The sequence below is a fragment of the Penicillium cataractarum genome, assembly GCF_028827025.1.
Source record: "Penicillium cataractarum strain IBT 29864 chromosome Unknown utg000009l, whole genome shotgun sequence".
Lineage (NCBI taxonomy): Eukaryota > Fungi > Ascomycota > Eurotiomycetes > Eurotiales > Aspergillaceae > Penicillium > Penicillium cataractarum.
The window spans coordinates 902,831-1,878,005 of NW_026622745.1; the positions used below are offsets into that span (position 1 = coordinate 902,831).

General features: G+C 48.5%; 301 protein-coding genes across 301 annotated transcripts; 150 read left to right on the forward strand and 151 right to left on the reverse strand.

The window, feature by feature from the left end:
* Positions 1-87,267: 87,267 nt before the first annotated feature.
* On the forward strand, positions 87,268-87,840 carry N7496_010977 (uncharacterized protein; the record flags this gene model as incomplete). The annotated part of the gene is made up of 1 exon (XM_056703890.1): positions 87,268-87,840. One exon carries the CDS (start codon positions 87,268-87,270, stop codon positions 87,838-87,840), a length of 573 nt encoding a protein of 190 aa, XP_056549850.1.
* An 870-nt stretch (positions 87,841-88,710) lies between these two features.
* Positions 88,711-90,545, forward strand: N7496_010978 (uncharacterized protein; the record flags this gene model as incomplete). Its single annotated transcript, XM_056703891.1, has 5 exons — positions 88,711-88,889; positions 88,950-89,378; positions 89,427-89,662; positions 89,737-90,171; positions 90,226-90,545. 5 exons carry the CDS (start codon positions 88,711-88,713, stop codon positions 90,543-90,545), a joined length of 1,599 nt encoding a protein of 532 aa, XP_056549851.1.
* Positions 90,546-91,570: 1,025 nt separating this feature from the next.
* On the forward strand, positions 91,571-93,040 carry N7496_010979 (Zn(II)2Cys6 transcription factor domain-containing protein; the record flags this gene model as incomplete). The annotated part of the gene is made up of 3 exons (XM_056703892.1): positions 91,571-92,292; positions 92,518-92,673; positions 92,737-93,040. 3 exons carry the CDS (start codon positions 91,571-91,573, stop codon positions 93,038-93,040), a joined length of 1,182 nt encoding a protein of 393 aa, XP_056549852.1.
* Positions 93,041-93,931: 891 nt separating this feature from the next.
* N7496_010980 (uncharacterized protein) lies at positions 93,932-94,701 on the reverse strand (the record flags this gene model as incomplete). The annotated part of the gene is made up of 2 exons (XM_056703893.1): positions 93,932-94,359; positions 94,446-94,701. 2 exons carry the CDS (start codon positions 94,699-94,701, stop codon positions 93,932-93,934), a joined length of 684 nt encoding a protein of 227 aa, XP_056549853.1.
* A 1,205-nt stretch (positions 94,702-95,906) lies between these two features.
* On the forward strand, positions 95,907-98,563 carry N7496_010981 (beta-glucosidase; the record flags this gene model as incomplete). Its single annotated transcript, XM_056703894.1, has 6 exons — positions 95,907-96,048; positions 96,108-96,310; positions 96,384-96,436; positions 96,499-96,721; positions 96,797-97,209; positions 97,267-98,563. The coding sequence occupies 6 exons, from the start codon at positions 95,907-95,909 to the stop codon at positions 98,561-98,563; spliced, it is 2,331 nt and encodes a 776-aa protein (XP_056549854.1).
* Positions 98,564-129,265: 30,702 nt separating this feature from the next.
* Positions 129,266-131,175, reverse strand: N7496_010982 (FAD-dependent oxidoreductase; the record flags this gene model as incomplete). Its single annotated transcript, XM_056703895.1, has 4 exons — positions 129,266-129,454; positions 129,522-130,590; positions 130,648-130,848; positions 130,913-131,175. The coding sequence occupies 4 exons, from the start codon at positions 131,173-131,175 to the stop codon at positions 129,266-129,268; spliced, it is 1,722 nt and encodes a 573-aa protein (XP_056549855.1).
* Positions 131,176-133,079: 1,904 nt separating this feature from the next.
* Positions 133,080-134,317, forward strand: N7496_010983 (uncharacterized protein; the record flags this gene model as incomplete). The annotated part of the gene is made up of 5 exons (XM_056703896.1): positions 133,080-133,224; positions 133,278-133,351; positions 133,411-133,790; positions 133,851-133,946; positions 134,008-134,317. The coding sequence occupies 5 exons, from the start codon at positions 133,080-133,082 to the stop codon at positions 134,315-134,317; spliced, it is 1,005 nt and encodes a 334-aa protein (XP_056549856.1).
* Positions 134,318-138,287: 3,970 nt separating this feature from the next.
* On the forward strand, positions 138,288-140,280 carry N7496_010984 (uncharacterized protein; the record flags this gene model as incomplete). The annotated part of the gene is made up of 6 exons (XM_056703897.1): positions 138,288-138,824; positions 139,027-139,430; positions 139,505-139,775; positions 139,849-139,952; positions 140,010-140,163; positions 140,221-140,280. The coding sequence occupies 6 exons, from the start codon at positions 138,288-138,290 to the stop codon at positions 140,278-140,280; spliced, it is 1,530 nt and encodes a 509-aa protein (XP_056549857.1).
* A 1,466-nt stretch (positions 140,281-141,746) lies between these two features.
* On the reverse strand, positions 141,747-142,157 carry N7496_010985 (uncharacterized protein; the record flags this gene model as incomplete). Its single annotated transcript, XM_056703898.1, has 1 exon — positions 141,747-142,157. The coding sequence occupies one exon, from the start codon at positions 142,155-142,157 to the stop codon at positions 141,747-141,749; it is 411 nt and encodes a 136-aa protein (XP_056549858.1).
* Positions 142,158-142,725: 568 nt separating this feature from the next.
* N7496_010986 (alanine--tRNA ligase) lies at positions 142,726-146,157 on the forward strand (the record flags this gene model as incomplete). The annotated part of the gene is made up of 6 exons (XM_056703899.1): positions 142,726-142,963; positions 143,093-143,238; positions 143,309-143,335; positions 143,396-143,431; positions 143,514-145,922; positions 145,984-146,157. The coding sequence occupies 6 exons, from the start codon at positions 142,726-142,728 to the stop codon at positions 146,155-146,157; spliced, it is 3,030 nt and encodes a 1,009-aa protein (XP_056549859.1).
* Positions 146,158-146,621: 464 nt separating this feature from the next.
* cyp3 (putative peptidyl-prolyl cis-trans isomerase) lies at positions 146,622-147,384 on the reverse strand (the record flags this gene model as incomplete). The annotated part of the gene is made up of 4 exons (XM_056703900.1): positions 146,622-146,813; positions 146,893-147,030; positions 147,093-147,238; positions 147,315-147,384. The coding sequence occupies 4 exons, from the start codon at positions 147,382-147,384 to the stop codon at positions 146,622-146,624; spliced, it is 546 nt and encodes a 181-aa protein (XP_056549860.1).
* Positions 147,385-148,271: 887 nt separating this feature from the next.
* Positions 148,272-149,664, forward strand: N7496_010988 (E3 ubiquitin-protein ligase RNF103; the record flags this gene model as incomplete). The annotated part of the gene is made up of 2 exons (XM_056703901.1): positions 148,272-148,417; positions 148,494-149,664. The coding sequence occupies 2 exons, from the start codon at positions 148,272-148,274 to the stop codon at positions 149,662-149,664; spliced, it is 1,317 nt and encodes a 438-aa protein (XP_056549861.1).
* A 640-nt stretch (positions 149,665-150,304) lies between these two features.
* On the reverse strand, positions 150,305-151,715 carry N7496_010989 (DUF3844 domain-containing protein; the record flags this gene model as incomplete). The annotated part of the gene is made up of 4 exons (XM_056703902.1): positions 150,305-150,892; positions 150,953-151,096; positions 151,164-151,309; positions 151,382-151,715. 4 exons carry the CDS (start codon positions 151,713-151,715, stop codon positions 150,305-150,307), a joined length of 1,212 nt encoding a protein of 403 aa, XP_056549862.1.
* Positions 151,716-152,282: 567 nt separating this feature from the next.
* Positions 152,283-153,691, reverse strand: N7496_010990 (uncharacterized protein; the record flags this gene model as incomplete). Its single annotated transcript, XM_056703903.1, has 4 exons — positions 152,283-152,913; positions 152,974-153,109; positions 153,164-153,477; positions 153,570-153,691. The coding sequence occupies 4 exons, from the start codon at positions 153,689-153,691 to the stop codon at positions 152,283-152,285; spliced, it is 1,203 nt and encodes a 400-aa protein (XP_056549863.1).
* Positions 153,692-154,559: 868 nt separating this feature from the next.
* On the forward strand, positions 154,560-155,414 carry N7496_010991 (DsbA family protein; the record flags this gene model as incomplete). Its single annotated transcript, XM_056703904.1, has 5 exons — positions 154,560-154,638; positions 154,696-154,715; positions 154,780-155,178; positions 155,236-155,283; positions 155,337-155,414. 5 exons carry the CDS (start codon positions 154,560-154,562, stop codon positions 155,412-155,414), a joined length of 624 nt encoding a protein of 207 aa, XP_056549864.1.
* A 362-nt stretch (positions 155,415-155,776) lies between these two features.
* On the reverse strand, positions 155,777-156,282 carry N7496_010992 (cyclin-dependent protein kinase regulatory subunit CKS1; the record flags this gene model as incomplete). Its single annotated transcript, XM_056703905.1, has 4 exons — positions 155,777-155,789; positions 155,867-155,925; positions 155,976-156,120; positions 156,179-156,282. 4 exons carry the CDS (start codon positions 156,280-156,282, stop codon positions 155,777-155,779), a joined length of 321 nt encoding a protein of 106 aa, XP_056549865.1.
* A 953-nt stretch (positions 156,283-157,235) lies between these two features.
* Positions 157,236-159,310, forward strand: N7496_010993 (bromodomain-containing protein; the record flags this gene model as incomplete). Its single annotated transcript, XM_056703906.1, has 5 exons — positions 157,236-157,502; positions 157,551-157,750; positions 157,826-158,087; positions 158,159-158,798; positions 158,907-159,310. 5 exons carry the CDS (start codon positions 157,236-157,238, stop codon positions 159,308-159,310), a joined length of 1,773 nt encoding a protein of 590 aa, XP_056549866.1.
* A 595-nt stretch (positions 159,311-159,905) lies between these two features.
* hscA (putative Hsp70 chaperone (HscA)) lies at positions 159,906-162,161 on the forward strand (the record flags this gene model as incomplete). Its single annotated transcript, XM_056703907.1, has 6 exons — positions 159,906-159,981; positions 160,047-160,097; positions 160,153-160,279; positions 160,391-160,556; positions 160,639-161,346; positions 161,412-162,161. Exons 1-6 carry the CDS (start codon positions 159,936-159,938, stop codon positions 162,159-162,161), a joined length of 1,848 nt encoding a protein of 615 aa, XP_056549867.1. The 5' UTR covers positions 159,906-159,935.
* Positions 162,162-162,624: 463 nt separating this feature from the next.
* On the forward strand, positions 162,625-163,489 carry N7496_010995 (ribosome-recycling factor; the record flags this gene model as incomplete). The annotated part of the gene is made up of 2 exons (XM_056703908.1): positions 162,625-163,068; positions 163,142-163,489. The coding sequence occupies 2 exons, from the start codon at positions 162,625-162,627 to the stop codon at positions 163,487-163,489; spliced, it is 792 nt and encodes a 263-aa protein (XP_056549868.1).
* A 208-nt stretch (positions 163,490-163,697) lies between these two features.
* Positions 163,698-164,843, reverse strand: N7496_010996 (uncharacterized protein; the record flags this gene model as incomplete). Its single annotated transcript, XM_056703909.1, has 2 exons — positions 163,698-164,599; positions 164,717-164,843. 2 exons carry the CDS (start codon positions 164,841-164,843, stop codon positions 163,698-163,700), a joined length of 1,029 nt encoding a protein of 342 aa, XP_056549869.1.
* Positions 164,844-165,271: 428 nt separating this feature from the next.
* Positions 165,272-165,496, forward strand: N7496_010997 (CDC26 family anaphase-promoting complex subunit; the record flags this gene model as incomplete). Its single annotated transcript, XM_056703910.1, has 1 exon — positions 165,272-165,496. One exon carries the CDS (start codon positions 165,272-165,274, stop codon positions 165,494-165,496), a length of 225 nt encoding a protein of 74 aa, XP_056549870.1.
* Positions 165,497-166,428: 932 nt separating this feature from the next.
* Positions 166,429-169,488, reverse strand: N7496_010998 (Zn(II)2Cys6 transcription factor; the record flags this gene model as incomplete). Its single annotated transcript, XM_056703911.1, has 8 exons — positions 166,429-166,747; positions 166,821-167,287; positions 167,351-167,904; positions 167,978-168,259; positions 168,321-168,662; positions 168,723-169,244; positions 169,303-169,347; positions 169,434-169,488. 8 exons carry the CDS (start codon positions 169,486-169,488, stop codon positions 166,429-166,431), a joined length of 2,586 nt encoding a protein of 861 aa, XP_056549871.1.
* A 3,477-nt stretch (positions 169,489-172,965) lies between these two features.
* N7496_010999 (iron-sulfur cluster assembly protein CIA2) lies at positions 172,966-173,609 on the forward strand (the record flags this gene model as incomplete). Its single annotated transcript, XM_056703912.1, has 2 exons — positions 172,966-173,167; positions 173,236-173,609. 2 exons carry the CDS (start codon positions 172,966-172,968, stop codon positions 173,607-173,609), a joined length of 576 nt encoding a protein of 191 aa, XP_056549872.1.
* Positions 173,610-173,926: 317 nt separating this feature from the next.
* Positions 173,927-177,071, reverse strand: N7496_011000 (U5 snRNP component Snu114, putative; the record flags this gene model as incomplete). The annotated part of the gene is made up of 3 exons (XM_056703913.1): positions 173,927-174,489; positions 174,547-176,987; positions 177,052-177,071. The coding sequence occupies 3 exons, from the start codon at positions 177,069-177,071 to the stop codon at positions 173,927-173,929; spliced, it is 3,024 nt and encodes a 1,007-aa protein (XP_056549873.1).
* A 317-nt stretch (positions 177,072-177,388) lies between these two features.
* erg10B (acetyl-CoA C-acetyltransferase) lies at positions 177,389-178,847 on the forward strand (the record flags this gene model as incomplete). The annotated part of the gene is made up of 5 exons (XM_056703914.1): positions 177,389-177,453; positions 177,511-177,560; positions 177,631-177,706; positions 177,764-178,256; positions 178,329-178,847. The coding sequence occupies 5 exons, from the start codon at positions 177,389-177,391 to the stop codon at positions 178,845-178,847; spliced, it is 1,203 nt and encodes a 400-aa protein (XP_056549874.1).
* A 431-nt stretch (positions 178,848-179,278) lies between these two features.
* N7496_011002 (putative ZIP family zinc transporter) lies at positions 179,279-180,247 on the reverse strand (the record flags this gene model as incomplete). Its single annotated transcript, XM_056703915.1, has 1 exon — positions 179,279-180,247. The coding sequence occupies one exon, from the start codon at positions 180,245-180,247 to the stop codon at positions 179,279-179,281; it is 969 nt and encodes a 322-aa protein (XP_056549875.1).
* Positions 180,248-181,231: 984 nt separating this feature from the next.
* Positions 181,232-182,836, reverse strand: N7496_011003 (Atg14 domain-containing protein; the record flags this gene model as incomplete). The annotated part of the gene is made up of 1 exon (XM_056703916.1): positions 181,232-182,836. The coding sequence occupies one exon, from the start codon at positions 182,834-182,836 to the stop codon at positions 181,232-181,234; it is 1,605 nt and encodes a 534-aa protein (XP_056549876.1).
* A 313-nt stretch (positions 182,837-183,149) lies between these two features.
* Positions 183,150-183,778, forward strand: N7496_011004 (uncharacterized protein; the record flags this gene model as incomplete). Its single annotated transcript, XM_056703917.1, has 4 exons — positions 183,150-183,395; positions 183,449-183,507; positions 183,578-183,642; positions 183,714-183,778. The coding sequence occupies 4 exons, from the start codon at positions 183,150-183,152 to the stop codon at positions 183,776-183,778; spliced, it is 435 nt and encodes a 144-aa protein (XP_056549877.1).
* Positions 183,779-184,069: 291 nt separating this feature from the next.
* On the reverse strand, positions 184,070-185,941 carry N7496_011005 (uncharacterized protein; the record flags this gene model as incomplete). Its single annotated transcript, XM_056703918.1, has 3 exons — positions 184,070-184,254; positions 184,325-185,332; positions 185,392-185,941. 3 exons carry the CDS (start codon positions 185,939-185,941, stop codon positions 184,070-184,072), a joined length of 1,743 nt encoding a protein of 580 aa, XP_056549878.1.
* A 391-nt stretch (positions 185,942-186,332) lies between these two features.
* N7496_011006 (cleavage/polyadenylation factor CFT1) lies at positions 186,333-190,821 on the forward strand (the record flags this gene model as incomplete). The annotated part of the gene is made up of 7 exons (XM_056703919.1): positions 186,333-188,307; positions 188,371-188,675; positions 188,735-188,902; positions 188,956-189,172; positions 189,220-190,040; positions 190,098-190,245; positions 190,340-190,821. 7 exons carry the CDS (start codon positions 186,333-186,335, stop codon positions 190,819-190,821), a joined length of 4,116 nt encoding a protein of 1,371 aa, XP_056549879.1.
* A 1,039-nt stretch (positions 190,822-191,860) lies between these two features.
* On the reverse strand, positions 191,861-193,777 carry N7496_011007 (NDT80/PhoG-like DNA-binding family protein; the record flags this gene model as incomplete). Its single annotated transcript, XM_056703920.1, has 2 exons — positions 191,861-193,508; positions 193,629-193,777. The coding sequence occupies 2 exons, from the start codon at positions 193,775-193,777 to the stop codon at positions 191,861-191,863; spliced, it is 1,797 nt and encodes a 598-aa protein (XP_056549880.1).
* A 5,609-nt stretch (positions 193,778-199,386) lies between these two features.
* Positions 199,387-202,594, reverse strand: N7496_011008 (putative beta-N-acetylglucosaminidase; the record flags this gene model as incomplete). Its single annotated transcript, XM_056703921.1, has 4 exons — positions 199,387-199,500; positions 199,561-202,076; positions 202,223-202,341; positions 202,545-202,594. 4 exons carry the CDS (start codon positions 202,592-202,594, stop codon positions 199,387-199,389), a joined length of 2,799 nt encoding a protein of 932 aa, XP_056549881.1.
* Positions 202,595-203,882: 1,288 nt separating this feature from the next.
* N7496_011009 (uncharacterized protein) lies at positions 203,883-205,601 on the forward strand (the record flags this gene model as incomplete). The annotated part of the gene is made up of 4 exons (XM_056703922.1): positions 203,883-203,965; positions 204,374-204,435; positions 204,524-204,672; positions 204,735-205,601. 4 exons carry the CDS (start codon positions 203,883-203,885, stop codon positions 205,599-205,601), a joined length of 1,161 nt encoding a protein of 386 aa, XP_056549882.1.
* A 536-nt stretch (positions 205,602-206,137) lies between these two features.
* Positions 206,138-207,712, reverse strand: N7496_011010 (NAD/NADP-dependent betaine aldehyde dehydrogenase; the record flags this gene model as incomplete). Its single annotated transcript, XM_056703923.1, has 2 exons — positions 206,138-207,152; positions 207,231-207,712. 2 exons carry the CDS (start codon positions 207,710-207,712, stop codon positions 206,138-206,140), a joined length of 1,497 nt encoding a protein of 498 aa, XP_056549883.1.
* Positions 207,713-208,891: 1,179 nt separating this feature from the next.
* Positions 208,892-210,585, forward strand: N7496_011011 (GMC family oxidoreductase; the record flags this gene model as incomplete). The annotated part of the gene is made up of 2 exons (XM_056703924.1): positions 208,892-209,138; positions 209,204-210,585. 2 exons carry the CDS (start codon positions 208,892-208,894, stop codon positions 210,583-210,585), a joined length of 1,629 nt encoding a protein of 542 aa, XP_056549884.1.
* A 717-nt stretch (positions 210,586-211,302) lies between these two features.
* On the reverse strand, positions 211,303-212,701 carry N7496_011012 (N-acetylglucosamine-6-phosphate deacetylase; the record flags this gene model as incomplete). The annotated part of the gene is made up of 2 exons (XM_056703925.1): positions 211,303-212,229; positions 212,324-212,701. 2 exons carry the CDS (start codon positions 212,699-212,701, stop codon positions 211,303-211,305), a joined length of 1,305 nt encoding a protein of 434 aa, XP_056549885.1.
* A 41-nt stretch (positions 212,702-212,742) lies between these two features.
* N7496_011013 (uncharacterized protein) lies at positions 212,743-213,604 on the reverse strand (the record flags this gene model as incomplete). The annotated part of the gene is made up of 2 exons (XM_056703926.1): positions 212,743-213,068; positions 213,163-213,604. The coding sequence occupies 2 exons, from the start codon at positions 213,602-213,604 to the stop codon at positions 212,743-212,745; spliced, it is 768 nt and encodes a 255-aa protein (XP_056549886.1).
* A 417-nt stretch (positions 213,605-214,021) lies between these two features.
* Positions 214,022-215,777, forward strand: N7496_011014 (unc-93 family MFS transporter; the record flags this gene model as incomplete). The annotated part of the gene is made up of 4 exons (XM_056703927.1): positions 214,022-214,651; positions 214,721-215,328; positions 215,401-215,496; positions 215,552-215,777. 4 exons carry the CDS (start codon positions 214,022-214,024, stop codon positions 215,775-215,777), a joined length of 1,560 nt encoding a protein of 519 aa, XP_056549887.1.
* Positions 215,778-216,364: 587 nt separating this feature from the next.
* N7496_011015 (glycoside hydrolase family 13 protein) lies at positions 216,365-218,107 on the reverse strand (the record flags this gene model as incomplete). The annotated part of the gene is made up of 1 exon (XM_056703928.1): positions 216,365-218,107. The coding sequence occupies one exon, from the start codon at positions 218,105-218,107 to the stop codon at positions 216,365-216,367; it is 1,743 nt and encodes a 580-aa protein (XP_056549888.1).
* An 872-nt stretch (positions 218,108-218,979) lies between these two features.
* On the reverse strand, positions 218,980-220,662 carry N7496_011016 (uncharacterized protein; the record flags this gene model as incomplete). Its single annotated transcript, XM_056703929.1, has 1 exon — positions 218,980-220,662. One exon carries the CDS (start codon positions 220,660-220,662, stop codon positions 218,980-218,982), a length of 1,683 nt encoding a protein of 560 aa, XP_056549889.1.
* A 465-nt stretch (positions 220,663-221,127) lies between these two features.
* Positions 221,128-223,065, forward strand: N7496_011017 (glycoside hydrolase family 32 protein; the record flags this gene model as incomplete). Its single annotated transcript, XM_056703930.1, has 2 exons — positions 221,128-222,622; positions 222,677-223,065. The coding sequence occupies 2 exons, from the start codon at positions 221,128-221,130 to the stop codon at positions 223,063-223,065; spliced, it is 1,884 nt and encodes a 627-aa protein (XP_056549890.1).
* Positions 223,066-226,342: 3,277 nt separating this feature from the next.
* Positions 226,343-227,549, reverse strand: N7496_011018 (uncharacterized protein; the record flags this gene model as incomplete). The annotated part of the gene is made up of 2 exons (XM_056703931.1): positions 226,343-226,350; positions 227,354-227,549. 2 exons carry the CDS (start codon positions 227,547-227,549, stop codon positions 226,343-226,345), a joined length of 204 nt encoding a protein of 67 aa, XP_056549891.1.
* A 5,529-nt stretch (positions 227,550-233,078) lies between these two features.
* Positions 233,079-235,876, forward strand: N7496_011019 (OPT family oligopeptide transporter; the record flags this gene model as incomplete). The annotated part of the gene is made up of 8 exons (XM_056703932.1): positions 233,079-233,372; positions 233,463-234,023; positions 234,086-234,202; positions 234,246-234,554; positions 234,613-234,876; positions 234,938-235,115; positions 235,183-235,472; positions 235,538-235,876. The coding sequence occupies 8 exons, from the start codon at positions 233,079-233,081 to the stop codon at positions 235,874-235,876; spliced, it is 2,352 nt and encodes a 783-aa protein (XP_056549892.1).
* A 567-nt stretch (positions 235,877-236,443) lies between these two features.
* N7496_011020 (S10 family peptidase) lies at positions 236,444-238,497 on the reverse strand (the record flags this gene model as incomplete). Its single annotated transcript, XM_056703933.1, has 8 exons — positions 236,444-237,090; positions 237,151-237,304; positions 237,356-237,523; positions 237,577-237,592; positions 237,651-237,774; positions 237,829-237,945; positions 237,995-238,099; positions 238,155-238,497. 8 exons carry the CDS (start codon positions 238,495-238,497, stop codon positions 236,444-236,446), a joined length of 1,674 nt encoding a protein of 557 aa, XP_056549893.1.
* A 3,332-nt stretch (positions 238,498-241,829) lies between these two features.
* On the forward strand, positions 241,830-243,152 carry N7496_011021 (GIY-YIG nuclease family protein; the record flags this gene model as incomplete). Its single annotated transcript, XM_056703934.1, has 1 exon — positions 241,830-243,152. One exon carries the CDS (start codon positions 241,830-241,832, stop codon positions 243,150-243,152), a length of 1,323 nt encoding a protein of 440 aa, XP_056549894.1.
* A 2,338-nt stretch (positions 243,153-245,490) lies between these two features.
* Positions 245,491-248,329, reverse strand: farB1 (putative C6 transcription factor (Ctf1B); the record flags this gene model as incomplete). The annotated part of the gene is made up of 3 exons (XM_056703935.1): positions 245,491-247,754; positions 247,826-248,001; positions 248,103-248,329. The coding sequence occupies 3 exons, from the start codon at positions 248,327-248,329 to the stop codon at positions 245,491-245,493; spliced, it is 2,667 nt and encodes an 888-aa protein (XP_056549895.1).
* A 4,356-nt stretch (positions 248,330-252,685) lies between these two features.
* N7496_011023 (uncharacterized protein) lies at positions 252,686-253,801 on the forward strand (the record flags this gene model as incomplete). Its single annotated transcript, XM_056703936.1, has 1 exon — positions 252,686-253,801. One exon carries the CDS (start codon positions 252,686-252,688, stop codon positions 253,799-253,801), a length of 1,116 nt encoding a protein of 371 aa, XP_056549896.1.
* A 3,258-nt stretch (positions 253,802-257,059) lies between these two features.
* On the reverse strand, positions 257,060-260,299 carry N7496_011024 (uncharacterized protein; the record flags this gene model as incomplete). Its single annotated transcript, XM_056703937.1, has 1 exon — positions 257,060-260,299. The coding sequence occupies one exon, from the start codon at positions 260,297-260,299 to the stop codon at positions 257,060-257,062; it is 3,240 nt and encodes a 1,079-aa protein (XP_056549897.1).
* A 492-nt stretch (positions 260,300-260,791) lies between these two features.
* Positions 260,792-262,701, reverse strand: N7496_011025 (MFS transporter; the record flags this gene model as incomplete). Its single annotated transcript, XM_056703938.1, has 4 exons — positions 260,792-261,963; positions 262,036-262,092; positions 262,150-262,515; positions 262,626-262,701. The coding sequence occupies 4 exons, from the start codon at positions 262,699-262,701 to the stop codon at positions 260,792-260,794; spliced, it is 1,671 nt and encodes a 556-aa protein (XP_056549898.1).
* Positions 262,702-264,026: 1,325 nt separating this feature from the next.
* sip5 (Sip5p) lies at positions 264,027-266,542 on the reverse strand (the record flags this gene model as incomplete). Its single annotated transcript, XM_056703939.1, has 2 exons — positions 264,027-266,090; positions 266,165-266,542. 2 exons carry the CDS (start codon positions 266,540-266,542, stop codon positions 264,027-264,029), a joined length of 2,442 nt encoding a protein of 813 aa, XP_056549899.1.
* A 1,333-nt stretch (positions 266,543-267,875) lies between these two features.
* On the forward strand, positions 267,876-270,744 carry N7496_011027 (uncharacterized protein; the record flags this gene model as incomplete). Its single annotated transcript, XM_056703940.1, has 4 exons — positions 267,876-269,469; positions 269,942-270,292; positions 270,451-270,557; positions 270,694-270,744. 4 exons carry the CDS (start codon positions 267,876-267,878, stop codon positions 270,742-270,744), a joined length of 2,103 nt encoding a protein of 700 aa, XP_056549900.1.
* Positions 270,745-272,744: 2,000 nt separating this feature from the next.
* N7496_011028 (uncharacterized protein) lies at positions 272,745-273,890 on the forward strand (the record flags this gene model as incomplete). The annotated part of the gene is made up of 1 exon (XM_056703941.1): positions 272,745-273,890. One exon carries the CDS (start codon positions 272,745-272,747, stop codon positions 273,888-273,890), a length of 1,146 nt encoding a protein of 381 aa, XP_056549901.1.
* Positions 273,891-274,386: 496 nt separating this feature from the next.
* On the reverse strand, positions 274,387-275,679 carry N7496_011029 (putative G-patch domain protein; the record flags this gene model as incomplete). Its single annotated transcript, XM_056703942.1, has 2 exons — positions 274,387-275,445; positions 275,584-275,679. The coding sequence occupies 2 exons, from the start codon at positions 275,677-275,679 to the stop codon at positions 274,387-274,389; spliced, it is 1,155 nt and encodes a 384-aa protein (XP_056549902.1).
* A 539-nt stretch (positions 275,680-276,218) lies between these two features.
* N7496_011030 (uncharacterized protein) lies at positions 276,219-277,963 on the forward strand (the record flags this gene model as incomplete). The annotated part of the gene is made up of 3 exons (XM_056703943.1): positions 276,219-276,431; positions 276,502-276,861; positions 276,923-277,963. 3 exons carry the CDS (start codon positions 276,219-276,221, stop codon positions 277,961-277,963), a joined length of 1,614 nt encoding a protein of 537 aa, XP_056549903.1.
* Positions 277,964-278,130: 167 nt separating this feature from the next.
* N7496_011031 (uncharacterized protein) lies at positions 278,131-279,141 on the reverse strand (the record flags this gene model as incomplete). Its single annotated transcript, XM_056703944.1, has 1 exon — positions 278,131-279,141. One exon carries the CDS (start codon positions 279,139-279,141, stop codon positions 278,131-278,133), a length of 1,011 nt encoding a protein of 336 aa, XP_056549904.1.
* Positions 279,142-280,088: 947 nt separating this feature from the next.
* Positions 280,089-281,474, forward strand: N7496_011032 (M24 family metallopeptidase; the record flags this gene model as incomplete). Its single annotated transcript, XM_056703945.1, has 1 exon — positions 280,089-281,474. The coding sequence occupies one exon, from the start codon at positions 280,089-280,091 to the stop codon at positions 281,472-281,474; it is 1,386 nt and encodes a 461-aa protein (XP_056549905.1).
* A 290-nt stretch (positions 281,475-281,764) lies between these two features.
* Positions 281,765-282,883, reverse strand: N7496_011033 (threonine aldolase family protein; the record flags this gene model as incomplete). The annotated part of the gene is made up of 1 exon (XM_056703946.1): positions 281,765-282,883. The coding sequence occupies one exon, from the start codon at positions 282,881-282,883 to the stop codon at positions 281,765-281,767; it is 1,119 nt and encodes a 372-aa protein (XP_056549906.1).
* Positions 282,884-283,568: 685 nt separating this feature from the next.
* N7496_011034 (M20 family metallopeptidase) lies at positions 283,569-285,281 on the forward strand (the record flags this gene model as incomplete). Its single annotated transcript, XM_056703947.1, has 1 exon — positions 283,569-285,281. One exon carries the CDS (start codon positions 283,569-283,571, stop codon positions 285,279-285,281), a length of 1,713 nt encoding a protein of 570 aa, XP_056549907.1.
* Positions 285,282-285,595: 314 nt separating this feature from the next.
* N7496_011035 (uncharacterized protein) lies at positions 285,596-287,680 on the reverse strand (the record flags this gene model as incomplete). Its single annotated transcript, XM_056703948.1, has 8 exons — positions 285,596-286,304; positions 286,358-286,561; positions 286,619-286,701; positions 286,754-286,916; positions 286,975-287,080; positions 287,134-287,244; positions 287,307-287,414; positions 287,473-287,680. 8 exons carry the CDS (start codon positions 287,678-287,680, stop codon positions 285,596-285,598), a joined length of 1,692 nt encoding a protein of 563 aa, XP_056549908.1.
* An 834-nt stretch (positions 287,681-288,514) lies between these two features.
* N7496_011036 (uncharacterized protein) lies at positions 288,515-289,012 on the forward strand (the record flags this gene model as incomplete). The annotated part of the gene is made up of 2 exons (XM_056703949.1): positions 288,515-288,574; positions 288,635-289,012. 2 exons carry the CDS (start codon positions 288,515-288,517, stop codon positions 289,010-289,012), a joined length of 438 nt encoding a protein of 145 aa, XP_056549909.1.
* Positions 289,013-289,683: 671 nt separating this feature from the next.
* N7496_011037 (Zn(II)2Cys6 transcription factor domain-containing protein) lies at positions 289,684-291,486 on the forward strand (the record flags this gene model as incomplete). Its single annotated transcript, XM_056703950.1, has 6 exons — positions 289,684-289,915; positions 289,972-290,219; positions 290,263-290,962; positions 291,018-291,127; positions 291,179-291,278; positions 291,332-291,486. 6 exons carry the CDS (start codon positions 289,684-289,686, stop codon positions 291,484-291,486), a joined length of 1,545 nt encoding a protein of 514 aa, XP_056549910.1.
* A 798-nt stretch (positions 291,487-292,284) lies between these two features.
* On the forward strand, positions 292,285-292,887 carry N7496_011038 (GNAT family N-acetyltransferase; the record flags this gene model as incomplete). The annotated part of the gene is made up of 1 exon (XM_056703951.1): positions 292,285-292,887. One exon carries the CDS (start codon positions 292,285-292,287, stop codon positions 292,885-292,887), a length of 603 nt encoding a protein of 200 aa, XP_056549911.1.
* Positions 292,888-293,077: 190 nt separating this feature from the next.
* Positions 293,078-295,880, reverse strand: N7496_011039 (snoRNA-binding rRNA-processing protein NOP14; the record flags this gene model as incomplete). Its single annotated transcript, XM_056703952.1, has 2 exons — positions 293,078-295,531; positions 295,593-295,880. The coding sequence occupies 2 exons, from the start codon at positions 295,878-295,880 to the stop codon at positions 293,078-293,080; spliced, it is 2,742 nt and encodes a 913-aa protein (XP_056549912.1).
* Positions 295,881-296,034: 154 nt separating this feature from the next.
* Positions 296,035-297,306, forward strand: N7496_011040 (uncharacterized protein; the record flags this gene model as incomplete). Its single annotated transcript, XM_056703953.1, has 4 exons — positions 296,035-296,077; positions 296,127-296,246; positions 296,298-296,552; positions 296,609-297,306. The coding sequence occupies 4 exons, from the start codon at positions 296,035-296,037 to the stop codon at positions 297,304-297,306; spliced, it is 1,116 nt and encodes a 371-aa protein (XP_056549913.1).
* A 278-nt stretch (positions 297,307-297,584) lies between these two features.
* Positions 297,585-300,058, reverse strand: N7496_011041 (uncharacterized protein; the record flags this gene model as incomplete). The annotated part of the gene is made up of 8 exons (XM_056703954.1): positions 297,585-298,563; positions 298,615-298,736; positions 298,785-299,058; positions 299,114-299,253; positions 299,306-299,540; positions 299,596-299,669; positions 299,722-299,934; positions 299,999-300,058. The coding sequence occupies 8 exons, from the start codon at positions 300,056-300,058 to the stop codon at positions 297,585-297,587; spliced, it is 2,097 nt and encodes a 698-aa protein (XP_056549914.1).
* A 159-nt stretch (positions 300,059-300,217) lies between these two features.
* Positions 300,218-302,791, forward strand: N7496_011042 (pentatricopeptide repeat protein; the record flags this gene model as incomplete). The annotated part of the gene is made up of 1 exon (XM_056703955.1): positions 300,218-302,791. One exon carries the CDS (start codon positions 300,218-300,220, stop codon positions 302,789-302,791), a length of 2,574 nt encoding a protein of 857 aa, XP_056549915.1.
* A 304-nt stretch (positions 302,792-303,095) lies between these two features.
* On the reverse strand, positions 303,096-303,999 carry N7496_011043 (Sec63 complex subunit SEC66; the record flags this gene model as incomplete). Its single annotated transcript, XM_056703956.1, has 2 exons — positions 303,096-303,784; positions 303,900-303,999. The coding sequence occupies 2 exons, from the start codon at positions 303,997-303,999 to the stop codon at positions 303,096-303,098; spliced, it is 789 nt and encodes a 262-aa protein (XP_056549916.1).
* Positions 304,000-304,594: 595 nt separating this feature from the next.
* N7496_011044 (chromatin segregase YTA7) lies at positions 304,595-309,457 on the reverse strand (the record flags this gene model as incomplete). Its single annotated transcript, XM_056703957.1, has 2 exons — positions 304,595-307,404; positions 307,462-309,457. 2 exons carry the CDS (start codon positions 309,455-309,457, stop codon positions 304,595-304,597), a joined length of 4,806 nt encoding a protein of 1,601 aa, XP_056549917.1.
* Positions 309,458-309,769: 312 nt separating this feature from the next.
* N7496_011045 (uncharacterized protein) lies at positions 309,770-310,114 on the reverse strand (the record flags this gene model as incomplete). The annotated part of the gene is made up of 1 exon (XM_056703958.1): positions 309,770-310,114. The coding sequence occupies one exon, from the start codon at positions 310,112-310,114 to the stop codon at positions 309,770-309,772; it is 345 nt and encodes a 114-aa protein (XP_056549918.1).
* Positions 310,115-311,150: 1,036 nt separating this feature from the next.
* Positions 311,151-311,620, forward strand: N7496_011046 (uncharacterized protein; the record flags this gene model as incomplete). The annotated part of the gene is made up of 3 exons (XM_056703959.1): positions 311,151-311,291; positions 311,382-311,508; positions 311,565-311,620. 3 exons carry the CDS (start codon positions 311,151-311,153, stop codon positions 311,618-311,620), a joined length of 324 nt encoding a protein of 107 aa, XP_056549919.1.
* Positions 311,621-312,193: 573 nt separating this feature from the next.
* Positions 312,194-314,431, reverse strand: N7496_011047 (putative C2H2 finger domain protein; the record flags this gene model as incomplete). Its single annotated transcript, XM_056703960.1, has 5 exons — positions 312,194-312,629; positions 312,699-313,292; positions 313,351-313,614; positions 313,676-314,361; positions 314,426-314,431. The coding sequence occupies 5 exons, from the start codon at positions 314,429-314,431 to the stop codon at positions 312,194-312,196; spliced, it is 1,986 nt and encodes a 661-aa protein (XP_056549920.1).
* A 2,564-nt stretch (positions 314,432-316,995) lies between these two features.
* Positions 316,996-320,856, reverse strand: N7496_011048 (putative C2H2 finger domain protein; the record flags this gene model as incomplete). Its single annotated transcript, XM_056703961.1, has 1 exon — positions 316,996-320,856. The coding sequence occupies one exon, from the start codon at positions 320,854-320,856 to the stop codon at positions 316,996-316,998; it is 3,861 nt and encodes a 1,286-aa protein (XP_056549921.1).
* A 1,782-nt stretch (positions 320,857-322,638) lies between these two features.
* N7496_011049 (uncharacterized protein) lies at positions 322,639-326,650 on the reverse strand (the record flags this gene model as incomplete). Its single annotated transcript, XM_056703962.1, has 2 exons — positions 322,639-323,776; positions 324,090-326,650. The coding sequence occupies 2 exons, from the start codon at positions 326,648-326,650 to the stop codon at positions 322,639-322,641; spliced, it is 3,699 nt and encodes a 1,232-aa protein (XP_056549922.1).
* A 2,464-nt stretch (positions 326,651-329,114) lies between these two features.
* On the forward strand, positions 329,115-329,798 carry N7496_011050 (putative NADH-ubiquinone oxidoreductase 178 kDa subunit; the record flags this gene model as incomplete). The annotated part of the gene is made up of 3 exons (XM_056703963.1): positions 329,115-329,225; positions 329,345-329,589; positions 329,645-329,798. 3 exons carry the CDS (start codon positions 329,115-329,117, stop codon positions 329,796-329,798), a joined length of 510 nt encoding a protein of 169 aa, XP_056549923.1.
* Positions 329,799-329,972: 174 nt separating this feature from the next.
* Positions 329,973-331,337, reverse strand: N7496_011051 (protein-histidine N-methyltransferase; the record flags this gene model as incomplete). The annotated part of the gene is made up of 3 exons (XM_056703964.1): positions 329,973-330,641; positions 330,700-330,996; positions 331,188-331,337. The coding sequence occupies 3 exons, from the start codon at positions 331,335-331,337 to the stop codon at positions 329,973-329,975; spliced, it is 1,116 nt and encodes a 371-aa protein (XP_056549924.1).
* Positions 331,338-331,996: 659 nt separating this feature from the next.
* Positions 331,997-332,179, reverse strand: N7496_011052 (uncharacterized protein; the record flags this gene model as incomplete). The annotated part of the gene is made up of 1 exon (XM_056703965.1): positions 331,997-332,179. The coding sequence occupies one exon, from the start codon at positions 332,177-332,179 to the stop codon at positions 331,997-331,999; it is 183 nt and encodes a 60-aa protein (XP_056549925.1).
* A 4-nt stretch (positions 332,180-332,183) lies between these two features.
* Positions 332,184-333,079, reverse strand: N7496_011053 (Phospholipase/carboxylesterase/thioesterase; the record flags this gene model as incomplete). Its single annotated transcript, XM_056703966.1, has 2 exons — positions 332,184-332,682; positions 332,709-333,079. 2 exons carry the CDS (start codon positions 333,077-333,079, stop codon positions 332,184-332,186), a joined length of 870 nt encoding a protein of 289 aa, XP_056549926.1.
* Positions 333,080-333,802: 723 nt separating this feature from the next.
* N7496_011054 (uncharacterized protein) lies at positions 333,803-335,230 on the reverse strand (the record flags this gene model as incomplete). The annotated part of the gene is made up of 2 exons (XM_056703967.1): positions 333,803-334,348; positions 334,412-335,230. 2 exons carry the CDS (start codon positions 335,228-335,230, stop codon positions 333,803-333,805), a joined length of 1,365 nt encoding a protein of 454 aa, XP_056549927.1.
* A 1,302-nt stretch (positions 335,231-336,532) lies between these two features.
* Positions 336,533-336,944, reverse strand: N7496_011055 (uncharacterized protein; the record flags this gene model as incomplete). Its single annotated transcript, XM_056703968.1, has 2 exons — positions 336,533-336,643; positions 336,693-336,944. The coding sequence occupies 2 exons, from the start codon at positions 336,942-336,944 to the stop codon at positions 336,533-336,535; spliced, it is 363 nt and encodes a 120-aa protein (XP_056549928.1).
* Positions 336,945-338,236: 1,292 nt separating this feature from the next.
* N7496_011056 (uncharacterized protein) lies at positions 338,237-338,639 on the reverse strand (the record flags this gene model as incomplete). Its single annotated transcript, XM_056703969.1, has 2 exons — positions 338,237-338,519; positions 338,593-338,639. 2 exons carry the CDS (start codon positions 338,637-338,639, stop codon positions 338,237-338,239), a joined length of 330 nt encoding a protein of 109 aa, XP_056549929.1.
* Positions 338,640-341,471: 2,832 nt separating this feature from the next.
* On the reverse strand, positions 341,472-343,825 carry N7496_011057 (aromatic amino acid ammonia-lyase; the record flags this gene model as incomplete). The annotated part of the gene is made up of 3 exons (XM_056703970.1): positions 341,472-343,405; positions 343,476-343,582; positions 343,656-343,825. 3 exons carry the CDS (start codon positions 343,823-343,825, stop codon positions 341,472-341,474), a joined length of 2,211 nt encoding a protein of 736 aa, XP_056549930.1.
* Positions 343,826-345,295: 1,470 nt separating this feature from the next.
* On the reverse strand, positions 345,296-346,432 carry N7496_011058 (isopenicillin N synthase family dioxygenase; the record flags this gene model as incomplete). The annotated part of the gene is made up of 3 exons (XM_056703971.1): positions 345,296-345,958; positions 346,028-346,198; positions 346,262-346,432. The coding sequence occupies 3 exons, from the start codon at positions 346,430-346,432 to the stop codon at positions 345,296-345,298; spliced, it is 1,005 nt and encodes a 334-aa protein (XP_056549931.1).
* A 1,719-nt stretch (positions 346,433-348,151) lies between these two features.
* N7496_011059 (MFS transporter) lies at positions 348,152-349,910 on the forward strand (the record flags this gene model as incomplete). Its single annotated transcript, XM_056703972.1, has 5 exons — positions 348,152-348,354; positions 348,432-348,810; positions 348,876-348,953; positions 349,026-349,377; positions 349,429-349,910. The coding sequence occupies 5 exons, from the start codon at positions 348,152-348,154 to the stop codon at positions 349,908-349,910; spliced, it is 1,494 nt and encodes a 497-aa protein (XP_056549932.1).
* A 365-nt stretch (positions 349,911-350,275) lies between these two features.
* On the reverse strand, positions 350,276-351,853 carry N7496_011060 (MFS transporter; the record flags this gene model as incomplete). Its single annotated transcript, XM_056703973.1, has 2 exons — positions 350,276-351,224; positions 351,297-351,853. The coding sequence occupies 2 exons, from the start codon at positions 351,851-351,853 to the stop codon at positions 350,276-350,278; spliced, it is 1,506 nt and encodes a 501-aa protein (XP_056549933.1).
* Positions 351,854-352,347: 494 nt separating this feature from the next.
* N7496_011061 (uncharacterized protein) lies at positions 352,348-352,860 on the forward strand (the record flags this gene model as incomplete). Its single annotated transcript, XM_056703974.1, has 1 exon — positions 352,348-352,860. The coding sequence occupies one exon, from the start codon at positions 352,348-352,350 to the stop codon at positions 352,858-352,860; it is 513 nt and encodes a 170-aa protein (XP_056549934.1).
* A 36-nt stretch (positions 352,861-352,896) lies between these two features.
* Positions 352,897-358,296, forward strand: N7496_011062 (acetyl-CoA synthetase-like protein; the record flags this gene model as incomplete). Its single annotated transcript, XM_056703975.1, has 1 exon — positions 352,897-358,296. One exon carries the CDS (start codon positions 352,897-352,899, stop codon positions 358,294-358,296), a length of 5,400 nt encoding a protein of 1,799 aa, XP_056549935.1.
* Positions 358,297-358,460: 164 nt separating this feature from the next.
* N7496_011063 (non-ribosomal peptide synthetase) lies at positions 358,461-361,781 on the forward strand (the record flags this gene model as incomplete). Its single annotated transcript, XM_056703976.1, has 1 exon — positions 358,461-361,781. One exon carries the CDS (start codon positions 358,461-358,463, stop codon positions 361,779-361,781), a length of 3,321 nt encoding a protein of 1,106 aa, XP_056549936.1.
* A 1,763-nt stretch (positions 361,782-363,544) lies between these two features.
* N7496_011064 (uncharacterized protein) lies at positions 363,545-363,946 on the forward strand (the record flags this gene model as incomplete). The annotated part of the gene is made up of 1 exon (XM_056703977.1): positions 363,545-363,946. The coding sequence occupies one exon, from the start codon at positions 363,545-363,547 to the stop codon at positions 363,944-363,946; it is 402 nt and encodes a 133-aa protein (XP_056549937.1).
* Positions 363,947-364,687: 741 nt separating this feature from the next.
* N7496_011065 (cystathionine gamma-lyase CYS3) lies at positions 364,688-366,034 on the reverse strand (the record flags this gene model as incomplete). The annotated part of the gene is made up of 3 exons (XM_056703978.1): positions 364,688-365,702; positions 365,774-365,859; positions 365,933-366,034. 3 exons carry the CDS (start codon positions 366,032-366,034, stop codon positions 364,688-364,690), a joined length of 1,203 nt encoding a protein of 400 aa, XP_056549938.1.
* A 1,035-nt stretch (positions 366,035-367,069) lies between these two features.
* Positions 367,070-368,015, reverse strand: N7496_011066 (DNA-directed RNA polymerase III subunit RPC25; the record flags this gene model as incomplete). Its single annotated transcript, XM_056703979.1, has 7 exons — positions 367,070-367,114; positions 367,184-367,358; positions 367,418-367,481; positions 367,537-367,623; positions 367,677-367,773; positions 367,841-367,939; positions 368,004-368,015. The coding sequence occupies 7 exons, from the start codon at positions 368,013-368,015 to the stop codon at positions 367,070-367,072; spliced, it is 579 nt and encodes a 192-aa protein (XP_056549939.1).
* A 553-nt stretch (positions 368,016-368,568) lies between these two features.
* Positions 368,569-370,550, forward strand: N7496_011067 (CCCH zinc finger protein; the record flags this gene model as incomplete). Its single annotated transcript, XM_056703980.1, has 2 exons — positions 368,569-370,170; positions 370,311-370,550. 2 exons carry the CDS (start codon positions 368,569-368,571, stop codon positions 370,548-370,550), a joined length of 1,842 nt encoding a protein of 613 aa, XP_056549940.1.
* Positions 370,551-372,485: 1,935 nt separating this feature from the next.
* N7496_011068 (GPI anchored serine-threonine rich family protein) lies at positions 372,486-373,392 on the forward strand (the record flags this gene model as incomplete). The annotated part of the gene is made up of 2 exons (XM_056703981.1): positions 372,486-372,702; positions 372,935-373,392. 2 exons carry the CDS (start codon positions 372,486-372,488, stop codon positions 373,390-373,392), a joined length of 675 nt encoding a protein of 224 aa, XP_056549941.1.
* Positions 373,393-375,197: 1,805 nt separating this feature from the next.
* Positions 375,198-376,017, reverse strand: N7496_011069 (glycosyltransferase family 32 protein; the record flags this gene model as incomplete). Its single annotated transcript, XM_056703982.1, has 2 exons — positions 375,198-375,890; positions 375,943-376,017. 2 exons carry the CDS (start codon positions 376,015-376,017, stop codon positions 375,198-375,200), a joined length of 768 nt encoding a protein of 255 aa, XP_056549942.1.
* Positions 376,018-376,886: 869 nt separating this feature from the next.
* N7496_011070 (RTA1 domain-containing protein) lies at positions 376,887-377,867 on the forward strand (the record flags this gene model as incomplete). Its single annotated transcript, XM_056703983.1, is given in 3 exon segments — positions 376,887-377,179; positions 377,250-377,516; positions 377,534-377,867. The coding sequence occupies 3 exon segments, from the start codon at positions 376,887-376,889 to the stop codon at positions 377,865-377,867; spliced, it is 894 nt and encodes a 297-aa protein (XP_056549943.1).
* A 6,852-nt stretch (positions 377,868-384,719) lies between these two features.
* Positions 384,720-386,255, forward strand: N7496_011071 (uncharacterized protein; the record flags this gene model as incomplete). The annotated part of the gene is made up of 13 exons (XM_056703984.1): positions 384,720-384,768; positions 384,813-384,841; positions 385,050-385,052; positions 385,123-385,125; positions 385,196-385,198; positions 385,267-385,269; positions 385,314-385,342; positions 385,679-385,707; positions 385,752-385,780; positions 385,844-385,846; positions 385,957-385,985; positions 386,123-386,171; positions 386,238-386,255. 13 exons carry the CDS (start codon positions 384,720-384,722, stop codon positions 386,253-386,255), a joined length of 276 nt encoding a protein of 91 aa, XP_056549944.1.
* A 1,786-nt stretch (positions 386,256-388,041) lies between these two features.
* On the forward strand, positions 388,042-388,947 carry N7496_011072 (uncharacterized protein; the record flags this gene model as incomplete). Its single annotated transcript, XM_056703985.1, has 1 exon — positions 388,042-388,947. One exon carries the CDS (start codon positions 388,042-388,044, stop codon positions 388,945-388,947), a length of 906 nt encoding a protein of 301 aa, XP_056549945.1.
* Positions 388,948-389,887: 940 nt separating this feature from the next.
* N7496_011073 (uncharacterized protein) lies at positions 389,888-390,187 on the reverse strand (the record flags this gene model as incomplete). The annotated part of the gene is made up of 1 exon (XM_056703986.1): positions 389,888-390,187. The coding sequence occupies one exon, from the start codon at positions 390,185-390,187 to the stop codon at positions 389,888-389,890; it is 300 nt and encodes a 99-aa protein (XP_056549946.1).
* Positions 390,188-392,878: 2,691 nt separating this feature from the next.
* On the forward strand, positions 392,879-394,155 carry N7496_011074 (uncharacterized protein; the record flags this gene model as incomplete). The annotated part of the gene is made up of 3 exons (XM_056703987.1): positions 392,879-393,133; positions 393,254-393,552; positions 393,642-394,155. 3 exons carry the CDS (start codon positions 392,879-392,881, stop codon positions 394,153-394,155), a joined length of 1,068 nt encoding a protein of 355 aa, XP_056549947.1.
* Positions 394,156-394,663: 508 nt separating this feature from the next.
* N7496_011075 (class I SAM-dependent methyltransferase) lies at positions 394,664-395,599 on the forward strand (the record flags this gene model as incomplete). Its single annotated transcript, XM_056703988.1, has 3 exons — positions 394,664-394,904; positions 394,960-395,183; positions 395,267-395,599. The coding sequence occupies 3 exons, from the start codon at positions 394,664-394,666 to the stop codon at positions 395,597-395,599; spliced, it is 798 nt and encodes a 265-aa protein (XP_056549948.1).
* Positions 395,600-400,859: 5,260 nt separating this feature from the next.
* N7496_011076 (uncharacterized protein) lies at positions 400,860-401,522 on the forward strand (the record flags this gene model as incomplete). The annotated part of the gene is made up of 1 exon (XM_056703989.1): positions 400,860-401,522. The coding sequence occupies one exon, from the start codon at positions 400,860-400,862 to the stop codon at positions 401,520-401,522; it is 663 nt and encodes a 220-aa protein (XP_056549949.1).
* Positions 401,523-403,563: 2,041 nt separating this feature from the next.
* N7496_011077 (uncharacterized protein) lies at positions 403,564-404,924 on the reverse strand (the record flags this gene model as incomplete). Its single annotated transcript, XM_056703990.1, has 3 exons — positions 403,564-404,352; positions 404,463-404,700; positions 404,767-404,924. The coding sequence occupies 3 exons, from the start codon at positions 404,922-404,924 to the stop codon at positions 403,564-403,566; spliced, it is 1,185 nt and encodes a 394-aa protein (XP_056549950.1).
* Positions 404,925-406,172: 1,248 nt separating this feature from the next.
* Positions 406,173-407,220, reverse strand: N7496_011078 (uncharacterized protein; the record flags this gene model as incomplete). The annotated part of the gene is made up of 3 exons (XM_056703991.1): positions 406,173-406,721; positions 406,794-407,021; positions 407,095-407,220. 3 exons carry the CDS (start codon positions 407,218-407,220, stop codon positions 406,173-406,175), a joined length of 903 nt encoding a protein of 300 aa, XP_056549951.1.
* Positions 407,221-407,856: 636 nt separating this feature from the next.
* On the reverse strand, positions 407,857-409,508 carry nop12 (rRNA-processing protein NOP12; the record flags this gene model as incomplete). The annotated part of the gene is made up of 2 exons (XM_056703992.1): positions 407,857-409,332; positions 409,389-409,508. The coding sequence occupies 2 exons, from the start codon at positions 409,506-409,508 to the stop codon at positions 407,857-407,859; spliced, it is 1,596 nt and encodes a 531-aa protein (XP_056549952.1).
* Positions 409,509-410,950: 1,442 nt separating this feature from the next.
* N7496_011080 (uncharacterized protein) lies at positions 410,951-413,236 on the forward strand (the record flags this gene model as incomplete). Its single annotated transcript, XM_056703993.1, has 5 exons — positions 410,951-411,671; positions 411,772-411,837; positions 411,893-411,962; positions 412,016-412,502; positions 412,556-413,236. 5 exons carry the CDS (start codon positions 410,951-410,953, stop codon positions 413,234-413,236), a joined length of 2,025 nt encoding a protein of 674 aa, XP_056549953.1.
* Positions 413,237-414,417: 1,181 nt separating this feature from the next.
* Positions 414,418-416,093, reverse strand: N7496_011081 (uncharacterized protein; the record flags this gene model as incomplete). Its single annotated transcript, XM_056703994.1, has 4 exons — positions 414,418-414,891; positions 415,129-415,432; positions 415,505-415,618; positions 415,687-416,093. 4 exons carry the CDS (start codon positions 416,091-416,093, stop codon positions 414,418-414,420), a joined length of 1,299 nt encoding a protein of 432 aa, XP_056549954.1.
* A 2,962-nt stretch (positions 416,094-419,055) lies between these two features.
* On the reverse strand, positions 419,056-421,729 carry N7496_011082 (RNA-processing protein PTA1; the record flags this gene model as incomplete). Its single annotated transcript, XM_056703995.1, has 6 exons — positions 419,056-419,326; positions 419,389-420,239; positions 420,293-420,641; positions 420,702-420,905; positions 420,964-421,320; positions 421,392-421,729. Coding segments are annotated over 6 exons (2,370 nt in total), but the record flags the coding sequence as incomplete, so codon positions are not given.
* Positions 421,730-422,534: 805 nt separating this feature from the next.
* N7496_011083 (uncharacterized protein) lies at positions 422,535-423,023 on the forward strand (the record flags this gene model as incomplete). Its single annotated transcript, XM_056703996.1, has 3 exons — positions 422,535-422,548; positions 422,621-422,745; positions 422,932-423,023. The coding sequence occupies 3 exons, from the start codon at positions 422,535-422,537 to the stop codon at positions 423,021-423,023; spliced, it is 231 nt and encodes a 76-aa protein (XP_056549956.1).
* Positions 423,024-423,811: 788 nt separating this feature from the next.
* N7496_011084 (dolichyl-diphosphooligosaccharide--protein glycosyltransferase subunit STT3) lies at positions 423,812-426,321 on the reverse strand (the record flags this gene model as incomplete). Its single annotated transcript, XM_056703997.1, has 5 exons — positions 423,812-424,082; positions 424,140-425,862; positions 425,930-426,049; positions 426,105-426,128; positions 426,186-426,321. 5 exons carry the CDS (start codon positions 426,319-426,321, stop codon positions 423,812-423,814), a joined length of 2,274 nt encoding a protein of 757 aa, XP_056549957.1.
* Positions 426,322-427,156: 835 nt separating this feature from the next.
* N7496_011085 (CSN8/PSMD8/EIF3K family protein) lies at positions 427,157-427,942 on the forward strand (the record flags this gene model as incomplete). The annotated part of the gene is made up of 3 exons (XM_056703998.1): positions 427,157-427,371; positions 427,431-427,612; positions 427,674-427,942. The coding sequence occupies 3 exons, from the start codon at positions 427,157-427,159 to the stop codon at positions 427,940-427,942; spliced, it is 666 nt and encodes a 221-aa protein (XP_056549958.1).
* A 466-nt stretch (positions 427,943-428,408) lies between these two features.
* On the reverse strand, positions 428,409-428,899 carry N7496_011086 (ATP synthase subunit e; the record flags this gene model as incomplete). The annotated part of the gene is made up of 3 exons (XM_056703999.1): positions 428,409-428,482; positions 428,597-428,789; positions 428,876-428,899. The coding sequence occupies 3 exons, from the start codon at positions 428,897-428,899 to the stop codon at positions 428,409-428,411; spliced, it is 291 nt and encodes a 96-aa protein (XP_056549959.1).
* A 263-nt stretch (positions 428,900-429,162) lies between these two features.
* On the forward strand, positions 429,163-431,370 carry N7496_011087 (uncharacterized protein; the record flags this gene model as incomplete). Its single annotated transcript, XM_056704000.1, has 3 exons — positions 429,163-429,294; positions 429,357-430,184; positions 430,246-431,370. 3 exons carry the CDS (start codon positions 429,163-429,165, stop codon positions 431,368-431,370), a joined length of 2,085 nt encoding a protein of 694 aa, XP_056549960.1.
* A 689-nt stretch (positions 431,371-432,059) lies between these two features.
* Positions 432,060-433,960, forward strand: N7496_011088 (Zn(II)2Cys6 transcription factor domain-containing protein; the record flags this gene model as incomplete). Its single annotated transcript, XM_056704001.1, has 3 exons — positions 432,060-432,142; positions 432,212-432,256; positions 432,310-433,960. The coding sequence occupies 3 exons, from the start codon at positions 432,060-432,062 to the stop codon at positions 433,958-433,960; spliced, it is 1,779 nt and encodes a 592-aa protein (XP_056549961.1).
* Positions 433,961-436,226: 2,266 nt separating this feature from the next.
* Positions 436,227-437,664, forward strand: N7496_011089 (uncharacterized protein; the record flags this gene model as incomplete). Its single annotated transcript, XM_056704002.1, has 6 exons — positions 436,227-436,403; positions 436,458-436,494; positions 436,553-436,629; positions 436,709-437,088; positions 437,146-437,219; positions 437,279-437,664. 6 exons carry the CDS (start codon positions 436,227-436,229, stop codon positions 437,662-437,664), a joined length of 1,131 nt encoding a protein of 376 aa, XP_056549962.1.
* A 194-nt stretch (positions 437,665-437,858) lies between these two features.
* On the reverse strand, positions 437,859-439,585 carry N7496_011090 (putative MFS transporter; the record flags this gene model as incomplete). The annotated part of the gene is made up of 4 exons (XM_056704003.1): positions 437,859-437,882; positions 437,957-438,056; positions 438,127-438,491; positions 438,623-439,585. The coding sequence occupies 4 exons, from the start codon at positions 439,583-439,585 to the stop codon at positions 437,859-437,861; spliced, it is 1,452 nt and encodes a 483-aa protein (XP_056549963.1).
* Positions 439,586-440,654: 1,069 nt separating this feature from the next.
* N7496_011091 (uncharacterized protein) lies at positions 440,655-441,785 on the forward strand (the record flags this gene model as incomplete). The annotated part of the gene is made up of 1 exon (XM_056704004.1): positions 440,655-441,785. One exon carries the CDS (start codon positions 440,655-440,657, stop codon positions 441,783-441,785), a length of 1,131 nt encoding a protein of 376 aa, XP_056549964.1.
* A 627-nt stretch (positions 441,786-442,412) lies between these two features.
* N7496_011092 (uncharacterized protein) lies at positions 442,413-443,254 on the forward strand (the record flags this gene model as incomplete). The annotated part of the gene is made up of 2 exons (XM_056704005.1): positions 442,413-443,036; positions 443,102-443,254. The coding sequence occupies 2 exons, from the start codon at positions 442,413-442,415 to the stop codon at positions 443,252-443,254; spliced, it is 777 nt and encodes a 258-aa protein (XP_056549965.1).
* A 744-nt stretch (positions 443,255-443,998) lies between these two features.
* On the reverse strand, positions 443,999-445,912 carry N7496_011093 (WD40 repeat domain-containing protein; the record flags this gene model as incomplete). The annotated part of the gene is made up of 2 exons (XM_056704006.1): positions 443,999-445,376; positions 445,608-445,912. The coding sequence occupies 2 exons, from the start codon at positions 445,910-445,912 to the stop codon at positions 443,999-444,001; spliced, it is 1,683 nt and encodes a 560-aa protein (XP_056549966.1).
* Positions 445,913-446,715: 803 nt separating this feature from the next.
* On the reverse strand, positions 446,716-447,909 carry N7496_011094 (uncharacterized protein; the record flags this gene model as incomplete). The annotated part of the gene is made up of 1 exon (XM_056704007.1): positions 446,716-447,909. One exon carries the CDS (start codon positions 447,907-447,909, stop codon positions 446,716-446,718), a length of 1,194 nt encoding a protein of 397 aa, XP_056549967.1.
* Positions 447,910-450,563: 2,654 nt separating this feature from the next.
* On the forward strand, positions 450,564-452,380 carry N7496_011095 (uncharacterized protein; the record flags this gene model as incomplete). Its single annotated transcript, XM_056704008.1, has 2 exons — positions 450,564-450,970; positions 451,081-452,380. The coding sequence occupies 2 exons, from the start codon at positions 450,564-450,566 to the stop codon at positions 452,378-452,380; spliced, it is 1,707 nt and encodes a 568-aa protein (XP_056549968.1).
* A 1,844-nt stretch (positions 452,381-454,224) lies between these two features.
* Positions 454,225-455,225, reverse strand: N7496_011096 (uncharacterized protein; the record flags this gene model as incomplete). Its single annotated transcript, XM_056704009.1, has 4 exons — positions 454,225-454,403; positions 454,455-454,797; positions 454,860-454,964; positions 455,022-455,225. The coding sequence occupies 4 exons, from the start codon at positions 455,223-455,225 to the stop codon at positions 454,225-454,227; spliced, it is 831 nt and encodes a 276-aa protein (XP_056549969.1).
* Positions 455,226-455,799: 574 nt separating this feature from the next.
* Positions 455,800-457,159, reverse strand: N7496_011097 (arsenic resistance protein; the record flags this gene model as incomplete). Its single annotated transcript, XM_056704010.1, has 4 exons — positions 455,800-456,456; positions 456,515-456,601; positions 456,658-456,800; positions 456,853-457,159. The coding sequence occupies 4 exons, from the start codon at positions 457,157-457,159 to the stop codon at positions 455,800-455,802; spliced, it is 1,194 nt and encodes a 397-aa protein (XP_056549970.1).
* An 832-nt stretch (positions 457,160-457,991) lies between these two features.
* On the forward strand, positions 457,992-458,408 carry N7496_011098 (arsenate reductase ArsC; the record flags this gene model as incomplete). Its single annotated transcript, XM_056704011.1, has 1 exon — positions 457,992-458,408. The coding sequence occupies one exon, from the start codon at positions 457,992-457,994 to the stop codon at positions 458,406-458,408; it is 417 nt and encodes a 138-aa protein (XP_056549971.1).
* A 1,431-nt stretch (positions 458,409-459,839) lies between these two features.
* Positions 459,840-462,324, forward strand: pmt4 (dolichyl-phosphate-mannose-protein mannosyltransferase; the record flags this gene model as incomplete). The annotated part of the gene is made up of 3 exons (XM_056704012.1): positions 459,840-460,070; positions 460,167-461,802; positions 461,870-462,324. 3 exons carry the CDS (start codon positions 459,840-459,842, stop codon positions 462,322-462,324), a joined length of 2,322 nt encoding a protein of 773 aa, XP_056549972.1.
* Positions 462,325-465,136: 2,812 nt separating this feature from the next.
* Positions 465,137-468,168, forward strand: N7496_011100 (uncharacterized protein; the record flags this gene model as incomplete). Its single annotated transcript, XM_056704013.1, has 2 exons — positions 465,137-465,850; positions 465,925-468,168. 2 exons carry the CDS (start codon positions 465,137-465,139, stop codon positions 468,166-468,168), a joined length of 2,958 nt encoding a protein of 985 aa, XP_056549973.1.
* Positions 468,169-471,341: 3,173 nt separating this feature from the next.
* Positions 471,342-472,100, forward strand: N7496_011101 (DNA-directed RNA polymerase II core subunit RPB11; the record flags this gene model as incomplete). Its single annotated transcript, XM_056704014.1, has 4 exons — positions 471,342-471,478; positions 471,616-471,674; positions 471,737-471,846; positions 471,906-472,100. 4 exons carry the CDS (start codon positions 471,342-471,344, stop codon positions 472,098-472,100), a joined length of 501 nt encoding a protein of 166 aa, XP_056549974.1.
* An 827-nt stretch (positions 472,101-472,927) lies between these two features.
* On the forward strand, positions 472,928-477,465 carry pan1 (actin cytoskeleton-regulatory complex protein PAN1; the record flags this gene model as incomplete). Its single annotated transcript, XM_056704015.1, has 4 exons — positions 472,928-473,534; positions 473,604-474,883; positions 474,958-476,222; positions 476,277-477,465. The coding sequence occupies 4 exons, from the start codon at positions 472,928-472,930 to the stop codon at positions 477,463-477,465; spliced, it is 4,341 nt and encodes a 1,446-aa protein (XP_056549975.1).
* A 664-nt stretch (positions 477,466-478,129) lies between these two features.
* Positions 478,130-479,849, reverse strand: N7496_011103 (sugar porter family MFS transporter; the record flags this gene model as incomplete). The annotated part of the gene is made up of 3 exons (XM_056704016.1): positions 478,130-478,795; positions 478,872-479,575; positions 479,639-479,849. The coding sequence occupies 3 exons, from the start codon at positions 479,847-479,849 to the stop codon at positions 478,130-478,132; spliced, it is 1,581 nt and encodes a 526-aa protein (XP_056549976.1).
* Positions 479,850-482,383: 2,534 nt separating this feature from the next.
* N7496_011104 (uncharacterized protein) lies at positions 482,384-484,017 on the forward strand (the record flags this gene model as incomplete). The annotated part of the gene is made up of 2 exons (XM_056704017.1): positions 482,384-482,711; positions 482,765-484,017. 2 exons carry the CDS (start codon positions 482,384-482,386, stop codon positions 484,015-484,017), a joined length of 1,581 nt encoding a protein of 526 aa, XP_056549977.1.
* A 628-nt stretch (positions 484,018-484,645) lies between these two features.
* Positions 484,646-487,398, reverse strand: N7496_011105 (uncharacterized protein; the record flags this gene model as incomplete). Its single annotated transcript, XM_056704018.1, has 3 exons — positions 484,646-486,669; positions 486,725-487,226; positions 487,282-487,398. 3 exons carry the CDS (start codon positions 487,396-487,398, stop codon positions 484,646-484,648), a joined length of 2,643 nt encoding a protein of 880 aa, XP_056549978.1.
* Positions 487,399-489,399: 2,001 nt separating this feature from the next.
* N7496_011106 (sodium/calcium exchanger protein) lies at positions 489,400-492,595 on the reverse strand (the record flags this gene model as incomplete). The annotated part of the gene is made up of 2 exons (XM_056704019.1): positions 489,400-492,318; positions 492,389-492,595. Coding segments are annotated over 2 exons (3,126 nt in total), but the record flags the coding sequence as incomplete, so codon positions are not given.
* A 581-nt stretch (positions 492,596-493,176) lies between these two features.
* Positions 493,177-495,902, forward strand: N7496_011107 (condensin subunit BRN1; the record flags this gene model as incomplete). Its single annotated transcript, XM_056704020.1, has 3 exons — positions 493,177-493,253; positions 493,314-493,878; positions 493,938-495,902. The coding sequence occupies 3 exons, from the start codon at positions 493,177-493,179 to the stop codon at positions 495,900-495,902; spliced, it is 2,607 nt and encodes an 868-aa protein (XP_056549980.1).
* A 1,438-nt stretch (positions 495,903-497,340) lies between these two features.
* N7496_011108 (nuclear transport factor 2 family protein) lies at positions 497,341-497,960 on the forward strand (the record flags this gene model as incomplete). The annotated part of the gene is made up of 2 exons (XM_056704021.1): positions 497,341-497,862; positions 497,922-497,960. The coding sequence occupies 2 exons, from the start codon at positions 497,341-497,343 to the stop codon at positions 497,958-497,960; spliced, it is 561 nt and encodes a 186-aa protein (XP_056549981.1).
* An 824-nt stretch (positions 497,961-498,784) lies between these two features.
* N7496_011109 (uncharacterized protein) lies at positions 498,785-500,420 on the reverse strand (the record flags this gene model as incomplete). The annotated part of the gene is made up of 3 exons (XM_056704022.1): positions 498,785-499,339; positions 499,397-499,864; positions 499,932-500,420. 3 exons carry the CDS (start codon positions 500,418-500,420, stop codon positions 498,785-498,787), a joined length of 1,512 nt encoding a protein of 503 aa, XP_056549982.1.
* Positions 500,421-505,945: 5,525 nt separating this feature from the next.
* Positions 505,946-507,040, forward strand: N7496_011110 (ankyrin repeat domain-containing protein; the record flags this gene model as incomplete). Its single annotated transcript, XM_056704023.1, has 1 exon — positions 505,946-507,040. The coding sequence occupies one exon, from the start codon at positions 505,946-505,948 to the stop codon at positions 507,038-507,040; it is 1,095 nt and encodes a 364-aa protein (XP_056549983.1).
* Positions 507,041-507,936: 896 nt separating this feature from the next.
* Positions 507,937-509,262, forward strand: N7496_011111 (aspartate aminotransferase family protein; the record flags this gene model as incomplete). The annotated part of the gene is made up of 1 exon (XM_056704024.1): positions 507,937-509,262. The coding sequence occupies one exon, from the start codon at positions 507,937-507,939 to the stop codon at positions 509,260-509,262; it is 1,326 nt and encodes a 441-aa protein (XP_056549984.1).
* Positions 509,263-509,477: 215 nt separating this feature from the next.
* Positions 509,478-510,524, forward strand: N7496_011112 (biotin carboxyl carrier protein; the record flags this gene model as incomplete). The annotated part of the gene is made up of 1 exon (XM_056704025.1): positions 509,478-510,524. The coding sequence occupies one exon, from the start codon at positions 509,478-509,480 to the stop codon at positions 510,522-510,524; it is 1,047 nt and encodes a 348-aa protein (XP_056549985.1).
* A 5,760-nt stretch (positions 510,525-516,284) lies between these two features.
* N7496_011113 (C2H2 zinc finger protein) lies at positions 516,285-518,114 on the forward strand (the record flags this gene model as incomplete). Its single annotated transcript, XM_056704026.1, has 1 exon — positions 516,285-518,114. One exon carries the CDS (start codon positions 516,285-516,287, stop codon positions 518,112-518,114), a length of 1,830 nt encoding a protein of 609 aa, XP_056549986.1.
* A 1,318-nt stretch (positions 518,115-519,432) lies between these two features.
* On the forward strand, positions 519,433-520,164 carry N7496_011114 (uncharacterized protein; the record flags this gene model as incomplete). Its single annotated transcript, XM_056704027.1, has 4 exons — positions 519,433-519,507; positions 519,675-519,764; positions 519,873-519,897; positions 519,974-520,164. The coding sequence occupies 4 exons, from the start codon at positions 519,433-519,435 to the stop codon at positions 520,162-520,164; spliced, it is 381 nt and encodes a 126-aa protein (XP_056549987.1).
* A 223-nt stretch (positions 520,165-520,387) lies between these two features.
* N7496_011115 (SRPBCC family protein) lies at positions 520,388-521,431 on the reverse strand (the record flags this gene model as incomplete). Its single annotated transcript, XM_056704028.1, has 2 exons — positions 520,388-520,869; positions 520,939-521,431. 2 exons carry the CDS (start codon positions 521,429-521,431, stop codon positions 520,388-520,390), a joined length of 975 nt encoding a protein of 324 aa, XP_056549988.1.
* Positions 521,432-521,693: 262 nt separating this feature from the next.
* On the reverse strand, positions 521,694-522,888 carry N7496_011116 (Stk19 family serine/threonine-protein kinase; the record flags this gene model as incomplete). The annotated part of the gene is made up of 2 exons (XM_056704029.1): positions 521,694-522,286; positions 522,342-522,888. 2 exons carry the CDS (start codon positions 522,886-522,888, stop codon positions 521,694-521,696), a joined length of 1,140 nt encoding a protein of 379 aa, XP_056549989.1.
* Positions 522,889-523,538: 650 nt separating this feature from the next.
* On the forward strand, positions 523,539-526,437 carry N7496_011117 (putative alpha,alpha-trehalose phosphate synthase subunit TPS3; the record flags this gene model as incomplete). Its single annotated transcript, XM_056704030.1, has 3 exons — positions 523,539-523,561; positions 523,625-526,317; positions 526,373-526,437. The coding sequence occupies 3 exons, from the start codon at positions 523,539-523,541 to the stop codon at positions 526,435-526,437; spliced, it is 2,781 nt and encodes a 926-aa protein (XP_056549990.1).
* A 374-nt stretch (positions 526,438-526,811) lies between these two features.
* On the reverse strand, positions 526,812-528,104 carry N7496_011118 (uncharacterized protein; the record flags this gene model as incomplete). Its single annotated transcript, XM_056704031.1, has 1 exon — positions 526,812-528,104. One exon carries the CDS (start codon positions 528,102-528,104, stop codon positions 526,812-526,814), a length of 1,293 nt encoding a protein of 430 aa, XP_056549991.1.
* A 627-nt stretch (positions 528,105-528,731) lies between these two features.
* On the forward strand, positions 528,732-529,831 carry N7496_011119 (thioesterase family protein; the record flags this gene model as incomplete). The annotated part of the gene is made up of 2 exons (XM_056704032.1): positions 528,732-528,834; positions 528,915-529,831. The coding sequence occupies 2 exons, from the start codon at positions 528,732-528,734 to the stop codon at positions 529,829-529,831; spliced, it is 1,020 nt and encodes a 339-aa protein (XP_056549992.1).
* Positions 529,832-530,140: 309 nt separating this feature from the next.
* Positions 530,141-531,096, reverse strand: N7496_011120 (PaaI family thioesterase; the record flags this gene model as incomplete). The annotated part of the gene is made up of 2 exons (XM_056704033.1): positions 530,141-530,996; positions 531,089-531,096. 2 exons carry the CDS (start codon positions 531,094-531,096, stop codon positions 530,141-530,143), a joined length of 864 nt encoding a protein of 287 aa, XP_056549993.1.
* A 923-nt stretch (positions 531,097-532,019) lies between these two features.
* Positions 532,020-532,743, forward strand: N7496_011121 (uncharacterized protein; the record flags this gene model as incomplete). Its single annotated transcript, XM_056704034.1, has 3 exons — positions 532,020-532,140; positions 532,200-532,276; positions 532,354-532,743. The coding sequence occupies 3 exons, from the start codon at positions 532,020-532,022 to the stop codon at positions 532,741-532,743; spliced, it is 588 nt and encodes a 195-aa protein (XP_056549994.1).
* Positions 532,744-533,320: 577 nt separating this feature from the next.
* On the forward strand, positions 533,321-534,855 carry N7496_011122 (PCI domain protein; the record flags this gene model as incomplete). Its single annotated transcript, XM_056704035.1, has 2 exons — positions 533,321-533,561; positions 533,723-534,855. 2 exons carry the CDS (start codon positions 533,321-533,323, stop codon positions 534,853-534,855), a joined length of 1,374 nt encoding a protein of 457 aa, XP_056549995.1.
* A 1,711-nt stretch (positions 534,856-536,566) lies between these two features.
* On the reverse strand, positions 536,567-537,201 carry ura6 (uridylate kinase ura6; the record flags this gene model as incomplete). Its single annotated transcript, XM_056704036.1, has 2 exons — positions 536,567-536,869; positions 536,911-537,201. 2 exons carry the CDS (start codon positions 537,199-537,201, stop codon positions 536,567-536,569), a joined length of 594 nt encoding a protein of 197 aa, XP_056549996.1.
* Positions 537,202-537,441: 240 nt separating this feature from the next.
* N7496_011124 (uncharacterized protein) lies at positions 537,442-537,711 on the reverse strand (the record flags this gene model as incomplete). The annotated part of the gene is made up of 1 exon (XM_056704037.1): positions 537,442-537,711. The coding sequence occupies one exon, from the start codon at positions 537,709-537,711 to the stop codon at positions 537,442-537,444; it is 270 nt and encodes an 89-aa protein (XP_056549997.1).
* A 913-nt stretch (positions 537,712-538,624) lies between these two features.
* Positions 538,625-539,236, reverse strand: N7496_011125 (uncharacterized protein; the record flags this gene model as incomplete). The annotated part of the gene is made up of 1 exon (XM_056704038.1): positions 538,625-539,236. The coding sequence occupies one exon, from the start codon at positions 539,234-539,236 to the stop codon at positions 538,625-538,627; it is 612 nt and encodes a 203-aa protein (XP_056549998.1).
* Positions 539,237-542,267: 3,031 nt separating this feature from the next.
* Positions 542,268-543,409, reverse strand: N7496_011126 (uncharacterized protein; the record flags this gene model as incomplete). The annotated part of the gene is made up of 4 exons (XM_056704039.1): positions 542,268-542,468; positions 542,602-542,684; positions 542,742-542,832; positions 543,065-543,409. 4 exons carry the CDS (start codon positions 543,407-543,409, stop codon positions 542,268-542,270), a joined length of 720 nt encoding a protein of 239 aa, XP_056549999.1.
* A 1,097-nt stretch (positions 543,410-544,506) lies between these two features.
* Positions 544,507-545,564, reverse strand: N7496_011127 (uncharacterized protein; the record flags this gene model as incomplete). Its single annotated transcript, XM_056704040.1, has 5 exons — positions 544,507-544,673; positions 544,771-545,245; positions 545,301-545,362; positions 545,436-545,454; positions 545,523-545,564. 5 exons carry the CDS (start codon positions 545,562-545,564, stop codon positions 544,507-544,509), a joined length of 765 nt encoding a protein of 254 aa, XP_056550000.1.
* An 839-nt stretch (positions 545,565-546,403) lies between these two features.
* On the forward strand, positions 546,404-553,326 carry N7496_011128 (type I polyketide synthase; the record flags this gene model as incomplete). The annotated part of the gene is made up of 5 exons (XM_056704041.1): positions 546,404-547,104; positions 547,157-549,380; positions 549,439-552,066; positions 552,130-552,450; positions 552,511-553,326. The coding sequence occupies 5 exons, from the start codon at positions 546,404-546,406 to the stop codon at positions 553,324-553,326; spliced, it is 6,690 nt and encodes a 2,229-aa protein (XP_056550001.1).
* Positions 553,327-556,904: 3,578 nt separating this feature from the next.
* On the forward strand, positions 556,905-558,530 carry mfsA (glucose-inactivated glycerol proton symporter STL1; the record flags this gene model as incomplete). Its single annotated transcript, XM_056704042.1, has 1 exon — positions 556,905-558,530. The coding sequence occupies one exon, from the start codon at positions 556,905-556,907 to the stop codon at positions 558,528-558,530; it is 1,626 nt and encodes a 541-aa protein (XP_056550002.1).
* A 4,192-nt stretch (positions 558,531-562,722) lies between these two features.
* On the reverse strand, positions 562,723-564,844 carry N7496_011130 (uncharacterized protein; the record flags this gene model as incomplete). Its single annotated transcript, XM_056704043.1, has 3 exons — positions 562,723-564,405; positions 564,497-564,661; positions 564,758-564,844. 3 exons carry the CDS (start codon positions 564,842-564,844, stop codon positions 562,723-562,725), a joined length of 1,935 nt encoding a protein of 644 aa, XP_056550003.1.
* Positions 564,845-570,764: 5,920 nt separating this feature from the next.
* N7496_011131 (putative hexokinase) lies at positions 570,765-572,402 on the forward strand (the record flags this gene model as incomplete). The annotated part of the gene is made up of 1 exon (XM_056704044.1): positions 570,765-572,402. One exon carries the CDS (start codon positions 570,765-570,767, stop codon positions 572,400-572,402), a length of 1,638 nt encoding a protein of 545 aa, XP_056550004.1.
* Positions 572,403-573,638: 1,236 nt separating this feature from the next.
* On the forward strand, positions 573,639-574,310 carry N7496_011132 (phosphotransferase enzyme family protein; the record flags this gene model as incomplete). The annotated part of the gene is made up of 1 exon (XM_056704045.1): positions 573,639-574,310. One exon carries the CDS (start codon positions 573,639-573,641, stop codon positions 574,308-574,310), a length of 672 nt encoding a protein of 223 aa, XP_056550005.1.
* Positions 574,311-574,793: 483 nt separating this feature from the next.
* On the reverse strand, positions 574,794-576,927 carry N7496_011133 (uncharacterized protein; the record flags this gene model as incomplete). The annotated part of the gene is made up of 12 exons (XM_056704046.1): positions 574,794-575,053; positions 575,113-575,181; positions 575,232-575,326; positions 575,383-575,500; positions 575,557-575,723; positions 575,787-575,813; positions 575,869-576,103; positions 576,188-576,290; positions 576,352-576,480; positions 576,533-576,637; positions 576,692-576,767; positions 576,863-576,927. 12 exons carry the CDS (start codon positions 576,925-576,927, stop codon positions 574,794-574,796), a joined length of 1,449 nt encoding a protein of 482 aa, XP_056550006.1.
* Positions 576,928-578,708: 1,781 nt separating this feature from the next.
* N7496_011134 (2,4'-dihydroxyacetophenone dioxygenase family protein) lies at positions 578,709-579,338 on the forward strand (the record flags this gene model as incomplete). The annotated part of the gene is made up of 2 exons (XM_056704047.1): positions 578,709-579,043; positions 579,107-579,338. 2 exons carry the CDS (start codon positions 578,709-578,711, stop codon positions 579,336-579,338), a joined length of 567 nt encoding a protein of 188 aa, XP_056550007.1.
* A 748-nt stretch (positions 579,339-580,086) lies between these two features.
* On the forward strand, positions 580,087-582,145 carry N7496_011135 (Zn(II)2Cys6 transcription factor domain-containing protein; the record flags this gene model as incomplete). Its single annotated transcript, XM_056704048.1, has 6 exons — positions 580,087-580,102; positions 580,153-580,156; positions 580,214-580,416; positions 580,481-581,693; positions 581,747-581,958; positions 582,012-582,145. The coding sequence occupies 6 exons, from the start codon at positions 580,087-580,089 to the stop codon at positions 582,143-582,145; spliced, it is 1,782 nt and encodes a 593-aa protein (XP_056550008.1).
* Positions 582,146-582,683: 538 nt separating this feature from the next.
* N7496_011136 (dehydrogenase with different specificitie) lies at positions 582,684-584,019 on the reverse strand (the record flags this gene model as incomplete). Its single annotated transcript, XM_056704049.1, has 4 exons — positions 582,684-582,864; positions 582,947-583,372; positions 583,438-583,507; positions 583,569-584,019. 4 exons carry the CDS (start codon positions 584,017-584,019, stop codon positions 582,684-582,686), a joined length of 1,128 nt encoding a protein of 375 aa, XP_056550009.1.
* A 1,036-nt stretch (positions 584,020-585,055) lies between these two features.
* N7496_011137 (histidinol dehydrogenase family protein) lies at positions 585,056-586,532 on the reverse strand (the record flags this gene model as incomplete). Its single annotated transcript, XM_056704050.1, has 3 exons — positions 585,056-585,325; positions 585,384-586,089; positions 586,168-586,532. The coding sequence occupies 3 exons, from the start codon at positions 586,530-586,532 to the stop codon at positions 585,056-585,058; spliced, it is 1,341 nt and encodes a 446-aa protein (XP_056550010.1).
* A 937-nt stretch (positions 586,533-587,469) lies between these two features.
* N7496_011138 (sugar porter family MFS transporter) lies at positions 587,470-589,500 on the reverse strand (the record flags this gene model as incomplete). Its single annotated transcript, XM_056704051.1, has 8 exons — positions 587,470-587,684; positions 587,738-587,868; positions 587,927-588,279; positions 588,370-588,652; positions 588,702-588,950; positions 589,014-589,269; positions 589,325-589,376; positions 589,429-589,500. 8 exons carry the CDS (start codon positions 589,498-589,500, stop codon positions 587,470-587,472), a joined length of 1,611 nt encoding a protein of 536 aa, XP_056550011.1.
* Positions 589,501-594,436: 4,936 nt separating this feature from the next.
* On the forward strand, positions 594,437-595,426 carry N7496_011139 (flavin-containing monooxygenase; the record flags this gene model as incomplete). Its single annotated transcript, XM_056704052.1, has 1 exon — positions 594,437-595,426. The coding sequence occupies one exon, from the start codon at positions 594,437-594,439 to the stop codon at positions 595,424-595,426; it is 990 nt and encodes a 329-aa protein (XP_056550012.1).
* A 293-nt stretch (positions 595,427-595,719) lies between these two features.
* N7496_011140 (uncharacterized protein) lies at positions 595,720-604,265 on the reverse strand (the record flags this gene model as incomplete). Its single annotated transcript, XM_056704053.1, has 3 exons — positions 595,720-599,590; positions 599,896-603,771; positions 603,826-604,265. 3 exons carry the CDS (start codon positions 604,263-604,265, stop codon positions 595,720-595,722), a joined length of 8,187 nt encoding a protein of 2,728 aa, XP_056550013.1.
* A 226-nt stretch (positions 604,266-604,491) lies between these two features.
* Positions 604,492-605,040, reverse strand: N7496_011141 (DUF4219 domain-containing protein; the record flags this gene model as incomplete). Its single annotated transcript, XM_056704054.1, has 1 exon — positions 604,492-605,040. The coding sequence occupies one exon, from the start codon at positions 605,038-605,040 to the stop codon at positions 604,492-604,494; it is 549 nt and encodes a 182-aa protein (XP_056550014.1).
* Positions 605,041-605,437: 397 nt separating this feature from the next.
* Positions 605,438-605,959, forward strand: N7496_011142 (uncharacterized protein; the record flags this gene model as incomplete). Its single annotated transcript, XM_056704055.1, has 1 exon — positions 605,438-605,959. The coding sequence occupies one exon, from the start codon at positions 605,438-605,440 to the stop codon at positions 605,957-605,959; it is 522 nt and encodes a 173-aa protein (XP_056550015.1).
* A 1,206-nt stretch (positions 605,960-607,165) lies between these two features.
* Positions 607,166-608,305, forward strand: N7496_011143 (SDR family NAD(P)-dependent oxidoreductase; the record flags this gene model as incomplete). The annotated part of the gene is made up of 5 exons (XM_056704056.1): positions 607,166-607,217; positions 607,301-607,702; positions 607,782-607,859; positions 607,939-607,996; positions 608,125-608,305. The coding sequence occupies 5 exons, from the start codon at positions 607,166-607,168 to the stop codon at positions 608,303-608,305; spliced, it is 771 nt and encodes a 256-aa protein (XP_056550016.1).
* A 1,942-nt stretch (positions 608,306-610,247) lies between these two features.
* N7496_011144 (uncharacterized protein) lies at positions 610,248-611,902 on the reverse strand (the record flags this gene model as incomplete). The annotated part of the gene is made up of 2 exons (XM_056704057.1): positions 610,248-611,521; positions 611,584-611,902. The coding sequence occupies 2 exons, from the start codon at positions 611,900-611,902 to the stop codon at positions 610,248-610,250; spliced, it is 1,593 nt and encodes a 530-aa protein (XP_056550017.1).
* Positions 611,903-615,949: 4,047 nt separating this feature from the next.
* On the forward strand, positions 615,950-616,726 carry N7496_011145 (C40 family peptidase; the record flags this gene model as incomplete). Its single annotated transcript, XM_056704058.1, has 2 exons — positions 615,950-616,659; positions 616,717-616,726. The coding sequence occupies 2 exons, from the start codon at positions 615,950-615,952 to the stop codon at positions 616,724-616,726; spliced, it is 720 nt and encodes a 239-aa protein (XP_056550018.1).
* A 228-nt stretch (positions 616,727-616,954) lies between these two features.
* On the reverse strand, positions 616,955-617,871 carry N7496_011146 (DUF2458 domain-containing protein; the record flags this gene model as incomplete). Its single annotated transcript, XM_056704059.1, has 3 exons — positions 616,955-617,239; positions 617,290-617,329; positions 617,441-617,871. The coding sequence occupies 3 exons, from the start codon at positions 617,869-617,871 to the stop codon at positions 616,955-616,957; spliced, it is 756 nt and encodes a 251-aa protein (XP_056550019.1).
* A 336-nt stretch (positions 617,872-618,207) lies between these two features.
* N7496_011147 (cytochrome c oxidase assembly protein COX14) lies at positions 618,208-619,178 on the forward strand (the record flags this gene model as incomplete). The annotated part of the gene is made up of 2 exons (XM_056704060.1): positions 618,208-618,529; positions 618,691-619,178. The coding sequence occupies 2 exons, from the start codon at positions 618,208-618,210 to the stop codon at positions 619,176-619,178; spliced, it is 810 nt and encodes a 269-aa protein (XP_056550020.1).
* A 1,610-nt stretch (positions 619,179-620,788) lies between these two features.
* Positions 620,789-622,117, reverse strand: N7496_011148 (3-deoxy-7-phosphoheptulonate synthase; the record flags this gene model as incomplete). The annotated part of the gene is made up of 3 exons (XM_056704061.1): positions 620,789-621,796; positions 621,931-621,986; positions 622,075-622,117. The coding sequence occupies 3 exons, from the start codon at positions 622,115-622,117 to the stop codon at positions 620,789-620,791; spliced, it is 1,107 nt and encodes a 368-aa protein (XP_056550021.1).
* Positions 622,118-623,649: 1,532 nt separating this feature from the next.
* On the forward strand, positions 623,650-624,637 carry N7496_011149 (uncharacterized protein; the record flags this gene model as incomplete). The annotated part of the gene is made up of 2 exons (XM_056704062.1): positions 623,650-623,718; positions 623,855-624,637. 2 exons carry the CDS (start codon positions 623,650-623,652, stop codon positions 624,635-624,637), a joined length of 852 nt encoding a protein of 283 aa, XP_056550022.1.
* A 1,153-nt stretch (positions 624,638-625,790) lies between these two features.
* Positions 625,791-627,503, forward strand: N7496_011150 (ankyrin repeat domain-containing protein; the record flags this gene model as incomplete). The annotated part of the gene is made up of 1 exon (XM_056704063.1): positions 625,791-627,503. One exon carries the CDS (start codon positions 625,791-625,793, stop codon positions 627,501-627,503), a length of 1,713 nt encoding a protein of 570 aa, XP_056550023.1.
* Positions 627,504-628,374: 871 nt separating this feature from the next.
* On the forward strand, positions 628,375-629,355 carry N7496_011151 (uncharacterized protein; the record flags this gene model as incomplete). Its single annotated transcript, XM_056704064.1, has 2 exons — positions 628,375-628,446; positions 628,627-629,355. 2 exons carry the CDS (start codon positions 628,375-628,377, stop codon positions 629,353-629,355), a joined length of 801 nt encoding a protein of 266 aa, XP_056550024.1.
* A 1,189-nt stretch (positions 629,356-630,544) lies between these two features.
* Positions 630,545-631,812, reverse strand: N7496_011152 (putative sulfite oxidase; the record flags this gene model as incomplete). The annotated part of the gene is made up of 3 exons (XM_056704065.1): positions 630,545-631,141; positions 631,209-631,662; positions 631,751-631,812. 3 exons carry the CDS (start codon positions 631,810-631,812, stop codon positions 630,545-630,547), a joined length of 1,113 nt encoding a protein of 370 aa, XP_056550025.1.
* A 1,248-nt stretch (positions 631,813-633,060) lies between these two features.
* Positions 633,061-634,302, forward strand: N7496_011153 (thiolase family protein; the record flags this gene model as incomplete). Its single annotated transcript, XM_056704066.1, has 1 exon — positions 633,061-634,302. The coding sequence occupies one exon, from the start codon at positions 633,061-633,063 to the stop codon at positions 634,300-634,302; it is 1,242 nt and encodes a 413-aa protein (XP_056550026.1).
* A 381-nt stretch (positions 634,303-634,683) lies between these two features.
* N7496_011154 (uncharacterized protein) lies at positions 634,684-635,734 on the forward strand (the record flags this gene model as incomplete). The annotated part of the gene is made up of 3 exons (XM_056704067.1): positions 634,684-634,695; positions 635,106-635,410; positions 635,470-635,734. 3 exons carry the CDS (start codon positions 634,684-634,686, stop codon positions 635,732-635,734), a joined length of 582 nt encoding a protein of 193 aa, XP_056550027.1.
* A 70-nt stretch (positions 635,735-635,804) lies between these two features.
* On the reverse strand, positions 635,805-636,957 carry N7496_011155 (uncharacterized protein; the record flags this gene model as incomplete). The annotated part of the gene is made up of 4 exons (XM_056704068.1): positions 635,805-635,947; positions 636,003-636,122; positions 636,173-636,359; positions 636,424-636,957. 4 exons carry the CDS (start codon positions 636,955-636,957, stop codon positions 635,805-635,807), a joined length of 984 nt encoding a protein of 327 aa, XP_056550028.1.
* Positions 636,958-637,790: 833 nt separating this feature from the next.
* Positions 637,791-639,033, forward strand: N7496_011156 (mitochondrial 54S ribosomal mL50 protein; the record flags this gene model as incomplete). Its single annotated transcript, XM_056704069.1, has 4 exons — positions 637,791-637,828; positions 637,858-638,184; positions 638,296-638,659; positions 638,719-639,033. The coding sequence occupies 4 exons, from the start codon at positions 637,791-637,793 to the stop codon at positions 639,031-639,033; spliced, it is 1,044 nt and encodes a 347-aa protein (XP_056550029.1).
* Positions 639,034-639,492: 459 nt separating this feature from the next.
* Positions 639,493-640,566, reverse strand: N7496_011157 (replication termination factor 2; the record flags this gene model as incomplete). Its single annotated transcript, XM_056704070.1, has 3 exons — positions 639,493-639,924; positions 639,986-640,475; positions 640,547-640,566. 3 exons carry the CDS (start codon positions 640,564-640,566, stop codon positions 639,493-639,495), a joined length of 942 nt encoding a protein of 313 aa, XP_056550030.1.
* Positions 640,567-640,735: 169 nt separating this feature from the next.
* On the forward strand, positions 640,736-642,634 carry N7496_011158 (uncharacterized protein; the record flags this gene model as incomplete). The annotated part of the gene is made up of 3 exons (XM_056704071.1): positions 640,736-640,835; positions 640,980-641,930; positions 641,985-642,634. The coding sequence occupies 3 exons, from the start codon at positions 640,736-640,738 to the stop codon at positions 642,632-642,634; spliced, it is 1,701 nt and encodes a 566-aa protein (XP_056550031.1).
* Positions 642,635-647,281: 4,647 nt separating this feature from the next.
* Positions 647,282-648,361, forward strand: N7496_011159 (GFA family protein; the record flags this gene model as incomplete). Its single annotated transcript, XM_056704072.1, has 1 exon — positions 647,282-648,361. One exon carries the CDS (start codon positions 647,282-647,284, stop codon positions 648,359-648,361), a length of 1,080 nt encoding a protein of 359 aa, XP_056550032.1.
* Positions 648,362-648,666: 305 nt separating this feature from the next.
* Positions 648,667-650,637, forward strand: N7496_011160 (putative topoisomerase family protein TRF4; the record flags this gene model as incomplete). Its single annotated transcript, XM_056704073.1, has 3 exons — positions 648,667-649,457; positions 649,512-650,199; positions 650,260-650,637. 3 exons carry the CDS (start codon positions 648,667-648,669, stop codon positions 650,635-650,637), a joined length of 1,857 nt encoding a protein of 618 aa, XP_056550033.1.
* Positions 650,638-651,522: 885 nt separating this feature from the next.
* Positions 651,523-652,965, reverse strand: N7496_011161 (D-arabinose 1-dehydrogenase (NAD(P)(+)) ARA2; the record flags this gene model as incomplete). The annotated part of the gene is made up of 1 exon (XM_056704074.1): positions 651,523-652,965. The coding sequence occupies one exon, from the start codon at positions 652,963-652,965 to the stop codon at positions 651,523-651,525; it is 1,443 nt and encodes a 480-aa protein (XP_056550034.1).
* A 927-nt stretch (positions 652,966-653,892) lies between these two features.
* Positions 653,893-654,392, reverse strand: N7496_011162 (import motor complex subunit PAM16; the record flags this gene model as incomplete). The annotated part of the gene is made up of 2 exons (XM_056704075.1): positions 653,893-654,297; positions 654,390-654,392. 2 exons carry the CDS (start codon positions 654,390-654,392, stop codon positions 653,893-653,895), a joined length of 408 nt encoding a protein of 135 aa, XP_056550035.1.
* Positions 654,393-655,025: 633 nt separating this feature from the next.
* Positions 655,026-656,973, forward strand: N7496_011163 (PEX28-32 family peroxisomal membrane protein; the record flags this gene model as incomplete). Its single annotated transcript, XM_056704076.1, has 3 exons — positions 655,026-655,038; positions 655,090-656,282; positions 656,335-656,973. 3 exons carry the CDS (start codon positions 655,026-655,028, stop codon positions 656,971-656,973), a joined length of 1,845 nt encoding a protein of 614 aa, XP_056550036.1.
* Positions 656,974-657,248: 275 nt separating this feature from the next.
* N7496_011164 (Zn(II)2Cys6 transcription factor) lies at positions 657,249-659,087 on the reverse strand (the record flags this gene model as incomplete). Its single annotated transcript, XM_056704077.1, has 4 exons — positions 657,249-657,795; positions 657,853-658,059; positions 658,111-658,902; positions 658,960-659,087. 4 exons carry the CDS (start codon positions 659,085-659,087, stop codon positions 657,249-657,251), a joined length of 1,674 nt encoding a protein of 557 aa, XP_056550037.1.
* A 1,140-nt stretch (positions 659,088-660,227) lies between these two features.
* On the forward strand, positions 660,228-662,793 carry N7496_011165 (fungal specific transcription factor domain-containing protein; the record flags this gene model as incomplete). Its single annotated transcript, XM_056704078.1, has 4 exons — positions 660,228-660,593; positions 660,651-661,163; positions 661,226-662,668; positions 662,719-662,793. Coding segments are annotated over 4 exons (2,397 nt in total), but the record flags the coding sequence as incomplete, so codon positions are not given.
* Positions 662,794-662,903: 110 nt separating this feature from the next.
* N7496_011166 (putative integral membrane protein) lies at positions 662,904-664,258 on the reverse strand (the record flags this gene model as incomplete). The annotated part of the gene is made up of 5 exons (XM_056704079.1): positions 662,904-663,255; positions 663,332-663,804; positions 663,855-663,922; positions 663,975-664,031; positions 664,084-664,258. 5 exons carry the CDS (start codon positions 664,256-664,258, stop codon positions 662,904-662,906), a joined length of 1,125 nt encoding a protein of 374 aa, XP_056550039.1.
* A 1,432-nt stretch (positions 664,259-665,690) lies between these two features.
* Positions 665,691-666,934, reverse strand: N7496_011167 (uncharacterized protein; the record flags this gene model as incomplete). The annotated part of the gene is made up of 5 exons (XM_056704080.1): positions 665,691-665,824; positions 665,890-665,959; positions 666,020-666,342; positions 666,411-666,566; positions 666,646-666,934. The coding sequence occupies 5 exons, from the start codon at positions 666,932-666,934 to the stop codon at positions 665,691-665,693; spliced, it is 972 nt and encodes a 323-aa protein (XP_056550040.1).
* Positions 666,935-667,704: 770 nt separating this feature from the next.
* On the forward strand, positions 667,705-669,691 carry N7496_011168 (putative MFS sugar transporter; the record flags this gene model as incomplete). Its single annotated transcript, XM_056704081.1, has 9 exons — positions 667,705-667,776; positions 667,841-667,868; positions 667,920-668,115; positions 668,174-668,717; positions 668,768-668,855; positions 668,911-669,109; positions 669,160-669,260; positions 669,313-669,411; positions 669,465-669,691. 9 exons carry the CDS (start codon positions 667,705-667,707, stop codon positions 669,689-669,691), a joined length of 1,554 nt encoding a protein of 517 aa, XP_056550041.1.
* Positions 669,692-670,319: 628 nt separating this feature from the next.
* N7496_011169 (uncharacterized protein) lies at positions 670,320-671,204 on the reverse strand (the record flags this gene model as incomplete). Its single annotated transcript, XM_056704082.1, has 2 exons — positions 670,320-671,017; positions 671,069-671,204. The coding sequence occupies 2 exons, from the start codon at positions 671,202-671,204 to the stop codon at positions 670,320-670,322; spliced, it is 834 nt and encodes a 277-aa protein (XP_056550042.1).
* Positions 671,205-672,135: 931 nt separating this feature from the next.
* On the reverse strand, positions 672,136-672,692 carry N7496_011170 (uncharacterized protein; the record flags this gene model as incomplete). The annotated part of the gene is made up of 3 exons (XM_056704083.1): positions 672,136-672,327; positions 672,391-672,525; positions 672,585-672,692. 3 exons carry the CDS (start codon positions 672,690-672,692, stop codon positions 672,136-672,138), a joined length of 435 nt encoding a protein of 144 aa, XP_056550043.1.
* A 724-nt stretch (positions 672,693-673,416) lies between these two features.
* On the forward strand, positions 673,417-674,523 carry N7496_011171 (RTA1 domain-containing protein; the record flags this gene model as incomplete). The annotated part of the gene is made up of 4 exons (XM_056704084.1): positions 673,417-673,615; positions 673,685-674,174; positions 674,233-674,307; positions 674,370-674,523. The coding sequence occupies 4 exons, from the start codon at positions 673,417-673,419 to the stop codon at positions 674,521-674,523; spliced, it is 918 nt and encodes a 305-aa protein (XP_056550044.1).
* Positions 674,524-675,319: 796 nt separating this feature from the next.
* Positions 675,320-677,101, reverse strand: N7496_011172 (putative cyclopropane-fatty-acyl-phospholipid synthase; the record flags this gene model as incomplete). The annotated part of the gene is made up of 4 exons (XM_056704085.1): positions 675,320-675,529; positions 675,591-676,342; positions 676,408-676,894; positions 676,994-677,101. 4 exons carry the CDS (start codon positions 677,099-677,101, stop codon positions 675,320-675,322), a joined length of 1,557 nt encoding a protein of 518 aa, XP_056550045.1.
* A 616-nt stretch (positions 677,102-677,717) lies between these two features.
* Positions 677,718-679,092, reverse strand: N7496_011173 (uncharacterized protein; the record flags this gene model as incomplete). The annotated part of the gene is made up of 3 exons (XM_056704086.1): positions 677,718-678,499; positions 678,557-678,796; positions 678,864-679,092. 3 exons carry the CDS (start codon positions 679,090-679,092, stop codon positions 677,718-677,720), a joined length of 1,251 nt encoding a protein of 416 aa, XP_056550046.1.
* Positions 679,093-679,602: 510 nt separating this feature from the next.
* N7496_011174 (tropomyosin) lies at positions 679,603-680,335 on the forward strand (the record flags this gene model as incomplete). The annotated part of the gene is made up of 3 exons (XM_056704087.1): positions 679,603-679,620; positions 679,791-680,095; positions 680,173-680,335. 3 exons carry the CDS (start codon positions 679,603-679,605, stop codon positions 680,333-680,335), a joined length of 486 nt encoding a protein of 161 aa, XP_056550047.1.
* A 367-nt stretch (positions 680,336-680,702) lies between these two features.
* On the reverse strand, positions 680,703-681,438 carry N7496_011175 (rRNA-processing protein RRP17; the record flags this gene model as incomplete). Its single annotated transcript, XM_056704088.1, has 2 exons — positions 680,703-681,185; positions 681,253-681,438. 2 exons carry the CDS (start codon positions 681,436-681,438, stop codon positions 680,703-680,705), a joined length of 669 nt encoding a protein of 222 aa, XP_056550048.1.
* A 225-nt stretch (positions 681,439-681,663) lies between these two features.
* On the forward strand, positions 681,664-682,773 carry N7496_011176 (Ac45/VOA1 transmembrane domain-containing protein; the record flags this gene model as incomplete). The annotated part of the gene is made up of 5 exons (XM_056704089.1): positions 681,664-681,758; positions 681,819-682,117; positions 682,181-682,285; positions 682,333-682,575; positions 682,634-682,773. The coding sequence occupies 5 exons, from the start codon at positions 681,664-681,666 to the stop codon at positions 682,771-682,773; spliced, it is 882 nt and encodes a 293-aa protein (XP_056550049.1).
* Positions 682,774-683,420: 647 nt separating this feature from the next.
* N7496_011177 (uncharacterized protein) lies at positions 683,421-684,581 on the forward strand (the record flags this gene model as incomplete). Its single annotated transcript, XM_056704090.1, has 1 exon — positions 683,421-684,581. The coding sequence occupies one exon, from the start codon at positions 683,421-683,423 to the stop codon at positions 684,579-684,581; it is 1,161 nt and encodes a 386-aa protein (XP_056550050.1).
* A 788-nt stretch (positions 684,582-685,369) lies between these two features.
* N7496_011178 (CMGC/SRPK protein kinase variant 2) lies at positions 685,370-686,785 on the reverse strand (the record flags this gene model as incomplete). The annotated part of the gene is given in 4 exon segments (XM_056704091.1): positions 685,370-685,429; positions 685,485-685,786; positions 685,804-686,146; positions 686,231-686,785. The coding sequence occupies 4 exon segments, from the start codon at positions 686,783-686,785 to the stop codon at positions 685,370-685,372; spliced, it is 1,260 nt and encodes a 419-aa protein (XP_056550051.1).
* A 1,313-nt stretch (positions 686,786-688,098) lies between these two features.
* On the reverse strand, positions 688,099-689,637 carry N7496_011179 (EXS domain-containing protein; the record flags this gene model as incomplete). Its single annotated transcript, XM_056704092.1, has 4 exons — positions 688,099-688,609; positions 688,673-689,349; positions 689,430-689,479; positions 689,553-689,637. The coding sequence occupies 4 exons, from the start codon at positions 689,635-689,637 to the stop codon at positions 688,099-688,101; spliced, it is 1,323 nt and encodes a 440-aa protein (XP_056550052.1).
* Positions 689,638-690,731: 1,094 nt separating this feature from the next.
* On the forward strand, positions 690,732-691,871 carry pex10 (ubiquitin-protein ligase peroxin 10; the record flags this gene model as incomplete). Its single annotated transcript, XM_056704093.1, has 1 exon — positions 690,732-691,871. The coding sequence occupies one exon, from the start codon at positions 690,732-690,734 to the stop codon at positions 691,869-691,871; it is 1,140 nt and encodes a 379-aa protein (XP_056550053.1).
* A 772-nt stretch (positions 691,872-692,643) lies between these two features.
* On the reverse strand, positions 692,644-696,276 carry N7496_011181 (3'-5' exonuclease; the record flags this gene model as incomplete). Its single annotated transcript, XM_056704094.1, has 3 exons — positions 692,644-692,846; positions 692,909-696,096; positions 696,155-696,276. The coding sequence occupies 3 exons, from the start codon at positions 696,274-696,276 to the stop codon at positions 692,644-692,646; spliced, it is 3,513 nt and encodes a 1,170-aa protein (XP_056550054.1).
* Positions 696,277-696,642: 366 nt separating this feature from the next.
* On the forward strand, positions 696,643-697,258 carry N7496_011182 (RNA-binding protein LSM5; the record flags this gene model as incomplete). The annotated part of the gene is made up of 6 exons (XM_056704095.1): positions 696,643-696,667; positions 696,720-696,776; positions 696,833-696,871; positions 696,932-696,959; positions 697,107-697,170; positions 697,223-697,258. 6 exons carry the CDS (start codon positions 696,643-696,645, stop codon positions 697,256-697,258), a joined length of 249 nt encoding a protein of 82 aa, XP_056550055.1.
* Positions 697,259-701,660: 4,402 nt separating this feature from the next.
* N7496_011183 (uncharacterized protein) lies at positions 701,661-701,851 on the forward strand (the record flags this gene model as incomplete). Its single annotated transcript, XM_056704096.1, is given in 2 exon segments — positions 701,661-701,725; positions 701,737-701,851. 2 exon segments carry the CDS (start codon positions 701,661-701,663, stop codon positions 701,849-701,851), a joined length of 180 nt encoding a protein of 59 aa, XP_056550056.1.
* Positions 701,852-703,023: 1,172 nt separating this feature from the next.
* N7496_011184 (amino acid permease GAP1) lies at positions 703,024-704,950 on the forward strand (the record flags this gene model as incomplete). The annotated part of the gene is made up of 3 exons (XM_056704097.1): positions 703,024-703,306; positions 703,383-703,800; positions 703,888-704,950. The coding sequence occupies 3 exons, from the start codon at positions 703,024-703,026 to the stop codon at positions 704,948-704,950; spliced, it is 1,764 nt and encodes a 587-aa protein (XP_056550057.1).
* Positions 704,951-706,410: 1,460 nt separating this feature from the next.
* On the forward strand, positions 706,411-709,197 carry N7496_011185 (GTPase-activating protein RGD2; the record flags this gene model as incomplete). The annotated part of the gene is made up of 3 exons (XM_056704098.1): positions 706,411-706,641; positions 706,713-708,150; positions 708,206-709,197. 3 exons carry the CDS (start codon positions 706,411-706,413, stop codon positions 709,195-709,197), a joined length of 2,661 nt encoding a protein of 886 aa, XP_056550058.1.
* A 910-nt stretch (positions 709,198-710,107) lies between these two features.
* N7496_011186 (protein kinase-like domain-containingprotein) lies at positions 710,108-711,608 on the forward strand (the record flags this gene model as incomplete). The annotated part of the gene is made up of 3 exons (XM_056704099.1): positions 710,108-710,630; positions 710,703-710,931; positions 710,999-711,608. The coding sequence occupies 3 exons, from the start codon at positions 710,108-710,110 to the stop codon at positions 711,606-711,608; spliced, it is 1,362 nt and encodes a 453-aa protein (XP_056550059.1).
* A 442-nt stretch (positions 711,609-712,050) lies between these two features.
* N7496_011187 (CRAL-TRIO domain-containing protein) lies at positions 712,051-713,799 on the reverse strand (the record flags this gene model as incomplete). Its single annotated transcript, XM_056704100.1, has 4 exons — positions 712,051-712,532; positions 712,606-712,705; positions 712,772-712,813; positions 712,867-713,799. The coding sequence occupies 4 exons, from the start codon at positions 713,797-713,799 to the stop codon at positions 712,051-712,053; spliced, it is 1,557 nt and encodes a 518-aa protein (XP_056550060.1).
* Positions 713,800-714,343: 544 nt separating this feature from the next.
* N7496_011188 (cytochrome P450) lies at positions 714,344-716,201 on the reverse strand (the record flags this gene model as incomplete). The annotated part of the gene is made up of 4 exons (XM_056704101.1): positions 714,344-714,967; positions 715,043-715,427; positions 715,486-715,931; positions 715,995-716,201. 4 exons carry the CDS (start codon positions 716,199-716,201, stop codon positions 714,344-714,346), a joined length of 1,662 nt encoding a protein of 553 aa, XP_056550061.1.
* A 996-nt stretch (positions 716,202-717,197) lies between these two features.
* On the reverse strand, positions 717,198-719,418 carry N7496_011189 (putative Ste20-like serine/threonine protein kinase; the record flags this gene model as incomplete). Its single annotated transcript, XM_056704102.1, has 3 exons — positions 717,198-718,825; positions 718,882-719,198; positions 719,264-719,418. 3 exons carry the CDS (start codon positions 719,416-719,418, stop codon positions 717,198-717,200), a joined length of 2,100 nt encoding a protein of 699 aa, XP_056550062.1.
* A 1,040-nt stretch (positions 719,419-720,458) lies between these two features.
* N7496_011190 (DNA-protein crosslink repair co-factor UBX5) lies at positions 720,459-722,115 on the reverse strand (the record flags this gene model as incomplete). Its single annotated transcript, XM_056704103.1, has 2 exons — positions 720,459-721,549; positions 721,617-722,115. The coding sequence occupies 2 exons, from the start codon at positions 722,113-722,115 to the stop codon at positions 720,459-720,461; spliced, it is 1,590 nt and encodes a 529-aa protein (XP_056550063.1).
* Positions 722,116-722,662: 547 nt separating this feature from the next.
* On the forward strand, positions 722,663-724,714 carry N7496_011191 (AAA family ATPase CDC6; the record flags this gene model as incomplete). The annotated part of the gene is made up of 3 exons (XM_056704104.1): positions 722,663-722,714; positions 722,777-723,028; positions 723,096-724,714. The coding sequence occupies 3 exons, from the start codon at positions 722,663-722,665 to the stop codon at positions 724,712-724,714; spliced, it is 1,923 nt and encodes a 640-aa protein (XP_056550064.1).
* Positions 724,715-725,145: 431 nt separating this feature from the next.
* N7496_011192 (aldo/keto reductase) lies at positions 725,146-726,566 on the reverse strand (the record flags this gene model as incomplete). The annotated part of the gene is made up of 5 exons (XM_056704105.1): positions 725,146-725,723; positions 725,787-725,925; positions 725,990-726,212; positions 726,265-726,351; positions 726,442-726,566. 5 exons carry the CDS (start codon positions 726,564-726,566, stop codon positions 725,146-725,148), a joined length of 1,152 nt encoding a protein of 383 aa, XP_056550065.1.
* Positions 726,567-727,184: 618 nt separating this feature from the next.
* N7496_011193 (uncharacterized protein) lies at positions 727,185-730,208 on the reverse strand (the record flags this gene model as incomplete). The annotated part of the gene is made up of 1 exon (XM_056704106.1): positions 727,185-730,208. One exon carries the CDS (start codon positions 730,206-730,208, stop codon positions 727,185-727,187), a length of 3,024 nt encoding a protein of 1,007 aa, XP_056550066.1.
* A 1,160-nt stretch (positions 730,209-731,368) lies between these two features.
* Positions 731,369-735,021, forward strand: N7496_011194 (uncharacterized protein; the record flags this gene model as incomplete). The annotated part of the gene is made up of 2 exons (XM_056704107.1): positions 731,369-731,644; positions 731,710-735,021. 2 exons carry the CDS (start codon positions 731,369-731,371, stop codon positions 735,019-735,021), a joined length of 3,588 nt encoding a protein of 1,195 aa, XP_056550067.1.
* Positions 735,022-738,023: 3,002 nt separating this feature from the next.
* Positions 738,024-739,630, forward strand: N7496_011195 (uncharacterized protein; the record flags this gene model as incomplete). Its single annotated transcript, XM_056704108.1, has 2 exons — positions 738,024-738,509; positions 738,590-739,630. The coding sequence occupies 2 exons, from the start codon at positions 738,024-738,026 to the stop codon at positions 739,628-739,630; spliced, it is 1,527 nt and encodes a 508-aa protein (XP_056550068.1).
* Positions 739,631-741,361: 1,731 nt separating this feature from the next.
* On the reverse strand, positions 741,362-741,925 carry N7496_011196 (uncharacterized protein; the record flags this gene model as incomplete). Its single annotated transcript, XM_056704109.1, has 1 exon — positions 741,362-741,925. The coding sequence occupies one exon, from the start codon at positions 741,923-741,925 to the stop codon at positions 741,362-741,364; it is 564 nt and encodes a 187-aa protein (XP_056550069.1).
* A 1,202-nt stretch (positions 741,926-743,127) lies between these two features.
* N7496_011197 (uncharacterized protein) lies at positions 743,128-743,952 on the forward strand (the record flags this gene model as incomplete). Its single annotated transcript, XM_056704110.1, has 1 exon — positions 743,128-743,952. One exon carries the CDS (start codon positions 743,128-743,130, stop codon positions 743,950-743,952), a length of 825 nt encoding a protein of 274 aa, XP_056550070.1.
* A 307-nt stretch (positions 743,953-744,259) lies between these two features.
* On the reverse strand, positions 744,260-745,116 carry N7496_011198 (uncharacterized protein; the record flags this gene model as incomplete). Its single annotated transcript, XM_056704111.1, has 2 exons — positions 744,260-744,802; positions 744,841-745,116. 2 exons carry the CDS (start codon positions 745,114-745,116, stop codon positions 744,260-744,262), a joined length of 819 nt encoding a protein of 272 aa, XP_056550071.1.
* Positions 745,117-745,815: 699 nt separating this feature from the next.
* On the reverse strand, positions 745,816-747,359 carry N7496_011199 (UNC93-like protein; the record flags this gene model as incomplete). Its single annotated transcript, XM_056704112.1, has 4 exons — positions 745,816-746,429; positions 746,485-746,831; positions 746,889-747,169; positions 747,228-747,359. The coding sequence occupies 4 exons, from the start codon at positions 747,357-747,359 to the stop codon at positions 745,816-745,818; spliced, it is 1,374 nt and encodes a 457-aa protein (XP_056550072.1).
* A 1,644-nt stretch (positions 747,360-749,003) lies between these two features.
* Positions 749,004-750,286, reverse strand: N7496_011200 (zinc-dependent alcohol dehydrogenase; the record flags this gene model as incomplete). The annotated part of the gene is made up of 4 exons (XM_056704113.1): positions 749,004-749,776; positions 749,835-749,991; positions 750,047-750,095; positions 750,162-750,286. The coding sequence occupies 4 exons, from the start codon at positions 750,284-750,286 to the stop codon at positions 749,004-749,006; spliced, it is 1,104 nt and encodes a 367-aa protein (XP_056550073.1).
* A 719-nt stretch (positions 750,287-751,005) lies between these two features.
* N7496_011201 (putative glyoxalase family protein) lies at positions 751,006-751,567 on the reverse strand (the record flags this gene model as incomplete). Its single annotated transcript, XM_056704114.1, has 3 exons — positions 751,006-751,082; positions 751,164-751,360; positions 751,434-751,567. The coding sequence occupies 3 exons, from the start codon at positions 751,565-751,567 to the stop codon at positions 751,006-751,008; spliced, it is 408 nt and encodes a 135-aa protein (XP_056550074.1).
* Positions 751,568-752,026: 459 nt separating this feature from the next.
* N7496_011202 (amino-acid permease) lies at positions 752,027-753,928 on the reverse strand (the record flags this gene model as incomplete). The annotated part of the gene is made up of 5 exons (XM_056704115.1): positions 752,027-753,150; positions 753,211-753,392; positions 753,458-753,585; positions 753,636-753,706; positions 753,766-753,928. The coding sequence occupies 5 exons, from the start codon at positions 753,926-753,928 to the stop codon at positions 752,027-752,029; spliced, it is 1,668 nt and encodes a 555-aa protein (XP_056550075.1).
* Positions 753,929-755,391: 1,463 nt separating this feature from the next.
* On the reverse strand, positions 755,392-756,246 carry N7496_011203 (uncharacterized protein; the record flags this gene model as incomplete). The annotated part of the gene is made up of 1 exon (XM_056704116.1): positions 755,392-756,246. The coding sequence occupies one exon, from the start codon at positions 756,244-756,246 to the stop codon at positions 755,392-755,394; it is 855 nt and encodes a 284-aa protein (XP_056550076.1).
* A 1,440-nt stretch (positions 756,247-757,686) lies between these two features.
* N7496_011204 (uncharacterized protein) lies at positions 757,687-758,596 on the forward strand (the record flags this gene model as incomplete). The annotated part of the gene is made up of 2 exons (XM_056704117.1): positions 757,687-758,112; positions 758,207-758,596. The coding sequence occupies 2 exons, from the start codon at positions 757,687-757,689 to the stop codon at positions 758,594-758,596; spliced, it is 816 nt and encodes a 271-aa protein (XP_056550077.1).
* Positions 758,597-759,795: 1,199 nt separating this feature from the next.
* On the forward strand, positions 759,796-761,562 carry N7496_011205 (uncharacterized protein; the record flags this gene model as incomplete). The annotated part of the gene is made up of 1 exon (XM_056704118.1): positions 759,796-761,562. One exon carries the CDS (start codon positions 759,796-759,798, stop codon positions 761,560-761,562), a length of 1,767 nt encoding a protein of 588 aa, XP_056550078.1.
* Positions 761,563-762,333: 771 nt separating this feature from the next.
* Positions 762,334-764,203, forward strand: N7496_011206 (T6SS phospholipase effector Tle1-like catalytic domain-containing protein; the record flags this gene model as incomplete). Its single annotated transcript, XM_056704119.1, has 2 exons — positions 762,334-762,465; positions 762,530-764,203. 2 exons carry the CDS (start codon positions 762,334-762,336, stop codon positions 764,201-764,203), a joined length of 1,806 nt encoding a protein of 601 aa, XP_056550079.1.
* A 901-nt stretch (positions 764,204-765,104) lies between these two features.
* Positions 765,105-766,540, forward strand: N7496_011207 (Plant methyltransferase dimerization; the record flags this gene model as incomplete). Its single annotated transcript, XM_056704120.1, has 5 exons — positions 765,105-765,272; positions 765,332-765,458; positions 765,516-765,639; positions 765,694-766,160; positions 766,218-766,540. 5 exons carry the CDS (start codon positions 765,105-765,107, stop codon positions 766,538-766,540), a joined length of 1,209 nt encoding a protein of 402 aa, XP_056550080.1.
* Positions 766,541-766,597: 57 nt separating this feature from the next.
* N7496_011208 (Zn(II)2Cys6 transcription factor) lies at positions 766,598-768,390 on the reverse strand (the record flags this gene model as incomplete). Its single annotated transcript, XM_056704121.1, has 6 exons — positions 766,598-766,645; positions 766,697-767,333; positions 767,391-767,524; positions 767,586-767,890; positions 767,950-768,318; positions 768,378-768,390. The coding sequence occupies 6 exons, from the start codon at positions 768,388-768,390 to the stop codon at positions 766,598-766,600; spliced, it is 1,506 nt and encodes a 501-aa protein (XP_056550081.1).
* Positions 768,391-768,650: 260 nt separating this feature from the next.
* N7496_011209 (uncharacterized protein) lies at positions 768,651-769,976 on the reverse strand (the record flags this gene model as incomplete). The annotated part of the gene is made up of 3 exons (XM_056704122.1): positions 768,651-768,725; positions 769,052-769,562; positions 769,618-769,976. 3 exons carry the CDS (start codon positions 769,974-769,976, stop codon positions 768,651-768,653), a joined length of 945 nt encoding a protein of 314 aa, XP_056550082.1.
* A 1,139-nt stretch (positions 769,977-771,115) lies between these two features.
* N7496_011210 (uncharacterized protein) lies at positions 771,116-772,246 on the forward strand (the record flags this gene model as incomplete). Its single annotated transcript, XM_056704123.1, has 1 exon — positions 771,116-772,246. One exon carries the CDS (start codon positions 771,116-771,118, stop codon positions 772,244-772,246), a length of 1,131 nt encoding a protein of 376 aa, XP_056550083.1.
* Positions 772,247-772,766: 520 nt separating this feature from the next.
* On the forward strand, positions 772,767-775,550 carry N7496_011211 (putative C6 transcription factor; the record flags this gene model as incomplete). Its single annotated transcript, XM_056704124.1, has 6 exons — positions 772,767-772,942; positions 773,031-773,065; positions 773,127-773,243; positions 773,299-774,679; positions 774,739-774,854; positions 774,898-775,550. 6 exons carry the CDS (start codon positions 772,767-772,769, stop codon positions 775,548-775,550), a joined length of 2,478 nt encoding a protein of 825 aa, XP_056550084.1.
* Positions 775,551-776,294: 744 nt separating this feature from the next.
* On the reverse strand, positions 776,295-777,887 carry N7496_011212 (mitochondrial 37S ribosomal protein mS29; the record flags this gene model as incomplete). Its single annotated transcript, XM_056704125.1, has 2 exons — positions 776,295-777,169; positions 777,239-777,887. The coding sequence occupies 2 exons, from the start codon at positions 777,885-777,887 to the stop codon at positions 776,295-776,297; spliced, it is 1,524 nt and encodes a 507-aa protein (XP_056550085.1).
* Positions 777,888-778,204: 317 nt separating this feature from the next.
* On the forward strand, positions 778,205-778,957 carry N7496_011213 (ribosome biogenesis protein RRS1; the record flags this gene model as incomplete). Its single annotated transcript, XM_056704126.1, has 2 exons — positions 778,205-778,266; positions 778,351-778,957. The coding sequence occupies 2 exons, from the start codon at positions 778,205-778,207 to the stop codon at positions 778,955-778,957; spliced, it is 669 nt and encodes a 222-aa protein (XP_056550086.1).
* A 1,039-nt stretch (positions 778,958-779,996) lies between these two features.
* N7496_011214 (uncharacterized protein) lies at positions 779,997-782,018 on the reverse strand (the record flags this gene model as incomplete). Its single annotated transcript, XM_056704127.1, has 2 exons — positions 779,997-781,393; positions 781,466-782,018. 2 exons carry the CDS (start codon positions 782,016-782,018, stop codon positions 779,997-779,999), a joined length of 1,950 nt encoding a protein of 649 aa, XP_056550087.1.
* Positions 782,019-786,351: 4,333 nt separating this feature from the next.
* N7496_011215 (Rab geranylgeranyltransferase subunit beta BET2) lies at positions 786,352-787,645 on the forward strand (the record flags this gene model as incomplete). Its single annotated transcript, XM_056704128.1, has 5 exons — positions 786,352-786,450; positions 786,527-786,812; positions 786,880-787,331; positions 787,424-787,548; positions 787,603-787,645. 5 exons carry the CDS (start codon positions 786,352-786,354, stop codon positions 787,643-787,645), a joined length of 1,005 nt encoding a protein of 334 aa, XP_056550088.1.
* A 625-nt stretch (positions 787,646-788,270) lies between these two features.
* N7496_011216 (uncharacterized protein) lies at positions 788,271-790,193 on the forward strand (the record flags this gene model as incomplete). The annotated part of the gene is made up of 1 exon (XM_056704129.1): positions 788,271-790,193. One exon carries the CDS (start codon positions 788,271-788,273, stop codon positions 790,191-790,193), a length of 1,923 nt encoding a protein of 640 aa, XP_056550089.1.
* Positions 790,194-790,829: 636 nt separating this feature from the next.
* Positions 790,830-794,335, forward strand: msh3 (mismatch repair protein MSH3; the record flags this gene model as incomplete). Its single annotated transcript, XM_056704130.1, has 3 exons — positions 790,830-791,637; positions 791,692-792,785; positions 792,836-794,335. 3 exons carry the CDS (start codon positions 790,830-790,832, stop codon positions 794,333-794,335), a joined length of 3,402 nt encoding a protein of 1,133 aa, XP_056550090.1.
* A 406-nt stretch (positions 794,336-794,741) lies between these two features.
* On the reverse strand, positions 794,742-795,574 carry N7496_011218 (uncharacterized protein; the record flags this gene model as incomplete). The annotated part of the gene is made up of 2 exons (XM_056704131.1): positions 794,742-794,870; positions 794,939-795,574. 2 exons carry the CDS (start codon positions 795,572-795,574, stop codon positions 794,742-794,744), a joined length of 765 nt encoding a protein of 254 aa, XP_056550091.1.
* Positions 795,575-797,997: 2,423 nt separating this feature from the next.
* Positions 797,998-798,809, reverse strand: N7496_011219 (40S ribosomal eS28 domain-containing protein; the record flags this gene model as incomplete). Its single annotated transcript, XM_056704132.1, has 3 exons — positions 797,998-798,065; positions 798,288-798,371; positions 798,551-798,809. Coding segments are annotated over 3 exons (405 nt in total), but the record flags the coding sequence as incomplete, so codon positions are not given.
* Positions 798,810-799,292: 483 nt separating this feature from the next.
* N7496_011220 (ATP phosphoribosyltransferase) lies at positions 799,293-800,501 on the forward strand (the record flags this gene model as incomplete). Its single annotated transcript, XM_056704133.1, has 4 exons — positions 799,293-799,309; positions 799,372-799,406; positions 799,566-800,057; positions 800,128-800,501. 4 exons carry the CDS (start codon positions 799,293-799,295, stop codon positions 800,499-800,501), a joined length of 918 nt encoding a protein of 305 aa, XP_056550093.1.
* Positions 800,502-801,039: 538 nt separating this feature from the next.
* N7496_011221 (uncharacterized protein) lies at positions 801,040-803,865 on the reverse strand (the record flags this gene model as incomplete). The annotated part of the gene is made up of 1 exon (XM_056704134.1): positions 801,040-803,865. The coding sequence occupies one exon, from the start codon at positions 803,863-803,865 to the stop codon at positions 801,040-801,042; it is 2,826 nt and encodes a 941-aa protein (XP_056550094.1).
* Positions 803,866-804,871: 1,006 nt separating this feature from the next.
* On the reverse strand, positions 804,872-805,665 carry dprC (the record flags this gene model as incomplete). The annotated part of the gene is made up of 3 exons (XM_056704135.1): positions 804,872-805,027; positions 805,111-805,562; positions 805,662-805,665. The coding sequence occupies 3 exons, from the start codon at positions 805,663-805,665 to the stop codon at positions 804,872-804,874; spliced, it is 612 nt and encodes a 203-aa protein (XP_056550095.1).
* A 284-nt stretch (positions 805,666-805,949) lies between these two features.
* On the forward strand, positions 805,950-807,081 carry N7496_011223 (NADP-dependent oxidoreductase; the record flags this gene model as incomplete). The annotated part of the gene is made up of 2 exons (XM_056704136.1): positions 805,950-806,768; positions 806,842-807,081. The coding sequence occupies 2 exons, from the start codon at positions 805,950-805,952 to the stop codon at positions 807,079-807,081; spliced, it is 1,059 nt and encodes a 352-aa protein (XP_056550096.1).
* Positions 807,082-808,206: 1,125 nt separating this feature from the next.
* Positions 808,207-809,771, reverse strand: N7496_011224 (uncharacterized protein; the record flags this gene model as incomplete). Its single annotated transcript, XM_056704137.1, has 2 exons — positions 808,207-808,335; positions 808,485-809,771. 2 exons carry the CDS (start codon positions 809,769-809,771, stop codon positions 808,207-808,209), a joined length of 1,416 nt encoding a protein of 471 aa, XP_056550097.1.
* Positions 809,772-811,794: 2,023 nt separating this feature from the next.
* N7496_011225 (cation-translocating P-type ATPase) lies at positions 811,795-815,115 on the forward strand (the record flags this gene model as incomplete). The annotated part of the gene is made up of 1 exon (XM_056704138.1): positions 811,795-815,115. One exon carries the CDS (start codon positions 811,795-811,797, stop codon positions 815,113-815,115), a length of 3,321 nt encoding a protein of 1,106 aa, XP_056550098.1.
* Positions 815,116-816,130: 1,015 nt separating this feature from the next.
* N7496_011226 (uncharacterized protein) lies at positions 816,131-817,291 on the forward strand (the record flags this gene model as incomplete). The annotated part of the gene is made up of 1 exon (XM_056704139.1): positions 816,131-817,291. One exon carries the CDS (start codon positions 816,131-816,133, stop codon positions 817,289-817,291), a length of 1,161 nt encoding a protein of 386 aa, XP_056550099.1.
* Positions 817,292-818,179: 888 nt separating this feature from the next.
* On the forward strand, positions 818,180-820,264 carry N7496_011227 (major facilitator superfamily domain-containing protein; the record flags this gene model as incomplete). The annotated part of the gene is made up of 11 exons (XM_056704140.1): positions 818,180-818,395; positions 818,445-818,536; positions 818,592-818,719; positions 818,782-818,936; positions 818,995-819,040; positions 819,093-819,348; positions 819,408-819,441; positions 819,497-819,747; positions 819,797-819,921; positions 819,976-820,029; positions 820,086-820,264. 11 exons carry the CDS (start codon positions 818,180-818,182, stop codon positions 820,262-820,264), a joined length of 1,536 nt encoding a protein of 511 aa, XP_056550100.1.
* Positions 820,265-820,938: 674 nt separating this feature from the next.
* On the reverse strand, positions 820,939-822,418 carry N7496_011228 (uncharacterized protein; the record flags this gene model as incomplete). The annotated part of the gene is made up of 4 exons (XM_056704141.1): positions 820,939-821,108; positions 821,166-821,722; positions 821,782-822,034; positions 822,109-822,418. 4 exons carry the CDS (start codon positions 822,416-822,418, stop codon positions 820,939-820,941), a joined length of 1,290 nt encoding a protein of 429 aa, XP_056550101.1.
* Positions 822,419-824,263: 1,845 nt separating this feature from the next.
* Positions 824,264-826,625, reverse strand: N7496_011229 (putative TBC domain protein; the record flags this gene model as incomplete). Its single annotated transcript, XM_056704142.1, has 2 exons — positions 824,264-825,345; positions 825,404-826,625. 2 exons carry the CDS (start codon positions 826,623-826,625, stop codon positions 824,264-824,266), a joined length of 2,304 nt encoding a protein of 767 aa, XP_056550102.1.
* A 1,173-nt stretch (positions 826,626-827,798) lies between these two features.
* N7496_011230 (telomerase reverse transcriptase) lies at positions 827,799-831,725 on the reverse strand (the record flags this gene model as incomplete). Its single annotated transcript, XM_056704143.1, has 6 exons — positions 827,799-829,688; positions 829,740-830,153; positions 830,201-830,556; positions 830,614-830,832; positions 830,886-831,189; positions 831,273-831,725. 6 exons carry the CDS (start codon positions 831,723-831,725, stop codon positions 827,799-827,801), a joined length of 3,636 nt encoding a protein of 1,211 aa, XP_056550103.1.
* Positions 831,726-834,020: 2,295 nt separating this feature from the next.
* N7496_011231 (putative Rho guanyl nucleotide exchange factor) lies at positions 834,021-839,884 on the forward strand (the record flags this gene model as incomplete). Its single annotated transcript, XM_056704144.1, has 2 exons — positions 834,021-838,568; positions 838,631-839,884. The coding sequence occupies 2 exons, from the start codon at positions 834,021-834,023 to the stop codon at positions 839,882-839,884; spliced, it is 5,802 nt and encodes a 1,933-aa protein (XP_056550104.1).
* Positions 839,885-841,211: 1,327 nt separating this feature from the next.
* Positions 841,212-842,340, forward strand: N7496_011232 (Ulp1 protease family protein; the record flags this gene model as incomplete). The annotated part of the gene is made up of 6 exons (XM_056704145.1): positions 841,212-841,235; positions 841,289-841,316; positions 841,431-841,504; positions 841,561-841,580; positions 841,651-842,202; positions 842,286-842,340. 6 exons carry the CDS (start codon positions 841,212-841,214, stop codon positions 842,338-842,340), a joined length of 753 nt encoding a protein of 250 aa, XP_056550105.1.
* An 834-nt stretch (positions 842,341-843,174) lies between these two features.
* Positions 843,175-843,837, forward strand: N7496_011233 (uncharacterized protein; the record flags this gene model as incomplete). Its single annotated transcript, XM_056704146.1, has 1 exon — positions 843,175-843,837. One exon carries the CDS (start codon positions 843,175-843,177, stop codon positions 843,835-843,837), a length of 663 nt encoding a protein of 220 aa, XP_056550106.1.
* Positions 843,838-844,903: 1,066 nt separating this feature from the next.
* On the reverse strand, positions 844,904-846,433 carry N7496_011234 (uncharacterized protein; the record flags this gene model as incomplete). The annotated part of the gene is made up of 6 exons (XM_056704147.1): positions 844,904-845,051; positions 845,120-845,454; positions 845,516-845,607; positions 845,692-845,902; positions 845,959-846,038; positions 846,088-846,433. 6 exons carry the CDS (start codon positions 846,431-846,433, stop codon positions 844,904-844,906), a joined length of 1,212 nt encoding a protein of 403 aa, XP_056550107.1.
* Positions 846,434-848,257: 1,824 nt separating this feature from the next.
* On the reverse strand, positions 848,258-849,405 carry N7496_011235 (uncharacterized protein; the record flags this gene model as incomplete). Its single annotated transcript, XM_056704148.1, has 2 exons — positions 848,258-849,235; positions 849,274-849,405. The coding sequence occupies 2 exons, from the start codon at positions 849,403-849,405 to the stop codon at positions 848,258-848,260; spliced, it is 1,110 nt and encodes a 369-aa protein (XP_056550108.1).
* Positions 849,406-851,631: 2,226 nt separating this feature from the next.
* N7496_011236 (uncharacterized protein) lies at positions 851,632-852,723 on the reverse strand (the record flags this gene model as incomplete). Its single annotated transcript, XM_056704149.1, has 1 exon — positions 851,632-852,723. One exon carries the CDS (start codon positions 852,721-852,723, stop codon positions 851,632-851,634), a length of 1,092 nt encoding a protein of 363 aa, XP_056550109.1.
* A 4,219-nt stretch (positions 852,724-856,942) lies between these two features.
* Positions 856,943-858,103, reverse strand: N7496_011237 (uncharacterized protein; the record flags this gene model as incomplete). The annotated part of the gene is made up of 2 exons (XM_056704150.1): positions 856,943-857,726; positions 857,790-858,103. The coding sequence occupies 2 exons, from the start codon at positions 858,101-858,103 to the stop codon at positions 856,943-856,945; spliced, it is 1,098 nt and encodes a 365-aa protein (XP_056550110.1).
* A 1,162-nt stretch (positions 858,104-859,265) lies between these two features.
* On the forward strand, positions 859,266-859,924 carry N7496_011238 (uncharacterized protein; the record flags this gene model as incomplete). The annotated part of the gene is made up of 5 exons (XM_056704151.1): positions 859,266-859,286; positions 859,343-859,411; positions 859,474-859,539; positions 859,602-859,725; positions 859,794-859,924. 5 exons carry the CDS (start codon positions 859,266-859,268, stop codon positions 859,922-859,924), a joined length of 411 nt encoding a protein of 136 aa, XP_056550111.1.
* A 1,421-nt stretch (positions 859,925-861,345) lies between these two features.
* On the reverse strand, positions 861,346-862,999 carry N7496_011239 (putative cyclin-dependent protein kinase complex component; the record flags this gene model as incomplete). Its single annotated transcript, XM_056704152.1, has 2 exons — positions 861,346-861,627; positions 861,704-862,999. The coding sequence occupies 2 exons, from the start codon at positions 862,997-862,999 to the stop codon at positions 861,346-861,348; spliced, it is 1,578 nt and encodes a 525-aa protein (XP_056550112.1).
* Positions 863,000-864,988: 1,989 nt separating this feature from the next.
* Positions 864,989-865,659, reverse strand: pre3 (proteasome core particle subunit beta 1; the record flags this gene model as incomplete). The annotated part of the gene is made up of 2 exons (XM_056704153.1): positions 864,989-865,313; positions 865,385-865,659. 2 exons carry the CDS (start codon positions 865,657-865,659, stop codon positions 864,989-864,991), a joined length of 600 nt encoding a protein of 199 aa, XP_056550113.1.
* Positions 865,660-866,340: 681 nt separating this feature from the next.
* On the forward strand, positions 866,341-867,448 carry N7496_011241 (alpha/beta hydrolase; the record flags this gene model as incomplete). The annotated part of the gene is made up of 4 exons (XM_056704154.1): positions 866,341-866,480; positions 866,550-867,062; positions 867,118-867,243; positions 867,295-867,448. 4 exons carry the CDS (start codon positions 866,341-866,343, stop codon positions 867,446-867,448), a joined length of 933 nt encoding a protein of 310 aa, XP_056550114.1.
* Positions 867,449-868,794: 1,346 nt separating this feature from the next.
* Positions 868,795-872,253, reverse strand: N7496_011242 (putative NF-X1 finger transcription factor; the record flags this gene model as incomplete). The annotated part of the gene is made up of 1 exon (XM_056704155.1): positions 868,795-872,253. The coding sequence occupies one exon, from the start codon at positions 872,251-872,253 to the stop codon at positions 868,795-868,797; it is 3,459 nt and encodes a 1,152-aa protein (XP_056550115.1).
* A 1,005-nt stretch (positions 872,254-873,258) lies between these two features.
* On the reverse strand, positions 873,259-875,198 carry N7496_011243 (LYAR-type C2HC zinc finger protein; the record flags this gene model as incomplete). The annotated part of the gene is made up of 3 exons (XM_056704156.1): positions 873,259-874,758; positions 874,954-875,076; positions 875,178-875,198. 3 exons carry the CDS (start codon positions 875,196-875,198, stop codon positions 873,259-873,261), a joined length of 1,644 nt encoding a protein of 547 aa, XP_056550116.1.
* Positions 875,199-877,118: 1,920 nt separating this feature from the next.
* On the reverse strand, positions 877,119-877,988 carry N7496_011244 (flavin-linked sulfhydryl oxidase ERV2; the record flags this gene model as incomplete). Its single annotated transcript, XM_056704157.1, has 3 exons — positions 877,119-877,431; positions 877,535-877,663; positions 877,768-877,988. The coding sequence occupies 3 exons, from the start codon at positions 877,986-877,988 to the stop codon at positions 877,119-877,121; spliced, it is 663 nt and encodes a 220-aa protein (XP_056550117.1).
* A 628-nt stretch (positions 877,989-878,616) lies between these two features.
* N7496_011245 (GH92 family glycosyl hydrolase) lies at positions 878,617-881,038 on the reverse strand (the record flags this gene model as incomplete). Its single annotated transcript, XM_056704158.1, has 2 exons — positions 878,617-879,217; positions 879,270-881,038. The coding sequence occupies 2 exons, from the start codon at positions 881,036-881,038 to the stop codon at positions 878,617-878,619; spliced, it is 2,370 nt and encodes a 789-aa protein (XP_056550118.1).
* Positions 881,039-881,603: 565 nt separating this feature from the next.
* sit2 (putative siderochrome-iron transporter) lies at positions 881,604-883,641 on the reverse strand (the record flags this gene model as incomplete). Its single annotated transcript, XM_056704159.1, has 3 exons — positions 881,604-882,544; positions 882,605-883,218; positions 883,319-883,641. 3 exons carry the CDS (start codon positions 883,639-883,641, stop codon positions 881,604-881,606), a joined length of 1,878 nt encoding a protein of 625 aa, XP_056550119.1.
* A 2,185-nt stretch (positions 883,642-885,826) lies between these two features.
* N7496_011247 (uncharacterized protein) lies at positions 885,827-886,714 on the reverse strand (the record flags this gene model as incomplete). Its single annotated transcript, XM_056704160.1, has 1 exon — positions 885,827-886,714. One exon carries the CDS (start codon positions 886,712-886,714, stop codon positions 885,827-885,829), a length of 888 nt encoding a protein of 295 aa, XP_056550120.1.
* Positions 886,715-888,277: 1,563 nt separating this feature from the next.
* N7496_011248 (uncharacterized protein) lies at positions 888,278-888,573 on the forward strand (the record flags this gene model as incomplete). Its single annotated transcript, XM_056704161.1, has 2 exons — positions 888,278-888,293; positions 888,368-888,573. 2 exons carry the CDS (start codon positions 888,278-888,280, stop codon positions 888,571-888,573), a joined length of 222 nt encoding a protein of 73 aa, XP_056550121.1.
* A 1,754-nt stretch (positions 888,574-890,327) lies between these two features.
* On the forward strand, positions 890,328-892,164 carry N7496_011249 (MFS transporter; the record flags this gene model as incomplete). Its single annotated transcript, XM_056704162.1, has 4 exons — positions 890,328-890,343; positions 890,480-890,756; positions 890,814-891,843; positions 891,910-892,164. The coding sequence occupies 4 exons, from the start codon at positions 890,328-890,330 to the stop codon at positions 892,162-892,164; spliced, it is 1,578 nt and encodes a 525-aa protein (XP_056550122.1).
* Positions 892,165-893,300: 1,136 nt separating this feature from the next.
* N7496_011250 (uncharacterized protein) lies at positions 893,301-896,178 on the reverse strand (the record flags this gene model as incomplete). The annotated part of the gene is made up of 3 exons (XM_056704163.1): positions 893,301-894,114; positions 894,176-895,929; positions 896,017-896,178. 3 exons carry the CDS (start codon positions 896,176-896,178, stop codon positions 893,301-893,303), a joined length of 2,730 nt encoding a protein of 909 aa, XP_056550123.1.
* A 1,310-nt stretch (positions 896,179-897,488) lies between these two features.
* Positions 897,489-898,898, forward strand: N7496_011251 (major facilitator superfamily domain-containing protein; the record flags this gene model as incomplete). Its single annotated transcript, XM_056704164.1, has 1 exon — positions 897,489-898,898. The coding sequence occupies one exon, from the start codon at positions 897,489-897,491 to the stop codon at positions 898,896-898,898; it is 1,410 nt and encodes a 469-aa protein (XP_056550124.1).
* Positions 898,899-899,195: 297 nt separating this feature from the next.
* Positions 899,196-900,667, reverse strand: N7496_011252 (fungal specific transcription factor domain-containing protein; the record flags this gene model as incomplete). Its single annotated transcript, XM_056704165.1, has 3 exons — positions 899,196-899,332; positions 899,397-899,821; positions 899,880-900,667. 3 exons carry the CDS (start codon positions 900,665-900,667, stop codon positions 899,196-899,198), a joined length of 1,350 nt encoding a protein of 449 aa, XP_056550125.1.
* A 1,511-nt stretch (positions 900,668-902,178) lies between these two features.
* N7496_011253 (cytochrome P450) lies at positions 902,179-903,516 on the reverse strand (the record flags this gene model as incomplete). The annotated part of the gene is made up of 1 exon (XM_056704166.1): positions 902,179-903,516. One exon carries the CDS (start codon positions 903,514-903,516, stop codon positions 902,179-902,181), a length of 1,338 nt encoding a protein of 445 aa, XP_056550126.1.
* A 1,914-nt stretch (positions 903,517-905,430) lies between these two features.
* N7496_011254 (ankyrin repeat-containing protein) lies at positions 905,431-909,015 on the reverse strand (the record flags this gene model as incomplete). Its single annotated transcript, XM_056704167.1, has 2 exons — positions 905,431-908,560; positions 908,627-909,015. The coding sequence occupies 2 exons, from the start codon at positions 909,013-909,015 to the stop codon at positions 905,431-905,433; spliced, it is 3,519 nt and encodes a 1,172-aa protein (XP_056550127.1).
* A 611-nt stretch (positions 909,016-909,626) lies between these two features.
* N7496_011255 (Zn(II)2Cys6 transcription factor domain-containing protein) lies at positions 909,627-910,036 on the forward strand (the record flags this gene model as incomplete). Its single annotated transcript, XM_056704168.1, has 2 exons — positions 909,627-909,695; positions 909,863-910,036. 2 exons carry the CDS (start codon positions 909,627-909,629, stop codon positions 910,034-910,036), a joined length of 243 nt encoding a protein of 80 aa, XP_056550128.1.
* Positions 910,037-910,038: 2 nt separating this feature from the next.
* N7496_011256 (uncharacterized protein) lies at positions 910,039-911,085 on the forward strand (the record flags this gene model as incomplete). Its single annotated transcript, XM_056704169.1, has 2 exons — positions 910,039-910,541; positions 910,644-911,085. The coding sequence occupies 2 exons, from the start codon at positions 910,039-910,041 to the stop codon at positions 911,083-911,085; spliced, it is 945 nt and encodes a 314-aa protein (XP_056550129.1).
* Positions 911,086-913,362: 2,277 nt separating this feature from the next.
* Positions 913,363-914,523, reverse strand: N7496_011257 (uncharacterized protein; the record flags this gene model as incomplete). Its single annotated transcript, XM_056704170.1, has 1 exon — positions 913,363-914,523. The coding sequence occupies one exon, from the start codon at positions 914,521-914,523 to the stop codon at positions 913,363-913,365; it is 1,161 nt and encodes a 386-aa protein (XP_056550130.1).
* Positions 914,524-920,652: 6,129 nt separating this feature from the next.
* Positions 920,653-922,981, forward strand: N7496_011258 (gamma-glutamyltransferase; the record flags this gene model as incomplete). The annotated part of the gene is made up of 8 exons (XM_056704171.1): positions 920,653-920,682; positions 920,772-921,098; positions 921,181-921,214; positions 921,274-921,433; positions 921,491-922,073; positions 922,127-922,287; positions 922,340-922,473; positions 922,533-922,981. 8 exons carry the CDS (start codon positions 920,653-920,655, stop codon positions 922,979-922,981), a joined length of 1,878 nt encoding a protein of 625 aa, XP_056550131.1.
* Positions 922,982-923,715: 734 nt separating this feature from the next.
* N7496_011259 (putative pre-mRNA splicing factor) lies at positions 923,716-927,806 on the forward strand (the record flags this gene model as incomplete). Its single annotated transcript, XM_056704172.1, has 2 exons — positions 923,716-926,579; positions 926,630-927,806. 2 exons carry the CDS (start codon positions 923,716-923,718, stop codon positions 927,804-927,806), a joined length of 4,041 nt encoding a protein of 1,346 aa, XP_056550132.1.
* Positions 927,807-928,137: 331 nt separating this feature from the next.
* On the reverse strand, positions 928,138-929,791 carry N7496_011260 (uncharacterized protein; the record flags this gene model as incomplete). The annotated part of the gene is made up of 3 exons (XM_056704173.1): positions 928,138-928,677; positions 928,754-929,482; positions 929,570-929,791. The coding sequence occupies 3 exons, from the start codon at positions 929,789-929,791 to the stop codon at positions 928,138-928,140; spliced, it is 1,491 nt and encodes a 496-aa protein (XP_056550133.1).
* An 851-nt stretch (positions 929,792-930,642) lies between these two features.
* On the forward strand, positions 930,643-932,009 carry N7496_011261 (uncharacterized protein; the record flags this gene model as incomplete). Its single annotated transcript, XM_056704174.1, has 5 exons — positions 930,643-930,832; positions 930,901-930,957; positions 931,023-931,090; positions 931,157-931,509; positions 931,592-932,009. 5 exons carry the CDS (start codon positions 930,643-930,645, stop codon positions 932,007-932,009), a joined length of 1,086 nt encoding a protein of 361 aa, XP_056550134.1.
* A 781-nt stretch (positions 932,010-932,790) lies between these two features.
* Positions 932,791-935,334, forward strand: N7496_011262 (uncharacterized protein; the record flags this gene model as incomplete). The annotated part of the gene is made up of 1 exon (XM_056704175.1): positions 932,791-935,334. The coding sequence occupies one exon, from the start codon at positions 932,791-932,793 to the stop codon at positions 935,332-935,334; it is 2,544 nt and encodes an 847-aa protein (XP_056550135.1).
* Positions 935,335-936,238: 904 nt separating this feature from the next.
* On the forward strand, positions 936,239-937,960 carry N7496_011263 (uncharacterized protein; the record flags this gene model as incomplete). Its single annotated transcript, XM_056704176.1, has 1 exon — positions 936,239-937,960. The coding sequence occupies one exon, from the start codon at positions 936,239-936,241 to the stop codon at positions 937,958-937,960; it is 1,722 nt and encodes a 573-aa protein (XP_056550136.1).
* A 3,890-nt stretch (positions 937,961-941,850) lies between these two features.
* gprC lies at positions 941,851-943,198 on the forward strand (the record flags this gene model as incomplete). Its single annotated transcript, XM_056704177.1, has 2 exons — positions 941,851-942,733; positions 942,804-943,198. The coding sequence occupies 2 exons, from the start codon at positions 941,851-941,853 to the stop codon at positions 943,196-943,198; spliced, it is 1,278 nt and encodes a 425-aa protein (XP_056550137.1).
* A 433-nt stretch (positions 943,199-943,631) lies between these two features.
* N7496_011265 (GNAT family N-acetyltransferase) lies at positions 943,632-944,120 on the reverse strand (the record flags this gene model as incomplete). The annotated part of the gene is made up of 1 exon (XM_056704178.1): positions 943,632-944,120. The coding sequence occupies one exon, from the start codon at positions 944,118-944,120 to the stop codon at positions 943,632-943,634; it is 489 nt and encodes a 162-aa protein (XP_056550138.1).
* A 1,394-nt stretch (positions 944,121-945,514) lies between these two features.
* On the forward strand, positions 945,515-946,788 carry N7496_011266 (putative glycosyl hydrolase; the record flags this gene model as incomplete). Its single annotated transcript, XM_056704179.1, has 3 exons — positions 945,515-945,973; positions 946,038-946,300; positions 946,389-946,788. The coding sequence occupies 3 exons, from the start codon at positions 945,515-945,517 to the stop codon at positions 946,786-946,788; spliced, it is 1,122 nt and encodes a 373-aa protein (XP_056550139.1).
* Positions 946,789-946,899: 111 nt separating this feature from the next.
* On the reverse strand, positions 946,900-950,231 carry N7496_011267 (glycoside hydrolase family 35 protein; the record flags this gene model as incomplete). The annotated part of the gene is made up of 6 exons (XM_056704180.1): positions 946,900-947,117; positions 947,180-948,980; positions 949,040-949,148; positions 949,199-949,322; positions 949,383-950,052; positions 950,109-950,231. 6 exons carry the CDS (start codon positions 950,229-950,231, stop codon positions 946,900-946,902), a joined length of 3,045 nt encoding a protein of 1,014 aa, XP_056550140.1.
* Positions 950,232-950,703: 472 nt separating this feature from the next.
* N7496_011268 (glutathione S-transferase family protein) lies at positions 950,704-951,424 on the forward strand (the record flags this gene model as incomplete). Its single annotated transcript, XM_056704181.1, has 2 exons — positions 950,704-951,089; positions 951,136-951,424. The coding sequence occupies 2 exons, from the start codon at positions 950,704-950,706 to the stop codon at positions 951,422-951,424; spliced, it is 675 nt and encodes a 224-aa protein (XP_056550141.1).
* A 954-nt stretch (positions 951,425-952,378) lies between these two features.
* Positions 952,379-954,131, reverse strand: N7496_011269 (Zinc finger CCCH-type; the record flags this gene model as incomplete). The annotated part of the gene is made up of 5 exons (XM_056704182.1): positions 952,379-953,008; positions 953,068-953,366; positions 953,448-953,748; positions 953,820-953,867; positions 953,934-954,131. 5 exons carry the CDS (start codon positions 954,129-954,131, stop codon positions 952,379-952,381), a joined length of 1,476 nt encoding a protein of 491 aa, XP_056550142.1.
* A 2,029-nt stretch (positions 954,132-956,160) lies between these two features.
* On the forward strand, positions 956,161-957,358 carry N7496_011270 (uncharacterized protein; the record flags this gene model as incomplete). The annotated part of the gene is made up of 2 exons (XM_056704183.1): positions 956,161-956,492; positions 956,557-957,358. The coding sequence occupies 2 exons, from the start codon at positions 956,161-956,163 to the stop codon at positions 957,356-957,358; spliced, it is 1,134 nt and encodes a 377-aa protein (XP_056550143.1).
* Positions 957,359-957,527: 169 nt separating this feature from the next.
* N7496_011271 (serine hydrolase domain-containing protein) lies at positions 957,528-958,676 on the reverse strand (the record flags this gene model as incomplete). The annotated part of the gene is made up of 1 exon (XM_056704184.1): positions 957,528-958,676. One exon carries the CDS (start codon positions 958,674-958,676, stop codon positions 957,528-957,530), a length of 1,149 nt encoding a protein of 382 aa, XP_056550144.1.
* Positions 958,677-959,755: 1,079 nt separating this feature from the next.
* On the forward strand, positions 959,756-961,607 carry N7496_011272 (MFS transporter; the record flags this gene model as incomplete). Its single annotated transcript, XM_056704185.1, has 3 exons — positions 959,756-960,829; positions 960,886-961,292; positions 961,346-961,607. 3 exons carry the CDS (start codon positions 959,756-959,758, stop codon positions 961,605-961,607), a joined length of 1,743 nt encoding a protein of 580 aa, XP_056550145.1.
* An 882-nt stretch (positions 961,608-962,489) lies between these two features.
* N7496_011273 (NCS2 family permease) lies at positions 962,490-964,429 on the forward strand (the record flags this gene model as incomplete). Its single annotated transcript, XM_056704186.1, has 4 exons — positions 962,490-962,579; positions 962,654-963,574; positions 963,645-963,749; positions 963,803-964,429. 4 exons carry the CDS (start codon positions 962,490-962,492, stop codon positions 964,427-964,429), a joined length of 1,743 nt encoding a protein of 580 aa, XP_056550146.1.
* A 1,711-nt stretch (positions 964,430-966,140) lies between these two features.
* N7496_011274 (uncharacterized protein) lies at positions 966,141-968,670 on the forward strand (the record flags this gene model as incomplete). Its single annotated transcript, XM_056704187.1, has 7 exons — positions 966,141-966,184; positions 966,353-966,504; positions 966,615-967,159; positions 967,224-967,375; positions 967,434-967,607; positions 967,669-967,905; positions 967,977-968,670. The coding sequence occupies 7 exons, from the start codon at positions 966,141-966,143 to the stop codon at positions 968,668-968,670; spliced, it is 1,998 nt and encodes a 665-aa protein (XP_056550147.1).
* Positions 968,671-969,447: 777 nt separating this feature from the next.
* N7496_011275 (uncharacterized protein) lies at positions 969,448-969,654 on the reverse strand (the record flags this gene model as incomplete). Its single annotated transcript, XM_056704188.1, has 1 exon — positions 969,448-969,654. One exon carries the CDS (start codon positions 969,652-969,654, stop codon positions 969,448-969,450), a length of 207 nt encoding a protein of 68 aa, XP_056550148.1.
* A 2,420-nt stretch (positions 969,655-972,074) lies between these two features.
* On the forward strand, positions 972,075-972,938 carry N7496_011276 (uncharacterized protein; the record flags this gene model as incomplete). Its single annotated transcript, XM_056704189.1, has 1 exon — positions 972,075-972,938. The coding sequence occupies one exon, from the start codon at positions 972,075-972,077 to the stop codon at positions 972,936-972,938; it is 864 nt and encodes a 287-aa protein (XP_056550149.1).
* Positions 972,939-973,043: 105 nt separating this feature from the next.
* On the reverse strand, positions 973,044-974,954 carry N7496_011277 (GMC family oxidoreductase; the record flags this gene model as incomplete). The annotated part of the gene is made up of 2 exons (XM_056704190.1): positions 973,044-974,636; positions 974,709-974,954. The coding sequence occupies 2 exons, from the start codon at positions 974,952-974,954 to the stop codon at positions 973,044-973,046; spliced, it is 1,839 nt and encodes a 612-aa protein (XP_056550150.1).
* Between the last annotated feature and the right edge of the window lie 221 nt (positions 974,955-975,175).

Consider the following 975,175-nt stretch of genomic DNA (forward strand, 5'->3'; position numbering starts at 1 on the left):
AACCGGTTCGAAGAGGATAGGATTAGTAGTATTAGAGTTTACTACTCTAGTTACTACGAATCGTGCTAGTAGGGTTAGTATCCTCTAGGCGTACTAGTCTCTCGAAGCAGTACGATTTTATAGAGAAGGACGGTCGAAATTCTGTCGTAAGTATTAGAAACTAGGACACGTCTATTCCTACTATCTCGAGTAATAACATTTATATAGTTTCTACGACGGTAAATACCCGATCTAGGAGTGTCCTGTTAGCGGCGATCGTTAATAAGCTAAGTACGCTAACTACGGTAGTAGCTATCGCGTATTAACGTAATTACCGCCCGTTCCGAACATCCTCTCCATTAAAAAAAATTCAAGATCGCCTATCTTAACTAGCACCTATTAATTAAACTAGATATAGCGATTTTTATATACATTAATCCTATGACCAATCTCCCTATATCCACTACACCTAGGCGGAGCCCTAGCTGTAGGCCTAATTAGCTGACTAGGTAATTCAACCTCTGTATACGAATCTACCCTATCATCTTCCTCTAGCTAGTTTAGCTACGTAGCTAGCTATATAGCCTCTTTAATAGTTAAACCCTCTTCGTAGGGTATCTTCTTAGTTGACCGATTACGCTTTTTGACTATCTTCTTATTCGCTATACGTAAATTCGCGTTATCCTCTACTAGTAGTGCACTACTATAAAGCGCTAGGTAGGTACCCTTAATAAGCTAGTCTAGGATAGGTTTTGTCGGACTTTAGGCGGTGACCATAAAGTCGTGGATCTTGACAGTACGTACTAGCGAAAGTACCACGGTCGCGTAGGGTTGATCGTGCGTACTAACTTAGCACTACGATCGCGTAGGATGATCGTGCGTACTAGTTAAAGCACTATAATCGTGTAGGTAAAGATTGACCGACTAAGATAGGGCGTAGTGGCAGAAGAAGTGCCGAGGATTTCTGTCCTTAATTAATAACGATGTTAAACTTGATTTAATTTAGCTAGGAAATATAGCAGTATTTATATCTTAGAAATATAGTAAAAGATCACATAAGAAAGGATAGAGTATTAGAGTGTTAGATAGTCTCCTGCCTAGATAAATAATTTAATATGTATATAATTTAATATAAGATTATAAAGGATTAATCTAATAGATCTTATAGATATAGAAGCGATAAGGGATAGTAGGTCTTCGTTATATAACCCTATAGTATATATATACTAATATACCCCCTTAGCTCTTAATATAAGACGAAAGTAAGAGTAGAGTGAGAGCTAGATATTAAGTAAGACTACTAGAACTATTAACGGATTCGTATCTAACTTAGTTAGTCTAATTCGTCTTAGTCTTAGTCTAATTTGTCTAGTATTTAATATTTCTTAATAGCTTTATTATAAGCGAATTTAAATATAGGCGAGGATTTAGTTACTCTATTAAATCGACCCTATATATTAGGGTCTAGTTCCTAATCTTCTTGTCTAGTTACTAGGTTAATATATCTATACTAGCTAAAATCGTGATTATTATCGTTTAGTTAGTCTTAATAAGGGTAGTTTCTCTATTAATATTAGTTTAACTAGTTATTCTACTTATTAGTTAGTTCGTCGGTTTCTTTATCCGATTTACTTAGTTAATTAGCTTAAAATATAAGTTATCGTTTTTTATTACTATTAGTTAGTATAGTAGATAGTTAGTACTAGTTAATGAATTAATTAACTAGTTTAGTTAGGGTAGATCTCTTTAGATCTTATAGGATTATATTTTACTAGAAGATATAGAAACCTTAGTCGATAGGCTAAATTATCTCTAGGAAATTGTATACTAAAGATAGAGAATCTTAGAAGTAGATAATTTATACTTTCTTACCTTCTAATTAGTTAATTATCTACTTCTATCCCTATATAGATAGTTATCGGACTTTAGGCGGTGGCCATAAAGTCGTGGTAGTAAATACTTAATATAGTGTCTAAATACACGGTTATGAGTCTATCGGTCGTGCGCACTTCTTATGTAGAAGAAGAAGTACCACGATTGTGGAAGAGTACCACCGATCTAGAAGAGAGATCATAAAGGATGATAAACTTGATTCAATTTAGTTAGGAAACATAGCAGTATTTATAGGATGAGGGTTATGGCACGCGGATTTAGTGCACCACACACGGTCTTGCATAACACTAGTCCTAATTAGGAATCCTTTCCGCATCGCTCAAAATGATATATTCGATATCTATATAACCCTTGCCAAGCCCTTATGTATACATTTCCCTATATATAAGCGCTTCTCGCGAATACTCGAATGTTGTTAGCGACCATAGACGCCGATATTAAATCATCACGTGACACTATAAGGTTATTATTGTTGATATTTACCCTTATATTCTAAGTACCTATAGTAACCTATACCCTTTCCTACCCCTTCACCCTTTCCTACCCCTTCACCCTTTCCTACCCCTTCACCCTTTCCTACCCCTTCACCCTTTCCTATATATAAGTCCTACTAATCTACCTTTCTCCTACTAATCTCTCTCTACTATAGGCCCTTTAAGCTTTATAAATCGCTTAAATCTATTAAATCTACTAAGATTCTAACCTCTCTTTAAGATAACCCCTCCCTAGCGCGTCCTCCTTGTTACGGAACTCTCACGCAATAACGCTAATGCGGGGGGAAGGAACACTGATACCCAATCAACTTGGATCAGTCAGTAAGGAATCGGATTGGATAACGTTACAAAGGAACAATTGTTGCGTTATGAAGACCAAAGTAATCACGTGACCAACATCCTAGTCAAAGGATGATCAACAGGTAACGCTATTATTACGATACTAGGAACACTTAGAAACACGTGATAAGGACTCATCGGCGATGAGCCCAGACTTATCGGTGATAAGTGCGGAACGCATCAGCGATGAGTCCCGGACTCACCGCTGATAGGAAGGACTGGATATATAAGGACATTCATTCAGCATCATGTATTTAGTTCTTCGCGATCAATCATATATTGTTACTTGGTTACTACCTTTAGTACTTACACTTCATAGTTTACCTTTAAGATAACCTAACCTATAAGTAGGGGATTCACTTAGTGGTAACACTTAGTGATTGACTTACTTAGCGCGCACTTCTGGTACGTTCTGCAAGATACTTAATAGGACCCGAACCCGACGTAAGGCTTTATATAGTAACGGTACGGTCGCGAGATACTCTTAGAATCCGTAGTTAGAATTAGGTAAGTATAACCCGTGGACACTCTAACTCATAGTGACCGGTCGGCTACGCGTAATATATTAATCGCCCTATCTTTGAACCGTGAAGCAAAGTTATTATGGTAGGTAACGACAGTATCCCACGAGGAAAGACCCCTCGCCCTCTAGTAGCACGAGAGGACGACTAAGAGGACGAGTAGGAAAGAAAGATCTAGGTACTTTAGGAAACTATTAAAAGACTTAAAAGCAACCTAAACACCCTAGGAGGTAACTATAACGAATATATAGTAAGCGTAAAGGACTACATAGAGTAACTCCATACCTAGGTCGTCGCTTCTACACTAGCGACTGCTATTAGGGCACCGAAGCTTCTAAAGGCTAAGACCTTTAACGGTACCCGAAGTAAGCTACGAGGGTTCCTTACTCAGATAGATATCTATATTAACGTTAATAAGGGACGCCTTATTACCGAAGGAAGTAAAGTTATCTTCGTGTTAGTCTACCTCAGAGGGTAGGTATAGGACTAGCTTAAACCCTATATTAGGGAATACTACGAAAAGGTTAACACCGAATAGTCTACCACTACCTAAGCTATCTTCACTAGCTATACCACGTTTAGATAATACCTAGAACGGACTTTCGGTGATATCGATGCAAAGAAAATAGCTAAACGAAAGCTAAAGCGTATTCGATAAACCGGTTTAGTATTAACCTACACGGCCGAATTTATGTAACTTACAGCGATACTATAATAGGAAGACTACGCTTTAATTCCGTACTACGACCACGGACTCAAGCCGTATATTAAAGATAAACTTACACGAATCGACCGACCTAACACTATAGAAAAGCTTATCGATATAGCGGTACGGATCGATAACCGTCTGTACGACCGATAAATAGAAAAAAGAGAAATCGAAGGATGGCGCCGAGGCACTAGCCGGCTATCGCACTATCGTTACGATAAACGACTAAATAGACCTAGTAGGGACAGCGATCCCTATAGACCACGACTAATGGAGCTCGACGTAGCGAGACTCCTAGCTAAAGAAGAAAAACGACGAAAAGATAATAACTTATGCTTTAAATATAGAAAAGTAGGATATCGGGCGCGTGAGTACTATAATTGGCGTAATAACGCGAAGCTATAGGCGCGTGAGTGTAGCGGACGTAATAACGCGAAGCTATAATAGCTACGGGTAACCCGAGACGAGGTACGACCCTAATAACTTAGGGCTACTCACGACGGAGCGGAGCGCCTAAAGGAAGCTATTACCAAGGCTACTCTAGATAAGTATAAGTACCTAAAGGACTAGGTCACTAAGTAGGCTACTAAGGAGCCACTAGTTAGGAAAGAACCTAAGGTCAAATAACCAATCTAAGACGAAGTCGACGAACTATTGGCTAAATAGACAACTTTAAGTCTAGAGTAAATCGATGAGCTACGATAACGATCGAAAGGAAAAACCACGGACACCTTCGAAAGTAACAACGAATACCGCGGCCTAAATAGCGCAGAGCACGCGACGGAATTTCCCGAGATTAATTAGGAAAATATTAAGAGTTAAGGGTAGACCCAGTACGGTCCCTAGAACACCACCGACTCCCAGGAACTATCCGACGACTCCTAGGAGTAAGGCGTAGGGATCCTAAAGACGCTAATCGAGACGCTAGGAACCCCAGAGGTCCTAGAGACTCCACCTACGCTCCTAGGAACGGATACTACTAAACAGCCTCAAGAAGAACCCTATGAAAACAGATAACAAGAAGTGGAGCGATAGATCTAAGAGATCGTTACGGATAGTAACCTACCGGTTAAATCGCTAGCCACACTTATTAAGGTACTCGATAAGGTCCGGGACGTCGTTAACAAGCGACTAACTATAGGATAATGCCTATACGACGAACAGCGTTATGTATATAAAGGATACGTACGATACCTAGAGTATAGTCTAAGAACCGTCTCGGCGTGCTACGACGATAGATATATAATATACGTAGCGGGAAAGGCTAAAAGGAGCCTAGAACTAAAACCGCTACGATAGGAAAAGAAACCTAATTAGAAACCAGAATACGCGGGACTTTAGTACGGGAACCGGAGGATAAACAACGAATAACACCTTATAGCCACGGCGTGGGGCTTATATTTAAAAATCACTGCTAACATCGCGTTTCGACTAACTAGAGTGATGATCGACTCGGGAGCGGTAGGAAACTTCATAAGCACACGATATAAGCGATAATATAAGATCTAAGGCGTGGAAAAATCGCGACCTACACCTATTATTAGACTTAACGGGGAGAGTCTAGGACTAGGGATCACGCACGAAAGTAGTACACTACTAGTGGTCATCGGTAACTATTTTGAAGTTATTAACTTCGACATAATACTACTCAGAGAATATAACGTGGTACTCGGGGTGCTATAGTTAAGGAAACATAATCTAACTATTAATTAGCGAACAGAAAGTATCGTCTTCGATAGCTACTCGTGTCGATAGACTAGCGAGGTATAGACCGGAAGAACTAAGCGAGTAACGCTAAAGAGACCTAGCTCGGGGGAAGTAGATACTTATAAGGACCCCCACGAAGGAAAACTTAAGGGGAGTCTTCGGCTAGGAGGTAGGCCTAATAAACGGACGAGCGATATTAGAGATATCGCTACCACGGAATAACGACTAGATATAATAGACGAGGAACTAAGCGAATATATTCTAGTCTAGGACGACGTAATAACCCTCTATATAACGGGATTACTAGAGGAAGAACACAAGATTCCTAAGGAATACGTAGAATTCTAGGATATATTTACGCTACCACTAGACGGTAAACTACTAGAGTATAGTCCGTTCGACTATAAAATTAAGATTAAGGATAACTAGGAACTAAAGTTTATACTAATTTATCTACTATCGTAGAAAGAGTTAGCGATACTAAAGGAATATATCGAGGACAATCTTAAAAAGGGAAATATTTAACACTCGAAATCGTTAGTAGGATACCTAATCCTATTTATACCTAAGAAGGGAGGAGAACTTAGGATATACGTTAACTACCGATAACTTAACGATATCACTATTAAGGACCGATATCTATTGCCGTTAATTAACGAAATCTAAGATATTATTTAGGGAGCGAAATACTTTAGTAAATATAATATTATTAACGCCTATAACCGACTTAGGATTAAGGAGGGGGACGAATAGAAAACGGTATTTAGGACTAAATTCGGATACTTCGAATATAAGGTTATACTATTCGGACTTACTAACGTATCGGTATCGTTTTAACGATTTATTTTTCACGTTTTAAACGGATACCTTAATAAGTTCGTTATCGCGTACCTCGATAATATCCTCGTGTTCTTAAAAACCGAAGAAGAGTATATTTAATATAATAAGTTAGTGCTATAGCGGTTAAGGGAAGTAAAGGTTACACTTAAGCTTAAGAAATATGAATTTCACGTCTAGAACACTAGTTTTCTCGGATACACCATCAGTCCCGATAGACTCGGAATAGAAGGAGATAAGGTTAGAAGTATCCTTAAATAGCTAACACTAATATACGTTAAGGACGTATAAAGCTTTCTTAGACTCGCTAACTACTATCGAAAACTAATACCGCAATACTCGAAATACGTAGCCGGACTTTACCGATTCACTAAGAAAGGAATACCGTTTAAATAGGACGACGAAGCGGAAAAATCGTTCACCGTACTTAAAGGAATATATAATAAACTAGCCGGATAGGTAATCGTTATAACGTTTAACTACGACTCACCGATTATTATCGAAACCGACGTATTAGACTTCGCGCTCGGAGTATAGCTTATATAACTAGGAAAGGACGGTAAGCTTAGACCTATCGCTTTCTAGTCTCGTAAAATAATCCTAGCAGAGCTTAACTACGATATCCACGATAAGGAATTACTGGCTATAGTATCGGTATTCTAAATATAGAGGGCATACTTAGAAGGAGCAAAGTATACTGTGACGGTTAGGACGGATTACCATAACCTAATATACTTCACCACGATAAAGAAACTCACACGACGATAAGCTAGATACGCAGAAACACTAGCCGAATACGACTTTAAGATCGTACACTATAAAGGAACTAAGAACGTAGTAGCGGACGCGCTAAGTCGACGACCGGACTACGAACTTAGAACGAGGGAGGTAGTACCCGCGATTCTAACCACGGATTAGGAAGGAAATATTATCTATAACTACTAGACACTTACGGTAACTAGTGAATTATAAGATAACGACTAGATTAAGAGGATCCGGGAAGTAACTACAATAGACGAATTAATCTAGAAGATTCTAGGTAATAGCACCGTACTTATTAAGGACGGTTTAGTCTATATCTATAGCCTAGTGTATGTTCCTAGGAGCCTTTAAGGAGGAATTATCAAGGTACACCACGACGAACCAACGCAAGGACATCTTGGAACGGAGAAAACCATCGAGAAAATCACACGAAATTACTACATCCTAGCGATCTACAGAAAAGTCAAAAAATATATCCAGTAATATGATTCGTGCTAACGAAATAAATCATCACGACACGCACTATACGGAGAATTAGAGTTAGCGGAAGTGCCAAAGCGACTATAGGAATAGGTTACTATAGACTTCATCACGAAACTACCCATTTCGGAGGGTAATGATATAATCATAGTAGTCGTCGACCAACTAACTAAATATATATACATGATACTAACAACGGAAACTATCGACGCGTAACGTATAGCGTAACTACTACTTAGATAAGTATTCGTTCACCACGAAACACCGAGTAAGATTACCTCGGATAGAGATAAGCTATTCATATCTAATATATAGTAGTCACTAGCGGACTAGCTCGGTATTAAGCATAGACTCTCTACCGCGTACCACCCGCAAACCAACGGACAGACCGAACGAGTTAACTAGACTTTGGAATAATACCTACGACACTACGTGAATTACTAGCAGGACGATTAGACAGGATTGCTACTAATAGCATAGTTCGTATATAACAATACGATACACGCGACCACTAAGGAAACACTATTCTTCGTAAATTATAGGTTTAATCCCACTATCATCGGGGAACTAATCGGCAAGCAACCACTCGCAGAATCATCACGACTACTAGCGACTAGGTTAAAGCAACTTCACCTATAACTCTCACGAGACATCGAGTTTCTTAACTTACGCATAAAATTCTACTACGACTAATCGCGCTAGGAGGCACCGGACTTTTAAAGGGGGGAGAAAGTTTATCTTTTACGACACAACATTCGCACTAGGCGACTAAGCGCGAAACTCGACCACCTCAAATTAGGACCATTCGAAATTGCAGAAAAAATAGGACCACTTAATTATCGTCTAAAGCTACCTAATAGTATACGACGCATCTATGTAACCTTTTATGTCTTATTACTAGAAAAAGCACTAAAAAACGCCGAGATCGCTACTAATGTGGAGATCGAAGAAGAAACAGAAAATAAATATAAAGTCGAGGAAATCCTAGCAACGAGTAAGGTTAGCGGGAAACCTCACTACCTAGTGAAATGGAAAGGATACGATACCTCGGAAAACATATAGGAACCTATCGGGAACCTAATAGGTTACCACTAGCTAGTTCGACGGTTTCACTAGTAAGATAAGGGGAGCTAGGAGCCTCGCCTAGTAAGGCAGCGTCTAGGTCGGCCCAGGAAAACGACGGATCGTTCAATAACTAAGTCAGAGTAGGACCCTCTAACGTCGCCGTAAGAATTTGACTATTAGTTAAGGAAGCAGATTGAGGAACACCGGTCGCGGCACGGGCGCTCTCTGTACCACGTTTATCCTGCTTAAATATAACACGCTCTTTTTTAAGACGCTCACGCTCTTTAGCCTCGCGACGTTCGAGCTCTTTAAGCTTAGTAACCTCCTTATAGTCCCGAGCGATAAAATCACTAGCACGCTTTTGTAATAACCGCTTTTGCTTTCGAAGGCGAAGGAGTTTGGCAAGAATGGCCTCTTCTTCCTCTTTAATCTGATTTTGGGACCTAACCAATCGACGCCATTCGGCATCGGTGAAGGAAGGATTCGATATAGTGTACTTGATACTACCACCTCCGCGAACACAATCACTATAACGGTCGGAATAGTCGGCACGGATACACACTCGTTTAAGACGAATATAACGATCGTAAGGAACCACGGATTTGAAACCCTCGTCTTCGATACGGCGAGTTAAAGCGTTCTTACGAACGGAAGCCTTAGAAGATATAGTCAACACAACGGGAAAGTATCACAGGGGAAGAAGACTCACTAAGGAAAGGGCCGAGAGGGAATACGCTATTTAAAGGATCTTTGAGGATAAAGACCTACGGAAGGAGGGGATGATGTTACGGAACTCTCACGCAACAACGCTAATGCGGGGGGAAGGAACACTGATACCCAATCAACTTAGATCAGTCAGCAAGGAATCGGATTGGATAACGTTACAAAGGAATAATTGTTGCGTTATAAAGACTAAAGCAATCACGTGACCAACATCCTAGTCAAAGGATGATTAATAGGTAACGCTATTATTGCGATACCAGGAACACTCAGAAACACGTGATAAGGACTCATCGGTGATGAGTGCGGAACGCATTAGCGATAAGTCCCGGACTCACCGCTGATAGGAAGGACTGGATATATAAGGACATTCATTCAGCATCATATATTTAGTTCTTCGCGATCAATCATATATTGTTACTTGGTTACTACCTTTAGTACTTACACTTCACAGTTCACCTTTAAGACAACCCAACCTACAAGTAGGGGATTCACTCAGTGGTAACACTTAGTGATTAACTTACCTGGCGCGCACTTCTGGCACGTTCTGCAAGATACTCAACAGGACCCGAACCCGACGTAAGGCTTTGCATAGCAACGGTACGGTCGCGAGATACTCTTAGAATCCGCAGTTAGAATTAGGTAAGTATAACCCGTGGACACTCTAACTCACAGTGACCGGTCGGCTACGCGTAACACTCCTATCTCCCCGTGATAACTAGTTAATCTAGGTCGAAACTAGCGAGGAAGCCCGAGAGATCCTTAACGAATTCGCTGCCTAGTAAGGGTACGCCCTTACTACTACTAATTCGAATACCTAGTCGGTTAACCTATACTATAATCGTGATAGTTAGCCTATACCTACTAATCACGAGGGTATACGCTAGTCGGTATCTCGCCGCTATAGCTACTACTTTATTACTAAACTAGCTAAGACTTCCGAGGGCTAGCTTTTTACTATATAGGAGGGCTCTTATAGGGGCTATATAGCCTCGGAGCTATCTATATATCTTATATACCGCCGTCGGTAGCTAAAAGACCTTAAGGAGAGGGTAGAGAAGCTATTTATACTAAGGTATTTAAACTAGGAGGTTATTAATATTCTTCGCTAAGAAGGAGCCTTTACTAAAGGTCTAGTTAATACCGAGGATCCTTACGACGCCCTAATTCGCCTTAATAGAGGAGACTTAAAGAATCTCCGGTGCCGCGTAAGGGCCTAGTTACTTAAGGGCTACTTACCTACCGTAGCCCTTCTCGTAGGGCTACTTACCTACCGTAGCCCTTCTCGTAGGGCTAGAGGGTTAAGATATCTTCTATAAGGAGGTAGATAGGGATACTTATCGGGCCTAGTATATCTTCTACGTCTCTTACTCTAGCCTTAACCTTCTTACCCGATTTCCCTCTATCCTCTAGATTAATACTATATATAAAACTAATTATTATAAGATACCTATAGTTAATATTATAGGAAGGTTAGTAACTAGTAGAACCTTCTATATAGTATACGCTTTTATCTCTAATAAGAAAGAGTACTTATACTAATAGGTACTAGAGACTCTTCGAGATCTCCTATACTCTTATTTAATCCCTCTTCCTATTACTATATTTTCGGACGATATAGAGAGTCTCTTAGCTACCTTAGTAATAGTATTTCCTACTATAATTACCCTTCTCTATATATAGTATATTTAGAAGAATATTAAGAAGAGATTAAGGCTAAAGATCGCCTAGTATATCTTAGTCTATCTTAAGAGGGAAGAGGATATATGAGATAAAATTAAGGGACGTTAGTAGAGCGTAAAGGAGCTTTTTAACCGAGTTATCTTCGTACCTATAATAGCTAAGATAGAGACTACTTAGGATAGCTTCTAGAAGTAATTTAAATATAAGGTTTTTACTAAAGCTATATACTATATCTCTAACTAATAGATAAAGGATAGTATAAAGTAACGCTTTCTTTAGTATTATATTAATAATACCCTTTACTTCGGAGAGATCTCTTCCTCGCGAGTAGAAGGGGCCTATACCTATCTTAAGACTTATATTAAATACTCGATTAGAGATCTTCTAATAGTGATAACCTAGGTTTAAACCGCGGTTAGTACTCGCTATATTACTATTAATTAGGTAATTAGGGAGGACCGCTAGAAACTACTAGATAATCTCCTAATACTATTATTTTAGTCGGTTCTTAGCTAGGTTACTATATCTACCCTTTAATAGGTTACCTAGTAGTTAACTACCTACTAGAAGAAAGAGTTATAGCTAGGGGGCTATACTTACTATTATTAGTAGGTACTAGGATTACCTTATATCCACGAGATTATAGCTACGGTTAAAGGTAACTAGGCTCTAAGAAGGGATTAATTCTACCGATAGTAGTAGCTTCTAACGTCGATTTAAGATAACTACTAGCTACTTAATATAGAGAGTGTACTTCGAATCGAAGATCTAGCTACTACGAAGGTAGCTAGGCGCCCCCGTAGACGAGCTAATTACGCTTAAAAGGATCCTCGGGTAGAGGCTACGAAGAGCGCCGCGTAGGCTAATTAATTAACTACTAATTAATTAACTACTAAGAAATTAATTACTAAGAAATTAACTATTAAGAAATTAACCACTAAGAAATTAACCACTAAGAAATTAACCACTAAGAAATTAACTATTAAGAAATTAACCATTAAGAAACCCCGCCGGTCCGCTTGATTAGCCGGTTCTACTAAGAGAAATCCCTCTAGATTTGAGATTGTGAGGAAGTAGACTACCTATATAGGGCGGTAAGGGCGATAAGAAGGGCGTTTAGTAGGTAGAGGGTAATCTAGATAAATAGTATGTTAGCTTCTTATTTAGGTAAATAAATCTTCTTTAGAATCTCTTTAAATCTAGGCGATTTAGATAGCTATAATAGTCCTTAGAAGATAGGTAGTAGTGGTAGAAGGGTAGGAAAGGGTATAGGTTACTATAGGTACTTAGAATATAAGGGTAAATATTAACAATAATAACCTTATAGTATCACGTGATGATTTAATATCGGCGTCTATAGTCGCTAATAATATTCGAGTATTCGCGAGAAGCGCTTATGTATAGGGAAATGTATATATAAGGGCTTAGTAAGGGTTATATAGATATCGAATGTATCATTTTGAGCGATGCGGAAAGGATTCCTAATTAGGACTAGTGTTATATAAGACCGCGTGTGGTATACTAAATCCGCGTGCCATAACCCTTATCCTATTTATATCTTGGAAACATGGTAAAAGATCATATGAGAAAGCAAGGAGTATTGGAGTGTTAGATAGTCTCCTGCCTAGATAGGCAATTTAATGCGAGTATATAATTTAATGTAAGATCGTTGAGGATTAATTCGATAGATCTTATAGAGAAGAAGATCTAGATATAGAGAGGGGTTATATAAGTGGGTCCTTCGTTATGTGACCCTATAATATCTATATATTAATATACCCCCTTAGTTCTCGATGTGAGAGCGGAATAAGAGCAAAGTAAGGACTAAATAAGAGAAAAGAGAAATAGAATAACTAGATAGGAGGTAGTATCTCTATGCCTAGTTATCTAATAAAATCGTTATACTTCTGCCTATATAGGCGCTTGGTAAGACCGTCTGTAGGTATATCCGTGGTCTTTACCTATTAGATAGATAGGCGCTTTACCTACACTTCTTGACGAATCTATAGGCGGTTGATATCTACGTGACGAAGTTTAGTCTGAAAGACTGATTTCTCGCGATTTAATAGGTCGATAGTCTGTTTATTATCGTAATTTAATACTTCTGGTTAGTTAGTATCGAATTCGATGAATGAGAAGAGACGTTTAACCTAGTATAGCTATTTAGCTATATATAATATAGCTAGTAATTTAGCTTCTATGGTTGATATAGTAATCGTCTTCTGCTTACGAGATTTCTACTCGATTAGACCACCGAATAAAGAGAAGATAAAACCTTCTGATGACTTCCTATTAAGATGATCGGCAAAGCTTATATCGGACGAAGTAGTAAAGATCTAGTAATCTGATTAGCTACCACTAAAGTAGATAGCTAGATCTTTCGTCCTATATAGGTAGGAAATCAGATAGTCGATAGTAGCTAGATACTTCTTATTATAGCGTGTAAGAGATTTAGCTAGTAGCTAATTAGTAAAAGCGGTGTCTAGTCTAGTCTATATAGTAGGGAAAAGGGTCGAACCACACTTCTGCTAGTATAGTTTAACGGTTGATTAGTTGATTTGACTAGTGATCGGATTAATACGTTAATTACTAACTAGTGGTATATTAGGCGGTTTCCTGCCTAGGAGGTTGAATTTAGTAGCAATCTTTTTAATATAGGCTAATTGGTTTAGCTAGGTCTTTCGCTACTATCGGTTTCTGATGATTCGAATACCGATGAATTATGTAAGTTCGCTATAGTCCTTTATCTCAAAGCGTTATAAGAGAAGTTATAAGAGATCTAGCTTTACTTATAGCTAATATAGTACGTTTTTACTAAGATAGATAGTAAGTACTTTATATAGGGATTACTAATTTAGGGTATAGTAAGGTAGGTAGTTTCAAATATAGATAGTAGTTCTGGCTACTTTATACTAGAGATAGCTTAGTAAGTTTAAATTAATAATTATCTATCTAGCTATCTTTAAAATTAATATACTATATTACTTAGTATAGCTATTTTAGTTAGGTTAGTAGGATAGTATAGTTTCTAGGTAGATACTACGTAATTATACTTAGTTAAAGAATTTAGATAGAGACTTCTATTAATATATAGATATTATAGGGTCATATGACGAAGGACCCACTTATATAACCCCTCTCTATATCTAGATCTCTTGATAAGATCTATCAGATTAATCCTTAACGATCTTATATTGAATTATATACTCGTATTAAATTACCTACCTAGGTAGGAGACTATCTAATACTCTAATACTCTTTACTTTCTTATATAATCTTTTACTATGTTTCTAAGATATAAATACTACTATGTCTCCTAACTAAATTAAATTAAGTTTATCATTCCTTTTGATCTCTCTTCTAGATCGGTAGTACTCTTCTATAATCGTGGTATTTCTTCTTTATAGAAGTACGCACGACCGATAGACTTATAGCCGTGTATTTAGATACTACGTTAAGTATTTACCCTTATATACACTATCGTCTTATATATATAGGGTTTAGCTTATAGCACGACGAGATTGTTCCCGGCACGATATGACTAATAGAAAAATATTATACTAGTCCTAATTAGGAACGGCCTCTCCTTAGCACTAAATAGTATATCGGATATCTATATAATAGTTACTAAGCCCTTATATATATAGGACAATGTTATTGACACGACAAAAAAATTCACGGCACGACAGAGCTAGTCCTAATTAGGAACGTACCCCCCAGATACAAAATGCTACCTTCGACATCCACATAATAATTGCCAAGCCCTTATGTATGCATATTCCCATACATAAGCGCTTCCCGCGGATGCTCTAGTGTCGTCAGCGGTCATACCCGCCTCTATCACATGACCTCTATTTGTTTATCTCCATGACATACCAAGTCGGCTTCCTAACCCACTTCCTACCATCACCCTTTTCCAAGGCTATTTTACAACCACCTAATTCATCTAAACATGCAGGGATTTGAAGCAGAAGCAATTTCAAATTTCAGAGGCTAATTAATATATTATCTAGATCGATTTCACCCTCATACACGCCCTTCCCGCCCAATCCGCGCAGTACGCTTCCTAACAACCTCGAAACCAGAAGGATCTCGCTTAGTAGATCGGTCTAATCGATTTGACCGGCGGGTGGCTTTCTTGGTGGTCTTCAAGTTGCTAGCTTTGGTGGTTTTCAAGTTGTTAGCTTTGGTGGTTTTCAAGTTATTAGCTTTAGTGGTTTTCAAGTTGTTGGCTTTGGTGGTTTTCAAGTTGTTGGCTTTAGTGGTCTTTGGCTGTTTCTTTGCTGCCGTGGCATCAGCAGTCTCCTTCGCTGCCAATACAATGGGGTCTTTTCGAGCATGGTTAGCTCGCCCGGGGGGCGCCCTGCAGCTTTCGCGATTGCTGGCTCCTTAACTTAAAGCACACTTTGTATGTAAAGTGGCTGGTAATCGTCTTTAATTAAAGTAAGGAGCCACCACTAGCGATGGAACTGATCCCTTTCGAGAGGCAGATTGCCTTCAATAGCCACCAAAATCTCATGGATGCATGGTAAACCAAGTGCCTGCCGATAGTAATTAGTGCAATCGACCATCTCCAATTCCTTCTTCCTATATGCATCTAGTTGCCTAGCAACCGATTAAAGGGCTTTCCGGTGCACCCAACCAAGAACCTTACGAAACAGGGGCGTAAGGAGGTTCCCTAGCAGCTTCTCACGCTCCTCCGCAATCGATTGGTTGATGGTAATATGGCGAGCACTGACCGCAGTTCGAATCCCACACATAACAGTGTGGAGGTCGCCAACCGAATACTTAATGAATCTCTTCAAATAGGCATAGGCCCCTTCCACTCGCGAGGATGAAGTTTCGCCGAAATAGAAGGTATTATTAGTATAACAGCGGAGAAAGCGTTACTGCATACCATCCTTCATCCATTGATTCGAGATATAGTCAATTGCCTCTGTGAAAACCTGGTGCTTATAGTGCTTCTTAAAGCTCGTCCAAGCAGTCTCCATCTCTGCTATTATAGGTACAAAGATAACTTTATTGAAGAGGTCCTTTGCAGAATTCCATCGCCCGTTGATATCGTCTCGAATGTCCCCTTCCTTCTCAAGATAGACAAGAAGATACTAGGCAATCTTCGGCCGCAGTCTCTTCTCAATATTCTTCTGGATATGCCATATACAAAGCAGGGAGGTTGTATTTGGAAAGGCCGTTACTATAGCAGCCAGGAGACTCTCTGCATCGTCAGAGAATATAGTTATTGGAAAGGGGATTTGGTGCTTAATAAGTTGATCCCGAAGGATCTCCAGAACCCACCGATATACACCCTCTTACTCATCCGATATAAAAGCGCAGGCAATATAGAAGGTTTTCCCATTAGCTGACCTTCCAACAATATTAACCATAGGCATATTGAACCGATTGGTCTTGTATATGGCATCAATCCAAAGGAGAGAGGAAAATCGAGCGAGAAGGTCGAGGCCCGAATGAGATGCGCAGAGTATGTGTTGGACCCGGCTTTCTCCCCCTCGGTCTCCTTATAAAAGACGTCCCAGCCCGGCAGCCCCATCAGGAGGGCCGAAGTAGGCGTACGTCCCCTAAGAAACCGCTTCCGTGCACGATAGCGAAGGTTCGCCAAGTCTCTTAGGTTAAGGCGAATGCGGGATTGGTATGGGTCTTCTGCATCAACTTCGGCCTTGCTATAAGCTCCCTCTTGCCGTAGGATACTGATAACTTCGAGGTTCGAATGCCTTAGCATGAATAGTTGAATTACCCGCTCCTGGGTCTCCTTCATCTGCTAGCGCCGGTGAATTGGGTGTATTGCAGGTGCAGAAGCCGTGTGGCCAGTATGAGAGCCCTTCTTAACGGTGAAGAGCCAGCCGTTGGTTTCCTTCTTAAGGTAGGCAGAGAAGTGGCAACCGCAGCGGCGAGAGGTAGTCTGGCGGGTGGTTTTAGAAGGGTGCTTCCTAGGCTGGCCACCCCGATCGCACTGGAGGGTAACCGACCGATCGTTCGAATTCGCAGTGGTAATGGCGTATCCTTGGTGAGAGGCAAATTGGTTAAGGATAGCCCGGGCTTCCTGGCTAGTTTCGACCTCGATTAGCCAGTTGTTCGGCGGTGGTTGAAGAGCCATGTTGAATTGGTAGGAGTTGAATTGGTAGGAGTTGAATTGGTAGGAAGCGAATTAGAAAGAGATATCGGCCCTAAGGAGAGAATCAATTAGCCATTGAATATAAAACTTGGTGGTAGGAAGGGGGTTAGTATGTAGGAATGAGTTTGGAATGCCGACCTGGTATGTCATGGAGATAAACAAATAGAGGTCATGTGATAGAGGCGGGTATGACCGCTGACGACACTAGAGCATCCGCGGGAAGCGCTTATGTATGGGAATATGCATACATAAGGGCTTGGCAATTATTATGTGGATGTCGAAGGTAGCATTTTGTATCTGGGGGGGTACGTTCCTAATTAGGACTAGCTCTGTCGTGCCGTGAATTTTTTTGTCGTGTCAATAACATTGTCCTATATATATAGGGTTCAGCTCATGGTACTACAAAATCGCTCGTGACACTACATGATAAATCCACACTAGTCCTAATTAGGAATTAGATCTTCCCATCACCAAATAGTACATCCGACATCTACATAATATATACCAAGCTCTTATGTATGTATATTTCTATACATGAGCGCTTCTCGCGTATACCCTCGCTGTCGCCGCCTATATATGATGAAATCACGTGACCGCTTTTGTTTACCTCTATACCCCTACATACCAACCACCATAACTATCTACCTACTACCCCCCTCCCTGATACCCTCTCCTAACGGCCCTTTTAACTACCTAAATCGCTCAAATCCGCAGAGATTTCGAAGAAGATATAATTTCCTAATTTAGAAGCTAACACACTATTAATCTAGATCGATTTCACCTATCTTATCGCCTATTCGATCGACCTACACGCCCTTTCCTTCCTGCCTACGCCGTACGCTTCCTCACAATCTCAAATCTAGAAGGATCTCGCTTAGTCGATCGAGCTAATCGGGCCGATTAGCGGGTTGATTTCTTGATGGTTGATTTCTTAATGGTTAATTTCTTGGTGGAGGAGATATCGCTAACCTCCTTAATAGCCACTACCCGAGGGTCCTTTCGAGTATGATTTACTCGCCTACGGGGGCGGCCTACCGCTTTCGTAATCACTAGATCCTCGATTTAAAGCACATTCTCTATATTAAGTAGCTAGTAGTTGTCTTCGATTAAAGTTAGGAGCCACTATTACCGGTAGAATTAATCCCTCGTGAGAGCTTTCTTACCTTTAATTACCGTTATAATCTCGTGGAGATATAGTATTCTAAGCGCCTACCGATAGTAGTGGGTATAATTAGCTAACTTAATCTCTTTCTTCTTATATATAACTAGTTACCTAGTAACTAGTTATAGGCCTAAGATAGCTACCTAATTAAGGACTCCGCGGAATAAGGATTTAAGAAGATTATCTAGTAGTTTCTAGCGTTCTTCCTTAATCGCTTAATTAACGGTAATATAGCGTATACTAACCGCGGTTTGAACTCGGTATATAACGGTTAAAAGGTCTCTAATCGACGAACGGATAAATCGGTTTAGGTAAGTATAAGCACTCTCTACCCGCGAGGATAAGGTCTCTCTAAAGTGAAGGTATTAATTAGTATAGTAGCGAAGGAAGCGTTACTTAATACTATCTTTTATCTATTAGTCCGAGATATATTATACTGCCTCTATAAAAACCTCGTGTTTAAATTCCTCTTTAAAGCTTTCCTAAGTAGTCTCTATCTTAGCTAGTATAGGTACGAAGATAACTTGATTAAAGAGACCCTTAGCGCTATTCTAACGCTCGTTAATTTCCTCTCGGATATCCCCCTTCCTCTTATAGTAGACTACAAGATGCTAAGTAATTATCGGTCTTAACCTCTTCTTAATATTCTTCTGGATATACTATATATAGAGTAAAGAGATAGTAGTAGGAAATACCGTTACTATAGTAGCTAGGAGACTCTCTATATTATCCGAAAATATAGTAATAGGAGGAGGGATTAAACAGGAGTATAGGAGATCCCGAAGCGTCTCTAATACCTACTAATAGGACTCCTCCTTCTTATTAGAGATAAAGGCGTATACCACGAAGAAGGTCTATCCGGTAGCTACTTTACCTACTATATTAACTATTAGTATCTTAAAGAGATTAGTTTTATATATAGTATTAATCTAGAGTAAAGAGGGAAATCGGGTAAGGATTTTAAGGCCTAAATAAGATATATAGAAGATATATAGGACCTAGTTCGAATCTATACTTACCTTCTTCCACGAGATATCCTAACCTAGTAGGCCTATAAGTAGTGCCGTAGTAGGTGAGCGGCCCTTTAGTAATCGTAACCGCGCGCGATAACGAAGGTTCTTGATATCTCTTCTATTTAGTCGTATTAGGGCCTTATAGGGGTCCTCTAGGTCAGCCGGTTACGCACCGAAGGCTCCTTCTTAGCGTAGAATATTAATAATCTCCGTATTTGTATATATTAGCATAAATATGCTAATTATCCTCTCTTCGAGATCCTTTAGCTACTAGCGGCGGTGGATAGGATATATAGCTAGTTTAGAGGCAACGTGCCCACTATAAGATCCCTCGTTAACGGTAAGAAGCTAGCCCTCTAGGTGCCTAGCTAGGTAAGTAGAGAAGTGGTAACTATAACGCCGAGAGACCGGAGACCGGCGGGTAGTCTTCCGATTTATATACTTTCTAGGCTACCCGCTATAGTTATAGTGTAGGCGAACTAACTAATCGTTCGAATAGGCGGTAGTGATGGCGTACCCTTACTTAGCGGTAAATTCGTTAAGGATCTTGCGGGCTTCCTTACTAGATTCGACCTTAATTAGCTAGTTATTAGGTAGTGGTAGGAGGGCTATCGTGAATAGAAGAAAGGGTAGTAGGAGAAGGGTAGATTAGTGGACTTACTAGTAGAAAAGGGTGATAGGTAGTAGGTAGGTAGGTAGATAGTTATGGTGGTTGGTATATAGGGGTATAGAGGTAAACAAAAGCGGTCACGTGATTTCATCATATATAGGCGGCGATAGCGAGGGTATACGCGAGAAGCGCTCATGTATAGAAATATACATACATAAGAGCTTGGTATATATTATGTAGATGTCGGATGTACTATTTGGTGATGGGAAGATCTAATTCCTAATTAGGACTAGTGTGGATTTATCATGTAGTGTCACGAGCGATTTTGTAGTGCCATGAGCTAAACCCTATATATATTCCTATATATAAGCGCTTCTCGCGGATACCCTTACTGTTAATATATGGATGTTATAGGGTCACATGACGAAGGACCCACTTATATAACCCCTCTCTATATCTAGATCTTCTTTATAAGATCTATCAGATTGATCCTTAACGATCTCGCATTGAATTGCCTACCTAGGTAGGAGACTATATAACACTCTAATCTCTTGATCTTTCATGTGATCGTTTACTATGTTTCTTATGATATAAATACTACCCTATTTCCTAGCTATATTAAATCAAGTTTATTATTCTTTATGATCTCTCTTCTAGATTAGTGGTACTCTTCTATAATCGTGGTATTTCTCCTTCATAGAAGTACGCACGACTGATAGACTTATAACCGTGTATTCAGACACTATATTAAGTATTTACTAATCCTTATATACACTATCGTCTTATATATATAACCACGACTTTATAGTCACCGCCTAGAGTCCGATAGTTATGAGCCCGACGCCTCTACTCTAACCACTTAACTAATTTAATTTAATCTTCTCTTACTCTACTCTTACCCTCGCTTCACTTCCTATACAGAAGTAATAGATTTAACTACTCTATAAGCTACCTAGCTTAACTACCTATTAAAATCTCACGTATACTAGGTTCCCTAGATTACTACGGTTAAAGACTATATAATCGTACACGATCTATAGAAATACGCTAATCCGGACTAAGCTACTCCGTCTACCCCGCCTTAGGAACTAATTAAACTATAGATATCTAATATAATCAAAAACCCTACTAATATATATATATCTAATCTTCCTAAATAGCTACTTAGGCTTATCGACCTTATATCTAACTAATTAGCTATCTATAAGATACTACTAAGTGAATACGAATCGTTAAGATTAGACTACCTTTAATATCTTCGATCTATCGAATCTCTTAAGTAAGGTATCTAATCCTTACTTACACTAGAAGGACGTTAAATCGTTAATAGCCTATTAGTATACGAAGCTATAGTAAAACTACGTACTATCTTCGCCCTATCCGACTAATTAAAGAATTATTAAATTCTACGTAATTAGGATAAGCTAAAGTAATAAGCTCTACTAACTAAGTTATCTTAACTATCTATATAGGGTTAGAAGTAGCTAATTAGCTAATCGGAAGGCGAGAAAGTAGTAATTACCTACTTCTAAGACTATCTATCTCTAGTATACGATTTCCTAGAGATAATTTAACCTAGCGACTAAGGATTCTATACCTTCTAGTATAATACGATCCTATAGGGTCTAAAGAAACCTACTATAACCGAACTAGTTAATTAATTCGTTAACTAGTACTAACTACCTACCACGCTAATTAGTAGTAGTAGAAGACGATCTATTACCTATATAACTTACTAAGGACGTTAACCTAACGAATTAGACAAAGAAGGACCTATATAATTAACTAGAAGAAGAAAGTATCCTTATAGGGGTATACCTAACTCTAGTAACCACGATTTTAAGATATATCGTTATATAAATCCTAAGGTAAGACCTAGAGGATAGTAACCTAACCTAGAGGTCTAAGAGCGATTTAAAAAGTGATATAATAAATCTAGAGGATTTAAGATAGCCTATTAACGTATAATTCGACGTTACTAACTAGCTAATTTAACTAATTCGACTAATTTAACTAATTCGACTAATTCGACTAATTCGACTAATTTAACTAATTCGACTAATTTAACTACTAGAGACGCTTTCTCTATCTATATACTAAAATAATAGATCGAGACTCTATTTCGAGAGGAAGATAGTGTTACGATAAGTATAATTAGGATTCCTACTAAGAAGAATAATACCTAGTACTATAATACCGAAGTATTAATCTATATCACGAATAATAGGGACTTATTATTAAACTATAGGCCCGTTATATCCTTTATTATAGTTAGAAATACCGAAACTACTATCCTTAGTTATAGCGAACTATCTATTAAACTATTAGAATCTCTTAATAGAACCACTTTCCCTTTAAAATAAGTTACCTATTATCCTAGATTCTATATTAACCTAATCTCTATAGAAAGAGCTACTAGCGTAGGCCTCTATCTAAATAATAAGGATTACCTACTAGAAGAGAAGGACGGAATACCTATCTATAAGCTTAACGCGAAATTAGGTATCTACCTAATTCGATAGGACGATTTAACTACTAACCGATCTACTACTAACTATACTTATATTTTATCTAGCTCTTACTTATCTCTTACTTCTATCTTATACGATTAAGTTATACCTATTACTAAGTAATTTAGTAAGGTTACCCTATCTTCTTTATATACTAAGAAGTAGTTAGATAGGATAATCGACCTATAGTATAGACGACTAGGATACGTTAGTAAGGACGTCTTATCGTATCTACTAGAGTACTTATTAGGTATTACTATTAAAGATATATCTTTGCCTATTAATCACTACGAAATATATAAACTAGCGAATTTATATCGTTAAATCTCTCGACTACCTATATAGTATAATCGCCCTTTCGAATCTCTATATTAGGATCTTATATACTTTAAACTATTACTTAGAAAAACGACCTATCTATCTTACTCTGTTAACCCCGTTACTAAATACTAACTAGCGGAAGATCTATCTACTAAGGTAGATTTAATATAATCTCTCTACGACTAGATCGATTTCGTATAATACTAATTTAACCTACGCGTCCTTACTATCTATTTAGATAACGAGAGATCTCTATCTAAATTCTTCGACTAAGAATTATAATCACGTGGTATTAACCTAGAAACTATACCGCCTTACTAACCTAACTAAAACGGCTATACTAAGCGTTATAGCGTATTAATTTTAAAGATAGCTAGGTAGATAATTATCGATTTAAACCTACTAAGCTATCTCTAGCACGAAGCTACTAGAACTACCGTCTATATATAAAACTACCTACCTTACCGTACCCTAAATTAGTAATCTCTATACGAAGCCCTATCGACCTATCTTAGTAATAAAGTACTATATTAGCTATAGACGAAGCTAGACCTCTCGAATCTTTGAATCTTCGGATATAAAGCTTATATACGTATTACTAAGCTACCTAGACTAGCTAAGCTAGTACCACGTGCTACTATTAGCTATCTAGTAGGTTATAAAACCTATAATATCTAGCGTATCTAGATACCTACTAAACGACGTGTAATTCGCGTACGAGATATCTAATTTAACGAGGAAGAATCCTATAATCCTTCGCTACCTAATTAACGTATCTAAATCTATAAGGAAACTAATCTATCTTAATAGATTAATACTCTTAACGACGAAGAGATTAATTAAATCCTTAAGGATATAGATATCCTATTTAACTAACCGGTATAGTAAGATCTCGGGAGTAATAGTAGTACTACTTTCGATTATACTATACCTATACTAATAGACGAAATCCTCGGAGATTAACTAATTATACCGCTAATTAAACCGAAATCGGACGAATCGATAAGATCTAGCGAATTAGAACTAGAGGATATAGTCCCTTTCGTCTTAATTAATAATATAAACTTCGACCCTTCTAGATATAAACCTCTTAATATACTAACTAAATACCCACGATTAGATTCTGACTTAACTAACGACGAAAGTAAGAGAAAACGCCCTTACTTATCTCTTATAACCTATTTCTAAGCTTTCTTATCTAATTAACACTAATAACTAAAGATTACGATCTTATTAATTCCTCCGCTACTACCTAGCTACTACTAATAAGATAGGTCTTTACCTATAAATCTAACGAATTAGGATACCTTATACGCTTTAAAGCGTATCTATACGTACGCGGAGATATATAGATACCTAACGACTAGGACCTATGTACTAGTACGCTTACTACTAGGACCTTTCGTACGCTTATAGTAATTATTACGTATTTTAACCTAGAGATCTTTTAGATAGATACTATTAACGCTTTCCTAAATAGTGATCTTAAAGAGGAAGTATACTACCGATACCTACTAGGACTAGGACGAAAGTTAATAGTCCTACGCCTATATAAGGTAGTATATAGTCTTCGAATTACTAGTAAGAGATAGGAAGATAACGTAAAAGAGATACTTCTCTTACTAGGCTTTAAAAGCTATCCTAAAGACCCTACGCTTTATACTAATAATTATATAGTTATTATAGTATTTATTAATAATTTCCTAGCTGCCTACTATCGAAGTAAGAGATTATACGCTTACTAGATAAAGTAACTTCTCTTATAACGCTTTAAGATAAAGGACTATAGTAAACTTACCTAATTTATCGGTATTTGAATTATACGTGATCGATAGCGACGAAAGACCTAGCTAAACTAATTAGCCTATATTAAAAAGATCGCTACTAAATTTAATCTCCTAGGCAGAAAACCGCTTAATATACTACTAGTTAGTAATTAACGTCTTAATCCGATCACTAGTTAAATTAACTAATTAACCGTTAAACTATACTAATAGAAGTATAGTTTAACCCTTTTCCCTACCGTATAGACTAGACTAGATACCGCTTTTGCTAATTAGCTACTAGCTAAATCTCTTATACGCTACGATAAGAAGTACTTAGCTACTATTAACTACCTAATTTCCTACCTATACGGGATAAAAGACCTAGCTATCTATTTTAGTAGTAGCTAATTAGATTACTAGATCTTTACTACTTCGTCCGATATAAGCTTTACCGATTATCTTAATAGGAAGTTATTAGAAGGTTTTATCTTCTTATTATTTAGTAGTCTAATCGAGTAGAAATCTCGTAGGCAGAAGACGATAACTATATCTACTATAGAAGCTAAATTACTAGCTATCTTATACGTAGCTAAGTAGCTATACTAGGTTAAACGCCTATTTAAATTTATCGAATTTAACACTAAATAGTAAGAAGTGTTAAATTACGATAATAAGTAAACTATTAACCTATTAAATCGTGAGAAATTAGTCTTTTAGACTAAACTTCGTTACGTAGATATTAACCGCCTATAGATTCGTTAAGAGGTATAGGTAAAGCGCCTATCTATCTAATAGGTTAAAACCACCGATATACCCGTAGATAGTCTTACTAAATGCCTACCTAGGCAGAAGTATAACGATTTTATTAGATAACTAGGTATAGAGATACTACCTCCTATCTAGTCCTTATCTTTCTCTTTTCTCTTATTCAGTTCTCACTTTACTCTTATTCCGCTCTTATATCGAGAACTAAGGGGGTATATTAATATATAGATATTATGGGGTTATATAACGAAGGACCTACTTATATAACCCCTCTCTATATCTAGATCTTCTTTATAAGATCTATTAGATTAATCCTTAACGATCTTGCATTAAATTACCTACCTAGGTAGGAGACTATATAACACTCTAATCTCTTGATCTTTCATGTGATCGTTTACTATGTTTCTTATGATATAAATACTGCCCTATTTCCTAGCTATATTAAATTAAGTTTATCATTCTTTATGATCTCTCTTCTAGATCAGTGGTACTCTTCCATAATCGTGGTATTTCTCCTTTATAGAAGTACGCACGACTAATAGACTTATAACCGTGTATTCAGACACTATATTAAGTATTTACTAATCCTTATGCATATTATCGTCTTGTGTGTATAACCACGACTTTATAGTCACCGCCTAGAGTCCGACACTTACTGTCGTCGCTGACTATATACGCTTAAATCACATAACCATATATAACCTCTTCTGTTTACTTCGACTATCTAGTATACTATCTACTATTCTATATACCCCTTACCTATCGTCCTTCTCTACTAGTAAGCCTACGAATCTACCCTTTTCCCTACTTATCTCTCTCCTTTAGGCTCTAAAACCTTTCTAAATTACCTAAATCCACTAAATCTACTAAGATTTTAACTATTTTCTTCTATTCGATATAGCTCTCCTACCCTCTTAAGATAACTAGCTAATTAAGGTCGAAACTAGTAAGGAAGCCCGTAAGATCCTTAACGAATTCGTTACCTAGTAGGGTTATACTATTACTACCGCCTATTCGAATAATTAGTTAGTTAACCTATAGTATAATTATAGTAGGTAACTAAAGCCTACTAATCCTTAAAGTACTTACCGGTCCCCTACCTCTCGCCGATATAGATACTACTTCTCTACTTATCTCGTTAGGGTACTAGACGGCTAGCTTTTTACTATAAAGAAGGGATCTTATAGTAGGTATATAGCTTCTAAGCCCGCTACCTATCTAATATACCGTCGTCGCTAATTAGAGGATCTCGAGGAGAGGATAGTTAGTATATTTATACTAAGCTATATAAACGTAGAGATTATTAATATTCTACGCTAGGAAGGGGCCTTCGGTAAAGCTCCGTCTAATATAGAGGATCCTTATAAAGCCCCTATTTAACTAAATAGGAGAGATATTAAGAACCTTTATTACCGCGAGTATAAGTAATTACTTAAGGGCTACTTACCTACTACGGCTCTTTTGCTTAGTTTCCTAGGATAGGAGATCTTATAGAAGAAGGCGTATAGGGATTCGAATCGGCCTCGTTATATCTTTTACGCCTCTTACTTAGGCCTCGAGATCCTTACTAGATTTCTCTCTTTACTCTAGATTAATACTATATATAAATCTAATTACTTTAAGATATCTATAGTTAATATTATAGATAAATTAGCTACTAGAAAGACCTTCTATATTATATACTGTTGGACTCTAGGCGGTGACCATAAAGTCGTGGTAGTAAATACTCAACGTAGTGTCTGAATACACGGTTATGAGTCTATCGGTCGTGCGTACTTCTGAGGAGAAGTACCACGATTGTGGAAGAGTACCACCGATCTAGAAGAGAGATCACAAAGAATGATAAACTTGATTCAATTTAGCTAGGAAACAGGGCGGTATTTATGTCATAAGAAACATGGTAAACGATCACATGAAAGATCAAGAGATTAGAGTGTTATATAGTCTCCTGCCTAGGTAGGCAATTCAATGCGAGAGCGTTGAGGATCAACCTGATAGATCTTATAGAGAAGATCTAGATGTAGAGAGGGGTTATATGAGTGGGTCCTTCGTCATATGACCCCATAACATCCATATGTTGACATATACGTATTTATCTCTAATAAGAAGGAGGATATATATAAATAGGTCCTTTAAATCCTACGAGATCTTCTAGATAAGTACTAAATTATATATCCTACTACTATCTTTAGCGACGATAAAGAGTCTTCTAGCTACCCTAGTAACGGTATTTCTATACGTAGTATCTCTTCTTTATATATAGTATATCTAGAAAAATATAAAAAAGAGATTAAGACCGATAATTATCTAGTATCTCCTAATCTATCTTAGGAGGGAGGGGGATATCCGAGAAGAAGTTAATATACTTTAGAAATCTATATAGGAACTTTTTAACTAAGTCGTCTTTATATCTATAATAGCTTAGATATAGACTACTTAGGAGAGCTTTAAAGAGAAATATAAGTACCCGGTTTTTACTAAGGTAGTCTAATATATCTTAAACTAGTAGATAAAGGATAGTATAAAGTAACGCTTTCTCCGCTACTATACTAATTAATACCTTTACTTTAGAGAGATCTCCTTATCGCGGGTAGAGAGTACCTATTCCTACCTAAAGCGATTTATTAGATTTTTAATCGGAGACCTTCTAACCGTTATATTCCACGTTTAAACCGCTATAAGTACTCGCTATATTTCTATAGAGTAATTAATTATAGAGGACCGTTAGAAGCTACTAGATAACCTTCTTACGCCCTTATTTTACGGAGTCCTTAGTTAGGTAGCTACTAAAGGGCTATAGCTAGTTACTAGGTAACTAGCTATATATAAGAAGAAAGAGATAAAACTAGCTAATTATATCTACTACTATCGGTAAGTACTTAGATTACTATATATCTATAAGATTATAGCGGCGATTAAAGGTAAATAGGCTTTTACGAGAGGCTAGTTCTACTAGTAGTAGTAGTTACTAGCTTTAATTAAAGATAACTACTAGCTACTTAATATAGAGAATATACTTCGGGTTAAGGAACTAGCTATTACGAAAGTAGCTAGATATCCTCGTGGGCAAGCTAATTACGCTCGAAAGGACCTTAAGATAGTGACTACGAAGAGAACTACCGATAACTCTTTAACTAAAACCTCTTTAACTAAGAAACTACCCCGCTAATTAGCCCGATTAGATCGATCTATAAAGCGAGACCCCTCCGGATTTAAGATTATAAGGAAGCGGATATTAGAATTAGTTAAGAAAGTATATATAGGAAGGAAAGGGCGTATAGGACGATAAGATAGGTAAAATCGACCTAGATTACTTATTTATTAGCTTCCGAATAAGGAAATAGTATCTTCTTTAAATCTCTACGGATTCGAGCGATTTAGGTAGGTATAGGAGGGAAAGGAGATAGCGGTGGAGAAGGGCGATAGGTAAGGGGTATATAGAATAGTAGATAGTATACTAGATAGTTAAAGTAAATAGAAGAGGTTACGTATAGTTATGAGCCCGACGCCTCTACTCTAACTATTTAACTAATTTAATTTAATCTTCTCTTACTTTACTCTTACTTTCGCTTTACTTCTTATATAGAAGTAATAGATTTAACTACTTAATAAGCTACCTAGCTTTACTACCTATTAAAATCTCACGTATACTAGGTTCCTTAGATTACTACGGTTAAAGACTACGTATTAGCCTATAATATATAGAAATACGCCGATCCGGACTAAGCTACTCCGTCTACCCCGCCCTAGGAACTAATTAAACTATAGATATCTAACGTTATCTAACATCCTACTAATATATTTTCGCCTAATCCTCTATAATAACTAACTAGGCTTATCGATCTTACGTCTAACTAATTAGCTATCTATAAGATACTACTAAGTAAATATAAGTCGTTAAGATTAGATTACCTTCGATATCTTCGATCTATCGAATCTCTTAAGTAAGGTATCTAATCCTTACTTATACTAGAAGGACGTTAAATCGTTAATAGCCTATTAGTATACGAAGCTATAGTAAAACTACGTGCTACCTTTACCCTATCTAACTGTCGGACTCTAGGCGGTGACCATAAAGTCGTGATTATACACATAAGACGATAGTGTGCATAAGGATTGGTAAATACTCAATGTGGTATCTGAATACACGGTTATGAGTCTATCGGTCGTGCGTACTAGCAGAAGTACCACGATTGTGGAAGAGTAGCACCGATCTAGAAGAGAGATCAAAAGGGATGATAAACTTGATTCAATTTAACTAGGTAACATAGCAGTATTTATATCATAAGAAACATAGCAAAAGATCACATGATAAATTAACAGAATCAGAGTGTTAAGAGTCTCTTGCTTAGGTAGGTAATCATATGCGAGATCGTTGAGGATCAATCTGTTAGATCTTTATAGAAGAAGATCTATATGTAGAGAGGGGTTATATAAGTGGGTCCTTCGTCATGTGACCCTATAACATCTATATATTGACATACCCCCTTAGTTCTCGATGTGTGATAAGAATGAGAGTAAAGTAAGAACTGAATGAGAGAAAAGAGAAAGAAAAGGACTAGATAGGAGGTGGTATCTCTATCCCTAGTTGTTTGATGAATTCGATATGCTTCTGCCTAGGTAGGCACTTGGTAAGACCATCTGCGGGCATGTCGGTAGTCTTTACCTATTAGATAGATAGGCGCTTTGCCTGCACCTCTTAACGAATCTATAGGCGGTTGATATCCACGTGACGAAGTTTGGTTTGAAATACTGACTTCTCACGGTTTAATAGGTCGACAGTTTGCTTGTTATCGTAATTCAACACTTCTTGCTGTTTAGTGTTGAATTCGATGAATTCGAATAGGCGTTTAACCCAGTATAGCTGCTTAGCTGCGTGTGAGATAGCTAGCAATTTAGCTTCTGTGGTAGATATGGTGATCGTCTTCTGCCTACGAGATTTCTACTCGATTAGACCACCGAATAGGGAGAAGATAAAACCTTCTGATGACTTCCTATTAAGATTATCGGCAAAGCTTACATCGGACGAAGCAGTAAAGATCTGGTTATCTGATTGGCTACCACTAAAGCAGATAGCTAGATCTTTCGTTCCGTATAGGTAGGAAATTAGATGGTCCACTGTAGCTAGGTACTTCTTATTATAGCGTATAAGAGATTTAGCTAGTAGCTGATTGGCAAAAGCGGTGTCTGGTCTAGTCTATATAGTAGGGAAAAGGGTCGAACCACACTTCTGCTGGTATAGTTTGACGGTTAATTAGTTGATTTAACTAGTGATCGGATTAAGACGTTGATTGCTAACTAGTGGTGTATTAGGCGGTTTTCTGCCTAGGAGGTTGAATCTAGTAGCGATCTTTTCAATGTAGGCTGATTGGTTTAGCTAGGTCTTTCGCTGTTGTCGGTTTCTGATGATTCGAATACCGATGAATTGTGTGAGTTCGCCACAGTCCTTCATCTCAAAGCGTTATGAGAGAAGTTACTTTATCTGGTGAGCGTGTAAGCTCTCACTTCGGTGGTAGGCGGCTAGGAAGTCGTTAACAAACACTATAATAACTATACGATTATCGGTATAAAGCGTAGGATCTTTAGGACAAGATTTAAAGCCTAGTGAGAGAAGCATCTCTTTCACGTCGTCTTCCTATCGTTTACTAGCGATTCGAAGACTATATACTGCCTTATGTAGGCGAAGGATCTTGGTCTTTCGTCCTAAACCTGGTGGGTACTAGTAGTACACTTCTTCTTTAAGATCGCTATTTAGGAAAGCGTTAATAGTATCTATCTGAAAGGTTTTAAGGTCAAAGTGCGTGATAATAGCTATAAGCGTGCGAAAGGTCCTAGTAGCAAGCGTACTAGTGCGTGGGTCCTAGTCGTTAGGTATCTGCGTGTCTCCGCGTACGTATAGACGCGCTTTGAAGCGTGTGAGGTATCCTGATTCGTCAGATTTATAGGTAAAGACCTATCTTATTGGTATAAGCTAGTAGCGTGGGCAATCTGATTGGTTGAGATCTTTGTAATTTGAGTGGTGTATATATCTAATAAGATCTTTGTTGATAGGTTCGAATGCGTGTATATCTAGAAGCTTATTGAATTCGATTCGTATAGCTTGTCGGAATTAGCTTTCGAAAGGGTGACTAGCTAATTGGTGGTAGCTAGGTAGTGGTGGTGGAATTAATGAGATCGTAATCTTTAGTTATTAGTGTTAATTAGATAAGAAAGCTTAGAGATAGGTTGTGAGGGATAAGTAAGGGCGTTTTCTCTCACTTTCGTCGTCGGTTAAATCGGAATCTAATCGTGGGCGTTTAGTTAGTATATTGAGAGGTTTATATCTAGAAGGGTCGAAGTTTATATTATTAATTAAGACGAAAGGGACTATATCCTCTAGTTCCGATTCGCTAGATTTCATCGATTCGTCTGATTTCGGTTTAAGCGGTGGTGTGATTAGTTGATCTCTGAGGATTTCGTCTGGTGGTGTAGTATGATCGAAATTGATAGTAGGACTTCTACTACTTCTATCCCCGAGATCTTGCTGTACCGGTTGGTTAAGGTTGAATGGGATATCTATATCCTTAAGGATTTGATTGATCTCTTCGTCGTTAAGAGTATCAATCTGTTGAGATAGATTGGTTTCCTCATAGATTTAGATACGTTAATTAGGTAGCGAAGGATTATAGGACTCTTCCTCGTTGAATTGGACGTCTCGTGCACGAATTACACGTCGTTTGGTAGGTATCTAGATGCGCCAGATGTTATAGGCTTCATAACCTACTAGATAGCTAATAGCAGTACGTGGTGCTAGCTTAGCTAGTCTAGGTAGCTTAGTAATGCGTATATAAGCTTTGCATCCGAAGATTCGAAGATTCGAGAGGTCTGGCTTCGTCTGTAGCTAATGTGGTGCTTTGTCACTAAGATAGGTCGATAGGGCTTCGTGTGGAGATTGCTAATTTAGGGTACGGTGAGGTAGGCGGTTTTGTATATAGACGGTAGTTCTAGCAGCTTCGTGCCAGAGATAGCTTGGTAGGTTTGAATCGATAATCATCTGCCTAGCTATCTTTGAAATCAATGCGCTATAACGCTTAGCATAGCCGTTTTGGTCAGGTTGGTAGGGCGGTGTGGTTTCTAGGTTGATACCACGTGATTGTGCTTCTTGGTCGAAGAATTCAGATAGAGATCTCTCGTTATCTGAATGGATGGTAAGGACGCGTAGGTTGAATTGGTGTTGTACGAAATCGATCTGGTCGCAGAGAGATTGTGTTGAATCTGCCTTAGTAGATAGATCTTCCGCTAGTTGGTATTTAGTGACGGGGTTAACAGAGTGAGATAGGTAGGTCGTTCTGCCTAAGGATGGTTCGAAGTGTATAAGATCCTAATGTAGAGATTCGAAAGGGCGATTGTACTGCATAGGTCGTCGAGAGATTTGACGATGCGAATTAGCCAGTTTGCATATCTCGTAGTGGTTGATAGGCGAAGATATATCTTTGATGGTGATGCCTGATGAGTGCTCTGGTAGATGAAATAGGACGTCCTTGCTAACGTGTCCTAGTCGTCTATGCCATAGGTCGATTGTCCTATCTAGGTGCTTATTGGTGTGTGAAGATAGGGCAACCTTGCTGAATTGCTCAGTGATAGGTGTAACTTGATCGTGTGAGACAGAAGTAAGAGATAAGTGAGAGGTAGATGAAACATGAGCGTGGTTGGTAGTAGGTCGGTTAGTGGTTGAATTGTCCCATCGAATTAGGTAGATACCTAATTTCGCGTTAAGCTTGTAGATAGGTCTTCCGTCCTTCTCTTCTAGTAGGCAATCCTTGCTATTTAGATAGATGCCTACGCTAGCAGCTCTCTCTGCAGAGATTAGGTTGATGTGGAATCCAGGATAATAGGCAACTTATTTCAAAGGGAAAGTGGTTCCATCAAGAGATTCTGATGGTTTAACGGATAGTTCACTATAACTAAGGATAGTGGTTTCGGTGTTTCCAATCATGATAGAGGACATAACGGGCCTATAGTTTGACAGTAGGTCCCTATTATTCGTGATATAAATTGATGCTCCGGTATCATAGCACTAGGTGTCGTTCTTCTTGGTAGGAATTCTGATTGTGCTTATCGTAACACTATCTTCCTCTCGGAAGAGAGTCTCGACCTATTATTTTGGTATATAGGTAGAGAAAGCGTCTCTAGCGGTTAAATTAGCTGAATTAGTTGGATTGGCTGAATTGGTCGAATTAGGCGAACTAGTTGAATTAGCCGGTTGGTAACGTCGAATTGCACGTTGATAGGCTATCTTGAATCCTCTAGATTCATCGCATCGCTTTTTAAATCGCTCTTGGACCTCCGGGTCAGGTTACCACCCCCTAGGTCTTGCCTTAGGATTCACATAGCGACACGTCTCAAAATCGTGGTTGCTAGAGTTAGGTATACCCCTACAAGGGCACTTTCTTCTTCTAGTTGATTGTGTAGGTCCTTCTTCGTCTGATTCGTTAGGTTGACGTCCTTGGTAGGTCGTGTGGGCGATAGGTCGTCTTCTACTACTGCTAGTAGTAGTAGGCGGTCGGTATTAATCAACGAATTGATTAACTAGTTCGGTTAGGGTAGGTCTCTTTAGACCCTGTAGGATCGTATTATACTAGAAGGTATAGAAACCTTGGTCACTAGGTTGGACGGTCTCTAGGAAGTCGTATACTGGCGAGAGAGGGTCTTAGAAGTAGGTAATTCGTGCTTTCTCGCCTTCTAATTGGTTGATTATCCACTTCTGACCCCATATAGGTAGTTGAGATAGTTTGGTTGGTGGAGCTTATCGTTTTAGCTTATCCTAATTGCGTAGGATTTAACGATTCTTCGATTGGTCGGATAGGGTAAAGGTAGCACGTAGTTTCACTATAGCTTCGTGTGCTAATAGGCTATTAACGATTTAACGTCCTTCTGGTGTAAGCGAGGATCGGATGCCTTGCTTAAGAGATTCGATAGATCGAAGATATCGAAGGTAGTCTAATCTTAACGATTCGTATTCACTTAGTAGTATCTTGTAGATAGCTAATTAGTTAGACGTAAGGTCGATGAGCCTGAGTGGCTGTTTAGGAAGATTAGATGTGTATATGTTAGTAGGGTTTCTGATCACATCAGATATCTGTGGTTTAACTGGTTCCTGAGGCGGGGTAATCGGTACGGATTGGTCCGGATCGGCATATTTCTACATATTATTAGCTAGTGCGTGGTCTTTGACCGTAGTGATCCATAGAACCCAGTGTGCGTGAGATTTTAGTGGGTAGTGAAGCTAGGTGGCTTATTGCGTGGTTAAATCCATCGCTTCTGTGTGGGAAGTGAAGCGATAGTGAGAGTAAAGTAAGAGAAGATTGAATTAAATTGGTTAAATGGTTAGAGCAGAGGCGTCGGGCTTATAACTGTCGGACTCTAGGCGGTAACCATAAAGTCGTGATTATACACATAAGACGATAGTGTGCATAAGGATTGGTAAATACTTAATGTGGTATCTGAATACACGGTTATGAGTCTATCGGTCGTGCGTACTAGCAGAAGTACCACGATTATAGAAGAGTAGTACCGATCTAGAAGAGAGATCAAAAGGGATGATAAACTTGATTTAATTTAACTAGGTAATATAGCAGTATTTATATCATAAGAAATATAGCAAAAGATCACATGATAAATTAACAGAATCAGAGTGTTGAGAGTCTCTTGCTTAGGTAGGTAATCATATACGAGATCGTTGAGGATCAATCTGTTAGATCTTTATAGAAGAAGATCTATATGTAGAGAGGGGTTATATGAGTGGGTCCTTCGTTATGTGACCCCACAATATCCATATGTTGACACTAACTAATTAAAGAATCGTTAAATCCTACGCGATTAGGATAAGCTAAAGCGATAAGCTCTACTAACTAAATTATCTTAACTACCTATATAGGGTTAGAAGTGGCTAATTAGCTAATTAGAAGGCGAGAAAGTAGTAATTACCTACTTCTAAGACTATCTATCTCTAGTATACGATTTCCTAGAGATAATTTAACCTAGCGACTAAGGATTCTATACCTTCTAGTATAATATAATCCTATAAGGTCTAAAGAGACCTACCCTAACCGAACTAGTTAATTAATTCGTCGATTAATATAGACTACCTACTACTAATAGTAATTGTCACGGGCCAGTGCCCGATATAGGTCACGTGTATCACGAGACCTTGGCATGTTGACGTGGGGAACGCACGGGATAAACTTCTTCTCCTTAAGCTTTTTGTAAACAGCATGTTGGCCTAGTCAGATTGAATCAAGTCTTACTTCAGCCCCTTCACATACAAAAAGCTTCTTTCTACACCTAGAAGTATCATTGGTCATTGGAAAGTCCTAGGAAAACGACCTAGGCACTCATTGGAAATACCCCTGAATCCCCAGCGATTCAGCGACGAACACCTATTAGAACGGAATCCTCGCGCATAAACTCTTAGCGCTCGAGACGTATTGGAAAGTCCTAGAAGACCTCAATTCCTAGGCATATTAGATCATTGGCACATTGGAAGCGGAAGGTAGACGAAAAGCGACCGAAGCATTACCGGCACGCTACACAACCCCTGGCAGCTATGCAGCACCAGGAATCGACGAGCCCTCCTGGGTGGGCGCAAACGCTACTGCAACAGATAGCACAGACCCAGGCTATGCAGAACGAAGAACGGGAGCGGCACTACCAACAGGAAGCTGCTCAAGAAGAACGGATGCGTCGCCTGGAAGCAATGCTAGAGCGCCAAGTCTCACTGGCCACAACGACAACCGCGACGAACGAAGGACAGGCGACACCAGCGCGATCGGCTACCGAATCGGTGCCGATCTCCCCACGAACAGAGATCATTCACCGACCGAAGCCCCGTCTCCCAGACCCAAAGTTATTCGGGGGAAGCACGAGCGATTGGCCAACCTGGCGAATTTCGATTGAGAACAAGCTTAGCGTAGACGGCGAAGCTATTGGTTCTCCCCAGGACCAATTCATATATGTCTTCTCTAGACTAGAGAAGCTTGCATGGAAGAACACCGGAACCTTTGTGAAACTCCGCCGATACACTGGCGAACCACAGGCCTTGCTCGACTACCTCGAGAATATCTACGGAGACCCGAATGTCAAAGCACGCGCAGCCAGGCGACTCCACCAGATTCGGCAACCGGAAGACATGAGCTTTTCTAGGTTCCTGCCACGGCTAGAAAAGGAATTCGCTGATGCAGACGCTCTTGATTGGCCTAATGAGGCTAAGCGACAGATTCTTCTTAGCGCACTCAATAAGACAATGACGAATTCGTTAATGAATCGGGGTATCCCCGCTACCTTTTCGGACCTGATTTCTCGGCTTCACGAGATTAGCTCCGATATGGATGCCCTTGACATCACAAGAACGGAACGAGCACGCAAGTCGCATACGCCTGGACAGAATGACGACGAAATGGATTGGACGCCTACTGTGTCGGTAAACCGAACCGAAACCTACACGAAACACCACCGATCCAGGACTGGAGTGCCGAAGCAGGCTCAATGGGTTAGCCAGGACGTACTAGAGCAGCGGCGGGCCGATAGGAAGTGCCTACGATGTGGAAAGGTCGGCCACTTTATCGGGACGTGCACACTACTACCAGCACAACGGCCTAGTAGTGCACGGATTGCGTCCGCTTCGAGCAAGAAGGGAAAGGAGCGTACGGTCAAAGTGAAGAAATCGAAGCCTGTGAGCGACCAAGATTCAGTCACAACAGCCTCTGACGACGAAGATGTGACTACTGAGGATGGATCGGGAAAAGAATAGCTCCTGTTCTGAGCCGCGAGCAGGAGCAAAAGGGGGTCGAAAAGCTACTGGAACGTGAGACATTACCGTTCATAGTCGATGCTAGAGTGAATGGAATCCAATTTACACAAGCTCTCGTCGATAGCGGTTGCCGCTGTTATGCAACAGTAAATGAGTCCTTAGTCCAGTTATTCGACCTCCCGCGCATCAAGATACAGCCACGAATCCTCGACGGAGTTATACCGAATCAGTACCGAATCACCCACGCCACCCACTTCGACCTTGATATCCACGGCCATCAACAAGGCCGTGTGTTCGCCTATATTATCGGACCACAAAGTGATAGTATGATACTAGGAGACCCATGGTTACACGACGTGAACGGGCGATATTCAGCAAGAAGAGGATACCTAGATATTTTCACAAGGTCTGGGGAGCGGACGAGGTGCTGGAATCGCACAGATCGCACTATTGGGCCTATTGGGGTGAGGGCACTACGTGTTGCCCAAGCCGAGGCACTATCTATCCGGCAACTCATACAGAGCGTATCGGATATGAATCGCCTGCGAATCGGTAGGGTTTCGCTAGACGACATCGAGAGAGCACTTCGTCCTAAGAAGCATATCGACCCAAAGGACAAGCTACCAAAACACTACTGGCGGTGGATAGCGGTTTTTAGCCAACAACTTGCTGATCAGCTACCACCACACCGGCCTGGGGTCGATCACAAGATCCCTTTGAAACGCGACCGAAACGGCGTCGAAGAGCCACCACCTTATGGTCCTCTTTATGGCATGAACAAGGAAGAACTCCTTTACCTACGGAAAACGTTAACAGACCTACTCGGGAAGAACTTTATACGTGTGAGCCAATCGCCCGCGGCGGCACCGATCTTGCTAGTCAGAAAGCCAGGTGGAGGCGTACGCTTCTGTGTTGATTACCGAGGGTTGAATGAGCGAACAGTGAAAGATCGCTACCCTCTACCACTAATTCGAGAGACATTGCGGAATATAGGCCAAGCCCGCTGGTTCACGAAGCTTGACATTATCGCGGCCTTCCATAAGATTCGTATTCACCCTGGAGAAGAATGGAAGACGGCATTTCGGACGCGATACGGGCTCTACGAGTGGAACGTGACGCCCTTTGGGTTAACCGGCGCACCAGCAACGTTCCAGAGGTATATCAATCAGACGCTACGAGAGTACCTTGACGACTTTGTGTCAGCATACGTCGACGACATAATAATTTACACCAACGGAACGCTAGCGGATCACCGCCGAAAAGTCGGCGATGTGCTACAGAAGCTAATGGATGCTGGGCTACAATGTGACATTGCGAAGTCGGAGTTCGAACAGGACTCAGTGAAATACCTTGGCTTCGTCGTCGAAGCTGGAAAGGGGATTCACGTTGACCCAAAGAAGGTGGAAGCTATCAGAGCATGGGAGAGACCGAAGTCTATACGGGATGTGCGAAGCTTTATTGGGTTTGCGAACTTCTACCGGCCATTTATACCAGGATTCGCCGACCTTTCGGCACCGTTAACACGGCTAATGAAGAAAGACGCTATATTCAAATGGAACGACGATTGCCAACAGGCCTTCGCGGAACTAAAAGAGCTATTCATAAACGCACCAATCTTGGCACATTTCGAAGAGGATCGCCAAACAGTCGTGGAAACTGATGCCTCCGGCTGGGCAACTGGCGCGGTTCTATCGCAATATGGACCGGACGGGCAGCTATGGCCATGCGCCTATCTATCTCAGAAGCTATCTCCAGCAGAATCAAACTACGAGATCCACGATAAGGAGCTTTTAGCGATTATACGTGCTCTACGCGAATGGAGACCCGAGCTGAAAATGGTGCCTCGATTCACTATCGTGACGGACCATAAGAACCTTCGATACTTCGGAAAAGCACAACATCTTAACGAACGGCAGATGCGATGGGCAGATCTCTTAACAGAGTTTAACTTTGACCTCCGTTATCGCCCTGGCAAGCTTGCGGTGAGGCCGGATGCACTATCACGACGGAGTCAAGATATGCCTAAGAGTATCACTGACGAAAGGCTATCGAACCGCTTCCGAGTCCTACTCAAAAGGGTCAAGATCAAAACGGGACGACTAGACCCTCAACCAGCCGAAGATCGACCTAGCGAGGAGGTCGATTTCGAGAAGGATATACCCCTCTTCGAAGAAGAAGAGCTTCAGGCAGAATGGAAAAGGGCGAGGGCGTCCGACTCGATCTACCAACGAATCTCCCACGCTTTGCTAACAGGGGAGCGCCGAATCGCTACCGAGACAAACATCAAGACAAGCCTATCGGAGTGCCATTTAGACGATCGGGGGGTGCTCCATTTTAGACAACGGATCTGGATTCCCGATAATGAGGTCTTACGCACGGGGATTATACAGAAGGTCCACGATTCACACGTCACGGCGCATCCTGGGCGAGACGCTACCTATTCGATACTGTCTCGACGGTTCTTCTGGCCAGGAGCAGCAAAGGATGTACGACGCTTTCTGCGTAATTGCACAATCTGCGGACGGAGCTCAGTATGGCGAGACACGAAGCATGGACTATTAAAGCCACTACCGATTCCACAGCGAATCTGGGCCGAGATATCAGTGGACTTTATCACCGGGCTGCCACCCTCCGGCCCTACAGGAGCGACGAATTGTATGGTTATAACTGACCGGTTGACGAAGAGCGTGGTTCTGATCGGAATGAAGAATACGACGGCAGAAGATGTAGCGGAGGTGTTCCTCACACACTTCTATATGCATCATGGGGTGCCACTAACGATTGTGAGCGACCGTGGCCCCCAATTTGTGAGTTCTTTCTGGGAAAGGGTATGCGAAAGGCTATCGATTCAACGCCGATTATCCACCGCTTTTCACCCCCAGACCGACGGCGCAACAGAGCGTGCTAATCAGGAGATCGAACGAATTCTACGTGTGTTCACGACGTACGCACAGGATAACTGGAAGGATCTACTGCCAATAGTTGCTGTGGCAATTAATAATCGTGACGCTGCTTCAACCGGAATCTCGCCATTCTTCTTCACCCACGGCTATCACGTCGACCCGATTGGTATCGATGAAGCAGGGCAACTAGAAGACGCCCTAACACCACCACGAAAGGCAGGCGAAACGTTCGTGAATCGCCTTCGGGAAGCCACCGATTGGGCCCAGGCCGCCATGGCTTCTGCACAGGCCCTTCAAGAAGAACAAGCGAACCGGCGCCGACAGGCCGCGCCTGTCTATAAGAAGGATGACTGGGTCTGGTTAAACCTTCGGAATGTACGCACTCAACGACCGTCAAAGAAGTTAGATTGGCTGCACGCTCGATACCGAGTAGTAGACGTTCCGTCACCGTTCACAGTCCGACTAGATGTGCCCACTGGTATACACCCAGTGTTCCATATTGAGTTAGTTCGTCCGGCAGCGACGGATCCATTCCCATCTCAGCTAGTGGACGATCTACAGCCACCGCCATTACTGGTTGCTGGAGAGGAGGAATACGAGGTTGAGCAGATCTTAGCTGTCCGACGGAGGAAGATTAGGCGAGGATATCGTGACGAAGTACTAGTGAAGTGGAGAGGATGGGCAGAGCAGACGTGGGAAACACTAGATTCAGTGCGGGATTGCAGCGCCCTAGATACCTTTGAGGAGCAGCACGGCACTGTTTCGGACGTGATTCGTCAGCAAATCGGCACCGAAGCCCATATCGTCGTGCCCCTAACGAGACTAAGACTAGGAGGGGGTATTGTCACGGGCCAGTGCCCGATATAGGTCACGTGTATCACGAGACCTTGGCATGTTGACGTGGGGAACGCACGGGATAAACTTCTTCTCCTTAAGCTTTTTGTAAACAGCATGTTGGCCTAGTCAGATTGAATCAAGTCTTACTTCAGCCCCTTCACAGTAATAGAAGACGACTTATCGCCTATATAACCTACTAAGGATATTAACCTAATAAATTAGACAAAGAAGGACCTATATAATTAACTAGAAGGAGAAAGTGCCCTTATAGGGATATACCTAACTCTAGTAACTATAATTTCGAGATATATCGCTATATAAATCCTAAGATAAAACCTAGGGAATAATAATCTAATCTAGAGATCTAAGAACGATTTAAAAAGTAATATAATAAATCTAGAGGATTTAAGATAGCCTATTAGTATATAATCTAACGATACTAACTAACTAATTTACTTAATTCGACTAATTTAGCTAATTTACCTACTAGAGACGCTTTCTCTACTTATATACTAAAATAATAGATTACGACTCTCTTTTAAGAGAGAGATAGTATTATAATAAGTATAATTAGGATTCCTACTAAGAAGAACGATACCTAGTACTATAATACTAGAGTATTAATTTATATCACGAATAATAAGGACTTACTATTAAACTATAGGCCTATTATATCCTCTATTATAGTTAGAAATACCGAAACTACTATCCTTAGTTATAGTACACTATCTATTAAACTATTAGAATCTCTTAATAGAACTACTTTCCCTTTAAAATAAGTTACTTATTATCCTAGATTCTATATTAATTTAATCTCTATAGAAAGAGCTACTAATGTAGATATCTATCTAAATAATAAGGATTATCTACTAAAAGAGAAGAACGGAATATTTATCTATAAGCTTAACACGAAATTAGGTATCTATCTAATTTAATAGGATAATTTAACTACTAACTAACTTATTACTAACTACGCTTATATTTTATCTATCTCTTACTTATCTCTTACTTCTATTTTATATAATTAAGTTATACCTCTTACTAAATAATTTAGTAAGATTATCCTATCTTCTTTATATACTAAGAAGTACCTAGATAGGATAGTTAATCTATAGTATAGACGACTAGGATATATTAGTAAGGATATCTTATTAACGTAATTCCCGGCTACCCTGGCCACCCGCTTACCCTGGCTACCTCCCCCTATTCAAAATTTTCAAAATCGATTATCTTAACCAACGCCAATAAATTTACCTAAATATAGCGATTTTTATATATATTAATCCTATAACCAATCTCCCTATACCCACTACACCTAGGCGGGGCCCTAGTATGTGGGGGATCTGCCTAAATAGGCAATTCGCCCTGAGTATACGATACTACCTTATTAGATTCTTCCTCCTGATTTAGCTGCTTAGCTAGCTATATAGCCTCTTCAATGGTTAAGCCCTTTGCGTAGGGTATCCTTTTAGTTAACCGATTACGCTTTTTGATTATCTTCTTATTTACAATACGTAAATTCGTATTATCCTCTACGAGTAAAGCACCGCTATGTAGCGCTAGCTAGAATCCCTTAATTATCTAGTCTAAGATCTCTTTTAATAGGCTCGGAGGGCTATTTGACCACCGTTTTAGTAGATCTTTTAATATAGAAGCTTACTTGAATAGCTAAGCGGCGGTTTTAGGCGTTTATAGTATAAATTCGCTAGATCTGCTAATTAGCTAGCTGCTTAGTGGCGACGGAGTGCGTAGAGAGATATTAAGCTTATTAAGCACTCTCTCGGGGTCTAATAGTACTAGACCACTAGCTACGAAGCTATTTTTGATAGTGGGATTGGTTAATTAGAAGGCTTCTAGCCGCGCGTACTAGTAATCCACTAAGAAATCGTGCTTATCGATATGGTTATATCCTCTGCGCGCAAGATCGCTAACGAACCGACCGTACGCGCGCTTAACTACTATAAAACACCTAATATCTAGTAGCTATAGTAGATGTGATGAATGCGCAGGCATATAAAGTGGTATAATATCGTTTTCTGCGCAGATTCGGTCGAATTGGGGTGTAAGATGGCTACTATAGCTATTAAGAATCAATAGTCGAAATCGCCCACGTATACGCGAATTCGTATATAGGATAAAGTGCTTTTATAACTAGCGTAGACTAATCTTATCGGTAGTCTAGCTATTCTTTAAGACCTCGATTCGCCAGTCTTTCGGTAGGTTTTCGTTAAACTATCCTTTAATAGCTACTTTGCCTTTGAAGATAATATATAGCGGTAGTGAATAGCTATCTACGCAGATTGCCTTGATCGTAGTAACCCATTCGCGATTTCCTGGTTGTAGAAGAGATCTCCGACCGTAGTATTTAGCGCGGGTAACTACCTTCTGCGAAGATGTAAGACCCATTACGAAGCCTATCTTATCAAAGTTGTAGATATCCTCTAGTTGTATACCATTCTCGTTAATCACACTTTATACGGTCGCGAATTACTACCGAATCGATTTCGGATCTTCGTTTAGGGCTCTTTAGTAATCGTATCTTCGCGAGAAGCGTGTACGAAGCTTAGGACGGCGGTTGATGAAGGTTGATAACTAATTCTTTCTAACGGTAGACGGAGGGTAGCTACCGCGCGCGGCGAGTAGGATATTAGCCATTTCGGCTACAGTAGCCGGCCTAGGGGCTACTCTACGCGTATCTATAGAGAGTATCTATTCAGTAAGCGAATCTTCTTCTAATTATATAAGTTTATGGCGTGGGTGGCGTCTCTCTGTCATAGAAATAACACCATAAGCGCGTGTTTGTAGTGTAGCGCGTGGTATAGCGTATAGCCTTGCTGCTTCGCGTATGGATTTCACACGACTATCTTTAATATCAGAAAGGGCTAATGAGATCTTGCCCTCTTGATTGGCCGATTTCTGCCGAGATTCAGAGCGAATTGGTGGTATGGTAGGTGGTTGAATTAAGTAGGTTAGTAGGAAGACGCGATTTTAGATGGGGTGGCCAGGGTAAGCGGGTAGCTAGGGTAGCCGGGAATTACGTTATATCTACTAGAGTATTTATCTAGTATTACTATTAAAGATATATCTTTACTTATTAACTACTATAAGATATATAAACTAGCTAATTCGTATCGTTAAATCTCTTAACTACTTATATAGTATAATCGCCCTTTCGAATCTTTATATTAGGATCTTATATACTTCGAACTATCCTTAGGTAAAACGATCTACCTATCTTACTCTATTAATCCTATTACTAAATACTAACTAGCGAAGGATCTATCTACTAAGACTAATTCGACTTAATCTCTCTATAATTAGATCGATTTCGTATAATACTAATTTAATCTACGCGTCCTTACTATCTATTTAGATAATAAGAGATCTCTATCTAAATTCTTTAATTAAGAAGTATAATTATATAATATCTATCTAGAAACTATACTATCCTACTAATCTAACTAAAATAGTTATACTAAGTAATATAGTATATTAATTTTAAAGATAGCTAGATAGATAATTATTAATTTAAACCTACTAAGCTATCTCTAGTATAAAGTAGCTAGAACTACTATCTATATTTAAAACTATCTACCTTACTATACCCTAAGTTAGTAATCCCTATATAAAGCGCTTACTATCTACCTTAGTAAAAATATACTATATTAGCTATAGATAAAGCTAGATCTCTTATATATTTAAATCTTTAGATATAAAGCTTATATATATATTACTATTAGCTATCTAGTAGGTTATAAAGCCTATAATATCTAGCGTATCTAGATATCTACTAAACGACGTATAATTTATACACGAGACGTCTAATTTAACGAGAAAGAATCCTATAATCCGTTACTACCTAATTAATATATCTAAATCTATAAGGAAACTAATCTATCTTAATAGATTAATACTCTTAATAACGAAGAGATTAATTAAATCCTTAAGGATATAGATATCCTATCTAACCTTAACTAATCGGTGTAGTAAGATCTCGGGGATAGAAGTAGTAGTAGTATTACTACTATTAATATTAATTATACTATACCTATACTAATAGACGAAATCCTAATAGACGAAATCCTCGGAGATTAACTACTTATACTACCGCTTAAACCGAAATTAGATAAATCGATAAGTTCTAGCTAATTAGAACTAGAGGATATAGTCCCTTTTATCTTGATTAATAATATAAACTTCGACCCTTCTAGATATAAACCTCTTTATATACTAACTAAACGCCTACATTCTAACTCTAATACCGATAATAAAAGTAAGAGAAAACGCCCTTACTTATCCCTTATAACCTATCTCTAAGCTTTCTTATCTAATTAATACTAATAACTAAAGATTACGATCTTATTAATTCCTCTACTACTACTATTAATATATAGATATTATAACGTAATTCCCACATGACCGGGTCACCTAGTTAACCGGGTCACCCCATCAAAAATCGCGTCTTCCCACCTACACACCAACTTTAACTACCTACCATGCCACCAATTCGCACTGAATCTAGCTATAAATTAGCTAACCAAGAGGGCAAGATCCTATTAGCTATTTCCGATCTAAAAGATGGTCGTATCGAATCTATCCGCGCGGCAGCGAAGCTATACGAAATACCCTTCTCTACACTTTAAGCACGCGCTAGCGGTCGAATTGCACGCGTTGAACAGCGCCTAAATCGATTCAAATTGACCGAATTAGAAGAGGATTCGCTTGTTGATTGGATACTCTCTATGGATTCGCGTGGTATATCCCCTAGACCGGCTACTGTGGGAGAAATGGCTAATATCCTACTGGCTACGCGTGGTAACCAGCCACTAGTAACCGTTGGGAAGAATTGGCCATCAACCTTCATTAACCGCCGCCCTAAGCTTCGTACACGCTTCTCGCGAAGATACGATTACCAAAGAGCCCTAAACGAAGATCCGAAATCGATTCGGTAGTGGTTCGCGACCGTACAAAGTACAATTGACGAGAACGGTATATAACCGGAGGATATCTATAACTTTGATGAGACAGGCTTTATAATGGGCCTTATATCTTCGCAGAAAGTAGTTATAAGGGCTAAATACTACGGTCGGAGATCTCTTCTATAACCAGGAAATCGTGAATAGGTTACTGCGATCGAAGCAATCTGCGCAGATAGCTATTCACTACCGCTATATATAGTCTTCAAAGCTAAAGTTACAATTGCTAGTTGGTTCGATAATCTACCACGAGATTAGCGATTTAAGGTCTCGAATAACGGTTGGACTACTAATGAGATTAGTCTACGCTAGCTAGAAAAGCACTTTATCCCACACACGAATTCGCGCGTACGAGGTCGGTTTCGGCTATTAATTCTTGACGGTCATGATAGCCACCTTACACCCCAATTCGACCGAATCTGTGCAGAAAACGATATTATACCTCTTTGTATGCCTTCGCATTCATCACATCTACTACAGCTACTAGATGTTGGCTGTTTTACAGTGGTTAAGCGCGCGTACGGTCGCTTCGTTAGCGATCTTACGCGTAGAGGATATAACTATATTAATAAATTCGATTTCTTGGAAGACTACTAACGCGCGCGGCTAGAAGCCTTTTAATTAACTAATCCGACTATCCAGAATAGCTTCGTAGCTAGTAGTTTAGTACTATTAGATACCGAGAGAGTGCTTAATAAGCTTAATATCTCTCTACGAACTTCTACACCACCAAGCAGCCGGCTAAGTAGTAGATCTAGCCAATTCACACCAAAGACGCCTAAGACAGTCGCTTAATTACATAAGTAAGCATCCTCGCTTAGGAAATTACTAAAGTAACGGTTAAATAGCCCTCCTACACCGTCGAAGACCGTACTAGCGTAACTTGTTAAAGGGTGCGAGATAGTTATGCATAGCGCAGCCCTTCTTAGTTAGGAGAACGCTAATCTACGCGCAGCAAATGAGAAGATCGTTAAGAAGCGTAATCGGTCGTATAGGTTTATACCTTGCGAAGAAGGTTTAACCGTCGAAGAGGGTCTATAACTAGTTAAACAGCTAGACCAGCCAGAGGAAGATGATAGGGTAGATTCGCATGCAGAGGTCGAATTACCTAGTTAGCCAACTAGGCTAGTAGCTAGGGCTCCGCCTAGGTGTAGTGGGTGTAGGGAGATTAGTCATAGGATTAATATATGTAAAAATCGCTATATCTAGTTAAATTAATAGGTATTAGGTGAGATAACTAATCTTGAAATTTTTTAGACGGCGTAGGTGACCCGGTTAACTGGGTGACCCGGTCATGTGGGAATTACGTTATAGTTATATAACTACTTACTAAGCCCTTTTCCTTCTAATAAACTATAACGTAATTCCCGGCTACCCTGGCCACCCGCTTACCCTGGCCACCCTATCCAAAATCGCGTCTTCCTACCAACCTACTTAATTTAACTACCTACCATACCACCAATTCGCTCTGAATCTCGGCAGAAATCGGCTAATCAAGAGGGCAAGATCTTATTAGCCCTTTCTAATATTAAAGATGGTCGTGTGAAATCCATACGCGAAGCAGCAAGGCTATACGCTATACCACGCGCTACACTACAAACACGCGCTTATGGTGTTATTTCTATGACAGAGAGACGCCACCCACGCCATAAACTTATATAATTAGAAGAAGATTCGCTTACTGAATAGATACTCTCTATAGATACGCGTAGAGTAGCCCCTAGGCCGGCTACTGTAGCCGAAATGGCTAATATCCTACTCGCCGCGCGCGGTAGCTACCCTCCGTCTACCGTTAGAAAGAATTGGTTATCAACCTTCATCAACCGCCGTCCTAAGCTTCGTACACGCTTCTCGCGAAGATACGATTACTAAAGAGCCCTAAACGAAGATCCGAAATCGATTCGGTAGTGGTTCGCGACCGTATAAAGTGTGATTAACGAGAACGGTATATAACTAGAGGATATCTACAACTTTAATAAGATAGGCTTCGCAATAGGTCTTATATCTTCGCAGAAGGTAGTTACCCGCGCTAAATACTACGGTCGGAGATCTCTTCTATAACTAGGAAATCGCGAATAGGTTACTACGATCGAGGCAATCTGCGCAGATAGCTATTCACTACCGCTATGTATTATCTTCAAAGGCAAAGTAGCTATTGAAGGATGGTTTAACGAAAACCTACCGAAAGACTAGCGAATCGAGGTCTTAAAGAATAGCTAGACTACCGATGAGATTAGTCTACGCTAGTTACAAAAGCACTTTATCCTATATACGAATTCGCGTATACGTAGGCGATTTCGACTATTGATTCTTAATGGCTATAGTAGCCATCTTATACCCTAATTCGACCGAATCTACGCAGAAAACGATATTATACCACTTTATATGCCTACGCATTTATCATATCTACTACAGCCACTAGATATTAGGTGTTTTGTAGTAGTTAAGCGCGCGTACGGTCGGTTCGTTAGCGATCTTGCGCGCAGAGGATATAACCATATCGATAAGCACGATTTCTTAGTGGATTACTAGTACGCGCGGCTAGAAGCCTTCTAATTAACCAATCCCACTATCAAAAATAGCTTCGTAGCTAGTGGTCTAGTACTATTAGACCCCGAGAGAGTGCTTAATAAGCTTAATATCTCTCTACGCACTCCGTCGCCACTAAGCAGCCGGCTAATTAGCAGATCTAGCGAATTCACACTATAAACGCCTAAAACCGCCGCTTAGCTATTCAAGCAAGCTTCTATGTTAAAAGATCTACTAAAACGGCGGTTAAATAGCCCTCCGAGCCCATCAAAAGAGATCTTAGACTAGATAATTAAGGGATTCCAGCTAGCGCTACATAGCGGTACTTTACTCGCAGAGGATAATACGAATTTACGTATTATAAATAAGAAGATGATCAAAAAGCGTAATCGGTTAACTAGAAGGATACCCTACGCAGAGGGCTTAACCATTAAAGAGGCTATACAGCTAGCTAAGTAGCTAAATTAGGAGGAAGAATCTGATGAGGTAGTATCGCATACTTAGGGCGAATTACCTATTTAGGCAGATCCCCCACGTACTAGGGCCCTGCCTAGGTATAGTGGGTGTAGGGAGATTGGTCACAGGATTAATGTATGTAAAAATCGCTATATTTAGGTAAATTTATTGGCGTTGGTTGAGATAATCGATTTTGAAAATTTTGAATAGGGGGAGGTGGCTAGGGTAAGCGGGTAGCTAGGGTAGCCGGGAATTACGTTATCATTATTTTCCTACGTGAAACCTATTAGATTAATCTTTAACGATCTTATATTAAATTATATACTCGTATTAAATTACTATTAAATTACCTACCTAGGTAGGAGATTATCTAATACTCTAATACTCTTTACTCTCTTATATAATTTTTACTATATTTCTAAGATATAAATATTACTATATTTCCTAACTAAATTAAATTAAGTTTATTATCCCTTATAATCTCTCTTCTAGATTAGTAGTACTCTTCTATAATCATAGTACTTCTCCTTCTCTATAAGAAGTACGTACGACTAATAGACTTATAACTATATATATAGATACTACGTTAAGTATTTACTAATCCTTATATATACTATCGTCTTATATATAGGATAAGGATTATAGCACGAAGATATCGGGCTATAGCACGAAACCTAGTATACTACTAGTCCTAACTAGGTATCCTTCCTATATCGCCTAAAATGATATATTCGATAGCTATATAATACTTACTAAGCCCTTATATATATAACGTAATTCACAAGCGAGCCGTACACCCAAGCGAGCCGTACACCCTAAACACCATAGTAAATACGATTTTTCAGGCCCTTGGATATCAACAACAAGAAGTTGTTTTTACTTTATTCTTGATATGATAGATTCTTTTAGCGTAAAAAATAGAATGGCTTAACTGAGATGTATAATAAATGATTATTTACATGCATTACCAAAAATACGCTGGCAGCGACCGACGTATATATATATACCAACATTGGGTTGCCTCTAAAAACTTCTGCGCATGATAATGATATATGGATTGACATATTAAGTGCTAGGATATCCGAAGATTCAATTCTAAGTCTTGAGCGTTGAAATATCAAGTTATGAAATATCGCATTTACTATGGTGTTTGGGGTGTACGGCTCGCTTGGGTGTACGGCTGGCTTGTGAATTACGTTATTTCCCTATATATAAGCACTTCTCGTAAATAATCGAATATCGTCGGCGACTATAGACGCCGAGATTATATAATTAGAAAAAAAATAACTATCTCTTAGCGAAATCGATTTCTTAGTCTGTCTCGAGATCTAGGGCTTATATAGCCTTACGGATACGTTTAAATTATATCTAACCCTACGCGCTATCGATTAATACCGGTTTTAACTAGCTACGATCGTAATAGTAGTAGTAATTGTCAGCATGTATGGGTGGTACCCCACTATCTTTACCCCTCATTCTAGATCTATCAGATTGATCTTCAACGATCTTGCATTGAATTACATACTCGCATTGAATTGCCTACCTAGGCAGGAGACTATCTAACACTCTAATACTCTATCCTTTCTTATATGATCTTTTATCATATTCCTAAGATATAAATAGTGCTATGTTTCCTAGCTAGATTAAATCAAGTTTAACATTATTATTGATCAAGGACAGAAATCCTTAGCACTTCTGCCACTACGCCCTGTCTTAGTCGGTCAATCTTTACCTACGCGACCGTGGTGCTTTCGCTAGTACGCACGATTAACCCTACGTGACCGTGGTGCTTTTACTAGTACGCACTATTAACCACGACTTTATAGCCACCGCCTAAAGTCCGATAGTTATGAGCCCGACGCCTCTGCTCTAACTATTTAACTAATTTAATCTTCTCTTACTCTACTCTCACTCTCGCTTTACTTCTTATATAGAAGTGATAGATTTAACTACTCTATAAGCTACCTAGCTTAACTACCCACTAAAATCTCACGTATACTAGGTTCCCTAGATTACTACGGTTAAAGACTATATAATCGTACACGACCTATAGAAATACGCCGATCCGGACTAAGCTACTCCGTCTACCCCGCCCTAAGAACTAATTAAACTATAGATATCTAATATAATCAGAAACCCTACTAATATATATATATCTAATCCTCCTAAACCACTAATCAGACTTATCGATCTCACGTCTAACTAATTAGCTATCTATAAGATACTACTAAGTGAATACGAATCGTTAAGATTAGACTACTTTCGCTACCTACGATCTATCGAATCTCTTAAGTAAGGTATCCGATCCTCGCTTATACTAGAAGGAAGGTAGATTATTAACGGCCTATTAGCACACGAAGCTATAGTAAAACTACGTGCTACCTTTACCCTATCCGACTAATTAAAGAATCGTTAAATCCTACGTAACTAGGACGAATTAAAACGTTAATCACTAACTGAATTAACAGAACTACCTATATAGGGTTAGAAATAGATAATTAACTAATCGGAAGGCGAGAAAGCACGAATTACCTACTTCTAAGATCCTCTCTTGCTAGTATACGACTTCCTAGAGACCGTCTAATCTAGTGACTAAGGATTCTATACCTTCTAGTATAATATAATCCTATAAGGTCTAAAGAGATCTACCCTAACCGAACTAGTTAATTAATTCGTCGACTAGTACCGACTAACTTACTTATTAACTACTACTAGAAGACGATAGATTAGCTTCTTAACCACTAGCAAAATAGATAAAGAAACCGACGAACTAACTAGTAAGCAGAATAACTAGTTAAACTAACGTTAATAGAGAAACTACCCTTATTAAGAATAACTAAACGATAGTAACCACGATTTTAACTAATATAGATATATTAACCCATTAACTAGACTAGAAGATTAGGAACTAGACCCTAACGTATAACGTCGATTTAATAGAGTAACCGAATCCTCGCCTATATTTAAATTCGCTTATAATAAAGCTATTAAGAAATATTAAACACCAGACGAATTAGACTAAGAATCTAACTAAGAACTAGACTAAGTGCACCGAAAGGACCGTTAGTAGTTTTAAATACCTTTCTCTTATTTAGCTCTCACTTTAACTTTATATTAAGAGCTAAGGGGGTGTATCAGTATATATAGGTAGTACCCTACTATCTTTACCCCTTATTCTAGATCTATTAGATTAATCTTTAACGATCTTATATTAAATTATATACTTATATTAAATTACCTACCTAGGTAGGAGACTATCTAACACTCTAATACTCTATCCTTTCTTATGTGATCTTTTACTATATTCCTAAGATATAAATACTACTATGTTTCCTAGCTAAATTAAATCAAGTTTGACACCGTTATTGATCAAGGACAGAAATCCTCGGCACTTCTTCTGCCACTACGCCCTATCTTGGTCGGTCAATCTTCACCTACGCGACCGTGGTGCTTTCGCTAGTACGCACGATCAACCCTACGCGACTGTGGTGCTAAGTTAATACGCACGATCAACCCTACGCGACCGTGGTACTTTCGCTAGTACGCACTATCAAGAACCACGACTTTATAGCCACCGCCTAGAGTCCGACATAAAGCTACCGATAAAGTAGCTAAAAGGGCTACCCTATAAAAAGGACTACTAGGAATTAATAATCGATATATTATCCTAGTAGCTATAGTAAGGAGAAGAGTATATTAGAAAGTAAAGTAGTAGTAGGAGTAATCCTAGTAAAAATAGACTACTAGTCCTTATACGATTACTAGACTAACTAAATATCTTATTAAATAACTAACTAAGAAGGTCCTAGAGTACTAGGAGGGTCTTTAAAAGATAACCTTATTAGTCCTTATCTAATTACGTACTAGCTAGATAGCCCTTAGGGATTACCTAGCTAAAATTAATCGTATAGAGATAGACTAATATATATATAACTAAGATAGATAAACCGTCTCGTATATCCTTCTAGCCTACCTATAGATAGTTAATCTACGCGATCGTATACGCTAATAAGTAGCTAACGTAGATATTTCTATAGTAGTTAGAACTAACGAATTACTTAATAGGGAGGAAGCTAGACTAATTATCGCTAAATTTATATTAGATATAGATCTTCTTAGCTAGTTCCTCGATATTAACTCCCTAGTAACTAGTATCGAGTAGGAACTAGAACTAGGAGACGCTTAGGAATCTCTTAGTTTCGCCTTAGATAGTAGCGAATTATCCCTTACCTAGAGATAGTAGGAGTAAGATCCCGATAACTCTTATAACTAGAGGGCTAGTACTAGATCTACTAATCCTCCTTAGCTTCTATCGCGCGTATAATAGCGGCTATAGCCGATATAGTGGTTTTATATAGTATTAGATACCTCTAGGTACTCCGTTAATACGAGATTAGACCGACCGGGGACGTCGCGAGGGGGATATAGCGCTACGCGATAGAGAGATACCCTAGTAATTCGGGATCTTAGTAAATTAAGGATACCGACCGTAGGAGGTAGAGAGAAGGGCGTTCGGAGGTAGGAAGGATAGGGATTCGATAGAAATCGATAGATTTAGAAGATCCGACGGTAGGGATTAACCGTCCTAAGGGCTTTATAGCGACTACTAGGGATTAGCGGCGTTAAGAGGTTAAAGATTATATAAGCTCACGATCGGGGGACTTAGAGACTACGGGGATTATAGCGATTCTCCTTCCTTCGTTTAGCCTATTTCCTTTATTTATTTAGTTTAGTCTAATTAGTTTACCGTGTTTATACTACTTCCCTTCTTATACGCGTAGGCGGTAGATTAGGCGGTCTAATTCTATAGCCCGCGCTATAGCTATAGCTTCGGTTATAGCTCGCGCTATAGCTAGGCTAACTAGCTAGTTATATAGCCTAATAACTTAGGACCTAACGCGGATTCTACTACCTAGGATCTACTACCTCTCGCCGACGGTTTAGTTAGCTAGTTTCTACTACCGTCTTTCTGCTATATTATTACGAACCTCAAGAGGCGCGGGGGCCGCAGTTATTCGAGGACACCGGAGAACCAATCATCCTACGGACGCTAGGGATCAGCGTTATCACGTGCGTTTCGGTATACTTAGGCGAGCCCCGATAGGGCCCTAAGGTAGATACTCTAGGCGGGAGCCAGAAACGGCCTACGACTAACCGTCATAATTAATACCTACTTGATGGTGTCATCGACACCAGCGCAAGGAAGCAGAAAAGGAGGGGAATCTGAATCAATGTCTCTATCTAGACTATGATGAAGATGGATCTAGAGAAGAAGAAGGAAAGGGAAAAGAGAAAGACCTAAATAGGTCTACAAGACAAAGAAGCGCTGGTCCTGGAAAGAACCATCAAACCTGCAGAGCAATTCATGTAGGTGTAAACGGGAGGACGCATGACCAAACGACCGAGTAGTCGAGGTCAATAGGGTCGAGTCATCACTACTTTTAAGTACTTTACACTTCATAGTTCACCTTTAAGACAACCTAACCTATAAGTAGGGGATTCACTCGGTGGTAACACTTAGTAATTAACTTACTTAGCGCGCACTTCTAGCACGTTCTGTAAGATACTTAATAGGACCCGAATCCGACGTAAGGCTTTACATAGTAACGGTACGGTTGCGAGGTACTCTTAGAATCCGTAGTTAGAACTAGGTAAGTATAACCCGTAGAGATTCTAACTCATAGTGACTAGTCGGCTACGCGTAACATATATCTACTACTAGAAAATTAAGGTATAAATCCCCGTATAATACCTATATATAAAGGAAGTTAGATCAGGTCTATAAATATTGATTAATTAATTAATTAATTATATAATTATATAACCTAACTAGGTAGTTATTTATATTAACCCTATATATTCTAATTAGCTATAGTAATATATACCCCTTCCTACCTTTCTACTACTACTATCTATTTTCTAAGAGTCTATATAGCTATCTAAATCGCCTAAATTTATAGAGATTTTAAAGATAATTTAATTTCCTAATTAAGAAGCTAATATACTATTAATCTAGATTACCCTTCTATCTACCTATCGCCCTTCTTAGCGTCCTTCTTATTACCTTTTCCGCCCTATATAGGTAGTCTCCTTCCTTATAATCTCGAATCTAGAGGGATCTTACTTAGTAGATCTAGCTAATTAAGTAGATCGGTAAATTAGTTATTTAGTAGTTAGTTATTTAGTAGTTAGTTATTTAGTAGTTAGTTATTTAGTAGTTAGTTATTTAGTAGTTAGTTATTTAGTAGTTAGTTATTTAGTAGTTAGTTATTTAGCCTTAATAGTCCTCTTCGTAGCCTCTATCCTAGGGTCCTTTTAAGTATAGTTTACCTATCTACGGGGACGCCTAGCGGTCTTCGCGATAGCTAGATCCTCGATTCGAAGAATAGTTTCTATATTAAGTAGCTAATAATCGTCTTTAATTAAAGCTAGAAGCTACTACTACTAATAGAATTAGTTCCTTCTAAGGGCCTACTTATCTTCGATTATTACTATAATCTTATAAATATAAGATAGCCCTAGTAATTACCGATAGTAGTAAGTATAGTCTACTAACTATAACTCTTTCTTCTAGTAAATAATTAACTACTAGATAACTTATTAAAGGATATATATAGTAACCTAGCTAAGAACTAACCGAAATAACGATATAAGGAGATTATCTAGTAGTTTCTAGTAGTCCTTCCTAATTACCTAGTTAATAGTAATATAATAAGTACTAACCGCGGTTTAAACCTAGATTATTACTATTAGGAGATCTCTAATTAAGTATTTAATATAGATCTTAAGATAAGTATAAGCCTCTTCTACTTATAAGGAGGAGATCTCTCTAAAGTAAAGGGTTTAGTTAGTATAATAGCGAAGAAAGCGTTACTTTATATTATTTGATGGTGTCATTGACACTAGCGTAAGGAAGCAGGAAAAGGAGATCTAAATCGATTATCTCTATCTAGACATAATAATGAAGATGGATCTAGAGAAGAAGAAGGAAAGGGAAAAGAGAAAGACCTAAATAGGTCTACAAGATAAAGAAGCGCTAGTCCTAGAAAGAACTATTAAACCTATAGAGTAATCTATGTAGGTATAAACGGGAGGACGCATAACTAAACGACCGAGTAGTCGAGGTTAATAGGGTCGAGTTATTACATCCCCCGTAGGACTAAGCTAATGAAAAATGTCAAAATCAATCTCGTATAAGCTAATTGTAAATACAATCATAGTAATAATAATATAAAGTAAAATAGGGTAAGAAACTATATCGTTTAATATATAATAATAGTAGGAAATAAGATAGGAAGGTTATCAAAAACATTAATTTAGTTAGATATATTAACTTTAAAATCGTAATTTAGCGAGATTATAAAATCTATAAATATACTTATAAAAAATTAGTCTTTAGTAATAATTAAATAATAATAATATAAGTATAAAGAGCGTAGAAAAATATATCTTTCTATATATATTAATAGTAGAACGTATTTAAATAAGGTTATAAAAATTATTAATCTCGTTAGAAGGAAATATACTATATTCTTAATTTAATATAAAATACACTTTTAGTAGAAATTAACTCGGAGGTCTTCTTATTATTAATAATCTCTCTCGGTCGGCTTAGAAAACCTCTCGTGGCTTAGATTTCGTTAAAATATCTATAGGATTATCTTTACTAGTAATATTAATTAATATAATTTAGTTTCGTTTAACTAGATCGCGTACTAAATAGTATCTTATACTAATCTATAACACTTTATTACTTAGTTTACTATTAGTAATAGTTTTGATAGCGTTATCCGAATCGTAATATAATAGTAAAGGGGTATTCGAATCGTCGTCGGTTAATAGGGGTATTAGGGTTAATTTACTCGCTAACTTTACTAGTAGAAGACTATCCTTAATAGTAGTACTTAATATATAGTATTCCGCTATAGTTAAAGAAGTAGTGATAATATCTTATCTTCGAGATAACTATATAATTAGTACGCCCGTAAAGAACTAAATATATCCTTCGGTGGATTTTCTATATTCGGTATTAGCGTATAAGGAATTAATAAAATCTTCGAGACCTTTAGTAGGATCTCTTCTAAATGGGATACTAAGGTTAATTATTATAGAGAGATAGCGGAGAAGATCTTTATATATATAGATATCTTCCTTTCGTAAGGAACCGGTTTATCGTTATAATTTAGAGATAGTTATAGCGATATTAGGTTATATTTTAATAGATAGCTAACTAACTTTACTTATCTTTCTTACGTAGTCTAGCTTATTAGTACTAACGTAATTCCCACATGACCGGGTCACCCAGTTGACCGGGTCACCCCATCAAAAATCGCGTCTTCCCACCTACACACCAACTTCAACCACCTACCATGCCACCAATTCGCACTGAATCTAGCTATAAATTAGCTAACCAAGAGGGCAAGATCCTATTAGCTATTTCCGACCTAAAAGATGGTCGTATCGAATCTATCCGCGCGGCAGCGAAGCTATACGAAATACCCTTCTCTACACTTCAAGCACGCGCTGGCGGTCGAATTGCACGCGTTGAACAGCGCCCAAATCGATTCAAATTAACCGAATTAGAAGAGGATTCGCTTGTTGATTGGATACTCTCTATGGATTCGCGTGGTGCATCCCCTAGACCGGCTACTGTGGGAGAAATGGCTAATATCCTACTGGCTGCGCGTGGTAACCAGCCACTAGCAACCGTTGGGAAGAATTGGCCATCAACCTTCATTAACCGCCGCCCTGAGCTTCGTACACGCTTCTCGCGAAGATACGATTACCAAAGAGCCCTAAACGAAGATCCGAAATCGATTCGGCAGTGGTTCGCGACCGTACAAAGTACAATTGACGAGAACGGTATACAACCGGAGGATATCTACAACTTTGATGAGACAGGCTTTGCAATGGGCCTTATATCTTCGCAGAAAGTAGTCACAAGGGCTGAATACTACGGTCGGAGATCTCTTCTACAACCAGGAAATCGTGAATGGGTTACTGCGATCGAAGCAATCTGCGCAGATGGCTATTCACTACCGCCATGTATAGTCTTCAAAGCTAAAGTTGCAATTGCTGGTTGGTTCGATAATCTACCACGAGATTGGCGATTTGAGGTCTCGAATAACGGTTGGACTACCAATGAGATTGGTCTACGCTGGCTAGAAAAGCACTTTATCCCACACACGAATTCGCGCGTACGAGGTCGGTTTCGGCTGTTAATTCTTGACGGTCATGGTAGCCACCTTACACCCCAATTCGACCGAATCTGTGCAGAAAACGATATTATACCTCTTTGTATGCCTTCGCATTCATCACATCTACTACAGCCACTAGATGTTGGCTGTTTTGCAGTGGTCAAGCGCGCGTACGGTCGCTTCGTTAGCGATCTTACGCGCAGAGGATATAACCATATTGATAAATTCGATTTCTTGGAAGACTACCAACGCGCGCGGCTAGAAGCCTTTCAATCAACCAATCCGACTATCCAGAACAGCTTCACAGCTAGTGGTTTAGTACCATTAGATACCGAGAGAGTGCTTAACAAGCTTAATATCTCTCTACGAACTCCTACACCACCAAGCAGCCGGCCAAGCAGCAGATCTAGCCAATTCACACCAAAGACGCCTAAGACAGTCGCTCAATTGCATAAGCAAGCATCCTCGCTTAGGCAATTACTAAAGCAACGGTCAAATAGCCCTCCTACACCGTCGAAGACCGTACTAGCGCAACTTGTTAAAGGGTGCGAGATAGTTATGCATAGCGCAGCCCTTCTCAGTCAGGAGAACGCCAATCTACGCGCAGCAAATGAGAAGATCGTCAAGAAGCGCAATCGGTCGCATAGGTTTATACCTTGCGAAGAAGGTTTAACCGTCGAAGAGGGTCTACAACTAGTTGAACAGCTAGACCAGCTGGTAGAAGATGACGTGGTAGATTCGCATGTAGAGGTTGAATTATCTAGTCAGCTAATTAGGCCGGTAGCTAGGGCTCCGCCTAGGTGTAGTGGGTGTAGGGAGATTGGTCACAGGATTAATGTATGTAAAAATCGCTATATCTAGTTAAATTAATAGGTGTTGGGTGAGATAACTAATCTTGAAATTTTTTAGACGGCGTGGGTGACCCGGTCATGTGGGAATTACGTTAATTATAATTAGGTCTATCGAAGATTCTTCTCGAATAAAAGGGCGATAAATTAGTATAGAAGAACTTCTTAGAAAAGTACCTAGTATATATAGTGTTCGAATTAGTGTTTCGGGTAGTCTATACGGTATAACTAACGATAGTCGGGAAAAATCCTTAATACTAGGAATTAGTATATCCGGGTCTAGTAAACCTACTATACTTCTAAATAATCTTTTCGCTAGCGTATTTAGTAATAATCCTCGAAGCGTATATAGTTAAATTAGTACTAATTAAGGTCGCGGAACTAGTAGAATCCTTTATAAAGGTAGATATTCGGGTATAAAAGAGATATCTAATATATTTTGATTTTTAGAGAAAGAAGATTAAGAAGATTATAAATCTTAAAATAAAGAATTAGGTTATAACCTTACCCTTAGTAATATAATTAAATATATAGTCTTCTAAAGTAGTAAAGCTTTTGATTTCGCTTATTTTAGTGCTATTAGTTATAGTAATTTAGCTAGGTTTAGTGTTACCGTCGACTGATTTTATTAAATTAAATTAGTGATAATTAGTATATTTAGTAAAACTTCCTTATATACTATAACCTCTAGTACTATTACTTCTGGAATAACTTTATTAGGTATATTTAAATATAATTAGTCTTCCTTAGTTCTCTAAATTATTAATTAATAACGTTCGCGCGGTTTATAGATCTCTTCTAGAATTAGTGGTTTAATAAGTTTTGGTAAATAGCGTATTAGTAACGGTTCCTCCTAGAATATAACGTCACGGCGGAGGACAACCTATTTCTTCGAGGGATTATAGATTCTATAGATATAGCTATTATTACCCTTATATCCTACGAGATAACTAATCTATACGCGAGGTACTATCTTTTTATCTTATACCCTTTATTCTTTAGGTATATATATATAGGCTTTAGAGTACTATACTTATAGGAAACCTAGGTTAATTAGACTAGTCTTACGAAGATCTAGTATATTATTCTACTTTTCTATTAGAGATTTAGTTTATCTAGGTCGTCGAATTCGATTTAAAACGTAAACTATTACTATTATAGTTTCTAGCTAGAGAAAGGCGGGCGCTTCGGGTACTAAAATTATTAAAGTCCTCGTACCCTAAATTATAATATAACCTAAGGATTCGGCTATACCGTTTTATTTATACGTCGTAGGTAGTAAAATTATAACGAGGGTACCCTTTACCTTAATCTACTTAATAAAGCGTAGAAAATCTCGGTCGCTATCTGTACTAATTTTAATTAGCTAGTAATAGGTAATATTATAGATCTAAGTTACCTAATTAGTTAAAACGTCGGAAGTATCGCTCTTTACCCTAATAGGAATTAACTAACGTCTACGAGTTATATCGTTATATATTACTACTATATAGTCGGTACCGTTAATTCCTATTAGTTTATATAGTTAAATATTAATATAAATAAATTTAAATAGTTTAGTCGTACGCTTCTAAGGGATATATAAGATAATCTTCTTTAACTTAGTAAGTCGGTAGGCTTTATAATTAAATTAGTAATCGCCTTCTACTTCCTTACTAATTCGATAATAGTTAATCTTTATAGTAGGTTAGCTAATATAACCTAATCTAAAATAGGTAAGCTTAGGTATAATTATTATAAGAGAGAAAGTCTTAGAAATATATTTTAGTGTAATTAATTTAGTAGATAAGGACGGTTAAATAATAATTATATATAAGAATAGTATACCTCGCTATCTAAATATATATACCTTAATAGTAGATTCGTTCTATAGGTTAACTATTAAATTTAACTAATCCTTCTAGCCTATTATATTATCGTAGTAGGTTCTTATAGTTAATAATAAATTAAAAGGGCCTTCTAGAACGTATTCGTATCGAACGTCTATTTCTTCTATATAGTTAGGAAAAACTAAAGTAATCCTTATAATTACTCTACCTTTAGTAGTTAAAGTTCTTCCCTTAGAGGTTTAATATTTATAATCTTTATTAGATTTATAAGGTTCGAAGTATATAATTATATCGCCGTTAATATAAATAGAACGAGAAGTACTAGAATTAACTATCTATTTACTAGTGGATCTCGTAACGGTAGAAAGAGAAGTAGGAATAGATAATCTTTAGTTAATACTATAGATATATAGGACAGAAGGTTCTACTCTATCACTATTAAAATCGTGGTTATCCCCCGTAGGGGGTAGATTAGTAAACTACTCGTGAGTTTTAACTATTACGGTTATAAAGTAATCTTTTACTAAATTAAAATCAGAATTAAGAGGTTCGATTAATAAAGTTATATAACTAGTAAGGTAGTAATTAGCGACTTCTTAAATAGTAGTAGAAGATAAATCCTATTAAATTAGTACTCGGCTAATCACCGGTTAAGATCCTCGACCTATAATAGTTATATAGGACTTAATTATAGTTAAAGAACTAATAGGAACCTAATTTAAAGATAAAGAAGGAGTAGAAGGGGGAGTACTTCGTAAGTTATAATTTAGAATAGGTAGTACTTCCTATGGTTATACAGAACCATCTTTACGAATACGATTATCAAAGTTCTAATTCGCTAGTTTCGGTCCTTTTAGGTTATCCCTATTTCTCTATAGGAAAGTACACTAAAGACCCCTAATAGGTCTCTAAGTAGGAGGACGTTTCTCGTAATATAAGTAGTAATAATCTTTTACACTATAACTAGGTTTACTATAAAATATATAATAGCCCTAGGGGGTAATTTAGTTTAGACCTTCTCGCTAATCTATTACCTACTTAGTAGCTATACTAGGAGGACCCTTTAGTGATCTATTATTTAAGGGCTAGAAATCCGAGTTATTATTATTACTACTAGTGTTATTCCCTTTATAGTTGTTTAAGATTATTATAGTAGTATAAAGTATTTAGACCGTCTCTAATTCGGTAGTAAGATTATTATAAAGCTTATAGAACTTACTAATATCGAAGTCTTTATTAGTAGCGTACTTCTTATCGAATAAAGAGTATCTAGAAGTAACTATTATAGGATTATCCTCTCGAATATTATATAAGAGGACCTAGCGAAGGAGAAGGGGATTAATTTCGACCCTTTTAGATACTTTAGTAATTATATCCCTAAACGTATTAACGAATTCTATACCCGAAGTATATTACGAACGACGAAGGGTCTACTAAATAATATAATCTTTATTTATTATATTATAACTAGTAACGTTAAGGACGTACTTAAGATTTTTAATATACTTATTAGTAAATTTAACCTAGTAGTTACGAGAGTTTATTATACGGTTAACGTCTTTAGAAACTAATTAGTATAACTAAATTTAAATATCACGAGAGGTCTTTACCTATTAGTCTGCCTCTATTAAATCGATTAGAGGGCGAGGGATATTTTAGTTAATAAACCGCTATAAACCCTTCTAGCGAAGAACCCGGTATATATTATCTAACCAAGAATCGAAATCGGTAGTATCCTTAAGGGGATTAAGTGGATTGAGTTAGTTAGTACTCTTTAGGTATATCGGTCGTTTAGTAGATTACACCCTAAGTAGAAGAAGTAGAAATATAGTTACTGTAATTAACCTATGTAGTAATAGATTTAGCAAAAATAGGATCTTAGCGTTTCGCTATCTTCCCGATTAAATTAGTAAAAAACCGAAGGTAGGCCTAGAAGGGTAATACTACTAAAGTACTAAGGGTAGGCTAGTAATTAGCTACTCCCCTAATGAAAAACTATTAAGGGTAAACTACCCTAAAAAGCGAACGGGCTTAATAACCTAATAGTATTATCGACACTAGCGTAAGGAAGTAGGAAAAGGAGATCTGAATCGATTATCTCTATCTAGATATAATAATAAAGATGGATCTAGAGAAGAAGAAGGAAAGGGAAAAGAGAAAGACCTATATAGGTCTATAAGACAAAGAAGCGCTAGTCCTGGAAAGAACCATCAAACCTACAGAGTAATCTATGTAGGTGTAAACGGGAGGACGCATGACTAAACGACCGAGTAGTCGAGGTTAATAGGGTCGAGTCATCATTATTCTTTATCTATTAATTAGAGATATATTATATAGCTTCGGTAAAAACCTTATATTTAAATTTATCTTAGAAGCTCTCCTAAGTAGTCTTTATCTTAGCTATTATAGGTATAAAGATAACTTAGTTAAATAGCTACTTTACGATTTACTAATACTCTATAATTTTATCTTATATATCTCCTTCGCTCTTAAGATAGACTAAGATATACTAAGCGATCTTTAGTCTTAATCTCTTCTTAATATTCTTCTAGATATATTATATATAAAGAAGAGCGATTATAGTAGGAAATACTATTACTAAGATAGCTAAAAGACTCTCCATATTATCCGAAAATATAGTAATAGGAGATAAGATTAAATAGGAGTATAAAAGATCTTAAAGGATTTCTAAAACTTATTAATATAAATCCTCTCTCTTATTAGAGATAAAAGTATATACTATATAGAAGATCCTACTAGTTACCGATCTTCTTATAACATTAACTATAGATATCTTATAATAATTAGTTTTATATATAGTATTAATCTAGAGTATAGAGAGAAATCTAGTAAGAAGCTTAAGCCTAGATGAAGAGATATAGAAGATATACTAAGCGTGGTTTATATCCCTATCTATCTCCTTATAGAAGACCTCTTAACCTTCTAAACCTATAAGAAGGGCTACTATAGATAAGTAGCTCTTAAGTAACTAGCCCCTTATATAATAGCGAAGATTCTTTAGGTCTCTTATATTAAGGTAAATATAGGCTTCATAAGGATCCTTAATATTAACTAGGCCCTTAGTAAAGGCTTCCTCTTAGCGTAGGATATTAATAATCTCCTAGTTCGAATATCTTAGTAGAAATAGCTTCTCTATCCTCTCCTTAAGCTCCTTTAGCTAGTAATAACAGTATATAGGATATATAGATAGCTCTAAGGCTATATAGCTACTATAAGAGCCCTCCTATACTATAAGAAGCTAGCCTCCTAGGACCCTACTTAATTTAGTAGTAAAGTAGTAGCTATAGTAGCGAGAGACCGAGATCTAGCTAGTATCCTTAAGATTAGTAAGTATAGGCTAGCTACTATAACGTAATTCCCGCCCGTCCCGAACACCCGCCCGTTCCGAACACCTTACCCCATTACACTACTTCAAAATCGATTATCTCAACCAACTCCTATTGATTTAACTAGATATAGCGATTTTTACATACATTAATCCTGTGACCAATCTCCCTGCACCCACTACACCTAGGCGGAGCCCTAGCTGCTGGCCTAGTTGGCTGACTAGGCAATTCGACCTCTGCATGCGAATCTACCCCGTCATCTTCCTCTGGCTGGTTTAGCTGCTCAGCTAGCTGTATAGCCTCTTCAATAGTTAAACCCTCTGCGCAGAGTATCCTCCTAGTTGACCGATTGCGCTTTTTGACCATCTTCTCACTCGCTATACGCAGATTCGTATTATCCTCTGCTAGTAAAGCACCGCTATGTAGCGCTAGCTGGAACCCCTTAATCATCTAGTCTAAGATCACTTTCGATGGGCTCGGAGGGCTATTTGACCGCCGCTTTAGTAGATCTTTTAACATAGAAGCTTGCTTGAATAGCTGAGCGGCGGTTCTAGGCGTTTGTGGTGTGAATTCGCTAGATCTGCTGCTTGGACGGCTGCTTGGTGGTGTCGGTGTTCGTAGAGAGATATTAAGCTTGTTAAGCACTCTCTCGGTATCTAATGGTACTAGACCACTAGCTGCGAAGCTATTCTTGATAGTGGGATTGGCTGATTGGAAGGCTTCTAGCCGTGCGTGTTGGTAATCCACTAAGAAATCGTGCTTGTCGATATGGTTATATCCTCTGCGCGCAAGATCGCTAACGAAGCGACCGTACGCGCGCTTAACCACTGCAAAACACCCAACATCTAGTGGTTGTAGTAGATGCGATGAATGCGCAGGCATACAAAGAGGTATAATGTCGTTTTCTGTGCAGATTTGGTCGAATTGGGGTGTGAGATGGCTACCATGGCCATCAAGAATCAATAGTCGAAATCGCCCACGTACACGCGAATTTGTATGTGGGATAAAGTGCTTTTGTAACCAGCGTAAACCAATCTCATCGGTAGTCCAGCCATTCTTTGAGACCTCGATTCGCCAGTCTTTCGGTAGGTTTTCGTTAAACCATCCTTCAATAGCTACTTTGCCTTTGAAGATAATACATGGCGGTAGCGAATAGCCATCTGAGCAGATTGCTTCGATCGCAGTAACCCATTCGCGATTTCCTGGTTGTAGAAGAGATCTCCGACCGTAGTATTCAGCCCTTGTGACTACTTTCTGCGACGATATAAGGCCCATTGCAAAGCCTGTCTCATCAAAGTTGTAGATATCCTCTGGTTGTATACCGTTCTCGTTAATCACGCTTTGTACGGTCGCGAACCACTGCCGAATTGATTTCGGGTCTTCGTTTAGGGCTCTTTGGTAATCGTATCTTCGCGAGAAGCGTGTGCGAAGCTCAGGGCGGCGGTTAATGAAGGTAGATGGCCAATTCTTACCAACGGTAGTTGGTAGCTGGTTACCACGCGCAGCCAGTAGGATATTAGCCATTTCTCCCACAGTTGCTGGTCTAGGCGCTGCTCCACGTGAATCCATAGAGATTATCCATTCAACAAGCGAATCCTCTTCCAATTGGGTCAGTTTATGGCCTGATGGACGAGAATCAACGCGAGATAATTGGCCGTGTACGCGGTCGTGTAGGGTAGTAAGCGGAATTTCGTATAGCTTCGCTGCTGCGCGTAGAGATTTGATTCGGCCATTTTGAAGATCACTAAGGGCTAATAAGATCTTGCCCTCTTGATTGGCTAATTTCTGCCTAGATTCAGGGCGTATTGGTGTCATGGTAGGTGGTTGAATTAGGTAGATGGGTAGGGGGACGCGATTTTGAAAAGGGTGTTCGGAACGGGCGGGTGTTCGGAACGGGCGGGTGTTCGGGACGGGCGGGAATTACGTTAATTATAGTAAAGATTAACTTACTAGTTATTTAAATAGGTAGTAGTAATAGTATATCCCTAGTAGATAGTAAATTCGTTAAGGATATCTCGGGCTTCTTAGCTAGTTTCGACCTCGATTCACTAGTTATTATAGGAGGATAAGAGGGCTATCTTAGATAGGAGGATTAAAATCCTAGTAGATATAGTAGATTTATACGATTTAGATACCGTTAACGCTTTCCTAAATAGCGATCTTAAAGAAGTATATTACTAATACTTACTAGGTTTAGGACGAAAGACTAAGATCCTTTATCTATATAAGATAGTATATAGTCTTCGAATCGCTAATAAACGATAAGAAGATAATATAAAAGAGATACTTCTCTTACTAGGCTTTAAATCCTATCCTAAAGACCCTACCCTTTATACTAATAATTATATAGTTATTATAGTATTTATTAACGATTTCCTAGCAATCTACTACTAAAGTAAGAGATTATATACTTACTAGATAAAGTAACTTCTCTTATAGCGCTTTAAGATAAAGGACTATAATAAACTTATCTAATTTATTAGTATTCGGATTATGTATAACTAATAGCGATAAAAGACCTAACTAAACTAATTAGCCTATATTAAAAAGATTATTACTAAATTTAATCTCCTAGGTAGAAAACCGCCTAATATACTACTAGTTAGTAATTAATATCTTAATCTAATTACTAGTTAAATTAACTAATTAACTATTAAACTATACTAATAGAAGTATAGTTTAATCCTTTTCCCTACTATATAGACTAGACTAGATACCGCTTTCACTAATTAGCTACTAGCTAAATCTCTTATACGCTATAATAAGAAGTATCTAGTTACTATTAACTATATAATTTCCTATCTATATAGGACAGAAGACCTAGCTATCTATTTTAGTAATAGCTAATTAGATTACTAGATCTTTACTACTTCGTTTAATATAAGCTTTACTAATAATCTTAATAGGAAGTTATTAGAAGGTTTTATCTTCTTATTATTTAGTAATCTAGTCGAGTAGAAATCTCGTAAGTAGAAGATAATTACTATATTAACTACCGAAGCTAAATTACTAGCTATCTTATATGATGACTCGACCCTATTGACCTCGACTACTCGGTCGTTTGGTTATGCGTCCTCCCGTTTACACCTGCATAGATTGCTCTGCAGGTTTGATGGTTCTTTCCAGGACCGGCGCTGTTCTTTGTCTTGCAGACCTATTTAGGTCTTTCTCTTCTTCCTTTCCTTCTTCTTCTCTAGATCCATCTTGATCATCATGTCTAGATAGAGACAATCGATTCAGATCTCCCTTTCCTGCTTCCTTGCGCTGGTGTCGATGACACCATCATTATATATAGCTAAGTAACTATACTAGGTTAAATACCTATTCGAATTTATCGAATTTAATACTAAATAATAAGAAGTATTAAATTATAATAATAAGTAAACCGTTAATCTATTAAATCGCGAGAAATTAGTCTTTTAGACTAAGCTTCGTTACGTAGATATTAACTACCTATAGATTCGTTAAGAGATATAGGTAAAGCGCCTATCTATCTAATAGGTTAAAACTATTAATATACCTATAACGTAATTCCCGGTCGACCCGCGCACCCCACCAGAAATCGCGTCCTCCTACTAACCCTCCTAATTTAACCACCTACCATGCCACCAATTCGTAGTGAATCTAGCCAAAAATTGGCAAAACAAGAGGGTAAGATCCTATTAGCCCTATCCGATTTGAAAGAAGGCCGAATTCAATCTCTTCGCGTAGCGGCTAGGCTATATGAGATACCAGAGACAACACTGCGTACCCGCGCGCATGGTTTACAATCTCGCGTTGACTAGCGCCTATCTGGCCATAAACTTACCTAATTAGAAGAGGATGCGCTTACTGAATGGATAATCTCTATGGATACGCGTGGTGTAGCCCCTAGGCCCTCTACAGTGCGAGATATGGCTAATATCCTACTGGCTGCGCGTGGTACCTAACTACTAACTACCGTTGGTAAGAATTGGCTATCAACCTTCATCAACCGCCGTCCTGAGCTATGTACACGATTCTCGCGAAGATACGATTACTAAAGAGCCCTAAACGAAGATCCGAAATCGCTTCGGCAGTGGTTTGCGACCGTATAACGCACAATCGATGAGAAGGGTATATAACCAGAGGATATCTATAATTTCGATGAGACTGGCTTTGTAATGGGCCTAATCTCTGCGTAGAAGGTGGTTACTAGGGCAGAATACTATGGGCGGAGGACTATCCTATAACCTGGTAATCGCGAATGGGTTACTGCAATCGAATCTATCTGCGTAGATGGCTATTCGCTTCCGCTATGTATAGTCTTTTAGGGTAAGGTTTATATAGCTAGTTGGTTTGATAACCTACTAAAGGACTGGTGATTTGAAGTCTCTGCTAACGGTTGGACTACCGATGAGATAGGCCTACGGTGGTTATAGAAGGTCTTTATCCTATACACGAATTCGCGCGTGCGTGGTAGATATCGCTTATTGATTCTTGATGGCTATGGTAGCCACCTTACGCCCTAATTCGATAGGATTTGCGCAGAAAACGACATTATACCTCTTTGTATGCCTGCGTACTTATCGTATATCCTATAACCTTATGATGTTGGGTGCTTTGCGGTGTTAAAGCGCGCGTACAGTCGCTTCGTAAGCGATCTTGCCCGCGTGGGATATAACTATATCGATAAGCTTGATTTCCTAGAGGACTACTAACGCGCGCGATTAGAAGCCTTTATACCGAGTACTATTTAAAATAGCTTCGTCGCTACCGGTCTAAATCTAATTGACCTAGAGAGGGTCCTTTCAAAGCTGAATATCTCTCTACGAATACCTACACCACTAAGTAGCAGACTAAGTAGCAGATCTAGCTAATTCACACCAAAAACGCCGAAGATAGTGGTCTAATTGTATAAGTAAGCATCCTCGCTTAGGCAATTACTAGGGCAAAGATTAATTAGCCTACCTACCCCCTCTAAGGTTATTATAAACCATATTGTCAAAGGGGTGTGAGACGCTTATGCATAACGTGGTCCTTCTTGGTCAGGAGAACGCTAATCTACGCGTAGCGAATGAGAAGAAGCGCCAGAAACGCAACCGGTCGCATAGACTGATACCCTATAAGGGTGGTCTATCGGTTGAAGAAGGTCTACAACTAGTTGAATAGCTAAATCAGGAGGAAGAAGCTAATAGGGTAGTATCATATGTATAGGGCGAATTACCTATTTAGGCAGATCCCCCACGTACTAGGGCACCTCCTAGGTGTAGTGGGTGTAGGGAAATTGGTTATAGGATTAATGTATGTAAAAATCGCTTTATCTAGTTAAATTAATGTATGTTGGTTAAGATAATCGATTTTGAAATTCTATCTTCTGGTTGGGTGCGCGGGTCGACCGGGAATTACGTTAGATAGTCTTACTAAGCGTCTACCTAGATAGAAGTATAACGATTTTATTAGATAACTAGGTATAAAGATACTATCTCCTATCTAGTTATTCTATTTCTCTTTTCTCTTATTTAGTCCTTACTTTACTCTTATTCCGCTCTTATATCGAGAACTAAGGAGGTATATTAATATATAGATATTATATAGTTATATAACTACTTACTAAGCCCTTTTCCTTCCGATAGTTAACTAAACTATATTATTATTTTTCTACGTGAAACCTATTAGATTAATCTTTAACGATCTTATATTAAATTATATACTCGTACTAAATTATCTACCTAGGTAGGAGACTATCTAATACTCTAATACTCTTTACTTTCTTATATAATCTTTTACTATATTTCTAAGATATAAATACTACTATATTTCCTAACTAAATTAAATCGAGTTTATTATCCTTTATGATCTCTCTTCTAGATTAGTAGTACTCTTCTATAATCATGGTACTTCTCCTTCTTTATAAGAAGTATCCACGACCGATAGACTTATAACCGTATTTTAGATACTATATTAAGTATTTACTAATCCTTATACACACTATAGTCCTATATATATAACCACGACTTTATAGTCACTACCTAAAGTCCGATAGTAGCTAATTAGCTAATCGGAGGATAAGAAAGTAGTAATTACCTACTTCTAAGACTATCTATCTCTAGTATATAATTTCCTAGAGATAATTTAACCTAGTAACTAAGGCTTCTATACCTTCTAGTATAATATAATCCTATAGGGTCTAAAGAGACCTACCCTAACCGAACTAATTAATTAATTCGTCGATTAATATAGACTATCTACTACTAGTAGTAGTAGAAGACGACCTATTACCTATACGACCTACTAAGGACGTTAACCTAATAAATCGGACGAAGAAGGACTTATATAATTAACTAGAAGAAGAAAGTATCCTTATAGGGATATACCTAACTCTAGTAACTATAATTTCGAGATATATCGCTATATAAATCCTAAGGTAAGACCTAGGGGATAGTAATCTAACCTAGAAGTCTAAGAGCGATTTAAAAAGCGATACGATAAATCTAGAGGATTTAAGATAGCCTATTAACGTATAATTCGACGATACTAATTTAACTAATTTAACTAATTTAACTAATTTAACTAATTTAACTAATTTAACTAATTTAACTAATTTAACTAATTTAACTAATTTAACTAATTTAACTAATTTAACTAATTTAACTAATTTAACTACTAAAGATACTTTCTCTACCTATATACTAAAATAATAGGTTAAGACTCTCTTTTAAGAGGAAGATAGTATTATAATAAGTATAATTAGGATTCCTACTAAGAAGAATAGGGCCTAGTACTATAATACCGGAGTATTAATTTATATCACGAATAATAGGGATCTACTATTAAATTATAGGCCTATTATATCCTCTATTATAGTAGGAAATACCGAGACTACTATCCTTAGTTATAGCGAACTATCTATTAAACTATTAGAATCTCTTAATAGAACTACTTTCCCTTTAAAATAAGTTCTTTATTATCCTAGATTCTATATTAACCTAATCTCTATAGAAAAAGCTATTAGTATAAGTATCTATCTAAATAGTAGGGATTACTTACTAGAAGAGAAGGATAGGATACCTATCTATAAAATTAATACGAAATTAGGTCTCTATCTAATTTAATAGTATAATTTAGTTACTAATTAACTAACTACCGCTAACTATACTTATATTTTACCTATCTCTTACTTATCTCTTACTTCTATCTTATATAGTTAATTATATTATCCCTCTTACTAAGTAATTTAGTAAGATTATTCTATCTTCTTTATATACTAAGAGGTAACTAGATAGAATAATTAACCTATAGTATAGACGACTAAGATATATTAGAAAGGACGTCCTATTATATCTACTAGAGTACTTATTAAGTATTACTATTAAAGATATATAAATTCGCTAATTTATATCGTTAAATCTCTTAACTACCTATATAGTATAATTACCCTTTCGAATCTCTATATTAGGATCTTATATACTTCGAACTATCCTTAGGCAAAACGATCTACCTATCTTACTCTATTAATCCTATTACTAAATACTAATTAGTAGTGGATCTATTTACTAAGACCGATTCAACCTAATCTCTCTACAATTAGATTAATTTCGTATAATATTAATATAACCTACGCGTTCTTACTATCTATTTAGATAACGAGAGATCTCTATCTAAATTCTTTAATTAAGAAGTATAATTACGTAGTATCTACCTAGAAACTATACTATCTTACTAATCTAACTAAAAAGGCTACGCTAAGCGATATAGTATATTAATATTAAAGATAGCTAGATAGATAACTATCGATTTAGGTCTACTAAGCTATCTTTAGTATAAAGTAGCTAGAACTATTATCTATATTTAAAACTATCTACCTTATTATACCCTAAATTAGTAATCCCTATATAAAGCGCTTATTATCTATCTTAATAAAAATATACTATATTAGCTATAAGTAAAACTAGACCTCTTATATATTTAAATCTTTAGATATAAAGCTTATATACGTATTACTAAGCTACCTAGATTAGCTAAGCTAGTACTACGTACTACTATTAGCTATCTAGTAGGTTATAAAGCCTATAATATCTAGCGTATCTAGATACCTACTAAACGACGTATAATTCGTATATAAGATATCTAATTTAATAAGGAAGAATCCTATAATCCTTTACTACCTAATTAACGTATCTAAATCTATAAGAAAACTAATCTATCTTAATAGATTAATACTCTTAATAACGAAGAGATTAATTAAATCCTTAAGGATATAGATATCCTATTTAACCTTAACTCACTAGTATAGTAAGATCTCGGGGATAATAGTAGTACTACTTTCGATTATATTATTACTTATACTAATAGATAAAATCCTCGGAGATTAACTAATTATACTATCGCTCGACCTAAAATTAGACGAATTAATAAGATCTAGCGAATTAGAACTAGAGAATATAGTCCCTTTCGTCTTAATTAATAATATAAACTTCGATCCTTCTAGATATAAACCTCTTAATATACTAACTAAACGCCTACGATTAGATTCCGATTTAACCGACGACGGAAGTAAGAGAAAATACCCTTACTTATCTCTTACTACCTACCTCTAAGCTTTCTTATCTAATTAATACTAATAACTAAAGATTACGATCTTATTAATTCCTCTATTACTACCTAGCTATTACTAATTAGCTAGTTATCCTTTTAAAAGCTAATTCCGATAAGCTATACGAATCGAATTTAATAAGCTTCTAGATATATATATATTCGAACCTATTAATAAGGAGCTTATTAGCTATATATACTAATCGAACTATAAAGATCTAAACTAATTAAATTACCTACGCTACTAGCTTATACTAATAAGATAGGTCTTTACCTATAAATCTAACGAATTAGGATATCTTATACGCTTTAAAGCGTATTTATATATATATAGAGATATATAGATACTAGACGAATTAGAAGATCTATATACTAGTATACTAGCTACTAGGACCTTTCGTACGCTAATAGCGATAATTACTAGATTCGACCTAGAGACCTTTTAGATAGATACTATTAACGCTTTCCTAAATAGTAATCTTAAAGAGGAAGTATACTACCGATACTTACTAGGGCTAGTACGAAAGTTAATAGTCCTATACCTATATAAGGTAGTATATAGTCTTAGAATCGCTAGTAAAAGATAGGAAGACGACGTAAAAGAAATACTTCTCTTACTAGGTTTTAAAAGCTATCCTAAAGACCCTACGCTTTACACTAATAATCGTATAGTTATTATAATATTTATTAACGATTTTCTAGCTATCTACTACTAAAGTAAGAGATTATACGCTTACTAGATAAAGTAACTTCTCTTATAGCGCTTTAAGATAAGGAACTATAGTAAACTTATCTAATTTATTAGTATTTAAATTATATATGACTAATAGCGACGAAAGACCTAGCTAAACTAATTAGTCTATATTAAAAAGATCGCTACTAAATTTAACCTCCTAGATAGGAAACCGTCTAATATACTACTAGTTAGTAATTAACGTCTTAATCCTATTACTAGTTAAATTAACTAATTAACCGTTAAACTATACTAGTAGAAGTATAGTTCGACCCTTTTCCTTACTATATAGACTAGACTAGATACTACTTTTGCTAATTAGTTACTAGCTAAATCTCTTATACACTATAATAAGAAGTACCTCGCTACTATCGACTACCTAATTTCCTACCTATATAGTACGAAAGACCTAGCTATCTACTTTAGTAGTAGCTAATTAGATTACTAGATCTTTACTACTTCGTCTAATATCAGTTTCGCTAATAATCTTAATAGGAAGTTATTAGAAGGTTTTATCTTCTCCCTATTTAGTAGTCTAATTAAGTAGAAATCTTATAAGTAAAAGACGATTACTAGATTAACTATAGAAGCTAAATTACTAGCTATATTATATATAGCTAAATAGCTATACTAGATCAAAAGTCTCTTCTTATTTATTAAATTCGATACTAACTAACTAGAAGTATTAAATTATAATAATAAATAGACCGTCGTGTTACGCGTAGCCGACTAGTCACTGTGAGTTAGGAGGCCCACGGGTTATACGTGCCTAGTTCTAACTACAGACTCTAAGAGTATCTCGTAACCGTACCGTTGCTATGCAAAGCCTTACGTCGGGTTCGGGTCCTATTAAGTATCTTATAGAGCGTGCTAGAAGTGCGCGCTAAGTAAGTTAATCACTAAGTGTTACCACTAGGTGAATCCCCTACTTATAGGTTAGGTTATCTTAAAGGTGAACTGTGAAGTACAAAGTACTAAAGGTAGTAACTAAGTAATAATATATAATTAATCGCGAAGAACTAAATATATGATGTAAGAATGAGTGTCCTTATATATCCAGTCCTTCATGTCGTGGTCTATAGTTAGGAATGATTGATGGTATACCGGACTGGTTATTCCTATAGTCCGAGTGGTATACCTAACTGTATACCTTAGGTCACGTGCGTGGGTGGCTATTTCCTACGTCGCGCTAACCGTCTCATCGTATAATAGGGTATTGGTTATGACGGTTAGACGTAGGCTGCTTCCGGCTCCCTACTAGGGAGGCTCTTAGGGCTTCTCCGGGGCGGGCCTAAGTATACCGAAACGTACGTGATGACGCTAGGCACTAGCGTCCGTAGAGTGATTAGTTCACGGTTACCCCTTAAATAGCTACGGCCCCCGCGCCTCTTTAAGGTCCGTAACATCATCCCCTCCTTCCTTGTCCTTTGTCCCTAAAGGATTTAAGCGTTATCCTTCCCTTAGGTATATACGCTATTTTTCTATTTTCTATAATTTTTCTACTTCCTTCTTTCCCTATAGCCTAGTATACCTCGTAGTGCTATAGTTAAGCCTAAACGCGATAAGTACACTAACAATAATCGTTTAGCTAATAGAATCGAACAGTCTAGTTCTCCAACCTCGTCTCCTTATGATTATTACTTCTTACAAGGTAAGTCCTATATCATAAGCTCGTACGCTAATAGCAGGAAGTGCTTAACTTATATCCGCCGTGGCTAGGTTTACGAGCGTAGTTTCTATTCCGATAAGGAGTGGGAGGATCTTTAGCGTGAGGAATAGAAGTTGGTTTAGGAACTCGAGGAAGCTCAAAAACAATTTCTTCAATATTCTTAAAAAATAAACGAAGCGATAGCGAAGGTGCTTCGTTTACAGAAACATCAAAAATTCTTAAAGGATCGTGGTGGTCGGATGTTAGATCACGACTAGGCGGTTACCGACCGTCTTAACGAGGATAACCCTCCGACCGCGGCGGAGTTCGTTAAATTCGACCGTCTCGCTACTTAGTAAGAGGTTCGATAGTTAGCTGCTACGTCCGATAACGCTAGCTTAAATCGATTTATGACGTCTCTGGATTAATTCTCCTTATCCTTCTAGGACGTCTAGGGCGACGCTTTGTTAGGGAATTCCCTACTTACTAGTGGTACTATTAAACTAGCCGGTAGTAGCCTATTAGGTTCTCGATAGGTTCCTACGTATTTTCCGAGGTATCGTATCCTCTCTATTTCACTAGGTAGTGAGGTTTTCCGCTAATTTTGTTAGTGTCTAGGATTCGTTTAATCTCGTACTCGTTTTCCGTCTTCTCTTCTATTTCTATATTAGTAGCGACTTCGGCGTTCTTAGGTGCTTTTTCTAATAATAAGACATAAAACGTTATATAAATACGTCGTATACTATCTAGTAGCCTTAGACGATAATTAAGTGGTCCTATTTTTTCTATAATTTTAAATAGTCCTAATTTAAGGTGGTCGAGTTTCGCGCTAGGTCGTCTAGTACGAATATTACGTTATAAAAGGTAAACTTTCTCCCCCTTTTAAAAGTCCGGCGCCTCCTAGCGCGATTAGTCGTAGTAGAATTTTATACGTATATTTAGAAACTCGATATCTCGTGAAAGTTAGAGGTAAAGTTACTTTAACCTATTCGCTAGTAGTCTTAATAACTCTACGAGCGGTTATTTCCTAGTTAGTTCTCCGATAATAGTAGGATTAAACCTATAATTTACGAAGAATAGTATTTCTTTTATTACCGAATATATTATATTATTATATATAAATTATACTATTAGTAGTAATCCTATCTAATTATTTTATTAGAAGTTTACGTAGTATTAGAGGTATTATTCTAAGGTCTAATTAACCCTTTCTATTTATCCGTTAGTTTACGGGTAATACGCGGTAGAGAGTCTATACTTAATACTAAGTTAATCCGCTAATAATTACTATATATTAGATATAAATAACTTATCCCTATCCGAGGTGATTTTACTCGGTATCCTATAATAAATAAATACTTATCGAAGTAGTATTTACGCTATTTATTACGCGTCGATATTTTCCGTTATCGGGATTATATATACGTATTTAGTTAGTTAGTCGACGACTATTATAATTATATCGTTTCCTTCCGAGATAGGTAATTTCGTGATAAAGTCTATTATAATCTATTCCTATAGTCGCTTTAGTACTTCTACTAGTTCTATTTCCCCGTATAGTATATATCGTGATACCTTATTTCGTTAATATAAATCGTATTATTAAATATATTTTTTAACTTTTCTATATAATACTAGGATATAGTAATTCCGTATAATTTTCTCGATAGTTTTTTTAATTCCGTAGTATCCTTATATTATTTCGTCGTGATATAATTTAATAATTTCGTTTTAAAGGTTCCTAGGAACGTACACTAGACTATAGATATAGACTAAGCCGTCCCTAGTTAGTATAGTACTATTACCTAGGATCTTCTATATAGATTCGTTATTAGTAGTTACTTCTCGAATCCTTCCGATCTATTCGTCGTTTTATAATTCGCTAGTTACTACGAGTATTTAATAGTTATAAACGATATTTCCTTCCTAATCCGTGATTAGGATCGTAGGTACTACCTCCTTAGTTCTAAGTTCGTAGTCCGGTCGTCGACTTAGCGCGTCCGCTACTACGTTCTTAGTTCCCTTATAGTATTCGATTTTGAAATCGTATTTAGCTAGTATTTCTATATATCTAGCTTATCGTCGAGTAAGTTTCTTTATTATAGTAAAGTATATTAAGTTATAGTAGTCCGTCCTAACCGTTATAGTATACTTTACTCCTTCTAAGTATACCCTCTATATTTAGAATACCGACACTATAGCTAGTAGTTCCTTATCGTGGATATCGTAATTAAGCTCTACTAGGATTATCTTACGAGACTAGAAAGCGATAGATCTAAGCTTATTATCCCTCCCGGGTTATATAAGTTATACTCCGAGCGCGAAGTCTAATACGTTAGTTTCGATAATAATTAGTGAGTCGTAGTTAAATATCGTAATAATTACTTACCTAGCTAGTTTATTATATATTTCTTTAAGTACGATAAACGATTTTTCTGCTTCGTCGTCCTATTCGAACGGTATTCCTTTTTTAGTAAATCGGTAAAGTCCGGCTATATACTTTAAGTACTACGGTATTAGTTTTCGGTAGTAATTAGCGAGTCTAAGAAAGCTTTATACGTCCTTAACGTATATTAGTATTAGCTACTCGAGGATACTTCTGATCTTATCTTCTTCTATTCCTAGCCTATCGGGACTAATAGTGTATCCGAGAAAGCTAGTATTCTAGACGTAGAATTTATATTTCTTAAGCTTTAGTATAACCTTTATCTCCCTTAACCGCTATAGTACCTTTCTATTATATTAGATATACTCTTCCTCGGTTTTCGAGAATACGAGGATATTATCGAGGTATATAATAACAAACTTATCGAGGTATCCGTTTAAGACGTAAAAGATAAATCGTTAAAACGATACCGGTACGTTAGTAAGTCCGAATAGTATAACCTTATATTTAAAGTATCCGAATTTAGTCCTAAATACCGTTTTCTATTCGTCCCCTTCCTTAATCCTAAGTCGGTTATAGGCGTTAGTAATATCGTATTTACTAAAGTATTTCGCTCCTTAAATAATATCTTAGATTTCGTTAATTAATAGTAATAGGTACCGGTCTTTAATAGTAATATCGTTAAGTTATTAGTAGTTAACGTATATTCTAAGTTCTCCTCCTTTCTTTAGTATAAATAGGATTAGGTATCCTACTAATAATTTCGAGTATTAGATATTTCCTTTCTTAAGGTTATCCTTAATATATTCTTTTAGTATCGCCGATTCTTTCTACGATAGTAGGTAAATCGGTATAAACTTTAGTTCTTAGCCGTCCTTAATCTTAATTTCGTGGTTAAACTAACTATACTCTAGTAGTTTACCGTCCGGTAGTAGCGTAAATATATCCTAGAATTCTACGTATTCCTTAGGGATCCTATATTCTTCCTCTAGCGCTCCTATAGCGTAAAGTATCGTTATATTATTATAAACGAGGACGTATTCCTTAAGTTCTTTATCCGTTATATCTAGTCGTTATTCCGTAGTAGCGATATCTCTACTATCGCTCGTTCGTTTATTAGGCCTACCTCCTAGCCGAAAACTCCCCTTAAGTTTTCCTTCGTAGGGGTTCTTATAAGTACCTACTTCCCCGGAGCTAGATCTCTTTAGCGTTACTCGCTTAATCCTTCCGGTCTATACCTCGCTAGTCTATTAACACGAGTAGCTATCGAAGATAATACTTTCTATCCGCTAATTAATAGTTAGATTATATTTCCTTAACTATAGTACCCTAAGTACTACGTTATATTCTCTAAGTAGTGTTATATCGAAGTTAATAACTTTAAAATAGTTACCGATAACCACTAGTAGTATACTACTTTTATACGTAATCCCTAGTCCTAGGCTTTCTCCGTTAAGCCTAATAATAGGTATAGGTTACGGCTTCTCTACGCCTTAGATCTTATATTATCGCTTATATCGTATACTTATAAAGTTTCCTACTACCCCCGAGTTAATCATCACTCTAGTTAGTCGAAACGCGATATTAGTAGTGATTTTTAGATATAAGCCCTACGCTATAGCCGTAAGATATTATTCGTTATTTATCCTCCGGTTCCTATACTAGAGTCCCGCGTATTCTAGTTTCTAATTAGGTTTCTTTTCCTATCGTAACGGTTTTAGTTCTAGGCTCCTTTCGACTTTTCCTACTACGTATATTATATATTGTCGGACTCTAGGCGGTGACCATAAAGTCGTGATTTATACACACAAGACGATAGGGTGCATAAGGATTGGTAAATACTCAATATAGTGTCTGAATACACGGTTATGAGTCTATCGGTCGTGCGTACTTCTATGAAGGAGAAGTACCACGATTATGGAAGAGTACCACTGATCTAGAAGAGAGATCATAAAGGATGATAAACTTGATTCAATTTAGCTAGGAAACATAGCAGTATTTATATCTTAGTAACATGGTAAAAGATCACATAAGAAAGGATAGAGTATTGGAGTGTTAGATAGTCTCCTGCCTAGATAGGCAATTCAATGCGAGTATGCAATTCAATGCAAGATCGTTGAGGATCAATTCGATAGATCTTATAGAGAAGATCTAGATGAGAGAGGGGTTATATGAGTGGGTCCTTCGTCATGTGACCCCACAACATCCACATGTTGACATATATCTATTATCGTAGCACGCCGAGATAGTTCTTAGACTATACTCTAGGTACTATACGTACCCCTTATATATATATCGCGGTTTATCGTATAGATATTATTCTATAGTTAGTCGTCCGTTAACGACGTCCCGGACCTTATCGAGTATCTTAATAAGTATAGCTAGCGATTTAACCGGTAGGTTACTATCCGTAATAATTTCTCGGATCTATTACTCTACTTCTTATTATCTATTTTTATAGGGTTCTTCTTAAGGCTATTTATTAGTATCCGTCCCTAGGAGCGTAGGCGGAGTCTCTAGGATCTCTAGGGTTCCTAGCGTCTCGATTAGTGTCTTTAGGATCCCTACGCCCTACTCCTAGGAGTCGTCGGATAGTTCCTAGGAGTCGGTAGTGTTCTAGGGACCGTACTAGGTCTACCCTTAACTCTTAATATTTTCCTAGTCGATTTCTAGAAATTCCGTCGCGTACTCCGCGCTATCTAGGCCGCGGTATTCGTTATCGTTTCCGAAGGTATCCGTGGTTTTTCCCTTCGATCGTCGCCGTAGTTCCTCGATTTATTCTAGATTCAGAGTTATCTATTTAGCTAATAGTTCATTAACGGCGTTAAGGGGCTCCTCCTTTTCCTTAGTGGCCCTTAGTTACTAGGATCGGACCTCGCTATCCCGAGTCGCCCGTAGCTATTATAGCTTTACGTTATTACGTCCGTTACGCTTACGCGCCTATAGCTTTACGTTATTACGCCGATTATAGCACTTACGCGCCCGATATCCTGCTTTTCTATATTTAAAGTATAAGTTATTATCTTTTCGTCGTTTTTCTTCTTCGGCTAGGAGCCTCGCTACGTCGAGCTCTATTAGTCGTGGTCTATAGGGATCGCTATCCCTACTAGGTCTATTTAGTCGTTTATCGTAACGATAGTATAATAGCCGGCTAGTGCCTCGGCGCTATCCTTCGATTTCTCTTCTTTCTATTTATCGGTCGTATAGACGGTTATCGATCCGTACCGCTATATCGATAAGTTTTTCTATAGTGTCTAGTCAGTCGATTCGCGTAAGTTTATCCTTAATATATAGCTTAAGTCCGTGGTCGTAGTACGGGATTAAGATATAGTCTTCCCACTATAGTATCGCTATAAGTTATATAAATTCGGCCGTGTAAGTTAATACCGAACCGGTTTATCGATTACGCTTTAGCTTTCGCTTAGCCGTCTTTTTAGCGTCGATATTACTAAAAGTCCGTTCTAGGTATTATCTAAACGTAGTGTAGCTACCGAAAATAGCTTAAGTAGTAGTAGACTATTCGGTGTTAACCTTTTTGTAGTATTCCCGGATATAGGGTTTAAGCTAATCCTATACCTACCCTCTAAGGTAGGCTAACACGAAGATAACTTTACTTCCTTCGGTGATAAGGCGTCCCTTATTAACGTCGATATAGATATCTATCTAAGTAAGGAATCCCTATAATTTACTTCGGGTACCGTTAAAGGTCTTAGCCTTTAGAAGTTTTAGTGCCCTAATAGCGGTCGCTAGTAAAGAAGCGACGACCTAGGTATAAAGTTACTCTATATAGTCCTTTATACTTACTATATATTCGTTATAGTTACCTCCTAGGGTATTTAGGTTACTTTTAAGTCTCTTAATAGTTTCCTAAAGTGCCTAGATCTTTCTCTCCTACTCGTCCTCCTAATCGTCCTCTCGTATCGCTAGAGGGCGAGGAGTCTTTCCTCGTAGAATACTATCGTTATCTACTATAATAACTTTACTTTACGGTTTAAAGATAGGGCGATTAATATATTACGCGTAGCTAACTAGTCACTATAAGTTAGGAGGCCTACGGGTTATACGTGCCTAGTTCTAACTATAGACTCTAAGAGTATCTCGTAACCGTACCGTTACTATATAAAGCCTTACGTCGGGTTCGGGTCCTATTAAGTATCTTATAGAGCGTGCCAGAAGTACGCGCTAAGTAAGTTAATTACTAAGTGTTACTACTAGGTGAATCCCCTACTTATAGGTTAGGTTATCTTAAAGGTAAACTATGAAGTGTAAAGTACTAAAGGTAGTAACTAAGTAATAATATATAATTAATCGCGAAGAACTAAATATATAATATAAGAATAAGTGTCCTTATATATCTAGTCCTTCGTGTCGTGGTCTACAGTTAGGAATGATTAATAGTATACCGGACTGGTTATTCCTATAGTCCGAGTGGTATACCTAACTATATACCTTAGGTCACGTGCGTAGGTGGCTATTTCCTGCGTCGCGCTAACCGTCTCATCGTATAATAGGGTATTAGTTATGACGGTTAGACGTAGGCCGCTTCCGGCTCCCTGCTAGGGAGGCTCTTAGGGCTTCTCCGGGGCGGGCCTAAGTATACCGAAACGCACGTGATGACGCTAGTGCCTAGCGTCCGTAGAGTGATTAGTTCACGGTTGCCCCTTAAATAGCTGCGGCCCCCGCGCCTCTTTGAGGTCCGTAACACGTCGATCTATTAAATCGCGAGAAATTAGTCTTTTAGACTAAACTTCGTCACGTAGATATTAACTACCTATAGATTCGTTAAGAGGTATAGGTAAAGCGCCTATCTATCTAATAGATAAAGACTACCGATATACCCGTAGATAGTCTCACTAAGTACTTACCTAGATAGAAGTATACTAAAATTATTAGATAACTAGGGATAGAGATACTATCTCCTATCTAGTCCTTATTTTATTTCTCTTTTCTCTTATTTAGTTCTTACTTTACTCTTATTCTTATTATATATCGAGAACTAAGGGGGTATATTAATATATAGATATTATAGGGTTATATAACGAAGGACCTACTTATATAACCCCTCTCTTATCTAGATCTTCTCTAAAAAGATCTATTAGATTAGTCCTTAACGATATTATATTAAATTATATACTCGTATTAAATTACCTACCTAGGTAGGAGACTATCTAACACTCTAATACTCTTTACTTTCTTATATAATCTTTTACTATATTTCTAAGATATAAATACTATTATATTTCCTAACTAAATTAAATCAAGTTTATCATTCTTTATTATCTCTCTTCTAGATCGGTAGTACTCTTCTATAATCATGGTATTTCTCCTTCATAGAAGTACGCACGACCGATAGACTTATAACCGTGTATTCAGACACTACGTTAAGTATTTACCCTTATACACACTATCGTCTTATGTGTATAACCACGACTTTATGGTTACCGCCTAGAGTCCGATATAATATATAATCTTTAAATTATTAGTAAAAGATAGGAATATAACGTAAAAGAGATACTTCTCTTACTAGGCTTTAAATCCTATCCTAAAGATCTTATACTTTATACTAATAATCGTATAGTTATTATAGTTTTTATTAACGATTTCCTAGCTATCTATTACTAAGTAAGAGATTAAATACTTACTAGATAAAGTAACTTCTCTTATAATACTTTAAAATAAAGGACTATAGGGAACTTATATAATTTATTAGTATTTAAATTATTAGAAACTAGTAATAGCGAAAGACCTAGCTAAACTAATTAGTCTATATTAAAAAGATTACTATTAAATTTAATCTTTTAGGTAGAAAGCTACCTAAAATACTACTTATTAGTAATTATAACCTTAGTCCTACTAATCTATCTAATCTATATACTATTAAGCTATATTAGTAGAAGTATAGATTAATCCTTTTTACTATAGTTTAGATAAGACTAGATACTACTTTTACTAACTACTAGTATAATCTCTTATATACTATAATAAGAGATACTTAGCTAGTACTAACTACCTAATATCCTATTTATATAGGATAAAGGATCTATCTATCTATTTTAATAGCTAAGTAAGACTAGAAGTCCCTACTTCTGCCTTAGATATAAGCTTTATAGATAATCCTAATAGGAAATTATCTAAAGGATTTATCTTTTTATTATTTAGTAGTCTAATCGAGTAGAAATCTCGTAAGTAGAAGATAATCACTATATCTACTATAGAGGCTAAATTACTAGCTATCTTATATAGAGCTAAGTAGCTATACTAGATAAAATAACTCTTCTTATTTATCGAATTTAATACTAAATAGTAAAAAGTATTAAATTACGATAATAAGTAAACCGTTAACCTATTAAATCGTGAGAAATTAGTATTTTAGACTAAATTTCGCTATATAGATATTAATTAGCTTTAGATTTAGGAAGAGATTTAGGCTAAGCGCTTAACTATCTAATAGGTTAAGACTACCGATATACCTACTAATAGTCTTACTAAGTACCTACCTAGGTAGAAATATACCGATTTCGTTAGATAGCTAGGTATAGAGATACCACCTATCTAGTCTTCCTATTTCTCTTATTTAGCTCTCAATTTACTCTCACTCTACTCTTACATCGAGAACTAAGGGGGTATATTAATATATAGATATTATAGGGTTATATAACGAAAGGCCTACTATCCCTTATTACTTCTAGATCTTCTCTGTAAGATCTATTAAATTAATCCTTAACGATCTCGTATTGAATTACCTACCTAGGTAGGAGACTATATAACACTCTATGGTTACTTCTGATATTCCTAATCTCTTATATAATCTTTTACTATATTTCTAAGATATAAATACTACTATATTTTCTAGTTATATTAAATCAAGTTTATCATCCCTTTTGATCTCTCTTCTAGATCGGTAGTACTCTTCCACAATCGTGGTACTTCTTCTTCTTTCTAAAGGTACGCACGACCGATAGACTTATAACTGTGTATTCAGACACTACATTAAGTATTTACTAACCACGACTTTATGGTCACCGCCTAAAGTCTGATACCTATTAAACTACTAGAGGAACTAGATATCTAATTAAGAAAGAACCCTAATCTATCTAATAAAGAGATAGTAACTAAATACTAATAAGAAATAGATTCTTTACCTATTCGCTAGTCTAAAGACTAGGATAGATATCGCGTTCCCTATTAACTATTATATACGTTATATAGCTAATCCTAGCTAAGACTATATAAATATCCTACTAAAGATTTAGCGATATCTACTATATAGACCTAATATAGATCTACTATATAACTATTAGGGAGATAACCTATCTATAAAAAAATACTCTAACGCTAATTAGGTAGATAATCTAGATAGTAGAAAATCTACTACTAGATACCTATTTAGCCTATCTAGTAATATAGGCCTAAATAACCCTATCTTATAGAATTTAATACTTTAAAAGTTAGTAGTACTAAGTAGCTATAAAGCTAAATATATAGCTATAAAAGAAGCCATTAAAGAAGCTATCTATCTATCTAATATATTAAACTATCTAAATAAGGACCTAGACCTAGATTATCTACCTAATATACCTACTATATTAGTAGATAATAAATTAGCTATTAAACTAGGTCAAAACCCTAAATTCTATAAGAGATCTAAATATATTAATATCTAATATCACTATATACGAGAAGCTATTTAAGAAGCTAAGGTTAAATTAATCTATATAAATATATATTAACTAGTAGATCTATTAATAAAGAATATTAACAAAGTCCTATTTAAAGAATTTATTAAACTAGCTAATTTAGTAGAGATTAATAATCTTACTAAGAAAGGCTAATCTATCTATCTACTACCTACTAATCTATATATCTAACTATATATAGATTACGGGGGAGTATTAATATAGATAGAGATTACCCTATAAGGACCGGTCTAAACAGAACTTCTAGTATACTTCTAGAATATATATAGGATCTTCTAGGATCTTATAGTATCTACTAGATACCTATAATATCAAGACTAGGTATTATTTAATCAAATTAGGTTATATAGAATCTAGTAGAACTAGATAAATCTGCTAGACTATCCCGCTTTTTGAATTATAAAAAGGACCATAAATCCCTGTCAAATAGTTTTGAATTCTAAGTCTTAATTTATTCTTTCAATCTGCCTACCACTTCACTTACCTATTTAGGCAACTATCTATTTCACCTACCTACCCTACCTATCCTACCTACCTATCCTATCCTATATAGCTATATCATATAGCTATACACGAAGGTTAAGTATACCCACAAGCTTCCTATACGCTAATCATATCCTGGCTTGCTTATATTATCTAATAAATAGATAGTGACTAAATATTAATAAGAAATAGGTTCTTTACTATTCGCTAGTCTAAATACTAGGATAGATATCGCGTTCTATATTAACTATTACATACGCTATATAGCTAATCCTAGCTAAGATTATAGTTTTGTTGAAATAAAGTCCCCAAGAACAAGAGGAGTATTTACAGAGGTTCCTGACAGGACAAACTTCAAGGACTGGCTCCCGCCCGGGTTGAAGGATTTTTGACCCACAGAGGAATGTAAAGTCGGTGCGTTCAAGGTGAACGATCGGATTGAATGAAAAGTGGCTGCTTGATCATGAGATTCGGAGCGCACTGGAAAGTATCAGAAACCACTTCTTCGTCTGGCCCAACATGCACCCGAGACTATCTTAGTTTCCCTCGAGGCAAACCCAGCTTACTGGCGCCAATACCTGGACTTTTGACTTATATTTCATGGCGGCTAGATGTTGGCGCTATGTGGCTAAGGGGGCCGGCACCTGTCACACACTTACCTCTCCTTTAGCTCATTGCCGTAGTTTTTGGGTTACGTAGTTGCGTAGGACGATCCAGAGAGACATGTGATTATTAATCATGGTGCGTAATCTCGCGAGACTCTATAAATAGATTTCTATAAAACCTAACGGGTTTTAAGCTATAAGCGCTCGTATTAACTTTATGAGATCATGGGCTACGAAGCGTATATAAAAAGGATGAGGATCATGGCACGAAGATATCGGGCCATGATCCTCGTCCTATAAAAAAATAATTAATATACGAGGTGCAAAGACTTTAATATCTACTAAGTCTCTTCATATTTTATCTTCATAATTCTTGCTTTGCACTTGTCTACTATAACTAGACTATTACTATATACCTAGCTTGCTAAGCAATCCTCTTAATATTATAGAATGTCCGCACCGAAACCGCTAGGGAGCCAGCGGCCTTGATTAAGAAACAGCAGGAAGATTCTTTAGCTACACTTCCTCTTGATGCTCTGTTCATTATTCTCTGGATTCGATCTGACCCACCCCGTCTAAATGACTTTCACTGGGGCTACTACTGGTCGATTTGGTCGCAGACCAGTTAAACAGAATAGAGAAAGGTAATGTTCAGATGAACCCCCCATGTCCATCGGAGTTCAGTCAAGTCATTTAAGTAGGGCTATTGACCTATTGCATTCTGCTTCGTATCATTGGTTCCTTTACAACCAAGCAGAAGTCATACCGGGACCGCTCAGGTAAACGTTGATCTGCATGGCCTGGAGCTTGCCGTTGTAGTACTGCAGAACCTCAAGCGTATCGCCGGTAGCGTTCATTGGAGAGAGAACAGGCAGCGTTGCCTTAGCCTTCATCTCGGCAAACCATACATCCTGAGCGGCCTGAGCAGTGGTCATTCTGTTGGGGATGAAGGCAGAAACGTTGCCGTTGTAGGGGTAGACCTTTCCATGAATGATGCCGCTGGTGATGATGAAGCCAAGTTCCTCATCAATAACCAGATTCACACGAGCGTTGTCGTCGGTAGGGTGGTTGTCAGGCCAGCTGCAGCCGAGAGGATCGGTGCTGCCGTTTCCATACACTCCAGTGTCAACAACCCTCCAGCCCAGCTCAGTAAACTGGCAATTGTCATCGACAGTAACCACAGTCTCGCTGGAAGTAGCGAACAGAGCCTCGCTCACAGCCTCGAGGGTCTTACGGCTATTCTTGGTACGATTAGCCGGGGGCATCATCAGAGTCCGGTAGTTGGGCACAAGCTGAGTAGCGTTGAAGGAGAAGCCGTGATCGCCACGGTTACGGTTGATGAACAACTCGAGCTCGGTGATCTCCTGGTCGACAACCGCAATACGACCACGAAGGATGGTTTGAACATCATCGTTGCCCTCATTGACATCAAGGGCGAAGTAGCCAGTACCCTGAGCAGAATCGATAGCCAGCAGGCTAGGGGGGCAACGTTGACGATTGTGCGCCACGAGGTCATCATGCTCAGCGCAGCTGGGTGCGAGTTTTCGGTGGCCTTGTAGACGGTGGCCAATGGCAGAGTCGATGGGTCATGGGCCACCATGGAGTCCAGGACGTCGGTGATGATAGCGGTCATGCATGCTCGGGAGCAGGAGCTTGTGGTAGCCCGAGTGACCTGCGGCAAAGCTGCCCCGCCCACGGCGAACATTGCCATTGCAAGGCCCACCGGGAAGTTGAGGAGATCGGAAGGGAGTGAAATGCGCATTTTGAGTTGCTCACTAACTCAACCGAGTCCAGAGACCTTAGGATGTGTGCTGGAAAGGACTGGGGGATGACACATTTGCTTGTGAGGGAAAGAAACCTAGGCAAGTCCGCGCCTTTCTACTCTTTTATAGATGTTAGATGCGTGAAACTCGAATTGCGGGGAACCATTTTCATTGCCAAGCTTGATGCCAACTATGTAGATCATGGGGCGCTAACTGAAATTCGCCTGCCATGTTCGGCCCCACTGCAGTTCTCTGGGGTCGTCGCTCGGCTCCACCCACGTTGATACAACGAATTGATTTCACGGGGTGTCTAGTACAGAAATACAGTGGCCGTTCATTAGTATTTGGAACACGGTACTTCCGCCCACGGGTAAAAAGCTAAGTGGCGCAGGTACCATGTTCCAAATACTTGTGAACACTGATTGTAGGTTCTCAGTCTGGCGTCCTCACAAGATTGACGGTGCTATAGTATAATATTTAATAGAACACCTTGACGGTAATGAGATGCATTGGGAATGACCGGGATGTGGACCCCCGATGCTCTCCAGGAGTGTGCTGACCAGCTCCTTAGTCCATGACCCGCACTTGTGACTTTATAGCAAGCCAATGATCCCTGCTGCCAAATACCCCTCTAAGCTTCCATTGCCTTCAAGTCAACCCGCTAGTATGGATATTACTCACACCCGCGAAGATCATCCTGATGGCCTCGCGGGGCTGGAGGAGAAGAAGACCAGCAGCAGCAGCGATGCGAAGACGCTGGGCCATCTGCGCCTGCGACACGCTGAGACCAACGAGATTATTCTAGTCCCGACGCCGTCTTCTGACCCCAGGGACCCTCTCAATTGGTAAATTCGCATAGGTCGGCGCTATCCCGCTTTAATCGTTTCCTTCTGACTTATTCCTAGGCCGAGATGGTTCAAGCTGTACACAGCGGTCGCTGTTTGCTTTGCTATGATTCTGTGCAATTTCCTCGCGGCTGGTCCAACACTGGCTATTCTCCAGACCGCACAGGACTTCTTCCCCGACTGGACGGAGACTGGCATGGCTGGCCCTATCGCAAAGACTGCTTATTTTTTCAACACTACCGCGCTGTTCCAGGGGTTAGGTAATCTGCTTTGGATGCCACTGGTTAACAAATATGGTCGTCGCCCTATTTATGTGGTTGCTTTTACCTTATATGCTATCACTGCTATCTGGTGTGCTGTTGGTAAAGGCTACGCAAACTTCCTAGTAGCAAGAATTGTCATGGGATTTGCCGCTGGAGCAGGAGAGTGTCTTGCCCCTGTTACCATTGCAGATCTCTACTTCCTCCATGAGCGTGGAGCTATTACCGCGTAAGTCTTCTCTTCGCTAATATAGGATCATCACTAATTAGATTCTAGGTTGTATAACGCCTCTCTGAATCTTGGTGTTGCTACCGGAGCTATTATCGACGGCTTTATCGTGAAGTACCGCCCATGGCGCTATATCTACTACGTCGCTATTGCTCTTATTGGTGGTGTTACCCTTATTGTATACTTGACCTTCCCGGAAACAGCATTTATCAGAATAACCACATCCAGAAGTAATATTACTACATTGACTGCGTCTGGCGAACGTGTCCGTCGCGGTACCGAAGGTGAAGAGGCTGGCGATTCTGAAATCCATGAAGTTATACCCGGGTCTGGTCAAAACCGTGGATGGTTAAGCAAGGTCTCAAGTTATACCATGGTACCTACACCGATGAGTCGATCTGGCAAATGGCGATCCGTCCTATTGGACTCCTGATCCTTCCCCCGGTTCTTTGGGCAACACTGGTTATGTCGGTGACTATTGGTTTCATCGTGGCCGTCACATCTAATGTTTCGCCGGCATTTTCCACGGCTTATGGCTTTGAGGCCTGGCAATCTGGACTGTGCTTCTTCTCAGCTATTATCGGAGCTCTGGTCGGGATTTTCCTTGGGGGCCACTTCTCTGACTGGGTCGCTGACTACTTCACTCGCCGTAATGGTGGTATTCGAGAGCCGGAGATGCGGCTTCCTGCTATCATGATTGGGGCTATTACCGGCCCCCTTGCCCTAGCTCTATACGGCTGTGGTGTCCACTGGAAGCTACACTGGATTGTTCCTACTATCGGTATTGGCTTAGGTAAGTTCTTCACCCTCTGGTATTCGATATCAGACCCTTTCTAATTCGGGATAGTCAACTTCACCATCACCCAGGCCACAAACGTCTCCCTTGTGTATACCATCGATAGCTACCGTCCTGTCGCCGGTGAAGTTGTTGTCACTCAGCTTGCTTTCAAATCTGCATTCGGCTTTTTGCTGGGATTCTACACGAACCCATGGGTTGACGAGGATGGCTACAATGTAGCATACGGCGAAATGGCTGCCATTTGCGGCGCTATCCTCATGTTATGGGTCCCACTGTTCATTTGGGGCAAGAAGATTCGCGAGAAGACTATCAGCTGGAGGGTCGTGCGGTGGGTGCAGTGGGGTGCAGACCGAGAGGTTGGCGAGTAAGCAGTTTTATGCCCATTCGATTACGAGTTTAGCTCTACCGACACTATCCGACGGATTGATGCCCGGCGCAGATTCAAGTGCTTTATTTCCTAGATATATTTGGGACCTGTATGGGGAGGGTTACTCGTGGAAATCTTCAACAGTGTCGGAGGAAAGAGAAGATCTTTGTCACGGCCTCAACTTGGGTCAGCAAATCGTAGTTATTCAGCCGGACGGTGGAGTCTTCTGCCTTGTAGGGCCAAAGGAAGGATAGCATTAAAAGTTCGGAAAGCGCATGTTTGTAACAATATTTATAGGACTAAACATATATAGAATGGCTAATTTATCTAATGACAGTGACGGTGATAGTGGCCAGGATGACGAATATATATCTGGGCCACCAGTGGATGTGCCATCCAGTACTGAGGCGATTAATTGCATTCAGAATGCTATATTATGGGCTCAGCATCAAGAAGGCACTACTGAGCAAGATATCCGTAAATAGGAAATCGTGCATGTCGATCATTCTAGACATATTAGTCATCCTATCACCTTGGGCACATTTCGCATTAGGCACGTAAATTCTGTTGCACCGCGGGGTGTGCTGAGAGCGGGAGTTGACTGTACTTTGCCGGGACATGGCGAGGACCAATATATATACGGAATAGTGTCGCACTGTATTGTTGTTATATCATAACACATATACCGTGGATATATACGAATACCGCGCCATAAAAGTTCAATTGCATTTTTTTTGTATATATGATATTAATACCTAAGAAAAATTCCTATTATTTATTAATTAATCCAGCCATGGTGGTGGCAATTTATGGAATTAAGAAGTTAATGGACTCGGCAGATTTTGTTTGACGTTAAAAGTTTCTTGTCGGAAGTTGGACCACCCTCACCCGCCAGAGGGTCAAAGCCACGGATAGTAATCCAATCCGATCCGATCCTAAACGAGGCCGTGTTTGGGTGGTCAATACCATGGGTATCCAGAAAAGAAACGTGACCATTTCTTTACACAGCTGGATATTGAATATGCGATGAGCACACCTCGGGACAAGGTACATGCTGTTACCACGGCCTCCGCCGCCCCCCGTCGCCGCCATGCCTTCATGGCCTGCGATGCCTGCCGCAACCAGAAACTGCGCTGCGAAGGCGGCTCACCCTGCAACCGCTGCGCACGACTCCAGCGACCGTGTGTCTATCGTACCAGCGCGAGGCGCCGGCTCCCCAGACCTGAATCATGGTCTGCTCCAGCAGGTCGGCCTGCAAACACAGGAACTTGTCTGCAGATTGGCTTCACGTACCTCACTACCCCAGTTGATCCTTCCGATAAGTTAATACGATGCATCCTGCGGCGCGTGCAGGTCTCGCAGAGAAATAGTGGTCTTCACCACGTGGTGTTTGGCCCGACATCCAATGTATCGTTTCTGCGATATCTGCTGATGGTGATGCTGTGGGGCGATGTGATGGTGGAGGAGGAGGACGAGGTTCTGAATCCCCCGCGAGACCATGCGCTAGTCGTGGACGGAGACGATAGCGTCGATTTCTTTCATTACCGGCCGTTGCTGGAATCGCTGTGGTCGTCGGATATATGGTCGGAATTGGCGGTATCGCCGCCCACCGCGCTGGGGAGTATTCAGTTAGACATCCTGGACAGTTTCCTCGTGGTGTACACGGCTACGGCGTATACACAGCTGCCCGTGCAGCCGACGGCTTCATTCTACACCTGGCTGCGGGACGCCAGCCAGGTACCGATGGGGTACGCAGCCACCGAAACTGATCTGGTGGCGTTGTTGTTTGCATTGGGGATCGGGTCCACCATGACGTGCTATCACTACTTGGGGACGATGTTGGCTAAGGAGGCTTCGCTATTGCTGAATACCAAGGCAGCAACTTCAGTGTCACGCAATCTATACCACAATTTACTCATGATAGGTGTTCCTTGTCCCGAAGACCATTGTCACGTCTAACTGACGGTTCCCAGGAATTACGTCCAGTACTATTTACACCGGGAATATACGGAAGACGCATATGCTCTGCTCGGAACCATGGCCTCCCAGATTCACACTGCTGGCCTGCTATTGAACTGCGCAGATGACGTTGAGCAAAAGCTGTTACTAGGGTTCTATTCCATCCAGAGGTAAGACAATGACGATTGGGGCCGAGTGAATGTAGCGTGAATGTAGCTGACAGAGTGAATCAGCTATACCTGCATGGTCCTGGGACGACCGGCTATTCTTCTGCTCGATGCGGTTCAAGTCCCGGAGTTCCAGAGTCTATCCGCGCTGGATACGATGCGCACTGTCAGTCTCATTTTCACGCAAATCCAACACCTGCACAGTATGCGAGATCTCACGGTAGACACATTCTGGGCCGGAGCGGCGGGGGTTCGCCAACTCCTTGAAGAGTTTCGGAACGGAATTCTGCCTGAACCACCCAAGCCAATTGTCGATGATGACAAGGAAGATAATGGCAGGATTGGACATCCACTCGAAGTCTGTCAGTGATTTCCATCTCCGCTCTGATCTGTCCGGGCTACTAACTGAACACAAAAAGTATATTATTACTCACTCATCATTCTTTACCGTCCGCTACAGATCCTGCAAGCGTCTGCCAATGTCGACGATACTCGCATTCCGGAGTATGTGGAAATCATCGTGGGCTCTGCGAAAAAAATCATTTCGTTCTTTCGCAAGCACTTGGAGGTGGATTCGCATGTGCGGGTAAGTTGATCCGGATCTGGCCTATCGCTGGCAACAGGGGCTAATCGACCGCATCGGCCAGTACCTCCCTTCCAATGCATATTTTCTGGAGACTGCCTGCCTCTCCCTGATCCTTGACTCTCTGAACCCCCCCAGATCTGCAAGACACGTGACATACATCCAAATGACAATTGACTCGCTCGCAGAGTTGCAGTTTCAACCGGCAGCCGCCGCCCGTCTGACATCCCTGCGGGAGATTCTGCGCTCTGCCAGTCTACAGCTTGAGCTTGACTCGAGCCCCTTAACTGATGTAACGCCGGGAGCACCGCAAGAGATCCTACCCCCATCGATGGAATGGGCCACTACACTGCCCTGGAGTTACGAACTGGGACTGCCGGAAGGCAATGCGAGCGACTGGATGTGGCAACCGGTCACATAACTAGGAAATACTAAGTGAATGACAGCCTACATCAAACAAGAATGGTTGATTTATGTAACGTAACGCTCGGGTACGAAGACAAGTTGACAGCACGCTGGTAGTATTAGGGTCAGCAATACTATTGCTCAGCAGGGAGAAATCGGAATCAACCTAATGGCATTTTACGAAACAACTAAGCATGGAGAAGGAAGCAAAGAGAGAGAGACAGGAAGATGATCTATACACACTAAGACAGTGCGGAGATATAGATAGATGCCTTAGGAACCAGGTAGTTCCTCTTTCACAATCCTATTCAGGATCTTGCTGTTCTCACAGGTATAGGTGTTATTGACGCAGTTGAGGCTGCTCATGATGGACGGCAGGTTTCCCTTGATGGCACCTGCAAACGACCAGAGGTACAGCTCATGTAGTGTGCAATCATCGATATTAAAGGAGGCGGAATAGATAGTTTCCCCGGGTTTTGACTGCGAGTGTTCACTCCCGATGAAATGTTTCACACATGCTGGCTCAGGTAAAAATTTTCCTTTCCCTCCACACATGGGCGAAGAACTCATCACACGTTGTAACCCCGATGACTGCATGCCCACAACCGTAAGGCTGAGGGCAATGCTGGAGAGATACGCATCCAGTGAGAATGCCTCCCAGTTCTGCCCTCCGTACGGCGACCGTCCCAACGCACCAGCAGCTGGTCGAAAGAATAAAGAAATTGAGCATCAGCTTGGAGAATTGGAAGAGGTAGAGAGCCACCGTCAAAGCCTCGCAAGCCCTCACTTAACTCAGAGCAAAATTGGCACCTTTTGTCCTTGAACTCTTGCTCGAGGTCCAACCCTCTCTGGTAGATGAGATCTTTATTCCAGATCGCGCCGCACGACGGTCCCGCGGGAAGGACACTGGCATACGTTGCCTGGCGGATGACCAAGGGCCAATTGTGCAGACACAGGCCCTTAAATCCCAGTCGATCTATGCGCGGAATATTTCCGACGCAAGGTCCTTTCGAACCCATCCAGATCTTGTCGTCCAGCATCATTGGGCCCCTGAACGCTTTTGCTCGCTGCAGACCAGCCTCCTATCTTCCCTTTCCCGTCATATTGGCGGCGGGCATGTGAGCTCCACTCTTTCTGAAGTCTGGAATTTAACACCAGAGTCGGAACTTACGCGATGGGTAGACATTCGAAGAGGTAAATGACGCCCCACAGGTGCGCGTGAAAAAAACCAGGATTGACGAATGCATACTGGTCGAATAGCCGATGACAAGAACAATGAGTACAGGAAATCTTGTGCTCACATGTAGGAGCTTCGAGGGCTATTGATACCGTCCCTCATCCAGAGGATGCAAATGCAATATCCCATAGCCGTAGATGACAGAGGCAGGAAAGCCATGGACAAGGGCACGGTCCCCTCTAATGCAGGGTAAAGGAGAGGACTTTGCTATTCCACAGGCGAATGAGTGTGAGGCGCCATTATGGTTGTTGTTCCTCCCGCGACTACGGAATGTTGCCAAGGTCTCTCTCCCCAAGCCGAACGGCAAAAAGTCGGAAATACTGCTCAGCGGAGCATTAGGTACACCAATAGGATATCAACAAGTCTGAATTGCTATTGCACCCAGCTGGTAATTTATGCGGAGATACGGAGTACTCATGACTAATCTTGGCAGATCTACCTATAACTAGTAACTCCTTTCTCCGGTATCCATCGTGTTTCTGCCGCAAAACCCTTCCCCCGCATACTTCGGGATTAAATGGAGCTACCAGTCGGCATTGTGTGGGTCTCATCTAAATAACCTTCGGCCTGAACCAAATGCCTGCCATGATATAGAGGCAAACTGCGGGTTTCCTGCTTTTTACTTTTCAACTGCGCGCAGGGCCTACTAACCATGAACATTCTGCCTTCCAAAATTCGAGTTCATTTGGGTTACGCAGTGCCCCGGGCCCCACCAAATTCCGATATGAGTCAAGCCACTGGGTGTTGAATGAATGAATCCCTAAACTGACCGTAGTACCTATGGATCCACGCGGCAGTCTTCAGTCATTTGCGGGAATGTATTGATTTCTTCCAACTGTTAGTTCTGACTCCTTGACTAGTGGGGTTGGAAAGCTACCCAGCTGGCTTTGTGAACCGAAAGGAAGGCCGGAAAGACAGAATGGAGCGCAATATATAAGAGGCCCGCGAGGCCTCTGGCCAATTTGTGTTTGCAACCCACCGCACCAGACGTCTCTCTTTGGAATCGCAGACATGTGGGATAAGTCTCCCGCCTTCGCGCTGCTCCAGCTCGCTGGAGTGGCCTTAAGTGCGCCATCCGGTGGCGCGAACTCAACTAGCTACATCACCAGCGACACCGTATTCTATGGACTGTCCCCGCCGGTTTATCCATCCCGTAACTTACTCCTCTTCGTGGTTTGATCTTAGCGGGATGCGATGCTGATGTGCAGGCAGCGGACGCAAATGGCACGGGAGACTGGGCTGCCTCCTACGCGAAGGCACGGGCGTTTGGGGCCCAGCTCTCGCTAGAGGAAAAGGTCAACATGACCTCCGGGGCCAGCTCCACGCTCGTGAATAATGGGTGCTCCGGAAACATTCAGCCCATAGAGCGTCTTGGCTTTCCGGGCATGTGCGTGACTGATGCGGGTCAGGGAGTGGTAAGTTGATATAATGACCGTCTGAAGTCAATCACACAGCAAACATAACTAAGGATATTTATCCTGCCATCAGAGAAATGCCGATTTTGTGAATGGATGGTCCACGGGTCTGCATGCTGGAGCTAGGTAAGCTGCCGCTGCCGGACGCACGAATATGGAGCTGGCACTGATGCGTTTTTGGACTCTAGCTGGAATAAAGAGCTGGTCCGCGAGAGAGCGATACACCTTGGAACGGAATTCCGCGTGAAGGGTGCCAACATGATGCTAGGCCCTGTCGTAGGTCCTATGGGCCGGATTGCTACCGGTGGCAGAGTGTGGGAGACCTTTTCGGTGGATCCATATCTGGCTGGGAAGTTGGTCTACAGCACCGTTGTGGGCGTGCAGTCTGTTGGTGTGGCCACTTCGACGAAGGTACGGTAGTCGTTGCCATCGCCTTCTATCCGGTCCTTGGAGATCAGCGACACTAACCATGAATCCCTCGTGCAGCATTTCATCGGAAATGAGCAAGAGACCAACCGCATGCCATCAACCGATGACAATGGCCTGTACGTTCAGGCTGTTTCGTCCAACATTGACGACAAGACCCTTCACGATTATTACCTTTGGCCGTTTATGGATGCTCTGGTAGCCGGAACTGCAAGCGTCATGTGTAGCTATCAGCGCCTGAACAACTCATACTCCTGCCAGAACAGCAAGCTCATCAACGGAATCTTGAAAACAGAGCTTGGGTTCCAAGGCTATGTGATCTCGGATTGGACGGCTCAGCACGCCGGAGTCGCTTCGGCCAATGCTGGTCTCGATCTCGCGATGCCGGACGAAGGCTTTTGGATGGCTAATCTGACACAGGCCGTCAACAATGGATCCGTCGCTGTCTCGCGGTTGGATGATATGGTCACCAGGTAGGCGATTCTGTCTCCCAAATGTCGTTTATAATTTCGTATTAACCTAACCCACAGATTGATGGCTACATGGTACTATCTTGACCAGAACTCCACCGTCCCCAGCCCGGGAATTGGAATCCCCACCAATCTGCAAAGTGAGCATGCCGTTGTCAATGCCCTAACGCTCAAGTCGAAGGACACCCTTCTCAAAAGTGCCATTGAGGGCCACGTTCTCGTCAAGAACGAGAACAATGCTCTTCCCTTGAAAAAGCCCCAGATGATCTCGGTCTTCGGTTACGATGCCGTGGCGCCCACGAGTTTGGACTTCTCTTCCACCATCTACACCACCACCCCCTCCTATGTCAACTACACGCTGTGGTGTGCTGGCGGCTCCGGTGCCAGCAACCCTCCTTATATCGATGCTCCGATCGACGCCCTCAAGCGCCAGGCACGCGAAGACAGTACCCAGGTGGCTTGGGACTTTGAGTCGCAAGATCCGACCGTTGACACCTCCAGCGAAGCCTGCCTGGTGTTCCTCAACGCCTATGCGATCGAGGGTGCGGATCGCGTCAACCTGCGGGATAGTTACAGCGACACCCTCGTGACCAACGTCGCTTCCAAGTGCAACAACACAATTGTCGTGATCCACAACTCCGGCATCCGCCTGGTGGACACTTTCATCGAACACCCCAACGTCACAGCCGTGATCTTTGCCCATATGCCCGGCCAGGACACCGGTGGCGCGCTCGCTGACCTGCTCTATGGGCGCTCCAACGCGTTCGGCCGCCTGCCGTATACGGTTGCGAAGGACGAGAGTGACTACGGGGCCCTGCTGTTCCCCGCTGAGCCGGCCGGCATCTATAAGATGTTCCCGCAGAGCAATTACAAGGAGGGATCGTACCTCGACTATCGCGCCTTTGACCAGAAGAACATCACCCCACGCTACGAGTTCGGTTTTGGTTTGACGTACACGACCTTTGAGTACTCGGGCCTGAAGATTGAGCTGAAGAAGAAGGCGTCGTTCGCGGCCTACCCACCGACCAAGGTGATCCGGCAGGGCGGCAACGTAAACCTGTGGACGGAGTTGGTTACTATTTCGGTGACCTTGGAAAACACGGGACCTGTCGCTGGTGATGAGGTGCCGCAGTTGTACCTCGGCATCCCGAATGCGCCCGCGCGCCAGCTGCGCGGCTTTGAGAAGGTCACCATCGAGGCGGGCAAGAAGACCCGCGTGGAGTTCTCCGTTACCCGTCGGGATATGAGTGTGTGGGATGTTGTGCATCAGGAGTGGCATCTACAGAGCGGGGAGTACCGGGTTTATGTTGGTCGATCGAGTCGGGATCTTCCTCTGACTGGATCTTTCTCGGTGTGAGCGGAGCTGCAACTTAACTCTCGCAACGACGGTAGTGGGCTATGATTTAGGCTCCCTGGTTATACGCTGTTCTTCGACAAGTTTCCATACAGCCTCCTCGTGTTACTAGCTGATAGTGTGCTATCGACCTTTTGTAGGGGGCCACCGTGGTGGACGATTTCCATTCTTGCTTTCATTGAGCGTAGATGTTCCGACTAATGAGAGCTCTCCCTCTCTCATGAGAAGCGGGCAGAAAGGGTGGAATTTACCCGCGCTGGCAACGTCCTTTGCTAATCGATCTGCGGCGTCATTTCCCGGGTTATCATAATGTCCTGGTACCCATCGAAAGCGGAGAGCGATTCTCACCGCTAGAATCTCGGTTGGATCCTGGAAGATACGTTTGAGAACAATGCTGCACAATAAGAGTGCCTTCCCTCTACTCATTCATGATATTACCGCTTAAAGGGAGTGGGTTTATTAGAGTTATCTCACAATACCTGTATCCTCTCTATGTCAGCCTCACGTGATATCTATATTAACTACTACTTTACTTACCTATTTACGTAACTGCCTATTTTACCTATCTACCTATACTATCTACTACTTACCTACCCTACCTATCCTACCTACCTATCTTATCCTATATAGCTATATTATATAGCTATACACGAAGGTTAAGTATACCTATAAGCTTCCTATACCTAATCATACCCTAGCTTACTTATGAATAGATTAGGTAATCTTTAGATAACGTAATTCCCGCCGGTTCCGAACACCCTCTCCAAAATCGCGTCCCCCTACCTATCTAGCTAATTCAACTACCTACCATGACACCAATTCGCCCTGAATCTCGGCAGAAACTAGCCAATCAAGAGGGTAAGATCCTATTAGCTCTTAGTGATCTTCAAAATAGCCGAATCAAATCTCTACGCGCAGTAGCGAAGCTATACGAAATACCGCTTACTACACTACACGACCGCGTACACGGCTAATCATCTCGCGTTGATTCTCGCCTATCGGGCTATAAACTAACCTAATTTAAAGAGGATTCGCTTACTAAATAGATAATCTCTATAGATTCACGTAGAGTAGCGCCTAGGCCCTCTATAGTACGAGAAATAGCTAATATCCTACTAGCTACGCGTAGAAACTAACTACTAACTACCGTTAGTAAGAATTAGCTATTAACCTTCGTTAACCGTCGCCCCGAGCTTCGTATACGCTTCTCGCGAAGATACGATTACTAAAGAGCCCTAAACGAAGACCCGAAACCGATTCGGTAGTAGTTCGTGACTATATAAAGTATAATTAACGAGAACGGTATATAACTAGAGGATATCTATAACTTTAATAAGATAGGCTTTATAATAGGCCTTATATCTTCGTAGAAAGTAGTTATAAGAGCTAAATACTACGGTTAGAGATCTCTTCTATAACTAGGAAATCGTGAATAGGTTACTACGATCGAAGTAATCTACGTAGATAGCTATTTACTACTGCTATATATAGTCTTTAAAGGTAAAGTAGCTATTATAGGATAGTTTAACGAAAATCTACCAAAAGACTAGCGAATTAAGGTCTTTACTAATAGTTAGACTACCTATAAGATTAGTCTACGCTAGTTATAAAAGATCTTTATACGATATACGAATTCGCGCGTACGAGGTTAGTTTTAGCTATTAATTCTTAATAGTTATAGTAGCTACCTTATACCCTAATTTAACTAAATCTATATAGAAAACGATATTATACCTCTTTATATACCTAGATATTTATCGTATCTACTATAACTACTAGATATTAGGTATTTTATAGTAATTAAGCGCGTATATATTCAGTTCGTTAGCGATCTTACGCGTAGAGGATATAACTATATCGATAAGCACGATTTCTTAGTAGATTACTAATACGCGCGGCTAGAAGCGTTCTAATTAACTAATCCTACTATTAAAAATAACTTCGTAGCTAGCGGTCTAGTACTATTAGATACTAAGAGAGTACTTAATAAGCTTAATATCTCTCTACGAACTCTAACACTACTAAATAGCTAGCTAAGTAGTAGATCTAGCTAATTTATACTTTAAATACCTAGAACTGCTACTTAGCTATTTAAGTAAGCTTCTATATTAAAAGATCTACTAAAGTAATAGTTAAATAGCCTACTAAGTCTATTAAAACCTATTAGTATATGTTAATATATGGATGTTGTGGGGTCACATGACGAAGGACCCACTTATATAACGTCCCTCTATATCTAGATCTTCTTTTTAAGATCTATTAGATTGATCCTTAACGATCTTGTATTGAATTATATACTCGCATTAAATTGCCTACTTAGGCAGGAGACTATTTAACACTCTAATACTCTTTGCTTTCTTATGTGATCTTTTACTATGTTTCCAAGATATAAATACTACTATGTTTCCTAACTAAATTAAATTAAGTTTATCATCCTTTTTGATCTTCTCTTCTGATCGGTGTCTCTCTTCCGCAATCGTGGTTCTTCTGCTAGAGCGCACGACCTTTAGACTCATAATCTCTTGAGTAACGCGACCGTGGTGCTTTCGCTAGTACGCACGATTAACCCTACGCGACCGTGGTACTTTTACTAGTACGCACTGTTAACCACGACTTTATGGCTACCGCCTAAAGTCCGATAGTTATAAGCCCGACGCCTCTGCTCTAACCACTTCACTAATTCAATTTAATCTTCTCTTACTTTACTCTCACTTTCGCTTTACTTCTTATATAGAAGTAATAGATTTAACTACTCTATAAGCTACCTAGCTTAACTACCTATTAAAATCTCACGTATATCCCTAGATTACTACGGTTAAAGACTATATAATCGTATATGACCTATAGAAATACGCCGATCCGGACTAAGCTACTCCGTCTATCCTACCTTAGGAACTAATTAAACTATAGATATCTAATATAATTAGAAACCCTACTAATATATATATATCTAATCTTCCTAAATAGCTACTTAGGCTTATCGATCTTACGTCTAACTAATTAGCTATCTATAAGATACTACTAAGTAAATATAAATCGTTAAGATTAGACTACCTTCGATATCTTCGATCTATCGAATCTCTTAAATAAGGTATTCGATCCTCTCTTATACTAGAGGGTAGGTAGATTATTAACGGTCTATTAGTACACGAAGCTATAGTAAAACTACGTGCTACTTTACTGTCGGACTCTAGGCGGTGACCATAAAGTCGTGGTTATACACACAAGACGATAGTGTGCATAAGGATTGGTAAATACTCAATATAGTGTCTGAATACACGGTTATGAGTCTATCGGTCGTGCGCACTTCTATGAAGGAGAAGTACCACGATTATGGAAGAGTACCACTGATCTAGAAGAGAGATCACAAAGGATGATAAACTTGATTCAATTTAACTAGGTAACATAGCAGTATTTATATCACAAGAAACATAGCAAAAGATCACATGATAAATCAACAGAATCAGAGTGTTGAGAGTCTCTTGCTTAGGTAGGCAATCATATGCGAGATCGTTGAGGATCAATCTGTTAGATCTTTATAGAAGAAGATCTATATGTAGAGAGGGGTTATATGAGTGGGTCCTTCGTCATGTGACCCCATAACATCCACATGTTGACACACCCCCTCAGTTCTCGATGTGAGAGCGGAATGAGAGCAAAGTGAGAACTGAATAAGAGGAAAGAGAAAGATATGGACTAGATAGGAGGTGGTATCTCCATGCCTAGTTGTCTGATGAAATCGTCATGCTTCTGCCTAGGTAGGCGTTTGGTAAGACCGTCTGCGGGCATGTCGGTGGTTTTGACCCATTGGACAGATAGGCGTTTTGCCTGCACCTCTTGACGAATCCATAGGCGGTTGATATCCACGTGACGAAGTTTAGTCTGAAAGACTGATTTTTCGCGATTCAATAGGTCAACGGTTTGCTTGTTATCGCAATTCAACACTTCTGGTTGGTCGGTATTGAATTCGATGAATGAGAAGAGACGTTTAACCCAGTATAGCTGCTTAGCTGCGTGTGAGACAGCTAGCAATTCAGCCTCTGTGGTAGATGTGGTGATCGTCTTCTGCCTGCGAGATTTCCACTCGATTGGACCACCAAACAATGAGAAGATGAAACCTTCTGATGACTTCCTATCAAGATGATCGGCAAAGCTTGCATCGGACGAAGCAGTGAAGATCTGGCAATCTGATTGGCTGCCACCAAAGCAGATAGCTAGGTCTTTCGTCCCGTATAGGTAGGAAATCAGGTGGTCAACAGCAGCTAGGTGCTTCTCATCGCAGCGTGTGAGAGATTTAGCTAGTAGCTGATTGGCGAAAGCGGTGTCTGGTCTAGTCCACACAGCAGGGAAAAGGGTCGAACCACACTTCTGCTGGTATAGTTTAACGGTTGATTGGTTGATTTGACCAGTGATCGGATCAAGACGTTGATTGCTGACTAGTGGTGTATTAGGCGGTTTCCTGCCTAGGAGGTTAAATTTAGCAGCGATCTTCTCAATGTAGGCTGATTGGTTTAGCCAGGTCTTTCGTCGCTGTCGGTCGCGTATAATTCGAATACCGATGAATTGGGTAAGTTCACCACAGTCCTTCATCTCAAAGCGCTGTGAGAGAAGTTGCTTTATCTGGTGAGCGTGTAATCTCTCACTTCGATGGTAGGCGGCCAGGAAATCGTCAACAAACACCATAATAACCATGCGATTATCAGTGTAAAGCGCAGGGTCTTCAGGACAGCTTTTGAAGCCTAGTGAGAGAAGCATCTCTTTCACGTCGTCTTCCCATCTCTTACCAGCGATTCGAAGACCATATACTGCCTTATGTAGGCGTAGGACCATTGACTTTCGTCCTAGTCCTGGTGGGTATCGGCAGTACACTTCCTCTTTGAGATCACTGTTTAGGAAAGCGTTGACGGCATCCATCTGAAAGGTCTCTAGGTCAAAATGCGTGATGATTGCTATAAGCGTGCGAAAGGTCCTAGCAGCAAGCGTACTAGTACGTGGGTCTTCTAGTTCGTCTGGTGTCTGTGTATCTCCGCGTACGCATAGACGCGCTTTGAAGCGTGTGAGGTATCCTGATTCGTCAGATTTATAGGCAAAGACCCATCTCATTGGTATGAGCTGGTGGCGTGGGCAATCCGATTGGTTTAGACCTTTGCAATTCGATTGGTGTGTAAAGCTGATGAGGTCTTTGTTGATAGGTTCGAATGCATGCATGTCCAGAAGCTTATTGAATTCGATTCGCATAGCTTGTCGGAATTGGCTTTCGAAAGGATGACTAGCTAATTGGTGGTAGCTAGGTGGTGGCGGAGGAATTGATGAGATCGCAATCTTTGGTTGTTGATGTTGATTGGATGAGAAAGCTTGGATATAGGTTGTGAGGGATACGTGAGGGCGTTTTCTCTCACTTTCGTTATCGGTGTCAGAGTCAGAACGTGGGCGTTTAGTTGGTATATGAAGAGGTTCATATCCAGAAGGGTCGAAGTTTGTGTTGTCAATTAAGACGAAAGGGACTATATCCTCTGGTTCTGATTGGCTAGAACTCATCGATTCGTCTGATTTCGGTTCAAGCGGCGGTGTGATTGGTTGATCTCCGAGGATTTCGTCTGTTGGTATGGGTGTGGCATGATCGATATTGATAGTAGGACTACTACTACTTCCACCCCCGAGATCTTGCTGCACCGGTTGGTTGAGGTTGAATGGGATATCTATATTTTCGAGGATTTGATTGATCTCCTCCTCGTCAAGGGTATCAATCTGTTGAGATAGATTGGTTTCCTCATAGATTTGAATGCGTTGGTTGGGTAGCGAAGGATTGTAGGATTCTTCCTCGTTGAATTGGACGTCTCGTGCACGAATTACACGTCGTTTGGTAGGTATCCAGATGCGCCAGATGTTATAGGCTTCATAACCTACTAGATAGCCGATAGCAGCACGTGGTGCTAGCTTAGCTAGTCTAGGTAGCTTAGTAATGCGTACATAAGCTTTACATCCAAAGATTCGAATGTGTGAGAGATCTGGCTTTGCCTGTAGCCAATGTGGTGCGTTTTCACCGAGGTAGGTAGCAAGCGCTTCGTGTGGAGATTGCCAGTTTAGTGTGCGGTGAGGTAGGCGGTTTTGAATATAGACGGCAGTTCTAGCTGCTTCATGCCAGAGATAGCTTGGTAGGTTTGAATCGATAATCATCTGCCTAGCCATCTTTGAAATCAATGCGCCATAACGCTCAGCGTAGCCGTTTTGGTCAGGTTGGTAGGGCGGTGTGGTTTCTAGATAGATACCACGTGATTGTGCTTCTTGATCGAAGAATTCAGATAGAGATCTCTCGTCATCTGAATGGATAGTGAGGACGCGTAGGTTGAATTGGTGTTGTACGAAATCGATCTGGTCGCAGAGAGATTGGGTCGAATCGGTCTTGGTAGATAGATCTTCTGCCAGTTGGTATTTAGTGATAGGGTCCACAGAGTGAGATAGGTAGGTCGTTCTGCCTAAGGATGGTTCGAAGTGTATAAGATCCCAATGCAGAGATTCGAAAGGGCGATTGTACTGCATAGGTCGTCGAGAGATTTGACGATGCGAATTAGCTAGTTTGCATGTCTCGCAGTGGTTGATAGGCGAAGATATATCTTTGATGGTGATGCCTGATGAGTGCTCTGGTAGATGAGATAGGACGTCCTTGCTAACGTGTCCTAGTCGTCTATGCCATAGGTCGACTGTCCCATCTAGCTGCTTCTTGGTGTGTGAAGAAGATAGGGCAACCTTGCTGAATTGCTCAGTGATAGGTGTAACTTGATCGTGTGAGACAGAAGTAAGAGATAAGTGAGAGGTCGGTGAAACATGAGCGTGGTTGGCAGTAGGTCGGTCAGTGGTTGAATTGTCCCATCGAATTAGGTAGATGCCTGATTTCGCGTTAAGCTTGCAGATAGGTCTTCCGTCCTTCTCTTCTAGTAGGCAATCCTTGCCATTCAGATAGATGCCTGCGCTAGCAGCTCTCTCTGCAGAGATTAGGTTGATGTGGAATCCAGGACAATAGGCAACTTGTTTCAAAGGGAAAGTGGTTCCATCTAGAGATTCTGATGGTTTGACGGACAGTTCACCATAACCAAGGATAGTGGTTTCGGTGTTTCCAACCATGACAGAGGACACAACGGGCCTATAGTTTGACAGTAGGTCCCTATTATTCGTGACATGAATTGATGCTCCGGTATCATAGCACCAGGTGTCGTTCTTCTTGGTAGGAATCCTGATTGTGCTCATCGCAACACCATCTTCCTCTCGAAAGAGAGTCTTAACCTGTTGTTTTGGTATATAGGTAGAGAAAGCGTCTCTAGTAGTCGAATTAGTCGAATTAGTCGAATTGGTCGAATTGGTCGAATTGGTCGAATTGGTCGAATTGGTCGAATTGGTCGAATTAGTCGAATTGGTTGAATTAGCCGGTTGGTAACGTCGAATTGCACGTTGATAGGCTATCTTGAATCCTCTAGATTCATCGCATCGCTTTTCAAATCGCTCTTGGACCTCTGGGTCAGGTTGCCACCCCCTAGGTCTTGCCTTAGGATTCACATAGCGACACGTCTCAAAATCGTGGTTACCAGAGTTAGGTATACCCCCACAGGGGCACTTCCTTCTTCTGGTTGATTGTGTAGGTCCTTCTTCGTCTGATTCGTCAGGTTGACGTCCTTGGTAGGTCGTATGTGCGATAGGTCGTCTTCTACCACTGCTGATTGGTGTGGTAGGTGGTCGGTATTGATCGACGAATTGATTAACCAGTTCGGTCAGGGTAGGTCTCTTTAGACCCTGTAGGATTGTATTGTACCAGAAGGTGTAGAAGCCCTGGTCACTAGGTTGGATAGTCTCTAGGAAATCGTATACTGGCGAGAGAGGTTCTTGGAAGTAGGCAATTCGTGCTTTCTCGCCTTCTGATTGGTTGATTATCCACTTCTGACCCCATGTAGGTAGTTGAGACAGTTTGGTTGGTGGAGCTTGTCGTTTTAGCTCATCCCAATCGCGTAGGATTTGACGATTCTTCGATTGGTCGGATAGGGCAAAGGTAGCACGTAGTTTCACTATAGCTTCGTGTGCTGATAGGCCATTGACGATTTGACGTCCTTCTGGTGTGAGAGAGGATCGAATACCTTGCTTGAGAGATTCAATGGATCGTAGGTAGCGAAAGTAGTCTGATCTTGACGATTCGTATTCACTTAGTAGTATCTTATAGATAGCTAATTGGTCAGACGTAAGGTCGATGAGCCTGAGTGGCTGTTCAGGAAGATTAGATGTGTATGTGTTGGTAGGGTTTCTGATCACATCAGATATCTGTGGTTTAACTGGTTCCTGAGGCGGGGTAATCGGTGCGGATTGGTCCGGATCGGCATATTTCCACACATTATTAGCTAGTGCGTGGTCTTTGACCGCAGTGATCCATGGAACCCAGTGTGCGTGAGATTTTAGTGGGTAGTGAAGCCAGGTGGCTTGTTGCGTGGTTGAATCCATCGCTTCTGTGTGGGAAGTGAAGCGATGTGAGAGTAAAGTAAAAGAAGATTGAATTGAATTGGTTAAATGTTTAGAGCAGAGGCGTCGGGCTCATAACTGTCGGACTCTAGGCGGTGACCATAAAGTCGTGGTTATACACACAAGACGATAGTGTGCATAAGGATTGGTAAATACTCAATATAGTGTCTGAATACACGGTTATGAGTCTATCGGTCGTGCGCACTTCTATGAAGGAGAAGTACCACGATTATGGAAGAGTACCACTGATCTAGAAGAGAGATCACAAAGGATGATAAACTTGATTCAATTTAACTAGGTAACATAGCAGTATTTATATCACAAGAAACATAGCAAAAGATCACATGATAAATCAACAGAATCAGAGTGTTGAGAGTCTCTTGCTTAGGTAGGCAATCATATGCGAGATCGTTGAGGATCAATCTGTTAGATCTTTATAGAAGAAGATCTATATGTAGAGAGGGGTTATATGAGTGGGTCCTTCGTCATGTGACCCCATAACATCCACATGTTGACATTTACCCTATCCGACTAATTAAAGAATCGTTAAATCCTACGCGATTAGGATAAGCTAAAACGATAAGCTCTACTAACTAAATTATCTTAACTATATATATAGGGTTAAAAGTAGCTAATTAGCTAATCGGAAGGTAAAAAAGTAGTAATTACCTACTTCTAAGACTATCTATCTCTAGTATACGACTTCCTAGAGATAATTTAACCTAGTAACTAAGGATTCTACACTTTCTGGTATAATACGATCCTATAGGGTCTAAAGAAACCTACCCTAACCGAACTAGTTAATTAATTCGTCGATTAATACCGACTGCCTACTATTACTAGTAGTAGTAGAAGACGACTTATCGCCTACACGACCTACTAAGGACGTTAACCTGATAAATAAGACGAAGAAGGACCTATATAATTAACTACTAGAAGAAGAAAGTGCCCTTATAGGGGTATACCTAACTCTAGTAACCTCGATTTTGAGACGTATCGCTATATAAATCCTAAGGTAAGACCTAGGGGGTAGTAACCTAACCTAGAGGTCTAAGAGCGATTTAAAAAGCGATACGATAAATCTAGAGGATTTAAGATAGCCTATTAACGTATAATTCGACGTTACTAACCGGCTAATTTAACTAATTCGACTAATTCGACTGCTAGAGACGCTTTCTCTACCTATATACTAAAATAATAGGTCGAGACTCTCTTTCGAGAGGAAGATAGTATTACGATAAGTATAATCAGGATTCCTACTAAGAAGAACGATACCTAGTGCTATAATACCGGAGTATCAATTTATATCACGAATAATAGGGACCTACTATTAAACTATAGGCCCGTTATAGTTAGAAATATCGAAACCACTATCCTTAGTTATAGCGAACTGTCTATTAAACTATTAGAATCTCTTAATAGAACTACTTTCCCTTTAAAATAAGTTACCTATTATCCTAGATTCTATATTAACCTAATCTCTATAGAAAGAGCTACTAGCGTAGGTATCTATCTAAATAGTAAGGATTACCTACTAGAAGAGAAGAACGGAACGCCTATCTATAAGCTTAACGCGAAATTAGGTATCTACCTAATTTAATAGGACGATTTAACCACTAACCGACCTACTACTAACTATGCTTATATTTTATCTACCTCTTACTTATCTCTTACTTCTATCTTATACGATTAAGTTATACCTATCACTAAGTAATTTAGTAAGGTTACCCTATCTTTATATACTAAGAAGTAGCTAGATAGGATAATCGACCTATAGTATAGACGACTAGGACACGTTAGTAAGGACGTCCTATCTTATCTACTAAAGCACTTATTAGGTATTACTATTAAAGATATATCTTCGCCTATTAACCACTACGAGATATATAAACTAGCTAATTCGTATCGTTAAATCTCTCGATAGCCTATATAGTATAATCGTCCTTTTAAATCTCTGTATTAGGATCTTATATACTTTAAACTATTACTTAGTAAAACGATCTACCTATCTTACTCTATAGACCCTATTACTAAATACTAACTAGCGAAAGACCTATCTACTAAGATAGATTTAATATAATCTCTCTATGATTAGATCGATTTTATTAATAACTAATTTAACCTACGCGTGCTTACTATCTATTTAGATAACGAAAGATCTCTATCTAAATTCTTTAATTAAGAATTATAATCACGTGGTATCTACCTAGAAACTATACCGCCCTACTAACCTAACTAAAACGGCTACGCTAAGCGTTATAGCGTATTAATTTTAAAGATAGCTAAGTAGATAACTATTGATTTAGGCCTACTAAGCTATCTTTAGTATAAAGTAGCTAGAACTACCGTCTATATTTAAAACTATCTACCTTACTATATACTAAACTAGTAATCTCCACACGAAGCGCTTACTACCTACCTCGGTAAAAACGTACTATATTAGCTATAGGTAAAGCTAGATCTCTTATATATTCGAATCTTTAGATATAAAGCTTATATATATATTACTAAGCTACCTAGATTAGCTAAGCTAGCACTACGTACTATTATTAGCTATCTAGTAGGTTATAAAGCCTATAATATCTAGCGTATCTAGATACCTACTAAACGACGTATAATTCGTGTATAAGACGTCTAATTTAACGAGGAAGAATCCTATAATCCTTCGCTACCTAATTAATATATCTAAATCTATAAGGAAACTAATCTATCTTAATAGATTAATACTCTTAACGACGAAGAGATTAATTAAATCCTTAAGGATATAGATATCCTATTTAACCTTAACTAACCGGTATAGTAAGATCTTAGGGATAGAAGTAGTAGTAGTCCTACTATTAATATCGATTATACTATACCTATACTAATAGACGAAATCCTCGGAGACTAACTAATTACACTACTACTTAAACCGAAATTAGACGAATCGATAAAATCTAGTAAATTAGAACTAGAGGATATAGTCCCTTTCGTCTTAATTAATAATATACACTTCGATCCTCCTAGATATAAACCTCTTAATATACTAACTAAGCGCCTATAGTTAGATTCCGACTCTAGTAATAATAAAAGTAAGAGAAAACGCCCTTACTTATCCCTTATAACCTATCTCTAAGCTTTCTTATCTAATTAACACTAATAACTAAAGATTACGATCTTATTAATTCCTCCGCTACTACCTAGCTATCACTAATTAGTTAGTTATCCTTTCGAAAGCTAATTCTAATAAGCTATATAAATCGAATTTAATAAGCTTCTAGATATATATATATTCGAACCTATTAATAAAGATCTTATTAGATATATATACTAATTAAGTTATAAAGATCTTGTCGGACTCTAGGCGGTGACCATAAAGTCGTGATTATACACATAAGACGATAGTATATATAAGGATTGGTAAATACTCAATATAGTATCTAAATACACGGTTATAAGTCTATCGGTCGTGCGTACTAGCAGAAGTACCACGATTATAGAAGAGTACCACCGATCTAGAAGAGAGATCAAAAGGGATAATAAACTTGATTCAATTTAACTAGGTAATATAGCAGTATTTATATCACAAGAAACATAGCAAAAGATTATATGATAAATTGATAGAATCAGAGTGTTAAGAGTCTCTTACTTAGGTAGGTAATTATATACGAGATCGTTAAGGATCAATCTATTAGATCTTTATAGAAGAAGATCTATATATAGAGAGGGATTATATAAGTAGGTCCTTCGTTATATAACCCTATAATATCCACATATTAACACACCCCCTCAGTTCTCGATATATAATAAGAATAAGAGCAAAGTAAGAACTGAATAAGAGAAAAGAGAATGACTAGCTAGGAGGTAGTATCTCTATACCTAGTTATTTAATGAATTCGACATACTTCTGCCTAGGTAGGTACTTAGTAAGACCGTCTACGGGTATATCGGTGGTTTTAACCTATTAGATAGATAGGCGCTTTGCCTACACCTCTTAATAAATCTATAGGCGGTTAATATCTACGTGACGAAGTTTAGTCTAAAAGACTGATTTCTCGCGATTTAATAGGTTAACGGTTTGCTTATTATCGTAATTTAACACTTCTTACTATTTAGTGTTGAATTCGATGAATTCGAATAGGCGTTTAACCTAGTATAGCTACTTAGCTACGTGTGAGATAGCTAGTAATTTAGCTTCTGTGGTGGATATAGTGATCGTCTTCTGCCTACGAGATTTCCACTCGATTAGACTACCGAATAAAGAGAAGATGAAACCTTCTGATGACTTTTTATTAGGATTATCGGCGAAACTCGTATCGGACGAAGTAGTGAAGATCTAGTAATCTAATTAGCTACTACTAAAATAGATAGCTAGGTCTTTCGTCCCGTATAGGTAGGAAATTAGGTAGTTAATAGTAGCTAGGTACTTCTTATCGTAGCGTGTAAGAGATTTAGCTAGTAGCTAATTAGTAAAAGTAGTGTCTAGTCTAGTCTATATAGTAGGGAAAAGGGTCGAACTATACTTCTGCTAGTATAGTTTAACGGTTAATTAGTTAATTTAACTAGTGATCGGATTAAGACGTTAATTGCTAACTAGTGGTGTATTAGGCGGTTTCCTGCCTAGGAGGTTAAATTTAGTAGCGATCTTTTTAATATAAGCTAATTAGTTTAGCTAGGTCTTTCGCTATTATCGGTTTCTAATAATTCGAATACCGATAAATTATATAAGTTCGCTATAGTCCTTTATCTTAAAGCGTTATAAGAGAAGTTACTTTATCTAGTAAGCGTATAAGCTCTTACTTCGGTAGTAGGTAGCTAGGAAGTCGTTAATAAACACTATAATAACTATACGATTATCGGTGTAAAGTGTAGGATCTTTAGGATAAGATTTAAAGCCTAGTAAGAGAAGTATCTCTTTTACGTCGTCTTCCTATCGTTTACTAGCGATTCGAAGACTATATACTACCTTATATAGGCGAAGGACCTTAGTTTTTCGTCCTAAACCTAGTAGGTACTAGTAGTATACTTCTTCTTTAAGATCGCTATTTAGGAAAGCGTTAATAGTATCTATCTAAAAGGTCTTAAGGTTAAAATACATGATAATTACTATAAGCGTACGAAAGGTCCTAGTAGTAAGCGTGCTAGTACGTGGATCCTAGTCGTTAGGTTTCTATGTGTCTCCGCGTACGTATAGACGCGCTTTAAAGCGTATAAGGTATCCTAATTCGTTAGATTTATAGATAAAGACCTATCTTATTAGTATAAGCTAGTAGCGTAGGCAATCTGATTAGTTAAGATCTTTATAATTTAATTAGTGTATATATTTAACGAGATCTTTATTGATAGGTTCGAATACGTATATATCTAGAAGCTTATTAAATTCGATTCGTATAGCTTATCGGAATTAGCTTTTAAAAGGATAGCTAGTTAACTAGTAGTAACTAGATAGTAGTAGTAGAATCGTTAATATTAAGACCTTTAATTAATAAGATTAGTCTGTTAAGAAAGCTTAGAAATAGATTATAAGGGATAAGTAAGGGCGTTTTCTCTTACTTTCGTCGTCGGTTAAATCGGAATCTGATCGTGGGTGTTTAGTTAGTATATTAAGAGGTTTATAACTAGAAGGGTCGAAGTTTGTGTTATTAATTAAGACGAAAGGGACTATATCCTCTAGTTCTGATTAGCTAGAACTTATCGATTCGTCTAATTTCGGTTTAAGCGGCGGTATAATTAGTTAATCTCTAAGGATTTCGTCTGTTAGTATAGGTGTGGAATAATCGATATTGATAGTAGGACTACTACTACTTCTACCCCCGAGATCTTGCTATACCGGTTAGTTAAGGTTAAATAGGATATCTATATTTTCGAGGATTTAATTAATCTCCTCCTCGTTAAGGGTATTAATCTATTAAGATAGATTAGTTTCCTTATAGATTTAGATACGTTAGTTAGGTAGCGAAGGATTATAGGATTCTTCCTCGTTAAATTAGACGTCTCGTGCACGAATTATACGTCGTTTAGTAGGTATCTAGATACGCTAGATATTATAGGTTTTATATCTCACTAGATAGCTAATAGTAGCACGTGGTGCTAGCTTAGCTAGTCTAGGTAGCTTAGTAATACGTATATAAGCTTTATATCTAAAGATTCGAATATATAAGAGATCTAGCTTTACCTATAGCTAATATAGTACGTTTTCACCGAGGTAGGTAGTAAGCGCTTTATATAGGGATTACTAATCTAGTGTACGGTGAGGTAGGCGGTTTTGAATATAGACGGTAGTTCTAGCTACTTTATGCTAGAGATAGCTTAGTAGGTTTAAATCGATAATTATCTACCTAGCTATCTTTAAAATTAATACGCTATAACGCTTAGCGTAGCCGTTTTAGTTAGGTTAGTAGGGCGGTGTGGTTTCTAGATAGATACTACGTAATTATACTTCTTGATTAAAGAATTTAGATAGAGATCTTTCGTTATCTGAATAGATAGTAAGGACGCGTAGGTTGAATTGGTGTTGTACGAAATCGATCTGGTCGTAGAGAGATTAGGTTAAATCGGTCTTAGTAGATAGATCTTCTGCTAGTTAGTATTTAGTAATAGGGTCTATAGAGTAAGATAGGTAGATCGTTCTGCCTAAGGATAGTTCGAAGTGTATAAGATCCTAATATAGAGATTCGAAAGGGCGATTATACTATATAGGTCGTCGAGAGATTTAACGATACGAATTAGCTAGTTTATATATCTTATAGTGGTTAATAGGCGAAGATATATCTTTGATAGTGATGCTTAATAAGTACTCTAGTAGATAAGATAGGACGTCCTTACTAATATGTCCTAGTCGTCTATACTATAGATTGATTATCCTATCTAGGTACTTCTTAGTGTGTAAAGATAGGGTAACCTTACTAAATTACTTAGTGATAGGTATAACTTAATCGTGTGAGACAGAAGTAAGAGATAAGTAAGAGGTAGATAAAATATAAGCGTGGTTAGTAGTAGGTCGGTTAGTGGTTAATTTATCCTATCGAATTAGGTAGATACCTAATTTTGCGTTAAGCTTATAGACAGGTCTTCCGTCCTTCTCTTCTAGTAGGTAATCCTTACTATTTAGATAGATACCTACGCTAGTAGCTCTCTCTATAGAGATTAGGTTAATATAGAATCTAGGATAATAGGTAACTTATTTTAAAGGGAAAGTAGTTCTATTAAGAGATTCTGATAGTTTAACGGATAGTTTATTATAACTAAGGATAGTAGTTTCGGTGTTTCTAACTATAATAGAGGATATAACGGGCCTATAGTTTGATAGTAGATCCCTATTATTCGTGATATAAATTAATACTCTAGTATTATAGCACTAGGTATCGTTCTTCTTAGTCGGAATCCTGATTATGCTTATCGTAACACTATCTTCTTCTCGAAAGAGAGTTTTAACCTATTATTTTAGTATATAGGTAGAGAAAGCGTCTCTAGTAGTTAAATTATCTGAATTAGTCGAATTAGTCGAATTAGTTAAATTAGCCGGTTAGTAACGTCGAATTATATACTAATAGGCTATCTTGAATCCTCTAGATTTATCGTATCGCTTTTTAAATCGCTCTTAGACCTCTAGGTTAGGTTACTATCCCCTAGGTCTTACCTTAGGATTTATATAGCGATACGTCTCAAAATCGTGGTTACTAGCGTTAGGTATACCCCTATAAGGGCACTTCCTTCTTCTAGTTAATTATATAGGCCCTTCTTCGTCTGATTCGTTAGGTTAACGTCCTTAGTAGGTTATATAGGCGATAGGTCGTCTTCTACCACTGCTAATTAGTGTAATAGGTAGTCGGTACTAGTCGACGAATTAATTAACTAGTTCGGTTAGGGTAGGTTTCTTTAGACCCTATAGGATCGTATTATACTAGAAGGTATAGAAGCCCTAGTCACTAGGTTAGATAGTCTCTAGGAAATCGTATACTAGAGATAGAGGATCTTAGAAGTAGGTAATTACTACTTTCTCGCCTTCCGATTAGCTAATTAGTCACTTTTGACCCTATATAGGTAGTTAAGATAATTTAGTTAGTGGAGCTTATCGTTTTAGCTTATCCTAATCGCGTAGGATTTGACGATTCTTCGATTAGTCGGATAGGGCAAAGGTAGCACGTAGTTTAACTATAGCTTTGTGTGCTAATAGGCTATTAACGATTTAACGTCCTTCTGGTGTAAGAGAGGATCGAATACCTTACTTAAGAGATTTAATAGATCGTAGGTAGCGAAAGTAGTCTGATCTTAACGATTCGTATTTACTTAGTAGTATCTTATAGATAGCTAATTAGTTAGACGTAAGGTCGATAAGCCTAAGTGGCTGTTTAGGAAGATTAGATATATATATATTAGTAGGGTTTCTGATTATATTAGATATCTATAGTTTAACTAGTTCCTAAGGCGGGGTAATCGGTGCGGATTGGTCCGGATCGGTATATTTCCACACATTATTAGCTAGTGCGTGGTCTTTAACCGCAGTGATCCATAGAACCTAGTGTGCGTGAGATTTTAGTAGGTAGTGAAGCTAGGTGGCTTATTACGTGGTTAAATCCATCGCTTCTATATAGGAAGTAAAGCAATAGTGAGAGTAAAGTAAAGGAAGATTGAATTAAATTAGTTAAGTGGTTAGAGTAGAGGCGTCGGGCTCATAACTATCGGACTCTAGGCGGTGACCATAAAGTCGTGATTATATATATAAGACGATAGTGTGTATAAGGATTAGTAAATACTTAATGTGGTATCTAAATACACGGTTATAAGTCTATCGGTCGTGCGTACTAGCAGAAGTACCACGATTGTGGAAGAGTACCACCGATCTAGAAGAGAGATCAAAAGGGATAATAAACTTGATTCAATTTAACTAGGTAATATAGCAGTATTTATATCATAAGAAACATAGTAAAAGGTCACATAGTAAATCAACAGAATCAGAGTGTTGAGAGTCTCTTGCTTAGGTAGGTAATTATATACGAGATTGTTGAGGATTAATCTGTTAGATCTTTATAGAAGAAGATCTATATGTAGAGAGGGGTTATATGAGTGGGTCCTTCGTCATATGACCCTATAACATCCATATGTTGATAGATCTTAACTAATTAGATTACTTACGCTACTAGCTTATACTAATAAGATAGGTCTTTACCTATAAATCTAATAAATTAGGGTACCTTACACGTTTTAAAGCACGCCTATATATACGCGGAGATATATAGATACCTAACGACTAGGACCTATATACTAGTACGCTTACTACTAGGACCTTTCGCACGCTTATTATAATTATCACGTATTTTAACCTCGAAACCTTTTAGATAGATACTATTAACGCTTTCCTAAATAGTAATCTTAAAGAGGAAGTATACTACCGATATCTACTAGGACTAGGACGAAAGTTAATAGTCCTACGCCTATATAAGGTAGTATACAGTCTTCGAATCGCTAGTAAGAGATAGGAAGATAACGTAAAAGAGATACTTCTCTTACTAGGCTTTAAAAGCTATCCTAAAGACCCTACGCTTTACACTAATAATCGTATAGTTATTATAGTATTTATTAACGACTTTCTAGCTATTTACTACCGGAGTAAGAGCTTATACGCTTACTAGATAAAGTAACTTCTCTTATAACACTTTAAGATAAAGGACTATAGCGAACTTATATAATTTATTAGTATTCGAATTATACACGACCGATAGCGACGAAAGACCTAGCTAAACTAATTAGCCTATATTAAAAAGATTGTTACTAAATTTAACCTCCTAGGTAGGAAACTACCTAATACACTACTAGTTAGTAATTAACGTCTTAACCCTATCGTTTCTAGTTAAATCGACTAATTAACTATTAAACTATACTTAACCCTTTTCCCTACCGTATAGACTAGACTAGATACCGCTTTCGCTAATTAGCTACTAGCTAAATCTCTTATACGCTACGATAAGAAGTATCTAGCTACTATTAACTACCTAATTTCCTACCTATACAGGACGAAAGACCTAGCTATCTATTTTAGTAGTAGCTAATTAGATTACTAGATCTTCACTACTTCGTTAGATACGAGTTTCGCCGATAATCCTAATAGAAAGTCATTAGAAGGTGTCAATATATAGATATTATGGGGTCACATGACGAAGGACCCACTTATATAACCCCTCTCTATATCTAGATCTTCTTCTCTATAAGATCTATCGAATTGATCCTCAACGATCTTGTATTGAATTGCATACTCGCATTAAATTACCTATCTAGGCAGGAGACTATCTAACACTCTAATACTTTATCCTTTCTCATATGATCTTCTACCATATTTCCAAGATATAAATACTGCTATGTTTCCTAACTAAATTGAATCAAGTTTATCATCCTTTATGATCTCTCTTCTAGATCGGTAGTACTCTTCCACAATCGTGGTACTTCTTCTTCTACATAAGAAGTGCGCACGACCGATAGACTCATAACCGTGTATTCAGACACTATATTAAGTATTTACCAATCCTTATGCACACTATCGCCTTATATATATAACCACGACTTTATGGTCACCACCTAAAGTCCGATAGTTATGAGCCCGACGCCTCTTCTCTTATTTAGTTCTTACTTTACTCTTATTCCGCTCTTATATCGAGAACTAAGGGGGTATATTAATATATAGATATTATAGGGTCATATAACGAAGGACCTACTTATATAACCCCTCTCTATATCTTCTCTATAAGATCTATTAGATTAATCCTTAACGATCTTGCATTAAATTATATACTCGTATTAAATTACCTACTTAGGTAGGAGACTATCTAATACTCTAATACTATTTACTTTCTTATATAATCTTTTACTATATTTCTATGATATAAATACCGCCCTATTTCCTAGCTAAATTAAATCAAGTTTATTATCCCTTTTAATCTCTCTTCTAGATCGGTAGTACTCTTCCATAATCGTAGTACTTCTCCTTCTTCATAAGAAGTATACACGACTAATAGACTTATAACCGTGTATTTAGATACTACGTTAAGTATTAATCCTTATACACACTATCGTCTTATGTATATAACCATGACTTTATGGTCACTGCCTAAAGTCCGATAATTATTAATCTATTAAATCGCGAGAAATTAGTCTTTTAGACTAAACTTTATTACGTAAATATTAATCGCCTATAGATTTATTAAGAGGTATAAATAAAGCGTCTATCTATCTAATAGATTAAAACTACTAATATATCTATAGATAGTCTTACTAAACGCCTACCTAGGTAGAAGTATAATAATTTTAGTAGATAACTAGGTATAGAGATACTATCTCCTATCTAGTTATTCTATTTCTCTTTTCTCTTATTTAGTTCTTACTTTACTCTTATTCTACTCTTATATCGAGAACTAAGGAGGTATATTAATATATAGATATTATAGGGTTATATAACGAAGGACCTACTTATATAATCCCTCTCTATATCTAGATCTTCTCTATAAGATCTATTAGATTAATCTTTAACGATCTTATATTAAATTATATACTCGTATTAAATTACTTACCTAGGTAGGAGACTATCTAACACTCTAATACTCTTTACTTTCTTATATAACCTTTTACTATATTTCTAAGATATAAATACTACTATATTTCCTAACTAAATTAAATCAAGTTTATTATCCCTTTTGATCTCTCTTATAGATTAGTGTTACTCTTCCATAATCGTGGTACTTCTCCTTTATAGAAGTACGCACGACCGATAGACTTATAACCGTGTATTTAGATACTATATTAAGTATTTACCCACCTTTATACATACTATCTAAAAACAATAACTTTAGCGCCGAATTGAATTTTTGAAATATCTTAGGAACCACGCTAGTTGGCAAGTTCTCGTAAACGGCAGTTTTAATTTAACTCCCTACGCTATTATTTAATATCGGTCTCGAGCTTCCTCGACTAGTATTACGATGTTACGCGCGTTAAAGGTCGTTAGGCCGTTCCCGTTAGGGGCTTCCGGAGGCCTATTAAAAAATTCGCCATCGAATAGAGAGCGCGTACTAAACGTTAACCATACTACACACGATCTTCTTAAGGAATTAGGAAGGGGTTAGAATGCTAGACTAACCCCTAAGGTCGTTAACTTCCTCCGGTAGGTAGAAGACCTAACGAAGGACCTCCTATCGACGCCCCTAACCGACTAGCAGGATGAACTCGGCGCCCTTCGTAAAGATATATAGGCCCTTAAAGCTACTATCGAACTGCCTATAAGGCAGACGGTCCGGTTATTCGCTAATATAGTCCGTATAATACCTACGCCGGCGTACTATCTCTCTTCGAGTAGCTCCTCGAGCTCGCTAACGCGCCCGTCGGAGGTAGTATATAACCGCGAGGTCGTGGTCTATCTAGGCGACCGCTCGTAGATTAGCGTATTTCGCTACTTAATAAGCGTAGGGCTTATAAAGCGTACGAACTAGGCCCGGGCGAAGGTAGCTAGAAAAATAGGCACGCTAGCCCTCGTATCGGTTAAAATTATCGTATCGCGCTAGCTAAAATTAGGTGATCTCCGATTCACCGTATACGATACTAAGGAAGCCGAAATTATACGAATCTACCGCGATAAGTAGCCGAAAGGGCTCTATAAGACGGTATACGTATATATACTAACCTAGGGGGTTATCGTCCACGATATTAACGTACGCTCGCTCAGTATTAATAAGGCGTTAGAGGAGCTACCGTAGGTAAGAGTGATTAAGGACCTATTAGCGAGTAATATATAAAACTAGGGCGAGGGGGTAGAGATTACTAAGATTAGCTAGCTTCGTATCCCGTCCGGGAAGAGCGGCTCTCTTATAGTCGAATTTACCTCCTTAGTACTAGCTAATATAGTAATCGATAAGGGGATCCTCTAGGATTACGATAGTCTAACGGCCGTTCTATACGATAAGGTAGCTCGTATATAGTAGTACTTTAACTATTAATAATATAGTTATATAGGAACCACCTATACTAACGCTGTTAAATACGTATATTATATAGAGGGCTATTAGTCTTAGGATTACCCTAGTAAGGATACGTTAGGAAATAAGTACGCTAACTACGAGGGCGTATATAATATATAGAGCACGGAGTACGAAGCTCGTTAGCGAGAGGTAAAGAAGGTAGCGGAACTATTAAGACACCGAGGGATTTACCGAGCGAAGAGCTTACTAGCGGCGTCGAGAGTAGCGGTCTCGCGCTAGCCGTACGCCCTAGTAACGAGAGTAAGGGTACCGGCCCTATAATAGTAAGCCGAATAGGAACCGGCCTATAAGCTAGTTAGTATATAACTAATATAATAGATAAATTAGTAATAATAGCGTTATTATATAGGAAGAGGGGGAGACTACGCAGAACGTAGAGGGAGAAGGCTATATCCTAAGAAGACGTCGCTACGCTAACGAGCGGTTAAACCTAAGAATAGCCGATTACTATTAACTAACCGATAACCGAGGAGTAACCGACGTTCTAATTCTCGGCGGCACTAAGTACCTTTTAGTTCTCCGCCGGGAGTAGCTTCGCCCTACGGTAACTCGATAATATCGATTTCTAACTAGAAGGACTGAGCTCGTAGGCTACTACCGGTAGTAGCGCGTAATCTAAAGCTAATAAAGTAAGGGTAAGAATAGCGAAAGCGAGGGAGACGAGAGTAAGAAAGATCGCTAAAAGAAAGAGTAGTAGTAATAATACTAGTAATAAGTCACTATACTTTATAAGCCTAGCTAAGACCGCTAGCTAGGAACGAATTAAGTCGGAGCTTAGCTAAGAGCTTAATAAGGTTAATATAAGAGATCTAGAACGTTAACTTAAAGCTTATAGGAGCGATTAGGACTATTAACTATCGTTACCACTAGCGCCGGAATAGACTAGTAATAGGAAGCGAAAGCAGCCTTATAGCGAGGATCTATCTCTTAATATTCGCTAAGCTAAGAGACGTAGGATATATAGTAGGAAATCTTCCTGATCGAACCGCTAATAAATTATTATAACCACTAGTAATATACACTAAGGGAACTTAAGATATACTAATATAACGTATATAGATCGAAGGACGTGGTTATAGCGTAATTCCTACGTAAAGAGAATATTATTAGCGCCGATATTATCGCTATATAGGAGCTATAGGAGAATCCCTTCTAGGATAATACCTACTACCCGTAAAAGTAGACGTATAAGCTATTATACCTAGCGGCGAGCGAAATAGGCGGTAGGGCGAGGGTATATATATTTATGTCGAAGCGGATAGAGCATACTTACCTAGTATACTCTCGCGACTACTAGGAGGTTCACGTTAAAACCGAATTAGGGGAGCTTCGAATTATTAACGTATATAATAATTAGTAACGAGGCGTAGCTCTCTACCTACTATAGGATAAGCTATTACCTATCCGCGAGTAAAAGGGCTTCTCCTACCTTATACTAGGAGATTTTAACCTATATCACCTAGCCTAGGGCGGTAACGATACTTCACGTAACGCGGGCGCTAAGGATCTCCTAGATCTAATAGAATTAGTAGGCCTAGATAACTAGTTAGCACCGGGCACTATTATACGCGATTAAGTAGGCTTTCAGTCGATAATAGACCTCGTTCTTATATTATACTCCCTACGTGAGTAGATAATAATATACGAGATTAACTATAGTATATATACCGATTCTAACTACCTACTAATACTTACCTTACTCGAAATCGACGTGCCGGAGGCCGTAGATCCTATTAAGCGGCGAAACTAGAAAGCGATAGACGTAGAGAAGTTCCTAACCTTCGTGTTAGCGAACCTATATATAATTTAACTACTAAAAGTACTAGAGGAGATTAACTACGCTTAACTACTAGAAGTACTAGACGATAACGACCGCGCTATTAACTACCTACTTAATACCGTCTAATAAGTAGCCTAATAGTTAACCCCCTAGGCCCGCCCGTTGACGTAGGCCCGCTAGGGCTAGACTCCCGAATACACGGAAGCGATAAAGGCGTCTCGTAGGTAATACCGATAGTATATACGTACGCACGACGATAAAGACTAGAAGGAATATATATTAGCGAGGAACGCGAAAGGGAAGACTATTAAGAAGGTAATAAAATAGGGCTTCCGTTAGTAGGTACGTAACACGATCGATAAATATCCCCGCGGTCTATAGAAAGTATCGAAATAGGCTAGATCTCGCGATTAGGCGTTAGGAAGTAGTAATATCCCTTCTCTTAAAGGGGGCGATAGTGGTCTAGTAGAGACTAATTAATAGAAGGTCGATTTACTCCGCTAAGTGTTCTTCCTATAACCCCTATAGGCTAATCTCTTGGATATCGAGGGCTCTTTAGATATAACGAACTAGATTATATTTCTACCGATTAGCTAGTAAGAAGTACGCGATATAATTAAGCGTACGCTGCCTAATAAAGCGCCTAGAGAGGATAGTATCCCTAACCGCGTATAGAAGATCCTAGTAGATAATAGCCACTTCGTGGCTATTCTAATAGTAATCTTCGATACGTATATACGAACGGGCTATAATCCTCGCTATTTCTAAGCCTCTATCACGGTCACACTACGTAAAGGAGGCCTATATAACTTCTGGTAGCTAAAATCATACCGACCTATCGCCCTACTAAATATCCTCGGTAAAATCCTTAAATCTATCGTTACTGTATATATCGTATAGGCGGTTAAAGAGTATAGGCTCTTACCGAAGACCTACCTTAGTAGTAGGAAGGAGATCTTAGTAGATTATACGATCTAGCTAATTCTTAACCGTATATACTGTGCGTAGGATACCGGTAGGAAGGTTAGTATACTTCTACTCGACGTGGCTAACGTATATAATAACGTTTGACACTAACGACTTTTATATAATATTAAATAGCTCTAGCTAGGCCGATTTATACTATAGATCGTATCGTTTCTACGCGGAAGAAGTACCTGTATTAAATTACTAGGATACCTATTAGATAGCTTCCCTACGCCTACCCGTATCCTATAAGGCTCGCCGATCTCGCTAATCCTATTCCTACTATTTAACGCTCCGCTAATCTCCGTATACGGCACTGATAGAAGGATAGTAAGTACTAGTTCCTACGGTTTTAGATAGGTTAACGACGTAGCGATCCTAGTAGAATTAGAATTATACTACTCGAACGTCCGGGCGATTAAGAGAGTACTCGAGAAAGTAGATCTATAGGCTAAAGGATATACGGCTAGATTTATACCGGATAAGTTCGAACTAATCTATTTCACTAACCCTCGATTAAATAATAACGACTAAACCGATAGAAGCGGTAATAACTAAGATAACGCCTAGGACGACGAGGATATCGACGTATATAACTTTAATAGAGTATATCTATAAGAAGACGACTAGATACCCGTTAGAATCGATAATCTACTAATATAACTAACGTAGTCCGCTAAATACCTAGATATCTAGCTTAATAGGTACCTCGAATTTAATATATACCGGTAAAAGCTACTCGCTAAGGCTAATAGTAGCCTCGAAGCCCTCCGAGCGATAATAGGATTGGTATAGGATACCTCGCTAATAGCGATATGGAAGGTTTATTAGGTAGTAGTAATACTATAGATACTCTATAGGGTATCTACGTAGTATTACCCTATAGCGCGGGCTATACCGGCCGGCAAACTACGACGTACTATTAACGAATTTACTAAGATCTAGTAGCGCGCGGTAACCCTTATTAGCGGCGTATTTAAATCGACTAGCGTAGTAGCTCTTAATATCGAGCTATTTCTAATGCTAATATACCTTCTTATAGAATAGCTTATCTAGGAATCGGTAATACGAATCTAAATAGGCGAGGTATAAGTATAACTAGACTACCTCCGCTACTAACGATCACTATAAGAAACGAGAAAAGGTAGATAGAGCCCTCTCGAGGCCCTTAGATAGAGGAAGGATAGTATCCTTAAGTAATAGGGAATATAGGAGTCCCGAAAAGCGTTCGTTCTTACGCTATAGGAGGTACGGATCCTATACGTTATCGAAGATATAGAGGCTACGCGAGCTACGTATAATAAGATTAAGACGGAGTCTCTATTCTAATAGGCCCTCTTAGACTATATCCCGATAGTCGTATAAGATTACCCCCGAATGATCCTATTCTTTATAGATAGTAGTAGGTATAAGGATATAGTAAGCGCCTCGGCCGTTACCCCGCGTAAGGGTATTTTCGACCGACGGTACCTTAGAATAACCGACGAATCTATAATATACGTTACTGAGCTTAACGGTATTAAAATAGCGGTTACTAACTTCGTTAACTAATATTAAGATAATATTAGGCCTATAGGGTCTATTAGGCCCGTAAGACTTATTATTTTCTCCGACTACTAGGCCGCTATCTAGGCGGTATAAAACCTAAAGCGATCGTCGGGCTAGCACGTACTCCTTACGATATACGATTACGTACGAGCCCTTCGATCGTAAACGCCTACGTTCGATTAGATTCCTATTAAGATCCGTTAGATCCCTGTATATATAGGCGTTCCTAGTAATAAGACCGCTAACGTTAAAGCAAAGTTAGCGGTAACGGGAGGTATAGGGAGCGGAGCGGAATAATCCTACCCCGAGGGGCCCGCTAGTCGTATCCTTCTAGTAGCGATCATAAAGCGTCGAGTACGGCGGCGTATTAAAGAGAGATAGGTATAAGAGTAGGTAAAGGAGCGAACTAGTAAGCTAAACCGGCGATTAGTAAAAGCGCTAGATAAGAAAGTACTTCGGTTATTCGACTTACTATCAAAACTATATACTTCTATTTTAATTTAGATATACTCTATACGGATCGCACTAAACCACTTCTTATTTAAAATTAAGGCGGTCGAATTAGACTAGTATTACTATAGAGAAGGGTCTTAGGCACCGAGATATATTTTAATATAGTACCCGTTATACGCTAATCCAAGGAAGACCTTCCTTAATAAGATCCGGATAACCGATCTTAGGGATTCGACGGACTACGATATAATTATATCGCACTCGTAGGCTACCCGCTACGTGGCCGAATTTATAATCTAAATAGGCCTTCTGGGATAGTTCCGGCACGTCGAGATTAAACTAGAACTAATAGGCGACGAAATAACGAGCTAGGATAGACTAGTAGGTATAGGTAGTAAAGACGCTAGGTAGGAGGAACGCTAAACCTAGGGCCGACCGAGAGGTCTTAGAAAACTATATCTAACATTAACGAACGCCACTAATCGAGAACGAAGTAGGAGGATGTGAATGCTAGAGAAAGCAGAGATAGAGATACGGAGGAAGCGGCAGGCCAATGTGAGGGCGGGATGAGAGATATATTGCGGGACTAAGCACACCGCGGGCGTTTTAGTACTATTTTGGTACTGTTTTGGGCTGATTTTAGGCTGATTTTCTATGGCAATACGCCGTTTTCCTATGTATTTACTGTTTCATGCGCGTGGGCTAGCGTTCGGATCACTCTTGCTTCCGCTGGAGGAAGCGCCTACATAGCCATTACGCCACTAGTTAGGCTGTAACAGGTTAATAGAGTGTTGGTTGGTTGGTTGGTTGTTATATATACTATCTTCTTATGTGTATAACCACGACTTTATGGTTACCGCCTTAAGTCCGATACTAGTTATATAGGGTTTTACTAGGTTCTTATATTTAGGGTATAGTCTTAGTACTAATAAAAGGATAGTTATTTCCTACGCTAAATATCCTATAGTATAAGTAAGTATTATTTATAATAGTTAGCCGTAGGCTAATTTTAGCTCTTACCCTAAGTATCTACCTTAGGGCCTTTCTAGGGCTTACCTAACTATACTAAAATATATATAATAACGCTGATCCTTAGCGTCCGTAGAATAATTAGTTTATAGTTACTCCTTACATAACTACGGCCCCTACGCCTCTTGAGGTCCGTAACACTAAGGTAGTATATATAAAGTCCCTTTATATATAAGAAATATATATATATAGAAAGATAAGAAGATTTAATATTATATATATAGATATAGTTATAAATATAGAGGTTATACGTACTTCTAGATATAGGAGTATCACGATTATAGAAGCGAAATAGTAATTAAAAGAGAAGATAAAAAGATATATTAAACCTAATTTAATTTAACTAGGAAATATAATAAAAGATTATATAAAATATCAAGAATATTAGAAGTAACCATAGAGTGTTATATAGTCTCCTGCCTAGGTAGGTAATTTAATACGAGATCGTTAAAGATCAATCTAATAGATCTTATAGAGAAGATCTAGAAGTAGTGAGGGGTCAGTGGGTCTTTCGTTATATAACCCCATAATATCCATACGTTGATAGCTAACTAGCTAGCTATATAGCCTAATTCCTTAGGCCCTAGCGCGGATCTTACTACCTAGCTACTACCTCTCGCCGATAGTTTAGTTAGCTAGTTCTACTACTATCTTTCTCCTATATCTACCGCTAGAGAGATAAGATTACAAATCCCTGTATAATACCTATAAGTAAAGGAAGTTAGATCGGGTCTATAAATATTAATTGATTAATTGATTAATCCTAGCGTTTAGCTATCTTTTTACTTTAGTAAAAACCGAAGGTAGGCCTAGAAGGATAATACTACTAAAGTACTAAGGATAGGCTAGAAAATAGTAATACTTTCCTAGTAAAAAAAGTACTAAGGATAAAATATCTTAGCAAAAAAGAAAGTAAATAAGCTTAATAACCTAATAATATTATTAATATCTATATAAGGAAGTAAGGAAGGGAAATCTAAGTTAGTTATCTATCTAGAGATATAGAGATAAAGATAAACTAGAAAGAAAGGAAAAGAATAAGGGAAAGACCTAAATAGGTCTACATAATAAAGAATAATAGACTAGTCCTAGAAATAACTATTTAACCTATAGAGTAATCTATATAGGTATAAATAGGAGGACGTAATACTAAACGACTAAGTAGTTGAGGTTAATAGGGTCGAGTTATTATTACTTTATAAGTAATCTTATCTATATAGGATATAACTATATTAATAAGCTTAATTTTCTAAAGGACTACTAATATACGCGATTAGAAGCCTTTATACTAACTACCATTTAAAATAGCTTTATAGCTACTAGTCTAAATCTAATTAATATAACGAGGGTCCTTTTGAGGCTAAACATCTCTACGAATATCTATACTACTAAATAGTAGATTAAGTAGTAGAATAGTAGTCTAATTATATAAGTAAGTGTCCTTACTTAGGTAACTAAGATAAAGGCTAATTAACCTACTTACTCTCTCTAAGTTCCTATATAAGATAGTTATATATGATATAGTCCTTCTTAGCTAGAAGAATACTAATCTACGTGTAGCTAATAAGAAGAAGTGTAGGAAGGTTAATTAGCCTAATAGGTATATACCCTATAAGGATAGTCTATTAGTTAAAGAAGATCTATTACTAGTTAAATAGCTAAACTAGCTGGTAGAAGGTAATAGGGTAACTATATACGTAAGGTGATTTACCTAATTAGTTGATCCACTATATACTAGGGTACCGTCTAGGCATAGTAGGTATTGGGGGATTAGCTATAAGATTAATTATTATAAGAATCGTTAGTAATATAAAATTATCATAGGTATTAATAGAGATCATTGATTTTGAAATTCTACACTATAGTAGGGTATATAGGCCGACTAGGTACGTAGGTTAGGCAGGAATTACGTTATAGATTTAATAAGGGTTTGCCTAACGGCTTAGGTACCTTGCTAAATGGCTTAGTTATTACCTACCTTCTATATTCTTATATCTTATAGGGCTAAGTTAGTATCCTCTTAGAAAATAGGCTATAAGGAAAGATCAATAAAAATCTTAGATGAAAAGGTTATATAAGCAAGGGTAAGCGTATAGGAAGCTTAGTGGTATACTTAGCCTATAGATATAGCTATATAGGATAATAGAGGTTGGGAGATAGGGTAGGTAGATACTGATAATAGAAGGGTGCCTAGATAGGCAAGATAAGTAGTAGGTAGTCTGAAAGAATAAATTAATACTTAGAATTAAAAACTATCTAGAAGAGATCCTTAGTACTGCTTATAATTAAAAGACGGAAGAATTTAGCAGATTTATCTAGTTCTACTAGATTCTATATGACCTAGTTATAGCATCATATTAATCATATGATATCCAGTAGATTCTCATAGTATCTGAAGATCCTATAGGTTTCTAGAAGGTTCATTATATAGACTAGTCCTTATTGAGCTATTTCTATCTATATACGATAGGTTAGTTGATTAAAGAACGATCGAATCATCTGGCAGGCTGAATTACCCTATAGATGGCTGAGATACACAGAGGCCACGACAACAATAAAACTCGGACTGTCTTCCTTGGCAATCCACAACTATCCTAACCTGGAGATTTGGCCCCGCACCCAATGATGAGCATCCAGCACATCGTGCCTCAAGCCCGTCTCTTCAGCGATCTCCACCCCCTCTGGTTTAGATAGACATCCCAATGGACTTTCCAACTTGGGCTCTTAACCTTTCCCATCGAGTATTATGTGATCTTGAAATTCACTCTTCTTACTCGGTGGCGAATGACTTTACTCATCTCTTATCTGGATTGTAATAGACCATGCAATTTTAACCACGGGGGCACAATGTAGAAAGCGCTTGGCATTTGATAACCAAACGAGGTATTTCTTTGTGAGCTCAGAAACAACAGTGATTCTGTTAGGCTGGGGATGGATTGGATTGGTTAGAGGAGATATTGTAGAGCAGTGGATGCTCTGACCACACGAGAGAAGATCCATGGTGTGGAAACAATCGCTGGGTTCATAGAATCCCAGTCTGGTTGGCTGTGAAGCCAACATCCGCCCCACTAAGTAGGGACTACAGAATCTTGCGAAGCCACGGCTGACGCCGCATGGAATTAGGGGTATTGGACCCTGCCTTGGAAATACACACAACTAACAATGAATCAATTGACTTTTACTTTATAAACATAACCACTGTCAACTTGATTGTGTACACGGTACCTAGATGGTGATACCAACAATATGAATTACAATAATCTCCTCCCAAGCCGTTAATGGATTCGACTACTTCTCCTCACCCTGTAAGCCCGCAAGTGTGCATGTGGGGAAAATATGAAGAAAACATGAAGTATGAAAAGTCGTCTCCTCTACCTATGAAAAGACACAAACGCAGCTATTACTGTAGGCTTGTAGCTTGGCCTACATTTAGTTTTCACCAGAAGCAGTAGCCACACGACACATACGACCACTGTTAGAGACAGTCCACTCATCGGATCCAACAGCAGTCAACCCGTAGAAAAGAGAGTGGGGATCGTACTTGCTCTTAATGGCAAGTAGATCGTTATAGTTCTTGCCGTAGAAGGCCTTCTTCCAGTTAGGCTGGTCAAAATCGCACTAGAGATATTGGTTAGTGTGGCTCGAAATAAATTGATGTAGATCGAACGGGTCCAAAGTGACACACCTCATTGAGATACGCGCCGGATTCAGGAGCCAGCTTGCTAATGCTAGGAACCAGCAGATCGGTCATCAATTTTCTATTTTCAGCCATCTGCTCTGGCTCGTTGAACTCCCAAGGGGTGGACATCAGTACGTGGGCGATCGCAGTGCGCCATGCCGGGTTCACAGCGTTGTAAACGTCGCCAGTGACATTCTTTGCCACATTGATAGCAACAGTGGTGAATGTAGCATGCTGGCCAAGCACGGTACGGATCGACTGGGTGAGTTCGCGGTTTGTGCTGAGATTGGTCACGATCGACCGGGGAAGGAGCCAGCTTCCATACTGAGCAACTCCGACTTCAACTAGCGGGACCTGGGCATTGAACTGCTCAAGATAAGACCCAAACTCCTCAGCTTGGTAGGTATAGGTAATACCAAGGCGCTTGAGCTCATTCAGGACTGGCTCTATCAAGCTCTTCAGTTTCTTCAGTGGAACATCGGGTCCGGTCATAGGAGAAATGGAGAAAGAGGTGTTAGTGAGGAAGTTGAGACTCATCACACCCTCATCCACGATAGATGGCAGACGAGTGTTATAGAACTCCACCGCCTCGAAGAAAGTATCGTCGGAAATACCAGAGGTTGTAAAGGTAAGGTTCAAGCCGGAGACTTGACCATCTGCGTGAGCTTTAGAGGTCATAGACCAGACGACACCGTAGGTACCACCGCCACCTCCGCACAGCGCCCAGAAGAGGTCAGTGTTCTGCTGGCGGTTTGCAACAAGAAATCTACCGTTACCATCGATGACTTCCCACTCGAGGACTTGGTCTGCACCAAGCCCGTACCTAGACGAAAGGGCCGAGTGACCCCCGCCCTGACTATACCCGCCAGCAATACCAACAGTCGGGCACTCACCACTCACAATCCGCAGACCCTGTGCTTGTGCAGCCTCATATGCCTCGATACCCTGAATACCAGCGCCCATTTTGAGAGCCTTTCCAGTATAGTACTTGTCTTTCCAGTCTTTGAATTCGAGGCCTTTCAAGTGGTGGGTCCAAACTGAAAGCGCACCAGCACCGGTGGACTTGCCATTATAGCTATCACAAATTAGTCCAAAATTCGTCTCATTGATTTCAGGGCAATTTTAATCATACTCATGACCAGTATTGCGGATGATAAACCGGATATTGTGCTCAGTTGCAAACTGGAGGGTCTTGGCCACATGAGAGGACTCCGATACGTTGACTGCATATCGAACAAAATTGCCAAGCGTGCAGGGCTTTGACACGGGATGATAGGGGTCACATGTTCCGTTGGTGAAGAATGGAGCCATGAATGATGAGGACGATTTATAGCTAGTAGATGTATGTCATATTAGCAAATGCTCTGTCACATCATAACTGCAATCCCGCCACTCACTGCTCCTCGGGCAGCAACCAGCCATCTTTTAGCACCTCGCATTTCTCTGAATTATAGTTGGGAGTATGGCAGGGAGTAGCCAGAGGCACTGTGGCGACCAGACGTCCGTTGACCGATTGGTTAAACGCATCCCAGGTCGACAACGAGGGCCAGCACTGGTCACCCGGGAAGCATCGACAATCGCTCCCTGATGCGTCAACTGCAGGCGCAAATGCAGCCAGGCCGAGGAAAGCCCCCAGCTTGAGCGAGTTGATAGGCAGCATTAGGAATTGTAAGTTCGCCTCGATTAGGTTCTGACACGGAGTCGGGGAGCTATGGGGATTTTCTCTGCTGGCTTAGTTTTGCGCTGGTACTTATGGCCTGGCCCTTCTTCATGCAGCCCCCTGGTTTACAATTGTTTCTGGTATTCGGAATAAACACTAATCTAACTAATATACTTAACTAATACACTCGGGTTTTAGTAGTGCCCTAACTTTGTTTAGCGCCGTGACGGGTCTGGAGGTAGTGGGTATTGGGTAATCCTGCGGCTCCATGGAGTGGGGGCACCGGCGCATTGTTCGCGGACGGACTTCGCGGGGGGTACCAGAAGAGAGGCAGGACAGCGGGTAATCTGAGATCACAAAAATTAGCGTATCTCAAAGAAGTATTCACTAGCAGGGATGAAATGTAGATCGTATACGCTTACTGGCTAGTTTTGAGCAGGCTACGGAAGAAGTCCATAAACAATCCATTCCTTCCCCCCTTTTCTTACGTGGCCATCTCTAAGGCGCGGGAGGGCGCCTGCGCCCATACCGTAATTTCCGGCCGATCAAGCCACCCGGTCCATGGCGACTTTAAAATCGGAAAATGGTCTACTTCAGTAATCAACAATATTCTAGCAGTCTGCACGGAGACAAAAAATCGACTACCGAAAACTTCGTATTATGATAGCGAAATTTAATAGGTTATTAGAATCCCCGTACGTGCTACTGCTAGGGAACCGCTTGAACGAGTTGATTGAGGAAATCATAGAGAGCGTCTCATGCCTTACAGGCTAGTATTAGCGTGTTATTTACAACGTGGATATCCGATGGATATCCGAGTTAACTTACTATACAAGAACATATGGTGCAATACCGGTAGAGCCTGAATCAAGTTATTTAGTGGATCAGTGGTAAGATGCCACTTCTCCGCTCGACAACATCGTTTGAAAACACACGGTTCTGATCATCACGTTCTTAACAAGCTTGCGTATATATGTCTATATGCCACATATTTTACCGAGACCTAGGACGGCGAGGCTTCGGTTGGATTCGCTATGCCCGAAGTTTTTCCTGAGTGAAATGGAGAGCGAGTTGGGGGCTGAAAGGATATTTTGTGGGGATTTCATCCAGAGTCCCGTAGATCCTTCCCGACGATTTAGAACTATTCCTTGTTAAGATGCAAAGTGACATGATGTCTTTTTAAAATATTAAAGGACCCGTACCTGATCTGACTGGATAAGAAAAGGTCAATACTATGTCTGAGCGGCGCGAGCTATGGGCAATCAAGCGTAGTAATCAATAATTGTTCAAGATATGAGCCCGATATGAGTCTGTACAGAGGACTGGGGCAGAAGACGGTCTGTAAACTCGGGATTGTTATGCGAACCGCTACAAAATACGTCGTAGCGTAACCGATGCCAATTATTCCTCCTTTCGGTACTTTGATAAAGTTAGTTCCATCACAATCCCTGCCCTACACCCCCACCTAGTACGATGTACTAGAGACAGGGATGAGCAAGAGACACCACTAGTACTGTGGCGAACAAATAATTACTTTGTCGCGGTTCGCCCCGTGAACTCCGTAGCGTCAAATCCGATTATCTTAAAATGGCAGCGCCATAGCGGCGAGGGCTCGCGTGCCGTATATCAACTACTTTCCCTTACCTTGATCTTTCTCTAGGCAAAAGTGCAAGCTGCCAGTATGGGGGAAAATGTGGGTGTAGTTGCGCCACCCGCCGGAGTCACGGCCAATTTTGACTATTCGCACCCCTGGAAATTCAAAACCGATATCGTTATTGTTGCGGTTGGCCTATCTTTCAGTACACTCTTTTTGGCTATGCGAATTTGGACCCGAGCATGCATACTGTCCAAGTTTGGATGGGATGATGGTAAGTAAATATCGGAGAAAAGACCAAATAAGCCCAATGACTGACCGTGGAACCTTCTTTTTGTTCAGTGTCAATGATTACAGCCTGGGTAAGAGAGATCAAGGAAACGCGACTAATCTATATATTGACCAGCATATTTCACAAAAGGTGTTTTCTGTTGCTACACAGGTCGTGTGCATTTGTATGTGACTACTGACCACTTATGCTCGACGAGACCGCTAACAGTAGGACTAGGTAGCTATGTCTATGGCGGAACGGGAATTCATCTGTGGAACGTGACGTCTGATATGTTCGAGTATTTCCAAAAGGTACGTGTAATTTGACCACTCGTAATTCACGGGATCTCTTCTAATTCACCTCTTCAAAGATCGTTCTCGTCGCAGCGGTCATTTACGTGCCTTGTCTCGCCTTCGCTAAAGTCGCCCTGATTATTCTCTATCACCGGATTATAAACCGACAACCATTTTACGAGTGGACGCTTCACATAATTTCCGCCATAGTTTGCGGATATAGCATAGCTATCATCTTTGCCCTGATATTCGCATGCAACCCGATTCAGAAAGGATGGGATGCCTCGATCACAACGGGCTCTTGCATCAATCGTAGTGGGTTGTACATCGCGACAGCCGTGACGAACATCATGACGGACTTGGCTCTTATCATTGTGCCAATACCTCTCGTCCGAGGCCTACAAATGCCACAAATTCAAAAGCTAGGGCTACTCGGCATGTTCATCGTTGGTTGCGCGTCAGTATTCTTTTGACCATATCGGATCGGCTCCAAGAAAAACTAACACCTCGCTTGCAGCACTATTATCACAAGTATTCTTCGACTTACAACCTTGATTCCATACCTCCACGCCACTGATGTCACCTACGAACTTGCTCCACCACAGCTTTGGATGTAAGATTTTTATCTCTACCCTCTGAGGAATTCTGATCTCACCAAACCCAATCTGTCACAGTTATATCGAAGCAAATTTGATTATTATTTGCCCTTGCCTGCCGTTCCTCCGTCAATTCTTACGACATTACTTACCTGCTTGGATTGGTGAAATCACAGGCTCCAGTCAACGATACTATGCAGAATATGGCTCATGGAGCGCTTCACGTGCTCGCCGCAAGCCGGGCCTTACTCGCCTCCAAGATGATATTGCTCTCGCAGAGAATATAGAAAGCACGCACAGCGAGTCTCGTATAGTTAAGGAGGTCCAGTGGCACGTGACAGAGGAGCGGCTGGATACACGGGTGGAATCCGGTGTAGAGCGATGTTAAATGCATGGAATTTAAGTTAGGTCGGTATTCATCAGTGTATATATACATCATAAAACGCCACAGGGTGATAGAGACAATAATATGATAATAGTATTTAATAGGCGGACTACCGAATCAGACTAACAAATAATAGTCTCATGTTAGGCAGGCTCACAGAAGCTTGACCTTGACCTAAGCTTGAAACCTAATTGCAATATGTATTGTTGCATCTTAAGATGAGCTCTAGTCTAATACCAAAAAAACTGGGAGAGGTAATTAACGGAAAGTGGGATGATGAGAATAATAATAACACCGACTATTCTCTGAAACTCCTGTAGGAGCTACTATTACCCTAACTCATCACTGTCTTGATCATCGAGAAGTTGCATAAGAATTAGTAAGTACGTCTTGTCCATCTTTGTTTTATATCGACCTTGGTGTATAAGTTGTGTCGTGGGTTCCCATCTAGGATTTTCAATCTATCCGTGGACAGTTGCGGCTGAAATAAATAATAGGACTAAGATAGCAACCAAATCCTAGACAACATAATCGCTAGGCCATCTCTCTCAAGTCGGATCTTCTTAAATCAGATTTTTAGAAATAAAGCTATATCATTTCTCGTTACTTCATCGGAGATCTCATGGGGAGCTAGGTTCTGATAATCATGATTCGCCATATTCTGGAATCCGAGGCAAACTAACAGCTCAGGCCTACTTATCAAGCACAATAACATACTAGACGTAAAGATGAATTACGAACGGCAGACTATACAAAATAAAAAATAAACGCATTGAAGACTAGTAGTGGCTATTTAATAACATTTTAGAGTCTCAGATCTCAGATCACGAATTACACGACCCACGGCTCCCCATACGTCACCAATCGAAGGCTTGAAGCTCCGCATTATCATCACATATCACCTACTAGGCAATTCTACAACACCTTTGCTCAACCCAATATTTCATCGGCAGAGGAACCTTACATCTATTATGCTCGAACGACCGCGGTGTTGATATGCATGCGTCCAATAAAATGAAAAGGCAGGAAATAAACATATGCCTCAACCCCACTCGCAGGGGTAACCCTTAAGGTGGGTCTAGCTCACTGTGGAGGTATCCGGGAAGTACTGATGATCCTTGACGATACGAAACCATGTGCGTAGCTGATAGTCTGGACATATATTGCGTGAGATTCGACTATCAGCGCGCACTTATAGTGTAGAACGAGGTATTACGTATAGGGCGGCTACGGCGCGTATAGTTCTAATACGGCCCTCTTTTAGATCGGAAAGGGCTAATAGGATATTGCCCTCCTAATTAGCTAATTTATGGCTAGATTCACTGCGAATTAGTGGCATAGTAGTTAGTTAAATTAACTAGGTTAGTAGGAATACGCGATTTTGGACAGGGTGGCCAGATCGGCCGGGAATTACGTTACTAGATCCCTAGGAGTCTCTAGAATTTTGGTTCCAGCGGCTAGAGTAGCACCAGCCTTCCAGGGTGGGTTAAGAAGGGCTGCCTCGAGTGCCTCTTCCTCCGATCACAATCGGAGAGGGGCTTTTATGTTTTATCATCCTGTGAACAGTCCGACGGGTTGATCAGGGGTCAGTGGTATAGGGAGCTTCGTGGAAATCTGGCCGCGTGCCTCTGGAAATGGTAGACGGGGTGGAAGACTTTTGGACCCTTGTCGGACGGGAGAACTCGTGGTATTACACGTACAATTTCAGCATCAGTTCCGATGGCCACTGGATCTTCTTCACGGATTCCGCCTCAGATACTCAGATGGGACAAATATACAGTTCCCACATCGCGGTCTTCAAGCTTACCAACGGACACACGTTACGGATTATTCCCCTTGGGGCAGGGCCGGTTACAGATCTTGAGCTATTGGACCAAGTCATATTTCATCCGGTTCACCCGTTTGTTCTCTTGGCATATAACAATGGTGTGAAAATATGGGAGTATAATTGCGGTGGTACGTATGTTTCAAGAACAAGGACGAGTCACGCTGACCCAAAACAGAACCCAGTACAATGAGGTATATATGGAACAGACCGGCAGGTGTATGGTGGAATGGCAAGGTGAAGCTCTCTCGCTGCGGTAGATACGTGTTCATTGTGGGACAGCCAAATCCGATGGAGCTGCCTGAAAAGTACTTTCTGGGATTACGGGACGAAAGCGACGCTTCGTCCGCTTCGAGGCGTCCGAAGAACGATCTCGTGACATTGTTAGCCTTGGGAACTCGGATACATTTTCCATCAAGTTCGAGAAGGGGCAATTTCTTACCTCTAATGAGTTGGCATTAGTATCGAGCACTGATGGGCCGAGAACATTAAGCACATCACTAGTGGATGATCGCTGCGATATCGCCTTGATGCCGTTGGGCAGAGACTTGGGTGAAACACATCGTCTACATCTTGTGTCGATCCCCCGATGGAACGAGCGCGAAGGTACTGTGCAAACCATTTTTGTGCCTGAAAAAGACAGTTCCAAAATGACTATCATCATGGATAAAAGTTAGGAAAAGACCTACCGGTTAGACGAAAAAGAGCAGAACTTCCCGCTTGCAATCGAACGCAGCACTTCCGCTACACGGCTCGAAAAAAAGGAAGGCAGACAGGCCTAGAGACATCACAGGGAGCGGGAGATCTTGAGCAAGGGACAGGGCCGATAAAGCGAAGAAGAGTCAACTGAACAACAAAAGATCAAAAAAGTCCTCGAGCTCACAGTGCCGCTTTACGCCTTCGTCCTAAGAGGGCGGGACGGTCCAGGTAGCGCCAGCTATCCGGAACGAAACCTTATCCAGCACGAAGGACAGAAAAGATCACATATACTATTTACCGAGCATCCAATCCATCCTTGATTATGAGATCCCGAGACCCAACATGCCTTGCTCAATACTAGTTTATCCTGCGGGAGTCCCTAGTCCTACAGGAGCTCTTAGCCCTTAGTACTAATAGTAATAGTAGAATTCATAGACTGTCCCAGCCGCCTAAGGCAGTTATGTATAGCTAGGATAGTGGCAATGGTGTTATTCAGAGAGTAGCATAGGTAAAGGCATCTATATAGCCTTCCTAGTATATACGTCACCTACACGTTAAAATGTGTATCGACATACTGATCTAAGGAATAAGCTAACTGATCATTTCCAAAGTTCATGGACGGAGTCACGATATTGGCTAAGATGACAGAAATGCATGAAAGCCCCTACTAAAAAGCCAAGTCGGACCTCCACTTTCGCGGTTGGAAACACCCACTCATCACACCTAGTCACCTCCAATGCCATCCTCTCCGGATTCCCTGTTGTGAGATGTAGGTTTTCCAATACCCGCAGCGCTCTCTTAGATTCAGAAACCATAGAGGTAAGGTTAGATGTAGTTAAGGAGCAGAAGAGCCTACAGCCTGACAAGCCCACTCAAATAACATAGGAATTTCATACTGAACATCCCAAAAGTAAGAGTTTCCACCGGATAGAGTCTTTATGTGGGGTGGAGTGGCGGTCGAATGTCCGTTGGATAAAGAATGCCAGTCGATAGCCTTAGCGATTGAAAGGGTGGTGTACGAAAGTCGGAATCCAAGTTTATAAAGGTATAGCCTTATTGTAACAGTGACTATGCCCTGTCAATAGTCAGTGTAGTGGTTATGAATTTTTCCTCATAAAAGAGGGGCTACTATAGGTAAGTATTCATAGCGCCTGCTGGGGCTTAGCGACGTTGAGAGGATAAAGATTATATACGTATTTTAAGACACTTAGTTATAGAGGTAAGCTACCCTTGGTAAGCAAAGATTTCATTTTTGTTTCCATGGCTTCTGCTATTTATCTTCTCCTAACAATTCTTTCTCTCTTTCGAAGCACGCTTTTCTATTCTCACTCACGTGATATAAGGCCCCCTCCGCCCCCTGGCTGTAAGCTTAAAAAGACAAGTTAGAATCAGCGAGATTTCTACTTTTTTCGCTTTCTCAACTCTCGCATCAATATACCCGTTAAATTCATGGCCATGCCGCAGAAATCACGATGGAGTGTTTCTGTTCCGGAGGTGGACATCCCCACCTATCTCTTCGGCTCCCCTACAGCTCCACTAGGCGACGCTCTCGCCTTTGCTGATGCCGAAGACCCAGAGGCGCTGCGCATGACCTGGACTGAGCTACGTCTCTGGTCCCAGCGTTTAGCTGCAGGATTACAAGCCGCAGGATTAAGAGAAGGTGATCGAGTCGTCATCCTCAGTGGCAACGATGTTTTATTCCCTGTCATCAGCATTGGCGTTATCATGGCTAGCGGCATATACCAGTCCGCGAATCCGCACTGCAATGCCCGCGAGTTGGCATACCAGCTAAGCCTCACCACGCCTCGGTTCATGCTGGTCAGCGAAGTAACTCTAGCCTGCGCTCTGGATGCCGCCACAATGGTAGGCATGGGGTGGGAACGTGTTTTCGTGTTTAACGACGCTCCACTTATCAAGGATGGCGGTGGTGATGATAATTCTAAAACTGGAGTGAAGCACTGGAAGCATTTACTAGCGCCGAAAGAGGTAGGCAGGCGCTTCGTTTGGAAGCAGCTAACCCCGGAAGAATCGAAGTCGACAACCGTCTATACGATAATGACCTCGGGGTTCGTCACTATGGGATTTTTTGTCTCCAACGATGCTAATATTATAATTGACAGAACCACTGGCCTTCCTTCCCAAAGCAGCGGAAGTATCACATTATGGCATTCTCGCAAACTGCGTTCAGACAGATTTCGTGATGAGCCTCGATCCTAACCTCCGCACGAAAGAGCTGGCGGCCAATAATTCCAGGTGGCTATGCACCATTCCACTCTACCACGGCCTAGCCCTATGCTATTTCTGCACCATTTCCATCGCGAGACGGGTCCCGTCGTACATTATGCGGCATTACGAGATCGACCGTATGCTAGAAAATATCCAGAAGTTTCGTATCACGGAGCTGCACCTTGTGCCGCCCATCATCGTGGCCATGACCAAACATTCTGTGTTGAAGAGTGGCAAGTATGACATTAGCAGCGTCACTAAGACTTTCTCGTGCGCAGCACCGTTAGGTCCAGAACCGACTTTTCAGTACGAATCGCTTTGGCCCAAGGGACACATGAATGTTAAGCAGGGCCTTGCGTCCACTGAGTTCGTCTCCTATCTTTCGCTGAATACCACTTAGAATGGCTTGAAGTGAAGGCCTATACTGACTCTACCCACAGATCCTGCTGCAATACTATCGGTTGGGATCCTACACTAACGGCAGTAGCCGGCTCCGTTGGTGAGCCTATGCCGAACTGTGAGATTAAGCTGATGGATGATGAAGAGAATGAGGTTGCACCGGGCCAAAGCGGGGAAATATGGTTCCGTGGTCCGAATATTATGAAGGGTTACTGGCAAAACAACAAGGCAACCGGTGAGGCTATTACCCCAGACGGATGGCTGAGGACAGGAGATGTGGCGCGCCAAGATGAGAATGGGTGGTATTATGTCGTGGACCGGAAGAAGGCAAGTCAGAATTGGTATATGAGTTGAAGCCGGGGACAACGGCTGACATTGGTGGCAGGAAATGATCAAGGTGAAAGGCGTCCAGGTCTGGCCTGCTGAGCTGGAAGCACTCCTTCTCGATCACCCTGCTGTCAATGATGCTGCCGTTTTAGGCGTGAGAAAGTGCGGCTCAACAAGATTTTCTTAGATGGGCCTTGTTCCATGGACTAACGGAGATAGGGATGACGATGAGTACCCTCGTGCCTACGTTGTAGTAGCGCCGGGGGCTTCCGTCTCTGTGGATGACATCGCGCAATTCGTCCACAACAAGGTATCAACGATCAAGAGACTCACAGGTGGCGTTGTCTTCACCGACAACATACCCAAAGCTCCGGTACGTGCTGCTGAAACGCTAGCAATGGCATACGATAACACCTAATGGACTGTCTAGTCTGGGAAGATTTTGCGACGAGTTATCAGAGATGCTATCGCGAAGAATTCGAAATTGTAAAGTACTGTAGTCACGATGAGGATGTGTTGGGCTTAGGGACGATAGGAGAAGCTAGACTGACCACCTTCGTCTGCTCTTGCCCGAAGGGCAGATATTAATACGATATTCGACTTATAGCCTCTATGGCCCGCCGCCACACCTTCTTTTCTCGTCAAGTCATTTTGAATGAAAGTAGCCAGTTTTCTTTGTAATGATGAATAGGAGTACTTAGATTCTGCTCGTATCAACACACCACCTCAAGAATACCGTTCGAATTCCTGTATAGAACCGGGGAGCTAGTAGGCCATCGATCTCGGGATATACTAAGTGTATTTATCATATTGAATCAAATGGAATTTTGAGGGAAGGAGACAAGCTATGTAGACTAATATTAGGCATTGTAACCCTAGAAGATAGAGTAATGGGCGAGGGAGCCTGGTTGCTGCCGGCCATGAATGGAAAAAGAGAAGCACGGGGGTATCGTATGTATAGCAGTTTCGTGTAAAATGCATTCATTCGAGGTCTCACAGTGTATCATTATATACATTCCTTATTATAGCAAGCGGTCTGGAAAGCAGGGTATCGCCCATCTATCCTCTCAGGGGTTGCGCACTTCTTTCTATTATTTAGTTTATCCAGCTTTATGTCACCCTCACGGCAAAACCAGAAGTAATCAAGTTCAATGCCGCAATACCCTGGGAACCAATAACGATACTCGCGGACTATTTGGGGAAATTTGAAAGGATCGACTATTTGGATATCGTTGGTAGAAGCAATCAAGACTTTAATAGAGTTCAGTGTCTCAAGGAGCCTTATTACTGTTCTAGGCGAGTCCTCGATATGATGAACGTGCGATGTTTACTTCGCTAATATACTCTAAATCTAGCGCTCCCTCTTTCACTCCCCCTGACTGACGGCCCTAGTCGTATACTTCCCTATCATTTACTATTTACTAGAGTGGCTGCTGGAATGAGTTAAGCCAGGTTGACCACCGTGCTAGAAACAGCATATACGTGTTTCTTATAGGAACTATCCCAAGGGTAGTGCAGACCGCCGATATCCAGCCAAGTGGGCGCCACAATGGCGCCGGGGTGGCATTTTGAAAATAACCTCGTAGGTAGTCGCAACCCCGAAGCATAAAAGATGTTGATCTTCTCATATATCTCCAAGACATGAGTACCTACGAGTAGAAGTTATTTGTGACCGTGGCCCTAATCCGGATAAAAAACCATGCATTCAATACGCTAGCTTCGCTGAAGCGTGACCACTATGTATAAAAGTACACATCATACAGTTCGTGATCAGTAACACGTGTCCTACATCATCCACTCCTCGATTATGTCAATGATCAGATATATTCCAGCTTGTGGCGTCAATGTTGTCAGAATCAAGGCCAAAAGTTTGGCAATGCACCGTCATAGTTCCGGAGACCAGTAACGATTCAAACTTGGCGTATTTCCAGACCTGGCAACTCCCTTCAAAAGTACCTAAGGATTGCAGTCAATGTCCATCGGGTCGTCATCAGTACTATACGTTAAAGAGGCATCGGTATCCGCAAAGCCCTTGGTCGAAGACGATGCATGATCGAAACGAGGTAAAGATTGGTGACTACTCGATGCTTGCGCCCTTGCCCTCGTCCTTGCCCTGGCTCTAGCCCTGGATTCAATGATTGCTTTCCTCACGCTATCTTGCTCCTCGGGCAGGGTCAGCGAAGACGGGTCGGTGTACAGAACTAGTTCCTTGCCCTGCGAAGGGGTCGACAAGACTGATTCCGGCACGGAGATCAATTTGGCCGCAAGGGGTAGAAGAATTAGACCTCCATCGGGAGTATCTATATCCGCCAATTCCCGATCCAAGTCATGAATATAGGTGGTGTGTTTGGTGTCGTCCAGCATCATCGCGTCGGATTGGGCCACGCATGGCGGGCTAGAATTGGAAATGGGTACTTGACTGGGAGTGGATGTGGACCAAACTGGAAGCGTGGAGGAAGTGGAAGTGGAGGCAGAGGTGGACGTGGTGGAAGGGTTGAGGTTAAATCCATCGTGATGATGATGATGATGATGATGATCACGGGGCCGAGCTCCGAGATTGTTCCCTGCCCAGAAATGTGTCAACCTCTTTTGATTTTCCTTTTCTCTCCTCCCAAGTTCAATCGGGGGTGTCCCATAACCATCTTGGTCTCAGAACCCTTACCTATTTGGAGGTATCCAAACCTCTTCGTTAGAGGTTGAGCGCCATCCGGGTCAGCATCTGCGGGACGCTTTCTGCCGAGTTGGGGGATCTCATCACTCCGCGCCATCCACGACACCCAAAGCTCCCTTTAACCCCCGTGGTTTCCTAGATCGAGCCACGAGGGAAAGGGGAGGGAACCAGAGAGAAACCAAGAGACGAAAAAAGAAAAGTTTCAAATCGAACTCGAGATCGGACCAAGGTCACCGAAGTACATATTCGTGCTGACTTGGGGGAATGCGGGTGTTTGGAGGATTTGGAGTGTTAAAGGGAGGAGGAGGACCGCGGGTCGGGACTTTGACTCATCCTCCGCGCTTTAGAACTTTTGATTCTCCCCGCCACTTTCCCCTCCTTCTCCCCCCACCAACCTCTTTTTTCTCCAGGATGGCTTCCGATACTAGTCGTCCCGAGTGGACTGCTCCTCGGGTCAGAGAGACTTTTCTTGACTATTTCAAGCAAAATGGCCATACTTTTGGTGAGTCCCAATTCCAACCACCCCCGCCACCCCTCGTTCAATCGAGCCTCCAAAAAAAATATCACCCCCCAAAGTTCAACGCCATGGGTCCTCTTCACAATCACTAACAGCGCGATTCCTCCATTCTAGTCCCGTCGTCGCCCGTCGCTCCCTTGTCGGACCCTACCCTGCTTTTCACCAATGCTGGAATGAATCAGTACAAGTCCATTTTCCTCGGTACCGTGGACCCGTCGTCAGACTTTGCCAAGTTGCGACGCGCAGTGAATTCTCAGAAGGTACGATTGCCCTGCTCTTGGTGATCTATGCGATTTAAGAGTGCTTAAGCTGATGACTGCAATTCGATAGTGTATTCGTGCCGGTGGTAAACACAATGTGAGTGGGGTTGAGAGCGTTCATGGTATGCCTTTCTAGGTATTGACTGGTTTCCCTCAGGATCTCGACGATGTCGGCAAGGACAGCTATCACCACGTAAGTCTCCTTTGAATCCTTGCGATCATGCACACTCCCGTGGCTCTATGACCCGTGTTTCTAATCTTTTACGCTATACTAGACTTTCTTCGAAATGCTCGGAAACTGGAGTTTCGGCGACTACTTCAAGAAGGAGGCAATTACTTATTCGTGGTCTCTTCTCACCGAAGTTTACGGGCTGAACCCCGATCGTCTCTACGTGACCTATTTCGAGGGTGACGAGGCTGGTGGTCTCGAGCCCGATCTCGAGGCCAGGGATCTGTGGAAGTCCGTGGGTGTCCCGGAATCCCACATTCTCCCGGGCAACATGAAGGACAATTTCTGGGAGATGGGTGACCAAGGCCCGTGTGGACCCTGCAGTGAGGTGCATTATGATCGCATCGGTGGCCGCAACGCTGCGTCCCTGGTGAACCAGGATGACCCGAACGTGCTGGAGATCTGGAACAACGTGTTCATCCAGTACAACCGCGAGGCAGACCGCTCCTTGAGGTCCCTCCCTAACAAGCACGTCGATACCGGCATGGGCTTTGAACGACTGGTGTCCATTCTCCAAGACAAGTCCTCCAACTACGACACGGACGTTTTCACCCCCATCTTCCAGGCTATTCAGAACGCGACCGGCGCCCGCGAATACCGCGGTCGTTTTGGCGCCGACGACCCCGACGGAATCGACACTGCGTACCGTGTGGTGGCTGACCACGTGCGCACCTTGATGTTTGCCATCTCCGACGGAGTAGTTCCTAACAACGAAGGCCGTGGCTACGTGATCCGTCGGGTGCTGCGTCGTGGAGCCCGATTTGCGCGCAAATACTTCCAGGTCGACATCGGCAACTTCTTCTCGAAGCTTGTCCCCACAGTCGTGGGTCAGCTCGGTGACATGTTCCCGGAGCTGATTAAGAAACAGCACGATGTGATGGAGATTCTGGACGAAGAGGAACTGTCCTTTGCCAAGACTCTGGATCGTGGCGAGCGTCAGTTCGAGCAGTACGCTCAGCATGCTAAGCTGAAGGGTTCTGACAAGCTTCACGGTGCGGATGTGTGGAGACTGTACGATACGTTCGGTTTCCCGGTCGACCTGACCCAGATTATGGCGGAAGAACGCGGTCTTCGTATCGACGACGTTGAGTTTGAAGAAGCACGATTGAAGGCGAAGGAAGCCAGTAAAGGCCAGAAGAAGGCCGCCGCAAATGTGGTGAAGCTTGATGTCCATGATCTCGGAAAGCTGGAGAAGATGAGCGACGTGCACAAGACGGACGACTCTGCCAAGTTTGGAAGGGGTAACATCACGGCTCATATCAAGGCCATCTACCATGGCAAGTCCTTCTACGAGAGCACCGACAAGGCACCCAGTGGCGAACAACTTGGTGTCATTCTCGACTGCACCAACTTTTACGCCGAGCAGGGTGGTCAAGAGGCCGACACTGGTCGCATTGTCATTGATGGCCAGGCTGAGTTGGAGGTCGGTGACGTCCAAGTCTACGCTGGTTACGTCCTGCACACTGGCTTCATGAAGTATGGATCGCTCTCCGTGGGTGATGCCGTCATCTGTGAATATGATGAACTTCGTCGATGGCCTATTCGGAACAACCACACTGGTACCCACATTCTGAACTTTGCCCTCCGCGAGGTCCTCGGAGATGGCGTTGAGCAAAAGGGTTCCCTTGTTTCGGCCGAAAAGCTTCGCTTTGACTTTTCTCACAAGGCTGCGGTGTCCGATGCTGACCTGGAGACCATCGAGACCAAGGCCACCGAATACATCCGACAGAACTGTGCTGTCTACTCCAAGGAGCTCCCTCTTGCCACCGCCCAGCAGATCTCCGGTGTCCGCGCAGTCTTTGGTGAGACGTACCCGGATCCTGTTCGGGTCGTGTCCGTTGGTGTTGACTTGGAAGACATCCTGCGGAACGTCAAGGACCCCCGGTGGGAAAAAGTCAGCATTGAGTTCTGTGGTGGAACCCACGTCCAGAAGACCGGTGATATTAAGGACATGATCATCCTGGAAGAGAGTGGTATCGCTAAGGGTATTCGTCGTATCATCGCTGTCACTGGCGAAGAAGCCCATGAGGTGCAGCGAATTGCTCAAGAGTTCGAGGCACGCCTTGACAAGCTTGATGCCATGCCCCTCGGTCCTGAAAAGGAGCGAGAGTCCAAGCAGGTGCAGGTTGATCTCAACCAGCTCGTCATCTCTGCGGTCCGCAAGGCCCAATTCCGCACCCGCTATACCGCGATCAACAAGCAGGTCCTGGATGGCCAGAAAGCCCAGCAGAAGTTGGAATCTAAGATGGCCCTGGAAGCCATCACGTCCTACTTCGAGGCCCCGGAGAACCAGAACTCCTCCTCTCTGGTTGTGAAGCTTCCGATGCCCGCAAGTGCCAAGGCCGTTAGCGAATCTATCAACCATGTCAAATCGAAAATGCAAAACAAGAATGTCTACGTGATGGCAGTTGACCCCGAGAATACCCGGGTTTCTCATGGTTGCTATGTCTCCAAGGTAAGTTATCAAAGGAGGATGTCTTGAGTTTGTGAGACTTGTATCTAACACACTGCTATAGGAGCTTGGAGAGCTAGGCGGATCTGCAAGCGATTGGGCCGCCGTTGTTTCCAGCAGCATTGGTGGAAAGGCTGGCGGCAAGGGCGCGACTTCGATCGGTAACGGCACGAACCCGGATAAGGTTGATGAAGCTGTTTCGCTCGCAACTGAGTACTTGAGCAAATTCAAGCTATAGGAGAGGCCAGTCACAATGAACCAAATCAAGATCTTGATTCAATCCCCATCGCAGAAGAACTCAAAAAAACACTCGGCATTGACCTGGTTTGCTCCTCGGTCCTTCAGCGGCTACAGTTTACCGTGACATTACTCAATACACATACCGAGAGAGAATGGAAGTAGGAGGACCCGGATGTGAAGAAAGAATAAATGGGAAATTGATGGACGACTTTCATCTACCTGGTGAAATTAACGTGTTCTTATTCTTCGAGCTAAAGTCGGTGGTAGAGAAGAGTGTGGGATTATGCCCGCTACTCTCCCATTCTCCACGATCAGCCCTATACATATATCGTCTATAATGAGTTCGGCCTATCCTTGTATCGCAAATAATATCAAGTCAAATTGTCTTGCCTTTTCCCGTAAAGGATAACCCATAGATGGTGGGCATCTTCTCATTATCTTCTCTTCATTATCGTATTCTCGTTACATCTCCCCACACTGCACAATAGTTACATCCTGGTTCGGCTTATCTCTGGTGGTCCGAGTTTGCTCAACCATACGAACCACGTCCATACCATCAATGACTTGGCCAAAGACGACGTGCTTGTTGTTCAAGAAGGGTGTCGCGGTGGTTGTGATGAAGAATTGACAACCATTCGTGTTTGGGCCCGAGTTCTAGTTCGAAATCAGCGGGATATTCGAGCCAAGATAAGAACACGCAATTGGACAGAATAATAGGAGAAACGAGACCTACCGCCATACTCAGAAGCCCGGGACGGTCATGGGGCAGCGCAAAATTCTCATCAGCAAACTTAGGTGTGCCGTAGATGGTGCAGCTGCCAGTACCGTCGCCATGAATGAAATCGCCACCTTGGATCATGAAATCCTTGATCTAAAACAAAGTAAGCTGAAAGTCCCAATCCTTTCCCATTAACATGAGGGGTTCATCCATACCACACGGTGGAACTTGCTACCTTTGTAGCCTTGGGGTTGCCCTTTGGGGTTCTTGCTCTCGCCCGTGCAGAATTGCCGGAAGTTCTCGGCCGTCTTGGGGGTTGTATTGGCAAAGAGCTCCATTTTGATCCGCCCAAGAGCCACGCCTGGTACATATTGATCAGTACATACGATCTTAGCCTCGGGAACAGGGTGGGGGGAGGAGTTCGATGCTGAGCTCACCGGCGAGTGCAAGGTCAAAGAAGACTACCGGGTTGGTAGGCTCACTCGGCCGAGGGACATGTTCAGCCATAGTTGATCTTGGATTGGGGAGACTGTTGATGGTCAAGAGAAGCGATAGGTGGTGGCGATTGAATCAAGCTGGCGGGAGAGCGGGATGATGAAGGATATTCTTTTCGAAGGACTTCTTTCGGTCTGTGCACGAGGTCCTGAAATATTGATAGACTTGAGCTTTCCGAGAAAAAAAAATAAAGTCCTTTCCCGTGTATCGAATTGAATAAAGAGTTGAAAGTAAAAAGGCAAAAAAGCAATAATCAATAACTTTGTTTAACAAGCACAGTCCATACTGTCAAGGATCAATGAGTGGCTGCCGCTCCCGTGACTTCCCAGCCTCAGGCATATATGATAATTCCTAAGGTGTCAAGGTGTCTTCAGGTGTCCTTTCCCCATTTTCTCTGGACCCCCTCAGAAAGCCAAAACTCAAAAACTGCATGCATCCCTCTCGACTCCCCTTTCACAACTTCCTCCCCTCTGGCCCGGCTACTCACCATCCTGGGATTCCCATCCCCCAGAATAGACGGTATGACTTGGTGCTAAGAGCTGGACTCGTTCTGTCCCTCGTGAAGAATCCCGAGACTCGACAACAATCGCCGACCTAAGGCCGGTGGGTCTCCCTGCGACGGTGTCGATCCATGACCGGCCAGCCCTCTTTTGGACTGAATCGAAGTGGTTTTACCCCCCAACTGAATGCATTTTATTGCATTGTGAAACCCAGGCGATCACTTTTCATAATCGAGAGCCTTGCGCGACAAAGCCAACCCCAACTGGGCCTATTTCCCTTTGAGGGAAGGACTGGCGGCTGGGTGGACTCGAACAAACCCGAATATTGATCTCAAAGGGACGAGCTATCTTGTACCCTTGAGATTCTCTTAAAAGAGAACACTCCTATTCTTTTTCAAGATGTCTCCCTCTACAACCACGGCGGCCAGCAGTGCCGCAACCACAACTGGTAGCGGTGATAGTTCCAGCTCTAGTTCAAATGCGACCAGTTCACCTCTTCTATTCTTTGTCGCATTAGGATTCGGTGTTGTCTTCACCAATCTTTGGTATGTCCACTCCTCACTCAACCCACCACCACCTCACTGGTCATCTTGTAGACTTCTGTCTAATCCAGCGACACAGGATCATCGTCGGAGTAAAATACTGCTTCCGGTACAATCAACGAAATCGCCAATTACGCAATGAGGAGACTGGTGAGCCCATAGATTTGATCGCCATGCCTCGCGCCCATCGGAGACGACGAGAAAAGAAGTTGATGACCATGGACGAAGTCAACGAGCGATTCCCCTTGGTGAAATACAAAGTGTGGAGGTCGTCTCGCGCCAACCAAGGTCTTCCCACGGAAGGGGGTATTACGGCTCCCAATACTAGACCACAAAGCCTCAAGGATGAGGCTGGTGTTACTGTCTCTGTACCAGTTGGTCTCGCTACACTCGCGACCACGCCTGTAGTGGAGGATGAACGGGCGGCATCAAGTACTCTGCCTCGGCCATCCCATGAGGCGCAAGTAGATTCGGCTGTGCAGGCGACGGGAGTCAACTCTTCCACGGGCACCGCTGCCCCCTCTACTCAGCAAGAAACCGGTGTGAATACGACGGAAGAGAAATGGCAACATTCCCTGATCAACGAACACGCTGATCTGGAAGAGGACGAAGAGGACGGGGATCAGATTCGAAAGGCCGTCCCTGCCGAATTACTTCCCAACCCGGGAGATTCGTGTGCAATCTGCTTGGACATCATTGAAGACGATGATGACATACGAGGACTTGCCTGTGGCCACGCTTTCCATGCCTCCTGTGTCGACCCTTGGTTGACAAGTCGACGAGCCTGCTGCCCGCTATGTAAAGCCGACTACTACGTTCCCAAGCCCCGCCCTCAACCAGCCGAGGGAGCAACTTCCTCGGATCGCCAAGGACGCCGTACTGTGACGAGTCGGCTCGAGGGTCTAGCTAGACCTCCACGTGCTGCACAGCCTAGGAGTCAAGCAAATCCTTTCCGGGTGCAAATGGCATTCTCCGGTCGCTTATTCCAACCAACATCTCTGGATCCACGCGCCCGCCCTCCTCGGGAGACAGGGCGCTCAGAAGAGCCTGTCGGCGAAACACAAGATCTAGATCGGCCTTCACCTCGAGGAAACTGGTCCCGGTTCTTGCCAACGCGTCTGAGGGGGCGTGCGTCACAGAACCCTACTACAAGTGAGACTCATGAGCCATCTGCCCAAGCCGACACTTCATCAAACAATCCGCCGGCCGGGCAACAGCGTACGCCTGGCCAACTGGAAGCGGGAATTTAATCACTCTACACACACACATTATTCACCTTTTTATGATCCTTGATATCCCTTGACTCTTTTTTTTTATGCTGGATTCACATCTGGAATGTCCGTTCAGCGCAGCCTTTGCTTTGTTAATGACCTTATTCTGTGTAATTTATTGCTTTCTTGGCTCGGAACTGGCGCACGAGAGGGTGGTGATTTTGCTGATGACAATTCGCAATTTACCATTTCTTCATTGGGGTTTATTGGAGGACGAGCGTGGACTGGCGGCTACGATCTCTCACCCCCTCTTCTCGAGGTGTTGGTGTTCTACGGGAAGGTTAAGCATGATCTTTAGTTGAACAGATCTACGAGGCCGTCGGAGGGACGAGGATGATTTCGGATATCTGTATCTTGTTTGACCATTTAAAGCTAAACGAATATGAACTGCAATCCACTCCCAACTCCTCAACTATCTATAACACTAGAGATACACGGAATGATCGGAGGGCTCGGGTTAAGAGAGCCCGGTTGGCAGTCCACAATGCCGCCAGTAGGGCAGGGATGAAGCGGATAACAACCGAAATATTTCCTTGTAGAAGAACAGATAAATGTGCAGAATGTAAAGCAAGTATGCCCCAAAATTCAACGAAACATGAAAAATCCCCCAAGGTCTCACTTAAGCCGGTGCTTTCGAGCCCCCAACCCCAGCGCCGATCACACTCGGGAGTTCTTCTTGGCCCATGCTGAAAAGCATACCAACAGCGCTGCTCGCAAGGATGATAGCCAAGACGGTCACACCCGCAATCAGGAAGAACGGCGAGCTGATATCTTCCTTTTGGCAAGCTACACCGCCCCAATAGATCTTCTGCTTCGTGCCGTCACTTTTCGTACGCACGGTTGCTTGGCAACGGCAAGCGAAGCATTGCGAGTCACCAGATGAAGATTTAAGATAGCATTGACCATGCCCGGAGCAGTTGTTGGTTGCGTCTGAGCAGGATGAGTTAGAAGCGTGGCAGACCGGTGCAAGCAGCGAAGAAGACGAAGCCAGGTCATCTGCCGACGTTTGCAGAGTGCTCTGTGCATCAGATGCAGACCGAGGCAGGGATCCGGTGTCTCGTCGGTAGATCCGTGCAAAGTCTCGGGAGGCATCGGCAGCGGGGACCATCATGGCAGTGATTTCACGGCTCTCTGACGAAGTCAAGTCATTCAAGTTGTGGAAGAAGGACTCGAGATACTTGGTCACGAGGCCGTTGTCGGATTTCACCTGAAAAAAAAGATGAGCTGAGGGCTATCTTCGTGGGAAGCGTCAGAGATATGAATTTACCTTGAGTGATAGCCTCGAGGCAGTTGTGGTGTGGTCCTTGCTCGACCAGATTTCCACCGAGTCGAGCAGGTCGAGGAACTCGTCGCTGTATAGGTTCTCTCCTTGGGAGAGCACCGGATCTTGCGAGATACAATCCTTCGCAGACTATTCGACCATCCAACGGGTTAGCGCAAAGTTCCACTAGATACTATCAAGTGCGGAATCCCAGTACCTGAACGGCCCCATCGCCTTGGCGATACGTGCAGCGTTTCTTCATGTCTCCATTGCCCAGCTGAGACCCCAAGGAATCATCCACCAACTTCGGAGACGCATGAGGAACGACAATAGATTGCGACTGTGCTTTTCGAATGTTCGAGCCTGTGGGGGGTAGGGAAAAGGAGCTAATTAGCTGACGGTTCATTATTGAGCGGGTCCTTGCCACAAACATACCAACAGCTTCATTGACTCCTTCGATGAGAATCATGCTCTTGCTTGGCGTTCCATGGCTATCATGCCCACCAAACAGGGAGGATTGAGCGCCAGAAAACTCGTTGATACGATCCACGATGTCTGTTTCGACCTTGCCCAAGATGGACTGCAGAGACGATTGGGTACGAAGCTCCAGGATCAGTTGAGCGACATCTTCCGATACTGTTTGGTGCTTCAGGCTATTCTCTCCTTGTTTCTGTCCGTTCGAGGGAAATGTGAATATCGATGTCTCCAGGGCATGTGTCCCCAACGCACCCGCCGCCGCCAGGGCTAGGAGCTTGGAGACCAGATGCATTGTGTTGGGTGAGGTCGGGGGGAGTCTCGAACTTGAGGCGATCGCAGTTGTTTCAGCTCCAACCAGTGGTGAGCTTTCCCTTTAAGAAGCTCCCGGGGATCACCGTCGTCTTGGAGATGTGGTGTTGGAAGGTCAGGAAAGCTAGAGGTGGAGGTCTCCATGGACGAGTTGTCGGGACACCTCTCGACCTCCCGCGTCCTCGGCAGGATTAGCTAAGCATCAAGCGCCCCGCCTGTCCATTCAACGATCTATAAAACTACGAGGACGAGGTGTAATTACTACAGAAAACTTATTCTATTGCATCCTTCCTATAGTTTGGGTCTGTAGTTTTTACTTGTAAATAAAGCTGAGCGGGAATAATTTGTAATCAATTGGATCTTGTGTTTTCCAGTCCATTATTGTTGAATCGAACCTTTCTAGGTAGCCCATCGATATGAGGGGAGAGAGCAACATGTAAGCTTGTAGAACTGATGTTCAAGAAGGGTGTCAAATATCTACAGGAAAAAATTATGTTGACAGCAAATGACTTTGTCCGCGGCCTTCTAGCATGTCCGTCAGACCCCAATTTTATTGGCCTCCCAGCGGCTTCTGCTTTCTGGGGTTGATATCCTTCAACTGCATCTCCACCGTCCGCCACGCAGACTTTGCTGGATCATACTCACCCCGCACTTCAAATCGGCAGAACCCATTTGGCCCTTTCAGTCCGACGGGACCCGAGATGAAGAATGTACCGCGCTGAGGTGTTCGTGGGTTCTGTGCCCGATACTCGTTCAAGCGTAACCTGAATGCCAGCGATGCCAGGTGTAGATCTGACCCGGGGCCGAGATCAGGTAAGGGAAGGCGTTGTAGTGATGAAATTATTGAAGATGGATGGAGTTCTGGCTCCTCAGTGGGCAGGATATTCTCCGGGGGCTCGTCGGATAGTGGAGATTGCACCCTTGGCTGTTCGTGGGGGCTGATGGGGTTAAGCTTCTCGTGTCCTGAGAGAATGTATCTGCCGCTCAGTAATTCTAGCGCATCGAGAGGCTGGGAATCGGGGTCCCGAAGTCGGGCTAGTTGCCGTCTGATCAGAAGCGTATACGCATCTTTGATCGCAAGGGCTACGTGTACAGGCTTCATAACTGTCTGTAACCGATCGCCGACGTCAGGATCCAGGGTTTTGGTTACCCAAGATACACCGTTGTCTGCGATTTCAAGACTTGATAGCAGTCATGTTAGTCAGATGGGTACGGTGGCACGGGGCTGAGGAGACACATACCCAGAACGCAGATACTCCGGAGGCGCACGAGATGGGAATTGATGGACCAGCCAGAATCCAGTCAGAGAAAGGGGGCTTCCCAATATTTGTGACATGCTCTCCGAGGCACTCTTGAGAACAATAGCAGCGAGTTCATCTGGGCGTTCATCAATAAAAGCCCGGACAACCGAATATTGCCGTTTCAACATACCTCTTAACTTCTGCAATTTTTTCCGATCTTTCGAGATAGTGACAAACTCTTGCCATTCGGGATCTGATGCAGTATACAACTCTCCCTCTTCAAGCCAAGACCACGTGAGAGGAATGAACACGCGGTCTTCCTCTGCCAACTCTTCCGTCAACTCATCGGATCCTCCAGCGGCACGGTGTACACTGGTATTCTCGAGAGCTGCCTCGGGGGCTGTTTGGTCGTCCTGTGTGTCGTCGTCGTCGAATCGAACCAGCACGAAGGAACTCCATAGGTGGAATGCGGTACCATATAAGATAAACTTGCCCAGGAAGGATCTAGAAGAGGCCATAAATAGAGGCAAACGGTCAGCTTTGCCACTAATACCCTTGATCTCAGAGAATACAGAAAGGGGGAGCGCTATACTCACCTGAACCAGGGCCGCCTGAACCTCACATGCCGGATCGCCGCAGGTTGAGAGTGTTGACGAGGGCCAATATGGAAGAGCGCAAACCGTGGTTGAGTTCGAAAGAGCTGTCGGAGCCGGAGCATTGAGAAGACCCCCTGAGGAATGTAACTGGTCTAAATGCACTCGTAAAGATGAAGATGCGAAAGGACGTCGCCGAGAGTAATTTGGTCTGCCGGGCCTCAATGAACGCCGGTCGTGATCATGTGATGTCTTATCGTGATGGTTACGTAATCGCTTATCATGGGGCAGTACACTGCCCAGGATGTATATGAAATCACGGACAACAACTCTTCTTTCACAGGCTTTTTCCAGGTATAGATCTTAATAAGTCAATAAGCTATATACTTCACAATGTGCCTTTCAAACTTGTCTTTTCTAAGTATACTTGATGGCACACGAGAGAATTGAAAGTTTGTCGCTGCTACAGTTGCAACTATGTACTTACTGCCTACATGTCAAATTAGGAATCCGATCACAGCGGATGAAATCTTAAGAGCTCCCAGTTTGAAAAGAAGCAAATGAGAAGGGTATATTAAAGAGTGTAGTCTTGATCTATATACAACACCGTTCAGTCGAGGCTAACAAGGATTGAAGCGTAAACAATGCTAATCAGGCATTCTTCCAGGAAATATGTTTGTCGAGGTATATGGTCAAGATTGCCTTGATAGATAGATGTGTTTTTCAGGTAACGACCCACGAGAATGGCATACCCGGCGTTATTTTCAAGAGTAGCTAGTCATATTTGTATACCACTAGAGTAGAGCGAGTGATAAGCGCTAATCACGACTCGATGGTGGGGTAGATCCAGTGACGCAACCCTTCCGTCTTCCCCTTTGCAGGATGATTCTCCTCCTTATATCGTCCGACATTACCTTGAGAACAGAAACTCTTTCTTCCAATTTCGAAGCTCCCTTGTCCTTCGGTATCCCTTCAATCTAACGTTTAGACGTCATGTCGGTCCCTCCTAAATACGCAGGCCTTAAGCTCCTCCGGGGAACCCCGCAGGAGACACAGCATACACTTGAAATATGTGCGCTTACATCTTCTATCACGTTGTAATTGGAACTACAAAGCTAACAAGGACCAGTCTTGGATTATGTGTGCCCGGTGGGTAGAGTCTTTGGTCCCTCTTCCGCTATTCTGCGGCTAATAATGTATTTTTTCTTTCCAGTTCTCTGCTAAGATGTTCAATACATTCTATGCCGGGGGTCCTTCGGTTGCCCAGCAGTATGGCTCTCGGCTTCAAGTAATCTTCCGGCAGCAAATCCAGCCCTGGCACCCATCGTCCACCCTCACCCACGAAGCAGGCGCAGCTGTCCTTCAATTGGCCCCCGAGAAATTCTGGGAATTCAGTGCGGCCCTGTTCAAGCACCAGAAGGAGTTCTTCGACGTGAACGTGGTGAATGAAACACGTAACAAAACCTATGAGCGCCTGGCCAAGATTGCAGGATCGGTCGGAGTGGACGAGCAAAAGATCCTTGCCCTGCTGGTGATCCCCGAAACTCCTGCTAGCCCGGATGCATTGAATGTGGGAAACCAAGTGACCAACGACATCAAATGGATGACCAAGGTGAGAGAAGCTTCTTCTTACTCCCCCTCGACCAAGAGATTCTCTAATGCTGGATAGGCAAACCGAGTGATTGGAGTCCATGTCACGCCGACCGTCTTTTTCAACGTAAGATAGCCGATCCGCAGGAAGAATTGCCCAGGCACTGACTATTATCCCAGGGGGTGGAAGAGCGTGGAATCAGCAGTAGCTTCACAGAGGCTCAATGGGGAGAATGGCTGGCAAAGAATGTGGTTTGATGATAATGGGCATCGATAAGGGCGCATAGATGATACGCTAGGGTTCATTTGTGGCGCGTACTTGGGGGAGGTTAGACCGAGCTGGTCCCGAGGCAGCCGAAGAGAGTGGGAAAAACGAATTCATATCTCATTCCAGAACTTCCATTACGAAGCTGCTGTGGACCCTAGTGAACACACTGGGAAAATGTGCTCTTGTGATAGAGGAAAAGAAAGGAGAGGAAATGAAAAGGAAAAAAAAAAAAATAAACCGACCACGGTTATGTCTCGCTGAGGAACGGGGAAAGAACGGAAAAAGCCCAAATGTAGCACCACCACTTCTTCACGAGTGTCGCCAGTATGTTACGCCGATGGAGCTGGAGAGTTCACAGAGGCCGTCTGGATCATGGTTAGTCAAATGGGAATGGGCAAAACCCCCTCAAGACGAAGGGCAAAGTAGGACAGTGGATACTGACTTGAACAGTAGAATATGAGGCTCTGGCTCGTGTACCTCGTAGTGCTCCCATCCCAAACTCTGTTGCTTGCATTAGTTGGTGCTCAAGTGGAGGCGAAAGACAGCCGTACCTGTGTGATACCGAGTGCTCGCCATTCCTCCTCCCACAGCAACTTCAAAGTTCCCTTGGAGCTGTCAAAGTAGTCTGTGGGGATTTTCTTGAGCATGTTTTTGGGCAGCTGCACATGGCGGTATTCAAACTTGTCATCCGAGTATCTGAATTCCCATTAGTGGACATGAGCGGCCAGCAGCGGGGTACCAGTTCGCTCCATACCGTGCGGAGTAGTGGATAGAGTCGATGAATTCATCCAAACGCTCACGCTCCGACTCCAAAAGGAGACGGGGCTTCTTATTCCTTCTGCTGGGATCGATATCCATTGTGGGAGGAGGGAGTAAGGAGGTTGCGAAAGAGAGGTGGAATTTGAGAATCTGTGTCTGGCACGTGGCTGGTCAGTTTCGAGGTTTGGGAAGCAGAATTTGGGGATGCGGTTGCAACTGACAGGAGTTCTGGATAGCAGTAACGAGTGAGGGCGGTGGAGGTTGATTAAGACCTCGAGAACGTTTGGAGGAGGGTTGGAGGAGGGGAAGAGAAACAGTCGACCGCGGCGATGTTTGGTTCAGGGCCGTGTTTTGCCAGAAAGATCGGGTTGTTTTGCGGGACCGGAAAATGGAGGGGAAGTGGAGTGCCTGAGGAAATAGGTGTCGACTAAACGGTGGATACAGTACGGAGTACTGTAGAGTGCACACGCCTTGAAGCTACCTTATAAATGGAGAGGGGTGTATATGTACCGCTACTACACAGGTCCTTTGTGGGAGCTCGAGTACTGTAGCTTGGCTATGTAACAGGGGATCTTTGTATCCATTCGAAGCCGTCTTTTACTTTGGCATTTGTTTTGTAAACATAGAGTACTATGCTTTAGCACATAGAACACATTTACGACTAAAGTAGAAGCAAGTTAGTACCTATTCTGCCTTTTGTTTTGTGTTATAATATGTGGCTATATAGCTCACCAGGGCTATAAGTCTCATTCATCTTCGTTATGACCCTTGTTCCACATGGCCAATCAAACGGAGCATGTGGTAAAATACGGTAATACACTATCTCGTTGCCTCCCATTCCCCACCATTCCAGTCCCGTATGTATTGTATCAAATTCCCCCGTCATTACCACTTACCTAAGGCGGCGGGTCTCCACTCGGATGATCGCAGCGCGCGTCTGCACACGTCGAGGTATGAACTCTCGTAGTTCCCTGTTCGCATTTTAAGCGCTTGAACTGTCTCTACCGGACCATTTTGTCTTTGACTTGGAATTACTCTCTAAAACCTCGAAAATGAGCACCAAGAGACGTGGGGCGGCTGCTGCAACGCCAGAAGTGAGGCTCCGCGGCCAGAAGCGCCGGAAGGTGTCTGTAAGTCGCCGCACTCTTGCCCTGTACCTTTCCCGAGCTTCACGAGGGACCAACCTCGGCCGAGACGGTCTTTCTGGAATCGACTCGACTGAAAGCTGTTGCGGTTGTGTCGCGCTACTCCCCAAGTCCCTTTCCCGCGGCCAATGGAGCTTTGCGACAAGCTCATATGGCGACGCGCAAATGACCGTCGTGGGTGGGTTTGAATCGCGACGCTAACAAACTTGCGCATCTAAATAGGAAGAGAGCCCCGTGGACCCCGAGGAATCCGACCAAATACCGTCTCCAGAGGACTCCGAACCCGCAGACGAGGCCGAAGCAGAGGAGGACTCTGAAGCTGAGGATGACGAGAAGGAGACCGAGGCAGACTTTGAGGGCGATAGCCTTCAAACTGCGCAAGACAAGATTATGACCGAACTGACTCGGTTGAAGGATGACGAGTGAGTTTTCGGCGAGCCCCCCCCCCCCCCCCCCCCCCAAGTGCGCCAAGCTGTCAAGGCTGACGGTGTGTCCAGTGGCGAAGATGTAGCATATCCATTCATTGGGAAGCCCGACCGCAACCTTTATCGCGACTATTATGAGATCATTCAACACCCTGTTTCGCTACGAACAATTCAAAAGCAGGTCCGTGGTACCGATAGTCGCAAAAACCCGTCCAAAACGACCGCATTCCCCACGTGGAAATCCTTTGAAGAAGAGGTCGCCTATATTTGGCGCAATGCGAGGGAGTACAACGAGGACGGTAGCGACATCTCGATGCTCGCAGGAATCCTAGAGGCATGTCTTCCCTTTCTCGCTCATTGAGTTTAACCGTCCCCAAAATGACGGAGAACTAACGTTGAAAACAGGAGTATTTTAAGCGGCGGGTAGCAGAAGCAAAGAAGCATGTTCCGGATCCCACTCAGGTAGATGGTCACCCCGAAATGCCTCGCATCAAGTTGAAAATGGGCGCGAAGGATGTGGAACCTAGGTCGCAAAGGTTAACGCTGAAGATGGCTGGGCAGACCTCCGAGACACCTTCCAAGGATGAAGGAGTACCATCCGGCGTCACTGTCGATAAAGAATCCCTGAAACGACAGCAAGAGCTCGTCAGAACCGGATCAGCGAGCCAGGAGGCTGACACACATCGCATGTCTCCACGAAACAGATCTCTGCGAAGACATCTCGCCAGCCCCAGCAGGTCAAGTGTTGCTACTACCCCATCCATATCGGAGCAGCCACAAAATGGGCCAGCGGTGGCCAAAGACGTAGCTGGTGTTATCAAGAGCGAAAGTTCGGGGCTGACATCCCACCATCCCGAGACAACGAGACCTTTGAACGGTCTGCACGGTGTTCCCTCGGAGCCCCATGATAGTAAGGCGTCCTCCAAGACGGGCAATAGCCCTCATCCCATGCTTTTGACTGACTCTTTGCTGCACCACACAGCTCCTGTTCCACAACCAGTCGCCACATCCCCGTTAGATTCACTTTTGAGACGGCCAGGTCAGGGTAAGAGAATCTTTCCTCAATATCCTCTCTCTCCGATTGGCAACACCCGAGACGATACGAGAGAACAAGAAAAATGAGAGAAATGGTTTCACGCTAACAGTACCATAGATGCCAACTCGGCGCTGATCCGAAACGTGCAGATCGCCACTCATCCTTCCCTCTCTTTAAAACATGGGTTGAGCTTGGACATTCCACCATCAGCAACGCTTTCTCAACAGTCAATCACAATCAACCTGCCTGCGTCGCACAGGCTACTGACAATCAGGCCGACAGTAGTCTCCGGGACAGCTCAGAGGCATGTCAAGATGGTTGCTCTCGTAGGCATGCAACGGCTGCACCCATCAGCAGCCGATGCGTCTGGGCTGGCGTATGACATTCCCCTTCACCCCGGAACTACCAAGGTTGACCTGGAAGCCATTGCGGGCCCAGCAAGGGGAGTTCCGAAGACTGGACCACCCGGTTCGGAGATTGATTATGAGCGGGTCACTATTTTCTTGAATTTGTTGCGGTAACTAGGTTAATGGGGATAATAGGAAGCCATCCAAGGCTTGGAAGGATGAGGGTTTGATTGTACTATCACGGCTGTGGAAGACAAACCCCGAGACTACTAGGAAGATCACGTTTATCTTTTTTTTTGGTCTTCTTTTATTTTCCCTACTTTATATATTCCCTCCTTTTTAATTCCCCTGTTCTGTTCTGGTCCTTCGTTGCTTCGAGGAATTTGGCTGAGAATCTTCACCGTAAAAATTAAGCGAGAAGATGATTGTTTATTTCTTGTCAAATGAACCTCGAAAGGAATCGAGTCTGATAAAAATTGCCACTTGGTTTTTTTTGTTTTTTTTTGAAAAAATCTACCTCAGTACGGAGTAAATCGTAAGACCAACGAGTAAAAGTTAGAACAAGGCAATCAGAGGGCTCAAAGTGAAAAAGCTTGATCATCGTGGCGATCAAAAAAACAGAAAAAAAACGGAAAATTCGTAAAACCCCGGAACCCCCAACGGCACGTGACACACCGCTCCCGCAAAATTTTCTGCCCAGCCCAGTGTGGCATTGCGTTTATAAAAAAAATTCAGTCCCGGCCACCAACCCCTCCTTTCAACCCTTTCCCACTCTCCAATTTCACCACCACACTTCACAATGGCGGACCTTCCGGTTTACGACGGAGCGATCGGTATCGATCTTGGTATGTTTATCGTCAATGGGTGCTCAATCTTCGATTTACTGACTTTTTCTCTTTTTTCTTCATAGGCACCACCTACTCTTGCGTTGCCAACTATGAGGGCACTAACGTCGAGATCAGTGCGTTTCCCTCGCCAACCCGATATCTGCCCTGCAATGCTAACCTGACAATCAGTTGCCAACGATCAGGGTAGCTACACTACCCCCTCCTTCGTCTCTTTCACCGACAAGGAGCGTCTGATCGGTGAGGCCGCCAAGAACCAGGCTGCTATGAACCCTAAGAACACCATCTTCGACATCAAGTGAGTTTCGTCCCGTGATCGCCCAATTCGGCCATTTTCCATCTGTCCCTTGGACTGTGCATCTGGATACAACATCTCTTGAACCTCGTTTCTAACTTGTACTCCAAATAGGCGTCTGATCGGTCGTCCCTTCGATGACCCCATCGTCAAGAAGGATGTTGAGTCCTGGCCCTTCAAGGTCGTTGCTCAGGGTACTGCCCCCGCCGTCGAGGTCGAGTACCTCGGTGAGAACAAGACCTTCACTCCCCAGGAGATCTCCTCCATGGTCCTCATGAAGGTGAGTCGAAATACTACACCAAATTTGCTCTTGATTTGAAAAAAAAAAAGACTTGTCTTACTAATACACCGAAAAAAAACAGATGAAGGAGGTTGCTGAGACCAAGCTCGGCAAGAAGGTTGAGAAGGCCGTCATCACTGTGCCCGCCTACTTCAACGACAACCAGCGTCAGGCTACCAAGGATGCCGGTGCCATCGCTGGCCTCAACGTTCTCCGTATCATCAACGAGCCCACTGCCGCTGCTATCGCTTACGGTCTCGGCTCTGGCAAGTCTGACAAGGAGCGCAACGTTCTCATCTACGATCTCGGTGGTGGTACTTTCGATGTCTCCCTGCTGAACATCCAGGGTGGTGTCTTCACCGTCAAGGCTACCGCTGGTGACACTCACCTTGGTGGTCAGGACTTCGACACCAACCTGTTGGACCACTTCAAGAAGGAGTTCCAGCGCAAGACTGGCAAGGACCTGTCTGGCGATGCCCGTGCCCTCCGTCGCCTCCGCACTGCTTGCGAGCGTGCTAAGCGTACTCTGTCCAACGCCACCCAGACCACCGTCGAGATTGACTCTCTCTTCGACGGTGAGGACTTCAACTCCTCCATCACCCGTGCCCGTTTCGAGGACCTGAACGCCAAGGCCTTCTCCGGCACCCTGGAGCCCGTCCAGCAGGTCCTCAAGGACGCTGCCATGGAGAAGTCCAAGGTTGACGAGATCGTCCTTGTTGGTGGTTCCACCCGTATTCCCCGCATCCAGAAGCTCCTGTCCGACTTCTTCGATGGCAAGAAGCTCGAGAAGGTAAGATTGATCCCTCATGATGGGCCCTGATACAAGTAATAAGCATACTAACTCCTTTGATGTAGAGCATCAACCCCGATGAGGCCGTTGCCTACGGTGCTGCCGTCCAGGCCGGTATCCTCTCCGGCAAGGCCACCTCCGCCGAGACCCAGGACCTCCTCCTGCTCGACGTCGTTCCCCTCTCCCTTGGTGTCGCCATGGAGGGTAACATCTTCGCCCCCGTTGTTCCCCGTGGCCAGACCGTCCCCACCATCAAGAAGCGCACTTTCACCACCGTTGTTGACAACCAGAGCACCGTCCAGTTCCCCGTCTACCAGGGTGAGCGTACCAACTGTGCTGACAACACCTCCCTCGGCGAGTTCACTCTTGCTCCCCTTCCCCCCATGCGCGCCGGTGAGGCCGCTCTCGAGTGTGTCTTCGAGGTCGATGTCAACGGTATCCTGAAGGTTACCGCCACTGAGAAGACCTCCGGCCGCTCTGCCAACATCACCATCTCCAACGCTGTCGGCAAGCTGTCCAGCACTGAGATCGAGCAGATGGTTGAGGACGCTGCCAAGTTCAAGTCCAGCGACGAGGAGTTCACCAAGAAGTTCGAGTCTCGCCAGCAGCTCGAGTCCTACATCTCCCGTGTTGAGGAGATCGTCTCCGACCCCTCCATGTCCCTGAAGCTCAAGCGCGGCAACAAGGAGAAGATCGAGTCTGCCCTCAGCGACGCTATGGCCCAGCTCGAGATTGAGGACTCCACCCCCGAGGACCTCAAGAAGAAGGAGCTTGCTCTCAAGCGCCTGATCACCAAGGCCATGGCTACCCGCTAAAGGGTGAGATGAAAATAGGATGACCAATGCTTGCTCTATTCCCCGGACGGTATCCGGCGAATGTCTGCGCCATATAGATCTTGGGGCAGCGTTCGGTCTATTGTTTTTTTTGTTGTGATTCAAACCGGACAAACTTGGGCGCAGTTTCTTTTTCCTTTTTAAGATGTTAAAAAGTACGCCTTTTATGTAGACGAGGATCGACGTTGCAAATTTAATGTGTAACGACCTTTTTTCTCCTAATCGTTTTTCCCTGTGATCGTGTAGAGAAGACGTTTTTTTACATTGTCTAGATCTATCTGTAGAACTCGTGTGCACCACCGCACTGTTAGTGGTGGACTCCGGACCGCTTTCTGGCAATTTTTATCTTATCTCGATAGCTTCCCCATCTTTGTTCGCTTCTTCAACCTCTGAACTTACCTCGCCCTTTACTCCAAAATCCCCCTAACTCACATCGCTATACATCATGAACCGTCTCGCGACTCGATTGCCATTGCGCGTCATCCCCCAATGCCGCCCGACGACTCAATTCCTGCGGTTCTCGGTAGCTCCCAGTCCCAGCTTGGCTGTCCGACAGACCCGCAACTTCACCAACTCCCCAGCGCTATACAAGAAGAAAGAAAAGGCGGGCAAGAAGGGCTCAAACTCAGACGTGGAATCTAGTCCTGCTGCGGCCACTGAGGATCCGTTCGACCTTTCCACCCTCAATTCGGGTATATCGACTGCCATCTCCAGACTGAAAGATGATCTGTCCAAGCTTCGCGCAGGCGGACGTTTCAACACTGCGACCCTCGAGGTGCTGAAGGTCCAGTTGAGCAAGGATAGCCAGGACTCTGTCAAGTTGGGTGATTTAGCTCAAGTTGTACCTAAGGGAGGTAGGATGGTGACCATCCTAGTGGCGGAGGAAGAGGTAAGTGAAGCGCGAGACCTTGCGCGAATTGCTTTCCATTGCGAGTTACTAACAAGAAGTTCCAAATCCACAGCACATCAAGCCCGTTACTTCGGCGATTGTATCCTCGAATCTGTCCCTGACTCCCCAGCCTGATCCGCATAACGCCCTTCAACTGAATATCCCCATCCCTCCCCCGACCAAGGAATCCCGAGACAAGAATGTCCAGGCGGCGAAGCAGGCCTTTGAAAAAGCTGCTAGCGCCGTTCGCGATTCCAGAGGCGCCATGCACAAGCGTCTACAAGACATGCAGAAAAAGAAGCTTGCCCGACCTGACGATGTGCGCAAGGCTCATGATCATATGGAGAAAGCTACGGAGAAGGGCCAAAAGGACGTCAAGGAACTATTTGATGCGGCCAAGAAGTCCTTGGAACAGGCATGAAACCGCCCCGGAGCAGCAGCGCGAGGGCCACATTTTTGTAATATAGTCACATTGTAAATCTAGATACCGAGGGAACAAAGGTGGTGGGTGAATACCACCACCTGAAAACACATAGCGCCTAGTTGGAGACAAAAAAAAGGAATTCGAATCACAGAATCAATATAATACACAACAGCATATCCCCATACAAGATGCTACCTGAGTAACACTAGGAGCGCTTGACGCGACTCGAGGCCAACAGAGACTCGACCTTGGCGAGGAACTGGGGCCGCTTGCCAGCTGTTTGATAGGTTGCGTTATTGCGGATATTCCTCAGCACATCGCCCATGATAGCCGGCTGGTCCTTGCCAACTTCCAGGGCGGGATATTTTCCTTGCACAAAGGTCTCCATCAGTTTTTGTGTGTGTTCCGCGCTGATGGCGTTGAATTTGATATCACGGGGCTCGACAATCTCGCCCTTCTTCTGGGAGATCTTGTCTGCTCGTTCTTGGGACAAGCGCTTGAGTTCCTCAAGAGCCTGGGCCTTCTCAGCCTCGCTCTCGAACAGAACGCTCTGGCCCTTCCAGAGACGTCTACCCAGCTCATGGGGAGGGACGTAGCCACTGGGGAAGCGGCCGCTCAGGGTAGAAAGCTTCTCGATGACGGCAGCAGACCGAGCATTCGAGTCCGTCGGCAAGGAGGGCCAAGTATCCTTCAGTGTAGAGAAATCGATCGCCTGGGGTTCGTAGCGAATAGGCACCGGACGGCCCTTGGACTCTTGGTCCAGCTCGAGTTGCTTGATAGCAGCAGCGGTGGTCTCGTCGTCATCAATGACCTGATCTGAACGGCGCATTTTGTTTTGCCGCTTGGGTTTCTGGCCAGCCTTCGTGGCGAGCTTGCCCTTACGACCCGGTACCTGCTTGCCGGGTGGCATCGTACGCAGCCTGGGCTTGCGGATGATCTTGGGGGGTTCACCACCAGCACGAGGGGCTGCAAATGACCGGGCATCAATTGCCCGAGCTGGACGGGGCTTGGTCTGGGCTCCGGGTCCGGCTCCGGGGGGTCTGTTGGAAGGTCGAGGCTTGCGAGGGGGGCCTGTGGTTGCCGGTCTCTGTTTGGGTTGGCCTTGCGCTGTCCAGTGACAACAATTAGCAATCTCTTAGGTACAAAACATGATCTTAATCATGCCATTGAGTCACTAGGACAATCGTGGTGCCGGGATGAGTGGTAATAGCGTGTATCGCATACCTGATGGCGGGTTTTGACCCTCCGCAGCAGCCACAGAAGAGGCAGAGAAGTGACGGATAGGCATACTGATGCCTGCCCAGGCACGGTCTCCCTGCCGGGCAAACTGCCTTAGCTGTGACCGAATCATTGTATGGTGACGGAGTTGTGGACGTGAGACACTGTCCGATCCCAGCGGGAACACAACTTTTGCAGGGCCGGAAGATACTCACGTGACTTGTCTGTGAACTCCGATGATGTTTCTTTAGTATTGTCTACCAACTACTCAAACCCAAATTTTGTGTGATATTTTGACCATCATAAGACATATCTCAAGTCAGTCTATTTCTATGCTATGAGCAATCACGATACAACCCTAACTGCCTTAATTCTACATGATATAATCTTCGGTTCATGCTCTACTCTAAGCACTACCCTTATAGAAGGCGGTCAAGGCGGTCGAGATAATTAAAACGGCAAATCTATATGGGGAAACAAATAATATTCATCGAAACTCTCCTGTTTACACTCCACACCACTCATCCGAAAACCATCCCCATCCTTCAGACAACCCTCAAAATGCTCCGCCGAAAGCCAACCGCCATTGCAATCACCATGGAAGACATCGCTGTCTTTGAGGAGGAACTCCTCCGCAAACAGAACGAGAACCGTGAGCCCGAACAGGCACAGGGCAGCAGCGCCAAGACCAAGGTCAACCCGAGCGATGAGCTGAAGCCCCTCCCTGGTGACAAGGCTAGAATCCTTCGTCGGGAAGAGAGAATTGGGCTCGGCCATCGGGGTTGACCTGGGCATGTCGACTATATCCTCCGCTGCATGCCTGGCCTGGAAACGTCACCCAAAGCTCACGACTATCATGAATCACGATACGACACATGACACACTCATACCCTCGCCGAAACTCAGTTCTCGTGCATTCAGTTCGCTGTCTGTTTGGATCCATCAACTCTCTCACATTTGACGGGAATTTTCTCTACAAAATGCCTACGGGAACACATCAATCCTCCGACAAAATCACCCTCGAAGGACTTGACCCGGACCCGTATTTCCCCTTGATGAACAATGCCACAAAAGTCGCATTTGATGGCAGTTACCTCCATTACCATTTGTCCATGGATCTCCACACATATCACGGCAATATCCCCGACACATACCATGGGAATCCCGATTGTCATCCTTCTATCTACCCTTACGAGACATACTCCCTTTCCTGTTCCATACTTTACTTCACCTCGACATAATCCAAGTATGTTGGTGGGAACACCGAGGAAGAGCCTACAAAAGCTCCTTCCATTATTTTTACTTCATAAAAAGACTCAACGACCCTCCGTAATCCGCTGTTCTCTTCGACAGATGCTTCTAGATCTTTTTATCGTGATATACAGTAGGACTCAAAAATCCAATCGCCATTCAAATCAATCAGTGCGTCTCCCCAACAGCGAAAAAAAAAACTCGCTGGGGATCTCTCCCAACCCAGTCGTAGTCCATGGCATGACCCATTGCAGGACATCCTGTGGTGACAAAGCCAAAAGATAAACCGAACAAAACAAGAAAATAAGTATCACAGGAGGTAGGGGAATCAGAATAAATACGAGAACAAAGGGTTGGAGACAAGGTTGGCTCTGGTCCAGGGGGTAGTACATAGATACACAAGGTCACAAAAGAGTTGAGAGAATGCTCAAGAGATACCGAACGTGGTGGGATTTCGGATCCGTTTATCACCCCCGTTGCCGCTTGATCATATTGTCCCCGAGGTCAGTGGAGTAATTCCACCGACGCTTCAAGCCCTGCGGGTCATACACGCTGGCCACACTTTGTTGCCAATCCCGTGCACTGAATACGACCGGGTGTGCCTGGAATTGTGGTGGCGACACTGATTGGGTCTGCGGGACTGTCACCTTGGACGGCGAGTCATACTGCATCGGATACTGTTGGTTGACCATATTCGACATGGGTTGGGGGGTGTTGTTCATGGGCATGGGAGGAGAGTTGGCGCTGACGGTTGATGGGTTGACGGAGAAAGCCATATCCCATTGGCTAGAGTTCAGGTTAGCAAAGCATGATCAAAAGAAGGCATCAGTGACAGGTACAACAGTATTGCATCACATACTTGATAATACGCGTAGGGTCCCAGCTGTTTTCATCAACTAAAGGAGCTTCGAGAGGATGGGTTGTAGGCGGTTGATGGGGGACCATTCCAAGGGATTGTAACTGGGAGGACGTGTCCGACTTTGCGTCTGATTCAGCACCGGCAGATATCGGAGGAGTGATTGGATGTGTGTTGAAACCCACTCTGGATTGGACATTGCTTGACATTTGGCTTAGGTGTGGATGATAATGCGCGTCCATGGGGGGACTAGGCTGATATGGTTCCGAGGGACTTCCGTAGGGAAAGCTCGGTTTCAGCTCGAAGGGGCGATGAGTGTCTGCGGAGAAGGCCAGCCTGAGAGAGTCGATTTGAGCCTGAATCTCTGGCATGGGCCAGGCATCGGAGCATTTTTCCAAGATGCGCATGTGGCGTGTAAAGTATTCCCGGGCGTCTGAATTGAATTCGGGGTCCGGGGAAGTAATTGCGATCTGTAGCGGTCAGAGAATTCTTTTCTACTCACACGAATTCTTATTTGAGAGTGGTCTGCTTACCAGGTGGAGCATGGTGCAAGTGAGAATGCAATAGATCGCAAAATTGATACCTCGCTGCATGTACAGCAAGCCGGAAAGTCCGAATCGCTCCAGGATAGCTTCCTGCAAACGACAGATACTCTTCGCCGAGGTGTAACACAGAGAGAAATGGATTCTCCAGTCGCCACCAGCTGTAAAGGATTGAGACGCCACAAGCTGCGGACGATGCAGCAGGATGATCGCCAGGTGACAGTGGGAGTGCATATTTCCCACAAAATGAGAGGGAATCCATGGAGGGCTTCCATCGGCCGGGTAATTCACCTGCAAATCTGTGGGTAGATTACGAAGCCAGTCAGAAAAGAGCGGGTTCTTCTGTACAAAACGAGGATCTGCTCCCCAGTCTTTCTGCTTCTTGATCTTGTGATAAAGGTCGGTAATGATGCGAATGTGGTGGGCATTGCGGACAAAGTAAGCATATTGTCTGGATCGATCCGTTTCATAGTGATCTAGACCTCTGATATCCAAGGTTGGGCGCATATCCACGGTGTCCGGGTCAACGCCGTAATCGGAGCGGCCTAATAAGAAAAGCATTGTTAGAAAAGTCTGACCAACCCGGTAGTCGGGAGGTATGAAAGAAAGGACACTCACCTTGGGGTGCTCCTATCATCACCTCAACCACTAAAAGTGCCTGCCAAACCCGAGTGCTCACTAAACACTCGATTGGGCTCAGATCACAGGATCGTCCTTCGGCGTGTCCACTATAATGTTCGTGGATATCTAGATCCTTGGCCATCGATACGATGGTTTTGACGGTCTGCCATGACCGATAATAGTAGCCCTTTTTGGGCAATGACTCTCTTGCCTTGAGCAAGAGAAGCAGAGCTTGAATGGTGCTTAACCGCGGAACATCCATGAAACTAGATTCGTGTCCTGATAGAGTAGCGTCAGCGTTTGAATTCTACATCTAGGTTGACCCATTTCCCAAACTTACTGTTTGCCATAGCAAGCCATTGAGCACCTTCCGAGGGCTCGTCAGATAGTCGCCCCGCGCACGCAAACAAGGCTTCAAGGAGGAGTGGAGATATAGAACGGCGGTCGTTTTGCCATTGGTAGTATAGATGGGCCCGGGGGATCACGGGGACGTAGGGGTGGATTTCGTCGAAGTAGATTTTGAAGTAGTTCATCACGTCTTCATCATCGGGCATCAACTCTGGAGGAATTCGAATCGTAGCGCCCGCTCCCGTACTGAGAGGGGGCAGTCTTTCTTCCACATCATCTTGCACAGGCGCATCCGGTTCGATGCGATCTTTCCTTTGCCTCCGAATATATGGTGCTGAAGTGAAGGATTAGTACTGGTAATACGTCACTAGGAAATATAGAGAAAAAATCTTACCGATGCCCGTCTCGTCAATTTTTAGCTCTCCCAGGACATCGCTGAGATTGTCCGCCGTCGTTTGCTCATTCTCTGCAAACACCGCCCGATCTGGGGTTGCCAAGTGTGGCGGTTGAGCCCCGGGGAATACTTGGGGTTGTTGTGGATATGACTGGTGTGGCATGACTATAGGGGATGATCGCATGTCGTTATACATTCCGTGTTGGGTCGGAGGGGCGTGAACGAATTGGGAATACATGCCCATTCCGTCGTAAGATTGCATATTCCCCATTGGAGCTTGATTGGGGTCTCTGTAGGCCGGGGGCACCGGGAAGGCATGATGCGAAGGTTCGGACGTTGTTGCTGGGCCGCCAAGCTCCTGAGCGGATTCCATTCCCTCGTTGACGAATTCCCCGTCTTGACCGATGGTAGGAGGGACGCAGACCAACTTCAAGCGAGTGCATGCCGAGCATGGCCACGTATTCGTCGTGGCTGCATCGCACTTGATCTTTCTCTTCCGGCAGCCATTACACGCCCGCATCACTGGATTCGTTAGTCAGGCCGTCTCATATTTATTCTGTATCCAGTAGAACCCGCTTACCTTTCAGCCGCTTGTGTCGATTATGTTCATCGACGAATACATAATCTAAACCAGCCAGAGGTTAGCACCCAATTTCATCTTGAATCTTCGGATATGCCCTTGGAAATGCCTCCAGCAGGAGAGAGATTTACTTTTCTGGCCATCTCGGGGAGGGCCCGAGGGAGGCGCAAACGAGTAGCCTTGCATATTCCGTTATCCCACAACGGACGAGACCCAGGCCAATAATACAGAGAACCACGTTGTCGCGTGCTCTCAATGCAAACAATCTATACACAAGGACCTGCCTTGAAATAGAAACAATGAATATTCGAAATGAGAACCCGCAATTTGATGTAATATATGAGCGTGCCGTCACGAATCCGAGTGTAGAGTGGCGCCGAGTGGTAATTAAGACCGCGGTATCGGGCGACAGCGTCGGTCGCAGTGACGACTTGTATAGAATGGGGTGAACCACTTGGTCCAGTTTGACCGCAATTAGATCGGATCGAAAACGGCCGGCGCGATGGGCCGGCGCACGTCGAATTGTATTCCTAGCTTCGGTCGCGTTGCGGTCGGTCGGATTAGACAGGGCGATGAGATGAGAGATTAATGGTTAATGCGCTCTTCGGAGCAACCGGGAGATAGTCAAGTCAAGGATGATCGCGCGCAAGAGTGCACAGTAATGGAAACAGGGGTATGAATGCTATTAGCCAAGGGAGGAGAGTTAGCTGTCCAGTCATGCGATCGGCGCGTGGGGGAAGGGAAGTCGACGTACAAAGGAATTAAGAAGTTGAGCAAGTGCCGAGTCACAACGGGCATCGTGAAGTTGCGCTTCAGGATCTGGGTGGAGACATTTCGGAATGGAAGGAGGGGCGATGAGATGTAGAAGTACGGAGTAGAAGGAGGAAGGTTTGGGTTTGGGGGTTTGGGAATGAGGGAAATAAGATTCGGGGGCGGGTTTGAGACGATGATGGCGGTGGTGGAGGCAGTCGGCACTACTTTTTGGCCCTCTTTAGGTCTTGGGAGGAGGGGAGGGGGCAACTTTAGGACCAAGGAAAAAGGGCGGAGGAGCCTGGGCAAAGGGAAGAAGAATAATAATAATATGGATAGTGGGCAAAGAACAAGCACAGAGGGAGAGGAGCTGAGAGGGGCTGCCAAGAGAGAGAAGGACGAGAGAAAGAGGGTTAAGGGTGATCCATCCAGCCCCAAGCAGGACTCCCGGTCCAGTAGGAGTCCAGTTAGGAGTCGAGTAGTCCAAATAGTCCAATCGTAGTGGGTTTGGAGGGGCGATCCAGATTGCCTCCTGAAGGGTTACGACGTAATATACTCCCTCTCTCTCAGCCTAAAAGGAAAACTCCCTGATGGGTTAGGAAGTGCATTGATCATCTGTACCAGAGACTAGAGTAGTATGTTTAACATAAACTACATTTCCATTTCTATCATGATCCTACCCTAGGTATACTCCGTATACATACCCTTGGTAAGTAGTAGTAGTTTCTTATTATATCTCTCGAATGATCGCTCTCGCACATGCTAATAATCACTAGTCTCGACACTGATTCAAACTAAAAAACTAAAAAAACGCCTCCCACGGAGAATCTACGTATAGAAGACCCCTGGTGGCCCTCCACACGTACGTAGACGCTTGCACAAGGAGTACATCACTCTCGTATAAAACTCCCTATAACGTCAAGTAGTGCATCCGTACTCTCCGTACTAATCCGGAAACTTCTAGAGTGTATCTTCTGCTTCCTAACTAAGCAGGATAACGTCCTCCACTTTCTTGACTGGAGACACTATTATCTGACTAACCCTTGGCCTTTTTAATCTATCCTACCCAAAGGACTCTAGGTCTGACAGAAGTGGCTCTGACAATAGCCTGCCTGGGATTTCTGACAGGGACTGGGATGGTCTCCATTATTCCAAGAGTCAGGTCGAGGCCTCCAGCACGAGTCAAACGTGTAAACCAGTCAACTAAGCAACTAGTCAGCTAGTTCTGACCATCAGGCTAGCTAGCCTGATTCTCGTGCTACTGCCAAGTTCTAATTCCTTCCCCTAACAAAGTGGAGGACGTTTCAACAGACTTGAGGAAGTCTGGAAGTCCAGTAGAAGAACAGGGCTAGAGTAGACACTCTTAATTATTGACCATATCTACTACTAAACCCACTAAAAATAATATGGAGCCGAGGAAGAGATGAAAAAAAAAATCACCATGTATGAATACGGTATACGGTAAGAGAATAGAATCTCTTACCACATGGCAGATAATCTATCATGATCCACTTTCTCCCTCTCTATTCGGAAGCCTAACTTCCTTTTCGTCCGGCTCCCAGGGTAAGATAGAGCCACTAGTAGTTTAGTTGGATGGATTGCGCAAACCAGGTGTCTCCACCCATCAGCATAATAATTAATTCTCGTTAATACACAAAAACCACACCCGGGATCCGGATCTCTTCGATGTCTCGCGGGCTAACGGGTTGGAAGAAGAATGAACCACCTTTGTTTCCCAAGGGGTTTTTTTTCTCTGTCTTTAGTCAAGAATGATTGATTATTTCTATAGACTATGGACCAGTACCTATGTACTTCTACAGTCTTACCGGAAGAATACCTGCAGGACCGGAAAAATATGGCGAAACCTTCCTTAACCCCTCATGCATTCTGCAATAGGCCCATCTCATTTTCCCCATTACCAGCGGTGAGGTCCAAAAGGCCGAGGTCAAAAAGAAGTGATCGGGTCCTCCGGGGTTCATTCGGACGAAACACGAAACTCTTTCCCACCACCCCCCCCCGTCCTTGTCGGCGCCAAAATCCCATCTACCTGGAATTCCTAGGATGCACGTCCAGTTCCATCTTTCCCCCCTCTCTCTTTATCCAGAAAGCGCATAAAAGTGCGAGACCAGATTGGTGCCCTGGGTTTCACAGTGCTTGAAAGGGGGTGGAGGATTACCAGTCCTGGATAAGCTAAGGAAGTGGGACCGGTAGATTCTGGAAGACCAGACGAACTGGAACCGCCATGGTTACAAGCTGGGATCCCTCGGTGGATCCCCCCCCCCAAATGCATGGCGCCTCTCCCATCTCTCTGCATGGCTGGGCCATGCAGGCCTTTTCCTCTTCTTACCTGATCGACTCGGACTCGGCAAGTTGTCAGGGGCAAAATACCCGGGCCCTTGCCAAGTTTCCAACCCACGCTCGTCGATCCCTATTGCCCAAGCTTCTGGGATGGTGGGGGAAGAAACGACGGATTTTCCAAGATCGACGTTCTCGGGTCCTCATTTTGTGTCGCGGGGGTTCCCATCATTGGTTTATTGGGATATAACCATAAATCTGTTAGACCGTAGGGTGTTTTCTCCGATCATGGTGGACTGGACTGGAATCGTCAGAGAAGTCTCTGGTTTTATCTCCGTAGCTCCGAAGAGGGGCGTCCGTTGGTAATCACATCAGTATGGGGTCCTGGACGCAAGGAAAAGCCAGTTAAAGAAGACGATTCGAAGAAAAGAGCCGAGGATCCTCCGAGACAATGATCACCAGAGGAGGGAGAACACGTGAACTGCGATAAGCATACTCATCTTATCTCTTATCATCACGTTTTTTGCCCCTCCGAACCCTCTCCGATATCACTAACGTCCATCACCGACATCACCATCTCTCGACCTCACTCACCATCTGATATCGCCACTGCCCACCATGGCGGAAATGCAAAACTCCAACCCAACGATTCTCAACGCCGCAGACCTCCCCACAAGATCACGGTCCACAGAGAAGAAACCAGGAGACTATGGCCTGGGCATCTTCGCTGCAGTTCCAAAGCCAACAGACTTCCTCTCCTCCGATTCAGAGGGAGACGAAGATCTGCTGGAAGAGCCAATCGACGAACAAGAAATCTACGGTAAGCAGTCATCCCATTCTCTGCATCATACATATCCCATCTAGATCCGCACAACTAACACTACACAGACCTTATCAAATCCATCTCAGACCCCGAACACCCGCTCTCCCTCGGAGAGTTAGCAGTCGTTTCACTCCCAGATATCTTCATCAAACCCACCCTCCCCAACGTCCCCGACTCGCCACTTCAAACAGTCACCGTCCTGATCACCCCTACCATCACCCACTGCAGTCTAGCCACCGTTATCGGTCTCGGTGTACGAGTGCGACTAGAGCAATCCCTCCCGCCACGCTTCCGGGTAGACGTGCGGATCAAAGAGGGAACCCATAGTACCGGCGACGAGGTCAACAAGCAACTCGGAGATAAGGAGCGAGTCGCGGCCGCTCTGGAGAATGGAGCGTTAATGCAGGTTATTGCCAAGATGATGGAGACGTGCCAGTAGACGAACCCGACTGCGTGATTTCTTTTTCGTTTCATGTACCACAACATGATTTACGGCGCGCATTTTACTGGAACTGTTTCATTTCACAGACTGCATCGGAGTGGTTTGAGCTATTCATGACCACCTCCTCTCCAAAACCCCCTTTACGATTTATGTAGTAAATATGACATGAGATATATTTGGACGTTTTGCATTAGAATTACATGCAGCTCAAGTCAAATGCAAATAATCAAAGACTCCGGTAGCCCAAACCCCCTCCCAAAAAAAGAGTATCTTTTTAATTCTCTTCGCCTTGAACCCTTCGACAGCAAAACCGATTATGAATCCAAAACGCCGCTCTCCTGCAGACCCTTCCACAATTCCGGTTCTAGGAACTTGCTGACGGTGACATCCTCCGCCAGACCCTTACGCCGGCGGGTCTTCAGCACGAAATCCCGTGCAGTGGACATGGCATTAGCCACTTCCAACGGCTTCAGCTTCACATCCCGGTCCAGTGGGTCACCGGGCACGACACTCCACTTATCAAAGACCAGACTGACCGTGGCCTGACCTTGGGTGTGAATGCGCAAATCGGTCTCGAAACCGAATGAATCGATCACGGGGATCAAACCCCGAACGGAGTAGAGAGGGGTACCGGCGATAGGCCCGTCGGATAGGACGTGGCCTCGTCGGCGGGAGAGCACGGTGTATACCGATGCGACGGCATCTGCGGGGCCCGTCATTGTGCAAGAGTAGATGGGTTCCATGAGTCGAGGGGAAGCCATCAAGAATGATGAATAAACGGCACGGCGAGCTGTAGGAATGATCTGACCACCTCCGCGATAGATGGCTTGATCAGCAAGAGACACGTCGGTGAGCCTGAACTTGGTGTTGCGAATTGCTAAAAGATAGAGTCAGTAAGAGATGAGATAAAGGCTAGCTGGTGGGATTAACTCACGTTCTTCACACAAAGGCCCCTCTCTCGTGCCCCAGCTAAAGCCCTGGGTGATCGAGTCTCGCACGGTTCCAAGCAGCTTCTTGTCCACCTGCGAGGGCAATGTGTCATCCTGGAGAATGTTGGGTCCCATCTCCTCGGGACCAAACGCCCAGATGCTGCGTGCCGCAAGCTTGTCCCAGTCATAGTTGTCCTCGAAGTAGCGGGCGACCTTTCGAATAGGGTCCTTGATGTTGACTTTGCCACTTTCAATGTCCTCGGCAATACCCTCATCCAAGGGCTCTGCAATCATAGTGATCTTGTTCTTCTTGTTTGGCGTGATAGAGTAACACATGATGGCCGAGGTTTCAACAACAGTTTCGCAGAACCGTGTGACTGGATCAGAGACCTTAATCTCCATCTCGGAGTACAGTCGTCGAAGATCGTGAAGCACGCAATCCATATAGAGCTCGCCAGTTCCCAGCACAATGTGCTCACCAGACTCCTCAACCTTGGTGGAGATCAGAGGATAGCTCTTGTTGACCTTGCGCAGACCATCCAGCATCTTGGGCAATTCGGAGGGGTTCACGGGCTCCACTGCGACCTTGAACACAGACTCGGTCATGTGCCGGATGGGACGGAAAATGTATGGCTCCTCATCATCCTCCAGCTTGAGAGGAACGAGTGTTGCCGTTTTGACGATTGAGTTGTCTACGCCACCGAGCAGAACCCAGTTACCCGCGGGGACGCCATCGGTGGAGATGTTGTAGCAGGTCTCTGCAATCCATGTGTCTGAGATGGTTGCAATGACCATATCTTCCTCATCCTCCGGAGTGTATCCCTCTCCCAGAACCCGGACTTGCTGACCAGGGCGAGCGGTACCACTCAGGATTCGTCCGAAGGAATGGAATCCCCTAGCATCGACGGTGCTGAAGAGCTTCGTGACATGCACAACCAAGGGTCCGTCCTGGTCACAAGTAGACATTGAAGTCGCGATCTTGGTATCCAGGGGGCCAGTATAGTATCGTTCCAACATTCTCTGGGCACCGCCAACGGGAGAAGGAACGTGCTGCACGACCATATCCACAAAGCCAGTGGGGGGGCCGAAGAATTGCTCACACACGAGGTTAAGGAGCTCGGCTGCATCAGTCTTCAACTGAGACGGCTTCAAAGTGACACCCACGCTCGCCAGCGTTTGCTTGAGGTCCTCGGGGCTCTCGCTAAGCGTGTGAGAGTAGAGTTTGTAAATAGGCTCCAGGATGAACTTCACAAATGCGCGCTTCGAGTTCTCCTCCACGCCCTTTCGAGTGAACTTTCGGCTCTTGGGGTTGTAGAAAATGTCGCCCCAGAGGCGCGCTGCGAACTCCGAGGAATCAAGTTTCGGGTAGGTGTCGGCGTACATACGGGCGAATGACTCCAAGGTAAAGCACCAATTCATCGAGCTAGAGGCAAACGCGACATTGCCCTTTTCGGGACTCAATCGTCGTCGCTCACCCTGACCCGGCACAATATTCTCGATGAGGGTATTCACTTCTTCAATCACATGCTTCAGCTTGAAGTAAGCGTCGTTGGGCGGCAGCTTAAGCTCCAAAATAAGTCTGTCCATCTTGTTCACAACCAGGGTCAATGGAATATCCTCCAAGACCGCATGCTTGATAATCTGCTCTGTGTTCGCCTGCACACCCTCGACGACATCCACAACGAGAACGACACCATCCGCCAAGCGGACCGATGCGGCGACCTCGTCCACAAAGTTCACATGACCGGGGGTATCGATAATGTTGACAAGGTGAGACTTGCCCTTGGTGCCTTGAAGAACCAAGCTCATAGGTGCCGATTTGATGGAGACACCGCGCTGACGCTCCAGGAAATGAACGTCGGTATATCGAAGCTGTTCCTCCTTGCGCTTGCCCTGACGCTTCTCTAGCCGTGCCGAAAGATCGTGTGTCTGTCGCACCAGCATATCCATAAATGCAGTCTTTCCATGGTGCAAATGGCCCACCACAGCAACGTTTCGTATTTGGTCGGGGAAATTGAGCAAATCTGACATGAATTCGCGGGAGAAATAGACGGGGGGAAGCTCGGTTTCAGCGATCGCAAATTTCTTCTGCTGGACGGGCGCGATGATGGGCTCGGACAGCGGCTGCGCGTCTTCCTCCTGGACCATAGTTTCGACATCCTCGCCGTATACTTGTTGTGCGCTGGGGTAATATTGCTTGTCTTCGTGTAGAATGACCGCGTTTGAAGGTCCCTCTGAACGCGAGGCGCGAATGAGCATGCGGTCCTTCCTAATCTGTGTATTCTGGGGAGCGCAAAACGTACCGTCGACCTCCATCAACTGCTGGTCATTGACAATCTCCTCCTCTTCCTCCTCGTCTTCAAAGGCCTCGTCGAACTTGAAGGCCTGGGGGACCTGCTCCTGTTGCTCTTCATCGGACTCGGCTTCGCCGATGTAGTTACCGAACCTAGAGGTGTAATAGTTAGCGAGGTACAAAAAGACGCGAGAACATTTCAATAATAAAAACATACTCATCGTAGAGGTCATCCATGATGGGCCAGTTATGTGCGATTTGTTGGAGTTGGGGGAGAATGACAATCGCGGAACCCCAAGATGCTGGCGTGACGCCGGAGTGGAAGGCTTGCAACTTTCAGTTGGTCCGAGCGTCTAGCGGGCAGCGGACAAATGGGAAGTTCTCAGAGAAGTATGGGACATACTCGCGCCTACACCGTACAGCTCCTCACTCCCCACTATTATTTATATATCTTGTACTGCCCCTCCCCTTTCCTTTCCTCCATTATACCCCCTGGTTGCTATCTAACGCCTGCTCTTTTTTGCTCCCTCAGTTTAACCCTTTTGCTCTTCATCATGTCTTCTCTTCCTCCCGTCTACATTGTCTCTACGGCCCGTACCCCCGTGGGTTCGTTCCTTGGGTATGCTGCCCCTCCTCGGGATTTTTTTTTTGTTACTAGACTAACACATTGGTACAGCTCCCTCTCTAGCCTGACTGCTCCTCAGCTTGGTGCTCATGCTATCAAAGGTATGACCAATTCTATTCTTCAAAAAGAAGGCCTTTCCTGGTTGCAATTGAAACTAACGGCGGTTGATAGCGGCTGTTGAGCGGGCCGAGGGTATCAATGCTTCCGATGTCGAGGAGGTCTTCTTCGGCAACGTCCTGTCTGCTGGGTAAGCTTGGATTGAATACTCTGTCTATCTAGGCAAAAGCTAACATGCTGTGATCAGTGTCGGTCAGAACCCTGCCCGCCAATGCGCCATCAATGCCGGTCTCTCGGACGCCACCGTCTGCACCACCGTTAACAAGGTCTGCGCCTCCGGCCTGAAGGCCATCATCCTCGGTGCCCAGACCATCATGACCGGCAACGCCGATATCGTCGTCGCTGGTGGTGCCGAATCCATGTCCAACACTCCCCACTACCTGCCCAGCCTCCGTACCGGTGCCAAGTACGGCAACCAGAACATGGTCGACGGAATCATGAAGGACGGTCTTCAGGATGCCTACGGCAAGCAGGAGCTCATGGGCTTTGCTGCCGAGGAGTGTGCCCAGGACCACGGTTTCAACCGTGAGCAGCAGGATGAGTACGCCATCCGTACCTACCAGAAGGCCCAGGCCGCCCAGAAGGCCGGTGTTTTCGACTTTGAGATTGCCCCCATTGAGATCCCCGGCTTCCGTGGCAAGCCCGGTGTCACCGTCTCTCAGGATGACGAGCCCAAGAACGTAAGTTGCATCTATCCTTTGTCCCAATACGCTAAATTTGGGAAATGATCGCTAACCGATTCTTCTCTTTAGCTTAACCCCGATAAGCTGCGCGCCATGAAGCCCGCCTTCATCCCCGGCACCGGCACCGTCACTGCCCCCAACTCTTCTCCCCTTAACGACGGTGCCTCCGCCGTTGTCCTGGTCTCAGAGGCCAAGGTCAAGGAGCTCGGCCTCAAGCCCATTGCCAAGATCCTCGGCTGGGGTGATGCCGCTCACCAGCCCAGCAAGTTCACCACTGCCCCCGCTCTGGCTATCCCCAAGGCCCTGAAGCACGCTGGCGTGACTCAGGACGCTATCGACGCCTTCGAGATCAACGAGGCCTTCAGCGTTGTTGCCCTTGCCAACATGAAGCTGCTCGGTCTCTCTGAGGAGAAGGTCAACATCCACGGTGGTGCTGTCGCCATCGGCCACCCTCTCGGTGCCAGCGGTGCCCGCATCGTCTCCACTCTGCTTGGTGTCTTGAAGGCTAAGCAGGGCAAGCTTGGCTGCGTCGGCATCTGCAACGGTGGTGGCGGTGCCAGCGCCCTGGTCCTCGAGGCTCTCTTCTAAAGCGACTTTTTAACGATGTACGGATATGACATGACTATCGCACACTTTGTGAATTACCAATAAAAAGCATTGTTGGCAATATATATATAACCCCCGATACTCGAGGCACATGGAAAGAAATGCAACTCGTCGGGATTAATGTGAATTTATTGAAATATGGCTTGCAAGTAGACAGTACTAGTAAAGGTTTCGTAAATTTTCACGCTGGAAGCTTGATATCATTGACTAGTAAGAAGTCAAATAGATCAATAAATCGACCTCGTCTTAAATCTAAAATGACAGTCTTACCACCGAGAATACGAATATACTTATAGATAAGACCTGAACGTAACTAGCATAGCAAGCAATAATTTTGAATTCATTAGTCTAAGCGAACACGATACATTAGAGACCGAAGAGACGGAAAAAACCATCCCATGCAGCCATTTTAACTAGGCAAAAGCCCCAACGAAAGCCATCAGGAGAGCTCCGCAGGCAACTGATATACAAGCTTCAACACGCCGTCTACCCTTGAGAGTTTCATAACTCGACTCACTCAAGAAGTCCTCGGCAAGTAACTCCACCAGACCCGCAAAGAGCAGCAAACCACTACTGATCGCATTGGTGATACCCACCATGAGCAGACCCGTTGTACTAGCGGGGTCGTACAGATTGTGTAAAACAAGGCCAATGGCTTGGCCGATAGGAGTAGTCGTTCCGTATGCTAGGCACATGAGCCACGGCTTTGCGGAAGACGGCGAGAAGAGATCGGGGATGAGAGAGGCAATGCGAGAGCCCAGGGCAAACCCTTCGAAGGTTTGATGGAAACTGATGGCAATAAGGAGAACGACAAATGACGTGCCCGTTGCGACGCTGAGAGCCATACCGATGAAGATACTGTGGAATAGAATACCGGCTTCCAAGAGAAGACACTGGAGAAGCTGCCGTTGCGGGTTCTGCATCGGCGAGGCCATCTCATCTTGGGCCCTATAGTTAGGATTCGTCCGTGCCCGGTGACGGTGATGAGGACCTGACTGTTGCGCCTGTCCATTGATGGGAACATCATCCGCATACGGGTCGAGTCCCTCAATATCACCGTCGTCATCCTCATCCTCCTTATCCGGATGAGAACCACCAAGAGGTGACCGGTTAAACTCGCGTGAAGAGCCGGAAGCCCTTTCAGCATCCCCGTGGTCCTCATGTCGTAATCCCTCCATGAGAATATTGCCAGACGGTGTCCGGGCCCCCAAATGCGCATAGCTCGAGTCCTGGTGCTGGAAGTCATCCATAGAATCACGGCCCATATCTCCCATGAGGGTATCATAATCATTGGCGTGCACGTGGCCGGCACCCTTCATCGCAAAGAACATTTCAACCAGAACCACAGCGAAGACTGCGATCATAGCCACGAAGCCTGCCATGGCGCGATATGTCCGGCTCCAGAACCGCGGGAGACATGGATCGGTCAACGATACGAACGCTGTTGGTAGGAGATGGACAAAGGCCGTCGCAATCAACACGCCCGTTCCGAAATGTCTTGATATGAAGAGGAAGCGGCGGGGGATCGGAAGACGAGGGAATCGGCGCGCAAGGACAGGGAATGAGCAGGCTGTCGTGGAATTGATGGTTAGCTTTACTGCTATCACTTTTAGGGGGAAATAGGAACGAGAAAAGCGTGCATACCGAATGTGCTCAGTCCTAGAATTAAGAAAAGAGCCATAACATGGAGTGATGTATTATAATCGCCTCGCTGGCCAGAACCGCATGATGGGGCATCACCGGCCGGGTCTGAGGCTCGAGCTACATTTCGTCGTTGGAGTTCGGCTCTCAGGAGAGATTCAGGGATATCTGAGATGGCGGAGATGGCGCGCTTGAGGTCTGAGAAGGTAATTAGGCCAGATCTTCAAATGGCGCATTACTAGGGGGAGAGTACTCACCTAAAGACCCCACGCCTGCATCCTGCCACACCTGGGCATTCTGCATCTTCAAATCGGGAGAGTTGGAGTACCGCTGGGGCCTGGCCGCATCCCCAGCTCGAAGATTGACTGGGATGGGAAAGGGAAGGAAAGGCTCGCAGAATGAAACTAGACGAATTGAGCTCGGCTAACAAGGACAATGTGTTAGCTCCGTCCAGGAGTTGCCGATCTCCGGTGCATCGTTGAGAAACGGAGGGACTCGGGCCACGAGTTACACTTTAATTCGAACTGCCACATCTTATCTCGGCTTAGTAACGGCGGGTCCACCGCAACCTTAGCTTACCTTAACCGTCCTTGAGATAAGTAGGGAATGCGTTTTTCACTATAGTAATTTACACTCTAAATAGCGGCATGAGAAGGAAGGTATTGGGTTGTTCTAGGTTTTAATTAGCACTATGAAAAAGAAATGCTGTAATCTCAGCATGATCTCTATCTACTATTCAGTTTCGTCCATCCACTTGTGCCTTTAGGCCGACGACTATCATTCGTCGTCTGCACAGAGGCTTGCTGGCCTTCTGCACCCTGCTCGGCCGATTCGGCATGGGGATTGGGTGACGAACCCGGTGGATTCTTGGAGCCCAGTGGCTGATCCGTTTCCACATTCCCGTCAAACCATTCCTTCTCTTCCAGAACCTCCCATTCGGCACTTGCCATTTCCCCAAGAAGATTGGCCTTGAGCTTATCCACAATCTTCGTGGGCATTGGCAGCTTCCAAGTACGCGTGAAATCAACACCTTCGGAGGCCGCGAGGAATGAGTGAACCGTGCTGTGGGAATAATGACCAAGCATTGGGAATGATTTGGTCCGTTGGATCGTCGTTTGAGGGGAGTCTTTTGTGGTTTTCATCTTCGCCTGGATGTCCCGACCAGCGAATGCTCGCATCAAGGTTGATGTTTGAGCAGGCGGGGCAACTAGCAGCTGCCACATGCCCTTGCCAATGTTGCAGACTTCCTCCCACGAGTCTGATGCCAAGTTGATCCCCTGGGTTCTGCACAGCCAGGCCACATCCCAGGCAAGGAGTGAAGCACCCTCCAAGAAGAGTGCATAAGTCCCGGGATCTTCTTTGGCTAGGCGGGGTAGAGGCTTGTCAATGAAAAGCGGTCTGGGCCGTGGCTGGGTGCGTGCCTCCGTTCTGGACGCCGTTGGACTAGGTGTCGAAGGATGGGTGGTGTCGGGCCCACCAGAGGAATCTCGTGAATTATATGATGCGGCGAAGGAATATATGGTGGCAGTAGGGTGGTTTCGGTGCGGTAGGGTGATTTCCGCAGGGAGTCTAAGGGAGAGATAGTGCGAGACAAGGACTAGGAGGTGGGCAATGTTGGAGAGCGAGGTAGATATTTGAGCCGGCGTAGCACCTGTAGATATGTTAGTATAACCCAGGCCGTGGGCATAGGCCGCGACAGGCTTACTATTCATGTCCTTCAAGTCGACGATCGCTATGCCACCAAGCACATAGCTCTGCCGACCATCACCCTTCCTTGAGGTTTTCTGTCGTAGGCCATATAAATGGGCCGCCTCCCGACAGAGGAAAATACGGGCTTCTGCAGTCTTGCTATGAAGGTTGTGCCACAGATGCTCCGTCCTTTTGGTTGTGTTCTGAACACCCGTCAAGATGGTAGCCTCCCGCTCCCCGAGCTGGTACAGCGCGGATTCAGCATCGGAACGCCGACGGGACAAGCTCGTCTCGCGCTCGGAGAGGTCTGCCCTTTTGGCCTTGATATCCTCTTTCAGCTTCTCAATCTGCCGGCTGAGATTCTCTCTCCTGGAGGAGGAGGCAGCTTGGCGACTGGAAATCGTCTGGAGGGCCCAGCATGGGTAGCCTTTATCGTTTGTAGAATGCCCCTCACTAGGTCTCTTCCCAGAGCTCTGAGAAGCCTCATGGGAGACAGAGAGCTCTATTTGACGCCCTAGACTCTCTTTCTCCAAAAGAACCTGGGTATTCCCGAGACGTAGCTGATAGAGGTGATTGCGGGCGCATGTCGGGCAGAGGAACGGCTGGCGGGAGTGAGCAGAGTTGCATATGAGACAGCTCATCGCAGACGGTTGTGGGTGTTTGAAACTGTCGTCAGAGGTCGCATTTCCATGGTGTGTCGTGGAAGCTGCCAGAGCTGCAGCCGATAACCATGGAGCGGAGATGTTCAAACCCAAAGCCTGTGGGCTATCGGGAGTTTCACGTTGTGATGTCGTCACCTGACGCGGCTCCCGCTTTGGGGCGAACCAGATGATCCGGTTATCAACACACGTGAGGATGATCTTATCTCAAGCCCATTAGCCAATCTTGACTGAGTCTTGTGGTGCTTCAGATCCAATCCACATCAGTACTAGTTCTCGAATACACTCTTCGAAAATGTCGCGGCAAGTGAGCCCAGAAAAGACGACACCGCCGTTTTCTACTGGCGGAACACCCCAACCTCGAAACCTTGAGCCAATGCAGTCTTCGTCTAGCGATGCCGAATTCACTATTGTCAATCGGCTGACACGAGGACTAGAGGACTGTGACTGGGATCAGCTACAGGAGAAGTACACGGATGCCATGGATGAACACAGCCGGGTGGAAGATGATTTGCGTGCTGAGACTGCAAAGCTGCTCGAGGTATGACCCTATATAGTTCTCGATATACCGATTCTATTCTCACATCGAGACAGGTTTTCACTGCTTGGTCTCAGACGACCGTTTTGCAAGATGAAAAGCGGGCCTTGAAACGGTATGAGAGAGACCCCATCCACCCTCAACCCGGGGATTCACACGAAGCGCTTGAAATTGACATCTCACAGATTCAAGACGCAAATGCAGCATGTGCAAAACTCCGAAGTGAGCTTGGAGAGTAAGAAAAAACACTGTATGTCCCCAAAACTGATCGCAACTTAAATCAATTGACAGGAGGAGGCTAACAACTTTCATCTGAATTAGATATGGACGTTGTCAAGGCATTCCAGAGTGCCCTGGCCTTGCTCAACGACCAGATGAAGGTTTAATGCTATTACGAGATCATGTCCAGGATGGCTTCAGCCGTCCAAATCCAAGCAAGCGCATGCTGGTCCATGCAAGACTGCTCATAATTACGATTCCACACTCAAGTCGCAAGTTATCATGTATTTCTTTTTTAATTTGTTTGCTGAGGTACGGTTAAAACGTATATGTGTCCTCACCAATTAACGAGATCATCGCCAAAGAGACATCGTTTACGAAGTCATCAAAAATTCAAAAATTTCAAGGCAATCCGCCGAGCTGCTTTGCTTCATTCAGTCCAGTATGCTCTGCTCTTCTCAATCATTAGGATGTCCGCTATGACCAGCCCTACCAGTGATGTCTTGCCAAGTAGCACCGAATCGCCTACCAGTACTTGCCAGTAGGCCTTCTTCTTCCGCTTCCTCGGCATCCTCGTCGATTTGTCGTTCATCCAGCTTCGGTGCTCGGAATAGAGTGGTCACAAACACGATCAGATAGATGGCTAACAATAGTAAAATGTCAGTTTCAATCGTGTGGTAAGACAAGGCAAATTTGGGAACTGGATTTCTTACCGAGGAAGACAAACTGTGCCCAGAAGAAGACAACGCCGAAGAAGGGGAAGTTGAGAGTGACGCGGTTCAAGAAAGTGCTGACAACACTGGGGGTGCACACTTGGCGAGCTGCTGGATTCTCTGCTAACTCGGAGCATGGTTTGATGAGGTCTTCGCTGTTAGTACAATCAGGCTGTTCTCCAGGCGAGCTCGGAGTGCGGTCGCAGAATGTCTGTGGTCCAAACGTAGCGTATTGTGGAGCGACTACCATGGATACGGAATAGTTCAATGCCAGTATAATAAGCATCAACATGGCCGTTGCCAGGAGGAGTGCCTGGGGTGAAGTGTGACCCTTGCGGATCTGGAAAATCCTGATCCAGAGGAAGCGAATTCCAACCACTGCAATACCAACCACGGAGCTGCAGAACAGTAGGAGGACGAGAGCTGTGAAAATAGCATAGTCGACCGGGAACACCTTGGCAGATTGAACCAGGACCCAGTTCACCGGATTGAAGACATTGATGTGGCCGAGGATGTATCCACAGCGGTGCTTGCAAATCGAGTTTTTCGCTTTGTCGATAGATGTCAAAAGCATCGACACCCATGTTACAAAGGCAATCAACAGCAGTAGAATACCACCAAGTAGCTTGAACGGGCGGAAAATGGCTCCAATCTTGTACCATGCTCGCATCAACCAGCCTCGGCCTTCACCTTGTGCTTCCTCGACAAGACGTTGCCGCCGGATCAAAGTCCTCTCCTCTCGGCTGAGAGTATCCAACTCCCTGCGATCCTTGGATGGCAGGAGTTCGGGATTACCGCCACAGCGACCCTCAAGTTGTCGCTGCCGCTCTCGGTTTGCTTCCAGCTGTTGCGCAGTAGTTGCGCGCAAGGTAGGGCTAGAGATTGACGGTGCGGTCTTGATCAGGCTGATTGGGAACAAAGCAAGACCTGCCGATGTGTACAAGACATAGATACAGATACCAAGGGTAATGAGTAGCCCAAGGGCGAACGTCAACGCGCGTTCTCCATCTGCGAGCAAGTCAGTTTCGAATACAGAAGGCTCGATGCAAGGGATAATAAAAACTTACGGTTCTCGGTCAGCAACCGCTTGAAATAGTCCAGATCCAGGTTGCCCTTATCTTTGGATACGGGAGCAAAGAAACCAACAAGGAACAGAATCACTACAATAGCGACGAACGAAAGGGTGTACTTGAGAGCGCCCCAGAACCGTTGTCCCAGCGTTTGCTCTCCTGCCTCAGCGGCAACTTCATCATATTCCTCATACCAAAAGTAAGTGAAAGGAAGGACCAAAAGACAAAGTAACGCGTCCAGTGAATACAGAGTATAGTAAACAATGGTCAAGGAATAAGTGATTCGGTCCACGACATCTTGGGTGGCCCAGTCTTTGCGGCGACCAAGCTTAGATGAGGCAGTCGACGATACCAAGGCAACATCCACAGGCAGCAGAAGAACTGTCGCCAGCAGACTAGTGATCGCGATGATACACGTCAGAGTTACCGAGGGAGAGCGATCCCGTGGAGTTTGGTAAATGTAGATGAAGACCGAGGCTACCGCGAGGAGGACGGCTATGACGACGGCATACACGATCCAGATCAGCGAGGTCTGAAGAAGCGCCATCTTGAACGCAGAACAGTCCACATGGATCAGCAAACAGTTCCAAGTGAGATTTTCGAATCCTCCAAAGATAGAGGGCTGGCGGCGCAAAGTCAGAAAGCCGGGAAAGCTGGCAAGGAGTATGAAGTAAATCGCCTGACGCGCCTGTCGTCATGCACTAACCTGATTTGGTAATCACCACGTGACTGGGTGCGTGGATTCGAGGCCGCCCTGCGATGCGTTTTGAATGGGCTGTGTATTTATTTGCTTTCCATCCAGATTCTTTGAGGCGTTGCGTTTGAAGCAAATTTGGGGAGTTGGAAACTACAATGCTCACTTCTTGACCCGATTCAATCCCCGAAAACCAGAGGTCATTGGGCCATTTTCACCCTCCCTGAGGCAGGGGCTTTAAACGATGCAGTGCTATACCGAGCTGCTACCACCATCTGGGGTCACTCATGCATTGGCAGTCCCATTTCTGTCTGCCACAGCCAACAATTTGATCGTGGTGCGATCTTCCCTCTTACAGGTGTTTTCTCTCTCAGCTCCTGCTCAACGGCTGGCAGAGAATGCCGAGACCCACCCAACAACATCACCTCACCCATCAGGGACGAAGCTCATTCTGGAAAAAGAATATTCATTGCCAGGAACAGTGACAGACCTCAGCAGAGTGAAAATCCTGAACCCCAAGAGCGGAGGCGAAGCTATTCTCATTGCCGTCCGCAACGCCAAGCTGAGCTTGATTGAGTGGGATCCCGAGCGCCATGGCATTTCCACCATCTCTATTCATTATTACGAGCGGGATGAGTTAACCCGGAGCCCCTGGGTTCCAGACCTGAGCAGTTGTGGCAGCATCCTCAGCGTGGATCCCAGCAGTCGGTGCGCAGTGTTCAACTTTGGAGTCCGTAACCTCGCTATCTTGCCCTTTCACCAAGCAGGAGACGATCTGGTTATGGATGACTATGACTCGGAGCTTGACGGTGAACGGCCGGACCAGGTCTCTGGAGCTGGAGCAGACGTCGAAAAAGCCAAGGATGGCGCAGCATACGGAACACCCTATGCTTCCTCCTTTGTGCTGCCATTGACAACCTTGGACCCTTCATTACTGCACCCTGTTAGTCTTGCTTTCCTTTACGAGTATAGGGAGCCAACATTCGGTATCTTGTACTCCCAAGTGGCAACTTCCACTGCTTTGGTTCATGAGCGAAAGGACGTCATGTTCTACACGGTGTTCACATTAGATCTCGAGCAAAAAGCGTCAACGACCCTTCTGTCAGTCTCACGGCTACCAAGTGACTTATTCAAGGTGGTCGCCCTCCCACCTCCCGTGGGAGGAGCCCTGCTTATCGGTGCCAACGAGATAGTGCATGTTGAACAGGCTGGCAAGACTAACGCGGTGGGAGTGAATGAGTTCTCCCGGCAGATGTCCTCGTTCTCAATGAGCGACCAATCCGACCTGGCCTTCCGCTTGGAGGGCTGTGTTGTGGAGCGACTCGGCGGCGATAGTGGCGATCTTCTTCTCGCTCTTGCGTCGGGAGATATGGCGTTGATCAGATTCAAGCTGGATGGACGATCCGTGTCAGGAATGACGATCCATTCCCTGCCAGCACAGGCAGGCGGAAATCTCTTGAAGTCGGCTGCTTCCTGCTCGACATGCTTTGGCGACGGCAACGTCTTTATCGGCAGTGAGGAAGCAGACTCTATTCTTCTAGGATGGTCCCATTCGTCCGCCTCTTCCAAGAAAAAGCACCTTGTCAATGGGCCAGACGGCATTTTCGACGATGACCCAATGGATGATGATGATGATGTATATGAAGATGATCTCTATTCGACGGCGCCAGACCCACGCACATCTTCTGGAAATTCAACTGCCGAGCTCTACAACTTCCGGTTGAACGACCAACTATCTTCCATTGGACCCTTGCGAGATATCACTCTGGGTAAACCCTTCCAAACACCCAAGGGCGATGACCAGTCAGACAACGAGGGCGTCTCTGCGGATTTAGAACTGGTTGCATCACAAGGATCAGGCAGAGCTGGTGGCCTGGTCGTCATCAAGCGAGAGATCGACCCTCAGATCGCTTTGACCGTCAAGGTGGACGATGCTGATGGAGTGTGGTCGGCTACCATAAACCAGGGGGAAAAGGGCGGCCAGCCAAATGCAGCTGAATCGTCGGAGAACCCCTCTCGCCAATATGTGATTGTCTCGCGGCCATCAGAAGCGGACAGAGAAGTCTCTGAAGTCCTGGCAGTCGAGGGACAAGAATTGAAGCCGTTTAAAGCCTCAGAATTTAATCCCAACGAAGACCGCACAATTGATATCGGTCCGCTTGCAGGCAGCACGCGCCTTGTGCAAGTTCTTCGAAATGAAGTTCGGAGTTACGATATTGGTAAGTTCTTTTGGTTTGAAGTATGGCTACAGCGAGTATGAGACTGACTATAGCCTTATATAGACTTGGGACTGGCCCAGATCTATCCCGTATGGGACGAGGACACCGATGAAGAGCGACTGGCAATCAGCGCGAGCTTTGCGGATCCTTATCTCGCGATTCTTCGGGATGATTCTTCTCTTTTGCTTCTGCAAGCAGATGACAGTGGAGATCTTGACGAAGTTCCTCTCCCCGAGAATCTTTCTAGTCTCAAGTGGCGCTCCGCCTGTCTTTACCAAGATAATGATCAAGTGTTTAGCTCGAAATCGGCCGACACCGCCGATAGCAACATCATTCTATTTCTATTGAGCATCGACTACAAACTTTCGGTAAGTTCCCGTGTGCCAATATAACTCCAGAAACACTTCTCCTGACTGCAAATTTCAAGATCGTCAACCTCACAGACATGACACTGCTATCAATCATCGATGGCGTCGACTGCTTGCAAGCCGTATTATCGACCGATCCTCCTCGGCGATCCAACACCCGAGAACCCCTCAAAGAAGCCCTCGTTGCCGACCTTGGCGATCGCTGGACTACATCGCCATACCTGATCGTATGTCCCCTGGACATCCCGTGATTTGAGTACGAGAGACTAACTTGAAATAGGTCCGGACGGAAAATGACGAGCTCATTATTTACAAGCCAGTTTCGAAGGGGGCTGAAGGCGAATCTCCGAACGTCCTACAATTCTACAGAGAGTCCAATTATAGCCTGTCCAATGCGGCTTCAGGTGCCACCTCGGAGCTAGATATGCAGCAACGATCACAGCCGCTGCGAGTCTTGCCAGATGTCTCGGGATTCAGCACTGTCTTCATGCCCGGAAGTTCTGCAGGATTTATTCTGCGAACTGCAGCAAGCTCCCCCATCTAGTTCGCCTTCGCGGCGAATTCACCCAATGGCTAAGTGGATTTGACTTGGCTGCCGCTGGCTGCGAAAATGGATTCATTTACGTCGATTCCGAAAGTAACATCCGAGCCTGTCAATTCCCTCCAAACACTCAATTCGATCACCCGTGGACTCTGCGCAAGATCCCATTGGACGAGCAAGTCGACTACCTGACATATTCAACCTCATCTGAGACATACGTTGTTGGTACCAGTCACAATGTGGAGTTTAAATTACCGGACAATGACGAGTTGCACCCGGAATGGCGCAACGAGGCGATCACCTTCTGCCCAGAAGTTCCGCAGAGCTCGATCAAGGTGATCAGCCCAAAGACCTGGACCGTGATCGACGAGTATGAGTTGGAAATCGCGGAGCATGTGATGGCCGTGCAGAATGTGAACATGGAAGTTTCGGAGAATACACACGAACGGAAGGATCTGATAGTTGTCGGCACTGCGATTACCAAGGGCGAAGATGTTCCCTCGCGCGGGTGTGTCTACGTCTTTGACGTGATCGACGTGGTCCCAGACCCAGAGAAGCCCGAGACAGGACGCAAGCTCAAGCTCATCGGCAAGGAGACGGTAAAGGGGGCAGTGACAGCCTTATCCGGGATCGGTGGACAGGGATTTGTGATTGTTGCACAGGGCCAGAAATGCATGGTACGCGGTCTGAAGGAAGACGGCAGTCTTCTTCCCGTGGCATTCATGGACATGTCATGCTACGTGTCCGTGGCGAAGGAGCTCAAGGGCACTGGCATGTGTCTACTGGGAGATGCGGTGAAGGGGATTTGGTTTGCAGGTTACTCGGTAAGGAAGCAATGAATCGCAACAATTTCTGCGAAAGACCTCTAACTTCTTCTCCAGGAGGAACCCTACAAGATGACACTCTTCGGCAAAGACCCGGAGTACTTGGAGGTCGTCACGGCCGAATTCCTCCCCGACGGAAGCAAGTTGTACATTCTCGTCGCCGACAGTGATTGCAACCTACATGTGCTGCAGTACGACCCAGAAGGTACGTACTATCCCAACACCCATTCCTCATCCCCTACTCGTTGCCAATCAACCAAAGAAAAACTCAACCCCAAACTAACCCTCCACACCACCAGACCCCAAATCCTCCAACGGCGATCGCCTGTTACACCGCAGCAAATTCTACACGGGCAACTTCGCCTCAACAATGACCCTCCTCCCGCGCACAGCCGTGCCCACCGAACAAATCTCCGCCTCAGACGACGACATGGACATCGACAACATCCTAGCAACGCAACAAGTCCTCATCGCCTCGCAAAACGGATCCCTCGCACTAGTAACCAGCATATCAGAAGAGGCATACCGACGTCTCTCAGCGCTTCAGTCCCAACTAACAAATACAATCGAACACCCCGGCGGTCTTAACCCGCGCGCTTTCCGGGCCGTGGAGAGCGATGGAACTGGTGGGCGGGGTATGGTGGATGGGAATCTGTTGAGACAGTGGCTGAATCTGGGGAAGCAGCGGCAGGCGGAGATTGCGGGGCGGGTTGGTGCTTCGGAGTGGGAGATTAGGGCTGATTTGGAGAGTGTTGGTGGTGATGGATTGGGGTATTTGTGATAAAGAAGGTTTTAAGTTGGGCTGGATTTATTAGTCCGAATGGGAAAGATTGGAATGATCCAAGATCAAGCGTGTTCTTGTTCTAGAGAAGCTGTCGTATACACCTATCTCCTATGAGATGAACATGCCCGAATCAACACTGCAGCACTCTCTGGGAATCTACAAAGGACGAAAATCACTTAGAACATTTCATCACAGATGATATTTGTCAAGTATAGTTGTAAAAAAAACCCCCCGGTATGCCAGAATAGGAGTGGCAGATATTGGCTCCAAGCCAAAAACCAGGAAGGGATCTCGCGCAGTCAATCGCAGCGTAAAATCATAACACGATGGGATATAACCAGAACCAGGACCGGGACCAAGCACGTCAAAAAAGGAAACACGAAACCAACAAGATGAAGAGGGAGAAACCAGGTGAGTCTAGGTCCATCCAATAGACCTATCGACTCGACTTGACGCAGACCCCCTGGGTAGATTCCCCTCGAGGATCAAAGAGCAACACAGTAACAGACATAGCAATGCAAAGCAATGCCATGCCAGTTATGATCGCTCAACCTCACATCAAGCCTGAACATTCAAGAAAAAAAAACAAGACAAAAAGAACTCCACCGCACGCCACAACCCGCCATTTTGCACCCCATGACCTCGCAATAATCCATTAAGACCAGAATCAAAAGAGTAGACGAAAAACAAAATTCCAATCCACCAAGTTTCCCAAACCCCAGAAGCCCATACGTAAACGCATAGCGTTACGATCCCAAACAATCAAACAAGACAAAATCCCCCAGGCACAAGGGGGAAGAAACAGAACAGGCTTTCCCTCTCATCCAAAATGACGGGTAAAAAGCTTTCTAATTGGGAACTTGATATAGGAGTGAAAGACCTCAAAACTCCCATCCCATCCCAAATGTGCAATGCAGATGCGAAAACCAGATGATAGGATGAAAACCATAGCCCAAAATCAAGGAAACCCCTCAAATTTTCAAATAAAAAGAGACAAAAACGCCTACCGCCATTCCAATAAAAGGGGAGATTCGTTTCAGAAGACGTCCTCGGCGGCAAAATAGCGTTTGCTGCGGCCCCTAGAGCCGGCAACGAACTTCATCTCGGGCATATTCGTATGATGAACAACGTGAGGTCGATAGACAGCGTCGACAGGGGCTTGCCAATCATCCAGACCGAGAGGGAAGTATTCGTAAAGGAAATCGGTGCCTTCATTGGGGAAGGGCAAGGACGAGACGAACTGCTGAGGAAGATTGGCGGTCTCCAAGAGTGGCAGACCTGAGGTGGCACTTCGAGAGGAGGTCTGTGTAATACTATGGGACATCTTGCGCATCTTGGCTGGGGGCTGGGCGGAATGATCCAGGCTTATAGACCGTTGTTGGGGGATCTCGTTGGTATAGGGTTGCATGATCTTCTGATCGAGGTGAAGACCCGTGTCATGGCTGCCATCGTCTTCATCCAGTAGAGACAGATTAATCGGCGCCGCTGCTGCAGCCGTCGTACTACTAACGCGGCGCTGCAGATCGGCAGCCTGGGAAAGTTGCTCTGGGCTGGAGTGAGGGAAGAGAGGCTGGTGGTGGCCGTGGGACATGACGGCATTAGAGCTAGATTGGGGGATAGGTGTCCAATCGGCCGTGGCTTGTGATTGTTGCATCATGGATGGAGGCGGGACGGAGGTCGTTTCGGGGGAGCTACTCTGGACCGTGCCAGAGGGGGCCTTGTTCTTTGCCGGGGTCACGCTGGCACGACGGGGCACAGACTCGTTAGTCGGGGTGCGGTTGAGCGCAGCCGCCGAGTTGGCCTGGTTCTTGCGAGATGCGGCGGCACTGCCGCTCAGGGGGAGATCCTTGCGAGACTGGAAGTTGCGTGGACTGCGGCCACGAACGATGACGGGTCCTGATTGCACCTCGGAGATGGCGATCTTGGCTCCCGTGGATAACGTCGCAACCACCTTGAGCCGTACGACGAAATGTTGCTGCAGTTCCTTGCGGCGTCCGTTATTAGCAGTCGCAACGCGGAACTGCAAACGCTTCCATGCGATCGGGAAAGTGGCATAGTCGGTGTCCAAGTCCTGACCGGCCATGATATCAAGTGGGATTGGCGGGGGTTCCTTCTCCACCTTGGCTGCACCACTTGGATTGCTATCCTCAAGAGCGGTGCCTGAGTTGGCAGCGGCAGCGGAGGGGGTCTTCCAGGGCACGGAGATGATCTTGACGGGGTTTCCTTCCACGGACTCCGTCGCAGAGACGGTCAGTTCCTGAGCCAGAATGGGGATACGATCGCCCTGATCGGTCATGATATAGCGCATGCCTCGGGGCAAGGTGACCGAGCCTGTAATTTGGAAGAGGTTGCGCCGATAACACGTCAATTCAGCACCTTGTTGGGGCGGGGCATTCTCGGACGGAGAGGTGGTGTAAGGGGACTCGGCCAAGAAGAACATGCCATGGAGTTGGGCGGAGACCGAGAGGGAGGTCCGGCGCATGGAGTAGTCGAGCAAGGTGAAGGGGTAGACCGGGATGGAGAAGCTCAATAGCTTGTTGTTGTGATCGATTGACGAGTCCTGCTGTTGCTCTGGAGGTACTGGGTCGAAAGGAGCGACCATATCTGTGAATGGGTCGTCATAGCCCGAGGGGAAGCGCTTTAATGAGTGTGATAGGCTATTTTGAGTGAAGGCCAGGTCGTCGCTATATTGCGGGATTTAGGATTAGTTTCTCGAGGGACACAACTCTTAAATGAGGCTATAGTAGGAAACAAGTCCAGGGATTGCCAAAAAAGCAGATCCGGACAAATGATCAGGGACCTACCTGACAAAGGTCTCGGAATCAAAGTTAGAGCGGTGATCAGGGAGATCCAAGCCCGGCATAGCATTGAGATAGTCGGTGCCCTGAAGATTGCCGAGAGAAAGTGGGCTGGCCAGATATGGTGGCATGGCCATGGTGTCGAAGCCCTCCATGGCGAGGGATTAAAGGTAAGACACGGCGCGCGATATAGGGAGGGGGATATTGCGGAGTAGAGGGGAAGTAATGGTGGAAGAAGAGAGAGGAAGAAGAGGAGGAGAGAAAGAGAGGAGGAAGAGGTAGAGGGGAGGTAAGAGATCACAAGGTGAATTAGAACGAGAGGCGGGGGGAGTATAGTGGAAAGGTGAGGAGAGAGGAAGAGAGAGTTATTGGAGAGTCGTGGAAAGTAGACCAGTGAGAGAGGAGGAGAGGAGAGGGAGTTTGAGAGCAGAGGGCCGAGAGAGCAGGAAGCGTGATGGAATGCGGTGCGGATGCGCCGACGGATTCGGGGAAAAGTGGAGCCGTTTTTTTGCGGAGGGACAATCGTTTGTATTTTAGAGTTTACAGTCGAGTTACGTAGTTTACCGTAATTTATGGGAATTATATATAGAAACCACCACACCAGAACAGTCTCGGGATTACCACCCATATTAGACCAAACTGTGGGAGGAAGTGGGTAACCAGACGAAGACGGTCCACTCGATTCTGATTCCTATCAATGGCTTATGCTAATGCAGGATCATAAGATATATGATGATAACAATTTAAATGAATTTAAATGATATTATTTTTCTGACTTGGTCACTTCCCCCCTCCTTCCAACTACAGTATGTACTATAGTCAAACAGGCCACCCTCTTATTCTTCTTACCCCCCACCCTATCTCCCTACTCCTCTCCCCTCTTCCATGAAGGTCAGACAAAGGGCGATCGCCGGCTCTCGGCAACGCGGTTTTCGCTCTGTCCGACTACTTGGGGCCCTGAAGATCATGCAGTTGAAGAACACATACCAAATGAACCCACCTGCCTATTGAGGCCCGGCTGCTTCGGGGCTAAAACAAGCCCTCTCCCCTGAAAGCGCCACGGTCGGAAGATGGAAAATAGAATTACAGTGGGGGGAAAGAGATAGAAAGGTAAAAGGTAGAAATCTAAAAAAAAAAAACCAGGAAAAGACGGTTCTCCGAGAGTCCCGAGGAGAGTAAAAGAGAGAGAAAAAAAGTACGAGATTTGAATGATTAGAGGAGGCAAATTAGAGTCCTTTCACGCGTTGTACCCATGATTCCGCAGGGAAGGAGCTGTAGAGTAACTAACTATAATTTAACTAGTACGGAGAGTCATAACTACGGAAGGGAAAAATCATATACAAAGGTACTGAAGAGTATTACGGAGACTCCGTAGTCCCGTCCCCAAGACAGGATGTACCCGAGGGACAACGGCGAATGATCGTTCGATGCGGATGATCGCTGTGCACCGGATGGAGAAAGACGAGGGGGAAGGGACAACTAGACTTCATCAGCATAGACTATAAACAGTCCAGACACAATACAATCAACCAGTCAGAAGACAAAAAAAGACCGCAGCCAGCAAGCCAACCCACCGAAACAGGACATAGGCGACGGGCCAACGCGCCCCATCCTAGAAGGGAATCGATGATCAACATGGACCCGTCTGACATGCAGCGCCATCGTGCCGGGAAAAGAAATTCAAAGAATTAAAAAGGAAAAAAAAAAGAGGAAGAGGGGGGCAAAGAGGGAAACGGGGAGTGGATCCTAGTAAATCCACATCCAATCAATGATAAGGGGATTAGCACCGGGAGCAGGGCAAGGGTAGTTCAAAGCAGGACACGAGAGCGAAGCAGAAAAAGAGGGGGACCGTGAGCGTTTGTGAACTTGTGCGCTGAGTCGTTGACTTCCGATCGAAAAGAGCTCCTCGATTTGTAGATGATCAGACTTCGACCAACGAGGGGGGTTCTCGGCCCACTGCGAACGGGCATATCCACTCTCCATCCGCGGAGTCAGGAACCGAGCGCTGTTCTTAGCGAGCACCTTAAACCTTTTCGAGGGTTAGTGCCGGACTTGGAAGACTGGAAGAGACTAAATCGAGGGGAAATTGTGGGAAGTGGGAATCATGAGAGAGCTGCATTTGTGCAAGGGCTCTGGAGAGTACTAGAGTGGACTCTGTACTAGTCTCCAGCATTTCCAGAGGGACGCCTTAACATCCCAGAAACTCTGTTCCTTTTGAACTGCAAGTTGCCTCGTGAATACACAGAGAGGACGCCTTGGTGGAACAATGACCGAAAAGGCACTTCTCGTCCTGATCTTCTGCAGGTTCGCCGTGGGCGGGTGATGCATTCAGGTCATTCCGGTCATCCAAGAGGCAAAAAGAGAGCAAAAGGGCCGTTGGCCACTCTTATTCGCGGCATCACGAGCGCCCGTGGAACCTGCCTTGCCCGAGTCGGCCAGACCGATGGTGGCCTATTATTGCTTGGTTCTTCATGTAAAAGGGAAAAAAAATGGATGACGGGTGTGGCGGAGAAGCCAGAGAAGCTTCCATATGTGAGCCCATCCCAAGCCAGTCAGAAAAGCCTGGCCCTTCTAGAAAAGCAGAAGCATCCTGCAAGTTTACTTTTCGTATAGATAGAACCTGTATATACTCGGTCGATCACAAGATAATCCACAAAAGTCTATCCTCCTTATTATGCATAGTTTCCCTGTATATACTTCGTATATCCTGTCTCGCTGCATCTAAAGGATCTGCTGGCTTGCCTCCCTCCAATCTCCCGTGCATTTACCCGATTCGACTTTCCTCCGCTGAATCCAAACCTTGTCTTCTTCTTTCTGCACGGCCCCGAGTCCCCGAGCGAAACCCCCGTATTATTGGCAGATCCCTGATTCTTCCAAGGTTCTCCCAAGGTTCCAGGGTGCTAAGTGTGTTCTGCTCCCGTCACTAGACTTGCTAGGTGCTCGTTGTCCAGCTTCCCTCTTAGCTGGCCAGTTGGCCAGTGCATCGACCAACGAATCATGAATCCCATGAGCACCTTCTTCTTTGATAGTTCCCCCCCCCTTCCCACTAGTCAGTGGCCATTTCTGATCTTCGCTATCCTGAACGGTCATCCCCATACTAGACCTTAGTCTGAGCTCACATTATATGTTTTGTTTCAACAAGCGGTCTCAGCTAAACCTTGATTTTCCATGCAAGACTATTACTACACCCATTACGGCCCTGACACCCGTACGATTTACATACTTCCCGAGTCCTAACCCTCCGCATGAGGCTGTCACCAGAGCCGATGATCGCCGAAGGAAATGAGATCCGATCGATCTAGACGCCTTTTGGGAGAAAAAACAGGGGGTTAAAGCCGTGCGCGACTAGAGAAGAAACGACTAAACCCAACATCATCCAACCAGGGCCTATGGAATCTGACCTCCGGCTGCCCTCTTTTTTTTCTCCTTCTTTTCTCCCCCCCTTCACTTCCATTCATTATTATTATCCAGTGCTAGCATATCCGGGACCGTTCATTCCCAGAGCGGGGATCAAAAGGATCCAGATCGAAGATAAGGTATGTGGATCGAATCCCAAGGAGTGCCGTGTCCATTAACGGCCAAGCATCATCCCTGTGCTTGACTCTGCTCGTCGGGTGAGCCACTGCAGCTCGTCCGCGGTAGTGGAGACTGATTGGAGGGACTAAGATGATTAGGGTCGACCTAACAGGCCCCCCGGTTCAAAATTCGCATTAGTTTCTCCGGGGTTGTCAAGAATAATCCTAGGTCCAACGGGGGAAATCCATGATGAAATCGAATGAAAACAGAAATGGAACCAAACTTCACTAACTACGGAGTCTTGCAATCGCAAGGAACCGAAAAAAAACACAGTGTTAATATTGTGCGACCGAGGGATTTCCCTCTCAAAACTCAACTAAATTGATTCCCCGCCTTAACCCGTTAATTAAAAACACAAAAAAGGCGCTTCGTGCCGTGATCTGAGCTTCGATGGTTCCAGCCACTCGAGCCACCGTTAGTCTATGACCCACGGATAGAACTGTGGCCCCGACGCCCGATGTCTTAGCGCTGGGAAGCTTTATGCGCTGGATTCGAGGAATTGAATAAGTCAGCGACTAGGGTTTAAACGTCAATGATCATAGTATACACTTCGAGTTCTTCGTAGGTTATACTTTGTAGATATGTAGAGTAGGTTATTCTGCATCATCGCGCAGACATGTACTATATTATAGAGCAGAACATATATACCTCACCACGAAACTCCCTCCAAAACACATCAGTTCCTATTCCCCACATTCAAAACAACCAAAAACTCCGTGCTCTATTCATCCAAGTCCCCGCAACTAGTAGCAAGTCGCTAACGCTAATTTCCAACAGCTCACGATTCGAGCTCCTGCCCTCAGAGGGAAAAACCACTCCCAGGGTGGATTCTTAGCTTTCCCCTACCCATCGCCTCCGGCGCCAAGCGGAGTCCGAACCAGCGCCAACCCGACACATTTGATTACCGATAAATCCGTAATGTGGAATCGGGCGTTTTCTGGATATAACCGATCGTATTCGCGCCAGGTCCAGAATTAGTTGACTTGGGGGGGATTAGTCTATCGCCACAAAGGATGCAGCTTGGCAAGTTGGCTCGGAATGTTGTGATAAGAGGCGATACGGAGAGGTATGTACTGAGTACTAGTAAGTGATGATCATTCATGCAGGGTTCTCAAAAGTTCCGTACTGTTACTTGCGTACTTCATGCTAAGCTGCATATGTAGTTATGTACCTAGTACTAATCCATATGTACTGTGAGTTAACTTGAATCCCGTCGAGTCAGAAACTCCCTGTAGAATCGTAGATTGATGCCTGTCCCAATCATCTACAGGCGTTGGAGCTGGCTTCCGCTTCCTTGGGCCAACGGAAGTCCGGGCCAGTAAGCGAGCGCCGTTAGCCTGGTGCCTACCCTTGAGAGCCATCTATCTCCACGACTCCACTCCGTCCGAGGCATAATTTGCTAAATTGGCCCCCCTCCTGCCTGGAGGAGGGTCTAGTGGACATCAAACAGCGATTGGGAGAGCCTCGGCTGTCTCATCCCGACTGGGAAATCAAAACCTAAAAGCCACCAAGAGTAAAAAAAAAAAACAAATAGTGAACAAAGAAAACCCGAGAAAAAGAAAAGAAGCAAAAAAGAAATATCGAAACATGCGGATCTCCCGTTGATCGACATGTCGTTTGATGGGCGGGTTCACCTCCAAGAGGGGAAAAAATATGATGTAAGATTGGTCCGAATGACGCCGTATAGAAACGGGGCGCGCTGTCCTACCCACCCTGCTTGAGGACATCCCCCCGAAGGTTCAAGGGTGGCCCCGTGGAAATCTGATAATGCTATGCACATATGCACGAGGGCAAAAGGAAGCCTAGAAAATGGGCTAAGAGGGGAAAAAGAAAACAAGTCCAAATCCCAATGTCAGTCCAATCAGCGCCTCCAGTACAAGCGCCCTAGGTACCTGCATCCTGCGAACATCACAGCCCTCTCTGTCCTCATCCTCAGCATTCCAGCCCTCGCAGCCCCCCATGGTTCCCACAATGCCCCCCAGGGGAGGCCTTATATAACAAACCCAGTAAGCCAGTAAGCCAAACAAACCAATAACCCGTAACCAAGAAATGCCAGATGGATATCATAATGCGAAGAAAAGACGGTGAGAATCAAACCAATACACAAATCTCACAGGCCAAGAAAGGGGGCGAAAAGAAGAGAGTTTGAGAACTCAAAAAAAGAGAGCGTTGCGAGCCAATGCCCGACCTATGACGGATGCATCATCGTCCAGGTGGCTGCATCGCAGTTAACCTCCTCGAAGTTGTGCAGCATGCTGAACCCCATCGAGGAGAGACAGTCAAAGTTGCCATCACCATCGACCTATGTAGTATACAAATGTTAGCAAGGCATTCACAAAGAGGAAGACTGAAGTCAACATACACAGTCCATCACCACCGCATTGGCATTCAGTTTCCGAATCTGCTTGATAGCCAGCAGAATCAACCCCTGCATAACGGTGGAGTAATCATCCGCAACTGGCGAGATGACCGGCGAGGAGATGCCCCCGACAGTAGTCTGAGTGGCACGCAGAGCGGGCATATGTTCCGCCAACGCAGATCGCTCATTGTAGACAACGATACTACCGAGAATCATGTCGTCGGTAGAGCGCTTGGCGCGGATGATACCGCAATTGGGTGCGCCACCCAGGGCAATCCGATAAATATCGGCGACACCTTGTCGGGCGTTGGTCTTGATGTGATCAAGAATAGCACGGGCATAGTCCCACCCGTAGACGAGGTCGTAGACAACGTCGGCATTCTGCAGCGTCACGGTGAGGCCCTCGGGCGGTGTCCAGGTAGAAAGATTGCGCAGGATTACACTGCAGACGGGGCGAGAGAGCGACGTATTCCAGCCAAGGTTGGCAAACCACTGTCGCAGTCGCTTGCGCTCGACGTGACTGGCAGTAGGGATCCCCAGATAAATTCCAGGAAGCCTAGAACCGAGCTGGAATCGCTTCATGCCCTTGCGTTGAAGCAAGTTCCGAATAGCGCGACTGTGGAGTGAGTGCCCGATGGATAGCTTGCGGCGTGACGGGTCAACAATCAAACATCCAATAACGCCCGTACCGGTGGATCGAAAGAAGTAGGTCGCACAAAAACCGTAGAGGGCCTGTGTACTGCTATTGCGGACCACAAAGTGCGCCTCGTCGATATCTTCCTTGCGCAGGAGGAAGCTGCTGGAGGTAGCACCAAGGAGCTCAGAGCGCTGCCCTTGTGCACAGTCCTCACGGACAGCGTCGAGTAGCGCATCTAGACCGTTAGCATCCCGCTCCTCGTTCCAATTCTCTACAAGCCAGTGCTGGCGTGATTGATGGATTTTCTGACTCCGACTGATTGAACCAGGTAGGCTTCCCGTGGGTGCTAGGTCACCATAAAGAACCTTGACTAGGGCCTGGAGCGCGGTCTCGGTGAAATCATAGGTGCACACGTAGGTACCGATTGAAGAATCCATCGCAAAGTCGTATGGAGAGCTGACTGCGACCACGATCAACGGTTTTTCGCAACGCTCGCCGGTGGCTGAAAATTGATTCTGGCATATCAAGGAAACATGCTTGGCGAAGGCCTGCTGGTATAGGTTCCGATTTGCGTCGGCCGTAACCACGATAACTGCGCTGGCTCGTTCGATGAGATCCTCGTGGATAGGCCGCACGCCATTGTGTGTATATGAAGTATGAAGGACACGCCCACTCCTTTGCCGTGAGAGAGACCTCCCTAGTTCCTTAAAGACACTTTCGCCGCTCATAACGGAAGCAGACCGTTCAATCGCCGTTTGATCCATGGTAGGTCCGTGAGTGGTATCATTTGCTGACAAGGACACTGCCGAAGCAGCCAGAGGCTTGACCAAGGGTGTCAAAAGCAAGAGCTCCTCACTTGCGTCGATAATATTGGAGAGAGGCAGCAAATTGTTCTTGTCGCGCATCACGGTGATGGAGTTGTTGTAGGCACGAGTGGAGAGGTTAGTATGTGATGGCTGCATTTGTGTGAGTGAGGGAAGGCCTGGCGGGTTCAGCGCTTGTTCCCAGGACGTGCATCGAGCTTTCAAATTCAAGACACGACGAAGCGATTGCTCAATTCGAGGTCGGCCGATAATGCCGTTTTCCACGCCCAACTTCAACCCGTTGATTGCCTCTTGCTGCACGGGGAATGACCGACACAGCAAGATGACATCGCAACCGGCATTCTTCGCCATGACCGTTCCACCGCCCACACCAATGTTGTGGGTGAGGGCCTCCATCTCCAAGCACTCCGATACTACGACGCCCTGGAACTTCAAGTCCTTTCTGAGAAGCTCATCCACCACCTGGTCACTGAGACAGGCGTGCATGACATTCATGCCAGCTGATGACATGGACACGCCACCAACCATCATGGCATCCAGGCCCTGCATGATGGCATTACGAAAAGGAACCAGCGCGGTGAGACTCAATTGTTCAAGCGATTCGGTGATGATGGGGACGTCGGTGTGCGATCCCAGAAATTCGAGGTTTCCATACGAAGGAAAATGTTTGCCGCATGTCGCAAGTCCTGCTTCTTGGTATCCCTTCATGAACTGTACTCCGTACTGCGACACTTCCTGTGGATCATCGCCAGAGGTGCGCACACCCAAGGGTTGATTCCGTACGTTCGTCAAGACGTCTAAAACGGGGCCGAGAATCCAATTGACACCGACGGCCTTTAGTTCTTGTGCAGTCGCCACTGCAACCTCATGCGCCAACGTTTTCGACCCCGTCGCGGCGATGCCCATGGCACTGGGGAATTGGCGAATGTATATCTCATCGTATAAACTGTTTACGCCGCCATTCTCTTGGTCGAGCACGATAAGTAGGGGCACTAGATGACCGGCATCTCGAGCGATGGTCTGCAATTCGAGGACCAGTCGGGTGGCCTCCTCGGCAGCTGTGGGCGCATAAGATCAGTTAACGGGTCTAGCCAAGGGAGATGGGTTCTCTCTTTCGCGCTCTCTTTGTCGGGTTGTTCATCAATCAGAGGAGCACGGGAAGCAGAGTCGGAGTGGGAGAAGAATAAAGAAAGAAAAGCGATACATTTCAAATTCTTAGCAGACAGCAGGACGGAGCCCAAGTGGTAGTCTTCGATGAGCGAGCGGATCTGAGGGCTCACTGAGGTACCATCAAAGCCCATCATAAAGAGCTGACCCATCTGCCTGGTATCGCCACATGGCTGGTTAGCATGATCCTGCACGTTGTCGCAGCCGCTTCATGTGTCGAGAAAACATCCCGAAAGAGGAAATAGTTTAAATGGCCCGTCGGGCGTGCTGGGGTTCCACAGGGTCGTGGGGAATGAGGTGGGCGTGGGTGGTATAGAGCAAGAGTGCAGAAAAGCTCCGGAAGAGGGCGATCAACATACCTGTCTAGATCATCCCAGCCCGGGGGCAGCATGTCCTCTTTCGGGGCCATGGCCCTGGGGGAATGAGGAATGCCAGCAGTGATCCCGGAAGCTTGGACGTCGTGGGGGGATGGAGTGGATGAGAGTGGATAGAGCTTTGTTTTGGGGTGGTAGATGCAAGACTGGGGGTATGGTGTGAGGTGAGGTGTGGGTTGGGGTTGGGCAGATGGTGGTAGGAGCTGAGCTGTAACCTGCAACCGGGTTCAGCGAGGGATGGAGGTTGAGGCGAGGATGACACTCCGAGGTCGCAGTCAGGTGACGGGAGTTCCGAGACGCGAAGTGTCGCAGGGAAAATAAGCAAATCAGCAGTGGGCGCACGGGGAAAGGGAAAGGAAAGCTCCAGAGCCGCAATCGGGGGACTTGTGACAGGCGCGATAAGAAGGTTGGGCCCCCGGCTATTGCGCTCTCCGCCTTTACAGTTAGTGGAGTTGCATTGAGTCAATGACAATGTTAACAGCCAGAGTATATCATGAAGTAATATCTAGATAGATGCCAGGATATAGAGATAAGAAAAACATAAAAATACTATTCATGTAGCCTATATATTATAAAGTATAGAGTTGGAGATATTTAATTGCTAGTGCATGCCTGATTCCCTCGTGCCTGTTGATCCCTTGCCTACTTGGTAGTTTTTGGTATCAACTTCCCCTCAGTCACAGGTAATTTCCATGTAGACTTGGCTAGGTACTGTTCAACCCGGAATCCTGGTCTATCCCATTAATAATAAATTATAAGAAGTGGATGGCTCCCAAGATTTGATAATTAACTAACAACAGTAGTACATAATAATCTCGATGTAGGGTCACGTGCCTGTATAAAATACCATGTACGGTACCATACGGTCCGGCTACGACGCTACAGGGTTACACTCCCTGGGGTTTTCACTGGTCTCTATCGTTTGCCGACTTCACCGGATGCAACTTCTTCTGAGCCCCGATGGAACCTTCACTCTGGATCCACTCCACCCCACGTCTGTCGGGACGTGTGGCGTAGAGACTCGACCTTGAAATTATCATCACTTTTGTTGGGCAACAGATGGATAATCAGAATTAACAGTGGGAATATCAAGAATTTGTAGTTCTGGGTATTAACTGTGCTGTATAGATCGCGCTGTAATAACTTGATATCGTGGGAGATCCTACTATGGAATAGATATCATTATGTCTATAGTAAACCTATGATATATGCGACATCATATCCTGGAAGGCGATAAACGATAGGCCCACGAATCACACGCAAAGGAATTGACTCGTGGACTTCCATTCTTGGGGCTCGACGTCAACGGTTCAGTTCCTTACAATGGCCATTATCGGGTCCCTTTCCCACATGGCGCATGCGACGATACATTTGCGGAGGAACCCATCCACAGCAAAATCGTCGACGTAACGGACGCAGCCAGAAACTCCAGTCGAGAGAGAAAGAGGCCCACTACCACCACGACACGGTAGATCTCCTTTGTCACTGTCGTACATTGCACCTCGACGTAACCAATCCCACGGGTCTTACTTTTTGATCTTTGCCTTCACTCTTTTTACTTTCCCAGCTCTCTTATCTTTTCTATATTCTGCATTTACCTCTTCACCTTTACACTTCTGCCCCTTCTCAACCTTCCAAACTCTCTCCATCCTCCCCCTTGCATCGCTGCTCTTCCTTCCATCAGCCCTACTGATATCATCCCCGATCTACACGTCCCGCTGACGTAACCACGATGTATGCATCAACCACTTTATCTCTGCCTCGCGATCTCGAGAAAAAAAATAACTGACCAGAGTTTTGCTGTTTTTCTCTAGGCGTGTCATCATCCGTGAGGACCCTCAGGCGGTCTCGGTGTACATTGCCGAGTACATTGTTAGTAAGTCATACACTCCTCATTCGGCACTAGGTGTTGCTCCTTGATATACATTTGCGACAGAACTAACGGCATCTCCTCTTCCTCGCAGGTCGCATCAAGGCATTCAAGCCAACAGAGACTCAGCCCTTTGTCCTGGGCCTGCCCACCGGTAGCAGTCCGGAGATCATCTACAAGATCCTCGTCCAGCGCCACCGCGCCGGCGAGATCTCGTTCAAGAATGTCGTGACCTTCAACATGGTAATTTCACACTCCAAAATATCACCAGCCCAATTCCACATTTTAATAAACTTCACCTCCAGGATGAATACGTCGGTCTGCCCCGCGACCACCCGGAATCCTACCACAGCTTCATGTACAAGCACTTCTTCTCTCACGTCGACATCCCACCCCAAAACATCAACATCCTGGACGGAAACGCACCCGACCTCGCCGCCGAATGCGCCGCCTTCGACGCCCGCATCGCCCGCTACGGCGGAATCGAGCTCTTCCTCGGCGGCGTCGGACCAGACGGACACATTGCCTTCAACGAACCCGGTTCATCACTAGCTAGCCGCACCCGCGTCAAAACCCTCGCCTATGACACCATCATCGCCAACTCCCGCTTCTTCGACAACGACGTGACCAAAGTGCCGCGCATGGCCATGACGGTCGGTATCCAGACGATCATGGACGCGCGCGAAGTCGTCATCGTCGCGACGGGCGCACACAAGGCCTTTGCCGTGCAAAAGGGTCTCGAGGAGGGCGTGAATCACATGTGGACTCTGTCCGCGCTGCAATTGCACCCTCACCCGCTCGTTGTCTGCGATCGCGACGCAACCCTCGAATTGAAGGTTAAGACCGTGCGTTACTTTGAGTCCATCGAGCAGGCTGGAACCGATGCGCGCACTCAGGGTCCCCCGTTGGTGTACCGTCCTCGTACGTACGTTCCTGCGCCGCTGCCTGCGAAGAAGACTTCCTCGCATATGGCTACGCCGGACCGTACGCCTGTCAAGGTTCCCAAGGATCTGCGTATCAATACCGAGTTGCACCGGGCTATGGATGAGGATGAGTTGACGCCTGATAGCATGTCTTCGCGGATGGTGGACTCTGCTATTGGTGGGCTGGATGGGGCGTTGAAGAATGATTTGATCTTTGATCGGATGGGTGCTCGCATGACGACTCTGTAAAGATGAGCATGGTTATTGCGTCTTTCCGGACATCGGGATTGCGTGGTGTGATATCGGTTTTCTTTTTCTTTTCACATAGTTGCTTCGGAGAACTGGGAGCTGGGTCTTATTTTATTTCTATTTGCTATTTTAACTAGGGGTTTCGACATGGCTGCATGATTCCATATTTCATTTACGTTTTGTGATTTCCGAGATTTATCAATTCAAGGAGTTTCATTTTTTTCAAATCACGATGACCTTTGGGGAATAAGGAGTAAATAATCTATTACTGTCATTGCGTCATGGTCATCTAGGCGTCAACAAAACGAATCAATATATGTTACTCCTTCTTTTACAATCATCAAGTATACTATGTAATCAATCCATTTGAAAAGGCAAAAACTTTGATTAAAATGGCATGCTTCATACCAAGCATAACCACACGGCTTTTATAAAATGCATTCAATCTATCCGGAAATGACCTGAACCCCCCGATTTTCACACATCACGTCGTATATATTAAAAACAGAACCAAGTAGAGAAACACACACCCTTCCCTAAAGCTTGGCAAAGACCGTGGCCACAGCCCCACTCATATCAACAAGGGTGCTCTTATTCTGCAGCCAAGCCTCAATACCCTTATGGCCATTCTCAACGCCCAGACCGCTCTTCTTCCAGCCACCGACGGCCATCTCGGCGGGGCTCTCACCCCAGGTGTTGACCCAGGTAATACCAGCCTGCAGCTGGTCGATCACCTTGTGGGCCTGGTTAAGGTCCTTTGTGAAGACGCCCGCTGCAAGACCCATCTCCGTGGTATTAGCGCGGCGCACGGCCTCCTCGACGGTATCGTAGTACAAAATAGACATGACGGGGCCGAAGATTTCTTCCTTGACGATGCGCATGTCGTCATTGCAGTCGGTGAAGACGGTCGGCTTCACCCAGTATCCGGCCTGAAGGTCCTGGGGGACATCGGGCTTGCCGGGCCCACCGGTAAGTAGGGTTGCGCGGTCATTCTCGATACCGTAGCGGATATACTCGACAACCTTCTTATAGTGAATTTCAGAGCTGAGGGGGCCGTAGTTGGTCTGTTCATCGAAGAGCGGGCCAGCCCGCACAAAGGGGATTTTCTCGAGCAGACGCTTCTCAAAAGCGGCCTTCAAGGACCTCGGCACGAACACGCGAGTACCGTTAGTGCAGACCTGGCCGGTGGAGTAAAAGTTGGCCATCATGGCGCCGTCGACGGCGCTCTCGAGGTCGGCGTCCGGGCATACGATGAGCGGGCTCTTGCCGCCCAGCTCCATCGTCACGTACTTCATGTTTCCGCCGGCGGAACCAGCAACCTTCATACCGGTTGATACCTGGCCGGTGAAGGAGACCTTCGCGATGGTAGGGTGGCTGGTCAGGTAAGCGCCGACATCGCCGGCTCCGTTGACCACGTTGAAGACACCGGCGGGTAGGCCGGCCTCGGTGTAGATCTGGGCGAGGGTCTCGCCGTGGAGAGGGGTGAATTCGCTAGGCTTGTAGATCATGGTGTTACCAGCGGCCAAGCAAGCAGCGGACTTCCAGAGGGCACTACAGAGGAGGTAGAGTTAGTATCATGGTTGATCGCAGAGCCGACTCGTTAATTAGGGATGCAGGTTGCAGACATACATCTGAATAGGATAGTTCCAAGCACCAATGCCTGCGCAGACACCCAAGGGTGACTTCTTCGTATACACCCAGGCATCCTCACGGAGCTGTGTCGTCTCGCCGTTCAAACCACCACCACCAATAAAGTTGGCATAGTACTCGAGCACATCGGCACCCGTCACAACGTCCACGGTACTCGTCTCCGTAAAGGCCTTGCCGGAGTCTAGAGTCTCTACACGAGCAATCTCGTCATTGCGCTCGCGCAACAAAGCAGCCGCCTTCTGCAAGATACGAGCACGAGCAATATAGGTCGTCTTCGACCAAACCTGGAAGGCACGCTCAGCAGCAGCAATCGCAGCGTCAATATCCGAGTTGGAGGCAACCTGGATGTCGGCCAACGGGGTTGCAGTGGCGGGGTTAACGGTTTGGAAGGTCTTGCCGGACGAAGCGGCGCGCACCTGGCCGTCGTAGTAAAGCTGACGGGTCGGGAAGGGGAGGGACATGACGGGAAACAAGCAAGGATGAGCTGTTATCTTGACAAAAGTTCACAGACCCAAATTAAAGAGATCGAAGAGAGTTTTGGGCAAGTTACGTTTGGACAGTATCTCTTTATCGGTGGTGTGGCCCATTCCTCCACAGTTCTACGTGCCACACCGCCTTTGACCTTCGGAGTTGCGCCGGCAAAGCGCGGCGGCTTTAGTGGGGCGCAGCGCGGCGACTTGCGCCGATTGGGATTAGCATTGCCGCCGTGCATTAGCGTGTCCAGAGTTTCGATCTTTTTTAGTGGGAAGATTCGGGTCGATGAGCAGGTGGCGGTAAAACTGGGGCGTTGGCTACGAAGTACTTCCTGGGGATTCGCTGGTGGTCTCGCGGTAGCAATTTCCGCAATCGTTAAAGGGCTTAAAATGGAGATAGACCAAATGCGTACATACGGTAGTAGTTAGTTAGCCCTCCCCTCTCCCTAGGGCTTAGGTACGGGAAATGAGGACTAAGAAGAGTATCGTGGACCCGGGCTGAACCAAGCGGGAAGCGGGGAACTGGTGACGTAGGGGCGTTCGTTTTGAGGCTTTGGGACGTTTCAAGGGAGGGGCTGAGACGTTTCCTATCAACTTGAGATGGACATTGAACGGCATTTCTACAGTATCAGTCATGAGACTGGCTTATCAACGCCAATCTTTCCCCCTCTTTTTCCACTGTTATTCTATTTAGGATATTGTATCCTTGAACTAATATATCCTATCCTATCACATCTCCCGGTTTACTATCCTATCTCAACACACGAGACCAGCCTTGTAGATCCTACACTCGACGGTGGGCCGTGGTTTATCTAAGAGGGATCCACTTTTCCCTCGATCGCCACCACTCATAGCTGCCAATTCGGCCGGGGCAGAAAAAAATTGTGTAAAAGAAAAAAAAAAAGGATTGCAAAGCCACGCCCGAATCAAGGTACTACGTAGAGAATCATCCAAGAGATTAGAATCATTGGATCAAAATACATAGTCCGATCTGAAGCATCAGACCATACCCGCTTACTTCCCAGTCTTTAGCCCCAACCAAAAATTCCCAAATCCCATCTCATCCGACCGTTTAAAACCAAGTGGCGGTCTCCCCCAACTTCTCCTCTTTTCCCCTTCCTTAACTATCTCTTCCCCCTCTTTCCCCTCATCCTCCAACTATCCAACATGGCGACTACAAACGATCTTCCTGCCATTGACGTGGACAGCTATGACTATATCGTCGTCGGTGGTGGTACCGCTGGCTGTGTCATTGCTGCACGTCTCGCCCAGTACCTCCCTAACAAGCGCACACTCGTCATCGAGGGTGGTCCCAGCGATTTCACCGATGACCGTGTCCTCAACTTGAAGGAGTGGCTGAGCCTTCTCGGTGGCGAGCTGGACTACGACTACCCTACTACCGAGCAGCCCAACGGTATGCCCACTGCAAAGAAACTGAGGCATTCCTCTCACGAATTGTGCTGACCCTCCAATCTATAGGCAACAGCTTCATCCGTCACTCCCGCGCCAAGGTCCTGGGCGGCTGCTCCAGTCACAACACTCTGATCTCGTTCCGCCCCTTCGAGTATGATTGCCAGAACTGGGTCGCCAAGGGCTGCAAGGGCTGGGACTTTGAGACCTTCACCCGCATGATCGACGGTCTGCGCAACACTTTCCAGCCCGTGCACGCTCGTCACCGCAACCAGCTGTGCAAGGATTGGGTTCAGGCCTGCTCTGATGCCATGAACATCCCCGTCATCGACAACTTCAACGCAGACATCCGCAGGAACGGTGAGCTGACCGAGGGTGTCGGCTTCTTCAACGTCTCCTACAACCCGGATGATGGTCGTCGCAGCAGTGCCTCCGTTGCTTATATTCACCCTATTCTGCGTGGCGATGAGAAGCGCCCCAACTTGACCATTCTCACCAACGCTTGGGTTTCCAAGATCAATGTCGAGGGTGACTCCGTCACTGGTGTTAACGTGACCCTGCAGTCTGGTGCCAAGCGCACTCTCCGTGCCAAGAAGGAGACTGTCCTCTGCGCCGGTGCCGTCGACACACCTCGTCTGATGATGCTGTCCGGTCTGGGTCCCAAGGAGCAGCTCTCTTCTCTGGGTATCCCCGTCGTCAAGGACCTCCCCGGTGTCGGTGAGAACTTGCTCGACCACCCGGAGAGTATCATCATGTGGGAGCTCAACTACCCCGTTCCCCCCAACCAGACCACCATGGACTCGGACGCCGGTATCTTCCTGCGTCGCGAGGACCCTAACGCAGCTGGATTCGACGGCCGGGCCGCCGATATCATGATGCACTGCTACCAAATCCCCTTCACCCTCAACACCGCCCGCCTGGGTTACGACGAGCCCATCAACGCCTTCTGCATGACCCCCAATATTCCCCGCCCCCGCTCCCGCGGTCGTCTCTACCTCACCTCCTCCGATCCCTCAGTGAAGCCCGCGCTGGACTTCCGCTACTTCACCGATCCCGAGGGATACGATGCCGCCACCATCGTTTACGGTCTCAAGGCGGCCCGTAAGATCGCCGAGCAGTCGCCCTTCAAGGAGTGGATCAAGCGGGAGGTTGCCCCCGGCCCTGCCATCCAGACCGACGAGGAGCTGTCCGAGTACGGTCGCCGTGTGGCGCACACCGTGTACCACCCGGCCGGTACCACCAAGATGGGTGATGTGACTCGCGACCCCATGGCCGTCGTTGACCCTACCCTGAAGATCCGTGGCCTGAAGGGTGTCCGCATCGCCGATGCCGGTGTCTTCCCCGACATGCCCACGATCAACCCTATGCTCACTGTTCTGGCTATCGGTGAGCGTGCCGCGGAGCTGATCGCCCAGGAGGCTGGCTGGACCCGCTCGCAGCCCCGTCTGTAAGTCTTCTGCATACCGAGACTTGAGGTAGGGGAGGGTGGTCTTCTTCATGCCGGGCATTGGTATCCTGGATTGACTCGGACCATTTATTCCGCGTGAAAAGTTTCGTTTTCTGTTCTGTTTTGTGTTTAGCATATATGAGCGAGTAAGCGGCGCAGAGCTCCGCGGGGACTTTGGGGGGAATACGCAGAGCGGGAGTCTCACCGTGTGACTCTGTCTTTTGGAAGACACTTTCCCCCGGTCTATTGGAGTCCGCCAGACGGACCCGGTGTTTTGGATATTTTGGAACATTCACGTATTTATATACCACTTACCCGGTATCTTGGACAGAGGGAGGTAGCCGCCCAATTGGAATGGGCTGGCACTCCGGGAGTCTGAGATATATATCAACGGGATGATACGATTTGCAAGTTTGAAAGTACAGATAAAAACAAAAACATACACGCATACACCTTCTGCTTCAATTGTAAATCATTAATCTTGGTTTGAAAATTGATCTTGATTTAAATCCTATGGGATGTGAAAATATGTTCGTGCATGTAGTATGATTCTATGCTTCGAATGCAAATGAACCCAAACGCCGAGCCCTAAATCGCAGATATCCGAAAGCATGTAGTAGTAGGTAGTAGAGTAATAGCTGAATGATAAAACCGAAGGAAAAACCAGGTGAAAAAAAAGTCAGAAAGCGCAAAGGAAGAAAACCCCGGAAAAATCTCCCCCTTAAACCGCCACGGTAGCCACCTTATCAGCATCGTGAATCTTGACGCCAAACTTCCACACCTGATCAACGGTCAACGTAGGCCCAGAGTACGGATCATCCGACTCGCCCAACACCACCAAGTCCGCATCAGCACCAGCATCCAAGCACCCCTTAACCTTCTCCAGCCCCAACAAACGCGCAGGGACGGCGGTAGCAGCATTAATCGCATCGGCGGTACTAGCACCAGACCAACGGCGGAAATTATTCACGCACTCGATCAGCGTCGCCGACGACCCGGCAATCTTATCCGAGCCCTCAAGCGTCAACCGCGCACCAGTCTTGACAATACGCTCCCCATTCGTCCACTCGTAAACGCCATCGGGCAGGCCACACAAACGCATGGCATCAGTAACGAGCACCAATCCATCCGGATGCGCGTTATACGCAATCTTAATCGAAGTAGGATGCAGGTGAATCCCGTCCGCGATAACGCCGTAAAACGGCCTTCTGCGCTCCGACTGGCCCAGGAGCCCGAAAACGCCCGGGTTGCGGTGATAAAACGGACGCATGGCGTTGAACAAGTGCGTAATCATGCGCGCGCCCTGGTGCGTCGCCGACACGGCCTGTTCGTAGGTTGCGTCCGAGTGGCCGATGGAGTAGATGATGCCCGAGTCGGTGATGTGGGGGATTTGCGCCATCATGTTGCCGACTTCTGGGGCGGCGGTGATCATTTTGATGGGGGATGTGTGCGGGGTTGGTGGGGTGAGGTTTGAGGCGCCGTAGCAGTGGATGAGGTCATCGTAGGTTTGGGCTGCGCGGAGGACGTCCGGTTTGTGGATGCCGTTGCGGCCGGGGCTGATGAAGGGGCCTTCGACGTGGGCACCGAGGGATTCGGCGCCGTCTTGGGCGTGGTGGGTTGCGGCTGTGGGGCCGAGGGAGGGGAGGACCTGGGGTGCGTTAGTGTTATGCTTATCATGTTGCTTATATTGTGATGCAGGGGTTGGGACAGGGATTGGTTAGGACTGAGGTAAGAGTTCTTACCTGCCAGTACACTTCGGGTGTAGAGCTCACGACCGTGGGCAGGTAGGAGGTTACGCCGGTACGTGCTAGGCCCTGGTTGACGAGACGGAGACCCTCGTCGTACTCGGCCTTAGTCGCGCAGGGCACGGAGAAGTCGAAACCCTGTGCGCCGTTGAGTTGGGTGTCGATTAGACCCGGGGCCAGGATACGGCCGCCCAGATCGATAATCTCATCGGGGGACAGATGCAGCTCGTAGAAAGCCTCTTGGTCCTTGAGGATCTTGCCGGTCAGAGAGTCGATCCACAGATCCTGTTCAACCAAACTGGAGCCGCGCAGGAGGCGACAGTTGGTGAACTTGGTGATGCGCGGAGTGCTGGCAGAGGTAGTTTTGCCAGGCATGATGGTGGTGAGTCTAGGTTGTAGTGATGGTGAGTGGAAGATCAAGTGCCGAGATGGCAGATCAACGCCGAGGCCAAGAAGTTGGTCTCCGGAGATGAGAACTCGTGCGTAAACAAGGAAAACCAGAAAGCTCGAGAGTGAATCTCTTGTTTTTGTCTCAGTTCCCAGGCACCAGGGGATTCCAAGGGGAAAAAGTAGTCCGAGGCAGAGATAAAGAGGCCGGACTGCACAATGATGTAACCTGCGGATTGTTCCAGAGGTGACATCGGCATGCCGATGTGGTAGAACCAGCAAAGACCACCAGTGCAGCGGCAGTGGCGTTGGGAGTATGGGGTAGTGTGGTAGTCGACAGTCATAGAGTTTACTACTGGGTCGTACAGTAGTACGGAAGTCTATACTACAGTGTAGACGTAGTATGTGTAATCTATGGTAATATTACCCGTACCCGTACCAGCCCTTACCATACGAGTCCCCGCATGCGGAGAGTTGCAACCGGCAGAATGCGACTCTGGTTGCGGTCGTATTCTGCCTTGTTACTTTCTCAATCTCCTCCCAAGTCTCTAGTCTCCAGTCTCCAGTCTCCAGTTTTCCAGTTTTCCAGTCCAAGTTCTGCCCAGTCTTTGCCCAGATAATCTGGCCGAGTTTCTCCGTACTATTGAACCAGTTAGATTCCCCAGATGCAATCAATTGACTCTCCTCGGGCCGTGGTTCGGCCACACGCCTCCAATGAGTCCTCCGATTTCTCCAGATGTCTCCATCTTTTCTCCTCCCCGCACTGTTGGTCTGTCCATGTGAGCGAGCAGAAAACGAGGAAAGAAAAGAGAATATCCACTCGTTTCTCCAGTGATAACCGGGGAAATTGAATCTTGGTAATTCGCCTTCCGTAGTGCTCGTATGATCCATATTGTATGATCCGGTTGCTTCCAGGGTCTCATCGAGGGACTCAACCTTTATCGATGAGACAAGATAAGAGTAGCTCGGCTATACCTTTTTTTTTTTAGTGTGAACTGTGTCTCCATACTTTTTTTTAGCCTCGTTTAAAAAAAAAGAGCCCCCAAATAGCCGCGCGATCGATTTCTTCATAAATTTATTCCGGTTCGCTCTTTCTCCTCTCTCCTTCATTCTTCCGACTTTGGACTTTCCTTGGATCGAGCAGTGCTCTCACGTGGGTAACAACCAACCACAAAGAAGAAACGTCAACATTCTTACCCCTTCCCCCGGCCTTGTTGATCCTCACGATCCTCAATTTGCTCTGTTTATTTCCCTCTGTCAAATTTCTCCTCACTTTCTCCCCCTTCTCCTCCTCCCCCCAAATAAACAATGGCGACAACTCCTTCAGAGTCGGAGCTGTCGCAGGCACAGACTCCAGTCCTGGACACGTCGACGCCACGGGAGAAACCCGTCCCCTTCGATGTGGAGGATCCCGAGCCGGGGCAAGACCATGCCGTGGTCGGCAAGCCGTGGATGTACAAGCCGCTTTTCAAAATCGGAAAATGGGAAGCCCCCTGGTTCGCCTCGCCCGATATGCAGCTCTACCTCGTTTCCTTCGTGTGTTTCCTCTGCCCGGGCATGTACAACGCCGTGACTGGTCTCGGTGGTGGTGGCCAAGTCAACCCGACCGATGTCAACAACGCCAACACGGCCCTGTACAGCACCTTTGCCGTGGTGGGATTCTTCGCCGGCTCCATTGCTAATCGCATTGGTCTGCGGATTACGCTGTCTCTTGGTGGTTTCGGTTATTTCTTGTATACGGCTGCCCTGCTTTCGTATAATATCAACCAGAATGCCGGCTTTTTGATCTTCTCTGGTGCCTTGTTGGGTGTCTGTGCGGGTCTTTTGTGGTGTGCGCAGGGTGCCGTGATGATGAGTTACCCCCATGAGCACGAGAAGGGTAAATATATTGCCATCTTCTGGGTGATTTTCAACTTGGGTGGTGTCATCGGTAGCTTGGTGAGTCAACTCGGATTAAAGATTCCAAACTAGGGAGATCTCGGACCAACTAATGTATGGTGATTACAGGTCCCTCTTGGTCAGAACATGCATACTACGGCAGGCAATGTCAACAACGGTACTTATATCGCCTTTCTGGTTCTCATGGCCGTGGGATTCGTCCTGTGCTGGGGTCTGGTCGATTCCAAGTATATCAAGCGTAACGACGGCTCGCGTGTAATCGTGATCAAAAACCCAACCTGGAAGTCCGAGTTCCTGGGTCTCTGGGAGACTCTCCGAAGTGACTCGTACATCGTCTTCATGTTCCCCATGTTCCTGGCTAGCAACTGGTTCTACGGCTACCACTTCAACGCCGTCAACCTGGCCTACTTCACCGTTCGCACCCGTGCCCTGAACAGTCTCCTATATTGGCTGATGCAAATGGTCGGCGCATTCGTTTTCGGTCAACTCCTGGACATGAAGTGCTTCTCGCGTCCGACTCGTGCCAAGATCAACTTTGGTATCCTCATGGCTATTACGCTGGGTATCTGGGGTGGTGGTTATGCCTTCCAGAAGCAGTATACCCGCGAGACTGTCAAGGCCGATACGGATTTCACGGACAGCCACTACATTGGTCCTATGTTCTTGTATATGTTCTATGGTTTCTACGATGCTGCTTTCCAGACCTGCACCTACTGGTGAGTATACCGATCCACGCTGGTAGTGCCTACCTTGTTCTACCAGAATCTTATCTAACACCGTTAATCCAGGTACATGGGTTCTCTTTCCAACAACGCACGCAAACTCGCCAACTTTGCCGGTTTCTACAAGGGTATCCAGTCTGCCGGTGCCGCAGGAATGTGGCGGTAAGTTCTCGACTCGTCCAAAAATACCTTTGTTTCCTGTCTAACTCTCCTTTAGGATGGACGCCCAAAAGACCCCCTTCATGACCGAATTCGCCTCCTGCTGGGGTCTGCTCCTGGGCAGTATGTGCATTGCTTCACCCGTGATCTTCTTCAAGGTCAAGGAAAGCACCGATGTCGAAGAGGACCTGCGCTTCTCAGATGAGACCACCGCCGAAGTCCTCGGTGACACGGAGGCACCCGAAAAGCCCCGCGCCGAACAAGACAACGGCAACAAGGCGTAGAGGGCGAATTGGTCGCGACACTGATCGCATGTATCACCACATTGTTCCACCACCGCCTTTATTTTCTTTTCTCATTCTTATACTTTCCTTCTCTGTTCGATGTTTTCTATTTGCATTCCATGGACGTGATAGCTCCATGGCATTTTTACGCGGCGTGATCCCCCTTTACTATTACTTGGATGGGACTGTTGATTTTTTTTATACGATGAATTACCCGCAGGGCTTGTACTGTATACTTTTCCACCTTTTCTTTTCTTACCTGCGCGCGAGAATTGGGGTCGTGGGATAGATCTTGTGGCGTTCCTCTGGATACACATGCAATTTTTGTTTCTCGGCACGTACCCGATTATGACATCTTGTAATAGGCTCGTTGGTGTCTACTCTTCATTCTTTTCAAGGACAATGACAATAATTGGCGAGATGGAAATTTGTCCTCCCTGGGGATGTAGTATCGATGGTCTCTAGGAATCTTTTGGATCATCTTGTCCTGCGTTTAAATGACACTAAGCCAGCGCCAGAGCCAGCCATATATAGGAAGCTATACAAAAAAGGAATTCTATATTGAGTCAAATTGAGGAATCTACTATTTACTCGTTTAAGAGAACCACCGCGCCATATGGTCGCAGCTCAACCTGCCCCTTCGCCAAATCAACGCCATCCTGGTTCGAAACCAAAACCCGGAAATCATCATACTTTTCAACAGGAACAGTCTGGACCTGATCCGAGAAATTCAGCAACACAACCGCCTTCTGATCAGTCTGACTCCAACTACGCTCGTATCCCAGAACCATCTCACCCGTCTCAGATTCCTCTAGGGTGGTATAAGGTCCATAAACGAAAAGGTCAGAGTACTTCTTCCGCAGCGCAATCATCTGTTTCCAGTATGCCATGATACTCTCCGGATCATCGAGTTGACTCGCAACGTTCCACTGGACATGGTCCTTGTTGATAGTCATCCATGGCTTAGCGCTTGCAACGGTAAAGCCGGCATTGGGCGAGCTATCCCATTGCATAGGCAGACGTCCGTGGTCTCTGGACTTTAGTTGCAGCTCGCGGAGGACATCGTCCATCTTGGATACATTGCCACCTCGGGCTTTCAAAATCTCGTTGTAGTAGTTCTGGCCTTCAACATCGATGTATGCATCTACACCGTAGTCCTTGCCTAGATTCGCCATACCGATCTCTTGACCGGCCAGCATGAACGGAGTACCGCTCAACGTCGTCAAATATGTAGCCAGCATTTTCGCGGCTGTCGAGCGGTGTTCCGGGGCATCGGAGGCATATCGAGATAGCGAGCGGCCGCTATCATGGTTGTCCAGGTAAACGGTGTTCCACCCGTCAAACTTGGGCATGGCCGTCTGCCAGAGATTGGTGATTTTGCGAATCTTTCGAGGGTGGAAGTCGCCTCGCTCGTATTTTGCGTTTGGACCGAAATCCATGTCCACAATGTCACCGGTGAAAAGCATGTTCAATTCATGCCGGTCTTTGGCGACGTATTCGCTGACGGATTTCTCGTCCTTGGTGAAACCGAGTTCACCGACTGTCATCACGTCGTACTTGTCAAAGACCTCGGTCCTGATTTCGCGAATGTAATCGTGCATCTTGGGGCCAGAAGCGAAGAATTCCGCGCCAGATTGATACGGCTCGTCATTGAGGATCTTGCCATCTGGTAGATCTGGGTGCTTGGACATCAAGTTCATGCTGTCGATGCGGAACCCGTCCACGCCTCGATCGAGCCAGAAGCGCATATCGTCGTGAGTGGCTTTGCGCATCTCTGCATTTTCCCAGTTGAGATCGGGCTGACTGGGTAAGAACAGGGCGAGATAGTATTGACCGGTAAGCTCGTCAAAGGCCCATGCGCTCCCTCCGAATACAGACTTCCAGTTATTGGGCTCCTTGCGGTTCCCCTGGGCATCGTACTTGGGATCGCGCCAGATATACCAGTCACGCTTGGAGTTTGACTTGGAGCTGCGGGACTCTTTGAACCAAGCGTGTTGGTCACTGGTGTGATTGACGACCAGGTCCATGAGAATGCGCATATCATGTGCATGGAGCTGGTCGATCAACTCTTGGACGTCCTCGACGGTGCCGTAAGGTGCGTGGATGGAGCGATAGTCTGCGACATCGTAGCCCATGTCTTTTTGGGGCGAGGCGAAGATTGGGGAGAGCCAGATTGTGTCTACTCCCAGAGATTTGATGTACGGCACCTTGCTGATGATGCCGGGGATGTCGCCGAGTCCATCGCCGTTGCTGTCGAGGAAACTGGCGGGGTAGATTTGATAGACGATGGCTTCTTTCCACCAAGTCTTTTCGACTGGTCGTGGAGTCATGATAAGTGTATGTTTTATGATTTTCAGTTGGGAATTAACAAGTATTCTGAAGAAGAGATTCGTTTCTGTTCAAAGGATGTGAGGCTATGGTCACGATGCAGCTGGGGTATATGTAGTGCATGGCGACCGCACGGAGCTCTCCGCACTTCTCTCTCAAGACACCGAAATTGTTGGGCTGGGGTAGAGAGATATGGGGAATCTGGAGACAACTCGGAGAAATCTGTAGCGAGGTGCGGTGTCCCACAGAGAGGTCCGTGGCGATCGAAAGTCGGGGGAGGTCAATGGTGTGTCTGATTTCTCCGAGGTAGCTCCGAAGAGATCTAACCGCGTGTATGATTTAACGCCGAACTATAATTATGGAGACTCTATGGGATATTTTTGTATGTTATCGGGGATTGGCATGGCTACTGAAGTTGAGGAGAATTGTCTTCCGAATAATGTCCGGCGTTTCGCTCAATAAAATGGCAACATCTGATTGAATAGAAGACATTTGAAATGGATCTATTTGCGCGATTTTATGGTCACTGGCTGAAGGCAACATTTGATTGTTTTGCCGACCTTTCGGCGATTCCGGTATACTGTCTTTGATATTTGTTTACTACTTTTGTTCAGAACCTGAGGGCTTGGTAAATTGAGAAGCTTCTGACGCCCGATCCATGTACACGTGGTGTCAGAATGTCAATTAATTCTACGCGAATGATTTGGGGAGAGAGAAGATTTGTAACGGTAAATGGGAGATAATTCTCAGCTCTAAGTTCTATGGCACGTCTAAGAAGCTATAGGACTGGAAAATCAAGAAAGAAATAGACCACAAAATAAACACTATATCAGCAGCAAGTCACCGTCAAATGATAGGCCTCTCAGTACATCACTCAACAAACACCCCTCCCAACATGCTTGGTCCTGTCAGCAAATCGACCAAATATGCCTGCCTTCTTCTTTTCTTTCTCAAAAACCTGGCCATCCACGACAGTAAAGTCGTTGAACATCCGTGGAGACACCTTGTTGGCATACAACGCATCAATCTCCGCGTTTGACCGATTTTTGGTCTCCGGCTGGAAGAAATATAGACCAGCCATGATGAATAACTCGGCGCCAACAAACAAGAACATGACCTTGCCACCCCAGTTGAGCTCATCTGGATTGATGAAATACGGGAAGACAGAGGACAGTAAAAGTGCTGTCAGCTGTTGACAGATCAAGACGAAAGAAATCGTCTTGGGACGCGTAGCCTGTGCCGCAGTTTCCTGAGCTACAGCCCATCCATAACAGCCCACGGTTGCCGTATAAAGCATAGACCAGGTAATCATGAAAGCAAGTAGAGCGATATTGGCCGAAGTGTTGGTGGTCGGGGCCATGGATACACCGGCAATGATGACAGACCAAAACATGAGCATGGTACCCCCGCCAATGAGGCCCTTTCTACGTGGAATGATATCGGAAAGACAGACAGCGACCATGTTGGACAAGACTTGAAGCGATGAAGAGATGGCAGTCAATTGGAACGAGTTCGTTTGACCAATCAACTGGAAATAATAGGTCTGGTAGGTATTGGCGAAGTAACCACCCGAGAAATTCTGCGACTGAAGACCCAGTACAGCAACGAGGGTGCGGGAGCGATGCTCTTTGCTGAAGATGCTCTTCCAGCTTGTTTGGGTTGCGGCGGATTCCTCGTCCTCGGTGTTTTTGAGTTCAGTCTTGATCGTTTCAATGCACGCATCGATATCGGCACCGGGGCCATAGAGCCTGGCAATAGCCTTGCGAGCAGCATCTTCACGACCCTTCTTCATATACCAGACCGGACTTTCGGGAAGAAAAGGGAGACCACAAAGGTAAATGCTGGGCATCACAAAAGTCATGACAAAGGCAAGTTTGAAAGACCAGACGCCCTGAATTCCCGAGGCGCCATATCCGGTGATAGACGCGCAGAACTGACCAAAGACAATGATGACGTTGGTAAGGGATGACGCTGTGCTGCGAAGGTGGGCTGGTGCGTTCTCTGTAACATACAAAGGGGGAAGCACCGTCGCGAGACCAACCGACAGGCCGAGAAGTAGCTTTGAGACGAACAAGACAGGCAAACTTGGGGCAAACACCAGTGCAAATGAAGATCCTAGAGAGATGAATACTGCTGTGTACAGCAAAACTTTGCGTCCCCAGAAGTCGGCAAATTGCCCAGCTGCATAGCCTCCAAATACCTGACCAATTGTTGAAGCGGCATTCCAGAGTGACTGCCACAAAGCAGGAATCACATACTCGTCACCTAGGGCGTAGTAGTTTCCATACGCTTTTCGGAACTCGGGGAATGCGATGGCCACGCCAGATAGACCGGCATCGTAGCCCCAACTGAAGACAAGAAGCATAGTGTACAAAGTCCATAAGCAGAACCTTTTTTCAGCCTGGATGGCTTTCCAAAGTTTGCGCCATTGCTCCTTCGGCGTCATGTCCAACGACTGATGAACTTCAAGCTTTTCAGGTGGCGTTTCGTCGGATAGTATCTCGACATGACTCAGGTCTGCCTTCTCGGCTTCAATCGATTTGGTGGAAGGATCCATAGTTTGTGAGATCTTGGAATGTGAGGTAAAGTCAATGCAAAGAAGTTGTTGTCCGAGAGATAATTAGTTGCAAGTAAAAGATTTCCGAAAGTTTATAATGTTGCCATGGAATTGAAAGCCCACGGGGAAAACAAGAAAGAAATCAAGAAATGGATCTAGGTGGTTTTATGGCAAATCCTCGGATTCCTGTGGATGAATGGTTTCCACAGTATCTCCGAATGAGATGATAACCCCCACGGGGAATTCTGATGAGTAAAAAATGGGGATGGAAGCTAGGAAGCTCTGGGGAAGCTCGGAGGAGGCAAGGTTGCTCTCGGGGCAAACCTCGGCGAAACTCGTCTGGATAGAATTTCCCGGTATATCGCCGCCCTGATAAGTATGATGCTGTTATCATTTGCGCTTTAAAACACTGCAGGTTCGCCCTTCAACATGGCTATGTATCTTTTTTCAATTGTCATTTAAAACATGTCGACTACATCAAGCTCCGGAGAAACCTCGGATAGCCCAGCATCCTGTGGCTCAACTGGCGTCACTACACCCGAGGGCTTCAAGGCCGAGACCAACAGCCTTGGCCAAGCATCTACAAGATGGCGTCCATCCTTTCACCTGTTACCTCGATCAGGATGGATGAATGATCCATGCGCACCTGGGTATGATTCCACGACTGGACTGTACTATGTCTCCTTTCAGTGGAACCCCAATGGCCCTGACTGGGGTGATATTTCTTGGGGAACTGCGACTTCCCACGACCTGATTTCGTGGAAAATCGAAGATCAACCTGTTCTCTTGCCAGATGAGAATTATGACTCCAAGGGTGTCTTTACTGGGTGTTTCCTCAAGGCACAAGACGGAACTCTCAACTACATCTATACCTCAGTCAGCGCCCTGCCAATCCACTACACTATCCCTCATCAAAGAGGCAGTGAGACACTGAGCATCGCAACATCCTCAGATCAGGGCAAAAACTGGTACAAAAGGGACAATAACCCTATCCTACCTGGTGAACCTTCCGGTCTAGATGTCACTGGTTGGAGAGATCCGTTCTGCGCACCCTGGCCCAATATGAGCAAGACCTTGGGGCTGGACCCAAACGAGTCGCTGTTCGGTATCATTTCGGGAGGAATCAGGGATATCACTCCCACCAGCTTTCTTTACCAGATTGATCCAAAGAACTTGAGTGACTGGCAGTACCTCGGCCCCCTCGCAAACTTTGGTCTGAATCTCAGACCATCAAGGTGGTCTGGTGATCTAGGCAAGAACTGGGAGGTCACAAACTTCTTGTCGTTGAATGATGAGAATGATATCAACTCCAACTTTGACTTTCTCATTATGGGTACTGAAGGGTGCCTCGAGGATGGTCTCGAAGAATCCGTGAACAGTGCAGGCCCATCTCGCACATGTCGTGGTCAGCTTTGGATGTCCGGAACCCTCCAGAAAAATGAATCTACTGGCTCTGCTAGCATTTCATATGACTTTGGAGGGCACCTTGACCATGGCTGCTTATATGCTGCCAACTCCTTCTTTGACCCGCGAAGCCAGAAACACATTGTCTGGGGTTGGATCGCAGAAGAGGACTTGTGCGATGATCTCCGCCATCAGCAAGGATGGAGCGGAATGTTGTCAATGCCTCGACAGCTTCACTTGCAGACTCTGCACAATGTAGTCGGCTCATTAGTCTCGGATTTGTCCTCTATCACGTCCGTCAAGGCTGAATCCGAGGGTGATGGAGCTTCCACCATCCGAACTCTTGCCTGTGAACCTTATAATCCTTTGATTCAACATCTCAGAAGCTCTCCAAACGCGCAGCTCTCACGTCTGGGAAGGTCATCTCTTAGCCCTAGTGGTATCGAGGTGGGAATCTCGCGAGAACCCCAGTTGAGTAATCATTGGGAACTTGAATGCTCATTCAATATCTCGAAAACTTGCTCCAAGGTCGGGGTATCAATCGGCCATTCACGATGTGAGCAATTCTTAACATGTCATCTTACGTGTCATATACTAATCGCGTTAATAGGTCACGAGAGCGCAACTGTCATGACCTTCGAGCCGCAGAACGAAACTTTCAAAATTTCCCGGCCATCATTTTCCAGGCCCGATTCATCTCTGTTGATCCAAAGCTCGCCCGAAGTAGCACCTCACACCTTGTTCACGATGATCGACCAAAACAGTGGAGAGGAGTTTACGGAGACTTTGGACATTCGGGCTTGGAGGGATAACTCCGTTCTCGAAGTATTTGTCAACGGTCGCACCGTCATTTCCACCCGTCTCTACGCGGCCGAAGAAACATTCAGTATTCGATTCTTCGCAGAGGATAAAGCTTCGAGCGCTAGGGCTGTATGGACTAGTCACAAAGGTTCGACGGAGTTGCAGTTTGCGAATTTGTGGGATGGAATTGCGATCTAGATAGACATTGAACTTTTCAATTTACCCATTTAATCTGCCTTTGAGATGCTTTGCAATATTCCACTTTCTAGATCTAGAAGCTGTTTGTCACTCCGTGATTATAGTCGCATTTATGAGTTACTTTACCTAAGTAGTCCAAAACACAAATCTGTACCTAATCCATTGGGCTGTGTTCATTATTCAACCTGACAAGGGATTAGTTAGGGTAAATAAGGTATACACACCTAGAATACGGATCATGCAATGTACCTAGTGCTACGAAATTAACAACTCCTGCCTTGGATTCGTGAGACCTAGATTAAGGGTTGTTGCGCTCGCAGATTGTAAATTGAAAAGTATATTTTTATCTAGCTATTTAAACAAATGTTTGAAACCCTGATACACAAATCCACGCATCTAGAAAACTCATGACTAGGTTCTCATTGAAGCGGAACCTTGACAGTAGGAAGACGAACGAGAACAACGGGGTAGCTCATTCCGGCGGCAGCGGCGATCCTCAGTATTGGATGAGGATTTGTAAAACATGAGCACATCCACCAGGTTTATTTCTCATATAATCGAAATCCAAACTAACAGTTCTCCTTCAACACCACCTCTGCCTTCTCAACCTCATCAGCACTACCTGAGCGCTCAACAACTGCCGGACCCATGTGGTAGAACAAATCAACCTCAGTGGACTTGAACTTGCGAGCGGGAATGCCTTGCGTGAACAAAATATCCAGCTCAGCGTAGGTCCGACCCTTGGGCTCCGGCAAGCGGAAAAAGATCCAAATCATACAGCAAAAGCACAATCCAGCCCAAAAGAACGCAGCCTTCGCACCCCAGTTCCAGGCAGTGGTGGTCAATTGGTAATTTGTCAGGACGTTCACCACGATACCTCCGACGTTGTACAGGTTGCGAGCCAGAACGATGGATTTGGCGCGAAGACGGGTGGACGAAAGTTCCGAAACAAGTGAATAACAAACTGGGCCGACACTGCTATCGTAGATAACGGCAAAGACAAGAAGCATGGAGCCGATCGCCCAGTTGGCTGCAGAATTGGTTCGTGGAGCGAGGGCAGTGAATCCAATGATCATGAGAAGACAGAAGAGACAGAAAACTCCATATAGGTATAGAGTACGTCGACCGAACCGAGCCATAAGGAACCAAGAGCCAATAGTCCCGAGTGCGCCAACCGCATACTGCACCATAGACATATCGAAAGATGCCGATTCGGAAAGGCCGGCCGCGAGATAGAAAACAGTGGAGTAGCCCATGAAGGTTGAGCCACACAAATTCTGAACGAGCCATGCGAAGCAAACAATTTCTGTCCGGCGAAGGTTGACGCCTTTGAAACAGTCCAAGTAAGTGGTGCCAGCAGTGACCTCCTTCTCCAGCTCGTTGGTGTGCTGCATCATGGAAACTGCCTTATCCACGTCAAATTCGGCGTCTGAACTGCTGGTCAGACGGAGGAGGTTTCGCTTAGCTTCGTCGATGCGTCCATGTCGTACACACCACCATGGGGACTCGGGGGCGAAGAGGCATCCAATGATCAGCGGGACAGGCCAGAACCACTGAATGGCAAAGGGAATGCGATAAGCCCAGCTGCTAGAAAGCTGCAACACTCCACGGAGGACACCCGAGGCAATAAAGCCTCCGATGACCCAGCAGAAATTAACATAGGTGGTCAGGTACGCTCGAAGGGCCACAGGGCAGACTTCGGAGGCGTATGCGGTCGTCAGTGTTTGGAAGACACCCCAGGGAATTCCGCAGAGAATCTCGCCAACTAGGAGCATCTGCACATTCTGAGCGAAGAACACCACGAAGATGAAGCAGACAATCATGCATAGGGCACCGAGGATGGTCTTGCGGTAACCGAAGCGATCTTGAACGATACCGGTGAGGAAGAGACCAAAGACCTCTCCACAGATCACAGCGTTCGAGAGAGCTGATTTCCACGGAGCTGGGATAACGTAGCTACCGTCGGATTGTAGCTCGCCGTATTTCTGGTTGAACTGAGGGAGGGCGTAGAAGTTGGAAAGTAGGGAAACGTCGTAGCCTTCCATGACGATTGCCGTGGACAAAAGAATTGACCAACCCACAGCCTTGGGATAGAGCTTCAGCGCTTGCATGATGCTCATGTTGCGCTCGGCCTCAGTCGCATCACGAGCATCTGACTGGAGATGCGCGACGTCAACGTCGCCTGCCTCACCCCGGTTGGCCATATTGGTCTCCATGGGAGGCGAAGGAGATAGTATCTCGAGGAGAAAAGAAAAAGAAAGATGAAGAGCGATCGCAACCCGGAAAGCAGTAGAAATTGGTGTCCGATGATGAGTGTTGACCTGGGCCAGACGATGGGTTTTATTTATACCTTGTCATGATGGATGCGGAGGGTAACGCGGGGAGAATGTAGTCCTAGCACCGGAGTGATGCTCCGAAGGCAAAAGTCATTGGAATAATGGGCTCCAGCCTTGCTCACCACCCCAGGTTTTGCGGTTGGGGTGCGATGAAAGCTAAATTTGGTATGGGGTTATGCTGTTCTCTTGCCACAAAAACCTTCCGTACACGACAGCGGAGAATGATCGGAGAAACTCTGGCGGCTGTCATGGACAAATCTCCAGAGATATTCCGAAGCTCTCGACGCATGATAACAGAGAGTTAGACTTCATCCAATTGGAAATTACAAAAGAATAGTATCCCCAAAGAATGCCCGATGTTGAGTCCTTGCATTATTGTTGTAGGCTCTCCGATCGGTGAAATTATTGAACGAGATGGAGACGATTCATCGGCACTGATGCCCGGGATATCTTGCTAGATGAACCACAAAAAAGTGGGCCATATAGATCGAGATCGAAATCAACAACAAGTCTAGATTTTTAGTGGCCCTAGCTGACAATTTGTGTTTACTCCAGCCTGTAAGTAATCTACCATGCTTTCTGAGGACCTCGGAGCACCTTGGATCCTGCTGCGCTCTGCACATTGCACACCGGCGCAATAAAGAGTAGGCGGATGGTCTAGATTGTCTGAAATATGTATTTGGAGATTTTATTGACTTGAATAACATTTACCATACCTTTGCATCATTTAATGACATGTACTAAGACGCTTGTAAGTGTATTGAGCCCAGTACATTGTATAACTACAACTAAAAGCATCGAGAAACCGTGATAAGAACTGAATGAAGCTGTAAAGCAGGCTAGGACTCATAATTAAACTTTCTTCTTTCCCCCTTTTCTCACTACAAATATGAAGAATATTTAAAGACCTATGAACCGTTTTGATGGTATCACTCAAACCATTATACAACTACATGAATGAACATTAAGAGTCCCCCCGCCAAAGACTTTCTGGGCGAGTCATTGGTGCTAAGCTGAAATAGCCCGAGCTGGCAAGTTTCTCCTGAAGCTTTCCAAACTTCCTTGCACTGGCTTTCTTGTCAAACAGAATATCAAGTTCCAAATATGTCAGGCCTCTGGGTTCTGGCAGACGGAAGTAAGACCAGGCCAAGCAGCAGAATGTTGTACCAGCAAACAAGAAACAGCCTTTTCCTTTCCAACCCCAAGATGTCGGATTCAGCATATATAGTGTCAAAACGTTGACAACTATGCTGCTTATATTATATGCAACACGAGCTAAAACGATGGTTCGAATGCGGAGGTGAGATGAGGGGATCTCGGCCACAAGGACATAACAAACTGGGCCAATGGTGTTATCGTAGCAGAATGTTAGAGCGACAACAAAAGAGCCGACGGCCCACGAAACAGCCTTGTTTTCGATCATAAAACTGACACCACCCGCAACCAGCAGGATGACGAACGAGATGGACAGTCCTGTTAGGTACAGTGTGCGTCGGCCAAACCTACGCAACCATATCCAGGAGAGAATACCACCAAGGATTCCCGCGCCGTACATACCGACCGCAACGTGGAAAGAATGATTCACGGGTAGACCGGCCTGCTCAAAGAAGTATGCGGCGTAGCCAGTCAAAGTCGAACCTGAGAGAGATTGTGTGATCCACACGACGCAGGCGATTTCTGTGCGTCGAAGACTAGTCCCTTTGAAACAATCAAGATAGGACGATCCAGCCCCATTGAGATATTTTCCTACCTCACTCGTGTACTGCATCATGGCAATAGTATTATCGGCATTCAAGTTATCCTCAGATCTTGGTGACGTGAGTCGAAGAAGAGACTTTTTCGCCTCGTCAAACCGACCATGACGGACCAGCCACCCTCACCACGATTAGTGGTAGTCATATAGTAAGTTGGATGATCAAACTCACATGGACTTTCGGGGGCCAAAACCATACCAACTAATATTGGAATCACGAAGGCCCACTGAAGTCCGAAGGGGATACGGTACGCCCATTCAGACTGGGCATCAAGGAAAGCGTAAACAACACCAATTCCACAGAGTTGCCCGAGGAGCCAGCACATGTTAATATTTGAGGTCAAGTAGGGTCGCAAGTTGACTGGTAAGACTTCAGCTGCGTACGCCGTGCTCATTGTCTGAAAGATACTACTTGATGTCAGGAAAGTAAGTTCTTGCAAGTGGTGAGAAGTTTCACTAACCCCCAAGATATCCCGCAAAGTATTTGAGCAGCGAGCAACATCTGAATGTTGATAGAGAAGAAAAAGAGAAAGAGAGATAACGATAGCCAGATCAAAGCTCCAACTATAGTGTGATGATAACCGAAACGATCTGTACAATACCCATTCAATAACAGCCCGAGGATTTCCCCGGCGACAGCTGCATTAGATAGGCCGGACTGCCACGCCAGGGGAATTTGGTGACCAGTGACAGGGTTGGTTAGGGTACCGTAGGAGTGTTGAAAAGCTGGAGATGCCAGAAAGCTATTAACGAGTGTCAAATCATAACCTTCCATGATGATTGTGCTCGATGCTAGAGCCGACCATGCCATTGCCTTAGGGTAGACACGGCATGCTTTCAAGAATGTCATTTTGCGCTCAGCATTTGTTGCAGCGCGTGCTCCGGAGGAGAGGTCATGCAAACCGGGAACACGAGACGACAAGTCACAGAAAATATCCGGATGGCTAGTACACCATTCAACCGTTGTATAGTCATCGCTCCCTCTTGGTAATGATCCCTGGTGAGCATCTTGTGGTGTAGAATTAATCGTGGTGGGAGATATAAAGTTGAGCAACTCGGAAGACTGGATATTTGAAGGCTCCATTCTCACTGCACTAATCTTGCAACAGAGGGATATTCAAAGCCCTGGAAAAGAATCAAAGGCGAGAGAAATCCATTCCGTAGTGAAAGCGTACTGAATAGAGCCCGCGAACGTGGGAACTGATTCTCTGGGATAGCCGCGGGCCCGCAGTGAAGCAAAAAGCTTAAATATCGAATAAGCGCCACTGACGCGTATACTTCGGCGCTCAGAAGGGAGATTTATTTGTCTTCTAGTTTTCTAGCAGATGGTTCTGTTTTGTGACGTGAATTTATGGATTGTAATTGTTTACAAGGGATGTGGAAGTCTTAACAGTCTTTGGTAGCTTAGTCTGACCACGGCCGTCAGAACAAGTACGAGGGCGAAGGTGAGTATTGAATTGAAAACAAGAAAACAAATAAAGCACCAAGGCAGTCTTTGACTAACAGATCTGGAGCTTTGTCAGAGTTTCAGTCAGATGATTTTCGTATTGTGGTGAAACCCTTGGCGATATCAAGGACCTTCCACGCTAGGCCGGGTCGCAGACGAGCATCGCGTTTGACCAAAGGAAGCACTCATTGCCCTCCTAGAAGCTCCCTCTAGTACACCTTTCGTCTCCTACACTAAGGAACTGGTTATGGATGGTGTTCCTGGAACATATAGCAAATATGCAGACCTCAACTCTATCACGTACTGCAACAATGTAAATCTTTAGTCTGGTCCCCACGGAGAATGATCAGGAACTATCTTTTGAGCGCTCGAGGAAAGAGCACATAAATTATGAAGCCAACTCTCACGTAATCTACAAAAACATTCCAGATTTTATTGTGATATAACGCCTGAAGAGATGAATAATAGAGCCAATCCCCTTAATTCCTCGTTCTGTACACGTGAAATGAAATATACGCTTGACCAATGCGTACATTCATATACACCAAGAGCCTCATGTTTTGCTATCGGCAAAATTAAGCGAGGGCATCTTGAGGAAGAGTTATTCTCGCTTTGGATGTCGCGCTACCCCTAAGGAGAGCTCCTCGTGGATATGTTTCTTGACCCGCTTCAACGTATGTAACTGATAATTTCACCGACGAGAAGCGAGCAATAATGATACTAGGACGAATGTCGGGAGTAATCTCGGAGTATTATGCCCTTCGAATTTTGAACTGCGTGATTCTCAGTCTCTGCTTTTGGCGGCCAGTGGAATAAGAATACTTTAACATCTACGGAATGTCAATCGGCGATTCCCGAACCGAGCGGCCCGAGTCCTCTGCGTTTCCCCGAGGTTTCCCCGGTTGACACGTACAGCAAGTTTAGGTGAATTGTATAGACCATGGCCTAGAAACATTTAGCTATTATCTTTCCCTGAGATTGAAAATTATGAGTTAGTCATGACAGAAAAACTGGAGTTGCCTTCGAAAAGCCGGTCCACGGTAATTGTTGCTTACTTTTCTCAGATTGACTCTACGCATGGGACGGAGCGTAAAATGCAGGCATTAATTAGATCCTAGGTAGTCTCTTAGCATCCTCCTACCGCGAGCGACTATTATCATAGCCTTCGTCTATTATTTCTCGGTATTATCTCTTGGGTTTGTTTCTTTTCTCATTCATGGCTTACAGCGGCGTTGCTATATTTTGTCATCGTGAAAAATTCTCCGGTCAGGCGTCATCAGGCAAGCGACGGTGATGCCGGACATCTTACATTAGATACAAATGGTGCAACCATGAAAGAGCGCCATGTCAAGGCTATGGACTGGTTAATCCTTCTGCCCACAGGAATTGCCATGAAAAGAAATGGCGTCTCCCTACTTTTCACGGCCATTTTCTTCCTTCCCCCGGTCATAATAATAACTATTTGCACCCCGACGGTAGGTATATAACCCCCGGCCTTTGGAAATTGACTTCCAACAAATTATCCGAGCTGAAGGTACTTCCTTGATCGGTTCAACTTCTCTAGGTATAATTCCGATAATTAGACTTGACCGAGTTTCCCCCTCCGCAGGTGCGGAACTCTCCGCTCGGAGGCTTCCGGCTGGGTCTTCGCAGGATCTGCGTTTCTGTTTGCCAGGCCCCTATAAGCCTGTCTCAGGGGATCTTCCCTGCTTCCTTGCTTTGTTGCTTCCTTACGCTTAGCGTTCATCTGGACTCTCGCCTTGGTGGAGCGTTACTCGAGAGGCTTTGGTTCAATGTGCGAAAAGAGCTGGCGAAAGCATTCGAAAAGTGGCATTAATAGTAGTGAGCGTAGTGAGGTAGGCATACGGGTTCACTAATATTAAATTACACGATATCCGAATCATTCGAATGACACTATCTAACAATTTTACTTCTATAAAAATCTACTTTTGACTAAGGTTAGAAATATTCTCAATCTTGCCCCGGGTGATTAGGTCTCCACCTGTACAGCTGCATTACAATATATTTTCCTAATTCATGTTATTGGCGTAAGAGATCTCTTAGGGTGTTTCTGCACATTAGTCAATATTTATGCTATTGAAGAAGTAAAGACCCAATGAGAACGTACTCTACATGGTTTAAGCTTAATCACAGAATACCCGGACTATCTATGATCCAGAGCAAAATGATCAACAAATCATAACAAGCTTAGCACAAGACAATGTTGTTCTTCTCTTTGAGGTGCGTCCAAGTACATACGACCATAGGGTGTGGAGAACAGGGCTTCCCGTCCGCTCAGCCGTACTTAAGCCACACGCCGGCCAGTTAGTAGTATGGTGGGTGACCACATGCGAATCCTGGCTGTTGTATGTTTTTGCTATAGGCGCAGTGGATACTCTCTAAGTCGTGATCAGCGTGGACACCCACTGGCGGAAGCGCAGACATCCTAGTTCCCCAGTGAGTTCTGCACAGCATGATTCTGACGAGAAAGAGAGCGATATCTTTGATAATTAAGCACAGTGATTTTGTGTAGTGTCTGTGTAGTATTAAACTATTTAGCTACAAGTCCAACCCAAATTGCTCATAGACATCCTGGACGGACAACTGCCAGAGATAACGCCAAAACGAAAATTTTGAGATATGGTCGGACGAATGCCGATTTTATAATTGGCTGTAGCGACAAGCCCGAAGATTGGGCGATAAGAACAGTGTAGATGGCTTAAGCTTAGACCGGCCGACAGAAGAAACAGTCTTTCCTCATTCGAGGGTGTGAGAAGGCCCCAAACTTGAATTATTTAACTTAAAAACCTGAAGCCTCTCGTGACTGCTGTCGCTATGAAAGTCTAAACGGCGATAAATAGTGGGAGACAGAGTACAAGGTCAAAATCCTTTCATGCGGCCGAGAAGGGAAAGTATTAGCGAATTCATCCAGTTCATCCTCTATGATATTTAAGGTTTTAACATTTAAAGTCGTAGTTTCACCATTATGAGGCCTATATAAAAACAGATATTCCTTGAAAGGTAATATTGTAACCTTAATGGCGACAGAAATTCAATTAAGACGTACTCCGTCGGAGTTGTGGAACGGCCCACTCTCGCTCATTACCGAGTACGAGTAAACATAACCCCGTGTATAAGCAAAGTGAGTTTATGAGATACACGCTTTTGCCTAGCTTATCACCCCAACCATGTTTCCTTCTACCAAAATTCCTAAAATCCAGAAGGTCCTACTCCAGGAATTTATTCTTCCATCCAACGAAGGGGCTAGAGCCGGATGAGAAAAGACCCGCCGAATGGTAGGCCAACCTTATCAGTCCGAAGATATTCCGGTTTATCATCGTCACAAAATATGTGCTAGACTTGGCCGTGATAGGCCCTAGTCCTCAAATCTTCGACCTGGGTGCGGGGTAGTCGAGACATACAGCGACGTCGCGAGGAAAGCAAGACTCGTGTGCTCAGCGTGCTGGCTGCTTCACCATTCTCTAATTGATTGCGTTAATCACGCCTACCACTGTATCTATATACATAGACCAAGACTGTACCTTAAGCACATGCCTATTATGGATTAGTCTGCAGATTAGTTCGCGCCCCGGTCCGTACGCGTATCATAGTGATAAGCTTAACGCTGTAAGAAGTTAAATTCCAAAGAGGTATGATTGGCGGGATTAGTGGGCCTAGCGATGTCACCTAGGAAATGACTTCCAATGTAAACCTCGCTTAAAATTGCTTAATGAACCCCACTCGCGAAGCCACGTAGTTCTACGTAGCTATCGCGTAGCTAGCATGGATCCATGATAAGCTCCCGATCGAAAGCACCCACACTGATGTAGTAGATAAAGCTCATATCTTGTTCCATGCAATTAGATCTAATGCTAATGAGCGGCCAATAGTGGCACGATGGGTGCAAGGACGAGGGTTGTCCGTGGCTTTTAGGCTGTTCACGCAAAGGAGAGTGAGCTGGGGAAGTGGCGAGGACGACAATGGCGTCAGAATCCACTATAATGATCTTAACCCGCTCTTAAGCTAAGCTTTATGTAGGCCATGTGGGAGATCTTTGCCGAGACGATCACGACATGGGTGTCAACTGTTGTTGCATAGACGTTAGGGGCAAACTATCTTGATAGTCATAATTCAATTTCTATACGGTAGTGCTTATACTTCGTGTACTAGTACAGATTATAGCACACCGCGGATTGCATTAAACCGCCACTAGGCCTGAGTTGGCGCCGCGAATGAGCTAGACAACTGGAATGGCGTCTTTGATCCCGGTCTTTGGTCGCGCAGTCCGGCGGGTTATCTTATATTGGTCGGATGGCTTTTGTCCCATTCGGAGGTGAAGTGCGAGATTTCCAGTGGCTATAAGAGAAACTTAAGGCCTCTGCATTACTCCCCTTTTTAGCTTGGGAGAGAAACAAGAACTGCACAAGTTCTACGAGCGTCTCATTCCTCCGCTCGACGCTCACACAGCCCACCAGTTATGGCGGACTATCTTTCAAAAGCCGAGGGACGTGAGGTGTCCAGTCAGGATGTGATCGATGAGAAAACTACTGCTGCCATTTCAACCTCAGAGGATGAACCTGATATCACCAAGGATGATTTCAATGGCGAGGCCGACCGTGACAGTGCTGAGGTCATTATCGTCACTGGTGCCGACGCAGCTGAGCACCTCCTGCCACTTCGAGATGACTTTGAGCCAACTGTGACCTTTCGCAGTATGTTGTTGGCCTCATTACTAGCCTGCTTCCAGGCTGTGATGAACCAGATCTATATGGTAAGTTCCATGCCTGATGAATACTTTTAAATTTATGAAGAAATTGTTCGATCGCCATCTTCTATTCTTTATGCTGACAGTGGTCAATAGTTTAAACCAACGGCGATCACCATTCAAGGAACTTTCATTGTTCTCATCTCATACTTTGTTGGAAATGCATGGGCCAAGTTTCTTCCTCGCGGAGATAAGTTTGAGGCTCGTTGGATACAAAAGGGGGGCCAAGGCAAAATTCCTTTTTATATTACGGTCATCAAGTTCATCAATCCAGGACAATGGACTTTGAAAGAGCATGCAATCTGTGCCATTACTGCTACTTCTGCCTCGAATGCTGCCGCTACTTCTGAGGTGTTTGCAGCACAGGAACTATTCTATGATATGAAGTTGAATGCGGCGACGGTGATCCTGACTATCATATCTATTGGCCTATTTGGCTACGGCCTTTGTGGCTTGATGCGTCCTATTGCAGTGTGGCACGTCGAGGCTGTCTACTGGAGTACGCTGCCTACTGTCAAGACCCTCCAGGGGTTGCATTGGCAACAAGTGAAGAATTCTAAACCCCTGAGATATTTCTGGTATGCTTTCAGCGGCATGGCCCTCTACGAGACAATTCCTGCCTATATGTTCCCATGGCTGAATTCCGTTTCAATTCCCGTAAGTGATTCTTGAAACTATGTCGATGTGCTTTTTTCAGCTAACATTCCTGAAAATCAAAGTGCCTGGCCGCCCAGAAGGCTACAGGTAGTACAGCGGCGACTCTAACAAATGTCTTTGGTGGAGCAACCAATAATGAGGGAATGGGTCTATTCTCTCTCAGCTTCGACTGGCAATATGTAGGTTGGATGGTTTTTCTATTCGCCTCTCTTTTTTATTTAGCTTCTAGAACTGACCTCTGGCGCAAAGATCACATCCTTTCAAACTGCTCTTCCCCTCAAGTTTCAAATCCATCAAGCTGTCGGTTTTGTGGTCTGTCTGGTAGCTATGGCTGGTATCTACTATGGCAATGGTTGGGATGCGCAGTCCTTACCTTTTATGTCTACCAAGCTGCTCATGGCAAATGGCACGTCGTATCCCATCACAAGCGTATTCCCTGATGGGGTACTTGACACTGCTGCCTTGGAGACGTATGGTATCCCAAAATTGTCGGGAACATTTGCATTCGCTATGTTCATGGCTAACGCTGCAGTAAGTGGTAACGAGTCTCGATATTGTGAGCTGCTTAATAACAACATTCTCTCTTCAGATCGGCGCTTTGATTGTGCACTGTATTCTCTTCTGGGGATCAGACATTAAGCGGGCGTACCAAAGCGCCAGAGCTGGTAGATTTGATGATCGTCATCACGAACATATGGCTAAGCATTATAAGGAGACCCCGTGGTGGTGGTATGTGATTGTGCTCGTGGCCAGTTTCTTCCTTGGCCTTATCGTGGTTCTTAAAGAAGACATTGGCCTGCCAGCATGGGCCTATATCGTCTCGCTGGTGGCTGGAATCATCATCGCTCCATTTGTGAGTTTCTCCAAGAAAAATCTTTTTCTTTGATCGAGGCTAACTAAACTCCTTGTCTTAGAGTACAATTCTGTATTCCCGCTACGGTAACGGCATCGCCACTAACAGTCTGTCGAAGATGCTAGCCGGCCTTCTGATTCCTGGACGGCCTGTTGGCAATATGTACTTTGCTGCTTGGTCACACAATGTGATCATGAACGTTGTCAACCTGTGCAATGACCTGAAGATGGGCGAATATCGTGAGTATTTCCCTGGTCTACCGAATCTCCCCAATGGCGACTTTTCTTGTCTAACACCTTATCTTAGTCAAAATCCCACCCCGCGTGATGTTCCTGACACAGATGTATGGCACTATCCTTGGCGCCTTTGTTAATTATGCCATCATGATTTCTATTGTGTCGGGCAACAAAGAGCTTCTCACTTCTGGCAATGGAAACTCTTCCTGGAGTGGTGCCACCATGCAAGCATACAACACAAATGCCACATCATGGGCCCTCTCATCTTATCTATACAAGATCGGTCGGCAATACGAGCTTGTTCCTCTTGGAATGTTGATTGGCGCCGGACTTGTGGTGGTCCATCGAATCTTCTACCAGGTATGTAAGCCCAACTCGACCAATGTTACTATCCCGGCCTTGCCTCACACTGACATCTCATGTAGTTTGTTCCCAAAATTGGCAAAATTGACGTCTCGGAAATCAACATGCCCCAATTTATTCAATATGCGGGCTACCTACCCTACAATCAATCCCAAACCTGTGTGATCTACAGCTGGGTCATCGCCGGATTCTACGTGCAATACTACCTTCGGAACTGGCACCCAAAGGTCTTCAAGGATTACTCGTATCTCGTTACCGGTGCCTTCGACGGTGCCAGCTTGACGGTGCTGTTTATCCTCTCGTTTGCTGTCTTTGGAGCTGCAGGGTCCGCACGTAACTTCCCGACTTGGTGGGGTAACAACGCGGATGGTAATTACGATTGGTGCCCGACCTCGGACTGATAGAAGATATACGATGCCATTCCATGGTTGATGTGGATTCGTCACGATCGGTCGTCGTGTTGTTTGATGTGCATGTTTGGTTTACATGAATTACGATCACGGAACCCAGAGAACCTTAGTAATTAACAGTTCAACCTTTAAATAAGATACTCAGGAATCATCACTCTTATATACTAGACAATTTTCCGTCTAGCACGGACGCAATCCTAACATTTTTCAACGATTCAAATATTCCGCAAGGTATGTGAGACGCATATATGCACAGCTAGGCATTCAACCTCTACGTTGTAACTGACAGTTGGTACTTGCTTTATAATCACAATCAGCAAGGTGAGGTTACCCGAGGGTGTGCTGATTCTACTTATCGAGCAGGAGTTGCTTGGCATAAGGTTGTGTGGTATACATATCTTGCAAATTCCGAGTGCGGGAGAGTATGGAAGACCTTGATTATGAGGCGCCTGGCTCCTTCCTTTGCAAATATACAGATCCTGTTCACTCCGTAGTCATTGTGTTTTATATTATTGACTTCATTCGTATTGACATCACCGCATCATCATCATATCACTATTAGAAGTGCTTCTTGCCAACGGAAAAGCCCTCCGTGGACGTTGATGTTGGCAATGCCACTGATGACTCAGTATGCGTTGCGGTTGCGGGACCATCTGATCCAAAGTCCGGGGTCAGCTTCTTCTCACCAGTCGGCAACTCCCAACCATTCAGCGTACGGTTGAACAACTGCAGAGAGGCAACGGGCTGGTAGTACGGAACCTCGTGGCCAGCTTCGTAAACACGGGTGAACGAGAAGTTACCATACTCGCGAGTTTCACCATACTCCACACCATCCACTGTGAAAGGGGCATATCCCGCGGCACGGAATTCCTTGCTGTGTTTGTAATTGGTTTCGAGAGAGACTGCTTGGCCACCGAACCAATTGCAGATGTAATCTGCGTCACCGTAGATAAGAGCGACGCGGACGGGTCGGGTAAGGATATCTTCGAGGTCTTCGATGAAGTTGGGCCAGACGAAGTCACCAGTTTGTTGGAAGGCGTAGTAGACCTCGGCGTTAGATTGAGTGTAGTTAAGATCAACTCCAAGGGCGTTCTTGACTTCGTCTTTGGCGAGGTAGTTAATGTAGTAACTGGGAGGGGTAGGGTCTTGGGAAGGGTGGCGGATATCGTAAGTGCCGCGGCCACTGAAGACGTAGTATGGGCTCTCTGCGGCGTGGTGTTAAGATACAGTAACTTTGAATGATTTATCGTGGAGAATAAACATACCAACGTTGTCACGGCACATATTGGCGGCCTCGGTACAGATTGCCAAGTCAGCCAGCGAGGTGCGATTGGTGGTCTTGCAGTAGGAGATCTGGTCCTGGCAACCGTTGGGCATGGAGTTGGCGAACTTCATGTAATTATAGACAGTCTCGTTTACCTGAACATTTGTCAGAACTGAATGAGATTTCTGCTTAGTACGATAACTTACCGCTTCAATGCCGTACGTGTTATGACGAGCAAACTCGGGGTAATGAGGAGCCTGGATAGACTCATCGATGATTCCGTTTATAATTCCCAGGGTGTTGAAGTCAAGTTGAACGCCCTTGGTAGTACCGTTGGCAATCTTGTCGTTCTCCTTCATGAAGTGATCGAAGAACTAAAATTGTTAGATAGTTGATACGCGAGTTGAAACAACGGTGCTCTACTCACAGCAGGGCCATAGTGTCTATCAATTCGTTAGCATCACCAATCAATCACGGAATAGATGTCCAGATGAAACTCACCCTCCATAACTCTCAGTCCACAGGTTGAAGCTTCTCGACTTGATCTTTGGGTCCAGCTTGTGCAGACCACCAAGGAATCCCTGCAGAACTTCCCAGGTTGCTTCAGCAGCAAGATTGGTGGTGTCTTTTCAGAGTGTCAGTATCACTACAAAAGCCACTGAATGAAGGGGGAAAATACCAATCAAAGTAGCGTTAATAACCGGGTAGCGGCCCTGAACACCCGCAAAGGATGCATCCTCAAACACGCCAGTGAAGGGGTTGAGAGAGCCAGCTTCTTTCTCGGCATATGAGAAACCTATATAGTTTTAGAAAACATCCTTTGTGATTTAGGTCACATTTCATACCAGTTCCCAGGGGCTGGGAGATGAAAAGCATATTAGAGACCTCGTTCCAAGAGTAAGGGTTGATCTCGGTCTCGTTCTTCTCGTTGACACGGCAGGGACCGAGTTCTATATCATAAGCTAGTTAGAGATTAAAGTCTCAACAAGGCTAACGATCACATACCTTCAAACAAACCGATCAATGAATCACTGCCAGGGCCACCGTTCAACCACAAAGTAATTGGTGCGTTCTCTGGGTCGTGACGTGCCTCGAAGAACCAGAAGAAAGTATGCGCATCTGGAGCCAAGTCCACATAACCGGCATATGAGTTCACCCCCGGTGTCGTTTCACAGACGCCGTGTTTGCCGGGTTCCTTATACCGAATGGTAACATTATTGGCAGTCTTGATGGTCTTGACCCCAGTAGGCTCATTAGGAAGCTGGCGACGAGCGAACTCGGTACCGAGGGGCACCGAGGCTGCTGCTGCGAGCGGCAGCGCCAATGGAAGTAGACTGTGGACGCGCATTGTGGCTTAACGGTCAGTCAAGGTGTAGAAGTTCAACGTCAGCCTGGATGATAAACGAAAAATCAAACCAGGGGTCTCCATGCGGACTTTAAATACGACTTCTGAGAAGAGGGGAGATCAACCGATCAGCCTGTAAATCGCGACCAGCCGTGTCTACAGGCAATCGACCAACTGGATTAACGCAAATAAAGCCGGGCATAGCCGTCCCCTGACAATCGTCATTAACCAGCTTCCTCTCAAGGTTAACCAAGCGGATATAGCCAAGAAATCGCCATCGAGCTGGAAAGCCAGTCAGAAAGACTGCCGATATGTATCGTGGGGACAAATCCAGCCATCTCCGCAGGAGCTCCGGGGAAGGTAGCATCGCTGCATCGCTATACGAGGAGAAGCCTCGTCAATTCAAGCCAACCGGGAGAGGCTCAGCAAAGCCTCCACCAAGGCTTGCAGAAAATCAGGGGTCTTGATTTGACCCGATAACGAGCTTGAGCGCCGAGTGAGGGGAAAGATCGGCGCCGCTTGACCAAGCATAAAGCGGATAGGTCGATTGGCTATGGTGGAGCAGAGACTGGAAGGGTTTCAATGGCCATGGTATCACCTAGGCAGCCAGAATCTTGGTCTTTGGGGTCAAGGTTCTTTGTGAGTAGTCAGATATCGAGTCCAAAATTGGGGAAGATCTAGTTCTCATGAATAATCACTGGGGGTAGTTAGATGGAAGTTGAACGAGGCGTCCAAGTCATCGGAGAGCGGGGTTACTGTGGTTGGTTACAATAGACCGGCATCACAGCACGGGGCATCTTCGGGAATGACGACTTCGGATCTCGCATGCTTTGTTCTGAATGCAACGTGGAAATCAAAGTTCTTCGAGATGAATCGAATCTCCGGCCGGTGCATATAACATTACTATTGACTGATCAGGGTCTTCTGCGGTCGTTTAGGTCAGACGCGATCGGAGTTCCACTTGGCGTGACCGTTCCGCCAGTCTCTGCGCCACTAAGCTTGTACTGTATTGGCATACTCCTTGGAGGCCATTCGTGGAGCCGTCTCGTAAATTCTCTATGAGGAGAGAAAACTTCGTATAAAGACTTTTACCAGCATTGGCTTACACATAGTATAGGTCAGGGTCATTGTGACACCGAAATCTTTCCATTTATCAGCAGTGCATAGTGCGGAGAATATATATCTTGCTAGGGGTCCTCAATATTCTTAGACAGGAAGCCTAGCATCAGAGACAATTTTTGTGAGGCAAGAGCAATTGATGGAATTAATGCGAATATCAACGGTAACCCTATCCGATGGAAATGAATCTCTTTACGCCCGAAAAGATCGCCTCTATATCGCATCTATCTTCTGGGCCTTTGGATCCTGGCGAATTCCCTAATACCAAGCTTTCCTTAGTCGACATTCCGCCCTCTGACTCAGCTGCACGCTCAAATCCAATCTCGCTCTCACGCCAATGGGTGCCCCAGAAATTGACAATATAGCGCTCTTACGATCCTCAACCTGAACTACGCCGTATAGAATAAAAGCCGCACTCCGGATACCGCCAGCAAGTATTACCACCCACGCGAGCAATGATGCTCATATCTGATTGGAGTGGGGTGAATCTCAAACGAAATCCCGTAAGTAGCCTTGCCAGTACGCCGGCCATTTCAAGTGCTTGACTCTGGACCTGTGTAATGCACATAGGGCCCGAGCAGCCCTCCTAGGTCATGTTGAAACAACGACGATAGCTAGCCGTACTGATAACAACCTTGTTAGGAGGCATGCAAGCATTGGTAATCGTAACCGCGACTGGTCTAGTCTCTGTGACGTTCACGTGGCTGCGAAGACAGTTCCCATGAGGCAATCATAGATAGCATATGGCTTGCCATAGTCCCACTGCCCATAAAGACCGTAGGAGATGTGTATGATTTAGTCCAGAATCTTGGCGAACTTGCTGAGTCAGTGACAGCCTCAAACTAGCCATATGGCTTCACATTTTTAATTCCGACGCTTTTGCTATCGCTTGATTAAGATTGGCACGGCGCATAGTGAAAGTGCCCTTTAAAGATAGGGTATTATTGGACTATATAATATAGTATTGGTCAGTATGTACTTGGTGATTGAAGTCTGACGGAACCAACTACCCAGCCTCTGTGTACGTCCACTCCTTTCGGGGGTTGGGGCTTCTAAACCATGAGTTAGGTCTAAGCCACAAGCAATCCATGCTATCTCTCCCACACGTTTCTACTTTCCAGCCATACCCTCTCAATATTAACTAATAAAAACTCATATGCTATTAATTTCAATAATACCAGAGACACCAGAACCATGAATTCTTTGTCAAGAATGGTGAATTTGATTTATGGCCTATATGGACAGAGCACTTTCTGGCTTAGAAGCCTCAACTCCTTTCGCAGGGCGTACTTAGAAAAACGCCGGATATAGGATAGGATGGATTGGTGATTGGAGAAAGCCACAAACCAATCTGCGTTGGGGCACGTTGGGGCACCCTCGCTAGTAACAGTGGGACCCGGGGGCTAATAAATTGTAGTTGCCGAGCTCCCCAAAGAGACCATGATCACCTACATACTGGAAGACATACACTGTGGGTCCAACTGGGCCCCAATGTGCTTTTAGTGGTAAATCACTACTCCAATTCTCGCAAGAGGTAGAAAAGGTGCACTTCTCATAGCCTCTCGAGCTCCGGGTCATGACGAGGGGTAATTGTTGCCAGATACAGAATGGCATTCGAGTCATGCTCGACCTCATCAACTTCAAAAACGCCAGAGATGCGGAGAGATGCCGAGCTTTTCAGTGTGGCTTGGCCCCCGAATTATATGAAACGGACTTTGGCTTTGGCGGCTGAGAACCCATGACTAGGCGCGGGACTAATGCATGCACATTCCACCATTACCCCTTAAACGCACAAGGGCTATCTTGGTGAGCCTGTGATCTACGAACCAGAAGTCTGGCTATCTCGGGATCGCCGCTTTTCCTATCCACCTGCCACATGGAGATGACACTATCTACCGCACAGCCCCATGGTTCTAGCCTCAAATTCATATCAGAGGTATGCGAAAGAGCTCACGCGGACGTTTAGACCCATTGGCCCCTGTAAGCTGCATGAATTAGTGCTCGTAGGAGAGGGAGGGGGTGTTTCTTCCTCTTTACAGACTCGAAGGAGGATGATTGGACCTGCTTTAAAAGCGCTACAACATCTTAAGATTTTAAAAACCACTCGAGAATTGGCCGGTTATTCTCCATTGTTCTGAGTCTGGTACGATATTTTATCGTGCTCTTTATCATAACCAACATTTCCTTTCGGTGCAATATTCTGGGCTTGTCTGAATATGAAACCTACGGAGGGCTTTTGCGACTTGTCAGTGCTGTTGTTTGACATCCACGAGTCATCCCACCAGCAAGAATGTGTCTTTCACCAAGTTGACGAGCATGGCACCCAAAACTGCATCATCGAAATTCGCGAGGAAGATTGTAACTTGGCACGATCACACTTCAACGACATCCTCTTTATTCGCAATGTGTACTGCGATGAACGTCAAAACACATCCAAAGTGCTAGATGTTTTCAATCATCTTGCAGGTCTTCTCCTTTGTGGCGAGCACGCCAGTTACCGTCGACCATTGAGATTACAATGGGTCCGGGAATTTAAAGAACGAAGGTCCGAGATTTTGTCTGAATTAGAAGATTACTATGGGAAGCCAGGCTCTTCAGATGGAGCCGAGGACGACAAAAAAGAAGTATTTGCTGATCCATCTCGGCCGTTCGCAACAAAAGAGCTCACCAGACTTTGTCTGAAAATCGACGAGGAGGGAGTGGCTAAGAAAGTTACCAAAGTACTTGACCAACAATTAGGGGCTCAAAGCCGAGAGACCGGGTGTGTCTATATCATCTCCCCTCAAGATACCGAATTTCAAGGGGTACTGAAAATTGGGTATTCAAAAAAGCATCCCCAGGCCGCTCGTTTCATAAATCATGAGCGCTGCTTCGGGGAGTTTGAAATTATCAAAATGAGACCTGTGACATATGCACGCCGAGTCGAGCAACTATTATTGTCGGAATTCTCGCGCGTACGCTACAAGAAATACTGCGAAATTTGCAAGACAACGCATCTCGAATGGCTCAAAATCGACTCGGAAACACTCGTGGAAAGTTTGAACAAATGGTGCGACTTCTTTGATAAAGTTAACACATACAAGAAGGACGGTGAATTTATGACACTACCTGAAGAAGGCCTAGAACTACCCTCTCCTGTTTTACCAGAGCACCTCAGGCAAAATCGCTGTGTGAGCTGGACTCCATCAAAAGGGACTCCTCGAGGAAAGACTCCGTCGAAGGATAGTGCTTCAAAGGGTAGTTCTAAAAAGAAGAAACCTTCAAAGGACTCTCCCAAGAAGGACACTCCAATAGAAGGTGCTCCTACACAGACTGTGATGGAAACCCCCACAAAGACTTTTCGGCCTCAATCTTCATCTTCCACTTCGCCTTCATATCCTCAATTCAAAATCCCAACGATCACAACCACTGTTATCCCAAGCTCCGACAAACTAGACTCGATGCCTGAAGGAAATGATGTTGATCGGGAGGAATCTGAGGTTGGAGGGTTGACTTCGGCGATTCGTCGCCTTAATTTTAAACCGAAGTCAGCACCATGAGTCACCAAAGTCATGTTCAAGACACCTGTTTTTCGATTTTATCTTTGTTTTTGATCTTTTTTGGTTTCTTGCATTTACTCGAGTTCTTCTGGCTTTATTTATTATCTGAAATATTGTTGTCAGTTATGTTAAGCTAAACCTCCCAATTCTAATGTCTTCATTTGACGAGTTAAGTCCGGCACTCATCACAGAATCTCTGGTTCAGTGCAGATGCGCAAGTTACATAAGAGTTTACTCCTTAAACAGATCATACATGGCGAGCTCTACCTTGCCAAATCTTTTGTTTCACTTTTCCATTAACATACCACCCTGCTTCCATGTGTGAATGATGGTTTGGTATTCTATTAAAACTGCCTATCTCAAGGTTATATGCGCTACTTATATCGGCCCCGAACTTACCATAGTATCGCGTTCTGACATATTAGATGTATTGGCCTACTAAGCTATCTGAGGACCGAGCTTATTAGCGACACGTGGGCGACCATGTCGATATAGACGGGCTCTATCAAGAAAAATTCCCAGACGCCTTTGTCGTACGTCTAATCACAATCGAGCAATTTGGAATTTTACAAATTCCAGGATAAATACGCTAAGTACTCACACGTTTAAACTTATTTCTAAGGCACAGCATAGCTACATAAAACTTAGAGTTCATTGAGTGATTCGAGACTTTTGGTATCAAAACAAGATTCTATAAATAGAGATACCGCCGATCCCATAACGCAAATCCATCAAGTTTTATATTAGGGCCACCTCCCCTCTAACGTTACCTGCGCAACTTATGTCGTCCTGGACATGTCAGAGCATAGCGTTCTGATATATTGGGTCTTTTAGCCTATTAGGCTAGTAGTCCCGGGCCCAGGTCGTAGCATTTTAGGCGTTCTTTCGTTTCTACATTATCCAAATGGCCTATCTCCAAGTTGAAAATTCTGTATTATTCCCCCCCCCCCCCTCTCTCTCTTAACAAAAATAAGTCTCAAAAGCAAATCTCCAAATTCACAAATCAGTATCCTGTATTGGATCAAATGTTCAAGAAGGCAATATAGTCATAATAGTCAAAATAAGCAAATCGCACCAATGCATCACATTCCCCCCCCCCCCCCCCCCCCCAAGGCCCAATAGGCCCAATCACGACATATTTCGTCCAATACACCAAACCTAATTCCAACTCCATCTTTCCCCTGACCGGAATCTAGAACAAACCCCGTGATTACTCAGTAGCTCATCCATCCTCTTACAAAAGCGGAATTCTAAATAATACCGGTCATAGAGGCCCACTCATACAATAACCCCGTATAATAGCTCTAAGCCCCATGGAGTAACTACGCCGAACCAACCATCCACTCAGACCATCCCTGTCGATCATGACACTTTATCCAGAAAACCGTTAAAATCTCTGTACAGACACTAAACCTCCAGATACACAGGCTAATCACGCACTAGCCAAGAACCAGTCAAATAATAGGCAAGCATACACTAGGTCTACTCTATCCAGTCGTACAACACTAGTACTAATTCCGTAAAATCCTCCGCAACCTATGACGAAACGACATGATCGTCGCCTAAAACGTGATGCACGGGGGCATGCCAAAAATGCGGGATGACATCGGGGGTCAAACCAACCGACCGGGTTCAGCATGTGATGCCGAAGAGGAGTGGAATTCGGCATCGCCGAGATGATCGAACCCTAATCCCGTACGAAGCTAATCCGTTTAGAAGTTCGTATGCAGAGATATGTTGCATAATAGATGTGTACATACGAACTTTGAATAATTAAACTCGGAAATTTGAAATGAAGTTATGCAGGAATGCATGTGCCGGAGTGGCTGTGCGTAGATCAAGATACACAATAGTAGTGTAGCTTGTCAGCTAGGTAGCTTAATCTATACAGAAAAATGCAAAGATTGACAGATGATATCATATATTCACATTCACATTGCTTCGTGCTTTTTGAAATAAAATCCCTCTATATCCATGGTTAATTCCAGTCCCGTGCAGTCCAAGATACAACAAGAACAAGAGACATCGTTAACGTCGTCACGAAAGAAAACCCCAAGACCCGATCAGAAGGCGCCGAATATGAACATGAAAATGACACCAAACAGAGAAAAAGAAAAAGAAAGAGAAATATTGAAAAAAGGGCAAACCAAAAAACACCCTTGTCCAATCGTTCTCCGTAATAAAACAGATAGAAGATAGAAAAATTAAAAAGTCCGCTAAAAGACCATCCAAAAAGCACAAAATGTCCAAAAAGATGGGGAAAGCAACCCCACGGACAGAAATAAGACATATGACACATGCTGGTGTCAATGCCAAAGTCCGGAGCAGAACCGGACGTTTACTCATCCAATCCGATGCCGAGATCCGTATCAAGATCAGCCGTCAAGCCAACCCGCTGAACCTCGGCAGAACCACCCAAGCCACGCTCCCCCAAACGCGGCTCCGCCAAGTGCGCAAAATCAAACGCCTTAGGCTCAGTATCGAATCCCAGAGCCTTCATATCGAATTCATAGGCTTTTTCCTCGGCGCCCACACCAACACCAGAGCTAACCTGCTGCTGCTGCTGCTGTTGTTGTTGCTGCTGGGCCTCCTCAGCAAAAAAGTCATTCCCCGCATCATCAAAATTGATCAACGCGTCAAAGTCGTTTTGCGTGACTTCGGCGTCGTTGGCAAGATCCATTAATTCAGTGAGACTCATTTCCGAGTGTAGATCTGGAATAGCAAAGGCATCGTGCGAGGCGTAGTTGGGGTTTAGGTTGTTTGTGCTGCCGTTTTCGCTTCCATCGGAGTGTGGGGGTGTGGAGGCGAAGAGATCGGCGGTTGATTGGGCGCGGGTAGTCGCGGGACCGGGTTTGGGGTATGTCAGGTCGGGAATCTTTTGGGCTAGAGAGTCGGGTGGAGGAGTGAGGGCGCTGGGGCGGGAGAGGATGTCGAAGGGGTCGGTGCTAGTTGAAGCTAAGGGGTTGGTGGTGGTAGAAGTAGTACCAGTGGCGCGGTTGTGGCGAGAGCGTGAGGACTGTACGTCTTGCGGGGCGACGGTGAGTTGAATGCCGGCCTTGCGAATGGCGGCTTCGAGGAAGGAGGTGGCAAAGTCGGCGGAGGCGTAGATCTCGCGGAGACGCTGGAGGATGCGCATGCATTGGTAGAAGCGCTGGAGGCTGGTCATGCGCACGCTAGGGTCGCTGGACTTAATGTCCAGCAGGTGAATGATGACCGCAGGGAGAAGCACGGTGACACCGGTGGTGGGATAGTACCGGGTGAGGTCGAGGACGTGCAGGTCCTGGGCGATGTTGGTAATTTCCACTGCGGCGAAGCGTACCTTGTTACGGGACATCTCCTGCAACTCGGCGTCCGTGGAAGGATATGGGACTGCAGGAAGGACCTGGGGCCGGTGCAAGGCGCTGGAGGTGGTGAGGTAGACCATCTTCAGCAAAGCACGATGAGAGTGCAGCACCTCGTTGGCCTCAGACAGTTTCGAGCCCTCGGAAGGCGAATATTGGGTTTCCACGGGGAGATTGGCCAGCCAATCCTCCAGCTCCTGGTCACAGCGTCGCACTTCGAACGTCTCGGCAGTCGATTTCTTGGGTACCAGCATCATCGTCGTCTCCATGGTACCGCCAAACTTGTGGCTCAGCACGGAGTACTGCGCTGAAAGGACATGGCTAACGCACAGGCACAGCTTGGCCTTTTCGATGAACATCAACGCCAGCTCTCGCTGGTGGCTGACATTCTGCAAAATCTCAGAGTCTCCGACCATCTTTACGATTTCCGGAGAAAAGCTCTGGAACTCGAAGTCGTCCAAGGTGAGCATGGGCACATCACAGTCGTCGTCCTTAACACGCATTGGCCGTCGCATACCCAGTGCAATTAGTCGGTCACGGGTGTAGGTGCTCCACCAGATGCGTTTCCACATCCGCTGGCGGCGAACATCCATCCGCGAGTTGCCGGGGTCTCGGTGCAATCCAATGGTGTGGGCCAAAGAGAGACTGACACCCATCCAGTGCCAGGTGTCCTTTTGGTCATCGGGAGTTTCGTACCAGTAGGTCATCAGAAGAAGCGACTGAACGAGAGAGATGCGGTCCACCTCGTAGTCGAAATCGTACAAGAGTCGGGCTCTCTGGAAGAAGACCTTTCGAGCCGCTTTGCGAGTCTGGTAACCGGCAGCCTGGAGATGCTTCATGTCAATGAAAGCCATACCGGCGAACATGACGGCCTGGAACAGCAGAAGACTGATGCGGTGGATGCCATCATTCTGAACAATGGTCTGAAGGAACTCCTCCAGATCCAGCAATGGCATATAGGTATGCACATAGTGAATGTAGGCCTTGAGCAATTCGTTGCGCAAGGTCACATCGGGAATTGTCAGGGCACCCTTGGCGGCTAAATAATCGATATCCTCTTTCTGAAGTCGTGCAGGTAGGCCACGGATGTAGTCGGGGAGAAAGCCATTGGCGGTCCGGGAGTTAGCAAAGTTGGGATCGAGCAATTGCTGGATTTGCAGGGTGGCATTGGCGAGGGGCATCGTCGAAGGAACGGCCGGGTTAGGAGCCATTCGGCGACGGAAACGATCATCAGAGCCAATCCGATGAGCCTGAGATTGATCTATAGCAGAGAGGCGAAGAGAGCCGATTAGTATTTAGCCACGCTGGTAAGAACCAAGGGCAATTACGAACAGAGTAGGTGTGGCATATGTTGCCCATGGTCGATATCGACCGAGTTTTGCGAGGGCGAAGTAGGCTCCATATCAGGCATACCGTGCAAAGAGCCCAAAGAGCCTAGAGGATTCTCCTCGGAGACTTCGCCGGGCGAGTCGGAGGTGTGGGTAGTATCCACGTCGACACGCGACTTCCTGTCAAACCACAGAAAAAGCCGATGTTAGTTTTTGAATGATACATAAAATAATGAATTGCTTTTCTCTTCATTCTAGAATCAGCTAAAGTGGTGACGAACTTTCTCCGCTTGCTTTCCGTGACGATACATTCGACCTGGTCGAGGCGACAATTCGTACAGGGCGAGCCATTCTCTACCACGTCGCAGCGAACCTTGCGAGCTCTGCAGCAGCAACAGGCTTTTGAAGCTCGACGTTTCACAGGGCGATTATGAGCGGAGAGACCGGCGACCGAGGCCTTGCGTTTTCCAGAATCAGAATCGGTCATGGTGGCGGATGCACTACTCATGATGGTGGCGATGATGTGATGACCGGGGGGCGATCGGAGCACATTCGACGGATGCCCTTAGAGAGATGATCGGTTGGAAAGTATATTGTCACACAGACAAATAGAATAGAGTAGAGGAAGAGAGGAAGAGAAGGGGGGGGGGGGGGGGGGGGAGAGGAGAGGAGAGGGGAGAGAGGGGAGAGGTTGAAGCTGAAGGAGTGGAGAGGGTCTGGGGAGGCGCGCCTGGGGCCGGGGACACGGAGTGTTTAAGTATATGGAGAATTCTGGAGTATAGAGAACAAGAGTACAAGAACAAGTACAGTCTAAACCCTCGAGTTCCACCCAGTCCACGAACCCAGGAACTAAAACCTACAGAAACTTAGGTTGGGGCAGATCCGTGCCAGAGTGAAATTAATTCAATAAATAATGATTATTGGGGATAATTCAACTAAACTCAGACGGGCAGGAATTCCCCACACGAGAGGCATTTCCACATTCGAAGTGTGGAGGACTGGCGTCACAGGCGCCGAAATCGGATTAGCGGGTTGGTCTAAATCTTTTTTGGATTTATGATTTCTTTTGTTTCGTTGGGTTTGTTCTCGTGGTACTGTAGGTTGAACTTAGCACGGTAGGATGAGTAACTAACTTGAGGGTTAGCCTGCTTACGTTTAAGAGGCTTTTGGGATTTCCGGGGCTAAATACTGGCTGCTGATTGGTTCGTAGACTTGACGAAGAAAGTTGGCCGTAAGTCGCCAAAAAGTGCTCGGCCCGCTCGTTTTACCTCCTTCGGAACCGCTACGGTGCCGAGTATCCGATGCTACATTTTCCGGTGATATACGGAGTATACGTGAATTATATAGCATATTCACTCATGATTAATACCAATGTCATCTATAATAGAGATATTGAAAACTATCTCATATTTCTCAACAGATCACACAAAAGAATATTCAATCCAAGAAAATCCTCTTCGTGGATTGCTGGTGGAGTACGTGTGTGTCATGGACCGCACTAAATGTGGTAATTTACCGCGGCGTATTTACCTGGTACTGGAGTCGGCTGTATGGCCACCGCCACGAAATCGATCCTAGGAATGCTTCAGAGAGCGATCACATACTTTCTACTATTATGATAAATCTTACTAGTTAGTGTAATAATGCTTCCGTTGGGACTTTGAGTTGTCATCCCTGCCCTGTATATCTTCCACTAACCACTAACTATCAACGACAATATCACACCATCGGCCCCGGACCGATAGGACGGATAGACGGTCATCGACATTTTAAACTTCCGAAATACGCCGACCAGGTACAGAGCCTGCAGTCACTATGTCACTACCAGTAGCTAGCGAATTGCACTACATACAATATGGAGATCGTAGACTCCGTAGACAACCGCCCCAAAGGTCCCGCATCAACAGATTCCGCAATGGAACTCCACGGGTCCTCCTGCCTCCGTCTCCCCCCAAGTTCCCGACTGTACTGTATCTTGGATTCATCATTCTGGGTTTCTAGATCCTGGGAAGATCGGAGGCAACTACGGAGAACGGAGTAGCGTGGTACCTGGGGCTGAGGACTGGGGCTGGACCAGAAAGGATTTTTTACAGGACCCCATGACAGCCAGAAGTTTTTTTTTTTCTTTGAACCTCCACAATTCCGCAATTCCAGCCCGTACTCCAGTAACAATGCTGTGGTTATTATTCGTCCTCCAAAAAGACTGGAAGGGCTGGAGAAGCGTCCGATGGCGGAGAAAGAAGCGGGCCCCCCGGGGTGGAGGCTTGTCGCAAGCTTACCATTTTGGGATCTGTGGATGATTAATGAATAATTGAGATTCGCGAATAGGTTTAATGGGGATCCGCAAGAGTCGCTTTTCATGCCGAGTTGCTGATCCAGGTCCCACTACGAAGAAGATCAATGCAACGGGAGGAAGATCGAGGACGTTGACACGAAGCATCATTTACAGTACTTACTTAGACAATGAGAATTGGGTTGGCGTAGAGGAGGGATTTTATGTATATCTCGATTCCCAAACGGATGAAAGACTATACAATCTCGAACTACGAGCTACTCAGTTTTATGTAAATAGCTTTCAACACAACATTGCGGAATTATACATCCATAGATTGCAATTCACCGTCGGAGAATATTCCGAAGCGGTGCCTAGCCACACCACTAAATATGGTTACTTAACTATCCCTGTCTCTCTTTTCTCTGTGCATTCATCCATTACTAAGTCGAGCGGGTCTGGAACCAGCAGTGGAACACGCCGACTCCAGTCTCACTAACTTCCAACCCCAGGAACGCCAACGGCCCCAATAGAATGATTAATAACTATAATATACTCCCCACAAACAGACACAATGACAGAAATGCAGTAAGTACAGAAAATAAGACAAGGCAATTAAAGTCAATTTAATGAAAAACTTATAATCTGAAGAAGAAACGATATCATCCACAATACCCCATTCTATTCGTCCTCACCCAGTCATATTCCGGATATACATCCGCTCTCCTTACTGTACTCCCATATATCCATGAAGTGACAACCCAGTATAAGCCCCAACTCCCTCCCTTCCCTCCAAAACTGCCGACAACCGGGCGACGAACCGCCGGTCGCCTCCACAAATGATCCCATCCCATCCCACCCCCCTGAAAAAACTTAAAACACCCACAACCGGACCGACGGTCCAGATCTTGAAAATTATGCCGCACCGAGACGTCCGAGTAATCTGTGGGTCCCGTGGTGGATGATCATTGGTTAAGAGGCTTTTTTTCTAGAGGTTCCCAGTATGTCGACGGAGTAGGACTAGTGCCGTGCAGAAGTGCCGATATTCGGGGCTTATTGTACGTCAATCAGGGTTGTGCGATCGAGGTGCATGTAGTAGAGTACATATGAGAGGCAGGTTTATATCCCGCATGCGCCTAGAGTATTGCGCGCGTGCTAGTGTTACAGAAGGGAGGTTAAATGATATCATGCTCCGAGTTATCCCATCCTCAGATCACCCTATCTATAAACCAGTGTTTAGTGGTTAAATAAGAGCCTCACAAAGGAAGAAATTGAACATTGTAACAACCTCCGAAACCAGGGGCCTTGAAAGACAAAAAAGGAAAGAGAAAAAGGAAAATCCCCGGTCCCTTAAAAAAGAATAAAAAACCAGTCCGTAATTCCCTAATTCCCAAAATCCACCAGCCAAACCATGTGGGGAAATCACGAGGGCATCGGGGGATTGCGGGGCGCCGCTAAAAACCTGGCTGGGCCCAAGTTTTCCTCCTCAACTGAGTCAACTGCCTGTTAAGGACCCAAAGTAATTGGACCAATCATTAATCAGGATTGAAGCGCTGTGAGAAAAATGATCCCTAAGTTATGCTCCCTCCATATTCTAACTACACCATCTATCAGTGACATTCAAAGTGGCCAAAGAAAAGTGGACCAACGACACCAATTAAAAACCTGGCATAGGTCAAGGTCCCAGATCACTAGCCCGTATTTCTATATACTTTGCACTCCGTACTCCGGTAACAATCTGCATACCATACTTCTGTACTCCGTCGGAGTTGAAATCCACACACTCTGAGTCTCTGACACTCCGCCCCCGGCATTATCCGTCTGACACAATCATCGATCCAGTCATATCCCTTCATGGAGAGAGATGTAATCAGAAACGGGAAATCCGGGGATGGGTGGCTTGCGAGTTGGGTCTTTTTGGCCTCGATCCTGCGGGATTAAAATTGTCAAACAGATAATCCATGGGGCCGATATACTTCTAACTAGCTTCGACCTAACAAGTACATCACAGGTATGACAAGCACACAAATAACGATCGCCATCTTCGGAAGATTTATACAGTACAGATTCAAATTCAGCGAACCTGTTCTTTGTAAACTACACAGCCCGTCCTAGGAGCCGACCCGGGAAGCTCAGACCAGCGTCAGACCTGCCGAGATGGGGTCCCGAAACAGACTAGGCGAGCTTCGCTGCTCACCAGCCGCGGGCCGCCTCAGTACATCCAGACATACAGACATGCCCGCCTTATGGGGCGCCCGAGTGCAGGCGAGATCGTGTGAGCAAGAGCTAGTTAGGAAACTAGATATCACTATCCTCTCCAGCGATAGGGCTACAAGGAGTAGAGAAGAACTTGCCGCTGCCTGCTGCCTGGGTAGCGAGAGTCCGAAATAAATGGTCATTTATGAAACGGGCCGGTTAGACAGCTCAATATGGCGGCGGCGCCAAGCCAAGTGCCGCCACCGACCGCCTACCCAAGTATACTACCCGTATTCCTCTTCTAGTGTACACAAGTGCTACTTTTACACTCGCATGATCATCGTCTTGACTCAATAGCTTCATCGAGAATCAGCAATCGCAGCTACCAGAGCCAAAATGCAGTCGTCAACATCGGATCAAGCGCCCAGCCAGGCTAATAAGCGGCGCAAAATCCTCGTTCCTGTCATTGATCCTGGCATGTTTGAGCCGCTGACCCACTTTTCGGACTCGCTCGCGGACATAAACAACGAGGATCCTGTCGTTCGAGCCCGCGCATTTGAGCAGCTTAGAGTCCTGTCACCTCTAATGCAACAACTCGCATTCTCAAAGAATAGCGCCGCCGTATACTACACGGCTAAAGGGTTCAAAACCATATACGAGGCCTGTAAGATTCTCGAGCTGCAGCACATGGAACAGCCTTGGACTCGGCCAAGCCTCGATAACCTCTCCTCGGCTACTCTCTCTCCTCACTTCAATAATGTTATTACCCAACTTCGAGATCCAGAGTATCATTCAATCCAGACTTCTGAATCCTCTGTACGCGTTATCGTTGAGCTACTTATACTCGATCGGCTTCACCACCTTGCCGATGCAGGATTAATTGAGCGTTTACGGCTCTATCCAGAGGTAGATCTGGATATTCTACGAGGTAACAATTATATCACTGGCCGTGCCGATTGGCTACTTTGCTATGATGATCCTCGAGATAGTGTCGAATCGACATTGATTGCTATAGAGGCTAAGCGGAGTTGCGACTTTTCCAGTGCCGCCCGTCAATTAGCTGTCTATCTCGCAGCAATACAGAAACGTCGGGCTGAGAAAAACATCCATGGCATCGCTTTCGGGATCACAACGGATAGCTCGCTTTTTCAGTTCTGGTTCTTGGACTCGGACCTACAGCTTTTCTCTTCTGTACCATTTGATTGGCGTCTTGATAAGGCTACTATTATAGCATGGATCGACAAAATGCTCGCCGAGGCAATTGAGGCCTCGCCGCTAACCACACCAACTCTTCATCGGAATGTCTCTCTCCGTAACTGGGAGAAAAACTTCCGACGAAGCCACAATTTAGGAGGTTCGGAATCAGATAGCTCGCCTGTAACTGAGGGGCTTCCGTTGGAGATATGTGCTCTAGGCTCGCACCGGATTATCGAACCCGCATGGTACCTGGGTAGAAGGGTCCTGGTTGTTGAATGCGATGATGATGGCGAGGATCCTGCTGTTGAGAATTGATGTCGTTCAGAACCATGTATTATTATTGCTTTACGATTGTTCAATTAATTTTTATTTCTTAAAGAGGTTTAACAGAGTTATATTATTATCATCCGTTCTATGCTTGCTTATATTACGTATTATAATACACGGTTCGAGTGAGCGCGAGAGTACCCCTAACTTACACAGAGAGCTTATATGGGCGATTTTGAAGGACCATTAGACTAAACTGTGATTGTCGAAAGAGGAATCGAGAACGAAGGGAAATATCTACAGCCTAGAACCTCACTCCTTATGTAGTGATGAAGTTTCTGAGCAATTGATTAGCCCCGATAATAGTACAAGGTTTCTAATGGCGCCCCACGGGGGACACCAATAAGTACGGATCGTAGCGGGCTTAGTAAATTCGCATAGAATCTAGTCAATTCGTATACAATCTAGTCTATTCGTATAGAATCTAGTTAATTCGTAGATAATCTAGTCTATATTACGACCCTCTTGGGCCAGCCCTCGTAGGTACTATATAACTAGTCTCTACGGCTCGTAGTACCTATAGAGATTTTGTCGGACTTTAGGCGGTGACCATAAAGTCGGTGGTTGGTAAATACTCAATGTAGTGCCAATCAATCAATCAATCAATATTCATAGACCCGATCTAACTTCCTTTATATATAGGTGTTATGCGGGGATTTGTACCTTGCTTTTCTAGCAGCAGACATAGAGGAAAGGTGGTGGTAGAACCTGCTAACTAAACCATCGGCGAGAGGTGGCAGTTCCTGGAGGCCTAGAGATCTGCTATCGGAACTGGGCTGCTAAGCTCATCTAGGTGCACCAATCGGATTTCAACAGGTCTGAATTGCAAAGAAGCCCCTAGCTGGCAATTTGGGGGGCAAAACAATGACTAATACATGCGGATTTAACTATAGTAACTCCTTCTTCCGAGTACCCACTACTGGTCCTGCTCCGACATCTGCGCTAGATCCTGAATTATTAGGCTATATAGCTAGCTAGTCGGCCTAGCCATAGCGCGAGCTATAGCCGAAGCCGCACCTATAGCGCGGGCTGTAGTCAATGGATAAGGCTGTCAATAAACAAATGCGGAGGTGTGTCCCACCATCGGCCATCACGCCGGTCGCTCGTAAACCACGCACCATGACTCGTGATAAGTATTCCTTTTAGGGAGGCGCCAACTACAGTACATACACGATGTAGTGTAGTGGATAGACGTCCGAGCTCAGGGTTCACCCAAAGAAAAGCGAATCACCAAGCTCCCAGGAAAAGATACGCGGCGGGGGATTTGACAGAAGCGGATCCCATCCTATCCATTATTCACCAATCCATCACGACGAGAGAGAGTCCTATTCGAAGATCGGAGACATCTGCGCACTGCACAGCAAATCGAAACAAAGCCACCCCACGTTTTTCGTCGGAGAAATGCCGATAATCAAGCAGAGCGGGTGAGCTAGCGTCTACGATGCCAATCCGCCATTCGGTAACAGAGTGCTGGGGCTTCCCCTCCCCCATCCCACCAGACCAGAACTGGACTGTAGCTAGCCTTCCAAGAACAGAGGCGGTTGCAACCCCCACTGGACAGCGGTATATTTGTACCTCTTGTGGTTAGTGGCTAGTAATCTGGGGCCCCGAGGCGGGGAGGAGGGGGGGGGGGGGGGGGGGCTGATCAGCGCCTAGAGCTGGGAAAGCTGGAGGGGGTGAATACTGTAGTGAGGACTAAAAGTGGCGTCATTACGCATTTGCCCCTCCAGCCAGACCAGACGGGGTTAGATAGGCGAGGGGATCGGAGACCAAAGCTCAACGGGCTGTTGGATTGTGTGGGGGTTTCATTTGCTGTAGAAGAAAGGGCTCGCGATCATTTATCGAGACACGAGACAAAAGAAAACATGCAGAGTGTATCCTATAGCCAGTAGTCAGTGGTCACTTGTTCACTTTCCAGTCTCGAGCAAACCGGACGAAAGGGACTCGGCCCCGACTGGACATCCCAAGCAACACAAACTCTGGGGACACTCGGCACCCGCGATGACTGGATCATGGGCAATCGTGGAGGGGGGAAGTCCGGGCTGTCAAGTGGAGAAGAGGGAGAGTTCCACGTCCACTCATCCAGTCTGGTCTGGGTCAGGGTCAATTCGCCTCCCCGGATTTCCTGGTCTTTTGGTGGCGCGGAAATGATTCGGAATCCAATCGGAGGGTCCTTGCCACTTTGGATCGTTCAATGAATTCAAAAGAAGAGAGTTCCGGGGCATGATGCTGAAAGGAGTACGATTTGGCGTTTCCCCGGAAGATCCGGTTAGGTTATGGGGATGGTCACCAGTGGTCGAATAGCTTCAGTAAGGGAGTACATGGAAGTGTAGTGGAATTCCCCGGTAGGTATCTTGTTTTAGTAGGCCTATATGCCTATTTGTTTATGACATGGGACCTATTGATTGTGTCCTTATAACAGCGGTCATTAACAAGGTGGGAAGGGTAAACAGCGAGAGCTAGTTCCCGGTTATATATCTCGCAACAACACATAACGAACGATTTTTACCTAGCCCATTGAAATTCGATCAACCAGGCATCGGTGCCCTTCAGAATTTCACCTATATATTCAATGAATATAGGGATAGCCCGAAAAGGTTCCTGGTCGCGTGCCTAAAGCAAACATCCTTGAGGAAGAAAAAGTGGCTTTAGAGCCAGCAATATAGTCGCTGTAATAAGCATCTTACACTTTGGCCCTTGGAAGGCGGAAGAGTATGAATTACTTTCAAGGATGACCAACTAAATAATTCCCTTTCTGCCAATTGAATTGCCATCCTAACTTCGAAGGATCTAGCGACGGCGATAGATGGCATGGTACCCCCATCTCCCATCTCCCATCTCCCGCAGTACCTTACTCTCCATTACGACGAGCATGACTTACTACCCTTTACCTTACCATAATCCTCGAAACCGAAGATCAAAATAGATAAGAAAATGTATTGACTTCATAGCACATAAAACATAAACATCGTAACCGAAAACCGAACCATTCCAACCTTTTCTCCCTGTCCAGATATCCTTCATGTAAACCAGGGCAAGTAACCAAACGACCGAAAAAACCACATAAAAGCATCATTGCGGAAGGGGAATCAATCGGCAACCAGAAATAAAGCAAAAGCAATAGAATGCAACATGCTCCTCGTATCTCCCCTTCTCCAAAGTCATCAATCAAGAATAACGTATGAAACAAAAAACGCGATACCAACCACAAAACCAAAGCGAGCGATGCACATTCACATATCAACTTTAAGCACCACCACGTCCCATCCGCTCAATCGAGCTCATAATACCACCTCGACCAGGTGTAAACACTGCAATGCCTGATTTTCCACCACTGTTACCACGTGAGTGACCACCAGGAGCACCGAACCGGGGAATGCGCTTCTCAGTCGTGGCAGGAGGTCGAATACCACTTGACGCCGAGCCTGAGCGGCCGATGCTGCGGTTGAAAGACTCAACCGGCTCTCCAGCAGACTGATACTCCTCATCTTGGATACCACCAGCCGAAGAAACCGAGGGCTCACGCTCACGCTCCTGCGGCTGCGCAGGCTGACCCTGCTGCATGGCGAGCCACTCATCAACAGCAGCAACGAGTTCACCCTTCTCAGCACGCTCAGACTTGAGCTCCGAGCGGAGACGTTCACTATCTTCCTTAAGAGCGGCCATTTCATGCTGTAGACCCTTGATCTGGGCCTCAAAGACACGCTTCTCAGCCTCATGTTCATCGGTCTCGCGGGCAATCATACTGGCATTGGCAGCGGCCATGGACTCGGACTGTGCTTCATCGCGCTCAACTCTAAGACGCTCGTTGTCTTGAGTCGCGACGCTCAGTTTTCTTTCCACCTCGCGCAGGCGCTTCTCCCAACGAGCCTCGTAACTCTTCTTCAGAGCAGCGACCTTGGTCTCGTGTTTACTCTTGTACAGAGTGTGCAACTCGCGAGCAACTTTTTCAACGGCTTCTTGCACTTCACGAGCGGTTGCCTCGGCGGATTGAGAGGCCTGGCGAGATCCAGCATTGGAGCTAGACTGAGACGCGGATGCAGAAGCCGAGCGTGCTGCAGAAAGCTGGGTCTCGAGCCCGACGATCCGACCTTCCAGCTGCTCTTTGGCCTTCTCGGCCTCTTCGACCTTTCGCGAAAGACGGTCTCGTTCACGTTCGCCGTCCTCGAGTTCATCCCGGACCGATCGCAGAACGGTCTCCATCTCTTTACCCCGGCGGTCCCATTCAGCCTGTTCCATCTCAAGCTCGTCTTTCCGGGCGGCCTCGTTTCGGGCTTCCTCCAAGGCTTCGCCAACACGACGCTCGGCATCAGAAACAGCCTGCTTCAAGCTAGCAACTTCTGCTTCCTTGCCACTCAGGGTAGCCTTCAGAGAGGAAATCTCAGACATGAAGCTCGACTTCAAGGACTCAAGCTCTCGCGGTGTGATAGAAGGAAGAGACCGAGGGGTCGGGGCCGGCGGGATATCAAAGTCCAAGAGAGATGACATCTTTGACGGCGATCGAATAGATTGACGCATGGGTCGCATGGGAGACCGCCGATTTGGAGTGTAGCATGTACTTTGCATTGAATGGCGCGGGAAAAAGTTCATCTGATCGGTGAAATCAAGAAGGTTGGATGACTCGCCCTGGTTGCCAACATCCCGAGAGCCCCTGCGCCTGGGAGTAGGCGATCCCATCTGCGAGCCGGTATCGAACAATGCACTAGCTCTGTAGGATCTGCGTGCAGTTCCAGGGGTAGACGGAGCAACGCTGCGACGGTAGATATCGGCCGATCCTGCACAAGGACCAACACTGCCGCGCATAGACTTCAAGGGAGACTCTGCACGCAGCTTGGCGAAGGAGGTCATGTCCGGCAGGACTGAGAAGTTGCTTAAACCTGTATCGTCCATGGGGTCGTGATCGTCTTCACCCAACATGGAATGTCCATCGGCACGCTCAAGGCGTACGTTCTCCTTTCCGGTCTCTTCATCATCGTGAAGAACAGTGCTCATACCCTCGTTGCGCTTATCTTCCATCATGCTGTTGGCAATTGTCGACCGGTCGTGCGAAGCACTTGTGGCCGAGACAAAGCTTTGATTGTGGATGACGCTGGACTCTTCCTCGAAATCGATATGAATCTCCGGTGCCTCGACTCGGCTCATCATGCCTTTCTTATACCGTTCATTGCTCTGAGAATCCACCTCGTGATCCTGCGGCGTCTGGTCAAACGAGCGCTTCCTAGGGGTAGCAGCGGGACGGTGATCATCTGCGCTGAGAGAGGCTCGAGGTGGGGAGCGAATCTTCTGAGAACTGATCGTGTCGTCTCTCTCATCATGTCGGAACGAAGAGTTACGTGAGCTCATAGGAGACTGGGAAGTCTTTCCAAATGACTCCCGCTGCAATGTGCGAGATACATGAGAGCTGACTGTATCATCTTTCGCGTCCGAAGGCCGACGGAAAGGTGAGCCATTCGCTTCATCAGGCGCACTTTGCATGGTCCGCCCCATCGAGATCCTCTTTCCAAGCGATTCACGATGCATACCGTGAGAGTGTCGCGAGCTGACAGTATCTTCTCTATTTTGACGGAACGGCGAATCACGCGGTCCACCAGGAGACTGAGTAGGGCGTCCTCCAAACGACTCCCGCTGCAATCCCCGGGACACATTCGAGCTAACCGTATCATCCTTTGCATCCTGGCGGAACGGCGAGCTACCCGTCTCAACAGGGGTAGCCTGCGCAATCCTGCTAACGGACTGTCTCTTGCCAAACGACTCGCGTTGCGCCTCGCGCGCATTCTCAAAATCAACAGTCTCCTCCTGGACCTCTGGTCTGAACGGCGAGCTCACACCCTGCTCATCCTGCTCATCAATCCCAGGCGAAGCAGGCTCCTGCAACTCGCGCATCCGGTCAAAATCCACAGTTTCATCTCGAACGTCCGCGCGGAATGGGGAGCTCGCCGGATCTTCATATGCAAGCCGTTTATCCAAGCCCGGCGACATGGGTTGTACATCACGCAAGTGATACGAGTCAATGTGTTCCTCCTCATTCTCGTCACGGACATCAGCGCGGAAGGGCGAACTCGGCGGCTCATCTTCCTCTTGGATTGCGAAGTGATGGCGCGCACTCGCACTCACGCCTGCTGACTGTCGTTGTTGTCCCGTGTACTCGCGCATCTTCTGGAAATCAACGGTATCATCGCGGGCTTCATAGCGGAAAGGCGAACTCGCAGGTTCTTGATCTTGATCTTGGTCGTCGTATTCGTCATTATCGTGATTGTGGGGGAAATCGGATTCGTTTTCAGTCAGATTGGTCTCGTAGGGACTGGGACTCCGCGCGTCTGCCTCCCGATCTGTCCATGCTTGCTTCAATGGACTCGAGGGCATAGCAGAGTCTGTGGCGGATGGGGCGTCGAGGGTTTTTGTGAGGAAGGGCGAGGAGCCGGCCATTGGTGAGCGGGCTCGCGCGTTCTGGTAGGAGGGGGAGAGGGGGGATAGTGGATTTGACATTTTGGATTATGTGAAGAGGATGTCTTTCGTTCCTCTTCAGTGTGTGTGAGAGGGTGGAATTGTGGTCGAGAAGGATCCTCTCGTGTTTGGGATTCAAAGTGCAGCCGAAGCGGGAGCGTTGCTATGTAAACAGAGCTAAGCCGTTTTGGGATTAGTGGCTACTGCGAAGTATATCATGCACTTCAATAGGTTCTTAGGGCGCATCATCAAACAAAAGAATTATTACATACGAGTTAATGGGAAGAAGGATTTAATTTTCTGTTCGAAACCTTTTTGAATCTCTATGATGTATAAACCAGACCGCTAAACTATGCAGGCTAGTCGCTAAAACGGGAACAGTAACCGGAAAATAGAGGAACGAAACGAGAAGACAACCATGACACATCATCGACTCATCAATCCCCTTCTGGATGTGAGAAAGAGGAGCAAAAAGAAAGAATCCACAGCTATTTCCCAGTCGTTAGATATATGCTGACTTGGATAGATCCTTTTTCACTGGGAAACCGAAGCAACCCCTACATCAGCTCGAGCTGCATCAGTCTCGGCATCAAAATCAGTCACGATGATATGCACTATATCACTTGATGGCTGCTCCAAAATAGGAGCATAATGGCACGGCACTGCAGGAGCAACAGCAACGGAAGAATTCCTCTTCCGCTGAATAAACCAAAGCTGAACCGCACCGAGCAACGCAACTAACGAACTCCCCCACCAAGCAAGCGCCGTACACCCCAGTTCAGCACCAGTGCTATACAAAAAGCCCGCAATTGGAGGCGCAATGGTCCGAGAAGCAGCGCCCGCCGAGGCAGCGAGCCCGTTAATCTTGCCCAGCACCGAGTCTGAGGGACTAGCTTGCTTGATTAAGATGAGGAGCACGGGGTAGTCGATGATGGACAAGATGTTGCGGACGAGCATACAGGCGTAGATACCGATGAAGATCATGTTTTGGGGGAGGAGGGCGATGAAGGGGACCATGAAGTATGCGATTGGGTGGAGGATTGTCACGATGACGAAGAGACGCCATACGCCGAGCCAGCTGGCTAGGGCGGGGAAGATGAGGCTTTGGATTATGAGGGCGATTATCCCGTCTGTGGACATGATCATTCCTACCGTTTGGGTTGAGAGACCGACTCCACCTGGGATGTCGAGGAGAGAGTGATGGCCTGGCGAGCGGGTATTTTCGTCTTGTAGGAAGATAGGCAGAAGGTGATCGTAGGTCATGGAGTGGTATGTGAAAATGGCCAGCGCGATTACTAGCATGGTAACCCGCCACGTGAAAGCATTTGGTTTCTGCGACTTTTTCCACGCAAGAGACGTACCATCTGCCAGGACATCCCAGTTCTCATCTTCATGTATGCTGACCTGATTGAATGTTCCGTAGGACTCGGCTCGGAGGTCAACACCAGCGTTGGCAGTCGCACCGGAGGTCGCGAGAAGAGGCTGCTCAGCCGAGGTATGCTCGAAAAACAGGTGGATCCTGTCGTCGGAATATTGCATCTCTGGGTGAGTTTCTTGAAGGAAGAGCCAGCCACCAATAATGCTCAACAGCAAAAGGACGGAGCAGACCAGATTGGGAAGAAGATACGGAAACCGTCCAAAAAGACCTTCAGCAGGGAATAAAGAAGGATAACCTTCGGAAGGTCTAGCAAGTAGGCCTCCAATTGCTGAGATAAGAATACAACTTAGCACTGTATAATTTATCGTAACAGCAATTCTAGCGAGGAGTAGAGACTTACCTGGTCCGATAATAGTCCCAATAGACCAGACAAAAGGCATGATAGCATAAGCCCGAGCTATAAGAATAAACCGTTAATACAAACACAAAAAATCCAAAAAGACAGCTAACTCACGCTCATGTTCCGGCCTCTTAACCAACTCCCCAACCATAGTCTGAATGACCCCAATATTCCCATTCAACGCACCCCCCAAAGCCCGTCCCACAAGCGCAACCCAAAAGTTTGGCGCCAACCCAACCAGAAGCAACGAGAGCATTGTCCCAAAGCAGCCACACAGAAGAACAGGTTTCCGGCCAACCCGATCCGAAAGGCTACCCCAGAACATACCCGTCATAGCTTCGGCAAGCGAGAAAGTGGATATCAAAATGCCCGCGTAGAAGGAGGCATCGCTACCGTTTGCCATGTGGAAATCCTTGACCATTACCCATGAGTAGGGAAAGATGGAGGTTAAGGCTATGGGCTCGGCGACACGACATATTGCTGTAGCAGGGGGATGTTAGTGTAAGTTTAGTCCGGTTGGGGGTTGGGATACTGCATGTGATTTGTGTAATATGGATAGAGGAAGGCAAGAAGAGATTTAAAAAACATACCCAACAGAAAAAGTTGGAGAGTAGGAAAGCTATCGTCGGTAGAAACGAGAGATCTTGGCTGTCGTGTTAATACCATCGTCCCGTAAGAGTATCTCAGACCTTACGGCTATTCCTCCCCACAAAGGTCGAGTCTTCTTGCTTGATCTTCGAATGGCGGTTCGGTATGTTGGATGTAGACTGGCAGGTAAAAGAGAGAATGCGCGTTTGTCTTGAGATGTTGAGAGTGCAAGCGTGAGAAAAAGAAGATCGAATATCAAGGAGAAAGAGGGGGAAGAGAAGAGGCGGAGACAAAAGAGTCTGCAATTTCCATTACTCAATAATCTATAGTCGACGCTTGGGCCAACGACTCAGGCTGCCCTGATTTTCGACTGTTTCCAGCGATAAGCCGCCGCCCCTTTGAGGAATGTGGCCGAGTGCGGGGGTCGTTTTCGATTGTTTAGGTATTGTGTCATTGATGCTAGATATTTATTCAGACAAGATCAAAACCCATTGCATAATAGAATAACAATTGTTACTATCATCTGTATACCTTATCTCGTGGTCAACCCGACAAAGTTTGAAGTGGCGAGTCCGAACTAAAAAAAACTGCCGCTCACATGAGCGGTGCTGAGTGCCGACCAACGAGAGCAGTACAACTAAAATATTAAACGCCTAGTGATAACACGCTATCTGTACCTCCATTTAGTATATCTCCTAGAAACCAACACCTAGGAACCTTTTAATACTCGGAATAATCCAATTACCCCGTATACTTTAGCCATCGTTCGTCGCCTCCACCCCCTTCCTTAGCGGCCGTTGGGGCCAGTTTCTTAATCGCAGCCGGGCCAATCACAGGACGCTCGGACCCCTGCCGAGCCCTGGACGATCTATATACATATAGCACCTAAAATACTACAAAACAATTTACACTGCAGTCCATGGATGCTGAAGAGGAAACCTTTAAGTTGCAGACGGGAGAATTAGAGGGTTAGGTTTACATCATACCAACTAGCAGAATTAAACAGCCAGAGAAGGTTATCGGCCTAATCGTGGTCGAGGGATACATAGTAACGAGAGCAGAGTTAGAACCTGGATAATACGCCCAAGAGACCCGAGTAACGAAATGGATGGGAGGAACTGTCAAAGTTGGACATATCTCTATAACGTGTGGAAGAAATACAATGATCGGATAGAAAGAGAAATGGGTGCTATGGAAAGGTAACAATGAAAATGAGGGGAGCGATATGCCCGAAACGAAGGGAAAACCACCACATCCACCAAAACAATTCAAAAAAACCCATCCTTCCCTGCAACGCCGGCTGAATCCCATTTCATGCGGACCTTATAAAAAGACTTCTAACGGAAACAGAAAATGTTGGGAGTGGGACAAGGAATGCAAGGCCCGAACCTCTATGATCACGGTCATGAGGTAGCCTCCGTGTTCGCCTCGTGTGTAATCTCAACTGATCGAGTCTCGAGCTCCTTGGGCAAGATGCCACCAGGGCTATCCTGCACTTCCACGGGATCCTTCGCCTCGGGGGTTGGGTCGGTCTTGGTAGGGTCGCTATCCTTGCCAACTGCATCAGCCGGGGGCTGGTGAACCGAAGGGGCTGCGCTGGAAGAGCCCTCAGCCCGCTGCATACTATCCTCAACATGCTCAGGCTCATGGCCCTTTTCTTCATCGCCAATCATGGCGGCCAAACTCCGAAAGTTGAACAAGGGTTCCAGGGACGTGTTGCTTCCGTCGGCCGACAGGTGGCCGCCGGTGCGATCACCGGCATTGCCCTCCATGACGGATGATATTGATGACGATGCACTAGACACATGTCGAAGATGAGACGGTCTTGAAGGCTCGGCGGTTCCCGACGGATCAGGCGGGGCCAAGGTTTGATCGGCTGGACTAGAAGTGGTGGATAAAGCAGGTGCGGGGGCTTCCACAGCGGCCGGAGACGCACGATCGACGGCTTTGCCTTTGCCTGCTGACGATCCCTCCTCAGCAATGGAAGACGAACTACTGGCTTTGCCCACAGCACTTTCAGCAGGGGCAGATAGTGCTGACGTGCTAGCATTGTTGCTGTACAACCCAGTCTTGCGAGCTGCCTTGTCAGCCTTCTTCGCCTCCTTCTCCTTCTCCTTCTCCCTTCGCTTGGCTTCCTTTCGAATTTCCTTCTCTTCTCGTCTCCTCCGGTCCTCCTCACTAGCCAAACTCAACCTAATCGCCTCCATCATCATCATCTCCTCCAGATCATCAATGCGAGTGCGTCGCGAGCTGTCTCGTGGGGGTGCAATATTTCCCTGTCCTTCCTCGGCCGAGTCGGTATCCGGCGCTGACACTCGAGGCGGTGTTCGATCAGGTCGTTCCGTCAAAAATGCGAGCGCATTAAGTGCAGGGGATCCGGACCGGCCGGCGTCTCCCTGCGTAGCTCTTCGCAAACCTCTGCGACTCAGCCCGATGCCGCGCGAATCACTCCCGGAGGTGTTGGAATTCATCAAATAAGCCGCAGTGTGCAAGGCAGTCGCTGCGGCCGAACGCCGCGCCGCATGCGCACGGGCATTAGCTAGTTTCTGAGCCCAGTCCGGACGAACCTTGTCCGTGGTGACTACACTGGGATCGGTGGCAGACAAGGAGGTGGCACGGCGACGGCCAGGTGTGGGGAGAGCATGTGCGGAGACCAAGGAGGAGGTGGAGGAGACGGGTGAAATGATGTTGGGGGAGGGACGGGCGCTCGGGTCGGCGGCATAGGTCAGGCCTCGGCGGAAGGTTGGCGAGGCGTAGGTGACTCCAAACTCGGGCTGGACACAAAATGGACAAGCGGAGGGTTCTGAGACCAGCTGGCCATCGGTGGATTCAGCCGCTTGCTGTTGTTCGCCCTCTGCTGGAGCCGGAGCATTGGCATCAGGCTGCTCGTGCTCTGGAGGGTGCGGATCCGGGCGCTTGATCTGAACGAAGCACTCGGAACAAATGGGCTGGTCGCAGCATCGAGTTCGGTTAAGATACGGCGGGTAGGACAGGAAGCAGATCGGGCATTCGATTGCATCCTTGTAGAGATAGACCTCAATTGGCTGGCCGTTGACAAATGGATCCTTTGGAAGCTGCAGTTCCCGAGGGGTCAGATCCGTCTGTGAGCCATGCCTTGAAGAGGTGGTGAGAGCTGCAAGGGTCTTGGCGCGGGTGCGGAAGAACGGTGACGTGGATGTACCGGACGCGATCGCAGAAGGTAATGACTGGCTGGGGTTTGAGGTTTGCGACATGTCGGAATTGAGGGATTGCGACCGAGAGGTAATGGGCACCGTGAGATGCTGGATGTTCACCTCGGCCGACGCCTTCGTATCACTGGCCTTGGGTGGTGTGTACTCCAACTCCGGGGGAATCTCATCAGGTGGGGGAATAGACATGCCGCGGGCAGCGGCCATGATTTGGTGTTCCGCCCATGATTCTGAGAACTCATTCAGTCCTCTCCAGAAGGGAGCCAGTCGTCGCTCAATCTAGGGGGGAGACCATGGCTGTCAGCACGTAATTGCATCACCGATTTGCGGGGTTCTCCGAGAGCGGGCCTTACCATCAGTTGTCGAACAACCGCCTTATTGAAGTCCTCCGTGCCCACATACACACCCTGAGTGACCAGATAACCTCCATCCACATGCTCCTCTTTCATACTGCGCTCCCGCTCCTTCACACGAGCAACACGTTCCTTCTCCAGGCGGCGGGCCTCCCGCTCCTGTTTAGTTTCGCGCCGGTGTTCCAGTGAGGCCACGTCACGGTCATCTCGATCTCGATGGCTGCTCCCGATTCCAAGGATAGACAAGTCAGGCCGACTGCTTCTGCCCGACCGAGGGTTTTGATAGACGACCCGGCCGCTGCCGGAGGCATCGGAAGAGGACCATTGCTGACGGTGCGGCGTGCCGGCTCGCGATTCCTTGGTCTGGGAATTACCCATCGTGACACGAAGGAAATGGTTGGAGGAAGGGGGGGTAGAAGGGAGGGAGGAGGGGGCTGGATGACCGTCAGGTTGGACCTGAACCGGCCACTAGATTGGCACGGCGTTCCTCCGACGGGGGGAAGAGGGCCCTCAAGGGGCAAGAGTCGCGGGGCGAAAATAGACAATAGAAAAGGGAAGTTAACGGCAAGATGAGGAGGAAAACATAGGAGCCTAGTTTTTAAGATTTGAACGGTGACATGTGGAGGTCAAGTAGTTGGAGAGTTGAAGCGGGGAGAAGAGGGGGGGGGGAGATCTGTCCGGAGGAACTTGAACTGGGGAAAGTAGTCAGATCGGTGAGCACCTGAGGGCTTGGAATGAACCGGACGGGACGGGACTACGTAAGAGAGGGACAACCCCGTGAGGATCGGATGCGGCGGATGCCCTGTGGACGGACTGTTGTTGATATACACACCGTTGGAGTTTTACCTCCTAGTTGGTGGGTTGAGTTGGGTATCTTGGGTAGAAGAGGGTCATCTCCGGTCTGGCCATGGCCAAGCATCTCCAGTCTTGTCGTGTGCCACGAGACTCTCTCGTCATCATCGGTTCACCTTCCAAGATAATTGCCTAAGGCTGAGACCACGAGAACGATTACATCAGCCCCTGTGACCCCGAGGTCAATCAATAACCGATACAGTAGTACATATAGTACTGTACAGTAGTTATTTTTACAAGGTATAACTGTAACTATACCCTGGTACTGCCCTTCATATCCAGCCTCTCCACTCAACTCTCCACTTTGGCGCATTATTTATCGGCCAATCTTCCATGATCGCCTCGGCAGTTACCCCGTGCTTTAACTGGGTCAGGTGACTAATGGGAGAGTGAATAGCCACCATCACCACTAGGCTGTAGGTATTCATGGAGTATATTATAACTAGTCCACAGGTCAAGCAGATAGTCTTTTCTGGATTAAATCAAAATGATTTCATCAATAACTGGAGGGCTCTTCCAACTTACATAACCTCTTTTGGACATGGCTTACAGGAGCGTTTGTCTCGAAAACTCGCCACACTAGACGTATATAAGACCTTACCAGCGAGAACCCGGCTATCCAGATTGATTTGAGTTATACCATTTAATTAACTATTAGCTATTAAATCTACGTAATACAGTATGGCCGAGCTATGGATAGCTGATCAATGCCACTCCATAACGGGCAGGCGGTGGCACAAAAACAAATCGGTGTGCAGCTGCGGAGCGCCGAAAAAAAGTGCGGCGATCTCAACCATGCTGTGCTACGGCTCAACTCTTTCATAACTCCGGTCCAGAAGGGCCATTTATTCTCGATGAAATGACCGAGACCACCGTCAGACTTCATATCACCCCCCTAACTCCTGATATCCTCCCGGCCGTCCTGCCACCCTCCCTCCGCCAAACCGCTACCGACATTTCCTTCCACACGATTCCCACATTCCCCGAAAACAGTTACGGCTATATTACACTCCCCGCCATGGACGCCGAGAAGATCAAGAAGAAGCTCAATGGCTCTATTCTCAAGGGCAAGAAATTCAAGGTCGAGGCTGCCCGTCCTTCGAAGAGAGAACGGGACGCCGAGGATGTTGACGCCGGAGCTCGCTCGGACGAAGAGAAGAAGGAGAAGAAAAAGTCCAAGAAGCGTAAGTCCGAGGAGCAAGAAGACGGTGTGCTAGAGGGCTACGAGCTCCCCTCCGACCGCAAGGTCAAGCGTGGATGGACAGAGCCTTCCAAGAAGGACCGACGAAGGGCTGAGAAGAGCAAGAGCAAGGGCGATAAAAAGGAAAAGCCCCAGTCCAAGTCCAAATACACCGAGAAGGAGGAGTGTCTATTCCGAGCGACGATCCCTCCCAATCGCAAGTCCCTGGACGCTATCGACGAGAAAAAGGCCAAGAAAGTAAAGAAAGGCTCTGAGAATGTTGTCCACGAGTTCGCCAAAGCAACCACCTACCCCAGCTTCCTCCGCACATCAGGCGAGAATGCTGTCCCAACGTCTGAATTTGACGAAGGGAAAGGCTGGGTGGATGCTTCGGGCAAGGTGAAGGAGGCTGCGAGTGAAAAGGCTCGCAGACATGACTACCACCCAGGACAAAAGGCGGGTGCCAAAGTGAAGAAAGCAGAGGTCCAAAATTTGGTGAAGAAGAAGGAAAAGTCTCCAGAGCCTGAGAGTGAATCTGAAGATTGGACTTCGTCCAGTGGGTCTTCCTCTGAGAGTTCTGACTCTGAGAGTTCCGACTCTGAGAGCGAAGCCGATAGTTCGTCTGATGATTCATCTGATTCCTCTGACGAGGAAGCGGAGGAAAAGACAGTCCCCACAAAAGAGACCACAAAGCCAGCTCCTGCCCCTGTGCCCGAGAAAGCTTCTGACGCATCAAGTTCAGACTCGGACTCGGACTCGGATTCTGATTCTGAAATGGCTGATGAGTCTGCTCAACCAGTGGAAGAATCTTCAACCCAAGAGGTTCATCCTTTGGAAGCACTCTTCAAGAGACCTGCTCCCGCATCAACCGAGGAAGTCGCAGCACCTGCTCCCACTGCCGGGTTCAGTTTCTTCGGCGGCGACGATATCGAATCCGAAGATGAGCCGCAGTCTGCAGAGCCTCAAACCCCCTTCACGCCATTCACCAAGAAGGATCTCCAAATCCGAGGCTTGCGTAGTGCAGCACCTACACCCGACACTGCTATGGTGAATCGCCGGATGAACTGGACCGAGGCGGATGAGGAGGATGAGGAGGAGGAAGAGATCTCTATTGATACCCCCGTTTCTAAACCTCGGGAGAAGGAAGCGCCCAAGGAGGAGACTGAGTTTGCCAAATGGTTCTGGGAGAACCGTGGCGAGAACAATCGTGCCTGGAAGAAGAGGCGACGCGATGCGGCCAAGGAGCAGAGACAGAGAGAGAACCGGAAGAAGGGTATGAAGGGCAAGTCTTAGAATATGTCTGTATGTCGCGATTGGAAACAAAAAGGCGGGTAGTATATATGACGGCTCTAATGCTATTTAATATATTGAAACATATATCGATGATTCCAATACCCTTGCTACCTACACCTTAATTTCTTAATTTCCCTTGAACCGCTGCCCATAGTCCCGTCCAGCCTATGATAACCGTTCGATCACGTGGGACCCGATAAGTGGTCGCGATAACTTCATCATCGGAGATGCTGGCTTTCCGAACGAACTACCCAGACAAGATGTTCTCAGGACGAAGTAAACGGAGCAGCAGGACACAGGTACTCCTGCTACTCCTTGCCCTTCTATCATTTATCTCATTCACAACCGCATCAAGTAAGCACCTACCACAGAATCCCCCGAGCACTTGGAAGCTCCAACTCCGCAGACCACTCCCAACCCCAAAATACCCAACTAACATTCCCACCCTTCAGCACCAACATCCTTCTGCAAATGCACCTGCTTCTCAAACAGCACAATCATCCCCCTGGACCCAGGCAAATCCAGCTCCGGCACCTCCGGCCTAAACAACGTCTACCACCTCTACGAACGCGCGTTCAACACCGGACCAGACTCCGAGCTCGATCTAGAAACTCAACAGCAACAAAAGAAACAGCAACAGTCCGAGGTTAAAACCGACTCTGAAGGAAATGATATAATCACCGAGCGGGCGCAGAAATACCGCGCGTTGAGCTGTAATGATTGCAATCGCAAGTTCTGTTTGGATTATGAGTTGCCGATTTGTAAGGATGCGAAGGAGGAGGATGTTTTTACGACTTGTTTTCGTAAGTATCTCTCGCGTGGTGGATTGGGAGAGTCTTGCGATATCCAGCATGCTACTCTATTTCGGGGTTGGATGGGTGGCAGACTAGGAGACTCCTGAAGAAAGGCGTAATCCCTAGTGCTAGTGATACAGTCACTGACACGATACCTTTATGTATAGAGCGAGACTCCCGAAAGGACGAGGCGGTGGTATTCATTTTCATCTTTGCGACTGGCGGGTTACTCGCGTGGGCTCTGCTCAAACCCTGGATTGAGCGGTATATCGAGGTAAGACAAAATCCATCTCCGAGAAGAAAACAGAAAGAAGAAAGTCGGTGGCATTTGCATGATTAGTATCAATTGCTTCTTTTTGGTTCCTTGCTCGTGAAAAAAATCTGCTAATGTGATTATTTCTGAATGTTAGGCTGCGCGAGAACGCCGATCATATATGCCCGTGGGCGAACCCGAAAGCTAGATATTCAGAGCGGATAAAGCTTCCGCAAAAAATGAAACATGATACCTTGCTTTTTGTCCGAGGTTGTGACCTTGTAGAATGTGAATGGAAAGTAACGTAGCGTTAATTCGTAGTCTATCTTGATAGTTCTTCCGTGTGTGGAGACGGTCGATTCCACTGCATTAGCCGGAAATAGTAGCCCGGGACAAATCTTCCATCTCTGGTTTGATAGTTCGGCGAATGTAGCTTATTTGAATTTTGGCCAATACCTACTTACCAAGAGATGCCCGTCTTATCCACAATGATTTAATTGTCGTAGAGAAGTCGAGTTTGATTTTCGTCACGGGGCAAAATTAACCTCAAATCCTTGAGTAGCTCGTGGAAGCTGTGGTTGTCCGTGAACTTGCAGGTCGCTTGTTTCCGGCGTGTTGAAAAGCCGATAAGATAAAGTTCTCGAGGGTAGAGCTTGCGATTGATAGGTCACCTTGGTTTCTTCGCGCAGACCTTAAAAAAAGAAAAGAAACAAGTCTTTGTTCCAATGGTAGTCTAACATAGGCCGCAGCACAAAGAAGTACCTCAGTTGCCTCTTCACTCTAATCCAAGGCAGCGGTAACAGCGCGATGAGATTATCTGCAAGCCGAGCTGACCATCGATGTTCGTGGCGCAGAGCTAGCCAAGCAGTTCGTGAGCAGACGAACATAGCATAAAAAACAATGGATAAGCTAGTCCAAAACAAACAAAAAAAATGATAGCTCGAATTAGCTATGCGTATCTAAGGATCCATTAGTGTTAGCACTACAAAGTGCTAGCACCAGTCAAAATGACGTCCGCGAATAAATCAAATTCCACAGGCTCGGCCGACCCGATGACGGCCAAGTCCGTAAGGATCGGTACCAATGATATCACCGCCAGGGCTATACCCGTGGCATGCCGGAGGAATAAAAAGCGGCAGTGCCTGGGGTTTCTACAGCTATGTACTCCGTACATCCTGTAAATAATAATGCATTTAAACAGTTAAGGATTCAATCCTGAGGTGATTAGCCAGGTTATCTCTGCTAGTTATTGTACTAGCTAGATCCTCAACCAAGGACATGCCAGGGATCCGGTTATCACGCCAGTCCCGATCTATTGACTCTAGCGCCGCCCGTTTTGTGACGGGTCCAACAGGGCCCAATGGCCCCCACCGCATTGGGGGAAGATGAAACAATCGAACAATCAGAATGATCGGGCGTAGAGCGAGGGTCTCCACATCGTGTATCAAGTTCCTGAGGGTCCCATCTCCATTTTTCGAATGGTACGGGCCAATGGTTGTGTTGGATTGGGATCGTGATGAAGGGCGGAGCTAGCACGACTGCTGTATTCCGTAGTTTGTACCGAATACTGAAGATTCCACGGTTGAGTTCTATGGTCGGATCGACCGATAGGGAGAGTCATCGGGTATCCATGATGATTCTATCGAGTATGGAAGCAGGCGACGATCGCTGCTGTGTGCGGGTATGCTGCTGTGTGCGGTGTGCTGTCACCGTCGCGTTGTTCCAATTGCTATTTCAGGGGGTAAAGTGAATGCAGTGAATGCCGTGGATTGGTTCCTGGTTGGTTCCTGATTTTGGAGGGGGGCTGAGAGTTTGGGATCCGGTGGGTTCCTTTTTTTTGATTTTGCTAGGGACTTTTTACGGATGGGAAGTTGGAAAATGGAAAACAGAAAACTTGCTGTGGCCCCCCTCAAATTAAGATTACACCGGCCTTCATCTCGCTTTTTCTCGTGTCCTGCTTAATCTAACTAATTTCCCCTCTGATTATTTTCTAATCCTTTCCATCCATTATCTCTTCGTCTCCCTCCATCTCAACAACCAGAGATAAACCCCTACGCAGGACCCTATCGCCCCGAGATCGTCGCTAAACCAACGGTGGCGCAGATTCCAATCGGTGATAGCCACTATACCCACCACGTTACGCCCAGATCTATACTTTTGTCCACTGGTCCAGCTACGCCATCCCCCCCCCCCCCCCCCCGGCTTTTAATGGCGATTTTCGACTCGGAAAAACGCCCTCGAGGCCTGCGCGTTCCATCGCTGACGGCTATGAAAAATGGCACCTCCGCCACAAAATCCCAATTCTCCTTCCACAGCAAGAAATCCACCGATTCGCAACTGGACTCTTCGTCGACGCCCAGTTTGACCACGATAGTCCCTGCGTCGACTCCTGCACCACCACCAAAGACCAAGGCTATTCCGCCGCCGAATAAGGATCTCCCCCCGACTCCTAAGGAGGAATCACCGCAACCGGTCTCTGCTCAGGTGCCGCCGAGGTCTTCGTCAATGGTGCCTCCTCGTCGAGAAGTACTGCGCAAACCACCACCGGATGGGGTATCGCCAGTCGTTACTTCGCCAGTCGCTGCTTCGCCGGCTGCTGCTTCTCCTGTTGTTACTGCGTCCAAGACGGGGTTGCGACAAGCTTCGCAGAAATCGCAGCAGTCTCCCATTGCTGCAACACCGGCAGCTGTTTCGCCGCAAGCCCCACTACAGTCGCAATTGCAATCGCAATCGCAACCTCGACCGGCGCAATCGCAGCCTACATATACACAGCCGCAAGCGCAAGCGCAGGCCCGGCCGCAATATCATCAACAACAACCACCCATCACTCAATCCCTCCCGGTCTACCACTCCGTGCAAACCGGCGCACCACCTCCAGCCACAAACCAAGCATCCCGAGGCCCAGCACCCATTCCACAGACACAACCCCCCTACCAAACCCAAACCCAATCCCAAGCACAAGCACCACCACCAAACCCAACCGACACCCTCACCCCTCTAGAAGACTTCATCCCCACACCGGAAGGTGCCAGCACCCCTCTCGACCAAACCTCCAGCGACGAACAAGCCTCCTATTCCGACGACATCGAACCCATCGCGGCACCGCTAAGCAAAATCCACTATGCCTGTTTCCAGGAACATCGGAATATGCCCGTTGCGCAGAATACCTGGTGTCCCGTGCCGTGTATGACGTGTCAGAAGATGGATCGGGAGATTCGGCATCGGTGTGTGTTTTGTTGTTTGCGCGTTTGCGAGGGGTGTTATCTTGCGTTGCAGAGGTGTGGGAGGAGGTCTTTGGCGGAGTTGATGGGGCAGTTGAACGAGAGTGGGAGTGGGAATGGGAATGGGAATTGATTCGGTGGGAGTATGCTTTGATCTTTGATTTTCTTTTCTTTTCTTGCTGAGATATTTCCTGTTCTCTCTTTTACTTTTATTATGTTCTTTTTTTGATTCGTGTTTTCTGCATGAGGCGCAGTGCGCATGGGGTTGGGGATTGATGGTCGAGGCTGCGGTTAGGGCTTTGGGTAATTGATATTCATCAAGACCCGTCTATACCCTACGAAAGACCAGCAGGCCCGTTTATGTTTTGTGGAGGACTTTCAGTTTTTCTTTTCTATGATACCAGGGGGCTCTTTGTGTATAGTATGAGTTACATCAACATATCGATGTATGGATAATGTTTCTTCAGGATTGCAAGCGCAACCACCAACGCTAAATTCGATCAAGCAGTGCTCATGAAACATGTTGCGACAGTCAAATCACAAGCTTATCTATTGTCTATTCGTAATTTTGGATATCATAATACATTTTGAGAAGGGGATTGACTGCCCCCAACTCTCACAGCAGCAGCTCAATCATGATCCTCCTCCGTCAACCCCGGACAACCCTCCAGCTCATCATCCGTTTCATAGCGATGCTTGCACCAAAAGCAATAGCGGTACGTCTCCCGCAGATACATCACCAACCTGCGCAACCGCTCCGCCGGCTCAAGGGCATTAAAAGCATCCAACTCGGGATCCTCCTCTTCCACCTCCTGCTCCACAATCGCAGTATACGGTTCCCTCGTACCGAGTGCCTGCTGATCATCCCCATCCAGGGTAACATCCGTGTAGCCCGGTAATTTCGCCCGAGGAAAGAATGAAGATGGTAATGATGTTTGAAGGACGTGACGGGCTTGAATAGATCGTTCGCGTTCTTCGCGCTCGCGAACTAAACCACGGTAAAGAACATTAAGTTGAGCAGTCGGTTTGTAGTGCTTCTTTTTCGTCGCGCCCGCCTTGCGAGATTCGTCCTGCGAATTGGCCCGGTCGGGTATGTCGTCTTCGTCGCTGTCAATCACGTCACCAGCCGTAGACTGCGTTCGTGTCTTTGGTGTCTCGTCTTCGCGAACGTCCCCCTCCCCCTTATCTCCAGGTCCAGCTTGAGATGCATTCTCAGCCTCATTCTCCGCCTCGGCATCCAACCGCTCCGCAACTTTCTGCGCAGCTCGAACGTGCGCCTCGGCGCGTCGAGTCTCTCGTTCCTCGCGCACCCGATCTCGATAATCTCCCTCGTCCTGTTTAATCTTCTTAGTTGCCTCTGCCGCCTCCTCCCGGATTTTCCGCTTCTTTTCACTGTCCAGGCCAATTCCGCCTCGGCCCTCTTTGAAAATGAGATTCAATGGTTCTGCGCGGGCGGTGGCCGGACGATGTGTTGAAGACGGGTCGGACCCTGTCGTCGTCGATGCCGTCGAGGGACCGGGAGGATCACGTTTACCGAGTGATTCACCGGGTTTGAAGCCTAGTTTGGCCATCATCTGGAAACCCTTGTTGGCTGGGTCCAGGGTGCTTTTTGCAAGGGCTTCATCGCGGCGGGCGGCTTCTTGGGCGGCGCGTTCGGCTTTGGAGGGGACTCGACCACGGGCTTCGGCCTGTGAAGAAAGAAAAAGAAAAGAGAGAGTCAGTTATCGGTGAGGTTTAAGTGGCCCCAGGCCCCGCTGCAAGGGCTGGAGCTTTGATCGGGGAAGAACAAAAGAACAGGGAGGTGAGAGGTGGTTGGGGAAGTTTACCTCTCGCTGTTCACGACGTTTACGTTGAGTGAAGGTCTCTTTTTGAGTGGGCTCTTCAATGATCATGGACATATAGTCCTCCTCCTCGTCGGACATTGCGGCGATGCAGAGGAATGATTCCGGATGAGTTAAGCTGATATCTTTTTTTTTGCGGGGAAAGTCCAGAGCTGAAAAAAGTGGAGCCGAGCCGCAACCAGCCACTGAACCCAGTTGGAGCCACTATTGTTCACACTATTGAGACCAAAACAAATTGCTTGTTGATGGATACTTGGACCTTCGAATTACCGCGCAAGGGAGGGCATGTTTTGGTCGAGTCCTCCCTTTGTGTTCTTCGGACTGTTCGGGCCTTCTCTGTCGATATCTCTTTTGAGTCACTTCACAGGCTTCTTCCACCGACAAACCAACCATTTCACCATCAGCCTATTCATGCGACCGAGTCTAACTCGCTTCAGTAACGGATCGCTCTGTTTCCGGATTCTGGCACCACAAGGCTCTACAGATACAAGCAGCCTGAAGTAACCCTGTCCTGCACCTCGGCTCTACTTTTGAGCCCCGGGGCCCCCAAGTCCCTCTTTCATAAAGACTGTGATGGGATGGGTCTCCAGACCCTCCTCTCGAGTTCAACATGGTCGGATATGGCGAACTTTTACATCTTCTTCCTGCTTTCCTTAGCTGCTGCCAACTCTCCGGTCGTTGATCTGGGATATACGAGCTATGAGGGTCGCTCACTTGACGGTGGTGTCTCGCAGTGGCTTGGGATGCGCTTCGCTGCACCTCCGGTGGATGACTTGCGTTTTGCTGCACCCCAGGACCCCCTCTCGCAAACTGGGGCTCAACAGGCAACCCAGGTATGACCTTTTCCCCTTTATTATCACATCTTTATACTTTCTGGTGCTCTATAACTAACTCTTTGCCTAGCATGGGGCAGCCTGCATTCCCGTCGCCGACAGTCTAAACACTGCTGTCCCATCTGGTACCTCGGAAGACTGCCTCTTCTTAGATATTTACGCCCCCACAGAGGCGTTCACGTCGAAGAAGAAACTACCAGTGTACTTCTTCATCCAAGGTGGAGGCTTCGCTTCTCTTTCAAATCAGAATTATAATGGCACAGGCTTAATCCAGGCTTCGGGCTTTAATATCATCGTTGTCACCTTCAATTACCGTGTGGGGCCCTACGGCTTTCTCGCCGGTGATGAAGTCGAGACGGGAGCCAGCCTGAATAATGGTCTAAAGGATCAGATCAAGGCTCTCGAGTGGGTGCAAAAATATATTAGCAAGGTAGATACTAATATCTCACCTCTTACCTTTTTGTCTGAACTGTACTGACTGACATCTATAGTTCGGGGGTGACCCTGACCACGTTGTCATCGGCGGTGACAGCGCCGGTGGTGCGTCTGTAACTCTCTTGCTCTCTGCATATGGCGGACGCAATGATAATCTATTCATCGGGGCTGCTGCCGAGTCCCAAAGCTTTGCGAACATGCTCAACGTCTCCGAAAGTCAATTCGCATACGACAAACTAGCCAATCGTACAGGCTGCATCACGAGCACCGACTCTCTCACCTGTCTACGCAATCTAGACATCAGTGCCCTACAAGCACAAAACGTTCGCACCCCTTACCCAGGAGCACCAGGAAACCCATTGTACCTTTACGGTCCAACCGTCGATGAAGACCTCGTGCAAGACCACACATTGAAACTCTTCCACGAAGGCAAATTCATCAAAGTCCCCGTGATATTCGGCGACGACACAAACGAAGGCACAATCTTCGTCCCCAAAAGTACCGCCAGCGTCGTCGATGCAGACAACTTCCTCAAAGACCAATTCCCGACCATCACCCAAGCTCAACTATCCGAGATAAATAGTATGTATCTCACCGAGGACCAAACACGCGAGTTCCCAAATGCCCAGCCATACTGGCGTCCCGCTAGCAACGCCTACGGGGAGCTCCGCTACATTTGTCCCGGCATCGACATGTCCTCCGTTTACGCCGCAGCCAACATACCCAGCTGGAACTACCACTACGCCGTGTTAGATCCCTGGTCTGAAGGCAACGGCACGGGAGTGTCACACACGGTCGAGGTCAACGCCATTTGGGGACCACAGTATGTGAGCGGGGTCCCGCCGGACTCGTACTGGAATATCAATGCCAATATTATACCTGTGATGCAGGGGTATTGGACGAGTTTTGTGAGATCGTTGGATCCGAATACACATCGGTATGCGGGGAGTCCGGAGTGGAAGACTTGGGGGAAGGGGGATGATGCTTTTCAGAGAATTTTCATTCGCACGAATGAGACTCGTATGGAGAGTGTGCCACAGGCGCAGCGGGATCGATGTGACTATTTGATTGGAATTGGTGAGAGTTTGAGGCAGTAGCTGATGATTGATCTGGCAGTATTTGTGAATGATTGATGTTGACATCGGATTCAGTTTGGTATATGGATTTTATAGTACATAGGAAAGCATTTCTTTCCGTCTTGATATCTTATTGCCTTGTTTCGTTACTTGTTCATTCCTGACGCTCACTCTTTGCCTCCACCGTATCACGCCTGATATTCAGGAGGCGGCGCTGAAGCAGTCGGGGCCACAGACGATGACGGGCCCTTAGTATTCGCGTTCGCATGATTCCGCAATAGCATTCTGATCTTCGGATCCCCCGTCGCACTCGCGGGAGGATACCCATTCGAGTCTTTCGCATCAATGATAGCGCCATGGTCAAGAATAAGCTGAATCAACTCCATATTCTTCGAAGTAACCGCCTTATGAAGCGCCCTATACCCATAACTACCCTTCATCTCAAGATCCACACCATGATTCAAGAACATCCGAACCATCTCGATATTCTTCATCTCAATAGCCCGATGAAAAAGCAACGTCTTCTGACCATTCCTCGACTTCACCAACTCCGGATAATGACTCAGAAACACCTCGACGCACCGTTCATGACCCTTTTCCACGGCGAATGCAAACGGCGTGTCCCCCGCGTAATCCTTCGAATCAACCGGCAAACTAGGACCAGTAATTTTCTCCCACAACGTCCGATTCAACCCCTTATCATGCTTCAGCAAGACATCGCAGACATCATGATACCCTTTCCTAGCCGCTGAATGCAGGGGCGTATCAAAATCCGGCTCGCCAAACGTCGTCGCACCACAATCCAGAAGATTCTGCGCAATCTCCGCATGACCGAGGATCGCGGCGACAGCAACAGGCTCCCATCGTCCATTCTCCTTGAACCTACACGTCGAAGGATCACATTCAAGCAGTAACCGGACAATCTGCTTATGTCCGCCCCTAATAGCAAGGTGGAGCGGAATCGCATCATGACCATTCTGAATCCTAGGCGATGCATTCTTCTCCAGCAGAAGACGGGCGATATGCCAATGCCCCTTTTTCGCTGCGTTATGCAGAGCCGAGTTTCCAATCTCGTCTACCGTATTCGGATCTGCTCCGCCTTCGAGCAGTTTCGTGACGAGGTCAAGTCGGCCATTATCGGCTGCGACGATGATATTTTCGACGGGCTCGTCTTGGTTGTCCTTTGAGGCTTCGGCCATAGTGGTAGATATTTGGGTTGATGTTGATTTTAGAAGGGTGGGTTGGGGGCGGCTTTCTCTTTCATATCTTGCGATATCCTGGTCTGTTTTAGCGCGCCAAGGGGACTAAGCCTCGTTTTGGTACGACTAAGCGAATTACCCCATCCCGGTACGCCTTGCGCCTCGCCCTGCCAAGACGGATCTTATCGTGATGAATGAGTCATGGGATTTGGCCGACGCTAGAGTGGATGTGGATTGCCGGGCGAAGAGGCTGAAAAGGTTGGTGAAAGTCGCGGGTAAAAGGTGATTTACCCCCACGTCCAACCGAAAATCAAATAATCGTTGGCCGATCGCGGATAGAAGCTAATCAGATCGACGGTTTGCTGGAATAGCTTGGAGTCTCTAGAGAATCATTGACTGAAGAAATTCCACGAAGTCGCAGTCGCATTCTCCTGGGACAGATTGTAAATCATGCTTAATGCGCACGAGTATTTCTCGCAAAGTCATCGCATCGCATCCATCTTTACTCGGTCAACGGAGAAGAAAAGCCAGTTAGACTGACCTTTTGCATGGATGGAATAATTATTCTGGCGCGATCTTCAAGTCATACCTCGGTGCATGATAGCTAAGTGTAGCGATGAGGATCAAGTTCCTGAATCTAGATATAAGATTGTGTTTCCCTCGGAAAGTTCTTTGTCTATCAATCGATACAGTACTTTGTGTTTTAGCTTTAGCCCCGCCGAGGGGCGTTTCCCACATGGCAGGGCGGCCGTTATGCATGACCTCGTGGGACGCGCGGAGCAAGACTCCTAATTCGGAAGGGCGGACTATCTTCCCATGACGGTCAACATGTTCTACCATGAGGGGTAGCAGCTTGGATATAAGAATGGACATGCTCTTGTGCTCCTAGAACAAACAAAAAACCTCAAAAACTACGCGTTCTCTTTCTCGCTTGTCTCATATCCAAAATGGCATCAATCAAGAAAGCCCAGCCTTTCAAAAAGGCCCTCTATTTTTCAGAAGCCGAGTTCAAAGAGCGTCAACAGCGAGCTCTAGACCTCATGGAGCGAGAGAATCTCGATGGATTTCTCATGACAAAACAAGAGTCTCTCTATTACTTGACCGGCTTCGATACCTTCGGCTATGTCTTTTTCCAAGCCATGTACTTCCACAAGGATGGCTCCATGCGATTGATCACTCGAATTCCGGACTTGCGCCAAGCCCTCTACACTTCCATTCTGGAACAGAAGGATATCCTTATTCGATCCGACGACGCTGGCAGCAACCCTGTGTCCTTGGTACCCGTGGTCCTGAAACAATTTGGAATCAACTCGTCATCCAAGCGAATTGGTTACGAACCTGACTCGTGTTCCTTGACACATCGTCTCGGAAAGGCACTGGAAGAAGCTGTGGAGGGTCTTTGCACACTAGTCGATCACAGCGATCTGTTTACGCGGGAGCTTCGAATTCTCAAGTCGGAAGCTGAAATGCGCAAGGTTCGAAAGGCTGCTTATCTAGCCGACTTTGCCCTAATCCGTACCCTCAAGCTGGCCAAGCCTGGAGCCTACGAAGGCGACCTGTGGCGGGAGATTGTCGGCACGGTCTACGAGGGCGGTGGTGACGATCCCGCCAACGAGAATATTCTTGTCTCGGGCAACAAGGCCGTCCTCACCCGGTACTCGACCGGAAAGGATAAGATTGATCGACAACTCACCCTCGAGCATGCTGCAGCTTACAAGCACTACCATGCATGTCTAATGCGTACGATCCCCATTGGGGGTATCACCAAGCTAGCCCGAGAAATGCACCGAGTCAACATCCTTCAAATGGAGGCAGCCATGGCAGCCCTGAAACCAGGTCGAGAAATCGGCGACGTGTTCGAGGCTTACGCCCGCGTTGCAGACGAGAATGGCTTCCGAGACCAACGCTTCAACAGTTGTGGCTACAGCTTAGGTGCAACCTTCTCGCCTACCTGGATGGATTTCCCTATGTTTGTGCGGGGCCAGAATGTCGTCGCGCGGCAGGGCATGGTGTTTTTCATCCATATTATCCTGATGGATAAAGCCACTGATACTGCTAGCTCGATTGGTCAGACTGTGGAAGTCACTCGGGATGGGTGTGTTGCGTTGTCCAAGCTTCCTTTCTGTCTTACCCGGAGACAAACTATTGCTGCTTGGAAGAAGATCAGAAAGGAGGATTATGGGTTCAGTACTGAGGAGGTTGATGATGGGGAGAATCTGCGGGATGTTGAGCTTAGTGATGGGGATGTCGATGAGGAGGACTTTGATGTTGAATACGATTTCAGTGACTATAAGCCCGCGGCTGCACTGGGCGACCCCACACAGAGTGCTTAAGTATGTCAGTCAATCAGCTAATTGATGTAAGTTCGGTCTTTCTCGTTCGCTAGCTTATAAATATCACGTTTCTTCTAATCTTCCGTTTAAATATTACATGTTAGGATCATTCGTTCTATGACAGTACGTAACTTTACCACTTCTGTATATAATTGGCTTGATTGGTGGAACACATTGAAAGAAAAGGCCAACTTTACAAATTTTCAGAATGAAGCAAGATTTCTGTCTATCTCAGCACTGACTATATCGGTGAACCCCTGCATGAGACATGAACCAGAGAGATCTGCTACCTAGCTGTATTCATTCATCTTCGAGGTGCTTCCATACCCCCCAGGCGGAACCTTGGAGACATAGTCTGGTGGCAAGGCTTTAGTCAATCTCACTGTCTCAGCAATAGCAGCCTTGAGGTTCTCAATCGCCTCGTCACTGATTTGATGATGCAGAGCAATCCGCTCATCCATAAGCTTCACATTGAGCCTTCCGCACTGCTCCAGCAAAATGCCCATATCCACGTTTGACTTCTTGGCATCGATGAAAAAGAAATTCGTATCAACCGGGATTTGAGGCACAACGCCCAACTCGGCCAGATCCTTCTCCAATTTCTTGGCCTTCTCGTGCGTCTCTTTCATGGTAGGCCAGACCTCCTCTAGGGCCACCAGGGCTGGAGCTGTTAAAACCCCGGCCTGTCGAATGCCACCACCTAGCTGCTTCCTGAGCCATCTGGCTCGCTTTATGTTGGATGTGGTGCTGGCAAGGACTCCACCAACCGGTGCGCCGAGTCCCTTTGAGACACACATCGACACGGTGTCAAAATGCTGGCAGTAATCGGCCAAAGAGTACCCAGTAGCCGCAGAGGCATTCCACAAGCGAGCCCCGTCACAATGAACCTTGATATCATGCGCATGCGCAAATTCAGAGATCTTTTTTATCTCCTCCATGGGAGTCACGACTCCACCTATGGTCACCTCGAGGCTAATAACCTTTGTCGGCGCCGTATGAATATCTTCTCCCAGAACGGCCCACTTCTTGACATCCTCCAATGTCAAGTATACACCATTGGACGGGTGTACAGGCGTCACCATGGCTTGAGACAGCACTGCCAGGCCAGATCCTTCCTCGGCGTAGACGTGTGCGCGATAGTCGCAAAGCACTGAGTGAGGAGGTTGGTTGAGATGAACGCGGACTCCGATCTGATTGCCCATCGTTCCAGAGAGCATGAACAGAGCATCTTCCATTCCGGTCAATCGAGCGATTTCGCTTTGGAATTTCGTCGTGATGGGGTCTTCCTGATACACGTCATCTCCGAACGATGCGGTCGCCATAGCGGCTAACATGGATGGTGTTGGTGTGGTGAATGTGTCGCTGCGAAATTCATTGGCGGCTGGTGATGCCTTTGGGCTTAACATCATGGCGGCTGATGGTGGTAACTTGAGGTTCACAGGTATATACGTAGAAATTCGTCCTTGGACAGGTATAATACTCAGTAAATGTCAACCCCAAAAGCGAGGAGATAGAACTCGGGCGCCATTATAACAATAACTTCTGCGAGCTCGGCGGATAAATAGTATTGATTCAATCAGATCATTGCATGTGCCACGGAAAAACAAAGAGGCTCTCCGTGAGCGTGCGCTATCCCGGAGATCCCACAATGAGGGGTACAATCATGTCTTCTAGGGACGATTGTCATTGAATGGATCAAATTCCCTATTTGGTCTACTGGGCGGAGTAAGATACCTTCTGAGTTAATTACGCGCGGTAAGATGCTGTAATAGGCAATAAAGTCGATCCCAATCTATCCGCGCTAAGAATGTTACATCGACATGCGAAATTAACTTCCTTTCCCCGCAACCTCGAAACCTGTTATCGGGATTCCTGATTCGATATACCTGCTATGTTACGAGAATAAGGACGACCTTAGCGATACGAAGGCGCATCAATAGATATGCGGCCAAAAAAGGAGTTTGACAATACATCTAGTTGTAGATTCTAGACCGTACGACGAAATATATTGTAGACAAAGTCCCGCATGATCCCGCCCTATCATGCGTCCACCTCACCCATACTTTTACCTCCAACTTATCAACACTTATAGCAATGACGGAACCCGTTGATAAACGGCGAGATAAGAACTCAAAAAGCCCTTGGGTTCTACATGGTGCACTTGTGATTGGCCTAGTTTCAGCATTAATCGCAATCTACAACATTCCCATCCAATTTTCTAGCTCACCCGAGCTGGACAACTACGGCCTTGGAACAGAGTCCGGAATATGCCCGCAAGTGCCAAAGCTATCTCCAAGGAACAAGCAAGTCGAGCAGTATATTCGTGAAAAAGTTGACTCCGAGGAGTACCACCGAAAAATTATCAACAAGCTGTCCGGGATTATTCGCATCCCATCCGAGAGCTATGACGACTTAGGACCAATCGGCGAAGACGATAGATGGAATATATTCTTCCAAGTGGAGGGCTACATCAAAGCCAGCTATCCCACAGTATTTGCGAATGTGAAGCTGGATCACGCCAACACGCACGGCTTAATCTTGACATGGGAAGGCAGTGTTCCACCGTCAGAGGCTAAGCCAATTCTCATGCTCGCCCATCAAGACGTCGTACCGGTGCTTGCAGAGAACGTCAAGGATTGGACTTACCCACCCTATGACGGCCACTACGATGGTGAGATTATTTGGGGCCGTGGAGCCACCGACGACAAAGGATACTTGATATCCATCATTGAAAGCGTGGACCTATTGATCAAAAGCGGCTACAAACCGAAACGAACGGTCATCCTGGCATTTGGCTGCGACGAAGAGATTAGTGGCGAGAATTGCGGAAGACCTATCTCGGATTTTCTTCGCAGGCAATATGGGGATGATGGGATTTACTTGATCATGGACGAGGGCTCCACTGGTATCCAGAGGGAATTCGACCAGTCCTTTGCAATGGTTAGCGTCGCTGAAAAGGGCTACTTGGACGTCGGGATCAATGTCTCGTCGACAGGTGGCCATGCGAGTAATCCGCCTGATCACAATGTCATTGGTATTCTATCTGAAATCGTGGTTGCAATTGAAAGCAACCCATTTTCAGGCAAGGTCACTCCGAAGAATCCAATGTTTCGCTTCCTTGAGTGTGGCGCCATTCATGCTCCCGAGTCGAGCTTCCCGAAGGCGGTTCGTCGCAAGCTGAACAAGGTTGCGCAAAACGACATTATGGGCCAGGAGCAACTTGCCCATTCACTGGATGATATGAGATATTTCTTCCAGACAAGCCAGTCTGTTGGAAAGATCAACGGCGGTGTGAAGATCAACGCCATCCCCGAAACGGCGTCTACGTTGATAAACCTGCGTCTCGCTGTTGAAACTTCTATTGCTCAAGTCGAAGAGCACTACGAATCTCTTGTCCATAAAATTGCACGAAAACACGGAATGGCTTTTGCAGGATTCCATTCACCTTGCAATCCCGCAGAGAAACGGAAAATATGCATGTTTGGAGTTGACGCCTTAGAGCCAGCTCCCGTTTCTCCCGTTGATGCCGAACCTTACCGCATCTTGTCTGGCACCATCAAGAATGTCCTCAAGCCACTTGGCTCGGATGATCAGCTTATCGTCACACCATACTTGATGCCAGCCAACACCGACACAAAATTCTTTTGGGCTTTGACCAAGAACATCTTTAGATTCACCCCTGTGAATCTGGTGGAAAACCTCAATCGGGCCCATACGACTGATGAATTTATTCGAGCAGAGGAGTTCGTACGGGAGCCTCTCTTTTTCGCTACTTTGATTTTGAATGCCGATGATGTGGTGGATTAGTGAAGTTGTGGAGCATCGACTGCATCTCTTTGCGTTCATAGTTTAGAAAAGCGGAATAAACAGTTGGGGCATTGCCACTAACTGCTTTACTTCAATATTATCATAGTACATAATATTTCGTCTACTGCGTAAAAATTTCAGATTTGTTGATACTCTTGTTGATAACCAACTTACGGACTTTCGGCGGACGCACTTTTGGCACATCAAAAGATTCAGCTCGGTTGGATAACATAATTCCACTAATTGTATAGAGAAGAACATGTAACAACAGAGACACCACCCTAATAAAATGCGTCCCATGAATAGAAACCAGATTACTCGAACCAGCTGTTGAAAAAAGCCGAAACCTTGCCTCTCTTGGGCGGCTCATACAACGCCTCATAAAGGTCAATCTGAGCCTTGATGCCTCCGAGCTGAAGATCCGCCTCTCCCGGTCGAACATAGCGTGTCCGCTTGATGAGCTTCCAAAACACATACGCCACGATGAAAAAACCGATCATCAGGTAAGACGTAAAGAATTTGGTGATGTCCCAATGGCCATTAATAAACACGGTGTACCCAAGGATCAAGGCCACAACGAAGGTCATCACTGCGGCATAGTACGCTGCATAAGGCTGGAAGTATCCCCGATATGGCAGAGTCTTCCGGTCGATACCCTGTCGTTTAAGAGCCGCGTAGAAATGAAGGTATGTCACGACTGTGGCGAAATAGTTGATCATGTATGATGCAGTGCAGATTCCTACCAGCCAGTTGAGGACGGTGGCGGATGTATTGCCAAGCTGTAGCAAGGAGAGGAGGCAGAATGCAAGTGCTGCGATGGTCGAGTAGACCGGAATACCGAATCTGTTGCACTTGGCAAAGATCGCAGGTGCCTTGCCGTCTGCTGCTAGGCCGTGAAGTGTGCGAATAGAGGAATAAACAACGTTGTTTCCACAGGAAAGAACGGATGTCATGATTAGAGCGTTGACCAATGAGGGAAGACCCTTGATTCCAAATTTGACCATTGAAATGACGTAAGGAGAGCTATAGTATTTGTCAGTTGTGTATTCAAAGTTGTGATAGGATGGGTGGCTCACGCGGCTCCAGTGCCACCCTCGGTGCCATCAATATATTTCAGTAAAAGGGAGTCATTGTAAGGGATAACAATTCCGACACAAAGAGCGCCGCCAAGGAAGAAAAGGAGGAGACGCCAGACAAAAGAGGAGAATGCGCGATGCATCAATTTACGCGGATTCTCTGCTTCGCCGGCTGTCATGGAGATGAACTCGGGACCAACCATACTGCAGCATAAGGTTAGGCGTAATTAAGGGAAGGCGGGTCATGCAGCGGATACTGACGTGAAGGAGCCTTGAATAATGCAGGAAACAAATCCTAGGAAGCGTCCGGTGTTTCCAGGAGCGAGGTACTCAACAAATGCGCCCTTAAAGCATAGTCATTAGCAAAATACGTTTAAAGTGTCGACTTCAACTTACAGGATTCTTCCAATACGTAAATCCATAATCCCAGTGCTCTGGATTTCCGCCAACCATGGTGACGAACGTGTAGCAAATCAGTCCTAGCATGAGGAAAACCTTGAAGATAGCCAAATAAAACTCAGCAGTTCCGAAATACCGGACCGCAAGCCCGTTTAAACCTCTGCAACGCCCAATTCAGTTCATTTGTAATTCGACTGTGATTGAGGGGGCTGACGTACGCATATATCACCAAGCAAATGAAGACAACCGCAACCACCGGGACCTTGTCAGTCCAGTATGTAAGAAGAACATTGATTGCCGTAATTTCATATGGAATGGCGAAGGCTTAATTCAGTCAGGCAGGAGAAATATTGGTTGTCTCAAGAACTAGCACTTACCCATGAGGAAGAAGTAGTTCCAGCCCATAGCAAAGCCCCAGGCATCATCCACCCAGAATCCACCCAGGCGGATAAAAGGGGAGGCAATCGGGAGATATGTGACCATTTCAGCTACATTAAGAGACCTGATAAGTATACACTGTGCAAAGAACAAATGGAACAGAAGAACTCACCGAAGCATTGATTAACACACCAGATAACGGTTCCATAGACAACAAAGCCTAAGAAAAGACCTGCCGGTCCACCCTTTGGCAGACTTGCGCCCATCTGTACAAACAAAGCTATAAAACAACATTAGCCAATTCTTCAGTTCTTTTTCAATAAATAAGGCTCACTAACATGTTCCAATAGCGCCACCCACCGCCAACAACTGAATTTCCTTTCCACCTAGTTTCCGTTGAAGATGCTCCGAACCAGCGGAGATGAGCTCAGAAGTCAAAGCCTCCTCGCTGTCGTGCTTGTCATGCATGCTTTGACCGAGGCTCTTCGTTCTCCCGAGGGTGTCTTTGCGCTCAACCCCCTCCGGAGGGTGTGTGGGGGGCTCCATGATGGTTGTAGCACTTGAACACGAAGATCAATAAAGATAAATCTAAGGAAATGAGATTAACGAGATGGCGAAGAGCCTGATATTTGTTAAGGATCGAAAATTGAATCGAAATGGTGGCGTTATTAACTCCATTAACGAGCGTAGGAGCAAGTTTCCTGATACGGTCTTTCTCCTCCATCGCGAAGATCCCCGCACTTTGGGCCCGAGCGTGGCGGCGCCACCACCACCACAATACGGGATGTCAGATAGGGTCAGATATCGTATTTGGGGTATTGGTTTTCGCGCGGGAAACATGCGTACCGGGATTCTGGTTCATGGGTCGTGGTTCATGATTCATGGCTTATGTAGAGGGCGGGGGTCGACCCGACTTCTCTTTGCCGTTTGTTTTAAGGGGACACCAGTGGCCCAATGTGACGATAGGACTGTTAGAGTATTATCTTTCATTCTAATATATTCCCGATTCTCCACTCCTTCCGAATACGAGGCTTTGCCCAATGGCTCAACAGTCCCCTGCCCGGTCAAGGGCATCGCTCTCCAAACAACTGGCCAATTTCACCAATTCCACAGCTGGACTGGACTTGACCCTTCGCCTCTTCCACAGTCTAGCCCTTATCGGTACAGAAATTGGGCTTGATGATGTAACTGTCTTGAGATGCTCAGTTGCAGCATCGCAGATAGGCCTGGGTAAGCTCACCATAGTCTCTTCGGTGATGTTCCAGTACTAAATTACCACCAGGAAGGCGCTATCTCCGCTTGTTCTGCTTTCTCGATTGCTTCCACAATGTTCAAGACCTTCTAGCTGCAGGGCATCCGGTACGGAATAGGACAGCGATGATGGACCTTGTCGAGTCAAGCTGTTTGGGGATGTATCTCGCTCTGGAGGGCATGACCATGGTGAGCAGCACCAACCCCAACTCGTCTACAATTATAGTACAGTGTTGACATGAAGCACAGCTACATGACATGGATGTGTTCTTGGTTTCGTGGTACACTCCCATTTTGCTCGAAGCCTACAAGTTCTGGTTCTATGCCATCTGTGTTGCGATTGCTAGGACCGTTGCTAATCTCCTCCTTGGCCCGGCCCTTTCAAGTGCTCAAGACGGCTCCGCCGATAAGAAAGAAAAAGAGAAGGGAGCTGTTAACTCCACATCCTCGAATTTGGTACCATCAACTGTATCTCTCTTGAACCGGCTTGTGATTGACAGTTTGGACTTGACCATTCCCGGGTCTTTACTTGGATGGATCCCCATGAGCGAAATTGGTGTTGCAATCGCCATGCTCACAAGTACCATACTCGTCTGGCCAAGTGCTTGGGTAAAAGCGCAAACGTGAACCGTGCTTTTCAAGCGAAATGGAAGGAAATATGGGCGGGGTTCGTCAGCCTTGAGCGAGATGGCATTAGAGACTATCGATCGGAATGACCCCTGAATGACCAGGCCTTCTATCGAAAGAATTGTTTGAGTATAAAAGGTTCATCCACAAATCCTGTGCTTTAGCGTTTATGGTGTACCTGGTAATATAGTTTTCGGTGTTGTCCTTCGCGACAAAGAAAGGCTGACGCCCCTTTCGCCTCATGGGAGCCAGACGGGCGCCAGAGGCTGAAAGAATGTGGAAGGTGGACCGGACCAGTGGTTCTGGTGTGGGGTAAATGCACCCCGCATTACTGACTTCGTGGTCTGATAAGAATCACAAGATAACATCAGCCTATCAGCCTTGAGAATTGTATCTTGTAGCCTGGAGATAAGCCGTAGAGATTACGGACTAAAATAGCCCCTGAGTATTAGAATCCTTTTTGACATTTGAATGATCAAGCATAAGATATTCGACCGTTGCGGCTCAAGCAATACCAGCCAACCTGTACCTGGTCATAGCTGTTTGGCTGCAGCCAAATGCGGGGGTCTGCTACCTCGGATAATGAATCAAATTGACTGGTTACTCAACCTATCCAACTGTTTCGCCACTTGGATGACCTCCTCCTACAAGTGACCATCAAACGCTGCGATATGCGCGTGACAAAGGGCTGTGCTCGTTGTCGCCATCGTCATGCTCGCTGTGTGGTTCCTGCCGGTGCTTCATCCTGCTCTCGCTGCACCCGCCTAGATCGACCCTGTCATCTCGAGCCGCGCTTTCATTTTAAGCCAGTGAGCTATATATACCAGCAGTGCGATAATGCGCCGGCCCGCTTCGACCTCGTTTGGGACGAAGAGCAGGTCTGGGTCGGGGTCTCACGGCCAGGTAAGTACCTCCTCGGTGGGATGATAAGCTTTCCTAGTAACAATAAGATGCGACAGTGACCTTCGTACGCGAGACGGACAACTTCAGACGTGAACCCTCCGAGCCGAACGATAACGACCGGGTCCTTGAGCAATCATATTCGCCGCCAGACGATAGCCAACTGATACTCCCAGAAGTGGTGGAATCCATTCCAACCGATACCCTTTCGAACGACTCTCCAAGTCAAGGGTCAAATGATGCCTCGACACCGACTCCACGAGAAGCATACTTGATCCGCTCCTATATCCAAAAGATCGCAGCCGTGGTGAGTCTTCTAGCGTCAACGGGTATAAAGCGTGAGCTAACAGCATCAGGCGGATATATGTGACCCCCAATCCCACTTTAGCACAGAAGTCCCACGCCGAGCACTAGACGAACCGATGCTCCTCAAAGCTCTCTTAGCACTTGCCGCCCGACACGACGCCATACTAACAGATCACAGCGACTGTGAAGCGTCATCTTTCCACGGAGAATGCCTACAACTTCTCATCGTCGCCCTAAACCAACCAGAAGAAACCTACGATGATAACCTCCTCATCACCGTAGTCGTACTCCGTTTCTACGAAGAACTCGAACGGGTAACAGACCGAAAATGCCACCTCCTCGGATCCAACCGCCTCCTCAATCTCATGTCTCGGTCTGCGTCGTCGGGGGGATTAGCCGAGGCAGTGAGTTGGCAATTCCTACGTCAGGCTATTTACTCTTCTATAGCACAGTATGAACCGATACAGTTGGATTTGCGCAATTATGAGCGTTCGTCGGTCTTTCATCGTGATGATGATGCGGCTCTCGCGAATGCTATTATATTTTTCTGTGCGCGCATTGTTCAGCTATGTTGTGCTGTGCCTGGGTATGCGATTGATCGGAAGGATTGGCGACAATTGGCAGATTGTGTGCAGGAGTGGCATTGTAATAAGCCGAGGAGTTGGCAGCCACTGCGATATCAACCTCCCAATTTGTCTGCGGATCAGCCATTTCCTGAATTATGGATCATGTCGCCTCCTGCTGGTTAGTTTTTCATGCACTATGTGATTCGACGAAAAGCTAATGAATTATTTTCCAGTGGTCGGTTTGCAATATTACCACGCATCACGAATATTCCTCACATTATCGGACGCACCGTCGCAGCGAATGACAGACTATGAAATGTCACGAGCCCGACTGATCGCAGAGGTATGTTCCAGCCACCTTTCTGATATCTTTCATCGCTAATATCCTAGATAGACCACGGTTGCCAACCATCTTGTAATGGCCATCGGACTGTCATTATCAAATGAAAGCGTTCAGAACAGCTACTTTATTGCCTCTCATTTGCTCCAACGCTGTAAGTCTGTCTCTTTACCCTCCAAATGCATGGGCCTTTCTGACATTAGGTAGTTGGATATTGTCTACGGCAGCCAGCTGAACAGCGAGGAGCACTGCGATTTTTGTCTCGCGTAGAGAAGAACCTTGGGTGGCGTACCTCGTGGATGGGGCGAGAATTAGAGCAACAGTGGGAAGAGCGGGCTGTCTTGAACACCGAGGTTAATTGAGAGCTTTCCTTTTCGACGGTGATTGACGTGGTGCTCAATATAACGAAGAAGCCAGGAACAGAGGCCGAACAACTAATACAGAGTAACTTGATATACGGTTGATGTAGATGGCGAAATCACGAAGCGCTGCTTCCTCCAAAGGAAAGATCGAGACACACCAAATCTCGTATCATCAGAGAAAGAACCGTCCCCTCCATGAATCGAACCCTCGACCTTCGCGTTCCCTATATACTTCATCAAAATGCTGCATCCCTGTCCCACGATGCCGAAGGTCATACCCTCCGGGACTGCACCCTCTAAACAATCTCCCTCTACACTACCATAATACCTTTAAATTATCTTATTTTAGATCTAGAATAGTAAATATAAAAGAAAGCTATCTATGAAGTCAACAAAAATAAAAAGAAGAAATTGGCGAGCGAGGGGGATTAGCTCGCTCGCCCACTCTCCCCCTTAGGGTGTGCCCGGTCATCCATGGAGCGATGCTCGACATCGGATACCAGTCAACATATTTTCCCCTCAATTTTTCCTTCACAGGGGCACACCCTTGGCCAACCAGGTGGCGTAAACCTGGCTGACCAACTAGGCCATGAGGGGGGAGATTACCTGGAAGAACTGGAAGTTGGTGATGACCCTTGTTTTTGATACTGACTTACCCTTTTGGTGCTTATTCCCCCCAATCCCATTATAGTAAGCAGTAACCCCTCACCATCGCTGTCCACATCTTCCGCAGAACATCCACGAAGGAAATCATTTACACCCAGACTTGTCAACCATTAATCTCAGCCGATCTCCATAATGCAAGATACAGTCGTTGGTCTAGCAGAAGCCACACACCTCCCATCCATAGGCACCCTCCACGCCCGCGCCTACCATCCAACCCGAGAATGGCACCGCAGGATATTCCCCGCATCCATCGCACCCTGGTGGGAAAAGAAATACGCCCTAGACATTGCAGATCCAAATTGCTACGTTCTCAAGATCTCATCCACCGACTCTCGAACTACAGTTCTAGGCCTCCTCTCCCTACGCAAATACGAAGCCGATCAAAAAGGTGCTGGACGATGGACATCTTGTCTTCCCCCGCCCGAGGTTGATAGGCAAGCGTATGACGCCATGCTCAGTTCTATGATAGAGTGTCGTGAGAGATTCATGTTGGGCCGTGTCCATCTTTGTATTGATCATTTTGGAGTGGATCATGGGTATCAGGGACGTGGGATGGGGAAGATGCTCATGGGGAGGGCGTGTGAGATTGCGGATGCAGAGAGACTGGATGTTTTTGTGCAGGCTAATGAGTTTGCCGAGTCGTTTTATGGGAATTTTGGGTTTGAGACGCAGGAGAAGGTTGTGATTCCTCCTGATGGCGTTACACAGTGCTTTCTTATTCGGCGGGCTAGGTAAGGACTAGAAGGCATCTATGTAGATACTGGTTCAGGAAATGAAAAGGAAACGATCAACAAGATTTGGATAGACATCTACTTTTAATTCCCAACCATGCACCAGCCCCGGAAAGAAACGGGCAAAATAATAAATATGTACAAATCCAACAAGATGTGCGCAAGACATGACCATAAAGAGTAGATCAACAAGATTACCGCTTGCCTTGACGTCCCCTCTTCTCTCGCTCGTACTCGTTGGCCGCACGACCCTCCTCGCTCTGAATCTCCGCAATAAGTCTCTTGTACTTCTTCTCGTACTCGGCATCGCGCTCCTTCTTCTCCCGCAACTTCTCGCGAGCAACGAAGCTGGCATCCTTCCGCAGCTCGCGCATAGCACCCTTCTTCTCGCGCTTGTACTCGGCCTTGAGGCGGTTGGCCTCGGCACGCTCGCGATCGGGATCGTAGTGTTTGTCTGGGTTGAAGTTCTCCTCGAACTTGGGAATGGCAGATTTGATGGCCAGAGGACGGTGGTTGTGGAGAAGGAGAGGGCGGCGGGCAAGCTGGGCGCGGGCGAGATGAGCATCGATCTTATCCAGGGTGGACTGCAGAGGGTCTCGGGCAGCTGCAAAGACCTTGTTCTTGAAGGATTGGCGGAGGTGATTCAGAACAGTGCGGACGGGGTTAAAGATCTCGATAAAGGCGGACTTTTCGGCCCACAAATCCGAAGCAGTGTCGAGGAGGGAGACAAAGGTGGTGACCAGAGAGATCTTGAGATCTTCTTCGGCCTGGGAGTCGGAAGGTGTGGCCTGGATATCACGGAAATGCAGTTTGCGCGGGGTAACCTTCTTGGATGGCGCAAGCATAACTGATTCCTGGGACTTTCGGAAGGGGAAAGACAGCTTCTTAGCGGACAGCTCAGTAGGAGCCAGATTGCAAAGGGCATTGAGGATATAGTTGATGAACTCTGGCATGTATCGCTTAGCAATAGCCTGATACTGCAGACATAAGCTCGTGGCAAAAGCACCAGTCACAAAGTCGGAAGTGGTGTTAAGCGAGCACTGGCCCAGGAACCGAGCAATGCAGAGATGTGCGGGAGTGGTAACAGAGTGGAAGTGGTCAGATGTTGGGAAGACCGTAGAAACGCCAGTCAGCACAACGAGATCACCGGGAAGAAGGTTGAGCGGGCGGTCCTCTGAGATCTCGCGGAGACGAGCACGGAAAGCCATGGCCACATTGATAGGATGAGTCTTGGCCAGAGAGTGAACGTGACGAAGAATGTTCTCGATGATGGCGAAAGAAGGTTCCTCGGCCTCATTAGCCATGTAAGAGACATGCTCGACAAGGATCTCGGCGAATCTGCCCAGCTTAGCCTTGTTGTCGGCATGAAGACGGGGGTGATGCAAGGCACGAATGCGCTGGATGACAGTCGGCAGATCCTGGGTTGGCACGTCCTTGGTGATCTCAAGGAACTCTTCGTGGTTACCTGGGCAAGGATAGGTGAACGCCAGTTTACCATCGGCAGTCTGGTTGACTTGCACTGCTGTTGATGCAGCAGCACTGCTTGCTGTGGGTAACGTCATTCCGTTGATAAGCTCGTCTTCCTCCTCTGATTCCTCGCCTTCACCCTCGGACGAGATCTCTTCCTCTTCGATGTCACTTCTATCCAAAGACAGACTGACGTTTGACCGTGTCTCGACTAGGTCGTCGTCAATAACAAAGTCATCTTCATCCTCCACAGCGAGCTCGGGCCGGGGCTCATATGAATTCGTGTGAAGACCAAAAGCAGCCGCATCGTCGACTTCAGACTCCTCCTCATCTTCATCACCTTGGAAGAAAGAGTCTTTGTCGCTTTCTACTTCCTCGTCGTCGCTGAGCTCCTCACCGCGCATTCTGCGCAATCGGTCTTCCTCCAACTTCTTCAACCGCTTGGCTTCTTCCTCTACCTTCTCCTCCTCGGTCTTGGTGCGGTCGGTGGGTTTAGACCGCTTATCGAAGGTCAATTGTTTGAGACGTTGGTCGTATTCCTTCTCGGTATCCTTGCCTTCCGGCACTTGAAGCATGGCTGCGCGCTCGGGGTTCATAGTGTCGAGATCTTGCTTGGCTGGCTCCGGCTTCGCTGGGGCCTTCATGCCGCGCAAGGCCTCGAAGAGATCGGGCAGCTCTTGGTCCAATTCCTCTCGAAGATCATCATCATCCTCCTTGGCCTTCTGTCGCTCAGCCTTATGGAACTTGGACTTGGCAATAACTTCCTTCATGACTTCGGCCTTGGACTTCTTGCGTTCCGGTTGGTCCTCGCCATCTTCTCCGAAATCAATGAAATCCTCTGCGTCTTCATCGTCCTCGCCAAAGCGCTTCCGTTTCCGCGAAGCCTCCTCGTCAGACTCGGCCCCATCCAAATCACCAGCCAAATCACCGCCATCGAAATCGTCCACGGTCGTACCATCCAGAGTCAAAGACTGACCCATGTGTGTCAGTTGGAATTCCTCTTCATCCTCCTCAAGGTTGAACATGGATTCCTTGCGCATCTTCTTCTGGCTTTCTCTCGCGAATCGTTCGGCGGCTCGTTCTTCGGGGGTCATGGTTGGATCATTTTCACCGAAACGGCGATCAACGAGACCACCGACTTTGTTACGGCTGTTCATTTCCTGCAGAAGAGTTGCGCGGCGCTAATAGAGAAAGTATGTTAGAAGATATGGTTGTATATCATCCTGATAGTAACAAGCTCACCCTCTCTTCGCCCAATGACTTCGTCACACCGGGGCGGCGCCCAGTAGCCTTTTTAGAATTATCATCGCGAGTAGTCGCCTCAAATTTGCTCCTGGTCGCAGTTGGCCTGATCTCAAAGGGGTTGAACCGGTCCCGAATTGCTTGCAATGCGGCATTGCGCTGGTTGCGATTCTGCGCAGCTACACCAGTCTTTGCATTTTGGCGTTTCTGCTTCTTGGACTGCTGAGGACCAACGACTCCACTTTCCCTAAGTGAAGCCTTAAGTTGCTTCAACTGCGAAGGCGGCATTGTGGTTGTGATAAGCTGTGCACTGAGCGGAGTTTTTTTCGCTGATGCGAACCCCAACTCTACCGATCAGAAAAAAAATACCTTCACCGCCTTCGGGGATCGCGATTCTGCCAACACCTCTCCGCATCTCCAACATCCACGAAACCCACCCATCATGGCTCCTTTCTCAGGAGATCGCGTGCTATGGGTTTGCCTTGGTAAGAGAGCCTTAATACCATCTCATAGAATGGAACTTATTCGTCTCAGGTGTTTCGCTCGTCTTCGCAGTGCGTGGCATTATCTCGGATCTACAACAAGTCGTTGATCTGACCGAGATCAAACATGCTGAGAAGGAGGACAAGATCATCAGCGAAGGAACTGAGGAGTGTATGTATTTATTTCCAGGGCTTTCAATATCTCCCGCTAATATCTGTCCAGTCCTGAAGCTAGACACCCTCCTTAGGCTCTCCGAGTGCACCAGCTACGAGCTTCGATCTGCGTACGAACAACTCTCCCCTAGCACTAGTTACACAATCATTGTTACTAATGATACCAGAGCCTTGCGCATTATCTCGCAGCGATCAACCAAGGGAGATACACGTACCTTGCTACTGGAGGACCTGCGATCTTTTAGCAAGAAACGACAAGGCAAAGCACTGACGGCCCTCCACTTCCTGGTCACAAATCGAGCTCGTATGCAAACCTCCTCATCACCCAACGAAAGCCCCATCCTAACTGATAGTGTTTAGTATCCCGGACCTCAGTCTGCGCCTACCTCCACGACATCGAGACATTCACTGCCCTGGTAGATTGTCTCTGCAACTTCCTCAGGGAACACACCGAAGAGATATCGACCACCAAGTCGCCCATCCTGCCCAAGACCCGGCCCCTTGGAGAACTGAAGGCTCTACAAATACTGAACGTACTCCTGCCAGGCAATGTTCACAACGCGCTCGAAGCGGGGATAATTAGTCGGTGGTTGAACAAGTATCCGTTTCCCTGTGCCGCGGAGGATAGTCCCTCGCGACGGGAGGATGTGGTGCTTCTCATGAAAGCTTGGTGGACTGATGATGTGGTCATGAGTTCTATTTTCGACACATTGAGCAATGATGCAGAGGCTAGCAAACAACTTCGTACCCATGGTCTGATGGGCAGCATCATCGCAGAGCATGACGATGATGATCAAGACCATGATGAGCGTGACGATGACCATCAAGGCTACGACGACGACGATGACGACGACGGTGATGGAGTCTACACGGATGGAGACGTGCGCATGGTGAATGGCGAAGACACCGCTGGCCCAGACTTCGGAGCTGTCCCACTAAGGCAGCGCAACCAAGATCAGGCACGGCGACGGATGCGCCGAGAAGCCATGGCTATCAGTGATGGAGGCCGGCCCTGGGCACGCGAGAATATTATCCAGCGCCAGCTTCAGGACGACTAATTTGCCTCCATGCCTCCCTTTCTGTGCCAACGCAGTACCGAAGAGCAAGCACTGCCGCAGAGAAGCCATGGTTCTTAGTGAGGAAGGCCCAACTCCGGGCATGAGGGCATCGTCCGGTGGCCCAGTCCCTGGGCCACCGGTCTGGCGTGAATTTCCTCTTTTTTTTCTTTTGATACTCGACTACATGAGCATGATACCCATACCCTAATACGGGAATACGAATTAACGGAATACCACAGTTGCAATGATATTGTAGGAATTGTTGTAATTAATCTTAGTTAAAGCCCCATCCATGCGGATTTGGCGAGATGGTCCGTCTTCTTCCGACTGTTCTTGACCATGCCAAAGGATTTCAGGTCAGACAACGCCCCATAGAACAAGGACATGATCATACGATCATCGAACGTATTGCCTTGGTCACTCTCAAACACTGCGTAGAAAGCCTGCCACAGGTCATGGATGTTGACCAAAGCCCCAGATTCGAGATAGAGCTGATAGAGAATTGCAGTAGCAGGCTGTTTGGCGGAAATTCTGGCGCCGCTTGGATCAGTCGAGGAGATAAGGTAGTCGAACGGATTTGCCAGGGCCCGTTCCAGCGCAAATCTTGGTCGGGGCGTAAATGTTTCTTTCATAGGGTTGCGCAGATCGAACAAGAAAGCTTCATGCATGAACAGCTCCTGTGGCTGGATCAAGGTTTCTGTGAGATACTCTTGCAATACACCGACCAGTCGATCGACGATTCTAGTGTACTCGATGTCTTGCTCAGATAGGTTTGCCTTGCCTTTGCTGAGTAGAATTCTTTGCTGAACGACGGTGGTTTTCACCACGGAGCTGTTGATGTTGTATTCACTGCGCAGGGGTGCGGAGTCTGTGTTCGCGTCAACCAGGGCGGCGAAATCCGTTCGGATTTCATCGAGAGCTAGCTCGGGAGGAAGAGTCTTGGGCAATGATTCGAGCAGGGGGCCCAGCTTTCCAGAGTCGAAAGTTCTCACGGTAGCTAGCATGTCGTCAACCACCTGAGACTCGTTCAACTCGCCAGAAAGAGCGCGGACGGAAAGATCGGAAACATTGGTCTTCTTTGCGCTTTGCGTGTGCTGGAGACAGCCATGGATGGCAACAACAGCATGGAATATTTGTTGCATGCTCTGCTGGCCAGCACTGATATGATTGAGCGCTTCTTGAAGCAGATATTCGTCGTTTTCCAGCAAGTTCCGAACGTCGTCGGGTGAACCAGCCTCTAGTAGATCCTCACAAAACCTATCATGGTGTTAGGATAGGACTGAGATCGGCCGGAAAAAGAGATCTTACATGCGGAACGATGGCAGGTTCCTGATGGCCTCACAGAGCCGTGGTTGAGAAAGTGTAGCTGGTGCTGGGCTTCCCAAAAGTACTGATAGGGGATTGGAAAAGAAATGTGACATGTATGCATACTAAATATGGTCAGCGACTGAGTCGAGGGAAATATCCGGGATTATTACCTTCACCATGCGACTAAAAGCCTCCGGTGTTTGGAAATAGTCATGTGTCTTCTCCAAGAGAGTGCTGGTAACATTCCGGCCTAGCCAGAGTTTTCCATGCGGATCGGCCTGGAGCGATTCGTAGATGCGGTCGACACAATTTCCTGCTTCTTGGACTTCGAAATGCTTCCCTTGTAACAGAGAGACGCATGCACGAGGTAAGCGGCCTTCGAAAAGTTCCACGGAGGTCGATATGCCGAGGAGCACTGTGAATGGGATGCGATCAAGCCAGGACCTAGCATTGCATTAGTGTAAAGTTCGATCAGCTGAACAAAAACTAGAGCACATACTTGAAGAGTGATAGAAGGTCCATTAATAGGCCCGGGTCGAATGCTTCGCTGTCTCGAAGTGCGAGTACCAGCTTTTTCGTGCCTTTTCTTTGGACGTAGTCGTTAAGCAGGTCCAGATCATATCCGAGCAAGCGAGGGCCCTGGGTAGAAAGTCAGTCGAAGTCCGCGAAAGAAATTACGGCAGGAACATACAGCTCGGTCCGTCAGGAACTTCTGGTATCCATCATTTCCCTCTGTATTTGTGATCGCAGCCCGAATGATGTTCTTTAGGGATGTCTTCAAGTTGGGGGCATCGCCGGACTCGAGTACCACGACACCACCTTCGCCACTGGTTGATAGTTGATCATTGAGGCGAGAAAGCAATCTTGTCAGGGAGGAGACGTTCGATCCGACGGTCACCAGACCTGTAGGAATACATCCGTTGCAACTAAGAGTCGTAGTTAGATCACATCCTCGTGGTGCTTCATCGGGGGAGAGCGTACGTTTCAGGCGAATTGTCTCTCACGAAGGAGAGCACATCGGCCAAGACTCCAGCGTCAACATCTTCAAGGATAGCCTATCCATATCCCATTAGCTTCACCTTAGAGACCGAGGCGAACAGTTCGTACCTGAATCTTATCCTCCTGCGTTGACCAAAGCTGTTTATAGGTTTCGAATCGCAATTGCGCGGACTCGGCATTCTCTTCTCCGTTCAACAAGGGCACAAAACACTGAACATCGGATTTCGTGCCTCGATTATCGGTAGAGGAGACTTTGCGTCGTTTCGAGGGTCGCTCGCCGGTAGCTTTCCCAGGTTTTGCGGGCTGGTAGATGTACACACCCTTGAATGAGTTAGCAAGTCGGTATTTTCTCTTCCAGACATATCTAAATCAAGAGACTACATACCTGGTTCTGCGCCCTGTCCCTGGACAAGTCCAGGGCATCCTCAAGACCTTCAGGATCCATTGCTGGTTGCAATTGACAAAGTCGCGTCGAGGGCGGATGACTTCACGCTCGGAGGCGGAAAGGCGCTAAACCCGAAGGGGGCCAATTAATGGTTTTCCGATCTTCAACTTTCAACTTCCAACACCCAAACTCCTTCAAATACCCCATGAACAACTCCATATGCTCCGCCAGGCTGTTCGAGGAGGAGCTCGATGGTGCCATGCGGTCCACAGCCCGTCGGTTCCCCGGCGCGCCTTTAGCGCTGTGAATGCGCGCCGTCTCGACTTTGGCGGGCCGAACGATAAGGTTACCTTTTACGAACAAGAAAACCCCTCGAGCAAGAACGTACGAAAGGTGGACCCGGAAGCCGAAGAGAAAGAGGAGCGAAAGGAAGTTCATAATGAGCTTTCGAAGCTCCAGGAGGAGCTGAGGATCCTCGAGAAAGGTCCATTCACACCCGATGGCGAATTCATCCAGAGTTTACCGGAGGAGGATCGGAAGATTGCTCTGGAAGCTCTACGGAAATACGAAGCAGAGCGAGGTCCAGTTGAGCGACAACCTACCTTGGACGATGTGTTTGACGAGGAGCTGGATAACATGCTGAAGGATGAGTTTGAGGGTCTTGCGGACGAACAAGAGAATTGGCAGGACGGCGTGAGGAACCGGCGAAAGCTGGTATCTCGAAAGGCCTCGCAGGCACAGCTTGCAGACCCAACATCTCACGCTTACGCGACACGTTTCAATCAGTCTTTGCGGCGGTATGCCGCAAAGATAACAGACGAGCGAGCTAAGCAAGAGCTATGGAAGTCATACCGCCGGTGCAGACAAAATGTTCCGGACTTCCTCGAGACTCTTACGCCGGCCATGATGGACTCCATCTGGGAGTCACAAGTCGCTGGTCAATCAACAAAGTCCACACGGTCAAATCACCTCCAAATCCTCGCCGAAGACATGAACTCGATTGGAAAACCTCTCGCCATACCCCAAATACTTTCCTATATCGAAGCTCTACACGAAGGCGGGGCTGTCAGCGAGGCACTTGAACAATGGGAGGCGTATCAAGCGGAGCTGTCGCAGAAGAAGGAGGATCTTGAGGAGTACTGGATGCTGGGCGTCCGACTCTTTGCGGCCGAAAACAACCCCCAACGAGCTCAAGACATTGCGCTGGCATTCCTCGCAAATGATCGGTCCCGCCAATCTCGTGTACTTATCCCAGTGATTACGGCGTGGGGTAAGATTCCCGGAAAAGAAGCCGAAGTGAAGGCGTGGGCGCTGTACTTGCAACTCAAGACTTTTCTGGGGCCAAACATGACCATGGAGGACTATGATCGAGTCAGCATCGGTCTCCTCACAGCCGGTCGGTCCGATGCGGCTGTTGCCGTATTCAAAGATATGATGGTGACAGGACAAGATCCAGCCAATGATTCTACGGCTCTCTATCAAGCAGCTCTTGGTCTCGCGGGCAATCTTCAAGCATCCAGCATTGATGAGCAGGCTGTGAACAAGGTATCATTGTCCGCGCTTACAATGCTGCCCCGTCGATTCCATAATCGGTTCTTCTACGCTAGTTGGATGAAGAAGCTCATTGGAATGGGCGAAGTCGACTCGGCCGCCATGGTGATCGAACTCATGTACGAGCGAGGCGTGAAGCCAGACGCCAAGCACCTTAACGGCGTGATGGCCGGGTGGCTCCGTGAAGGCAACGCAGGCGCCAGAGACAAAGCAGAGCGACTCGGCTGGTCCATGATCCAGCACCGAATTGATGCCGTGTGGAAACGGTACCAGCCAGTTGGAACATCTCCGCAGGTCCAGGTCAAACACCAAGCAATGGAACCCAGCCGTATACCCAAGTTCTTGCAGCGACAAGTGCCTCCAGCAAGCATTGAGACTTTCTCCATTCTTCTCCTCCACTATACCCGGCGCGGCGACGACGATATGGTCAAGTATCTGGCCAAATGTCTCGGCGACGCACACATCCAACCCAACTCCTATTTCATGAACCATCTCCTCTACGCCGAACTCCGCAAACAAGACATCCGCTCTCTATGGAAGAAATTCGAGACAATGACAACCAGCATCAGACCAGACCTTGAAACATTCGCCTGTCTCTGGGACTGCGCGAAGCTGCAATATGACCGCGGTCGTACCGCCTTTGATGCCGGGTTCCCCTCTGCGCGACAACTATACTCGCACATGGTGCAGTGGTACTCGCAGCTTTCTCCACGGGCACAGAAGAACACCGCCGAGCAGTTTACCAAGGATCTATATGACCAGATCATCCGCTGTTTCTGTCTGTCGAAAGACCTCTCTGGTACCCTCGTTGCACTCCACTCTCTGCATGCAGCCTTCGGCTATGCTCCGGACGACGCCACCGCCCGCATGATCGTCCTGCAAGTCGCACGTCTCGCAGGCGTACCAGCCGACACCCCGAAGCGTCGCCTTCGCCGACTATCCTCGACACCCCGAAGCAAAGAGAATATCGGCCAAGTCAGCCAGCTTCTGGAGATGCTGGGAGAACGCAAGTCTCTCGCTTTGAAGACGCAGGGCTTGAGTATCGAGCAGCTCGATTCTCACGAGAAACAGCAGTATCAGCTCGAGGTCATGGCTAGTCTTCTACGCATCGTGCTGAGCCGGACGGAAGGGTTAGATCCCGTTCAGGTTGAAGCAAAGCTTGCGAGGGCTGCGACTGAAATGCAGGTAGAGGGGATTGATCTAGGGTCACCCCTCGGAGTGGATGACAGCAAGTTGCTGTAGGGACTTGTGTAGGAGGTCACGGTGTTGTGTGCTGCTGCATGGCATGGTTTGGCGTTTCAAGGACTCTTTCTACTCTCATAGCCCGTGGTAAATAGGCCTGTATATTACTCCCCACCTCTTCATCATTTAGATTGGGAATAGTACAACTGTTTTCAGCTACACTTACATTGTAACCCATTCCATAAATGTATTGTTTCTATACGATATCCAAGAAAACGCCAATCTGGATGAGTCCATGAATTGGAACAGTGCTAACCCAAACCCCTGAAATAAAACAAAAGCGAAACCATAGTTATACACACATCTATTTCTTCCCCTTGCCCTTCTTCTTCTTCCCACCGCCAGACGGACTTCCAGGGCTATTCACCGAGGGATCTGCCTCAACCAACACGGCATCATCATCACTCCCCTGAACCGAAGCCGCAGCAACCGCCACAGGCACAGACTCACCACCCTTAGCCGGCGTAGCAGGCACTTGAGTAGAACCTTCCTTCTTCTCCTTCTCCTCCTCATTCAACTCCTTCATAAACCCCTCCTGAATACTACTCTTCTTCTTATCCCACCACTCCCTCTCCTCCTTAATCTTCTCCTGATGCTCTGCAACACGCACCCGATAAAGATCATTATTCAACATCTCATTCGCAGACTGGAAAATAACCTGGCCCCAGCCGGGGACGTACGCATTCGCCTCAGCGACAACATCGCGCACCTCGTCTTCCATTTCCTTCTCCGCGCGCAGGAACCGCTGCCACAGGTCGTCGCCTACGCTGCCGCGCTGCAGGAGCATGGAGAGAGCTTGTTTCTGCGAGCGCAGGGTCATCACGCGGCGGATGTCTTCCGTGGCGCGGCGGAGGAGGGAGGCTTTTAGGACGGATTCGGGGACTGCGGGGGTTTTCTTTTCGGATTGCGAGGATGGATCAAGGTGCATGAGGGAGAAGTAGATGTCGCGTTGGAGATGCGCGGGGAACCATGCTTCCAGGGAAGCGGCTTTTTCTGTATGAGGGGGGGGGGGATGTTAGTGTCATGGGTGGGGATTCAAGGCTAGCTGTGTGTTTCGTGGGCGTTGTCCAGATTGAGGGTGGGAATGTTTCGAGGGTGTAACACGTACGAGCCTTGCGCTTGCGGTAGAGAGAAGAGAATGTAGCGAGGGAGCCGATTAGCACGCCGAGGTAGGCGAGTGGCACGGCGAGACTGAGCCAGTCCACCATTGTTGCGGTGCGGGTGTTTGTGTGAATGCGCGGTAGGGAGAGGCGATAGTTAGAAAGGTGGCAAGGCCGTAAGAAGAGAAATGATGTTTAGTAATTCAAGCTCCAGTCATTATCCAGGAATTGAGACCGAGGAGTTGGGGTCGAGGGAGAGAGTTGGAAGGTGAGAGAGTGAAGTGTGTATCAAAGGGCAGGCGACTTAAGGTGGCCGCAAAGGCCAGGTGTTTAGTGGGTCGACGTCACATGTTCCGCCTCCATCGAACTATAGCCACCTCAGGGTCCGCTACAAGCTTATTTGTTTTTTGTGATTTATCTCGAGTCAAATGTGTCAATTCTCTACATGGAACCATTGAGATCCTTCCTATCTCGCTCGAAATACTCACATCTCGCCTTAATGAATACAGAAAAAAAAGAGGTAGAGAGACCCGAATGTGAAAAAAAAACCATGACAGGGTAAACACCCTGTAAACCACCATGAAAATTGCGCCACAAATAACCCAGAAACCATATCTGGACGATGACCTCAGCTGGAACGAAGATATTGACATGAAGTCAGAAAAGGAAAAACAAAGAGAAGGTTGTATCATATTGGCCCCCATTACACCGAAAAGCTGGGGTTGGCCAGCTGTAGTTTGGTGTTTTGACTAATAGGTCCAATCTCCTGTACGGACTGCATGTCCTCCAAGACGGCATTGAAGGTGTCGGTGATGCCCATGGCGACTGTGGTCCGATCCCAGTCACCGCGCTTCTGCCATACAAAGTCCATGAGACAAGTATTCACTTGCTCAAGCTGTTCAACAGAGCAGCCACTAGTCTGCAAGCTTAGCTGTTTATGGAGATGCTCGACATAGTTAAGGTCGAGAAGGAGTTCGGGCGTGGGCTTGAAAGCACCCGCGTCGAACAATGGCGGCTGGGGCTTCATATGGGCCTGGCTCCCAGTGAGGGGGCCACTCTCCTCGGCGTGAGTTAATGCCTGAGAATCGCGAGGCCGGGGGGACGGCTGGCTGCTTCCACCTTGCTGGGTGTCAGGCAGATGCTCTTCCTGCTGGGGGTCGCGATCAGGGTACTGGTGAAGATCGGGGAACTCGTCCCGCGACCCGTGCAGACTCTGCGTGTGGTCATGCCCAGAGTGCGCCGAGGGACCGGATGACTTCTTGTCGGAAGTAGTCTGTGTGGTAGATGCCTCGTTGGTGTAGTCACCAGGCTGAGATCCGGCAACCATGGGAGTCACCACCCCAGTCTGAGAGAAACTGGACATACCAGACTCCCGACGCATCTGCTGAGACGGCGCAGTGTGCGAATATGGTGGCTTGGGTTGTGCTGACGGACCAAAGGAGCTGACCTGAGTGTCCTTGCTGCCAGAGTGATCCTCCGAGTTGGTCATGAAGACATCTCCATCACCATCGCCATGAGAGCCGTTGCTCTGGCCATGAGGCGCGGGCTCATTCAGGTCCGAGCCACCACCGTTGTGATACCCATTGGCAAAGCTGACATTTGCGAGCCCGTGCCGAGTAGGAGTGGCCGGGCGCTCATCGGTATCGTTCTTGAACATGCCAGTGGCGCTATGTCCACCTGCAGTGCCGGGGCGAGACATTGCTGCCTCGGTTTCTTCCTGAAGTCGTTGGGCACGCTCATTGGCCTCCTTTTCACGGGCCAACTCACGCAAGTAAACATTCTCACACTCTGTCACGAGAGCCGGTTCCGCCTGTTCGATAGTAGAAATATCCACTTCGACGTTGGACAACAGTTCATTTGCCCTCAGCAGCCGTTCTTGTTCACCGAGGGTGCGGGCATCCTTCGCGATACGCTTAATATCGGCCAAGAAATCAGATGGGCGTTTGTAGAACCCATTGGAGAGTCGCTTCTCCATGGTGACGATTTCCATGTTGTAATAGAACTTCCCAGTGGAAGTCTCACGAAGACCAGGTGCACCGTGTTTGTCGTACGCCTTCTCGTACGGCCGGTAGCTAGTCAGAGGGTCGGGAGGAAGATCACTGGTGACGACATTCGGATCCTCCTCCTCCCAGAGGTATCGAATTTGGCTTTCATCGACCACACCCTGACGGAAACGCTTGTACTTCTTGATCTGGTCCATGATAGGCTGGATACGGATCTTCAGAAGGTTGAGTGTGTGATGATCCTTCTTCTTCTGGGCTTTGCGCTCCTTCTTGGAGATCGGGATCTCCGCCTTGGGAGCAGGGGGCGGCGCCACTTCCAGTTCTTCCAACTGGCGTTTCTTCCGGTTCTCCGGGTCCGGGAAGTCGGAAGGCGCCGTTTTGATGTACTCGATGAGCTTACTGAAGAACTCATATCGAGCTTGCTGACCAGGTGCTTCCAGGTCATAGAGATTCTTCTTAGAGAATCCGAACAGCCTGTGGAGCAGACCAGCATCGACGTCATCTCCGCTTGACTCGAGAACTCCGAGCAACAAGACGGGATCTGTGGGTGGTACAGATCGCAGCAGACCCATGAATGTGGAAATAACGGCTGGTCCGACGGTCTCGAACCAAGTTTGAATGTTCGGGAGGTAGATGACACTAGGCTTGTGGCGCTTGACCTCTGCGAATAGCTGGATAACAGTGGCCTCGGGCGACCGGGTAGAGTCATTGAGCAGAGTTGGCAGATCGAATGCCTGCACATGCAGACCCTCGAAATGGTGCAGCAGAGCAGCAGCAAGATACTGCTGACCCATACCTTGGCCACCTCGAAGGAGCAGGCGAGGCCGGAAGACCCGTGACCGGTCAAACTCCTGCATAATCTGCTCTCGCTTGAAGCCGTTACCGTCTTGGGGTTCCTCGAATTGAGCTTCCTCGAGTGCGGTAAGTCGCTTTCGTTGGGGAAGGATTTCAGACAGGGCGGTCTCGATGTCGAGCAATTGCTGGCGAAGCAAAGGCTCCACGTTCTGAGGTAGAGCAGTGGCTCCGGAGGAAGTAGATCGCTCGGATGAAGGAACCATCTTCTTAATTGCGATCATGAAGTCTTTGGGGGTGACATCGATGTTCTTTGGGTCAATCACCAGCTTCTTGTCGGACTTGTAGATTTGGGGATATCTCCTCTGAACGGCGTTCAACGCAGCCTCGGTGCAAAGTGCACGCAAGTCGGCACCACCATATCCCTTGGTGATCTTGGCAAGTTCATCTTTGATGTCGTTCGGCAGGGGAGGATCCCATCCCTTGGTGTGGATGTCAAGGATGGCCCGTCGGCCCTCATTGTTAGGAAGGGGGAAGTAGAACTCGCGATCGAAACGGCCAGGGCGACGGAGCGCGGGGTCAACCGAATCAGGTCTGTTGGTCGCACCGATAACAATGACTTGTCCACGGCCATCCATGCCATCCATCAGGGCCAGCAAAGTGGACACGATCGAGGCATGAATCTGTTCCTGTTTACTTGATCGCACGGGCGCGAGACCTATACAACATTAGTTAGTGAAAACTTTCAGAATATCTACAGCTCAACATGACTTACCATCAATCTCATCGAAGAAGATAATACTCGGCTGTGTCTTGCGAGCTTCTTCGAACAGCAACCGAAGCTGACGCTCAGCTTCACCAACCCATTTACTCAAAGCATCCGCACCCTTTCGCATGTAGAAAGTCACCTTGCGACCTTCAGCACTGACACTGTTTGCCAGAGCTCGGGCCAGGAGCGTCTTACCCGTACCAGGAGGACCATGGAACAGGACACCCCGGGGAGGCACGATATGGAATCGCTGGAAAATCTCTGGGTATAGCAGAGGAAGCGAAACCATCTCCTTCAACTGGTCAATATGACCTTGCAGACCTCCCACGCTATCAAAGTTGACGTTCATATCAACACCCAGGGGGTCGGCATCTGCCAATGCCTGCTTGTCCTTAACTTTGCCAAAATTGGCAGGTGTCCCAGAGAGATTCTGAGCGGGATCGGCTGAATGGGTTTGGGGAACGAGTCCACCAGGTACAAGTCCGGCGGGCTTGGATTGTTGCATTGCTTCATCGTCACTGCTGTCACTCTCGACACCACCAGTTGCAGCAGGTGCACCAGGAGGTGCCAAAATAGCGGTTGGACCACCACCACCGAAGGGTCCATATGTTGGGAAGAGTGTTCGCTGCCAGCCGCCACCACCTCCGCCACGTCCACGGCGGGAGGGAGACTCGGTAACGAAATCATTCTCAACATCTTCCATGGGCAGGAGGTGCTCGGGTCGAATGAGACGATAGTCAACTTCCTTGCGGCTGCGGCGTGGCTTCTCGGAAATGACTTCATGCATAGAACGGCGTTTCGACCGGCCACCTCGCAGATCATGAAGCTCCTCGGCGAGTTCCTCGGCAACTTCGGAATGACCGCGGGATTGGGTAGGGCGTTTACGTAGACCAGGACGACGACCGACGGCACTACTGTCTTCATCTTCATCGTCGCGGGCTTGGCTAGCCTTGCGCGGGGAGCGAGCAGACTCGGCGGAATCGGAGCCATCATCGTCATTGGAGTCCTCTTCTTCGGGTTCGAAATCGCTTTCTTCCTCTTGGCTTTTGCGCTGGGAGGAGGGCTTCTTGCGGCTGGACCGACGGGGTTGAGCACCCTCAGAGACTTCAGCCTCGCCAGCTCCATCCAGGTCGGAATTCCGAGTAGGTCGACTTCGCCGTCTAGTAGTGGGGCCCTCGTCGTCCTCGTCTTCGTCATCGTCCTCGTTCTTTGTGTCGCCAATCTCAGACTCGGGAACGACATTTTCATTAGTCATTTCAACGTCTTCGTCGTCATTTCCGATTACTGTGTCGCCTTCAGGAGCTTCCTGGGGAACGTCGCTCTCCAGAATCTCCAACGAAGCTTGAATCTCGGTGGTTTCGACGGTTTCTTCGTGAATCACGGGTGCCTTGAATGCTCGACTGCTGTGGCGGCGCTGCATACCGGTCTCGGGACTCATAGTACCTCGTTCGACAGTCTCCATGTGATGTCCAGAGTTTGTCAACGCGTACATATCTTCGGAAGCGCCGCGAGTTCTGCGAGTAGTACGTCGAGTCATGAGATCAGGCTGTGATAGGATCTCAGGCCGAATCTTCAAAGTGACGACTGTGGGTTTCTTTGGCGGAGGTGATGAAATTTCCGGTTCTTCGCCATCCTCGTCATCGCCAAAGGACTGCTCATCCTCCTCCTCTTCCTCGTCGGTGGGCTCTTGGTATGTCATCTTGGCCTGGGTAGTTCGACGACGCGCCGTTCCTCGCGCATTACGTGGAATACTAGGATCATCAAAGTCTTCTTCAGACTCTTCCATGGAAAGGTCATCACTTAGACTGGCATCGTCCGAAACAATGGCGCCGGAACCACGACGGCGCTTCTTTGCGGGCCGCGACTTCTTCTTGGGACTCGACTGGGATTTTCGGCCGGGGCGTCGCGATGCGCGGTCGGAACCTGCGCTCCAGTCTTCATCGGCAGAGTCGGACATCATTGCGATCTCCTCGAGGGAGCGCTTGGCACTGCCGCGAGCCATGATGATGGCGAGGGGGGTGGGTTATGGGCGACCACTGAAAGACAAGCGAGTATGTCAGCAAGCAAGCAACAAACAGGTAGCAAATAGAATCTCCATAAGAAACTGGGATGTATGGAAAGCTAGTGTTGAATATGATGGCTGTGCCAATGGATCGAGCATCCAGCAGCCAAGACGCAAATCGGGGGAGCTTACAAACGACAAAACAAAGTCTTCGTCCAGCGCTGACAGAGTATGAATGGGAAATGCCGGTACGCGATTCAGCGTCTCTCGGAATAAAGAGCAGCGACCAGCGCCTTCCACGACAATTGCTGATCAACGGGGTGTCCCGTTGTCGGCGACGGGAGCGATGGTGGAGCGCAAACTGGATGTGTTGAGAAGGGTTGCACCCAGGGACTCGAAGCGGACGCGTGTGGGTGGCGAGAGTGTAAAGGGATGGAAAGAGATCACACAACCGGATGGGCGCGCAACATTAACGAAAGGGAGAGTTGCCAGGCAGCCGGAGCGGTTCGAGGGTGATTGTATGTGTGCTTCCAACAACACGAGTAGATGGCCCCGGGAAGGGACTCGCGCTGCCTGAGAGCCAGCCGTCCAGGCAGGCACCAGCCACAGGGGGACCTTTGGCAGCCTCCCGGTGTGGCGCACCGTGTGATTAGTCATAGTGCACGTGCCACCATTGTCAAGGTGGATGAAGGGCAAGTTCACCCTCGATGGCCATGCCGATTTCAGACACCCCCAGAAAGTCACCTGGGTATTGTTCTGAGGGGCTTCAATCGTCTGGAAAATACATATTGGGACTATTCAAGTCCCGGATCGGGCAGTTTGGGCCCTGTAGCGACATGGAGGGCTTGGAGAGACCGGTGGTGAAAGGAGGTGTCAGAAGGCATTTCAGGGACAACGAGAAGCGCAACTGGAAGCCTTCTGTCATTTGGGTTGTGGCTCCCCTTCCTTTAGCTGCCCACCAGAATTCAACCGGACCTGATATCATGTGATGGCTGACTCAGCGGGCGGCTGGTCATAGTACATACAGTAGACACATTTCAACCTCTTTTCTTTCTAAAGATCTTTCGGAATGTCGGCTAATTTTTATTTCTAGATAGATCCAGACCATATGTCTTGATCTATCATTCAAAGAATGACTGATGGAATGATTTTGAAGTTTGGCCGTGGTTTCAAAAGTTAACGGGCAACTAGGGTACTCAACTAACCCAATTGCTCGATAACGTGTAAGAAGTTTGTAAAGCAAAGTATACATGATAGAAGAGATTGCATTGATTGATCACTTACTTGTCTAGATATTGCAGTCATTAATTGACCATCTACTTCAAGCTTTTCTCAAGGTGATTTACGATCATCCTTCCCGGGATCTAACCAAGTCACACACTACAAATATATACACATACATGAAACATCGACCCAAAAGCCCCTCAATCCCACTGGATACACTCTACATTCATAATCAACCCAATTCTTACCTAAATTCTAATCCCACCTCTCAATCTCACCCCCTAACCCGTAAACCCTAAACCCCCAAGCAACCCACCACCCGCCAAGCACTCAAACACCACCCGACGCTAAACCGCATTCAGCACCCCCAGACCGCGCACCCGCGAACCCGCAACGAATTTCCACCAAGTATCCAACCCAAATATACATCATTCCTCACACCCTCCCCCCCAAAAAACATACAATCAAAATGCTATTCAAACAATCAACCCGACACCTCGCGCTCGCAGCGCGCATCTCATCGCCCGTTCGCTCCGCCATTCCCAGACGGCCATTCACATCAACCACTGCACAGTTCACCTCGGAGCAGCCGAGCGCGTATAGGCAGGGGGTGAGTAGTATCATAGCCATAACCCCCATCTAGTCTGCTCTAGATGTATGGTTGGTTTTAGGGAGTTGATCGGTGCTGATATATCCTTAGATGTCCAACTACAAGACTTTTGCGGGGGCTTTTGGCAAGGTCTTTCTCGGGGCTGTGCTCACGTATCAGATTATTTACTGGACGTGGTTGAAGTTGGAGACGGATGAGTCTAGGCTTGAGAAGAATGGTATTGTATTTCTGAGGTACCATTTGCGTTTGTTTGGCTGCTAATATGTTATCTAGAGGAGATGGCTAGTTTGGAGAAGAAGGCGAGGGAATTGGCGGCTGCCCAGAAGTGATATATATATTCCTGGGTTAGGGAGTGCCAGTAATTCAGTGTTTGTACGATAGTTGATTCTGACAGCTGGGAAGGGTTGGAATCCAAGGCAAAAATCACTTTTTATCATTTATTTCCATTTATTTTCATTTTATTGCTTTACAAAACCCAATGGTTCCTCTGGTCCCGTCCCAGGTAGTAGTCTCACGATATGATAAAACCCAGCCCAAGCTCGTAAATCCCGGGAAGCAACACTAATATGAGCTTTGACAATATAAGGAATTGAATATTCAAAGTTGAAAATTGGATTCAAGTTGAAAAGATTCAAGTCTTCATTCTTGGACGGAACAAGCCAAGCTATGGTAATATCTATCATTGTACAGAATATTCATTATGCATGCAAAAGCCAAGCACTATTATACCGGACCAACGAGAAAAGAGCCCATCCATCTTCCCCCGTCATCCAGAGCCCGAGAACTTGCGTTTCCGATTACTCCTGTCAGAGCTAGCAGGCTGCGCAGGTTCACTTTTAACTCCGACCTCAGCACCAGCACCGGCGCCAGCACCAGCAGGGACAACAACCTTCCCAGGAGCACTACCACCCTCCCCATTCGAAAAACACCAATCCCCCCCCACGCTCCCCCTTCTTAAAATGCTCCACATCAATATGATTAAACCTCTCATCCAACGCCACACTCCCCGAATTCCGCAACGCGACATCCTTCCCACAAAACCCACACCAGAAATGCGACTGATCCGCGAGATCGAGCCGACTTCCCTGCACAACGCTCTTGACTTTGGCCTTAGGAACGTGGTGGTGCGTGGTCAGATGCTGGGCGTAGGTTTCCTCGCGGTAGAAGATGCGCTCGCAGGAGGCGTTTTTGGAGGCGTCGTGGGATGTGCAGAGCCAGCTGGGGAGGTGGAGGTGTTGGGAGGTTTCGTGGCGTTTCCAGTCTGCTTTGCTGCCGAAGGATTTGGCGCAGTGTGGGAATGTACAGCCGTAAGGGCGTTCGTGGCGTTTTTGGTGTTTTCTATTTGGCAGGGTGGGTTAGATCGATGTTCGAGAAGGTAGGGAAGATGGGTTGGGTGTTAGGACTTACTTCATTTCGCAACGTAGCCGGGTACGCTTCGAGCATACGTCACATTGGAACCAATCTTGTTTCTCGTCGTTGGGTTCGGGTGCTATCGAGGAGGCATCGTCTGATAGACGCTCCAGGGCTGCGGAGAGGACTTTTTGAAGCATTTGGCGTTGTGGTTGGGAGAGGGTGTTGTGATCTGATTCGATCTCGATTCCTTCGTCGCTTTGTTGGCTGGATCTTCGGCCGCGGCTGTTCATCATTTTGGTCATAGCGTTGATGAGGTTGTCTGCTGCGTCTGCGACGAATGTTTCTGATTTTATGTTGCCGCGTTCTGTCGTTGAATCACGGGTCTCGTTCGTAAGTGATGCTAGAGTACTCAGTTGGGGGATCTCGGGTTGTGAATTGTTATATTGGAGGGGCTTGGGTGTTGCTGCGCCGGACGGTGAAAAATCCATATTCTCCTCGGGAGTGTCCCCGGAGGCAACGGAATCTAGATCCATCTCGTGATTGGAGACCAGATCCTGCTGTGTCTCGTTCAAGGGATCGTCCTGCGAGGCGGTGTCCTCGGGGATTTGACTGGGTTGTCCGGTCAAACTCTCATACCAGTCCATGGACCTGGACATAAGTCAGTATTGAAAGTAGACAGCGTTAAAATGTAACAAGGCACTCTTACTTTTTGAGGAGAGCATCCGCATCTTCCCCATGATGCATCCGACCCAGATGCTGCTTGAAGTTATCCAGTCGAGGCCACTTCTTGTTTGGCCGTGGGCAATTCTTCCCAAAGCAGAGATACATCATCTTAGGCCCGCGCTCGGGCTCTTTATTGTGAACGCACTTCTTATGGCGGGCCAAGTCGTTGATCGTACCGAAGCCTTCATTGCGAGGGCAGTTAGGCTCGTCACACTTGAACAGCTTCCGATGTCTGGCTTCGTGTTTCCTAAGATATGATATTAGTATTTGACGGACCTGAAAAAAAGCTCGGGCGGGTTCGTCTATACCTTTTATCGGACGGGCACTTGCCCACCCACGTGCAAGCAGGATGATCACACTTGACCGAGTCATCCGGGGAACAGACCAGGCCCGCCGTAAAGATTGGAGGACCAGAAAAGGCTTGACTAAACATGGCCAGCGACTCTCCAAAGCCTTGCTCCTTCGGTCCAATCTGCGGACTCGACATCGAGTCCACACCATAGGACGAGGTCACAACCGAGTGTGTCGCACAGCTATTACTCCCACCATACCCGGAGTCCCCTGAGTGTAAACTGCCCATATACTGACTCCCACAATCGGAGGGAGTACGATAATGATGTTTCGCGTACCCGCCCTCCCGATCCCCGATCGCCATGTTCATATGCGACATGGACGACGGGTTCGTCGGAACGCCGGTGACCTGCAGCGGGCTCCAAGCATCCTGATCGGCCGCAAGACGCGAAGAATGATAATACGGGTGATAAAAGTCGTGTGGCTCGGCGGATGAAGTGGAGGTGGATGACCACAAGAAAGCGGGTTGGCTGCGGGGCTCGATGGATGCCAGATCCAGATCCAGTAGTGGATGTGGGGTTGAGTCGAGAGTTAGACCTGACTGACCACAGTCTGTGAGGTCTGGATGTGAATAGGGACCGTCTTGGGCGGCCATGATGCCTTGTAGCACGTCGGTCGAGTCGGGCCAGTTCAGTTGGGGATCCTGGGAGGAGAGATTAGAGTAAGATGGCGTGATACCGAGCGAGAGAGCCGCAGGGAGCACGAACCTCCATGGTGTGGCTGAGAGAGGGGAGGGGCCGAAGTCAATCAAAAGGTGAGAATTGTTCCAGACCAGCTGAGGCTTGTCGTATTAAGTGGGTATTGAAGAAGAAAGGATATTAAGCTATAAGCTATAGATCCACGTAGAAGAGGTGAACCGTGGTACGGAGTACACGGGGGATGGAAGTATACACCACGATTGTATAACCCACACAAATGTCGAATCCCTCGATGAAAGGAGAGAAAAAAAGAAGAAGAAGAAGAAGAAGAAGAGATTCAGTCCCACAAACCAAAATCCTTCCCACCAGGAAAGGACCAGGATTAAATGCAGAAAGCCCGAGGCCGTGGCACCCGCCCCTAAAAGAAACGAGGTGCAGGGCTGGACCAACGCACGAATTAAACACGCACTCCCCCCGATAAACCACACCTTCTAATTCCACCCCCTCGTTCTATTATTTTCCACCTCTTTTTTTTTTTCTTCTACGTTTCTCGCCCCGAGCCGGGGTTCACCACGCGGTCAATCAAGGGCGAAAAATGTACGTGCCAAATCGGTTAAGCGATGGTTTTCTAACGGGGGCCGTTCATTGCCTTAGTGAGACACCCTTGGAATGTGCATGTCATCCCTTGATTCATTGCACAGCCCCGCTGCACGGGGAGGGTTTTGTGGGTGTGTACAGCTGTCGGGACTCGGGAAGTAAATGAAACTACGACTAATTGGTGGTTAGTTACCGGGATGGTTCACCCGGGTTGAAGATCATGATGATAGGTGATCTTCGGGATGACGATCGGAGAGGTTTTACGAGTGGACGAGCTCACAGGTCAAAATTGATTATCCACTAAGATCCGACCATATAGTCCCTACTACTACGCTTGCTACGGAGTAAATTACTGTATATCGTTATTATTCCCAATTTACTACTACAATCACCACTCCAACCAATCCTGTACATACCGCAAATCTCGACTATCTACGGAATACGATTGGTTACACAACCAGCCCATCCCGTCCGGGCCTAGATCGGGTGTGACAGGGCGATCGGCACAACCTCGTTCCCGATGCCATGCCGTTTTACTCGCAAGGGGGTTTTACGGAGTTACTATAGTTAACGGGTCACTAAGACTGACACCCAGGGGGAGGCGGGGGGAAGCTATACTCTGATGGTGAAACACGTCTGACATTTTGACATCCACGCGTTCGTCGCAAGCGAGGATCATCCAATTCATAATACAAAAAAGGAAAAAGGGTCGCCTAAAGCTCAAGCTTTAACCTTAACGCCTCCAGCCCCTCATGAACATACCGAATGGACTCCGTTTTCTCCGTACTCTGCCCTAACAAGCACCTACGAAAGTAGTAAGCTAGCTAGTTCATCATAGAAACCACTCTAACCCTAGCCTAGCCACTCGTAGGGCAACTAACAAACAAACTGGTACAATCTCCTCCGTGTCACCCTTTATTCAATACTTTCTGCACGCCCCGAGATCCAAGCAGCCGAACTATGTATACTATGTATAGCTATGTACTGCACCATGTTTCCCTCCTCTTCCTCAATTTAGCTGAAAAGTTCCAAATCAGGGAACAAAAGCGAACTCCCTATACGTCCAAACGGGGACCATCATCAACCTAACCCTAAAACAAAACCCAAAATCTGATCTCTCATATGCCATGCATGACTGATGTAAATAAATCCTTTCTACTCCACCAATCCTCTTCAATCCCTGACAAAGATTCCTCCACAGAAAATATGTACAGTACTAACACAAACCTATCCCGGGTAGGTCCACGAGGGACAGTCCAGTAGTCACTGTACAGTGCTAGTGCTGTAGGTCGGCGATCATCACGATTTAGGATCCGTTCACCATTCCACACTATACATGCAGATCATAATAATCAATTCCTTCTCGCTTTCGCTTTGCAAATAGCCCCATTTTTACGATAGGGTATATAGACTAACTCCGTACAATATTCGAGAAGGAAAATGGATATAGTGGATCATGGGGAAACGAGGGAGGGAGATCACAAAAGGAAAGAAAACAAGAAAAAAAAAGGGGAGTCCTCGGGGAAAGAAGAACCATGCCGAACGAACTAGAGGGAAATGATCGATCGATAAACGAGACAAAAACAGGTACTAAAAAAGCAAAACGAATACCTAAAAGAAAAAAAAAAAAAAGGGTATTGTCTGCAGAAACTTCCAAAAGTCAAGACAACCCAAAAGCCAAAAGCCAAAATCCAAAATCCAAAACCCAGAACAAAAACGGATAATCGTCTCATCCCTTTCTCATGCACCTCGGTCGGTGGGCCTCGTTTCGAGGTGCTGCACGAACGGTAATAACGGGTAAATAGTCTCAAGATCGAAAGGAAGGGGTATACACGTTAGACGCACGCCCTGAAATGCAAAAAACGGGGTGGGGTGAAAAGAAGCGAAAACCACGCAAAGTAGATCAGTACAGTATGAGGCTAATATCCAAAACAAAAACGACCAAAAGAAGAAAAGAAAAGAACTCATAATTGGTGCAAAATTCGTGGCAATGGACTGTCACTCCATCTACGGAGTACGGAGTATATATCCGGCATATTTTATCACATCTGCGACGAATAACTCGAACTATACTGCCCGGACATATACGGGCTATTTGGCGCGACGGATTGGTATGTTTGATACCCCGCCTGCTGCGCCGGATAAAGCGAGCCCTGAGTCGGCGTGGGACCAGTCCCAAGCTCCGCCATCGTCTGTGGGGGCAGGTGGGAAGAGACCGAGTACGAGTTTGGGGCGAGATTTAGATCCGCGGAGCGGGACGGGATGGAGAGGGGCGGATATGAGGCCGAGTCTTGATGCGAGGGGTTATGGGAATGAGCATGGGAATGGGCATGAGCATGAGGGTGAGGGTGAGCGTGGCCTTGTGGGTGGAGCGTGGCCGAAGACGTGGCTTGGGCATGGGAGCTCGGATCAAACGGGTCCAGTGCGTACCCCGAGAACTGATCGCCAGCCTGCAGAGGATCGATCAGGGATTCTGGCTCCATCATCGATTCGGGTTCCATCGAGATCTCGCCGCCTGTCATGCTGACGATGCTGAAACTTGGAATGTCGCCATAGTATGCTTGACCCTGGCTCGTGGCATGGGTTTGGGTTTGGGTTTGAGTTTGGCCTTGAGCGTGGACTCGCGTTTGAACGGCGTCAGAGCTGGTATTGTTGTTGAAGGGGGTCACGGTGCCGATCGGCGCCGACACGCCGTGGCCTTGGCCCTGCGAGGCGCAGCTCTGCTTAGCAAGTTCCAGAACTGGCATGGCCAACTGCTCCATGTGTTTCCCCAGGTGCACCGTTAACTTCTTCCAGGTGCCACAATTATTTCCGCAGAAGCGACAGGGCTCTTGGGAGGGGGTATCCTGCGTGGTATGTTTGCATTCCTCGACCAACTGATCGACTATCTTTGGAGAACTGTCGCCAACACCCGCACCCTTACCCTGAGCGGCTTTGGGGTCGGACAGTTTATGCTCGCGAACCAGATGCTGGATGAAATTGTTCTTACGATAGCACTTGTGCGTACAGTCACGATATGAACAGCACCACCATTCGAGTTGTCGATGTCGCTCACTCTCATGGCGGACCCAGTCGGCCTTGCGCTTGAAGGACTTGGGCTCCGTGCACCCGGGAAACGTACACGTGAAGGGTTGGATGTCCTCAAAGATATGCTTGGACCAATCGGACGGCTTGTGGATGGTCTTGACTTGGAAACAGACGGGACACTCAAACTCGGCTGGTAGTCGAGAGACGGGAGGCAGGGGGACGCCAGGGGGGAACTGGGCCGCGGCAACGACCCCTTCGCTGCCGAGATATGACTGATCATGGCCATCCGTGACTCGGAATTGGGTCTGTCCACTCTCAACGTCGGCTGCTGTCTTACGCTGCGGTAGCAAACGTGCTTGTCCACCTAGCGCGAGGCAAAAATTGCCCGACTTGCAGGAACCCTTGGCTACGGCTGCAGCGTGCTTCTGCTGGTATTCGATCAGCTTGCGATGCCGCCGCACTTGTTCGCCGGCAAAGCGATTGATCAACGCGGGTTCGAGGCGCGGGTTCAACTGCATGATCTGTGACTTGAAGCCTTCCATGGTGGGAACTGGCAAGCGGGAGATAGCTGGGAATTCCATGACGAGTCCCTTCTCCTCATCGCAAGCATCCATATCCTCGTCATCATCAGCGCCAGGCACTTCAAGTGATGACGGTGCCATATCGACACGCGGCTCAACCACATCCGGCTCTACTTTGCAGTAGCGAGAGAGGCTGGCTACGGGTGGACCGCCATGCGTCGTCATGAGATCCAGTAAACCTGGCGTTGTCGGCCGGGGAACCTCGCTCTTTGCTCGATCACGACCCCATTTGGCTGGGAAGGCCTTGGGGCTGGCGTCCGCGTGAGGAGACACCGCTTGAACGGAATGACTGCCTCCGACGGCAGCCATCTGCCCAGTCATGGACATGAGCGCATTGGTCAAGCTCGGAGAGCGACTGTGAGGTTTCGGTGAATGCTTACTCGACAAGCTTAGTCGATGTCGGTAGCTTGAGCCGGCGCTTTCCTTTCGCTGAGGTTGTGGTGGTTCCGGGCCACCAGGTTGCACATTAGTGTGCGCACTGGCAAGTGACAGGTCTGAAGCTTGTCTCTTGATCCTCTGCTGCGCCTGCTGAACACCGCGCTTGAAAAAGCTACTGCTCCAACTCCCGTGTTTCTTGGGGGCATCCGTGATTCTCAGAGACCGCTCGAACCCGGTACTAAAGTTGAATATACTGTCCTTGTCGATAGTCGCCGTGATAGAAGCAGCGTCTTGCTCCTTTGCACGCATCTCGTACGTGGCCATTGCCGCTGCGGAACTCCGGGGCTGCCTCATATCTTCTCTGCGCATTGGGTCGCGGGGCGCATCGTGCCACGGGTAAAGAGGGAAGCTTTCGTCTGGAGATGCGACTTGCTGGGAGGTATACTCAGCCGCGGTAGAGTAATCGTACAATCCGTGATCATCTGCAAGCGCAGGGAGAGAGTCTGGCGCCGTGCTGCCATCCGAATCGTCCTCGCTCATGATACCGTCATCGCTACTCTCATGCAACATCTGACCAGGGCCCAGAACTGAGCGATCGGCCGCATTGAGATTGAAGTAGTCTGCTTGCTGGAGAGGCCTGTCTCCCGTACTGAGCGCGCGAATCCGGTTAGGAGGTTGAATGCGTCCTCGAGATTGGGTTGCAGGTCCGTCGCCCGCTTCGCCGTTGGCTGGTAACACGGTTTCCGTCCAGCGACCGATTTCTGCGTTTTTCTGCTCCTGCTCGCGCTTACCCTGGATCTCATTCGGGCTTGGTCCGTATTCGTCTCCTCGCGAGAACGGATCCAGGCCGCGACGGATCGCGCTGGGAGTTCGCACATAAGTTCCGTTGTGCGAGGGAATCACGGATACAGAAGAGATGGAGCGGTGGTCGTCGTTGTCATCGTCATACCCATTGGACATATCGTCGGGGCCGATGGGTGACAGCAGCGATCGGCTGGGTCGTGTTTCGGGCGCATTCTCAACTGGCGAATCTCCTCGGGATGTCCTCGAAATAGTAATGATGGGACTTCGGCCTCTCGAAGATGGAGATGTCAAATCATTGTTCGATACATGGTTAGTCGACACGGTGAGTCTAGACGGGCCATACGCCGGATTCGAGCTGATACCAGACTGTTGCGGCGCAACGAACAACGCCTGCGTTGGCAGCGCGGGATTGCTATTGTTCTGGACTGTCGCGGTCTCCGGCACGGAGGACGGGCTGGGCATGGCCTGTTCTGGGTCCAGGAACTGTGTCGTATTAACTGGGATGGACGGCAGCCATTGCGCATTACTAGCCGCAGCCGCATTCTGCCCCGTGCCAAAGACCAAAGGAGACGCTTCGTTGGAGAGATCGGAGAAATTGACCATCACCTCTGTCGGGTCCAAAAAGCCCTCCGTCGGGTTAGTTGCGGAGGTGCTGGAGCTAGCGTCCGGATAATCATTTCCTCCTGGGGCCAAATAGCCCTGCGACGTGATAGAGGGGCGACGGGCCTCGTCGTACGGCGAGGACGTATGATTCGGACTACCATTGACGGGGGTAAGTCGAATCGCGCTGGCGTGAAAGTCACTTTCTTCTGGGTCTGATTGCGCCGAGAGATATGGGTCTGCGGTATTGAGTTCCAGCGGCACGTGGTGGTGACCCGCCGCGACAGCGGGAGACTGGCGCGCGTAGGGGCTCGAAGACATTTTCTGGTTCAGAGTGAGGTTCAAGTCGGTTTTGGGCAGGTTGCGGGAGAGTTTGGCCCATGTAGCGAGCGATTGATTTGGCGAGCCGTCTTCGGACGGAGGCGAGAGAGGGCCCGATGAGGGGAAATCATTGAGTGGATGCAGATTGCTTTGAGCCAGGTCGGAGGAGTTGGTATATAGATTCCCAGGCATAGAGAACCAAAAAGAAGGGAAGAGGCCAAGGGTGTCGAGAGGTTTTCTGGAAGGGTTCTTTTTTCGGGGGAAGGAAGAAAAGGATTACAAATGATGGGGGAGAGGTAGCCCTGTGTCGCACGGGTTATAGAGTGAGGGACCAGTCTGACCAGCTGAGCCGACAGGGGAGAGAGGGTCAGGAATGGGGGCCGAGTGTGTGAGTGCGAGGATCTGGGGTGGGATAGAGTGGATTTAGAAAGATGAGAAGTTTAGAAAAGGACGAGCTCCAAGATATGACCGAACAGAATATACCAGGATGCGACTGCCGTAGGCGCCGTGGTATGAGAGAGGGAGGGTTCAGCCTTGAGAGGAGACTCCGCTTGACATGAGCCTCATTTAGCGCTGTGCCCCGCGGTCCGATCGTGGCTCCGAGGAGTTTGTAAACACTTGTACTGTATTGTTATAGTAGAGTATGACTACCATGTCCAGAATATAGATCTGAACACCACACATTCAGTTATTCTATTGATAATAGATAACTAAATAGCTTCAACAAAGCTATATCCTTTCATCTTCCATAATTCTCCTCACATTCCTCCAATAATCTCATTGCATCATTCAAGGCAGACCAGCCCACCCCACCGACTCCTGAAACAAGGCTGTGCCATATACCCATTTTGCACTGTTTGCAGTCTACCACACCCCAAAAGCCACGCCGACTCACGAACCACCCCTCCTCTTCATCTTACGCCCCATAAACTACTGTACTAGTGAACTTACGAGGATCAACCGTTTCATCTTATGAGTTCCGTTACTATTCTTATCCGTGGGAATGTGGCAAAGCCTCGTAGGGCTGAATCTCCCAAGGTCCACGAGCTTGTTTATAAATGTCTGGCCCACACCGCTGAAACGGTATCATGCAAGACTGCATTTAGGATGGTTCCTTTAATTTTGATAGTCCTAGTTCACTGACTTAGTAGTTATGGTTGTTAAATGTATTCTATGATGCTAGAAATACTCCAATCTTTCATTTATTGACCATCGTCATTCTGTTTATCCTTCTACGTCCCACCGCCCACGTGGTACAGTATTTTGCCGGCCTGGTCATTTCTCAGGTTTCTACGGAAAACCTTAGGAAAGAATAGCTGTGAAGATATGGGATTCGGTGGACATTGGTGGTAGAATATGTCTTAAAAATCTAGATCTACGCTCTAGAACAACCTGTAATCCCCATACTACAATACATCGAGGCTTGTGCACCGGGTGGCGTGGCTAACCACTGGAAATAGCGCCAGGAATCTTGGATACGGGTGGATCCCACCCGAGAGCCAAGGAAAATATGGTAAGGGGATCAATACATATTTAACATCTATTTTGGAAAACTTTTAATGACTTTGGGGTACCAAGAACACTGGATTTAAATGAGCTGCTTACAAGAAAAAACGAAGTCGGGAGGTATAGGTTCTTATCACTCGCCTTAGCCTATTCTAACTACATATCGAAGCAACTAATACATTGACCGTACATGAGCCCTTCAACCACGCTAAACGCAAAGATCAAGAGAAAAAAAAGAGTAACGAGGGCACAAAACATACGTATATCCAACATCTTCACGCTAATCAAATCCCAAAATCAACGCTAATAACATCAAGAACAGAAAATCAATCTAAGAAATAAAAACAAAGATATAAAGCTTTCGCATCCAGCTTGAACGCTAACAAATCAATCAAAAACAATAACAATAGCAACATAGTAAGCAAAAGATAAAATAAGCCAAAACAAACTCATTCGGTCTTTACAGCCTCACGCCTTAACGGAGGCTCCCTTCCCCTTCGGACTCGCAGGTAGCGAAGACGCCGTGAGCTTCACCGGCGTTGGACTCCTGACCGGTGTGGGACTTCGCACAGGCGTCGCGCTCCTCAATGGCGGACTCTTCATAGAAACTGGAGTCGAGCTCCGCACCGCCACGACTGGCTCAGACATAACCACCGGTTCAACTTTCACCTCCTCCTCCACCTCCTGCTTGGGTGTCTTCGGCGGCGAAGGCGGAGGAAGTGGAACCTCCTCAATCTTCTTCTCCTCAACCACAACCACCGGCTCCGGCTCCGGCTCCGGCTCTGGCTCAGGTACCGGCTCAGGTGCCTTCTTCACCAACTCCTGCAACCTAGCCATGATCACGGGTGAATCCGAGTACAACACTTGACCGCATGAATACACGCAAGATGTCGCGCGGTCCGGGCCAACTGCGAAATCCTCGTGCGCTGCTTCGCGGACCACACGTGGGAATGTACGGAGTACGACGTGTCGACTGGGTTCTGGCTTGGGACCTGTATCTTCCCCCTTGGGAGCGGCAGCGTACTCGTTCCAGCCCTCGTTATCGATGGCTTCTGCGTCCGGGGCTGGGAAGGAAGCTAGCACCAGTTCACGCTCAACGCGGGCATGGCGCCATGTCTCGGCGGCGAGTTTGACGATTTTCCGGACGGCGGTGAGTAGGGAGTCGAGTTGACGTGGATCAGCGAAATGGCGGATATGATCGATGATCTCATCGACAATCACAGCGGCAGCGACGTTGATGGATTGTTTAGCGTCGGACGTAGTATATGCTGCTTTGAGAGTTTGCTGACGCCAGAAAGCTTCACGGCGGACGGATTTACGGCGGATATCCATGGAAAGCATTTGGAAGAAGGTATCTGCTTTGTCGTAGCGGCGGCCGAGGGTGAAGAGGAAGGGTTGGAAGACGCGATAGGTTAGTGTTTTGGAGACGACGTGTTGGACGTAAGCGGCGCGGAGGGCGCGGGATGGAGGGGTGTTGTCGAGGAAGGAGGGGAGTTCGGAGGGGATTTTGGAGAGAATGTCTTTTGGTGGGTCGATGGGGAGGTAGGCGAAGTGTTCGTGGGAGAGGGTCGCGATTAGAGAGGAGAGTTGGGTGAAGCAGTCCACACTAGAGAGAGGAAAGTTGTTAGAGACTTTGTACATTTTTTGTCATTGTATATAGCGGTATCGAAAGTATCGTGGGTGTGTGAAACATGATGCGAGGTTGACATTCTATAGGACGTAGACGTAGACATAGGAGAGATATCGAGTGGGCCGTTGATGAACGGGAGAAATAGTATAGGCGTCCTTGACAGAAGGGAAAGAAGAAAAAACAATGCGAAGCCGAGACATGATCATGATCGTAAATCGTAGAAGAGCCTCCCAAATCAAAATGCAACGCAAGATGTAAATGCAAACAAATTCAAAGGCCGGCTACTTACAAGAATTGATCACCTTTGGTCGTCTTCAAGTCGGTCGCCTCACCGAGACTCATCAGCGTCCTGCGAAGCCGATCACAGTCTTGATCCAAATGGTCGATGGTCGATCTCATCTCCTCCACCGCGCGTTGGAGTTGCTGCTCCTTGATCAATCCATCACCTTCCAGCTTATCCTTCTCCCGCTCAGCGCTGTTCAACTCCTCGCCCTTTTCGGCTACCAGCTTCTGCAGCACTGCTCGTTCTGCCTCCCAGTGCTTCTCCTGCTCAAGGAAGTGGGCTTCGACGGCAGAAATCTTCTCGTTAAGATCCTTGGCGGCGGCGGCGAGTTCCAAGTCGTGAGTTTGGCGGAGAGTGTCTAGTTCGCCGGCGTGACCAGATCGAAGGGTATCTTGTTCACCGGCATGACCCTGCTGAAGTGCCTCCAGTTCTTGAGCACTCTTCTGGCGGGTTTCCTCCAGTTCCTTTTCCTTCGCTTCCAATTCGGCAACCTTGGAGGCGACCTCTTCGCGGGTGATGTTGAGCTCGGCCAACTGTGTCTCCAACTCGGTCTCCTTGGTCTCTAGAGTGGCAATCTTGGAGGCAAGTTCTGACTTGGTAGCCTCGAGTTCACCGCGCTGGTTCTCCAGTGAATCCTCCATCAGTTTCCTCTCCTTCGCCCACTCCTCCTTAGTCGACTCGTGCTGATCCCGCAGGTCCTTCTCCCGCGCTTCCAGCGTCTCGGCAGCAGCCTTCTCATCCTCATTCTTGATCTCTTCAAAGAGTTCAGTCAACTCCTGCTTCTGAGTGGTCAAAGCCTTTGCGTGGTCATCCTTCTGTGTCTCAATCTCCTTCTGATGTGTCTCCTGAGCCTCCTTGATGCTCGCGTTCAACTTCTCAATCTCCGCCTCGAGCTCAGACTTGCTTTGTGAGAGCTCCTCATTGGACTTTTGATGACCAGCCAGGCCGTCTTCAAGGTCTTTCTGCTTCTCCTGCAGGTCACCCAGTTCCAGACGCAGCTCGTTGATGGTGTTCTTGAGCTTGGCGCATTCCTCCGCACTCTCGTTAGCGGTCTTCTTCATTTGAGACTGTAGAGCTTCAATGTAGAAGTCCTTGTGCATGAGGGCTTGCTCATGCTGGTTGCCGATCTGCTTCATCTCGGCCTCGCGGCTGTTGAGTCTAGTATGAGTGTGGCGGAACCCATGGAGAAGACGGTTGATGTCGGGGATGGCGGATTGAATGCGATGGAGAAGCTCAATGTGTTCCTGGTCATTCTCTGGTGGGGAGATGGTGCCATTCTCATGCACTTGACCATTGTTCAGACCGAGGTTTTGAATGGCTTGGAATGATGCAGCGTAAGGCTGGTCAGAGACACTATAGCTCCGATGCATATAATGGCCGTCTAATGGCTGAGGAGTATACGGGCCATAAGGTGGGATCATACCGGCTGAACTCATGACGGGAGAGTGGAGGGCCGTCGAATAGCTCCCTGCTACTGAAGGAGGAGGGGGCATTGAAGGTGTTGAGGCAACTGGAGCAACTGGAGCAGCTGGGGCTGCAGGAGCTGCAGGTGGAGGTGGAGTGGCGGTAGGTGACATGTCGGGCGACACGTAAGAATAATGAGATCGAGCCAGTGGACTACTGACTTTTGGAATGGGTGAGTGGTAGTAAGGTGTAGAGTATACAGGCACCGCGTACGGTGAGTATGGGAGGGGAGGTGGTGGATGATAGGGATAGTAGTGGGCTTCGGGAGAAGCACTTGACATAAACCGTGCTTCGGTTAATGATGGGGATGGAAGAGGCACTTGGGCCGGTGTAGGTGAGAAGGGAACAGAAGGGGATGCAACGAGATGCCTGTCTGGATACTCTGTCGGATAGGTTGGGTAGGCTGGATAGGCTGGATAGGCTGGATACTGAGGATAGGCCTCTTCATAAGTCGTATGCCTTGGGTCAGCCTCGTGGTGAGGTTCGGGTGTGCCTCTGCGAGTTGTTGGCAGAGAAGTTTGGCCGTCGTTATAGTGGCCAAGATATTCCTCAACCTTTTTGGCACGGTGGCCCCCACGGCGTTTAACGCGATGATCGTTTCGGTAATCAGTGTGATGCTTGTCACGATGATCGCGGAAGTGGTCGTCTTTCTCAACCGGATGCTCATTCAAGGGTTCAGATGGTCTTTCTTCATGTTCTTCCTCATGGTCAACTGTTGCTAGAGGCACTGAAGTTGAAGGTGATGGCGATGAAGGTGCCGAAGGAGTCTCCTTCTCTAGGAAACTTTCAATTGAAATGGGTTGTTCCAGGACAGGTTCAACTGTTGGTTCAAGTACTGGCTCAAGTGCTGGTTCAAGTTCTGGTTCAAGAACCGATTCAACTGCTGGTTCAGATGGTTGGCTGGGTTCTGGTTCTTGTAACACAAGCTCCGGACTAGCAGGCGCAGGAGATTCGATTGTCGTCTGGTCTTCAGTTGTCTCAATGGTTTCGGTAGGCTCAGCAACTTCAACAACTTCGGGACTCTTCGCCTTCTTAATCTTCAGCTTTGCTCCGGCCTTGCCATTCTTCTCCTTGGCTTTGGCCTTCTTGCCACCCAGACCCATCGCGGTTGACTGATGCGTGCCCGAGATAGACGGATGGAGAGAGAATAGGAAGAAGACGTGTTCCCAATAGGATCACGGTATGATTTCGAGCAGGAATGAGTCAAGTGAATACTCCAGTCGGCTGATTGATGGGGCTTCTCTGCTCTGCACTGTACATTTGCAAGTTGCCCCGGCAGTGCCTCAAGATATAGCCCAAAACAGGTCTTCACAGGGTAGGAGTAGAACTGGTGACCCCGAATGCTCGGATGTCAGAAAGTGATGAAATCAAGGCGCCCGAGCGAGGAATATCGGGCAGGGAAAATCAGTTGATCTGGATCTTCAAGTCCAGTTGGCGCAAGTGGGCACAGATGCGTGTGATACACGAAGAGTGAGGCAGCCTGTCCCAGCACACAGACACTTTTAGGTAAGCCCAGATCTCAATTCTAGAGTCTGGAGGGTGGAGGGGGGTGATGGAATCCGACGGGATATTGTGTACAGTACAACCAGTGTTGGAAAATAGAAAGAGGGAAAAAAGGGAGAAAAGTCACAAAAGTGAATATTAAATGCACCTAACTATAAGGGGGGGGATTGTGTGGATGGGCAGAAGAAAGTAGGGTCAAAAAAAAAGAACAGTGCGTTTCCAAACCAACTAGTTCAACTCGCCCATCCACACGGTTCTCGCCATGGAAAAAGACCACTGCGGACCGAACCTTAGTGTGGATGTTGGTACCCCATCCTAGAAATCCTACCTATTCCACCCCCCCAAAAAGACCAGTCAGCTCGATCGAAGCATAACGCTGATCGACGCGCCAGGGAACAACGAAGATTCTATTCTGAACCGAAGCGAGACCCAATTGCTGGTCGCCATGCGGCCATTGGGCATCAATGGGCTTCGGGCGCCGGTTGGAAACAATAGGGCAAGGCTGGTGGGGACTGGCTCCCAAACTCTGACATGTTCAATTCGTAGCCAGACGCTTTTGATAGGGAGAATGGATGGGTCCAATATTCAACGAACTCGGCCCGATGGAGTTTAAAATGGAGAGGGGGGCTGGTAGTTTGAAAACGAGGCGTCGTCTGGAGATAGGTGTGCCCTAAACATGCAACCCCGGAATGGAGATCGTGAATTTCTCGGATTGAGGGAAAGTCATGCATATGCAGCATCATCCTGGATCCTCTTTGGATATTATTATTGGGGTGGTTAATCACTACTGGGGAAAGACGAAAATAGGTATGAAGAGGTGATGATGGAAATGTTTTGTGGCTTGTCGGGTCGGGCGCGTTAGTCCGAAAAAACACGGCGAAACAAAAGGACCGACTCCCAACGCGAAGTATACTTCCTTAGATTGAGTCTGATTGGAGAATAATACCTCGAAAACTTCGGTTCATATCCCAGAACAAGATTTACAGAACAGAGTCAGCAATTAATTGGAAAAGTTGCTAGGACCTAGCATCAACCTTGCTCAAGTAGGCACCGAAATATATATAGAATGCCGTCTTACTTTCAGCCATCTCAGTTGCACACTCGTACGATTTTACAAAGTGATAGGTATATTGAACGGAAGAAAAATCGATTCTTATCGGCTTTGTGCGAAGATCGACATTGTTCCAGTATGTTGCACTATCGGAGTCGTCGACCTCGACTCCCAAACGATATCGATCTGATGTAGATGTGCGATAGCCTCGACTAGGGCCATCGTCCGTACTCAACAAATTTTAAAGTTTCAGCTTGTGCACCTAGCCAATTTTTACGATTGCTTCGATTTAGAGTGTGATCGATGGGGAATTCTGCACATCTTCCGGATTCCATATCTATCTAGGTAGGAGTAGGACAACTACAGGAGGGGTGAAGATTGTCTAGCAACCCAAACTTATCTGCAGTCAGTCAAGATAGTTGTACAATCATCTCATCAATCGTGCTTTGAGATAAAAATCGAATTGCCTGGGATACCTGGAAAGAAAAATCCAGAAGAGATCCTGAATGATTTTTAGATACAGAGGAGTTTGAAGCCCGTTTGGCTAAACCTTTTCTTCCACCTCTTGTATCAAATTTTTGAAATGTTACTATACCATTATTGGTTGATGAAGATCGCTCTTCCTCTGTGCCCTGCTCAATCTTGGTGCTTCTGACTTTATTTTCCGAGAATGTCTAAGCATCGAGATTTGACAGTCATACTCTATTTTGGTTACATTCAATAACTAGTCTAGGGCTGGTTGGAAAGGTCAAGAATTGACAGCCGACTGAGAGGCAGTTCTTGAATCCAGCGCACACCGGGAATACCAATACGAAATAATTTTACAGGAACTATCGTAACTCGATATAAATATTTTCTCAAGGTGTTCCCTGAACAACCCCAACTAGAGTGAGAAGCGCACTAGTCCCAATTCGGATCCTGTCATGTGACCCGATCGGTTCGCAACTTCATCCTATCATCTCCGCCCGAAGGGTCATCACTTCACGACTCTTGCCAATTCTCCCCATCCAACCATGTTCGCCGCCAGACGCTCTGCTGCTTCGACGCGGCAGCTGCTGCGCCAGACCCCTCGCCGGTTTGGCTCGCACTCCGCCCACTCCGAGCCCGTCAACGAGGGCTTCGGCGTAAGCTTCTCCCTCCCCCGCTGGCCTGGCCAGACGAACTCGCCAACGAGCTCTGAAAGCTCCGAGAGATCCTCAATTGCATGCAATTGCTTGCTAACACTGGTAATTCCACTCAACAGCGCAGTTTCTACGTGACTGTCGGCGCCATCGCCTCCTCGTACCTCCTCTACCGCATTAGCGCGGCCAGCCAGGACTCCGGCTCCGAGTCTTTCATCGCCGGCCTGATCAACAAGTACACCACCTCGCAAGAGGTTCTTGAGCAGCGCAATGCCATTCACACAGCCCTTCTCGAGAAGGCCGCCGAGGACCGTCACCTGCTCCAATCCCAAGGCCCCCGCGAGGCCTATGAGCTGAAGACGCCCGAGTGCGTTGATTAAACCTTGTTCAGATTGGAGATGCTGGTTGCTAATTATTAACAGGATGTTCAACGCTCGTCCCCCGTATAACGTTTCCCCCGGTTCCCAGGCCGACCTGAGCACCGTTGTGGCCCACTACGAGCGCCAGAACAAGGATATTGAGGAGGCTCGTTTTGCGCGCATGAAGGACGGCAAGGTCCAGTCCGTCTACGAGTAAGCGGATAGAAGGGTGTGTTCTTTTTTTTCATCATTGATTAGCTGTCTACGATAGACATGCGCAACGGAGGAGCAAAACATGTACATATACGTTGGGACTGGGAAGTTCAATCCGGCAACCTGATCATTTGAATTCCATTTGTTTGAAGATTGTGTTTTTTGAGGCTTTAGGGTATCATACGGCGTTGGCAGAGGGCGTGATCTCCAATACTACCCGGCCAACTCCTTCTGACTGCACGTCCAACTTCTCCTGGACTTGCAATTCATCTCCGCAGACAGTCTTGAGCACGGCGAGGAACTCGTCAACTCCACCTCCAACTCCAAAGTACACCTTCTTCGCCGCGACCAAGGCACGAGTCTTCGCTGCAGGTGTGCTAGAGCGGCGCAGCAATGCCAAGAGGGTCTCGGAGAACGCGGCCAGTGTAGCTGGTGAGTAGATAGTCTCACTTGCAAGTACGAGAGTCTTGCAATCGCCGCTGCTAGAACGAGAAAAGACCAGATCCACGAATTCGGGAGACCAGCCACCAGAGATGAAATCAATCGAGATACCACGCCGGGCTAGGTCGTTCTTGAACTCATCCACTAGCTCGGGCGTAATGTCGAGCTCTTCATCCTGCTCACGGCGAGGACCTTCTTCGCTAACGGCAGGTTCAACGACAGTTTGTGGTCGGCTGTTGTGCCATGTCAGAAGCAGATTGGGAAGCGTAACGAGACGAAGCACAGCATCGTTGTAATCCGCAAAAGTAAAGTGTGCTTTGCACCGTGGCGCGTCATCCACCAGCTCCGTCTGGCCGAGGATTTGAGCGAATAAAGTCATCGATGGCACAGCAGTACCCGCACCCATCTACCATCCCACATTCTTAGCATGATAACCCGCATTTGTCTCGGTCAATAATACATACCTCGATAATATGAACATCACTCTGAGAGTCACTCAATGAGCCAACGATCTCGCTATCCCCAGCAGCCAGTTTGGCAAGATCAAGAGCACACTCCCACGTCTTGAAGCCACCCTCGTAGAAATTAGGCTTGAGATCGCCTTCTTCAAGGCCGGCGATGAGCTCGGCATTGTCGTAGTTCTCGCTATCTTCGGCCATCAATTGAGTGCGGATGTCGAAGATTTCTCGACGTGCAATGACTACGGGTGTACCGCTGATTGCGAGCCGGTTGTAGAATATTTGTGATGGGAGGATTGAGAGCTGGGATGATGTTAGATCTTGTGGTCAATGTGAAGTAAAAGCCATTGTATAACGCATGTGGCCTCGAAGCGAAATCGTTCATAGCCACCCATTTCTCAAAAGGCGACGATCCAGAGATGCGAATCTTGGTAAAACAAAATATAACGGTGGACATGAAACACAAGATTAAGGTGATAGTTGCATTCACTCACCCAGTCATTGATATCATGGTTGCTGGGCTTCACCAGCTCGGGAAGCGAATTCGTAGCGTCCTTAGGAGGCAACACATCTGGTACGCCATTGTTAATCTCAGAATCATCCATGTCAATGTCATCCCCCGAGAAGCCGAAGCTGAACGCCATTTTGGACAGACGCCTCTGGTGTGGTGGGATGGACAGAAATATAGTGCGGGATGCTAGGTAAGAGGTGGGGTGATGTGGTGGCTCCGGCTGGGATCTTGACGAGGCCGAGTACGTAGAAAAGCCTCCCTCTGTGACCTTAAATAGATGGGTATATTGTGACGGATTGTGTGCTAGCGTTGGCAATTGATATCAAAAACGTCGTTTAACCATTGCATCCAAAAAATTGCAGTGGGTCCACATAGGTGATGACTAATCATTTTATCGAGCCCGCGCGGGCGGGCATAGTGGTGGGGTACAGGTACAGGGAGTATAGACGTACCCGTTCAGGATTGACTGTAAGACATCTGCTATATTATCAGAAAATATCAGAAAGCTATACTAAAAACACAAAAGTATGTCATAGAGCAATCTAAGAGGGAGCTTTTTGTGGAAACACAATTTATGATAGAGGACTATCGACCTATGGGATCTTATCATTCAAGGAGATGTCCCACATACTTCTATTGGAGCTCGACGTGGTTATCTCGAAGCTTTTGAGATAAATCACATTGCATATGCTGCTTGGAGAGATTAGAGGTAAAGCAGAAACTTAGTGCCGCGGTCATGAATTTTGAGAATGACGAGTCGTCACTCATTTGAACGACAATACAAAGAAGTTCTTATGCAATGTCGTCTTGACCGGCACTCAGGGATGACTCGGGCTTAACTAGTAGCTCGACGCGATCCCGAAGGAAGTCCAAAATATCTTGAATCTCATCCTCAACTCGGTACCAATGTCCCAATCCTTCGTAAGCCTTCCATGTCACATCCAGGCCCATACCCGTCGACAGTACACGGGACATCTTATCACCAAGGGTGACGGAAATGGCCCAGAAACACAGGTGTTTGAAGGTGATACAAGCAGGTGAGTGATAATTCGTTTTCTGATGACTCCTTGTTCGTGGAGATGCTGGAAAGATCAAGAATGTCGCGGATATGGTTGATAGCTTGGACGAGCACTGGCGCTTCTTCTTCGTCTCCTTCAAAAACGTTCACATCGTCATGCACGGAGCTGGTCCGTTGGAATGGGTCGTCATCCGATTCAGAGTCAGAGACTGTAGCTGTAGATTCATCTACATCTTCATCACTATCCGTCTCCTGCTCGGAGCTTTCATCCTCATCCGTGTCGGAATCGTCTGATTGAGTTTCATGCTGCTCATTTTGACTCGCGACAGGGCTGTCATCGCAGCGAAGAATATCCCGTAGCTGCTGTTCAAAAGGAAGCCATCCACTCATCCCAACAAAAGCCCCGATAAATTTCTCTGCATCAGAATCATTCCAGCCACCCAGCAGCGTGAAATGCCCGCTGCAAAGCCTTGACTTAGCCCCCACACGATGATCTTTTGATGGCCTCCCTCGCCTAAAATCAAACCCTCTTCATCGATCAAACCGCGGATAAATCCAGCAGTCTCACAGTGACCTTCTACTTGTAGGTCTACCTTCTGTCCAGGGCCGTCAAGGGAGTAGTTGTCGAACCACTGGTTGATAGGCATCCGTTTGAAGATTGTGGCACGCCGTTTCCGCGCGGTTGGGAAGATGAATTTCACAGTCAGGAGTCGAGCTTGGAGATTTCCATATTGAAGGAGCTCGCAGCCATAACGCTCGGCATTACTACCTCTCCCGTGAAGAGAGATGATGGTATATGTATGTTCTTCATGGAGCGGTTGGATGACCAACGGGGTGGGGTATGGCTTCTGTACCATGGTACCGCAGTCAAGACAGTGGGCGGAAAGAGTATCGTGGGTAAACGTAAAGCAGAGAGAAATCCGATCGACATGAAATTTCCAGATCGCGTATTTTGAATTGACTTTCAGGCACTTCCTATTGGAGGAAGAGGAAACAATGTTCACAAGTTCGATATGTCAACAAAGGGAAATTTCTAGCCGCCGTTTCACTTCTTAGTACAAGTACGCGCCCGCCCCTGGTGACTACATTAAGAACCCAAGTAGATGCGAACATTCCAACCGGAACATTCCAGATACATTTTGCGCTTTGATAGCTGTACTTTCATCTGCTATAGTGGCTTCAAAACATCATCAAAAGAGATATGTCCGAGTGCCCGATTTCGAGCAAATAGAATGGAGCTAGCAAGGCTGGAAGGGTTGCCCCCCTCCCCCATTTTCTACACTCTCGGAACTGGTCCTCACTTTGACAGAACCTAGAATTAAGTCATATTTGATCTTGTGTCTTGTTTGATTGAGCGTCTTTGAAGACCCTCACATATACACGATGCAAGATAATAGATGTAAAAACTTAGAAGGGGTAGGCATATGGTCCCGGACGATAACCTGCGCTCCGCTTCCAAGCACGATCTTGAGCCCATGACTCCCTGTCTCGGCTGGGCTCCGTATAGGTGATCGCTATTCCCCAGGATTGAAACTCCTCATTCAGCGCATCCATTCGGTCCCATGGATATTCTGGATCCATTATCTGATCTTTAGGCTCCACGGGGCGGAACGCGATTTGAATGTCTCGGAGTAACGACCTTCCCCCCTGACAACCGCGGTCTGTGCAAGTTTTCGAACCCACGATTCCTCTTCCTCTCCAAAGTCATCCCATTGCGGCCATACTGAGCCCATCATGTGAAAGCTCCACTTGAACTTCTTCAGCCTTGGTGGCGAGAGGCAGCCCTCGAATACTTGCTTGGAATCTGGGAGTTTCTCTTTGGAACTTGCAAAGTGCCACCGTGATAGAGATAAGGTTTCCAGAACAGAAAATTCGGAGAAGTCGAAAGGCTTTCCTTTGATCTCGTCGGGAAGATGCTCGATTTCCAGTTCCACAAGACTGTCTTTATGCTGAACTAACATTTCTTTCACCATAGGCAGATCTATGGGATTATGCTTGTCGTAGACCCTTCCCATGATTCTGAACTTGGAAAGAGCCTCTGGCCAGCTGAGTAGCATGCTTAATCCTTCGGCAGTATCGGAAAAGCTACCGAGATCGATTTCCTTTAGCTTTGGAGTCTTGCGCATCTATCCATTTTTGCTAGTTAGAAGTGATCTCAGGTATAGAGCGAGTCTATCAATGCGGCCTACCTCTAGCCCTTCATAACGCGACTCCGAGGCACTGAAGCCAATAACCCCCAAGTATTCTAGCGCGGAAGCTTGTCCTTGGAAAACTTCGACAAAATCGGTCACTGAAAGGCTGTCCTTGCCCAGCTGGGCTATGTCCAGACGCTCAAGCTGATGCATATGCCTCGCGCACTCCCTCATGAATTTCCATGTCTGTTTTGCCCTGTCTTTGTTGAAGCCTCCACGAACGAACATATGTTCGATATTGGGCACGAAAGCTGGTAGCTGTTCAGCTGGCCCGCAGTCTTCGTCTGGCTCATCTTTGGATTTCTGTTCGCGGACATTGGTATACAACTCTCGGCAGTACAAGCCAAGCGACGGATTCTCTCGGAAAGTCCGGAGCAGTAGTTCGAGTCGGGGCTCGGGAGGGATGAGCCTCATGTTGTAGAGAGCTTGTTTCCTACGGTAGATGAATGGCACCATGATTTGACTGAATCGTCGACAGGTGAGGGCGACATTCCTCATCGAGACCCCATCGTACTGTGTCCTGTAGGGCCAGCGGGGCTCCCCATCCCAGCCGATTTCCGGTGGAGTAATGACAGAAAGCTCCAAAATGTTGCTTAATAGTTCGTCTGGAAAGGTGAGTAGGATGTGGCCAGCCCGAGGAGTGTCATCGTTATATTCTTGTGAGATGTTCATTTTGGGCGCTTCAGTCTTAGGGTTCTCAGTCTTGGGTTCCTCGGCCTGTGACTCGTCAACGGAGCTGCATGCTGAGGCCCATCGCCAATTTTCATCCGCATCCGCCTCTGCCCATGCTTCCGGCCCAGGGATTGCAAGAAACATCAGGGGTCTTGATCAAGATGATGTGAGGTTATTGTTCTGATTTCTGAGTCCTGGAGGAAAAGAAGAGACTGAGTCACTACTGAGAGGGGAAGATGTCCCTTGCGCATCCGCGCTACCTAAGCCATCGAACAGCCACAATACGGCGGCTTACTCGAAAGAGCATCCAGGCAGTATTGGGAAGACGGCATGATGTAGACTACAAATCAAGTGAATCAGTACTATTTGTTGATATTTATCAGCATTTGCTCTTTACCGTTTGACTTTCAGCATCAAAATCAAGATCCCGAGGTTGAGGCTCTTTCCTGAAGCTAAACAAAAGGACTCTATACTTCGGGGCCGAGAATTACCCCTCACCCCCTCTTCCGTATCAGCAGGCCAGCAGGTGACTAGATGTCAGCCCACCATAAATGATGTTAACCAAACACCACGAGGTCACCGGAATCAGCCATAGCCACGCCTTTCGATTGTTTACCTGCAGAAATGGTGGAAATACTTCCGGAATACCTGGCCTACAACTCGACTTCGCACGGGTGAATAGGTCGTTGCATGGTGCGCTTCGGCAATACGTTTGGTCTTCTTTCAGGATATCAAACCTCTCGGTCGCTTGCGAGAGAGATGTTACTAAACTTGTAGAGTGTATGTAAGAATCGCTTTATTTGAATTAATGGGCGTTGGTTGAGATAATCGATTTTGAAATTTTCTGGGATCATACTCATGGCACTACAAGAAACTTTCGCGACACTACGACGCCAAGCCTAATCAGGAACCTGCTTATAAGTAGAATAAGGTACATCCGATATCTATTCGTAGCGGTAGTTTAAATTTTAGAATAAGAGATAAGCCTTACCAGATACTTGAATCTCCTATGTTTCTAAAGATCTTTCGGAATATCTTTTTAATCATCTTTTTAGAGATCCCTAGTTCTATCTCTCTATTTATCCTTTGAAGTATAACTAATAAGATAATTTAGACCTTTAGTCAGGAGCGTTAATCTTATGAAACTTCACTGTATATAAATACCTACGTAACATAATCGCTCCTCGCAGACCGTTATACAATTCTTTCGTCGTAAGGCGCGTCCCAATTAGGTTTAGCATTATAGTGTCGCGAAAGTTTCTTGTAGTGCCATGACTATGATCCCTTTTCTGATGGGTGTAGGTGTTTTACTCGGGCAGGAATTACGTTGCTCAGGGCGGTTGGGTGACTAAATCACTCTAGGATGTAGGGGTTTAGAAAGACAGTAGCTTTACTCCTCCGTCAAGCCGGATTGTGTGAATATCTAGTTTCAATCTCTTTCCTTAATCACAGCACCCTTGGAGCAGTCTGGATCACGGAGAGGGCGCTACCATCAACTAAACCCTCTTCAACAAGCTGTTGAACATAACGGTGAATCCAGGACTGGCATCTTTCATTCTAGAGATAATGTCAGCGCTGTCTATCGTAAAAACGTGAATCAACATACTGAAGGGTCGAAGGGGTTCGGACTGCGAGGAGGGGGCTTAATAATGGTCGCGACCGACTCCAGGCGATCACGCGCAATAGTATCGCGAGTTTTCTGGGCACCAGCCACCGTGGTAGCAACGAAACGTTCATCAACCTCTGCAACAGGGAGAATCTGGTACTCGCCATCGGTGTCTTTGATATCGTAGTTGCGCTTGAACTCTAGGAAACATCCCGTGGCAGGATTGCCAGTGACGTGGATGAATTTTCCCATGGTGTTTAAATCAGCACTAGGGATGAAGATAGCCTAGTGAGCAGTTCGTGCACCGTTGGAGATTACCGCTAGATAAATCGTGCGTGTCATCTTGTATTTGTCTGGTCGAGGTGAAAGCGATCTGGTGGTGGTCTCCAATGCGATTCGGAAGAGTTTCGGGGATAAGTGATGGTTATGATGGAATCGACCTTAAAAGATGAAGTCGATATGGAAGGAAGAAACCTCGAGAGCATGTGAAGATGTCAGATCGCATACTTCTTAGTCTGTAAATTTTGGGAAATCTCGCTGCCTTGACCCTCAACAGGCTACAGCAAACATCACCGCGCATGTTATTCAAGATACGGCAAACGTCAGAATTACCACCACCACGTGTATCTAGATATTATAATTCACTGTAGACTGAATGCTATTTAAACACAGATAAAGACCGTACCCAGAAGGCTGAATCGCTTCGCACAGTAGCTATAGCACACACATAGCACGGCCGCCATGTATTATTTCTTTCGCCGGGGCTTTCTGAATAATCGTAATCTTCCAGCTCCCCATAGAGCTCCGTTAATGACTCTTGAATTATGAAATAAATCGTTGTGTAGTAGCACACTGCAGAAACATGAGTTAATAGACCATATATTCGCTTTAGCAGATCTTTAATGGGTCGAGCCTAGATTAAAAACAGTTAATAGCCTCCTCCGACTTATTATCAGCCACGAATCATGCACCTTTTGAAATTAGCATAGCTATCAAGAGGAGTATGTTAGTAGTTTTGTGTATTAGTTAGAATTGGAAACCTAAATTAGTGCTCAGTGGGGATAATAACTGGTGCATTCAGTACCCCGTAACGCTCAAGAAGTACTTAGGAACTTCGACCTTACACTGCTGTCTCTTTAAGAGGACTTAATCATTCTTCATCGTCCTTCATGAAACCATAGCGCAAAGAACTTACCCTGTGGTGGCTAGAATAACTATGCTGTTAAAGAAAAACCATCATTGCATCCCGGTACCCTAACACCCCATGGCCATTGTGTAATAGTTCCAAGGCTCATTCGTACTGGCAAACCGGCACATAATCATTGGTAGGTATGTTTTGGACCATTTATCATTCATTAGCACGGACACGTATGCCTTTCTGGCCTCTCAGTACGCAGGCAGCCAGCCTGACTGTTTCCAGTCTACAATTACGGATCTTCTGGATCCTGTTCAAGTTAGCGAAGATTAGCGTAGATAATCTGAAGCTCTCCGGAGATTGAAACACGGTCACCGGACCCTAGGCTATCCCACACTTGCTCCAGTGTCTATGAATCGAGATATTTCATGTAAAGAAAGGTTTCGCCTCCATCCTGCCGCCAGGTGTATAACTCTAGAACCGGGACATAATCCTTGAGGAGCTGACCGATGGCGCAGAGGCACTGACCCTCCGAAATTCTCATAGCGGTCCCCCATTTCACAAGTAAGGAGAGCTCTTGGAATACCACGACTGGCGCTCGCCGTTGAGGCCCAGCCTCAGAGAGTGTTCTCCTCTTGTCCACGGAGGTTCCTGCGAGATGTCGAGTCTTCTGGAGAAGGTAGATTGGTAAACTTTTTGAAGTATCGAGAATCTTTGGCGTCAAAGCTGGGGGACTTTGGTATCATCGATGGTGTCAGGATCAACCGTTTGTCTGGGTCTAGTGCCTCGCGCTTTGCCTCAGACGATAGCATATTGGACTTGAAACCCGTGAGATGCGGGGGCGTGTTCGACTGGGAAGTGGAGGAGTGAGATATTGATTTACCTCCTTTCGTGCAGCTCCATGTCTCTGTATTCCAAGATCATTCCTGTGACGAGGATGTGCACTAGACAGGATTGAGAGGTCAAATTTAAGTCGTCTTGATATCCAGAGTATGCACTGTTTGCAGGGGGATGGGTTAATTGTATGAGTGGGGCTCGGGAAGGTTGCCGATAGGCGCCACAGGTGGGTATCTTTGATGCCTCAGGCAAATATTCGAGATATCAAGACCCTTTTAACATTGACATGCTACTATAGATCTCCCAAACCACTTAACTTTTTCCAACACATTCTACAGAGGCAGTTCCCCGAAGGTGGGGTTTTACAGTGGTAGTTCCACCAACCCTTGAAATAACCAATAATTTCCTTCTAGCAACAGTAGTCGGCCTTGCAGCTCGATCTCGTCTTTGGTTGAACCAAGCGCCACATGGCCATCGTGACTTGGCCACTTCTCGAAATCTGTAGCTAGCTTTACTGAGCCAGGCGAAAAGGACAAAGTTATAAAAAAAATCAAAAATAAGACCCGAAACCGTGCCGCCCAGGTGGGACCTTGGGCCCGGTCACCCGCTAACTCCGCCCCACCAGCCCTCAGGTAATGAAACTAGACTTGACTATGGGGAGAGTGGTATCGATTAGACGAGTGCATCGATACCACCCGGTTTCGAACATCCCACTCGCCAGAGATTCACGGCAAACCTAGTGTTTTACCACTAGGTTACCTTGGGCCTTCTTGCCAAATTGGAACTGGAAGTGATCCTTAGCTTGTCAAGGGCAAACAAACCGCGTTAGTTCAAGCCCCCCAGGACCCACTCTTCTCTAGCTAGAGTATCAACACCGGCATCTATTTTTTACTTTGTGTTTCATACGACTGGCACTGCCGCACACCCCGATCAGAATGACTTATGCAAAGCCAGAGGGCATCATCACGACCACCAGGATTATACGATTCAGACCAGTCATCCCCAGATCTAGCACCACGCAGATTCGATTCACCAGCGAGGCCCTGCTTCTTTGGACCCTATTTTGTGGAGCAGCACTAAAACGCCCTGCAACTGGAGCGGGTCTCCTTGGCATAGTACCTAGTTTTCTTATCTGTCCTTTGAGTTTTTCGCTTTATGATCCACGCTGACAATTGCCGATATTAGTACAGGGACATTCTTATCCAGGATGGCAATCATCGAAGATCTCCCATTTGAAATCCTCATATTAATACTCGAGTCCTGTTGCGACTTTACCAGTCTGGATGGGCTACTCCAAAATTTCCCTCGCTTGGAGCAGGTCTTCATTGACTCCCATGAGTCAATTCTCAAGAAAGTCTTGGGGAATTGTACCTTGACCTCTGGCGGCATTCACAGACTCTGCCAGGTCCTGTTGGCAGTGGAGTCCGCAACGTTTACCCCGTCAACCTTACTGGAACTCCTCCAGAGTCCACCGGAGGCCAACATCTCCCTACAATACGTCAAGTCGCCGGCGTCCTCACGAAGAGCAATAGCAACTGCGGCAAAGATTCATCGTACAGCCTGTGCTTGTCTCCAAGTCTTTCTGTATCGCATCAAGTTAGCAAACCCACGCCGTCCGACTTCTTCGCAGGGGGAAATTATCGACTGAGTCAGAGGAAGAGCACCAGAACCCGATGGTGAAGTAACCCAAATTCAATCACCCTCCGTCGTGGGTTGAGCAGCATCGGGTACATCGAATGCTGTGGTATCAAGAGATCTTCGCGCATGTTTCCCACGCTGCTTTGACCCGATGGACCTGGTCTAAAGATGACCTGACACACTTCACCGTGGAATATCGAAGTTGGAGTCGGTTTGAGCAATTCGAACAAGAGATATTGAGGGTGGCAGAGTGTTTGTGTGATTTATCAAGTACCAAGTTGACACCGGCTAATTCTGAGCTCGTACTTCTGTATTTCACTGCCATCCTTTCTCCAGAAGATTTGAAATTGTGTGCATGCTGGGCTCTTCCTGAGATTCCTGTTTATTCTGATAACACTGCACATTGGGCACAACTCGCGAACGCTACCGAATGTCGGAACTCCGCTATTGGATTCCACATTCTGCTTCGCGGCGGAGATAAATGTCCGCAAAATCCTCTTATGCGATGTGACTTTCGGATTTTCCGACAGCTTGGCATTCCTCTCTGGGACCGGTGGCGACTGTATCGGATGGGTCTGACGAATCGGCCATCCACAGTCCTCTAACCAGAAGGCAATCTTGTTGGAGGACCTCATGATCTCGAGGAAAGACCAATCCTATCTCTTGTCTATACGTGGTGTAGCCTGGCAAAGACTGAATATCTGCTTAAATAGACTTTGAAGATACCCTGTGCTCCAATTTTATCAGACAATGATGTAATATTCGATTTGGTGAAGTCAGGCGAAGGCCAAAGTGGATTCTCAAAGAAAAACCTCCCGTTACACCCACACTGGCGACGGACAACCTAGTGCGTTGGCTTGAGAACCCCTTTGGTTGTATTGTTTTGGAATTGGCTATAGCTACCTCATGGATGCACAAATCACATGTGACGCTATTGTCGACCTCATAGTCAGCGCCCATTTGATCATCAAAGAGGTTATGGATCTTCCTGTTCGGTGAGGCCGATAATATGTGCGTGGGCAGGTTTGCTCAAGGGTTTACCTGGAAGGATATGCCATTTACATAGCGAGCAATCTCCACAAGTGTCTTTACAAGGATAAAAACTATCTTATTCAGCAGTGAAAAATGTTATGCAATTCTCTAATCATCATGATAGTTTAATCCTGGAATTAGTGAATACCGTTCCCATTCAGCCCATTCAACCCATTCGCCGCTTTCGTTCCATTGATACCTCCAGACACGCTCGATCCCCCACTGACTTCCAGGAACCGAAACACTTCAGCATACAGTGACCCATCCCGGACCGCCTCATAAATAATGGAAACCCAGGATCCAATCGTCTTCTTGGGACGAGCGTCAATCACATTCCCTTGTTTGTCTCCGGCAACGGGGTGCTCCACGAGACCGCGGTGCAAAGGCACACCGAGTGTCTCGCGAACAAAGAGATAAACAGCCTTCGTGCCTTGACCGAGGTACTCCGCGGTGGTTGGATTCTGGAAAAAGCCATCACGATGACGCAGATATGTCTCTAGAATGAGAGTTTCAAAAGACTTGGTCAAACTCGTCACTGTCTCGACCGAAACGATTGTTGGAATCTGCTTGGCGTTGGCAAAAACGGTCATGGCCAGGGACTGTGCGGCTTTCTGGGAACGTTCAGCTGCGTCGTATACCGCTGCATCATACCAAGCGGTCCCAAATTGCTTCCAGAAGGTGGTGAAGAATTTTTCCGTCGTCGGGAGGTCATGGGTATCGGGGAAAAGACCTGCAACAAGTTGGCGAGCAGGCTCCTCCAAGCTTGCGATGAAGGTGCGGTGGAGTGTACGAAGGTCCACTCCCTGGCAGCCTGTGTATAGTGCATTGGCGACGATCAAAGAGAGACACTCAACTGCGGCCATGGTCTGGCGCGCGGAGAGCAAACCGAGCGAGTTGATGGCTTGGTTGTGCATCTCAGCAGACTGGACGTGGTTACTGACTGGATTGGCTAGGAATCCCAGCTCGGACGTGTAGGCAGCGGTGTTAACGTCAATGCCCTTGAGGCAGAATGAGAGACTCGGGTCATCAGCGGCCAGATTAGGCGGGAGGCCATTACTCAAATCGTGGTTGATCACCTCGCTGACCTGGCTGAATAGCATTCGACCAATCGACTGTAAAGCCAGACGAATCTTCTCCGTCGCCGAGGTGACGGCCGCTGCCTGGAAGTTGGCTCCAGAGTGGATGTCATTGTCCTCGCTGTTAACGACAGGATTATCGGAGGTGGAGTTGAGCTCAGTCACAAGCTGTTTCTCGGCACTGAGTAGGTCCTCCAACTGCGGTGAGAGCCATTGGGGAGAACTTCGCAGCGCATACCGCTCCTGGGCCAGTCCCTCAGAGAAGCGGTCCTTGGTCTGCTCCAGACCATACGACAGCCGGGAACCCTTCAAGAAAGTCCGAATATTCTGAGCAGCCTCAATCTGGCCCTGGTGTGGGCGCGCGGCAGCGACGAATGGGTGGGCCCATTCATTGTTAGCATAGAGGGCCTCGGACAAAAGTGCAGTCAACAACTGCGAGACGAGCGCCAGCTGATTGGCCTCATAAAGACCCAAGCTCGCCACGGCGGCAGCGGCAGCAGTTCCGTTGATCAATGCCAGACCTTCTTTAGGTCCTAGGACAATTGGTTCAATGGAAGCCTCGTAGAGGGCTTGCTGGGCTGATTTGACCCTAGGGGCACCTTTGCGACCTCCAACACGCACATAGACATCTGGATTACCCTGGATAGTTCCAGAGAGGTACGACAAGGGCATTAAATCTCCCGAGGCTGAGATTGAGCCACGCAAGGGCACAATCGGGACGATGTCTTTGTCCAACAGTTTGATCATCGAGTCAACGATGTTGCGGGTCATAGCCGAGTGACCGCGAATATTGGCATTGCAGCGAATAGCCGTCATAGCCCTTGTCCATGCACTTGGCATACTGTGAGATTCGAGGTATTCATGGCTGCTCGGTGAGTCGGTCTTGTCTTCTTGGGTCAAGACAGCGCTTTGGGTGTGCTGCATCAAGGCACGTTGCAGTCCGTACAGGTCTGTGGTACGTGTGTCGGCACTGCCTCCAAATCCAGTGTTGACGCCTAGGTAAGAAATTAAATGTTAGCCATCCTGATCCTTGTACTCCCCATGGTGTGTTGGCTGGTCATTTACCATAGAGATAGTATCCCTTCGAGAGGTAGTCCTGCAAAGTCTCGACGCTTGCTTCGACTCGCTGGATGATGCTAGGGTCCTCAGCGAGGGCCAAGCGCACACCGTTCCTAGAAATTACCAAAAGGACCAGTTAGTCCCGCGTGTCTTGGTCCTGGCCGGGGCTGGTCAAGATATACTGACCTTGCGACAGCTACGACGGCAGCAACATCCAGTGTCTTGCCATCTATGTGGACAGTACCGGATTTGATATGAGAGTTCAGCTTGCTCCATGATTGCAAAGTTTGTCTCGCATGAGGAGTTGGCCATTGGTGGTGGATGTCATATTTCCGCTCGGGAAAAGTGCTTCCCATGATGGATGTAAACAGATGAGGTGGTGAGGTTGGGGATGGAAAGAAGTAACTAATCAGCGCAAGGTTGTTGATCCCAAAACTCGCTACTACCCCCGGTCTTTATATACGCCATGATTGAAAGGACACGATGCTACACTACTACTTCTCTATCAACATTTTGTCTCATTCTCTCACATAACTACAATCAGCTATTAGCCATCATGCTTACTGCTCCCCTCATTCCAATTGTAGGCCGCACATTCGGTAGCACTATAAGCGGAAATGCACTTCAATATCCGTGGTAATTCCCTGAACATCATTAGTGGCCCCATACACGAGATGCATTGTAGAAATTTAATTGAAAGATAAACCCGATGATCGATCGGAAATATTGAAATACAGATCCGTATGGTAATGCGAATACACCTTGTTCAGCCTTTCTGGATCTTTACGCTCGGTTGTAACTTCAAATTTTGATAAATATTAAGTTTCTTCACTGCCACACTGCTTTACACGTGGCTGTCAAGCCTTGTGTAAACCGAAACTATTCTGAAGGCAGTATACAGTCAGAATTTCCCTCAATCTAATACTACTCCTAACAAGTCCCTTTCTAACAGTTTGAAAACTTGGTCATCGATCTTTCGTAAGACTTGATGTTACATATCAAATAGCCAAGTAAATTGTTTTAAATCTTGAGAGATGAGGTACCATTGAAGGAAGAGGGGTACAGATATTTCAAGCCACATGCTCAATTAGTTTACTCAACCCCGGTCGTGAATAAACCGATCACAACAGGCCAAGGATGACGCGTGCAAAAGACAACTTGTTTTAGAATAAGTATGAATGGGACTTTGGTTAAGGCCGAAACCCTTGTAACCTTGCTCCATAAAGGCTGATTTTAGTGGGGCTAAATACCAGTTGCAACAAATGGAAGTACCGTCGGAGCAGATGCAGGCAAATCTCATCGGCAGAAAGGCGTCCTATATACCTGTGAATCATTATGACCATAGCCGAACACGGAGGCAAAAAGGACGGTGTGATAAGCTGATCGCATTTGGGAAAAAACAGCGAGCTCATGGGCTCATCATGATCATCCAGAAGCAGCATGTTGGATGTAACATCATCATTAGCAATTGCGGCCTCAGAATTGCCCATTTGGGTCCGAATATCCTCCTTATTGCCGACGAAGCAAGTATGTATTCCCGATTGAGTTTCTTCCAGTATCGGGCTCGAAAATGTGCCCGGCAATGTGAGCGGCAAGATTTACTTTCTGTGAGTATAGGAAGATCAGATTGCATTATTAGTAATTCAGTGATTCCCTGTTGCGATTGAGAAATTCAAGGGCCGTTGCATCATACAGCTGTAAATTTAGCAGGAACCATATTGTTTACTAGATAATGATTGCTCTCTTAGAAACTTCAGCGCGTAGTAAATCCATTAGAATTCCTGTTCAAATAGTCTATACTACTCTAGACTTGCAGTCTAGTTTTCCTAATACAGAATCTCCGTCATCTCTTGCTGGTACTGGAGAGCAGTAATGTCTGGGTACATTGCTGGTCTCTCCTCCGTCACAAATTGATCAATGGGCCCAACTGAGACTTCTCGGTGCGCTTTCAAGAAAAACACAGAGGAATATCGCTCAGGAATGCAGCCCTCCGTAATGCTAGACATATGAGGTGGGACATTCACCTGGTGAAGGCCAGCCTTGACCACGCCATTAGTCCAGCGCTGGAAGGTTTGACTCGTATTGACTATAAGCTCATTCTCGTCGGATGGTATTATAGGCACAAACGTAAACGGTTTGTTCCTATCTTCAAACTCGAGTCCGCCGAGGCTGTCTTGGAACAGGAGTGTGATAATTCCAAAGTCAGTGTGCGGCCAAGCACGCTTGATTGTTCCAGATTGAAGTCGGTCTAGGGAGACAGGGGGATAGTGAAGCATTCGAAGCTCTGAAGATGCTGGTATGCACCGATCCACGAGTGAGTTTTTGGGCATTCTAAATCCCACCTCACATGCACGCATGATGTTGAGAGAGACATGCTGTACTATATCGAAGTACTGCTCGACGAAGGTCTTGAAGCCAGGAAGGTCCCCTTCGCTGGGGAACTTGTTGGGAAATTCGGTATCCCCACGTGGGCCGCAATCAAAATGCTCCTAAACTCGCGTGAGAATCTTGTCTTGTAGAAAGATTGTTTGATTTGATTTTGATAGACAGAAGAATACCTTCTCATCTAATAGTTCACCCTTTCCTTTTGGCGAGCTCTCTGCATTTTCCTTTCGTAGTCTGGATGTGGTTTCTGTACCCTTGCGGCTCCACCCTCGTTGTAAATCGGAGCCCGGGTGATGAACAATCTTCATTTTCACTTCTTCTGGTAGCTGGAAGAATGCCCGATCCTAATTAAACATGAGTGGTAAGTTCTCTCGTCAAGGCACACTGCGAAGCGAAGAAGTGAATACCCATTCCCAAATCTGCTGTACAAACTCCTGCGATATACCGTGGTTCGTCAGGCGGACAAATCCATGGTTAACAAGCGATTCGACAAGCTTTTTTGCTGCGTGCTCTTGTTGATCTGGATTTCCATGTAGGAAGAGACCAAAGTCAACGATTGGCAGCTGTGCCACGGTCATTTTGATGGTTCCCAGTGAGGCAATCTTTGACGGTTTCTAATGCTAAGGAACTAGTGAAAATCAGTCAAGATTTGAGTCGCATATATTCATGTGCTTACCCATGTTGATATTTCCCGAGAAACACTTTATATTGGACTTAGTTTTCCTTCTATTCGCACAATGCTGTAAGACAGTGATGTAACAACTCTGGCTCCAATCACCTCCGAATAGGTTGGACCCACTTCTCACAACATACGACTTCGTGATAACATGATGTCAAAGAATAAATAAAGGATTTATTTGAATTAGTGAGGTAACGATGGGGCGCTATTAGCGTTTGTCTTACGGTGCAGAAGGATTTTGCTGCACAAAGATACTAGTCCATGTCATGATTGTTGGAAAGACTCGCCAAATATTTCCCTGAAGAAAGGAAAAGTGGCTTACTACTTACAGTAGTCTCCGCTTCTGTTGAGTACACCTAAAGTAAGGATATAGTGGTAACGCCACTAAAGAGTAGGCCGACGACGAGCTAGAGAAGACTCCGCTTTTGATTAACTTGAAGTCTATATTACTAATCTATCTAACGCAGTAAGCCATTGACCGACGCTCATGGACCGACCGGTCTCTCACAGAATCCGGTTTCCACTCTAGCGAGGTGTCCTCAACAGCTGGGGGCCGTGAAGCGAGAACATTCCATGAAAACCTCAGAGTTGAATGGATTACTGTATGATTTTCATCGCGAATCACGAGATATATCGCGACACCGTGACTATTCAGAATCTAAGGCGCTTAATCTGTTCGCTATAGTCCCATAGGAACACGACAAGGAATTTAAACAAGAAAAATGATGGTAAGTATTTTCTTGACTATGTTCTATATAGATTAGTGCCTTGGCAAATGACGATGGCGAGAGGACACTAGATTCTCTTCCATTCCTGTTGGAGCTCCACTCAGTATAGGATAAGGCCAGGCTGGAGGTGGAATGTAGATATTTAGCCTGTTACACATGATATCACGCTGCGGCACAGCAACATGTTTGAGGGAAACAAGAGTGAATTCCCAGGACCTTCCAATTAAGTTGATCTCACGTAGATCACCCGAGCGGGGGCTATTGGCGGATATCCGCTTGAACGACTGCGTACTTTCTAGTTCGTACTGATCTTACCATAAACAGTTAGCGACCCCGACCTGCGGGCTGACCCGCCAGTGTCACCACGAGGGCATTTTGAAAATTACTCGCTCTCTTTCGTGTTTATTTCGCATACATCCTGTGCCTAATTTGGCGAGGCGCCATAGGATCTTATTTGCATTAAATTGCTCATAGCCGCCTAGTATGCGAGATATTAGGCCATAGTCGCATGTGTAACCTCAAATGGTCTCAATTCCCGATCCAGGCGACTCCAATCTGCAGAAAATCAAGGTGGAGGTACTTTTGACCCTGGACGGACTATCGCGATAACCATCGGGGGGCGAGTAGGGGCCGCGCGTCACGTGTGTTTGGGTATACTTCAAGATCCCCAGGTCAACAACAAAGAAACATTTCAACTCGAGGCTCAAGACGTCAAGGGAGCGAGAAGTCCCGAGGGTGGACAAACCTGGCCTAGACAAGCTTGAAACATCCACTTCTCCGTCCCCATAGCTGAAGCTAGCAAGCTTATGTACGGGTTCACCCCTTTATCTGCTTCCACTTAATTCCCTACAGCCTGCAATCCCTCAGGACAGCCTGAGTGGGGGAGGTAAATGACCTCCTCCAAGACCGCCGAGGAGGCAATATCCCCTCAGATTATACCACAAATAGACACCATTCCCGTTGAGCGCGATGAGACACAAAATCCCAACGATGTCTTTTGGGATGGCGACGACGATCGATCAAATCCCAAGAACTGGACCGTCGTCTACCGGTGGTCTCACATTGTCATTATCTCTCTTGTGACATTTATCACGTAGGTGCCCGGCCCTATTGTTTTCCTTTGTCTCTCACCCCCCTACATCAGGGCCCAGATTGATGCTCGTACATTAGGTCACTCGGCTCGTCCATGTTAGCTCCCGCAGTTCCAGAAGTTATGAAAACGCTTCACTCCGATAACTCGGAGTTAGAGTCATTCGTGGTCTCAATATATGTCATTGGATTCGCAGTCGGGCCTCTACTGGTTGCGCCGCTGTCGGAACTTTATGGGCGTGCAATTGTTTACAATGTGTCCAATGTGATCTTCCTCAGTGCGACGATTGGATGCGCCCTGAGCACCAATGTAGGCATGTTTCTTGCGTTTCGTTTAATATGTGGTTGTGCAGGAGCTACTCCTCTTGCTCTAGGCGGAGGTTCGATCAGTGACCTGATGGAGCCTGAGCGGATGGGAACTGCAATGGCGATCTGGGGCCTGGGTTCGCTGGCACCACCGGTAAGGCATCCTCTTACTTCCGCCCGACTACTACAGGACTAACTACGGACTCTATGCCGCGACAGGTTTTCTCGCCCATTGCTGGTGGGTACTTAGGCCAATATATGGGCTGGAGATGGATCTTTTGGGTGATTGCCATTCCAGTACGTACCGGACCACCCGCTTCCTCGGCTTGTATTTAATCTCCCGTACTTATGCTAATATTACCATGATAGATGGGCATTCTAACAGTCATATTCCCTTTCCTCATCAGAGAGACCTACGCTCCTGTCCTGTTGGAGCGCAAAGCGAAGCATCTACGCGAAGAAACGGGCAACCCTCATCTGAAATCACGGCTTGATAGGCAACTCTCCCAGAAAAGACTTCTTCTTGACACGTTCATTCGGCCTCCTCGAATACTGTTCACATCGCATATTGTGACCTTATTGGCAATAGACACGGCCATAGTTTATGGGTACCAGTACCTAGTCTTTACAACGCTATCATACATCTTTCAAGACCAGTACCACCTATCAACGGGTCTCTCAGGGCTTGTCTACTTGGGCAGTGGAATCGGAACAATCCTGGGTATTTCACTCCTTTGACACCATTCATGAAATGGTCTAATTGAGATGCCAGGAATTTTCATCATCGGATTCGCATCCGACAAAGTCACCGAGCGAAGAAAAGCAAAAGCTTTGGATCCCAATGAACCCCTCCCACCAGAAAGCTGGCTCTGGCCTATGATCCCATCGAGCTTTTTAGTTCCCGCTGGTCTATTCTGGTACGGCTGGTCATTGCAGGAGAATGCATTTCCTGTAGTTCCCCTGGTCGGACTAGGTGTATTCGGATTCGCCATGATGGGTATTTTCCAGCCGGTGCAAATTTACGTGGTGAATGCATTTGACAAACAGGCCGCCTCCGGCATGGCAGCAACTACCGTGCTACGAAGTATAGTAGGTGCTTTGTTGCCTCTCGGAGGGCAAAAAATGTATGATGCTCTGGGCATGGGGTGGGGAAATAGCTTACTTGCATTCATTTCGGTGGGACTCATCCCGGTTCCGTTTCTCATGATGAAGTATGGAGCGAGACTCAGGAGAAGCGATCCAAACTTGAGGTAATGCAAATGTTATGAAAGCGCTATGACTTGGTGTAAATAGTTGTTGATCATGGAAATATTATGGTAGCATAATCCTGGCGAAACGACATGGAGAAATGTTTTGCGTACCACCTGTTACACAGTGGCAGTTCCCAAGCTCGCATTTAGAGGCCAGAGAAGGGTCAACCTAGATAGCTTTTAACATATCTTCTTTCAGAGCTCAGTTGCCATCTTTCAGTATTTGGTTCAACTCGTGACTGCAAAGATAAGTTTCAGAGTTTATCAAAGTTTAAAACTTGTGATATTTCATCGTAGTATATTCCTTTCCACTGGGCTCAATTAACTAATTGAATCAGACCACACGCTATCTAGTAATGAATCTAGCCATTACATTCTACGTTTCTCTCCCGCAATGCGAATCACACAGGTCAAGCAGCTAGCCATAAACAGCAATGTTGCAGCAACCATATATGGCAAGCCCATGCCGATGCCACCCTGTCGCAGGCCATGTCCAAACGCTGCAGCTAGGATGGGTCCTGCGACTAGCGAGCCTAAACTTTGCGCCAAGCCAATACCAGAGTTCAATACTCCAACCTGCGATGGGGACACCAATGCTGTGGCCAAGCTCCGTAGCGCTGAGTAGAAGCCCCAGCCAAGCGCAAATAAGCACAAACCAGAGATGAATAGCTCCGGGATAGCGGCAAAAGCCATGAAAGCCGTGCCCGAGGTGAGGATCCACGCGCTTCCTTGGACAATGCGGAGGTCTTTAACCGCTGGAGACCAAGACATTTGCCTACTCAGCCATGTAGACAGTCGTGGGAGAATAATGAGCAGGGTGATGAGATTGATGACCCCTTTCAGGGTAATGAGGAAGCTGGCACGCGCAATACTCCACGAGAAGCGTTTCGAGGCGTATGGGATGATCAATTGTAGCGCTTGCTTGCCGATGCTAGCCAGTAGGAATGTAAGCACGATAAAGGCCATGTTGAAGTCCCAGCCTCTCATATGCGTAGTTCGGACATATTCCCAGTATTCTGTCACTGTGTGTTTCACACGCTGATACCCAAATTTGTGGTAGGCAGGGTCATCATCATCCACCTCAGTCTCATCACTATCATCCAGCAATCTTTCGGATTCATGAGTTTCCTCCAAGTTCAAAGTCGGGTCGGGACGTGTCTCGGAGACTAGAGCTGCCCCTAGAAGGCCTCCTAATTGGAAAGCTATCCCCAATAATGAAGGAACCCATGGGCTCCATGCCATGAGAAAGGCGCTGATTGGAGTGGCAAGTATTTCGCCTAGCAGAATCACCGCGGCCATGATGTAGAAGATGGATGCCCTAGTAATCCAAATTGTACTTGTCAGCCACCGAACCGTGGTTAAAAATGCCAACAAGCTGGATTTAACCTACCGCCGATCCATGGGAACCACATCTGTGATCATAGCATAGGCCATGGCCGTTGCGGTTTGTGACCCACCACCAATGATTTGGAAGACGGGCGTCGCCCAGATCATTCGAAGGGGTACGGCGACATTCCACCAACAGACCAAACGAATAGCAACCTCTTCTAGCACGAGACCGATCAAGCAGAGTACCAGAATGGGCTTGCGGCCAATTCGATCAGCCGCAAGTCCATATGGAAGCGCAAATATAATTCCGGGCAACTGGTCGATAGTCTCTTTCCAACCGATCAACAAAGCCAATTCTCCTTGTACTTCGGGGGACTTGCAATCACCACCCACCCCGATACGGCGACAGATGAGGGATTCGAAAATCGAAATTTGCGGGGCCAAAGTGAGCGAGTTTCCAAAGTCAGCAGCAACAATTGATATGCACACCAGGACAAGGAGACGCAAGTGGGCGTGGGATAAAGGGGTGGGAGAGGCATCTTGGGTGGCGTCACCCCCATGCGGGCCTAACAGGGGAGCCTGCTCCGTAGGCTCCTCAGTAACTTGAGGCGTAAACATGGATCAAAAATAAGGCGAGCAGAGTTTCGACTAATTTTGTTTGTGAATATTTCATGCGACTGCGAGAAGATTCTCGTGCCAAAAGGCAATCTCCAAAGGGAAAGGGAAAGATTGCCTTTGGGGCGGGAGATCGAAGGTGGAGGCCTGTGGGCCGGCCGATGGCCGGCGGGAGGCCGGCGGGAAGCAGATCGGGGGTGTCTTAGCATATTTAGTGCTTCGGTTACATTTGGTATTTATTATTTTTCTTAAACCTGGTTATTTTCAAAATGGTGTATCGCGTAATTTACAATTCAAGCCCCTCGTACTTCGTACTGCTTCTTGATACCAGAATGATCACACTCGATTGTCATCATGCCGTAGTAAGGCCTACCCAATGGGTAAAAAGGCCACGATTATTTATGTATAAAGTCCTTGAACTACTTATCCCAGATTGTCCCGATGGACTACTAATCGAATAAAACAAACAACCCCCTTTCAACCATTGTCAGCCCAAGATGGCTGAGCAGTTTTGGCAGCAAACATTTGCTGATCTGGAAACCTCTTCATACCCTGTGCTCCCCGCAGTTGGATATCAATCTTCAATTACCAAGGTCACTGACTATGAAATCGATCGGATTGATTGTGCGGATAGCTCTAACAGCCCGTATACCATATCCACCAAGTTACAGGCTGCCTGGGCGTTGCTCTTGGCTCAGTATGCCAATACCCAAGATGTGGTGTTTGGAACGACTATGAATGACTTGCAAAACCCTGCAAGTATGCAAGATGTGTTTCCCTTACGAGTTCCGGTCAACTGGGAGTCCGATCTTGCGCAATGGTTGCAGGCAAATCAGTCCCGTGTAGCGACGATGCAAGACGTCCAACCCCGTATGAGCCTGGATCAAATTCAATCCTGTAGTCCAGAAGCTAAAGAGGCTTGCGAGTTTCGAACATCCATCGTTTTAAGAGATTCAGAGCCAGAGGTCTACAAGGTATGTACCGATATACCCAGTACTGCTGTAAAATGAATCCATCTTGACGTGTAATCCACCTGCTGACCCATCATGATTCGTGGCTACCAGGGATACCACCCTTTCTCCATCGAAAAGACTCTCTGTAAAGAATCCCTGGTTTTGATCATTGAATGCTTTCCATCAATCCCTCACCAGACACTTCTTCTGCGATTCCACATCGATGAGTCAATCATAGACACAGCACAGGCTCATCGGATGGGCCTCCAGCTCGCCCATCTCATCCGTCAGCTTTGTGATTCCGCTCTGTACCAACAGAAAAGGGCAATTGGTGATCTAGATCTTCTCTGTGATGAAGATAAGAAACTTCTTTGGAAATGGAATGGGTCTAGACCCAGGATGACCAACTCCTGCATCACCGATCTCTTTGCTTATCAAGCCCAGAGACGAGTCCACCATCCCGCTATTCATGCATGGGATGGAGAGCTCAGTTACGCTCAACTTGACGACAAATCAACTCAACTGGCCGCATGGCTGATTGAAAATGACGTCGCGGGCCCAGGACGCATTGTCCCTCTTTGCTTCGACAAGACGCTGTGGACGACCATCACTCTCTTAGCCGTCGCAAAAGCTGGAAGTACCTTCATCATGCTAGATCCCCGTCAGCCTTTTGGTCGCTTGAAGAATATCATGCAGCAAATTCAATCAACCACAATTCTTGCACGCCATGAAACGGCCAAGCTAGCCCGCTCTTTGGCCGAAAGTACCATCATTGTGGATGATGATCTTCTTCTACACAATGAAAAACTCGCCTCTGTCCAAGTCCCTGCGTATTGCGGCAAGATTTCTCCGTCCGACCGACTGTACATCGTTTTCACGTCCGGCAGCACTGGAACTCCTAAAGGTGTCACCATATCGCATGCCAATCTTTGCACTGCGGTCGGACACCAGGCGCGCGTTTTGGGGTTCGACACCGGAGTTCGTACATTTGACTCCTCATCTTACAGCTTCGACGCATATGTATGCAACACCTTTCATACCATCCTGACTGGTGGTTGTCTGTGTGTGCCATCTGATAATGACCGCATCAACAACTTGCAATCAGTGCTGCAATCGATGGATGTAGAATTTGTGCAGCTCACCCCTTCTACATCCCGGCTCCTGGACCCAAGCAAGCTCCCCCGTCTACACACGCTTATCTTGACTGGAGAGAAGATCAACCGCAACGTACTGGAGCCCTGGCTGGAAACAGCGGGTCGAGTGCGTGTCATCAACGCCTACGGACCGTCCGAATGCACGATTATGTGTGCGGCGAATCGTAACATCAACTGTATCAAAGACGCCGAGAGCGTCGGCTTTTCACTTGGTGCCAACCTTTGGATCGCAGATGTCCACAACGTCCATCGTCTAGCACCGATCGGCGCAGTTGGCGAGTTACTTATAGACGGACCTATTATTGGTCAGGGTTACTTCCAGGATGACCGCAAAACCCAGGAATCGCTTGTCGATGTACCTGGTGGTTATTTACCAGGCATTGCGTTGGCCCCAGAAAGCCCAATCTTCCGTACTCGGGACTTGGCGAGGTACAATATAGATGGATCAATCTCTTTCATTGGACGCGCCGACACGCAGATCAAGATTAATGGGCAGCGCGTGGAAATTGGCGAGGTCGAACATCATGTGGGTCAATGCCTCCCAGAAGGAGTCGATGCCATCGTTGAAGCGGTGGACTGGCCATCGGCTCAGAAGCAACTACTCGCCTTCATCTATCTGAGACAGGATAAGGGACTGCAGCTGTCACAGTTGATCACAAAGCTGGACGAAAGGTTATCAGACCGGTTGCCTCGATTCATGATCCCGTCTGCATATTTCCCACTGCGTACGGTTCCAATGACTGCCACTGGCAAGACAGATCGCAAGGTCCTCCGGCGAATGGCATTGGTGGCACCTGATCAGCTACTCAATGTACATGCCTTACCAGGAGCGGCTGGTGCACCGCCAGCACAAGATGCAGAACGACCCATGACCTCTGTTGAAATGACACTGCAGTGGCTCTGGGCAGAGGTGCTAACCATGACCAATGATGCGCCTCTTCTTCCAGGTGACAACTTCTTTGCCCGAGGAGGTGATTCACTAGCGGCAATGCGACTTGTCTCGGCATTGCGGCGAGAAGGATGTAGCAACATCAATGTTGCAGACGTTTTCAGACATCCACGTCTATGCGATATGGCAGTTGTAATGGGCGAGACCCTAGGTAAGTCCTCGCCAGATGCGATGCCAACACTATATAGTCCATTTTCCATGCTGTTGGGTGATGCTCCAGACTCGAAGTTGGTTGAATTGGCTCGTGAAAAGATAGCCAAGATCTGCAAATGCGAGGCACTTGACATTGAGGATGTCTTCCCATGCTCATCCATTCAAGAGGAGATGGTTATCTTGGGTGCTCGGAACCCGGAGGACTTCGTCACCCAGACCGTCTTCCCATTGCCTCCCGGGGTGGATTTAGCTCGATTCCAACGCGCCTGGGAGAACGTCACACGCTCAGCTCCAATCATTCGGACCCGCATCGTCGATACAAAGATGGCCATCGGAGACATCGCTATTGGTTATGATCATGCCTTCTCCCAGGTTATCTTCGATGGAACTGTTCCGTGGAACGAGTACTCCGACCTTGACGAGTGTTTGAAAGCCGACCGGGGAAACGGCATGGGACTGGGCGAGCCATTGATGCGACTCGGTATCGTTGGCAAGGCCAAGTCACAGGAACAGCAAACTTCACGCCTTCAAGCAGTTTTGACCATGCATCATGCCGTCTATGATGGTTGGTCTATGGATCTTCTGGGTAAAGATATAGCCCGGGAGTACTACAGTTCAGGAGGATCCAAGGCATCAGACGACAGCATGCTCCCGTATCGAAACTTCATCCAGCACTTGAAAACCTCGGACCCTGACGTTGCTTCACGCTTCTGGATGCGATATCTCAAAGACATTCATCTGCGTACTTTCCCCACTCTTCCGGTGCCAAACTACAGACCCAACGCCGCAGCTTTGCATAACCACGTCGTGTCTGGAATTGAATGGACCAAGGCCACGGGTATCACTGCAAACACCATTGTGCAGACTGCTTGGGGAATGGTATTATCCAAACATTCTTGTGCTAGCGAGGTAGTCTTCGGAGCGACGCTACTGGGTCGGCAAATCCCACTGGCTGGAATTGAGCGAGTCGGAGGACCGACCATCGCAACAGTACCCATGAGAGCCGTGGTAGACTGGGATGGACAGAGCGCGCTAGAGATCCTCCAGAGCATGCAGGACCACGCCGCCGAAATGATCCCATTCGTCCATCACGGTATCAAACGCATTCGCAAACTGGGCTACGATATGCAGCGTGCCTGTCAATTCCAAACCTTCCTTGTTGTTCAACCCGTCTCTCAGTCGGAAGTTAGATCGACAGAAACTGCCCTGTTTGATCTCGGTGATGGCCGCGACGATATCCAGGCCTTCAATACATATGCCATAATGGTTGATTGTGGGCTAGCTCGTGATGGGTTCCACCTCCGTGCAAGCTTTGATGAGACTGTCCTCGGGATGAGCAAGGTTCAACAAATGCTGAGAGATATGGAGCACATTGTGAGGTCTCTCATTAACGAATCTGAGAAGCCTGCAAAGCTGCGAGAGATGGGTATCTTGACTGACGAGGAGCACGCCCAAATCACTAATTTCAATCAGCAAGGACAGAGCGCACAGATGGTTGAAATTGAATCATGCATCAAAGGTTCTTCTGCGGAGATTAAAGATGCCGCAGTTGACGTTGTCGAGCTCCCAAATCTCTCAAAGCAGTTGATTGCTTTCGTCTGTTTTGCAGACGAAATCAGATCCATCCCATCAAACACAATACTTGCAAACTTGATAGAGCCGTTAGGTGAAATGCTTCCCTCACATATGACGCCTTCTCTTTTCCTTCCTCTATCAGGGATCCCAAAGTTGGATTCTGGAGAGGTTGACCGAGATGAGTTGAGACGTATCGTACTGCATGCACCGGCAGGCCAACTAGTGAATCGCTCTACCCTGGCATTGTTACGGGCAAGCAACGACCCACCTAGAACTGAACTTGAAATTCTCTTGCAAGGACTATGGGCTACCACGTTGGGAGTGGAAAGGTCATTTGTTAACAGAAACACGTCATTCCTGGCCTTGGGTGGCGATTCTTTGAGAGCAATGCAGCTTGTTGCGGCTGCCAGGGAAGAAGGCTACTCGCTATCAGTTGCCAAAGTGCTACGTACCCCTCGCCTGTCAGACATGGCAGCCAAAGCACTTGAAGCTCTGGAAGAAAAGGCATCTGCGCTTTCAGATACCGTTGAGCCATTTTCACTGCTTGGCAAAAATGTGACCAAAGCATCTCTGTCTAAAGCCTGCAATCTTCGGCCAGACCAGATTGAAGACGCATATCCATGCTCGCCAATCCAGGACATGATGTTAGTGCATACAGCTCGTCGGGCTGGAGAGTTTGTCTCACAAGGTCACATTCACCTCCCAGCACACGTTGACATTGCTCGGCTGAAAGCAGCATGGTTTGAGGTGATTGCTAAAAGTCCAATTCTTCGAACACGCATCGTGGAATTTGCAGGACAAGGACTGCTGCAGGTCGTGACGAAGACTGCCCCCGTGTGGGTTGAGTATGATGCTCTGGAGGAGGTGCAGCAACTGCCCGTCGGTCTGGGAGAGCATCTACTGTGGTTTGCACTTGTGAAGTCCCAGCCATCCACCCTAATCATGACTATCCATCATGCCATCTACGATCGATGGTCTGCGTCGCTGGTTATGAAGGCAGTTGAATCTCTCTACCGCGGAGAACCTCTTATGCAAAAATTGCTTCCATACAACCATTTCATCTATTACCTTGAAAACAACGTCCATACGGACAGCTGTCAAAGGTTCTGGGAGAAGTATCTGGCAGACTGCAATGTTCCACAGTTCCCTGTTTTGCCAAACCCCAAGTATCGACCAACCACCACAGCCATTCGAAAGCGGAGACTTGACCACATCGCATGGCCTAAGGACTTCACTCCGGCAACGGCATTGAAAGCAAGCTGGGCTATCCTTGTTTCTCAATTCTGCAATTCTAGTGATGTTGTGTTTGGGTCGACTGTTATGGGCAGACAGGCACCTCTTGTTGGTGTCGAGCGTATTGCTGGTCCAACTATTGCCACCGTCCCCATTCGGGTGAAAATAGACTGGAACTCAGCGACGCTGCATACACTACTTCAGGATATACAGTCAGAAGGAACTGATATGATTCCCTTTGAACATTATGGCATTGGCCGTATACAACGACTCAATCCGACTGCGCAGCAGGCTTGTCAGTTCCAATCCTTGCTTGTCATTCAACCCCCAGAAGATGCGGGCGCAGATGAGAACACGATACTTCGTTTGCAACTCGGCGATGATGATTTGAAGGGGGAACTTACGCTCTCGTCTTGGAATGTGTCCTAGATGACACTGCTTCTTCTCTTCCCTCTTCTTCTTCTTCTTCTTCAGCAGGTGGTGTCTCGGTACACTTGAGCTTCGACGAAAAAGTCGTTGACTTCACTCAGGCGGAACGAATGTTGGTCCACCTTGAGAAAGTTATACAGGAAATCTGCAAGCCTGAAGGCTCCATGGAGAAAAGATCACTGTCGCAGCTTGATCTGCTATCACAATTTGACAGCCAACAAATCTCGGCCTGGAATGCCACGGTCCCGCCGAGTATCGATCGTCGGATGGATCATTTAATTCTGGAGCGCGTGGAGACCCATCCAGATGCGCCCGCGATCTGTGCCTGGGACGGAGAATTAACCTACCGTCAATTCTACGACAAGGCGCGTCTTCTTGCCTACTGGCTTGTCGTTGATCAAGGCATCGGTCCCGAGGTAGCTGTTCCTATTTGCTGCGTGAAGAGCGTTTGGACACCTGTGGCAATGCTGGCCGTCATCATAGCTGGAGGTGTTGTTGTGACTATGGATCCATCTCAAGCTGTTGACCGTCTACGCTCTATTACTTCACAGCTCAGTCCGCGGTTGATTCTGGCGTCTGAAACTACCTGGACTACCGCCGAGCAGTTGTCGGGAGCTTCCGTGCATGTCGTCAACGAGCACCTGTTACAGGGTATCATGGGACCTGATCTTGCCAAAGATGATTCTTGGATTCCTATTCTGTCACCTGACAACGCTCTCTACGTGACATTTACTTCGGGTAGTACTGGAACACCCAAGGGAGCTGTCATCACGCATGCCAATGCCTGCAGCGCAATGACTTACGTGGATCCCTACATTGGATTCGACCAGACAACCCGTGTCCTGGATTTGTCGTCATACAGTTTCGATATGGTTTGGTACGAATTTCTTCATACGTTCTATGCTGGTGGTTGTCTATGTGTTCCATCAGAGGAACAACGTCGCAACAATATCGTCGGTGCTATCCATGACCTGCGCGTCAACTATCTTGACATCACACCTTCTTTGGCCCGAACACTTGATCCGAAGTCACTTCCCATGATCAAGAAAATTGTACTTGGAGGAGAAGCTGTGCAAATAGACGACGTCACCCGATGGGGACCTGATGTCGAGATTCGCAACTCCTACGGTCCATCTGAGTGCACTGTGTCTAGTACCGTTGCCCGCTATGGAATCGAATTCACGACCAGTGTCAATATTGGCCCGCCCCAAGGATTGAATGCATGGGTGATCAGTTGTCTTCAACCTAATAGGTTGGTTCCTATCGGAGCAGTTGGCGAGTTGGTTGTGGAAGGGCCCCTGGTCGGACGAGGATACATTAACAATCCTGATAAAACAGCGGCCGCGTTCATCTCTGCTTCTCCATGGCTCCAGGGTGGAGAGAAGCCACTTGTGTCACGCACAAAGGGCCGATTCTATCGAACAGGCGACTTGGTGAGGTCCGACAACGAAGGAAGATTAACATATGTTGGCCGCATTGACACGCAAGTGAAGCTTCGTGGACAACGTGTGGAGCTCGAAGAAGTCGAGTACCACGTACGAAAACTTCTTCCTGCTCTCTCATACACGGTAGCAGCCGAGGTTGTCGAGATTCCAAGCTTGCAAGACTCGACTCGACAGTCTCAGCGCTTAGTCGTGTTCCTCTCGCCCACTGGCCCAGCTGATGTTTCTGAGAGCCTTTCTTCGGATGAGCCACATCCACTATCTGCAGCGATAGCCAACGACTTGACCCGGAGACTTACACAAATTCTCCCTCTTTACATGGTCCCAGCCGCCTTTACGGTGCTACAGCAACTTCCCCTGTCGTCTGCGGGGAAGATCGACCGCAAGAAATTACGTGAAATCGGAGCACGCACCCACATGGATATCGTCCACCAGAGGGGATCAGTGGAAGAGCCCACGACAGCTACTGAGAGGGCACTCAGGGGGCTTTGGTCTGATGTCCTCGGCGTATCATCGGACGTGATTGGCAGACAGGATAGCTTCCTTGAACTTGGAGGCGATTCTATCACTGCTATTCGACTTGTCGGGGCTGCTCGGGCGACCGGCCTTCCCCTTTCTGTCTCTGCCATCTTCCAGCACCCTATTCTCGACCAAATGGCAGAAAGTGTGGCTGTTGCAGCTGTGAAAGATACTCCCAGTAGCAATGGACATGTTCTTGCATCTGACACTGCTGTCAAATTGCTCCCACAGATCGCCGAGGTTGCCACCGAGTTGGAGATCACGGATGATATGATTGCCCACATTCTCCCAGTCACAGAGTTCCAACGCTATGCCGTTTACTGCGCTTTCCAAAAGCCCCGTACGGAGTGGAATTACTTTACAATGTCTTTCAAGGATGAGTCTGCTGCTCCAAGGCTGAATGATGTCTGTAAGCAGCTTGTCTTGTCACTGGAAATTCTAAGGGCTGTTTTTCTACCTTATGGCCAGGACGGAGAATTTGTGCAGGTCATCTTGCACAACTTGGAACCCAAGGTCGACACCCATCACATTCAAGGCAAATCTTTGGATCAAACATGCGAAGAGGTGTGTATGGAAGACCTCAAGAAGGAAGTTTCTCCTGGCGCCCCCTTCGTGAACTTCTCCATCCTGCACTCAGAGGACACTGAAGAGACTCGGCTATTGATGGGAATTTCTCACGCCTTATACGATGCAATCAGTCTTCCTCGAATGGCAGAATGTATCAGCTCACTATATCAAGATCATCCATTGCCTCCCTTGTCTGACTTCTCGCCTTTTGCTCGAATCCATTCATCTCCCTCTGCGTTCAAACACTGGCGTACACTGCTGGAGGGTGCTCCAATCCCTGTCTCCGTCATTGGCGGTCATGATATAGTGCTGAAGCCAGGGAAGCGTACCGAACTGCGTAAACTTGTCCACTTCTCACATTCTTCGAAAGACCTCACAGTCGCGACCATCTTCACAGCGGCATGGGGCATTGCCTTAGCTCAAACAACTGGCAAAGACGACATTGTCTTTGGCCGCGCCGTGTCAGGACGCACACTGGCTTCTTCGGATATAGATATTGAGAATGTCATCGGTCCCTGTCTGAACCTTGCTCCCGTGAGGATGAGGCTGCATTCGACAAGCCCGGATGGCATCATTGAATCACTTCAATCTCAGTTTAACGCCTCGATTGACCACGAGACAGTCGGGTTGCCTGAAATTGCAAAACACTGCACAGACTGGCCATCCCACGTGAATTCATTCGGCGCGGTGATCTACTTTCAGAACGCCAAGGAACAATCACAAGCAAGCCTCGACGGCTCCTTCACGCCAGTCCCGCTTGATCGTCCGGATCCTCCAGAGCCAGCGCGACTGAACGTGTGGCCTCTTGGAGATGGTCTTGGAGATGGGTCTTTTTATACGCTAGAATTGTTGGTGCCAGAGATAGAAGCCACGGAAACAGAGGTCTGGTCTGGGCTCCTAGACCGGACAGTGCAGTGGTTGGCCAATACCCAGGAACTGTTGAACAGAACTAAGTAGATCAGTGAGGGTGTTATTAGTTCAGGTAGTGAGTCAAGATTCAAGACAGACATAATTTCAAGTTCTCCTGGAAGATAAAGTAGCAGTTCAAAATTTTTGAGACAAGAGATAGAAGAAAATGTCTACCCAGACACACTTCAACCTACTTTATTTCTAAGGATCTACGGTAATATCTTTCTGATGGTGTCATCGACACCAGCGCAAGGAAGCAGGAAAAGGAGATCTGAATCGATTGTCTCTATCTAGACATGATGATGAAGATGGATCTAGAGAAGAAGAAGGAAAGGGAAAAGAGAAAGACCTAAATAGGTCTACAAGACAAAGAAGCGCTGGTCCTGGAAAGAACCATCAAACCTGCAGAGTAATCCATGCAGGTGTAAACGGGAGGACGCATGACCAAACGACCGAGTAGTCGAGGTCAATAGGGTCGAGTCATCACTTTCAAATTATCTTGCTGCATAGCTCAGTTTGGGTCAATAAAGGCGTAGATCACAAACATCATAATTTGGTTGCGAGGCATAGCCCTGGATATATTTCCATGGACAACCGCTATCGACTAGACCAAACTAGGAAAAACCATCAACAGAGAGTCTGACTATGACGCCTCCTCATTTTCCTATCTTTTCACCCATAACTACCCCTTTATCAATTCATAAAAATCACCCTTAACTATACCAACGACGAATTTCGAACCAAGAATAAATATCCAACACACGATAGAAGGATACAAAGCAACCGAGAACGTGCACACGCACCCGCGTGCACGCAAAGAAAAATCAAGAAAGCCACCGGAGCTCCTATCGCATACCGATCATTGATGGGTCGCGCTATCTCCGACAAGGTGATTTACCTTGAGCAGAAGTGCGAGTCCCTCTAACATCGGATCCTCGCCTTGGAACGAAATGCTCAACATAATCCCAATTCCCAACTCCACAAAGATGAACAACAGGGCAATGTTTCGAGTTCCGAGAGCGGCATTGAAATAATCAGCCCCGAAAGCGATCAGATCAGTCATGATTATACTGATGGCGGCTCCTGTGAAGGTAGCTCATCGTCATCATACGAGAATGGTTTATTGCACAAGAATCCAGAAACAGTCGAACAAATGCCATCGAGAGTCACCAAGCTCATAGGTGATCTTGATGGTATTATACGCCACATAGACAATATCGTCCGCGCTAGAGCAAGCTAGAAGGTTGGCTGTGAACTTGAAAAGGACGCCATGGTGAAACGATATCATAAGAGGTTCTTAAGGATTTGGTGGTCGTACAAGAGGGTCTTCAAATCATACGAAGGGAGCCTTGATGGACTCCAGAGCTGGGTCGATGTAGAACTCGCTAGCTTGAAAAACTATAGCTTATTTCAGTTATGAAAAGAGAGCATAGGTGCTGATATCTAACGCTAGAGCCAGTTATTCAACTATTTCAAACATCATTCTAGTGACCTACGTTAATATTCCTGGGTAATTTTATAATCATTTAAGAAACCACAATTTCACGTAAATCGTCACTCGCTCATAATGACGCTGAGATGTGATATCCGAGTTCAGTCTGGGGAAAGTAGAGGTTTAGATCCACGGACGAACACCCTAGACTTTCCCAAGTACGAATCACTCTCCAATAATCAGTGTAATCACTTTATTTCCCACTTTCTTCTCATCTCTCTCTTCACTTTACCTCAAATCCCACTCAGCGACCACAAAGTTCATCCCAGAACCATACACAACCCTCAACATACCCACCGTTCTATCTACTACTCACACAATGAAATTCCTCAAAGACCTCAGTATCGAAACATCAAATTCCCAAGCCACCCACAAAGAATACGAACCCGAACCATATCCCTTATCCCGCGAAACCCCCACCCTAGAAACCCAAAACAACGAACTCCAAAAACTCAACGCCGAACTACACGCATACTACAAAGCCGCCCAGGCAACTATATCCGAACTCCAAGCCGAAAAGAGCGCCTATGCAAAACGCAACACGAAACTAGAGGGTGCTATTGCAGACGCTTGTAATGCGATTGACGGATTCGTCGGATCTTGCACCCCCGCCAAAACATACGATGAGGTTTGTGCGGAGTCGTGGGATAGGAATAAAATCGTTGATGTTCGTGTTCCTATCCGGAGTATTAACGCCGACACTGATACTAGACCTAGATGAACGCCAACGAGCAAGCTGACAAGGTCGTCCTCGATGAGAAACGTGCCGCGCGGGAGCTTGAACTTCGCTGTGACTGTGGTATTACGTTTAATGTCACCGGTGACAATTTAGCCAGTATCAAGATCAGGCAGCGCACCAGCAAGTCAAAGAAGAGGAGGATGAGAAGGGCCAAGCGCAAGGGTATGATGTCTGTTGAGGCGAGGAGTGATGATGCTTCTGCTTCTTCCTCTGACTCAGCCTGTCAATTAGCGTCGACGAGATTGAGGTGCGGAAGACGGAGGGATGATCCACCGGATGGGTCTGAAGTTGTGTCTAGTTTCATTATTCTCGCTTTAATCTTTGTGATTTTCTATTATATGGATGCTCCAAAGCAAATCTTTGGTTGGTAATGGTGGGGAATTCCGTTGGTCTGATATCGATTGCTAGCTTCGTCTGTTTTACCTAGGTTGTCATTTTCAGCGTCAATTTCACAGCTCCATGGATTCTAGTTATGATTCTCAGTATACCTCAACAGTTATCAGGGCTCAATTGTATCAAAAAAATGCAGAATGATATTTTGTCCTCAATGAGGATATGCAGAACAATGCAATTTTAATCAATAGCTTCTAGCCAGCCGATCGATCACGATAAATGATCACATCAGGCTAGCAGAGCAACAAAAAGGGAAATCGTCTATTATCTAATTTCGTAAAAGAAAATGCAAAAAAGGACCAGCCATTAACCCAACACGAATCGCACTGCTTAAGCGCTGCCGGTGGAGGCAATAGCCAGCTCCAAAGCCTGGAGCACATCAGCAGTAAGATCCTCGGCATCCTCAACACCGCAGCTGATGCGCACAAGGTCATCAAAGACACCAGCAGCCTCACGCTGGTCCTTGGGGATACCAGCGTGGGTCATGCTGGAGGGGACCTCGCAAAGCGACTCAACACCACCAAGAGACTCGGCAAGCGTGAAGACCTTGGTGTACTTGCAGAAGTTGTGCGCAGCAGCCTGACCACCCTTAATACGGAAGCTCAGCATACCACCGCCCATACCGTTGCGGTGCTGCTTGAGCGCGATCTTGCGGTGCGGGTGGGAGTCGATACCGGGGTAGTTGACGGAGATAACGTGCGGGGAAGCCTCGAGTGCGAGAGCCACGGCGGTGGCATTGGTGGTTGCCTCGCGAGCGCGCAGGTGCAGGGTCTTCAGACCACGGTGGGCGAGCCAGCAGTCGAAGGGGGAGGGGACGGCGCCGATGGCGTTCTGGAGGAAGGAAAGACGCTCCTTGAGGGCGTCGGAGTTGAAAGCCGCGACACCCATGCAGACGTCGGAGTGGCCGTTGATGTACTTTGTGACGGAGTGGACGACGATGTCGGCGCCGTGGTCGAGAGGGTTCTGCACGTAGGGGCTCATGAAGGTGTTATCGACAACGACGAGGATGCCATGGCGGTGGGCGATATCGACGACGGCGCGGATGTCAACCAGGCCGAGGGTGGGGTTGGAGGGGGTCTCGATCCAGATGAGCTTGGTCTCGTTGGGGCGGATCAGGTCCTCGATGTGCAGCTCGATGGTAGGGGTAAAGGTGACGTGCACGCCGTGAGCGGCAGCTACCTTAGTGAAGTAGCGGTGGGTGCCACCGTAGACATCGGAGACAGAGACAACGTGTGACCCGGCGGCGAGGGACTGGAGGATGTTGGCGGTGGCTGCGGAGCCGGAGGAGAAGGCGAGAGCATACTTGGCGTGCTCGAGGGCAGCGACGGCTTGCTCAAAGTTGTCACTGGAGTAGAGTGTTAGAATTGGGAAATGTTTGTATGGTCAATGTCGAGGAATCAAGGGGCGGTGACTGACCGATTGGGGTTTGCGCTACGGGTGTACTCGTACAGACCGACGGGGTTGCCAACGCTGGTCTGGGCGAAGGTAGTAGAAAGGGAGATCTAAGCCAAGATGGTCAGTCAATTGCAATTCCACTTCCAATTCGAATGTCTCTATGCGTTTCCAAGAACATACCGACTCAATGACAGCGCCGGTGGCGGGGTCGTGAGGAGCACCGGCGTGGACCGCGAGGGTGCCAAACCGGCGAGTAGAGTGACCGTTCTCAGTAGAGCCCATTGTTGCAAGAAGACAAGATTAAATGCAAAGAAGGAACAAGTCAGGCTTGACTGGGATATATAGTCCCCAAAAGAAGCTTTATGAGGTGATTGCGCAACGATAAGATGAGATCACCGCGTTTGGAAATGCGGCGGAGTGAAGTTTGGAATTCTGGACGTATGCGGCGTTTTGATTAGCAAGCAGCGAAGCACGAGAAGGAAATTCTGAAGCTGACTGGAAGAAGGGAGAATTGCTTTGTTATTATTTCTCTTGAAAAGAAAATTCTAATTTTTTTCCTGTTTTACCAATCCCGAGAAAAAAAAATCAAAAATCCAGGGCCATGAACTATGGAACGGAAATCTGGATTTCTTTTACGTTGCCTGCAGCGTTCTTGGAGCAGACGGCGATCGATCGTCAAGACGTGACTGGTGCAGAGACGCTGGCAACTCCACTATTGGGGCTCGTCCCGGACGTAGCCGCGCTGGTCTAGTCGGAGAAAACTCTGATTACGCCGATTGATCGGAGTGATCGGGGTAAAAGGTGATTCTCATCGTATTTTTGATTATCAAGCACGGCTTGAGGAGGGGTAAATAGGAGGGGTATACTGTATCAGGATATGGGGATCGGACACCGTCGGAAGACGAGATCAAAGGAGATAGGATATCGACTAATAAATGGATATGGATGATACGTGTCAAATGTCGGTGTGTTGTTGCACAAAGAATGGGCATGAGTACTCCGGACAAGAATCGTACTTTGCTCTCTCCGAGATCAGGTACAAAGCATATTCCGAGCCGAAGTACATCCTAGATGTGCTTATAGTGTACTTTATTTCCATAAAAGGATAGCTGACTCCAGTCTGTACCCTCCTGCTTACAACCATAGCACAGTCTATCCAAGGATATGTAATGAAATAATATTTTTGCGCCCAGTCTTGAACCGGGTCTGCATGGGTATCTGATCTGACGAAGGAAATGTACGCTGCCCCCACAATACGCCCTCCAACATGCTAGCTTGGAGCAGAGAATCTAATCTGATTCGAACCAAAGAAACACTTCACCACCAGGTGATAGGTCCGAGACCGTGGATCTGCATGGAGCCCTGGAAAGCAAAGTCAGCCAATGTCCAAAGGGGAACTTCACGGAGGCTACTTCCAGAGGCACAACGTACAAAGATGGAATATGCTGGCTTTCGCTCACTGGCAATCTCTTCACCGAGATCTGGCGCATTGGGGATCTGGTCATGCCACTCTTCCGTCTCCACGCGGAAGCGGACAATCTCACCCACGTCCAGGTAGAACAGGGTGCCTTCGTTGTCCCAGGTCCATACTTGATCCGCATACTCGCTGTATCCATCCTGTCAGTAATGTAGAAGATAAGATGGTATACCACAAGCACAACTCACAATTTAGCGCCATCCATCAGCATGGATGGTGGGATGAGGATATCATTGAAGAATTCGACGCTGACTAGAAGCAAGTCAGCATGATGAAGATTCGACTAGTCCTTTCTCAATATACATACTCTTGATGCCGTGCTCGGTGCCGCTGGAGATCTTGCCCAGCATGATCTCACCCTTGAAGGGTCGGAAGACGATCATGCGGAATTTCACTGGTCCAAGATTAGCCACGTCCAGAGAGATATAGGTATCAGTCTCCGCTTGCCATTCACATTGACCAGACCCGTTCCATGTCCAATCAGACCGTCTGAGGACTCGAGGAGGTCATAGAAACTGACGCAGAGTCCAATCTTTTGGATGACCTAAAAGAGTGTTAGCGATCTTGGCATGAAGGGCTGATGGCGATCGAGCGCATGACAGAGGACATACCTTGTTTGCATATTTCTCGTTGATATTGTCCTCAATTGCAACTGCACTGAGCTTGGAAAAGTCCTCGGGGGCGATCTGAATCAGATCGGAGATGGTAGTCTGCAGGAGTCAGCTTAGAAAAAAAAAGATATCCCGGTCGATCGTCTGAGAACCACCAACGTACCAGGATGAACATGATGACGGGTCAGAGGAAGAGGGAATCAATTTCCAAGTCTATCCAGCATGAGAAATAAAGTCTTTGATTTATATCCCTGCTCGGGTCCAGGCAGACATGGCAATCTTTCGCAAAATCAAAAAACTTGCCAATCCAAAACGGTCCGGATTTCTTCACGTGACCTGCGGAGCTGTCAGAAAGTCGAGCTCCGCCGAAACTTTCGCGCCGCAGCTTCGCTCCACGATGGTGTAAAGGTCTCCCTCCTGGGACCTCACAGAGGCACACGATAACCATGAGCTCACAGGGGTTCTCATTTCCTCCTCCGCCTCCCCCGCCTCCTCCCACTACACAACAACCGTCCGCCTACCCCTCTGCGCACTCTGGTCAACACTGGAATGCTCGTGGGTCTGGCGGACGAGGTCGTGGCCGAGGACATGGGAACCGAGGTCGAGGAGGAGGTCATTATTCTTCGGACAATAATCGACCGCCATATTCAAATTCACCAGGCTACAACTACGCAGCAGGCAACTATGGATATCCAGCTCAACCACAGCCCGTATCGGCAACGTCGTACATGCCTCCGACTCCGACTCCTCCCCCACCATATCCTCATGCACAAGCGAATTTCCAACATCCTCAAACTCCGCCCACCTATCAACCTCCTCCTCAGACCTACTCGCAGCCCGCCGGCTCGGCTGCATATCAAAGGCTTCCTGGGTACAACAACGCACCGACCGCTAATCTAGCGCACACGGCACCTTATCCTACGCAAGCTACACCCACATACCCTCCCAATGTGCCACCACCACAGCACGGCCCTCCTTCGAATAATCCGATGATGATGGGATCACCGTGGGGTGGTCCACCAGCACCGCACGGGCGAGGAGGCTGGCCATCCCATGCCCACGGCAATCATGGATCCAAACCACGACATCACAACGGCAACAAGCGAGACCACACGTCTGCATTTAGCAAGCCACAATCAACAGTCCCTCGAACCCCAGCACCACCGCCAGTCCCCAGCTTCGGCAACCCACTCCCTTCGAAACCCCCACCCGCAGCAGATGCCACGAGGAAACCGAAGAAACGCAAGAGAAAACACAACCAGCTGGGGCTGACACCGAAGACTGACGATCACGAGTCAAGCGAGGAAGAAGAGGATGTGGACGAAGAGAGCAAGCTCGCGCAAACGAGTGCCGACGCTGCTGCACCGCTTCAATTCACCTACCGAGGCCAGACGGCGACACTGCAATCACAGTCCGATATCGCAGCGTGGATTGCCGAACGCAAGAAGCGATTCCCCACGCAAGCTCGCATCGATGAGAAGAAAAAGGCTGCTGAGGAGGCCAAGGCCGCCCGTGACGCGGCCCGACTTGAGAAACAAAAGGAGCGCGAGAAGGACAAGGAAAAGCACAAGGCCAAGCAGCAGGCTCCACCGCCAATGTCCACTGGGGAGGCAGCTACGAAATCAGACCCGGTGCTGGACGCGGCGATGAAGGCGCAGCGCAAGGCCGAGAAGATTAAGCGCAATCTCGATCGTGAGCAGAAACGCTTCGCCAAAGCTGAGGCGGAGGCTGAAGCTGCGCGGCTGAAGGTGGAGGCACTGCAGAGGCAGGCTCAAGGTTTAATGGCTACAGAGTCCGCTCAAGAGCAGCCTGGAGTGCCTACTACTGAGCTGCCTGATGTGCCATCGGGTGCTGGAGCGGGAGGCGTGGAAACTATTGAGGAAGTTTCCAAGGCACCTGAATCACTATCAGGCGAAACTACAACCTCCGTTCCAGTTCCCGTCTCAGTCTCAATTCCCACAGCAGCTATCGACGCCGCAAACCTCGTCGATCCCAAATCGGATTTGGGCTCCGAGGGCTCAGACGTCAGCGACTGGACTTCATCCAGCGGCTCTGACTCTGATTCAGACTCGGGTTCAGAAGCGGATTCAGACTCCGACAGTGATGGCAATGACTCCGCACCTGAGGAAGTAAGTTCAAGGCGACAAGGCCCCGAGCGCGTTCCCGCGCCACCACGCGAAGGCAAGAAAATCCCCTGTCGGCACTTTGTGCGCACGGGGCGATGCAACCGGGGTGACCAGTGCAAGTTCTCGCATGAGGTCAGTGAGAAAGGGCCCAAGGCAAAGCCAGCAGAGAAGGAGAAGAAGGGACGAAAGGGACTACTTCAAGCTGTGAGTTATAACTATTCCTCGTGTTTATTTGGTTTCATGTTGGGGGAGAGGGTATCCCATCCCTGTCCACTATCTATACCAAGCATTTGAGGAACCAAACTATTTCCAAGTGACGAAGCTAATTCTAATCGGAACCATAGCTGCTGGACCGGCAAAAAGATGACGAGGACCGTCGGGCTATGGAAGTGATCTCTTGGCTCGGACAGAACGGCCATTTAGCCGCGCTGACAGGTAGTGACGCGGCCAGTGTCAGTGCCAATACTACTGCCAATCCGGATGCCAATGTTCATGATAATGCCAATGTCAGCGTGGATGTTAGCGCGGATGTTGAAGCGAGTGCGCTGGCGAACAGTGCCCCGCAATCGGATACCCCTGTCTAGTCTTGGACCAGCGAATAAATTATGTGAATGAACGAACACCTTGGAGTTTTTTTCCCTTCGATCTGGTTTCTGTTTTCGTCTGACTGGGGTTGTCGAAAGAGGAGGCTGTATAGTGTAAGCCATACAGTATCGCGTCGAGCTATCGCGTAAAAAGTACCGTGCATAGCGCCCGGATACTACAGTACCAGTGTACCTAACACGTCCACCTCCTGAACAAACCCAAGAATTCCAAGAATGCCCAGATCTCTTGGCTGAAGAGGCGCAAACTCAGTCGTCTAGTATTTCATAACGAGGATAATAATAAAACTTAACAACATCGACGAGTTTTGCAAACCCAAGGCCACGACTTCCTTTCATAGCCCGAGTCAGTACTCCATCCAGGGTAGGATCCAATGCAACGTCAATTAGTCTACAGTAGTTAGTACGCGCCCACTCCAAAAACGAAGAATAAGCCCGACCATCAATACAAATGATCACATCCTTCGGTGCTCGATCCTCCTCCGACAGAAAACTAAGGTGAAACTAGTCCGAAGGACCGAGAATTACACAGTTCTTCTATGCAGAGCCTCATCGCTTATCATCAACTACGATTCCTCGAATCCAATACTAGTCCCCTCTACTATTGTCATACCAAGCCAAAACTATTATTAAACAATAATAAAACTTATTTTCTTTTTGCCATCCACCCTCCATCGAGTCAACAGGGCCGATCAAAGAGGGAAAATCTAAAAACCCTATGAACAAAAATAGCCCCCCGAGATAAAAGCCCACTCGCTAGAAAGGGTTTAGTCCAACCGCTGCGCCTCTCCGCACGATTATCGCCGAAGTACTGCCTAGAGCGCCTCTGGAGTCGGGCGAGGTGGACAAAGAGGCTAACAGGCTAACAGTAACCGAGGGGCAGACATTGCCTCCCATGAGCGGTCTGCAGCGTTAGCCACATATGTTACTTATGTATAGGTGTGATGATAGGTGGTATTCGAAGCGAGGAATGGACTTGGAACTACTTGGACTAGGGGGCTGCATGGCCAAACCTGCAGCTGCCAGGGACTGGGCACGAGGAGAATGCCACGAGACTTCATGGTGTTAGTGTGTTAGTGTTATCAGGCTACGATTATTTTCCAGGGCCCAAAGCAAAGAATTCCCACTTTTTTTCCCTTTTTTCCCTTTTTTTTCCCTTGCTCTTTCGCGCATCTAATTTCCCATAATTCTTTCCACAATTTCCGGGGAGGGGATCCAGCCCCTATTGGCCCAACGCCCAGTCAAACCCAATTGCAAGCCCGTGATGGCGCCCTTTTTCCACTTTTCCACTTTTCCACCTCCCCCATCACGCCTCATCCGGACCAATAATACTCACCCTAGGAATGATCGCGCCGGCTCGCGATTTGACTATTTGATTTTCCCAGGGCCTTCCCTTTTAGCGTCCTTTTGCTAGCCGGTGCTTTCCTAGTTCGGGCGGACTGACCATGGGGCACAGGCCCTGTTTGGACGGATTTACTGACTCCTCGGGCTCGAGAAGGTTTACTACTGGTTAGCATGATTTCCAGTGACCGTTCGTGCCCTCCAGACTGGGATTAGTTCATTATGATTTATGAATTTAGCTAGATATGTACAGGATGGACTATGACTGAATTAGCTAGTCCAACTACATAGGCTGGCCTCCAGCTGAAATATATGGTTTCCCCCTCCCTCTCGCCTTCGCCCTTCGTTTGCTCGGCTTTCCTATCCGTTCTTTTACGTTGACTACAACTATCAGCCTTTTCGCCGCTTGATCGCCTTTCGACCGTATTCACTCCTTTTGATCGGCCTTGAATTGCTTTTCTATTTTCACCTTCAGCTCTTATTATTTGCTTGAAAGCTTAATTGCCCTCCCCTTTCTTCTACATTAATACCAACCCTTTTCGACCTTCTTGTTCAATCAAGCAACATACATTCACCATGCGCACTTTCATCACTATCGCTGCTGCCCTCTTCGCCGGTGTCGCCTCTGCGACTAACAGCGAAGCTAATGCCTTCAAGAACCCGGCTGGTGGTTACACCTTCACCGTCGGCGAGCCTACTACCTTGACCTGGAACGCCGATGCCGGTACCACCGTCACTCTGCGCCTGCAGCACGGTTCGGTTTCGACTGCCAACTCGGGCACCATCATTGCTTGTGAGTATCTACATCTTTCATACATACCCCATGCCCATGGCTAGTATCCATCTCCATCCGAACGGGTAGTCGCATCAACGTCTAGAATATACCTAGAATGCGAAGATGCAACTACCCACCGGATGTACCGGAACAAAAACACATTTACACCTTCTCTATACCTAATTGCCTCCCACTCTCCATTCTCAGACCAATTGAACATCCAAAAGCATCACATACTAACATCTCCCAGCCTCCATCGATAACGACGGCAGCTACACCTGGAACGTCCCCTCCGACCTCGCCTACGAGTCCGACTACACCATCGAGATCATCGACGACCAGGACACCTCCAACTACAACTTCTCGCCCCGCTTCACCGTGTCCGGCGCCGTCGTCGCAACCACCACCACCTCTGCCTCTAGCACTTCCACCTCTGCTACTTCCACCTCCACCACCGTCTCGACTACTTCCACCAGCTCCACCAAGACTTCCTCTTCTTCTTCCGCTACCCCCACTACCATGACCACTTCCAGCTCCAGCGCTAGCTCCACTGCTTCGTCTACTACCCAGTCCAGCACTAGCGCTGCTAGCACCAGTGCTTCTAGCACTACCTCTGCTGCGTCGGTTCCTACCACCAACGCCGGTGTTGTCAACCGTGTTTCTGGGGGTCTGTTGGCTGCTGTTGCTGGTGCGGCTATGTTGCTGTAGATTTTAGATTCAGTTTCTGAATTCTGACCCTGTGGGGGGTTATTTGAGGGAGTAGGGCTGATGGGGAGCCGGACTTCTACTTGTACTCGTTTTGTGGGGTTGGTGGTTGTCTTACTTTCATATTGTCTATTCAGTGACATTGTTGATACCGCTGAGAAGTAGGGTTGCTGGTATTTTGCATCATGCATTGTCCATATGCGGGGTTGAGTGTTTGACTCGGGCTGATGGCCTTGAATATGTTTGGATGTATTTTGTTATGATTTGGAAATTTTATTATCTTGTGCATACCCATTAAAACTATCAGGCCTTGATTATTGTAGTTTCTCCTCGTCGTATCTGTTTCGTCTAGTTGAATTTCGGATCTGTAGGTTCTGATCAGGGCTGATGTGTTCTGTCTGGCATAGATCGCAGATGTACTTGTTATCAGACGTCATCATCTCGCCAGAAATCCGGGGGTCCGAACTAGTTTTGATATTGCAGGTCCCTCAAGTATGTGACGCAGACACTATCCTTAGTAAGATTGTACCGAGAGGTAGGGACCATTGCTATGTGGCATTCAAACCTGGATTTGAATGTATGCCTCGCGCCTTAGCAAGCACTGTACGCACAATACGCTTTCGAAGCAGCGTAATGGAAGGACAGCGTGTCGGGGAAATACCTCATCCAGTCTTCAAACAGAACGATTTCAAACCCTACAGCGAGAGATTAGACGACAGCCAGATTTTCCACAGTATTCTTGCAACCACCTGAACCGTCGGCACTTGGTAGACAACAACTCCCCTCGCGATCGACTGTGGGTCCCCGGAAATCAGTCATTCCTTCATAATCGCCGCAACGCCAACCAATTTCCCGACAACAACCCAGCGAATTTAAGATATGTACGGTACTCCACACAATAGACTCATTTAATAAATCTCTCCAATGATTCAATCGCCAAGTATTACTCTTCTATCCTATTTTGTAGCGTCAATGGACATCCCGCTGTACTTACTGAGTGCGTCCTAAATGGGGGAAGACGGAGAATTTTCTCCCCTGATGTCACCAAGCGACAGAGTCCCAGCCTAGTGCGAGCCTAGCTACAGAAACGTTCAACGGACTGGTCTTAGCTTCGGTGGACTGAGCGGAGTTAATAATGAGGATCAACACCGCTGCGGTGGAGTCGCAACGGCTTAGCGTCGGTAGTAATTTCCTTTGCCGGGTTGATGTTTTTCGCGTTCCTTGGTGCTTCTACAGAGGCTAATGAACGAGAAATGATTCGAGAAGATATGGGCGAGTTTGCCTAGTGAGAGGAAAGGGGACTTGATATCGTGATTGGGTGAAACTATGTATACCAGACCCAAATAAACACGGCCAGAATTGCAGACTTAGGGGGTATACACCTGACACCGGCTTTGGGCATGCACAATAGCCAATGGAATAAGACTGGAAGGAATATACAATATGTAAAGAATAAACCGAATTGGTTCCAGTCAACACTGATCAAGATGCAGTCCTTCGTTCGAGGGCATTCTCTTTATCACGTGACCGCATAGAATGCAGAATCAGTCACGTGTGGCATGGACACTACGAGTGGGGGCTGTATTTTGTAGATGGTCTCAATTGCCCATCAAGAAAGTACGGGTGGCTAATAGATGCAAATGTTTAGAAAATGGAAACTAAGCAGCGTGCAATTCTCAACGGATCTTAAATAATTTATATAAGCAAATAAACAAGCATGGAAAGCGAATAAAATCTTCTTGTTCAACACTCTCCTTCAAAATATACATTGAAACCTCCAGCCCTACCCTTTGAGCTTCGACATCCACTCAAGCTATATTAGAGTCAATTTTCTTGCACATTCCAACCAGAGCCTTCCGCAAGATTGTACAAGAAATAACCAGCACATAATTCAAGACGTATATACCAGCAATAAGCCCCGCAGCTCCCATACTAAACCAAATCCACGGCCGATGTCCAATCCACATCAAAACCTTCGCGTCTGCTCGATGCCAAGTGCTGCTTTCGAGATCCATGATGTATGGCGCCAATACGGTCGCATTTACCACATTCACCGTCGACGAGGGTAGTGAAGGCTGCTCGAGCAAATATTCTTTCAACACCATAGTCAAAAATATCGGTCCGGCAGAGATCATTATCGCGCAATAGGGTTGCCATTCAGCCCAGAAATGAGTAATCGCATTAAACATGGGTAGTTTAGCAATCGCGGCTTCGTATGCCGGATGCTTATCGGAGGTTATCAGAAAGTCGTTTGTTACCCCTGTTGGTTGCGTGGATTGGAAAAGGGAATGATGCATCCCCATATCGGATTCGAGCTGGTGCATAGGTAAAGTCTGATTGCACCATGTATCCATATCCAGGTAGATCCCGCCATAGTGGTACAGAACGAAATAGCGAATCGAATCTGCGCGCTGGATAGGAAAGGCGTAGTTATCCCAGATATCCAAGAACCAGGAGTATTCAGCGGAAAGAAAAGCACGAGCTGACTCGTCAGTCCCTAGCTAGATATCACAGTTAGCGAAATTCGAAGTTGACCTATGTCAGACATTTTACCTTATACTCCCATTCTGCATAGACCTCCTTACAAGATCGTTGCGACTCAACCCATTTGTCTGGAATGGTCTCCATGGCCGTGGTCTGGTGTAATATTCGGGGTATGGTGTTCAGTCGGTCTGACTGGTTCCAAGATTCCAAATTGTCAGAACCGGAAACGCTGAATCGAGGCCCAAAGAGCTCTTGATTCCTTTAAAGTAGAGTAATGAGAGGTTTGAAGGCCTGCAGCAACAGCCCGACAATCATCATATCTATCACGAGTAGATATGGCGCAACTTTCCTTAGTCGGGTGTTTCTGTCGACGTGAAAACCACATTTTGGGTTCCCGTTGGAGACACTCTTCATCGTATATCTCATCGCTGTTGGAGGCAGGAGAGGCCATACGTCAAAATCGTTTCCCGAGAGCAATCATCCTCAGCAGAAACATGTGCTTTCTGGTCCAATGGAATAATAATACATGGAGGAGGCTCTCAAGTGATTTAAATACTTCTTGATCTACGGTAACCGTGAACGAGTCGAAAAAGTATAGGGAAGATTTTGTTCGAGGAGCATAGGCAGCGTATTCATCTGATGGTCAGATCATCTATAAACGACTGAACGAGCGGGCGAATCAGTTAGTCCAATGGTGAGATACAATAACCATAGACTAGGAGAGTTGGCATACCCACGGACACATTGGATGTTCTTGCATCAGCCACAAAATGGAGGAACGAGCGGGCCAATCAGGCCACTCGATTTAGGCTCAAAATAACCATGAACGAACAAGCCAATCATATTACATTTTTCGATCCACTTGATGACCCACCGATCTATGGAGAGAGATTTTTGCTAACAAACGATGCTGACAATGCGTCTGTTAAAAGCCAGCATAATTCCCAGGTAAAAGACATACCCAGTTCGTCGATATTCATTTCTTTTGCATCGTCATCTTGTGCCAACTCGCAATGGCTAATGATACTTTCGGCAATTGCAACTACGATATTCCAGGCTGGGAATTCACAATCCAAACCTGCTGTCTGGCACAATCGTCTTTCAACTATCGTCCGACCTTCGCCGGAAATCTTATTTTCACCATACTCTTCTGCATTCTTATCATTCCACAATTGTTCTTGGGCATCAGGCATAAAACATGGGGATACATGGCAGGGACAATAATTGGCTTTGCATTTGAGGCCCTGGGATATGCGGGAAGGGTTCGACTTCATATCAACCCATTTGAAAGTATTTCATTTTGGATGTGAGTCAAAAACTATTTTCCGCGAGGTGTCTTAAGATCCGCATTCTGATCACGATATTTGGGGCTGTAGATACCTCATCGCCGTAACTATCGCGCCTGTCTTCATCTCTGCGGCTATATATCTGTGTCTAGCTCGCATCATGCGGTTTTATGGTGAACAAAACGTTCGCTTCGCACCGAGAACAATTGCCATTGGTTTCATGACCTCCGACTTCACGTCTCTCGTCCTTCAAGCCGCGGGCGGTGCATATGCAAGTATGTCCGAAGGTTATACAGCGGACAGGAGGGGAGCGTGGATCATGATTGCAGGCTTGATTCTACAAGTTGTCAGCTTGGGGTGTTTTTAGTTATCAGCGGAGATTTCGCCTGGCGTTATTTTCGAGGATCGGTAGATCAATGTCCGGAGCGGAGGCGTATCAGAGGCACCAACCTGTTCAAGGCTTTTGAAGTCAGCCTACTCGCAGCCACGGTGACAATATTGACACGATCCGCCTTTCGCGTGGCTGAATTGTGGAATGGCTTTTCCAGCAGTTTATGGAATGATCAGGTTGCATTCATGGTTCTGGACGGCGCCATGGTGGGAGTAGCATCGCTACTTCTTTCAGTTTTTCATCCTGGTCCTGCTTTCGGCGGACAGTGGTCGGCTATGAGCTGGTCTTTCAAACGTTCTAAAAATGTTGATGGTTAATTTCAAAAGGTTCGAGTTTGTTAAAGTGTGTTTCTCTATCTCGTTCCGGGTTATGATTAGTATTCCTTCTATGTTTGTCATCTAAGTATTAATTAATTTTTCCAATCTACTAGTAAATATCGGTAGACAAACTAGCCCGTATTTTCACCACGCAATGACCTCCTCAAAGTCATGCCATCCACCGTCTGCATCGTTTCCACGGGTCCTGAATTCGATTCGAAGCCTGCGAGATCCCAAATTCTGTAGACTGTTGAAAACAGAGGAATGGATCCTTCTTGATTCAGGGATGTCATTGCATCGAGGTAGACTTTTCTCACAGCATTCCTCCTCTAGCTCGACACACCTCTCTGCTATCCTCGTCAAGACCTCTACGTGCCAAAATTGACGGGTCTTCGAGATGGCTTTCAGCTGTGCAAGCGCGCCATGACGAGTTTTGCCATCACGGCAAACGGTCGCAATAAAGCTGAGTGGAAATAGAAGGCATTCATCGAGAAGCAAGGAAGAAAATTTGTCGTGTTGGTTAGAAGTCGAACCGATGAACTTGCACATATCCAGAATCGTTTTGAATTCATCCAGGTATGCGTCGTAAAGTGACTGCTCTGAGAAGAGGCATCCGGCCGATAGAATCCGGTTAAGCTTGACTCATTCAAGAGCACAAAGACCCGACATTTCGTTGACCTTCCATTGTTGCATTATGTCTGCTCTCAGATCATTCAACAAGAGGTCAATTTTGGAGAAAGTCTGTTCAAATTGTTCGGACTCGAGTACGATTTCCAACGGTGGACTGCCTTGCAGACAGAACTTGAACAAATTCGCACAGGTTCTTAAGAAATATTATAGTCTGCAAGTCCACTCGTTGATAACAGACCGCGCTTGAGTCAGATTGTGAAAGGCGCTGGGCAAAGAGGTAGTTGGATTTCGAGCCCAAAAGACAGGGTCTGGGATTTGACGTCCCAGGTATATCGTCCTTTGCAGGTCCATTATGGTAAAAGATTCAATAATACTTGGGCTTATGTTTTTGGCCCGCTGTGAGGCTGTTGAGCGTAGAATTTCGGCGACATGGTTCATGTGGAGCAAGACCGCATTGTAATTCTCTTGCAGAGCCTCAATGTGAGTACAGATTAGCGAACAGCCAAGTATTGTTTCGAGAGATGGCGTTTTCGACTTGAGCAGGCCCTGAAGACTGATTCAACTGTAGCATACGTAGGGTTATCTCTAACATTGGCGGGGGTTGAAGGTTACGGGGGTCGGGCACTGTCGGTCTCCTGTGGCATGTTCGCTATTACAGTCTAGGCACCGGGCTCGGACATCTGGTGGGCACCGTTAGCGCTCATAGAGGCCTGCACAATGTCCATAGCGCGGTGTTTCTTTACACGACCACGCTAGGTGGCTAAACTGTTAACATCGGAAATATCGCTTCTTCTTAATCTCTCGGCGTTCCACGCTACCGATATACCGTTAGCCGACCAGGAGGCTATTATTAAGGATGAATTCAGCACCTTCCACGGAGTCTAACCAGATACCTAGCGATGCAAACTTCCCTAGCACTTTGTCCTTTCTCTTTAGCTAGGCTACCTCCTCGATTCGGTAGCCCTACCCTATTAGGTCGTTTTCTTCTATGATTTTCTTAATAGCGTCCGAGTTAGTATTTTCTAGGTCGAAGTCCTCGGTTGGAGTGCGGTATACGACGACTCTAAATCGCGGTTTCACTAGTTTAGTGTTACTTCCTAATTCGTTTAACTATTCGGTGTTATTACGGGCTACGTTAGCCGACTCTATATCCTTGAATCGTATTATATAGCCGGTCTTAGTGGTCCTAATCCCTACTACCTAGGCGTCTTGCGTCGATAGGGCGGTTAGGAGTGCGGTATAAATTCTTGTATTAGCGGTCTTAGTAGGGAGGTATCGGCTAAAAGCGTTAACATCGCTACTTTTATTGTCTACCGGGTCCACCACTATTCTCTAGGTACTAATACGGACGTAATTTTGTTCCTTTTTCGGTCGTTGGTTATTTAATTAGGGGTTTTTAATGCTACCGTTTGCTACTACTGCGGCCCATATTCTGGGCGGTGTGGTCTGTGGCCTGGTTTCGATTCATGTTCGCAGAGCTCTGACTTCCTCGTAAAGCTTTTCATTCTGTTCTTGGAGGATGTTCTGTTCGTGTTTCACTTCTAGGAGCTCGGTTTTGGCGGATTCGATGAGCGCGGTCTGGTTGTTGATAATTTCCTTTAGGCTGTTGATAAGTTGCCGGACCTCCTTGGTCGTCACCCGCCCGTTGTTGTCTTTAGGGCTTGCAAACTCGGGGTTCGAGCACGACGCGGTGGTGCTATCATTTCCACTACGAGGGCTTCGCCTCTTTCGAGGTACAATCGATGGCTCGAAGTTTTCCAGCGAGAACAAAGGTGCCCCTCTTTAGGTATTTGTGGGGGAGGGCTCGGGCCCTCCCGCGGGTGGATCAGCCATAGGTCCGGGATAGTTCCCGCTCGGCAACCTACCACGTTTTGTGTAGCAATAGTATCAACCACAACGATCAGGTCAATTCCGTCCTTGTCATCCACAAAATACAGTCGTGGCAGTGACTCTTTTACAGTGCTGACCGTTATTGCCTTCCATACTTAGAAACAGAGAGATACTGTTTTAAACCCTAATCACACGATTCGCTAACCCTTATATGGCTAGGTCGGTATTTAAAGATTTGTTCCAGATTTGCATGGTAATACTTGGTGACGCGCGCTGCGCACGCTATGGCCCTGAAACGAAAAAAAAAAAAAACGAAAACCGAAATGGGCCGCATAGCCATTATGGTGGGAGAGAAGGTTTTCGAACAGCTAAGGGCGGTAAGTTGTGAACTTGTGTTCTAAAGTGCGTCGTGGTAAGGGGACAGATCTATTTGGACCACTTTCTAATACTCGAAATTGGAGAGTTGGCTCAGAGCATCGAGTCAGGTTGACATGCGTCAGTATTTCGATTTTCTGTAAAAGATGAAGACCTCTTAGCGATCGAAGTCTTGACATTTGCACATGTAAAAGTCGAGCCTGATACATTGTAGTCAGTGAGGCAGAAGGCGGGGCACATGGGCACTTGCTTCCGTCGCACCTAATAACCCTTGAAAGTGACAGTCTAGGCAAGGGACGTGGCAGCATGAAACATTGAAGAGGCGGTCAGTGTCGAAGCCCTGGTGAGTATAGCCAGGGGTTTGCTTAGATCTCTTGCCACCTTCGGGTTCTTCTCCAGCATCTCTTGAAGAGATGCTGGCAAGTGCATTAAGGAGTACCGTCGGAGGCGGTCTGAGGAAGCACTTGCGCTCACGCTGATCGCTAGATTTTGCCTTCAACAAGTTGTACCGGCAGACGCCACCCGTGGTGCCGCAGGGCTGGCTCCCGATAATATCACCTGCCGGATATCGTGGCCATCGTCCGGTCGAGCCGCTATCTATGCCGACCAAAAGACCAACACGGATTGATGGTAGTGAAGCAAGCAGGCTCGAGGCTGTGGTAGCCGAGGTGGTTATGTAGACTCCGGAAGCCAGTTCCACCTCCCTGCGAATCAATCCACCCACACATACTGCAAAAACGTTAGTGATTGGAGGCAAAAAGGCGACAAGGAAATGAGAAAAAGAGCCCGTCTCATACTTATTGGAACTGGAATTGTGTCGATACCACCAGCGGCGACGTCCGTGATACCTACTAGGGATGATCATCTTCCCGCATTGGTTATCATTACTATTTTAGAATTCAAGTTCACCATTCCTCATCACATTCAGATACCGGACCCATTTTCGCTTCCTAACTTCTCACGCGGCATAGTTACCTCAGTTCCCTCAGCCGACCCACCCAAAAAAAGCGGTGAATTTGGCAGTCCACCGCCTGCTGCTTTAGCGATGCTGGCACGGCTTTTTGGAGGCTGATTAAGCAACCTCATCGGGTTAGCATGGCAGAATCGGCAGAATTTTGCCTCATCATTGGCCGTGGTCTGAGGGAACTGAGGTAAAGGCACAAGTAGGCCTAAGCGCAGCCTCCGTAACCAGACCTGGCGGACGGCCTCCTGTGCGTCAGCGTCCTGGTCCAGATTACCACGGCGCGTGTATTCTTCTGAGACATACCACCTTGCCTTCCTTGTATCTTTCAATTCTCCGCATCGTCCCTATGAAAGTCGAAGCGTGATGCAAGTGCGTTGGCAGGGTGAACCGGCATGGATTCCCTCAGCCGTAGTTTTAGCCCGGTTGTGAGAAATCTTTCTCTTCTTCTGATGGAATCGTGACCCAGTCGCATATTCAGTATACCAATTTTAAAGGATCGCTCGGGTTCACCGCCAGTGGTAAGAATGTAAGCTATCCGCGATTTACTTACCCCTCGCTACACTGAACCCTAAAGAATCCGTTGAGGTGGGTAGGGATGGTTATGTTCCACCCCTTGCTTGAATGAGCTCTCAGCTTTACATAACAAAACCAAATATTCCAGGATCGTTGTTATACTAGTCCTCTGCCCAACATAAGGGTAGATATGTTTAGCATTGCAATTTCACGAAAACCCGACTTCAATCTCAAATCTCGTCAAAACAGAAGAAACACCGGCAATATGAAGTTCTTTAGTATTCTTTCTACTCTTAGCTTTGCTACATGTGTGGTGGCAGGTCCTGCGATAGACGCCGATGGTGAACTGGAAAAACGCCAGGTATAATAATGAGGGCCAGATTTACAATGACTTAGAGTGACTATAAATGTACAGCGCTGACTACGATGGGATATTAACAGGGAGTAAGTGACCGAGCTTATATTGAGATATGTCTATCAGAATAGGACTGACTGCGGTGTGATATGGACAGAGCGTAAGTGATTAAGCTTATATTGAGATGTGGCTATCAGAATACAGGGTTGACTGCGATGGAATATGGACAGCCTGTGAGTGATTGACCTTATATTGAGATGTGGCTATCAGAATACAGGACTAACTGCGATGGGATGTGGGCAGCTTGTGAGTGATTGAGCTTATATCAAGATATGGCTATTAGGATATAGGGCTAACTGCGATGGGACGTGGATAGTGTGTAAGTGATTGAGCTTATATCACGATATAGCTATCAGAATACACGGCTAACTGCGATGGGACGTGGATAGCTTGTAAGTGATTAAGCTTATATTAAGATATGGCTATCAGGATATAGGGCTAAATATAATGGGATGTTGACAGACCGTAAGTGATTGAACTTACATCAAGATATATCTATCAGAATATAGGACTGACTGCGATGGGATGTGGACAGCAAGTAAGTTATTGAGCTTATATTAAGATGTGGTTATTAAAATATAGGGCTGACTGCGATGGGATATGGATAGATTGTGAGTGATTTAGCTTATATTGAGATATAGCTATCCGAATATAGGGCTGACTGTGATGGGATGTGGATAGGCAGTAAGTGCTTGAGCTTATATTCAGTGTAGCTATCGGAATATAGTGTTAACTACGATGGGATATGGATAGGCAGTAAGTGATTAAGCGTATATTGAGATGTGGCTATCTGAATAAAGGACTGACTGATATGTATAGGCAGTAAGTTATTAAGCTTATATTGAGATCTGGTTATTAGAATATAGGGCTAACTACGATGGAATGTGATTAGCTTGTGAGTGATTGAGCCTATATTGAGATATGGCTATTAGAGTATAGGGCTAACTACGAGGGGATGTGGATAGCTTGTGAGTGTTTGAGCCTGTATTAAGATGTGGGTATCGGAATACAGGACTAACTGCGATGGGGTACGGATAGTTTGTAAGTGATTAACCTTATATTAAGATATGGCTATTATGATATAGGACTAACTACGATGGGATATGGATAGATTGTGAGTCATTAAGCTTATATTAAGATGTGGGTATCAGAATATATAGCTGACTGCGACGGGATGTGGATAGCCTGTGAGTGATTGAGCTTATATTAGGATGTGGCTATTAGAATATAGGGCTGAGTACGATGGGATATGATATGGACAGAGCGTAAGTGATTAAGCGTATGTTGAGATGTGGCTATCGGAATGTAGGGCTAACTACGATGGGATGTGAACAGGAAGTAAGTGATTGAGCTTATATTACGATGCGGCTATCAGAATATAGGGCTGACTGCGATGGGATGTGGATAGTGCGTGAGTACTGAGCTTTTATTAAGATGTGGGTATTATAATATAGGGCTGACTACGATGGAATATGGATAGGCAGTAAGTGATTGACCGTATATCGATCGACATGTGGCTATCAGAATACTGGATTGACTGATGGGGATAGGGAGTAAGTTATCTCGCTTATATCACGATGTGGCTATTAGAATACAGGGCTGACTGCGATGGGATATGGATAGGTAGTAAGTGATTGAGCTTATGTTGAGATGTGGTTATCAGAATATAGGACTAACTGCGATGGGATATGGATAGCTTGTGAGTGATTGAGCTTATATTAAGATGTGGCTATCGGAATGCAGGGCTAAATGAGATGCAATATGGATAGCAAGTAAGTGATTGACCATATATTGACATGTGGCTATCAGAATACTGGACTGACTGATGTGGATAGGGAGTAAGTTATCTCGCTTATATTAAGATGTGCCAGGGCTTACTGAGATGGGATATGGACAGTTTGTGAGTGATTGAGCTTATATTAAGATGTGGCTATCGGAATGCAGGGCTAAATGAGATGCAATATGGATAGCAAGTAAGTGATTGACCATATATTGACATGTGGCTATCAGAATACTGGACTGACTGATGTGGATAGGGAGTAAGTTATCTCGCTTATATTAAGATGTGCCAGGGCTTACTGAGATGGGATGTGGATAGCTTGTGAGTCATTGAGCTTATATCAAGATGTGGGTATCAGAATATATGGCTGACTGCGACGGGATGTGGACAGCCTGTGAGTGATTGAGCTTATATTGAGATGTAGCTATCGGAATTCAGGGCTGACTGTGATGGAACATGGACAGGAAGTAAGTGATTAAGCTTATATTACGATGCGGCTATTAGAACATAGTGCTGATTGCGATGGGATGTGAATAGTGTGTAAGTGATTGAGCTTATATTCAGTGTGGCTATCGGAATATAGGGCTAACTGTGATGGAATGCGGATAGCTTGTAAGTGATTGAGCTTATATTGAGATATAGCTATCTGAATAAAGGACTGACTGATGTGTATAGGCAGTAAGTTATTGAGCTTATATTGAGATCTAGTTATCGGAATATAGGGCTAACTGTAATGGGATATTGATAGCTTGTAAGTGATTAAGCTTATATTTATATATAACTATTAAAATATAGGACTGACTATAATGGGATATGGATAGCTTGTGAGTGATTAACCTTATTAAGATGTGGCTATTAGAATATCGGGCTAACTACGACGGGATGTGGATAGGCAGTAAGTGATTAAGCTTATATTAAGATATAGCTATCAGAATATAGGGCTTACTGCGATACGATATGGATAGGAGGTAAGCTATTGACCTTATATTAAGATATAGCTATCAGAATATAGGGCTGACTACGTTGGGAGCTGGATAGATTGTAAGTGATTTAACTTATATTAAGATGTGGTTATTAGAATATAGCGCTAACTACGATGGGATATGGATAGCCTGTGAGTGATTGACCTTACATTGAAATGTGGCTATCGGAATATAGGGCTAAGTATGATGGGATATGGATAGGAAGTAAGTGATTAAGCTTATATTAAGATGTGGCTATTAGTATATAGGTCTGACTACGATGGAATGTGGATAGCTGGTAAGTGATTAAGTTTATGTTACGATTTGGCTATCGGAATATAGGACTGACCGCGACGGGATGGGGATAGCGTGTAAGTGATTGAGCTTATATTGAGATGTGGCTATCGGAATATAGGGCTAAGTATGATGGGATATGGACAGGAAGTAAGTGATTAAGCTTATATTGAGATGTGGCTATCGGAATAAAGGACTGACTGATGTGCATAGGCAGTAAGTCATTGAGCTTATATTGAGATGTGGCTATCAGAATACAGAACTGACTGCGATGGGATATGGACAGTGTGTAAGTAATTGACCGTATATTGACATGTGGCTATCAGAATATAGGGCTGACTGATGGGGATAGGGAGTAAGTTATCTCGCTTATATCACGATGTGGCTATTAGAATACAGGGCTGACTGCGATGGGATACGGACAGCTTGTAAGTGATTGACCTTATATTGAGATGTGGCTATCAGAATATAGGATTGACTAACTGTATCTAGTAATGCAGCTATCTGCGCACCAGCAGGGTTTACGAAGAAGCTTGAAAGTGTATGAATTACGACCTACGCCAGGATAGTTTACTGTGTTGTATTGCTTGCTAATCGGCTTGTATAGGTGCATTTCACTACGTGACCCTGGGCTTGTTTCAAAACGTTTGAATTTGGGGACGTCCTTTCCGCGCCTTAGTATAGGTTTTCCCTATTCAGTTAGGTTTCCCTGTACTGTTATGTGAATGCAAAGGCTTGATATCTCATTAATTTAGTCATCTAAAGTGGAGAACTACTTTTCATTTCGAGAATATCTACATCTAGTTTAAGAATTCTGGAGGTGTGAGCGAATTCGCCTCGAAGGAAGTATATTAGCAATGTTCCAACCCAGATCATGCATTGTTCCGTAATATCATTTTACTTGCTTCCATTAATTCCTCTTCAAAAATACTCAAAACAAACCCAAACAACAGGGCCAGGCGTCATTTCTGGAGAAATACTGCATCAATTGAGGACTACACTGAGTTCGGCTCTTGTGTTTTTCCTTGACCGACCTAGCGCTTTCGTATGCTGCTCTATTGAAAATCCCGACTTCAGCTGTTTGCCTGCGACAGCCGAATCCAATCGTGTCCATAATTGGTAGTGAAGATCTGAAATGGAATTGACCGCATGCCGAATAGCAGGTTCGGAATGATACAGCTGCGGAATAATCCGATCCCAGACGGAATTAGTGAAGCCATTCGCAAGTCTTCGAGCTGTGTATGCACGGAAAAATTGGAATGCCGTCCTCTCCAGGGCGCTGAGACCTATATCGTGTGAAAGGGCCCTCGATCGGTTCGGCGACTCCGCCTGAAAGAGTGTGCCTTTGCTTGATATGGAATAACCATCGAATTTTCTTCCCGTGTCGAGACATCTGCGACAGTGAGGTTTGCCCTCGTCGCATTTTATTCTTCGAGCCCTACTCTGGTCACTAAGAGGGTTCTATATCAACGGCATCTCGCCAAAGGTCGAGACTTACTTGCAGGTCAAACAACCCGTTCTGGTCTTTGGAGCAAGTTTTCGACGAGAGGACTTTGTCGGTGGGTGACAGAGATTGTTATCAGACATAATGAACTGTAGCCCGAGCAGGTAGAGAGGATTTGGTTGTCACCAGGATGGTAGCCTGGAGGACCTGGAAGGCACAGTGTGTATTAGGTAATCAACAGTTTTCCATTGAGGGGAATCGCTACCAGTTAACTATACGAAGTCCCAAGTGCAGTACACCTATTATGCACACTCACCGCCCTGAGCATAGCCTAAATACCATGTTCGGGTTGATTTTCCCTCGGGAGGTTGATATCGTCCGAATCTCCGTGCTTAGAGGGGTCGTCGTTGCCTAATAATGGATTGCACACAAGCAATCCCAAGACAAGACTTTTCCCAGCCAAGTCGAGTTGTTTTTCATAATCAGAAGTTTAAATAAAAGCTTTGGGCCGATCCTTAAAAAGAAAGACCGCTTCCGCGATACAAACCTTTAGTTTCTCCCAGTCTTTGCATCCAGACGTGCTTTATTGTCTTCATGGAGAGAATTCAAGGTCCTCACGACGCTACTCCAAAATATCATGGAGTTTATCTGTCGAACAAAACAATAATCAGGCTACTCGAATGCCTATTTCCTGGTTGTGATGTCTTGGACATTGAACCTCTCGGTTCTGGGAAATCATTCAACAATCGTATCTACTTTTTGAAGGTCACCCGAAAGTTTGCCGGTACAAAGCTTAAACAGAGGTACCGTCAACGACTTGGTCTTGAAATTAAACGAAAAATTCTTTGACCAGTCGAAAACCGAGAATGAGGTATCATGCTTGTGTCTTATCGAAAACTTCACGCCTGAAATACCGTCTCCACGGGTCCTTGCGTGGTCTCATAGCAAAGAATCTTTCGCTCATAGAATGAATCCGGATGGGGCGCTAGCCAAAGGCGAAATTCGGTTTGATTCTAAATTGGATGGACAATGCAATGGGTGGATTCTTATGACTCGGTTTCCTGGAGTCCCTTTGTCAACACTAAGTCTGAGCACAGACAAGCTCAAGACTATCGACGAACAACTAGCAAACATAGTTTTTCGCTGGAGGGAAGGGTTGCCTGTCTGGAAGGTTACTGGGAACCTTGAGTGTGGAATCAGTGACGAGAAGCCGTCAAGTCTTGATTCTTTGGAAATATTCGGCCTACGAATAATCCCTTCTTCTACAATGCCTGCCTTCGGCGTCAAGTTTGATGAGCCTATAATCAACGGGCTTCAGTACTACCGAGTGAAGCTCGAAGCACGGCTCCGGAAACTTCAGGAACTGGAGATATTCAAAGGAAATAGGCACCTGATCCATTCAATTCGAGAGTTCATTGCGGTTCGGTTACCACAGCTTGGAATTTGCAATCTGCAGAGCCAGTTCGTGTTCACGCGCTACGATCTCTCTCCGCACAATGTTTTTATATCCGTTGATGCCACTGAGATCAGCGGTGTCTTTGACTTTGAGTTCTCTGGCTTTTTCCCGGAATTAGATGAGTTCGTCAATGACGCTGTGGACAATGAAGGCGACTGGCCCGATATATTATATGAAGCATATCTGAACAGGCTAGAGGCCTGCGGAATGAGAACCCCAAGGAGGGGCATCGAGGAACGATTATGGAGAGAGGCTACGGCGCGTTCTCGGTTGGGAGGAAATATAGCACCCTGGTGGCTCGAAGATCTGGTACCGAGTGAAAGAATGGAGCTTGAAGAGGACGTGCTGAAGTCGGAAAAGATTGTTTTGGAAGCCATGCAGTTACTTGATCAGAGTGTGAGAGATTCCATTCGCTAAAAATCAGGTAAGCCGCCAGCCCAATCCGGCTCGTCCTTATTTCGATAATGGTCGAGGTGGTCGTTTTGCCTAGACCTAGCTATGATTCTAGAATCTTGAATGGAGGGAGAATATGGATGTCTATGAAACCAGTCGGCTATTAATGAGAATTCACTGCCCCTATACGCTGATACGTATTCACATCAACAGGGAAGTTGGCCAAGGCTCAGGTCGACAGGGGAATGTAATTGATGCTAAATGGACCAACAAAGAGGAGTTAATTAGCAAGAGAGCCTAGCCTTGCCTTGTAGGGAGACGTCGCCAGCCATTGTTTAAACTTCAGCGGTTCCCTCTCACAAATGGTCCTAACCACAGACGCAAAAACTTCCTTATGAGAAGGAAATTTACCTCTAGCCAAACCCTCAAACAACGATCCCACTGAATCCATATATTCCTTGTATCCTGCGTCGTTTTCCGGATTTGCAGCCGGACTTAATGCTAAATTCCAAAAATCTTCACTCATAAGCTGCCGGGCTTTGACGTCGAAGCCGCAAACATCTGTCGCAATAGTCGCCATATCCACCAAGCATAAACTCTCCGCTGCTAGGGGATATGTTTTCCCAGCATTTTTCTTGGGATGAAGAAGTGCCATCGCAGCAACGGCAGCAATGTCCTCACGAGCTATCCACCCGAACTTTGCTTCCGCTGGAAGGAAGTACGCGATTTCTCCAGACTTGAGAACTCCATTATATCCATCAAAATTGATATGTAGATTTGTTCATGACAAAAATATTCGTGGAGTGGCGTCCATGATTAATCTCTCGGCTTCTATTTGCCATGATTCATGGGGAAGATGAAGTGATGGATCACTAATATCACAGTGAATACTAGCATGGACGACATGGAATGCCTTTTTGCCATCCGCGTCTGATTGTTGGACTGTCAACACAGCCCTAATCCATTATTTGATCTGAGCTGTCTTGGCTGATGTGAAAGGCGTGATAAGTAGTATACGATCGACTTCTTGGAGCGCTGTAATAAAACTCGTAGAGTCAGCCCAGTCGATGATCACAGGCTTAACAAGCTTCTGGTCTTGATTCAACTCGACTGCCCGTTGAAGCGCCTTTTGACTATGGTATCCAGCAAGGATACGAGAGCTGTCTGCGCTGGAGGAGATCGTATCACGAAGTTGAGAGATCAACTCATTTATCGTAAACTTCCCGACCAAACCCTCGGCATCAGTGATCAGGATTCGAACCATGGCTGTTTCACAACTTGGGTACGGTAGTCGGTAATGGTGTACTCTGCATACGTGATCAAAGAAGTGCATTTAGATTGGTTATAAGTACAAATTATAATATTGCAGCCTTTGGTCGGGACACGGAAGATAACTTACTCCGACTAGAGCGTTGGTTATGTTAGCTCTGGTCAACTGTAGTAAACTGTAGTACCCCAATCAGGCATTCCACCGAAACTCCGTCAGTAGTTCCCCGACTATAGTAGATATGATTGACCTTATAGGATATATACTGGGCATTAGCGGTTTAGAAAATGAGGGTTGTAAGTGTATAGATTGCGGTTTATAAATAAGAACTATTTTTGACGTGGCTCTGACCTTTCTTCATCCGTTCTCGGGCATAAAGGAAAGTCACTCTCCGATCTTTACTAGCAGAGGATTTAATTCCCCGTCCTGGAGACAAGGATATATACACTACCATGAAAGTATAGTTACATATTATTATGCACGAATCGTAGTTTATTATTTAGCCTACCTAACGCTATTGCGTATGAATGGTAGAGTGCAAAAAGAGGTCGAGACTAGAGACTGGGGAGCGATTATTTTGGTAGAAATTTCCTTATTGGAAACCCCCGTCAGATGAATAACCACGTCTTCCAACGAGTGAATTAAAAGGTTTCCTTGGCCTAGGATTCCGCTTGTGGAACAGTGCTTCTCTTACTACCCTCTGAACTTCGGGGCCTGGCAGCCTTGCCCGGAAAACAAAAATCAAAACAAAAAAGGTTCTCCGCATGGGGGAATCGAACCCCCGGCTTCTGTGTGAAAGACAAATATGTTAACCACTACACTAATGCGGATTAGTTGCCTGATTAGTAATTTGGATTTGTATTACATTGGACCTGGGAAAGTGTTGCGGTTAGTTGGATGACCAAGTTCAAGTCCTACAGTAGCTAATCGCTTTGAACAAATTTATCGCTCGCATTACTCCGTAAATCGTGCATAACAGTCGTGTTAACTAACCAGACATAAAAACAAAATACACCGCGCATGCTGACCCTGGAGGATAATATGCTTGGAAAGGGTGGAATCTAGGTCTGCGGAGAACGCAGCCAAGCTGGAAGTCTTCCTACGGTGTACTCAGTAAGCATAAGCTGCATAGAGCGGTGACAAGTGATACTCAGCCCGAATGGTGACCTTACAAAGGGAAGAAAACATTAGGTAAAACCCGTAGATCAATGCTACAAAGATCGTGACCTTTTTGCAGTAGCATCGCGTCAATCAGACAGATCCCTGCGCTATATCAAGCGACGTTATATCAACAACCTGCAAGGACGAAATACGAAGGAACAACCGCCCAGGCTAAGGGATGAACCAGCCTCTCTTAAAGCCAAGCATGCAGTTATACTGTATGTACTTCTTCGCCAATGCTCAACTCCGCTCAGCAGGGGTGAGACATCTCGGGTCTGAGGAGATCTGATGTGATCTCTCCACTGCCGAAACGAACCCCCTCGATTCGGCCCGCTCCAGCCAATCTTCACAGCCACTGCCGCCCCAGGAACATCTAGGAACGCAAAAAAATGTATGTTCCTTGCTGCATTTTCAGCATGGATACCTAACCGGTGGATTGATCGACTCTGCCACGATGAATTTTCAATGACATTGCCACGGCTAACTCCCCGCAAGTGCAGTCATCTTCGTGGCTGCCATACGGTGTTTCATGACCGCCATTGCGATCCCGACAGGGCTCAGCCCCAGGTGTGAGAGGATGAAACCTGGCAAGGACTGTCAGAGGAAGCGAACACTAGGCTCACACAGCAATTCCCTTGGAGTTATATTGGACTGGCGACGCCCAGTGTCTGACCCCCTAGCTACCGCGACTGGGCACACCGCATAGTCCTAGCCACGAATATAGACCCTCAGAACTGGGAGCTTCGTCAATTATCCATATTCACAGTTCTAACTACTGTCAATGACACCTCACCGTCATCAAGGGTTCATCCGCGCACATCCGCCGAGTACCATGCAAGGCTCACCGATCCATGACTCCATAGTCATCAACAGACCCGCATCGCACTCGTGTCTCTGGCATCTATCAGCAAGGGTCCAGCCCCATGCAGGACACCACTGAAATAGCCTGCCCCGTAAGGCTCGACTCATCCAGTATGACGAACCCCGAAGCTCGCCCACTGCCGAAGCAAAAAACGTGACTGCCTGCGTGCATGTGAGATATGCAAGCAGGGGGGTTCGATCAATGGATTCGAAGCCGGAGGACATTCGTTCATTGTCAGATTCGTCGCTGTCACTAACGATGGCAGGGGATTTCTTGGCCCATCGGGTATTTTCCTGTGTGACGCTGGTAGCTGTGAGTTCTCGGATTGGGTGCCAATGCGCAATGTCAGTGTCAATGCGAGAACTCAAGCCCCGGTCTGAGCTTGCGATGACACTGTAGTTCCAATACAAATGCACCAATGCACTGATCGACCCGCTGGCCTTGCAGAGGGATATATGCAATCATGCATCAGCCGGGATCCGAGGACTACGTACAAATTTCTAAATTTACCGGTTTGCCTGGAGAGGCGGTCTATATAATATCTCATCGCTGACCCTAGATCTGATGGGAGTTTCTGTTCAGCAGTGAAAATCTATCTTAAGAGTAAGCTTGACACAGCCATTGAAGCTTGGCACCCGACTCTTTTCACTGTCCAGTACTACACAATGCCATCCAGCAAGTACCTCGCCGTGTCGGCAGCGGCTCTGGCCGGCCTTGCACAGCTCGCCTCTGCACAAACCAACATCACTGCCAGCGCCTGTGCTGCCGAATCCGTCTACTCAGACTGTAACCACAATGTTGCCGACAAATGGCGCTCCTGCATCAACAACTGCAACGGCAATGGCGACTGCATTGTAGACTGTGGATGTACCGCACACCAAGAGTATATCAATTGCATGGCACACTCCTGCTGGAACCAGGTATGTCTTTCTACTACCATCTTCTGCCATATAAAGTTCAATACTTGATATTCCAAGTGTTCAATTTTAACATAATCTATTCAATTGGTCAAACGCTAACATGTTATCCCCCACATCCAGGTCTACTCCTGCGAATACCAACTTTTCGTCCAGCAATACTTTGCCGTATGCCCCAGCGCCACAGAACCAATTCCCTTCTGGCCAGCTCCAGACGATGCCCCGAATCGCTGCTCCTGCAGTCTAGGCAAGGTCCTCACAAATACTCTCTCCGCGCGCAAAGCCCAAATCTCCTGCGTCGAGAACATAACCAGCCAAGCTCTCAACAATATCCCCGACCTCTCAAATCTAGGCAACATCCCAGATATCGCACGAACAGCAACGGACTGTGCCTGCTGCGGTGCTAGTGCTAGCATGTCTGCGTACGTCTCCCCTTCCCTCCTACAAAACCCCCAATATATATGCACCATCCCAAAAAGAAGAGCAAGAACTAACCTCATATCCAACACAGCGCATGGCAAGTCTGCCCAAATACAGTCCCCACCCTCGCCGGCGCAAACCTCTGGCCCCTCTTCTTCCCCTCCAACCTCCCAAACCTCTACACCTCCATCCCAGATTTCACCTGGTCAACCTGCGACTCCACTCTATCCTCTACCGACTGCGCAAACCTCGGCTTCTCCGACGAAGACAACAAGTTCTACAAGCCGGGTGACTTCCCCAAGAATGGAACTTCGACGCTGCATAATGTTGCAGGGACAGTTACAGCACCGCCCAGCGGGACGGTGATTACTTGGTCGCAAGCTTCGGCGACCTATACTGTTACGGCGACGGGCTATGATCGGAAGGTTGTTGTTAGTGGGACGTCGAGTGGGGGTGGGGGTGGCAGTATGAGTGTCAGTGGGAGTGGGAGTGAGGCTGGTGTTACGGCGACTGCTAATTCGGCGGTTGCGAATGGGGTTGGCCAGGGTGTTGGGTTAGTTGGAGGTTTGCTTGGGTTAGTTGTTGGCGGATTGTTGGCGATGTAAACGGCGGACCTGTGAATTACTACATCCAGTTAGCTTTACCGTTCCTGGATTAGCGCCTTAATACACCGTCTTGTCACCAATCCCTCCGTCGCCTCGACATGAAAGACCCGACATGCCCTCTCGCCCCCTTCTTTCCTTCTTCTCCTTTCCCTCAAGACTTTTAAATACTAGAGTGTGATATGCTCTTGCTGTGTCTTTTCATGAATAGTTTGTATATGGGATGATGGAGAAATCCCCCGGAGTCGTTGGAATGATTAGACAATGGCATTGAGGGGAATGGAAAAATAGATTATACGGGCTAGATTAATTGTGTTATCAAGGTGCTTATCGTATAGCGTATATGAATTGTTAACATAGAGCCATAATCTACGAGAGTCGGGAAGCACACTACGTTCCTATTGGGCGACTAACTCTGAATACAGCTAACTAGACCGAAGGGCATAGATACCTGGCTACGCAAACCCCACTCAGCCGTCTTGTGCCTTACACAACACCCATCGAGCACAACATGTCCACTCAACTCGACGCCGCCGCTATCGCCCGTGTCTGCCTACACGACCCTACCAACTTCAGCATCCAGCACTCTCAAACCATTCACCGCCTAGTGCTTCTGCAGCAGTGGAACGTTCCCGCTGACTCTAAGGTGCTGGAACTAGGATGCGGGCAGGGGGATTGCACGACAGTCCTTGCCTCTGCTGTGGGCGAGCAGGGGAGGGTGGTGGCGGTCGATCCGGCGGCATTAGATTATGGTGAGTCCTCTTGCTTTTCTCCGGTGCGAGCACAGCCAACTAATAGCTCCTACAGGTGCCCCGTATACACTCGGCCAAGCACAGAGTCATATCTCGCAAGGCCCACTGGGTAGCCGGATTACTTGGGTCCAACGACCCCCCTGGACTGCCTCTCCTCTCTTCCCTCCCCCTCTTCCAGCGAAAATAAGGCCTTCGACGCAACAGTGCTCGCCCACTGCCTATGGTATTTCTCCTCCCCTGAGCTCATCCTTTCCACCTTCCGTGCCCTCAAGCAGCACAGTAAGCGTCTCCTGCTTGCTGAGTGGTCGTTAGTAGCCACGCACTCCTCTGCCCAGCCTCACGTATTAGCTGCGCTCACCCAGGCAGCACTAGAGTGCCGTAAACCCAACAGCGACTCAAACGTCCGCACGGTGCTGGGGCCAAAGCGGCTTACCGAACTGGCCCTGGCTGCCGGGTGGCAGCTGGAAAGTGAGACCCGCGTGCCGGGTGGGGAGGGGTTGTTGGACGGACAATGGGAGGTCTCTACTTGCCTTTCTTCCTCTTTCGAACAGGAAGTAGAGGAGCAAGTGAGTGATGAGAGGGAACGGGCGGTGATTCTTGCGTTACGGGATGCGTGTGAGTCGAGCTTGGAGGGTATACAGGGGGGTCGGAAAGGAGTTAAGGCCATGGATGTTTGGGTTGCTTCTTTCATCTGATTGGGCAAGCTAAGCGTGTCCTAGCCCTCTTCTACGCCCGATCTCTAACTCTGCTTACACAATGAATGCTTATCATAAGTCCACCGCGTGAAGGCGCTAAAGCAAATGGATTGAAGCTATCGAGCTACAACAACATACCGTCCAAATCGACAGTAACAACAAGCGTGAGAGAGAAAGAAGAAGAAAGAATAGCTTTGTAGCTACACTGTAGCTATTCGACAGCAATATAGGTGCATCAGCTTCTTTGTTTCCTAATACGGCACCGATAGGGCTACGAGCTAGAACCATCAGTACCTATAATCTCAAGTATATGGGCGGGTAAACCATTCGAGAAAAGTTGTGTCGTATACGGGTAGACACTTAACAAAGAAAAGCGGCGCTATTATATAAGCTATGGTACCTTAATTGGTAACCCAATATCATCGACATCATGACTCTCTTCCACTTACGTGGCGTAACCCCCTATTTCATTCAGGTAAGTTTTTCTAATTTCGCGTTAGCACTCAACTATCCTACGCTTTTTCTTCATATACTTCCTTACTTATTACGTACGATTATGTCTGTTCTTATGACCAGGAAAATAAACTAAATACAACAGATTTTCACTAGTGATACTCTCAACAAACATATTTCCTCTATCTATAATATCTGGCATCAAACAAACATTACTCGCAAACCTTTAGTTTTCGTGGATATCGCCTGGATTCGGTTTGTCGTCCTTATGCTAACTCAGGTAAATTCACCGGCTATTCTTCACTTGAGGGATTCTATAGATCGCGTGGGACCCGACCTATCGCGACTAGACTAAGGTCTTACTCTAAGAATTAAGGCATTATTTTATCTTCCTTTTTAAACTAATCTCTACTCGGACGGCGTTGGATTGAATGAGCTTCTAACTACTATACATTTCTTCGCTTCGTCGGTCGATCGTTAATCCTACGAGCCTAATAATTTTATCTATGCTTGGGGCTTATTCTTAACTTCTGTCGACCTAAATAGGACTCTACGTCTAATTTTATACGCGTATGAAGTTAACTGATACGATATAAATAAAAGCCACCCTTATTTTATTACTACTAGGGTTTCTTGAGTCACCCTAGTGATCATTCCGATTTTCATACGTATAATATGCACTATCCAGAGGCTGCTCTTCCTACGGTTAGTGTGCTAGGAATAGTGCGAGATAGAGGAGGACAATTAAATAATAGGTCTACTCTATTATATTATAACCTCGAGACTAATGTCTATAACGTCTCTAATAAGGCGTCTATGACATTTACAATTTCCATTTACTTTAGGAACGGCAACCGTTAGACGAATTTTGCGGTTCTTATAAGACTGTCTCGTATATTTATCACCGGGAGGGTTTTCGGTATCACTACTACAATATCTCGGCTCGTAATTAGTGTGGATGATATTTATTTTATTCTAAATCTTAGCTCTATTACGACAGCACCGGTGACTCCTACTGTATCGGTAGGAAAGCAGAAGCAAGCAGATCGATAGAACAGTCGTGCTAACCTAACAACTCTAACAAAGAGACCTCGAATGCTGAGCACTAGCTCTGATTCCTAAGCACAAAACGATAGCCACTAGACCTATCCCTCTACTAAGGAGCACCTTCTAATAGAATCTGAAGAAATCTTCTATAAGGATATAACTGCTAATAAACTGACTCACCTAGAAGACGGGTCCTCGGCTGACACAATCCCCCACGACCGTCGACCCAAGAGAGGTCGTAGATTTACGAAGGTCGATTCACTTTCATAAGGAGCTCGGATATCGCGTGAACTGTCAAACTGTCTGCGATCGGGGTTTAACTTATGTTTTATATTTCTTCAGGCACTTATGTAAAAATGTGATTGGTTCATTTTTGCTTTGCGGATATATTTTTGTATCTATGCTTGTCCAATCATGACACCTTACGCCACACTCTTCTACGCCACTCGGTATGCCATCTAAGCAATTAGAAGAAATAATTGGTCAGTCCTAGCGGATATACGTATGTACCTTCCCGGCGCGTTATCAAAATTCACCATTCGACTTCCAACTTATTTCGTTTCAGGGCCACAGCGTGCGACAGCGCGCGTCACCAGTACTGCAAGACCCTTGCCCGTTCTCGCCGCTGATTCGTCGCTTTCGCCGCCAAGACGGGTTCTGCTTCGCTCGAGTCTATCCTGGCTACGTTGTCTCATTGCTCGTCGACTTCTCTATCCATCTTAGCTCTTAGGGTTCTAGGGCTTCGTTCCGCACTTTTCTCTACATCTCGCTTCTCTGACTGACCTAAGTGGACTCGTCCTTGGCTATAAAACTCTATTTTTGGGGTTTAGCTTTTTTAAGACCGTCATATTAAACGTTCACTGCAGACGCCGCTAATTGGCTAGCTTGTTATATCCCTGGCTTTGGCCTTCGATGGTCCGTGAATCTCCAAGACTCCATAAGCATGTGATAACACACTGAGTACTCTCGGAACTTTGAAAGTATAATTAAAGCGACTCGATTTTTTAGTCTAGTCATGATGAAATAGAACTACATGGTTTCTGCTGCTGTCTTCCGCAGTGCTTTATACTTTATACTGCCGCTTAGCTAAATATGTTTCAATTTTACCCCATAAAGTGAAACAAACCTAGCATAGCTCTTTTGTGGTAGTTCATTCTGAGTTTTTTTCTGCGAAGTGCCACTTTGACTATGTAGGGTGACTATTGAAAAATCTTATCGCTTACTGATTCTTACTTCACTACCCATACTTGATATTCTTTACTAGTAGTACGCAATATTGAATAACTTCCTGTATGTGTTATGCTGTAGTATACTATAGCATACTGGCTCTTTAACAATGTTATAATTACAGTCAGGAGATGCTCTTATTAACCTCGATTCACACTCCGCGGTTATAAGAGACTAGACTAATGAGAAAGCTCCAGCTTAAGAGTATCCGGGAGACTAAAACTTGATCCATTTTCACTAGGTAGGTAGGATCGACATTCATTCTCTCCGGCTAAGAACATGTCCGCCTAGCTATTCAACTTCAAGCCCTTTATATTAGGATTCGCTGAGGTTACTCGTGGTACCTTTGAAGACTAACATAATTTTCTAGTCTACACAACTTATTTCTCCGCACCGTATAACCTGAGTAGTACTCATCCGCTAACTCGAACCTCTTTGAATCGACGTGTAATTGATGTCCGCCATAGTGCACCTTTCCAAGGGGGCTAGCTTGAAAATCCTCAGTTCATAACCCTATCTTAATCCGTGTTCCATTAGTTCAAGCAGCTCCGGAATGATTGGACCTAATCCGGACGCAGCCGCCTCTAGTAAATTTTTCTCCCCAAGAGTGTTTTGGGTATAGCGAACATTGAATTTGAGAACGTGTTTAATAGCGTTGAACATCTCAACACTCCAAGCCAGAGGTGTAGCACTAGTAAACCAGGCCACACTTTGAGTACACTGCGAGGTAAGAGAGCCAGAGTACCGGTAGATAGGGTTTCTTTCAAGATGCCCAGCGAGATCCCCAAACATTAGGAGGCTCGTTCTAACCGAGGTACCAGGCAAGGCGATCTTATGAATTTGAGACAAGATATTCTCAAAAAGAGCATTCCCTCTTCTAGTTTCGGTGAGTTCAAATACGAAACCAACGACAGCGATGCGGCCAGCTAAGTATTACATTAGATAAAACATGTAGAATGTTGGGGGCCTTGACAAATGTAGAAAGAAGATAATATAACAGTAATTCGCTTACCAGGATTATCAAAGACAAAGTGGACTTCTAGAAGATATACCCCTCATTAATACGATGCTCACTAGGCGCATGAAAGTGAAATTGACGAAGGCCATAGCGACCAGTTGGAGTAAAAAGGAAGCGGGTAGATAGAGCAACCTCGACGGTGTGGCCCAAGTTATCAAAGTCGACGATTGCGCTTGGAATTTGGATGCTGATACCCCCAAGGCCAAAATGAATTTTAGTGTTGATGTTGATTGGCGATTGGTATCTATCTACCTTTGGCACAAAGGCCGTTCTGTTTTCTGTCCAAGCCATGCCAATTCAGCGGACCTCCAGGACCAGTATAGCTAAAATTGCTGGGATGAAAGCTGATGCTGTTGCTTGTTTCAATACCATCATCAGAAATGGGTGATGCGGTAACTGTTATCAACAGAGAGAAACATAAGCAAAACCCCTCATAGTGTTCATCTTCAACAGGCGGGGATACTTTAAGAATACAGTTGGCAATGGGATCTTTGAATTCAGTTACTATTACTCTGATCACTTAATGATCACTAACTGAGCGAAATTTTCTAAATGAAAGCATACTGTTCATCTAGGTAGATCTACGGGTAAAGGGCGTTAACAGAGAATTATCTAGCTTGGAAATCGTGTAACCTGAAACTCGTGTAACCTGAGATGACGTCTACCTGCGACGTGACGGGTAGTTGTTGTATGGCCGGAACATAGCCCAGCCTACGAGGGCTAAGTTAGAAATAATGTACGCTTATGCCTTGTGGGGACCAGAAGAGAGTCCTGGTGTCTACTGGTCGAGGCGAATTCGAGAAAGGCCGTAACACAAACGCAAGAAAGGGGGTAATTATTTATAAGCCCCACTTCAGCCAGCCACGGTCATAGAACTTGCTTATGCTAACAATGTGATTACTGCAGGCCTTTGTGCATAGTGTTTCGCATCTACCAGACGAGTCAACCCGAATCTCTTGCGATATAAATTATATTAGGAAATATTCGTCTTACTAGTTTCTATTCAACATATATAAGAGATCATAAGAAATCCGCGAGTCCGCATATTGAGATGACATTAATTCAAATCCATCAGGAAAATATACTCCAACTAATCGATATTGTAAACAAAACCACGGGTCTCCGTCGATCGCTAGCCAAGGTGGGGATATACAAAAAAAATATGCAACTAGAAGTAGTAATGCAGAACGTGATGTAATTATGTTCAATGATGCGAGATATTTCAGGGTTCTCAACTGGAACATAGCAGTCTACTGGCGCCAACGCAGCGTAGTAACACAGCATTTTGAGAGAGTTTCATTCGTATGAGGGATTTTCATCAATACCAAGTTCATGCTATTAGAGCCTAGCACTCACCGTATCTTTAAGTGTCATAGACCTAAAGGCCGGAACGAGGTCTGTGTCTGAGTAGACATATAAATTCTCTCAAATTGTCCTTCCAACAAACCTACAACCACAAGTTCACAATAAGATTTTATACGACTTTCAACGAGACATTCGAACGAATTCACCAAAATGGTCGACGCAGCCATCGTTCACGGGGAGAACCAACAAGGATACTTCTTCTCCGGTAGACGTTACGCCCGGGTCAAGTGGACCTCGTACGGTAGCACCGAGGAGATAGTATTCGGCCCGAAGCAAATCAAAGACTACTGGCCTGCGACAACTAAAGCTGGTTTTGGCAGAGTTGATGGTGCTGTTTCCGTTCCTGGGACGAAGGACGAGTTCTATTTTTTCTTTGGCGCCCTCGTCATACGCATCAAGTTTAGTCCTGGGGGCGACGATACCCTCCTTGAGGGGCCTCTCAAAATTACCGACAAATGGAAGAGCCTTGCCTCCACTCCATTTGATACGATCGACGCCGCAATCAATCTTCCTGGGTCCTCGACTGAAACATACCTTTTCTCGGGAACGCACTCCATCCGCATTGATCTTGGCAAAGACAAGATCATCTACGGACCCTACACGCTAGTTGACCAGTGGCCAGGTCTCACAAGTGCTGGATTTACTGCGATTGATGCCGCTATTCCTGTTCCTGACGCCAAGGTGGAAGGTGAACACTATGTGTTCAAGGGATCTCAATATGTGAGAATCCAGGTTATTCCTGGCGCCGCCGACAAGTTGACTTGGGGCCCGAAACCGATTGCCGACTACTGGAAGACCCTTGACTGGTCTTGAATGATGTAGGCATGGCCACAAGTACTAGCAGGAAAGGTCCAACTCCTATGAATAGTCATTCTTTAACAATCGATCAACTTTCGGATGAATGAGGTTGAGAAATTATACCCTTAATAACTGTTCTTAGATACAATAAGTACCCATACTACGTTCGGTGAGCCCAAAAGGTGATGCTCCACAAAAGATTTTATCGCAGACAATAAGCAAGCATCAAAACTTACATTGCTTCAATACAGATTATTGTAGTGAGCTATCTGGAGTAAAGCATAGAAAGCTTGATTGTATTAGAGCTCACATCAAGGAAGTGATTGCCGGGAAAATCGAGGATACATGCATGCTTATCCAATCGTTACAGCGTACCCCGCACTTTGCTAAAGCACTTAGTATGCATAACTATAATTGGCTGATCCTAGCAGACATGTATGTGTACCGTTATGGTGCTTTTTCAAAACAAAGCGTTTGACTTCCATGTTTACACCCAGGTATACTTCACTTTCCGCGCTTGTTTCGTTTCAGGCCACAGCGTGCGACGGCGCACGTCACCAGTCTTTCCCAGTGCCCTACTACGATTGCGCTAGGCCGAATTAGGCTAGATAATGTATCGGGGTGTTATGCGATCTGTATAACACCTAGTACAAGCTTACGCTTTTTCCTCAGACATGTGCTTCGGATCATCACGATCTAAGTTAGATTTAAAATGTTCTATCTGGTCGTCAACACTTTTCCCTAGGCCCTGGATTCGTATGTTCGGATCAAAGAGGTCCAGACACGGAACGCGATACGTATTACTAGGAGTTCCATCAAGACCAAAGCTCGAAATAAGTACCCGTCCTGTTTTCAGGGCACACTCATCCACAAGCATAGAATAGCTGTGATAGGATCAAACAGAACTTGACCATCGCGATTGAACTTCACGATATTCAAATCAGCCGTCTCGAGAGCCTGGTACCACTCAAAGTTGGAATCACGACCGCAGATATACATGAGCGAATATTCTCCGCGGGCATTCCTTACCTCGGGTGTGAACCAGGGCACTGAATCTGGGGCTTTTGGCTATATATGGTAACTTTATTGAGTTAGCCTCTTGGTTTTACTTTATTCGAGGATTTCGCACTCTCTTACATCCCGAAAGTCCTGCGCAGTAGAAGTCCAAGTTGTAATCAAATCTCGACGCTGGCGAGCCCTAGACTCATCATTGTCGTCGCTGCTAGAAACCACCCAATCCTCTCCAACAAATCGGTGCCAGCCCTTGACAATAGGTGGAAAGTCCCACACCTCAACTGGGCTTGTCTCCACGGGTGGCTGGATGGTTGATGGTATACCCCCTGGCCAGAACCGCGCCTGTACCGGCAAACCGGGTTTGTAAAGTCGATGCTGCAGTAGTGCGGGCCTGGCAATAATCCTCACAGGAGGTTTGGCTTGTTGAGGACTATTGGGGCGCTAGACCACTGGAATTCAAGTGTCCTTTTTAAAGCTGTTGGAAGGATGAGAGGACAGGGGATTTATTGGGAATGGGCATTATAATGAGGTCTACGAATGTCGTGGAATGAGTTTGTATGGTAAGCAGAGGTCGAGGGCGATTCATAGAGGCAGAGGCTCTTTTCCTTCTAAGGACTTTTCCTAGAAGCCTAGAATATCGCTAGGAGCTAAAGGCGACATATAGCTCTTGTATAGCCCTTTATGGTTTTGTAGATAGTCTTCGGATTAGAGGCAATATAACCAACAGGAGTAGCCGGGTTGGTGGCATCGTGGTTTGGCATCCTACGTGATAATGGATCATTAGGGAGGTTAAAAGTTGTTTATGAATGACTCGTCGACTAATGCAGTGATAATCATGACCTGGGATGTTGAATTTAACCCGAGGATTGACAATAAGAATAATTCTCCGGAGAGAATGATCGAGTAAACAACCGCCGAATAAAAGACCAAAGACGAACTCCTGGTGCGCCGGGTATAGCATAGAGATGCATACAAAAAAGACACCCACACTCAATGACTAGGGATTCGAGCGCAGCGAATACCCCATCCACCGCGCATCTCCTCACGCCCAAGACGGCACAACCCTCTTCAAAAACTTCATAAACTTGAAGAAGCCCACCGCATACTCAACATTCCCATGCGGATCGACCACTCTCTCCGGGAACGCAATTCCCGCACCGAACAAGCCCGGAATAGCATCTCCATCCCCACGCTCATAGAACTTGCCCGAGCCATGATCAAACTCCATACTCAACGCCTCCCCATCCCTCTGTAACTGCGGCAACGGATCCCTCGTGAAACCGACTGCATGAACGATATACGAACAACCCGGCAACTCAGCCCGATACTGCGCCATCTCACGGGCCTCGCCACCGCCACAATCGATTTTCTCAATGACCTTGCCCGCAGCGGACGTAGGTAGCTTATCATTTTCGAGTTGGGAGCGCGCAAAGTCCGCGGCTAGACCCTTGAGGCCCGTGTTATCGCGCAGGATCCACCCGTCCATGTACTCTGCGTAGCGGAGCGGGTGGCGCGTGAACCATTTTACGCGGAGGTGTGGGTGGGAGTCGCGGGCGAGAGTGACTAGGTTGAGGAGGGCGAGAATGGCGCTGTGGGAGGCGCCGATGACGGCGACGGTGGTTGGGGTGGTTGTTGGGAGGGTTGTTGCTAGTTCGGAAGGTTTCAGGACTGTATCTAGGTCTAGGCGGGTGATGTTGAGGCCTGGGACGGGGACTGGGATGTTGGTGGGGTGGGAGCCCGTGCAGAGGATGAGACGGGTTGTCTCGATGGTGAGTTCGTCGGATGAGCCGTGCTGCTTGACGCGGACGGTCCATTGGGAGTCGCTGGATGTCTGTTTACCATGATGTCATTATTAGCCTTGCTGCACTCGGGGTATGCATAGTTGGATATCGGCAATAGTATGGACATAGGTATGAGACTGGGGGAGGGGACTGGATTTACCCTGCTGTTAAGGTTGGCTGCCGTCACGAAGCCGCGGCAGGCGTGGACTTGATCCATCTTGATCAATCCATCAGTGAGACCGCGGATCATGTCTGCGGCGTAGTGCAAATGACATGTCTTTTCCTGGTCCAGCTTGGCCATAGTAGTGAAAGCATTGGGTCGAGGGGTGTTCTCGATGACCGTCTTGAAGGGCTGAACAGCGTTGGCGTATGCTTGGAAAAGGGCAACTTTGGTGTTGCTACATCAGGATCGTTAACCTTGATCCTGGAGATCGAATTTCGAGATTGAGACCGGAACCACCCACCTAGGAACCTCGCGGTATTTCCGGTTCACACGGCCAGACTCGAAGCTAGGGTCAATCCAGGCTATCGTGCCTAGTTGGCGCTCTAGCAGGTTGCCCACCACGGCCACACCAGCTGGGCCGGCACCCACAACGACAGCTGCGCATTTCCTGGTAGCCATGGTTGCAAATGGATGTGCGGAGGGAGTCAAAATCAGACGAAAGGGACAAGGAACCCAGAAAGTGGGGAAGAAAGAGAGGGCCAGATATGGAAGAAAGGCGTAGAGTTAGGGAAAGTAGGAAAATTGGAAGTGCAAGTCAAAATGGGATTCATTCGGGTATCTAAATATAAGAGAAACTGCACAGTCATCCGTCAACCGCAGACCGCAAGTTTATCGCAACGCGGGTCGCAAGAGGGGGGAAACTGTTCCAAAAGGGGCGGGCGCTCTTCCCAAGACTCCAGAAAGCCAAGACTTGGCGGCACGATAGCAGGAATGATGGACGTGGGATACGCAAATGGAATGCGTAAGTCTCCGATCACCATTGGAACAGTCCAGATAACGCAATCATTGACAAGTCGGGACATCGCTAGAGCCGGGGAAAAGCAGTCCGAAGTTGTGTACGGGGTGTTTCCCCCTCACTGTCCATGACACATTGTATCTTCTCGGTCGAGACGACGTGGATCCGGCTGAAATGGATCATGGCTGGGCAGGGCGACTTCCCCCATTCGGCTTATCAGCTGATCATTGGGACGCCATTGATGGACTGTGTTTGAGCTGAGCCGGCCGAGAGACGCAGTGAGCCCCACTGGTTGCTCTTTGCTTCGGCTGGTCGGCTACGTCGGTTCTGCCAGGCGGAAAGGGCGATGGGGGGAATCTTGGTCAGAAGTGTTGGTGTGGTTGCCATCAAGGGGGCATCCCCTTGTCTGTTCAAGGGGGCATGTTAGTGGGGGTGTTGGACAAGCTTAGAGCTTCGTCAATATGCCTGACAGGCTGTTGAAAGGGTGGAAAGGGGAAAGAAAGCTGGTCGAGGAGGGCGTTTGGTCTTATACTCCCCCGTCACGTCGATCTGGAGGGCTTGGCGAAATTGCGTGATCGAGTTGTGGCCTGGGTGCCTGGGTGCCTTAGGTTAGAATAAGGCTAGACGCAGATCATCTCTCTGGACATTCGAATAGTGTAGGGCATGTCTTGCTAAATCTTGTTCATGTTTCTAATAATCTTGTTATATTATTCAACTGCTCAATCATAATATGACTGCCTTCATCGCTAAATTCTAGGCTGAAGAGCGCATCAAAACACCAAGGATGAGGGTATCATTAATACTGTCCTCTAATCGGAAGATATCCAGAGGAGATAAATTGAGCCGATAGGAGTAAGATCAGATATTGGAGAGACTCGCAAGTCTCATCTATGGTATCCAAGCCCCTTCCCTTAAACAGCCCAATACACAGTCGCAGAAGCCCGGTGAACATGATTAGACCATCCGGGAAAGCGCGCCCGAGCCCAAACAGCAATAGAATCCCCAACTTGCATCTCACGTACAAACCGACCATCGAGCGTAGCCCGACCCCGACCCTTGGTCTTCTCAATATCACTAGCTGCGGGCGAATCAGGCTGTATGTCATCCTGGTAATGCCAAACAATCTCGACATCCTGCTTGTCACTCACCCGGGCACCGTTAAGCTGGATCTTGTCCGCACTGGGCAATAGAAGAGGATCTCCAGATTCGCGAGATATCGCAGTTTCACCCTTTTCATTATCCAGAAGGACTTGTTCCTCGCCATCGATGTACATCTTCTGCGCATGCGCCCCATGGATAATCTCCGCGTCGAACCAAGTCCAGGAATGTTCGTACATATCTGGATAAATATGGCCAGACCCCTGGTCGTGAGACGATAGGCGAAACACGATCTTGCGGCATGGATGAGTAGATGATCGGTGGGGGAGTGGTTGTGGAGAATCGGAGGAGCGTTCAAGTTGCTTTATCGCGGTGTATACTTTTGTTAGCGCATACGTCATCGGGGGATGGAATCACCCCTCCTAGAAACGTACCTTGCGGTCGTAGCAGAGAGGGGCTGTCTTTAGGAGGACTTGGTCTCGGTCTTTTCCGATGACTCGGTGCGTGCCTTTTTCTGGTGCGGTCATCGTTGCGGTGGTAGATAGCCAGTACTCTGCTGCGTCGATGATCTCGTCCACGATCTCGACCGGGACCCCCATTCTCCACTGGAGGAGAGCGCGCACTTGGAGAACGTCCCAGGTACTAGGTACATATTCAGAATTCTATTATAAAGATATTGTGCGTATGGTTAGTATCTCTGTCAAGCAAGTTGATCATAAATAGGGTATCAAGAACCTCGGAATTCGAGTCTGTAGTGTCTAAGTTGTCTGCCCGGTCATTCTCGTTCACTTCCCGTTCGTTTATCCGGCGAAGGGCACGTCGTGCGCCATGGGGTATCATGATGGCGAGTGCAGCAAGCATGTGAATAGCCTTCTCACTTTAGGGCGTGTAAACTAGAAGAAAGACGGATATCAAAGCGTAAAGAAAGGGAAATGGCTATGCTGAGGTAGTGGTGGAAGGCCAAGTTAAGTACATAAGCGGGTCTCCGCAGATCACGACCGACGAGATCTCCGTGACGTCTCAGTCCACGGCAAGCTACAATATAACGTTGCTTTGACGTTGCTTTGAATAACTTCACTTTCAATCCAAATACAGAAGTGACAATGGTGACTCTTAAAAAGAGGCCATCATTTCTATAGGTTCTCCTTTTTTTGCTTAGCATGCCCCGTCTTGTGGCGGGTTACAGTACAGAGGCGGCATATACAATGAATTGATTATCTATTTCATACCATTTTATGCGTTTGTCTAGTTGGTGTATATGCATCCGTTTTACATAATAGTATTGAAGGTAAATTACTGTTAATAAGGATCCTCCTTTTGATATAGCGCAAGGCCGACCTCTTCTCTTGATACAGAGCCTAACTAGAAGACAACACCTATACTGTGGGGAGAGCTGATTGTAGAGATGAATCGTCAATTGATGATATCTGCAAGTAATTTAAATGCCCATCCCAACGCCAATAAGATACATTATCAAACACTTCTTTTATTCTCCAATCATGGCCTCTGTCCACCAGCTGCCCGGTAGGCCGCCGCACGCTTGCTGCTGCGATTCTTGGGCTTGCCCTTGGAACCACGGCTCTTCACCTTCACCTTCAACGTCGATGAGCCACCCTCACTGGCACGGTGACCCTCGAACACGAATGAGTTACCAGCAATACCACCCTTGCCCTCGGTCTTCATCTTTGATGCACCAGCACGGCCAAGCAGCTTGCCCGCACGACCTTGAAGAGTCTTGCGAGCCAAGTCTCCCGCACGAGCACCCTTGCCGCCAGCATCATCACGTCTCTTCATCACCTTGCGGGCCCGGGCCACGCGGATCTTCCGAGGCAACAGAGGAGGGAAGTTCTTCTCGTTGAGCACCAGAGCTTGTTCCACACTGGTACCATCGTAGAATTGAACATAGGCAAAGCCCTTGCCAACGCGAGTGTTTTGATCACGAATCACACGGACAAACTCAACGTTCTTCTTGACGGCCTTCTTATCCTTGGTGTCACCAGTGTGGGCATTGAATACACGCCAAAGACCCTCCTCGATATCAGACGGCTTGCGGGGCTTCTTCTTCTTGCCGTTCTCGTCCTCGCCAGCAACTTCTTGGTCGACAAAGTCCAGGTTACCAACGAACACGCAGCGCTTGTTGTCGATCTCGGCAGGGTGAGCAATGCTATCAACACGCAAGTGTCGGTCCAGAACCACAGTTCCGTTCAGCGCAGCAGGGGCCTTGCGAGCTGCCTGGACAGTGGTGTAGACGGCATAGGCGTTGGTGCTGTGAGTCGTATCGTCAAGAATCTCGCGGCGAGCGAAAGAGGCACGCTTGGGAATGCCACCACCGCTGGCAAAGGGCACGGAGCGGAAACGGATCGACTCGACCTTGTGTGGGCCGGAGGTTTCGGGCAGGTCGGAGCAGAAGGATGCCAGGTGTCGGAGAAGGGTCTTCTTGCCAGCCTTGGATTTAATGGCTTCGGTCGAGACGTTGCCCAGGAAGACCGTGCGGTTGGACTTTTCGACCTCGCTGGCCTTGGAGCCGCCAGACAGACTCTCGTGAACGGGGACGGGCTCCTTCTTGCCGGCCTCCTCCTCGTCGCTATCCTCGGTTTCAGCGTCTTCCTCTGCCTCCGCCTCTGAGGCATCGCTCTCGTCGTCATCATCCTCGGTGGGCTTCTGGCGCTTGGCTTGCTCGGCGTTGCGCTTGTCCTCGGCCCTCTGCTCTTCCTTCTCAATGCGGCGCATGTATGAAGCCTCGAGGTCATCCTCCACTCCTCCTCTCTTGCGCTTGCGGCTCTGGGTATCGGGGGCCTTGTCCTCGGCCTCGGATTCGCTTCCCTTGGCGGAATCCTCAGCAGCATCTTCCATCACCTCATCCTCAGACTCAGCCTCGTCCTCCTCCGACTCGGCGACATCCTCAGTTTCCTTCGCTTGTTTCCTCGGCTTGAACTCGACATATTTGACAGTGGGGGTTTTCACTGGACCAGCCTATAATCCAAACAATTAGCGATTTTTTCTCTCGCTCAACAATTGGCAGGACATACACTCTTCTCGAACAGCGAAGACAAGCCCGCATCAAGCGGTGCGCTGCCCAGGAACGGAAGGCCACCGTTGGTGGGAGCCTCAGGGGCCGACTTTGACTGCGATTTGGATTTCTTGCCCATTTTGAGAAATCTGTGATCCCGGAGAAACCTATTCCTTCGGGGTTTGTTTAATGTTTTGGAGTTGAATGTCGCTGGGGAAAGGCTGCTCATATCTCCGAACTTTTTTTTTCATTGGCCTTATCGGTCTTGGCGCGGGAGCTGTCACGCATCACATGATTTTGTACTCCAAGTTTGGAAGATATCAATAACGATTTGATACTTCAAATCGGATAAACAGTGGTGAGTTTGGAGGAATTTTATAGGTGAAACTAAAAATATCTCACTGATAATTTCTTTTCAATAGAGTTGGGCTTTTCAAAAGGTCCAATATATGGTTTGAGGGGTTATCGATACCACCTTTTTCACAATTTTGTAAGTGAATAGTGACATCTGTCATATTTATACTCTATCTTTCATATACATAATCGTCTTTCTACAGTTCTGACCCGTTCAATTCAACAATGCTGTTGCTACTATTTATCCCCGGAAGGTGACCGTCTCCGGCGACGTCAGCACCACGTGATCTGGGAGTTTTTGCAGGCGGTGAAGCCTCGCCCTCGCCGGGACGCGGCAGAACCCCGTCACTCGCTTCTGTTGCTGCACCCCATCATAGCAGTCTTGTCGCTCTCACTCCCCTTTCTCCGAGGCCGTTGACTCGAGTTGCTTTCCCATAGCCCTCTTCGATCATTGCGACAACCTCAGTTACCATCCTCCTGTGCCTATTCATGCCGACTGTCCTCCCGCGACCCTCCACTGTGGTATTGCCCACGTCCTAACCGACCTCCCCTCGTCGTTCCAGCATTGGCGCCCAGACGACCTCGAAGCCTCTGGCGATACTATATACCAGCGAGACGCGTGGGAGTGCTCGGGCTCAGACTTCTGTGAGCCAGGAACGCGGTGGCAGTGAGAACCGGGCTCGATCGCGAGCAGCTGTGCTCCTCACCAGCATCGCTCCCGGCGCATTGTTACAACGGTACGTCGCTGTGGATTTTACATCTGTCTACGAGGGGGTTCTGGCTATTATTTTGGATTATTATGGACTTCGGATTCCTGGGAAGCTATATTTTCGCTTCTTGACCCTGCGCGAGGTGCCAGTCTGCTTTGGGGCGCTTGGTGCCGACTCTGGGGGCAATCCGGCGATGATCAATCTCCGCACCGCCTTCTGGAGGCGCCATCCTACCTATCGCACCCACCCACCCATTTTTCCTCCACCTTCATTTTCGGGTCAATTCTGGCCCATACACAATGGCAATTGAGCTAATCGATCTTATCTCTGATATAGAACAACAGTCGTCCTCTATTCAGGCGGGCCGGTGACTGTGCCGTCCTGACCCCTCTCCTACCACTAATCACCACTCTACCGAGAGCTGCCTTCGACACACCAGAACCACCCTCCTACCATACCCTTCCTTCTCCTAAGTATAACCCACCCGAAATACACTCAGACTATATCATACTCTCCGATGGAGGTTGCCGAGAGCAGAGAGCAGACCTCAGTTGGTCCGACAACGGGGGCCGAGTCCACCATGACCAATGGCGAGCGGAATCCCTTCTTGGATGACCCTCTCATGGATGACGGACGGTCTAGTAGCTTGAGCGAGATCGACGACGTGTCCGACGACGAGCCATCTGACTTTGATGATTCCCCCAAGCCCGAGAGGCAGCTAGAAAACGACTCGGAGGCGGAAACCGAGCGCATCGAAGATTCCCCGCACAATATCCGAAAACGAGACATTGTCCTGAGTGCTGGGGGTACTGGCAGCGCTGGTCCAAGCCCCAGTAAGCTTCACCAGTCCACCACACTGGACGACGTCGATGATGATGAGCACCTCGTGGACGACTCTCCCAGCAAACCACGACGACCCTCCAACAACAACGCAATCGATGACGAGACTGCCGAACTCGACGATGTGGAGCTTCCCGATAGTATCGGAAAGAAGCGCAAGCGCGTTGAGGCCGGCGATGAGACTGGAACCGAGCTCGGCGAGGACGAGCCGCTCAAGAAACGCCGAAGCTCCATCAAGAGCGATCTGAGCGACCCAATCGACGACGATACCCCACTTTCACCAGAGCCAATGATGGATGATGAGCCAGGACCTATCATGGACGACGAGTTGGCTGTCGACGATATACCCGAGTCAGAACTTCCAGTGGTGCCATCCAAGAGCAGAAGGGCTAAAAAAGGTAAGCGGAAAACAAGGAGTGCTCGCTATTGGCACTGAGAAGACGGACACCTGCAAGGCAGGCGCTTTAATAGAGGAAATTGCTGACAGTCTCGGACTAGTCGAAGAACCAATTGAACCCATCGACGAGGTCGATGATTCGGAGGCCGCTCGGGTGGAAGAAGAGTGTAAGTTTTCCTCTGAATTCACTCTTTTGAGCCCGTCACTAAATATTCTCTCTAGCTGCGAAAAAGATGTCGGCCATGGAATCATTGGCAACGTTGGAGAAAGAGTTTGCGACGTTGCGGGACAAGTATGTCTACACGGTTTCCTGTCAGTATTTCAAATTGCTGACAACCATGGCAGAATTTATGACGAACGGATCACAAAACTCAATCGTGAGTTGGAGATGCTGACTGGACCGAATCCGACGCATCCCGAGTACCTGCGTCAGATTGAATGTGTGCAACGTTACCGGGACGCCAAAATCAAATACGAGCATACTCTGTACCGCTACCGCTTAAAGGCCTTGTTGAACAAGAGCTTGGCCGAGCGTGCGCAGAGTCACAGTACCTTTTTCCAGCGCGTTCGTGATGTGCGCGAGCGTCATTCGAGTGCGATCAGCAAGCAGTTCTATGCCATCCAGCATGATCGTTTCAAGACGGATGAGCTCAGCCCGCACCATATCGTGCCATTCCCGACCCGCCGGTCGCAACAAATTGCACACCAGACCGCTTACAACCATGAGGTTTCCATCATGGCTGGAGTCGCCAAGTATGTTGGCTTCCCGGCCGCGCCGACTTTATTGGGGGCTCGTCCGTCCGAATTGGAAGATGATCTGGAGAAGATGGGGGTAAGTTGACCGAGTTCCCCAGGCCTACGAGCATTACTGACAGGCATCCCTAGATATCTATCGAGACACGAGTGTCGGTTCCACGACATTCACATTCATCGGCAATGCCCCCTCGTGGTGCAGTGTCAGCCATGTCGTCAAATATTTTCCGCACAGCAGCCGAGGAAGCTTTCCTAGAGCAAACGCCCTGGGCCAATCCTCAACATCCCATTCATCAGCAACAGCCACAGCACCAATATTCCCAACATCACAGGCCCCCAGCATCCTCTTTCGCCACACCGGCAGCCCAAAAACGGGTCGTCGATATCAACGCACCCAATGGATCTGCGTCCACTATTCCTGAGAACATGTCGGCCGCCAACTCATCCGCCAACAACACACCCTATGGCACCGAGCAGGATCCTCGTCACCCAGGTCAAGGACCATTCCGCAATCCAGACTATGACACCGAACATAAGTCTGGATTCCGATCTCAGAGTTCTTCTCCACTAGATGTGCGAAAGGCTCAGCCACATCCCAGCCATATCCTCGAGCGCCGCTCTCCCGGACTTGATACTTCCCGCAATTCTCTCTTCTCTCCACCTCCCGCTCGGGCTGGGTTATTCCAACCTTCCACCTCCAAGCCCAGTGCCTCGCCCTCTCTCCTTTCCAAACCAGTCGACACGATACACTACCACCCACACCAACCTGAGATCTCTACGGAATCTAGCTCAAGTCACATGCCTGCTCGGTAAAATGCCAGGCTTTCACAATGTCGATGTCATGACTGACTGGGCTGGCCTGTTGCTCATGGCGAAGGGCTGGAACATGTACCTGATAGACATGATTGCTTTGATGTTTTGTTTTGTTGTGGAGTCTGCATCAACTTCTCTCCCCCTTCTCCTTAATGAAGATCCCCCTATTTCCGTTCTGATATTGCTGCAAAGGCAAATGTCATTTTGATCAGCGTTTTGAGCTAGAAAGCTTGCGTGTGTGTGGAAGCATGATGTGCGGGGAGTGCATGGAGGGTGTCCGTTGAAATACGGGCTTCAATCTCGAAGTCCAACGCTATATATGGGAAAACTTTCGGTGTTCGTGACTTACGGGACCTGGATTCGGGCGATGATTGCATGGAATGGGAATGGGACTTTTATACCTTTCAATCATATGAGGTGTTCTGTACGGGGTACATTCTGGGAATCCAACTTGTTATTTTTCTCTTTCCCTTTGAATCGTCTACTTTGCTAATGTGACATCTGTCGGGTTGGCGTCGATTTCTTGGTTCACTACGAAAAGGAAAGCCGTGTTCTGCGTTTTGTTTTGTTTTTTTTGTTCTTCTATTGATACCAAGCCATCTGTCTATACTACTCCATCGTGTCTCAAGGATTTGGAGACTGTGATTACTTTGAATACTGAATGTCTAAAAGAAATTCGATTCTAACCGTAAATCAAGCATTGGAAGGTCAAAAATCAAAACTAAATACACAATTCAAACAACAACTCGACTCAGGAATGAGCAAAAAGTCAAAAAAAGACCAAAACAGCAAACTTCAAAAGCAACAAAGCAGCCCCAATCAAGACGGAGCATTTAAACGAGCGACTTCCGTCAGAACCAGGAAAGCAGATGAGACGATAAGCCGATCCTATACAGAGGCAATCCTGCCAAAATTTGACATCAGCGCCGACGCACCTGTCAACCAAATCGAACAATCAAGCGAGCAGCATAATTCCAGAACCAGAAACGTAAACAAGAGCAGAATTTGGCTTTATAGAAGGGCAATGATGCCAGAAATCGGCATCAGTACCAACAGGATAGTCAGCCAAATCGAGCAATCAAGCGAGTGACATCAATCAGAACCAGGAAAGCGGATGAGACCAAAAGCTGACCCCATATGGTACGATATAAAATGAGTGATTTTGGCCAGCCGCTGATGAGCTATGGGGGCATGACTCTGGTCCACGCAGGCAGGACACCAACTGGCGTTCCTTGTGCTAAAGCTGATTTGATGCGGAATATACCCATGTCAACCCTAGCGGTTGGAGCAGTGGAGGTGTGCAGCTTGTACCGAATCCACGGTCCATTGACTCTGTCAGGAGTAGGGCCGCCAATTGGATCACCTAAGACGAGGACTTTGAGACGGTCCCAGCTTGTGAGCAGGGCACCGGTGGGATCAGCGAACGCGACCTCAACTTCGTAGATGTCGTGCCATTCCTCGTTGCCACTGAATGTTTTAACCGGGATTGTGCGCAGCTTAGAAGGAGATACCACGTTGACGCCGTTGTTTCGATAATGAGAATTGAGATCCGCCATATCCGAGTCAAACAAAGTCATGAAGTCGGACCCGGTATCGTCGGCAAAGATCAAGCCCTGGCCAGAGGTAGTGCCAGGATATCGGACCTGGATCGTCATCTAATGATGATAGTGGGACTCGAGTTAGCGGATTCTCATCCCCCGCCTACCGAACTTTGGATGGATGGAGAAGATCTTAGTGTTAACATACCCCTTTCTTGTGTGATATATTTGACGTCAAGCAAGGAACATGGTCCATCAACTTTACGCTGTAATCGTGCACGGAGCCCTGAAGAAATTCAAAGTGTTAGAGTCTTGCATCATGTTCGTAGTCAAGTCTTATCAATGTCTACCTACTTCTTCAACCCAAAAACCCCCTTCCTTGCCGTGCCGCCCATTAATAGCCATCATCTCGGCATATTCATAGGGCCTTGGCTCGCAAAGTCTCCTTCCCTTAGACCAGTATGTCACAAGTCCTTCGTGCAAATCTAGGTCCCCCTCTTGATATGCCTTCTTGATTGCCAGCACGGTTTGAAACCTTTCGTATTCGCCTTCGCGTCCTGCTTGGTGTCGCCCCTCGAGATGTTTGGCGACGCCCTGCAGCTGGATAATACGATTGACGACATTCCAGCTCAGTCCTGGGTAATTTCCCATCAAGTGTCTAGAGTACACAATAGTGAATTAGCGTCGAAACAGTCTAGCAAAGCCTCTTGTAAGAACAGCAACAACTTACGCTCTCCTTCTCTTTTCTTTCTCGAGCCTGTCCAGCTTCCTTTTGAAGACATGTGGCATGATTCTATCCACAGTGATCCGCTCCTTACACCGAGCGATTTGAGCATCAAAGTCTCTGGGAATAAGAAAAACAAGTCAGTGAATGTTGTCATATACTTATACCCCACGAGTCGGAGTACTCACTCGGGATCTAGATCTGGCTCTTGGTCATTCCACCCTCTAGGGACTTTCTCCATGAGGGTGATTGGCTTTTTACCCGTATGAGTCCATCTCTTCCGCTTGGGCCGCACAGGCGGACTCGGCAGGCTGATTTTGCCCACGTAGGACACGTTGAGATCGAGATCATCAATATCGATCTCCTCCTCCGAGCCAGACTGTGAGACAGGCTCTGAGGCAGATTCCGAGGAAGACTCTGCACCAGATTCTACACCAGGTTCTGCAAGAGATTCTTTGCCAGATTCTACAACGGACTCTGCGCCAGGTTCTGCAATAGATTCTGCAATAGATTCTGCAACAGATTGCTCTCGTGGTCTCTTGGGTGCACTATGAGCCGGTGTGCTCAGGGCAGACGACTTTCTCTTCGCCGACATGTTGGAAGGGACTCAATGAAGGTGCAGTGATACAACAGAAATTTTTTAAAGTTGAGAATGGATTCAAAAGCGAGGATTCTACATGAGTATTTGTACACAAAGGTTCACTGTCGGGGGAGGTACTCGTACAAAGAATTCAACTTCAAGTGGCTGGCAGATTATTCTATATTGAGGTATTTCGGAAAGGAATATTCCTCATAACAACAAAGATAATAGTGGAGTGGGAATGGAAACTTCTTCAAAGCAGGCGCAGCTTGATGGAAAGATCCGTGAAAGCGAAAGTCGACTGTAGACCTGGGGCCGAGTGAAAAAACCGGGACTTGGCCTTCCAAAGATCGAGTTCAAGTCGACGAGGACGGTAAGGACAAAGAAAGTAGCGACTCGAGGTTGGAAAATTGTGAGGCTAGGCGGACTTTGCGTGAAAGGCTACCGCCGATCGATCGTCGAGTATGGAAGACAAGGGAACTGCTGGAACAACCGGCACCTAGTCCTCTTACCATTGATATTACGCTAAGGGCATCAGTGGAGTCAAAGAAAAACAGTGGATTGAGAGTGAGCATCCTTGAAGAGAATGAAGCTCGGTAAAAAGACTCCAGAGACCTCCCGCTAGTCAACACTGTATGTGGAGGCCAGACTAAGGTAAGGGAGGTCGGCATAGTCAAGACAAAGAAATACAATATCAAATCCCTATCTAAGCCCGCCAATTCTGGAAAAAAAAATATGGTGCTCTCCATGAACACATTCAAGCTTCACGGGCATAACCAAAAAGGATAGAAGAAAAATCAGAGAAACCAAAGAACCCCAGTCGTTGAGATTGGCAGTACATCAAAGCGGACAAATTTTGGTGGAACGGGACCTCCACTCAGACGAAGCTAAGCTAAAGAAGACGATGGAAAGGAATCCAAGGAAGACAGGACATGGATTGGGAATTCATGAAAGGAGTCGAACTTTGGTGAAAAGATTCTTTCGCGGAAAGACTCGAGAGCGAAATTGAGTGTTAACTAGGAGCCACCAGCTACCTCGAACAAACTGGCAAAGAGTATTTCTAACCAAAGTTTGTGCCAACTTCTGGTGGCTTAGAATCTTGGTGAGCCCATAATACTTTGATCGATCTTGAAAATGAAGAATACTGACACAACGAGGTTCAAATTGAATGGCAGACTAAGTAGGACAGGTAAAAAGATAAAACAGACACAGGGTAAACATCAAAACAGGGATATCGAGCATTCAAGAGAGCAACATACCTAGAATAAGAAAATCGGACAAGATTTGAATCTGACAGCACAAAAACGCAAGGTCAACAAGTACTCGCAGTTTCCAAGCTGCGTCAAGTTAGAACAGCGTCGGAGGCAGCGTGTAATTATGCGAACGAAATGGAGCGGAGGCAACGAATATAATTTCCACAAACTCGCCGTCCCTTTCTTCGAGATTAATATTAATCCGACAGAAATTCTTCAATACGCTTCTCTTAATGTAACCTCGTTCTAGGTTCTTGTTGATGTATCCTTTGATGATCCGTATCTCTTTAGGGGAGTACTCTCTTAGCTACGCATTATATCGGGATTCAGCCGCTAGCTCCAGACCTATAGTCGTATCCATTTTACACTTAGGTATAGCTGGTCAAAAGTACCCGGTAATACACTATTATTATTTACCACGAAGGTCCTAACTGATGGTCTCTCCCAACCAAGTTAGGCGCCCCACTAATCAAGCCAGTAAAGCTTTTACCAGTGCATGCTTGGCCAAAGGTTTTCTTCCGACCATTCCAGCACTCTTTTATATTGAACCATTCATTCCTTGGACCCCTACAACCCTTTGGACCCCTATACTTGATCACTCACATTTACTGCTATCCTGAGGGAAACTTCGGCAGGAACCAGCTACTAGATGGTTCGATTAGTCTTTCGCCCCTATAAAAAGACTTAACATGGACCTACCGATCATCGATATCCTCTGTCAAGCTAAGGACGCTAACCAACTTCCAAACTCAATGGTCCTATGTGACCGAGAGCAGTGGACAAGTGATATTGAGCTTTATGCCCTGGGCTACTTGGCTCTCGAGGCCGAAGGGCGCGGAGGAGAGTACCCCCTACCCAGTCTCACTGTACCAGCCTCTATCGAGTCAATTAAGAAGCAGGTTATGATCAAGGTGCAGGACCCCAATTTCACCACCCCCCCCCCCCCCCCCCCCACTTCTCATTCATTCCCCCGGGTCGATTTCCATGAAGCTACTAGCTTCAAGTCAAGAGAGTCGTTATCATGCCTTCCAGGGTTAGGATTCCACGATCTTAATTGAACGTGCCGCGGACTAAGATCGATGAGGCCTTTTTTCAGGAACCCAGTTCGTTGAGATGGGGATGTCTTTCTTCTTTAGGTATCAACCTTTACTATTAAAGAATATGAAATATGAAGAAAGGGGGGGCAAAGAGAGGCCGTGAGAAAAGGAATTGAATTCAAAGGAGAACAAATTATCTATTTGCCTATTCTGCCTGACAAGATGATAAGTAACTCCTTCAACCCACAAAATTACTATACCCTTAAGATAGAAAGGTTGATCAAAGCAGATGAAATTCCGTGGAAAGTCCTTAGAGACCGAAATCCAAGTGTTGCTAGGGGCCACCAGCTACCTCGAACAAAGAGGACTCCCAAGCCAAGTCCGAGCCTACTTTGGTAGCTTAGGATTCCGATTCCAGTGGACCCATGATATTTTGTTGACCTCGAAAATGAACAACTATAGGCGTGGCATTCAAGCAAAGTTGGGCCGGAGAACCAATATGAAAAAAAAACTTGGATATGGAATGTAGCAACAAGAAAAGAAACAAAGGTATCGAGTAAGACATGGAAAGAAATTGGAATCTGAGGAATCTGAAGAAATAAGAATATGTATTCATCCACCATTCTGCGCTACTCCGTAATAATCAAAAGAATGTGGACGTTCATGTTGATGCACAGGGGCTTACACCTCTGCCTGGGGAGCGGCTGGTGCAGACTCTACGGCACCAGAGGGGGCTGGGGCCGTCTCAGCAGGCGCAGGAAGTGCTTGGGGGCGCCACCTGGCCAGGACCTTGCCAGCTGCGGGGCGTGATTCCTCGTCTGGGAGATTCTTTGTCAGTGACCATTTCCGTTGGGGTAGATCGGGGGGGGGGGGGAAGTGGGTCTTACAAGTCTGGTAAATGTCCTCGAGCGTGTTAAGGCACATGTCCCGGGCAGGGGACCGGAACATGATCAAGTACCTGTGGAAAGGGCGGCGTTAGACAAATTAAGACCAAGTCAGAGCACAATTAAGAATACTCACATCAAGGCCTGCACGGTAAGATTCACACGTTCCGGATCTTTAGCCAGACTGGCCACCCGCTGTGTAATGGCGATGGTGACCTCTGGAATCTCACTAAGGAATCGCACCAATACCTTGATATCACGGGAGTCAAGGTATGGCAGGAAACCATCCAAAAGACGCAGAACCCAGGTATCATAATAAAGCGCAACGGTGGGCTCCTCGTCTTCATCACCACGATCCGAATTGGCCGCTTTCATGCGAACCCGGTCATTGTACCACTCCTCATTGAGCCAGGTAATTCCAATCTTGAGTCGAGCGCGGAAATCCTCCAAAATATAACGGTACAGTGTTTCGCGGATCGAATCCGAGATAGTTGTTTGTCTTTTTCCACCAGCAAGATCCCCTTTAGCTTTGTCACCGCCCTCCAGACCAGCTGGGGCGCGAGTGGCCAAACGAGTAAGAAGTATAACCCAGGCATCTCGGTCAAAGGTACTTCCAGCTAGTCGTGCGAAACCCGGTTGTTGCTGGTTCTTGCTCTGAGCGGGCGATGGGGTTGTTTCGACAGCATCAATCATGCTGAATACCCGCGAAACTGCGCTGCGACCTACATCACCTGCTTCCTCCTCGGTCAATGCTGGTGGTTGAGGCAGAACGAAGGGCCCCAAGGATACCAGATCGGGCTCCAACTCTACATCCTCTGCTGTGATAGCAGCGGCCTCCTCTGAAACATTCGCTCCAACATCCAGGGGTTCATAGTCAGGCTCGTAATCATCGTCGTCATCTGCAGCCGCAGCCGTAGCGGCTTGGTGTAGTTGTTGCCGCTTCAAGTTTTGTTCTTTCGTGATAGTCTGATATCGGTTTCGTATAGCCTGAAGACAAATTAGCTCTTGTCCACTTCGACTTCTCCCGAGGGTCTACTTACATCGACAGCCTGAGTAAGCAACGACGGGTTTACTTGAGATAGTAGTGGGACCGCAATCTTCACCACTAGATCGGGAGGCAACTGTTTCACATCAAAGGAGGACAGACCGATATCCTGGGTGATGGTGAACAGCTGATCAAAGCTGGTCGGGCCTGGAGGCAGAGGGGGAATGTTGAGCAGCGGAGGTGTCATGGCATCAAGACGGGCCCGCTTAGCATTATCCAGGCCATCGGTCGGCTCAACGGGCAGTCCACGCTTCCGAGAGGCATCTTCAGTGACCTCAAGTCGAGATTGCATCATGCGCTCGATATACGCTTGCATCTTCCCCATCAGTGGGTGGCTGGGGTTCCTGGAGTGGATTAGTTAGCCTTCGCTTTGAGTAACAAATAGCGCTTGTAGATTGCGATACTTCTTCATTACATTGAACAGCAATGCTCGGGCAGTGCGTTCCATGGACTTGACGCCGACACGGACAGTAGGAGTGAATGGCGGACGGACATGTTTAGAGGGATAGAAGTCCATAATCGTCTGAATAATTTTGTTCGCAATCGACTGGCGAGTGCGGATCAAAGGCGCGAGACAGTTCAGAGTCGCATTGACGATAAGGGGGTCACTAGAAAGCATCAGTATCAACCAAACAGTACCGATCGATCTAGTCTCCAGATTCGAACCTTGTCTCTTCTTGGAATACCCCGAGTAGCCGGTCAAGTAAACCAGATGCCTCGGCCTCTAGGTGTGGGATAGCAAGCAGGGCGTGGGTCCGGGGGACAACGGCCAAGGACGTCTCGTTTTGATCGGGTCGCTGGTGGATTTTAGTATCCTGGACATCTGGATCCGGGGGGACGCGGCTTGCGGAACATACCCTAGGGTCCGCAATCAAACCAGGCGTCTGGACCTGGACGACGCGCTGTAGAAACTTGACACAGCAAATCTTGACCGGGCATGGGAAAGAGTCCATTTTCCGGAGGATCTCTTGTTTGACCGCGTTCATGGTTTCCCATGTCTTGGTATCTTCCGGGTGATTCACACTACGAGCGACGCATTAGTATCCGTAACGTCCTTAACCAATGCCTCATCCTCATCTCTTTCGCGAACGTACATATGGCGAAAAATCAGCGGGTATAAGCTGGCAGATGTCTGCACCAAGCTCGACAAGACTGCCGTATCCGTCTCGGGCAGAGCTAAGGTCTCTTGAATCGATTGCAAGACGGTCGGCGCAAGCTGCTGCTTCTGCGCCGTAGCTAGGATCGGACTAGCAAACGTCTCTGCCAAAAAGTCCGCGCCCCATCTTCGCAATTCCAGTCTGGCGTTGGCTCCGACGATGGGCAGGATACCGTTTACAATCTGCGGGTAGAGCGCGGCATCGCCAAGGACGAGGCTTCGAGCGGCGTTGAGCTGGGCGACTTGGTCGACCACCTGGTCGGTCGATTGAGCCATCGCGGCTCGGAGGGAGGAAGGGGGAGGGTGTGCGCTGGTCGGTGATCGGCAGGATGCGACGGTTTTGCGGGCGGGTCTAGATGAAGCTCGAGAGGTCTTTCCTAGCCGGGCCGAAGCGTGACTGGAGCTGCTCGGCGGAGACGACGCGCCGGGACGCTAGAGCGTGGGTGACGATAAGAAAGGATCGGAGCGACAGGCCGAACTACGCGCGTGTGGGATGGATTGAGAGGGGGAGTAGGGATAAGTAGCCTGTCGGGTGTGTAGGGCGAGGAGCGTGGAGCGTGCAAGGTGGATATGAAGGAAGCAGAGAAGGTCGCAGGGGTCGGGAGAAAAGTTGGGGAAAGTTGTCGATGCTCTTGGGCCTGCGCAGAAGTGGACCACGATACCATCAGTTAACATCCAGATAAACCAGGGTTGTTTTAAACAAGATAGTGACTATCAAGGTGCCACAGAGGTTTCTATCTGGCCTAATATCCGAAGCATCACGAGGAATATGGCATTCAATCGTCTTATCTGCTGTAGAGTCTACATCAAGCCAACAGAGCCACCATAGATGCAGGCAATCCTTTCGATTGATAAACAATGAAGTGTCTTAAATTAATCCCAAATCCGAGACTTTTAGTTATTCATGACCTAATTGCCTCTTGCACAGTATAATAGAACAGCTCCAAAGTAGGGGCATAACGAGAGTATACAAATCCCAATCTGCAGGCAAAAAGTAATCAGCGCCAAGACTTCCGAGTTGGCCATCGAATTGTCGCCAGCCTCTCTTCCTCTAAATCTTCAACACCCACCACCCTTCACCATGGCCACCGGAATGTACGTGACTAGACCAGCATCTTCCTACAGCCTATAACTTGGCCTCGGCTAACATCTTGCGCCCCTCTACAGCTTCAACTCCACGTACTACGGCAAGGACTACCGCGCCGGTGCCGCCCTCCTGCGTGCCCGCCGGCCATATCTTTTCAAGAATGCCCTGACCGGCTTCGGTCTATTCGCCTTCTCAATTGCTGTCTGTACGTACCGCCGGATCTCTAATTCCTCCCCGAGTGTCCCTGTTCCTACATTCGCGACACCTAGCATCATGCCACCCACCCAGCACGCTGGGCGCAACGAAGACGCACGGAAACCCACAAGACACTATACGCAAGGACCTTTCTAGAACCGACTTACTGACCATGACATCTTCTCTCCAAATACAGACACTTACACCATCCGCGCCGTCGGCCAAGAAGAATTCTCCGACGTCAAAGTCCCCGACGCCCCCGCCCAGAAACTCCCAGCCCAGAAATAAACTCAACACAGAATGGTGGCAGTCCCTCCCCGGAAGTCTGACCTTGACCTTCCGTCTGATACTGGAGCCATCGTGACACGGATATCCTGCGTGTGCAATATAGTCGCATCATTTTGAAGGGCGGAACGAGTGGCCGAGGGTAGACCAGATGAATGGCTCCCTCGGCGGGGAAACAAGCAACGGAGCACATTGGGGTTATGGAGTCTTCCTGAGCTAGACAATCCTTCCTTATTTTTTTTTCATTCGGGATTTGTGAGCTCTGCGGGTTTGTTTTGTTGGTATTGATGGGTTGTACAGAGTAGATTGGCCAGGATATTTTGCTCTTGTACATATCTAGGCCCTCGTTTGAATGCTAGTCTCTTCTCTTTTTTACTTGATGGGTAATGAAATGTAGTGTTTCATGGATGAGCCAACAGTATAGATAGATGAGGACCTATAAACTAATGATTCCTCTGTGTAGGTATTGATTGTTGTTTCTGAAAATGGTGGGGTGATCCATTTCCACGGATATATATCTAGCCTTCCAGTGGACATATGGATGGAACTACCAGTATTTTACCTAGGTTAGGTTTGCAAGACTACCGGGCAGGGCTACTATGTACGTCCAATCTTTCCAAAAGGTTCCATTGTATATTGTTTCTAAGCTATTGACTCGAAGAATATACGGAGAACCAAGGATAGAAATCATGCAGACAAGACAAGCTCGTCATGCCGTGAAAAAGTAACCAGTATCACAGGAGAATATCAAGACAGAAAAAAGCAAAAACAACTCTAATTCACAGGCAAGTCTACTCCGTTCGCAGAACGCGAGGACCCTTCTTCTTGGAAGCACGCTTACGCTTAAGACCCTTATCGAAGGCGACCGCATTGTTGTGGTCACGACCGAAGTTGTCCAAATCCTTGACCTTGTAGATCCGGATGATCCAGTTCTCACTGGTGAATGCCTCCTCGAGGGTGTTGAGCTGCGGGCTCTCGGTCGGCACACGGGTACCACGAACCCGATCGACGGCTTGGCCAGCAGGGAAGAGAGACTGGTAGTTATAGTAAGACATCTTGTACCTATAGGAGAGTTAGTGAACTGTGTCCGCTGTAAGGGGTAAAAGGAGGCTAACGTACATCAAGCTGTTACGCATGGTAGGGGTAGCCTCATCGTCGACACGGTACTCGCCACGAGCAGTGAAGAAGTCACGCTCCTTCACCTCATCGGGCCAGATACCTTCGGCAATACGGACCATCCACAAGAACTTGTTCAGGTCATCACCCGAGTAGCCCAGCAACCCGCCGAAGACGACCAGAACGTAGTCCACATCGTGTTGACGAAGGATAGGGTAGCTGACCTCCTCTCGGGAGCTCATAGCCTTGCCAACAGTGGCGATGTGGGTGTTGTTCCAGGTGTTGTTGTCGACCAGGGTGGGGCGATCAGCCATACCACCAATCTGGTAGCCATAGTCCCACCAAGACATGATCTTGGCGTTATCGGCGGTGTTCTGGCGGAGCCAGTAGTAGGCCTCACGGTAGTCATCAATGATGTGCTGGCTACCATCCGGCATGCGGCTCGCCAACACAACGGAGGGAGACGAGTAGGCATTAGAGGTGACCCAGGTGCAGTGCGCAACGAAGAGAAGCAGGTAAACGGTAATGGAACCGGTCACAACAGCCTTGGAGAAGTACGAGTAGATGCCAACAACGGGCTTCTGAGTCGATCGGAGCGACTTGGAGTCCTCAGCATTGGTCTTGGTCTGGGCCTCGGGGTTCGGCTTGGACAGGACCATGAAGTGGTCGAGAATACCTGACAGAGCCAGGGCGGCGGCGACGCAAACAATTGGGGTAAGGGTGAGCATCAGACGGACCATGACACCAGCAAAGTAGCTAGAAAGCACGGCGTAGATGATCACAAAGACGTGCTCGTCCTTGAGGTTCTGGAAGCACATGAACACACCAGCTGGGAAGAGCCAGATCAGGAAGTTCAGATCAAAGAAGAAGGCCGGCCAGGCAGTGGGCTGGTGCTCGGAGACGGACGCGATGATAGGGATGTGGATCTTGGCGTAGCCAGTATCCCACAGGGAGTAGAAACGACCGCTCCATGGAGCAATGACACCCGAAACGGAGAGCAGAACCAAACCAGCGAATCCAAGGCCGAAAGTGAGCAGGACCATGGCAGTCAAGAGCTTCTGGAACTGCTTGCCGGGCAGGAAACCACGAACAAAGTCCGCAAAGGCCACAAGCTGGATCAGTCCGAAGACACCCAGGGCAGACATGTGATCGCTGTTGCGAATGGGCAGGAATCCAACGAAGGGGATCTGCATGCTACCCAGTGTTCCGAGGGCGTACCAGGTGGTGTAGCTGATGTACACACGAGAGCTGTAGCGACCCATGCAGAGAAGAACGAAGACATGGAGAGGAATGAGGTTAGTAATGAAGACATATCCACCCCAGGCCGAGACCATGTAGCCGTAGAACAGAGCAGTCAAAGCTCCCCACATGATCGATCCGTTCTTGACGGCCTTGATCCACAGGAAGAAGGTGAAGACCAGCAGGAAGATAGCAATGGCCTCGTTATCGTAGCTACCAGCGACGGAACGCGAGATATAACCGGGAGCAATTCCCATGAATGCAGCAGCGAGGAGACCGGCAGAGGGAGAGGTCGACATCTCGCAAGTCAAGAGGTACATTGCCAGAGCAGTCAGGCCCGAGAAGCCGGGGGCAAGCAGAACGCAAATGTTTCGAATATCGACGGGGATAGTGAGGAAGCGAAGGATGTGGTAGATGACACCACTGGTCACCATGAGACCGGGGTACAGGGTGCCACCAGTGACACGACCCAGGGGATGCCATGTTCCTGAGCAAAGACGCAATAGTCGTTAGCAACATGTTGACGGACAATCCGAACAGGATGAACAACGTACGGTCATCAAACCAATCCCAAAAGCTATAGAAGCCATTTTGAACCAAATACTTTGTTGCACGGAAGTTGAACCAGGGATCGACTGCAATTGGAAAGAGGTCAATATTTCGAGATCTGTCATCTGGTCGAGGCCAAGTTGTATTCTGGGCCATGCAGCAGGGGCCAGGGAAGCATACATTCGTGAATAATACTTTCAAATCCTGGAATTGAGATTAGCAACAGAGGAATCAGAATGTAGATGTTGGGTCAATTCATACGAATAACACTGAACAGACGACTGGCCACGGCGGCCGCAGCGATTGTAAGGAGGATAATGATCCGCAATAGACCGCGCGTACTTTGGCCGGAGCTGCCCTTCAGCAGGACATCAAGAGAGGAGGAGGATTGGGCCATGATGGCCAAAGAAAAGGAGCAAAGTCCAGAAATCAAAAGAGACACATGAAAACAAGAAAAGGATCGGGCAGAGCTGCCAATGGTTGGTCGCCTGGTTGATGGTTGGAGGAGGGAGAGCTGCGCAAGGTGGTCACTTCGAAAGTCTTGGCATTCGGGGAAAAGGCGGGCATGCAGTTCGGCGGTCACTTAAAGCTCGCTGGTCATCCAAGTTAGCGTCCTTTTCTAACACCACTACGATCACTATAGGCTCAACGGTGCTAGAAATCCTGACCTGTGTTATTTAATTTTTTACATGAAAGATCCTGTTATTTTACGCCGTTTAAACCCGCTAGGGCCAACATGTATAGACTTCTAACGCATAAATAATTATAGAGAGAAAAGACTACTACGATATAATCATGTGGCTAAGTAGAAACTTCTGTTTCTAATGGGTAATGAGATATATATAGAAAAAGATGCTGAAACAGAGTTAAAAGACATAATAATTGACAATATGTTGAATGACGTCCACGTTGGAAGATATGGATGTATAATCACACTGAGACTGATAAATAAAGTGTGCAAGGCTGATTACATAAAGATAGTATAAAGTGTAATAATTCATGCACTATTCTCTAGCACCACCGAGCTTTAGTGTGACCGCCGAGCTGCCTCCCGGAAGAAGGCGCCACCTCCGACTGCTCCCCGCAATCGTCACTTCTCACTGTTCTCTTTGATCTGTTGCCCACTCCACAGATTCAAGAAGTGTTCCACCGGAGAAATCTTACCGAATTCTCTAGAGATACAAGACCTCATTTGGCAACGAAAACCATCATCCTCCGTGGACGGTTCCAAGATGGAGCTGCCTCCACTCTCCCTGGAGCAGCTGTCGAAGCTGGCTGCGTCCAATACTCCCTCGTCACAGCTCTTTGAGATCTTGTCGCAATACGAAACGGATGCATCTATCATGTCTGCTGGTTCAGGGAGTGCAGAAACTGGAGCCGGCGATCCTCAGTTACTGAGCTTATTCTACTCGAGCTTCTTCTTCGCCCATCTTCTCACCAAGCAACTGTCAGTACCTTGAATATGATTTGCAAAAGATCAACACTAATATGAAACCATTGATATAGACCGGAAGCTCGAGCTCTGACAAAACGAATGCCCGAAGCCCTGCGACACCAAGATCCATCTTTACAGAACTGCCTGACTTTGCTTCAAGCACTTTGGCAGACCCAGCATGCCCAGGTTTACCAGATTCTCCGAGGGCTGCCATGGCCAGAAAGCCTGCAACCACTAGTTCGAAGATATGAGAGTATGCTCGAATCTAGAGCCAGAATGTGATTACAGACTGCTAATACGAAGCACCCTCCTAGACTTCTTCCAAGACGATACACTGATCGCGATCAGCACAACCTACGAAGCGATAAGGCCTGAAACCGCTGCAAACTACCTTGGCCTTGACCCGCAAGCCGCAGAACAAGGAGACTCGGCTATCATCGAAAAGTTCACAAGTTGCGGATGGACCTGGGACCCGGCGGCTCGGCTACTGCGCCCCTCTCCGATTGTCGTGCAGCCCACCGACCAGACCTCCTCGAACGGGATTCGGGAGACAATGGCAATGCTGGGTAATCGCGGAAGGTGAATGGCGTACGGAGGGTCCGGGGAGAAATGGCAAATCGCTGAAGGGTTCCCCGATAAGCCGAGGGACGCCGGGTCTACGTACTCTCATCGAAGAGTCCGATACAATGGCAAAGCGCCGAAATAATCAACACTAAGCCAATCTAGAAACAAAAAGGCTAGTGGTAACGCCGGAATGCATAACACGATCTTTTTGCTCATTGTGGTCCAACTGTAGTGTACAGTCGCACGACAGCCCAGGGTATGTACAGGACCCAAATGATAACGTCTAAAACGATGAGTAAAAGAAAACGAATCAAAAAGAAATCATTGCATCTTTCGCTCGCAATGTCGCAACTCGGGGGCAAATTAGACCCAAACAATCGTACAATAAATGGACCCGAGCAATCACGTCTAATACCCTGGGGGGAGGTGCGAGTTCCGCAAAGAGATGCGTATCCATTCCTCCTCTATACTATCTCTTAACATATTCAAGGGTTCTCCTTGGCCTTGGCCAGCAAGAATGCCTCCAGATCGAACTTGGGGTCCTCGAAATCGGTGATCACTGTAGGGAATGGAGCGGTTAGCGCTGCGCGTTCGGAGGAGTGGCGATTCCAGGTATTCCCGAACGCCAATGTGTAGTCTTTCAATCGAAGGGGCAAAGTGGTTATCAACGTACATCCACTGGATTGCGTGGTGGTCTCCTGCTTGGGCTGGGTCTTTTTCTTCCACTCGGCCTTGGCCTGCTCGATCAGGCGCTCCTTGCGAGCGTACTCGTGCTCGATCTCTGTGCGCTTGGCGGCCTGGGTAAGGGATGACTGGTGGTAGACACCGTAGATGAGACCGGCAACGAGAGCCGAGTAACGGAAGACCTGTATAAAGAGCAATGGGTGGTTAGAACATCCGATTTCGCATCGATGCATGGGGCGGGTGTTTCCTAGGCCGGGGCAGGACTCACGTTGACACCCTGAGTGCTAGCCATTTCTGCGAAGTTGCCGGAAGACGGAATGAAGGCAATAAAATAAGGAGCGGGATATCCGAAGGACCGTTCAACAGAAGTCGACCGTCAATTGCAGTTGAATCTCCGGGTTGGGGCAAGGCGAGGTGGTTCAGTCCCTGTTCTGCGCGAGTTTTTCCGGCGCCGTTCGGACCTGGGCGCTTATGTCATCCCGGTAAATAAAGCGCAACCAACGCTACTACTTGTAGCTTCAGCTACGCCTCTGGTCGGCTCCCCATGATTTCAAGATGTCGACGATGCAACAACGCAAAAATGAGATCTTGGCCAAGCGGGCCAAGCTGGCCGAATTGAAAAAACAGCGCGAACTTCGCCAGAAGGAGTTCAACAACAACAGGAACAGCATCGGGGATAGTTCAGAGGTAACGCGGCCTGAAGAATGCAATCTACAGTTCGATCGCAGTCTGACTTTCTCTTGTTATAGATTGTTTCGCCTGTGCCTAGTCGCTCTGATAGTAGAGCCGAACTCGATGATCTGATCTCGCGCTTGGTGGACCGACCTGGATCAGCTTCCATCAGCCATGGGGCGGATGGCCTGTCGCGCAAAGGAAGTCGCCCGAATTCAGTATTGAGCGCCAGTCAACTGAGTGGAGAGAACGCCGAGACCTTATCCCCTACATCCCGACCGCAGTTACAGTCCATTGCCGTACAGACAATGGGAGAAGAGCAGCCCTACACCTACTCCGCACCCGAAGCTCAAGCCCCGCCTCCCCCTGAACCCAAACCCGAGCTCGTCACCTACAGCAAGGCCGTGCAAACAGACGGTCTCGAATCACCACCCCAGTCAGAAGATGGATCAGTTGCTTCGGATAATGAGGAACAAGTGGGCACTACACGGTCAAGCAAGCGTCTCAGTCGACGAGACCGGGAGCGCGATGAGGAAATCCGGCAGAAGATTCGCAAAGAGATTGAAGAAGAATTGCAAGCTACGAACCAGGACGGGGCTGCGGCAGCAACTACGCAATCTACACAACTCCGGTACCCCCTGCGCACGCTTGACGATGACGAGCTGAAGGCGGTTACTTCATCCGACGACTTTTTGGACTTTGTGGAGCGGTCCTCAAAGGTGATCGAGCGGGCATTGGATGAAGACTATGACGTCCTTGCAGACTATGAACTTGGCGTGAATGGAGACGTGGAAGAGGATGAAGAGACTGGCAAGAAGAGGAGGGGTATCCGAGAGGTCTGCCAATTCTATGATGAGCGATGGAGCAAGAAGCGCATGGTCACCGACCTGAGCTTCTCACCCAAGGTATGCTTTCTTCCGCATTGGAGAGATGGTCTTTGTGCCCCTAATACTAACTTGTATCCAGTTTCCGGAGCTTGTCCTGGCATCATACACGAAGAATCCCTCAGCCCCTCATGAACCCGATGGACTTGTCCAAGTCTGGAACCAACACTTGCACTCTCGACCAGAATACGTGTTTCACTCTACTTCTGATATTCTCGCCGCCAAATTCTCCCCTTTCCACCCTAACCTAATTGTGGGAGGCTCATACTCAGGCCAGGTGCTTCTATGGGATACTCGTTCCTCGCGCGCCGGCGGCGGCGCTCCCGTACAGAAGACTCCTTTGACTGGGTCTGGACATACCCATCCTGTTTACAGCATCTCAATTATCGGTACACAAAATGCGCATAATATCCTGACCGTGTCCACGGACGGAGTCGTCTGTGGCTGGACCGTCGACATGCTTTCTCAGCCGCAAGAATACCTCGAGCTGACTACGCCCCCTCCATCCAAGACGGAAGATCTTGCGCCAACTACCATGTCATTCCCCCAGTCTGATCCGACGTTCTTTATCGTCGGAACCGAGGAGGGAGGTATCTACCCCTGCCACCGTTATGACCGAGCCGGAGCAAAGGCAGGAACCGACCACCGCCTCGCATACCGCGGCCACGCCGCGCCAATCATGTCAACGGCGTTCCATCCTGCACGCGGTCCAGTTGATCTGGGAGACCTTATGCTGAGTTCCAGTCTGGACTGGAGTGTGAAGCTCTGGCGCGTACGGCCCCCAGCGACGACTGCTGCTCTCACATCGGGAATGTCCTCAGCCCAGGTTGTCTCGCCTATTCTGGACATTGTCCGCGACGATGTCGTGTACGATGCCCGCTGGTCTCCTCACAGACCGGGCGTTTTCTCTCTCGTCGACGGTGCTGGCAACGTCGAGGTATGGGATCTCTACACAGACACCGAGGTCCCGGTTGTACGGACGACACCCTCTCGTGGCCCTGGCGCCATGCCATCCCGCAGTCTCAACAAGGTTGCTTGGGAGGAGCGCGAAGGTCGACGCCTGGCGACTGGCGGTCTCAATGGCGTGGTTACGGTCTTCGAAGTCGGCAAGGGTCTGGGTGGTCCGTCGGAGGAAGTCCCAGCAGAGGAGTGGGCGGGTATGAAGCGATTAGTCGGGAAACTAGAGCAGAAGGATCGAGTGGTTTGATTTTGAATGATCATTGTACATGGCACCCACTGCCATATCTGTTACCCTTGAGCCCTACAAACTTTTGTCCCCTGCCATGTCTAGTTTCTGCTTGCCATATACCCCTTTCTTCTTCAATACATAATTTAGGGATATTGTCTCCATCCCACCATTTAGCAAGTCTGTAAGGCCATAGAAGTAAGACATGCCATTAATTTCTGTACTTCGTATAGGTCAAAATAGGGACACTATAGAATGTGGCTGACACGTGATACATGTGCTTACGCGTTTCGCAGAGGCATTAAATGGTCACAAATAGGGTACATAGTCCATTTGCACAAAAAATGGAAAATTCTTTAGCCTCGTTTCGTTCTATCTCAACTTTTGATCGAGCTTTTGCTGGAGAATCTCAGCATAATCCGGCCGCATGCCTCCGTCATTTGTGGCCCCACCTTCTCGCCCCCACACCATTCTAAGACAACCAACATCCCTGCTGTGCCAGCCCAAGACTATGTCTCGATTTTGGGACCGACTTGGGTTCACCTTTCTTTCTTTCATACCTCCCTAATATCCCCAAGTCTTGCACAAGCCGCATTGGATCATTGGTGCACCGCTGTTTATCAACAGTCGGAGCTCTCGTGTGAAACCTCCTCTAATACGAGGTGTTGCGGTGGCTGCCGCGCCACCCGTACATTCCCTGAAAGCCCAGAATGGCGGAGGAATCAGATAATGTAAACTCAAATCGGAAACGCGCCTTCAAGCCGAAGGTTCGCACGGGTTGTATTACATGCAAGTGAGTTCAGACCATATTTGATAGTGCGGCCTAAGATTATCCTTTGACCAAAATTCTAACAGGATATAGGACTCGACGGGTGAAATGCGACGAAGGAAAACCTGCTTGCTCGCGGTATGTATTTCATCTATCCATATATGCAAATATAGGGCTAATCAATAACACAGATGTCTGCGTACTGGACGAACATGCGACGGTTATGAATCATCCAAGCCCCTCGTCATGGTACCTAGGGCACTAGCCCCGGCTCCTGCTGTCGAATCACCCATGGAAGCCCGAGCACTGGAGCTGTTCTTTCATAAATCTGCAAAACAATTAGCTGGTTCTTTCGAAAGCGCCTTTTTCCAGGGTAGTGTCGCCCAGTCGAGCCTTGTGGAGCCTACCATCCGGCACGCCATTGCAGCGATTGCAGTCCTCCATGAAGAGATGCTATCACGTCCAGCTGAACAAGAATGGAGTATTCAAGGCCAAGGACTACCGATTCAGTTCTATAACAGGGCTATCCGTGCTCTGCTTCAAAAGCTCAAAACAGAGCAGACCTCGATTTCATTGACGTTCATGGCGAATATTTTATTCACCTGCTTTGAGTATTTTCAAGGAAACCTGACGGCAGCCAGGTCTCATGTCAAAAGTGGAATCAACCTCTTGGAGTCATGGCGAGGAAATACGCGGGCTCTCTCCAATAAACCATGGGGTCAAAGTTATGATTCCTATGAATCATATTTTATGGAAACCGAAATTGCACCACTTCTCAGCGTCTTTCGTACCAACATCCTAGAGAAGGAAGATGCGAGAGATAACGGGTTCTTCTTGAATCCAGTGGACCAAAATGGCATTGTTGTTCTCGGTGATCGATTCGAGAATATACAACAGGCCAGGGTTGGCTTACTAGACGTGATTACGTGCACGTCTGGAAGTGCGCACTTCGACGATAAACAATCGCCCAGCAAAGGTCAGGCCGTTGAAGATGTCGACCGGTGCCCCAAGAATATAGACGAGATCATCTTTAATTGGCAGTCTAACTTTGACGACCTGGTCTTCCGAAAAGGTTCCTCATGGGGATACAGAGAGAGACAAATCGCTAGTGTCGTTCGCATTATCAAAATGGCCGAAACCCTTGGGAGACGCAACTACCTGGCCGACAATGAATGCTCATGGGATAGCGCACGAACCGAGTACGAAGAAATGATATCAATAGCCGACAGTCTCATCTCCGATCAAAGTCGCTTCCCTGAGGATGGATTCCGACTCTTGAGTTTGGATTTCGGCAAGCTATTTTGTTTCCACTTACTGGCCTGGAAATGCCGATGGCCTTCTCTTCGCCGCTGGGCTTTGTCCTTGTTGCTGAAAGTTCCTAAGCGCGAGTGGCTTCTCGACGCGAAACATTACCACGCTATTTTCTCTCGCATTATGGAGATTGAGGAGGCGCATCTCAATGCCTTGTCGGAGGAAATTATTCAACAAAATATGCTCCCTCCTGAACATTCTCGAATCTATGATTTTGAGGTCATAGCTCAAACACCGCCCTCCTCCACATCATCATCGCCTGCTTCATCCTCCTCCTCTTCTCCTCCACCTTCTTCATCATCTTCGTCGAATGGGGCTGCTTGCTACGCAGTAACATTCTGGAGCAAGCCTACGGGTCATGACGGGCCGTCTTTTAGTGTCACTGAGCATATAGAGACAGCATCTTCCCATCCTGGCGAAACAGCCGTCCCGTTAAACCTGATTGCACAGCACTACTCGCATCTGCAAGGACCGAGGAAACAATTGACAATCCGGCCGAGGACAATACGGGGACTAGAGTTTGATGAATGATTACCTTCGCTTCAGGTGCGCCTTGTTAGAGCACCCGGAGCACCCACAAACACAATCTAGCTGTATAGATAGTTTCTTCTTGGAATAATAATATGAGCCAAATTATCACTGACCTGGACATATCCCTTTCAAGCATCTTCTCCAGTCCCCCCCAACCCTAGGACAAGCACATGATGATGCGACAGTGCAGATCCAACACTCTACGGTTGTGGCTGGATCAAATCCTGCAGGTCCTTCACTTTCGAACCTACACATTCCGTAGTTCTGAGAATGATCGGGACCGTTGATTCCAGTCTCACAACGGCAGCCCGACCCAGAGTACCGGAGTGAAGAATATGACAAGGTTGGAATGTCGGCTGGTGCAGAGGCCGTTGTACAAAAATGCGGCCCAAGGTCAGGTTTCCTCGTCAGGTTTCCTCATCAGAGGGAAACACGTATCCTCATCAGAGGGAAACACGTATCCTCATCACTTCTAATAGTCCACGAATAATATGACTCTATCCAAATTTGAGCCCCCAAATTACCCCGAGAAATTGAGAATACGATTCCAGTACGAACGTTCCAGACCCGACAGATCAGTTGGAAAACAAGTGGGGACGGGGCCTGAAAATGGATCCCACTCCAAGCTAAACTTGCTTCTCTACTTCTCGAGACTTTGAGAAATTCCATCGAGGGACAAGCATATGCGTAGTCTCGGCTAATCTGAAACCGAGATTCCGGTAAGTATTCGACTCTTCCCCGCACCCGGAGCGGGTGAATATGTTCCATTCTTGGGTTCATCAAGCTTGAGAGGATAACAAGGATGACTTTTAGGATAAATGACTAGAACTAGTGCCGGTGTGATCGACGATCTCGATCTGCAGCTAGCGATTAGCCTGTCAATGCATCGAGAAATCAAGAGATCGACCATTCCCCAATATTTAGCACCCTTTACCCTACTAATATTGGCAAAATTGAAACAATCGTTTGTCCATCGACACAAAGGGTTGATGAAAATCCGACCGTTGTAATGTATGACGCGTGCCAAGCACAAACCACGATATTCCCCGAAACCAAGATAGACCACCAAGGCTCCGCACCGCACATGGCAAAGAATGTACGGACCAGTACTATCCTCGGTGCCTTCTCTAGACAAAAAGTGCGAGTATAGCCAACTCGCTCGTACTGAAGACGTGGACCCGCGTGCATCCTTTTCGGAACGAGCCTAGCAAAAATGACCCTCCATGCCGGGCTGGTTCCCCCACCTCCCGGTGCCATAAATTGCAGCTGGGAGGCGGAGGATTCCCAAAAAAGATATACTACCGGCGGGGTAGAAGTATGAACGAGTCAGCAAGGCTGCTGCTACTGCCTGTCCGTCTCTTCCTCCACCACCACCTCATCCGGACCGCGGAATCGCGGTCTCGGGACGAAATAGGGTTCTCCCAATATTCGTGGGAGACAAGCATCTCCGCGGAGCTAGGGTGGTGGCTAGCCGATTAATGAGGGAAATCTACCGTCTGGGGAAACATCGGCACTTCGTTGGAAAGTAAAAAGCCGGCGATTTATATGGATAGTCCCCACAAGGGCGAAAGGACGCACGTCCATTGGAGTATATCCCAGATGGAAGCATTCTAGAAGGAGGGGTTGAGCTACTAAATCCGGCGATGAGGGCTAGCTTCTATTAATCCAGACAATCTTTGGTGGACGACTGTATCGTTGGAGGATTCGTGGAGCAATGAGATCATCTATGCATGTCATCGTCCCGGCGATCCGGGAACTGGGTCAACCTTATCGTGGTGGGCCAATCATATCCAACGGGAAATTAACCCTCCCCACCATTGAAAGGTCGACTACGATCCAGGATCCATGGGAGTAGAGTGCTCTTCAAGCCGGGCAGGTTGTGCGCCATGCACGTACGAGGAGCGCAGCAGAGAATCCGAAATTCCGTGACTCAACGGCCCTCCGTGGGACAGTCCCCGGTCCCCGGGAAAAATGGCGGAGATTAGTTACCCCATTCGTCAAGGTAGAGTTTTGTGAATCCCATAATTCGGGATAAAGATGTGTTCGGAGGGGGTCCGGTCCCAAGAATATGCCAAGTGATAAACTTTCCCTGGTTGTATGGCGGCGAAGATCTTCCGAGTGGACATGCACCCGGCTGTTAAAATAAACGAGTATACCCTGGCTCGATCGTCGTGTTTTGTGATTTCTGGTCAATGGACACCGGCAGTCTTAGCCCAATGTGGGAGCTCACTTGCTTATCGATGGTGTCTCGTTCCCTTACATTATCATGGGCGAGGAACAACAGGTGAACTACTCGTCGCCGTCGGACGGGGGCGAGGCATTGATTATCGTCTGTGTGGTGTTGTCCGTGGTGCAGATCGTCTTTGTGGCGGCGCGGTTTTATACGCGCTATATGCAGCGCATGAGATGTGGACTCGATGACTATGTCATGCTACTTGCTTTGGTGAGGAATTTCCGGACACAGTGTGATGCTCGATACTAATCTTTCTCTAATTAGGCTGGAAGCTTGGCAAAGGCAATCCTATATATCGTCTGTAAGTACTATTACGGATCTCCATGATCACCGAACATCGAAAGCTGACAGACTGCCAGTGGTCGAGCTCGCAGGACTCGGATATCATCTCAAGGAATTAAGCAACCCGAAAGAGAAAGTAGCTCTCGTCCGCAAGGTATCTTCATCCAATTCCCTCCAGGACCCATCCCTCTATCCCCCTCTATACGTGTCTCGCAATACTAACACAACTACAGTTCTTCTTCGTCCTCGAACTTCTCGACTTCCCCCTCTGTATAACCCCCGCCAAAATCTCCCTCCTCCTCTTCTACATTCGGATCTTCTGCATCCGCAAATTCCAGATCCTCGTCTACCTTGTAGGATCTCTCGTCCTAGCCATCGGCATCACAGTCTTCTTCCAAACAATTTTCCAATGCTCACCGGTCTCCTATGGGTGGAGTACACCCGTCAGCCATGGGACGTGCATTGATCAAACTTTATTCTATCGGTATATTTCGCCTTTTAATGTCTTGACGGGTATTTTGATTCTTCTTCTGCCGTTGCCGTTGGTGTGGAAGTTGCAGGCACCAAAGGCGCAGAAGGTAGCGCTGACTGTGGTGTTTTTGTTGGGTGGACTGTGAGTATTTCCTGTCTGCGAACGATATTAGATATGAAGTGCTGACTTGTTCAATAGCGGAACTGTAGCGAGTATCCTCCGAATGGTGATCTACATGCTCAATTCCCCTACACAATTGAGCGATGTAACCTGTACGGCTCCCCCACCTCCATTTAGACCATACCTCCACTGATTCTAACACATAAAGCAGGGTTCTCTATAAAACTCGGCATCCTCACCGTCGTCGAAGGTGCAGCTATAATAATCGCCTCTTGCCTCGTAACAATCTGGCCCCTCGTCATCCGACTCACCCCCCAACGCCTCCTCTCCGCTCTATCCGGGTCTACACCCCCACCCCGAGAGAGCCACCAATGCTGGTACATGCCCACACGCCGACAAACGAAAAGCGAAGCTGGACTCGCAAATTCTAGAGCTATTAGTACACCGCGAGAACCTGGGAGTGCGTGGTATAGTTCACGTTCCTCGTTTGAGGATTTAGAAGATCAGAGATGGTGGAGTTATGAGGAAGGGGATGAGATTAGGCCTTGTGGGGCTGCTTTCGTGTCTTTTAGAACAAAAGTTGAGAGTCATCAATAATAGAATATTGATTTATGGATCAGTACTATCTGATTGATTAGAGCATGGGAGATAAGAATCGTAGTACTGATATTAGGCCCGAAGTTTGGGCAAACGCAAACGCAAACGCAAAGTCATCATCTCGTTACTCATACATCAACGGCCACTTGTGTCGGGAGTGGACCGTTTTTGGAGAAGGGAGGGGCCGACCACCTCTAATAGGTGTATCGGAAGGACGGCTGGAATAGTAAGTTAGCATATCGACTTTTAAACTTCCCTCCACGAGAGACCAAGTGAGATAGGCGTGACGTACCACGTGCTCAATTACACGTTGCTGGAATTTCTGCTGCAAGTTCACCTTGTAGAAATACAAGGTGAACACGCCCACGATCGCCATCAGTAGGATTTGGGATCTATCATCGTAGAGCAACTCAGTATCAATGTCCCCACACTATCTTCACAGACGAATCAGAATCTACTTACCCTACCGACACCCAAACTGCCGTCTGGTACAGCGGAGCTTCCACCTGACGGACAATGTAACTGCCCGCCACGCCTCCCAGGCCATTGAAGGCGCTAACCATTGCCGCCGTGACAGCCCGCTTCCACTGGCCCACCACGTTGTTGGCCTGATATGCGTTCAACGCCGCCCAGTTGGAGACGTACGCCCCGGTCGCCAGGAAGGTGCCGATGTATCGAACGGTTACCCGGGTGGACTGGGGCAGTCCGAACATGAAAAAGCCGATCAGGATGCAGAGGGCGTTGAACACGATGAACGGACCGCGTAGGCGGAATTTGTCAGCGGCCAGAGAGGTGATGAGGACGGGGATCGCGGCGTAATAGTAGGGCTAGAAGATATATACGTTAGCGGCCTCGATTGTAGGGCATCCGGGACAAACAACGACATAAGCAACGACATCATCGTGGAAGATTAGGACGGGGCGAAACTTAAAACGAACAACCAACTCTTGACACTTACCGGAACCGACAGCAGTATTGCCTTGTTCGGAGAGAACCCCATACCACCTTCCAGGATGATTGGCAGGAAATATGACAGCGCCGTCGACACCAGGTTCAACAGGAAGAACATGCACGCAAAGCCATAGATCTTGACATCCTTGAAGCAGTCCAAGATCCGGCCCCAGGAGAAAGGCTCTACCTGGAGATCCGCACGATCATCCTGAATTCTTGCCGCAGCGATATGAGACTCCCGCTTGGTCAGGAACTTGAAGCTGCGCTCAGAGTACTCGGGGAAATCGACCATCCACCAATACGTGACGATGCCCAAGACGCAAGTGATCAAACCTTGAACGAGGTACATCCACCGCCAACCCGCAAGCCCGGCTTTGCCATTCAGATGGTTCAGACCGAAATTGAGCAGGTTACCGGTAGCCAGCACCGAAACCTCGGCAGCCTGCAGAAAGGCGAATCGGAGCTGTTGCTCCTCACGCATGTACCACGTGCTGATCATGTATGTCATGCCCGGGTAGATACCCGACATGGCAATACCCAGCAGCACACGCAGGGCAATCATCTGGCGCCAGGTATGAATGAACGCGGTGCAGAGGGTCAACAAGCCGAAGAAGAACGTGATGGCAGCGAACCACAGACGGGGACCGACGAAGCGCACGGCAAGGGTGCAGGGCAACTGGAAGACGACGCTGGCAATGGTGAAGATGAAAATGGACACTGAGAAGCGTGAGCCCTGGTCCAGGTCCAGATCAGTCAGCATGGTTGTGACAGCTGCCGAAGAGAGGATGCCCGAGTCGAGCAGGTTGAGGCTGCACAGCAGGCCGGCGATGGTGCAGAGGCGCCAGTCGGTTTTCCAACGCACTCGTTTCTCCATGGCGGCCCAGTCGTGCACGACTTGTCTACGAATGCCGGGTGGCATGGAGGCGTAGTGGATGGGCCCAATGATGGCCTCGACAGGACGGTTCTCCATTTCGAAATTGACTTGGAGAGATGGCTTGGTTTGATGGGAGTGGGTGTATGTGCAGGTGTTTGAGATGGAGGTCTGAATGGAACGGTGGGAGAATTGGGTGAAGAATGATGAGTGGAAGGTTGATGGTCGGAGGTTTCACGGAAGGTGCGTGTTGATACAGATGACGCGACCTGGGACGCGCTGGTTATCGCAGACTGACTATCGCGGTTCTCTTTTTTTCTCTCGTGTTTTCCTCGTCTGCATGTGAGCAAACCGAAGGCATTCGAACCGGGCCGAAAACGTGCCGAATTCATTTCTGTCAGCTCCTGCAGGTCAGTTTTAGTGGCCAATGAAGCAGGACTGATCTACTGTTCTCTCAAAACGATCCATGCTAATTTTCGTTTTGTGTTTACATCGTGGGATATATTTAGTAGCTCAAGGCGTTTAATTTGTCTAGCGAATTGCACCTGCAAAAAATATACTTTAAGAAAGTGTTCATGGGTGAGTGTTATTTGATATGATACTAGAGTCTACCCGATCGAGTCGGTGTGGAGAGGAGCCCAACAGAAATATACATAAACCCATAGTCTCTCATAGAGTGTTTAAGGTTGCTGGGTACTTGCCACATGGGACCACATGGTAGGGTCACATTCCGCATGGCTGGATGCAACACTACGGAGTAAAACATAAGTAGAATACTGAGATAGGAGAAATGTAAACTCCATAGTTCCAAGGGACCGATCATAAACATGATCTATCCACTGTACCTTAATCTGTTGATCTGGCTACCTCTGATTGGTGTACAACCCCCGGATAAAGCTTTGTCCCCCCCCCCCCCCCCCAATCTACAGCAGTCACCTGCAAGATAACTCAGCTTAGGTAAGTCACCTGCCCCACGCCTTCGGTCGAATGGAGCCCGCATCCACTTTGGGCCAATTTGGATCGGTTGCTGCTGCAGAGCTCCCACGGCTCTGGGGAAAATAATGGCCCTCCTCTGTTTCTTCTTCCACACTCCCTCTCTCTCCTCCTGACACCTCTCTAACACTCACCCCTCCTACTCTATTCTATCTGACAATCACCTCCTCCGATCATGGTCGAACTCATCAACCCTCCAGACCCACGAACTCTTCTCCCTCCACTCCTCGCCTGCCTCCCCACAGCCTTTGTCTCTCCACGCCCTCCACCAGCTCTCCTCCCCCTCCTCTCTCCTATTCTCCGCCAGCGTATTCAAATCCTTACCTCAGTCTCCACTTCCTCCTCAGACTCGTGGCTTCGCCTTCTCTGCTGGGACGCCACCAAGGCAGAGCGTGTGCAAAGCATCGTCGATGATGCGACCTTCGAGCCACACCCGGTCTCTGGCGAGATTGAGCTTCCCACCGAGATCCCGGTGACCTACAAACGCATCGATGACGAGACACTACGTGCCCAGGTACTCCTGCCCGAGTACAGATTGACCGTCGTCTACCTCTGGTGTCCGGACGACGAACAAGGCGGTGGCCGTGGCTGGCGTGTGGCGGAACTACTTCCGCGCGAGGGCCCCGCCGAAGACGAGAGCTCGTGGTCCTCCTCGATCGGCGAGGCCAATGATCAGGCCAAGGAGAAGCTTCTCGCTGATGCTCTGGACGACGGGGCCGAGACGCAGCCCGTGGACAATCGCCTAGCCGAGGACGATGACGATGACGACGATTACTGGGCTCAGTATGATGCGACGCCGGGTAACAAGACCCCCGCCCCTCGCGCGGGTTCTTCAAACAACCAGCCCTCGGGTCTCTCCGAGGCATCCTACTTCTCACAGTACGGTAACGTCCAACCCGCCATGGATAACCATGACCCGGAAGAAGAGCAACCCGAGGTTGGCCCGTCCTCGCTGAACGGCGACATGCTCGCGAGCCTGCTGCGGCGTCAAGTGAACGGCCTCGATGACACCGCACCTCGCACAAACGGCTACGCAGCCGGCGAAGTCCCCAGCGACGCAGCTGCCCGCTCCCTCAGCCACCCACGCCCGGCATCCGCCTCGTCCGGTAGCTCCGATGCCGTGGCCAAGCTGGAGCAGGAAGCCGAGAGCCAGAGTACTTACGAAATAGGCGTGAAGCAGCACATCTGCACCAGCATCAAAAGCTTGTTCCGACTGGCCAAGGCGACTGGAATGTCGCGGGTCGATTTCCAAAGCATGGTGCGGACGGAGTTGGAGCTGCTGGATGTGACGGATGTCGATGATTGAACGTGATTTAATTTTGCTTGCATCTTCTTGCGTGATACCCATGAGCCTATGAGATTTAGCTTGTGATGAGATCGGAGACGGGGAATGGACTGTATAGTGATTTCGGAACGGAGATTCAGTGATAGATTGACGCATGCTGCATAATGCATTGCATCTGGGGGTTTGGTGTATTGCTGCTTTTTCTTTTCTTGATGCATAATCTTCATGTGACTTGGCTTTTCGGTTTCGAGGTATGTTGTTTGACTTGCTTATTGATACGCTTTGCATAGTGGAATTTAATATTACACATTTGAATGATTCTTTCTCTAGCCCCTCGTTATAAGTCAGTATTAGTCTCTACGGTTCGTGACAGACTTAGCCGTAAGCATGACTCGCCAGCCTTTTCCCAAGTAAGAAAGAGCAGAACCAACAGTACTGGTTGACTAGTAGAAAATCAATGTTTTCGTGGGGTGCTGTATGCTATGCTTACGATAATAGCGACCTACCAATCGAAACGAGCGATGACTCATGGTGGTAATCAACCTAAAAAGGGGGAGAGGGGCTAATCTCTAACGTCGATACTCCATACAATATATACGTGATCTTTATCCGCGAAACCCCGCAACTTTACTTTCATTTATCTTGACCATGACTGCCAGCATATCAAACGAGGCATTCTCAGCCGCACACCAAGTCCTATCATCTCCACCCCTCCTAGAATGCATCTTCACATGGGTTTCCAACGACGTCTACGGCAGCTGGCCCGTCCCCGAACTCCTTAAACCCCCATCAAAGGAGAACCCCAATCTACACGACGACGATGAAGACGACGAGCCAGAAGCCTGGATCGAAATTAGCGGGGTATTACTCCGCTGCGCTATAGTCAACAAAACATGGTTCCGCGAAGCAATCCGTATCCTCTGGCGAAACTGGGAAGAACGAATACTCTACAGCTCAGGGATAACAGAGACATTTTCCAAAATCGACCACAGCCAGCGACAATTCTATGCAAATTTGATTCATCGTGCCGAGGTAGTCGTTATCGGTGATTGGCAGTTGGGTCAGTTAGCTCGGACTGTTTTTCAGGATATTACGTTTTCGAATTTGGAGAGCGTTCAGTTTACTGTACCGGGGCATGGGAATGATAGTGAGGTTCCGATATTTCGGGCGCCGAAGTTAAAGACGTTGTTGATTGATCCGGAGTTTGATTCGATGCCTATTAGTTATTCCGTGCATCAGGATCAGTGGAGGGGGGTTTTTAAGATTATTACGGTGAGTTTTGGTTAATTGCTAGTGTCTTTATGGTTTACCTTTGCTAAACTGCAGGTCTGGTGCAGGACCGCTTTCCTGATATCGAGAACCTTGAGTTTGTGGATCAGGCTAAGGTTTGGCCGGGGGAGATTCAGAAGCTTAGGGATGGGCTGCCATGTCTGAAAAGCTTTAATGTGACGGGGGTGGCGGAGAGTACAGTTGTAGGACCTGGACTTTGATTCGGGTATTTCATCTTGTATGTACCTCACAACCAGTTGAATCTCTTGCCGTGTCAGTATTGCTTGTTCTTGCTGCTGGAAGCTTTTCAATAACTGGGGAGCGAAGCGGAGTAATATGTTGTCAAACTTGAGGCCTTCGCCATCTTTACAGGTAAGAACTAGGGCTTTACCACCATACGGGCTATATGAAGATCAGGGCCATAAGAGAGATGCATATCCAGATAGATGATGATTTTAGTTTATTTAATGGCGCTTTGGGTTTTGGTTGAAATAAATGCGTTTAAAAACCCTGCGTAGTCGTATGATGCCTTAGTACGTGCCTACTCTCCAGAGGGTCTCTAGTGTGTCCCTACTAATGGGCAGAGTAATTCTGACAGGGTATTTCCGGCATAGAGTTGGGACGCACTGTTCTTTGTCGCCTGCGCTCTTCAGCAGGCCCTACTTTGACTTATTTCCTCTTAAGCGAAGTCTCTTAGTTTCTGCCTTCCAAGTGATCCTCACTCTTGAAATGAGCTAGCTGAAAATAATCCGTTATCAACGACTTTTCATATTACCACTTCCAGGTTCTAGGATACTCTACGTACAAATTAATGACCATCAAATTTCCATACTTCATATAATTGGAAACTTGGATCTTTCTAATGGCTCGATCGATCACATTCGATTCAATGTTCACTTGCGCTGTGAAGACCACCTGTGTACGACGATATCGATAGGGCGTCTTGAAAATGAATAGTATGTACTCTAATCAAACCACGCTTTACCCATACTCGTGGTGTCCCAGATCTTGATAGAACAGTCCTCGGACCCCGATGCCAAACATTTGCCATCTGGCGAAAATGAAACGGACTCTGGTATATCACGATGACCTTTAAGAATCATTTTGAAAGGTTTATCATCCATGCCCGAGATTGTGATTGGAGATCCCGAGTCATTCGAGGCAAATGCCAAATAAGCATTATCAGGCGAGAAGGAAACCGAAGTCACTCCACCATAGTCATCGTCATCAAGTGCCTTGTGGGGAAAACAATGCAGCTCATTACCTGTTTTCACATCCGAGATTATGACAGCTCTCTTCAATATCCTATCTGGAGGCATGTATGCTGCATAACCCACGGCCAGACGGGTACTGCAACTTGAATTTGAGGGTGAGAAAGAGACTGAGGTCGCCTGAACATTTTCAGATCCTATTTCCCGGAATGGGAACCAACTTCCATCCAAAGACTTCCATAAATTGACAGTTCCGTTGTCCGAACACGATGCCAAAAGTACACCATCGGGTGAAATAGCCACCGCATTGGCGCCCTCACTGCGGGCTTCAAGGATATGAAGACATTCACCACTCACCGCATCCCAGATTCTAACTTCGTCTGACCCTGATACCAAGTGGGGACCATTAGATGCGACAGCCGTTATTCCAGTATCGCTATGCCAGGGTTTGAGGATTTTCGAGCACTCTCCGCTTTCCACCTGCCAGATTCTGATCGTATTATCTTCCGAGCCCGATGCCACACGAGTGTCCTTGCCATTCAGAAAACATAGAGATCTCACACTGGACAAGTGTCCTTTAAGGTCATGGAGACAGGAGCCGTTATTTGAATCCCAAATTTTGACAGTTCCATCAGATGAGCCTGACACTAGTCGGGTGCTGTCAGGTGAGAAGCAGACTGAATTAATGGGCTTCGCATTCTTGATCGTCCTTACACAGCGTCCAGTACGCCAGGCTTTGACCGTGGTGTCATCTGATCCTGATACCACATAATTTCCATAAGGCGAGGAGGAAATCGTTCTGATCCAATCGTTATGGCCATTGAAAGTGTGAATACATTTCGCGTTTGAAGGATCCCCGGCATCCCAAACCTTGACAGTTTTGTCGCGTGAAGCCGATGCCAGAAGAGTTTTGTTTTCCTGGAAAATGAACGTTATTGAAAAGACCCAGTCTTTATGTCCAGGAAGTGTGGCTAAACACTTGGCAGTGTTTACATCCCATATCTTGATTGTATGGTCCATCGAACATGAGGCGATACGATTGGTGTCATCTGGGAAGAATGCCATCGAGTAGACGCGCTCGGTATGCCCTTCCAGTATCTTTTCACAACTGCCATCTTTGACATCCCATATCCTAATAGTTTTATCATCCGAACCTGATAAGATACGAGATCTGCCAAGTCCTCCAGAATCATCAGAGTCACCAGAGTCACCAGAGTCACCAGGGAAGAAAGAGACAAAGTGTATCGGTCCGGTATGCCCTCTGAGTCGGGATTGACAGGTATAGTCTTCTAAGTCCCAGACCCTGATTGAATTTTTCTCGCTTGATGCCAGATATCTGCCATCGGTTGAAAAAGAGACCGACAAGACTTCACTGGAGCTTTCAAGTGTTCTCAGACAAGCACCTTTCTCTGCATCCCAAATCTTCACAGTTCCATCATCCGAGCCTGAAGCCACTTTGTCGCCTTTGGGTGAGAAGGCAACCGAGTTGACTCCATAGCCATGACCTTTCAAGATCTTGAGGCATGAGCCGCTGTTTGTATCCCATATTCTGATGCGCGTATCATCAGAGCCGGATACCATGTGAGCGCCATCAGGTGAGATAGCAACCGATTTCACGCTTGCGACGTGGCCATCAAACGTTTGCGTATTGTCCGGGTCTGGCGCCATTTGAAATGACCTCGATTTGTCGATTCGAGAAATTGTGCGAGTTGTGGTGAAAGTGTTTCGAGGATTATGCGTCACGCTTTTATTGTAGGATGCAGTTTTTCAAAAATTCATTATCTTATACATAGTACTGACACAAACTACACATGCCCGAGTCGAGATTCTGATATCATCATCGTTTGTGTCATAGGGAATCGGTCACCGTCATACATAAATGTATGATACAAACAATCTATCAAGGTAGACCAGAAAGGCTAAAAGCCATATCCATTACATCATTATATCGACATCAATGAAACTTGAATTTGTCCGGCAAGACATGAGGCTGCGGATCCCTCGTCTGACTACTATCAGAAAATGTGGGTATTATCCCCAAGATTTGAAACGATCGGGACTCGCACATTCAAATTCAAATACGTACTACGTAGTGAGATCATTTTGCTTCTCGAGGATGAGTAATATGCATGTTCATAGCTCTTGAGACAGTGATATATCCAATTATCTGAATCTTCAAGATCCCAGGGCTCCAAAGCCGTGCATGCACACATTGCTGCTTAGAGCTGTGAGCCACTCTCTCGGATACATGTATGATAGGGTACAGAACATTGATTGTGACGAGAAACGCTGGCTACTAGTAGCAATGCTCTACTGCTAGTAGGCCGCACTTTCAAAGACATACTTGTAAATCAAATATATGCATTGGTGCATGTCTCGAAATAACAAGATGGAAGGTGTACAGATTTGCTGGCAATTTCAAAACATTTGAAACCCCTGATCAAGTGGGCAATTGATCGTTAGTAAATGGTTTAAATGACCAAAGTTGAGTTCGTTACGGTAACCTCCGGTGTTTGAAGTGTGGGATCAATTGTCCCATTTCCAGGCTCGAGCATTTGGCCAGTCAGTTTCCTCTCAGTTTCCGAAATAACAAGGTTAAGAACAGACCGCACGTGAGCAGATAACATGCTGTCTGATAGAGGTTCGCCAATGATAGTTTGGTTCCCAGCTTGAGTAACAGTCTTTGCAACATTGGTGACAACTTTGTTGAGCAGAGCACGCACTTTGGCTGGAGTGTCACCCTCAGGTGCCTGGATTTTTATAGTTTGGCTCTGACCAGCGACTCCAAGATGCAGTATCTTGTAGGTAGGATAATTCTTCTCGAACTCTGCTTTCAATTTATCCCGGGAGTTTCTGGCAAGTGAGATTGTTCTCCAGTCTACCTGGCAAGTGACAACCCATCTCGGCCCAACACTCGCCATTTCAACATCCTGCGCGACAAAAAAGTCCTTTTTCATCTCCTTTCGATGTTCGGCGTCGAATGCCTGGGTAGTGGTCTTGGTGACTCGCACAGCCCCGTGCCATGCTTGGTCGTCGCATGCTGATCCCTCGCTGCGCTTACCCAACGGAATGGAATAGTATGCATGAGTGCCGGAAATTGTGCACCCATCACCCCCAATTTTAAAGGTCGGCATTTTGATAGCAACGCCGTCGATTTCGCTAGCTTCGGGGATACCAGGAGCATCTGCGAAGATTGCAGCACATATGTGGTGAGACACATCCTCCATGCTCCCGCTGCTTGTTTTCAATTCCGTGGGGATGTTGTTTTCTGCCAAAAATTTTCCCATATCTCTATACATCTCGGGAGTTGCGGCGCCATCCAAGGTGACACCCGGGTTGGTCCACAATCCAGAGAGAATAGCGCTTTCTTGGGAGCCGTTTGGGGGCATTGGCGGTGGTTGTTCTCCACCTTGCTGTGCCGCCTTTTCAAGATTTGTGGTTGCTTTCTTGAAGCCGTTGACCAAATTTTCTCCGCAATCACAGTCCTCTTCAGAAATATCCGTATTTTCCACAATGACATAGCCCTCAGTGGTCACTGTTCCAGGGAATTTACCTTTGGCAACAGTTCCAACGGTCTCCAGAACGCCATTGATAAGACCAGAATTGGATACAAGCCAGCTTGCTGCGTTGCCAACACCGTTAAGTATAGAACTAAACCAGGCCATGTCGAGAAGAGTAAATGGGAAAGGAAAACCGGATCTGGTAAAGAGGTAATGGGAGAGATATACAAAATGAGCACTTGAGGAAGTGACATCTAGAGAGTGCTTTATCTGCCGCTTCTACTTATGTTTGTTCGATTTCGGACTTCAGAGGGACCCAAGGTTCCAGAACGTACTTTTGCTAACCTCCAGGTTGTGGTTGTCATTCACTTTCATTTAAATCATGAGCCTGCTTTCGATGTTTCTACCAAGCTCAGCCTACAGTACATGATTCACCAACCAGCTGTATACAGTCATTCTCGAAATCGCCTTGACCAATACACTCTTTGACTATCCTTTGTGGCCCCGCTTCCAAGCCTTTAGCGCGGATCATCTATTAGGCTGAACGCATCAAATGGAGGGCCCCACGTTTGAACGTCACATTACAAGCGCAGGCAGATCACACCGGACCGCAACCTAATGTAGTGGGCCCAATATATGATCTGCGCTAAAAGCTTGGTACTGGGGCCAGGAAAGATAGTCAACGAGTGTACTGGTCATGGCAATTTCGAGAATGACTGTACTCTATGATTCATACACTGAATGTTATTCAATAAACTTCGGAAATCCGAGTCACAATGCATTAAGATTTGATTTGCCACCGTAGAAATATGGATGTCTGGACGACAAGCTCTCGAGCGAAGAGACCGCAAATTTATGAGGATCTCACTGATTGACAATTGCGGAGTTTTCTTTCGAACAAACATGTTATGCCCAAGGCCTATAATATTACGTTGCCAATTGGAGGATAGGATGCACTTCATTCTAAGCTGTAGTATAAAATTGAGCCGCTAATTCCGTACTTACGAAATATCCACCTGGTGACCCGATGAGCTGTATACCCCGAAATGCATTGTAGTAAGCTTCCAGATGCATTAACTAGTTTATAATCTTTTGCAAATGCATGTCCCCTGATTGCCCATACAATTGGGGTTCAAGCTCTTTATCACCTCCCAAGCAATAATTCTTCTGCCAACATTCTTCATCGTAATCATATTGGAAGATCGCACCTGCCTGAGATGTCGGTACGGGTCCTCTCCAGTGTAGTCTCGCAGCTGCCCAACAGGCACACCTGATATTTGTTTCGTGGGTTGTCTGTCTCTTGTCACTGTGGAAGCCTTTAATCAAATCAGAAACAGTTGAGTTGTTTTCTTTGATCGTTGCCTTTTCGTCAACGAGAAGCTCCTGTTTGCAATTGAATCTGTCATATTTCATAACCGGCGTTATTCCATGCGAAATCAGAAAGTCCTTGAATTTGTTGGAGTTTGCGAGCTTCCGTAGAAAACAGACTGATTCAATTGATGCACGTGCAGAGTCCCAGAACTCATCAAGCTGCTTTGGTTCCTCAGTAGCCATGAAACAAGAAATCTATAGAAATGGTTAAAAACCCCGTACAAACTACCACTACCCTTGTACTCACTTCCTCAAATAGATTTGCAAGGTCGTTAGCTTTTTTATATAGCTTGTTGGTATTGTATTCGCTGGTGAAGCCATTGTCGTCGAGAAACTTCGCTGCCTTGTGAATATCGGATGAAGTGGGTGAAAGCACCTTGGGTACTTGGCCGAGTCCGTTGACAAACTTGATAAAGTTATCATAATCGCATTTGCCACTATTGCTGCAGCCAGCTGCGATAGACTTTGGTCGATCATTGTGGATTTTTGCATCAGCTAAATAGGCATAATAGTAGAACACGCGTTCGTAACCGCCGTAGAGACCGTAAGCATTGACAGATGATAGGACACAAATCATAAAAGTAGTACACGTCAAATTGAATAGAATCATGATATACATCTTGGAAGCTCAATCTGGTACTATATGTTATTGAACTTTGCTAATAGACGTGTATGAAGGCTTCGAATTCTTACCTGGGATTTTCCTTTGGCTCTGTCTCTGAATACTTGAATTGGCGCAGTTTGATGGATTGGGGGTTTCGTTCCATGAAAATTCTCATTGACTTATCTATACTCTAGAGTGGGTAGAGATATTCCATGATTGCACAGGACGTAGATATTAACGTCATCCATATGAGATATCCAACATTTTTAACCTTTCCACCCTTAGTTCGAGTAATTCCGTTATTCTACCTAGGTAGTAAGTACCATGGCTCTGCTAAGGCCGGCCCGAAAACACAAAAAAGCGATCAGAAGGGTAGAAGCCGTTTTCGTTATCAACTGGAAACCGGCCAGTGAGTTCCCCGCCCCAAACTAAAGAATCCACGCGCAATCTGCTCGAAGTGGGGTTTCAATATTGCAACTTGGGTCCACCTGCAAAAGTACAGTCCACATAGATGGGATAGAATCCCCGATGGCATGATACCATTGACTGAAGCTAAGATTACAGCAAAACACTCTGCTAGAAGGTTCAATTACACGAAATAGGTAGTACTTACATTGAGATCGGATTAATTGAATTCTACATTATCTATATGATCTCATTGCCACCATATGTAGATCTGATCTACCTTCGGGTAGTGCCCAATCGGTGGGGTAATTCAAAGTCTCACTGACTTAAATTGACTTGCCTCCAAGACTAAGAATTCATTTTTCCGTCTATAAGTCCTAAGTCCTATTTAATTATTACTAAAACGTTGGTCCTTTCCGGTGCTACGCTCTCGTCAGAAATGGCCGAATCTCCTTTTATACCCCCCCCAGACCCGAAACATCCTCGATGGCTTCTGGACCTTCTAAACTGGCAGGTGGTCCCGTACAAAGAAGTTGCGTCCCAAGTTCAGAATAATGGTTACGGTATCATTTCGTACACATGGGGCATGTGGGCAGACTTTGACACCCCAGTTAAAAATCCGCCCACGTACCGTGTCGAAGGAAAGACAACAGATCTTCCTTGGCAGATTCCTACCGTGGCCGGGCTTGACCTTGCACACGCGCGCAAAATCTTGGATAGCTGTCTGAGAACGCAATACGTCTGGTGGGATTGGATGTGCGTTCCCCAAGGACAGTCAAACCGGAGGATTACATTACCAGACGAAAAGCTCAAGTCAGTGAAGGGTGATGAAATTTCAAAGCAGTTGTATGTTCCACTATATCAGTCTGACAATATATTCACACTGACAGAATCAAATTTTCAAGGAAAATATATCAAGGCGCCAGAAAAAGTCTAATCTGGTTGCATCGTACGAGATGGCACGAGGCCGATTCCCTCAGACTGCAAACATACTTGAAGGAAGGCATTGGGCAGGAGACCTTTGAGGAAGTTCTTTGCGATCTCCATATATCACTTCGGCTCATCCAGGAGCAAGAACCGTGGCTTACCTCCGGCTGGACTTTACAAGAGGGTGTCCTTCTACAAGACTCATTGCTTAGGGATTACTCTGGCGAAAGTCTCCCTTGCGATTTTATACCCTCATCGGACGCTGCAGTAAAACACTTGTCGCTTCCTGTTACAGGCCTCGCCGATGACATTGCCAAGGCATTCCTCATGTATAGTGAGGGGTGGACTACCTCTCAGGGCATGCCACAGGGAGTCGCGGAGAAAGTCAAACAAGCGATTGATTATCTCGGCACGAACAATGACGATAGTCAAGCAAAGTATGAACGTGCAGCTACATTTTTTACCGACTTGATACGCTCTGGCCTAGTTTGTTACTGGTCAGGAAACCCAATGGTGCTCTATATTCTTTCGGGTGCAGCGAGCAGGAGGTTTACAATGCCAGAAGACAGATGCTGGGCTCTATTAGGAGCACTGGAGCTCCAGCTGGACAATGGCAGGATGCCCTGGTACGATTATAACCTCAACAGGACACCCGAAGAAAGAGCAACGCATCTACGGGCAGTCAAAACAGCATTCTTCATACCCCTACTGAGGAGATACCAGTGGGAACTCTTTCTTGTGCCCAGAGTTGAAGACCCCACTTATCACACTCTGTCATGGCCTGAAAAGGTCGTCCACGGCGGAGTCATGCCCCTGAGCCTTTTCTTCATCAAAGATATCTACACAGACCTACCTATTCTGGAGTATATTGAGGCAACGGATGAAATTATCTCTCGATCAAAATCATCCGGATGCACACCAAACCCGACTGAAATGAAATATGTTCAGTTGACTGAGGATGTTTTTGTCAGGCGTTATAAGCAAAGGCGATTGGATCCCAGTGAACCAATTCGTCCGCGTGGCACGATTGAGGTGGATCAAATCAGGCGAGAGGAGAGGAGCGGACTCATATACCTCCCGGTAATGGACATTCCAGTCCCTGATGCGTCACGGCTGGGTCTTGAAAATAGTTGGGATAACGTGGAGCACGGGAAACGGTGTGTTGAAATTCAACTTGCTGATCAAGGTGAGAATTGTGGATATTTTAGAGGGATTGTAGACCTCTGGGGAACTTCGAATGCGTTCGAGGCGATCGGGTACGGCGAATTCAAGTTCCAGAGCAAACGGAAGAGCTCCGCAAAGCAAGCCGGGCGGTGCGTAATGGCATAGGTCAATACTCAGGGAAACTTTGAAGCATTTGAGGCTTCGAAGAGGATTGCCGGATAGCAGATGGTGGGCTGCATCGAAACTGTAGTCGCGTACATCTTTTAAAGAACTAGTAGAAAGATGATACAAAGAGAGTAAAAATGTTAAGAACGCATCAAATTTCGAGAAAACTCAAATGAATTTGGACCAGCTTCATGAGAAAATCCAGTTCTCTTGAAAATACCGTCCTTTATGCTGCTTGTCAAAAAAGTTAGTTGTCAACTGGTGTAGTCCATTAGGAGCAGCCGTGATTGCTGCAGCTCTAGGCACTTTGGATTGGAGCAGGTAATTTTTGGTCGAATCCTTCTGGCTATGGACCCAAGTACTCACCCAAAGGTCTACAGTTTGGAGTCAGCCAACTGGCGTCGAAGATAGTCTAGCAGCTTTAACTGTCTGAAGTCTGGATTTACTCCAGAACACTTATTTCAATCTTTCGATTTCTGTCTTTCTTATTATATCCCATAGGCCTACTATCAACATTTCGCAGGTCAATGATGATCGCTGTCATATCCCATAGACTAGACCTGCAAGTGGTTACTTTTGCCTCACTACTTTGATCGCAAATACACTAATCCCCAAAAAGGAAAGTCAGGCCACTACTACTTTCCTAGAAAATTACGATACTGGATCAGGAGCAGAGTAAAATTACTTCTATTGGCCGGGAACCATGTGAGACTCATATCCATAAATATACTCTGTAGGTGAATGAAATGCGATTTTATGGATGGCAAGACCTTGTTTTTACGTAACGTAGAAAAGAATCCCATTATCATTGGCGATTATTTATCCATAGCGAAGCTAGAAGTTAAACCGAGGCCAGGCAGGGAAGTTAAAATGAAACTGGAAGAATAAGAATCAGGAACTTCGGTACTTGGTATATCCTCTGTTTGCGCAAGCTGGCGACTAGTGCAAGAGATGTTGTTCCTTTCGAGGAACAGTGCGAACAAGTTCTTCAAATAGTTGAAATACCCGAAGAGCTGCGCCCAGAGATCAAAGCGCCAAGTCTTTGCAGAACAGCATCCTGTGCTGTATTTGGAATGGATCAGTGGCAAACCGTTAGCAATCTGGAATTCTCAATTTCCAATCTTTAAACTGCATAGGCTTCTTCTGGACGACCATGCAGAGTTTCTGATGCAACTATGAACTGTACCTGCACCCTCCAACGTGGCCCAGGAAAGAAGTTGTCTATACTCTGTCTGGCTTACGGAAAGTCTGGATCGAGATCTTCGGCGAACTCTCGGCGGTACCGCGAGGTGGGCCAATGCTATTGTCTACCTGATCATGCGGTCCCTGATCCCAGATTATGCTGCTGAGTATGATTCGTGGATTGAAGGAGGATTAATAACAACAAACAACGGCGGAACGGAGCTTAGAATCGGGATCAGCAGGTCAGGTGATCCTCCATGTAGTCAAGCACGAATTTAGATTAAGTGATTGATGTGGAAAAGTTATGGCAGGAGGCTACTGGACGTATAATGCTCGCCTGGCTTCGTCTTGAATGATTCCCTTGGAAACGGTTCGACTTGCGATGGGCGCTAGGGACAATTTACAAAAATTGCACCAGGACAGAAGCAGGTCAGTCCATTTATCAATGGAATCAGAGAACGCAACACTAACCCTTCATTATTACGGTATCAATTGGCTAACAGACGAAGTGGGGAGGGGAGATTAATCTGCTTGTTGCGCTTAAACTTCGGGCTTGGTCAAACTGAAAGGGCCCTCTTCAATGAAGCTTTGGCTTTGCAGCAAAAATTTTGAATGAGCCTTGAACCTGGTCAGCATTGTATTTTGTGCTTCATTTCAGTTTGTCACAGCTCACCAGTCCAAAGGTTAAAATCAACATCCGCCAACATATTTGTCACTTTCGATTCATTAGTCGCTGCATTGCCGCAACATGAGCTCTTCGATGGTGCGTCTTCCGCATCTTCTTTCTGCCCCATTTCCTTGTACAGATTCAGGTCGCTGTTGGTATTGAGAATCAACACGTCTGTAAAATCGACATGAGTATTCAGTCACGCAAAGAATATAGTCCGGGTACCTTGAAATCCCGCTTCCTTCAGATATTTTTCATAATCACCAACCTGGCTAGCCCCAGCGATGCAGCCAACATAAAGAGAGAGATCTTGTCGAATCTCCAGCGGCAGCTCTTGTTTTGCCAGGATGTCGCTAATTGCAACCCTACCGCCAGGCTTCAGCAGACGAAATATCTCGTGAAAGACGAGAGGCTTCTCGGGCTCCGGTACTAGGTTCACCACACAGTTACTGATGATGCAGTCAACTGTAGATGATGGTAACGGGATAGATGTGATGAACGCCTCGATAAAGGAAGCATTCGTTGTTCCGGCATTTTTTGCGTTCCGACGAGCCAATTCCAGCATGTCCTGCATTGAAAGTTCAGAGAGAAGAAATAATGCTGGTCATAGAGGGGATTGTCACTACGTACCTTCGTCATATCAATTCCAATGGCCTTTCCTTCTGTGCCAACTTTCTTCGCGGCTAGTAAAACATCGATACCTCCGCCACTGCCTAAATCAACTACCGTCTCGCCCTGTTTTTAATGTTAAGACGAAGTCAATTTTACAACTTATAGTCGTGTGTATCGTACCAGGCTGATGTTAGCCGTTGCTAATGGGTTTCCACAACTAACACCAAGATTGGCATTGTCGGGAAGAGAGCGTAAATCCTCGAGATCATATCCAAATGCCGTTGCCACCTTCCGTTCGTAGCTCTTCTGGTCATCAGAGTTGGCCTGATTCGCAACACTAGCATATCGTTCCTGCACAGAGCGATACGTATCTTCTGAATTCATGGTGTGGGAATGTGTGCCGTAAAAGCAGATTGGTGGAATTCCGTGAATAAGGCAAGAGCTAGTATGAATAGATAGGCCAAATGCCGACAAGGATGGAGGTGACTCTGTCTTGAAGTAGCACTTTGTAGGTATGATTTTTCTTCAGATTAATAACTCGGCAAGCTCGTATTGCGGGGTCATTGCCGCGAGGGGGTGTTGTGACTAGCTGATTATACAGCAGGAGAGCCTTGACATGTGACCGACTCGTTCTAGATCCGTCTGATTATCGATCAGCTTCTTGTCGAAATCACTATCAGCAACTAACATGTTACTTATGGTATACAACAAGTGTGGGTATAATGTCAGATTGTATCTTTGGAGATGAAAGTCGATGCTGCTAACCAAAGAAATTCGATTGCAGACAGCTATGAACGCCCAGAAAAAAGGTATCGGAATGCAAATCTTTCACTACCTATATGATTTCATCCTCGCAACCGCTCCTCGCATCTTATGCATGATAGTTATTGATAGGCCGTTATTACAAAGAAATATGCAGTCAATCCACAAGACATGATTCCTTATCTTCATTATTCCCTCAGTCCTTCCAACCCAGCCGCTTACCAATGAACTTGGCAACATAAACAAGTCCAAGCAATACTGGAACCTCAATCAACGGCCCCACAGTAGAAGCAAGTGCTTGATTGCTGTCAGCACCGAATGTTGCGACAGCGACCGCGATTGCCAACTCGAAGTTATTACTGGCAGCAGTGAAACTCTGAGTCGCAGCCAACTTGTATCCAAAGCCGAGCTTGTAAGCCACCAGGAGAGTGAGGAAGAAGACAATGATAAAGTAAACGATCAGTGGAGCAGAGACTCGGATCACTGATACAATCTGGTGGACCACTTGGCGACCCTGGGATGCAAACAGCACAAGAATAGTAAATAGTAGCCCAAGAAGTGACAACGGACTAATGCAATTGACGAAGACTTGGTCGTACCATTGTGGACTAGCAAGCTTCCGAAGGGTCATCCGTGTGACGATTGCGGCACCTAGGGGAATTCCTAGGAACACCGCCACGCTTGTTGCGGCGGTGGAATAAGAGAAAGTAACATGGCTGCCCGAGTGACTTATGACATTGATGAAAAACACAGCCAAGGGGGCAAAGAGCACCATTTGTAGTATCGAGTTGATGGCCACGAGGATAGCGCAATATTCGTTATCGCCGCCGGCGAGACCGGTCCAAATAAGAACCTTCAAAAATAGTGTGATGTTAGTTTAGTCCGAGTAAAATACAAGCCATGTCTCTTACCATAGCAATGCACCTAGCTAGTCCAACAAGGATCAAGCCCTCCCGTAGTTCTGGTTGGTCAGGTAGGAAAGCCCATGCCAATCCCAGCTAAGTGCGAGAAGTTAGCAACCATCGTTGAGACCCGGCCAGCACATCTCTCTTACCATCAAGAAAGGCGCAATAATCCAGTTCACAAAGATACTGAAGGCAATTTGGACCCATATTGCCCGCTCCTTGAAGACATGGTGCAAAGATTCGTAACGCACTTTGCAAAGGATAGGGTACATCATGACGAGGAGACCGATGGCTTAGAAAGGTCAGTTCATATCTCCGTTTCTGGGAGCATGGAGAATAATTACCGATTGGAATGGAAACTCCCACAAATTTCCCCCTCTGAAGGGCTGGTCCCGTATTTTCCACAAAGTTCCCCAGTATGATTCCGATGGCCATGGCCAGGAAGATCCAGACGGCTAGAAACCGGTCTAGCCATGCGAGGCCTTTGAAAGCCGACTGCTGGGATGGACGCTCTTCACTTTCGTTTGGTCTTTGCTTCTCGACATCCTCCGTTGTAGCATTTGGTCGATGCCCCATCAGTGTTGGGCTGAGAGATTGTGGCTCGGCTGTTGCTGTCGGAGGCAAATCTGTCGAAGAGTTCAATATGGTCATCTTTGAGACAATCCGATCGATTGCCCGTCACAATATTTTGACTGGTCAGATGCGTTGCACCGAGTTGAATTATGATGAAGAACTTATAGATGACTTTCCCTTAAAACTTCAGACGAAAATGGAACCTTCTATAAATATGTCGAACCAGGAGTATTTAGAAGGTAAAGTCATGCACTAGTCCTAAGAGAGTTAATTGTGGAGCCACAACAGCCAATCACAGGGGGCGAATGACACTCTGTCCCCATCAACCAATCATTTCTAAGTAGTGACCAACTGTTAATGCTTCAGGTTCGTGTTTTTCCAGCGATGAAAAGGCAAGTCCTCCTATTCAAATCTTAACCAGTCACGACCTCGAAGTGACATATTTTCATGCAAAGCTGGTCTCGGGATGTCGTATCAAAAATATTCTCATGACAGTATTGATCAACCAACTTAGTAGAAACTGGCCACTGTCAACGCTACAGTACTTGCCACTAGTCTAATCAGATAAATTGCTGGGATGACTCAAAGACATTGTTGATCACGATACATCAGCTCTGTCCTGATATATCTTTTATATCACCTTTTATCTACTCAGGGACAGCATCTGTCTGACGTTTCCGTAAACTGCGGGACGATACCCACCTCGAAAAGAAAGTTCTGGATTGACAGCACATCGGCTTGGGTCACTAGCTCAAACGTGATATATAGAGTTCAATTACAGTAGCTTTGTTTCACCCGTGGACAATACCTAACCCCTTCCACTAACATTCCTCACTCATCTTTTCTTACCGCTCACAACCAAGGAACTACTTCATATATACTTCCCCAGTAATCACGCAAGAATCATACCATGGCTGCCAAACCTAGCGTCCTTTTTGTCTGCATTCACAATGCCGGTCGATCTCAAATGGCTGCCGGTTATCTCAGTCATCTCGCCGGAGACGATATCGAAGTTCGCTCTGCCGGCTCCGCCCCAGCCGACTCCGTCAATCCTAATGTCATCGAAGCCATGCTTGAGGAAGGCATCGACCTTCGCAGCCAAAAGCCCAAGATCTTGACTACTGAGGCGGTTGAGCTCAGCGATGTTGTCATCACGATGGGTTGTGGCGATGTTTGCCCCTTCTTTCCTGGCAAGCGATACCTTGACTGGAAGCTGAATGACCCCGCCGGCCAAGGCATAGAGCCGATCCGAGTCATCCGTGATGATATTCGCGAGCGTATCGAGGGTCTTATTGCAGAGATCAAATCGCAAAGTTCAACTGTTTGACTGGTCCGGCATCAGACCAACGTGCATGGGGGCTTATGATTGGCCTGACAGGATTTGGAAGGTATTTGTTACCAGACTTGGAAGGAAATATTGAGTTGTCAACGTTTGGGTCTATTGATCTTGTGACCGATTTATCTCAATGAAGGAGCGATCAAGAAGTTATACACAAGAATTTTCAGATAGACATATCTAGGTTTGATTCTATGTCGAACTAGGGGATTTCTACCAGACTTGGAGATGTAGACACTTCGTATCTACACAGCGCTTTGATTTGCTCGAAGGTGATACGTTTCAGTTTTTGCCTCACTTATTCAACACTAAGGTTTTTATTTAGGTGAAGGCTAAAGGCCACGTCCCCGAGGGTCTTTCGGATGGTTTTCTTCAGGCTACTGATTGTCGTATTCTGTGTGAGATCGTTTGCGGGGTCGAGCTTTTTAAGCGCCCAGTAGTTGCAACATAATTCCACCGTCGAAGCAGGCAGAACTTCTGCTTTTTAGAGTTATCTAGTACTCAAGACCCTTCATTAGACTAGAAAATCTATTATGATCTAAAAAGCCTTGTCAACTATAGGGAGCCATTGTAGGCTAGATAGGCGGAATCACACCGAAACAACCCCTGCGGGAGTAGTCAACCGTAGTTCATCAAGTTAAACAACCTTGATACTCTCGAGGATCCCTCCTTTAAATTCCGGCGTAGGTTTAACCAGACTAGGGTGAAGAAGAATCTAACGACTCGAAACATGAGACGCTGGCGCGATCGTGTCTAAAAATTAAGCAATTAGGTGCAGAGTTAAATTGTTTCACCTTCAACTAAACATATTAAAGAATCACCCACTCCCATGAGTTGAAAGTCTAACGGATCTATTACGGTAGACATTCTGCAAGACGACGTAGTAGTTTTCAATCAAGGTTGTCTAAGCCAGACACAATTACCAACGTGCTGCCTGACAGACAAGGTATATAAATCTATGCATCTAGAAACATCATGCATACTATATGCGAGCCCTCATATAGAGCAGAGTAACCACGTCATCACTCCGTCCCCTGTCGCATGTTCGTTTCTAAATAACTACCCTATTAGCCCTCTGATTGGTAGGGCTGGAGACCATATCCGACTTGTAGATGCGCAGCCGCTCGGGCCACCGCCTTGCCAGAAACAAGAAGACACGCAACCAGTCCAAACCGCCCCCTCCGACACTCCTTTCTCTGCAACCAGCTTTCCTGGCCTCAATCTCGGAGTGCCATGCCCTTTGGTGATTCTGGTAAGCTTCCATATACCTGCTCTGACCATTCATCCTTTCCTCTCGAGTTACTTGGATGGAACCCTGCTGACAGCTTCGCCGTTTTGGAAGTCTATTTACTTTAGGTGGTTTCGCGGTCATTCTCTATCGGTTTTTCTTTTTTCTTTCTTTCCTTCTCTTCTTTCTTCACAATGTCTTCGCCTTCCTCCTCTCTCCGTAAGAGAGGCGGCAAGAAGGAGGCTTCTACGGCGGTCCCATCGGATAATGCCTCGCTGCACCCTGCGGTCGCGGCTGCGCGCCAGCAGTCGGAGTGGGATTATTGGCTGGCCATGATCGTGCTCACTGTGTTGGCATTTGCGACTCGTTTCTACCGCATTGATTACCCGAACGAGGTTGTCTTTGATGAGGTTCACTTTGGCAAGGTATGTTTCTCGTTGGGATAGCTGCACAGCGACGCAATGGCAAAAGGGGCCCTCCCTCGACCGGATTGAGCTAACATGTCCTTGCCCCATTGCTAGTTTGCCTCCTATTACCTTCAGCGCATGTACTTCTTCGATGTGCACCCTCCCTTCGGAAAGCTTCTGTTTGCCTTCATGGGCTGGTTGATCGGATACGATGGCCACTTCTTCTTCGAGAACATTGGCGACTCGTACATCGACAACAATGTGCCGTACCTTGCTCTCCGCGCAATGCCCGCTACTCTCGGTGCTCTGACGATTCCCGTTGTTTTCCTGACCATGTGGGAGTCTGGATATTCGCTCCCAGCCTGTGTGCTGGCAGCTGGTCTGATGGTGTTTGACAATGCGCACATTGGCGAGGACCGCCTGATCCTCCTGGACTCCACCCTGGTGTTGTCTATGGCTCTCAGCATTCTGTGTTATGTCCGCTTCTACAAGCTGCGCCACCAGCCATTCGGCCGTAAGTGGTGGAAGTGGCTGCTCCTGACTGGTTTCTGCATGAGCTGTGTCATCTCGACCAAGTACGTTGGTTTCTTCACCTTCGTGACCGTCGGTGCTGCCGTTTTGATCGACCTGTGGAACCTGCTGGATATCAACCGGCGCCAGGGTGCTCTTGATATGTACACCTGGATCAAGCACTTTGCCGCTCGTCTGGTCGCCCTCATTATCATCCCCTTCTTCTTCTACCTCTTCTGGTTCCAGGTCCACTTTGCTGTCCTCACCCGGTCCGGCCCTGGTGATGAGTTCATGTCCCCAGAGTTCCAGGAGACTCTTAGCGACAATGCTATGACCGCTCAATCCGTCGGTGTGCAGTACTACGATAGCATCACTCTGCGCCACAAGGACACCAAGACCCTTCTCCACAGTCACTGGGAGAAGTACCCGCTGCGCTACGATGATGGCCGTATTTCCAGCCAGGGCCAACAGGTGACCGGTTACCCTCACAACGATACCAACAACTTGTGGCAAATTATTCCCACCAAGCCTATTACCGACGATGCCAAGAGTGTTCGTAACGGAGATGTCATTCAGCTCCTCCACGTCGGCACCAACAGCTACCTTCTCACCCACGATGTCGCTTCCCCATACTACCCGACCAACCAGGAATTCACCACCGTGACTCCCGACCTGGCCGAGGGTGAGCGCCACAATGATACTCTGTTTGAGCTCAAGATCGAGAACGGCAAGCCAGCCCAAGAGTTCCGCACCTTTGCCAGCTTGATCAAGCTCGTCCACGTTCCTACCCGTGTTGCCATGTGGACACACACCACTCCTCTCCCCGAGTGGGGCTTCAAGCAGGCCGAAATCAACGGCAACAAGAACATCCTGCAGTCCAGCAACTTGTGGTTCGCTGAGACCATCGATGGCATCGCGGCTGATAGCCCCCGCCTGGTGCGGGAGGAGCGCAAGCCCAAGTCTATGTCATTCCTCCGGAAATACTTTGAACTCCAGGGTGCCATGTTCCACCACAACAACGCGCTGACTAGCAGCCACCCTTACGCTACCGAGCCCTTCCAGTGGCCGTTCTTGCTGCGTGGTGTGAGCTTCTGGACCAAGAACGAGACCCGCGGCCAGATCTACTTCCTCGGTAACCCTATTGGATGGTGGATTGCCAGCAGTCTACTGGCTGTGTTTGCCGGTATTGTTGGTGCCGACCAATTGTCTCTCCGCCGTGGAGTTGATGCCTTGGAAGAGAGTGAGTTCCAGCCCATCAAGCGTTTCCGTCTTTGAATCTGCAACTAATATTTCATCTCTTCTACCAGTCTGGGGTCCCGGAGCCCGCTCTCGCCTGTACAACAGCACCGGATTCTTGTTCCTGTGCTGGGCTGCCCACTACTTCCCCTTCTGGCTGATGGGCCGCCAGCGCTTCCTGCACCACTACCTGCCATCTCACCTGGCCTCGACCATGGTCACGGGTGCGTTGATTGAATTCATCTTCAACCTCCAGCCCCTGGACCCTGCCACCGCGGCGCCACCCGTGGATGACCCCTCCGGCAAGGCTAAAGCGAACCGCAACCCGGGTCGCTTCGTTACTGCCAAGGAGCGCATGGGCCGCAGGTCCGTCATTGCGGGATGGGTCGCGACGCTGGTCATTCTGGCGTTTACCATCTATGGATTCGTCTTCTTCGCTCCGTTGACCTACGGCACGCCCGGTCTGGATGTGGACGGCGTCAATGCTCGCAAGTGGTTGAACTATGATCTCCACTTTGCCAAATAAGGGAAATGATGGCGTTTCCCCCACTTCCCACTGCTTTTTCCCCTCGATGAGCTCTGATTCTTGACTTTTGATTCTTTGATTACACTTGCCACACTAGTTGGATGTGAACATGACATGGCCGAACTCTGCGAGGAAAAGACCTTCATTATCCCGTCTCTGATTTTTTTGACGTTGTTTGTAGGAGTAAGTGTATCAATGTTTGCTGGCGACTTTTGCGATAGAGGGGCCATGGATGGTGTTTGAAAATTTGATAGGACTGCCTCGCGCAATGTGTAGGTTGACCTGCTGTCTGGTGTGTGTATCTACCGGCCATCTCCATTATTTCTATTATTTTCCAATCTGCTTTTTTTTTCGTTTTGTTCTAGTTCTCCGTAACTACAAGTTCCGCTGCATTCCATCTCCAGTCCCCAGGAGATGTCGAGTCCTCGTGTGACTGTAGATTCCTCGAGCCATCCACAACCTCGAGTCGTACAAACCTGAGAATCATCATCACCCGACCGAGAGAAAAGGTGACGCAGAATTGCCTACAGCATCCACGTGATCGGTCCATGTAAATGGGGTGGCACAATAGAAAAAAAGTGCAACTAGGCGAAGATCGAGAAGAGAACAAGGTAAGAGAAAGGAAAATCATGAATGATATAGATTAATGTCTCTTCGCCCGTGACCTAGCAAGGTTTCTCATTGGACCAGACAACCCTATTATAGCAGGAGATCCAATTAATTAGATTGGGCTGCAGGCGGGGGGTCGGGGCCAGAGCGGATCTCTATTGTGATTTTGATTTGAATATGATTCGTGTTTTGTATTCATTTTCATTTTGATTTTGATTTCAGCTTGAGTAAGTGGCACTGTTTATGAACTCCATACTACTGTAGTTGGTTTCGGTCAAAATAAAGGTGAGTGGTACTGTAGTTGTCGTAGATAGGACCCCTAGTTAGGCCAAGAGAAGCTTACACTGCCCTCTGACGAATGCATTCCAGTTGGGAGATTTGGTGGAGTAGGAAGTGTAGGGAGAGGAATTGATTAGTCGGTGCTGGCATTCTTGACTTCGTAGTATTCCGTATGCGGTAAATGACGGGAGATAGAATTGTATAGAGACTACAGAAGACCTAGACTCTACAGTACAATGAATGACGACTACTCTGTACAGTATGCTTCGTACTGTCCGTACTCGTGGATATCATCGGCGGGTCCGATCGTGACATAAGCGACTCAGTCAGGCTATTTATTTATAGGCGAGAGCCTAAAATGGTTACAGACCGTCCGTACAGGGCTGGTACTGTACCATGTACCTAAAGTTAGTAAAGAGGTTTCACTTGAGCTCTGCACATGAACCAGTCGATAGTCGCCGTCTATATATGTACTCCATAATGAATAATCATGAACTGCCAATCTAAACCATGATGGCTGTCACAAAAAGGGCTACTAATGATCGACTAACATCATCGTCATCATCATACGTCGCGGCCCTAATCCCTGGCCCCTCTAGTCCAGCCACGAAGGCGCCCGGAGGCAAAAATACTGCAGGGTCGAGACGCAACTAGACGCCAGGCGTGCACTAATGACTGGCCTAACTGGATTGTTTTTGGCTCTGTTAGTGTACCTCATAGTGTACTTTCTTAGTGCTAGAATCAGTTTCTTAGTCTCCGACTCTCTCTCTCTAGTGGTTGCTCAGTGGCTGATCTTGGGTGTACTGTTGTTCTGTGTATTATTTTTTTCTGCCCTTTGTTTCCCTTTTTCCTTTTTTTTCCCTCATTCTTTACCTCCAAGTTTGCGGACATTCCGTACTTTGTGCAGCGCGTTCATTCCCGGTATTCCTTTCCCTATCCATTCTTGGGCTGCCTCCCCTGGCTTCGGTCGCTCTGGACCTCTCAGTTCATCCCGAAACCAGCACTGAATCCTGATCTGTGAGGTTGAAATCCAATCCTACGGCCCATACCAACACTAACAGGGTCCTACCCGAACAAAGGCCCTTTCCCCCCCCCCCCCCTTTGGTCTCCTAAGAGCTCCACATCCCCCGATCTGACTCGCTCCAGCTGGCGCGACGGACTCAAATCACAGCGGAGCCCAAAACTGAAACGACCATTACAAGTGTCCCAGTCTAAGCCCGGGTCTCACCTGATCGCGATTCTTTTCTTTCGCTTCTTCAGCCTCCACAGCTTGATTTTCTGCACACCATCTCGAATCTGTGAGTTTCTTGGTTCAGGGGGAAAAGAACAAGAAGGCACCAAAACCTTCCTGGGAGCGTTGTTGTGAGTTTGCAATCAGATCACAGCATCCGAACCCACCGGGTGGATTCCTTCCGGGGGTCTTGATCAGCCGCTAGAGAAGTGTGATTCTTGCTGTTCGGTCCTTCGGTTGCGGTGTTCCTCCAGAAGCTTCTTCCCTGACCTACTGAACTAACTCGTTTCCTCAACTCTTCCAGTTGTCATCCCCTGATCAACATCATTGCCGGCCATTCGTTTCTCGTTTCTTCCCCCGCTGTACAAAAGAGTTCTCTCGTTTCCCCTTGCGACCGCTCGGCCCAATCGGCCCATCCTTCTCCAGAGACACATCCCCTCCTCCTGGACTGATCGCTTTTTCCTTACCCACTTTTCCCCCGTTCACCTGCATTCGACACGTCCAAGTCACCAAAGAGAGCCCCAAAGGAGACTATTCACGGCCTAGTTTTTCTTTTCTCTCCTTTGAAGTTGACGGGAAACTTTAATGAGAGTGATTCGTGATTGAAGGGAGGCCAGGTCTACACGCAATCCAATTCCGTTCGTTCCAGCTGGACCCTGCTCTTGCGTCGATAATTCCCGCAATACCGCACCCATGCCCATCAAGCTGCCTAAAGGCTTTGCCCGGAGAAAGTCCTCGGGCAACGTTCTAGACGAGGTGGATGGCCAACCTCAATCCTCCTTCCGTGTCTTTGAGCGACCGGGAACTCAACAACGATCAATGACGGACGGTGATCAGCTCACCAAGCGCATGAGTGAGGGTCATGCCAGTCTTGAGGACACTGATAACATCTTCGCCGGGTCAGAGGTTCCCTTGGGCAAAACTCGGTATGACCGCCCCGGGACCATGGAATCTCTCAGAAAGCGATTGACCGGCCACAATGACAGTGGTCCGACCTACGAAAGCTCAACCTCAACCCGCCTCAGTTCCTCCTCTACCCTCCCATCATCGACCGAAGTTCCGCCGCCCGATGAAGCATCATCCCCACATTCGCGAATCCACGATATCCCCGCTCCACCTCCACTGGCAGGGGCTTTAAGAGCCGCCGGTAGGACGTTCTCATTTGGTGGACGCTTTAATAAGAACTCGACGCCCCCTGCTCCCCCTCGACATGCCACGCCGGATGTACCCAAGCAGCGTGCCTACAGCAGTAGCACCAATGACACGGCAACTCCGCCCAGGCTACCTGATTCGCAATTGAATTTCGATCTCGGATCTGGGGAAGATGACTTCGGAAAGATGTTTGACCACTTGGGGAAGCGGCAAAGCGCCCTTTTGCGGGACTCTTCTCCGCAACGAGCTAAACAGGTACGCGGAACCAACGAGTCATGTCTAGATGTAAGGGGGAGGTGAGGATAAACGGACTAACGGTGTGGTCATAGTACTCTTCGTCCCCACCAACGCAAGCGCTGGCAGAGTTCCAGGCAACTGACAGTAGGGCTGGACGACCGGCTCCCATTAATACAGACCGATCGGCGGTTGTCGACCCCTCGCCTTATTCCTGGGGTAGCCGTCACTCCGGCGACAACTTGTTGAATAGCCCCGGCGGCGAAAAGGTCACTTCGCCAGCTCGTTCGACTCCCGAAACGGTCACCAGTTTCCGCAAACCCTCACCCTCCCCTGCCCAGATGCTCGGCGCGACAACTTCACACCGGGCCTTGGAGAAACCCGTCCGTCGGCCGTCGGATGGTTTGCGCAGGAGTGGAATATACCCGGTGGATCAGGAATCGCACACCATTGACGATGAAGATGCCAAGATGGTCCGACAGTCGGTGCTGTGGACTAAAGGTTCCTCGCCTCGCTGGGAAGAGGCTGCTTCCCCGTCGGGTGAAACACCCCTTCTCGATAAGGGCAAGGCCACTAGTCCTTCGCATTTGAGCCCCACCGTGGACGAGAATTTGTTCGCGCCACGACGGTCACCCGCCCCGAGTGATAACGGTCTGGACGATGCCCGACTTGCCGTTCAATTTGCCGAAAGCCTACCCAAATCTTCGTCCCCGGCCAACGGCAACAAGGTAATGACTCCGTCTCAATTCGAACATTACCGCCAGCAGCAAGAACTTCGACGATCCAACAGCGATGCCACCAAGAGCGATGAGGAATCCGAGCACGAGGAGTTTGATGACGAAGAAGACGAGGTTGAGAAGCAGCGGGCTGCGGAACGGCAACGACGGAAGCAAGAGGCCCACCTCTCCCTCTACCGCCAGCAGATGCAGAAGGTGACGGGTCAGCAAGCTCCGTCCCCAATGCTCCGGCCCGAAATGGCCGGAGCCAGCAGTAGCACCCCCAACCTTCCCAACCGCTTATCCAACCCGGGCGACAAGTCTTCCAGCGGGAAGAGTAGCAACGAGGAGGATGACGAGGAGATCCCACTGGGTATTCTTGCAGCCCATGGCTTCCCCAATCGTAACCGTCCCCCGACTCGCTTAGCCAACGTCAGCTCTCATCCGAACCTTCGTGCATCGATGCACCCGTACTCAACATCGTCCACCTCCCTCGCCGGCGCCGAGGCTGGCAACAGGGGCAGTCTCCCGGTCTTTGCCAGGAATCTGCCTCAGGATCCCTACTTTGGTGCTCGAATTGTCAATCCATCCAATCGGGAATCTCTAGCTTTGGGTGGTGGTTCTGGCTCCGTGTATGGCGGTGCTTCTTCTCCCGTTCCTCCTCCAGGCGGTCTCGTTGGTGTCATTGCCAATGAAGAGCGGAACAGGGCGGCTCGCCGTGCAGGAGGCGGAAGCCCCAATCCCATGGCAATGTACGAGCAGATGCAAATGGGGATGGGCAGTCCGGGTGGCGTGCCTCGACCTTACTCGATGATGGGGCCGCAGCCAATGACTCCCAGCGAGCAGGCTCAGGTGAATCTGTCCAACCAAATGCAGAATATGATGCAGATGCAGATGCAGTGGATGGGACAGATGATGCAAATGCAGGGTATGCAGGGTATGCCGCAAGGTATGCCGCAAGGTATGCCTGGTACTCCGCCAATGATGGCTGGTGGTATGCCGCCGCAAATGATGGGCGGTATGCCCGTGCAGGGTGGCCCCATGGGTCCTCCTTCGGTTATGGGTGTCAATCCCAACCTGAGGCCGATGTCGATGCAGGGTCCACCCGGTGCTATGGTGCCAAACTTCGAACAACAGCGTACTCTCAGCATGCTCGATCCTAATATCGCTGCGCGACGAGGCTCGCCGATGCCTAATTTGCCCGGTGGTCCACCCTTCAGACCTATTACTGGAGGCTACGCCGCTTCCATCGCACCCTCTGAACGCAGCAATGCCGGTCTTGCGTCCCGATATCGTCCTGTCTCGGTGATGGCAGGTGAGCCTGGCCCCGGTGTCACGTCGGTGAACAAGGGCTGGAATGATGAGAACCAACATCACTCTTCCTTGGCCGTCTCCCAATCCCACATGGGCCTGCCCAAGTCTTCTTCGCTCGCAACCGTCACTGTACGACCTGTCTCGCGAACCAGCCAGTCCCCGGCGGGACGCAAGCCACCTGCTTCAGATGAAGAAGATGACGACGAGGGTTGGGCTGATATGATGAAGAAACGAGACAAGAAGAAGAGCAGCTGGAAGTTGAAGCGAGGCACGTCTTCGCTGGGTGATCTTCTGAGTGCCGTGCACTAATTCTTGCGGCTCTTTCTTGCATTTTAAGTTTGAAAATTGTGTGCATTCGGTCGATGCACCCCCGGCGTCGCTGTATAGAAAGTACTTTTTTTTAATTCTTCCGCACTTCGCCTCCATTCATGACATGATTCCGACGCACATACACACCTCCACGATCGAGACCAACTAAGCCTGCCTGATTTTCAGCATCTGTCCTACCTTTTCTTGGATATCTCCTTGAAAACGAGCAAACCCTCGGTGCTGCTAGGTCGACCCCCCTTTTCTAGCCAGCTTTTTGTTCGGGCTTTTTGTTTCAGTCATGTCATGCTTCGGGCGACGCGGCAATAATAGTATGAGGACATATGCCATCGTGGTCGTTTCTATCACCTTACGCTTCTTCTTTTTTGGCATTGGCGCAGGCAGGCATGGCGTTCCCTTCGTTCTAATCTTTCATTTCGTTGTGGTTGTTTTTTTTTTCGTTAGCATTTCTGCATCTTGTTCGTGTTTTCGTCTTTTCTTTTCTCTGCCTTCGGGCTGACTTTGGGAGATCATTACATATAATATATCGCGGTCCGAGGGCATTTACTCACTCCGCTTTCATGAATCATCCATCTCATAGTATACTCTCCGTGTAGACCCTCCACCCTTTAGTCATCCATTATACGACAACCCGACCCTACTCACCACCCTTCCAACCATACAACCCTACAATCTACTAACATCCCTCCTAACAACCCAATACTCCCCCCCAAGCATCCCCCAACATCACCCCCCTAACAAGTCCCACTCCATCCCAGCATAACTCGTCATCTTGCCTTCGGGCACAACCCAACCCAAATCCCCCCTCCCAACCTGAACCCCATACAACCTCCTATTCTCCTCATCCCCCATCCTCCATATCGCATCAAAATAACTAGCATTCATAATCCCCTGCCCACCTCGATATCCCCCTGTAGAAGGTGGACCGTACTGTACTGACACCCTCGTCAAAGGCGTAGATCACCGCATCTTAGTACCCGCAGGGGATGTGGGCTTCGTGGGAGACTGGGAAGCGGGTTCTTAGGACGCTGTCCGTGGCGCCGGGAGGATTGGTGGTTTATTTTGGCTCTAGTTTTGGTTTGTGGGCAAGAAGTGCTGGTCTAGCAGGGAGGATATTTCTGGGAGGAGGGTTATTAGGGATGCGGAGTTTGCAAGGCCGTGGCCTCCTACGTCGGAGCATTGGATTATTGGGATATTTGGGTGGAGGGTTTTCAGGGATGTGGATGCTTCGGAGGTGGAGCTGATTTGGAGGCAGGGAGGGTATGTAGATGGGAACTCTGGTGTTTGCTCGGTTATATAGACCAGATACTTGATCCGCTGGTTTAAGGTCAATCTACCGAGCCATAGTACAAGATCAGCAGGCATATTCCTTGGCGCAAAAAGCCACACAGAAGCAACTTTGTAGTTCCGCAGTATACGCATTGCCTCTTCACGATCAACGCCCCAAATGATGAATCTCATACCTAAATGTAAAATGACCGTTTCAACGTAGAATTTGCATGTAGGATTCTGTTTGTCTGGGTGAGACTTTATCAACTGGCCTGCATAGGGGAGGTTTGTTTCTAGATTGCTGCGGGTTACATTATAGCCGCTGGCGATGAAGCCGATGCCGCCGGATAGAGAGACGGATGTTACGAGTAACCTTATACGGTGGCGATGTTTGGCATTGGAGCGCTGTCCGCGAAAGGTGGGTGGGTTTTGTAGATATGTTATTTTCCAGGGTAGTTTCATCTTGATGGTGATGAACGGCTGGTGCCAAGATATACATGTTGTATTTAGGGAATTTGAGGAAGCTTGGATACCGAGAATGTTAGGTTTCTTAGGAAAGTGCACTTAAGAGATTCTAATATCTTTGGAGACAGAGTAATCAAGATTTAATGTTGATGCTGGTAGTACAAGGTGATGCGTGTGCCTTTGCAGTTTGCCAAGTTTGGAATACATAGAGGGGATGCTCTCTCGATGGACCCGCAATTGCCGCAACATGCGGAGAACCGAGGTGAACTTGGGATACAGCTGATAGATATACACTTCATTTTTGATAAAGTAAGCTATGACATTGTAATTAATTGACACGTTGCCAATTTGAATGACATCCTCTAAGTACACGGAAGTAACCCTGTTTTCCATGCATCTCAACTAGGTCAAGTAGTATCACATGACCTGAGTGGGATATCATGTGACTTGTCATTCAAGGCATCATCACGTGGCCAATATCACGATCTGCCCGCGACAAGGCACTTTTCCTCATCTATATCTCCACAACTCATACGCAACAGGCAGCGCCTTGGTCTCCGATTGGCCACTTCGTTGAACTCATCAACACGCGTCAAACTCATTAAGCATTATCTAGAGTTCTGGAAATCTCCAGCGTTCTAGTCACTTCTATCTGGAAAGTTTGCTGGTGTTTGATCACGGCGTAGGCCGCGACGAAGAGGGAATTACCGCTGCCTATTTGAACAGCAGTTCTTAAATCTGCTTAATCTGCAGAGTTAAATTCTTGGATCTCCGCAGCTCTCCAGCTTTGACTATTCCTACATATCCTGGGCAGTTTTGATCTCCTACAACCACCATCAATCTCGCACCCACCTAGTCTTCACGACTATCCAACTGCATCTCCCCAGCCTCGCTACCCAGTCCAACCGCCAGCATGAACGCACCAGACCGGTATGTTGGAGTGCTACTTTCTATCGTTTCTTCATTGCACCTTCACCTTTTCCCCATTGAGTTCAGATATCCATGCCTGCGTGGGCTCCGATGATGCTCGACCGATTCCCATGTGTAACTGGCAGATATGGGACTGGCTGGCAGAGAGAGTCCCGAGGACGAGGCGTGGATTGAATTCATACATCCGAGATGGAAAAACCGCCGGATGATGTCGTTGGATGGCCGAGTCCAACTCTATCCATCGCTCCTTCCTCCTTCCTGCTCCCTCCTTCCCCCCCCAAACCCCCCAACTCTTCCACTTCCCGTACAACTTCATCTTCCACTACGCGTTGCCAATCTGCTCCTGGGCCGTGTTGTTTATCGTTGGACGTGTCTTGATCATGTCGAGTCCTTCTTCCTTTCCCAATCCTTCTCCTCCTCTTCCCTCTCAACCTCCTACCGCACTCCATCAGAACCATCTCCATCAAGACCGCTCCTATACCCCGGCCATCATGAACTCGTACCCGTACCCATCCAACTTTGGCTTCACCACTGCCTCCGTGGCTATTGCCAGGGAGCGTGCTGGTAGTCGGTCCCGCCCTGAGCCTCGGGGTCCACGCCCGGTTCAAACGGATGATCGCCAGTCCCCGTTAGTTAAAGGATCGTGCATCAAAACTGTTACAGCCCTCTTTCCTTGCATCATGTCCTTCTGCTTCTTCATCGTTGGTTTCATGCACCACCGTCTACATTTCTACATTTATCCAGACACTGACTTTTATATCTCAGCTACGAGGCAATCCTTCTCGGCCCCGGCGAGAACAAGATCGACGTCGAGGTTGATACTCGTAAGTACTCTCCTGTGCATCACCATGTGCCGTGAGACATCCAACTGACACGAGAGATACAGGCATGCCCTCCGCCGCCATCTTCACCTTCCACAAGGAAGACCACACCCTTGGCAACATGATCCGCACCCGTCTCCTCCGCACCGCCCACGTCACCTTCGCCGCCTACAGGGTATGTGCATTGAATCATCTTAATCTCGATGCCAAGAGTATCACTAACTTCCCTTCTAGGTCCCTCACCCCCTGACTCCCAACTTCCAGCTCCGCTGCCAGACTGATGGCGAGATCACCCCCCGCCAGGCCGTCATCAACGCCTGCCAGGCCCTGATCAAGGACCTTGGCATCCTCTCGCGCGAGTTCACCAAGGAGTATGAGCTGCGCAAGATGGCCAACGCTGCCAACCAGCAGCAGAACATCGGCGAGTAAAGGGTTGGATGAATCGATGTCTGTCTCGTCTGCAGCCATGATTTCCAGTTCTACATCCTTCTTGCTTTTTTGTTTTCCAAATGGGGTCCGGCGCACCTGGGTTTTCTTCATGTTTTCATCATCATGTCTTTTCTTTTTCTTCCTGTCTGTTCTCCTTATCCTGTTTCCCCTCATATTCTCCACCTCCTATTCCTCTTCCCCATGTTCCTTCTTCCTTCCGTTTGATCCGGGATTCGGTTTGTTTTCTTTCGTTTCTGCGTGCGGCCCCATAGTCCCGGCGAGGACTTTCGTTAGTAGATAGTTATCTCTGCATGTGCACTCAGCCATGTATCGAACATGATACCACAGCAATGCAATTCAAATTCAATTGCTCTTTTGACCTCTATAGCTGACCGCGTCAAGGGTTGAAGTATTGATCCATAGTTATCAGTCAATAAGGCTTATTTGGGGTTGTTGGTTGTTTCCTCGGCTTTCCCAACGAATTGTCCAACCTGGATTCAAAAATACACAACAAAAAGCCACAATTATTTAAATGATCACCCTTCTTACCCTCTGTAAGTCTTACAAACTGTGTCGAGAACTCTCTAACATTGTGTACTATATTTACTCTTCTTGCCATAGGCCACAAGGGTCAGACCCGCCCCCATGACTAAGCGCTAGTTTGGGCTAGCGTGCCTCCGCGTCCCTACAACGGCGTCATTTACGTTGCTCCTGAGATTCACCTATCTCCCCCTCAGCATTTCTTTTCTCCTTTCCCTCCCCACCAATCTCTTCTCTCTGGGTTTCTTAGCATCTGTTTTGTCCATGCGAGTCCCGCGTTCGTCATAATGTTCTCCTCGTCGAATTCCTACCTCGGCGGTGGTGGTGCTGGCCGCCCAGGCCAGGCACCATTCATGCAGCAGCAACAGCAGCAGCCCTCATACTCGCAATTCCCCCAGGGCCAACAGCAAGCCCCAATGCAACAGCCACAGCCAACAGGATTTGCGCCTCAGCCTACTGGTTTCGCCGGACAGCCCTCGCCATTCGGTAGCGCACAGCTTCAACCCCAGGCTACCGGATTCCCCGCGGGCCAGCTCCAGCCGCAGTTCACTGGCTTCCCTGGCCAACAACCACAGCAGCAGCAACCTCAGCTGCAACAGCAACAGAGCTTCCAGCAGCCTCAATATACCGGATACCCTCCTCAGAACCAGTCGCAGCCGCAAGCCCCGCAACTCCAGGTGTCGCAACCCACGGGCCTCCCTACTCGCGTGAAGACGTCGTCCGAGATTGCGAACTCCTTCCAGATCGATGGCGCCTCTGGACCTCCTCCCCAGGTCCCGCCGAAGACTGGTTCCAGAATCCCGAGCATCCGACTGTCGTTCATTACTGCGCAGGACCAGGCCAAGTTCGAGCAGCTCTTCAAGTCAGCGGTTGGTGATAGCAAGACGATGGAAGGTCGGTTTTCCATATGGTGGCGAATTACTCGTTCCAAGTAGGACAGCTTTACTGATCTGCATTTTATAGGCGACAAAGCAAGAGACCTCTTGATGCGCTCGAAACTCCCCGGTAGCGACCTCTCCAAGATTTGGGTGTTGTCAGACTCCACCAAATCGGGCCAGCTCTTCTTCCCCGAATTCGCACTGGCCATGTACCTTTGCAACCTGCGTTTGACCGGCCGCGAGGTTCCCGGGGCGCTGCCCGAGACAATCAAGAATGAGGTTTCCAGCATGGTCGATATTATCTCCTTCGATGTGCCCGACACCCAGCCCGAGCCTGCCCCGCGCACCAACGCCCCCAGCTTCGATGCGCCACTGCTGGAGAACAAGTCAACCCCTCCGATCGTCCAGCAGCCTCAGCCTCAGCAGGCCAGCAACCAGCAGCTTCTGTCGCAGCTGACTGCCCAGCCCACTGGATTCTTCCCTCAGCAGGCCGGCCTGCAGCCCCAGCAGACAGGCTTCCCCGGACAGAATCAGTCGCAGTTCCTCCAGCCACAACAGACTGGATTCCTGACCAACCCGCAGGCTACGGGGTACACTGGACCTCGCCCTCCTATGCCTCCTATGCCTACTGGATTTGGATCGAATCTCAGCCCCGCACAGACTGGTGGATTGGCCGTTCAGCCTACGGGGTTGACTGCCCAGCCCACCGGCATTCCCGGACAGTGGGGCTTCATCAACACCCCCGCGCAGGGATTGCCCAACATTGAGGCCATGAAGCAACAGCTCATGCCTCAGCCTGGCCGCGAGGGTGGTTTCACTACTGCCAACCTGTCTGGTAACGCTACCGTTGCCTGGGCTATCACCAAGGAAGAGAAGAAGATTTACGACGACCTCTTCCGTGCTTGGGATGGTCTTCGCAAGGGTTTCGTCGGTGGTGAGACCGCCATCGAGATTATGGGACAGAGTGGATTGAACCGCAAGGATCTCGAGCGCATCTGGACCTTGGCAGACCCGCACAACCGTGGCCGTCTCAACATGGATGAGTTCGCCGTGGCTATGCATTTGATCTATCGTGCTTTGAACGGATACCCCGTTCCTAGCCGTCTGCCCCCTGAACTTATTCCCCCCTCCACGAGGCACTTGAATGAGTCCATCGGTACCGTCAAGTCCCTTTTGTCACAGGATGCTGAGAACCGCAAGGCCACAGGAGCTTTCTTGCAGCCCCAGAAGACCGGCGTCAGTTATCTCAAGGACCACTCCTTCCGCGGCGGCGGTGCTGCCTCTGCTGGCACCGGACGCAAAGATGCGACAATGTTCAAGAATAACGACGCAGCTGGTGGCTACCGTTCTAGTGCGCGTCGCCGTGTTGGCCAGGACGGCCGCACCCCTCTCCTGCCCCCTCCTCCCAAGCATCTGAGACCGAGGAGCTCTCCGTGGAGCAACTGCAGAAGAAGATCCGTGAGGCTAAGATCATGCTTGACGCCGTTGACTTCCAGGACGAGAACCGTGCTGAGGATGACGATGCCCTCGATCGTCAGGACCGCCGTGAGGCTGAGAGCCTGATGGACCGAATTCGTCGCGTTCAGGACGATATTGACACTCACCCGAACGCTGCATTCCGTGGACTTGACAATGGAGCGGAGCGTCGATCACTCCGTCGCCAGCTACAGGCTTACGAGGATCAAGTCCCCCAGGTCGCGTCTGATGTTCGCCGTCTTGAGCGTGAGATTGCCGATGCTAAGCTTGAGCTCTTCCGTCTCAAGGATGCTAAAGCTCACCCTGGCAGCGCCGGCAACATTGTCGGTACCGGTCCTGGTGGTTTGATCACCGAGGCCGATCGCATCAAGGCTCGCGCCCGTGCCCGCATGCAAGCTCGTGCTGCTGAGCTTGCCGGCCGTCCTGCTCCTGCAGGCGCGGATGATGATGGTCAAGCTGCTCGCCGTCTGGAGGCCGAGAACAACAACGTGAAGGCCGAAAGGGAGCGCAACGACACCATGACTCGGGACGTTGAGGAGAGTGTTCGTGACTTTACCAAGAGTCTCGAGGACAGCCTCCGTGACCAGGGTGAGAACTCTACCCGCGAGCATGAGAAGCGTCGCTGGGAGGATGCCCTGGGTGTGGAGGATACTATTCGTGATTTCATCTACGATCTCGGCCGCAACAGCCGGACTGCTCACATCCGTAAGGAAGAGCGTGAACGACCTGCTGCGGATTCAAGCGCTCAGTATCGCTCCCCTGCCGAGTCGCCCGCTGCTCGTCCTTCTATGCCACCTTCCACTCCCTCTACGGGCTCATACCCTGGAAACACACACGAGGATCGTGTGGCAGCCGCGAGAGAGCGCGCCCAGAAGCGCATTGCTGAGCGTATGGCCGCTGCTGGCCTGAAGCCCAATGACGCTACTGAGACTTTGTCGCAGCGACAGGAGAGGGAGAAGCGTGAGCGCGAAGAGCGTGTCAAGCGTGCCGAGGAGGAAGATGCTAAGCGCGAGGCTGAGCGACAACGCCGTCTGGCTGAAGAGCGTGGTGGTCCCGCCCCAGCTGTCTCTAAGACTGCTGGCAAGAAGCCACCTCCTGCGCCGCCTACTCGCCGGGCTCGCACCGATAGTGCCGGTCAAGCCGATTCGAAGAAGGCGGAAGAGGTTGCTCGTGAACAGGCTATTAAGGAGGAGCAAGAGGTTCAGGAGGCTGAGACTAAGCGTCTTGAGTAAGTGGGCCCAATTTTTAATGTGATTGTTTAGTGTGCTAATTTGTTTGACAGGGACGAGGCCAAGCAGCGCGAGGAGGAATATCAGAAGCAGAAGGAAGCTCAGGATGCTAAGCTACGTGCTCTTGAGGAACAGGTTCGACAGGGCAAGATCAAGAAGCAGGAAGAGAAGCGTCGGAGGGAAGAAGCTTCCCGCCAGGCCAAGGAGCAGGAGGCTAGACTCGAGGCCCAGCGTGCCGAGCTTGAGGCTGCCAAGGAACGTGAGCGCCAGTTGCAGCGCGAGCTGGAGGGTATGGATGAGGATTCTTCAGATGATGAAGGCCCTATCAATATTACCCCTCAGGACAGCACTCCTACGCAGAGCCAAGTTCTGTCTGCTCCTCCCATTCCTACCATCGCTGTCCCCGAGCCCGTTGTCTCTGCGCCTGCTCCAGAGGCCGAGAAGGTTGTCAGCCCTGACAGCTTCCCAGCCACTACACCCGATGCCGAGTCGAAGAACCCTTACTTCAAGTCCCTGGGCCAACAGCCCTCCGAGCCGGCCACCTCGCCACCAGCTGCTCATTCCACCAACCCCTTCCACCGTCTCGCCCAGCAAGAGAAGCAGGAACCCCTCAAGCCCACTTTCACCGGAGCCGTTCCCTTGGAGCGCAAGACCCGTGCCCGGCCTGAAGATGACGATGACTGGTCTGCCGCTGGCTCCGAGTTCGATTCCTCTGATGAGGAAGACGATCACCCCGGCGGCGGCAGTGCCAAGCAGCTTGCCAGCATCTTGTTCGGCACCATGGCCCCTCCTCGTCCCCTGAGCGCCATGGATGAAGACAAGTCCGTTACCCCAGTGCAAGCCAGCCCTATCGCTCCTCCCCCTCCCCCTCCACCCGCAGCCGTTTCACCCCCTGCAGTTGAAGAAGCTTCTTCTCCAGCTCCTCCAGCTGGCATTCCCCCTCCACCACCACCTCCTCCTGCCACTGGAGCCCCAGCTGCCGCTCCTCCCCCTCCCCCTGTTGGCGGAGCCCCTGCCGCACCACCACCACCGCCTCCTCCATTTGGAGCCCCCGCTGCGCCCCCTCCACCACCTCCTCCATTCGGAACCCCCGCTGTCGCGCCCCCACCACCTCCCCCAGCCGCGGGCGGGGCCGGCGGTGAACGATCCGCGCTCCTCGCCTCCATCCAGGCGGGCAAGGGTCTCCGGAAGGTGCAGACCAACGACCGTAGCACGAGCTCCTCAGCTGGTCGTGTGCTGTGAGGTCCCGTGATAGAACATATTGTACAGAATTAGGTGAGATGGATATTTTTATTCTTGGGCTGGAAGCAAATCATCATTTTATCGTTTGAAGCATCCTTCTTTATGAGTGTCGAGGAGGACTTGGTATAGCACACGTTGTGATGAGATGCGATGCGATGGATGATGGTGATGGAGATGACCATGAGTGGGTGGTATTTAGCTTGTTGTGTATGTCATTCACATAATTTATTCGCCATTTTTGCTTAATAGTTGCTTCCCCACTGGCTTCTAGTTCGGTATTGTCTGGCGATTTAGTGTGATCTTTCAGCCCCTAGGGCCAACTTCAGGTGAACTCCCTTCCCCGGCGAGCGTCTCATGGGCAGGGACAGTTTACCACTATGCAAGGCTGCACTACAGGAACATCTAGATCTAAGAAAGTCAACATGATCAGACCAAAAGAAGCATATGACTTCATTCAGCTTGCTATGAACAATGACAACCCTTATTGGGTATCCGCTATTTACTATGTGCTATTTGGGCTATTAAACCCTCCAATCCACATTGACCTGCAGCACAGGATCCACTGTCTGTATACAGACATCATCAATCGAAATGACCATTCGAAGAAACCATATCAACTATCATGAATACCGATCAGAAACCTCATTCCAATCATTCCAAAGAACTAAGCCTTAACACTCTCCTTAACATACTCATTATTCTCCCCACCACTCTCCGAATCCTGTGCCCCAGCAGCCTCAGGCTGATGAGCCCTGAGAGTCTTCTGCATCCGGCGGGCCACCTTGGGCGGATCAAAGATACTCTTGGACTGCGCGAAAATCTCATCAATCTCCTCGAGCGAGCGACCCTTGGTCTCGGGGAAAAAGAAGTAAACAGACGGCACGATCAAAGCATTGATCACCGCGAAGATAATATAATAGTTATTCGAGATCGACGCAAAGCCAATCGGCGTCACCTCTGCGAGAAGGAAGTTGAAGGTCCACACGGTGGCGGTGGAGACGGCGCTGACGGCGGCGCGGACTTGCAGGGGCGCCATTTCCGCGGCATAGAGGAAGGTTAGGCCTGAGTAGCCGACGGTGAAGATGAATTGGAAGCAGTAGAGGGCGATGACGGCGATGACTAGGGCGGCGGTGCTGGATTTCGCGGGTGGGGAGGTAGTACCGGCGAGGACGGCCATGCAGATTGACATTGCGCCGGCGCTCCAGAGCATGAGTGGGCGGCGGCCGAGTCGGTCGATTGTGTAGTAGGCTAGGTAGCCGCCGAAGGGTTGCATGAGACCCATTGCTGCGGCGAGGATGCGGGACTTGACTGCGTCGGTGCCGAGGTATTGCTGTGATTATGTTAGTGGATGGTACTTGAGTGGGTAACCAGATAGAAGGGCGGCATATGAGGAAGTATCAGCTTACCTCGAAGATAGTAGTAGCATAGTAAGTGATCAAGTTCACACCACACATCTGCTGGAACATCTGACCGGTAGCAGCCAGATAGGCACGGTGGAACAGACGCTGTTCGCCATTGGTGAACATAGCAGTCCAAGAGGTATTTCCACAGACAGCCAGGGTAGTCTGAATCTCATGGATAGTATCCGTGATGGTAGAACAGTGAGGCTCAAGCTCAAGCAGAGCAGCAAGAACCTCGCGAGCCTCATCAATCCGGCCAGTCTTGATCAACCAGCGAGGAGACTCGGGCATCACCGTGATGAAAATCATAGCAATAGCCGACAGCACGACCTGGAAGGCAAGCGGGAACCGCCACGACACGGAACTACCCTTGACAAAGTAGAAGCCCAGGTCAATCCACAGGGCGAGAGTAACGCCGAGACCGACGAAGATACCATCGGTGACAACGTTGGAGCCACGCTTGTGTGCAGGGGAGATCTCGGATTGCCAAACTGGGACGGTGGCGACGTAGCCACCAATACCCAGACCAAGGACTAGTCGTGCGATGATGAATTGGACAAAGTCGAAGGAGGTTGCCATGAGGATTGCGCCAATAATGGTGATGAAGTTGGTCCAGAAGATGACCTTCTTGCGTCCGAGCAGATCGCCCAGGTAGACGCATGACAGGGCGCCGAAGATACCGCCGACAGTGTAGAGGGCGATGACAGTGCCTATTAACATCCACCAGCATTAGACAACGTGAATACAGTGGAACTATGTGTGTTAGGACTCACCTTGAATAGTCGAGTTCTCAGCCTGCTGTGCTCCAGTTGTAGTAATCGTATCCATCCGGGGAAACTGGGTATTGAAAGCAGGAAGCGTCAAGAGGCCACCTGCCACACTCATATTGTATCCATAGCAGGTAAAAGTTGGGCACACGACCAGCATGACAGCAGCCCTGAGGAGGGCATTGCCTCGAAGGCCCATATACGGCTTCAAGCCCATGGTGAAATATATGAGAATGGAAATGGAATATAACAAAAGACCAGAACAATGTCGATGCTGCTTAAAGGAAGAGAAGATATGAATCAATTATAGGGCGATGCACGACCGATATATGATGGAATTGCAAAGCAAGTGTGTTCGATATTGAGATTGATGCAGTAGTTGCTTTGACAATTGTCTTGCCACTGCCACTGACCACAGATCGACTGCGGTGGGTCGCCTCTAAGTACGGGGTTGAAGTCTTCGGTACTCGCCGGTCGCCGGCCAACTGGGAGAAGAGCGAGCCCGCAGGACAGCACGTTGGGTTAATGGAACGTAAAAAGATCAATCGGTATTGGGCCAACGCTGCTTGGCTTGCAGAAATATCTGGGGTATTGTGGAGATGTCCGGGGAAAGTCTCAACATGTTGGATCGTGAAATTCTGGGGAAGTGGCCGATGCTTTTCGTCGTGAAGTTTACACATTGTTAGGATATACTGTATTGTCGGGATAAGCTTAAAATTGAGCTTCACGGGTAGATAACCCAATATTGCTATCAAAGATGCAGAGACGTCCGTTTAAGATCGCACTGAGAATGTTTGTTCAGGTGGTTGACCATTCAGGTGTTTCTGGGGCTGAACTTGTCGCGAGGACTTCCCTTGGGGGTTTGGCAGAGTATTGCGCTGCATTCTTTACGAGTTTCCCGAGAGAAGACGCTGAACGTTCGGAGAGGGCCCTGAACACATCATGTCGGTCATGGAAGAGACCGATCGGAAAAGAGAAAGAACGAGAATTAGGGTTTTGCCAATCCATTGATCTCGAGTTTGATCCTTTCCACTTGGACGAAGTCTACCAAGACCTAAAAGACCATCTCATCAACAAGACTCTGTACTGGAGTTTCGCGGTATTGACGGAATTCTCCAGTCCTTGTGAACCTCGGCCTCGGCTCTATTCGGCTCTTTCCTGGTTATTAGTCAGTCTCGTCTGGCTTCCTACTAGATACTACTTATGAGCCTAACATATCCAAACCAACGCCTTCAATCATGTTTAAACTTCTCTCTGATCATCCGTAGAGTAGTTGATGTAAAATCATCCTCGGAGCCGCCCGCAAAAACCTACCATGACTCGACTCGTGGAGGTTGCCCCCTCCTACTTCCATAAGGTTTCGATGGCTGAGTTTGGAGCAATCAGAAGTGCCAGCACTACCAGAACTGCCGCTCGAGTTCCGACAAGGCAGGGATTCTGATTTGTCGCAAGGACACGAGCAAACTTAATGCACGCCGTGCATATCGATCGCCTCTTTTCTCATAAAACTTTCTCTGTTTACGATATCTTAGATCCTCCATAGTGAGCATGACAGTTTCGTTCGTTCTCGTTACCGTTGAAGTGTCTGATCGGAAATTGCAATATGTCGGATCGTAGTTTATGTCCGTCTTGTTGGGTTTTGGGCTTGTGGCCAGACTGGCCTTCGGGTGCTTGCGGCTATGCTGAACTCGCTTAGCGGCCATTTGCCGCTTGGGCCCGTTTGTCCGTATAATACTTTGCTTGGAGAATTGGGTTTGGTGAGTTCTACAACATATGTCCTTGAAGACTATTATAATAGAATATTCGATAGGGAATAGTTCTAGTGACTAGGCTACGATCATCTAAGGTTGCTGGGTTGGTTCTATCTTGGACACGGACATAGTTATCAATCCGACTAAATGAAGATCAACATTCTTGTGATGATCGTTCCGCAGAGTATTCTTTCTACCACGAGGAATATATCCAAACCATGTTCTTGTGAATACTTATGCGATCGTGAAAGTCGAGATCGTGATGGCATGTAGCCGTGATATTGTATTTAGTATAGCAGTCTATCTAGATTGCCAGAAGAGCGAAAGGTGCCATTCTCCGGTAGTTGCATATTAATGTTACTCGAAAACGTGCCGATGGCAGAAGCAACCCTCCATAATTGATTGGCTCATTTTATTAGAACTAAAATTTCACCACGAAAGCCTCGCTGTCAGCTGCTGCAATCAGATTCCCAGTCTCCGCTGGTCATCTTCTTTCCTGTTCATAACGGCAGATGAACCTGATTATGCACAGCCGCTGATCACTACTCGTCTCATTACCCTATTTTGTACATCCTTACTCATTTGTACACTTTCTTACCTGCAACTAAGACCAGCGAGCAGTCGGAAGCAGCCGAACACCGAGCCCAGAACATTCTCGATTATCACGCCCTGTTGATCTAACTGTCTCATACCGTCTATATCGACTTCACATTATCGATTGATGATTCTGCAGCCCTGAAGATCGTCTTCCCATCAAGCAGGTACAGCCCTCGTACCCCAAGACCTATTGCTATGCCTGCCTTTTCAGGATATCATCAATCTCACCATGTCATTCCATTGACGATGATGACCCTTCAATTTCCGGACGTCTCAATGGAGATATATCAATCGACATTATCCACGAGATGATCATGAATCAGACAGAGAGACAGCGGCTTGACTCGCACGCATTTCACTCGTTTTCATCATGCTTTCAAACTTGTCTCGACTCTCAGTCGCGATGCTTGCATTGCTCAATGCATGCGGTACCACCGCCACGACATATCCATTCACTGTCTATCGAGGCACATTCATACATCTCCCTCTTTTGAACTCCAGTTCGGACAAACCGGAGCTTGATCGCAATCAAGGTGTACTTTGGGTCTCTTCTGCAGATGGACGTATCAAGGGATACGACTGGACTGTGAAGGACGATGCCAGCTTCCAATCGTTTCTGTCTAGCCATGGCTGGGCTGATGCCAATGGTACCACTCGTAGCAGGGGAACTAAGGTCCAGGTTGTCAAGTCCAACGATGCACGGAACGAATTCTTCTTCCCTGGTTTCATTGGTATGTTCCATCTCTCTCGTCCAATGCCTTCTAACAACTAACTTACCATGTAGATACCCATATCCACGCACCGCAGTTCCCCAACATTGGCCTGTTCGGATCCTCTGGCCTACTGGACTGGCTGAACGAATATACCTATCCTACCGAGGCAAGCTTTGGTTCTAAGTCTGATCCGAAGAACCAACAGACAGACCCCAAAGATACACCTCCAGAAGGACTGCGCGTTTACGACGAGGTTGTTGCTCGCACTCTCGCCCACGGTACAACCTGCGCATCCTACTTTGCTACAATCCACGTCCCAGCTACCAACGCCCTCGCCTCGATCTGCCACTCTCACGGCCAACGCGCCTTCATCGGCCGTGTCTGCATGGACAACAAAGATATATGCCCAAGCTACTACGTTGACCAATCCGCCGAGCAAGGTCTTAACGCAACAAAGTCCACAATCGAATATATCCAGACCCTTGACCCCAACGGCACACTCATTAACCCAATCATTACCCCCCGATTCGCACCCAGCTGCAGCAACGCCTCCCTCGATGGCCTCGGCAAACTCGCTGCATCTTATAATCCACCCCTGCACATCCAAACGCACATTGCCGAGACCCTAGACGAAATAGCCCTCGTCCAACAACTCTTCCCGGAATCGTCCAGCTACGCCGACGTCTACGACAAAGCCCACCTCCTCACCGAGCGCACTATTCTCGCCCACGGCGTACACCTTACCAAAGACGAACGCACCCTCATCCGGGAACGTAACTCGAAAATCTCGCACTGCCCATCATCAAATTCCGCCCTCGGCTCCGGTCTCGCCCCAGTCCGTATTCTCCTCGACGAAGGCCTCACCGTCGGTCTAGGCACAGACGTAAGCGGCGGATACAGTCCTAGTATCCTCGAAGCCGCTCGTCAGGCCTGCCTCGTCTCCCGCCTCTTGCAGTATAGCTCTGAGTACCAGACGATGACGGGCAACGTGTCCACGAACGGGACGGAGAAGCTCTCCGTCGAGGAGAGTCTTTATCTTGCTACGCGGGGTGGTGCGGCTGTTGTCGATATGGCAGGTGATATTGGCGGGTTTGATAAGGGGATGATTTGGGATGCTCAGTTGATCGAGTTGGGTTCTGTGCCGAATAATACTGTTAGTCCCCTTGCTACAAGGACTGTGGATACCTCGGGCCCAGTTGGTAATGTCGATTTGTTCGGGGGCGAGACTTGGCAGGAACAGATTCAGAAGTGGATGTGGAGTGGTGATGATCGGAATGTGAAGAACGTGTGGGTTCAGGGCAAGTTGGTTCATACTAGGGATTAAATGGTGGATTGGAGGATGTGGTGAGTCATGTATATTTCTGATTTTTGTGTGATATAGTTGTTTGTTTTTTTGTTGCAGTGAAGTATATCAGTCGTTACCGAAATCAGATAGAACACGAAGTTTGTGTTTTTGCAGTTTGGTTGTGCTCTATACAATGGTGTTCTACTAGGCTCGAAACGTTACTAGATTTCATAGTTCCCTTGATTGCATTAGAATACAAGATTGGAGGAAGAAAAGATTGCAAGGCATAAAATAACTTGATAGGCATAAACGAAGGTCTATTTTCGGTTATAGTTGATGTGGTTTTTAGACTGTCGCCTAGGGACAGTGATCGTTGTGCCGATAGACGTATTAGGCTTTTCTAGTACTGACACTGGATATCAATTCACAACCAATGAGATAATTACATTCTAATTTTCCCGTTGCATTAGCGCTCAAGGTATGCAAAACAGCTGTCAATAACAGCATTCTATAGGTAGGTAGGATCATAAAATAGTTTCCTTCATTCCGCCGAGGAGATTATTATAAAAAGTTCTTCAAGAGAGGACAAAGAAGAGAACACAGTGGTGATATGAACCAAGTCCACCAACCCAATTAGATATGATCTTCACGATAAGATCGAGACCATTTAATTAGCAGCGGCAGGGGCATACGTGATTCCGAAGGTCACGGTCTTCACAGTATCATAGTCCATCGGGTCGGCACGGTCGCCAAGGATCTTCAGCGCACGCACAACAAGCGAGTAGTCACCAGCTGGAACATACGATCCATTCGCCAGCTTACCAGTGAAGGAAATAGTCTTGGCATCAGTAAGACCCTCCACGGTCCGGGGGAGGGCTGTCTGAGGGTTAGCCACGGGAAGGATGGTGCTGCCATTGGCAGCCTGGATACCGACCAGAAGCAGATCGGTACCCATGGACAGCTGGGGTTGGAAGATGGGGTAGCTGGTGTTTGCTTGTTTGAGTGCACCGCCCTGGCTGGGGAGAACGAATTGCTGGTTGGCCTGGACGCGCGCACTGTTGACGCTGTCGACGAGGTGGTTGCTATCCCCTGTGGTGTCCAGGATGGTCACGTTACGCATAGCAGTGGCAACACCCAGGTAAGGAACGGAGAAGGAGTCGCTCGCAGTAGTACCGTTAATGGTGATGTATCCACTGTAGACAGGGATGCGGCGAGAAATAAGACTCTTAGGGGGAGTGGCAGTGACCTTGATCACAGCAGAGCCGCCAGCGGCAACGACCACGGTAGACTTGCTGAACCGTAACGAGGCACCAACGGTAGTGCGGTCCACAAAGTGACCGAGCTTGTTCTCCTGGGGAATGGAGCTGTTGTCCGGTAGCGTGTAGACAGTGGCGGCGCCGACATGGCCGACTGTGTAAACACGCAGCGAGGAGCCAGTGTTGTTGATTTGGATATAGGCCGGGGCGATGTGGTCGGTATCATTGAACGAAATGGTGCTCACATTGAACTTGGTAGTAGTGTGCACGAGCTTGTAAGCGTCAATAAGACCACCACCCTGTTGCGCAACAGATCCCAGGAAGGGCGACGCAGTAACACCATCATGGAAGACATTAGGGTTGGAGGTAGTCGACAGCAGAGACTTGATCTCGGCCGGAGTCACCTTGCCCTTGCCACGAGCCTCCATCAGAAGAGCGATGCAACCAGCGACGAAAGGGGTGGCCATTGAAGTACCACTCTCTATGGCATAGCCACCTTCAAGGAGCGGCCAAGTCGAAATCATGAATCCACCAACTCCAGAAGCAGCCGTCACAGGGAGGATCTCATTGCTAGGTCCCCACTGGGTGTATTCACTGATTTGACCTCCCGATTGGGGGTTGGTCTCGTTGATGAAGATGGTCTTGGCGTACTTTTCGCTGATCATGTTCAGCGTGATGTTTGCGCCAGATGCAGCGAGCTTCACCCATTTCTCTCCAGTCTGGGCTGAGACCATACCCAAACCAGTGAGAGCAGGGTTCTGGGTGGAGAACTCATAGGTGCCGGGCTCGTTATTATAGAAAAGAATATTCTTAGCACCGGCCTTAACGGCGTTGGCCTGTTGCTCACTGCCGCGGCAGCCACCATAGCGGATGAGAACAATCTTGTCAGTGAGGTTCGGGTGGTTGCCCGTCCAAGGCTTGCAAGAGTCACCGACGATCGACGCATTGAGGCTGCTCGGGTACAGGGCATATGAGCCGTTCTTGAAGTCGGAGGTACCTGCAATCTGCCAGCCAAACTGTCTGGTGGTGTTTCGGGTTGTGTAAGAAGCCCCAGTCAGCAACAGAGGGCTGTACAAGTTGTTGACAGATCCGATGCCAATGCCGGCAGAGTTGTCGATACCATTGGAGGCGAGGAAAAGACCGTAGTAACCGTCATTGCCAGTAGCAACGAAAGAAGGAACGCCAGCCTCGGCTACTTTTTGGATCAATTGCCCCCACGGCTCATCGCTCCAGCCCTTGTACGTGCCAAAGGAAGCAGAGATGATGTCTGCCTTGTCTTCATAGGCCTTCTTGAAGGCAGCAGTGACGATATCGGTGCCTGTCTTCACGACTCTCTGTCCAAGGACCTTGTAATGACCCAGAGTAACATTCGGGGCGACACCAGTGAAGTTGTAGGGGTTAGGCTGAGCAGCAATCAGTCCAGAGACGTGGGTTCCTGCAGGCAATTAGCCAAAGATCTATATGAACAGAAGAACTATTCATGAACATACCATGTCCATCGTGGCCTTCCCATGGGTCAGTAGTGTTGTCGAGGAAGTTGAAACCAAACTCCACCAGGCAGCCTTTTCCGAAGCAGCCTCCAAGAGCAGGATGCTTGTAATCAATACCCGAGTCCACCACTGCCACACGAATACCAGTTCCCAGGTAGCCTTCTTGGCGAAGCTTGTCAACTCCAGCCATGATGTGGGGGTAGTCATTGCCTTCGTGGCCCGCAGTATCACGGCGTCGAAGGCCGCGAGAGGTGATACTACGGCGGACTGACGCGCCGTGAGCGACAGTGGAAACCTCTCGCCGAGGCTGGTGTAGCTCTCGGACTGGAGAGACCTGCTTAACTATAGGCCATGAAGAGATCTGCTTGACAATGGTAGCCTCGTCCTGGTCATTGTCGAGCAGAGTGAAGGAACCACCGTGGAAAAGAGCAAAGGACAAGTCGTGGTTGAGGCTGGCGGGAATGCCATGGTCCTTCAGAGTAGTAAGGAAGCTAGCAGACGACTACACATTGATTAGTCCAATTAGAACAGTGACATGGGAGAGCTTCGATACGGACAGTGGTGCCATCAGCAAACTCGACGATATACTTCTGGGCAATGGGGTCGCCATGTCCTGCCAGAGCCACCGGCAGAGCTGCCAGAAGGGCACTCAGCCATGGCCAAACAGGGGCCATTGTTGATTAGAATATATTAAAGAATGGCTGGATCCAAAAGAATCCGAAAAGAGCGACTGGCAACGAAGCAAATTAGAGAGTGACGAGGTTGAAGTAAGAGGAAGTCTGAATGGGATCAGTGGGAAAGATATCCGATAAAAAACATCGCATTATTCAAGATCAGATGCGCCATTGGCCTAACCCCTATTATCCCTTCACACGTCGTGGCTATCTGCCGAGAACACACGGCAGGGCTTGACCACAACTGGAGCAAAGTTTTGCGCTAAATCTGAAGTCCTCGGCGGGGCCGGATCTCGTATTGTTGATGATCAGCATAGATAGTCGCCGATCTGCATTCATTCAGGCTAGCGCATCAGGCCCACGAAAAAAGGGTCTGATTGTGAATGGTTCCCCGGAGATTAGCTCATCGATCGATTGATCCATCGCGCAGTTTTTCAGCGGAGTTTTCCTCCACCACGCGGCAAAATTTGTTGGACAAGTCCAAATCGTGACATTCGAGTTGGAAGTGTGAAGTACTATGTACGGCCTATAGGGCCTTTTCCTGAGTCTGAAAAGCAATCGTCGTAAAATAAAATTGGCTCCCGATAACCTACATTCCTAGAGTGCTGGAAGCCCTGGTTTGGTAAAGGAACCATTGGTGCATCAATCTTACTTTATCAGGCCGTGTCACGAATGAGAGGGTTCTGTTGATCTTTCCCACCGGTCCCAGCATCGTGGTCATCGTGGGCCTGCCAAGTAAAAGGCTTTTTATGAGCATTACATACAGGTCACGAAGATCGCACATCGGCAGTCGGGTTGCCACAATTCAGCCTTGGACAGGTTTCTCTGCTAGTTTGATTGAATATTCATGTATGACCTGTAGCTACAGTAAATGTCTTTTAAGATTACAGTAGATTGACATTACAGCCCGACATGACTCAAACCCAAATTTGGGCCTTTCAAACCTTATCCACAAGGATCATTTCTCGACTTTTGCCCACAGTCGTGTACTTTTCTTCTTCTCTTAGAATTTTGGACATATGTAGAAGAATGATGGCGCATCGCCAGAGGAATGTCAATGGAAACTGCTAAAGTCCGTGCTTCTCGCCATTGCTGTCATTCCCCTTTTCATTCTCCCGGTTATGCGGAGAAGGAATGCATCCAGCAACGCTTCATACCCCGGCCATGAACAGAAGAGTCTGCTCAATTAAGGGAGAAGAAAGAAGCCGTGTATGGGTTCAGATTTAAACTCTCAACCCATCCTCTTCCAGTGGCCTGGTTATCTGATTTTCAGGTTCCCTAAATAAGGATCTTGCAGTTTAAAATACCAACTCGTTTCTACCAGTCTACATCGGCCTAGAGACATGAGTCGACATATCGACATATGTAGTATCTTTAAATATCCTAAAGGCTTCAAGCTTATGGAATGCACAATATACTATCTACCGTTCGATTAATCGATGTGTTGGATTTTACCTAAGTTATCTATCTTTCAAGCTATTTGGGGTTGAAATAGTACCCGTGCTTCCCGATATATATCCATTCTGTAGTTGCGACTTTTACACCCCACGAGAATTAACTTTATACTAGACGACACGGATGGGGCCTTCCCTTGTGGCGGCTGTCCTCCTGGAATGTCACTTTTTGTTTCGTACCTAGTAGGCAATAAAGTACACTAACTTAACTATAGCTAGGTTTCCATCCATTTACCTAGGCTGACACTCGTTCCATTGAATGATGCTAAGGTTACTAACGACTGGCTAGTTGCGACGAAACCAGTCCATTAACAGATTGAGTGAAGACCATTGATCATGCAATTCATGTACATATTGTATGTATCCAGAATAGGAGACTAAAATCAGACTTCTGCAGAAGCTGCATAACGCGCGAGAAGAGGATGTTGGAAACCAAAGAACCAAGACGAACGATATCTGAGGAATCGAACGTACATGAAATATACCCGACATAAATCAACGCCCCCTCCAGTTCCGCAACGATCAGATGCAATAGCACTCGGATAAATCATGATGTAACCTCGGCAATGACATTGCCCAAGGTACTCACACACCAAACTGCAATCAAACCCCATCCAATCCTGCGATCCATACGCCACTTGTTCAATGGAATAACAATCAAAAGACCAACAAGAACAAACAAAAGGGTTGCACCACTGATGACCAGCATCTTGGAGATGGTGATTTCATAGGGGACCCGAATAAGCATCTCATCATGTTTAGGAGAGGACTTACCCGGGCTGAGAGTCATATATAAACCTCCGAGGCCGATTCCCAGGAGGATGTTGAGCATGGGTCCGCCGAAGCAGGCACTCAAGGCCATCACGGGGTACCCAAGTCGGGCGACGGTGATGTCAGCGACTAGGTCGCCGAGCGAGTTACCAACGGCGAAGATGGTCAATCCCAAGAGCGAGTCGGAGATGTTCAAAATCACACCGATGGTCTTGAGTACGGAAACAACCTCCGTTGCGATAGTTGCAATCCAGGAAATTGCGACCAAGAATCCGAGGAGGGACAGGAAAGGTCGCCACGCAGATGGAAGCGCCTGGGGTTTGCACAGTTCAGACGTTTCGTGCGAACGGAAGTATGACTGGTCAACGTGGCTGTGACTGTGCCATGGCCGACGGCGACGGGTAGATGTAATCAAGGCACTCAGACACAAAAACGAGAAGAGAAGGGATACCAACGAAGGCAGGATTAGGTTCTTCGCATCCAAAGTTTCATCTACGGTGCTCCAGGCAATGAGAGTGACGAAAAAAGGCCCCGTGAAAAGCTGGATTGCAATGAGCCAGCGATTACAGTCCTTGACTTCCACACAAGCTGCATCTGGAGCTGGATGTGGCACCGCTGGCAACTCAGAATCCCAACGAGGACGAGGCGCAGGTTCGTGAAGCGTGGACTTGCGACGGGGGTGTGAGGGGGCGGTAAGGCCATCAGGGAAAGACTCAATGTGTTCATGCCCCGTAGGATAAAGAATTGGACTGTCTGCCGGTAGTCTTACTCGAGGCGCTGGGTTGCCGTTACCGCCAACTTGTTCGATGATCACGGCAGGAACCGGATCGGGCTCGTCAGACTCGGAAACTTGAGGCTCGACGACTGGAACGGTGATTGTAAGAAGGAATACACTTGGTGCAGCAATTATTCCCAGCAGTCGCTCTGCTATGTTTTTGGATTTCCACCCAGCCAGAGTTGGGAAAAGCGTACAGCCAATTTGGGAAGCAGGAGGAAGGACCGAACTCGGCCACCACTTCATCAAAGGGCCTTTCAAAGACACATTGTCGTTGACCGTGTTATACAGGCTGTCATGGATCATGAGTTGCTCCGACGGACTCGCCACTGGGTTCGGCAAACGAATACTGGGAGCTCGGGATGATGGAGCAGAAGGTATGTCAATGAATGCAGGAAAAGGCACAGCTGGGCTTTCTGGATCGAGTCCAGAGTGGTAGCTTCCACTGCCTCCTCGTGGTGATACTGGGAGAGGAGAGCGATCATGCGCAGTCGAGGTCTGATAGTTTGGCGAGCTGAAAGCCCCGGGAGGAGCGAGAAGATCTGGTGTTTGAGGGACAGCGGGGCCGATTGTAGGGCTAGTGTTTGGCGATGGATGCTCTGAAGATGATGGAGAGGCAGTCAACAACGCATTGGTATCGATACGAGGAAGTTGAGGAGCCTGCATCGCACTCGGTCCTTCAACGTGTTCATTTGAGGGCCGCCTCACGGTCAGACGAGGGGCCTGGTTTTGTCGATCAAAAACACTGGCATCAATTTGTAGACCATCGGCATCATTCGCTGAGACAGCTCGGGCCCGTGACCCTTCTGCACTAAGCGGTGACAGGCGGTCGTTGATGGTAGTTGGTCTGGTAGCACGAGGATGCGATGCTATAGAACGCGTATCGAACGGTTGAGATGAATCGTCGCCATCGTCAGAGTAACTGCTTAAGCTGATCGTGGGATTATGCCTGCTGGTTCTCGACTTCTGAAGTGCCTGAAGCACTGATTGGAATTCAAGTGCACCGACCAAACTCGGGCGAATTGGATTAATGGTGTTTCGCCTTGACAGGGTCGCAGGCCGGTAGACATGCATGTTGTCACGGATCTCTGCCAGATACCGATTTCGGGTCTCATCATCTTCCTCTTCTTCTTCTTCCTTCCAACTGGGAATGCCACCTGACCTTTCCAGAAGGTCAAAATCGTCCGTTGACGCTCCCCGGAGGAGACTGCGAGATTCCGAGGCCACGCCTGGATCGTCATCTTCGACCGGCTGATCAATGTCCAATTCTTGATTGTCGGGTATATGGAAGTGGGTTCGGGCGGCTAGATCTCGTTCGTACTTCCTGCGGCAGCGAACCAGATACCAGTGCCAGCTAACAACAAGTATCACGTAGAAGACATACAACGCTACCATCGCAGCAGACTCCCAAGCATGGAGGCGACCATCGGCGACCAAGACCATGCTAAAGCTGACGGCGATCACGAAAAACCCAACATCACGGACGAAGCTTCGTCGCGCGACCTTAAACGGTCGGACCAAAGCCATCGAGCCTGCTACTACAGATGTGATGAAAGTTGCGGCCCCAATCAACTCCCCGATCGCCAAGCTCCCACTATTCGACCGCATTGCGGCGAATGTAGAGAACACATCGGGACTGCCATTTCCGAATGCGAGGAAGGTTACGCCCGTGAGGCTTTCACTCAACCCCAGGATGCTCGCTAACGTACTCAAGTCGATACACAGGAAGTCGCTGGCTGCGATGCCAATAGTACTGAAAAGTAGCGACAGCCAGAGAACTATGATGATGAAGGCCAGTGGTTTGGCATCGGGTAGGGCGCAATAGTAGAGTTGTAGGTAGGAAAGGAGACCGTCCTGATGGTCGGGACAGTTCTCGCGCACATATGCACATTGATCTTTGACATTGCGAACTAGGCGGCACTATTGATATGGTCACACGAGGGTACGGTTAGCTTCATTGATCATGCCACGAGAGAGAGGAGGGGAATACCTCTGGTTCGTCGGCCCGCCGCAGAAGTACACCCGGTGCCGTACGCTCCTGTGCTTGTCCATTTCCATACCTCCCCAAAGTCCAGCTGGCTACCGCAAGGGTCGTAATTACCAGCAGCGATGCGTAGAACGGCCGAACGGAGTATCGAGGGCCTGACCGAGTGGGCCGCAGGAAGGATGGTAGCCGGTTCATGATGGAATCCGAGACAGCTGCATGTCTGGACCCAGGGCGCAACAAGGGACTCTTCAAACAGCGGCGTATTAGAGCGATATGACCGAGGGAGAGAAGTCAAGCACTAAGGCCAGGCTCCATTAAGCTGGCGTCGACTTGTCCCTACCAATGCGGTGAGCTCGGTGATGTCAGCCTAGCAATAGCGGAGAGGAGTGGGCCAGTGCACGATGCTCCGGACGCGCATGCTTGGCGGATCCCTTCTTGTGCACAGAGAAGGGAGATAAGAGGACTGAATGTACAATTGTGTAAAATGGAGATATTGTACTTTAGGTAGATTATGAAATGAAATTAACGAGGTTCATCTTGATGGCGGTTTACATGAAAGCCCAAGGTTGCGTAACAAGATTACTTGACTGGCGTAGATGCCATATCTCCAAGGCATCAAATATTATCTACACGTGACAATGTACACCACTGGTCTCTCCGCCCCGCCGTATGTTTGTTGACTTCCTCATTTGTTTGGGCCCGCCCCTCCTGCGACTGCAACCACCACCTTCGACCTTCACCCTTCGACACCAGCGCATCCCCGTTATCCCCGACCGGGGGCAACCGCAACCATGCCTCGTGTCGCAAATAAAGCCCACCGTCGCTCCGGCGGCGGGAACTCTACCCCTCAGAAGAACGCGCCCATCAAGTAAGTGCGCCAAAAGTATCACCAGGCAACCTGGCTCGGGGAAAGCTAACCCACCATCAGGATTCCCCTCAACGATGATATGGGCGAGAAAGCGGCGCGCATGGAGGCCCGACAGGCGCTCCACGACCGTCAGATGAATCAGATCAAGGCCGCAGTCAAGACACCAATGCCCGCCCGTCGATATCGCGAAGGCAGCGACGACAGCCCAGCGACGCCTCGAGCATCCAGCCATCGCGGTCGCGAAAGCGACGTCAGTGGCCGGGGCGTAACACCGATGAAGCGTGTGCCCATTTTGGCAAACTTTGAGGAATGGATGAAGATGGCTACCGATAATAAAATCAACGCAAACAACTCCTGGAACTTTGCCCTGATCGACTACTTCCACGACATGTCGCTTTTGAAGGAAGGAGACGGCGTGAACTTCCAGAAGGCGAGTTGCACACTCGATGGCTGTGTCAAGATTTATACCAGCCGTGTGGATAGTGTTGCGACCGAGACGGGAAAGCTCCTGAGTGGTCTGGCTGACAGTCGCGATAAGCGCGCCCGTGATAATGAGGCCGAAGGAGAGGATGGGGATGAGGACGAGGATGGTGAAGAGGGTGGAGGGCGCAAGTCGCGCAAGAAGGTGCGCCATCCTACGCAACGCAAAGTTAATCGCTTAGCTGACTGAAGGACTTTCTCCAGACACGATCGCACGAAGCCACACTCGCCCCGTCTTTCAACTCATTACAACTGAAGAAATTCGAACTAGAGTTTGCCGTGGACCCCCTCTTCAAGAAGGCCTCCGCCGATTTCGATGAGGGTGGAGCCAAGGGCTTACTCCTCAACCACCTTGCTATTGATGGACATGGAAGAATCGTGTTTGACAGCAGTGATGATGCTGTTGATGATAGCTCAAAAACTGCTGATGGCGACGGTGACCGCCAGGAGTCTGTGGACCCAGAATCTCAGGGCCAAGATAAATCAAAACCTTCGCAACAGGCTAGCGATACGTTTGATGACGACTCGGACATTGATCTTGCGACTCTGGCGAGTCAGTTCTTCCCAGATCTCGATCGCCTTGGCGAGCAAGATATCTGTCCCTCTTTGAAGAACTTTGATCTCGGTGATCCCAGTGGAAACCTAGATATTCCTCTCCTCAAAGCCCCAGATGACTGGAGGCATGACAAGGCCGACGAGGACCATGACCGACAAGAAGACCCGTCCGGTATCATGCTAGACGATGATAATGCAGTTGGCTTTGACGATGATGATCTGGGTGGCTTTGACCTGAGCGAGGACGCTGGTTTCGGCGATGGTGGAGAGGCCTGGGCAAGAGAGGCCGCTCTCGAGCCTATGCTCAAAGTTCACCGACTTTCTCACGACGGCCAGGATGCTGATGGTGATGAGGAAATGGTTGACGAGGATACCTTTGCTATTTCCATGTCTCACCAACCCAGCAAACAAGACCACGAGAGCATACTCAGCTACTTTGATAACGCGCTCCAGAAGAACTGGGCCGGTCCTGAACATTGGAAGATCCGAAGGATCAAAGATACGACAGCTGCCAAGGATACGAATGCGGCACCGAAACAGCGCAAGGAGAAGGAACCATTCGAGATTGACTTCTCCGCGCCTCTCGACCCTGCTATTGCCGAACTCATTTACACACCTGCCAGTTCCAACTCTGCGATCTCCGTGCCAAAGACCCAATGGAAGACCAAGGGACGCAATCTTCTGCCCGATGATAAACATTTCAACTCTAAGAGCTTGCTCAGCCTCTTCCTGAAACCCAAGGCCCGCATGGGATCAAAGAAGCTCTTAGGTCGGAGAACACAAAACGTTAGACCTGAGCAAGTATCCGGACACGGCGACATGGACGAGGCATTCTGGGCAAACCACAAGACAGAGGATACGACGGCCGATGAGGGAGTTGGTGGCGCTTACGATGCCAACTTCTTCGCGGACGACGATGGTCTTGCTTTCCCGAACGGCATGGACCTTGATGATGACGATGATAACATGCCTTTCGCGGACGCACGAGAGATGCTGTCTCCGGCAGCTGAGGGCCGTCCAGGAACTGCCGTTGGAAATGCCACTGGGATCACCGCTTTACTGAACATGGTCGGTGCAACACCAGGCCGCCCCGGTGCAGGCGGATATGGATCTCAGCTTGTGACCCAAGGTGGACGCCGTGCACGACCGGACTATGTTAATTACGCCCGCGTGGCCAAGAAGGTGGATGTCCGCCGACTAAAGGTTGAGATGTGGAAGGGCATGGGTGAACGTTTGGTTGCTTCTCCTGAATTAAGCTCTGACTCACAACCAGGGGCAGTCTCAAGTGACGCTCCAGCTGAACCTGACAGCGAAGCTGATGATCCGGTCCCCCCTACTCCTCAATCGAATAGCCCAGCCAAGGGTCACGATTCTGATAAGGACGGTCGCCTACGCTTCACGCAGATCATGAACAGTTTGAAGGAGGTCTATCCCACTGAGATGCTGCGCGATATCAGCACATCATTCGGCTTCATTTGTCTACTCCATCTGGCCAACGAGCAAGGCCTCGTTCTGGAGAGTGACATGGACCAGATCGCTAATGGTGCCATCAGTCTGGAGGAGATTTTCGTCAGCCGTGATGCCCATGCCATTCTGGAAGAGGGAGGGATTTGATTTGAAAGTACGAGCCAGTACTTAATATGCATGTACAGTCTTCTGTTTGGATTAGATGTGCCTAAGACGCTATGTTGGTCACGAATGACGGACAGAACGGGAATATGGTAGATCATCTGGAGTTGGGCGGGTTTTGTCTTCTTTGCACAGTGGCGCCTTGGTCTTTCTTCTCTATGAATCTTCATTGCTTCATCAATGCAGACTATTCGAATCTTCCAATTCATATAACTTGAGTAAGCCTCGCGTTTGTCTAATTTCGATCGTACGAAACGTGGAGCCGTGGTTGCTAGGTACTATGGAAATCCTCCGGCATATAGCAAGATAGAATGCGCTACTTTCCGTACGACTCGTTCTCGACGGCTAATAAAACCTTCTTTCGGAAGGTTGAAAGAAAAGAAGAGAGCAAAAGTAATTTCCGTCGGTACCTCGCCTGAGGCTAGAGATAGCTAGATAGTCTCGTCACCTTCTATAATAAGGTTACGGATTTTGCCGGTCAAATATCGCACATAATATACCGGTGGGCCAACAGCATCCGCCAACTGACGTACTTGTGATCCTCGTTTAGATGGCTTCCATGTGTGGTAACCTCCCTGACCCTGCATTCAACAACGGCCATCATGCAACAGGCCGTGGACGAATTGGTATCTCGCTCCATCTGGGCCGTGGTTGGGGTCATTTGGGGGCCAATTTCTGCAATTTCTGGGGTTGGGCCCCTGGTCTGTTCCAGGGGCGTTTCGGGTACAATGTCGCTGTTACTGAAGGAGTCAGAACTTTTGTCAAAAGTTTAATGGACGCTGAACAGAATGGCTACATTGCACATTTTGGTCCAATTGACTGAATTCTCTGGTGATAATGAAATACAAGGTGAGGTGTATTGGAGCCGTCTACTAAGCCAAGTACAGTTTACGTTGGAATCTTCCCTGTTCAGATTTAGGGCAGTTGCCGACCACAAGGCGAGGATGTCGAGATATAATGTTTCATTGTTTCTGTATTGCTAACTCGCAACCTGGCAATAGTCAATTCGAATAACAGCAAGGCTCGGGTTTCGCACTGAGCCTACTAGATCGGCTTGATGGTTCCACTTCGATGGGACCCTAGGAGACGAAGCGAACGCTTCCGTCCTGTCATGGCATTCCCCGCTCCCCACTTTGTCCGATTAATATCATCCTCCCGAATCGACCCTTGATCAATCTGTACTCTTAGCTTCGCGGACTATTCCAATTGGTCCAGCGTCTCACTAGCAACGCTCTAGCGTATGCTGTAGCATTAAATGTAAGCGAAAACGAAGAGTGTCTGCAGCCCGGATCTCAGGGGGAACATGACCGAGATTAGTAGTAAGCTTGGAGAACCATAAGATACGAGGAAATCTCCCACTACATCCGAGCTTTCTTCTATCCTCGCTTTATATTCACATTCGCCTAATCTTGCTATGATCAAAATGAACCTCCTCTCCTTCTGCACCCTATCCCTCGCCGCGGCGAGCTCCGTCCTAGCATCCACAACAACCGACGTCGCCCCCGTCGAGCTTTCCTCTCTGGCCAACGACTGTAGCCCCGAAGTCTACACAGACGCCGGTACAATGGAAGCAATCCGCAACACCCTAGCAATCTACCCCTTCGCCATCGATGGCAAAAACTTCGACGCGCTCAGCAAAGTCTTCACCACCGACGCGGTAGCAAACTACTCCGCACCCCTCAACATATTAACCCCGCTATCATCGATTCAATCCGTGCTAGAGACTAGCCTGGCATGTGTGACTACACAGCATCTTTTCGGTACACAATGGATTGATGTCGTGTCTCCTGTCACCGCTAAGTCGGTGACGTATTTCCGGGCTGCGCATTTTGGGAAGGGAGAGACGGAGGGGCAGGTGCTTTATGCGTATGGTCAATATCAGGATAATTGGGCGCGTCAGGCGAGTGGTACTTGGCGTATTGTTCATCGGAATTTGGTTTATATGGTTTGTTTACTACCCTGATGGCTGAGGATGAGAACGGTGCTAACTCGATATTTACACAGGGCCCGCAAATTGGTAACATTTCGGTCTTCTCGTGTTGATTTTTGAAGGAGTCGGGATAGTTATTTGTGTTGATACTTGATTTCTTTTGTGTAATGTATATCTAGATACTCTCTATTAAAAGAAGGCCGTCACGCCTAAAAGTAAATAAAAGTATTCAAACAATAGCAGTTGACCAAGCCATGCCAATAATCGAAAAGTACCGAATTTATCGTGTCAATTTCATGACTCACCGTCACTTATTATGTGACTGTCACGAGAGATAGACTCTGTGGCCACAGAGTTGCCCTGTAAAATCAATACTGCACCTTTAGCTCATCCACATCTCAGTTAGCAGATCAATCTTACCTGTCTATAACTCATAGTGAAAGCCTTGTAATAGACTATCAAATTTCAAAAATTTTAATTATGCAGCGCTAATGCACTGGTGGAGTATCGGGCGATCTGGAGCTAGAGACTGTATATTCCTCTTATTTGGAGGTTCAGGAACACATCTGTGACGTCCTACGTCGTTGTACTATTCTATTCGATAGTGATAACACGGTCTTTAATCATTCCAAAGTCCCGGCTTTGCGAGCAAACAAAAAAAGAAAATCAAATTCACAATCCCTCCAGTAGGTATAAGGTATCTGTACTATCACCAAACTCCAACACGCCCGCTGTACACATGAAGGCCCATCGACCAGAAACACATAATTAGTCAAGGATTCAAACAATATCCTCTGGATACAGTGATATCCAAGTTTTCATTCCGACAGATCATCACAAATAATTTTCAAAGATTTTCACATTTTTTTTGTTTCAAGGGATTTTCTGGGTTTAGGGCTAAGTCCTCGAGAAGACCCGGCAATTAAGCAGACCAGACTTATTTGTGCACCGCAGCCGGGAATGCCGGCATCATGGGACTTGTGTAAGCACCAGGGATAGGCACAGCGCCGTAGTCTGCCTCACCCGGTGCCGCGGCCATGTGTTGAGGCTCGCTCTTTGCTGGTGGGGAGGGGGACCTGGGCGCCTGAGGCGCTGAGAAGCCCTCCTGTTGTACGCGGGGCGAAGCCTGCTGAACGCGGATGGGTGGAGGCTGGAGCTGGAACGAGGGGGTTGGCCTGGTTGGAGAACGCGGCGAGGCGTACTGCGTCGTCGTTGGCGAGGCCTGGCCCTTCTCAGCTTCGGAGTAGGGGTCTACCGAGATGCCGAATGGCGACTTGGGCGGGTAGCTTGAGAAGCCGGGGAAACCTGGAGTGTTGGGGGCGGACTGGAGACGCAGTTGAGCGAGGTACAGATCCGAGCGGGCTTTGTCGCGGGTGTCCATCGACTTCATGAGGCGGCGCTTGGTCCAGAGACGGTAAGCGACGACGCCGTAGATGATCAGGACCAGGAGTTCGATGACGACTTCGATAATGGCGCAGACGAGGCCCCAGTCCTGTAAGATGTTAGACATTGATTACCGCAAGTATAACATTGGAAGTAGAGAACGAACCTGAAGACGGCAAACGAGCGCGTAGTCGACCGAATTAGAATAGATCTCTTCACGCGTGTTCTGTGCGCAAGACCATCCCCATATATCCTTGTTATTACCGGAAGACTTGGAGTGCTGGTAAATGGCCGCACCGACAATCCACATAACGAAGCTGAAGATGAAGAAACAGATCGAGAATGTGGTATAGTAGATAGTGACCTTTTCAGCTCGACGATGTCCGCCTTTCCAATAGCCCCAGAAGACAATCAAGCACGCAAACAGAGAGAAACAAGCCAAGCCCAGTAGCAAGTACTGTGCCCACGGGTTGCTGCCCTCTGCCCAGGCGGGCAAACTGTTGCGTGTGGGAAGGCTCTTGGTGGCATTGAAAATGGTCAGCGTCGTAGCCAGTAGTGCCAGCACAATCAGACTGCATGAGAAGTTGACGCTGCGGAGGAAAATTTTCGCAATGCGGACCCGGAGTTTGATTCGCTATATCGTTGTCAGCATGGTGCATTCAGGCGAGGTCTGCGAATGTGTGCGAAGGAATTCCTCTTACCAAATCACGAGCATTCTCCTTCTCGGCCACCTTCTCTTGCTTCTCCAGCATGTACTCCTCTCGGAAGGTCGGGCTCAGCGGGTTCAAAGACTTCGCTGTGTTGGGCACCTTTAGCCCGCTCCTCAACGGCGAGGCGAGGGCAGGCGTCATCGGTGGCCGCGAGTCTTCGGCATGCTGTGCAGGGTCGCTGGCAGCTACATAGCCGAATCCAACATCGGCAACGCCCCCGGATTGCTTTTGCGGGGGGTCAGCGAATGGGGAGCGGCTCGACGACTCAATTGGCGAGTGCACGGTTGTGGCTTCGGCGAATCGAGCTGTACGAGGGCTCTTCAGCGAGGCACCACTGCTCTCGGAAGAGCTGCGGGTCTGCTGTGTCGTATGCGGTTGTTGTAGGGGTAGGTCACCCATTCCGCTGTGATAAGAAGCTCGAGTTAGGTCTGCAGGGATAACGGGCTGATCCGTTCGAGGAGAGTCGCTAGCGTTCGACATTGGAAGGCAGAAGATGCGATGCACAACGAAACGAAGAAGAAAACAATGCAGTCAAGAGAACCAGCTCTTGATGGAAATCCCGAACGAAGAACTTGCTTCACGGGGAGGAAATGCGACTCGCTTTCGGGTGCAGAGCTGAGTCAAAATTGGCTGCTGCGGAGACACCTGCGTGTGAAGGGGGGTACAACGGCTGAAAGTGAATATCAACACGCTGATCAGATCGCCTTGGAATATACCGTGTGCGAAGCCTGCGTCCACGGATATATAGACAAGCCCAAAACAACAAGACAAGAAGCCAGGCGAAGCGACGGAGATGCTCAGGAAGAGAAAGACATTTGGGAGATTGAGAGGATGGCTCCTGGGTGATTTGAATATCAATCACACAGGGCTGTTCGGCAACTGTTCCTCGACGACCGAAGAGGGGCAGAGCTGCAACCCATGGCAGCTCATCACTCGAGCCATACCCAAGTAAGCGCCGAGGGCAGGGTCAACTCGGATCGTGATTGGAGACGCGGTGCTCGGCGAGGATGCAGGATGCATGTTCACACCTTCACGGCCCGTCCATCTCGGAGTGTGACTGGTCGAGCGGGGTGATCAGTCAAGCTTGTCACAGTGGAGCCCCTGGCCAGTAAGCAGCCCTGAACGCCCCCGTTGGCCCCCGTCGCTCCTCACGATGCACGCCCCATCACCTCAACCGGCGCCAATCCGTCGATCGCCTGGCCAATCATAGGATCTGCAGAAGCGCCTCGACCTTTTGGGGGGAGTCCATCTCTGGGGGGGTTGAAGGTGCGAAGAGAGGGCTGGGAATGAGGTTGGAGAGAAGAGGGGGTGGTACAAGCGGAAGAGACAAAAATACCCGCCAACCCGAACGAGGGAACCAGTCACACAGGCTCAATAACCACCGAGCCTGTGGTTTTTACCCCGTGGCGCCTTCAGAAATTCCCCTAGTATCACGACTTGACTATCTCGAATCAGGGTCTATTTTGGTCGAGAAAAGTTTGGTGTGATGGGTCCTTATAGGGACTATTTTGGCTATATTTGTAGTACATAATGGTGGCGTGTTGGCCAGGTCAAATATCTGCACTAACCTCCTTGGGCTTGCAAACCAGTGATCTTTTATCTTACCATAACGACAAGCAATTGAATTCAATTATCCGAAGATTGTACATCTAGATTGCCGGGTTAGGGAGGTAGGCTGGAAGGAATAGCCTTCAAAGCATACTCCGGAACAGCGCAGTGATCATGATACCCAGTTGACCGAAGAGGGATGTCTTATAGAAGGTTACCACTGAATATAAACTGCAACTTGATTCATCCCACTGTCTAACCCGGCTGTTGAATAGCTAGATAGACTGCAGGTAGTTTTCTCCTTGCTAGAAGTTCATAGCTCAGACGCTGTCACCTCAAATAGGATAATGATATGCATTCACAGTACACTTAGCCAAATCTAAGCAACCTGATCTGCTCTGACCTGGGCAGCATTCGGTTTGCTTACTAAACTTGTGCTGAGTAACGTAATTCCCGCCCGTTCCGAACACCCTTTTCAAAATCGCGTCCCCCTACCCATCTACCTAATTCAACCACCTACCATGACACCAATACGCCCTGAATCTAGGCAGAAATTAGCCAATCAAGAGGGCAAGATCTTATTAGCCCTTAGTGATCTTCAAAATGGCCGAATCAAATCTCTACGCGCAGCAGCGAAGCTATACGAAATTCCGCTTACTACCCTACACGACCGCGTACACGGCCAATTATCTCGCGTTGATTCTCGTCCATCAGGCCATAAACTGACCCAATTGGAAGAGGATTCGCTTGTTGAATGGATAATCTCTATGGATTCACGTGGAGCAGCGCCTAGACCAGCAACTGTGGGAGAAATGGCTAATATCCTACTGGCTGCGCGTGGTAACCAGCTACCAACTACCGTTGGTAAGAATTGGCCATCTACCTTCATTAACCGCCGCCCTGAGCTTCGCACACGCTTCTCGCGAAGATACGATTACCAAAGAGCCCTAAACGAAGACCCGAAATCAATTCGGCAGTGGTTCGCGACCGTACAAAGCGTGATTAACGAGAACGGTATACAACCAGAGGATATCTACAACTTTGATGAGACAGGCTTTGCAATGGGCCTTATATCGTCGCAGAAAGTAGTCACAAGGGCTGAATACTACGGTCGGAGATCTCTTCTACAACCAGGAAATCGCGAATGGGTTACTGCGATCGAAGCAATCTGCTCAGATGGCTATTCGCTACCGCCATGTATTATCTTCAAAGGCAAAGTAGCTATTGAAGGATGGTTTAACGAAAACCTACCGAAAGACTGGCGAATCGAGGTCTCAAAGAATGGCTGGACTACCGATGAGATTGGTTTACGCTGGTTACAAAAGCACTTTATCCCACATACAAATTCGCGTGTACGTGGGCGATTTCGACTATTGATTCTTGATGGCCATGGTAGCCATCTCACACCCCAATTCGACCAAATCTGCACAGAAAACGACATTATACCTCTTTGTATGCCTGCGCATTCATCGCATCTACTACAACCACTAGATGTTGGGTGTTTTGCAGTGGTTAAGCGCGCGTACGGTCGCTTCGTTAGCGATCTTGCGCGCAGAGGATATAACCATATCGACAAGCACGATTTCTTAGTGGATTACCAACACGCACGGCTAGAAGCCTTCCAATCAGCCAATCCCACTATCAGGAATAGCTTCGCAGCTAGTGGTCTAGTACCATTAGATACCGAGAGAGTGCTTAACAAGCTTAATATCTCTCTACGAACACCGACACCACCAAGCAGCCGTCCAAGCAGCAGATCTAGCGAATTCACACCACAAACGCCTAGAACCGCCGCTCAGCTATTCAAGCAAGCTTCTATGTTAAAAGATCTACTAAAGCGGCGGTCAAATAGCCCTCCGAGCCCATCGAAAGTGATCTTAGACCAGATGATTAAGGGGTTCCAGCTAGCGCTACATAGCGGTGCTTTACTAGCAGAGGATAATACGAATCTGCGTATAGCGAGTGAGAAGATGGTCAAAAAGCGCAATCGGTCAACTAGGAGGATACCCTGCGCAGAGGGTTTAACTATTGAAGAGGCTATACAGCTAGCTGAGCAGCTAAACCAGCCAGAGGAAGATGACGGGGTAGATTCGCATGCAGAGGTCGAATTGCCTAGTCAGCCAACTAGGCCAGCAGCTAGGGCTCCGCCTAGGTGTAGTGGGTGCAGGGAGATTGGTCACAGGATTAATGTATGTAAAAATCGCTATATCTAGTTAAATCAATAGGAGTTGGTTGAGATAATCGATTTTGAAGTAGTGTAATGGGGTAAGGTGTTCGGAACGGGCGGGTGTTCGGGACGGGCGGGAATTACGTTAACTAGTTAACTAACCATGCTCGATCTAGATCTAACTATACGCTATATATGTATGTGTCCTCCGCTGAATTACATCGCGCATAACTACCTTATATGAGTCATATCAATCTCTAAACACTACGGAAAGGATCCCAGGAGAAAACCAATCCCGTGTCTACCTACTACTAGAATACATCATTTATGTATATGAATTCATTGTATGTGGGTCGATTGAGCTGACACGCATGGGGAACACGTGTACAAGAGCGGGGTCTATCAAATCCCACTTGATTTTATTAAAGATATCTCTCGTGTACTATTCAAATGAAAGATCTGAATTTTCACCCGAGTTTCTATCTCCTAGAATAGTACGATGGAGGTAGTCGGCCTCATCGCTAGTGTTTACACCCTCTGTGAAGGTGTTTCACTGGTCTCTAAAGGTATCCGGACAATATCAAGCCTGAAGAATGCCCCCGCCGAATTTTTGGATCTTCAAAATGAGGTGACTTTCCCTTTAGGTCTTACGATCGACAGGTTTTTACTGGGCCAATTTTAATTGACTTCTTCCGTAGCTTGCTTCACTCCACGGATATCTGATGTTGGCACAATCATCTCTACAATTAGTAGCAGACCCGACAGCCTCGCTTCCCCGGCCCAATATCGATTACTGCGCCTCCATTCTTGAGAGGCTTAGTCGGGTGATTAGAAACTTGGAACAAGTTGTGCGAGAATTCGAATCCAAATCAAATGGGACCGATGAAAAAGGCCGAGTTCGCATCCCACGAATCAAGTGGAGACAGGAGGTTGCCAAGATAAACCAGGTGCGGTCTAAGATCAACCAGGAAAAGGCGAGCCTAGCAGATGCGGTTCATCTTATACCGATATCTCAAAAGTTAGCATGTTAGCTGCTTTTTCTCCTATTTTGATCTCTGACCAAGTTATTGTTTCCCAGTCTCAATTCAGCTGCTTTGATACTCGACGTGCAATACATGACCACCTGCAGCGCAAATGAACTGGGCAGCCGGCTTGATGAGACGAGACAGGCTTTACTGGACCTCCAGCTCGCAATAAGAGGGACTGCCCATGAGCCAGGGTCCTCCTTGCCAAGTTTGAACCAAGCAACTCGAACATCCACCGAAGAATCGATCGAGCATGATACACAAGCAGCAAAAGTGCTGAGCAAGATAGAAGGCACCGCTGATTCTATAGAAACCGTCGCCGCTGCCCATCTAGAGGACGAGGAAACAAACAAGAAAGTCGGCATTATACGGAATACCGCTCGCGGGTTAGTGGAGACTATCGAAAATTCCACAAAGGACAGCGATGTTGCCTGGAACAAGCTTAGGCTTGTTGACAGTGGTCTCGACGAGATTTTGGGGAAATTGAAGAACTTTCCACCTGCTGAGGCTTCCGCTAACTCTGAACAGTCAGTGTTAGACATTGTCACCTACTCAGAAGGAGCAAATCAGACACAGGTGCTCCAGGGCTCTTTAAATGGGAAACCCCGGGCTACGCAGGTAGTACCCAAAAAGTCTGACTCAATAGACAAGGATATCCTGGAGCTGAAAGTATCTGCAAGACGGCGATGTGCAGTAGCTTGCAAATGTCGGTGTCACAAATTCAAAAGCATTCATAGCCAAAAGGCCATAAGCAAGGCCCTGGGCCCGTTATTTATGAGATACAACTGCATCCCAGTCTTTGGTCGTGCAAAATGTGACCACCCAAAATGCATTAACAGCACGCCAAGCTCGATACATATGAATTATGTTTTCCCCCGGTGGCTACTCCAAGCAGCTGTATCATTTTCAATGCAATGGGATAGCTTCGGTGGACAAAGGGCAAGCTTCAATTTGAAAGTTGCCCGTGTTCTAGCTCCGGATCACCCAGTCTGGTGGATTATACAGAACAGTTCCGATGCAGTATTCCGAGACTGCCTGTTGAAAAGAGAGATATATCCAGACGACGTGGACCAGGATGGGTCGCCTCTTCTTACAGTTGGTTAAACCCAAACAAAAGAAAAACTTTCTTTGGATTTTGCTAACTCGTTATCAGCATGCCTTAAGGCATAACTTTGAAGTGGTGAAGCTTTTGTTGCCCTTTTATAATGATGTAACGCAAAAGGATAATGTTGGAAGGTACGTAGATAATAACTATTGGAAGGAAGATGGTGCTAATTACCATTTACATCAATAGATCGCCCGCTTCCCAAGCTCAAAGATACATTGTACGGGACTGGAACAATCTGAATGATGATAACCGGCGTTCTTTACAAAGGGTTGTTGAACTCGATGATGAAGCCGATCTTGGGTCGACTTTGCTCCTTGATTGCATTCTTTATCGCCGCCACATCAGTATTGATGATGCATTAAGCATCGACGCTGCTTCAATCAATTTCCTCGACAACGATGGCTGGAGTGCATTACATTGGGCTGCACTGAAGGCGGATGCTGAATTAATGCAGAAGCTAATAGATTATGGCGCTGAAGTGGACATTCGATCGCCCGTCGGCCGAACTGCACTGCATATCATCGCAGATCATGGCGTTACACTATGTGCCGACGTGCTACTCAAAGCTGGTGCTAATATCAACGCGCTTGATCATTGGGGAAAGACACCCTTATTTCAAGCTGCCCAGTGCAATGTCGCTGACCTGCTTGATACCCTTTTAAACCATGGAGCCAATCCACGGCTGAGTGAAAAATCAGGAGATACCCCACTTCATGCTATCTCTTATTCAATTCGCATTTCCGATATATCAAAAGTGGACCGGCCTGTGGCTGCCTTAATTCATGCCGGGGCCGATTTGAATGCCCGTAACGAAAAGGGCATGACCCCAGTGGCTATGGCTGTTGAATCCGGTAAAGCGGATGTGTTTCTTGCGTTATCACGACTTGGTGCGGATTTATCCTCTGTCAATAATGCTGGGCAGACAATTCTTCACCTTGCCGCACTCTGTGGAGATCTCAAGCTACTTGAGGTTATGCGTCAAGTAAAGGTTTCCACCGTGGATGTCAATCAGCTTGACCATTCCGACACAACAGCTGAACAGTATTTTGAAAGACGGGTGCATTCGGGAATTTCGTACAAAGGCCAGGTATCAATTCTGACCGAAAAGGAAATCTCGTCGTTCAAAGCTCTCTGCGAAGACATGCTCGAAATATATCGCACGCCTCTAGTGGTGACTACTTCTCTGTCACCTTTGATATCCGCGGAGGATTCTCCATCAGAATTCTTCTTCGATGCAAAAGAGTCCTTCTAGGATTGCCAACTTAAGACATTGATTTACTACTTCCAAATTTAGCTACTATCCCAAACCTCAACCAAGTATTATTTGCAGGAATTCAATTCAAATGTCCACTTAAAATTGGCACTACAACTCAATGCACTGAACATCCGCACCCCGATCCAGCAATTGCTCCACAACATCCTGGTGACGCAAGTGCGCTGCAGCCTCCAGTGCGCTTCCATTGTTTATACCAGTTGCATTGGTATCAACTTCATGGTTGAGGAGATTTCGCAGAATTTCTGATGCCCGCAAGAGGATGCAGCATCCCTCGTGATGATATATAACCTATCCTTCCCATTGACACCAGCCCGTTATGAATCCAAATTTATAGGTACGAATTTCTTATTGCCACTATTGATGCAGTTTAAACTGCGTCGTCATAGAACGGCATTCTTTACCTATAGCACCACAGTTGCGATCTTTTCTCAGACTCCTTGAGTTGCGAACTTATTCTTCGTGGGGCGATAGAAAAACATTCATTGTCCTGATTGTACTATGATTGGGGCCAATCAATTGCCCACAAACTTCATCACTACATAAGAAGTGAGGATCTAAGCTGTAGATATTCGCCTCATTCTTGATTCCTGTTTTGACAACCACAGTTTAGTCCAGTGGTCCCTCAAAGTCACCCAGATAAGCTGTCTGTGTGAGTTAGGGTTACTCTCGCGCTGCCTCTGGCCAGACTACTGCACATTCGCCCTGACGTGTGACGCTAACACTGCACCCAGCCGCCTATCGCTCAAGTGGGACCCCACTGAAAATTGGACATATTATTCTAAAATTGAACATGTCACCCCGCCTGTCAGTCTTCTTTCACAAGCATTGCGGTGCTCTGAATTTGAAACCCGCCTGAACCTCTCAATATCAAAATGGGGTCCACTGACAACACCGATGCCTTCTGGGCAAAGACCAACAAATATCTCATGACAACAGGAGTTCCCTTCTCTCCCGTCATAATCACAAAAGCTCTGGGCACCCGCTTGTATGATGCTAATGGCCGGTCAATTCTTGACTTCGCCTCGGGCCAGTCATGCTCCCTGCTTGGCCATTCCCATCCTGAGATTGTGGAAGTTGTAAGGCGTTATGCCTCTGAGCTGGATCATGTGGCGAGCAACATGGTCACCCACCCAGTTGTCGATCTTGCAGAGCGCCTTGCCAAACTTCTGCCTGCTCCTCTTGAGAAGTCCTTCTTCCTGAACACCGGATCTGAATCTATCGAGGCAGCTATTAGGATGGCAAAGTACTATACTGGAAAATTTGAAATTGTTGCCTTCACATCCAGCTACCATGGCCTCACTCAAGGCTCTGGCTCTGCAACCTACTCTGTTGGCCGAAAGTTTAGTGGGCCTTGTATGCCTGGGCAACTTGCTTTCCCTGCACCCTATGCCTATCGTTCTCCTTTTCGGAAAGCTGATGGATCCTATGACTGGGAGAGTGAGATGGACTTTGGCTGGTCAATGATTGATCGACAAAGTATTGGCTCTCTAGCCGCTTTCATTATGGAGCCTATTCTATCTAGTGGTGGTGTTTTAGAGCCCCCGGAAGGATACATGAAGCGAATGGCGGCTGAGTGTAAGAAACGCGGTATGCTGGTTATTTTGGATGAGGCTCAGACTAGCATTGGTCGCACAGGCCAGATGTTTTCATTTGAACATGATGGCATTATTCCTGATATACTTGCCCTCTCCAAGAATCTTGGCAGTGGCTATGCTATTGCGTCTGTTAGTACGACAGCTGAGATTGAGCGTGGCTGCAAGGAAGCTGGCTTCCTTTGGATCACTACTCACATGAATGACCCCTTGACAGCAGCCATTGGTAACAAGGTGCTAGAGATTGTTGAGCGTGATAATATCTGTACGATCGCTACTGAGCGTGGTGTACAGCTTCGAAATGGTCTCGTTAAGCTCCAAAAGAAGTACTGGTGTATTGGCGATATTCGTGGTCGTGGTCTGCTGCAAGGAATCGAGATTATCTCTGATCCTGAGACACGGGCTCCCGGTCCTGATATTGGACAGGCTGTCTCCGATCGCGCGATGGCTCGGGGTCTTGCTTGCAGTCTTGTTAAACCCACGGGTATGGGCGGCGTCTTCCGGTTTGCACCACCAGTCATTATCACCTCCGAGGAGATTGAGGAAGCTCTCCGGATTATGGATGAAGCATTTGAGTATGCTCTTAGTGAATCCCCGCATAGATAGATGTCCCTGTCATTAATGTGTGTACTTAAGAAAGGTTTCTTGCCTTCACGGTTTATTAGAAGGTGACTATACCAAGAAGCAAAATAGTAAAGAAGGAAATTAAGTACATAGTAGGCCAAGATTGTAAAATATTACAAAGAGGGGGGACATAGCTTCAATTTGATTGGGCCCGATTCATCCGTAATCGAGGACCTGGGTGACAAAGTACAGGCTCGATGCATTGCAGTACAAGTGGGGTCGCAGGAAGTGACGGCCCTGTGTCAACAGCGGCTGAAGTGCTTGCCTTCGCAAAGCAGCACGGCCTGCCTGTCGCCATAAAGGCTGTGCATGGAGGAGGTGGCCGTGGCTTAAAAGTGGCCTGGGCAATGGAAGATGTAGTAGAGGCATACGAATCATCTGTCCGGGAAGCAACCGCAGCATTCGGACGGGGCGAATGTTTTGTCGAACGTTATCTGCATCGGCCGCGCCACATTGAAGCACAAGTATTAGCTGAAAAGCACGGAAAGGTGCTTGTTCTTAGGACCCGTGATTGCTCGGTACAGAGACGACACCAGAAGTTGATCGAGGAAGCGCCAGCACCATTTCCTTCTACAGAGCAGGAGAGGAAAATTCACGACGCTGCGAAGAGGATATGTGCCGCTGCGGGTTACTCCAGTGTAAGCACCGTGGAGTTTCTTCTCGGTGCTGATGGTAGTATTTCATTCTTGGAAGTCAACACCCGGCTGCAAGTCGAGCATGCCGTGACGGAGGAGACAACCGGTATAGACATCGTTTCGGAGCAGTTCCGCATTGCTGAGGGCTTGCCGCTCGGTATTACTGAAGCTCCCGTCTCCCGGGGGCATTCTATCGAATTTCGTATCAATGCAGAAGATCCCGGTCACGGATTTCTACCTACTCCAGGCACGATTACAGCCTTCGAGCCTCCCTCCGGCCCAGGTGTTCGGGTTGATAGTGGCGATGTTACCGGTTCCACCGTTCCAGCTGTTTACGACTCCCTCATGGCCAAGTTGATTGTTTCTGGCGCAACTCGTGACCAAGCACTAGCTCGCGCGCGCCGAGCACTGCAAGAATTCCGAATCGCCGGGCTCCCCCAGTCCTACCATTCCACCGTGCGGTGCTTGAGACAGATGACTTTGTTGGTAACAGTGGCTTCAAAGTCCATACCCGCTGGGTCGAGACTGATTTCACCGCGGCTCCTGCTCCAGCAATCCGCCCTGACCCAGTTTCTGAGCCTTCAATCGTTAGGACGAGTGTGGAAATAGACGGCAAGCTTGTATCCTTGGGAATTCCAAGTCTACTTTTAAGTGGATTAGGTTCCCTTGCCGCTGGCCCCTTTCCTGTTGCGAAAACCGAGTCAGAGCTGTCTGGACCTGAGAGTGGTGGTATTTATGCCCCAATCTCCGGAACACTCCAAGCTTATAAAGTCACAAACGGTGCATGTGTATCGGAAGGCACTTTGTTCGCGGTAATGGAGGCAATGAAAATGGAAACACAGATCGTCGCGACAAAAGCTGGGACTGTGCGTCTGATTGCTAAGGAAGGTGAATATCTTCAGACCGGTGACGTGCTGTTGGTATATGAGGATCCACAACTCGTGACGAAAATGGAATAGAAAAAAAGATATCAAGACACAGCAGGGAGTGATCTTTACCCGGTAACAATAACTTTGAAAGTCTTCACTAGAATGGGCTCAGCCTTCGAGAGGTATTAGCCTAATAAAGGGCTGTTTGAGACAATATTCGGTGTCACGAGGTTCCCTCGATCTGTTTTTCTCCTATACTAGGTAGTAGTAGGGTTAAATGTCAACAAGTATTTGAACAACTCCCACTTTATTTCAATAATCTTAATTGGTCAAATAGAAACACGCATGGATGAATACAGTAGGCGGTAGGTTAAGGTGTTCCAATTCTTGACAAGTTTAAGCTCGGGGTGTCATGTTATGACGTCAGGTGGTGTGACCTTTCTCAGTATACCTGTTGTGAGTTCCATGCATGACGCCGTTAATTAGTCACTGCAGCACGAATGAACAATCAAGGCTCACAACTTGCTGCTATTGTTATATGCTTTCTTATCCTTACAGTCACCACGGTTTCTCTCCGTTGTTATGTGCGGATTAGATTGACAAAAGGATTCGGGGCGGACGATGCATTGTCAGTGGCGTCCTTGGTATGTCTGCTATAAAAATCACCACTTGCTTAGGCCATACTCTACTAATACCAGGAAGATAATTTTTGTGCTAGGCTCAGCCTGTCTCCTCGTTGGCATTGGCGCCGGGGGTTTCGGGCACAGATGGATGGACATCTCTCAACCGAGGCTTATTCTCACCTTAAAGGCATGCACCCCCCTACCTAAACACTCTGCAGGCTCTCTGATATTTTGTAGTTACTTTTTATATATGAGGCGACCTACGTTATCGCGACATGTCTAGTCAAACTATCTATTAGCTTGTTTCTCCTCCGCTTCACCCTCGAACGCAAGTATACCTGGACTCTATACGTTGTCCTTGCCACACTTTTTAGCTACAGCGTGTTTTTACTATTCTACGCGCTGTTTCAGTGTAAACCAGTGTCAGCATTCTGGAACTACTCGGGAAATTGCAACACAGCTAGGACAGTCAAGGTTACGTACGCACACTCGGCCATTATCAGTGCATCTGATTGGATACTCATCATCTTACCTATATTCATTGTCTATCAACTTAATGTTGGATTCTTTACCAAGCTATATGTTGGGATTATCCTGGCCCTCGGCTCCTGGTATGTTGCAACAAGCTGCTCTTACGGAGAACATCTTTGCGACTAACCTTTGGACAAACAGTGCTAGTATTGCCACTCTGGCAAGATTTGCTTATATCAATGATCTCATTGATCCTAGAAATCTGCTTTTCAACACGGGCCTTATTATTACATCACATCTGGAGATTGGCGTGGCTCTTACGGCTTCGTCAGTGGCCACTCTTCGACCACTTCTTGTCCGTTTGAGAGGTGTCTATTCAAGACATAGTCAGAGCCAGGAAACAGACCATCGTTGCCTGGACGGGGGCGAAACTGCCATGGGGCATCTCTCCCCCCCAACGGCCCGACCTCAACCTTAGGGAACAAAATTAATATAGTGAATTCTATGCATGGACGAGATTTTGTCACTACAGTACTGAGACTGGTTGTTGTTCTAATACGAAGGACTCCGGCAAAAACATTGTAAAGACATGGTAGCTATCATTCACTGAAAAACTCATCCATCGATCACACTCTCTCATAGGCAGGATATATGCGAGGTCCAAAATCCAACCATCTTACGGATCGGCACTCAATAACTAGGGAGAACAGAAAATAACTGATCTCTGCTCGCAATATGTAAATTCAATTATAATCGGAGGTTAGGGGTCGCTCAGGGCTACTCTTCGGCTGGCTGCATGGTTGTAATAAAGTAAGCAGCTAAGAGACGCCCGAAAACTCACGTAATATCTGCGCTCCAGTACTGTCGGTATGAAATTGAATGTACTGCGAATCATGCTTGAAGTATGAAATGCTTAGTAAAGAAGAAATATGAGGGGAAAGCTTCTGCGACATTTTTTCTCTCGGCGTGACCCTAAATGATCACATATGTTACCTAGGCAGCAGGCAGCGGCAAGGGTAATCTGTATATCGCTGCCTGAAAACACAATCCAGATTCAGGCGCCCTTCATTTGAGGAAATTGCTCTGAAAAACTCGAGTATAGACTCGTGAGAGGCCGAGATGATATTACCCGCTATAGGGGTACCAAGAAAAAAATGTAAAAACAGTACATGACCCGCTATTTTTCTGTCAGATTCTATATTACTAACTGGACCACTACCTATCTACGTAATCTCGTTGATTCGTTTACATGATATCATCTGATGATCTAAATTCTTATGGAGTAGGCGGAGAGGGCTGAGGATAAACGCCAGTTGCTCAAAACCTATAATTAGTCAGCTTATCGACCGCTTTTATAGCTGCCTTTGCCCTAATGCCTTCTTCTTTAGGCCAGGGCGACGCTATTACTATAGTACCTATTTAACTATCCCCTTCCTTGTCTTTTCTCTTGTCTTTTCTCTTGTCTTTTCTCTTGTCTTCTATCTTCTGTAGGTCATGTGAATTCTGCCGGACTTTCTGCCTTAGAAAATTGGGTTTGAGCAATTGGCGCTTATCGTCCTCCTCAGTGGGCGGCAATATTTACCTGACCGCCCGATGTATTGTTTTGACAATTATTCCTTGGGACCCCTGTAGCAACATCGCATTGTGAATTTCGGACGCTGAATAAAGCGATCAATATGACTGGCAGAGAGAAGGTGATCCTTCGGTGTGGCCGAACAGAAGTAGAGCTTTTATGGCATTGTGAGTTATCAAAACCGGTCGAATTGGTATAGGCTAGTATGTATATAGACGAATGAGAACTATCGGAATCATACAGACAAGGTTGATTGATTGAAGAAAGGAAAGGACTCGAACGAATGGAAAAGGGGCAGGTTGAGCTGTCCCATAGCGGTGTAACCGGGTGTTCGAGTGACCATACCGATGTCGAAAGGTTACCCGTATATTATATACAAACACATACAAAATCTGGGAAGGAAATGGACCAATCCGAGGTCACTGTAATGAAACTCTCCACTTTTCCACGACATGAGTCAATTCTCAGCCTCTGGGTGGCCTATTTCAAACCTCTTTCTTCCCTTCTGACCGATAGTCTCGAGCCGCGTCAAGTCCTTATAGTATGGCTCCAGAATAGGACGAAGCGGTGAGATCTACACTCACGCATGACGACCAGCATGTAATCAACGTCATTCCTCGTATCTACCTACAGTACATTGTCGATCCAGTTCACCAAGACGGTCTCAGAATCCTAACACTAGATTCAAGTTTGTCCTACTAACGGATAGACACGGAGCTGTGGGGTTTCGCTCATAGATCTCAAACAAAATACTCAAAAATAGATCCGGATCAAGACAAAAATGTGGTACAGACCCAACACAACCGTAACACGCGACACGGCATATAATCCGAAGCTTCCATGCCCCGGTGGACCCCTAAATCGAGGCTGAGTGAGATGCAAGGAAACCGGGTAGAGCCTCCGTAGAAAGTACATCGAAGAGCCCTTACATGAAGGAATTAGGCCGGGTGAAATAGCCGAGCGCAGCGCATAGATGTGACTCGTCTGTTTGCATTAGGCGGGACAGCTCCACCACCCTTTAAAATGACCAGTCCAATAAGATCACTCCGAAGCAGAGCGAAGCAAGGTGGGAAAAGCAAGACTCTATCTTACCCCTTCAGGTGTTGACGAGTCACTGTACTGCAGGAGTAAAGTATTCTGCCGTCCATCAGCCTCTTCTGCACAGCCAGGGGAATGGGGCCGTGCTGGCTCGTATCGGTTGGAGATCGAGGGCGCTACGCGAAACCGGGGCGGAACCCATTGTAAGCCTTACGGATTGAGGGGGGAGGAGAAGGAACGGGTTCACTGGGTTAAGAATGTGCCTCGTATAGATTTCTTCCACATAATCTAAATCGGGAAGTATTGAATATCTCCCTAATGAAGCATACAAAAGTGTCCATAATGAACGAACCATGGCACCAATTGATCTGCCGGACCGCAGCCCTCCAGATAGGGTGGGATCTTCTGGAAATTACATAAAATAGAAGCTATTTTATCATCCGTTCATTTGCTGGTCGCCAAGATGATCCTTGATGCCTCAGTTGCCACCAATTCATCGCGATGACTTCATGATGGTACTACGTCACTGGAACTGGATTTGCGGAGATGGTTGGATGGTCGACAGGATCTCTGCCCTTTTCCCATCAGCCGCATTATTATACACACCTGTACGAAGGACACAGCTGGTCAAAAGAGTGGGAACTCAGCAGGCCTGGGGGAGATGGGCAGGATTGAGTGGACGGCAAGAAGAGGAGAAACGCCTCGTGCTGGACCCACGACCAGCCACACGCGTTAGCGGGCTACACAGCCTCAATCTTAACCTAGGTAATAGGTACATAGTTAATCATAGAGTTAACCATAGTTAATAATGTACTGGATACTTTAATATTCTCCATCCCCGGGTCAGGGTTCATCTTCGAAGAGCCTCGACCATGGCCGACTGGTAATGATACGTCAAAGCGATACGGAACAATACATCCATCACTAGAGCAACGAGAAACTGTCTGCGTATGCTAATCACCCCGAGGACAGCAACATATGTAGCATAGCACCTATTCAATCGTACGAGATCAAGTAAACCAGTAAGAAAAGTCTCATTCAGTCTCCTATAAGTAGCAAATGTACTACAGAGTACATAGAATAAGTACTATGTATCTAACGTATTCTGTATTGATACCAACTCTGCCCGGTTTCTTGTTTCTGTCGCTTTCAACTTCTTTCTCCTCGGGGCCTTTCAAGCTGGAGTTTCCATCTCTCTCCTTTCGCATTCACTCGGAGAACCTCGGACTCGATCTCAGGGGAATTAAATCAACTACATCTTATACCCTGCCATACCAGCCATACCTGTTATATTGGTTATACTGATTATCCTCATTATAACCCGGTCCATCATACTCCCCCCGTCTTCTCGTTCCTGCGCCTGCAACACCCGCCACGGTTCCAAACTTCCACGCCTCATGGCCCGGTTCGACTCTTGGCCAATCTCATCCATTCCATCTTCCCCTCTCCAATTGCTGTTTTAACGCCCCGGCCAAAAAGGCCCCCCCCTGGGACATTCCCGGTGGATCGTCACTGGGCCTGACAAGTGCAAAGCTGAAACCAACCTCGTCAGCTTGCGCCACACTCGCCAGGTGAGAAAGAAACGCCCCACACGCCCTGGACTTCGCCTTCAAGCCTACTCTCTCCTCCTGCCTGGCTCTGCCTATTCCCTCCCTCCCCTCCTCTTCGACCCGTCGACTTGCGTGTCGTCTCTTCCTACTCCAATCAATATAGCCTCTGGGTGAAGTCGGTCGTGCCCTTCTTCCTGTCTTCCCCAGCTTTTCGTCGATTCTGCCCCCCCAACGTTGATTCTAACATGACCTCGGAAATAGCCGTTGCTTTGGTTCGTCCACCGTTGCAGGTTGGCGCGAATCCTTCTACCTCCATGGCGGCATTGATGCACACGAATCCCGAGCCCATCGCCGTCTCCAATTCCATCACCGGCCCTACCGCTTCTATCGCGAACCCAGAGTCCATCGCTTTTCTCAAACCACCAGGCAAACACGATTCCAACTTGACCTCCATCGCTAGCGCTGGTTTGCACGTTTCGCGATCCCAATCTCCCATGGCGAGTCCCGCGGCAGCGCCGGCGGATCGGCCGGTCGATCAAGAAAGAGAAGCCGAACGAAACAGCTCACAGGTGGCTCGCGAAGCCTTGGGCGCGAGCGAGAAATCGCCCGGTCCGTCAATCCACGAGCCATCCGTCCATGCCTCTCCAGAGCAGATGCAGGTCGACACACACCCGAACGATACATCATCGGACCCGTACGGATCAGCCGATCACAATCAGAACTCTTTAATGCACACGTCTACGGTCGCGAGTCCCGGTCCGATTGAAGAGTCTCTGCAGGGCGGAGACCGACCTCGCCCGCGGGAGGACACGGAGATTGACCAAGATAGCAACAAAGCCTTTTCCTATCCCATGCCCACTGGTGGCATCAGCGATCCGCGTCGAGGGCTGAGCTTACCCACCTCCGGGTATAACAGAGGCGGTCCTCGCTCGCCCTCTGCGAAGAAGCATCGCTGCCCTTATTGCGCAACCGAGTTTACTAGGCAGCACAACCTCAAGAGCCATCTTCTCACTCACAGTCAAGAAAAGCCGTTCGTTTGCCAAACCTGCCAGTCCCGATTCCGTCGACTCCATGATTTGAAACGACACACCAAACTTCACACTGGCGAACGCCCACACACTTGCCCCAAATGCGGGCGGCGATTTGCTCGTGGTGACGCGCTCGCGCGACACAATAAGGGTCAAGGCGGATGCGCTGGTCGTCGGGCAAGCATGGGAAGCTTCCACCCAGATGATGACTACGTTGACGGTCAACATCCAGACGACGGAATGGATGGAGTAGTATATATGGAGCCGGAGCGCATGGACGAGGAAGATGAGCGACGACTCGGCCTTCCCAACATTCGCCGGCACGAGACTGATCAACTGACTCGATCCGATTCTCCTCACACTGCTCGCCAACCGAGCACGTATCCACCGATCGCCGCTTATCGTTCGAGTCTTCCTCTACCTCAGGGCACACAAGGTGGCTCGGGCGCATCGATGGCGGCGGCAACCTCACAGCCTCCCAACCACTCCTTCCCGCCCGCAGGACACTCGTCTGGAGCCGCCATCTTCCCACCCTCGACAGTCAGCGACAGCCCGAGGCCGCTCTCTCCCAATACTCTATCACAGCACGACTCTAATGCGCAACCACCCCACACCTCACATTCCCCGGGGCTGGGCCAGTCGCTACCGCACCCACAGCCTTATACGCGAACGAGTCAGTCCTCTGCGACAAACCATGTACCGCCTACCATTGGCCTTCCACCACCTCAAGCCGGCGTGCATCTGCCTCCGCCCGTTATCAACTCTCCGCAGACACGGTTCGACCCCCAGACTACCGCCAAGCACACACCCTCCTCGCACAGCCACTCTGGCAGCTACGGGTTCCCGGCCCCCAAAGTCGGGCTCGACGGATCAGACCCTGCGGGCGGTGAGATCGAGAAATTGTGGGCATTTGTGCACGACATGCACAAGGAGTTGACGGGTCTGCGCACCGAAGTCGCAGCCCTACGCGCGCATATTGCATCGACAAATTCGACGGCTGCTCCCGTGCCGGTGGAGGTAAACCAGACCAATCCCGCTCCGCGATAATTATACCCGCCGCGCCGTGCTGTTCAATTGTTCCTGGTGTGTACGATATGAATATATCTCCTTATTACATTCCATCGGTTCTGTCATAGAACCGAGTGTCGACCCTCCCTTCTCCTACTCTGTTGATAACGTCCAATTACCTATCCAAGCGTTCCCACGCGGACGCTCAGTCTTTTTGATGCCCCCTTCCACGATCACACTCCGACACTCGCCGGCGCTGGTGGTATTTTCCTATTGTTTTCATGTTTATTGCACTAATTCTGTGATGATGGCGGTGGGGTAATTTATCGGTTTTGATATCGCCCTCTTTCTCCTTCTTGCAAATTGTCACCCCCGTTGTCGCTGGACTTTGATATCAATTTCCAAAACTCGGGTGGCTGATTTGAAGCGCAAGGCGTTTTTTTCTTTCTTTCTACTTGCTTTCTTGTTCCTCTTGGGTCAGCTGACGGAGTTCGGCGTACCAAAACTGGATGTATTGCGACAGAGACACGCCTGATCCCCAGGTCTGTGATTGGACTGTTGAGTTATTCCATGACTATGGCCGTGGTACCCGGGATCAGATCTGCTCCCGCTATACCAGCGTTATATCTGCTGGTTGATGGTCATTAGATTCATTGTATGGATCATGGCCACTCGGGCGGATCAGAATCCGGGTTCCTGGTTATCCCTCTACTTATATTTCCCTTTTTTTTATCTGTTTCCTTTGTTTTTTTCTATATCCGTGGTTTGGTGCCCCCCGATTGCATTCTCGAGTGATGCATGGAATGATTGAGATGGAGTTTTCTTATTTTTCTCACCTCTTTGCGCTCTATATTTTCCTTGTTCCTCTTCTCCTGTTGAGCTATTCCAACTTAGGTAGTGATAATATACCCTATGCTTGAATGAGTCTTGTTTCAGCATACCTTTCTAGTATATACTAAGTCTTTTTTGAGAGTAAATGTACATATCTCAATAATATGCATTACCCATCCTAGCTCCACTATTTTTATACTATATAGTGCCCTATCATCCTCATGGCTACAGCATTATGTGTCCATCATCAACCCATGTGCCCATCCCATCCCCACCCCAAACCTCGGCGTCCCCACCCAACCCCAATGATTGAACCGAGGCCCTTCCCCGCCCAGACACAAGAACCCCCGAATGGGATTACACTTACGTCTTGCATTAGGTTAGTCTAGTACATGTCCGCTCCGTAAACCGCGCCCCCCTTAATAACGTGCCACTTTCTGCAGAACCTGGTAAACTTTCCATACCCTTTTCCTTTCTTCTACCCCGGATTCCTTCAACACGTACATACAGTACTCTTTACGCCACCATGTCCTCCGTCGCACCGTCCAGATCCCTTCAAGCTTCGGCTTTGACGTTTGTTATTCTGTCTATTGGACATACGGTATGTCTGTGCCCGTTGTTGTTTTAACAAGGAGGTTAGGGTATGGGGTAGGGGAGCTACCTATGTACCTATATACCTTCAATGTGGACCCGGGATATCCGGGTAATGAACTTTGTGCAGAGTTAGTGGGTTGAGGTCTGTCTTGCTAATACGCATATCGCTTATAGGTCCAGGGTAGACAGTGGACGGCCGAGAAGGTGTTTAAGAATATCAAGGGGTCTAAGCCTTGGGCTTGTGGGACTGTGGGGTGGTTCCAGGTACGTACATCGCCTAGCAGTGGACCTAAGCTTGAGCTAGAGCTTGGGCCTGAGCTTCATGAAATTATGAATTGTGAATTGTCGCTAACGCGTGTGAAATGCTTCTAGGGAAGCGCATTCCTGCTTATGACTGGTACGTGACCTGCTCTACCCGACACTCCCCAAACCGTCAACTATTGCAAGTCATTCTAACAAGCTTCTCTGTCCAGGTATCCTCCACTACCAGTGGTCCAACAACCCCACTGCGCTACAGGATCCCCTGAACAAGGCGCTGGCTAGTATCGCCAATGCCATTCTCTGGGCTAGTTCGGCGTGGTATGCTAAGACAGGGGTGAATGATAATGCGGTGTTGGTGGGATTGTCGGCTGCGCTGCAGGCTTATTCTGTTTTCTCGCAGTAGGAGGGGCAAGGCAGGATGGGACGTGAAGGATAATTGGTATCTGGGTGGTTGAAGGGATTGAGTATTTGTGTTGTATAGGTCATATTATATGATTAATTGTAGGAATTGGCTAGTCGAGTTTATGCGAGATCCATCTGATAGCAATGGGCTCATCGCATAACAACAGTATGAAATGTCCATCTATCTTAACCCATAGAACCTCCTTTTCCCCAAAGATCCAAGTTCAAGCACCCTGCCTCCGACGCATCGTCCACCCAATAAACAACCCCACATCCGCAACGACCGCGCGTGGAACGCCGCCCAACGCCCAACTCCGCTGGACCCACTGCGGAATCGAGCCCCCAGCATCAGAAGTAGTCGCCATCGTCCATTCAATACGGGATTGAGAACGGTACTGCTGCTCGACTGAGTGCTGATCTGCGAAGTGGGTAGCCGGTATCAGCTCGACGCGCTCGATGCTAGCGTAGTTGGCGAAGATGGCGCGTTTCGGCACGGACGCGTAGATCCTTTGGTGTAGGGCTTGTGGGGTGGACGATGCTTCTGGGTGGAGGGGTATTTGGACGGTTAGAAAGCCCTGGCGATGCTCTTCCAGGGTCTGAGAGGGTTGGGGAGGGAAGTTGTTGTATGCAGCGGAGATAGTTAGGGATATAAAGCTGCGCGGAGCTATCAGGGCGGAGGGATGGAAGGTGTGAGTTATCAGATTCACTGGAGCCAGTATCAGCAATGTTGACCCTATAAACAGTGAGACATATTCTTGAGATATTCATGGCTTACCCTCCATACTCGCATCCCTAAATCTAATCCCATCGACCTCAATCTCCCCAATATCCTCCACTGCCCACTCCAACAGCCGCTGCACAGCAGAAACACTAGGTGTATACTCCATTTCATGCTCCGCATGTTCCGATCTCAATCCCGCCTCGAATTCGCGCCACGACGCGGTCCCTGTAGAACTCGCGTCGACATGTTCGCTTTGTCGACACACCCAAAACTCGGACTTGTCCTTCACCCTACCCTTGATGCTTGCGCGTGGCTCGGAGGGCTTACGCCATCCGCGTAGAAGCTTGACTTTGGCTTGTGATGGTGGGGATGGGCGCAGTTTGGGGTCTGTGGTGAAGGTGGATGGGACGGAGTGGAGAAGCTCGAGAGCTTCGTGCAGGGCGGTGCTGATGTAGTGGTGTAGTTCGGGGCGGGATAAATCGGTGGAGAAGGAAGGGTGGGCGGGGATTGAGGTGAAGGGATGGGGTTGTAGTTGGATAAGTGACATTGTGGAGGTGAGGATGAGATTGAGAATTGGTGTAAGGTTACGTTAATTATGTTGTTGTTCCTGTTTTAGGGGAAGCTTTGGGCCGAGGGATCGGCAGAGCTTGTTTATCGATCGGATGGAGATATTCGTGGTGGCTGTTATCAGCGGGGCATGTCGAATGGGCCCTGCCTTATCATTTCTCATTAAAAGGGCGGCCAGTCTATAATATCGTAGATTCTGGTCTTTGGCCCAAACCCCCCACTTAGCTATATATATACACACATTACAGGCATCGGATGCCTGGTCCCACGCTGCCGGTTTCAAAGATTTCTATTAGGCCTGCCCCTAGTGCTTCCTCCAGCACCCAGCGAAACTGCATGCCATACAACTCCTTCCATTTCTTCGTTCGACCCGGCAGAATGCCCGCAAACTCACCCCGCGCTCGCTTAGCCAAGTGGAAACTCTTCTCGGTTTCCACGGCGCCGTTCCAGCGATCCTTGAGCAATTGCAATGGGGCTTCATTGCAAGTGGACCGCCGGAGTAGGGCGAGCAGATGAGCACGACCAGCCCCAAGCAGCCGCAAGTAGGTCCCGGTGTTTGGCAACGACAAAAATAGAGTCGCTGCACGAGCCTGGGCATCTGTCTGCACGGCTCGGTCGGTATCAGAAGGATGGGCCGAGCCCCTCCGACTGGCTGAAGACACTACCGCCTGGGGTAGATTGGGAAGAGATGCAACATTCAAAGATGCTTGTGTATATGATGACGACGAGACGAGGAATCCAGCACGAACTAAGGATCGGTATTCGTCGGGAGTGAAGACGCTTTGCGACAGGGCAGAGGAGGATCCGATGCGCGTGAGGATATCGAGGAATTTCTCTGCAGATTGTCAACACCTTTACCTCTCACAGACGCCCCGAGGCCGAGTACTCACCCTTGAGCTCATCATCCAAGACAGCGCTCCCACGAACCATGTCCTCCCAGTCCTCGGCCAAGACCAAGCAGTCACCCAATCCGGCGGCATCACTGCCACGACCAGGGACGATCAGTCGTCGAACACGGCCTGTCTGCACGAGTTCAACAATCTCTCGTTCCACCTGTGTTGGCGCATTAAGTAGAGTATGTACGTGTGCGACAGAGGCAAGGGGAGGCAGCGACCGGCGCAAATTCAAGACCTCCGCAATGCGAGTACTATTCATGCCCGCGCGCTGCGGGAGTTCATCGAACATTTTCGTCCGAATGGACTGAATCGCCTGTACCACATTCTGGACCTCTGCAGTCTCGGATATAAAACGCGATCCACCTATATCGGGGAGAGGGTCATCGTCGACTAGATCTTCGGCCGCCGCATTCACGGCGCTAGCTGCGGCCGAACTTGGCTTGCGACGGGCATGAGCAGCAAAGGGTGAACTGCGAGGCTTGGGAGTGGACTTGTGCTTCTTAACACCGGCGACTGGAGCTGAGGTGAGACGCAGGGTCATGCCGGGGACAAGTCACTAGCACAGGAGCTCCAAAACGAAGGGAGAAGGAATTGACTGGTTCGAGAAAGATGGAACTTCAACGATTACCTCATTGGTCAGGTGATCCGTCTCGGCAGAGTCCAAGGTTCCGCCAATCACAGCCACGCCCGGATAATTTGGTATGTGTATTACCGTATGGAAGCATCTCCACCCCCACGGGAGCCGGCGGGTGGTGGTACGACCGGGTCAGAGTCAATACGCGCTGTCATTGATGGCTCCAGAACCCTGCCAGCTTTCGGTCTGGCCCTGAGTCCTTTCTGGTTCGTGTTTGATAAGAAGGAGAGAGAAAAGCAGGTCTGTTTCGACCGAGAAACAGTTTCTCTCGGGTTCTTTGTGCAGGGCATTTGCTTCCTGCAAACTTGCTGCAGCCCCACGGCACCTGATTTGATTGCACATGACGTAGCCATGAGAAATTGGCGCTTTTGATTCTCTTTTCAGCCCAGCATCGAATGCAAAAAAAAGCTCTCAGGTCGATGCCTGCATTCTGACGGCCTCGCCATTCGCTCTCTCGTATTTAGCCGTCCTCCCTCAGCTATCATTGCTTCCCTTGGAGGTCGCTGTCGCATCCCACCCCTCTATTCCTGCCCCGCCTTCAAGGCCGATCTTTCACGATGACGGTCTTCATCGCGTCTCTGTAAATACAACACGCCCCCTGCTCCAGCCCGTACACCGGATACTAATCATTGAACTCTCCTAGCTTCCTCCCTTATACGGTCAACTTCCGAGTCGACAATCCCCGCGATCGCCCCCCGGCCACTCCTCCTCTGCCCAATTCAGCGGCCGACACGGTGCCTCCTCTTCCCGCCGCTGCGGCCAGTCTATTCGAAAAGAACAACTCCAAAGCCCAACCAGGGCTCACACCCGGTGCGACCACAGACCACGAGCGCATCTTTGCCAGCAACCTTGCAAAGGCTGAGAAGGAAAAGGTTGAATATCCGTTCCCACCGTCTTCCCAAGAGAACCAGCTCCTCACAGAAAGCGAAGCCCACTCCCCAGCATGGGGTGCAACGACTTCCCTCAACCAGCCGCTCAAGGCACCGACCCTCATCTCCCCATCTCCATCCATTCTAAAACACCAGGATCCCATCATCGCACCGAGTGAGAAGTCAGTACCACTGAAGACCCCCGACTCGGCGCCCGTGCCTTCACTCGGTGCCAAGAAGCCCCAGAATGGGGATCGCAAAGCGTCCTTCTCCAGGGCGGAATGGACAATTGAGACTGCCGAGCAAGGAAATGGTGGTTTACGCAATGCAGTTCGATCTGCCAAGGAGTCGGGATACCTGGGGGATATGATGTGGGTAGGTACCCTGGGAATGCCCACGGATGCGCTGGTGAAGTGGACGCGCAACGACATTGCCGAGAGACTGAAAAATGAGTACAATTCATTGACGGTGTTTGTCAATGACGGCGATTTTGATGGTCACTATACCCATTTCTGCAAGACCATCCTCTGGCCCGTCTTCCACTACCAGATCCCGGATAACCCAAAGAGCAAGGCCTATGAGGACCACTCGTGGATCTACTACGTGAAGCTCAATCAAGCATTTGCAGAGAGCATCGCCAAGGATTGGAAGCGCGGCGATGCGATCTGGGTTCAGGATTACCACCTCCTGCTCGTTCCGGCTATGCTTCGCAAGATGCTGCCGGATGCGCAGATTGGCTTTTTCCTGCACATTGCGTTCCCTTCTTCCGAGGTTTTCAAGTGCTTGGCACCTCGCAAGGAGCTTTTGGAGGGTATCTTGGGTGCCAACTTGATCGGTTTCCAGACTGATGAATATTGCCGGCATTTCTTGCAAACTTGCAGTCGCATTCTGTGCGTCGAGGCTACGAATGAAGGCATCCAGATGGAAGATCGCTTTATCAATGTGGGAACCTTCCCAATTGGTATCGATCCGACGTCCTGGGATAAGCGTCGTAAAGCGGCGGATGTCGAGCGATGGGTCGATACAATCTCCGAGCGGTACCGTGGCAAGCGATTGATCGTCTCGCGAGATAAGATCGACTCGGTTCGGGGAATTCGTCAAAAACTCTTGAGCTATGAGCTGTTCCTCAACACCTATCCTAAATGGGCAGATAAAGTGGTTCTCATCCAGGTTGCGACCAGTACCACCGAACAGCCCGAGCTGGAGGCAACCATTTCTGATATTGCCATGCGAATCAACTCCACCCACTCAACTTTGGCACACCAGCCTCTGGTCTTCCTCAAGCAAGACTTGGCTTTCCCTCAGTATTTGGCCCTCATCACGGTTGCCGATGCTCTGATGATCACCAGTCTGCGCGAAGGCATGAACCTGACTAGCCACGAGTTTGTCTATTGTCAGGATGGTAGCTATGGTGACAAGAAATATGGGTCGCTCATTCTCAGCGAGTTTACCGGTAGTGCATCCGTCTTCGGAAACCATGCACTTCTGGTGAATCCCTGGGACTACAGGCAATGCTCGGAGGCAATTCATACAGCGCTGACGCGAGACGAGAAGAAGCGCAAGGAGGTTTGGGAGGCGTTGCACCGCGCTGTGCTGCAGAACTCGACTGCCAACTGGGTGAAGTCATTCAATGAGACACTCACGAAAGTATGGAACGAGCAATCGTCTCGGGAGATCATGGCCGTTCCACGACTCTCGGTACCTCGACTCATCGAGGAGTACCGGCAGACTAAGCGCCGACTCATGATCGTAGACTATGAAGGCACTCTGGCCTCGTGGGGATCTCCACGTAGCATCATTCTAACTACCCCACAGCGCGCCATCACGACTCTTACTGAACTGACCGATGACCCCAACAACATTGTCTATGTAATGAGTTCGCGCATGCCCGAGGAGATGGAACGACTCTTCCGCCAGGTTAATAACCTCGGCCTAATCGCCGAGAATGGCTGTTTTGTGCGGGCGCCCAACGCAGACGAATGGACACATCTCGCCGACAAAGACCACATTGAAAACTGGAAGCCATCGGTCGCTCACATTCTGTCTTACTTCAAAGATCGCACGGAGGGTAGTTGGATCGAGAAGCGCCACTGCTCACTCGTCTTCCACTACGGCTCGGCCGAAGACCACAGCGTCGCAGCACGCCTTGCAGCCGAGTGTGCGGATCACATCAACGATGCCTGTAAGAACCAGGGCGTACACGCGATCCCTGTCGAGGGCGCGCTAATCGTCGAAACTGTCAACACGGATAAGTCTTCGGCCACGGAGCTTGTCTGGCGATTGTGCTTGGAGGATGAAGCTGGCAAACCAGACTTTTTATTGATTATTGGCGATAACCGTGAAGACGAGCCCGTATTCCGCTGGGCGAATAAATTGCACAAAGCCAAGGCTGTCGATTACGCCATGACCGTCACTTTGGGGTCGCGTAGTACTGAGGCCAAGGCTACCTTGACTCAGGGAGTAACTGGTAAGTCGTCCCCAAAACATGACTCAGCTCTATATAATCAACTAACACGTACTAGGCGTTCTATCCTGCTTGCAGCAACTGGCTGCACCATCAGACAAAACATCTGCACCTGCGCGTTGATCTACTACACTGATAGAAGTGGTATCGGGGGAAAAGTCAACCCCCGGTACCCCGTACTAAAAGTGCGATGCATATGCTGAGATCAAAAGACCATCAAGACGATTCTATGAAGACTAAGAGCGACGGGCGTTTCCGGGTACATTGATCTATATTTTTTATTTGGGTTTCTATTTCGGGGGTTGTAGATGGTTTGGTTTTGGATACATACACCGGGAGCAATACAATTGTACTTGTGCATTTCACAACTTGTTAAGTGTTTTGATATTGCAAGATAGACCACTGTCTATTAAAAAACAGGGTATCGTACTCGATCGACAATCTAACATTCACTGTGCAAGCAAGCCTCTAATGACTGGCCAATGTCCTATTGAAAACTAGAGTGGTCCTGAAACCCATCCATTAGGCTGCAGCGGTTCATTGATGATCGCAGAAAGACTATCTGCAAGATCATCACCACAAATACTCTCCCCAGATCCACCAAGTCCTTCAAACATCTCACAAACACTAGAAGTAGTAGAACTACTATCAAACTCAACATCCATAGACTCAGCTGTATCAACAAGATCTTCAACGTCTCGGATAATTATAGAGAAGCGAGGATACTTCCCTTGCGAGGGAGACATGACAGCAAGCCTCCTCCCCCGCCAATCCTGCCAAGGGGCATCAAAGCTCCGGTATACCGCCCATGTCAGATCACGCTGATTATCTATTCGAGCCTGACTCTCCGTTGAATCAAGTCTCGTTGTGTCCAGGGGATCCGGGCTCCACCAGATAGCATCTTTAGCTTGATCAAGTGATCGAATCACCTGTAGTTGGTTACGGAGTTTAGGGAGGGAAACGGAATCAAGACGGATCCAGTCACCGTCTGGACTTCTGCTTTGATGTCTAGCTCGGGGGAAAAGGCTCGTACGCGAGAGATTTGTAGTTTTCCCCATTAGGTCCGACAGTCTGATGGTTTCTCGACAGCGAGGGTATCGGGCCCAGGTGATGTCCACGAAAGCGTTGAATATCACGTTTGTATGCTGGTAGTTGAACCAGTCCCATTCGTACTTTTCTTGTCTCTGCTGCCAAGGTGGGACTTGGTTATGTGCTATTGTTTGTGTCTGTTCATGAGTGACCACGTCCATGGGGTCATATTGGGGACTACTGTCACTGTTAGTATGACCCCAGCCAGGTTGATCTCCCTGTCTAGCATACTCTTCCACTGGATGAGTAGCGTGAGCATCAAGATTGACTGTATCAGAAGTAAAAGTATAACCAATCTCAGGGATAATTTCTTCAAATGGACCATGATAATTCCCAAGGCCACCTCCTACAAAGAAACTGTCACTTTCACTATCACTGCCCTCCTCACAGCTGCCACCACTCACTTCTTCTGTTCTCGCAGATCCAGTAGCCGACCAGTCCGAACGGCAAAGTGCAAATAGCTCATATAGTGCTCCAAGCGCATCTTCCCGATATAAACAAGGGATATTGCCTGGCATGTTTCGTATCCGCCTTGAAATAGCTCGCTTGAGTCTATCACAGTTAGGCGCTGATTGTAGGTTGAGGTGGATTGGAAAGTCTGCCCGAATGCCACGTAGAATGTTGAGAACATCTTGTTGGCCTTGGGCATCATTGACTAGGCCAATGGTGACCCAGTGTTGTCGGCCTCTTAGAAAGGACATTATTGAAGAGAAACGACGAATTTAGGGTGAAGAGAAAAGGCGAGGTGATCATATAGTTTTATTCATTAAAGATGATTTGTATCGTAGTGTCGTTGCTGGTGGTTGTATTGTTGCGGCCATATTATTATATAACAGGTAATAGACGTCTACATTGTTCTTTGTTCATTTTCAATCTTTGTTTGTTTCGTCTTTAATAGTCCCATTATCTGTGTTTACTTGAGAAGAGAAACGAAGACCATTCAAACTGTGGATAGCCAATTACCTTCCGCTCTGATCATAACTCTTCATTGTTCCGTCGCTCAGCCATTTCTCTTTGTGTATTTTCTCCTTCTATTGATGTTAATACAACTAATTTGAGACAACTGCAGGAACATCAATGAAAAGAAAGCTTATTGTTCACGCGGATATCGCTAATTGTTCTACTCAGATGCTCAATAACAATGATAAAGACCGATAAGCCCCGATAAGCCCCGATAAGCCCCGATAACGGTTGACTCGGCAGTTCCTTAAACCCAGTCCCCATACTTCAACCGAGGCTCGGGCCAAAATACGTATATACAGCTTCCCCACGGGCATACTCAACCCAACCCTGCCCTCATTCTTCCTCCACAGAAGTGCGTTTTCAAAATGCCTCCCTTGAATGCGTCCTTTGAGGACGCGATTCGTGTCACTCCCCAAGGCAATAACAAGTACAGCGCCAATCTTCGCAATGAATGGTGCATTGGAACCGGTATGTAAAAACCACGCGCATTGTCTCCCCATGATGAATAAACCCCGAATATAACTGCTAACCCCGAATCCTCATTTCAGTCCCCCACGGCGGCTATACAACGGCAGTCATCTACAATCTCGCCCTAGTACACTTCGCGCACGCCCATCCAAAACAATACGACACCCCCGCCGCCCCAATCTCCCTCCAACTCGCCTTCCTCCGTCGCACAGCCGCCGGCCCGGCAACACTGGAAGTCGGAGACGTAAAGATCGGCGCGCGAACGAGCACAATCCACATCAAACTCCTGCAACCATCTGAGAAGAACCCCGCGCAACTCAGCGTCAACGTCGTCGGGTATATCACCGTCAGCCCGCCCAGCGCGGAGGTCGGTATCAGCGCGCCAACGGGGTGGAAACCGTATCCCGCCCCGCCACCAGGTTCCCTTCCCAATGGGAAAATCGATCTGCCGACTCTCGCGCGCACGGGCAAGGACGGCGCTTGGATAAAGCATAACCCTCCCTTCCTTGAATTCCGCCGCGCAGGCGCACAGCTCGAGCTCTTCGGGCCCGACAAGGACGTGGCTCGGGAGCAGCCCACGGGATCCACGACTATCGACCAGTGGGCTCGGTTCCGGCCTGGTGGGGACAAGAATGGTCGTTGGACGGACGCGGCCGTTGTTTATCTGTTGGATATGTTCCCCAAGGCGCTGGATGGGTTCGATACTTTGTCTGCGACAGCAGAGGCTAATGCTAAGGGGGAGGCGGTGCCAGAGACCAAGGCTAGGTTTTGGTATCCGACTGTTACGTTGAATATTGATATGAAGAAGCATTTGCCTAAGGAGGGAGTGGAGTGGTTGTATAGTCGGATTGTGACTAAGGTTGTGCAGGGTGGGAGGACGGATTTGGATGTTACTGTGGTGGATGAGAATGGGGATGTTATTGCGATGAGTACCCAGGTTGGACTCATTGTGAGTGCGAGTCGTAATGTCGGGTCGAGGAAGTTGGGGAAGTTGTAGATGGCCGCTTGCCGGGAGATAAGGATAAATGGTTGCTTTGTATATAGCACTGCAAATAGATCTGGAAATATATTTGTCTTTAGACTACCTATCTAGTACAAAGAGATTTAACTGGTAGATCTGTTGCACTTTACTGCAGTTTACACGAGGAAGATTGCCAATCGATACCCGTCTATGCTGGGATATAGTGTGTTCATGGTTTTCGTAATCTGTACCTCTGCCCCGATTCATAGGTTTGGCTTCAATATATACACGAACCTAAGCAACCATTCTATACGACAATATATTTACATTTCAGTCCTCACAAACCTACAACTTCTGCTCAGACGTAACAATCCAAAAAGCCATAGCATCAATCTTAACAACCTTCCTCTTCGCCCACTCCAAATGACCCCCGGCACCCGCCTCATCCTCCTGCACAGCCTGCGCCCTAACCCAATACTTCCTCCCAACACGCGCGACAACCCTCGCCCTCACAACCAAAACCTGCGGCGTAGTCACAGGCTTCTTATACCGCACATCCAACTGCACCGTAAACGTCTTTCCCCTCGGATTCTTATCAACAGGGCCCGAAGCCGTCTGCACCGGCGCCGAAGCATGCGCCGCCACAGCCAACGACATAGCCTCGTCGATCAGGGTCGCGACAACGCCCCCATGCACGGTAGACGGGTGTCCCGCGATCCCCGATCCGCCCAGATCATAGATCATTATGATATCCGCGGGATTGGCGCCGGGCGTGGGGGTGCCCGATGCGGCGGCGGCATCCTGCTTCGTTGCGGGGAGCCAAGTGGGTGGTGTGGACAGTGGGATGTTGAGAGTGCGGCGTTGGAGGGTGAGGACGTGCGGGATGGTAGACGGGGTAGCTATCGTTGCGCCGAAGAATCCGTCTTCACCGCTGGGTTTGGCTCGGCGGGAGTCTGTTGGGATTGGGGTGTAGTCCTCGGAGGAGAGGAGGGAATTGGCCCATTGGTGGTTGCGGAAGTGAGCGATTGTTGCGGGGGAGGGATGCGGCGTCAGCCATTTTTGGGTTTTAATCGTCTTGAGATTTTTTGAAAAAAGAGCGTATGCAACCACCGGCTGGGAGGGGAAGAGTGATCGAGGTGCTATCGCATCTTTGTTTCCCGGTCCTTTGCGCCGGCAATATCTCGGGAACCTCGGTTCGTTCCTAATCGGGGAAGATAGACCCTCGTTAGGTAAGCAAGAGGGAAGACCCTTATCACGTGAATTGTATAGACCCGAACGGTCGGGTTGACTAACCCAACCATCGCGTTGTAGGTAATCAACGGGGGAAGATATCCATGGTTTATCAATCGGTGAACTCAAAGAGAGTTTATTACCATGGATGTAAAAGAGTGTATCCCATGTGCCCTGGATTTCCGCGATAATTGCCCTGATTTAGCTTTACAGACACGGTCTTACTTGGGTATGCAATTGAGATGACAGGTGCAAGGAGGCGCCCTCCTGATGGTGAAGAATTTGGTGCGGAATGTAGGAGGCGTACGGATAATAATTGAAGCCTGGAATTGACCTACTGTAGTCAAAAACACTAGGGTACTGTACGGTGAAGAGTGCGGCATTAGAGTGATAAGAGACAATAATAATCATTGTAATCTGGGGCAGAGTCCAAGAAAGGAGAAGATAGTTCGTACGACTCGAGGGGATTGGTCGTCTGACTCGGGCAGTTCCACAGATAGATAATGTATATTCAATCAGGACTGTACCTAGTGTATCAGTTACAATAGATTCAGCACGAATAAATGACTCCTCCTCTAGCGCGTCAAATCTCAACTATCACAGAAAGAGTCCGGTGGTTGGACCGTGGACCGAGCTCAACAGGGTCCTGTGGCGCCCACGATAGTCTCTTTTAGTTCCTTGGAGAAACAGAGTCATTTCCGGACCAAAACCCGGGAAAGGCGGCCCTGAGAAGCTTTCCTGGTATGTGCTTTCCCCTCCGTTACCCTGGCTCCCTTAGTGTTTCCTTTTTTTACCCTGCAGTAACTTCCATTATTGATTACCGTATTTAGTGGACTGCACGGTGCCTGCCATTCCCGGCTTTGTTGTCCTGCACTACCTCTTTTAGCTTCTTGGCTTCCTTCTCGCTACTACCTTGCAATTCCTCTCTCTTCTTTCCCCCAACATCCGAGCTGCCTTTCTGTATCTCTTCTACTCCAATCAAATAATATCCATCATGCTTCCCTCCGTGGTCCTCATGTCTGCTCTGGCAGTCGGTGCACTGGGCGCCAACACCACCTACACCTACACTTTCCCCGCAGGGTTCAACATCGGCCTGGTCAAGTCGGACGAGCTGAGTAGGTTGACCAAAGACTCCTTCTGAGAGACAATGCTGACTCGACATCAACAACAAAAGGCTCCTGGTGTCAAGGACAGCGCAATGAGTGCCCCTCGATTTGCAAGGGCTCAACCAAGCAAAACACTTGCGAACCCGTATGTGCTGCACTTCCGCAACATCCGCGACCTCGTCGCAAAGGTCCAAGATTGACACTGACACTGATTCCTTGCAGTCCACATTGAAGTTCAACTGCGTTTGCGCCGACGGCAGCGTCCCTGATGTTTCCCCATACATTCAGACTGTTCCCTTCTACGTCTGCGAGGCGACCTATGGCCAGTGCATCGACGCTCACCCCAATGACGCCGAGGGCCAGCGCGCCTGCAAGGCTGCTGCCACCTGCGGTAGCAAGAATGCCAGTGCTGAGGATACCACCATGAGCTCGACCACAACTGCTGCCTCCACCACTCTGGCCATGGCCACTAGCACCAGCGCCAGCCAGACTACCTCGTCGGTCGCGGCTGCGAGCGCCACTACCAACGCCGCTGCCCTCTTTGGCCTGGAGGGCTACTCGACTGGTCTCATGGCCGGCGCCATGTTCTTCGCTGCGCGTCTGTTCCTGTAGAGGAACCCCCCTCACGACGGATTTCATATCGCCTTTCGGAGTTAGCTTGGCGCTTTCTTTTGCGATGTCATGCCGCGTGCAGATGTTTTCGTATCCTTTTAATTTTTTTTTCAGCGCGATGATGACCCGCTGATGCTCTTTTCCTTTTATTGAATGACTGATTCCCCGTTTCTGAATGCTCTCCTGCGTTGATGTTATTCCCTTATCAATGAAGAAAACGCGCGCCTGTCCTTCCCTGTGTATTAGCGGAGTTTGCAGTTGTCTGCCTGCATCGGCGGTCGCATAGCAGACTATGGTCTTAATCAACCAAACTTTTGGTGACTTTTTCCTCTCCAAACTGTAAAGCCTCGCTGTACAATTAGATCAGAATGAAAGTGGATGGAAATAGTTGGCTGATGGCGGAGAGTGCGGACGGTCAAATTGGTTGCTGCGGCGCGGGCCAGTTGGCGTTCCTCTTTCGCCAAGACTTTTTGGCACACACTGAAATTTCTCAACTTATCGATACGACTCCACCATCAAAGAACCTGTCTTCCTCTCTCCCTCCCCCTCCCCTCTCACCACATACCCCCTCCTAATCATGCCCGCCCCGTCCAACACCCTCCTCATTGAGGGTTCTTTCTCCGAGCTCGCCGACGAGTTCGCCCAGTACATCGACACCCTCCGCAAAGAGGGCAGCCTCCAGTCCGAGATCGCCCCGCTCCTCGAGCCGATCCGCCAGCAGGAACAATCCGAGGGCGAGGCCGACCTTAAGCAGCGCGATGAGGTCTTGAAGAAGCTCGTTGGGGCTGCTGCTGCCCTGAACGGTGCTCCCGAGAAGGGTGAGTTGGGATATATGGGTGTGGATTGAAAGTGGGAAGATTGTTGCGGCGGAACAAACGAATGGAGGAAAAAAAAATGATGTCGTTGAAATATCGACAAACCGCAAAGGCAATCTTCCCAGATAGATATACAGAATTACTGACTTCGAGCCATTCGATAGAGATCATCCCTTCCTACAACCTCCTCGTTCACCTCATTCACCAGTCGTCCGACGCCGACGTGTTCCTCCCTCGCATCTGCACCTATCTCGCTAAGCCCATCACTACCTCTCCCCAATTCGGCCCTACTTTGGCCATCTCCATCCTCACCACCATCTTCAACACTCTGTCCACCAATGACTCCAGCCGGTACCACGTCCTTCTGGCCATTGTTGCCGTCATCCGCCAGTCTGGCTCCGGATATGCCTTTGAGGCTCTGAAGCCCCAGCTCGCCACACAGCTGCCTACGTGGTTGTCCGCCTGGGAGCTGGATGAGGAGGAGACCCAGAAGGTTCACCTGGCTATTGCCGATGCCGCTACCGCTGCTGGCGACGACGACCTTGCCCAGACCCACGTTGTGCAGGCTCTGCAGACCATCCCCGCTGCGGATGCTAGCAAGCCCGCTGCTCGCGAGCTGGCCGTTCGCGCTCTCGCCTCTGCCCTGCGCCGCCCTACCGTGTTCGATCTCACCCCTCTGACTGCCTCCGATGCCGTCCAGTCGCTCCGCTCCAGCGACAGCACTCTCTTCGAGCTGCTCGAGATCTTCACCTCGGACACCCTCGATGCCTACGAGGAATTCGTTGCCGCCAACCCTCTCGCTTCCATCTCCGGTGGTGTCCTCGCCGAGGCTGCCGATGCCCTGCAGACCAAGATGCGTCTCCTGACTCTCACCTCCTTGGCCTCCTCCACTCCCTCGCGCTCGCTCCCCTACGCCACCATCGCCTCTGCCCTGCGTGTGCCCGCCTCCGATATCGAGATGTGGGTGATCGACACCATCCGCGCTGGTCTGGTCGAGGGTAAGCTCTCCCAGCTGAAGCAGGAGTTCCTCGTCCACCGCGCTACTTACCGCGTTTTCGGCGAGAAGCAGTGGGCTGAGGTCCAGGGTCGCCTGATGGTCTGGCGCCGCTCCCTCGAGGGTGTTCTGACCGTCATCCGCTCCGAGCGTGAGCGTTTCGTCCGCGAGGGCATCCAGGCTGCCGCCGACCAGGAGGCCGCTGCTACTCAGGGCAAGAACGGCGACAAGGGCCGCTCCGGTGACCGGAGGCGCAACCAGCAGGCTTCGCAGCCCCGCGAGGTTGAGCCCGTTGCCGAGTAAACGTGTGCTCTCCCTCTCTCTGTCTGCCTTGCCTTATTCTTGACGACGAAGTTGGGATGATTTGTGGAACTACTGCATTGGAGTAGGTGTTTTCTGCGGCGGAGTGGAAAAGCAAACAAACAAAAACGAAAGCTCACTGAACACAAAAAATCCTCTTTTTTTTACTTCTTTGCGCTAATAGAGGGTGGAGAAATGACTGTTTTCTTTTCTCTTCCCTGGGTCTTTTTTTTTCTCTATCTCTCTCCCATCTCTCTCTCCCCACCCTTTTTTCTTTATCCCTCATGCATCTCTTTTTATTCATTTTCTCTTTTTTTTTTCGTCTTGGTCCAGTTTGTTAGGTTGGATATACTGGCCCCTTCCTCTCTTCCCTCTCCCTCCCCCCTTCTCCTCCGTTGATATTGGGATCCCCACGAGTCATGTCATGTCTGTGTTTTGCTCTGTTATGTTTTCCCGGCGGGATTACTTTGTCTTGATTGCCTGGTCTTGGATCAGAATTACAATACTTTAGATGATTTTTTCTTGGATGTGTAGTCGATATTGGCTTTCTGCCTCCCCGTACTTTAGGTGGCGTAGGAGATCGTCATAGAAGCATTATGGGCATCAAAATAGAATAGTTGTGTTCAATTTGTACAGGAAGTGAGGGTTAGGAGCAGGGTATGGTCATTGCATGCTTCGGTCGAAATCCACTTTGTATAAAGTCAGGGGCACGTCTATCGTGGTTGAGCTGGCTATACCCAAGATCTAACCTCTAGAACCCAGTGTTAGAGAGATCCCCGGCTTGTATACGGTTGGTGAGATGGTTGGTGGTATTTTCCATAATAACTGCCCCGGTGGTAGTGGACTGATATCGGGTGCTGTATTTGGTCGACGAGCTAGGCAAGCTACGTCGGAGAGAGTGAAGTAGAAAGAGAGGAAGTTTGATAGCTACGTAGGTTAGCTGGTCATACGCATCAACCGAAAATAAAAGGATAGTTGGCGCTATGAATCGAACGCCAACCTTGAGGTTCCCTATATACTTCATCAAAATGCTCCATCGCTATCCCACGATGCCGACGGACATGCTTCAAGGATGGCTCGGGACTACAGCCACTAAAGAATCCTCCTCTACACTATCATAATACCTTAAAATATCGTATTTTTAATGTAGAATGGAAGATATTAATGAGATCTATCTATTAAACCAAAAATATTTAGAAAATAAAAACAAAAGAAGAAATCGGCGAGCGAGGGGGATTAGCTCGCTCGCCCACTCTCCCCCCTTAGGGTGTGCCCGGTCTTCCGTGGAGCTATGCTCGACATCGGATACCAGTCAACCATATTTTCCCTCGAATTTTCCTTCACAGGGGCACACCCGTGGCCAACCAGGTGGCGACGAACCTGGCTGACCAACTAGGCCATATGAGGGGGGAGATTACCTGGAAGAACTGGAAGTTGGTGATAACCCTCAATATCTCAACTTTGCCTGCGCCTTATTGTATTAGCAGACTCTTCTGTGTTGACAAAGAGGGGTATGTCTAATATCCAATTGAAGTAACACCGACTATGTATACACGCTCTCGAGTAATTGTGTGTCAACATGCCATCTTAATTATAACCGACACTCTATTCATCTATACTCCCAAGCTCAAAACACAAAAACAGCGGTCTTCGTATGTCCCGACCAGTAACAAGCACGCAATATCTACACCAATCTAATCCAGTCCTCTCCCCCTTAACGAGCATGCACACCACGCTCCTCAATCCCCTTCTTCACTTCAGCATAAACATCCTCCACAGACCCAGTAGCCTGAACCTTAACAACCTTCCCCTTAGCCTCGAAATCATCAACGACAGGCATAGAAGTCTCCACAAAAGTCCTAAACCGCTTGCGAATAGACTCCGCATTGTCATCATCCCGTCCACTCGTCTCCCCACGCTTCAACAACCGAGCCTCCATCACATCCTCGGGACAATCCAAGAACAGCACCAACTCGGACGGACAAACGGTCTCCTCAAAGAAAACAGCCTGATCCAGCTTCCGCGGGAACCCGTCAATCAGGAAGCGCGCCTTGGTACCGGGGGCCGGGGGTTGGCGTCAAGGGAGTCGCGCATCGCGTTGGAAAGGAGGTTGACGGTGACTTCCATGGGCACGATTTTGCCCTCGGTGATGTAGGTTTTGATCATTTGGCCGTATTGGCTGCCCTCGCGGAGTTGTTCGGCGCGCAGGAGGTCGCCGGCGGAGAGGTGGACGAAGCCGTAGTCTTTGACTAGGTTGGCGGATTGGGTGCCCTTGCCGCTGCCTGGGCCGCCGAGGAAGAAGAGGACTGTGACCTCCTCAGGGGAGAAGCGGGGGGATGGAGAAGCCATTGTGACTTAGAGGGGGGATTGAGTGGATTAGGAGGCGGCGTCGAGGAATTGAGGTAGGAGGAGGAAGAGTGAGGGATGTGTGTGGTTTGAGCGGCGGTGTAGTTGGGAGAGTTTGGGGGGAAGAAGAAGGTGGAGGGGCAGAAGCGGTAGCTGCGGGACTGGCAGGTTTTAGTGGACTTGGACTAGTTGAGCTGGCATTGCGCCTTAGAGGGGATTCTCAGCCACTTACTTCCAACCTGATTATGAGCGCTGTGGCGATTGTCCGGTGCGAGACTTGACAAGGAACACGTAGGAGCCGGAACCAATGCCAATGATTGCGAGGATGGGCAAGATCTTGAATTGAGAGCGGTCGTTATGGGGTGCGGAGGACGGGCGCGGAGGAGGAGTGGACTTGGGCGCGTTGCTGGAGGAGAGGCGCCGGGGAATTGAGGATCGAATTAGGTGGGTAGGAGTGAAGGCTGGCTTGGAGAAGACTCCAGATGCGAAACGGCGGGCGATAGGTAGAGACATGAGGTGCGTTGTGACTTGTGAAGCTTGTTGGATTGTGATGGGAAAAAAGAAGGGAGTGGCCGGAAGAGGTTTAGTTGCTGATCTGTATAGCGGCATTTCTGCAGCCAAGTCACACCTTGGCATTTACCGAGTATTTCTTTTTTTTGAATCTGAGAGACAGTCTAACAGATTTTTAGAAAGGTCTTTTTATTTAGAGGTAGTTAAAGTGTATCTAGCTAGGCTTTCCCCCCGATTGCTTGATTCGTACTGATAGAGAGAAATTAACCCAGTAAGGGGCCACTAACAAGATCCGATTTATTGTTTATTTTTCTAATACAAGACTCATAAAATTCTTGAATCAACTAAGATTACTCGCTATTAATGATACTATAATTTTAAACCTAGCATGCTGAAAAAGTACCCACTATCCAGACTCGTCCAATGCCAATTAAGTAGGGTTTGTATATCAATTCCTATGCTTTGGGCATTTTTCAAGTGCAATCTGACAGTAATCTCAATATCCTTTCCATAAAGAGGCAGGTTGGTGGTGTGGCTATACATGTAACTATGCATTGAGACAACTTGTACTCTACCCAAATTATTAAGGGAAGAGATGTCAAGGAGTGGACTAGAATGGATGTAATAATGAGTATTCAACTCGGAACTTCTAGGTACGTGATCTGAAATCCCAAAAAAACTGAATCTATTCATCTCGCTTTATTGACTGTTAATGTTGTAGCTTGCATCCGGTGTGCATCTGGTAGATTCGGAGCTAGGTTCATGCAGCGCTAGAGCTTGTTGCTACCTCGGGTACAACATATCCATCAAGCATTGATGGGAATAGGATACAAGAACAAGACACAAAGCAAGGGAAACAGATATTGATTCGTAAACTGGGAAAATTAAAGAGAGCTAAAGAAAAACGTAGTCCATTTCAACCCAAACCTGTGCTGCACTTGTCACAGTTACAGTCCATGCAATTGTAGAGACGATTCCAGATCGCATGAAGATATTCGTTCCCGTAACTCTGGTTCGACTTGTGTTGTGCTTTTGCCAAATCATCCATCCAATCTGCATAAGGATCTACAACAACACCATCAGATACCCGAGTTAGACGGAGTCTCCCAACATGTAGAGCGAGCATCTCCAGAATAACAGCAATATCAGACGTCGGTGCCTGCCCCCTTCTCAGCAGTTCCACAGCCCAGGAGAGGGTATCCCTAATGGTTCCATCTTTGGAACAAAGGCGGCCAAAGTCTGCTTCGGCGAGGGGATCAATCAGCTCGAACCCTTCATGGCTATCGCGATCTTCGTCTTCAGAGCACCCGTCGATTAGATCGAAATCTTCGGCAAGAAGAGATCCAAGCGGAGGAGGGGCTCCAAGTACCTCTATGTCTTTGACCATCTCGTCTAGCTCTGTTGCAATTTCCATACGGACGCTGTCCTGAACTGATACCCCGTTGAGGGTGTTAGCCCATGTTAGCAGTTCTTCACGGAAGGTCTGTCGGTCGTGCATGAAGGATTCCGGATCGATGATTTCAGACATGATTTGGCTGGGGTCCTGTGGCATTTGAGAGCAATGGGGACCTTGACGTTAAAACTGGATTTCAGAGGTAGATGGATGATTTTATACCGCGAGACGTGAAGAGAAGTTCCATGTTGTAACATCATGGGGGTATAACGATCGTAAAGAATCGCAGCATATGGGTAGTGTTGATCGTTTGTTCGCTAACAATGGCCATTATCGTAGGTGATGCTTTCATGTACGTGTACAACTACCCGATTGCAAAGTGGCAAATAATAGGGATATTCGGATTTCTTTGTCAATAGTAAGACTCTGAAGAGCGAAGGTATAGGGCTTGTTAATTTTCTTTGAGCTGGTCAAATCGTTGAGAACAAAATACTGAGAAAATAATCGCAAGAAGGGTTATTATTAACTTCAAGTTCAAAGCCAGTAGCCCCCGCGCCTGGCATAGCGGCCAAGGCCTGGAACTGACCAGCCTGATTCGCGTAGTCCGAGGATAATGTACTCGTAGGCCTGACGTGGTGGTCCTGCCTGCGTGAAGCGGACGATAAACGCCAGTTGCTCAAAACCCATAATTGGTCAGTTTATCGACTTTGCCCTGATGCCTTCTTCTTTAGGCCAGGGTGGCGCTATGACTGTAGTACCGATTTGACTATCCTTGTCTTTTATCTTCTGTAGGCCATGTGAATTCTGCAGGACCTTCTGCCTTAGAAAATGGGGTTTGAGCAATTAGCACTTATCGTCCACCTCACCTGCGGAATTTTATATTCCCCCAACAAATCACCTTTCAAAGCTTTTTACAGCATCTTCTTAGTATCATTATGACTAGTTTGATTAGAAGAATAACCATAATCTCTTATTTAAATTATGAAAGTATTGGTTGTTCGATGAAATGGGAATTTATCAAGGTGTGGGCATTATGATGAGGGCCATGAGTGTCGTTGGAACGAGTTTGCATAGTAAACAGAGGTCGAGGGTTCGATTCATGAATAATTCTATCCCTGATTTTAACCAAACCTAAGCTTCCAGAGTAAACAAGGAATCCATATTTTCACAAAACTCTTTCGAAACCGTGCATTTGACCCCTCAAGTAGCGGTGGACGGGATCGTAGGACACATGCTTCTGAAGCGCGTTCCATACTGGAACTATTATCATCATTCAAAACTAGCTTCCCTCATAGACATGACATATCAGAATCTTCTCGGCCGGCAGTGTCCTACCCTAGTGTCTCTCATGCAATCAGATACACTTTTGGATCATGACATTGCCGGTTTGAGATAGAAAGCGTAAGACTTAGACCAAGTTCATGCATATGCAGCTAGAAAATCAGGTAGTATACGAACGTATACGGCACTGATGATGCTTCCAACTCTAAAATTCCCCGGTCATTTAGTTTGGTTGGCGATCAGGGGTCGAATTAAACCACCCTGGATCAACGGATAAGTAATTCATATGTATAATCTGACTCGACTGTCTAGTTTATCTGAAACAACCTAACCGGCGATCTTGCTCAATTGACACCAAAGAAATTAAATGGTCGAAATCAAAAGCCAGCCACGCTACCCCGGAAAATCCAATTTCACATGCTTTCCCTATGCTTGCAGTAGCACACAACGCGAAACAACAGGAGGGTCGATCCTGCTCGGCTCGAAGACACGAATTTCCTCCTAAAACACCCATAGCATCAAAATTAATGGATCAAATCCCGACAGTATATCTCATTAACCCTGTCCACTATAGCCGTTATTTCTCAATTTTGAGGCTGTATGTCGGGAAGTGTCAGACACCCTGCGATGCAAGTCTATCCACAATAGGCTATTTGCTCCGGTCTCCACTTATTCCTACCAGTCAGTCAACTCGTCGAGACACTTTGGGAATTTGAGCATGCCAAGCTTTGAGCCCCCCTTCATTCGCCGCCCACTCAAATTCGCAACAGGAGCAAAAAATGGCCGTGGGTGCGCCCCAATATCGCGCGACCGTTCGATGGACCGTCTGATTTTAGAGGTTATTCCTCGCGTCGGTACCGAATTTCGGGTGTGTCTCGGACAAGGAGACTTCAATATGGACATGGTCGCAGATAAGGAAGGTAGAAGTGGCTTTGAGGCGCTACTATTAAGTTGATTATGGAGATGAGTTTAGAGCAGATATTGATGGACTCGCGATCCTGTCTGCGCTCGTGGGTGTCTGATCTAGTCTAGCATGCCTACGACAAGGTCTCAGATTCTCGGGTTGCCCTTCACAGCGACGTATCTTCATCGTATGACAAAAGTACATTCCGCGTAGCCACGCAGTTCGATTCGCGTGTTGTCGCCGACCCCGGCCGAGACGGTAGGAACTTAGGAAGAATATCACGGCTTTCTTCAGTTTAGCGTCTATGTGTGAGGCTTCACTAGCTCCGCTATTGTTGGCCATTGCCAACTTGGTCACTCGAATCGTGCATTATAATACGCAATGCAAACGAGCATAGAAAGTATGCTAATCAGTAGACGTGATAACTTCTCGGAGAAGTGCCAGCTGATGCCGAGCTAGAATTACCGAGGATCCTACTATACTATGCTTGGGCACGACAATAATGAAGCAGAATCCAGCAGCTTGAATTAAAGGTTTGAGCTGTCCAAGATTTAGGTGAAGAGGTAGATGGGTGGACCAATGAAATGCGATTCGACAAATAGGATACCAGGCACGGCTCGATCGCACGAGCCGTGGCTGAAATGGCTGAAATTAATTAAATGGACTAAAATATTAGGGAATAATCTTTAGAGCCGACGAGCCCCAATGATAACTTTGACCCTGCGAGTCAGCTGGGATCCTGATTTCTTAGCGGTCCGTAGTTGACTTCAAGCTGGTCTTTGCAGGCTCCACATGAAGCCTGTGCAAAGTAAATCCATCTCCGATTGCTTCCTCCAATAGGTTACCGAGGGCCTATCTGAAAAAGGAGCTTGTCTTCCTGTCACTTGACGGTGGTCGTGCACGGTCTGGCTCTGGTCGATTTGGAAGTAAATGTGGCCATGACTCCGGGCTGGCCGTTGAGCTATTCAGTGCGTAGCTAGTCTATTGTGACTGGGTTGCTTTTAGGCGTTGCTGTACAAATTGAATCACTTCCATGTTGTACCGAAAAATATAGAGAAAGTGCGCGGGATCGGTTATCGGCGGTAGGAACCGAAAACAGCATGAGCCATCACCCTCATCGCAGTAACTCCGGATAGAAGAGAGGAATGGGTCGCACCATTCCGGATGAATTCGTGGATAGATCTAAATTTTGGCACCCAACATTAGATCGGATCTTTATTTCTGGGTCAGGCCAGGGCTCCAGATCACCAGAGGCCTTCGAGATGGGTTCCGGTTTGAGGAACAGAATATATAGAAGTGGCTCTGTATGGCTTACCCCTGTTCCGTCAGTGCAAGTTCCATGGTCATATGAGAGTCCCGGGACATATGTTTCCTCGCCGTATGATACAGCCGCAATCACTTAGTACACTATCTTTTAGAATGACTGCGACGAACGAGGCTGTAGAATATGCTCACCGTTCTGGTTGAAATGAGGCTCTATGGCAGGAACTTTGAAAAGCCACTGGGAACTCGTACCGCATAACCCATCCATCATCGCGACTCCGCCCTATATGGAGAATGCAGTCTTCTCAGCACAGCTCAATACGAAAGGAAATCTCGGATGGAATGAACTAAAAACGCTAGAATAGGGTGACAAGGGGAAAAGAATTAATGAAGACCAAAGAATACCGGAGATTCAAAGCCATGCAGATCAACAATGACCGAGCTATGTCATTTTCCCATTGACGGTGAAAGCAAAATAGCAGATAGAGTCCGATACAAATCGAATCCCCACTTACCAAAGAGTACCCGATGATGAAAATTTTCGAGTCTGGACAACTAGCGACATAAGACCGAATGTAATCCTGCATCATGTAGGTGCCATTAGAAGCAGCAACGCGGTGGTCATCTGCACCGTGACTGTAGGGAAGCGCAACGCTACTCGAGCCTGGAATGAGCTGTAGGACCAGGTTCTGGACGGATACCATGACATTTAGATGATCGCCAGGGCCTTGACCTCGCATCAAAATGGCGTGCACACCCGTAGCGCATTGCGAAGGTGGGGTTTCCTGAGTCAGGGCCGGCTGGAATTGACTGATGGCAAGGCCCAGGAGCAAGCAATTCTGCAAAGCATTGACATGCATGGCGCCTCCGTATCAGCCGTGATAGAAAATGGAGATAGAGCATAGTATTGGCCGGACGGGCAATGAACCCGAAGGGATCTACAGCTATTACAAAGTATTTAAAATGCTGGGCTGGCCGGATGTTTAAGGGTGATTATGGGATTCGATTCCATAATTTGATATCATTGGCTCACAGACATACTACCATTTTACCCGAACCTTGTAGTTAGACTAGAGAATGGCGAATTTCAGCGGGCTACAGGCTGATATTATCCGTACTGTGCAACGAGTGTCCCAAAATGGATAATCTTATATGTCGGGGTGTAGAAGACTCGGAGCCGAAAAGTATGAAAGATCTGCAGATTGGGATCGGCACCGCTTCTCGGTATTGAACTCAGGGAGAAAGAGGAGAAGGAAAGTGAATAATTAGGAATCTGCAGTGATAGATACGCTTTGGGACCTGCCGATCGATCGAGGCCCCCCTTCCTCCCAACGCAAATCCCGCCTCGGCGATAAACATGTGAACAAAAATTAGACAAGGAGGGGTTATAGTTGAAGTGCAAGTGTGGGGATAATGAGAATTGCCGATCCTTCAATTTAATTCAATGAGGAGACATCAACTTGATAAGGCTGATTAGAGAGGGGTAGATTTAGTGGCTGTCTTGGAGTATGGATGGCCTAGAATTCCAGATGAATGAGCTGAATATTCGGCGGAAACGTCCGTGGTTTGGCCGAAAACTTAGTCGACAAGCCGGAACAATGTTAATGTAGCAGATGTTGGATAGTCGAAGTATTCTCTATCGTACAACGATGATAGCAAATGGTATTCAAGTTACACTAACTAACGGTTCTCAATTGCACAACAGCTGGGAGGCGAACTGCCATCCCACAGAGCTACGTTGGGCGTGCATAAACGCCATCCTGCGTTGTATTACCGAACCCCCAACCATATGTCAGGCACACTCTATACGATTGTAATTGTAGGCAAAACAAATTTATTACTTCATCGATATTCCTTCTAGAGTAGTCTGTTCTATGGCCACTGTAAGGTATTCCATCCATCCGAGCGCCGGCCTCGGTTCGTGTGCTTACTACCTTAGAAAGGCCAGACCCTGGGCTTAAAATGCCTCTTGTGACTTAGCTATGAGGTCTCGGATCGCGTCGCCTAGCTCAGTGATCACCAATCCAGATCGCGGAATAGTATGGCCCTTACCCGTGTCGAATAATGCGGCTGTATCCGGGTCGCATACGTTGTATAGCGCGTATGCGCCATGTCGGAAAGGATCTGCTTAGGCGAAACATTGAGGAGGTCACATCAGTCATGGAACCTTGACAAAAGCGAGAATATATTGAAACATTCTGCGTGCGGGGATGTATCATACCATTGGCGCCCACAACATGCAGAGATGGTACATCGATCAGGTCGTCTTCCTGATCTGCGAGGACAATGCCCTTGTGGGGGTCAATTGGAGGCCAGCCAGTAATGAACATTGCGCATTTGATGCGTCGCTCGCGGCCAGTCTCTTCGAATCTGCGCTGCTCGTCCAGAATGAATGTCGCGGCGATCGATGCACCTTCGCTGTATCCAATGATGCCGCCAATGTCTGGGTTCTCCTCAAAAGTATCATAGAGATACTGCATCACATCATCGTGGTTCTTCCATGCCACTTCTCGGTCACCGGCCAAGTCACGCATCACATCCTCTGGGTTCTGGCCAACTGGGATTTTTCGTACCCGGCTGATCATCGACTCTTCGGCTACACCACCATCTTCCGCCCAGCGATAGTGCGGCCCGGCGCCAAAATACTCCTCAAATCCTGTAAAAAAATGAGACATTAAATTGGAACTCCCTTTTGGCTACTTGCCAGATGTTGGAATGGGTGCTCATGCCTTGGGGTGGTTTAATTCGAACCAAACCGTTGATGTAATGGAACGAAGCCGCATAATCGCGTGCCAGCTCCTTCTGTAGCGGTGCTGGAATTGATCACTTCATGTTAGTGTTCGCTTCTTCAAGACTGCATCATCTGCTCATTCCGGTAGTTTTTACCTAGTTGAATGCTGATGTTCTGCATCAATTAGCACATTTTTCATTTCAAAGGGACTCACATTGTCTTGTATGATTCAATTTACTTACTTCGATATTGCCGATGGCACCATGAAGACAGAGGAACCGCATCTTGAGCAGTATTGAGATAGAGCGACGTACTGTGTATACTCTGACGATTGCAGGATCACGGTCTTTCCAGAGGATAGTTTAAGAGAGAAAAATAGCAAGTCCCTCGGTAAAGGCTCCGAATAAGCAAAGCAGCCAAGCCGAAGAAGCAATCAAGAAGAACCTTGGAGCTTGTCAAATCCAAACCCTGCAACAGATTCCCCGGGACTAGTTCTTTAACCCATAAATCAGGAATTCCCTCCGAACACATGTGATCGACAGGGTGTATCCACAATACCGATCCACAAGTTCATCAAAGCTCATGTGGGTTGCATGGGCCCAGAAATTCATGTCCCTGAATTTGTGTCTAACCTGAGCGGGCTGCACAGTAGCACCGTCAAAGTTACGCCACCAGTGGCCCAATGTCAACCTTCAATTCTTATCGCAGGGATGTCGGGGCAAATGGTTCTTTGGGAAATAGTGGGGAAAAATCCGTTTTTTTAGAATATGGCTCTTTTTCTTCTTTTTCTTCTTTTTTTTTTCAAATTACGGATTTGAATGAAATAGGGAAGGGGGCCTGTTGATCTTCGGGGTTTCTAACAGATCATCCTTTTCAACCATTTTTGATTAATCTGACACTTCAATTGAAGTGCTGCCAGATTCTTCTATTTAACTCTCATGGCCTGTCGGGCAATGTCATAAGATAGATCTATAAACGAACGAGGAGAAAGAAAGCCCCGAATATTCTGCTATACATTCGTTGATTCTATCGTTATATACTTCATTTCCACCCATTACTCCTCTTTCTTCTTCCTCTTCACCTTTCTCATCTTTCATTCTTCATCCCGTCCTCTACAATCACCATGAACGGCACGGCCGAGTCCAATGGCACACCGTGTGACGGGGAACCCCGGACGCCGCAACCTATCGCCATTATTGGGTATGCTTGTCGACTGTCCGGCCAGGTTTCCTCCCCCGGCGACTTATGGGAGCTTTGTACAAGAGCTCGAAGCGGTTGGTCGCCTATACCCAAAGACCGTTTTTCGCACGGCGCCTACTACCATCCTAATCCTTCGAAACCCGGTACTTTCAACCCCGCGGGCGGTTACTTTCTCGATGACGTTTCCCGATTCGATGCTCCCTTCTTCAATGTCACCGTGCAGGAGGCAATTTCTATGGATCCGCAGCAGCGCCTTCTTTTGGAGTGCTCTTACGAAGCTTTGGAGAGTGCAGGCATTCCCAAAGAGTCTCTCGCTGGTCGTAATGTCGGTGTCTTTGTTGGTGGCAATTTCTCTGATTACGAGCTCAATAATTGTCGGGATGTTGAAACTATTCCTCAATTTCAAGCTACAGGAAATGCGTCTGCGATGCAATCCAATCGCATTTCATACTATTTCGACCTGGCAGGTCCTAGTATGACATTCGATACCGCCTGCTCGTCTTCCCTGGTGGCCTTGCATTATGCCGTTCAGAGTTTGCGAAGTGGTGAATCGAAGGAGGCGCTGGTTGGTGGATGCAGATTGAATCTGCTTCCTGATTATTTCATTTCTATGTCCATGTCACAGTAAGGCACACTCAACCTGGGCTAGAAAGTCTCATTGCTTACACATATCCAGACTATTTAACGATGAAGGAAAAACATATTCTTTCGACGAACGAGCCAAATCTGGCTTTGCGCGCGGCGAGGGCGCCGGCATTGTCCTCCTCAAGCCTCTCGACGCTGCAATCCGCGACAAAGACCCTATCCGGGCTATAATCGCTAATTCTGGAGTAAACCAAGACGGGAGAACCAAGGGCATTACGTTGCCGAACGAACTTGCGCAGGAGCAGTTGATCCGGCGTGTCTACCGCGAAGCCAACCTGGACCCGGAGGACTGTGGCTTTGCAGAGATGCACGGTACAGGGACTAAAGCTGGAGATCCTATCGAGGCACGAGCGGTACATGCAGCCCTAGGAGGAGGTCGAACGGCACGGAACCCGCTTTACATTGGGTCGGTTAAGTCCAATATCGGTCACTTGGAAGGTGCCAGTGGTATTGCTTCCATTATCAAGACCGCTATGATCCTCGACAAGGGACTACTGCTACCTAATGCCGACTTCAAGAAGCCCAACCCGAATATTCCATTGGCAGAATGGAACATGAAAGTCGTCACCACTACTCGACCCTTTCCTCGAGGCAAAAAGTACGCCAGTGTCTCAAACTATGGCTTTGGAGGGACTAATGCACACGTGGTTCTCCAAAGACCGCCTCCGCCAGACCACCGGGCAGAGGATGATGCAGGTATGGACGGAGATCCCAAGAGCAGACTGTTCTTAATCTCTGCGAATGATAAGGATTCTCTCCGTACGAGAATACAGGACTTTGGAATCTACTTTGAGCAGCGGCCAGAGGTGTTCGAGAACTCCCTCTTTGGTAACTTTGCGTATACTCTTGGAACCAAGTTATCTCATCTGTCATATCGTATGGCTCTGTCTGCTTCCTCGCTGGATGAGCTAGGTGTCAAGATGGCCCAAATGAAAGCCAATCCTATCCGAGTGCTTGGAACCCCCACGGTCGCCTTTGTTTTCACCGGACAGGGTGCTCAATGGGCTCAGATGGGCATTCCACTGATGGATGAATATCCGATCTTTGCAGCGGCCATTGAACGCGCCGACAAGTGCCTTTGTGACCTCGGGGCCGAGTTCTCCCTACTTGAAGAGTTACAGAAGGACCCTACGGTTTCTAATATCAACTCTCCCCATTTAAGCCAGCCTTCTTGCACAGCCCTCCAGATTGCCCTAACAGACCTTCTTCGCTCATGGGGTGTCAGCCCATCTTCGGTTATAGGTCACAGCTCTGGTGAGATTGGTGCTGCATATGCTGCCGGTATTTTTGATTTAGAGGGAGCAATGGCGTTGGCCTATCATCGTGGCCAGATGACCTCGTTGCTGAAGAGCTCCTACCCACTCCTCAAGGGTACTATGATTGCCGTCGGAGCTAGCTCTGACGATATAAAGCCGATACTCAAGACCCTGAGCGGCTATGCTACGGTAGCCTGTGTGAATAGTCCCTCTAGCGTGACTGTTTCTGGAGATGCAGACGCGATTGATGAACTTGAGGCTGTTCTACAGGAGAAACAGTTGTTTAACCGAAAGCTGAAGATCGATGTTGCTTACCATTCAGACCACATGAAGAAGGTAGCGAAGGAATACCTTTCTGCTATTGATTCTATCTTGCCCTCGACATCCGTAACTGCGACTTTCTATTCGTCTGTCACTAGCGAGATCGCCGAGCCATCTGATCTAGGCCCAGCATATTGGGTGGCCAATTTGACCTCTCCCGTTCTTTTTTCCAACGCATTGGCTAATATGTGCGCGAATGAAGAGAATCGTCCCAGCCTCCTTCTTGAGCTTGGTCCCCATTCCGCCCTAAAGGGTCCGATCCTGGACATCCTGAAGAGCCTAGGATCGATCGCCTCCAAGGTTAGCTATGCACCTACCGTGCTCCGAAATGCCGATCCCGCCCAGTCCCTTCTCGATGCTGCCGGTGCCGTGTATGTGCGCGGAGGAACTCTCAACATTACTGCAGTCAACTTCCCAGTGAGTGGAGCCTGTAATCGATCGTTCTTGCGGGATTTGCCCAAGTATCCCTGGCAGCACGGCACACGGTACTGGCATGAGGGACGCATTGCGCAGGGACACAAATTCCGCGATGGAAAGCGAAATGATGTGTTAGGAGCGCTGGCTATGTACTCGAATGATCTCGAACCTACGTGGCGCAATATTGTGCGCCTGGACGATATCCCGTGGCTTCGGGAGCACAAGATGCAGGGAATGAGTGTGTATCCGATGGCTGGATATGTAAGTTGTTCTCGTTCTCAATTTTAATTCTGAATAATACTGACCCAACTGTTTACAGTTGGCTATGGCTATTGAGGCTGCACGTCGACGCGCCGAGGCCCATGAGACTCCATTCTCGCAGTTCGAGTTTCGCGAGGTGACCGTCGGTGCTGCACTCGTTCTTACCGACGATGTGGACGCCGAGACTACCATCTCCCTGAAGCCTTACGCAGAAGGCACGCGTGGCAACTCGGATATTTGGGATGAGTTCCGTATCAGCTCGTGGACCTCCAAGCGAGGCTGGACAGTCCACTGCTCAGGCATGGTTCGCACTCGCGCCAACAAGAAGGGACAGGCAGCGGTCTTCAATGCGGAGGAAGTTGAGCAGAAGCACTTCTCGAAGCAGATTGACAGAATCATGGAACAAGCAACGTACGAGATCGATATGCAGAATATGTACCAAGTCCTCACTGATATTGGTGCCGGCTATGGCCCTTCCTTCCAAGGTCTGGAGAATATCTTCTCCCACCCCCATCACTCGCGTGGTGACCTTTACGTCCGGGATACCAAGGCCCTGATGCCGAAGAATTTCGAGGCTCCGTTAACCATCCACCCAACGTTCTTGGACGCACTGTTGCATCTGACCTGGCCTATTCTCGGCCAAGGTCGTATGGAACTTGACACGCTGTACATGCCAACCATGGTCAAGAGCTTGACTATCACCGACAAGATACCCTCTACTCCAGGTGAATCTGTCAAAGCATGGTGCAATGGCGGGCCCAGCTTGGCTAACCCGGAGCCGGCCAAGTTCGACCTCTGGGTGACGCCGGAGAACTCGACCGAGATTCTCATCAATATTGAGGGTCTGATCATGACACCGCTCAAAGATGCAGGTGCTGTTCGTGGCGAAAGCACCCGCGACTTGTGCTACAAGTTCGAGTGGAAATCTCTCGCTGAGCTTGAGAAGGAGCCTGCTGCAGAACCTCAGGATCCTAATGGCCATCTCAATGGCGATGGTATCAATGGGCACGCTACTGAGACTAACGGCGTGCTAACCAATGGCCATACTGTGAGCGGTTTGACTAATGGTCACGCCAACGGCCATCTCAGCCCAGATGAGAAGCCGCATCTCAATGGCAACGGGGTCCAGAATGACCATCCCTTGACCGATGTTTTGGTCACGCAATTTGGCAAGTCTGACGGTATTGCGGACAAGTTGAGTGATGCTATCCAAAAAGAGAGGAGTGACTGGAAGCCCTCCGTCTCCACTTTTGAGGATATCGATGCAACTGGCAAGCATGTCATCGTCCTCCAGACTGGAGCCCGCTCCCTTCGCAACCTCACACCAGAGGCATTCGAAGGCATCAAGAACACTATGTTGAACGCCTCCAACGTTCTGTGGGTCTACCGTCTTGACAGCCCCGATGCCCAGATGATCGTCGGTCTGACCCGAAGCTTGCGTTCCGAGACCATGGCCAAGGCCGCGACTCTCGGTCTTGAGACTGAAGATCTCGAGAACCCTGCCACTCCCATCATGGCTACTATCAATGCTCTGTGGTCAACCGACACCCTGAACCCCTGCAAGGACTTTGAGTTCCGGGCTAAAGGCGCTGAACTGTTCGTCCCGCGTGCCTTGACTAACGAAGCAGCAGATGCATTCGTCCACAACGAGACTCATGAGATGACCATCTCGTCTCAGCCATTCCAGCAGTCTGGTCGCCGCTTCAAACTCCAAATCGGCAATCTCGGTGCTCTGGATACGTTGTACTTTGCTGACGATGTGGTCGAGCCATTGGCTGATGATGATATCGAGATCGAGGTCAAGGCCACCGGTCTGAATTTCAAGGATATTGTCGTTACGATGGGCCAGCTTGCGCAGCCGTACATCGGTATTGAGTGCAGTGGTATCGTCTCATCGGTCGGCAAGAATGTTCAACACCTCAAGGTCGGTCAGCGAGTTATAGCCTTACCGCTGGGCGGTTACTCCACCTACGCTCGCTGCAAAGCCACCAGTGCTGCTCCTCTCCCGGTGAATATGTCCTTCGAGGTCGGCGCCACAGTGCCAGTGGTCTTTTGCACAGCTTACTATGCACTCTTCGACCTCGGCCATCTGCAAGAAGGCGAGCGAATTCTGATTCACGCTGGTGCTGGTGGTGTCGGGCAAGCAGCGATCATGCTGGCGCAGATGGTCGGCGCGGAGATCTTCGTCACTGTCGGCAGCTTGGAGAAGAAACAATTCCTCATGGACCAGTACGGTATTCCCGAGGATCATATTCTCTACAGCCGTGATACATCGTTTGGTCGTGGCATCCGACGTGCGACGAACAATAAGGGCGTGGACATCGTTGTGAATTCACTGGCCGGTGATCTTCTGCGTGAAACATGGGAATGTCTAGCTCCATTTGGCCGGTTCATTGAGATTGGCAAGGCTGACATCACCAAGAACACTCGCCTTGACATGCTTCCATTTGAGTACAACGTTAGCTTTGCTTCTGTTGATTTGACAAAGGTGGCTGCGCACCGCCCGAAGCTGATGAAGCGTCTATTGGATAATGTTACGGATCTGATGGCCAAGGAATCTGTGCGCCCTATCCTGCCATTGACCACGTACCGCATCTCGGAGCTGGAAACTGCGTTCCGCACATTGCAGACTGGTAAGGCGATGGGTAAGATTGTGGTTGTTCCTTATGAGGACGATTATGTCAAGGTAAGGAAATGTTGACCCGCATGTTGTGAGTAAACCAAACCAATGCTGATATATGAATCACAGGCTGTCGCGCCCAAGACTGGTTCTTCTCTCCTAAAGGCTGACGCTTCCTACATTCTGATCGGCGGTACTGGTGGTCTCGGACGAAGCATAGCCAAGTGGATGTCCTCTAAGGGCGCCAGAAACATTGTGTTAGTTTCTCGAAGCGCATCGGTCAACGAACAGGTCCAGGCCTTGATTGATGAGCTGTCTGCCAACGGCACACATGTTACCGTCAAGCCATGCGACGTGAGCAGCAAACAGTCAGTCGAGAATCTCGTCAAGGAAGAGATGAAGGATCTTCCACCAGTCCGCGGTGTCGTTCACGGTGCAATGGTTCTCCGAGTAAGTGTTGCCAACAAGCATGCCACTCCAATTTTGGTTCAGTCAGCTAATACATAACAGGATATCCTCTTCGAGAAGATGACCCTGGACGATTTCCAATCAGTCATAACCAGCAAAGTCGACGGTGCCTGGAACTTACATGAAGTCCTCGCCGACTATCCCCTCGATTTCTTCGTGGCCCTCTCCTCAGTCGCCGGTGTCATCGGTAACCGCGGCCAAGCCGCGTATGCCGCAGCAAACGTCTTCCTCGACGGATTCATGGAGTACCGACGCTCCCTGGGCCTTCCGGGTACATCCATCGATCTGACCGCCGTGCGAGACGTTGGCTATCTCGCCGAGGTCGACAGCAAGCGACAACAAGAAGTGCTCAAGAACATCGGTACAGATGGCATGGACGAGGCAGAAGTACTCGCACTACTAGCCGCTGCGATAACGTCAGACCTTGCAGATTCCTGCTCTGGTCAGTTCATCGTTGGCCTCGAGCTGAGTACACTAGACCACTTCTGGGCGCAGGACGCCAAGTTCAGTGTACTCTACGAGACTGCCAAGGCAGCGCTTGGCTCGGGAGCCGCCGCAGGAAGTGGCCCAGCTGCACCACTGAATGTGCTCCTCGCCAATGCAGGCTCCAAGGAGGAGGCACTGCACATCAGTTATGAAGCGCTCGCGGCCAAACTGGCACAGGTGCTGGTAATCTCGGTAGAAGACATGGATCCATCGATCACGGTTGCCTCTCTGGGTCTGGACTCGCTGGTAGCGATTGAGATCCGGAATTGGATTGCGCGCGAGGCGAATGCGAATGTGCAGGTGTTGGAGTTGTTGTCGAGTGGATCTTTGATGGCACTTGCCGAGATTATCTTGAACAAGTCGCAGGTTTGAGGGGGAGAATCTTGCTTTTTGTTCTGTTCTGTATGATTCATGTTTATATGAGTTTTTTTTGTTGCTATAGATTCTATACGTATAGCCATGCTTGAAGTTCTCTTTTTCGCGAGATCTGACTCGATCCTGTAGAGGAATGAAAAGCTCAGTAGCGCCTATATTTCGGACATATTCTACCACTCACGGAGAATTCCGAATGTCAATTCCGCATATCGATTGTCCCTAAAATCACACTTGCAGCACAATCCCGAAATTCTTTTCTCCGGGAATTTTGGAACCGATAGTCACGGGTAGTTCTCGGCAGGTCCAATGTTGTGGCATGGATCGCAAAAGATTCACCATCTGCAATGATATATATCCCTGTGACGCGCGTTGAAAGTTAATCGCAGATTTTATCCGCAAACTCAGATAAACAAAACTCCAAAAAAAGACTTCTCGAGATAATCTTTCCATGCGAGAGTTTAACCGTGACGCCTCCCGCTCGGCAGGCTTGGCTTCGGTCATTTTCAACCAAGGAACTTTTCAATCGGGCAGTTGCCGACGAGTGGTGGCCACCATGTTCCGGGGCCCTTTGAAAACTTTAACAAAAATGTCTACAGCACTGATGTCATTGCGATCATCGCTGATATGGTGGCTGATGCTTGGCGCTAGGAAGCGGGAGGACCATGCGACAAGCGTTTTGTCCGTGGGTACAGTACCCAGTGTGGACTTCGTGTATGAGTGAGTGGAGTTGGTTTCGCTTTGCTAGATGAGACATTAATCTTAAAAGCGAACAGACGTGCCAAGCGATTGGAATTGTTTTTATTCGCCTATTGTAAAATGCGACTGTACTGTGCTCTTCGGTCGAGATCCACCCGAAGTGTTAGTTCCAATGCAAGTACGGAGGACTGACAACCGCCGAGCTGAGCCTCGGGTAATTATTTAACGGGTCGCCGACATTAGACTAGTAAAATTCTTGTAGATGCCGAAATATTCTCGCCCATGGTCAATAGGATATCAGCTAAATTATCAAAGGATTTCAAAGCGGAAAGCCACAAGGCAGAGTGGAGCTTTTGTATATGAGTAACTCCACTTGCGTTTTTAAGAGAGGATGCAACGGGTAATACCACAATCGTCATAGGTCAGAGAAGGATCCATGCCGGGCGGAGTTCAGTATGTGTGGGAGGGCACCATCGTCATCATCAATGACAGCGGTTTACAGTGGCCACCTCCGATAATCAGAGAACACATTTGACCCAGAAACGGAGAACGCATCCGGCCAGGCATGCCAGTAACATTCTAGGATCTATGATCTACCACGTGGAATTCTTCCATCTGGTATGGCCGTTCTCAACGTGAATGTCATGAAAGGACCCACATTGTTAAGATCTGTTGACTTGCAAAAAGGGTTAGCAACGGAAAAGTAAAGATGATACTCGGATAAGTATGCGAAGTGACGGCGAGAAAGATATCGGCTTTCTGCCCGTAATGATAGCAGTCTGATAGGTAGCACTCGAAACTCTTTTCCGACAAGCCGAGTTCGCTAGACGAGAGCACTTCGGTACCGTTGGAGGACTAATCTCCCGCTAATATTTCGGAAGTAATTACTGTAGCATCAAATATTCATCTATCGTATTAAAACGTGCTGACAAGAAAGTATGGAAATTAACAATAACCTGTCCCTTTTGCTCCACACGCGTTAGAGCCAGTAACGCTCTTGATAGATCCGAGTAGTGGAGATTTATGGGTAAGCCGACATGTACTCCGCGCTGTAAGCAGGAAGGATCAACTCCATTGAAATGAGCGAATGTTAGAAGCCGACGGGTTAACGCTGTCCAGTAGTGACCACGGCTTCCAGATGGAGTATATACGGGAGTACGTAAGTAGCGGCCCGAGTCCACTCGGCTGTGATGCTGAGGGTCGGTACGGGAAATGGAGGATTACATAATGGGGATCCCGCCCACTGGTTGTGCCCTACTGCCTGTTATTCCCACCAATCAGAGAGGGGGCTCGGACCTTGGCCGAAATCGAGGGACGAGTGACTATCACGGGACTGTTTCTCTCCCGGAACTGGAAATACTAACCTCCGGTCCCCCTTCCCCAACTCCGAACTTTCTGGAGCAAAAAAAGGAGGAAATGAGGAGAATCGTGGAGGATCCTTAAGCCCCAAAGGCTAAAAGCCTATCGCCCGCTAATCAACGCCATGATCACATGTCTTTCCTCCACCCGCGGTAGCTTCTGATAACTACCACCCTAACAAGGATCGGACAACGCCCAGCGTCAAACGCCATCGACATAATTTTTTCAACCTGAATTTTACTTTGGAACCAACAGCATTTACCGTCCGGCAAGACAATTACCCAATTTGAAGACGGATTTCTCCTGATGTCCCCACGGGGTGTCGGATTCGATCGCGTCGGTGGCTTGATTGGCCCCTCGCTGGCCCGCCCGGTGGGTCACGGCTTCCTTCACGGTAACCTTCCGGCCGTCGGCATCGGGCTGTGAAAAACGGACGGGCCTTCGGGGGGGGGGGGGGGGGGGGGAGAGAAAGAGTAACTGAGGCGAGTTCTGAGTTTACTTTGTTCAAGGGTAATGCGGTTGATTCTAGCTTGGGCCTCTTCTGACCTCCGAAACTCGCTTCGAATTCCCGATGCTTTTCAAATGCGCAATAGGACTGACTAGTGACTAGACTACTCGACTACGACTGGATGAAACTGGATAAAAGAGTAAAAAGAAAAAAAAAAACTCTGACCCTTGGCCCACTACGTTTCCCCCGTTTTCCCCCGTGAATGGACGGGGATGAAGGCATGGAGGGTCGGGACAGATTCCAATTCCGGCCAGGAGAATGATGATCCTGACGTCCATGGGAGGAAACGATCCACCCCCACGAGGCTACAAAGACGACTCGATGGGAGAGATGTGATCGGAGGGTGACAAAGAGGCGTCCGGGCTCCACGGGTGGCTTGACGGACGAGAACGGGTGGCGCCTTGCAAGCAACCCAAGCAATCCACGGCCAAGCAACCCCAGCACAGGACCACAGGTTACCCCCAGGCACTTTCTCCATCCTTTCCAGGAACTTTCGGCCTCCCGCAACGTTTTGACTGGTCCGCCACTATGCTGACAATTACTAAACCTTCGGATTCCCGAATGCAGCATCGCACCTTGGCGGACGGACAACCCCGAACAAGAAGCAAAAACAGCCGCTACAAGGCCCTTTTCCCTCCCTAGACAACCACTGGCTCGCGAGACTTGCCCTGAAGCAAACCCCACTTAGGGCAAACCCCACCTATCGCGACCCCGTAAAACTCTGCTGCGGGGCCCCCTTAGCCCCTTGGCCCCCATACTGGCCCACGGCGTACCACGGTGGTCCGCGCGACCTGCCTCTAGCGTTCACACGGCCGACGTCATGTCCAATGTTTTTCGTCTTGGCCGACCTGACCCGTAGCATGCGTTCTCCGCCCGCGTGAAAGAAGTATAGATACATAAGGCCTCCTCCCTGACCCCAGATCCCCCAGTCGGTTTCTCTTCTTTTTTCCCTTGTACTGGTCCATCCCATCCCTTCGCGCATATATCACGCGAAGAAGACACAACTTCCAAGATGTGGACAACAACATCTGGCCTCCGGGGCAAGAAGCTCCACATTGCCATCACCTTCACTTCCGTTGTTGGTTTCTCCCTGTTCGGTTACGATCAGGGTCTTATGTCTGGTATCATTTCCGGTACCGAGTTCACCAAGGAGTTCAGCGTCCTCGCCATTCCTGACGGCTCCTCCACCGCCTATTCTCAGCATGTCTCCGTCCTCCGTGGTGCCGTGACCGCTTGTTACGAGCTTGGTTGCTTCTTCGGTGCTATCTTCACTCTTTGCTTCGGTGAGCGCATCGGCCGCACCCCTCTGCTGGTCGCTGGTGGTATTCTCATGATTATCGGTACTGTCATCTCTACTGCTGCTTTCGGTCCTCAATGGGGTCTTGGTCAATTCGTCGTTGGCCGTGTTATCTCTGGTCTTGGAAACGGTATGGATACTGCTACCATCCCCGTGTGGCAGTCTGAGTGTTCCCGTGCCCACAACCGTGGTTTCCTCGTCTGCTTCGAGGGTGCTATCATTGCCGTCGGTACCTTTATCGCCTACTGGATTGATTTCGGTCTTTCCTACGTCAACAGCTCCGTCCAGTGGCGTTTCCCTGTCGCTTTCCAGATCCTCTTCGCTATTCTGGTTAGCGCCGGTGCTTTGATGCTTCCCGAGTCTCCTCGCTGGTTCGTCATGCAGGGCAAGGACCAGGAGGCCCTCGAGGTTCTCGCCGCTCTCAACGATAGCACTATTGACGGCGAGGATGTCCTTACTGACTTCAACCTGATGAAGGCCGATCTCAAGGCCCAGGAGGGTGCCAAGGCCGACTGGAAGACCCTCTTCACTTTCGGCAAGACCCAGGAGTTCCAGCGTATGATGATCGGTTGCTCTGGCCAGTTCTTCCAGCAGTTCACTGGTTGCAACGCTGCCATTTACTACTCTACTCTCCTCTTCGAGCAGAACCTGAAGATGGAGCACCGTCTCTCCCTGGTTCTTGGTGGTGTCTTCGCTACCGTCTACGCTCTCGCTACCATCCCCTCATTCTTCATGATTGAGCGGGTCGGTCGTCGCAACCTGTTCCTGATTGGTTTTGCTGGCCAGGGTCTGTCCTTCGTCATCACCATGGCCTGCTTGATCCGTGAGAACGAGCAGAACGCCAAGGGTGCCATCGTCGGTATCTTCCTGTTCATCTGCTTCTTCGCCTTTACTACGCTGCCTCTCCCCTGGATCTACCCTCCCGAGATCAACCCCCTGCGCACCCGTACCATGGCTGCCGCCGCCTCCACTTGCACCAACTGGATCACCAACTTCGCCGTCGTCATGTTCACCCCCGTCTTCTCTGACGCTTCTCCCTGGGGTATCTACCTCTTCTTCGCCCTGGTCAACTTCATTGGTCTTCCCTTCGCCTGGTTCTACTACCCCGAGACCGCCGGTCGTGACCTTGAGGAGGTTGACATTATCTTCGCCAAGGCCCACATCGAGAAGAAGTGGCCCTACCAGATCGCCCAAACTCTGCCCAAGCTCTCTCCCGACGAGATTGCCTCCATGCAGCGTGAGGTCGGCCTTGACGTGTCTGACCACCAGCACGCCTCTGAGAACGAGAAGGTCGAGATGGCTATGTCCAGTGGCAACTCGAGCGACGAGAAGACCGAGTAAATTTATAAAAACTCGTCTTTTTTTACAAATCGCAGAGTCCCCATGTGCAGTTTGCTTTGGCGTTCCATCCTGGTGACGGAAAGCAGTTATTGAGGTTGCGATCACTCTTTATAGATTCTAGAGTGTTGTGATACCCTCGCCCTTATTTATTCCCCCCATTTTCCTTTTTCTCGTTTTCCTTTGAGTTTTATGATGTCGGCATGACATGGTGGTTAATCGCTGCCAGATTGATGTCTGAAGTGCTTTTTCTTTATGTTATATACCATGAAGGGAGGAGATGATTGGAAAATAGAGCTTGCTCTGATTTCAGCAATAGAATGCATTGTCATCCTATAATTATGATCCATCATAATAGTTTCGCCAGTATATCTTGATCACCTTATAAGTCACTTAAGACGAAAGGATAAATTTGACTAAACTGCACCATTTGGATCCAGAAACTTCGTGAAGAGATTTAATGTGCTATGGCTCCTTAATCAAAAAATGTTCGACAATCCACTTCATTAATAGAGCCAACTGGAAATTTTTTACATGTCACTTACGATCCAAGATAGGTAACCCTATACAATGTATACAACAGCACAGGCGCATCACATACTGCAACAACCATCCAAACCCCATCGCAACCTAACCAATCCACCCAGCCCTTTTCAAACACTCGCAGATTTCCCAGTAGTTTCGCCTCACTTACCCATGTTCACGGGGCACAAGGTAGTCACCAAGGTCAAGAACACAACCGACGATCAAACACAACAAACCGCAACGCTAAACCTACCAGCTTAAGTCCTAACGGCCAAGCCACATGGCAATGCCTGCATACACTGCACCCCACAGACAAGGTCAAATAATCTCCGAACTCCCGCAGCCCCATACTTCAATCGGGATGCGGGATGAGGTACAGCTAGATGCATGTCCATCCTTCGGCAGGCCTTCTGTTTTAGTGAGAGTTGCCTGTTTTGTACTCCGTACAGTCAGATTGCTTACTCAGGTAGGGTCGTCTTAGCGTTGTCGATCGCTATCTCGTGTTTGGTAGCTTGGGAGGGCAGGTTTTGCGAGGTTGGGGTCTGGAGCGTTTGCTTTGATTTGATGACAGCTAGGTGCCTACAGTAGGATGGATTTATACTATTCCGGTAGGTATGGACTAGGTCTGGGTAAGGATGTTTACGCTCCTCTCACATGATGATATTACTGAGCTGGATGATGATGTCAAAGGACACCCATACAAATGTGTACTCTCGAGAGTAGCCTACATTACTGTACTTTCGCCTTTATAAAATGGCATATCAGTCAAGTTGCATGAATCCTTCACAACGTAGTATATACTTCGCATAATCACAGGGCATTTCTACCTATCAATCAACGTAACAACGATTCTCATACTCGTGACTGAAAAGAAAGACGCTGGGCGTTGTTTGCTATTCCTGGAAGCTAAGCGACTTATAGTGCCTTGCTCCCAACAACCTGGAATTGCATGCTGCCTAGATTATAGGTCATTTAATGGAAGCTAAAACTAAGATTTAACACCTAAGTTTGGTCTCTAAAAATGTTGGGTAGCCTCAAAAGCGTGCAGGGTTTTGCGAGGATTTTGCTTCCCGATGCTGGGGCAAATCCCAGATGTAGATCAGATCTGAGATATTAGCCAATCATCAGAATAAAGGAAAGCCTTACCAAGATTCCGTCTTGTGAGGCTCTGCGGCAAATCTTTAACCCGTATATATGTAGTGAGTGCATTACCTGCCTACGAATCATAGGCATGCAACACACGTCGGACATGGTATGGGGTTTAGCTCTCTCTGCAATCGATTATCGTGATGATGCTGTTCCCATTCAGAGAATTACAAGTACAATATTTACTCCTGATCACATAAAATAGTGAAAGAAAAGAAGTTGTGTGAAGTGAATGGCCGCTCGGACGTCCCTTCAGAGGTTCCTTGGTAGAACTCGGCTGTCCATGGGGTTGTTGGAGAGCTATGATAGATACGGGGGTTGTCTTGGTCCCAACACACTGACATTGTAAATCTACTACGTTTGATTATGCTTTGAGTGTAGGGGGTGGCTAGATGTCAGCTTCGCGGGGTAAGAGAGTGACTACAAGCGCAGTAATCGAGTCATGGAATATTCTTACATTCTACGTATCTAGCTATCCTAATCACGAAAGCGAGGTAACTCCTCAAAAACACCAAACGATGCTGACTAGAGGGTCGCAACTTGCTGTGTCTCTAAAAGCTTCTCTCGCGTTTCTTTATTCTTTGTTCCTTCCAAAATATAATATAGTCAGTCGTGCTCATCCGGTATGATCCACTACTCTGAGAAGAGGTCAATTCTTCAACCAACTCCATGGTAAACCATGTAAAGACGAAGCAACTACTGTATTAGACAAAGCTAAAACCAAGTATAATTCCAAGCGGTACATAATGCCTAAAGTAATGCTAGAATCTATAAACCCCACAATTTTTAAAGCGACCCCACCACCACGGAAGCGTACGCAATGCAGGCTTCTAACCAGAACTTTAAAATATATCTCTCTATAGATCCCAGAACCTGAAAACACACATACCCCCAACCTTATCACAGCAAAATTAACCTCAAAGTCCCAAACAGCCACAAGACCTTCATACTTAACGCCACAATCCCCCCTCGAATACCTACCTAGTGTTCTGGTCTAATCGCGCTGACGCGGCCGTTACCGAGGACTCGTCAGCGCGGCGGGACTAGCTATCCGCGAGAGCGATATATACATGCAATATACGGCGCTAGTAGATTTAAATTGAGTTAGTATTGCTTCTTCAGAATCAATGATGAGATAAATCATGTCACATTACGAAGCTGTAAGAGAGGGATCTACAGTACTTAGAACGGTGATATACACCACGATCAACGGCAACGACGCGCGATACACATGTAGGCTAATCAATTGAGTCAAACAGACATATAAAAAAGAACAAACATGACTCGCCCCATTCCATATCGGTGCTAGCCCAGAATAACTGCAGATCCCATCCCGACGCCCACGGCGTTATGGAACAAGCCAATATGCAGAGACCCCGGACTTTGGCGCTTGCGTGGCCGTAGACACTAGTTTTCTTTTCCAACCCCGTTTTCGCAGGCAAATTGATTGTATCGCGCATCCGTATCGATGTCCGCGTTGAGTGGGTAAAGGACGGATAGGGCCAAGGGGTTGCGGTAAATCGTGTTTTACTTGTGATGTAGGTTATGTAGCAACATGGAACAAACACCATTGGAAGAAGATCACAGTTAGTTTTGCCTGGGATAATCACTCTAATATCTCTATAGTGGAGATTTATAATTGACGGCCATGATCCTCGGCTCGTTATTCTAATACCATTAGCGCTGGCTGCGTATCCGATTCTTTTCCTGCCAATATCAAATCAACCTCCCACCCGTAGATCCCTAGGGTTAGCAGTGACTAGACTGAGAATAAGGACCGACAGTCCAGCCCAACACCAGCGGATAAGCACATGCCAAGCTAACAGCATGACAGACCAGTTCATGACTAGCAGTAGTACACGCACTAAATCTTGTCGCAAGGCAAGACTCTCTCATACTCAGCGCATTGCGCGTCCCTTTCCACAAGTAGTCCAAGATCGACACCAGACACAAAAAGTCAATCCAAAATATTATGTTATGTAATATGTACATTGTCTTCGACCAGACACAAGATGTCAGATCAGAAGTGGAATGCATGACACAAGTCAAGTCAAAGGTAAGAGGTGGAAATAATATTACACAAGAAGTCAAGGCGAAGGCCGAAGAGATAATGAGAAATCCCAATATCTGAGAGAATGATTTAAAAATCAACAGCCCAGAAAGAGTAATAGCGAGACAAGATAGTAAAACAAAAAAATGCCAAAACGCCTGCTGGGTATGATATGCGTGGAACGATCATGACCTGACCCCGGTCTGGTTGTATATACCTATACCATCAAGCCACCCCTCCGAGAATTTGCATCCGGATCATGCTTCGTTCAGGTAGTATTGCAATATTGCAAATAGAGCTTTTTCCGACCCCGGGAAACCTTCACCTGGAAGAACGAGGCGGGGACGAAAGTTGGAAAACAAGACCAGAAAGAGAGAAAAAGAAAAGTAGATGGTAAATGCAGATGCAACGCTGCTAATCATGCGAGACAAAAAGAGAAAGAAAAAAAAAACATAGAGATCTGTATGTATGAGATCACTCTGGCGCGTGCGCACGCAGGTGGATCTCCTCCACGGGGATGCCCTCTTCAGAGGGGACGTGTTGATATGAGCGCATCTTACGGCGCTTAAACATGCGCCAGAGACCGGCGATGATGCCGCCAACTGTGCAGGCGACTAGGATGAAGATGAGAAGACCTCCCACGCCGCGAATCACTTCGTAAGCCTTGTAAACAGCCTTGGCGACTTCCTTGGCATCAGCGTAGGCATTAGATGAGTGGTCAGAGCTTGAACTGGAGCCCGACGAGGTGTGATCGTTGACCATGTCGGCCATGCCATCGGTACCGTCAGTAGAATCGGTGTTGCCGACAGACGAGCTGCCCTTGTTAACAGCTGAGACGATGGAGGGGTCATCGGGAGTGGGACCGGTTGCAGAGCCCACAAACCCAACAGCTTTCCAGTTCTTCGGGATCTCACTGCGAATCACCCGCGAGGCACTCATAACGTTGCCGTTCTTGTCGATAGCCTCGGCGGTGATCCAGTCCATGTAACCGTCGACAATATACATCGTCTCAAAGTCAGTCTTGTTAGCCTGGCCGATGAGCACGGGCGAGCCGTGGTCATATGCCTGGGCGTAGAACTTCCACCCAACGACGTCGGTCGCGCCGTTCCAGCTAACGTGGATCAACGTAGTGATATCCTCGTCGCTGGTACCGTACACTGAAGCAACGACGTCGGGCAGGGCAGTCGGACGGCCGATAAATTCACCCTTGTAGGCACGGTAGGTCGAGTAACGCTCAGACACGAAGCGGGCGGTCATCAACAGATCACCGTTTGGCGCGTGCTCACTCTGGTAACCGCGCTCACTCCAACCGATGAAGACGTTGTCGTTGGGAAGAAGCTGAACGCTACCGCGGAGACGAGTGAGACCGCTGTCAGGGCGGTTGATGCGCTTGATAACCGTGGCAGTCATGGCGATAGTATCCAACTCGACAAACAGGGCGGCCGAGAGGTTCTCGTCGTTGCCGCGCTCATCAGAGGCATTGTTCAAGAATGAAATAACGTGGTGGGTGCCGTTGGACGAGACGAATTTCACATCGTGTTGCTTGGAGAAAGTAAAGTCCATGGCAAAGTCGCTCTCGGCACCACCAAGACGCCACATAATATGGCCATCCTCACCCGAAATACCGTAAATAGTGTTGGTGAAGCGCAGAGAGATGATATAGTCGCCGGCTGCGTTCTTGTCAACCGCATTGATATGCACATAGTCCCAGCCGGGGGGACCGGACGGCGAGTCCCAGGAATGGAACATGTTGGACTCATGCAGGGCAATTTTATCGAAGGTATCCCATTGCACCAGCACCTCGCTCGTCTCCGTGTCCAGTTCCACAAAGCCACCCGTTACCACCCAACTCTGCTCCGTCGGGCGTCCGAAATCCGCCATGTTGATCTCCTGGTTGCGGTACGTGCACGCCAAAGCCGTCTTCCCGCCGGGCAGGACATTGAACTCGTGCATGTTGAAATCGTGGAGGTCATTCAAGACGCCCACTTCCTTTTCCAGCTTATAATTCTTGTCCAAGATAATGCCGCTACCCTTGGAGTTGCCGGCTTCCCAGTTGAGGATGAATGAAAGATGCGTTTCTTCGTCGATGTTGGTGACCGGTCTGAAGTCGAAGACGTTGCGGTTGTCGTACAATGGCGCACCGGCCCAAATAAGCATCTGTTTCCCCGCAAAAAAAGGTTCGAGTCAGACATTGGTTTCCTCCAATACGAATAGAGCACGTAAGGAAGAGAAAGACGAAACAACATACACCATCATTATCGTAGATATACGGCCCAACCTGGTACTGCTGATATTTTTGTGTGGGGTTCTCCGGTGAAATCTGTCCGTAAGGCGCCACAAACCAGTAACCCGGAGCAGCTCGCGTGCGGTCGTGATGAGTGATCTCCCATTTCAAGGCGCGCACCTCGGGGAGCTAGCAATGGGAAAAGACAAGTTAGCATCAACTGGGACACGGGTGTTTGGCGCAATTCAATCAACTATCAACTGCTTCGGAGGAGGTGCGACTCACGGTCACAAAGGACATTAGATCGGCATCATGGCGCTGTGCAACAACGGTCTGCAGGAACAGTAATGATAATGCGCCGGCGAACAGCATGGCGGGCTGAAGGAGTGGCTAGGAAGACAAGCTTCCCCAACGAACAGACTGGAAGGGAAAAAACGAGGCCGTCGAGCGCAAGGGGGGGGGATGGGGGAAAGAAAAGAGGGGAGAAAAGATGTAAGATTGGATTCTGAGATCCGGAGCCACGAACTAGTCGGTATTAGTTCACGAAACAAAGTTGACAGAGCGGGCGCCGACGGGCAGGCCCTTTTTTTTCCTTCCTCTTTTCGATTAGGCGTCGTCAGTAGTCTAGGGGAGTCGGATCCAAACGAGAGTGGAGGCCCCTCCGCTCGGATGAGAAGGGTAAGGGAGAGAAAAAGACGACTCCGCTCACCAGGAGAGGACTGGCTGGGAGGGACTGGGGGGATAGAATCCAACAACTTCAGGGGAGGAACGAAGCAGGGCCGACGAGAGGGCTTGGCATTGTTTCGGAGGGTGGAGCCCGCGAGGATTGGGGAAGATTACTGGAGAAGAGGGACCGAGAGGCGTCGCGTCTGGAAGCGTTCCTCTCCTTCCGCCCTTACGGAAGTCCTTGCCCTTCGTATTGAGCGTATCGTTAGCCCAGTCGGGGGTTCCACAACGTCTGGCGTGGAGAGCGTGGAGCATGGAATATGGAAGCCCTAAAGGGCATTGGAAGGCCAGCATTATTGCATACAGCCTCGGAGAAAGAGGACCAATCTGTCTTCATTCAGCATCCTTTTGTCGCACAATAGCTGTAACTCCGTCAGGCGTTCCCTGGGGATGGATCGGACTCGGGCTTGTTTTCCCCAAAGGACCCAAAAATCGCAAATCAAACCAGCCACACCCAGGCCCCGTCAGCAGCTTGCGCAAAACCTCGTCAAGGGGAACTCGTTAGAACGGTTAATACGTACGCCTCTGGAATTGTAACCAACAGGGCTGCCCAGAGCACGAAATTGCCGGTTGTGCCGGGCTCCGACGGGGAGAAAAGGGCCCACGGACGCGCAGTGTGTGGCCAACGGCGGACGACGACTGGAGACGCCCAGGGGAATGGGCGGTCTTGGCATTTTGCCCCATTCGAGTCACGAGTTAGAGATGGAGATTTTTACTGTGAAAGTTCAGACTAACCATAATAAAAAAGACACCATAAGCTGAATGTTCCCCTGACATTGTCTTACAGTACTACTTAGTAAAGTAAGCAAATCAAGATTGTCCTATTGAACTTTGTTCCTGTGATCTTCCCAATGGCAATCGATACTTTCTACAGTATCACCCCTCCTCAGCACGGAGGAGCCGCCGAAGTATAAAGTAGATGATTTAAAATGATCACGTTTAATCTCCGGTTTAGTACCGAATATTGGAGTACTTTTTTCTTGCTCGTTTTACTCATCTAAATGAACAACTCGTATACATACGACAGTCGGTCACAGTCGATCCCTAAACACTTCACAACTCGACCAAGCAGCGATTGACATCGATCTGCGTGCGACTCCACATCATCCCGTTCGGCATTTACATGCAAAACAAGCTAAACGATTGGTAGGGCCGAGAAAGACCCGATTTTCTAAATTCTGGGTCTATTTCTAGCGTTCTTCAGGATGTTCGAGTGGGTTGATCAGCTCAAGACGTTCGTCATCCTACATGTATCGAGTACGGAGGACCTGTCACGACTTATTCAGAGGGACTATTTAGCTTAAATGGATATGACCAAACAAGAAAATGATTGGCTCTATACATACATCTCTCGTATAGTACTCCGTAGTAGGAGATATAACCCACTCTCGTCGTACTTGATACTCTATCCTGTCCCGCAGTACACGTCTTGCCGTCCGGGGGTGACGTGATGGAGCTTATTCAGGATTAAGCCTGGCGTGGGCACTGATGGCATTGCTTGTTCACAATAATCTACACCCTACCAGTACTATCATAGATAGGCCTGGTTACGATACGATTGTGGCTGCGAAACTCGACGCAATCGAAGCGCGGGCGCCCTCGATCAACATGGATCTTGCAAACTTGTCAATGATAACTAATATCGACAATATACTCAATCTACCCCCTATTCTCAATTTCCCATTATAATGATCATCAATCTCTGCACATAGAAATGATCAATACTTAACTGGACTTCCCGCCCGGAGCCAATTCGACGCGTACCCCTTCTCCACCATCCAAACCGCCGCCCACTCCGCGACCGCGAGACAGCAATTATTCCTCGGAGAATTCCTATAGCCACACAACGCGCATACCATGCATGGTATACGCGCCCATGATTGACACGTTCAACAAGGTATGGCTTGTCATGCACGATGTCGTCAAGGACAAAGGCCCACGCAAGGGCGGGAATGGCTTACAGAACGGAGCATATCCATACTGTAAAATGTAGAAAACGCGCCCCCCCCCCGTGGCTCTGGATCAAAAGCCAGCGGCGGGTTGGCCCGCCCTCTGCGCGTAGACGCGGGCGTTCGTCAACAGGGCCGAGGTATGCGTAATCGGGTGCGATGCGATCGGACTTTGTGAGCGGTCGCGTAGAGGGGAGGAGGGGAGGATCTAGGATGATAGGCTGCGCGTCGCGGGTTAGCTGGAGGAGTTGAGGAATGTCAGTGTGAGATGGCTCTGATGATGAGTCTATCTGGAGGGGGTGAGGTTGGGTAAATATGGTATTCCAGTGCTTCGTACGTGAGCTGGCCTGGCCTTAGGTGAGGTCGTGTTCAAGAGAGATTGGGACGGCGATGTCGTTCATTGTATAGGCGACATGTTTTCGACATGTCTGATAGGGATGCGTAAGTCTGGCCTAACTATGTGCATCTATCGGAGCTCAGCCTGCTGAAGCTGAAATGCGATATTAAAGTTAGTGGTTTTCTCATAGCGGGGTGTCCATAATTAGGACCAAGATGACCAGGGTTACTGTTGCGCCCGATTCAAAATGTCTCGGGGTTTTTGGATGACTCCTTAGGCGTTCTTCTCCCGGTGAGTGCATATAAAACGTCACCGGACCTCTTATATGGGTTTGTCCTCAGGCTGAGAGCTCAATTCTTATTCTGCGAAGAACCAAGCTTGTTGTCGAGGTATCCGTCCTCAGAGGAGAGAATATACCTGACGGCACGAGACCAGCCACTGCGATGACTTCAGCCACATCTGCAAGGTTGGCACCTCCCACTTGCATCGTCTTATGGGGCTCTGGCAGCGCCTCCTTTTCCAGTGCTTAGAAAGTGAGGGAGGGAATATTCTCTTCTTAAACCTACCAGATGATAGCTGGCAGTTCAAATAAGCACTGGTAAGTGCCCCCGTGACCACCTACCGCATTTGTGCTCGTACTGATGAGGCTCGCGACGGCAGACATTCAAGATTCAATATGATGAGCGAAGCCATTGAGAACCGGGGCGAGGTCTATGCGTATTCAAGGCCTGACACTCATACATAGGCCTATGGAAGAAGCTCTCCCCCTGCCAGTATTCCAGAATGAACCCATGCTGGTCTGTGAAGGTCTGTATGCCCCAAAAATCAAATACGGAGATCTGTTCACACCCCCTCTGGCGAGAGCTTCTCATTCCGTGTACGAAGCTGTGCACTATATGGATGATCTATCCCACTAACAGCGTTTAGTATACCCCATATTTGGCACAGTGGTATTGACATCGATCCAGAGCCCAGAACCGCGCCGATCAACGGCACGAGCCTATCAAACCCACATCGGTGGCCTTATCAGAGGTCCATGCTCGAAGGTTTCAATCATCTCAACTGATTTCAGCTCATCCCCGCAAATGCCCCGGCCTCGGCCCCCGTGGGGCAGGTGGTATCTCGCTTTTCACGGAATCAGATACGAGCAGGGCTGAGATCGAGGCTAGGTTAGGGTGCTGGCGCTCCCATATCACCGGGGGTCTTACTGCGTCTTTAGACTCGTGGGATTGTACACGACTTGATCATCATGCTGACTGGCGTTGATGACATGGCAGCGGGATGGGCCGCTTTTACTATGTAAACTGTGACCCCATTGACGTCGATCGTCAATGGCTGCGACTTGACTTGAGAGCGGGTTGATCAACCCTTGCTTCATGGATGATCTGTTCGACTCGGACGATTCGCTACTTCCTCTATGATGGGGCCTCACGGACTGGGATGTATGTGGCATTCTTCACGTTGTCAGGTTCCACCGTCGGTATCTCCTGGTGTACATACGTGGGCTCCCTCGACAATTGGTCTACTTGCTCCGTCATGGATTCGACCGACCCATGATCCGCATGATGACAGCGACTCGATGAAGAGAGTCTAGATGATACACCGCAGGGTTTCAATGCCCCTCGCATACCCAATCCCACTCCGCTACAGTCCGAACCTACAATAAGGCGATATTGGTGTACAGGTGATGACATCCAAACCGAACATGAGCATCATCTGGCAGCAACATTGGCTCAGACTCACATTGAGTCGGGCAACCTCTTATACAGAATTGTCAAGGGATAATATCCCGAGTGGTCATGGCCATGCCGTGTCTCAAGGGGGAAAAGACTCGACATGACACATTGCCATTGCAGGCGTTCATCACGGGCTTGGCACGGACGAGATTTCACGGCAGAATCAGCGTGTATGTGTGTCCCGTATGGGAGTCTATAACGTTGCGAGTATCTACGACAGGTTCCTTTGGTCTGCCCGACAGGTCCGAAACACGTCCCGAGTGGTCCGTGGTTGCAGTCCAATAAATGCAACCGCCATCACATACACCCCGAATCAGGGAAGTGTCCCGCGTGGCAGCCAAAAGAATTCAGATAGACTACACTTAACTATAGGTGGCCACTGTAAGTAGTGCCCAAAATTTGGAAAGACTATCAGGGGGGGGGCCGAGAGGATAATGTTTCAGAGTCTATCTAGTGCCATTATTATCGATTTGTATGATACACTATCAGAGGGAGTATTCAAGAGTGACTATGATCAATAATGGATCGGTGGGAAAATAATCAAGTGGAAATGGCCTCCTTTTTTTCTCCCACGTTATGTAGTTTGGGGGGTTCCACACTCGAGTGTAACCGTCCCGACCAGTTGGGCCGACTACCACCGTTGCACTCAAGGGGGCCATCGAGCATGTCCATACCACACACTGGAATGTCGCAAACTGACACGTACACAAACTACCTTTTTGAAGTGGAGGAAGATCACTCGTCTAATAATTAGTGGTAACTCCATTATTGCACAGGGCAATATGGAGAGAAAGAATATTGATCGAATGGATCGAATTAAGGTACCGAGTTAAACTACTTTTTCTGCCTGCTGAGCCGCAAGGCGCCCCAAATACGACGATAACCTTAGTCCACCAGTAATTGGATTACACAATAATACCACAGTAATACGAACATTATTTCACCACAACTTATATACCAATACAATACATTACCATCCACCGCCTTCCCCCCCCATTGCGACACCGCAAGGGCTTCAAGTTGCACCGTAACACTGTGGTGGCCAGGAATGGGCCAATGTTGATCCATGCTTCAACCTGACCTCCTCTTGTCTCTTCTTGCTCCGGTGGGGTCCTTCTTCTCTTCCCTAACACTCGAAACCCTGGGCCTTGCCCCAAAACCTCCCCAACCCCGACGTCTTCTACACTGCTACTATTCCTCTACTACTACTACACTCCCTCCGATCCACTCCTCCAACACTACCTCCGTGGGAGTGTCACCTCAACCTCGCCTACTTCTTTTTTTATAACTTCCCCCCGCCGAAACACTCTTCCCTTTTCAGTCGATTCGCGAATGCTTCTCCCCGCGAACCTGATCTCTGTGATGCCCATGTCGCCGCTTTAAACGATCTTCCCCTCCAACCTATCCCTCGATCTGTCTCCGATCGATTCATTCCCTCGCCCTTTCGAGCTCTTTCTGGGGGGATTATCTCACTTCTCCTCCTTATCATCCACCACGACCTCGACTTCCTTTTTCACTCTCACCCACCCTCTCACAAGCCGACCATGTCGGCCCCGCTCGTCAAGGTCTTGCACCGCCTGCAGGAGCTCTTCCATAACGTCGTATCAGCCCTCGAAGCCATGATCCTCTTCCCCTCGCTGTTCCGCGGCCTCTCGCGCCGGAAGCGCAAGCCCTTCCTGGGCGCTCACTGGCGCCGTCGTACCCTGGACGATTTCGCCGACGAGGTCGATACCCTCTTCACCACGCCGCTGTCCACGCCCAAGATGCTCGAGATGTCGGAGAAGATCCGCGCGCAGTTCCGCCATTGCTTGCAGAACAGCCCCGTCTGCATGCTGCCCTCGTACAACCACGCTTTGCCCACGGGCTCCGAGACGGGTACATTCCTCGCGCTGGATGTGGGAGGTTCGACGTTCCGGGTTGCGCTGATTGAGTTGCATGGACGGGACGAGGATATGCGGACTGTGAAGGTCGCGTCGTCGTACATTGATAATAGCGTCAAGTTGCTTGAGGGTACGCAATTCTTCGACTGGATGGCTGGACATATTGAGAACATGTTGAAGGATGTAGGCACGGACTATGGTCGTGGTGAGGTTGCGCTGCCGATGGGTTTGTCGTGGTCATTCCCTATTGATCAGACTTCTATGGGCAGCGGGTTGATGATTCACATGGGCAAGGGTTTCCATTGCTCCAATGGCACTGTCGGGCAAGAGCTGGGCGATCTATTGATCCAGTCTTGTCGCAAGCGTGATCTTAACGTCGCCATGGCGGCCATTGTGAACGATAGCTCTGCGGCTCTGCTGTCGCGTGCCTATGTCGACCCGAAGACCCGCATGTCCCTGATCCTGGGAACTGGCACCAACATGGCCATCCACTTCCCCGTCCACGAGATTGGCCGAAGCAAGTTCGGCGTCCGCCCCGAAGGGTGGTTCGACTACGCCAAGCACGTTATCATCAACAGTGAAATGAGCATGTTTGGCGGTGGTGTCCTTCCCATGACCCGTTGGGATGACGTGCTGAACCGCACTCACTTGCGCCCGGATTACCAGCCTCTCGAGTACATGATTACTGGTCGATACCTTGGAGAGATTGTCCGTCTCATCATCGTGGAAGCTGTCGAGACAGCCGGTCTTTTCGGCGGCGAGCTTCCGCACTCCATGCGTGAGGCTTACTCCTTCGACACCAGCATCGTTGCCTTTATTGAAGAAGATACCTCCGCCTCAATGTCCGCCTCCGGTGCCTTCTTGCAAAAGCAACATACGTTCCCCAGCTCCCCTCCCGTCGAGGACCTGCGCTTCATCCGACGCGTCTGCCAGGTTGTCTCGCGCCGCGCCGCCGCATACCTAGCAACCGCCATCCACAGCATGTGGTGTCTCAGCAATGAAGTGGAGTCATCAACCACCCCCTCCGTTTCCGACAACCTAATCAAGGAGTCCCCCGAGATTACCGTCGTCGAGAGCGACGAGTCCGCCAAGAACCTGTCCATTGCCTGTGATGGCACGGTCATCAACAAGTACCCCGGTTTCCGTGATACTTGCCAATCCTACCTGGACCAGCTCTCTGAGAAATCCCACCACACCACCGGCTCCGTAATTCGCCTAGATCCCGCCCCGGAGAGCGCTATTCTCGGCGCTGCTGTGGCCGTGGCCGTCGCTGTGGCAGACAAGGCTGAGCAGCGCTCATAAATGCTTAATGATAGCATGAACGCCTGATCGATGCATAACCACACCCATAGACTATGTCTCTTCCTCTTTCTCGTGTCCTCCTCACCCTCATCATCCTCCGCCATTTCATTGTGAATTTCTTCCTTTCTCCATCGGTCATCGGCGCATGATCTACAGGTCAGATAGACAGCACGCGCTGTCTCCGGCTCCACCTCATTTTCGTTTCACTTTATGCATTTGTCAGGTGTTTTTCTTCTTTGCATGGGTTACACAGATTATGGTTTTCTTTTTACTCGCACTGGTTTCCTTGACTATCATCTATATGTTTCCCCCATCATGTCTCCTCGGTCTGGTCGGCGTCTGGTTCTGGTTTTTTTTTTCTCTCTGGCTGGTGCGGTTTTCTCAGATATTAGGGTTTTATTCTCATTTTTCCCCTATTTCCATTTTCCTATTCCATTTTCTCTTCGTCATAGGGGGCATTTTTTTCGGTTTCTCATGGATAACTCTGAGACTCTTAGGCTTTTGCATGTTCCTATCGGGGTTTAACGGGATGTATTATTCCCTGGAAATTACTATTGAGACTTTTTTCGATCGCTTTCTCGGGCTTGAGATTTTGTCGGGCTTGTATCTTTTTCTTTCTGAGTCGTATGTGTATTTTCGACTTCTGATTAGTCCTTCTAGATCGGGACTTGGTGATCATAAGTTTATTCCTCAGCAAGAAAAGACTACCTATGTTACAGTGAACATTTATATTAGTGTCCCCATCCCAAAGTAACTATAACTCTATGGCCGCGAAGCCTTTCATTAATTAACTCTTGTCATCACTCGTGTCGTATATTGTATATCGGGTTTCTTATACTAGTCCTCCCCGGGATCATCACGGCATCTTCGTCGATATTAATGCCCAGTCTGGTTATATTTTACATACGTTTGGCCTCCAATATCTTATCTATGCATAGCACGTGATGGCGACAAACAAAGAGGCCGGTGATTTTTGCATCACAATGCTTATGAAAAGGGATTCTCTTCGATACTAATTTACAACCTATCCTCCACCGACAGCTATTGACCACCAATGAGAACATCCTTTGATCTTCCATTCCATGCAGCTGACTTGCCTTCTCCTCTACCCAGTAACACTGAGATTGAGGATGCTCCAGATATCTCTCTGCAATATGGAGGACGCAGAATCGTCAGCGTCGGCGAGCATTATGTGGTGAAATTCGGGCTAGGCTTCACCTCATCGAAGGAGAAAACATGTTATTTGTCCGAGAAAATACAAATATCCCCATTCCACGGGTCTTCGCTCTCTACTCAGACCCGGAAACCAGCAAAAATTACATCGTTATAGAGCGCATCATCGGTCAAACGCTTCTTTCAGCGTGGCCTCAACTTTCGACACTGGAGAAACAACGTATCACGAGCGACTTGCGGAGATATTGGGATGACCTACGTCCGCTTCCATCACCCGAGTACTACGGCAGTGTTGGTAAACGGCCACTTCTGGACGAGATATTTTGGACGCCGCAACCAGATCCCTTGATTAATGGTCCCTTTGGATCTATAGAGGATCTTAACGAGGCAATGATACGAAAGTACGCCTACAACGGGGGTTCTACCTATAGAGCCGAATATCTTAGGAAATGCTTTCCTTTAGTTTTCAACGATCCTAAAGCGGCATTTACCCACGGTGATCTACAACGGAAAAATATCATGATTCGCGAGAAGCGTCAAGGTAGTGACGAAGTAAGCCTTGTACTTATTGATTGGGAAAAGTCTGGGTGGTATCCACGGTATTGGGAATATTGCCTGGCTGTTTGTGCTTTGCGGTGGGATGATGACTGGTCTCTTTGGATTGATCGTATTATAACGCCGTTTGTCGCTGAGGCTGCGTGGTTACAGGCGCTGCGTCTGGAGTTGTGGTCATAGGATTGGAAATAAAGTAGGTATGGCTTTTTACTAAGCCGTTGCCTAATAAAATGCTGCTTTATTCCATGGACTTTCCTTATCTCAACTTCATTCATCTATCACGATACTAAAAATAAGACGTAACATAAAACCTCTTAAATGTAGATTATTCTTTCCTGGCCAGGATTCTTCTCTTCACGCAAGTCACATTGGTCTCGAAGGTCATTGTTCAAGGAGTAGTCGGAAAGTCGTCTAAGAACTTGCAATGAGCTAGGACTCGGATTGATTGTCTAGCATTGTACGTAATTTAATTATAAAATTCAGAGAGAGAGAGAGAGAAGACGTTCCGAAATGAAATAGGGTAGTATTGTAGCACAATGTGTTTTTGATAACTTGCACACTACCACCTTCCATGACGTGTCGGAATATAGCTTAATTCGCAGTGGTTACGTTGCATGAACAGGGCTGTTGAGCGCCTTGTGTCGAGGGTGCCTGGCTGCGTTTTTATGCGGTCGCCATTTCAATATGCATCTGTTGAGCATCTTTCCTACCTTCCTCTTCAATTCCCGACTCTTCGTCAATATTCTCAATTTCTTGCTGATAATGTCTTTTCACATAGATGCTCTCCTTCACCCCTTGAGTGAGAGCGCTGAGACCAGTCCCTTTTCCAATAAAGATGTGGTCCATCTGCTCAAGGGTGACGCCCTTCGTCTCAGGGTAGCAGAAGTAGATTAGAGGAATAAATGAGAGGTTTAACACAACAACTATTTATATACCAGATTAGTTTAGGATATTGAAAGCCGAAGCTATTCAGAGTACTCACATATGAGATAATATCTCCATCTAAGATTAGCCAATCCCATCGGTGTGACAGTTACGACGATTCCGTTGACTGTCTGAATGATTAGATCATGCGTTTAAAGGTTGAAAGAATCTGCTTACAGAGCCAGTTCGATGCAGCAGCAGCAGCTCCGCCCTTGGTTCTCATTTTCAACGAGTTAATCTCCGGGGCGTACATCCAGGGCACGTTTAGAAAGCTAACCTGGTTAGTAGTTATTATTAACGAATGAGTACGGGGTTAATAGAGATGTACCTGACAGCAAAGGCATCGTCAAATAGGAAAAACATTGCTACCATCATGGCAAGTGCTGTCTTTGTGCCAATCGCAAAGCCAACACATAGAAGAGCCATGATGATTGCTTGTGCGATAGCTGTAATATCAGCCTCGTCAGCAATTTTCAAAAATTTGATACTGCGAGTTCCATACCTCCCCAAATCATGCAGTTGCGACGCCCTGCTCTCTCGATAAACCAGATTGGGGTGAGCGAAATTATGAAAAACTGAGTGGCGGCTACCGATGCAAGAATAAGGGAGAGGGTGTTGCTAAGGCCGATGTACTGTTGCAGTATAACAGGGAGGTAATAACCAATAGAGCTATGTCCTGCAATTAGACTTGTGTATGTCACGGTCAAATTTCAAAGCGTGGGAGTTACGAACTTGATCCCACACATCTGTTGCATATACCTTAATTCAATCTTAGCAGCTGGTAATAGTAGGGGCCACGATTTATTTCACTTACAATCCTCCCACGCCAAGCATCATCCGCCTAAAGTTTTGCTCACCCCCATTTGTGAAGATCGTATACCATGCACTGGCAGAGCTTTCTTCTTCCAAAGCCATCTCGATTTCACGGATTATTGAAGTAACCTCTGGGTCATCCTCCGGTACATCTTTAAGCTGGGCGATTGTCTTCGCCGCTTCGGCGAGACTCTTGTGATTGGCAAGCCAGCGTGGGCTTTCCACCAGGAACGGAACTGTGATGAGCAGATATAGTGCGAATATGCACTGTATCGCAATGGGGCCTCTCCACTGAAAGGAGGAGGTAATAAATGACGCACCAAAGCAAACCCAGTTTGATATAGCGAGTCCGCAAATAATCAAAGCAGCCTCTATGGTGACAAGCTGTCCCCGGTGGCGAGCCGAACAAACCTCAGATTGCCACTGTAATTCCAATCAGAAAGACTCGTTTTTCCGTAGCCGTTGTTCTGAGGCGAAAACTCACAGTAGGAATAATTGAAGTGTTTATACCGATCCCAATTCCAGTGACAATTCTGCCTGCTATCAGATGTCCGACTGAAAATGCGGTCACCTGGAGAATTGTTCCCAGGCAAACAACAAATGAACCCGTACACTAATATTCAATGTGAGAAATCACTATCTCATGGTTAATGCATAAAACTCACGATCGACTTCTTCCGCCCGATGGGCTCAGAGAAGAAGAACGCTGCTATGGACCCAATGAGGCAGCCGAGGTCGTATAATCCTGTAATCAGGCCTTGGGTGAGGGCCTAATAGACAGTTAATATTCATTGACACTCATTATTGGCGATATATCCACTTACATTTGGATCATTGAACTGCTTCACAAATGTAGCGGAGCCGATTACTCCTCCCATGACTCCTTGGTCGTATCCAAAACTTCAAGACGTGTAAGTGGTGATGAAAATAACTAAATAAAGCGGGCTCGTGTAGGTGTATAAGAGACGCAAAGGTAGAGGGGGCTTTTGACATACAGGAGAAAACCCAGACCGCACGCAGCGGTCACGCCACCCATTAACTGCTTTCCACGAAGGGGCATTTTGATGTTGTGCATTCAACACATCAAACGAGAAAGGGCAGTGCCGTTTCTAAGGGACAGATGATTAGACGGATGTGTACTTCTCCAGGATTGCGAAGACAGTTTTCTCAGACTAGATGCCTGGGGAATGCACCGAGATATTTTATTTTGGCGATGCTCGGAGACGTGCCATGAATTCGGTTGCTGAACCCCAAAAACCGAGCGCCATAGAGGATTCCGCTGTGAGCTCAGATCTGCTAGTACAAGTGGTAAATATGGTGCGAATACCGACATAGTATTCCATACTGGGACACGAAGCAGACGGCAGTCGGGAAAATCCGCTCTTTGCTCGCATATCTGGTATTTTTGAGTTAAGCCGCGGGGCCAATATGAATGTGCTTCTTTACCTAGCCAAGCCCATTCTCATAGATTAATCCGGGGAGCCTGGATCCGCGTACTTACCCTCACTCCACTATCCAGTGGGGCATCTCACATGAAGCCTTCGGTATCATTACCCTGAGTAAACGCACAGGTGTCTGCGAGGCGCAATTGTGATCATGGTAGAATTTTTTTTAGATAGAATTGAACTACGGGGACGGTATTTTATGCTTCCTACATGCGCCTCAATATTCATCTCTGATTCTCGTGCCTAAGAAGAGATTCAGGATTCCGTACGGCGTTGGCCTCCGTTGGTAGCCCTGGACTAGGAATTGTTTGTCATCAAACGGTGAACATGACTCGCAAATTTCCTGAAAATTTGGAATATAACAGTTTTAACGTTAGGTTCTAACGATCGCCATCTGTAGCTCGGCATTAAGGCCGTGCATCCGGTGCTGGAATTTGATTTCCGGCCCTTCCAACATGTACCCCGCCACGGTAGTGCGAGTCCCCACATTCAAATTAGACGGACCAAAGTTGTAGTTTTAGATACCTTCGACCGTACTCGGGATTCTCACTCTTTTTGAAACTGATTTGCTTGGTCTGTCACATTCACTCCTATGGCATATCCAAAGATGCAATCTTGTAGAGTCACTTTCGTAAACATTTCTAGTGTGAAGTCCGACAGATATTTGGAAAGAAGTACAAACAATTGGATGGTTATGAAAACACGATTTAGGTTAATGCTATGAGATTTGTTGAGTAATCTCAAAAGACCAAAAGCCATATTTGCAGTTGACGCGGATCTGGCTTGGAAATATCAACAATCTCAGTGCCCAGAGAATGACTTTGCTGCTGATGGAATCTCCCTATAGGATCTTCCCTCCGTTGTGTGCCAGTTTTCCCCAGGCGGTCCTTTGTTGGCCCATATAGAGTCTTCTCTGTTTTCCTCCCTCCTCTTTCTCTTGTGTAGACACAATTTGCACTCTTTTACGTTCCCAGCTTCCTTGCGCCGGCGACTCTATCGCCATCACCCGCCAATGTTTTTCCTTTTATTTAAGTTCTGTTTATCCTATGTCCTATTTGGAAACTGATTCGACAGGCTTCAATCTATATGGACTGTTCTAGTTCATCGTCGAATGTACGCAATGTCTAAATTTAGTAGGGTATACATACCGCGAGGCAAATCTCGGTCGCGTTACCCGAAGGATATCACAGAAGGCGTACACTCATTACTATTAGGAAAACATGCCGAGATTTGAGCCCAACGTCTGCTATAGACTGGTTCAGGATCAAAAATACCTCCCCACAGTCAATATACTGCAGGCAATGGTACATAAATTTAAGAAGTCTGCTGGCCCAGCTTCTCCCATCAACTCAAAACAGATCATTCTTTTCCATCCCGAATTTAACAACTTTTCACCATGTCACCTCCTGCCTCTACCTCTGACACCTCCCTTCCCATCCGCCCGGAACCTGCGAAGAGCGCCAACGAGGAGTCAAAACTAACCCCTCTTGAAAAGTCGGAACTGGCTCTTGCCGACAAATACAGCTCTCCCGATGTTTACATTAATGGTGAAACGGACACTTGCTGGCATCCCTGGCACGAAAACCTTGAGCTGAAGCCTCTGCGATTTGAGACGCGGACGGGCACGTTTGTGGTCGTGCTGCGCAGCTCTGAAGACACCTGGTTGGGCAAACACAGGCATCGCGGCACTGTGACAGCTGTCACGCTCAAGGGAGAATGGAACTATAAGGAGTATGTCTATCATGGCTAGAGAAAAAAAAAAAAAAAAAGAAGTCAGCTAACTTCGAGGGTCAGATATGACTGGGTCGCCAGACCCGGTGACTATGTGGTTGAAAATCCCGGAACTATTCACACTCTGCACATGAGCAAGGGAGCGGAGGTTGTTTTCACTGTCTCAGGCAGTCTTGAGTTTTTCAACGATGATGATAGCTTGAAGAACACCATGGATGTCTTTAGTTATGCTCAGTTGTACTATGAGCATTGCAAGAAGCAGGGAATCAAGCCCAACGACGGGTTGTGGTACTAGAGTGCGAAGCAATAGCCTCGTCCTTTATATAGTAACGATTGTGTGAGTTTGTTGTGCATAGCTTGCATTACTTGTATATGTATATCCCGATTACTTTTAACTCTCGTAGGCATTCTCAGCTATTTTTGCGGATTATCCGATATATAGAACGCCGATTTCGAGTCGGTGATCATCATCTACATGCAACGATATAGTAACTGCTTGGAATCCCCACGTATGCACTAGAGGTCCAGGGATCAGCAAAACTGCCATTTATGTAGGCAATGTTTGGCTAGTCTTGTGGTAGTCTGGACCTAGACGGTAGGGTCCTTACGCTAAAACACTTTTCATGTTTGAGAATATTGCCTTGGAAACAATCCACATTGCCTCCCAGTTTGCGCATCGCCTACGCGATAGATGTGGAGCGCTCGGCTGAATTTCCTCGTCTCGCTTGGGTAACCCAGATGAGTGCACACTTGCATGAAGGCATGGGTTCCCCACGCGCACCCACCACTCAGCGACCGCCAAAATAATTATCTGACAGCCCGATTGGATCGCCTAAACCCCAGGGGCGTGGTGCATTTAATTCGACTACCAAAGTGAAGGAGTATTTGGTCAACCCCCCCCGGGTCTGGGGTCAAAGTCTAAAGCGGGAGGAGGTCGGCATATTTGCCGACCACCCCAGTTCATCCCCCGCAATCATCCCACTCTTTGCAGTTCCCACCTATTTCTCTCCATAAGTCACTTCGATCTGGTTACCATAGCGATAATGCGGACTTGGACTGGTAAGTACAGTCGATGCAATGCAGGACCCTTGATGCCTAACTATTTTCAGGGTGGTGGGTTACTGCGAACGAGTAACGCCCGCGAACTAGATTATCTGACGCATCTTCCAGCTTGACATGTCGATCTCGAAAGATCAAGTGCGATGAGAGGCGGCCCAAATGCAGGAATTGCGAAAAGAACCGAGTCCAGTGTATTCCCAGTGACCTTTTCTCCTTCAAGCATTGGCGCAATCCGTTAGTTAGCAAGAACGCAAAAAGCGCAGGCTCGGGAACATTTGAATTGGACCATATCTGGGTGGATGTAATTCCGTCGTGTATGACCCCGATATATGTGACCAGCGCACCAAGGTTGTCGACTCATGGCTGACCATTAAACAGATAGATTTGTGGACGAGACAAGCACAATCGCTGGCGAATACCAGGATGTTTTTGGCGAGACCAGTGGAATCACTGGTGAATACCAAAATACCGTCTACGGAAGCAGGAATTGGGGTCCAGGAGAGAGTGATGGAGCTGAAGTGCACCACCGAAACTATTACGACCCTGTCCATAGCGCCGAGGGCGAGAAAATTGCTGCAACGCCCATTCAAGCCGGGTTGAAACCACAAGCGCCAGCGTCATCGGTAACTGACTGGAACTTCAGCGTAGTGGATACACGGGAGGTCTCGACATCATCAAGTGATCAGATAACTTCTTCATCGAGAGACTATCCCGTCTCATTCAACCCTGAAAATGTCGATGTTGACAGCCAGGTCCATTTGCCTCAACCTTCTGCCGCCCTCGGTGATACGCTGGCTAGCCTACCCGCGAACACTCCTAATTCACTGGAAACGAGCAGTCAAAGAACAGATGCGGCCGGCGAGGCTTTACTTTCAATGAGAAATCACGACATGAATACTCAGATAACAGGGTCCCTATCCAATAATTCGTATCCGTCAATGGAGCGTTCACCAAGCGACTGGGGCCTCAATAGCGTTATATCGCCGACAGTAGGGGTTTTAGCACCAACGGCGAAGACTTCTCCGGGACGGCTTACTTCAAAGGGGGAAGCAGACTTGCTTCGCCAATTTAGCGCTGAAGTAGGAACCTGGATGGACCTCTCCGACTTGTCCGAAACATTCTCCAAGAAAGTTTGTCGACTAGCCGTGCACGACCCATTACTCAAGGCAGCAAGTATTGCGTGTGCTGCTAAACAACAGTATCTAGTTGGAAAGCTAGAGGACGGTATGCAGGTTGCACGAAAAAATTACGACACCGCCATCTCTCTTCTTATCAACCAGCTCTGGGACTTAGGCGAGCAAGTTGCGGGATATGGTTTTGCAGCCATTGTGATCTGCTCATGCTATGAGATGCTAGACGCTCCCACAGCCAACTGGCAGAGACATCTAGACGGCGTTTTCTCTTTCGGCAGGGTACAAAGCGTAAACGGATCGTCTGGGGGCATTTCACAAGCTGCCTTCTGGTCGATCGCACGACAAGAAGTAGTGTGTGCTATTATCAACAGGTCCAAATTGAGGCTGGATCCGGACTTTTGGGTCATTGACCTCGAAAATATCGGGCAGGAAGGCAGCGAAGATTTAGTGAACAACCAGTAAGTATCCTCCTCAACTTATGCGCCGACAAGACGTACGCTGATGAGTGAAGGGTTCTCACCATTCTCGCCAAAGTAGTGAATTATATGGCTTTATCAGAAACATACACCCTCACGAGAAAGATTGAGGAATGGCATAATCTTCATCACCTACTCGAACATTGGAATGGCTCTGTAAAAGATAAGGGCTTCATGGATCCCGTCTCAGTCATCGATGAGGAAGGTAGGGGTTTTCAAACAATTTGGTTTGCGAGGAGTGTTTGTGGTAAGTCTATGCCTATTTCGTGGCTGATGAGATCATGTCTGACGACGGAACAGCGTCCTCCTGGCAAATGTTCCATCTTGCTCAAATACTCCTCTTGACTATCAGTCCTTTGCAAGACTCCAATTGTCTCCTTGCTCTTCGCAAAATACAGGTCGGTGGAATGATATACATTACAACTCCAGCTTAGTCTAATCGGTATATAGGCAAAATTACTGTACCATGCACGACAAATATGTGGTATTGCTCAAAGTAAGCCGGATGGAAGCTGCCGTGTCAATTCCGTCCAGCCAATCTATTTTGGTACACTACCCCGAACTCAGGCTTTATTCAAGTATCTTACTAATTTTCCATTTTCATGGGTATAGCGGGGTGCTGTTTTGATAAGGAACACGAGAGAAAAGCCGCGGCCACGCTATTAGAAGACATTGAAAACGAGCTTGGCTGGGCGGCAATATATCGAGCTCGGGATTTGTACGCCTTATGGGGCTGGCACCAATAATCATAACCCAAGATGCGCAATAGCAAGACGAACCCCTTTAATCGAGAAATGAAATTATGACCAACTCAAAACTCATACACTGGAAATGAACTCGACAAATTTTTTGGAGAATTAGTTTGATTACTATCTGCATATTCCTTAATCGACCGAGTCACAACGTGGCCCGGCTTTGACAGCCTCTATCGAACCCCTTTTTTTTCAAGGTTGGCAACAGGTACACCCTCCGTCAAGTCAGTGTATAACCACCATCGACACGTAAATCGGCACCAGTGATGTATTTCGCAGAGTCACTGAGCAAGAACACCACTGGCCCCATAAGATCCTCTGGCGTTCCCATCTTGCCGGTGGGAATAAGCGAGATCCACTTATCACGAAATTCGATGTTTTCCTCCAAGATCTTGCGGGTGCTAGAATTGGAACAAAAACGATTAGTGATTCAATTTACAATAACAAGCAATAACCAAGATGCCCAATGTTTCAGTCGCTTACAGGGCAGTCAGGATATATCCAGGGCTGACGCAGTTAACGCGGATATTATGGCGGGCCCACTCCACCGCGAGCGATCCTGCAAGATGACGAACCGCTGCCTTGGCTGCGTTGTAGGGCGCCTGGGGCTGAGGAACGTTGACGATAGCTCCAGACATGCTACCAATAACCACCATGCTCCCAGATGCTTGACGCTCGATCAAATGTTTCGCAACGCCGGTAGTGAACAGATATGTCCCATCCACAACGACCCCCCACAGCTTCTGCATTCGATCATGAGGGTACGTGACAGCGCTAAAATTCTCGGTGAACCCGGCCGAAGTCACCAAGTTGTCGATTCTGCCCTGCTGGTCGAGAATGTCGAGAATAGCGTCGTTAACAGAGGTTGGGTCGGACACGTCGGAATAATGAGCAGTTACTCTGGGTAAGCTTTAGGAGATCATCAGCACCTCTATTCAGAATTATATATCGGAGGTTGTAGGGCGTTGACTTACTCCTTACACCCTAGGTTTTCTATTTTGAATTGCTGCAGTAGCGTCTCAGCCTGTCTGTGGGCCTCATCTCCTGCACTCCGGTGATTAACATACGTTCGTTCATATCGGAACATGGAGCGCAAATAGCTTACGGTTCATGTCAACAATGGCAAGGTGTGAGCCTGATGCCACAATCGCCTGGGATATAGCAAGACCTATGCCACTCGCGCCTCCGGTTACCACTGAGACTTTATTTTCAAGGGAAAATTGCGCGAGGGTCCGTTTAAAATGCACGCCCCCATGGCCCTGGATAACAGGAGTTTGAGGCGTTTTGTCATTTTCAGGATATTCGATGCTGATGTTTCCGTCTATTTGTGCAATTCCTTCATCTTTTGAATTAAGCGCAATCCGATGGGATTTGGTTGGATTGAACCCCGACTTTGGCTGAGAGTTTTGGGGACCGTTCGAACCACGCGTTGTAGAAAAAGATCGTTGGCTAACTGATCTGGTCACAGCTCCAAGGATAGTAGGGATACTATACAGGGAGCGAGGGGCTAAATTGAGGGTCTGAATGGCCAGAGAAGCAGATCTCGGCCCACCCATCTTTTCTCAGGGGGCTGGTAATGTTGGATTAGGATATTGACGATGTGGCAATGAGCGAGCAGGAGCAGCTATATTTATCTACCGCATGAGTAGTACAAAAAGAGATGGAGCAAGCGAAAGCTCTGCTGGAGCTGTGGATGTCAGCAGACCTTTCAATCTCTCCAAAAGTGTGTCTGTTGAGTCTAGATCTAGTCCATTCGCAACGATGCCTCATCGGCTGCTCAGAATGAGCTTGAGGACCTATTTTGTCGGCTTTTTGCCCTTTTTTAGTTCAAGGGTCTCCAGCTTTTATTTGGGGGTAATATACCATCTCAGCGAACGGCTACAAAGCGATCCGAAATTTTAATTTAGAAAGGTGTACTTCTAGAACTGATTGATCAATACCGCATTAGCTTAATTTATGGGCATACGGTGCAGTTTTCGGTGGTATATTGCCGAGATTCTCTCTCCATCGGCTCGCTGAGGTTACCAATAAAACCGAAATCGGCCTAGTTACCGGAGCTTTAGGCAACCCAACCGAAGCCACCAACCCACAATCTCAGCCCATCTTGCCCCATGGTGTCTCAACCTAAGTCCCGTCAGTAATAATGTGGATTCTCCAGTTCCAGGGGAAATTCACACCCTGGTGGGTCTGAATGAGTTCGACTAGGGCATTCAACCTTAGAAAGCCGAGGCACATGTACATATACGAGCACCTCTCAAAGATGCAGCATATCCTTTTTGTCACTAGCTGCAAACATCATCGTGTATTCAACACTAAATTCAGTGTGATGGCACGTGGTGAGCTGATCACATAACTTCAATTGTAAGCCTGTCGCGCATGTCGATGAACTTTTGGATGAAAATTTGGAAGTACACATCACGAAGAAATTCGGACTACGAGCAATGTATGCCAATGACATGTGAACACCGAAGCAGAATTGCATGAAATACCAGGAGAGGAATAATAGAAAAGTATCATGTTATTTGTTCAATAGGAAGTCCTCATATTGACACTAATTGTAAACAATGATCTATATCTGGAAGAACTACACACTCATAGACGGCTTCCGTTAGCCACTTGCGACTTCTCAATCCACCCAATCTCATCATTCTTGTACTTATTGGCACGAAGGTCACCAGAGCGGGCATGTGCTTCAAAGTTCTCTGCCCGGGCAGCGCGTCCGCAGAGTCTGCCAAGATCACCACTGGCTTGGTCAGAGGTGACCTCCTGGTAGGTACAGGTTTTCAGGTACTTGCCAACCCACAGGCCGCCGGTATAACGGGCGGTGGTGCGAGTAGGAAGGACATGATTTGTGCCGATAACCTGTGTTAGAAGTAACCTGTTAATCTCCAGGGTTTCAAGTAGACGACTTTGATCTTACCTTATCTCCATAAGAAACGCATGTTTTTTCACCAAGGAACAGTGCACCATAGTTGGTCATCCGTTCTAAAGCATCGCGCGGGTTCCGGGTGAAGACCTGGACGTGCTCACTGGCATACTGGTTGCCAAGCTCCCACATTTCGTCGACAGTGTCGACGACGATAACCTCTCCAAATGCTTCCCATGATGTCTTAGCGACCGCCGCGGTCGATAAATCAGAAGAGGTAAGGAGGCGGTTCACAATTTCCATGGTGCTGTATCCGAGCTCCGGACAGGTTGTGATCAGCACCGCCGGGGTATCGGGGCCATGCTCAGCCTGAGAGATCAAATCCGTTGCCACAGTAAACGCAGAGGCAGTCTCATCGGCCAAAATCAAAATCTCAGTGGGACCAGCGAAGAGGTCGATGCCGACTTCTCCAAAGAGCTGCCTCTTGCCCTCGGCCACGAAGGCATTGCCAGGTCCCGCAAGGAAATCCACCTTCCGGATGGTCTCAGTGCCCACTGCCATTGCAGCCACTGCCTGAACACCTCCTAGTAGGAAGATTTCGTCTGCACCTGCTAAGTGCATAGCGGCAACGGTGCTGTACGGAATCTCTCCGTTGATTGGCGGCGTGCAGCCAATGACGTTCTTGACACCAGCAACCTTAGCAGTCAAAATGGTCATATGCGCCGATGCAAGGAGGGGATACCGACCGCCAGGGATATATCTGGAAGATACGGAGACATTAGTTAGACTATTTTGTGCAAATACAAGAAATCTGGGAGGAAATATGTTGCCAACTTACGCCCCGACATTATCAATCGGAACATTCTTCTGTCCCAGGTGCACTCCAGGTCGGATTTCGACCTCAAAATCTTTTATAGAGCCCCTCTGTGCTTCTGCAAAGGCCCTCACGTTCAGTTGGACTTCCTTAATATCATCAAGGGTTTGCTTGGGACAATTGGCGATGGCAGTATCGATATCAGCCTGAGACAGCCTGAAGCTCTGTGGTGACCACTTGTCGAACTTTTCGGAGTATCTCCTCACGGCGACATCACCCTCCTTGCGAATAGATTCAATCACTTCTTTAACGACGGCGGGGACATTGACGCTAGGAGCTGCCTTAAGCCCCGGCAAGCCAATAACTTCCTTGAGGTATTGTCGGCCCATGGTTGTTTTGCTGGTACTCCCTCGCGAATAATTGTCTTCTGTCAATTCTGCGAACTGGATGTGAGTTGGAAAATATCTAGAGAGGCAATTTGATCTTTGCGATCATGGTATTATATAGGTGACCAAGACAATGCTATCGCAGTTTGTCCTCATAGTTGATATCATGCTATACTCCGTGCCATCCCCGGACTTCGTTCCGAGGCCCCGATTTGGCCGCACCCTGGGGCTCGCTACAGAGCCCGAAGATCAGATGAGCACTGGATTTGTGCTGCTTCGGCAAGAAGACCATATTCGGCTCGATGGCTCTGGGAATGGTGAGTTGGCTAGTTTCCATGAACCATTTTGTATTTTGTTTTGGGGTTAAGCTACAACCAGTAGCAATGTACGGATTGCAAATTCCATGGTTCTAGCGGAAAGGCAACGTCTCCAAGTCTGCTTCCTCCACTGCATTTATTCGGCGTCCCAGCGTGGCTCGAGGTTTCTCCCAAGTTTGAGATTGGGCATTCAGGCATTCAGGCATTCATCAAGGTTACAATAGGGCATATACTTCGAGGTAGCAAATACATCAAATTTCTCGATTCCCATTAACATTTTCCTGCACTATTGTCTACTATTTCTATCGCAGCTCGACACGTTATGCTATGGTCTCCGGTGCGAAATACGGAGCAGGTCGCACTTGCTCAAGGTATGGTTACTTCTAGGCCGGATAAAAACCAAGATCACCACGAACCAAATTGAAAAAAAAAAAACGATGTTGGAGATTGGACTCTTTGATATTCTTGGTATTTTGTGGTCCAAAATAGTAACCAAGCTAATAGGCTGGTATAACCTCACTATTTTCTATCACTCCCCTTATATGTGCATAGATCGGACGAATTCTAGATTGACATGCATAGTTCTAATACTATGTACCCTTAATAATGAGAAGTTGATTAACTCAGTTTTTGCCTGTCGCTTCATCAAGTCGTTCAACATGATTCTCTACCCCGTCTGACGGGTAATCCAATCCTGCAGCTGTCTTCTCGATGACTAGTGTTTCGTGCTCAATGTATTTCTGGGGGCGCTTTCTGGAGACAGCGTCTGGGTCTGTGGTGACGATCAAAGGTGGATTGGATCTATAGTATGCGTCCATATCTTCAAGACTCCGGTTGGCTTCATAGAGGCGTTAGTATCAGAACCTCTTCGGAATTGAAGTCATAACGTACCTGTCTCGGGATAGAAGCAGTAAAGAATTGGCAGGAAAAGAGCATTAGTTGCAGTCCAAACGAGCCAGAATTTCCAGCCCAAATTCTGGATTCCAATGGGGGTAATTTCGACAACGACAAAATTTGTGATCCTGAGTATCCAAAGTCAGAGGCCATGCTGGCTGAAATATGACGAGAAATTAAACAAACCAGTCCATAGCTGTCGCAACAGCAGCTCCCTTCGTTCTCATTGGCAACGAATTGATTTCAGTTGGATACAACCATGGGATACCGAGCATTCCAATGCCAAATGCACCGTAGTAAAGGAAGAAAAATGCGACCGATGCCGATGCATATTTCTCTCCTTGAGCGCTTGCCTCGGAGTAGCGAAGCAAAATACTGATCACCAAGAAGCAAATGAATTGCCCGAATGTTGAAATCATCATCAAACCGCGGCGGCCTACTCTCTCAACTAGTAACACTGCGATACCAGAGAATACCAAATACGACACCGCATTGCACGCTGATAATAGACGAGAGAGCTCATCAGAAAGACCGACAGACTAGAACAAGAGCTTAGTTAGTCACTTTTAAACCTTGGGTATGCTTCAAAATGGCAACCGACGACCACTTCATGGTTCAGCTGAACTCACATTGATAAGGACTGTAGGCAGATAATAGGACATAATATTAATTCCCCCAAATTGTTGCATAAACTGACTTCCAGCGCCAAGAACAAGTCTTCGCAAGGTTTTAGTATCGTTTGCTTTCTTCTTGAAGAGATCCCTCCATCGCATGGAATTTTCACGCTCGTAGCGAACGCTGAAATTGATTTCACGGCACTGCGTAATGATGAAGGGGTCATCAACTGGCTTCGCTTCCAAGCAGCTGAGCACCTCAATAGCTTCTTCTTCTCTTCCATGAGCGAGAAGCCACCTATGCATCGTGAGATTTGGTTTCTACGCGTTATAGAACGTCACTTTACCTAGGGGATTCCGGAAGCCAAGGGGTGGTAGACCAGAGGACAAAGAGAAAGACAAATTGAAAGGCGAGCGGAAAACGCCAGGCAATGGGGCCACCAACGAAGGAGAATCCGTAGTTAATCCAATTGACTAGGCAGAAACCCGCGATATTCATCATCATCTCGAGGACAACAAGTTTGCCACGCCATTTTAACTGTGATGTCTCTGTCTGCCAAATAGGGGCCGTGGCCGTGTTGATTCCGTTACCGATTCTGTGTGGGGATTTTGAAGTCAGAATAGAGTGTCCCTGATTCCCTGGCAGGTCTGTTGCTTACCCCAGCACAATCCGTCCAACAAACATCTGTGCCAAACTATATGAGCTTGCCTGGAGGATGGTGCCCACAGCCATTATGGTTGTTCCAACCATAATCGAGCTTTTCCTCCCTAATGATTCTCCCATCGTAAAGGCAACGATGGCACCGATAAAGCAACCAATGTCATAGATAGCAGTCACGGTGGAAAGGGTTTTGGTTTTCGTAGGCCCGACTAGATCATGAACCACGAGAAAGTCCTCGGTGATCACTACACCGCCTGTATCGAGCGCATCGGTCAAACTGAACCTACATGCTGCGATAGATCGACTCACTGAAAACTCCCTGATCGTAGCCAAATAGGGACATGTCTGTTGCACAAGCAACCTGCGTGGTTGTCAATCCAGCCCCAATATCAGGATAGGGATCACGAGCATACTGTAACCCAGAATGTGAGCCATCCTCCTGTTAGGCCAAAGTAGGGCTTTTTCTTTTGAGTGGCCACAGTCATATTGGAAGCGGTTGAATACGCAACAATCAAGTCAGAAACGGTTAAAGAGTATACGTATGCTAGAAAATTCTAACATGGACTAAGATAAATGGTTGAGGTTTTACCGTCATATAAATAGATTCCAGTCAGTCCGCAATGCCACTAACTACATGACGCAGTGGAGGACAGATCCTGGCGTGCTAACCCTGTGGTACCTACTTCTGTGGGCTGTGGAGGGAAAGCGGAGAGAATGTGGGGAGAAAGCGGGGAGAGGACACTGAGGCGAGCTCATCTCGACCGGGATAATTAGAATGAAATTAGTTAAGTTTGATTGGAGCAGAGCGACCGATCGGTATCCTGTATGAAATAATGAAATAACTAGGTACGGAGTGTGAGGCATTGTAGAAATACGGAGATCAAGCACAAAGTTTGGGGTGGACTAAGCTCGGGACAAGATTTCCGTGCCTGGCATCTCAGGTAACGGAGCCGAGAGGGCCCACTGGTGGCTGCACGCAAGGGTATCATGCCGATATTGTTCTACGCGAACAATTCGGGTTCGACGCTAAATCCCTGTTAAATACTAGCGGCAGCCCGTGTATGTGCTGTACCACTTCTCTCTGTCCCGAAGGCTCAAACAATGGGATCGAAATATACGTCATATCCCGTGTTAATATCGCCGAAAAGACCACGAAGACGATATTCAATGTCTTTTGCTGTAGCTATAAATAAGTCGCTCTCGTGGCTCTATATGTGAATTATGTTTAACTATCAAACTCCACATAATTTACCTTATTAGAAGAAATGATACCGAGGAGTTTTGAGCGGTCTTGCGTTTAAAACGTTATCCTTAACGTACTTCGGTAGATACGCCCCTATCTTAAAGAAAATTTCATAATATTTTAATACGCAGACTTTTGTGTTGGTGGTAGATTTTACTTCTCATTGTGATATAGTGTTCGGTCAAATATTTCAGAATTTTAGGGTAGGATTAGGCTTATTGTTGGAAAAAGAAAATTAGTATCGGTCGCTTCGGTACGATGAGCTTTGACCAATTTGGATTAAGCAAATGATCGCCTTGATTTATACTAGTCTTAAGGCGAGAAATACCACGCAGAGTCTCATTGTCAGCGAAATAACTAACACCAAGGACGTCATCACATCTCTCAAAGAGCAATAATAAGCAAGTCTGTAATAGCAAGTTTGATGGCGAACGAATATTGGCACCGATGTGATTCTAGTGCTTTTGTATCACAGCAACATCTCAATGTCGAAGCGACTCCCATCCGAGTCAGGCCATTCTCCCTTTCCAAGAACCCTGCAGGTTTTTATCGTGAATTGCAAGTTAGACTTTCCGCTTTCGAAAGTCATAGAACCACCAACGCCGAGTTTATTCATTCCAGGCTTGTCATTTTGAAAGAAAAGCTGGAACCATGATTTCAACCTTTTGTGTATGCACTTCGCCCAAGGCTTCTCGATCAAGGTCCAACTTCCGGGTGACAGGCCGAAATGATACCAGCTTGTCACATAGACGCGACCAGTATCGTGATGCATCTCTAGACTCGTTTGTACTGCAACATTTGCGTAGTGATTTTTAACATAGTAGTAATGCGTGAGGAACCGGTCCGTCTCATCCCTCTACAGGAATTCCTTCAAACAAGTATCGTTTGGCCATATATGTTTGGTTTGCAAATCACGGACCAGGGGTCTTATATTCGCGAGATCCTTGATAGTAATGCTGATGCACGGGCACAGGTCAATGATGCCTGCATCTGGCATAAATTGTTTTTCGACCATTTGTGAACATTCCAGACATTTCTTCACAGGAGTGGATCGTTTCCAGCTGGGGATTATTGGATGAAGCTGCCAGCAATAAGCGCAATATTTCAACTCATGATTCGCTAGTCGCCGAAGGAGTTTGGTTCTTGGTAGAGCATCCACATGGCTACAGATGACTGGGGCATCTAGAACTGGTCGTCTCTGGGTTATCTCCTCATTTTGAAGACGAGATTGATATCGAGCGTAATACGCTTTGCAGCTCAGCGCGAGACAGGCTTTGTCTTCGATGGAGAGTGAGCCTGTATATCTCATCCAATAATTCAAAGGGTAGCCTAAAGATGAAATTCTTGTGGCGCACGCAAAGTGAGCGAATACCCATCAAGTTAAAAGTTGGTAGACAGGAATTCATGGAGATATTTACCTTCTCTGTGTCTCGTCGACTGAGCGGAAGAAAAAGTGGCACTAGTTTGAGAAAGAGGCCGATAAATATTGCTGCAATGAGTAAGAGGTCCGTAATAAAAAGAGCCATTTGTGTACTTGGTGTAGTGGGCAATGCAGTGTTCTTCAAGCTCTTGTCATTCACTGTAGTGTTACTACCAGTTCGGGTTTAGTGTCGTTTCTTAGCCCCATAATAACCGAAATCAGCCAATCACCTGTGTACCGGATTTCCTATGCTACGACTTGGCTTTCCCTTTCCGTTTTAGTGCTCAGCCCCTCGCCGCTTTTGCTCACTGAGTAGAACTGAGCACACCCTGGACATAGGGCACCTTAATAAAACGCAATATGCTAGCTCCATCCACATGAAGCTCTTTTCTCTAGATTGGCCCCACTGTCCCATCCAAATGCGTTTGCATCAACAACCTGATTCATTTTGGTAGTCATTGCGCCTCGGTGAAGCATAATGGTTGATCAACCTATTAAATGATCTACGTGCTCCTGGGAATCCTTGCCTACTGATTTCAACGGCCTATAGAGGAGCTAGTCTAAGAGATATCACATGAATATACTAGAAGACCGTAAGACTTACACAAGGTATCTTCTTTCTATATTGAGCACACGTACCAGAACGTATACTTGGCTAAATCCTAATCTCCACGGATTACAATATCTCAGAAGTGATTACTCCTGGGAACTTGCCGGATGATTGATTGGTTGATTCATAGATTGTTCTAGGCGGGGAAGCCGCCTGGATGATCCTGGGAATGTCAGGCTTTGGGCCATTTTGTTCATATGTGGAAATTTCTATGACTATCTAGATTCCTAGGAACTTAAAACGTAAGTCGAACTTGTGATGAAGTCCTAGAGTTAAGTGGTATTAACTTCACTGAAAGGTACATATTTAAGCCTACTCTTAGCAAAGTAGTCGCCATCATCGCCCTCCGTTTGATCATGGATAATCTTCTCCAGCAGTCGGCTGATTATGGGGCGGACGCCGTATGCTTTTACACGACCAGAGGTACAGACGATGAGGCTCAGCTGAAGGCGTTATTCCCCCACCTTTTTACTCACTCCACTATCGACGGATTCATGGCGGACAACGTGATAGCACGGGAGACCATGGCAACGACGTCCAATTTCTGTTATGCTTCTGCCTTTATGGAGTCGCTTTTTTACAACTACCAATTTGGATATGATAATGGATTTGTCTTGGAAGACCTATAAAAACCAGGAAGTTGTTGTTTCCCGCGGCGTCGAGAGCGAGGAAGCCACAAGCAGCAACAAAGGCGACGAAAGCTGCTATACTACAACCACATCCAAAACTCCATCGCCTCTGGAGTAGCACCTTCCCAAGAGGGCATATAAAGTATAAGAAACGGTGAGGTGTATCTCCTTCCTTTGATCTGGCTCTACCAGGTGGCAGCAAGTCTGGTACTTTCTGAAAGGGTAGCCAGCCTGGTTCATTCGTCTGCGAGGCGAATGCCCCCGATGCCCAGTTGCATCAGGAGCTTAATGGAGTTTTTCAAGAGCTTCTCTGACTCATGTGATCAGCCTCTCGCTTCTCGTGGACGTCGACTACTCGGGAAGGATCTCGTCAAACAACCCTTCCTGCGAAATTCGCTGCGGGATGGTCTCGGGCACATGGGTATCCTTAAAGAGAGTCGCTTTAGTGGGGATTTCTTGCAGGTATTGTTTGACCGTGAATAGGGTGATGAGAGTGATTCAGGGTTTAAAACGGGGTTGTCAGGCGCGTGGCGTGTCGTGGCGTGTATCGTCGGCGGAGGGTGAGAGGAGAGCATGGTGTCTTTCGACCTGGTGCTGCCGTCAAAGATTATGAGTTGTTGGGAGGGGGGAGGCTCGGGAATGTGGAAGCGAGGAGGGGTAGACTCGATAGGCGTGACAGTGTCTAAAGCAATTTAGATCGGTTGCTCTACACCCATGCCCGCCAGGATGACGAGTTGGAAAGCCGCTGAGAATAAGAAATCGGCCGATACGGATGGGCCATACGAATGAAACTTTGAAGTCATTTGCTAGGAAGAAGCTGGGGAACTTGTGAAGGCATCATCATGAAAATGTTTCTGTCACTAAAAGATGCCCCCAGGGTAGTGGCCTGAATTATACGGAACATTTTAAATGGCAGGCCATATCGAATCTCACACCCAACGTGCGCGTATAAACAGAACGGCACCCCTCTAGAAGATAACTAAATGCCTTCGGAATCTTCCCGACTCCGCCTTCTTGACACTTCGATGTCTCAGGCTTTCACCATGAGTCTCACCGAGCCGAAATGATATCACGGTCACGAGTTAACTATGTATCGATGGAGTCCCATTGACTATGCACACTATCATGCACTGCCTTCTACATGAACGACTTGATATCTTCGATATTCGATGGTTAGTCATATTCCATGGAGTATCAAGTGCACTGCAAGTGCACTGCTCAACGGTTCAGTTCCAGCCCCCGCCGCACATAACCTTGTTGCAGATCGTTGGCCTCGGTTCCCCCGCAAAAATGAATTCTCGCTACCGACAACCGGACAACTCCGTACTCAGGCCAGCAAATCCCAAATAGATGACCTAGTGCGGAGGGGTCATCTCCCGTCCTCTCGGGCGAGCGGCTATTGCTTTCTCTCTCGAAGTATAAATCATTGATTTCTCCCGCGAACGTGTTTTCAGCTGCACACTCCAAATTTGCTTTACCTACCCTGTTTGTCATGACCGTACCCCAAAACAGCCCTCCAATGGAGGCGGATGCCATCATTGTGGGTGGTGGGTTCTCCGGAATCTACTTCCTCCACCGGCTTAGAGACCAGCTAGGTCTGAATGTCAAGATCATTGAAGAGAAATCAGATCTAGGCGGAGTCTGGCATCGGAACATCTACCCCGGCGCTCGAGTGGATTCCCCGTCTCCTGTATATGGATTTGGAATTGAGGAGGTTCACAAGACATGGACTTGGTCGCAGGCATACCCAGGACAGGCGGAGCTGCAGGCTTACTTCAAACATGTGGACTCAGTCCTATCTATCAAAAAAGATTGCATCTTCAATACCCGTGTGAACGGGGCGTCTTTCAATCCCAAAATTGCAAAATGGATTGTCCGTACCGAGGATGGAAGAACAGCCGTCGCAAAATACTTCATCCCCGCAATTGGCTTCGCGGCCCTGGAGCATGTCCCAGACTGGAGGGGAATCGATTCCTTCAAGGGCACGATACACCATTCCTCAAACTGGCCCTGCAATGGAGTGGATGTCAAAGGGAAGCGTGTTGCTGTCATCGGGACCGGCGCAACAGCGATCCAGATCATCCAAGAATGGGCCAAAGAAGCGGGCGAGTTGTTCGTCTTCCAGCGAACCCCGAACTTGGCACTCCCAATGAACCAGAAACGCTTTACCCAAGCGGAGCAGAAGCAAATGGCAGCAGAGACAGCTAGTCTGTTCAAAATCTCCAAGGAGACATTGTCAGGCATGCCCTACCACGCTCCGACCAAGGAGTTTGCCGACTTCACGCGCGAGGAGGTTGTGGAGTTGCTGAACCAGATCTACGATGAAGGTGGCCTCGGTCTCTGGGGCTCCTCTTACGCCGACCTTCTGTCAAGCCCCGAGGGAAATCGATGCACGTACGATGTATGGGCCAAACGGACTCGCGAGCGTATCCACGATCCTGTCAAACGCGACCTGCTAGCGCCGTTGGAGCCACCGCATCCTTTCGGCACTAAGCGCCCGTTGTTGTAAGTTGCAAAAGGAAGCTTGTTGATTCTACTTATTTCTGAGGGGATACAAGAGGCTATATATACAACATGAAGTCCAAGTTGATTTCCAATCAACTTGGTCTTCGTATAGATGGACAGGAATTATTTCCGATGTTGCGGCTTCGTTCCTGAGCAGTAACTGCCTCATATTACAACATTCCCCCTCAGGATCGCCTTGCTGGCAAGGCGGTACTGAATACATGCACATCGGTCAGGCCTCGGTAAAACCACTCAAAACCTCAAAGAGGAGAAATAGTGGAAAGAGCGCCATCGCGGTTACACATTTTCCTTTATGAGCTCTTCCGTGTCGATACCTAAGAGGTTGCAGAACTTGGTGAATGGAGAGGGTCCCAGAGGCTTGGTGAGTCCATCAGCGGCCTGTTCCGCGGTAGGAACGTATTCGAGACTAATTTCTCCTGTGTTCAGAACTGCTCGCTGATAATGGAACTTCACATTGAAGTGCTTCGTCCGTTTGTGAAACTCAGGGTTGCGGGAAAGTGCAATGGCAGATTGATTGTCAGCCATGATATTGGTCACCGGTGATTGGAACAGGTGCGTTTCCGCCAGAAAAGTGCGGAGCCATTGTAGGTGAAGGATGGCGTTATACTGGCCAATGTACTCGGCGTGGGTCGTGGACGTGGCCACTTCCCCCTGCCTTCTGGATGACCAGGAAACTGGTGCTCCGGCAAGTTTGAATACATAGCCAGACGTGGAGTATGCACCGTCAGTGACGACGGAGCCACCAAAGTCGGCATCCGTGTATCCGATCAACTGCCCGCTGCGGTATGTGATGCGGTAGAAAAGCGTGGCTTTGATATAACGCAGCAGTCTCTGTAGTGCGGCCTGATGATGCAGTTGCGGTCGGGATATGAAGCGACTCAACGTCCCAAGCGCAAACGCGATATCAGGGCGTGTTCCGACCATGAGATACATCAACGACCCGATAGCGGACCCGAACCGTGATTTAGCGTCTTCGTCTAGCTCGCTTCCTTCCGGAATGTAATTCAGGAGAGCCTTTGGAGCCATCGGTGTAGACTTCGGTTGACAGGACTCCATGCAAAAGTCGGAAAGGACCTTTTGGATGTATTGGTGTTGGTGGATCGAAACACGTCCATCTGCGTGGAACTCGAATTGGATTCCGAGGAATGAACACGGGGTTCCCAGGTCGTTCAGCTTGAACTCCGATTCCAGGGCCATTCGAAGTTGCTGGATCTCGGCGTCGTCCGCTGCTGCAACAAGGAAGTCATCGACGTAGACGCAGACGACACAGTTAGACTTATAGAAGACACAATTGTCGGACTGGGCCATGGTAAACCCGTGAGCCACTAAGACGCGGTGAACGCACTGGTACCAGATCCGTGGTGCCTGCTTCAGTCCGTATAAGGAGCGTTGAAGACGGCAAACGTATCCATCCTCTTCAAACCCCTCTGGCAGCTCCATATAGATGGCGGAGTCGACATCCCCATGTAGGAAAGCAGTGACGGCATCGAATTGGTGGAGTTTCCATCCGCGCAGCACGGCACTCGCAACGATGCTGCGGACGGAATCCATACGGGATACAGCAGCGAAAGTTTCGTGATAATCGATGCCTTGTTTCTGTCGGTAGCCTTTGATCACCAGTCGTGCTTTCCGGATTCCATTATCCTTGGTCTTGAATACCCACTTACAGCCAATGATATGATTTCCGACGGGAACTTCTTTTCGTGGAACCTTTTCCCATGTTCCATGCTCGAGAAGAGACATATATTCTTTCTGAATGGCTGCCCACCACTCCAACTGATTCGGTCCCGACACAGCGTCGTTGAAGGTTGAGGGATCAACGTCTTTTGCAGCGGTGGCATTCAATGTCCCTGTCGCATACACCTTGCCTAGCGACTCCAAGAGACGCCTGGAAGGTCTTCGTCTTCGGCCATACAATGAATAGCCAAGGTCCGGTGTGGCTTGTGTTTCGCTAGGGATTGGATTGACTGGTGAAGGGATATCGACCGGTTGAGAAGGCACATTATCAACTGGATCAGGAGGTACGTTCTCTGGTCCGTCAGGAGACGGAGGCGGCGTAAGCGGCGTGCCCGATGGAGGCAGTATTGGTTCAGGAAAGACAGGTGATGGAGGAGCGTTGTCCGGGAGGTCGTTGCCTGTTTCCCCCTCGATGAACGGCGCCACAGGGGTCCTTTCATCGAACTCGACATCACGGGAGAAGACTGTCCTTCCAGAGTGTACTTCGTAAAGCTTGTACTGGTTGGGTTCGCAGTAACCGAGCAGTCGGCATTCAGACGATCGTGGTCCGAGTTTCCTCCGATGCTCTTTTGGAATCAATACCCATGCGCGGGAGCCGATCCGTCGCAGATGCAACAGCTTGGGCAGCTTCCCGTAGATGACTTCGTACGGTGTCTTTTTCTGTAGGATTGATGCTGGCGCGCGCAGTTTTAAATAGACTACCGTTTCCAAGATCTCGGGCCACCAGGAAGGAGGAAGTTTCGCATCGGACAGGAGCGTGTTGATCCGCTCCCGGATAGTGCGGTTCGTTCGCTCAGCCAGTCCGTTCTGCCCTTTGCAGTATGGCGGCGACGTGTCAAACTCGACTCCCTGGGACTCGAGGTGTGTTCCGATCGGCAAGTATTCTCGTCCATTGTCGGTGAGGAACCGTTTAATCTTGGCGCCGAACTGTCGGTGCACCCAGGTTTCAAATTGTCGAAACTTCTGCAGCGCTTCATGTTTCCATCTCATGGCATAGGCCCACGAGCCACGAGAATAATCGTCAGTGAAGGTGATAACGTACCTGGAGCCATCTTTGGCAACTGGCATTTCCATAATGTCCGAATGGATCATTTCAAATATTCTTGACGAGTGCAGACGTGGCCGTCTTGCACGGGAGTTTCTCTTCTGATGCTGCTTACCCGACATACACGCCGGACACTGCGGCGTTGCCAGCAGTTCTGCCCGAGTCAGCGGTCGGTACGGAGTGCCGGTCTGACGGAGGACCACCCTTAAGTCGCCCCGGTTCAGATGTCCCATCCGAGCGTGCCACAGCGCTTCGGTGGCCTGGTCCACTCCTTCGCTCGCATCTTCTTCGAGTATCCGAGCTTCACCACCGAGTTCAGAGGTGGTCGCCGCGCTTTGCGCACCACTTGACTCCAGAGGGTCGTCGACGTCCATGTCCACCGCCTGCGGTTCCAGGGAATCTGCATGGACACAGTCCGCCGGCGCCCTCGCCAGTTGGACTCGTTCTCGGGATCTTTGGCTCACATAGCACCGCAGGATCAACAGATCCTCCTCCGCATGGTAGGCGGTCCCCACTGTTCGTCCTCGGCGTTGCACAAAGACGTTCTGCGGGTGTGCCACCACCGAGTAGCGGTCACGTAGCAGGTTCGGCACGCTGATCAGGTTCATTCCGATGCGTGGCGCAAAATACACGTTCTTCAACACCAGGGGGTGGTTGAACTTCCCCCAGAGCGTGAGCTTCACCGTACCAATCCCTTCGGCTTCCACTGGATCGCCCGCCGTATCCAACATCTCACGATGGGGCCGCAAGCTAACAAAGCAGCTCCGATCCCAACAGACGTGGCTGGTAGCGGCTGAATCCAAGATCCACCGAGAGGATGGAGTCGGCGCGTGGGTATAAAGGGTCGTCACCCTCGCCCTCACGATATTGATCCTCGGTCTCTTGGAAGTCGGCGGGCCCTGCCGTTCTTCCCTCTGGCTTGATGGTATGAGTTGTAAATCGTGTCTTGGTGAGCCAGAAACACTCCTTTCCGTCTTGAGGGCATGGTCCCTTGACGGTTGCTGTTCGCGCTGTTTCTTCCAGCACTCCGCGGCTACATGGCCGCGCTTCTTACAGTAGGCACATTTCTTCGCGGTCTTCTGAACCGTATTGATAGAGGTGTTGCTTGAGGACCCTTGCGCTCCGCGTGGGAGCGTAGCAGCGTCCTTTCGCTGCACCGTCTGCTCGGCGTTAGCGAGACGGTTTCCAATCGTCGTCGGATTGACGGGGTCCTTGTCATTCTGGATCGCATCCACGACGAGGACGTATTCCGGTCCGATCTGTGTCAATAGAATTGCGATGTGTGCTCGGTCGCCGATGGATCCCGGAGCAATGGCATTCAGCCGGTGCACCAGCAACCGCACACGATCGACAAATTCCCGTGTGCTGGCTGTTGTAAATACAAAAGGAAGCTTAATTCTACTTCTTGAGGAAGTACATGAGGCTATATATACAGCATGAAGTCCAAGTTGATTTCCAATCAACTTGGTTCTTCCTATACATAGAGCAGGAATTATTTCCGATGTTGCGGCTTCATTCCTGAGCAGCAAGTGCCATGTATCACAACATTCCCCCTCAGGATCGCCTTGCTAGCGAGGCGATACTGAATATATGCACATCGGTCAGGCCTCGGTAAAACCACTCAAAACCTCGAAGAGGAGAAATAGTGGAAAGAGCGCCATCCCTGTTACACATCTTCCTTCATGTGTTCTTCAGTGCAGATTCCCAAAAGCTTGCAGAACTTAATAAATGGAGAAGGCCCCAAAGGCTTGGTGAGTCCATCAGCTGCTTGTTCCTCGGTTGGAATATATTCGAGACTAATCTCTCCTGAATTCAGAACAGCTCGCTGGTAATGGAACTTCACGTTGAAATGCTTCGTCCGTTTGTGAAACTCAGGATTACGGGAGAGAGCAATGGCGGATTGGTTGTCAGCCATGATGTTGGTCACCGGCGATCGAAACAGGTCGGTCTCTGCCAGGAACGTGCGGAGCCATTGTAGGTGAAGGATGGCATTGTATTGGCCAATATACTCGGCGTGAGTCGTGGACGTCGCTACTTCCCCCTGTCTTTTGGACGACCAGGAAACTGGTGCTCCCGCAAGTTTGAACACATAGCCGGACGTGGAGTATGCACCATCAGTGACGACCGAGCCACCAAAGTCGGCATCGGTGTATCCGATCAACTGCCCGCTGCGGTATGTGATGCGATAGAATTGAGTGGCCTTGACATAGCGTAGCAGTCTCTGCAGTGCGGCTTGATGATGCGACTGCGGTCGGGATGTGAAACGACTCAACGTCCCAAGCGCAAACGCGATGTCAGGGCGCGTACCGACCATAAGATACATCAGTGATCCGATTGCGGTCCCGAACCGAGCCTTCGTATCTTCATCCAGGTCGCTCCCGTCGGGAACGTTATTCAGGAGAACTTTCGGAGCCATCGGTGTAGACTTCGGTTGACAGGTCTCCATGCAAAAGTCAGAGAGGACCTTTTGGATGTATTGATGTTGGTGAATCGAAATCGATCCGTCCGCGTGGAAGTCAAACTGAATTCCTAGGAATGAACGCGGCTTTCCCAGATCGTTCAGTTTGAACTCCGATTCCAAGGCCCTTCGAAGCTGCTGGATCTCGGCGTCGTCCGCGGCTGCGACCAGAAAGTCGTCAACGTACACGCAGACGACACAGTTAGGCTTATAGAAAACACAGTTGTCGGACTGGGCCATGGTAAAGCCGTGAGCTACCAGGACACGGTGGACGCATTGGTACCAAATCCGTGGTGCCTGCTTTAGTCCGTACAAGGAGCGTCGAAGGCGGCAAACGTATCCATCTTCCTCAAAGCCCTCTGGTAGCTCCATGTAGATTGACGAGTCGACATCACCGTGGAGGAACGCAGTGACGGCATCGAATTGGTGGAGTTTCCACCCACGCAGCACGGCACTCGCAACGATGCTGCGGACCGAATCCATTCGGGATACAGCCGCGAAGGTTTCGTGATAGTCGATGCCATGTTTCTGTCGGTAGCCTTTGATCACCAATCGCGCTTTCCGGATTCCATTAGTCTTCGTCTTGAATACCCACTTACAGCCAATAATCCGATCCCCGGGGGGAACTTCATTTCGTGGAACTTTCTCCCATGTGCCATACTCGAGAAGAGAAGCGTATTCTTTCTGGATCGCAGCCCACCATTCCAGCTGATTGGGTCCTGACACAGCTTCGTGGAAGGTCAGAGGATCCACGTCTTTTGCGACAGTTGCATTCAATGTCCCTGTCGCATACACCTTGCCTAGAGACTCTAAGAGACGCCTGGAAGGTCTTCGTCTTCGGCCATACAAAGAATAACCAAGGTCCTGTGTGGCCTCTGTTTCGTGCTGGATTGGATTGACTGGTGAGGGAACATCAACCGGTTCAGAATCAGACGGCACGTTATTAACTCGCTCACAAGGAGCAGCGTTCTCTAGTTTGTCAGGAGATGGCGGCGGCGTAGGTGGCCCACCAGATGGAGGCAGCATTGGTTCAGGAAAGATAGGTGATGGAGGAGCATTGTCCGGGAGGTCGTTGCCTGTTTCCCCCTCGATGAGTGGCGCCACAGGGGTCCTTTCATCGAACTCGACATCACGGGAAAAGATGGTCCTTCCAGAGTGTACTTCATAAAGCTTGTACTGATTGGGTTCGCAGTACCCGAGCAGTCGGCACTCTGACGATCGTGGTCCGATCTTCGCCCGATGCTCTTTGGGGATCAATACCCATGCGCGGGAGCCGATCCGTCGTAGATGCAACAGCTTGGGTGGCTTCCCGTAGATGACTTCATACGGTGTCTTCTTCTGTAGGATTGATGCTGGCGCGCGCAGCTTAAGATAGACTACCGTGTCTAAGAGCTCGGTCCACCAGGAAGGAGGAAGTTTCGCATCGGACAGGAGCGTGTTGATCCGCTCCCGGATAGTGCGATTCGTGCGTTCCGCCAGCCCGTTCTGCCCTTTGCAGTATGGCGGCGACGTGTCAAACTCAACTCCCTGGGACTCGAGGTGTGTTCCGATCGGCAAGTATTCTCTCCCATTATCGGTGAGGAACCTTTTGATCTGGGCGCCGAACTGTCGGTGCACCCAGGCCTCGAATTGTCGAAACTTCTGCAGCGCTTCATATTTCCATCTCATGGCATAGGCCCAGGAGCCGCGCGAATAATCGTCAGTAAAGGTGATCACGTACCTAGAGCCATCTTTAGCAACTGGCATTTCCATAATGTCCGAATGGATCATTTCAAAGATTCTTGACGAGTGCAGACGTGGCCGTCTTGCACGGGAGTTCCTCTTCTGATGCTGCTTGCCCGACATACACGCTGGACACTGCGGCGTTGCCAGCAGTTCGCTGTGCGTCAGCGGTCGGTACGGAGTGCCGGTCTGCCGGAGGACCACCCTCAAGTCACCCCGGTTCAGATGTCCCATCCGAGCGTGCCACAATGCTTCGGAGGCCTGGTTCACTCCTGTGCACGCATCTTCTTCGAGTATCCGAGCTTCACCACCGAGTTCAGAGGTTGGCGATGCGCATCCTACGCCACTTGACTCCTGAGGGTCGTCGACATCCATGACCACCGCCTGCGGTTCCAGGGGATCTGCATGCCCACGGTTTGTCGGCGCCCTCGCCAGTTGGACTCGCTCTCGGGATCTTGGGCTCACATGGCACCGCAGGATCAACAGATCCTCCTCCGCATGGTAGGCGGTCCCCACGGTTCGTCCTCGGCGCTGCACAAAGACGTTCTGTGGGTGCGCCACCACCGAGTAGCGGTCGCGTAATAGCTTCGGCACGCTGATCAGGTTCATCCCGATGCGTGGCGCGAAATACACGTTCTTCAACACCAGGGGGTGGCTGGACTTCCCCCGGAGCGTGAGCTTCACCGTACCAATCCCTTCGGCTTCCACTGGATCGCCCGCCGTGTCCAACATCTCACGGTACGGCCGCAAGCTAACAAAGCAGCTCCGATCCCAACAGATGTGGCTGGTGGCGGCCGAATCCAGGATCCACCGAGAGGAGGAAGCCGGCGCGTGGGTATAAAGGGTCGTCACCCTCGCCCTCACGATATTGATCCGCGGTCTCTTGGAAGTCGGCGGGCCCTGCCGTTCTTCCCTCTGGCTTACTGGTATGGTTTGCAAATTGTGTCTTGGTGAGCCAGAAACACTCCTTTCCGTCTTTAGGGCATGGTCCCTTGGCGGTTGCTGTTCGCGCTGTTTCTTCCAGCAGTCCACGGCCACATGGCCGCGCTTCTTACAGTAGGTGCATTTCTTTGCGGTCTTCTGCACCGTATTGATAGAGGCGTTGTTTGAGGGTCCTGACACTCCGTGCGGGACCGTAGCAGCGTCCTTTCGCTGCACCGTCTGCTCGGCGTTGGCGAGACGGTTTCCAATCGTCGTTGGATTGACCGGGTCCTTGTCGTTCTGGATGGCATCCACGACGAGGACGTATTCCGGTCCGATTTGGGTCAACAGAATCGCGATGTGTGTTCGGTCACCGATGGATCCCGGAGCAATGGCATTCAGCCGGTGTACCAGTAACCGCACACGATCGACAAATTCCCGTGTGCTGGCGCATCGGGCGGCCGTGGTTTCGCGAAGCTAGGCGAACAGCTCGCAAAACGTGGCCAGCTCCATTCGCCGATATCGTTCTTCCAGCTCATTCCAGAGCTCCCGGGATGTCTCCAGTCCCGCGACGTGCACACTGATATTGGGCGATAGATACCGGAAGATGATATGGTAGGCCTCGGCTTCGCGCCGCGACCATTCCTTATGACGCTCGAAAGCTTGGACCTCCACTTCGAGGCGTGCTTCGATGGCCCTCTGCCGCACCGCCCCATTAAGGTGGGGCTCCACAAGCGGAGTGATATCCGCCGTGATTGGCTTGGCATATTTGAACTGGCAATCTGGACGCTGGAGGTCGCCCGACACCACATCCCAGACCTGCCTGGCTTTCAAGTAGGAAGTCATGAGGCGCTTCCAGGTAGCGTAGTTATCGCTTCCTGTCAGAGGCTCAATGGCTGTGACGGCTCGGTCAGGGGAGTCCTGGACGAGAGCCGACATGATATTGAGGAAGCGGGGTAATATATAATATTAAGTCAAAGAATTGAATGGGTCTCGGGGTGGGTAGAGACGGCACCCGAGTGGTTGCACTCGGGCTCATAACCTGTTGTAAATACAAAAGGAAGCTTAATTCTACTTCTTGAGGAAGTACATGAGGCTATATATACAGCATGAAGTCCAAGTTGATTTCCAATCAACTTGGTTCTTCCTATACATAGAGCAGGAATTATTTCCGATGTTGCGGCTTCATTCCTGAGCAGCAAGTGCCATGTATCACAACACTGGCGCATCGGGCGGCCGTGGTTTCGCGAAGCTGGGCGAACAGCTCGCAAAACGTAGCCAGCTCCATGCGCCGGTATCTTTCCTCTAATTCATTCCAGAGCTCGCGAGAGGTCTCTAGTCCCGCGACGTGCACACTGATATTGGGAGAGATGTACCGGAAGATAATATGATAGGCCTCGGCTTCGCGCCTCGACCATTCTTTATGACGCTCGAAAGCTTGGACCTCCACTTCGAGGCGTGCTTCGATGGCCCTCTGCCGCACCGCCCCATTAAGGTGGGGCTCCACAAGCGGAGTGATATCCGCTGTGATTGGCTTGGCATATTTGAACTGGCAATCTGGACGCTGGAGGTCGCCCGACACCACATCCCAGACCTGCCTGGCTTTCAAGTAGGAAGTCATGAGGCGCTTCCAGGTAGCGTAGTTATCGCTTCCTGTCAGAGGCTCAATGGCTGTGACGGCCCGGTCGGGGGTGTCCTGGACGAGAGCCGACATGATGTTGAGAAAGCGGGGTAATATAACTATAATCACAAGTCAAGTCAAGAGAACCAAGGGTCTCGGTATGAGTAGAGACGGCACCCGAGTGATTGCACTCGGGCTCATAACCTGTTGTAAGTTGCAAAAGGAAGCTTGTTGATTCTACTTATTTCTGAGGGGATACAAGAGGCTATATATACAACATGAAGTCCAAGTTGATTTCCAATCAACTTGGTCTTCGTATAGATGGACAGGAATTATTTCCGATGTTGCGGCTTCGTTCCTGAGCAGTAACTGCCTCATATTACAACACCCGTCATTGGAACAGGATTACTATGAACAATTTAATCGACCGAACGTGCACATCGTTGATACAAAGTCCCACCCTATCGTGGAATTGACACCGACCGGCATCATGACAGATGACGGAAAACAATATGAAGTCGGAATCATTGCTGTTGCGACTGGGTTTGACGCGTCGACTGGCGGCCTCTCCAGGCTGGGTATCAAGGATGCCAACGGCGTCGACTTGAGTGAACACTGGAAAAATGGAATCTCAACTCACCTGGGAATGATGATCCCCGGGTTCCCAAACATGTTCATGCCCTATGGGATTCAGTGTCCAGCCCCGTTCACAAATGGGCCGGTCTTTATCGAGCACCAGGCGGACTTCGTCCGTGATCTGGTGCAGAAGATGCAGAGCGAGAGTATCCACTCCATCGATCCGCGTCCAGATGCGGCGGACGCCTGGAAGGCTGAAGTTAAATCCGTTGGGGATAAAACACTTTTCTCGCAGGCCAAGTCGTGGTATAATGGTGCAAATATTCCGGGGAAGACGGTTGAAATGCTCTATTATCTCGGTGGCGTTGTTCGTTGGCGTGAGAAGTGTGTAGAAGCTCTTGGACCTAAATTTGGAGAGTCATTTGCTTGTCATTAGATGCTGCAGTCTGATTATTGGTGGCTTAGTCTAGTTAAATACAAAATGTTGCTGTTATCAATTATTATCATCGTGCGTTGATACAAATTTAGACACAGCCTCTTTTATCCGTTAATGATCAGCGTCGTGATGTCTCACTTGACCCAGGCCTTTAAAATATTTCTTGATGATTGATTCCTCCTCCCCTGCATTCTGTTTCCTTCTTGTACAACCTTAGTGGTTGGATTTGACCGAATATCTCTACAATCATGTAGGCATAGTAAAGTAATATGCCGAGATATCGAGCGGTAACTTGCCCCCAGATGAGGTGGAATTATACGGAGTGACCCGCCTTTTCTTGTGTTTTGTATAATAATCTGGTATATATGGCATTAAGGTTGTCGTACCACCGGGTATCTTAGCCAGCTATGAGGTATTCCAACCTACCCCATGATAGTCGTTCTTTGCTTCAATCAATCAACTCAATCGACTCGAATTGGTTCCGCTTGACCTCGCCCTGTTGCCTGTTCGTCCAGAAGAATTGCTGGCCCATTCCATCTCACCTTGCCCCGAGGAAGCGCTTTTTCTTCATTCCTGATGAGCTAGCATTCTCGTGTCACCGAGTGGCGATAGACGTTCAGATTGACAGTATCTATCCGAAGTCAAAAGATATGAGCTCACCTACCCGACAAGATGGAACATTCTCGATAGGAACCTTGATATTTCAAACGAATGAGAGCATCCACCGTGCTCTACGTGCTGAGGAGTTTTAAGTTCGCTATTGACCAAGGTCCTCGCAATGCCCTACTTGGCTCATAGCGTCCAACCCAAATCCCAACAGTTCGCATCTTTGTTTGGATCTAGATTGCATTCAGTCCCATTTCAGTACCGGGGGAGTATTGGTGAAACTAAGTGGCGAGCGGATGACATTGCACAAAGTTTCGATGGGGAAGATAGAGCGTCTAGATTAGCAACGGCTGATAAGAGCATGGACCCTGTGGGTCTAATCGGGAACTAGGCACGGACGATGATACCCGGAGGGTGGAGAACCTACCCCCTCCCGTCCACCAGCCTTTTTCTGTATGCTTGGAGATAGCACGTCAACAGCCGAGGCTTGTCCTCTTCCGTATATAATATAACCATCAGTCTTCCGGCTTCATTGAACGCTGTCTCAGATACGCACCTCCCTTCTTCAGCTGTAACGGATCCCTCAATCTCACAATCAACATGACGCTCTCGCTTGCCAACAAAAACGCCATTGTAACAGGCGGTTCCCGGGGTATGTGTCTTGGGACGCTACTAACAGTGGCTCCACATTTTGTCTAAAAGGTCTGGACATTCCGACTGACAAATAAATCCTAGGCATTGGCTTGGCGATAGCACAGGAGTTGGCACGTAGGGGAGCTTCAGTCCTTATTACATATGTGTCTTCGAAACCAAGAGCCGACAAGGCTGTTTCCGAGATCCAGAGCATTGCTCATAACGAAGCGAAAGTCGCGGCTGTGCATGCTGATTCAGCGAATGCTGCCGAAGCCGCTCGTCTTGTTGTGGCCGAAGCCCACAAGATCTTGGGCTCCATCGATATTATCGTAAACAATGCGGTAGACGGTTCAGATATCAATCTGGCGGCGGTGACCACAGAAAACTTTGACAATTTATTTCACGCAAATCTCTTGTTCCCTTTGCTCTTAGTCAGGGAGAGTCAGCAACATCTGCGGAAGAAGGCTCGGATCGTGAATATCAGCTCTACATCAGCACGTCGTCGTACGTTGCAATCATGGCCCCGCTAAAACACCCTCCGCGAAACCAAATAGGATGGTTCATTCGGCTGATAAGTGCACAGCATATCCCGAGGCAATCACGTATGCTGCATCCAAAGCAGCGCTCGAAAATATTACATCGGCGTTAGCGTTCCAGCTCGGTATTTATACCCATCATTTCAAGTTCGGTCTCAGCAAAAACGAAACCAGAACTACACTGACTTGAAAACTGTGCTTTAGGACGAGAGTTTGAGGCCACCGTTAATGCGGTGAACCCTGGACCTGTTAGAACGGATATGTAAGTTTTTTAATCGCTCCCCAGTCGAATTTTCCAGTGCTTGCTCTTATAGAAAATATTGACCCATTGGAAAAATGCATCGGCAATTCGAAAGCTCTTTGAACCAACTAACCAAATTTTGCAACCAGGTGGAACAAAACGCCGGGATACGAGGAGGTAGAAAAGGCTATCCATCCCGCTACAGCCGCGGGTGACCGTATAGGTAATCCAACCGATATTGCAGACATCGTCGCTTTTCTGTGTGAAGAACAGTCGAGGTGGATTAGTGGAAGCACGGTCTGCGCGAACGGAGGGTATGTTCCAACATGAGGACGGCCTACAGTACAGCCTTAAGCGGGTGATGTGCTTAGCTAGAATAAAGGCATATGGAGAATTCAAATAACCGTTCCCTACCGATGAGGTAGCATGACATCCATCAGACTTGATGCAGGTTTTCTCCCTGTGGCAGATGATTCCGCGACTGTTTCCAGGTCCAGCGCTTGCTGGATGTTTCCGCTTGAGGCCTATATCAGGGCCCCCCCTTTGTGTTTCTCCTCTTCCTCCGTTCTGACGGCCAGCTAGATGCTTAAACCCAAATGCCTTCTGGCTTTCCCTCTTCTTCCTGTGCGTAGCAAGCCTATCAAGACTTCTTGTTCTTAGTTTGTTGCACATATCAACTGCTTAATTCAATGTGCGGTTCTCTTGTTGCCGTACTAGGACATCGCCCAGGGCCATCACAACCTAACCGGTTGAGGTTAGCCTGTAGGCTCACATGGCGACCTGTACGCTCTCTGTCAGATTGTCCGTCCGGATTCATCGAGTCCTTGAGCAGACACTGCGATGTTCCTGATAGCTTCATCCAATCATTGATCTCTCCAAGAAACCCCCTCCTCCCCCCTCTTAAGATGACGCAGAGAGTCCGAAATTCCGAGTTATACCGTTCGTCCATAGAAATTCCTGTTGAAGTTGATCAATTATCGTTTGGAAAGCGTCTCCCATCACCCGCCATGGACCAGGGCGGAAGCGGGGCGCGGGAGGCGGGGTCTGTGCCACCCCGCACGCTCATCACCTTTATGCATGTGCGGAGTACGGAGTACATGGCACCAAGATAAGGGTGGCGATGCAGAGTGGGGCGGCGCTTAGATTGTCGCTTAGATTGTCGCGAAGCTTGTCTCTTTTATCGCTTAGATATCGTTTGGATCACCCTAGTCGCACTTGGTCTCCCGGCATGCAGCGGAACCTTGCTGTAGCCTCCAGGCGCTTGACTGAACATTTGGGCAGCGAGCGAAGTCGGCGAAATGTTATTCGGAACTGCTAATTTCGACATCTCTGTTTGACCTTGTCAAGTCCCCGAGCAATCACAGCTTTGCCTTCGACGACGCCAAAACGTCCTCAACGGGTTTGAGAGCAGCCCGGGTACAGCCAAATGAGTGGTAGCTGCCCCTCCACTCCAGCCTCATATTTATGGACGACTAAAAACCCTCCGATCCGCTCCACCTCGATTCTGATTTCCGCCGCACGTCCCAGTCTCAGTCACACTGCATGCCGGATCTACAGATGCTCGATACCCTGGGCCCCTGTCAGTTCCGGTCACTTGGCCACGGATCCATGGTCATGACAGCAAGCCTTGTGATCAACCTAATTCCCCAATTTTCGGCTGATAGGAGTCGCCGAGGTTCGTGCCACCACCAGCGGGTCTCGTAATGTAGGACGCGTCGTCATCACCATCGTCGGTACCCGAGGCATTCATCATTTGACGGCCTGGATCCGGATAATCATGATCTGACATGGACTACTACGACGACCTATGCTCGACATTCTCGAGTCGAGAAGCCATGAACAATTGAATACAAGATCGACCGCGCCGAGGGATGAACACTATCCGGAGATATCACTGACCCTCTTCAGACACTGCGATACAAGCCATGCGAGGTAACTTGTAGCGAGTGGATTCAAAGTTCGCTCTACGATTTCCAATACGTTGAAGCAAAAATTCTTGTCAAAATTACACATTTACCATTGTAAAGAGTGCTTAGTATGATGTGAATGACATATTTCAGTAATAGCGCAAATTCAACATGAAGATCAACCCTGGTTGCTCTTGTGCACAGTTCTTTCAACACATGTCAATGAAAGTTGCTCTCCTCAAGTCAAGTCCAGTCCGCGAGCTCCATAGCTTTGTTTTTCCGTCCAAACACCTATGTGCGAGGATTTCATAGAAAGCACTCATCAAACAAGAAACCTGTCAGTCTCAGCCAGTACATCTGATATTTCAATTCTTTGTGCTTCCCTCATCTTGCACCGCCTGCATCTTGGGAGAGTAGTCAGCGTGATGGTCATGGATGAGGGGGGCCTGCCTCCTAAAAATTGCGGCCCAGTAGATGCCCGAAATGGCAAGGACACCCGCAAAAACAACACAACTCCAGTTCATGTAGGTTAAAGTGACCGGCAGATAGAGTGGGAAGCAGAGCATAATAGCCATAAACAGGGACCACAAGATAGCAATCCCGAAGACCATATCGCCTGCCCAGCCTCCGAGGTTTAACCAGCGTGCGTCGTCAAATGTTTTGCGCCCTCTAATCAATGCAAGAACAAGAGAAGTCATAATGACAGAAATGAGGCAAAGGTTGGCTGCACCAAGGAGTGCATTCATAGCGGTGTAAGAGCCAATGCTGATGAGACCAATAAGAAGGGTAAGGAGCGTGTTGAAAAATAGAGCGTTCAGCGGCAGGCTGTCGCGAGACGATAATTTTGACATAGTGCAGGAGAAAGGCAGGAGGCCCTCGCAACTGAACGACCAATACAATCGAGACCAGCTAATCAGGCTTGCAAGACCAGCAACCGAAACGCAAAGAATAATCAGAACCATTCCGAAGATGGCCATCCCGTTGGAACGAAAACCGTTGACCATGAGTTGCATAAGCGGTTGACCTCCGAGGGGCGTTAGCAAGCTGGTAGGGTTGACGTTACAAAACTCGTAGACCAAGATCATGGCCACACCCGTGACGAAGCTCATGAGAAAAGACCCAATAATCACCTGCGGCACTTGCTTTCTTGGGTTTTCCATCTCATCGGTTAAGTGAGTTGCGTTGTCGAAACTAGCCAAACAGGCATAGGAGGGCAGCAGTGCGACAAAGAAGACCGTGCCATCGGTCCAGCCAGATTCATTGACGTAGTCAAGAAAGACAAAGTGAGCAGGTTGCTTTGTTTGAACGCGTACCAGGAGGCCAATAAGGATATACAACGCGGTTATGTTTATGGCGAAGCAGGCCACGATGAGAGTCCAATTCAGGGCCTTGAAGATGACTGGCATGTTGAGGGTCAGGAATACGAGCGCAAATGCGACGTAGAGGAGGTAGGTCTGCCAGGGGTAGGCAACAAAATCCGGATGCGTGGCCTCCACCAAGCTCATAGTCAGTTGAGCCGGGTACAGAACAGATGCCGAGGTGATGAAGAACCATCCAGCATTACTGAGCCAGCCCATCACATAACCAAGTGAGCGCTCGTACTTAGAACCGGCGAGAGCGATAACCCAATACGCAGGACCTGGTGATGAGATATTAGCCCCTAGATACATGGCTAACGGATAGTGATTATTGAGGACGAACCTGCAGAATGTGGGATGGCAGATGCCAGCTCACAGACAGCCAGACAGACAAAGACCTGAAAGAATCCCATCAAGATGAAACCCCAGAAGTACGCTGGTGAGCCCCCTAGACCGATAACCATGGACAGATAGAAACCAATGGCAAGGGGGGCTGAGGTCAGGGAGTATTGGATGCCGATGGCACCGAGCAGGGAAAAATGGGTCTTGGGCTTGACCTCGCCTTGTCTAGACTCATTTGTGGGTGCCGTTTCAAACTGGTCAGAACTCGAAAGCGCCTTCAGTCCTGCAGACTTTTCGGCCTCGTCTTTCGAGAAATCCATGATAGGGCTGGCGCAACGGGCTTTGCCAGCGACAAAAATAAACAAGAAGCTTGTAGAAACTCTTTCAGAGCAAAAGTGTTTCCGAGTAGGAAAGGTTGGAGTACAATTAGAATGAAGGCTGGGACGGCCTAAAGATGCGAGCGACAGAGCTCTTCATTATATCTGCCGGAGGTAGATAGAGTTATGGTGTTGCCACCAGTCCTCGAGCGATCATTCGTTGCTGCAAGGACCCGGATAGCCTTTCGCACGATCCCTTATCAAGCCTACTCCAAACTCAATTTTACCCCAGACTCTACCCCGCAAACCACAAGTTGCCCTAGGAGGGTAAAATCAATTGGGCCGTTGGTGGCGCAGAATCAACTTCCTCGGATCCCGGGATTATCGCTACATTTTTGCGGAGGGAAGTAGCGGCTACGGAGTACAGGAGAGCCTTAGCGTCCATAACATTAATGCTCGGACCTTTTTGTCGCAACTTTGTTTATAGAGGGGTAAAGGTCATCGAAAGGGCAAACGCGTAAAATTGGCCTGTTCGGGTAAAAACGGCTAGGAAGACATGCGCGATTTGAGCATGTATGTGAAGAATGCGCGTTCCCCAGGATAACGCGCAAGCTCCACAAGCGCATGCGACCCTGTCCAAGGAATATATGAAATTTCACACCCATGATAGATGATGAAAGTTGGAGGTGGGAGTGGATATTTAGGCGAGCCAATATGAGAGGATTAGCAATCCCGTGTGTTGGCCTATTCTCTTGTCGTACATCCACCGTAAGCGTTCGCTCGAGATGATTTCGTTAATCCTGACGATCTTCCCGACATTCGATGGGGACATACTTTTCTTGAGAGATTCGCAAGCCCTGGGCGATTCCTTGGAAACGGCTTTAAAGAAGCCGCTACTGAATCGAGCCTCCTTATCTGGAAAGCCATTCTCAGGTCGCAACCTAAGTCGAGATGCGTTCGGATGTAGCGTAGCTACGTGTATAACCCAACAAGATGATTAACTTGTATGACTACTACGTAGTAGAGAGCTTTTATAAAACCAGGAGGATGACCGTTCAGAAAGTATTATTGCACTGAACGCCTCCACAAGACGAGCAAAATGTAGATAAACAGAACTGTGGGGTAAAGCGCTCGTTTGGGTATGGACCAAGTATCGACTGGGTGCTCAATAGATGCCTGATGAATATCTGAGTAATCAGTGATGGCTCAGTGTGTCTGATTCCCGGACTGAAATTTACTCAGTGAGCCTGACTCTGAGCGCCCTCATAAAAGCGGCGGCAGCTAAAATAGGAAAGCTCCACCTGGCATAGGAAAAATGTTACGTATAGTGGCCTACGTAAGCCTACAGAAACCATGACTATAACCTCGACTCTTTCATAATCCACAGTACAGGCATCTACGATTTTTAGAAGGACTTCCATCGGAATGGCGTTGGCCAGAATCCTTCCACTATGAAGTCTACATCTTATCATGGGGTTTTTGGCGGTGCGTGCCCGCGCCCACACTCTCTGTGAAGCCTTATCTGACACGAGCGCACGTAACTAACCTAGTACTCGCTAGAGCATTACTTGCTTCACACCCTAATCATCTGAATCTGATAGAAATTCTTAGCCACAAAAGAGACTGATAGTTTGAATGTTGATTTGAGCAATCTTGGTTGCCAGTAATTGGGTAGAACACCTAAGGTACGATAAATTGGACGACTTCCATCCATCGCCACGTATGCTCATCAGCGAGTCTTCCTGATCCTTTCCATATCACAATTGAGTGTCAATTATCAGCAATATTTGAGCACCAGGCGCTTAAACTATGGATCTCCTCCCTATTATATTATAAGTCGCTGTGTAAAGTGTGGATCGGTACGTACTTACCGTAGCCGATGGTCCCACCAGGGACCCTCACGCCGACAGTTGTGTTTCCAATCTGTATTGCTCCCTTTCCCAGTCCCTAGAGTTCTAGTAACAGACAGCTCAAAGCCCTCGCCCTCCAAACTTGTCTTGGGGGTGGTGAGCCAACATCTAGAGCTAGGGCGACACCAGAAGCGTTTGCGGTATCCAATGAACCCTTCCCCGACATCCTTGAAGAAAGACTGAAGCCATTTGGAGGTGTTCTCATGTGGGCATATCGATGAGTGATTCTTTGCAGAAAGGCAGGCCGTCGACACGAAGCTTTTGAATCGATACTGATTCTGTACGGCTAAGCGAGCTTGCGAATTCAGGAAAATTGTAGTAGTAATTTCAGCTTTCGCTTCAGGATGATCCGTGATTTTGCAGCGATGAATTAGTTTTCTGTTGGAATACCCAGCACGGTTAGGAGAAAGCACATCTTGATAGTATTTTCCTCCTTCATAGTTGCGGTCATTTTCAAGCGACTCGAGTGATTCAATCAAACGACGTAGATCCCGGTATGTAATAGTGAGACAAGGGCATATATCAACGACGCCCGCATCTAGCACACACTGTCCTCCGTAAAGTACATAGCATTCATAGCAGTGGTGTCTCCATGGTAGACAACTCTTAGTTCGCGGATGAAGTTTCCAACATTCGAGGCACAGCTTCCAGCGGGAATTCTCGAGCAGACGAAGGAACCGTACTGGAAGTTCTTTCTCTGCATTCGGGCATAGCACAGGCTTTTTGTTCGCGACGGGCCGTCGGGCACAAAGCTCTGGGGCCTTGCGGAATGAATGAATATACCGGAAAAAGAGAACTTTGCGCGTCATAGCAAAGCAGGCAAGATCTTCGATTGCAAGGTACTCCACGATCTCCTCTATTATCTCGAGTGGCATCTTCAGCAATAAAAGCCGGGGACGTAGGAGCCTCTGGGGTACGGACAGCATTTTGGACTGTGGACTAGGTCGGTTTTGAGCAGATGTGCTGAATTTTCTTTTCAATTTATCATAGGATTAATGAAATGATTATTTTCGTTGTTCGATTATGATGGTCGGCGTCATCCATTATCACGATGCTCTCCGACACCGAATACAGCAATCCACCCTTTTGAAGATGCGGAGGATCTAACTAGGCCTATTATAGAGGTGAATTTGCCACGAAGTAAACATTTCTACTAACTTATAAGCTACTCAGGTTTCGAAAACTTGAAGCTTTTGCGTTGACTTCAGTTGCCTCAGGAGAAGATATCAGTGTAGACGAAAAGCCTTAAACAACACAAAATAGCGACGCTAGAGACGAATGCAACCAGGTACAACGACAAACCGAGGCTCAGGATTAATGTTAGAAAAGTTCGCGACAAGCAACAAGCCAATATCGCCAAGCCGTCTTGAATGTAACTAAACATAACCAAAACTGCCCTAAAGAACAATACGAACAGCCATACCACAGCAAAGAACCTCAACCGACCTATGAAGCCAAACTAAAGATGGACGTAACTCGCAAATTCTCACCAAGTTCGCACTAAAGGCAAGCATAGACCACCTAAATCTCCGAAATAGACCCTTTCCCCAGGGTCACATACTCTATACGATGATCGGCAACGCTAAACGAGGCTTATTCTTCCCTGCAGGTTCTATTTTTAGGAGCCACCCGTATCGATCCCCGTACCTGAATGGGTGTTCCTATCCCAGGAACACGAACCATACGAGATCACCCCCCAGCACAAGCGCATTTAAAGTTGACTCTGTGGCAAAGGAAAACCCTTGAATCTTGCGGGTGTGGATGGGGTCCGTTTTGGTGTTGCTATTATTGCCCCATAATACGGGATTTGGCCCCACGGGATGATTATTCCGGGTATACGAGAAATGCTGATCGGCTTCAGGTTGCCCTGTTTTGGGGGTACGGGGATACGAAGTAGGGTGGTATCCTGCGAGGAAGAGTTGAAGCTTTCACGATGTATACGGGTTTGCTAGGCAGGGACGTGAATAGAGTCAAAAATAGGAGCTTGGAATGAATAGGTATAAAAGAGTCTTGAATTCCTTCCAGGTTCAGATCATCAGCTCAACAACAATCTCAATCATCAAGACAATCTCCAGTCAATACTAGCATCTTTCTCTCAACTTTCTCCTTATTATCTCATTCTATACATTCAATCTTCAACATGCACTTCTCGCTCCTCGCCATCTCCGCAGCCATTGCTCTGCCTCTGGCCAGCGCCTACCCCGTCAACGCCGATGATCTCCACTGCCGCTCTGGTCCCGGTACCAACTACGGTATCGTCAAGTCCTACAAGCGCGGCACCGACCTCAGCATCACCTGCCAAGCCGCCGGCACCAACGTCAACGGCGACCAGCTCTGGGACAAGACCTCCGACGGCTGCTACGTGTCTGACTACTACGTCAAGACCGGCAGCAGCAGCTACGTGACCAAGCACTGTGATGGCGGCAGCACCGGCGGTGGCAGCGGTGGCTCCGGCTCCGGCGCATCCATCGTCAACGCCGCCGAGAAGGAGAAGGGTCTCCCTTACGTCTGGGGAGGCGGTGGTTGCAACGGACCTTCCGGCGGCGGCTTCGACTGCTCCGGTCTCACTCAGTTCTCGCTCTGCAAGGCTCTGAACAAGAAGATCCCCCGTACTGCGCAGACCCAGTACGATGCTACCAGCCAGGGCAAGCGTATTCCTCGTGCTGAGGCTAAGGAGGGTGATTTGCTCTTCTGGGGTGAGAATGGAAACTGCAAGACCGGTGTTTCTCACGTTGGAATCTTCATTCGCGATGGATGGATGATCAATGCTGCACACACTGGTACTCCTGTTCGCGAGCAGGCTATTTGGACTTCTTATGGTGGCGAGAGCATTTGCCCATACGTTATGAGGTATGATATCGATGATTTTCCTTGGAGATGGGATGATTGGCTAACGTATATTCGCAGATTCTGGTAAATTTAATCTTAAGCAGTAGAGGTGTTGCATAGAGAGGAAGAACTTTTGCTGTTTCATTCTTGTTTTTGTATTTCATCAATCTGGGAAAGTTGACATTTGAAAGTCTGTGGTATTGATCGCCGAAATAGAGTCATTAGTGGGTTTTTCTTCGTTTGTCAAATTATCAATGGAATTTCAATCTTTTACAATCGGGTATCAAGTAAAGAATATGCAATCTGGCAGGAATCTTCATTCCTTGCAAAGATCCTCCAATAATCCAAGCATGCGTCGCTGTAGATTTGCATGATCAGATTTGGTCAATTTCGATAGGGGTGCATCTCCAGGACCATCTGCGTTGAAGTCTGATGACACTTTCTCTGGCGTGTCTGAGTCGTGAATCAGGCTTTTCTGGAGCCCAAAGAAGGGAATCTTCATCCCGCGCAGCTCTGCAATGAGCGCCTCGGCCATTTGCACAGAAGCCTTGTATACTTTTCTATCGTATTCTTCAAGCTCGGCCCGTTCGGCGTTTTCATCCTGGATAATGTAAGTACATATAGATATCGGAGAGTTGGGTCACAGCATACTGTTGTCGTTTTCGAGTCAATGGGTGCACCGATCGAGCGTCTACCTCATGACTTATTAGCCTCTACCAAGGTCGCATGTTCAAAGACATCGTTCAGGGAGTTTTCAACAATATGAAAAGAGTTGGAAAGCATTTCCCAAGGCAATACTCACAATACAGCGTCGAGCTCTTTCTTCTTGTCTCCGCGCGCTTGCTGTTTCTCCAGCAGGGCCTCGCGGCCTTTCCACCATTGTCGCTCATGGTTGTGCTGGCTGCGGATCAGCCCGCGAATACGAAGCTGAGTCTCTTCATTCTGGCCGACAGTGCGCATTACATATCGAAGCGCTGCAGGCCATGTCGTGATAGTAGATGGGTCGATGGCAGGTGTCTTTGATTGGCTCTTCGGTGTGCTGGGAGTCGACTCTCGCGGTGTATGAACTCGCTCCCGGCGAACCTGGCGAGGGTCCCGCGTCCCAGTCTGACTTGAAGAAGCGCTTCGGGATGTAATACCAGGTGTAGTTAAGCTGGAGAGCGTATGAAGGACTGAATTCAGATCCGAGGCATTGTAAGGGTTCTCCGCCATCTCGAACCGGCCAAAAAGCATAGAAGTATAAAAGAAGACAGGACAATGAGAGTCTGAATAAAATAAAAGATTCAGATCCTGTGAAGACCAGACCGCAGGCCCGTGGGGGGATCACAAGGCAGAAGCGGTGGAAGTACACGATAAGCCCCATGAAGCTGTTGGAATTGAATGTCTTGGCGCCATTCTCCGGCCGCTGAAAATTTACCTAACCTTCCCACCCTCAAACCCTCCAGTCCTTCCACGCCGCCACCAACAACACCCCCTACGCTATCAATCGAGGGGATTGCCCACTGCTCGAATACTCTCTAATCGACAATACCCCTTATATCCTCGCTGCCGACACACCACACCCGCACAATGTCCCGATCCGCGGCGGACGCAACGCGGTTCACGGCCACAGGGCCCTACGCCAGCTCCAAGCCCAATGGCGCACCCTACGAGCTTCCCAACTTCATGCAATCAAAGGATAACGCGAAGCCCGCTAAGCCGAGCGCGCCACAGACCGGTCCTGATGGCCAGCCCGAGACGCCGAAGCAGAAGGTTGAGCGCCTGCGGGCGCAGGCACGGGCTGCCCGGATGGCTCAGCAGAGCTCGGGTGTGGATCGATGGATTGAGTCTGGGCGGAGGTTTGCGAATCGCGCACACAAGGGCATGGTTTATTCGTTGATTGTTGCGTCGGGTACGTGCCATGCTTTTTGTGTTGAGGTGTTCGGGTGATCATACGGTTTCCTCCGGGATGGGAAGGGGTTGGTTATGATGAACATGGCCTCGCCCAACCTTACCTGGAGAATGGTTGCATAATTGGAGTGAATACATGACTGACATGCCCTCTTCCTCTAGGTGTCTGCGGTGTCCTCACAGTCTACTCTATGGTCTCGCTGACCCTCTACAACCGCCGCCAACGTACACTCTGGATCGAGAAGGAGGTTGAGAACTTGAACCAAGCACGCATCGCCAAGGCCAGTGGAACCGCCACCACCGAGCAACTAGAGCTCATCGAGAAGGAGGATATCGCCGAGATTGTCAAGCGCAAGCGCGCCGAAGAAAAGGCACAGCGACCATGGGCCAAGGCCAAGCGGTTCCTGTTCGACAAGATGAATGCTGAGGATGCCGGTGCTTCCGCCGCAGCTGGTTCGACGGCCGCAGTGACTACCGAGGCTTCCCAGCCTAGCGTTGTTGAGGCTGTCCAGGCTCAGCAGGCCTTTGAGGCGGCCAAGGCGAAGACCGGCGCACCGGTGCCCGGGCAGTTGGACGTTCTGGCGGAGAATGCGGAACAGGCGGCGAAGAAGACCACGCGCAGCTGGACAAGTTGGTTGACTGGTCGGTAGATATGGTCATCGTTGATATTGACTTGGGGAAGCCAACTACAAAAAAAACCATTACTCGGACTTGGGATGTGAAAGAGGTCGTCTCCACTCTCCTCCCCATCTCGACCCTCGTCCCATCTCCCGCTCGGCTTACCCCCATTTAACGGGGGGTGCCACCAGTCCCAGTCTAACCAGTGCTATATGAAGTGTTTTTATCTTGCATGGCGTGTGGCGAGGTGCCTCTCCTCGCAGCATGCATTCATCGTGACAGGGGGTTTCCGGCGTTGCATTGTGTTTTGACTTTTTCTGTTCCCTTTCTTTTCCTCCTATTCAGGGCTGTGTTTCTAAACTGCTTGGGGATGTTTTGGGCCTAGGTCAGTCTGTTAGAAGACGGATGAAGACGGCCGTGTATATTGTGTACAGTACATAGAAAATCTGCTCCTTTCTCCACCGATCATTCGTCCCGCTATACTTGTACTAAGCATATAGCTGTAGATCATTTTACAGTACTTGTACTAGTCTAGAGTAACATCTGTCGAGAAATACTAAGTAACTTGTTACGTTTACCAATTGAACAGCCAATGGGAATCTTGCCATACTTAAATCACCCTAATCCCTCACTACCTTTAGTCTCGAAACCGGAATCAACCCTATCTTAGAATCCTAGGTCCTTCGCCCTCTAACACCCTACAACAAAGCCATTTTTCCAATAAATCACTACCTATTAGACTGCCTATCCTAACCAATACTGATCATCAAATCCCCCTTCCTCATATAACACAGTACCAAACAGAATTGACCACCTCCCACTCTCTCCTCCCCTACCCGTATCCACATCCACACCCATAAACACCTCCACTCAACAATCAACATCAACCATCAACATCAACCATCAACATCGACCACCACCAATCCCAAAATCCATTCCTCACCTTTTCCAATACCCACTCTACTACGCTACCAATAAACCCCCGTCCAACACATAAAAACCCACCTGGAAAAGCGGTCCCCCGATCCCACACACCACGCTATACCCAATCCAGCAATCCCGAAACACCCCGGCAGAGCGCTTTCCCCTCGCTGACTCTTTTTTTTCACCATACCACAACCCGATCTGGACCCCCCCCCTCCAGCCAGAAATTAAACTCTAGATCTGACATCTAAGCTCTGATCAAGTCCCACAGGATAATCTACTCCACCGCGTGCAGGGTGTGGTGGGGCATCTGGGGTAGGTTTGTTTTCTTGATGGGAGCTTTCCCCGGACTTGAGATGTGACTTTGAGGGAACTCAATACTGGACTTGTATAGGTATTTTTGGAGGTTGTAGGGAGACTTGGGTATTAACACTGTCTACTTCTTGTGGCTGTTCAAGGTCACAGTCTTACTTGGACTTGTTCTACTTTCAAGCAACTCTACAGAGAATGCATGTTGAAAACCAGAGAAAGGAAAATCATCATATTCAAGGCCGAGTCCATCATATCACAAGACAAATCAAAGACAACGCTCGTCCGCATGGCAGCATAAAAAACTAGGTATCTATGTCAAAACCACACACTTTTTTAAATTCCCAGGATATCTGTTCCCCCACAAAAACTCATCACAAGAAAAACAAAATCTCATCACACTACTCCCTTAGTGCGAGCCATTAGTCTTGCTCGCATTCAGAGCACGGCGCGCACGAACACCGTCGGCAAGATCATTCAGCACCTCAACGGTCATCTCCCAGTTGATGCAAGCATCGGTGATACTGACGCCCTTGAGGAGAGCGGCAGGTCCCTCGGGAGGTACCTTCTGGTTGCCCTCGTAGATATTAGACTCGATCATGACACCGACGATGGCGGACTCGCCCTCGCGCAGCTGATCGGCGACCTCCTTGGCGACAACGGGTTGGTTGAGGTGGTTCTTCTTGGAGTTACCGTGGGAGCAATCCACCATGAGGACCTCGCGCTGCTTCTTAGCGCGGAGGGCCTCGCGCGCACCGCGGATGCTCTCACGGTCGTAGTTGGTACCCTTGTTACCGCCACGCAGAATGACGAAACCGTGCTCGTTACCGGCGGTCTTGGTGATCGCCGCGAGACCCTGCTTGGTCACACCGAGGAAGCGGTGGGGGTGGGCAGCGGCACCAATAGCGTCGATGGCGACGCCCAGGTTACCGTCCGTGCCGTTCTTGTAGCCGATGGGGAAGGAGAGACCGGAGGCCAACTCACGGTGGAGCTGGGACTCGGTAGTGCGGGCGCCGATAGCGCCGAGGGAGATGAGGTCGGCAAGGAACTGTGGGGAGATGGTGTCCAGCATCTCGGAGGCGATGGGGAGACCGGTGCTGGTGAGGTCGACGTAGAGCTTGCGGGAGACGCGCAGACCCTTGTTAATGTTGTAGGACTCGTCGATATCGGGGTCGTTGATCAGACCCTTCCAGCCGACGGTCGTGCGGGGTTTCTCGAGGTAGGCGCGCATGATGATGCACAGGTCCTTGGACAGCTTGGTGGAGAGCTCCTTCAAGCGACGGGCGTACTCGAGCGCAGTGTCTGGGTCGTGGATCGAGCAGGGGCCGACCATGACGAGCAAGCGGTCATCGCGCTGCTCAATAATCTCAATGGCTTCATTACGGCCGGCGCGGACAGTGAGAATAGCACGCTCAGGCTAGACGAGAGAAGGTAGATTAGTAGTGGAACTTTGAATTGACTTTGAATGGTAGTTTTGTTTGTTTCGGCGGGGTCATGAAGCGATTAATCTGGCATTAAAAGGGCGGGGTGGGCAAAAAAAAAATGACTCACCGCGGGGATCTCAGTCTGAAGGAATTGGGGCGACAGCAGAGGGTCGTAGCCGAGGACTGAAAGAGGGAAGAAACAAAATTAGCTGATTTTTGTCGAGAAATTGAATTGTCAATTGAGAAAAGGAAGACAAGAAGAAACACGTACCACGAGTGTCCTCGTTGACTTCGGTAGTGTTGACGAGAGGCATGGCGGAGACCGTCGATTCTAAAGCGAATGAGTATACTGACGAGTGCTAGGAGGAGTAGAGAATAAGATGATCTGATGGGTTCCAAATTGCAGATTGAAGAATCCAACAAGACAGAAATCAGACTTGCGCAAGGACTCACCCTTTTTTTTTGTGATTTCACAAGTGTCGAGAAGAAGAAGAGAGTGTGGACGAGGTAAAAAAAGGCCGATGGGCGAAAAGTGGGGCGCGATTTGATTCCGCGGGTGGATTTCGGCGAGTGGCTCCTTTCTGTCCAACGGGGAAGGTACTCCCTGGAAATGAGTATAACTTGGAGTTATAACTATAACTAGAATAGAATCTAGGGAATTTCAAATGACTAGAATAGTCAGAGGGAACCTATTTAATATAACCACTTCCCTCTCTCCTGTATGATCAGTCAGATCAAAATCATCAATCAATCTGCAAGGCCGTCCGATATCGTCCTCCAGGCCTCGGATCCATCCAGCCAATCACATCATCCCCAATGCACTCGTTGCAGACCAAAACTTCCCCCACCCCCCCCCCCCCTTCGGCCGGCCGTGCAACCGTCAGATCAGTCAGATCGGAATCTTGCTAATAGTAGAACTACTACTACTTTCAATGGCTCATCGCCTAGATCAAATCCACCAGACTTGGTATATTAGTCTAGCTGACTGGCCCCTTTTCTACTATACTCGTCTTTCCCGTCTACGTGTAACTACAAAACAATCTCCGAGCCACACCGCAGGCACATTGAGAGACAGTCGTACGGTCTAAGGGGCTCGGGTCTTCGATTTGGGCTAGAACTGTCACGTCATTGATCAAAGGGTGGTGTGTAGATGTCAAATGTAGGGCGTAGGATCGGTGGAGCAGGATCAGCATTGGTAGCTGCATAGAGGGTGGCTAGATGGGACGAAGGTTGGATATACTCCTCTGGATGTTCAAAGAATCAAGGGAGAATTGAGTGGTCATGGCAGGGATTCTTCTGTCAACGGTCATTCTTACGGGCGCCATGGTTGAAGTCGGCTATACTTTGTGTTAGGTAACAGGGACATTTATGGTACACTGACTGAGGACAGTATACGGAGTACTATACACCTATAGTATTTAATGATCGACTAGACACCAACTCATGTGACTTGCCGAGTATACGAATCATCCTCACATTTACAATCCAGTACGGAGTATATTCGGACGAAAAGGCATTCACCTCGTCCAGTGACAATCTATACTTTCTCGAGTTTGGTTCACCTCCGAGACAAGCCGAGGTTCGTCCGATCGCATCCATACTACATCCTGTCTGAGGTTAATGTGATTGTCAGACTGCCTCCTTGTGAACTACCCAGCCACCTCCACAAAGCAGCGGTCGATCCGCCCTGACGGCAACTGCCGAATTCAGCTCTCCACCTTTTTAATTAGTGATCCCCATCCCCTTACTTCCCCAGATCCATCTCCGATTCCCTCCCCCCAATTGCTTCCACTCGGGCTGGCCTCTCAGAACTCCTCCTCCTCCTTCCTTCTCACGTCCACCCATTATGTTCGCGCAGTCCCTCAAACGCCCTCGCGACGAGGACATGGAGTTCCTCGGCGCTAATGAGTCTAAGGTATGTCCTACCCAGCCCATGAGCACGTCACATCGCGTCGCGTCGCGTCTGACAGCATCCAATGCTGGCATTCGCATTTTCCCCCTTCTACTCTTCACGGCCATGCTCTTACTGACAACTCACCCAACATCTATAGAGACTCTGCCCGCCATGGCTCTCCGTCCCCGAGTCGCGCCCCGACTCCGCAGCCGACAACGACCAGTCGCTGCGCTTTCAAGCACCCACTCTAACTCCCATCGACTCCTCCGACGATGAGGGGAACTTTGAGAAACAAGGTGCGCTGGGTCTAAGCGCGGGTCGTCCTGGCAAGCCCAAGCTGCACCTCGGCGCCAACGTTAACACAGCAGAGCATCTGCGACCCGTTCTGGCCAGCGGTGACAATTTATCTCCATGGCTGTCTGGCTCACAACTGGGCAGTGTCCAGCCCTCACCAATCCCACATCAACTCGTCAACCAATCCCTAACCATCAATGGCGTACCGACTACCACGCCCACCCATGGCTACTTCCCAGCCGAGGCGTCGCCCATCGCACCCTCAACCCAGCAAGACCTACATATGACAGTGGATACGACAGGTAACAGCGTGACCCTCCCGCCTGCAATCCGGCTACCCAGTCCAGTCAGTGACGACGGCGACGCAGTCATGGCTACACTCGAGAACACCGGTGACGCAGACGCAGATGCAGAAATGGGCGACTACTTGCCGCCTAACTTCACCCAGACAGCCTCGCCCGCACCCTCAGTCGACTTTTCAGGCGTATATCAACAGGCACCGCCTGTCATGGCTGATAATCATCATACTTCTGCATGTACTGCGGCCCCACGCCGACGATCTCCGCTCGTCATGGGCTATCGTGCAGACTGCAATAAGTGCCAATGCAAGGTACCTGGGCACTATAGCCATATCCGCCGCGGTTAATGGCGAGACTCGGGATTTAGTGTTGGCAGATATGTTGAGGACTGCTTCTGTGTCTCTGCTTTTCTGCTTTTCTAATCGTGTACAATACCATTTTTCTGCCATTGTCATGTCTACTGTGCGTAAGGCATATGATTCTTCGGGGGTGGCGTTCTGTTTTCCTTTTAGGGTGGTAGGGGTTTGCGGTTTGCGGTTTGCGGTTTGCGGTTCATGGTGTTTGGTTTGCTTTTTCTTTCTTCTGCTCGGCTCATTACTGAGGTTCGTTAAGGTTAGGTAGGGTGGAGATGCTTAATGGCAGGTCCATGTTTTCCTTTCTCAGCCTTAGTCAGGTTCCCCTCATATTTATTTCCATCATAGATAGTATCACATAATTCGGGAACATATAATACGCATATAATTAGTTCTGATTTAAGTCAATATAAGTAAATAATTAATATTCCCGCTCGTGATTTCTCCAAGGAGGTGCCCGTAGGGTAGGTGTCCACTTACCGCTGTGTTGATCAGAGCTATTGCGGATATATATCTTGCTCCGTAGGTACCTATGACCGTTTGACCACTACCTTGCATGGCGATTTAAGGCCTAATGCTGCCTCTAAAAGACTGGACACATAAATTTACTACGACCGAACTAGTTTAAACTTAATTCGTTTATCAACCAAGCTTGTTAGGCGAAACACTGCCTAGCATCATTCTACCTACTTCAAGAGGCCGACTCCTAATCTAGCCGCGGTAGGTGAGAAAACAAACGATGTCAGCGACAGTACGTACCATGGAAACTTTCTTAAACAAAGAGACTTACAGCAGGACTATATAGTTAACACTCCGAGAACAAAAAATATTTCTAACTTATTTCTTTCAGATTAATTTAATTAATGATGGGGGCATCAACTGTTGACGGGGACCAAAAAATACAAAAAGAAATGCTCACTGCCAGATTTGAACTAGCGACTTCGTGATTACTAGTCACGCACTCTACCAACTGAGTTAAGCGAGCTGGTATGATTGGTTGGCAAATTTTGGAAATATGAAGCAGATTCCAGCACCTGTAGTATAGATGGATTAGTAGTTATACTAGTCACCTACTTCCGTTTTCCCCTGTCTTCTTCTATATCACCTAGCATAGGTACCCCATCCACTCTCAACCAAAAAAAAAGCAATGGCATACACTGAATTTCATACTAATCGCTTCGACACCCGGAATCCAAAGTCTCACGTACTGCTCGATGAAGATGGCTCCTTTTTGTACGAGACTGATTACGGATCCCTTTTACTCAAAATCATTCGCCGCAACGACATCCTCAAGCTCCAACAGTATATTTCCACATACTCTCCTAAAGCAGTTTTAGCCCCTAGTGAGGTCTATTACTGGGATCCATTCTGGACTGCCGCAACCCATGGCAGCCCCGATGTCCTCCGCATCCTTTTGGCCCAATACTATTCAGCCCCCACGCAACCTAAACCCCTTGACCAGCGAGGCTTTACGCTGTTGAACGCGGCATGTGCTTACGCCAATATTGACACGGTAAAGTTTATCCTGGATCACTGCCCACCTATTGGGTCCTTGGATGCGCGAGATCGGTGCGGGGAGACGCCACTGCTGTCTGCTGCGGCGTCGTTGGCTTATATCAACTTCGATGAAGCAGACGGGACCCCTACTCGCGAGAGTTGGATTCGTGATCAGATTACCCGGGGCCAGGAACTTGTGAACTTCCTGCTTGACAGGGGCGCGTCCGCTTGTGACGCCGTTCTCGCCTCCCAGAGTGATGGTGAGGAACGGGTGCAACAGCCGACGGACACTGTGCTTGGCTTAGCTGTCTCGCGCGCTGGCAGTGCATTGGTGAATCGACTCATCGACGAAGGCGCAGATGTATATACTAAGCAGCAGTATATCCACGGAGCTAGGAGTGCACTGGCTCGGAACAGGCATCAGACTATCACGCGGGATGTTACTGTGCTCCACCTGGCTAGTGCTTTCTGGAATGCAGCAGCAATTCAAGCATTGCTGGATACTCATGCCCACAGTCGCAGTGACAATGTTGAGGCCACGCAAGATGTTTTTGACCTAGTCTCCTCCCGCGATAGCGTCGGTCGTCTCCCACTTCACTGGGCAGCTGGAGGGTCCGTACCTCACGAATGTACACTCCCCGACGAGGAGCTTAGTTCTCGAATCCTCGAGACCTTCACAATCCTATTAGACAGAGATGCCGGCTCCATCAACGCCCAGGATAAAGAGGGACTGACACCTCTTTATTACGCTGTCAAGGCGCATGCAGCCTGTTCCGGGACTAAGCATGCCGATCTGGCCATCAGGCTCCTGCTCGATCACGGAGCTGACGCGAGTATCTGCGACGAAGCTGGTAAATCGGTGCTACATCTCCTTGCTTACGGCTCCGTGGCAGGCAGGCCGCTCGACACTTCCCTGCTCGAGTCACTTGTAACGCACGGCGCCGACGTCAACCATGCCGACACGGACGGGAACAGACCACTCCACATCATGGCTCGCAATCTGCGGCAGGCTTCGGCGGCAAAGTTTCTTCTTAGCCAGGGCGCCGATATTCACGCGACGAATTCAAAGGGTGACACGGCCTTTCACCAGGTAGCGCGTGGGCTCCTTGTTCCCCGGAACACTGTCGACTGGAAGATCGAAGATGTCACGGTCGCCGACAAGATACGGGCGCAGGATGAGATGATGAGTGTTTTGCAGGAGGCCGTTTCAGGAGATGGGCTGATGGCCAAGCAGAATGCAGAAGGGAGGACGCCTGAACTGCTACTGTTAGAGACAAGGAACCAGTGGAAGGGGCGTGGATTGAATTCACAGCGAGGAAGGGGAGGTGTTCAGAGGGGGAGAGGAGGAAGGAATGGTGGATGAGGAGAGGCCGTCATATTGGTAGTCTAGAGTATATGTACCTTCTCTCTTTCGTTAATGGTAGAATATCTAAGTATCTACCTATTTCTGCTCAGAAAGCACTAAGTAGTCCAACATAAAGTAACTTGATCTATCATATTCAAACTTCACACCTCACTAGTAGTGGCTACTAGGTAAAATGCTAGTATAACGGGCTTCTTATGGAGGAATTTAGACCGTAAGGTAGATATCCAAGACATTCATAGGTACGATAGGGACGTAAATTCTGCATTAAGACCTCCAGGTGAGTAGTAGTAATAGATGACTACAATAAATAATATCGCTTGTACCGAACGATAGACGCTAGGTAAAGTCGGCCATACTTTTTTAGCTGTTCCGGTCTTACGCAAGAAAAAGTATTTATAGCCAACAGTACAGATAGTTTATACATGCCTGGGCAGGATGAAGAGGATCTCTATGATATTTAGGGGTTACCAGGTCCAGGGTTGTATATGGAGATCTTGAAGAAGAGAGAAGAACCCCCAAAAGAACAAAGAGGTCAAAAGAGAAAAGTGACACGAAAATGATGGAAGGTTCGATTTTACATGGAATTCCCCGCTATTGAATAATAAACTATTCAAGTATTCACAATATTTCATTGTCTTTGGACATTCTAGATTATTTGAATTCTTGGGTTCTGGGTGACCCTTTGTTCTGTTTCAGTCAAACGCGGAGTTCGCGATGCCTTTGTTTGGGCCCTTCACTTCTTTAACTGGCAACATCCAAAAGAAAAACATTCTCCCTTGATCTCTCTCCCACCTCTTCACTTCTCGTGTTCCCCTCCTTCTATTTTTCCCCTCTCGACAACTTGCCTTACCCTCATCCATCCATCAATATGCAGCGTGCCGTGATGAAGCGACAGAAGAAGCGCAAGGACAAGCCCGTCCCGCTCCCTGATCTGGCTCTGGTACGTCTGAATACACAAGAGATGTCTGTGACGGTGTTATTGGAGAGCTCAACTTCCCTGCTTCTCTCACTTCTGCCTTCCCCTCCCCGAGATTCTCACTCCCACTTCCCCAGAAGCACCCCCGCCAAATCCGCGACAGTGACCCAGTATACCATCCACATCGCTAATCAAGAACTCTAGGAATATCCCGAGGACCAGGGCCACAGGGAGTCACGCCATTCTCCTGAGCATCTGGACACTGATGAAGGCAACGGCCCATCTGCCAACGGTGCTGCGGCTCGAACATTCCCAGCCGAGCAGTACAGCCACGGCTACGTCAGGATTGAAGAAATCGAAGCCTACGATGGCCGTTGGGTCTTTGTCTCATGCCCCGAATCCACCGGCAAATGCCCACACTGTATGAACCACGTCTACCACATCGGATGCCTGATAGTCTCCATCTCCGGCGCACTCTCAACCACCGGCCCCCAACCACGCTCCTCAATCGGGATCTTCTTTGGCCGCCAGAACAAGAAGAACCTCTTCGCCGAGCTAGATGGTGAAAAACACACTGCGCAGACCGCCGAGCTTAAGGCTTGTCTGGAAGCTCTTACTCGCACCTTCGTCCTCCACACCAAGTGGCAGATGGAGCCGCCCAAGAACGAGGCGTGTCACCCGCTCAACACGCTCGTTATCAAGTCGGACTCGGAGTATGTGGTCAAGGGAGCGACGGAGTGGCTGCCCAAGTGGAAGGAAAATGGTTGGAAGAAGAGCAGCGGTCAGGCTGTTGCGAATGCGGACCTGTGGCGGATTATTGATTCGATGCTCAAGCAGCTGGAGTATGATATCAAGGTCCAGTTCTGGCTCGTTCCACGGGATATGAATCGGGTTGCGAGCGCGATGGCCAAGCAAGCACTCGGGGAGGCCTAAGCTGCGGGATATTCTCGCACCTTCGACAATCCTTCGGCTCTAGGATATTGGTCATGCGTTTATTACTTACTTGCTAGTTCTAGGCCTTGGGCGTGGGCGGCGTTCGTTCGGCTTTTTTTCGGGAAACATGGTTATTGAACGAAAGAACACGGATCAGCGGAACACTTTGGTCTTTTATTCTTACGAGAACCAACTGCAACGAAATGAAACTCGGGTTCTTCAAACCTTCAACCTAAAACCTATTTCCCCGGAAATAATAGACGACCGACCCCGGTCCCGACCGGGCGAAGTGTAGCCTGGTTTAGGGATACTATCAACCAATAGCATTCTCGGGAGCACCGCCGCATCGACGTCAAGATCAAGAATTAAAGTTAGTTATTCGTAGCCACGAAATGTACAGCAGATGACCATTTAGTTGATTTATATAAGAAGATGAAGATGTCAGCCCACTCACGTAGATTTCCTCTCTTCGTGTATCCAACCTGAAGATCATCACAGACTCTCAAGATGCAGAAGTCAACAACTTTGCGCGGTCCGCTGAGTGCGCGAGACGTCGAGTTAGCACGAATGCCATGCTATATACGATGCGAGTATTTAAACACTGGTACGCCACACTTGGCTTATATCACCACGATCGCTTTGCTCTCACGTGTACAAGTATGCTGATCACGCTTGTTTTAAACAGATATATCATTCCCCAGTGAATGTGATCTATGCTTCGATGATATGGAGGCTTCCTCCATGTTTCGCCAGCTACCATGCGGTCATATATTCCACAAACCATGCATAGATCAATGGATCCTTTCGCGCGATGCGAGCTGTCCTCTCTGTAGGAGGACCTTTTATGATCTGCGGGTTTCCAAGTTACCGCGGATTCGGCCGGAGAGTTGTGTGCGGATAAGCCACGATCATGTTAATAGTACTTGGCATATTCCGCGTTGGATTAAGAGGGGGATTCATTTTGGGTAGCTATCACCCATGTGGCATTTATATTAAGTGACTGCATTGCTATTTGGGGGAGTTTTGGGTCTATGGTACTTTTGTCGGTCCTTGAGCGTCATGGGAACCCGGGTTATCTTTACTAGACGAGTGAATATCATCTACTATTTAGTGACTTTCATCAACGAAGAGCTTGTGTCATATTGTTGATTTAAAGACCGTCTTTAGTAAAACACTCCCATGCATACTATCATTCAACGACAGTCAAATCCCTCGCTCGTCCATATCCACTATACCCAACCCCTCTCAGATTCCACCGAGAATGCTCCCGCTCCTGCGAATTAGACCCTACATCCGTAGCACAACTCAAAATCTCCCTCTGTACGCCGGGGCTTAATTTAACATTCGCAGTCCACAAAACCCAACACCACTTCATACTCTCATCCGAGCCCTCTAATTGCGCATCAACCCACGAATCCCCACCATCCCCTGATATCCGAACACGAACTACTGGTCCGTCTACGCCATGTGGGATGGCATACCCCTTTACTTCCACCGTACCGGTCGAAGATAACGTCACAGTCTCTCCATCTGCGGGAACTGCTATAGCAGAATTGATCGGTATCTCGTACATAGGTGGAGTACTTTGCCAGTATTTTTCTGCAGATTTGCTGTCCACTGCGTCTGGGGGCAGGGCTTTGTAATCGCGTTGCTGGTAGACGTTTGGGGACTCGTGGTCTTGAATTATGATACGATCGAGCCATTTTACCCATCGAACACCCACGATACCGGGGAGAACGACTCGAACGGGGGAGCCGTGGTTTCTTGTAAGTGGGGTATCATTTACCTATAGAGACTGTTAGTCTATATTATATCTAACAATAGTCATGTTGATAAAAGAAGAACAGGTATACTTCAAGTGCCAGAATAGCATCCCTCTCCACCGGCAAACACATCTCCAGCGGAACACTAGCTTCAAACCAGTCGTTATCTTGACATTTAACCTGATAAGAAGCAAATGCTACATGCAAACCGCTCTGTTGATCGGCAATATCCACACACAATCCAGCACGGAGAAGAACATCTCGAAGACGAGGTCCCTTCCATTTACAATTCATGATCGCCGCATCGCCCCAGTCAATTCCCTGGACTTCTTTTACAAGCGTGCGCATCGTGTGTCGCCTGTTACCGGCACATTCAAGTGCGCAGGTCACTTCGTGCTGGGCGAAGTCGGAACGTAGCTGGTTTATACTAAGTGATAGCGGGTTCGTAACCAGACCGTCCACGCGGATGGAGTGGGTTTCCGGGTTTATGTGGGGGATTGGGCCGTGGTTACGGTCGTAGCTTGTATCTTGGGGTGTGAGGAAGCTGTAGTTATAGATTAGGTGAAAGTCATTGATGGCATGACCAGGGATATATTGATCTTGGTATGACTATGCTGAGGCCTTGGACGTACTGATTAACCAGGGTCTTTGTTGGAGGCTCCCGGTTTAGAGGCTTTTGATCAGATTGTTCCATATTCTTCGTTGCCTTTGGAATGGCTTTGAGTAATTTCGACTTTAGCTGTAGTCTTCGATTATTCGTACTTTATATGTTCTACGGATGTCCATGATAGTTGCTCATCATAATGTCTGTGTTTCTGACGTCATCCGAGAGATAATAACCCGTGACAACAAGGGTTGTGAGGAATAGGTCCCTACCGCTAAAAGATAATAGTTATTGTTTACAGGATTATTTTCATTCTCTTCTGTCATTGCATACCTCCTAGATTGAAAATCTCTGGCCAACTAGTAAATCCGTACTGTTACCTTTGAGGCTTCATGCATCGGGTTTGACATCATCCTGATATGATGATTAATAAAACTTGGGACTACGTGCAAAATAATTTGCGGAAACTAAATCTTGCACTCCATGTCTTCACCCCAGATTACATTTTGCCGCGGGGGGCAAATCAAGAGTTTTAAGGTTTCGAGGATTGGTTGAGGCTGTACAGTATACATGCACGTGACTATACCCACTCTCTCAGGCAAATCCCCCACAGATCAACAGCCTGCCGTGCCACTTTGGATCTGCACGGTGACCATGTTTATTTCTTGCGACCTTATAGCAGGAGGTTCTAGATTTTACTCTCAAGGACAGTATCAGTTAACAAGCTTGAAAGTGACCCGACCGCCTCGGGTTGAGTCCCGAGCTCCCGATCCGAAGCTGACATAAGCAACCGAATCGGCTCGCAGTGGGGGAAAGGACGGGAGATGCAAATATTCAGTCGGATACTATTTACTCTACGAATTAATATTAAATATAGTAATAATCTGTAGATGATATTGATATTCTAAGTTTATTTGATATCATTATTTCAGTACATATTCTAGCATGTCTGCCCTGTGGTAACCACTTGACTCTCTCGGCAGAGCCCTTAACCGAGAATTCGTGCCGGGCCCGCTGGCAGGTCAACGACGGGAGTGGCCAACTCGCTGGACATCCGAAACCCGGGGTTGCTCCCGGCATTTCCCTTAAGATCCGCTTGCCGCGGAGGAGGTTTGGGGTTTTTTTGGTTGATTGAATTGCTTTTAATCTTTTTAGATCCCTTCTTTCTTCTTTCCCCATTCTCACGGTCATTGTCTACATACACCACGAGTCCAGGACACTCGACAGCATCGCAATTGACAATCGCGACTAGTCACCGAGAATCCACCGAGTACACTACTAGCTAGCTCGGCGATATCTACAAATTTCACCGAATCCTCTCCAAATCACTTCACAATCATGGCCTCGCCTATTCCCCGCGGTATCAAGCAGGTGCTCCAGAAGACGCCCAACGACATTGTCATTCTGTCCTCCCTGCGAACTCCCGTCACGCGCGCTAAGAAGGGCGGCTTCAAGGATGCCTACCCCGAAGAGCTGCTCTCCCATGTGCTCCGCGCTACCTTGAAGGCCAACCCCAACCTCGACCCTGCTCTGATCGACGATGTCACCATCGGCTCCGTGCTGCAGGAGCTCGGTGGCGCCAAGGCCGGCCGTATGGCCCAGATCCACGCCGGTTTCCCTCACTCCGTGCCCTTCAACACCATCAACCGCCAGTGCTCCTCCGGTCTGGCCGCTATCACCGCTGTTTCCTACGGCATCCGCGCCGGCGCCATCAACGTCGGTGTCGGTGGTGGTATGGAGTCGATGACTCGCAACTACGGCTCCCGCGCTATCCCTACCGTCCTCTGGCCCGAGCTGAAGGATTCCCACTCCAAGGATGCCCGCGACTGCATCATGCCCATGGGTATTACCTCTGAGAACGTCGCTTCGCGCTACGGCATCTCCCGCGCTGACCAGGACGCTTTCGCCGCTGAGTCGCACCACAAGGCCTCCGCCGCCCAGAAGGCTGGCCGCTTCGACAGCGAGATCGTCCCCGTCACGACCAAGTCCTACTCCGCCGAGAACCCCGACGCTGCCCCCGAGGAGATCACCGTCACCCAGGACGACGGTATCCGCCACAACATCTCCGTCGAGAAGATGGCCTCTCTCAAGCCCGCCTTCGCCGCCGACGGTGCTAGCACCGCCGGTAACAGCTCCCAGGTCAGCGACGGTGCCGCCGCCGCTCTGCTGATGCGCCGTTCCACCGCCGAGGAGCTCGGTCTGTCCGGCTCTATCAAGGGTCGCTGGGTCGCTACCGCCATTGCCGGCTGTGCCCCCGATGAGATGGGTGTTGGTCCCGCCGTTGCTATCCCCAAGTTGCTCGAGACCACTGGCCTGAGCGTCGCCGATGTCGGTGTCTGGGAGATCAACGAGGCCTTCGCCTCCCAGGCTCTGTACAGCATCCGCAAGTGTGGAATTGACCCGGCTAAGGTTAACCCCAACGGTGGTGCTATTGCTATCGGTCACCCTCTCGGTGCTACCGGTGCCCGTCAGCTCGCTGATCTGCTCCCCGAGCTGGAGCGTAGCGGCCAGGATATCGGTGTTGTCAGCATGTGCATTGGTACTGGCATGGGTATGGCCGGTATGTTTGTTCGCGAGTAAAAAAAAAGCCTTGTTCTGGTGCTGGGGTTCTGTTCTATATTCCACTTTTATGTTATAGTATGATATGAGCGATGCATGTATATACATTCCGCATACAATGATTGTTTTCAGCTTCTTGATCTTCTTCCTTCGACTGTGTCTGCTGTCGTATTTAATACATCTCCACCCATCCTTGGGCCTCGAGACTACCTAGATCCTCGGGGTAATCTCCATCAATCCACTAGCACAGAAAGCGAATCACACATCCTTCGACGGATTGGTTGCAAAGATGACCGTAATATCTGCATACAACCTGCCGGTCCTAGGGGCAGCAATTTTCGCCAGGCTCGAGTCCGCCTTCAAGATCTCTACCATGGTCAATTTGTCTATTCTAGCCGCGGGATGCCTTTGAAAGTGAGTGCGAGCGCGATCATCTGAAGATGATCGATATCTCATGATCAGCTTATTCTCAGCTCGCTATCGTCTCATTGCTAATACGCTATTACCTCACTATGAAGCATACATAATTTCACCTCGGTTTCCTTTTACTGAGGCTTTCCTCCTTCCTATTGAACTTACTATATCCCATGCCATTCCCTGCATACGAAGCAAATCTATACCTTGCCTCACTACTAGTTCGTTTGACTACTTTCCCCCTTCTCCTATGTTATTAATCTCATTTATTCACTAACTTGCACTCTCTCTACTACTATTTTCACTCCTTGTTACGGAAAAGGTCCAGGAAGCGAAAGATGATCTCATTACTACCTAGTTGCAGCTAAGAAAAGGACTCTGCTAAGTCATCCGGCCCCGGTCCTACCTAGGTAACACCTGGTGTCCTCGACTGGGTCAGGTTCGTGCGTGGTGCTGCCAGTCTCGTGGGCTCGCCCCTCTTCCGTCGTGTCCCAGATGCAGCTGCCGCCGCAGTGCTGGTGGGCGTGGCTGGTGCGGAGGTCGCTCTCGAGGCATCGGATGGGGCGGCGTCAAGATGTTTCAACTGCTTCGGTGGCTGTGGTGACTGCCGCTGCGAACCATGCGTCGATGTCAGCGTCTATCCCTACGCAGCTTGGCGTTTTCGTTACGTTATTACAATAGGAGATTACGCGACCCCGGGCTCTACACTAGAGAGGTAACGTTCTTTCCTTTACTTTCCACTCTCCTTCCTCCACTCATACTGACCATCACCAGAAAGATTTTGGACAGGACTGTCCAAACTCTGTCCACCAATGGAATTTCCGGCTCCCGCCAGATCTCGGGGCTGGTATTCGTGCCCAACCTGGCAACAGAGGATCCTTGCAGCGAAATCACTGCACAATTTGTCCCCAAAAGTGTCACTCGTCACAAGGACGACTTGACCTTCGGGTATCCGCGATTGGGATCGCCCCATGGAGGTCTGTGGATTGCACCAACTCGTTATTGTCTGCCTCGCGGGAGGCAAAGGCAGATGGAATGATTTTCTACCAGCTATCTATTGACGAGTCCGGGATCGCATCTTCGGACTACTATTCCTTGCTTGAGTTGTGCTAGTAAGGAAATTCCTGGCCAACAAGCTGCTCGCTGAGTACCCAGAGCTTCTCAGCTTCGAGGGCGTTCGTTGCCCATGGTTTGACAATGTCTACCATTGGATCTGCGATATGCGAGTCGATCAGATACGCCCCATTATTTGCTGCGGATTTAAGTTAGCGTTATGAAGTCTCGGTAACACCAACAATATGACATACCTTTGAGAGAAGAATCAAATGAAGCATAGACATGGGTCGCAGTACCTCGATCAATAGTCTTAAGAGTAAAGCCTTGATCATCCCAGCCTTCTTTCTCGCCTAGTTGTCGGTAGACAGATACTGTATAGAGTGAGTAATAACCCTGTAGCGTGCACAGAGTAACAACTTACAAAGACTCTCCATGTCAACATTCCAATCCAGATGCAAACTAAGATTCGTCATGATCGCACCGGGATGCAACGAGTATGCTTGCAAGCCATACTTGACTCCGAGTTTCTTCGCCAATGACAGCGCCATCAACATATTCGCCGTCTTGGATTGACCATAGCCAACCCATTTATTGTAGGTTTTGCCTCCCTATGAAAACAAATCAGCATGAGATGTTGTAACTAATGATATTGCTACTTCTAGCACGGCGTACATCAAAGTTGTAATCATAGAATCGAATAGGACTCAATCTGTGCCCGTCACTAGTAACGATGACCACCCGGGGACTTGTCGACTTGAGAACCTTCTTCATAATCAGATTCGTGAAAAGAAATGGGCCCAGGTGATTCGTAGCAAAATGTGACTCGAATCCATCCACCGAAAGTTGATACTCCACCGCCATGATGCCGGCGTTGTTGACTAGTACATCGATGGAGGGGACGTCTTCCCAGCCGTTAACTTGATCTGCAGCTTTGCGTACACTTTCCAACGAGCTCAGGTCAATTTCCAAAGTTTTGATGATAGTTTCCGAGCTTTCGGCATGTATTTCTCTAGCGCATTGTTCGAGCTTGCTGGCGCTGCGGCCTGCAAGTATCAGGCAAGCTGGTTTAGCTTTTGCGATGGATTGAACATAGAAGCCGCCTAGTGACCCTGGAGAGACACCTGTAACGAGGATGGTTTTTTCTTTGATGAAAGGTGCATAGTCGGGGACTAGCTCGGTGGCTGTTGTATTTGTGTCGTATGGCATCGTTGGAGGTGTAAATACCGCTGAATAATGAAATTGTGTGTGGAAATCAAGAGTAAGACTATTAGGTACTAGAGGAGAGAGCTGCCTTTTATAGGGTTGGAATAACTCCTTGCTCGGATAAATATAGCTTCTGTGTCATAGTAAATGTCCTCACCCTTGCTTGAATACATGCCGTATTCACCGTCTTGATAAGTGGGGGCCGCGAAGCTGTTCGGGACCTCCGAAACTGTTCGCAGTGTGTCTGATGACGACCATGTCCGGAGTTAAAATCTAATAGCCGTTGAGGTCTGTCATCAAGATTATCGCTACTAGTTTGGATACGTTTTTGTTCTCGGTAGGATCTTTTGTACGTGTTTTGCTGAGTTTATAGATTAATCGAGGCAGTTGAATATACGAATGAAGACTTCCGCTCGAATCGATCTAGTGGAACAGGTGAACTGCGTTAGGTACATACAGTCTCAAAATTGGATTTGAAGTGAGTATTCAAGGGAATGAATGGTCCTCGAAAGGACAGCAAGCTATCATTGTTTCCCATATTGTTTTTCTCTTTCACGAGCCTTTTTCTAGTCCGAGCTCATGGATGCACCAGAGAGAATCTCTCGGCCATTGCGCCTTAGCATGTGTCACTGCAATTACCAGACACTAATGGAAAGTAGCTACAGACTAAATATTATTTCAACAGACCTACTTATTGTGGAAGCCATAAATCAAGGAAGGTAGTAGTCACGGGCGTTTCTACTGGCCAGAGCTCACGTGACCGATATCCAAAGATTTGTCTCGCTGCGCAAAAGTTGCGGGAGACTCGAAGACTCAACAGCACGCAAACCACCAAAATGCGACCCGCCATGCGTCTGCCCCTTCGGGAGGCATTGTATGTTTGCTCCAACTGCAGACAGGAAGTCGCACCACGAGGCATTTCCCCCTCGCCCGCCAATTCCGCCGCTACGCATCCTCCGATTCCCCGTCCTTCCTCGAGCGCACCCGCAGCAAGCTCTGGAGCACAGAGAAGCCGCCTGGTCCGGCTGACCCATATACCGGCGAGTCACAACTTGCGCGTGGTGTTGAGCCTGAGCAGGGATTGGCCAAGGGTGAGACCGACAAATCAGAAGTTCTGGCAACGGAGGATTACGTGCAAGCAGAGAGCTGGGATGGGCTTCAGGCCATCGGTTATCTCCAGAAGGACAAATGGATTCAGGAGGGTACACGCAAGGTTGATAAATATGCTCCGTACGTTTCTTCCTGATGCGGGACTCGAATTTACAGGAATCAATTCCTGTCGGCGGCCGCGATCCCCTGATCAGATCCGAGGATTCAATTCTAACCCATTGACATCTGTAGTTACGGCGCCGATGTGAGGTCTCGATCCGTCCATTACGCTCTTCACCAGACCACCGTGGAACTATGCTTGATGAGCATGCTGGGCAAGCCTCTGACTAGCATTTGCGATGTTCCTCGCCACAACCCCCAAATCCTGCAGATGCTCGACTCTTGCTACATCGATGGATCGAGCCCCCAGCAGTGGAACAGTGCTCTTCGATTCTCGAGCCAACAGAACATGGAGGCCCTCCTCTTCGTTTTCAACCAGATCGGTGGAGAGTCCACAGTCAAGGTCGAGCCCTCGGAAACCCTGGTTACCGACAAGTCTAGCAAGGAGGATACACACCGCGAACTGTCGCTCACCGACCCGGAAGTCAAGTTTGCCGTACGTCTCGGTTCTCTCAAAGCCATGAAAGTCTTCTGCTAACTTCCCGCCCTCTATAGTTCATCAAGCGACTTTCCCAGCTTCTCGGTCGCCGCATCTCCGACAAGGCCATCACCGCATCCTGGACTGTTGGTGACATTCTCTCCGGAATGGCCGCCCAGTTGAAGGAAAAGCCTATTCAGGTTACCAAGGTCCTGAGCAAGAAGGCCGCTAACGGACACCTCCCGGCCAACATCAAATTCAGCCCCAAGCGTCTGACCAAGAGCCAGGTCGACGAGGACCACGGCCGGAAGAAGGCCATTGTCTCCGAGTTCTACCGCAGAGGGTTGAACATCCGTGGCGCGAGCAATGGTGGATTCCGATTTGAGAAATGATGATGCCGATGGGGAGATATAACTGCGTTATTGGCGATGATGATTGTTTCAGCCATGGGCGTCTTATTTGTGTAAAGATGTGGAGGAATGGAGCTGGGAAGTGGCTCTTTCGTGGCCCTTGATTTGGGTCACTTTGTTTTGATAGCAAGACATTTTTCGTGTATACTAGAAGCACTTTTTCAATTGCATTTGGATTTATCGTTCAGACCGTTGATTGGATTTGTCCAATTCTAACAAATCCTGAACAATGTATTGTGTGTGGACTGCTGGATTGTATGGTTAAGGAGAGTCCAAGGCTACGCCATGAATTCTGAATGTTAAGACAAAAGATGTTCGAATTGTACAGTGCTAGATGAGCATCCGTCGTGGCTATCATGAGGTGTCCTCCGAAAGGGTAAAAACGAATCAAGCTGCTCCATAAACTCCAAACGAAAACAGAGCGAAACCCCCAAGAACGAACTATCTCCTCGCCGAAGCAGGAATAGAGAATCCACGAGTCATAAAGTCCCTCTTTGCGCCATCCTTCTTATCCTTCGTGAACAAACTATCAAGATTCTCATTATGACCCATCATCTTGCGCTTCTTCTTTTTCTCGTTCTCCTCATTCAGCACACGCGCCGTGAGCGAGGCTGTCGCAGAGTTCTTAATACCATTGCCAGCTCCATTTGATTTTGACGCTGACGTGGAAGTGGCGACTGCGGCGGTACTGTTGGGCGCATCCGTCGAGCTTTCAGCATGCTTCTTGCGCTTCTTCGAGCCGGGGGCTTTCTTGAGAGAGTGGGTGAGGCCTTGCTCGGCGAGTTTGGCGCCGCGGGCCATAAGACGCTCTTTATCGGCCTCTTTCGTGGGGAGAATGGGGATAATATTGTCTTCGGTGTAGGACTCGTTGCACTGTAACCTTGTTAGATACCTCATAGTTGATAGATTCATTCTGGCAGACCAATCTACTCACCTGCAAGCATTTGTCCCCCTTTAGCTGTCGGATAGCCTCCTCGGCAAAGACATGGCCGCACGGCACAAGGTAGACAGATTTCACACTAGGACCCAACGGCTTCGCGGTAATCGGGCAGATCCAGCCCTCGCGGCGCTGGTGACGGTGCGCATTGGCGCGGTCGGAAGGATGCTCACTCAGTTCGGTGTCGATTTCAAAGTGAAGCTCGACAACATCCCGTAGACCTTTCACTCGTCCACATAGAACCTCCTCGCAATCGGACTTGGAGCTGATGCCCTCGCCATCGTCGCCGGGGAGTAAGAATTGTAGCACGGCGTCTTTATTGTATAAGTTTCCAACACTGTCTGAGACTACCGGGCGTGCTAGAGCCTTGTGTGAGAGCGGGCATGTCGTCCAGCTATGCTCTTGCTGTTCGCGCTGGGCTTCTTTGATTTGCGCTGTGGTGGGCTCGCGGGCGGCTTCGCGGACTAGCTCGCGGCGGGTTGGGATACTGGCGTTGAGAGCTTGAGTTAGTTCGACTGAAAAGAGTGAGAGAGTCAACTATGCAATGTCAGATCTTACCTTCCACCGTCATTACCCATATTGACTGCTTGATTGAAAGAAGTTGTCGCAGATGATCAGATTATTGCCACCACCTGCGATAGTTAAGTCGAAGATAAAGCGCTGACTCAGCGTCCGATTAGATCCCGCATATCAACAGCTGGCCGGAAGCTCTCCAGTCTCCACACTCCCCAGCTCAATGCCTCAATCATGAGACTTCCTCAGTCGCTTCTTCTGCTGGCAGTGGCCGGGTCTGGAGCCCGAGCTAGCAGCGATAAAACTGCTCGCCCCCGGGGTGTGGCCCCAGAATGTGAGTGACTATTGTTCCGGATGGTTATCTCCACCCCCGGACAACGAGGTGTCCACACCCAGCCGGACAATCAATGAGATAGTCCATAACTGGGTCTTACTTGCGATCGATAGTCCTTCATGTGCTAACTATGGAGTTTGAAAGTTGCCAAGTACTACCAGGACTCAGAGACGTTCACTTGTATCTCGAATCCCTCGGTTCAGATCCCCTTCTCCGCCGTCAACGATGACTTCTGCGATTGTCCCGACGGCAGTGACGAGCCCGGTACTTCAGCTTGTTCGCACCTCTCGCGCAACTCACCCCTAAGCGTTGCTGATCGACTTGGAAATAACGAGGGAGAAATTGTGGCTGCATTGCCCGGCTTCTACTGTAAAAACAAGGGCCACCGACCATCATTCGTGCCCTTCCAACGTGTTAACGATGGAATCTGTGATTACGAGCAGTGCTGTGACGGAAGTGACGAATGGGCTCGTGTGGGAGGAACCAAGTGCGAGGATCGCTGCAAGGAAATTGGAAAGCAGTGGCGGAAGCAGGAGGAGCAGCGCCAAAAGTCCATTACTGCTGCGCTGAAGAAGAAGAAGGCCCTTCTGGTTGATGCTGGGCGTCAACAACAGGAAATTGAGGACCATATTATCCGCCTGGAGGCCGAGGTCAAGGGTGCCGAGGTCAAGGTGGAGGCTCTCGAGGCCGAACTCAAGTCTGTCGAGGATGCGGAGCGCAAGGTTGTCCGGTCCAGCGGTAAGGGCAAGGGCAAGGTCAATGCTCTTGCCGGTATTGCAAAGGCTCGAGTTGATGAGCTGCGTGATGCGCTGCTGGAGGTTCGTCAGCAGAGAGACGAGACTCAATCGCGGTTGAAGGAGCTGGAGGATATCCTGTCCAAGTTCAAGATTGAGTATAACCCTAACTTCAACGATGAGGGTGTCAAGCGCGCTGTGCGCAGCTGGGAGGACTATGCCGCTCGTGAAGTGACCGAGGGTACCAATCAAGCGCGGGACCGTGATTTGGATGAGATTGCCAAGGCTGATGACGAGAGCTCTGGGATTAACTGGGAGCACTGGGAGAACGAAGAGGATGGCTGCAATGATGCCGACTTGGGTAAGCTTCGGTTACCTTTTTTTCTGGGGTCGACTCAACTAACAAAGAGTATAGTTTACAAGCTCGCAGCTTATCTTCCCCCGTCTCTTGTCGAGTTCATTGAAGACAAGGTTATTTCTTTGCGATCTTTCCTGGAGTCCAGCGGCATCCTTGCCAAACCCGACGGGGACTCACCATCGGAATCCAAGGCCGTGACCCAAGCGCGCGATGCTCTCAAGTCCCAGGAGGACACCCTGAGAGACCTAAAGAATAAGCTCCGCGACCAACGGGCCGATCTTGAGAAGCAATATGGACCCGCAGGCATTTTCCGTGCCCTTAAGGGTCAGTGCATCTCCAAGGACGCGGGCGAGTACACCTATGAGCACTGCTTCTTGGAAGATACCAAGCAGATTTCCAAGAAGGGCGGCTCCTCCACGTCCATGGGCAAGTTCACTCGTATCAGCTCTACGGTTGTCGAGGAGCTGAACGAGGCCGGCGAGATCGTCGCCATCGAGAAGATTGCGATTGAGTATGACCGTGGACAGCACTGCTGGAACGGACCCAACCGGTCTACCAAGGTCGTTTTGGAGTGCGGCGAGGAGAATGAGATCTTGAAGACGGCCGAGGATGAGAAGTGCGTCTATTCGATGCTTGTGACCACCCCAGCTGTTTGTCCTGGCGGCGAAGAGGATGGCAATGCTCCTCGCTCTAAGGATGAGCTGTAACGTTGTGAATCGGATATAAGGTGGCATCATGTCTAGGCCTACTGTTTTATTCCTGTTCAGTTTTCATATACTCCATTCTTGGAGTTTCTGTGCTTGTCAGCATACATCTAGAGTTTCTCTCCAATAAATTCAAGCGATCTGTTCTTCATCCAAGCCACCTCTGATGTAGATCGTAGATTGTAGCTCTCCACCGTGCCTCGCCACGGTGGGTTGGTTTCTGCAACCTAAAATCTACATACGTGTTGAGAAACATCACTGTATATCAAAAGACAATGAAAATTGTAATTCATATATACTCGCGTGGCAAAAAGCCCTAAAAGACACAGACATACACTCGGGCACAGCAATATCAAAAAAACTGAAACCCTACCCCATCCCCAAAACCCCAACATTCCCACCCATACAGTACAAACAGGCAGACATCTTGACAAACTAACACATACACTTCAGCCCCGAAGCTATCCTAATTCGACAGCAACGGGAGACCGGGCCGGGTATGTGTAGTCGCGTTGGAGGAGGGTGGCGGCGAAGGTGTATGAGCTGGCTTAGTGCTGGTAGAAACCGATCAGAAGGTTTCACAACGATCAAGGTATGAGTTGGAGATGGGGACACTTACACCGCAGGCGGTGCAGGAGCAGCCGTTGCAGTCGTTGCTGCAGGAGCAAGAAGAGCAGGAGCAGGGAGACATGGTGAGTTTGGGGTTGGGTTTGTTTAGACGGTGAAGAGGGGTTGTTTAAATGTTGTTTGTATTGCGAAGGGCTTGTTGACTTTGATCTATTCCGAGAAGACAGGGTGGAAAGGACTGCCTTTTATACTTCATCTTCCCACGAGCCTCCCCATCCATTTCCCCTCTTCTGCTTCCTGACGTATACATCGACATCCACCAATAACATTTCCGCTCTTTACTTTTTCCCTATGTAGTATATCTTGCCTCTGCTACGCCCTCTACACCCTATCAGAGCAAACGACACCCATCAGCATCGCGTGGTCGAGTCAAATGCACCTCAAGACCCATGCACCCTATACGCTCTGCCCCTCTCAGCTCCGACAATCTCCACTCCCTTTTCTCACGCGCTACCCGCCCCGACCACGAGGGCCGACTCTGACGCCCTGCCCAGTCAAACTGGGGTGTTTCTTTTTTGCTGTGGTTTCGGGCCAATAGACGAGGTCTCTAGGACGGGGCCCCTGGTAGGTGGGGATGATGGGGGTGGTGGTTGGCACTGGCAAGTTACGGACAGTACAGGTGCCTACTGCCTACAGGTAGTTATGCCCGTATATCCCGATCTGGTTTCTTGCGGATTTCGGACAAGACTGCGGCGCAGATCCAGTCCGTTGGCGATGCTCGGAGTTGGTAAGGTTTGGAATGATGTGGGCGTTTTTTTGGAAGGCCGGGGGTTTGGGCTTGTTTAGTTAGGGATGGGAGGGTGTTTCGCTTTACCCGATCGGAGAGAAGCGTCTAATTCTTTAGCTACAGTATGGCAGGGGAAGTATATCGGTAGTAGTAGCGTTGTAACTTGTTAGGCATACTCGTGGGGCGTGGGTCCGCTGCGTTGTTTACTACGGTAGCCTGGATGGAGCTTTACCCGGGCGAGATGTTGGGCATGTATTTTGACGCCCAGGTTGTTCTCGGGTCTTACAATTATGGAGCTGCCCGGGTTTCTTGGAACCTCGGGGGGGGGGGGTTTTTTTGAGGGGTTTACTGTAGAAAGTATCACGATGGGTGCACGAGTACGAGTAAAGAGTTGACTATGTAGACAAACAACATACCACCAATGACTACTTTGCACCCTACTTCGCCTCAAACATAGCCGATCTATACGTACTCCCAGTCAGACCACAACGACCAGAAACCACATTTCGGAAGCCCTGTGTCGATCTGCCTTCCGCACTGGAGTTTGCCAGATCCACTCTTTCGGAACGGGCCTGCATTACCTTATTACCTCATGGGTACAGTCATACATATGTGCTCCGTATTATACGCAGCCATGTACATAGCAGTACTGTAGACGTGAGTGATCTCCCCGAGCAGTGGGCGGAAAGGGATATTCCAGAAGGGCAACATTTTCGGCGCCAGGAGCGGTGCCGACTCAGTCGAGGCAGCCTATTAGGGTGCGGGTGTCTTGGCCCTCTTGGGGGGCAGAGTGAGGACCTTGGAGGAGGGGTGCTGTGAGGGCTTATTGGTAGGTTACTGGGTCCTGGATTTTGAGGTTGCATATTATTTTCCATTCGCCGGGGTGGAGTCGAAGAGCGGTATTTGGTTATGTTTGCATTTGTTGAGCGTTTTTGCTTGTTGGTCGAGTGTACAAGGCGAGTGACTCCTATATTGGAGGGATTATATCAATACAAAATCTAACCGGAGACTAGATATTATTGAGCGAGAATAGGAACGGGTGGGTATTATAAAATCAGATACTTGAGTGTACATAGGTGACAAGCCAGAAGGGTTTCAGTAGAATCTCCCGCTCATATTAGCAGAGATCTGATAAGACGAGCTTGAAGGATGACCGCGTTCACCGGGGACCTAAACGTAAAGCACAGGTACAAGATCGGGACTGGGCTTTACGGTCCACTCCTTAACACGGAATAGATCTCCAACCCGTTACTTCCAAGACCTACGGAGCATACTACTCCACGACTTTCTACAAGGCAGGACAGGGTTCCCAGATTTGGGTGGCCAAAGTGGATTCCAGGTGCAGGATAGCTCGAAGCTACCGGAGCATATCATACCCTGTCAGTGCCACGGACCTTCCCAATATGCACGCTGTATGATTATAATTGGTTGGAGGGTGATCAGATTCCACACTGCCTAGACTGTTAGTTCCGATGCGTTGTTTTCCTGGGTTAGTGGGGTTGTTCATCGCTTATGCAAGAAATATGGAAGACTGCCTCGGGCGGTCGTGGGAAAACCTGTAGAGTATGGAGGACAGGGAATATTTTGATGCTGGGGCATAGGCCAGGGATACTAGGAGGAATGTTCCAAGGCCCATCAACAGAAGACTATAATCAGGTAACCTGAAGGTGATCTTAGGTTCTCTCGAGTAGAAGCTACATTCGAAGGCAGTAGTTATCTTCATGTCACGAGGATTCATGCGACCTATCCAAGATTCATTACTATCTCGATTCCACAAAAGGTATAGCGATATAAAAGGGTACCAGAGTCTTTAGCCATTCTATAAGTAGTCATACTTCTCCTAATGTGTATTCAGACTTGTTTATGATTCAAAATTCTCCAGGAGCAGCCTTCCCACTTAGTTGCATCTATAGCCTGGTGATAAAAGTTCAACTATAGGACATTCGAAAGGAAAAAAGAAATGATGGTATACTCGACATTGTTTACTCACTGACTTCCCCACTAACTCGCAAGACCGAGGTTATCATTAACGCTATTATACCTTAGGATCAGTGATCATCTGGCCCTATACGCAACTATAGACCAGGATCGGCCTTATACAGATGCAACGCTGTCGTGGCAATCTCCGTTTTGACAATCGCTGCCAATCCCAACACCCTGTCCGTCATCTACTGCACTACGGTTAAGCTCGCGGCACCCCGAGTCCAAAGACCCAAGGATCGGGACCAAATGCCCACAAGGTACCCTAGACAAGAAGGATAAAAGTAATCAGAAACCACTGGTAGCCAGACTTGACCTCAGTCGATCAACTCAAGTTTGATTTTCTTTGAATTTCTACCTGTGAAACAAGAAAAGCAAGATAGCCACGGAAAAAACGGAAACCTCGGTATCGCATCGCACCCCAGTTCCGATCCAGCTGATCGTCACATCGTCCAACCCGCATATCCCCCGCGCTGCATCTCGATCAAAAAAGAAGAAATTCAGCTAAAGCGATTTGCCCGTTGGTACTATGAAAGTATCATTTGGGGGTTGGAAGGGGTTGATTTATTTCTGTATCCGGGGGACTTGGTTAGCCAAGGAGTCGATAACACGATGCGATAAGGCAAGGGAAGGGAGAAGGAAGATCACGTACGGGGCACTGGCAAGCGCCGGCAGGGCACTGGCACGAAGCACCGCAGCTGCAAGTGTGGTCGGGACCTGAGGTTACTTGGTCAGCATCAAAGGAAGGAGAGACTTGGGAAAATACGAGGGGAGGGGTTGGATTGAAACCCCGCCATGACCCCGCGATGAGCCACAGCCATAGGCCCGGGTTGGGGGGTAAGAGGGTGCAGGGTGCAGAGTCTCCAGGCAGATGCAGTAAGTCAGATGTTTGTGGTTCTACTTACCCATTTTGATTGAGAGTGGTTGTTAAAGAGCTGAAAAAGCTGAAGGCTTGGAGTGGTGGTAGTGGAGAGAGTTGTGGGAGGAAAGGGTGTGACGATGGTGGGGGAATAGGTTTTGGGCCCGACAGCTCTTATAGACGGCGGGCCGCCCGTGACTTCCCGGTCTTACTTATAGTCCTCTAGGTTGCTGGCCTTAACTAGGGGACCATAGAGCCATTTAGAGGGCCCATGTTGCAAACAACGAGCACATTTCTGCAATCTTTACCCCGCCTGAGCACATATCTGACGCACGATTGACTTACTAACAGAGCTTGTGTGACCACAGTCAACACAGTCAGGTCTGACTCTCTCTCTATGAAGGATAATTTTACCGTTCAATCAAAGAAGGATCCTTATTATCCAAGCTAATTGCCCATGGCTACCTCGATTACCTGTCTGTGTGGAGATATAGCAATATCCATCCAGCTGGACCCTGCCACCGACCATACTCAGCTCCAACTATGTCATTGCCACAGTTGTCGGGCAGTGACGGGCCTGCTCTGCTCATCTTATTATCTCCTGCAGGATAAGCCTCCTGCCCTGGATACTCTCCAGGAGTACCAGGAGTCCCCACACGTGAGCCGCTTCTTCTGTAGGACCTGCGGTGCGCATGTCTTTGCCCAGTCCAAGCCCACTGGACGATATCTGGTTGCCTCCGGGGTATTAGCAGATCAAGATACCCCAGCAGTGCACTCCATCCAGCACTGGAAGACTGGTGACACGGAAGACGGTGGACTAAGTGCATATCTCCCCGGATGGCCATCCACAGACATAAGCTGCAGACTGGAGGCGGAACCAGGACCTTCCGAATATTCTGAACAAGGAGAGTCTGATATACCACAGACGCCACAGGCATCCTCGGATAGTTTGCAGGAGCAGAACAACCTGCAGGCACGATGCCACTGTGGAGGCATTGACTTCTTCGTCACACCTCCAGATGCATCTTCCACTCAGGCTTGGTCCCAGTGGTCTGATCTCCTGATCCCCTTCAACTCGGGATATGCTGATCTAGACAATGCTGCGGATGTGAAATGGTTCCTGCGAAAGGGAAACACTAAATATCTGGCTGGAACCTGTGCCTGTGCTTCCTGCCGACTGCACAGTGGCTTTCCCATTCAGGTATGGGCCTTTATCCCCAAGTCCAACCTCTTCAATGCAGATGGGTCCCCTCTCACATTTGGCCATGGCACGATGAAACAATATAAGAGTTCACCGGGGGTTTATCGGGAATTCTGTGATCGATGTGGTGCCACGGTTTTCTGGCATAATGACGGACGACCAAGCGTGATTGATGTAAGTGCAGGATTGATTCGAGGGAAGAATGCCCGATCGGAAGAGTTGTTGGACTGGGCTACTGGGCGTGTGAGTTTTGCCGAATTGGCTGTACAGAAAGATTTAGTGAAGCTGCTGGAAGAAGGCCTGCAACAGTATGCAAAGCAGCATCACAAAGATTAGCCATATATAGTTAAACAGCCAATCAGAGTGCAGTATTGTCTTGTCCGCCTTTGCGTGGTGTAGATTCTGCCGGGACACTTTCTTTTTTTCGTTCTGGGAAACTTCAACCCAATCGACTTATCGACTTGCTCCTTCCTCGTGCTGGGCTTCGGCGCTCTTGTTTTGAGTCTATTATTAGGCGTGATTGCCATATCTACGATATATAAACACCATATCCCTGCTCCTCTCTTGAGTCCTCAAGTCCTTTACCTTATTTGCGCTTGTCGCGTCCCCGACATCTCACCATCGACTGTGCGCGTTCGGCAATGCCTCCTCCATTTCAGTTTCGAGGGAATGGCCCTCCAAGAGGCCCTCGTGGCCAACACTCCAAACCAGAGTTTACATTCCGCCCCCCACCACGTCCGACATCAGAGCGACCCTTGTTAAGAGGCATGAGGGAGGCTACCCCGGAGCTGCTGTTCCCTGAAACGGGACCCAAGCCGGCTCCGAAGTTCGCTTCGCTTGACGCTCTCAGTGACAGTGAAGAGGCAGAAATGGACCTCTCCGACGATGAAGAGTCTGACTCCGAGGCGCGTCCGCGGAAAAAGCGCGTTGTTTCCCTGGACGGCAACGTCGACTTTGCTCAGCCCATACTAGCTGCTATCCCCGCGCCCGCACCTCCTCCGCCAAAGTGGTCCAACCCCGATCCATACACTGCACTTCCCCCTCCAGACGAGAGTCAGCACAAGCGCGTCGACGTGGTGAAATTGATCCGTAAGGCAAGACTGGCCGCCGTGCAGCCAAAGGCCAATGACGCGGTGGTTGACAACTTGGACTTTATCTCGCTCGGCGCAATCGGTGACAATACTGTCAAACCAGAGAACGAGCCGCCCAAGAACGCACCCAAGGGACCGAAGGGAATGGAAATCAAGGAATCTGCTGCTGCATCTCGCAAGCGTACTCGAGATGACCAGCCGAAGCCGTTGACTACAAAGACTGGAAAACCGTTGCGACGGTTCAAGATGGACGCATCAATTCTCGATGATTGGATGCCTCTGAAGGATCAACACCCCACACCCTGGAGTGGCTCAGTGACGTCTATGAATATCGCGACCAGGTAAGCTCTCACCCCCGCCTGCAGCTCATAGTCATCGTGCTTACACCTGCCCAGGTTCCACAATGAAATCCTTTCTTTCTACAACTGGGTCAAACCCCATCACTTCGAGCAGATTGTCCGCCAAGATATTGTGGATCGACTGGAACGTGCTTTCCAGAAGCGTTACTCTGGCGTTCAAATCCATGCATTCGGATCCTTTGCATCTGGGTTGTATCTTCCCACCGCCGATATCGATCTCGTCCTTCTCTCCACCTCATTCATGAAGACAGGTATCCGGGCATTCGGTGAGAGAAAAGGTCAGATTTATGCGTTTGCTGGCTTTGTCAAGACCTCGGGCCTTGCTGTGGATGGTACCGTTGAGGCCATTGCAGGCGCGCGAGTGCCCATCCTTAAATGGGTTGATAGGTTGACTGGCCTGCGTGTCGATTTGTCGTTTGACAATGACAGCGGTTTGCTCGCGAACAAAACTTTCCAACAGTGGAAGCAACAGTACCCTGCGATGCCCGTCATTGTTTCGGTCATCAAGCAGTTTTTGCTTCTCCGAGGCTTGAATGAAGTTCCCACCGGTGGTCTCGGTGGATTCTCGATCACTTGTATCGTGACAAGCCTTCTTCAGCACATGCCCAGAAGCCAGGAGCGCAACATTGGGAGTCTCCTGCTGGACTTCTTCCACTTTTACGGCAAGGTTTTCAATTTTGAGAAGACTGGCATTCGTATGAATCCTCCAGGGTTCTACAACAAGGTAAGCGTGCTTTCGTGACGCAAGTTCATTTGGACAGCCCCGCTCATATTACTTCTACAGGTCTTCGAGAACAGGGAACGACTGTCGATTGAAGATCCGAATAATTCTGCCAACGATATCTCCGGCGGTACTAAAGAGATTGAGTTGATCTTCAGAGCCTTCCGCCACGCCTATTGGAACCTCAAGGACCGGATCGATTGGATGAATGACAACGGCAACCGAGATGGCAGTATTCTAGGAGCCGTCATTGCGGCCAATTACGACGAGTACATTGAGCAGCGAGAACAGCTCCGCTATGTCTTCGATACGGCGCCCCAGTTTGCGAAGCATCGACAGCCCCCTCCTCCGCCGCCTCCTCTTCCCGTTGGCGAGTCCCCACCACCGCCTCCTCCCAGCGGGCCTCGGAGCATGCGATCTGCGCCAGGCAAGCGAGCCTAAACACGAAGCGTTGCACCGGCGTGCCGGAGTCTTTCATGACCTCGATGAGTTCTCTTCCATCTGTGCTCTTTTCAATCTCGGTTATGCGTTCGATACCCCCTCTTAGTTTTTCGATGGATTCAGGAGATGGAGGAAGCATTTACATTGGTTGGTGTTGGCGGGCGGTTTCTTCTTTGTGGCCTTGACGTTTCCACGTCTAGGTCTGCTTTCATTGTTTGTCCCCTCGTTCAGCGATGGGACTTGAGTACCCCTTACTCCCCAAGGGGTGTTTTTTTATTACTTACATCTAGGGTATGAGTAGCGTCGCCATGAATTCGGATCCCGAGTTGGTTAACGATGTCACGCCAACATTTGTTGCCGCGTGGTCAAATCTGCCTGCTGGAAATGAAGACCTGACGACTTTGATATCACGAGCCGAATCTATCTGTCCCTTCTCGAGGAGACGTTGATAAGGTATTTACTGTTCTTTGTTTTAGTGACCCAAAATGGAACTGGCCCAGCTATGGGACCGTCTCCCGGCTGGCTTTAAATGCAGCTTCTTTGCTCTCCCCGTCCCCTTTCCCTTTCCTCCTTTCTCATCAAGAGAGTGCTATATGCGATTTCTTGGAGAGGACCTGGAGGTTTAAGGTTGCGAGATGGTGGGCGAGGCAAGTGCGACTGGGAGTTTATTAGAACGATAGAACGGTAAAGTAATAGGTTTGCACTAACTTGATACAAGGAAGGAAACGCCAATCCAGGCGGGCTATCGTCATGAACGCATTTATTATGTACTGGAAATTCCATAACTCGAAGGATAACTCTATGTATATACCTCTTGCCCAGTGAAATACCCATTAAGGCCACCCGCCAAGAAAATCGTCTATAACCTTATCACCACCTACCACCCTACTCCAACCGTGCGTCCGCATCCAGCGGCGGCGTCAACATTGCCTCATCCTGAACGGATTCTGCAGGAGAAGCCGGCGCCATCTTGCCTGCTACCTCTTCATCCTCGAGGATCCTCAGAGCGGTGACGTGTTCGTCAGATAGACTATTCTGGAAGTCTACCGGCGGACTGGCCCAGACGTAATCCACCCACTGCGCACCAAGCACGTCGCGGACTTCCTTGGCGAGTTGCAGGATTTTCGCGCGCCGGGTATGAGACCATGCGCGATCTGTGATGAGGCCTTCGGAGGGTGTGAGGATGTTAGGCGCATGTGTCGCGGACGAGGCAACAGCGCCGTCGGTCTTTTCAGTAGGCGTGGAGATACCAGCCGAGTCGAACTGATTCTCGACATCGACATTGAAATCGAATTCAGATGCATCGTCGTCTTCGTTCCAACTCTCCAGTCCATCCAGGATACTGTGCCACACGCGCAACGTCTCGTCCAATTCCGCGATATTACTAACTCCCATCACACTCACGCCAAGTCTCCGACCAATACCGATATTAGCCACGGACAAAAAGCCCGGATCTGCGTCCGCGGACCGAGCAAGCGGTGCGCCGAGGGCGCCTGCCTTCGCGCCAGCGCGTAGCCATGATTCCAGCGCGAAGCGGATCGCGACGACTTCGAGTTTCTCGCCGTTTTGCGCGGTGCATTCTGCCGCGGCGTGGATAGCGGTGCGCAATTCGTTCGGTGCCGGGTGGAAGTCGCCCATTGAGCCGATAGGGACTCCGTCTTTACGGAGGAGACCCATGCCGAGTGGGGAGGCGTTGGGGACGACGTCTACGCCTGCGGCGAGGAGGCGCGGGAGAGCTAGCGAGCGCAGCCTGGTATTCTGCAATGTGTAGTTTGCGTAGGACATGACGATGTCCAATGGCTCGCCCGTCTCGCGGAGGATCATTTCCGCCAGAGAGCTTAGCACGTCGACTGGGTATCCCGAGATACCGACGTACCGCAGGGTCCCCTCTTCATCGCGCAGACGGCGCAATTCCTGCACCGCGATCAGGACTTCCTCCGGCGACACGAATTCCACGTCGTGGCAGTATACGACATCGAGATAACTCGTGTGCAGACGGTGCAGACTGCGGCGCACGCTGTGTCTGATCCAGGTGGGCGAGTAATCGAACGAGGCGCCTGCGATGCGACCGACTTTCGTCAGGAGTCTGTAGGAGTCGCGGGGGAAATTGGTTTGCACGAAGTCCGTGGCTAGGGCGCGGCCGAGGAGTTCTTCGGCGGGGCCGTAGTAGGGGGATGTATCGAAGGCGCGGACGCCGCGGGAGAGTGCACGGTGGACTAGTTCGGTTGTTGGGAGGGCGAAGGGGTCTGCGTTGTATTGCGAGTTGAATGTTGCTGTGCCCATTATCAGCGGGGGCAGGTCCGCGGATAGCGGGGTGGAGGGCCGCATGGTTTTTTTGCGTTCGGGGAAGTGGGGGAGGGTATCTGTGTGGTATCGGATGGTAAGTTGTGAGGGAGAGATTGGGAAAAGGCGAGGAAGAGGGTTGATTCTTGAGGGAAATTAAGATCAATTCATCGTGGCGGCGCGGTGGTGGATAAGCAAGTTTTCTTATCCCCGAGATCGAATGGAGATCGGAATCGAGAGGTTATCCCGGGCTCCGCTCCGGATGGCGCCATGGCGGCAACCGATGGTACCCCGTGGGCAGATGAGCCTATCCTAGACATTTCCGGGTGGATGGAGATCGGATGGAGATCGGATGGTTGATGATGGATGAGATCTTGCATTGTCGCATCTTAAGATATGTTCCTGGAAGTCAATGCTAATGTTGGTGAACCGGCGGTGGCAAAAAAAAAGCAAGTCATTGCTTGGCAGGACGGACTGCAGGGACATGTTACAGTCTGGTAGATGCAGAGGAACAGAAGTAAATCAGTCATTCGAACATGTGCAAGTATACAGCTATAGTACATGATTTTCCTTTCCGGGTCCAAGTCAGAGTGGAGAAGGGGGAGAGATAATGGAAACAAGACTCGCAGATGGTATACACAGAGAGACCAAAAAGGTCGTAAGGGAAGGCGAGGAGTCGCACGAGGACTCCCCGTGCCAAAGAGAAAAATGACCCTGGAGGATCAACGAGAAATCCTCCACTCTAATGGAATAAGACCTCTTTCCCGCAAGAACCCAAAATAACGCCATGCTATGCCAAATCAAAAAGGACGAGAGGAATCCGGGGAGGAGGTGGCGGTGGTGGTGTTTGACGTAAAGATTCCGATCGATCGCAACACGCAGAGATTGTCTGAGGCGCAAGGGGGAGACAAGCGTGTGCGTAGAAGAGGCAGATCAGATCAAAGTTGTCCGCAACTTCGATTGTCCGCCACTTCACCGGTCCTTGTAGACCTTGGGATTCCAACCCTCGCGCAACTCCTTCTCCGAAGCAGCCTTGCGCTCCGCCTCGCGAACTTCCATCTCTATGCGCTCTCGTGCTCGCAGAATCTTACTCTGCAAGTAGAAACTGCCGCCCTTCTGGGGGTCGTTCAGGTCAAACAGCTTCTTGAACCGCTCCATAACATGCTCGAGGCTGGTTTCGCCGCCGGCCGGGGGCTTGACGTTGAGGATCTTGCAGGCCTCGTCGAGGGTCAGACCCGAAGAGGTGAAAGCACCACCTCCATTCTTCTTCTGCGCAGCATATTTGCCAGAGGCCTGGGCTTGCTTGTAGGCTTCGGCGAAGGCGCGGCCGAAGACCCGGGCTCCGGTGACGACGACTTGGGTGACGATGCGGTGAGCCTGGGGAGAGGATGGAAATTAGGTTTGTTTTTTTTTTATTTTCAGAGAAGAATGCGCAGAGGGAGAGAATTGAAGGTCGGAGGGGATCTTACCATGTCGACGGGGGGTTGTGGAGGTGTCCAAAGGCGATGATCACAAGGAGGTGGAAAGAGGAAGAAAGGGAAAATTTCGGCGGCGCGTTTTAGCGTCGGGAGTCGGGAAGCTGCAAGTATGCAGTTCTATGCCGAACCCGCAATGCAAGGCATTTCCGGGGTTGACTGGAACTGGATTTCTGTCTATTTTGTATTAATCTAGAAGAAGATAGGTTAGAATAGTCTATTCATATTTTCCTAAGAACCGTTCGAGTTGATCCGCTAGAATGTGGGTGTGTTTGTATGTCTTGACTATAGCTGGCTTATAGGGAGTATAGAACAAGGATATTTAGAGGCCACTTAACGTTGCAAAAATATAGTAGAAATGTATTTTCTATCGTCCTTTAAACAGAGAGATCAAATAGCAACATTCAACTACTAAAAGAAAAGAGTACATCCCCTTCTACTCGGCATCACACCCACGCCTAGGTACTTTCACGGAGAGTCACATGTCCTCCCCCGATCATCCCCGCAGATCATCTTTTGAACCGAGACGAACCTCTCATCAGCTCGCTTAAGGGTCCAGCTATTTATATGAAATGCCCACCCACCAGCCTCATGAGCTGACATCGCACCCTATGACGTCGTCATAATTGGATGGCAGCTCTCGGTATGTTCTCTTCCTCTTCCTCCTTCGAGCTAGTGCTCATGCTCTAAACAGAAGATCTTCCGTGGATGTCCATGGCACCCGCATCGCAGCCGCAGGATGGCCTGGCCGACTCCTCCCAACCCCCGACGATCGCAGCCTTCTCTCCTTCCACGATCGCAGGCTCGGCCTTGTCCTCGCGGCAGCGTTCCAGTGTGATCGTGCATCGCAAATCCCCCCTGCTGGTGGCAACGCCGCCGGCCATCACCAGGGCCCTCGCATACTCCCACCCATTCCTCCTCCCTCTGAATAAGTTGGTCGGTCTTCTCACATGGACAACGGGGGATCCCTGGCAGAGCTTCTTGCTCGTGGCCACCTTTTGGACGGTGGTCTTGTATAGCGAGGCGATTATTCTCTGGGCTGGTCCGGTACTCGTCGTGGTTGGCTTGATCCTCGGCATGTATGGCCGTCGCTATTCGCCTCTGTCGTCTACGACGTCAACGGGCGAAAAGCATCGGCGCAAAGACTCGGCAGACGTTACTCGTCACCAGAAGAGTTTGGACGATATCGTGGAGACGTTGCGCACTTTTACAACCCGGTGCCATATCCTGCTTGAACCTTTGCTCGATTTGACCGATTTCCTATCTACTCAGCAAACACCTACCTCGGCGACTACCCGCCCAGCCCTAACAGCCCTCTTCATTCGCATTCTTTTGGTTACCCCCGTTTGGATTATCTTGACCCTCCCTCCCTTCTACATAATCACCACCCGGCGCGTTGTCATGTTCGTCGGAACTATTATCCTCACCTACCACTCGAGGCCAGCCCGCGTTTCGCGCGTCATTCTATGGCGTTCGCGAGCTGTGCGCCGCCTCGTTTCGATGATTACAGGCTTGTCAGTCGCAGACGCCCCTAATACTAGTCAGAAATCCGCGGTTCAAGGCATGGGGTTGAATATCTCAACACGGCGACGGGGAAATGCAAACGGCGTGAGATTCACATTCGTCGTGTACGAGAATCAGCGCCGGTGGCTCGGTATTGGCTGGACCTACTCGCTGTTCCCAGCCGAGCGTGACCCCTGGACAGATGAGCATCTCAACTCCGTTCCACCCAAGGACAAATTTGAGCTACCGGATGTGCAAACTGGAGATGCCAAATGGCGCTGGGTTGAAGGCAGCGAGTGGCGCATTGAAGGGGGTGATAACCCGGGCAGTGGGAAATCGGATCCCAAGGCCTCGAGCGAGGGATGGATCTACTATGACAACAAGGCATGTCACACTCCAGGATTCCCACTACACTACCTTTACTAACTGATTGCAGTGGAACGATGGCCGCCGTGGACAAGACGGATGGGACCGGTACACACGCCGGCGTAAGTGGTATCGTGATGCCGAGCTGGTAGACCAGCAGCAGGATGGCCCCTCAGAAGCCGTCTCCAGCCTCACCCAAGCCCTAGAACGAGAAAAAGAGCAAGAAAAGGACAAAAAAGAATCCGACCCGGAGACAAACAGTCTCTCCCCTCACACACCCCTGAAAGCTCGCCGTCGACGCTGGTTCAGCAGCAAAGACGGTAGCAAAGAGGGGAGCAAAGAGGGGAGCAAAGAGGGGAGCAAAGAGGGGAGCAAAGAGGGGAGCAAAGACCGCACCAGCAGCGTTAGCTCCTCCATCGACGCAGGCCGCACGACCGGCGCTAGTTTTACAGAAGCCACTGGCGCTGCAACTGGAAGTGGTCGAGGCACGCCCGCACGGCCGATCAGTATCCAACATTCTCGCAAGCCGTCACAGTACAGTGTTCGGGAAGGAAGTATGGCGACGAGTGATAGTGCTAGTACACGCGAGAAGGATATAGCCAATTCGCACGATCGGCACGATAAATGGAGTACTCGGGCTGCCGGGGGAACGGAACGCGCAGAGAGGGAAATGGGACTAAGTGATGAAGTGCAAATGGCTTTAAGTTGACAATGACTGTTATGGCGAATTTTTGCTGTTTACGCACATACCCCTCCCTCGTCTATTTTTCAAGTGTATTCTTTGAAATTCCTTGCTTGGATTATATTTCGGGAATTAAGTTCCTTTTGTCTTCGTTGAGCGGGGAATACTCGATGTTTTCAAATACCCCAGGGATTGCAGATAGCTTGTTCGGACGTCTCTGATTGCTTTTTAATCTGGTATAATACAACAAATTTACAAGTATAGTTCATCAATGTCATGAAATAGGGAGGGGTATAGGAGTGCTATGCAAGAGTCAACTCCCATTTAAGCTCCTCAAGAACGTCCATCCAATGGGGTTTCAAAGACGGATCCTGAGAAGTAGCATCTCGTCTCGCCCATAGGATACGAAGGACATCCTTAGCACGCAAGGTATTCCCAATGCCAAAGTTTTCTTGTAATTTGCCGAGAGACTCGAGCACAAGGTCCCTATGCTCGAAAATCTCACTTTCGGCGCCAGAAATGAACAAAGGGAAGGTGAGTGCCGAATACTCGCAGTTATCGTCTAACGGGAAAGATTGGATGCGAGCGAGGAGACGGTCAATGGCGATTTGTTTGGGTGTGGAGATTAGAGATAGCCAATCGACGACGGAATTTGGCGTTTGGGGGGAGGCGTGGGAAGTAGGAGATGTATCCCTGTACATGTGTTCGAGGATAGAGTGTAGGTAGATGAAGCCGGCATCGCGGAAACACTCAGCGACGAGCTTGAGGCGGACGAGAGTGGATTGTGTTAGGTCTTGCGGGATATTTAGGCGGGTTGATGAGGGTGTCCAAGTGAGGAGGGAATCATTTCTGTGGTAAATCAGTATACGCTAGCACATATGAGCCTAAAGAATGAGGAAATCATACATAGATGCAATTGCTAGGCGCAGTGAAATTTCGTCACCTTGAAGTGATGGTAGCTCTGCGACACAGGCACATATTTTGAGGATATTTTCAGTGAATCCAAGGTATATACTAAGCCGGGGAGTCTCCATGTCGGTATCAGCGAGGATGAGATTTCCGAGGACCTTTTTTCGGTTGCTGATCTGTCCCATACTATAGGCATATACATATCTGCGAAGACCAGTCAGTATAGACTCAAGACCAGGCATAGAGGAAACATACAATCCACGTAGAAAGTGTGCTGCCTCTGGATCCATCGAACCTAGCCCACCACGAGATGCGATGAGCCGATGCAGCGCGGTAAGATGGACAACCCACTGCTTCACACTGCCGCGAACAACTTCATATTTACACATCATGCCCACAGCTAGCATAGCATCATCTGGCACGCCATCCGTTACAGACTGTGCCATAACTGAGCGCAGGCCTCTCAGCGTTCGTCCATAAAAGTCGATCGCCGCAGTTTTCGCATCGAGACTATCTGTCCGATTTGATAGATGCATTGCCGATATTGCACACACAGCCTTCATCAATAGAGGAGAAGACATGGCCCGGGGAATGAGGAATGATCGGAGTGGATTGTGCTCGCTTTCGAGGTTCGCGAGACGCTGAGAGGCCATGGCTTCATGGTATTGCAGATAATGGGCCTCATGACCGGATAGGTGGCTTAAGAAGCCCTGTGGTTTCGGGATCACAGAAAGACAGTCCTGTTCGCCTGAATCTTGCTCTTGGCTAGATTCCTCCACATCGAGATCTATGACTCGATATTGTGGAGACGATGGAACAGACCAGCCTGGCGTAATCGGCTGGGGTGATAGCTGTAAATCCTGCCATGGATCGCTTGAAGACTGCGACGGCGACGGCGATAGTGGTTGCGACGGCGATGAAGAATTAAGTCGCCGTCTCTTCGGTCCCTTGGTGGACTTGAAGACTGGCGCCGAGGGTCCCAATGGTGTCACCCAGAGGTCGTCATATCCCTCACAGACTCGGCCAAGCTTCAGACAATTATTACAGCTGGGCACTGTCAGTTTTTATCCTTCTCGGACGGGCTTATCGGAGGGGTCAACCTACCTCGGGGTTGCTCTATCACAACCGCCCTTACGCCGAGATTTACAGGTGATACATCCACCACGAGTCCATGGTGTACCTGATCGACGACTCCGGCCCTTTTTCTGGGTAGGGATTGTGCTGGAGGCCATGATGTGTGCGACATTCGTGATGGCTTCCCCGCGATTGATAGCAAATCGGGGGGTGACTAATCCCAATTGGGAAAAACTTGCGCGTTTAGTCACGTGACTGGACCCTGTATTCCTCCTACTCCTTCAGGCAGGTACTCGCAAGGCCATTTTGTATACATCAATGGGAGATCAATCATTGAATCAACGCTTGGTATTATTGATTTTTTTGGACTCTCATTCTGATTCTCAAGACCAAAATATCTCGCTCTCTTGGTGGATTTCGACTTTCAGCCTCTGTGGGGTAACCTTTTCAGGGTTACACAAGCAACACATGGATAGACGTGGAGGTATTCATAAATGCTTATCGCTTGCCATGGATTCGTATCCCTCCCCTCGACATAAATAGTTATAACTGCGACCTTATAGGGCTTACGCTGACCTCATTTCATAGTGCGTATGTCGGCCACGGTTCTTGGGAATCTGTATCGCTCCAACGCGACAGATACTAACCTCATCCGGCGCCACCTTGCCGAATGAGGAATTTCCTACGGCGAAGTCAGCATGAACTAAGCGACCACGGCTCAGTCGTACGGTAAAAATGGGTACCCCTGACCAGTGAACCCTTTCTCTCAGCCACAGGGTCCGGTACCAAGAGGGTCCACGACTGATTGATTGGGGGCCGAACGCCTCCCCCAACGGCACGATCATTGGGCTGCATGAATACCGACCAGTAGCTTGACTGGAATAGCGTTAAGCTCAGCCCCAGCTTTCAGCCTGATTACGCCCTTCTAGTCCCCCCCCCCAATTTTTCTTTTTCTGCATGTCCCCCCCCGTCGCAAGTTCGGCGTCGAATCTGTCGATACATTTGTCGTCCCTCAAGACTCCGTTGACGCCCCATCATGAAAGCAAATACATCGCATCCCGGTAATACTCAATCACAACTCAGAGTATCCCCCGATATCGCACCCTCTTCAGCAGATGGCGGGGCCAAGCCCCGCGAGAAGGCTCGACGCCGCAACAGAGTTATTCATTCATGCCTTGAATGTCGAAGGAGGAAGCTAAAATGTGATCGAGGGGTAACTATACCTTGTGGTAATTCCCTGTACATCAGTTATCTAACCAAGCAGATAGAATCCGTGCAGCAGCTGCCAAAACCTAGGTGAAGAATGCCTCTATGTCAGCGCCGCCAATACCGATGCCCAGTTTCGCCAGACGTTGGTGCAGATGAAAGAAGCAAAGGATGAGATCGATAGTACTTTTCGAGAAACTCTTGGCACGCGCAATCTTCAACCGGCGAAAAAAGGAGTGCGTCACAAGCGATCGAGACGGCTAGACCATGACGAGCAAAGTGAAGGTTCCGATAGCTCAGGGCATGACGATTTTCTGGAGCCTACCCCGCTAGCCGTTCACGATGCTGCATATGGAGACGAAGTAGACGATGATATTGAAGACTTGGGATTCAGGATTGGGCGCATGCGTCTTGGAGAGAGGATAGGAGGGCATTATCGACCAAGAATTGCAGATGAGGTATCGTGGGATCAGTTTTGAAAAGGCTATTGATAATCGCTAATCTTATCCTCTTAGATCATGTCATCCCTGCAGCATATCTCGAAGCGAAGCTCTCCTTCAGTTCCCGCAATTGTTCCTTCCATCCCAGCCAGCGAGCACTTGAAGCCCGGACCAAACTTCACGGCCCCCTCGCTCGGCTTTGTCTTTGACCAATCTCTCGCACAAGCCTCTTTTTTGAAATACATTCCTCCCCGCAACATCGCAGATAAACTACTCCAACGATACTGGGACGCGGTCCACCCCGTGGCGCGAGTTCTTCACAGGCCTTCATTTGCACAGCGATACGAGACTCTTTGGGAAGCTGCAGAGAATGATGATAGGGTCGCACCGTCGCTTTCAGCACTCGTTTGTGCTGTTCTATTCTCGGCGATAGTCACTATGTCCGAGGCAGAAGTCTTAGTAACTTGTCGAGTCCCCCGAGAGGACCTGAAGAACCAGGTGAAGCTGGGCGTAGAGACATCACTCGCAAAGGCCCAGTTACTCAAGTCCACCAAGGTTGAGACACTGCAAGCATTTGTAGCTTACCTGGTATGTAGATTAATGGTTTCTTTAGTGGTGTTATTTATACTGACAACAAACTCTGTATTCAGCTATCAATGTGTGTGGACGAGATCTCTCGTGCTCATACAGTGTTGACAGGCATGGCGATCCGAATCGCAGAGTGCATGGGACTTCACCGTGATCCCACTGAATATGGCTTTTCGCCGATTGAATGTCACACCCGTCGTCTCGTTTGGTATCAAATTTGCTACTTAGACCTCAAGACAAGTGAGGTTCAAGGGCCACGACCTTACATCTCCTACGACGGGTATACAACACAGCTCCCGATAGACGTTTCCTCGCCAAAGTCGCCCCAGTCTCCGAATTCCTCACCAACATGGAATGATCTGATATTTTCTTCAATACGCTTTGAATGCCAAGAAATGCAGCGAGAATGTCTGGTTTTGCGGAACCGTGTCGATCAGAAAAAGCTCAGCCTGACCAAAGCAGTCTCCAAAATTGAAGAGTTCCGCCTGTCCATGGATGCAAAGTATGGGCCGTACCTTAATACAGCAACGCCAGGTCCAATGCAAAGAATGGCTCATCTGGTGATGAAACTTTTCACCAGCCTGCTTTACATCATCATCCTACACAGACACCTCAACTCAGTGACTTATAGGATCCCGGATAGGCTGCGTCAAATTATCTTGACAAAAGGCACGGATGCGCTCGAAGCCGCGGTGGAACTTGAATCAGCAAAAGACCTCCAACCATGGGCCTGGTATTTTGGCGCATACCACCAGTACCACACTGCCTTCCTCTTGCTAGTTGAAGTGTTCACTTATCCAATGCGACGAGAGGCGAACCGTCTTTGGCGATGTTTTGATTTTATTTTCGCCGAGGCGTTGGCAAATGTCCCGCCATTGCCGACAAGCAGCCCAACACTTCAGGATATTATTGCGCATCGAGATATCAAGGCCCGATACCTCTTGACTATGGTCTGCGAGCGGATGTGGGAGTACCGGAAAGCCAAGGGATTGAAGGATCCGGTGCAATTCAAGGACTCAATGATCATCCTTACCCCTCAGAAAGATGGCGACAGCTCAGATCCCCACATGCCTCTCAACTTCGCTCACGGAGAACCAGAGCCACAACCCGAAAGTCACATTCAGAACCACCCAGCCAGGGCTGATCGTTCCACTCAGAATGTACAATCCGGGATGGCCCATCTGCCTCCAACCTTGACAGTAGAGGGTAACTTTGTTCCTACGGAATTCTCCTCAGTTATAGACAATACGGCTAGCGCTTGGGGCTCCTCTTCAGATAGTATCTCCCCATGGATCCAGTATGGCGAGTCAGACCTCGATGGTGATGGCCATGCTGGGTTACAGCAGACTCACCCCCAAAGTTATGCCGCAAGCGCTACGACCGAAAGCCTGTCAACCTCGCAGTACCTTGATGTAAATAGTAGTACTACGGAAATCGATCCGCAAATGCTCGAAATTGACTGGGTGAGTTATAACAGTTTCTTCCCCGAGGATCTACTGAACACAGTTACTGATACAATGCATAGAACCTGTGGGACACTATATTCCCCCCACAGACTAATGACGGTGATTTGGATGTTTCAGATGATTATATGTGGCAGTCATACGGCTATTACAACCATCCATTTTGATTTGACAATATATAGGTGTCAGCATAATATATATACATTAATGCGAAATTTTGATTCCATCTTCACCACTTTCGCGGGTGATCACGATGGAGTAAAAGAGTGTTCGCGCTCTATTGAGGCCGCGACTCGACTGACGTAGAGACATTGACTGTCCTTGTGATTCCAATACCGCCCATGGTAGCAGCATGCGAGAATCCTCGCTCCTCGGCATCGCCGTATATTGTGGTTTGCGTCGGGTTGCTCTGCGCATTGGAGACGAGCATATCCTCATCCGACTCAGCTTCTTGTACAGTAATCTGCTTTCTGCTCCGCTCTGTCTTTGTCTGATTTCTCATGGAGCTGAGCTTGTATTCCGATTCGTGGGTTTGCTTGTCGCTGGAATATTCGTTGAGGGCACGCTTAAGAAGGGCGGAGAGAGCGGGAAGACAGGTGCAAATCACTCCTATTGCGATTTCGGCGTTTCTATTCCATAAGAAAGCAGTTAGCGTACTGATATTTGCGTTTCGAGGACAATAGCGATGTTCGTATGAAAGCGTACCCAAGCATATTGATTCTCATGAATGCCAGTGTTGCATCTTTGGATTGACCAGTCAGCACAATGAGTATCAAACGGATGATACTGGCCGCGACAGCTAATCCACCCGCACCAAGGATAGCGATTACTCTCATTTTCTTCTTCTTTGACATTTGCAGAGTCATAGTCAATGGCAGAGGAAGAAATAGAATAATGAGGTCGCTGACACAGCTGACGACTGCATCGGCAAGGATAATGGAAGTTTCGTCCAGGCAAGTTCCGTCAACATTAACGTCCCAGAAAAGAGAGATCGGATTGCAAATTCGGATCTTCACGATTACGGCCGGGATGTAATAGCCTAGCATGAGCACCATGAAGCCATATATGAAGAGAACAGATTTGCGGAAGGGACTGAAAACTCGAGCCATGATCCACAGGAGTAGGACTTTGGTCAGATAGGCCGTTGGTCCGTACATGACCATTGTAACATAAACGGTCTGATCTGTTAGAATGAAGTTCATGCAGTGAGCGAGTAATGGATGCAAACCTTCTGGAATGAAATTCGATTGTTGGGCGCGACATCAGAATAATGTAAGCCTCCTCCATAATGTCCCACTGTGATCGAGTAGTTAGCCGGCACCCAGCATGACTCGTGGATGCTACTTACTGATGAGAGCAATGATAGAATAGCAGACCCCGAGAAACCATGCTGCTAAGCATACCCCTGTGAAAAAATTAGCCAAATTTTCGCTTCAGGCTCAACATAGTGTACTCACAATCCTCCTTTCCAAAACCACTAAGAATAAAACAACGTGTATAGACTCGGAGCCCAAAGAAAAGGGTCATTCCAATGATGCATAGTGACTGGCACACATAGTTCCATGTCTGCACACTGCGGTCAATTGACGCATCTCCAACATCACGTAGTTCTAGGCTCGAGGGCAGCTGCATGTTGGCATATCTTCATAGAGAAATTGGGACTCTCACACAAATGCCAGGCTTAGAGTCGGAGGAAAGAGAGTCAGGCCTTTTGAGGAATATTACCCAAATGAATTGCCCTCGAAAACCCTCATCGGTGACTAGTAGAAGGATTGTCACAGCTTTGACCTCAACAAATCCCTGCCTTGAGATCAGCCCTCTGACTACCAAGATTTGGTAAAGTTCGGTCGACGAGAAACTTCCGATCAGCTCTCCTGGAACGTGCAAAGGGCTAACGGGCAGCACCGGTGGCCAAGAATTACTAGGATGAATCCCGTGCAGGATTCTGAGAAAAATTTCTAGAGGAACGTACTTAATGTTGTTGCACGTTGCTCTCGCTACGTAATTCGCTCATCCAAAAACTCCGGAACTTGGTCATCCTGTTGTTCTCGCTCTGTGCATGCTTTTGACTTTCACTTGCCAGTATTTTAAACCTCTATTAAACGCTAATAGCCTGTACTTTTAGAAAAGGCACTACTTTATGGCCATTGAAATCAATCTCTGTCTTTTTCACGAGAGGCAAATCGCTAAGACGCGTACGAATTGCGTTCTTATAGGGAGTCCAAATTGAAACCAATATAGGGTCGGGTGACATCGTTAGTTAGCTAGTTTTCGGTCTTCACTAGTGCAAATGACAATACCGTTATTTCTTCAGTTGCTGATGGTCTCGATCCTGGTTCCAATAATCTTAATTAGAGTCCTCTGTGGGTTGGCCCCCAAATGGACGGACCAGGGTTCAATGGAGGACTCCACTTTGCGCGGGAAGAAGCGGGTTGCGGGTATCAACGCCCCCGTGGTGATTGTACCATTCGATGCGCTGAAAGCTTCTTTCCTTGCCCATAGTGGCACGGATGCATGGATAGTCAGAGTTAAAAATGTCAAGAGTATGCCCATAAGAAGTAATAGCATGGGAGGGAATGGGTGGGGGCAGATCGTTACGTAAATGAGGATAACTTTCGCGCCAAAGTCAAAATACGCGTCGAGAAGTCTGCGCTATGAAGATTTCTGAAGGGTCTTGAATGGAACTGATATGTTTATTATATATCAATGCAAAGTATCGTGGTAGCACACTGATGCAATGGGTAGTTAACCGTTGCAGCTGAAATGTTTTTCTTGCTTTTCCCCAGCTGCAACTCATGAACCCTGACATCGGAGTCCTTCCGAGTCTTGATCAAGGATGCAGACCCTGTGCATCCTTCGCTCCTCATCAAGTGGGGCCTGGATCGCCTTGAGATATTTTATTACGCCGCCACCCGGTGTCGATCGATTATGTATTCCTACAGTACGGAGTACATAGTCCCGATAGAATTTTGAAAAGCTTTGGCTATGTACCAGAACCATGGCTTTCGAAATATTGAAAGTTATAGATCGATAATCAAAGTTCAACAGACTAAATAATATGTCTCTAGAAGATCGCCAAAGAATTTGGAGGAGAGGAAACTCCACCAGGCATGTTCAACGGCACCGAAGTCACAAAGAAAGTCCATCGTCCAAGCTCCTGGCAAATTTGCGCCAATGCTTCTAGGTCGAATAGCTCTCCTGAAGGATTCCGTTAGCTGCCAGGCTTTCTGAAGGATTAAGGGCTTTATGCCCGCTTAACTAACCAATTGGGCATCCCCAGCCTGCCAGAACATACTCGTGCAAAAAGATATCAGGGGATTGAGGAGGGTAGACCTGTGGTGAATTAGTTTGGATACCCGGTGAGTCTAGAACAGACTTTCAGTCAAACCTTACCTCCCAGCTAATAGCATCACTTGCAATTGCCGCGAAGCCAGTATCCCAAAGCCATCGGAGAACATCCGTTGTGGCCTCGACTCCTGCGTGCTCGGGTTGGGGGTTATCGGAATATTCCCTTTTTTGAGCATCCGTCATAATGGTATCCCATTCCTTCGTCACCCCAATTCGGACGAAGAGGATATCACCCTTCTGGAAAGTGATGTTGCTCTCCTTAGCAATCTCGAGGATATCCTGGAGGCGGACCTGATGCGTCGAGAACGTGCTGTATGTGATCCCTTTCTTTTCAGCCCATGCCACATAGTCAATTAATACTCCACGGCCTGCGAACTATTGCTCAGTATTCGAACTCTATCTCGGTTATCAGCTGTGGATATTGAGAAAACCGTACCTGCAATTCCCTCTTTGGCCCAATGTTGAAGACCAATGCGATCGTTCCGACGGTCATTTATCTCCTGAACAGTTGTACCTCCATAGAAAACGCGGTCGGTTTGACCAGGCACAGTCTGGCTGAAATGCCTCAATCCATCCCACTGACTGCTTTGCTCTATACACAGCCGACCGGATTAAATTTTCAATTGCTGATGACAAAATAGGCGAGGGTAGCTATTAGATTCCGAACTTACGGGGATTAAAACTGTAAACATCGTCAAATGCCACTCCTCCCAACAGAGGCACGATCTGGTGGTTGCAGGGCTGGCGGTTGAGATTTGGATAGTCCAGCTTCGTCATCTCCCAGTTCATCGTCACGCGGCGACCGCATTTGATCTCACTAGCAGCTGCTTTTGCAACGACCTCCGGGGTGAGAATAGCTAGTTTCCCAAGACCTTCCTCACGGCTACCAGGCTTTCCCACCCAAACCTGTTTTGGGTTGGGTAGCTCATCGAATGCAGTGTCAAACAGAGATCGAGTCATGATTTTTAATCGATTCACCTGGCCCCCGAAGAAACCGCAATGGAAGAATATGTATAAGAAATTGATTGCAAAGCGCAACAACACAACAATCTCTCGATTGCTTGAGCTAAAGATTGTCAGTACTTTTGTACTCCAAACAATAAAAAACCTCGCACGAACGTGGGGGCTTCGGGCAGATAGTCCAACTCCGAGTGGCTATTGTATTGGCTGACAGTAACTGCAAGCGCGCAATGACTTGTGGAGTGTCTATTGGATTGGATTGTTACACAGCAAACATGACGAGCAGGAAATCCGTTCTAATAGCACGGGCCCTGGCACGATCCACGGTCAATTCAACCCACGAGTTCGTGCAAACCCTCCTAGATGCACAGATCGACATCAATAGAAGAGAAATGGTAGAGAAAGAGCGATGAGAAATCTCTCTTCTTGCCAAACTATGGAGCAAGTCGTACCACGTCGTACATGGATAGAACAGTCTTGGCTGCATACCTGGCCATGATCGGCAAAGGAGTTACTCTACTTTGCTTCTCCTCACCACCAAAGTTTGTCCATAACATTTAAGTGGAGCTGAGTACTCCACCTGCGTGTCAATGGGCTGAATCCTTTACATCCCCTGCTGTCTGAGCGCGGGAAGAGCTTATTGTTTTCCTTTCCACCTGTACTCACAGGCAGAGTCGGTCATATCTAGTGGGTGCTAGCAACTTTCCCTGGATCTTTCTAACTCACAGTGCGAAGAGGTCTTTACAGAGGGAAATCTGAACAGAATCAACATGACCAAGTTCGGGTCACAGACCAGTACCTACAATAGGCTGGTGACTGTCTTTGTGGCCATTGGTTCTATGGTGAGTCTACAAAATGTGCTTTCGCATTTGGAATCGAAAGACCTAACGTTCTTTTCATGAACAGACCTATGGCTACTGTGCTTCCATCATCGGTAGTACTATCGGCCAGCCAGGATGGTATTCTTACTTTAACTTGCCTGCAGAGGGTGAGCCTGGCTACGCTGCAATCACAACACCAGCCATATCGACGGCAAATGGTGTCTTCAGTGGTGGTGGCGCGGTCGGCACTCTCTTCATGATGTGGGCGTGCGATCAATTTGGTCGAAAAGTCTGCATTCAATTGGGCGCGTTTTTCGCAATGTTTGGTGGAGCGCTTCAAGCTGGTGCAAACTCGCTAGAGTATGTCTCCAGACTCATTAATATGTCCAAGTCCCGCATCTAACTGATTCTCATGTAGTATGTTCCAAGCCGGGCGATTCCTGTGCGGCCTCGGTATCGGCATTCTTGTCACTGTTTGTCCGATGTACCTTTCAGAGATGTCGAGTCCCTTGCGTCGAGGCTGGTTGGTTGGACACCATGCGATATTTTTGGTATTTGGATACATGCTTGCGGGGTGGGTGGGCTTTGCATGCTATTACGCTGAGAATATTCCTGCGTTTGGCTGGCGATTCCCTCTCGCTCTTCAATGCCTCCCACCACTGGTTTTGCTTGCTGGTTCTCCGTGGCTTCCTCGCTCACCTCGTTGGTTGATCTCAAAAGGAAAGCTCGACGAGGCCCAGCATGTCCTTCAGCGCCTGCGGGAGTCCCCCGATGACCCTGATAACCTTGCCGCCAAGGAAGAGTTTTTCCAGACCAAGGAGCAGATTAGACTGGAGGCTGAGAAGATGACCGAGTATGGCAGTCCATGGGTGGCTGTGATCAAGAAGAAGTCCTACCGCAAGCGCATGATTATTGGATTCCTTACACAGTGGGGAGCGGAATTTGGTGGCCCTCTTATCATCGTCAGTCAAGAATTCATTCACTTTCTGGGACACAGCTAACGGGACACCAGAATAACTACGCCGTGCTTCTGTACACCAACCTTGGTATGAAGGATGGTATGCCTTTGCTGCTGAGTGCTATCTGGCTGACAACGGCCGGTAAGTTGAAAGAATATTCTATTATGTTGTTTCTCAATAGCTAACTCCAAAATAGGTCTGATATATAATCCTCTGGGCGCTTGGCTCCACGACCGAGTTAATTCTCGCCGAGGCATGTACATTACTGGCTTTATCGGCATTATTGTTACCACCTCGTGCCTTGCGGCTATGACTGCTGAGTACGCTGGAACAACCAACAGGGTCGGAAATGGCTTTGGCATCCTATTCATCTATCTTTACTTGGCTTTCCAAGGGTTAGTCTGTGATCATATATTCTCGAAAATCTATACTGACTTCCGCGAAGTACGTTCTGTGACACGACAATGTACCTCTACGTTTCGGAGATCTTCCCAACCGAGATCCGCCCAATTGGCATGGGCTTCTCCTTGTTCGGCCAGTTTGCTGGTGAGTTCTCATCGTCCGTATTGCTGGATCAGAATTTACTCACCAAGGACAGCCACACTCATTCTGCTCGAGACCGCCCCCATGGGCTTCAACAATGCTGGTTGGAAATACTATCTTGTCATCATTTGTTGGTCGGTAGTCTTCATTCCGGGTAAGTTGAAAACACGTATCCCCTAGTGAGGACTAAACTGACCTTGAATTTAGTCATCTACTTCTTCTTCCCGGAGACTGCCCGTTTGACCCTGGAGGAAGTTGCCCAAAACTTCGGTGAAGAAGTTGCGGTTCATCTCACGGACGCCACTGATGAAGAAAAGGCTCAACTCGATGAGAAGCTCGCTCATTCAAGTGGTGCTATCTTTGAACCCTCGGAGACATCAGTACCTCCCGATGATGGGGAGGGCGCAGTCACTGCCCCGGTATCCAAAGCCTAGAGCCATTTTTAGGGGTGAAATGATTGCAACGAATGAAAAGTATTCAGCATGCTGCTTATGGCAATGTTGGACTTCTTGCTTTGCATGTTTGAGCACGACTATCATAATGACACTCAATCTGGGGGAAATTCCGTGAATAGGGAGTTCTGACACGAAAGCGACGTATAGGTAATCTATTTATTTGAATTTATAGACATTTTCCAGCAAACCCTCTTATCGGTTTACGCTGAATCTGCTGCACTTTGATCTGGTCAATCAGGTCACTTTGTAAACCAGTGATATTATCTTATTAATCACTTCACAATCACCCTAATCAATCAGTAGTTTACATTCTTTGAACGGATCGGTCCGCGTCAAACATGAAGTTGTTGGCCGTCAGCGCTTGCTAGCAGGTGAGAACCTTCTCCTTCCTTGATGAGGAATCATTGTATCAATTATCCACTTCACTTTTCATCCAATTATGCACTTTAAAACCAGGTCCTATACCAGAATGCTGCTCCTTGCCCCGACTGAAAAGAAAACAAAAAAAAGAACAGAAATAAGAAATTATCTATCAAATACACTCCCAATGAGGCCCCCAAATCCTCTCAGAATCCCCAGAGACGATGTTCATTCCATCCAATCCACATCAATATCCAGTTCCTCGGCGAACTTTCATCCACGCGAAGACTCCGCTGCCAATATAGATGGTGATAATCGTAGCCTGAGGAATCAGACCGAGAATAAGGTAAATCGCCCAACTGCCGCTCATGATGTTATACTTGGTAGTATGACCCGTATGACCCGTGGTGTCCAGATTGGCTGAATTCAACACAGAATACAGAATTCGAAGGAAGAGCAGAGGCAGGACAACAACCATACTGGTCAAAATGTAGTAGGACACAACCGCGAGTGATTTCCGGTGCTTCCACAATCTGACCACACCAAAGCAGATAGCGGCAAATGCGACCAGGAACAAGGCGCCTGAGGCCTTCATGAAAGTCGCGCCACGGTCATACTTGTCCGCGTTGATCATGCCCGTGGAGCTGTCTGGCATACGGTCGATTCCACCGATGATGCCGAGGACCAGGCCACAGATAATGACGGGATGCACAAGACGAAGAATCATGGATGTTCCACCTCCTTGCGTGAGCGGAGCAAGTGGAGAATAAGAGTGCTCATACTTGTCTTCGTCCGGCTTGGAGGATATGTTGACAAATGATAGTGTTGCGGACATAAGAGGACCAAGGGCGATTTGGTATAAGATCTGGGCCGCAATTTGAAGCCCGGAAGATGATGAAGAGTGTTCAGTTATGCTGATGAAAATGGCCGGGCCCGCGATTTTTGCTAGAAGCGATTAGTCTTTCGTAATATGTCCAGCGGATGAAAGGTACATACCGATCACAAAGGCATGGAGATAAAGCCATCCAAATTGTCCTTTGAAAATGTAATGAAATGTGCAGAAGGTTGTTGGAAGTACAAGGCCAACATAAATCGCTAGCTCAAGGCAAGCTAGAACTTCATGGGCAATCATGGCTGTCTTTTGAAATGGAATCCTTATTCTTGATCGTTTTCAAAATGACTGATATTTGATCCTGAAATTCGTGGAAACTACCCTAATATATCTACTTCTTCTCCTTATTGTTGATATCCAAGTCAAAAATCGGCAGGAAACCAAGCTTTTGGCCCCACGCCCATTTGCGGCTGCGCGTTCACACTACGGCCGTAAGGCCGTGCGGCACGCCAAGCATTAGCCTTCAAGGCTTGAGACGATCGCTCTATTTGTTGGGATGGTACGGCCATTGAACAATATTTTCGGTTTCAATAACGAGATTTTCTGTTTCCTTTTCGGGGAAATGGTCATTCGCTGTTCCTACGCCCGAACTGCACTATTCAGCTTGCGAGGTATATGTATGAGTGGCTTAGAATGGATGCCCCGCCATGCTTTTCGGCTCACTATTCAGGTACTCTTGCTGTCTCTCTCGAGATTCGAATTTGCCAACGATCTACAGTACTATTTCCTTAAGAACAACTGAGACGAAATTCCCCTTGAAGTAAATCCCTTAAATTTTCACGCCCCGTAATCCTGAATTGGAGACATGGTACTCCAGAGGGGTCAGGCGTCCCAAGAATTGCTTTTGTAGATTTTATTCTGGTCGTCTATATTGAATTCTCCCAGCTCTATCTCATGGCAAATTTTGGGAGTTTCGAATTTGTCGCCCCCTAGTCTGAAAGATCTTATTGCGGAAGAATTGGCTTGTCTCGGGTATATATTATCGGTGGAGTAGAAGGATTTAGATGTTGGAAAAATGAGTTCGAGTCAAATATGATCAAATTTGGAGATAAAGGAAGAAGGCAATATGTATTAATGGAACAAATTCGTATTTCAGAAAAAAGACTTAGAAGCCAACACACCCCGCAAATCCCCATGAAAGAACACATAAAATTTACAATAGTTTCAGAAATCAACCCAATCGATCAAGTCGCCTCTCAAGTCTCTCCCGACGACGATCATGAGCAGAGCCATGCCCGTGGTGACTCCCTTTAACCGCCTTCGATGCCATATTAGCCATAACAGCACCGGCTAAAGCACCGCCAACAGCTCCCAAAGTTCCATGATCCGACTTCTTTCCAACGTGATGTCCGACGAAAGCACCCTGTCAAGAAAACATTGGTGATTCGCTCACAAATAGATAGTCTTTGGTGTTCTTGGTACTTACTCCTGCTCCACCGACGACCGTTGCACCAAGACCCCTTTCACCCTCGGGTGTTACACCGGCAGGGCCTTGTTCAAAATCCTTCCATTGATTCTGTTGATTGTAGGGATTCTGCTCGCCCAGTTGTTGCTCGTGATTCTGGAGAGGATCGAATGGTTAATATTTGAAGACTCGCTCAGGATGAAAGTGATGATTACCTGGTTCGCGAGGAACTCTGAGTTCTGCATGGAGCCCATTTGCTGAGTCTTGTCTTGAGAAGACAAGTTCTCCGGAGTGTAATTGCCGTAGTAATCACGGTTAGACATTGTGAAAATTGGTTGATTGGAGATTGTTGGGGTAGTTTGTGGTTCTGCAGGAAATTGGTTGTCTATCAGTGGTGTATTTATGCTACCTTCCTGATATGCGTTCTATCGCTAATTCCTAGATTAATGTTGGCTTTGCAATAATAAACCCCTCTCGGCCGTATCTACTTTGGGCATTGACGCATATAGCGTGGCCCACTAGTAGTGTGGATGGAGATAAGGTTGTCGCGCTACGGCCATACGGCCGTAAGGCTATCTGAGTCAGCACTACCGCCGATCAGGACCCTAGGTAGATGGCCAAGATCTATACGCTGAGACACGGTACTTGAGAAGCTTGATGCTAACTTTTCTAGAGCAGGCTAGGAATTGCTTACCTCCTCCTTTTTCACTAGTGGGATGACTAGCTTGCAAACTCAACAGTTCGTATGAACTAGCCCTACGGCCGATAACTCAATCAGCGCCGCCCCCAATTTCCGTTTTATGGCTTCAACATCTTTAGTAGATCTTGGCTCAGTATTGTGGCGTTAGAATTTATCCGTTCTCGCGTATAGCTGAATTATAGAAGGGCTGAGTCGAATGGTAAAAATTTCCAAGGCCTGAAGCAAAATTAGACCGAATACGAACTATAAATCGAATCCTTTCACCTCTTCTATAACCAGGAGAGCACAGCAGTCAACAAGTTTAACTTTCAAGACCTACCTTGACAATCAAAAGACTTTCCGCAAATATGTCCAATTGTACAGACGTTACCCCGGACTGCCCTGTATCAGGGTCTATCTATGGCTATGCCCCCAATATCGCAGCAAGTTATGCATTCGCTATCATCTTCGGACTCTGCGCTTTGGTGCAACTCGTCCAGATGGTCAAATGGCGCATGTGGTCCTTTGGTATCGCCGTTATCCTCGGAGCCGTTTCTGAAGTCATCGGTGAGTATAGCACGCACAAACGTCCATATCAAAATGAATTGACAAACTAATCCGACATCCTTCTTTCAGGCTACATTGGCCGCATAATGCTCCACAAAAACGCCTACTCGGACGCTGGCTTCGAAACGCAAATCTGCACATTGACCATGGCCCCGGCCTTCTGGTCTGCAGCCATATACCTGACACTGAAACACGAAGTGAACGTCCTAGGAGCCAAATTCTCACCCCTGAAAGCAAAATGGTACCCCTATATCTTCGTGACATGCGATCTTATCTCGCTCTCCCTGCAAGGTGCCGGTGGTGGTCTCGCCGCTACTGCTAAGACCAACCATGGCAGTGCGGTTGGAAGTAACGTTATGATGGCTGGAATCGTTTGGCAGGTTGCCACACTTACAGTTTTCGGTACTCTTTCGGTACTATTCTTCCTTCGGGTCAGGAGTACTCCCAAGTATCAACTTTCTGCAGAGGCTCAGAAGGTTTGGGAGAGTCGGCGGTTTTGGTTTTTCTATGTTGGGATTGTGGTTTCGTTTGTGACTACTTTTGCTCGTTGTGTGTATCGGTAAGACAGCTTGCTTGACTTCTGGAGTTTGTTCTTTTGATACTAACAAGATTTATAGTATTGCGGAGATGGCTGGAGGTTGGAGGAACAAGATTATGCAAGATGAAGTCGGTTTCATCATTTTCGAGTCTGCGTACGTTTACACCCTAGAATATCTTCGAAGACTGGAGGATATACTAACATAATGATATATAGGATGTGTGCCGTCGCCGTGGTCGTCCTGTGTATCGCACACCCAGGGTACTGCTTTGAGCAGATGCGCGGAGACTCACCCAAGTCGACTGTTGAGGATTCCGTTCTGCTCGAGCAAAAGACCGAGTACACTCACAGCAGCCAGAGTATGGCATAGATGTGACGGAGTCCCGTTCACACAGGGTTGAACATGAGATTGGTTTCCGCATTTGTTCAATGTTAATTTAACCGCATTTTGTCCCTTTCCCTTTTTTTTAATTCGTTTTGCATTTGCCTTGCTGCGTTGATTATATGATTGATGATCAAATATTTCCTTGGAGGCTGTTTTGTGGAGTGGAGAATTAGACTAATAATAGAATGCGTTCACATATTTTGGATCGGTCTTATCAAATGAATTGTAGAACTAGATAGGGAAGTCAAACGAGATTGGTATCCGAGTCTGGATCCAGAGAGCAGATACCAATGAGTTGCTTCCATAGGTTGTGAGCTTCTACCTAAGGTCTACGGATAAACCTAGTCGCGCATGTCTTCCATACATGAGATGTCATCATTTCTGCATGTTTTGAGAAAATCAACACAGGCTAAGTTCTATGACAATTCCATAACATTTCATATCCTAATCGATACAAGGAAAGACATGACATACGTATCTAATCCAGACCAGATATAGGCCGCCGCCGGGGCATAAGCATATATCACATATCGGGATAGATCCAGCTCAACCACCTCCAATCACGACCATCCGTCTTCAACGCTTTTGTTCGTCGATCTATTCACTTCCAATCATACTCGTAGCGGTCGTGACCTGATAAGTTTTATTTTCACAGCCGGGCTGTGTAATTCCTAGGGCACACCGCATCATTTCCGATACATCTAGTCCCCTCGCGGCTCCAGTGATCCATCGGGAGAGGGTTGAAGCTCGGAGGGAAAGAGATGCCAACCGGGTCAGGCCTTTACAGGTCCTTCTTGATGACGTGGGCCTTGGGGAGGGTGCCGTTGGCACGCTCGATGGCGGCCTCGCGGGCACCGGTAAGACCGAACTGGGTCTTGATACCATCAACGCGGTGGGTAGAGTTGATGTTCTTGACAAGGGTGAGCTGCCAGCAAGTGGCACCACCCTGGCGGGAGGTGATGGTGGAAGAAGCAAGGAAGTACTCCCAGATCTATGAAGGAAAGTTAGTGAATGGTAGGCCTATAGACCAAAGTGAAACGAAGTAAACTTACGCGGAACCATCTCTTGCCGTACTTGGCTTCAACCTTGTCCTTGTTGCCCATCCAGTTCCGGTACCAGCGCCAGAGGGTGGCAGAGTAGTGGACACCGATGGTGTCAACAGCCTTGATCTCGAAGCCGGCACCCTCAAGGCGGTCAACGACGAAGCCGAGAGGAGTAGAGGCATCGGCACCGGGGAAAATGTACTTGTTCATGAACAGACCCCAGATGAGGTCCTCGTACTGCCAAGACTTGCGGAGACCAGCGATCTGCAGGAAGAAGACACCATCGTCATCGAGCATGTCGTAGACCTGAGACAAGAAAGTAGAGAAGTGGCGGACACCGACGTGCTCGGCCATCTCCAGGCAGGTAATCTTCTGGTAGCCACCTTCAACGCGGGGAGAATCACGGTAGTCGGAGCAGACGATGCGGCTCTGAGACTCCTCAATGCCAGCCTTGCGGAGACCATTGTTACCCCAGGCAGTCTGGTTACGACCAAGAGTGATACCAGTAACCTGGGCACCGTAGTGAACGGAGGCGAACTTAGCGAGAGTACCCCAGCCACAGCCAAGGTCGAGCATCTTATCACCGGGCTGGATGCCGATCTTCTCACAGACGACGGCCAGCTTGTTGTCCTGCAGCTCCTCCAGAGTCTCTTCCTTGTTGATGTCGCTGATGATACCGGAAGTGTAGATCATGCGGGGGCCAAGGAACCAAGCGTAGAAGTCGTCACCGCGGTCGTAGTGGTCACGGACCTGCTCCTCGTCTGAATATTGCAAAGTCAGTACATCATTGATGCAATTGAAGGGAACCTGAGGTTGTACGACATACCCTGGGAACGAGTGTGCAGCAACATCTCAGGGATGAAGCCGAAGAGGAAGTGCTTGAAGAGACCCATGGTGAACTTGAAGTTGGCCCAATCGTGACGGTACTCGAGAGCCTCCAGGGCATCACCCTTAAAGTCGACCTCACCGTTGAAGTACTTCTCGTAGAAGACCTCCATAGGGATCTTGCTCTTGCCACGGTAGGTGGCACGGTCATGCTCGCTGTGGAAGTTCAGGTAGTACTCGACGGGGCGGCCGCAGTACTTGGCCTTCTCGGTCTTGCGGGGGGAGATGGAGGAAGAGACGGTCCAGAAGGCCATGAGAACGGGGACAGTGGTGAAGATAGCAAAGAAGATGGTGGTGTAGAAGCCACCGCCAACCTGGCGGGCCAGGTACCAAGGCACCACGATGACCAGGAAGATCATCAAGCCATTGGAGAAGCTGTCGCTACCGGGCGAGTCGGCGGGAACGGGAGCATTCTTAATGGCCGGGTACTAGAGACAATTGATTTAGCTACGTTGGTCTCGGGAGCACTTTCGGGGTAGGGAGAGGGGGAGCTAAGTGGGAGCTCGGGCGCTAGCTCAATAACTTACCAGCGTGGTCGGAACACCGCAATCGAAGGCGGGCTTGGACTGCTGGGGAGCTTCCGGAGTCTGAATGAACTCGAAGTCCTCGGTGGACTCCGGGTGTCGGGTCGTCATGGCGGCGAGGGGTGAATTGAGAGGGATGGAGAGTTGAAAAGGAGAGTCCAGGGAGTAAATAATATGATGGCAGTTGGGGGGGCGGTGAAGTGGAGGTGTGCCTGTGCCTGTGCCTGTGCTCCGTGGCGGCGGAGCCGACGCGGCATCTAACACGGTCTGGATCTACGAGAAGACACGTTTAGTACGAAAGTTATTTATGAAGGCTAATAAAATTTCTTTGTCATAAAAAATAGGTAAAGGTGAGTTTCTCTCTACCTGCTATGAGAATATTGCGTGCAATTCCGCATCATGGGCTCGTGTTGTCCGCGCTTACCTGGCCTTGGCTTGGGAGCGATCTTCACAAGGAGTGGGGATTCCTGAAACAGTGTGATCCGCGGTTGAAAAAAAGTGCCGACTGAAGAAGACATTCATTTCCATATGATACGCCAATAATAATTCTCCTGACCAACCCATTTCTCCAATTGCACCCCCCGGTATTGATGTCATATCCAACCAAACCCAGCCCCAAAGATAAAAGGTAAACAACGATAATAGACAGAAGGAATCGATCCCGGATTCAATGAGAGTTCATAATTCCAATATAATAATGTGACATGGCAGTTGTGAGGCAAGCTGATCACAGCGTAAGCTGGAAGTTGTCCGCCTCTTCATCCTCCTCAAAGGTCGGGAGCCGTTCCTCGAGTTCCCGATAGCTGGCACTCTCTTCGCTGTCAAAGCAGCCAGCAGCCTTGCAACGGATCCACATCTCAGAATCCAGTGGTGGCTTGCCGTAGAGCTGCATATAGGTCTCGGGAGATAGCAATGCCTCCGAGTGCGCGGCTTTCTGTGCGGAGGCAGTCTCGCGGAGAGTCGACGAGACACTGCGACCCTTGGAGTATCCGACGGTGGTGTTGGAAGTGGCCGCGGCAGCAGTGCTGCGCATGGAAGAGGGATTGGTCGGCGTTCGCGTTCTCTTCTGAGGCATCAACACAGATGCAGCAGAGGCAACTCGGGACTTGGGGACGGCGACGGCTCGGCTGGGTGCTGAGCTGGGTCTCGGGGCTGCAAGCGCTGCGGCGGCCTCACGAGATCGAATGGTAGGAACTTGACGAGAAGGGCGTACGCTGGTAGAAGGAGTCCTGCGGTGGATGGATTGCAGGCGTGGCTTCGGGGCCTTGGCTACCACATCTTCAGTGTGCTCGGTGAAGCCAATGCTGTCCAACTGTTTCATGATTGTCTCATTGATCATGTTGTCGCACTTGACAGAGTCCTCCTGGAACTTGCGCTGTCTCTTAGTCAAGCCATCGCTGCCGATTTCCTGCTTCCCATAGACACTCTCCAGCCCAAGAGCACGGTTCTGGGGTTTGAATTGAGGGAATGTGGTATCGTATGTGACATCATCGGGCTCATCCGAGAGAGCTAGGAGCTGTCAGCAAGCTACCACCAATTGCTTTAGCATAATATCCTCGTCCATACCTGTAGCCTTTGGTGGCATGTATTCAATGTCCGGCACATCATCATGGGCAGCCTCGGTATAGACTTTGGTCTGGGCCTGTTGGGTGACGGGAGCTGCCTTCTTGATTCTCTGCACAGTCGAGGTTCGTCGGTTGTTTGTCTTCTCGGGCTTGGATGTTCCTGCGAATGGACCGGGAGTCTTGAATGCATTGGTCTTAAGGTTTGTAGTCTTGTTGCCCAGGACAGCACGGTGCTTCGTCTCTATACAAGCTATCCATTAGTCCCACTCGAAAGCTTCGCGTATCTTGACCCAAAGGAGCTCGCGTACCACCAGGCGTCACGAACGCGTTCAATGCCGGCTTTCCATTCTCCTGACGACTCTTATTGCCCTTAATAGTCCCCTTTCCAAAAGCCCGAGGGTTATTCTCGTCGTTGAGCGGCACTGATTTGCCTGGAGTCTTCGGTGGTATTTTGTTGATACCCTGATTCAAGGGCTTCGCTGCGGCGGCAGTCTGGTGGGTGTTTACCAGGTTCTCCTGGTCGCGAAGAGCCAGCATGGTGGCGAGTACAGGTGATTGTTGCGCATGCACAGACAGGAAATCGATTCTGGCGGTAGCAGACAAAGAACGGTGAGTGTAATCTTTGTGAGGCGTCAAGTCGTGGAGCTCGTATGATCCGAACGAGTCTAGAGTGTTGTCGAGGCGGTTGCCCGTGGAGACGTGGAGATCGGAGCCATGTGATTGGGGGCAGGAGGCTGGCGGGGCTGGTTGTGTACGGTACACGGTAACACGGCAGGTACCGTGGCCGCAGTGAAGGCACCTAAAGCTGACTAGCCAGTACAACAAAAAAGTACCCGGTACTTTGCGGTCGGCGGCTCTGGTCACCGCTTGGCGGGTATTCAGTACACCGATAGTCAGCAATTATTCCTCCCCTTACCCAAACTCCAAACTCCCCCACGGCCTAATCCATCCCCTCCATCCCACTCTGGCTCGCTGAGCGAAAGCCTTATTACTTTTCTTCATACATATTACTCTACATAAACCCCCTCTTCTTTCAATCATCCCATCATGGACAAGATCAAGGAGGTATGTCTGCCTACCACCCCCCCCCCCCCCTGTTTTGGCGGGGTAGCTCGGACAAGCTGTCTCTTTTACCCTTTCGGCCTGCCCCTCGCCGTGCATGCCATGCCTATGCATACCATCTTACATCCGCCTGCTCATCTGACCAGACATGATACTAATGGTGTTATTGCTAGCGTATGAACGCCCTCCGTCTGGAGGCTGACGAGGCCCACGAGCAGGTTGAGGAGCTCAAGACCAAGGTCAAGACCCTGGAGCAGGAGAACCTGTCCAAGGAGCAGGAGATCACATCCCTCAACCACCGCAACCAGCTCCTTGAGGAGGAGGTTGAGAAGCTCGAGTCTTCCGTCAAGGATGCCAAGGATGCCGCCAACCAGAGCGCCCAGCACGATACCCAGAACGAGGCCCTCCAGCGTCGCGTGCAGCTCCTCGAGGAAGAGGCTGAGGAGAACGACAAGACTCTCCGGGAAACAAACGAGAAGTATGGCTCATCTTCCTGGCATCCACCTAGCCACATTTTTCCATCGACAAATCTTGCTAACATACTCGCTTCCATAGGCTCCGCCAGACCGACGTCAAGGCCGGCCACTACGAGCGCAAGGTGCAGGCCCTCGAGACGGAGCGTGACCAGTGGGAGGCCAAGTACGAGGAGATGGCCAAGAAGCACGCCGAGTTGCAGAAGGATCTCCACGAGCTCGAGGTCTCCATCAGCAACGTCTAAATTGGCAGACTCAGGGTATCGGTGTAGGGGTGTCGGGAGACTTTGGGGTTGGATGCAGGCTACTTCCCTTTCCAATTGTCTGCTTGTTTCAATTTTGTAACCAGTTTGCGTTACTTCCCCTACCATGCTGTTGGAGACCGCGTCCCCAATAGCTCATATGTGATGTGGAACTATGGTGCCCGTTTTTGTCTTGCAAATTAATTAACCGTTCTTCTATCGCCAGCGTTGGTCTCGTGAAATCATAGATCTGATTAAGCGCCAAGATTTTCGGGGCTCCCAAGTAGTTCCTAGATGGTATAACACATGTACATGTAGATCGCTCCCCTGCGACATGCACTTCCTCGCGTTTTTAAGATTGAACATCGTCTCATTTCTCCCTCCGGGCCTTGGCTTTCTTTGCCTTTGACAAGCGCTGCTTGGCCGCGGCAACTTTGCGATCTTGCTTGCTTTCGTACCGGAACTGCTTCTTCTTCTTCTTGGGCTTGTCGGTCGTGAATTTCCTCTTTTTGGCGGCCTTGGCTTCTTCCTCTGCCTTCTGCTTCGCCGCTTCTTCTGCTTTGGCCTTGGCCTTCTCCACCTCCTCCAAGTCTTCTCCTAGAATCGACTTGCGTAGACCCTCTCGAGAATTGTCTATCTCTTCCACGGTGACCGTAGTGTACTTGTCTTCGTCGATGTATTCGGCTTCGTAGTCCACCGCAGGCGGTTCCTCAATGCCTTCCCACTCGTCGTCGCTCTCTTCTTCGGCGTCCGAGTCGCCATTGTCGCTGGTATCCTCCTCCTTGAGACGCTTCAGCTGTAATTTGTGCTCTTCCATCGCTCGGTTGAACTCTGCCGCTCGCTCTTCGCGAAGCTAGACAAGGCGGATTAGTTATGCGAGTGCCCTGGAGGACTGAAACCTGACAAAATGCAACCCATACCTTTTGGCGATCCTGTCGCTTCTCTTCCTTTGCCCTCTTAATCGCGATCTCTTGCGCATGCTTGATACGCTGCTGCTTGCGCTTCCGGAATCCAGTCAAGAATTCTTCGCGAGCGGCTGGGTCGAAACTGACTTCTTCGACCTTTTCGATCTTGCCGATCTTGCGACGTTTGAAGTTTGGACCCATCTTGTGAAAAGGACTTTGAGTAAAAAGCAGAATAAAACTGTTCAACAGACAGCCAGTGCCTGATTGTGGAATGTGGTTCTGTCGAACCAGAAAAAAAAAGTAGAAAGTCCAAAGCTCAGACGCCGCAGCGGGCCCGGACTCTGGGCGACCGCCTCCGAGGCCAAGTCGGACCTCCCGTTGGCATCATCATCATCCTCCAACCCAGCAACTCCTCCACAACACACAATGCATCTGAGCAGGTTTGGGCTGCTTGCCCTCGGGGCAGCTGCAGTCGATGCCTTCCGTGATACTTCTCCATTCTTCCTCGCATCGACCTCCGAGTACGTGGCTTGAGTCCATCTTGAAACTATGGCCAGCTAACCAGCTCCTCCTGCATGTAGGATCCTAGCGAACTCCGCGAACATCAAGACCAGCGCCTCGCTGTTCGGTGATCTTTCATCCGCTCTCGGCTCTTGCCCGTCAGAATACTATGTTCTTGTCAACCAGCCTGGTGTGCATAGCTCGGACTTTGCGACCCGCAAGTCTGCACCCCGCCTCGGCGCGAAGATGTTGGGCAAGGATAAGGCTATCCGATCGAAGATGAGCGTCAATGAAGTGGCGGGTCTTTTGGAGGTTAAGCAAATCAAGGATCTACTGGAGGAGAAGTGCCAGGCTCAGACTACCGCCATCGACGGCGCCTGTGAGTTGCTACGGCCCCGGCTGCGGGTGGAGCTTGGAAACTAGGACTAACGATTATATCTAGCTGGATCATACCCATCATACTTTGAGTCGGGTCCTCGAATCATCGATGTCGAGTTCCCTATGCTTTCGCTGGGATCGGACCGTGCCGACCAGCTCTCCAGCAATGGTACGTGGAGCTTGATCGTTGTCGAGGTCCTCGCCTAACGTTTCTAGATGGTCTGATCGCCGACATCATTGAGCGAATTCCTTCTTCCTCCAAGTATACTCTTCTCTATATTACCTCGCCGAGGGAGTTCCCCGAGACCGATTCCATGGTCTACGAGACCGAGGAAGCCTATCCGGACTCCGTCCGCATGGAACTTAAGCGCGACTACTCCTCCGATTCTTCCTACTCTAGCGCCTCCGAGTCCGATCGCAATACTTCTCTGTTTGACGAATACCAATTCTTTACCCCAGGTTTGTGACCCCGCCCTGTGATGCGCGTTCCCTTCGTCCTATGCTAACTCCTTGACAGGCCTTTTCATGGGATTCATGGCCTCTTTCCTGTGCCTGATCATCCTGTATATTGCCATCAGCGCCGTAAGCAGTCTCCAGGTGCCTTACGCTGCCTTTGAGAAGGATACTTCTACTGCTGTGCAGAAGAAGCAGCAGTAACTTGGGACGAGCACTGTTTGGGTGGCAGGTCTCGAGAACGGGGCCATACCTTGCTCAATGCATGCTACAATTGAGTTATTTGCGTTCTTTTTCGGGATCAAGGGCACGATTCTTTTCGTATTTTTGTATGATACATCACACTGCGATTTTCTGGTAGAATTCAAGCCATCATCATGTGACATCCCCTCAAGCCGGCTCGGGCCTCAGGCTTCAGGCACTTAATTTAGCGCAGTAACCTGGCGTCGTTTTGGTCTCCTTCGTGTTCTCGCTTACACCAGACGACCCTTTTCCCCCTCTCAAACCCCTCAAACACTCGTTGCTTCCTGTTGGGAGACAGTCACTCGTTTTACTTGGCGATTTCAATGGTGCATTTCTGAGTCGGAATCTGTCAAAAGTGTGGAGTCCCCCCAGATTCTGTCAGGGGAACGGCATTGATCAGGCATTCCGTGCGCTGGAAGAGATTGCAACCCAATTATTGAACCCTCCACTCGAGACCAGCTCTCAGCAGTTCACCGATATCGACTTTACTGATTTCTTTGTCTCTACACCCTCGCTGCTGATCACCAACTACCCCGGCTGACCCGCTGTGGAGAACCCCCCGATTCATTTTACATATTGGACAAGTGGGTAAGAAAAACGAGAACACGATGAGACTCTCACGGCGCGGGCTCGGGAAGCCCCAGCCGTCATTCATCTTCCTCTTGGTGGTGCTGCTGGCCATTGCTGCTCGTGTGGTTGCGAGCCCGGCGGACGATGCGAAGACGACTTCCGCTACAACGGATGCCGCCCAGACCACCGCTGATCCCTCCACCACTGATAGCACCTCTAGCGCGAGCACTTCGTCCTCCTCTTCATCGACGTCGACATCCAAGTCCACCTCTAGCACGACTTCCTCTACGTCTACGACATCTACAACCATGTCGTCTACAACAACGACTTCCTCCTCGTCTTCCTCAACCTCTTCTACCTCCAGCGACAGCACATCAACAACTTCGTCCGTTTCCACAACAACGGACTCAATCTCCTCGTCTTCAACCTCCACATCCGGCGCGGTCGTAACCGTCCCCCCTACCGCAAATGCGCCGTACATGCAAACCACAAATGTCCCCGAGGGCACGGTGTTCATCGCCGTTGGTGCAATCCTGGGCCTGATCGGGCTGGCGGTTCTCGCCTGGCGCGGCATGGTCGCATGGTCTGTCAACCGCTCAGTGCGGCGCGCAGCCCTAGCACAAACCTCCGATAAGAAGCGACTCTCGCGACGTGGCGGCGGCAGGAAGCGCTCTCACGGTGTCTACTCCTCGGCACCGGGCAACGATGTATCCCTCGATAAGCTCGGCGCAGCCACCCGCGCAAGCTACAAGCCCTCGCAGCGGGTCCCCAGCACGAACAGCGGGTTGTTCTTCTCGCCGACGGCTGGCGGTGCCGGATCGCATCATAGTCTCAATAATGCGGGTAACCGTGGTTCGAGTTACCTGCCCGCCGGGTACTATGCTGCCGCCGGTACCTCCACGCCGGTAAGGGATGCAAACGCCTCGCAAACAAACATTTATTCTCCCACTGCTGGTCTGTCCTCGCCCACTGGATTCCATGCAGGTTCTTCCCCTTCATTGCCAGCGGTCGGTAGCTACCCCGAGATGCCGCATACACGCCACTCGCATCTTGGCGCTTCCACCAGCTCGCTAAATCTCAACCAAGCGCCGCAGGGTCGCGCGCCGAGTGCATACTTGGAGGATCTGTTCGAAAGCCATACATCTCCCCGTCATTCCGAGTCCGGTCTTGGTCGTCAACCTGACTCTGGTCGGCGATGATTAGGGAATGACTAGGATGATGTAGGCTGCACATTTTTTGACCCCGATCTATTTTGGTTTCTTTGTGCCATATTTTTCCAGTCATTTCCATTTATTACTGTCCTTCTTCTAACGCGCTGGCGTTTTCGGGAGCTTTTGGGCCCTTTGTGCATTGTTATGTTTCGTATTTACTTTCATCTACATTAGGTCTCGTTTCATGTTCATAAGAGCGAGCTGTGATCTGATAATATAATTTCATCTTCTCGAAATATCTATTGCAAAGTGATAAATGAAAAGCTTACCAAGGTACACGTTACACCATGCATCAACTTCACGTTTTATTGAATAGCAAAGGAATCTTGATTCAAAAATGCCCAAAGCCCTATGTGCATGGTCAACAATTACTATAATCTCAACCCTGGAGCTTCGGTGTAGAAATTATTTCGGACAGTCCCTTTGGTCATCACTCACGATTGAGCCAAGGGTCCGTCAGGATTTCTTTTTCTGTCTGTCTGTCCTCGGGGCGCCACTGTAGCATCTTTTTCAGAAATGCTATAAAGAGTTCCTTATCCTCCCCCTCGAACCAGCTCTCTTCTTCCCCCAGACTCCGTTTAGGAATCTCGACATGGGTTTTCCATTTTCCTATAAATCAGTTGGCACCAGTAGTAATAATCCTTCAAGTACAGAAAATAACTCCCCATTCTCATCAAAGAACTCGGAACTTCTCTTTCCGCGCTTGATAAACTCCGCCGGGGGTGGTCTGGTCCCAAAAGCCCAATAACCTCTGCCAGATGTGCCCGGGTCAGATGTTATTGTTCCTTGGGGTCCTTGCCGGAGAACAGAGCATGCTCCTGGGATAGATCCCAAGCCTGCAAATCATGGTTAAAAGAAGAAATAACAAGGATTGTGAAGAGTCCGACTTACCATGCATCCGACGTTCCAGACGTCGATAGGGTAACTCCAATCGGCCATTATCATCACCTCGGGTGATCTGTAGGCGTCCGGCTGGGCATCATGGTTGTGCACCTCTTCTCCAGAAACAGCCGCACCGAAGTCAGTCAGCATGGGTGCACCATACGTTTTGGGTTCCGTCCAGGGCCGAGATTCGTAGATAGCCCTTCCGGCTAAGAATTTTCGAGGCGAAGGATGAGCACACTCATCCTTCTCAAACTGCTCGAGGATGCTGGGGTCCGCGATTGACACGAGAATATTGTCCGCTCTGATGTCTATTCGCCACAAAAACGTGTGGGTGTATTTTGTTTTCGCACAGTAAAATGTTCAGGCTTGCCTGTGTGAATAAGCTTGCCTTCAGTATGTACGTAGTCGAGCGCCGTGAGCACATTCCACGACGTTCCCTGCAACAGACCTCGCCTGAGACGGTTATCGGGCCAGTGACTCTGCAACACTGAGATGTTGCTCCACATAGGCTCTAGTCCAATAGCGAAATGAGAACCCCCAGGCCGGGGAAGCTTGGCCTGGAAGAGAACTTCGAAAACTAGATCATAACCTGGGTGGTCTAGGTCTCCTTCCCCTAGCCTTTTATACTTTTCAAGCTCCGCTTGTCCTGATGCTCCGCTTTTGAATACCTTCATGGCCACGTAAGATTGATCACTACCTCATATGTAAGTCAGATATATAGAGGCGAAATGGTAAAGTGGTGCGTTACTCACTGAAGTGCCTTGGTGAGCCACACTGTCGAGGAAGCCGAGTTTCCCCAAGACCTGGAAGTTACCAGCCAAGATATCGCCAATTTCGACTGGGTAATATTCACCCTTGAAGAAATGAGGGAAGACTCCCTCCTCAAGCCAGCAGTCGAATGGTACAATAGGAAAGCCCGGGATTGCGGGTTCGGCTTTAATCATGGCTTCGATTTCTGAAGGTTGCGGTTCCCAGACAAGTTTGACCTCTCCACCTAGACCTTTGCTTAACGCTGCGAGCGCAGCATCAGGGTCAGGAGCGGGAACGGGCGTTTGGGATGCTGGTTCTGGAGCGGGCAACGAGGATGACTCTGATACCGGTGTTACCTCAGAGGTTGGAGTCTCGCGGGTTGGCGAAACAGATGTCACAGAATGCACTCTGACGGCGTTTTTCCACAATGCTGCTGGCCGGAATTTACTCTTGCTGCTTGGAGGGTTTGCCGGTCGTGAAGAGCATCTTGAGAATGGTGAGAATCTTCGGAACACCCAGCGGAAAACCCACTTTAGCAATTCCAAGATAGACGCCATGATTCGAGGGTGTTTGGGAGGATTGGAGAGCGTTGAAGTTTTCCTATTTTTCCGTCTGAGATGGGACGTTCCATTCTTCGTGTCTAAGTCAGATGACGAAGTATAATTATCTCAAAGAACAGCGTAGGTAAGGTTACTTAGGTCAAAGAACTTAAGTAAAGCGAGTTTCTTTGTCTTTGATTTACCTCCATTGCTGATGGAGTGCTGGTGGGCATGACATGTCGATAGAGACGTCACTCAGAACGATGAGATATATGGCGACGGAAAGTCCCATGATTCGGAAACCCTCGCGACCTATAGTTCCTCGAAAAGGAATTCCTGCAACCTCTGCGTATAGAGCTTTATCATATTGAAGTCAACACAATTCAGGGCAATATTGATCACGTGACTGATATTAGCTTCCCCTGGACAAAACAGCTCGCGTATTGAGTCATTCTGGACACTGTCAATTGCATCTTTTGCTTTAACTTCTTCTGTGCTCTTCTTGTTTTTCTCTGTAACTGCTCTGCTCTCCTTTTCGGACTCTTGATTAATGAAGGAGTGGGTGTGCACTGATTGATACATGTGTAAGTTGCTAGTTGACTAGTAAGACTAGGAAGGCAAGGCAGCATGTGAACCCCCAACGCTAATATCTCGAGCACGCGGAAAGTAAGAAGATATTCTGTATACAAGACGATTGACATTCGTTTGACCTCCAACTAAAGTCATTCCAGTGGGGGACGGAATCAACACTACAGGGAGTATAGACTCGTCACCTCAATCATTAGACTCCCAAAATATCCCTTCAGGGACCAACGGACAGATCAAAGTGAAAAAATGGCATAATATGTACAAGAAAGCGCTAAAAAAAGAGTATGAGTAGCTCCACAACTTTCTGCAAAACTGATGCAAGCTCCTCGAGCAAGCCAGTGCAAACATAGACATTACCGAGACAATGACAGAAGAAAAGACAAGTTCAATCACAGTCAAAGGGGGAGTGATGGAACACCCAAATCAATCAAGGGAGTGGAAAACAAAGATAAGCATACAAGTGAATGATATGTACTTTCCTTACACCGAGAAAAACCAAAGATCAAGGTCTCGTATCTATAACTGTTCTAATTGTACTGTATGGGTTGACGTAGGTAGACATCCGAAGATGACGTGGGAATCATGTGTTGCTTCCAGAGAGTGGATGTTGTTGAGGAGTCGAGAACTGAGATTCTGTGTCTCATACTCGTTCCAAGATGATGAGTTTGAACGGAACCGCTTCAAAAAGTGAAAAGAGAGTGCAAATTTTGCCCCGTCACACGGGATGGCGTGGCGGTTTCTGATTAATCTGCGTCGAACTTGTGGTTGAAGTCGCCAAGCAGAACATCGTCTAGGCCGGGGCCTTGGGTGTTCCGAACTGTTGCACAAGAAAAAAGGTGGTCAGCAATTGGCCCAAAGAAATCGAAGCTGTAATGCCCGGGACGTATCTGGCTGGCAGACGGCTCATTGCAGGCTAGGTGAGACAGGTAGAACTTACTCCATTCGGCTTCAACCCGGAAAAAGACCCACATCCAACGACGGGCGACCTCTAGGAACATAAGCAGGAACAAGCCAGATTCGGTTTCAGGAAGCCATGTGAGACCCGGGATCACGCGCCACAGCCATGAGAATCGGAGGGCAAGATCCGCGATTATGACGTAGTGGTACAACCGATCGGAAGAAAAGTTGCGGTGTCGGCGCAGACCGTATGGATGATCACGGTCCAGGCGATTTGGGGAGAATAGTGTGAAGTCCCAATCCTTCACAACGTCCCACCAGAACGAGTAACCAGAATTGATGCACGAGAAAATGAACCTGAAAAGGAGAGCTATTAGAAAATGGTCCGTTATTGCGGCGCAGCAAAGACAGCTGACTTACAAAAGACGCATAATGGTCACCTCGCTGAAACCGTGGAAGTCGAGCGGGTTATAGTTGCGGAGTGTGGCGGTCAAGTAAATGACCGGGAACGCGGTGGAATACTTCAAGGCGTTGGCCAAGTGCTGATTTCCCTTGCTCGATTCCCGGCGCGAGGTTGTACGGCGTGATCGCACATATTCCGTCAGACACTGGCGCAGTCGGATCGCACTCGGCACTGCGATAATAATGGGCACGATAAAGTCCTTCCCGCAAGCACGATTGGGCTTGGAGGTCGCGGACAGTCCGTCGGTAAAGAACATGCAGAAGCTGATATAAAGATCCCCCAAAACCCGCGCATAACTGGTCAGGGCATCCGCCAACAGAACATCGCCAAACTTGCCATCATGCGACTCCGCAAGACCTCCGATAGCGACCCGTTTCAGTGTCAGAAGGAGGCGGATGCGGCCTGCCCGGGAAGCCCGGTTGAATGGCCAGATCAGGATCAAGAGGAGGATGATGAAGACGGACTGCGGGATATAGTCGAAGCGCCCAACTAGCTCAAATTGGCAGTGTGTGACGATCCAGAAGACGATCAACCAGAGGGTGAGTGGGATGGTGAAGATGGTGGCTAGTCGATAGGCGGAGGCATGGTGTGGCCGTTGAGTGGAGGATGGGTATCGGATAAGTGCAGGGACGTCCTAGAAGAGGAGGAACACGAGTTAGTTTTTGAATGGGATATGTCGAGCTGGTTTGAGGTGTTCCGGGACCTGCGACGTACAATATTGGCCTTTGCCAGGAAGTGTAGGTTGATCGCCCATCCCCAAAACCCTGCCGTTAAATTAGCCAACTGCGGCTCAAGCTTGTATAGAACCACGACAAGTCAAGGCAGCCGATCACGTACCAGCAACTAAGAGGGTAGCGATCCGAATAGGGAATGGGAAGGTCAACCCAAAGCCATCTATTTGCGGCTGTTGATCCGGCCCCATTATTCCATGGATCGATCGGGGAAGAGGGGAGGTGGAGGAGGAGGGAGGGTGGAATGGAGGGGTGAGAGGACAAGGCTGGACACGATAGATACACCCCGTGGGGGAAAACAGAGCAAAGAAAAGGAATGACTAGGGGTGAGGATCTGGATTTTCTCTGGAGAATGGAGTTGGAGTTGCAACTTTTGGGAGTGGCCGCTTTCAGGCTCCGTCAATAACTTAATAAGCACGATGGCCCTTTCAGGAGTTACGCGCCCTGCGGTCTTGCAGGACGGACTCGGCAGTGGGGGGGGAAGATGTGGAATTTCAGGACTTTTCCAGGGGTCTTGACCGGTCTTCAGTGGTCTTTGAAGGTCTGGAACTCCACCGCGGCCAGGCGTTGGACTGGATTAATTGGGTGAAAGGGGGAAAGAGGATGTCCGGCACTGGCGGAATACTAGACTCTCATAGGTTTAGAGGACAACTGCAGAGTTGTATAATTAGCAGTCCCCGAACTTGATTCGATTTCATTCCTAACAAAAAGACTGAAGATCTTCTTGCGATCGACGGTCAGGGGCTGCCTTTTCAAACCATTCTCGCTGGTGCTCGTCGTTCGCTACTCGCCTGGTGGAATCCACTATGGCATCATGGTGATCCCTGCACCCACTCACTTACGCAGCGCCCAGCACCTGGTGCCCTCGATTGAAACAAGTGACCCAATTTGGCTATTTACTTGTTACCACTATGGAGCCACCAAATTATCTAAAATCATGACCCTTATTAGCCACTGGAGCTGGAAGGGTCTTTCTTTGTGGCTTCAAAGATCAAGGGGAAGTATGGAATTATGTAAGCCTTTTATTTTTAGACATTTTTATATTTTCCATTATGTAAGCGGTGCTCAAACAGGTCACGTATCATGTGATCTTCGCGCTCGGTCTTGAGTCACCTGACCTGAGCCGAGGCAGTCCGGGGAATCAGCCGAAGCATCACCCATCGCCGTGGGGAAAGCCATCTCGGGGTCCATCACCGGAGATGCTCCCATTGCCCCCAATACACCATTCTTGATCCTGACAGCACTTGACAATCTACCTGTGCATATCTCACATATACCAATCATCATGGCCGATGACGACCCCCATCTGTCAATGGCCACCCCCGACGCCTCAGTCGGTTCATCCGCCTCACACTTCTACCCCTTCGCGACATCCCCAGACATCATCCGCTCGCACGAGAAAGACGCCTTCCTCACCGGCGGCCTAGTCCAACAAGCCCAATCCATCGTTCGCGCTCTCCGCGGCGCCCGCTACGCTCATACCCACTCCGACGCTATCAAGCACCTCACCGAGCTCCTCTACTTCTCCCTCACCACGGCCATCGGCAACCGCACCCTCGGCGAGGAATACTGCGACCTCGTCCAGCTGGAAGATGACACCCTCCGCTTACCCGCCATCACTAGGCGTGTCGGATACATTCTCAGCAGCATCCTAGTGCCATGGTCACTACAGCGATTGCTACCCGCGTTACGGCAGCGCGTGAGGAACAAGCTGGAGCGCAGCATTGCAAAGCAACAGCTCCGCGCGGCACAGCAGGCAGGCCTGCTCAATTTCAATAAATCTCCTTCCAGTACGGCGAGTAAACAGCAGAAGCCGTTCTTTACGAAACTTCGTATCCAGCAGTATATCCTCGAACACCTTGATTCGATTACCTCCGTCTCGCCGATCTATGCGCTCAGCATTGCGACGTTCTATTTCACCGGCTCATACTATCATCTTTCCAAGCGGATATGGCGTCTGCGATACGTGTTTACCAAGAAGATTGAGGAGAATGAGCAGCGTATTGGATACGAGGTGCTCGGCGTACTGATGGTGCTACAAATTGCCGTGCAGGGGTTCCTGCATGTACGCAAGATTGGAGCGAGTATGAACGAAGATCAAGAGGAGGCTTCGGGGGCTGGTGAGAATCGCTCAGAAGGCGGGGCACTTATCCCATCTATCCAGAACCCCCTTACAGTACCCCTCCTTCCCGCGTCGACTGCCCGGTACGACCTTGATGAAGATCCCGGGGCGGTGGCGTGGATTCCGGACGGTCAGCAGCGGAAATGTACATTATGCTTGGAGGCCTTTAAGGACCCCAGCGTAACGACTTGTGGACATGTATTCTGCTGGGTTTGTGTGAGAGATTGGGTGAGGGAAAAGCCCGAGTGTCCGCTTTGTCGGCAGGAAGTACTTTTGTCTAAAGTACTTCCGTTGAGAGGGTAGACTTATGAGTTGTTAGCCTTCTCTTGTTTCAATACGCGACTCTGCATACTAGATGTATATACTTTGGTTTGGATGAATATATACCCCCACTTTCTCTTTCATTAATACAGAGCCTGTATCTACTTTTACATTTCATCTCGGTGTCCATGTACTGGCTGAAACGGCCAGGCAAAATGAAAATCCCAATATATTCTCCATAGAGAAGCGCAGCATTGTAAATCGCGATTCAACAGGGCAAACTTGGAACTTAAAGAACCACCTGTAATTCACGAGGACATATTTTACACGGCTACTACAAGATTTGTCAAGGGCTGGGTTTCTGAGTAGCACCACCGTATATTCTGTAAAGATATACCTAGCATCCATCAAGTGGGTGTTTGCCCGATGATGGTACTTTGTGAAGTAGAATGTTAAATCGAGCAGGTCTAGGTAGGTACCGGGTTTAGTGCCTATCACTAGGTTGAGGCCAAGTGTAAGGTAACCAGAATATATATTCAATGACACGTACCCGGGTTCCAGTCTACCCTACAAAAGAAAATCGGCCCGTCCCACTAGGTAACCATGACATTAGACGGAAGCAACGTATACAGCAAAATTAAGATTCATCTTGACATAAAACCAATGCATATTGGGATATCTAACCAAAAAAAAGCGCTCAAAGAGCAATGCAAGGAAACTCGGTCCTAAATAGAAGGAAGATGCCGCTGTCTATGTTTTGGTATCAAAGCCGCGCACATACAATAAAGAAGAAAAGATCTGGAGATGGATCATCTCATGAGCGGTCAACCACATCTCCATCGACTATACCGGGGACAACACTCCTATTCTCAACGTTCACTGCTTCTCCGGTGGGACAAGTAATGGGCAAGTTGAGTTCCGCATGTGCGGGACGAGGTGGGACAGGGTTCATCGCTTGCCTCTTCTGCTCCATGATATTGAACAGACAGATGCAAGCATATGGATCTGTGGCAGCGTCTAGCAAAACTTGTTAGTTAACAGAATCATTGATACTTCAATATTAAAAAAAAAGAACTCACATTGGACCTGGCGATAGTTCAACGATCTCGCCCAATCGCCGCAACGCACGTCCTCGCTTTTTTCAAGCGGTAATCCCAAATGCTCTTCGACCTGTTCACTTAGGTTCACACTCCTCTTGTTGACAAGTTTAGGCTGCGTCTGGCCGTATTTCACCAATTTGTACAAATGGCTCAGTTCAAAGATAGATCGAGCCTCGACGCCGAGGTACTTCCGCAGTCGGGTTGAATCCGCCTTGATAGAGACGCCGACTTTGGTAATATCAGGCGACTCAATGATGCGCTTGAGAGATGGTGCCACAAAGTCTTCCAGCGAGCGCGCGGGCTTGAACAGAGCGATCTGGAAGAGGGCAATACGCTCTTCGTTTGCAAGCTGGATGAGCGACAGATTATTCTGGATGCTGTCCGTGGCGGATGCCTGTGCTTTCCACTCCATATCGAAGCCAACAACCTTGCTGTCGAGAAAGTGTTGTACGACGGACTCGGTGCTCTCGAGGGATTTGCAGTAGTGCACGATAGGCCTCTGTCCATCGGGAGCTCGCTGGTCACTGTGACTCCAAAACAGTGGGGCCTCCTCGGTCGAGGTAGATTCAATCTCGAGGTGATATGCGTCTTCTGCGGAGATGGGGAGCTCAGGATCCGCGTCGAGAGTAGGTCGAACATCAAAATGAGGCGCAGATTCGGGCAAAACAGGATGATTACAATCCAGGGCATGGTCGCTGGACACGGCGGAACCTGTGCTGTACGATCTTCCTTTTGACCTCTGGAACAGACCACCCGGACTGGCAACGGGATTTGGATCCCAGAAGTTGCGTTTAGGGCTCTTCAAGGGCTTTCTTGCAGGGGAAGGCTTTCCTTTTGTGGATGCATCATGCTTGACATTCTCCGACTTTTGATGGTGCCCCTGTTTTAGAACGGAGGTCTTCCCACCTGGAAAGAGCGGTTTTGGCGTTGGCGTTGATGGTCGTCCAGCCGTACTCTTGATCGTCTTGGGCTTGCCAGTAGTGCGATCGGACCATGTCTCATCTTTCATGGACATTGCCTGACGGAACCGAGTCTTCGCATCGACAGGCGCTGGCTGAGGTATGAACTTCTTGGCTTGGCCCAGATAATCCCATACAGCGGCGGGGGCGAGCTTGCTTCGAGCAGCTTGTCGCTTCTGCGGGGATGAAATCTTTTGCGAATTCGAAGGCGACTTAGGTAGTGGCGATCGAGACTTCTTTTCATTTGCTGGTATCTTCGAGGAGTTGGGCTTTGGGGACTCGTGGGAGAGCTCATCCTTGAGCTTGAGCTTCCAGTGAGAATTTGTTGCCTCTTTCGCGGAAGGCTTGGAAGCAGGCTTCCAGGCAGGTTTTGAGCGCACACTCCGTGCAGTCTTTCGCCGTAAGTTCTTCTTTGATTTGGCAAAACGAGAGACCTTGGCTTTCTTCTGCGAGACTCCTCTCCGACGGACTCTCACGGAGCCCAAGTCCAGGATCTGGGATTTCCTTTCGGCAGCCTCTTTCCGGAACCTATCCATCATTTCCAACCAGGTATCCAAGCCGTTGGGTTCCCTGATCATGCGGAAGGCCATCTCGGATATCCAACCATCTTGACGGATTTCTACCATTTTGTGAATCCATTGGTTGAAGCGCCCCATATCTTGGCTCAGTGGCTCGCTAGGTACGAATAGCTTCTGGGCTTGAATCGGGTTCGGCACACCCAGCTTTGCCAATTTTTCCTCCAGCCCGAGCCGATACCAGTTGATGTATCTGTACATCTCTAATTCTCGTAGGAAATCTTTCTGTGATTTCCTGTAGTTCGTATACCAGTCGCTCAGATGAGCCTGGTTTATTTTGCGATCGTGATCATTAAGACCTTCCCACATGGGTCCGAACCCTCCCTGGACTGTCGGGACCAGATTCAACACTTCTTTCGAGAGCTGCGTGATGTACATGCGATGGAGTTCAAAAGGCGCAAGCACGTCGAGTTGCCGCCAGTACTTGTTTAGTTCAGTGGACCAGCTCGGTTTTGGCCCTCTCCATTTCTGCAGATATGGTTTTCGAATGTGATCGGCAACTCGGAGATCTTGCTTTGCCATAATTGCTTTGATTTTTCGATGCTCTTTATCATCGAACAGAACGGCTGATACGACTTTGGACGGTAAAAGCGTTGTTGTGGCCACCGCACGCGACTCGATGAGATTTGAAGACTCGAGCAAGAATGCGTCGCCAAGCGGATTTTCAAATCTCCTCGACGTGCGCCATCTCCAGCGATGTTCGTGTGAGCTCAAAGCAAATTCATTAGCAATTGAATCATTCGCTTCTATCAAGGGTTTGTAAATGGACCCTGTCTGCGAATCCAGGTACATGAGTGACCGCAAAAGCGCCGAGATTGCGTTGAGCCCATTGATTACGGCGGTACCCTTGGCCTGCAAGTCATTGTATTGACCCGCTGCAGTCTCTGCATGGGCAAGTAATCGATCGATTCGAGACCTGGCAGACTTCCGAGGCTTGAGATACTCCCTGTCAAGAAGGGCACGGAGGTCATTGATGAGCTGCTGCGAGATGTCTACCGATTGGGAAAATACCGCAACCTGCAAACTCTCAATTTCGCGAGCCGATATTGACAATTGCTTACTCAAAAAGCCGAGAGGACGGAACGCAATTTCACAAAACTCGTGCTCCAGATACCGGCTGTTTTGGTGTATCTGCTCAACCCGGTTTTCCAAATGTGAAACATACGTCGAGACGAGACTGTCATACTGGAACTGGGCCTCTTCGATCGCTTTGGCAGACTGTGACAGACAATGCTCAACGTAGGCGTACTTCAGTTGCAGGAATTCATCACTCAGTTTGTAGTGGTCCTCAAGCACTCGAGCCTTCTTTTTAATATCTTTGAGTTTTTTGCGATCCAGAGGCGTTTTTGCCCGTTCTTTGGCCTGTTCCTTCAACCGAGTTTCTCGTGTCCGGATCAATTCATTGATATTTTGATGTACAACGCCGAGCGCATTCACGCGTCGTAGTCCGTTTTGGGGTGGAGGCGGCACTTCTACCTCTTCATCATCGTCGATGATTATGATTTGCGCGCGAGGAGTACCAGAGAAGGCTCTTCTGGGCTCCCATCTGGTGATTTGTGGACCGCGAACACGGTAGAGTCGGTTTCTGGGGGCTTTAGGGCGATCAAGCGAGTGGGGGGAGGAGCTGGCGTGACTTTGGATTGTCAACAATCACATATTGAAGCAGTATAGTAAATGAATTGAGAGCCTACCACTGATATGTGAGCCAACAGACCCCCAATCTAAGACTTCCATGTCCAGGCAAGTCACCATGAGCAGTCGAGACCAAGGACGGGTACCTCAGACCTGCTGGTAGGGTTGCCCATCCCCGCATGCTGTGTACTGCGCATAGTGCACTGCCCACGAGATAGCCAGCTTGGCGAGACAAAGAATGCGACACTCCTCGAACCACTCAGCCAGCTTGAATTCGAGAAAGAAACGCTAAGTGAGAACCGCGAGTTATGTACAATGGTCCGATTGTAGGCGGACTGCTCATTCAACCAGTTGTTGTCCGGGGTCGCCGCACTATACCCAATCAGGACTAGTCTATCGGCCCGGAGAAAACCAGGTTCCTGGAGGCCAGAGATCGCAGCTCTGCTTTGTATATCGCGTCCTGCTCGCTCTGAAACTCATTTACGACGTACAAAATACAACTAGAAAGACTTTCCAGATATTCCAGAATCCCGACATACCAGACACAATGGCCTCCCAACTTCTCCCCCTCGGTGCGTTCGCGAAGGTCTTGCCCACCGTGTGACCCCGCTAACCCTTCGATAGAGCTTATCGACAAGTGTGTTGGCTCCCGGATCTGGGTTGTCATGAAGGGTGACAAGGGTGAGTGTCAGTCTGCAAAGGGTGTAAGAATTTTGGTGTACTAACATGGACTGAAGAGTTCTCCGGCACCCTCCTCGGCTTCGACGACTACGTCAGTAAGTACCCCTTCTCTATTAGGTCATTTGTATGTTACGATATGCTGATCATGGCCCTAGACATGGTTCTGGAGGATGTTACTGAATTGTGAGTGCTATCTCTACGCCTCATCTACAAGGACGCGTCGTGGCTGTCAAGGACGTCAAGACTTGGCAGTGACCACTTTGTGTTCATGATCATTCTTGATACCCAACCACCCCCACAACTGTATGCTAGAGACTAATGATCTTCTAGCGACTACACCGGTGCCCAGATCAAGCTTCCCAAGCTTCTCCTGAACGGCAACAACATTTGCATGGTATGTATTTCCTCCGCTGTGGCCCTGACTAATCTCTAACGATTCGACACAGTTGATCCCTGGCGGAGAGGGCCCTGGAAGCGCATGAGCGTGGGCAGGTTAATGGAAACATGATGAGAAGAAAGCTTTGCGTTAATGATACCGAATGCGACGACATGAAAAACCTCTATAGAATGAATGGATCCCATTGATATTGGGCATAGCATTTCCAAATACCAATTTCCCAGTACACGACACATTGAAAGCTAGGGGGTACAGGGCTTAAATACCGGCCTTTGTGCATTCACACTCTATATGTCAGCGACGATCTGACAGTGTCGTAGATGGTGAAGGTTTCAACGAGCGTCTCTCGATGACGAGATGGCAGAAGAGGTTCAACCCCTAGCAACGCACCGAGACACTCGTTTTTCAGACTCTCACTTCGCGGTATGACTGAGAGATATCACTCATGGAGATATCAAGTTCGAGTAATACTTCAGTGCACTCACGCCTCGTATGCCAGTGACACTTCCTCCAATATCGACCAGATCTTCAAGATTGCCCTGCGCATCCCGAGGGACATACAAAAGAGAATCAGAGAAACCCCCAGAAATTATGCCAGCTTCCCTTACCCCGCGGTCTGCCACACAACGCGATGACAGATTCGAGTACTGCACTATACTAAGCCATTGGCGCCTAACCAACTCAATTAGTCAATTGACATCTCAAGCTCAAATCCCTCACGAGCCGACAATGACCAACACACCCCGCAAACGCAGCAATCATGCATTGAAATCAGAGCATCACTCCCGACTATACGAATTCATCAGCGCCCCATCTAACTCAATTACTCAATTGACATCTCAATCTAATCCCTCATAAGCGAACAGCTAGCCGACACCTATCATCAAAGTTCGCCAATGCTTCTAGACCACAACGTCTCAATGCAGGCACACCAGTCCCCTCCAACCACTCCCTTACCCCTCTATGTGCCCAGCCTCAATCACAAAACGCAAAACGCAAAACGCAACAGACGCCACCCGACCCGACCCTGACTCCGTGAACTAAGTTAACTAAAGAACAAACTCTCGCCGAGCCGCGCACTACGGTCCAGCTTATCGCCGGCTATAACCGGTTCTATACATCGTTATCTACGGTCTAGTACCGGGTATTTTGGGGCGCATTGAGTATATGCTGTGGTCTATGTTGTGGAGTACGTACTGGAGCTTCCCATTATTAACCCATCGAATCAGGAGTGGGTATGAGAGCATGTGGAATGGACCGGGGAAATGGGGAGTGTGTTTCTGGGGTAATTTGCGGAGTAAAAGACGTATGTATGGAGTCTATGATGCAGATGTGGATGTTGATGTTGATCCTTCTCTGGAGATACCTGATTATAACATGCGGGTATTGGTGTATGCAGTAGGACTAAAGTCCGGTGAGGTATATGTAGAAGTCTAATTGACTTACCTCCACTTAGTACGCTATGCTACAAGAATGAAATCACGATTGATGACGCGGGTAGATATGCTTCTACGCAAGTGCCCGCGATCGTCGACTCGGGACTTGGACCGGCAAGCAAATATGATAGAAAGGCTACTTGAATACATAACCAGAGATAGGCTGGTTTGGAGGGATTCGACCGGTCAGGGCAGATCGTCTGCGGGTATACAAGCCTCCCAAACCTTCGCCGGCCCGGGCAGTTAAACCTCCCAGCCGCAGTCGGGGGCGAACTTTCTTGCGACAAATATCGAGGCGTATCGAATTCCACATGGGGAAATGGAAGGATGCCGCTTTAGAGACTTCTCATCCTAAATCAACCACACCATAAGCTAGTGTATATTCCACACGGACATCGGATACTTGAAAAATCCCCGACAACCCGCCCATCCAGCAAACAAACAAAGCCCAACCAATCAGCCCGCCCCGGTTAGACGAGATATCTGAATCATGAACATCATGATTCACCGTCATTTGCTGCCCGTCAAGCTCACAGCCCGTAGTGCGGGTTGCTAGCTCTTACCCCAGACTTAGCCCGTGGGTGTGAAGTGGAAACTGTTACCTAACAGCATTCGTGTCCCCCGCATTTAACATGGGGAAACTGGATCAACCCCGTCGGCTGGTGGGACAACTCTAAAGAGACCCAGCTGGGATTGAGTGTAGACAGGATGAGGTGGTGGAAAGAGGTGAGGGTGTTGGAATAGTGTATTGCGCGATTTTTTGCGGGGTGGGCCGAGTGAGTGGCGATGTGAGGTTGAAGTTGAAGTTGGAAGTTTGAGAGTGTGGGCGTTACGGTCGGCCTTTGTGGCCCGAATTGATAGTCGCCGCAATGAGGCCTGTCGCTTTTAAGGACTACTACTTTGTCTACTACGTTGCTAACCTGAAGAAATATTATTCCAAAAAATAAGAGTTATATGACGAATAGCCTATTGCTAAGAGCGTGTCTTTTTTTAGCTAATTAAGGGCCATTTTCATTCCCATGCTAGCCATCTCCCCATAATCCTGCACCACCTTCTCCCATCACATTTCAAGCCCAGGCAACCAACAAAGCCAAGCTCCAAAGCACCAGACGTTCCTTTCAGAGGCAATACTTGAATGCTCAGCCTCGGAATCACAGACACGCCAACCCTGGCCCGATGCTACCGTGGCTCGAGGGGGGCAGTCAGACGCAGCCATTCACAAGCCGAGCTGAACGCCATCAAGCAGATGTGGCGGGCCTAGGGGGGAGGGGGATCAAAAGGCAGTCATGCAGCGCTACGAAAACAAGGGTTCTGTTGGGTGGTGTGCGCATGGCAGGTTCTTGCGTTTGTATCTTTCCTGGAAGTAGGGGGTATCGAGAAAAAAAAAGCTCCGAGGTACATTGACTAGAAGTCTTGGGTTACTTGTTTCAAGATGTTCTAGATCGATGGATACTGATTACTTTTCTTGGCTAAAGGCAGCACAGTATTGCGATGGTTTTATTTGGTGATGTTCTGGATACCCTGATGGACAAGTATACTTTCTATACGGGACTTGCTACGTATCTACATGTACAGTACTTTGTTAGCTAGGAGGCAAATTCCATCGCTGGTAGACCTATTGGATAAAGCCATCCTCCAGGATTCGAGAAGGTTTCGATTTTTGAAAGGGTCTTACGATCGGCGACCGGATGTTTGGGATCGCAACAGCCAGAAACTCTACCCCGGGCTTTTCTCTCCCATCGCGCCACGATTAATCTATTTTGTCTTTGGCAGCGAGATGCGAGGGCCTTTCCGCAGAGACGGCGTTGTCATCCAACCAGCGAATGTGACCAAGCTATTTTGTTATACGAGCTGCGAATTCGAACTTTGGCCAACCAACCGCACGATCGAGGATTATCATCACGGACTCTACATGCTGCACCGCGTGATGCATCTAGCTTGGCATACCACACCTTCCGCAAGGGTTTGGAAGGGGTGAACTGACTGAACTCAGAGCCACGCTTCCCACTGGTCCGCGTGGTAGTTTTTCTCCCGAGCTTCCATGCATAATCGTGGCAGACCGCCATGAGCCACCCCGAACGCCCAGGCGAATCAGGGTCTGTGCCAGAAACTCAAGGGGTGGCCGCGGTTGTATGGTTCCATTCGCGTAGAAATTACCTCGGGGCTGGGGGAAAGCCTAGGGGTCCAGTTCCCAGTTTCTAATCCGGATGAGCACGGCGAACCCGAGGGCGAAGGGAAGTAGAGAGCCGGCGCTTGTGAAATCGACAACGGGCCAAGCCATCCTTTTCCGATTCCAATCACGGCGTTCATAAGCGATGAGATGATGTTTTGCACTGACTAGTCTCAGTGGAGAGTCTAAAAGTCCCTCCCCCCAGGTTCGTGACAAAAGCCATCGCCTCATTCCGAGGTGTTCCCCTTTCAGGGTAACAGTATCCTTGCCAATGACGAGTCAGTTAGTAGGTTGAATTGAACTAGGGAGGACATTTGGCCGTTTCGGCTCAAACGCAGCTTGCCACGGACCCCGTCGGGAAGTTTTCCCATAGGCAAGGGGGCCTGGTTTGTGAATGGGTGTGATTTGAGCCCATAATCCCGTCCCTCTTGACCCGGGCAAGCCACACTGATCCTTGTTTTGCGGGCGCATGCAGATAGCCTGGGAGGCGTTCTGGAGAGTTTCGGATAGGGGTTAGCAGAAAGTATCGGGTGGCAGGGTTCAAGCCGATCACTATTCTCTTCCCTTGAAAAAGAAAAAAATATGAGACAAAGGGACTGTTGCGACTCGTATGGGCTCTCTCTCTCTCTCTCTCTCTTTTTCGCCCCCGAATGACTTCTTATCTCGAGAGATGTTCTCGGAAGATGTTGATTGGACGAGGAGTATCGCGTGGGAATGCGGAGAACAGACGGATGGGGATAGTGGGGCTCGATGCTGCCGTGGTTGCTGGCTGGTTACTTTTGTGAGTTCCCTTGCCGCAGTGGTTTTTCGCTGGTCGTGATGGTCCCCGAAGCTTGGCTTTTTCCTTTCTGGTTCTTCGACTCATCTTTTGTATGTTCGGAATGGCCGTTGATTTTGACGGTCGCACTGCGATAGACAAGGCCTGGCTGGGCTTGGCCATGGGATGGTAAGCAACAGGACATCAGCAGGGGGTAACCTGATCGATGTAGAAGGCCAAGTCGGTTGGAAGAACAGGGAGAATGGGGATCGTCCCGCTCTGACAGGCTCACGAGATGACTTGCGTGGCCCGTGAAGGGTTCCCCACTGAGCAGGATGAAACACTTTTCGAGTCCAGCTTCTGTTAGGAGGGGCCAGTACACACAGTAGCTCTTGTCCAGGTGGTGGAACCCTGTGGTCACCGTTTGCTCTTTATCCAGCTTATCTCCCGTGCCCCATAATTATCAGCAGAGCTTTTATTATCAGCGTTATCAACAACTATGGGGCAACGTACAGCATATAGTGGGACGACTCATGTCTGACCAAGGATTAGGAGGCCACATTAAGAGTCTTGGTACTGCCTCCAACACCTATGAGGCTACTGATAAAGAATGTCTTGGGTAGGACCGTTTGCAGCTACCCTACTCCAGTGCAACGGTCTGAAATCATAACAATGAATAATAGTCAATATCAGCCAACAGGTTAACTCCAGTGTAAGAGACCCGGTAACTCGCTAATTTGCCTCTGTGGTAAAACCGGGGTAACAACAGTCGGGGCAACCTACTCTACTCAGCTAAACAGCCACCCAGCCAAGGCTGACTTAGTGCTGTGACTACTAACTACTTTATCAGCGCAAAGGGCACACTAAGAGAATTAAGTTAGAGCCACACCAGTACCTCTCCTCCCCACCCCGCCAACTAAACTAAGTTAAACCGACCTGCCTAACTCGATCGGCCTGAAAGCAGGCCCAAAGTCAAAAAAGTCAAAATCCCAAAGGGACCAGTGGCCCAAACTACCAAGTGGTCTAAGCGTACCCGGTTCAATGCGCCTCGGCGGTCATCTTTATTGGTGATTCACACCATCCATCATAGTCCCGGGCCTGTAACCCACTGCCCAGTAGCTGATGATTTAATTATTTCTATTTTTTTGGAAAAAAGAATAATCATAATTTGTGATATTTTCATCCTAAATAATTACTATTTAACATTATCATTGACTATAACAATCACCTAATGGATATTCACGGCCCTGGTCCATATTTAAACATTCGGCCTCCCCCCAGCTTGTTTGCTCTCTTCTTGCCAGTCGAGTCTCGACCATTTCCCTCTTCTTCACTTTTCCCCCGTAGAGTCCCCTGGCGGAACTCTCCCTCATCCTCGTGTCTGCTTGAGCTGGAAGTTCGTTCGGCATTTGGCAACCCCTCTCTCATCATAACCTTACCCTCTACTGAAATCGACGACGCCTTGAATAAAAGAGCTGGTCGCAATTATGGATGAGAAGAAGTACGACTCTGGGTCCAAAGTGGCCCAGACAACCGGCGAACAGCTGCCGGCCTACGGAGACTCCGAGCCTACCAAGGGCAGCCTTGGCCGAAGAATTATTGATAGCTTCAAGAGGGATCCTAATGCGCACATTAACGCCGGCCACTCTGCTGGCGCCGACGGCTCTGGTTTCGATGCCGAACAAGCTGCGCATAATACCGCGCATTCGCCGCTCCAGCGTCGCTTGAAGGGTCGTCACTTGCAGATGATCGCCATCGGTGGTTCAATCGGTACGAAGGCTTCGTCCTAACCCCTGCATCCGATATCATATCTCGGAGCTTACTTTGGCTAACGCACAACCTATAGGTACCGGTCTCTTTGTTGGTTCTGGATCTGTCCTCGCTGCCGGTGGTCCGGCCTCGGTTCTTATCGCCTACATTCTCATTGGTATCATGCTCTACTGCACCGTCCACGCGCTGGGCGAGATGGCCGTCTTGTACCCCGTTGCTGGTTCTTTCTCTCACTACTCAACTCGTTTCGTTGACCCGGCCTGGGGTTTTGCTATGGGTTGGAACTATGCGCTTCAGTGGCTGATTGTCTTGCCCTTGGAAATTGTCGCTGCCTCCATCACGATAGACTATTGGAGTCCCGGTGTGTCGAACGCGGCTTGGGTTGCTATTTTCTGGGTGATGATCGTCTCTATCAACTTGTTCGGTGTCCGTGGTTACGGTGAGGCCGAGTTTGTGTTCTCCACTATCAAGGTTATTGCCGTCATTGGATTCATGTATGTGACTGCTATCTCACCTGCGTTTGGAATTGGCATTGTGCCGGTTTGTCATATGGATCATCCTCCTTACTGACGTTCTCATAGTATCCTCGGAATCGTTCTGAACTGCGGTGGTGGTCCCGAAGGTGGCTACATCGGTGGACGCTACTGGCACAACCCGGGTGCGTTCAACAATGGCTTCAAGGGCCTTTGCAGTGTGTTCGTCAACGCTGCCTTTGCCTTCGCCGGTACCGAGTTGGTTGGTCTGGCCGCGGCCGAGACTGCCAACCCCCGCAAGTCGCTCCCCGGTGCTATCAAGCAAGTGTTCTGGCGTATTGCCCTCTTCTACGTGGTCTCCCTTACCCTGGTTGGCCTCCTCGTCCCATTCGACACCGAGCGCCTCGTCACCGGTAGCTCGTCGGCCGATGCACACGCATCTCCCTTCGTCATTGCCATTGAGAACGCCGGTATCAAGGGTCTGCCCTCCGTCATGAACGTCGTCATTATGATTGCGGTCTTGTCCGTCGGTAACTCCTCCGTCTACGGTTCTTCGCGTACCCTCGCTGCTCTCGCCGAGCAGGGCCAAGCTCCCCGCTTCCTGGCTTACATTGACCGCAAGGGCCGTCCTCTCTGGTCAATCTGCGTCGCCTCAGCCATCGGTCTGCTTTGCTTCCTGGCTGCCTCGGACAAGCAGACTGTCGCCTTCGCATGGATGATGGCTATTTCTGGTCTTTCATCCGTCTTCACCTGGGGCTCTGTCTGCCTGGCCCACATCCGATTCCGCCGCGCCTGGCACGTTCAGGGCCACAGCCTGGACGAGCTGGCGTTCCGCTCTCAGCCCGGTGTCATTGGTTCCTGGATCGGTTTTATTTTCAACTGCCTCGTTCTGGTCGCTCAGTTCTGGGTTGGGTTCGCCCCCGTTGGCTACAAGGAGAAGACCGCCTCGGAGCTGGTGTATTCTTTCTTCTCTAGCTACCTGGCCGCCCCCGTCGTGTTGGCCTTTTACATCCCTTACAAGATCTGGTACCGCACTAAGGTTGTCCGATCTCACGAGGTCGACCTCGACACTGGTCGTCGTGACTTGGACATCCAGCACTTGATTGACCAGGAGCGGGCAGAGCAGGCTGCTTGGCCCAGGTGGAAGAAGATCTACAAGCTCTTCTGCTAGAAAGTGGAAGTAGTTGTTCTGAATTTCTTTCCATGTTGTGCTGGTAGGATCTTTTCTGTGAAAAATCCCCCGCCTTTTATGTACTATCTTTAGTCTCTCCATCTCTCTATCCTCGATGTCTTTATGACTCTTGCCCTATGCTGATGATTACGGATACCATAATCAAGAAACGTTATTTTTCTATTCTTTTACTCTAATTTCATTCATTGTAGATCTTCCCTCGTTCGGGATTAGAAAAGACAATGTCTCACATTAAATCCAAGGACTTTACCCTAGACTTGCTATTATTTCATTCTCATTTCCACCCACGTGTTTTTCTACGGGAGAGGGGCTCCTCCAGTATGCTCCCAGGGAGGAATCATTATTGCCCTGGGCTTTTCAACAAATAGGCTAAAGTATTCATCTGGAATGTGGTTTTACGTAGTCTGACGTCGCTGGTCAACGGCCTTGCCGATCTCCATCTCGAATCTCCAGACTTGGCGCATTTGCACCTGGGGGTAATGGAGTTACCAAATTACAATACACAGCCCAACAGTCACAGAGCCATATTGGACCTGATCCAGCGTATCACATGTACGACTCGGACCCCCGAAGAATAGCTGTCCAACCAATTGTCCCTCGACTAGAATAAAGAAAGCATTGAACTCATTGCAGTTCCATTCATCTTCGTTCTCTAAATTGACTCGGGAGGCGTAATCCTAATTTCCCGGTTCAACGGCTCCCAAAGGTGCTCCCCTTCAGTCCAAAAATAGCACCCAGCTAAATCTGTACTGCGTACCCGTACTGGACCAACTGGTGCTGGTGGAGTAAAAAAGGGCTGGACTGTACTCGTCCGTACGGGCTGTCCGGTAAAATTACAAGCCACCTGACGAACACTCGATGGGAGGTAACTCATCAACATCATTAGCCATTCTTCTTGTTTCCCCTATTCCTGGATTCCTTCTGTAAGCTGTCACTTGTACTCGGGCTTTCCATCGCATTCTGCTTTGGTCAATCGCCGTCCAACCGGCTTTCCTCCGCTCCTTTCGCGATTTGCTCTCCTCCGTGTTTCTCGCCCGTAGCCCGCAGCTTGGGCGCTTACACTGCCGCGCAACCTCTCGCTTTCCCCCGGACGGATCTCTGCACGATTCAGGCACGCTCCCTCTCCCTCTGCTGCTGCTGCTTCGGTCTCCCGCTTGATGCGCCTGAACAGCCATTTCTCTCTCGTCGCTTGAGTTACTTCGTTATTCAACCTCCGGTAGATACGGGCTCAACTCTGGAGCCTAACACCGGACAGACTCTTCAATTCGCGGAGGGCTGTGCCATCTCCGTCCCTTTTCCACAGTTTTGCATCGGTTCCTGCACCTCCTTCATCGAGATTTAGCGATCATCTTCCTCTTACCTCCGTTTCCCGCTTCCGATATTCAACAACTTTCGTTCTCGCCTAGCTCCGAATCGTCTGCCCATCGGTCACCGTCACAATGCCTGGTTTCTCGGACTCCTTCTGGACACCCGACTATGCTACGGGTCTGGGGGTGCTCTACGGGAAGTTGCAACAGGGCGTGGTAGAGAATAGGCAGATTCTCACCATTGCATCTATGCGCGCCGATGCGGAGGAGCAGTATGGTCTCCGCATGGGCGACATCGCACCCAGTGTCGATCGCATGTCTGCCGCAGGTTTCGGCAAGGACGACGGTGCGAGTGTGAGGAAGGTAAGATTGCAGTTCGACAGGAAACCCGAAGATTGACCCCCGCTGATGTCGCATTTCGCAAATTTAAACAGGCATACGAAGGTGTTCGCACCGAAATGATCGAGGCCGCCCGCAACCACCAGAAGATCGCCAGCAACATTCGAGAACTCGTCGTTGCGCCCTTTCGACGCTGGAGCGATCAGCATGATTACCGGGTCCAGACCTCTCACGACAACCTCCAGTCGCGGATCAAGGAACATACAAAGCAGGTTGATTTGGTCAAGAAGCTGCGCAGCCATTACTTCAACAAGTGTCGTGTGGTAGAGGATTTGGAAGAGGAAAACAAGCTCGCCTTCCAGGATCCTGATAACAGCCCCAAAATCAAGCCGACGCCGAAGATCGTCCTGCCTACCCCCGAGGAAGAGCCCGAGGAGGATCCGTATGAGATTGGAGATCGAATCTATCCCCCCGAGGAGATCAAGAGACTTTTGCTGCACATGCTGGACAACATCAGGCTTGGAGAGGCCAAGGTTCCTATTATCGGTACCTACCAGAATACTTCGTCCGGTGCTGAGATTGTGGAGTATATCCAAAACAACATGGGCGCGACCAATCTCGCCCAGGCAGAGCGAATTGGCCAGGATCTCGTTGACAATGGATTGCTTCGCTTGATCGGAAATATGGGCAGCACTTTTGCCAATAGCTCGAAGATGAACTATCAGTGGCGTCCCAAGGTGTTCCAGATTACCGGTGTCCCCGAAAAGAAGAAGCCTTTGATGCGCGTGACTTCTGTGGCCTCTAGCGAGGATGGCAGCGGCAACGAGTCGCCCATTGCTTCCGTGCAGGAAATTCTGGCTGGCTGGAACCCTCTTAACAATCCTTACCCCAACGAGACCCCTTCGGAGAAGCTGCGCCGAGAGGCTTTCGAGGCCGATGAGAAGTACAAAGCTGCCGTTCGAAGACTGGATCAGATCAGATGTCGCCTGGAGGAGGAGGTTATTGAGAACTTGCGGTTCATGGAGCAGTGCGAGCTTGACCGTCTAAAGGCCATCAAGGCCGTGGTCCTCGACTTCTCTGGTGCCATCAGCAATGTCATCCCCAATCTACAGAGCACCGTCGATCACATGATGCTGTACCAAGAGACGATCCAGCCTCTGGGCGATCTGCGATACCTGCTTGAGAACTACCGCACCGGTGGCTTTGTTCCTCGAGTGCAGGCATACGAGAACTACTACGGTTCCGTTGAGGAGCAAAACTTTGGTGTCGATCTCGAAGCCCGCGCTCGGGTTGATCGCAAGCGTGTCCCGATCTTGGTCACCACTATTCTGACCTATTTGGACAACGCCTATCCCGAGCTGGAGGGTGACGAGGCGCGACGTGCCATCTGGCTCCACAACCCTCCTCTTACCCAAACACATCAATTGCGGAATGCCTTGAATAACAGCAAGGTTGATTACCGTGAAGTCCTCCCCAAATTTGAGATACCCATTGTTGCCAGCGTTTTGAAATTGTACCTTCTTGAATTGCCAGGTTTGTTATCCCTCTTGCCACTCACTCTTTTTGCAATCTTGTTAACAGCCAGCAGACTCCCTTGTTTCTTCGCAAGTCTACGAAATCGTTAAAACGATCTACTCGACTACCGCTCACGAGACCACGGAAGAGGGACGGATCAAGGTCCTGCAAAGCACTCTCGGACAACTCCGCCTCGTCAATATTGCTACGCTTGATGCCATCATGACCCATTTCACCCGCCTGATTGACCTGACTTCGGCTGAAGAACAGTATATCGCTACCTTGGCCCAGACTCTGTCTCCCTGCGTTCTTCGGCCCCGTACCGAGAGCAGTCTTACTATGGATGAGCGCCACAGCTACCGGTTGATTCGTGATCTGTTCGCCCACAAGGATGCTATCTTCGGTGAGCTGAAGCGCCAGTCCAGCGCACTGGGCATCTCCACCTCCAGCCGTCCCCGTGCCATCAGCACGGATGAGAGCAACCGCCGGGCCGCCATGGAAGCTCGTCAGCGCGCTATTGTCAACCGTAGCCGGGCTACCAGCCCTGCCCCCGGGGCTCGTCATCGCCGCGATCGATCCAGCGGTGCCTCGGCAGCCACCCGCTTTCCAATCAACGTGACTAGCCCACAGGAGCGCTCGCGGACTGCTGCTCGCGCCAGCTTGGACGTTCCCCCCAAGAGCGACTCGCCAACTACGGCGGAGCATGCCCCCACGGTAAACACCCACGTTGCTGAAGCCGTCACCAACGGTACCACCATCGAGTCCCCGGCTTCTGCCGCTCCCAGTGTCTCTTCTGGCACATCAAGCCCCCCTCCGCCACCCGACACTGCCTCGGAAGGCTCTCCAACTCCCACCCCCACTCCCGCTCCCACATCCAGCGAGTTCGACAAGCGCAGCTCCATTCCTCGGACTGTCGGTTCTCGATACACCCGCAAGCCCGGTCTTGGTAGCATCTCCAGCTTCCCTGCCAGTGCTGGCGCCCCCGAGTCGGACAGCAAACGAAGCAGTCTCGCCGAGAGCGAGCCCAAAGGTGTGACGCTGGAGGATAGGCCTATGGATGATTGAAGAAAGGTGATGGTGTGACGTTTTTCATTCATGTGTATTCCCAATAGTTTTGTATAGATCAAAAACATACGCTACAGCCTAGTTCTTCTAGGCCGTTCTTCCCTTTCTGATTCTTGTGTATTCGATCGTCTTCTGCGTGGTTTCAATTACTCTTATTTTGCAGGCATTCATACCCATTTTCTTGCCTTGCATCGCTTGTATATGCTTTCGAGTCTTCCTATTTCTACTGCGCCTGGGTTCGGTTCAATTTGTCTATGGTCCTCACGCATCTCTGTCGCTGTCGGTTCACGTTACTATCTCCCTGTAGTCATCGCCTCTGGTAGCTGAATATTAACGCCCCGACTATCTCTATTAATCATTACGGGGGCCCTAGAAACCAACAAAATAGAACTGCACATCCCATTCTATCATTCTATAATAATGTATTCGAGCAAAGGCCTGCTTTGAACACTCTAATTTCTTCCCAGTCAAAGTCCTCGTTCCCCCCACGCCCAGTGAAGGCCATGAAGTTCCCCAGAAGTAAAGGCCCAGCCGGACCAGTACTCGCGGTGAGCCATGTATGCATCTTCGATTCTGTTTTCTATCTTCACGTGCCCATCTTCCTTCCTTCGATGATCTTCCAGACACTTCGAATCTCTACCAATCGACAAGCCCACGTGCCTTGGATATGGCCGTATCGATAAGGATCCCAAGGCAGCCGTTCAACTCCCAATTAGGCAATCATGAGGCTTTTAACGCGTCTCGAAGATACAAATATGGCTCCTGGGTTTTCTAGCACGCGTCCTTGTCAACAGACTCTCCTCAATCGATCCCCGTGGACTTCGCAACACCTGTTCATCGTTTTCATTTCCTTCCGTTCCAATACCAAACCAACTGCAGTCTTTCAATATTTGCATCTCGTCGTATCAAGATGGCGGCTCCGTCCCCCGTCTATCGTCCCCCTTACGACGGTTCCCCATTTCACGACCTTGGTGTCACCGACGACATGATTCTCCATGTGGCAGCCATCTGTCGCTCTCATAGATTCACGCCCACCTTGATCAGAGATGCCGGTTTTGTTCCGTTCTTCGGTTTTCAATATGCCTACTGGCCCATCCAGTACGAAGACGGTGTTAGGGTCTTTGTCAAAATCCCGTTGATGACCTTCTCAACAGCCGAAAATAACCAACTGGTCTACACTATCATGGAAAAAGAACATGAGAATCTGCTGTTCTTGCAGAATCGTGGTTTTCAATGGTCCCCTCGCATGCTTTACCACACCATGGAGACGAACAATCCTCTGGGCCACCCCTACATGATCGAAACTATGCTTCCTGGAAAGCGGCTGGAGTGGAGCGACACGTCCCCCGTTGACAAGGTGAACCGAGAGAAAGTCCTGAAGCAAGTTGCCCAGGTCATTTTTGACCTTGCTTTGCTGAAGCCTAAGCAAACCGGTATGGATACCCACTGTCTAACAAACTTGAGATGGTGCCAAGGAGAGCAGTTTGGACTAACTTCTTCTGCAGATCTTGGTAACACCCCTTGGAAGTGCCTGCAAGCCGCCATGGACAATAGGACGCGTGAGGCAATTAGAGGTATGGATCGGGGTCTTGGGTTTACCATCACTGGATGTTTTGTCCTACAAATTCTTGCCCGCAGACTCCTAGCGGGAAAGACCAACATGGACTTTGTCCTGTCGCATGAAGCCCTCCAGTCTCACAATATTTTCGTTGATGACGACTTCAACGTGACTGGGTAAGTAACATTCCCATATATTTCGTTTTCTCTCTCTATCGCGATAAACAACTAATCCGTCGATCAGCTTCATCGAGTGGGGGCTTGTCAGGCCTCTCCCGGTCCGTTTCGCCTTCCGGTTCCCTGCTTTCCTGCATATCATGAACAAGCAGCAGCCGGCAAGCATGCCTTCCGATCAGCATGCATATACCAGGGAGTTTCTCAAGGTCCCAGCACTCATGAAGGCCGAGCGTGAGTGCTTCATCGCCCACATGCAATATGAATATGCAACACGGGCCAGTCCCTCTGCTATCGGTCATCTCTCACCTAAAGGATGGGAAATGATGTGTTGGGACCTTGAGAACGTGGATTGGAGCCATATGATTCTGGATGCAGTCCGGAGCTCCAGAATGCAGCAGACCGTGGAAGAACAGCGGTTCCTCGTCGCTTGCCTCCCAGACTTCAAGGGCAATGGCATACACGATGTGGTCAAGAAGGAAGATATCTGGGACGAGGCCTGGGCGTTTTTCTGCCGGAACTTCCATTTTGTGCACCCGTGGGCGAATGGAGAACGCACCTGTAATCTGCTGCGGATGGCAGTTCGGGCACGATATCCTTGGGAATTCGTCGAGATAATGCTGGTGGATGCATTTGGTCCAACCCCGACTTTTGTCGACCACCGTCTTAACCTGCGCTAAGCTGGTGATTTGCCAACAAGAGCATGAGTGACTCACGCCTGTTGGCTTCGGCTGGTTGTTGGCGTTTTCAAGTGTGGCGTTTGGTTTGCTCGGCGGTCGGTTTCTGGGAAGTTTTCGGGGGCTCGGTGTTTTCCCTTTTTTGTGTCTGGTTCTTTTGTTTTCTCATTTCTTGTACGATTATCTTGGTGCCATCGGCACATAATTCAATTTGTCGGTGTCTGGATTTTCCTTTGCAGGGTGCTTGCATATCAGATTCCAGTAGGGCAGTTACTTCCTCAGTGCATCAACATTCTTTTCGACGATCTACTTACAAACCGATCTACATTTAACTCTCTATTATCCACTGCTACCAGCTTTATCCTTGTGTGAAACACATCATGAATTGCATATTACTCAAATACCCGTTATAAAATGCTGAATGAACACCTAGAAAAGACCTCCCTCACCCAGACTCAGCATCACTATTAGCCCCAGTCTGTACCACAACAGTTCCATCCCCCTTCAAAACCCCAGCCCGATCAATCAACGCCCTTGCCCGAATATACGGATCCAACTTCCAATAATTCAACCTAAACTCCTCTATAACACCATTCCGCCGCATCTTCAATTCCTCCACCTTATCTATATGCTCTTTGCCCGCCGAAGAATCAGTCGCCGAGACCCAAGCCGCAGTAGCAGCCAACATCCGCAGACCAATCATCATACGCTCATACATGAGAGAGTCTCGTGTGGCTGTATCCTGCATGATCTCGTTTTCTTGTTCTTTGGGTTGGATGTACTTGTATTCCCAGTCTTCGTCGCCAGCAAGTTCGCGCGGGATTTGGTCTCTGGTGATAAATTTGTCGAGGTCGTTGACTGAGCGGGTGAAGTGGACTTTGGAGGCGACGACGGGGTCCATCCAGCCGTGGATGAGTCTCCATATTCCTGGGGTATGATTAGTGAGTTTGAGGTGTGGTACTAGTATAGTTTATAGTCTATTGGGGGCTGGTAGACGTACCGGAGAAAATCCAGGGTGCGTTGTGGATGAGAAGTTGGCCTAGTGATTCGGGGTAGTTGGCTTCGAAGCATTTGATGATGAATTTGACTGGTTGATATTCCTGTAGAAAGGAGATATATGATTAGCCTGTTTAATTTGCCTGGTTTAAGTGGAAGTGGGTTTATACCATATTGGACAAAGAGAATCCTGTCATGTCAAACACAATCGTCTGTTGAGGTGTCAGTATAAAACATCATGGACTCCATTGAATGGTATACTCACGCCAGTTTCAATCGGAGGAACAACAATAAGCCTCGTTGTCTCAATGACATGCACAATATACCTCTCCAATACTTCCTCACTCTGAGCCCCCGGTTTATGAATCTTCACTCGCACATAATTCACCGGTCTTCCCTGCCTGTCAAAGCCATGCAAAAAGCTCTTCCCAGTCTTAAGTTGCTCAATAAAATCACGGCCTTCTTTCTTCTGCTTCGCCGTAAGGCTCTCGTCACGGGCTTGCTCAAGAGCATATAATTCCCCCTTGGGAAGAATATCATCGTCAACTTGCACTTCTTTCCTCCACAGAAAATTGGTAACCATCATCGTGAAGCCCTTGCCAACGTCCCACTTTCTGGCGCGCAGGAATCGGAGTAATAGACTATCAGGATGTTCTTGCTTTATCATCTTCACGATGGAAAAACAAAGTTCTTCGGGTGCCATCTTGGATAGAATATTCTCCGTGGATTTGATCTCTGATTCATGGACACCCATTTTTCGGAGCTGGGCGAAGATTGCGGCAAAGTGCTGGGGCGTAATCTTTTTCGTTGCGGTTTTCGACAAGATATTCTTCTGGGCGTCTTTGTTCATGAGGGAATTGACTTTGTCGAGCGATTCCTGCTCTTCATTACCGTCGTTATGCACTCCATTTCCGTCTCCGCTGCTTGTATTAGCTGCATCATTACTGTTTGACGGCTTCCCGTTTTGGTCTTCTTCTTTCAATGCATTAAGAATAGCTTCAACCGTAGTCTCTTTGATTCTGTCCAGGATCTCGAAAAGTTTATTAGGCGACCCCTCTGGGAGGGGCACTTCGTAGACTGTGGAAAGGACAGAAGCTGCGCAGGTGAAAATAAGAATCCACAGCTCTCGCAGTTTCGCCTCTTGACTGGGTGTCAGGTTATGCACGTATCCGGTCGACGTATCGGGTGTGATAGTCATATTTGCAATCGTGAGATCTTGTTGAATCAAAATAGTAGTCTTTAGGATGATAATATCAGAAAATCCATAGTCATAAAGTACCATGTATAATGGCTCTGCTTTATCCAAACTCGATCAGATATCCACATGAATGCTTGGCTTTGGAGGGCTACAGGGCTGCCTCGGTCACCCCTCTTGAACGATGGCACGAGCAATTTATGGACACTGCCTCGGTGGATGGACCCGGTAGATCATCGTTTGTATTAACTTTCATGAGTTGGGGTCGGTTCGTTGCCCGCCATTGCGACCCGAACACTGGGACGAGAGAGATCCCCCACACTGTGGAGATGGTCCACATTTCTGGGATTGAATTATCATTTTATAGGCTATTTTGATATTTATAAGCTTTCAGCATACATAAATAGGAGAGTAGATTGTATTCATTATATCGTTGAAGTATGGCCAAAAACCGACGAACCAAAACATATCAAGAAAGCACTGGTCCTCCCCAAACAATATCAACCCCAATTCCAACAACTCACTTCATTATCATGAATCATAATAATTACAAATCCCAACCCTCTAATCTAGTCAACTTCAAATGCATCCCCTCAATAGGCTGACTAGTCAAAGTCCCTCCAAAAGTAATCTTCTGTCCAGCCTCCTTCAGCTGAAAACGGAACATCCCAAACAGCCCCGCAACGGCACATCGGAACTCGGCTTTAGCAAAGTCCTTCCCAATACACGCCCGTGGCCCATGCAGGAACGTAATCTGCGCAAAATTAGTAGAAGCACCGCCATGTTTATTCGGTGTCTGTTTCCCCGTCTTCTCGTCCGTATCAATCCATCGCTCGGGCAGGAATTGGTCGGCCGTCTCGCCCCAGAATTCGGGGTTGCGATTGATGGCTTGTGGGCAGAGTGCGATCGTTGTTCCCTTGGGGATCTTTTTGCCTGCGACGATTGTTTCGCGGATGGCTTCACGGCCTGTCATCGGGACGGTTGGGTATAGGCGTAGAACTTCTTGACAGACACCGTTAAGGTAGGGCATTCCTTCGAGGTCTTGCCAGGAAACGCTGGCATCCGGGGAGGGGATGGTTGCGTATATCTCTGAGCGTAGTTTGTCTTGGATATCTGGCTCGATGCAGAGATGATAGCAGCACCAGGTGAGTGCACCAGCTGTGGTTTCGTGCTAAACTCATTGTTAGACTTGCCTTTGGTATGCTCGGGTAACAAGATAATTATGCTTGGAAAGGACGAAGCATACACCAGCCGCGAGGAACGTTAGCATTTGATCGACCAATTCACTATCACTAAACTCTCCACCTCGCATCATGGTCCCCAGAATATCACCTTCGGCAGCTTCTTGCTGAGTCTTCTCCTGGGCAATCTGCTGCCGTTTCTCATGGAGGATGTCGGAAAAGAGGTTTCGCAGATAGTTGACCTTTTCAGGCAGCACCGAATTCGCGTTACATGGAATACGCTTCACAAACCACTGTGGTAGAATGATTGAGATGGCAAATAGGAGCAGGAGGTCTGCGGAGGGCTTGAGAATGGCGTTGAAGTTTTGCGAGACAGGGTCGTTCTCATTTTCTAGAGACTGGAAGTCTCGTCCGATCGCGGCAGGTCCAATGATATCCAATGTCAATCGGCTATCGAACCTCTATGTTAGCTAACAGGGCTAAAAAATGGGGAAGGGGGTTGATGTACTTCGCCCATCCTTGAATCTCGACAACACCAGCAGATTGACCCTCCTTCCTACCAGGCATAGGATAAAGGTCGATTTCTCTCTGCAACTGGCGAAGAAGATGCCGTGTTTTTGACCACATCAGGGGATACATAGCCCTGATATTCTTGATATTAAAAGCAGGCGTGACAGCTTTGCGGGCTGCTCGATGAGCATCACCTTCGGACAGGATGAGACCGTATCCCAGACCACGGGCCAGGAACTCTCGTCCACCGGGCGGCTTGACAAAATCATAGCTGTTTGTATGAAGGACATCCATGAGAGCTCTGTGATTAGTGGCAACCACAAAGCTGTAGTTCAAAGCCTCTCGGAAATGAATCAAGCCTTCATTGGGAATAGTTCGTAGCCAGTCCACGATGATACTTCCTCGAGGCTGGCGCAAGAAGACTTTGGCTCCGATTAGGGGACCCTAGTTCGAGGTATATCAGCACCGGCCCTCGTATATTAGGACATTAGTCTCTTTAAAACATACATGAACGGTCGGCAAATGCCGAAGAGGATTGACGAAGAATGGCCAGATGAAGATATTCCATATCGCCATCAAAACAAAGTTGACCGTGAGCGCATAGAGAAATATAGTAGCAGGTCGCTCCGAAGTCATACGTGAGAAAATGATTAAACCCGTTTCAACCACAGTAGGAGGAACCAGAAGAACGAGACGCTCTTTAGCAGCAGACATTTTGCAATTCGTTGTCTGATAGATTCCGGATGCCAACCACGATTTCGGTCTACCATGACACCACGATATATACAACTAATTTCGACTCACATGCTATTCAAACAATGATATCGCTCGTAGTCCTAGACGGAAACCACTTCAAATCCGTCCCTTCAAACTCTCATTCCAACTTCATGACTCTTCCCCGTCATTGCTGATGCCACTGGTCAAGATATGTCTGGGATTCACATGAAGGACGCTAACGTTGGACGATCAACTAAAAATGCGGGGAACATGTCTAGCGCCTCCCAACAATTTCTGCGTCTATGAATATAGTTTGGAAATATGTCATACTGTAGCCTAGAATGGCGAATGCTGCTATTCTCCGCAATACGAGGGGAAGAAAATTCACATGTTGACGCCGGCTATTTCCTGGACTTCGAGCTTACCATTTTGGGCATGCAGGGCGAACGAACCAGAGGGTCACTATTTGGCGCATGGAGTTTCTAAGGTAGGAAGAAATCATGCTCATCTATACTAGAATAATGATCATTGAGTATCAAGACAAAGCTAAGTCTCTATGGGGGTAGTCTTCGGGGTTTCTGGTGATTGTAAGAACTTATTCAGTCTTGCACATGTCACCTATCCAACTGGAGGAGGTTGTATCTATTCACCAGCCTAATGATCTCGCAGCAGGCAGATGCTGAATTTAATTTTACGTACAAGGGGGACTCGGTCAAAAATTATGGGGATTCCCAATTATCGTAGTCATGGACTCGGCTATCACATTTGAATTGATTTGTGATCTACACTGATAAAAAAAGAAGATGCTTCGAGACACAAACACCGCAGCTGTGATGGAAGAATAAGTCCGGCGAGATAATGATACAATCCGGAGTGATAACAATAGATGGCGATGTCCAGCAACACCATCACAGTGCTCATCGAACACATACATAAACATCAGGTCATAATCTAACAAGAGGCGAATCAAACAAGAGGTCTAGAGCGAGTTGCTCAAAGAGGGTTAGGCTGGAGTCGCACCAGGATTTCCTCGAGGAAGGCATCCAGCACCGCATCGACGCCGCCACCCATCTCAACTGGGGCCTCCGCATCCCAGAGGTGAAGGGAGGCGAATGACTGGGCGATATCATCCGCCATCTGCTCCATACCCCGATGGATATGGACACTGCGCTCCCAGTCGCTCTCCTCCTCTGGGGTCGGTTCCCAATCACTCTGGTTTCGCCCGGGGTTGTTGCGGGCTAGCTGGCGGCCGCGTCGATTCATCGCGGCGCGGAGAGCGGGAACGATCACAGACCCATAGGCAGTTGGGCGCTCGTTCTCGGCAACTGCCTCTGGGGCGTTTGGCGGCTGCTTTGCCCGGTCGCTCAGGTGAGGGCTTTGGGTCGGGGTTTGCTTCCTCACGTGTCGTTCGTCATGTCTGGCTGGTGCGAGCTTGGACTTGAGCCCAGACATGGGTTTCTGGGATGCCGGCACCTCGGGCTGCTGCTGCTGCTGCTGCTGCAGGCTCGCATGGGACGATGGCCGGTGAAGTCCCGGGCTCAGAGGAGCATCCGGAAGCGGTCGCTGGAGGGGTGCAGGTTTTCTAGCAACTTGACTAGTGGGGGAGCGAGGTGGCTCTGAGAGCGGATTGTTGGAGGGATTTAGGGGCCGCGGGGATCGTGATCCGGCGACCAAGGGGGATGGCTTGTGTCGCGTTGGATCAGTTGCGTGGTCCATGATAGACTGTGTCTGTCGCTGATTGTAGCCTCTGGCGGGGGAGTTCTCCTCAGCTAAGTTGAGCTTTGGGAGAGGGCGAGGTTTGCGTGAAGGTGAGGCTGGTAGCTCAGGCTGGAAAGAGGAAGCGGGCTTCAAAGGAGAGGAGGGTGCGGACGGAGGAAGGGGGGTTTTAGAAGGAGAGAGTTCAACCGCAGGGTTGGTGGATTTGGCCGGCTGCAGTACAGAGTGAGGTGCGCGAGTTTGCTTGCTAGAATCGTCACCCAAATCCCACTCATTTACTTCCGGGATGCGCGAGTTGGCCCCCGAATCATTCAGTGGTTGTAGAGGCGGGGCAGCGGCTCTTCCAGCAGGGCGTACAGTGCCAAAGTCCCACAGATCTTCATTTTCTTCGGGCTTCTCGTGCACTGGATCCTCAAATCCCCCATACGTGTCTTGGTCATCTTCCTGGTCGCGACGGGTGGCCTGCCAGCGTTCTGCACGTTCAATAAGCTCTGTCAAGTATGTGGTTCTCTTAGCACGCTTGACGAATGGATGTTCCAGCAACTCCTTTGCGGAGGGACGTTCCTTAGGGTCCCGGCGCAAGCAGAGCTCCACAAACTGCTTGAACGGCTTGCTGAATTTGCCTTCGAGAGTGGGAGGGGGATTCTTCGGGATCAAGAATAGCACCTTCATCGGGTGGATCTCAGAGTACGGAGGGTCTCCACAGGCCAATTCGATGGCTGTGATACCCAGAGACCATATGTCGGCCTTGTAGTCATAGCCTGATTGCTTGATGACTTCTGGAGCCATCCAGAAAGGCGTTCCGACGAAGGTGTTCTTCTTGGTCATTGTGGCCGAGAGTTGCCCTGACACACCAAAGTCGGCCAGCTTGACCTGGCCGTTCGCACTGAGAAGGACATTTGCAGCTACCCAAAAAGTCAATTTCTCTTTGGTTCCAAAAGGAAGGCAAGGAATTGATTACCTTTGATGTCTCGGTGAAGCTTCTTATCACTGTGAAGGTATTCCAGCCCTTTCAGAAGCTCCCGCAGGATGATCGCAATGTACTCCTCATGAATTGGCCCGGGCTGCAACAGGCCTTGGCAACTGCCACCGGAGCAGTACTCCATGACAATCCATAGATGGGAGCCCTTCAAGTACGATCCATGGTACTTAGTCACGTATGGTGACTTGAGTTCCGAAAGAATCGCGATCTCCTGGATGATATCGTCCACCTCGTCTTCGGCGTTCTCGACGTCGATGATCTTGATGGCAACGGACTCACCAGTCCGTTTGTCGACACTTCAAGAGAAGAGGATTTGTTAGCAGGGCATGTTGTATATCAAGGTGGGGCTTTAACTAATTACCCTTTGAAGACCTGACCGAAACTCCCACCACCTGAGAGTAGAACCATATCAGTAACTGCTCTGCTCTCTCTTTTCTCTGTAATTCCAATGGTCTTAAACTCACCAATGCACGCTTGTTTGGTGTAGATGGTCTCTGGATCGATGGGGCCCTCCATCTTGGCAGCTTATCTTGACTTTGATGAAAGCCAAGAGCCACGGCACCCTAAAAATCAATGATCTGGCAATCAGTAACTGCATACAAATGCCCCATCCACGCCATTGAAGCAGTCTTGTGGCAAACAAGTCGGTCATAGAGGGCGGGGCCCAGGGCTATGTAGACGGGAACAGGATGGTACGTACCGTGGAGCGGGGGTTGATTCAAGAGATGACGATCAGAGTGTACGATGAGGACGAGTATGAGTGCAAATATGAGGGGTCACAGATAGCAGGTTTGTTCTCGCACGGCAGTCCGCTGGGTTGGCTGGCAATGTCTGTTGAATTGCTGCAGCCCGGAGCCATGATTAGCGGGACATCAACAAACACAAGAGGCGTAAGGGAAGGCAATAAGGTTGATACTCTCAAGACTCACAGTTTCAACACAATATGCACGATGGATCTCAAATTTGGGAAGAATTTGGGATGAGGGACGAGGATGTACGGACGGGCAAGGGGGTGGTAAGAAGCTCAATTGTCAACACCCTTGCTTGTTTATCAACGCGGGGCCCAATTCTGCCTGGCGGTGAGGCCCGGCGGTGAGTCTTATCGATGGCGGTAGGACTATCTATGGGAGGCATAAAAGGGTGGTATAAGTGGACGTGCTATAAGCGGTCGCTAAGGCGGTCAAAAGCGAAAGGTGATGGGGATATAGTTCTACAGGGGATTATGATACAAAAGGGACCAGGCTAGAGAACACGGTTTGCAAATCATTCATTACATCAGATCCTACAATTCAAGCTAATAGTAATTGGTTCATAAGATTGTTGAATTCTAAGACCGGAAAAACATAGCATGGTCGGGCGAAAAGAGATCTAATAGATCATTTCGTATGGCCGAGTATTCAGGAAGATAGAGAGTCTCAGGCCGCGTGTATTCTTGCATGGTAGCAGAGGGAGTTTGCTGTGAGCTCTGATTGAAGATCGACTGCCAATGTGGCGTGAGAATGCCCTGTAGAAAGAGAGTCAAGCTTGAGAGCTTGAATAGAACTGAAGCGAGAAGCTCAATCCTCCAGATAGCCAATCATAATCGTTCCATTCTTCAGTCCCGCATCCTGGATACTGGTAGTGAGGCTGTCTATGAGGTTTTGTCCCATAGCATTCAGCTCAAATTCGACACCAGCCTTGTCTTCCAGGGGCGGGTCAGCCTTGAGCCATTCGTAGATACGTTGGACTGGGTCTGACAGTGCAAAGCGGCGAATCACACGACCCGAGGGATGGCGGAACTGAATGCGGGTGGTAGTAGTAGGGTCGGCTGCGGGCTCAGCGTGGGGTCGATTGCTGGGAATGGACGAGAATGGGGAGACTTCAACTTCTTCGGCAACATCAGGGTATGTCTCCTCCATGGCGTGATCGTGGACACCGGTAGCCCGACCCTTACCCTTGACATCTTCGGTACTTCGAGTCAAGTCGTCGGGATCTTCCAGCTTCGGTCCAGCTGCCATGCCTCCCCCAAGACTGTTATTGATCGCCATCTCCATCATTTCCTCTTCCGTCATTGCGTCCACAGTCTTCTCTTTCTTCTCAGACTTGCGTTTCGCAACGGGGTTGCGTACATTATGGTTCAGACTATACCGGTCCAAGAACTCATGGAGTTGCATCAGGAACTCTGCAGACTTGATGACTGGTGGCCCGGACCACACTTTCATCTGTTCGCCAGTTCGAGGGTCGACAATGGCAATGTGGGGGTAGTTGTCGGAAACGTCGCTTGCTTGGAAGTAATATTGAAGGTACGGCGCGGCTTTGGGGTCATCCTTTGAGAACTGCAGGAAAATGAAATGTTCCCTCACAGTTTCTTGGACAGTCTTGTCCTTCCAGAGATCACGGTTCAAAACTTGACAGTCGAAGATCGAAGTGTCTTGTACATTGACCAAGAGCCACTTCTCATTCTCCCGGCCCTCCTCTCGAGCCACGTCCCAAGGGACTCGAGACATGATCTCAAATGGAGGTCGGTACATTTCCGCGAGCATATTTGACTTGGAAGATGCCTCCGATGCGCCTCCTGTAGCCCTCGATAGGCGTTCCTGATGTGTCTCTGCTGAATCGCCGGCCCATATTGATGGTGCATTTCTCTGGTTGAAGATGCCCGGACGACCTAAGATGAATCATGTCAGTGGCGTCGGCCTCAGGTCAACTATCCAAAGCGCGGTCGTTCTACTCACCAGGGCCACCTCGTTGACGAGCCCGCAGTTGGCTCAGAATGTTGGTGTGCATATCCTCCTCGTCGTCATAATCAAGGCCAGGCCCTACCAGTGTCTCGGTCGTACGCGCCATGGGCGCCCGCACGTCTTCATCATTTCCACCGATACCACCGGCACCAGCACCAACACCACCCCCATACATTTCCTCTTGTAGGCGACGGGCCATGGCGGCGTCATCCTCAAATGTTGATCCTCCCGCGGCATGTGTGGCGGACTGGCGGGGGGCAGATGGGTTCTCGTCATCGGTATCCGAGTCGATATGAACGACGCCAGCTTCGTTCTCGAAGCGAGTGCGGCGTGGTGGTTGTGTAGGTTCTTCAGTCAATGGTGCACCACCGTTTTCGAAGAACAGCTGCATGGACTGTTCAATGTCGAAATCGGCGAGCTGCAGGTACTGTGTCGCCAACTCGGGCGTCGCACCAGTGATTTCGGCGAACTGGGCCACCAAATCGCTGTCCATGATGGGCAAAGAGTGTATGAGCTGTGTGGATGTTGAGAATCTCTAATCCGGCAGAATAAAGCGAAAAATGAAGAGAGAGAGAAATCTTGCAGAGAGTTCTAAGATGCAATCCGCCTAATTCAAAGTAGAAGTGTGGGGAGCAAGCTGAGGTGCAAACAGCTGCAAACCCAGGATTAACGCAGCGAATACCCCGCGCAGCCGTTGCTGAAAGGAGATGACATGAAGATAAGTGAAGGAAGATGAAGAATTCAGGCTCTCGAAGCTTCGATGTTGATCATGTAGAAGAGACGATCATCTGCCACCAGTGATCAGTGACCAGTGACGCAAATGCCATTCCGGTGACCTACAAAGACACTAGACGCAACTCTGCACTTCTGGTCTGAATGGCTTACCGTACTCGAATCTTACTGCTTGGGGAATGCGACGCGTCGCGCGACGCGCCTTTTATGGGCCGTCCCGCGTGAAATGTGGACCACCGGCAATCTCCAGGAAGGTACTTTCTCACCAGCTCCTTCATCAATCCTGTATCCAGTGACCAGCGTGAATCATGGCAGCTACGGTTCTGGGCAAGCGCACACGCAGTGTAGCAGAGCCAGAAGGTAAGAGAGCTTGTGCAGCACTTTCCCTCCTTTCAGGTCAATACTGACTAGCCTCGCTCCAGCACTGCCAGTACGAACGGCAAGCAAGCGCCGAACCGTGGCACCTCGTGCCCGCCGTGAAGATGCTGCCGTTTCCAAGTCGATTCCTCGAACCCGGTCGCGTGCGAAGATCGCAGAGCCCTTGGCCGACCAGGAAAATGGCGATGTCATCAAGACTGCCGACAAGGCGCTTTCCAAGCACACAATTCATGAGGAGCAGGGTCCGTCACCGTCCAAGATCAACTCCCATTTCCGCACCTCAAAGCTAGTGGAGGGTAAGCTGAGAGAGCCGGAGGTCTGCGCAAAAGTTAAGAGGTTAGGCTAACAAATTTGTCTACGCAGAGGAAACACCAGCCCCGGTTGAATTCAAGACTCCACAGAAAGCGCGCTTCCGAGATGCATTGCAACAATCTCCATCTACGCCCCGACATCGTGTTCAAGTCGGCGCGAAGGCAGTCACTCCTCGAACTCCTCGACATGCCAATCTTCCACCTACTCCTCGTCAAAGTGCGACTCCGACCGCCGCACAGTCAGTCTACTCACAAGCGCGACAGCTATTTGCTCGTGGAGCCAACTCTGGACGACTTGTTGGTCGAGACTCGGAACGAGAAAAAGTGGCCACATTTATTGAAGATTGTGTGAAGTCTCAAAAAGGCGGTTGTCTCTACATCAGTGGACCGCCTGGAACGGGCAAGAGTGCCATGGTCAATGAGGTGTGCCAAGATATGGACTTGTCAGATGTCAAGGTCTCTCACGTCAACTGCGTGAGCATGCGGAACGCTCGTGATGTCTATAGCAAGCTTATCCAAGATTTCGACGAGGACTCGGATGTCTTCAAGAAAAGCGAAGGAGACCGATTGAAGGACATGTTTGTCCCATCCAAACCCAACGGCTTATTCCTAGTTTCGCTGGACGAAATGGATCACTTGCTTATGGGGGACTCGGGTGTGCTCCAATCACTGTTTGAGTGGTCCCTATCTAACAAGTCAACCCTGATTTTGATCGGAATTGCCAATGCTCTGGATTTGACCGACCGCTCGTTGCCACAGTTGAAGGCAAAGAACCTGAGGCCGATTCTGTTGCCATTCCTGCCGTACACTGCGGCATCGATCGCCAACGTTATTACCAAACGTCTTCGATCGCTGATTCCCGTCGGCATGGACAATGACCCGAAGTTTGTTCCTTTCTTGCAGCCTGCCGCCATTCAGCTTTGTGCCAAGAAGGTTGCATCGCAGACGGGCGATCTTCGGAAAGCCTTTGAGCTCATCAAGCGTGCGATTGATACCATTGAGCAAGAAACCCAACAGAAACTTGAGAAACAAGCAGCCGAGGCCGAGAACAATCCGATACTCGCCGAAAATGCCAATCTCTCGGGGTCAGTAAAGGCCGCCCCTACTCCTCGACCAACCACTATGTCGAGCTACACGGCCCTGACTGCGCCTCGTGCCAGCATCGCACACATTGCTCGCATCACAACTTCTGCCTTTGGACAAGGTACCGTCCAGCGGTTGAAGGGTTTGAATCTGCAGCAGAAAGCCGCCATCTGCGCTTTGATTGCATTAGAGCGCAAACGTCGTGAGCTTGATATTCTGAGCACACCCTCCAAGTCTCGATGCTCTGCGCCTACAGTAAAGCAAGCATTTGACACCTACTGCACACTTTGCCGAAATGATAACATTCTGCATCCCTTGACTTCCACCGAGTTCAAAGATGTCTTGAGCAACCTCGAGACCATGGGCCTCGTGGGTGAATACCAAGGCCGCGGCCGTGGTGGAACCGTTGCTGGCGGCTCTGACATCCGACGCACACCCTCCAAGTCCGGAAGTGTCATTTCAACTCCTCATAAAGGCATGGATGAACAGGGATTGCTTTGCTTCGTTTCCCAGTCGGAGATTGAGGGCCAGATCGCCGGTCCCGGCGAAGGGATCCTCAGACGACTGCTTCGTGGTGAGGGTCTCTGAACCTGGTTTAGACCTTGTCCGTTCTCTCACTTTGCATCATCGGAGTTCTTCTTAAAGCGCATTTTTAGCATGTATGCTACTTTCGTTCGCATTTCTGGCGTCAACTCTGCATCCATCATGTTTAGCGTCATTTTTATGATTTTCATTTGTTCGTCATGAACTTTTCCTTTGTGCAATATGCAAAAACTCGTGCAAAAGCGACGTTTAGAACAATTCAACAAACGTTCCAAATCTAAATTTGTTATCACGTAAACAGTCTGATATCAACAATTTACTGGGGCTACGGCCACCACAAGACTACAACAAGAGTTGCTGTAAAAGACATTTCCATTTACACTATATTTTCTCTGTCTCGTTTTAATTTGAGCATCACCCCAATCAGCATTTTTGGTCACGACTTTTAATGACTAGCGGATTCACCAAACGACCTCTCACGCATCGAGACTCTTCGGCTTGATAGGTCGCACCAGATCAACATAATCAAACTTGGCCGCAGCATTCTTCCAGAAAACGTTCCCAGGATGAGCCTCCTTATTCTCCCCACGGAACAAGAACGTCGTCGGGAACCCAGGATCAAACTCATAAGCACTCTCAATCTCTTTAATATCATCCTCAGTCAACTCCAACCCCAACGCCTCAATATTACCCAGTAAATGCTCGACCTTACGGCCGCCAACAATCGGGAAAACGTGAGGCGCTTTGCTCATCACATATGCCAACGCAACGCTAGTAATGACCGTGTTGTGCCGGTTTGCAACGCTCTCTAATACTTTGGACACGGCGACGTCGACCTCTCGCGGCTCGACTTGTCTGCCTGGGTTGCCGTTTTTCGCGAGCTCTTCGCGGTGCGCGGCTGTTTTGAACGCGCCTCCGCCGATGGCGCCCCAGGGGCAGAGACCCATGCCTTCAGCAGCGCACATGGGAATAATTTCGCGCTCGAAGTCGCGCTTGGCGGCGTTCCATTGGCCTTGGTAGACGGAGAATGGGCGCATGCCGTGATCGCGAGCGTCTGTATTCCCATCAGTGAGGACTTTTTAAAAGAAATGGCTATGAGAAAGGGTCGTGAACGTACATTGGTTTGCGCGGCTGACTATCCATGCAGGTGTATCACTGACACCGAGGTAGAGCACTTTGCCTGATGTGACCAGCTGATTGAGTGAAGTCATCACTTCCTCGATTGAAGTGGCAAAGTCCCACCAATGGACGTACAACTGGCCTTGATTTTAGTCTTTCTTTCGTCTCGGTGTATGGATAAACGAGGAGTCGCTATCTTACCAGGTCGATATAGTCGGTGCGTAACTTCTTCAGACTAGCATTCACGGACACCCTCATGCTCTTTGTGTTGTTTCCAACAAAGTTGGCCTGGATCTCGGATTTGTTATAAGTTCGGTAACCCGAGGAATACTTTGTTGCGAGAACGATCTGGTCTCTCAGACCGCGCTTTTCCATCCATTCGCCCACCCAGGCTTCAGAGTCTTCGTTTTGGTAGTTGTTTGCACTGGACTTTTTAGTGGACAGCCTTTTAACGGTATTGACTGATATTGTCTTACGTATCGATGAAATTGCCGCCATTCTCGTAGAATGTATCCAGGATCTTGAAGGAGGTCTCTTTGTCACATTCACCCAGTCTCTCTTTCCTAGAATAGATAAGATTAGCTTTATCCACGAAGTGGAAATCTTACAATGAGTATAATGGATAGTCCCATGGGGCTATCATCTAAACTTACCATCCTTCACCAAAGTTCATTGCGCCCAGACATAGAGGGCTCACCTTGACACCCGCAGTGGGGGCAAGGATGCGGTATCGGCCGAGGCGAGACTTCGGCGGCGGGGCAGAGGGGAAACCTGACATCGTAGCGTTGTTCACAGCGATCCTTTGTAAATTCCTTCTTGAAATATGTTCGAGCTATTGATTGAGGATTGCAACTTTGGATTCGCTTCTTATTTATCTGGCAGGAACTAGAATAATCGTTCGTGGAGTTGCGGTGTGATCAGTGCAACCCTTTATACTTCTAGGCGCAAGTGTCCTGCGGGGAAATGATGTAACAGGTTATAACCTGACATGAAACCGCATTATTAATCCTTGTACTTGTGATACCTCTATACACCATAACTCCGGAGTCCGAACTTTGAGAGATACCATCGAGCCAGTCGCTGTTGGTTATCCCGAATGCTGACTGGGTCGCGGCTCGTTTTTACGAAGCTTGGCTGGTTTAACTCCGTGTCGAAGTTGGTTAAATTCAGGACGCTACACGGTTAGAGTTGTTTAACCGGATCATTGTCGATCTTCTCTACCTAGGCCGCCTACGGGATACTGTACTCTTGATTTGCCCATATCCGAGTGGATGTACGTGTACTTCTAAGCTGTATAGTTGGATAGTCCGATAAATGATATTTGGAAAAGAATGAATTGGCAATAAACATCAAAAAAGACACTCTGGGCCGTACATTGAAAAATATCCTCTTCTATCTACTTCTTGCGTTTTGCAGCAGCTTTCTTCTTCGCTTGGGCCTCCGCTTTCTCGAATCCCTTTCTCAACTTCTCCCTGTACTTCCGAGCGAATTCCGCCCGCTTCTCCGGATCCCGGGGGACTTTCAATTCTTTGCCATGTATATCAACGATCCTACCCGGAGAATCCCAGCTATCCCAGCTCCTGTCAGCACTGTCATCGCCTCTCTTACTCTTCTTCCAGCTCTCGTCACCATCGAGATCGCCTCTCTTTCTCTTGCGCGTCCTTGGATTCAGTGGACTTGGGCTCGTAAGGTCACGGTAGATCACCACTTTACCATTCTCGACAACAGCACGTTCTTGACGAGCGGCCTTTTCTCTGTCACCTTCTCGAGAATCTACCGTGTCATCGTAATTCAGAGCCGTCGATTGCCACGAAAGGCGGGCGCCGCCGTAGAGTCCGCTTTGGACCTCCTGGGGCTTTGGTTCGGATTCCGGTTCGGAGGAGGAGAATGTCTGGTCAGTAAAATTCTCCGCATCGGGGGTTTCTGGGCGTGGTGAATTATTAAGACATTGAGGACAGCAGCATGGGCCTCCAAAGAGTCGGGTGGCACGCCTATGGGATCTGATCGCGTGGTTTCGATAGCGGATACGAATTTCTTCTCCCTTGGCAATGTCCTTGGTAGCCCAGACGATGACGCGGTTGGGTATCACAGTGTCATAGCCCCAATCTGCATTATTAGAGCCCTCGCAGGAATGATTGAACATGCTCAGCCCCGGGAAGAGGTACAAGTTCGCCAAAGACGGATCAAGATCATTGAGTGGCTCTTTATTCTTCATGCGCTGAAACTGAGCTTCTGGACTATGCAGCTTCTTATCTCGATCAGTCTCCAATCTGTCGGATACATTGCCCTGGCGCCGTGGATCCCAAGGCACAGCGTTGACCAGCAGCTTTCGTAGGATGATCTGAATGACCCATGTATCAAACTCGGGACGCTGGAAGATATCCACTCCCAGGGCTTCAAGGATGTCGAAAGGAACCTTGATGTTCGCTGCCATGTTGAAGGGGAACCAACTGTCTCTCCAAGATTTGCTATTTCCATCAAGGACGAGGAGCTCATCAATTTCATGCGCATTGAGTCGCATTTCATCATCTGGTTCCTCTTGCCGACGATGTAGCGCAATCTCAAACACGTTGCGTAGAAGAAGCATAAGCGTAGTTCCATGTCCTTCATTTGTGTGGGAAATGTACTGTTGCTCATTCCATATGCTGGCAACAGGCCGCATCGCATCATACAGCCATTGCCAGTCCTTGCCGCAGCTACTAAAATGATGGAGCTCGCGTGCAATTTCCAGACAGCTCTTTTCCGAATTCTTCGATCTTGCGCTTGGTTTGCAGAATGTCAGGCCGGGTGTGCCGGGCTGGCGCAGCCATTTCTCAGAACATGGGCACTTATTTGTCGTCTTTGTCTGTTGTCTCACCATTGCTGGACTGATCTCTTTGAGACAGTTCTCACATCGGTTTTTATCATGCGCTTTTCCGTGCATGTCCTTGGTTAAGCGCCGTGGCGGGAGATGCCCTCGGATCGTCGGCTCTTCTGCATGGATGATGGTGCCTGGCTTGATCGCACTTCTGGCGAAGACACCGATTTCCTGCATACCACCAGACTTGGCAGCATGACAGGCTGGTGAGTCTTTACCCATGGTGCCGGTGCTGTCAAAAACATTCTGATTAAGTATGTCAAGGAATGACGAGGAGGTGCGATCGAGATCCTGATTCTCAAATGGATAAGGTTGACTGGCTTGAACTGCGCCCGCACTGTGCTCGTGGAAAAAGAGCTTCTTCTTGTATTGAGTCTGGTTACGGTAGACATGGGCGGCCTTTTCACTCAAAATGTTGCGAAGCTGTGGCACTCGTACATCTCGATCGGGCATTCCCAGCCTGGTTTCGAGAATCCTCATGTGATCACGGTAGTCATTCCATGCGTTGAGTCCGGCAAGGCTAAGACTGATGATGCCGTGGAGCGATTTTTGGAGAGTAGGCACAAAAACATTGATGCCATTCGCCTTTCGCATGCGAGTAACTTCAGGCTTGAGCTTCCCAGTTTTGTCACGGGGAAGGACCATCAAGTGCGCCTCAATTGCCTCCCAAATTCGTGCGTAGAATCCAGGCCTCCGATTGCGCTCTGAGGATTGTTCAAGCACATCGCAGAGAAGCTGTGCACGGTAGGCGTCACCGATGGCCAGATCGAAGTACTCCAGCTGATAATGACAGTAGGCACGGCTGACCCAGTAAGTCGGGTTGTAGGGACTAATCTGAATTGCAGCGGTGTACATTTCCAACGCATTTGCTTTAGGCCTGTTCCAGGGTTCCAGAGTATACTTCTCGGATCGCTGAACGCGCCAGTGAGAAAGGTCGCTCTTCAATAACATTCCAGACCACTTGTCCATGGTGCTGTTTATGATGCGGGATTTGAGATCAGCTGCTTTTCCGGAAGTATCCAGTCCCTTTTCTTTGCATTCTGCTTGAAGCTGGGGCAAATCGAGAAACTTCAAGTATCCAAGGCCGCCCGAGTCGATAGCCGCCTGTTTCGTTTGCTGCATGTTCTTGGAAAAATCATACTTTTGGTCAAGGCCTTGCTCTTTGGATCTTTGCTTTCCTTTCGCACAGGCCATTGGGATGAGGGGATCGCTCATCAGATGCTCGTACACATTGTGTGCCAAGACATGAATGTCCAGGTCTTTGTCAGGAGGTCGAGGATATGGGCGCTGTTTATTCGCTTCCCATTGCTTCCAGGCCTGACCAAGGGCTTGATCAGGCAGATTCCAGGCCATATAAGCATCATGAGCTCTTTCTGGGGTGATGGGTTTTCGTAGAAGCACCTCGTCAAAGATGTCTGGCCGGGGCGGCCAATCGGGAGGAGCGACCATCGCCGTCGGAGGTTGCGAGAGGAAGCGCGTGTCAGATTTGGAAGATCTTTCGCGCTCTTGGATTTCAGGTTTCTTTTCATTTTCATTGCCTTGCTTGGGTTGATTACCTGCCATGCTGCTTGTCGGTTGAGTGGTAGTTGGAGAGAGAATAAGGATGGAGTTCAAAGTATAGAATGAGCACTCAGCAACATGCGCAGCACTGAATCAATTGTCAAAGTAAAAAGTGCAAAATATTTTTGCGATCATTACAGGCCAAGATGAAACAGATATAGTCGAAGAGATTTTCGAGGTGGGCAAGAAGCTCTGTTACTAATGTCCTTTGAAAGAAAATCAAACGAACAAAGGAAGCCAGTGGTATTTCTAGGTAGATACACAGTGAGAGCAAAGTCACTTGTACATCAGGAAGCAGATTCTTCCATGAGAGTATTGACCCTCCTATTTAACAAAGAACATGCATCGAGTCATTCTGTCCAAGCACCCTGCCACCTTTCCTGACGCCCAAGTTACCGCAGCTCGAAATCAAAGAGCACAAGAAAGTGCGATCAGCTCACCAAATCTACTCAAACGATAGCCAATATACGTTCATTCATATTGGAAGCGTGCAATCTGAGGAGGTGGCTTAGCTTTTTGTTTTTATTTTTTTATTATTTTTTTATTTTTTTTTTTGGTCCGAGAGTTCCACTGGGGGCCAAGTGGCCACCTTGAAATGGGCGGTTTTCTGGCCACGGAGATTTTGGAACTGAAATTCTCATAACTTCTTTTTTGTCACCTTGCAATGCCTCGTGATATCATGGACTTGTCCTTGATTGTGGTGGGATATCAGCAAACAAAGAATGAAGCCGAGTGCATAGTTAGGGTGGAGTCTATACTTCGTGGAGGGAGACTGGTACCAGGGATGTGGTAATCCTCCTCATAACAGAAGAAATGCGCAGTCCGACGAGGCTTTCTATTATTAGCATACACATGTCTGGTCCTCCACGATCCTTCTTGTTCATAATCACCGAAGCAGTAATAATAGTACCGAAGAAGTTAATAGTTCGTAGTTGGATGTTTCTGGAGAAGTCGGTGGGGCAGAATTGACCCGAGCTTGTCAGACGGCGCTGGCGGAGTTGCACTTCGTCCCGCTCCAACCCAAAGACAGCAATAACCAGGACGCCTTGGCCGGAGGCGTTACACTCTTGAAACACTAGGAGGACTCCCGAAGTCGATAGTTACTTTACTCTCCTTTCTCCTGTCTCGCACCTTCTTCACAACCTCTGCGATGCTTGGCCATCATGTACGGACGACCTCAGCCAGATCCCCCATCGCAGCCTGAATGGCGAGTGCCGCCGCGACGCACGGTGGGCCAGCAGTCAGAGGGACCTCTTCCTCCTCCGCCACCTCGTCCGCAGACGACAGGCGCATATAGCCCGGCAACATACGGCCCGATCTCAAACTCCTCAGCGAATGCAGGCACGTCACCTGTGACAGGGCCTGGTGGGGATCCGAGAACTTGGGGTGTGCGGTACAACCAGCAACAACATCCGATTTATGCTCCGCCTCCTTTGCCGGTAAGTGCATAGAGCTTGGTTGAAGCTGTCTAGCATTCCACAACTGACCACCCATATCTGAATAGCCTCGGCCATCAAGTACCAACGAGCAACCTTATGCCTATGCGCCGCCGCAAACGCTGCCCATAAACAACAGCATCTCCCCTCCGCTGCCGACGCATATTGTCGAATCTTTCTCAGATGCTCAGCCTCCGTCGTCCTCATTAACTACCCCACCACCCTATACAGAGCATGTAGCTCCGGCTCCAGCTCCAGCTCCAGCTCCATCTCCCGTTCCGCCCCCGCCTCCCAAAAAACCTCAAGGATACCAGCCAACCCCGCCGCCCGTTCAGCACCTGCCGGAACGGCCTCCGTTGCTCGCGCAAGGTGCAGGCCCGGCCGCGACACAGGGCTCATATGGATTCCCCGGGAGTACTCCTATCAATACCAATGTAGCCCCAGCGGGCCCCTCAGCTTTGGGGCCAGGCACACCCTCCGATTGGGAGCATTTGGGACCAACGCCAGGGGAATTCGATGATGGCCCGTGGTTTCCACCTAGGAGGCCTCCACCTCCGCCCGAAACTCCAACGTATAACCTACTTCAATCACCCGATTCAATCACAACTCCTCCGGGATACTCAACTGGAATGCCACATCCCGCGGCTACCGTCCCAGCAAACGCGCCCCTCCCGCCGCGGGTAGATACAGCGCAGCCACCGCCGGCACAGGTTTATCAAGCAGATCATTCACGGAGGAATGATTCAATGTCACCGATCAGCCCTGCAAGTACGCATGGTGGTCCGCAGGCCGGTTTCCCGACTCGGGTGGACAGCGTTAGCTCTGGTGTTTCTTCATTTGGGGGTCGTGCCGACAGCATAGACAATGTCATTGATGCCTGGGTGAAGCCATTGTCGCCTCCATCCAAGGCAGTGCAGTCAGATCTCCCACCTCAGAGTCATCGAGCCACTCCGGTTGCGGTCGCTCTGCCAGCACAAAGCAGCCCGCCTCCTGCTCAAGATTCGAGGGTTTTATCAAGTCCTGCTCCAGTACCTGCTCAACCCGAAGAGGCGCGGCCAACCACCGTAGCTCCTAGAGAACCAGATCCGTACGAGGATCTCGATCCATGGTTCAAGTCTTCTTTGACGCGCTATATTGCAATGCTACGCAAAGAGGCAGTGGCTGACTCGGACGAGGAGCGCTACAAGATCTTCACTGCCTTCACGGCCAAGGAGACCAAGCTTCGTGAGATCCTTTATAATATCGAACATGATCCGCAGGATGCCCAGCCAGCCCCTCGTATCTCCGAGATAACCCAAAAACGGTCGTCTCCTGTCTCGGACAATGGCAAGCCAGCAATTGAATCCGGGCTGATCCCGGTGGATTCAGAAAAAGTTCGATCTCCAACCACAACAAATACAGATGACGGAAACGACGTCGATGATACAGCCAGCGAATATAGTGCAGGAGGTCGACCCCTTCTCGCCAAACGAGCCCGCCACGCCTCTCAATGGACACCCAAGCTCTCAGCGCTTCCATCGGGTGAGGTTCCTACCGAACGTCTTGTCAAGACTCCTTCAAGGCAGTTCTCGCTAGACGATGTCCTTCAAAATCAGGAAGTTGAGCCGCTCATGACAAATCCCCCGCGACCAATCTATACACCTTTCCAGTACACTGAAGGCCCCCAGCGTGGCTCAGACAACCTGACTTTTGATCGCCCGGCATATCAGGCCTACTCTGAACTTCGACAAGCTTCAGCCGTGAGCGGGCGAATCATGTCAAACGTTCCTCCACCTATACTTCGATCAAGGTCCGACACTATTCCAACGTCTCCGGCTACCGATGAACACAATGAGACCTTCCTTGGCCTCATTCGTGGTAAGAGCAGCGCCTATCAAAAATCAGATCGCCGGGCAACCATCACAACCCCGTTGCTTCCGGCGCCTCTTCGGCAAGGGCGACGATCTGATGACCCGGTAGAAGATCTTCGTGCCATGGTTTGGACTCCCCTGGACAAGCAATCTGAAAGTTCGTGGCATATCACAACTCGGAAAGAGCTGGAACCCTTTCCAGATGACTTTTCGTACATTCAAGAAACAGTGGATAAATGGGAGAGTTCCGCATCAGAACGCCGGTCTAAACTAGACCAGGAACGCAACTCTCGTCAGGAGGAGTCTGAGGCTCAGATCGATGATCTCTTTAATGGCAAGGAGATTGGGTATGCTGATATCAACACACTGGAAGAGGATTTCCGCCAAAGTGAAGCTCGCATTCAGCTGGATGAGGAGCGAGAGGAGGTCGATGATTTCATCGAACAAGTGTTCAACCCTCTAGATGAGCGTCTGAAGAAGGAAATTTCGTTGCTCCGCAAATCCTACGAGTCGGCACTTAATCAACTGGATCGAGATCAAAAGGGGAAGAGCTCGCCAGTTGAGCAATGCAGCCCATCGGTGACCATGAAATTGGTCAATGATATCCACAGCAAGCTCGAGATTCGTTTCCAGAAGAGGCTCGAGATTGCCCTGGACTGTGAGCGTCGTCGCAAAAAGGCTGAGCGCCGGCCCCTCGTGTTCATGGGAGACATGGCTAGCCTTCGCAAGTTGGATGGGGATTTTGACCGTATGGAGAAGCGGAACATTTTGGAGGCGGCCAAGGATCGTGACGACCGAGCCAATCGGCTGATGGACTCGTTCGATGACGCGATCCTGCACGGGCTAGGTATGAATCAGAGCCTCCTGGACGAGCTTGCGACCAAAGCAGCCCGGCTAGACCCCACGATCCTCCATGCCTCCAACCTGCCGGATTCTGAAGTCGAACAGATCCTCAAGTCCGCGGCGACGTTCGCGACGTCGCTTTGCAAAGATTCGGAGGCGATTCTCCGGAGCTCCGCGGTTGCGGAAGTAGCCCTCAACGACGCCGACTACAACGTCTCCGTCGCCGAAGCGCGATATGCGGACTCGGAACCGGATATCTTCCAGCGGCTTGAGATGGAGAAAAAGAAAGAAGATGCAATTCTTCAAGCAGATTTGGATACCAAGCTGCAGAGCATCCAAAAGGGCCCGCAGGAGATCGAGTCTACTACTCAGCGCTTGCTTGAGGGTTTGAAGAAGACTCCTAAGCCCAAGGTTCCGGCTCCGGCTCCTGCTCCTCCTCCCGTACGGGTTCCAACCAAGTCTCCAAGTCCTCCGGCGGCACCTGCGCCCGAGGAGGCAGTCCCAGCGAATCGGCCAGCTAATATGCTGCCGTTGGAACTTCGCCCTGCAACTATTGCGCCCAGTCAAACTCCCACCCCACCTCCGGCTAGTCGACCTGCGGTGGACCCAGAGGCGGAACACAAAGAGAGGCTGCGTAAAGCGCTGGAGGATGCCAAAAAGCGCAATGCAGCCAGAGCGGACCAATAATTCCTGGTCTTGTTCTGAAATTGGGTTGGTGTAGTTTTTGACGCTATGAGTGCAACTCATGAAGCGATGAATTTCCTTACGTCTGACATACCCTTCGTTCATATGCGCATGCTTATTTTTTATTCGCGCTATTGCATCGCTCTGCACTTAAATTCTCTGCTTTGACAGCCCTTATAGTGCTGTTTTGATCTTGATTTCACACTATGGATACCCTCTCGTTATCATTTACTTGTGTAGTCTCGCGACTTCTGGATATACAATTTTCGTATGCATATTATTATGTCCACTGGCCAGGGCCCTCTGGATACTTAGAGCATTTTTTTTTCTTCAACAAAGTTGCTAGGGGAGCACCTATCCGTAGCAACCCCTTTGCCCATAGGAAGTCGTGGGTACAGATATGGTTGTCGATGTCATTGAAGTGGTCGATTGGCAAGAGTGGGCAATGCACAGGCCAACAACAAGTACAGTAGTAGCAGAAGTGTCCACCGGAGTACTTTTCCCCACGTCGCACGAACATTTTAGCTGTTTTTGTTGTGATGGTTACCATCTTTCGAGCACAGCAACCTTTTCAAGAAAGTATCCAACCACTCGCTTCCATGCGATGACGAAACCTCGCAGGATGAGAAGCACCAACTCTTTTGATCCTCCAACGATACGAACCTATCAGTCACGCCACCAACTGTGGCTGCACAACGAGCAGGGTTCGCCAGTCAAGTGATTCGATTCTGCGAAGAATCCAACGCACGGACGACCTCATTCAACAACCTCAACAGCCAAAACGTCTCGATTTCCTCTGGGGAAAGTCGCCGTTTCCACGCCTTGAGGTGTGAAAACAATCCGAAGGCATGCAGACAAGGCACAATTTTTAGGCGCCCGCCCTCAGTGATTGGCGGCCATGGGGCCAACTCGAGCGATTAGACGCCAGATGCTTGTCGATCAGCCCTGCTGCGCACGAAGTCTGCTTTGACCACCGCTCAACAGCTGTCATGGATGTCTCCGTCTCCATCTTGTTCAACAGACAAGCGGGGCATGTGGCTCCAGTCATGAACCAGGGTGGAAAGAGTCTCTCCAGGCCAAGAGCTAATTCAAACCCAATGCCCACGCCAGCGGGGCCCTCCTGTGCTGCACAGCACTTCCCCAGGCGTATTCGGATTCGCTATGCCCCCTACACTAGATGTCCAGATTGATCAGAAAAGAAAGTTAACGGCACATCGGCCGAAGCAGATAGTGCGATAGTGCACAGTTCGCCCGCAGTCGCCCACCCCACCTGTCCTAACCCCCCTCCTTCGTGCTATGCCACTGCTCGAGATCGGTGATCCTCTGCCAATGGATTCCGAGGCTATATGCAAGGTGCTCGTGTAAATCACCAACTCCTTGTCCTCGGTCACAGTGGAGAAAATGATCCTGCGACTCCGATGAACTCGTTCTGCGACCTTAACAGTGTACTCCACTTTTTCCCCGTCATGTTGAGATCCAGGCTGCTTCTATGCAACGTGTCTTATCTCAACTTGGAAGGAGCTTCGACCACACATTCTTGTTTGAAGATCGATCGATCCTAGGGTCCCCTTGCAGCATGACCAGAACTTTGTCGCGTGGCCCTACCGCCAAACCTAAAGCATTGACGTCTATACCTTTCTATCGGCCCCAAATGAAAGCGAGTTCAGTTGCATTCATCCCCTAGATCAGGTATATTTGGAATGAGCAATTAAGAATCAACACGATACGATGAGCGGGTCAGGTGTGACGCCATGCTGGTGATCGGAAAGGGGGGGGAAAGGTTCGAGACTCTCACTCCCGGACCCAGTCGACGGCGATCGCGGACTAGCAATTTGGGCCTGCGCCTAAGCGGCGGAGCAGAGATCGTCGTTGGGCCAAGACTACCTGGTGTGCGTATGCCCATGCTATCGACGATAGTTCTTCATTATCGTCGCTCTTTTCCACCTATGTGGTGTCTGCATTTTGAGCATTCTTTCCCCCTTTGTCGTACCCGAGTTGAGGCCATGAATCTGTTCGCCAGGTTGGCCCAACGGCGCCGCCTACGCCCCCTCCGGCGTGCAGCCCAACCTGGAAGAACTGTAGAATCGGGGCCATTTCCAATGCGGAAGAGGGTATAGATATGCTCATCAAATGGTGGTCAATCCAAGCTACTGACATTGCTTGATGACATCTCTCCGTTCAGGGAAAGCACCAACACACCAGTACTTCCAAGGCTTGCGAGATAGCGTCTTGTCTTCTCGTTCTCCTATCCGCTCCTTTCGGAGCCCAAGCCACCAAGGGCCCCAGATCTGTCCATTCCCCAACGACCCTCCTTATTAGCGGGCGTCTGTGCGCCGCGCAGTGATGCTGATCCGTCTCTGTACAAGGTCATAGTCAAACGGTTCGGCCTTGTTAAGACATCATCCCTTCGCGGCCACCTGTTCCCCTATACCCTGGTCTCTTTTAGACCCTACCTTAAGCGCCGTTGGAAAATTCCACAGTTTCTTTGCATCGAGCTAATGACAATCGAGATTTCCCCCTTGGTGTTTAATTTCCGGCCTGTTGTGTTTAGTTGATTTTTTTTCTCCTCTTTCCCTGGCCCATCATTTCCCCCGCCCTCTGTTCTCTCGGGAATCCCGTCACGGTCTTTGTTCAAAATCCAGTTCGGGCTTCCCCGTCATGCGCCCATTACGGGAGCACAGCGAGCACAGGAGCGTGCAGATGCGGCCTCGGATGACGAAAATCATCGTGGGTTATAGGGGATATTATCGAGTTGGACTGGTAGCTTGACCAGGACCCTCCTCCTTCAACTTATTTAAGGCGGGAGGGCCGTTCCATGGTTCAGAGTACCCGCTTCCGTCCATGGGTCGGAAGAACTCTCCAGCTTAAGTCGAAGCATTTGATCTTGTCGAATCCACTGGGCCACTACACTACACCTTTCTCCTTCTTGCCCCCTCGGTTGATGCCCAAATTTTGCTGCCAATTCTCGTCGGTGTCCCCCGCCCCCTTGTTGGCCTCGATCGGTCATGGCACCCCCGACGAGACAATTTCACAGGCTGTCAATCGGTCAGACTATGCCTGAAACTCGTGCCCAATCGTCCCGGACCGCTCGCGTGGCGGGGCGTCCAGATCCTTCCGGCAACGATGACGACAGTGATCGTGGGAATCAAGAGGGCGATGACTCTCCTGTAGAGACTTCGAGTGAGGAGGAAGAGGACGAGGACGAGGATGACGAAGAGGACGAGAGCAGTGAGGAGGAGTCTACTCGCGCGTCGATCGTCCGGACGCGATCTGGGATCACTTATGATTTGAGACACTTGGATACCGAATCCGAGGCCAAGGCTATGCTAGGTTTGACGGGCCAATTCGAAGTCGTCAATTGCGGTGCTTCATCCTCGGGCTATGACTTTCAACTCCTCGATCGACCGCGAGTACACGTTGGGCCTGGTCCGCCTACTTGTACCTGTACGACCTTCCAAAGTCGACCCGGGGTGGCTTGTCACCACATCTTCGTAAGTGAGGATTGGAGAGTTTGGGGATCGAGCCCGACAAATAGGCCAAGCCCTGGTTACTGATTGATTCCCGTTTACAGTGGCTCCTCGATCAGCTCCATGGCTGCTTCCTTCCTGATCCTGCCTCGACGGAGTTAGCTCTTTCCCACGATGGCCGGCCCCGTGTGCGTCCGCGCATCGAGGACCTCCTAAATGGTCAGCTAGAAGCGGTAGCAGATCGGCTCAAATGGCCGTACCTTCGCGTTGAGGGTGATGGGAGAACTACAGGTATGACGCGTGCCGAAAAAGTACGAGACGTCCTCTCTGCATTCAGTCCGAAGGTTCTGCCCGAGGACTTCCGTCAGGATCTGGTCGAAACGACGGCGCAGACGCGGACTCCGGAACAATGCGTGGTTCAGGGTGACTTTGAGGCGACCATCTTCCGGCTCGCAGTTCACGATGACAGCGTTTTCACGAGCATGTGCAAGGCGATGCCCTCCGGTGCCTGCGCGGCGATCTACTTTGACAAGGTGCAGGAGCAATTGCGTCGACTATTGGCCGATTTCGACCGCTACTGTGCGACTGGGGAATGCCCTTCAGACTCCAGCAGCCCTGGCAGAGGACCACTTGAGGTAGATGAAGTTGTTCAACAGCTACGCCGCTCAGTCTCTCGTATCCACGCGAACATTGCCCTCCGCGCGCCGTACGGTTCCGAAGGTGCCGCGAAAGCCCTCGTCTCCATTCTCGAAGCGATTGCCGCGCGCAACAAGGATGCGCTGGAGGGCAATACCTGGGGCCGGGCCTCCTTTCATGGTGAAGATGAGGATCAGCGCAATCTCTACCACTTGCTCATTGGGTCCGATGATATGAATTTGGACCCTGACGCGGAGCTGTTCGTCATCGATGCGCTGTTTGCCCTTCCTCCCTCTGATCTTGCACAGCATATCCCCAAGCTGCTGGATATTCGGAGTAAGATTGAGGTCAATCGGGCGCCGAAGCAGTTCCTCATTCGGCTGGGGGCCTTGATCCGACAAACTGAGTCGGCCAGTGCAGGTGCAGCATCAGGATCGGGTCAGATGGGCTCTGGACAGAAGCGACCGGCGGCTGGGAATCCGGGAGGTTATTCGAAGCGGAGTCGCTAGATTTGTGCTTTGGTCTCTATCGGTGCAATCCGTCTAGTGCATCTGCTTCTTTATGTAGCTTTGCCTACATTACTTTCTTCTTTTCTTATTGTCATGTTTGGGCGGCCATCGTGTTCATTCGTTCCAATACCCCCTGCATTGTTGTCACCAGCGAGTCTTAAAACTCCCCTTGTCATTTTTTTCTGTCATTCATTGATCTTGCATCTGATATTATTATCTTCTACATTGGTTTCGCAGTTACTTGGATATACTTGGGTGGCTCACATATCACTTTACACATTGCATCTCAACCCAGCAATCCTCCGTTTTTATTCATGATCTCATCACTTCTATAGCCCCCCAAAACCTCGTATTCCTCGATCTGATCCAATCTAATTTCCTCTGGACAGATCTATCAGATCCATATTCCCGTGACACCTAGTCATCTACAACATAGCGTCATACCAGCCCCAATACTGCGGCCTTGGGACCCCGCGTCCACGGATTGGTGCACAAACCGAACGTGTCACTTGTTCCGCCAAGCTGTGGCAGTAGCCCGATCTGACGATGCAAACCATGGCTCATACCAGAGCTTTTCGGTGGTTAGACCCACTCGCACATGGTTGGGCATTTGATGACGGCGAGACCAGAAAGGGGTCGGGGCCAAAGGACGATCTTCATATTCTTCAGCCTTTAATAAAGTCCAGTATATCAACGTTTAAATCGCACGTAACTTGTGTAGAAAGAATTACGGTTCCTTCGGCTATGCCGTTTAGTTTGTACGGTATAAAACTGTGGAGTCGTGGCGGAGCAGGTCGGCACTGTACGGAGAAACGAAGGGGGAAAAAAGTTAAACATAGTCCCCATAACGCTACTGTTACCTAAAAGACCCCCCCTGTCGCCATTCTCAAAACACACTGGTCCTTAGTGGTGCTTACCAGTCCATATAGTAAAATCTTACACCACTACAATACAATCCCGTCCGCCCCTCGCTTAGTGCGTATCCTCGCGTGCCCGGAAGGAACCGTGCACAGTCTTGATAAGGACATCCGTAGTCCATCCACAGCTTCTGTTTTTCTGGTTCTACGCGGACAGATCGGCGGGCTGCGTGTCCATCAACAATAGCAATATTTGGGCGGTGTCGAAGGCGTCGGGTCCGTGCCGAATTTGAGGTTCTGAATGGGGTCTTTTACACATTAAGTGGACCGTGCTTCTGCCCAAAAGGGGCTAAGGGCTAATTCGGGTGGATTTGCACTGGGGGGCGCGCTTCTGGTCTCGTTAGTTCGCTTTTTGGTGGTGGAGATCCTTTCGCGTGGACTGTGGAATCTTCATGATTGATTCGGCTTTTGCTCCGGGATATTCTCGGTTAGTTTTGAGTTTTTGCTTGATTTGGAATAAATAGAAGTACACATTCTGATGGATAATTCAGACTTTTGACATAATTTGCAAGGTTTAAATGATTTGAAGTGGTTGTTTAGGGGGTTTGTCTATGTTGAGCAATAGAGCTATTCTCTGCAGCTAAGCGTACAGAGGGGTCTGCATGCTACTTTGTAGCCTCCGATATCATTTGGTTTTGCTCCCTTGGTCCTTCCCTTCGTCGAGGAACGTGGAGAAAAGAGTACTATCGAACCAGGGCTGGAAGGTGAGAATTCGCTGGTACGCTTCGGTCTGCTCGTCGGGGGGTATCAAGGATTCGAAGAACGCCCTCTCCCTGAGGAAACTGTTTTCTCGACCTTGAGGAAGAACAAAGTTCTAGTCCACACACTGCTGGTAGAGATTTTGCCATTGCCGAACATAATTCTGCACGTCAGATGAAGCCCCAAGGTTTTGAAGAGCACTCCAGTCTGATTGAAGCTTTTTCAGTGTCGCCCGTGGCGGATGGTCAAAGATACCCGAGAGTATCTTCAACTGCTCGTAAGGCTGGCCGTGTACATCCTGGAGAAGACGTCTGTATTCGGTGGAGATAGTCTCCGCGATCGTATTCGAGAGATCTTCCAAGGCGTGTCGCTTCTGTTGGTAGGTAGCCAGGTCCGCCTTGTACTTCGAAGCGAGAGAGTGGAGGTTGGTGAAATCAGATAAATCAAGATCGACAAGAGACTCGGCTAAAGATCTAACGGAGCAAATAGTCGGCTCTTCTGGTTCTTTCAGGATCGGCAAATCTGCTCTCTCCGTTTCGGGATTGCAATAGTCCCATATTTTCGATTTCTTGGCAACTTGTTGGATGTGGTTCTTCCATGAGCGCCAGTCGTCGGCTGACCAAAGAAAACTGGAACCAAGTGTCCCCTTGTGAGAGTTGATATCCCTTTTTTGTGTCATGGTTGATAGAATAGAGGTCTCGTTGATGCTTTTGATTCAGAAATGGGGAATGTTCGGAGTTGCTGCGTGTCATCGGTTTCCAGTCGAAACGTCATGATGAGATCTTATATAACCCCTATAGACGGATTTGCTTGTGAACGGGTCCCAAACAAAGCTAACTTTCATGAGTTCAACTGCGGTACGGCCCTTTATTGCCTTTCATGTCGGGAAACGGAGAGGTCCTCTTTCAACCCGAAATAACACGATACGCCAAACCTAGTATCCATGAATGGATTTGAGGTGAAGTAACTGGTTTTTTATGTACCTAGTAATAATACCTGGCCTTCTACAACTGAATTGATGAACCTTCTCGCATGTTTTATCGCTTAGGTCTTCAGACATCACCACTTTCAGGCTGGTAACTCAACCTTACATCACTTTTATATTTAAGCACATGACAAGGTATCTCCAGTCGAGGCAGATAGCCTCATACAATGACCACGGCACCGCTGGCACCTACGCGAAAGCTCAATTCTACACTTCCAATGGCAGATAGATTACCACATTTGGACTAGCGGTAATCTGATGGGCGTTCAGAAAAACATTTAAAGATCATTGGCCTTTGTTTATGCGAAAACAAATCTAGTTTAATTTATTGCTTTAATACTACTTCTTGCTTCGTCTCAGTCTAGCAATGTAGAGACAAAATATCACCCTAGGTATAGAGCCAAGGAGGCTGTGGGGGCGAGAAACTCGCTTCTTGCGTAGTGTACGAATTTCGCAGTAATATAATTGCAAAGTCCCGAAGTAATCCTATATGACCAGGTGCCAGCAGCCTCAGTGAAAATTGTTAATAGTAGGCGTACTCGTGAAGTCGCAGACTGAACCAAAGCAGAAGTTCGTAAATGATCCCCTTCAGTTAGATGGGTTTAGCCTTCTTACTTATGCAATATGTGATGAAGCACGGACCAAGCGCTAGTCGCACCACCGCCGGTACGGGACATTTGGGGCAGCCTTGGGTTTGAGAAAGTCCGACTTTTTTGACAACACTGCTTCAGTCTGTCTTCCGAGTGTTTAAAGTTATTTTTCCAGACTAGGAAAGGAACTTCTATCCTCTAGCCTGATACAACCGCCGTCCTTGGGCTAACGAGGCACAAACCCTATGCGAGTACGAATCAGCCTGCCTCAGCACTCTGAAGCGCTGATCGCCAATCCGCTGCACTATGCAGTTCGGAAAATCAATTGGAACAGCATGCAGTTCCTTCGCCATCACCAATATCGACGACATGTTCGTCTTGGCCACCTTCTTTGCAGAGGCATCCACCAGCAAAGCTGTGACCCCTCTCAAGATTACTATCGGCCAATATATCGGATTCACGGTAATCATCATCGTCAGCATGATTGGTTTCGGTGTCTCGCTAGTACTTCCCTCTGAACCTATTGGATTCCTGGGTCTGCTGCCACTGCTGCTAGGAATCTGGAAGTTGTTTGATCTTCTCTTCCCGGCCAAGACAGAAGAGACAGAAAAATCAGATTTTGCCGGGGCGAAGAGTATTTTGAAAGTCTCAATCATCACGGTGATGAACGGCGGAGACAATATCGGGACATATATACCATTATTTTCGCAAGCAAAGGGAGCGGAAATAGCAGTGTATGTCGTTACATACTACATCTTACTAGGAGCGTGGTGCCTTGTCGCGTTCCTGATTATGAAGCAGAAGTATATTTTGCTCTTGGCTCAGAAATATGCAGACATAGTGGTACCTTTCCTTTACGTGGGCCTTGGCGTGTACGTCGTCGTCAAGTCGTCGTGCTACCCGTGGTCCATTGAACGTATTGATACATCGGCCTCCGCACTCCCTGGTAGGACTGTTATGGCACTTGTGACAACGTTTGTCCTTTTGATATGCATAGTCACTATGTTATGGCTCAAATTGCGAAAAAGAGCACCCCAGTCTACTCCTGATGACGAAAATTCTGAACCGACGTCCCAACCCGTGGAGTCTTTTAATTCAGACCCGGCATCCCCAGAGCAGAGGAATGCATGATATGGACCAGGAGTCTCTGGAGTATGCCCAAACCTAGGGCCGCAAAGAGATCAAAAAGTTTCTAGAATTCGCATATAATGTACTCGGCATGATAGATAAACTAGACATAAGGGCCATCATTACTTATAATCTTCATTGAATGCTAACAGAAGCAAGAACATTGTTTTAATTTGCAAACGGTTGTTGAACAACGCCAGTTCTACCTGTCAAAGCTAGCGACGATTGTTCTGCGCTGCAACGTCCACCTTGAATGTATTTTCAGCAGCATATCATTTCAGCAAAGATAAGCAAAGACTTCGACTAGACATCATTGCCCCCATGTTTGAAACGTGTCTTCACCTTCATCGTCTGAATGTTCCACCGCTTCACTGGTCCAGGAATCATCGTAGTCCTCGTCCTCCTTTTGGCTCTTATCATCAGATTCGCTATTGAGCTCCGGTGCTGGGCCCCAAGTATACGTATCATCTGTATCAAATTCCGAGAGTTCGGGCTTCACGAACCAACTCTGGAACTGGAGAGCCTTCCACATCGTAGCTGGGTCCTGAGAATCCATCAAACTCTTTCCCAGAGCTTCATCTTGAGAGCCATCCACCAACTTAAGATCGAGGCATTTCTTGAAGAGCTCTTTCCAGCGAGTTACATACTCCTGGATATCAGATTTCTCTCCCAGCTGCTGGAGTGCGAGCCATTCCGAAGATATCGCATTGATATCATCAGCAGATGGGCTGCTGACAAATTTGTCGAGCGCCGTCAACTGGTAGTATGGAGTCTCGAAATCAATGTATTTTTTATATTTCCCAGAAACTGAGGCGTAAATAAGCTCCTCGATGGCGTCAATGGCCTTTTCTCGCTGGTCGATTCAATCTTCTTCGCTCTGTACTCTATGACCATTGCGCGGAGCTTCTTGAAATCCGCATCATCAAGGTCCGTGATTGAACATGCATCTGGGCGAACTGCATTAAACGTAGGCTCAGAAAGAGTAGCCTTCTGTTCTAGATGTTCGTCTTCATCGATGGCTGGGTCACAATATTCCCAAACGCCACAAATCTTGGCAGTTTTCTCAATGTACTCCTTCCACATCGGCCAGTCGTCGCGTGATCGCAAAAGAGGGACTGGGATGTTATTGATGAGTTTGTATGGGAGTTCGTCTCCGGATGTAGACATTTTGAAAGAGAGTAGAGTTTTATCCAACAAATTTATTGTCAGTGTAGATTAATGAGTAGGGCTGGGTGGATGTGAGGAAGATGGTTTTAGAATCCTCGTGACTCATTTCTATCGGAATCGCAGTGTAATGATGAGGTCTTGGTTTAAACTTGGTAAGTATGGATAGTGCTTTCCCAATATGGAAAGTGTTAATCCGTGAAGGGGGTGCAACTGAACTTAGTTCGGATATGAACCAAGATTCCAGTCCGAGACCAAAGGTAGCCATGCTATTGTCATGATATAGTAACCCGAAAATCCAGTTTAGTATTAGTGCGTAGAATCTCGCCCAAAAAGACCAATGTGTGAATTCTCTAAAATTAGATATCGCGCTGTGGCGCAACAGTGCAATCATTGGGGCCTCATCATCTCTCAAGTTGAATGCACTACGTATATCGGTCTCGGGCATGTCGGACCGTGGTTTCTAACGGCCTTCTAACCTATTTGGCCAGCAAGTAGCTTGTAGAGATTTGCAGTCATATATGTCACCAGAAAGCAACCCGTTATATGGATAGTACAATATCAAATCTCTATTTATTGATTTTATTTTGATGTTGTTTATCCCATCACCCGCCAACTCTATTTAAGAAAATCGACTGTCGTGCATGAAGTTTTTCTAATCCTCCTGGGCCCTTATGAGACGACCAGCATCCCATCTAGGTTTCAATCTTTTCCTTGGGTGCTAATAACCACTCTTTGAGCCTCGAGGCTACTACTGTCTGATTGCTCCTCCACCTCGATTGTCTCAGACTGGTTCCAATTGCCGAATACAGCGAGACAGGTAAACGGGATTGTGAAAGCCCACAGCGAGAAACCCAGAATCATCTGATTCAAGTTGGGCCAGTGGGTTGCACCAACCGCATAAGCAATCGTGCTCCCAATAGACTCCCAAGATCTGAGAATACCGGTGGTCCTAGCGATATCACCCTCTCCCTGCGCTCCCTTGATCTCGGCCATCAACCAATAGATGTAAGTCTGCAGCACTTCATAGAAGAACTTGAAGAACATGTAAACAGTGAAAGACGAGTTGAAGAAGGAGCCATCACCCAAGTCGAAGGCAGGTGGCTCGGCCATGCGGGAGAGTTTCGTTTGAGTGACAGCATTCCATATCCAAGCTGCCGTGACGAAGATGAGGACAAAGATGTACACTGCCTTTGACCTGGTTGCTCGAGAAAAGTATTTCAGGTCGAGGATTATACCTGTTGTCACGTTAGCCATGGCGCCAACCACGGCTGTGAGGAAAGAGGCGAGGGCTCTAGAGCGAACGGTGAAATATGCTGGCAAATCTGTTAACTATGCATTTCATATAAAGAGGAAACCGTAAATCCATACTGGTTAAATAATTCCCTTGGTAAGTTGTACCAAACTGCCCCGCGAGAAAGACTGGAATAAGTAGCAGCATGTACTTATTGGTAAGTTGCTTCCAGATAGCGCGCGACTCGATACTGAGGCTAGTTTTCTTCATATAAGGTATCTTAGTGCCATTCCGTCGGACCACATGCTGTGGCTGTGATAGAAGCAATGCAAATGGAGCTCCGAGAGAAGAGATCGCAACAAGTCCCAAGTATGTTGTGTAGGTGACCTTTCCGACATGTGAAGTGTTGATGTTGAGAGCAAGTGAGATTGCACCACCAACTAGCGGCCCCATCTGCCGGATTCCCATCCAGATTGCAACATATCTGGCACTGAAGTCAGTCAAATAATATCAAACCTGTAACCAGGATTTTCCCGCTTACCGGCCTCGTCTCTCCTCTTCCGGATATCCTACCGCAATGGCAGCTTCACTGGCCCATAGAAGAGATGCTCCAACACCACATAGAGCGGCGCCAAGCAAGAGAAACCATTCATTTCCATAACGATTGTTGCAGTATAGTCCAGCCGCATAAGGGGTGTAGAATGCTGCTCCCAGGAACAAGGTCCATTTCGCTGTGATCTTATTCGTGACACCGCCAGCAAGAAAACAGCCTACTGACATAAGTCCATAGGTCAGGGCATTTGCCGCATTGTTCAGGAAAGGCTGCAGAAAAAATTTTAGCAAATTTCCAGCAAGACTCGAATATTTGAATCATTCTTACACTAGCATTGCCTCCTGCTCCAAGGTTATTTAGGGCAGTCCAGATTCCCGGTTCACAAAAAGCGACCAGCCCCACGATAATAATCTGAAATAGGCAGGATCGATAGAAATGAGCTATCCTTTCAAGGGCCATGATGGATATTGATGCTCTGTCGCAAGTTATAAGTCGAACACAGCCAGTGCTAGCCCTGAGGTTCGGGGCTGTGTCTACATTTTATAGGAGAGGGATTCCAAGATCCGAAAACAGCACGCCAGGACCCATACTGATCGCGATATCACGAATTGATATTTCCATGCCTTGCTGGGAGTTCCAAAGGTCAAGGCGGACTCTGTCCGATAACATCTAGGCTAAACGTGGGGGCTTGTGCTGTGAATGCCCAGGCGTAGAAGCACGCAATACTCCACTCATATGATATACTTGATAGGCACATACTGAACCTGTAAATTCATTTGGCCACCCTTCACCTTACTTAAACCTCTTTTTAAATAAAGTATCTGACTTGTGAAGAATATGTCTTCGTTGTGACTATCTGAGCATGGATCGTATATCAGATGGTCATTCAGCTTCTGAAGGGGAGCGTACGATAGAAAAACGATCATTGATCTTAACTAATAAAGATCCGATGCCGTGGCTCAACAGCTTTGCATTAAACCCATGAGAAGTTTATATACATCATAATTGATACAGTAATGACAAGCAGTTTATTTACCACGTTCCGTAGGCAATGGATCTGGGGAATTGCGAGCTGCGGAGGATTTCTACTCGTACACATCGAGGACCCACACACGCCGAGACCTACTAACGATGCACCCTGAACTACGCCATATCTGAATAAGGAAATTGAAATACGGTCAGTGGTTGGCTAGTGCAGATTTCTCTCGGGCGAGAAGGATTTATCCAGATCTTGTGGTACTGGCGTTGGCCCTACGGCCATTTGCTTCGAGGTTTTGTCGTGCCATGCAGCGGCTGTAAGTATTTCGGCATGTATATGTTCTAAAGGTACGTACATCTGCCCTCTACCTGTAGAATAATTGTCGGAAATTTTAATGATGACCCAAATGACGGCCTTATATAGAGTCGTCCCATAGAGTTGCCAGCTCTACGCTGTGCTGTCAACATCTGCTTCGATCTGTACTTCTTCGGCATGACCAAAGCCCTAGCCCCTCAAAGACGCAGTATGAAAGTTTTCAATGATATTCTTAGATTGATTAACACTATATTTTGTTGGAACTGGTTTAGTTCCAATTGGTCTGCGCGTATTTGGACACTCAATGCTACTCTCCCAAGGCTTTCTAGGGCTGTGACCCACTTATCTTCAGGGCTACCAATCACTAGGAAGCAATGAAAATTTCTTCCAAGTAGACTATGGAGTCTTTTATTCAACAAAATCTCCATCCCCGGTCCAATAACCTAACGGTAAAGTGGAGCGAGTCGGCCGGCTGGCCCAATGGCAAGGCGCTTGACTACGAATCAAGAGATTGCAGGTTCGACCCCTGCGTCGGTCAATTTTTTGTTCTTTTTGTGTCTCATCTCCTTGTGCATGGACTGATGATGATTGCTCCTGTCATGAAATAGCATGTAATAGATTTTGCGGAAATTCTGCTGTCAAAAACGGGAATTAGTTAGTTGGCTTGCTAGTAATGTCATTCTGGAAACTGATTAGCTTTGGGTGGTCATGAGTGAAGATAATGTAACCCATGTACGGGTGATATATATTGTCACAAACTAAATGTGGTATCGACATAAATCTGGATTTTCGGTCGCACTCAGCACCATTCAACCAGACAAATCCAGAACAACACGACCTTGAAGCTTGCCTTCGGCCATCTCCTGGAACACCGAGGTAAGAGCATCCATCTTCTCAACCCGATGATGGGCCTTGATAATGCCACGAGAAGCAAACCTCAACGTCTCAATGGCCTCCTGACGATTTCCGACCGCAGAGCCAGTCACAGTGTATTGCTTATTGACAAAAGAAGTCGGGAACGCGGTCGCAATAGGTTGTGGCTCATGCTCAGGCATTCCAACACAAACTAGTGTGCCATTAAAGCGCAGCAGCGGCAAAGCCTGGGCATACGCTGCATTTGCAGCCGTGCATACGATCGCAGCATGGGCGCCTAGTCCCTCTGTCAAAGACTTGATGTGCTTCTGCAGGGCGGCGCCATTATCGTCCTTGGGGAACTGTGTAATGTCGACAAAGTGCTCTGCTCCAGACTCATTGACTAGCTCTTCTTTGCTGCCGTGGTCGATGCCAATAACGCGAAGACCCATCCCTTTGCTGGCGAGTTGTACTGCAATATGGCCAAGGCCACCTCCAGCGCCGGAGATGATAACCCACTGGCCAGGGCGGGCATTACTACGCTTCAGGGCTGAATAGACCGTCACACCAGCGCAGAGCATGGGTGCAGCCTCGGCAGAATCTAGGCCGTCGGGAATGGGTGTCACATAGTTAGCTGGTCCCAGGGCGTACTGTTGGAACGTTCCTGGGGTGTAGTAGCCAGAGACCTTCTGATTAAAGCACAGCCCATCGGATCCCGCTCCACAGGGCTCTGCAGTATATTCTAGTTAGCCATGTTTTCGAAAGGAAACTGTGATATGGTCACCTACGGCAATTTCCGCAAGCACTGGAAACCCATTTAATACCGACCCGATCGCCAATCTTCAGACCAGAGGACTCAGTGCCTGCACCGAGCTTGACGATCTTGCCAACACCTTCGTGACCCCCAACCTGACCGGGCTGAGTTGGGTATGGGAGCGTTTTCCACTGAATGAAATCAGCATCTTGGAAGGATATTCAGTTTCTCGGTGTCTCATCATACGGTGTTGGTCATGATTCCATAGTCGGAGTGGCATACGCCGGAGTGAGTGCTATAGACAAAACAAGTCAGACATCTAAGTTCATCGTTCGTCTGCGGTATGAAAGAACTCTCATACAGATTAACGAGAACTTGGCCAACACCAGGCTCTGGCACATCAATTTCCACAACCTTGGTCGAGATCGTACCAGGCTGGTCGAAGATAACGGCCTTTTGCTTTGTAGGGATATCAACAGTCGCCATTTCGAGGGAACGTAATTGACTTAGTATAGATATTTCAAACAGTAGCGATTCGTATAAGATAAATGACTTCTCTGAGTCGAGGGATTAACGATTCGCGGGCAAAGGGAAAATACAGTACTATTTAAGAAGAGGGCCAATGTGGAGAAGGTCGATCGCGGGGTTCGGGCCAAGTTGATTGGCATGCCATGATTATTACATGGTTTCAACATGTACGTTGCCTCGGGAGGTCGCTAATATTTGATTGTCCGTGGAACTGGTTAGTGCTGATCTCGAATTCTGGGCAAGCTTGACACTGGTGAGGGGTGCGAGGCGGAGTCGTAATGGACCTCGGTCATCCACCTTGTCGATCCCGGGGCATCCGCATGGTGCATTGCATGGAGCGTAGATTCATATTTACTCGATAGATAGCTAGAACAAAAGTTCTAGTAGCTCAGGAGTAGAGTAGAGGACCTATATATGGTTATTGACAGTTCAGTCGCTCAAGGTCCTCAAGGCTACTGTGCTGTTCCTCGCGGGGCATCTCTCCATTCACATCGACCTACCCCGCATCTCCACAAAGACGATCGGCCATGGCCAATACGACCAAGAAAAGCCACAGAGACTCAACAGACTGGGGGTCTAACTAAGACGTCTAGTGTATAAGGGTATTCATCATTCCTTAAACTATCGTCTTGACAAGATCATTATTATTCACAGGTTCCCCCCTGACACAGGAAATCCTACAAAGTAAATTCTAACAGATTCCCAGCATAATCCCGCGCAAAGAACCGTCGAGGATATTCCTTTCCTTTCGTGCCTGCGAAGATGAATCATTAGTCTCAAGCGCTTCAAACATCTAGTATATCGGTCAAGGAAACCCTTGAATGAGACTGCTTACCAGAACCCTCGTCACCAGGCGTATCGGCGGACATTGGTGCTGCTGGACCCCCGCGGACATGGTGGTCGTAAATGGACTTTTTAATTGCTTCTAGCTCATCGCGACCGGGTAGCTTGAAGCAGGGATGCCGTGTCGAGCTGGGGTCAGTAGCACCGCAGTTAACATGAATTTGTTGTCCGCTGGAGCCAAGATCGAACCTGTTCGGTTTTGGAGAGCCGATTAATGTCGAGTACTCGGTGATGACGTAGAGATAGACAAGACAAAACTCACCAGAGTATTGTTCCAACCTGCAGCTCAGGGACAGGTGCAGAGCTTAGCCCGAGGGTCTCGCCATAGAACTCTTTTGCATGTTCCAGGGTCCCTGGGTGTACTGTGAGGTTGACGTGGGCGATGCCGGTGATCATGATGGATAGCTTCAACGAATCGAGATTCTCAGTTCAGTTTTCGAGTGAAAAACAATTCGCAAGGTTAGCCCAGCTTTGTAGGAAGCTCGCGACACTTTATTCCTTCCGATCGGAAGTCACCCCCACGTTGAACGGGGATTCGGAAATCAGATCCCGATTCTGATTGGTGACACTCTAAGCTCCACTTGCGATGCTGTCTTTGATTCTACTTGACATGACTCACAGTGCGATCTCGATTGCATCGGCTTATGAATTTAATTTTCTCTTCTACTACTTGGTTATAAAGCGGAATACCCTCCCGAATACTGAGTCATTTACACTACGAGCCAAAAAATGCAAGTGGTTCTTGTATACTAGGACTGAAATCCTAGGGGGAATCTGTATTAATTACTAATCTCTCAACAGCTAGACAGTTACAGACACATCCACACATGTTATCTCATCACGGTCGTTGTTGATTTAGAAAATGGAGCGAACGACTCTCATGGGCGCCGCCTTGAACCACTCTCCCCAAGTGTGGTACACAACCTTGGGAGGCAGGTCAACGTCCAATGCAGTGTCACGCATGTTGCTGAAGACATCCATGTCCTGCAAACTCACGAACCAAGCACCACGGTCAAGCTTGGGGTCCTTGTTGATCTTGGTATAGATCATCCAGACGATGAACAGGGCAATGATCAGCGGGCCAGCGATGTAGTTCATGAAGAAGGTCTCGGCATCCTTGGGAGCAACAGAGACATAAAACTCAGCAACAAGACACATTACGTTGAGACCAAAGCCAATCCAACTTCCAATCACACCGAACGGAGCGGCAAAAGCCAGCTCGCTGACTTGACGACCGTGGTGCTTCCAACCAGCGCGGAAGCGGACATGGGCAAGACAGATACTTCCCCAGACGAAGAAGGAGATGGTACCGGAAAGAGCCAGAAGCCAGTTGAAGATAACATCACCAGTGCTCGAGGCCTCGTTGATGAAAGCAAGGAAGCCAAAGGCGATCTGGAGAAGGATGCAGTACAGGGGGCGACCCTTCTTGTCAATGTACGCGAAAATCTTGGGGGCCATGCCGCGAGCAGCCAGAGCCTGGAGTGTACGGCTAGATCCATAGGTGGCAGAGTTGGCGACACTAATGACGGAGATGGTGATGACAGCGTTCATCACCGATGGCAAGCCACTGATACCGGCATTCTGAATGGAGACGACGAAGGGAGAAGCCTTGGTGTTTGCACCGGAGGAGTTGACCAGGTAATCGGCAGTGTGAGGGACGATCAGGCCAACGATGAATGTTCCCAGAACATAGAAGATCATGATACGCCAGAAGACCTGTTTGGTAGCCTTGGGGACAGACTTGGCGGGGTTAGCGGCCTCGGCAGCAGCAAGACCAGCCAGCTCAGTACCGGAGAAGGCAAACGCGGCCGTCACGAACACAGAGCAGAAGCCCCGGAAGGTGGTGAATGCGCCAGGGTCATGCCAGTAATGGGCACCGATGTATCCTCCCTTGGGGGCACCACCACAGTCGATCACGATACCGAGGATGATGAAGCCGATGACAGCAATGACCTTGATCATGCCCAGGGCAAATTCGACTATTGAGATAAATTGTTAGCATCAAGCCCGAGCCAGCAATATAGAGGTGAGATGCATACCTTCACCATATCCACGGACACCAAAGATTTGGATGGCTGACAGAACAACTAAGAAGACTGCGATCCATATCCCGACGTTTAGATCGTCGCGCCAATATTGAATGGTGATACTGGCAGCAGTGATCTCGAAGGGTAAGATGATGAGCCAACTGATAGCATAATCCCAGCCGACAGCAAAGCCCCTATTGATTGGTTAAATGTTAGCACAAGAACGCGGCTAAATAATCAAGCGAGAGAGACAACTAACCAAGCAGGACTGATGAACCGAACGCAATAAGTGAAGAAAGCACCGTTTTCAGGATACACGACAGCCAACTCTCCCAGTGCCTGGACTGTGAGCAAAAGCATGGCACCGACAATCAAATAACAGATAAGCTTGATACCGTTAGCGCTTGCAAATACCAGCTTTAATCGGAAATACATACGAGAGCTCCAGGACCTCCGGATTGCAAAGCACTACCAGTACCGACGAACAGACCAGCACCAATGGAACCACCTGAACGAAGCAAGCGTCAGTCAAGATGGACCCAGAAAATCAATCCAAAAAGCACATACCAATAGCGATCATCTGCATATGACGGCCCTGCAGACTCCTCTTGAGAGGGCTAAACTCTGAGCTGCCGACCGCAACATCGTCATATCCTGGAACGCCCCGATCCCCAGTAGGCTCGACGGCGGTGACGCCCTTCTTCTCGATATCCTCATCTGAGGCAGTCATCTTTTGAACCGGGAAAAAATGAGATGCTTGAACGGGTTCAAGAAGGAAAAAAAGGGGGCGTCTTCGAATCAGGACCGGGAGTCCGATGGCGTTATATACGTGCCGTCCGAGGCTGACAGGTTACAGAACAGGGCCGTGGCGACCGGAACATACTACTAGGTACTTTGTACTAACATCTCAAAAAAGCTTCTTATAGGCCCTGCGCCATACGACGCCCGGTCAGACCATCCTCAATAGGAAGATAAGCCCATTTGATAACTGAGCGCCCCGTGATCTGGTCCAATTAGGGCTCGATCCCATCGTCCAACTCGCGCTTATCGCAAGGGTGTAACGGGCCCCCCGACTGTAACCGTGAGAGGAAAGTGGAAAACGAGTGATATTCTACAGTGGCTTTTCCCTCGTAAGCCAGTAAAGAGACTTCTATAGAAGAATGTGGATCCAACCCCGCGTTTTTGAGGCAAAAGCGTGGCGTTGTGGTTGACGGGAGGAAGCAAGCAGGTGTGTGCCACCCCATGACCCTGGGAGAAAAGGCGCACGAGGGTAAAAAGAAAGCATCAAGAGTTGAATAGGTTCATGGTATATTCATTACTGCTTCTGGAATGTTTATCAAACCACAGACATCTTCCAAGATATCTCAGACTGATAAGGGGGTTGGGACTTTTGCCAAGCTAGAAGGGGCAAAAGATAACACTCCTCCTGATAATGCTTCCTCCACTCTGCTGATTATAGTATTACGGGTCACCTGGGGTCATCCGTCGGGGCTCCTGTTGATAAGAAGGTTGCCTCCACACCCCAGTACGAGGTCCTCCGACCGTGGATACCACGCGGGCACGCCGGACGGGGAAACATGAGCCCGTCCAGCATCAATTGGCCCCCGGGATGGGACAATCTGAGGCACGAGTGTTGACATGCACGCAAAGAGGTAAGGGTAGACCGTATTACGCGGCATAGGACCTTATCAGCCACCAATGACGAGATTGAAAACTGTCCTCGCTACAATGAGCCCAAACCCGATTTAGATTTGAGGCGTTCTAGAAGGAAATTAAAGCCGACAAGATCTACAGTGAATGATGGACCAATCACATTGCCAATCTAATTAAGCTTTCTTGGGAACCTTGTTTTACTCCGTGTGATAACATGCATGCCATGATTTAGAATTAGGGGTACCTAGGACCTACCGAGGAACCTATCTTGATGATAAAAACCTTCTTTTCAGTGTTTTTCCTTTTTTTGACAAACGGACCCAAACCACCCAAGCCGAAGAACAATAAACACCGGTAGAAATTCCAATTGAAATCCCCACCAGAAGTCGGATCAGAACCATTTGTTGCGATGAATCTTACCACGTCACGCCACACTAGAAACCGAAATCCGCTAAAACCCGCTTCGACTGTTACCCGGAGGTATCCGGTTTCCTGGAATATCCTGTCAGATGTGGACAATTGCAGGACACTTGGAAACAGTCACTCGTCGAACAATGACTTACTATGGTCAGAGATGACGAAGAGCATATGCATAGAAACCTTGTGCTCGTCTGAGAAGGTGGAAATGCTTGAAATAAGCTTCGTGCCACGATCATAGCCCCTGAGAACTAACGCAACTACTCCACGACCGAGGGGAGTCCCCAAAAGCGCCTTATACTCGGATGTCCCGATTTTCCACTCTTGCCGAATAGAGTCGGGCCACTCAAGACCAGTCTTTACCGAATAAATATCCTCGCTGATCAGACGTTCGACAACCTCGTTCGTAATATCCACGCGGAATACATACTTCAATGGGGCAGTCTCATATTGTTTATAGACTGCAAGTGCAACATCGGACCAGTGTGGACCCAAGAAGCGCGAGCTGAGCTGGGACACGATCAGACCGGGACCGACTTGGATGATATAATCGCTATAGTCGCTCTCCGCATTATCCTTGACTAACTTGAACAGTGACACGGTCTTGTAGATCGGCTTTGTTGAAAGACCAAGTTGCTTTGCAACTGGCAGAATTGACCAAGGAAGGGCTGTCAATGGGGCCATTACTGGATTCCAACCCTGGGGTCGGCCGCTAACAGGTGGATCACCTTTCCAGCCGATCCGCTCGATGGTCCACCCTGTTTTCACAAAATCCTGGGGTGACCATGGAGGGTGACCAGAGAATTGGATTACTCTGGCCTTGATGTCATAGGATTCTCCTGGAGAATACGTGAAGCATTTCTGCAACGCCGCGCCTTCTTTCTCCAGCTCACCGTATTGGGGCTTTTGCAGGCGAGACCGCTCCTTTGTCGGGTCACCACCATCGGTATTGGACCTGACAAATTTGTTAAAAACCATGATGCTACACTGAGTTTAGAAGATTGAATGACACAAGGCGAGGAGAGATAATTTAGCAGAGAGTAGGAAGACCTTGGGATATGGCATATTGCCTCTACCATGAGGGTTGAGGAATTTATATCGGTTCGACTCAATGAGGCATCGTTAGAATTCTTAGATAGATGGCAATGGAGTTGTTTGTCAAAGATTATAAAGGAGGCCAGAAATAAAGCGTCTTGCCGTACAGACAATAGAGAAAAACAAAGAGACTTCGTGGAAGGCTATCAAAGAACAGAGGAAACCGAATAACCCATTCAATAACATTCGTAGCGCTTTTGTTTAAAAAGAATACAATGTATCTCACAGTCCAAGAAATTTATTCGACTGTTCTATTCTTGATACTGATCTGGTGGCGGATGCACGTCATTGCAAGTGTATCTAAGTCGTCAAGGGTCAATAGCGGCAGGCTTTATCCTTAGAATTAATGATAGTGAGGGACTGACAATGGCACTGGATGTTTCAGATCATAATTATTCTATTACACATTGAGTTGATCAAGTCAGAGACACTTCAATCCACCAGATCCCTTAAAGCTAATAAAAGTAATTAGAACTAGGCTGAAGCGACCATCGAGTTTGAAGGACCATGGAAAACCCGATCTTAAAGTTAAAATCATCATGGGAAGGATTTTAGGTAATGTAGCCTTATTCTAGACTGGGCTCTAATTTACCTCAAATTTTAAGTACGTCTAGCTAAATCTAAAATTGGATCTAAGCTCGATAAGTGATTACATTAGGTAATAGTATACTTCTATATCTACCAATGTCTTTTCAGCCTAAATTTAGGAGTACACTTGAATATTTGAATGGTAACACGGTCGATCGGGATTCCCGACAGACTATTTAGTAAGAAAAGTCAAAGGACTTTCTGAATGCGTATTCAATGGATGGGTGGATGCAGGGTTCCTTCCAGGCTAGAGTCTTGTGATAGTGATTGACTTTCGTAAAGATAACTTGTCAAAGAATTAGTATTTCCCTGATGATAAAGAGAGCTATAGGAATGAAGAAGAGTGTAAGATGCATGTAGGAGAATAAAATCAACAATCTATCTGAGAAATGATCTATATACACAAGTCACGTGATATTGGGTCAACATGATCTGGCGGAGTTTTTCTAGAAGTGATCGGTCGAATCAACATATCGATTTGTTACATATTGATTGTTAGAGAGGAAATTATTGTCAGTCGGTGAAGTTTCACAACATGATTCGCCAAGGCCGAATCATATTTGCTGCTCAACGGGGCAACCAATCCCAACTCGCCTTCTGCCAGTACGCCTTGCAGGCAATGACAGGCATCACATGACTCCGGTGCTGCATATGAGGGGACGCTGGCGCCTGACAGCACATCTTGCGTAGCGTTTGCCTGAAAAATTCCTCAAAGATTGTTGAGATAAAACCAAGATGGAAACAAAACGTCTCGGAAGTTCTGCAATAGACAAGGTTGTCTCGACGGCCGAGCTCCTGGAGCTCATCCTACTTCAGCTGGACCTACGAACACTTCTCACCGCTGCCCAACGAACCTGTCGATATTGGCACAGTCTCGTCCGAGATTCGCCCTCGCTGCAGAAACATCTATACTTTATGCCGGATGAGAATATCTCCAAATCCTGGAACCCGTTACTGGCAGAAGTGTTTCCTTCGTTCTTTTCCCTGAATGGCGGATCGGCAGCAGGATTTGGCAGGTTTACCTTTGCGACTTTCGATATGATTCAGTTCCCTGATAAGATCACTGCCTATAATCGGAAAGAAGCAAGCTGGCGCCGGATGCTTGTTCAGCAGCCCCCGATTCAAGAATTTGCATTTTTCGACGTGGTTTCGTCGCGTATGGTGAGGTATTCACAGTGCATCATTCGGGTAGGTTTCTGAACCGCTTTCCGAGCCAGACAAAAAGTAATCTGTCACTAACGCTTGCCATAATCAGCCGAAGAAACAAGCATTTGCCCAGCCCCATGATGTAGTCTGTATGGGAGCACTATTCGAGTTCGTGGTCACCCGAGGACCCCTTCGTTATGAACGACAGATGTTCCAGCGTGTATTCTGGGCATCCTCAGAGCAAGAGGACCATCCTGTGTGGAAACGAAATTCAGGACTGGTCGAAGAGTTTAGGCAGGCTAGTGCACAATTTGATTTAGTGGTTTATCAGATTGCCTCCCGGGGTTGTGTACGACACAAGCCCTGTGTGACTGAGGAAGAAAAGATGAGACGACTCATCTTTTCATCTTATGCCGAGTTGAACCAGGAGAAGAATGCGGAGACGTATGATGTTGTTGATATTGAGGAGGATTCCATGCAATCAAAAGCTCATTGGTGATTTTTACTAATTGTGTCTGGGAGAAGAGCTGCCAAGGAGATCTATATCTTTGGCCAATCGAGAGAAGGTTCCGCGGGCAGAGAGCAGTCTCAGATATGAGATAACCAATGGGAGTGCTTTCTAGTTATCCCCGCACTTTCTGAGATTGTCACACCTTGAGTATATATCCGTTCCTGGGTAAATGATCCTGTCGGGCTGTCCGATGACTTGGCAGGAACATAGTTTGATTCCTGGAAGAAACCCCACAGGATGAAAAACGCCCACGCGTCATAGGGAAGAAGCCCTGATCTAATAACCCTATAAAGTATGTGGTCGGTCGGCATATAGTCTGATCCCGAGGGGGTAGCTGGACTGGGTTTCCCGTTGTGGACTTGGAACATGTTGCTGCTAGAGAGGAGGTTGTTATGGTTGGCCGGAGAATGCCGAAGTGTACGCTAACAAGCCTCCAACAAGCCTCTAGCCAGCCTCTAATTGGCTTTAATCAGGACTGAGTCATTTTAATTGGTCCCGGGGGATCCTAACTGGCCATGCTAGTATCCAACAGGCTTTTACGACGATAACCCACATCTTTACTGCATTGGGATTACGGTTCCCGGCTTTCTACTGTGTGTGTGCCACATCCGGGCTGCTCTTGGATTGTGCTATACAATGCGCTTTGTGCTCGACGGGATCAAACTACCTCTACGGGCGCGAATAGCAGAGGGAATGTATCTATCATCCGAGTTAGACACCCCATTCGCCTATCTCTCCCCCCATTCCCCCCCATGGAGTCCATGGACCATGTCCACCTCCACATTGTGCGAGGTGTCGCTGTGGATAGAGTCTGGGGCCGCTGATTAGTCGCACTGGCCCCAAAAGCGGCCAAGCGGCCAAGCGACCAAGTGGGGGAAAAGGCTGAATTGGCGGGTGCTTAGCGAAAAGTCGCAAATGGCAGAGTTACAGACGGCCTCGGTTGTCTCGACATTTAAAACCCTCTCCGTCTCGCTTTGCTTCCCGGTTTTTCCGCGACGATATACTGCGTTGAACAAGGATCTTTCTGCATTTTCTAGAAGTTCCGTCGGTCGAATAATGTGCAAAGTCTAAGCGCAACAGTTGTTGTTTCCCCCTCGTCTCCACTTCCTGTTTGGTCACCTCCAAACGGTTGCAGTCGAGTTGCCGACATTCCTAACGGGCGGCTCCGAAAAAAAAAAAACCTCACCATGCATGTCGAGCGTGGCCCCGAAGCGAGCGATGATCTCGCTCTGGCTAGACTGGGAAAGAAACAGGTGTTGAAGCGTCGGTTCAACTTCATGGCGATTGTTGGTTTCGCGATGGCTGAGCTGATCACCTGGGAGACCGTTCTTACCCTGTTCTCCCAGTCATTCGATAATGGTGGCCCCGCGGGCGCATTCTACGGCTATATCATCGCGTGTTTGTCTACGTTATCAACGTATACTGTCATCGCTGAACTGGCCTCCATGGCGCCCATTGCCGGAGGGCAGTACTACTGGGTCTACATGCTCGCCCCAATGCGCTGGAAGAAAGTCTGCAGCTACTTGATTGGTTGGTTGACCTCCCTTGCATGGATCGCCACGATCGCGACGGAGACGATCTTCCTCGGCACGATGATCGAGGGTCTCATCACTTTGAACAACCCGGATTTTGCCCAGCAGCGCTGGCAGAATACCCTACTGGCTTGGGCCAGCGTCGCATGTACCTTCTTTATCAACGTGGTGGTGCCTAACATTCTGCCGCGTTTTGAGATCTTCATGTTGGTCCTGCATTTGGCAGGATTCATCGCGATCACAGCTGTGCTCCTGGCCATGTCCCCCAAGAAATCGGCGGACTTCGTCTTCCACACGGCGTTGAATGAAGGCAACTGGCCGACTCAAGGCATCTCATACTGTGTTGGCTTCATTGGCAATATTGCTACTTTTGTCGGCGCCGACGCGAGTGTCCATATGGCTGAAGAAGTCGCCAATGCCGCAGTGGTGATCCCTCAAGCCATCATTGCGGGTATGTCTATCAACAGCGCCCTCGGATTCTCGATGATGCTCACGGTCTTGTTCTGCCTGGGCGATGTCGAGTCTGTGTTGAACACTGCCACAGGGTTCCCTTTCATTCAAATCTTCTACGACGTCACCCACTCGTACGCGGGCGCGTCGGTCATGACTGCCCTTATCATGGTACTCACTATGGCCTGTTCCACCGGTATCACGGCCACCGCATCTCGTATGACCTGGTCTTTTGCTCGAGACCAGGGCTTGCCCTTCTCCCACTATTTGAAGAGCGTGAACCATCGTACCAAAGTCCCCATCGTATCTGTCACCGTAGTTTGCGGACTCGCATGTGCCCTGACACTCATCTACATTGGATCTACTACCGCCTTCAACGATGTCATCTCCCTTACCGTGACTGGATTTTACAGCACTTATTTCCTCCCAAGCGCCTTCCTTCTCTACCATCGCATCAAAGGAAATGTCCTGCCCCACGGTACCATGATGGATGGCCTCCCGGATGCTGCCGCTAGCACCACTGCCAACGCTACGGAGAAAGCTGCTACCCCTGCGCGCCCCAAGAGCCCAGTTGACAAGGAGTTCTCTAGCCCAGGTCCTTCCCAGAGCCCCGAACGCGACATGCCCGAGAAGAAAGGCACCCAGCCTACTGAGTATGACATCGCCCAGGCACCTCTGATCTGGGGCCCATGGAAGGTCCCCGGTATCCTCGGTACTATTAACAATGCGTACGCTTGCGTTTATATGCTATTCGTCATCTTCTGGAGTGTGTGGCCTCCCGAGACCCCAGTGGATTATACGACCATGAACTACAGTATTGTCGTCACTGCCGGTGTGCTGATTTTAAGCGGTATCTGGTACTTTGTCCGTGCTAGGAAAGAATACTCGGGTCCCTTGATCGACGAGGAGGTTGCTGAAATTATGCACCTTGCCCCTGCCGCGATTGCTGCGACAGTCCCAAAGACTGAATAAATGCTGAAGTGGATATAGGTGCTCGTCGGCAATCAAAAGGGGAGATCGAGAGGAAGAGGTGGAATAGTATAATGTGGGATTTTTACTTGAAGACGAACGTGGGATGAGAAATGCATCGATACCCCCAGGAACATACGTCATGTACCTATTTGAACATACCCCAAAAAGATATTCAGAATAAAAAAAACGCATTTTGAATCATGATCGCGACGCTTGGGACTCCATCAACACATGCAAAACTCCCTCGCCAAGGCCTCGTCGCCCATGCACGAAGGACAATTATTGCATCACCTTGAACAAATGAAGAGCCCCAATCAAACGAACATGTTCACCCGCTAAACCTTCCCATGCCTCACGAACCCCCCTAGAATCCTAGATCTAACAAGATCCACCCCGATTAGTAGCACAACTTACAATACGACAGCCGTGCCCGGACGCTGCAGAAAGCGACCCACCAAGCGCCCGCCCAACCAGCACGCCGCATCGGAGCCTAGCTAGCGGTAAGCTGGCCGCATACCGGACAATCTTCAGGCCAAGGATTATGACGGACGGCGGAGCGTGTGTGGGTATTCAAATGTGGTTGGATCGTATCTTACAGCCCCCCCGATTCATCTTCAGCTCAGGATCTCAGCCCCCCGAGACACGACCCGGGTACATAAGGCTTTGTTTACTGATTCTCATAAATATTAATACGAACCATGGGCCTCACCAGCTGTCACCTTGTCTGGATGACACTTAACGCGACATACGAATCGCGACCTACCACCCGAGATGGAATCTCATGAATGGAGGGAGATCTTGGGACCTTTTGTGCAGCCGAAACAGTTTGTTCTTTGCTTTGATGGGACGGGGAATAAATTTGCTGGTGATGGGTCGGATACGAATCTTGTGAAGATTTATCGCGTAGGTTATGCTTTATCTCATTCAACGTGACGGGCAAAAAACTCATTCGCTTAAATATGAATAGATGCTTGATCGCAGCCAAAGCCACCAATACCACTACTACCAACCCGGTATAGGAACGTACGTGACATCACACTCACTCGGTAGCAAGGGACGAATCGAGCGTATCAAGTCTTCATACAAGAAAGCCAAAGATGCAGCACTGGGATCATCCTTCGATGAGCACGTCCTAGGAGGATACAAGTTCCTAATGCGATACTATGCCCCCGGCGACGACATTTACTTCTTCGGCTTTAGTCGAGGCTCATATACGGCACGCTTCCTCGCAGAAATGCTAGACTACATCGGTCTACTCCAACCCGGAAACGAGGAACTAGTGCGCTTTGCATGGAAGACTTTTGCCAAATGGCAGCAACGGAAAAGTGGCACGGAGCAGGACGACAAGGAGAGACACAAGCTGTTCCGTTTCATGAAGGCCTTCCGCGAGACGTTCAGTAGGCCGGTGAGTCGGATTAAGTTCATGGGACTATTCGATACGGTGAATAGTGTGGCTATGTTTGAGAATGCTTGGATGGAGAGGAGCAAGTTTCCTTATACGGCGCAGACGACGGCTCGTGTTATTCGACATGCTGTCTCTATCGATGAGCGGCGGGCCAAGTTTCGGCAGGATCTGATATCGGAGGTTCGACCTGCTGCCCATGGCCATTCTCATACACATCGGTTGAGGCATTTGCTCTCACGAGAGGATCATGAGAAGACAAACGTCCCGGAGATTATTCTACCGGAAAATGGGGAAGCCGGGAGACAAGGGCGCCGCAGGTCTGCATCTGGCAGTGGGACGGATGAATTCAGATATCGTGCCCCGTCGTCGTCACCAATGCGCAAAGGAAGTTCCGAATTCCCCAGGACCAATGCCTATCTGGCCGAGCATCGCTCAGTGAAAAGCGCAGTTTCCAGAACCTCTCTCCGAGTTCCCAGCTTGAACATCCCCGGCAGCGGTGAAGAAGAACAGGATGAGCAGGACATCTCAGAAGTCTGGTTCCCAGGTCAACACGGCGATGTCGGTGGGGGTTGGAAGCTCAACCCAGAGGATCCCTGGCCATTAAGTCACATCCCGCTCGTATGGATGGTTAAAGAAGCACAAGCTGCCGGTTTAGAATTCGACCCCGAGAAACTGAAACGCTTCAATTGCTACGAGGACTATCACGCTCCAAGCGAAGGGCTCAAGGAAACCACCCTATCCAACGGCCTTGCAGCACATAGTAAAGACACTCCCAACCGACGAACAGACAAATTCAACGAAGCACTTTCTCATACCATGGACCAAGGCATCGCCCACGACTGCCTCACCTACGGTGGCGGCCTTTCATTATTCTCAACAATGGCATGGCGATTAATGGAGTACCTTCCTTTCCGAAGAATGGACCTCCAACCCGACGGAACCTGGAAACCGATTCGCTGGCCCCTTCCTTGTGGAGAAGTGCGTGATATTCCCGAGAACGCACAGATACACATCTCCGCTGTTCATAAGCTGCGGATTGATCCGAGTTACCGACCGGGGAATTTGATTATTGGAGGGGGAGGACGTGGAGTGAAGAGAGCGCCGGAAAAACTTGGGATTGGGGAGTGGGAGGTTTGTAGACATGAGGGTGATTTGGTGAGACAGACTTATGTGAGGAAGAATTTGAAGAAAGATGAGGAGGGTGTTTGTCGGGATGATCATGCTGCAGAGGTATAGTTATAGATTATGGATGGTATGTGCGTGAGATAGTATGTTATACTAAGCAGTTGGTGGAAGGCTGAGTTAGGCACACACGTTCGAGAACTTTTTGTCTCATCTTTCATGAGCTGGCCTATTAAAGTAGAATGCTAGATAGATAGCCTTGCGTAATGGGAAATTTCCGGGTTTGAAACAGAACCACACACAACGTGGAGCTCGATCGACATGATGCATTACAAGTCGCAGATATTCCATAGAAAGAAGGAGAGCCTGAAACACTCGAACGGAATTTTTACTTGATCTATTGAGAAGGATGCGACGATCTTGCATACAACTGCATGAGTGGAAACTATCGACATGCTCAAATTTGAGGTTCCTATTGATAGTTCCGGAGCGGCTCTATCCATTCATAGAAATCAATCGTATGCCCCGCCTCTATCTCTTGTTTTTCTTTCAAGGCTGAAGGAGCTAATGCAAAGGCGGGTCGATCTGCGTGAGGCTGGCGGCCTGTCGACGGACGATGGTCGATGTGGGCACGACTCCACTGCTCTGTGGCGCGCCTTGCTCTCTCTATCACCCCGCTAAGGCTGTCAATAGAGTATTTGAACCGACGATTCAAGGAGACTAGAACTACATGTGAATACTATCTAACGGAAAACATACATGCAGCTGCTAGTACAGGATCGTTTTGGCATGTGTTCAGCTTGTGTTCAGCAACAAATGATAAACGAAATCTGGGGAGGACTAATATCATCATATTGGTTCCACAAGCTGCATCTGTTCCACCTAGCGACATGCATGATGTTTATCGGTGGAACAATAGCCCCTCATTTTGAAGGGTGATAATACACTACGAGTCCCCCCTCCAACCCTGTGCTGAACTCGTCTTCTTCATTATTTCAGATTTGAGCTATTCACAATGGATATACAGCAACTCCAAAACCTCCTCGCAGAGACAAAAGCTTCCCTTGATTCTTTTCAGTCAGACGGGCTCGAGAAGTCGAGAATCGATGCACAGGAAAAGGCACTTCAGCTGGCGCGAGCGTTGGAACGTCCTCGAGATGCGATTCTCAAGCTCGCATATGCAGTATGCGATACATGGATTGTTGAGATATCTTTTATGAGAGGAAAAACTAACTTAACTAGCCGTCCGTTGTAATGGCAGTCAAAATTGCCCATGATATGGAGATATTCCCTGTGCTGGCAAAGGCGACCTCTCCAGTCCCATTGGCAGACCTAGCATCGGTTAAGCCAGCCGATCCTCTCTTAGTTGGTACGTAAATGCCGGCAGCAAAAAATAAAAGTATATTAATTGAGAATTTCATACCAGAGCGTATACTGCGACTCCTCGCAACGAATGGATTCGTGCAAGAGTTCGCGCCTCGCGAGTATCTACCCACCAGACTGTCCAAGGAGATGACCGAGAGAGCATCGATTGGAGTTGTAGAGTCACTGTAAGTGCCCCGCACAAGAAACAAAGTGCCATGCTCACTGTTACTGGGTGATAGCTTCCTTGAGTTTCTGCCAACCTTCCAAAAGACTCCCGAATACCTCCGAGCCACCAACTATCGCAATCCAGATGACCCCATGCTCGCTGCCCTCCAGTATACAAATGATTTCAAAACAGACGGTTTCACCTGGCTCTGTCAGAATCCAGAGGCGTTGACTCGATTCAATAGCTTCATGGAAGGGCAGCGAGCTGACAGACCGCACTGGGGAGACTGGTTCCCTGTTCAAGAGCAGATATTGGATCATCCTGATCTGGAGGCTGACACTCCGCTTCTGGTTGATATCGGAGCTGGTCGCGGTCATGATCTGATCGGATTTAAAAAGAGGTTCCCGGATGTTCGCGGTAAACTCATTCTAGAGGATCTTCCCGCGGTAATTGAAGAGGTCCAAGGCGCGCAGGACCTGGCAGTTGCTGGTATCGATACTGTTTCGTATGATTTCTTCAAACAAGTCCAACCAGTTCAAGGTGAATTTCCACTGTCGTGCTCTTGTTGAGAGTTGCAGCTAACCTTGAAAATTACAGGCGCACGCGCATACTATTTCAAAAATGTGCTTCACGACTGGTCCGATGAGAAAGCAGCGATCATCTTCAACAACCTTAAGCCCGCTATGAAGCCGGGATTCTCCAAGATTATTGCGGAAGAGTACATTCTTCCCGACCAGAACGCGCGTTCTCTGCCTTGTATGACTGATATGGCAGTCATGGTTTTCTGTTCAGGTCTAGAGCGAACTCAACAACGTTGGACCGATCTCATGACGTCTGTTGGCTTGCGAGTTGCCAAGTTCTGGGTGCGCGAGGGTGATGGACTGGGAATTATTGAAGCCGAACTGCCCGAGAGCGCTTAATGCACGAGTGCGATCAAAGTCCCATATCTTGAGTCGAAATCACATTGAATGACATTTCTATATGATTAAATAGTCGTCCTGCTGCATTGGGTCGGCATTGTGTGTCTAAACTATATTAGTAACGCAGAGTAACTCAAAAGATGCATGTTGACTCACAAAATCCATCCAGGGAACATTACTTTGATCATGTTCTGGTTGGCGAGCCCTGGCTTGCCACACCTTCTCAAGTAATGACTGAGGCGCTGCCCAGCCCATCTCAGCTCTGGCTTGAATTTCACTAAGTCGCAACAAGACATAATGTCGCGAGTGAGGAGAGAGACTATCAGCACCAGCCATGAACAGAGGCATCACGTTAAGCTCTATTATTGGGTTCGTTCCCGGAACATGCGCCAGGGAATCCAGGATTGCAGTGACCGATGTCTGTATGCGTGGCGTTGATGCAGGTTCACTGGGATCGAGAAGGCGCCAGGCCCGTAGAATGCAAGTATGTCGAAATGCCTCTGCAACACATCGCCAGAGGGGATCTTCGCTGGGGTAAAAGCATCGAGAGCTGTCCCAACTGTAAATCTTTTGGATCTGTGTTTGAACTTGTGTATAGTACTCGTCTGTGCTTAGACGGCCACTCGAGTGCGCTTTAGCATGCTCGAGAATTTCACCAATAATGAGAGCTAGCTCCCGTGGACAACCATTCACAGCTTCGAATCTCAGGTCACATAGGGATAATAGCTTTTGGCGAAGCTCTTGCGTAAAGCACAGTCGTTCTGGTACAGAAAATGCTCGGATGATGTCTAACCTGTAGCACACAAGATAATTAGACCGAGGTTAACGACGTTAGATCAAGAAGACTTACCAAATAAGATTACCCAGGAAGAAAACAGTCCTTTCATCTTTGACTGTTAAGCGTTCATCAAGCTTCAATTGTGTACAGATAGACAGCGCTCCTGATATATGCGCGCCGTGCGTCGAGATGCCAGATTCACGAATCTTTACAAAAGTAATTTTAAATCAGTTATACGAGCTTGTACCCAAGAATGCAGTCACTTACATCGTGAAGCAGCAAAATTTGTATTGTTGCAAATACACCGTCTCGTTCATTGTCACTGAAATGTCCGGAGCAGACTTTTCTGATGGCTGCACCGAGGGCAGTGATTGCTTTGACCCGGTAATCGACAGCGGTCGTTTCATACAGGTGCTTATCGGATTTCAAATGTCCCAAGTGACATGCGGAAAGTCCGAGGACCGCGTAAAGAAGTCCAATTTGCTCGTACGCCAGAGGAAGCACATAGCGCCGATAGGGATTGTCACTGGTATTCTCGTGGGCGATTTGATGGGGACAAACAAACTGATCGTCTGGATGAAGCCAGTCAAAAAAAACTTCCATCTAATAGCTGACTACACAAACGACTTACAGTGCTTCAGAAGTATGTCAGTCTCATCCAAGCTGAGGACCGTGTCGATTTCTGATTTGTGAATTGGGGCCGAGCTTTGAGATACCAGTGCCAGTGGGTCATGGGGAGAACGACTTGATGAATTATCACTTCGTTTCAACGCAGTCTTTCTTGATGGAATTGTTGACGAAGGGGACGAGGAAGCGGAAACAGCCTCTTCATCAATGGGGAGATCTCGATCCTTCCATTTCCCACGGCTGGCGATCCCGCAAAAGCGAAATTTGTCCGGGTACCCACCACATTGCAATCCCTTGCTGATGCAGCGTTTACACACGGGCCGCCCGCGATCGCATCGACGTGATTTCTGACGACACGTCAGGCAGGCGGCTTCTGGTGAGAAGATATACAGTCAGAAACCCCGCTGAAGATAGGATGTGAGTGGTACGGACCGGTAGAACGCATGTTCAGCTTTCACTTTACCATGTCCGAAGGTCAGTCATTTTACTGATAGTTCTTCAATAAGTTCGTTCTTCAGATATTCTAGTGCACGTTTGTCGGTTTCGCTTCATACAACACGGGGAAAGAATCCTTGCAATCTCAGACTCGTGAGTCTCGTGGCTTCAAATGTTGACACCTGAGGCAGTAATTGATTATATAATCGCCCAACCTGGGCCGGGCATCCATAGATCCGTCCATAGACCCAAGGCCAAGTCGATACCAACCTACACAGCCCTAGTCTTGCATTCGCCTTGATTCTGTCGCGTCCCTCCTTCAAGACTGCTGGGCTCACCGGAATTCTGGAAGATTGATATCTTTTGACTTGGGACCTACGTACTGACAACCTGACCATTTTGATGCGCAATGTACATAACCTCCGTTTCTACTCTTCGACGTTCTTCAATCAATGTAGTTCATTCAATCCTATATCTCATACAATTTAGTCTCCGTTACAAGATTTCCAGATTCAATATGTGTCAGGTCATGTTGCTTTAGTCTGCACGAAGATTATGGTGTATGCCTGGGCGAAATTGCCAAAGACCCTGTCACATAGCCATTATAGTCAGCATCATCCCTTTCAATAGCAGAGATGGTTTATCTAGTCAAAACTCTCATCATCACATACCTTACTATCATCTCTGCCCTGCACGACAGAAATCCTGGGGTACTGTGGAGCAATCTCACCCGACCCTCGGTATCGAAGCTCATGCAGAACTCGTGCCGACAATGCAACTTCGACTTTGAGACTAGGATGTTTCTGGAACACGATCTCATCAACCACCCCGAGAGCTTTCTCCATAACGTCAATCACAGGATCGAAAGGATCACCCTCCACTTCGCGCCAATTAAGATAGGCGTTTACGTCATAGGTCTCAAGGGACAGGTACAGTTTTCGCAGTGAAGGGAATCGATCTCTAATGGCTTCAAGAACCAATTCAAGACCACCCCACCCCAGTCTTACTGTCTTGGGATGATGATATGGCCAATTTTCCAAATAGAAATAGCCAAGAAGTTCCAGAGAGCGAATGCGAGCGAAGTGTTCTGATGGAAGTACCACTTTCAAGTTGTGAACCATCATTTCGTTGCCAATATGAAAAGTATTAGTTGAGTACAACACATCTGTACCTTCGGCATGTCTAGTCTCATGGCAAAATTAGAAGTGTCAAGCATGTTCCAGAATACATCACGAACCCTAATCGGCTGCTGAGCAGCCAGCCCATCACACCAAGCTTGTCCAGAGTGCAATGATCACGAAACGGTGATTTGCCGGGCTCGCGCGTACAAATGCCGCCGTCCCATCTCGCAGTTTGGGAGTCCGATTTACTAACGCTTAGATCGCGAAATCCAGATTGGTACGAGAGCCCTATATGAAGAGTGTAATTTCCAAACGCGGCAGTGAGAATCTTTCGGCGTATTTCTACAGGCAGGCGGTAGAAAGAGCTTTTTGCAATTGCTTCGTAGGCTTGCGGCGATGGGGGATCGTGAATCGCCTTGCTCGACTCGTATTTCCGAAGCCTGGTTTCGAGCCATTCCAGCTCTTCAAGAGACATGTTTTTCGCAAAGCGCTCAAAGATTAAGTTTCAAGTTTCAATTTTGGAATTCCAGACGAGATCAAAGAGTGACAGAAAGCTACTAGGGCTTTGAAGTGGGAAATAGGCATCTTTTTGGCCGTAGGCTAACTCAGCCTCAGCCACATTTCAACCCCGCCGAGGAGGCGCTTTGTTTAGGCCTAATCTGTATCACCGCAGTTATCGTGAGTGTGCATCTGACATTGCGCACTTCGGAAATTTTAGGCGACTTGATCGAGGGTACCGAGGTTGGCGTATCTGTATCATCTACCTGCCTTATATGGGCGTCATCAAATGACGAGCTCCACAGAGATGAGGTCTAACATCACCGAGGCACACGGCCCTACATGCAAGAACCCAGAACCACTTCATCTGAGCTAGTGGCCTGTCATGAAAAGTTGGGGTCTCCAGTGGTACTGGACGACATAGTCAAGGTCAAGAGAAATAAGGTGCGGTACCGAGTGCAGGGAATGCAGGTTCGTCACACAAAAAGCTTGTCTTTCGAGGCGACAATCAGATAGCGATCCATACCCAACTATGAGTTGCGTACTTGGCCAAAGTGGGCATGCTTGCCATCTGAATGCCCGATTTGATCGGCATCATACTTGTTGATTGCTTGGTGCACAGTGCAACTAGAGTGACAGGGGTACTTTTGGAGGCAGCTCGCAATGAGTCCGATATTAGCACAGTAAAGTGGTAGGAGAGAGAGGAAAATGTTCTTCGACAGAGGAAGTGCTAGGGAACTATGATTAAGGAACAAAGATCCAAAAGAAGTAGAATGGACCTGTCTCCTTGCCCAAGTGGGTTGAGGATCCTCCCAAGATCCACCCTGGTTCGCTCGGGACAAAGTCTACCGACGACTGTTAGCGATGGAATCCAACTTTTTTCCCACTCACTACTGTCCACCCTCAATCTTTGATCACTTATTCTACTGGGAACATTAAGATTTGCATATTCATATAGAAGTATATTTGACAACTGCGTCTTTGGCTTTTACTAGAAGGTATGAACCATCCCATCCAGTCATGACCCCGCATCTCCACGCAATGTCAACGCGCAACAATTGACCGCGAAAATACAGCTCGACAAAAAACAGCACACGCGATAAATAGACGATCAAGATGCCGACTCCAATCGTGGACTCTCACATTCACCTCTTTCCAGCCTCTCATTTACCGACACTAGCCTGGTACAGCCCCGACAGTCCCCTCGGGTCACAGCACAGCGTCGACGAGTACCGGCACGCGTCATCTTCCATTTCTACTCAAAGCGACACTCTCGAATCAAAGTACCTACGTGGATTCATCTTCCTTGAGACCGATCGCATTTCATCCGTGGCAGATGATCAGCCAGATAGCCCTGGGTGGACGCATGCCCTCGACGAGGTGTCCCTCTTAACACGCATTGCGCTGGGGGAACCGGTGGCTGGAGAAGGTCATGACGCAACCCAAAAGGATCTCTGTCTGGGAATTGTCCCCTGGGCACCCGTTCCTGGTGGTCCGGAGGCCTTGAGCTCATATATGACCCAGGTTAAGGAGCGGACGAAAACGGAGCAGGTCTGGCGCAAGGTGCGAGGAGTGAGATACTTGGTCCAGGATAAGCCAGCTGGGGTGATGATCCAGCCGCAATTTGTGGAAGGATTGCGCTGGCTAGGCCAGCAGGGCCTGGCATTTGATCTCGGGGTAGATGCTAGACAAGGCGGATTGCATCAACTACGAGAGGCAGTGGAGATGATTGATAAGTTGGGAGATGCCAATGCGGTAACAATCATTATAAGTGAGTTGCAATCTCGATATTTGTCGAGCTACGAATCTAATTTATGGGTTATAGATCATCTTTGCAAGCCTAACCTACGACTTTCGCCCGACTCGGTCTCTTCTCATCCAGAGTTCCTGGAATGGAAAGAATTGATTACGAAAATGGCCCAGGCGAGCCCAATGACCTATATGAAGCTCTCGGGCGCATTTTCAGAGCTTCCCCCATTGGATTCTAATGTCGAACCTGATATTTCCAATCTTGTTGATCGCCTGCAGCCTTGGACCGATGTGGTATTCGACGCATTCGGAGCCGAACGGGTAATGTTCGGCTCGGATTGGCCTGTGTGCAATATTGGGGGCGGAGGCAATAATGTTTCGTGGAATCGGTGGATAAAGATAGTGGAAGGAGTTTTGGAGAAACGAGGATTAACCGAGGAGCAGAAGCAGGGTGTTTGGGGCCAAGTCGCGGTGAAGGCGTATGGCGTTAGCATCTAAACCCCCTCGGGACATTGCTGACCCGAAGTGCCGGAGGACCGACCGTAGCAAAATGCAAGGCTGTTGTTGCAGTCTTTCTTTTGTGCATAGCATTTCTTCTAAGAACACAGATAAGGAATTTAGATATACGTAGATGTTTCAATCTATCGTGTGGTATATCATATAATAATTAAACTTTCCGGTCATCATCATGCCAGGGGAAGGCTTTCGGGCTCGGGTTCTTGCAGGATTGCTTGTGCCTCGTGGCCTCGTGCAAGCGAAGAAGTGGAGAAACGCGGGGTGACTGCCCCAGTTTCTGCCTGAGGCTTCCATTCGGCCTAGTGACTCCGCGATCCCGAAGTCTTCATTCTCCTCTTTTTTTCCCACACCACCCTCCACCCTCGGCCTTGACTTACCTCTTCATCGGACAAACGCCGTGTGCTACTCTCGGCCCAGCTGGCCCGGAAACCCATCCCGCGTGTTATTCCGCCGGCGCGTCATGGTCGATCCTCGATAAGAGGGCCCATCTCGCTATAGCAAAATGCCGAACACTGCAGCACCTCCCGCGCTGCTGCCCCCTCCCTCCAATCAGGGTCCCGTTGGTCCTGAGAAAGAACTGAGCCCGGGAGAGTACTCGTCCGGAATTGACTCGGATAACGAGCTTCTTGGCCCCAATGGCTCGCGAGCTTTGAAACGGAAGCGACCCCTCACCGTCTCGTAGGTAGCCCCGAGGTGATCGTACCATATACCCGGGCCCGTGAACGTGCAAGATATGCAACAATTTCAAAGCTAATGTACCTCAAAGATGTGAACTATGCAAGCAGAGAAAGGTCAAATGCGGTAGGTGATGACGGCCTGTTTGAGTCCGGACCCAGCTGCTAACCTAGAATCGTTAAACCAGATCGAGTCCAGCCCAGCTGTGGCTGGTGTACTCGCAATGGCCAGATGTGCGAGTACAAGGAGAGAAAGAAGCCTGGTCTGCGAGCTGGCTATGGAAAGGAGCTAGAGCAGCGGCTTGGTTAGTCGATACCCTACCCCGTCTCCGTTGATCCGAAAGCTCATAAGTGTTTCAGACAGATTGGAGGAAATCATCCAGTCGCAAGCCCGTCTCATTGAGATGCATGTCCTACAGAGCCAGTCCTCAATGGGACATGAGATGGTCCCGGCTGGCTCACTATCTTATAGCTCCCCATCGGAACCCTCGGCTGTCCACGGCCCTAGTCCCCGCACCGCACTTTACTTCAACGATCCTGCTTCCTCGGTGACCCTACCCTCTCGTCGAGCAGATGTTTCGATTACCAGCCCGTCGGATACCTCGGTGAAGAACTTGGTTCAAAACAGCCTTCAAAATGGAGGATCAGCACCTTCGATGAGCTCGTTGCCGTCTGCCCCCAACGCACAAACCAATAACGACTATACTGGGAATGAATCCTCATTGACAGTCCCCGTCAACCTCTTCGGCAACCAAGAGCAGTCATTGGCAGATCCTGACTTGGATCTTCCACCATACGATCTGCTGTATGCGTTGGTTGATCTCTATTTTGAGCACATCAACTCCTGGTGCCCGATTCTTCACCGCAGGTCAACATTGGATACTTTCTTCGGCCCGTCCCCACTGGAGGAGGCAGATCGGATGGTTTTGTATGCCATCGTGGCAACAACACTGCGCTTTTCGTCCGATCCCCGACTCAACGATCAGAACCGAAAGCGTTATCATGACTCTTCCAAGCAGAAGGTCCTTCTCTATGGTTTGGAGAATTCATCTGTGAAAGCTTTGCAAGCCCTCGTTATACTTGCGATAGACTTGGTTGGATCATCTAACGGTCCTCCGGGTTGGAAGCTGCTCGCTCTGATCACACGATCCGTGGTCCAGCTAGGGTTGGCCGTAGAGTCCAAGTCATCTCTCATTGCTCCAGTGTACCCCTCCATCTATACATTGAGAGCAGTGACACTCTCAGAGCCTGACTCCTGGATCGAGGACGAGAGCCGACGGCGTTTGTTCTGGATGGTTTACTTGTTGGACCGGTATTCAACGATCGCCACTGCTTTCAACTTTGCACTGGACGATAAGGACATCGACCGCAAGCTTCCCTGCAAGGAAGAGTTTTTCATGAAAAATCAGCCCGTTGAGACGAGACGATTCCACTGCTCCAGTGATCGTGCCGACTATCTCAGCCACGCAGAGAATATTGGGTCTTTCGGACTTTACATGGAGATTCTCGGTATTCTGTCACGCATCCATCTGTTTTTGAAGCGGCCTGTGGATATCGGTTCGCTTTCCGACGTCGAGGAGTGGCAGGCAACCTACCGCAAGCTGGATAGTGAGCTCACGTCATGGGAGTTTAACCTGCCTGTTGAGTATGCGTACGAGAACTCGTCGAGGCTCTTTGCCGCAGGAAAACAGAGCCGATCTGTCCATAGCGACTGGGTTCAACTCCATGCTACCTATCAAACGTAAGTCTAAACCTATGTCTATACTCCCTATCACAAATATGCTACTGACACCGCTACAGAGCTGTGATCCGCTTACATTCATCTGCCGCGTACCCAACAACCCGTTCGCCCATCTTCACCCCCCTCATACAGCGCCAGCCAACGGTGCCTCTTAGCAGTCGACAACATCCTATCAGTAACGCGCTTCGTGGTCGAAAATAACATGCTCGACAAACTAGGACCCCCCTTCGCATTCACCCTCTGGGTCTCAGCCCGCCTCCTGCTCGTCCACGGCTCAACAATCGCCCACACAGTCAGCCATGACATCCTCTTCTTCGTCGACACCCTCGCCCACCTGGGACAATACTGGAAAGTCGCCGAACGCTACAGCAACATCCTCCAACGCGTCCTAGACGAATACGGCGAATACCAACAATCCGCCGCCACAGACGGCGAACGCTCAACACCCTCCACCGTCAAAATCCTAGCCGACATGCGCCGCTGTGCATTCGACCTCGACTTCCTGATCTCTCGTCAACCCCGCGAGTCCCCCTCCAGCATGAGTAATGGTGGAACCGAGGCCCCGCGTCCTCAAACCTCTGCTGTCACCCCGCGGAACCTGGCGCCCAATGAATTGGAGTACCTGGATGTCTTTGGATTCTTTAATGTACCGCGTGTCCCGCCAGCTCGTGCACCGGATCCGAATTCGACTAATCCTGCTGGCCATTTGGATATGTCCGAGTCTGTGCCGAATCCTATGTCTATTCATGGACTTACGGGTACTGGGCCCGTTGTTGATGGGAATGGCTCGGCGAATACGAATGAGTTTAATATCACCAATTATCTGATTCCCACGCCGGAGACGGATTGGTTGTTCCGGCCGGGTGGATGAAGTGGCTGATTTCATGGTCATTGTTGGAACTCATATGGCCATGCGCCATTCGTCTATCATGCTCATCGCCGTGTTGAGTGTTGAGATTCGAGGTGTTTGTGGGCATCAGGTCTCGACCATGCATTTCTCATCAGTCCTTCCAGGACAGAAGCCTCCCCAAAGGCTCCCCTCGCTCCGGTTCTCAAAAGGAGAACTTTCCAGCGTCCATGGTGGCTAGGACTGCAAGCCCACTATCCATAGCTTCGCGAGCTCGCTCCAAGAACGGTGGTAGATTTGGCGATTCGTCACTTCCTCCTTCGAGGGTTTGAAGACTATATACTCCACTCTGGAACAGTGGAGTAGTGGAAACAGTCCGGTATATGCACTGTATTGACTATGTCCCCCGTCGTCGATAGGAATTCGAAGATTTGAAACACAAGTGTATCTCTATCCTGTCAAATTGGGTTCAAGATGCAATCTGCCTCTTCCTACCAGGCATACCCCCCAGCACCGCCTGTACTGCTCAAATCTAATTTGTTAGCTTCAAGGCATACAAAATTAATATTTCTCTCTACGTTCTCACATAAAGACCCAACATATCCATTATATGCATACAAACAGAAAAAGAAGAAAAGACAGGAGACTCAGATTGTAAAATACATATAGGAAAACATAAAAGAGACCGCAAGCATCCCATTTACAATACAGCAGCCCGAGGCCCGAATCACAAAAAACAGGTATAAGTGGGTATATCCAAACCAACACTTAGTTCAGAACCGGGGTAGTCTGCGCAGTGCTACGGACATGACGGCCCAACTTCTCCAACTCGCCGATGATACCACCACCAGAGAGACTCCACTTCTCGCCAACCCAGGTCTCATTGACTTCCTCGCGCAGCAAGCCGCTGCGGGCAAAGTACTCCAGGTAACCGCGGGCCTCGTCACGGGTCAGACCGCCGAGGGTCTGGAGCTCGAACTGAGGCTCCTTGCCGGTAGTAGGCTTGAAGAGCTCCAGAATGCGGGCGTCGGCTCCGCTGTAAGCCTCGGGGGCGGGGTAGTCGGGGGACGAAGGGCTGACACCGGCCTGGCGGGCGGCCAGCTGCTCCAGGGCAATATCCAGGGTGTAGATGGCAGGGTTGTTGGAGGTGGAGGTGGCGTACAGGACCATACCGCCGTTCTTCAGGGAGGCCTGGCCGTTCTGCAGGAGGGAGATGAAGTGCTTGACGAAGACGAGGTCGTGCGCGTGGACGGGGGAGTAGTCGGCGGCGCGGTAGGCGCTCTCCTTCATCCAGTGTGCGATGCCGTCGACGGTGACAAGCATGGGAGGGCGGGGCTTGAAGTCCTTCTCCATACCGGGGGCCGCAGCGGTGGCAGTGAGCTCGGTCCACAGAGCCTGGAAAACGGGCCAAGCAACGGCCGCATCCTGGAAGCCGAGCTTGGCGAGGTCCTCCAGGGTGGAAGAAGCCTTCAGGGATGGCAGGGCAGAGTGCTTCTGGGAAACCTTGAGGCTGGCAAGAACCTGACGGTTGGCCTCGACGGTGCGCATCAGAAGGGCGGAGACGGCATTGGGCTGGACGTATTGAGGAGGGTTGGTGCCCTCGATCGGGGAGTAGCTAGTATCACCAGAGACAAGTTCTCGGGCTGTATAACGAGCAATTAGTAGCTGCAGTTAATCAATTGATACCAAAGACAAATCGTTGCGAAACTTACCATCAGGAACTGTGACAACAACCCACTTCTTGACGAAACCCATAGCCATAGCCTGCAAGAGGTGCACAGTCTTGCCAGAGCCCTTCAACCCCGTAACAATCTTCTTAACAACCTTGCCCTTCTCGGCAGCATCACCTTCGCCAGAGATCTTCTCAAACAAACGAGCCATCTCCAAAGTATCCCGACGCAGAACGGTACCCGGCCGGCGGAATATCGACCAACCCTGCTTAGGCTTGAAAGCCTGCACAGCTCTCAATTGATCCAGCATCGGCACGGGCAGACCCAGCACCGAGCCACGCAGACGGGCATCAACCATAGTCTCCGAAGACAAATCCTGCATACCCTCCACCTCAAGGGCATTGGGGTTACTCAAGACGATACGTTTCCGCAAAGCCTTGCGCTCGCCGACGGCCGGGGGACGCGCACGCTCGGTGGTCTTCTTCTTCTTTCGGCGCAGAGTCTGACCCTGGCGGTACTTCACTGCCACGAGGGCACCCTTCTTCTTTGTTGGGTTGGCATATTGCACGGCGGAGGAGTGGAAGGAGGCGGTTGTGATTCGGGGCGTGATAGACTGCGGAGGGAGGATTGCTCGCGGTGTTGGCGTTGCGCGAAGCCTTGAGAGGCAGCTCCAGCACCACGAGGAGGCCATTGGATCACTCAGACACTGGCACGGCGGCCAGTGTGGTCAATTGGGGGGGAGTGAGGATTGGGGGTTGGAATTGGCGGATTTCGGAGTGTCGGGTTTGGGGAAGTTCACGCATAATAATTTGATGAATTCCTTTCGCCCGTTTAGGATGGCGGTGTGGCATCGTGGCCTTAGTCAGGGGCGGGCAGAAAAAGTAGAGAGGAACTGAGATAACCACTTTTTTTTTCTCTTGCCGAGAGCAGCTTTATCTCCGCCGCATTTCTTTGCTCTGAACAGACATTTTTCGGTCTTTAATTCCGAGCTTTGAATTTAACGTCACCATGCCTGACGTCGAGATGGGCAACTCTGCCACTGATGTGGCTTCCAACAAGCCTGAGAGACTGTACGTAACCTTTTTTTTTTCGGTGTTGATATTGATATATCAAGTCGAATACCAAAGCTAACATATTTTTCTCCCCCAATTCAGCCCTATTACCGTCTCCAAGCCTTCACCCTACACCTTCGACCTGGGCAACCTGATGGTCAACGACCCGAACCCACTGGACCTGCCCCAAGGCGAGCACATCAACGACTCCCTCAAGGCGATCGCCCGCGACGGCGCCCAGGTCCTACTCAACCAACTCCTGACAACATGCAACATCACCTCGTCCGCGCAAAACGGCGTCCTCCTCAACCTCCCCGCCGCGGCCACCGCCGTGCCCCGGCACAAGCCCCTGCCCACCCCCAAGCCCCCGACCAAGTGGGAGCTGTTCGCCCGCAAGAAGGGCATCGGCAAGTTCAGCCAGCGCCCCGGAGCCGCGCTGGCCGACAAGGAGCGTCGCAAGAAGCTAGTCTACGACGAGGCGTCTGGCGAGTGGGTGCCGCGCTGGGGTTACAAGGGCAAGAACAAGCCCGAGGATAACCAGTGGGCTGTTGAGGTTAAGGAGGAGGATTGGAAGAAGGAGGAGGCTGCTGCTGCTAAGGGTAGCTCGATTCGTGGAATGAACCGGGCTGAGCGCAAGGAGCGCATTAAGAGGAATGAGCGGAAGGAGCGGGCTAATGAGCGGCGGTCGAGGAAGCCTGGTAGTGGTTAAGGGGACTTGAGTTCGATCTTTGCTGGGGCCTGTATAGTTCTAGATTTTTCGTTTCTATTCTTCATTCTCGGGCGTTGGGGTTTGGAGTCGGGACTCATATCTTCTTTTACGATTGTCCAGTTGTGAGACCATATCAAAAAGCATTGTTTATATCGCCATATCTATACCAACGACCTACCGATAGCCATCGATGGACCAGATTTATGGAATTTATGTTTTTAAATGTATGGAAAATATGGGAAACCCAAAAAATGTCTTCATTCAACCGAAAATGCCATCCCACTGCCGCTATTGTACAAGCCTCAAATGAGAACGCCAAATACAGACAATAAGACACAAAATAGAAGGGACCATTCAACTGTGCGAATGAACAAGAAACTCAAGGCACAAATGACAAAGATAGTAAGAGCCACGGCGGGGAATCTAGAAGGAGCAGCAGCATGAAAAGCAGATGACTCGATGGGGGGATATTTGAAATGCTGCCAAACAAGACACGAAGGGCAGCAGCGTATGACAGGACAAGATTCAGATAGACAAGAGATGAAGGAATGAAATAAGAGCCGTGTTTCGCCAGGGTCAGAGTGTACGGTGCGAAATCAACATGTACAACAAGCAAGAGAAGCGTAAACGGAGCATCAAGATGACAGTCATGTGAAGATGATGTGGGGGAAAAAATCGATGCCGGAGACGCCAAAATATGCACTCCGATGGGATGCTGGTCCGAGGCCGAAGAACGGCTCAGGGAAACCAAACAGCACCCAGTAGAGGGATGGGTAAAGAGATTGGGTAAAGAAAAATGAAAGATGATGCGAGATGTCTGTACTTCGTGGTCGCCATCAATCAACGACTGGTGATGCATTGCCCAAAAGGTGGCCAACGTCTCCTGTGGACAGATGCATAATCGGTCCAGTCGAAATGGTAAAGTGCCCTAATTGGATATGCCCGAGGCAAGTTCAAAGAGGGCGACACAAGTGCCGCATGTTTGATTTCGTAGAAGTCTTTCAAACAAGCCTGTAGGCAATCGTGAGGGATGCAGATTCTAAATCTTGATAGGTGACAGAGGCGGGCCAAGCTCCGGAAGCTGGGAGATGCTTCGAGTGTGTGTGATTTCAATGTTCTTCGGTTTAGCCTTTCGGCCCCGAGACGTCTCCGGGCGAGGCTTTTCTTCCTCAGACTTGGAGCTAGAGCCGGAAGAGACGGCTCGTTCGTGTTTAGATAAAGACTGGGAGGACGCAGCCTGGGCCTTGGCTTCTTTCTCTTCCACGGCCTTCCTCTCCATTTCGTCCATCTCCTTCTCCTTCTGGATGTACTCCTTCTCGGTCCAGCAACCCTGCCAGCAATTCTTCCAGTCACAGACCAAGAACTGGAAGCAGAAAGCATCGATCTTCATGCAAGGCTGGAAACAGATGCAGAGGTTGCGGTAGTCCATTTTGTTCTGATCGACGTAGGAGTGCAGGAGGTTAAGGTGGCAAGTGATGGCGAAGAGAAGGTAGTAGTTATAGGGTGGGAGCTTGGACAGCTCGTCCTTGAGCAGTTGCGGAGCGGTGGTGGCGCCCTCGCACTTCTCGGCGATCATATCCTGGGTGGCTTTCGGGAATAACTCGTCTGGCAATTCACGAAGCCAGGCCTTGAACAATGATCCAACCGTGTTGATATCGTAAAGATCCGGTACATCAAAGAGGCTGACGTCTAATTGAGAATCAAACCGCCTCTGCCAATGCTTCACCTCGCGTCCACTACCTGGTACTCGGTAGAGACCCTCTTCCTCGCAGCCCTTGTAATTGAGATAGTCGATGCAGCGGTAGGGAAGCGCTGGCATCCAAAACTCGGTCTTGTCCCGGCATCCATCCAACTTTTTCGCAATACGGGTCTTCCTCGCCTGCTCAATGAGGGGAAGGTTGATCACCGAGCACACATAGTTATCATCGTTGATCAGCTCCCGCTCATTCGTGCTACCACTCCTAGTGATCTTGCCGAAGAAGCCCTTGCCTGCCTTGCCAATGCGATCAGCCGCCCCGCTTGACGACTGCTTGAGATTGTTGAAGATTGCAGCCGATGCGCCAGAAACCTGGCTCAATGAGGCAGAATTCACCATGGACCCACCATGGCTCTTTTCCTTTCTGAGAGAAGCAGAATCCGTATATCGTGGGGGCGGATGCAATCCTCCTTCGACGGGGCGCTCAGGACGAGCGGTAGCTGAGCGCGGTGCGCTTGATACCTCTGTCGATTTGAACTCCTCCAACTTGGCCAAGCCAGTAGACGGTCGTCGACCGGCGGCTCGATTTCCGGACGATTCATCAACTCGAATAGATCGTGATCTGGTCAAAAGGTTTGCGAATCGGGGCTTGCTCTTCTTGAATGGCGCAGAATCCACCTCGGTATTGGTCTTCTTAGGGCCAATTGGTTGGGTGGTTTTGTCGCTAACACCGTTTCCGTCTGTAGTCATGCAGGGTTAGTCCGAGGTTCGCAAAGGGACGAGAGAGACTCGGGAATGACGGAAATACTCACTCTTCTCGCTTTCGCTTGCCTTGGCGAGGGCGCCAGGCAAGTCAGGAGTAGACTCGTAGAACTTCGGTGCCGTCTTCCTGTCTCTAGAGCTACCTCGGCTCTTGGGGGGTTCTGTGGAGTTCTCCGAGCTATCTGATCGCTGTGCTCGATGCGACGGCTTGGGTGCTTTTAGATTGCCGAAAAAGGATCTTGATGCGTCGCGGGCGTGTGAGGCCTTGCCGGAGTCTTTAGGAGAGGGGAAGTATTGAGGAATGGCAGTGAATCCGGGTGTGGAGGGTTCGGGGCCGAGTTCGGTGGCCGAAAGACCAGGGGACTTGGGTGCAAGGACCGGGCTGTTGCCCTTGCTGCTAGAATCCTGGGTGACGGGACGAATGGTAGCGCCCTTGAGGAACGGAGAGCTGGAGGGGGATTTTGGCGAGCGCGGCGTCAAGGGGCTGAGGCTATCAGAGCTCTGCGCCCCTGGGGAGAGAGGGGTGGACAATTTGCCGTTGCTAAAGTCGACCTTGAGAGACTTGAGGTCGAGATTAGGCACGGTGGAGTTGCGAGACGGCATGTTGGGCGACAATCGAGGAAGCCAGGCCTCAGTCGTATATGTGGAAGGTTCGAGGGGAGGAAAGAAAATCGCCGGGTCGTTGTGTCGCGTGAATGCGATATGGCCCAACTTTATTTGATCAGCTGTCGGGTATTCGACGTCAGCATGGGCGTCTAGGCGACCAGGATTGCGGCTGAGGCGTACGTGATGATCTCAGTGTCGACTGTGATTTGACAAGTTGAGTTGCACGTGTCGATGGCTTGTTGGAGCCGGTTATTTGCAAAGAATAGGGTTATGTTCAAAGACGGTTGTTTCCATCCGATAAAGGACAGGGTAAAAAAAAGGGCTATCGGGAGAGTGGATTCTAGAAAAACAAAGGTATGCCTAGTCAGTCAAGTCGATCATAGGAAGAAAAAAAAGAAGAAGCTGGGTTTGTCGAGAGTCTAAAAAAAGAACCAGTAACCCCGTATGGCACGATGGCTGAATGCAGGGGGACCACGGTGGTCAAAGGAGTGTCGCGATGTCTTTATCGAAGCAAGACCAGGCTCTGATCCACCGATACCATAGGAGGGTTCGCGCTCGCTCGAAACAAGGTACGACTCACCAACAAGTCCCTCATGATATGTTCCCACAAACTATCTTTTTGCGAAACCAATCCAGGCGAAGACTGAAGGCGTGAGGAGAGGAAGCAGTTGTGTAGGAGATGCGTGTTGTGGATGCGAGAACCAAGTTCGGGTTTCCCCCCCTCTTTTTCTGGCGTCTCGAGGATCGGAGGATCGGCAGGGCAGAAAGGCGACGTTTCAAGCGAGTCGCGGGACACTAAACTCAAGTGGTCTGAATCTGGAGAGAGGGAGTGAAATGGCAAACGATCGAGAAGACCCCCCTCAAGAAAAACGGTGTTGATCAAGGGGAAAGGAAGAATGGAGGGACGACCGTACGAAAAGTCCCCTATTGGACTTAGCGCTGGCGTAGCGGCTGCGTTAGCCAGGGAGAGAGCACCGACTATGACCCGTCAGGAAAGTGTCGAGGAAACCAGTCAGCCACGCTAACCTGTCCGGGAGATGGTGGCGGAGAGAAAAGGGATGCGAAAGAAGGACTCGGGAGTTGAGAGTCGAGAAGAGTCGGAAAGCTGCAAGATGCAAAATAATGCATGCGACGGGAGGGGGGAAAGAGAGGCTTAACGGGGTTGACGGACGAGGCGACCACGCATTCCTGATTATGCAAGGCCCCTAAGCCACTGGGGCCTATCAGTGAGGTTATCAGAGAAGAGTACTGACAGCGTCACAGTCTAAAAGGGGGAAAAGAAAGTCGGTGGGGATTCCCACTTTTGGCTTTAATTATCCCGGTTCATAATTCGTAGACTATACGGAGTGCATATTCTGGAGTACAGATAAGTACAACCCCAGTACTTTTCGCGAAAAGGTAGCCTGTACATTGTATGAAGGACTACTCCTAACTTGCTATCTGATACCATTTCTTAATAAAACGTCTTAAGGATTCTCGTCATACGACCAGGGACAACATAACATGCATCACCACTACTATACAGTATCTCTCGTTCTCGCAAGCCATGATCTCATGTGTCAATCACTGGTCTTGGGGGCCGTTCCATGGACATCACAGTGGAGTGTTTGGGGTTGTTCCAGGTACCATGACGAAAGATCAGCTATATACTTCATAGGTAATTACACAGCTATCCAGAGAATACTGGAGCTCCATGCTAAATAGGCAATGATCATGGCCGCTGACAATGCAGCTATACTCTTCTATCCCCATTTAGATCGGTATCGTCATCCGTCAAAGAAGTTCCAAAAAGTACTCTGTACAAACGGTGTACTGTCCTCGAGTCTGATCGGACACTCCCCACTAGCAACAGTCAAAGCCATTGGATCAAACAAACAGAGCCACGGGCGGGATGATGTGCGTGCCTTACGTTGCAGTTGGTCTTGTTCGTTGATTGGGTCGATCATCGAGCCCGAGTGGACCCCCATCCTGATCACTGATCACTGCCAAATCCCACCAGTCCGTGCCTGTCGCCGATTCCACGGTTGCGCTTGTCGCAGATGCTGGAACCGGACAAATCTGAATCACGGGAGCGAGCTATCAAACGAGGACGATACTGTTCCTGAATTCCTCTAATTTCTCGAAAAATCTCCGGGGGCAATTTATGCATTACTCTTGCGTCCATCTGCATCATCGAGATGTACATACTTCGGAATGTACGGGAGTATGTACACTTCAGGGGTAAGAACAATAAAAGAAAAAAAAAGAACGATAACCACGCGACTTCCTCTCCGCTGATCCAAATTCCTAGGATGTATACTCCGGACTCCATCGCATGCAAACAATAGGCTGGGCAACCTAACTAGGCCTCTACTTGTTAGACCCCAAATACTACGGGCAGTCGTCAGACAAAAACGTGTCCACGGCGCTTGCACCGGGCCCCATTGGCTCCACTTTTAGTTTCTTGCTTCATGGGCTGCTAAATTGCCTAGCTTGTCCGAGTTTCAGATTCTGTCCACTAACATTGTCCATCGCCCTGGAGAAGCGCTGCCCATGGCCCCTCTTCATTCATGGCTCGGATCCTACGCTAATCCAGAGTGGGGGTTGCACTTTTTTTTTTTAGGAATTGGAATCAACGAGAAACAATTATCTTGCTTGTCTAACCCCGTGTCACGGTGTGCCCGGAGGAGGTGAGAAACTCTCCGGTTTGTCCGGAGAGTTACTCGATGTATGCAGAGTAGTGAGATTGTAGATGCCTGGATGGTAAGATGTAGATATATATGTAGCGTGAAGACGAGTCGCTTAAAGAGAGTCAGGTACCTTGAAAGATGCGGTGTACGAATCCCTGCTCATTCGTCGATTGTATTGATTGATTATAATGAAAATCCACAGCAATCAAATTTTAATCATCAGGCACTTGGATATTGACAATCGTTTATCAGGTACCAGCAAGAACCCCCGTTAGTCTTCTATCCATAACCTCAACCGAAATGAGCCACTTGCAGCAGGATGGCAACGCAAAGGCCGTCGTGGTGGCAAATCAAGGTGCTTAACCTCGCTTGTTAAATTTTAATCTTAAACAAGGAACACATAGCATTTCAACGTCTATCCATTGTAGAATACCAGAATAACTTACCCGACCCTAGCCTTATTCTTCGGTTCGGCTGGGACCCATCAACGGTTTCTATTTCTATTTCTTGTACGGAGCAGTTTTCCTCCCTCGGCTTATCTTCGTGGCTGCATTTTGCGACCGGGGAATTCGATTTGTTTCTATTTAATCCCTCGGCCATGGCGGTGGTTCTCCGGTCCACTCGGCCTGCCACCCGCACGTCCTGGAGATCTCCCTCGTCTGAAACATGGCAGAAATTCTAAGACTAGCGCCGGGGGCACGCTCACCTCGGTGCACCGAGCAATCTGCAGTGCGACTTCAGGGGAGAACCCACTTGTACAGTCATCGGTGGGACTCGGACAGAATGGAAGCTAGGCTAGTTCTGGGTTGACATGGAGATCAACCGTCGTGACTCGTGTGCCTTGGAGCTTGAGATACATGCTGTAGATGCATGGGCAAATCAGGCGGGAGTATAGATATGACGACTCGGTTTCATCTCGAGTTCCTCGTTAATATCGGCGACTAACTAGATAATATCAACTTGAATTCAACTATGCTATTCCTTGCTTGGAGCAACTCCCAACAATACCTGGAATGTAGAAATGGTGTTCTCCAAGAACATGCATCTCGGATCGCGATATATCTCCAACGTCATCTCAATGCTGCATGCATACCATAAAAGGACAACATTTTCAAATGATTTCTACAAAGCATTATCGGAGGACTTGATCCAATTGCAGAAAGCCGGCCACATTTGATTAGATTTTCAATCAATCCATGCAATATCTAGTCTTACTACAAGAATTGTTGAATCGTCCTCCATACCACTACTCCTTGCAATAGACTCGAGGTCACGTGCATTTCATCACACACCGCCTCAGACACCGCTTTACTACAGACGTCCATTGGATACACCGCCCTCGAATCCGATCACGTGGACACACAGGCATTAAAAAACGCGATCCATCATCGCCAGATGTTTTCTCAGCCACAATTCCCCTCCCTGTAACCCGCTCCAGTCCCGTGGCTCTCCGACACAGCCCTTGGTGGCGCTCCCCAATGCATCTTAGCTTGGTGACAGCTATGCTCACATCCTCTCATTAATTTATTAACCTCAAGCACAAGGGCATCCACTGATCAAGCTTTTTTTTGACTAACCTGCCCTGTCACCCCCTCTTTTCTTGCAAAAAAAGCCCCCTCGCCAGACCCTGAACGCGTCAGAACGCGTCTACCACACATCCAATGGCGCTTGTCTCAGGCCCAGGTAGAGCGGGTGGCATCTCGTCAGACCAGGAGCTACACATCTCGAAGCATGTGGCTTACATCAAAAACCTGGACACTGTGCGTGCTTAATTTATTTTCTTACTGGTGCTGCCAGGTCATACGGTAGGAAGCATGATTAACCAAGTGATTATAGCGGAAAGATGAACTGGAATATTGGCTCACTGAGCACCTACGCCTCAATGGTGTCTACTGGGGACTGACTGCTCTCCATCTGCTTGGTCATCCTGATGCATTACCCCGCAATGAGACCATTGACTTCGTGCTCTCCTGCCAGAAAGATAATGGAGGATTTGGTGCTGCCCCTGGCCACGATGCTCACATGCTCTACACCGTCTCTGCAATCCAAATTCTGGTCACCGTTGATGCAGTGGACGAGCTAGAGAAGCGTGGTCTTGGGGGCAAGCAGAAAGTTGGTGCATGTATGTTCCTCTCTACCAATCTGATCTTGATGTATTTATTTTTTGATACTAACTCAAGCGAATCTAGTCATCGCCAGTCTGCAGAACAAAGAAGACGGCTCGTTCATGGGAGACCAGTGGGGCGAGACCGATACCCGTTTCCTCTACGGAGCACTCAATGCCTTATCGCTTCTGGGCCTCCTTGACCTTGTCGATATTCCCAAGGCGGTTTCTTATATACAAAGCTGTGAAAACTTTGATGGAGCCTACGGAGTTACCCCCGGCGCAGAATCCCATTCAGGACAAGTCTTCACATGTGTTGGAGCATTGACTATTGCTGGCCGCCTAGATCTAGTGAACAAGGATCGTCTGGGGGCATGGCTGAGCGAACGACAGATTGACAAGGGTGGCTTTAATGGCCGTCCCGAGAAACTACCAGATGCCTGTTATGCTTGGTGGGTCGGGTCTAGCCTGGCCATGATTGACCGCCTTCATTGGATTGATGGCAAGAAGCTTGCCTCTTTCGTTTTGCAATGCCAGGTTCGTGCTTTCCCAGAATTGTTTATTTATTTATTTATTTATTTATTTTTTTTTACGATATTTTATTTTTAATTTACACTAACATGATGCAGGACCCTGAAGCTGGTGGCTTTGCTGATCGCCCTGGGAATATGGTTGATGTTTATCATACTCACTTTGGCATTGCTGGCCTGAGCCTCTTAGGATTGGAGGGACTACAAGAAGTCGACCCTGTCTAGTATGTGATGCTTCTCACCCTTGGTTCTGATCAATTGACTGACTGATATATTAGCTGCATGCCCAAATCTGTCATTGCACGATGCTTTGCCAAGTGAAGAGGTGTATCATCTACACATCTTTCTCCATCTTTCTCCATCCCTCCTGCCATCTAATAACCCATTGATCTTCTTTTCCATGAACTATGGGATACAAGGCAGGAGGAGAGCAATGTCCACTTTGACTTATTCCGCTTCATACCATCCCACAATGGCCTAAAGGCTATTAAGACATCGTGGCACATACCATTCACCCTTGTACCTCCTCTCATGTCTACCTAAAGAAATACCCAAGATATCCAATATCACTTCGATTCAATTGAACCCAACCCGAAGACTCCATTCAAAGGCTTCCAGCTCGTTTGCTGTCCCACAGGCTGTACCGAACTTGACCGTTCCCTTTTTGGCCTGGTGTATACGCGCGGATGCCTCGATACCTCGATTCGACGGCCTGGCCCCGTTTGGGACCCTCCCAATCCGTGGATACCTCAACCCAGCGTTGGTTTGTTTACCCTCTTGCTGGATTGGGTATGACATTCTTTCCCTTCTTCTGGGCTTCATTTCTACCCTTGCTCCTTCACCCCCCTTCTTGGTTTCTCGAAGCTTTGCATCAAGACACCACTTCTCCATCTCGTTACTGCAAGTAGCTGTCCCTTCAAGCATCCTCCTAGCGGGTGCCGCAAGGATGGCAACGATGGATAGCTCAAGCCTTCTCTGCACACTCTGCCCTGGCCAGCCAACCTTCAGTGATAAGTCTCATCTCCTGACCCATGTCGCATCGAAGGCACATTTGTCCCATCAGTTCAAGCTAGGCGTTCGGAGCCACCAGGAACCAGACATCGCTCAGCTCGTTGCAGCGTACAATCATTGGTTTGAAACCAACAACATTGCCGGCTTGCTTGCTGATCGAATGTCGGCCAGAAAGGACAACAAGAACAAGAGAAGACCGCGTGGACGACAGACATCATCCACCCAGAGCACCTTGACAACCCCTCTTCCAACCGAAGCTGATGATGCAGATGTGATTGAAGGCACCATGCCGACCCCTCTTCCAATCCAGGGTCCTGTCCCAGATTCGCTGCTACAAGGCACCTCGGCTAACCCAGCCACCCTGACAACCCCCCTTCTAGCTGATGACGTTGACGCGAATGCGAATCAGAAAGAGCCAGATGATTTCCCAGACTACATTGATCCTCGCCTGCGCCAGCCCTACAACCCTGTCCACCAGCATGAATTGGCGCCCGAGGAGGCTATTGGCGGTGGTTTCTACTCTGTTACGCAATCTCCATCTCTTCGCACCGCAGGTCTCCAACCGACCGACTTCGTAACTCCTTTGGCTAACTCTGTCGTCCGTCGTACCGCTGGATCTGCCAAAAATTCTCCGGCTGGCGAAGTCGACCGCGTTGATACTGCCTCGACTAACAAACACCCTGGATCGACGAACTGGGCAAGCCAAGGCCCCATTGCTGATGACCTCGCAAGCCAGAATGCCTCTCTGCCCTCGACCCCGAACGTGTTTCACCCTGCAGCTTCGCTCGCACAGGAAATCGAAGCCGATGACAGAGCTCGTGAGTTGGCAAGACTGAAGGGTCTTGTGTTGCCCGGAATGGACGTCTTCGATGCGGCCACGGAGCAAATGCGACGAACGCGCAATCAGAAAAAAGACGGGACTATTGTGAAACAGCTGGAAAAGACTTCTCGGCTCGTACAACCCACTGAACAGATCTTCACTCCTACTGGAGTATTCGTGAAGTCCCGTGTCATTTCCGGCAACGCAGACGATGATAGCCCTGTGGAGGGCGAGTCTCCAATTCCGAAGAAGGGTGCGGCCCGCGGCAAACGGGGCATACTGCGGGACAACGACCCCAACATTCTACTCGGCAAGGGCAGAAAGCGTGTCAAGAGAGACGTGAGCCAGGAGCAGAGCACGGAGTCTTTGGATGACGTTGAACGGGACACGTTCATCTATCGCAATGGTCCTTTCGGAGCGGCCCATCAGCGTCAAGATGAAGATCTGGGGCTGACTACACAAGCACTCCAAAAGAGACGCCGGGCTGGGTTCACTGTCTACAAGGATGCTGAGGAAGAGGATGAACATATGGATCAGACTGTTGAAGACAACCACACACAGCAAGCTCCTCGTGTGACCCTGACTCCTGGAGATACCTTGGCTGCTCGACGAACCTTTACTTTGGCTCAACTTGACATGACTAACAATTCGAACATTTCATACAACCATGGACATACAACAGAGACAGAGCAAAGCACTGAAGCGATCCTGGACACTCTTGTTCATCCTGCATCACCGCGGTGGGATTCGATGACGCCAATTGTGAATAGAAGCGACGATCACATGAACGACTATCCGCTTCCTTACCTCTCTGATCAGACATCGCCCAACGATTTCAATCTCAATGACCATGAAGGATATTACTGGAACCCTTTGCGTGGTCCTCGTCCTCCGGAGACGATCGCGTTTGCCAGTTCTTCGGACAATGAGGAGGAACAGACAATGGCTGGCTGGGGTGGATGGACCTCTGCGTCACGGGCTATCTCCTCTGACGCCACCATCTCAGAGGACCTTTACCCCCCACCCACTCACCTGTGACTTCATCGCTAGACACGGGCTCGCCTACATTTTTGCAGCGTTTCTGCGTTTCACATTGTTTAAAAGGCATACATACATACTTCGGGAGAGCGATATCATGCATCACAACTAGAGCGGCGTTCTCATGACCTTTAAGATGCATGCAACCTTCATTATCTTCTCTCTCATCATTCTCTTTGCGACACTTCTTTCGGGGCATTGAAAATGGCATGGATATGATCTTTTTTTCACGGACAGCCAACCGTGATGTATGTAGCACAATTAGCCTTACAATGGATAATTCCTTATGAAAAGTCTTTCTGGAATACAGTAGATCTCAAGCTAGAATTCGAGTTGATAGAAGCATTTAACACCACCAGATCAGCTTTTAAATAATTATCATATGGAAGTTGAATCGCTGCATCCATAGTTATGTAGTTCCCTGTGGCGGGCGGCCGCGAAGGTGCTGACTCAGCAACTAATTAACGCCCATCGCGTCTCCAACGCGTCAAGCTTGGCGAATGCGGAGTTCAGTGCCAACTGACAAGGCACAATCACAGCATCATAATTATCCTACAGTCTTTCGATACACCCGAATCTGATCCTTCCCATTTTGATACATTCCGATCGATTCCCAAACCGGGACCGCTGGGCACGATGGCGCCCCATTCCTCCCAATCCTCCGCACCTTCTCCGTCCTTGAAACGAAAGCAAGCGACCATCTCGAGCTTTTTCACGCAAAAGCCGTCCTCGACTCCGAAGCCTGTCACGAGAAGCACCGAGTCTATCGCAGAAAAGACATCAAAGAAGAGAGCCGCCTCGCCTGCAGAACCAACTCCCGAGCGGAAACGAGCTGCCTCTATACAAGACCATGACGAGGATGAGGATGATATTGTGGTACCGCCTTCAAAACGAGCTAGAACAGATGGCTCCGTCATAGAAAAGGCCAAGACAGCTCCAGCTCAAGCCCAGGCAGAAGTCCCCCTCAACACGGCCTCTCAACTTAGTAGCAGCCAGCGTACCGACATCTTCAAGTTCCAGAGCTCGCCCGCCACTGCGCTGAGCAAAGAAACTGAGGACCCAGAGGAGGTCGAGCGAAGGAAAGAAAAAGAGAAACTACACCAGAAGTTTGTGCGGAAGCTCGGCGGGCCTGATTGTCTGATTGGGATTGGAAGGGCTGCGGCCAGCGATCTCGGTGGCGCTGCGGGCGAGGCCGAAGGAGAGGAAGAAGAAGACGATGAGCCCGCACCACCGCCACCTACAAAGGGCAAAGGTGCTGCGAAGAAGGGTGGTAGCAAGCTTACGCCTATGGAGAAGCAAGTCATTGAGATTAAGCGCAACCATATGGACACCGTACTGGTTATCGAGGTTGGATATAAGTTCCGGTTCTTTGGCGAGGATGCGCGCATTGCGGCGAAGGAGCTTGGGATTGTGTGTATCCCGGGAAAATTCCGATTTGATGAGCGTATGTCTATCCTCTCCTGCGAGTCATGATGAGGTCTAACCTGATTATCTACAGATCCTTCCGAGGCACACCTCGACCGCTTTGCATCCGCCAGTATCCCCGTACACCGGCTCCATGTACATGTGAAACGCCTGATTACGGCGGGCCACAAGGTTGGCGTTGTGCGGCAGATTGAAACGGCAGCGCTCAAGGCTGCGGGCGATAATCGCAATGCACCCTTTGTCCGCAAGTTGACCAACTTGTATACCAAGGGAACCTACATTGACGACGTCGAGGGCCTTGAAGGTCCGGCTGCCGCGGCCGGTGGCGCGTCACCAGCAACTGGGTACATGCTCTGCATCACTGAGACGAATGCCAAGGGCTGGGGCAATGATGAGCGGGTGCATGTCGGTGTCGTTGCCGTTCAACCTGCCACGGGTGACGTGATCTATGATGACTTTGAAGATGGGTTCATGCGCAGCGAGATCGAAACTCGGCTGTTGCACATTGCGCCTTGTGAGATTTTGATTGTGGGGGAGATGTCAAAAGCGAGCGAGAAGCTCGTACGGCACTTGTCCGGGAGCAAAATGAATGTCTTTGGAGATGCGGTGCGCCTTGAGCGGGCTCCGAAGAAGAAGACTGCAGCTGCCGAGGCGCATAGTCATGTTTCCGGCTTCTATGCTGGGAAGATGAAAGCTACCGGCACCGAAGAGGATGTGCAGGCAGTCAAACTGCTTCAGAATGTGCTTGAATTGCCGGAGCATGTCACCGTCTGTCTTTCTGCTATGATTGAACATATGACCGAGTACGGACTCGAACATGTCTTTGATCTGACAAAGTACTTCCAGCCGTTCTCGGCTCGGTCACATATGCTCTTGAATGGAAACACTTTGGTCAGTCTGGAGATCTATCAAAACCAGACTGATCACTCAGCCAAGGGTAGTCTGTTTTGGACGTTGGATAGGACACAAACGCGATTTGGACAGCGGTTGCTCCGGCGCTGGGTTGGAAGACCGTTGCTTGATAAAGTACGACTTGAAGAGCGAACTGATGCGATCGAGGAGCTCACCAATCCTGTTCGCACTGTGATCGTGGAGCGAGTGAAAAGACTACTGAGTAAGATCAAGAGTGACTTGGAAAAGAGCTTGATTCGTATCTACTACGGCAAGGTATGTACGCTCTGTATACTAGATGTCTTCAACTGCTAACAACTTTCAAGTGTACTCGCCCAGAGCTTCTCACCGTTCTACAAACCATGCAGACAATTGCAATGGAATTCGCCGATGTCAATTCCCCAGCCGACACAGGGTTTGAATCCTCGCTGATTAGCGAAGCGATTGCCTCCCTTCCAACAATCTTGTCAGATATCACCCGCTTCTTGGACAAGATTAACCTCCACGCCGCCCGGAACGATGACAAGTACTCATTCTTCCGCGAAGAGGAGGAGACGGAGGAGATTGGCGAAGAAAAGCTCGGAATCGCTAGTATCGAACACGAGCTGCAAGAGCATCTCTCCGTGGCGAGTGAGCGTCTGCAAAGGAAGGGAGTCAAGTATGCGACAGTGTCCGGTATCGAATACCTTATCGAGATCGAGAACAACTCTTTAGCCATCAAAAAGGTTCCAGCGTCTTGGATTAAGGTCAGCGGAACGAAAAAGGTTTCAAGATTTCACACGCCAGAAGTGATCCAGCTTATCCGTCAACGTGATCAGCACAAGGAAGCCCTGGCTGCAGCGTGCGACAAGGCTTTCGCGGCTCTCCTCGGCGATATCGCGACCCAGTACCAATCCTTCCGTGACTGTGTCCAGTCCCTCGCAACGCTGGACTGTCTCCTCTCCCTTGCTGTCATTGCCCAACAACCTGGCTATGTCAAGCCAGAATTTACCGAACGACCATGTCTCCACGTTGAACAGGGCCGGCACCCGATGGTGGAACGCATCCTCACAGACACTTACGTCCCCAACGACACCAACCTCGACCCGGACGGCACACGAGCACTCCTCGTCACCGGTCCCAACATGGGCGGAAAATCCAGCTACGTGCGCCAGGTCGCTCTCATCGCAATCATGGGCCAAATAGGCTCCTACGTACCCGCAGCCTCCGCCAAGCTAGGCCTCCTCGACGCAGTTTTCACCCGTATGGGCGCCTTTGACAACATGCTCGCCGGCGAATCAACCTTCATGGTCGAACTCTCGGAAACAGCCGATATCCTCAAGCAAGCCACGCCACGCTCCTTGGTTATCCTCGACGAGCTAGGCCGGGGTACCTCGACACACGACGGCGTCGCCATTGCCCAGGCCGTACTGGACTATATGGTTCGAAACATCCGCTCACTGACACTCTTCATCACGCACTACCAACACCTCTCGCGGATGGTGCGCTCATTCCCGAATAAAGAGCTGCGCAATGTGCACATGCGATTCACAGAGTCTGGCGGCAAGAATGGAGACGAAGAAATCACATTCTTGTATGAAGTTGCCGAAGGTGTAGCCCATCGGAGTTATGGGCTGAACGTGGCACGGTTGGCGAATTTGCCGACGTCCGTGTTGGAGGTGGCGAAGACTAAGAGTGCGGAGTTGGAGGAGTCGATTAAGAGGAAGAGGGTGGCTGCACTTGCTGGAGCTGTTGGTCGAGTTGTGGAGGTGAAGGGTGGAGGTGATGGTGCTTCTGCAGAGGATGAACTGGTTGAGCGGCTGCTTGCTAGTGCTGATCAGTTGTAGACTTATAGGGGTGGATTGGATGTTGGAATTGTACAGTTATTTCGGTATGGATATGGGGATCTGGTGTTAATATTCCCCAAATGTATTCTTGATCTTGACATCGCGGCTAAGGCCATAAAATTCAATATTACTGTTGAGTTTGATGACAACTTGATAACCGGGAGTTCCTATGTTTGAATGTAAAATCAAAAACTAGAATATAATCCTTGATCTTGTTGATCATTCGAATCTCGCTGTCACGCCTGGGGAGCATTGGGGAATCGGACCTGGATCCAGTGTTGCTCGAAGGAGGGGACGTAGGGGGAGTGCGGAAACTGATGGGTTCTCAAAGAATGGAGTATTCTGTGAGATTGCAAGGTCTTATATTGACCTCGCAAACAGAATGATCTCTCATTCTTAATTACCCTCACCAAGCGGGGTGATTTGAGAGGGACACCCATGTGCCCCTCATCTTCTTCCTGAACTTCTCTAACACAGTCCTGCTGATCTCGATTCCGTCCTCGAAGACGACCCGTCGTATTCCCGGGTAGCGGTCCTAACACAAGCAACAGCAAGGTTAGCAACGGTACTCTCAAATCCTCAACTTAAACAGAGAACACAAACCTTAATGATCCCCGCAAGCTGTGCCATCACTTGACGCTGTGGGGGCCTCGTAGACGGTCCGCACATGACGTACTGGTTCGATTGACCAGTACGGAACCTGCACAACTTGACCTCGATCCTGGAGAGATTGGGCGCTTTGATAACCGGGATCGAGACTAGCGCCTCACTCTGATCTAGATAGATCACCAGCTTGTGCAGCTTGGGGAAAGTCAACCCCCGGAAGAGTCGATCTGCCCACGGCTGATCTCGAGGGCGGACAACCATCAGGTTTGCCTCCAGCACCAGATCCGCGTAGAACTGGCGCCGGTCCGCCTTGACCACGACAAACCGCTGGACGAGCGAGGTGTCGAAGGGACCCTCGTCAATCAGGTATCCATGCAAGTGCAAGGGAATGCCCTTGGCTGGGGTTGGGTTCCCCCAGAACAGGCGCATGGCGTGCATGTGCCAGTATTTGTTGACCAGACTGCAGTACTGGAGGGACTGCAGGTCGGTGAACCCGAGGGGATTGCCCGGGCTGGAGAGTCGCTGTTTGCCCGCGAAGTACTCCAGGATCTTGGACATAAGCTCAGGGAGGGCGAAAACCCGCTGAGCGGCGGAATGGAAGGAGGAGGGGGTGGAGTTGGATATTTCCTTCATCATGAGAACATAGGCTAGCGTTGATCATATAAGAGAGGCCAGTAACTTGAGAAAGCAAGTAGATCTAGCTTCAATACTTGAAGCATAGACATGGACATGGCAAGTTGCCTGCCCACGTCGATTCCCTTTTTGAGAAGGCCGTGGAAAAGCCAAGCCAGATCTCTTTCTCTCAAGTTTCTATTCGAAATCCTTTTCAGAGACAGGAAGGTAACTCACCGTATCAGAAGGCTGTGCCTGAGGGCACTCTGGGGGTTGGCCGGATGAACTCATGCTGTGGTGCGCCAAGTGTAGGGTGCGAGGTAAGTGAGGTTGGGGTGACGGGAGAGAAGGGACGTTGGAGGGGGAAAGGTGGAGGGGAAAAAAAGGGACGAAGAGAGGATGGGAGGCTGTTTATAAAGGTCACCGGGGGAAGTCACAGATTCTGGCGGACTCTGAGAGAAAGTGAATGTGACGATGACATCGTTGTAGGCAACGGTGCGGAAACTTCAGGTTCACACGGAAAGCACAAGAACCAGGTGACGCTGCCTTTGCCTAGGATTCGTCGGAAGTTTGATTGAGAAACATAACTGTTCAAGTCTCCCGTTTGGATTTGTTTCTTTGACGGCCTAGATATACAATCTACGCCGTTTTAACCTCGAAACCGTATACTTCTGACCAAGGCTGTATCATTTTGCTGAATTGATAGTGCAGGGGCGGTGCCTAGCACGAACCACCAGACTTCACAGATGATTAGTATCATTGTATAATAGGAGCATCGAGATAGGGACTTAAATATAAACATGATACAGTATTTTCAATTCTAGCTATTCAGGTACCGGTCTCACAGTGGACACTCTACATATGCCATTGCCTACGCCATGCACGCTTATTACACATTTCAGAAGACCGGATATCTGCTATATAAATGGACATCAGATGTGGAATCTAGTCCATGGCATGAGCTAGGTTGCAAGCTGTTGGATGGCGAGCACGGATACGCATGGGAGAGGCTATTCAAGACTATAAAAAGGACCAAGTAGTATATTTAGAGTTCTACAATTGAAGCTCCTAATAATATACATCGATTTCTTGAAAGGATTATGTGGATTTCGTCGCCTGAGCCGTAGAGACTGACCTACCCATTGAGTACTTCTATATACTGATGGCGTGCCTCTAGAAATGCTGCCTAAGTCCCTTGTTAATACTGGAGTCGTTTTTATACTAAGTGATTATAAGAGTATGGAATGGACCCTGAGAGAAGAATTGTTAATAGAAGGTTTATGCTTGGAAGGACATCTAAGATTCTCCTTTTCTATTGATATTCACCATCTACTAGACAATTGACTTCTCAACAATATATCCCTGTGTCGACTGACTGTAGAGATCCTGATAGTTGTAGATTCTGACGATTGTCAGGGACTTTGGGTGCCTTGTAAGGGCTTTTAGTTAAGTAAACATCAAGGCCATGTCTGAATAAGGTTCCTTAGTAACTTAGCCCTAAATCCTTATTTGGTAAACTCAGGAAGTAGACAAGCATAGTTATTGGAGGGGTTATAAGAGTTCATAATAATCACATGTTCAATATATCCTGCTTACTATCCCAGAAGAGAGCTACCTAATGTACTTCTCGAATGCTACAATGCTACCCCGCAGTCTACAATCAAATAGATGCCACTACGAGTCACCTGTAGTCGCTCTCGACACGATAGAACCGGAAGTTTCAATCTTTTTTTTCTTGATTCCCATTGTTCTTTTTGTCGGTCAGATTCGCAGATCTTCTGGCGTCCTTGTCTAATACCGTTTGGCAATCTGCCAATACAGAATTTTTGGAAGAAAAGGAAATGCACATCACAACCTCGTTTGTCGCATTGAGCCCATGCAAGCACGCCAATAGGACGTGTGAATGTAGTAAAACACCAGAGACCAAACCAGACCAGACCTTCCCACAAAATCCACCAGCCAATCGCGCAACCTCATTTCATTTCTCATATAAACAGGGGTTTTTTTTGATTTTTAATCTGCTCATTTCTCTCCATCTCTCTCTCCCGTTCGGGGAGACCATGATCGACTTCCAGGGACTTCTTTTTCGGGGGGAAAACTGATCGGTAGATTCAATTATTCAAAACAGAAAATAGAATAATACACAACCAGAGTCACCCAAGAAAAAAAAAGCTCCATTCCACCCAGAATTTCTCCACCTTCAAAACTCGATCATCAAAAAGACGTAGAGAACACGGCATCCAGAGGTCGAGAAAGGAGGGGAATGAAAATGGGCGGCGCGGCGGTTTGAGGTTGAAGGAGTCGGGGGGAGTTCAGAGGTACGTCAAGAAAGAAAAGTGGGGACACAGTTTTGGCCGAAGAGCGATCATAGAAAACCGGACGAGAGGGATATGCGAGAGACGAAGAGAGATGAAAGACATGGCGCGAGTGAATTGTCGTTTTTGGGGATTTTAACGGAGACGGCGGGCCTCACGCTCGGACTCGAGCAGGCAGAGGATGTCGTCAACCTTGACTATTGGTGCGGAAAAGAAGATAGGTTAGCGATTGATGATTGATGTTTCGTGCGATTCGTGCATGGAGGGCTGCCGAAGAAGAAGAAAAAGTCCCCCATATGGTTGGCGTTGGGATCTTCAATATTTCAACCAGCGTTTCCCCTCCTCTATGATCCTCCCCATGGGTTCTTTTCTTCTTCTTCGGCATTCGGGAAACGTAGAATAAATTCGGAATCGCATACCTGGGCCCTTGACGTTACGGATGATGGAACGGGACGGGTCATCCATGAACTCGACGCGGACCTGGGTGACACCACCACGGGAGCCTGAAGACCAAAAAAAACCACATATTAGTACTCATTCGACTTTTCATTGCGCAAGTTTCGATAATATCTCGTATTTCCGGCGATCGGGGGCGCAACGAGTGAACCCCCGTGGATCTCGAATTTGTGCGGAGCGGAGCGGAAATTGAACATCTTTTCTTGTTCTCAGGGTAGGCACGTACCGGTGCGGCCGAGGACACGGGTCACCTTGGCGAGCTTGACGGGCTGCTTGCTGGAATCCATCTTGAAGGTGGGTGGAGGGCGTTGAGCTCGGACGACGAGGTTGGAGGGAGATTTGGGTGGACTTGGAGGAAGAGGTGGATGTGAAGATGATTTTGCCTTGTGTGGGTTCCAAATTACGCGAGAGGGCTCAGGGCTGCTGACACCTGAGCCGTCAGGCAGACAATGTAGTGATGAGTCAGCGAGATCTACCTCGACACCCTAAGATTCAGGCATAAACATTACCCTATATTCTTGGAAATAATTTGGAGACTTTTTTTTGGGCTACTGCAAGTTCAATAATAGAATGAGTCATAATTAACGGTCGAGTCTATAGTCTGAACAAATTGATTCTACATTCATTGACTATCTTCATTCTCTCCACGTGCTCGAGTGTACCGTCCTGCTTTACTCTCCTCTGCCAGTTCCCTGGTCCGCAGCCCAGTCCCCGCCCAGCGTCAATCCACCGGAGCACTGCCGGAGTTGCCCCTCCAATTTCTGCCGCAAAGAGCTCCGGTCTGCGCTCTCCATTCCACTTCCTCTTCTAATCTCCATTGCATTCTCAGCTTCAATTGCCTCAAGTCATATTACCAGTCTCTTGCAATTGAATTAATCTCTTTGTCCAACTCATCCTCGTTGGCCTTCACAACCTCTCCTTAACCTCTGTCCGATCCCGGAGCCCCGCGCCGCAACACTCTTATCACAATGGATCTCGTCAACCAGTGAGTCACATAACAAGAAAGACCCTTGAAAACTACCCACTAACATTCAATTCCCACTATAGCTTGGAAGGAAGACTCCTCTTCGCCGTCCCCAAGAGCAAGTGCCCCCCTCATCTATATCCAGCTCGTCATGACTCATTAGCCATGCGCGCAAAAGCCATCGCTACATGCTAGGCATAAAGTCAATTACTACAAGCGAATCCCAATGCCAAAGAAAAAGAAACCATCGCAAACTAACACCGCATTCTCTACACAGAGGGCCGCCTGCAACAAGCCACCCTTGACCTCCTCGCCGGCTGCGACATCCAATTCCGCCGCGAGACCCGTCTCGACATCGCGCTGGTCAAGAACCTGCCCATCGCGCTCATCTTCCTGCCCGCTGCCGACATCCCCACCTTCGTGGGCGAGGGCCGTGTCGATCTTGGTATCACCGGCCGCGACCAGGTCGCCGAGCACGACTCTACCCTCCCCGCTGGCGAGACCTCTGGCGTCGAGGAGATCCTCGACCTCGGCTTCGGTGGCTGCAAGCTGCAGGTGCAGGTTCCCCAGAAGGGCGACATCACCGAGGCCAAGCAGTTGATCGGCCGTAATGTCGTGACTAGCTTCACCGCGCTGTCCGAGGCTTTCTTCTCTAAGCTCGAGGGTGCGGCGCCTGGCTCCAAGCTCCAGACTAAGATCAAGTATGTCGGCGGCAGTGTCGAGGCTGCTTGCGCTTTAGGTGTCGCAGACGGTATTGTGGATCTTGTCGGTACGTATATAGAGCGTCTAGCTACTCTTATCCCCCTGCTGTTCGCATTGCTAACATGTTTGTCCCACAGAATCCGGCGAGACCATGAAGGCTGCCGGCCTCAAGGCCATCGACACTGTCGTTGAGAGCAACGCGGTGCTCGTCAAGTCCCGCGACTCCAACAACGACCTCCTCAACCTGATCACCTCCCGTATCCGCGGTGTCATTACCGCCCAAAAGTTCGTGCTCTGCCAGTACAACATCCCCCGCTCCGAGCTCGCCATTGCCTCTAAGATTACTCCCGGCAAGCGCGCGCCTACCATCACTGCTCTCGAGGAGGAGGGCTGGGTGGCTGTTAGCTCGATGGTGGAGAAGAAGCGTGTGGCGACTGTCATGGATGAGCTGATCAAGGTCGGCGCGACGGACATCTTGGTTCTGAACATTGCCAACTCGCGTACGGATTAGGCGATAGTTCGTCGCGGTCTTGTCTTTTGTTGTCTGGGGTTTGCTCTGAAATAGCCGGATTTGTTTGTTTCTTCTTCATGACTGGTTGCGGCTTTTCGTATTCTGAAATGCTTGCCTGATGATTCTATACACTTTGTTTTCGTTCCGTTTACTTTTTGCCTTTGCTTTTCGGTTCTTTCTTTGGGCTATCAAAAAATCTTTCTTGACAGATTACGTATATAGAGCATTGGGTCATATAGCGAGTTTGAAAAGGAAAAAAGGACGTGAACGTCTTATGTTTGTTAGGCTCTATATCTCCTTCTTCTCTATATATGTCTCAAGGTAGATAACAAGATGATAATTGTACAGTAAAACAAAACAAGTCTTTCCAAAAGATACAAATCGCCACCCCAACTCTGTACATAAATCATAGCGCATAAGCGGTGGTATCATCCAAAACAAAACAAAACCAAAAGCCCTTCGCTGCAAAATGCCAACCCCAAAACAAGAAACAAGAAACAAGCTACGTCAAATATATCTCGCATCCCTCGCAGAAGTCTCATTTCTGCAAACTCCCCAACCCAACACCCTCCTTCCTCCCCCTAATAACAGCCCTCAAACAGTGCCCAACCCCCTCCAAATCCCCCAACAACCCAACATGCCCCCTCTCACTCTTCACAAGCCCATTCTTAATAACCCGATAGCCCGCCGGCAACATCGCAGCCGTCGCAAGACAAACGCCATCACCCGCCGCAAACGCAAGATCATCATACGCATCCTGGTGCTTAATCGCCTCGCGGGACGAGACCCGCGCACCGTACAGCGTGGGGACGCTCTTTCCGTATAGCACTGCGGCGGGTGGGTAGCGATTCTCGGCTTGGTGGGTTGGTTCGAAGGAGAGTTCTGATTTGAAGTGTTTGATTTCGGCGAGGGTGCGCTGCAGATAGGCCATTGCGGCGGCGCGGGGGATTGTGCTGGGATTCGTGGCTTGGGTTGTGGCGGCGCTGCTGCGTGGTGTTGTGCCTGGACCGACGAGGTTGTCGACGCCGCCTGGGAGGAGGGTGTCGTTTACATTTTCTGTGGTTGTGGCGGTGATTTGGGTTGGGTTGGGCATGGTGTTGGCGTGGATGGGGACGGTGCGACGGGTGTTGCGGGTGGTTTGGTGGTCGTCGTCGGTGGTGATTGGGGAGTTGGGATCGGGAGAGTCGAGTGGATCGTTGGTGGGGAGATCGATGGCTTCGTCCCGTGGGCCCATGGAGAAGCGCTTGGGGATGAGTGCAAAGTCCTTGAAGCGGGTGTTTACTGGCGTGGCTGGTAGAGCAGGGTTGATGCATGGGGAGAGATGGTACTCGTCCCAGTTGTCCGCGTTGAAGAAGTCGACGCGGTATTCCTCTTTGGTCTGCTTGTCGATGAAGCAATGGCCGTTCTCGGGGAGGAGTGCAAAGCTGGTGCGGAAAGTGAAGTTGACTTGCGCGGTCAATACGCGGGAACTGAGCAGCACGTCGTCGCCGTTGCGGAGGGGACCGAGAATGTTGACGCAGTGCTGCGGTACGCCTGCGTATACGACACCAGCGAAGAGATCCGGGCGTTTGTTCACGGCATGTCGAGTGATGAGACCGCCGAGACTGTGGGCGATGACTGTCGCGCCTCGACGGGGATTTTGGGGTTGACCATCCGGCGCTGGCCGGTTGCATGGCAGGCCCTCGAGGAAAGTGATGAGTTGTTGCGAGAGCAGATCGGGGCTCAGTCGCCAGTCATAGCCATAGTCCCAAACACGAAGGTCACCACGCACGGCATTGTCACATTTACGCAGGCGTTTCATCAGTCGTCGACAGACATCGACGGGCCCAACGTGAGAGAGCACGCCAGAGGGTATGATGGTCTCCTCCATACGCTCCTCGTCCTCCCGGGTTAAACCGACCTCGAGATCGACCTTTCGCAGATTCAATCCCACCTTCATCGGCACCCAGAGTTGTCGATGAGGAGGCTTCGCAGAACGCAGGATTGAGCCACGGTATCCACCAAGAATCACGACATCGCCTGTCAATTCGGACATTGCCTCCTCCAATATAGGATGAGTGGACTGAGTATTATATCGTGGAGGTGGTGGAGGCGTCGCCGACCGATGAGCAGATCCGTCAATCCCTCGATCTGCCGTTATATTCGTTACAGAGGGGAACGGGCGAGGGACCCAATCCGTACGAATGTCCTGCAAATGGAGAGAGGGCATACTGAGCAGACGACTGCTCGAATCTTGCAAGCTATCCTTGATAGCCTTGAACCGGCTATTAACCTGTGAATGCACATTCTCGTACCGAGGCCGTTGTTCCAAAGACGATGCCGTCGAGGACGCTCGCAAGTAGAGCGACTGATCGGAGGATGATCTGCGCAAACTAGGCGGGCGTCCAGACATCGCGGCACTCGGCCGTCTCGAGAATGAATGCTTCACGGCGGAGCTCCCATCCAGCGTCCGCAGCTCTGAAATCGGCTGCGCATCGTCTCCCAAATCTTCATCATTGGAGATAGCATTGGCAGCCGGGGAAACCTCTCGTTGGCGTCGATCCAATGACGACGCTCTGGAATTCTGTAGGCTCTGTTTGCACGAGGTTGCTACCGTCTGGCTGCGGGCACGGTTATGCGCATTTACAGAGCGGAACGACAACGAGGGTCGTTTGGTCAACGAGGTCAAATCGGGCAAGAATTTCTTCAATTCACCGGACCAAGCACGCGGGCGACGAGGCAGCGAAGTTTTCAGCAACGATCGGGTAAAGCTGCTTCGCGAACCCGATGCACTGGAATCCTTCGAGTCACGCACGAGAGCTGACGATGGCGCGGAATGATCTCTGTGGGGACCTCGCGGCGCGTGGCGCTCCACCAACGGGACAGGATGCGTCAGTTTATTGCTGCGCGTTGGCTGTTGGGCATGTTCAGCGCCGGTCGCCTCGGGCTCCACCGATTCAGGCTCAGCCGTCAGCTCCGAGACGAACAAGCCATCCTCGCCGAGCTCGTCGGGGATGTTGGTGAAATATCCGCCTTGTTGTTCCAAAACTCTGTTTTTCTCTTCGGCGGGTGTGGCGCGGGCTTTCATGCGACTTTGCTCGCGGCCGATACTCACCCCGACCACATCGGCAGCATCATCTTCGTCTACCTCATTGGCAGCGCCGGGGAGAGGCTCGTCGCTATCGGAGCTGGAAAAGGAGGAATAATTGGAGGGCGAGTCGGATGCAATCGCATTGGCGGATGATTCGGACGACCATGATTCTTGTGGTTTTTGCGGCGGTTGAATGGGACGCTGGGTGACAGTACTTTCACTCGTACTCGTCTCCGCGCCTTCGGAGGCGGGAGCTAGCAGATTGGACTCGTCGGCGGGAGGAATTGAAGCCATTGCGAGGAGTTCATGAGCACCGCTTGACTGGGGGTTATTAGGCCGCGGGCGCGCAAAATTCGTCCAATTCAAGTATCGAAAAACCGGACTCGGAGCATGTGCAAGTATGATGATGATGATGCAAAAAAGATAGTCAATCAGAGCCCCCGTTGCGAAATGGCGACTATGCAAATGGAGAACGGGGAGAGAGCAAGCTCGGCTACCCGTGATGCAAATCCGTAACAATTCTATACAATCTGTACAAGGGACTTATCGAGTCATGTAGGAGAGAAACGGAACTGTCACTTGGCATAAGCTGGGTAACCCGCAGATTATAAAGAACCATTTTGCACGCCGCAATTGGGGGGTCCACTAGTTTCCACCAGCACAGCCTTCTCCGGGCGAGCCGAAGGCAAAAACTCTGTCTCCAAACACGTGGGAATTGGCTAGCCCTGGTGGGAATTGGATACGTATATTTGAGGTGTATGTTTTTCTATTTAGCAGACTAAGCACTAAAAGTATAAGCACTAAATTAAGAAGGTGGTTGTCTTGGTAAGACAGGAATTCAAGCATTTGACGAGGTGGAATGGGGCCGGGAGATCGATGATTGGCAAGTAGTTCGTTATTGGTTCAACGAGGGATCGGCGATTCGACACAATCATGACACAATTTCAGTGGTTTGTTGTTGAGTTCTTGTCGTTTTTCAGGTTTCCAGATTGGGGTCTATGTACCGACAGTGATGATGATGAGATTAGAAGACTACTAAACAAGCTTCGAATTCATGATTCCCGACGGGGTAATTCTTATGCAAGACCAATCGTAAAATGGAACTAAACTATAGGAAACTATACGCCCCACCCAATCGTAGCGCTGCTCCTTATTCCGATCGGGGCCGCGTCGTCATCATACAGAGAAATTGCTGAAGTAGGTAAAATCACTCTATGTTCATGCCTAACTAGATCCACTGATGTACACTATTATAGTCTAACAGTATAGACACTATCGTACATCATACCACGCCATTCATTTAGCGAATCCGGGGTTCGCCCTGCGAAAACTCGCCAGTCCGAATCTCCCCCTCGCCTCGACGTGCAATTTCTTCGTTGCGCTCGGCACTCTCATCAGATCCAAATGCCCGATCAACAGCGGCATTCAGAGCTCCTCTAATTGACTCTCCAGCTCCCTATCATACCCACAAGTATATACCGTTAGCACCCTATACAGCTCCAGCATCATGATCACACATCACAGCCATCAAAATCTTACATGAACACTCGCCCCGACCCCCTTCACCTTCCGCCCAAGATCCTCACTCGCCCTCGTCGCCCGTGACTCCGACGCTCTATCCATCTTGGACGTCGCAGCGGCCTCTTCCATCTCAGCCCGCTGCACCGTACTCGGCGCATACTGGATGCGATCGTCTTGTCCTGCCGTGCGATCATAACTGTTCGACGGCGCATTCTGATTGTAAGTCTCTTCGCGTGGCTTGCCTGCCGATGGCTTCGAGTATGAGGCGCCCGTGGCAGGATTGTACCCGGTCGTGGCGGGATCGTAGTGTGATCGGGTATCTTGCATGGGCACTGGGATACCGGGGGCTCCGGTGGAGGAACCCTGTGAACCACCGGCTCTACCAGGGGCGACCATTGTACTATGGATTGTTTTGGGGAAAGTGGTGGTGGAAAATGTGCAGTTATAGTTGTGCTGAAGGTGAAGTATATCTGCGATAGGAAGCTTGTAGCTTATATTTTGGACATGACGTCAGGGTTGACTCATGACGATGGAGACTAGCTACCGACGACGATTCCTTTGAAACCTACTCATTCGAACTGTTGAATCATCGATACTTTGTCTTAATGTTGCATCTCTACATGCCAAGCATGTTGAATAATCTTAATCCTCCCGGCTAGAAGGTATACAATGGGCCGAGGTCCCTTTCTTCATCCAGTGGAGCAGTTTTCCTAATCTGGGGTTGCTCCGATCGCGTTTCCCCGTAACTTTTCTCCTCCTCATATATTCTCCATGTTTTAATCCTCCCCCATCCCCCAACTTCTCCTCCTTATTCCCACCTTCCTTCCATCCTCTTACAGTCTCTGAATATCTCCACAATGTCCTACAAACAAATCATCTACACTACCGCGCCAAACCCGGCCATCGACCCCTCCCTCAACACGGGAACCTTCAGCGTCAAAACCGTCCCCAAACCCACCAATGTCCCCGCCGACAAACTCCTCGTGCGCACGCACTACCTCTCCCTCGACCCTGCCATGCGCCAATGGCTAACCGCTAAACGCTCCTACATCGCCCCCGTCGAAATCGGCGCCGTCATGCGCGGCCAAAGCATCGGCCAGATCATCACCGTCGGCAGCGACCTCTCCTCCAAATTCCGCGCTGGCGACTGGGTCGTCGGATACTCCGGCTGGCAAGAGTACGCCGTGCTAGGCGCCAAGGAAGTCGAGAAGGTGGTTCTGCCACCCGGTGGCCGGCCCACGGATGCCATGAGCGTGCTCGGCATGACCGGGTTGACAGCGTACTTTGGTATGCTGGAGGTTGGAAAGCCGCGCGAGGGTGAGACGGTGGTTGTTTCCGGTGCGGCGGGCGCGACTGGAATGGTTGCGGGACAGATTGCCAAGATCAAGGGGGCGAAGAGGGTTGTTGGGTTGGCGGGGAGTCGGGAGAAGTGTGACTTTTTGGTGAAGGAGTTGGGATTCGATGCGGCGATTGATTACAAGGATGCCGATTGGCGGAAGCAGTTGAAGGAGGCGACGCCCGAGTATATCGATGTCTTCTTTGATAATACTGGTGGTGAGATTTTGGATGCTTGTTTGGCCAGGGCGGCGCGGGATTCGCGCTTTGTCATTTGTGGTGCTATCAGTCAGTATAACTCTGCGAAGCCGCAGGGTCCGACCAGCTTTATGACTGTTATTGTGAGTGACCTGCATATTTTGGGGGTGATGATGATTCGTGGTGGGAAGACTATTTGCTAATTCCGTGTTTTAGTCCCAACGTGTGACTATGAAGGGCTTCATTGTCTTCGACTATGCGAAGAAGTACGCGTCTGCACAGCAGGAGCTGGCTTCCTGGTTGTCGCAGGGTAAGCTCAAGCGCAAGGAGCATATCGTGCCCGGTGGTATCGAGGGTGCGCCCCAGGCTCTGGTTGATTTGTACAAGGGCGTGAACACAGGCAAGATGATGGTTGAGGTTACTCCTGTGAGCGAGGCTCTGAAGGCTAAGCTGTAGGTGGAGTTTGAGTGCTTTGAGCCATGTACATTTTTTTGTCATATATTACATCTGCATCTTACATTTTTGGACCTGACTAGGGCTGTGGATTCTACCCGCGATGCCCGAGGTAGACACTATAAATAAGAATGAGTGTCAAATATTTGGATTAAAACGTAAACCCTGAAGTGCTATGTATGGGAATCCTCCAAAAGTTTGCAATTTGGGCTATATCTCTGGCCTCTGCGACTATCTGGGCCCTGAAAAGTGGCCCTGCCCGATGTGATTCGCCCGCGATAGTTGCTCAATTTCTATTGATGATGCATGAGACACTCTCCAAGCTGAAACTAATCTGGATATGCCATCTGATTCATGAAGCGGAAATGAAAGTTGCTCTTGATACTGATTCGTTCCTACGGAAATAACTGCTCTTATGCTTGATAAGTAGGTATACTAACCTAGTGCATTAGACCTGTTATGATGAGATTTTACTCGATGATGACTTGATAGTTTTCAAAAATTTCAATGTCCACTTGGTACGCTTCACTTCTCTACAACCTCACAGCCATCAGCTCTTTCCTTGGGGAACTTGCATCAACGTGTGCAACCAGATCTAGGTCACGGTCTAGTGAGACCCACTTTCTAAGGCTCCCAGCCAATACATACCAATCCCACTTCTAATCAATCCCCAGCAGATCACGAGAAATCCCCAAAGTAGGCCCTTGCAGTGTTAATAATTCTTATCCCTGCAATAACAATTTACCTTATCCAATCGACGTGCCCGTAGCGCTAGATCAGCACCAGCCCTACGACCGCTCAGGCCTCCTTCGGGCTTCTAGCTACGAAAGTATAAATGCGAAGCCGGGCCGATGAAGCTTGACCGGGTTGCCGAGCCGAGCTCTAACAGCGCAAGCATGGCACTCTATCTTCTACCGGTGTAACTACTCGAAAGAGCCTTGGGGGTCATAGCTCCTATACCCATGTGCATTAGCCAAACTAGTGAGCGCTGCGCGAACGATTAATTTGACCATTTCTAAAGCGTCTTGATTACCCAAAATATCCCAATTTGGTACTCCATACATGCGTATTTCATGATTTCATTAAAAGGTGCTAGGCTCGATAGCCTGAGACTTGGTAGTCAACCTGTCAATATCCCTTCTCCCCGGCTTCGCAAATCGATACGCTCTGCAACCATTCTGACCGTAGCATATCTTTCGTGGTAATGCGTTTGCGCGAGTTGGGGTGTAGCATTGCATAGATGGCATTGCGGCGTCTCTGTATAGTCCATTCGTTAGCCATCATCCCGGGATATCTTGTATATGTCATGTCAAGGCTTAGGTACAATCAAAGTTGCAACCCCAGACCAAAAAAGAAAAGAGCAAGGAAAGCGAAAAAAAGCAAAAACAAAAACGGTATAAACCCACCTCTCCCAACGCCTCAATAGGCGGATACCCATCTTCCCCAAGTCGACAATGCAAGTACTCCAAATACCTTGCATCCTCCCTCCGGGGCCTGGCACTCCTCCAAAGCAACCGACCAGTGATAAGCGCCAAATAGATAATCGCCGTAGCCCAAACATCCGCCGGCCGAGGATCACGAATCTCCTCCTCGTCATCATGCTCATCCTCCTCACACTCGATAGTATCTCTCCACGACGACCGATGACGAGGCCGATACGCAAACCCCTCTGGCGGGATATACGGCAAACTCATACCGGGGAAAGAAGCAGTAGAATTCGCCGTATCCCCCGTATTCCCCTTAGCAGGACTGGGATGACCAAACGGGGCCAGGATCCATGGTAAAGAGAAGGACCAGGAGCGCGTGGAATGGGGTGGGGAATGCGCAGTGTCACTTTCGTCTTCGCCGTCATTCTGGGCCGGGGCGATGGCACATTCGTTCCAGATACGCCTGATATGCCCGTCACCAAAGCCGGCAAGTTTCACGGCGCCGTGTTGTGTGAGGAGGACCGTTTCGAGTCTGATATCGCGGTGGGCGGTGCCGTGCTCGTGCAGGAAGGATAGAGCTCGCAGGACCTGTGCGATTATGCAGTCTGCTTCGGGTGTGGCGAGGGGTCCTGAGCGGGAGACGAGTTCGTGGAGGTCGCCGCCGGCGCAGAAGGGCATTACCAGACAGAGTTCGCCGCGTTCGTTGTAGAGGAGGTCTGTTATGGCGAGGATATTTGGGTGGTGTGGGTGGAGATTGCCGATGGACTGTATCGGGCAGGTAGATGCGCGAGCGAGGGCATTGGGGGAGTCGACGATGTTATTGTTGTAGCGGTAGACTTTGATGGCGTAGAGCTGTTTTGATTTGATGCCGTAAGTGGTCATTTTGGTTTGGTGGAGGCGGACGGTGCTGTTGGAGCCGTAGTGCAGGATTTCCAGACAGCGGCCATATCTGTCTGTGAATGGGCGCTGGGGTTCTGAGGAAGGGGTTGGCAGGGATGTCGAGATGATGGAATTTGTGGTTGATGACCTCAACAATGGCTCTTCAGCCGTTGAGACTGATGCTAAGCTAGGTCGGTGCTCGTTTCTAAACACGGGCAAGCCGCGCTTTGCGCTGTGGTATGCATCGTTCACGGTGGGTTCTGGCGAGGCATTCGACCATTTAGGCCGCGTGAGGTAATGGTGATGCGCCGTCGAAGGAGCCAGATTGGGTCGATGCACAGCGACGGCTGTCCAGGCGTCCTGGCCACGAAGATGTCCGTCCTTCATGGACTTACTATACGAGGTCTGAGAGTGTGGAGTGTGGAGGAGTGATGGAGAAAGAAGAAGCAAAGAGCAAAGTTTAACGGATGTCAGATTGGACAATTAAGTACAAGGAAGGAAAAAGGAAGCAAAAGTCAAAAAATAGGGAGGACAGTCGAACGTATAGCAGCACGCCCCCTTTGAGACCGACGCCCTTTTTATACATCCAGCCACAGCGGTGTGGTGGGTTTTGCCCATTCCTCAAACAGCCTCAAGAATGAACTATGGGAGATAGTGATTTTGGTAACTATTGGAAAATAAAGACATTCAGGGAACTGGAGACGGACACAATATGAGAGATATTTGGGTCAGACCAATCCGTGGAGGCGATGATTTCCCGCTGGATCAAACACGAGCTGGAGAACAGTCGAACTGCGAGAAAAAAAGGGACGTATCCGCTTGCATAACAAGAGACTTGGCGTGTCCCATGTTAGTCAAAGAAAATCGATTAGCGAGGTTAGCGAGTACTCTCAGATACTATCTATCATAATGATGTGGTGGTAGTATCGGTCATCGCGTAGGAAAGAAAAAAAAGGGAATGCTTAGTCGGATCTGCCATAGTCCTCCCGCTATTGGCTCGAGTAAACCGCTCACGAAGATCGGGGGTGGTTCTTACGATGACCTGGTGGCTTGAGCGATTTTTCTACTCGAACAGAGCCAGAAAAAACATAAGCTAGCGGGAAAGGACAAAGAGTTAAGGGCCAAAAAATTAATAATAGGGGAGAAAATAACGGAGCCTAGAGGGAAAGGGAAAAAGGGTAGAGAGACTGTTACGCCTGGCTGTTTTGAGTAGTTCGGCAGAGTAGCCACGGCCACCGTTTTTTTCTGCTGGCTAGGAAAAATCCCGCAGCTCACCCACGATCTTCGTCCCAGGAATTTACTCTTGACACCACTACGCTTGCGATGACGAACCGAGATTACATGCGTGATTTTCTGTTCTTTTTTCTGTCTCTACTGTCATAATGATAGAAAAAAAAACATTTCACTGTTACAGTGCGGGCAAGAAGAGGGGGACAGCATTTAAGCTCAACTTCTTTACATTTAAAGTATAAGCATTAAGCAAGTATAATTAGGGCTGAAGCAAGATGATGTCACGTATGGTCATATGGCAACCGGATAAGCCAGGGTAAGCCAGTAACAACGATTATAATTGGCCGATAAAGCTCTATGGCAGATAAATTACCAAAGTTACGGTACCATCGGTATATCTCCCGCTCGTGGCACAGTCAAGCTCATGCGCGATTTCTCTCCGGTCTCCTGCGCTCGTTATTGGCTCATGAAATTTTCTTGGGAGTTTCCGTGGATAGCTAAGACGACTTTGGTTAACGGTTCAACCTGCTTTCATTCGGGGGTACCTGAAACACTATAGAGAGCTCTCTAATTCCCCAGGTACCAACTCACTGCCCCCCAGTCCAAGTGGGTATCAAACAATGCCCCCATTCCACAACTACAGTAGTAGCAAGTAGTAATACCAAACAGTCATATGGAAATTCCTATACTGTGGGTAGTAATGGACTTAATCTCCCTAGGCTACTATAGGAGATCTCGAGCCCCCCCCCTCGTGGCTATTCTCGCGTGGCGCCGCTTGCATGACGCCGGGTTGACTTTTTCTCTGCCTTATTGTTATTATCATATGAATTTATTGATCTCGTATCTATTTTTTTTTTCCTTTTTCCATAAGCAAATCTTGCCTCCACCTCGTCTCGCCTTCCCAATTCATCCATCTGCTTTTTGCATGAGCCACCGGCGTGGGCCTGCTATATCGAGCCTAGTCGACTCCTGCATCTCTACATAAGGGTGCAGGGAACCTCCCTAATTGCTTCCTATTATTTCTTAACATCAAATTTTTTATTCTCTGTTCTCTGTGCCTTTCTGCACTCCCCTCTGCTGTGCCCGTCCGGGTGTTTAGCTGTCAGCTTCCTCCTCCTCCCTATCGCCTTTCTTCCCTCACCTCCCTCCCCTCATTCATCCACCTTCGACAGTTATCGCCATGGAGTCCAAGTCCCCCCACGGCAAGCCCGACGTCAACTTTGATGTTGAGGCCGAGGGTGATCAGTCCAGGGAAGATGGTGATCGCATGACGCGCAACGTGCGCATTACCTTTGAGGATGCCTCCGCCACCGATGCCGAAAGCAATGCCATTGAAAACATGCGGTCCATCTACCAACCCGCCGGCTTCAACCGTACCCAATCCACTGGCCGCGATACTATCCGCAGCACTCGCAGCAGTGGCCAGACTGCCGTCGGAGCCAATGCAGGCATTCCAATCGAATTCCGCACACTGTCCATCCAGATCTCCGAGTCCCAGAACGCACCCAAGCAGGTCGAGGCGGAGACCTCCAAGGAAAAGCTGCCAAACCAGGACTACTTCGAAAGCCTCGACTTCCATACTTTGACCCAGGACCAGCTATGTCAACAGTTCAATGTCGACCCTCGTACAGGTCTCAGCGGCTCGGCTGCCGCTACACGGCTCGCTCGCGATGGAAAGAACGTGATCGCCCAGCACCGCGAGAACTACCTCAAGAAGCTCTTCTTTTACGTTTTTGGTGGCTTCTGTTCGATCCTTTGGGTCGGTGTGATCATTTTCTTCATCTGCTGGAAGCCTCTCAGCAACCCACCCTCGCCTACCAATCTTGCCATGGCTATCTTGGTCATCATCGTCATCGTTCTCCAAGCTACTTTCTCAGCCTTCCAGGATTGGTCCACGAAACGGGTGATGAACTCCATTTTGAATCTTCTTCCCGCCGAAGCTCTCGTCATGCGTGATGAGAAGTTTATTCGTCTTCCCGCTACCGAGTTGGTGACTGGCGACATTATCCAGATCAACGTTGGCAACAAGGTCCCGGCTGATATGCGTCTTCTGAAGACCTCCGGTGACGTTCGCTTTGACCGTGCCATTCTCACCGGCGAGTCGGATGAGATTGACGGTGCTACCGAGGCTACCGAGGCCAACTTTCTGGAGACTCGTAATATTGCCCTTATGGGAACCCTGGTGACCAATGGCAATGCAACTGGTGTCGTCGTCCTTACTGGTGCACGATCGGTTATGGGCCGCATCGCGAAAATGACTGCCGGCGTCAAGCAGAAGCCAACCTTGATTCAGAAAGAAATTACTCGCTTCGTTACCATCATCATTGGATTGACCATTATCCTTGCTCTGATGATTCTGTTCACCTGGGTGGGATGGCTCCGCAAGGACCACCCTACTTATATGAGCGTGGTGGCGATGCTGAACAATGTTATGGGCTGTGTGGTCGCTTTCATCCCCGAAGGTGTCCCTGTCGGTGTTGCCTTGACTCTGATGATGGTTGCCCGCCGTATGAAACAGACCAGTATCCTGCCCAAGGGCCTGGCCACCGTTGAGACTCTTGGCTGTGTCAATGTGATCTGCTCGGACAAGACTGGTACCTTGACTCAGAACCGCATGTTCGTCAAGTCCCTCGGTATGGTTGATTGGGAATTCAGCATCGACGACCTCGCTGCTGGCCTGGAGGTGTCTCACGGGCTGGCCAACGTTCTGCGTGCCTCGGTTCTTTGCAACGATGCCACATTCGATTCGGAGACTATGGACCTCCCTTCTTATGAGCGCACCGTCAATGGAAACGCCACCGATGCAGCAGTGCTCCGACTCGCCGATCATGTTGGTGCCGCTACGCCCCGGAATTTGGAGCCATATGAGCGCCTTCACCAGATTCCCTTCAACTCGAAGAACAAGTGGATGCTGACTATGCACCGCGATCCCGCCAACACTTCTCCGGGCTATCTGATCTACGTCAAGGGTGCTCCTGATGTGCTTCTGCCTCGTTGCTCCACTTACTGGTCTGCTGTCCACAACGCTGTTCGTCCCCTCGATACCGATGCTCGTGAGAAGTTCTCCTCTTTCCAAGCCAAGCTATCTCGCCGTGCTGAACGTGTGATTGTCATTTGCCAACGCCGCTATATTCCTGTTAACGAGGTTGGCTCCAACGGGTTCAGTGATGAGATCATCGAGTCTGGTGTGCAGGACCTGACTGTGCTTGGCATCTTTGGTATCATTGATCCCCCACGCCCAGAGACTGCTAGCACTGTTGCTGCTTGCCGTCGTGCCGGTATTCGGTTTTTCATGGTCACTGGTGACTTTGGTCTGACTGCTGCTGCAATTGCCCGGGACATCGGTATCTTCGATGGCACAGCTGAGCCCGACACCATTGACGACCTGCGCGACTTTAGTGACGAAGGCAAGAACTCCCACTCCCGCCACAGTCTGCTCCTTGAGGGAACCAGCCTTTCTTCTCTGACTCAGGATGAATGGTCGACGGTGTGTGGCTATGACGAGATTGTCTTTGCTCGTACCAGCCCGGAACAAAAGTTGCGCATCGTGTCTGAATTCCAAGCCAAGGGCAACTATGTTGCAGTGACTGGCGACGGTGTCAACGACGCCCCTGCTCTGCGTGCTGCCAATGTTGGTGTTGCCATCGGTGGTGGTAGCGACGTGGCCATTGAAGCTGCCGACCTCGTCTTGCTGGACCGGTTTGACTCCATCGTCGAAGCCATCCGTCTGGGTCGCCTTGTGTTCCAGAATTTGCAAAAGGTCATTGCCTACCTGCTCCCCGCCGGTAGTTGGTCCGAGATCTGGCCCGTGCTCATGAATGTCTTCTTTGGTATCCCATCCCCACTGAGCTCTTTCCTCATGATCATCATCTGTGTCTTTACCGATCTCTTCCTCTCCCTCTCCCTGATCATGGAAAAGGAAGAATTCGACCTCCTCAGCATTCCTCCCCGCGACCCCAAGAAGGATCACCTCATCAACATGCGCATCTACGGCCAATCATACCTCTTTGTCGGTGTCATGGAAGCTTTTAGCGCCCATGCCATGTTCTTCCTCTACATGTGGAAAGCAGCCGGCATCCCCTTCTCCGATCTGGTCTTCGCCTTTGAAAAATACACCGACGGCTTCCACGGATACACGCAAGACGAGCTCACTCACTTCAACAACGTCGGTCAATGTGTCTACTTTGTCTCACTGGTCATCATGCAATGGGGCAACATTCTCTCCGTCCGCAGCAAGCGCATGTCCCTGCTCCAGGCTGATCCTATCCGCCCCGCTCGCCGCAACCCATGGCTTCCTCTGGCTATGCTGATCTCGCTTGTCATTGCCATCTTCGTCACTGAAGTTCCCGGCATCCAGTCGCTCTTTGGCACGGCCTCCGTTCCCATCCAGTATTGGTTTATCCCGCTGGGTCTGGCCCTTGGTATCCTCGTTATGGACGAGCTACGCAAGGTGCTGGTGCGCCAGTTCCCTAAGGGTATTGTTTCCCGGATCTCGTGGTAGAATTATTTGGGGTTGATGGTATTGAAAGACGGGGGCTATGATTTATGACATAAAACTTTTTTTTGTGATAGAATCTTTTTAGTTGGCTTTCTTACCTTTTCATTTTTTTTATACATTGGAGTGGGCTTTTTTTTGCATGTCATGGTCATGATTACTCTATTGGACTTTTGTGACGTGATTTTTGAATTATCTTTTGACGAGAGAAATACTATGGTGGCTTTCGTGAATTGCATACGATGGTTGGAGATGAATATGGCTTTGAATCTAGAGTTAATGGTCAGTTCTGGACAAAATCATAGAAATTTGTGGACTGTTTCCATTTCTCCGTCTGATACTCAGCTCCTACTTGAAAATATCGAGGTATTCTATCATTCAACTATCCTGGTAGTTGGCTGTTAGTTATAATTGCCCTTATCCTTGGCGGTGCTTCATGAGTCTCAAGTCACGTGCATCGCATATAGAAGGAGAATGCCGGAGCCCCAGACTTTTTCCCCGCCCCCAGGATTATCATCCGTGGTGTTTCATATGCGAATCCATGTTCGCTCCACGAAGTTCAACCGCGCGTCAGCGAGTTCGTTCCGGTAAGTACCTCCCTTTTCATGTACCTCGCCGTCTACTATGTATCAAGTATTAAGCATCGGCAGGTTGTTATACATGCAAAGTTCGAAAAGTCAAATGCAAGCCTGAAGTCCAAGATCACTTAGCCAGCATTGATGAACTCTCTAGCTGTGACTGCTGCAAACGGCTCGGACTGAAATGCCGATGGAGTGCTCCAGTACCCGGGGAGAATTACACGCCACCACCAAAAAGACGACAGACAATTGGACGAAGACGTGAACGGTCTCAAATTAGCGGTCCAAATCAAGACGCAGATTCTGTATATTCCTTGGAGGGATCTCAGGCTAGCAGGCCGCAAGAATACCTGGCCGGACATGTCGATGGACCTAGGCCTCCTGAACTGGGTGGATCGAATTCGGCTCCGTCTACTTCTTTTGAACTCGATGCCTATGTTGATATGCTTGGAGATTTGCCGTTCAACACAGACTTTGACTTGGATCTCAATCCCGTGGACTTACACTTTAATGGAGAGGGTGTTGGTTTTGAAGCATCACCAACCCTGAATCACTTATTCCCTCTCTCTGCAAGAGGGTCTGGGAATTCAACTAACTTGACGAATCTCACAGATCCACTGCCTTCTGCGCAATTTCTCCTGCCACAGGACAGCACCCAGTCATATCAAGATCAAAGAGGGTCAGATGACAGCCTATCATGGGAAATCTCAAGCTGGGGCGCCGATGAGCAGCATCTGGTACAACACTACCTAGCAACCATGACGGGATACGCCAAAGTTGACGATTACCCGCGGAGTGCCAACAACCTCTACACCACGGCCTTTTCTCAATCTCTTTCATTTAAGCCCCTTTTATACGCTATTCTCGCGTTCGCAGCCTCTCATCTGGCATTGGAAAATGATACATACTTTGAAAAAGCGGCCAAGTACGAACAACTAGCCCATGACTCATTCGAAGCCTGCAAAGAACACGCCTCAGAACCCGATAGCCTTCTTTCTGCGCTTTTCGTTCGTGCAAAGAGAGTGCATCTTATAGCAGGCGACATCGAGTTATTCCACCGTCTCATCACCGAAGCTACTCAAATCATCTTGTCGGAAAGAGGACAGCGAGCTTTGAAAGATCCATTTTCTCTTGCTCAAAGAATCGCCATTCGACTTGCTCTTCTAGATGCACGCGCTTCGTGCTATCGACTCGGAGGCGGGGCCTTAATCAAGGCTCTGCGTCATATTCCAGCCATGTCATTTATCTTTGACCCCGAGAGTAATCAAGGCTCGGCACCGAATGCTTTGGTGAGCCTTCTTCGGGCGGATATTCTACGCATGAAAGTTGGAGAACTTGACTTGAGGCTACGACTCCAAATGGAAAGTGGAGACCCGGTTACCTCTCCTGTACGCACCGAGGAGATACGTTCACTGCATAAACATATCGAACACGAGATTCGGCAGTGGGAATATCAAATGAGCAGTCGAGGGCATGATCCAGATGACGTTACACCGACGGAATGTGTTCTTGAGGCGTCGACATATGCCCAGTATCTTGTCATGATGGCTCTCCACTCTGCTATTCTATACCTGTACATTATATACGTGAGTATCTCCCCTTAGTTTCAGTTATTTCTGAAGCTCAGACAAATGACTAATATCTCAAACAGCCATTGACCTCTATTCAACGGGAACATTCCGTATCTCGCATCCTGCATTGTCAACTTAAATTACAACAAGATCCTTCACGGAGTAACTCACCGTCATCATTGGCACCCTCGTCGCTCTTTCTCGCTGGCGTTTGCGCATTAGATCCCATTCATCGTGACTGGGTTCTAGAACGGCTCAAAAAGGGCGAAAGATGGGGTACTTATTTGGGAAGGACTCGTGAGCTCCTTGTAGCCATTATGAGGACTCGGTCTGCGGGTGATGAATTAGATATACGTACTTTGATGGATCAACTTGAAGGGAGATTTCTAATATAGAAGAGACCTTTTATTTTCTGAATTGGCAAATTCATAGCGTGAAAGGAGTTTATGTTAATGATCCGGGCCATGTATAAAGCTACTTCGAATTGATATTAATCTAGGTGAAATTGAACACTAAATGATTTCTTGCCAAGTATAAGGAATCATCGGACTATGGGGCTAGGTATGCCATGCACTTGCCTCAACGCCCAAGGCTATTGAATCGCCACCAAAGACCGAAATATGATAACAACACCGCCCTACTAGGCATTAAAGTTTCATTATCGGAACTACTCCTACTGAAAAAGCTCACAGATAAGCCCCACTCGCCATGGCACCGACGCGACAGTGTCACATGATGTATCCGACACAGTCGGCACGAGAAGCTTCTTATCTCCACACTAGAGCATGTCAACCCCATAATCCCAGAATATGGGTCTCTATGGGGTTCTTTAAAGATGGACCTTCGACGAGTCCCATGGGGTAAATCCATTTAACTCAGAACATTTGCTTTTCAACATCTGACCCTTTGGTGGACTTTGAAATGACGGGAATCAAGAACGACCATGTTGGACATCCGACAATGCAGTCAGAACTGGAGAAGATCACATACGCGATGAAGGACCCTGAAGCGGCACAGGATGTGCAGGTGGAAGAATCGCAGGAATTTCTGGAGTACACCGAAGAGGAAAGCAAACGAGTGAAGAGAAAGATAGACTTTATTCTTCTCCCTCTATTGTGTCTATGCTACGTTTTCTCGGTAGGATGGACCATTCCTGATATCCACGATGAAGCTGACATTGTCAAAGTTCCTCGATAAGACTCTTCTCAACTACAGCAGTATTTTTGGAATTAAGGAAGCCCTGCACTTGAAGGGAACGGATTACAGTTGGCTTGGGAGGTGAGTGCCTGACCCTCGAGAGGTGGTATACGATGGTACGATACTGATGGCATAGTGCTTTCTATCTTGGATACATGGCGGGGTCAGTATTATGGGCCAAGCTCGTGCAACGCTGGCCAATGCATGCTGGGAAGTTCATTTCAGGCGCTGTTTTTACCTGGTCCTGCATTACCCTACTCACACGTCAGTTCCTGCTAATCTCAATACCACAGAATAACCCATACTGATGTAATTATCTTGTCTAGCTCTCTGCTACAACTTTGCCGGAATTTTGGTCGTTCGGCTGTTTCTAGGCATGGTGGAGAGCATCATCGGGCCTGTGTTTGTTATTGTGACAAGCAATTGGTGGACTCGGCCAGAGCAAGCTTTCAGAACTGCATTCTGGCTAGGCGGTACTCCAGTCAGTGATTATCCTCGAAAGCTGGCAATTCTTTGAACTCTGCTTATACTGTGTACAGATTGGAAACTTCTTCGGAGGACTGATTTCTTACGGTCTTGGGTCGAGTTCGTATTCTCAAAATCTTTTGGGAGCCAGGCAGATTACTAACCTTTTTAGTGGACTCTGCATTGCCAACTTGGAAATTATTCTTCGTCTTCTTTGGTGCATTGAGCTTTGGGTTTGCCTTTGTTCTTATCATCTTTATGCCAGATAATCAGTCAAATGCCCGATGGTTAAATGAGAGAGAGAAGAAGATTGCGTTGGAAAGAGTCAGAGAGAACCAGACTGTCTCTTCTAATAATGACTGGAAATGGAACCAGTTCTGGGAAGCTCTGCGAGATCCTCAGACGACTCTTTTCTTTATCACTGCAGTGTAAGTGCTGTTTCCCGTCCATTTTGCTAGGGTGACACACCATCTTACCAATGTCGCAGTGGAAACACCATGCCGTCTACCTTTGCTAGCCAGGTAAGTTTGCAAGTGAGCCTTTACTCTATACCTGCAAGATACTAAGACAACGAAGTTTTCGAGTCAGATTGTTAAAGGATTCGGATTCACGACCCTCCAAACAACGCTTGTTTCTACCTGCCCAGCCGCCGTTATCCAACTGGGTACATACCTAATCTTTTCATCCGTCGCTTCTCACCATAAAGACATTCGCTTGGCGCTTTCAATGGCGGTATCAGTCCCACCATTAATCGGCGCATCTTTGCTCCATTCACTGCCCCAATCAAACCAGGCAGGGAGACTGGCTGGTTATTATCTCACTTACACGTACGTTACGAGACTTCCCGATCTTGTGTCTCGGTGCTAATTAATCTAGACATGCGATGTCGTTTACTTTGAACACCGGTCTAATGGCCTCAAACTATGCGGGCAACACGAAAAAGTCAACGGCGAACGGTATTATCTTTGCCGGCTGGGCTGCAGGTCTAGTTGCCGGTCCTCGTTAGTGTTGTCGCTGATATAGTCATAATTTCTTGATGCTAATTCTTGTTACAGAGTTTTTCCTTGACAGTGAGGCACCGACATACAACCTTGCTTTCAAAATGCTCAGTAAGTTTACACTCTTTCTTCGTCCTTGGATTGACTAACATCTGGACTCCTTTCAGTGGGTTGCTATGCCCTTATGATCGTCATCCCAATCTTCCAGCTATCGTGGTACACATACGAAAATAAACGACGAGACCGCCTTGTCGCGAGCAAACAAGACCAGTCGACATCCACCAGGCTGGAATTTGTTGACAAGTCAGACTTTGAGAGATGGGAGACATTCAGGTATACCATGTGAAGGCATAACTCATGCTCCACCGCATTTGGTCGCATCATTGAAGCCAGTATCTTTACTATCTTTCCGTAATTTGCTGGATACCTGTTGAGATCTGCTAAGGACGAGCTTTCTTCGTATACTACTACCCAGCTTATGTTCTTGAGTTATTTGAACCAATTAAATAGCAGGCCCTACGAAGCTTTTACTGAAATATCCGAGTAATAGATGGATAGCTAGAAGTTAAAAACATAACATGGCGAAGAGAGAACGGCAAGGTTGCAGTTAGCCATTTGCGAGTGTACTTCAGTCGAAGTAATAGGGTAGCAAAATCAGCATCTACATGCAAGAGAGATATGAAAATTGTGTAAGGGAGAAATTGTGACGAGTGCAGCAAGTGCGATAGAATAGGGAAACAGCTTTTTCTGTCCCATACATGTATGGGCAGAGGATAAAAGTGAGGAGATCACGAACTCTAGCATGGGCCTCGGGCGCCTATGCAGTAGGTAGCAGCACCTCCCTTTTAAGAATATTATTATCTGAAATAGTGAAAGAACTTGAAGTTATGATTTTTTTCAGAAATCCGTGTGAATATCAAAGCTATCCGGATTAGGACATTGAAGAATCTACATACAATTTTAGAATGCATTTTACTGGACTCTATTCTGGTACAATCAAGGAAAGAATAATCAGAACTATCAAAAGTTAACCTTTTCAACTGTCTCCCGGCGAAGGACGTCCGAGTCTGCCGCAAGTAAGAAACCAGACTCAATCTGCTTTGCAAGCGCGGCACCGGCTTGTAGTCGGTACTCGGCGGGAGATCCATAAAGCGCGTGAAGCTCATCATCAGAGAATGGCCACTCAGATCCTGGTAGACCTTATTAGCGATCTTAATCCAAGGTATCGAAATCTCGTTTTTACATACCCCAGTACCAATTCGGTCTGCCCTTAGGAGTCGCAGCAACAAAGCGTGCCAACGGCACATCAGTGTGTAGAGTTCTTACGCCACCAATAGCGTTTCCATGTGTATCTCGCACAATTTCATCCGTGTTTCCCACTGTTTGAATAAAAGCACTCGCTGCTGGCGCTTTATCTTCAGAGATCCACTTCAACATGGACTCGAGTACAGCGTGGTAAATGAATGAGTTTGAGAATGTACTCCACTCAGCACCCTTAAGGTCGACCATTGAGTAGCGCTTCAAGTCCAGTTCCGAAGGATATCGGGACTCGCGATGCGCCATCCCTGCTATTTCATACAAGCGGAAGAAATCGCTATCGGGACGGCGATGGGTGGTCTCTTTCATCTGCCCACTAACACCGCAGGGCAATCGAACAGATGGAAATTCAGATTCTCCTAGAAGCTCGATGATCTTTGCAGGTGCACAGTCTGGCAGGGCAGTACCGCCGGACTGACAAGGGATGTATCCTTCGAAAGGATGAGAGCCATCGGGTAGCCGCAAGTGTGATGAATGAGTGATGAACCTTCTTGTCACTCCCCCAGTCTGGGATAGAAACGGGCATGAAGTCCTAGCTGGCCGGACCTCAAAGCATATGAAGCAGCTCCCAGAATATCGGGAGACTGCAAGGTTGCAGGCCACCATTTGGCTTTGAAGTTGTCATAGTTTCTCGACAAAGCCTCTTTCGAAACATCTGTTACGAAAGGGATGTTTTCGGCAAATTCATCCGAAGTAGGACCTGGAATAAAGCAGATCTGCTTATATCGCTCTGGGTCAACATTCTTGATTTTACCAATGGCCGATGGAGCCTGCGAGTCAACTTCCAGCCAAGCATGACCTTTGATAAATAATGGTTAGACAAAGTTTGCTGTTATTGTTGAACAGCTATGAATGAATATTTTCAAAACTCACCATTCCGCATAAGCCAGCGATTAATATGACGCCAGATACTAGTTCCACCCCACAAGTGCGATGGCTCCTCGACAACGAACCCAGAGAATTTGCTAATATCCACTGGACGACGAAGGAGAAGGCGGGTGCAGTATGGTTCACCATGAGCAATCCCAGAAATCAGAAACTCTTCACTAACGTAAGAGTACTCAGGTAGCAGGTCCACATGATAAGGCTCGAGGAGTACTGGCTTTGAGGTTTCAGTCTCTGGCAAGTAAGTGATCTCAGGCTTTGAGATCAAGAAAACCGGCAAGAGGGTCTCGATCGTCATTTTAGTTGGATACAGCGAAAATTCCAAAGAAATTCGAATTGATCAGAGCCATTAGCTTCCTGGCACAGATGCTTATATTTGGGCATTTTATCTACCTGCCCATCTTTTAATGACTATCTACTATACTAAAGAAAGGGATACAGAGCCCCGACATAGTCACGAGATCAGCGACATAGTCGGTTCCGTGACCACGTGACACTATCGGCAATCCTTTGCGGCTTGAGTAGTATGTAGCTAATCCAGAGACTGATCTGTCAAGTCCAGCTGATAAGAGAAAGGGCCTTTTCTCAGATCTAATCGGAGCCATATGGCAGAAGAGATATTGTTGTGCGACTTCGTCGCGTTAACGCTTACGGATGAAAAGGGAGAGAATATGGGTTGACGGGTGTTACAGTATTAGGGAAGACTTGACAGTAATAATAACCACCACTTCATCTTCAAATTGTCTGACACATAATCAATATCAAACAGAACCGCCAAACTGACAAGGCAACAAGATAAAGAGCACAATGAACAGCAAATTGACACCCTCTGCACAACGGTAACAGTTCCAACAATCCAATAGCAACCCTTGCCCATAAAGTATGCCCTGCCAAGGTCAAACCCTCATTGAAGTCCCTGCCCAGTCGAGCAATTTAGTACATGATTCCAGCCATGATCACAATATGAGAACAACAAAACGATGACCATCAAACCAAAAAGCCAACCTCCCACCCCGACGGAGATCTCGGTCTCAAGCTCGCCAACACCAAAGCAAAAACAAATCAGTAATGCAAAATACAAAACTGAAAATCTATTGAATACTCTGAGACCAAAAAGACCAAATACCAAAACGCCCGTGGTTCGAAAATCATATTCGAGGCAGGCACGAGCAGGGGTCTTTATACCTACTCACCAACCCTTCTTTCTACCAGAGATCCTAACTAGAGCGCCCAGAGAAATTCTACAGGATTCTCTCATCATCCTGCGTAGGTTTTCTTTCTTTGTTTCCGGTAGGTTGTAGCCACGACATAGTTATACTCCCCTGATTCGCCGAGCTAGCACCATTTCCAACCGGAACCCGGAATATGATAGGGATTGGTTGCAGCTCCTCGAAATAAAACAAAGCGCTCGGTACGACAACACCCAAAATCGAAGCAACATTTGCTCAGACGGATTTGCAGACAAAGAAAGCTCACGCCTCGACCGGCCAACGCGCAGTAGTACCCGGTTCCACGATACACGAACAAAGAAAAAGTACTACCCAACAGTCTAAGCTGGACAAGACCAAAGTCTCGATTTAGCAAGACCCCGACACTCAGAAATAATTTAGACGCCGCATCTCTAGTAAAATTTAAACCAAAGAAAGAAAAATGTAGAAAAAAAGGCCTCAATTGCTACGTGTACCTCTACCGAGTATCAGTAATCCTCGATAGACAGGAAACATCCGAGGCCGTGAGGTAATGTAATAAAAATACAAGTGTAGAAAAAAAAAACAAGAACAGACAAGAAAAAAAAGGATGGGCCAAAAACAGACAAGCCAGGCAAGCAGTAGAGGCATTGACAAGAAAAAGGGAAGAAAGACAGCGAGCGAATGGGTAGTGTAAAATGTAAGAAGCAGGGGTCAGTAATAGACAAGAGACAAGGCACAACGGGCGTAAAAGGACGATGTTCTTTGAGCCACCGCCGTCATTAGTTGAGGCCGTACGAGACGATCGTTGTGAGTCGTAGGCATGCGGGGTTCCTCAGGAGCGAGTGGACGATGGAAGAACCGCAGTGGACCAAGATATGAAAAAGAGAGTAGGCGTAAGATGGACACGCAAGATATCCCAACAAAGACAGACTCACAAACAACAGCTAACAAGGCTATTGCTGCTGCTGCTGTTGTTGTTGCCGCACCTTTCCAGCCTCTCGCACGGCAGTCATGAACCCATCCTCGTTGCCAGCAGCGGTCAAGACCCAATAATCAGCCACACCGGGATTCGTAACTTGACCACCGAACCCAGCCGCCGCAGGTGCACTGTGACGATCCTTTGGCTTCTGGGCACTAGCGCCAGAATGACGAGGTCCCCAGCCCAGAATGTTGCGCACGGCCAGGCGAGACTGGTCGTCTGGCTGGTTGAAGGACATGAGTTGCGCCTGTAGACAGCCGAGAATTGCAACGGCAGAGCGAATCATAATTCGGTCCCCTTCAAAGACCCAGCAATCCCACACGCGAGAGATACGTTCAAGATCGAGGCCGTTGGTAAGGAGAGATCTGAAAATGGGTTCCCAGACTTCCTCGTCAGAGAGCTTGAGGGTCTCCTGGATATGGGTCGCCAGGCGGGGGAACTTGTAATGTAGTGTCTCAGAAGCGAGGGAGTAAGTGCGGGCCATGGCACCACGGTCCCAAGTCAGGAAGGCAACTGGGAGAGGGCGATTAAGGGCGTTGGCCATGGCGAGGAAAGCGGAGCTAGGGGTGGGGAATTGAAGAACGAGGAGTGCGGCGATGGTGTGCAGACCGTGAATGTAGCCCACATCGCTACGGTACATGCAGTAAGCCTGCAAAAGATCAATAAGCGTATCCCGCAATGGCCCGCCCTCCTGGAACAGGTTCAAATCGGGGAATGCCTTTGAGACGTCTGCGTCGATTGCCTCAAAGCATTCGAGCATACGCTTATTGTTCTCTCCAGGCTCTGCATTGGTCTTGGACCGCAAATCCTTGGCTCTTTGCAACGCCTTGGTAAATGTCTCCTCCGTGAGCGAAAGCTCATTACCAATGGCACGTTTCCACATGGCTCCTCGGCTACGAGGCGGGATTCCACGCCACCAGAGTTCTCGTATGCGAGGCTCGCGCAGCGCACTATCCCAGTTGGGGTTGACGTAGTCATCCCAAATGTTTTGGAGCGTTGCGCGGGTGGTATCCTTTTCGCATTGTTCGGAAGCAGCTCGAGCTGCTCTTCGCTTCTCTGCAAAATTGTTAACCCAGATCCACGTATACCCTAAACTGTCTGAGAGCACACTCACCAGCTTCCTTCGATTGCGCCATCATCTGCTTGTACTCTCTAAGATGCTTCTTCTCCTCCTTCTGGTCCTTTGGCGGCAGCCAGCTAGGGCGCGTGCGTGTAAGAACCTTCTCCTTCTCTTTGCTAATGGGTAGCGGGTCGATCATAATGTTAGACTTCTGCAAGGGCGGTAATTCAATCGCATCGGATGCTCGTGGGGATTCAGAACTCGACTTTCGCGACGATAGTCCATTCTGCACGGCATCTTCTTGCTTGCGCTCGCTTTCATCCGCGTGGTGTTCCAGCGCCTCGGTGATGATCCTTGCTTCTTCTGACAGATCGGACAGATAACTGTTGTATGAATAGGCGCGGGGATTGCGCGGGGAAATTTGGCCTCGTTCAGGTCCTGCAGAACTAGACCGCTGTGTTCGTTTCATGCGTGCGGCACGAGAGGCTGATTGGGACGAATGATCCTGGTTTGACGACATATCAGATGTGGTGTGCGAGATCGGTAGTGGCCGACGACCGGGACTACGGCCATTGGGGCTTGCGGCTCGCGACTGGGGGCGATCTTGAACGGGACGCGGGGAAATCGGAATGTTCCACAGACTGGCATCGTCGGGAAGCTCGTCATCAGAGTCGTGGTATTCATTCTCTAAATCCTTCAAGGACTTGCGATTCGGTTGCCACGTTTGTTTCGGAACGGGCGTTCGCGCAGAGAGCGGCGACAAAGCCAAACTCGTGCTCGAAGCGGACCGGCTGGACGTTGGCCGCAGAGGAGACGTCGACCGTGACCGACGAGGTTGTGAAGGCGTCAAGCCACCCGAGTAATTTGCACTCGCCGAGTCTCTTCTATTGCCGGACCGTGCCGACAGAGAACCTGCGGATTGCGGGGTCCGAACGGAGCCATTGAACTGGCTGTGAATCGGCGGCAGGGGACTTCGTTTCCGCGGCTTCGGTGTCGCAGTCAGATCTCGTGTCGTCGCTGCAGGGCTCTTGTAAGGCAGGCCGTTTGGCAATCTGGGGGCGGGCGACCGGGTTGTCAGGCCGCGGCCATAAGGGGCGGGCTGATCGACAATTGGCAATTCCGCGTCATCTTCGAGACCAATTTCTTCGAAGTTTCCAATATCGGTGAAGACGCTATCGGGCCCATCGATTTGCGAGGAGTGGAACGAAGAAGACTTAGAGGACTTGGACCCGGATAACTCGGGCGGGGAATTCGGACTTGGGTAGACGGTGGTCATGGTCTCATGTACTGGGCGTTCTCAAGTACGGCGGTCCTCCACAATTATCACCGGCGATCCGAAACAGCACAGGATGGGTAAGAATCGTCGGAGAGTTGGGGCGGAAGGGATGAGCGTTGGAGGATTGCACGCAAGGCTTCGGATGGTGGTGACCGGAGGATTTGCAGTCGGCAGGGCGAGGGATTGCAGGATGCAATATGCAGGCGATTTCCGAAAACGAAAGTAAACACAGATAAAAACAGGCGATCAACGTGAAAGAAGCGAAATGCAGGCTCAGCCGTGCGGCCTGATAAAAACCAGATCAGGAGTCGAGCAAAGGTGGGCAAAAAAAGGGTCAGGAGGCCGCGATTATGGGGATGAGCATTGGGGGCCGCCAAGGGGGGGGAAGAAGGGGGTGAGGAGAGGTAAAGTAGAAATGGGGGTAAGAAGCGAAGGGATATTGAATGAAGGTCTTGGGAGAAGAAAGGCAGGAAAAAACAGCAGAACAAGAAAAGAGTGTGGTTGTTGAGCGAGAGAGATTGGGACGAAAGCGAAAGTTGGAGGAGAAAGCGGGTTTGGGATCGATTGCAAGCGGAGCCTCAGGCAGGTGCCGCACGCGGTCTGGCCGAGAACAGGAACAAAGTAGTAGATAGTACACTAGGGTGAGGATATACTTGGTGTTTACTTGATGTTACTGCTTTTAAACACCCATTTCAAAGTTACTCTAGTGTACCTTTACCCACACGGCCTAGAAGATCAGGGTTCTCCTGCAGAGGGCAACGATCGCTGCCGATCTCGGTAGATTCTTGTTCTTTGTTTCGAACCCACTAGCAAATTACAGTCGAGTAGTTAAATCCAGTATACACTATAAATTCGATCCGAAATTCCTCAACTCTTCCCCCCTGAAGACCCAGCGGTTGTCTGCTATTTTGTCCACTCGGGTGCCCGTCCATCTTCTTCAGTTCCGTGGGCTTCCCGAGCTGCTGCAATTTAATTGGAGGATCACCCGGTATCAACGGGGAGCGCGACCTTTAGGGAAATAATAGATCCAAGATAGACCCGTCTAATAGATTACGGGTTTATCGATTGAGTCGTAAACCATTATTGGCTATGATTGATTTGACTATCGATTATTCGATTATCCCTCAACGAACTGCAGAAATGCACTCCCCTTCCAAAAATCCAAAGCTATTCTTAGAATCGCCATGCGCCAAATAGCGCATCACCTTTCCTCACAACCCGCAGCAGACGCACCGATTCGGCATCCGTCGCTGGGCGCGACGCCTTCCACAGCGAGTCCAACCATTGGAGTACTGGCGCATACCGCGTTTGCTTGCGTCTGAGCACAAAGCGGAATGCAGCACTGGCCAGGAATTGCAGGTGAGACAGCTGCGCGAAGCATGTCAGCGGCGCTAGGCGAGACACTCGCCGAGCCTGGATTAGATTCGCTGTTTGTTGGACCAGGTCATTAATCGTCTGGATGATGATGGGGTATTGGGGATGGGCGCGGCCTCGGAGTGATTTCATGTATCGGTACATTTTCATCGCGGCGGTCATGAAGCCCGTGTAGAGGTTGGATAGCACGACGTCACGCGTGTTGTGGTCGGCGTCGAGATACATCGAGTGTAATTGGGGTCGCAATAATGCCAGCATTTTGCGGTGGAAGGAGCGACCGGGGAGACGGCTCGTCTCGACGGTCAACATGTTGGAGAGAGTGGCTGCGGCAGAGGCGCCGCCTTCCAGCATGCGATCTTGGTCCTTGTGGATCTCCAATGTATGGGTGTCGATCAGGCACCCGCAGTAAGGGAAGAGGGATGTGCCCTCGAGCCGGGGGATGTAGATCCCTTCTACTGCGGCGGTGAAATTGATCATGCTCTTGGTTGGATTGACCGAGACACCATACGCAGGCTGACCACGGTGCATGACTTGCAGAAACTGGGTGGCCTGATCGATGTCGGTGGTGATGAGGAGGAAGTCGTCTACCAGGCGAAGAAGTAGCGAATCCACAGGTTGGATAAAATTCAAGACCTGCTGTTCCAGTTGGGCGTAGAAGAAATTACATAGCAGACTGGAGACTACGGAGCCCTGAGGGATGCCGTTGCGTTGGCGGAAGTAGTTCTTCCCAATCTTGACCAAGTTATTTCTCACATGCTCCTCAAGGAGGCACAGCAGCTCATCTGCATCGTGTTCTTTCTGTTTGATGGTGTCGACATACACGGTATTGGCAGCGCCACTCGTACCACCAGTGGCGAGGTCGGGAAAATGCTGCTGTTTGGTTGGAGGTGCAGCGCGCCCGAGGAACCTCCGTCTGGCTTTACCCTGCAGAGCGGGGTTCATTGACACGTATCTGGTGACATGATAAGCCTCCTCGGAGACTAGCTGCTCAACAAGACGCAGCAACTGTTTCTGCGGGATGGTATCAAAGCAGGCTTGGATATCAAGCTTGACGAAGAAAAGTTGGGGCAGCCGGCCGGCCTTCGGTCCTGCCGATGCTAACGCACGCTGATTGAGCTGGTTCTTGAATTCTTTCAGCCTCGAATGCATGTCTCCCACTGACATCAGTGACGAGCCCAGCTTCTCGGGACATCTTTCGCGTTCATAGCTCAACATATTGTAGATAGGAGCGAGGTTACTGTTGACACTCGCTCCAAGATAGGTCTTATTATTGCCCCATTGCGATTTCATCAAGAAGCGTTTCTTCAAATTCAGAATTGGTCGTAACCCAGTTGACTTTGGAAGTAACCGCAGTGCACCCAATCCTAGAGACCGCTTTCCCAGCATGACGTGGGCCTTTGCGGGGCTTAGTTGCTCGAACGTGTTTGCTTTGAGGTCTGCCATCGGCTGTTCCGTCAAGCTTCGCCAGACATCGTGTCGGAAGTAGAAGAGGCGGTTGCGATGGGTTTGAGATTCGGTGACATAGAAATTTGTTCGGACGAGTGGGATCAGGATTGAGTCGAAAATGTAATAAATGAACTCCTGAAGCAGTTCTGTGCGTTTTTGGAAATCCGACAATGCGAGCTTTTCATTGCTTGATCTTGCTGAGCTCTGCGGCTTCAGAGGTGCTAGCCAGGAGATATGAGCGATCTACAGACTATGTTAGCAATCCCATATGTTCGTAGGGTTGAAGAATCTTACTTTCATGCCACTGCACACCTCATGCAGACTCGGACTCTCGAATCGACGCATTCTGATGAAGGCATCGACGTGCTTCATGATGATCTTGCGATTGCCCAAGCCCTCCGAACCATCTCCGAAAAATTGAAGTGGCACGATTTTGAGGAGTACAGCACGACAAAATGCCGAGACGGCGGATGCGGGAGTAGCATAATCAGTCAGAATGACTTTGCGCTTTGGACCTCGCTTGGCCACTGCCTTGCCTTCGGTAGCGCTCTCAGGGGCCTCGGGTGCGTTAGGCTTGTCATTAGACAGCCGCGTAGAGGATAGTGCTTGTGTCATCAAGTTCTCCTCGATTGAGCACTCCAGTTCGCCGTTGTCTGCTCGCTTCTTCACAGGAGAAGGAGCGGGGCCAAGTTTCCACGGTCCAACAAGCTGCATGATATTAGAGGACAATCTACATCCGAGGGAAGATGGCTCACTTCATCTGGGCAGTAATGGTCTAGTAACTGCCGATACGAACATTTGGAATGGCGAACCCTGAACTTGCGAACAAGCTCAAAGGTCTGGCCACGAAGTCGCTTGGGTAGCTTGGTATGAGCAGCTTCTTCGTTGTGCTCGTGTACTTGATTATCGCTGGGCGCAGGGCGGCGTAGTTGCTCCTTCTCTATGAGCTGAGATATTTCCGATTCGCGAAAGACAAAGTTCTGTGTATTGCCATTGCGATTGGCTGTCGATGTGAACGCATTTTGGAGACCAAACTGCCGTGGGAAAATGTAATTTGTCACATGGACAGTCTGTGCTTCCAAGTCGAGAGATTTGTATCGATTCAGTACATCTGAATTGTGTCAATTTGTAGATCATTTGGATGGGTGAAAAGGAGGGGACAGCATACGGGTGTCTCCTAGCCCAGAGCGAATTTCTCCTCTACATTCACCGCCAGATCTGCCATAGAGCATTCGCCGGCGAGGGAAAACAATGCTATTAGAGCCATTGATCCCTTTGCGACTCTGGTAGTCTTTATTCCCCAGTTTAGCGGGCTTTTGATCTGTCGAGGGCTCTGGGGCCGCGGGGCATTTCTGATCCACGGGCTCAAGTTCTGAGAGTGGTAGTCCTGCGCATAGGATTAGAAAAGACGATTCGAGTGCAGCATATGTACGGACATACCACTCATCTGATAGTAGACACCTCTCTGTACATTCACAGGCGCAAAGATTCCACAATCGAATAACAATCTCATCATAATCTCATCCCCATTCTCGCCTAAAAGGCCCAAAACATCCGACCATGGCGATTCTTTCAGGGTTCGCACATTCTTGTTCGGGAACTGGGCCACAAGTCCGAGAATACTGGTTTCCAAAATACTCGGATCCGTCGGTCGATGGGGACCATAGCCATGCGTGAGCAAGTGCTGGGGTTTCTGATAACCCGGGCCGCGGGCAAAGAGCGACTCAATCACAAAATTAACCACCTGCGCGACAACATCTTAGCCATCCAAAACAAAGTTTGTGTATACTGTCTTTGACTATCTATAGCTCGCAATCGCAATCATACCTCTGATTGCGGCGACGTTGGCCCCGTGTCCGTGCTAACGAGGATCGAGCGCGACTGAGACTGAGTAAAAGCCCGATAATCACGCTGACGATCGGAGTCAACCTTTGCCGATGGTTCTTTGAGCACGCCGACCAGCGTAGTATCCAGCAGGTCGGCGAGTGGGGAAACCGAGTCCTCTCCGCGCTCCGCTGTACTTAACGAGGCCAACGGGCGCAGTGAAACGATGCGCCGGCGTCGCAACTTTGAAGAAGCGGGGAGTTGGCGTAAAAGGTATTGTCGTAGCGTCAGGAGTTGTCGGTAGTATAGCGAGATCACGGGGTGCGTTGTGATTTGGTCCTCTTGCGATACTGGGCCATCGGCGACTTTGAAACGGCCGGGCGATGCGGTGATACTGGGCTGAGACGCGGGCGTGGGACCGCAGTCCTTGACGGGTCTCTTGCGCTTCTTGCCCATGTTCTTGATTTTTTTTTTTTTTGGTTTGATCTTGGTCGACCTGAAGAACAGGGAATTGATAATCCGTGAATTGTTCCAAACCTGGTTTTACATGGTCGATTGCGTAGTTCAGATGGGTGGTGTGGACGCGGGTGTTTGACGCGTCTTGGTGGAGAGAGTTTGGGACCTGCGTCGGGCCAGGGACAGGGCTGTACACCCGCACTTTGTACACTGTGTACAGGCTGCAAGGGTAGCCTCGAGTTGCGCCCAATATACCAATGTATAGATTGAAAATTTGTTTGGAATATTATTCTCTTCTTCTCAGAAGGTTTCTCTATTCTAATACTTTGCGATGCCCCATATCATATCCAGGGTAAACGGTGCGACGCATTAGTCTGAAACGAACCTCACGATCAATCCACGGACGAACGACAGGCTAAACTAAGTTTCAGGCCCTCAGTATTCGGCGACAATGACCTAGTGTGACCAACGGAGGTTGCATAGACCTTTAGAAGGAAATATGTAACGATTGCTACGGCCATATGTATACTCCCATGGAGAGTTACTACAGTTCAGGCATACCCTAGGGCGTCAGCAAGCCACTGCCGGCGCTCAGTCATCTTCTTAGGCAGTCATTCTAGGAGCAATAAGCCGTACCTGCTTATTTTTTTTTATTTCTTAGTTGGACCACGTTAGCTTGTTAAGTCCTCAAGTGTTTAGCACCGGAGGATTAATAATAATAAAAAAAAGGAAAAAAAAAAGAAAATGACGACCCACGGAACGGGTGAGGTGGACGATAAGCGCCAATTGCTCAAAACCAATTTTCTAAAGCAGAAAGTCCGGCAGAATTCACATAACGTAGAGAAAAGAAAAGAGAAGAGAAAAGAGAAGAGAAAACAGAACGAAGGGGATAGTCAAATCGGTACTACAGTAATAGCGTCACCCTAGCCTAAAGAAGAAGGCATCAGGGCAAAGTCGATAAACTGACCAATTATGGGGGTTGAGCAACTGGCGTTTATCGTCCGCCCCAGGGTCTAGAAAGGCCGGCACACTTCAATTGCGTCCCCACTGCGTCAGCCGGTTCCACGTTTGAGAGGAATTTGGGGCAGGAGATGTTCCTGATTTTCAGGGGAAGAGAGAATGAAAAAAAAAAAAGATCGAAAGGATGAAGCATTAGGAAGTATGCAGCATGTAGGGTGTTGGATGAGCTAGATCAATTTGACTAGTCACCGACTTATACTTCGCTTAGACTCGTAGAAAGCGTGGCGGTATAGTTAATCTGGGCGAGGGCTACACACTAGACATAGACCGATCTAGAACAGTAATGCACTTGTAGACTTGGCAGGAGATTGTTCTACAATTACATGTACTGGAGTAGGTACTCGCCTAATAATAATCCCAGTTTGATGAACAAAGGAGATTCCATGGTTTCATCTGCAAAGTGACTATAGTAAGTATTCTGGAACTCAACGAAGGACTGACGACTCCCATCATCAGAGTCCTTTGCCTCGCTTCCTTCTCCCGGGGGTTTCATGTGAGCGACTGGTCAACTCTTTCTCCCCATTCGATCTCACCGATCTTCAACTTCATCTTATTCCTTCGTACCTTTTTTCCCCGCCTCTTCCCTGTCCTTATTCCAATATTTTCTCTCTCTATCACACCTCTCTTTCTCTCTCACTCTCTCTGCAGAATCGATCGACACTGCAGTTCCACGGCCCCCCCTCCTAGCCGGCCCCCCGAAGCTAACGATCTGGCCCGGCGGTCTGCCCTATCATCTCCCCGTTGGAAAAAAAAAACCACAGAAGACATCTGGCTGAAGAGAAACGAACAAACGTCAGTCCCGCGAATCCTTGTCCGCTCTCATTCGTCCTCCCACTTTGTTCCCGGTTCCCGCTGACGCCCCCCCAGGGCTACTACTACAGTACACTACTACTAGTCGCTCGTCAGGTCTAGTCACCTCGCACAGCTCATCGGCCGATCCCTCCGGTCTCCATCAATCTGGTTTCCCCTTCACGATCGTCCACCCTCGGTCATTATCTTTTTACCTTTCCCCTCCTCCTCCGCTTCGGTCTCTCCCCTCTCTTTTTTTTGTTTCTCACCTCCCTCCATTTCTCCCCCAAAAGACCTCGAGATCTCCGACTCTCGTGGGGACTGCGTGTCTCGAATATGCTGTTGAATGGGGGTGCGCCACCCAGCGATTGCTTTGTAGCCTGAGCGGTTCCCCATCTGCGACATACATTTCCCCGTTGGGCGTCCATTCCGTCCACCCCCGGGCCAACGCATCAGTCCACGTCGCTTGACCCTGGAATATGCAAAATGTCCGGCAGCGGTGTCGAACAGCCGTCTGGTGTTCGGAATCACGACCCGCCTCCGTTTGGGCGTCAATCCTCAGCGCCCACCTTCAGCCAATCCGCTCGCCGCAGCTCCTCCACCACCTTTGAGCCCTCCCCGGTCGTTCCCTCCGTCTCGAATCCCACGTATACCTCCCTTCGATCAGGCCTCGACCCCGCTCACCCTTTGGACCCCGGTGTACAATCACATCAGGACCTTGGGGGGCGTGACTCTCCCAATCCGGACGACTTCTACCGAAGTGAAGGTGTGCCCGCGACAACCGATGGCCAGGCCGGAATCGACAATGTGACAACTGGAAGGATGGCAGCTGGCTATAGCGACCTGACCGACAGGGTGTCCCCGTTGCCAGCAGACAATTTAGACTATTCGCGCGCTAGACGGCCAGCGTATCGATCGACCTCTGATTCGCCTGCTTTGAGAGGTCCGTCAGTATCGGTATCTTCCACTTCTTCAAGAGCCCGCCAACCTTCTTTCAAAGACCTGGTCAACAAATTCAACAAAACCTCTGACGAGATTCTTCCTTTACCTACCCTCTCTCGATCTACCTCCCGAGCTGCAAGTCCCTCTGGTAGCTTTGACAGCGACCACCCCTCACGAACCTTGCCGCAACGGCGTCATCTGCGCGGCGAATCTCCACCGCCAGTCTTCGCCACGAGCAACCCTAGGCTGCAGGTTGATCCTACACCTTCGTCACCGGAGCTTGAGCGCCCCGGACCAGATCCGTTAAATACGGAAACCGTGATCCCTCCTCCGCTCTTCCAGCGCATCCCGATATCGCATCCTCGACGGCCACTGTTTGGGGAGTTGTTATCGGTGAATACTCAGCTGAACAACTTGGGATTTGGTATCCCTTCGCATATTAAACGCCGAGGCTCTGAAGGGAGCCTGCCCAGTCCGAATCCAGCCTTCCTCGACCAATCGCAGCCTTCATCAGCTCGGTCGCCATTAACCCCAACCGCGTGGTATCTAGGCCAGACAAGCTCTCTCGAAGCAGTGGGATCATCGAACAGTAATAGCAGCTATCATCGCAGAGCTCGAAGCGATTTAGCTGGTAATCCCTCGAGGGAGCCCCTTGCTGATCCGTGGACTCCCGATATGGCGGTTTCAGTGCCCTTGCGGCAAACAAAGCCGGGTGATGGGTCTCCCGGCAGCCCGAATTCCAGATCCCGCATTCCTGTCTCATCACACCGTCCACCAACTGCTTCCGGCCCAGAGAGCCAGTCACCGACCTCGAATTCCACCTTCAGCAGTCGGTCGTCCGCCATTCCTCTGGCTCCGAAGGGCAGCAGCCGCCTTCCCAAACCGTCTGGAAAGGACAGCCCGCCCCGCATGGCGGAAACCGGCCCCGCTTCGTTTGCGATGACGGCGCGTGGCAGACGTGATATGACGATCGGCCGAAGCCGTACCCAAGTTCCCGAGCGAAGCCAGCTTCTCCAAGCATACATTGCTGCACCACCTCCGAAGAAATCACCGCCATTGCGCAGCTCACGACCTCGTCAGCCCGTCTCACACGGTGGACCAATCTCTCCGCGGTCTCGAATTGGCGATAGGATATCCACACTCCAACAAAGATCCGATCGAGATATCGAGCCACCACGCAGCCCTCGCACACGACCCCGGCGATTGCCCGAACTGGGTAATGTCGATTTCGAAACTCGCCGACAGCGAATTCAACAAGCTTTCAATCGCACAGTCCAGGAGAATGAGCGAAAGGAGGAAGCCGCTGCCGAACTTCGACGCCGTGCTCGAGAACAAGAAAAAGCAGCTCACGGAGACGCCGACACTCCAACGGACGAGCAGGCGACAACCCCCAGTGCTGCCACGGCTAATAATAACAATCTGCCTTCCGAAGAGATGGCTACGATAACTCAGTGTGTCAGTGTTACTACGGACGGGGACAAGCAACAACGCACCGTTCCTCAACTCCACCTGAATACAGCGATAGAAATTACGGAAAGCCCTGCACCGCACACGACAATGGACTCCCCGACTTTGGGGAATCCTGAGGGGATTCATCGCGAGCCACGTGATACGGCGCCTGATCAGAATCACGCCGACGACATCGAGCCCAAATCAGCCGTCACGACAGGCTCGAGTGATACCCACGTTACCCAGTTTGATCCCGAGCCCCAGTCTGGTTTACTTGAGAGGAAACCCAGTTTGTCTCATCGGACTCTGTTGAACCACATAATGCAGATCCGCGAATCAAGCTCGAGCAGCGATTCCTGTGACGAGCCCGACTGCAGTCTTTCAGAGAATGACGACAAGGCATCGATCAAGATCATGCTCCGCGAGTCCCCGTACTTGCGCTCTGGCAGTAGCACGGATACCGAAGAACCCCGATCTGCCCCTTTGCCGCAAGCCCAGACTGGTGATAACCCTCAGAACCGGTGGAGTTTGAGTTCATGGGATTCGTCCGTCCACCACAACCAGACATCCACTTGTGATGAACATTGCGAGGAAAGTGGCGATGATGCAGCTTTGCAGGATGACCAGGCGACGGAGCCGGCAACACAATCTTGTTCTGCGGCCTCGACAAGCCCACCCTCGTTCGATGAGAATGACACTACATCTCCTATCCAAACAGACATCGGCTTGATGGGACCGGACACCGTGGAGTCCATGCAGCAGCAACAATCTGGCCATCCCTTCTCCACTCCTCCCAGTCTAGCTAAGCAAGGCCGCTGGGACTCTCGCCGTGTTACTCAACTCTATCTAGAGGAATTGACTCGAGGAAGGGCCAACAACAGCGGCAGCAACCCTGGCAATAACATGAGCAATCCCCCTCTTTCGGCAGTCCGCACAGCTCATTTTGCTCCACCCCGAGCCCATGATCAGAGGGATAGCCTGACAGATGATCCAGTCCTCGTCCCTCGGTTCCAGGAAATTCCAGTGGCAGACATCATACCAGGATTTCAAGAGTTACCAAGACCGGAGCAGCAAAGATCGGATCATTTCTCTCCTTCTGCAACTTTGGCTGGACCAAGTGATTGGGAACATGCATCTCCATCTATCATGGACTGGATGCAGATTGCTGCTGAAGACGAGGCTATCACTCCCGGAAGCGAAAAGGACGATGTAGCTCCCGATGGTCTACCCACTCCACGCCTGCAAAGAGCCGCAGTTGAGCTAGAGGCCTCGAGGAGTTACGATTCCGGTCTCGGGCTATCTATCAATATCCAGCCGCCAGATCGTGAGCCTGCGGAACTCCCTGCTGACACGTCCCGCTCCGGCAATGACTTGCACACAAAGCCCCAGGTCCTTCCCGATGTGCCACAACTGCGCGCTACACACAGCACCGAAAGCAGTGAAGATTCATCATTCCAACACGTAGACTCCGCTCAGTCACCTCAGGCCGCGGACTCGTCTGCGACGTCTCTGGCTCCATCTGCTGAACAATCTATGCGTGCCGAGCCGCGCAAGTCCCCTTCACCCGAGCAGCGACGTCTGAAGAAACGGCGTCATGTCATCAAGGAGCTTGTTGATACCGAATATACATTTGGTAAAGATATGAAGGTGGTCGATGATATCTACAAAGGCACTTCTTCGTCTTGTCTGGATCTCTCCGCAGAAGATGTCAAGATTCTGTTTGCCAACTCGGACCAGGTTGCGCAGTTTTCATTCAACTTCCAGGACACGCTGAAGAGAGCCGCTCGCAGTGTCTACATTATGCCCAAGTCTCAGCGCTGGAGCAGCAAGCGCAGTGCACGTCACAATCGTTCTGCCGATGCTGCCGAGGACCAGAATGGTGCCGACGGCGGCACATCTGATCTCGAAAAGGACCGTGCCACTGCCATTGGCGAGGCCTTCATCCTTCACATTGCCCAAATGGAGAAGGTGTATACTGAGTATTTGAAGAACCATGAAGCTGCCAACAAAAAGCTTCAAATTCTCCAGCGCAACCAGAAAGTGTCCATCTGGCTGAATGAGTGTCGCGAATGGGCGTCAGATCTTACTAGTGCGTGGGATCTTGACTCCCTCCTCGTCAAACCTGTACAACGAATTTTGAAGTACCCGCTCCTCCTGTCCGAGCTTCTGGAATCAACCCCCAGCGACCACCCGGATCGTATTCATCTCCAGAATGCTCTGCAAGAAGTCACTGATATCTCTGTCCGAATCAACGAGATGAAGAAGCGCGCAGATTTGGTTGGCCAAGTCGTTGGTCGCAAGCGCAACCAGTCCGACGTACGAGCAGGTTTGTCCAAGGCATTTGGTCGCCGCACGGAGAAATTGCGCCAACAGGTCGGTCTTTCGGAAATGTTCCAGGACAAAGAATATGATTATCTGTTCCAAAAGTTCGGTGAACACTTTGCCGAGCTGCATGTGATCAAGAATGATGTGGTGATATATAAGGAGAACACCAACCAAGCAATGAGGCAGCTTGGTGCATATATCGGGGCCATTGAAAAGGTCATCGATGTGGTTCCTTCCAGCTATCCCGAGTTGGAGAGTAAGTGGCGACGCTTCAATATGTCGTTCCAGGAGATCATTAATGTCGCGCTTCCTGAACATGTGAGATTTCCCCCCTGGATTACATCCCCGTATGCAATTATTTCTAACCCTTTTCCCTTCAGCTTGATTTGATCACTAAGCGCGTCCACGATCCGTTCGAGTCTATCATCCGACTCTACCAAGGACCTGAGCGAGTCATGAGGAAACGCAACAAGCGTCTTCCAGATTATGCTCGCTTCAAGGCTGCCAAGGACCGCGGTGACAAGCCTGACAAGAAAACCACCGAACAAGGTGAGCAGTTCATCGCTCTGAATGAGACTTTGAAGGATGAATTGCCCAAACTCTTTGCTTTGACGGGTAAACTTACCGAAGCTGTGATGGCAAACCTGCTCCAACTCCAAACAGAGTGGTGGAGCATGTTCCAGACGAGAATGGAAGCTCATGTCGACGCCTTCCCTGAGGACTTTAGCAAGATGATCAACGACTGGAGCAGCGACTACAGCTTTGCCGAAGCCCAGGTTCTTTCACTCGGTGTCTGCAATGGTTCTTTGCTGGCCGACACCATCAACTTGATGAACTTCAATACCCCTTCCAACGTCAATTCCCCCCGTCGTCCTTCCACCGTGAACAGCTCTTCCCACCGACCTGGCTCAATGGGCGAGGACTCACCAAAGGTCTCCACCGACTTTAGCGTCGCTCAGCTCTTCCAGTCTCCCAATATGAGCCAGTCCGGCACAAGTCGTCACCGAGCAGACTCTTCCTTCTCCGGGCGTGCGCCTTACTCAGATACTCCAGACCTGGGGCGAAGCCAACTCTTGCAGCAAGTGACCAACACTTCTGGTTCTTCGTCAGAGATGCGGTCCGGCACTGAGCCCTTCCCCAGTCTGCCAAGTCTGAGTTTGGACACGCCTTTCCTCGCCGATGTGATCAGTGCATCAAACAGTGAGAACAACCCGCCAACTTCTCCCACTGATCGATACTCCGGCTTCTTCTCTTCCGCCATGCCAATGTCGGACACTCCCAACGAGGTCGAAGTCCACCGGGGTCCCAAGATTCTTCCCGAGGGAGCCAAAGTCCTCTTCGTCGCCGCCAGCCTATACAAGTTTGACATTGACCGTCCCCGGAGCGAGGCAGGTTTCCCATACCTGACCTACGAGTCCGGGGCGGTCTTTGATGTCTACGGCGAGAAGGGTGAACTTTGGCTCGCCTGCAACCAGGACGAGAATTCGGAGGACCTGAATGTCTCGCCCGAAGAACTTGCGGCGATGGACCCCGGTGCTCGATCGATCACGTTGGCAGAAATCCAACGGCGGAAGACGGAGAAGGAGAAGACTCTCGGGTGGATATGGAACAAGCATTTCGTGAAGCTGGCGTGATCCCCCTCCACCCAGCTCGTCTCGAATTGCTTTGTTTCATTCCCTGTTCTCTGTGCTGGCGGTGCACTCTCACAGAGCCCTCACCCAAACTTTCATTATCTGTTACTCCATTCTTATCTTTTCATCGGCCAATGTGCCATTTAAAGTTGGGTGAGGGCTCACGAGATGCTTCCGCCGGTTCGATTTTTTTTTTCTTTTTCGCTGTGGCCAGCTGCGGCGATGGCTGTTGTTTTATGTGTTCCTTTGTTTTTATCTCCGGTCCCTGGATACGTATGAGGGATCGGACATGTACGCTTAGATACCCCCTTTATTTATCATGACTAGTTAAATGAGCGTTCCATGATGTAGAGTATTGATACCTCGGTTTCTGCTTGAGTTGGGCTTATGTGCTATGATTCACCATGTATTTTCCAATATTAAAGCCATCTAAATCATAATGGTTTAAAAATGCCCGTCTTCAACTTCTGGCAGCTACAATACATATCATAAGTGATATTCCGAAGATCTCCTTATGGATCTCCAAAGTCAGTGTCGTCATCATGTGACCCGCCTGCGCGCCACATGTGACGCAGTGGAGGAGCCCGACGTCCCGACATTCTGCAGGGAATGAACCCTCCGTGCCTGAGTCAGTTCTCTTGTGAATAACTCTCTACTGTACATATCCGTGATGCCTTTATTCTGAACCCTATCGCATCAATACCCACATCGCAGCACCAAGCCTAGGTCAACGAGAGAGACCGCGGGTCGACTCTCCTCCACTCCTCCTTGCGGAGCACCCCGCCAAGTCAACCGGAAACCATAAAGAACCCTCCACAAGTCGATACATCATCTGCTGCCCAAGCGCAGCACTGTGATACCCTCGCACAACTTGCAATACAGCACAGAGAGCCTTTCCTATCCTTCCGCCGTCGTAGGGCTGACGGGCTCCCTCTCCGAAAGCACCGTCCAATCCGGAGTGCTATCCGACCGACTTCCCCACTCGGCCGGTGCAGAACTGGGGCCTTGTACAGAGTTATTTCGCGAATCGAAACTTGCCATTACCCCGTGCCGTGCTCTCGCCATTGCGATCGCTATATTTACCTCGTTTGGAGTTCACTAGCTTCGAGTCTGGTGTGGATATTGGAATCGATTTTCGTGGCGATTGGATTCGGAATCTAGTCGCCTAGTCTTTTTTTGCGTTGCGCGTACTTGGCCGTGGCGCAGCGGGAGATCTTCCTGTGACGGCAACTTTCTTTTGGGGAATTTGCAACTTTGTCAAGCGACTTCTTCGAACTTTTTGATTGGGGTCAATATGTTGGACGGTAGTTTGAGTAGATTGCATAGGAGGATGCGTGGTCGGTTTGGCGATACGGTGAGTTATTCATGTCTGGTCTTGGTTTTGAGGTTTGGTTCTGACTGGCGCAGCTAAATCCTGATGATGCCTACTTGAGTTGTAAGTTTTGGATGGACACCTTCGCGCGCGACGGAATGGTATACTGATGAGATGTTTCGCGTGCCTAGACTACGACATTCGCTGTACGAATACACCCAGCTGCGACGGTTCCAGATAAATCGGCTAATAAGGTTACAGTGACACGAGAGGACATGCAATGTCTCAAGAACGATTGGCTCACAGATAATGTGGGTTTCAAAGCGAGTCTTTTCTGGCTTGACAGCTGACGCTAACTCGGTCATAGATCATCTCATTCTGGGAAGAGTAAGCTCCCTCGATTCGGCCGTGACCTCGATACAACCCCCGAAACAGCACTGATGTTCTGTTGCTCTAGATACCTGGAACATGAATTCCTCTCCCAATACAAGACCTCCAACATCGTTCTCCTCCGACCTAGCATGTCATTCATGCTCCTCCAGACCCCCGATCCACGCACCCTCCGCCAAGCCCTTCCAGACTTCTCACGAACCACCCACGTCTTCCTCCCCATAAACGATTGCCACAACGTCACACAAGCAGAAGGCGGTACGCACTGGTCATTACTGCTGATTTCCATCGTCGACGGTATCGCATTCCACTATGATTCATTGGTATACGGAAACCACGACGAGGCCAGATACGTCACCACACAATTCAGCAAACTCCTCGGCCGTCCACTCGCCTGGCAACACTTGCGAGATTCACCCCAACAAGACGGAGGAAGCGATTGCGGTGTATTCGTCTGCATGAACATGCGCCACCTCCTTCTGAAACGACTCCTCATGGCTAGTGCCCATGAAAAAGTCAGCATGAGTCTTGGCGGACGGAAAATAGATCCCAGCGCCTCACGCAAAGAAATGGCCAAGATTATAGAAGGATTCCGGAAAGAAGGCGAGCGCCGACGATCGTGAGTGGATATCATATCTGCATCTGGTTGGCAATTATGCCTTCCTTTTCTTGATATGCAAAGACTAATTTCTACGGTGTCAGGGCAAGCGCAAGTCCCATGGGAAAGAAATCGCGAAGTCCCCCACGGATTGAGTGAATAAACCCTGCCCTGTCTTGTTATGAGTTTATGCCTGTTATGCTTTTCCTTTTTTTGTGCTTTGCATACATTATTCCTATCAGAAAATGAGGAACCACTGTGGATGAAGATCATTGGTGGAGTGTGTACTTGTGAGCGTTGCATGAGTTTTCGAGTTTCGAGTCTCGATTCTTGGTAATGTGATTCTGTTTTGTTGGTCGGTACGATAATACGTTTTTTTTCTGTATACCTTGGTCCTTTTTCGAGTAGTGTGTACTTGGTTCTATGAATTAGAAGGGGGCCATTGTATCTTTATGTTACAAGGTTTTATCAAGTATAAATTTGGTGAGTGTGCAGATAAGGCTGGACAATACTGCAAGACTGGATATGCACAGTGGGATCTTCATCCAAAGGAAGAGATTAAGAATTAAGCTTAATTAAGCTTAATTAAACTTTTGCCTGATCTATCCCCCACCAAGTATCATCATAATATCCAAGTCTGAAGCAATTATCCTTCAAAGCATGCCCGCTATATCCAGAACGTGGTGGGAACGTTATATAGCTTGATACCAACTCTTGGCTGTCTAAATAACACTAGCAGATTTGGTAGGGCAGTCATATCAAAGTGGACTTATCTTGCTATCCCCGATGATCCAAAGTGATATCAAATTGGGAATTCTAGACATAAGAACTGAATCTTTGAAGCTTAGCTAAAGATATACTGAAACCCCCATGTGTAAGGTATCTGATATCCTGAACCTAAACACAAACAGCAAACACGTTTGGAGTCGTGGGTTACGGAGGGCAACACACAAGGTTATAAAATTGAACGTGTTTGATTGTTTGATGCCCATCATGACTCAACTTGAGATACACGAACGCGCTTGCTGGACGTGTCGTTGTGGATGTTTGTACAAACATCTATTCAATGCCACTCCTGCAGGTGCTACTTCCTTCCTTCATCCTCTCTTGTTCATCTTCCTCCCATCCACGCCCAGTATGGTTGTTCCACTCAAGAAGTTCACGATTGATGTTTACATTTCGCTTTTGTGCTACACCTTCTCCATCCACTCAACTCGCTCTGTATCCATCCCGCAAATGGTTCGGCCTAGCTCTATCATTCCCTCCCCTTTCGTCGACTCCATCGGTCCTCTGAAGATGACCTCCCTCCGTCCCCCGTCTCGCCTGGCACTTCGAGCTCGACCTCGTCTGCCGATGGCCGAAGCTGGGGCTAGACGAACTATTATTCGTCATCTCTTTCAGCAGCTTCAGAAAGGGTCTCTCATTCCTTTCCGTAAGAGGGCTCCATCTCCATATCCCCCCCCTCTGTCCCTGGCCCCCTCTATCCCCGCTCCTACTTCCCTTACTCCAAATCCTAAGCTTTCTAATTATCTCGTAGAGAGACGAGATGCACAGTGTCCTCCATGGGCTCGACCACAGGGCTCGGTCAGCTCGTCACAGCGCCTTTCCCCAACTAACTCTTCATCCTCGCCGTCTGAGGGCAACCTCACCAAGTGACGCGAGGCCCAGAACACACGCTCTCGGCCGTGGGCTCAGGTGAGAAGCCCAAGAACTTCTTCGGAACGTACAAATTCCGTTTCTCCGTTATCCTTGCCCAATCCAGATTGCGCTACTAAGAAGGTGCTTGAGAAGACCGAGACTAGACGACTCTCTGCTGTGATGGTAGCTCAGGGGCAGCAACACATACCTCCTGTTAAAAAACAAGTCACATTCGGACAAGCCATCATGATTGAACACGCACGTTGGATTGATCCGTCAAAACACGTGCACCAAGTCCCACCCCAGGACCCGATTGATAGAATTCCGATGCCCGATACTCTTTCTCTCCATCACGCGGAGTACTGGCTTGAGTCGGGCCTTCGATCCAGCCAGCAACTTGATATTCATCTTGCTGGGCATTGTGGCAACGAAAATTACTCTTGGAACTCCATCGCCAGGTACCGCCGCTGGCTCCCTGCCTGGTCAATGCCGAGCTATTTTCATCATGGTCGCTTGTTGCCGTTAGACCCAACAAACGATATGTGATCGATCTTCTCTTCCATCACTCGACTCTGGCCAGGCCTTTACCACCGCTGGGATTGAACTACTTTTTGTTCTTGTTTTTACTTTTTGGGCGGGTTGATTTTGATCATATTCGCTTTTGGGATACTTTGGACTCGTTCATACCTTTTTACTTCTGGTTTTCTTCCTTGACTTTGCTTTGGAGATTGTCTACTTCCTTTTGCTTCTGTTATTTTGGTTCAACTTTCCGTAGTTGACTTTTTATTGACCTTCTCTTTTCTCTATTTTTATGTGGCTTTTTATGGTATCTTTATTTGGGACTCCTCTTGGGACTTGCTACTGTTGCTTTGGTGTTAGTCTTTTGATCATGCTCTTTGGTCTTGGTCGGGCATTGGGCCGGGCTCAGGCTGTGTTGACATTCTGGTCTATCCTCTCGCTACGAGTTTTGATCGGTTTCTGAGCAGTACCGACCGGGAATCACGCAACACGGAACCGATGCCGAACTTTTGAATTTATTGGTGGTGACGGGGGGTAAGTTATATCCTGCCCGTCAACATATAATTCAGTATGTGTATCTGAAACCCTCCAAGCCCTCAATCACAGTCTTCCCTTCCTTCTGCTTCCTGTTTTGGACAAAGAAATACGTTGTGGTCGTGCAGACAGAGAGAAATGTCAAGCATGTAGCTGTAATACAGGGGTATAGGCCCGGCCTTCAGGCCAGTTAGCACGTAGTCTACGATCTATTTTCATTTCACCGAGTATCCGGGGTAAAGCTCACCTGTAGGTTGGCGCATCTTGGCTTCGAAAAGTCAGGGAACCAATGATACCACCGATCCCTCCAGCCCCAACGATGGTTGCTGAGCAGAAGGCGCGTCTCCACATGCCTCGGATGTTGTTGGCTTGGTAGGTCAAGCACAAGGGAATATTTGAGTTGGCTCCCGCGACAATGAGAAAAGCTCCGAAATATCTGGTACCGCTTGGTTTTGCGAACCCCAAAACAACCACCCCGATAACTTCAATGACGCAGTTAAAGAGAAGGAACGGTGTTCGAAGCATGGCCCTGTCAGATATGAGGCTTTCGACAAATCCAAGGACTGATGCAACGACATAACACTTCCATATTTAAATCAGCTGTGTTGTAATTTTGCCCATGAGACATTAGACACAATCTTACCGGAGTACTCAGACAATTAGACGCCGCCTCAGAGAACCCAAGTCCCTCACGTAAAACAATAGGTAGGAAATAGGCAACAGCGTATGTGACCACTGATGTGAGACCAAAGTTAGCAGCGAAGAACCATACCTTTCAGTCCAAGGCGTTCTTCAAATATGAGCCCAATTCAAACGGACACGTTTCAACGTCCTGCCTGTCTCTATTAATTTGATCAATGACAGTCTTGATTTCGTCTTCATCGAGGAACTTCCAGGATTTGTGCGCATCCTCCGGAAAGTCGACGATGAGGAAATAGGCTGCGAGACCGAAGGCAATGGTTATAATGCCCTCCAAAAGGAAAATCCATCGCCAGCCTGCATGACCCCCGATTCCATCCATTCTCGACAACTGTTAAAGTTTGAGCATCAAGATCCGCAGAGTAGTCTTGTATTAGGTTGACCTACACCATATGCGAGGATACCGCCGAAGCCTCCAATAAATGACCCAAGGAGATAGAAGGCAGCATTTCGCTTTGCAACCTCAGCTGATGAGAAAGTCAAAAATGGAATATTTGTTCCGTATTGCAAGATTACCGCTGATGTACCAACTGCTCAACAGGTACACGCAACCCGAGAAGAACCCTGCTTCGAAAAGCCCCAACAAACATCGCAGAGCAAGCATAGATGGCCAGTTTTGAACGAGGCCATGCCCAACAATTACCAAACCCCAGGAAATCACAATCTCACTCAGGAATCGGCGAGGACGAAGTTTCCGGGCAATTGCAGTCATTGGCGGTTGAAATAAGATGTAAAACGGGAAGAAGAGGAGGATCAAAAGGGTCTTTATGCATCTAGACTCAGTATGGTATTTCCAAACGGTACAGGGGGTGCGAAAGAGGCTAACATATGCATTTCCTTTGAGATCAAGGCCCGTATTCATGCCAGCGACATAGCTTTTCGATTATCAGATTTAGTATCTTGGGGACGAGGCCATAAAATGGACCTACGCGTTCTATTTTACTTGAGTTGATTTTTTTTAAAAAGCCTCTAGAACAGAGGAGGTACTCACAGGCAAATTGACACGGTCCACTAATGACGTGGTATACAACACCCCGAACACAAAGCAGATTCTTAAATCAATCTTTTTTTGATCCGGCGTAGTTGACTCTGGTCCGATGTATCGACCTCTCCCTCAAATTCGGAATGACTATCCTCATTCTCTGGACTTTTGGCCATATGCTTTGCTGGAGAACTCATTGTGTGTTGTGGTGATTTCTTCTCTCAGTACACTGAGTAGATAAATGGACATCGTTCTTTATATAGGAGTTATATCAATTTGCGGGGCCCCAGAATCCCATTCTCTGGGGTAATCGAATGTGGAACACGCTCCTGTCCAAAGGGCTAGGAAGTTGTTGATTGGTTTCGGCTATCTACTTGTGATTCTATGCTCCACATCAGACGAAAGATGAATCTGATATGGTAAAATAACCGTGGCTATGAAAATTAACTTTCTGGTACTTGGGGCTGTGACACTAAGTATTTGAAGTTTGGTGCATGTTTCGGCTATTTCGTTACTTCGACCTGGGCAACTCACGCAGCCTCACGCACAACTTTGTTTCAGTAGTAAATGACGCTCGCCTTGGACGACTAGTCAACATAGAGAGACCCGGGACTCTTGATAGAAGTATCAAAAAGTGCGCTGGCCGAGCCTGTGCATTGTGCAGGTCTGGCAAAGTGCGGTGCGATGTGGTCCGAAGTGGACCTCCATACCAATTGCCACTTGGATTCGCGGGAGTGCGTCGTCCATCGAAGCAGGTGCCATAAGTACGTATTGGAGACGAAAGTAAATGTTAAGAAGATCACTGTAGCTGATTTTACTGGTGAAACAGAGTGTCAAAGGCTAGCAAGTCTGCTGACCCTGCCGTCCCGTCCCTGGAAGCAAGTGGACAGCGTGTCCCAGAAATAATCCCTCAACAAGCCGGGTAGCACTGACGTGAAGATCGCAAAATCTCGTACAATGAGGTGCGGCCGTGCACTGCGAATGGCAGACATGTCAGTATAGCAGATGAAAGTCTTGCATCTTCCAATTCAACAACAAACCGTCTCCGCGACATCATTTGTCCAAGTTACAGGCATTCATCAACCCTTCTTTCCGCACGCTTGGACCAAGCTGATCTGCGATATCTCTACGAGAAAGACGCCTTCTCGCTGCCTACGGATGCATTCCGTAATGTATGTCTCGCACGCTATCTTGAGTTCACCCATCCACTGCTGCGTTTGCTAGAAAAGGCACGGGTCTTATCGATATTAGGCAAGTTAGTACTTTATAAGGCGAATTCCGATATAGGGGTCGAAAAAGAAGGTCGTATTCGTTTTAACTCCTCACTATTATATATCTTAAAGTAAGATATATAAAAAAAGTATTTAGGCCACCGTGCCTAATATTACTCTGTTATAGGTATGTAGAAATTTAAACCGGGTTATGAAGTTAATAAATTCTAGGACGTTTCCTTCGATCTCCTTCGAGCCAGCTTCGCGCAATTCAGTGCAGTTGGCTATAACTATTGAACAGGGAAACCTTCGAATGTAGGAGATTGGGGAGGAATCTGTTAATATCTTTTCCTATTAGGGCTGAGAGCTGTGGAGGTACTATCATGCATATCATACATATTCACTTTGCATCCTACAGATTTAGAGTATCTACAAATGGGACGAAAGGAATATACAGCGAAGATTTTCATTCTATCGATGTGGGATCTTTATGTTACAACGGGAATTGCCCCGCCCGAAGTGACTGTGCCGTGGCTTCAACCAGCGGGATATATCCAGACCCTTCTTTCTCAATCCAGAACATCTGATCTTCAGATCCAACAGGCGAGAATCCCTCCTTGCGGAGTCCAACCTTGACTTTCTTCATGATGGTTGATACCCGCTCGGTTTCACCCCCATGGCTGGGGCCTTGGGCAGGCGCTACGTTGGCACTGTCCCTAACAACGCGTAGAAACCGTGGGATGGCATAAGCTGGCAATCCGTGCTCAGAGCTTGCAAACCACTGCTCTAACTCACCGATAATCTTGTCCATTTGGTCCCGTGATTCTGCATGAAACTCAATGGCTGCACAGCCCAATTGCCCTTCATAGCCGTATTGGTTCATAGGAATGGCGTAGACATTGACAGATGCTACATCAGGATGGCGGCTGAGGCAGTTCTCAACCTCCGTCGTGGATATATTGTGACCCTTGACCCGGTAGGTGTCCCCGAGCCGATCGGAGAACGAGATATACCCGTCAGAATCCACAAAGAGTGCATCGCCGAGCCTGAAAAATTCGTCCCCCTTACTGAACACATCACGCAGCGTCTTCTTTTCTGTAGCCTCAGCCCCCATATCCCCGATATAGTCGTGCTTCCGCTGAATAGGAGGCTTGATACGGCAGATCGCTTCCCCCGGTTCGTCCGTCTTGGCTGGAATACAGAACCCTGTCTTCGGGTCTCGAATAATTTCCCCGGATACAATATCCACCTTGACTATATAGAACGAGTCTTGCCCAAATAGCCTCATCAGAGGACCCCAATGGGCTACCTTGCCATTTCCTGCATTATTCCAGGTCGAGTTGAGCAGTGATGTCGTCGCCTCCGTCGCACTGTAATATTCCACAATCCAGTCCACGCCGAACCGCTCGCGGAACGCCTTCCAGACAGTCGGTGCGAGCCCTAGCCCATACGCTAACGTGACGTGATGGTCCTTTTCATCCGGGAAGCGGGGATCCGGGGGGAGTGGACAAGATATCGAAGCATTTCCCCAATGTATAGGATAGCATTCGCATTGGATTTCCGAATGTCAGACCAGAACTCGCGGCGAGAGAACCGGCGAGCGAGAACGACGGTACCAAATGTCATCAACACTGCGGGCATTGCTGCTACCCTGTACACAGTTACTAAGATAAGCAAGTGCTGAATGCAATGTGAGAGTGCGTATTCTTACTGTGCAGTACCGTGGAACATAGGCAGACAAATATAAAACCTTCGACGGATATCAAACATGCCAGGCCATCTGCTATGGTTGGAGAGCATCAGGCAAAAGCCAGCGGGATAGCATACAGCTTTGGGTAGGCCAGTTGTTCCGGAAGTAAACAGATATTGCACCGGCATCGTGGGTCCAATCTTCGGTCTCTGGGACTTTGGGTAGTCATCTGTTCCAGGCTTGGTCGGAGGGAGGTTTTCGTGGTCCCAGTACACAACCCCGTCTGGTGGGCTTTCTGACAGAGAGGCGTACGTGCCTGCATCGTAGATGATGGTTGTCGGGCGATGGCCGGGAACACTATCATGAGATTTATAATAAGTCTCTCGAATCGTGCCCCAAAGCTCCGTGGTACAGATAAGGAATGAGGCTCCGCAAAGTTTGGCACAGTGTCTGATATGTGCTGCTTTAAACCTGGTGTTGATTGGGGCGGGGATGGCCCCAAGCTTGAACAATGCCCACCAGGAGAAGATGAATTCGGGCGAATTGTCCACATACAGACACACCACCGTTCGATTGGTGACACCAGCGTGAGCCAATGCTTCAGCCACGCGGCCGATCTCGCGTCTAAACTCGTTGTATGACCAGCTTCGCCCTTCGAATTGGAGCGCTTCATCCGACCCAATTCTATCTCGTACTGCATGAGAGGCATGTACGATATGGTAGAATGACCAGTCGTCTTCTCCATGCTTCTCAAATAGGCTATGGGAAAACTTTTCGCTTTTCCGTCCGCTTCGAATCTGGGCCAGGTCGCTGCTCACGGAGAATTTCGCATCCATGTACATAGTCAGCGCCGTTAAGGCGGCGCCTCCCAGTATCGCATTAGGTAATACGTCCATCTTCCATATGTGACTATAGCTTTGTAGAAAGGCTATAACTACGAGGGATTTATAGAGGGCTTCTTACCTAGCGAACTTCTACTTGTCTTCTCTAAGCGGGGGCGAAGCGGGGTGAAGCGGGGCTAAGGGCCCAGTGTATTGCCGCGGTTATACACGCGCTCGCCCCGAGGCTGTTTGGATATAGCACTTGGGCCAAATGACAGAAGTATTGGATAAGCGGACATATCAACCACAGAAAATCTGTCATGGACATACCAATACAAATATTATGGTAGAAAATGTTGTTGCCGCAAGCCCACTTCGGGCCACTTTACCTTGGAGACGCCCGCCAAATTAATTACGGAGTTGTAGCAGGAGCGCCTAAACCTTGATGGTAACCGTATCGATAGTCTATGCTGATAATAGAATTGAAGGAAATCAATTGAATTACCAGCTAATTGGAAAATGAGGTACTGAATACAATTGACGTCAGTCGATGCTAGACTGCTGAATATTGAGTTCAAGTTTTGGGAATTGTGGGGAAAGTGTCCAACACCTTGAATTATATCGCTAATAAGTCTATCCTTCTACTATCCTATTATTAATAGGACGTAGTTAGTATTAGGATAGCCGTTTCCTATATCGTACTAACCGTCCCGTCGAGTAAGTGAGTATTAGTTATAACAGTTAGTCGTAGGCCGTTTCTAGCTCCCGCCCTAAGCGTCCGCCTTGGGGTCCTTCGGGGTATACCTAAGTATACCGAAATGTACGTGATAACGCTAATCCCTAGCGTCCGTAGAATGATTAGTCTATGATTATCCCTTAAATAGCTATGGCCCCCCGCGCCTCTTTAAGGTCCGTGATAACTAGATCCTATTAAGTATCTTATAGAATGTGCTAGAAGTACGTGCTAAGTAAGTTAATTACTAAGTACTACTACTAACTAAGTAAATCCCCTACTTATAGGTTAGGTTATCTTAAAGTAAACCGTAATAAAGTAGAGTCCTTAAAGGTAGTAACTAAGTAATAATATATAATTAATCGCGAAGAACTAAATATATAATACTAAATAAGCATCCTTATATATCATCTGTACGGTTCATTTCCTGAGTCTTTATGCTCTGTCGGAATTGGATCTCCTTGACCTTATAATAAACCGGGCTGTACTAAAGGTATATTTAAAGGCTTTCCGGTAAAAGAATCAATCGATCCTAACCAGAATGGATACAAGATAGTCCATTAGTGGAGGTCCGATAAAGACTACATGGAAATCTCGAGTCCCAAACACACTAGTGCCGAGAACTAGATAAATATCATTTCGATGGCTATAACTAATGACAATATGAGCAGCCGTTGCGGAGGTGCCCAGGCTATAGCACCCCCAGTTGCCTTCTCAAAGCTCACTAGAGACTGATTGCTCACTCCGACTTGGAGAACCTGCGACGAGTTGGCCGAGTCGTAAGTGCCTGTAAATACAATGCTGAAAGTTACGTTCACTTGCTCGTCACGAGACCCGTATAGGTCGCCGAAACCGGCGATTGTCGTCCCCAAGATAGATAGTGTGAGCGTGTTGTTGGTCATTGTTCCGTTGATTTTAGTCCCCGATGGCCATCCGATCAATATATCCCCCATCATACTGCACGTTTCCGCAGGAATATGGATCTGGTCGTTATGTGTGCCGTCACTCGCGAAGACTGTCTGGGTCGACCTCAGACTAGATATATCGTATAGCCCTTCAAATTGGACCTCATGGTCATTATTACCGGCCTGAGTGACATTAAGAACCACGGCATCTATAGCTCCTTCAACATCCTTATTCGTCTCGTGGACGTACTCCCTCCAGTCGACAGTTGTCTTTAGCTGCACGAGATTCACATCCGTATCGCAAGAGCTGTAGGAATAGGTAATGTTGGCGATAGTATTATCGGATTGCCAGGCCTGGAAGCCCAATGTAAAGGGATTGTGAAGGTTTGATGGAGTAGGCGTTCTTGGCCCGACCCATGCAATGCCCAACATGCGAATTGTGCGATGGTCCTTAGGACAATTTGTTCCAAGGTAGGTGTTGTTGGTCGGTAGATCGCGAATCACGTAGTCAAATGAAGCTTCTCCTTGGAAGTAAAGTCCGTTCCATTCTGTGTACGCTCCAGGGTTGCCAGCAACAAGTGTGTAATTGCTATAATAAAACGGCTGGAGGCCGGTGGTTGTAAGTTTGTGGTCATCAGAGCAGACATATGTGCCGCCGCTGGATGAGGAGTCGTCACTGCTGGTCCCGCTGTCGCTTCCAGAGTCGCTTCCAGAGTCGCTGCTAGAGTCGCTGCTGCCTTTGCGGGATAGAACGCTTGCAGGAATCGACAAAATTGCAAACAGTAGGACTATAGGCTGGCGGAGCAGCATAGTGTCCGGTTTTCTATGGGCTTTACTGCATGAAATCAATGTCGTTGTGGACAGGTCGAAATACAGTCATTCTCGCTCAATATTGAAAACAAAGGAACACTCGGGGGTCATTGTGATTTAAAGCACAGGCACTACTTGATCCTTAGCCTAGTTATCTGTTCCTCGGCACATAGAGCCTTTTTGGGGGTAAAGAGCCCCTCAAGGGGGAAGGCGCCAAGGAACTAGACAGGATGGACCTCGTATTCGTTGCTATCGCCAGTCGCGACAAAGGGGAGCCACATTCTATCCTATTTCTGAATTATCCGTCAGGCACCGCGATTTTCCACTTGTTTCTATTAACTCGCTTCCTCACCTGCCAAGATAACCAAAGCATCAACCTATTCCCGAATATCACCCAGTGACCTATGCTTATGTCCTTAGCGCATGCACGCCGCGATCTTTCCCTTCAACGTAAGAACCTTTCCTCCCTCCCGCTAAATCTGTACTGACGATGGTAAGTGATGGTAAGACAGTTTTCAAAATTAGTTCCGACTCGAAGATAGGCCAAGGCAACATGCAAGTAATCGAATCCGAAACGAACCACATCTACAAAACAATCGCTGTACAAATCCTTGAACAGAATATTTCGAAAACTGTTTACCCCTCAGACACACGCTTTCTTTCTTAGGGCCCTACTAAGGTTACGCTAAGCTAATTATGGCTAAATGATGCCCCTTCCCCGAGGTATGACGCCGTAACGTGGTCGGTAAGCGAGTGAGCCATGTAAGCGAGTGAGCCACCCAACCAGAATTTCTACATATTTATCGATATATATCAACCACAACGCCTTTATATTTATTATTCTCTATTTGGACAAGCATTCTTCTTATGCCCTATTTCACTACAATTGCCGCATTTAGGTAAGGCCCTCGGCTTCGGTGCCGGTGTACCCTGCGCTGGTGGCACTCGTGGACCTAGTATAGCCTGAAAGAAGGCGTTATGAGATTCCTCGAGCTCTATTACTTCTCGTATAGATAGACCGTTATCGTGAGCTATCCACCTAGTCGTACGAGCACGCTTTTTCTTCTGTATAGTATTTTCCTCGCGTAGCTACTTATTTTCTTGCTCGAGAAAGATACCGTTTTGTATTGCGATTTGATAGCCTTTAATAAGCTAGTTTAGCGCGGCCTACGACGGCGATACCCCGAAGCGTTAATTAACTCGATCGCGGTTACCTACTCGCGGTTCCCTAGCTATAAAACCGATCTCCGACCGTAGTATTCCGCTCGAGTAATCACTTTTTAATGCGTATAAAGGCCTATCGCGAACCTAGTCTCGTCAAAGTTATAAATATCGTCCGCGAGGATACCGTATTACTAAATCGTGGTTTGTACGAGGTTAAACCACTCTTGAATGATCTTTGGATCCTCTTGTAATGCCTGCTAGTAGTTGTATCGTCGTGAAAAGCGAGATTTAAGCTCCGGATGGCTTTAGATAAAGTTATATGCCCATTTTTCGCCGACGGTTTAGATAGAGATAGAACCACGCTTCGCGAGTAGTAAATTAGCTATTTCTTGTACGTGAGCTTGTGTAGGGGCTACTCTACGTTGATCTAGTGATAGTATCCGCTGCTGAAGTAGTTCCTCTTCGATCTCAGTTAATTTATGAGAATTTGCGCGAGATTCAGCGCGGTTTGTAGTACCGCGTAGGCGACGCGCGAGCGTAGAACGGTTAACGTGGAATTAATCCGTAGCCCGTCGTATAGAGCTTATTTCTTTGCTTTTAATAGCCTGTATTGCAAGCAGAAGGCGACCTTCTTGCTGGATCGAATCCTGGTGTATTCCGACCTGGTTTGGAGGCATGGTGTTGGATAGAGATAGATGGACGCGGTAGGACGCGGAAAAGTGGTTGGGTGGCTCACTCGCTTACATGGCTCACTCGCTTACCGACCACATTATCATTGGCTGCAGGAGGATCTAGAATCCGGGCGATCCGGACTAGGCGTCAAAATGGGTCTCTGGGAGAGTAGATGCGTGTGTTCAAGGGGGAAACTGTTTTCGAAATCTTCTGTATTTAGCTTTGCCTGCATTTTTTTGGGCTATTACAAAATATAAGATCGGACTTTTGCAGTCTGTCTCATTCGTAACTTCAATGAGCGCGCCATAAGGTCTTAATCCGATCAGAATGATGAAAGATGCATGATCCATAACAAGTACAGATTTTGGCTGCGGCCACCTCCCATAGTGGTGCAGAAGCTGCTTGATAAACGATTCGAAAGTTGGGCGTGGTCGGGGGTGATTTTGGATATGTTTTTTTTGGACATGTACATAGCCAGGACATGGTTATGCAGTTTGGTACTTTCATGCGTATTACCATACAGCTCTGGAACGAATTCTTAAAAACGGAATTAACCGTATGAGGTTTAGTGTATTAGGTGATTAGGGTATGAAAGAGCATCTCTCTGTTTCCAGATAGGGAAGGCAATAACGGGCGGCACTGTATCTTTTGGGTGATACTTTATGATCGAATTTAGTTCTTGAAATTTATTGTACTAGTGGCTAATAGCTTCGGACACCTAATTTACTTAATTCCAGGCAGTGCTAGTATATAGTCTAAATAGAAAGATGAGTACGCCTAAGGCCTATATCTTAGGGATACCAATTCTCTGGCCAACTATTAGAGTCGCGATTTAGTTCGTTCACCCGATAGCATTCAGGGAGAAAATCGTTTCACCGTGCTTTCCTAGAAAATTAATTCATCCTAATAGTGTATATATTTATATATTATATATTATATACCTATAGTAAGCGAACCTATCCTAAATAAGGATCCAGAATCTCGGAATCGTCAAAGTTAATTCACTATAAATACGTACTATTTTGTGAACCCCCTTATAGTTTACCTAATAAAAAGCCTATGTACAGTGGCGTCTCATTAGTTAACTAAATAGTATTTGCAACCCCAACATTCGCTCCTAGCCGCTCTTTCTATAGTTCGTGCTAGTGCGCGCTGTGTGCGACGCGCAGTAATATGAAGATGATCAATATTACCATCTTTTTCAGCAGCCCCATCGCGTTGAGGGGGGTTTTCCATATGAAAAATGGTAAGGTATTTACTAGGTGGTTTTGTATGGGAATGTATATATCACAGCTAATCTTTTCAGTTGGTTAGTGGAAACCGTCGCTCAATGGCCCCTAGAGGCTACATAGTGTTTCACATATTGTGATCAGAGTGAGCTCAACTTACCAATAATCTCGAGAATAGCTCCACTAACCGTCTCCTTGGTTGTCTATTGTCTCTTTTCTTCTTCGACTGGTGTCTTTTGTTCATGCAATGATGGGGTTTGGAGTGTGATTTATTGGAAAACGAAATGGTTGTAGATGGATAAAATTAAAATAAGGTTGTGGTCTGTGCTCAAGCCTAAGTGTTCCCCCATGTTGGACAGGACATTGGACTTTATGGTAAAAGTCGATTATTTTAGGATTGAGAGACTGGGTTTTAATTCTAATGTAGCATCTAGTTGGGCTTTATGGTTATTTTTGTTTTGACTTTGCTGGCTTAGTGACGATGGCCTGTCAAGCGTGATGATTTATGTGCATGAATTTTTCCAGAAATTAACAAATGCTTATCAAACAATGGAGAACTCACTAGTAGACTTGTAGCAGTTCAAAATAAGGCCAAGTTAAACTAGTCATGCATTTATTTCCAGACAGTGTAATTTCCGAGACAGGTTTAGCCCGAGAATGGTTAATGCCTCGCGGAAAACACTCATGTAGATGTGTCGACCGTTGATTTCTTCGCACTTGGCTACAAGCCAGCAAGAGTGGAACTTCTGGCAACGTCTAAGAAGCCGGGCTTTTTATTTGCTACGAGGTCGACGATTTGCCTACACCAAGGTTATTACTCTGTGACTCGATGACTAAACGAGTCAATTCTAGATTCCTGCCATTTGACTGTGTGGTAACCCTCTTTAGCTCTTAGGTGAAGTTCATAGACCTCTGTATTTTTTCGCCATGTGTGATACGCCCTCTTCCAACAGAAATGACACCGATGAGGAGAACTCATCGACAGAAAGACCAAAGATCAGGTTGTATTAGAATCAAACATTAAACAATTGATAATCTTGGCATCCGTAAGAAAGCCACATTCGTATACCCGGCTGGCCAACACAGACAAAGCACCAGACTCGGTCTAAATACACAAACATCGTTCAAAGATGTCTCCCGTATCAACAACACCCCTAAGTCATCATAGCATTCCACACATCAGCAGCTTCCTGGCCAGAAAATTTAGCCGCTGCATCCTCCGCCTCATAACACAAGTCAATAGTCGCCTGAGGCGCATTACACGGGCTACGCAGACGATTGCAAATCAGATCATCCACGCTGTCAATAGACGGCGAGGAACCGAATGGGAAATCAGCCTGGTTGCGGGTGGTATAGGAATAGTCTTTACGACCGTCGAGACCGTACTCGTACAGGATATACGGATCCGAGCAAGTGCCGTAGTCGATGGTGTTGCCGCCGCCTCCGCCGGTGTTTGAGCAGTCGTCGGAGGTTACTGTTTTTGTGACCTCTAGTGTGTCTGTTTGGGTGATTGTCTCTGTCGAGGTTACCACTTGCATGTTTGTGATTGTGGTGGTGTCGATTGAGGTTGATGTTTCTGTGATAGTCTCGGTTTCGGTAGAGCCAGGTTCAGTGACGGTTTCGCCTCCTGTAGTTACAGTTGAGGTCACCGTGGGACCAGCTGTTGTGATAACTTCGGTCGTGGTTGGGCCATCGACTGTAACGGTGGTGATGTCCGAGGTTGTGGCAGTGCAGTCCGTGATACTCGAGATCAAGGTATCCGTCACCGTCACTGTATCTGGACTCAGACCATTGTCCACAGTGACTGTTGCTGTACAGGAGCTGATTGTGTCCGTGACAGTGCTGGCTGCGGTGGTGATAGTCTCTGTGATAGTGGCTGTGCCACTGCCATTATCATCAATGGTAATCGTAACTGTCGTTGTAGGGCTAACGGTCGTGCTATACATGCGTTTATTAGTCAAGATTCAATCGAAGTACATGACACAAAAATGAAGACCCTACCAATCGCTCACGGTCACAGTGGGAAGATAACCTCCATCACCTCCATCGCCGCCGCCACCATGTCCTCCACTCCCTCCGTGTCCATCACCGCAATGGTCATCAGGTCCGTCCCCATCACTCTGCTGAGGAGTATGCGTAAACTCATAGGCCAGGCCATAGTCGTAGTCATGGTCTTCAGGGAGGTTGCCAATATTTCCAACGCCATTGCTTCCTTCAGACCACCCAGGAATCCCTCCAGCAGCTGGACGGGCAATGACAGGAAGAGCCTGCATCAAAAGGGCCGAAAGGGCCAAGATCTCAGCGCGATGAGGCATGGTAACCGGACGATATCAGTTAAATACAACCAACTTTAACCTGGATAGAGAGAGAAAATGCTTCAATCCCATGCGGAAATAATCAAGACTAAATACTTTACCTCTCCTTCTTGTCATTGTCAATCTAGCAATTCTCATACTACCCATCCCAGTAGATACTTCCCCTTTAGCACATAAAATAACAAAAGAGCTCGATGGTATGCTCGGAGTTCGGCCCATTGCTTCAAGAATGATAGCCGATCCACAAGGCCGCCATGAGGGGGCAAGCCGAGGGTCAGACTACATAGATCAACGGCAGGATGCTTTCTACACGCATGACTCGCTGGGTTGAGGCTCCTGCCAAGCTTTAGCCTTGAACGCCAAGTGGAATGCTTGTTGAATCGTGATGGCTTGGGTGTTGAAAGGGTGATCGATATTTAACCCCTTGATGTCCGATCGGCTGGGTGGGGGTGATCTACTTCTTTCACCAATGCCTTGCTTAATTAGGGAACCCCTCGCTTCCTTCGGTATGTCAATGCTGGAAACAATGTCAATCTACTTGACATTGTTCGTGCTTGATATAGCTCTCGGTAGTCATTGGAAGATAGAACTCTTTGTTTATTCTTTGCACGGAAGTTGTTGCAAAATCCTGTCCTTGTAGACCCATGTCCAACTCCTCATCGACAATTGTGACATTGATTCTATCAAATGTCAAGTAGGCATTACTAGGGCTTCTATCATAACGTATGCTGCTAATGTAACGATGTGATCGAATTTGCGATGTGTGATTACAACCCGTCTGATGAGATATATTTTCCGTCGCATAATTCCTTTCCTTTGCACACACTCGGCGACAGATGGTTAAGTGTATGGGTGCCACTACCTCGAATTGAAACTTTTCATTATTTTACGGACTTGAATACAGAAATTCACCGTTCGAAAACCTCGAAGCATCTACACAATGTTATCAATCACAACCTTAAGGAGAGTATCTACGGGCGGGCATCTTATCCGCTTTTTCTTTGTTACAAAACACCCACCGATTCAACCAATCAAATCAACTGTTCCCAATTTCCACCCGTTCTCACAATACCCGTAAATTACCACAGTCATCCCTCGAATCCCTTCAGCCTGAAATCCATAGCAGCCACAGCATCAATAACAACCATCCAACCCAATCAATATGCCCCGAGTCGCCGACCACGTAAGTCCAACCATGAAGAATCACCCCATCAAGAATTAAAAGCATAATATCCCCAGATGGCATGGAAATGGTACACCAGCTTCAAATCCAAGGAAGACCTCAATCTCCCAGCACTCACCCTCGAGGTACAGTAAACACACCAATCCTCAAAGACAATTAATATAAAAAAGTGGCTAATCCATTGCAGCCGGACGGCCTGTACCGAATCCACTGCAACGAACTATTCTGCCGCGTCCCGAACTGTCCCAAGATAGTCAGTGCCCCTTCCAACCCCCTCCTCGCAAACCAGAACTAGTTCTAAAATGGTTCTCATAGACTCCCTCCGACACTTTGAATAACCTGCGCAAGCACTACGCGCATAGACATCCCGAGATAAAGTTGACTGGGAACTCGAAGCGTGGGGGACGCCCCACTCTTGCCGAGGAACATGCCGCAATTGGTATGTATTTTTACTAGTAAAGGGACTTGTTTTACTAGTAAGTTTTGCGAAGTTAACGCATTGTGTAGACTTCCACAAGGCGCTTTATAATGATCATTTTGCCACGCCGGGTATGACGGCCGCTGTGCCTATTAAGATTGAGGATTCGGATTCGGATTTGGATACTATCAAGGGCGAAGATATTCCGTGGGATTCGTGAGAGATTGGGGAGTTGTTGTGGGTGGTGTTTGTGGTGTGGCGGCATGGGAAGCTTCAAAAACAGGAAGCGGAATTTTATACATGAGCGCAAACAGTCAAGTAACACCCAACGCAGCGCTTAAAGGATACCGATCAACCTGCCTATTATTGCAATTCTGATCATCTTATCATCTATGCACTTGAGACGTGTGGATTGTGACTTCTCCATGCCCACCACGATCGTCATCCACTTCGAGTATTGATATCGAAAATATCATTTATATACATCTTATCTGGTAATTCTCCGCAGAATTTCTCATAGTGATCAATGATCCATCCACAATCGGGGTCTGGGTAAGTAACCTCGGACTCGAAGTTAGGCTAATGCATCCAGACGTGACCATGAGGGGTATGCAAAGTCCGGATACGATCGTAACTGACCTCGTGATTGAAAGAAAAAGGAATTTGGAAAGACGTATGTATTCGAGATTTCATCATTTACCGATCGAGCATCAAGAAGGAAGTGGCATGGCAAGCCAATCGAGTCCTGCTCATTAAGCCCTTCTCAATGCCCTCTATCATCCACCATGTAAGTTCTATACCCAGGGCCATCTCCCGCATTCTACAATCCAATCTTCCCAAATCAAGCGCAACAATGCTCAATCACTACATCCTCAATCACCATCTACACCCTCCTCTACAAACACCCCCAAGAGAAATCCAGATGGAAAGAGTAATATGAGATAGACAAAAAGTCCTACCTAAACCCAATCCCACCAGCACCGCTAGAAAAACAAGCCAAAAAGAAGAAGAAAAATCAACGCAAATGCAGCCCCATCGCTGGCAAAAGACTTAAAAAGGGGCCAGATAAAGGCAAAAAGAGAAAGCGCCCTCAACACCAAACCATGTCGATCGCAACAGAGAACAACGGGCAATAAGATGGAGAGAGAAAATAGAAAACAGCGAAGAAAAAGGGGGAGAGACGAGTCAGAAACACACGAAGAAAGCCCGACCTAGAAGTAGCCCATAGATGGTGTAATGTATGAAATCTTGCAGATGGGGAATAGCAGAGAACAAGAAAGAGGAGGAGGGGCAAGGGAGAAAAAAGAAAAGAAACCATGGATGTAAAACCCAGCCAGCGTGAACACGCCGACAAAACCAAATCTATGCAGGTCGTGACGTATAAATGCGCGACGCAAATCGCATATTCGAAGAGTCCGGGATAAGAAAGATACGGCGCCGTTGCGGGGGAAGTCATAAGAGGAGTGTTTCCGAAATGGCGGGTGAAACAAACGCTCAGCGTTCGAAAATATAGAGGTTGTAAAATATGCTAGTCATATGGATGACGGGGATGAGTTGGAACGAGGTATACCGGCATTCGGTGAGCGAATCCGCAGCACCCCTAGTCAGCTGCTCATGTTGGGGCGGTTATGCATGCAGGGATCAAGGTGGAGTCGGAGTCTGACCGAAGTCCGGTTGGTCCCGGCGCTTGTCGCGGGATCGCATGTACATGGCATCGGCGGCAGAATCCGATGCGGGATTGATGGCTCGTGGTATGGATTGCTGTTTCTGTTGCTGCTGGGCAACAATTTCACGTGCGTAGAACTCAACCAGCATGGTTCCGTAGGACTCTAGTTCCTCTACTGGAATGGCGAGTCGGAAGTCATTGAGCATGAGGAACTGAAGCTCGAGATGGTTCAGTTCCACCAAAGGAAGGCCGCCAACCTATATGCAAGACAATATGGTGAGCTAGGGTTGTCCAATTTGGCGAAAGAATGCGTGAGTGGGGTGAAGGGCATACCTTTGCATATCGTGAATTGGTGTAAAAGACATCGGAGAAGAATTTGCTCGCACAGGTCACGCCCGCGATGACCAATCGATGGATATTAAAACTATCAACGACAAAGAAGTGGGAGAGGTTGTCATCTTCACCCTGAGGGTACAGGGCTGGTGAGATGGTGGAGTTGGGACTCGGGTCCTGGCCCGTCATGCGCGTCGACGATGGTGGCGTTACCATGGAAGAATCCTGATCCCGATGCCGTGAATCTGTCCTGAGTGACTCGGTAGATGTCGAGCTGGATAGGTCACCGGGAGTGGAGGTATAACGATGTTGTCCGTGGCCCAGTTGGTCTCGGTTGACCAGCTCCGTCATGCGGTCAAAGTAGACCAGCAAGCTGAGGAATACCTCGTATGTGGTTGGACAGTATTTATGGATGCGAGTAAGGTAGCTCAGGATGGTGATGCTTGGCACGTTCTTACCGTGAAAAGCAAGGACACTAGTGGCCTGTGGGCTGAGGTTGTTGGTTCCGTCCGGAGGAGGGATGTGGCGATGAACATGTTCATGGTGCATGTCGTTGGTAGTGGTGATCTTGGTTAGGAGACCCGCGACCATCTCAATGATATCCGTGACGGGCATCGAGCTAATCTCAAACTGCCGGGGTTGGGATCCATGGCCATGGAGGTGGGATCGATGTGACTGGTGCAGGAATTCTTCACTGGCCAGACTCTGGATGTGAGACAAGCTGCGGACCCGGATGCGACTGGGAGAGTTTGCTTCGGAACCACCTAGTGATTGCATGGATCGGAAGGTGGGTTGTAATCGCGGAGAATCGGGGGAGGCTTGAGGATGAGGGTTTGGAGCAGAAGTTATGGAATCGGCAGTCGCAGCATGGTGGTGGTGGCCCATCTGTTGGTGGTGAGGATACTGAGGAGTGTGCGAGTTGGAGTGGGAGGGATGGTCGGGCGGAATGCCATAGTGGGAGTGTGAGGTCATCGATGGCGGGGGACGGTGAGAGGGAGTATTGGAGGGAGTCGATCTCGAGGAGGGTAAGGAAGGAGTCTGAGAATTGATGTAGGCGGGGAGGACATCGTTTGGCAAAGCGGGAAGCCGAGTAGAGCCCGAGCCAGCAGGCGGGGCGGTGGTCGAGGTGGGGGTGCTGTTGACGGAGGAGGATCTCGATCTGGAGTGGACGTCCACCGGGGCTGACTGGGCCGACTGAGTGCGCGAGTAGACCGAGTCCGAGTTCAGCGCACCTCCCAGCATCGTGTAATGGCGGTCGATCTGGTTCGACGGCAGGTTGAGAAGAACGGAGCCCATACCAAGCCACTTGCGGCGCGTTGAGAGAGCTTGCGGTTTCTAGGTTCTGGGTTGCGCCGTCAGCAAGGGAGAGAGGCATTGGACGGGGGGGAGTCCAGGATGGAAATGACGAGATGGAGGGGAGGGGGAGGAGGAAAAGAAGAAGAAGAGGAGAAAGAAGGGAAAAAGATAAGGTCAGAGGCTCGAGAGACGAAAGAGGGGGAGAAAAGGTTGTTTGGCTTTACATTCGATGACGATGGGCCCTTGGGTCTGGGCCGGTGGTTGAGGGCCAGAACGCGAGAATCCAGAACGAAAGGTTGGGGGAGGAGAGGAGAAGGAAAGAGAGGTGGGTAATTACCAGGATCGAGTGATGGATGCCATTGTATGGGTCTGGTAAAGGTGAAGAAGAAACCAAAGCGAAAGAGAGAGGAAGGAGGTCGAAGGAGAGGCCAGGAGAGGGCGAGAGGCAGAGAGTTGGTTCCACGGTGAAGTCAGTCGACAGTGGAGATGGACTGGAGTAAGTATGAGTATGGACTAAAAGGGGGAAGGAATTCTAATTTCAACCGGTCGCGTCTTTGGATAGATCTGTTCTATGGGATCTTACAGAGTACTGTGGCTATCAGAAGCCAAGCTATGGATAATAGCAGGGATGTCGGAGGAGAGAGGCTCGCAACGAGGAGTGTTCGGATACAAGATGCTACTCTCTACGATGATGATTATAGCTTTTATGACGAGTTTTAAACTCCTAATAACCGTCGTACCTACCGTACCTACTGATTTAGTTACTTAGAATAATTAGTACATAGTTGATTCCTCTCTAAAAAAAAAAAAGCAAGTCCCTACAAGCAGGTAACAAGGTAACCAGTCTTATCGCCACGAAAGGACGGTGTGGGAAGTCTTTTGAACGAGTCTTTTTTCTCTGAATTTCTTACTTTCCTAAGTTAAGTTAGTCCCATTTTCTCATCCTTTGCGTTTGTCACTATAGTAGTCACTAACTACTTTGTCCAAGTTACTAGTTGGATGATATCGGGCGAATGACAGCCCGATCTGCACCCGCGTGGTGACGCCGCCGCTGGTGATTCCAGCGGACGCCAGCGGGTGATTCCGCGGGGGGAAGACCGAGTGGAGTTACTCGTTGGAAAGAGTTGAAACTTGAGAGATCATAGATCCCTAGGGGAGGGGAAATTGGAATTGAATTTAACATGTACTAAACCTGGTAGATTAATCCCCGGGTCAGATCTATCAGCCGGTAGTACGGAGTCTACATCCCGTATATACTTAACTACGGCACATCTCTAGCTAGTGACCTGCTTGCCGAGAGGGTCTTCAAGACCCTGACAGATCCGAATATAGTCGTATATACTCTTTGGACACAAGTACATATCCTTGGAGGTAACATCGTTGTATACAAAGACCCGACCTTATACTATCACACTTCCTCCACTCTATTCTACACTTAGTCTCCATCTTGACGGCATTTATTATTCCCTTTATTAACTACAGGGCAAATAACCTGCAACATACCCTGGCACTTCTCCTCGCCATGATGTAATCGACCGGGGTATACCTATAGTTATCCATTCCACCAGCTTGGATCTTCCTCGGCTGTTTCCTGCTTCTCTACAATGCCATTCTCCAATTACTACTTGCTAGGGTCATATTCCATTCACCATTATCCGTTCATCCGGATCATCCTTTCCATTGTACACCTCCGAAACTATCCTACCTTCTCACCGGCACCACGGAATAGGTCCATTCTGACTACCCAAGCCCCCGGAAACTCCCATGTCAAGCCCTACCTAAGCGCTCACGCATATGACAGGCTCAACCCCCTAGGTTCCTCAAGAATTAACACAATCCCCGTACAAACACGAAAAAAAAAAAGCCACATTGCCTCCTGCCGACCACCGAGGCTGAGGTTTGATCATCAAGGATATTTCATTCCATTTGCTTATTCGGAAGAACTACCCCAAAGAAAAAAGACACATGCTATTAGTACATGAGAGAGATTTAATTCGTCACGCCGGGTCCAGTGTAGTTGGTGTCCGGCAGGTACAAGTGCCGCACAGCGCCCTTTTTGGTCAGCACCACCATACGGATGACACCACCCGAGCTACCATCCCACTTGATAGCCTCCTGCAGAGAACTGCGCACAAAGTTGATTCCCTCTTCCTCGGTCATGTTCTCTTTCCAGTGCGCATCGGTATAACCGTAGATGTAGGTCGATCCTGAACCGCCGATCGCGAACGATTGTTTGTGAAGGGATCCGCCCAGCGGAATCGAGTATACCTGGCCGCCGTGACGAGGGTCGTATCCGGCAATGATGATGCCCGCACTAGAAGAGTCAGGGTTAGCCACATCCCAGACACCGGAGACAAGACAAAGAAGGCGAAGGAGAGAACCAACCTGAGAGCATCCTTGTTCTCATAGCATAGCTCCTGGAAGAGCGAGGCAGCCACCTGTGTGCTGGGGGCCTCGTTGTTGACTACGCCGTACATGTTGAGGTGATAAGAAACGATGTCGGCCACGGCCTGAGTGTCCGCTGCTGAGCCCGAGCGACAGCACCAGATGGTGTCGTGCACTTGTGTCAATTTGTCGGTGACTCGGTTGGCAATGTAGGCTCCGGTGGTGGTCCGGCTGTCGGCGCCGAGGATGACACCGTCCTTGAAGTTGATGGCCATGCTGTTATCCGATTAGAAGGTGTTCGTCGAGAGGAGGAAGACCGTCGAGCTCCGGGCATACTCACATCGAAGTTCCGAGGCTAGCAAAGTAGAAAGTCAGCGGCTGATCCAAAGAGATAAAGACAATGGCATGTTTATCCAAAGAACTTACTTGACTTCTCCACTCTTCAAGTGCTGCATATCGACGTGGATGCCATCTGGTCGATGGATGTTAGCTTCCCTCTTGCGGGCGATGACGAATAGCTCGGGTCTAACCTTCACCCAGGACTCCCTGCACACCGTGTTGGCTGACCATGTTGGCTAGTATCAATGAAAAGAACAGAGGCAGAAATAAAGAAGCTCGGGAAACAGAGGTAGATTGAGAGAGGGGGAAAGTAGATGAATTAGAGCTGGGGGGGATGTGCTCACGAAGCTGTCAGGAAGGCAGAAGCTCAACGCGTCCAGCTCGGGCGGTGAGGGCCCAGCGGCCAGGCTGATAGGGCCAGTTGGGTTTATCGCCAGCCCCCCGCGAGTCTCCTGAAACATCAACATCTCCTCTGGGGGAACTTGCTTTTTGCGCTTATCCATTTGATCAATCCAAATCACAACCATTGAAACAAGCATCCAAACAACCGAATCAACCCCGTTCTACCCTTACAACATCTCCTACCCCCATATTTCCCCAACAAACCACACGTCATCATGTCCGACTCCCCTCCGCCTCCCTCATCATGGAGCATCGGCAACATGACCAACAGCGCTGTACAATTCCTCCGACTGCCCGTTCTAGCTTCATCCGGCCTGGCCGTCATCGCAAGTGGACTCTTATACTTTAAGCAAAAGTGCGCCTTATCCCATCAACAATCCCCATCCCCCCAAAGCCCGCCCTCGTGACTAACGCGCCAGCCTAGTGAATTGATATACCCCCGCAACGTCCCAGTCGACGCGCGCACAAACGTCCCGAGTCCCCGACAATTCGGCATAACCGACTTTGAAGATCTGCAGATTCCGACTCCGGATGGCGAATCGCTGCATGCGCTGCTCCTGCGGCCACCCAAGACTCGTTATCGGCGCAATCTGACGGTGATAATGTTCCACGGAAACGCTGGCAATATCGGGCATCGGGTCCCCATCGCCAAGGCAATTCAGGATACGTTACAATGTAATGTGTTTATGCTTGAATATCGTGGGTATGGAATGTCGACGGGTACGCCCGACGAGGCTGGTTTGAAAATCGATGCGCAGACGGGTCTGGATTATCTGCGGCAACGGGTTGAGACGAGGGATGACAAGTTTGTTGTTTATGGGCAGAGTCTGGGTGGTGCGGTTTCTATCAATCTTGTCGCGACCAATCAAGAACATGGTGATATTGGGGGGTTGATCTTGGAGAATACCTTTTTGAGTATTCGCAAGTTGATTCCTAGGTTGGTCTCACTCGTGGTTTGCCGAGTCAAAGGAGATTGCTAACGCGCATGGCAGTATATTCCCGCCAGCACGGTACCTGGCTCGCTTGTGCCATCAGTACTGGACAAGCGAGGACGTGCTACCAAAGATCTCCAAGGTGCCGATCCTCTTCCTGAGTGGATTGAAAGATGAGCTTGTACCGTAAGTACTCCTACAAACCTGGTGCTTGATTACAAAACTAACGCCTTCCAGTCCATCCAATATGACCCAACTATTCGCCGTGTGCAAGTCAGAAACCAAGATCTGGCGCACGCTACCAAATGGAGGCCACAACGACTCCGTGGCTGAACCGGGCTACTTTGAACATATCCACTCCTTCATTATGGAGGAAGTTATGAGCGAGTAGACAGCGAGAAAACCGGCTCTTTTCTAGCCTCGTTCCCTCACCTTCATCAATGATACCCACATTTTGCCAACGACAGAAATTCTTCTACCGTTACTTGATCGGCTGGTCCTGGCCCACTCAAATCCCACAGCCTACCTACACACGACCAAGCCCCCCAAATATCTTTGAGCCAATATCACCACCCATCCCCAGTTTACCTTATCCCCCACAGCGCGGGGGAACTGTACCGGCGTCATTATCCCTGGAATACGAGCGACTCGTTTTGTGACATATGGAGTTGGTACTTTTGTTTCTAATACTGCTTTTACCGCTGCTCTGACTGTTTCTATGCGTGGGAGGGATATCACTTGTTTCGGATTCATTATTCTCTGTATTTCAAATAGCGAGGGAAGACGATTTTCCTTCGTTATGCATGTATCATTTTGACTCTTACTGTTCAGTCAATGGCATATTTCATTTACGCTGAATCCCAAGCTTCGTGGAGGTAGGGCATTCTCCAATCCAGATGAGGTTGAGTGTAGCATCAAGACTGAAAATGTCCAGGAGATAACCTATGAAATGGGCTTGACATTATTTCATCTTACTTTTGACTCTACACGAATCACCTAGATACCACCTTTCATTGGGGAAGATCCAGCATGTCAGACGCTCTGTGGTTCGTATATCCATTACCCCCAAGAAAAAATCATTTCGTGCAATTCCGCTGACTCAACCGATCTCGCAGGAGGCTTCGCTGGCGCACAGGTCATCTATAACTCCACTACCAAGCTTTGGGCGTGCTGCGCCTATAACGGTGGACAGCCGGACTGTTCTGTCGGTGCTGGCGTCGGAGTCATTCTTGTTGCTGTGGCGTTCAGTCTTGTTATCTTCAGACGGCGCCGGCAATCATCCGTGAACAAACTACATCCATTTGATGATGGACCGCCCCAGCGACCCACAGTGAGTGAGGGAGCAAGTAAGGCGATAAAGCACGAGTTGTATACTAGATCTACGTTATACGAGTTGCCTCCAAACGGAAGAATCTAATGCCATATCTCTGAAGTTGTATTCTAGCTTCATCTCTCAAGTCTGTATCAAACGGCGGGTTAGATTCCTGTTTGATCTCTAATTATTTTTCAAAGATCTTGATTTTTTTTATGCGATTTCAAATTGATCATCTAACTTATAGGCCTCCAAAAGAAAGCAACATAAAAGCGCAGTCCCACAACCAAAGTGGATACCGCAAGGTTTAGCCCCCGAGGTCCTCACGCTACCTAACTTGGGGATATCATATGCAATCGAAAAAAAACATGAGAACAACACTTTTCTCTTCTCATAATCATGATCATGAGTCGTGAGTATACAAATCAAACGCGTTCAGTTTCACCCTCGGCAGAATCGGGGGCCGGAGTGTCATGAGTATCAGCTTCCACTGGCTGATCAACTACTTCTGGAGCACTCTCCACAGTCTCTGTCAGCGCCTCGACCGAGATTTTGTTTTGCTCTTGTTCAGCTTGCTCAGCCTGCTCTTCTTTCTCCTCAGCTTCCTCCCAGCTGTCAACGACTTCGGCTGAGGGTTGGGAACGAAGGGCCTTGCCTGCGCCAACACCAGAACGAAGGACTAAGCGCTCCTTCTTGGACGACTGGCTCGACGTATCAGGCATTTTACCCCCAGCGAGAGCAGAATAGATAGACCGGCTCTGGAAAATATTCTGAACTGGCGTAGTACTTCTGGTGCTAGCCGTGCTACTATCTGCTCCAGACTTCTTGCCCCGAGAAGCAACCTGAGCCCAGCCATCGGCGCCAGTTTGTGATTTAGCAGCGTCTCGGGCGGCCTTTGCCTCGAGTGCGGCGGCGCGTTGAGCGTCGCGTTCCTTGGTGCGTTCCCGCTCGCGGAGCTTGACGCACTCGCGCACGCTCATACCTCCGATACCGATAGATGAGCCGCTGCCCATGCCGAAGACTGGTGGTGTCCAGGTTAGCGGCTTGAGGACGAAGACATGTCGATGTGGTTCGGGGTCATGGCTTTCAGTGACGAAGCCCCAGTCTGTCGCGAGCGAGTGGGCGTAAGCTCGAAGAGTTGACTTGGCAGGCTGGAAGCGGAATGAACGGTTCGTGGTATCAGTTGCCAAAGAGTGCAGACTCGACTCGTAGGTTTGGAGGGTCGAGAGTGGAGCCGTCGAGGCAAGTTTAATATACTGATCGAGTGTCTCGGCAGAGTATGGGAGGTTAGACGCCGTGAAAGCCTGCACGGTGGTCGTCTTGTCGATGTCAACGCCGAGCGCAGATGCCAGAGAACGGTTCCGCTCTAGACGGGAGCACTCGTCATCGCACGTCAATGGGGTAAGCGATGGCAAACGCTCTGGCTGCTGAAGCTGGCCCTTGGAGGTAACGGCTTTAGCAGCACCACAGCGTCTCTCCTGACGCAGCCGCCCACAGCTACATGTTACTGTAAGCGTGGATGAGCAAGGCGTCTTCTCTGGGCACGGGTATGGAGCATGGCACTGGTCGGCGCAAGGATGGCCACACAGCGTCTTGGTCTTTCCACATGCCTGCTGGCAAGGCTTATCCGCGTCTTCGCATTCACCCGGTCGATGGCAATCCTTTTTACAATAATGGGAACCACACTTCAAAAGGGCGCCACAAACCTGACCACAACGTACGTCTGTGAGCCAGCAGGGTACATTTTTCGTCACCCGCTTGCCACACAGACATTCCTTCTCAGTCAGGAACGGACACTTGGGACAATTCTCCTCATCCGTGTGACAGTTATGCGCAGTCTGCGGATGTCCACACGTTTTGGGGCGTCCACAGGGGAACGAGCACGAAGGCGGCTTTGTGCCACATGGCTGCGGTGGATACAAAATGGATCGTCCGCAGTTGCAAGAGACCTCCTCGAAGATTGCTTCTCGGCAGGTATTACAGGCGCCCTTGTGGCAGAGCTCCGGGCATGTATGTCGTCCGCATTTCAGCAGTCGACCACAGATCCGGGTGCAAATGTGCTCTGCCTCGATATCCTCGTCGGTAGGGCGAAGATGAGACTTAAGCTTTCGGCGGAAAGCCTGTCGTTCAAGGGCCTTTTGTTCTCCAGGGCAGCATCGCTCGGTACAAGCGTGACGGCCACAGTGCAACGTGGTCTTGCACTGGCGGAAGCATTGGGGATGGTTGATATCGCCTTGGTGACAGATACTCATGGCGCTGTTGCGTCCACATTGGCACGCAACAGGGACACGACGCCTGCATGTTCCGCAAGGGCCCGTGTGACAAATCTGATCACAAGAATGACCACAACGAAGCATCTTGCCACATGGCTCCAGGCAATTCGGAATAGGATCCTCGCAAGAGGTACGAGAGGTGAAGCCGGGGATGTCGGTCAACTGGGTTTTACCACATGGGCAACGGGTGACACTGTCTGGCGACTTGGGGCAGTGAGCAGGATGGGAATCCTGGGGATGGCAAGCCTTCTTGCAAGAATGCAAACCACAGTCGAAAGGACGATCGCAAACATCGTTGCAACCGAAGCATCCCGTCCACTCTTCCTCCGATCCATCATCGCGAATCATCTTACTATCCAGCTCTTCGTCCCTTGAGCTGCAAAGCATTTCAGTCTGCACCTTGCCACAGTAGCAACGAGCCTCGATCTTAACTTCACAAGCACCACACAAGCCCTCATGGCAGGGCAGAGAGCAAGTATGTTCGCCGCAAGGTAGAAGGTCTCCACAAATCTCACCACAGCTCCATCCACGCTCGTAATCAGTGTCTTGACACCGCTTGGTTGACGAATTCCGACCACAGAAACAGTCTTGAGTTGGACCCATTGCAGTACATGGCGCACAAGGCCCAGCATGACAGGTAGCGTCGCATGGATGCGGGCAACCCTTGCGAGGCCGTGAACATGTCTGTCCACAAGAGTGCGGAGGTAAGCCAGGTAATGGTCTCGGGTCAACCTCCTTCTCACACCAACAGCTGTAAGTAGACGGGAATACCTCATGAGAGAGGTTACAACCGGGACAACGCCAGGCCTTGGGAGCCGAGGAGGTTGCACCTTCTTGTGTCTGACGATTCTGGGCGGCAGCCGCGCCCTCATTCGTGGACCACTTCTTGATACAGCTCAAATGGAAGACGGTCCAGCACAGTTCACAAGCCCAGACCTTTGATCGCCGGCCGAGCTCACTAGTGCAGATGGGACATTCGTACAGGTTATGGGCAATGTCTTCATGGATACGGGTGGCGATATCATCGGCAATGGATTTGGTGGTGACCTTGGGCGGCTTTGGTGGGGCTTTTGGCTTTGCTTTCCCTTTGCCCTTTGCCTGTGGGGGAGGCTGAGTAGTTGATGGTGGCATTCCAGGTACGAAATCAGGAGCATCTGCCCGGAGGCTAGCGTCGCCATCACCATCCGGTGCATGGTCCTGGCTCTGTTCGACCGACTCTTGATCTGGTCTCGTCAAACGAGCTGCAAATCCTCGAGCCCTCATACCCCGAGACTGGGGCTGAGATATTTGCTCGCCTTGCTCCGCATTCTGAGCTTGCCCGCCTCTTCGACCTCCATTGCCACGGCCTCTCCGGGCTCCCGATCCCCGTCCTTCTTTGTTTGGCCTTCGCTGCCGAGATTGCTCTTGTTGTGTGCTCTGCTGACCAGACTCAGCAGCGCCATTCTGTTGCTGTTGCTGTTGCTGTTGCTGCACGGGGGCTACGGTCTGGTTGTTCAAAGGTTGTGTCGATCCGTTCTGTTGGACTTCGCGAGTGGCGGGGCCTCTCCCACGGCGCCTATGTCGTGGACGTGGGGCAGTTGGGGCAGCAGGAGCTGCATCTGGGCCTTGCATGGCCGGGAGTGTTGATTCAACTCGACCTGTTGCAGCTATGCTCATCCAAGCACTGATTCCTTGTGTCGAGTGGGGTTCGGAGTCTCGCGAAATGGTGTTTTGACGATTGGATTGGGGAAGTGACGTAGATGATGAAGATGAGGTATGCACGCTCAAAAGGTCGAATACCAGCAGAACAAAGCAAGAAGCTGCTACCAGAGAAGTAAAGAGAAAGTAAAGTATAAGAAAAAAAGAGCCCTGAGGGCGAGGTCGTATTTGAAACTGTCGAGATGCCTGGGAGCTTGCTGATAAAAACCTCACGGATCGGCAATATCGGGCGGAGATTAAGGCGGTGGAATGTGGCGTTCTAGACTTGAAAGACCAATCAGATTCAAGAAAATTAAAGTAAAAGCAATAGGCACAGCCCGAAAGACTCAGGCAAGAAAGGGCTCTGGCCCATGCTTACCGTTGCAGACCCGTACATAATGAGTCAGTTCGTCTACCAAATGACTCACGGGGGTCCACCGATCCACCAAGAGGTTACTTTGAGTCTTCGAGTCTTTATTGATTTCTTGAGCCGTGTCATGACTAGTCATAGGCTATCTCAGCTAGCACTAGATCACTTTCCTTCTGTCAGATTGTTTTTAGAAGAGCTCTGGAGCACGCGATGCCATCAAACTATACACACCTCGGAGTACATACTCTGCTATCTTTACAACCCTCTACGCCTACGGAGGGCAATATACCTGGCTACTCCCTTCTCATACTACTGAAATAAACCAATGGAACTCAAGTTCAAACTGCAAACCAGCAAATCATACACATTACTATCAATTTTTCATCCAAATAGTGTAGATTATATAAACAAGATGCAAAACAAAGCCCGCCAGCCAAAAAGCTTCGCAGTCAATCGCGCTATGCAAAACCCAGAGAACAAATGGCCAACAGACCCAATCCACTCTGCCACACATGATCATCCCGATCCCAAACAACCAGGGCTAGGTACTATAGCAGGGACTATAGTAATCAAACATAAACAACAATCTCCCCCCTCTCATTCCTCCTCAACCTCAAAGCCCTCCAAAGATCCTTCTCATCCTCCACCCTACGCTCCCGACTCCGTCCCCTCTCCCGATCAACATCACCCTCATCCTCGAAATCACGATGGAACCGCTTCAACGCCTTATGCACCGAGCATCCCCGCTCACTATCCCTGGACCCAACAAGACTCAAGAAATGCGCCGCCATCTCGCGCTGCAGGACATCATCCGTGCGCGCGGGAGGCTTGGACGCCCGGTAGATCGTAACCTGACGCTCACGATGCGGCGAGTGCGAGTCTGAACGGCGTCGCTCATCGCTCTGCTTCTGCCGACGACTGGGTCTGTCGCCTTCCGTTGGGTTACTGCTCTTGCGCTTGGTTTTGCGTTCCATGTGTGGATCGGACGCGTGGCGGCTGCGGTGGGACTTTTTCTTGCGGATTTCGAGAGCACCCTCGGCGCTGGAGGAGGAGCCGCGGCGGGTGCGGACTAGGGCGCGCGAGTTGTCGTTGCCGGCGCTGCTGGTGGAGACGACCGAGCCACCGCCAAACATGGAGGTGACGAGGCGTTCGGCGCGGCTCTTGATGGAAATGCCCAGGCCGGCGTCGCCGTTGCTGGTGCTTTCTTTGGACTCTTTGCCGTTGCGACGGGTGCGCTTGATCGGGGAGGAGGCGTCGTGGTAGGATGAGCGGTGGAGGTCGGGGGAGTCATCTGGGGATGGGGAACGCATCATGCGGTTCAGACCACCGGTCAGACCGGAGTGTGCGAGAATGGGGGTTCCGGCGTTGTTGATCACGCTGGATGGGGCATCCAGCATGTCAGTGTCCATGTCGGCGGGAGGGCTGGAGGGATTCTCCTGGCCGCGCTTGCGCTTCTTCTCGCTGGCGCTGGCACTGGCGCGCTTTTCTTCCTTGCGGCGCTCCTTCTTGCTCTTCTTGGGCGCGGGCGTGACGAATTCCGTAGAGACGTTGGGCACGTCGTTGGGGTACATGGATGGCGGGATAGGGTCCGCGCCATATGAGAAGCCGTTCTCTTCGTACGCGACGTCATAGTGGCCCTCGTCGTCGGTCTTGGTGTCCAATTTGGCGAGAGCAGTGCTGGGCTCAAATACAGATTTGGCATTCGCAACCATGCTCATCTGTTCCTTGGGGGTGTCCTTGGGGGCCAGAGTCACCCTGGAGGCATTGGGAGTCTCCTCAGTGACCAAGTAGTCAAACACATTGACAGGCTTGCCGCCGTTGGTCAGCGCCTCGGAGGTAGCCTTGCCTGCACCAGCGGGAGGGGGCGTAGGCGCCGGGGGCGGGGCCACTTCGGCCTTGAAATTGTCACCATCGGAACCATCCTCGACTCGGGGCTGCTTGTTGGCATTGGCGTTACCCTTGCCCTTGCCATTCTGGTTGTTCTGGCCGTTCTGCCCCTTCTTCTGGGCCTTGGTGGGCTTTTCTTTATACAAAGCGCCCTGGTATTTTTGCGCCTCGCTCATGCACGACTATAGGAAACCATCACTGTTAGCGCCTGGCTTGTATATAGAAAGGATTGAGCTAAGCGCGACAATTGCTCAGGTCTCCACATCTCTCCCAAGGCTTCAGAGATTTAGGACTCCGGCAGAGCCTGCGCCAATTGCCCACATCGCGCTAACAACATGCGCAAATGCGCAACCAAGCCAACGATCGCCATAACGTACCGTGTGTGCCCTATATTGAGTTCCCTGGAAATGGACCATACAATCGATACAAGTAAACGACGCGCCGCGGCACTGGTTGCGATGGGGGTCGAGTTTCTTCTTAGTGAAGATATCACCGCATGCCTATCAGAGACTCGGGTTAGCCATGATCCATATCCATAACGTAGAACTCTTCCGCAACGCGCGGCTCAAACCCCCGACAGCGAGGGAGGCTTCCTACTCACCTCACACTGGAAAGACACCATCTTGACAGCGAATAATCACACCACTGGGTATAAAACGACGCGGCGATACAGTATTCAAGACCAAAGTGCGAGTCTATGCGACACGCAATGAAGTAATAGAAAGCGCGACAATTGCGACAAGCAGAGAGCGTAAGGTTATGGCGTCAAAAAAGGAACCGGCGTGGGGGTTTGAAGGAAGAACGGGAAGAAAGTCTGAAGGTGGAAAGATGTGCGGGCACAACAAAGTTATCCCTTGCGGATTTAGTCTCTTCGTACTGTCTGCACGGATTGCGCCGAGTTTCCAATGTCAAGTCAAAGTGACCTTTTCCTCGTTTTCCACTTTTTCTTTTTTTTTTTTTGCGCGTCGAAAATTGGAAAGGCGCGTGAGGGGACGCTAGACTGAATCTAGTAAGCGCTAGTCTTGATTAGGAAGGGTTATTGTGGTGGAGTCAAGTATATACATACAGTAGTCCTTAGTAGTTCGCCAGTCTGGATACTTTGAAAAGTAAGGATGCAGAAGTGGAGAGAAGAATTGTAAAGAAGACTGGAAAGGGCTGAATCGAAGAAAAGAAAAGAATAATACGAAACGCAGGAATAAGCAGCCCCTGACTGGGTTTCTTGTACTATCCTGTTTCATCGTCGCGCCCGAACGCGACTGCGCGACACTCGTAACCAGGATTAGAATTGAGATACATCACAAAGTACGGAGTACACAATCTAACACTCAGCACAATAGAACTATCTATGGGTATCCTCAAAGTATACTCTCCTAGTCCTATCTCGTAAACCCGTGTATCCTGTATCCTTCCCCTGCCCCTCCCCGACAGGACGATCCCCGCGATCGTGATCTGTGCCGCTCACTGCTGACTGGCCCCAAGACTAACAGTCTGTCAGGAGACTCTCCTCCTTTCATTTGTTATCAGCTGAAAGCGAAAAATGGCCCCCCGCCTTTATTTTTGGCCAAACTTAAATCGAGAGAGATGGAAAGCTCAGACCATAGATCCTAGATCCTGGTTAAAAGGATATCGCATTATCTTGGCTATAGTGCTGATTCCAATCTACCCTAAATATACTACGTACTTCGTAAACATTCCATAGTCTGCGCATCCATCGTTCGTATTATTTATGGCCGATAGGAGGAGTTTCCCTTTCCTATGTGTCGTCATGGGCCTACGCATTGCGCCCACTATCGCACTAGTGTGGGTTTCTCTTGTATCACGAGGATACGACATGGCAACATGACGCCGCCGCTAGTCTAGGGCCGACGATCAAAATACTGTATTTCTGCGGGATGGCGCTGCCTAGTGTATGACGGCAGTGTCGCCAGGAGTGTACCATATGGTAGTATCGTCGGCATCGAGATACCCTTCGACATCTCCAAGTGAAGGTCTGGCAAGCTAGACGAAGGATAGAAACTCGCACTACTGGGCAGGTCATGCGCAACGCAACTATAGCCTAGGATCACCGGACAGTGATTGATCCTGGATCTGCGATATCGTTCGGGTCATGCTACCGGGACGCGATGATCGACAGTCCTAATCCCTGTCCTCGCAAGTGCATCCTTTAAAACCCGGCAAAACAGAATGGAGAGGTAGAAGGATGCTTGGTAGCCGATGCAGTACGGGGATGGCTCGCGCCGCTCGGGCTCGGGTTGGTCTGCAGAAGATGTGCGCCACGCGCGCATTGGGTATATAGGGGAATCTATCAAAAAGTACTGTACATAGAGACCAGCTCCAACGGATGTTCTAGCGAGTGGATATGAAAATGAAAAACGCCGTGCAGTGCAACGAGAACGGGGGTTTGGATTGCGGGGACTCGAGAAGGGAGTCCTGTTAACCGCGCGTAGTCCTAAATCGCACAAACATTATGTTAGCCAACTAGCACGTAAATACCCGTCGAGAAACAAAAGAAAGGCTAGCATAGCCTTGTCCGCGGGTCAACTCACTCTTCTTTCGAGATCTCCACCGCCAGGTGATCATGCAGATCAGCCGGATCCTGCTTCCCATCGCCCCGGCTCGTTGCCGAGTGTCCCTCCTTACTCTTACTTTCCTCACCACCTTTCTCCGCATTCTCATCTTCGGCACAGCCGCAGTCGTAGAATGCGCCAAGATTGGTGCAATCGAATTCCGGTTTTTCGAGCATCGCATTGACCTCGTTGTGGATGAAACAGGCCCATCCGGCCGCGGCTTTGCGCGATGATACCTGGGGCGGGTATTTGTTCAAGTGTTGTTGGAAATGCTCCGCGCATTCACCACTGTCTCACTATTAGCTTAATTGTATGTTGCGCGGGGGGAAGAAGTCTCGGAAGGGACGGGCGAGTTGCAAGATGGAAGAAAAGAGCGGATTCGATGCCGTACCAAGGATATAGTCGCGCGAAAAGGAAAATGTAAGAGCGCAGCGCTTCTTGCTGGTCTTCCGTAGGCTTCTCGGGGAATCGCGCCATGACAGTATGAAAGTATTTCCAGGTTGCACGGCCTAGTTCCGCTCTAAAGAACAGCGAACGCAATGCGCCATGATCAGCATATGCACCTTCAAATTGAAAAAAATCGAGCTCGAGTACGAGCGCGTTGCTTCTGCAAGGATTCCTTACTTGGCCGTGGCATTGCCCAATTTCGGCATTACTACCGCCCCTTTCAGTGTATCCTCCTGAATGGTGATCCCGGACGCGGGCGCCGCACCGTGGGATATGTGCCCGGGGGCTCGGACGGCGGGGCTAGGAGGGCCCTGTGGGCGGATGAAGAGGAAGAAGACCAGGCATATCGAGATCACGGCGCTGATGGCGATGCGCCGTGTCATTTGCCGGTTAGCCATGTCGGCGGCGTGGCGAGGCGAGGACGTGATCTGAGGCCAAGCGGTTCGTGTGGAAGGTACACCTGAAACAAGCAGGAAAAGCAGGATCTTTTCGGATTAGAAGATGCAGCCGATATTCGTTTGGAATGTGAGAATTGAGCGAGACAATTGGTGTGGTAGGAGTTGAAGCTCCCTGAAGGGGGGGAAATCTACGTGTCGTATGGTGGCCGGACCGGAGGGAGCTTAGTCATGGATGGGCTGGTCGCTGACGTTTTTGGGGGTCGATTTATTTTCTCGTTGCATTGGCTATTAGCTGATTCTTTGTCCTTGAATCGCATCTTATTCATCTACCGTTTGGGAAGGCTAATGCCACATGGCTGTTCTCATGCCGGTGACTTGGCGTGGTTCTTTTTCAATCCCCGAGTCTAAAACCGCGAGGCATGTCATCGATACCACGATATCGCCAGACCCACCACGATCGGATTTTCTCCGTGCGAAGCATACGAATGGGTCCAGGTAGCATTGACACGCATATGTACATATTTGCAATGTTCAACAGACCGCTAGAATTGACTAGCTTTCATTGGACGCTATGCATCTCCTAGCACGAACCTAAACTATCTCTTGACGCCATTCATACATACTGCATCTACATGTGCATCTCATCCTGAGCAATTGCATCGCTCAAACTCGGCGGCAAATCCTCCTCACTAGTACCCCAGTCACTTTCCCGGTCCCCGAGCGTCAACTCCAGGGTCATGCCCTGCGTGAAAAACTCGTGGCCGATCCAGTTCTTTGTGTACGGCTTTCCATTTAGCGTGGCGCTCTGTATATAGATACTCCGATAGGTGGGATCAAAATTTGTGTTTCGGATGGTGGCAGTCTGATTGGTTTCTGGATGGGTGATCTCGACTGCTTCAAAGAATGGAGCGGTGATGAGGTAGACGTTCTGGCCCGGGTTGGGGAATAGACCCATCATGCTCCAGGCGAGGAATGAGCCCATTGCACCGGAGTCATCGTTACCAGGTAAGCCGTTGTTGGTCGCGTTGAATGTTCTGGGGATGTAGCTGTGGGCTCTTTCTGCGGAGAGAGCTGGGCGGCCGGCGTAGTGGTACTCATAGACCGTTAGGAAGACTGGTTCGTTGCTGATATCGGCGAGGCCAGATGTGTGGAAGTAGTCGAGTCGTTTCACGAAGGAGTCTGGGCCTCCAAGTGTCTTGATTAGACTTGCCATATCGTGAGGGACAAAGCTGCAATGATTAGCCATGAAACTTCAAAGACTCTTTAGGGGTACAAACTCACAAAAGATACTCCCAGATACTCGACTCAAAGGTCTCCGACGGATTCGATGTCAACGAGCACCATGATGCCAAGGCACTGCAAGCAATCGGATCTTGGAAACCCCAAGTACCATTCAGATACTTTGGTTGGAAGAACCCCGTAAAGCCCGTATCAGTCCCATTCTCCAAAAATGACTTCTGATCATCTTTGAACAAATTCTTCCAATTACCCGCTCGAGACAGATACTTGGTATAGTCCTTCTTGCCGAGTGCCTTGCCCACAACCGCAATACCATAGTCATTGTACGCATACTCGACAGTCCTGGATATACTGCGCGAGTTGGTCCCAAAGCCCAGGTAATCAAAGTCCAGGTAGGGGATGTAGTTGAGCTTTTTCCAGCTTTGCAGACCACCACGTCCTTCATAGGACCACTCCAAGGGCTCGTTCTCGGCATCGTTGACCATCGCTTTATAGGCTAGTTCCCAGTCGATGCCAGTGAGATTCTTCACATAGGCGTCGGTTAGAACCACATCTGCATTAGATCCGCCCTGCGTCCACCCTTTGCACAGAGACATGCGGCAATCAGGTAGCCAACCCTCGTGCTTGAACGTATCCAGCAGACTGCGGACCATTTTTGACTGTGTTTGGGGGTCAATGATAGTCAAGAGCGGAAGCTGAGCTCTGAATTCATCCCAGAGACAATAGAACGAATCGAAATAAGGCTCATCGCTCTCCCACAGCGGATTCTCCCCAGTCATATCCTGAGGCGAAAGCATAGTCCGATAGATGCCACTCCAAAAGGAGCTCAACAACCAATCACTCACACCACCAGACGTCACCTTGATAGGACTGAGCTTCTCACTCCAAGCAGTAGCAGCGTCTTTCTCCAGACTCTCAAAATCCTTCACCGGATCCGATACCTCTGCCTCTGCACTGGAACAAGCCTGCTCAGAACTAACATAACTCACCCCAACCCTAACAGTAACAACCCCATCTTCAGGCCGAGCAAAAGTAACGTACCCACCCGCCTGAAGATAAAAATTGTTGAAACCCCTCGTAACAAACAACTCCTTAGGCTCCGACCCAGCCCGATCATTCACCCAAATCCCACTATCCCGAACCTCTGCCCCCGCAAAATCCGCACAGAAATAAGCTCGATACGACCCAGCCCCGAAACTCGGCAGAAACGTTCCATCCCCCTTCACACGGCCCGTATCAGCATCAATCCTGATACTCGCATTCTGCCGACTATCCCACAGATCCGTCAAATCAACCAACACCAACGGATCCAGCATAGTCCCATCACCAGCCCGACTCTCAGGAAAGGTAAACCGATAAACAGCCGTACGTCTCGCAGCCGTCATCTCCGCTTTAATCCCATTCACCAACTCCAGTCCAAAAAACCCGGGCCGCGCCGTAACAGAATCAGCCACATAATGCGTCGCTCTCGCCGTCTTCCCAAACTTGCAATTATCCACCACATTATCGGGGCAATATTGTGGGAAAAGGGGGAACTGGCCCATCGACGGATTTCCTCCCGTCCCGCTATCATGCATGTGCGAGAAGCCCGTGACGTTGCTGCCATCCGTCGAGAAACCGCCCGTGTTTTGGCCGTCGACGTCGGCGACGGGTTTGGCCAGGCCGTAGGGCAGACTGGCGCCGGCGAAGACGTTGCCGCCGGCTGTGGAGCCGATGAGCGGGTTTACATAGTGGAGGTCATCTTTTGTGGAGGTTGTTAGGTGTGGTAGGAGGGTGAGTAGAGTGAGAAGGTTTGTTTTGAGGGTTGGCATTGTGGAATGCGGCGGTTTAACCCATGCGCCATGTGAGGGAGGCGCTGGGTTAAAATGACTGGGGGAATATGGAGAGGGCGGGGAAATCGATTTTCAGTGTACGGTACATGCGGTAGGTACCGCTATGACCTTGGGAAGGAACGTGTTGTGGTTGGAAAGACAAAATGAATGTTACGGTTTGTTGATTGCAGCGTCGCATTGTTGATATGATCGACGGCGGAAGGCCCCGTGAAGCGTTAGTGTGGGATGCAAGGGCCACGAGGGATATTATGTGCGGGGTTTGATCTCAGGAATGAGGAGGAGATGAACTTGGTGTATATGTCAAGTATAGAGTACATAGAGGAAAACTTGTTGATTTTGACTTGCTGCAGCCAACAGGCGCAGAAGCTAATGCATTATGTTTGTGCTAACAGTAAATTAATGTACAGGAGAGTCCTTGATGGTTTCATGCCTGCCTCTGCACCCGTCAGAGTTCAGGAATAGACACGTCCTCCCCAGGTGAAACGTAGAACAGAAAGAATACTCTCATTTCTTCAATTCATGCATTCGTGACGCGAGACGAAGCTCAGTCGGCAAGCATAGTACCCTTGTTCTGCTTCTTGCCGACATCGTAGTTCTTCCACACGGCGACGGCAGGAATGAGCAGGACCAGAATGCAGGTCGAGGCAATGCAGTTCATGCGCTGAGCATAGCCCCAAGCATAGATGCAGGCATCACGGAGAGCCGAGCCCACCGGGTAGGTATTCTGCACGTTGATACCACCGAGGTAAATCTCGGTCGCGTTGGCCTTGAGATCGTCGGGCAAGCGACTGGCCAGGGCATCCACAAACACATTGTTGTAGATGGCAGCAGATACGGCATAACCGATGGCACCACCGATGCTAGAGAATAAGCCAATCAAGGCCAGCATCATGGGTGTACCCTCACGGCCACCGGCGGCCATGACAGCCATATCCTCGCCAATAACGATGGTACCTCCAGCGAACGCGATGAAGATCTGGCACATGACGATATAACCAATTCCATGCTCGCCGCCTCGGAAATAGATCATCAGACCGGAGCCGAGAAGCATCAATGGAACACCAAAGAACAAGACAATATACTTGAATCGCTTGGTCCACCAGATGATAAGACCCAGAATCGGGGACCAGAAGCACGACCCAACGTTGTAGATCTGGGACATATAGCCAGCCATGCTGATGTCCAGGTTGTAGGTAATCAGCACAAAGTTGTAGTAGTACTGATCCCACAGGTAGAAGCTGAAGTAAGCAACGGCAGAGCAGACGCAGGCGCCTAGAATGGTGGGTCTCTTGAGCAGTTCGTAACGGATGAAGTGGTGGCGCGCGAACCATTTCTCCCACGCAGCGAAAACGAAGAGCAGGCAGAAGCCGATAATGACCATTGCGATGAAAGTGGCGGACTTGTACTGAGAACGGCCATACTGGGCCAAGCTGAAGGGGAGCAGGAAGATGACCCAAGCAGCCATAAGCAGGAAGGCACCAATAACTGGATCTTAAGTCAGTATACACCAGACAGCCACATGGAGATTTGGTGTCTTTTTCTTACCATCGAACTCATGGAAGTAGTGGACAATCGACTGCATCTTGGTACGTCCGGAGTTCCTGGGCTGCCACACTCCCATCTTGATAGCCTTGCGCTCATAAAACTTGAACAGCAGGGCCAGAGGGCAGAATACGACGGGCTGAATGATACAGAACATTCCATATCCCCAGCGCCAACCGGAAGTATTATAGATCGACTGTGCCGCCAAAGAGCCGGTGAACGCGGTGCAAATAAACGGAGTCGAGGCAAAGGCGAACGCAAAGGCTCGCGAGCGCAGGCCCGTGGTATCCGCAACGAAGATGTCCAGAATCAGATACATGCAGTAGTAGCCAATCCAGTACAGGACGTATCCAGCGGCAAAGGCGTTGGGGCCATTGCATGCCGCTAGAATGATCATGCCGAGGATGTAGATTGCAGTGGAGAACAGCAGAGCCTCTGCGCGACCCCACAGCTGCAGGGTCTTGGCCAGGGGAAGCTTCAGAACTCCACCGATGATACTGGCCAGGATATACGCGGTCGAAATTTGCGGGGCCGAGGAGAAACTTCCGTATACCCAGTTCATCAGACTGGAGCTGATTGCCGAGTGGAAGGCAAGCATGAAGAAGCCCACCCAGATCCTGATTCGGCGATTGCCATTGTTAGTCTCTTGCATACTTTAGAATCCCTTCAGATGGCAACCCATCCTGTAGAAATGACCGCGTTTGACTCGCAACTCACCAGACATAGATACCAATGACGGCTGGACGACTCCAAACCAAGGCAGCAGCTTCAGCCTTCTGTTGACCCAAGCCAGCCGTGTCCGTGACATGCTGAGGGTTCTTGTCAACCTCCTTTTCATCATCGAGGATGCCATTGGCGCCAGAAGCCGAATCAGAGTCGCTGGGCGTCTGAGAGTCATAGTTTGGGGGAGGCTCAATTGCGTCAGTGCCAGCCGCATCCGACTGCACATGCTTGGATTCTTCGAAGTTTGTGGTATCAACAACGGACTGGGTCATGCGACCATTGTCGTCCCGACCACGCACGGCGTCGAAAACACCCATGGTGGGCGAACTTGTCTCTGGTAGTATTGAGGGGGTGAGGGTCACACAGAGGGAAGGCAGTCAACGGATACTGCAAAAGACCCCGAGTAAACCCCGGAAGGGCGGTCGATCGGAGGTGGAAGGGACGGATTGAAGGGATTCTGGAACAAAAAAGTTGAGATGGAGGAGAGGAGAGAGTATTTAGGGAGCAAGGGCCTGTGAGCTACGAGTGAGAAATTTCCCGCCAGACGCGCTTGCCCGGCAGTCCCGAGGATTTGTCGGCTCGACTTTTTTAGTTTTTCAGGTGCAGAGGGGGGTTGATCAGATAATTATCAGCCAATCTGATAATGTCTCCACTCGAGTTAATCATAGCCAATCAAATAGAACGGGTCAGGGCACCAGGACCCCACTTCAGGATATGATACTGATCTCTGATTGGTTACCTTTTGGACCCCTTCGAAATCGGGACTAGCGGGGCTGGCAGTTTGCCTGCAAACGGATTTCCGGATTCAGGAGCCGCGAAGTACTGCAACTGCAACTGCCTTCTGGAGAGATCCAGAATCTCATCCGGTCTTCAGCCGTCTTCTGACATGGATCTCAATCAGATCCAGTCCATGACGCCCGATGATGGGAGGTTCCATTCGCTCCTCGGTCAATAAACAAAAGCCACTTCGGAGAGAAAAAATATTTCAACAGCAATTTCCCAACTAGGTCGAACGAGTTCTGGGCCTAAATTTCTTAAATCTCTGCTTTTTGGCCCCAGTCCAATCAAAAGGCCCTCGCTCATTGCAAGCTTCTCATAACCTACACCGAGAGACGCGCTGCCTTGCTAAGAATTGCCTGATCGGAGTCTCCGATCGGTCCCAGCCTTGCAAATGTCTTGGAAAGTTGGAGCCAGCTACTTGGGAGAGACTAATGAGCCGCTAGTCTTAAACATACCTACGCCGACGCCACCAACCACTTATCAGATCGCGGATATATACCGGATGGCCCATGATTCTACCTGGAGGACCCGCCCTCTCAAGTCAGCCCATGGATGTGCCTAACCACATTATGCATTAGAAAGTCGGGAACTTTGAGGACCCGCTCAAACAAGCCAGGCCTTTCAAGACTTCAGTGAAGCGATCGCGCATGTCCGACATGCCGTAATATCATTACTTAGAGCTCTCACACTCTCATCTCTCCAGCAAGTACGAATTTTCCTGGATTTGACTCGCAGTTGATTTCCATTACATGAATCCCGATGCCATCCCTCGCCTATAAGCTTGGCCAATAGCCAGCTGCATCACATCGCATGGGAAATACCTATTCATGCGGTCATCCTCTCACGCATGAACCCATGCTTTTTGTGGTGGCGCAAACCCTCTCGAACCAAGGTTTCCCACCCGGAGTGCCCGGCTAATCAATCATATCCATCTAATCTAATCAGATTTTTCATCCCATCCTCTCTCTTGAACACGTCTTGAATGGGGATTTCGGTCTGGGCGGGATCTTTAATCCCACGGCTTGTTCAGCACTAGCGGCATTCTGGGCGGCACTCTGACTGCCGGCCAAGACTTCACGGTTTGCCGGGTCGGCCTTGTCCTGCTTGGCATTCGTTCTCGGCGCACACTTCGCTGTTATGTTGACGCCTGGACTATCCACTCGGAATCTGTGGCCAATGTGCCCATCAGAGACCGGTCGAGACCGGAGATGAGTATTTATCGTTCCGCGGTTCATATTATACTACTTTTTCTAGAACTTTGATGCGGCGCTGCGTGGCCTAGTTGTGACAGGACTGACTACTGTGGGTATAATCTAATATAGTGCATAATAAGAAAGTCCCATGTCCACGTGGTGTTTTTTCAAATGGAAAAGGATCCACTATGAATCCATTCCTAAGCAACCGCAGATGATAGTAGTCTATGTCACAGATAATAAGTACACAGTCTGGATTTCTTAGTGTGATGATCATTGCTAATCAAGTAGCCAAGGGCTCTGAGAAACTTCATGCTTGAGTGTCAGGATGCTTGAAATGTCAACAACAGAAAAAACGTGAAAAATATTATGCTAACAAGACTTAAGGACACTTCTTAATGAACAGAGTGTAGGAAGTACGTAAAGCAGAGACATTTGACACAAAGAATTTATCACAATCTCAAAACCTTCGAAATATCAGAGTGCAACACCAATTTCATCTGACTCGAGATCCTCGGTGGCCGTGAGCTCAGTCGAGCGACTCCTCGAAATTTCGCTTGGCGTCCAGCGACCAAGTAATTTGAGGTTTCACTTCTACCAGACCCTCCCCGAGGGGTTTTGTGCCACCGTCATGGCCGAATTGGCGCTTTTTAGGGTTTACAAAAAACCGAGATGATGACATACTCTTCTGTCGGCTAGTAGATTTTGAGGCTGGGCCAGGCTGGCCTGAGGGCGTCCCATCATTAGCGGGACCCGGAGTTGGGTCGCCTTCAACTTCGACAGGCGATTTTGGCTCAGGTGCAGGATCCGGATTTGTGACAACTTCCTTCTCAGGTTGCTCTTTCTGTTGTGTGCAAGTGCCATTTGGTGGATTGGGTTTTGGTGTCGCGTCACCGGGACTCGAAGTCGAGCCCTCAATTTCAAGGCCAGAATCAGAATTCTCTCCGCCCATTTCTTGGACAGGCTCCTTCAGACCATCTTCCTCTTGTTGTGTTTGTAGGTTCGGCTTGTCGCCCTCCTCTTCGTGAACCGAGGTGGCTTGTGACGAGGTTCCGGGCTCGGCTGCATTGCCCGCACCACTGGAGAATACAGAGGTGTCATCTGAACTTTGACTTGGTCTTCGTTTTTCGGTTCGATTTTGTCGTCCTCCACGGGGGGAGCCGTTGCAAGTAGGTTGACCCGAAGGGGTCGATGAAAAGTTTTGCCTTTCTAAGCTGCAAGGCAAACCTGCGTGTCCACGGCTGGAGAATGTATGAATTGCGTAGCGAGGCTCATTGCCAGAGATGCTTCCCCTGTCGTTCGGTATGCTATTGATGCTGTTCCTAGACATGATAGGATATGATGTTCTGTCATATCTGGTCTGTTGGCTTGCCTCGCTTTGTGTGTCTTGGCGCTCATCCATGTGCGTAATTAACATTTTGAAGTCAAATTGCATCGAAATGGACCCCTATGGGCTTTTCTGTTGCTTAAAACCGAGACAACTGCGGAAGAGGTAACGGCATACATATATTGGGTGTCCGATCCGGGCGGTTAGTCACGGGGCAATCTGCGTTATGAGGCTTAAATGGACTCCAGTCATTAGTCCGATTTGTTTGCTGCATATCTCAGCTACAAACCAGAATTCATGGTCAGCCAATGAACTCACAACATTCGTACCCTGCTCTTGCCTAATCTAATATGGCTGCATCGAGATTCTGGTGTGTCCAATTAGCGGTTCGTGTGGCTTCAACATGCAAGAACCATTGGTTTTCTGATAACGATGTGATGATGCCTTGTTAAGGCGGTCATGCAAGTAAATGGAACCAACTCATTGATTTTGTACAGTCCGTAATTGGCATTGATCTGTCGTTGCGAGGCTATAGTGATGACTTCGTAGATTCAGAGCAACTGTCCCCAGTGATAGGCTCGGCTCGTTATCGACGAGTAAGAGCACATTCAATCAAAATCTGCCGTATATTGCCTGAGACTCGTGCTTTTATTCGTTCCGAGTGAATAGTATATCTCGAAGTGCATGCAGTCTGATAATCAAGTTCGACGCGAACGATCTTGATAAAACTCAGAACCTGCCAAGCTATCCCTGCAGACAACGTTCAGGCTGGGACTAGGATTCTCTTGATTTGCGGCGAATATTCAAATTTCTTTAGCAACCCCGATAGAACTAAATCTGATGATTCTTTTGATGATTCCAGCCACCAATTCTCTGAAATATCGACATTTCGTGCTTGAATCATAAAGATTTCAGCACCGATGCGGGACGCCACCCGCCGGATGTTGAAGCCACCCCCAATGCGATTCCCTTTCACTTCTTGGCTTCATGGTCGGTGGACTTGTTAGTCTCGGTGGAAATGGCGTGTCTCGATGGTTTTAGACACGAAAGTAAGCCAGAAATGAAATATCTTGTCTGCATGTGTCGAAGATTGAGGCCGGTGGGCTGAACAGGCTCGCTTGTTTTCCTATGAGCCTTCCAGATTGCAATTGGCGCAATTCAGTAGCCCGTTCGAACTAGAAAGATTTTACTGGGTAACATAATCATGAGGGATCAACGCTAGACAAGGTCTATAACGAAGTCACCTCGCTCCGGAGGGAAGCAGGGAAGCAGGGAAGATTGATGGAGATTAGCAGTCAGAACCACCTAGAGAAAACGCGAAATGAGCGACAATAGACTTTAGTACTTTGACCGAGGATTCCGATAGGTAGTACTATCGTACGTTAAGACTTCACGTATGACATAGTTCGTCTCCTGGGTATGCGAAACATTCTGTACCAAATGCCACTTTTGTGTCAAATCCGGGGTAGTCAGGATGCGCTAGCGTTGTATGAGATGAGCATGGACATCTATTCTTGTCATAACAGTGAGTAAGCGGAGCTTTCCAACGGCGTCTAGTTGCGGGGGTCAGCATGTCCCACTATCGGGCAAAAGCTAAACGGCGATATCCCGCAGAACGCGGGGAATCAGGCCGAGGGGATAATACGCCAGAAGATGTTCTGGATGAATTGTAAGTTCATTCTTGCCCTGTCGAACATAATTCATGAAACGATAAGAATCAACTCGTACGATAAATTCAGTCAGCCCAAAACTCCCGTCATTACAAGGCTGGCGGCGAGCAACGTGACCTGGCCGCAATCGACTCGAAGGTCTCTACACTTTTAATTAACACTCAACTCAACAACGCTGGGACTTGCCCAAACTCAAAGACCCTTGCTGATTGCCGTTCTCTTATCTCCGAACGCGAGAACGAACGCCTCTTGCTCAAGCCTCTGCCACCGCATGACTAGAAAGCGAGGCGCCGTTCTGGGCAGCGCCGAAACCCTGGTCCATGGCACAAACCCCACGATCCGTCAATCAGAGCACACTGAAATCGGCAAGATGATGCCGAACACGAGTCGTTACCAATGACAACCCTTCCCCCCCCCCAAGACGAAGTCAAAGCCCCCTCCGGACTCTTGTCCGAGATTTGCACCAGTTCTCGCACATCTCGGTTTCATAGTGGGCATTTTGCGCTGCATAAAACGAAAAACGGGGGCGGCCGAGAATTTTAGCACTCCACCGTTTAAAGTACCCCCTAAGGAACGAGTCCACTCCAAACACCGACCTCCCACTGGACACAAGAAGAATATGGAATATCCACCGTTGCGACACCCCCTTTTTTTTCGTGCGCGGGTCGCGATCCTCCCCCGAAATCTCCTCATCGTGTCTCCGCGCTCCACTTGGACCAAAACATCCATCCACTCAATCGTGCGCTTCATCCAACCCGCCCCCATCGTGATGCATTAGAGGCCAGGTTATTGGGAGGCCTGCGTCTCAAGCGCCAAAATTTCCCTTCTCGAGGAGTACTGTCTGATTTACAGCATCTATGGGGCACGACTCTACTTGCTACGATGGTAATGTGACTCCGTTTCCAGGCAAGCTTGACCTGGAATGGCAACGAGAGTGTCTATCGCCTAAAAGACTGGGCCGCCCAGTCACTTACGGCTCGACCCGCCCCCAAGAAAGCTCAGCTTGCCCTTGAATGGCCCCATGATGCCTGCCAGGCCAATTTTGGCCCACTTGATTCGCTATCTTTTGCACCTTTGGGCAAGCTGGCATCCTTTCCAACCCAACAAACAACCCTCTCGGGGAGGATGAAATTGAGGCGCCCTGTCCGGTTTTTGGCATTTTATCTCCGATGGCTCTTATGTACATAATATGCAACTCACAAGGCGTATTTCCTCCACAATAATGAGGCCTTATGAACACTTCGGAACCTCCATCCCCTGTACAACCGGGAACGTGCATCCACGCCTTCCTGCAGGCGCACCCAGGATAATGATTCGCACTGGCCAACGGCGGCTGGGATGCGCATCGTGCTCCGACTTGTGGGTATTCGCCTGCAAGTGAACCGGCGCCGTCTGTGGCCCCGGTCTGAGATCGCCGAAAGCCCGACTGAGACGCGTCGCTTGGCCCTGGGACTCGCCCGTTATTATTACCACTCATTGGGGTCGAAGGTCCTCTATTCTTCATCTTTAGTCCGACTGGCCTAACAAATTAGCCTCCTGCACTTGTGCGGTCTGGGATGGTCGGGGCCACAACTTATACCTAACGAGTCAAACACTAACCACTTAACGAGTTGGTTGCATTATTATTATTCTGCTTTGCATATATTCTCCATTTCCCTTATTTCTAATTTCTCCCGCCCTCCACTTGATTCCCCTCCTCCTTCGTCTCCCTTTTTTCCCTTCCTCTCTTCTTCTCTTCCATCCATGGCCTACGGAGCACTGTCTACGGAGACCTGCCTAGCTTGATTCCTACCCTTTCACTAGTGGTCGGTGTGTTCGCCGTCGGGAATCACCTTGTGCGACCGAATCCTTCTCGAAGTCGATTAGGCGTTCGCTGTCTGAGCGTTGCCCACCCGAAAGCTTGTCCCACTGCATAATCTTCAGCTTTGCTCCGCTGAATCCTTTTTTCAGCCCGCCAATAAGGGTCCAAATTTACAATTCGCAACTCAGAGCTGCGCTCTGCGAATTACAGTACACACGAAGAGCTTCCAAGCATGAAGGACGACAAAGGTACGAAAACAAGCCCATTGATCGCCGATCGGAAACTATACCCGCCCGGAACTCTTAAAAAAACAATGGCGATGGCAGCAGGAACAGCGGAAAGCTTAGAAAGAAAGGGGAAAAAGCAATACTAATGTGATTGCAGCGGATACGGCGTCAATTGACGGGTCAACGCCAGCGGCAAGTAACCAGGAAGTTCACCATGTCGACGACGAAAAGCGATCGTTTCATGGAACCCTAGATGTGGAGCGGGGACCCGTCACGGATGTCGAGAAACAGGACATCGAGGAAGCCATCGAAGAACCTCGAGATCCAAACATTGTCGACTGGGACGGTCCTGATGATCCAGAAAACCCTCTTAATTGGACGAAGAAGAGGAAAGTGTCGGCAACGATCTCAATTGCATTGATCACGCTTCTCACGTACGATCCCTCAAAACGCGCAATCACAAGCCTGGACTAACATGTAACTTGTAATAGGCCTCTTGGTTCATCTATGTTCGCCCCTGGCGTCTCACAGCTGGTACAAGATTTTCACATTACGAGCACGGAGCTTTCATCATTTGTGGTCTCCGTATATCTACTCGGCTACTGCTTTGGCCCACTCCTGATTGCGCCAATTTCTGAGATTGTCGGTCGCCGCATCGTTTACAATGCGTGCAACTTCCTCTACGTCGTCTTCACCATCACTTGTGCCGTCGCTCCCGAAATTGGCAGCTTGACGGTCTTCCGATTCATGGCAGGCTTTGTCGGTAGCTGTCCGCTAACAATCGGTGCCGGCTCGATCGCAGACATGTTCGTTCAAGAAAGTCGAGGTGGCGCTATGGCTGCGTGGGCTATGGGCCCTTTAATCGGCCCCGTTGCCGGCCCCGTTGCAGGTGGATATCTAGCCCAGGCCAAGGGCTGGAGATGGACCTTTTGGGTTCTCGCCATGGCTAGCGGACTTGTGTTTATCATTTCTGTCTTTACGATCCGGGAATCCTATGCGCCAACCCTCCTGGCTGCAAAGACGAAGAAGCTGCGCAAAGAAACTGGAAACCAGAACCTGCGCTCTGCCTTGGACACTGGCCGTAGCCCGATGGATCTATTCATGTTCTCGATCGTCCGGCCAACCAAGATGCTCTTCATGTCGCCTATTGTCTTCCTTCTCTCCCTCTATGTCGGCGTCGTCTACGGATACCTCTACCTCCTCTTCACCACCATCAGTTCCGTTTTCGAAGACCAATATGGCTGGTCTCAGGGATCCGTGGGTCTATCATACCTGGGCATCGGTATCGGCTCCTTCTTTGGACTTTTCATGCTCGGTGCCACATCCGACCGTCTGCTCAACTACCTCGCCGAGAAGAACGGCGAGAAGAAGCCCGAGTATCGACTACCACCCATGATCCCAGGTTCAATTTTTGTACCTATCTCCTTGTTCATCTATGGGTGGTCGGCCTATTACAAGACTCACTGGATCGTTCCAATCATTGGAACGTCCTTCCTCGGAATCGGCATGCTAATCTCCTTCGTAAGTAGAACTGCAAATTTCCCTGTCTCTCATGTATCAATTGCTTACATCGCTCTATCTGTCTAGATGACCGTCAGCACTTATCTCGTCGATGCCTACACGACCTACGCCGCCTCCGCCATGGCTGCCAACACCGTCTTCCGATCCCTAGCCGGTGCACTGCTCCCACTTGCCGGCCCCAAGATGTACGAACGCCTTGGATTAGGTTGGGGTAACTCCTTGCTCGGCTTCATTGCTCTAGCCCTATGTCCACTGCCAGTGATCTTCTACGTCTACGGCGAGCGCATCCGCAAAAGTCAGCTGTTCCATGTCGAGTTCTAAGGTGCCCAGGAGGCTACTTTTCCGACCTTTAATTTTGGGTTGTTGGATTTATACGGGGTGTAATGCATTACACCCCTTGAGCTCTCGTGTATATCGCACATGTGCATTATGAAGATTTGGAGGTTCAGATAAGTCGGTCAGGTCAGGTTACTCAGACCAAGTCGGAAGCATTAATCAGGCGCTCTGTGATTGTGGATCATGTTGAAAACTGCCGGGAACCATACAAGACGCATTCTGGCTATACTGATGTGGATAGGAGTACATAAGTTCTAGAAATTACGAATTGATGTTTATAATTGGATTGATGTTGCTGTTTACATCTTTGTGCGTGATCAACTTTTCATCTCTATCTTCGAACCTCTTCGCAGAGACTAATTCGGGGGAAGAGATTCTAAAGAATGTAGTACTCTTGGTGAGCTAGATACAATGTCATCGCTGAAAACTGTAATTTGGCAACGCTGTCTAGTTGGCGCCGTCTCCTGATGCCATTCGATTCATATACCTCCATCAACATAGCGCGTAATCAATCAATACATAACTTCGTAAAAAGTGCAGGCTCCCTGTGAAACAGACCGACAAGAACAAATAAAGGGAAAAAAAGAAGAAGAAGAAGAAGAAGAAAGAAAGGGGAGAAGAGAAGCAGAAGGGTAGATAAGGAAAGGGAATCTATTGAGCCCACCATATCTAGTCTTTCGTGATATACATACTGGAAATGCATGTACAGAACGCATAGAATGTAAAGAGCCATCAAGATAGCCAAGAATTTTAGAAGGCAATGGGAGTGTCACCTCTGGGCAAGGTACGTGTCCAAAGGCTAGGGAAGGGACATCATTAGTGTGCCATATCAAGGGCAGAGGTCTTTTTGGCTCGGTTCCTTCGTCAAACTGGAAAATTGTGCATGCAACGCAAGGAGATCCAAGATGAAAGAATCACAAAGGCGATCAAAATACCAATCAAAAAACACTTTGCTCCAAAAGATATGGAATGAGATCGCACAATATGTAGCAAACCGGAGAAAGAGAAACGCAGAAAATCGAAAAGACGAAACGAAAACCGAAAGAGAAAATATCAATAAACCATCAGGGGCCTGCGGGTATCAAATTAAATTATAATAACCAGCAGATTAGGCGGTCTCCTCATGATTGAGGAGGTCTTCTTTTGGTCAAATAGGGAGTAGGGTCGCAGTCTCGCGCGTGTGCCAGTGAGAAAATGACAAAGAGCATGTATCTCATAAAGAACTCGAAGATTCGGTCCGGGTCCTGAACCGATAAACCAGATGAAAGGTTACCGCCCGGCACTAGCATGTTGAGCGATGACAGCAAATCAAGATCGAATGTGAGCTCAAGGTCTTTCTCTTCCTCGAAGGGCTCCACGACTTTTAGTAATTGCTCGTCGTCATTGGTGTCGTCTGAGTCTCGGCAGGGGGGCGAACTAGATCGCGCGGGAGCTGACAACTTCAGTATCCCCGAGGAGCTCAAGGCCGGGGAGCTGGGCCTGGGAGAAAACATGGTGACGTCGTTCCAAGATGAAACTCGCGAACGCATAGAGAAGATGGAGTCTGCGACAGATTCGGCATCCGACTCGTAGTCAATGTGGTTTGGATCGGCAACTTTGACCGATTCACCACAGTTGATGGCTTTACTTTCAGAGCAATTCAGAGGGGCTTCAAGAGCCTCTTTGAGAACGGAGTGGGCCTCCTGCTGGTTTTTGGCAGTCATCGGTTTTGCGACGGAAAATCGGAGCCTTAGCATCTTCACAACGACCTGAATGCGAGTGCGCAGGGGATGACCCAAGCCGCGGGCTTCGGGGCCCATCTTGAAATCCATCTCGATCATTCTTCCCGGTGCAATTTCCACGCGAGTTCGAGTAAAGTATGCGCCTTGAGACCTCATGCGGCAAGGACAATGACACATGGAAGAGAAACTAACGTTGTTCAAGGAGACGGGGCCGCTAAAAACCTGAGGGGCGATTTTCACATCCGTAAGGGGCTGGCGAGCTGGCGGCTTCGAACCTCTGAGGGGGGAGAGAGTCAGACCAAATATTGGAGCTCTGGGCCTTTTTTTTCTTGGAGTCAGAGATGGAGTGCTCAATCTTAAGCTCAGACATGCCAGCAACTTGAACGTCATGCAGTGCACGAACCGTCCAGAACTGATCACTTTCAAAAAGTCCTTGCTGTGTGACTGTGCCAGAGAGCCGACCATGAGCCTGGGCATGCTGTAGCAGGTGAATGTTCAGCTGCTGAGCTCCCTGCGGTATAGCCCCGTAGAGCGATGGGTTGACAGCAACCACCGTGGGTATTCTTGAGCTCACATCATTCAAAGCTTGTTGGTCTGCCCAAAAATGGTCAGCAACTTCCATGGGTTGAGACAAATGCCCCCGCGCTTGGCCAGCGTGGTGGTCACCAGCCTGCATTGCGAACGCGCGCTGTGAATCAGGACAGGCATGACACCATGGCGTAGACGACGGGCTATCGCAACAATAAGAGCAGGTGTCAAAAACGTGGTGGCAAAACTTGCACTGGTTCCTCGACCCTCGTGGGGTTGTCTGGTCTTGCAAGTGTGGCAGATCAAGTTGAGGCTGGCTGCTCTGTTGGCTGGAGCCGCCCTGTTGTTTAGATCGCCCTTGTTGATTGTCACCAGAGCCAGACGGCCGTGGGTTGGACGCCCCGCTGACCTCCTCAGAGTGCCTGTATCCTACTTGAGATAAAAACCCTGCGTCGTCTGCGCCGCTGCCGAAGTTGCCTTTGTCTGGGCCATCTCGATGGCGTTTCTTCCTATGACCATGACTGTCACGATGGGCAGAAGCCTTGGGTGGCGCGAGCTTGATTTCACAGTGTTTTACAAAGCAACCATAGAAATCTTTCCAATTCTGAACGGTTCGGCGACAGAGTGCACATCTAAGTGGGCAAAGATGCGAGGCCCTATTTCTTTTGATAATATTTTCAGGAGGCGCATCCAGGTCGTGTGCGCTAGTATAATGGCGCAGAAGCTTGTCACGACGATGTGGAGGGTTCTCAACAGTCTCCTTACAAGAATCAATGTGACAATGGTAATCGTACCGCGGGTGGTGCTTTGATTCGACATGTCTCTTGAAGGAGTCCTTTGTCGCCGCTCGCACTCCACACTTAATACAGCGGTATTTCACTCGGGACTGGCTGTGATGCTTGGTTTTGGACTTGTTGGCCGACGGTTGGCGTGGTGGAGGCGCCATTTGCATGCCATCCTCGCTCTGCTGGGCATCAAGGAGCTTGTCGAGGTCCGTACAGAGGCCTCCCAAGCCCTGTCGTACTTGAGATAATCTTTGTCTGGTAGGGCTTTGTCCCAAAACCCGCCTGACTTCATCTCGGAGATTATCAACATCTCGGAGATGATCATCGCTCGCCGTGGACTGGGCTCCCTGGCTCGAGACATCCACATTATCAGAAGTGGTGATTCTCTGGAAGTCTGATTCGGGGCGAACGGGAGCGGAAGATGGAGAGATTTTTTCCTCAACGCTTGGGTCCTGCACGGTTGGCTGCGCGGCGTCCACATCGTGGCTACTGTTGAGGTTCACGGGCAAATCCGATGGAGATAAATCCGATGGAAGAGGTGGATTGGAGAATATAGAACCGAAGAACAAAAGTGAATCAGTTTGAGGCCGCGTGAAGTTTACTCGTGGCTCATCCTGGTGAGGCTTGTGCTGACCCTGCCCGGTCAAGTCGCCTGCACTGGATGCAGAGTATACGGTGGGAACCGTTAAAGTCGGCGCTTGAGAGGATCCCGGGGTCTAACGCGACGACGTTGCTCATTAGCCTTGATGAATGGTTCATAAAAGAACTCGACAGGTCAGGGCAAATAATTCTGAGTGACTCACGGTGTGATAGCGGCTGGGTGCATTAACCGAAGCGTCGACCGAAGCGTCGTGGTCCGGCCACAAAGATAGCAGGTCATCGAGCTCAGACGGCAAGCTTTCCATAGATGTACCCTCGAGATTATAAGCCCCAGGCGCCATCAGGTCTGGGTCGAAGTCAAGCATTGACCAATCCCCGTGTTGGTCCATAGCAATAAGGGAAGTAGACTTAGGCCTGGGAAGGGAAAGAAACCGAACACAGGGGAAGGTGGGAAGAAGGAAACGATCGGATGGACATTAGGAGGGATACGGTTTTATGGTATCCCAGGGAGAACGTCTCCCAGGAAAGGAAAAGGACCACCACAACCCAGGGGGTAAGGGCTGAGGGTTGGGGTGGGAAAGTCAAGAAGAGGGGGACGAAGGCCAAAGGTACATGCAAAGAAGAGTATTGAACTATGAGCTAGAGCAAAGAAAGTGGACTAAAAAGGGAATGTTAACATAGTACTGGAGTGTTTGAAAAAAGAGAGAAGCTCTTTCAGAGATGTAGAGCTTCGAAGGCTTTGAAGAAGGGACTATGGAGGATCGGATCCTTGAGGGCAACCACCACCTTGGAGTGGAGAGTTTTAGGAAATGGTGCTGTTGGCCAACTGGTAGGAGCGGTCAACCTCTCTATAGAATGATACTTCCTGCTTACCACATCCAGAGGTGGACAGGTCCAACCAAGCAAATGGTGAGGCAATCATTAGTAGCCTTAGTCTTCTCCATGCCACATCATTGGAGGAGATCCGTGCATTCAGGCAATCTAAGCCCCCCCTCCCCTCTTTACTCCGCCCCCCTTGAGGCTGTTAGTGTTAGTTGCGACCTGACTTTGAGGCCCAAGACTTGTGCAGTGCTGTCACTGCCTCGATTTGTCTCCTGGAAGCCCATCCCCAGTCATTCCGTCTCGCTCGTACGGGCGGAGTTTGATCATGTTTAGCTAGGTACTCCAGGAGACAGCAGAACGAAGATTCAGAGAAGCCAAGCAATCTCGTCTACGCGACCTAGCGAGCTAGCGAGGTTTATATGCTCGACGTCATCGCAATGGTGAACCAAACATTGGAATTTGCGGGTGAACGGCACACCCGAAAGCTACCCCCTTTGCCTTTCGCTCGAATTGGTCAATGGTCATTGTCATCAAGACACCAAAAGCCCAGGGCACTGGCAAATCTCGAAGTAATCAGTGATTGGCTGATCACACTCACCGATCAGTCACGTAATCAGACGGAGCAGATCGCTGAGTTCCAAGAGTGTTCTATGTATTCTCTTTCCTTAGTTCGGAAATTGGATGTCCGGATATCCGAGATCTAAATTAGCTGGCTATTGCCGGGATTTTGTAAAAGAAGAGTTCGTCAAAGTACTAAAACCCCAAGAAATGCACGGGGATTGTGTATAAAATATCATTGTACTGCAAACCATTTTCCAACTCGCCTAAACAGTCTCGAAAAGCCACCAGGGAAATGAACGCTATACAGGACTGGACAGGTCCTGACGACCCCGAAAACCCTCGCAATTTCCCTCTTTCGGTCCAAATATTCAGCATAGTTGCTACGACTGCTCTAGCCTTCGTTAGTTCCTTTTCAGGAGCAATCTATGCCCCAGCCCAGGACGATGTCATGGTCTCGTTATCCTGCAACTATGAGGCTTCCCTACTTCCGCTCGCCTTGTTCAATCTCGGACTCGCAATCGGTCCACTTATCGGAGCACCTCTGTCTGAACACTATGGAAGAAAGGCTGTCTTCGTCCTCACTACGCCGGTTTTCATTTTGTTTCTGCTCGGTTCGAGCTTCGCCAAAAACATAACCACGTTGTGTATTTGTCGACTTATTGCGGGCGTCTTTGCGGCTCCGAACGTCAACAATGCATCCGCTCTTATTCTGGATTACTCCGAAGTTCGTTATCGAGGCCTCAATATAGGCATCTACTACAGCGTCCCGTCGATGGGTGCATCCCTGGGGCCGCTTGTTGGTGGCTTTGTCATTCAAGCCACAGGGAATTGGCGCTGGACGCAGTGGACCGCAATAATAATCGCGATTGTCCTCTGGATCCCTTTATTATTTACAAAAGAAACCTACAAAAAGGTCATCTTGAGACGTCGCGCCATCCGCCTGGGCCTGTCGGATCAATCTTCACACCAAACATCCAAGTCCAAGGCTCTACGCTATTTCTTCACGGTTCTGGTTCGGCGACCTTTACATATGCTATTCACCGAGCCAATTGTCACTTTTGTGAGCCTGTATAATGGTTTGATATACGGGCTGCTGTACACTTTTGTGACTTGCATTCCCTGGATCTTTCGCACCTATTACGGTTTCGATAAAACCGGAGAATCACTCTCTTTTCTCGGTGCCAGTCTTGGCACATTGACTGCATGCGGTCCGTTTGTTTTGATGGATTATCTTTTCTATCAGAACAAGTTGCGCAAATGGAACAACACCCACGATCAATACGTGCAGCCTCCGCCGGAGACCCGACTTGTGCCAGCACTCCCTGGAAGTGTTGTACTACCTATCAGCCTTTTTATCGCAGGCTGGACAGCACACTACCGCATGCATTGGGCAGTCCCAATTATCTTCCAGGGTATGGCAATGATGAGCTGTTTGCTAGTGTATGCGGGAGTGAGTATCTTCGTGCTCGATGCTTATGGCCCGCTTTATGGAGCCTCAGCCTCGGGTGCAATGATGCTAGCTAGATATGCTATGAGCTTTGCTTTCCCGATGTTTGCGCTACGGATGTTTGAGAGTTTAGGTGTTGGTTGGGCAACAAGTGTTCTGGCCTTTTTGACATTGATGATGGCGCCGATACCTTGGTGTTTCTGGACTTTTGGTGAACGGCTGAGGAGAAAGAGCAAATATGAAACGAGTCTGTGATTTTGTATTTCTTGCAGTTAACACTCTTGGTCATCTGTTAGAACAGCATTCGATACCACTGTAACTAATGCTTTACCATATACTATGCCAATTTCAAGATTGTCTTCTTGGAATAGAACATTCGAGGCAGTTTATCGGTCCGGATTGCCTCTCATGTCAAAATTTCTAGTTTCTAGGGCGTTAGTCTTTGTCGAGATGAGTTCGTACTATCTTCTACTCTCTGCTAATTCCATTCATGTCACCTAAATCCACTGTTCCCATTCTTCTCGCACTTTTCCAATGCTTCCTACCCAAATCCTATCCACCAAACATCCCAAAGATTGAATCATCCGCCAGAAATATGTCATCCGGGATGTTTCCTAACGTAGAGACATCCCAAAGCTCCGATTCAAGATGCCGATTAGCATCAGGATCTAGTCTGGGGTTTGAAGCAGCTAAAAATGAGATCAGGTCAGCGATATAGATATTTGACTAGCTTGGGGGAAACAATATGCTTACTGGAGGGCGTTGGCCAGATCAAAACCGGCTCATCTGCTTCAGAACCAGCATTGACGCTTCCGAGTCGTCGCATGAGGGACTTGAGTAGTTTCAGGGGCCGCTTCAAGCCATAGCAAGTCCCCTTCTGATACTCGGAAAGCGCAGTCCACAGAAACTGAATACACTCGCCATACTCGTTGCTCTCATGACTAGTGTGTTGAAGCATGACAAGGGCTGCACAGTAGGTCGCATATGAGATGCCATATTGGGCTCTTCGGAGAGTGAACACTCGCTTATATGCTTCTACGAGCCTCCAGATGCTGAGTGCCGCCTTTATGCATAATTTTCGAGAGGCTTCCGCTGCGTCAGGATCTAAGGTGAAGTTGAATCGACCACGGTTGAGAAATGCCTGCTCGGTCAGAATGACCAGAGTCCAGTAAAGTGCGCTGTATTTCAATTAGTAAACAAGAATTGACCCTGAATATGGCCTGGAGACTTCCTTACTGTGGTGTGATCTGATGCGGCGGGGGCGTGGTGTCTACACTTGGATCAAACAGCAGCCAGAGAGGCAGATTGTCCCGCCAATAACCTAGTTGCCCAGTAACATCACTCTTGATTTGCAAGAGGACCAACTCAGAACTTCTTTGGCTTCCTCCAGAATAGAAAGCCTGGATTATTTGAGTCGCAATCTTGGAAAGTTGCAACAAAGACTGAAATGTGCTGATAGCGCGAGCCGGTCGGCCGCGATACGGTTGAACAGAACTATCACCAGGCTGAGTGAAACTGTCAACGTATGGCGTCCACTCCTCCATCTCTTCAAAAGAATCAAGATACTCATGTCTGACATTCCCTGTAGACTCATGCATGGTAACTGGTCGGCCAAGGAACAAAGACTGAAATTTGTCACTGACAAAAGCTCCCCAGTAAATTCTTTTTTTCATCTCTTGCTCAATAGCCGCGGGTTTGGAGGCGGCGGGACTATCCAGATGACAGCCAAGGTCGACGATCATCTGATATGCCATACCAGAAAGCACCCATCCAGCACTTTGGTAGCCATATGGAACCAGACATGCTCCACACGTCAACAAAGCCACAGTTGTGGGAATCGTAGGTTTGTCAATATAGTTAGGTAGTAGCGACTTGAAACGCTCATAAAAGACCAAGCCCTTGGAATTTGACTCCTGGTTGTCAAAAAATGATGAATCCCAATCACTGTACATGCTGCTTTGGAGATAAAGGGCATTCAAGAGCAGCTTGTTCATGTAGGGCCCATTTTTGACGAGACTATCCATTATGGCGGGGCGATAAGTGAGCAAATAGGATAGGTGTTGGCGGTTCCAATGCAACTCCAAAAGATGCATCGCCAAATCTATTGGAACACCATCAAAATCGATGTTGGCTATGATGCTTGGCGTTGATGCCAGGCTGAGTTCCTCTTGCCTGCGTATTGCTGCGTTCGAGATAATTTGATCTTGGACTATCTCGGGTGACAGAAATCGAATCTCAAGGTCTGTATCTCTCTGATTTGCTAGTGGTGTGTTGGATGACTGATCGTGAAGCAAGCTTGTTGCACCATAGACTTGGGGACCATCTTCTACCAACACTGTGTCCGGGGAATGGGTCCTGTCAGCTCTTGCCTGCTCCCTTGTGTGAGATCGATTGAGCCCGGTCAGGTTAGAACCCCCGTTTACGGGGGTGTAGTTTTCTTGAGATAGTGGAAGATGATATTGGGTTTGGCCTTGCGGGATTTCAGACTGTGGCGAGGCCGTGGCAACGGAATTGTCGGTAAGCTCCCGCAATTTCTCTTGGAGAGCTTCAATCTTTCTTTGCAAGGCCCCAACATCCGCTTTCTTAGAACGAGCTATTGTTCTCCGCGCATCTTGCGGGTAAACACAATCGATGCCTTTTAATTGGCAAGACCTGCATTGCGGATGCTGACCATTGCATTTGATCTATGGTTTTCGTGAGCTCGCATTCCGAGGAGGGTACAGAAATAGACTACGAATATGCAAGGAAAATAAGACAAAGATCTCAGAACATACAGGGATAGAATATTTTTAGAGGGTACATTGTGCTTGAGGGAAACTTGATTGGAAAGTGATCAAGGGGATATCGCAGAGAAAAATCTCACCTTTTTCCGCCGACAACTTGTGCATGTCCGGCAAGTAGAATCCGTCGACGAGGGGTGTGGACTATCGGGTAATCGGGAAACCCTAAGTCTGTGCATCGGTGTCACTTCAGACATTGTGCGGGTGGTACTTGGATTTCTCCCTATCGAAATCTGTCAAAAATGTGAAATTAAGAGCGGAGGTATGAAATTTCGGGTATCCGGACTTGCGGAGTTGTGGGGAAGTCCGGCGACTCAAAAGAATCGCCGAGGAGCTTTCATAATAATCCCACTCGGTCGGGCTTCTTCCAATAGGCTTGGGGAGTGCTAGCGCCACTTTATCTCAGAGGATTTGGGCACCTGAGCACCTTCCACAATAGAAAGCTTACTGCCTTACTGCCTGATTATCTACCAAGCTCCTCTCCTTTAGTATCTTATACGACTGACCAATTTCAAGTAATGCTCTCACTCGCTTGAGCTCATCTGTACTTGTGCAAAGGTTGCCTTAGCGTTCACGTTCGTTCAAATTTTACCCCTTCTCCAAATTCGTTATTTCGTTGGAATACAGAGCGGTTGAACAGCTAATCATACTGATTCGAACTATTAAATTTTCTCATGCCAATTAGCAGTGTTCATCGTTGCTGACCGATATATGCAAAAAGAGGAAACCTAGAGACGGAAAAGCTGTTGCTGCTTCTATTCTTCAAAGGGAGGAAACCGATCCATCACATTCTCAGCACCAATGGCTTCGGCCATCAACACTTGTCGATGTTTCTCGCTCCGCACATGGACTTCGCATTCGAACGGCTGAGGCCGGATGTTAAAGCCTTGTGTATACGCAAAGGTATCATATCTTCTTTCAGCACCATTATCCTCGCGCACTGGTCTGAATTCAAAAGCCCATAACAGTCGCGCCAATGCAATAAACAGAGAGTTCTGTGCTAGCCCCGCTCCTGGGCAAATTCGACGTCCCCAGCCAAATGAGCTATGTCCCTCTTTCGCAGGATGGGATTGGGGTGGAGACATCTCGGCGAAGTCCTCTATTGAAAACTTTGGGAGATACGAGAGAGTCTGGGGATCGACTCCTAGAAAGCGAAGCGGATTGAAATGATGCGGGTTCGGATAATAAGTCGGGTTGAGGTTGATGGCCCACGAATTGGAGAGGATCGTCGTGCCCTGCGGTATGTAGTAGCCCTTGTAGGTATCTGCAACCGAGTTTGCATGCGGTGTACCTCCAAGAACAGCTACAGGTCTGATGCGTAGTGTTTCATTACAGAGAGCTTTGAGATATGGGAGGTCCTTCTCGTCGTCAAATGTGGGAAGGCGTGTCATCCCCACGACATGATCAAGTTCTGCATGTGCGGCTGCTTGCACATGTGGATTTGTCACGAGCATGAGGATTGCACTGCATAAGGTACTCGCGGTCGTGTCACTGCCAGCTCCAAACAGCGATGCTGGCACGAATGAGAAATCCCTTTCGCTGAGCACCCCAAATGTAGTCGGGTCTGCTTCGCGGGCTTCGAGGAGCAGTTTGGATAGAGAGTCCGGCACGTCCGAGGGACTTTTGGCAGTACGAAGCTCATCTTGAACTCGGCGTAGGAGTGCAACGTTTGTTGCGGCTTCTTCGCGCCCATGTCGCTGGATCTCTGCTTTCCATGGTGCCAAGAAGTTGGGGACATGTTTGAGCCACGGAATCGATTCGGCAAGATATCTACCGGGCACATTGAGAGATGCAGAATATTTCATGAACTCAAGACGCTGCCGGATGACGTTCGAGCCCATAGAGTCAATTCGATGACCATATGCAATGCTGAAAACCACGCTCGATGTGAAACGATCAATCAGTCCTTCGTACGATTTTGGCTGGTCGAGTAGTGCCCGGCATAACCTCGCTGCCTCAGCCTCCTGGACAGGCTTATATAGTTTCAGTGCCGATGGATTCAGTGCTTGATGCAGCATGCGTCGACGTATTTGCCACTCTTTGCCGTAGGGTTGAACCAGAATGCCCGCGTTGTCCCAATACAGCTCACCCATAACGACAAATCGCGGTCGAGAGCTGAATTTTGTACTGCACTTCTCAAGCAGGTCAACTGCCACGTTTGGATCTGATATGATAATTGTCGGTCGTCGACCTATCCATACTGTGAAGATGGGTCCGTATATTTGGGACCATTTCTCAAATTGGATCCATGGAGAGGAGGATGGGATTATGAGCTTGTTTCCGAGGAATGGGAGGGGCGTGGGGCCTGGTGGAAGACGAAGATATAGAAGGAAATCGTGTATCAGTATCGAGAGTATTGGTATTATAATTGCTCCGGCAGTTAAAGAGTATGGGTGTAGAGCGAGAAGGTGCAGTATCGAAGAGATTGAAGCTTGATCTAGTAATGTGGAGAACGCCATTCTGTGATTCACCCAAAGACCGGACGTAAATATGCGGTCTTTCCTGCGCCGAATCGTCAAAAAGTTGAAACTATTCTGTCCGCTCAAGTAGCCAGTGTCTGCAATTATATCCAAATTTCGGCTCTAGCCGAGTGGTGCTGGCCCCACGAGGCTACGTCGATGAGGGGCTTGCGGGGAGCTTGATGGGACAGCTCGAAGGGAACAAGGGCCGGTAATAAGTTGAATTTCAAATGCCGAAGCCAATTATATTCCACTCCTTGCCTATTTTCTTTAAATTCCTTGTGGGGCAATTTTCAAATCTAAGAACTCGTTATAGGTTGAATTCACTGAATGCCTGTATCCATTAAATTCTCGGCAGCATCTTCGAGCCACACTTAGGCAATTCCTTACCTGGAACGCAATTGACAATTATCGAAAAATTATGTCATCAGGATATAGCTATTGTGATTTTAGTTTATTTAATCTAGAGGAATTTACATACAGGATAGTGAGCCATGGGGTTAAGCCTCTCAGCTACCTATGACACCACTCTAGATATCTGAATTTAACCAATTAGGGAATAATACATACTGGCCAATGTGAAGCTTCCCTTCCATACTAACCGGTCCCTTTCATAAATTGAAGAGACTATCCTAGTCAATTGGAAGACTTTTGTGAGCAATTCTTATAAGCTAATCGCTCCTCTCATAGATAATCCGAAGCCTCGGGTCTCTGCTCTAATTCTAATACAATATAGGATAGTTTAGTGGCAGCCTTTATAAGCTTTCGAAGTAGGCGACGAGAGGGTGATTGTTATATGCGAGAGATCTTATCCTCTAGCTGCTCTTCTATGTGTTTAACGCGCTTAGCGGTCTTTGGTGTACTAAGATCTGATGAATCTGAAGTAGTCAACCATATCTAAAATAGCCGAGCTAGCTGAATACAGCAATTCAGGAAATGGACTTTTGCTCAATGTTTTACCTCAACCTTACAGTACACAGAGGTGTTATATCTTGATAGTGTTTTCGACCTATTAAAATATTTTTACACTTTTCAGTTACCATCCTCGAGCCATATATAAAGATGTCAACTACATCTATGCACAAGAAGCCAAGGAAGGAATAGGAATTGTCGAGTTCGAACTATCGGTGAGAGAACGAGGAAGAACCAAACCTATGAGACCTTAATAGGTCGAAGACAAAGCAAAAGGGCAACCAGCAAACGCTGAAAACCCCCGTAGGGAAATCCGCCAACGGAGATCTCTAGTGGATAATATCTCCGTCAATTTCGATCCATACCCAGGCCAGATTCAGATACTCAGGTCTTTTTTTTACCTAGCACTCATTATGTCCACTGCGAGATCAATTTCCATTATCCTTAACCACCTCGCATACAAACTTTCAATTCTGACATACTTTGAATCCATGCGTAGAGTGACCCCACTGATTCTGAGGCGGACCGTCGACTTCTCACGACAAACTGCTCTCGACTCCGCGTGCGTGCGGCGGCCAGGACTGGACCGGACTGCACCAACTGACCCTGACTCTTCCCCCTCCCACAGCTTCTACATCAGATACCCATTCCGTTCCTATCCCCATCCATTTCCCCTTCCAACTCCATCGCCAGCAGCGCATCCCACAGCCCTGGCACCTTCGCCAACCGTACCGCCCGCGCCAGCCCGGGCTGCCCCAACAACCCCCGCGCGCGCGCCCCCGCACCCACCAAGATCCCCGCAACCCGGACCCGCCCCGCCTCCGCCGTGTGCGGCCGCCCGTAGAACGTGCCCGTGTCTAACGCCAGATGCAGCGCGGTCGGCCCGTGGCCCGGCACGAAGTACAGCCTGCTACTGCTGGCCTTGGTTTCGGCATGGATATCTGCGCCGCGTGCGAGAAGGGCCGTGGCGAGGTCGACGTGGCCGCCTATAGCGGCGAGATGCAGCGGGGTGCCGTGCCAGGGGCTGCCGACGTAGAGGCCTGTGGGTTTGATGGCGGAGGTGTTCCAGCTCCTGGTGCACGCATGGATGTCGGCACCGGCGGTTAGGAGGGTTGAGAAGATATCAGAGTAGCCGCTGAGGCTGGCGACGTGGAGCGGGCGCCAACCGAAGGAGTCGGGGGTGTTGGGGTCGGCGCCGGAGGCGAGAAGGAGGGTAACGATGTCGTGGGCGTTGCGGGAGGTCGCAAGGTAGAGGGCGGGCCTGGGGTCGGAGTGGCGGGGGTGTACGGTGTGGTTGGGGGAGAGGCCGTGTTGGAGGAGGGCAGTGATGAGGGGGGTGGCGAGGTGGAGGAAGGCGTGGTCGATGAGGTTGACTTGGTCTTTTTCGTCGACGGGGGAAAGGAGGAGGTCGGTGAGGGAGGAGGAGGAGAGGGAGGAGGGGAGGAGCTGTGTGAATGCTTGGGCGTGTTTGGCGAAGCCGGCGCGATGGAGCGCGAGATAGTCCTCTTGGTCTCGGATGTTAGGGCTGGCGTTGTGGGCGAGGAGGGCGACGAGGAGCGAGGTGTGGTCTTGCTCGGCGGCCAGGTGCAGAAGGGTGCGGCCGTGGTGGTTGGTGCTGTCAAGGAGACCAGCTTCTTCGAGACAGCTGCAGATCTGCGCCAGTAGGTTGTCTTCCTCTGGGGTCTGGGCCAGCTGGTGAGACCAATGCGAGGCATTCGGATGCCGGAGAGCGTGATTTACGAGGAAAGATAGATCCGCGGGCTCTCCATATACCACAGCAGCGCGGAGAGCGTCAAAGTACTGCGTCGACAGCGCATAGAGATCCCCGCCGAGGGCCAGGAGAGCTGGGAGAATTTGACGGGATCCAGGAATCGTGGCAGCGAGAACCACCGGCGTCGTTCCTGAGGCCGCCTCCTCGGCGGTCTCACGATAGTTGATATCAGCTCCGGCTGATGCGAGAGCGGCGAGCATATGATGGAACTTCGCGCAGAGCTTTGTATAATCGATATGATCTGTATCCTCAGCTGCCTTTGGATCGACGCGGTGGGAAATGAATGACCGGACAAGGGCCAGAATTGAGCCAGCAGACGGGATAATGCCCTGGGCAAGAATCAAGTCAAGGACCTGGGGTTCTAGCGCCTCGATGACCTGGTCGAGAATGGGTGTCGCTTCCAGGTCCAGTTTGGAGGGTTGGATCGCTCCCAAGTCAGCCAATACGCGTACTACCTTCCATCGTTTCGCCAGCAGTGCGGACAGAATGGGAGTGCGTGCTTCGTCATCCTCCTCTTCATAGGAGATGCGATTCATTCGTCGGACAACTTGTACCAAGTGAGAAGAGCGCGCCTTCTTTAATGGAGGTTGGAGGTTCTCGGAGTGGTCGTCTTGTTCTGAGGCTGCAGCCCTGGTGACCGGGTAATTGAGAAGATCCTTGGCCAGCGGCGAAGAGGATTGGTGACCAGAAAGCAACCGGGCAACCTTTTCGAGCTTGTCAGTCTCGTACCCGTCTTCGTTACAGAGGGCCAGATATTGGAGCGGAGTGCGGCCTTCTCGGTCAATCGCCTCGATCGAACAGCCCGAGTCAACCAGCAGTTCGATCAGTTCTGGGGATGGTTCCAATACTGCGTAATGTAGAACGGTCATGCCCAGCGAGTCTGTCACGGTAGAATCGGCACCTCGCGCCAGCAAGAGGCGGAAGAGCTCGAGAGCGGTTTCCGGGGGCTGCGGTGCGCCGATGGCGGCCGTTTTAGACACGCGTCGTTTGGAATAGAAGTGAAAGCCACAGGCCAACATCAAAGATGTAGCCCCCTGATTGCTCATCTCGATGCGATATCCCTTGACAACAAGCGGTTCTAAATAGCCCACCCGCTCCCCACTGCTGGGAGGACACAGTGTGTGGTTCACATCGGCGCCGCCGTCGATGAGAGCCGCGGCGGTATCGACAAACCCGTTGAGAATAGCTTCGCTCAGGGCCGTTCGCCCCGTCAACTTATTGATCACCCGTGGGTCTGCGCCGCCTGCCAGCAAGGTCTTCACATAACGAGGGTCCTCGTGGAAGGACGCTATATGCAATGCGTAACTGCGATTCACATCTGTGCCTGCTCTGATCAACATCTGAACCATGGGGAACTTCTGGTCGCGAATCGCGTCACATAGCAGTTTAGATGTCCGTTTGATCCATTCGACAGGGCGGGACTGGATCGCCTTCGGATTTGCCGTGGGAATAGGTCTAGTGCCGGGAACCAAGGCCTGGATCCGGAAACGGTGGATGCGTTCGTACCTGGTCATTGATCTCCACGGGTTCATGGGCACTTCTTGGATTTTGACATCAGATTTACCCTGTTCCCAACCCCTGTTCAACAACACAGTGCTCTTTGGGTTCTCTACGTGCTGTACGACCAAGTTGAATACATCGATGTGTTGCACTTTCCTGGCAAGGGTCACAGGAAAAATGGCCTGAGAGTAGGATAGCAGTTGGGCCGCTTTCATTCGGTGAAAGGGATTGACAAGGTCGTGGGACTGCGCATGGTGCTCGAAGATTTCTTGAACAACCTCTGGGCGTTTCCCAATAATGGCCCAGTGTAGAACCGTCCAACCGAATTTGGTGCGAATGTGATAGTTCTCGTTGCTGGAAAGTAGCTGTCGGATGCGGTCGAGGTCACCGATGAAGCATGCTCCAAACAATGGGCTCCATTCTTGGATATCAATAAGCCCTTCTGTAGCTGCCATCCGAGAAATTTGGACCTCTGGCACCTCAGTCTTTGAGACACTGTTATGCATGGCTAGTAGTTAGTAGTGCTATAGGACAGCGTTGGAGGGAGAGCTGATCACATACCACATCACAGAGGAAGAAAGAAGGTCGGAAAATGCCGCTTGAAGCTTGCGGAGCGCCTCGATATCTTCCCGCCACTCCGTAATCTGGAAACCAATATTGTCTGTATTCAACATCTGCAACTTGGAATGGACACGGGCTAACTGGGCATGGATGTCGCTCAAGAAATCTCCATCGATGGAATCCGAATGCGATGGCAGAAGCTCTGTGATATCCATATCAAGAATTGCATGTTCAATTCGAAATAGAACAGCGATTAAGGCAGACACCTCTTCTATATATTCTGTCCATCCGTCGCCATCTAAGGCATAGGAGTAGCTAGTTTGGGTGAGGTCTGCCGCTGCATGGACAACAGAGATGACATCTGCAGCTGTAATGGGATTTGAGGCCATGGTAGTGGATAGAATTCCAGTACCGATGGAATCGAAGGGACCTTCCGGAAGCTTCGTTCAGGAAGGATGAGACTGGCTGAGTACCACACTGGTGTAGGAGATTGATTAGATCGTTAGATAGAAGGATGACGGGAGGCTCTAGGATGTCTAGGACGAGGCCAAGCTAATGAAGTGGGGGCTAAATTTTGCACTGTACATGGTCTCAGAACTACAGTAGGAATCCTAAAAGGGCAGCCACATTGGGATGGGCGTAGGATTTTAATCATCTTGTATTTTTGAGTCGTTGCTGTTCCTAGATGTCTCTGACTTGGAAATGTCAAAAGAGCCCCGTAGGACCTTCGGGAGTAAGCCAAGAAAGAAGGTCCAATCCCCGCGTTGGGAAGGGTCCATCCAAACAGTGCCATTACATAAGCACGTCCAGGGCGCCCGACCTTAACCTCCATTAGGATGGCTTCTCCATCATGTGCAGATCCCCCAGGACCGAGGTCGGGGGTGTAAATCAGAACCCATTTCGGTCAGTCAGACAGGACCTGTATCATATTATTAGGGGCTGTCTGGAACGTTGACTGGAGTCACTCATCTTCGCATTGTGCGGTGTGCGCCCGTCCTCAATGCCTTCTCGTCGCAGCCATACAAAGTCCCGAAAGGGATGCTTAGAGTGCAAAAGAAGACATGTTAAGGTCGGTCCCGTCTATTTATCCGCTGGTAGGGTTATCGCAGACTTTAATTGCCTATGTTCCGACTGGCTGTTGGTATGGGCTGATTGAAGTAAACGCGATAAATTGTCCCGGTGCCTGGGCACAGCTATTATCCTGACACGCGACCAAATATCTGACCATATTTACAGTGCGATGAGGGGACTCCCAAGTGCACACTGTGCAGAAAGCGCAGATTAGAGTGCAGCTATCCGCCCCCACAGAGTGATCTCGATAGCACCCATGGCTCGCCATCCGGACAAGATGGCTCCGAGAGTGGCACTCGAACACCGGGGGGGATCAATCAATGCAAACGCGAATGTTAGAGATGAGGCTCTTTCACCAATACCTAACTTCGACTTGCCACACACTGTCCCAAGATGGACTCTCTGCATATCACTTGTCCATCGTCATACCTCGGATGGCTACCTCCTTTCCCTATCTTTTAGACAGCATTCTTGCTCTATCTGCTTTGCACTTGGCCACTGTCGAAGAAGAAAATCGCATTACATGGCTGGATGCCGCTGTGCGGTATCAGAGCCAGGCATGCTCTGGGATGGGCAAAATTCTGCCAGATGTCACCCCTGAGCATTACGAATCGGCATTCGTATCCTCGGTGCTGATTTTCTTATTTGCGACTGGATTTCCTGGAATTTCACCAGACAACCAGAACAATAATCCTATCTCGGAGGTCCTCGAAGGGCGACGACTTATAGCAGGGGCTGCCATGCTCTTCGAGCGGTTTAATGAAATGGGTGTCGACGCAAAGCTGAATGGCTGGCTTTGTCTTCCAGACACGGAAGAAAGCCTCGAGAATAATGAACAGTACAGGTACTTGGCATTCTGCAGGCTCGGGTGGTCATATAGCTAATTCTGTATGAAAGTAACAGCTCCTCCGATGATGACGCCAAGAAATTATTCGATTTGCACAAGTAAGACTCATTTACCAATTGTCCTGGACATGAAACTAACGGTGAATAGAAGCATCATGGAGTCACTCGATAAATTACAAGCTACGATTGAGGCGAACGAAACCCCCCAGAAAGAGCTCTATCAGGCGATATGGCAGCTCCTACATAATTCTATAGAACCTTGGCCCAAAATCGGGCCTCACGGGGGAGTGATCGCATGGCCCCTCTTCATCCCCGAGCCATATATCTCGCTACTAGAGAGCGGCGACTGGACCGCCCGTATCCTTTTTCTACATCATGTTGTTGCCCTGCGGTTGATGTGTAATCGATGGTATGTTCGTGACCGGGGGCGCAGGCTAGTTCTGGCGACATTGGATCCACTTGGAGAGATCCCCGATGAATGGGCAGACATTATCTCTTGGGTTAAAAGCAGCGTTGAAATTAATACGTCAATCGTCACGTAATATAGACTTACAAAACGAATTGGAACTCACCTCTACATTGGAACATATATGATCTCCACCAGCTAATTCGAGATGCCCATAACTTTTCAATGTCGACATGCCACTTCAGCCAAACTTCAACTGATGCCCCCCTCTCCATCTTCGGGTGGACGCTTGGATCGTACATTTTCTCCCGTGCCGAAAGATCAAGCGTTTTCGGTCATAGTAGGCGTTGTCTTGGTGTGTGCTATCTACTTCTTAACTTGATATTTCATGGAATCTGCTGGGTACCTTGTTTCAATCTCCTTGCTAAACATCTTAGCCCAGAATTTACATACTCTATGTATATTATTTTGAGAGAAAGGGGAAAGAAATGGATGAAGCTTTATTTCCATGTACATTCAAGCACTTAGGTGATGCTAGACCCGCTGTCTTTAGGTCCAATGATGAATTTGACTTCGCCTACCATCTTTTTAAGATGCTTTGACCAGCAATTACTTCGATCAGACCGACAGGTACGGTAGACCTGAATGTTTTTCCCGAGTAAACCCACCAGTGGTGTGTCCCTGTCCAGCAATCCAACCCAAGTAGAAGAATATGGATGTGATGAAAACTCTGGTCGCTTGCAAAATTGAACAAAAGCTTGCAAGTCTTCAGTTGAATCCTCGACCTTTGCTTTCGGTGCTGTGCGTAGTATACCACCATCTGGAAATCTTTCGTCCAGAAACGCCACCAGCAAGAAGTTGGCATCATTTTCAAGCGGGGGGCAGTTCTGGCGCAGCATTTGCTCCCTTGTGGCGTTACTCGCGAGGTGCCTTTGACCTGGAATATCCCTATTCTTGTTCCTTTGTATTCTTGTTCCTTTGGGCAATTTCTTCTCTTGCAACTCTATGCCCGTAATCTTGACGAACAGTTGTCCAGAGATCGAGTAATAGCTGGCCTGAAGGTCTCGAATGGAATTCTGACTTTGGAATTGATGCCTAGGAAGTCCCGTTGCTCCACAAATTAGATTGAAGTCTTTTTCCACTTGCATCGACGATGTCAACCCCATGCTCTGTAAAAGATAATGCTCTGGAATCACGATTTCCTTTTGGGGCTGCAAATCGGGCACACAATGAAAGTGTCTTTTTGGTCCCGTCCGGATGCCTCCATCGAAGCATGAAAGCCCCATCATCCTTTATCGCAATGGGATAACCCTGCATGTCCTTTGCAGTCAAGAAACGAGTGGGAAACAAAGTGCCACTTTTTCTGAGGTCTATTTTCTGGAGCCAAAAGCCACATTTTATGACACCTTCGGACAAAGCACCTTTCGCATATTGCTCAATGGGAATTGTAGGATACCAGCGCTTTTTTTGACAGTAGCTAATGAGGACTTCGAGGTATTCACCATCTGTAAGCTGGCTCAGCGCCCTCAAAAAGTATGACTGACCGAGCTGGAGAGAGAGAAACTGTTCCATCCAGATATGCCATTTCTCTTCCGAATGTGGAATTGACCAGTGCAGCTCTTTGTGAGCACAGTCCCAAACCATATTCAAGTCTTGCCATCTTTCCTTTGAATATGCTTCTCCAACGGCCAAGCCAAATGATGAGATGTGAGCAAAAGTCTGTTCATCGAGTATTTCTATGCCATTTGACTTGCCAAATATTGCAGTCGTGTAGAAGTCAGAGGGGCGGAGTTCCTCTATGCTGGCGGGCTTGTTGATGCGTGTAGTGGAGCCGTGCAATGCTGTCTGCGCTACATTTATTTCGTGCCATTTCAAACTTCTAATTGCAAGCTGTTTGAACAACTCGGTTTGAAGTTGCTTATCTGGCTTTTGAGTGGACTGAGCGGCCCTGCTGGCCTGAATCATGTTAGTTCGAAAATCATTACCAGCATCACTTTTTAGTTCTTCCTCAACATGGGCCAGGATTTGAGTGCATAAATCCCGACGCAACGGTCTCTGTGTGTATTTTGAATATTTGTCGATGACGTCAGTTGCGCAGGATGCAACGAAGAAAGCAAATTGCAGGGATATGTAATAGAAGCGTAGCTTAGCCGAAGACCGAGGCCCATACTGGTGACTTCCAGGATGTTCCAGGGGAATGTGAATGATTGCTTCATTATTGTCCGATCCATAACTGCAAATTTGCAATTTTTCCGCACCGAGCATCAAGAATGACTTGATAAGTCGCGATTTTGCACTGATTTTGGATAACTTGAAGATCATAGCGCTGGCAGCTACCTTTCCAAGGGTTACCACGATTATTGGCCGCGTACATCGGAAGTAGACAGAGAGTAAATCGAGAGCCTTGATATCATCATAGTATTTCGATGACATTGATAAATGGAAAGGCTTTGGATAATTTTCCCAGTCGCAGCATGTTATCCCCAATGAAGTTTCGTTCTTCTATGTGTTTTATGCGGTGGACCAAATTCCCGACAAGCCTGCTAGACTTACTGTTCCCGTCAAAAAACGAACATCCGGCTTGTAGGTGGCTATCGGTGAGCTCTTCGCCAACGAACACAGCGATGGTCGTTCCGAGGTACTGGTGCGGCTTCGCTTGGTTTTCAAGAGCTCCCTTGGCAGCTCTGCTCACAACTCTATCCAGGCTCAATTTTTCGGCAAAAACTGCGGCAAATTGATTCTTGATGCTTGACCATTTGTTGTCGGGAAATTGACTGCCTTCACTCATGATTCTTCGAATGTATCTGGTGTGGAGACTCTCAAAAATGGTCTCATCTTCTTCTCTTGGCAGATACCTTATATAATGCCCTCCAAGCTGCAGATTCAAGAGAGAGCGGCACCCAAACAGCTGAATGAGGAGACTTTCTGTATCATCCGAGTTCAGCTGGTTGCCAATATGGTTTCCACTGCCCAAAATATCGAATGATATGTCTGGAAGCAAGTGGATTTCTGCCCTTTGTGAGATGAAGGGATAACCCTCTTCCAGACAGCTTTGGAAAGCACCGAGGAGACTGTTTCTGGACTTATTGTTCGTATCATCCGCAAATCGTCTGGAGACAGTTGTCGTACAATTTGTGCTTCCAATGTATCGCACAGTGACATTTCGCGTCCCGGCCATGAAACTGATGAATTTCCACTCATCTAGCTCCGGGAAAGTTCTGCCTTCTTCCTGTAGATGCTTGGAAATATCGTAAAGTTGTATCGGTGTCATGGACCAGGAGCGCATATAAAATGCATGTTCTCGGGATAAGACATTTTTCTTGAAGCTAGGTACCGCATTCGAGGGCTCAAGGCGCATAATCTGTTTGAGTTCTTCATTTGTGACTAGCATAGGCTGCACAAGAAAAGTTTGGAGGACCTTCAATTGTTCCTGTGAGGCATCTGTGCCTGGGAGAATCAAGCTGAACCGCTCTAGCACCATTTCGGAAACATCAATGTGGTGTACCTTGAGCTCAAGTCGCAACTTGTCGAAAACCGCTTTTTTGTTGATCCTCGGAGGGTACACTGTGGCCATATCGCAATAATCTTGTCTGTTTTTAAGATTCGTGGCTTCATGGGTACGTGCGTGGTAATTCGTGCTGCGAGGGGCTGAGCTTGACCTCTTCCTTGTCGGTGGTAGGAGTGGCATCATCGTGTCCTTGGCGACGTGGGGATTTTGGACCTGCGGAGAATAATATGAGAATCTGGTGCCGCAATGACAATAACTAAACACCTGACCAGTTGACGAGTGCGTCGGAGAGTTTGACAGCTTGTATGTGCTGCTTTGTCTGGCCAGTCTCTGGCCCAGGTGGATGTTCCAGGCCATATAGATACTGAATAAAAGTGGTAGGCCGTTGTCATCTAACGAAAGTGAGGAGTGTGAAGATAACAACAAGCAATAATTAGGCGACGCACGTGTTTCTCGGAATAACGCGCCTTTTTCCCGTCCATCTGTTTGCTTGCTTACCCCAGGCTCCCTCTCAGCTGTTTCTGGTGCATGACTCAAGGATAGCAACGAAGGATCTTGCCAAGGCGATTGTACTGTTGATTAATGCATTAAGAAGACCGTATCCGTAACAAGACCACTATCGCCCCTATTCGGTATATTGGATAAGATTAAGGGCACTTCGAAATCGTCCATGGCACTACATGATAAGGCAACCCCTCAGGGATTTAACATTTGCATAACCTTTGCCAAGCCCTTAATGTATGCAGAACTCAAACATATTTCCTCACAGAGTCCCTTTGTGTCATCCTCGGCTATACCCGTTAGTATTACGTGTCACTCTTCTGACTTAGAGCTACAACAGATACTACCGTAACTATAGGGTGGCTAGGCCGTGTTTATCTCGGTGCTGGGACGAGTGGAGGATTAGTAGATTGCATTTCCGCTGCTCATTAATCACTAGGCATCCGCGAGAAGCGCTTATGTATAGGGATGTGCATGTCTAGGGGCTTGGCAAAGATTATGCAAATGTTGAATGTATGATTTCCGGTATATCCTTGTGGTGTTCCTGATTGGGACTACCTAGTGTTGTCTTATAATGTAGTGCTATGAAGGATTTCGAGGTGCCATTAATCTTATTTCTTTGTCCGGGTTTTGTGATTCCTGTTTCCTGTGCGCTGACGACTTACGCGTCATGGGCTAGCGCCTTGCGAAGCATCTGTGTACTTAATTATGTCGATGCCTTGTTGGTTTCTCAAACAGGCGGGGGCATCTACGTAATAACGTAGCTGGCGACTGCGGACGGCTTCCTGTCCATCCTTCATGCTTCGGATTCCCTCCATTCTGATCTAGATCCGAGTATCAGCGACTCCAATGGAAGTTTTCCAAATGGCTTTTCGGTCCCCCATGCTGCCATATGAGATTGAATATCTTGGCGAATCCTCTGGGCTACGCTCATGGTTATTTTGATGTGGGATAGAGCGTTAGTAATCGAGTTTTGGTGTAGTTATAGTAGGTCGCATTTTTGACGTCCGTATCTTTCAACTCCCCGCACGATAATTCGCAATTTTTCTTAGACGATATACCGCTGCTGAGGCATGGTAAGCGTTTTTAGGAGAAAGCCATGTTCCTCCAGAGAAAATTTTTATTTGTTAATTGGTGGGACAGTACACATTATCGGGAATGCGAAATATATAACGCATACTAGTGAGAATTCGTGGTCGGATAACACTGGTGCTCGTTTTAGGATCTAGTCGGGGTACCCTGTTGCATTCATAATGTCGAATGTACCGAGGATATATTGATTGAAGCATGTCGCATGGTGGATTAAGGACCACCGTTGTAATAAATCCAGGGCACCTGTAGACTCCGCTCCATTGTGGCTTTGAAAAAAAGAAAGCAATGTCAGCGAACTTTGGAAATCAAAAAAGATATTGGCGCTGCCCGGAATCGAACCGGGGCTGGCACGGCCACAACGTGACGTCATACCACCTGGAGGTAGATAGGTTAGAATTTGGTTGGCTGATGCTGCTGAAGGCAGGTATACTCACTAGACCACAGCACCCGAATTGCTGACAGAGCGGCGGCAGCTTTGGATCCTGATCCTGTCACTCGATCGCTCTTTTGGGTTGATAATCCGCTTAATTAAAATTCAAGATGATGAAGGGTATATCGTTGGGTGGTAATGACGGGGGCTTACTAGTACCCTATACAGTAAGTTTGTTAAATTATTCATTCTCTATAGTTCATCTTATAGTTATAAGATCTCTCCCGGAAATGAGGAAAGATGAGGCAGTAGCTAATTACATTTGAAATGAAAGAACTCACCATGAATGACTAGGGCACTCACTTAGTACCAGGGAGGGAGAGAAAAAAAGAATGAATGGAGTGGCAACATGGAGCTCTGGTAGCTATAATAACTCGGAGGTGTAGAGACTTACATTATTATTGTAAATAATACGTCTGGAATCAGCAAGTTTACCTCGACTTTGTTAACAGTAGTCAACTTCAGTTGATCACAGTATATAAAGAGAAACCCGTCTCATGGACTGCCCTGTTTAAAGAGAGATAGGTTTCGCGTTTATTTCACCGTGATCTGAAGAAATTTCGGATTATACTGAGCTTCCTTATACACAACGGTGTCTTTATGATCTTTATAACCTTGAACCATACAGTAATTGACTGCTACACAGATATATTCCAGGCACGTCGATAACAATCTATCGCAATTCCCATTTCATAAACGGTATCATACGGAGACTGGAGGTTATTCTATTTTCTGTCGGTTCAGCGAAGCCATATATATATAATTCGGTGAAAAGACTGCTTCATGACGCATATCCTCAACTGCGTAGTCTCTGAAGTGAAGGTCTAAAAGAGAGTGTGTCAGGTGCATGACAATTGACTGATGGCTAGATAGAAGGTTTCTAGATGAAATAGCTTAATGGTCGAATATACCACCCTGCTCGATGAGCTGGGCCTTTTTCGCCTTATTTTGGAAAAGTTGGTCAGTAGAACGGCGCATAGGTTGGTCCACCCAGCGATATGTAAACATACAAGAAGTTTCCTATCCCCTCTTCTTGCACAAGTTTATGTTACATACCAATACACAGGTGCTGTGGTCCAGTTGGTCAAGACGCTTCGTTGTGGAGCAATATTCGTATTCCGAAGTAGCCCCGGTTCGAATCCGGGCAGCGCCACTTATCTTTTTGTCAATATTAGATTGTCTATTTAACTTTATGGATCTCTTTTTTTGCCCTTGAGATGTAGTCATTTCTGAACCTATCTGTGACCAGCTAGGTAAATGTAGGCTAGTAGGTACTATCAATACTACGCCATGTACAGGTTCCCTGTGGCTACTTCGGTAATTGGTGGAAATGAAACGTAGCTCACGGCATTCCAATAAGCGTAGGTGAATAGAAGGAGGATGATATAGCGATCGAAGGAGAGATAGCTCGCCAGATGTAACCATTACATAGCAAAAAGTGGTAATCTCGATCGAATATAGCCATTCGTTCAACCCGAGTGTTCTATGCCGCTGGATATAGCAATAACCTAGGCATGGTTTGTCTAGACTAGATAGATAAGAAGGGGAGATAACAATTGCTTACCAGGATGCTCTAGTATCATGCTGTTCCTTCTCTCTCTCTTCATTCTTCAACTTCGATACAATCTTGGGATGTGGAGATGGGCCCTTTTTTCTCTAGTCTTTTTGTAACACGGGGCACTCACGGAGTAATTATTGTTGTTTTTCGTCGTGGGGTAATGGAGTTAGTCTCGGACAGACCAGTAGAGCTTTAGGTCTATGACAAGAAGGTAACTTCACCATGCAAGACAGAACGAGCGGGTTATGAGGATGAATTATGTACTCTTGGCAATGACTCTCTGGTGTACTTCCGTAGACAAGAATCTCGTGAGAGTCAAAAGCAAAATGAAGGTTTACAACCATATGAAAACCATGTCCCCACGCTACTACAATCATGGAGGAGCACCAAAAAACAAAAAGAAATGATACGTGGCGCTGCCCGGATTCGAACCGGGGCTACTTCGGAATACGAATATTGCTCCACAACGAAGCGTCTTGACCAACTGGACCACAGCACCTGATTGTTGGATTGAGACCAATTTTTTGACATTATCAATCGGTTTGATGACACCTCACTCTGGAGAGTGATATCGTATTATCTAGGTAGCTCACGTGAGATGTCTGAGGTAAGTGATATGACTGCACCACCTACATCGCTTGACCTACTTTGAACTGCATCAGGTCTAGTTACTTAGAGCTGGTAACTAATGGATGATTTTACTAGAGGGAAATTTCCGAGACGCCATTTAATAGACGTTAGATTGAGAACCTAAGTATTGTATTTTTGCTCGTTCTCGGCATATTGGCGACCGCAATTGTGGGCTATGCGCATGCCTCTTTCCCGGTCTCATGCCCTGGGTAATCCGCGTATCTACAGAGGGAAATATTCAAATACTGCATAGGTCACTTGATGCACGAAGGGAGCCCTTGTACGGCTCTTCCAGTATGGTCTCACATTTGCTGTCCCCGTCATCCTCTATGTACTGGGATGGGATAGATAACCCACCTGGAGGGTGGTACTTGGTTTTACTTGTAGTACGTTCTCCATTGTTTACATGGTGGCGCTCTATCTTATCTTTCGGACTGGGTTGCTTTGTATTCATACACTTCGGTTATAGCTGCTACCGCGGAACTACGTACCTAAGCCTCAGCCCTGGAGTTGAAGATATATTTTGGATTCCAGGTCCTGAGTATCGACCATGCTTGCATCTGCGATGGCTTTACCGGGCATTGTCTTTTTTTTGTCGTAGTATATAGAAGCATATTAATATTTCTCTATCTCTCCTCCGCACTCCGCTAGTAATTTATATATTAATAAACTATCCACATGAAAGTTGTCGTATCTAACTCGTAAGTGGTCTATAGTTACCTACTCTTGTGAAATACCTGATCCTAGAATCAGTCTAGAGACTTCAATTTCAGCAATTCGGGTGCTGTGGTCTAGTGAGTATACCTGCTTTCAGCAGCATCAGCCAACCAAATTCTAACCTATCTACCTCCAGGTGGTATGACGTCACGTTGTGGCCGTGCCAGCCCCGGTTCGATTCCGGGCAGCGCCAATATCTTTTTCATCTTTTTTTTTGGGTCACTCATAGAGAAATGGGCAACTGCGAAAGTTAGGCTCAAAATAATCATCTTAAATATATATGGAAGTGACCTAGACCATGCAATATAGCCATCCCGATGAAGGGAATTGAACCGAACTCTGATCTATTCCCGCTTTTGGCAGCGTAACTTCGGCACTAGAATCTAGGTATAAATCGATAACAACTGATAGCGAGATCGATACACATTCCAAGTGGTGCTTGAGCTACATGAGCATTAATTTAAGTCAATCAGCCCAGAGTATCGAAAATGAGGCAAAAGATAAGGCTTAACAAGGCTTAATGAGGGTAAATGAATATCAACCTCTGGGCGCCGGCGATATGGAAGTCATCTCAACTGATTCCTTGTTTCTAGTTCTGCTTGGAAAGTACCTACGCCCGGTCCGCATTTTGAATCTTTAACCCGTAGTAATTCGGCGCCCAGGGGAGCACAATCGCCGTTTTCAGGGCACCGTATGCTTGAGCCTGACGGGATTGCGTTAATCGGGAGCTCGGCAGGTAGGCATCCTCCTGGGAAATGATAGGCAAAGCGGGGCGGTTTGATAGGCTTCGACACTGGCGAGAGTACTGCACGAGGATGCCTGTGCCACGCGACTACTCCAAAACCATTATTAATAATGTTAGTTTTCGACCCCAACACCCCACGGATGTCAATCCTGGGATTTATCAGCTTAGGCCTTTGACCCTATTCACGTAGACCCCGCAGGTAACTATAGAGTAGGAAGAGGCGGTCGCACTTTTTTTGTCGCTAGCACTATCGGTGTACTGTATGCTACCAAAGCTTAGTGGAGCGGGAGCGCCGCTTATCTGCGGGGTCATTTTGATACTTTATCTCGAAGAGTAGTAATCTGGTCCACGGGACCGTTGGTTCAGTGGGCCCTGCGGACTTTCCCCGAAAGAAGTCGATAGTTTTCATTTACCCAAGGCATTCTCGGGGAAATACAAACATACTGAGCATTAGATTGACTGGGAGATGTTCTTCTCGAGTCTTAACAACCCGCGTACGTGCATTGACTCCGGCACGTTACAATGATCAGCGCTGGAGATGTGGAGAAACAGGTACGAGCTCCAAACCGACCCTGGTCAAATCCCCGCTACCCCCTCACGTTGGAAGATGGCATTATCAGTATTAATAAAGGCGTCAACAGCCTCTGCTGGGCTCTCATCCCCGTGTCAAGGTCAAGAGCACCGACTGGCATTACAATTTGCACAAAAGCCAGCGCAAAGAATCCAGGAATATGCTCCATTCCAAGAATTTCGGCCTCTTGGCCGTGCTGTGCATGATTTTGTTGGTCATCTGTTTACCCAGTGCATCCACAACACCACTTGAATTTTCTATTCGAGATACGGACTCCGAGGACGCATCAAGTCAAGAGATTGGCCCTGGTAAACGGGGCGCGGTTGCGACAGAGAATTCTCTTTGTTCACGACATGGTATCGAAATGTTCAAAATGGGCGGTAATGCCGCCGATGCAGTGAGTAGACCTACTCCCTTTGGTCCAGAACAGAGACTCCCCGGCAAGTCAAATTACAACCCCGTGCTGATCGAATTGATAGTTGATTGCTGCACAATTTTGTATCGGTGTAACCTGTGAGTTTATCTAGGAATCGTCGTAACACAGCATAATAGCCGAGACTAATCCATTTTAGCAATGTACCACAGTGGTATCGGTGGAGGTGGCTTTATGCTTATCCGAGCACCGAATGGGTCTTATGAGTTCATTGACTTCCGCGAAACAGCGCCCGCTGCAGCCTTCCAGGATATGTACAATAACAACACCGATGCATCGATCTACGGGGGACTGGCAAGGTAGGAACTTGATCTACCATACTTCAGACTTAGACAACGAGTATTGACACGTAACAGTGGTGTCCCTGGCGAGATCCGTGGGTTGGAACATCTTCACAAGAAGTATGGCTCTCTCCCTTGGGCGACGTTGATGCAACCGGCGATTCGGATGGCCCGTAATGGGTTTGCGGTGTCTACGGATCTTGTCAAATACATGAGCCTTGCCGTTGGCGATGGAGAAGATTTCTTATCCAAGGATCCAAATTGGGCTTTGGATTTTGCACCTAATGGAACTAGATTGGGCTTGGGAGATACAATTACACGGAAGCGCTATGCAGATACACTTGAAACTATTGCCAAGCGGGGCCCGGACGCATTTTACACGGGCCCAATTGCAGAGACCATGATCAATGCGATCCAAGCAGCCAACGGTACTATGACTGTGGATGATCTGAAGAATTATACCGTGGCGATTCGCAACACGTCGCAGATTGACTACCGCGGGTATACAATCACCAGCACAACAGCGCCGTCTAGTGGAATTGTGGCTCTTAGCATCCTTAAAATCCTGAGCACCTACAAGGGTCTCTTTGGTTCAGAGAAGTCGGTTAACATCAGTACGCACCGTATGGACGAGGCCATGCGTTTCGGTTATGGAGAGGTAATTTCTGTCCGTACCCCAACTCTTGATATTTTATGCTAAAATGACCCCAGAGGACTAAACTTGGTGACCCATCTTTTGTGGACGGCATGGACGAATATCAACAGAATATGTTGAAGCAGTCGACGATCAATAGCATCCGCGGAAAGATATCCGATACTACTACCCTGAACGTGTCTGCATATGACCCGTCAGGGCTCGAGAGTTTGGAGACGTACGATCCTCTAATCCCCAGAATAAATGGAGCAAAACTGACCCGTCTATAGTCCCGGAACCTCTCATCTCGCGACGGCTGACCACACCGGCCTTGCTATCTCCGTGATTACCACGATCAATTTGTATTTCGGAAGCCATGTGCTGGTTCCAGAGACAGGAATCATTATGAACAACGAAATGAATGGTATGTGGAGAAAAAAAAAGTATGAGCAGCTAAAGACACCCACTACTAATCAAATCCAGATTTCTCGATTCCGGGATCTTCCAACCAATTTGGCTATATTCCTTCCGAGGCCAATTATGTTCGACCCGGCAAGCGTCCCTTGTCATCAATTACCCCTGCAATTGTCGTTCGCCCAGATGGCAAGCTATTTTTAGTCGCTGGCTCTGCTGGAGGCAGTCGTATTATTACGGCCACTGTCCAAAACATCATTCATTCTATCGACCAAAAGCTGAGTGCAGCCGAGGCCCTTGCAAAGCCCCGCCTGCATGACCAGCTTGTTCCTAATCAGGTCACCTTTGAGTATTCTTATGATAATTCGACAGTCGCTTTCATGAAGAGTCTTGGGCATAATGTGACATGGGTTGCCCCTGGTCAAAGCACTGCACAGCTCATTCACGTCCAGCCGAATGGAACATTTGACGCTGCAGGTGAGCCACGGCAGCTTGCTTCTGCTGGATATTCTATCTAGAGTGGGAGGTGCTATATAAAGGTGTGAGGGTGGTTTACTGAGCTGTGAGCTGGTACATCCTTAAACAAGATGTAAATATATATCGATGGGTTTACGGTGGTGATCTGATTTGTAGAAGGAGCGAGAGGTATATACCTGCTTGGAATCAAAGAATAATCTGCCAATCCGCAGCCAATCACTAATGTGACTTTCAACTTTACCCAGAGGAGGCTTCCTGTCATGTTCTTACCTCTTTAGGTAGAGATGGCGATGGCCATTTACCCGAGGCACCCAAAAGGCGATAAGCCTATCGCGCGCTGGTCTGTGCGCGTTGATAGCTCCACGCGCGCGGAGTTTCCTATTTTTTTGATTGACATGTCTAAAGCTGGCGATTCTCTCATTTGGTCCTCTTTTACTTTCGTTCAAGACTGCTGATCTGCCGACCCTCTTTCTTAACACCCTATTTCTTTCCAGCTTTTTTTCCCAGCCCACAACGCTCACCCTTCTCCTTCCAACAACCCCGCCCACCAGACCATGCTTAAGCCCCCTCGACCTTCCCCAGATTTTCTGCCATCCAAGTGACACTCGAAGATTGTAAGCTTTCGCGACGCTGAAATGCTTGAAGATCTCAGAGTCTAATAATCCCGAGGACAGACATGTTGTTGCTTAACTGAATCTGAACCTACCGCGTACATGCATCCCTCACAGCCGTCACACCTCTGAAGACCTGCCGGGGCGCAAACACTACCTGCAAAATGGCATCTCCCGAAACTCCCGACGATCTTTCCATCATTCCGCCTCCTCCTTCCTACCCAACCGACACATACAAGGACTACAGACCCTTTGACGACTTTTATGAACGCACTGTTGATGAGATTCTGGACGAGGATGCAACTCTTGAAGGGCTACGAGACGCCAACTGGCCATTTTACTCAGGCGGTGATGGATCTGGAGAGTCACCAGCTTCTTATTCTTTACGGAAGGGAGATTCCAACGAAGGAAACAAACTCTCCTCGACGCCTAGAGTGACAAGGAAGAGCAAAGCCAAAGACCTGACCACGAAACCCAAGAAACCGAGGAAGAAACGGCCTGCAGCCAAGAGAGAAATCACGGTCATTGACCTTTGCAGCGATGATGGAGATCCCGCGCCGAAGGGTATGGACATTGGTCATGACAAGGACAAGGAACAAGGCGACCCTAAGGAGGTGAATGGTGACGGCAACCTCCAAGCGGATGATGCCCCCGAGTATGATTCTGACGGCACATTGAACTTTGTTGATGCCAGGGAGGATCGAGAGGATACTGTCACCGTGAACACTGCCAATGAAAAAACCGTCCAATCCGGCTCTAGCGATGTGGAGGTCGTGGTGGAAGCGAAGGCTGCAGCAGGTGATAAGCTTGATGTATCCCAAAATACGACTACCAAGGGAGTGAAGCACAGGCACTCAGTGGAAGGTTCCGAAGAGGAAGACTTTATTTTCTCTTCCGTTTCAGAATCCGTGAGAGGCGAATTGCTGAAGTTTATTGCGGAACATCCGTTCATGTCTCAATTTGTGCAGCCCGTGAATCGCTCCGCGAGGCGTCAGTTTATTACAGATCTGTGCAATGAAGCGCTATCAAAGAAGCTGGATCTTTCGTTTTTGTGGGACTTAATCAAGTACGTGCGCCTGCTATATCTTGATAACGCCGGTGTCGATGCTGAACCCATTGCACCTGGCTTCGACGACATTCCCTTTGGACAGGAGATCGAGGACGAACCCGAGTCGAATCCTCCGTCTCGAAAGAGTCATAAAAGGAGTCGCAAGGAGGGGTCTCCTGGACTTAAGCCTAAGAGAAGCAAGAGGCGTTTACTTGATGACCAAGAGCCCCCGCAGCCAGCCGCAGTGCCGGAGGTCATTGAAATTGCTGATGATAGTACCGGTCCGTCGTCTCCGGACCTTCCAGATGTCCCAAGCTGCGCGATAGATGAACACATCACAGTTGTTCAAGTTCAGAGCACCCCTGACTCACCTATCGGCCCTGCCGTTGACGTTTCCGACGACGCCCAAGTCCAGAATAAGATTTTCGAGCCTCTTGTAATTGAAAACACGCCTGAGCTACCATCTCAGCCCCTTGATTTTCAGACTCATGAAAATTACGAAGGGTCTACCATTGTCCAGGTCGAGAGCACGCCCGAGTTGTCCCTTGAGTCGGGTGGTGCCACCGTATCGCACACTGCAGAGACTATTCAGACAGAGGACATTATCCAGTCAACTCTTCCCATTGAAGAGACCATCCCTGCTCCTGATTACGAGGGAGGTTTCGAGGATGCCCAAGAGCCCAGCAACATTGCAAGGGTGGGAGAAAATTCGAATGACGAGGCTGTGTCAGAGAGCCTGTACGAGCCAAGGATCCCACTTCAAACTGCAACAGACAATAAGCCTACGCCGACGAGCTTGGATCCAACAATCGATTCTGAAGAGAACAAGAATCTTCCTGCTCAGCTTTCGAAGAGCCAAAAAAGAAAAGCAAGAAGAAAACTCCTCAAGCAGGCCAGGCAGGAAGGGAAAGCTACCGAGACGGTGGATGATATCCAGCCGGCTCTTCTGCTTCCAAAGATAGTTGTCTCCGGCGATGACGATGCAACCCCAGCAGCCCAAGACTCTACCACCGCGGGATCTGGAGTGAACGACGACGAGTGTGCCTCTCACAAGTTGGACGAACCAAATGGTCCGCCCAAAATCGCGACCGGTGTGATCCAGGAGAATCTATTCCCAGACTTCCCCTGTGAACCGACCACTGAAGCCCCGGCAAAGCTGTCGAAGAACCAGAAAAGACGTGAGAAGAGAAGGGTCAAGCGGGAGAAAAAAGAGAAAAAAGAGAAAAAAGATCAAGCAAGGAGGGAGAAAGAGCTGAATGAGCAGCAACAGTCCGCGAACTTCCGGCTCGAGCATCACAACAAAGTCGATAGCCAAACTACTCCGATGCAGACCTTGCAAGCGAAGAAATTCCAAGCTCCCAAGCCTTTGCCAAAACAAAAAGTCATAGATCCTGAACCGCGGAAAGAAAGGAAGCGGAAGGAGCGCGAGCACAAACGAGAACAGAAGCAAGAGCGAAAGCGGAAGCGGAAGAGAGAATCTTTGAAGATCGAACTTGAAAGCGGAATCGATGAGGATGATCAATATCAAGATGATCTGCCTGCGGACGAGGACCCCAAGCTTGACGAGCAAGAGCTAAAACGTCAACTCAAGAAAGAGCGGAAGCAGGAGCGGAAGCGTCAGAGACAGTCTTTGGTATTATCTCACGACAAGGATGATATTGCGAATGATCCCACTCCAGGAAGCCCAGATGGTCCCATTGAGCCTCACACACCCGCAAATAATCGCGGGGAAGACGAGGTATCTCTAGATCACGATGAGCCAAAGCCCCCAGTACGAGAAAACCCCAAACCTGAGGATCTCGTTACGGAGAAGTCAACTTTAGCCTCGACCCCTCAACCACAGAGCCCGGTGACCAAAGAACGGGAAATAATGTCAACTCCCCAACGCAATGCTCCGGCTGCTGTCGTGTCGACTCCGGCGTCTCAACGCACGAACGGTTCCCGATCGAGATATGGCCCCTTGTCACCTGATCCGACCGAGTGGGACTCGGATTTTTGATTTCCAGTGATTTGCCAGGGGTGACACCCAGCGATGAGGTGACGTCCAAATACTTCTGCACAGAACTAAAACCCGACATTCCTACTCTCAAAACAAATACAACCACAATTCCGGACATAGCCCTCCCGCTACGAAACATGTCACTACCAGAGAAAACTCGAAAGATCTTGGAAGAACTGGAATTAGAATCCGATTTTTTGTCCTCTGACTCGTCATTGAGCGATCCACCTAGCGATCTCGATCTTGATTTCGACCTTGAAGATGATCCTGCTTTGTATCCAACGCCCAAGGTGTCGCCTTCCAAAAGCCGGCATTTTTTGCCCCCCGAAACTGCTTCGGGCCCCAGTACTCCTGTCAAGCGCACCAAGTTCCTTGAACCAGAAATCTCCAAAACTCCTCGACAAAAACGACTCAAAATATCTCCATACTTTCCTAAAACACCGGATCCCCCTCAGTCGTGTCTCCCATTCCCACCTATGGATGCCCCATCTTTTGGACTTGTTCAGGAGCAGCTTGCACATGAACCATTTAAGTTGCTTATCGCTACCATCTTCTTGAACCGGACGCGAGGCGGCGTTGCTTTGCCCGTATTGTTTAAAGTCTTTGAACGGTATCCTACTATCGATGCGATGGCTTCCGCAAACTTGGCCGATTTTGTGTCCATGATTCGTTGTTTGGGGTTTCAAAACCAACGTGCCAAGAAGTGCATTGCTATTGCTCAACTCTGGCAAACTGATCCCCCGATCAAGAACAAACGATATCGCAAGCTTCATTACCCCAGGAAGCTGGATGGTCGGGACGTTCCAGCCGACGAATTTCTTGATGATGAAGATCCCCGAGTAGCTTGGGAGATTGCACATTTACCCGGAGTTGGAGCATACTCCTTGGATAGCTGGCGCATCTTCTGTCGGGACGAGCTAAGAGGTTTAGCTAGGGACTGGAAAGGCACAGACTCTGCTGTGCATGGCTTTGTTCCTGAATGGAAGGCTGTGCTTCCCCAGGATAAGGAATTGCGTGCTTATCTCACGTGGATGTGGCTTAAGGAAGGCTGGGTTTGGGATTGCCATTCGGGTGATTTGACTCTGGCTGGAGACAAGACGCTACGAGCGGCCCGGCGGGAGGGTGTGGCGCACGAGGAGGATGGGAATTGGGTGTTGCAGACATCCCCTGTCAAGAAGGCGCCGAACGGGCTGCATGCGATGGACTAGTCACCGAGAACACTGTCTGTGGGATGTGAGTCGGTTGTTTGTTTTTAGTTGTTTAATGATACCCCTCTACCGACATAAGGATCGAGTCGGTTTGTTTTTGTGATCTTTGATTCTCTCAGACTCGTTCTAGAGTTGATCTAAGTTAAAACCTTTCGGAATTTCAAGTTTATTCAATCAGCATACGTTGAACCATAAGCCAAGAAACTAGGCCCGAGCTACCTAGAGAGCCAGAAGAAATCTTCATAAAATGCAAACAATAAACGAAGCCACTCTCATTCTTTCAGGTCGTCACTATTTACTCATAATCTACGATATTCTGCTCCTCGGCGGTTCATGCATCCATCTCCAAGTCCTTCTTCAGCTGCTCCTCGAACTTCTCCCACTGGCCCTTCACCTTATACGCTGAGGTCCAGTAGTTCCCCTTCGCGTCCTTGCCAAACACGAAGAAACCATCGCCGGGTTTCACAGGACCGTGGTTCTCTTGGACATACGAAGGCCTGCACGGCACAATGACATCCTGAGAGTCCTTGCGAGCCGGGGCAAAGTCTAAATCGAAGAGACCAGCCTTAGACCAGTTGGAAAAGCCGATTTGAGCCATGCCACCGTCTCCAAAGATGACAATGGGCAGACCGGTTCCAGATGAGCGTACAAGGGCGTAGTAGGCCTCGTGTTGAGCGCGCGTGCCTTGCTCGTTAATCGCACGCCGAAGCTGGCGTGCGAGCCAACTTAGTGGCTTAGAGGTGATATCGCCTGCGGTAACGATTGCGTTCGCCCAGCCGAAGGCGTTGCCCACGTAGGGGTGTTCGGCAGAGGCAGGGATAAGGTCGCCCTCAAAGGCTTTGCGGAGGGACATGGCGATGGAGGCAGCAACCTAGTGAGGGGGCGTCGGGATGTCAGTAGGTGCTAACAGGCCAGCGAGGTGTTTTGGGCGCCAGGATCTCTCATACCGTCCGGTTGGGGTCCATTCCCATCTGGCCAACCACACAACGAAGGATCCAGGCCGTCAAAATGTCATTCTCAGTCAGAAACACCTTTGACGGGTCTTCGCCCGCTGCGACTGCCTCGGCGCGGAGCTCCTCTAAGGCCTTTTCCAATTGCGGCCGCCAATACGTCTCTGGCACACAAACCATGCGGTTCTCCTTGGCTCGGACGAGCATATCAAATCCATACCCCAGCCCCCACTTGACCAAACTTACCAACCCGACCTTCTTCTCTGCTAGGATATGCTCTTCCGTGGCAGGTCGTGTCCCCCGAGCAAGCGCGTCGAATGGATCCGGGTCGATTTCGCATGGAGTCGGGATATCGGCTTCTTTACCCCAGAGCATGGCACTCCAACCTTCGATAACATACTGCATGCCCAGCGCATCGAAGGCAACGTGCTGCCACTGCAAAACTACAACAGTCTTGTCGGTGAAGGAGTTGACGCGTAGGCCCAAGACCGGTATATCGGAGTTGAGGTAGTCCTTGATCCCATTTGGCTTGTATCCGGGCTCCCATGCCAGGCCCTCTAGGTCATCTGGATCGCCGACGACGGCGGGCTGACTTTCTGGTTTTGGGATTCGGGACGCTGCCGGATGTGAAGCAGCGGGCATGCCATGGTCGACGTGCGCGAAGGTTATTGCGGGTCTGTCCGCTGTGAATTCAGCGGGGATGTGCCATTCGATATTGCCTGAGGCCTATATTGTAACATGGAAACGTTAGTACTTAGATGTAGGCTATCCTTCGGTGCCTTTAGGGCTATTCGGTGAAAAGATTATTCTAACGTTCTTCCTCAGCCGACCTCCCAACCTTTGCCACCCTTCCCGCTTGACCAGGCCTTCGAGGGACTGTCGCAACTTCTCCGGGTCGAGCACCGCGTCAAACACCAATGACACGGCCATATTGTTGCCCTGGACAAGCAGACTGTTTTCGAAGAAGTGAAGCGGTAGCACCCGATCGCCCGGGACCGTTTCCACGGCGGGCTTTCGCCCAAAGAGCATGTCCATGTCGTTGACTTCACGCACGGATCGTAATCACGTTGCGCTCCTCAAGAGACGGCAAGAATGACGGGGGCGATTTATCAATGCAGATGGATGTCTTCCGTCAGGGGAAAGGAATGAACTAAGGCATTGTCAACGAGCAGCCCCTATTATTCTCCATTGTAATGCCGCCAAGTTGCCACCAAGTTAGCAACGAATCCCGGGGAGTTCGGATTCAACTTTGAGGAGCCGGGAACAAGCTAGGGTCTAGTAATTTGCGCCGATGCATACATAGTGCCGACCCACAAGACCACGAGTTGACTCAGTTAGGTGTAAAAGCCCACAAGGTTTGTCCTTCTCATATTACTATTCCTGCCAATGCGGGTTACGCGGGTTCAGTAGGCCTAGCTCGCCAAAGACTCGTGTGTTGGTAGGAATTACGGTGCCCACCTGACTGTTATGCACTGGGGCAGGAGCACAATACGGAGTACAAGTCCAACGATCGCCACTGGCACTACTTTAGCTTGCGAGGAACACGGGAGGTTTCCGCCGTTGACAGGCGGCTCTAGCCAAATTAGGTATATCCACTAGGGCCTTTCGGGCCTAGCAATGCCCTATGGCAACGAATGCTCTAACGCTACTGGTTACCGGCTTTTGACCTGTCAACCCGAAGGATTCTTTGGCTTGAGTCTAGTACGTATGGTGCGAAATTTACCAAATCCCTTTTGACTCGAGGTGAAGATCGAACGTTTCAGCGACAAAGTTTCGGCAGATGAAGGGTTTTTTATAGAGAGAAGACCCCCATGTCGACAGAATAAATTAATTCATGTCCACAATCCCCGCAGTGTTCGACGGCTGCATGGGCAATGACGAGCACAATGAATCTCTCTACGACACCAGGAATGGAGCCGCCGGCCGGCCAGACGTCAAATTTAAATGCGCCCTGGAACTCGCTGCAAATAGGGACGGTCATCGCCTTTGGTGTTACCTATTTCCTCGCGACAGCTTTTCTTGCGCTTCGCTACTTCCAGGCCGTAAAGCTAACCAAAAAGATTGAGGTGGATTTAGGTAAGCTCATTGTCCTACAAAGCTCAGTATGTTGGAGACTCTGATATTGACCCTGCGTGTGATCATAGTCGTCGTCACGATCTCCTACGGTGTTGCCGCCTTCTATTTCGCGTCCATCGTCAAGTGTAAGCACATTTCCTGGGTGTGCTGAGTATTAGAACCCCCCTCCTCTAACCCAAGTGCACAATAGTAATGAACTATGGCTGGGGGAAGCACATGTGGGATGTGTCCTTGGCTGACCTGGTGGAGTTTAATAAAGTGAGTGACCCGCCGGCCTAGTATGACAGTCTATCGCCATCTGGATATCGATCTAACACCATCTAGACCTTGCTCCCTAACACCTTGAGCTATTTGGTAACTCCAGCCATCACCAAGATGGCCATTTTGTCCGTCCTGTACCGCATCAACCCATCGACCACGTACCGCTATCTTGTCATCGCCGTCACCGTTGCCATCTTCGCCTATACCTTGACATTATGCACCATTACTGGGGGCCCATGTAATCCTCTCAAATCGGGGACCACCAAGTGTTTGATGAACGTCGCCCTAGCCCAGGCAGTCCTGAATATTGCATCCGATTTGGCCGTCATCGCCCTGCCCATCCCCACGATCCATAATCTACAGTTTTCGATGAAGCAAAAACTCACCGTTGGATCCCTCCTAGCTCTAGGATCAGGGTACGTTGCTGCTCTTAGCTGGCGTCAGCCGCGCTGTCTGCTCATTTCTTCAACGATGAGCTTTGGCTAATCCATCGCGCAGTGTCGTCATCTGCTCAATAGCCCGTTTACCATACGTCCTCCTCCTCGACAAGACCTCCGACACGACCTATACGGAAGCCATCCTCGGGGTGTGGTCCCTCGTCGAGGTCAACCTCGGTATTATCTGCGCCTGCGCAATGCGATTCAAGCGGCTCATCGCCACGTATCTACCTCGACTGTCCTTATTCTCATCGCAGTCGCGTAGTGCTGCTAAAGTGGGTTACGACTCGCGAGGGAACAATTACCAGTCAGGCGATACCAATGGGCGGCGCTCGTACCAGCTCCACAGCATCCAGAATGGCAGCGCCGATCCGTTTTCCGTTGGCAAAGGCATCTCCATCCACCAAACATTTAAGGTGGATGTTAAAGGCGACAAGGACATTGGGGATGGTGGGAGCACGGATAGGATTTTGACTTGAAACGTATATGACCATTCCCAAGAAACAAAAGCACATGTATATTGAAATTGAATGATGAGTCAAGATAATAGTTAGTTAACGTTAATATTTGTACATTACTAACTTGGAGAAGATACGTAAACACAGTCAAACACAGGGCGGTAGAAGAAGCGGTGAACGGACCATGTGATCTCTATACATTCCGGTCGTTGCAGCCCGAGTTGAATCATCTTAAATCTCACCAGAGTCCATCGGGCGTCCATGCAGCTGTCCCCCACGCCAGTCGCCAGTTGAGCGGGGGCCAAAAAAAAGTATTCTCCTCTTTCCCGTTCCAGAGCGAGTTGGGTCCACGGGCTTCTACCCCCCTCAGGGCGTTCCATGCATCGTACCTGAATGTGAGCTTATTTCACTTCACACTGTCTTATTCGAGTCCCGCTCGATCCATCGCTTAAGACAGATAACGCCCATCCTTCGATGGCAATGCCCGGGCCTTTCCCGCAGCCTCTCGTGCGATCGACGCAAGCGCTGTGCCACCCCGACCTTAAGCGACCAGTGAGAAGTCACACCTGCCCAACTTAAGCGCCAGGCAGCACGCGCAGGGAAATTGGAGACGAAAATAGGATCACATTCCCCCTCAGTGGCGGTGCAGCATCTCCTCCCTCAGCCCTCTTTTTTTATTTGATACGAGGGGGATAGTGAAGCGTAAACGGACTGCGACCGATGAACCAGCGGGCCCAAGGCTTCCTGAAGGGATCCACCTCGTGCGGCTAACGCTCCGGCTACGATTTCTCACGAGCCCGCCATGTTTTTTCCGGTGAGACCTAACAGCGTAAAGAATCGGAAGCCCAAGTCCTCCTCCTCCACTCCTTCCAAACAATCCCAACCATCAACAAAGCGAACGTCCCAAGGACGGACCTCCCGCACGTCAACCAAGGAAACCGAGCCCGAAGAATCCACGGCTCGCTCCTCCACTTCCTCGACCTCCCACACGGCTCCCCCACGACGGTCCTCTATGCCAGGCCTCGACGCCGCAAGCCGAGCCGGAACAGCCTCGTTCCTGGAATCGAGGACCAGCCTTCCATACCCCTCCTTCTCCAAAGCGCATTCCAAAGAAGATGTCCGCCACCGAGACATCCCTACCCCAGACCCGACCGACCTGACCGCTCAGAAGGAAGATGGACCCAGCCACAACCGCACCGAGAATCACCATGCCCCTCCCAGCCCACCATTGACTGGTCTTGACCAGGAATCATCTCAAAAGGGTAGTACGGTCGGCAAGCAAGATGATAAAGAGACGGAAAAGCCCAAGGCCAAGAAAGCAAGCATCAAGATCCGGACCGAGGTGAACAGATCGTCATCCAGCCTTCGATCGAAGAGAGATGATTCATCCAAGTCCAGCAAGACGGCGCGGGCAGATACTCCCAAGTCGAAATCATCCAGATCCGACAAGGAAGCTTCGTCGCCTCGTGCCAGTCACAAGCCATCGAAGACGAAACTTTCCGATGAGAAGAAGTTGCCCAAACGGTCGAGCCGCTCGACCATGTCGCCCTCGCAGTCAACAGTTCGCGATGTCGGCGCAGAATCGACCAATGGATCTGATGCTACCTCAATTGCTCCTAATCAACAATACTCCGCGCCACGAAAACCCATGACCCCGCCGACAAAGCCCCCCTCTCGCAATCAGACCCGGTCGGTGGCCTCACACCGCCATACTCCCAGTGACGACTCGATTGATTATGGCAGACCTGTGATGCCAGCTCCCGGATTTGGTGCGCCGCCGCCGCCTCCACCTCCACCACAGGTGCCTGTTACTATTCCGAGGGTCGACTACCTTCTTCAACATGGAGGCCTAGATCACCGGGTTGCGCGAACACTGCTTCCTGTCCCAGCTACACCCGATCCGTTCTCTCAATCCTCCACCCAACCTCAGCTGGCAGCTGCCAAGGTGTTTGATCCGTTCAGTCACCTGCTGGATGATTACCAAAAGGTCATGAGCAAGAACGGATCTCTGGCCGTTGCGACTGGATATCGATCCGTTGCACGTCGATTGCTGGATCGCCTGGAGGCTGTTTTCGCACGTGACATCTCCTCGGAGCCATGTAATTGCCTGATGTGTGATCGTAATGATACGGAGGATCGTCCGGAGGGTGTCAGCTGGGGAGAAGTGCTGGAGTTAGTATCTGGGCGTCGCGAGTTGCCTATGTGGCCGCCATTCATGATGGCTGCGACCACTGTGGACACGGGGTCTTCTGGCGAAGAGCATATTCCCATGCAGAAGCTTGATGTCGATGTCCCCGAAGAATACCGTGAACACTTTATCCGTCAATCTCGCAAGACCAAGGTCGCTGTGGACAAATGGCTTTCTGAGCAGACCGATTCGGCGAGCAGTGCGCCCGAAGAAGTCGACGATGAGACCTTGACCTTTGCGATGCTCACACACCTCGAATCTCACCAGCGCTCCGTGTTTTGTGCTCTCCTTGGTATCAACTCCTCAACTCCCGTCCCCCGTTCCGATGATGAGAAGCCTCGACACAGGCCTTTGCCACTCGTGTCTTCGTCGCAGGCCATCCAGCGACTATATCGCCTTCCGTCTCTGCCTCGCGACCCGGAAACGGCCATGTTTATGCTGAACAATCCTGGTCTGCACCATGTCCTGGCAACTCTTGCTGCCATCACTGACGATGAGTGGGAAATCCTGATATCTGGCCGATTTGATGGCTTCCTTCGCAGTGGTGTCGAAGATGCCGTCCCGCCTACCCACTCTCGCTGGAGTGGCAGTCGTTCCAACACCCCGTTCAGCGCTGCAGGAGTCTCTCGCGGACCGACACCCAATTACATGGATGGCAGCTTCCGGCCAGTAAGCCAGGCCAACGGAGGTCCAACTTCCCCTGCCTCCTTCGGAGGGCCGATCGCGTTAGATGAAGAAACGGAAATCGCCGCCCTGGCTGAAATCGAACGTGACATTTTCCTGGGAATGGAAGCTCTGGAAGATGCCTTTGAGGCACTCCATCTCAAAGCAGAGGCTGTCCGCATCGCACTGCGCGAACGTGGTGCCGGTCTCTCCGTCGCCAACCAAAGCCGACGCGGTTCCTACGTCGAAGCGCGTCTGGGAACCCCAGCCTCGGGCATAAACACCTGGGAGAGTGGCACAGAAGATGACTTCCTCATGGATGACGACCGGTCCCTGGCCCCAGACGATTCCGCCAGTAACATCAGCTCGAACCGCCGTCGCCGACCTAAGCGCCGCACAGAGCGCCGAACCCCGGCTCCAGTCGAGGAAGAAGACGAGGACGAGGACGCGGTGCACGTTAGTCGGCGCGATAGCCGAAACTCGCGACGGAGATAGACTCTGTCGACGAGGTTTTGCAAGATTTATGATCTTTTATTTCCCTTTAAGACAGTCAAGTGCAAGTTTCAGGATTGCATGCGAGGTGGATATATGATTGCATCGGGTGCTGCTGATTGATGAACTGATGATGATACCCACTACGCTTTCCCATCGCCCCCTTTCCACCATGTGACAAAGGTCTTCTGGCCTGCTGCATCCGTACAGTTTTATGATTTTATCCATTTTTTGGCCCTTTCTAGCTCTCTTCTTTATGATTCATGAATGTCATGAGTGGTCCTTGATGTGAATCGTTGACCTAAAATGAATATCAATACACAATCCTAGTTTTGAATTCTTTGATTGGTTTATAATTTCTTCATTCAGTGTATATACGTATACAGGTCACTGGTTACTTTTGAGTATGCGCGAAACTAAAATTGAATGGTCCTTTTCGATTTCCAATCTCCATATTTGATTAGAGTAGTATGACGTCTTTGCAGAGGTCTTAGCTATCTTTTGAAATGAATATTTGATGGAGTTCGAAGGTTCGTTTCAATTGACTACTGGTAGAAAGAACATAGTACTTACCTAGAATTCAACTGTCATCAGAGGGATATCATCAATGAAATGGACCTGGCTATGCATGATACTACGATAGTTAATTGTGGTTGAGGCGGGGGGGGGGGGGGGCCTGACAAGGCTGAGCGCCAGTCAGCCTGATGTGAGTAATGAAAAGATTACCTGACAATAACACAATCAGGATGGTGCCATAAACCTCCCAGTACCTGACCACAGTTTGAAACTTCCAGCTAAGTTAAAAAGACGGACATAATGATTGTTTTGCAACATTGAATCATCATTACTCGACTTCTGAACACACGAGTCCCCTATCATATTAATTGCGCTGCATCAAAAGAACAGGATGCTCCCGGGCGGGGTCACGACTGAGTTTGTGGACGACTGGGTTGCACAAGGCCTATTCACAACAGACAAAATACTGGAGAGATTCCCGACGCGAAGGAATAAATACAACATCAACACAAAGCGTGTGGAAGCGAGTTTCAACTCCGTTGCTATCGAAGACGAGACCGGGACAAAACACATCGACGAAAGGGGATTTATCAAGCTTCTCACCATTTCAAATGCGCTCCCAAAACACCTAATGGACCTAGGTCCCATTGTATTTCAAAGTGTGCAGTATCTTTCGATATATCCATTTCGCCATGAGCCCCCCGCGGCACTCACCTTGAGCGAGTTGACTCGAGGACTCCTCTGGCTGATGCCATATGACAAGGGAGTCATTTTCAAATCCTGGGGAGGTGGCTGGTGTGAGTTCAGTCCAGCAGACCACAGAAGACTCATTTTCCAAAGCCTAGCGACAGAACGGGATGGCTACAAGTTGCCTTATGACGCTGACGAATGGAGAAGAGAGGCACGCCGTCGCGCGTATGAGTTGCCCGACGATAAGATCAAATCAACACTTCCCGAACTAGGGGACCCAAATTACGATGATTGGGGAGATGAGCTGTACCACGATCTTCTCAGTGTAGTGATGACTGCACAGCCTAAGAGAAACCTTCCTCTAGCTGGGGAGCCGCGCGACGCTTTTCGCCCTTTGGCGTCGCGACTCCATGGACATGAACCTCCTCGGCTTTATGAGTTCACCATTCCAGCTCCCAGGATGCGAGACTTTGTGCGACTCATGTTGTACCACACTTTTGGAGTCTCCGAATCTGCTTCTTTGATGGATACCTGCGAGCTTGACCAGGTTGCTGACTGTGTAACTCGGACATTTGTGCAAAACTCCGATGTTGGGATCAACTGGCCAATGTTCGATGAGGGTTGTAGGGCTGCGGTACGTGAATTGCTCGAAATTGGTAATCTTTGCTTGATAAAAACCGAGGAGACTGATGTCACGATGCAGCCATTTCTTCTAGATGCTTTGCACGATGTTATGAGCTCTTTTTGGACAGGACCATCTCGTCTCGAGGGGGGTGTCCTGGAGTGTATGCGTCATCCTGGGAAATTATTCAAACCCCCTATTCTCGCGCAACTTAACACGATCTTCAAAGATGATCAAATTCTTTGGTTCGAATGTTTCAAATACTTCTGGCTCCATGATAACCAACATCACCTGGCCAGCATATCAGAACTAGTAGCAACGATCGAGGGATCGGAGGATCGACTTCTCATTCTTGTGTCTGGAAGAGACACTAGAACCCAAGAACACTATCTCCTGGGCATTTTTATCCCATTTCCAAGTCGAGACGGTCATCGAATCCAGCCGAAGCAAGAAAAAGACTGGACAATATGTTCCCTCTTCCAGCTCAGCCCTGTCCAAAGTGTTTTCGAGGGGAGCTTAGAATGTCCTGCATGGACGCTTAGTGGGGAGGAAATCTCTTTTGGAGACCCAGAAAATGGAGTTGCTCTGGTCCTGAAGAAGGGTCTTTCGCAGGCCTCATTTACCCAAAGCGTGAAAGGCCCGAATGAACCAATCTATAAGCCGGCTCCCTGGCGAGGCGGCTTTTCTATAGACTTGGAAATGGATGGAATTGAGATCTGCTACGAAGATAGTAGCATCTCCACAGAGGAGACGACTGATTCTGACCGGAAGGATTGCGGATCCGAAACTATGGAGTACTGAAGGTCAATCGGGTGAGGTCCATTCTGCACGGTCACACAATAGCGTGGGCTAGGATCAAGCGTTGATTTCGTACTGTTTTCCCTATCCTCACAAATTTCGATCGGCGGCACGGATATTATTGAACTATGTATCCATATCATCCCATTCCCCCAGGCAGAAACTTTGACCACTTGTTCATCCCACCGTGAAGCTGATCTAGCCGATCATCTCTGTTGGCAGTTATACGCCGGCCTTACAAACTCTAGAATTCATAGATCGCCATGATTGCCCAGGGGAAATGTAACCTCACCCATTGATCTCCCAGCCGTTTGGCACGGGCCAAATCAATAGTACCTGATTTAGCCTGATTATGGAGAGAAGTAAAGTTTCCTGGCCGCTACCGTTGGCGGTCACATGTAACTTAAACGTGAAAATGAGGCCTACAGATTGCTACTGGTAGGTACTACTGGATAGCGCGTAAAGCCATCTTGGAAGTACTGTAACCGAATTGGAAATCGGCATGGATGATATGGAGATCGGCAGTAAAGCAGTGTAGCTTTGGTGGCGGTTTGGCCAGCCATTGATTGATTAATCAAGGATTTAATTTTGCACGGAGTATGCCGCTCAAGGCAAAGACTCGGCAAGTCTATTGCATGGCAGGCACCGAGAATTCTCAACCCTGATATTTGGTGTTCATTTCTATCTCCGCTTTTCTATTGCTCATTCTTCTGACCTCTGAAGATCAGGGCCCAGATCGGTGGGATTGAATCGACCCACGGGCGCGATGCGAACTGCATAGTCAGAGAGCTTAGCTACGAACTGAAGAATACACGATAATACTAGGAGTGGGTAACAATGCCTTGACCAGTTCAAATAAGCTGACAAACTAGTTGGTAATCGACATCGGGTTTTCTCACCCTTTTGTTTAATCCCCACCTAAGGAAATAATAATAGAGGGGCATGATCGCATATCTACGGAGCACTGAACAAAGAGGGCTAATGATGGGCATTTGAGCATGGCTTCCGCCAATAGCACAGTCATGTGGCAATTATGCAAATTGCAGAGAGGGCAAGGCAAGTATGGTACAAACTCTCCTTGACAGTGCCACGGGTTCAGGATGATGATCGGCAGGCCGAGATGTGCCAGCAGCAACAATAGGCAAGTCAAGGAGAACGGGAATAGTGCCGTGGTGTGCCTCGGGTGTGAACCGAATGGAACCATGGAATTGGAGGCACCCATCAGCGAATGAGTGGTACTAGGGTCGGTATTGATAGAAGCACCAACATCAGCTCCCACTCGACAAGCTTCCTGGAATTGATATAAAACAAAGCCATAGAACCTCAAAATCGTCTCCATAGATCGAGAGATTTCTTGCAAGCTGGCGTCAGAAGAGTTAACCATTAAGCGGGGGATGCCGCCTAGCCGTCTGTTATGCCGAGCTTAAGTCCGTAACCGCCGCGCTTCAAGTCCATTTTGTCCCTATTTACCCCCTTTTTTAGTTAGTCGCCACCAGACCTTAAACGGGGAGCAAATGACGGTTGACAAACCACCACAAACTCGGGGCGCACATTCCTGCGCTCGGGCGGCTTGATTTTTGACTGCAATTACAATCTCCAAGATCGCTGCTAACGACTCTAGTGCGCGACGGCGCCAGTGTGTACTCATCCTTCGCTGGTCCAGTACTGTTGATCGTATCCATCGTGACCCCATCGTGTCTCCATCAAATAACACGCTAGTCATTTGCCTCAATGCACATCTTAACCCTTCATGGCCACTTGCTTTTTCCTTGATCCTCGGCACATGGCTGACAGACGACCCGACTCAGACTGCGTGGTTCTGCGGGTCTTCGAGATCACCATTGACACTTACAGAAGCTGAATAAAATTCCCGAGCGGCTTTCTAGTAAAAAGCATGGCTCCATCGACGTGCGGAGATCCGTGAAAACTTTACGGACTACACGTTTTGCGACCGTAACACAAATAAGTATTACTTCCGGAGGTGCATCCTTCGGTTTTTGCAGCAAACACCAAATACAGCAGTTGCTGCCTCAGCTCCCCCAGGCCCACGATGGTTCAATGATTTCGCCAAAAAGGCACCGGAGGCTCAATGACGCAGCCTCCAAGGTCTGGGCAGCGTAACCCCTGACCCGTGAGTGGGTAGCTGGTTTCAGGAATTACAGTATCCCAAGGTTGCCCAGGCCCGTAGGGTTCCATTCGATGGAGTCAATGGGACCACCAGCCGTGTTGCCGGGCTGTTCAATGTGGACACAAAGCTTATTCTAGGTCCAATAGGCAACCCCGTCAGATCGAAGTATTACACTATCATTGAATGACAATTCTGGGTTTTGCTTTCCATAATACGAGATGGCCATATGAGGTGGCCATACGATCGACAATTTTCTCTGGAATATTCGCACTGTTGCTTGGCAAGAACACATGCCAGCCACAGGAAAGTTCTTTCAATATTCCGGGGGTCTCCCCTGAGGCTGTCGGTCACCAAAAAGAGAACGGATGAGAGAGCACTAGTTGGTTGATTCTGCGGGGTTCGGAAAATGGAGCCCCTGGCCCTCCAATACTGCACTACCGTTGGCTACTAGCATATTAGCCCTATTATCCTTATGGAATCGCCGTGGGCGATCAATGCTCCCCGCCGTAATAGCCACGGAGGATCTAACCCTGTGCAGCCGACTGAAAACTGCGCTACGACAATTGCTGAGATTATCATCATTATCATTATGATCTCGAAAGGCATGGCGACTGGGGTTGGTCCTCGAGCACGCGGTGAACCTTGTCCGTGTCTTCCGCTAGCGTTCCAGAAGGCTCGCCCCTGCGTCGGAAAAACCTGAACTAGTCGATGGCGGCCTGTTCTGAGTGGACGGGAAGTGATAAAATGGGTCAGCGCGGAGAGAGAGTTTGTGGAGCTGTATGCTTACATCTCCATAACGTGCATTCTCCAACGCCTTTTCTCTCAAATTCAGGCTTATTATTGGCACCGTGTGCAGCCGCACCAGACCAGCGCTTCGCCTCTTTCGGTAGTGTGTATGCCGCGCAGTAGTCGTCGTAGTCGTATACTTATAATTACGGAGGTGTACTAGCTTATTTCATGCCTGGACGCCTTCAGATGATGATCTTATGTGGGTTTAGCCGTCTCGACCAAACTCTGACCCTCTTGTCGCAGAGAATTCTTCATCCACTCTCCACCATGACCCTGGTTAAAGAGGGGTTATGGTCGTCTGAAGTGGGGGCAACGTTCCCATAATTCTGGACCTTTGCAATCATATTACGGATATTACGGAGTACGGAGCATTATTTGCAAATATTATGGAGTTCTTTGCCCCAATCATGAGTATCAAGCTAACTCTGCCACCATAAGGCCCTAACGGAGATGATCCTATCGAGGACCCAGACCAAAAGTCCCAATTGTGTGGAACGTTGGCCCTTGACGGGAGAAGAAGGCCTGTGTGATCTTGCCTTTTATCATCTTTCCCCTGATTCTATTGCTTTTAGAGTTCACCCAGCCTGACAATGCTCTGCTTATGGTCTCTTTCCCGTTGTCTCGGATCTGAACACAATCAACTTTAATAATCACATCCCGCACTTCTCTATTCTTTGTTGGACAATACCCACCTCCCTGTCGTTCATTTCATCCCTCCCACCCCTGCTCGCCGGTTAATCTGTGGGTGAGGTCCAAGCGAGGACGCCACTCCCAACGGAGCGAATCACTATCTTAGGCGTACTTAACTGGCAGTATTGGCATTTTAATCGGTCTACCTGGACCGAAGTCTGATTCCTCGAGCCTTGCTTGTCGACAACCTCCTAACGGTGCGGTTCAACTCGCATTTTCGAACCCATCCAGGTGGGTGGTTCGAAGGCATTTCTCTAGGTCTGTCGATTTTAAAGATATTCGGAAAATGTCTTCAATACTGCTATACAGTCTCATGCCGAGGGCCCAGTCCTCCGGCGGTGAGCTGCTACCACGATTGAACAACGATGTTACATTGGATATCAACCCATTGCCTGTGGCCCAGCGAAGAGGCCTCATTGCAGTTTCGGTTATGGCATTCCTCTCCTTTATTTCCACCTTGTCTCTGCTTGCTTTCATTACCTATCGACTCATTTTCTGGCGGAAAAACTACCAGAGATACATTGGTTACAACCAGTATATTATCTTGATTTATAACCTGATTTTGGCGGATTTCCAGCAAGCCCTCGCCTTTTTGATCTGTGTGAAATGGATCGCTACCGACCAAATCAAGTCCGGCACTGCCGCATGCTTCCTACAGGGTCTTTGGCTCCAGATTGGAGATCCAGGTAGTGGACTTTTCGTGCTTGCCATTGCGTTTCACACCTTTTTGCTGGTCGTTTGGGGCCGGAAGATGTCTCACAAGGTTTTCATCTCCTTCGTCATCGGCGTGTGGGTATTCATTGCCGTTATTGTGATCATTCCTCTGGCAGCATATGGTGCAGATGTGTTCGTTCCCTCCGGTGCCTGGTGTTGGATTAATGAAGAGTATGAGACAGTCCGTCTCTGGACTCATTACATCTGGATTTTCGTGGCCGAGTTTGGTACAGTGTCTTTGTACGCTATCATGTATTTCCAGCTCCGACGACAGATTGCTGCTTCATCTATCCTGGGAAACAGCCAAGTGGAAAGCCTCAAGCGCCTGCGCCGCGTGGTTGGCTACATGACGATCTATCCAATCGTCTACATCGTTCTTTCGCTTCCTCTGGCTGCCGGACGTATGGCTACGGCAAACGGCGACACTCCTTCCCTCACTTTCTTCTGCTGTGCAGGTGAGTTACGCGTTTATTTCATTCCCATCGGCAGTATTTCAATGAGCTATCGCCGCTGACATTTCTAAAGGTGCTATAATTACCAGCTCCGGCCTGGTCGATGTCGTTCTATACACTCTCACTCGCCGTAACCTCATCATCGATTCCGAACCCAGCCAAGACCGTTCCTACAACAAGTTCGCCAGCAGCCGCGGTCGCCACGGAGAAAACCACCTTACCACGATCACAGCTGCTGACCCCAAGACTCGGACCAAGCTTGGTGGTATGGACGGCACCAACCTCGACCGTGACGGCTCTACCGATAACATTGTCCAGACGGGCGTCGAGATGGGTCCAATGGGCAAGGTGTACCAAGAAACCACCATCGAAATCACCACCGAGCCTGCCTACCCTTCAGAAGCTGCCAGCGAGCGCTCCAGCAAAGACGACTTCAACGAAGCCCCATCACGGATGTGGGGACGATAAATCTTCCTTTCTTTTTCTATCTGCGGCGATCAATTATCTGATTGATCTGATTATCTGCGAGACGTTGCTCAATTTTCATGCCCGTACTCGCCTACTCCACCCGTTGACGCACGCATTCTAATACGCACACCCTTTCTTACATTCTTCATGACCTCTACTTGAACGATGGGACCTGTTCTTCCCCCATCCATACATATGTGTCTCTTCTCCTTTCTCTCTATGACTCTTCAACCTAACCCTGTTCGCTTATGACGGAACTTTGTACATATCTTTTTTCAAAAGAGACAGGGATTGTCTCAATCTTTTGCTTGGGGTGGCATGGATAACGAGGTTCTCTCATGTATATCTATTAGTCTTACAAACCAAATCAACAAATACCTCAGCATTTGCTCTCTCGCTCACTCTCCTAATCCAACTTGAAGATGTAAAAATTTCAGTGGAGATTTTTGCGAAAATAAACCCGATCAAAGCCATCTTCATGCTTCCTTTCAGTCTCGAAAAATCCCATCTTCATATATACGCCGAGGTTCTCATACATCTTGACATTTGTATAAAGTGTCAGCGCTCGGTAATCCTGCGACCGGGCAACTTCCTCAGCATAATCCATCAGAACCCGTCCACACCCACGACCTTGGGCTGCGGGATGAACCACCAAGTTATCAATTTTGACGGAATCCAAGGACGGTTCAATTTCGAGAACTATTGCGCCGAGTACTTGGCCATCCCCTCCTCTCAGGGTAAGGACCGTGTGGGTGTATATGGCTTGGTGGTAATTTTCGTCCATCGGGGCTGGCCGCTTGCCGATGCGATCGATGTACTTGGCGTATGCGGCTTCGACCATGGATTGAATAATTGGCACATCCTCGTCTGTCGCTTTGGTTATACTCAGACCATCTCTGGATAGGCGGGGCAGCTCGACCATGTTGCCTCACACGGTCGCGGCCGATTTTGGGGACCGTGGCGCGGGCTGAGATAACGGCGTCAAACGGAGTCTAGGCTTTGCACGAGATGGAGGCTGGCTAAGATACTGGAGCAAATTCGCTCTCTCTTGGGGAGATGGAGATAAATGGCTTCAATTCGCGTTATCTCTCGAGAAGCGAACTATTTCAGGTCGGAGGTCGAGACTAGGCATGGATAGGGTCGTAAGGTGAGTCAGAACGTGAACGTCCAGCTAACTAGTCGATCTTTCGTGCGGAGAGCCTTCGCAATTCACCAACGACAACATGAACCCCCGAAAAGCTCTCGTATAATGGAGAGCTGTTATACAGAGATATGAGTGATTGAGCTTCGTCTTCACTCAGTACGTTAGAAAATAAAGATAGGGAATGAACACACATTCGAAAGCCGAATGGACACGACTCGACCCTACTGGACCCGAGTTTATCTACGTCATCGGCATGAACTTTATTGATCCATGCATGAGACATCTGGCGCCAGTCTAGAATAAACTCGATTTATAGGTGCTATCCCATTACAAAGAATGATTCACTACATGCGAGAGGAGCATGAGCATTCAGGTCTGTGGTCTACGCGGGGTCAGTAACATAGCTATATGTGTCATTAGATCAGATTCGCTTAGTTAGTTATTTATAGTTCAATGTGTCAATGTCATAATGCAGTTGTCAAGTAATCCGGGGAAGTGAGCTTGCTTTTGCATGCTTAACACTAACATCAACCACCTCGGACTGATTATTTGCAAGAATTCCCGTTGACCAGTTTAGCGATGAGTGTGATCCATACATTCGGGGGTTAACCTGTAACGAAAGCATGCCGAAAAAGCAACAGAAGTCTGATCTAGCTCTGGTAACACCACTTCGGGCATGTATTCAATTATCGAGGGAGGACACTAGGTGATGAAGAACTAACTGGGTCCACATCCTTGCAAGGGGCTGGGCCTGGATGGCATACGACCGAGTGCCCACTGTGAACAGTGAGCGCAATGTCAAAAATCAGTAGCAGCATTTGATCCCTGACAGCAGATGTATGTAATTCGCTGAAGCTACATCCTCTGTCAAGAACACTGTGGCTCAATACTCCTGATAGCATGTTGGACAAAATAAAATGTCTGGACTAAGATTTGGGTGATCATGCAGATCAGGGGTCTCGCGAAAACATCAGTGGACCTGTCCGACTGGGCTGAACATCTGAGCCAATCAAGGCCGCTCCATAGCAAGAATGTAGCTTTATTTTTATTTTTTTTTGTTCGCGAGTTATGTGCCTGAGCTTGCGCTGGACGAGTGGTCCATCTTATTTAAATGATCGACTTTCGCATATATCAGGGGGTCTTGCCATTTCGCTCCCTCCTCGGCCTTGAATATGCAATTCCTCCCTTGGGGCGCGCTTTCTACAGTTCTGGTAGGGCTCATCCTACCAGGATTCACTGTCGCCGAGGATGCCAATTCACGGGTCCAGATAGCTCTCAATGCCCTCCAGAACTGGTATAATACCACAAGCGGACTCTGGAATACCTGCGGATGGTGGAATGGCGCGAATTGTATGACTGTCATTGCAGACCTGGCCGCCATTGACCCATTTGTGTTAGATACCGCGATTTATGTTTTTAGCAACACGCTACAAAACGCGCCGGCGTACAATCCTCAACCTGGCCCTGAAAATAAAGTACAGTCACGATATGAAGGTGCTGCTAATGCCTCTGACTGGCTTGACTCGGCTTATGATGACGACATGTGGTGGGCGCTGGCTTGGATTGCTGCCTACGATGTTACCAATGATGATACCTATCTAGGTCTTGCACAAGGCATCTTCTCAAGCTTAGTAGGTGTCTGAAAATTTGTTTGAGAGCTCCTACATTCAAACTTTGAGACTAATCTCTGTTTAGACGAAGGCCTGGGGGACGCGATGTGGAGGTGGTGGCCTCCAATGGAGTACGACGAGTTCCTACGTCAACGCAATTACGAACGAGCTATTCCTCTCGGTTGCAGCACATCTTGCCAACCGGGCATCCTCTGAATCCGAGAGAGATACCTATGTTGGATGGGCGCAGAAGCAGTGGGATTGGTTTGCGGCACAAGATTTCTTTGGGCCGGATTATACCATCAACGATGGCTTATTAGAAAATTGCCAAAACAATGGCCAGACAGTGTATGTATCTCAAACACACACTCTTCCTCACTTTTACCGTCACTATGCTACGTCAACTTCATATTGGCTGTCTAACAGAGATTATCAGGTGGTCCTATAACCAAGGCGTTATACTGGGTGGTCTGGTCGAGCTCAACAGAGCAGCCCCCAACGACACATACCTAGAATCGGCCAACAAAATTGCACAAGCCGCAATAAAGACCCTATCTGACACGAATATGGTGATTCATGATGTTTGTGAGCCGAACTGTGCCCCAGATGCAACACAATTCAAGGGGATTTTCATACGCAATTTGCAGATGCTACAACAGGATTCACCGAATGATATCTACAAGAATGTGATGGAAGCATGTGCAAACAGCATTTGGGCCAATGACCGGAACGATCAGAATCAGTTAGGTGTTAATTGGGCTGGTCCATTTAGTTCTGCAGATGCTTCAACCCATAGTTCAGCACTGGACGCGCTAGTTGCTGCGATTGCCGTCTGATGAAATCCAACTACTGATCTTTCTAAGTTTTCGGTTTGCAAGAAGAGACGCTCTCTTTCTAAAGTTATCTCTGGTAGAAGTTTCACTAACCGAGAATGCCTTCCAAGTGTGCTAGTACGCGCCTTGTCGCAGTTCCCAGGTAGGTTGAGGTGCAGGTCGTGGTTTAGGATAGTCGGAGCGGATAAGCGCACTTGGTACCAGATCCAGACCACCGATTCTGGCACCCGAAGGATCCTGGGCCCATAGAGTCAACGCTATGTAGTTGACACCATTGTGGTTGAGGATACCCTCCGGGACTGGATATGACATCTGGGGACCGAGGTTGTTGACTGCTTGGTCTTAGTGAAAGGATCTTGGCAAAGATGAATAAGGTTTGTGAATCTACACTTACTGTATTTTCCATATTGATATCCATTGACGTAGAGTTGGCAGCGATAATTGTGTCCAGAGGTCGTGTGCGATGAATCGCCTGCAGTGGAATTGCTGAACACAATGCTTAAGGGGACATCCCAGCCATGCGGAATATCGAGCTTGAAGGATGTTGTGTAAAACCCAACGCCCGGCTTTGCCAACCCGTTTTTGAATGGATTTGACACTTCCCAGTGGGAGTTTGGTGGATTGGGGTAGTGATAACCTTGTCGTTCGGCATACATGGCACCTTCGTTGAGTGGTCCACGGGCGAGATCTTGATACTGCTCACCCCCGAGGTTACCAGTCACCTTCCAAGATACGTCTGACTGCTCATGGTTAGACAGCTGGTATCCGAGGATGCCTCGAGGGAACTTGATTGCATCTGTGCCTGGGGCCTCCTCATCTTGGCCCATATTGTCAATTAGTATGGAGATAACGTGTTTAGTCCCGGAGGACAGGGATGCTGGAATTGTGAGATTCTGTGTGATCGTGGCGTTTGCGCCTGTGCCAGGCCACGATCCAAGGAATGTATCATCCAGCCAGACCGAATGACCGAATCCAGTTCCTCCCGAGATGTTGAGCCAAAGGTAAGATTCAAGCCCATTTGCGGGAAAGTGACCCCGGTAAAGCAATGATCCAGTATGGAACCCGTAATCCATAGCATATAGATTCGTGGGTGTGTCCAGATCCCGAGGATTGTGGGTGGTGAGTTCGTCGCAGGACTTCCAAGCAGAGTCATCATATGATGATTTGATTTCCGGGAGCGAGTCAATGTATTTCCATTGCAGATTGGTTAAATCAGGGAGATCTAGCGTGGGTGATTGGTATTCGATAACAGCTGACAATTTGCCTGTCTTGGTACGTGATGTCTTCATTTGCTGTCCATTGAAGACGAGTCCTTTCAGTTGGTCGACCGGCGCAGAGATGACTTCAACCTCTGTTGTCACGTTGACATCCCCCGACAACCAGAGTTGCTTGTTAACCAACTTGGCACTGCGAATAAGGTAGCCACCCTTGACGATAACCAGCTCTTTGGAAGGCGACGAAAAATTGCCGATCGGGTGCGACGCTGGCAGCTCCAAAGCCCAATAGTTGTACGCCTCGTTACGCCACACAAGGTATATCTCCAAATTTGAGACTTGGATAACACAGCGACTGAGCCCAACCTGCCAGCGTACTACCCATGTTGAATCTTTCTGGTGGAACGAGACATCGTCACCCTCGATTATGACGGGATTGCCAAGATGGCGTGAGATTGCAAACTCGTGTGTTTCACCAGTGCCGCCATACAGAACCAAGACTCGTGATGATCCGGGTCCCCTTGCCCATGTGAATATTTCTGCGGTTGAATAAATCAGGTTGATGCCGTCGAGATCATAATCTGTGACGTGAAATTTGGAATCGCGCCCATTGAGGGTCAAGCTGCCTCCCAGCTGAGGAATGCTGACATTTCCGACGCTCGTGGACACTGTCAGGCTATACTGAGTATTTTCCTGTGAAGTGAAGTCTGCATGTCTGATGACATAGAAATTTGTCGAGGTACCATTACCGAGAAGCGGGGTGACTGCGATTGAATCTGGGGCTCCATACGAACCATTGACACCCAACTTCGGTATCGCTGTTAGATATGCTGGCGAGACTTTCAAAAAGTTTGCTTCCAATTTCTGTTCGCTGTATTTCTCGCGCCAAATGCCGCGTTCTTCCGTGACGGCTGCTCCATAGTCGTAGGAGGTATACCCAGCCTGGTAACCGAGATTGCCCCAGTTTGTTCCACCGTACGTCTGTGATATAACATTAGAGTCTGGAATTTCCCAATGAAATTTCATAAGAGCTTTCTGACCATATATATGTTGAAAAGCTTAACGCCGAAGCTATAATTGTTTTTGTAGACAACTCTGGCTGCCTCTGCGTTTACGAGCTCCCCGCACTTCTCTTCAAGGACTCCTCCCCTATGATCCGTTAACAAATGCGTAGTAAGATAGAGAAGGAAAGAAATTACCAGCCCTCCCCAGAGCCTCCCTGGAACTCGACAATTGCAAATGGAGTTCCTGGACTTTCACGCTCGTGAACGACCTGCCAATCATATGGGAATCTGTAAGTCGGCCAGACACTAGGATTTGCGCCTTAAAGCCAATCAGGAACAGATCTTTCTCAGCAGTCAAATCTTGAGATTTTAGACTCACAGTCGTAACGTAGTGGGTAAGAATCAATTCCATAAATATCCACCGCTCCAAGACCAGATCCAGGAGCCCAATATCCCTCGGCCACATTGTCGTTGACTATGAGCGGAACAGTGATACCAGCGTCAAGAAGCTGCTGCTCCACATAGTCCATGTACCTTCGATTCATTGAGCTTGGGAAATCAGTCACACCAGGCCAAGTGGAATACTCGTTCTCAGGCTGCACCAAGATCACTGGGCCCCCGTTAGTGATCTGGGCCTTTTCAATCATCCGACCCATGGTGGTCATGTAGTTGGTGGTTGTGTTGAGGTACTCTGGGTCGTCCGATCGGATGGTGGCATTCTTCCGTAGCACCCATCCAGGAATGCCTCCTGCTGTAGTTTCTGCATTGATGTAAGGTCCTGGCCGGGCGATGAGATATATGCCTGCCTCGGTAGCAGCGTCGAAGAATTCTTCGAGGCTCCATATGCCATCTGTTGAGACGTGGCCGGGGTTGCCCTCGACAAGGCCCCAATCCACGTAGAAGGAAACCCCCGTGAACCCCATGCTCTTTATCTTCTGAAATACATCCAGCCAGAGATCAGGGACAGGTAGCCGGAATGGATGGAACTCCCCTGAGAATATCATGATGCGTTCGCCCCGAACGGAAAGCGAGTGCTTATCCCAAGTCACCTACAAAAAATTGAGTTAATTTGGTGGGGGTTGTCCCTTGAAAAGTGCCAACTTACTAAATTTTGTAAAGCATCTCTCCGTTGAGCTCGATCAAACAAGCTTGAGCCAAGCACTAAACATGGCGCAAAAACGAACGCCACCCACGCTGTAAAACGCAGAGGTGAGTCCAAGAGAAGCATTTTGGAAGTCGCCAGTACTGACGTAGAAAGAGCTCATAGGACTAGAAGCCATTTAAATACCCCCCATTTTCAAAAGGGGAGCGGATAAATAACCAGCCCTTTTTTCACAGTTCCCCGCATCCCCATGTTTTTTACCCCCACGCCTAACTAGCGGAGTTTTCCCATTCCTTTCGGAATGTTTGATTGAAGGAATATCCCCGCGCTGGCCCAGGAATCGGCTAAATGCCAGACTTCCAGAACAAAGCTACATAGTAATCATCGAATTTCGGACTACAACGTACCGAGTTGTTTTTGGCTTTGAGGCTATGCCAAGAGAATCTCAGGCTAAATAAGCTCATGGCTCATCCATGGGTACATCATCATCAGGTTTCGCCATAACGGTGTGACATCATTGGTAGATCACCTCCGCATTATCTCTTTCTTCTTGCCATCGTTCAATTATTCTTTACTTCAACAACTTCTTCTACCCAAGATGGCCACCCATATTAAACCTCTCATCTTGCACACCCACGCCACGGGTCCTAATCCCATCAAGATTGCCATTGCATTAGAAGCACTCGGGATTCCATTCACGGTCAAGTGCTGGGACTTTAGCGACGATCCTGAAATTGGCGTGAAGGGCACAGCATTCCTCCAGATCAACGAGAATGGGCGGGTGCCTGCACTCGAGGATCCCAACACGGGCATTATATCTTGGGAATCTGGTGCGTGTATGAATTATGTTCGCCGGGTATACGACACGGCAAACAAGATTGGTCCCTGTGGGAGTTCAGGCCAAGATTTGGTGGACTTTGAGAAATGGGAATATTTCCTTTTAACTACCCTTGGTCCGATGACTGGGCAGGTTAATTGGTTCAGGTTAGTATATAGGCTGACCCCTTTTAGCAAAGCTAATTCATAATAGACGCTGCCATCCCCGGAAGGACGAAGACGCCCTCCAGCGATACACTGCTCAGACATACCGATGCTACGATGTTTTGGAGAGCCAACTACAGAAGTCCGAAGGTATGAGTGTTATACCAGGTCGAGTCTCTGCAGTAGACTACCATTTCGAGCCGTGGGTGAGAGAGCATTCGTTTGCTGGTCTTTCACTGGACACCTATCCCATGATCCATAAGTGGTTGGCGTTGATGCATGCTCGCGAGGAGGTTCAAGAAGCATATTATAAAATCCAGGCCGGCACAGCAAAGTAGCCAACCCGAACTTTGATGGCGTTGGCGCACCTCCATGGACCCCTACGGAGCAAGGAAGAGTGTGTTTCTGGCAAGCTCTAGGAAAAAGTTTCTAATTGTAAATTAACCTGGTTCGTGGCTTTTTTTTGAGATATGAGAATGGTGCCTAGAATCCACAAGACTACTTACTACATAATTTTATCCACCGACATAGCTTAGAGTCAGAAAACTATATAGTAATCAGCTACACGTCCAACAGACCTCTCGTTATTCTATGATATTCTGCCTCTCCCAGTCAGAATTTTCAATACCACTTATGAATTATCGGGGCTGCCCTCTTTACATCCTATACATTGGCCTTGAAGAATTCTAGCCAAACCTTACCCGCCGCGGCTGCGCTGAATGCCGGACTACTGCTTATCGTGGAGACTCAGAAGCTAGAGACTCGCAGAACATTTGATAAAGGGAAATCCTGGATGTATTCGATCATTAAAGTATGGCGCCACGCAGAACGACGACTTGAATGACATTCTGAATACTAGTAAATGCAAGGGAAAAAAATACCGACTTCCAAATCACGACCGCATTGAGATCTTAATGAATATGGTAACTCCCGCTGGTTCCGCACCCATTGCTGTATAATATTACCTCACGACTTCGAGGGTGGAGGTAATATCTTTTGTTGTCCTCTTCAGGCATAAAACAGGATATCCGGCAAGCATGATGAATTCAAACCAACCACTCTTCTTTTTTGTCAGAGTCCACTGGAACCGAACCTCCCCACTTCTATTCTGCCAGAAGTTTTGAGTAAAAAAAGCCTTTTAGGTCAAAAATCCGCCCCGTTAAGACAAATCCCCGGCATTGGAGCCTCGCAGTTATTTCACACATACAGGACCGACACGATTTGAAGTCGGCCATCAGTAAGCGAGGTTTTACCGTATTAGAACGGTAGTGGTATCAGGACTCGAGACCACTTTAGAAGTTGATGGTGCTTGGAGAGGTGGTGCCTTCGAATGAGTCGCCGCTCATTGAGGATTGCTCTCCCTCGGCCTGTTCGACAGGTACGACCCACTGAGAAACTTGGAGATCAAGACTGTGGGCACGGTGGTTGAAGCGACACTGCCAGCTCTTGACGGCCTTGCAGTTTGGCTTCTGGCATAGATGGCCCATGTAACATTGAATGGACCGGCAAACCCCGGCTCGAGGGCAAGGGTGCTGAAGGAGGATGTATCTGAGTACGTCGACTATGGTGTCAGAGACATCACTGTGGTCGTATTGGCAACTCATGTCACCACACTCTCCGGATAGGTGATAGCTGTTGCAGACCTTGTGCTCTTTGGCACGGCGGTGGTACTCATCCATGGCATCCGCGGGTGGATGGGGACAATAGGTGTCGATACGTTCGCCATCCTTATTGATAGCGATGAATTCCTCCGATTTGAGGCTCATTGGCGGCAGTTGAGTGGAAAGGAACTCCTGCGTGCGGCCCACGATAGTTGGAGTAGACCACGACTTGTTTGGCGATTCTTCCGGTGACTTAGCAGACAGAGTTTGACCGGGCATGACATGCTGCTTGATGCAAGAATTACCGTACTTGCAAATACCCTGGAGGCATGTCAGTTAGAATACATCAGAAGTTGTTTGTATTGGGAGCGGAACCATACTTTTTGGTAATGTTTGCAGATCGGCTTATTGCTGCCATTTGTGGCAGAAGCCGCCTTGGTGTTGACGGTAGTATTTGGTTTGGTGCTAGCAATAGGTGTAGATTTGAAGACGGACGGCAGCTCTCTGATCGGTAAGCCCAGATATTCGAATTCCCGATGGAAGGAAGCAGCCTTGATGAGGGTGATGCGGTCACTTCGGCCCCTATATGGGGTCAACAGAGAGCCAAATCCAGTATCGTGACAGCCCGCAAAGTAGATATGTCGGCACTGATTGGAATCTGCGAAAAGTCGGAACATTTCTGGAATTGGAGACAGCGGTTAGTTCGTGCCGTGAACAGAGGCCGAGAAGCCTGCCAACTTGGAGATCATCAGGCACCGACCTCTGATTTTAAAATCGCTGCCCTCTTTCTTTTCGGCAGCATCGACAAAGTCAAAGAGATCCTGGGCACGGTTGAAAGCCGAGGTGAAGGGTGCCAGGGATCGAGCTTCATGGCCACATAGGCCTGCCCGAGCGAGAGTCTTGGACAATCCAAGCATATTGGCGTAGACACGAACCATAATCCGACACTGATCGGCCTGCATTCCCAATGTAGAGTGCATGAGCTCCTTGACCGAGTCGCTCAATTCACGGGCTGCATTAATGCCGCCCTCGGCACCGGCTTTGATAAAGTGTTCTTTGAACTAGAATAACAAAGGAATCCGGGTTAATTTGGGTGAAGTGGTGACAATTAGAGCCATCAGGGATTTCTTACAAGGTAGCCATCACCATCGACAAGCACCAGCACGAATGGGTTACGATCCTGTCATATTGTCAGCCTTGTTATCTCCGGCCTCATCAGGCGCCCAAAACGGCTTGAACTTCGTACCTGACCGCGAGCTTGCTTTTTGTATTTCTCTCGGCCTTCCTTGACCTCTTCGTAATCACTTTTGAGAGAGCTGTAGTCCTCTAGGAGGCGCTTGAATTGCTGCAGAACATCTTGCAGATTTTCATGGTGCTTGTTGTTTTCTGTTGACAAGATTCCAAGATGGGTAGTCATGGAATCTATATCCGTATCCCTCAACATCTTCAACGAGTAACCGGGAAGGCATACGCCTGTCCCACGGAGCAGTAGAGTTCAGCAAGGACCGTTGACATTCAATCGAGATCCGGAAAGGTTTTGCAGAAGCGAAATAAGCAGAGAAACCTCAGCCTTTGAGGTGAGCTGATACGGTGGGAGGGGAAGTCAAATTTGTAGCTTCGTGGCAGGCGGTCAAACTGAGTAAGTGGGGGCAATCACCTGATCCCTGCAGAAGTGTGTGTTTTGGCATCTCCACATTGGGAATCTCCTCTTTGTTTCTTTTGACACAACCCCTCAAGTCGGTCCTCTGCATACCAACAGAAGACTTACTGGGCTTTGTTCTCCAAATTTCTGTCCGGTCGAAGCTGGAATCGTCTAGAAATCTACAAGGTCCTCCACGACGCGAAGGACCGACTCCGCGGCATCAACAAACCCGAGATTACATGTCTTGCTGGCCTGAGCGATGTCGTTGATTCTGCCGAAGCTTCCAGATCTTCCAGACTCCCTTTTTGCGCTCCTACTGCTGATGACCTAGATATTCTCGGGACCCGCGGATGCTTACTCGAGCTGAATGAGCGGAATTCATCGTCAGCGCCTGTACCGTGGGGTCAAAGACACGACCCACCACACCCTTCAGCACCTACTTCCACCGTCCATACACCTCCCCACGATGCCTGCTCTTCCGTGAGAGTCGTTCGTTTTTACCTACGCTGTCACAGTGAACTAGAACTGAACCGATACACATTATAGGTGTGCGGCCGCTCGTTCGGGAGTGGAACCGTGCGGGTTTTACAAAGAGCTCGGTCGCTTGCGCCCAAACTCGCCTGAAACAGGGCAAAGATCTTTGTCAATCTGGACCCCAAATTGCTCCATGCCAAAGGACAAACATGATGGAATTGGGGCTCTGATCTTCGGCACGGTTGGTCAGAATGGTCCATCTGCGAGATGCGCATTTGCCTGTGTGACACGGTCAGCTCCCACACGACCGAGTCCCCAGAATATTTCAAGGAGCCGTTGAGGTGCTTCACGACCGTGGTATAAATGGCCGGATGGTAGTACAAGCTCATTCAAGCGTCTGCGACATCTTCAATAGCGTGGATGGGTGGTGTTCAGCCCTATCCGGTGCGTCTTTAGGAAAGGCCTTCCAGTGTCCCAGCGCTTCAATAAGAAGGCGGACCTCCCCAAGGCACAATGACCTGGCTGCTCGAAGATCAGTAAACATGTCTACCTTTCGGCTGGAAGGAACCCAGTACCATTGATAGCCATCAGCTCCTCGAGCATATACCGTATTAACTGCTTTCCCCTCTTTGCCGATTCTGGGACATGCAGCCTTTTCTAATAACTGCAACGGATCATTTTTCGCAATTTAAAATGCATTATTAATGAAAATCTATCATTGCTAGAAAAACTCACGGTCGCACATGGTCATAGAGTCTGTAATAGAAGCTTTGACTTCGCAATTCATGTTGTGCATAGCAGCACTGTCCTTCCAGGGTGGCATCTTGCATACCCAAATTGGATTAGCTCGAGTTGATCTTCGTGTGGGGAAGTTCGAGGTACTGTACTCCTGTACCTACAGTATGTACTGAAGACAGTTGCTCGGTTGCCCTTGATTTCACGGAATCGTTGAGTACAGTATCGTATAGTATCGAGTTAACTCTTATGTTTACATCGATACAATACAACCGATTGTCCTTGTAGATGCTATACGAGAGATTCGACATGACTTCCTCGCATAAAGGAACATCTTGCCCAGGGGGGACCTGAGTACATAAGCAGCGCTCATGTGAAAATGACGGGCGATCGACAGCCAAGCGCAATCGGTTACACGACGAGATACTGGAACTTCGGCTCGCTTTCCGGCACAAGTAACTAGCCTCGGTTTGCTCCTTGATGTAAGCCACACATGATCCTAGACTCGTCTGTAACACTAAGCTGAGATTTAAAAAGTCAACCCCCCCCCCATATTCGACCCCCCGGGTTTATCATCTTGTCTTCTCCGTGCAACTCCGGACCCTACGAGTACGACGCGATCATGAGATACGTTCTTTTCTCGCTGAGCGCATTCGTGCTCTACGCTATCTTCTACTTCTCCTATATCAATGGCCTCGACGAGTTGGGTCGCAATGCCGTGGAATCCGGAAAGCTTCCTGGTGTAGATGCGCTCTTACGCTCGGTCTATACCGGTGTGGAACCCGTTGATCGGATTCTGACTCTTTTGACGACCTTTTTCTATCCATCGCTCGATGGCCAAAGTCCTAGTCTTTTGCTTCACAGCATTGGGTTCTCGGGCACCTTTGGAGCTGCCTGGACCCTGGTTGTCTTGGAGTCATGGCGTAAGGGTAACGCGGGGACAATTGCTGCTTAGTAGGTCGCATTTTATTCAAAAAATGCAAACTCTAGAGCTTGAACATACTAACTAGTTTCGCAGTCCCGCTATCTTCGGTCTCACAGCTCAACTGATGACCTTCGCCTTCGCGACTCCCTTGATTTGCGGTCTACAACTAGGTTGCTCAGTGACTGCGCGTCGCCCTAATGCTGATAACATTCGCGTGCCCCGCGTTGTTCTAGCAGTACTACCGCTCGTCTTCATAATTGGATATATGGTGCCAACTCAAGCGATGGTACTGCCCGCTCCATCCCTGATCTCTTTCGACATGAAGCAAATCGCGATCGCAATCTGGCAGCCCTGGCCTGCCTATGTGTCCATTCTGACAACGGTGGCCTACTACGTTCTGTCACCCTTGTTCCCAAACAACCACCGGGCGTCCATGTCTGGCTTGCGCTGGGTATACGCATCTGCATTCGCAAATGCGACGCTTACCCACCTTGTCTCGTGGATTGTCTCCCTCGCCTCGGTTGCCGTTCCCAGCCTGTTCAATGAGCGATACCTCAGTGATCTTCATCCATCTAAAGTTTTTTCCATCCCTCTTCCTTGGTCGGGAGTGAAGGTCGAGACGGTGGCTGAGGGCGTGCACTACTTTTTGCGATGGGACTACCTGATTGGTTCTGCGGGTGTCTTGCTTTGGGCCTTGACTTTGTACAGCGTTGCCCACAAGCAGATTCTTAGCACTGTTTCTTGGCCAGGCCTGCTGGTCAAGGTTGGTCTGCTGACTGTTCTGACAGGTCCAACCGGTGCTGCCGTGGAGTTGATGTGGGAGCGTGACGAGTTGGTATTCAAGGAGACTGGCGGTGCTCGGCAAAAGGCTATCAAAGACAAGAAATCCCTTTGAAGTGTCTGGAGAGTATACCTCCGAAGATTCCAGATATAAGTTCTTTGGCTGGAGGTGGAGGGGTTGACCTGATATCGATGCACAGTTTCATTCTCTATGTAAATATGATATACTGCGATTCCAATAACAGACTCTAATCGTTCTAGGGTACGTTCAACGCATTAAATGGCTACTTTAGTTGATCGACCACCTTGTAAATCTCTCTGACATAGTCGTGGGTGGTTCTCTCATTGCCCATGATGACTTGATGCATCTTGTTCATCACATACCCAATAGTCATCCGGCGATCCAGATCCATTAGCAAGAACGACCCGCCCCAACCACCCCAGAAGCAGATACGACGACCATCTGGGATCCAGGGAAAAGTCTGTGGCACAGGCAGAGCAACACCAAGGCCAAAACGGAGGTAGTGGTATAAGACCGCATCAACCCCGGCAATTTGCTCCTGCATCATGTTCTCAATACTCTTGGGAGAAAGATATTGCTTTCCATCCACGGTACCATTGAGAGACACGATCGAGCCGATACGAGCCAAAGCACGAGCATTCGAGAAGCCGCCTATGGCTCCCAGCTCTTGTGCCCTGAAAGCAGGAGTGTTGGGCGCACCGGGAACCGCGGGCGTCCCTGCATATGACTTCGCAGCAATACTCTCAGGATCGATAGCTGGAAGTGGACTCGGAGTGAAGGGTACAATATCGGCCGCGCGTGACCACAGATCCTCCGGCAGGCCCAGACGAAAGTCTGCGCCCAAGGGAGTTGCTATCTCGTCGACGATGAATTGATTCAAAGTTTTGCCGGTGACGCGCCGCACAATTTCGCCGACCAGATGACCCTGCGTAACCAGGTGATACCCAAGGAGTTCACCCGGTGTCCACAAGGGGGCCATCTCTGCAAGTTTCTTCGTCGCCCCCTCGACATCGAGAATTTCATCCATGGTTGTTCCAGGCGGCCAACTTGACACACCGGCGGTATGGCTCAGAATATGAGAAACCTTGACGTTTTCTTTGCCGTTGGCTGCGAATTCTGGCCAGTAGGTGGCTACCTTTTCATTGACGTCGAGTAGGCCGCGATCAGCAAGGATGTTGGCAGCTAAGTTGGTCACAACCTTGGAGGAAGACCAGATCACCGTGATAGTATCCTTCTCCCAGGACCGAGTGTGGGCTTCGTCAGCGTGGCCACCCCATAAGTCGACGACGTTCTTTCCGTCGATGTTGATGCAAAGAGATGCGCCAATTTCATCTCCACTAGCGATCCGCGACTGTAGAAGCTGGCGAACAGAGTTGAATGTGGGGTCACAATCACCGTGGACTTCAGCCATTGTGGGATTCCAGTTTCAATTGAATGCGTAAAGTAGTAGTGTGAATCGTTGGAAGTAAGATGGTTGAGGATGCCATGAAGTTGAACTGCGAATAGACCTGCTTTTTGTACTGTCATTATTGGGGGCTAACCAAGTAGAACTGGCACTAATAGCATTAGTCCTAGCTGAAACCCCTCTTTTTTCTCATCTTTGCTGAGGAGACCGAGGTGGTCTTGGAGTTCAGCCCCAATGGGGCAGTTAGCCCCTCGGTCGCATGATGTTGATTTGCTCAAATTGATGATCAATGTCTGGCGAAATCTGAATAATCTAAGCTAGGGTTAGTAATTATAAGGCTTCTGCCTTAGTTAAAATTAGTAATCAAGCCTCTGCGTAACTAAGTGATTGACAAAAGGCCCTTAGAAGCACACCACCGAGTGGATTAGGTTAGATGCACGGAGACTGAATGCCCCGCATGTGTCTGTAGATTGATTTGACGTACCCTGCAAGTGGCTAAGATTTGATTATTCTATAGCTCAAACACTATCTGGCGAAGACACTAGCTTATAATCCACCGGAAATTCCGCTCAAGGCAATATGGTCCGAGTCTAGAATTTTTTAAGTTGATGAGTGCCGCATCTTCTAACCGTGCTGTGAATCCAACGCCCGTTGCCGACTGATGACGTTGCGACATGGGTCAGAATCGGCATCTCGGATACGAAAACTCCACGCTACAGCACGATCTGGAGGTAGAATCAACCACTGATAGCTAATGAAAAATACCGTAGATCGATCCTTACCCTCCTATATTTCCCGCAATTATTTTCAAAGGTTGTGTTCTATGCCTTTTCGGATGTTCATCCCTTGGCCGGGTCGTGGAACGGATCGACCGGGGCAGACAACTCGATGACGCTGTAGACAGCAACCGCAAGGAAGGGGAATGAGGAACGAACAACCTAATCGTTGGGCCCGAGTCTTCCGTCGTTCTAGAGTTCAAAAAGTCTTGATTTCCCCCTTTTTCACAGAAACGTAAAAAGAACAGAAAAAAGAAGAAAGTACGCCCACTGGGAGATCGAGAGGCATACATCATATTCCCAATCATCATGGAGCGTGCTAGCTCTCCCACCCCCAATTCTCGTGAATCAATTAGCAGCGGCAGTGATCCTCTAACTGCGATCGCAACGACCCAAGATCGTCGGGAATCCCAGTTCGAGGCCATTCGTGCTGACACACTAAGTCGTCGTCCTACCAATCTCAATGAGGTCGAACTAGAACGTATCGAAACCTACCGCCTCCAACACCGTTCAACCGTCGGATCTGGAGTTCCTGTACCACGCGGAGAATGGCTACCGATGGGCGCTGGGAAACCATACCCACCAGCTTTGCCGGACCCCGAACAATTCGTGGTGGAATTTACGGGTGCAGACGATCCTCTACACCCGCAAAACTGGTCCCTGCGCCAGAAGATTATCATATCTGTGGTACTGGCATACTCCACGTTTGTCTCATCGTTCGCTAGTGCAATCTACTCCTCTGCCGTTGTCGAAGTCAGCCCTTATTTCCACATCAGCTCCGAGGTCGCTATCCTCGGCGTGACGCTCTATGTCTTGGGATTTGCTTCGGGGCCAACCTTGTGGGCTCCGGCAAGTGAGTTGATTGGAAGAAGATGGCCGATCATTGTTGGGGTATTTGGCTATGCGATTTTCACAGTTGGAACTGCAACTTCCAAGGATGTCCAAACTCTCATGTTGACTCGATTCTTTGCGGGTTTCTTTGCTGCAAGCCCAATTGCCATCGTCCCGGCCGTTTTTGCGGATATTTACAACAATCAGACTCGTGGTGTGGCTATCGCAATGTTTGCCATGGCTGTGTTTGTCGGCCCCTTCGCATCGCCCTTTACCGGTGGCTTCATCACAATGTCCTATTTGGGATGGAGATGGACGATGTATATCTCTTGCATCATGGGCTTTTTATCTACGGTGCTATGTCTCCTGTTCCTCAAGGAGACATATGCACCCGCTATCCTTGTGGAGAAAGCTATCAAGCTGCGCAGGCAGACCCACAATTGGGGTATACGGGCAAGGCAGGAGGAGGTCGAGCTAGATTGGGAGGAGTTGATAACGAATAACTTCAGTCGCCCATTCCGGATGCTCTTCACAGAGCCAATTGTATTCTTGGTATGATCATACCGGTTACTTCATATTGAACGAGAATCTCACTAACGCTCTTCCAGATCTCTCTGTGGATGAGTTTTGTTTATGGATTGATGTACGCACTTCTCAGTGCATACCCTGTCGTGTTCCAGGAAATCCACGGGATGAATCTCGGAGTTGGCAGTCTACCTTTCATCGGGTTGATCATTGGTGAGCTCCTTGCCGGTGGTTATATCCTGCTGGACCAAAAGTCGTACTCGAAAAAGCTAGCGGCCAACAACAATATCCCTATTCCCGAGTGGCGTCTTCCACCGTCTATACTTGGAGGTATCTGTTTCACTATTGGGTTATTCTGGTTTGGTTGGACGGGGTGGACCAAATCTATCCACTGGATGGCACCAACCGCGAGTGGAGTAATCACTGGCTTCGGGATCTACGTGATCTTCCTGCAGTGTTTTAACTACCTGATCGACTCATATCTCACATTGTAAGATTCTCACATTGCTTGCCGGAAATACAAATGACTAACCGCCCCTCTAGCGCGGCATCTGTGTTTGCTGCCAACACGATTATTCGATCCGCAGTTGGAGCAGCATTCCCGCTATTTTCAAAACAAATGTTCCATAACTTAGGGGTACAATGGGCTGGTACTCTACTTGGGTGCTTGGCATTGATCATGGTTCCTATCCCTCTCGCGTTCATCAAGATTGGACCAATCCTGAGAAAGAAGTCGAAGTTTGCTCCGAGTTTTGGACCGCGTGAACCCGCTTCTTCAGAGAAAGAGCCAAGGGCATCTGTCTAGGGCATCATCCCATTGAAGAATTCCTAACAACACCGCTGGCCAATCTTGTCATATAACATGTGCTAGTTGAATCTAATCTCATATAATTTTTTGATCAAAATCGTTGTGCACGTTCCGAGTCGATGCTTTATGAGTTTGGCCTTCTGAGCACCAGCAGCTCAGGTTCACGTCGGATCTGGCCGATCCGCTTCAAAACCAGATAATAATATGCCCTGGGGATTCAGTCTGATATGTATGAAGCTGCTGAGATTAAACCCACTCATCCGCTCTATCAGTCTTACTTGAGCCGCTTATCGCTGGACCCTGGAAATAGTACCGATAAGATAGTCCGCCTCGTGCCAAGAAGACCGAGTGCAACCTTGGCGTTTCAGCAAGAAGCGTTCGGAAACAAAATTCTCCCTCAGTGGCCATGCTAATTATCGATAAAAATATCCAAGCAATTTCTATTCAAAATCACATCTCCTTCTATATCACCTTTCCTGACTCATTATTAACGTTGTCGGAGTTTTTTTTTTCAACGTGAAGAGACCCACTGCCGAGGTTGCCGAGCTCAGACCCATGGGAAAATGGACTGTCGGCAACCAAGCGGCCAATTGTCCGGCCAGCAAGAGGTCAATTCTACCCGCCAAGCCTGCCAAGGATGACGGGAAGCGGAGATAGCTGGTCATCGACTGGCCAGGTGAATTTTTTTCTGTTGCAGCTTATCAGAGGGGTCTGGTTGGCGGAGGTAGCCGGATAGTTTTTCTTCGCCTTCGACGCGTTTGCTTTTTCCTCTGTTCACTGCTCGTTAAACCACTTTAAATAGTGCGTCGCACCGACTGCAGCGGCTCTTGATACCCTGCGCGCGTATAGCAGCAGTCGCAAACTGTACAGAGTCTGACAATGGGGATCAAGACTTGGATTCACGATAGTAACCTGCGGGTTGCGCGAAGTCCCGTGGGGAGATGGTTCCGTTTGGAGAATTCTGGCCACGTGAGTTTTCATACTTCTATACCAGGTACAGATACAATGAGCCGTTTGGCTAACGTGATGTCGTGTCGCATTAGCCGTTGGAAAGGAAAGGGAGCTTCTTCTTTACTGAGCTCCGTGCCGGCCTGGCCACGTTCTTCGCGATGGCCTATATCATCTCCGTGAACAGCACCATTACTTCGGAGTCTGGTGGAACATGCGTTTGCCCGGCTGAAAGCATGTCTGACCTTTGCGCAACCAATGCCGAATACTTGATCTGCGTGCAGGAGGTGAAGCGCGACATCGTTACCGCGACGGCAGCTATCGCCGCCCTCTCGACATTCTGCATGGGTCTTTTCGCGAACTTGCCTATTGCGCTAGCTCCCGGCATGGGTCTGAATGCCTATTTCGCCTATACAGTTGTTGGATATCATGGTTCCGGTCTGATCCCATACAAGGTTGCTTTGACTGCTGTCTTCGTCGAGGGCTGGGTATTCTTGGGTCTAACATTGATTGGTATGCGACAATGGCTTGCACGCGCTCTTCCGGCTTCTATCAAGCTTGCGACTGGTGTCGGTATTGGGCTGTATCTTGCTCTCATCGGTTTGACTTATAGCGCCGGTATTGGACTGGTTCAGGGTGCCACGGACACTCCCATTGAGCTGGCAGGATGCGCGTCCCAGTATATCGACTCGGAGACTGGCTTGTGTATTAGCAGCCAGAAGATGCGCAGCGCTACTATGTGGATCGGCATCTTCTGCGGTGGTTTCATGACCGCATTGTTGATGATGTACCGTGTTAAAGGCGCGGTCATTATTGGAATTCTGCTCGTCTCGATTATTTCTTGGCCGCGTACCACCCCAGTGACGTACTTCCCTTACACGGAACTCGGAACCAGCATGTTCGATTTCTTCAAGAAGGTCGTTACATTCCATCCTATCACGCATACCCTGGCTGTGCAGGAATGGGATATCTCTGGTCACGGCGGCCAGTTTGGCCTGGCTTTCATCACCTTCTTGGTAGGTTTTTGGCCCTCATCTCATCCCCCTCGTCTTTCTCGAAAAGTCAGTGGCTAATTTGAGTTGATAGTATGTTGATATTTTGGACACCACCGGTACTATGTACTCTATGGCCCGATTTGCGGGCGCCATTGATGAGCGTACCCAAGATTTCGAAGGCAGCGCTATCGCATATGTAAGTACTCAACCTCCCCCATCCTATTTTGCACTGACTAACCCGGTATCTAGATGGTTGATGCTATTTCCATCTCAATCGGATCCCTCTTCGGCAGCCCACCCGTTACTGCTTTCGTCGAATCAGGTGCTGGAATCTCCGAAGGTGGCAAGACAGGCTTGACCTCTTGCATGACCGGCTTCGCATTCTTCATCGCCGTCTTCTTCGCGCCAATCTTCGCTTCGATTCCACCATGGGCAACCGGCTGCACTCTCGTCATTGTCGGTGCTCTGATGGCCAAGTCGGCGGCCGACATTAACTGGCGTTACTATGGTGATGCGATCCCGGCTTTCCTTACCATTGCTATCATGCCGTTCACCTACAGCATCGCCTACGGTCTCATTGCCGGTATCCTGAGCTATATCATCCTGAACTCGATTGCTTGGATCCTGGAGAAGGTCAGTGGAGGTCGTATCGTCCCACCGAACAAGGACGAGTCCGACCCCTGGTCATGGAAGGTGCCTGGTGGCTTCCTCCCTCCTTGGGTAAAGCGCGCTGCTAGTGGAAAGAAGGACTTCTGGCGCCGCGATGAGGAGCGCGCCGCTTCCGATGAGCTAGGATCTCTTGGCTCATCTCAGGAGAGAGTGGCAACTGAGAAGGGTCCCCATAATGCCGAGCAGTCCACAGCGAAGGTGTTGTGAGCGACCTGTACTTGATGGGGGAGCTCATTATCTTGCAGAGGAGCGAATTCATGGATGTTTATACGATATCATAGTTGTAAATAATCGATTTTTTGAGCGATTGGTGCCTCTTTTTTTTTCTCTCTGGATATCGGTATCACGTTCGAAGAGCCATGATTAGTTTCCTATGTGCCGAGGGATATACTAACAGACTCGCGAGATCAGCTGCAATATTGGACGCCTTTTATAGCAGATCGAGTGACTGGCCAATACTACCGAAGGGTGAAGAGACCTTCTTTTCTTTTCCGGGTAGTTTCCCGGTATTCCGTACGGTCAATACAGTAACTAGGTTATCTAGGCGCAGCGAACAGTTATACGAAGCTCGCATTATCAAATTTGACTTTGATCATCATCAATAGTCGGCATATACGATAAAATAGCTTCAATAATCCGACTGAACTCGCCAAAGTATCCCATGTTGAGATGTGCATATGTAACCCTAAATCACATAGTGGAAACCTGTGGGTTAGCCCACATCAGTAGTAAGCTAAGGGGAGTGAGTGTTCTGGCCGAGTCTAGAAGACGTCCTCTCCTATTTTCGAGTAGGAGATCAGTTCAGGCTAATAAAATAATGCGCTCTCAGCGAGGTTACTCTACTTGCTCGGGGAATGCTTCCGTCAAGATTTTAGGGTAGAATATTAGGTGTTGCCTGATATGGATTAGCTGGGTGATGGGCGCGACGCCCCTCCTTCTTTGATGGGGAAAATATGTGCGACCGCGGCAAGAGACCCGGGACACAGGAAGCCCATGAATACAGCGGCCCGGGACAGTGTCTTTGTCAGTGGCGCAATTGATAAACTGGCATCAGAAGCCGAAATCGGAGAATCATCGAGGGCATGGCATGCAGAATTGTTCACTCGGTCTGGCTGTGAATGTCCTTTTCCGTCCTATCGCTAGCAAGTTTGCACGTAGGTCGATCGAGCTTCCGGGAATTGCCATCCTTGCCATCTTGGCATATTGAGTATCACTGTTCGGCCTGAGTGATCAGAGGCCAAAACGCTAAATGATCCTTGTGGATGACAAGGTCAAGCCTATCAATCGAAGACAGCGTCGGTGTTTGCTACCTAGATTGTAAGTGACAAGGAAGGTGCTTCTCGGTGGCTTTTCACTCCGCGGACTTGCTCGATGCTACTTATGCATGTTTCTGGGACGGAAAGCACTAGTCTGCTTCCCCGTTGACTACTGCTTGTGACTACCAGTCACAGTACCCCGTACTCTGTCGAGATGGCTGCAATCCCAATCCATGGATAAGGCGATCCTCCACGCAGGGTTAAGGATCCGTGACCATGTAATCGGTATAAGCCTTGCTGCTCTATTGGTTGTGAGATTGGCGAATTCGAAAATAAGATGTGGGTTCAAAAAGACTGGCATGTAAATTTTTGTCGACCGGATGCGATAGGTTAGGTACCTGGTTGGGAAAATGGAACCCTACTGTGGGTCTCAAACCTGCTACAGGGTGGAAGTCAGAGCCGGGCCCGCCACGGAATGGCGTTCGTAAGCATCCTAAAGTAAATGGTGATAGTTTCCGAAGCCCAATCATCACGCGGGACGACTCAAAATCGTGTCCTTGGGGGGGCCCCTTTTTTGGCCGCCAAAAAAAAGTAAAGATTGGTTGGCAGGCAAAATAGAGTGCCTTCCAGGTTCTAGCCGCATCAAACCCCCCACTCTCGCGATGGGCTGGGCAACACGAAAGGTAGCGGAATCTGCGGTTGTCCGGTTAGTAGGTACGCTAATGAGTGTGGTAATCGGATCGAAGCTTCCAATAAAGCCGACAGTAAGGTTCCCACGGGTAAAGAGAAGGGATTTGCTCTCTTGGGATTCAGTTGAGGCCCGTAGACCAACTCAACTGTACACTCACCATCGTTAATGGGACCGATACTCGAGTGTGCGAGGTGTAATTCATGACCGGTTCGGATGCATTGAGGCCTCTGAGGCCCTCAATCGAGGGTTCTTCACGAGTTTCGCCCGACGAGCCGAATTCAAAGCGAAAGAATGTTCGCACAGCATGCACCACGTGCAAACGGCGCAAGTTGAAGGTAAATTGTTCCACCCCTCAATCAACTTGAAGTGATCGAGAAAGTCGATTAAGCCCGAGGATATCTGTAGTGCACAGGCCAAGTACCATGCCCCAACTGCGTCAAAACAGGAGCCTCATGCGCCATCGATGAAGATGGCGACCAGCGGCGGAAGCATGTCCTTAAACGAAAACTCGACTCACTGGACGAGAAAGGCCATCTTCTGGATCGACTCATCGCCACCCTCCAGGAAAGCGACAGGACCTATGCTGCGCAGATAACAAATCTCATTCGCAGCCATGCATCACTGGACGAGATCAGAGCCTTTATGGACGACCTGATGGAACGCCCCCGGCTGGAAAAGACTCCAGAACTAATCGAGGCATGTCATAGTGTTCAGCAGTGGCACGAGTCGCAAAGAAGAGCAGTTCGTCCCAGGCCGGAACCGAAGCAATTATCCGACATGGCGCTATTCCGAGTACCCGCCCACCCATGGACGAGTATCACGGAGGATGACGACTTTGTGTCACATTTGATATCACTGTGGTTCACTTGGGCACACCCGTTCCTGAACTGGATTGATAGAGACTTGTTCATCCGAGAAATGCAATCGGGAAATATAGATTCCGAATTTTGTTCTCCATTCCTGGTCAATATTATTCTTGCAGATGCTTGTGTAAGTGACTCCAATGACAATATTTAGACCACTAATCGGAGACTCACGAGGCTCGCCTTCATAGGCATACTCTGACTATCCCGAAGCATATGCCATTGCGGCCGAACAGTGGTCCCGAGGGCTCCACTTTTATAAAGAGGCCAAGCGTTATTTTGAGAAAGATGCCGGCAAAGGAAAGATTGCGACTCTCCAAGGGATGGGTGTGCTATATCTTTGGTCAGTTCCTTTCCTTTTTTCTCTCTCCAGAGGGGCAACGTTAACGATCGTCTTCCAGCACATGCATGATTGGCAGGGACCGCATTGGATGGAGGTACCTTGGTGACCTTGCACATGGAGTCCACGAACTGGCTGAAAGGCGTGGACCAACACCTGAAGACGCTGACCAAGATACAATACGCAAATTGAAAGCAACTGACCATATGATCTGGGGGCTGTTCACACTAGCGTCGTAAGAGCATGTTGATCTTGGAATGCGTAGATTCAATCTTTCTGATATTCCCACTGTTTAGGATGACCGCACTTTCATATCAGAGGTCAGCACCGATAAAAGTGCCGCAGATACCTTATCCGCTGGTGGGCCGCGATGTTCATCGCGAGAAATGGTCCAACTATCCTCTCCAATCCGAAACAACCAAAGCCCATACTCAGTGTCTGTCCAAGGCCCTTAATGACGTGAGCCTTATCACGTACGACCTGACTTGGTCTCTATTCAACCGTGGTAACGAAGAGCAAACCCTCAATGTCGAGTTCGTTCAATCAGCAGAAGATGCATATAATCGTCTTCGTGCGTGGTATGATAAATTCCCGAATTGTCTAGGGACGAGCAATGCCACGCCACATGTCTTGAGTCTTCAGTTTGTCATCCTTCCCCTGGGAAAGAGAAGTTGTTAGAGCTGACCAAAGTCAACACCAGCCTGAAATACCACACCATTATCCAAACAATATTCGGCGTCGTAAAGGACCTTCCCAAAGCTGAGGACTGTGACGAAAGTGCGGAATGGCTGCATGAAACTCGCCAAGGAGCCCAAAAGCGCTGTATCGAGTCGGCTCTGGCGAGCGGTGACTTGATCGACATCCATTGTGATTTATGGGGCCTAGATCAAATGCCACCCGTCAATATCCAGTGGGTAACTGTTTCCATGTTCACTCTCCTGCCGTACTTGGAGGACGGAGAGAAAAACCGCAAGGCCTTTACTAGTCTGAGCATTGCGGCCAAGGCGTTCTCAAACCGGTGGTCACTGGGCAAGGGAATGCTCCGGTTGTTCCAAGTGACATCCAAGCAAATGGAGATAAAGCTGCCAGCTGAGACAGACGCTCTGTACACTGACTTCGAGACCAACACCTGGAGTCGAGAAGACCGCAAGATCCTTAACAGCCAGTATCCCAACTTTATCAATTCAATGAAAGGCGGGCAGGTGGACGAGATCGAGCTCGACATGTTCTTGAATAAATTCGATGATTTGCATCTTGATGACGACAGTGATGAGGAAGGCTCAGAGGCATTCGATTGAAGTTGTTGCAGCTATAAGTGTGGGAGAGAGAGCAGTGGAGCGACGATGTTGCTTAGGGTCGTGGAGATCGTGGAGAGGTCGGCCTGTCAGACATTTGGATATATTGTTAGCTCATTACAAATCAACAACATTTTGAAAGTCGCACAGCATGATCTAAAGCTGGTTCTCGGAGACACAAATTGAGAAGGATGTCAGGGTGAGAGGCTGAAGGAGTGAGCGACTTTTCAGTGGGATCACGGGAATCCGCCCTGGAAGCCACGCGAGGATAATAATGGGGCGCCCGGAATTATTTTCCTGGGGCTTGAAACCTTCAATATCAGACTTGACTGTAAAAACCTGCCGACTCATCTAAGGGTGTGATCAATGGGATCATCTACCCAAGTGCTCGAAAAGCCCAGCTTCACACTAGTCGATTCGGAGGGAGTGAATGCCCATACGATGGAGCTTGGGTATTCTGGCCGGGAAAAACAGCTACTGCACATAAAAATCACGTAATATTCGTTGATATCATCTAAAGAGTATTCATGAAACATATTTCCCACCGTGTAACCCTCTCGCACTTTCCATCCGCAATCCTCCCAGCCACGCACTGATGGGTATCGACTCGATAAAGGAGAAAAACACATAAGGAAAACCAAGGTCAGAAAACCTCATCAACAGCCGAGCGAATCAACACACTGCTGTGAGGTAGGTCCAGCCAATTTCCGATGCACGGTTTCAATGCTGTGCTCGTTGCGTTGGCCCCCGTGTCGAAGAGGAGCTGAGCGTTGTATGAGCCTACGCGGCTGTCTCAAAGGTCTGCTTTTTGGCTTTCCGCGTCATCCACTTGCGGTATGCGAACAAGGCGACAATGCCGAGGCCCACGAGAAAGACGATGCAAAACACCAAGATTACGCCGGGCTCTCGGCTAGCCCAGTTTCCTCGCTTTGTGATGGAGGTCAGGCTGTCTGCCTGGGCGCGGATAGTCATGGTGACTGCAGGCATCTTGGGCGGAAGTTGCGAATGGCGATTTGGGGTTTCTGCGTCGAGAATTAGCCATATTCAATCTTGACTGGCGGACTGGTATGGACCTACTTAGCGCCTGGAAGAAGCAGGGTCCTCAGCCGAGTCGCACCTGGGTGAGAGATTGGAATCCGCTGATCCGAGATTAGTGTATGCAAATCACTCGTCGGGCTGTATCACAACGGACCGGTTTATAGGGGAGGAATCAGGCTCAACAAAGTGACGTTGATTTGAGGTTCTTATGGGAAGAAATTTGGGGAAGTGATAGGTAAACAGTCGGACGGTCGAAGGAGGAGCGCAGATACTGCCGGAGGAAAGAACGTGACGTCACGCTGCAACGATTACAATGATGGTCAAAATCACACAAACAATCCTCTTCTTCAAGGGAAGCTTGGATTATGGCGGTGTAACTATTTCGGTGACTATAAGAAGCCCCGGCAACCAACGGAGTAGCGGCTTCATAAGTCGATGATGCGAATCATGACCACCTTCCATCAGGTATGTACGAGTCCCTCTAGAGCTAATAATTTGATCACTATGATTGGTGTACAGGAGACTAGTTACCATGGGTTTCCTAATATCCAAAATCAGTCAAGGACGTCAAGAAAAAGCTCCGCTAGATTCCGTTCTGCTGAGAAGCTTTCCCCACAGCCACAGAGACCCGTCAGCGGCGATCTCCTGTCAGTTGAGAAGACCCACATATTCAGCTACCAATGCACAGGGGAATCGAGTATAATCGTCTAGATAGCCCGGCGGATAAAGTTTCAGGGCTACTATATAGGCTGCGGCCCTGAAAAAGTCAAGTCTGGGTGCGACCCGTACCGATCCCGGCACCTCTGCGGTACTACCCACATCACAGTGCGAATCATTATGTCAATACCTTTCTCAATATTCGAAAGAAACATACGTGTGTAGAATGGGGTTTTATAGAATGAAGGGCGCTGCTGGGTTTTATATGAGGATCTCTGCGAGTATGGGAAAACCCGGCTTTTGATGTTAAGGTTGTATCTGCTTGGGTGACGTCGCCAACAGCTCCCCGATCAACTGGAGAGTTGCGGGTCTAGATTGATGCTGCTATTTTCGCAGTAACACTACTATTTTTTGTCATTGCGAATCCCTACTATTAACACCGGCAAGACTATTCGTCGATGGACGCAAAGCTCTTGAACTCATTTGAATGTCTATGTACAAGCGATTTTGGCTAGCAAGAGGAGGTAGATTTTGGCCTGAGGCACCAATCTATTTTGGGGGTTGCACCTGAAAGGGGAACAATTGATATCCTTTTGCTCTTCTGGGTCCCCTAGCAAATCATGACACACTTGAGAAGCTCGCTTAAGGTTGGATCCAATGGCAATCAGAGACAGCTCCCGTATTGAGAAAATCATGCCCCCAAAGATGATTCCCTATCGAAAGAGAACACGATGTCAACACGAACAATTCGTACACAACCACCCCCAACGACCTTGTGCTGCTATTCTGATCTTCCTCACCAAGACAAAACCTTATTTCTGGCCTCTTGGCGCATGAAAGCCTTCATTTTCCTGGGATCTACCAATCCTCTGGGGCCCGTATCAGAAGAATTATAGGACAAGCCTCGCAAACTATTCTTGTCTCGATGGGGGCGTATCTGCAACACACCGATTCACTCGGAAAGGTTCAAGCCCGGATGCTAAATAAAGCCTGAGATTCGAGGGTGGAACCAAAAAAAAGAAGGTTTCTGGCCGCCCACTACCTCGTATTTCCGGCTACGGGGCTCCAATCAACGATCTGCATGCCGTTTGAGAGTCAACTTGACGACTTCACGTGTGTGAATGCTGATGGATATCCCTCCAGAAATTGCAACTTCCCGAAGGACATGATTTCTTCGCCGAGTGGGTGCCTGGAAGCCATCCCGTATTCCCCACGTCGTATAGCCCAAGAGAACGATCAGGATATTGGAAAGACGTGGAGGAGAGGGATATATTTTGTACAAGCTAACCTTACTTATCCGTTCTTTTCGACATTGTCGTCTTGGTCAAATTCAATGTGATTCTATATTACTAGCCATTTGCTAATGAGTGTGCGTCAAAACTCAATTACCTCTTCGATGCTGAGGAATGCAAGTGACGCCGAAAATCTGCATTGCTCAAATTGCTGGTCGATCTTCCGCCCGTCACAGTAGCGATCTGCCCCTGCGCCCTGTGCAGGGTCTACCCCATGGTTCTCACTGGCCCCCACGGACAATCATGCACAGATGAAGCATCATCAAATACGAGATTGACTCGCCCTCACGCGTTGATGCCCCGTGTCTACGGGTCCCATATTTAGAGACGACCATTTTCCCTGATTTCCATCATGAGCTTAAATCTATTTCTCCTGCCATTCCGCACATACTCTACGGACAGATTGGCTGTGCCGTCAAGATGAATCTCTGGCTATGCACTCTCTCGTTGATCCCACTCGTGGATGCATGGACTTTTCTGTACACCAACGCGACCGGACATGCCACCATCCTGCATGAAACTGGAACGGACAATTGCACACAAATCGACCTAGCGGGAGGGAAACTCTTCTCTTGGGATCCTGAGGACTCAGGTCTTTGCATCTCGATATACTACGATGCTATGTGCAAAGAAAGAGGGGGCCTCACTTGCAACGCTTGGAGCAAGAACGCAAGTACGACGTTCCATGGCATCCAAATATACTCCGAGTCTGATGCTTCTTCTGCATCTGTTTCCACCTCGACACCGACCCCTACATCATCTGCCTCCTCTACCTCAAGTTCTACCTTAACATCAACGACCAGCTCCACATCCACATCGTCTACCCCTACATCCACTACTACCTCCACAAACCCTGCAACAGCGGCAAGTGGATCTTCATCGTCACTCTCCGGCGGCGCTATTGCCGGCATAGTGATTGGAGTTCTGGCCGGCGTCGCCGTCGTCGGAGCGTTGTTCTTCTACTTTGGACGCCGAAACCGAAGGAACGACCATGTACCTGCTGGTAATGAGCAATCCGGCCCGAAATCCGGCTCAATATCTGGAGAGCCACACGGCCCATATTCTCCTCAAGCATCAATGCTACCAGCTGGATATGTACAGCCACCATACACGGATAACTCAGATAAAGCTCCAAATTCATCTAGCGGCATGTCATCAGTACGTCCCGCTCCGGGATCTCGAGTTGTGGAACTAGCAGGTCATGACCGTGCGGTCGAGTTGGGAAATAGCCCAATCAGTGAATTAGATGGCCAGCCGTCGGAGAAGTTCTCTTATCGATTCTAATGATGTTTCATGTTGAATACCTACTCAGGCAATGTAAAATTATATCATTACGTTCACGATGCACCACGCGTCTGTTTTTCGATTTATATGGAGTCCATAACTTAACTATCCCTCTCGAATAATGTCAGCGGCCTTTTCGGCAACCGCGAATACTGTCGCTTGAATATTGCCCCGAGGCTCCAAGGGGAATATACTGGCGTCCACAACACGCAAGTTGGTCGTCCCATAGACCTTTAGCTTCGGATCCACGACACCACCGTCTTCCAGAGGCATCATAGCACACGTTCCACTAACATGATAAACTGACAAGATGAGCTCCTTGCAAATTTCTTTCGCTTTTTCAAGTTCAGTCAAAGGCTCTGCTGTGTGCAAGCGCTGACCTCCTTTCTTGAGCAGCGATGCCATAGGCTCAGCTTCTGCAAATTTATCGAGCCACATGCTATGACGAGCATGTAGCTCGAGGTCAACCGGATGACGAAGGATTCCATGATCTATTAGAGGCGCGTCTTGCGGATTCGCAGATTGGATATGCACGGAACCCCGGGAAAGAGGATAACTGAGCGAAGCAACTAAACTGATGAAGAAGCCTGGATGGCTGAGGCTGAAAATTCTCTTCGGGTCGTCTCCTTCTCGGGGGAGAAGTTGGAAGGGAGCCAGTATGTATTGGGCGGTAGGTTCCTCAGGGTCCTTGAGCAAGGCCTCCAGTACCTCAAACTGCTTTCTATGCGTGTTTGGTGTCGCGGGGTTCTCGATGCAGGTCTTGATTTTATGAAGCATTTCCTCTCGATCTGGTTGGCCCAAGCCCACACAAGGCATGAATGCGGATACAAAAGGTGCCATGCCCAGAGGACCGGAGCCATCATTCTGATATGCAGCCATTGCCGCTGCCGCGACCGCAGGGTCTCTTGCCATGTCCCCAGAGGGAAGTCCATCCGCCACCTCGTACCCCAACGGGACGATGCCATGATCTTGTAGATTCTCTCCGACTCCGGAATTCTCAATGATTGGAGAGATTCCGTGAGCCTGAAGAACCGAGGATCTTCCAATACCAGACAGCTCCAATATCTGAGGCGTTTGCGTCGTTCCCGCGGCCAAGATAACTTCCTTCTGGGCTGAAACGGTGAAAGTCTTCTGGTCTTTTATAAAACGGACACCACTAGCAACAAAACCTTGACTCTGCTGATCCAAGATGACCTTCTCGACCAAAGCACCCGTCACGACCCTTAGATTGGGTCGGGCCTGGACATCCTGACCTAAATAGGCTGCTCCCGAATGACTTCTCGTGTGTGTGACCGGATCAATAGCACCAGGTGTGACAAATGGACCAGTTCCAGCACCATTGATCGGATCTTCGACTTGCGGATACCCGAGTCCTTCAAAGGTTTCCATCCATGCAGAATGGAACGGCATATACTGGTCACCGAGCGACACCTGTACAGGACCAGCGCCACCCTGGCTCTTTTCATCGTATCTCATTCCCTTGAAGAATTCACGGTTTGCGTCTGACGGCGGTGTCGAGTTCTGGAATTTGCGGATATACGGCGACAATCCTTCCCAGCCCCATCCTGGATTCCCTAATGTTTCCCAGGCATCGAGACCTGACCGAGATGGGTAAACCACCATGCCCAGATTGATTGCGGATGAACCTCCCAATGTGCGCCCTTTATTTCCTAGCAATTTGCGATCGTTCAATTGCTCCTGAAATGCAATGTTAGCGATGAGAAAGTCCCCTCTTCTGAGCGCGTCGTTGAACATTTATGGGGAACGTACCTGGGGGATTGACCGGAAATTCCAATCAAATTCTGGGTTCTCAAATGTTGCTAGCCCCAGTCCCGGAATTATGATTCGGGGATCATTGAGACGATTTGTCCCTGCTTCGAGAACAATGACTCGAATACTCGGATCTTCAGTGAGTCTGTTGGCCACTACAAGGCCAGCGGTTCCACCTCCAACGATAGCATAGTCGAAAACTGCATTTTCGAGCCCTGCGGAGGACTCAGTGTCGAATTGACTCATTTTCGGTCCGCTTCCTTGTCTGAGCCGCTCTTCTAGTCGTTTGAATCTCGAAAATAGCCAAGGATGCCCCGTGGGATGGAATCGCAATCGAAAATTGAACGAGGGGCACATTATCCCCCGACTCCCATCTCATCACCCCTCATCGCCACGTCAGCCTCAGGTGATCATCATTTAGGCCATCCATGTGTGCATCTCGCACCCCCGTCAGCTTCTTAGTGCCA